The 981,930-nt window shown below is 38.9% G+C and overlaps 4 protein-coding genes and 2 pseudogenes across 7 annotated transcripts; 2 read left to right on the forward strand and 4 right to left on the reverse strand.

The window, feature by feature from the left end:
• Window positions 1–11,230: 11,230 nt before the first annotated feature.
• On the reverse strand, window positions 11,231–24,503 carry LOC309974709 (ras-related protein R-Ras2-like; annotated as a pseudogene). Its single transcript has 2 exons — window positions 24,417–24,503; window positions 11,231–11,622 (listed from the first exon to the last, which is right to left on the reverse strand). The product of its transcript is annotated as a ras-related protein R-Ras2-like (transcript).
• Window positions 24,504–27,695: 3,192 nt separating this feature from the next.
• Window positions 27,696–59,658, reverse strand: LOC309957532 (uncharacterized protein C1orf185 homolog; the record flags this gene model as incomplete). Its single annotated transcript, XM_082832822.1, has 5 exons — window positions 27,696–28,090; window positions 29,291–29,327; window positions 39,748–39,877; window positions 50,666–50,771; window positions 59,601–59,658. 5 exons carry the CDS (start codon window positions 59,656–59,658, stop codon window positions 27,696–27,698), a joined length of 726 nt encoding a protein of 241 aa, XP_082688948.1.
• Window positions 59,659–258,575: 198,917 nt separating this feature from the next.
• On the reverse strand, window positions 258,576–262,646 carry CDKN2C (cyclin dependent kinase inhibitor 2C). Its single transcript, XM_082833361.1, has 2 exons — window positions 262,492–262,646; window positions 258,576–259,057 (listed from the first exon to the last, which is right to left on the reverse strand). Exons 1-2 carry the CDS (start codon window positions 262,618–262,620, stop codon window positions 258,680–258,682), a joined length of 507 nt encoding a protein of 168 aa, XP_082689487.1. The 5' UTR covers window positions 262,621–262,646; the 3' UTR covers window positions 258,576–258,679.
• Window positions 262,647–270,853: 8,207 nt separating this feature from the next.
• On the forward strand, window positions 270,854–770,156 carry FAF1 (Fas associated factor 1). 2 transcript variants are annotated; one of them, XM_082834106.1, is made up of 19 exons: window positions 270,854–271,333; window positions 378,967–379,035; window positions 452,140–452,186; window positions 463,981–464,192; window positions 499,815–499,906; window positions 512,642–512,733; window positions 536,809–536,923; window positions 584,165–584,251; window positions 632,580–632,675; window positions 642,831–642,957; window positions 643,884–643,947; window positions 644,898–644,979; window positions 658,600–658,754; window positions 679,005–679,141; window positions 683,767–683,855; window positions 723,908–723,988; window positions 725,056–725,133; window positions 728,845–729,060; window positions 769,896–770,156. In XM_082834106.1, the coding sequence occupies exons 1-19, from the start codon at window positions 271,289–271,291 to the stop codon at window positions 769,977–769,979; spliced, it is 1,968 nt and encodes a 655-aa protein (XP_082690232.1). In that variant the 5' UTR covers window positions 270,854–271,288; the 3' UTR covers window positions 769,980–770,156. The 2 variants fall into 2 exon arrangements, with proteins under 2 accessions (XP_082690232.1, XP_082690231.1); XM_082834105.1 differs by lacking the exon at window positions 769,896–770,156 and having other exon boundaries at window positions 728,845–730,559.
• LOC309957329 (proline-rich protein 3-like) lies at window positions 377,625–378,390 on the reverse strand (annotated as a pseudogene). Its single transcript has 2 exons — window positions 377,972–378,390; window positions 377,625–377,757 (listed from the first exon to the last, which is right to left on the reverse strand). The product of its transcript is annotated as a proline-rich protein 3-like (transcript).
• An 18,338-nt stretch (window positions 770,157–788,494) lies between the features above and the next one.
• On the forward strand, window positions 788,495–791,873 carry DMRTA2 (DMRT like family A2; the record flags this gene model as incomplete). The annotated part of the gene is made up of 2 exons (XM_082832506.1): window positions 788,495–789,327; window positions 790,822–791,873. The coding sequence occupies exons 1-2, from the start codon at window positions 788,712–788,714 to the stop codon at window positions 791,871–791,873; spliced, it is 1,668 nt and encodes a 555-aa protein (XP_082688632.1). The 5' UTR covers window positions 788,495–788,711.
• Window positions 791,874–981,930: the final 190,057 nt, after the last annotated feature.

Below are 981,930 nucleotides of genomic sequence, written 5' to 3' on the forward strand. Positions count from 1 at the left end.
TCCCCAGTTGAATCCTATCACCTTTGAATACCAATTTGAAATTTCTATGAGAAAAGAATTTGACTCAACTTGGACCAGGTGTGAACCCTGATCTGTTCTGCTGTAGTCAAAAGGATGCTGAGGAGGGGTCACCTAATACAGCCATTGCCAACAAACCCCTAAAGAAAGGGCTGAAGCTGGGTGAGATTTCAAAGAAGGGGTAAAGGGCTTGGCAGTCACATAGAAACACATTTACTGTACCGGCATTTCTCCTCCTTTGAGAAGGGGGATTTTCTGTCTCCCTCCCCAGAAAGGTCCTCACTGCAGTACCATACCACTATAATCCATGTCTCTGCCATCTCACAACCTCCTGCCAAATGTCTGCCCTCTTCACCTCCCCATACACAGCAGGGATAATCCTGAAAGTTCTCACCTGAGGCAAACGAGAATGTCAAAATGAAAAGGGCATCTTCTTCAGTCTTTGTGACTGAGGACAGTGATTGACTTTCTGGGTCAATAAATATCTTAGGATAATTCAACAGTAGCTGATTCCTCTCCATGTTTGAGATTGTCACTGTTGTCCCCTTCAAACCTGGATCCCAGCAGCAGGTTTTTGCCTAAGATTCTGAAAAGTTGATACTGTTGACTACATCATTCAAACTTTGTATCCAAGACACTATTTTAACCTTTTGAAAAATGAAAAATTGCAAAATTTCTCTCAAAAGTTGTTGGTTAAAGAAAATAACCATTATTAGCCTTCTTAAAAAATGTTTAAAATGGAAAATTAATGTGGCAGTTCTTTAACACATGTTCCTTTCTTCTGTTAATGTAGACACACACCTCTTATGAAGACCAGCTATGGAAGTTTGAACTATGAAACTAGAAACATAAGACTAAATAAATCAAAAGGTTATAGAAGCATATGGAATTTTTAAATGCCTAAATCCTTTTTGGACAAATCAAAGAGTGCTTTCATCTCAATCCTTTGTTTTCTTCCCACCCTGAAAGATCGACAGTTTCTTTGACTAAAAGAATTGATTGAAGTGTTTTTTAAAAGAATATTTTTAAGATTTTACTTTCTGTTATTTTCAGTATTCTTAAAAGTTTTAAAATATTTTCTGTCTTTAACATGGCAAAATAAAGATTGATCTTTAACTTGCCTTATAAATAGAATGTTAATAATGGTTATTTCTAATTAAACTCTAAAATTTTTTTAGAAATAAAAGCGATCTCTAAATCCTAATTCAGCAAGCATTTTCCTTTTCTTCCCAATCTTTTCAAGGCTTTATATGCTATGATTTTGTATAATGATAATCCTGGTGAATATAAAATGTTAGGTTGTACCTTTCCCCCTTGATGACAACAATAACAACAACAATAATGGTGCTTTCTTTTGCAGAAGTTTATTTACTTGGGCACAATCATTATAAATATTACTTCTAAGTATTTCAGGTATTGCTATCATGTCTCATACTCTTTCATATGGAAGCATTTTGATTTGTATTATTTAAGATGAGTATTATTTTAACAAACATTCTTTTGTTCATTATTATTCATATTTCTGAGAGTGAAGATAGCATCTACATCCTGCCAAAGTAATGTCAAATTCAACCCAACAAGCATCTGAAAAGTAATAATACATTTCTTGTTCCAATAGGTAAACACTTTAAACAGTATTACTGTTACTTTAATAAAGAAAAACTGGCATTTCTCTTAGAAAATAAATGTCTCAGGAAATAAATGTTTCACACAAAAAATTAACAAATGAAACTCTTTTAGGAAGAAAGAGGTAAATGTACAATTGAATCCTATCTTAATGGTAGATGTGGAGAAGGAATAATTGTATTTAAGGTTAAGTCTAAGCCAAAAATTGAATGTACTCAAAATTACCATTTAAAATGCTAAGTCAAGTACTGTATACACCACTCCTTTTTTGTATACAATCCTATAGAATATCAATGTATAAGACATATCAAATATGAAGAATATAATTCCAACAGGACTTGGAAATTAAAAAATTTAGGTACTCCACTGTTTGGAAGACTGCAAGTTAGTGAAGATTCCAACTTGTTGTTCTTCCTATAACTTATTTTATCAGTTCTTCTTTTCATCATCCAGGAAAGCATACAACTTATTTTCTTCTCTTTTTTAAAAAAATTATGCTATTTTTGGCTGCGTTGGGTCTTTGTTGCTGCGCGCAGGCTTTTCTCTGGTTGCGGCGAGCGGGACCTACTCTTTGTTGTGGTGCGTAGGCTTCTCATTGCAGTGGCTTCTCTTGTTGTGGAACATGGGCTCTAGGCATGTGGGCTTCAGTAGTTGTGGCACACGGGCTCAGTAGTTGTGGCTCGTGGGCTCCAGAACACAGGCTCAGTAGTTGTGGCGCATAAGCTTAGTTGCTCCGCAGCATGTGGGATCTTCCCGGACCAGGGCTCGAACCCGTGTCCCCTGCATTGGCATGCGGATTCTTAACCACTGCACCGCCAGGGAAGCCCACAACTTATTTTCAATGCAACTGCGTATGTTACTATTTTGTTTGATTTCTATGAAAAAATTTGTTTTGTTACGTTTCAAAATCTCGTTTGCTTAATTTTGTAAGTTAAATGCCACTTTCAATTTTGTTGGTCTAGTTTTGTATGTGTGTGTGTAAGAATAACACCAGCAAAGAGAGAAGCATGTTGGTAAAATCCTAATAAGAATAGTGTTGCCAAAACTGGAACAAAGACCCTTTTGTGTTTTTGAATAGAAGAGCTAAAAAATAAGAATCTAAAACAATTATTATTTTCCCTCGGAAATTAGAAACCCTGCAAATGAAGCATAATTCTAAAAATGCAGGAGTTACAAAAATAATCAGACTTAACACTCAAAAATACATCTTTAGCAGTTTCCAGGAAAAGAACAAAATATATTAATACTTGATATACCTATCTGAGGAGACATAAACCAGTGGGCAAGTTTAGATCTCCGTAAGAATATTGGTTTCCTGGGATTTTCTTTGTCACTTTGTTTTGTTAAAGCACACAATGTCATTTATGACAATCTAAATTTAGGAAAAGTGAAAGGGAAATAGTATTTATCCTTTAAAATGAAAACTTTCTATATCTTGAATTTTAAAAATTTCAATTTTGACTTTGGGTATAGAAAAACATTTCAATACTCTTCTATTCTTTTCATTACAAAACATCTTTCTTTTTTAAAAAATATTTTATGTCACCTATTGCCTATAGAATCTTAGCATTCAAAGCTCTCCACAGTGTGGCTGCAATCTATTTTTCCAGTCTTATCTCTCATCATTCTGTCCCTTACCATACTCCGGCTCATGCCACATTAGACTACAACTTAATCTTCAAACAAGCTGCCTGTTCCCTTTGCTGCGTAATGTTGACTCTTCTGCCTGTGTTGCTCTTCTCCTACTTCACTGCCAAGTAAAACACTGGTCATAGATCAAGATTCAGCTCAGATTGCTTCTATTATACTAGAGCAAGTTCTTAAACGATTTCCCTGCAGTCCATCTTGCATATCACTTCTAAGCCAATCTTATTAAAACTATTGTTTTATCCTTTTATTATCAGCTACCAACTGGGGCTTCTAGTTCAAGATGGTAAACTAAACAATTCTGTTATAGATGTGAGAAATACAGCATTCCTAAATACTTCAACATGTGACTCTTAATCATGAGGACATTCTCTTACATTATCACAATAAAATTATCACACATGAAATTTAACATTGATACAACATTATTATAGTTTATATTCAAATTTCCCCAACTATCCTGATAATATTCTTTATAGCTCTGTGTGTTTATGTGTGTGTGATGTGCGTGTGTGTGTGTGTGTGTGTGTGTGTGTGTGTGTGTGTGAGAGAGAGAGAGAGAGAGAGAGAGAGAGAGAGGGAGGGAGATCCAGGATCCAATCAGGTATCACGTTAGTTGACATGTTTCTTTATTCTTATTTAATAAAGAACAATTCCCTAGCCTTTCACTAGTCTTTCACGACATTGCCATTCTTGAAGAATCCAGACCAATTGTATTATAGACTATCCTTTAATTTGGATTTATTTTATTGTCTTCTCATGATTACACTCAGATTATTTTGGAGGGGGCGTCAAGAATACTATATAGGAATTGCTGTGTCCTCCTCTGTACAAACCTATCTGGAGGCAAACAATGTCAATTGGTCCCATTTGGGGTGATATAATTTTGATCACTTGGTTTGCTCATTTTTAGATTTTTTTCATTGTAAAAGTACTTCTTCCCTTTTTATACATAATCTGTGAGTGATTCTTTGAGACTGCGAATCTCATGTTCTCAACGATCTTAAACCTAATGTTTTAGTGTAATTGACTTGTTGCATAAATCAATTATTGCTAAAAAGTTTGCAAAATGGTGATGTCCTAAGTTTATCATTCTTTCTGCATTTATTACTTGGCTTTCTGTCATGATCTCCTTTAAATTTTTAAAAAGTTATCAGTATGAACTCATGAATTCTTTTTTATTCAATATGTTATAGCCTATTAGTATTCATTTTGATTTCAAATTTTCCCGAATTTGACCAGCGGGAGCCCCTACAAGTTGGCTCAGGTATCCATTTGTCCTGGTCCCATCAATTTAAGAGTACTTCATTACTTTAGGCACAAGAAAATGTTCCAGGTTCAGTTTTTACTTTCCTTGCCCCAGCCCTAGAATTAGCCACTTCTTCAAGGAATGTTGTTTCCATTGAGTGAGGAATCATTTTTAGAAACTAATATCTGGGTGTTAACTGTGCTTGCTGTGCTTGGAAAGAGGTATCAGTATTAACATATACAGTATGAATATATATAGTATGAATATGCTAATACTAATAATAGTATTAGAGGTATCAGTGTAAATAAATAAGTACCCACACAAACACACAATACATATACATACATATGGATACCTCTAATTCCAACCCAATACCACACAACATGTTTTTTTAATTTTCTTCTGTGGTCCTAATCTGCATGAAGATTAGCTAAGGTCCCACTAAAGAAGTGACATTTGAAATGAAATCAGAATAATATTTAGAAGGCAGCTATGCAAAACTCTAGAAGCAGATCATTAAAAGCAGAGGGAACAACACAGAGGCCTGAGGCAGAAATAAGTGTGATATATTTGAGAAGCAGAATAGCCAGAGTGGCTGGAACATATTAAGCTACAGGAAGGTGGTTTGAAATGAAGTCAATGAGGTAGGCAGTAATAGTTGCTTCATATAAAGCTGTAAAGGATATGGTAAGGAGTTGGGAATTAATTTCAGCACAATGGAAAGACACTGAAAGTTTTTGAGAAGGTGATTACGATAATCTGATTTATGTTTCAAAATATTACTCTGGATGTTGTATAGAGAATAAATTGTTCAAGGACAAGGGAAATAAAGCAGGGAGATATTTATAAGACTTGCAGTAATGTAGGCAAGATGAAATGATGAATTAGAGTAGCAACAGATGAGATAGAAGAGAATATCTTGAGATAAACTTTGAAGGTAGAACTAATTGGACTAATTCTGTATTCTCAAATGGTTATTACACATCTACTATGTGCTATGCATTGTGCTAAGTCCTGGGGATAGAAACACTAAAAAGAGATAAGCCCTACTTTTAATGAGCTCATAATTTAGCAGTGGGGATAGATACACAAATAAATTGTTTGTATGTGTGATAAGAGATCAATTTTAGTTCCAGAACCCGAAGCCATACAAGGGTACACTTTATAAATGTCATGGGACTGTTGTACATGTTCAGTAAAGTGACAGTGTGCAATACCACTTAGTATCTCAAATCAGGAACATACTTTTGAATTGCCTAAATACAATCTGTAGAATTAAAAACAAAATAATAAGCCATCCACAGCTAAATTGTCAAATAAAAGTTTTACACTTACTACTTGATACAACAGTAAATATCTAGAATGGGATATTGAAAGTGATTTCAGATTCTCATCCTGTTATACTCTACTGGGGAGGTTTCTTGAGTAGTAGGTGACTGGCCAAAGGTAGGTACCACCAGGACCAGAATAACAAGTAAAGTTCTATCACAGTTTCTATAGTTTTCACTTTTTTGTCTTTGTCAGTTAAAAATGAACAGTGGGAATTAAATATTTATATTTACATATACACAAGGTATGCTGTGAAAACATGTTTGCTTACAAACATAAAAATACTTGTTAACTAGTTTGATAAGAAAATAATCTATAAAAGTATATAGCAAAAATATTAATAATCTCTGACCCTGGAAAGATCAATTCTATATTTAATATTACAAACAAAACCAGTTTGGGGTTTTTTGAATTCCTTATCTAGAAATGATTGAAAAGAAAGGCAGAAAAAATTATTTTTAGTCTCAACATGGCTTTGAAAAGATTAAATTAAGAAAACAAGAATGGGACTTCCCTGGTGGTGCAGTGGTTAAGAATATGCCTGCTAGCTCATGCAGCTTAATAACAAAAAAACAAACAACCCAATCCAAAAATGGGCAGAAGACCTAAATAGACATTTCTCCAAAGAAGATATACAGAGTGCCAACAAACACATGAAAGAATGCTCAACATCACTAATCATTAGAGAAATGCAAATCAAAACTACAATGAGATATCATCTCACACCAGTCAGAATGGCCATCATCAAAAAATCTAGAAACAATAAATGGTGGAGAGGGTGTGGAGAAAAGGGAACCCTCTTACACTGTTGGTGGGAATGTAAATTGATACAGCCACTGTGGAGAACAGTATGGAGTTTCCTTAAAAAACTACAAATAGAACTACCATATGACCCAGCAATCCCACTACTGGGCATATACCCTGAGAAAACCACAATTCAAAAAGAGTCATGTACCAAAATGTTCATTGCAACTCTATTTACAATAGCCCAGAGATGGAAACAACCTAAGTGTCCATCATCAGATGAATGGATAAAGAAGATGTGGCACATATATACAATGGAATATTACTCAGCCATAAAAAGAAACGAAATTGAGCTATTTGTAATGAGGTGGATAGACCTAGAGTCTGTCATACAGAGTGAAGTAAGTCAGAAAGAGAGAGACAAATACCGTATGCTAACACATATATATGGAATTTAAGGGAAAAAAATGTCATGAAAAACCTAGGGGTGAAACAGGAATAAAGACACAGACTTACTAGGGAATGGACTTGAGGCTATGGGGAGGGGGAAGGGTAAACGGTGACAAAGCGAGAGAGAGGCATGGACATATATACACTACCAAACGTAAGGTAGATAGCTAGTGGGAAGCAGCCGCATAGCACAGGGAGACCAGCTCGGTGCTTTGTGACTGCCTGGAGGGGTGGGATAGGGAGGGTGGGAGGGAGGGAGACGCAAGTGGGAAGAGATATGGGAACATATGTATATATATAACTGATTCATTTTGTTGTGAAGCTGAAACTAACATACCATTGTAAAGCAATTATACTCCAATAAAGATAAAAAAAAAAAAAAAAGAAAATGGCCTGAACACAAGGAAGTGATCCAAACAACAATGATGGTGTGATTTCCCTTCTATCACTATTATTTATAAGTTAATATCACCACTACATACTATTTAATCAGTGTTTAGAAAACAAAATACAGGACATAGTTCTGAGGGCATTTTTTCTTATAATTTTTCCATTCCTTCTTCTTAAAATGCACACATTATTGTTATAAAAGTATCTGTAAGCCATGTTTATTAAAATAAAAATATTAACTTTTAATGTAGCTTAATAGCAAATATGTTTTACGAGTATGATTAAATTCTAGCTAATGTAGCTATGGAAAAAGCCTGAATATGAAACATATTTTATTCTACAGAAATAAGGCATGAGCACAGAGCTAGAAATTGGGAGCCAGAGTTCTATTCCAGTCCTGCTAGGTGATGGCTGAAAACAAGGGCCAATGATCAATTAAGCTGTGGAATTGCTGTGCCCTATATTCCATTCTTGGAGATTGACTGTAAAAAAAAAAAAAAAAAAAGAATATGCCTGCTAATGCAGGGGACACAGTTTTGATCCCTAGTCTGGGAAGATCCCACATGCCGCAGAGCAACTAAGTCCATGTGCCACAACTACTGAAGCCCGTGTGCCTAGAGCCTGCGGTCTGCAACAAGGGAAGCCACCACAGCGAGAAGCCCGCACACCACAATGAAGAGTGGCCCCTGCTCGCCGCAACTAGAGAAACCCTGTGTGCAGCAACTAAGACCCAACGCAGCCAAAAATAAATAAATAAATAAATTTATTTAAAAAAAAACAAGAACATTGAAACACCCAAGTCCAGAATGAGTCCAAATACTTGACCACACAGAATATTATCATCTTTAGGAGTAGGAGTAATAATAAAGGCCTTACAAGCAGTTTTTCATCTGCAAATACAGTAGACATTTTGGTATTTTGGCCACTGGCAAACAAAGGCTGTAGCATCAGCAAAGTTTTGAGTTGCCTCACTTTTGTGGATTCAATTCAGTGTATTTAAGGTTAACTAAAGTTGACATCAAAACTTTCAGACAGGGCTTCCCTGGTGGCTCAGTTGTTGAGAGTCCGCCTGCCGATGCAGGGGACACGGGTTTGTGCCCCGGTCTGGGAGGATTCCACATGCCGCGGAGCGGCTGGGCCCGTGAGCCATGGCCGCTGAGCCTGCGCGTCCGGAGCCTGTGCTTTGCAACGGGAAAGGCCACAACAGTGAGAGGCCCGCGTACCGCAAAAAAAAAAAAAAAGCTTTCAGACAGGCAAAACTTCATATTTTATTTTTTTATTGGGGTATAGTTGTTTTACAATGTTGTGTTAGTTTCTACTGTACAGAGAAGTGGAGTTCCCTGTGCTACACAGCAGGTTCTCATTAGTTATCTATTTTATACATATTTGTGTATATATATCAATCCCAATCTCCCAATTCATCCCACCCCCCACTTTCCCCACTTAGTGTCCATATGTTTGTTCTCTACATCTGTGTCTCTATTTCTGCCTTGCAAACCGGTTCACCTGTACCATTTTTCTAGATTCCACATATACGCGTTAATATACGATATTTGTTTTTCTCTTTCTGACTTACAAAAATTCACATTTTAAATAAACTCCCTATGATTCTATTTAGAATAACAGTAGGCAATTATTTTAGAAGATAAAAGTTATTTCACAACCTATGACTTCAGCTTGGCAAACAGCTTAGGTTCCAAAACGGATCCATTTCTACTAAAATAAAAGCCCTTACAAAAGAATATGTTTGTGTATATAGAAAGATATTTAAAAGGAATCAGATAACTTTTAAAATATTGTATATATATACTTATTTATTTTAATCAAGTTATATGTGACATGCAATAATATATTAGTTTCAGGTATAAGTGTTTCAATATTTTTATACATTATGAAATAATCACCACAATAAGCCCAGTTACCATCTGTCACCATGCAAAGTTGTTACAATATTATTACCTATATTCCCTATGTGTACATTACATACTGTGACTTATTTATTTTATAGCTGGAATTTTGTACCTCTTAATCTCCTTCACCTATTTCACCCATCCTTCCACTCCCTTCCCCTCTGGCAACCACCAGTTTTTCCTCTATATCTATGAGTCTGTTTCTGTTTTGTTTTGTTTGTTCACCTGTTTCATTTTTTAGATTCCACATATGAGTGAAATCATACAGTATCTGTCTTTCTCTGACTTATTTCACTAAACATAATACCCTCTAGGTCCAACCATATTGTCACAAATGGCAAGATTTCATTCTTTTTTATGGCTGAGTAGTATTCTATTACATATATATATATATATATATATATATATATATATATATATATGCATGCCATATCTTCTTTACCTATTCATCTATTGATGTGCACTTAAGTTGCTTCTATATCTTCGCTATTGTAAATAATGCTGCAATGAGCACTGCAGTGCATGTATCTTTTTGAATTGGTGTTTTTGTTTTCTTCAGATATATATCCAGGAGTGGAATTGCTGGATCATATGGTGGTTCTTTTCTTCGTTTTTTGAGAATCCCCCACTCTGTTTTCCATAGTGGTTACTCCAATTTACATTCCTACCAATGTTGCAGGAGGGTGCCCTTTTCTCCACATCCTCACCAACACTTGCTGTTTCTTGTCCTTTTTTTTTTTCGCGGTATGCAGGCCTCTCCCGCCGCAGAGCACAGGCCCTGGACGCGCAGGCCCAGCGGCCATGGCCCACGGGCCCAGCCGCTCCGCGGCACGTGGGACCCTCCTGGACCGGGGCACGAACCCGTGTCCCCTGCATCGGCAGGCGGACTCCCAACCACTGCGCCACCAGGGAAGCCCTCTTGTCCTTTTGATAACAGCCATTCTGATAGGTGTGAGGTGGTGTCTCATTGTGGTTTTGATTTGCATTTCCTGGATGATTAGTTATGTTTACCACCTTTTCAGGTGCTTGTTGGCCTTCTGTATGTCTCCTTTGAAAAATTCCTATTCAGGTCTTCTGCCCATTTTTTAATCAAACTGTTTGGGCTTTTTTGATATTGAGTTGCATGAGCTCTTTGCATATCAACCCCTTATGGAACATATCTTTTGAAAATATCTTCTCCCATTCATTAGGTTGCCTTTTCACTTTGTTGGTGGTTTCCTTTTTTTTTTTTTTTTTTTTTGCGGTACGCGGGCCTCTCACTGTTGTGGCCTCTCCCGTTGCGGAGCACAGGCTCCAGACGCGCAGGCTCAGCGGCCATGGCTCACGGGCCTAGCCGCTCTGCGGCATGTGGGATCTTCCCGGACCGGGGCACGAACCCGCGTCCCCTGTATCGGCAGGCAGACTCTCAACCACTGCGCCACCAGGGAAGCCCGGTGGTTTCCTTTGATATGCAAAAGCTTTTTAGTTTGATGTAGTCCCACTTGTTTATTTTTGCTTTTGTTTCTCTTGCCTAAGGAGACATATCCAAAAAAAACTTTGCTAAGACTGATGTCAAAGAGTGTACCACCTATATTTTCTTCTAGGACTTTTATGGTTTCAGGTCTTACATTTAAGTCTTCAATTCATTTGAGTTCATTTTGTATATGGAATCAGCTAATTTTTGAAGCATCCTTAGTGTTTCCTTTAATTCTGTCTTGAAATGACCATAAGGTTAGCTTCATGGAAAGGATTAACCAGCTTCTTGGTCTAAGGCTACCAGGAACATTTGTCTAAGGCTAGAAAGGTACCAATATGATGTAAACTGTAAGGAGAGAAGAAGAAGATGCAGGCTTTTCCTGGCAGTGGGTAGCTAAAACTCAAATAATTCTTAGAAAATGACACAATGGCAGCTTTTCTTGTCTTTTTCTTTCCTCGTTGGTGAAGAAAGACATTCCCACTCTTGAAATTTCCTTATAACCCAGACAAGTTCATGGAAACCTTGATCTACGTTCATCCTAATCTTTGCTGACACCCCCACAGTATGTTACCTTAAGTTGTGGGTTAACTGCTATTCTGCCTACATTACCTGTCTATGATGATCCAGGTCTGCTTTATTACGAATTAAAATCATTGGAACTCATCATGATCCTTTACTCTGAGAGTCTGTCTTTGAAACTCACAGATTTCTTCAAAACTGTTTCTATGTATGTCTGAAAAGAGCAATAGGAAGCCCTCATCAGTTCTCAGGAACTGTTCTCTTATAGCTCCAAACTTCTTGTCCTATTGTATCCAGAACATCTAACTGGGCTGCTCTGTCATCTATCACACACACACAAAGTAGCTGGTTGGCTCACAATCTGTTACAAAAGAGGACTGTATGAGTCGGATGGGGAGCGCCAACTTGCCCAAGCCACCCCACCATCCACCACCAACTGGTACTTCTGGCCAGAGCTGTTAGGTCAGTGCGCCACCACCACCAGGATGCTCAGAGTCCAGCCTGGCCACTGAGCTGCCACCTGACCTAGGTCTAGCTCTGGGGACATGTGGGACCCGCAGGCGTCCAGGGTCTGGTGGCTTCGCAGCACTCCTGGGGCTGGCCGGTCAGGCCCAAGGGGTGGAGAAGCGGGGTGAACTCAGGGGCCAGGAGCGTCAGGGGCCAGGGTCTCGTTCCTCTACACCTCTCTGTAGCACCTGCCCACAACTAATTTCAATATATGTGTGATGAACAGATAATAATAGGGTTAACAATAATAACAACAACTGAATTCAGTACTAGATAAAATGTCAGTACAAAGGAAGAAGGAATTGACTGTGCCAGATGCAGTGAGTGGTTATTGAAGTATTCATAAAGGATATAGAGAGCTATGCCTTTCTTTTTCCCATTGAGATATAATTGACATATTACATTGTGTAATATTAAGGTGTACAACATGTTGACTTGATACACTTCTATATTTCAAAATGATTACCACCATGGCATTAGCTAATACCTCTGTCATCTCACATACTACCATTTCTTTTTTTTTAAAATTTGTTTATTTTTGGCTGCATTGGATCTTCGTTGCTGCACACGGGTTTTCTCTCCTTGAGGGGAGCGGGGACTGCTCTTTGTTGTGGTGCGCGGGCTTCTCATTGCCATGGCTTTTCCTGTTGTGGAGCTTGGGCTCTAGGTGCGCAGGCTTCAGTAGTTGTGGCACTTGGACTTCAGTAGTTGTGGCTCGCAGGCTCTAGAGTGCAGGCTCAGTAGTTTTGGTGCACTGGCTTAGTTGGTCTGCGGCATGTGGGATCTTCGTGGACCAGGGATCAAACCCGTGTCCCCTGCATCGGCAGGCAGATTCTTAACCACTGTGCCACCAAGAAAGTCCCCTGCCCTTTTTTTTTTTTTTGCGGTATGCGGGCCTCTCACTGTTGTGGCCTCTCCCGTTGCGGAGCACAGGCTCCGGATGCGCAGGCTCAGCGGCCATGGCTCACGGGCCTAGCCGCTCTGCGGCATGTGGGATCTTCCCGCACCGGGGCACGAACCCGTGTCCCCTGCATCAGCAGGCGGACTCTCAACCACTGCGCCATCAGGGAAGCCCAAGAGCTATCTTTTAAAGGCTAAAGGAGTGGGGAGTAAAATAAGCATAGATGCATGAAACAGCCTGATGAATTCCAGGACTGCTTAGCATGACAGGAACCTAGAGTTTAAGAATGGGATTAGTGTCAGGTGGAAGCAATTGAGGGGTTTTAAGTGAGGAGAGATAATGTTATACTTGCATTTATGAAATATCACTCTGGCTTTATAAGGAAGAAGATAGATTTGAGGAATGCAAAACCAGAGTTAGGAGGGACTTAACACTTTCAGCCATGAGGTAGTAACAGGGACTAGATTTACCTTTCCACTTAACTAGAAAACCAGACAAAATAAGTGAAACAATGTTTCAGACATTGGGCAACAGGCCTTGCAAGACTGTGAACCCTGAGAAATGGGAAATTAATGAAGCAAACCCCTTGATTTCCTCAACTTATTCCCTGGAGGAAGTTTCTACATTATAGTGGAGGGAAGGGAAATTCAGAGTCTGGTGGTCTTGCTGGGTTGAGGAGATAGATACTGGAGTTTTTGGAGGGGAAGGCAGCTATTATTAGCCAAGCAGAGTGCCAGAGAGGAGGGAACTGCACAAAGAAAGAGCTTTGGAGATCTGCAGAGCGTTCCCCCTGAGTTTTTTGATGAGCATTAATTTGTGAACGCAAATGAGGACACTATTTGATGCTGGAGAAAGTCTGTTAGAAAGCAGTAGGCCAAACGTTTCCCACATTCACCTAGGGCTGGGAATATTTTGTGTGCAAAGCTGGAGTGGGGAGGCATCATAAAACACAAGGCATCAGATAGAGTTCTCAGAAGAGGAATGTCTTAGTTGTGGAGATTTATTAGGACTAGAGTTAAGGCTCATCTGGATGAAACCTAATAAATCTTTTTTTTTTTTTGAGAAAATATCAATATTTGTTTACTCTGGGAATTCACATATGACTTTTTATTATAATTTTTATGGTACTTTTCTGTATTTTAAAACACAAAAACAAGCAAACCAGATGAGACTGTTTTTCCCAAAGAGCACAAGTTTGTTATCTTTTTTATTTTTTTAAATCTATAGGTTGCTGATGAAGATATTATCATGATATTCAATGAGCATCTAACAGTTTCTTGAAGCCATAGAATTTAATGGAACAGCTTTGGGAGATGTTTTGTTTAGTTTCCAGCTTTATTGAATTGAATATATTATATAATATACATATATCATATACATGTAATAAATATTATATATCATATTCAAATATAATAGAATATATTATAATTGAATAATTATTGAAAACAATTTTAATATAATAAAATTGCATGTATTTAACAAACAGCTTATGGAGCTCAATATCAAAAAAACAAGCACTCCCAACTAAAAAATGGGCGGAAGACCTAAATAGACATTTCACCAAAGAAGACATACAGATGGCCAACAAACACATGAAAAGATGCTCAACGTCACCAATTATTAGAGAAATGAAAATCAAAACTACAATGAGGTATCATCACTTAACACCGGTCAGAATGGCCATTATCAAAAAATCTAGAAACAATAAATGCTGGAAAGGGTGTGGTGAAAAGGGAACCCTCCTGCACTGTTGGTGGGAATGTAAATTGATACAACCACTATGGAGAACAGTATGGAGGTTCCTTAAAAATTTAAAAATAGAACTACCATATGAACCAGCAATCCCACTACTGTGCATATACCCTGAGAAAACCATAATTCTAAAAGAGAGACATGTACCACAATGTTCATTGCAGCACTATTACAATAGCCAGGACACAGAAGCAACTTAAATGTCCATCGACAGATGAATGGATAAAGAAGATGTGGCTCATATATACAATGGAATATTACTCAGCCATAAAAAGAAACGAAACTGAGTTATTTGCAGGGAGATGGATGGACCTAGAGTCTGTCATACAGAGTGAAGTAAGTCAGAAAGAGAAAAACAAATACCATATGCTAACACATATATATGGAATCTAAAAAAAAAAAATGGTACTGATGAACCTAGTGGCAGGGCAGGAATAAAGACGTAGACATAGAGAATGGACTTGAGGACACAGGGTGGGGAGGGGGAAGCTGGGGTGAAGTGAGAGTAGCATCGACATATATACACTACCAAATGTAAAATAACTAGTGGGAAGCAGCAGCATAGCATGGGGAGATCAGCTTGGTGCTTTGTGACCGCCTAGAGGGGTGGGATAGGGAGGGAGAGAGGGAGGCTCAAGAGGGAGGGGATATGGGGATATATGTATGCATATGGTTGATTCACTTCGTTGTGGAAACTAACACAGTGTTGTGAAGCAATTATACTCCAATAAAGATCTATTGAAAACTGTATATATTTAAAGTGTATATGGTAGATTTGACATATAAATATTGATACATTGTGAAATATTTACCACAATTAATTTAATCAACATGTCCATCACCCTAATAGTTACCCTTTTTTGAGTATGTATGGTGAGAAAGCTTAAGATCTTCTCTCTTAGCAAATTTCAAGTATAAAATGCAGTATTATTAACTACAGTCACCATGCTGTACATTAGATTTTTAGAGCTTATTCACCTTATAACTGAAAGTTTGTACCTTTTGACCAACATCTCATCATTTCCCCAATCCTTGGCAACTGCCATTCTACTCTCTCTTTCTATAAGTGTGACTTTTTTTCTTTAGAGTCCAAGTATAAGTGATACCACACAGTAATTGGATTTCTCTACCTGGCCTATTTCACTTAGCATAATGGCCTCCAGGTTCATCCATGTTGTGGCAAATGGCAAGATTTTATTATTTTTTGTAACTGAATAATATTCCATTATTGTGTGTGTGTGTGTGTGTGTGTGTGTGTATATATATACACCATATTTTCTTTGTCCATTCATTCATTAATGAGTACTTAGGTTGTTTCCATATCTTGGCTATTGTAAATAATGCTGCAATGATCATGGAGGCACAGATAGCTCTTCAAGACATTTATTTTTGGATATATATCCAGAATTGGGATTGTTGGATCATGTGGTAGTTCTACTTTTAATTTTTTGAGGAAACTACATGCTGTTTTCCATAATGGCTGTAATAATTTACATTATTATTACTCCACCAATAGCACACGAGTTCTCTATTCTCCATATCTTCACCAACATTTGTTTTGTGTTGTTTTTTTGATAATAGCCCTTCTAATAGGAGTGAGGTGATATCTCACTGTGGTTTTGACTTGCATTTTCCTGATGATTAGTGATGCTGAGCCCCTTTTCATGTACCATTGGTCATTTGTGTGTCTTCTTTGGAAAAATGCCTATTCAGGTCCTTTGCTAATTTTTAAATTCTGATTATTTGTTTTTTGCTATTGAGTTATATTAGTTCCTTATATATATTTAGATATTTATCTCTTATTAGATATATGGTTTTCAAATATTTTCTCCCATTCCACAGGTTGCCTTTTCATTTTGTTATTGGTTTCTTTTGCTGTGCAAAATCCTTTTCATTTGATGTAGTGTCACTTGTTTGCTTTTGCTTTTGTTGCCTGTGCTTTTGGTGTCAAATACAAAATACCATTGCCAAGACCAACATCAAGGAATTTTTTCCCTGTGTTTTCTTCTAGGAGTTTTGACAGTTTCCAGACTTACATTAAGTCTTTAATCTGTGTGAGTGGTGTAAGATAGAGGTCTGGTTTCATTCTTTAGCATGTGAATATCCAGATTTCCCAACAGTATTCATTAAAGAGACTATCCTTTCCCCATTTTATGTTCTTTCTGCCTTTGTCAATGATTAGTTGGTGGGCTCATTTGTGGCTTCTCTATTTCATTCCATTGTTCTAAGTGTTTTTATGCCAGTACCATAGTGTCTTGATTACTATATTTTATTGATTACTTGATTGATTGATTATTGATTACTTGATTACTTGATTACTATAGCTTTGTAATATAATTTGACATCAGGAAGTGATACCTCCACCTTTGTTTTTCTTTCTTAAGATTGCTTTGGCTATTTAGAGTCTTTTGTGGTTCCATATAAATTTTAGGGGTTTTTTTCTGTGTCTGTGAAAAATGCCATTGGAATTTTAATAAAGATTACATTGAATCTGTAGATCACTTTGGGGAGCATGGGTGTTTTATTGATATTAATTCTTCCAATCCATTTGTGTCTTGTTCAGTTTTTTTTCATCAGCGTCTTACAATTTTCAGTGTACAAGTCTTTCACCTCCTTGGTCACATTTATTCCTAAGTATTTTATTGTCTTTAATGTGACTGTAAATGGAACTGCTTTCTTAATGTCTCTTTCATATAGTTTATCGTTAGCATATCAAAATGCAAGTGATTTTTGTATGTTGATTTTGTATCCTGCAACTTTACTGAATCTTTTAATTAGTTCTAACAGTTTTTTTGGTAGTCTTTAGGGTTTTCTATATATAATATCATGTCATCTACAAATAGAGACAATTTCACTCTTCCTTTCCCATTTGGATAACTTTATTTCTTTTTCTTGCCTCATTTCTCTGGCCAGGACTTCTAGACCTATGCTGAATAAAAGTGGTGAGAGTGGGCATCATTGTGTTATTCCTGATCTTACAATAAAAGCTTTCAGCTTTTCACCATTGAGTATGATGTTAGCTGTGAGCTTGTAGTGTATGGTCTTCATTATGTTGAGGTACATTCCCTCAATACTCACTTTGGTGACAGTTTTTATCATGAATGGATGTTGAGTTTTATCAGATGCTTCTTCTGCATCGATTGAGATGATCATATGATTTTTATCTTTAATTTTGTTAATGTGATGTATCACGTTTACTGATTTGTGGATATTGAATCATCTTTGCATCCCCAGAATAAATTCCACTTGATTATGGTTTATGATTATTTTAATGTATTGTTGAATTTGGTTGGCTAATATTTTGCTGAGGATTTTTGCGTCTATGTGCATCAGGGATGTTGGTCTGTAATTTTCTTTTCTTGCAATATCCTTGTCTGGCTTTGTTAACTGGGTGATGCTTGCCTTGCAAGTTGAGTATGGAAGTGTTCCATCTACTTTAAATTTTTTGGAAGAGTTTGAGAAGGATTGGCATTAATTTCTCTGTAAATGTTTGGTACAATTTACCAGGTATACCAACTTGTCCTGGACTTTTCCTTTTTTGGGAGATTTTTGATTACTAATTTAATCTTCTTACTAGTTATAGGTCTATTCATACTTTCTATTTCTTCATGATTCAGTCTTTTCAAAAATTAAATAAAATTTTATTTTATTTAAAAGTTTTTATTGAGGTATAGTTGATTTATAATATTATTATATTAGTTTCAGGTGTACAACATAGTGATTCAAAATTTTTATCTATTTGATATTGGCAGATTATATTTCTAGGAATTTATCTGTTTCTGTTAGGTTGTCCAATTTGTTGTCATATAATGTTCATAATGGTCTTTTATGCTCCTTTGTGTTTCTGCAGTATCAGTCGTAATGTCTTCTGTTTCATTTCTGATTTTACTGATTTGAATCTTCTCTTTTTTCTTAGTCAAGAGGAAAATTTGTCAGTATTGTTTGTTTTTCTTTAAAACAGCTCAGTTTCATTGATTTTTTTTCCTACTATTTTTCTGGTCCATATATTGATACTTTTTCTGCTCTGATCTTTGTTATTTTCTTTCTTCTGCTATCTTGGGCCTTAGTTTGTTCTTTTTCTAGTTCCTTGAGGTGTAAAATTAGCTAAATAAACTAAAATATGTATTCCTCTGATGATGGATGGATAATTTCAAATGACGTCTTTGAATTCACAGATTTTTTTTTCAGCTTGATTAAGTCTATTGTTGATACTCCCTATCACATTTTTTATTTTATTCATTCTATTCTTCAGCTGCAGAATTTAAAAAATAATTTCTTTTTCTTTGCTAAACCTCTTATTTTGTTCACATACTGTTTTCCTGATTTCATTGAGTTGTGTGATCTCTTGTAGCTGAGTTTCCTTAAAACAATTATTTTGAGGAACTTCCCTGGAGGTCCAGTTGTTAAGACTCCATTCTTCCACTTCAGGGGGCACAGGTTTGATCCCTGGTCAGGGAATTAAGATTCTACATGTCATGCAGCTTGGCCAAAAAACAAAAATAAACAAATTATTTTGAATTCTTTGCCAGGCAAGTTGTTGATCTCCATTTCTTTGGGGCTGGTTACTAGAAAATTATTGTGTTCCTTTGGTGGTATACTATTTCTTTGATTTTTTCATATTTCTTGAAGTCTTGCATTGTTTTCATCACATTTGAAGAAGTCAGCTCCTCCAATATTTACTGACTGGCTTCAGGAGAGAGATACCTTCATTTGTTAGTCCAGCAAGGAATTCTGAGGCTTTTACAGATCTTTTCTATGCATGTGCCCAGTCTACACTTCTCACTCTCTCTTAGGGGAGAATTCTTAAGATTGCATGCCTTTTCTCAATCCTGCGAAGATAGGCTGGGTGCTGAAGGCCTCCTCTTTTCCCCCCTTGGGCAGTACCCTGAAATACTCAAGTTTATGAGCATTCTCCCAGTCTTACAGAGTTGGGATCACTTTCTGTGCTTGTTTGCTAGACATCTGCAAGTGCTAGCTCTCACTGTCCATAGGAGCTCATGCTGGGAACCAGCCATGGGGAGGTTGTGAATATAGGGGAGATGCACAGAGAGTTGAGGGTTCTCATGAGCCAGTTAAGATAAGGCATTCCCAGTGTCTCATGGTTGGCCTTTTAGATAGAATCCACAGATCAGTTGGTAGGAAGAAGCGTGAAGCTGTGTCCCTTTGATATATTCCAAGTACATCAAAGGGACACAACTGTGTCCCTGTGCTCCCCACCTCTCCCAATTGCACAGCCTCGCAGATCACCTCAGTAACCTGAGTTAGGCAAGAAGGAAGTGGACCTCTTGGGCAGCATCGAGCACAGCTGGGAGAGGCAGGCACTCACTCACATGCTCTCCCTTTCTCCTGCGGGAAAAATTGCAGGCTGTGAGGGTCTTCCTGGCACCAAGTCCTGCCACCTTGAGGTAGAGGTGACATGGGCAAAGTGAAACTCTTTCTCTAACCCTCTTCAATATATTTATTTTCAGATTTTTTTTTCTTCGATGGTGTTTTGGAACTTCTCCACTGGATTAATGGACTCTCACAAAGTACCTTCATCTGTGGGTGATTGCTTAAATTGATATGGAGCCCCAAATCTGCATATAAATGCCCCTGCAATCCAGGGCACAATATTTTTTAAAATTTATTTTTATTTATTTAAAATTTTTTCCAGTTTTATTGAGATGTAATTGACATATTAGTTTAAGGTGTACAGCATAATGATTTCATACATGTATGTATGCATGTATGCAAGACGGTTGTCACAATAAGTAACATCCATCAGCACACAGTGTTGCAGGTTTTTTTTTCTTGTGATAGGAACTTTTAAGGTCTACTCTCTTAGCAACATTCAAATATATAATACAGTGTTGTTAACTAAAGTCACCATGTTGTACACTATATCCCAGAAAGTATCTCATAAGTGGAAGTTTGTACCTTTTGACCAACTTCACCCACTTCCTCCACCCCTCATCCCTAGCCTCTGGCAACCACTCATCTGTCCTTTGTTTCTACGAGTTTTGCTTTTTGAAATTCCACATATAAGTGAGATCATACAGTATTTGCCTTTCTCTGACTTATTTCTCTTAGCGTGATGCTCTTGAGGTCCATCTATGTTGTCACAAATGGCAAGATGTCCACTATATAGTCCTATACACTATTCCACTGTGGAATATACCAAATTTTCCTTTTTATCAAATATTTGGTATTTCCTTTTTGGTATTTCCTTTTTACCAAATATCTGGTATTTCCAAATATACCAAATTTTCCTTTTCCATTCATCTGTTGATGGACACTTGTTTCAGTGTCTTAGCTATTGTAAATAATGCTACAATGAATATAAGGATGCAAATGCCTCTTTGAGATAGTGTTTTCATTTCCTTTGGATATGTACCCAGAAGAATCCCTGGACCACATGGTAGTTCTACTTCTAATTTTTTGAGGAATCTCCATACTGTTTTCCATAATGGCTGCACCTATTTACATTCCCTCCAACAGTGCACAAGTGTTCCATTTTCTCCACATCCTTGCTAACACCTGTTATCTCTTGTTTTTTTGATGACAAACATTCTAAAAGGTGTGAGGTAACATCTCATTGTGGTTTTGATTTCAGTTTCTCTGATGATCAGTTATACTGAGGAACTATCCATGTGTCTGTTGGCCATTTGTATGTCTTCTTTGGGAAAATATTTGTTCTGGTCCTCTGCCACGGCTCACTCTTGAACTGTTACATAGGTGAAAATCCAAGTTATCCAGGGGCAAAACAAGAGCTGAAAGAGCCAAACAGACACTTCAGCTGTTGTCTACCACAGTGGAGACAGATTTAACCTATAAAGACTAACTTGATCTGAATAAGAGGAAAAGCTCTAGCTCAAAAAATAGGTCTAATTTGAATCACTACAATATAATTGAGTGGTGGCTGCTCAACCACATCCCAGATTTAAGCTTGTTCTCAGACCCAGAGCCCTTTGGATAAAAGATGGCCTTTGATGAAGGACCCTGCTGCTCTCCTAAAAATTGACACTGTAAATCTTCCTCCTAGGCTTCCCCCCCAGATATTTGCAACCATTTGCCAGTGTGATGGTGCATTAGGCTAAGGGAAATAACCAGATTTTAAAAACGGATTACTAGATAATTTTTGTGAACTGACACTAATTACTGGAGTTCTAAAATGTCACGGTAGTCCACTAGTCAAATAGGGGTTTATGGAGCTCAGGTCACTAATGTAGTGGTGGTTTGGGTCCATCTCAATGATGGACCAGTAAATTCCAAACCAAATCCATGGTTCTCTCTCCAGTTCCAGAAAGCGTAATTGGAATAGACATACCTAACAAAATCTCCATATAGGTTCTCTAACCCATGGAATGAGAGCTATTATGGTAGCAAAAGCCAAGTGGAAGGCACTAGAAGTGCTTCCCCATACCAAAATAACAAACCAAAAGCAATAGCACATAGAGACATTGGAGAGATTAATGTTGAAGGATGCAGGGATGGTGATTCTTGCCACATCTTCTTTCAGCTTGCCTATTTGGCCTGTGCAGAAGACAGATAGATCCTAGAAAATGAAAGTGGATTGTTCCAAATGACTTATTCATGTAGTCCCTCTAATTACAGGTACTGTTTGGGTGTTGTTTCATTGCTGCAAAAAATCAACACTTTGACCACAACATGCAGTTGACCACACGATGCAGTTTTGTTTCATCTGGAAGGATCAGCACTACACCTTCACTGTTCCACCCCAGGGTTATATTATTTTTCTAACCCCCTGTCATAATCTAGTCCAAATGGGTCTTGATCTTCTTCATTACACAAGAATGGACACCACAGGATATTTGTGGTACCATGCTGACTTGACATAGTGAGAATTAGTAACTATCCTAGATAGTTTGATAAGATATATGCACGTCAGAGGGTGGAAATAAGTTCCACAAAATTCAAGGGCCTGTTGCCTCAGTAAATTCTAGGCATCCAGTGGTCTGGAGCATGTCCAGATGCTCCAAGATGAAAAACTAGTTGCTGCATCTGACTCCTCCAACCACTAAGAAAGAGGCACAATGGATATTGGAGGCAACATAAACCTCATTTGGGGGTGCTACTTTGACTCACTGAATAACTTGGAAGAGTTCCAATTCTGAGTAGTGCCCAGAAGAATAGAAGGCTCTACAGCAGGTACAGGTTACCAAGTTAGTTTTTCTGTCCCTTGGGCCATATGGTCCAGCAGATCCATATTATTTGAAGTTTCTGGCAGATAGGGATACTGTATGAAGACTTTAGCAGGCAAATATAGGTTGATCAGAGTTTATAGGATTCCAAACAAAGCTATGTTATCACCTGCCAATAATTATTCTCCTTTTGGAAACACCACCTAGCTTGCCAGTAGACTAGTAGAGACTTACCATGTGACCATGGCCACCAAGTTACCTTTGAGTTGAGCTGCTCACCATGAACTGGATGTTCTCTGATTCACTAATACGTAAAGTTAGGCATACAGATCTACACTAGATCAAAAATGGCATTAAAACATATAAAATTGAATTTGAGTGGATTCTGAAGGCACAAAGGAATTGTATGAGGAAATGGTTAATATACTTGTGGCTCTTACTGCTGCTGCATGGTCTTCTCTCTTTCAACATATATCTATGACTTGTCACCAATTGACTGAGGAAGAAAATCCTTGACCCTGGTTCACAGATAGTTCTGCATGGTATGCCAGCATCAGCTAAAAATTCACAGCTGGAGTACCATAGCCCTGCTCATGTATGGCTCTGATGGGCAGTAGTGAAAGACAGTCTCAGTAGGCATAACTGAGCAGTGACCTATCTGTATAGCCTGGAAGAACAAATGTTCAGACTGTATAGATTTTCACTGATTCATTGGCAGTGGCTAAGGATTTGGCTGGATGGTTGCAGACTTGTAAGGAGTACAAGGAGTCTAAGGAAGATATATGTAGGTAAATTACTCTGAATGGGCACAGAATGTGAAGATAAATTTGAGTCCCTTGTAAATGCTCCCCAAAGGGCAATATCAGAAAAAGACGTTAATAATCAAGTGGACAAGATGATCTGTTCCATGGATGTTAGTCAGCCTCTTCCAACAGTTACCCTTGACCTTGCCCATGGACTCATGAACAAACTTGCCATGTTGGAAGGGATGAAAGTTACTCATGGGCTTAGGAACATGGACTTCCACTCACTAAGGCTGACATGACTATAGCCACTTCTGAGAGCCCCATCTGCCAACAGCAGAGACTAACACTGATTTCCCATTCCCTGGGGGGAGTATAAGTCAGCCACTTGGTAACAGGTGGATTACATCAGACCACTTCTACCAAGAGAAAGACATCACCTGTGTTCTCACTGGAATATACACTCACTTTGGATATGGATTTGCCTTTCTAGACCACCGTGCTTCTCCCATTACCACCATCCCTGGATTTCAGGGTACCACATTCACCATCATGGTATCTGAAAAGATTGTTTCTGACCAGAAAATAATTTTACTTAACATGAAATGAGGTATGTCAGTAGGGTCATGCTCATGGAATTAACTCTTCTTACCATTTTCCCCATTACCCAAAGCAAGAACTGATAGAATGGTGTGGAGGTTGGTGGGGGGCACTTTTTGAAGACCCAGTTTTAGTGGCAATAATTTTCATGGCCCAGACAGATAATATCCTCCAGGATGTGGTATATGTTCAGGTACTAAGATATGGTGCTGTTTGTCTCTTGGCTAGGATTCTCAGGTCCAAGAGAGAAAGGGTGAAAATGAGAGTGACTCTTCTATTACTCCTGGCAATCCAGTAGTGAATCCTTTACTTTCTGTCTCAGCTGTGACCATGTGACAAGTTACAAAAATGATGGTAGCAGTTACAGGCATTTCACTTCCTACTTTTCTTCCCCTATCTCATTCCCCTACTAGCACATGTGAATAGTGGCTAACCTTAGGGACTTTGTGTCCTCCACTGGGGAGAGTGTTGGTGTATTGTTTATTATAGGAGGGATCTTGCATCATGGAATGTAAGGCCATGATTGCTATTTTGTTATACAGAAGTTTTAAATATTGTTAAAGTGTAAATGAATGCCAAACTGATGAGTGGACTGAGGTGATTTGTACTCTGTTAACTCATTAAGCTCGAATTATGTTTCCCAGTATCCTTTCCCCTGTATGATTCCGGGCTAGAGTTGGCCAAGAGAGGAATATGTGCAACATTTGGAAGGCAGAATTTAAGCAGAAGCCATTTCTCTGTGAAGGTCATCATGCTTAGATGTGGCAACAGCAGAGAGGACAGTGGGTTCCAAATTGCCCTCACTCTCCTCTGTCGTGTTTCCAGTCCTTCTTCCCAATGTCCAGCTTTTCCTCCTAACTGCTGACCCTATTGACAAACAATGGCCCCAGGGCCCAGGGTCACCACCAGAGAGTTGGCAAAATACTGTCAAGGCAGTAGCTACTCAGAGGCACATCTTCCTGTAGATATTCTCACAAGCCTTTCCCCCACCCCTCTCCCCCCACTCCACAGTCTCACTGTGGCAGTTGGACAAGGTGGCTTCTCAGATTATCTGACTGGTGACTTCTCTGATTCTCTGACTTCTCTCCTAAACTTACTTCACTTCCCCAGCTTCTCCTACAACATGTAAGATATAATTCCTGTAATAAATTCCTTTTCTCATACATGATAGTGGTTCATTTTCCCCAATCAAAACTTGACTGGTATGAATAGAGAAATTCCTGATGGACTTTGAGCCTGTTCTGTCTGTTCCTGAGGCCCAGTTACAACCTTGTGTTTCCTGTATTTAGTTGCTTAACCATTATTTGATTCTATTTACAAAATAAAAAATTTTTCCTAAGCTAATTTGCGTTGGTTTCCAGGTATTTGTGATTAAAAAAAAAACTGTAACCAACACCCTATGGCAATGTTAATTATGGATCTCTTGTATTTCTTCATGCCTGTGAGCAGAGACACAGACTGCCAAACTCTTTTCAAGGACGTTTATGTAGCAAAGAGTCTAGGAATATATTGTGGCTTCCTATGGTACAAAGGGCACGTGTGCTTACTGCCCATTATAAAATATCTGTTTCCCTCATTCAGTGTTCCTTTCCCGTTATGCAATCCACTGTGCAGGTATTATTTGGGCCTCTTCCTACTGCCCCATGGGAACTGGGGCTCAGGAAATGAGGCAAAAATGATGTTACTTTGGCTATTGCTATTGCTATTGCTATGACTGTCCTTTGTCACTGACCTAAGAGACATGAAACTGTTGCAGGTTAACTTGTCAGCTGGTATGGATGGTGAAATCTCAGATCCTTCACAGTTCTTGAAAATAAGATTATTTTAGACTGGTGTAATTTCATATGAACTGCTCATTAGGCTTTTCGAATAGAACAATGTATATACCTATGATACAAAGTAACATTTTAATAAACAAGTAAATGTATTAGGTTTTGAAGAAATAAACTCAGTTTATTCTATCACTACAGTGTGACAATTACTTTAAGTGCATAGATCTCTTTATTTCTCATTTGTAATGACAAGAATTTGGTTAGGATGCTTTGGTTATAGTAACAGAAACAAAATTCTACTTTATGCAAAAAAGGTAATTTATTTAAAAATTACAAGGGTACCTTACCAAAGCTAAGAAAAACAGTTAAAAACAGGGCTCAGGGATGGCGGCTAGTAACAGAAATCAAATCTTGTTAGCTTAAGCAAAAAGGGGAATTTATAATTAGGATACAAGGTTGCCTTACTAAGCCAAGGGCGGGAAACACGAAGGGCTGGAACAAGGGAATGGAGCACCGTTAGAAAGCCAGGAATCACATTCTCCTCATCTCTCATTTCTATTCTTCACTTTGCAAATATTTCACTGCTCTCTCACTGCAGATTTCCTGTTTTTTTTCTTTCTAAACCACAGGGTGGGACATGGCAACTCATAGCTACCTAATTTATGTTTCCTCTATTCCAGAGATTAGTCAGACTAAGGCTAGAATCTCTTCTCTTCAACCCCAAATTCCTAGGGAAGCTTTAGAATCTTACCAGATTTAGAGATGACTTTCTTCTCTCAGACAGTAAGATAGAAGTTGGTAGAACACCAAGAGACAGAGACCAATTCAAAATACTTTTTACCACTCCTTACAAACCTTGAGCTGAAATAGCTTATTTTGATTTAGGGATGGATATAGAGAGATGTTCTCACAACCCATGAGATTTTCTCACAACTATAACCAGTAGAAATGACCAGGAGCTTCAACAGAGAGAGGTGTTCTAATACTTTTTAATATTCCCCCTAGGAGGGAAGTGATCAGCCTGGATAATGCTACTACCATATTTGAGACAAGTTTCTTTTCATTTATTGTAATAGGCATGATTTATCTCTTGGGAAGATATGCACGGGTCCTGGTATGAGTATTTTAAGCACAAAAGGTAATATTATATTTTGTTAATTGTTTTTCCCAAGAGAAAGAAAAACAGAGACTAATTACATGAAGGGTATTTGTGAGAAAGAGATTAAAAGAGATCAATTACAGGGTGGGTGTCAGAAATCCCTCAGCGCCATAAATAGAAATTTGACCAAGGGTCTCTCAAATTAGAGAGGAATTCTGGTTCATCTAGCTTGAGTCACATGTCTATGAACATAGTTGCTCACATCTTCATCATAGTGGGGTAAGGGCTGGAGGGCTATTCTGAGAAACAGACATAGGAAAGGGCAAAGAAAATTATTTTCTGTATTCTTCACAGTGTTCCAGGCTCCTCTAGAGGAGCAAAGTTATATTGCTTACGAAAGTCATGGCATAATAAGATTTAAATGGTAGGTGATTTATGTATTTAAAATTCAGAATAGCTGACGGAAGTATTCTGCCCAGCCTTACCCACATTGAAATAAAACTGAAAATGTCAAAGTATAAAGAAATGCTGCAAATGTTTTATTAAAAATGTATTTGTGCTGAAGATTTCTTAAAGTATTTCTCCTATGTGTTGAAATACATTCCTATTATTTATTATGCCCTTTGATGAGATACAAGGAGTTAAACTTAATGTTTATGATATTGCTCTAGTTCTTCCTGTAATTTTGTTTCTAGAAATAATTGGCAAGGGAAGTAGGACCACTCTATGGTAAAGATCAAGAAAAGCAATATTAGCATGGACATGTTAAGAGACTCAGAAGCTGGTAATTCAGTTTTAACTTTACATGATTTCAGTGTACACAAAGTTTCAAAAGAAAAAAGTCATTCAATATTATGTTGAACGTTTTGTATTTCAACCTCTGTATTTCTTCGTGTAAATATTCCCTTAATGTTGTCATCTTTTTGACCATCATAAAGTGTCATATTTAGTACATTTCCAGTACATTCTTCTAATGGAATGGTTGACAAGTATGAAAATACTTTCTCCATTACAGGCTCCCTGAGAAAAGGCATTGGAGGGCTCTTTTTCACTAGGGAATCATCAGAAAACCAGTCATCAGTTACTTCTATACTTTGGCTGTAATAAGAATCAGATGGTAACGTTGATAAGCTTAAGGTAACACTGCCGGGATTTGTTGCCGAGCTAGTCTCTGAGGAGTCACAAATGACCATTTTTGTTGCAAGGCAGAATTCATCTTTAGAATAATCTTTAATTGCTGTAAAAAAAATTAGATTTACTATGAATATTACATATTTATGAGCCAAATCTTAATTATAAGGATAATGTTACTTTCTAAAATTCAAACTCTTCTTAGGGTTTTAATGAACAGGATGATGCAACAGTGAAAATGCTAAGTTGCTATCATCATCCATACAATGTTAAGTATGTAATGGGGAATCAGCAATATTTTCATGATAATCAAGAGTACAAAAATCTATTCTAAATAAAATCAACCTGTTTTAACAGGAGAAGATTCTAAACAGGCTAGAAAGCTCAGTTCTGGAATGTTCCTTAAAATTAGAGATGGCAGACAGTTTCTTAACTATTTATAGCTAAATATTGTCTTATTTAAAAAATAAATTTTAAAATGCCTCCTTAAGCAGGTAGATTACAAAATGTTTGATCCACAGTGGGAAGGGCCTATGAGTTGGCTTTATACCAAGTAAAGTAACAACTAACATTCATATAGTGCCTTACAATTTACAAAGCAGTTCAATATACTTCCAGATCTCATTTATCCTCTCAGTTATTCTTCAAGGTAGTTATTAGCCCTACTTCACAAAAGATATGACTGAGACTGAGACTTAAAGGAATGTCACCAAAATCAGATACAAAATGGACTTCAATCTAGATTTGTGTTACTCAAGTCCCGTGCTTCTCCCACTACATTATTTATGCTGCACAGTTGTAAATAAAAAATGTTAAGTTTTAGAAAAGATCACATTTACACAGTATCCTAAAATATCTTTTGTAATATTTTACATGTTAATTTTTGATATGAATATATAACATTGTTAATGCTGTTTTAAATACCTTATTACATTTTATATTCAGCATTTCTAAAATTATGTAGGAGGGTAATGATTTGAGGTACTAAGTCAATATCTAAAGGGTTACAAAACACTCATGTCTTTTAACTCTCCATCATTACTATATGGCATTGACTGTGATACCTTTGGATTTAAAGAAGGAACAAAAATTAACATTTCACATTTTAATTTAAGACATTATAAATCTTGTTTTCTAAAAAATATATGCCCATTCATATACTAATAAAAGTTTCCCTTGAGTTTTTATGATTTAAAAAAATATTTAGATACTTAGGATATATTTAGGATAGCCTCTTGATTCTTTAAAATGTGAATTGCTGGAAGTTGATTACAATTTATTCTAATAAATTGTTGAGAGAAAGTACCTTTTTTATGTGCTCTTTCCTTTTTTCTTTGCTCCTCCTACATAAAAAAATGTTATTTGTGTTTTAAAAATTAATAGTTTTTAAACAATTTGATATATATTTATATAAGAATAATATATTTTAACATCATAATAAATTTTTGATAGAATCATATTTTCCACGATATGAATTTATTTTACCAAACTATATTGACAGGAAAGAAAAAGTGTTGAGGTATCATCTGAAAAGAATGTGAATTGGTTCAAGAAGGCAGTCTCCAGGATAGGGAATGAAGGGTGAAATAGAGTTCAACAGGATTATTTCTCTCCAGTCTCACTAACTTAGAGTCACTTGGTTAAAACTAGAGAGGGCTAAAAAAGTAATTACAATTCCTAGACTTGCTCATTCTATTAACTAATAACAACAAGAAAGTGAATTCTGGCAGAAGGCTTTTATAAAAATGCGACTATTCTTTTGAAGCAAGTAAAACATTTGATCAAACAATACATTCCAGATGTGTTCTGGGAAGTGTGGTGGTGTAGTAGTTCTCAAACAGGGCATCAGAATCACCTGGTGTGTTTATTAAAATGCTGATTCTTGGACATAATATCAGACCCTACTAAAACAGATTTTCTGGCAGTAGGGTTTAGGAGTATGCAGTGTAACACACTCCTCAAGCAGTTCTGATTCAGTTTTTCCTTAGACCACTAGATAAACAATGAGTTAGTGCATAGGGTGTTTGGTATGCAGTGGGTGAAGACAGAGAGATAATATTGTCTCGTGTTACAGGGGAAGAGTGTGGGTATTCTATGCTGATTTTCATTGTCTTGTTCACCGAAAAAGGCTTGCTTAGGATATACATATATATAGGGTATACATATATATAGGATAACACATAAGTACTTTTTTTTTTTTACAACTTACTTTACTTTTTGGTCATATATATAGGATAACACATAAGTACTTTTTTTTTTTTACAACTTACTTTGTATATAGGATATATATATGTATATAGGATATATAGGATAACACATAAGTACTTTTTTTTTTTACAACTTACTTTACTTTTTGGTCATTTTCAACTTTTATTAATATAAATGCCAGTATAGGCTCCTGACTTACCTTGCCTGGATTTAGGACCAATTCAATTTGTGACTCCTGTACAAATTATATTAGAACATTGCTTCTCACACTTTCACATGCCTATGTATCACCTGGGGGAGCTTGTTAAAATGCATATTCTAACTCAATAGGTTTGGGATAGGGTCTGAGATTTTGCATTTCTAACAGGCTCCCAGGTAATGCTGATATTGTTGGTCTGGAAACCACAGAGTAAGGTCCTAGACTGATTAAAATTCTACCCCAACTAAGGGAATGACAAAATGGGCATTCTTATATATTGTTATATATAAATAGGTATAATTTTTCTGGAGGGCAATTTAACAAATCCATTTCTAGAAATTTATTATGCCAGGTAAATAATTTTGGATTTGTATAAATATTCAGTTACCAGAATGTTCATCACAACACTGTTTAGCATTTTTAAAACCTACAATTTAAAATTCTAAAAGTAAGGAAATCTTTAAATATGTTAGGATATGTGGATATTAATACAATGAGTATTCTTTCAAAATGATACTATAGTATCAGAAGTAAGTAAAGACTCAAAAAATGATGGGGACATATAAAAAAGAGGAATAATCTTAAACAAGTGGCTCACTGGTTAAATTTAGGAAAATTTGAGCATCAAAATAGTGATAGTAATGGATTATAATCTGCTGAATAAAATAGAAATCCATGAGTCTATATTAATAATAAATAAAATAAGGAAGAGGGTAGGGCTTCTTTCTCACAGTAGAAAGCCAAATGACAAATATGGACGGGAGTGGCAGAATTAGAAAATCATCATATTGTTACAGTTTTGTAAAGATTAGCTCAAGTAATAATAATTTATATAGCTAGTAAGTAGAGTTTGATGAAGAGGAGGATATTTACATGTTTTCAAAGTGTCACCACACAGCTTGTTTATTAACTGTAAGGGTAAAAACAGAAATAATTCAGTGAGGAAAGAACAGACATCATCTTGATTATGTGATCAACTAAAATCACCAGTGAAGAGCAGATGTACACTGTACGCCTTCAGATGTGATAAACTGCAAGGAAAAGTCACACTGAGGAACAGTCTATGATCTATAAAATAACTGGCTTGTATTCTTCAAAAATGTCAATATCATTGAAAGACAAAGAATGGAAATTTTAAAATATTTTGAACTAAATAATTATGAAAACAAAACATAAAATTTGTGAGATGCAACAAAAGAAGGCCTTTGAGGAAAATTTAAATATTAAATGTTTATATTATAAAAGAACAAAAGTCTAAGAATAATAAAGCATAAAACTCCAGGCAAGACTGATTTAGGAAAAGAGAAATATCAGGAATAAGAAGAGTACCATCACTAAAGATTCTATAGATTTTAGAAGCATAATAAGAAGAAACTACTAAAAACTTTCTGCCAATAAACTTAACAACTTAGGTACAATGGACAAATTTACTGAAAAAAATTTCTAAAACATACAAAATAGAAATATTTTGTATGTTCCACATCTGTTAAAGGAGCTAAATTCATAGCCAAAAATTTTCTCGGACTTCCCTGGTAGTGCAGTGGTTGAGAGTCCACCTGCCGATGCAGGGGACATGGGTTTGTGCCCCAGTCCGGGGAGATCCCACATGCCACGGAGTGGCTGGGCCCGTGAGCCATGGCCGCTGAGCCTGTGCATCTGGAGCCTGTGCTCCGCAACGGGAGAGGCCACAACAGTGAGAGGCCCGTGTACCACCAAAAAAAAAAAAAAAAATTTCTCTTGAAGAAAATTCCAGACCTTGATGACTTCATTGGTGAATTCTAGAAAAAAGTTTGAGAAGGCAATATAGCCCATTCTACACAAAAATTTTTCAGAAAGTAGAGGAGGAGGAACCATTTCCCTATTGTTTTGTGACGAGAATAAAACTGTGATACTGAAATCTAACCAGATATTACAAGATAAGAAAATTATAAAATAATACCCCTCATTAACATAGATGCAAAAATTATTTAAAATATATTGGTAAATCAAATCCAGTGGGGTTTATTCCAGGAATACAGGGTTGATTTAACATTTGAAATTCAATGTAATTCACATTAACAAAATAAAAGAGAAAACTCATGTGAACAATTTTAAAAGGTGCAGGAAAAGCATTTGGCAATATCAGCAACCCTTCATGGCAAAACAAACAGACAAACCTCTCAGGAAAAAAGGAATAGAAGGGAATTTCCTCAATCTGACTATATGCATCTACAAAAAATCTATAGCTAATTTCCTATTTAATGATGAAAAGCTGAATGTATTCTAAGATCAGAATATAAAAAGGATATCTGTTCTCAGTACTTCTGTTCATCATTATACTGGAGGTCCCATCCAATGCAATAAGATGCGAAAATAAAATAAAAGCATAAACATTGGAAAAGAAATAAAACTGATGTTTTTTACAGATCTCATGCTTGTACATGAAGAAAACCTTTTGTGGTCCTCAAAAAAACTACTAGAAGTAATAAATAAATTTATTTATAAAGGTCATAGAACACAGGTCAACTGTAGTAAAGATGGCAATTCATTACAAACTAATGTATAAACTAAATGTAACTCTTGGGACTTCCCTGGCATTCCAGTGGTTAAGACTCCACACTTCCACTGCAGGGGCCATGGGTTCGATCCTTGGTCGGGAAACTAAGACCCCCATGTGGTGTGGGGTATGCTGCGTGGCAGCCAAGAAAGAAAAAAAAAAGGTAATTTTCATCATGATCTCAACAAGATTTTTTTCTAGCTAAAGTTCACCTTAAAATGTATATGGACATGCAAAAGAATAAGAAAACCTAAAACAATGTTGAAAAAGAAGAATGAAATTGGAGAAATCGTACTGCTCAATTTTATAATTTACTATACAGCTAGAGTGTCATATTGGTAGAGACAGACACACAGGTCAATAAACCAGATAGAGAATGCAGAAACAGACTAACACATATATGCCCAACAGATTTTTCACAAAATTTGCACAAACAATTCAATGGAAGAGGATAGCCTTTTCAAAAATTAGTGCTGGAATAATATGACATTAATAGCCCCCCAAAATGAACTTTGATTTAAACCTCACACTTTATACAAAAATTAACTAAAAATGGATCAGAGATAGAAATATAAAATGTAAAATGGTAATAGCCAAAACAATCTTGAAAAAGAAGAACAAAGTTGGAGAACTTACTGATATCAAAACTTACTACAAAGCTATAGCAATGAAGACAGTGTGGTATTGGTATAAGGACAGATATATAGATCAATGGAATAGAACTGAGATTCCAGAAATAAATGCTCATATTTACAATCAGTTGATTTTTGACACGAGTGCTAAGACAATTTCATAGGAAAATAATACTCTTTTCAACAAATGGTGTTGGGACAACTAGGTTTATACATGCAAATAAGTGAAGTTGGATCAATACCTCATACTATATACAAAATACTAACTCAAAATGGATCAAACACTTAAATATAATAGCTAAAACTATTAAATTCTTAGAAGAAAACAGAGGTATAAATCTTTATGACCTCAATTAAGGAATGATTATAGATATGACACCAAAGACACAAGCAACAAAAGAAAAAATTAGGTAAACTGGACTCAAGAAAATTAAAAACATTGGTTCTTCAAACAACACCATAAGAAGAAAAGACAACCCATGAAATGTGAGAAAATTTTTACAAATCATATATCTGATATAGGATATGTATCTAGAATATATAAAGAATACTTAAAACTCAACAACAAAAAGACAAATAGCCCAAATTTTAAAAATGGACAAAGCTTTGAATAGATATTTCTCTAAAGAAGATATACAAATATCCAATAAGAACATGAAAGTATTTTCAACGTCATTAGGCTTTAAGGAAATGCATATCAAAACCATGACAAGATACCACTTGATGCCCACTAGGATAACTATAATAAAAAGACAGGTTAAAAACAAGGGTTAACAAGGGTGCCACAAAATATAATCTTCATATACTACCTGTGGGGATATAAAACGGTGCAGTCACTTTGGAAAAAAGTCTGGCAATTCTTCAAAAATTAAACATAGAGTTACCATATGACACAGCATTTCCATTCCTTGGTATATACCCAAGAGAAATGAAAACATATACCTGCACAAAAACTTGTATACGAATATACATAGTGACATTATTCATAATAGTCATGAAGTGGAAACAACTCAAATGTCCTTCAACTGATAAATGGATAAACAAAATGTGATATATCCACACACAATGGAATATTATTCAGCCATGAAAAAGAATAAAATATTGATATATGCAATAACACAGATGGACCTTGAAAACATTATGCTAAATGAAAAGGCAGATACAAGAGACCTTATATTGTATGTATCTATTTATAAGAAATTCCAGAATAGGCAAATCTATAGGTGCAGAAAGTATAGATTAGTGGTTGTCTAGGCCTAGGAGGATTGGAGGAAAATGGAGGGGCAGTGATTGCTAAAGGTACAGGGTTTCTTTTTGAGGTGATACAGGTGTCCTAAACTGCTTGTGAAGATGGTTCTATAACTCTGTGAATATCTATCTAAAAACTACTGAATTAGACACTTTAAAAAGGCAAATTGAGGTATGTGAACTATACCTCAATAAAGCTATTAAATATAAAACAAAGCAACCTAAAACTAAGAAACTTTTAGAAGAGAACTTAGAAACAAATCCTTGTGACCTAGGGTTAGACTAAGAGTTATTGGACATGACACTTAAAGTATGATTCAAAAAGGAAAAATATACAACTCAACAACAAGGAAGCAAACAACCCAATGAAAAATGGGCAGAAGGCCTAAACAGACATTTCTCCAAAGAAGAAATACAGATGGCTAATAGGAACATGAAAGATGCTCAACAGTGCTAATATTAGAGAAATGCAAATCAATTACATTGAGGTACCACCTCTCACCAGTCAGAATGGCCATCATTTAAAAGTCTACAAATAACAAATGCTGGAGAGCGTATGGAGAAAAGGGAACCTTCCTACACTGTTGGTGGAAATGTAAGTCGGTACAGCCACTATGGAGAACAGTATGGAGGTTCCTCAGAAAACTAAAAATAGAATTACCATATGATCCAGCAATCCCACTCCTGGGCATGTATCTGGGCAAAACTATGATTCAAAAAAATACATGCACCCCTATGTTCATAGCAGTACTATTCACAATAGCCAAGACATGGAAACAACCTAAATGTCCATTGACAGATGAATAGATAAAGAAAATGTGATATATATATATATATATACAATGGAATGCTACTCAGCCATAAAAAAGAACAAAATATAAAGCCATTTACAGCAACACGGATGCAACTATAGGTTATCATACTAAGTGAAGTAGTCAGAAAGAGAAAGACAAATACCATATGATATCACTTATATGTGGAATCTAAAATATGACACGAACCTATCTATGAAACAGAAACAGAATCACAGACATAGAGAACAGACTAGTGGTTACCAAGGGGGAGGGGGCTGGGGGAGGGGGGAGTGAGAGGTTGAGGTTAGCAGATGTAAGCTTTCATATGCAGAATGGATTAACAACAAGGTCCTACTGTACAGCACAGAGAACTATATTCAATATGCTATGGTAAACTGTAACGGAAAAGAATATTAAAAAAATGTCTATATATGTATAAATGAATCAGTTTGCTGTACAGCAGATTAATACAACATTGTAACTCAACCATCTTCAATAAAAACAAAACAAAACAAAAAGGTAAAATGGATAAATTGGACTTCACCAAATTAAAACTTATGCTGTTTTCATTTTGAGAGGATGAAAACACAAGTCATCAAATGGGAGAAAATATTAGTAAATCACATATCTGACAAAAAGACTTGTATCCAGAATATACTCTCTAACTTAAACAGAAAGATAATCCAGTTAGAAAATGCACAAGAGACTTGAAGAGACTCTTCACCAAAGAAGATATATGGATGGCAGAAAATTAAAAATATGAAAAGCTGTTCAACATCACTACCCGTTAAAGAAATGCAAATTAAAATCACTAAACACATTTAAATGGCTAAACTTTAAAATGCTGCTAAGTACCAAATGATAAAGAGGATGCAAAAACATGATTATCTTATACGTTACTGGTGGATATGTAATATGGTACAATCTGGAAATCAATCTGGAAATTTCTTTAAAAATTAAACATATTTACCACATGATCCAGGAACTGCATTTCTGGGCATTTATTTTAGAGAAACTAAAACTAATGTTTTCCAAAAAGCCTATACACAAACGATCATGGCATCCTTATTTTGTAATAGCTCCTAAATGGAAACAACCCAAATACTCCTCAATGGATAAATGGTTAAACAAACTGTGATATCTCCACACAATGTTACACTACTAGCAATAAAAAAGGAAAAAACTATTGATACATGCAATGATATGGAGGGATCTTACGGGCATTATGCTAAGTGAAAAAAGGCCAAGCTCAAAAGGCCATATGCTATAAGATTCCATTTATATAACATTCTAGAAATGAAGAAATTACAGTGACAGAGAAAAGATCAGTGGTTGCCAGAGGTTAGGGAAAGGGAGTGGGGGAGTGACTATAAAGGGTAGTATGAGGGAGTTCCTTTATGGTGATGGAACAATTCTTCTGTATGTTGATTGTCGTGGTGGTTATACAAACCTATACATATGATAAAATGTCATAGAATTATATATAAAAACAACAAAAAGTGAGTACATGCATAAACTGGTAATCTTTGAGTTAGGTCTGTAGCCTAAATTTCCTGGTTCTGATAATGTATACTTATAATAAAGTATACTTTTCATAAAGTATACTTATATAAGATGTCATTGGGGGAAGTGGGTGATGGATATACAGGACATCTTTGTAATTTTTCTGCAACTTTTTGGTCTGTAATTCAGAATAAGATAAGATAAATATATTGTATTTATATTTACTAACAACAAACAGTTGGGAAATAAAATTTTTAAATCAATACTATTTACCATAGCATAAAAATAACTATAAATAAAACTAAAACAAATGTGAAGGACTTCTACACTGAAAACCACGAACTAAAATAAAAGAACACCTCAACAAATTAAATTAATACATTTAAATTAAAGAAGTCAATAAAAGTAGAGTGGGACTTTCCTGGGGCACAGTGGTTAAGAATCTGCCTGCCAATGCAGGGGACACGGGTTTGATCCCTTGTCCGGGAAGATCCCACATGCTGTGGAGCAACTAAGCCTGTGTGCCACAACTACTGAGCCTGCGCTCTACAGCCTGCGAGCTGCAACTACTGAGTCCACGTGCCACAACTACTGAAGCCCGTGTGCTCTAGAGGCCACATGCCACAACTACTGAGCCCACACGCCTAGAGCCCGTGTTCCACAACAAGAGAAGCCCATGCACTGCAATGAAGCATAGTCCCTGCTCGCTACAACTAGAGAAAGCCCGTGCGCAGCAACGAAGACCCAATGCAGCCAAAAAAAACTTTGACAGTTTGGCAACAGAATTAAACACCTCTTACCATTTGATCCAGCAATCATGCTGTTGGTAGTTACCCAAATGAGTTGAAAATATATGTCCACACAAAAACCTGCCCATGAATGTTTATAGCAGCTTTACTCATAATTGCCAAAACTTGAAAGCAACCAAGATGTCCTTCAGTAACTGAGTGGATAAATAAATTGAAGTAGATCCATACAATGGAATATTATTCAGCACCAAAAAGAAATGTGCTATCAAGCCGTAAAAAGACAGAGAGAACTTTAAATGCATATTAATAAGAGAAAGAAATCCAAAAAGGCTACATACTGTATGATTCCAACTATATGACATTCTGGAAAAGGCAAAACTATGGAAACAGCTGAACAATCACTGGCTGGAGGGAAGGATGAACAGGGATGGAACAAGAAGATTTTTAGGGTAGTAAAACTATTGTGTCTGATACTATGATGGTACATACATCTCTGTTTCTCTGTCTTTCTGTCTCTTTGTTCCTGTTTATCTCTGTGTGCATGTGTGTGTGTGCCTGTCTGTCTGTCTGTCTGTCTCTCTCTATATATAGATATGTCAAAACCCATAGAATGTAGGATTCAAGAGTGAATACTAATGTAAACAATGGACTTTAGGTGATGTTGTGTCAGTGTAGGTTCATTAGTTGTAACAAATGTACCACTCTGGTGCACGATGTTGATAGTGGAGGAGGCTGCACTTGTATGGGGGCAAGGAGTATATGAAAACTCTATTTTTTTCTCAATTTTGTTGTGAACCTAAAATTTCTTGAAAAAATTAAGTCTATTAAGAAAAAACTACAGTGAGATACTATTACACATCCATCAGATTGTTAAAAATTTAGGAGCTTAAAAACATCAGTATTTGTTGATATGGAGCAATCCTAGCAATTATGCATGCCTGAGGGGAATGTATATTGACAAAACTACTTTGGAAAATAATTTGAAGTTATCTAATAATATTAAACATGCACAAACCCCATGAGTCAGTGATTCTACTGTTAGGTACATTCCCTGTGGAAATTTCCTTTAAAAAAACCAACTGAAAACAACTCAAATGTCCATAACATAAAATTTGATATATTAATACAATGGAATATGATATAACAATAAAAAATGACAAATGATGGGTATATGCACCAACCTGGATGAGTCTCAGAAATGTAATAGAAAAAGGGAAGACTATATTAGATGTGGAGTCCAAAACATATAAAATTTAATAATGCATTGATTAGCTATATCATAGTTTTAAATTTCTACTGGTGTCTCCCTTGTTTTACATTGTCCATACAACTATTTTGATGCCATATAACAGAAAGTTAATTATGTGTCTGCCTTTCCCACTTGTACTACACTAGCACTTTTAAGGTAGGGTTTGTATCTTACTATCCTCAATAGGTAGGGCCCAGAGCTCAGAATGTAATGAAGCCTTAATAAAGCCTTATTAATTTCAATTAGCATTTTGTATTTAATTTCAATTAGTTGGTTTGGTTAGGTTATTTGGTTATCTGAGTATCCTCTTATCTCCAAATCTCTTCTGATAGGCTTGGCAATTTTTGCTTTGTTTTTTTATGCCATTTATCTTCATCCCTGTAACAATTCCAATATGGGGAATACAGGTTCTCAGGCTAGAGATACAGAGAAGCAACTGTAGAAGGAGACATTTTCATTTAATCTTTCAGTTTCCTGTAATATAAACTCTAACTAGTTTGGGTAATTTAAATTTAGCTCCTTGTTATTGTACCTCAAATTTAAAAATAATAGTGGATAATTTAAATAATTTAAAGACAACAACGCTAATGACATGGTGTCAAAAGAAATTATTTGAAAACATTGCTATAAAATATTACACACTACCTGTAATTGGAAATTTCCAGTATGAAAATTTTGAGAAATAAAAACACACTGAGATTTAATCTTTGCCTTTGATGGTCTTTGTCTGCATCTCTCATCAATTGTTTTAAACTTGGAATCTTGAAATATTTCTCTGAAAAATATTTTATAGAGAATATTATTAAACATGAATTATAAAACAAAATTATTCTGTTTCCAACAGTTCTACATAAACGTTTTAAAATCAGAATATATTATATATTTATTTTTAAAAGCACAAATCAACTTATATATTCCCTTTTCATATGTTACTGATTTCATTACACCTATTTTGTCCATAGAACATAAATTAAGCTACTTCTTCGCAGGGTTAATATTTCCAGTTTGAAGATTAACCATCAGTTTTTGATAACCTTCTCTCTGGTTGTGAGATAATTAATCAATTTAATGTCAATTAGTCTTTTCATAGATTTGCCTTTAATGGCAAAGGAAATTAAATGAAATGGAACTCAGTGGCCAATTTTATATTTAATAATGTCTCTGGCAGAAGTAAGTAGAAGGAAACTGAATTGAAACTAATGACTTACAAGGGAAGAGTACCTGTGATCTTTATGCATGCAGTCACAAGAAATTTTGAGAGAAGGTTAGAAATAATGAAGCAGCAAGTAAACTGATCAAAGCGGATCAAAGATAGTTAAGTATAAAGGAATGTAGTTTCTAATAGTAATTCTAAACTTAACAATTTAAAAAATAATGCTGATTGCCTTTTCTTCTTTCCGAGGTACTAGAAATTTTCCAAATTAATTCAAGAGATCATATTATGTTACTTATTGCAGTATTAACAATTAAAATTCATTCATTTATTGAATTCAATTGACTTAACAAATATTTACCGAGTACTTACTATGCGCCATGCATTAAACTGGATGTTGTATATACAGTGGCAGGGGAAAAAAAGCACAGCCACTATACTCATGGAACTGTCATTGCTCTCATGGAGCTTAAACACTAGCAAGGAAGACAGGTATTAATAAAACAATCACAAGAAAATGAAAAATTACAACTGTGGAAAGTGTTATCAAGGAAAGCTACCTGCTACTCTGTGAGTATATAAGAAAGGGAATTAACTTGGTTAGAGAGGTCAGGGAAGGCTTTTCTGAGGATGAGATGATTGAATTAGGCATCTGAAGAAATGGGAGTAGTTATTAGATAGAGTGTAGTGGAGGAGGGGAGTTGTAGGAGTAAGAATATTCTAGTCAGAGAGGATATCAAGTGCAAAGACCTAGTGGCCAGATTAGGACAGTGTAGCAGAAGCACAGAAAGCAAGAGGGAAAGGTGGAGATGAAACTGGAGAGTATGCATGGGCAGACATGCAGGGCCTTAAAAGTCATGTGACTTTGTCTTCATCCTAAAAGCAATAGCAAGTCCTTTATAATGTAGTGGGAATGGGGTGGAAGGGTGGGGTGACTTGATCAGATCTGCATTTGGAAAATATCTGGCTGAAGTGCAAAGAAGAGATTAAATGAGGAGTATAGTGAAGGTAAAGGGTCAGTTATAACTCTGTAGGACTATGTGGGGGATAATGATAAGTTGGATAAGGTAGTGTCAATGATAATGGAGAGAAATGGATAGATTTGGGCAATTAATGAAGTAAAATAAATAGAACTTGGTGATTGTTCGAATTTAGTAGGGGTGGGAAAGACAGAGGGAGATATCAAGCATGTCTACCATCTTTCAAGGGAAAAAAACCAAAACAAAACAATCCTTCCTTGACCTCACAGTTTCTTCCAGTTTCTGCCCCTTTCGGCAACTCCCCAACATCAAAAAAAAAAAAAAAAAAAAAGCTTCTATTCCAAAACTTATTTCTCTATCCTCATCTTTTTCAACCTTTTTTTTTTTTTTTTGCGGTACGCGAGCCTCTCACCGTTGTGGACTCTCCCATTGCGGAGCACAGGCTCCGGACGCGCAGGCTCAGCGGCCATGGCTCACGGGCCCAGCCGCTCCGCGGCACGTGGGATCTTTCCGGACCGGGGCACGAACCCGTGTCCCCTGCATCGGCAGGCGGACTCTCAACCACTGCGCCACCAGGGAAGCCCAAACATTTTCTAATTTTGACTTGCTTGACACCACACATCTTTCTGCTTTTCCTTTTCAGATGTTGTAGATTCTTCCTACTCTTTTTCTATATGTCTAATATTGGTGAGCTGAAGACCAGTCCTATGTTCTTCTCTTTAAACAATCACTCCCTGGTTAGTCTCATCCAGTTGTATGACTTTTTTTTTAATTGGAGTATAACTGCCTTACAATGTTGTGTTAGTTTCTGCTGTACAATGAAGTGAATCAGCTATATGTATACATATATCCCTTCCCTCTTGGACCTCCCTCCCACCACCATCCTACCCATCTAGGTCATCACAGAACACCGAGCTGAGCTTCCTGTGCTTTACAGCAGGTTCCCATTAGCTATCTATTTTACACATGGTAGTGTATATATGTCAATCCTAATCTGCCAGTTCATCCCACACTCCCCTTCCCCCCATGTCCACCCATCGGTTCTTGTGTCTGCATCTCTATTCTTGACCACAAATAGGTTCATCTGTACCATTTTTCTAGATTCTACATATATTAGTTAATATACAATGTTTGTTTTTCTCTTTCTGACCCACTTCACTCTGTGACAGACTCTAGGTCCATCCACACCTCTACAAATGACCCAATTTCGTTCCTTTTTATGTATGATTGAGTAATATTACATTGTATATATGTACCACGTCTTCTTTATCCATTCATCTGTCGATGGACATTTAGGTTGTTTCCATCTCCTGGCTATTGTAAATAGTGCTCCAATGAACATGTGTCCTTTTGAATTATGGTTTACTCAGGGTATGTCCCAGTAGTGGGATTGCTGGGTCATATGGTAGTTCTATTTTTAGTTTTTAAAGGAACCATCACACTGTTCTCCACAGTAGCTGTATCAATTTACATTCCCACCAACAGTACAAGAGGGTTCCCTTTTCCCCACACCCTCTCCAGCATTTATTGTTTGTAGGTTTTTTGATGATGGTTATTCTGACCAGTGTGAGGTGATACCTCATTGTAGTTTTGATTTGCATTTCTCTAATAATTAGTGATGTTGAGCATCTTTTAATGTGCCTCTTGGCCATCTGTATGTCTTCTTTGGAGAGATGTCTATTTAGGTCTTCTGCCCATTTTTGATTGGGTTGTTTGTTTTTTTGATATTGAGCTGCATGAGCTGTTTGTATATTTTGGAGATTAATCCTTTGCCCATTGCTTCATTTACAAATATTTTCTCCCACTCTGAGTGTTGTCTTTTCGTCTCGTTTATGGTTTCCTTTGCTTTTAAGTTTAATTAAGTCACATTTGTTTATTTTTGTTTTTATTTTCATTACTCTAGGAGGTGGGTCAAAAAAGATCTTGCTGTGATTTTTGTCAAAGAGTGTTTTTCTTATGTTTCCCTCTAATAGTTTTAAAGTGTCCAATCTTACATTTAGGTGTTTAATCAATTTTGAGTTTAATTTTGTGTATGGTGTTAGGGAGTGTTATAATTTCATTCTTTTACATGTGGCTGTCCAGTTTTCCCAGCACCATTTATTGAAGAGACTGTCTTTTCTCCATTGTATACTCTTATCTCTTTTGTCATAGATTAGGTGACCACAGGTGCGTGGGTTATTCTCTGGGCTTCCTATCCTGTACATTTGATCTCTATTTCTGTTTTTGTGCCAGTACCGTACTGTTTTGATTACTGTAGCTCTGTAGTATAATTTGAAGTCAGGTAGCCTGATTCCTCCAGCTCCACTTTTCTTTCTCAAGATTTCTTTGCCTATTTGGGGTCTTTTGTGTTTCCATACAAACTGTAATTTTTTTGTTCTAATTCTGTGAAGAATGCCATTGGTAATTTGATAGGGATTGCATTGAATCTGTAGATTCCTTTGGGTAGTATAGTCATTTTCAAAATATTGATTCTTCCAATCCAAGAACATGGTATATTTCTCCATCTGTTTATGTCATCTTTGATTTCTTTTATCAGTGTTTTATAGTTTTCTGTGTACAGGTCTTTTACCTCCTTAGGTAGGTTTATCCCTAGGTATTCTATTTTTTTTTATTGTGATGGTAAATGGGATTGTTTCCTTAAATTCTCTTTGTGATATTTTGTTGTTAGTGTAGAGGAATGGAAGAGATTCCTGTGCATTAATTTTGTATGCTGCTACTTTACCAAATTCATTGATTAGCTCTAGCAGCTTTCTGGTGGCATCTTTAGGATATTCTATGTATGGTATCATGTCATTTGCAAACAATGACAGTTTAACTTCTTTTTTTCCAATTTGTAGTCCTTTTATTTCTTTTCTGATTGCCATGTCTAAGACTTCCAAAACTATGTTGAATAAGAGTGGCGAGAGTGGACATCCTTGTCTTGTTCCTGATCTTCGAGGAAATGCTTTCAGTTTTTCACCATTGAGAATGATGTTTGCTGTGGGTTTGTCATATACAGCCTTTATTACTTTGAGATAGGTTCCCTCTATGTCAACTTTCTGGAGAGTTTTTATCATAAATGGGTGTTGAATTTTGTCAAAAGCTTTTTCTACATCTATTGAGATGATCATATGGTTTTTATTCTTTAATTTGTTAATATGGTGTATCATATTGGTTGATTTGCATATATTGAAGAATCCTTGCATCCCTGGGATAAATCCCACTTGAGAATGCTGTATGATCCTTTGAATGTGTTGTTGGATTCTGTTTGCTAATATTTTGTTGAGGAATTTTGCATCTATATTCATCAGTGATATTGGCCTGTAATTTTCTTTCTTTGTGATATTTTTAGTTTTGGTATTAGGGTGATGGTGGCCTCGTAGAATGAGCTTGGGAGTGCTCCTCGTTCTGCAATTTTTTGGAAGAGTTTGAGAAGGATAGGTGTTAGCTCTTCTCTAAATGTTTGATAGAATTCACCTGTGAAGCCATCTGGTCCTGCACTTTTGTTTGTTGGAAGATTTTTAATTACAGTTTCAATTTCATTACTTGTGATTGGTCTGTTTATATTTTCTAATTCTTCCTGGTTCAGTCTTGGAAAGTTGTACCTTTCCAAGAATTTGTCCATTTCTTTCAGGTTGTCCATTTTATTGGCATACAGTTGCTTGCAGTAGTCTCTTATGATCCTTTGTATTTCTGTGGTGTCAGTTGTAATTTCTCCTTTTTCATTTGTAATTTTATTGAGTCCTCTCCCTTTTTTTTTGATGAGTCTGGCTAAAGATTTATCAAGTTTGTTTATCTTCTCAAAGAACCAGCTTTTAGTTTTGTTGATCTTTGCTACTGTTTTCTTTGTTAGTATGTCATTTATTTCTGCTCTGATCTTTATGATTTCTTTCCTTCTACTGACTTTGGTTTTGTTTGTCTGTTTGTTTGTTCTTTTTTCTCTAGTTGCTATAGGTGTAAGGTTAGATTATTTATTTGAGATTTTTCTTGTTTCTTGAGGTGAGATTGAATTGCTACAGACTTCCTCTTAGAACTGCTTTTTGTCATTGTCATCTGTTTCTATGTATTTTTTTATTTCCTCTTTGATTTCTTCAGTGATCTCTTGCTTATTTAGCAGTTCTCTGATTAGCCTCCATGTATTTGTGTTTTTACAGTATTTTTCCCTGTAATTGATTTCTAATCTCATAGCATTGTGGTCAGAAAAGATGCTTGATATGATTTCAATTTTCTTAAATTTACTGAGGCTTGATTTGTGACCTTGGAAAATGTGATCTATCTGGAGAATGTTCCATGTGCACTTGAGACAAAAGTGTATTCTGCCACTTTCGTGTGGAATGTCCTATAAATTTCAATTAAATCTATCTGGTCTATTGTGTCATTTAAAACTTGTATTTCCTTATTTTCCGTCTGGATGATCTGTCTTTTGGTTTAAGTGGGGTGTTAAAGTCCCACACTATTGTTGTGTTACTGTCAGTTTCCCCTTTTATGGCTGCTAGCATTTGCCTTATGTATTGAGGTGCTCCTATGTTGGGTGCATAAATATTTATAATTGTTATATCTTCTTCTTGGATTGATCCCTTTATCATTATGTAGTGTCCTTCCTTATTGCTTGTAACAGTCTTTATTTTAAAGTCTATTTTATCTTATATGAATATTGCTACTCCAGCTTTCTTGTGATTTCCTTTTGCATGGAATATCTTTTTCCATCCCGTCACTTTCAGTCTGTATGTGTCCCTAGGTGTGAAGTGAGTCTCTTGTAGACAGCATATAAATGGGTCTTGTTTTTGTATCCATGCAGCCAGTCTGTGTCTTTTGGTTGTAGCATTTAATCCATTCACATTTAAGGTAATTATTGATATGTATGTTCCTATGACCATTTTCTTAATTGTTTTGGGTTTGTTTTTGTAGTTCCTTTTCTTCTCTTGTGTTTCCCACTTAGAGAAGTTCCTTTAGCATTTGTTATAAAGCTGGTTTGGTGGTGCTGAGCTCTCTTAGCTTTTGCTTGTCTAAAAAGGTTTTAATTTCTCCATCGAATCTGAATGAGATCCTTGTTGGGTAGAGTAATCTTGGTTGTAGGTTATTCCCTTTCATCACTTTAAATATATCGTGCCACTCCCTTCTGGCTTGTAGAGTTTCTGCTGAGAAATCAGCTGTTAACCTTTTGGGAGTTCCCTTGTATGTTATTTGTCATTTTTCCCTTGTTGCTTTTAATAATTTTTCTTTGTCTTTAATATTTGTTAATTTGATTACTATGTGTCTTGGCATGTTTCTCCTTGGGTATATCCTGCCTGGGACTCTCTGCACTTCCTGGGCTTGAGTGGCTAATTCCTTTTCAATGTTAGGGAAGTTTTTGAGTATAGTCTCTTCAAATGTTTTCTCAGACCGTTCTCTTTCTATTCTTCTTCTGGGACCCCTATAATTCGAATGTTGGTGCACTTAGTGTTGTCCCAGTGGTCTCTAAGATTGTCTTCAATTCTTTTCATTCTTTTTTCTTTATTCACTCCTTGGCAGTTATTTCCACCATTCTATTTTCCAGCTCACTTATTCGTTCTTCTGCCTCGGTTATTCTGCTATTGGTTCCTACTAGTGTATTTTTCATTTTAGTTATTGTGTTGTTCATCACTGTTTGTTCTTTAGTTCTTCTAGGTTTTTGTTAAACATTTCTTGTATTTTCTTGATCTTTGCCTCCATTCTATTTCCAACATTTTGGATCATCTTTATTATCATTACTCTGAATTCTTTTTCAGGTAGGTGCCTATTTCCTCTTTATTTGTTTGGCCTTTTAGGTTTTTACCTTGCTCCTCCATATGTAATATTTTTTTTTGTCTTATCATTTTTTTTTGATGTGTGGGACTGTGCTCCTGTCTTACTGGTTGTTTGGTCTGACGCTTCCAACATTGGAGTTTGCAGACAGTTGGGTAGAGCTGGGTCTTGGCGGTGAGATGAGGACCCCTGGGAGACCTCACTCTGATTAATATTCCCTGGGGTCTGAGGTTCTCTGTTAGTCCAGTGGTTCAGACTTGGTGCTCCCACCACAGGAGCTCAGACCCGACCCCCCCAGCCCATGAACCAAGATCCTGGAAGTCACATGGCATGGCAAAAAAAAAAAAAAAAAAAAGAGAGAGAAGAACAATAAGAAGGAATAAAAATTAAATAAATTTAGAACACTAACAGATATATTAGAAAAAATAAAAATATAAATGAAACAACAACTGAAAGGTAAAACGGAACCACAATAGTAGGGAAAAAAAAAAAGGGCCAGAAAAGACCTTGGCTGTGTGCGGCGAGGCTTAAGCAGGGGCAGGGTTTAGGCAGTGGGTGGTGTCTGGGCTCAGTACGCACATGGCTGGAAAAGGCCCTGGTGGGAATGGGGGGCGGGGCTCAGCATGGCTGGAGGGGGCTCAGATTGCCTCTGACCTCAGAGTGTGGAGGATCATGCCCGGGACCCCAGCAGGCTTGCAGGGTCCCGAGTGGTGGCAGGGAACACTAGTCCCATTCCCCCGATCTTCACATCCCCTAGGGTCCCTCCCTGTTTACCTCTACTCTTCCCCCTTCTCTTGTTCCCACGTCCCCAGGACCCATGTGGATGGAGGGTCCTCAGAAGGTGGAGGACCAGACCTGAGGCCCCAGCATGCTCCCCAGGGCCTGAGTGGGCAGGGGAAACGCTGGCCACATTCCCCTCTGATCCTCCAAACCCCTGAGGGTCTCTCCCTGTCCCTGTTAATCTCCTTGTGGTGAATGGGTCTCTCCAGGCATGGGAACCTCTCCCAGTCACCCCTCAGGGGTGCCAGTACCATCTCACCTCCACTTCTCTTCCTCCCTTGCTCCTTCCAACGTCCTACCTAGTCACTTGGGGGTTCCTCCCATCCCCTTGGGTGTCAAGGCCACCCACCAGCATCTGGCAGCTGCCCTAGTTGTGAGGAGATGCAAACTCCATGTCCTCCTACTCCACCATCTTGACTCCATGCCCCCCAGTTGTATGATTTTATATACCCTCTATACATTGATAACCTAAATCTTCAGCCCTGATTTCTCCCCTGAAATTCACACATGTATATCTGACTGTCTAACATTTTTACTTGGATGTTTCATAGGCTTTCAAACTTACATCCAAAATACAACTCCTAGTTTACCACCACTCCCTCAACTTGTTTCCCTCCCAATCACCTCCTCATCTCAGTAAATGGCATGATTAACTACTCAGTTGCTCATGATAAAAATGTAGGTATTAGTATTAACTCTGCCATTTCACTTATCTTTCCTTACCTCATCCAATCCATCAATAAGACCTGCTAACTTTACCTGCAAAACTACCCCAAGTCCAGCCCCTTCTCTTCATTGCCTCTACTTCCATATTAGTCTAAGACACAATCATCCTTAACATGGACTGTGCAGTAGCATCCTAACTTGCCTCTCCGCTTTTACTCTTGTTCCATTAACATACAGGATTCATAGACACATAAGAAAAATCTTTTAAAAATATGAATCAGGGCTTCCCTGGTGGCGCAGTGGTTGAGAGTCCGCCTGCCGATGCAGGGGACGCGGGTTCGTGCCCCGGTCCGGGAAGATCCCACATGCCTAGGAGCGGCTGGGCCCGTGAGCCATGGCTGCTGAGCCTGCGCGTCCGGAGCCTGTGCTCCGCAACGGGAGAGGCCACAACAGGGAGAGGTCCGCGTACCGCAAAAAAAAAAAAAAAAAATATGAATCAGAACTCTCCTACATTGCTGACGGGAACGTACATCCATCTTGGAAAACTGTTTAGCAGTTTCTTTTAAAGCTAATCATACTATCCACCAATTCTACTCTTACCCAAGGGGAGTGAAAGCACATGTACAAAAAGATTAGAATGTTCACAGCAGCCTTATTTCCTAAGGGCTAGATGTTGGAAATGACCTAAATGTCCATTAACAGAGAAATGGATAAACAAACTGAGGTAAATTCATACAATGTAATACTACTCATTAATCAAAAGAATGAACAGATAAATGCAACAGCATAAATGAATCTCAAAAATATTACATTAAGTGAAAAAAGCAGACATAAAAAGTCCATTTATATGAAGTTCAAGAATAGGCCAAATTAATCTATGGTGATAAAAATCAGAATAATGACTGCCTCTGGGTAGGAGGTGGGGAGAAATTCCTGGAAAGCAGGATGAGGGATCCTTACAGGATGATGGAAATTTTCTATATCTTGACTGGGGTTGTGATTACATGGGAATATATTTGTTGAAATTCAACATCATATATTTAAAATCTATATCTCAAATTTTTAAGTGTTATTAAAGTGTAAATCATCTATAGGTGGCATAGTAGTCTTCAAAATGGGAATAATATTACTGCAACTTCATGGGGCAGTTATGAGGTCTAAATGAGATAACTACATATAAAGCACTTAGAACAGTATGCAGTAAACCCTTGATTTTAGCTATTATTATGATGATAATATCCTTCCCTTGCTTAAAACCTTCTGATGGCAGAAATAATAAAATGTAAATTCCATGTTTTAGCCTACAAATTCCTGTGTGATTTGACCCTTATCTCCCTCTTTAATCTCATCATTATTTCCGTCTCACTTCAGTCTACTCACACTGACTTTCTGTTTACTGAACAATACCAAGATCATTCCTACTTGGAGTTTCTGTACTTGCTATCACATTAGCTTAGAAAAAAGCTCTTCCACAGGGTCATCACATGTCTGGCTTCTTTTTTTAATCTAAGTCTCAGATTAAATACTACCCACTTGAAGAGACATTCCCTGACCACTTTATTTGTTAATTATCTGTCTCCTCCCAGTGGCACTGCAAGTCTGTGAAAGAATGAATTAGTGAATAATTTCTGGTTTTCTGACTTGTGCAAGTGGATAGATAGTATGTATTCATTTGCTGAAACAGGGAATACTGGAAGAGTGTGTGGGAAGATCGTATTACAATTTAAATTTTTTAACATGAGCCAAAGCAAATACTGAACCAATTAAATAATAAAAAAACACCAAATTTTAGGGTTGAAAGGAACTGAGGTATCAAGTATCTTTTTTCCATCTCCGGCAAAAGACTACATTTAGACCATACCAGAGATTCTGTCAGCTCTCTTCTTAAATATCTCCTAAAGAAAGTCTTTTTCTCTCAGTAATGTTTTTAACCTCTAAATTAGTAGTCAAAATTTTAAAAGTTTTCTAGCCTTCTATTATAATTCAAACCCATGTCTTCTACAGATAAAATAGATCTCGTTATTCCTTAAAATTTTAATGCATGAAGATTGCTATTGTACTGCTCAGACTATTATACTACTAGGACTTCTCTTTTCAGGCTACTCTAAACATGTAAATTTTTCTCTCCCCAATCAAATTACAGAATCAATATCATTATAGTTATTTAAATTTAATACCATTTGAGAAAATCTTTCACTGAATTTTTAAAAGAAAAAAAGTCAAATATTCTAATAAATCTTACCTTCGTTTGCAAATCAGGAACCACAAAGCTGATGCCAAAGCAAAGAAACCAATTCCCAAAATAACAGCACCAGCAGCCAGAAAATAGGTTAAGTGGTTAGAAAAACCTATACAAATAAATTATAAAAGATTATTTCAGGCATATACCTTCATTCTCTATGTAAAATTAAATGACATAATAGCTTAACACATAATGTAGTGTTAATAACACATAATGTGTGTTAATACACAGTAACACCCATAAAAACACACATAATGTGCATTAATAACACATAATGTAGTGTTTAAGACATTAATGAGGAGGTTGGGAGACCTGACTTCTGGTCCTTTGCAATTCTAATAAATTTCAAGATCCTGAGTTTGAGAATTACTTGGGGCCTCATCCTCATTAGGGCCCAGGGCACATTTCTTTGACCCTACCAAAATTTGAGACCTAGGTTTTGCTTGTTTTTATACAGCTGTCACCTCCTTTCTTCTTATCTAGTTGTCTCCCTTTCCAGACCAGCTGTGAATTTTTATGCTACTTTTCCAGTATCATTCTTTGCAGTCCTTCAACATAAGAGGATTTCCATTTAATGATTTTTATTATCAATCACTACAAGGAGGTAGGTGAGGGTTGTAAAGAACAAATACGAGGAATTTTTAAAGACCTTAGAAATCTTTAAACATTTTATCTCTACTTTTTCTCAGGAACAGTAAAAGATCATAGCCAAAAGCTAAATAAAAACAATGTAAATAATGATATATCACAGGTTTATAACTGGAAAAGCCTACAGGAATTATATGGTATAACTCCTTCATTTTCCAGATGATAAAACTGAGGCCCAGGTGAAAGCAGTAAGTGAAGTAAGGTCATGCAGCAAATTAAGGGCAGTCCTCTGTTTTTTTCTATTATCGTATCCCTGCTACCAAACATCTTAATACTGGTATGTATTAAAAAGAATTAAGAATAAAGAAAGCATGAGATATTTATAGTTAGGCTGGTCAAGTATTCATTAAGATTCTGAAATCTGCTACCTAAGCATAAAGCAAGCTGTAGAAAGCTTTCACAGAAGGCTGTATAGAATTTGAAGGGCCTTAAGACAACTTAGGAGTATATTATTTTGGGAAAAAGTGGTTTAAAAGTATAAATCTAATAGAAGATCTTTATGTGTGAACATATTTTAAGTTCCAGTAAGGGTATGAGGTGATAAAGACTTTGTTGTTCCCATACTTTTGTTGTTTTCTAAGTAATTTCCAACTTTCTAGACAGTGCTTCTCAAATCTTAGTTTTCTTTGGGTTCAGAAATATCTACATTTGGAAATTAATTAATGGTACAAAAAAGTTACATAAGGCTATTTATCAAAGTGAAACAATATGAAAAAACACCTCCAATTTTCATTTTTATATATGAAAAAATATAGATATTATGGACCAGATAATTTGTTGTGAGGGGCTGTCCTGTGCATTGTGCCAAAGGTATCTCCAGGCATTACCAAATGCATTCTGATGGGCAGAACTGCCCTCAGTTGAGGTTCACAGGCATAGTGGTATAAGGAAATATCAGATAGGATTAAATGATAAAAGCAAGATAGATAAAACATATATTTTTTAAAAATTTAAAGATATAGTTGTGCTCAAATATAAGATATATATTTCTATGGACGAAAGTAGAAAAGCAACACACAGAAATAAGTAGGAGCTAAAACCACAAGCATGCTAGGCATCGAGATCTGGAAACAGGAATTAACTAGAAGCAGAGAATATCAGTGAGAGAATTCCCAGACCAAGCCATCCTCTGGCATGGTAAATGACCAACTCAAAAGAGGACCAAGGAGGAATCTTGGAAATTATAAATTAAAAAATTTTAAGATGGAGTACATGCTTCTTTAAATACAAAGAATTAATGAAATGAAAGATAATACTGAGAGATTCACCCAATTACATAAAAAAGTGAAAAATATGATAAATTATGAGACTTGGAAAAGATTAAGAGCATATAGCATAAAACTAATAGGGGTCCCAACAGAGAGAATAGAGAAGTAGCAGAGAAGCAATATTAAGAGATACAGCCTAAAAAGGTTTTTTCTTTTCCTTTTTTAAAATTAATTAATTTATTTTTGGCTGCGTTGGGTCTTCATTGCTGCATGCGGGCTTTCTCTAGTTGCGGTGAGTGGGGGCTACTCTTTGTTGCGGTGCACGGGCTTATTGCAGTGGCTTCTCTTGTTGCGAAACACGGGTTCTAGGCACGCAGGCTTCAGTAGTTGTAGCACGCAGGCTCAGTAGTTGTGGCGCATGGGCTTAGTTGCTCTGCAGCATGTGGGATCTTCCCGGACCAGAGATTGAACCCACGTCCCCTGCATTGACAGGTGGATTCTTAACCACTGCACCACCAGGGAAGCCCAGAAGGTTTTTTCTTTAAAAAACTTTTTTTCAATTTACACATACTAAAATTCACGTGTGTGTGTGTGTGTGTGTGTGTGTGTGTGCAGTTCTGTAAGTTTTGACAAATATAAAAAGTATTTAATCACCACCACAACCAAGTTACAGAAAACTTCCATCACCCCAAAACATTTCCTTGTACAGCCTCTTAGTAGTCAAGTACTAACTGCTGGCAACCACTGATTATTTTCCATTCCTATTCTCTATCCTTATATTTTTGCCTCTTCCAGAATTTCGTATAAATAGAATAATACAGCATGTTGTCTTTTGAGTCTGGCTTTTTTAACTTAGCATAATGCATTTGAGATTCAGCCATGTTGTTGCATGTATCAGTAGTTTGTTTCTTTTTATTGCTGAGTAACATTCCACTTTATAGATGGACCACAGTTTATTCCCCAGCTAAGAGACGTTTGGTTGTTTCCAGTTTGGGGTTGTTAGGAATAAGGCATACTATACATTTGCATACAGTTGCTTATTTGAACATAAATTTTTATTTCAGTAGGCTCATATAACAAGTATATATTCAAATTTATAAGAAACTACCAAACTGCTTTCCAAAGTGGCTGTTCTGTCTTGCTTTCCCACCAGCAAATACAACAGTTTCAGTTGCTCTGTATCATGGCTACCACTTGCTATTGTCAGTTTCATTTCGGCCATCCTAATAGATGCACAGTGGTATCTTACTGTGGAGATACAGTGGTATCTTCCTTAAAAAAAAGGAAAGGAAAAAACCCTTTTAAGCTGCATCTCTTAATATTGCTTCTCTGCTACTTCTCTATTCTCTCTTTTGGGACCCCTGTTTTAATTTACATTTCCTTAGTGAATAATTATGTTGAGTGTCTTTCCACATGCTTATTTGCCATCCATATATCTTATTCAGTGAAGTATTTGTTCAAATCTTTGCTGATTTTTTAGAATTCTTTATATATTCTGGATACAAATCCTTGGTCAGATACATGATTTGGAAATATTTTCTCCCATCTGTGGAGATGGGAGAATTCAATTCTCTTAATAGTGTCTTTCACAGAGCAAAACTTTTTAATTTTAGTGATATCCAATTTATCAACTTTTTTCTTTTATGGTTTGTGCTATGGGCTGTATCTAAGAACTCTTTGCAGGTCACAAAGATTTTCTTCTATGTTTTCCTATAAAATATTTCTAGTTTTATGTTTTACATTTAATTCATGATTCATTTTGAATTAATTTTTGCATAAGGTGAGAGGTAGGGGTCAAGTTTTTTGGGTTTTTTTGTTTTGGGATATGTGTATTCAGTAGTTCCAACACTATTTGATGAAAAGACCATCCTTTCTTCATAGAGTTGATGTTGCACCCTTGTCAAAAATCAATTAGCTATATTTGTGTCAGTCTATTTCTGGAATCTCTATTCTGTCCCCTTGGTATACTTTGTCTATTCTTTCACCAATAACAACAATAATAATAATCTAATATTTATACAGCAAATACTATATGCCAGGCACGTTCAAAGTGATTCACTCATTTAAATTCAAAGATGTTCACTCATTTAATTCTCACAACTGTATAAGCTAAGTATTATTATTTCCCCACTTTACAGATGAGGAAACAGATGAGGCAAAAATGAGGTTAAGTAACTTGCTCAAAGGCATACAACCAATAAATGAGAGAACAATAGTAATTAAAAAATTGCTAAAGTCCTTCTTTACCTAGTATAGACAATGAATACCTTTAGATTTTGTTAGAAAAACAGCTAGGTATAAATGCTAAATATTTAAGGGTATCATAAAAGAGGATATCTAAATGGCCAATAAATATATGAAAACTTCATTAATAATCACAGAAATGCAAATTAAACCACAACGAGTCAATACGACAACCCTGTACAATGCCTAAAATGAAAAAGATGGAAAATAATCAAGTGCTGTCAAGGTGGCAGAGTAACATGAATTCTCACTCACTGTTGGTGGGAATGTAATTTTCTATAATACTTTGGAAAACTGTTTGGCACTATTATTAAAGCTGAACATATACATACCCTATGACCCAGCAACTCTTAGACATATACCAAACTGAAGTACATATATATTTTCCTAAAAATATACGCTAGAATGTTGATAGCATCACTTTTACGTGTGTATGTTGATAGAGACACAAACTGGAAACTACCCAAAGGCCCACTGATAGTTAAACAGATAAATTTTAAAAGTTTAATTGATTTAAGGAAGCAAAATGTTCTATAACAATGGGAAAGAATAGAGTACAACTATGCACAACAAAGTGGATAAATTTCATAAATAATGTTGGGCAAAAGAAGGCAAACAAAGACATCAGGGGGGAGTTCAGGGATGCTGGTAATTAACGTACTGTTTCTTGAACAGGGTGCTGGTTATAGAGATGTGTTCAGTGAAAATTCAAGCTTAACACTTATGACTTATGAATAAACTAGATCTATATGTATCATCATAAATAGAACTGAAAAACCTAGTGTTCAGTGAATAAAGCGATTTCCATAAATTTATATTCATTATTCTAATCACATACTGATTCCATTTATGCACATTAAAAGAAAACACAAAATAATACTTTTTAAAAAACAATGTGACAGAAGTATTAAAATACACCATACTCATGATATTGGTTGTGTCTGGGGAGGAAATGAGGGGAATGGGACTATGGATTGAATATGAATTTAAGACTTTACCTGTAATGTTTTCTTTAAAAAATTAAAAATCTGAAGTTTATATGACCAAAAAATATTTATTTAGTAGAAGATTACATGAATGTTTGTTATTCTTTGTCCTTTTCTTTTTACTTTTCTGGTTTTCTCAAGTATAAAAAATATAAAAACAATAGGATCTCAATTTTGTAAAAAAAAGAAAGAAAGAAAAGAAAAAGGGAGAAACATACTTTTATAAGGAAAATAATCAATATTGGCTACTCCTGGGGTAAGGGCTTAGTTATAATTTTCCACTCCAGACTTTTCTGTACATTCAGATTTTCTAGCATGAGAATCTTAGAAAAATCAGGAACAAAAATTTTTAATCTTAATATGTGATTCTTGACTCCTTTACTTAATACAAGTCTCATTGCAGCAACTTCTCTATTGTTATCACTGTGTTTACAGCCTACTTAGCTTCCTCCTCCTTAAGATCTCTGCCCTCCTCTTTATCCTTTTTGTAATTCTCCATTAGGGAAGAAAATAGGTGTGACTAGTGAAACACCATTCTAGTCCCTGGTTTAAATGGGCCATTTATATCTCAGGGGAATTCCAGTGAGCTATAGAGAATATGAAAGTTCCCAAACCACTTTACCAAGAGAAAGACAAATTACATATTTTCTAATACCTCCAACAAATCACACTTTATCTATAAATCAATCTGTAAAATGAAAAGGCTTGACTCTATGATCATTAAGATCCCCTCTCACTTTGAAGATTTAGTCAATATATAAGTTAAAGAAACACTATATACAGAGGTAGGAGTTTTACTTTCTTGACTCTGCCCTTAAGTATGCTATCTAAAGTAATGACTCCTCACTTTCAACAGTCACTTTATTATATGACCCTGTTTCTTCGTCTTTAATAATTGCTATAACAAATAGTCTTTTTTACTTATTGGTTTACTGTCTATTGTCTGTCTTCTTCTACTAGAAGATAAATCTTTTTCACTCTGGTATTCTTAGAGTTTAGAATAATGACTGGTTACTCAAAAATGATTGACAATTCAATGAATAAACGATAGGCACTGTGCTAGATGTTAGTATTAGAAAAATGAATAATAAAGGTATGTGGGTTTTTCTTGTTTTTTTGTTTGTTTGTTTGTTTTTTGGCTGTGCCACTCAGCATGCAGGATCTTAGTTCCCCGAGCAGAGATCAAATTTGCACCCCCAGCTGTAGAAGTGTGGAGTCTTAACCACTGGACCGCCAGGGAAGTCCCTAGGTATGTGGTTTAGTAGGAAGTTCATATATGTGGAAAAGAATAAGTGCAATTAAAAAGGTATTATAGGCATTATAATGGAAGAAATAAATACAAAATACAGATACAGGAAGATCTGTAGAAAGATAGGGGAAAAAATTTTTTTAATTCCATAGTCTAGTTAAACATGGTTTGAGAACTTTCTATTGCCACATCCTTGTCAAGAATTGGTGACTGAGGACTTCTTTGGTGGCACAGTGTTTAAGAGTCCGCCTGCCAATGCAGGGGACACAGGTTCGATCCCTGTTCCGGGAGGATACCACATGCTGCAGAGCAACTAAGTCCATGCGACACAACTACTGAGCCTGCGCTCTAGAGGCCATGAGCCACAACTACTGAGCCCATGCACCACAACTACTGAAGCCCACATGCCCTAGAGCCTGTGCTTTGCAACAAGAGAAGCCACTACAATGAGAAGCCCGCACACCGTAACAAAGAGTAGTCCCTGCTCGTCACAACTAGAGAAAGCCCACATGCAGCAATGAAGACCCAACACAGCCAATAAATAAATAAATAAACGAACAAAAAAAAAGAATTGGTGACTAAAAGATAAGTAACACATGGTCATAGAGTTTAAAATCTGGGGGGTACAACATTTAAACAGAATATTCATTACAATATTCTAATTATTATGATAATGACCTGTTGACAGCACTAAGACAACAGAGGCACTTTGACTAAGTGGAGGAACAGTTTCTTAGGGAACACCTAAGCTAAATCTTACAGAATGAGTAAGAGATGGCTAGCCAAAGATATTAAATCCTAAACCAGGGTATGACCCTTTCACCTTAAGATAAAACTTTCTCTCTATGCACAGTAACCTCCAGCTTACAGTTGATCCTTTTCTTACCATTTGCAGCCAAAACTCTTAAAATGAGAATTTCTACTTCACAACTTCTATTCCCAAGGTCATTAATAACTTCATTAACACAAAATTGAAAGGTCACTATTGACCATTCTCTCTCTCTCTTACCTTGGCATAAGTAAAATAAATTCATTTGGTTTTTCCCATTTCTCTGTCTATAATGTTATTGCCTTTATAGGTTCCTCTTCCCCAGTCTGTCTATCCTTTAACCTATCTATCTATAGCTGGATATATACATATCCTTTAACATATCTACATATGGATATATATAGATATATAAAGGATATAGATAAATATAGACACGGATATAGGTGTTACTTATCTGTATCTATGCCTATATCTTTAATCAGAATTACTATATATTTGTGTCAGGAGTAGTTTCAGATTGTCTTTTGTAGTGATTCCAGAACTGAATGTTCGGTTTTATTTTTTGAGTATTCAATACGTTTTTATTATACTCTCCTAGGGTTTTGCCAGATTTCGTCTCAGTTTTACTCCAGTTCAACAAATGCTTATTGAACACCAAATATGTGTGAGATACTGTTTGAGACACCAAGGGAGGGATAAAAGGCCATTGAAGTAAGAATGAATCCTTACCCTGAGGTTTAAAAATCTATAATAAAATATAAGCAGGGCTCATATGCAACTGGTATAAAAAGTTGACCACACTGATTTTTTTTTAGTTGTTGGCTGCTCTGATTGAATACAAAGCTAACTAGGAAGAACTTGTACTTGGAAGAGATACTTATTATGCTGGTTGGATTTTAATGTTATTATTTGAAAAATGGGACTCATATTACCTGTCTCATATAATTAGAATAAGGAATAAATAAGATAATGTTGCAAGGAATTACTAACATAGTAAAGAAGACGACATCTCAAACAGCATGCATATACCAGGCCATAAAGCAAGACTCAACAGTTTTATAGGATTATTACAGACACCACATTCTCTGACAATAATACAATTAATTTTAAATTAGTAACCTAATACATACTCTAGGAAAAGCTTCCATACTTGGAAATTTTTAATCACACTGTAAATAACTCTTGCATTAAAGAAGAAATCAATGGAAATTTGGAAATTACATAAAACTAATCAATAAAGAAGCACTATGTATAAATGCTTGCAGCAACAAAGCTGAAGACAAATTGAAGGGGAAAAAAAAAGCTGAAAATAAAATGAGCTTAGCATTCAAATTGCCAGTTGAAAAAGACAGGCAAATTGAGTCCAAATAATGTGGAGGAAGGAAATAAAAAAGAACAGAAATTAGTGAAAAAATATTAAGATTTTAGGTAAACACTAACAAGATTAACAAATCTCTAGTAAGAGTAACCAAATTTTAAAAAAGAAGGCACAGGTAAACAATTTCAAAGATGAAGAAAGAAAATAATTACAGTTACAGCAGATATTAAAATAAGAAAATACTTCCAACAAATTTATGCTAGTATATTCTAAAACTTATACTAAATTATATATACCTAAAAAGTGACTTACAAAAAGTGACTCAAGAATAGAAAACTTAAATGAACATGTATCCATTAAACTGAATCAACAGTTACAAAATTTCCCCCAAAGAAAGCAGCAGGCTCCAATAACTTTACAATTTCTACTGTATACCCATGATTCAAGTATTTCTTATCTTATACAAGCCCTTCCAGAGAATAGAAAGAGGTTTCTGGCTGTTTATCCAAATGTATTTTCCTCTTCTTCCCAGGCAAAAAGATAGACTACATGTCCCAGCTTCCCATACCATTAGGTGAAGCCATGCAACTGAGTTCTAACCAATGGAATTTAAATGGAAGTGATGTCATAAAAACCTCCTAAGCACCTTTCTCCATGTTCTTTCTCCCTTTAGGCTTGACTGGGATGGAGATGAACCTCAGGGAACTTTGGAAGCCATGTATCATCATGGATGTAACTGACATTTACAGAACACTCAACCTAAATGAAATGAAACACAACATATCAGAATTTGTGGGATGCCACCAAAGCAGTATGTAGGGGAAAATCAATACCAAAAAACTGCAGTATTAGGGAAAAAATGTGTGAATAACCTTAAAAACTAAAATAAGTAGAGCAAATTAAGTCCAAAGTAAAGAAAAGAAAAAAATCTAAAGACCAAGTGAAAACCAATGAAATAGAAAACAGAAAAACAATAAAGAAAATCAATGAAACAAAAACCTGATTCTCTGATATCTATATAATTGATAAACTTCTAGCTAGATTGACCAATAAAAAGAAAAAAGGCACAAATTATCAATATCAGAAATGAGAGGGCTTCCGTCGTGGTGCAGTGGTTAAGAATCTGCCTGCCAATGCACGGGACATGGGTTTGAGCCCTGGTCCAGGAAGATCCCACATGCTGTAGAGCAACTAAGTCCATGTTCCACAACTACTGAGCCTGCACTCTAGAGCCCACAAGCCACAACTACTGAGCCTGCATGCCACAACCACTGAAGCCCACACGCCTAGAGCCTGTGTTCTGCAGCAAGAGAAGCCACTGCAATGAGAAGTCCATGCACCACAACGAACAGTAGCCCCTGCTTGCCACAACTAAAGAAAGCCCGAGCCCAGCAACAGAGACTCAATGCAGCCAAAAATAAATAAATAAATTTATTAAAAAAAAGAAATGAAAGATGTGACATTACTACAGATTTTACAGATATTAAAATAATAATAAGGCAATATTATGAACAATTTTATGCTAATAAATCTAACAACTTAGATGAAAGGGAAAGTTCCTTAAAATATATAATTTTCCAAGTTCACTCAAGAAGAAATAGATAACATAGATATACACACATCTATTAAATAAATTGAAATTGTAGTTAAAATTCTTAAAAAGAAACTCCATGTCCAGGTGCTTCACTGCTAAATTCTACCAAACACTTTAAGGGAAAAAATAGTATTAATTCTATACAAATGCTTCCAAAAATTTGAAGACAAAAGAGAATTTTTTTTGATTTATCCTGTGAGGCTGACATTACCCTGATACCAAAGCCAGGGAAAAAAAGAGGGAGAGAGAAAGAGAGGAAATTACAAACTGAACAGATATGCAAAATGCATCTATGGACACAGACGCAAAATTCTAAACAATATTTTAGCAAATTAAGTCCAACATTATATTAAAAGGATAATACATCATGACCAAGTGGGGTTTATCACAAGAAAACAAGGTTGGTTTACCATGAAAAAAACAATCAATGCAATTCACCATATTAAGAAGTTAGAAAAGAAAATCCATGTGATCAATATGGATCTGTGTCAATAGACATGAAAAATTTTGTAACATCCATTCCTGATTTTTAAAAAAAAAAAGCTCTCAGAAACTAGGATAGAAGGGAATCTCTATCCTAGTTATCAGATTCCCCAACCTGAGAAAAGTCATTTATTGAAAACATCAGACTTAATGGTGAAAGATTGAATGCTTTCCTCCTAAAATCAGTAACAATACAGGGATATCCACTCTTACAACTTCTGTTCAACACTGCACTGAAGGGTCTAGCCAGTGCAACCAGGTATGAAAAAGAAATAAAAGACATCTAGAGTAAAATGGAAAAAATAAGAGTTATACTCTCAGTGCTTTGGTCTGAATGTTTCTGTGCCCCCCAAATTCATATGTTGAAATGCTAATGCCCAATGTGATGGTTTTAGGAAGTGGGGCCTTCAAGAAGTGGTTAGGTCATGAGAGTGGAGACCTTGTGAAAGGGATTAGTGCTCTTATGAAAAAGATCCCACAGAGCTCCCTAGCTCCTTCCACCACTTGAGAACACATCAAGAAGCAAGAAGAGGGCTCTTACCAGACACAAAACTTGATCATTTTGGCCTCCATATATCAGATTTAAAGCTTCCAGAACTGTGAGAAATAAATTTCTGTTGTTTATAATACATCCAGTTTGTGGTATTATGTTATAGCAGCTCGAATTGACTAAGACACACAGAGAACATGATCATCTATGTAGAAAATCCTGTGGCATTTTAAATAAACTAGTACAAAAATTAAGTGAGTTAAATAAGATTGCAGGATACAAGAACAATGTACAAAAAAAATTGTCTTCTGGTACTGTTAACTCCTAGAAGAAAACAGAAAAATTGTTTCATGACATTAGTCTTTGAAATTATTTCATGAATATGACACCAAAAGCATAGATTAAAAAAGCAAAAATAGACAAGTGGGACTATATCAAACTAAAAACTTTCTGCACAGCAAAGGAAACAATCAACAGAGTGATAAGGCAACAAACAGAATGGAAAAAATATTTACAAACCATAAGAGGTCAATTTCCAAAATATAAAAGCTACAACTCAATGGCAAAAAAACTAATAACCCAACTTAAAAATGGGCTAAAGACTTGAATAGACATTTCTCCAAAGAAAACACATAAATGGCCAATAGGCATATGAAAAGATGTTCAACATCTCTAACACTTAGGGAAATGTAAATCAAAACCATAATGAGATATAACCTCACACCAGTTAGAACGACTATTTTCAACAACAACAACAACACAAAAGAGGATACAGAGAAATTGGAACCCTTGTACAGTGTTGGTGGAAATGCAAAGTGGTGCAGCTCCTATGGAAAACAGTATTGAGATTCCTCAAAAAATTAAAATTAGAACTACCATATGATTCAGCAATCCCACTATGGGTATTTATCCAAAAGAAATAAAAACAAGATCTCAAAGACACGTTAGCACTCCAATGTTCAGTACAGCACTATTCACAATAGCTAAAATGTGTAAAAAAACTAAACATCCACCAGTGTATAAATGGATAAAGAAAATGTAGTATATACATACAGCCTTAAAAAAGAATGAAATCCTGCAAAATAGGACAACATGGATGAACCTGAAGGACATTATCCTAAGTGAAATAAGTCAGTCACATTAGGACAAATACTGTGTAATTCCCTTTATATGAGGCACAATCAAACTCATAGAAGCATAGAGTGGTGGTTGCCAGGGGCTGGAGGAAGGAAGGAAATGAAGAGTTGCTAATCAATGGGCATAAAGTCTTAACTATGCAAGATGGATAAGTTCTAGAGATCTGCTGTACAACACTGTGCCTATAGTTAACAGTACTGTATTACACACTTAAAAATTTATGAGGGTACATTTCATAATTTTTTAAGTGTTCTTACCACAATAAAATAAAAATTTTTAAAAAGACAAAACAAAAAGAAAAGTCTTTCTATATACTATCAAAAACAATTAGAAGGGCAGAAGTTGAGACACAGAGGTAGAGAACAAATGTATGGACACCAAAGGGGGAAAGCCGCAGGTGGGTGGGGATGGTGATGTGATGAATTGGGCAACTGGGATTGACATGTATACACTGATGTGTATAAAACTGATGACTAATAAGAACCTGCTGTATAAAAAATAAATAAAATAAAATTCAAAAAAAAGTGCCATAATGTTTGCCTTCCTTCTGTTTAGGATAAGAAAAAAACAAAAAAACAATTGGAAACTGAAATGTTCAAAAATTACCATTTGTAACAGCATAAAAATATGAAATACTTAGGGATAAATCTGATAAAAGATGTGAAAAGCCTGTACATAAGCAACTACAAAATATTGCTAAGTGGAATTAGGGATGACCTAAATAAAAAGAGACACATACCTTGCTCATGGGTTGAGAGACATACTACTGTTCTGATATTAATTCTCCCTAAATTGATCTATAGTTTCAATGCAATCCCAATCAAAATTCCAGTAGGCTTTTTTATAAAAATTGACAAGGTGATTCTAAAATTCAGATGGAAATGCAAAAGACCAAGAATAGTTAAAACACCTCTAAAAAAAGAAGAAAAAGTTGGAGGGATAACTACATGATTTAAAGACTTATTATAATTAAAATAGTAATCAAAACAGCATGGTATTGACAACCAGGGCACCTACCAGGCACTGGTGGGGGACCTTGGAGACCTAAAGTGATGGGAGTAATCCCCATGCAACTGGGTGGGATGTTGGGGGAAGGAGGGGGGAAGGAAAAGTGGAGGCAGGATGGGACTGGTGCCACTGAGGGGCAGCTGGGGAAGAGGAGGGGTTCCAACTCACAGCAAGGGAATCAGCTGGGACAGAGAGAGACCTTTGGGAGATTGGGGGATTGGAGGGGAATGTGGTCAGCATTTCCCATGCCAGCTCAGGCCCCGGCCAGACTGCTGAGGTCCTGGGCCTGAACCTCTGCCCTCTGGGGACCCATCAACCCACACAGGTCCTGAGACTAAGCATGGCCACCCAAGGCCTTTTACAGCCATGCAGCTCCTGAGCCTAAGCCTGTGCCCACCAACTCCCCCCATCAAGGCTTTTTCTTTTTTTTTTCTGTTGTGGTTCTATTTTCCTTTGTTCTTGTTTGCTTTGTTGTTCATTCATTTTTATTTTTTCTAATATATTTTTTATTTCTCTAATTTAATTTATTTTTTATTCTATGTTATTTTTCTGCTCCTTTTTCCTTGTTACTTTTTTTTTTTTGCAGTGCTGCATGACTTGTGGGTCTTGGTTCCCAGGCTGGGGGACAGGCCAGAGCTCCTCTGGTGGGAGCAAGAAGTCCAAACTGGTGGACTACAAAAAAAGTCAGACCCCAGGGAATATTAATTGGAATGAGGTCTCCTGGAGGTCCTCATCTCAGCACCAAGACGCAGCTCTATCCCACTGCCTGCAAACTCCAGTGCTGGACACCTCAGGCCAAACAACCAACAAGACAAGAACACAGCTCTACCCATCAAAACAAAAAAATATGTTACAGACAAAGGAGTAAGGTAAAAACCTACAAGATCAAATAAATGAAAAGGAAATAGGCAACCTACCTTAAACAGAATTCAGAGTAATGATAATAAAGACAATCCAAAATCTCAGAAATAGAATTGAGGCACAGATTGAGAAAATACAAGAGATGTTTAACAAGGAGTTAGAAGAACTAAAGAACAAACAAACAGTGATGAACAACACAATAACCGAAATGAAAAATACACTAGAAGGAATCAATAGCAGAATAACTGAAGCAGAAGAAGGAAAAGTGAGCTGGAAGATAGAATGGTGGAAATAACTGCCAAGGAGCAGAATAAAGAAAAAAGAATGAAAAAAATTGAAGACAATCTCAGAGACCACTGGGACAACACAAAATGCACCAACGTTCGAATTATAGGGGTCCCAGAAGAGAAAGAGAAAGGGTCTGAGAAAACATATGAAGAGATTATAGTTGAAAACTTCCCTAACATGGGAAAGGAAATAGCTGCCCAAGTCCAGGAAACACAGAGAGTCCCATACAGGATAAACCACAGGAGACAAACCAAGATGCATATTAACCAAACTAACAAAAATTAAATTAAAAGAAAAAATATTAAAAGCAGCAAGCGAAAAGCAACGAATAACATAGAAGGGAATCCCCATAAGGTTATCAGCTGATTTTTCAGTAGGAACTCTGCAGGCCAGAAGGGAGTGGCAGGATATATTTAAAGTGATGAAAGGGGAAAAGCTACAACAAGATTACTCTACCCAACAAGGATCTCATTCAAATTTGACAGAAAAATCAAAAGCTTTACAGACAAGCAAAAGCTAAGAAAATACAGCACCACCAAACCAGCTTTACAACAAACACTAAAGGAATTTCTCTAGGCAGGAAACACAAGAGAAGTAAAAGACCCTCAAAAACAAACCCAAAACAATTAAGGAAATGGTAATGGGAACATACATGTTGCTAATTACCTTAAATGTCAATGGATTAAATGCTCCAACCAAAAGGCACAGACTGGCTGAATGGATACAAAAACAAGACCCATATTTATGCAACATATAAGAGATCCACTTCAGCCCTAGGGACATATACAGACTGAAAGTGAGGGGATGGAAAAGATATTCAATGCAAATGGAAATCACAAGAAAGCTAGAGTAGCAATACTCATATCAGATAAAATACACTTTAAAATAAAGACTGCTACAAGAGACAAGGAAGGATGCTACATAATGATCAAGGGATCAATCCAAGAAGATATAACAAGTATAAATATTTATGCACCCAACATAGGAGCACCTCAATACATAAGGCAAATGTGAACAGCCATAAAAGGGGAAATCAACAGTGGGGAACTTTAACACCCCACTTACACCAGTGGACAGATCATCCAGAAAGAAAATAAATAAGGAAACACAAGCTTTAAATGACACAATAGACCAGATAGATTTAATTGATATTTATAGGACATTCCACCTAAAAGTGGCAGAATACCTTTCTTCTCAAGTGCACATGGAACATTCTCCAGGATAGATCACATCTTGGGTCACAAATCAAGCCTTGGAAAATTTAAGAAAATTGAAATCATATCAAGCATCTGTTCCAACCAGAGTGCTATGAGATTAGAAATCGATTACAGGAAAAAAAACTGTAAAAACACAAACAAATGGAGGCTAAACAGTGCTAAATAAAAAAAAGAGCACTGAAGAAATCAGGAAATTTTAAAAACACACAGACATGAATGATAACGAAAACATGATGACCCAAACCTATGGGACTCAGCAAAAGCAGTACTAAGTTTATAGTAATTCAATCTCTCCTCAAGAAACAAGAACAATCTCAAATAAAAAATATAACCTTACACCTAAAGAAACTAGAGAAAAAAGAACAAACATAAAACCCAAAGTCAGTAGAAGGAAAGATATCATAAAGATTAGAGCAGAAATAAATGAAATAGAAATGAAGAAAACAATAGCAAAGAACACTAAAACTAAAAGTTGGTTCTTTGAGAAGATAAAAAAACTGATAAATATTTAGCTAGACTCATCAAGAAAAAAAGGGAGAGGACTCATATCAATGAAATTAGAAATGAAAAAGGAGAAATTATACCTGACAGCACTGAAATACAAAGGATCATAACAGACTACTACAAGCAACTATATGCCAATAAAATGGACACCCTGGAAGAAATGGACAAATTCTTGGAAAGGTACAACTTTCCAAGACTGAACCAGGAAGAATTAGAAAATATAAACAGACCAATCACAAGTAATGAAATTGAAACCATAATTAAAGATCTTCCAACAAACAAAAGTGCAGGACCAGATGGCTTCACAGGTGAATTCTATCAAACATTTAGAGAAGAGCTAACACCTATCCTTCTCAAATTCTTCCAAAAAATTGCAGAGGGTGGAGCACTCCCAAGTTCATTCTACAAGGCCACCATCACCCTGATGCCAAAACCAGACAAAGATATCACAAAAAAATAAAATTACAGATCTATATCTCTGATGAACATAGACCTAAAAATTCTCAATAAAATATTAGCAAACAGAATCCAACAAAACATTCAAAGGATGATACACCATGCTCAAGTGGGATTTATCCCAGGGATGCAAGGATTCTTCAATATATGCAAATCAACCAATGTGATAACCATATTAACAAATTAAAGAATAAAAATAATATGATCATCTCAATAGATGCAGAAAAAGCTTTGGCAAAATTCAACACCCATTTATAATAAAAACTCTCCTGAAAGTGGGCATAGAGGGAACCACGTCAATGTTTTAAAGGCTGTATATGACAAACCCACAGCAAACATCATTCTCAATGGTGAAGAACTGAAAGCATTTCCTCAAAGATCAGGAACAAGACAAGGATGTCCACTCTCACCGCTCTCATTGAACATAGTTTTGGAAGTCAGCCACGGCAATCAGAGAAGAAAAGAAATAAAAGGACTACAAATTGGAAAAGAAGAAGTAAGACTGTCACTGTTTGCAGATGACAATGATACTACACATAGAAAATCCTAAAGATGTCACCAGAAAACTACTAGAACTAATCAATGAATTTGGTAAGGTTGCAGGATACAAAATTAATGCACAGAAACCTCTTGCATTCCTATACACTAACAACAAAAGATCACAAAGAGAATTTAAGGAAGCAATCCCACTTATCATCGCAATAAAAAGAATAAAATACCTAGGAATAAACCTACCTAAGGAGTCAAAAGACCTGTATGCAGAAAACTATAAAACACTGATGAAAGAAATCAAAGATGACACAAGCGGGTGGAGAAATATACCATGTTCTTGGATTGGAAGAATCAATATTTTGAAAATGACTATACTACCCAAAGCAATCTACAGATTCAATGCAATCCCTATAAAATTACCAAGGGCATTCTTCACAGAATTAGAACAAAAAATATTACAATTTGTATGGAAACACAAAAGATCCTGAATAGCCAAAGCAATTTTGAGAAAGAAAAACAGAGCTGGAGGAATCAGGCTCCCTGAATTCAGACTATACTACAAAGCTACAGTAATCAAGACAGTATAGTACTGGCACAAAAATAGAAATATAGATCAATGGTACAGGATAGAAAGTCCAGAGATAAACCCACGCACCTACGGTCACCTGATCTGTGACAAAGGAGAGAGGAATATACAATGGAGAAAAGACAGTCACTTCAATAAGTGGTGCTGGGAAAAATGGACAGGTACATGTAAAAGTATGAAATTAGAACACTCCCTAACACCATACACAAAAATAAACTCAAAATGGATTAAAAACACCTAAATGTAAGATTAGACACTATAAAACTCTTAGAGGAAAATATAGGAGAAACACACTTCGAAATAAATCACAGCAAGATCGTTTTTGAACCACCTCCTAGAGTAATAAAAATAAAAACACAAATAAATAAATGGGACCTAATTAAACTTAATAGCAAAGGAAACCATAAACAAGACGAAAAGACAACACTCAGAATGGGAGAAAACATTTGCAAATGAATCAACGGGCAAAGGATTAATCTCCAAAATATACAACAGCTCATGTAGCTCAATATCAAAAAAACAAACAACTCAATCAAAAAATGGGCAGAAGACCTAAATAGACATCTCTCCAAAGAAGACATACAGATGGCCAAGGGGCACATGAAAAGATACTCAACATCACTAATTATTAGAGAAATGCAAATCAAAACTACAATGAGGTATCACCTCACACTGGTCAGAATGGCCATCATCAAAAAATCTACAAACAATAAATGTTGGAGAGGGCGTGGAGAAAAGGGAACCCTCTTGCACTGCTGGTGGGAATGTAAATTGATACAGCCACTGTGGAGAACAGTATGATGGTTCCTTTAAAAACTAAAAATAGAACTACCATATGACCCAGCAATCCCACTACTGGGACATACCCTGAGTAAACCATAATTCAAAAGGACACATGTACCCCCGTGTTCATTGGAGCACTATTTACAATAGCCAGGAGATGGAAACAACCTAAATGTCCCTTGACAGATGAATGGATAAAGAAGATGTGGTACATATATACAATGTAATATTACTCAGTCATAAAAAGGAATGAAAGTGAGTCATTTGAAGAGGTGTGGAAGGACCTAGAGTCTGTCATACAGTGTGAAGTGGGTCAGAAAGAGAAAAAAGAAATATCGTATATTAACGCATGTGTGTTGAATCTAGAAAAAGCGTATAGATGAACCTATTTTTAGGGCAGGAATAGAGATGCAGACACAGAAAAGAGACGGGTGGACACAGGGGGAAGGGGAACGTGGATGAAATGAGAGATTGGGATTGACATATATACACTACCATGTGTAAAATAGGTAGCTAGTGGCACCTGCTGTATAGCACAGGGAGCTCAGCTCGGTGCTCTGTGATGACCTAGAAGGGTGGGATGGTCAATGAGAGAGGGTATATCTGAATACATACAGCTGATTGACTTTGTTGTACAGCAGAATCTAACACAATATTGTAAAGCAATTATACTCCAATTTAAAAAACAAAACAACACGACAACAGCAACACAACAGCATGGTGTTGGCATGAAGATAGACAAATACATCAATGGTACAAAATAGAGATTGCAGAAATAAACCCACATATAAGAAGACAACTGAGTTTTGACCAAGTGTCAAAGACAATACAGTAGTGCTGGAACAACTGGATAACCATTTGCAAAAAATAAACTTAGAACTATATCTCACAAAAATCTCATATAAATTTTAACTCAAAATTAATCAAAACCTAAACATACCTAAAACTATAAATTTCTAGTAGAAAACAGGGGAAATATCTTTGTGACATAGAGCTAGGTAAAGATTTCTTAGATATGACACCAAAAGCACAATTCAAAAAGAACAGATGGACAAATCAAATTTTAAAACATCTGCTCTTCACAAGACATTACTAAGAGAATGAAAAGACAATCCACAGACTGGGAGATAATCTTAGTAAAGCATATATCTGATTAAGAAGTTGCAGCCATAATTGGGTGATTGGGATTAACATATACACACTACTATATATCAAATAGATAGCTAATAAGAACCTACTGTATAGCACAGGGATCTCTACTCAATACTCTGTAATGACCTATATGGGAAAAGAATCCAAAAAAGAGTGGATACATGTATATGTATAACTGATTCACTTTGCTGTACGGCAGAAACTAACACAACATTGTATATCGGGCATAAACCAATAAAAATTAAATTTAAAAAAGAATTTGCACCCAGAATATATAAAGAAATCTCAAAACTCAACAGTAAAAAAAAAGAAAAACTCAACAGTGACAAAATGAACAACCCAATAAAAATAAGCAAATTCTATGAACATACCCTTTACCAAACAAGATATATATATACAACAAATAAGTGTATGAGAAGATTCCCCACATAATTGGGACAGCTAAAATTAAGGATTGACCATACCAAAGATTGGAATGGAATTGGAACTCTCATACCTTGCTGGTGGGAATGTACAATGGTACAATCACTTTGGAAAATAGTTTGACAGTTTCATGAAAAGTTAAACATATGCCTACCATGTGACTCAGCCATTCTATTCCTATATATTTATCCAAGAGAAAAAGAAATATACATCCATACAATTTTCATAGCAGCTTTATTTGTAACAGTCAAAAACTGTGTGTTAGGCAGAATTCTAAGTTGGTACCAAGATTCCTGCATGTATTCCCCTGGTATACATGCACCTACCTTCTCCCAGTTATTAAAAAAGTACTAATCTAGGTACTACTTTGAAAAGATTGTGCAGATGTTATTAAGGTCCCAAATCAGTTGAGTTTAAGATAGGGAGATGGCCTGAGGGGCCTGACCTAATCACCTGAGCTCTCTGCTACTGGTTTGAAGATGGAGGGAGCCATGTGGCAAAGAATGAAGACAGCATCTAGCAGCTGAGAGAGACCCCTAACTGACAGCCAGCAAGAAAATGGGGACCACAGTTCTACAGCTAGAAGAAACTAAATTTAGTAAACAACATAAATGAGCTCGGAAGTGGCTTTTTCCCCAGAGCCACAAAAAAGAAATGCAGCCTGGCAGACACCTTGATTTCAGCCTTATAATACCGTAAGCAGAGAAATTTGGCTACAGTGTGCCTGGACTTTTGCCCTACATAACTAAAAACCAATAAATGGGTGTTGTTTTAAGCAGCTAAGATTGTAGTAACTTGTTATGCAGCAATAGAAAACTACTACAAACTAGAAACAACTCAAGTGACAATCAACAGATAAATGAATAAACAAGTTGTAATATATTCATACAATGTAAAACTCTCATCAATAAAGAGAAATAAACTATTGATACAAGCAACATGAATAAATTTTAAAATTCTGCTGAGAGAAAAAAGCCAAAAAAAGTCTACATATTATATGATACCATTTTCATAAAACTTTAAAAAATGCAAACTAATGTACAGTGACAGAAAGCAGATGAGAGATTGCTTGGAGATGGGGGACAGAGAAGGGTGGGAAGGGGGGATTACAAAAGGGTACACAGATACTTTTGGGGTAATGAATAGGCTCATTATCTTGATTGTGATGATGTATATTTATACATATGTCAAAACTTTGTCAAAAGTGTCAAAAATGTGTTTCAATTATTCCTCAAGAAGCAATTTTTTAAAGTAAAAATTAAAATATTTTAAAAGAAGAGATGAAAGAAAATTTGAACACAATGAAAATGAAATTAAATGCTACATGTTAAAAAATAAATAAATAGAAGAGTCTCTGGGAACTTTCTTTTTGCTTGTTTTTAGAACCATTTAAATTCTACAATGAAAGACGGATCTGAAACCTTGCTAAAGTAATTATAGTGGATATTAATTATTTGTGGATTCTGTATTTGTGAATTCATTACACACTAACATTTATTTGTAATCCAAAAATCAACACTCACAGTGCTTTTGTGGTTGTTTACAGATGTGCGTATGGGCAGTGGTGAAAATTTTGAGTTGAAGTGCATGTTTTTAACTGAGCTCAAACAAGGCAACAGTCTGCCTTTTTGCTGCAGCTCTCATACTATAAACAATAGTTCTTTTTGTGATTTATTTAGTGCCATGGTTTTTGCATTTTTGCAATTTTTGTTGGTGAGTTCGCTGTTTAAAATGGTCCCCAAGCATAATGCAGAACACTGTCTAGTGTTCCTAAGTGCAAGATGGCTGTGATATGCCTTAAAGAGAAAATGTGTTGCTAGATAAATTTTGCTCAGCTATGAGTTATATTGGGGCTGTTGGCTGTGAGTTCAATGTTAATGAATCAGCACTATAACTTATGAAGTGTCTTTAAATAAAAGCACACACAGAATAATATAATACATTCATTGTTTGATGAAAATGTTGTAATCAGAGGCTTGCATGAACCTAACCCTGTGTTTTCCCCTAGGAGTAATGTTTAAGTATTTGTTAATTCAGTTTTCACAGCAACTTTATAGAACTTAACTACCATGAATAAGGAGAATTTTGTTTTCAATGAACTATAGATCTAGATCCTATAATCTAGGCTTATATGGGTAGTCACAGGCTTTAGAAATAATTATTTCTCTGATAACTTCTGCTTTGCCACTTTTTATTTAAGTAAATTAAATACAATAAATTATATAGCTTTTTCCACTTATTCTCCACTGTAGATACTCTAATTTTCCTCCTTTACACTCAAGTTTTCAATCCTATCTACTATCCTTAATTTCAGATGACCTCTGTCCATTTTATGCTTTAAAACAGGAATTTCCTCTTACTTAAAAGTATTTTAAAATGTTATAAACCTGCCTATGTTTTCCTCTAAGAGTTTGATAGTTTCTGGCATTACATTTAGGTCTTTAATCCATTTTGAGCTTATTTTTGTGTATGATGTTAGGGAGTGATCTAATCTCATACTTTTACATGTACCTGTCCAGTTTTCCCAGCACCACTTATTGAAGAGGCTGTCCTTTCTCCACTGTACATTCCTGCCTCCTTTATCAAAGATAAGGTGACCATATGTGTGTGGGTTTATCTCTGGGCTTTCTATCCTGTTCCATTGATCTATCCTTCTGTTTTTGTGCCAGTACCATACTGTCTTGATTATTGTAGCTTTGTAGTATAGCCTGAATTCAGGGAGCCTGATTCCTCCAGCTCAGTTTTTCGTTCTCAAGATTGCTTTGGCTCTTCGGGGTCTTTTGTGTTTCCATACAAATTGTGAAACTTTTTGTTCTAGTTCTGTGAAAAATGCCAGTGGTAGTTTGATAGGGATTGCATTGAATCTGTAGATTGCTTTGGGTAGTAGAGTCATGACATAAATCACAGCAAGATCCTTTCTGACCCACCTCCTAGAGAAATGGAAATAAAAACAAAAATAAACAAATGGGACCTAATGAAACTGCAAAGCTTTTGCACAGCAAAGGAAACCATAAACAAGACCAAAAGACAACCCTCAGAATGGGAGAAAATATTTGCAAATGAAGCAACTAACAAAGGATTAATCTCCAAAATTTACAAGCAGCTCAATAATAAAAAAACAAACAACCCAATCCAAAAATGGGCAGAAGACCTAAATAGACATTTCTCCAAAGAAGATATACAGACTGCCAAGAAACATGAAAGAATGCTCAACATCATTAACCATTAGAGAAATGCAAATCAAAACGACAATGAGATATCATCTCACACCAGTCAGAATGGCCATCATCAAAAAATCTAGAAACAATAAATGCTGGAGAGGGTGTGGAGAAAAGGGAACACTCTTGCACTGCTGGTGGGAATGTGAATTAGTACAGGCACTATGGAGAACAGTATGGAGGTTCCTTTAAAAAGTACAAATAGAACTACCATATGACCCAGCAATCCCACTACTGGGCATATACCCTGAGAAAACCATAATTCAAAAAGAGTCATGTACCAAAATGTTCATTGCAGCTCTATTTACAATAGCCAGGAGATGGAAACAACCTAAATTTGTCCATCATCGGAAGAATGGATAAAGAAGATGTGGCACACATATACAATGGAATATTACTCAGCCATAAAAAGAAACGAAATTGAGCTATTTGTAATGAGGTGGATGGACCTAGAGTCTGCCATACAGAGTGAAGTAAGTCAGAAAGAGAAAGACAAATACCATATGCTTACACATATATATGGAATTTAAGAAAAAAAAAAGGTCATGAAGAACCTAGGGGTAAGATGGGAATAAAGACACAGACCTACGAGAGAATGGACTTGAGGATATGGGGAGGGGGACGGGTAAGCTGTGAGAAAGTGAGAGAGTGGCATCAACATATATACACTACCAAAGTAAAATAGATAGCTAGTGGGAAGCAGCCACATAGCACAGGGAGATCAGCTCGGTGCTTTGTGACCACCTAGAGTGGTGGGATAGGGAGGGTGGGAGGGAGGGAGACGCAAGAGGGAAGAGGTATGGGAACATATGTATATATATAACTGATTCACTTTGTTATAAAGCAGAAACTAACACACCATTGTAAAGCAATTATACTCCAATAAAGATGTAAAAAAAAAAGAGAAAATCTTTTTTTAAACATAAAAAAAGTTATAAACCTTATAGTTACAGGAATTGCATAAAACTCCTTCCTTATATAAAACAATATGATATTCCAACTTTCCTTCTTAAATTTACTTTTAAATAACTTGATTCAGTTTTTACATGAATTGACAAGAAACGTTATTGTATTTGTTATAAAATTTTTATTGGAGATGCATTTTGCCATATCCCCAAATAGACTCTTAATAAAAATCCGATGTGAGAAATAGGATTTTCAAAGGCAACAAAAGCAAAAATAAACAAGTGGGACTACATCAAACCAAAAAGCTTCTTCTGCACAGCAAAGGAAACCATCAACAAAATGAAAAGGCTTGTAAAAATTGGGAGAAAATATTTGCAAATACGATAAGGGGTTAATATCCAAAATATATAAAGAACTCATACAACTTAACAGCAAAAAACCACAATTTGATCAAATAATGGGCAGATGATCTGAATGATGGCCACGTGAAAAAGTGTTCAACATCACTAATCATCAAGGAAATGCAAATCAAAACCACAATGGGGATATCACCTCACACCTGTCAGAATGGCTATTATCAAAAAGACAAGAAATAACAAGTGTTGGTGAGGATGTGGAGAAAAGGGAACCCTTGTGCACAGTTTTGGGGAGTGTAAATTGGTGCAGCCAGTATGAAAAACAGTATGGAGTTTCCTCAAAAAATTAAAAATAGAACTGTCATATGATCTAGCTATTCCACTTCTGGGTATTATCCAAAGGAAACAAAAACAATAACTCAAAAACATATATGCACCTCTCTGCTCATTGCAGCATTATTTACAATAGCCAAGACATGGAAGTAACCTAAGTATCCATTAATGAATAAATGGATAAAGAAAATACTGCATACACACACACACACACACACACACGCACACACACACACACACAGTGGAATATTATTCAGCCATAAAAAGAAGGAAATCTTTCCATTTGTGACAACATGGACAGGACTTGAGGGTTGAGGGTATTATGTGAAGTGAGATAAGTCAAAGACAAATACCATATAATATCACTTACATGTAAAATCTAAACAAAACAAACAAAAGCAAAAACCAGAACTCACAGACACAGAGAACAGATTGGTGATTGCCAGAGGTGGGGGGTGGGGTGGAGGGTGGGTGAAATGGATGAAGGTGGTCATAAGGTACAAACTTCCAGTTATAAAATAAATAAGTCCTGGGGATGTAATATATAGCATGGTAACTATAGTTAATTATACTGTCTTATATATTTGAAAGTTACTAAGAGAGTAAATCTTAAAAAGTTCTCATCATAAGAAAAATATCTGTGCCTAAAAAAAATTATTTTTCTTTTTGTCAAGGAGAATAATGTAGTTGACCATGTTTCCTTTTACAGTTTGCCTTCTAGGAAGCTCAGAGTTAAATTTTACGTTAAATATAGTTAATATGAAGACTTTTTATTTCAAAAAACTATTTTGCCAATTCTGAATCTTTACTCCTTATTTCTATTATGTTATTGAATGTGTTCTTGCTATAAGACCTTGTGGTAAGTTGTGTTGCATTCTTGACATAAAAGACCAGTACATGATTTTGGGCTTCCCTGGTGGCACAGTGGTTAAGAATCCACCTGTCACCACAGGGGACACTGGTTTGAGCCCTGGTCCAGGAAGATCTCACATGCCGTGGAACAACTAAACCCGTGTGCCACAACTACTGAGCCTGCGTTCTAGAGCCCGTGAGCCACAACAACTGAAGCCCGAGCGCCTAGGGCCTGTGATCTGCAACAAGAGAAGCCACCGCAATGAGAAGCCTGACACGGCAACAAAGAGTAGCCCCCACTCACCACAACTAGAGAAAGGCCCAGTGCAGCCAAAAATAAATAAATAAAATTTAAAAATTAAGAGAGATAAAAAGGCCAGTACATGACTTAAAGCTAATGCCCTAGCCTTACCATCACAAACCAGGAAGAACAGTTTAATATCAAATATGCCAAAATCAATATTTCTACTTAGGGAAAATGCTTTCCACTTTCCAATGGATAATACTAACTAATTTTATTCATTAGATCTGTAACTTTTGCATTGGGTGGGTAAGTTTTACAGCTAGCTCATCCTGAAGGATTATCCGGACATAATATTAAAAATCAGATGGGCAGAAATTATAAGCAAGTCTTTAATGACTGATGCCAATTATAACAACAATTCTTTCAGAAAAGAGTTCAGCCCAAAACAATCTATTCCATGTTCAATAACAAAACAACAGCAACAAGCAAACAAAAAATACAAATAAAAACCTCTTGATACTTAAATAAAGGAAGTGTAGTCATAATTGTAGATACTCTTGGGACTCATCTGTTTTTGAAGATGGGCTAGCCCTAGGGGGAAAAGTATCAGATTTCAAAGCAGAAATTCTGAGCTAAATTCTGATTCTGCTTCTTGATGTCTACTTTGGGTGGGGCTGGGGGAACGGTTGGAAAGATTAAATTAGCTAATAAAATTAAAAACATATTTTCGGACTTACTTCACTTCAGTATGATATTCTCTAGGTCCATCCATGTTGTTGCAAGTGGCAATATTCTTTTTTATGTCTGACTAATACTCCATTATGTATGTGTATATATATATATATATATATATATATATATATATACCATTTCTACTTAAACCAATCATCTGCTGATGGGCACTTGGGTGGTTTCCATGTCTTGGCTATCGTATATAGTGCTGCTATGAGCATTCGGATGCATGTATCTTTTCGAACTAGAGTTTTCATCTTTTCACTCTGCCCAGGAGTGAGATTGCTGGATCTACTTTAGTTTTTTAAGGAAACTCCACACTGTTTTCCACAGTGGTTGCACCAATCTACATTCCCATCAACAGTATAGGAGGGTTCCCTTTTATCCATACCCTCTCCAGCTTACATCATTTGTAGACTTTTTGATGATAGGCATTCTGACAGATGGGAGGTGATACCTCATTGTGGTTTTGATTTTCATCTCTCTAATAATTAGTGATGTTGAGCATTTTTTCATGTGCCGTTGGCCATCTGTATGTCTTCTTTGGAGAGATGTCTATTTAGGTCTTCTACCTGTTTTTTACTTGGATAGTTTATTTATTGAATTGAATGAGTTGTTTGTATATTTTGGATATTAACCCCCCTGTCTGTCACATCATTTGCAATTGATTTTTTCCCATTCTATAGGTTTTCTTTGTTTTGTTGATAGTTTCCTTTGCTGTGCAAAGGCTTTTAAGTTTCATTAGGTCCCATTTGTTTATTTTTGTTTTTATTTCTTTTGCCTTGGGACGCTGATGTAAGAAAATATTGCTATGGTTTATGTCAGAGAATGTTTTGCCCATGTTCTCTTCTAGAAGTTTAATGGTGTCATGTCTTATATTTAAGTCTTTAAGCCACTTTGAGTTTATTTTTGTGTATGGTGTGAGGGAGTGTTCTAACTTCATTGATTTACATGTGGTTGTCCAGCTTTCCCAACACCACTTGCTGAAGAGACTGTCTTTTCTCCATTGTATATTTTTGCCTCCTTTGTCATAGACTGATTGACCTTAGGTGTGTGGGTTTATTTTGGGGCTTTCTATTCTGTTCCATTGAGCTGTATGTCTGTTTTTGTGCCAATAACAAGCTGTTTTGATTATGCAACTTTGTAGTATTAAGTGTGGAAGAGTTATGCCTCCAGCTTTGTTCTTTTTCCCCCAGGATTGCTTTGGCAATTCTGGGTCTTTTGTGGTTCCATATAAATTTTAGGATTTTTTGTTCTAGTTCTGTGAAAAAATGTCATAGGTATTTTGATAGAGATCATGTTAAATCTGTAGATTGCTTTGGGAAGTCTTGCCATTTTAACAACATTGATTTTCTAATCCATAAGCATGGGATATCTTTCCATTTCTTTGAATCACCTTCAATTTCCTTATCATGTTTTTATAGTTTTCAGCATATAGATCTTTCACCTCCTTGATTAACTTTCTTCCTAGGTATTTTATTTTATTGATTTTTTTTTTTTTTTTGGCTGTATTGGGTCTTCAATTGCTGTGCGCGGGATTTCTCTAGTTGCAGTGAGCAGGGACTACTCTTCATTGCGGTGCGAGGGCTTCTTATTGCAGTGACTTCTCTTGTTGCAGAGCATAGGCTCTAGGCGCACAGGCTTCAATAGTTGTGGCACACAGGTTTCAGTAGTTATGGCTTGCAGGCTCTAGAGGGCAGGCTCAGCAGTTGTGGCTCACGGGCTTAGTTGCTCCACAGCATGTGGGATCGTCCCAGACCAGGGCTTGAACCCGTGTCCCCTGCATTAGCAGGCAGACTGTTAACCACTGCACTACCAGGGAAGCCCTTTGATGCAATTTTAAGTGGGGTTCGTTTTTTTGCTTTCTCCTTCTGATATTTCATTGTTAGTGTAAAGAAATGCCACAGATTTCTGTATATTATTATTGTAGCCTGCTACCTTGTTCAATTAATTTATTAGTTGTAATAGTTTTTGTGGGGAGAATTTAGGGTTCTCTCTATAGAGTATCATGTCATCTGCAAAGAGTGACAGTTTTACCTCTTCCCTTCCAATTTGGATACTTTTATTTCTTTTTCTTGTCTGATTGCTGTGGCTAGGACTTCTAATACTATGTTGAATAGAATTCATAAGAGTGGGCATCCTTGTCTTGCTCCTGATTTTAAAGGAAAGGCTTTCAGCTTTTTGCTGTTGAGTATTATGTTGCCTGTGGGTTTGTCATAAATGGCTTTTAATGTGTTGAGATATGTTCCCTTATGCCCACTTTGGTAAGAGTTTTTGTTTGTTTTTTGTAAAGACCCAAACTACCTCATGGCTTTCGGAGGAAGGGTTTTTATTATTTATTTATTTATTTATTTGGATGCGTTGAGTCTTCATTGTTGCGTGCAGGCTTTCTCTAATTGCAGCGAGTGGGGGCTAATATTTGTTGTGGTGCATGGGCTTCTCATTGCAGTGCCTTCTCTTGTTGTGGAGCACAGGCTCTAGGCACACAGGCGTTAGTAGTTGTGGCATGTGGGCTCAGTAGTTGTGGTGCATGGGCTTAGTTGCTCTGTGGCATCTTCCTGGACCAGGGATCGAACCTGGTGTCCCCTGCATTGGCAGGTGAATTCTTAACAACAGCGCCACCAGGGAAGTTCCTTGGTAAAAGTTTTTATCATGAATGGATGTTGAATTTTGTCACCTTTTTTGTCTATTGAGATGATCTAGTGGTTTTTGTCTTTCCTTTTGTTAATGTGGCGTATCATACTGATTAATTTGTGTTATGTTGAACCATCCTTGAGACCCTGGAATGAATCCAACTTGATCATGGTGTATGATCCTTTTTGTGTATCATTGGATTCAGTTTGCTAACATTTTTTGGAAAACTTTTGCATCTATATTCATCAGAGATATTGGCTTGTAATTTCCTTTTTGTAGTGTCTTTGTATGGTTTTGTTATCAGGGTGGTTGTGGCTTCATAGAATGAATTTGGGAGTGTTCCCTCCTCTTCAGTCTTTTGGAATAGTTTGAGAAGGTCAAGTATCAATTCTTTTTATGTTTGGTAGAATTCCCCAGTGAAGCCATCCAGTCCTGGACTTTGTTTTCAGGGAATTTTTGTTTTTTTACAGATTCTATTTCACTTCTAGTGTTTCTTCTTGACTCAATTTTGGCAGGCTGTATGTTTCTAGAAATTTGTCCATTTTTTCTAGGTTGCCCAATTTGTTGGCATATAATTGTTCATAGTACTCTCTTATGATTTTTTGTATTTCTGTGGTATTGGTTGTTATTTCTTCTCTTTCATTTCTTATTTTGTTTATTTGGGTCCTCTCTCTTCTTCTCTTTACTTCTTTTAGAATTCAATATCAAGAAACAGTCTTTTTAGACCAACTGACAATGTGTTCATTTGTCAGATATAAAAATTATATACCCAGTGTTTCCTTGCCTTGAGTACAAGAAAGTTCAAACTAAAATTTATGCCTGATTATGGGAATTATGTTAACTAAAATTTTAAAATTATGACTCTTCTATTTCTCCTTCCATTTTTAACTTTTATATCTTAATCAGTTCTACTATATAACTTTTACTGAAAGCTACTTTAAATCCTTTCTGAAAGTAAGAAAGTTATACATTTCTTAAAAATGTTGGAACTTTGTTAGTACTTCAAAGAAAAGGGCCCCATACTATTCACTTTTGTGTCCCTGGGCACTTTAAAATTTATCCTTAAATTTTGCTTGCAGCATAGTACACAACAGAGATTGAACTATGAATGGCTCATATTATCATTTGAAGAATTGCTACACAATGGGAATGGAATTCATTAATTCCATAATTATTTACTGAGCACCTACCATGTGCCAGACACCATTTTGAAGCCAATGATATGGTGATGAACAAGATGAGGGTCCTGGGACTCGTATTTTAGAAGGAGAGGACAAATAATAAACACATAAGCAAATAAGCTACTTTCAGAGAGTAATAAAGGTCTTGAAGAAATCACCTGAGAACCTGGTGGAAGTTGGAAAGGATACCTCAAGATAATGTGTATTTTCATACTACCATACATGAAAAGATCTGATTGTCAATTTGAAAGGGATACTGCCTGTATCACCAGTTCAATCTTTGGGGGCACTTTTTTTTAAACAATGCTAAGGAGTCTCATTTAAGGATTTAGAAGTAGAAGATGTTGAACATTGTATCATTAGAGCATCAAAATAACACAAGCAATTATGTTATTTAAGCTCATTATACGAACAACAGAACAGTCTGTTGACTTTCACTAAGGTAGTCTTCTATTTTTATCTCTTAAGTTTCCTCTGCATTTTCCTAGGTTCTCTTCACTGTAACTTTTCTTCCAAAAGATGAGTGGATCATAAGCTGAAAGATAAACATGTAACACCGGCTAGGATAAGTACTTAAGTTTTAGTTTCCCTGATGTGAATTACATAGGTATAATATCATTGAGGCCATTGTTTTCTCTTTTTCATGCAATTGCAGCATCCTCTGGTGGGCATTATTTTATTTAATAGCTTTTGAGAAAAGCTTTTACAGCTTTTGAGAAACAGCTTTTACGACATTTAGCACAGAAATAAAATATTATAGTGCTTCATTATTTTCACTAAGTTACCAACTTCACAAAGTATTATGTTAGTGCTTAGCATCAAATTTAAACAAGCATCTGAGAGATATGCAATTACATAAGTACAAATAATAATGACACTACCACAGATAAATGGTAATACATTATTCTGGAAAATCTTCAGTTGAATTTTGAGGGGAAAACAAAAATTTATCATGAGATTTAAATTCTCTAATTGTGCCCTATCCTTTTACATATTTTGACTTCTATCCCATGGTACATTTATTAGCTACTCAGAAAAACTAAAAAGCACAGCTGAAAAAGGTAAAATAAGTTATTTAATATAATTTTTAATCCAATGGGACAAAAATTTATTTGTTTCTAATGAGTAATACAAAATCAATGAAATAAAACAGCATAATTTATAAAACAAATAGCAAAGATTCTTAGCTTTTATAGAATGATTTACAACTCAATCTCATAAATAGGTACTAATAATCTATAATAGAACATATAAGAAAAGTTGGAGGTTAGTGCTTTTTCATTTCTGTAATCTATTTCCTTCTAGTTATAGATGTTGCTGCTTTCCAAGGAGAACCTGTAATAAGGAAAATGGTCTCAAGAGAACAAAGACAAAGTCGTGATAGTGGGATTAGTTGGAAACCCATCCCAGAGCCCTGAGATTCCAATATCAGAGATAGGGATAGAATGCCAGGAGAGTAAATTATGTGTGGCTAACATCGTAAATGCTTATTATAACAAATAACTGAAGAGAAGGTGGGACTTAAGTCAGAACTTAATGGATGCATAAGCTAAGAGTAAGTATAAAAGAAAGAGGGACTCAAATGCTTATGAATCAAGAGGGGTGCTCTAGAGTTGCCAAATTCTAACCAGAGGTGCAATTACAGCTGCTGTCTGGGCACAGAGAACAAAACCACGAGTATAAGATAAGTAGTTAGCCAGCCTAGAAGAGTCACTAGGGCATTTTTATTTCTTTAATTGAAGTATAGTTGACATAGAATATCATGTTAGTCTCAGGTATACAACACAGTGAGTCAACATTTATACAGTATGAATTTATCATCACAATAACTCTAGTATCCATCTGTCACCAAAGTTATTGCAATATTATTGACTATATTCCCTATGCTGTACATTACATCTCTGTGACTTATTTTATAACTAGAAGTTTGTACCTTTTTTTTTTTTGCGGTACGCGGACCTCTCACTGTTGTGGCCTCTCCCGTTGCGGAGCACAGACTCTGGACGCACAGGCTCAGCGGCCATGGCTCACGGGCCTAGCCGCTCCGCGGCATGTGGGATCTTCCCGGACCGGGGCACGAACCCGTGTCCGCTGCATTGGCAGGCAGACTCTCAACCACTGCACCACCAGGGAAGCCCAGAAGTTTGTACCTCTTAATCCCCTTCACCTATTTCACCCAATCACCTCCCCCCAATCCCCTCTGGGGACCACCAATTTGTTCTCTGTATTTATGTCTGTTTCTGTCTTGTTTTGTGTGTTCATTTCTTTTCTTTTTCAGATTCCACATATAAGTGAAATCATATGGTATTTGTCTTTCTATCTGACTTATATATATCACTTAGCATAATTCTCTAGATCCATCCATGTTGTTGCAAATGACAAGATTTCACTCTTTTTTATGGTTGAGTAATATTCCACTTTATATATATACATTCCACTTTATATATATACATATATATAATATATATTATATATAATATATATAATATGTAATATATATAATGTATTATACACACACACACCACATCTTATCCATTCATTTATTAATGGGCTCTTAGGTTGCTTCCATATCTTGGCTATTATAAATAATGCTGCAATGAACATAGGGGTACATACATTTTTTGAACTGGGTTTTCATTTTCTTAACCAGGGCATTCTTATGTTACTTTTAAGATCTCTAGAATGGCTGCTAGTGTTTGGCATTTTCAAGTTTATAAATCTCTGCTATCCTAAGCTGACACTTTATCTAAGATTGGTGCTCTGATTGCCACCTAAAATATGACTGTTTACTTTCCTGAAGTTTCTATTCTAAACTGTTACTGAACTGACTGAACTCCACTTTCATAACTCCATGAAATTTTATCACTGAAAGTACTACTACTTTTTTCCCCCATTCTTTTCTAATCCTGCTAAGAAACTCTGAAATAAAATAAGCATATATGTTAAGCTCATTATACATTATGAAATGATCAAATATATGACTATAAATTAATTTAACCTCCTCAAAACTGCAAAAGAATAAAAAGGAAAAAGTAAAGTAGACTAATCTTTCTACAACAGAAACTTCCAAGCCTTAGAGAATCAGGTCAATACAATCAGCAAATCTTATTGCAAGCAACCTTATAGATATAACTGTTTATATTAAATATGTTTTATATAATTCCATTCATGAAAGTACGTATGTGAAAGATTTCCTTACAGTCACTGTTGTAATATAGTTTTTATAAAGACTATTTTAACTCAGTTTTGCAGCCCTGGCTAGAGGCTGGTCAGTTCCCTTTCTTGAGGAGCCAATGAAATTCATACCCCCAACAACCTCCGTTACAGAGCTCTCACACCTCAAATCACTGTACACTCACCCTAACTGCTCCAGGGCCAGGTAACAGACAACCAAGAACAGCCCCTATGTTCCAAAGCCTATGAAATTATTCAAACCAGCCCACCTTAAGCCTTTTTACCCTGTCTCACCCTATTCCTTCTCACAGAAATCAAAACAGAGGCACTTGCCTACTGTCCCCGACTCTCCCTCTGCCTTGTGATCTACCCTGGTACTTCCCCTGAGTGGGCCTGTGTGGCATACTGCTTCTTTCTAGGGAGCTGTGAGTATAATAAACTGTAAAAGTCTTTCTGGTTTCTCTCTTTTGATCTGAATCTGGCCTCACATACCTCATTCAAGGTAATATGGATAAAACAAGTGTCAATAGGGAATTCCCTGGCAGTCCAGTGGTTAGGACTTAGCGCTTTCACTGCTGGGCCTGGGTTCAACACCTGGTCAGGGAACTAAGATTCCACAAGCCGGCTGCATGGCGTGGCCAAACAAACAAAAAACAAGTGTCAGTAATAGTTGTCAATAGGGTCTACAGCTCTATCATAGACAACTATGTCCTGTTACTTGGGAGCTGCCACAAATCAGCGAAAGTGACTGTATGTTACCCCAGTAACTACTGTTTTATTTTAGCACAGTTCCAGTGATGCATGTATTAACCTAATAATGCTGAACCTGAAACTTTACCATTTGATCTTTTATTATCAAAAATTCTATTCTTAAGGTTGATTTTTAAAATGACAATATTAATAAACAAAGAAAAATCTTTCAAACAATTTAAACTATCTTTTGAAGAAATTGTTACAAAGAAATAACCATGTTGGATAAGCAAGGCAACAAGGTAGAAGGACTAACCGAAATCTAACATAAAAGTAAGCACAAATGAAGAAAAACTTCCTACCATCCCTTGCACTGGAACAAAATCTTTTGGTATTGAGAGATGACTGTATAGACATTATGCAGAAATTGACCTATATGCAAGAAAACTTGAAACATTGCATACATCAAGCCAGGAAATGTTAAACTAAACAATTTAATAAATTGAACCGCCAGCATAGTTATAATACTTGATCTTTTTTTTTTTTCCAGTTATCCTGTGATCCCCATCAGGAGATGTAATAGCTAATGAGCTGGGCTGCTAGAACTGAAGTTACTTTTTAAATATGCTATTTTCACAAGTATACTATTACGTGTACTAGAAGTAAATCTAGGTGTAGAATAACAAAAACAGTCTGGGAAATACTAAGTAGGGTTGGTCACACACTCACTTAATGTATTTCACTTTGCTTTGTTGATGTTCTTCATCTCATCCCCAAAAAATATCTCTAAAATAATTACAACTTGAAAGGGAAGAGACTTTAGCCATTATCTTTTTAGTGTTCCTGTTAATAATATTCCAGTGCCATTCTACCTTATCTAGATGTAAAGTAAATCAAAGATTGACAGCAAGTTGTGGTTTACTTCCTACTCAGAGTTGTAAGTGTCTACAACCAGACTAAGTTTTCATCATAAAATAGTTTTATGTCCATCAACAGAGGAATGGATAAAGAAGATGTGGTACATATATACAATGGAATATTAGCCATAAAAAAGAAGCAAAATAGTGCCATTTGCAGAGACGTGGATAGACCTAGAGACTGTCATACAGAGTGAAGTAAGTCAGAAGGAGAAAAACAAATATCATATAATGTCGCTTATATGTGGAATCTAGAAAAATGGTACAGATGAACTTATTTGCAAAGCAGAATAGAGACACAGATGTAGAGAACAAACTTATGGACACCAAGCAGGGCAGGGTGGTGGAATGAATTGGGATACTGGGATTTACATATATACACTACTATGTATAAAATAGATAACTAGTGAGAACCTACTGTATAGCACAGGGAACTCTATTCAGTGCTCTGTGGTGACTTAAATGGGAAGGAAATCTAAAAAAAGGGGGATATATGTATATATATAACTGATTCACTTTGCTGTACAGCAGAAACTAAACAAAATTGTAAAGGAACTATACTCCAATAAAAATTAATTTTTAAAATAAATAGTTTTAGAGAAAAGAAGAAAAAGCTTCTGCTTGCCGCACATACTTCTTTTTTTCCCCTCCCTTCACCAGTTTTTTAGGCATAGATAATTTTTTTCATTGACTTTGATCTATACTCCAAAGCCCCCAGCCTCATTCATTACATTCTGACTGTTAGTTTTTGTCACCTTATTAATTTCTTTCATTTTTGAAGTTTTCCAGATATAGAAATTAAATGCTGTTTCTTAAACATTATAAACTAAAGCCAATATTAAAAAAAATAGATGTCTACCTTGTCTGAGAAAAGATAGAAATTATAGATAGCAAAAATTCTTAGTAACACTAAATTTTTAAAATTGTGTTAATTTGAAGGACTTAAAATTCAGTCAAAATGTTAAATCTCCCAGTTTTCTAGTTTTTTATACTTTAGTTATAAATTCCACTAAAATTCTTAGTTGTCCTGCCCAGAGCTGGGTGGGTTAAAAATAATGACCAATAATGTCCACAGATCATCAACTAAAAACTGCTAAAGATAATTAAATGGTTTAAGAAGTTTCCTACTTCTTGTACTACATCACAAAACTGCTATTTCATAAATTTAATCATGACTCTCACAGCTTACACTATGTATAATTGTGAATGACTTTCATCTTATTAAATATACTTTTACTTATCTTCTTCTAACTGATTAGAAGATTAGATTACATTCTGATTACATTCCTACCTTGAAGTTAAAATAAAGGACTTTATTGGCTGGGGGGTGATGCCAACAAAATGGTGAAATAAGAGTTTTCTACCATCTTCCCCTCAAAGAACACCAATTTTGACAACCACCCATGGATGAGAATGCCTTTGTGGAAGTCTGGAAGTCCAGTTGAGAAGTTCCAGCACGTTGTTGGAGGGAAAAAAAAAATCTGAGATTGGATTCATTGAAGAAGGTAAAAGGAACAGTTTTACTTTACCCCCAAGGCGGCACAGTTCAGTGCCAAGAGAGATCTTCTTGGTCCATGATTTCTCCCATGGGAAAAAGTGAGAGCATATGAGTAAGCACCCAGATTTCCCTAATTGTTCAGGATGCTGCCAAAGAGGCCCATTTCTCCCTTGAATACTGTCATGAACTGTACAATAGAGGGTCAGAGAGGGGCTGAAAGAATGGCACCCAGGGCTCAGAATACAACATAACAAAGGGACACAGATCCTACTAACCACTTCATGAACTCCATCAGGAAACCCACACACAGTCCACTGGTGATGCCATTTCTGAGGATACAACAGCTGGCCCGTGGACAGCCCAAACACTCTGCAGCCCTCATCCACACCCTGACACCCCAAAGCCGGTTCCCTGTGCATGCCCTCAGAAGTGAGAACAGGTCTTTGCAGATGGCTAGTGAGCACATGCAGAATGCTGGCCTGACTCTGGAGGATTGAAAGAAAGCACACAAACAAGCATTCAACATTGCCCTAAGGAAAGAAAATGGAAAGTTGTCAGTACCCGACCTGACTTTTCAGGAAAAAGAAAATACACACAGACTTAAGAATTCCCCACTAGAAGGGAAAAAGAAGTGTGGAACATAGAGAAGGACTGAGAAAGCCTCAGAATCCCTAATAGGTCAGACAGAAGGTATTTCTCTCTTGAGGCCAGTCAGTTAAGACTAGAAGACGCAATTGTTTCTTCAAATGTTAAGACAGCAACACAAAACTTCCAGGAACAAGATAAAATGAAGAAAACGTGACACCATCAAAAGAATGCAATAATTTCTAGTAACCAACCCAAAGAAATGGAGCTATGCAATTTGCATGAGAAAGGATCCAAAATTCTAACACCCACTTACACCAATGGACAGATCATACAGACAGAAAATAAATAAGGAAATAAAGCTTTAAATGACACAACAGATAAGATATTTTCATTGATATTTATAGGACATTCCATCCGAAAGTGGCAGAATACACTTTCTTCTCAAGTGCATGTGGAATATTCTCCAGGATACATCACATCTTGAGTCACAAATCAAGCCTTGGAAAATTTAAGAAAATTAAAATTGTATCAAGCATCTTTTCTGACCACAATGCTATGAGATTAAAAATCAAACGCAGGAAACAAACTGTAAAAACACAAACACATGGAGGCTAAGCAGTGCACTACTAAATAACCAAGAGATCACTGAAAAAATCAAAAAGGAACTCAGAAAATACACAGAAACAAATGACAATGAAAACACGATGACCCAAAACCTATGGGATGCAACAAAAGCAGTTGCGAGAGGGAAGTTTATAGCAATTCAATCTCACCTCAAGAAACAAGAAAAATCTCAAATAAACAATCTAAACTTACACCTAAAGCAACAAGAGAAAGAAGAACTAAGAAAACCCAAAGTCAGTAGAAGGAAAGAAATCATAAAGATCAGATAAGAAATAAATGAAATAGAAATGAAGAAAACAATAGTGAAGATCAATAAAATTAAAAGTTATTTCTTCAAGAAAATAAACAAAATTGAAAAAAGTTTAGCCAGACTCATCAAGAAAAAAAGGGAGGGACACAAATCAATAAAATTAGAAAAGCAAAAGGAGAAATCATAACTGACACCACAGAAATACAAAGGATTATAAGAGACTACTACAAACAACTATATGCCAATAAAATGGACACCCTGGAAAAAATGGACAAGTTCTTGGAATGGTACAATTTTCCAAAACTGAACCAGGAAGAATTAGAAAACATAAACAGAGCAATCACAAGTAATGAAATTGAAACTGTAATTTAAAATCTTCCAACAAATAAATGTCCAGGACCAGATGGCTTCACAGGTGAATTCTATCGAACATTTACAGAAGAGCTAACACCCATCCTTCTCAGGCTCTTCCAAAAAACTGCAGAGAGAGGAACACTCCCAAATTCATTCTATGAGGCCACCATCACCCTGATACCAAAATCAAAGATATTAAAAAAAAAAGAAAATTATAGATCAATATCACTGATGAACATAGATACAAAAATCCTCAACAAATTACTAGCAAACAGAATCCAACAGCACATTAAAAGGATCATACACCATGCTCAAGTGGGATTTATCCCAGGGATGCAAGTATTTTTCATATATGCTAATCAATCAATGTGATACACCATATTAACAAACTGAAGGAGAAAAACCATATGATCATCTCAATAGAGGCAGAGAAAGCTTTCAACAAAATTCAACACTCATTTATGATAAAAACCCTGCAGAAAGTAGACATAGAAGGAACTTTCCTCAACATAATAAAGGCCATGTATGACAAACCTACAGCCAACATCGTCCTCAATGGTGAAAACCTGAAACCATTTCCACTAAGATCAGGAACAAGACAAGGTTGCCCACTCCTACCACTCTTATTCAAAATAGTTTTGGAAGTTATAGCCACAGCAATCAGAGAAGAAAAGGAAATAAAAGGAATCCAAATTGGAAAAGAAGAAGTAAAGCTGTCACTGTTTGCAGATGACATGGTACTATACACAGAGAATCCTAAAGATGCTACCAGAAAACTACTAGAGCTAATCAATGAATTTCGTAAAGTAGCAGGATACAAAATTAATGCACAGAAATCTCTGGCATTCCTATACACCAATGATGAAAAATCTGAAACTGAAATCAAGAAAACACTCCCATTTACCATTGCAACAAAAAGAATAAAATATCTAGGAATAAACCTACCTAAGGAGACAAAAGACCTGTATGCAGAAAATTATAAGACACTGATGAAAGAAATTAAAGATGATACAAATAGATGGAGAGATATACCATGTTCTTGGATTGGAAGAATAAACATTGTGAAAATGATTCTACTACCCAAAGCAATCTACAGATTCAATGCAATCCCTATCAAACGACCACTGGAATTTTTCACAGAACTAAAACAAAAAATTTCACAATTTGTATGGAAACACAAAAGACCCTGAATAGCCAAAGCAATCTTGAGAATGAAAAATGGAGCTGGAGGAATCAGGCTCCCTGACTTCAGGCTATACTACAAAGCTACAGTAATCAAGACAGTATGGTACTGGCACAAAAACAGTAATATAGATCAATGGAACAGGATAAAAAGCCCAGAGGTAAACCCACGCACATATGGTCACCTTATGTTTGATAAAGGAGGCAGGAATGTACAGTGGAGAAAGGACAGCCTCTTCAATAAGTGGTGCTGGGAAAACTGGACAGGTACATGTAAAAGTATGAGATTAGAACCCTCCCTATCACCATACACAAAAATAAGCTCAAAATGGATTAAAGACGTAAATGTAAGGCCAGAAACAATCAAACTCTTAGAGGAAAACATAGGAAGAACAGTCTATGATATAAATCACAGTAAAATCTTTTGTGACCCCCCCTCCTAGAGAAATGGAAATAAAAACAAAAATAAACAAATGGGGCCTAATGAAACTTCAAAGCTTTTGCACAGCAAAGGAAACCGTAAACAAGACCAAAAGACAACCCTCAGTAAGGGAGAAAATATTTGCAAATGAAGCAACTGACAAAGGATTAATCTCCAAAATTTATAAGCAGTGCATGCAGCTCAATAACAGAAAAAACAAAAACCCAATCCAAAAATGGGCAGAAGACCTAGATAGACATTTCTCCAAAGAATATATACAGATTGCCAACAAACATATGAAAGAATGCTCAGCATCATTAATCGTTAGAGAAGTGCAAATCAAAACTACAATGAGATGTCATCTCACACCTGTCAGAATGGCCATCATCAAAAAATCTAGAAACAATAAATGCTGGAGAGGGTGTGGAGAAAAGGGAACCCTCTTGCACTGCTGGTGGGAATGTGAATTGGTACAGCCACTATGGAAAACAGTATGGAGGTTCCTTAAAAAAAGTACAAATAGAACTACCATATGACCCAGCAATCCCACTACTGGGCATATACCCTGAGAAAACCGTAATTCAAAAAGAGTCATGTACCAAAATGTTCATTGCAGCTCTATTTACAATAGCCCGGAGATGGAAACAACCTAAGTGTCCATCATCGGATGAATGCATAAAGAAGATGTGGCACATATATACAATGGAATATTATTCAGCCATAAAAAGAAATGAAATTGAGTTATTTGTAGTGAGGTGGATGGACCTAGAATCTGTCATACAGAGTGAAGTAAATCAGAAATAGTAAGACAAATGCCATATGCTAACATATATATATGGAATCTAAGACAAAAAAATGTCATGAAGAACCTAGGGGTAAGACGGGAATAAAGACACAGACCTAATAGAGAATGGACTTGAGGATATGGGGAGGGGGAAGGGTAAGCTGTGACAACGTGAGAGAGTGCCATGGACATATATACACTACTACCAAATGTAAAATAGATAGCTAGTGGGAAGCAGCCACATAGCACAGGGAGATCAGCTCGATGCTTTGTGACCACCGGGATGGGTGGGATAGGGAGGGTGGGAGGGAGGGAGATGCAAGAGGGAGGAAATATGGGAACATAGGTATATGTATAACAGATTCACTTTGTTATAAAGCAGAAACTAACACACCATTGTAAGGTAATTATACTCCAATAAAGATGTAAAAATAAAAAAAGGAAAAGAAAAAATAGATGATCTGAAGAGACCAATCACTAGTAGTGAAATTGAATATGTAATTAAAAAAAAAACAACTCCCAGCAAATAAAAGTCCAAAACCAGACAGCTTCACGGTGGGGTTCTACCAAACATATAAAGAAAAGCTAATACTTATCCTTCTCAAGGTATTCCAAAATATTGAAGTAGAGGGAATGCTCCTCCCAAGTTCATTCTATGAGGCCACTATCACCCTGATACCAAAGTCAGACAAACACATTAGAAAAAAAAAAAGAAAAAAGAAAATTATAAGCCAATATTTCTGATGAATATAGATTTAAAAATCCTCAACAAAATATTAACAAACTGAATTCAACAATATATAAAAAGGATCATACACCATGATGAAGTGGGATTTATTCCAGAGATGCAAGGATGGTTCTATATTTGCAAATCAATCGAGATACACACCAATGAAATAAAAATCACATGATCATCTCAATAGACATAGACAAAGCATCTGACAAAATTCAACATCCATTCAAGATAAAAATTCTCATTTAAGTTGGTACAGAGGAAATATATGTCAACGTAATAAAGGCCATTTATGACAAAGCCACAGCTAACATCATATTCAATGGTGAAAAGCTGAGTCTTTCCTTTAAAATCCAGAAGAAGACAAGGATGCCCACTCTCACCACTTCTATTTAACATAGTATTAGAAGTTCTAGCCACAGCAATAAGACAAGAAAAAGAAATAAAAGGCATTCAAGTTATAAGGGAAGAAGTAAAACTGTCACTATTTGCAGATGACATGATACTATATATACAAAACCCTAAAGTCTCCACACAGAATCTATTTGAACTAATAAACGAATTCAGTAAAGTGGCAGGATACAAGATTAATATCATAAATCTTTTGCTTTTCTATGCACTAATAATGAACTATCAGAAAGAGAAAGCAAGAAAACAATCTTGTTTAAAATCTCAACAAAAGAATAAAATATCTAGGAATAAACTTAGCCAAAAATGTGAAAAACCTATACTTTAAAACACTGATGAAGGAAACTGAAGATGATACAAAGAAATGTAAAGATATCCCGTGTTCATGGACTGGAAGAATTAATATTGTTAAAATGGCCACATTGCCCAAAGCAATCTGCAGGTTTAATGCAATCCCTATCAAAATACCCATGACATTTTTCACAGAACTAGAACAAATAATCCTAAAATTTATATTGAACCACAAAAGACTCAAATTACCGAAACAATCTTATGAGGAAAGAACAAAGATGGAGGTATCATGCTCCCAGACTTCATACTTCAGGCACTGCAAAGCTACAGTCATCAAAATATCATGCTATTGTGCCAGCATGATACTGGCACAATAACTGACATATAGATGAATGGAACAGAATAGAGAGCCCAGAAATAAACACACACACCTATGGTCAATTAATCTATGACAAAGGAGGCAAGGATATACAATGGACAAAAGACAGCCTCTTCAATAAGTGGTGCTGGGAAAATTGGACGCTACATGTTAAAGAATGAGATTAGACGTTTTCTCATACCATATACAAAAATAAACTCAAAATGGATTAAGACCTAAACATAAGACCTGAAACCATAAAACTCCTACAAGAGAACACAGAACACTCTTTAATATAAATTGTAGCAGTATTTTTTAGGACCTGTCTCCTAAGGCAAAAGAAATAAAAGCAAAAATAAATAAATGGGACCTAATTAAACTCCAAAGCTTTTGCACAGCAAAGGAAACCATCAACGAATGAAACAACAACCTACAGAATGGAGAAAATATTTGCAAATGATATGACCGATAAGAGATTAATATCCAAAATATATAAAGAGCTCACACAACTCAATATAAAAAAAAACAATTAAAAAATGGGCAGAAGACCTGAATAGAGATTTTTCCAATGAAGACACACAAATGGCCAATAAGCACATGAAAAGTTGCTCAACATTGCTAATTGATAGTGAAATGCAAACCAAAACCACAGTGAGATATCATCTCATACCCATCCGAATGGCTATCATTAAAGACAACAAATAACAAATGCTGGTGAGGATTTTGAGAAAAGGCAACCCTTATACACTGTTGGTGGAATGTAAATTGGTGCAGTTACTATGGAAAACATTATGGAGGTTCCTCAAAAAAACTAAAACTAGAACTACCATATGATCCAGAAATTCCAACCCTGAGTATATATCCAAAGAAAACAAAAACAATAATTCAAAAAAATATATGCACCCTTATATTCAGTATTATTTACAATAACTGAGGTATGGATGCAACCTAAGTGTCCATAAACAGGGGAATGCAAAAAGAAGATGTGATATAGTCATACAATGGAATAATATTCAGCCATAAGAAAGAATGAAATCCATCCATTTGAAACAATGGGGATGGACCTAGAGGGTATTATGCTTAGTGAAATAAGTCAGATGAGACAAATACTTTATGTTATCAGTTATATATGGAATCCAAATAATAAAACAAATAAAAGTATATAACAAAACAGAAACAGACTCACAGATACAGAGACAAACTACAAGTTACCAGTAGGGAGAGGGAAGAGGGGAGGGGAAAGATAGGGGTATGAGATTAAGAGGTACAAACTATTATGTATAAAATAGATAAGCAACAAGGATATATTGCACAGCACAGGGAAATATAGCCCTTATTTTGTAATAACTTTAAATGGAGTATAATCTACAAAAATATTGAATTACTGTTGTACATCTGAAACTAATATAATATTGTAAATCAACTATAGTTCAAATAAAAAAAAAAACAGTATAGTGCTGGCATAAACACAGACACATAGACCAATGGAATGGGACTGAGAGCCCAGAAATAAATCCATGCATATATGGTGAACAAATATTTGACAAGTGAGCCAAAAATACTCAAAGAGGAAAAGACAGTCTCATCAATAAATAGTGTTGGAAAGCTGGATATTCACATGGAAAGGAAAGAAATTGGATCCCTATCTTATACCTCTTACAAAAATTAGCTTGAAATGGATTAAAAACTTAAATGTAAGACCTGAAGCCATAAAATTACTAGAAGAAAACAGGGGAAAATCTCCCTAAAATTGACCTTGATTATTATCAAAAGCAAAAATAAACAAGTGGGACCACATCATACTAAAAAACCTTCTGCATAGCAAGAGAAACAATGAACAAAATGAAAAGGCAACCTACAATGAGAGAAAATATTTTCTTACCACTTACATGATATGAGATTAATATCCAAAATATATAAGGAACCCATAGAACTCAATAGCATAAAACAAATAATCTGATTTTTAAAGTGGACAGAGAATCTGAATAGACATTTTGCCAGAGAAGGTATACAAATGGCCAACAAGTACATGAAAAGATGCTCAAAATCAATAATCATAAGGGAAAGGAAAATTAAAACCACAATACACCTGCAGAATGCATATTACCAAAAAGACAAGAAATAACAAGTGTTGGTGAGGATGTAGAGAAAAGCAGACCCTTTTGCATTCTTAGTGGGAATGTAAATTGGTACATCCACTGGAAAACAGTATAGAAGTTCCTTAAAAAATTAAAAAGAGATCTATCATATGATCCAGCAATCCCACTTCTTGGTATTTAACTGAAGGAAATGAAATCACTATCTTGAAGAAATATCTGCATCCCCCATGTTCATCGTAGCATTATTTACAATATCCACGAGGTGGAAACAACTGAAGCACTCATCAATGGAATAATGGATAAAGGAAATGTTGTATATATACACAATGGAGTATTATTCAGCTATAAAAAAGGAAATCTTGACATTTGCGACAACATAGATAGATCTTGAGGGCATTATGCTATGGGAAGTAAATCAGTCAGAGAAAGAGAATACTGTATGATTTCACTTATATGTGGAATCTAGAAATGCCAGTCTCATAGAAACAGAACAGAATAGTGGTTGACAGGGGCTGGTGGCTGGAGGAGATGGGGATATGCTGGTCAAGGGTACAAATTTTCAGTTATAAGATGAATAAGTCCGGGGATCTAACGTACAACATGGTGATAAGAGTTAACAATAGTGTTAAACATTTGAAGGTTGCTAACAGAATAGAATGTAAATATTCTGACCACACACCAAAAAGTATATTATGTGAGGTGACAGAAGTGTTGACTAACTGTACTGTTGTAGTCATTTCACAATACATACATGTATCAGTCATCATGTTTGTATACCTTAAGTTTACATAATATTATATGTCAATTGTATCTCAATAAACCAAATATAAAAGACATTTAAAAAAATTTAACATCTTTATTGGGGTATAATTGCTTTACAATGTTGTGTTAGTTTCTGCTGTATAACAAAGTAAATCATCTATATGTATACATATATCCCCATATCCCCTCCATCTTGCGTCTCCCTCCAACCCTCCCTATCCCACCCCTCTAGGTGATCACAAAGCACTGAGCTTATCTCCCTGTGCCTATGCAACTGCTTCCCACTCGCCATCTGTTTTACATTTGGTAGTGTATATATGTCAATTCTACTTCTTTCACTTCGTCCCAGCTTACCCTTCCCCTCCACGTATCCTCAAATCCATTCTCTACAGCTGCTTCCTTATTCCTATCCTATTCATCTAGGCTCCTATATATGTGTTAGCATATGGTATTTGTTTTTCTCTTTCTGACTTACTTCACTCTGTATGACAGACTCTAGGTCCATCCACCTCACTACAAATAATTCAATTTCGTTTCTTTTTATGGCTTAGTAATATTCCATTGTATATATGTGTCACATCTTCTTTACCCATTCATCTCTTGATGGACACTTAGGTTGCTTCCATGTCCTCGCTATTGTAAATAGTGCTGCAATGAACATTGTGGTACATGTCTCTCTTTGAATTATGGATTTCTCAGAGTATATGTCCAGTAGTGGTACTGCTGGGTCAAGTGGTAGTTCTATATTTAGTGTTATAAGGAACCTCCATACTGTTCTCCAAAGTGGCTGTATCAATTCACATTCCCACCAACAGTGCAAGAGGGTTCCCTTTTCTCCACACCCTCTCCAGCATTTATTGTTTGTAGGTGTTCTGATGATAGCCACTCTGACCAGTGTGACATGGTACCTCACTGTAGTTTTGATTTGAATGTCTCTAATAATTAGTGACGTTGAGCATCCTTTCGTGTGCCTCTTGGTCATCTGTATGTCTTCTTTGGAGAAATGTCTATTTAGGTCTACTGCCCATTTTATGATTGGGTTGTTAGCTTTTTTGATATTGAGCTGCATGAGTTGCTTGTATATTTTGGAGATTAATCCTTTGTCAGCTGCTTCGTTTGCAAATATTTTTTCCAATTTTGAGGGTTGTCTTTTGGTCTTATGGTTTCCTTTGCTGTGCAAAAGCTTTTAATTTTCATTAGGCCCCATTTATTTTTGTTTTTATTTCCATTTCCTAGGAGGTGGGTCAAAAAGGATCTTGCTGTGATATATGTCAAAGAGTGTTCTTCCTCTGTTTTGCTCTAAGAGTTTTATAGTGTCTGGCTTTACAGACACTGGCTTTAGGTCTTTAATCCATTTTGAGTTTATTTTTGTGTATGGTGTTAGGGAGTGTTCTGATTTCATTCTTTTATGTGTAGCTCTCCAGTTTTCCCAGCACCACTTATTGAAGAGGCTGTCCTTTCTCCACTGTACATTCCTGCCTCCTTTATCAAAGATAAGGTGACCATATGTGTGTGGGTTTATCTCTGGGCTTTCTATCCTGTTCCATTCATCTATTTCTGTTTTTGTGCCAGTACCATACTGCCTTGATTAATGTAGCTTTGTAGTATAGTCTGAAGTCAGGGAGCCTGATCCCTCCAGCTCCATTTTTCTTTCTCAAGATTGCTTAGGCTATGCAGGGTCTTTTGTGTTTCCATACAAATTGTGAAATTTTTTGTTCTAACTCTGTGAAAAATGCCATTGGTAGTTTGATAGGGATTGCATTGATTCTTTAGATTGCTTTGTATGGTATAGTCATTTTCACAATGTTGATTTTTCCAATCCAAGAACATGATATATCTCTCCCTCGTTTGTTTCATCTTTAATTTCTTTCATCAGTGCTTTATAGTTTTCTGCATACAAATCTTTTGTCTCCTTAGGCAGGTTTATTCCTAGGTATTTTATTCTTTTTGTTGCAATGGTAAATGGAAATGTTTCCTTAATTTCTCTTTCAGATTTTTCATCATTCGTGTATAGGAATGCAAGAGCTTTCTGTGCATTAATTTTGTATCCTGCTACTTTACCAAATTCATTGATTGGTTATAGTAGTTTTCTAGTGGCATCTTTAGGATTCTCTATGTATAGTATCATGTCATCTGCAAACAGTGACAGCTTTACTTCTTCTTTTCCGATTTGGATTCCTTGTATTTCTTCTGATTGCTGTGGCTAAAACTTTGAACACTATGTTGAATAATAGTGGTGAGAGTGGGCAACTTTGTCTTGTTCCTGATCTTAGAGGAAACTATCTCAGTTTTTTACCATTGAGAACGATGTTGGCTGTGGCTTTGTCATATATGGGCTTTATTATGTTGAGGTATGTTCCCTCTGTGCCTACTTTCTGGAGAGTTTTTATCATAAATGGATGTTGAATTTTATGGAAAGCTTTTTCTGCATCTATTGCGATTATCATATGGATTTTATCCTTCAGTATGTTAATATGGTGTATCACATTGATTGATTTGCGTGTATTGAAGAATCATTGCATTCCTGGGATAAACCCCACTTGATCATGGTGTATGATCCTTTTAATGTGCTGCTGGATTCTGTTTGCTACTATTTTGTAGAGGATTTTTGCATTTATGTTCATCACTGATATTGGCCTCCAGTTTTCTTTTTTTGTGACATCATTGTCTGGATTTGGTATCAGGGTGATGGTGGCCTTGTACAATGACTTTGGGAGTATTCCTCCCGCTGCTGTATTTTGGAAGAGTTTGAGAAGTATAGGTGCTAACTTGTCTCTAAATGTTTGATAGAATTCGCCTGTGAAGCCATCTCGCCCTGAGCCTTTGTTTGTTGGAAGATTTTTAATCACAGTTTCAATTTCAGTGTTTTTGATTGGTCTGTTTATATATTCTATTTCTTGCTGGTTCAGTCTTGGAAGGTTGTGCTTTTCTAAGAATTTGTCCATTTCTTCCAATGGGCATATATGGCTTCTAGTAATCTCTCATGATACTTTGTATTTCTGCAGTGTCAGTTGTTACTTCTTTTTCATTTCTAATCCTATTGATTTTAGTCTTCTCCCTTTCTTTCTTGATGAGTCTGGCTAATGGTTTATTAGTTTTGTTTATCTCCTCAAAGAACGAGCTTTTAGTTTATTGATCTTTGCTATTGTTTCCTTCATTTCTGTTTCATTTATTTCTGATCTGATCTTTATGATTTCTTTCCTTCTGCTAACTTTGGTTTTGTTTGTTTGCTCTTCTTTCTTTAATTGCTTTAGGTGTAAGGTTAGGTTGTTTATTTGAGATTTTTCTTGTTTCTTGATGTAGGCTTGTATCACTATAAACTTCCCTCTTAGAACTGCTTTTGCTGCACCCCATAAGTTTTGGGTCGTCATGTTTTCATTGTCATTTTTTAAGGTTTTTTTTAGTTTCCTTTCTGATTTCTTCAGTGATCTCTTGGTTATTTAGTATCATATTGTTTAGCTTCCATGTGTTTGTGTTTTTAACAGTTTTTTTCCTATAATTGATATCCAGTCTCATAGAGTTGTGGTCGGAAAAGATGCATGATATGATTTCAATTTTCTTAAGTTTACCAAGGCTTGATTGTTGTCCCAAGATATGATCTATCCTGCAGAATGTTCCATGAGCACTTGAGAAGAAAGTGTATTCTATTGTTTTTGGATGGAATATCCTATAAATATCAGTTAAGTCCATCTTGATTAATGTATTATTTAATGCTTATTAATTGCAGCATGCGAACTCTTAGCTGTGTCATGCATGCAGGATCTAGTTCCCTGACCAGGGATGGAACCCGGGCCCCCCACACTGGGAGTGTGGAGTCCCACCCACTGGAACATTAGGGAAGTCCCTCCCATTTGTTTTTATCTCGTGCATAGTATAGTGCCCTTTGAACTCAGGAATTTATAATCCAATGTTTTTCTCTTGGTGATCAACAGAAAAAAAAAACAAACTCAGAACACTCCTTTTCAATATTCTATGAATCTGCTGCAAGTTAACATCATATATCTTCATCCTAACTCTGTTAGAATTCTGAGACGGTCCCTAAGATTCCTTTCCTCTGGTGTGCATGCCCTGTATAATCCTCTCTCCTCGGATGCAGGTGGGACCTGTAAATATGATGGGATACTAATTCCGTGGTTGGTTAGTTTATATTATATGGCACAGGTCAAGAGACTTTGCAGATATAATTAAGATTTATTATTAGTTGACTTTAAGTTAATCAAAAGGGAGATTACCTTGAGTGATCCCAACCTAATCAGGTGAACTCTAAAGAGGATTTAGAGGTCACAGTTGGAATAAGTTAGAGACAGTCTCCTGTTAGCCTTGAAGGAGCAATTTGCCATATTGTAGAGAGGGCCATGTAGCATGGAATAGTAGTCAACCACTAGGAGTTGAGAATGGCCCTTGTTGACAGACAGCATGAAAATAGGGATTTAAATCGTACAACTGTAAGGGACTGAATTCTGCCAAGAACCAATAAATGTGGAAGAGGACCCCAAGGCTTGAATGAGGCAACAGCCCCACCCAAGACTGATTTCAGACTTGTGGGACCCTAAGTAGAGAATCTAGCTAATTTAGGCCCAGAGTTCTGACTTACCATAACTGTGTAATAAGAAATTTGTGTTTCCCACTGAAGCTGAAATTCTGTAGTTTAAAAGAAAATAATATATTTATGAGAAGACTACAATTTTCTAGCCTTAAGTAATATATTCAACTTTTAGAAGACTGTCATTAATTCTCCCATAAATGTACTGGTTACTCTGTTTGATATGTTTGCATTATTTGAATGTGATCTAGTAAGAAATGCGATGTTGACGTTAGATCACATTTCTAGATTTACATGTTGCTTCTTTACAAGAATATTTTTTACCTTAGATACCTGTCTCTTTTGTGATTCATTCCTGTCACTTATCAATTTAAATATATCATATAAAACTTCTGATTTTTTTTGTGACATTTTCCATTTGGCCTTAAAAACATTATTTTGTAGATCTGGGTGAAATTCTTTCAAAATGTTCTGAAGATTCTATCGTATGACTATATTTAAATCTCATAATCTTTGCCAATTTAAATGAACATAGGAATTATTTCTTGAACAAATTCTCAAGCTGCTGCTCTACTTTTGCATTTTAAAATAGACTGAGTAACTGTTTGAAAATCTGTTACTCACTTTATTACAAAGGTTCTTGAATTACCTTGTGTATGCTTGTTCGATTACAATCAAACCTACATTTTCTATAACTTGGTGACTCTTTTGCACTTAGGTTGATTTTTGTTTAACAGAGGTTAGTAAGGATGAAGAATCTTTACTCTTCCTTTAGGGTAAATTTGGTAAATTCTGAGAATACTTGCCAGGAGTTTCAACCATTTATTAAACTACTTTAAAACCATAATCCTCCATGACATGCTTTAAATAAAACACTGTGGGGTTTTTACCTTTATTTTCCTGTTTAACACATAAAACATTTTTTAAGTGCAGTGATTTAAACGGATCATATGGTTTCTATGATCTGAAACTTCTGATGAATTATCTTTGAGTTAAGAAATGTTAGCAATTCAGTAAAAACATAATATCTTTCTCATTTTTAGTTTGAAATGATTGTTTTCGTTGTCCTGAAAAGAGTTGGTTAAATTTAATACTGAAATGCTTTATTCCCACAAGATTTTCTTAATGCATTTACCAACCATATGTCAGAGCACATAGTTAATATTTATGAAAGTTAGTTGAATTGGTATTCTTTTCAACTGCCTACTTAGGTAATTTAAAATTGCTTCATAATATGTAATCTGATACATCTTATATGTATTTCTTCAAACTTCTTATAATTCTAAACAATATTTTTTTTGCTGTTAAAGCAGAACTTTCTTTTTTTCTTTTTAGCTTTTTTAAATAGATATTTTAATTTCATTGATATTCTTTTTGTTTACCATATTATTCTTAAAATATTTTCAATTAAAAGTTTTTGTTGCCAATTCTTGCCTTTGTTTCATATTTTCTGTTGAAACTCTGCTTTTCTAACATCCATAAAATAATTTTTCTTCCCAGCCCTTTAATAAATTAATTCTTTATTTATTTAAGTGTGGCCTGCTCTGAATTTGAAGTGTGGCCTGCTCTGAATTTGAAGATGGTAGCTGTCCAATGTAAGTAGTTTAGTTCAGCACTGATATTGATTCCCTTTTATTTGACCTGAAAATCATAGTAAAATACAACCATAATTAAGCAGATGTTTTAAATCACTTTGTTATTCAATATTAAATCGTTTATTATGATGATTAAAATTACTTTGAAAAATTCTAAGAATTAGTAAAAAATCCCATTAGAAAGAATCTGCTGAAGAATGTAGTAAGAAAATTAATCATAAAATGAAACTGCCTCAGTAATGTGAAATAACTATACTACCCAAGACAATCTACAGATTCAATGAAATCCCTATCAAATTACCAATGGCATTTTTTGCAGATCTAGAACAAAAAATCTTAAATTTTGTATGGAAACACAAAAATCCCTGAATAGCCAAAGCAATCTTGAGAACAAAAAACAGAGCTGGAGGAATCAGGCTTCCTGACTTCAAACTATAATATAAAGCTACAGTAATCAAAACAGTACGGTACTGGCACAAAGACAGACTTATAGATCAATGGAACAGGACAGAAAGCCCAGAAGTAAACACACGCACCTACGGTCAATTAATCTATGACAAAGGAAGCAAGAACATACAATGGGGAAAAGATGGTCTCTTCAATAAGTGGTGCTTGGAAAATTGGACAGCTACATGTAAAAGAATGAAACTAGAACATTCTCTAAAACCGTACACAAAAATAAACTCAAAATAGATTAAAGACTTAAATGTAAGACTGGATACTATAAAACTCTTAGAGAAAAACATAGGCAGAACACTCTCTAGCATAAATCGCAGCCATATCTTTTTGGATCCATCTCTTAGAGTAACAAAAATAAAAATAAACAAATGGACCTAGTTAAACTTCAAAGCTTTTGCACAGCAAAGGAAACCATAAACAAAATGAAAAGTCAACCCACAGAATGGGAGAAAATATTTGCAAATGATGCAACCAACAATAACTAATCTCCAAAATATACAAACAGCCCATACAGCTCAATATCAAAAAAAACAACCAAACAAACAACCCAATCAAAAAATGGGTGGAACTTATCTTTGATAAAGGTGGCAGGAATGTACAGTGGAGAAAGGACAGCCTCTTCAATAAGTGGTGCTTGGAAAACTGGACAGGTATATGTAAAAGTATGAGATTAGATCACTCCCTAACACCATACACAAAAATAAGGTCAAAATGGATTAAAGACCTAAATGTAAGGCCAGAAACTATCAAACTCTTAGAGGAAAACATAGGCAGAACACTCTATGACATAAATCACAGCAAGATCCTTTCTGACCCACCTCCTGGAGTAATGGAAAAACAAAAAAAAAACAAATGGGACCTAATGAAACTTCAAAGCTTTTGCACAGCACAGGAAACCATAAACAAGATCAAAAGACAACCCTCAGAATGGGAGAAAATATTTGCAAATGACAAAGGATTAATCTCCAAAATTTACAAGCAGCTCATGCAGCTCAATAACAAAAAAACAAACAACCCAATCCAAAAATGGGCAGAAGACCTAAATAGACATTTCTCCAAAGAAGATATACAGACTGCCAACAAACACATGAAAGAATGCTCAACATCATTAATCATTAGAGAAATGCAAATCAAAACTACAATGAGATGTCATCTCACACCAGTCAGAATGGCCATCATCAAAAAATCTAGAAACAGTAAATGCTGGACAGGGTGTGGAGAAAAGGGAACACTCTTGCACTGCTGGTGGGAATGTGAATTGGTTCAGCCACTATGGAGAACAGCATGGAGGTTCCTTAAAAAACTACAAATAGAACTACCATATGACCCAGCAATCCCACTACTGGGCATATACCCTGAGAAAACCAAAATTCAAAAAGAGTCATGTACCAAAATGTTCATTGCAGCCCTATTTACAATAGCCTGGAGATGGAAACAACCTAAGTGCCCATCATCTGATGAATGGATAAAGAAGATGTGGCACATATATACAATGGAGTATTACTCACCCATAAAAAGAAATGAAATTGAGCTATTTGTAATGAGGTGGATAGACCTAGAGTCTGTCACACAGAGTGAAGTAAGTCAGAAAGAAAAAGACAAATACCGTATGCTAACACATATATATGGAATTTAAGGGAAAAAAATGTCATGAAGAACCTAGGGGTAAGACAGGAATAAAGACACAGACCTACTGGAGAACGGACTTGAGGATATGGGGAGGGGGAAGGGTGAGCTGTGACAGGGCGAGAGAGAGTCATGGACATATACACACTAACGAACGTAGTAAGGTAGATAGCTAGTGGGAAGCAGCCGCATGGCACAGGGATATTGGCTCGGTGCTTTGTGACAGCCTGGAGGGGTGGGATAGGGAGGATGGGAGGGAGGGAGACACAAGAGGGAAGACATATGGGAGCATATGTATATGTATAACTGATTCACTTTGTTATAAAGCAGAAACTAACACACCATTGTAAAGCAATTATACCCCAATAAAGATGTTAAAAAAAAAAAAAGGGTGGAAGACCTAAATAGAAATTTCTCCAAAGAAGACATACAGATGGCCAACAAACACATGAAAAGATGTTCAACATCACTAATTATTAGAGACATGCAAATCAAAACTACAATGAGGTATCACCTCACACTGATCAGAATGGCTGTCATCAAAAAATCTACAAACAGTAAATGCTGGAGAGGGTGTGGAGAAAAGGGAACCCTCTTACACTGTTGGTGGGAATGTAAATTGATACAGCCACTGTGTAGAAGAGTATGGAGTTTCCTTAAAAGACTAAAAACAGAACTACCATATGACACACCAATACCACTACTGGGCATATACCCAGAGAAAACCATAAATCAAAAAGATACATGCAACCCAGTGTTCATTGCAGCACTGTCTACAATAGCCAGGACATGGACACAACCTAAATGCCCATCAACATGGATAAAGAAGATGTGGTACATATATACAATGGAATATTACTCAGCCATAAAATGGAACAAAACTGTGTCATTTGCAGAAACATGGATGGACTAGAGACTGTCATACAGAGTGAAGTCAGTCAGAAAGAGAAAAACAAATATCGTATAAGTCGCTTATATGCAGAATCTAGAAAAATGATACAGTTGAACTTATTTGCAAAGCAGAAATAGAGACACAGATGTAGAGAACAAACATATGGATCCCAAGGGGGGGAAGGGAGGGTAGGAAGAATTGGGAGATTGGGATTGACATATATACACTATTATGTATCAAATAGATAACTAATGAGAACCTACTGTAGAGCACAGGGAACTCAATGCTCTGATCTAAATGGGAAGGAAATCCAAAAAAGACGGGATATATGTATACATATAGCTGATTCACTTTGCTGTACAGCAGAAACTAACAGAAACTAACACAACATTGTAAAGCAACTATACTCCAATTAGAAAGAAAAGAGAAGAAGAAGATGTGGTACATATATACAATGGAATATTACTCAGCCATAAAAAATGTAAACACAAAAGGTATGCCATTTGCAGCACCATGGATAGACCTAGAGATTATCATACTAACTGAAGTAAGTCAGATAGAGAAAGACAAATATCACATGATATCACTTATATGTGGAATCTAAAAAAATGATACAAATGAACTTATTTATAAAACATGAACAGACTTACAGACATAGAAAACAAACTTATGGTTACCAAAGGGGAAAGGTGTGGGGGGAGGGTAAATCAGAGGTTTAGGATTAATATATACATACTACTATATATAAAATAGATAATCAACAAGGACCTACTGTATAGCACAGGGAACTCTACTCAATATTCTATAATAATCTATATGGGAAAAGAATCTTAAAAAGAATAGATATATGCATATGTATAACTGAATCACTTTGCTGTACACCTGAAACGAACACAACATTGTATATCAACTATACTACAATATAAAATAAAAATTTTTTTAAATGAAGCTGCCTTATAAAATCTGATTCTATGAGTTTAATTTAGGAAAGTAACAATCAAAATCACCTCATCTATCAAATGGAAATAATGATAGTATTTACCTCATTAAGGATTGTGAGAATAAGATAATGCATATAAAGTGCTTAGTACAGTATCTAGCATTCTAAAAGTTTAATAAATGCTAGCTATAATCATTCTCCATGCCCTCCTCCACCTCCACCCCAGCTCAGCCCCAAACTGCTTCACCTCTGAAATTTTAACTCCTATATTCTACTCTTTGGCCATAATATGCTTTTCTCTGATCACTATCTCAGCCTTTACTTGCTTAATATCACTGTAATTTTAATTTTACTTCATTGATATTTCCAAACCCTTGATCTTATCATTTTCCCCAAATTTATTACCACTCCTTGGCTTTACTTCCAGTCCTACTTCTTTCCCTGTCCAATATAAGACCCCACAGTCCACAAGTCTAACTGCACTCCCTTGGGTTTTGTTAAACCCTAGAAGTGTATCTGTCACAGGATCCGAAGCCAGAAAAACTTTGGGTTCAAATTCTGACTGTTATTTACTATCTGTAAAAGATGAGCCTCTTTCTTTTTTAAAAATTTTTCAGAAAACCTTTTATTACACAGAGCATGATATACCTATATTTGGGATAAAAATGTCATAACTATTGACAAGGTTATAATAAAAGTGCCTTGAATTCATTACTATTATTACAATTATACCTTACATTTATCTAGGACTTTACAATGTACAAATCACTTTCACATACACTGTTGAAATGAGTCTCTCTTGATATGATATATATAATGATGATTGTTAGAATTAAATGCAATAATGTATATAAAGCATTTACCATACAGGCTATCATATTAGACTTCTGATAAATCTTAGTTCCTTTTCCTCATTCTTTTCAGTAAATCTTCCAAAATTTCAGCTCTTTATTCAAATTCTCATTTAATTGTTTCCTCGCACTACCCCAGCAGATGATCTAATTTCCTATTTCATAGAGAAAATTGGAGCCATTAGGCTGAAACTCCTTTCATTTCTTCCATACCATTTATAAATTAATCTGCATCAGTACTCATCTTTATCTCATTCTTTCCAGGCTCAGTGGAGACTCCCCCTTCTATCTATGACTTAAGGTTCCACCTGAGCTCAGAAATCATTAATCATCACTTCTCTCTTCCTTCTGTACTATTCCTTTGCTACCCCTCTATTGATCTTTTCCCTTAACATATAAATATACTATACAAGTCCCTTCCATCTTCAAGACAAATAAACCCTTTATCATTCTTCATAACCAAGCATCTTGGAAGAGATGTTAACTCTCACTATTTGGCTTTCTCACTTCCCAACTCACTCTAATATTACTTTTGCCCATAAAGTTCTTCCAAAGCTGATCTCACTAAGGTCAACATTGATCTCCATATTACCATGACCAATGGACACATTTCTGCAGTAATGACACTGTTGACTTCCATCATTCTTGTAATCCTTCTCTTCCTTGACTTCTATGCCATAATTTTCTTCAGGTTTCCAGTTCTTGCTTTAGTCTTCTTGTCAGGCTCATCTTCTAATGTCTACCTCCCAAATGTCATAGTTCCCTAAGATTCTATTTTAAATCTTTGTGTTTTTTCTCACATTAGTTGGGTGATCCAACTAAATCTATGGCTGTAACTATAATACTTATATGCTGAGGACTTATTACACTTTCTTTCCAGTTTAGATATCTAGTACAAGCTACAGAATTTTTTGCTCAACTATCACATCTCTCCTCCTAAATGTCCCATAAACACCTCAAATTCAATGTATTGAAAACTGAACTCAAATTTACTTCTTCACATATAGGACACATTTTAGCCAATAATAAGCAGCCATCTTCCACACAATTACCAAGGTCTTTCTCAATCCATGTTCTTTATCTGAGCACAGAAAATGATTTAAGTGACTATTTTCTCAATTTTTCCAAGGATCAGTACATAATTAATACTACTCCAGATGCATAGGAAATTAATTCATTGCATAAAATAGATACCTTAGGACACAAGGGCTTAATTCTCTCATAGAACTCAGTTGAGATAGGTGCTCATTTACCTTCTATTATCTATGCACCAAATTATGTAGCTTTTACCTCTATCTCTGGTATCCTCCACTCCTCCTTCTCTCACTTTTGTTAGTTTATGCTCTCATGCTTTTCCATTTGACTGCTACAATAGCCTACAAATCTGGTTTGGCCCAAATCTAACTCTCTAATTTGATTTCCTGACACTTTCCTTTAGGCTCATTATGCAACAGCCATACTATGCTACATGTACCTCCCTGAATATGATGCAGTCTCCTGAGCTAAAGTCTCTGCCTGCACTGTTTCCTCTCTGGTATCCCTTCAATCAAGCTAATATTTTTTTCTTTAATTACACAAGAGAATGATGAGTACACATTCTGTATAAAGGATTCAAACAACACAAAAATATACAGAGTAAAAAGTTAAGTATTTCTTTATCTTGCCCTGTCTCCTCCAAAATAAACACACACACACACACACACACACACACACACACACACACACTTCCCACTCAACAGGTAACTGTTATTAATAGTCTGGTTTGTATGCTTCCAGACTAAATTCTATTTATTCATTAACCGTAAGCTGAAGTAATTTCTTTCTGAAGCTCTGACTTTCAAAGACAAAGTGAATTAACTCCTCCTATTTGCTTCTTTAAAACCATGCATTTGCCTTTATCTGAGTATTATGATGTACTTTAGTTGTTTAAGTTTTTGTTTATACCCAGCCTGAACTGTGAAATCCTGAGAGTAGGGCTTTCTTTTTGGTCTTTATGTTCTCCAGTTTGTCACAGTGCTTCATACATTTTTGTTGAAGTATAAATTACACAGTCTTTGTTCTCACTACGGTCTAGTGGGGAGACAAATCATTCTACGGGGGGGGGGGGGGGAGTAGTGTATTAAGATATCAGGTTTAGGAAGATCTTCCAGGTAATGTGTGACTCTTATAAGTGTGAACAGAAGTAGACTAGAAGAAATGAGAATGTGTTCCACAAACAGAGTGACACAACAAATATTAATGTGTGCTTAAAATCTGAAACAGACACCAGAGGGCAGACAGCAGAAGCAAGAACTACAATCCTGCAGCCTGTGGAACAAAAACCACATTCACAGAAAGACAGACAAGATGAAAAGGCAGAGGGCTATGTAACAGATGAAGGAACAAGGTAAAACCCTAGAAAAACAACTAAATGAAATGGAGATAGGCAACCTTACAGAAAAAGAATTCAGAATAATGATAGTGAAGTTGATCCAGGACCTCGGGAAAAAAATGGGGGCAAACATTGAGAACATGCAAGAAATGTTCAACAAGGATCTAGAGGAATTAAAGAAAAAAAAACAGAGATGAACAATACAGTAACTAAAATGAAAACTACACTAGAAGGAATCAATAGCAGAATAACTGAGGCAGAAGAACGGATAAGTGACCTCGAAGACAGAATGGTGGAATTCACTGCTGCAGAACAGAATAAAGAAAAAAGAATGAAAAGAAATGAAGACACCATAAAAGACATCTGGGACAACATTAAATGCAACACCATTTGCATTATAGGGGTCCCAGAAGGAAAAGAGAGAGAGAAAGGACCAGAGAAAATATTTGAAGGATTATAGTCAAAAACTTCCCTAACACGGGAAAGGAAATAGCCACCCAAGTCCAGGAAGCGCAGCGAGTCCCATACAGGATAAACCCAAGGAGAAACATGCCAAGACACAGTAAACAAATGGGCAAAAATTAAAGACAAAGAAAAATTATTGAAAGCAGCAAGGGAAAAATGACAAATAACATACAAGGGAACTCACATAAGGTTAACAGCTGATTTCTCAGCAGAAACTCTACAAGCCAGAAGGGAATGGCATGATATACTTAAAGTGATGAAAGGGAAGAACCTACAACCAAGATTACTCTACCTGGCAAGGATCTCATTCAGATTTGATGGAGAAATCAAAAGCTTTACAGACAAGCAAAAGCTAAGAGAATTCAGCACCACCAAACCAGCCCTACAACAAGTGCTAAAGGAACTTCTCTAAGTGGGAAATACAGGAGAAGAAAAGGATCTACAAAAACAAACCCAAAACAATTAAGAAAATGGTCATAGGAACATACATATCGATAATTACCTTAAACGTGAATGGATTAAATGCTCCAACCAAAAGACACAGGCTTGATGAATGGATACAAAAACAAGACCCACATATATGCTGTCTACAAGAGACCCACTTCAGACCTAGGGACACATACAAACTGAAAGTGAGGGGATGGAAAAAGATATTCCATGCAAATGGAAATCAAAAGAAAGCTGGAGTAGCAATACTCATATAAGATAAAATAGACTTTAAAATAAAAAATGTTACAAGAGACAAGGAAGGACACTACATAATGATCAAGGGATCAATCAAAGAAGAAGATATAACAATTATAAAAATATATGCACCTTTATCCATTCATCTGATGATGGACACTTAGGTTGCTTCCATCTCCTGCCTATTGTAAATAGAGCTGCAATGAACATTTTAGTACATGACTCTTTTTGAATTATGGTTTTCTCAGGGTATATGGATAAAGAAGATGTGCCACATATATACAATGGAATATTACTCAGCCATAAAAAGAAACGAAATTGAGTTATTTGTAGTTAGGTGGATAGACCTAGAGTCTGTCATACAGAGTGAAGTAAGTCAGAAAGAGAAAGACAAATACCATATGCTAACACATATATATGGAATCTAAGGGGAAAAAATGTCATGAAGAACCTAGGGGTAAGATGGGAATAAAGACACAGACCTACTAGAGAAGGGACTTGAGGATATGGGGAGGGGGAAGGGTAAGCTGTGACAAAGTGAGAGAGTGGCATGGACATATATACACTACCAAACGTAAAATTGATAGCTAGTGGGAAGCAGCTGTATAGCACAGGGAGATCAGCTCGGTGTTTTGTGACCACCTAGAGGGGTGGGATAGGAAGTGTTGGAGGGAGGTAGATGCAAGAGGGAAGAGATATGGGAACATATGTATATGTATAACTGATTCACTTTGTTATAAAGCAGAAACTAACACACCATTGTAAAGCAATTATACTCCAACAAAGATGTTAAAAAATATATATATATATATATATATATGCATCTAACATAGGAGTGCCTCAATACATAAGGCAACTGCTAACAGCTATAAAAGAGGAAATTGAAAATAACACAATAATAGTGGGGGACTCTTAACAACTCACACCAATGGACGTATCATTCAAAATGAAAATAAATAAGGAAACAGAAGCTTTAAATGACACATAGACCAGGTAGATTTAATTGATATTTATAGGACATTCCATCCAAAAACAGCAGATTACAATTTCTTCTCAAGTGTGCACGGAACATTTTCCAGGATAGATCATATCTTGGGTCACAAATCAAGCTCAGTAAATTTAAGAAAATTGAAATCGTATCAAGTATCTTTTCTGACCACAACACTATGAGATTAGAAATGAATTACAGGGGGAAAAACGTAAAAAACACAGACGCATGTAGGCTAAATAATACGTTATTAAATAACCAAGAGATCACTGAAGAAGTCAAAGAGGAAATCAAAAAATACCTAGACACAAATGACCATGGAAACACGTCTAGCCAACACCTATGGGATGCAGCAAAAGCAGTTCTAAGAGGGAAGTTTATAGCTATACAAGCCTACCACAAGAAACAAGAAAAATCTCAAGTAAACAATCTAACCTTACACCTAAAGGAACTAGAGAAAGAAGAACAAACAAAACCCAAAGTTAGCAGAAGGAAAGAAATCATACAGATCAGAGCAGATATAAATGAAATAGAAACAAAGAAAACAATAGCAAAGATCAATAAAACTAAAAGATGGTTCTTTGAGAAGATAAACAAAATTGATAAACCATTAGCCAGACTCATCAAGAAAAAGAGGGAAAGGACTGAAATCAGTAAAACTAGAAATGAAAAAGGAGACATTACAACAGACACCGCAGAAATACAAAGCATCCTAAGAGACTACTACAAGCAACTCTATGCCAATAAAATGGACAACCTGGAAGAAATGGACAAATTCTTAGAAAGGTATAACCTTCCAAGACTGAACCAGGAAGAAACAGAAAATATGAACAGACCAATCACAAGTAATGAAATTGAAACTGTGATTAAAAATATTCCAACAGAGCTTCCCTGGTGGCGCAGTGGTTGAGAGTCTGCCTGCCGATGCAGGGAACACGGGTTCATGCCCCAGTCAGGGAAGATCCCACATGCTGCAGAGCAGCTGGGCCTGTGAACCATGGCCACTGAGCCTGCGCGTCCAGAGCCTGTGCTCCACAACGGGAGAGGCCACAACAGTGAGAAGCCTGCATACCACAAAAAAAAATATATATATATCTTTCAACAAACAAAAGTCCAGGACCAGATGGCTTCACAGGTGAGTTCTATCAAACATTTAGAGAAGAGCTAACACCCATCTTTCTCAAATTCTTACAAAAAATTGCAGAGGAAGGAACACTCCCAAACTCATTCTATGAGGCCACCAACACCCTGATACCAAAACCAGACAAACTTACTATAAAAAAAGAAAATTACAGACCAATATCACTGATGAACATAGATGGAAAAATCCTCAACAAAATACTAGCAAACAGAATCCAACAACACATTAAGAGGATCATACACCATATCAAGTGGAATTTATCCCAGGGATGCAAGGATTCTTCAATATATGCAAATTAATCAATGTGATACACCATATTAACAAATTGAAGAAGAGAAATGATATGATCATCTCAATAGATGCAGAAAAAGCTTTTAACAAAATTCAACACTGATTTATGATAAAAACTCTCCAGAAAATGGGCATAGAGGGAACCTACCTCAACATAATAAAGGCCATATACGACAAACCCACAGCGAACATCATTCTCAATGGTGAAAAACTGAAAGTATTTCTTCGAAGATCAGGAACAAGACAAGGATGTCCACTCTCAGCACTATTATTCAACATAGTTTTGGAAGTCCTAGCCACAGCAATCAGAGAAGAAAAATAAATAAAAGGAATACAAATTGGAAATGAAGAAGTAAAACTGTCACTGTTTGCAGATGACATGATACTATACATAGAGAATCCTAGAGATGACACCAGAAAACTACTAGAGCTAATCAATGAATTTGGTAAAGTTGCAGGATACAAAATTAATGCACAGAAATTTCTTGCATTCCTATACACTAATGATGAAATATCTGAAAGAGAAATTAAGGAAACACTCCCATTTACCATTGCAACAAAAAGAATAAAATACCTAGGAATAAACCTACCTAGGCAGACAAAAGACCTGTATGCAAAAAACTGTAACAAACTGCTGTAAGAAATTAAAGATGATACCAACATTTGGAGAGATATACCATGTTCTTGGATTGGAAGAATCAATATTGTGAAAATGAGTCTACTACCCAAAGCAATCTACAGATTCAATGCAATCCCTATCAAATTACCAATGGCATTTTTTACGTAACTGGAAGAAAAAATCTTAAAATTTATATGGAGACACAAAAGACCCAGACTAGCCAAAGCAGTCTTGAGGGGGAAAAATGGAGCTGGAGGAATCAGACTCCCTAACTTAAGACTATACTACAAAGCTACAGTAATCAAGACAATATGGTACTGGCACAAAAACAGAAACATATATCAATGGAACAAGATAGAAAGCCCTGAGGTAAATCCACGTACCTATGGTCAACTAATCTATGACAAAGGAGGCAAGGATATGCAATGGAGAAAATACAGTCTCTTCAATAAGTGGTGCTGGGAAAACTGGACAGCTACATGTAAAAGAATGAAATTAGAACACTCCCTAACACCATACACAGATATAAACTCAAAATGGATTGGAGACCTAAATGTAAGAGCAGACATTATAAAACTCTTAGAGGAAAACATAGGAATAACATCCTTTTACATAAATCACAGCAAGATCTTTTTTGATCCACCTCCTAGAGTAATGGAAATAAAAACAAAAATAATCAAACGGGACCTAATGAAACTTAAAAGCTTTTGCACAGCAAAGGAAACCATAAACAAGACGTAAAGACAACCCTCAGAATGGGAGAAAATATTTTCAAATTAATCAATGGACAAAGGATTAATCTCCAAAATATATAAACAGCTCATGCAGCTCAATATTAAAAAAACAAAAACCCAATCCAAAAATGGGCAGAAGATCTAAATAGACACTTCTCCAAAGAAGACATACAGATGGCCAAGAAGCACATGAAAAGCTGCTCAACATCACTCATTATTAGAGAAATGCAAATCAAAACTACAATGAGGTATCACTTCACACCAGTTAGAATGGGCAACATCAGAAAATCTACAACAACAAATGCTGGAGAGGGTGTGGAGAAAAGGGAACCGTCTTGCACTCTTGGTGGGAATGTAAATTGATACAGCCACTATGGAGAACAGTATGGAGGTTCCTTAAAAAACTAAAAATAGAATTACCATATGATCCAGCAATCCCACTACTAGGCATATACCCAGAGAAAATGAAAATTCAAAAAGACACAGGCACCCCAATGTTCACTGCAGCACTGTTTATAATAGCCAGGTCATGGAAGCAACCTAAATGCCCATCGACAGACAAATGGATAAAGAAGATGTGGTACATATATACAATGGAATATTACTCAGCCATTAAAAGGAACGAAATTGGGTCATTTGTTGAGATGTGGATGGATCTAGACTGTCATACAGAGTGAAGTAAGTCAGAAAGAGAAAAACAAATATTGTATATTAATGCATATATGTGCAACCTAGAAAAATGGTACAGATGAACCGGTTTGCAGGGCAGAAATTGAGACACAGATGTAGAGAACAAACGTATGGACACCAAGGGGAGAAAGCCGCAGGGGGGTGGGGGTGATGGTGTGATGAATAGGGCGATTGGAATTGACATGTATACACTGATGTGTATAAAATGGATGACTAATAAGAACCTGCTGTATAAAATAAATAAATAATAAAATCTTAAAAAGAGGTGCCTAATTATTATGATACAACATTATTATATTAACATATTCAAAAATTTAAAGTATTTTTTATGATCTAGAGTCTTAACATCACTCTACTTATAATCTCTAATTATTATCTCTAGATTACAGAGAAAGAAATTAAGGCTTAATGAGTGTTTTACACATCATCAGTGCCCAGCTCATATCCCCCTTTGCCACCCTGGAGGCTACCTGCAGCTTTATATGTCAATTTCCATTAAGGCTATTCCAATGGCTTCCTATCTCAACTATTTGTCTTTCTGCCTGAGGGTTTTCTCTAGCAGCAGGCACATGCTACTCAAAAGAAGGCTGCCTAGGGAAGTACCAGAGAATTAACAATCCCAAGAGTAACACTCAACCACTGAGGGAAGGGAATTAGTACCCTGATCCTTATCTCAGGGTCTTAGTTGTAGGAGAACCCAACTTAAGATAAAAAAGTTGGTTAAATTCATACATAGCTAATAAATAGTGAGTGTAAGTCTATCTGACTCTACACAACCCACACTCTACAATATTTATATCACCTCCTAACTTGTTTTGAACTTTCTTTTTCCTGCTGGTCAGGCCCACAATTAAATTTATATGTGGCATAAACTCAGAGAAAAGTGGGGCTATAAAAGTTCAAGAGTAGAATACTAGTTTTGAAAACACATTCTTGACGGTGAATAAAATGAACATTTTGAAAAACATATTTGATGGATTATAATATATTCAAGTAGAATTGGTTGCTTTTTTCATTTTCTATGCTATACAGGCATACCCCATTTTATTGTGCTTCACAGATACTGCACTTTTTTTTACAAATTGAAGGTTTGTGGCAACCCTGCATTGTCAGGTGATGGTCAGCATTTTTAAAGCTGTTTTATTTTTATTTTATCTTACTTTATTTTGGCCACACCGCACAGCGCGTGGGATCCTAGCCCCCCAACCAGGAATCAGACCTGTGCACCCTGCCATGGAAGCACGGATTCTTAACCACTGAACCACCAGGGAAGTCCAGCGTTTTTAGCAATAAAGTATTTTTTAATTAGGTTATGTACATTGTTTTCTTAGATATAATGCTATTGCACACTTAACAGAATACAGAATAGTGTAAACACAGCTTTTATATGCACTGGGAAGCCAAAAATTCGTGTTACTCACTTTATTGCCATATTCACTTATTGCACTGGTCTGAAACTGAACCTGCAATATCTCAGAGGTATACCTTGTATCATGTCCTAAGGGTCAGCAAACTTTAATTTCATAATAAGTCATTCATAGATATTACTTTATACCCTGAAAGTTTACACTTCATTTCCATTACAGCCCCTGCTAAAGTAAGGTCACACATGAAGGAGAGGTTCTCGACCACCACTTTAATTAGCACGTGGTAGGAAATTAGCTTCTTTCCAGAGAGTGTTCAGATGTAAGGAAGAGGAAAAGAGGGTTATCTCACTATTCCAAAGACCATTCTGGAACGGCCAGAATAGAGCAACTTTTTAAATTCAGAGTTAGTACTTTGCTTATCATTTTAAGAACATTCTCACCTTTCCCTTACAAACATGGCAAGGGGCTCCTCATCACAAACCAGAGGAGTCAACTAAAGCACAGGCTCTTTCAGGAACTCTAGGTCAGAAAGGTGAGTCAACCCCAAAATTCTAAAGCCCAGTGGCTGCCAAACAAAGGGAGCAAAAGAAAATACGGGCGAAAATGGGTGCCGGGTAGTTAACTCACACCTGCAATAGGAGACTCCACTGAAGACGCCAATCTCCGCAAGAGCTAGAGGTGCAGAGGCATTTTTTTCAGAGGGTTTGCAGCTTGCTGGGACGGCAGAAAGGGAGGAAAAGAGGAGATCCTCTAGGACAAGAGAGGAGCAGTAAGACGCACAACCGCATCCGCCGTCGCTTTTGGGGACTGGGCGGTGCCTCCACGGCCGGCGGGAAGCTGGAGCCTCGCAGCCGGAAATAGGAGTCCGACCAGCCGGAAGCTTGGGACCAGCAGGCAGCGCCAAGACAAACCGTGATGGCGAGGAACGTGCGGCTGGGAATTTGGAAGCTGGAGTGGTTGGCTCATTCAGAATGGTTGGCTCAAGTTGGCACCAGCACCTGGGCTGTTGTTATCCGAAGGAACGGGATCGAGCATTCTAATGTGCTCGCAGACGGCTCCTTCGAGTCCATTTTCACAGTCGACGTTCTGGCCTTTGGTTGCTTTGAGGTAACTCGCCCCTGCCGCCTGCCAAGCGCCAATGGTCTGTCCAGCCCTTCCGAATCCCTATCCTGGGAGGTTCGCCTTTCCCCGCCACCCCACACCTACCTATTACCGACCCCACCCCACAACACACTCACCCCCTCCCATAGCGAGGATGAAGAGCCTTAAGCTGGGTCTTCCCAGAGCACTCAGTATATTTTAGTCACTTACTGTTAGTGTTTAATTCAGGAGCATGTAGTAGATTTTTGTGCATCCAAGTCCTGAAAGAAATTAAAGGTCAAAAGGTTGATTTTAGTTTTTGCCAACTTTGGCATATTAATTTCAGTAATATTTTTCAACCAGCACCTGGCACTGAACATCAGTCTGTCAAATCCTGTGGAAATGAAGCATGTTTTTTGCTATCTAGGAGCATCCAAGATAGGTAAAAATACTGGATTCAGCATATTAATACTTCTTCATATGTATCAAATTCAATGAGAATTTATTAAATAGGTATTATGTATTAAGCTCTGTGCTAGGTTTTGGTCTTAGGAAGTTGAATCAATCTTTGTCTTAGAGATCTGAGCTTACAGTCTAGGTGAGGGAAAGGGACAGAGCACAAAACAATTATCTTTAAAGGTATAAGATGAATACTGGTAAATGCTACTCACAGATTCAGAACAAGTGAGAATACAGGAAACAGAGAATTGAATTATATGTCTAAAGGGAATTGGAAAAAGCTTTGTAGAGGAAGTAACTTGTGAAGTATGCCCTGGAAGAGGAGGGGTTGTTTCCAAGTGGAGTTCTGGCTTAAGGTTTGAACTTTCTAACAGATCTCACTTGAGGGCTTTGCTCCATTTTCTCTTATTTTCTCTTGCTTTCCAGTGCACTTTGCCTTCTACCCACCAGCTCATGTTCTGTTTTCTTGGAAGTAGCCAAGCCAGGTATTTCACTTACAAACGATACTTACCTCTTATTAAAATACTTATTTCTGCATAGACAGTCCTTGTAAAGAAAGAATTTTCTTTCTCTTTATTTTTGTAGAATTTGTTTTAGCCAAGTCGTCAAAGCACAGTTACTGTGGCCTTTATCCTAGAACACAAAACTAGTCTCACCATGTAGAAACAGATGTTTAAAATGGTATTCATTAAAATGAGATCCCACCTGTAATAGAAAACAGAAAGTGGATGCAAAAGAAATGTAAGCTGGCAGAGCTTGCTCTTGCCCTCCATTCCCTTAGGAATGTATGTTTGTGGGTAAAGTATTGCTAATTGGAATATGCTTCTGGCTTTAGTGTCTAGCCGTAGGGGTTATTAGTAATATTGAAAAACAATCAGCATAGCTCATTACAAGAGTAGTAGTCATGGAAAAAAAAAACTTACTTCTAGGGTGGATGCCTTCTTACCAATGAACAAAGTTATCTTGGGCAGAAAATTAATGACTATCCTGTATTAGTAACAGAAATGAACATTTACTGGTTACCTTCTGTGTCAGGTGCTTTACATTTTTACAAGGACCCTATGAAAGAGATATTATCCCCACTTTGTAGCTGTGGAAATTGAGACTGGGCAATATAGTAAATAACTTGCCCAAAGTTACAAATACATGAGATTCCAAGACTCTCAGATTCCTAAGCCAATGTACTCTTTCCACTATTTCACACTGTCTTTACAGCAATGGAGGCACATAGAGGTTAAAACCCCTACCCTACCAAGTGGAGTATCTGGGATATAAATCCAGGTCTGTCTGATTCCAAAGCCTATGCCTGTGTACTTCTATATATTTTTGGCCTTTGCTTCCAAGTTCATTTAGCCCCATTTATGGCATGGAGGAAAAGAAGAGAACATCTAGTGAAATAGGCAGTGTTCTAAGTTATAACTAACAAGCCCAGGCTGGCATTTAGTACCTGTAAACAGTTAGAAAAACATTATATATACTGGTGAAAATAAAAGAACCATTTTTAATATATATAAAATATAGATTTACTTCTTTACTGCTTTCATTCATATTTTTTCACGTTCTTTAATTCATTAATCCAATAAATTTCATTGATCTCTTACTTCATGTGAGACATAGGATCAATCAGAGAAAAATCCCTATCTTCATGGAGTTTACATTCTGGTTGGAGATGCAGGCAATAAACAAGATAAATATAAATCAGGAAAGTATGTTGTCTGTTAGATGTTCAGTGTTAAATAGAAAAATGAAGTAGTGAATGGAGATAGGATGTATGTGGTAGGGTTTGTTTCATTTTTAGGTAGGGTGGCCAAGGAGGACCTTACCTGAAGGAGATAAGAGAAGGAGTCAAGCTGATATATATGGGAAGTACATTCCAAGAGATGGATTATCAAGTGCAGTGGCCCTGAGCCCAGTGTGGCAGGAACAGAGTATGGGAGAGGTAGATAGTAAGATGAGGTTGGAGTGATAAAGAGAGGGGGTTCAGATCATGAAGGGCCTTGTGAGTCATAATGAGGACTTTGACTTTTGTTCTGAGACAAAACTGTTAAAGGATATTGAACTGATGAGTAACCTGATTTGCCTCATTTTGTTGTCATTGTAAAATACACATGACATAAAATTTACCATCTTACCGGTTTTTAAGTGTGCAGTTCAGTAGTATTAAATACATTAACATTGTTGTGCAGCTATCACCATCATCCATCCCCATAACTCTTTTCATCTTGTAAAACTGACACTTTATACCTATTAAACAATAACTTCCCATTCTCTCCCCTTAGGCCCTGCCAACCACTATTACACTTTCTGTCTTTATGATTTTGACTAGGTACCTCATATAAGTGGAATCATATAGTATTTTTTGTGTGTGACTGGCTTGTTTCATTTGGCATAATGTCTCCAAGGTTTAACCTTGTTGTAATATATGGTAGAATTTCCTTCCTTTTTAAGGTTGAAAAATATTCCATTGTATGTATATACCACATTTCTTTATCCAGTCATATGTTGATAGACATTTAGGTTGTTTCTGGATCTTAGCTACTGAGAATAATGATACCATGAACATTGGTGTACAAATATCTCTTTGAGATCCTTCTTTCATTTCCTTTGGATATATACCCAGAAGGGGAATTGCTGAATCATACAGTAATTCTATTTTTAACTTTTTAAGGACCCGTCATACCGTTTTCCACAGTGGCTGAGCCATTTTGTATTCCCAGTAACAGTGCACAAGGGTACCAATTTCTCCACATCCTCGCCAGCACTTGTTTTCTGGTGGTTTTTTGTTTGTTTGTTTGTTTTTAATTAGCCATCCTGCTGGTGTGAGGTAGTATCTCATTGTAGTTTTGATTTGCATTTCCCTAATGGTCAGTGATGTTGAGATCTTTTCATATACATTTTGGTATTTGTATATCTTCTTTGCAGAAATGTTGATATTCAAGTCTTTTGCCCATTTTTGAACTGGATTGTTTGTTTTTTTGTTGTTGAGTTCAAGGAGTTCTCTAATCTGGATATAAATCCTTTATCACAGGGGTCCCCAACCACCTGTTAGGAACCAGGCCACACAGCAGGAGGTGAGTGGCGCGTGAGCGAGTAAAGCTTCATCTGCTGCTCCCCATTGCTCCCCATCGCTCACTCACATTACCACCTGAACCATCCCTACTGCCCCCCAACCCACACTGGTCCATGGAAAAATTCTCTTCCATGAAACTGGTCCCTGGTGCCAAAAAGTTTGGGGACCGCTGGTTTATCAGATAGATGATTTGCAAATATTTTCTCCCATTTTGTGGGTTGTTTTTTACTTCCTGGATAGTGTCTTTTGATGTATAAAAAGGATTTGATGTGCAAAAGATTGGTATTAGTTCTCCTTTAAATGTTTGGTGGAATTCACCAGTGGAGCCATCAGGTCCAGGGCTTTTCTTTGTTGGGGGATTTTTGATTATGGTTTCAATCTCCTTACTAGTTATAGGTCTGTTCAGATTTTCTGTTTCTTTGTGTTTTAGTCTGGTAGGTTTTGTGTTTCTAGAAATTCATCCACTTCATCTAGGTTATCCAAATTTTTGCCATACAATTTTTTATAGTACTCTCTTATAATATTTTTATTTCTGAAGAATCTGTAATAATGTCCCACTTCTATTTCTGATTTTAGCAATTTGAGTCTTCTCTCTTTTTTCTTAGTTCATCTACCTAAAGGTTTGTCAATTTTGTTGATCTTTTTGAAGAATTAACCTTTGGTTTCATTGATTTCTCTATTGTTTTTATATTCTCTATTTTGTTTATCTCTGCTCTCATCTTTATTATTTCCTTCCTTCAGCTAGCTTTTGGGTTTTTTGTTCCTTATCTAGTTCCTTAAGCTTTAAAGTTAGGTTGTTGATTTCAGACCTTTCTTGCTTTTTAATGTAAGTATTTATAACTAAATTTCCTGCTTAGCACTGCTTTCTCTGCATCCCATAAGTTTCGGTATGTTGTGGTTTTGTTTTCATTTGTCTCTAAGTATTTTCAAATTCCTTTGTGATTTCTTCTTTGATCCATTGGTTGTTTAAAAGTGTGTTGTTTGATTTCCACAGTTCTGTGAATTTTTCAGTTTTCGTTATATTATTGATTTTTATTTCATGCTGTTGGACAGAGAAGATGCTTTGTATGATGTCTATCTTTTAAAATCTATTGAGACTCATTTTGTGGCTTTAACATATAGTCGATGCTGGAAAAATGTTCTATGTGCACTTGAGAAGATTGAGTATGTTGTTGTTGATGTATGAACTGTTCTATATACATCTGTTAGATCTAGTTGAGTTATTGTGTTGGTTATATCCTCTGTTTCCTTATTTATATTCTGTCTGGTTGTTCTACCCATTATTGTGAGAGAGGTATTGAAGTCTCCAACTATCATTGTACACATGTATATTTCTCCCTTCAGTTCTGTCAGTTTTTGCCTCATATATTTTGATGGTCTGTCATTAGGTGCATAAATGTTTATACTTGTTATATTTTCTTGCTGTTTTGAACCTTTTATTAATACATAATTTCCTTTTTGTCTCATAAACTTTTTTGATTTGAAGTCTATTTTGTCTGTTATTAGTATAGCCACTCCTGCTCTCTTTTAGTTAATATTTGCATGGAATATATTCTTCCCTACTTTCACTTTCAACCTGTTTGTGTCTTTGGATCTGGAGTCTCTTTTAAACAGCATATAGTTGTGTCATGTATTTTTAATCCATTCTACCATTCTTTGTCTTTTGATTAGAGAGTTTAATGCATTTACATTTAAAGTAATTACTAATAAGGAGGGATTTACTTCTGTCTCTGGGCTATTTGTTTTCTATATGCCCTATAGTTTTTATCTCCCACATTTTCTGCATTCCTGTCTTTTTAGTGTTTAGTTGATTTTTGTAGTGAAATGGTAAAATTACTTCTTAATTTCCTTTTGGATATATTCTATAGCTATTTTCTTTGTTGATACTGTGGAGATCACATTTAACATCCTAATGTTATAAACTTCTAATTTGAATTTATAGCAGCTTAACTTCAGTAACATACAAAAACTCTGCTTTCTTACATCTTCATCCCCACTCCTTTTGGTTGTTAATGTCACAAAATTCCATCTTTATACATTGTGTGCCCCAAAACATAAACTAATAATTCTTTTAAATGTATTAGTCTCCTAAGTTATGTAGATAGCAAAATGTAGAGATACAAACCAAAGTTACAGTAATACTAGCTTTTACACTAATTGGTTTTTTATCTTTCAAGGTATTTGTTTCTTAAATTATGTAGAAAACAAAAAGTGCAGTTACAGACCATTGTTACAATAATACTAGCTTAAATTGCCCATGTATTTGTTTTTATTGATATCTTAATTTCTCCTCACAGCTTCAAGGTACTGTCTAGTGTCCTTTCATTGCACCTTGCAGGATTCCCTGAGCATTTCTTGCTGGCAAGTCTAGTGATCCTGAACTAGCTCAGCTTTGGTTAATCTGGAAATGTCTTGATTTCTACTTCACTTTTCCTTTTTATTTTATTCTTTTTTTTTTTTTAATTTCTTGGCCATGCCACACAGAATGTGGGATCTTAGTTCCCCAGCTCTTAGTTCCCCAGCCAGGGATCGAACCCATGCCCCCTGCATTGGAAGTGTGGAGTCCTAACCGCTGGACTGCCAAGGAAGTCCCTCTACTTCACTTTTAAAGGATAGTTTTGACAGCTATAGGATTCTTCATTGACTTCTTTTTTTCCTTTTAGTGCTTTGAATATACTGGCTCACTGCCTCTGGTCTCCAAAGTTTCTGATGAGAAATATTCTTGCTATCTTATTGAGTCTTCCTTGTATGTGATAATTTGCTTATGATTTGCTGCTTTGAAGATTCACTCTATCTTTTGAAAATTTGATTATGATGTGTCTTGATGTGGGTCTCTTTGAGTTCATCTTACTGGGGTTCATTGAGCTTCTTGGATGTTTATATTCATGTCTTTCCTCAAATTTGGATTTCAGCCATTATTTCTTCAAATATTCTCTCTGCCATTTTCTATCCCTCTTCTCCTTTTGGGACTCTCATGATGGGTGTGTTGGTTTGCTTGTTGATGTCTCACAGGTCCCTTAGGCTCTGTTTACTCTTCTTCAGTTTTCTTTCTTTCTATTCCTCAAACTCAGTGATTTCTATTGTCCTATCTTCAAGTTCACTGATTTTTTTTCTTTCTGCTTGCTCAATCAAATCTGCCTTTGAGTCTCTCTAATGAATGCTTCATTTTAGTTATTGTGCTTTTCAGCCTCAGAATTTATTTATTTATTTTAGCTTTTTTTTAGGTTTTCTCTTTATTTTTTTTTTTAAATTTCCATTGCTTTTATTTATTTATTTCTTATTGCAGTATAATTGCTTTACGATCTTGTGTTAGTTTCTGCTGCACAGTGAAGTGAATCAACCATATGCATACAAACATCCCCTCCCTCTTGGAACTCCCTCTGCCTCCATCCCATGCAACTAGACCATCACAGAACACCAGGCTGTGCTCCCAGTGCTATACAGCAGGTTCCCACTAGTTATCTGTTTTACACATGGTAGTGTATTTATGTCAAACCTAATCTCCCAATTCATCCCACCCTTCCCTTCCCACCTGTGTCCACATGTCCATTCTCTACATCTGCCTTTCTATTCCTACCTTGAAAATAGGTTAATCTGTACCATCTTTCTAGATTCCACATATATGCATTAATATACAATATTTGTTTTCCTCTTTCTGACCCACTTCACTCTGTATTACAGACTCTAGGTCCATCCACATCTCTACAAATGACCCATATCATTTCTTTTCATGGCTGAGTAATATTCCATTATATATATGTACCACATCTTCTTTATCCATTCATCTGTCGATGGACATTTAGGTGGTTTCCATATCCTGGCTATTGTAAATAGTGCTGCAGTGAACATGGGGGTACATGTGTCCTTTTGAATTATGGTTTTCTCAGGGTATATGCCCAGTAATGGGATTGCTGGGTCATATGGTAGTTCTATTTTTAGTTTTTTAAGGAACTTCCATACTGTTCTCCATAGTGGCTGTATCAGTTTACATTCCCACCAGCAGTGCAAGAGGGTTCCCTTTTCTCCACACTCTCTCCAGCATTTATTGCTTGTAGATTTTCTGATGATGGTCATTCTGACCAGTGTGAGGTGATACCTCATTGTAGTTTTGATTTGCATTTCTCTAATAATTAGTGATGCTGAGCATCTTTTCATGTGTTTGTTGGCCATCGGTATGACTTCTTTGGAGAAATGTCTATTTAGGACTTCCACCCATTTTTTGATTGGGTTGTTCGGGTTTTTTTGATATTGCGCTGTATGGGCTGTTTGTATATTTTGGAGATTAATCCTATGTCTGCTGCTTCATTAGCAAATATTTTCTCCCATTCTGTGGGTTATATTTTTGTCTTATTTATGGTTTCCTTTGCTGTGCAAGAGCTTTTAAGTTTAATTAGGTCCCATTCATTTATTTTTGTTTTTATTTTCATTACTCTAGGAGGTGGGTCATAAAAGATCTTTCTGTGATTTATGCCAAAGAGTGTTTTTCCTATGTTTCCTCTAAGAGTTTTATACAGTCTGGTTGGTCTTACATTTAGGTTTTTAATCCATTTTGAGTTTATTTGTGTGTATGCTGTTAGGTAGTGTTCTAATTTCATTCTTTTACATGTAGTTGTCCAGTTTTTCCAGCACCATTTTTTGAAGAGCTGTCTTTTCTCCATTGTATATTCTTGCCTCCTTTGTCATAGATTAGGTGACCATAGGTGTGTGGTTTTATCTCTGGGCTTTGTATCCTGTACCATTGATCTATATTTCTGTTTTTGTGCCAGTACCACACTTTCTTGATTATGGTAGCTTTGAAGTATAGTCTGAAATCAGGGGAGCCAGATTCCTCCAGCTCTGTTTCTCTTTCTCAAGATTGTTTTGACTATTTGGGGTCTTTTGTGTTTCCATACGAATTGTATAATTTTTTTGTTCTAATTCTCTGAAAAATGCCATTGGTAATTTGATAGAGATTGCATTGAACCTGTAGATTGCTTTGAGTAGTATAGTTATTTTCACAATATTCATTCTTCCAGTCCAGGAGCATGGTATATCTCTTCATCTGTCTGTGTCATCTTTGGTTTCTTTCATCAGTGTTTTATCGTTTTTCTGTGTACAGATCTTTTGCCTCCTTAGGTAGGTTTATACCTAGTAGCTATTTGATTCTTTTTGTTGTGATGGTAAATGGGATTGTTCTTTAAATTCTCTTTTTGATCTTTCATTGTTAATGTATAGGAATGCAAGAGAATTCTGAGCATTAATTTTGTATCCTGGAACCTTACCAGATTCATTGATTAGTTCTAGTAGTTTTCTGGTGGGATCTTTAGGATTTTCTATGTATAGTGTTATGTCACCTGCAAACAGTGACAGTTTTACTTCTTCCTTTCCAATTTGTAGCCATTTTATTTCTTTTTCTTCTCTGATCTCCATGATTAAGACTTCCTATACTGTGCTGAGTAATAGTGGTGAGAGTGGATATCCTTGTCTTCTTCCTGATCTTAGAGGAAATGCTTTCGTTTTTTCACTATTGAGAATGATGTTTGCTGTGGGTTTGTCATATACGGCCTTTATTGTGTTGAGGTAGGTTCCCTCTATGCCCATTTTCTGGAGAGTTTTTATCATAAATGAGTGTTGAATTTTGTCAAAAGCTTTTTCTGCATCTATTGAGATGGTCATATGGTTTTTATTCTTTAATTTGTCAATATGGTGTATCACATTAATTGTTTTGCATATATTGAAGAATCCTTGTATCACTGGGATAAATCCCACTTGATCATGGGGTATAATCCTTTTAATGTGTTGTTGGATTCTGTTTGCTAGTATTTTGTTGAGGATTTTTGCATCTATGTTCATCAGTGATATTGGACTGTAATTTTCTTTTCTTGTGATATCTCTGTCTGGTTTTGGTATCAGGGTGATGCTGGCCTCATAGAACGAGTTTAGGAGTGTTCCTCCCTCTGCAATTTTTTGGAAGAGTTTGAGAAAGATTTGTGTTAGCTCTTCTCTAAATGTTTGATAGAATTTGCCTGTGAAGCCATCTGGTCCTGGGCTTTTGTTTGTTGGAAGATTTTTAATTACAGTTTCAATTTCACTGCTTGTGATTGGTCTATTTATATTTTCTAATTCTTTCTGGTTCAGTCTTGGAAAGTTGTACCTTTCCAAGAATTTGTTCATTTCTTCCAGGTTGTCCATTTTATTGGCATGTAGTTGCTTGTAGTAGTCTATTACGATCTTTTGTATTTCTGCAGTGTCAGTTGTAATATACTTTTTCATTTCTGATTTTACTGATATGCATCCTCTCCCTCTTTTTCTTGATGAGTCTGGCTAAAGGTTTATCAATTTTGTTTATTTTCTCAAAGAACCAGCTTTTAGTTTTATTGATCTTTACTATTGTTTTCTTTGTTTCTATTTCATTTAGTTCTGCTCTGATCTTTATGATTTCTTTCGTTCTATTAACTTTGGGTCTTCTTTGTTCTTCTTTTTCTTGTTTCTTTAGGTGTAAGGTTAGATGGTTTATTTGAGATTTTTCTTGTTTCTTGTGGTGAGCTTGAATTGCTATAAACTTCGCTCTTAGAACTGCTTTTGCTGCAATCCATAGGTTTTTGGATCATCATGTTTTTGTTGTCATTTGTTTCTAGGTATTTTTTTATTTCTTCTTTGATTTATTCTGTGATCTCTTGAGTATTTAGCAGAGCACTGTTTAGCCTCCATGTGTTTGTGTTTTTTACAGGGTTTTTTTCCTGTAATTGATTTCTAATTTCATAGCGTTCTGGTTGGAAAAGGTGGCTGATATGATTTCAATATTCTTAAATTTTCCAAGGCTTGATTTGTGACCCAAAATAGAGTACGTTCCATGTGCACTTGAGAAGAAAGTGTATTCTTCTGCTTTCAGGTAGGATGTCCTATAAATATCAATTAAGTCTGTCTGGTCTGCTGTGTTATTTAAAGCTTGTGTTTCCTTATTTATTTTCTGTCTGGATGATCTATCTTTTACTGTAAATGGGGTGTTAAAGTCCCCCACTATTATTGTGTTACTGTCGATTTCCCTTTTATGGTGGTTAGCATTTGCCTTATGTATTGAGGTGCTCCTATGTTGGGTGCATAAATATTTATAATTGCTATGTTTTCTTCTTGGATTGATCCCTTGATCATTATGTAGTATCCTTCCTTATCTCTTGTAACAGTCTTTATTTTAAAGGCTATTTTATCTGATATGATTATTGCTACTCCAGCTTGTGATTTCTATTTACATGGAATATGTTTTTCCATCCCCTCACTTTCAGTCTGTATGTATCCCTAGGTCTAAAGTGGGTCTCTTATAGGCAGCATATATATGGGTCCTGTTTTTGTATCCATTCAGCCAGTTTGTGTCTTTTGGTTGGAACATTTAATCCATTTACATTCAAGGTCATTATTGATATGCATGCTCCTACTACCATTTTATTAATTGTTTTGGGTTTGTTTTTGTGGGTCTTTTTCTCCTCTTGTGTTTCCTGCCTAGAGAAGTTCCTTTAGCATTTGTTGTAAAGCTAGTTTGGTGGTGCTGAATTCTCTTAGCTTTTGCTTGTCTGTAAAGCTTTTGATTTCTCCATCAAATCTGAATGAGATCCTTGTTGGGTAGAGTAATCTTGGTTGTAGGCTCTTCCCTTTCATCACTAAATATATCCTGCCACTCCCTTCTGGCCTGCAGAGTTTCTGCTGAAAAATCAGCTGATAACCTTATGGGGATTCCCTTGTATGTTATTTTTTGCTTTTCCCTTGCTGCTTTTAATATTTTTTCTTTGAATTTAATTTTTGTTAGTTTTATTAATATGTGTCTTGGTGTGCTTCTCCTAAGGGTTTATCCTGTACAGGACTCTGTGCTTCCTGGACTTGGCTGGCTCTTTCCTTTCCCATGTTAGGGAAGTTTTCAACTATAATCTCTTCAAATATTTTCTCAGTCCCTTTCTTTTTCTCTTCTTCTTCTGGGACCCCTATAATTCGAATGTTGGTGCGTTTAATGTTGTCCCAGAGGTCTCTGAGACTGTCCTCAGTTCTTTTCATTCTTTTTTCTTTATTCTGCTCTCCAGCATTTATTTCCACCATTTTATCTTCCAGCTCACTTATTCGTTCTTCTGCCTCAGTTATTCTGCTATTGATTCCTTCTAGAGTATTTTTAATTTCAGTTATTTTGTTGATTATCACTGTTTGTTTGCTCTTTAGTTCTTCTAGGTCCTTGTTAAATGCCTTTTGTATTTTCTCCATTCTGTTTCTGAGATTTTGCATCATCTTTACTATCATTACTCTGAATTCTTTTTCAGGTAGGTTGCCTATTTCCTCTTCATTTATTTAGTCTTGTAGGTTTTTACCTTGCTCCTTTGTCTGTAACATATTTTTTTGTCATCTCATTTTTTTATGGGTGGGGCTGTATTCCTCTCTTACTGGTTTTTTGGCCTGAGGCATCCAGCACTGGAGTTTGCAGGCAGTTGGGTAGAGCTGGGTCTTGGTGCAGAGATGAGGACCCCCGTAAGACTCACTCTGATTAATATTCCCTGCAGTCTGAGTTTCTCTGTTAGTCCCACTGTTTGGACTCGGCACTCCCACCACAGGAGCGCAGGCCTGACCCCTGGCCTGGGAACCAAGATCTTGAAAGCCACGCAGCATGGCAAAAGAAAAGAAAAAACAAGAGCAGTACAATAACAAAGCACAAAAAATAAAATAAAATTAGAAAGATTAAAAAATGTTGGGAAAAATAAAAATATAATTAAAACAACTACAAGGTAAAACAGAACCACAACAGAAAAAGAAAGAAAAAAAAGAAAAAGGGAACAAGCCAAAAGGAGCAGAACAATAACAAGGTATAAAGAATAAAATAGCGGGCTTCCCTGGTGGCGCAGTGGTTGAGAGTCCGCCTGCCGATGCAGGGGACACGGGTTCGTGCCCCGGTCCGGGAAGATCCCACATGCCGTGGAGTAGCTGGGCCCGTGAGCCATGGCCGCTGAGCCTGCGCGTCCGGAGCCTGTGCTCCGCAACGGGAGAGGCCACAACAGTGAGAGGCCCGCGTACTGCAAAAAAAAAAAAAGAATAAAATAAAATCAGATAAATAAAGGATTAATTAGAAAAAAATATAAATGAATCAGCAGTAACAACGTAAAACAGAACCACACCCTAAAAGAAGAAGAAAAAAAAAACAGAGGAAAAAAGAAAAAAAAAGGCTGGAAAAGGCCTTGGCTGTGGGGGAGGAGCCTTAGTGGGGGGGTAGAATGTAGGCAGGGGTGGGGTTTAGGGTGGAGTGGGGCCTAGGCTGAGTACCTGCGTGGCAGGGGGTGGGTTGGGGGAGGCAGCACAGCCTGAGGGGAGCCTTGGAGCGTGGAGTTCCAGAGTTTGGAGGTAAGGCTCTGGGTGAGGGTGTATGGGCAGGATTTAGGCCCAGCGCAGTTGAAGGAGTCTCAGAGGGAGTCTCAGAGTGCTGAGTGTAGAGGTAGGGCCCTGAGTGGGCATGTAGAAGCGGGTCTTAGGCTCAGCACTGCTGGAGGTAGCCTCCATAGGCTGAAGATTAGGCCCAGGAGCCCAACAGGCTCCCCAGTGCCCAAGTGGGCAGGGAAAGCACTGGCCATGCTCCCTTCCATTCCTCCACTCCCCTGAGTGTCTCCCCCATCACTGCTGAACCCCTAACCGTGGATGGGCCCCACCAGGTGTGAGAACTCCTCCGTTCCCCCAGCCACCCCTCAAGGGTGCTGGTTGGTCCCATCACTCCCGCCTTTACTTTTGCTCCCCCTGCCCTCCCTCCCACTCCCTCAGGACCCACACAGCTGGAGGGGGCCTCAGTGGGCAGAGGATCAGGCCCGGATCTCAGCAGACTCCCCAGGGCCCAAGTGGGCAAGGGAAATGCTGGCCATGCTCCCTTCTGATCCTCTGCCCTCCCAGCGGCACCTCCTTTCCCACTCTGGGCGTGGGATCCCTTCCCCTTCCCCAACCACCCCTCAGGGGTGCTGATCGCATCTGGCCTCCACTTCGCCTCCCCCCTCTCTACCCACCACATCCTACTCGGCCACTGGGGGTTCCTCCTGTCCCCTTAGGTGTCCATGGTCCCCACCAGTGCCTGATAGGTGCCCTAGTTGTGTGGAGACACTAACTCCGCATCCTTCTCATCTGCCATCTTGACCTCTATCTCTTTATTGATATTTCCTTTTTCTTTTATAATTTTCTTTTATTTATTTATTTTTCACTGTGTTGGATCTTTGTTGCTGTGCACGGGCTTTCTCTAGTTGCGGTGAGTGGGGGCTACTCTTCATTGCAGTGCGCAGGCTTCTCATTGCGGGGGCTTCTTGTTGCAGAGCACAGGCTCTAGGCTCACAGGCTTCAGTAGTTGTGGCATGCGGGCTCAGTAGTTTTAGCTTGCAGGCTCAGTAGTTATGGCTCGCGGGTTCTAGAGCACAGGCTCAGTAGTTGTGGTGCACGGGTTCAGTTGCTCCACAGCATGTGGGATCTTCCTAGACCAGGGATTGAACCCGTGTCCCCTGCATTGGCAGGCAGATTCTTAAGCACTGTGCCACTGGGGAAGTCCTGATATTTCCATTTTTATCACATGTTGTTTTCTTGACTTTCCACATCTTCCTTTAGTTCTATGAGCATCTGTTAGACAGATGTTTAAAAATCTTTGTCTAATATATCTGCCATTAAGTCTTATTCAGGGACAGATTCTGTTGGTTCATTTTTTTCCTTTTAATGGACCACAGATTCCTGTTTGTTTGTATGTTTTGTGATTTTTTTGTTCAACATTGGACATTTGAATCCAAAAAATGTGGTAACACTGGTAATCAGATTCTCCCCCTTTCCCAGTGTTTGCTGGGGGTTTTTTTGTTTTGTTTTGTTTTGTTGTTGTTGTTGTAGGCTGTTTCTATGCCAAGGAGCAGCCTGACATGTAAACTTAGTATGTTCCTAGGTCTTTTCTGAGCCTTTCCCTGTGCATTCATTGTCATGTTGTAATTTTCCCCATATATGCAATTGTTTTTGAATGTTTAACCTTTAATGCCTGGCTCCTGAAAAGGGGAAAGCAAAAAATGGAGAGCAGAAATAAGAACACAGATCCCCAATATCTGGAGAACAGAGTTCTTTTTACCCATTCTACCTCCCACATGCTATGTGCAAGCTGCTCCAGGAACTCCTGCACAGCTGCCTGCCATGTGTCTGGGGGTGAGGAAAAGGTAGCTGCTACTCTGTTAAGAGCTGAAATCGACTGAAATTAATCACATTTTACTGGCCAAGCCTTGCCCTGGAAGGTGCAAGCCTTTAAGACTCCAGGGTTTCAAAAGAGTTATATTAGATTTTGGCAGTGCAATTGCCGTTTGGGTGGAGATGCAGATTCCTGGTGCTTCATACTCTTGCCATCTTCCCAGAATCCTCTTTCTATTATGTTTTAACAGGATCATTTTGGCTGCTCTGCTGAGAATATACTGAACCGGAGCAAGGAGGAAGCATGGATACCAGTTATGAGGTAAGTAATCCAGATAAAAGATCCTCAGCAGGAGATCAGAGTAGGTATAAGACTAAGGCAAGGATAATTACTCCCCTGTAAAGGGATTACTTCCTGCCAGGTCACCTGGCTGTGTCTCTTGACTAACGGCCATTGTCCTTTTCAAGATAGGTAATTCTATAGTTTTTTCTTTTCCCTTTTCTCTTTGGGTGATGATAGCTTGGCTACTATTAAATTTGGGATTAATGAACTATCCTTTGTGCTTTTCCTATATCTACATCTTATAAATATTCCTTTATAAATAAACCCTCATTGAATTATCTTTTTGAAGTGTGCCATTTGTTTCTTGTTGAGACCCTAATTGATACATGAATTCTTCAGTTTGGGATACAATATTTTAAGTACTCACATTAAATCAAGCTTGTTAATTATGTCCAAATATTTTATATTACTGCATTAAAAAATCTATGATCTATTAGTTACTGACAGAACTATGTTTAAATCTCCCATTATTACTATCATACCCTGTGTCTTTAAGAACTGGGATTCTCAGTATGGAAGAGAGGAAATAGAGAAGTAATATAGAAAATAGAAGAGGTCACATAAAAACACTGTAGTATTAAATTTGAATTGGAAGTATTCATATGAACTTGTGAGGTGTATGTGTGTGTGTATATATGTATGTGTGTGTACATATACATATCTGTATGTGTCTTAGCTCTATCCACCAAAAAGGAGTAGAAAATGTCCAACCCAATAATAATGAGCAATCCTAGCACCCACATTCCCAGATTGTAGTCTAGAATTAATATTTGCCATTCAAAGAAACCAGGGCATTTTAGAAAAATGGTTTATTCCAGAAATGTGCAAGATGAATCTGGAATATCTTATCATTACTAGATAGCAAGGAAGCTATCAAAGACTACTAAGATTAAATGAAAAAGATAACAGGCCTAAACTTGAAGAGGCTCTCACTGGCCAGATATGGGACAAACTGAGCTTCAGTAAGGGTCATGATCACAATAGATTTAAACTCATAGAATCCATGGGTTCATAGTGATAAAAAATATTAGTCACTTTGAGAGAATGATAGGAAACAAATTTGTTACTTGGAAACTGGCAAAGGGAAAGATAGAGAATTTATCCTGCCTTTACTACATGAACTGTATCATTTGGTAACCAAATAATAGACAAAGTGAAGCATCACTTTAATGAACTAATAAAAAAGAAAATGTTAGAATTAGAATATCAGCATTTTGGAAGGCTCAGTGAATTCGTGGCTAAAAGCATTCAGCAGCAATAGTTGTTAAATCACAGTCAGACATGATGCGCCTCTTAATGAAAGACCACAGCACTACCTGTGGTCTTGCCGACATGAATAAATCTGGGTCTGTTCAAGCCTCAGGATCCAGCTGCCAACTTGAAGGAAATACACGAGTCAGAGGAACACTGAATTGCGTGTTCCTCTGAACCAGTTTCAAGGGTGCTCACCTTAAAATAATTCAGTAAGCTACACATTCATGTATTATTCTTGATCTGTGTTTTATTTTACAGGGGAAAAAAATTTAAAAGATCTCTCACTATGCTTCATAGAATTGCTTGTTCTTCCTTGTAGTTCTCTCAGTTTTGTCATATATAAATAATAAATAAATAAATAAGTAGATAGATAGATACATGTGTATAGAGAGAAAGAGCTAAGGGGGTGTGGGGGAAGAGGGCAATTTATTAGGAACATACAAGATTTTTTTTTTTTTAATTTATTTGTCTGCGCTGGATCTTAGTTGCAGCACGTAGGATCTTTGTTGCCTCATGCGGGATCTAGTTCAAACCCGGGCCCCTGGCATTGGGAGCATGGAGTCTTAGCCACTGGACCACCAGGGAAGTCCCAACATACAAGTTTAGAATTATTAAATCTTCTGGTAAATTGTGTTATGATTCTCTATGTTGTTAATGGTTTTTTTCCCTTGAAGTCTATTTTTATATTAATATAATGACACCAGCTTTCTTGTTGTTAATATTTTCCTGTTATATCTTTGTCCATCCATTTAGTTTTTAACCTTACTGTATTACTTTGTTTTAGATGTCTCTCTAGTAAGCCAGATATTGCTACATTTTGTTTTCCATCCAGTCTGTCAATCTTTGTTTTTTAACTGATGTTTTATACACCTTTATGTACTGTGATTACTGATATATTTGGATTTGTCTTACCAGCTTATTTTGTGTTATCTATGATCCTATTTCTTAGTGTTTTCTTTTTCTGCTTTCTTGGCAACTTTTGGGTTTTTTTCATTTTATTTTTTTGCCCACTACTATTTTCAAAAGTATATACTCTATTTCTAATATTTTAGGGATTACTTCTTATATTTTAATATTTATACTTAACATATCAAAGACTAAAATTATTCAGTATTCTTATCCTTTTCCCAAACAACACAGGAATGCTAGAATACTTGAATTCAGATCAAAACCTCCTGGTTAAATATAATTTTTTCCTGTACTTTAGTTCTGCTTTTTAAATCCTTAATGATGTTATTATTTTATAATATCAATATGTGTTTAGACTTACCTTTTAAGGTAAGGATAATTTATTACTCTTTTTAGATTTAGAATTATTTATCCCTTATTACATATAATTCATCTCACATTTCAGAGACCTTCCATCTGTGAATACTTTCTACTTGAAGTTTCTTCTTTAGAATTTCTTTTACTGAGGATCTGTTGGTGACAAATTCTCTCAATTCTTATATGTTTGAAATTATCTTTAGTTTGAATTTGTTCTTAAATGATATTTTCACCAAGATGGCAGTTTTAGGTTGAAACTTCTTTTCTCTATTCTCGTTCAGCTTTTGTTGTTACTGTTAAGAAATCATCTGTCAGTATAATAGCAGTTCTTTTGTAGGCAGTATGTTTTTTTCCTCTAGCTACATTCAGGATTTTCTATTCTACAGTTTCACTGTAAGGTACCTAAGTAAAGATTTTCTATTTATCATGCTTGGTATTTGATGGGATTCCTGAATTGACATATTTTATAAGTTCTGGAAAATTCTAAGGCATTATCTTTTAAAACATTGGTGTTTCTCCATTCTCCCTATCCTGTCCTCCTGAAACTAGATGCACATTAGGTCTTCTCAATCTATCCTTCATTTGTCTTAATCAATTTCACTTCTTCCTGTGCTAAATTTAAAATAATTCCTTCAAATTCATCTTCCTAGTCTTCATTTTGAGTTAACATTTTCCATTTCTAGAAATCTGTTTTTTCCATGTTATGTTTGTTGTTTTAAAAAATATTCTTTTGCTCTTTATCCATATTCTGGATCCCTTATTTTTTTTTTTAATTATACTAAACAAGGGTTGGGGCTTGGTCAATATGGCAGAGTAGGAAGACCCTGAGCTCACCTCCTCTCATGGGTACACCAAAATTACAACTATTTACAAAGCAACTATTTATAAGAGCAAAATCTAGCAGAAAAGATCTTCTACAACTAAAGATACAAAAAAGGATCGACAAGATGGGTAAGAGGGGCAGAGTCACGGTATTGTCAAGATCCATACCCCCAGGTAGGTGACCCACAAACAGGAGGTTAATTACAACAACAGAGGTTCTTCCCACAGAGCAATGGGTCTGAGCCCCATGCCAGCTCCCCAGCCCAGGGGTCTTTCACTGGGAGGACAATCCCCAAGAGCATTTGGCTTAGAAGGCCAGCAGGGCTTACTTTCAGGCTATGGGAAATAGAGACTCCACTCTGTGCCCACAAAATCACACACTCCAAGACCCAGGGCAGAAGCAAAAATTTGAAAGGAGCCTGGGTCAGACCCACCTGCTGATCTTGAGGAGTCTCTGAAGAGGCAAGAGTGAACTGGAGCACATCCTGGTGACGTAGACACTGGCGGCAGCCATTTTTAGGAGCTCATTCTACCATGTAGGCACTGGTACTGACAAGCACAATTCTGGAATCCTCCATCTAGCTTATCAGCACTAGAACCTGTCCCCATCCATCAGCCTATTAGCACCAGTACTGGGATGCCTCAGGCCAGGCAACTAGTTGGGCAGGGACACAGCCACACCCATGAGCAGGCAGGCTACCTTAAGACCTTCTGAGCCCATAGCCACCCTGGGGCACATCCCTGTCCACCAGAGGACCAGGACCCTGCCTCACAGTGTGAAGGCACTAGCACTGGGACTCCCAGGTGACTGCAGCCAGAGAACCCAGGACCCAGCCTGTCCACCAGCAGGTTAACACCGACTCTGAGATACTTTGGACTCAGCCAGCTGACCCAGGATCCAACCCCACTCATCATTAGGCTAACATCAACTTTGGCATACCCTGAAACCCACAGCCAACCATGTCAGGAACCAGCCCCAACCACCAGAAGGCCAACACTAGATCTGGGAACACTGGCCATGCAACCACCTACCTCAGAACCTGGCTCTGCCCACCAGTGAGCCAGAACTAGCCCTGGGACCCACAAGGTTTCTGCAACCAGCTGCCTTGTGATGTGGCCCTGCCAACCAGCATCTGGCAGGCTCCATGCAAGACAGGGCCTGGCAACCAACAAGACCAGGGGACAGCCACACCTACCAGACCATTCACAGTAGTCAGCACACCACAACAGAAGGACCCATATAGCCCACATAGGGAGCACCCCTAGAGCATATGGCTCTGATGACCAGAGGGGAATGTGCTGCTGGGATGCACAGCATGTCTCCTACAAAAAAATCTGTAATAGATAACACAAAAAAAAAGAAAGGAAAAAAATGAACTACAGAAACAAGCCCAAAGCAATGAACAAAATGTCAATACCTATCAGTAATTACTTTAAATGTAGATGATCTAAATGCTCCAATCAAAACACATAGTTTGGCTGAATGGATACAAAAACAAGATCCATATATATGCTGCCTATAAGAGAGTAACTTCAGATCTAAAGTCATTTACAGACAGAAAGTGAGCTGATGGAAAAAGGTATTCCATGCAAATGGAAATCAAAAGAAATTCGGGTAGCAATACTTATATCAGGAAAAATAGACTTTAAAACAAAAACTATAACAAGAAACAAAGAAGGACATTACATAATGATCAAGGGATCAATCCAAGAAGAATTTATAACAAGTGTAAATATGTATGCAACCAACATAGGAGCACCTAATATATAAAGCAAATACTAACAGACATAAATAGGGAAATTGCCCTGTGGAGGTCAGAGATAGCAGGGTCCAGGCGCTCAGCTCCACCATGCTCCAGGGGCACAGAACAAAGGATCAGAGCTGGGGGAGGGGGAGCCCTATCCCTGCCACCGAGTCAGGGGCTGCAGGCTTCCCACAGCAGGTCACAGGAGTCCTGTGGGAAGCCCCATCTCCAGGCACAAGACGGCCGTGAAACTCCATGGGAGCCCTCAGGCAGCAGACTCAAGGGGCTCAGACAGGGGGAGTCTAATACCTGATCATCTCCCACACCTCACCCCAGTCTGCAAGGGGTCAGGCATGGGACCCACCCCCTTAGGTTATGGAGGGGACGCTGAGGCTCAGGGAGACGCCAGAGGGTGTTATGGGGTTGCCTAGGGTGCAGGACAGTGCGGGGCTGGACCCACACAGGTGCTTCCTGGACCTCACCCTCAATGGGAGTAAACACACACACTTGCTACCACACATGCATGAACATGAACACATGAACACACACACATACACACGCACACAGACCTAGGCATGCCTGCAGCTGCATACCCGGCCCCTCCTCCACCTCCTGCCCTGGGCCGGGCACCAGATACCTCAGCTGTGGAACACGACCCAGGGCTGCAACTCAAGGCTGCCTCCCACCTGCCCCCTTGCAGACTGGGGTGAGGTGTGGGAGATGATCAGGTGTCAGAGCCCCCCTGTCTGAGCCCCCTGTTTCTGCTGCCTGAGGGCCACCATGGAGTTTCAGGGCCATCTTGTGCCTGGAGATGGAGCTTCCCACAGGACTCTTGTGACCTGCCGTGGGAAGCCTGCAGCCCCTGACTCGGCAGAGGGTCTGGGATGGGGCTCCCCTTCCCCCAGCTCTGATCCTTTACTCTGAGTCCCCGGAGCATGGTGGGGCTGAGCACCTGGACCCTTCTATCTCTGACCTCCACAGGGCCCCAGGCTGCCATCACTGTCCCCTGGTCGGTGCCCTGGCCTCCCCCCATCCCCTGAGCTGGCCCTGGCAGCTCTTAACCATTCACAGTGGCCTCCTCAGGAATCAGCTATTTGGGGTCAGCAGCTGAGGGCCACTCTCCCAGATGATTCTCAGAAAACCTCCAAGTCGCCCAGGGGAGGACCCGACAGGGCTGGCCTGTGTGTGCACATGTGTGTGTGGTCCTGTGTCCAGCAGATGGGCTTCCCTCTCAGGGCAGGATCTGGGGTGTCCTCATCTGTTCCCAACATACAATAATCGTAATGTACTTTAACACTCCACTTACATCAATGGACAGATAATCCAGACAGAAAATCAATAAGGAAACACTGACCTTAAATGACACATTAGCCCACATGGACTTAATATATATGGAACTTTTCATCCAAAAGCAGCAGAATACAGATTCTTTTCTAGTGCACATGGAACATTCTCCAGGATAGATCACATGCTAGGGCACATAACAAGTCTCACATTTAAGAAGACAAATCATATCAAGCACTTTTCCTGAACACAATGATATGAGACTAGAAATCAAGTATAAGGGAAAAAAAACTGCAAAGAACACAAACACGTGGAGGCTAAACAATATGTCACTAAACAACCAAGGGGTCACTAAAGAAATCAAAGAGGAAATTAAAAACTACTTGGAAACAAATTAAACTGGAACATAATGCTATAAAATTTATGGGACACAGAAAAAAGAGTTCTAAGAGGGAAGTTTATAAATGCCTACCTCACGAAGCAAGAAAGATCTTAAATAAACAATCTAACCTTACCCCTAAAAGAGCTAGAAAAAGAAGAACAAACAAAACCCAAACTTAGTAAAAGGAAAGAAAGAAAGATCAGAGCAGAAATAAATGAAATAGAGACTAAAAAACATACAAAAGATAGATAAAGCTAAAAGCTAGTTCTTTGAAAAAATAAACAAGATTGATAACTGACCTTTAACCAGTCTTGTAAAGAAAAAAAAGAGGACCTAAATAAATAAAGTCAGAAATGAAAGAAGTTACAAACCAACACCACAGAAATACAAAGTTCATAAGAGATTACTATGAACAATTTTATGTGTAAAACAGACACCTAGAAAGAATGGATAAATTCCTAGAAATGTGAAATCTCCCAAGACAAAATCAAGAAGAAATAGATAATATGAACAGACCAATTACTGGTAATGAAATTGAATCAGTAATTTTTAAAACTCCTAAAAAAACAGAAGTCCTGGATTAAACAGCTTCACAAGTGAATTCTACTAAACATTTAAAGAAGAGTTTATTTCTGGGACACAGAAATAAACCCATGCTTATATGGTCAATTACTCTATGACAAAAGAGGCAGGAATATACAATAGGGAAAAGACAGCCCCTTGAATAAATAGGGTTGGGAAAACAAGACAGCTAGATGCTGAAGAATCAAACTGGACTACTTACTCACACCATATACAAAAGTAAACTTAAAATGGATTAAACACTTAAATGTAAGTCCTGAAACCATAAAACTCCTAGAAATAAACATAGGCAGGACACTCTTTGACATCAAGCACAGCAGTATTTTGGAAGATCTATCTCATCAGGCAAAGAAACAAAAGCAAAATTAAACAAATGGGACTACATACAACTAAAAAGGTTTTGAACAACAAAGGAGACTATCAACAAAAAAGGCAGCCTACTAAATGGGGAAGATATTTGCAAATGATATACCTAATAAGGGGTCAATATCCAAAATATACAAAAAGCTCATACATCTCAACATCAAACAAACAAAAAAACCCAAACCCCTGATTAAAAAATGGGCACAACAGCAGAATAGACATTTTTCTGAACAAGAAAAATACAGATGGCCAACAGGCATATGAAAACATGCTAAATCTTACTAATAATCAGAGCAATGAAAATCAAAACCACAAGATACCACCTCACACCTGTCAAAATGGCTATCATCAAAAACCAACAAATAACAAGTGTTGGCAAAGATATGAAGAAGTGGGAACCCTTGTGCATTGTTTGTAGGATTATAAATTGGTATAGTCACTACGAACACAATATGGAGGTTTCTCAAAAATTAAAAATAAATCTGCAGTAGGATCCAGCATGTTCACTTCTGGGTATTTACCCAAAGAAAACAAAAACACTAATTTGAAAAGATATATGCACATCAATGTTCATTACAACATTATTTAAAATAGCCAAGATATGGAAACAACGTAAGTGTCCAATGATAGATAAATGAATAAAGAAGAACATATATATACATATATATATATGTATATATATATACACAGAAACACAATGGAATACTACTCAGCCATAAAAAAGAGAAATCCTGCCATTTGCAGCAACATGGATGGATCTATAGGGTATTACACTAAATAAATAAGTTAGACCTGGAAAGTCAAATACCTTATGATCTCACATATATGGATTTAAAAACCAAAACAAACAAACAAAACAAAATGAAAACAGACTGATAGATATAGATGGGTGGTTGCCAGAGGGCAGGGGAATGGGGAGAGCTGAAATAGGTGAAGGGGACTAAGAACTACAGATCTCCAGTTATAAAATAAGCCATGGGGATGTAATATATACAGCATAAGGAATATGGTAATATTGTAGTAACTTTGTATGGGGACAGATGGTTACTAGACTTATAGATGTGGTCATTTCATAATGTATACAAATGTCAAATCACTATGTAGTATATCTGAAACTAGCATAATATTATATGTCAACCATATTTTAATTTAATAAAAAGGTATTCAACTTATACCACAGAAGTCCACCCACTGGAGTGAAGGTTCTGAGCCCCACATCAGGCTTCCAAACCTGGGGGTCCGGCAGCGGGAGTAGGAATTGCTAGAGAATCAGACTTTGAAGTCTAGTGGGATTTGATTGCAGGACTTCGACAGGATGGGGGGAAACAGAGATTCTGCTCTTGGAGGGCACACACAAAGTAGTGTGTGCATTGGGACACAGGGGAAGGAGCAGTGACCCCATAGGAGACTGAACCAGACGTACCTGCTAGTGTTGGAGGGTCTCCTGCAGAGGCAGGGGCTGGCTGTGCCTCACCGTGAGGACAAGGACACTGGCAGCAGAAGTTCTGGAAAGTACTCCTTGGCATGAGCCCTCCCAGAGCCCGCCATTAGCCCCACCAAAGAGCATGGCTAGGATCCAGGGTTGGGTCACCTCAGGCCAAACAACTAAAAGGGAAGGAACCCAGCCCCACCACCAGCAGACAAGCAGATTAAAGTTTTACTGATCTCTGCCCACCAGAGCAACAGCCAGCTGTATCCACCACCAGACCCTCCCATCAGGAAACTTCCACAAGCCTCATCCACCAGAGGGCAGACAGCAGAAACAGGAAGAACTACAATCCTGTGGAACAAAAACCACATTCACAGAAACATATACAAGATTAAATGGCAGAGGGCTATGTACCAGATGAAGGAACGAGATAAAACCCCAGAAAAACAACTAAATGAAACGGAGATAGGCAATCTTCCAGAAAAAGAATTCAGAATAATGATAGTGAAGATGATGTAGGACCTCGGAAAAAAGAATGGAGGCAAAGATGGAGGACATGCAAGAAATGTTTAACAAAGACCTAGAAGAATTAAAGAAAAAACAAACAGAGATGAACAATACAATAACTGAAATGAAAACTACACTAGAAGGAATCAATAGCAGAATAACTGAGGCAGAAGAACAGATAAGTGACCTCGAAGACAGAATGGTGGCATTCACTGCTGTGGAACAAAATAAAGAAAAAAGAATTAAAAGAAATGTGGACACCCTAAGAGACCTCTGGGACAACAATAAACACAACAACATTCGCATGATAGGGGTCGCAGAAGAAGAGAGAGAGAAAGGATCTGAGAAAATATCTGAAGAGATTATAGTCGAAAACTTCCCTAACATGGAAAAGGAAATGGCCACCCAAGTCCACGAAGTGCAGAGAGTCCCATACAGGATAAAGCCAAGGAGAAACATGCTGAGACACATAGTAATCAAATTGGCAAAAATTAAAGACAAAGAAAAATTACTGAAAGCAGCAAGGGAAAAAGGACAAATAACATACAAGGGAACGCCCATAAGGCTAACAGCTGATTTCTCAGCAGAAACTCTACAAGCCAGAAGGGAATGGCATGATATACTTAAAGTAATGAAAGGGAAGAACCTACAGCCAAGATAATTCTACCCGGAAAGGATCTCATTCAGATTCGATGGAAAAATCAAAAGCTTTACAGACAAGCAAAAGTTAAGAGAATTCAGCACCACCAAACCAGCTCTACAACAAATGCTAAAGGAACTTCTCTAAATGGGAAACAGAAGAGAAGAAAAGGACCTACAGAAACAAACCCAAAACAATTAAGAAAATGGTAATAGGAACATACATATTGATAATTACCTTAAACGAGAATGGATTAAATGTTCCAATCAAAAGACACAGGCTTGCTGAATGGATACAAAAACAAGACCCATATATATGCTGTCTACAAGACACCCACTTCAGACCTAGGGACAACTACAGACTGAAAGTGAGAATGCAAAAAGACATTCCATGCAAATGGAAATCAAAAGAAAGCTGGAGTAGCAATACTCATATCAGAAAAAATAGGCTTTAAAATAAAGAATGTTACAAGAGACAAGGAAGGACACTACATAATGATCAAGGGATCAATCCACAAAGAAGATATAACAATTATATATGCACCCAACATAGGAGCACCTCAATACATAAGGCAACTGCTAACAGCTCTAAAACAGGAAATCGACAGTAACACAGTAATAGTGGGAGACTTTAAAACCTCACTTCCACCAATGGACAGATCATCCAAACAGAAAATTAAAAAGGAAACACAAGCTTTAAATGACACAATAGACCAGATAGATTTAATTGATATTTATAGGACATTCCATTCAAAAACAGCAGATTATACTTTCTCAGGTGCACACGGAACATTCTCCAGGATAGATCATATCTTGTGTCACAAATCAAGCCTCAGTAAATTTAAGAAAATTGAAATCATATCAATCATCTTTTCTCCACAATGCTATGAGATTAGAAATCAATTTCAGGGGGAAAAAAGTGAAAAACAAAAATACATGGAGGCTAAACAATACACTACTAAACAACCAAGAGATCACTGAAGAAATTAAAAAATACCTAGAGACAAATGACCATGAAAACATGACGATCCAAAACCTATGAGATGCAGCAAAAGTAGTTCCAAGAGGGAAGTTTATAGCTATACAAGCCTACCACAAGAAGCAAGAAAAATCTCAAATAAACAATCCAACATTACACCTAAAGGAACTAGAGAAAGAGGAACAAACAAAACCCGAAATTAGCAGAAGGAAAGAAATCATAAAAATCAGAAAAAAAAATTTAATAGAAACAAAGAAAACAATAGCAAAGATCAATAAAACTAAAAGCTGGTTCTTTGAGAAGACAAACAAAATTGATAAACCACAGCCAGATTCATCAAGGAAAAGATGGAGAGGATTCAAATCAATAAAATTAGAAATGAGAAAGAAGTTACAACAGACACTGCAGAAATACAAAGCATCCTAAGAGACTACTACAAGTAACTCTATGCCAATAAAATGGGGCTTCCCTGGTGGCGCAGTAGTTGAGAGTCCGCCTGGCAATGCAGGGGACGCGGGTTTGTGCCGTGGTCCGGGAAGATCCCACATGCCATGGAGTGGCTGGGCCCGTGAGCCATGGCCGCTGAGCCTGTGCGTCCGGAGCCTGTGCTTCGCAATGGGAGAGGCCACAACAGTGAGAGGCCCGCGTACTGCAAAAAAAAATAAATAACAGAAAAATAAATAAAATGGACAACCTGGAAGAAATGGACAAATTCTTAGAAAGGTAAAATCTTCCAAGACTGAACCAGGAAGAAATAAAAAATATTAACAGACCAATCACAAGTAATGAAATTGAAACTGTGATTAAAAATCTTCCAACAAACAAAAGTCCAGGACCAGATGGCTTCACAGGTGAATTCTATCAAACATTTACAGAACAGCTAACACCCATCCTTCTCAAACTCTTCCAAAAGATTGCAGACAAAGGAAAACTCCCAAACTCATTCTATGAGGGCACAATCACCCTGATACCAAAATCAGGCAAAGAAAATTACAGACCAATAACACTAATGAACATAGACACAAAAATCCACAATGAAGTACTAGCAAACAGAATCCAACAACACATTCGTAGGATCATACACCATGCTCAAGTGGGATTTATCCCAGGGATGCAAGTATTCTTCATATATGCTAATCAATCAATGTGATGCACCATATTAACAAATTAAAGAATAAAAACCATAGGATCATCTCAATAGATGCAGGAAAAGCTTTTGACAAATTCAACACCGATTTATGATAAAAACTCTCCAGAAAGCGGGCATAGAGGGAACCTACCTCAACATAATAAAGGCCATATATGACAAACCTACAGCAAACATCATTCTCAATGGTGAAAAACTGAAACCATTTCCTCTAAGATCAGGAAAAAGACAAGGATGTCCACTCTCACCACTATTATTCAACATAGTTTTCAAAGTTTTAGCCACAGCAATTAGGGAAGAAAAAGAAATACAAGGAATCCAAATCGGAAAAGAAGTAAAGCTGTCACTGTTTGCAGATGACATGATACTATACATAGAGAATCCTAAAGATGCCACCAGAAAACTACTAGAGCTAATCAATGAATTTGGTAATGTTGCAGGATACAGAATTAATGCACTGAAATCTCTTGCATTCCTATACACGAATGATGAAAAATCTGAAAGAGAAATTAAGGAAACACTCCCATTTACCATTGCAACAAAAAGAATAAAATACCTAGGAATAAACCTACCTAGGGAGACAAAAGACCTGTATGAAGAAAACTATAAGACACTGATAAAAGAAATTAAAGATGATACCAACAGATGGAGAGATATGCCATGTTTTTGGATTGGAAGAATCAATATTGTGAAAATGACTCTACTACCCAAAGCAATCTACAGATTCAGTGCAATCCCTATCAAATTACCAATGGCTTTTTTTTTTTTTTTTTTTACAGAACTAGAACAAAAAAATGTTAAAATTTGTATGGAGACACAAAAGACCCCGAATAGCCACAGCAGTCTTGAGGGAAAATATAACGGAGCTGGAGGAATCAGACTCCCTGACTTCAGACTATAGTACAAAACTACAGTAATGAAGACAATATGGTACTGGCACAGAAACACAAATATAGATCAATGGAATAGGATAGAAAGCCCAGAGATAAACCCACGCACCTATGGTCAACTAATCTATGAAAAAGGAGGCAAGGATATACAATGGAGAAAAGACAGTCTCTTTAATAAGTGGTGCTGGGAAAACTGGACAGCTACATGTAAAAGAATGAAATTAGAACACTCCCTAACACCATACACAAAAATAAACTAAAAATGGATTAGAGACCTACATGTAAGACTGGGCACTATAAAAGTCTTAGAGGAAAAACACTCTTTGACATAAATCACAGCAAGATATTTTTTGATCCATCTCCTAGAGTTATGGAAATAAAAACAAAAATTAAAAAATGGGACCTAATGAAATTTAAAACTTTTGCACAGCAAAAGAAACCATAAACAAGACGAAAAGACAACCCTCAGAGTGGGAGAAAATATTTGCAAATGAATCATCGGAGAAAGATTAATCTCCAAAATATATAAACAGCTCATGCAGCTAAATATTAAAAAAACAAACAATACAATCCAAAAAGGGGCAGAAGACCTAAATAGACATTTCTCCAAAGAAGACATACAGATGGCCAAGAAGCACCTGAAAAGCTGCACAACATCACTAATTATTAGGGAAATGCAAATCAAAACTACAATGAGGTATCACCTCACACCAGTTAGAACGGGCATCATCAGAAAATGTACAAACAACAAATGCTGGAGAGGGTGTGCAGAAAAGGGAACCCTCTTGCACTGTTCGTGGGAATGTAAGTTGATACATCCACTATGGAGAACAGTATGGAGGTTCCTTAAAAAACTAAAAATAGAATTACCATATGACCCAGCAATCCCACTACTCGGGATATACCCAGAGAGAACCATAATTCAAAAAGACACATGCACCCCAGTGTTCATTGCAGCACTATTTACAATAGCCAGGTCATGGAAGCAACCTAAATGCCCATCGACAGACAAATGGATAAAGGAGATGTGGTACATATGTACAATAGAATATTACTCAGCCATAAAAAGGAACGAAATTGGGTCATTTATAGAGTCGTGGATGGATCTAGAGACTGTCATGCAGAGTGAAGTAAGTCAGAAAGAGAAAAACAAATATCGTATATTAACGCATATATGTGGAATGTAGAAAATGGTACAGATGAACTGGTGCAGAGCAGAAATTGAAACACAGAAGTAGAGAAAAAACATATGGACACCAAGGGGGGAGAGCGGCGGAGGTCAGTGGTGGTGTGATGAATTGGGAGATTGGGATTGACATGTATACACTGATGTGTATAAAACGGATGACTAATAAGAACCTGCTGTATAAAAAAATTAATTTAATTTAATTTAAAAAAAGGTATTCACATTGGAAAAGAAGTAACACCATATCTATTTGAATATGAAATGGTCTTATATATAGAAAATCCTAAAATTTTTGAACACACATGAAAAAACTATTAGAGCTAATAAAGTAGTTTAGCAAGGTTGCAGACACAAGATCAATATACAAAAATCAATTGTATTTCTATACTCCAGCAATGAACAGTCTGAAAATTAAGAAAATTTCATTTACAGTGACATCAAACAGAATAAAATAACTAAATGAAAAACCTCCCATATGTTTGGATTGGAATATTTAACATTGTTAGATGTTTATACTCTTCAAATTGGTCTACAGATGGAGAGCAATCTCTAACAAAATCCAAGTATCCTTTTTTGCAGAAATTGATAAGTAGATAACTAAAATTCATTTACAAATGCAGAGAACTCAGAATAATCAAAGCAATCTTGAAAAACAGGAACAAAGTTCAAGTACTTGCTCTTCTCAATTTAAAAACTTACTCCCCATTCACAGGTAACTGGTTGGAATAAACTGTGGTACAATGGAATACTATGCCACCATTAAAAACTTGAGAAGAGCTGTATAACTGATGTTATACTGATGAATAACACATGAATAAACGAAATGTATTATATGCAAACAATGGAATATTATTCAGCCAGAAAAAGGAATGGAGTAGAGATACATGCCACAACATGGATGAACCTTAAAAACATTATTACACAAAAGAATCCAAACATGAAAAGCTACATATTGTATGATTAAATTTATGTGAAATATCTGGAAAAGGCAAATCTATAGACAGAAATTTGATTAGTGGTTGCCTAGGTGGTGTGGGGAATGACTGCTAATTGGTTCAAGATTTCTTTTGAGTGTGATGAAATATTCTAAACTTAGATTTTTATGATAGTTATCAAGTCTATGAATACATTAAAATCTATTGAATTGTGTACTTTAAATAGGTGAATTGAATCATGTATATATTATATTTCGAAAAAAACTTTTTAAGCAACCTGAGGAGAAAAAGAAAAGAAAGAAAATGCACATATTAGAAATTGAGAAATGCAGCTAAAGCAGTGGTTAGAGGGAAATTTGGAAATAAGAAATGTCTTAAATACATGTTTGACTCCAATGTAAGAAAAAGCAAATTTTACCCAAAGCAAGAAGAATGAGGAAATAAAGAAAAGAGAATAATGAATGAAATTGCTAAGAGGAAAACATGGAAAAGTCAGTGAAAACAAAAGCAGGTACTTTGAAAGAATCAATAGGATGTATAAACCTCTAACAAGATTGATCAAGAACAAACAGAAAGAAGACATAAATTACCAATATTCAGAATGAAGAGAGAAAAATACTACAGACCTTAAAGGAGAATATAATGAACAGCTTTATGACAATAAACTTGAAAACTTAGGTCAAATTGACAAATTTCTTGAAAGGAACTAACAAAGCTCACTCAGGAATAAATATATAATATGAATAGCCATGTATCTATCAAATAAATTTTAATTTTTAATTAAAAATATTCCACAAAGAAAACTATAGGCTCAGATGACTCTACTGGTGAATTCTATCAATCATTTAAAGAGGAAATAATGCCAATTCTTCACAGATTCTTTCAGAATGCAGAAGAGGAGGTAACTTCCCAACAAGTTTTTAAAATTAATTAATTAACTAATTTGGCTGTGCCGGGTCTTATTTGTGGCACACAGGATCTTCTTTGCTGCATGCGAGATCTTTGTTGCGGCATGCAGGATCTTTTTTTTTTTTTTTTTTAGTGGCGGCATGTGGGATCTAGTTCCCAGATCAGGGATCAAAACCGGGCCCCCTGCATTGGTAGCATGGAATCTTAACTACCAGACCACTAGGGAAGTCCCCTAATTCATTTTATGAGATCAGCATACCCTGAAACCAAAACCAGTAAAACATGTTAGAAGAAAACTACAGACCAGTATTCCTCATGAACACAGTTGCAAAAACCCTTAACATATTAATAGCAAATATAATCCAGTGTTATATACCAAGGGTATTGCATCATAAATAAGCAAGGTTTATCTCAAGAATGCAAGATTGGTTAAACATTTGAAAATCAGTCATTCACAGCAATCAGAGAAGAAAAAGAAATAAAAGGAATCCAAATTGAAAAGGAGGAAGTAAAACTGTTACTGTTTGCAGATGGCATGATACTATACATAGGAAATCCTAAAGACACCATCAGAAAATTACTAGAGCTAATCAATAAGTTCAGTAAAGTTGCAGGATACAAAATCAATATACATAAATCTGTTGCATTTCTATACACTAATGGCAAAATATCAGAAAGAGAAATTAAGGAAACAATCCCATTTACCATCACACCAAAAGAATAAAATACCTAGGAATAAACCTACCTAAGGAAGAAAAAGCCCTGTACTCTGAAAACTATAATACCCTGATGAAAGAAATTGAAGATGACATAAACAGATGGAAAGATATACTGTGTTCTTGGATTGAAGAATCAATACTGTTAAAATGACCATACTACCCAAGGCAAGCTACAGATTCAGTGTAATCCCTATCAAATTACCAATGGTATTTTTCACAGAAATAGAACAAATAATTTTAAAATTTGTATGGACATACAAAAGACCCCAAATAGCCAAAAAATCTGAGTAAAAAGAATGGAGCTGGAGGAATCGTGGTCCCTGATTTCAGTCTATACTATTAAAGCTACACTCATCAAAACATTATGGTACTCTCACAGTCATAGAAAACAAACTTATGGTTACAAAAGGGGAAACAAAGGAAGGATAAATTGGGAGTATGGGATTAAAATATACACACTACTATTTAAAAAATAGGTAACCAACAAGGACCTACTGTGTAGTACAGGGAACTATACTCAATATTTTATAATAAGCTATAAAGGAAAAGAATGTGAAAAGAATATATATAAATATATATGTATATTTATATAACTGAATCACTGAGCCACTGTGCTGTACAACTGAAACTAACACAACATTGTAAATCAACTATACTTCAATTTTAAAAAGAAACAGTATCGTACTGGAACAAAAAGAGACACATAGATCAGTGGAACAGGATATAGAGCCCAGAAATAAACCCATGCATCAATGGTCAATTAATCTACAACAAAGGAGGCAAGAATTATACAATGGAGAAAAGACAGTCTCTTCAGTAAGTGGTGATGGCAAAATTGGACAGCTACATGTACAAGAATGAAATTAGAACATTCTCTAAAACCATATACAAAAATAAACTTGAAATGGATTAACGACCTAAGTGTAGGGCCATATACTATAAAACTCCTAGAGGAAAACATAAGCAGAACACTCTTTGACATAAGTTGCAACAATTTTTTAAAATCCATCTCCTTTAAAAACAAAAATAAACAAATGGGGCCCAATCAAACTTAAGAGCTTTTGCACAACAAAGGAAACCATAAACAAAACAAAAAACAACCTACAGAATGAGAGGAAATATTTGCAAACAATGCAATCAGCAAAGGATTAATTTCCAAAGTATACAAACAACTCATATAGCTCAATATCAAAAAAACAACCCAATCCAAAAATGGGCAGAAGACCTAAATAGACATTTTTTCAAGGAAGACATACAAATGACCAACAGGTACATGAAAAGATGCTCAGCATCGCTAATTATTAGAGAAATGCAAATCAAAACTACAATGAGGTATGACCTCACACCAGTAAGAATGGCTATCATAAAAAGTCTACATATAATAAATGCTAGAGAGGGTGTGGAGAAAAGGGATCCATCGTATTCTGTTGGTGGGAATGGAAATTGATATGGCCACTATGGAGAACAGTATGGAGGTTCCATAAAAAACTAAAAATATGATCCAGCAATCCCATTCCTGGCCATATATCCAGAAAAGATGAAAGCCATAATTTGAAAAAAGATACATGCACCCAATGACCATTGCAGCCCTATTTACAATAGCCAAGACAGGGAAGCAACCTAAATGTCCATCAGTAGATGAATGGATAAAAAAGTTGTGGTATGTATATATAATGGAATATTACTCAGCCATAAGAAGAAAGAAATAATGCCATTTTCAGCAACATGGATGGACCTAGAGATTATCATACTAAGTGAAGTAAGTCAGAGAAAGACAAATATCATATGACATCACTTATATGTGGGATCTAAAAAAATGATACAAACTAACTTACGTACAAAACAGAAGTAGATTCATGGACATAGAAAACAAATTTATGGTTACCACAGGAGAAGGGAGGGAGGGATAAATTAGGAGTTTGGGATTAACAGGTACACACTACTATATATAACATAGATAAACAGCAAGGACCAACTGTATAGCACAGGGAACTATATTCAATATCTTGTAATAACCTGTAATGGAAAAGTATCTGAAAAAGATTTATATATATATATATATATATATATATATATATATATGACGATCTCTTTGCTATACACCCGAAACTAACACAACATTGTAAATAAACTACTTCAATTTTTTAAAAAACAATCATTTTTATTCAGGATATCAGGAGAGAAAAGTTTTAAGTAAACAATCATTTTAACAGAGTAATTAAAGCCTTTGTTAAAATTTCCTATTCCTTGATAGATACCTGTGAAAAATCTACAGCTAACATACTGGATGCTTTCACCCTAAGATTAGGAACAAGGCAAGGATACCCATTCTTATTACTTCTGTTCAACGTTGCACTGGAAGTCCTATTCAATTCAATAAGGTAATAAATGGAAACAAAAGGCATGCAGATTGGAAAGAAAGAAATTAACCTATTACAGATGGAGGGATAGTCTATGTAGAAAATCTCAAAGAATCTACAGAAAGCTACTAAAACTAATAAATGAATACAGTAAGGTCAAAGGATACAAGACCAACATACAAAACTAAATTTTATTTATATATATTATCAATGAAGTGTTTGAAATTGAAACTTTAAAAACACAATTTATAATAGTATAAAAATAAATAGGGATAAATCTAACAAAATATGTGCAAGATTTATAAGCTAAAATGTGCAAGATATTGATAGAAAATTTTAAATATCAACTAAATGGAGAGATGACATTTTCATGAATCATAAGACTCAGCATAGTTAAAATGCCAGTTTTCCTGAAATTGGTGTAGATTCAAAGTAATCTCAACCAAAATCTCAGTAAAATTTCTAAAAAGATATTGACAAGCTGATCCTAAAATTTATATAGAAGAGAAATGTAAACATAGTTTTAAACAAAGATCTGTATGTAAGTATGCATAGCAGCTTCATTCACTACAGGTAAAAACTGGAAACAGCTGGTGAATTGCTCATCCGTGAATAGATAAACAAATGATACCACATCCCTATCATGGAATTCTACCCAGTTATAAAAAGGAACAAACCACTACTTTTTGTAACAATATGAATGAATCTCTAAAAAATCATGCTAAGTAAGGGAAAAGATCCAGGTACAAAAGTTTGTATACTACATGATTTTGAAAAAGAAGAACAAAGAGAAGGACTCACAGTCTCTGATTTCTTGACTTACAGTAAAGCTACAGTAATTAAAGCAGTGTGGTATTGACCTAAGAATAGATATAGATCAAGGGAATAGAATGGATATTTCAGGAATAGACACATATATATGGTTATATCAAGAAAAGTGCCAAGGTAATTCAGTGGGAGAAGATAAACTTTTCAATAAATGTTGGCACAATTGAATATCTGTGTGCAAGAGAATTGATTTTTAAAAATAAATTTATTTATTTATTTATTTTTGGCTGCATTGGGTCTTTGTTGCTGCACGCGGGCTTTCTCTAGTTGCGGCGAGCGGGGGCTACTCTTCATTGCCAAGCACGGCCTTCTCATTACAGTGGCTTCTCTTGTTGCGGAGCAAGGGCTCTAGGCACGCAGGCTTCAGTAGTTGTGGCATGCAGGCTCAGCAGTTGTGGCTTGTGGGCCTAGAGCACAGGCTCAGTAGTTGTGGCACATGGGCTTAATTGCTCCGCAGCATGTGGGATCTTTCCTTATCAGGGATCGAACTTGTGTCCACTGCATTGGCAGGCGTATTCTTAACCACTGTGCCACCAGAGAAGTCCCAAGAATTGATTTCAAACTTTAATTCATACCATATACAAAATTTTACATAAAATGAATCATAGACCAAACTGTAACAGCTAAAACTATTCCAAAAATTCTAGAATGAAACCTTCATGAATTTAGATTAGGCAAATATTTCTTAGGAAACAAAAGCATAAACCATAAAAGAAAAATAGATATATTAGACTATTTCAAATTAAAAAACTTTTGCTCATTGAAAAATAATATTAAGAAAATGGAAAGACAAGCCACAGATGCTGAGAAAAATATTCGTAAAACACATGTCTGATAAAGAACTTGTGCCCATCCAATAATAAGATGCAAAATCCAATTTTTAAATATGGGCAAAAGTTTTATACAAATATTACAGAGGATATATAAGTGGCAAATGAGCACATAAAAATTTGCTTAAAATCCATAGTCTTTAGGGAAATGCAAATTGAAGCCTCAATGAGCTACCACTATCCATCTACATTAAAATTGCTAAAAAACATAAAACAAAACAAAACAAAACCTACAAATACCAAGTAATGGCAAGGTACAGAATTCTACTTACCAATGGCAATAGAGAATAATACATTCACTTTGGAAAATAGTTTGGCAGTTTCTTAGAGAGTTAAATATAGGCTTACTGGCAACGCTCTTTATAGGTCTTAAGAGAAACACAAATATAGGTGTACCCAAAGAAATGTTCATGTAGCAGTTTTACTCATTATAGATAAAACTAGAAATAATTCAGTGTACATCAGCAGTGAATGTATAATCAAATCATGCTGTCTGTATCCATGTCATGAAATACTACCCTGCAATAAAAAGGAATGAACCACTAATTTATGCAACAATATGGATGAATCACTAAAGCATCATGTTAAGAGAAAGAATCCAAATGCAAAATCATACTACTGTATGATTTTATTGATGTGACATTCTGGAAAAGACATGACTCCAGTCTCCCATTCTTGCTACTTTCTCCTGTAATGATCCATCTTCATTCCACTCAGATTCCAACATCCTAAGCCAAGCCACCCTTCCATGAAAATGCCTTTTTCACTCCACTCAGGATCTGATATTCTTCATAGGGCTGTCCTTGCACAGGAACATACTTCCCACCCTACTTGGGCTTTAACACCCTCTGTTGGGGAGTCAGCTCTCTGAAGATATTCTCACTGTGCTCAGATTCGGATGCCTCATGCTGGACCCCTCACCTGCATAGACGTCCTCACCCTGCTTGAGGTCTTACATCCCTTGTCAGCCTCTTCTTTTTTGTTATTCTTTTCAAGGTCTGACATTCTACACCTAACAGATCTCCTATAAGGATACCCTCCTCATTCCACGTGGCCTTCATTATCTCAGTTTGGGATGCTCTCTCCACACGTTCACCAATAGAATTTTCTTCTCTTTGGAAAATGGAAAACAAATATCATTGTAAAACTACAGAAAATAAGTAATTTGTCCAAGACATTACAAATCAAGCCAGTTGCCCTGATTTTTTAAACTCTGATTATCTTTCTGAAAATTAATTTTTTTCAAGTATCACCATTAAGAGTTTATATTGAGGATATGCATGGAAATAAGGAAGCATTCCCTGTAGTCATAGAGAAAGGCCTTGTGATAACTGAAAAAGCGTTCAGAATATAACAGCAATTGTGGTGCCTCAATTGCCATGTGATTTTGGAACATGGTGCTGTGATGGAGATGAGACTAGAGAAGTAGGTTGTAGCCTTTATACACCCTACAACAGGTGGGTCTGTTGAAGGTTTTCAAACAGAGAAGTGACATAATCTCATTTTTTAACGAATGTATCTGATGGCACAGTTGAAGATAGATGGAATTAGAAAGTAATGGCAGAAAAATCAGTTAAGAGGCTACTACAATTAGCAAAACTAGGATAAATGAGCACCAAACCTAAGGCAGTAGCAGTGGTGCACAGAAGAGTCAGATTTGAGAGAAATTATTGAGTTAAGATTTATATAAATTGAGTTTAATGTTTTTGAGATATCTGTAGGCTTTTCAGGATGTGTAGTCCATGATTTGGAAATGCTTGTCTGGAAATTTATTTTGGGCAGTCATCAGTGTATGGGTTATAGTTGAAACCACTGGTATGGATGATATCACTCAAGGAGAGCAAGAAGAAGACTGAGAATAGAACTGTATTAGTTTCCTATTACTGCTATAACAAAATTTATTGACTTATAGCAACATAAATTTATGATCTTAACTCCTAAAATGGATGCCAGTAGGGCTGTGTTACTTCTGGAGGCTTTAGAAGAGAATTTGTTTGTTTTTAGCTTCTGAAGGCTACCATCATTCTTTGGCTCCTGGCCCCACATTACATGGCTGTGTCCCTTTGCCTTTGTCATCACATGGCAGTTTCTCCAACTTTTCCCTCTTGCCTCACTCTTATATGGACCCTTGTGATTATATTGGGCCCATCAGGATAATCCAGCATAATATACACATCACAATATCCTTAATTTAATCATATTGCAAAGTCTCTTTTGCCATGCAAGGCAGTATATTAATAGGTTCTAAGGATTAAGACATGAACATCTTTGAGGGAGGTCATTTTTCTTGTCTATCACTAGGAAACTGAAGAAAATTTAAGATTAAAGAGCCCACAAAGGCTTTTTTGTTTTAATGGAACTATCACTCTACCAGTTATCCAGATATAAACCTTAGTTATCTTTGACTCCATCCTTCACCTTATCTTCTACTCTCATTCCCATTCAGTGACGAGTTTTGTTCATTATTTTTTAGTGATGTATTTGAAATTCACTCATTTTTTATTCCAGATGTCACTACAGTTGTTCAGATCCTAAGTACCTTATGCCTGAAATACTGTGATAGTGTTATTGCTCTCTGTGTGTTTTTTCGTTTCCCCTTTTGGTGCCTTCTAACCACCAATGTCAGAATAATCTTCATAAAACATTGCTTTGGCCATTTTACCTCTGCTATTTAAAAGTATTCCATGGTATTCAAAGCCTCTATAGTCCAGCCTCTACAAAACTATTCCACTCAACTACAGTTAAATTTGGCTCCCAACATATGACATGCACGTGCACACTATGAGTCCCACCTTGATTTTCCTATCTGTACTCTTGTCTGTCTGTCCTTCCTTATCAACCTTTCCTTTAAGACTGAACTATCATTCATTACTAATTAGCCCTCATCTTAAGTTCTATAGCATTTATAGTATACATGTCACTACTTGACAATGTATATACAACATTGTATTATAAACTTTGTTTTTATGTATATAACATGATGATTTAGAATGCTATTTTCCTGAATTAAATTTGCCAAGGGATTTCCCTGGTGGTGCAGTGGTTAAGAATCCACCTGCCAATGCAGGGGACACAGGTTTGATCCCTGGTCCAGGAAGATCCCACATGCCGTGGAGGAACTAAGCCTGTGCACCACAACTACTGAGCCTGCACTCTAGAGCCCCCAAGCCACAACTACTGAGCCTAAGTGCCACAACTACTGAGCCCATGCAGCACAACTACAGAAGCCCACATGCTGTAGGACCCACGGGCCGCAACTACTGAGCCCGCATGCTGCAACTACTGAAGACCATTCGCCTAGAGCCCATGCTCCGCAACAAGAGAAGCCACTGCAGTGAGAAGCCTGTGCACTACAATGAAGAGTAGCCCCCCACTCACCACAACTAGAGAAAGCCTACACACAGCAATGAAGACCCAGTGCAGCGAAAAAATAATAAATGATAAATTTGCCCAGACTTTTCTCTTTCCCCCTTAAGTTGTGAACTGGAGATTATCTTATTTGAAAATTGATGAGCCACTCAAGCAATTGAGATCCTGATTGGCCTCTGGTCTGATATAGCTAAGGAATGGAAAAAGGAGTAGGAGAATGATGGTAGGATCTTTAAAAGATGGGGATTCAGTCACCCTGCTGGAATCCCCTTCCTAGAGGACATCATTGAACAACAGTACTCTAGCCTCAAGAGGATTCAGGTGGACTGTTGGTAGTGGGGCCTATGGATGTAAAAAGAAGTGGATAATATATAAGTTAACTGAGGACACTGTGCTACTTCTGAGGAAAATCCTAAGAGATGAGATTGTAGTCATAGCTACTACTCAGAGGAGAAGACTGTCGTGTACCTTAGGACCTGTGACACCAAGAAGAGGGAGAACTAGGGTGTTCATTTGGTTTTGACAAAGAAACTGTAAACTAAAACGCCTATTTTGACCATAGGGGGCTTGGACAAGATGGCAGAATAGAAGGACCTGAGCTCACCTCCTCTCGTGAAAACTGCAAAATCACAACTAACTGCTGAAAAATCATCAGCAAAAAAGACTGGAATCTACTAAAAAAGATATTCTACTTCCAAAGACAAAGAAGAAGTCACAGCAAGATCGTAGGAAAGGCACATTTGCAATACAGTCAAATCCAATACCTGTTGGGTGGGTGACCCACAAACTGGAAAATAATTACATCACAGGAGTGAGAGCTCTGAGTCCCATGATGGACTCCCCAGTCTGGGGGTCTGACATTGGGAGGAGGAGCCCACAGAGCACTTGGCTTTGAAGGCCAGCAGGGCTTAATCACAGGAACTCCACAGGAGTGGGAAACAGAAACTTGAATCTTGGAGGGCACACACAAAGTCTCATGTGCACTGGGACCTAGGGGAAACAGCAGTGACTTCATAGGAGCCTGGGCCAGACCTACCTGCTGGTGTTAGACAGTCTCCTGTGGAGGTGGGGGTGCAACTGTGGCTCACTGTGGGGACAAGGACACTGATGGCATAGGTACTGGGGAGTACTCATTGGCATGAGCTGTCCTGGAGGCCACCATTTCCCCCCCAACACCTAGCCCCACCCAATAGGCTGTAGGCTCCAGGGCTGGGACACCTCAGACCAAACAACCAACAGGGCAGGAACACAGCCCCACCCATCAGTAGACAGGCTGCTTAAAGTATTTCTGAGCCCACAACTCTAAACACACCACTTGACACAGCCCTGCCCACTCCACCTACCAGTGGGCAGGCACCAGTGCCTCCCATCAGGAAGCCTTCAAAAGCCTCTTATACCAGCCTTATCCACCAGGGGGCAGACACCAGAAGCAAGAGGAGCTACATCCTGCAGGCTGTGGGACTGCAAACACAAAAAGTTAAACAAAATGAGTTGGCAGAGGAATGTTACATAAAAAGGAACAAGATCAAACCCCAGAAGAACAACTAAGTGAAGTGGAGATAGGAAATATACCTGAAGAAGAATTCAGAGTAATGATAGTAAAGATGATCCAAGATCTCAGAAAAAGAATGGAGGCACAGACCAAGAAGATTCAAGAAATGATTAACAAAGAGCTAGAAGATATAAATAACAAACAAACAGATTTGAACAATACAATAACTGAAAGGAAAAATACACTAGAAAGAATCAATAGCAGAATAAATGAGGCAGAAGAACAGAAAAGTGAGCTGGAAGACAGAATGGTGGAAATCACTGCTACAGAACAGAAGAAAGAAGAAAGAATGAAAAGAAATGGGACAGTTTAAAGAGACCTCTGGACAACAGTAAATGTACCAGCATTCGCATTATAGGGGTCCCAGAAGGAGAGGAGAGAGAGAAAGGGCCTGAGAAAATATTTGAAGAGATAATAGCTGAAAACTTCCCTAACGTGGGAAAGAAAACAGTCATCCAAGTCCAGGAAGTGCAGAGTCCCACACAGGATAAAACCAAGGAGGGACATGCCGAGATACATAGTAATCAAATTGACAAAAATTAAAGAGAAAGAGAAAATATTAAAAGCAACAAGGGAAAAGCAACAAACAACATACCAGGGAACTCCCATAGAGTTATTAGCTGACTTCTCAGGAGAAACTCTGCAGGCCAGAAGGGAGTGGCACAATATATTTAAAGTGATGAAAGGAAAAAACCTACAACCAAGAATACTCTGCCCAGCAAGGCTCTCATTTAGAGTTGATGGAGAAATCAAAAGCTTTTCGGACAAGCAAAAGCTAAGAGAATTCAGTGCCACCAAACCAGCTTTACAACAAATGCTAAAGGAACTTCTCTAAGTGGAAAAGAAAATGCCACAACTAGAAACAAGAAAATTATGCATGGGAAAGCTCACCAGTAAAGGCAAACATACAGTATAGGCAGGAAATTATCCACACACAAACATGATATCAAAACCAGCAATAATGAGAAGAGGAGAGTACAAATGCAGGATACTGAAAATGCATTTGAAATTAAGAGACCAGAAACTTAAACAAACTTGTATATATATAGACTGCTATATCAAAATCTCATGGTAACTGCAAATCAAAAATCTACAATAGATATACACACAGAAAAGAAAAAGGAATCCAAACACAACACTAAAAATAGTCATCAAATCACAAGAGAAAAGAACAAAAGAGGAAGGGAAGAAAAAAGTCCTACACAAACAAACCCAAAACAATTAACAAAATGGCAATAAGAACATATATATCAGTAATTACTTTAAATGTAAATGGGTTAAATGTTCCAACCAAAAGACATAGACTGGCTAAATGAATACAAAAATCATTTGACCATATATTCATGGGTTATTTCAGGTCTTTCTAGTCTATTTCATTGGTCTATATGTCTGTCAATATGCTAGTAAAATGTTAGCAAATACTGTTTTCATTATTGTAGCTTTGTAGGAAGTTTTGATATCAAGTAATATTAAGTTCTCCAGCTTTGTTCTTCTTTTGCAAGACTTTTTTGGCTATTCAGGGTTCCTTGAGATTCCATATGAGTTTTAGGATGTGTTTTTCTATTTCTGTAAAAAATAGAAAATTTTAAATTTCATTTTAATAGAGGTTACACTGAGTCTGTAGATTGCTTTGGGTAGTATTGACCTCTGAATAATATTGTCTTCCAATTCATGAAGATGGAATTCATTTCTATTTATTGATGTCTTGTTTAATTTCTCTCAGCAATGTTTTAGATTTTTCATTGTACAAGTTTCTTGATAAGTTAATTTCTATATTTTAAAGCCTATTGTAAATGGAATTTCCTTTTCAGATTGTCCATTATTAGTGTGTAGAAATACAACTGATTTTTGCATGTTGACAAAAAATAAAATAAAATAAAAGGCCTATACAAATGTAATCACATTTTTTCTATTTCTTTTTCATACACTGTTTTTCTGTTGTTGTTGATAGAGGTGTTGGCAATTATACTAAACCAATGATTGTCAATAGAGTCTTAGTATTTGTCACTCATAGAAATGTCACTCATGTCTGCCACATGATGTGTCATGGGAAGAATCTGACAAGTTGAGAAGCCTATAAAGTTAGTCTTTATTTACCTTGTGATTTCAAATTAGGAAACAGCAGTGCCACTTGTAAATGGAGCTCTTTTTGGTATATTCCTGTTACTTGGATGAGTGTGTCAGAAGGAAAAAAGATTACCACATGTGTAACCAAAGGACAAGTGATAAACTTTCTGGACAGTCCTATAATAGGACTATTTTGAGTATGGCAAAACCCTATTTTGATGTGAAACTAGTAGGTTTCAAATTTTTTAATTGCATATAATACAAGGTCATAATATTGTGAGACTTCTGAAATGAAATAGAGGCAAGCTTGTGCAGCTAATGTATCATAGATACAGGTCTCTTTACACCATTCAAATCCATCCAGATACTGGTGTGGTACTGGCAGTTGTTTATTCTGGCTGAAATATTGACAGAAATAATTATGGATTCTGTGTTTATTTGGAACTTCTGGACAGCTGCAGTGATTCCAGTAATCTCTTCTTTAGTTGACACCGAGTTTTTACACTGATCTGGGGAGATAGGGCCAGGAGAATATGGGGCTTTGGAGACCCACACTCCCCCCTACTGATCTCTCTAATGATATCGACTGCTTTTTCCTTTTATGGCTTCTGCCTTCGGTCCATATTCCCTTCCTTTACCCCTCTACCACCCTCCCTCCCACACATAAACAACAATAAGAATTTTAATTTCCCTGCCAGCCTAGTGGTTATGATTCTGGGCTTTCACTGCCTCGGCCCGGGTTCAATCCCTGGTTGGGGAACTGAGATCCTGCATGCCACACAGAACTGCCAATATATGTGTGTATATATATATATATATATATATTTTTTTTTTTTAGCTTATCCATGTTTGAGAACAGGGGCTGGGAGAAGACTGGAGCCAATTCCCAATTGTATTATATTCAAATTTATCTTATTGTGGGCCTCATTATCATTGACTTTTATTGTATTTGAAATTAAGTTTCTAAGAAAAGAACTGAAATTACATAAAAAGTAATCATTGTTTAATTTTTAGTTCCAAAATGTTTGAGGCTTTTTTTCTGAAAATCTAACAGTTTCTTTGCAAATTTGGGAATTATGAGGGGTGGTGTGATATAGTAAAAAGAGTGCCAAACTACAAGTCGGAAGAATTGGTGCTATTCCCAGTTCAACAAGTGTTAGTTAAGTATTTATGATAGGCCACACACTAAACTAAATGTTGTCCTACTACTAGCAGCTAAGATGTCCTAACTTTGATATGAAACTTCATCTCATTTAATCTAACTTGACTCATTGGCAGAATGAGAGTAACTTTCTCAAATATCAAAATAAAATTCTTTTTGGTCTTTAAATTTATCTCTTTCCGAGTCATTGAGTCTCCTGGCACACAAAGTGAAAACACACCACATCGGCTCCTGAGCTGCAAAGAAAATTGTTCTCACCACACTGAGCAGGGACCAAAATAAAATTCTTTAGATGATTGCTAATAGGAAAATAATGAATATAATAGAATTCTATATTTTTTCTTGAGTCTACAATTTTAATGTTAGTTACTTGTGATTCCAATTAATATTTTGAAAGAATCCTAACCCTGAATATTAATTATTTAGTTATATTATTAGTTTCAGTGATTGAAAGGAAAATAATTAATAATCCATTTTCCTTCAACTTACTAGCAAATAAATGACCTCTCTGAATTAGCTCTTTGTGCTATCTGAATTTTCTGGCTAACAACCAGTCTTACACATCAGGTTATGCAGTATAAATCTGAACTAGACTGGAATAAATTTGTATTCATTCATCCAATACCTTTATTGATGAACCTCTATCACCAGAAACATTTCTAGAAACTATACATACTAATTCTAATCTTCATAAAATAGTTAGGTATTTGACATAGGAATAAACTCCATCTACAGTCTGTCCTCAGTACTGAGGCTTTTATCTTTATTTGTATATATATCTATATATTATAAAGTTCATATATCTAAACCTTATACATATATCTATATTCTTTCTAAATATATCATATTAACTATAATAACATGTATTATATTAATATATAATATATGTGCATATTATATGTAATTAATTTATTTCAATATAAAAACATATATTTATATATTATATAAATAATAATTATATAGTATTTTTTATAATTACATATATATAATTAATATATTTTGGGCCCTGGTTTTCAAACAGACAACAAGATTGCTCTAATATTTTAAAAAATTTCCAAACTTGGACTGATTCCAGAGTCCTCATTCTTTCTTCTTGCCGCATTGCTTCTTACTGAGAATATTATAAAACTATGAAAACAAAACAAAACTAAAAGAAGCTTCACTGGCAAGTTTCATGCATTGCTTAGTGAATTCTAGAATGGTAAACCATTTTGTAAAACCGTCACTTTCTTAAATAATTAATACATTACCTTATGACTCAGCAATTCCACTCCTAAGTATTTACTCAAGAGAAATGAAAATTTTCATAAAATGAAATGTCCACAAAAAGATTTGTACAGGGCTTCCCTGGTGGTGCAGTGGTTGAGAGTCCACCTGCCGATGCAGGGGACACGGGTTCGTGCCTCAGTCTGGGAAGATCCCACATGCCGCGGAGCGGCTGGGCCCGTGAGCCATGGCCGCTGAGCCTGCGCGTCCGGAGCCTGTGCTCTGCAACGGGAGAGGCCACAACAGTGAGAGGCCCGCGTACCGCAAAAAAAAAAAATTTGTACAAGAATATTAATATCAGCCTTATTCATCATAGCCAAAGAAATAGCCAACGATCCAAATACCCATCAACAAATTAATTGTGGTATATTTGTAACATGAAATACTACTTGATAGTAAAAAGGGATGAATTACTGATACATACATGAATGTGGATAAATCTCCTAGACATTATGTTACTACAAGTAGGAAATTCTGTTTACATGATGTTCAAAACTAGACAAAACTAATCTTCGGTGATAGAAATGAGAGCAGTAGTTGTTTCTGGAGGTGGGAGAACTGACAGGGAAGATACATGAGGAAATTTTTTAGGGTTGTAGAAGTGTTCTATATCTTGACTGGAGTTATGGCTTCATGAGTATACACTTATTAACTCACCAAACTATCCTCTTACGATCTGTGTATTTTATTTTGTAAAAGTATACCTCAACTGGAAAAGAACTGGGGGAAAACCAATGAGTAGTTGTTCTTCCCAACCCTATTTCACTTCATGCCTTCATTTATTTATTCAACAATAAATAAACAATAAAGTTATTCAACACTGTTCTAGGTGCTAGGGATACAGTGGATAAAATATTCAAAACCCTTCTCTCAGTATACATGCATTGTAATGGGGGAACAGACAATAACAAGATAAATACATATATTTATCTTTAGATATACCATATATTTAAGATAGTGATAAGAATTAAAGCAGGGAAGAGGATATGAAGGCATTGGGAAAGAGCTGAAAATGTTGATAGTTTGGTCAGGAAAGACCACACTGAGGAGGTAGCTTTCGAGTCAAGGCCTAAAGAAAGTGAGGGAAGTAACTATGTTACTTCTTGGGGAACTGTATTTCAGGAAGAAGGAAAAGCAGATGCAAATGGCCCTGAAGACTGAAGCATCTTTGACATGTCAAGGAACAACAAGGAGGGCAGTGTGGCTGGGGTGGAGTGAGAAAAAGGTAGAATTGTTGAATATAATGTTAGAGTGATAAAGACTAGATCTAGATCATGGTCTAGATCATGGTCTAGATCATGGTCTAGATCAAGGTCTAGATCTAGATCATGGTCTAGATCATGGTCTAGATCAAGGTCTAGATCATGAAGGCCATCTAGGTCATAGTAGGGACTTAGGTTTTACTATGAGTGAGATGGAAATTCATTGGAGTGTTTTAAAGAGAGAAGTGACATTATCTGGCTCTATGCAGATTAATAGGATTGCTCTGCTGGTGTATTGAGAATAGATACTGGGAGGTGTGAACTGGGTTGAGGAAGAAGAGCAGAAGCAAAGAGATCACTTAAGGGAGGATATTAAAATAGCTGAGATAAGAGATGATGGCAGTTTGGACCAGGGTGGTAACAATGGGGATTGTAAAAATGATAAAAGTCTGGATATATTTTAAAGATGGAGTCAATATAATTTGCTATCACACTGAATATGAGATATAAGAGAAAGGAGTCAGAAGATGACACCAAATATTTTATCTGTATAAATGCAATTATGGAATTGCCAGGAGGAGTTGGTTTGAGGATTTTTTGATGAAAAAATTCATCAGTTGCTCTAAAAAGAAATGGAAGATTTTATTCGAGCTGAATTGAGGATTAGAACCCTGGGAACAGCTTCTCAGAAATCTCCGAGAACTGTTCTGCCGGTTAGAGGTCAAAGCAGTTATATAAGTTTTTGAGACACAGGGCTGTACGTTAAATGACGTATTATTGACGTGTTACACAATCTAGCGAGTAGTGGGTCATGGGTCATCATAGCCCCTCACAAGATTAAGAGGGAATGTTATCTCTTTAGGAGTTGTCTCCTTGGTGCTAGGAGAATATTTTTCTAAATGGTTAAGTAGGTATTTCTGCTGATGGGGAAGATTTGGTTCACGCATTGATATAATGCAGATACACAATGCACAATAGAGGGAAAAGAGGAAGCCAAAGGGCAGAAAAAAATTTTTTTATGTTTAAATTTTTCTTGTCATAAAATATGAATTTTATTTCACAGTGTGAATATCAAGGCTAGTTTTTAATACATTAATTTTGAGACGCTATTAAGCATCCAAGTGAAGATGCGAAGTAGGCAATTAGATAAACAGGTCTGGAGTTCAAGGGAGAGGTCTAGGCTTGAGTTATGAAAAAAATGTGGTCTAAGAACTGAGTGTTGGAGTACTCCAACATTTAGAGATTCATTCATTCATTTATTCCCAAAGGTCCAAATTGTTTAATGAAGGGCAGAAGAAAGGACCACAGTCTGGGAGGCAGGTGATATATTTCTGGGACTTTACTGGTTGTGTGTCCTTGGACAAGTCACTGCCCCATCCTGGGTCCATGTTAGACTTAAATTAGCATTTTCAAATTGTAGGCTGCAAATCTTACCCCATCTAGGACACTGAAGCACCCAGAGCTTGGAAAGGCTGATCTTACAAGGAGTTGGGGCATAGGGAGGCAAGGGGCCAGGGTGCCACTGTGCTGCAGAGATCATCTCTATCATGTAGTTGAATCTCCAGAGTGAGTATATGTCACCCTAGACATGCCCATCTTGGGTGTAAGGTCCTTGGGGAACCAGAGCAGGCAGGTGCAGAGGGCTTGGGGAGCAGGCGGTTAACTCAGTTATTTATTTTCAAGAGCTTGTAAATTCAGGTGTTTCAAGACTCAAAAGATACAAGTGGGTGAATAATGAAATATCTGCCTTCTGTTGTGGTTCCTTTCTCCTCAAGCAAATAGTGTTAGCAGTTTCATATGTATGGCTGCTTAGTTTTCCATCCCATGAATATATGAAGATAACTAGATCTCAGTTGATGAATATCAAGTTGCTTCCAATCTTTTGCTAATACAAACTGTTGCAATGAATAACCTTTTATATATATCATTTCATATATATATATGAATAAATCTATGGAATAAATTCATATGTAAAATTGTTGGGTTAAAGGATATGTTCATTTGTAATTTTGATAGATTTTGCCAAACTGTCTTCCATGGAAATACCACTATATATTGACACTTCCATCAATAATATATGAGGACTTCTGGTTTCCAGTTTCACATGTAGGGAGCTTAGAAGTCACCACTCCATCCTAACAATAAGTAAAAAACTGAACAGATTGAAAAGTAAAAAACTCATTTTGGATCTGTAAGAGAGGGGAAGACACAAGGCAAACCACTGCCCCCAAGGTTAGAGAGACAGTTGAATACAGGGGGTCACCGCTTACCAGAACAGAGACTCCTGCCTGAGCAGAAAATGAACCAGAAACCAGTGTCAGCGTAGGAGAACCTGAACTGTAATTGATGAATTGCTGGAAGGTCAATGTGGCAAGTCTGAGAGTTAAAAACTCCAGTGGACAAAGTCATAGGGGAGAACCTACAATGTTGTTGTATTTCTCTCCTAGAGTTCCACCAACTTCCCACAGCAAATATTGGAGAAAAAAATCCCTTCATGTTTCCAGCAGGACGAGGGGAAAAGGAACAAGTGTGAAATATGCCAGATCATTCCGTTCTTCTTGACAAGACCTGATATCAGGGAAAACTGGTTAATCAGAGCCTAATCTGCTGGGATATTATCAGAGTCTAACTCTCCTGGGGGAAGGACAATGCTCAACTCCAGCTCCCTCTAGCCATTCTGCCTCACACAAGAGGGAAAAAAAAATGAGATACACTTGTGAAATTCACAGTCCAATGGCATAGGCTCACTAAAAGACCGAGACCTAATCACAGGACTATAGAATGTTTCCCCTCACCTGACACCTTACTAGCACATTACTAAAGTTCTCTTTACAGCAGTTCCTTTTACCTAGCGTATCATGTCTGGCTATCAAGAAAAAAAATTATACAGTATAATACGGTATACTAAAAGACAAAAAACACACTTTGAAGGCACAGAGCAAGAATCAGAATGAGATATGGCAGGGACTTTGGAATTATCAGAATGGTAATTTAAAACAACTGATTAATATTCTACGGGCTCTATGTAAATCAACTATACTCCAATAAAATTTTTTTTAAAACATGCTAAGGGCTCTAATTGATAAAGTAGACAGTATGCAAGCACAGATATGCAATGTAAGCAGAGAGATGAAAATCCTAAGAAAGAACCAAAAATAAATGCTAAAGATCGAAAACACTATAACAGAAATGAAGAATGCCTTTGATGGGCTTATTAGTGGACTAGACATGACCAAGGAGATAATCTCTAAACTTGAGGATATATCAATTGAAACTTCCAAAACTAAAAAGAAAAGAGAAAAAAGCCTGCAAAAAAACCAGAATATTCAAGGACTGTGGAACAAATACAGAAGCTATAATGTATGTGTAATGGGAATACTAGAAGGAGAAGAAAGAGAAAGGAACAGAAGATGTATTTAAGATAATAATGACTAAGATCTTCCCCAAATTAATGTCAGGCACCAAATCACAGATCCAGGAACTCAGACAACATCAAGCAGGATGAATGCCAAGAAACTACACCTAAGCTTATTTTTTCAAATTATAGAACATCAAAGATAAAGAAGAAATCCTGAAAGAAGCCAGAGGCAGGGTGGAGGGTGGGAAAACCTTACCTATAAAAGGACAAAGATAAATTACATTCAACTTCTCCTCAGAAACCATGCAAACAAGAAGAGAGCGGAGAGAAATATATGAAGCGTTAAGAGAAAAAAAAACTACTTAGAATTCTGTACACTGCAAAATTATCCTTCAAAAATGAAGGAGAAATAAAGACTTTCTCAGACAAACAAAAATTGAGAAAATTTGTTGCTAGTAGATCTGCCTTGCAAGAAATGTTAAAAGAAGTTCTTTAGAAAGAAGGAAAATCATACAGAGCAGAAACTCAGATCTACATTAAGAAAGGGAGATCATCAGAGAAGGAATAAGGAATAATTTAAAATTTTTATTTTTATTATTCTTAATTGATCTAATAGATAACATTTTGTTCAAAATAATACCAACAATGTGTTTAATTATGTGTGTATGCTTATATATAAGTACAATTACTAAAATAGTGATACAAAGGATGGGAGGGAGGAAACAGGGTTATTTTGTTGTGCTATGGTACTCACACTACCCGTGAAGTGTTACAGCGTTGTTTGAAACTGGACTTAGATGTTAATGTGTATTCCAAATTCTAAAGTAACCATGAAAAACACATTTTTAAGTATAACTGATGTGCTAAGAAAGAGAAAATTGAGGGAATTCCCTGGCGGTCAAGTGGTTAAGACTCCAGGCTCTCACTGCCGAGGGCCTAGGTTCAATCCCTGGTTGGGAAAATAAGATCCCCCAAGCTGGGCAGTGTGGTAAAAAAAAAAAAGAGAGAGAAAATAGAATCATATAAAATGCTCAGTTAAAACAATGTGTGAGAATGCCTTTAGTTTTCCACATCCTCACAAATATGATATTATATTAAACTTTTTTGTCACTATAAGGAAACTATCAGAGTGTAGTTCTAATTTATTTTTCTTATTATGAGGAAGATTTGTAAATAATGTGTTTGAAGTACTTATATTTTATTTCTGTGAGCTGTCTGTTGCTAGGAGACTTTTTAAGGGAAAAAAAATGAATTTCAGGATGTTTTTTGAATGATATTGTAGACCAGAAAATACTTGTCATTTAATTTTAGATTATTTTGAAAAAGAAATTCCAAAAAAGAATTGGGAAGATTTGTAAAGAACAATTATTCTACTTATATATGATGGCTGCAGTGACCTAACTATTTATGTAAAACAGCACAAAATTGAACAATTTCTATCAAAACTCTAGTACATTTATCTTCATAATAGATGAGTCAGAGAATTTATGTCTAAAAGACATGTTGGAATGACATCAGCTAGATGGAAAAATAGGAAGTCCTAGTCCTTGTTTCCTCACAGATACACAGATTTAACAATAACATAAGTAACAAAATAAGCTTATGAGCAGTATATAATTCAGTTAAGAAGTTACAGTACTTCAGACAAGCACAAGGCTGAGATCAGCTGCACTGAGACAGGTTAAACAGAGCGATTTTTCTTTACCTGTATCACAACAAAGCACAAAGAGAGATTCTGACTCCTCATTTTTGGGGGCACAGAGAAAAAGTAGGGCAAACTTCCAACCCATGGCCTTCCAGTAGACCTCCAGAGGGACCAGCTTTAGTCTCATTTCACATGGAGCATGGAAAGAACTGGTATAGTCCAGATGTCTCAGGTAGCTTAAGGAACAGACAGCATTTTTTGCAGCTGGCATGGCTCTGCAAGACAGGAAAAAGGCATGTAACTGAGGCTTCTCTCCCAGAACGGAGGGGAAAGAGTGGAGCATGCCCCCAAAGTTACCAGTCTTTCAGTGCACCACCCAAGGGGTTGGTTTCTACCTCACCTCACACAGAGGACTGATATAATTGACAAAGATCCTGCAAGACGCACAGTGTGGCCAAAAATAATAACAATAATTTTTAAAAAAACAGTTGGTTTTTTAAAAAGATTTAAAAAATTGACAAACCCTTGGCTAAACTAAGAAAAAAAAGAGAGAAAACTAAAATAAATAAAATCAGAAATGAAAGAGTAGACATTACAACTGATGCCACAGAAATTTAAAAGTTCATAAGAAACTATTATGAACAATTATATGCAATCAAATTGGATAACCTAAAAGAAAAGGCTAAATTCCTAGAAACAACTAATCCACAGACAGAATCATTAAGGTTTAGAAAAGTTGAACAGACCAATATCAAATAAGGAGGTTTCATCACTAATAAAAAAAAATCTCCCAACAAAGAAAAGCCCAGAACCAGATGGCTTCACTGGTGAAGTCTACCAAACATTTAATAATTTTTAAAAATTTATTCATTTGTTTATTTTATTTTTGGTTGTGTTGTGTCTTCATTGCTGTGCCCAGGCTTTCTCTAGTTGCACGAGCAGGGGCTTCTCACTCTGGTGGCTTCTCTTGTTGCAGAGCATGGGCTCTAGGTGCACGGGCTTCAGTAGTTGTGGCACGTGGGCTCAGTAGTTGTGGCTCGTGTGCTTAGTTGTTCCGTGGCATATGGGAATCTTCCCGGAAACAGGGATCAAACCCGTGTCCCCTGCATTGACAGACAGATTCTTAACCACTGCGCCACCAGGGAAGTCCCAACATTTAATAATTAACACCAGTCCTTCTTAAACTTTCCAAAAATTGAGGAAGAGGGAACACTTCCAATCTCATTTTATGAAGCCAGCATTACTCTGATACCCAAGTCAGAAAATACTACAAGAAAACTACAGACCGATATCCCTAATGAATGTAGATGTAAAAATTCTGAAAACAAACAAAAAAAACCACTAGCTCATTAAAATGATCATACATCATGACCAAGGGGATTTATCCCTGAGGTGTAAGCATGGTTCACCATATGCAAATGAGTTAATGTGATTCACCAAATTAACAGGTTGAAGAATAAAAATCACATGATCATCTTAATAAAGGCAGAAGAAGCATTTGACAAAATTTAACAACTTTTCATGGTAAAAGCTCTCCACAAAGTAGGTACAGAAGGCATTTAATTCAACATAGTAAAGGACAAATATGAAAATCCCATAGCTAACATCATACTCAACAGTGAAAAACTAAAAGCCTTTCCTCTAAGATCAGGAAAAATGCAAGGATGTCCACTCTCTCCACTTCTATTCAACATAATCCTGGAACTCATAGCCTGAAAAATTAAGCAAGAGAAAGAAATAAAAGACACCCACATCAGAAAGGAAAAAGTAAAATTATTTCTGTTTGCAAGTGACATGATCTAATGTATAGAACATCCTAAGGACTCCACAAAAAAAAAAAAAACTATTAGAACTAATAAATGAATACAATAAATTTACAGGGTACAAAATCAACATACAAATATCGGTTGTACTTCTATACACTAGGAACAAATTATCTGAAATGGAAATTAAGAAAACAATCTCATTTACAATAGTGTCAGAAAGAATAAAATATATAGGAATAAACTTGACCAAAGATTAAAGATTTGTACTATAGAAACTATAAGTCATTGAAGAAAGAAATTAAGACACAAATGAATGGAAACACTTCCCATGTTTATGGATTGGAAGACTTGATATTATTAAAATGTCCATATTACCCAAAGCAATCTACAGATTTGATGTAATCTCTATCAAAATCCCAAAGACAGGGCTTCCCTGGTGGCGCAGTGGTTGAGAGTCTGCCTGCCGATGCAGGGGACATGGGTTCATGCCCCGGTCCGGGAAGATCCCACATGCTCCAGAGCGGCTGGGCCCGTGAGCCATGGCCACTGAGCCTGCGCGTCTGGAGCCTGTGCTTCTCAACGGGAGAGGCCACAACAGTGAGAGGCCCGCATACCACACACACACAAAAAAATCCCAAAGACAGTTTTCTAAAAAATAGAAAAAACAATCCTAAAATTCATATGGATCCACAAAAGATTACAATTGCCAAAGTAATCTTGAGGAAAAAGAACAAAGCTGGAGCATCACTGTTAAAATATATTACAAAGCAATAGTAATTAAAACAGTATGACTGGCATAATAACAGACATATATATGGAACAATGGAACATAATAGAGTCTAGAAATAAACCCATGGATATATGATGAATTGATCTTTGACAAGGGAGCCAAGAACATACAATGGGAAAAGAACAGTCTCATCAACAAATAATGTTGGGAAAACTAGATATCCACATGCAAAAGAACAAAATTGAACTCTTATACCATATTCAAAAATCAACTCAAAATGGATTAATGACTTAAATGTTAAGACCTGGAAATGTAAAACTCCTAGAAGAAAGAATAGGAGAAAAGCTTTATAACAGTGAGCTTGGCAATGATTGATATATGATACTGATATGGATATAACATCAGAAAGCACAAGCAGCACAAATGAAAAAAGCCAAGTGGGACTACATAAAACTAAAAAGCTTCTGCACAGCAAAAGCAAACAAAAACAAACAAAAAAACAACCCCAAAACCAAAAAACAATCTACAGAGTGACAAGGCAACCTACAGAATATAAAATATTTGCAAACCATATATCTGGTAGGAGATTCCTATCTAAAATATACAAGGAACTTTTATAACATAACAGCAAAAAAAAGCAAATAACATATTTCTTAAATGGGAAAAGGACTTGAATAGATATTTCTCCAAAGAAGACATACAAATGGCCAACAGGTATATGGAAAGGTGCTTAATATTACTAATCATCAGGAAAATGCAAATCAGTATCACAATGAGATATCACCTCTCACTTGTTAGGATGGCTATCATCAAGAAATTGGAACACTTACATACTGTTGGTGGTAATGTAAACTGGTGCAACCACTGTGCAAAACAGTATGGAGATTCCTCAAAAAAATAAAAATAGAATTACTATATGATCTAGCAATCCTACTTCTGGGTATATATCAAAGAGAATTGAAATCTGGCTCTCAGATGAACACTCCAGTGTTCATTACAGCACTATTCACAATAGTCAAGATGTGGGAAAAACCTAAATGTCCATGAACACATGAATGGATAAAGAAAATGTGTTATATACATACAATGGAATATTATTCAACCTTAAAACAGGAAGAGAATCCTGGAACAACATGGGTAAACCTGGAGGGCATTATGCAAGTGAAATAAGCCAGTCACAGAAGGACAAATACAGAATGATTCCACTTTTATGAGCTATCTAAAATAGTAAAACTCATAGAAACAGAGAGTACAAAGGTGGTTACCAGGGACAGAAGGGAGGGGAAATGGGAAATTGTTGTTCAACGGGTATCAAGCTTCAGTTACACAAGATGAATACATTCTAGAGATCTATTGTCCAACATTGTGCCTATAGTTAACAATACTGTATTATGCACTTCAAAATTTGGTAACAGGGTAGATCTCATATTGTGTCCCTACCATAATTTTTTTTAATTTTAAAAGACTTGTAAAGAGTTTTAAGCTATAGTATTTAATAAAAGAAAATAATGATTAAGAGGATATTAATGCTTGGGCTTCCCTGGTGGCACAGTGGTTAAAAATCCACCTGCCAATGCAGGGGACATGGGTTCGAGCCCTGGTCCAGGAAGATCCCACATGCCACGGAGCAACTGAGCCCATGAGCCACAACTACCGAGCCTGCGCTCTAGAGCCCACAAGCCACAACTACTAAAGCCCGTGCTCCGCAACAAGAGAAGCCACCACAATGAGAAGCCTGCGCACCGCAACAAGGAGTAGCCCCCGCTTGCTTCAACTAGAGAAAGCCCGTGTGCAGCAACCAAAACCCAACACAGCCAAAAACAAACAAATAAATAAATAAATTTATTTTAAAAAAGAGGATATTAATGCTTAAGAGAGTTACCATTAAGGAAATTTGCTTTCTATTTATGTTCTATTCTTAGTTATAGCTATCTAGGATTAATATACCTTGCATTCCTATATTTTTACAGTATTATATAGCTGGAAGAATTTTGTCTCAAACTACAATAATCTTAAACTTAGTGCACTAAAAATTGCATATAAAAAAGTTAAAGTTTTTTAACACAACATTGTAAATCAACTATACTCCACTAAAAATTTGAAAAAAATTTAACAGTTTTAATTTGGCATACCTTTGAACTTTAAGTAAACAGATTTTTAAATTCCATTTTAATCTCTTGATTATAATCTCTGATATTTATCTGAATTTCTAAGAAGCAGGTTTGTGTTGTGACAAGAATTTGAGCTTTTAAGACTTAGGTTATAATTATGACTTCTTATTAGCTGTGTGACCTTGGTGACTTATATAATTGCTCAGTCTTGATTTTCCCTATGTGCAAAGTAGAAATAATAAGACCAAATCAAAAGATTGTTGGCAGGATTATATTAGATAATATACCTAAATGCCTAGCCTATAGTGAGATCTACCATTAAATGTAATTGTGAACTCTAAATTCCAAACCTTAAAAAGAAAGTATTACAGAAAAACACTTTCAGTAATCTTTTTGAAAAATCACATTAATTACACCAATGATTTTTCTGTATACTCTCTGAAGGAGTCATTAAAACATTTCATGATTAAGACTTTTCTAATTAAAATACCACCATATGTAGTATAATTTCCTATTAGTCAATAACTATTTAAATTCTTCCTATGAAAATAATACATACTTTTTGATTTGATATTGTCAGAGCTTGATGCGTTTTGGTATGTCTCCTCTAATATTTGACAATTACCAGTATTTTTCATTCTACCTCAGAAAAATAAATTTTAAAATAAGTGGTTCATAGTCAGTGAGTGATTAAACTTAAATTTACAGAACATTTTTTCATTTTTTAAAACCTACTCTGTATCAGTTCCCATATTTTAACAGATCCTGATCTTAAATCAATATAAAATTTTAGTAGCATACACATTTATATTTATATATGTAAACATACATACACATACCATACACACTAAAATATAATCTATTTGGTGTATTTAGAACAAACTGGCCATTTTGAAATTTTATACAAACATTTAATGAAGTAAATGCTTTAAAAAGAAAAAGTAAAAATGCTGGAGTTGGTTCAAGGGTTTATTTATATACTTGAAGCACTTTGAAAGAGACTGAGGAAGATTACTTGTCAATGTTTTACTTCATTAACCTAAACTTCATTTTAAAACTTTCATTTTTTTCCATGAATACTTTCATTTTCAATACCTTCAAATAAATGTTTGTACAGCTCAGCTATTTGATAAATATCCACAAGATGGTGCCGTGGTTAACATGTTAACATGGAAATTTGAAAATAGGAAGGGAGAAAAGTGTTTGACACACTATTGTATATGACAAAATTACCACCAAATATTCATTTTTTGTCCATAATAATACTCATTTATACATTTCACATGTTCAAGTTATTATATTTTAGTATTAAAATGTTTATTCTTTGTAAACATATATTTCTTCAAAGGGAATATTAAATGATGAAATGCTATTCAAAGTTGCTAAAAGAGACATAAATTAGACCTTTTATATTTTACAAATTAATGGATATGTTTTTAATGATCTCTTGTTCCATCTTTACTGCCAAAATTAAGAATAATATTCAAATGGTGTCCAATTAATTAGCATCAGTTAATCTTATATATAGACTAGGTCTTCGCTATGAACTGAATTGTGTCCCCCCAGAAGTCATATGTTGAAGGTTTAACCCCACAGTGTGATGGAATTTGATGATGGGGCTTTACGGAGATAATTAGGTTTTGATGAGATCATAAAGGGGGCCCTCATGATGGGATAAATGCCCTTATAAGAAGAGACACCAGAGAGCTTGTTCTCTCTCTCCACAATGTGAGGACACAGCCAGAAGGTGGCCTTCTGTAAGCCAGGAATAATTCTCACCAGAAACTGATTATACTAACACCCTGATTTTGGACTTCAAGCCTCTAGAACTGTGATAAAATAAATGTCTGTTGTTTAAGCTACTCAGTCTACGGTACTTTGTTAAGACAGCTTGAGCAGACTAAAACAGTCTTAAACAACAAGAATTACCAAAACTGCAGAAAAAATTTATTAAAAAATAAAGCGTGTTTGCACAGTTGATGGAAACTCATATAGTTTATAACAATTAGCTATTATTTATAGTTAAACATATATAATTGTTTTTTGTTTTTTTGGCTGCGTTGGGTCTTCATTGCTGTGAGCAGGCTTCCTCTAGCTGTGGCGAGTGCAGGCTACTCTTAGTTGCGGTGCACAGGCTTCTCATTGTGGTGACTTCTTTTGTTGCGGAGTATAGGCTCTAGGCATGCAGGCTTCAGTAGTTGCAGCACACGGGCTCAGTAGTTGCAGCATATAGGCCCTAGAGCACGTGGGCTTCAGTAGTTGCGGCGCATGGGCTCAGTAGTTGTGGTGCATGGGCTCAGTGGTTATGGCTTGAGGGCTCTAGAGCGCAGGCTCAGTAGTTGTGATGCACAAGCTTAGTTGCTCTGCGGCATGTGGGATCTTCCCGGACCAGGGATCGAACCCATGTCCCCTGCATTGGCAGGCGGAGTCTTAACCACCCACCACCAGGAAAGTCCCTATAATTGTTAACAATATTTAAGGCTCTTCCAATTTCAGTTCACCATAGCTGTAGTAATAATGACTTTGTTTATGAAATATCTAATATAATCATTTTAAGGATGTATTTTGAAGGAAAACCTAAGGGAGAGTTTGATGAGTGGGTGGGGAGAATTTGCCAAAATGGGCAGTTATACAGCAGGAATACAGTGAAATTTAAGAAAGCAGCTCAAGAGGGAAGCTAGGAAATGGGAAAAAGTGAAGTGAAAATTTTGTGAAAATACTATGACTGGATTTCCTACAAACACCTAAAAGTCATTATTTTAAAAAATTATCACTGAACTCTTATCTCTTTGCATTTTTCTATTATGGTGTGCAATTATTATTAGTTAGCTCTGCTTGAAACTTGAAGTCTTCTTTGATTTCCCTAGTTATTTTACATGACTTATCCGTCACAAGATTTTGCCATTCCTCTATCTGTTTAATAGGTCTAATATATTTTCTACCTGATTTCTGAATTACTTATCAAAAAACCTATAAAAAGAACCTTAATTACTTATTTTAAAAACTTATATACTCTCCCAGATTTTAATCTAGTAGCCTACTTCCAACATAATATGTTGCTTAAGAATTGCCTTTCATAAATTCTGTTTTGGTGATGTAACTATTCAAAAATCTTATTTTCTTTTGGACTTATTCTGAATTTTGCAACCCTTCAATTACTGCCTCTTTCCTCCTGACTTCCAATAGTCATTTCTCATTATTCATCATCAAATCATACGTTCATCTAATGCAGACACTGGTTTAAAAAAAAACATTTGATGAGTATGAGTAATCGATATCTTTTTTTTAATTAACCTCTTCCCTTTCTTTTCACTCTTTCTCTTCCTTCCTTCCTTCCTTCCTTCCTTTCTTTCTTTTGGCTTATGGCTTCTTAGTTGCAGCATGCAGGCTTCTTAGTTGAGTAATGTGGACTCTTAGTTGTGGCATGCATGAGGGATCTAGTTCCCTGACCAGGGATCAAATCCGGGCCCCCTGCATTGGGAGCACGGCATCTTACCCACTGGGCCACCAGGGAAGTCTCTGTTATCTTTTTTAAAGACTTATTTTGAAATACTTTCAAGCCTAAAAAAGAGTAGTAAGAATAGTACAAAGTTTGTATATCCTTCCATCAAATTCACTAATTTTTACTGTTTTCCTAGTTTTTAAATTATCACTCTTTTCTTTCACTCTCTCTACATACACACATATATGCATTTTTCAATTTTCTGTTGTGGTAAAATGCACTTGACATAAAATTTACCAATCTTAACCATTTTTAGGTGTATAGTTCAGGGGTATTAAATAATTCATAATGTTGTGCAACCATCACATGCTATGGAGATGGAGCTATGGAGATGGGGAGCTCCCCATCTCCATAGCTCTTTTCATCTTGTAAGATTGAATCACTATAACTATTAAACAATAACTCCCCATTCTACCCTCCTCCCAGCACCTGGAAACCACCATTCCTTCTGTCTCTGTAATTTTCACTACTCTAAGTATCTCATATAAGTATAATCATACAATGTTTATCTTTTTGGGACTAACATTTCAATTAGCATGATGTTCTCAAGGTTCATCCATGTTGTAGCAAATTTCAGAAATTTTTTACTTTTTAAGGCTGATTAATATTCCACTGTATGTATGTACCACATTTTGTTTATCCATTTATCAATTGATGGACACTTGGGTTGCTTCCACATTTTAGCTAATGTGAATAACAATGCTGTGAACATGGGTGTACAAATAACTCTTCAAGACCCTGCTTTCAATTCTTTTGGTTATTTGCCCAAAGTGAAATTGCTAGATCATAAATACATATGTATTTGTATATATATAATTTCTTGAGTCATTCGAGAGTGGGAGTTATAAACATAATGCCCCTAAATACTTCTGTGTGTTTTTCCTAAGAACAAGAAAATATATGATTATATATCCAATTACAATTACAAAATTTGGGAAATTTTACACTGATACATTAGTATTATCTAATGTAGTGTCCATATTCAATTTTTGGCAATTATCTCAGCAATGTCATTTTGCATTTTCCCTATGATTCAGGATCCAGTCCAGGATTACACATGGCATTTTGTTGCTATGTCCATTTAGTCTCCTTTAATATAGAATGGTTTTTCAAATTTTCTTTGTCTTTCATGGTATTGATATTTTTGAAGGGGATAGGCTAGTTGTTTTGCAGAATATCCTTAAGGTTTTTTTATGTTTTCCTCACCATTAAATTCAGGTTATTCATTTTAGTCATATACTATATAATGATGATGTCAGCTTGTCCCATTACATTACATTTGTTACATTGTCAATTAAATTGGTTATTTGTTTATTTTTCCTATGCTACTTTTTTGGGGTACAGATCAGAAGATATATATATATTCTCTCATTTCCTCTTATTTCTTTCATAAAAGATAGCATATTATATTTGCTCTTCTTACAGTTTGCTTTTTTTCACTTTATAGTACATCCTGAAAATCCTTGCCTTTCAGTTTAAACAGATCTTCCTCATAGTCTATTCTGTGAATATACTATAATTTATTTAACCAATCTCCTATGTATGAGCATTTAAGTTTTTTCAGTATTCTGTAATTACAAATAATGGAGAAATAAATAGCCTAGGGCGTATGTATTTTCATATTTTTGGAGTTGTATTTTAAGAGTAAATTTTTACACATGGGGTTGCTGGTCAAATTATAGAAGATATACATATATGTAACTTGTTAGGTATTGCCATATTCACCTCTATAGAGAATGCATTATTTTTCATTCTCATCAGCAATGTATGAAAGTGCTTCTTTCCTCAAAGCCTCACCAATACAGTGTGTTGAAAATCTTGTGAGGTTTGGCGAATCTGGTAGGTGAGAAATGGTATCACAGTGTAGCCTGAAGGACTCCTTTTAGTATTGCTTGTAGTACAGGTCTGCTAGTGATGAATTCTCTCAGTTTTTGTTTATCTGGGAGTGTCTTAAGTTCTTCAATTTTGAAGAATGGTTTCACAGGGTATAGAATTTTTGTTTGACAGTCTTTTTTTTTTTTTTTGAGTGCTTTGAATATGTTGCCTCATAACTTCTGGCTTCCATGACTTCTGATTAGAAATTAGCTATTTATCTTATTTAGGATATTTTTACCTGATGAGTTACATCTCCCTTGCTGCTTTCAAGATACTCTTTGTCTTTCAACAGTTTGATTTTGAACTGTCTGGGTGTAGATCTCTTTGAGTTTATTCTACCTGGAATCTATTCTGCTGTGTGGATGTGTAGATTAATGTTTTTCATCAAGTTTGGGATGATTTGGGGCATTATTTCTTCAAATATTCCTTATGCTCTTTCTCTCTTGCTTTTTCTTGTGGGACTTCAATTATGCATATGTTGATATGCCTGATAGTATTCCACATGTCTCTGAGACTCTGTTCATTTTTGTTCATTCTTTTTTCTTTCTGTTCCTTAGACTGGATAATCTCAATTATGCATTCTCATATGCATACTGGTATATATGTATAATGCATAATGCATAAGGGTAGTCCAAGAAGGCAAGGAGAGAAAGGAGCAGAAAAAAATACTTGAAGAAATTTTGGCCAAAGATTTCCTAAATTTGGTGAAAAACATTAATCAACACCTCAGAAAAACTAAACAAACTCCAGTTTAGGATAAACTCAAAGATATCCACACCCAGACATAATCACTGGTTTCTATAAACTAGGATTATTATTTCTTTGGCAACAGAATTTCCTAAAATATTTAGTAGGTTTCTGATATACTTCCAGACAGTTCTATGTGCTAATAATCACAGTGTAAGTTGGGTTTTTTTAAGACTTATTTTCCTTTTTTGGGGGGGTGGTGTCTGGGCAAGATCTGTCTCTTCCTCATTTAATGGCAGTTATTTTGAGTCCAGTTAAGTTAATAACAGTCTTGGGTGGGAAGACTTCACCCTTAATCTAATCTTTGCAGTTGCTCTAACTGCCATTTTGTAGAAGAGAAGTATTAATGGAAGAAGCTTGAGAAAAATCTGGAGCCAAATACTCATATTTGGAGGAACATAAGTAGTTGGAGTTTTCCAACCCTGCTGGGTATGAGTCATCCTAGATTGTAGGCCACAGGCAGGGAGGATCTCCCTTAAGAGAACAGAATTGTTTTTCATCTATGCTTGAAAATTGGCCAATTCTTGTCTGAAGAGATTTCTTTCTTGTAATATCTTGCTGTAAGCATCAAGAAATACACACTGTATGCTAGTATTTTGTAACTTATTCATCTAGAGCTCCAGGTTCTGTTAGTACATAATTTTACTTCCAAGATATCAGAGACAACAATTTTACCAAATGTCTTTCCACAGTATATGAAAATAATTAAATTTCCAGCATGCAGTTCTTTCCTTTCCATCTACTAAACAAATGCAGATGCTGCACATTTGAGTAATTTTGCTTATAGCATCATCCATTACTGATACCAAATACTCTATCAATCTGGGTTTGCTCCAGATAGGAGAAAAAAGGCTAGATATTTCAAGCAGGAAGGAATTTATTTCAAGCAGGAAGGAATTTAATACAGGGAATTAGGTGCTTACAAAATCTTTGGAGAGTTAAAGGAGTGGCTTCTTGAATAAGCAATCTGGGACTACTGCCAGAGTAAGTCTGAAGTGATACACTAGGGGACAACTACCACTGAGGCCACAGCATTTATGCTTTAAGAAGCTGCTGCCACAGTGGTCTCTTGCACCCAACAAGGCAAAGAATGAGTGTCTAAGACAGCAAACTAGAGATTACCAAGTATAAATTCAGATGCAGAGACATTGCCATTACTATTGTTTCTTTACTCACAGGGTAATGGACACTGGAATGCTTTTTCAGAGGGCTGCACATTTACAAAACTTGCTTTCTAGCAGCAACAGACCAGAACTACAGCTAAATGGCATCTATCTCACTTTCATCTTGTAAATCTCTTTTGAGTATATTCTATTGGTAGAACCTGACTCATAACCAGAAACCTAGCTGCAAAGGAGTCTGAGAAATGTAGTTTTTACAGCTTTCCAAGCTCTACAAATACATAAAGACAGAAATTGAGGTTTAGCAAACTATCCAAAATATCTACCATAGTCCATTAATGTGACTAATTTCAATAATGTTTTTTTACATTACTAAGTTCCATTATATCATATCACATTTTAAAAATACACTGTTGAATTAAGTTAGCTAATATTTAAGATTTTTACAGGCATTTTTTCATAAATGAAATCTGCTTGCAAGTTTCTTGTACTATCCTTTTTGGATGCTCTGTCAAGGTTATCCTTGCCTCATAAAAATAATTCATGTTCTCTCTTTTTCTATATTCTATTCTCTGATACTTTCAAAAAATTCTACTCTTTGACATAGGCATTTGGAGACGGGAGATAGGGAAGGGAGGTTAGATGAAAGGTTGGGAAGGGAAGTATACAACCAACACCACAGAAATACAGAAAGTCATAAGAGAATACTATGAACAGTTATATGCCAACAAATTGGACAACATAGAAAAAAATGGACAGGTTTCTAGAAATATACAGCCAATCAAAGTTGAATCAAGAAGAAACAGATAATTTGAACAGACAAATCACTAGAAGTGAAATAGAACCTGTAATAAGAAAAAAAAAAAACTCCCTGCAAACAAAAGTCCAGGACTGAACAGCTTCACTGAGTATTTCTACCAAACATACAAAGAACTTATACCTGTCTTTCTCAAACTATTCTAAAAGGTTGAAGAAGACAGTTCACTCCCAAATTCATTTTATGAAGCCACCATCACTCTGATACCAAAACCATACAAAGACACTACAAAAAAAGGAAATTACAGGTCAATATCTTTGATGAATATAGATGCAAAAATCCTCAAAAAATACTAGCAAACCGAATCCAACAATACATAAAAAGGATCATACACCATGATCAAGTTAGACTCATTCCAGGGTCTCAGGGATGGTTCAACATATAAAAATCAATCAGTGTGATACACCAAATTAATGAAAGGAAAGACAAAACCACATGCCCATCTCAACACATGAAGAAAAAGCATTTGACAAAATTCACCATCCACTCATGATAAAAACTTTTACCAAAGTGGCTATAGAGAAAACATATCTCAACATAATAAAAGCCATTTATGACAAACCCACAGCCAACATAATGCTCAAAAGTGAAAAGGTGAAAACCTTCCCACTAAATTCAGGAACAAGACAAGAATGCCCACTCTCATCACTTCTATTCAATACAGTATTGAAAGTCCTAGCCACAGCAATCAGACAAGAAAAAGAAATAAGGTGTATCCAAATTGAAAAGGAAGAGGTAAAACTGTCACTGTTTGCAGATGAAATGATACTCTATAGAGTGAACCCTAAAGTCTCCTCACAAAAACTATTACAACTAATAAATGAACTCAGCAAGGTAGAAAGATACAAGTATAATATACAAAAATCTGTGGCATTTCTGGCTTAATATCATCAAAACAAACAACCCAATCAAAAAATGGGCAGAAGACCTAAATAGACATTTCTCCAAAGACATACAGATGGCCAAGAGGCACATGAAAAGATGTTCAACACTGCTAATCATTAGAGAAATGCAAATCAAAACTACAATGAGATATTACCTCATGATGCCAGTCAAAATGGCTACCATCAAAAAATCCACAAACAGTGAATGCTGGAGAGGGTGTGGATAAAAGGGAACTGTCCTACACTGTTGGTGGGAATGTAAATTGGTACAGCCACTATGAAGAACAGTATGGAGGTGCCTTAAAAAGCAAAAAATAGAGCTATCATATGATCCTGCAATACCACTCCTGGGCATATATCAGGAGAAAAACCTGGTCCAAAAGGATACATGCACCCCAATGTTCATTGCAGTACAGTTTACAATAGCCAAGACATGGAAGCAACCTAAATGTCCATTGACAGAGGAATGGATAAAGAAGATGTGGTACATATATACAATGGACTATTACTCAGCCATTAAAAAGAATGAAGGAAACTTATCTTTGATAAAGGTGGCAGGAATGTACAGTGGAGAAAGGACAACCTCTTCAATAAATGGTGCTGGGAAAACTGGACAGGTACATGTAAAAGTATGAGATTAGATCACTCCCTAACACCATACACAAAAATAAGCTCAAAATGGATTAAAGACCTAAATGTAAGGCCAGAAACTATCAAACTCTTAGAGGAAAACATAGGCAAAACACTCTATGACATAAATCACAGCAAGATCCTTTCTGACCCACCTCCTAGAGTAATGGAAATAAAAACAAAAATAAACAAATGGGACCTAATGAAACTTCAAAGATTTGCACAGCAAAGGAAACCATAAACAAGACCAAAAGACAACTCTCAGAATGGGAGAAAATATTTGCAAATGAAGCAACTGACAAAGGATTAATCTCCAAAATTTATAAGCAGCTCAATAACAAAAAAACAAACAACCCAATCCAAAATGGGCAGAAGACCTAAATAGACATCTCTCCAAAGAAGATATACAGACTGCCAACAAACACATGAAAGAATGCTCAACATCATTAATCATTAGAGAAATGCAAATCAAAACTACAATGAGATATCATCTCACACAGTCAGAATGGCCATCATCAAAAAATCTAGAAACAATAAATGCTGGAGAGGATGTGGAGAAAAGGGAACCCTCTTGCACTGCTGGTGGGAATGTGAATTGGTACAGCCACTATGGAGAACAGTATGGAGGTTCCTTAAAAAACTACAAATAGAACTACCATATGACCCAGCAATCCCACTACTGGGCATATACCCTGAGAAAACCAAAATTCAAAAGGAGTCATGTACCAAAATGTTCATTGCAGCTCTATTTACAATAGCCAGGAGATGGAAACAACCTAAGTGCCCATCGTCAGATGAATGGATAAAGAAGATGTGGCACATATATACAATGGAATATTACTCAGCCATAAAAAGAAACGAAATTGAGCTGTTTGTAATGAGGTGGATAGACCTAGAGTCTGTCATACAGAGTGAAGTAAGTCAGAAAGAAAAAGACAAATACTGTATGCTAACACATGTATATGGAATTTAAGAAAAAAAAATGTCATGGAGAACCTAGGGGTAAGACAGGAATAAAGACACAGACCTACTGTAGAACAGCCTTGAGGATATGGGGAGGCGGAAGGGTGAGCTGTGACAGGGCAAGAGAGAGTCATGGACATATACACACTAACAAACGTAAGGTAGATAGCTAGTGGGAAGCAGCCACATGGCACAGGGATATCGGCTCAGTGCTTTGTGACCGCCTGGAGGGATGGGATAGGGAGGATGGGAGGGAGGGAGACGCAAGAGGGAAGAGATATGGGAACATAGGTATTTGTATAACTGATTCACTTTGTTATAAAGCAGAAACTAACACACCATTGTAAAGCAATTATATCCCAATAAAGATGTTAAAAAAAAAAAAAGAATGAAGTAATGCCATTTGCAGTAACATGGACAGACCTAGAGATTGTCATACTGACTGAAGTAAGTCAGACAGAGAAAGAGAAATATATGATATTGCTTATATGTGGAATCTGGAAAGAAAAGATACAAATAAACTTATTTACAAAACAGAAACAGACTCAGAGACTTAGAGAATGAAGTTATGGTTACCAGGGGGAAGGGATAGTTAGGGAGTTTGGGATTGACTTGTATACACTGCTATATTTAAAATGGATAACTGAGGGGCAGAGTTAAGATGATGAAGTAGGAGGACACGGAGGTCATAATTCCTCACAACTAGGACACCTACCAAGCACAGATGGAGAACCACGGACACCTAAGGGGAAAGGAGGAGCCCCTGAGCGACTGAGCAGGACGTGGGGGGAGGGAGGGGGAAGAAGAAGTGGAGCCAGGATGGGACTGACACTGTTGAGGGGAGGCTGGGGGATGGGAGGGGTTTCCATACACAGAGGGGCTCACCCACGGTGAGGGGAGCAACAAGGATGGGGAGAGATCCTCAGGAGATTGGAGGATCAGAAGGGAACACGGCCATCATTTCCCCCACCCACTTGGACCCCAGGGAGCCAGCTGAGGTCCCGGGCCAAATCCTCTGCCCTCCAAGACCCCATAAACGCCACTCCTGCATCCCCACCCAGGGCCTTACCTCTGAACTCTTCACTCAGAGGCCCCTTTGTCCATGCTGACTTTCCCGGCTACACAGGTCCTGAGCCTAGGCTCTGCCCCCACCCTAAGCACCCCCACCACCTAAGCCCCACACCCTGCCTAAGCTCCACCCATACAGCCAAAGCATTTTCTGGCCTTTTTTTCTTTCTTTTCTTTTTTTGAGGTTGTGGTTCTATTTAACTTGTTGTTTCATTTATATATTTTTTTTCTAATAAATTTTTTATTTTTCTAATTTTATTTTTTATTCTTTGTTATTGTTCTGCTCCTTTTGGTTTGTTCCCCACCACCACCCTGTTTTCTTTCTGTTGGGGTTCTGTTTGACCTTGTTGTTTTTGTTTCACTTATATTTTTATTTTTTCTAATATAATTTTTATTTTTCTAATTTTCTTTTATTTTTTATTCCTGTAATTGTACTGCTCCCTTTTTTTTCTATTGCTGCACCACATGGCTTGCAGAATCTTGGTTCCCAGGCTGGGAGTTGGGCCTGAGCTCCTGTGGTGGGTGCACAAAGTCCAAACCACTAGACTACCTGAGAACCTCATACCCCAGGGAATATTGATCAGAGTGAGGTCTCCTGGAGGTCCTCATCTTGGCACCAAGACCTAGCTCTACCCAACTGCCAGCAAGCTCCAGTGCTGGATGCCTCAGGACAAACAACCAGTAAAAGAGGAACACAGCCCCATCCATCAAAGAAATTAGATGACAAAATTATATGTCACAGAAGAAGGAGCAAGGTAAAAACATACAAGACCAAATAAATGAAGAGAAAATAGGCAACCTACCTGAAAAAGAATTCAGAGTAATGATAGTAAAGATGATCCAAACTCTCAGAAATAGAATGGAGATATGGACGGAGAAAATATAAGAAACATTTAACAAAGACCTAGAAGAACTAAAGAACAAGCAAACAGTGATGAACAACACAATAACTGAAATGAAAAATACACTAGAAGAAATCAATATCAGAATAACTGAGGCAGAAGAATGAATAAGTGAGTTGTAAGATAGAATGGTGGAAATAACTGCTGAGGATCAGAAAAAGAGAAGAGAATGAAAAGAATTGAGGATAGTCTCAGAGACCTCTGGGACAACATTAAATGTACAAACATTTCAATTATAAGGGTCCCAGAAGAAGAAGAGAAAGAGTAAGTGTCTGAGAAAACATTTGAAGAGATTATAGTTGAAAACTTCCCTAATATGGGAAAGGAAATAGCCACCCAAGGCAAGGAAGCACAAAGAGTCCCATACAGGATAAGCCCTGGAGAAACACACCAAGACACATATTAATCAAACTAACAAAAATTAAATTCAAAGAAAAAATATTAAAAACAACAAGGGAAAAGCAACCAATAACATACAAGGGAATCCCCATAAGGTTATCAGCTTATTTTTCAGCAGAAACTCTGAAGGCCAGAAGGGAGTGGCAGGATATATTTAAAGTGATGAAAGGGAAAAGCCTATAACCAAGATTACTCTTCCCAACAAGGATCTCATTCAGATTCGATGGAGAAATCAAAAGGTTTACAGAAAAGCAAAAGCTAAGAGAATTCAGCACCACCAAACTAGCTTTACAACAAATGTTAAAGGAACTTACCTAGGCAGGAAGCAAAAGAGAAGAAAAAGACCCACAAAAACACAAAACAATTGAGAATATGGTAATAGGAACATACATATTGACAATTACCTTGAATGTAAATGGACTAAATGCTCCAACCAAAAGACAAAGACTGGCTGAATGGATACAAAAACAAGACCCATGTATATGCTGCCTATGTGTCCCTCACTTCAGACCTAGGGACACACACAGACTGAAAGTGAGGGGATGGAAAAAGGTATTCCATGCAAATGGAAATCAAAGAAAGCTGGAGTAGCAATACTCATATTAGATAAAATAAACTTTAAAATAAAGACTGTTACAAGAGATAAGGAAGGACACTACATAATAATTAAGGGATCAATCCAAAAGAAGATATAATAATTGTAAATATTTATGCACCCAACATAGGAGCACCTCAATACATAGGCAAAAGCTAACAGCCATAAAAGGGGAAATTGACAGTAACACAATAATAGTGGGGAACTTTAACACCCCACTTACACCAATGGACAGATCATAAAGAAAGAAAATAAATAAGGAAACACAGATTTAAATGACACAATAGACTAAATAGATTTACCTGCTATTTATAGGACATTCCACCTGCAAGTGGCAGAGTACACTTTCTTCTCAAGTGAACAAGGAACATTCTCCAGTATAGATCACATCTTGGGTCACAAATCAAGCCTTGGTAACTTTAAGAAAACTGAAATCGTATCAAGTATCTTTTCTGACCACAACACTATGAGATTAGAAATCAACTACAGGAAGAAAACTGTAAAAAAAAAATACATGGAGGCTAAACAGTGCATTACTAAATAACCAAGAGATCACTGAAGAAATCAAAAAGGAAATTTAAAAATACATAGAAACAAATGAGAACAAAAACACGATGATCCAAAACCTATGGGATGCAGCAAAAGCAGTTCGAAGGGGGAAGGTTATAGAAATTCAATCTCACCTCAGGAAACAAGAAAAATCTCAAATAAACAATCTAACCTTACAATGAAAGCAACTAAAGGAAAAAGAACTAAGAAATCCCAAAGTTAGTAGAAGGAAAGAAATCATAAAGATCAGATAAGAAATAAAGGAAAAAGAAATGAAGGGAATGATAGCAAAGATCAATAAAACTAAAAGCTGGTTCTTTGAGAAGATAAACAAAATTGATAAAACTTTAGCCAGAATTATCAAGAAAAAAAGGGAGAGGAGGGACTTCTCTGGTGGTGCAGTGGTTAAGAATCTCACTGCCAATTCAGGGGACATGGGTTCGAGCCCTGGTCTGGGAAGATCCCACATGCCACAGAGCAACTAAGCTTGTGCACCACAACTGCTGAGCCTGCGCTCTAGAGCCCTCAAGCCACAACTACTGAGCCCTTGTGCCACAACTACTGAAGCCCATGCACCTAGATCCCATGCTCCACATCAAGAGAAGGCACTGCAGTAAGAAGCCTGTGCACCGCAATGAAGAGTAGCCCCCACTCAACACAACTAGAGAAGGCCTGTGCACAGCAATGAAGACACAGTGTATCCTAAAATAATAAATAAATAAATTTTTTTAAAAAGCAAGAGGATGCAAATCAATAAAACTAGAAATGAAAAAAGAGAGATTACAACGCAGAAATACAAAAGATCATAAGAGACTGCTACAAGCAACTATATGCCAATAAAATGGACAACCTGGAAGAAATGGACAAATTCTTGGAAAGGTACAACTTTCCAAGGTTGAACCAGGAAAAATTAGAAAATATAAACAGACCTGTAACAAGTAATGAAATTGAACTGTAATTAAAGATCTTCCAACAAACAAAAGTGCAGGACCGGATGGCTTTACAGGTGAATTCTATCAAACATTTAAAGAAGAGCTAACACCTATATTTCTCAAACTCTTCCAAAAACCTGTAGAGGGAGGAACACTCCTAAACTCGTTCCACAAGGCCACCATCACCCTGATAACAAAAACAGACAAAGAAAATTACAGACCAATACCACTAATGAACGTAGACACAAAAATCCTCAATGAAGTACTAGCAAACAGAATCGAACAACACATTCAAAGGATCATACACCATGCTCAAGTGGGATTTATCCCAGGGATGCAAGGATTCTTCAATATATGCAAATCATTCAATGTGATACACCATATTAACAAATTAAAGAATAAAAACTATATGATCATCTCAATAGATGCAGAAAAAGCTTTTGACAAAATTCAACACTGATTTATGATAAAAGCTCTCCAGAAAGCAGGCATAGAGGGAACCTACCTCAACATAATAAAGGCCATATATGACAAACCTACAGCAAACATCATTCTCAATGGTGAAAAACTGAAAGCACTTCCTCAAAGATCAGGAACGAGACAAGGATGTTTACTCTCGCCACTCTTATTCAACATAGTTTTGGAAGTCCTAGCCACAGCAATCAGAGAAGGAAAAGAACTAAAATGACTACAAATTGGAAAAGAAGAAGTAAAACTGTCATTGTTTGAGATGACATTATAGTATACATAGAAAATCCTAAAGATGCCAGCAGAAAACTATTACAAATCAATGAATTTGGTAAAGTTGCAGGATAGAAAATTAATGCATAGAAATCTCTTGCATTCCTATACACTAACAACGAAAGATCAGAAGGAGAAATTAAGCAAACAATCACATTTACCATTGCAGCAAAAAGAATAAAATACTTAGGAATAAATCTACATAAGGAGGTAAAAGACCTCTACTCAGAAAACTATAGAACACTGATGAAAGAAATCAAAGATGACATAAACAGAAGGAGAAGTACACCATGTTCTTGGATTGGAAGAATCAATATTGTGAAAATTACTATACTATCCAAGGCAATCTACAGATTCAATGCAATCCCTATCAAATTACTAATGGCATTTTTCATATAATTAGAACAAAAATGTTTACAATTTGTATGGAAACACAAAAGACCCTAAATTGCCAAAGAGATCTTGAGAAAGAAAAACAGAACTGGAAGAATCAGGCTCCCTGACTTCAGACTATACTACAAAGCTACAGTAATCAAAATAGTATGGTACTGGCACAAAAACAGAAATATAGATCAATGGTACAGGATAGAAAGCCCAGAGATAAACCCATGCACCTATAGTTACCTAATCTATGACAAAGAAGGCAAGAGTATACAATGGAGAAAAGACAGCCTCTTCAATAAGTGGTGCTGGGAAAAATGACAGCTACGTGCAAAAGAATGAAATTAGAACACTCCCTAACACCATACACAAAAATAAATTCAAAATGGATTAAAGACCTAAATGTAAAGCCAGACACTATAAAACTCTTAGAGCAAAACATAGGAAAAACACTCTTTGACATAATTCATAGCAAGATCTTCTCTGACCCACCTCCTAGAGTAATGAAAATAAAAACAAAAATAAGCAATTGGGACCTAATGAAACTTAAAAGCCTTTTCACAGCAAAGGAAACCATAAACAAGGTGAAAAGTCAACCCTCAGAATGGGAGAAAATGTTTGCAAATGAAGCAACTGACAAAGGATTAATCTCCAAAATACACAAACAGCTCATGCAGCTCAATACCAAAAAAACAAACAACCTAATCAAAAAATGGGTGGAAGACCTAAATAGATATTTCTCCAAATAAGGTATACAGATGCCAAGAGGCACATGAAAAGATGCTCAACATCACTAATCATTAGAGAAATGCAAATCAAAACTACAATGAGGTATCACCTCACACCGGTCAGAATGACTATCATCAAAAAAAATCTACATACAGTAAATGCTGGAGAGGGTGTGGAGAAAGGGAACCCTCTTGCACTGTTGATGGGAATGTAAACTGATGCAGCCACTATGGAGAACAGTATGGATGTTCCTTTAAAAACTAAAAATAGAACTACCATATGACCCAGCAATCCCATTACTGGGCATATACCCTGAGAAAACCATAATTCAAAAGGACACATGTACCCAAGTGTTCATTGGAGCACTATTTACAATAGCCAGGACATGGAAACAACCTAAATGTCCGTCAACAGCTGAATGGATAAAGAAGATGTGGTACATATATACAATGGAATATTACCCAGCCATAAAAAGGAATGAAATTGGGTCATTTGTAGAAATGTGAATGGACCAAGAGTCTATCATTCAAAGTGAAGTGGGTCAGAAAGAGAAAAATATCGTATATTAACGCATATGCATGGAATCTAGAAAAATGGTACAGATGAAGCTATTTGCAGGGCAGGAATAGAGATGCAGACGTAGAGAATGGACAGGTGGAAACAGCGAGGGAAGGAGAGGGTGGGATGAATTGGAAGATTAGTTTTGACATAAATACACTATCATGTGTAAAATAGGTAGCCAGTGGGAACCTCCTCTATAGCACAAGGAGCTCAGCTCGGTGCTCTATGTTGACCTATATGGGTGGGATGGGGGGGGGGAATGTCCAAGAGGGAGGGGATATATGTGTACATATGGCCGATTCACTTCATTGTGCGGCAGAAACTAACACAGCATTGTGGATCAATTATACTGCAATAAAAAAAATAGCATCTTAACTTTCTATCTATAAAATTAGAACCCCAGCTCCTGAGATAGTGGTTCAGGAATCCTACTGGGCTACTAGGACCCAAACTCCATGAGATGTAGTGGTTTAAGCCCTCCCTAACTTTGTGGCAGTAATAATGTGGTGTCATAGCTACTGAGAACATGAGAAGATTAGTCTGAAGTTGTGCATCATTTTGATAGTTGGCACTTCATTACTCTGATGGTCATCATGAAGGCAGGAGGTGAAGATACTATTTCACCCACAGATATCCCTGGATGAGAAGTGGATGAGGACGGCTTCCCTTTAGCTGAGCTGCTGGCTGTATATGCTGGGAGCTGGTGGCCTGGCTTGAGAAATCTGGTGTGTTTGTTTATTTACCATAAATTGCCAAGAAAGTTCTCTTTCCTGTGGAGTTGACATAGGAGAAGAGATGCTACAAAGATACAAAGAAAAGGCAAAGATGAACCCTGCTAAGAAATCTCTCCTCCCTTGAAGTTCTTTTGCATTTGTGCTAGCTCCACCCTGGAGAACTTACTCCCCAGGCAGGCAGAGGTCAACTCATCCATCCCCCACCTCTGGCTAACCCTGCCACAAATGCCTCCAACTGTCACACCTTCCCTGTGAGCCTCATCTCTGTTTGCATCCATTCATCTTTCCAGCCAAGTTCTTCAGGCCCTTACACCCTGGCCCTCAGGGATCCCTCTTCCTTGAGCTCGTAGCACTTACTGTTCTCTCAACACTAATTTAGCAAAGCTGCCTGGAATTAACCCCCAAGAGAGCAGGGTGCTCTGCCTGTGTGAGTTTCCTATCACCAATTTGTTAGGCAATTTCCTAACAAATTGCCACCAACTTAGTGGTTTAAGACAACAGAAATTTGTTATCTTACAGTCCTGGTCAGAAGTCTGAAATGGGTCAAAGTCAATGTATGGGCAGAGCTGCATTCTTTCTGCAGGTTCCAAGGGAGAATCTGTCCCTTGCCTTTTCTGTCTTCTCCAAGCTTCCCTCACTCCTTGGCTTGTGGCCAAGGAGTTGTCATTTCAACAATCGATTTAGGATATTGCATAAACTTAGTTGATAAAGCAGCAGCAGGGTTTGAGAGGACTGACCCCAATTTTGTAAGAAGTTCTACTGTGGATGAAACGTTGTCAAATAGTATTGCATTCTACAGAGAAATTGTCTGTGAAAACAAGAGTTAATATATACAGGAAACTTCACTGTTGTCTTACTTTAAGAAATTGCCACAGGCATCCCAACTTTCAGCAGCCATCTCCTTGATCAGTCAGCAGCCATCAGCATCAAAGCAAGACCCTCTGCCAGCAAAAAGATTACAACTCGCTGAAGGCTCAGATGATGGTTGGCATTTTTTAGTGATAACCTATTTTTAAATTAAGGTAGGTTCATTGTTGTTTTAAACATAATGCTGTTGCACACTTAATAAACTATGGCATAGTATAAACATACTTTTATGTGGAATGGGAACCAAAAAAATTGCGTGACTTGCTTTATTGCAATATTTGCTTTATTGTAGTGGTCTGGAACTGAACCCACAATATTGCTTAAGTGTACCCATACTTGATGAATCTTTTTTCTATTGCTACTTTCAAGATTTTCTCTTAGTACCTCTAGCTTTTCGAGCTTCTTGAAAGTCTGAATCAATGTTTTCTTCTTTTAATCAAATTTGCGAAGGTTTCAGCCATTATTTTTCAAATAATTGTTCTGCCCCTTTCTCCCTCTCTTCTCCTCTGAAACTTCCACTATATGTATGTTGGTACACTTGATATTGTTCCACAGGTCTCTGAGGCCCTGTTAATCTTTATTCAATGTTTTACTGTGTTCTTAAATTTGTATTATTTCTATGGATCTAGCTGATGTTCACTGATTTTATTTTTTTGGCACTTAAATATGCAGCCGAACAAAATGAATTTTTCATTTGATTATTTTACTTTTCAATTCTAAAATTACCATTTGCTTCTTTTAAATAATTCCTGCTTATATTGATATTCCCTATTTGTTCAGTAATTGTCATTCTATTTTCCTTTAATCTTTAAATGGGGGTCCCTTTAATTCTTTGAATTCATAACTACTTTGAAATCATTTCGTGCTAAATGCAACATTATAACACACCTAAAATCAGTTTTTGTAGGCTGCATTTTTCCTGAGAATGGGTCATATTTTCCTGTTTGTGTGAGAATGCAAGCAGCCCCATGCAGGAATTCCACATTCTCCCTACTATTCAGCAGGTTTTCACAAACATTTCTCACTTTGTTGATTCCCTCTGGTCTGTGAAGATTGTTTTTGTTTCTGTTTTTTTTGCAATTTTGTCCAGTTTTAAGTTGTTTTGTGGTGAAAACGTTTGTCAAACTTTTCATTCTGCTATAGCTAGAAGTGTTTCCCTCTGAATTCTACTACACACCACGAAATAAAAGTTGTTGTTACTGTTGCTATCAGGTAATTTTCGTTTAGATTTCTCTACATGTTTATATATATTCACTATTTCTTTATGTATTGTAGACTACCCTGCTGGGGTCATTTTTCCTATTTCTAAAATGAACCCTCTAGAAGATATTTCATTTAGGTTTCTTGGTAGGTAACTCTTATAAATGTTGCCAATCTAAAAGCATGTTTTAAAGAAAACCATTATTCTTGAAATAAAATTTTGCTATACAACTTTAGAAGGTTATTTTTTTCTAAGCACTTTGAAGATATTATTCCATTTCTTCTCTTCCATGATTGCTTCTGAGAGGTCTTCTTTCTGGCCCTATGTATTACTGCTTTATAAGTGACCTGTCCGTTTTTATTTCTGGCTACTTTTAAGATTTATCTTTTTTATCTATGTTGTTTTTTTCCAAGTTTCTCAGTAATATATCTAGGAGTGGATTGTTTTTGTTTTTGCTTATCCTGTGTGGTACATGTTATTGTTCTTATATCTGGATAATCATGTATTTTAGTAATTCTGGAAAATTCCAAGCTGTAATCTCTTTAAATGTTACATCTCCTCCAGTCTTTTTTGGAATCTCCTTAGACATATTTTAGTTCTTAAATTCTTCTTCCTATTTTCCTTTTAACTCTTTGTCTTTGTGACTCATTCTTGGAAATTGCCTTATATACATCTTCCTTTCTATTTCATGTCTATTATCTACATTTTTCTGTAGCTAGTCTGTCACTTAACTCATCAACTAATTTTTTTAATTTCTTTTATTTTTCATTTCTAGAAGTTTTATTTACTTTCGTATTTGCCCAATCATTTTGATTGTCTCTTGTTTATTGACATTTTAGAAATATCATATCAATAATTTCCTTATTTTGTATTCTTTATCAGATCTTCTAATATATAAAGTTCCTGAAGGTCTAAATTTGTTGTTATTTTGCTGACTGTTACTCACGGTAACTTTTTCCTTGTGTGTTTGGTATTTTGAGTTCATATAATTTATTGAATTCAATACATAGAATCATGAAAGTCTAAATTAGAATTTCCAAAGAGGAAAGCATGTTATTATGTTTGCTTCTAATAATAACCAGGGATGCTATAAATATAGGACCACTTTACCCCATTCATGAACTCTAGTTAATTATTGGAGTCTCAAGTTCAGCTCTTTTACTTTGGGGCAGGGTCCATATTTTGCCTCCCAATATTAGTGTTGTCATTGGCATTTAACTCCGAAGGAACCTCCTAACCTCTCACAATTCACATTTCATATTACTGTGTCTTTATTTTGGCTCTTGGAAATTTCTTTCACTTTACTGAATGCCCAGCAAAGCTTTTTAAAAAAAACTTGTTGTATTTTATCCAGGATGCCATTATAATGTAATAGGAAAACTCTTTAGAGTGTATAATCCAACATTTTTCTGGAAACAGACCTTTCATATATTAATTTTTTCAGAAGAATTGAATGATGTATTTCACTCCAAAAAAATTAATTTTGATTGTGAGTATATTAAATGTACAAATTAATAAAAGGATAAATAGCATTTTTCTATGCTTAGGTAAGATATATTTTCCATTGAATTAGTGTCTTTTATATTCATCAGGCTTATGCTTTTCAACATAATTCTTACGTTTCTTTTCAAGTTCATAACTAGAAATTCTTCAGGTTTGTTTGTTTAAAAAATATATTTTTTGTGATGGTTGTCTTCATAATGGTTTTATTATCATATATGGTAAAACTTTGTAATTTTGCATATTTATTTTGTAACCAACTAACTTAGTAAAGTTGTTCATGTTTCTAAAAATCTTCAGTCTATTCTCTTACATTCTTTAGGTATTTTATCATATCATCTGCAAATAATAATACTTTTGCCTCTTCCTTTCCAAATTAGTACCTTATTTTGTACTTTTGTCTCTATGCTTTAGCTATGACTATCACAAACCTTCATGTTCTTTTTTTTTTTTTTTTTTTTTTGGCGGTACGTGGGCCTCTCACTGTTGTGGCTCTTCCCGTTGAGGAGCACAGGCTCCGGACGCGCAGGCTCAGCGGCCATGGCTCACGGGCCCAGCCACTCCACGGCATGTGGGATCTTCCCAAACCGGGACACGAACCCGTGTCCCCTGCATCGGCAGGCAGACTCTCAACCACTGCTCCACCAGGGAAGCCCAAGCCTTCATGTTCTTGCACCAAAACTTTCAAAGCTATGATATCTTTGTAGTATATATTTAAACTTGGAATAAAACAATTGACTAAAATTATCTATAAGCGGATATTTTAGTCCTTTACATACTATTAAAGGGGCATGTTATACCAACAATAAGTTGTTTTTACATTTGTTTTATTTTTGGTCCCAGCTTCCAAGTGATTAAATTAATTGCATCCTGAATTTGATCTCTAGAGAGACTCATGGGTTGGAATCACAAAAAAGTATCATCTGCTCTCCTCAAAAATATACCATATAGGGCTTCCCTGGTGGCGCAGTGGTTGAGAGTCTGCCTGCCGATGCAGGGGACAGGGGTTTGTGCCCCAGTCCGGGAAGATCCCACATGCCGCGGAGCGGCTGGGCCCGTGAGCCATGGCCGCTGAGCCTGTGCATCTGGAGCCTGTGCTCTGCAACAGGAGAGGCCACCACAGTGAAAGGCCCACGTACCGCAAAAAAAAAAAAAAAAAAGTACCATATTGTGTGGAGAAAAGATAACCCTCCTACACCATTGGTGGGAATGTATATTGGTACAGTCACTATGGAGAATGGTATAAATGTTCCTTTAAAAACTAAAAATAAATCTATCATGTGATCCATCAATCCCACTCCTGGGTGTATATCTGTAGAAAACCATAATTTGAAAAGATACATGCACCCCAAAGTTCATTGCAGCACTGTTTACAATAGCCAAGACACAAAAGCCACCTAAATGTCCATTGACAGAGGAATGGACAAAGAAGATATGGTACATATATACAATGGAATATTATTCAGCCATAAACAAAGAATGAAATAATGCCATTGCAGCAACATGGATGGACCTAGAGATTACCATACTAAGTGAAGTAAGTCAAACAGAGAAAGACAAATATGATATCATTTATACATGGAATCTAAAAAAATGATACAAATGAACTTATTTATAAAACCAAAACAGACTCACAGAGTTAGAAAACAAACTTATGGTTACCAAAGGGCAAAGGTGGTGGGGAGGGATAAATTAGGAGGTTGGGACTAACATACACGCACTACTATATATAACATAGGTAATCAACAATGACCTACTGTGTAGCACAGGGCACAATACTCTGTAATAACCTATATGGGAAAAGAATCTGAAAAAGAATAGATATATGAATATGTATAACTAAATCACTTTGCTGTAGATATATGAATATGTATAACTAACTCACTTTGCTGTATGCCTGAAACTAACACAACATTGTAAATCAACTATACTCCAATATAAAATAAAAATTTTTTAAATGCACTATATCAAATGATTTTAATGTTTTCAGTAACGTCTAAATTGCTTTCAGGCACCAAAAGGAATATCTTAGAGGACTTGCTGGCAAGATGGCAAAGTAGAAGGAAATGAGCTCACCCCTTCTTACAAAAACACTGAAATCACAATTAACTTCTGAGCAACGATTTACAAAAAACAAACAAAAAACCACTGGAACCTACCAAAAAAGATAGCCTACAACAAAAGACAAAGAAGAAGCCCCAATGAGACAACGAGATGGTAGGAGGGGTGCAATCACGATAAAATCAAATCCCACACCCGCCAGGTGGACAACTCACAAACTGTAAAATAATTATACCACAGAAGTTCCCACAGGAGTGAAAGTCCTGAGCCTCATGTGAGGCTTCCCAGCATGGGGGTCTGGCAATGGGAGGAGAAGCCCTCAGAAAATCTGGCTTTGAAGGCCGGAGGGGTTCAATCACAGGAATTCCACAGGACTGGGAGAAACAGAATCTCCACTCTAGGAGGGTGCACACAGGTCTGGTATGCACAAGGACTGAGGGGAAAAAAGCAGTGACCTCATTAGAGATTGGGCCAGACCTACCTCCTAGTATTGAAGGGTCTCCTGGGGAGGTGGGGGATGGCTGTGGCTCAGAGGGGGGTGGGGAAGACACTGGCAGTGGCAGCTCTTGTGAATACTCTTTGGCAGAAGCCCTCCTAGAGGCCACCATTGCCCTCCCAAGACCTAGCCCCACCCAACAGCCTGTAGGCTCCAGTGCTGGGATGCCTCAGGCCAAACAACAAACAGAGCCCCACCCAATGTCAGACAGGCTACTTAAACTGTTCCTGAGCACAGCCCTGCCCACCAGAGGCACAAGACCCAGCTCCACCCACCAGCAGGCAGGAACCAGGCCCTCCCATCAGGAGGCCTGCACAAGCCTCTTAGACAGCCTGACCCACCAGAGGGCAGACAACAGAAGCAAGAAGAACTACAACCCTGCAGCCTGTGGAATGGAAACTGCAATCACAGAAAGTTTGACAAGATGATATAGCAGAGGAATATATCCCAGATGAAAGAACAAAATAAAACCCCAGAAGAACAACTAAGTGATGTGGAGATAGGAAATCTACCAGAAGAAGAATTCAGAGTAATGATAGTGAAGATAATCCAGGACCTCAGAAAAACAATGGAGGCAAAGATCGAGAAGATGCAAGAAATGTTTAACAAAGACCTAGAAAAATTAAAGAACAAACAAACAGAGATGAACAATACAATAACTGAAATGAAATCTACACTAGAAGGAATCAATAGCAGAATAACTGAGGCAGAAGAACGGATAAGTGACCTGGAAGACAGAATGGTGGAAATCACTGCCATGAAACAGAATAAAGAAAAAAGAATGAAAAGTAATGAAGACAGTCTAAGAGAACTCTGGGACAATGTGAAATACACAAATATTCACATTATACGGGTCCCAGAAGGAGAAGAGAGAGAGAAAGAACCTGAGGAGCTATTTGAAGAGATACTAGCTGAAAAATTCCTTAACATGGGAAAGGAAACAGTCACCCAAGTCCAGGAAGCATAGAGAGTCCCAGGCAGGATAAACCCAAGGAGGAACATGCTGAGACACATAGTAATCAAACTGACAAAAATTAAAGACAAAGAAAAAATATTAAAAGCAATAAGAGAAACGCAACAAATAACATACAAGGGAACTCCCATAAAGTTATCAGCTGACTTCTCAGCAGAAACTCTGTAGGCCAGAAGGGAGTGGCATGATATATTTAAAGTGATGAAAGGGGAAAACATACAACCAAGAATACTCTACCCAGCAAGGCTCTCATTCAGGTTTGACAGAGAAATCAAAATCTTTACAGACAAGCAAAAACTAAGAGAATTCCGCTCCACCAGACCAGCTTTCAACAAATGTTAAAGGAACTTCTCTAGGTGGAAAAGGAAAGGCTAGAAACAAGAAAATTATGAATGGAAAAGCTCACCAGTATAGGCAAACATAAAATAAAGGTAGGAAATCATCTGCACACAAATATGACATCAAACCCAGCAATTGTGAGAAGAGAGCACAAATGCAGGATATTGGAAATACATTTGAAATTAAAAGACTAGCAACTTATGGCTTCCCTGGTGGCGCAGTGGTTGAGAGTCCGCTTGCCAATGTGGGGAACACGGGTTTGTGCCCTGGTCCGGGAAGATCCCATGTGCCGCGGAGCAGCTGGGCCTGTGAGCCATAGCCACTAAGTCTGCGCGTCCAGAGCCTATGCTCCACAACAGGAGAGGCCACAGCAGTGAGAGGCCCGTGTACCGAAAAAAAAAAAAAGACTAGCAACTTAAAAAAATCTTGTTTATATATAGACTGCTATATGAAATCCTCATGGTGACTGCAAACTGAAAATCTACAATAGATACACACACGAAAAAGAAAAAGGAATCCAAACACAACACTTAAATTAGTCATCAAATGACAAGAAAAGAGAACAAAAGATGAAGGGAAGAAAAAAGATCTACAAAAGCAAATCCAAGACAATTAAGAAAATACATATCGATAATTACCTTAAATGTAAATGGATTAAATGCTCCAACCAAAAGACATAGACTGGCTGAATGGATACAAAAATATGACCCATATATATGCTGTCAACAAAAGACCCACTTCAGACCTAGGTACACACACAGACTGAAAGTGAGGGGATGGAAAAAGGTATTCCATGCAAATGGAAATCACAAGAAAGCTGCAGTAGCAATACTCATATCAGACAAAATGGACTTTAAAATAAAGACTGTTACAAGAGACAAAGAAGAACACTACATAATGATCAAGGGATCAATCCAAGAAGATGTAACAGTTGTAAATATATATGCATCCCCACATAGGAGCACCTCAATAAGACATATACCAACAACCATAAAAGGAGAAATTGACAGTAATACAATAATAGTGGGGGACTTTAACACACCACTTTTATCAATGGACAGTTCATCCAGACAGAAAAATATGCAAACATGGGCCTTAAATGACACATTAGACCAGAGAGACTTAATTGATATTTATAGAGCATTCCACCCATAAAACAGCAGAATATACTTTCTTCTTCCAAGTGCACATGGAACATTCTCCAGGATAGATCACATCTTGGGCCACAAATCAAGTCTTGGTAAATTTAAGAAAATAGAAATAATATCAAGCATCTTTTCTGATCACAACTCTATGAGATTAGGAATCAGCTACAAGAAAAAAACTGTAAAAAATCACAAACACATGGAGACTAAACAATAGACTAATAAACAACCAATGGATCACTGAATAAATCAAAGAGGAAATCAAAAAACTACCTAGAGTCAAATGAAAATTAAAGCAAGAAGATCCAAAACCTATGGGACATGGCAATAGCATCTCTAAGAGGGAATTTTATAGCAATACAATCTTTCCTTAAGAAACAAGAAAAATCACAAATAAACAACCTATCCTTACACCTAAAGCAACTAGAGAAAGAGGATTGTCTTAATCTTCAAGAGCACTATTAAATAACCCTGTATGTTTCTTTTCTCCACAGTAATATAGTGTTCTTTAACCTTTATTAGTAATTCCTATTTCTCAACCCTTTCATCATTTTCATTACTATCTCTAAAAGCCCTATTTTTCTGAGGTTATAGAACGTATTGTTAGCTCACAATGGTCTAATAAGTATCTATCCAGTGTAAAGAGGAATAATTATAGATTGTTTGCCACATATTATCCTACCCTCTGGATGCTGAGATTTTATTTGCGTTTTTAACAGCTTTAATTAATTACTCATTTTCATGTTGTGATACTTTGTTCTTTAATCTTTTTCAGTCATACTTGCACATAGCCTGTGTACAATAAGAAGAACCTGTTCTTTTCTTTGGACAATGTCATTAGAAAGAATTAATTGACCTTTATTAGAAGAAGGAAACCATTATACGTTGTGTCTGGAATTCAGCTAACACTCTCTGCACCTAATCTCTTTTGACAATAGATAGTGGATAACATAGACATGTTGACTTGATAATTAAGCAATAAAATGAGTGTTTATTAAAAATGAATATTTATTAAAGACAATAATAAGAGTAATAGGTGTGTTTTAAACTAGAGGCAGTCTTTGGTCATTAAAAGTTAGTGGTAGCGGTCTTCCCTGGTGGTGCAGTGGTTAAGAATCCGCCTGCCAATGCAAGGGACACGGGTTCAAACCCTGGTCCGGGAAGATCCCACATGCCACAGAGCCACTAAGCCTGCGTACCACAACTACTGAGCCCACATGCCATAACTACTGAAGCCTGCACGTCTAGAGCCCATGCTCCACAACAAGAGAAGCCACCACAAAGAGAAGCATGTGCACAGCAGCAAGGAGTAGCCCCCGCTGGCCACAACTAGAGAAAGCCCGCGCACAGCAACAAAGACCCAACACAGCCAAAAATAAATAAATTTAATTAATTTTTAAAAAAATTAGTGGTAGGCCCTAGAGAAATGGCTAATTCTATTACTGAGGCAAGAAATTTACAACATGAACCAGAAAGTAAGAAAGTAGCGCTGGAAAGTAAGAAAGTACTCAAACACCCAGAATAATGGAGGTATATCAAAAGGACGCAGTAGCTACCTGAAAGAGTTCCCAATAGCTGAAACAATTTGAATAACAAAATTAATGAAGTAGCATTGGATTATAATCCAAAGCCTAAAATAAATATATATAAGCCCATACTGATATAAATAAATGTTTGAATAAATGAATACATGGGGGGAGAATAGACAATTATCTCATGAAGAATTCCAAATAATTTACGTAGATAATTCACCTTTAAAGAGATGAAGCATAAATCCCCACTTCATAAGTGTAGGCTGCACATAGTGACTTTCTTCCAAAGAATAAATTATGGAAATAGATTTTTTTTAAAGGAGAGAGAGTGATTTTACAGTGGAGAATCCTGACAAACATCTCAAGCCAAGTGACCAATGCTGGCATCAACAGTGATAAGTCATATTGATAGTATTGATAGTAGTCATATTGGATATGATATGATGAGCATGGCACTTTACCTGTGTGGTCTTCCTCCCCAAAACCCATAACCTCAGTCTATTCATGAGAAAAATATCAGACAAATTCCACAAAATACCTGGCAGTACTTTTCAAAATGGTCAAGGTCATAAAAAACAAGCAAATTCTGAGAAACTATCACAACCAAGAGGAGCCTAAGGAGACATGACAGCTAAATACAATGTGGTATCCTGAATGAGATGCTGGATCAGAAAGAGGACATTAGGGGAAAATGCAGGAAATCTGAGTAAACTATGGCCTTTACTTAATAATAATGTATCAATATTGTCTCACTAATTGTGACAAATGTACCATACTAACAATTTAAGATGTTAATAATAGAGGAAACTGGGAGTGGGATATATCTCTCTGTACTATCATTGTCATAATTCAGTATATCTAAAACTGTTATAAAATGAACAGTTTATTTAATAAATAAGTTTCTAAAAAGCTGGTAGTAGGGCTTGTTTCTTTCAAGTTTGGTATATAAATGACGATGTTGAATAAACACTGATAGTGTCCCAATCAAGTTTCATAGAGAAGAATGAGAAGAGATAGCTCATTAGTTTAAAAAGGTAATCGAGATTTTAAAAGATCTCAACAGACTGGAATGACAGACTGATCTCCAATAGGATACATTTCATAAAGTTAAATTATTTTGAATTTATGTCCAAAAATCAATTGCACGAGTAAATTATGTTTGTCAGCTGCAGCATATGTGCAAAAAAAATCTTAGAGGCTTTATTTTATGATGAACTTGGTGTAAAGTCTATAAATTTTTGCTGTCTAAAAAAGTCAATATTCATCTACATAAACAGTATTTACAATGAAAGGTAATGTTGCTACTCTGTTATGGCCAAAATACTACTTTTTTTTTTTTTTTGGCAGCATTGGGTCTTCATTGCTGTGCAGGCTTTCTCTAGTTGCGGCAAGCCAAGACTACTCTTCGTTGTGGTGCGTGGGCTTCTCATTGCTGTGGCTCCTCTTGTTGCGGAGCACGGGCTCTAGGTGCGTGGGCTTCAGTAGTTGTAGCACGTGGGCTCAGTAGTTGTGGCTCGCGGGTTCTAGAGTACAGGCTCAGTAGCTGTGGCACACGGGCTTAGTTGCTCCACAGCATGTGGGATCTTCCTGGACCAGGGCTCTAACCCGTGTCCCCTGCATTGGCAGGTGGATGCTTTTTTTTTTTATTTTTTAAATAAATTTATTTATTTATTTTTGGCTGTGCATTGCTGCGTGTGGGCTTTCTCTAGTTGTGGCGAGCAGGGGCTACTCTTCGTTGCAGTGCGTGGGCTTCTCATTGCGGTTGCTTCTCTTGTTGCAGAGCACGGGCTCTAGGCACGCAGGCTTCAGTAGTTGTGGCACACAGGCTCAGCAGTTGTGACTCATGGGTTCTAGAGCACAGGCTCAGTTGTTGTGGTGCACGGGCTTAGTTGCTCCGTGGCATGTGGGATCTTCCCGGACCAGGGCTCAAACCCATGTCCCCTGCATTGGCAGGCGGATGCTTAACCACTGTTCCACCAGGGAAGCCCCCAAATACTTCTTGAATATGGAATTTGGTTTGGGAATGCTGCACTTTAAATGATACAAGACAGATTGGAGCATGTCCAAAGGAGAAAAAGTAGAAATGTGAGGAAACTCCACTTTACATGTGAAGAAATTTTGAAGGAAATGGAATGTTTAGCTTGGGTCAGGGGAAATAAGAATATAATCGTTTTTTTCATATATTTGAAGAGCAGCAGTACTGAAGATTAATTTTATATGACTTCAGAAGATAAGATATATATAGGATAAAAGCTTGAAGGAGAAACATTTCAAGAAAAATTTAATTTCTGAAAATAAAATTGTCTATCTCAATATGGGTTCCCTGTCACTGGAGGTATTTAGGTAAAATCTCTATGATAATAGAGATTTGTTGAAGAACTTCATCAGGAATTCAAGTATTTATTTGGAGTTTCAGTAGAAAGTAGTTAATACACACTTAGCCTTTATATTTTTTGACATTTCATTCAATTAAAAATTTTCAAAATACACTATTATTTTCTGATGCCAGTTACTCTTCTAAAGACTTCATATTAGGCACTGAGGAAGCAGCATAGCATATAGTGGATAAGATTATACATAATCTTTGGAGCAATTGTCTGAGTTTAGGTCTGGTTCCACCATTCACTAGCTTTGTGACCTTGAGCAAGTTGCTTAACTTCAATGTGTTGGAGGTTTTACCCAGCCAAAAGCAATGTATTTCCTCGTTTGTAAGATGAGAATAGTAGTACTTATCTCATGAGATTATTATAAGGATTTAATTATTTCATATTTGTAAAGTGTTTAGAAAAATAACTGGTACTTTGTATTATAAAAGTGTTCAAAAATAATGAGGATTTTTAGTGAAAGTTTTAAGAGGCTCTAGGGTTAAGACTGAACTCTGTATTTTATATGGTACATTTACATCTTAAATACAGTTTTTCTTCTGATTTAGACCTTTTGGTCCTGTTTTGTTATATTGTTAAATAAGAGGGAATCTTTTCAAGCTACAATTTAAAAATAATAAGTCGAATAAGATCAGTAAACCAATGGTCCTCTGCTATGTAGATGTTTATATTTACATTAAAAGCTTACTTACTTTATGCTATATTATTTTCCCCCACATTTACTCTATATCAAGTTTAAATTCCAAAGTGTTTCTCGCCTAACTTATTTTAAGGCCTGCCTTTCATCACTTTCTTTTTGCTCATCCCAAATACAGCAATACCCTTGCTTAATCAACTTAACTTATGCATCTGGAATTGCAACATAAAGGTCCCAAAACAGCACTTGAAAAACTATGATTTATACTTAATGTGTTACAGGTGGCTTCTTAAGAGAAATGCTTATTTCTAGTGTCATTAAAATGATAAATTTCTAAATCCTTAAACTGCATTTCTAAATCCTTAAACTGCATTTCTGTTAAAAGTTTACTGTGGTACATTTTCTTCCAAACTTGGTTTTGCATACACATTCCCAAATAATACTTTTGACCTTATGTTTATAAGAGCAAATTACCATAAAAATCCTTGTAGAAGTAGATGAATATTAACAAATTTAGCAACAGGATTTCCTGCTATTAAATCATAAGTTATTTAGACTAAACTGTACCATATTTTACAACATGTTCTAGGAATTGTCTGGTAAAAAATGTACATCAGATCACTATCAAAACCAATATGAATGTAATGGATGAGGCAATCTCAAATATAAATTAAAATATACAACTTTATAGATTTTGATATGTGACGTTACATTGTTATTTCAGAGGGTGGCAACCAATTTATATCTTTTGAGAATTTTAGCTTCAACTTCTAATTTAAAAAGAAAAGGTTTACAATGAAATAAATACAATACCATGTCTTGAAAATGCGTTTGACTATACTTTTGCTAAATTAATGTTTTACAATTAGAAGTTACTTTAAAAATGAATACAGAGACCAAAAACATGGTTTCCAGTAAGCTTTGGTGTGATACTGAAAACACCTTTTGTTGATTTAAAGATAAAGAGTGTTTTGTACTGCATTAATACTGCTAAGCTGAATTTTAGGTATACCTGCACAGATTGTCAACTGAAAGCCCATCACTTTGGTACAAGACAATTAATCCTGTATAATTCTGTGATATTTTAGGAATCTACTGTTTGTTAACGATTAAATGAAGATGGTTATTTTCAAAATTTTAAATACGATAACTTTAAAAATGCTATGAAGACAGTCGTTTCTATACTTTCTAATGTTTAATGTCATTGTATTCCCGATGAATGAGCATAACAATGAGCTATGGTAGCCTGATTTGCCCATTTTTATTTCTCTCATGGTTACTCTTTTTTAAAAATATATTTATTTATTTGTTTAGGCTGCACCGGGTCTTCCTTGCAGCATGCAGACTTAGTTGCATGCAGACTTCTTAGTTTCAGCATGCATGTGGGATCTAGTTCCCCAACCAGGGATTGAAACAGGCCCCGTGCGTTGGGAGCATGGAGTCTTACCCACTGGACCGCCAGGGAAGTCCTCCTCTCATGGTTACTCTTAAGGAAGGATTGTAGATCTACTGATTGCTGGGCCTGTCTTGGGGAAAATCATCTGTCCACTACTCAAATCACTTAGCTACTAAAATTGTTTCTCGGAATATGAACAACTTTCTATATTTTAATGTCTCCTTGAAGGAAGTAAATTTAGTACCATCCTTGTAGTGTTCAAGTCAGAAATTATAGAGTTGTGTCATTTGAGCCTGTAGACCATAAATAAGCCCCAAACTCTATTACTAAACATGTATAATAAACTCAATATTGTAGCCTACAAGCATTTTCCTTCATTGTTCTCTTGTTCAATCACTACAAAAACTTTTATTGTGCCTAATTTATGTCAGACTCTATACTATGTATTAATAATTTTTTTAAAAAACAAAAAGTTTGTTTTCAAGGACTTTACAGTTTAGTGAGATTTGAAATACAGTTTGTTTGAAAATGCTATGGTAGAGTACTAAAAGAACATAGCAAAGAGGTACCTAATTGTGCCTGAGATGGCTTGGGAAGGTTTTTTGGATAAGATACTGATTGAATTAAGACTTAAAATTTTGTGTAAATTATTAGGGAAAACTTGGGGCAGGAGAAGAAGATAAAAAGGATATTTCAGGCAGAAAACAGCATTTGCAAAGGAGTTTCAAGAGTGTGTGGTATATTATAATAATTTAAAAAAACTGAATATTTAGGCATGGCAAGTAAACAGGAGTCTATTGATAGAATGAAGAAATATTTCCGGAAAGGCAAGGTCCAGGTCAAGAAGGGTCTTCAATAAAATCCTATAACTTAAAATTTTATTCTGAATATGACACATGGTCAGGCTGTTTAATGGTAACCATACTACCATTTTCATTAAGCTGTAACATAAATATAGCAAAATACATTGTGTACAACTCTACAAAATTTTAATATATAAACACCTTTTTAACTATCACCCAGATTAAGATATAAATCATTTCTAGCATTCCAGGTTCTCTCACACCCCTTCTCTTTCTATAACCACCCCTCACCCAGGTAATGAGTATCCTAATTTATATTATCATGAATTAGTTTTGCCTGTTCTTGTACTCTTTTTAGACTCTCTTCTTTCACTCCACATAACATTTGTGAGATTCACCCATGTTAATGCATGTAGTACTGTTTTTTTTCTCATTGCTGTGTAGTCTCTTGTACGATTTTATCACAGTTGCTTATCCATTCTACTGCTCACTAACATTTACATTGTTTCCAATTTTTTGCTACAATAAAACAGAAGTACTATAAACATTCTTTGCATATGTTGATATGCTGCTTGCATTCTTTGATAGATGTACGCATTCTATTCTTTTGGGAGGATTCTCTTGGAGTGAAATTGAATGTCTAGGTTTAGTAGATAATGCCAAGAAGCTTTTCTAAAGTGGTGTAAATGTACATGCTCACTAGCCATGTATGAGTAAGTTGATCCACATCTTCGTCAGTACCTGATTATTATTTTTTTTTTGGCTGCGTTGGGCCTTTGTTGCGGTGTATGAGCTTCTCATCGTGGTGGCTTCTCTTGTTGTGGAGCACGGGCTCTAGGCGTGTGGGCTTCAGTAGTTGGGGCACACGGCCTTAGTTGCTCCGTGGCATGTGGGATCTTCCCAGACCGGGGATCAAACCCATGTGCCCTGCATTGGCAGGAGGATTCTTAACCACTGTGCCACCAGGGAAGCCCCAGTACCTGATTATTTTTAGTTGTTTTCTCTCTTTTCTTCTTTCTCTTTCTTTTTTTTTTTTTGGCTCCACCCACACAGCTTGTGGGAATCCGAACCAGGGATCAAACCCATGTCCCTTGCAAAGGAAGCGCGGGGCCCTAATCACAGGACCACAAGGGAATGCCCTAGTCTTTTTTCATTACTAGCTATTCTGGTGGATGCAAAGTGATATTTCATTGTAGTTTTAAATTGCATTTCCCTGACAATAATGATATTGATCCTTATTGGCTATTTGGATATCTTCTTTTAGAAATACTTGTTCAATTCTTTGGTCAATTTTTAAGTTAAAATTATTTTTTCCCTCTATCTTATTTGTAGGAGTTTTTTGTAAACTCAGGATACAAGTACTTTGTTAGATGTATTTCTTGTGAATATCTTCTCTGGACTGTAACCTTCTTTTTCAGTGTTTTTGATGAACTGAAGTTTTTAACAAAGTTCAATTTATTAATTTTTATTTTAGAGATTTTAGAGTTAGTGTTTCTTTGTGTCCTGTTTAAATCTTTGCCTATCACAAAGTCATAAAGATATTATCCTATGTTTTCCTCTATAAACTTAATTGTTTTAGCCTTCACATTTAGATTCACAATTCATCTCAACTAATTCTTATGGATGGTAGGAATTAGGGGTTAAAGTTTCATTGTTTCTCAGATATCCACTTTATCTACCATCATTGTTTAAAAAATCTCCCCCCACTTAACTGCAGTTACACCTTCATTGTAAATCAGGTGACTGTATATACTGTATATATGTGACTCTATTTCTGAACTCTCTACTCTGTACCAATATTGGTCTGTATGTCTATTGTCTTAGTTCAGACTGCCATAACAAATTACCATTGATGCATGGCTTAAAAGACAAATATTTATTTCTCACAGTTCTGGAGGCTGGGAAGTTCAAGATCAACATGCCTACAGATCCAGTGTCTGGTTTGCAGTTGGCTGTCTTCTCATTGTATCTTCACATGGTGGAGAGCAGAGAGAGAGAGAGCAAGCTCTTCTGTCTCTTTTAGTAAGGGCACTAATCCCATCCCTGAAGGCTCCATCCTCAAGATCTAACTACCCCAAGGGCCCTACCTCCTAATAATATCACATTTGGAGTTCAGATTTCAACATATAAATTTTGGGGGGACACAAATATCTATTCTTTTGCCAATACCAAAGTGTAGTAATTACTTTACCTTCATAGTAAGTCTTCAAATCTTGTTGTTCTTATTCAGGATTATCTTGGCTATCCCAAGTCCTTTGCTTTTCCATATAAATTTTAGAATCAGTTTGTCAATTATTACAAAATTGAGGCCTTCTGGGATTTTGATCGGGGCTGAAATTTAATATATAGATAAAACTGTGGGGAATTGACATCTTAATAATAGTAAGGTTTTTTTCTTCATGAACATGGATTATCTCTCTTTTTATGAAGGTCTTTTTTTAATTTCTGTAGGCAGTGTCTTGGACTTTTCAGTGTAGAGGTCTTTCACAACTTTTGTTAGATTTATTCCTAGGAATTGAGTTTTTTCACATTATTGTCAATGGTATAACTTCATAAATTTCACTTTCCATTATTTGTAGCTAGCATATAGAAATACAATTAATTTTTATATATTAACCTTGTATCTAACTACCTTGCTAAATTCAGTTATTTTTGTAGATTTTCGTGGGTTTTCTATATATATAATCATATTATCTGCAAATAATGCAACTTTTATTTCCTTCCCAATTTCATACATTAAATTTTCTTTTAGTCTGGCTAGAACCTCTAGTATAATACAGACATACATTGGAAATATTGCAGGTTTGGTTTCAAACTACCACAATAAAGCAAATATCTCAATAAAGCAAGTCACATAAATATTTTGGTTTCCCAGTACATATAAAAGTTATGTTTACACTATAGTGTAATCTATTATGTGTGAAAGAGCATTATGTCTAAAAAAACCCTATATGGATACCTTAATTTAAAAATACTTTATTGTTTAAAAAGTACTAACAATCATCTGACAAGGCAGGGTTACCTTCAAGCTGGCAACATAAAACAAGTTGGTGAGTATTTACTCTTCCACTATAGTCTGAAAGAGTTTGTTAATATTGGTATTATTTCTTTCATTAAATGTTAGGAATAATTTACCAATGAAGCCATATATGCCTAGAACTTTTTTTGTGGAAAGAGTTTTAATTTTGAGCACAATTTCTTTAACAGATATAAGACTATTCCGATTTTGTTCCCTTTCTTCCTTCCTTCTTTTTTCTTTCCTTTATATATTTTGAAGTTATGTTTTTAGGTGCTTATATTTAGGATTGTTGTGTGTTCCTTTGAATCAATACTTTAAACATTATCAAATGTCTCCCTTTATATCTAGCAATACATCTTGCCTTAAAGTTTACTTTTTCTCACATTAATATAGCTGTGATAGTTTTCTTTTGGCTAGGGTTTATTTTCAACCTTTATCTGTTCTTATCTTTACAGCATGTCTCCTATAAACAGTAAATATTGGGGTGCTGTTTTTTCAGTCATTCTGACAATATTTATCTTTTAATCAGAATCTCCCTGTACATTTAAGTACTGATATATTTAGATTTAAAGCTATCGTATTTTTTGTTTCCTATTTGTCTCATCCAGTCTTTGTTTTCTTACTTCTCCTTTCCTATGGTATTCATCATCATCTTCTTCTTCTTTTGGACCAGTGAATTTTTACTTACACATTTTATGATACTATTGTATTAAGGATCACTTTGGAACAGGGTTTCCCCAATCTCAGCACTATTGACATTTTGGATGAGATAATTCTTTCTTATGGAGGCTGTCTTGTGCATTAAATGACATTCAGCAACATCTCTAACCTGTACCCAGTGACAGCACCTTTCTCCCCACAAGTTGTAACATCCAAAAAAGTTCAAGACATTACCAAATATTCCCTGGGGTAGCCAAATCAACCCTGGTTGAGAACCACTGTTCTAGATTAGTGCTGTCCAATAGAAATATAATACAAGCCACAGATGTAATTTAAAATTTTCTAGTAGCCACATTAACAAAGCAAACAGAGAGAAGTGAAATTACTTTAAAGAATATTTTTATTTAACAAAATATACCCAAGGTATTATCATTTCATAATATAATCAATAAAAAAATTGTTAGAGATATGCTACATTCTTTTTTCAAACTATGTCTTCCAAATCTGTGTTTTACTCTTACAATACATCTCAACTTGAACTGGCCACATCAAGTACTTAATAGCAACATATGGCTAGTAGCTACCAAATGGACAATACTCTAGAGACCTCCATATTTATCCTTGACTTATAATCATTAGTAGGTAAGTCAATAAATACAGTCAAAAGTAAATCAAAACTTCTAGCACAATAGAAGAACCTTACAATAGTTTAACTCCATCTATCTCCCATCTTCCCCATGTGGCATTGTTATCATGTATTTTATTTCTATATATGTAATAAACCCCACAAGACAATATATTGTTAGTGTTGTCTTTTGAAAACAATCTGTATGCTTTTGCACTAACCCATATATTTACACTTCACTCCATTCTGCAGCTCTGTATTTCTTCTGGGATAATTTTCCTTCAGCCTGAAGATCTTTTAGGATTTATTGTTGTGTGAGTCTCCTGGCAACAAATTCATTTAGCTTGCTTTCTGTCTTTATTTTACTTCATTTTGAAGAATATTTTTGTTGGGTACAGAATTCTAGGTTGGGAGTTATTTTCTTTTAGCAATTTAATTATTGCCATTCCATGATATTTTCACCTTCTGCTGAAAGTCAATTAGAAATCTTATTGTTGCTCTTTTAAAGGGAATGCCTCCTTTTCTCTGGATGCTTTTAAGATTTTAAGTTTCCTTCCTCTGATTTCAGCAATTTTACTAAATTGTATCTGGGAATGATTATCTTTGCATCTACCCTGAAGCTTTTGAATCTGTGTATTGCTATCTTTTAATCAATTTTGGAAAGTCCTGATCATTATTTCTTCAAATATTGCTTCAGCCCCATTTTTTTCTCTTCTCCATTCATGACTCCAATTATATGTGTGTTAGACTACTTGACTGTGTATACACATCTTTTATTACTCTTCTGTTTTTCTCAATCTTTTTTCTTTCTGTGCTTCAGTATAGATATTTTCATTGGACCTGTTTTTGAATTCACTAGTCTTTCTAGTCTGCTTTTAAATGCATTTAATGAGTTCATTATTTCAGTTATTGTATTTTTCATTTCTGGATTATCCATTTGATGATCTTTTTTATGAATTTTAACTCACTTGAAGTTCTCCACAATTTCACCCACTTTTTAAAAACCTCATCTTTAAGTTTTAAAAACATATTTGTAATAGTGATTTTAAACTCCTTGTCTGCTTTCAACATGTGGATCATTTCTGGTTCTGACTCTATTTGTTATCTTGATTATTGGTGTCTCTTTTTTTCTCTTTATATGTATTGTAATTTTTAATTATATGCAGACATTGTCTTAATAGACCATAGAGAATACTGGTGATGTTATTTTCCAGAGATAGTTCACTCTTTTCTCTGCTAAATAAAGGAGTAAGGTGACGATTACCTCAGTAAAATCTGGATTGAGCTAGGTTGGAGCTGAGTTTCAGTTTTAATGAAACTCAATCCACCTCTGAGGTGGCCCTTTTGAGCTTTCAGCTGAAAGCTAGGTAGGTCTTCAGTACTCACCTACTGTGGGAAAAGCCTGAAACACCATTGGAGATTCATCCAGAAGTTTGGATATCATGAAACCACAAAAGATTTTACTCTACCTTTTCAATTTAACCCCATCCTCAAGTGTGACCTTCCCAGGTTGTTGATTGAAAGCCAAGTGAGTTTCTGTCTCCTCAGTCCTGAATTTTCTTTGGAAATTTCTTTGAAAACTTTGTAGTTTTGAACTTAATTCTTTTGTTTCTCTTCACATGCATGTTTTAAATCTAGCAAATTTCTTGAGAGGGATATCCGTTGTGTTTGTTTCAGGCCCATTCACTTTAGCAAGGCTCTTTGTCTCCTAAACACCATGAAATTTTACTCTGCCTCCCTGACCCAGGCCCACGAGCTTCCTGCTTCACTCTTTCAAAAAATCCCATGTGATAAACTGGTTGCACATTTGGGGTACCTCTAAATTCCAATCCATTATGCCAGCTGTCAAATGGCTTTCTGTTTCTTTTTCTCCCAAGGGAGTCCCTTTGACTAGGCCAAGCCCAATTCCTCAGTCTGTGCCTGGAATTAGCAAGTACAATGAGGAAAGAAAACAGTTGCCTATTGTCAGCTTACCTGGAGAGGGCTCTGCCTTCTGAAATTTTAATTCATCTAAATAAACATTGATGTATTTTAAAATATGATTTTTTGTAATTTATCCATTTTTTTCTAGTTGTTGCAGCAGAGCATTGGTCTATCCTTCCCACTATATCCTATCTACAAGTGGAATTATCTTTTTCATTTAAAGTGAATTTTCCTGATTACTAATTAAATTGAGCTGCTTTCATGTATTTATGGGCATTGGATTTTTCCTTTTTTGTGAGGTATATAAGTCTTTTACCTGTTTTTTCTACTAGGTTGTCTACTTTTTGATGGTTTGAAGGAGATTTTTATATATTTTTTTTCTATAATGAGTCCTTTGTGAGTTTTATGTGTTGCAAATATATTCCCTTCGTCTGTGGCTTTTTTTCCCTTTTCTGTGGATATGTAATATATCATAATAAAAAAGGTTTGAAAACATATTGGAAATGTTGAAATTAAGATTCCTGTGGACCATAAAAGTGGGACTGTCTAGGCCATGGTTATGGATTGGGGAGTATATTTGATGTTTTTTATGCATTGCATCAGATTTTCCACTAGTCTTCCTGGCCCTCAGCTGCTTGCTCAGCCCCAGCTACTGCCTCCATGACCAGTTCTACAGACTCCAATGATCCAAGTGGTCTCACAACTGAATCTTGAAGTCTCTGACTCCTGCCACAAATTCCAGACTCAGATGAAGGATTATGGCACAGAGTATGATATCTTACTTATACAAAAAGTACAGGAGAGGCCAAGGGACTGGAAAGTATAGGGTAATTAACTCTGTGAGGGGAAACTTTGACAATGGGGGAGAGGACACAGGAGTGGCCAGCCAGTAAATTCTCTCTTCATTCTTTTTCAATAGATTTTTCTAGGGCATAGTGTTTCTGTAATACCTGCCTGAAGATGTCCTGTTTGGTAAGTTTCTGTTTGTGTAACTTTGAGAAGTAATGGCCAGTTTAGTAATATACCACATTATATTTGCTACCAACTTTCCCCTACCTCACTGCCCTTTTCCTCACTCTTACATGAGCGCTTCAGCTTTGCCTCACAATTTGTTTTCTAGGGAACCCAGGTTAATACAACCTGTTAGTTAGCAGCCTTTCCTTCTCACCTGTAAATTCTATCTACTCTGAAGTATCCAATGTTATTTTCAGGTCCTGTTAAAATGCTGCCTCTTCTATTTTACTTCCTGGATTCTTTTTATTTATTTATTTTTTCACTCAACTCTCAAAGAACTTTTCACCTTCCTTTACTATGATACTTACCATCTTCTACCTTGTAATATAATGGTAATCTTTTTACTAAACAAGCTGAACCTGGTACAGTGCTAACAGAAAGTAACTTTTTTCTTTCCCACTGATTCCTTCAAGACTGCTCTCTCAACTTTTTCTTCCCCATCCCTGGATGATACCTCAGGAGGTCCCGTGGCTTTGCAGGTCACTTTGCAGTAATTTTTTTAAAAATCCCCCAGTCAAATAAATGAAGTCTCTTTTTTGAAACTAAAAATGTCCAAACTCTCCTACTTCAAACTCTCATACAATTTAAACTCCTTTACCCAGCTTGACCTCTATCAGATGTAAAATCCTGTGATGGAAAGAGTAACATAATTGACTTCTACTTTACCATTTTGCACTTTCACTCCTTCTCCCCCATTCACTAGACTATATCTAGACTGGAACAAGGGAGAGAGAGGACAGGTAAGAGGCAGAAAATTCTCACTAAACTAATATAGTTATAATCTTCCTTCAGGGTCTTCTTTATGACAGTTACACAATCATTGGCTCTCTTTCACAGAGTGCTTTTGTGGGCTTTTTCATGGACACTTCTTTCCAATTCCTGGGGAATCTCTCTATAATACTCAATGTCTCTTTCATTTTATTGATTACAACTTCCCTGAACCTTAGTTTCTGGCAGTCCACCCATCTGTTGAGGTCACCTCACCCTCAAAGCAGTCCTTTTGTATGGAGTCCCTCTAAAGAAGACCTAATCAGGCTCACTGGCACCCTTCTAGTACAGTGGTAAGGACTGAAGCAAGACTTCAGTAAGTTGGCCACAAGATTTTCTTACAGTGATTCTGAGTTTAGTGCCTTGACATTCAATAAATGTTAAATTTTGTTATTCAGGGACCTTCTGAATTCCTCAGTGCCTCCAGCAGAATTCAAGGTGTGACACAAAACTCTCAGCTTTTGGGAAGAGTTCCTCTCTCTTGCAATACTATTTTACCACAAACATCTTCTTTGGGACCATCAGAAATAATCTTGTGATGCCATTTGTCCCGGTTTATAACAATCACTACAAAGAACCCAGGTCTCTTATGTCATCCCTCTTACCTCTGAGTATAATCTCCATTGGACTATGTACATGTCATTACCTGACTTCTTTCCAACCTAGCTCTGTCACTGACTACCATAATGACACTCTAGACTTTGTCTTACCTATAACTATAAACTTCCTATAATGCTGGTTTCAAGCATTCTACTCTCCAACCATCATCTGTCTTTCTACTCACTCCTTCTGGGATCCTAACTCTGGTAATTCTCAAAGCCCCCTGAGAATTATAACCTATTTTTCCTATGACCTTTTAATTGTCCTTCATTATGGACAAACCATTCTTACCTAATTTAAACTCCATAGCCAATGATTATAATTATTTTCTTCAACCCAATTGCTTCTCTCTCACTCATATTCCCTGGTAAAACCGGTTAAATTCACCTCTCTTTTTACCCTTTGACTACACTCACATCACTAAATATGACTCGAGAAAAACACATAACTTATACTGACTGCTCTCACTTTAAATACATAATCACTAATCTCAAGGGACCCTCAATGCTATTCAGAAATCATACTATATTATTCTAGTATGGGTAGTAGAAAAGTTTTTGCTCTTCTACTCTCCTAGAAAACTATTCACACCTTCTGTTTCCTCAGACCTCCAACTACTCCTCCCCCTTTTGCACTTTTCATGTAATAATTCTACTTCTTATTTTACTGAAAAATTTGAAGCAATCAGAACAGACCTTCCACAACTCCTAGCACACTCTCCTCGTTTCTCTCTGACTATTCCTTCTCATTCTCTTTTGCTGATTCCCCTTCATTTCCCTGACCTCAAATATTGGAAGGTCTCAGTGCAGAAACATTTTACTTCCTCTATTTTACTCTCTAACCTTATACTTTCAGGCATCTCATCCAATCTAATATCTTTTATTTATTTATTTATTATTATTATTTTTTTTTTTTCGGTACGCGGGCCTCTCACTGTTGTGGGCTCTCCCGTTGCGGAGCATAGGCTCCAGATGCGCAGGCTCAGCGGCCATGGCTCACGGGCCCAGCCGCTCCGCGGCATGTGGGATCTTCCCGGACCAGGGCACGAACCCGTGTCCCCTGAATTGGCAGGCGGACTCTCAACCACTGCGCCACCAGGCAAGCCCCAATCTAATATCTTTTAAATATCATGTATATGATGACAACCTCCAAATTTATATCTCCAGCCAGGCTTTCTCCCCTGAACTCCAGACTCATGTATATCCAACTGCCTACCCATCATCTCCATCTGGATATACGATAGGCATCTCATATTTTATATCTTACCCCCAAACCTGCTTCTACTACAGTCTTTCCAATCTCAGTTCTATTTGTTCAAACCTAAAACCTTGGAGGCAAATCCTACTGGCTCTCTCTATAAAACATATCTAGAATCTGATTATTTATCACTACTTCCACTGCTACCATCCTGGTCCAAGTTACCTTAATCTCCTGCCCAGATTATTGCAATGGCATCCTAACTGGTCTCTCTGTTTCTGTCCTTGTCTTTGTCATCCTTGTCAGCATAGCAGCCACAGTCATAGTGTTAAAATAGAAGTCAGATCATATTACTTTTCTCCTCAAAATTCCAATGGCTTCTTCTTGTCTCAGTTAGGGTAAAAGTAAGAGTCCTAACAATACTCTCCAAGGCTATCCATTATCTGTTTTACTATCTCCCTTCTGATGTCATCTCTTCCTATTTTCTCCTCACTCACTCTACTAATCCTACCATATTAGCTTCATTGCTTTTCTTTTCTTTTTTTAAAATTAATTAATTAATTTATTTTTGGCTGCATTGGGTCTTCGTTGCTGCATGCAGGCTTCCTCTAGTTGTGGCAAGTGGCGGCTACTCTTCGTTGTGGTGCGCGGGCTTCTCATTGTGGTGGTTTCTCTTGTTGCAGAGCACAGGCTCTCGGCGCGTGGGCTTCAGTAGTTGTGGCACGTGGGCTCAGTAGTTGTGGCTCACGGGCTCTAGAGTGCAGGCTCAGTAGTTGTGGCACATGGGCTTAGTGGCTCCACGGCATGTGGGATCTTCTCAGACCAGGGCTTGAACCCGTGTCCCCTGCATTGGCAGGCAGATTCTTAACCACTGTGCCACCAGGGAAGTCCCATTGCTTTTCTTTGAATACGCCTATGACAGGCATCCTCCTGCCTGAGGGTCTTTGCACTTATTTTTCCCTTTGCCTTAACCCATATATTAATATTGGTTCATATTTTTAGGTGTTTTCTTAAATTTCACCTCATTGAGACCTTCCATAATCACACTATTTAAATTTGCAACTCCTTCAACACTCTTTTTCCCTTTGCTATTTTATTTTCCTCACAGCACTTGCCATCTTATAGCATACCACATATTTTATTTGTATATTTTGTGTTTTGTCTTCATTCTCTCTACTAGAATGTAAGATCTATTAGGGTAGAAGTTTTGTCTGATTTGTTCTTTACTGTATCCCTAGAGTCTAGAAAAGTGCTGAAAAAAGGATAGGCACCAAGTACATATTTGTTGACTACCCACGGGATGCCAGACTTTTACTAGTTGTTGAGCATATTACTGTGAACAGACCATCATTCCTATCCTCGAGGAACTTATGGCCTAATTCAGGAAACCAACTTTAAACACAAAATTATCCAAATAAATATTCAACTACATAAGTACCATTAAACAAAAGTACTAGTTGATACAAGGTCATTAAACAAGGGGCCATCCAACCTGCTCTAAGGAGTCAGGAATGTTTTCCCTTATGAAATGATATTTAAGTTGATACCTGACTGATGAGATAACAAAGCATAACAAATAGAAGGAATAGCATATACAAAAGCCCCGAAGGAAGAAACAGCTTGCCCTCTTCACAGAACTACAAAATCCCTAATGTTACTGGAATATAGTGGTTGAGAGTATTTTCAATTTGTGTTTCTCTGAAAGCAGAGTCAGAGACACAGTCTTGGATGCAGGTAGTTTATTTGGGAGGCAGATAGTTTATTTAGGAGGTAATCCCAGGAACCAGAAGGGAAGGAGTGAGTAGAGTGAAATAGCGAAAGAGGAAATCAAATATAAGGATGTGTTATTGAGTTTTTTTGTAATCCACTTTAAAGAGACTTGAGCATTTATCCACAACCCCACACCTTATCAACTGAGAGTTGCCCCAGAAAAAGGTTAAATCCTCCACTCATCTGTACTGTGCTTGCCAAATGTGCTGAGCAAGCTTCCATGGTGTCTGGAGAAGGCCTGAGGATAGAATGCAGACTTATTTGAGTAGGACACTGGCAATATGAAGTGAACTGGAATGATGTAACACAGATATAGCTAAAATCAGAGATACGTTCTGAATATGTGATATGGGTGGTACCAGAGATATCTGCTACAAAAGGGGAGAGTGCCATTGCTATAATAATTACTATTTTAAATTAAGAATGGAGTTGCCTCAGAACAAGAACAGCTAAATTTGGAATCATTGTATTTCAGTGCTTAACTTCTTTCCTTCTCAAAATCAAATTCAGTTTTTGGTCTAGTTAGGATGCAGTGAGAATATTTATTACATTTATATTTGTTGACTTCCTATTACATGAACTGCTCTCATGGAATTTATAGTTTATTTGGGGAGATAAGACAATTTTGTACGATGTACAAATTGGTGAATGACTCAGAATAAAATATAAAAATAAAGTGCCTCAAATTTAGAGACATGGAGTGTTCAAGAAGGTAAAATATTCCTAACCTCATTCTTAAAATACTAAATTGTTATTACTATAGGAAGTGGGGTACTTTGTGTATTTGACACCAGAAATGGATCATTTTGCTAACATATTCCTCCTCTAGATGACAAAATTATTTTTAGTGAAAATCAGAAAATAAAATGAATAATCATAATGGCCAGAAAAAAAAAGACAGACAGTGAAAATCTTCTTTTTTGTTGAGATATAATTGACATCTAACATTATATTAGTATCAGGTATATAACATAATGATTCAATATTTGTATATATTGTGAAATGATTACTGCAATAAGTCTCATTAACATCCATCATCACATATAGTTAAAAAATTTTTTTCGGGATTCCCTGGTGGCGCAGTGGTTGAGAGTCCGCCTGCCGATGCAGGGCACACGGGTTTGTGCCCCGGTCCGGGAAGATCCCACATGCCACGGAGCGGCTAGGCCCGTGAGCCATGGCCGCTGAGCCTGCGCGGCCGGAGCCTGTGCTCCGCAATGGGAGAGGCCGCAACAGTGAGAGAGCTGTGTACGGCAAAAAAAAAAAAAAAAAAAAAAAAAAAAAAAAAAAATTTTCTTGTGATGAGAACTTTTAAGATCTACTCTCTTAGCAACTTTCTAATATACAATGCAGTATTAACTATAGTCACCATGCTGTACATTACGTCCCCATGACTTATTTATTTTATAACTGGAAGTTTAAGGTTACATTTTGACCACTTTCACCTATTTTTCATACCCCCCATCCCCTACTTATGGCAATCACCAATCTGTTCTCTGTATCTATGAGTTCATTTTTTTGTGGATTTGTTTGTTTGTTTAGATTCCACATATAAGTGAGACCATATGGTATTTGTCTTTCTCTGTCTGACTTATTTCAGTCAGCATAATGCCCTCAAGGTCTATATATGTTGTTGCAATTGGCAAGATTTCCTTTTTATGGCTGACTAATATTCCATTGTGTATATATATCACATTTTCTTTATCCAGTCATCCATCAGTGGACACTAAGGTTGTTTCAATATTATGGCTATTGTAAATAATGCTGCAAAAAACATAGGGTGCATATAGTCTTTTTGAGTTAGTATTTTTTGTTTCCTGCAGATAAATACCCAGAAGTGGAATTGCTGAATCATATGGTAGTTCTATTTTTAATATTTTGAGGAAGCTCCATACTGTTTTCCATAGTGGCTTCACCAGTTTACATTCCCAACAAAAGTGCACAGGATTCCCTTTTCTCCACATCCTCACCAGTACTTGTCATTTCTTGTCTTTTTGATAGTAGCCATTCTAACAGGAGTGAGGTGATATCTCATTGTGGTTTTGATTTGCATTTCCCTGATGATTAGAGATGTTGAGCACATTTTCATGTACCTGTTGGCCATCTGTATGTCTTCTTTAGAAAAATGTCTATTCAAATCCTCTGTCCATATTTTATTTGGATTGTTGATTTTTTGCTGTTGAGTTGTATGGGTTCTTTATATGTTTTGGATGTTAACTCCTTATCAGATATAAGATTTGCAAATATTTTCTCCCATTCCATAGGTTGCCTTTTCTTTTTGCCGATGGTTTCATTTGCTGTGTAGAAGCTTTTTTGTTTGATGTAGTCCCACTTGTTTATTTTTGCTTTTGTTGCCTTTGCTTTTGGTATCAGATCCAAAAAAATCATTGCCAAGACAGATGTCAAGGAGTTCACTGCCTATGTTTTCTTCTAGGAGTTTTATGGTTTCAGGTATTATGTTCAAGTCTTTAATCCATTTTAGTTGATTTTTGGTATGATATAAAGCAGTGGTCTAGTTTCATTCTTTTGCATGTGGCTGTCCAGTTTTCTCAACACCATTTATTGAAGAGACTGTCCTTTTCCCATTGTATATCCTTGGATCCTTTATTTGTAAATTAATTGACCATATATGCATGGATTGAAAATCTTCTTTTATTAAAAATAAAAAAGTAAATATTATAGCACAGAAAAAGAAAAATAAAAGATTAATACTTTTTAATTTATTTTTTTAATTTATTAATTTACTTATTTATTTTTGGCTGTGTTGGGTCTTTATTGCTGCATGCAGGCTTTCTCTAGTTGCAGTGAACGGGGGCTACTCTTTGTTGTGGTGCGTGGGTTTCTCATTGCAGTGTCTTCTCTTGTTGCAGAGCACGGGCTCTAGGTGTACAGGCTTCAGTAGTTGTGGCACACAGTCTCATTAGTTGTGGCGCACAGGCTTAGTTGCTCCGTGGCATGTGGGATCTTCCTGGACCAGGGCTCAAACCCATGTCCCCTGCATTGACAGGCTGATTCTTAACCACTGAGCCACCAGGGAAGTCCCTAATTAATTTAGTTTTAAAGGGGAAAGAAACTTATACTTACATCATGTTTTGTAATACATTTTGCAATAATGAATAACATTTTGTTTTTAAGCCTTCATGTTTGCATATTTGCCCATGACTTCATCAAAATTGATCTTCTTCACATACTCATATTTAGTAGAGAATGTATAAAGATTTGTCAATCTATTTTTACTCACTGATTGAAGAAATCTTTTTATTGACTTTAATTTAGAAAAGTTTCTTTCAAGTGAAGCAACATATCTACAAAAAGTTAGGAAAAAGGTTAAACAAAAAGGATAAGCTTGACAGAGATTTTAAGAAATCCCATTTTACAATAATTTTTTGAAATTATACATCTTTGCTTCTTCAGGATTGATTTTAGCAGCTTTCAAATGTTTCTGCATTTAAATTTGAAATAGTAAACACAAATAAAAACTCCATATAATGATGTAAAATGACAGAATTGAAGAAATCAATTTCCTTTCTTCATCTTTATAATCTCTGTCTTATTATTTATATCAAATTTACTGTCTAAATGCAGAAATATGTAGTAGCACAGGGGTTGGAGACAAGAACAACATATGTAGAGAACTCAAGTAATTCTGAACCATTATGAACCTACTCTAAAAATAAATGTATAGCTGAGTCTGAGTGTGTTTGAAGCTGATTCCAAGTTAACTTCCATGTAGAATACAATGTTTAAATGATTTTAAAATGTGCTAATTGAGGGGAGGGGTAGTTTGGGAGCTTGGGATTGACATGTACACACTGCTGTATTTAAAATAGATAACCAACAAGGACCTACTGTAAAAATAAATAAATAAATAGAAACAACGAAAAAAAAAAGAAGAATACAAAAAATGTGCTAATTGGAAGCTTATGTATATATTATTCAAACACAATTATTTAGAACTTAGACTAACAAAACATTTGGAGGACAGGATATTTTATCATTGATATGGTTTAGAAGTGCTGATATATGATGATAATAAAAGGCAGATCTACCTTTAGTCAGTTTTTAATTATTGTTTTTAATTCTCTACACTTAGTTCACCTCCTTATTGCCTTCATTCAGAGCAAACTACTCCCACTGTCCCATCCTTGGTATACCACTAACTCTAGATAGGTTTTAAACTTTATCCTAAACTATATCCTTATTTCTGAGATTTAGACTTAGAAGACCAGTGTATTATGCCAACTAGGAATTTGCATGAATTGTTTTGCATAAAAGTTGGGGAAAGAAGTCATAAAATCAGTAGGGTGAAAAGAAAAATTGGGAATACAACATGGAGTTTGTCTTAGAGAATGGGTCCAACTAATGGACTTAGGTTTGAAGCCCTTGGGTACTCTAACAAGATATGGAACAGGCTATTTTTAGAAAATACTCTGGGAGAATTTGGGTCACAATCAGCACTGCTTCATTCCCAGGTTTATAAAGTGTGGAAGAGGAGCATTCTCTTCTCTTCTGCCCTAAATATTGCCTATTGAAACTCTAAGAAATCTAACAGTATTTTGGCAGTTAAAGGATTTTAGCAGCTAAAGGATTTTAGCATATTGGTACTAGCAGCCTTGGGAGCATCAGGAAGCAGTGCCTTTGAAATAGACATCAAAATATTCAAGATGAGCCTCAGGACTAGTGTCAGTGAAGAGGCACCATTAAATAAATTCATGGGCAGTTGGAGGTCAGGAGATTTCACTGAAGGGAGTTTGGCAGGAGAGTATGACATGACAGGTGGTAGCAGAAGGACTATTCATGATGTTACATGAGATACTCTCAGACTTCCAGACATAACTGGGTGAGATTTTGGAGGTGAGAGATTAGATATCCTATAGTAATAATAATAATAAGTAAAACAACAAAAAGCCATTTCGAGTACCTAGGTATATGCAAAATTTCTTTCTTTTCATGGGATCATTCCAATGCTACAAACATGCTCTAGTGTTCCATCTTTAAAAACCCTCCCTTGACACTAAATTCACCTTCAGTCACCACCTCATTTCTTTCCTCCCTTTCACAGCAAAATTCTCTTAAGTTATCAAACCTACTGTCCATTCTTCCTCATCTCCCATTTATTCTTCTTCCCAATTCATTCCAGCTTCTGCCCTTATCACTTCACTGAAACTACTCTTGTCAGTGTTATCAACAACCTTAGTATTACCAACTGCAATGAATAGTTCTCTTTCCTCATTTTACTTGACCTCTCTGCAGTATTCAACACTTTTCTTCTTGAACTTTTTTTTTTTAATCTTTTGACCTCACTGTATCCTGATTTTTCCCCCTACCTCTCTGGTTCCTCCTGCTCAGGCTTTTTTTTTTTTTTTTTCCCAGATTCTTCTTGTACTTGAGCACGAAGTGTTGGAGTGTTCCTCAAGTCAATTTATTCAGTCCCAAAACTGTAAGGCTAAATTTCATACCCAGCTTTGACCTCTTTTCTGTGTTTAAGACACTCATATATAACCATTTATTTGATTTTTCCATTGTATATCTCAAATAATCATCTCAAGTTGAACAGATCTAAAACTGAACTTCTGCTATTCCCTGACTCTCCTTCCCCCAAAACCCTGTTCTTTCTTGGTTTTCCTCATAGTAGGCACTCAGTATAAATTAGTAGAATGAATGAATGAATGAATTAATGAATATTTACATTGCCTCATTTCATTCTGACAATTATTGTAGGTGCTATTTTCAGCCCCATCTTAAAAATGAGGAAGGCAAAGTAAGGAGCAAATATATTAGAGAAGCAAAGTAAATAATAAAGAATGTAAAGAATATAAAATTTCAGAGCCAAGTTTTTAATCTGTCTGCTTTTCTCTAAAGCTCAAATGCTTCCCCTCTATGCTATAAACGGCTTCTATCAAAACAAGGATGATTATCATAAATAAGATTGTATTTGTGACCTTAAACTAGTGCAAACTGGAAGCATCAGCTACATTATTATTAATTACAATGATGATAACAGTGATTACACAGAGCACTTATTGGACACCTTTCACATACCAAGCATCATGAGAGGCCTTTTCTGTTTTAGTAATAGACTTTATCATTTAGAACAGTTTTAGATTTACAGAAAAATTGAACAGATAGTATAGAGAGTTCCCATTTACCCCCTTATCCACACAGTTTCCCCTATTATAAACATCTTTTGTTATTAGTATGGTACATTGTTATAATTAATGAACCAATAGTTGTATTATTTTTAACTAAAGTCCACAGTTTATTCATATTTTCTTAGTTTTTACCTAATATCCTTATTCTGTTCCAGGATCCCACCCAGGATCCCACGTTACTTGTCTTATCTCTTTAGGCTCCTCTTGGCTGTGACATTTTCTCAGACTTTCTTTGCTTTCTTTGAAAGCCTTGACAATGTTGAGGAGTACTGGTCAGGTATATTGTAAGGTTGTTCCCTTATTGGAATTTGTCTAATGGTTTTCACATGATTAGATTAGTTATGGTTTATTTTGTTAATTTTTAGAAAAATCTTTATTTCTTTAGAGCAGTTTTAGATTCACAGAAAAGCTGAGAGGGAGGGACAGAGATTTCTCACATACTCCTTGCCCCTTACACATGCATAGTCTCCCCCGTTGTCAACATCCCTTACTTGAGTGGTACATTTGTTGCAATTGATAAACCTACACCAACACATCACAACCACCCAAAACCCATAGTTTACCTTATGGTTAACTCTTGATGTTGCACATTCTATGGGTTTGGACAAATATATAATAATATACAGCCATCATTTTAGTGTCATACAGAGTATTTTCACTGCCCTAAAAATCCTATGTGCTCTGTCTATTCATCTCTCCAAACACCCAACCCCCGGAAACCACTGATCTTTTTACTGTTTCCATAGTTTTGGCTTTTCCAGCATGTCACACATTTGGAATCGTACAATATGTAGCATTTTCAGATCAGCTTCTTTCACTTAGTAACATGTATTTAAGATTCCTCCATGTCTTTTCGTGGCTTGATAGCACATTTCTTTTTAGCAGTGAATAATATTCCCTTGTCTGGGTGTACCACACTTTATTTATCCATTCACCTAGTAAAGGATATCTTGGTTGCTTTCAAGTTTTGGCATTTATGAATAAAGGTGCTGTAAACATCCGTGTTCAGCTTTTTGTGTGAACATAAGTTTTCAACTTTTGGGGTAAATACCAAGCAATGCAGTTGCTGGATCAAATAGTAAGAGTAGGACTTCCCTGGCGGTCCAGTGGTTAAGACTCTGCTCTTCCACTGCAGGGGGTGTGGGTTCGATTGCTGGTCAGGAAACTAAGATTCCACATGCGCCACGGTGCAGCTAAAAAGAAAGAAAACAAAAGTAGCAAAAAGAAAGAAAAAAAACCCCACATAGTACGAGTATATTAGTTTTGTAAGAAACTGCCAAACTTCCAAGGTGGTTGTACCATTTTGCATTCACACCAGCAATGAATGAGAGTCCCTGTTGATCCATATCCTCGCCAGAATTTGATGTTGTCTGAGTTCTGGATTTTGGCCACTCTCATAGGTGTGTAATGGTATGAGTTACAGGGTTTTTGGAGGAAGATTACAAATGTAAAGTGCCATTTTTATTATATCATATCAAGGTTACATACCACCAACATGACTTATGACTGTTGATGTTGACTTTGCTCCCCTGACTGAAGGAGTGTTCGTCAGGCTTCTCCACTGTAAGGCTCTTCTTTCTTCCCCGCTTTCCATATTGTACTCTTTGGAAGAAATTTTCTGTGTACAGCCCACACTCAGGAAGTGGGAACTTATCTCCCCTTCCTTTAAGTTGGAGTAGCTACATAATTTGTTTGGAATTCTTCTGCATGGGAGATTTATCTGTTTGCCCCCATTTATGAATTTATTCAGTCATTTATTTGTATCAATATGGACTCATGAATATTTATATTATACTTTTGGTTATAATCAGATGCTGCTTTAATTTGAACAATGCTCAAATTGTTCCAGCTCTGGCCATTGGGAGTTCTTTCGGTTGGCTCCTGTGGCCTATTGACATGTCCCACTAATATGTGTGTGTGTGTGTGTGTGTGTGTGTGTGTGTTTTGAATAATTCCTTACTTTCTGGTGCCACAAGATGATCCAGGCTATATTTACCCATCCATATCTATATTAATCAAACATGCATTCTTACTGATGTCTTCAACTTGAATCCATTACCACATTCATAATTCTAGTCTATTTCCCTGGCTCTTCTTCTCTGTAACCTCCCAGTAATAAGAGGAAATGTATATATATTTGATCTTATTTATTCCTGTAAGAATAGCAATTATTATGTCATTTTATAGTTGAGGAAACTGAGGTTCAGAGATGATACATTTTTTTTCAAAGACACAGGGATTAAGATGTAGAACTAGGACTTCTCCTGGAAGAAAAAGAACATTTAAGAGATGTAAATGAGAAGGTACTTGGTTTTTTAGTACGCGATCCTGTGAATTGGTAAAGTGGATTAAGGCTCTGTTGGCATGGCCCTGAATTAAACATGGATTGTTTCAATGTTGTGTGTACCTCTTTCAGGAGCAAACTATTATACTGAAAATTTGTTATTAATTATATGCCACTCCATGAATCACCTGAAAGACTATTTAAATTTTATATCTTCTAAAAGAGGCATGATTTGCTCTTAAATTATAAAGATCATTTTGTGTTATACATTTTAAATCAGTTGATTAAAGGATAATAAATAGGAGTGGATTAGATAGGGTAATTGCACCTCTAGTCAAATTTTCCTGCCCCACTTAAAAACTTAAAACAACAACCATGCCCCCCCCACAAATTATGGCTTACTTTAAAATCTTTATCTTTGACTGCTTATTGAAAAGGGAGCTCTGTGATAGAAGAGCTTAAGAAACAGTGAATATATATCAATCCCCTTTTGCAAATTCATGTTTGCTTACTAAAGTAAGTGATAAAGCCTGCAATAAAAAAATTACTTCAACTTTTGAGTAACTGCTTCCTAAATTTATTTGTCCATAAACTGCTTTTTTCATGTAAGGGCTATTAATATCCCATAGATCGATATTTGGAACACAATTATTTATTCATTTCATAAGAGAAAGAACCTTGTTTATTTTTTCTGTTTTCAGAATTCAAAATAGGGCCTGGCACATAATAGGTCCTCAATTAATGTTTGTTAAATAAGTGGATGAGCAAATGTTTATTAAGCATCTGCTATATGCCAGTCACAAGCAATACAATGGTGGAAAAATAAACATGGTTTCTGCCCTATGTAACTTACAGTTTACCAGAGAAGATTGTAAATAAGCAAGTAAAAAGAATTAAATTTTAGATAAAAGTTATTATGGAAAGAATAACAATGTTGAGATGGAGAATAAAGGAGGAGACAGGAATGGTACACTAGAAGATAAGCAGCTAGCCCTTCAAAGCATTTACAAGTCAACAGTTAACCGGAATCTGAATATTTCTAACATCAACCTTCATTCAGAATCCATGTTGAAATCATTGATATTAATCAAAGTCCTTGCACTAAATGGATGGCATGCTCAAAAGGACTTAAACTGCCACCATGGAGAACAGTATGGAGGTTCCTTAGAAAACTAAAAATAGAACTACCATATGACCCAGCAATCCCACTACTGAGAAAACCATAATTCAAAAAGAGTCATGTACCACAATGTTCATTGCAGTTCTATTTACAATAGCCAGGACATGAAAGCATCTTAAGCGTCCATCAACAGATGAATGGATAAAGAACATGTGGCACATATATACAATGGAATATTACTCAGCCATAAAAGAAACAAAATTGAGTTATTTGTAGTGAGGTGGATGGACCTAGAGTCTGTCATACAGAGTGAAGTAAGTCAGAAAGAGAAAAACAAATACCATATGCTAACACATATATATGGAATCAAAAAAAATGGTTCTGAAGAACCTAGGGGAAGGGCAGGAATAAAGATGCAGACATAGAGAATGGACTTGAGGACATGGGGAGGGGGGAAGAGTAAGCTGGGACGAAGTAAGAGAGTGGTATTGACATACATACACTACCAAATGTAAAACAGATAGCTAGTGGGAAGCAGATGTATAGCACAGGGAGATCAGCTCTGTGCTTTGTGAACATCTAGAGGGATGGGATAGGGAGGGTGGGAGGGAGACACAAAATGGAGGGGATATGGGGATATATGTATATGTATAGCTGATTCACTTTGTTATAAAGCAGAAAGTAACACACCATTGTAAAGCAATTATACTCCAATAAAGATGTTAAAAAAAAAACTCAATGGATGTGTTCAACGGCAGAAGAGAGGGATCAGAGGAAAGAATAAGTAAACTGCAAGATAGAACAATAGAAATTACTCAGTCTGAACAACAAAGAGAAAATAGACTTAAAAAAATGAACAGAGCCTCAGGAATATGTGGGACTATAACAAAAGATCTAATATTTATGTCATTAGAGTCCCAGAAAGAAAAGAGAAAGAAGACATGGCTGAAAAAATACTTGAAGAAATAATTGCTTAAAACTTACCAAATGTGGCAAATAACATAAACCTACATATTCAAGTATCAAAGTAAACCTAGAGAAATCCAAACCAAAACACATCATAGTTAAAATTTTGAAAACTAAAGACATTAAAAATCTTCAAAGCAAGGAAAGAGAGAAACAACACCTTGCTTATCAGAGAAAAACAATTCAAATGACAATGGATTTCTCATGAAAAGCCACGGAGGCCAGAAAGAAGTAGTACAACACTTTTCAAATGCCAAAGATAAGAACTCTGAATCCAGAATCCTACATCCAGCAAAAATGGCCTTAAGAAATGAAGGGAAAATCAAGACATTCTCAGATGAAGGAAAGCTAAAAAATTACTATCAGCAGATCTACACTAAAAGAATGGTTAAAGGAAATTCTCTAAACAGAATGGAAGAAACTAAAAGAAACAACCTCAGAGCATCAGAAAGGATGAAACAATATAGTAAGCAATATATGGTTTAATAGAATAGATTTTCCTTCTTTTTTGAGGTTTCTAAAACATGTTTGACAGCTGAAACAAAAATTGTTACACTGATGTGGTTATAAATATCTGTAGAGGAAATATTTAAAACAATTATATTATAAAAAGGGGGAGTGTAAAGAAACACAAAGGAAGGTACTCCCCTCAACTGATAAGATGACATCAAGTAGACCATGATAAGTTTCATATGTATGAGGTATACCTAGAGCAATCCCTAAAAATACTGTACAAAGAGACGCACTCAAAACTATTACAGATAGCTGAGGCGATCCGGCACTGGAGCCTGCCGGGGCTCTTTGGTGGGGCTGGTGGCGGATTCTGGGAGGGCTCACACCAGGGAGTGCTTCCCAGAACTTCTGCTGCCGGTGTCCTTGTCCTCGCGGTGAGACACAGCTGCACCCCCACTTCTGCAGGAGACCCTCCAACACTAGCAGGATTGTTTTGGCTGGATTACTTGTGAAACTAATAAAGCTTAAGCTTCAGACTTCTACTTGCATGGGCTCCTTCTAAGGCAGTGTGGAGGGTGGACCCAGGACAATGGCTGCTGCTCATAATTTGGAGATGGAGGAGGATGTGAATCTGAATAGGGATAGAGAGATGAAAGAAAAGCTGGAAGAGCAGAAAATGAGAGAGGACAGGGCAGGTAAAGATCCCTTCAAGCCTAAAATGGTCCACAGGATTGTCTCAAAATGGATGCTTCCTGAACCGTTGCAAAGCACATACCTGGAAAGAGCTAACTGCCTCCCACTCCTGTGTTCATCATCTCCATCAGCATCGCTGAGGATCTCTTGCCAGCTTCATCTTTGACCCACTCAGATCTCTTGTGTGTGCTCAGGAGGAGTCTATGCTCTGATGGGAGGCTATTTTATGAATGTTCTAGTGAATTTTCAAGAAATGATTCCTGCCTTTGGAATTATCAGACTACTCATCATCGTCCTTATAATTGTGTCGGACATGGGATTTGCTCTCTACAGAAGGTTCTTTGTCCCTGCAAATGGGTCCCTGGTGTCTTTTGCAGCTCACATTGCAGGTGGATTTGCTGGAATGTCCATTGGTTATACCGTGTTCAGCTGCTTTGGTAAGGCACTGCTGAAAGATCCAAGGTTTTGGATAGCAATTGCAGCTTATTTAGCTTGCGTCTTATTTGCTGTGTTTTTCAGCATTTTCCTATCCCCAGCGAACTGACTTGCCCCTAACACAAAACAATTAATAAAAAGAGCCATCTGGGAAAAAACTGGAGAACTCTCTATGAAGAATCAGAGAAGTCCCAGCAAATGCTAACAATTTTATAAAGAGGACAAAACACGCTTGAAGTCGTTGGTTTCAAAGACTACTTACAAAAGGAGTTAGGGTTTAAGGAAGGGGCTCTCCTGAGTGCATGAGGGGGAAGAGGAAGAGAGAAAAGGAAAGGGAAGTGAGAACCAAAGATTGGCTTTTTCCCAGGCGTGCTGCATGAGGGTATGTATCCTCTAAAAGAGACTTGCTCTCCTAGTAGGGTATAGTATAGAGATTGCTTGATAGAATCCACAAATAATGTTCTATGCTGAAAATAAAAACTTTTCACATCTGTCAAAAAAAAACTACTATAGATAAATCAAAATGGAATTCTAAAAATTTCAAATAACACAAAGGAAGTCAGAAAAGAAAAACAGAAAAATGAAAAACAGAGAGAACAAACAGAAGGTAAAAAATAAAATGGCAACTTAACAGATCAATTACCTTAAATGTGAATGGCCTAAATACCAGTTAGTAGGGACTTCCCTGGTTGTGCAGTGGTTAAGGGTCTGCCTGCCAATGCAGGGGACATGGGTTCGAGCCCTGGTCCAGGAAGATCCCACATGCCTTGGAGCAACTAAGCCCATGAGCCACAACTACTGAAGCTCACATGCCTAGAGCCCATGCTCTGCAATAAGAGAAGCTACCGCAATGAGAAGCCTGCACACTGCAGCAAAGAGTAGCCCCTGCTCACTGCAACTAGAGAAAGCCCGCATGCAGCAACAAAGACCAATGCAGCCAAAAATAAATAACTAGGTTTATATATTTTTAAAAACCCAATTAGTAGACAGAGCTTGGCAGAGTGAATTTAAAAACACAACCCAACTATATTGCTGTCTGAAAGAAACTTCAAATATAATGATCTAGGCAGGTTGACAGTAAAAGAATAGAGAGACATCATACAAACATTAATTAAAAGAGAGTAGCAATGGCTATATTAATATCGATAAAGTACAGTTTAGAGCATAGACAATTACCAGAGACAGATAAATGCATTATATAATGATCAATCCGCCAAGAAGACACAGTAATCCTAAATACATATGCACCAAACAACAGATCTGAAAAACATGTGAAGTAAAAACTGATAGAACTGAAAGGACAAATCCACAATTATAGCTGGAAACTTCAATACCCATCTGTCAACCACTGATATATTGGATAACAGATTTAAATATAAGAGCTAAATCTATTAGAAGAAGAAAAAAGAGAATGTCTTCATGATCATGAATTAAGCAAAGTTTTTGCAGAGAGGACCCTGAAAACCATGACAGAAAAAAATAATAAAAGGGCTTCATCAAAATTTAAAACTTCTGCTTATTGTAAGGATATACCATATTTTGTTTATTCACTCATTGGTTAATGAACATGTGAGTTGTATCCACTATTTCGGCTATTATGAATAATGCTACTATGAATGTTTGTGTACATAATTTTTGTGAACATACGTTTTCACTTTTCATACACACACACACACACACACACACACACACACACACACTGCAAGCAGAGTTTCTTGATCATATGGTAACTCTATGTTTAACAATTTGACGAACTGCCAAACTGTTTTCTAAAGTGGCTCTACTATTTAACATTCTTACCAGCAGTGAACGAGGATTTCAATTTCTCCACATCCTTGTCAACACTTACCATAGTCTTTTAGATTGTAGCATCCACTGTATGTGAAGTGGTATCTCCCTGTGACTTTGATTTGCTAATGATATTGAGCATCTTTTCATGTGCTTACTAACCATTAGCATATCTTCTTTAGAGAAATATCTATTAAAATACTGATGCTCATTTTAAAATTAGGTCATTTGTCTTTTTATTATTGAGTTGTAAAAATTCTTTATATATTCTGGATACAAGTCCATTATCAAATATATGATTTGCATATATTTCCCTAAAATCCATTTTGAGCTTTTGTGTATGCTATAAGGGTCAAGATTAACTTTTCCCATTTAAATATCATTTGTTAAAAATATTAAACTTACTCTTTTGAATTATCTTGGTATGTTGAAAATCATTTGGCCATAATTGCATAGGAGTATTTCTGCAGATTCGATTCTGATTCATTGATTTATGTATCTGTCCTTACACCAAGATCACAATTTTTTGATTAGTGAATTTTTTGATTGTTCTTTTATTGTAAAATATATACAACAAAAATTATCATTTAAATATTTTTATAAGTACAATTTAGTGGAATTAAGTTACATTCACAATGTTGTGCAGCTATCACCACTATTTCCAGTAACTCTGTACCTATTGAACAATAATTCCCCATCCCCTTCTCCCTCCAGCCCCTGGTAACCACTATTCCACTTTATGTCTCTATGAATTTGCCTATGCTAAGTACCTCATATAAGTGGAATCGCACAATATTTATCATTTTGTGCCTGGGTGACTTCACTTATATTGTTTCTGAGGTTCATTCTTATTGTAGCATGTATTAGAATTTCTTTCCTTTTTAAGGCTGAATAATATTCTGTTGTATGTATATACCACATTCTGCTTATCCATTTAACTGTTGATGGACAAGGGTTGTGGCTTCTAGCTATTGTAAACAATGCTACTGTGAACATGGTACAAGTATCTGTTTGAGTCTCTGCTTTTAATTCTTTTGGGTGTATACTTGGTAGTAGAATTGCTGGGTCATCTGGTAATTCTCTGTTTAACTTTTTGAGGAACCATGAAAACTGTTTTCCACAGCACCTGCACTATTTTACATTCCCACCAACAATGCATGAAAGTTCCAATTTGTCCATGTCCTCACCAACACTTGTCATTTTCCTTTTTTTAAAAAAAATAATAGCCATCCTAATGGGTGCAAAGTGACATTTCATCATGGTTTTGATTTGCATTTCCCTAATGATCAGTGATGTTGAGCATCATTTCATGTGCTTATTGGCCATTTGTATTTCTTCTTTGGAGAAATGTCTATTTGAGTCCTATGCCCGTTTTTATTTTTTAAATTATTTATTTGGCTACATTGGGTCTTAGTTGCAGCACATGGGATCTTTGTTGCAGCATGTAGGATCTTTTGTTATGGTGTGTGGGCTCTCTTGTTGTGGTGCGCAGGCTCCAGAGTATGCATGCTCAGTAGTTGTGGCATGCGGGCTCTAAAGTGCGCGGACTTAGTTGTCCCACAGCATGTAGGATCTTAGTTCCCCAACCAGGGATTGAACCCACGTCCCCTGCACTGGAAGGTAGATTCTTAACCATTAGACCACCAGGTAGGTCCCTTATGCTCATTTTTAAACTGGATTTTTTTGTTGTTGTTGAGTTGTAGGAGTTCTTTATATATTCTGGATATTAATTCCTTATCAATTAATTCTGGATATATGATTTGGAAATATTTTCTCCTCTGTGGGTTGTGTTTTCATTCTCTCGATAGAGTCCTTTGGTTCACAAATGTTTTTAATTTTGATGAAGTTCAATTTATTTTTCCTTTTATTGCCTGTGCTTTTGATGTTGTATCAAATAAATCACTGCCAAAACCAATGTCATGAAGCTTTCGCTCTATGTTTTATTTTAGGAGTTTTATGGTTTTAGCTCTTACATTTGGGTCTTTGATTCATTTTGAGTTAATTTTTGTATGTGGTGTAGGGTAATGCTCCAAATTAATTCTTTTGCATGTGGATATACAGTTTTCCTAGTAAAATTTGTTAAAAAAACTATTCTTTCATTTAACGATCTTGGCAGCATTATTGAAATCATTTGACCATATATGTGAGAATAGAGTTCTGGGCTCTTTTGTGTGTGTGTGTGTGTTTTTGCTGGTGGGGGCACTCTTTATTCTATTCCATTGGTTTTTATGTCCATCCTCATGCCAGTACCACACTGTTTTGATTACAGTAGCTTTGTAGTAAGTTTTAAAATAAGGAAGCGTGAGTCTTCCACCTTCATTCTTATTTTTCAAGGTTGTTTGGGCTATTTGGAGTCTCCTGAGATTCCATATGGATTTTAGAATGAGTTTTTCTATTTCTGAAAAAAAAATGTAGTTGGGATTTTGATAGAGATTGCATCGAATTGGTAGATTACTCTGGGTAGTATTGTCATTTTAACAATATTAAGTCTTCCAACCCATGAATATAGGTGTCTTTCCATCTATTTATGCCTTCTTTAATCCTTTCTTTTTTTTTTTTTTTTTGCGGTACGTGGGCCTCTCACTGTTGTGGCCTCTCCCGTTGCGGAGCACAGGTTCCGGACGCGCAGGCTCAGTGGCCATGGCTCATGGGCCCAGCCGCTCCGCGGCATGTGGGATCTTCCCGGCCCGGGACACGAACCCGTGTCCCCTGCATCGGCAGGCGGACTCTCAACCGCTGCGCCACCAGGGAAGCCCAATCCTTTCTTTTTAAATTCCTTTCAGTGGTGTTTTCTGCTTTTCAGTGTATAAGACCAGTTAAATTTATTCCTAAGTATCTTATTCTTTTTTGATGCTATTGTAAGTGGAATTATTATTTTGATTTCCTTTTTGAATTGTTCATTGATAGTGTATAAAAATGCAACTGGTTTTTGTGTGTTAATTTTGTATCCTGCAACTTTGCTACTCTGCTGAACTGATTTATTAGCTCTAAAGTGTGTGTGTGTGTAGAATTTTTAGTGTTATCTACATATAATATATCATCTGCAGACAGAGATAATTTTACTTCTTCCTTTTCCATTTGTATATCTTTTATTTCTGAAGTTTTTAAAAAAATTATTTCCCATTATGGTTGTTTTTTAATTGAAGTATAGTTGATTTACAACATTGTGTTAGTTTTTGGTGTACAGAAAAGTGATTCAGTTATACATATATACATATATTCCTTTTCATATTCTTTTCCATTATGGCTTATTACAGGATGTTGAATATAGTTCCCTTTGCTATACAATAGGACTTTGTTTTTTATCTATTCTATATATAATAGTTTGCATCTGCTAGTTCCAAGCTCTCAATCCAACCCCCCCTTCCCCTTGGCAACCATAAATCTGTTCTCTATGTCTGTGAGTCTGTTTCTGTTTCATAGGTGTGTTCATTTGTGTCATATTTTAGATTCCACATATAAGTGATATCATATGATATTTGTTTTTCTCTTTCTGACTTACTTCCCTTAGTATTATAATCTCTAGGTCCATCTATGTAGCTGCAAATGGCATTATTTCATTCTTTTTTATGGTTGAATAATATTCCATTATACATATATCACATCCTCTTTATCCATTCATCTGTCAATGGACATTTAGGTTGTTTCCATGTCTTGGCTATTGTAAATACTGCTGCTATGAACATAGGGGTGCATGTATGTTTTCAGATTATAGTTTTGTCCAGATATATGCCCAAGAGTGGGATTGCTGGATCATATGGCAACTTTATTTTTAGTTGTTTCTTTCTTTTTTTTTTTTTTTGGCCATGCCACGTGGCATGTGGGATCTTAGTTCCCCAACCAGGGATCGAACCCATATCCCTGCCATGGAAGCATGGAGACTTAACCAAGTACCTATTTTTAGTTTTTTGGGTAACCTCCAACTGTTCTCCATAGTGGCTGCACCAATTTACATTCCCACCAACAGTAAATGAGGATTTCCTTTTCTCCACACCCTCTCCAGCCTTTGTTATTTGTAGACTTTTTGATGATGGTCATTCTGACCAGTGTGAGGTGGTACCTCATTGTAGTTTTGATTTGTATTTCTCTAATAATTAGTGATGTTGAGCATCTTTTCATGTGCCTATTGGCCATCTGTATGCCTTCTTTGAAGAAATGTCTATTTAAGTCTTCTGCTCATTTTTTGATTGGATTGTATGTTTTTTTGTTATTGAGTTGTATGAGCTGTTTGAATATTTTGGAAATTAAGCCCTTGTTGGTTGCATCATTTGCAAATATTTTCTCCTAGTCTGTATGTTATCTTTTTGTTTTGTTTATGGTTTCCTGTGCTGTGTAAAATATTTGTGAAGTTTTATAGTACATCTTGAAATCAGGTAGTTAGTCCTCCAACTTTATTTTTCTCTTCAAAATTATTTTGACTCTTCTAGGAACTTTGCATTTTCATACAAATTGTAGAATCAGGTTGTCAATTTCTAACAAAAAGTATCCTCTAGGCATTTGAATGTGATTCTGTTGAATCCATTAATCAATTTGAGAAGATTAACATCTTAGTGGTATTGAGTTTTCCAATCCATGAGCCTATTATATCTCTCCATTTATTTTTAAATTTTATTGGCAATATTTGTGGTTTTAAATGTATAGGTTGTGCACACATTTTGTTAAGTTTATCAGTAAGTAATTTGTGTTATTAATAAGTAACTTCTTTTCTAATGTCTGTGCCTTTTATTTCTTTTTCTTAACTATTTCACTTGTTAGGATAACCAATACAACATTGAATACAAGCAGTGAGAGAGCGCATCCTTGCTGTGTTCTTGATCTGATGGAGGAAAGTATTCAGACTAATAATTAAATATGAGGTTAGTTGTAATTTTTGCATAGATGACCTGTTGAGGTTAAAGAAGCCCCATTTTATTACTATTTTTTACTTTTTATCATGTATGGATATTGAGTTCCTCAAATGCTTTTTCTACATCTATTGAGATGATTATATGAGTTTTCTCCTGAATTCTGCTAACATAGTGAATTAGATTGATTAATCTTTGAATGTTAAACCAACCTTGTATTTCTGGGCTAAACTTTACTTCCTCAAGCTATATTATATATTGCTGAATTCTACCTGCTAATATTCTGTTAAGAAGTGTTTTATCCATGTTTATGAGAGATATTCTATAGTTTTATTTTCTTCTGATACCCAGTTTTGGTATCAGGGTAATGCTGATGTCATAAAATGAATTGTAAAGTATTTCTACTTCCTCTATTTTCTGAAAGAGTTTGTGTAAGGTTAGCCTTGGTTCTTCCTTAATAGCTTGATGAAGTCAAAGCAGTGAAGTCATTTGTGCCAGGAGTTTCCTTTGCACAAATTTTTTTAAAATTTCTTTTGGCTTTGTTGTGTCTTAGTTGCAGCGCACGGGATCTTTCGTTGCGGTGCATAGGCTTCTCTCTAGTTGTGGTGCACGGGCTTCTCTCTCTCTAGCTGTGGCCTGCAGGCTCCAGAGCTTGTGGGCTCTGTAGTTGCGGCACACGGGCTCTCTAGTTGTGTGGCGCATGGGCTTAGTTGCCCCACAGCATGTGGGATCTTAGTTCCCCGACTGGGGATTGAACCAGCATCCCCTGCATTGCAAGATGGATTCTTAACTACTGGACCACCAGGGAAGTCCCTGAATAAGTGTTTTAAACTAAGATTTTAATTTCTTTAATAGCTAAAAGGCTATTCAACTCATCAAATTTTTATTTCTTATTGATTCAATTTTGTTAATTTATTTATCTGTTTTCTTCAAGAAGAAACGTGTCCTTTTCTTTCAGGTTGTTGAATTTATTAAGATAAATTCGTTCATAATTTTTCTTTTATCCTTTAAAAATCTGGAATGATTAATTTTTGTATTTGCTATTTCTTGATCAACATAGCTAAAAGGTTTATAAATATTTTTAACCTTTTCAAAGAACCAGCTTTTGGTATCCTCTAACAAAGATATTCTCCTAATCACAATGCCATTATCTCACCCAGGAAATTTAACATTGATATGTTAATCTTGTCCATTATTCAGTCCACATTAAAATTTCCCTAGTTGTCCAAAAATGTCCTTTAAAGTTGTCTTTTATTCAATCAAGGATCCAAGATAAGGCCATGCATTATTGCTGCATGTGTCATCTCTTTAATCACTTTTAATCTGTAACAGTCCTGTCTGCTTTTTTCTTTGATAACATTGATATTTTTAAAGGGTCTAGCCAATTGTCTCATAGAATATCTCACAATCTGTTTTTGTCTGATTGCTTTCAAAATTAGACTCAGGCTAAACATTCTTGGCAAGAAATTTCATGAGTAAAATTGTGTTCTTCCCACTGTATCATATCAGGAGGTACTTAATGTCAATTCATTCCATTACACTCACGCTAAGTTTGATCACTTGATTAAAGTGATGTCCAAAATGTCTCTCCATTGTAATAATACGTTTTCCCCTTTAGGATTAATAAGTAATCTTAAGGGTGATACTCTGAGTTCATGTAAATGATGCTGAAAAGTCGGCCTCTGTGCACCGGTGCCGAATCAAACCTTGGAGACAGAGTTTTTGGTGAAGTAGAGAAGAATAGCTTTATTGCTTTGCTAGGCAAAGGGGGACACAGCAGACTCCTGCCCTGAAAAACTGTGTGTCCCACACCCAGGAGGATTTGATGAGGAGTTTTATAGCAATGGTTCAAGGGTAGGGTTGCTGATAAGGATTAGGGTGCGTGCAGGGCCTGCACTCCTTTAATCTGGTCTCAGGTAGTCTCCTGATGAGCTTCTCTGGTTCCTTTAATCTGACCTCACATGGTCTTCTCTGGAATGAAGAATGCTAGCATCTTCCATTTGTTGGGGGTTTTAGTTCTGTAAAGAGCTCAAAGATATTGTTATAGGTATCCCTTGAGGTGGAACCAGGACCCTGCCCCAAGTCTGTACCATTATTTCTTGACTACTCCTCCCTTGTCTCTGCATCCCCTCCCTTCCCTGATTAGCAACCGTTCGAATATGCCCTTTGGAACTCAAGGAAGGTCATGAAGGCTGGAGTCTATTCCCTATAAGAAACAAGGGACATGGAAGGCCTTCCGTGCCCAGGAGCCTCACAGGGTCCTGCTCGGTTTCATAAATATCTTGTTACCCTGCCAACTTTCATACAATGGTTTCTAACTAAGTACTATTACACTGGTGGTTACAAAATAGCATTTCTTAATTCTCTCCTTCATTCTACTTTCCTTTTTCATTCAACACATATTTACTGGGTGTCTACCATGTGCTAGGCACCATGGTGGGAACTGGGGATAGTGAGGTGACAAAAAGAAACACATTTCCCCATTCTCATGGAGAGAAATAAATAAGGAAATGGCCTCTTCTTAGCACTCCAAGAAGGAGCTAACTAAAGAACATGTCCTACTTGGACTCATCATCATCTTTATATCAAGTAAAGGGCAGTAGACACATGTCTGGGTTTCGGTGTATTTTGTTGTTTGATTTTTGTTTTGCCTCCCTCTTTCTCTTTTTTAAAAAGATTTTATATATAATTCATATATCATAAAATTCACCCTTTTAATAAAGTGAACAATTCAGTGATTTTGGCATATTTGCAAGTTGTGTAGCAATCACCACTATTTAGTTCAAGAACATTTTTATCACTCCTAAAAGGAACTTTGTACCCTGTGATAGTCATTCCCTATTTCCCCCTCCAATAGCCCCTGACAAGAATTAGTCTACTTTCTGTGTATATAGCCTATTCTGGACATTTTATATGAATGGAATCATACAATACGTAGTCTTTTATGTCTGGGTCCTTTCACTTAGCATAATGTTTTCAAGGTTCATCAATGTTGTACCATGTATCAGTACTTCATTCCTTTTTATGTCTGAAAATATTCCATTTTATGAATATATCATATTTTGTTTATCCATTCATCACTCCAAATAAGTTTATACAACTCTTTCTAACTTTTAAATGGCTGCATAATTCTCTATTGTGTAAATGTGCTACAGTTTATTCTAACTAGTCTCTTGTGGATGAACATTTAGGATAGTAACAATATTTTGCTATTACAAATAATGTTTGTAATGCTGTTACAAACACTTACACATAATGAAATACTTTACATATATTCTTCCTATTTTGAAGGTGTAGTTTCAGGTTAAATTCCTACAATTATGATTCTAGGGTTAAAACCCAAACGCATATGTACTTTTGTTACGTGTTGCCAAATTCACTTCATAGAATTTGTACCATTATTTTTTTCCCACCAGCAATGAATAGAGTGCCTGTTTCCCCATAGCCTCACCAACAGAATGCACTGTACATTTTTTACCAAATTAAAATTTTTTCTACCAAAGTTATCAGTGAGAATTATACTTTTACTTTGCATTTATCTAATTTTGAATGAAGTTGAATATTTTTTCAGATGTTTAAAGACCATCCTAGTCTCTCCAGCCTTATGTGACTGGCCCAGATGAGAAGAACCCTGTAGTCAATCCACAGAACCATGTTCAATAACAAATCTAATTGTTTTAAGCCACTAAGTTTTTAGGTGGTTGGTTAACTAGCAAAAGCTAACTCATATAATCCTATTAGCCTATTAGTCACAAATCTTATGAGAGCCTAAATACAAGGGGCTGGAAAGTACAGTCTGACTCTTGTGAGAAGAATAACAAATTTACCTGGCAAAGGATATAGATACCGGGAGCAGTGAATAATTGGTCTTATAACTCAACCTACCACAGTATTTTTCTTTGCTCCTATCTTTACCAAGTTTAACATTTAAAAATTTTCCTTCTTTTATTATGTTCTGGAATAATTTAAGGAAGCTTGTCATTATTTGTGTTTGAGAGGTTGGAAGAATTTGCCTGTCAGACATATGACTTGATACTTTTTTGAGAGATACTTCTTTGGTAATTTTCTCTGTTTTTTTCTATGGAAATTGGCCTGTTTAAGCTTTTTGTCTACATTGAGGTCAATGTGAGTAAATTTTATTTTACTAGCAATTATGTGTTTTTAACTACACTCAAATATGTTTGCATAGAATTGTGCAAAAGTTTTTCATTTTTTGTTTTGATACTCTCTATATCAATGTTTATTTCCCATTTGTCATTTCTTACTTTGTGTATTTGTGCTTTCTCCCACATGATTAGGTTAAGCTAGTGGTTTTTCTATTTTATTGACTTTCTCCAAAGAAACAGAAATTTTAATTTATTTATTATATAGTTTCTCTGTATTCTACCTCAGTAATATTTGCTTTCACATTTATTATGTCCTCCCTCTGACTTCATTTGATTTATTTTCTTTTTCTAGGTACTTGAGTTGAAAAATTAATTCATGTAAATATATTCATTTTTACTGATGTAAGTGTTTAAGGATGTTTTCCTCTGACCACTACTTTAATTATGTGACTGAGATTCTGACATCTAGACATTATTGTTATTTTTTGAGAAATTCTGAGATTTTCATTTGTATTTTCCTTTTCAGCCAAGAGTTGTTTGCTAGAGAGTTATAATATATGTAGTTGGAAGAAGTTTTCTGAGAAAATATTTTACTATTGATTTTTAGTTTTCTTAAATTGGAATAAGAGAATCTTATTTGTAATATATCTACTTTATAGTATTTGTTGAGGGTTTTTTTTTTTTTGCTCACTATGTGACTAATTTTCATAAATGTTTCATGTTCACTTGAGAAGCAGGTATATTTTCTATTATCAGAGTGTAAAGTTTGATATATGCATTAGGGCTACCATATTTTTTAGGTTGTTTAGGACTTTTTAATTTTTACATCTTTATTAAAATTGACATGTGTTTGATTAAGAATCATATGTTAGTGCATTTTTGTCTATTTCTCCTTGCACCTCGTATAGGTACTTATTTGTGATGGTAAGTTCTTTTTTTTCTTTTTTTTTTACTATGAAAATATTTATTTGTGATAATTGTTTGTCAGTAAGACCAGCACAGACATGGCCTCTACAACGCTGGAAGGGGTTTTACATTTAAAATGCTCTCACACACACACAGTAGGTGGGGCTGGTAGAGCACGGGGCTAGTGAAACCACTGCCAGAACTGCAGACACCCATCCCCCCACTTGCAGCTGGCAGTAAGTTATTTATGAAGTTGCTGTCTTATTTGGTTCATATAATTCATAACTTTTATAACTTCATTGTGCATTGTAGTCTTTAGTCATTATTAAAGTTTTCTTCTTTGTCTCATTTAATAATTTTTGGCATGAATTCTAATTTGTCTGATGTTAGGATCATAAACTTTCTTATTATTTGTATTTTCCTGGTGTATATTTGCCCATCCCTTTATGTTTAGGCTTTCTGGTTCACTTAATTTTAGGTATGTATCTTAAATAAAGCATAGATTGACTTTTGTCCTGAAATCAGAAAATCTTTTTCTTTTAATAGGTGAATCAGGCCCATTTACATTTGTTCATATGACCTACGTATTTGATCTCAACTTAAATAATACAAAGTATATTTTCTGGCCATAGTGGGAATAGCCCATGGATCAAAGAGAAAGTCACAGGGGAAATTAGGAACATTTTTAATTGACTGAAAATGAAAACAGAGCATATCAGAATTTCTTGGATGCAGGGTAATTTGAGAAACAACTGTTTCTTTTAGAAAATAAGAAATATCTCAAATCAATAATCTAAGCTTCCACTTTAAGAAAACAAGAGCAAATAATGCAAATGATGTGACAAACAAGGGGTTAATATCCAAAATATACAAATAGCTCATATAACTCAATATCAAGAAAACAAACAACCCAATCAAAAAATGGGCAGAAGACCTGAATAGACATTTTTGGAAAGAAGACATACAGATGGCTAGCAGGCACATGAAAAGATGCTTAACATTGCTAATTATTAGAGAAATGCAAATCAAAACTATAGTGAGGTGTCACATCACACTGGTCAGAATGTCTATCATCAATAAGTCTACAAATAACAAATGTTGGAGAGGATGTGGAGAAAAGGGAATGCTTGTATACTGTTGGTAGAAATGTCAGTTGGTGCAACCACTATGGAAAACAGTATGGAGGTTCCTTAAAAAACTAAAAATAGAACTACCATATGACCCAGCAATTCCACTCCTGGGTATATATCAGGAAAAAATAAAAATGCAAATTTGAAAAGATACATACACCCCTATGTTCATAGCAGCACTATTTACAATACCCAAGACATGGAAGCAACCCAAGTGCTCATCAACAGATGATTGGATTAAGAAGATTCAGTATATATATAAAATGGAATATTACTCAGCCATAAAAAAGAATTAAATACTGCCATTTGCAGCAATGTGGGTGGACCTAGAGAATATTATGTTTAGTGAAGTAAATTAGACAAAGACAAATACTGTATGATATCACTTATATGTGGACTCTAAAAAAATAATACAAATGAATGTATATGCAAAACAGAAAGAGACTCACAGATATAGAAAACAAACTTCTGGTTACCAAAATGGGAGAGAGAACAGGGAAGGGACAGATTAGGAGTATGGGACTAACAGATACAAACTACTATACATAAAATAGGTAAGCAACAAGGCTATACTGTATAGTGCAGGGAATTATACCCATTATCTTAATATAACCTATCATGTAGTGTAATCTGTAAAAATACTAAATCACTGAGCTGTCACCTGAAACTAACACAATACTGTAAGTCAACTAAACTTCAAATAAAAAAAGAAAATAAGAGCAAATTAAACTGAAAGCAAGCAAAAAGAAGAAAATAATAAAGGTAAGAGCAGAAATCTGAAACCGAAAGCAGAAAAACAATAAAGAAAATCAATGAAGTCAAAAGCTGTTTCTTTGAAAAGTTCAGTACGATGATATCTTCAATTGATCAAAATAAATGAATGAAAGAGAGTGAAGATATTAATTGCCAACATTAGGGATGTGAGAGGATGTAACTGCCTATACTACAGACATAAAAAATAAGGCAATATTATGACCAACGTATTTTCAACAAATTTAACAACAAAAATAAAATGGACAAATTCCTTGAAAAACACAAAGTAACAAAGCTTACTAAATAACAGATTACCTGAATAGCCCTGTATCTATTTTAAATTTTGAATTTGTAGATAAAAACTTTGTCATGAAGTGGACTCCAGGCCCAGAGGGCTTCCTCAGTGAATTCTACCAGATATTTAAGGAAGTTATAATACCAATTCTATATAAATTCTTTCATAATATAGAATAAGAGGGAGTGCTTCCCAACTCATTTTATGAGGTCAGCATTACCGTAGTACCAAAACCAGAGAAAGATATGTCTTATCTCTTCAGGCTGCTATAACAAAATACCATAAACTGGGTGGTTTATTAACAACAGAAATTTGTTGTTGGTGGTGGTGGTTTTTGTTTGTCTTTTGGCTGTGTGGCGCTGCTTGTGGGATCTTAGTTCCCTGACCAGGGATTGAACCTGGCTCAGGAGTGAAAGTCCCCTAACCACTGGACCGCTGGGGAATTCCCAACAACAGAAACTTCCCAGAGTTCTGGAGGCTGGGAAGTCCAAGACCATGGTTCTAGCAGATTCAATGTCTGGTGAAGGCCTGCTTTCTAGTTCATAGGTGAAAGAGACTAGGGAGCTCTGGGGATGTCTCTTTTAAAAGAACACTAATCCTGTTCATGAGGGATCTACCCTCATGATCTAAACACTTCCCACAGGCTCCATCTCCTACTACCATCACTTTGAGCATCAGGTTTCAACATATGAATTTATGGAAGTGGGGGACACAAATATTCTATCTATTTCAAGATGTCAAGAGGAAACAAAGCTATAAGCCAATAACATTCATGAACAGAAACATAAAAATATTTAACAAAATATTTGTAAATCAAAACCAGCAATATGTAAGAAGTAAAATACGTCAAGACCAAATGAGATTTCTCCTAGGAATGCAAGGTTGATTCAATATTTGAAAATCAGTGTAATTCACATTTTAAACAGGCTAAAAAAACCACAATCATCTCAATAAAAGCAGGAAAAATTTGACAAATTCCACATTCATTTATGATTTTTTTAAACTGAAAGCAAACTAAGAATAGAAGGAAACTTCCTTAAACTGATAAAAAAGCATCTGTGAAAAATCTAGAGCTAGCATCATAGTGAAAGACTGAGTGCTTTCCCTCTAAGATCAGGAATAAAGCCAGAATGTGCACTCTTTCCACTCCTATTTAACATTGCTTTGGAGGTCATAGCCTTGCAGCAAGGCAAGAAAAAGAAATAAAAGGCATACAGATTGGACAGGAAAAAAAAATTAACTTGTCTTTATTTACAGACACATGATTATCTATGTTGAAAATTAAAAAGTATCTACAAAAAAAAAGAAACTAGAATAATTAGTGAGTTTAGCAAGATTACAGGATATAATGTTAGTATACAAAAGTCATATTTCTATATGCTAGCAATGAAAAACTGCAAATTGAAATGTAAATAGCATAAAAAATGTGAAATACTTAGGAGCAAATCTGGTAAAATGTATAAAAACTGTATACTAAAAGTGGCAAAATATTAATGAAAGAAATGTTTAAACTTAAATAAGTAGTGAGATATTCATGGTCAAAAGACTCAAAATTGTTGAGATATCAATTTTCCCCAAATTGATTTATAGATTCAATATAATCCTAATCATTTTTTGAGAATTTGACATGTTAAATCTAAAATTTGAAAATGTATATAGAAATCAAAGGACCTGGAATATCAAAATTAACTTTGAAAAAGAACAGTTGCAGAACTCACACTACTTGATTTTGAGACTTATTATAAAGCTATAATAATCAAGACTATAATATTTGTATAATGATAGACATATAGATCAATGGTACAGAATAGAAAGTCAGAATTAGACCTACATATAGATGGTCAATTGATTTTTCCACAAAGACGTCAAGATAATTCAGTGGTTATGGATAGTATTTTCAACAAATGATCCTGAAATAACTGGATATACATATGCAGTTTGTATATGTATATCCAGTCTTAAAAAGTTTTTTTAAGAAAAAACTTTAACCCTTTCCTCATACCATATACAACAACTTACTTAAAATAGATCACAGATCTAAATGTAAATTCTGAAACTATGAAACTTCTAAGAGAAAAACTTTATTTCCCTGGTTTAGGCAAAGATTTCTTGGATCGCACAAAGCATGAACCAGAAAAGAAAAAAATTGATAAATTGTGCTACATTAAATTAAAAACTTCTCTTCAAAAGACATGGTTAAATGAACTTCTCTTCAAAAGACATGGTTAAATGAAAAGACAGGCCACAGATTAGCAGACAATATTTACAAAGCACATATCTGATAAAAGACTTGTATTCAGAATATACAAAGGACTCTCAAAACTCAATAATAAGAAAGTAAAACAAAAAAACAAACAATAAAAACGGGCAAAATATTTTGACATTTGAGTTTTCCTTGAGTGTATTACCCTTTGGGGCTTCTAGCTTTATAATGGGGGCTTCTGTCAGTCTTTCCACCTCACAATTGCCCTAAGCATTGTCTTTTATCTTCTCCTTGAGTCTCCTTAAAACTAAAACTTGAGGTTACCAGGTGTTACTGGTTGAATTTTGCCCCCCTAAAAGATGTCGAAGTCCTAACCTCCAGTACCTGTGAATGCGTTCTGGTTTGGAAATAGAGTCTTACCAGATGATCAGGTTAAGATGAGATTATTAGGGTGGGCCCTAATTCATTATGGCTGGTATTCTTATAAAAAGGGGAAATTTGGACACAGAGGCAGACACACAAAGAGGGAAGACAATGCAAAAACACAGGGAGAACAGCATCTACTATCCAAGTTATGCCTCAGACTACAAGAAGTTAGGAGAAAGGAATGGAATAGATTTTCCCTCAGCCCTCAGAATAAACTAACCTGATTTCAGACTTCTAGGCTTTAAAGTGTGAGACAATAAATTTCTGTTGTTTAAGCTTCTCAGTTTTTGATACTCTGTTATAGCATCCTCAGCAAAGTAACACCCTAGAGATCAGTGGATGCCCCCCAGAGCACCTGGCATCAGGAGTCACTTTCCCTCATTTTTGGTCTCTGTAAATTTCCCATACCTTCTTACCAGTGCAACTCTGAATTCCAAAATATGTTTAAAAAATTTTTTATCCATCAGTTTATCTGTTTTGTTTTGGTAAGATTTTAAAGGAAATCTAGTCTTCATTTTGTTGGAAATGAAAGTCTACTTGACTCTTCTAGAGTTAGCTTTCTGAAAATGGAGTTTGGTTTCTCAAAGGTACTTATTACTTTCCAAATCTAATTTATTATTTATTTTGTACCTTCATTATGCCTAATATCCTATTATACTCCATATAAGGTATATTGTTTCTCTCACTAGTTCCTTGAGGGCTGAGATGATGTCTTACCTTCATATACTCATATACTTCATATACTCAGCATATGGAAAAATACCTCACATATAATGGGTTTTTAATAAGTGTGGTTATTAAACTGAATGTACTTGTATATTGGTCACATGCATAGGTGCTTGGAGTGCTTTAGACTTTAAGTCTAAATTCAAAGTTTTTATTCTTAATCCACAAATGTCTGTGTTACTCAAGGTTATGTTCACCTAAGAGGGATTTTCTTTTCTTTCTTATTAATATAACTAAATCTAAATCTCAGGAAACCTGTTGTTTTATAGCCTTCCAAGTTTTCTATGTTAAAGTATTAAATGACTTATTAATAAATATTATTCCTAATTATTACAACCATGTGAAGTAATTATTATTATACCCATTTTACAAATGAGGAAATGAGGATTAGAAAGGTTAAGTGCCTGTTCCAAGGTGAGGTACATAGTAAGTACCAGAGTTAGAAATAGAGTTTATTTGGCCCTGAAGCCATTCACTCACTATCCTCTACTACTTATTATGGATCCCATTATGTAATGATTATGAAACTCCTAGGTATTTTTCTATTCCCATTTGAGTCAGAATATCATAGTCACTTATTCAAAAATAATGAAAGATACCTTTCAAAATACCTATGTATGTATGTTTTTTATATTTTCTGTCCATGCAGTCACTTTCCATTGTTCACCTGCTATATTTGTTGGATAAACACCTTCAGAGAGTACATGCTAGAAGAAGTCAATTATTTCGAGGTGGCTTTTCCTTTTTCTTCTCAATAAAGGAAATTTTCCACTATAGGATATTCAAATCAATATCATAAGTCTAATAAGATGTTTGGTGATAAGTTTGCTCTTTTGGTGCAATCTATATCACATACTACCATGTACTTGCTTATACCTTGCTTGCTTTCCACTTGTTATATGTATGCCACATGTGAACTTTATCTACCCAAATAGTTTTTAAGTTCCTTGGGGTCAAGAATGGATTTTCTGTTACTTTAGAGTCCCCATAATAATAGTTCCCATTTATTAAACGCTTGCTGAGTACAAGGAAATTTACACATACTTCATTTATTTTTTACAATAACATGACAAATTAGGTATTATTACCCCCATTTTGCAGATGTGGAAAGCTTTGGATATAATTAGCCCCCAAATTGTAAACCTATTAAGCAACTATAATGATGGGTCCTTAATATGTGATTATTGAGTTGACTGATTTGTGGTAATTTCTCTGAAAGATCTTTCCATCTGGCTATAATGAAGTAATAAAAGAAATGAGTTTGTATCCTTATGCTATAAATTACCAGCCTGTGACATGGGCAATTTACTCAACATCATTAAATCTGAGTTTCGTATTTGTAAAAATGGGAGAATAAAGCCCAATGCCTGAGGGGGTTATGAATATTAAGTTAGGTAATATAGAGACTAACTAATAGATATTGATTTATTAACTTGCTTTTGTGTTTCTTTTCTCTCTCCTCTTACTGAAATGTAAGTTGAATTAATATATGTATAAATTAAGAAGTACAATTACTTCTTAGTACAAAAGAAGAGACAATTACTAAAGTATCTCCTATTTTCTTTGTGTACACATGATTTAACAGCCTACTAGATGATGACAAAATTCAATATATTTAGTACTTTTTATATGCTGACATGTTCACACCTATATTAAAATATCTTCAGAGAATCCTCTCAGATCAATTACTATCACACTTCCTAAACTCTTCCTAAAGCAAGAGACTCACTTGCTTTTTAGCATGTTCATATCCCTTTCCTAAATATTTAGGATTTTATTTCCAACAATATTGAATAAGAAACCAGTAATCTTTTAATCTAATGGAAAAGGATTTAAATATTTTTTCCTATCACTCCTTTTCCCCAAAGTAATGGAAGATTTTCGTGTGAGACAATTCTTCTGTTGGTTTATTTAATATCATTGTTGTCCTTTAACTTGAATCTTACATCTGAATTTTGTGTTTTGATCTGATTTCTCTTTAGTCTGTCCTACTGCTAAGTAAGGAGAAAGCTCACAATGTCTATACAGAGTTCTGTTGTTTAAATCCTATATATTTAAACTCAAAATGATGATATAAAATATTACTTTACTGTAGAAATGTTAAATAAATCTTATGTTGATTCTAAATATAATCATATTTAGTTCATAGAAGACAAAATGTGCTGCTGAAAATTCCCAGATCTTTATCTTGATAATTCAAGACAGAACATTTTCCTTAGAAAGCACTGATCTTTACAATTCTTTTATATTGCTAAGCCTCAAACTTTATTTGCTGATTTTAGGGTATGGTGCATGATCTTTCAATAGGTACTTTGGATTACTTTTTTGAGAAAAATTTAAAAATTAGAATATTAATAAATTAGTATGTGTTGTATATTTTACAGATATTAGTCATATGTTTGAAGAACTGTGCATTTTAAATATTTAAAACATAATAAAAAAGCCTTTTTAAAGAAATGAAAGCAATCATTTATCTTCAGCTGATGTTATTATGTACAGTTCTCTTTTATATTGCTACATTAATATTTCCCCATGACGTTTGTGATGTCCCTCTGGATGCAAAAATATATATATTCCTTCTTTTAACTGTCTTTATATAAAGTTATTTGCTTTTCCATTAGGTACATGGTGTATTTAAACAACTGTAGGCAATTTATACTACCTCAGAGCCATTTTGACTACTCTTAAGCAAATTAGCCAGCATTCAGACAGTTCGGTACTCTCTCCCTAGTGGCCCTACTCGGGCTGCACATTAAACAGCCCCTCAGTCTAGTCCAGATGTCCAGCTGTATCCACTCACCCTTTCAGAATGGTGTTGAACTTGCTACTTTTGGACAGAATATATATTTTTGTATTTAAGTAAAACATATATGTAATTTAAAAATATGACCATAAATAATAAGTGGTTATTTTCTAGCTGTGTTTTTAAAGCATTATCCAAGTGAAAAAGTAGCACACTTCACTGGAAACTGTAAAATTATCCATACCAAGCACATTAATTTGTTTATATTTCCTATGGTGGTATAATGGGAAAAAAAATTTTTTTTGGTCTTGTTTGCCCTGCTTTTGAATTATTGGGCAAATATCTTTTACTGGTCTTGTTTTGTCCTTGCTTTTGGATTATTTAGCAAACTGCCCATCATGTAATTGATATTAAATTAACCCACAGGCATGGCTATCTAAAACTTGAAATGTCCGTTCTTCCTCTTAGCACTATCACAGTTCTGTTTCTAATATTTCAAACTTGATTACATTAATTGTGGATGTTAAGTGGTTTCATGTATATTTGCCTCATGATAAAAATTTGAAACAATACCTAGGTGGAACTAGGACCTGCATCAATGTTTTCAGTTCTAAGATTTTAATTTCTATCCCTCCCTGGATCTTACCTATATCTAAAAAATTATCAGCCTATATTTCTGTAGCAGATCATAATTTAACATCTTAAAAATAGCAATATGAAGTGAACTGGTAGTATTTCTTCAAAATATCTATTTATTCAGTACTGAATGTTAGTAAGAAATATCTAAATATACATATATATACATAAAATACTCATATAGAGCAGGACCACAAAGTATTATTTGGATTACCTGCATAACCAACTATATGCTTACAGATAAACATAGAGAACTTTGGTCTATGTGCCAAGTGCAAAATTTAATTATAAAATAATAATCACTACAATTAGAGTATATAATTTACCAGTAGGAGTAATTTATTTTTAAAAAAACATTGCTTTGGATTTGATATCATAGTCCTCTCTTCATATTTTCCTAAAAGTATCAACATTTTAACTTTTTATTACTTAAAACAATTAGCCTTATCTTACTATGGCAAATTAAAATATATTAAATTATTTTGCAAAGAAAGACCAGAAATTAAATTTAATATTTTCTAGATCTTGATTCTAAACTGTTAATCTTAGCATATGTTATGTCAAAATATTAAATGTGTTTTAAGATTCTGACAATTAATATTCAAAACATAAATACACACTTGCTACAACCTAATGTCCACACTTCTTTCACTTTATTTTAAATAAAATACAGACAATGCTTTTTCACTTATAGGCCTATGATACATTTTAATTAATGGGAATAATTACTTTTTAGCATCACAAAACATGGTTTTTAAAGTTGAAGTAATGTTTGTGAATGGAGAAGTAGATGGCTGAGGCAGCAGGAATAAAGGAGGATTGGAAACCTTTTTCTACATGCTATTTTTGTTCATCACCTATAATGTAGAGGCAAAAAAGTAAAAGAAGTAGAAAAAAAAGAAAGAAAGATGGGAACAGCCAAAAATATAGGTGATAGTGTAGTGTTTTTTTTTTTTTTTTTTTTTTTTTTTTTTTTTTTTTAGCTAATGTGTTTTAATTATATTTTACTTAATACTGAAAAAAGATATTCTGGACTTCAATTCCTTTTATATATGATGAGTGTTATGTTTCACAGTTAAAAATCATACCACAATACACACTATTGCTTATTTGAATACTGAGGTAGGGAATATTGTACTATTAATCATCATCAAATGCTGCTTAACTTAATAATTTGATCCCACTTTTTCTTCTGATACATAAGGCTTTAAAAATTTCATCTTGAATCATCAACTATAATAACTGATTTGCAAATTAATTATTCTAGGCCTTTCAAATGTTAACGTTCATTCACATCTGTTCTGAACTTGGACAAAAGAAGAAATGAATGTTTCCTTTTAAATGGCGTGTATAAGTCTGGTCTCAAGTTCTTGAATTAGCAGAATGGGCAGCAGAATGCTGCTGCATCACTGAGGACAGTCACTTCTTAGTAAAAATATCTGAAGGAGAAAATTTTGGAGCAAGAACAATTTGGGCCCAAATGGCTTTTACAATAGATCCAAAATGTAAAAGGAGATACTGTTACATTAGCTATACACAGAATAGCCAAATTATAGAATAATTATTCCTAAAGAACAGTGAGTTATTTTTTACTTTAGGAAGTCATGTTTCCAAGGCATACATTTTAAACTCAGGACAGATTTCTTTACCAGCAAGTTGTGCAAACTGTACACTTAGAAGAAACAAGGGAGTGGACTGTACTTTAATATAATTGTGATAATTTAGTTGCATTTCTAAATTAAAATGTTAACATTAAAAGATGTCAGTTTTGCTTTATATGTGAACCTTCACTATTCTTGTAACTAATTGAAAAACTAAGGCATATAACTAAAATAAAATTAGTCAGCATGATACTGCTTTATATGGTCAAGATAAAGTATGAGGTTTTTTTCCAAGTAACTACTGTACTGATGAAATATAAAGAAGAGCAGAAGCTTCCGTCTCCAAACATTTCAATGGAGTTTTTTTTTAGCTTTTCACCTATCAGTTCTAGAAACTGTCCCATTATTTTAATGTTAAAAGCTAATTGATAGCACTTTAATTATACCAACTGAATGCATTTGAGGTCCTGGTAAATTATTTCTTCTTTCATAGTATAGGTTATCTGTAGGATTTCTTCTTTATGCTCAAAAGAAATGACGGGTGGTTTGGATAAGGATTGGTGGTTTTTTTACTTCCTCCCCAAAAGAGCTGATGTTTTTGGCTGACTGGTTTTTTGGGGGGGAGGGGAGGGAGGAGGGAAGAGAAAAAGGCTGAATGTAGAATTATTGAATAGGCCTACACTAAAATTTTTCCTTGACCAATGGGGACTGGGAGAAAGGAGAGGTGAGGTGGAACACTCTAAGTCTAATAATATCTGTGTAGTTTTAAAAAATGTACAAACTCCTTCATTCCCCCGTCCCCCTCCTCGTATGTGCTGGTACCTCTGGACGGTCCAGAAGCCATTTTAGAACTCAGGAAGGAGTTCCACTTGTGCTTTTGCAGGTGCTGTGGTGGCAAGGATAACCTCTGCTCACTTGCCGGGTGTGTTACCATGCTGTTATTTAATGTCTTTCAGGATTAAAGACAGCACAGAAAATTCCAAACCCACATCCTAACACCTGAAGCTCGCACAATGTTTCTATAGCAGATGGCAAAACATTTCACTGGAACCTTGATTTACCAAGTGAATATTCAGATCTGGGGAGTTTTTATTCTTTTCAGGCACTGCTGAAGAGCCATACTCGATTGTCGGATCTATTCCGGGTTCAAAAAACACGACCACTTCTAGGTGTTTTGCGCGTCCCAGCCCCACCCAAAGTCCCGACGGGCCTGCAATTTTGAGTGTTTCAAGCTAAGGGTCTTTCCGAATGAACGTGCATTTTCAGTTCTGGACGTCTAGTAATTTGTGGGGGAAAGGCAACACCATAGGACTTTCCGAGCAGTCGAAGCGGGTGAGAAGCCTGAGAGGCATTTGCCTCCTCGCTGTTGGACGCGAGGCTCGGAGCCCGGCTGTCCTCAGCTGTCACGGGGGGAGGGGGAGTGCTGGCATTGGCTTTGGGCATGGAGTTGCTCCAGCCGCCGCGCCCGGTCCCGCCGCCAGCTCACCTCTGCAGAGAGCTAGGCACTCACCGGCCCGCTTGCCCCTGCTCCCACGTCGCCCTCGGGCCCCAGTCCTCAGGCACAGGTCGCCGGAACCATCCAGTGGGATGGCCGCCGCCTCCTCGGGGACCGCTGCCTGAGGGCCAGGGCCGGGGAACCCTGGCCGCCCCGGCAGCCCGTAGCACCCAGGGTGCCGCGGCGGCTGCAGTGAGGCACCGGGGCCCGCTCCCCCTCCCCGCCCCCGCTCCCGCCTCCTGCCTGCTGCGCCGTGCGCCCGCTTGCCCCAGCCGGCTGGCGCAGCAGCGCACACACTCACTCCGAGGGCGCCTCCAAGGTTACCCGCGGGGTGGGGGCTGGGGCAGGCTCCGGCCACTGGCCTCCTCTGCTGCTTTCCTATCGCCGCGGCCCTTCCGCCGCTCCAGGGCGACCGGGTTCCAAACCCCAAAGTAGAAGAGACTCCAAAGTCCGGGGAGGGAAGTCGAGCTGGGAGCAGACAAGCGTCCGGGCGGGGGGCGGCCTTAGTTGGCTCTGGGTGCCGGGAGAGTCGGGTCAAGCGAGGTCGCGGCAAGAGGGGGCTGTGGCTCCGGCGGGCGCGCTCTGGGCCGCGCTGGCTGGGCCGGGGGCAGCGCGCAGGGGCTGCAGGCAGCACCGAGGCGTCCGAGGCGCCCCGGGCCCGCTGGGGGGCAGAGACAAGCGGGCGGCCAAACCTGCCGAGGAAACTAACTAAATAAAAGGAGACTGTTATTTAAGGCGCGGAAATTTGAAATATTTGGACAGGAAGAGAAAAGAAAAGAAACCTTAGCGAGGGAGGGGAAAAAAAAAAAACACACAACGCGAGCTAACGGTTTTGAAACTCCCCCACCCCCACCCCGGGCTTTTCTGCGCGCCCTGAGGGAGCTTTGGGCTCCAGCTTCCTCACTAGGGAGCCGGGAGCTGCGGTTGGAGTCTGGAGAATTTCGAAGGGACAGAAAGGATGACTTCGCAGACCCTCCATAGAGGGCTTGAGTTGACTGTGCGCAAAGCTTTACCCCGGGTCTCAGGCTGGAAGATTGTCTCCAGCCTCTTATTAGGTCCCTACGTGGATCTGTTTTTTTGGAATTGGAATTGTGGTGTAAAATCAAAGCAGTCTCGAGGGACGAAGAGACGGACTTTCCCCCTCCAACCCTCCCCCCCCCCCCGGCCTTTTGATGAAGGTAGCTTAGGGTAGTCAGGAAGGCTGCGAGCACGACCCTTTTTCGCTCCAGCACTGTACTCTTCCAGCGCTTCTGGACTATTACTTCTAACCCCCGGCAAAAGCCGAAAGCACCTTTTTGGGAACTGAGATTTCGAAACCAATCCGGGGCCACGGATTCCACAACGTTTGTTTGATCAACGCGATCAAGGACATTTATAATATTACCAATTGAAATGCCTTTCCTGGGACAGAATTATTTTATCCATTTATTAGTCACCCAGCGTGGTGTGTGTGTAGGAGCTCATCACACCATTAGGAGATGCACACTGTTTATCAGAAAACTATTGATTCACTACCGAAATATGGTAAAATGCAGTTGCTTAGTGGCTTGGAGACCAGAACGTGGACTGAGGTCCTGTTGGTGTTTCCCTCCCGCACCCACTCCCGGCCCTACTCTTCCCCAGGTGTAAGCCGGGGGTTCAGCTTACTGGGCAAAGGCTAAGCCTTGAGTTTCCCGACGTGGATGCGGGCGCAGTGAATAACTGAATTTGAGAGCGCATCTCTGCTTACTATCCTCCATTCTTTCTATGGCGTCGTCCCCTGGGGCTCTGGCCATTCCATTAATTAGCACTTGCCTTTCTACTCTGCATCTGAAAAAGTTCAGATCCTTCCCCGTCTCAGCTCGCTGTACACTGGACCCCGTTAGACTCTGCAGTACTGTTTCTTCCATTCTATACATTTCGGTATATTTGTCTTACTGAATATTGTCGAGGTTTTTGAGAGATTGAATAATGGCTTTTCATATTTCCTAGAGGAGACCACACAACTCATTTCTAAAATACTTAGATTAGCTAAGCTATTTCCTGCGAAGAGCCCAAGAAATGTGGCGATGTTCTAATGCCTAGGCAAGTTTTAGGCTGGTGAAGAGGGACAGAGCTGCCTCTCCTCTTTTCGTGCTCCGACCACCTGAGAATAAAGCAACTGCAGAAGTACCTCTCTTTAACTTTAATAAACATCCTATATTTGAAATATCTAAAGAGCAATTTTAATGCTTATACTTGATGGATACTGAAAAGTCCATTAAACTCTACTTTAAATTAAGAAACGTCCATCTTTACAGTTGCAAATTGAAGAAGTGTTTATTTTTCTTAGTAATAGTCTTGTGTTTAGAAAATATTCAGCTTACTCAAGCAGTGTATTTTGTGTGTTGATTCTAGTTTTTAAATGCAAATTACACCTTTTTCCTTCAAAATCATCTCAATTTCTACTTTTTTCTAAACTTTAAAATAAACGTTTTACATTTAATTTCATGTTGCTATCAAAAATAAATTTACTCAGTAACTTGTGGTTTGAGGTGGCAGAAGTTGAAATCTTGTTGCACTTGACATAGGGAAGGTGAACTTAAAATGCCAAATGAAAAGGATTTTTTTCCTCGGATTTTTTTCTTCTATATTCTTTTATACTATCATGGAAAATAAATTATTGAAAACCACTTGCCTGCCACCTTCCAATCCTTGTTAGGGCAGGCATCACAACCATGTCCTTCAATAAACCTTGAGGTATTTTGTTCTTTTTGGAGTGAGGGCAGGGAGCTTATAAAGCAGAAGGAGGGAACTTTTACATAAAACATCTTTGTTCTTGTGGGAGATGATGAATAAAGTATTTATAAATTTATAAATGGAAACTGCATTGAAATCCTTTGGTGAAATCTTTAAAATAACAGAGTAAGTAGTAGATGCTGGAAAATTCTCTTGGAAATTTGATATTTCCATTTTATTCAATTTTTTTTTTATTTTTAGCTAAACATATTCTTAAGATTTTATATGCCTTTACCAAAAAGCTTCGTGGGAATCAAGTGCTGTATGTAGGAGTGGCCTATTTATTTATTGTAAAAGTTTCTATATTTATTATCCTGTAGCCCCTAAATAAGTTATGACCCTTATATGTAATATGTGTATGTCCTTGCTAAGCTTTTTATCCCCTAAATATTGGTATTTGCAGCATATTTTAATATTTAAACATTTTGTAATTTTACACTTCTGATATTTCAGGGAGAAAAAGTCAGTGTTACACTTAGCATACTTATGGTATAACTTTGGGAAACGTATTATTTAACCAATTGTTTCATTTTGTGATTTTTAAAAAATCAACTAATGGGAAGCACTTTTAGATGGCATTTTCTTTTTAAAGTGCCTTTTAGAGCTAACATATATTTGCTTTCAGATCGCTACTTCTGAAACCTGTTTTTCAACTATTTAACTTTGAGAGAAAGGGAAGATCGAATATATAAGGATAAATTCACACTGAAATAATTTCAGGTTTATTTCCCAAACATGTTGTCCTTATTCTGTTTTAAAGCAGACATACTAGGCACCAAGTAAAATCTTTGAGGGGAAGCATGAGGAGAGAAAGAAAAGAATAACTGAATCATCAATAGAATATGTCTAGTTTTTCAATTAGTCTACTTTTTCTAACGTCAAGACTTAAAACACCATGATCTTTTAGTGTAGTTCTCCTTAGCAAGAGGCAAATTATGTGGGGATTATAAGAGGAGTGGAAACCACAGAAAACACTGTCCTGTTTTGAAAAAGTGTTTTAATCAGGCAAAAGAAGCATCAGGACAAACCATTTTTAAAACAAAGTCTTCAAGTTGGGTATTGAGACTGGCAAAGGGAGAAGCAAGGAGAAAAGTCAGGGAAAGATAAAATATTCAGATGAAAGCCAAAGCTATTTGCAATTACATGTTAGAACTCAGGGTTTTGCAGGTGAAAAAGATGTTGCTTAAATATATTCATAAACCTGTAGTAAGATTTCCACTTAGCAGTTTCAGAAGATTTAACTAGCTGCTTAAAATATGACAAAACTGAATTTTAACAAATGATATTAAAATAGGACAGCCAATCAATTAACTGACAAAATAGAAGGCAGTGTGGGAGAGCCCTCCCCACATTCATTGCAGATTCGCAGCTCCCTCCGCCCGGTTTCCCTCCATCAGGCTAACGACCTCGTTTCTCCGGTAGAGCCTGGCCAAGTCGCAGGCGGTGTCCCCCTGATGGTTCCGATGCCCCACTTTGCAGGCCGTGTGCTTCACAAGGAACTCCACCACGGGGAGGTGGCCTTCTTTGGCAGCCAAGTGCAAGGGCAGGTTCCCTTCATTATCCTCGATGTTAACATCAGCTTGAAACTCCAGCAAAGTCTGTAAAGTGTCCAGGAAACCTGCTCTGGCTGCATCGTGAATGACAGCGAAACCAGTTCGGTCTTTCAAATCGGGATTAGCACCTCTAAGTAGTAGTCTCCTGGCAATCTCGGGATTTCCAAGTTTCATAACCTAGAAAAGAAGAAAAAACGGTAGAATCCTTCAAGTGCTCCTACTACAAGAATATTTTAAAATACCCATCTCTTTTTATGTATGTAACTATTTTTGATGAAGGAGTGCTTGGGGAAGACCCGTATGATCGGGTTTGAAGGACTCAGTTGCAGGAAATGAGTACTATTAGGTAAAAGTAGAAGAAAACTTCTAAAAATTGAGCTTCTATGATGGAATATCTTAAACGGGCCCAAAAGTAGGATAAATTTGATTAATAAAATAGAATGAGTCCGACTTATATAAAATTCACTGACAACTTGGTTCTCTATCTCCCATAAAGAGTTGTGTAATTTCATGAATTTATTAAAATAAAAGAAGTGGAACTTGAGATTTAAGTAAGTCTCCTTCTGTTTGCTTGTTCATTCTCATAAGATGTGCCTGGGGTGTTAATTCTGTAAAATAAAATGTGGGTAAATTTTATTTTCTAAACAGCTGAAAAGAAATAAGGAGAGTGAGTTTCTTTAAATCCTCAAAGAAGTGTTTCCACACATCAGACTCCATCTAGTCTGATTTTATAAGTGTGAAAATGATCTCCTAAAAATCCAAACTTGGTATTTTCTTAAATTATTAATTTTCACAAGTTCTCTCCAAATAGATACAGCCCCAAGTTTCCAAGTATTTTTTAAATAGTTTTTTTTCTTTGCAATTATTTCATATGGGATATTAGGTGTGTTTAGTGCTTAGAATCCTTCACTTGAAATTTAAAAATGTTACTGATTATTAAAGTGAAAAAAAAGCAACAGTGTTCTACATTGTCAATGTATTTATCTAAAACTAAGTTCATGATATGTCTTGTATTAGATAGGAAATGACTGTATGGAAACTGTTCTTGTAAAGAATGAAACAGTCATCCTACTATATTACTTACTGTTTCCTAAAGTTCTAACTAGTCTCCTAATTTTCAAGTGAGCAAAAGAAGAGAAAATAAGATATTAAATGTGTATTTTGGGACACAGACAGCTTTGTCTTGTGGTTTCAGCCCATTTATTAATCAACTGGTGATCCATCTTATTTCCTTTCGCAGTTATTATCAGGCATTTAGGAATAGCTATTTGTAAACTGCCAGTATTTTAAAAGCCAGAATTTGCTATTAAAATTTGCTATTAACATACAAATAATTCACATGACAAAGACTTATCTACTGGTGTTTAAATATATTTCACGCTAATAAGAAATCACTATTAGGCTCTCATAGTTATAAAATATTTTGTGGAGCAGCAATCAGTTGTACAATACATATAATTTAACCGTGAAAAATATAGTCTCATTAACATGCAAGAATATTTCAGCATTTTAATTGTTTTAATTTATATTTAGGTATATTCATAATAACCTAAATTTATAATACATTACACAGTAGGCACTCAAATGTTTGTGAAATTAAATATACACTGTAAAATACATACAAAGCTGATCTATCTCTTTAGAATGTTTGTTTTAAAAAATCACAAATTAAGTAGCATGATGAAATATATTTAGAATGAATAATATTTTATAAATGCAAACTCTATAGATGGCCAAGATGTTAAGCTTCCCTGTTGATAAAACCTTGTTGACTTTTAGCCCTTCCTTTGAGGCAGTGGTTAAAAATGATACATAATTTATTTTTCAAGAACTTCAATGAAATACTTTTTGGTTATGAAAAATTAACACAATCTAATTTTTACCACAACTGCCTCTAAATATTTAGTCACATCTAAGGACCTGAACTGGGAAAAATAAGAGACAGACACCTTGGATCTTTGTAAAGCAAATGTACGATTAAGGCCTTTGATATCATCCTGATTGAGAGGCTTACACTAGGAAGGGGGAAAAATCTTTTGTAATTGGGTTAATAAACATAATTGTAGGAGAAAATTTGCCATATTTCACCAAAAATAATAGTAATGCTGGAAATTGTTTTGAAAGAAAGTTCTTTCTTGAGTTATGACACAACTTCAGAGTCAGGATTATACATACTGAAAACAAGCCTTGAGACTCCTGTTTGTGTGTGTTTCATTATATGTACTAGGACTAAGCCACAATAAATGGGTGTTAATATCTTGATAAGTATGTTTAATATAAACGAGACTGCAGAGTTGTTTTAAAAATGTTTGTCAAAACTTTTTTTTTTTGCGGTATTAATCTCCCAGTCTTCCTGCTCGTCAAAAGTCCTGCAAGATCCTATTCTTACAGGGTTAAGTGGCTCATTCTTTGTGATATTTATATAACATTTTGAATGTTCAATAGGAAACTTTTCAATATATTAAATTTGTGGCATTGCTATTATCACAAAACCTGTTAAAAACTACTAGGTGGAAAAAGAAAAAAAATCCTTTCCCCACTTAATCTACCTGAAATAACAAGATAATTTAGTATCTATAAGCTTCCTTAATACTGAAATTTTTGCAAGGTCAGTGTATTCTGATTTAAAATATACAGGCTGTATGGACTTCATCTGTCAATAGTACATCTCCTGCCACTTAGATTTCTAATTCTTGCAATTAAAACAAAGCACTCTAAAAACCCTCTCCCCAGTGGATTTTCAAAAACAGCTTTAAGTGTTGCATTTCGAATACGCATAGCTTATAAGAATATCATCAGAACTCAGATAAAGCAACTGTTTGAGACTACTTTGCCATTTTTCTGTTTCTGAGCCTTTCAACTAAGTTACATGATAACGTTCAGAGGAGGAAAAAAAATTATCAGGTACAATACTTTGCAGCTGGACGTGTTTCATTTGTTGCTTGTAAATCTAATTACTAAAAATTAGAACATACCAGGGTATGACCTCAGAGACAAAAACACTATAAACTGAGCTCTGATTAGAAAATTCAACTTTTTATTCCTCCTCGATCCTGAATGGGTGGATGGTATTACATTAACTGTGAAATGTACATCCTGTGCCCGTGCCCAGGCCACCCATTCCAAACGAGGAAAGGTCGTTGGTCAAAACCTGAAGCATTTGAAGAAAAAACACCCTTGCCAGTAGTCAAGAAAATTAACGTTAAAGTCAATTATTGGAGCAAAGTACGGAAACCACTAATAGCAGTGTATTTACTTCAAATAATAATCATAATAACGTGTTTACAGAGCTGTCTAAAAAAAAGAAAAACCAAAAAACTCAGCGCTGCTACGACTGCTACAGAATCCCCACCGTCACAAAAACATTCCAAAAATTAATACCAAACCTGGAACCCACTTGATATCGAGGATGTTATTGGATTTGACGAGTTTGTTCAAAGTACGTCATTTTGGGGAGTTGGATCCACTTAAAGATATAAAATATGGCAACCAACTAGTTTTTAAAACAGTTAAATTTTGTACCCCTGAAAGCTTAAAAGCTATTATTCTAGAAACCCGGGTCACGTAGGCAACATTGTTGACCTGTTTTCCCCACCTCTCTGGATACCAACCTGCAGCGCAGTTCTTCCAAATCCATTTTGTGCATTGACGTTTACATTATTTTGCAACAAACTAGTAAGTTGCTCTAGGTCCCCCCTGGCAGCTGCGGACGCCAACTCGTTCCCCCAAGGCTCGGCCATTCTTTAGGGTCCTGACGATCGGGAAAAGATGAATTAGTTGTTTTTCTTTTTCCCTTTTCCTTCGCTCCTAACCAGGCTGCATGATGGCATCGGAGACTGACAGAAGGACTGGGATGGTTAATCTGGAGTAGAGCTTGGTAGTAAATACTAGTAAGATCTGCCTGCCAAAAGCCCGCCCCTCGATTCACACGTGATTATTCAGCAAAACTGAGCCATTGGAGAGGGGCTCCGCTCCTCGCTTTTTAGCTTAACCCCTATGAAGAATTCTGGTGATTAAACTGAGAGATATACAGGCACACATATATTTCTGGTAAATTACTCTGGACGTAAAATATAGGCAGAGCTGGCACGTACCTACACTACAGATCTCCGTGAGGAATGTGTGCGGAGATTTAAGGCACTAGATCAGGGCAGAAAATACCGCGAAAAAAGAGACATTTGGGGGGGAAGAAAAGGCATCAACCCACCCTTGTTCACGGTGGTGACTTGAGCCGCGCGAGCCAGTACCGCAGGGGCAGGTCCTCGAAGGGGCTCGGTCTCCATCCGTCTCGCCGAAGGGGTAGTCCTGAGTCCTCCGCGGCAGGGAGAGCGCCGCGGTGGCTGGATGCTGAGGTGCTCCGGGGGTTAAAGATGATCGCCAAAAGCAAATGAGAGTAGCAGTTCCGTGGCCCTCAAGTTACAGGTCGTAACGACTCCTCGGTGGCCTTGGATTCTCCGGAGGAGCCTTAATTCGCGTTCAGGCCGAGCTGCGGGCTAACGCCGCGCGGGAGGGCTCCGGAGCCCGCCAGCCGGGCTACCGCAGCCCCACCGAGCCTCAGAGGCCGTGGGAGCCAGGCTCGGCGCGCGTCTCCGGAGACTGCCGGGCGCGCGGCGGGCCCCCGGCAAGCCGGTCATGCCGGCCCCACCGGGTCCTGGGACTCCCAGCAGCGTGAGGAAGGGGGAGAGCGATGCGGGAAGTGTCTATGGGGCCCGGGCTGCTGAAGCAGCGCGCTGCAGCATCGCGGCTGCACAGGGCAGCCCACCGGTAACTTCCCGCCTACGACCGAGCCAGTTCAGACTTCCTAATGTAGAAGCTCATTGAGCTGCCGCCGCCTCTTTTCCTTCCTTTCCCGGTTTTCTGAGGGCCTCCGGAGATCGGGAGGGTCCTGGGAAGTCACAGGCCAAGCTCTGAGTATCGGGAGTCGCCACAATTCCAGGGCGCAGCCAGTCCCGCCGCTCTTGGCGAGAACCCAGCGGCTTCGGCGCCGGGTGCCACTTCGCCAACCTCTCGCGGTCCCCTGGCCTGTGCCCCCAGCCTGTGCAGCCGATAGGGCAGCGGCCGCCAGCCAGCTGTGCCCTGGAGCCGAGCTGGGTAGCACCGCTTCCTCCCGAGCCGCAGCGCTCCCAGTGACAGTTTCTTTTGTAGCTGGTCCCCCCCAAATCGCCGGTCCCTGCTCCCTTCACCCCTACAGACACTTGTGCGTCGTGCCCCTTTCTGGTCTTTTCCTTCCCTCCCTCCCTCGCTTCTTTTTTCGCTCAAACAATTGCTGCTTCTGTTGCCGCTGCAGAGACGGTGCCGGTTTCTTCTCCCTTTTTTCCGACCTCATCAGCTTTTTTTGAAAAGAAAAAAATTGAGCGCTTTTTGAGTTGAAAAACCCGCCCCCATTTTAACGGCAGAGTTTTAAGGAGGCTCGGCTGAGTTGCAGCGCCGCGGGAGCGGGAAGGTTGGGCACCGCCCACGCCCCGCCCTCCGCCCTGGTGGCGCTCAAGCACTCTGCCGGGCTCGCCCCGCCCCCCGCCCCGCGCCCTTTCTCCCGCCTCCTCGCTCTCCGCTTTCCTCCCTCAGTCTCCTGCGCTGGCTCCCACTCGCCAGCCCAGCGGCCAGGCCCCAGCCGGAGCGGCTTTTTCGGACCCGCGGAGCCGGGTTCGGCCCCCTCCGGCTGGCGGGCGGAATGGAGTCTGCGATGTGAAACCCCGGGCTGCCCCGAGGCCGGCGGGGGCGGAGGTGGAGGAAAGAGGCTTGTTAATTAAGGCTGCGGAGAGCCGCAGGGCCTTGGAGGCTCGGCGGCGCAGACTGCTGGAAGGCGGAGAGGAGGCTGGCGCGAAGCGAGTCTTTCCCCGGCCCTGGCCGGGCAGCCCGGCCCGCCTCCGCGCTCCCCCGCTAGGCTCTGGAAGTTCGGGCGGCCAGGCCTACGGCTGCCGCCTCTTCCTCTGGGGCGCGCGCTGTGTAAACTCGGCCTCCTTTTCTCAGTGCAGAGCTTCGGCCTCGCACCTGCTAGCTCAACGCCCAGGGCCGCGGTGGGCAGAGGTGGCCGCGGGGGTGGAGGGAGAGACCTGACTGACAGCAAAACCAGTGCTCAGGAAAAGCAAAAGTCTTTTATAGACTGATTTTTACGAAAACTAAAGGCATGGTATAGGTAAGAAATCACGACGGACTCTGAAGCCTTAATGTTACAGGGACTTGAAACTGAAATATTCCATTTCTTTGGGGAAAGGGAGAAAAGCAATTAACTTTAAAGCAAAAAAAAAAAAAGTCTTGGGAAGGATTTTCTAACAAGGCCATTTCTTTCTTGTCAAAGTTCTCTCTGACTACTTAGATGGGACTTGTTTTGGGGGGGAGGGGGTGTCTAAATGTAAAGGAATAGTATCTTCTTAATCGTTTATTTCAATCATCTGAGACACCAGTTCTCTGTACTTTTAACTTCCTCTTTTAGCTATGTAAGATTAATTAATTACTGTTTTCTATATTTTTTGCACTTAAAAATATCCAACACGGTTGCAGGATGCACCCAGTGGTCAAAATGAAACCAAGCAAAAAATGACAGGTGGTCTAATTATTACCGACTTCTAGCAAGCATGTCCTCAAGCAACATCTATACCCAGCTCCTTGAAGTACACTGGGAGTATTAGCAACGAAACACACCAACAACATTGGGATAATCATCTAGCATCAGATTGCCTGGTAGGTAGAGAGAGAGTTGAAACTGCAAAGAATCCTGCAGTGTTTCCTTTAACTGAATTGTTGAGAGGAAAATAACCAGAGCTCTTTTCTTAGGTAACTAAACTTGAAATGTGAATCAAACATGAACTACAACAGAAGAAATTAACTCCTCTCGTTTCTTACATATATTTAGACATTTCAAATAGAACATTTAGGATTCCATATATACCAGTAAATACCATAAATAATATAATTTACTTTTGATTATTCTGGGAAATTAGTATGTAATCTTTCAGTACAGCTGGAGGGTGTGATGATATAGTAGCACTGTTGGCTGTTAAGAGAGAACTGGCATTAGTCCAACTTATGAGAGTTGCTTTCTAGCATTTATTATGGTTTCTTGCTAAGAGAAGACATTGTAATAAGGAAGAATATTGTACTCACGTAAAGTATAGGTATACATGTGTTATCATTTTCATGAAATAAAATTCTTTTTGCTGAATAACGATAAATAAAACTTATGGTAATTTAAGATGCATACAGAGCTGGATTAATAGTTTTGGAGCTCTTAAGCATTGAAAAGATTTTGATGTCCCAGCAACTCACCTCATATGTAAATAAAAATAATACAAAACCAAAAAATAAGTGTAAAGGAGTCCAACAAAGTTCTGATTTTTCCCATGTTGACTACTTCAATGCTTTTGCTGAAATATTAAATTCTTTAAGAAAGTTTGTTTGTTTTTTACTCTGGCTTAGCTGGTGTCCTGAAGCATATACTTCGTTTGCTTATTGTATAACCCAGAACTGACTGCATAGAGATTACAATCTTAGTTCAGAAAGCGTAAGTAAGCACTACAAAAGACCTGCAATGAAAATCTCATATTGAGGGCTAGTTCACTGAAGTCAAAGGTGAGTATCTTTGCCCTCAATAAGCTTACATTCTAACATGGTGTACAGAAAAGATTGACAGTTAAGCATCTGTTATTTTGAAAGTAGTAGTTTGTCTTTTAACACAATAATGATATCTCTCTCAAACACTGAAATAGAGCCTTTTAGTTGGATATAAAATACTAACAGTCATGGAAATGTTTTCAGCAGTTTATACTCATTTTAAAGGCTTTATAGAAATACTACAGTCAAATTATTTTGTGCTTTTTCCCTCATTGACTTAAGTATGCATAGTTTCAGAATGATTAACTTACGGATATGTGTATATGGTATTTACAATTTCTTTACATAGTCCCAAAGTCTTCCTTTTGTTATATTTATAGATCCAAGAGAGGTAGAAAACAGACTGGTACCCTCAAGGGGCCTTTTTATCATTTCATTATTGTGGCTTTGGCATTTTATTTCTGAAATTCAGCAGGCTTTTTCATATGGGTTCTCACACCACTTATGAAAAGTCTTTTTGTAAAGTAAGAAAAAAAATGCCCAGTAAGCAACTCAAAAGTTTAAACATAATAGCAACAATTAATACTTATATAGTTTTTCCTGGTTATAACATCATGCACACATTATTTAATCTTTACAACTCTGGGACGTAAATATGATAACTATCCCCATTTTTCAGGTGAAGGAATTGAGGCTTATAGAGAATGTGACTAAGGCCAATAAGTAGTGGATATAGGAATTTGAACTCAGAATCCATCCCCAGGTGTTAGGCCTTTTCCATTACATAAGAGTCCAGTTCACTGGAAGCTTTGGGTTTGGAACTCTCCCAGACTTTTCCCTATGTGCTTCTTCCATTGGCTGGTTTTGGCCTGTATCCTTTCCCCTTTTCCTGTAATAAATTGTAACCATAAGCTAAAAAAAAAAAAAAAGAGTCCAGGATCAGGCACTAGTGTCCTAACAAACATTAAATCATTATATGAAATATATTTTGGGTTACTTAAGTGTGGATCTAACTGTAGTAGCATTAATCTTCTCAGGAATTAGATTGTAATTGAGTAGCATTGTTAAAAAGTTTGATTAACTTAAGGGATCAAGGTTAACACCCCCAATAATGAGTCATGTTGATATCATGTGTCCCTGATATGATGTGATGAGGACACATCACCTTTGTGGAATCCTTCCCCTGAATCCATAAACTCAGCATAATTCTGAGAAAACATTAGACAAACCCAAACTGAGAGACATTCTATAAAGTTCCTGACCATTAGTCTTCAAAAGTCAAGACCGAGCAATGGTAACAGATTGGAAGAGGCTAAGGAAACATGACCACTAAATGTAATGTGGTATGCTGCTTTGGACCCTGGAACATAAAAAGTACATTAATATAAAAATCCAAATAGTCTCTAGAACATAATTAATAGTATTAATGCCAGTGTTAATTTCTTAGTTTTGATATCAGTACCATGGTCATGCAAGATGGTAACAGAGGAAGCTGGAAAAAGGTAAATAGGAGCATTCTGTACTATGTTTGCAACTATTATATAAATCTAAAATTATTTCAAATAAAAATTTAGCAAAATAACTAAAAGTAAACTTTATTATATATATTTGAAAAAATATGAAATAAAATTCCTTTTAAAAGAAGAATGGTAAGATCAAAGAACATGGAGATTCTAGAAAAAGATCTATATTTGAATTAGACTGAGCTCCATGAGTTAATACAGTAAAACAACTATGAGAATGGATAGATTAAAATTATTTTTCTTTGCTCATGCTTATGGACAGAGAATCTCTATATTTTTATTCTCTCAGTTTTTGACACTGGAATGAAATTGTTTCCTTTAAGGAAGGAATTCTGGGGAAATGAATTTTCTCTTTTTTTTAAAAGATGTTTTTGATGTGGACCACTTTTAAAGTCGTTATTGAATTTCTTAAAATACTGCTTCTGTTTTATGTTTTGGTGTTTTGGCCACAAGGCATGTGGGATCTTAGCTCCCCAACCAGGGATCAAACCTGCGTCCCCTGCATTGGAAGGCAGATTCTTAATCACTGGACAGCCAGGGAAGTCCCGAATTTTCTCTTAATTCAGTATTTATTTTTCTTTCATTCCTTTCTCTGTAGTGGAAAGTTACTCTGGATTCTGGGTATCCAACCATGAATAGTTACATCATAGGGAAGAATCAGTCTCTTCAGGAATTATACACTATGGAGGGTAAAATGCAGGGAGGCAACAGGGTGAGTGGAAAGAGCACTAGTTTTGACCTAGCCTTGAATACTAGGTCTGTCCCTGTATAGCATGACTTTGGGCAAATTCTTAGCCTATCAGAGCAGTTTTTTATTCTGTAAAATGGTTGTTGTAAAAATTAAATGAGATAAGGTGTGTGAAATACCTGTACCTACTAGACATCCAATAAAAATAAATTCAAAGGCATTGGTTGTTATGTACCCAAGAGTTTGCTATTTATGAACTATTGTGAATATAAAAACACATAAAATGAAATGGCTGATAATCTCAAAGAACTTACAACCTTTGAGGAGAGATTAGAACATGCAGAGATGAAACAATTAGAGAAAAAAATTGCAGAATTTATCAGAGTATTAAACTGTGTTGTAAAGATAGTACAGCAGTGATTAGAAAGGAGAAGAATCCTTGTTGGCTTAAATATTATGAAAGAGGTGATCCTGAGAAAAGCATTTAGGAACTGGTATACAAAGTAATAGCAACTAATATGGTTTAAGGTTTTGAAAAGTTTTCACAAGCATTGTATCACTCAATAATCACAATCACTCTGTGAAATAAGTTTTATAAGCCTCATTTTAGAAGTAAAGAAATCTAGAGTCAGAGAAGTTTCTTGTCTGTTTTTGTCAAGTGGCAGAACTAGAACTCAAGCCTAGTAATGCTGACTATGAAATCTATGCTTGTTTTGTAAAAATATTTTATGCTTCCATGCATTTTCATAATTGTTTTCTCATCACCTGAAATAGTCATGTCAGAAGCTGAAGTCAAGAGTCTAAGTGACCCATCCAAGTTCCCCCAGCTAATTAGTTGGGAAAGCAGTACTAGAAACCATATGCCTGAATGTCTAGTGTATTCTCCCCCTCTTTCTGTATTACCACATTCTTTTAATTTCCAGATGGAGAGGAGGGAGGGAGAAGGGAAGCAGTACTGGATTTGAATGGGCTCCGAGATATACACACATGTCATCACAGAGAAAAATCTCAACTTTGCAGGGCTGCATTAATCCTGGCCATGTAACTAGAGACAATCATTCACCTGCCTTGTGCTGAGAATGACATATATGAATGGGGCAAGTGAATTGCCACACTTAAATTGCTGGTACTCTGTTTTACCTCTTAATTCATATTCGTGCTATATTTTGGAATTACTTCCTTGGGGGTGGCAATTAACCAAGAAACCCTTAAATTCATGTGACTATGTATGGTTCTGTTCCTTATCTACCTCATTCTGGTCTAAATACAGACTATTACATGAGAGTTGTAGGCCAGAATATTTTCGTCTAGAGAAAAAAAAGCAGAATAAACCTAGATCTTTAGAACACCATAGTGCTCTTTTTGTTCAGGGAATACAAAGATTCTATATGGTGATTTCACTAGTTTCTGTTTTAACTGTACAGCACAAAATCAGCAAACTTACTTCACACTTTCAGGATTTTACATACTTTCCACCGCAAGTTCATGCTCTATTTCAGTCCAGAAGATGATATTTTCCCAAGTCAAAGTTGAACATATTCTACTGTCACTCTTCCTCCAGCGGGAATGACAAACTATCACACTTCACTGTACATAGTCTTCGACTATTCTTGGCTCAAAGCCTGATCATCTTTTTCTCGAGATCGATATTCTCACCTTTCTCAGCTTCCATGTCTGCCCCATGACTACCGTGGGAATCTGGTTGCTTGCCATTCCTTGTTACTGAATGTCTGAGGATGCAAGCGTCAGGGCTTGGGATCGAGTGTGACAGTGTGCAAGTGGGCTTTGACAAGTTGAGCATAAAAGGCTATGTGAAGTTGTATTTTGGTGAAACAGAGAAAATGTACATTTATGAAATGTTGTTTATTAGACGGGATGTGACGGTGTGCTGAGTTGGTTTGTGAGGCTTGACGTGTATGTGTGTTACTATATAACCACGTAAGGAGCAGAATCTAATCCCCGCCCTAGCCACGGGGAGGCGGTACCCCGAGGCCTTTGCTTAATTCAAACCGGAATAACCTGTTGCGGGACTCCAAGCTGCCGCAGTTGCAGGTTGGCGTCCCCGCCGGCGGCGCGCAGATCTCCGCCCGGTAGTCGCGCGCCCAGCGCCTGACAGGAGGGCAGTCACGTGGTAGCCGCAAAGCGGTGCTTTGCGACCTCGATGACAGGCAAAATGTGCGACAGCTTCGGCGCTGGCCAACCAGGGGCGGAGGCGGTGGCCAGGGAGGAAGCGGAGGAGGCGGAGGCGGCCGTGGCGTTCGCCCGCCTGCTTTTTCGCTCGCTTTCCCCGCCCCCGCCGGTCTTGTCGCCGTTGAAGGGAGCCGGCTGCGCGCTGTCGCAACCAGCCCTCATCCTGGCCGGCGACAGTAAGACCGAACCCACATCCCTACCAACCTCCCTGTTGAGGCGGCTCGGGCTCCGCGGGGCGCAGGCAAGCGGCCCAGGCGCCTGAAGGTTACCGAGTGCATGAGCGCTTAGCCTCCCGCGCTGCCGCGCCCGCCGGCCCGCCGGCCCGCCCGCCGGCTTGCCCGCCAGCCCCTCGGAGCCCGGCGGCGACGGCGGCGGCGGCGGAGACGGCCGCAGGAGGCGCAGTCTCCCGCCCGGGTGCGCGCTTCGCTCCCGGAGCCGCGGAACTCGGCAGCCGCCATGGCGTCCAACATGGACCGAGAGATGATCCTGGCAGATTTTCAGGTGAAGTATCGGGCCCAGTTACCCTTTCACCTCCAACCTCGTGGGTTCCTGGTGCCCAAAGGGTGGCCTCTTCCCAGCGTTTGTTTGAGCACTGCAGTGCTGTGTGGTTTGAGTTTTTATACGGTACCTGACATGAGGTGTGTGTGAGTGTGGTGTGTGTGTGTCTGTGTGTGTGTGTGTGTGTGTGTGTGTTGTGAACTGTGGGGGACTATGTTATGTTGGGGGTGTGTAGAATGGCTTATGTACGGCTTGAATGGTATTTGTCGAGTGAGTGGGTGTTCTGTCGGGTTGTTTTGTGCGTGGATTGTATTGTTTCCTGTATTATAGGTAGTGTGTAGAATTCGAGGATAAGTGTGGGGCTTTTAAGTATGAGGTGCTTTAGGTGAGGAGTTTTGGGTTTGTGAGGAGGGTGTGCTGTATGGAGTGTGGGTGTGGTGTATTAAGGGGAGAGTAAAAAAGAATGATGGTGAGGAGGTGGTGAGGGTAGCGGGACATTGTGCTGGTTTTGAGGGAGAAATAAACATTTGAGACTGATGCCTTATTGGAGTCTTTGGGGTGTAGGAAGAGGAGGAGGCAAATAGACTGTATATATCAATGTATCTTTGCAGTGAGTTCACAAGCTTAATAAATTACCAATTCATATTTGTGGATTCCCTTCCTCTACAGATTTGAACTACTTGGTTGGTGTCCTTTCTCCAGGAGAAATTTTAAGGATGAGCAAAGATTATTTCTTACTGACTCAACTGTAGTGACACTGGCATATAAGTATTTTAGGGAGGACTTTTGAAAGTAGAGCTGTATGCTTCATGAAAGAGTTGGAGTTAGAACTAATACCCTGTAAACACCACTTTTGCCTTTTGATGTTGGAAGAAAATATTGTAGTGAGATATTTTTAACCATTTACTTTGGCATTAACTTAGAAGCTATAGTTCTGTATAGGCAGACGTTTCCCTCCTTTAACACTGCCGTCATTGCACATGGTCTAACGCTAGCATAGTAGGCAATATTTTTCCTTACTTATATTTTGTTGGGCTTTTTTCTTTCTCTAATTTTTAAAGTTACTTATTTTTACAACTAAATATTCTGATGGCCATTTCCAGAGTTTGCTCATTTAATTATTCAAGTCATATCTGCTACATTAGGAATATGCATATATCTGCATTTGATTATACTGTAACTTTCAAACTCAAGCAGAAAGAAGTTCTGAAAATAAAAGTTGACCACAAGATTTTGGTGCTTTGTAGTATTAGGATTGGCCTGAGATTTTCTGCCTAATTCTTTCACCTTTTTTTTCATTCTTCAAGTTAGTCTTTTATCTAATGTGGAATGTAGTTGTGTGATAAAGGACTCTATATGTCTAGGAATGATTTTATCCTTTTGTAAAATTGTTCTGCTCTAGTAGGAATGGCTTTAAGCAACAAAAAGTATAGTTTACCTCATTAGAAGCTTTAAGGTAACTGTAACTTTGTTTTGATTTACCAAACTTTTGACTTCCTCTAGTAACTTGTAGCTGTTTGCTCTCTTATTATTTGTGACAATTATTATTATTATTATTTTTTGGCCATGCTGCGTGTCATATGGGATCTTAGATCCCCGACCTGGGATCCAACCCGTGCCCCCTGCAGTGGAAGCGCGGAGTCTTAACCACTGGACTGCTGGGGAAGTTCCTATTTGTGACCATTATTATGCTTAGCTTTATCGGCCAGTCTGGAAATTTAGGATTCCTGCATTCAGAGGCAAAGTAAGATTTTCTGACAAGCATTTGGGATTTTATTTTGATTGCATGAAAACATTCTAATAAGTTTTTTTCTTCAAACCAATAGCAATGCTGTGAACAATTGTTTACAAATTGGAAAAAGCTTATGACATCTGCAGCGAACAATTGTTTTCCAAATGGTGAGAGTTAATTGCATATTGTCAAATAGGCAGGAGAACATTACTGGTAGAATAAAAGTTATTTAGAAAACTATGCACAAGCACGTTAGCCTTTTGTGTATTTTAGGAACCTTGTATTCCTCTTACAAATGATGATTCCAGATGAGTTTATTCTTGTGGACTTGGTTTTAAAATGGATTATTCTTCACTTTGCTGTACACCTGAAACTAGCACAACATTGTAACTCAACTATACTCCAATATGAAATAAAAATTTAAAAAAAGGATTTTTCTTACTTTTAAAAAATATTATGTAAAAGTTTTGTAGAATTGACTTTAAAAAATTAGCATTTATCCAGTTATCAGAAACCAGGCAATATTATATTTTGAAAATTATAGCTCAAGACTTGGAATGTAGATGCTTGGATGATACTGGCTTCTTCTATAACTGGGCAAATCAATTTCCCCAGCCAAAAGTGAGCATAGTAAAATTATGTTGTTTACTTCATATGATTGTGAAAATTAATAATAGTTTTGAGAGCTCAGTGCTGCTCTTGTAGAAAGGGACATGATTTTTAAATGTGACTAGATTTTAAAAATAAATAAGTTTAAGATTTTGATTATTGCTGGAAAATACAATGTCTAAATATGGGAAAGTTTTTGAGAAGGATTTTGTATTCTCTATTTCCACTCAATAAACAAAGGACTTCTGTTGAAATCAGTGGCGGAGTGGCTAACAATCATATGAGGTAAATAGAACATAATTTTACTATTTTCACTTTTGGGTAGGGAAATTGATTTGACCAGTTATAGAAGAAGCCAGTATCATCCAAGCATCTACATTCCAAGTCTTGAGCTATAATTTAAAAAATAAATTGCCTGGTTTCTTGTAATGAGATAAGTAGTGGATGGAAGAGTTCAGCTCAGACTTAATGGGATAGATTTGAGACTTTGTAGGTGAGTGAAATAATTACAAAGCAAATATATTCCAAATTGTCCTCTAAAAGATTTTTTCCCCCAAGTAAGAACAGCTGCCAGTAGGAAAAAAATTTAAATTGTGGTGAAATACACAATAACATAAAATGTGCCATCTTAACCATTTTTATCAGTACGTGTCCAGTTCAGTAACATTAAGTACATTCACATTGTTGTGCAGTCATCACCACCAGCCATCTTCAGAACTCTTTTTATCTTGCAAAACTGTAACTCTCTACCCATTAAACAGTAACTTCCCATTCTTCCTTCTCCCCAGCCCCTGGCAACCACCATTCTTTCTCTGTGAATGTGAATGCTCTAGGTACCTCTAATAAGTGGAATCATACAGTATGTGTTCTTTTGTGACTGGCTTATTTCAGTTAGAATAATGGCCCCAATTTTGTAGCATGTGTCAGAATTTCCTTCCTTTTTAAGGCCGAATAATATTTCATTTTATGTATTTACCATATTTTGTTGATCTGTTCATCTGACAATGGACACTTTTTCCCTATGTTTTGGCTATCATGAATCATTAATGCTGTACATGGATGTACAAATATCTCTTTAAGTCCCTGTTTTTATTCTTTGGGGTATATACCCAGAAGTAGAACTGTTGAATCATATGATATTTCTATTTTTAATTTTTTTAGGAACCGCCATACTGTTTTACATAGTGGCTGCGCCACCAAAAGTTTGAATGGAGAGAATGACAGTGTAGTGTTTAATTAATTTGTAAATTCCACTCTGAACAAATGAGTTTAGAACTTGGAATAGTCCAACAGAAATCAGCTATAAATGTAAATAGTGTTAGCATAGTATATTACTGGTAAAGGAATGACTAGACTAGTACACCTACAGTTTTGGCTGACCAGAACTAGGAGGGGGTGTAAAGGAATTTCCTGGGTTTAAAAAACAGGCAGACACTGATGAATCAAGAGAGGTTTTTTTTCTTCTTCTTCCTTAAAGTTTTTTTTATAACAGATGCATTCAGGTGCAAGTTCCAAATCTTTTTCTTTTTGTAATTGTATAATTCATTAAGGTTGAGGTATAGAGCAAAAATCATTTGATCAAACAAACTTTTGAGACTGTATTCGATTTGCTTACAGATGTGAAAACATTTATCCAAGCAAAATTGCGGTTGCTATTTAATAATTTCAGTAATTAGTTACCTCTTACTTTGGGTCTAGATGAACAAAAAAATGAGTCTTCTCCTTCCCCCACCCCTTTAACCTTTCAGTTAATGCCATGGTAAATTCTTTTTCCTCTAAGATACTTTTTTTTACTTATAATTTTCCTTTGGGAACAAAATGAGTGGTGTACCCATTTAGATTAGTGTCACATGTGGGTCTCATGTTTTTCTATTTATGTTTCTTTGTTACTGATCATATAGATACATAGATCATAGCTCTACTCAAGTGAAGAAAAAATAACTTTCACTAGTAGTAATATTTTCTATCAGACTTTATCATAAACAAAACTTATCTGCCTTTCTAAAAAAGTATTCGTTCTGAATCTAGTTCCATTGGTCACATATTAAGAGTACCTTTATTTCTTCTCTAGTTTGGCACTCATTTTGATGTTACTTTCAGTTGTATATCCTGGATGACACAATTGTGGCTTTGTTTTCTACTCCTGGTCTTTCCAGCTAGTAATACCTTTGCTGCCTAAATTGCTTTGTACATTTACATGTATTGGACTATCACTATGGGATGTAGTGAGTTTTCATTTGCCTATCAACTCCTCTTTGAAGCATGGACTCTTCCATGACACTACTGGTAAGTTACTTGTAGGTAATTTCTGCCCTTTCATTACATTACATTTTTTCCTTCTAAATGAAGCTGTGAATCACTCTTCTTTCTTTTTTAGTTTGACGCAAAGAGATATTTTCTACAAAAGAGGATACCAGACTGCGAGTAGAAATGGTATCGATCCAGACAGATAGGTATCCTTGGTGATGTTGTGGATGAGGGACCAAACTAAGTATTCATGGAACATCATCTTTATTTCCTGGGATGTTACCTTGGGTAGGAGATAGAACTATGGCAGAAAGTAGTCTTGTTAGTATTCTTTCTTTCCTTTCTTCACTGTCCCCTTCATTTTTAGAGGGACAAAGCATATTGTTTTGTGTCTGGATTGTTGGTCATTGGGAAAATAAGGTTTTGGCCTGTAGATTAAAGTTTAGTAGTTAGTGGTTAAGAACATGGCCTTTGATGTCAGATTACTTAGATTTAAATCACAGCTCTGCCATTCACTCATCTTGTGATTTTTGACCAGTTACTTCACACCACTTTGCTTCAGTTTTCCCATATGAAAAAAGGGTTAATGTAAAGTGATTAGAACAGGTATCTGACATAGAAAGTGTTTTAATAAATTTTAGCTGTTATTTTCATTGTTGACAGTTTTTTTTTTTTTGCGGTACGCGGGCCTCTCACTGCTGTGGCCTCTCCCGTTGCGGAGCACAGGCTCCGGACGTGCAGGCCCAGCGGCCATGGCCCACGGGCCCAGCTGCTCCGCGGCACGCGGGATCCTCCCGGACCGGGGCACGAACCCGCGTCCCCTGCATCGGCAGGCAGACTCTGAACCACTGTGCCACCGGGGAAGCCCCATTGTTGACAGTTTTAAAGTATGCACTTGTTCTCTGCAGGGGACTTCGGAGATCATCTATTTCTAGCTTCTCATTTTTCCTTTCGTGGACGTTGAGACCCTGAAAAAGGAAGTGACTTGTCCACGGTCATGAACTGGTTTGAAACAAAGATTTTATCCAGGTGTACATAAGAGTGTTCATTTTCTAGCTTAATTTGTCAAATAGCTTGGACGTTTAGAGGAAAATGAGACCCACCACTTAGAAATTTGTCCAAATTGTTAAAACTTACATAGAAAATAAATTAACAGTGCCTGGCATATAGCAGACATGCCAGCAGGAAGGGAAGGAGGGAGGGAAGGTGGGAAGGAGGAAGGGAGGAAGGGAGGGACTGATCGTTCCTAAACTGCCATTCCAGTTCAGTGCCATGCTTCTCAGCTCACAGGTGATCAGAAGCCATGGAATGGAGAGACTTCAGATTTGTTGAGCATGGTTCGGTTGATGCCTGTTGTTTGCCAGACAGGTTTTATGGACTCTGTAGTTCAGGGGTCAGGAAATTGTAGCCTGTTAGCTGGTTGCCTGTTTTTATACATAAAGATTTATTGGAACACTCATTTACCTATTGTCTATGACTGCTCTCTTGCTGCAGTGACAGAGGTGAGTAGTTGAGACAGAGACTTCATGGCCCACAAGCTTAAAATATTTACTATTTGAGCTTTTAAGATAAAGTTATCTACGTCCCCCACCCACCTGAAATCAATACTTTCTTTTGAAATCAATACTTTTCTTTCTAGGTTTTAGTAACTGCAAAGTGTTAGAACATTTGAATGCCTCACAGGTACACATGGTTACTTCTCTATAGGAGGCAGTTAGAACATTGCACTTAGGCAGACTAGAGCACTTGTTTTTGTGCTTTGTTTTGGCTGTGGTTTTCTGAGCAAGTCATTTATCCTTTCTGGGTGTCAGTTATTCAGTCTATAAAATGTAGATCTGCTTAGACCCATATCTACTTGAACACAGAAGATTAGACTAGATTAGGTGTTCAAATAGAGTCTGGATAATCAGTTGGCAGCAGTGGGGTTGAGGACATTCAGTTATAATTTAAGTAATTTATCTAGCTTAGGGGTCAGCAAACTACATCCTGAGGGCCAAATCACCAGATTTTTTGTCAGCAAGTCTTATTGGAAGGCAGTCTTTCATGTTCATTTACATACTGTCTCTGGCCACTTTTGCCCTCATTAGCAGAGTTGAATAGTTGATTGCATGACCTGCAAAGCCCAGTATATTTACCCTGCCCCATATAGGAAAGTTTACTGATCCCTGGTCTAGATAAGTGGTTTTCAACTTTGAATGATTTCTGTTCCCCAGAGAACATTAGACAATTTCTAGAGAAATTTTTGGCTATCACAACTGCGGGGTGCTAATAGCATTTAGTGGGTAGAGGCCAGGGGTTCTGTTAAACATTGTATAATGCAGTAGACATCTTGTGACAATGAAGAATTATCTGCCCAAGAATTTCAGTAATTCTGAAAACCCTTGATCTAAATCAGTGGTTCTCAAACTTTAGCTTGCATAAGAATAAGTGGGAGGGCTTGTTAAATCACAGATTACTGGAGCCCAGAATTTTTGATTCAGTGGATCTTGGGTGGGGCCTGCAAATTTGCATTTCTGCCAGGTTCCCAGGTTATGCTGATGTTGCTGGATCCAAGGACTACACTTGAGAAAAACTGATCTAGATGATTTTTGAGGTTACATCCATTCCTGTGATTGTTTGATTTTGTGATCTTAAGTACTCTTCCATTTTTTGACTTAGGAAAATTTGAGTTTTTCAGTATATACTTGATGCTCATAATAAAACATGCTGTTTCATGACTGCACATGTTTGAACCCGTAGTTTTCCGTGTCCCTTTGGAAAACTTCTATTTATTGTTCAAAATTATTGCCTACCTTTTGTTTATAAAACATCAGTACTCTGTGCCCAGTTAGTGTTAATCATTTCTTCTTATATATCTTGTACATATTTCTTTTATATCAGAAATAAGAGAATTTCTCAAAAAATTCTGAAAAGTTTCTGAAATTCTCAAAAATTTCTCTTTTGAGTCTTATATCAGATTGTCAGTAATCACTTAACATGTTTCTTTTCCCTACTGTCAGCTCTGAGTGAACAGCTGCTTGGGTCTTAACCACTGTTCCTATAGTATCTATTAAGAGGTGCTCCGTGAATATTTTTTGAAGAAATATTATGAATATTGGCTGTTATGGTACAAGTAAATGGAGTAGAATTGTAAATTATGTATTTTTAAGCATCTACCATTTTCTGACATATGGTTTTGAATAAGAAACTCTGTCACTGTGAGAATAAAAATTAGACTAGTTTATTAAATTGAGGGTTATAACTTCAAGGTGACCCATTTATAGAGAAGTACAAAACACCCACACTCTGTTTTAGCTTTTATAGAGTGCTCAGTAAGTTAATGTGACAAAATATACGGCCTGAGGCCATATTTGTAAAGTTTGAATGCTGTTACTGAATTGCTACATGTTAGCCATTCTTCCTGATTATGTTTTCACTCTCAAACTGTTTTTTAAGGCAGAAATTCTAATTTCAAATAAAAATTGCTTACCATGTTAAATCATTAGTCATTGACTTCTAGGTAAGTTTGAGATAATTGCAAGAAGCAAAATTAACAGAATAATTGTACCTGTCTTTATACTTATTTGTGGTTATAGAGGAATAATTGAGATAAAAAGAATGAGATGTCAAGTTGTGGTAAGGAAAAGTGGAAAAGTTTGCAGGTTATGTGTACCTTAATGGCATTAGAGTTAGGTTCCAGTCACCTGTGTTTTTTCCCTCTGCAGTTCACCTGGTTTAATGACTGAAGTTGAAAAGTGTTAGTGAGAGGAAAGTTTTGTCTCTTGTGTCCTCCTGGCTCCCCATTCTCTTTCTCCTAAGGGAAAAGTAGTGGTTGAACTTTTTTTTTTTTAAGCCAATTTTAGTGATATTCTTTGGCATCTAGTTAAAGTGAGATGGAAACACAATTGAGCATTTTTATTTTAGGTTTAATGAGGAAGGAATAATAATATTACCATATAGCTTTTGATTGATTTGTATGTGCCAGATATTGTGCTAGGTTCTTTTTTTTTTTTTTAAGTTGATATGTTGTATTCTCAATTTTATTCAGTTCAAGAAATTTTCTTTTTTTTTTTGGCCACAAGGCATTCAGGATCTTAGTTCCCCGACTAGGGATCGAACCTGTGCCCCCTACAGTGGAAGTGCGGGAGACTTAACCACTGGACCGCCAGGGAAGTCCCTGTGCTAGGTTCTTAACATCTAAATTCTGCAGTGACCCTGTCTTAGGATCCAGAGATACAGTTCTCCGTGGCTTCTGTAATGTCTTGTGAGCACAGGCACTGACTTTTTGCTCCTGACTGTGTTTTCAAGGATATTTGTATAGTGAGCAGCCTTGGAAGACAGAGGTAATGTCTCTCTCTGGAGCAAAGAGCAGGCATGCATAGTATCTATTTTAAAAGATTTGGGTTCTCTAGGCTCTAGGTTCCTCTTCTGTAACACAGTCCACTGTGTGTGCAGGTATCACTTGGCCTACTTTGTGTCACCCTGTGGGAAATGGGACTGGGAAACTGTGCAAGAAAATTCTGATATTCTGACTACAAATATTGCCATGAGTCATAAAGTTCATTGTCTCCAACCCAGGAGTCTAGCTCTTCTGCCAGCATCTATGAAACTGACAGGCTCTAACTTAGTTTGCAAGTAGGGTAAAAATCTCAGATCCTTCTCTGCTCTTAATAGTTCTGGCAACAAGGATGGGATGTTGACAGAAACATAGGTTTCTGGAAGAGGAAGGGTGAGGGCCTTATAGGCTGGTTAATAATTTGAGGGAAGTCCATGGGAATTAGTAGTGAACATGTTGACAAAATTGTTAAGTGGTTCTCTACTTCCTTGCCTGTTAATGAGGAGGAATTAAGGAGGTGGTTGCAGACTGAGTACCAGGAAGTAGGTTCAAAGACAGCTGCCTGAACATTCCTCTGGTTGAGGCTAACTCTCAACAACCCTCAAATATCCTCTCTGATAGAGGGAATTTTTTTCACCAGTCTGTCAGTCAGACTCAAGTTCAGACTCCTCACAATGTAACAACTAGCACTAAGATTTGTCCTGGCTGGGCAGAAGGCTCTGCCTCCTTTCAGACATTTACAGATGTGTGTAATTTGCAGTTGCTGTGGGCAGAAAGCAAAGTTGTTAGAACTTTCACTGGTTTGTCTGAGAGATAAGAGGATGGGGGTACAGAATGTCTTGTGGCTCAGCCCCTCCTTTGGGGCCCCTCCTTCCCAACTTCACTGTCTGAAGCAAAGCCACTGACTCAATGAGGTCCTCAATTTATTGAGGTTTCCCTAAACCTTGTCCTGGTTCACCAGTGGTTCAGCCAAGCTGAAACTGATTGTGTCTGCTCATCTTTTGTGGCTGTTCAGCCTTTGCACCAGCTATGCAGACTGGTAATGACTGTAATTGCTGTGTTCAGTGGACAGAACGCAAGGCTGTTCTTATAGGTCTGGCCTGTACTCTCCTTCATGAACTTGTATTTTTGCTGACCCTTGGCATGTTGCCAACGGCCTAGCTATTTGGTCTGCCACTTGGAAACTATAGACTGGCAGATTAAAGACTGCTTTCTTTGAAGCTGTGAACTATGGAAACAAATTATAGCTGCTGATCAGACTGTCTGGATCACTCATGTAGATGCCCACAGTAAGGGCCTTTTCTCTGATGAAGCCCCCTGGAATCAAGCTTCTGATTGAGCCTGCACTGCCCAGAGCCATCATTGTTGCCAGGATCCGTCATTGTATCAGATGTGACAGCATATCAACTGTCATAAAGTGTGTAAAGTAAAAGACTATATTTCTGATGCAGGGGGTACCATTGCATGCCAGACTTGTGACTCCTGCCAAAAGTTGACCTGTTTGCCATATAATGAGAGAAGCTACATTACATGGGATGTGGCCCCTGCCTGTTTTGGCAGATTCAATAAATTGGGCCTTTGACCTCCCTCTCTGAGGTATCAGTGGTGCCTCACTGCTGTTGACACTTTTTCTGGTAGTGTTGTTGTTGTTTTTAGTCCAGTTAGCTGACTGGCTACACCATTTTGACCCTTGAAACTAATTGTGTTATGCTTTCCAGCTTTCTGGACCATTTGCAGTCTGGCAGTGGTGCACTTTTTATTGCACCATTTTTATTGTATTAGTGAGCTGATAGTCAAGATATTTGAGGGGCCTTTCATGCCCTCTGCCATTCACAGGCATTTGGTATGTGGACAAATGTTGACTGCTGGAATAACTTCCTCCTCAGTAAGCCAGTTTGGTCACTGAATGCAGCTATCTCCAGAAAGGGATCATTTCATCTTGGCTACTTCCTGGGTAACGATCAGAATGGAAGGGGTGGGAGGTTATGTAGCTCTATTTTGAAAATTCAGGATTCCACCCTGACCATTTCTGGGCATGATGCTTCTTTATTTCTCCTAGCAGCAACTCACTGCCAGCCTGTTGATATACCTTCTGTGTGGCAGCTTGCCAAAAGGTGGTGTAGGGGATTTAAACTGAATTCTGGTTCAGCTACCTGGGTTTTCTTGTTGGGTTGACATGGTCCTAGATCATAAGGATAATGACCACTTGGTTGAGTACACTGCTTGCTGAGCCTCCCTATGGTGGCTTATGTGGATCAGTAGGGACCATAAATGGGTTTCTGTACATTTTATGAAAATTCCCTTGACCATCTTGCACCTGACATTTCCAGGTAAAAGGCCTGCGTGTAATTAGGAGATGATTGAAAGAAGATGAAATTATAGCTACTGGAAGGGGACATATGATTTTGTGGCAGTGGAGGTAAAGCAACAATCTTGACGCCTGGGGAAGGATCGCCTTAGACCCCAGAAAGTTCGGGGAAAGGAAAGACATTAATGTTCTTTGTTTTTCTGAACCGAACTTGAAGCCTTCCTTATGAAGGAAAATGCCTGGTACAGCTCTTCCAAACTGTTGCAGGCACATTCAACTCAGTCGACTGCTGGGTCTGCCAAACCCCATTAGAGGGCTCTGATAGCTATTTGATTGTCATTCCTCTTAACCTTACTGAAAGGTCTATTGGAAATACCAGCCAACTCCTGGTATTCCTCAGCTTTTTTACCTTCTTGCAAAACACCTGTCAACACTTCCTGATGCCTACCCCACCCCCATACCATAGCCTTCACTCAGAGATTCTGTAGGGCAGATTACTGGTGGCCTGCACAAATGGGACAGTTTAGATTAACTTCATTAATTCCTTTCAAAAACAAGGACTAGGCTCAGTTGCTGGAATTGAACTGGGAACCCTAAGGACCACCACTTGGATGGGAGGCCATGTTAGGACACAAGTTGACAGTGCCTCCCAGACTGATATAGGTCCCACTTGGAAGGACCCAACAATTGTAAACAACCCACTCTATCTAGGTGCACTGTGTCTGCCCTGAGGACTGTATTTCGTACGTGGAAACCAGGCATTAATTTGCCTCCCTCCTAAAAATATGGACTCTTGCACCTTTTGAATGGTTAAGTAAACACCACCAGTAGATCTTGTAGCCTTCATATGACTGCGGAGATATCTCAAAAATGAGAGCCTATCCTTGGTTCCTTGGGGAAGCTTCCCAGAGTGATTTCTGATTTGTTATTTATGTGCACCCTGTGGACAGTTATCTCTCTGAGGGAAGTCATTCAATTAGAATAGGTATTTCAAAATTTGTTCCTAACTTTTTAGCTGAAGTGGCCCTGGAAAGCATTCAGGTCAGCCTCAAGTCACTGACCAGAGTTGTTATGGTTGATAAAATTGCCCTACACTTCTTCCTTCTGGGCCAGGGCAGAGTTTGTATAATTGTTAATTCATTCTGTTGTTCCTGGATTAATGCTTTTGGCCAAGTGGAAAGGTTAATACAGAAACTTAGGGAGAATACTGTCAGACTCTCTTTTCTGAGGTAAACCCTCATGACTTATCAGATTTCTTCATCTTATTTGGGTGTGGAACCCTGAGAAACATGGATGAAATAAATTCTGAAGGTTGGCCTCATCCTGTTGGCTGTTGATAGTCGCCTAATTAAATGCTGTACGAGACAAATTAAATGGATTTAGTCATAGTCTCTGTCAGATTAATCAGAGTGGCTGTTGGAGTGGCATACTTATGAGAAGCCAGAGTGTTCAGTGGTGAAGACGGTTAGGAGTAATGGGTAGATATTTTTGGGAGATAGTTCCCTGTGTGTCTCTTCTATTTCTGCACATCTTATGAACAGAGACATTGATTGTTCCAGATTATCTTTTCAAGGGTGTTGGACTGTTACCAGCCTAGATAATTTCTCCTTCCAGACCAAAGGGCAAGTTTGCTTACAGCCTGGAAGATAAAGATACTTTGATCCTCCAAAGCAAAGCGTCCTCGTGCTTACTGTCCATTATAAAAGATTCATGTTCCTTAAGCTCAAGGTTCCTCTCGTAATGCAGATCTACTGCATGTGCAGGTGTCACCTGGAGCACTCTGTCACCCTGTGGGAAATGGGACTTGGGAACCAGTGCTAGAAAATGCTGACACTCTGGCTGCTGCTCTTGCCCTGATTAATAAAGTACTTTGTCCTTGACCTAGATGTCTTGAGTCTTCGTCCAGCATCCATGAAATTGTAACAAGCTGCATTGTTAGCTTGCAAGTAAGTATGGTGGAATATTTGATCTTTCACAGTTCTTACCACTGTGAAAGGTTGATGATCCCCCATTTTACAGATTGAATTTGGACCTAATCTGTGATAGCTCTTGTTGTATTCCCATTTTAAAGATGAAAAAGTAGAGGTGTAAAGAGGTTAAGTAATTACCTAATGACAAGTTGTCATAACAAGGCTGGGTTTGGAACTCAGGTCTGCTTTACTCCAAAGTCAAGTCCATGATCTTATATATCCACATTTCTCAAATGGGTGTGCTAAGGAGTAATCAAAGCTACAGAATAAATATGCACATCTTCTTGTAGCACCAATTTACTAGAATAACTTAAAAAGAAATATGCTTTTTAAAAATTAAAAACAATTATCATGAAGTAAATATAAAATTTGCATGAATTTTAAATAGAAAATGAAATTTCAAAGAAATTGTAAACATGTATGTAGCCTGCTTTTTGGGTCATCTCCTCCCCTCCTCCCATGAGGGAACATGCTTTCCTTCCTGTATCATTCTGACTACAGTAGTGTAAAAAATTAATAAGTAGTGCACTTTACAAGGTTGCCTTTTAAAGAAACAAATCAAAGACGCATCCGGTTATTTTTTGATTCCTTCATACTGTTGTAGCTTTGTGAAACACAAAAAAGTAGAACAAAGTTTTTCTGGTGTCCCTGGATTTACTGAGGCTAATAGAGGGATCAAAGAAGAAAAAACTGGAATTCATTGACTTCTTATCTTGAAGTTGTATGTGGCAGTGGTTTCTATTGGGATTACTTAGTACTTCAGCAAGAGATTATCCTGTCACTGGTATTTTTTTACTTCACTTTTACATTTATCAGTATCTATAAAGTATTGTGTATCTATATCTATGCTAAGTAAATTTGCATTATTTTGGGGAGTGCTGTCAGTTTCGATATTTTCCTGAGGTCCTAGTAGTGGGACTTGAAACTAAAGTATAGTTGTCCCTCAGTATCCATGGGGGGTTGGTTCCAGAAGTCTCTGAAGATACCAAAATCTGAGGATGCTCAAGTCCCTTATGTAAGATGGCGTAGTACAATGAATACAGGGGGCTCTCATTATCTGCAGGTTTCACATCCTTGGATACTGTAATGACATAGTGGCAAAAGTAATAGAATTGATTCCAGTTAAGGCAAGCTGATCCCAAGTTGATACACACGAACTTCGTTTTACACTGCATTGTATTTAAGAAAAGGAAAACATTACTTAATGATTATTATGGGATAATGTAGTAAGAGATATTTTGCCAGGGCTCACTGTATATTTGATGAAATTAAATACTTAGGGTTTTTAAGTGTGATAATGCATTGGGTTATGTTAAAAAAATGTCCTGCAGGAGTTGAGGAAGGTGGCGGAAGAGTAAGACGTGGAGGTCACCTTCCTCCCCACAGATACATCAGAAATACATCTGCATGTGGAACTGCTCCTATAGAACACCCACAGAACGTTGGCAGAAGACCTCAGCCCTCGAAAAGGCAAGAAACTCCCCACATACCTGGGTAGGGCAAAAGAAAAAAGAAAAAAACAGAGACTAAAGAATAGGGACGGGACCTGCACCAGTGGGAGGGAGTTGTGAAGGAGGAAAGGTTTCCACACACTAGGAAGCCCCTTCGCGGGCGGAGACTGTGGGTGGCAGAGGGGGGAAGCTTCGAAGCCGCGAAGGACAGCTCAGCAACAGAGGTGCGGAGGGTAAAGCGGAGAGATTCCTGCACAGAGGATCGGTGCCAACCAGCACTCACCAGCCTGAGCGGCTTGTCTGCTCACCCGCCGGGGCGGGTTGGGGCTGGGAGCTGAGGCTCGGGCTTCGGTCCGATCGCAGGGGAGGACTGGGGTTGGCGGCGTGAACACAGCCTGAAGGGGTTACTGCAACACGGCTAGCCGGGAAGGAGTCTGGGAAAAAGCCTGAACCAGCCAAAGAGGCAAGAAACTTTCTTCCCTCTTTGTTTCCTGGTGCGCGAGGAGAGGGGATTAAAAACGCTGCTTAAAGGAGCTCCAGAGACGGGTGCGAGCCGCGGCTAACAGCGCGGACCCCAGATACGGGCATGAGACGCTAAGGCTGCTGCTGCCGCCACCAAGAAGCCTGTGTGCGAGCACAGGTCACTATCCACACCTCCCCTACCGGGAGCCTGTGCAGCCTGCCGCTGCCAGGGTCTCGTGATCCAGGGACAATTTACCCGGGAGAACGCACGGTGCGCCTTAGACTGGTGCAACGTCACGCCGGCGTCTGCCTCCGCAGGCTCCCCCCACACTCCGTGCCCCTCCTTCCCACCTGGCCTGAGTGAGCCAGAGCCCCTGAATCAGCTGCTCCTTTAACACCGTCCTGTCTGAGCGAAAAACAGACACCCTTAGGTGACCTACATGCAGAGGCGGGACCAAATCCAAAGCTGAACCCTGGGAGCTGTGTGAACAAAGAAGAGAAAGGGAAATTTCTCCCAGCATCCTCGGGAGCAGCGGATTAAATCTCTACAATCAACTTGATGTACCCTGCATGTGTGGAATACCTGAATAGACAACGAATCATCCCAAATTGAGGAGGTGGACTTGGAAAGCAAGATATATTATATTTTCCCCTTTTCCTCTTTTTGTGAGTGTGTATGCTTCTGTGTGAGATTTTGCCTGTAAAGCTTTGCTTTCACCATTTGTCCTAGGGTTCTGTCCATTGGTTTTTTTTTTTTTTTTACTTAAAAATTTTTTTAATAATTATTTTTTATTTTAATAACTATTTTATTTTACTTTATTTTTATTTTATCCTCGTTCTTTCTTTTCCTTTCTTTTCTTTTCTTTTCTTTTCTTTCTTTTTCTCCCTTTTATTCTGAGCCGCGTGGATGAAAGGCTCTTGGTGCTGCAGCCAGGAGTCAGTGCTCTGCCTCTGGGGTGGGAGAGCCAACTTCAGGACACTGGTCCACAAGAGACTGTCCAGCTCCACATAATATCAAATGGCGAAAATCTCCCAGAGATCTCCATCTCAACACCAAGACCCAGCTTCACTCAGCGACCAGCAAGCTACAGTGCTGGACACCCTATGCCAAACAACTAACAAGACAGGAACACAACCCCACCCATTAGCAGAGAGGCTGCCTAAAATCATAATAAGGCCACAGACACCCCAAAGCACACCACCAGACGTGGACCTTCCTACCAGAAAGACAAGAACCAGCCTCATCCACCACAACACAGGCACTAGTCCCCTCCACCAGGAAGCCTACACAACCCACTGAACCAACTTTAGCCACTGGGGACAGACACCAAAAACAGTGGGAACTACGAACTTGCAGCCTGCAAAAAGGAGACCCCAAACACAGTAAGATAAGCAAAATGAGAAGACAGAAAAACACACAGCAGTTGAAGGAGCAAGGTTAAAACCCACCAGACCTAACAAATGAAGAGGAAATATGCAGTCTACCTGAAAAAGAATTCAGAATAATGATAGTAAAGATGATCCAAAATCTTGGAAATAGAATAGACAAACTGCAAGAAATATTTAACAAGGACCTAGAAGAACTAAAGAGGAAGCAAGCCATGATGAACAACACAATAAATGAAATTAAAAATACTCTAGATGGGATCAATAGCAGAATAACTGAGGCAGAAGAACGGATAAGTGAGCTGGAAGATAAAATAATGGAAATAACTACTGCAGAGCAGAATAAAGGAAAAAGAATGAAAGAAACGGAGGACAGTCTCAGAGACCTCTGGGACAACATTAAATGCACCAACATTAGAATTATAGGGGTCCCAGAAGAAGAGAAAAAGAAAGGGACTGAGAAAATATTTGAAGAGATTATAGTTGAAAACATCCCTAATATGGGAAAGGAAATAGTTAATCAAGTCCAGGAAGCACAGAGAGTTCCATACAGGATAAATCCAAGGAGAAACACGCCAAGGCACATACTAATCAAACTGTCAAAAGTTAAATACAAAGAAAACATTAAAAGCAGCAAGGGAAAAACAACAAATAACACACAAGGGAATCCCCATAAGGTGAACAGCTGATCTTTCAGCAGAAACTCTGCAAGCCAGAAGGGACTGGCAGGACATATTAAAGTGATGAAGGAGAAAAACCTACAACCAAGATTACTCTACGCAGCAAGGATCTCATTCTGATTTGATGGAGAAATTAAAACCTTTACAGATAAGCAAAATCTGAGAGAGTTCAGCATCACCAATCGGACTTTAAAACAAATGCTAAAGGAACTTCTCTAGGCAGAAAACACAGGGGAAGGAAAAGACCTACAATAACAAACCCAGAACAGTTAAGAAAATGGGAACAGGAAAATACATATTGATAATTACCTTAAATGTTAATGGATTAAATGTTCCCACCAAGACATAGACTTACTGAATGCATACAAAAACAAGACCCATATATATGCTGTCTACAAGTGACCCACTTCAGACCTAGGGACACATACAGACTGAAAGTGAGGGGATGGAAAAAGATATTCCATGCAAATGGAAAGAAAAAGAAAGCGGGACTAGCAATTCTTATATCAGACAAAATAGACTTTAAAATAAAGACTATTACAAGAGACAAAGAAGGATACTACATGATGATCAAGGGATCGATCCAAGAAGAAGATATAACAATTGTAAATATTTATGCACCCATGATAGGAGCACGTCTATACATAAGGCAAATACTAACAGCCATATAAGGGGAAATCGACAGTAAAACATTCATAGTACGGGACTTTAACACCCCACTTTCACCAATGGGCAGATCATCCAAAATGAAAATAAATAAGCACAAGCTTTAAATGATACATTAAACAAGGTGGACTTAATTGGTATTTATAGGACATTCCATCCAAAAACAACAGAATGCACATTTTTCTCAAGTGCTCATGGAACATTCTCCAGGATAGATCATATCTTGGGTCACAAATCAAGCCTTGGTAAATTTAAGAAAATTGAAATCGTATCAAGTATCTTTTCTGACCACAACACTATGAGACTAGATATCAGTTACAGGAAAAGATCTGTAAAAAATACAAACACATGGAGGCTAAACTATACTTAATAACGAAGTGATCACTGAAGAAATGAAAGAGGAACTCAAAAAATACCTAGAAACAAATGGCAAGGGAGACACGATGGCCCCAAACCTATGGGATGCAGCAAAAGCAGTTCTAAGAGGGAAGTTTATAGCAATACAATGCTACCTTAAGAAACAGGAAACATCTCAAATAAACAACCTAACTGTGCACCTAAAAATTCGAGAAAGAAGAACAAAAAAACCCCAAAGTTAGCAGAAGGAAAGAAATCATAAAGATCAGATAAGAAATAAGTGAAAAAGAAATGAAGGAAATGATAGCAAGGATCAGTAAAACTGAAAACTGGTACTTTGAGAAGATAAAATTGATAAACCATTAGCCAGACTCATCAAGAAAAAAAGGGAGAAGACTCAAGTCAATAGCATTAGAAATGAAAAAGAAGTAACAACTGACACTGCAGAAATACAAAGGATCATGAGAGATTACTACAAGCAACTCTGTCAATAAAATGAACAACCTGGAAGAAATGGACAAATTCTTAGAAATGCACAACCTGCTGAGACTGAACCAGGAAGAAATAGAAAATATAAACAGACCAATCACAAGCACTGAAATTGAAACTGTGATTAAAAATCTTCCAACAAACAAAAGCCCAGGACAAGATGGCTTCACAGGCGAATCCTATCAAATACTTAGAGAAGAGCTAACACCTGTCCTTCTCAAACTCTTCCAAAATATAGCAGAGGGAGGAACACTCCCAAACTCATTCTACAAAGCCACCATCACCCTGATACCAAAACCAGACAAAGATGTCACAATGAACGAAAACTACAGGCCAATATCACTGATGAACTTAGATGTAAAAATCTATGTAAAAGGATTCTTCAATATACGCAAATCAATCAGTGTGATACACCATATTAACAAATTGAAGGAGAAAAACCATATGATCATCTCAATAGATGCAGAGAAAGCTTTCGACAAAATTCAACACCCATTTATGATAAAAACGCTGCAGAAAGTAGGCATAGAGGGAACTTTCCTCAACATAAGAAAGGCCATATATGACAAACCCACAGCCAACATCATCCTCAATGGTGAAAAACTGAAAGCATTTCCACTAAGATCAGGAACAAGACAAGGTTGCCCACTCTCACCACTCTTATTCAACATAGTTTTGGAAGTTTTAGCCACAGCAATCAGAGAAGAAAAAGAAATAAAAGGAATCCATATCGGAAAAGAAGAAGTAAAGCTGTCACTGTTTGCAGATGACATGATACTATACATAGAGAATCCTAAAGATGCCACCAGAAAACTACTAGAGCTAATCAATGAATTTGGTAAAGTAGCAGGATACAAAATTAATGCACAGAAATCTCCGGCATTCTTATACACTAATGATGAAAAATTTGAAAGTGAAATCAAGAAAACACTCCCATTTATCATTGCAATGAAAAGAATAAAATATCTAGGAATAAACCTACCTAAGGAGACAAAGGACCTGTATACAGAAAATTATAAGACACTGATGAAAGAAATTAAAGATGATACAAATAGATGGAGAGATACACCATGTTCTTGGATTGGAAGAATCAACATTGTGAAAATGACTCTACTACCCAATGCAATCTACAGATTCAATGCAATCCCTATCAAACTACCACTGGTATTTTTCACAGAACTAGAACAAAATATTTCACAATTTGTATGGAGACACAAAAGACCCCGAATAGCCAAAGCAATCTTGAGAACGAAAAATGCAGCTGGAGGAATCAGGCTCCCTGAGTTCAGACTATGCTACAAAGCTATGGTAATCAAGCCAGTATGGTACTGGCACAAAAACAGACATATAGATCAGTAGAACAGGATAGAAAGCCCAAGTATAAACCCACGCACATATGTTCACCTTATCTTTGATAAAGGAGGCAAGACTATATAGTGGAGAAAAGACAGCCTCTTCATTAAGTGGTTCTGGGAAACTGGACAGGTACATGTAAAAGTATGAAATTAGAACACTCCCTAATACCATACACAAAAAATAAACTCAAAATGGATGAAAGACGTAAACGTTAAGGCCACACACTATGAAACTCTTAGAGGAAGACATAGGCAGAACGCTCTATGACATAAATCACAGCAAGATCCTTTTTCACCCACCTCCTAGAGAAATGGAAATAAAAACAAAAGTAAACAAGTGGGACCTAATGAAACTTAAAAGCTTTTGCACAGCAAAAGAAACCATAAACAAGACCAAAAGACAACCGTCAGGATGGGAGAAAATATTTGCAAACGAAGCAACTGACAAAGGATTAATCTCCAAAATTTACAAGCAGCTCAGTAGCAAAAAAACAACCCAATCCAAAAATGGGCAGAAGACCTAAATAGACATTTCTCCAAAGAAGATATACAGGTTGCCAACAAACACATGAAAGTATGCTGAACATCAGTAATCATTAGAGAAATGCAAATCAAAACTACAGTGAGATATCGTCTCACACCGGTAAGAATGGACATCATCAAAAAATCTAGAAACAATAAATGCTCTAGAGGGTGTGGAGAAAATGGAACACTCTTGCACTGTTGTTGGGAATGTAAATGGATACAGCCACTATGGAGAACAGTATGGAGGTTCCTTGAAAAGCTACAAATAGAACTACCATATGACCCAGCAATCCCACTACTGGGCATATACCCTGAGAAAACCATAATTTAAATAGAGTCATGTACCAAAATGTTTATTGCAGGTCTATTTACAATAGCCAGGACATGGAAGCAACCTAAGTGTCCATCAACAGATGAATGGATAGAGAAGATGTGGCACATATATACAATGGGATATTACTCAGCCATAAAAAGAAACGAAATTGAGTTATTTGTAGTGAGGTGGATACACCTAGAGTCTGTCATACACAGTGAAATAAGTCAGAAAGAGAAAAAAAAATACCGTATGCCAGCACATATATATGGAATCTAAGGAAGAAAAAAAAAAAAAGGTTATGAAGTTAGTACCTAGGGGTAAGACGGGAATAAAGACACAGACCTACTAGAGAATGGACTTGAGGATATGGGTAGGGGTTGCTTAAGCTGTGACAAAGTGAGAGAGTGGCATGGACATATATACACTACCAAACGTAAAATAGATAGCTAGTGGGAAGCAGCCGCATAGCACAGGGAGATCAGCTAGGTGCTTTGTGACCACCTAGAGGGGTGGGATAGGGAGGGTGGGATGGAGGGAGATGCAAGAGGGAAGAGATATGGAAACATATGTATATGTATAACTGATTCACTTTGTTATAAAGCAGAAACTAACACACCATCGTAAAGCAGTTATACTCCAATAAAGATGTTAAAAAAAATGTCCTATCCTTTAGAGATATATCCTGAAATATTTATGGATGAAATGATTTGATATCTGGAGTTTACTTCAGAACAGTTTGGGAGTGCTTTGGGGGTGGGTTAATGGGGGGTGAAACAAAAATGGCTACCACTTGGTAATTGTTGAAGAGGGTATTGTGTTTATGGCTGTTCATTTTACTGTTATCTCTACTCTTGTATGTGCTTGAACTTTTTCATAAAGTAAAAAAATGTTCTGACAAAAGAAAAGTGACTTGGAGGGATTGTAAGCTTTAGGATAATATCTTCATGTTCTAATGGACTATAGGATTAGAGGAGTGGGAATGAGACTATTACAAGGAAGTTGTAACAGCAATCACCATAATGTTATGTAATGCAATATAATTGGATTACAATGTAATTGCTAAATTTTTGTCTATATTTTTGTCTACATTTTAAAACTTAAAGTAGCTTACTAGTTAAGTTTTCTTCGTTAAAAGCCTTTGCTGAAGTCTTGGAATAATGGTTTCCTAAAAATAATCAATTTTCTAACTAAGATAAAATAAACTTGTAAGGAATTAACTTCGTGTGCTAAGTTTGAATAACTGAAGACAAGTGTCATTTTGGCAAAGAGGTGCTAACAGCTTCTTTCTTTTTTTTAAGCAATATTTAAACAAAATCAGAAACCCAAAAATGTACCAAAAATGTATTAAGCAAAAAGAAAAGACCAGTTAGATGATGTGTCATTTTCTGTGTGTATTGATGCAATCTGTTTTTTGCAATGACTTTTTACTCTTCATTCTGCCTTTATTGTCCCAATAGACCAGCACGTGATGATAATGTTTAAATATGGCTTTATTATTATTATATAAGCTTCAGGTGTACAACATTATAATTTGGCATCTTTATGCACTACAAAGTGATCACCCCCTAAAGTCTAGTTACCATTCATCACCATATACTTGACCTCCTTCACCCCTTTCATTCACCTCCAGCTCCCTTCCCGTCTGGTAACTAACCACTGATCTGTTCTTTATACCTATGAGATTGTTTTTGTTTTGTTTGTTCATTTGTTTTGTTTTATATTCCACATATGAGTGAAATTGTATGGTTTTTGTGTTTTTCCTTCTGGTTTACTTAACATAATATCCTCAAGGTCCATCCATGCTGTCACAAATGGCAAGATTCATTTTATGGCTGAGTAGTATTCCATTGTGTGTTTTATACGCACACACACGCACGCATGCACGCACGCACCCCACATCTTCTTGGTCCATTCATTCATTGATGGAAACTTAGGTTGTTTCCATATCTTCCCTGTTGTAGATAATGCTGCAGCGAACACAGAGGTGCATGTATCTTTTCAAATTAGTGTTTTTGTGTTCTTTGGATAAATACCCAGAAGTGGGATAGCTGGATCGTATGGTAGATCTAGTCTTAATTTTCTGAGGAATCTCCATACTGTTTTACACTGTGGCTGCACCAGTTTACAATACCACCAACAGTGTATGAGGGTTCCCTTTTCTACACAGCCTGTCCAACACTTCTTATTTCTTATCTTTTTGATAAAAGCCATTTTAACAGTTGTGGGGTGATATCTCATTGTAGTTTTGATTTGTATTTCCCTGATAATGAGAGATGTTGAGCACCTTTTCATGTGTGGTTTGGCCATCTCTATGTCTTCTTTAGAAAAATATCTTTTTAGATCCTCTGCCCAGTTCTTAAATATTTAGTTATTTGGCTGCATCGGGTCTTAGTTGTGGCACGTGGGATCTTTGTTGCGACCCACAAGCTCTTCGTTGCAGTGCGTGAGCTTCTCTCTACTTGTGGCACACGGGCTCCAGGGTGTGTGTGCTCAGTAGTTGAGGCACACGGGCTCTAGAGCGCGTGGGCTTAGTTGCCCTGAAGCATGTGGAATCTTAGTTCCCTGACCAGGGATCGAACCCACGTCCCCTGCACTGGGAGGTGGGCTCTTAACCACTGGACCACCAGGGAAGTGCCTCCAGTTCTTAATTGGGTTGTTTGGGTTTTTTTGTTGTTGAGTTGTATGAGTTCTTTATATGTTTTGGACATTAACCTTTTATCAGGTATAATTCGCAAATATCTTCTCCCATTCAGGTTGCCATTTCTTTTTGATGGTTTCCTTTGCTGTGCAGAAGCTTTTTAGCTTGCTGTAGTCCCATTTGTTTATTTCTGCTTTTGTTTCCTTTGCCTTTGGACTCAGATCCACAAAGACATCGCTAAGGCTAAGGTCAATGACATTATCACCTATGTTTTCTCCTAGGAATTTTATGGTTTCAGGTCTTACATCCAAGTGTTTACTCATTTTGAGTTAATTTTTATGTATAGTGTAGATAGTGGTCTAGTTTCATTCTTTTGCATGTGGCTGTCCAGTTTTCCCAGCACCATTTATTGAAGGGACTATCCATTCTCCATTGTTTGTTCTTGGCTTCTTTGTTATAAATTAATTGACCGTATATGTGTGGGTTTATTTCTGGGTTCTCAGTTCTGTTCCATTGATGTCTGTATCTGTTTTGTGCCAGTACCATACTATATAGCTTGTAATATAGTTTGAAATCAAGGAGCATGATACCTCCAGCTTCGTTCTTCTTTCTCAAGTTTTGGCTCTTCAGGATCTTTTGTGTTCTGTACACATTTTAGAATTATTTGTTCTAGTTCTGTAAAACATGCCATTGTAATTTTGACAAGTATTACGTTGAATCTGTAGATTGTTTTGGGTAGTATGGACATTTTAACAATATTCTTCCAATCCATGAGCATGGAATATCATTTCATTTATTTGTGTTCTCTTTAATTTCTTTCATCATTATCTTATAGTTTTCCGTATACAGGTCTTTCACCTCCCTTGGTTACATTTTTTCTTAGGCATTTTGTTATTCTGGAGGAAGTTGTAAATGGAATTGTTTTCTTAATTTCTCTTTACGATAGTTCATTGTTAGTATATAGAAATGCAACAGATTTCTGTATATTAATTTTGTATCTGTGGCTACTGAATTCATTTATTAGTTCTAGCAGTTTTTTGGTGGCACCCTTAGGGTTTCCTCTATATAATATCATGTCACCTGCAAATAATGACAGTCTTACTTCTTCCTTTCCAGTTTGGATTCCTTTTATTTCTTTTTCTTGCCAAATTGCTGTGTGGCTAGGACTTCCAATACTGTGTTAAATAAAAGTGGCAATAGTGGGCATCTTTGTCTCGTTCCTGACAACTTTTCACTTGAGGTACATTCCCTTTATACCCACTTTGTTGAGAGTTTTTATCATAAATGGAAGTTGAATTTTATCACATTCTTTTTTTGCATCTGTTGAGGTGATCATATGATTTTTTTCCCCTTTGTTATATTAATGTGGTGTGTACATTGATTAATTGGCAGATATCGAACCATCCTTGCATCTCTGGAATAAATCCCACTTCGTCATGGTGTATAATCCTTTTTATATATTGTTGAATTTGGTTTGCTAATATTTTGTTAAGGATTTCTGCATCTATGTTCATCAGTGATATTGGCCTGTAATTTTTTTTGTGTGTGTATGTGGTGTCCTTGCCCAGTTTTGCTATCAGGGTAGTATGGACATTTGGCTGGCCTCATAAAACATGTTTAATATGGCTTTGTTTTAAGAAAAGAGAAATAATGCATAAGCTATTTGTCTTCCCACTTAAACAGGCATGAAGAGTATGTAAAGTTAAAATGTAGATTATGACAAAATGAAGTATGTTTTATTGTTAAGATTAAAGATTTTGTTGGATCATAAACCCTACCCTTAATCCAGGAGTAATTTAATTTGCCAAGATAAAAATATTAATATGCCAAGAAACAACCACATACTTCCCTGGCATGTCTACTAGAGGATTTTTATTTCTTTACTCTTTTTTCAGTGTATGCATTGTGTATGGGTGCATGTGTGTGTGTGTGAGAGAGAGAGAGAGAGAGAGAGAGAGAGAGAGAGATTGATTATAGCAGAGCCTTGGCATTTCCAGGGGATAGATCCTGAAGGTATGCTGACTTAACATGGATATAGAGTCATCCTTTGATTAAAGGGCAGTGGTAACATACATAGCTGGTCCTAGGACTCAGCTCCATATGCAGTCCTCCTGAATTTTTAGGAGACTTCGTGAAGATAGCTGCAAGGAATTCCCTGCTGGCCAGGGCACATCTTGCAGTTGCAGCTGCTGTTTGTTACCCATGAGGAAAGTATGAAACTGTAGAGTCATGTATTTAGGTTGCTCTTCTCACTTATCCCAGATAGGATGCTCTGAACTTGCCCAACAAGGCATTTCCTCAGAAATACCTCTCTTCTGGTTGTTATTGTGGTCAGATAAGTGAGATGAAAGAGATGGGAATATTATGGAGTTTTGGTAGTATTAGTGATAGTGCTTGATTAATAAATAGAGTGTTTAATATTATATGTCACATATTGTTATGTGAGGATATGATGTGAGGGTATGAAGAACACCGAGAAATATATATTATCTGAGACTGTCTTCATGAATATTTTCACTCACTTGACAAAATCGAATACCTGCTCTGTGCCAGGCATTATACTAGGTAATTGGGAGATCACTACGTTCATAAGGCAGCTAAGATAGCTAATAAAAGTTTCATTGTTACGTAATTTCCTCTAGAGCTGTACAGAATTTATTTTCCCACCACATGAAGGCAGCTATGTTACTGTTAACGCTTATTATCTGATCCCTAATTTTCCAGTTCTTTCTACTACTTATCACTTGGTTGCTTTCCTCTGGATGTGTTTACTTATTAATGGCACACTTCAGAGGAGGAGCTTTGGAGTTAACACAATATTCCAAGAGAGACTTGGAGTAGAGTAGAATGCCTCTCTCCTAATTTTGCACATTATATTACTGTTAATGCAGTTACCTTAAATTTTTGACACATGTTCAATGGGTAGTAACTTAAAATTCTGTATGAGTAGATAAGGTATATCTCCTTCATTTTAAATTTAAACATTTGAATTTTTCAAACTAAGTGGAGAACTTTTAGTTTGTTAACTTCCATCCCTCTACATGCTCTTAATCATCTGTCTAGGAATCTGCTCCATATCAATTTTTCCTTACATTTCCTTTGACTTCTGAATCTCCCTTTCTACTGGTTCCCGTTTCTCAACCTATTTCCAATTTAAAGACTTGCCAAGTTTCTCTCAGTTTAAAAATACCCTTTATTGATTCTATGTCCTATTCTGAATGCTTCCATATTTCTCTCTCTATTCCCCCCATATTTCTCTTAAGTATTAATGTACCTTAAGGGTCTATCCTTGTTCTCTTTTCCATTCCACCCTACCCTGTTACATATGGTCTCTTTGGATAATCACCTTTTCTTTGGTTTTAACTGTCCATTTTATATGTGCTGTTGACTTTCAAAGCAGCAGCCTCATTCCTAACTTCTGTTGAATCTATATTTGATTGCTTATAAAGGATGAAAGTCAGGTTAATTGGCTTGGTTAACAGAGCTCACTGTGATTTGGCCCAAGGTAGCCTATACCTTTCCCAATACCTTGTACTATAATGATACTTTGATGCTTGTAATTTTTGTGAACTTCATCATTTCATGTCTCTTTGCCTTTGCCAGTTCTCTCAGTTGCTTGCCTCTTAGTCTTCTGTTTGTCCCTTAGACTTCTGCATAGGCGTTATCTCCTGTGAAGTCTTCCCTGACAGTTACTTGCTCCTCCCTCCTCTGTATTTCTCATTCTTATACATATATCTGCTATTGCAGCTGTCACATTACTTTATACATATCTGTTTGTCTTTCTTACTAATTTGTGAGTTCTTTACAGCCAGGAACTAGATCTTATTCATTTTAGTATTCCTAATGCTTAGTACACTTTCTGGCACATAGTGTATTCTCACTGAGTATTAAATTGAACTTAACTAGTTTTGAGCTTATTGAAATAAGATGAAGTATGATGAGAAGGATATGATTGAGTTTTTGGATCCTGGTTTTATCATCAGAATATTAGCTACTTTATCTTTGTGTCGTTCGTATATGTAAATGAACATCAGTCTGTTAGTTAACACTCTGAGTGTCCTGAGATTTGGAATTGTATCATATTCACTTCTGTATTGCTAGTACCTAACACAGTGCCTGCCAAATGTCAGGCTACCAGTGTTCTTTGAACTGAAGCAAGTCAAGTTGAAATTAGATGAAGGCATTCATGCTGCGATGATTCTGTATTACTGGTAACATTCATCTTTATTTCTGTATTTAATCTTTAAGAATAAGTCAGAGAAACTTTGTCACTTGCCTTATTGAAATCCAGATGTAGGAAATATATGTTATATTCCTGACATGCAAGTCAAATAATCTGTTAAAAAATGGGCATCATTTATTCATAATGGTATCAGTTCTCCTTCTAAAGATCTATTGGCCAGCATCTCTTCAAGAATTTGTTCTAAAATTTGTTATGAATTGATAGCAAAGTGATAGTTGTCTTAATTTTTCTATTTTTCTCCTCTTTTGAAGTGCTTCTAGCATTCCTTGTATTGAAAAAAAAATCCCTTAGTATCTTTGATGGTTCTTGGTGCAAGACATAAATTTAGATTCAAGAAGCTTGAGGAACAGAACACCAAGGAGGATTAATACAAAGACACATAGGTACGTAAAAGTCAAACTCCTGAAAACCAAAGATAAAGAGAAAAGTCTTAAAAATTTTCAGAGGAAAAAAAAGACATTCCATGAAGAGAACAGTGACAAGAATGTTAGTTAACTTCTCATCAGAAACAATGCAATATAGGGGACAGTGGAATGATATCTTTAAGTACTGAAAAAAATTATCAAAATAGAATTTTATATCTAGCAAAATTATCTTTCAAAAGTGAAAGTGAATACATTTTCAGAAAATAAAACCTGAGAGAATTTGTTGCCAACAGACCTGCACTTTATAAGAAGTGCTCATGGAAGTTCTTTAGGCTGAAGAGAAACAACACCAGATGGATGTGGATCTATGGAAGAGTGAAGAGAACTGAAAATGGCATATACAGGCATATTTTGGAGATATTATGAGTTTGTTCCAGACCACCACAGTGAAGTGAATATCACAGTAAAGTGAGTCACATGAATTTCTTGGTTTCCCAGTGCATATAAAGTTACGTAATACTATACTGTAGTCCGTTAAGTGTGAAGTAGCATTATGCCTACAAAAGCAATGTACATACCTTAATTAAAAAATACCTTATTGCTAAAAAATGCTAACCATCATCTGAGCCTTCAGTGAGTTGTAATCTTTTTGCTGTTGGAGGGTTTGAAATATTGCAAGGATTACCAAAATGTGACACAGAGATACAAAGTGAGCAAATGCTGTTGGAAAAATGGCACCAATAGACTTGCTTAATTTAAAAAAAAAAAAAAGTACAATATCTGTGAAGCACAGTAAAATGAAGTATTCCTGTATGTGGCTAAATATAAAAAAATTGTATTTCTCTTTGCATATTTTCTTTAAAAAACAAGTAATACAGAAAACAAAAACATTACATTGTGGAGTTTTATATTTTATGTAGAAGTTAAAATACAGTTGGCTCAGGACTTCCCTGGTGGTCCAGTGGTAAAGAATCTGCCTTCCAATGCAGGGGATATGGGTTTGATCCCTGGTTGGGGAACTAAGATCCCACATGCCATGGGGCAACTAAGCCCGTGCGCCACAACCACTGAGCTCCCACGCCTCAGCTGGAGAGAAGCCCAAGTGCTGCAGTGAAGAGCCCACATGCCACAACGAAAAGATCCCGCATGCCTCAGCGAACTTCCGTGTGCCTGCAACTAAGACCCGATGCAGCTAAAATAAATAAATTAAAAAAAAATACAGTTGACCCTTGAACAACGTCTGTTTGAACTGCATGGGTCCACTTAGTCCACATATACATGGATTTTTTTTCAATAAATGTGTACTACAGTACTGTGTGATCCATAGTTGGTTGAATCCACTGTGAAGTTATACACAGATTTTCAACTGCATGGAGGGTTGGCACCCTGACCCTCATGTTGTTCAAGGGTAAACTCTATGACAAGAAGCTGAAAGAAAAGAAGTAACTGAACTCTCCTGTAAGATTCTTACATTATATGGGATGTAGTAATAATATTAACTGAAGGTAGACTGATAAGTTATGGATATATATCATAATTTTTAGAACAACCAAATAGAATAATAAATAGAAGAACTATATAGTTAAAAAGTCAATAGAGGAGATAAAATGGAATACTAAAAATAGGCTCAACCTTAAAGAATGCTGATAAAGAAGAATAACTAAACAAGAGAATTGGGACAGATTACAAACAAAAAAGATGTTAGACTTAAACTCAGCCATATTAATAATTACATTAAATATAAATAGACTAAACAGTGATCAGAAGGTAGAGACTGTCAGATTGGATAAAAAAAGAAAAACTGATCTGTATTGTTTACAAGAGGGGCATTTGAAATATAAAGACCCAGTTAGGTTGGAAATAAAAGGATGAAAAAAGCTGTGTTATGTAGACACTAATCATACCAAAGTTGGTGTGATTAATTAACACATTTTTGACCAGAGACATATTACGGCCACAGGCATTAGTTTCTGCAAAAACCCCTTGGTTAATAATGTGTTACTGTCAGTCCAAGTAGACTTTAAGGTAAGGAATATTACTAGAAATAAGGAAGTTCTGGCCTACTGTTTTTCTGCTTTTTAATCCTGGGTAAATCATATGGCCTTCTTTTGATTTCTCATCTATAAATTGCAATTAATATTTGAGTTTTTATGTTAGGCACTTTACCTGCATTATCATCAGTCCTTGTAGTAGCCTTGCAAGATGATTGTTATTCCCATTGAATGGGTGAGAGAACTGAGGTTCAGAGAGGTGAGTAACTTTCCTAAAGTCACAGGGCTAGTAAGTGGCAAAATGTGGATTTAAAGCCAGTTCTGCTTTGATTCAGACTTGATTTTTTTTCACTATACATTGTTTCTTGCCAATATACCCTCCTGAAAAGGACTGTATCCTTATATTTTGCTTCTGTATAGACACACCTAATTGGAAGATCTCTCCCGGATTACCTACCTATTTAATCATGCCCTTTTGGAACCCATTCTTCTTTAAGTCAAAAAAAAATAGTTGTATTCAAATGTTATTAATAGGTTGTGATTGAGACTTTTCAGTGTTGGCATTATGATTTTACTACTAATCAGTACATTTCAAAGATGCCGTCTCCTGAAATACTTTAAATGCAGCCCCAAATTCCCCTAGGTCAGTGTCGATTTGCTTTCATTTTGATTAAGCTAAATGAAAAGACAAAGTACTTTAGATCATTGAAGTCCACGTGGAAAAGATATTGGCATTTTGTCGCCTACTGTGAATTCTTCATATGATAAATTGCATAATGTATATTATTTGCCTCTTAAAGTTGTAGACTGTGCATTACTGATACTTGTTTAATCTTTTTCATCACGTTTGTAGTTTCTGGTCAGACTGAATACTTATAAACTTTAGTTTACAGTAATGCTATAAAAAGCTAAGTATGATTTGTTTGTGTTTATTAAAGAATTTTACAAACTTCCAGATGTACTTTGTTGCCTGAAATGCTATGAAGCCTGAGAGTAGGACTATATCTTTTACCCACTGTATTTCCAGACACTGCTGGCACGTGGTAGACACTCAATTAAATACTTTTTGATAGTTTTATTATTATTTTTTCTGATTATTGTTCCTAAAAGTATTATGTAAAAATTAGTGGTATAATGCAGTTCCCATAAAGATATATTAAGTGTTTGCTCCCTCTTGTGGATATAAAGGAGAATGTAAGCTCTTATAATAAGTCTGTTCTCTTGTTTCTTTTTCTAAAAGGTGAACCATATTTTTTCCCTTTTTGGAAGGATATTAATCCGTACAGCTTTATCAACTCAGTAAAATGTTTAGTCCACATACACTCCTAAAACACACAGAATTCATGCTCAAGTATCATTGTGTAATGTCCAAGATAAAATTTGTATATTATTATTCAAGCCAGAACTTAGTAGCACTTTTTGAGCACACCCTTTCTAATATTCTGCATATAAATTACATGAATTGTGAAATAACTTAATTTGTTTTAATTCCAGAACTACATTAGATATTTTTGTATGTATATGAGAGTATTATTGAGAGTATAATTTCCTAATTGTGTTAAGCATTACTTGATCAAAGTAAAAATAAAAGCTTAATCAATTTGCTTGCCTTCCACAGCTTTTAATATTAGAACACCTGTCCAAACGGGTTTTTTCTGATGCATAATATATATATATATTTAAAAATTAATTAATTAATTTTATTTTTGGCTGTGTTGTGTGTTTGCTGTGCACGGGCTTTCTTTAGTTGCAGCGAGTGGGGACTACTCTTTGTTGTGGTGCGTGGGCTTCTCATTGCGTGGCTTCTCTTGTTGCGGAGCACGGGCTCTAGGCACGCGGGCTTCAGTAGTTGTGGCATGCGGGCTCAGTAGCTGTGGCTCACAGGCTGTAGAGCACAGACTCAGTAGCTGTGGCACACCGGCTTAGTTGCTCCGCGGCATGTGGGATCTTCCCGGACCAGGGCTCAAACCCGTGTCCCCTGCCTTGGCAGGCGGATTCTTAATCACTGCACCACCAGGGAAGCCTAGTGCATAATATTTTTATTCTAAAGACTTAATCCAACTGAAACTATAAGCAACTGAGCCTTGGGAATGCTTTGACATGTAGAGAAATCTTTTTAACACATGTATGTATCCTTGACATTCTTTTCTCTATATAATTAGAGACTTTCATATTACTTTGTTAGACCTCTTCATTTTCTATTTACCTCTGTCATTAATAGAAGTTGACTTTCATTTTAGACTATTTTTGGAATGGAAACAATATTTTCACCACTTGGGAAGAATTGTACTCTATGTGCCAAAGACAAGTAGCATGCAATAAATGTTCACTTTAGTGTAGATGTTGGACTCTTAATCGGGCTCACTTACTAGAGAGGTGTGTGCTCCTGAAACCTGTCTAGCTGTGAAGCATGATCCAGTCTTCAACTCAGCAAAATCACGATTTATCTGTCATTAACTAAAGCAAACAGAAAACTAAAACTTTGTTGTGGTATAATATTCATACAGTAAAGAGCACAGATCATAAGAATATAGTTTCATGAACTTGTACAAAATGAATGCATCCATGAAAAAGCATTCAGGTTAAGAAAACTATATAAGTAGAACTACAGAAGCCTCCTTCTAGTCAGTACCCCGTACCACCCACACTCTAAGAAAACCCAATACTTTGAATCTAACATTATATATATTAGTTTTGCCTGAAAAAAACACTATATTGGGTGAAACCATATATAGGGCTTTCTTTTTGTGTGGTAAAATATGCAGAATATAAAATTTACCTTTTTAACCATTTTTAACTGTACAATTCAGTGGCATTAAGTACACTCTCATTGTTGTGCACCATCACTACCATCTATCCAGAATTTTTTCATCTTCCCAAACTAAATGCCATACCAATTAAATATTAACTCTACATTCCCCTCTTCCTCCAGCCCCCAGCAACCACCATTCTACTTTCTGTCTCTGTGGATTTGACTTTTCTAGGTACCTCATATAAGTAGAATCATACAACATTTGTCTTTTTGTGTCTGGCTTATTCTGACATAATGACCTCATGGTTCATCCCTGTTATAGCATGTGTCAGAATTTCCTTCCTTTTTAAGACTGAATAATATTCTGTTGTATGTATATACCACATTTTGTTTATCCATTCATTGGTCAATGGGCATTTGAGTTGATTCCACCTTTTGACTATTGTGAACAATGCTGCTATGAACATGAATCTACAAATATCTGTTTAAGTCCCTGCTTTAAATTCTTTTTGGTACATACCCAGAAGTGGAATTGCTGGGTGAAATGGTAGTTCTGTGTTTAATTTTTTGAGGATATGGTGGGTTTTTGTCATATATTTTGTATCCTGTGACCTTAAAAATTACCTGTCACCCTGGAAGCTTTTTCTTTTTTTTTTTTTTTTAATAAATTTATTTATTCATTTATTTACTTTTGGTTGTGTTGGGTCTTCGTTTCTGTGCGAGGGCTTTCTCTAGTTGTGGCAAGCGGGGGCCACTCTTCATCGCGGTGCGCGGGCCTCTCACTGTCGCGGCCTCTCTTGCTGCGGAGCACAGGCTCCAGACGCACAGAGCTCAGTATTTGTGGCTCACGGGCCCAGTTGCTCCGTGGCACGTGGGATCTTCCCAGACCAGGGCTCGAACCCATGTCCCCTGCATTGGCAGGCAGACTCTCAACCACTGCGCCACCAGGGAAGCCCCGCTTTTTCTTTTTAAAGAATGCAGAGGATTTTCTATGTATAGTTATTTGTTTGTGATAAAATATATCTTTGTTTCTTTCATGTTAAACCACCTTTGCATTGATGGAAGAAACCCCACTTAGTCATGATGTGTTATCTTTTTTATATGTTCCTGGATTTGGTTTTGTTAAGGATTTTTGCATCTATATCCATGAAGAAAATTAGTCCAGATCTGGAGAAATTGTAGACCTTCTCTCTGCTCCATGTTAGTGAGGTGAGACAGTGGATCAGTGACAATGTGTGTGAGTTACAATAGCACCTCGGGCCATACCTAGACTTTTTGAGGGTAGTTTGTTTGCTGCTTCTCTTCTGCCTTCTAAATCTTGCACACATTTTTCTTATGGCTATTCCTGACCTGAAACAACTGAGGGAAGAAATTTTCAGAAATGTAGTTTCAACTTAGGTAAGTCTGAGGTCAGCTGATATCATCTTGGCTATACCTCCTACATGTCTTTGTGTTTCCCCTTGTTGTTACAGCATACATAGCTTTCTTAGCACAGTCAGACTTGAATTATGTTATACCACTTCATGTATAATGAAAGAACTTTATAATAGGAATACGCTTCAATTTATCCCTTCCCAGCCTTTGTTTTATTCTTACATTTTTACTTCTATATATGTTATGAACATCACAATTCATTGCTATTATTTTTGCTTTAAAGAGTTGTCTTTTAAAGAATACAGAAATGAGAAAAATGTTTTATATTTACCATTTTTGGCACTCTTTGCGTAAAGTTCCATCTGGTATCATTTCCCTTCAGCATAAAAAATTTAACTATTTCTTGTACTAAGAAAGATTTATTGGTGAGAAATTCTCTCAGCCTTTGTTTATCTGAAAATTTCTTTAGTTTGCCTTTTAATTATTTATATATTAATTTTTTATTAAGGAGTTAGATGCAGTGGTAAACTTAACTGTGTTGGGTGTGTAAAACATTTTGGCAAAGAGTATTAAAGAAAATCGCTAGGGAAATTAAGTCTCTGCTACTTCATAATTTTATTACTCTGCTTTTTTCTTTTGGTAAGTAAAATTTATTTTGCTGTTTATAACTAAAAAAATTTTAATTTATGTGAAATGCATATTCAGTGAAATGCACTCATTTTACATCAACAATTTGATGAGTTTTAATAACTGTATATACCCCTCTAACCATCACCCTAATAAAGATACATAATATTCCATTGTTCCAGAAAGTTTTCCTCATGTTCTATTCTAGTTAGTCCCCATGCCTCATAGGAAACCACTGTTCTCTTTCTATCATGGTAAATTAGTTTTGCCCTTTTTTGTTCTTCATATAAATGAAGTCACACAGTCTTTTGCATCTTGCTTCTTTCCCTCCACATAATGCTTTTGCGTTTCATCCATGTATGAGTATATGTAGTTTTTATTGCTGAGTAGTATTCCATTCTCCTAATAAAGATATAGAATATTTTCCTTGCTCTAGAAAGGTTCCCCCAAGGCCTCTTCCAGTCAATCCCTATGCCTCATAGGAAACCACAGGTTTCTATCACCATAGATTAGTTTTGCCTGTTATTGAACTTCATATAAACAAAATCACATAGCATGCAGTCTTTTAAGTCTGACTTTTGTTTTCAACCTAATGCTTTTGAGGATCATCAGATACATATATTATGAATATTTTATCCCAGTCTGTGTCTTGCCTTTTTATTTTACCTTAGAGCCTGGTGTGTTGTCTGAGATCTTGCTCCCCTGCTGTTTCTGAAGTATAATTTTTTTCTGGTAAGACCGCCAAAAATTATGCTCTTTTCTTTAGAGTTTTTTTTTTAACTTAGGTTTTTCGCTTTCTCACCTGTAGATGCCTAGAATTTAGTAAATGTTACTTACCAGAAAACTGGCATTATGTTTGAGGACTCCCAAATTTCATTAATAACATTATGAGGCAAATAATAGTATAAGGCAGAGTAGAATTAAATGCAGACTGATTGTTACAGAGAATCATAAGAAAATAGAAAAGAAAGAACCGTGTTTTTCAAGGGCTTCTTGTATATGAGGGATTAGGGCTTAGAATCCAAGTCATCTTTTGGTTTTTTCTCTTTCACATTTCAAAATGGAATGTGATTAAATGCTAAGTAAATCACTCAGATTTTTTTGTTTTGATGCTCTAATTACAGTAGATTTGGAAAAGCAGTTTCCCAGTGGGCTAAGTCTGAAGAAGATTGATGCTGGACACTAGAGAGTAGCATTGATTCACCCTGTTTGTTATCATATACTTATTTAGGGGAAAATTTAGCTTACATTAAAAAATGGTTTTTATTGGCCTGTATAAGTTTTTTTTTTTTTCTTTTTTTGCTGTACGTGGGCCTCTCACTGTTGTGGCCTCTCCCGTTGCGGAGCACAGGCTCTGGACGCGCAGGCTCAGCTCAGCGGCCATGGCTCACGGGCCCAGCCGCTCCGCGGCATGTGGGATCTATTTCCAGGGTACAAACCCATGTCCCCTGCATCGGCAGGCGGACTCTCAACCACTGCACCACCAGGGAAGCCCCTGGCCTGTATAATTTTGTACACTTATTTATATGCCTGTGGCATCATAAGCAAAATTCCCTGTTTGGTGTAGTTGAAAGTGAATGGAGAAAAAGACAGCTAAGATCGAATCATAGTTGTTTATGCTAGGTTCTGAATTTCTGTGAAATGTAGCTCAAATAATGAGAGAAGTTGGCTGACTTATAAGGAATCCATGGTCTGGTTCTATGTTTTGCAGATTTATATATTTAATTTTTATTTATTATCCATCAGTGATAATGCTCTAGAAAATTGATTCAGAATAACAGATTCACAGGAGACTGATTTGTTAACTAGAATATTAATTTACAACAGGATAGACACTTTCGTTGGGTTGGCCAAAATGTTCCTTCGGTTTTTAAAGTAAAAATAAAAGACACATTTTTCATTTTCGCCAAGAACTTTATTGAACAACTATTCACCGTTTTGTTCCACTACCTTCTGCCATTTTTTCAGGCAGCTTCATAATTCCATCTTACCAAAACGTTTTGTCTTTTTGAACAAAGAACTGTTCCAGGAGCCTTTTACAGTCTTCCAGGGAATTGAAATTTTTTCCATTAAAGACCGAAATCAATGGAAATCCAAAGGTGCGATGTCTGATGAATACGGCGGATGAATCAGAACTTCCCAGCCAAGCTATCACAGTTTTTACTTGGTCATCAAAGAAACATGCAGTCTTGCATTATCCTGATGGAAGATTATGCGTTTTCTGTTAACTAATTCCAGACGCTTTTGGTTGAGTGGAGCTTTCAGTTGGTCTAATTGGGAGCAGTACTTATTGGAATTAATTGTTTGGTTTTCCGGAAGGAGCTCACAATAGAGGACCCCTTCCAATCCTACCATATACGCATCAACATCAATGTGGTTGTTGGTGGTTCATTTTGCTTGCCCCACGATCTCTTCCATTCCACATTATTGTACAGTATCTACTTTCCATCGCCCATCACAATTTGTTTTAAAAATGGAACGTTTTCATTACGTTTCAGTGGAGAATCGCATGCGGAAATATGGTCAAGAAGGTTTTTTTCACTTAACTTACGTGGAACCCAAACATCAAAGTGATTAATGTAACCAAGGTGGTGCAACCGATTTTCAGTTCTTGATTTGGATATTTAGAGTATGTTGGCTATCTCCCGCGTGGTACAACATTGATTGTTTTTGATTATTGTTTCGATTTGATCACTATCAACTTCAACTGGTCTACCCGACCGTGGAGCATTGTCCAGCGAGAAAACTCCAGCATGAAACTTCACAAACCACTTTTGACATGTTCGATCAGTCATAGCACCTTCTCCATACACTGCACAAATCTTTTTTTTGCATTTCAGTTGCATTTGTACCTTTCTTGAAATAATAAAGCATAATATGCCGAAAATGTTGCTTTTTCCCCTTCATCTTCAATATTAAAATGGCTACACAAAAATTCACCAATTTTGATCATTTTTTTTAAACTAGATTTTGAAAAATTAATTTTTGGTTGCTTTGGGTCTTTGTCGCTGTGCGTGGGCTTCTCATTGTGATGGCTTCTCTTGTTCTGGAGCATGGGCTCTAGGCGCACGGACTTCAGTAGTTGTGGCCCACGGGCTCAGCAGTTGTGGTGCACGGGCTCAGCAGTTGTGGTGCATGGGCTTAGTTGCTCTGTGGCATGTGGGGTCTTCCCGGACCAGTGCTTGAATCTGTGTCCCCTGTATTGGCAGGCGGATACTTAACCACTGTGCCACCAGGGAAGTCCCAATTATTTTTTTTAAAGCAAGACTCTGAGAGTTTTTTTTGTTGTTGTTGTTGTTTGTGGTTTTTGGCCACACCACGCGGCATGTGGGATCTTAGTTCCCCATCCAGGGATCTAACCTGCACCCGCCTGCTCCACTGGAAGTGCAGAGTCTCAACCACTGGACCACCAGGGAAGTCTCTTGGTAAGTTTTTTTTTAATTGCATGCTGATATGACAGCTGTCACAATGCAGTTTAACAAAATTGTTTCAAATGAAGTTAAAGGCAACTAAGCGCTGCTGGAGCCATCTTACGGAAAAAAAAACAAACTATTTGGCCAGTGCAGTACATTGACCACAGTACCTTTAGTTATTATTCAGAACATCCTCTTCCTGGTATTAGGATGCCTGAGAAACCAGTGTGGTCATCAGAGCATAGATTGGTGAGCATTAAGCAGAACAGAATAATTGGATTGTTTTGGGGGATGGTTTACCCAGGCCATGGTTAAGTCTAGGGAATTATTCCTGTTCCATTTCTAGTGTTTGGATATTCAGACCATCAGTTCCATGATTACTATCTTTAAGATATCTTTATAGTAGCTTTTTTGGTCAGTAATGGACAAATTCTTACTTCCTGGTTCTTCTTTTCCTATATTATTGGTACCCTTCTGTTAGAAATTTACTTAAGGCATATATTAATATGATTAGTTTGATTGATACTTATCTCCTGTCACTGACAGTTTGCTCTTCTTATTTTTTGCTTTTTGCTTTTTTTTTTGATGGTTCTTTTTTTTTTCACACACACACACATACACTGTATTTTATTTTCACAAGAGATAAGTAAACTGACACCAAGCATTGTAAATGGATGACCACAACAAAAGCAACAATGATTGCAATTACCAAACACGAAACGCACTCTTACTTACTATGTTGTAATATTGACATTCAGTCCAGTAATCCCCCACTGTAACAGCTCCTTTACTTTGCAGTGAAAATTGATTTGTATATTTTTTGCCTCTGAGTCCTTGTGGGATTTTTTTAAAATTATTATTCAAACAGAAAGTCACAAAAATTATAATCATTCTCATCAGTTCACTCAGTCCCATGTAATTAATTATTTTTTCATCTTGATCTTTTGTTAACACTTTTATGAATTCATTAGTTTTCCATTAGAGTTCTGAAAATGCTTATTCATTCAGTTCAGCAGTATAGTCAGTTACCAGAAACCTGTACTTGTCAGAGTCTTTTCCATGAATTCCTTGAAGATAAAACCCTTTTATAGGAACATTTTTGCAAAAGCATCAGAGTACACCCAGAACTGTCTGTAAATGACAAAAGACTTAAAAATGACCACGGTTAAAGATTTGATGAAAGTTCATAATAATGCAATTGACAAGGAAATTTAGTTACTTCTGAGATATACATTTTAAAGTAATAACTAGAATTATGACTTATAACATTATACCAGAACATATAAGATTTTTAGAAATTTCATGTAATGTCTGAAACATTTATATTAACATATTTCCATATAAATAACCCAAAGAAAATTTAGTATTAGTTGATTTTTTTGTTTGTTTTTTATACTGCATGTTCTTATTAGTCATCAATTTTATACACATCAGTGTATACATGTCAATCCCAATTGCCCAATTCAGCACACCACCATCTCCACCCCACTGCGGTTTTCCCCCCTTTGATTTTTTTTATTACTCAAAAAGTTTCACTTTTTAAAATTGAATTTAATTTAATTTTATTTTATTGGGGTATAGTTGTTTTACAATGTTGTGTTAGTCCCGGCTGACATGTTTTTTCATTTTAGACAGCCTTTAAGAACTTTAGGTCTCACAGTAAGAACTCCTTGAAGTCAGCCTGGGCACACGCCACATGCAGATTTTGGTGCTTTTCCAACCTTGGTATAAAGTAAACATTCTATTACCAGGGGTTTGGGACAGCTTGGTTTTGTTAGAGCCTGCATTATAGGACAGCCTACAATGGTATGTCAAACACTGGACCATCCTGAATGCCTCTAGATACTGTCCCCGGAAGAGGAGAAAGAAGCGACAGTTTGCTCTTGATGAAACTGGGGAACAACCCAAGACTGTGCTACAGATACTCTTCCTTTTTTGATGTAAACACCTTGATGAAATTTGCAGGGTTGTAGTGGAAAGATTGGGTGCTTTGGTTTTCTGGCTCTAGATTCAGATTCTAGTTTGGCCACCAAGTAGATGAGCAACTCGGGTATGCGGCTTGATCTCTTTAAGCTTAAGTTTACTCATCCGTGATACTTTATCTTGTAAGGATAATGAGACAGTTATGAATTAATGTGACTAAAATACTTGAAAAGTGTGTAAGAAATGTATTTGTATAAAAATCATCCATCTCTTTATCCTTTCAATAAGTATTAATTGAGTGATCTACTTATGTGCCAGGCAATTTGCTATGAATGGGGTTACACTTGACCATGATAGTGATCTCTTCACTTATAGCATTTACAGTTTAGTGGATGATAGAGGCACATAAACAGGCAATTATAATACTGTGTGCTAAGTGCTATAGTAGGTGATAAAAGCATATTCATAAGTGTTTTTAGATGTGCCTTAACAAATGCAGTGTCAAAATCTTTAACTCTTTTCAAGGCTTAAGTCCCCCAACTTAGTAACAGTGCCTGTTTCATTTCTGTGAATTGAATACATGCATGACTTACATGAAGGAAATGTTTGTATGAAGCATAGTTAATCAGAATTAAATTCTGGTGTGGCTTCTACATTTCAAGTTTTTTTTTTCTTTCTTTTTTTAAAGAAAAAGTTTTGTGAAAAACTTTTAAAGACAAGTTGTTTAAGAAACTGAAACTTGCGTCAGTAACTCATTGTATTTTCTGATATCAAACTACTGTTTGACAGAATGTGTGTGCACCTGCATTGTGGCACTATTTGGCATTTATAAGCATTCACAAACTTGTGAGTAGATTGCAGCAGTGTAGAATCATATGGCAGCTTATTTTGGGAAATTGTAGACATAATTTACTTTTCCTAGTCACATTGCCAATGGAAGCAACTATGTAGGTTGTTAAAACCATACTAATGATGTTAAGAAAGAACAGTAACAGCACAACCATGCTTGGTAAAAATTAAAATAGTGTAATTCAGTAGTTCTTTTAAACAACCAACAAAGCTTCTGTACTGAGTTAAACAAAATGGTTTACTTGAAAATATCTAGCTGGGGGTTAAGAGGTAGGCAAGGCTCTCTTCCCACTGTACTGGTGGCTCTCAAACTTTAGTCTATGAAAGAATCACCTGGGTTGCTTAGTAAAACATATGTTCTAGAGCCCTACTTCCAAGAAGTCTGATTCAGTAGTCTGAGGCATAGTCTGAAACTCTGTATTTTTAATAAGCATACCAGGTAAACCTGATACAGGAAGGACGAGGACTATACTCTAGTCCACAATGCTGCCTCTTCTGTTGTCTGTGACAGTGACTTGTCTTGGTGCTGCTCAAGCCCTTCTGTCTATCTTTCTGAAGTTGGTGGCCTTCTTGAAATCATATTGTTCTTACCATTGCAGCACTGACAGTAATTGTCTGCTCTGTTATGCTTTGGTTGTCTAAGTGCTCTGCTTTTGAGTATTATCCTTGGATATATCTGAATTTTCTCAAAATATGGGGAATGTTAGCTATCACTCTTTTCTTTCATTTTTCCCCAAAATTCTTAACTTAAAAATTTTTCTCTGATGTAAATTTATGCTTTAATAAAAGTAAATTATTTTGTTTCCTAACATGAATGCTCTTTCCCTTCCTTTATCTCCTCATTTGACTTCCTGTCTTCTCTACCTCTTCCTTCCTCTCATCACTACTGTTTATGTTTCTCTGAGCAAACTATGAGCTTCTTAAGCCTGGAATAGAGTAGGTGCTTAATACATAAAATGAATAAGTGAATAATATGCTTTGAATTTTCTCAATATTATAAGTCAAGTATAAGTTTCATAGTTGTTTTACCCATTCATGGAAGGAGATTCTTCTTTAAGAAAAACAAGACAAAATAAAGGTAAAACTCAGGATAGTAGTTAAACCAGTGGAGAAAGGAAGGCGATTAGGAAGTAGCACTGGGAAGGCTTCAGAGATGCTGAAAATGATGTAATTTTTAAGTTGGGTGGCGAGTATATTAGTATCAGTAGGTATTTGGAAACTGGTTGTTCATCCTTGCTCAAAATAGGGAAAACTGAAATATAAACCGACTATTATTAGGACCATTTGTAATGTAAGTGGGAAGGTTTCTGTACTTGGTATGGTAAACCCCAAAATGAAAACCACTAGGAGATGTTTGAACACTTGGCTTCGATGAGGTTGGTAGGAAAGTCTAAGCACAACTAAGCATTGCTAAGGGCTTGTCTTAATTAAAAATTTTAAAAATTGTAATTTTAAAAATTTTAAAAATTGTAATAAAATTTTAAAAATTTTAAAATTTTAAAAATTGTAATAAAATATACATAACATAAAATTTATCATTTTAATCATTTTTAAGTTTACAGTTCTGTGCAAAAAGTACATTCATATTGCTGTGTAACCATCACTACCATCCATCCCCAGAACTTTTTCATCTTCCCAAACTGAAACTCTGTACCCGTTAAACAATAACTCCCCATTCCCTCATCTCCCCAGCATGTGGCCACAACCATTTTACTTTCTGTATTTATGAATTTGACTACTCTAGTTATCTCTTATAAGTGGAATCATAGAATATTTGTCCTTTTGTGTCTGACTTATTTTACTTAGTATAATGTCTTCAGAGTTCATCCATGTTGTAGCATGTGTTAGAATTTCCTTCCTATTTAAGGCTGAATAATATTCTGTCATAGGTATGTACCCCATTTTGTTTATCCCTTCATTCATCAGTGGACACTTAGGTTGCATTTGGCTGTTGTGAATAATGCTGATTTGGACATGAGTGTACGAAGATCTAATCAGGTCCCTGCTTTCAATTCTTTGGTATATGCCCAGAATTAGAATTGCTGGATCAAATGGTACTTGTGTGTTTAATTTTTTGAGAACTGCCGTGCTTTTTAAAAATATCTTTATTGGAGTATAATTGCTTTACAATGTTGTGTTAGTTTCTGCTGTACAACAAAGTGAATCAGCTATATGTATACATATATCCTCATATCCCCTCCCTCTTGAGCCTCCCTCCCACCCTCCCTATCCCACCCCTCTAGGTCGTCACAGCATCGAGCTGATCTCCCTGTGTTACGCAGCAACTTCCCACTAGCCATCCATTTTACATTAGGTAGTGTATATATGTCAGTGCTACTCTCTCTTACTTTGTCCCAGCTTCCCCTTCACCCCCCGTAGGACTGCCATACTTAAACAGAATTTTTTTAAAAAAGAAAATGTGCAGTGATATTAATTTTCTCAAAATGGGGGGTGGGAAGTGCTCAAGTAACGAAAATATGTACAGAAACATGATACCAGTGCCTGATTTAAATTAATGCAAACTAGATGTTTAAAAACTAACTACATAAATAATTGCATGCAATAATATAGAACTCAGTTTCATACAATGGCAACAAAAGCTGAGCCTGCAATAGAATTATATATATTGAAAAAGAAATTAAGTAGATTGAAAGTGCTAAAATTAAGAATCTGAAAAATTATTCTCACAGTTTTATAGTTTCCTATACTAAGGCAATGACAATTTAAAAGACTTATCTCAGGAGGAAAGGTAACTAAGGAAGAATAGAAAAGACCAAATGTGGAAATGGAGTTGGTTGACAGAGAATATTTGATTTCTTCAAGGATCCTATTGAAATTGGTTTCAGGACTTGGTCCCACAAAGGACCATTGGCTGGCAAGGTGGAAAACCAGGGAGTTTGTGTCTTACTTCAGAGATCACTTTTACCGCATCATCTTTTTTCTCTGCAAGCGTGTGATAGTGTAGAATACAGTGTCTACCAGGGTCTACAGAATGATTCTAGTATACTGACATGGCGCACCAGAGTGCACAGAGTTTTTATGTAGGTTTTATTTATACAACTAGTTCTGTGAGATGCCAGAAGAGGAACTTAGAGGGAGTAACCTATATCTACACTCTTTTGAGAGAGCAAACTGGAAACAAAGGCAGTAAGAGACTACAAAGAATGTAGTAGAGACTATTCCGTAGTCAGTCCCTGTTCTAGGAAGCCAGGGAGAATTAAACTCTCGTAGCATCTGTTGCTGCTACTGGGTTTGTCTCCAGGGGTATATTACCATATAAATAACATGGTTGGTTAGCAAATGGAGTCCTTCCTATTCTGTTCCCCTCCTCCCTTTAAATCCCCTGTTATACCTAGACTTCTCTATTTATTGCAATTTGTATTAGACATCCAAATATTCCAACTTTTTTGTTTAGAAACTAAAATTTTTGTTAGTGCATGCACAGTGATTTAATTCATGCATATACTAAAAATGCATTATTTAATTCCTTTGAAAGGCATTTATTATCACCAATTATACTAGACATAGTTATAGATGACGAAGCTACAAAAATGAGTAAGACACTGTTCAAATCTTTGAGGGGACAATAAGTAAATGATTAGGATGTAGTGTGCTATTTATTATATATGGGTGTGTATATATCTCAGGGACTTTGAGATACACGAAGTCCTAAGAAGACACAGGTAAGTAATTCTTTCAGGTTATAGAGGCTAGAGGTGCTTAAGGAAAGGAAGACTTTACAGAATGAGGTGTCTTGAGTGGTAGAAAAGACATTAATGACGCTTTAAACATAGGAAATAGCTTGAGCAAATGGTGGGGCTAGTTTGAAAATGCATTAGATATGAACAAATATTATTTGGCTGTGCACTTAGGATAAAAAGATTACTAAGACATGGTTCCCACATTTCAGGATATCAGAATCTAGTAGGGAAGATAAAAGAGATTTTTAAACAAATAATTATAATACAGTCTGATAAATGCCCAAGTTTCATTGGAAAATAGTAAGGAGAAGGACCTAGATTATCAGAAATAACTGCCAAAGTTTAATTTATTTGGATCACTGTGAGTTGACTTGAATTCTTTTGTCCATATTTTGATTTTTAAATTTGTTTCAGACAGGAGAGTAAATCTAGTTATTCTATCTTTGAGAATCCTTTTTTGTTGTTGAATAATAATGTAAAATATTTACATGATAATAGTGAAATCTATAAATCAACGTATATTCAAAGCAGTCTAGCTTTATTTTTCCTTTTGCCCATTCCCCCACTTTTTAACATTAAAAACATTGTCTTTATTTTCTCATTGTAAAAAAGTAGAATTGAATGTGTTACATTTTCATATTCTTATTAATCTTAAATGATAGCATATTACACAAACTTTTCTATAACTTTTTTTTTCCAATCAAGGATATATTCTGGAGGTCTCTTCTTTGTAATATATAGAACAATTTTTGTAATTGTATAGTACTGCTAGAGTATTTTTTTAAATGTAAATCTCAGACATAGTATTTTACTCCACACTAATGCTACTGCTGAGCAGCAAACCACACTATAGCCCAGTAATTTAAAACAACAATTATTTATTTTCATTCAGGCACTTGCTATGAGTTGACTGATCTAGGCTTTTTGTCAGGGTGGCTCTGCTTCAAGTTACAGATCTAGTTGAACTTGGCTCCTGAGCTAGTTGGGCTCAGATTTGTTCCATACATATTCATTCTAATATCCTCTTAAGGGACTGCAGATAACCCAGTGATTTTCTGGGTTAACATCTGTGGTGATGACACAGATGTAAGAGGACAAGCAGAAGCTTAAGATACCTCTAAAGGCTTAGGCTCAAAACTATAATGCCATATCCAGTTATACTACATTTACAGAATCAAGTCATAGATATAAGCCCCAAAGTTATCTTCCTAGTGTCGGTTTTCACTGGCCAACCTATCAGAAATTTCATTCCTTTCCCAATGTTGCCTATCGCCTTTGCTTTAATGCTCAATTTAATACAATCTTAAATATATGTATTTAATCTATTTATCTTGTTTATTGCCTGTATCCCCCCATAACAATGTATGTGTAATGAAAGCAGGATTTTCTGTATTTATTCACTGTATCCCCAGCCCTAAAACAGCGCCTAGAACGTAGTTGATGCTCAATAAATATTTGTTGAGTGAATAAATGAAGGCATGGAGTGAGATGGGGTTGGGGAGACCTATCACTCATTAAGTTTTTTCCCCAATATTGTTTTTTGTTGTTGTTGAGTTATACCTTTAGCAAACAAAATACATAGATCTTAAGAGTACAGTTTGATAAACTTCAACAAAAGTATACTCATGAAGCCGTAATTCTAGTTAAGATATAGAACACACCTATCACTCTAAAAAGTTTCTTCATGTCTCTCTCCCATTAGTTCTTCACCTCCAGAAGCAATTATTGTCCTTATTTCTGTCACCATAGATTAGTGTTTCCTGTTTTGAATATCATGTATATGGAATCATGTAGCATATACTTTTTTGTATTTACTACTTGCACTCAATATTTTTGAGATTTATCTGTGTTGGTACATGTATCAGAAATTCATTCCTGAGTAGTATTATAGTGTACAAATACCTCACAGTTCATTTATCTATTCATTTGTTAATGGATATTTGGGTTGTTGGTTACTTTTTGACTGTCATGGATAAAGCCGATTTAAGCATTCTTATACAAATCTCTTTGTGCACATTTCATTCTAGGAAGATTTTTATTTCTCTTGAATAAATATGTAGGAGTGGAATTGCTGGGTCACAAGGTAATATATTAACTGTTTAAGAAAGTGTCCAGCAGTTATTCAAAGTGGTTTACTGTTTTAGAATTCCACCAGCAATGTATGAAACTTACCAGTTAAGGGCTCTTTTGTTTTGAAAGTTAGCTTATAAGTGTTCTTAGTAAGAGGCATTGTGGTAGGGAGAAAGAATAAGCTCTCTGGAAATGCTCCAAGGTTGGGAAAATGTTTTAAATATTTAAGCAGTCTTCATAGACATAGAAAACAAACTTATGGTTACTAAAGGAGAAATGGGGTTGGGGGAGGAATAAATTAGGAGGTTGGCATTAACGTATACACACTAATATATAAAGTAGGTAACCAACAAGGACCTAGTATATAGCATAGGGAGCTATACTCAATATTTTGTAATAACCTATAAGAATCTGAAAAGGAATCTATCTGTCTATCTATCTATCTGAATCACTGTGCTTTACACCTGAAACTAACATGATATTGTAAATCAACTATACTGATATTATATTCCAAATGAAAGAACACAGTATAACCTCAGGAAAAGATCTTAATGAAACAGAGAGAAATGATCTACCTGATAAAGCATTCAAAATCATGGTCATGAATATGCTTACTGAGGTCAGGAGAACAATAATTGAACAAAGTGGTGATTTCAACAAAGAGATAGAAAATATAAGAAAGTACCAAAGAGAAATCAAAGAGCCAAAGAGTACAATAATCAAACTGAAAAATTCAATAGAGGGGTTCAGAAGCAGACCAGATGAAGCAGAAGAAAGGAGCAGTGAACTTGTAGACAGGGCAGTGGATTCATCCATCAAAGAATGAAAATGAGTGAAGATAGCTTGAGTAATTTAGGGGATAACATCAAACGAATTAATATTCATATTATAGGCTTCCCAGAAGAAGAATAGAGAGAGAAAGGGGCAGAAAACTTATTTGAATAAATAATGGCTGAAGGCTTCCCTAACGTGGGAAAGGAAAGAGACATCCAGATCCAGCAATCCCAGAGAGTTCCAAATAAGATAATCCAGAGATGCAACCAAGCCATATTATAATTAAATTGTCAAAGAAAAGAAAATCTTAAAAGCAGCAAGAGAAAAACAAATTGTTGTGTATAAGAGAACCCCCATAGAACTGTAAGAAGATCTTTGAGCACACACTTTGCTGGCCAGAAGGGAGTGGCACGATATATTCAAGATACTGGAAGAAAAAAATTGCCAACCAGGAATACTCTACTTGGCAAAGTTGTCCTTCACAATTGAAGGAGCAGAAGAGTTTCCCAGACAACAAAAACTTAAGGAGTTTGTTACCAATAGATCTGCCTTTAATAAATATTAAAGGAACTTCCTTAAGCTGAAATGATATAGTGCTAATTAGTAACAGGAAAACATATGAAAGTATAAATCTCACTGTTAAAAGAAATTTATAGTTAAATTCAGGATAATCTAATGTTATGGTGGTGGGTTAATTTTTTATAAATCTAGTATGAGGATTAAAAGACAAAAGCAGTAAAAATAACTATGTAACTGCAGTAGTTTGCTAATGGGTACACAAGATAAAAAGATGTAAATTGTGACATCAAAACCAGAATGTGTGTGTGTGGGAACAGTAAAAATGTAGAGCTTTAGGATGCCTTCAAACATAAGTTGTTACCGACTTAAAACATCTTTTATTTGCAGCAGTCTGTTTTTATGATAAGCCTCAGGGTAATTGGAAACAAAAATCTATAGTAGATAACAAAAGATAAAGAGAAAGGAATCAAAGCATACCACTACAGAAAATCATCAAATCACAAAGGAAGAGAGCAAGAAAAGAAAAAAGGAACAACAAAAAACCCAGAAAATAATTAACAAAGTGGTAATAAGTCCATTCCAATGAATAATTACGTTTAATGTAAATGGACTAAATTCTCCAATCAAAAGACCTAAAGTGGCTGAATTGATATAAAAACAAGACCCAACTATGTGCTGCCTATGAGGGACTCACTTCACCTTTAAGTAGAAACACACAGACTGAAAGTGGAGGGATGGAAAAAGGTATTCTGTGCAAATGGAAACCAAAAGAAAGCTAGGGTAGCTATGCTTATATAAGACAAAACAAAGAGTCTGAGACAAAGACTTCAATCAGACACAAAGAATGACATTATGTAATGATAAAGGCACTAATCCAAGAAGATACATTTGTAAGTATTTATGTATCCAACATAGGCGCACCTAAATATGTAAAGCAAATATTAACAGACCTAAAAGGAGAAATAGTGATACAATAATAGTAGGGCACTTTAATACCCCACTTCATCAATGGATAGATTATCCAGACAGAAAACCAATTAGGAAATGTGTTGGCCTTAAACAACACCTTAGAACAGATGAATTTAACAGACATATATAGAACATTTTATCCAAAAGCAACAGAATATCATTCTTCTCAAGTAGACATGGAACATTCTTCAGGATCGATTACTTGGTTACATATGTGTAGTGATTATTTTTTCCCTTCTGACACACATCAGAGTAGTATGGGAAAACCAAAAAGAGCTCATTGACAAGTGGCACCATTATCTCTTAATCCTAAATCACTAGGTACATGGAGACTAACTTTATAGTTTCCTCACCCTGTCAGATTCTTCCCACAAGACCCATATCATGTGGCAAATATGATAACTTCATTTCTCTGTGACTGAAAAGAACTAAGATTCTTTTGATAATCATTGATTTAGTATAATTATCAACACCTCTACAACAATAACAACAGAGAAACAATATATGAAAAAGAAAAAGGATAGCCAAGATGTGATTACACTTGAATAGTACTTTTAATCCAGTCTTCTTGTCAAAATCAAATTAATTGGGCTTCCCTGGTGGCGCAGTGGTTAAGAATCTGCCTGCCGGTGTGGGGGATGTGGGTTAAAGCCCTGGTCTGAGAAGATCCCACATGCCGCAGGGCAGCTGGGCCCATGCACCACAACTACTGAACCTGTGCTCTAGAGCCTGTGAGCCACAACTGCTGAAGCCCGTGCGCCTAGAGCCAGTGCTCCGCAACGAGAGAAGCCACTGCAATGAGAAGCCCATGCACCGCAATGAAGAGTAGCCCCTGCTCGTTGCAACTAGAGGAAGCCCGCACGCAGCAGTGGAGACCCAACGTAGCCATAAATAAATAATTAATTAATTAAAAAAACAAATTAACTTCCTAGGTGCTCCCTTTCTTTTGTGTCACAGGACCTAAGGTGTGGCCAACTTTCCTCTCTGAATAGCTACTGTGACTATAATTTCATCTTTTGGGATTTTCTTTGGAACTAGGACAGTTTCCTTATATATTACCTTATATATTATATATAATATATATATTATATATATATATTATATATAATATATATATATGTTTCCTTATATATAATATATATATATTATTATAGTTACCTTATATATTATCCATGTTTTTTTATAGCCCAGGTCCCATTATCAGCAGTTCACCTAGTGTATTCCTGTTCAGTGGGCTGTCCTCTAGTTAGGGGGTTCCAGTATGGTGGCTAAAACCTCAGCTATCTACAGAGATGGTCTTTCAATATACATGAAATTGCATTTTGTTGCCATGCTAAAGAATGTGGATTCAGGCTATCCCCATGTTCTTTTTCAACTCTACTATGTTTTTTTTTTTTTTTTTTCCTCCTTTCTCCATTCTTTAGCTGCACCACACCTGGGGGTTAATCAAGTATAATGTCTTGGGTGGCTTAGTAATATTCAAACAAGATAATCTCAGCTGGCAATTTAAAGGGGAAAGAGAACTGGGTGCGAAAACAATTCAGGTAAACAGCACCTGAAATTACCACACTATATTTACATAGAAACAAAGTGTATAATGTTCTGTATACTAATTGTCAAGTAGTGACACATATATTCTAAATGCTGTAGAAGTTAAGAGAGCTGCATAATGATGGACAAGTGATAACTCAGTCTTAAAGGAAAGGTTAATAAGGAAGAGGTAGACGAGAGAACAGATAGGAAATTCAAGATGGGAATCATAGTGTGCAAGTGAGTATCATGTGTTGGGAGACCAATTTGTAGAGGACAGACTATAGAGGGCTTTGAATACCACAGAATATTTTAAAATAGAAGATGTGAAATGGCCAAAGCAGTAATTGACAAAGATTAATCTGAAATTAATCTGAAATTGGTAGACAGAATGGACCAAAAGAGGAAAAATAGAAAACACACAGAGAGAAGTGACACTACCATAAGATTTCAGGTTTTTGGTACTGAGAATTAAGCAAATGTAGTGATACGTGGAGTGGAATAGGAGTGGATTTCTAATACATCACTAAGAAAGGGTGAGCAAAATTAGGTGGCCAAATGGGAATAGGAGTAGAAGTAAGGTAAGGAGTGATTCAAAGATAATAAAGTTTATATCTGAATGATTGGGAAAATGATAGTTTCATTAATATAAACAAAGAAGCCTTTGAAGGGTCTTTCACCGTAAGTTTTCCTCGAGGTTCTTGTGATATGAAGAATAATGGGGCCCTAAAGATGTTCACGTCCTAATCTCAAGAACCTATGAGTATGTTTCCAACATGACAAGTAATACTTTGAAAATGATTAATTTAAGTTAAGCATATTTAGATGGAGAGATTATGCTGGATTATCCAGATGGGCTCAATGTAATCACAAGGGTCCTCATGAGAGTCTGGCAATAGGGTCGAATTTAGAGAGAAGGTGATTTGACATCAGAACCCGAGAGACAAAAGGTTATGTAATGTGAGGCAGGAGCCAAATATTGAAGAAAACCTCCCGAAGCTGAAGCTTTTAGAAGCAAGTAAATATTTTCTCCTAGAGCCTCCAGAAGTAAAGCAGCCTTGTTGACACCCATTTTAGGACATCTGACCTCCAGTACTGTAAGATAATAAATCTGGTTTGCTATAAGCCACTAAGTTTTGTGGTAATTTGTTTCAGCAGTAATAGAAACTAATACAGTTCTGTTCTCTGGGTAATATCATCCATACCAGTGGCTTCAACTATGAGCCATACACTGACCAAAATAAAGTTCCAGATCTGGATTTCCAATTCATTCTGAAAATCCTACAAATGCCTCGAAAGTGTTGGATTCAGTATGTATCAGTTATAGCTAAAAAGTTTCTCTCAAATCTGACCTGTGCACCATTGGCACCATCCTTTTTTCCTAATTTTTTTTAACCATGGTAAAGAACACATAAAATTGTCTTAACCATTTTCAAGTGCACAGTTTGGTGGCATTATGTGCACTCATATTTCTGTGCAAACTTCACCACCAACTTCATACCTCTTTTCATCATATATGACTGAAACTCTGTACACATTAAGCAACAACTCCCCATTACCCTAGGCCCTGGTAATCACCATTCTACTTTCTGTCTCTTTGATTTTTGACTATTTTGTCATATAAGTGGAACCATACAGTGTTTGTCTTATTTGTGTCTGGCTTATTTTACTCAGTGTAATGTCCTCAGTGTTTATTCATGTTACCTTTTTTTGTGTTTAGTTAATTTTTGTATTGAAATGTTAAAATCTCTTTTTCATTTCCTTTTATGTATATTCTTTAGCTGTTTTCTTTGTGGTTATCAAGAGGATTAAATTTAACATCCTAAAGTTATAATATTCTTAATTTGGATTTATACCAGGTTAACTTCAGTATCATACAAAATTCTGCTCCTTTAGTAACTCTAACCCTGCTCATTTCAGGTGTTGATATTACAAAATTACATCTTAATTCATTGTATGTCCAAAGCCATAAACTAATAATGTTTTTAATGTATTAATCTCTTAAATTATGTAGAAAACTAGAGTTACAAACCAAATTTACAATAATTCTAGGTTTTACACTAATAATGATTTAAAAATGAGTTTTTGAAATCATGTAGAAAATAAAAAGTGGAGTTGCACACCTTTCTTACAATTATAGTAGTCTTTGTAATTCTCCATGTATTAACCTTTACTGTCATCTTTATTTCATCCTGTGTCTTCATGTTACTGCCTAGTGTTCTTTCATTTTAATCTGCAGGACACCGTTTAGCATTTCTTGCAGGGCAGGTCTAGTGGTAATTGACTCTGTCAGTTTTGTTTTCCTGAGAATGTCTTGATTTTCCCCTCCGTTTTGAAGGACAGTTTTGATGGATATAGGATTCTTGGTTGACTGTTTTCTTCTTTCAGCACCTTGAGCATACCAGCCCACTGCTTCTGGCCTCCAAAGTTTCTGATGAGAAATCTGCTGAAAATCTTATTGAGGAACACTTGTAGGTGATGAGGTGCTTCTTTCTTCTTGCTTTCAGGATTCTATCTTTGTGTTTAGGCAGTTTGATTATAATCTTTCTTGGGTCTTTCTTGGGTCTACTCAAGTTCATCTGACATGGAGTTCATTGAGCTTCCTGGATGTTTATATATATGTGTTTCATCAAATTTGAAACTTTTTGGCCATTAGTTCTTCAAAGAATTTCTCTTCCCTCCTTCTCTTTCTCTCATCATTCTGGGACTTGAATACCATGCATATATTAGTCTGTCTGTAGTGTCACATAGGCTCTGTTCACTTTTCTTCAGTCTTTTTTCTTCCTGTTTCTCATACTTGATAATGTCCATTGTCCTATCTTCAAGTTCTCTGATTCTTTCTTCTGCTTACTCAAATATGCCTTTGAATCTGTCTAGTGAATTTTTCATTTTTAATAGCATCATTTTTTCTCTAGAATTTTTCTTTATCTCTTTGTTGAGATAAAAAAATTTCCATTTTGTTAATACATTATCTTCTTGACTTTCTCCATATATTCCTTGAGTTCTTTGAGCATCTTTAAGATAGCTGTTTTAAAGTCTTTGTCCAGTAGGTTTGACATCTTGTCTTGCTCAGGTATGGTTTCTGCTGGATTATTTTTTCCTTTTGAATGGGTCTCTGCTTTCCTATTTCTCTGTATGCCTTGTGATTTTTTTTGTTGAAAACTGGACGTTTGAATCCAATAATGTGGTAACTAACTCTTGAAATCAAATTCCCCCTCATCTTTAGGGTTTGCTGTTTTGTTTGTTAATTCTTTTTGTTTACTTTTTAAAATTGTTGTAAGCTGTCTCTGGTCCAGGAACCAGACTAAGGTTTATACTTAAGGTCTACATGAATTCTGATTCTAGATCCCCTAACTGCATTTCAAAGTCAGTCTAGCATTTTAGTCTTTCCTTTTTTGTTGCAAGAATTCAATCTTATATTTTAGATCTTTTTACAATATAAATTAGCCACTCTTCTTTTGTTGGCCAAATACATTTTTTCCAGTATATTATTCTTTTTGGGCTTAATTTAGGACTCAGGTGTAATTATATAGGACTTGATTTCTTTTAAAAAATATGTGTGTTATTTCTGTCCATTAATCATTGCTCAGTATAATGACTTGCAAATTTTATAGGCCATTTCTTATGCATTATCATCTCTAATGGTTCTTGAAACAGTGTCTTTTGTGGGAAGTCACCATTAAAATACACTTAAAATCATAGTCTCAGGCTTCCCTGGTGGCGCAGTGGTTGAGAGTCTGCCTGCTGATGCACGGGACACGGGTTTGTGCCCCAGTCTGGGAAGATCCCACATGCCGCAGAGCGGCTAGGCCTGTGAGCCATGGCCGCTGAGCCTGCACGTCCGGAGCCTGTGCTCTGCAACAGGAGACGCCACAACAGTGAGAGGCCCGCATACTGCAAAAAAACAAAACAAAACAAAATCATAGTCTCCAAATAGATCAATGGAATAGCAAAAACTTTACCAATATCAATGTTTATAGCTTTAAAAGTTATGCTTCATTGGTATATGTTTTCAACATGTATATTAATATTGCCTTTTCATAAATGTACTTTTTCTATAGTCATGAAAGAATTCCTCAGTTCAAAGTTGAAATCTCTTAAGATATTGAATATTTTCCTCTGTGGTAGATGAAATTATTCAGTTTTCTAGAAACTACTTGTATAGCTGGAAAAGACGATAACAGTGATGAGCTTGTTACTTATTTTATGGAGAGCAACTTCAGGTCTGGACAAGTACCTGCATGTGTGGCCAAGAATTTTCCAGAGTATTGCTTTCAACTTCTTGATTTGCCCTAGTAGTATCCACTCAAAACTCCAGTGTTTTGTTTGGCAAATGTGGGGGAGTGGAAGGAAGAGAAGAGAGGCAGATTTTTGGAGTAATTAATTCAGGCATTACTGTCAAACTTAAGTTGGGACAGTATTTAAGTTCTCAGGCTTCCAAGATGATTTCATCAGCTGGAGAAGTTTGGAAGCAATTTCCAAACAGGAAACAGCATGTGCACAAGAACAAAACACTTCTTATATGATGGGATCACCTGCATTAGAGTCACCTAGGGGACTTTTCAAAATGCAGATTCTTGGCCCCCTCTATAAATTACCTGAAAGAGTCTCTAGGAGTGGGGTCTAGGAATTTTCATTTTTCTTTCATTTTTAATTTTTAGGAAAATTATACCTGCATGTGTCTAGAGCAGTGGTTCTCACTCTGGCTTCACTTTAGAGTCACCTGGGGACCTTTTTAAACAAGGTTAACTCTCAGATTAATTAAGTCAAAACAATCTCTGAGTATGTGGGATAGTGACACTGATATTTTTTAAAAGGTATTTAGATAATTCTCTTAGGTAGCCAGATTGAGAACCACTGGGCCAGGTGATTCTGAAGCTGAAAACTAATAAATATAATTTCCCTTATTGAGATTGCAGAGCCAATTAGTGTGCTAGAATTTCCTTTTTGTTCTTCTCTAAGATGGTAATTTCATAACTGGACCACTCATATGAAAGTTATCATATTTTTACAAATCAAATTTATTCTCTTTTTGTTCCCTGCTACATTAGTTGTTCTTAAGTTATGCCATATTTTAGCTTGCCTCATATGTTAGTCAATTTGGGCTGCCATAACAAAATACCCTAGGCTGGGTGTCTTAAACAACAGAAATTAATTTTCTCACAGTTTTGGAGGCTAGATGTCCAAGCTCAAGGTTTGGCCAACAGGGTTTCTGATAAGAGCTCTCTTTTTTTGGCTTGTAGATGAAAGCGGACGCTGCCTTGCTTCCAGAGCCTGTGATGGGAGTTGCATCCCTGAAGATTTCTGAATTGCTTTCTGGGGGTCATGCTTCCTTTTTCTTAAAGGACATCAAGTTTTTGCAGACAGATAGCTCTGTGTCTGTCTTTAGTTTCTCTTTAGTTCCAGCTAGCAGTATAATCCCATTTCTATTCAGGCTTCTGCTGAAATGGCAGATTAAATTCTTGATTAAATTAGTGGTTCACACCCATACTAATCTCCTTATCAAATGCTGGTTCATCCACACCCTCACTGTTCTCTTTAGAGCAAGCTTTCTCATTTTTTGCAACATATATAGGTGGAGAATTTTCCAAATCTTCAAGTTTTGGTCCCGTTTTGCTTAATAATTCCATCTTCAATTTATTTCTCTCTTCTCACATTTTATTATAAGTATTGAGGAGGACCCAAGCTGCACCTTTAGTACTCTGGCTAGAAATCTTCTTGGCTAAATACCCATTTTCATTGTTCCTAAGTTCTGTCTTCCAAAAAGCACTAGAACACAGTTCTGCCAAGTTCTCTGCCACTTGTAATAAGGATTACCTTTCCACCAGTTTTAATAACCTATTCCTAAGTTCTGTCTGAGACTTCACCAGAATGGCCTTTAACATCCATTACCAACATTCTGTTCATAATTATTTATGTATTCTCTAAGAAGATGGAGGTTTTCTTTCCATCTCTCCTTTTTGCTTACTGAATTCTCACCAGAATCACCATTAACATCCATATTTCTACCAACAGCCCCTTCTCAGCAATCTAGCTTTTTTGTAGCATGCACCTCAAAACTCTTTCAGCTTCCATCCATCACCCAATTCCAAAGCCACATCCACATTTTTAGGTATTTATTTCTTGGTACCTAAGTATGTATTAGTCAGCCTGGGCTTCCATAACAAAATACCATCGTTTGGGTGGCTTAAACAACAGAAATTAATTTTCTTGCAATTCTGGAGGCTGGAAATCCAAGATTGAGGTTTGGCTGGTTGGGTTTCTGATGAGGATTCTCTTCCTGGATTGCAGACAGCTGCCATCTTGCTGTTTGCTCACATGGCCTTTCTTTCATGCACGTGTGCAGAGAATGAGCCAGTGAACTCTTTAGTGTCTCCTTTTATAAGGACACTAATCTGATGGAATCAGGGCCTCCTCCCTTAAGACCTCATTTAACCCTGATTACTTCCATACTCGAAATACCATACTCGAAATAAAGCCATAGTGAGAGTTTGGGCTTTAACATACAAATTTTGGGTGTATGCAAACATTCAGTCTATAACACTTCGTATGTTGAAACATGGCATTCTTACACAGTCCTTTCCTTTTTTTTGGACAGAAAAGAAAATTGCTTCATTATCCATGACATGAATATCACCTCCTTGGTTGGTCTATTTGTTGCTTGAGGTCCATTTTATTCTTCGGAAAAGCATTCTGCTTAGAGGCCACTGTGTGGAAATCAGCAACATTCCTTACTGTTAGCAACCTACAAAGGAGTGTGTTTTCAGCAGTTGTGTCTTGGCCAAAATTGAAGTTTAACCCAGACTATATTTTATGTTCACTTTATCGTGAATAATAGAGAAGACAAAATGATGTGTGTTTTTCTCAACTGTGTCAGGACCCATGTTTTTGTTGTTGTTATTGGCATAGTGTTTTTAGAAATTTGAATTTCCTAAGCAGGTTTCTCCATATAATCCCTTCCACTTCTTATTAACTAACTACACCTGGCTGCCTCAGGCATTTGAGGCAGTTCTCAAACTTGAGCATGAATCAGAATCATTTGTGGGTTTGTTAAAACAGATTGCTGGGCCCTAGCCCCAGAGTTTATGATTCTGGAGTATGGGGTTGGGCCTGAGAAATTAGATTTCAAACAAGTTCTCAGGTGATGCTTCTAGTCTATGAATAGCCCTTTGAGAACCACAAATTTAATCTAGCCTTAAGGACATTTAAGATTGTCATCCCAATGTAAATACACTTGTAGCATTTTGAACCACCTGTTTCCCCCTTTTCCATTGTTGAAACGTTGGTCATCCTTCATAATCAAGCTTAAATGTTTTCTGCCCTTTGGAGCCTCCCCATCATCCAATTAGAGTGAATTTTTCTTTCCTCTTCCGTCAGGTATAGTTTTTAACCTGTATTATAGCAATCATTTCATTCTGGTTTGTAGAGCTAATGGTTCACATGTGTAATCAATTGTGAATTCCTCAGTACAGGGACTATATCATAGTCATCTTTATATCCCTTCCCTCTTCATTACAGAGCACTCACCAAGTCCAGTAGGCTTCTCCTGAATTGAGGTCACTATAGTTCACCCTTGAACAAGAAGGGGTTAGAAGCGCACATCCTCTAAGCAGTCGAAAATCCACGTATGATTTATAGTTGACCCTCCATTAACATCGTTTCTCCTTATCCGAGTTTCCTCCACATCCGCGGTTCCCCATCCATACATTCAGTCAACCACAGGATCATGTTGTACTGTAGTATTTACTTTTTAAAAAAAATTTTAGTTTTTTTATTTTTAAAAAATTTTTATTGGAGTATAGTTGATTTACAATGTTGTGTTAGTTTTAGGTGTACAGCAAAGTGAATCAGTTATACATATAATATATCCACTCTTTTTTAGATTCCTTTCCCATATAGGCCATTACAGAGTATTGAGTAGAGTTTACTGTGCTATACAGTAGGTTCTTATTAGTTATCTGTTTTATATATAATTGTGTGTTTATGTCAATCCCAATCTACCAATTTATCCCTTTATCCGTTCCTCCATCCATGGACATTTAGGTTGCTTCCATGTCTTGGCTATTGTAAATAGTGCTTCAGTGAACATTGGGGTGCATGTATCTTTTTGAATTATGGTTTTCTCTGGATATATTTCCAGGAGTGGGATTGCTGGATCATATGTTAGCTCTATTTTCAGTTTTTTTACAGAGCCTCCATACTGTTCTCAATAGTGGCTGTACCAGTTGACTTTCCCACCAACATTGTAGGAGGGTTCCCTTTTCTCCACACTCTTTCCAGCGTTTATTGTTTATAGATTTTTTGATGATGGCCATTCTGACCAGTGTGAAGTGATACATCATTGTAGTTTTCAACTGCATTTCTCTAATGATTAGTGATGTTGAGCATCTTTGCATGTGCTTTTTAGCCATCCATATGCCTTCTTTGGAGAAATGTCTATTTAGATCTTCTGCCCATTTTTTGATTGGCTTGTTTATATTTTGATATTGAGTTGCATGAGCTGTTTGTAAATTTTGGAGATTAATCCCTTGTTGGTTGTTGCTTTGTTTGCAAATATTTTCTCTCATTATGTCTTTTCGTTTTGTTTATGGTTTCCTTTACTGAGCAAAAGCTTTTAAATTTAATTAGGTCCCATTGGTCGATTTTTGTTTTTATTTTCATTACTCTAGTAGGTGGATCAAAAAAGAAATTGCTGTGATTTATGTCAGAGTGTTCTGCCTATGTTTTCCTCCAAGACTTTTATAGTATCAGGCCTTACATTTAGGTCTTTAATACATTTTGGGTTTATTTTTGTGTATGGTGTTAGGGAGTGTTCTAATTTCATTCTTTTACATGTAGCTGTCCATTTTTCCCAGCACCACTTACTGAAGAGACTGTCTTTTCTCCATCGTATATTCTTGCCTCCTTTGTCATAGGTTAGGTAACTGTAGGTGCATGGGTTTATCTCTGGGCTTTCTCTCCTGTTCCATTGATTTATATTTCTCTTTTTGTGCCAGTACCATACTGTTTTGATGACTGTACATTTGTAGTGTAGTCTGAAGTTGGCAAGCCTAATTCCTCCAACTCCCTTTTTCTTTCTCAAGATGGCTTTGGCTATTTGGGGTCTTTTGTGTTGCCATACAAATAATAAAAATTTTTGTTCTAATTCTGTGAAGAATGCCATTGGTAATTTGATAGGGATTGCATTGATCTGTAGATTGCTTTGGATAGTATAGTCATTTTCAAAATACTGATTCTTCCAGTCCAAGAACATGGTATATTTCTCCATCCGTTTATGTCATTTTGATTTCTTTCATCAGTGTTTTATAGTTTTCTGAGTATAGGTCTTTTGTCTCCTTAGGTAGGTTTATTCCTAGGCATTTTATTCTTTTTATTGCAATGGTAAATGGGATTGTTTTCTTGATTTCTCTTTCTGATCTTTCGTTGATAGTATATAGGAATGCAAGAGATTTTTGTGTACTCATTTTGTATCCTGCAAATTTACCAAATTCATTGATGAGCTGTAGTAGTTTTCTGGTAGCATCTTTAGGATTTTCTATGCATAGTATCATGTCATCTGTAAACAGTGACAGTTTTACTTCTTTTCCATTTGGATTCCTTTTATTTCTTCTTCTGTAATTGCCATGGCTGGGACTTCCAAAACTGTGTTAAATAATAGTGGCAAGAGTGGACATCCTGGTCTTGTTCCTGAACTTCGAGAAAATGCTTTCAGTTTTTAACCATTGAGAATGATGTTTGCTGTGGGTTTGTTGTATATGGCCTTTATTATGTTGAGGTAGATTCCCTCTATGCCCACTTTCTGGAGAGTTTTTATCATAAATGAGTGTTGAATTCTGTCCAAAGGTTTTTCTACATCTATTGAGATGATCATATGGTTTTTATTCTTCAAGATGTGGTGTATCACACTGATTGATTGATGGATGTTGAAAAATCTTTGCTTCTCTTGGATAAATCCCACTTGATCATGGTGTATGATTCTTTGAATGTGTTGTTCGATTCTGTTTGCTAGTATGTTGTTGAGGATTCTTGTCTCTGTGTTCATCAGTGATATTGGCCTGTAATTTTCTTTTTTTTACTTTTGTGGTATCTTTGTCTGGTTTTGGTATCAGGGTGATGGTGGCCTCATAAAGTAAGCTTTGGAATGTTCCTTCCTCTGCAATTTTTTGGAAGACTTTGAGAAGTGTAAGTGTTAACTCTTCTCTAAATGTTTGATAGAATTCACCTTTGAAGCCATTTGGCCCTGGACTTCTGTTTGTTGGAAAATTTTAAATTACAGTTTCAGTTTCATTACTTGTGATTGGTCTATTCATATTTTCTATTTCTTCCTGGTTCAATCGTGGAAGGTTGTACCTTTCTAAGAATTTGTCCATTGCTTCCAGCTTGTCCATTTTATTGACATATAGTTCCTTGTAGTAGTCTCCTATGATGCTTTGTATTTCTACGGTGTCCATTGTAACTTCTCCTTTTTCATTTCTAATTTTATTGATTTGAGTCCTCTCCTTCTTTTTCTTGATGAGTCTGGCTAAAGGTTTATCAATTTTGTTTATTTTCTCAAAGAACCAGCTTTTAGTTTCATCGATCTTTGCTATTGTTTTCTTCATCTCTATTTCATATTTCTGCTCTGATCTTTATGATTTCCTTTTTCCTACTAACTTTGGGTTTTGTTTGTTCTTTCTCTAGTTGCTTTAGGTGTAAGGTTAAGTTGTTTATTTGAGAATTTTCTTGTGTTTTGAGGTAAGACTGTATTGCTATAAAGTTCCATCTTAGAACTGCTTTTGCTGCATCCCATAGGGTTTGGATCATCTTTTTTTTTTTTTTTAACATCTTTATTAGGGTATAATTGCTTTACAATGGTGTTAGTTTCTGCTTTATAACAAAGTGAATCAGTTATACATATATATATGTTCCCATATCTCTTCCCTCTTGTGTCTCCCTCCCTCCCACCCTCCTTATCCCACCCCTCCAGGCTGTCACAAAGCACCGAGCCAATATCCCTGTGCCATGCGGCTGCTTCCCACTAGCTATCTATCTTACTACGTTTGTTAGTGTGTATATGTCCATGACTCTCTCTCACCCCGTCACTGCTCACCCTTCCCCCTCCCCATAACCTCAAGTCTGTTCTCTAGGAGGTCTGCGTCTTTATTCCTGCCTTACCCCTAGGTTCTTCATGACATTTTTTTTTCTTAAATTCCATATATATGTGTTAGCATACGGTATTTGTCTTTTTCTTTCTGACTTACTTCACTCTGTATGACAGACTCTAGGTCTATCCACCTCATTACAAATAGCTCAATTTCGTTTCTTTTTATGGCTGAGTAATATTCCATTGTATATATGTGCCACATCTTCTTTATCCATTCATCCGATGATGGGCACTTAGGTTGTTTCCATCTCCGGGCTATTGTAAATAGAGCTGCAATGAACATTTTGGTACATGACTCTTTTTGAATTTCAGTTTTCTCAGGGTATATGCCCAGTAGTGGGATTGCTGGGTCATATGGTAGTTCTATTTGTAGTTTTTTAAGGAACCTCCTTACTGTTCTCCATAGTGGCTGAACCAATTCACATTCCCACCAGCAGTGCAAGAGGGTTCCCTTTTCTCCACACCCTCTCCAGCATTTATTGTTTCTAGATTTTTTGATGATGGCCATTCTGACTGGTGTGAGATGATATCTCATTGTAGTTTTGATTTGCATTTCTCTAACGATTAATGATGTTGAGCATTCTTTCATGTGTTTGTTGGCAGTCTGTATATCTTCTTTGGAGAAATGTCTATTTAGGTCTTCTGCCCATTTTTGGATTGGGTTGTTTGTTTTTTTGTTATTGAGCTGCATGAGCTGCTTGTAAATTTTGGAGATTAATCCTTTGTCGGTTGCTTCATTTGCAAATATTTTCTCCCATTCTGAGGGTTGTCTTTTGGTCTTGTTTGTGGTTTCCTTTGCTGTGCAAAATCTTTGAAGTTTCATTAGGTCCCATTTGTTTATTTTTGTTTTTATTTCCATTACTCTAGGAGGTGGGTGAGAAAGAATCTTGCTGTGATTTATGTCATAGAGTGTTCTGCCTATGTTTTCCTCTAAGAGTTTGATAGTTTCTGGCCTTATATTTAGGTCTTTAATCCATTTTGAGCTTATTTTTGTGTATGGTGTTAGGGAGTGATCTAATCTCATACTTTTACATGTACCTGTCCAGTTTTCCCAGCACCACTTATTGAAGAGGCTGTCCTTTCTCCACTGTACATTCCTGCCACCTTTATCAAAGATAAGGTGTCCATATGTGCATGGGTTTATCTCTGGGCTTTCTATCCTGTTCCATTGATCTATCTTTTTGTTTTTGTGCCAGTACCATACCGTCTTGATAACTGTAGCTTTGTAGTATAGTCTGAAGTCAGGGAGCCTGATTCCTCCAGTTCCTTTTTTTGTTCTCAAGATTGCTTTGGCTATTCGGGGTCTTTTGTGTTTCCATACAAATTGCGAAATTTTTTGTTCTAGTTCTGTGAAAAATGCCAGTGGTAGTTTGATAGGGATTGCATTGAATCTGTAGATTGCTTTGGGTAGTAGAGTCATTTTCACAATGTTGATTCTTCCAATCCAAGAACATGGTATATCTCTCCATCTATTTGTATCATCTTTAATTTCTTTCATCAGTGTCTTATAATTTTCTGCATACAGGTCTTTTGTCTCCTTAGGTAGGTTTATTCCTAGATATTTTATTCTTTTCGTTGCAATGGTAAATGGGAGTGTTTTCTTGATTTCACTTTCAGATTTTTCATCATTAGTATATAGGAATGCCAGAGATTTCTGTGCATTAATTTTGTATCCTGCCACTTTACCAAATTCATTGATTAGCTCTAGTAGTTTTCTGGTAGCATCTTTAGGATTCTCTATGTATAGGATCATGTCATCTGCAAAGAGTGACAGCTTTACTTCTTCTTTTCCGATTTGGATTCCTTTTATTTCCTTCTCTTCTCTGATTGCTGTGGCTAAAACTTCCAAAACTATGTTGAATAATAGTGGTGAGAGTGGGCAACCTTGTCTTGTTCCTGATCTTAGTGGAAATGCTTTCAGTTTTTCACCATTGAGGATGATGTTTGCTGTGGGCTTGTCATATATGGCCTTTATTATGTTGAGGAAAGTTCCCTCTATGCCTACTTTCTGCAGGGTTTTTATCATAAATGGGTGTTGAATTTTGTCAAAAGCTTTCTCTGCATCTATTGAGATGATCATATGGTTTTTCTCCTTCAATTTGTTAATATGGTTTATCACATTGATAGATTTGTGTATATTGAAGAATCCTTGCATTCCTGGAATAAACCCCACTTGATCATGGTGTATGATCCTTTTAATGTGCTGTTGGATTCTGTTTGCTAGTATTTTGTTGAGAATTTTTGCATCTATGTTCATCAGTGAAATTGGTCTGTAGTTTTCTTTCTTTGTGACATCCTTGCCTGGTTTTGGCATCAAGGTGATGGTGGCCTCGTAGAAGGAGTTTGGGAGTGTTCCTCCCTCTGCTATATTTTGGAAGAGTTTGAGAAGGATAGGTGTTAGCTCTTCCCTAAATGTTTGATAGAATTCGCCTGTGAAGCCATCTGGTCCTGGGCTTTTCTTTGTTGGAAGATTTTTAATCACAGTTTCAATTTCAGTGCTTGTGATTGGTCTGTTCATATTTTCTATTTCTTCCTGATTCAGTCTTGGCAGGTTATGCATTTCTAAGAATTTGTCCATTTCTTCCAGATTGTCCATTTTATTGGCATAGAGTTGCTTGTAGTAATCTCTCATGATCTCTTTTATTTCTGCAGTGTCAGTTGTTATCTCTCCTTTTTCATTTCTAATTCTATTGATTTGAGTCTTCTCCCTTTTTTTCTTGATGAGTCTGGCTAGTGGTTTATCTATTTTGTTTATCTTCTCAAAGAACCAGCTTTTAGTTTTATTGATCTTTGCTATTGTTTCCTTCATTTCTTTTTCATTTATTTCTGATCTGATTTTTATGATTTCTTTCCTTCTGCTAGCTTTGGGGTTTTTTGGTTCTTCTTTCTCTAATTGCTTGAGGTGCAAGTTTAGGTTGTTTATTCGAGATGTTTCCTGCTTCTTAAGGTGGGCTTGTATTGCTATAAACTTCCCCCTTAGAACTGCTTTTGCTGCATCCCACAGGTTTTGGGTCGTTGTGTCTCCATTGTCATTTGTTTCTAGGTATTTTTTTATTTCCTCTTTGATTTCTTCAGTGATCACTTCATTATTAAGTAGTGTATTGTTTAGCCTCCATGTGTTTGTATTTTTTACAGATCTTTTCCTGTAATTGATATCTAGTCTCACGGCGTTGTGGTCAGAAAAGATACTTGATACAGTTTCAATTTTCTTAAATTTACCAAGGCTTGATTTGTGACCCAAGATATGATCTATCCTGGAGAGTGTTCCATGAGCACTTGAGAAAAATGTGTATTCTGTTGTTTTTGGATGTAGTGTCCTATAAATATCAATTAAGTCCATCTTGTTTAATGTATCATTTAAAGCTTGTGTTTCCTTATTTATTTTCATTTTGGATGATCTGTCCATGGGTGAAAGTGGGGTGTTTAAGTCCCCTACTATGAATGTGTTACTGTCGATTTCCCCTTTTATGGCTGTTAGTATTTGCCTTATGTATTGAGGTGCTCCTATGTTGGGTGCATAAATATTTACAATTGTTATATCTTCTTCTTGGATCGATCCCTTGATCATTATGTAGTGTCCTTCTTTGTCTCTTTTAATAGTCCTTATTTTAAAGTCTATTTTGTCTGATATGAGAATTGCTACTCCAGCTTTCTTTTGGTTTCCATTTGCATGGAATATCTTTTTCCATCCCCTTACTTTCAGTCTGTATGTGTCTCTAGGTCTGAAGTGGGTCTCTTGAAGAAAGCATATATAAGGGTCTTGTTTTTGTATCCATTCAGCTAATCTGTGTCTTTTGGTGGGAGCATTTAGTCCATTTACATTTAAGGTAATTATCGATATGTATGTTCCTATTCCCATTTTTTAAATTGTTTTGGGTTCGTTATTATAGGTCTTTTCCTTCTCTTGTGTTTCTTGCCTAGAGAAGATCCTTTAGCATTTGTTGTAAAGCTGGTTTGGTGGTGCTGAACTCTCTCAGCTTTTGCTTGTCTGCAAAGGTTTTAATTTCTCCATCAAATCTGAATGAGATCCTTGCTGGGTAGAGTCGTCTTGGCTGCAGGTTTTTCTCCTTCATCACTTTCAGTATGTCCTGCCACTCCCTTCTGGCTTGTAGGGTTTCTGCTGAGAGATCAGCTGTTAACCTTATGGGGATTCCCTTGTTTGTTATTTTTCCCTTGCTGCTTTTAATATGCTTTCTTTGTATTTAATTTTTGACAGTTTGATTAATATGTGTCTTGGCATATTTCTCCTTGTATTTATCCTGTATGGGACTCTCTGTGCTTCCTGGACTTGATTAACTATTTCCTTTCCCATATTAGGGAAGTTTTCAACTATAATCTCTTCAAATATCTTTTCAGTCCCTTTCTTTTTCTCTTCTTCTTCTGGAACCCCTATAATTCGAATGTTGGTGCGTTTAATGTTGTCCCAGAGGTCTCTGAGACTGTCCTCAGTTCTTTTCACTCTTTTTTATTTATTCTGCTCTGCAGTAGTTATTTCCACTATTTTATCTTCCAGGTCACTTATCCGTTCTTCTGCCTCAGTTATTCTGCTATTGATTCCATCTAGAGTATTTTTAATTTCATTTATTGTGTTGTTCATCATTGCTTGTTTCATCTTTAGTTCTTCTAGGTCCTTGTTAACTGATTCTTGCATTTTGTCCATTCTATTGTCCATTCTATCTCCAAGATTTCGGATCAACCTTACTATCATTATTCTAAATTCTTTTTCATGTAGACTGGCTATTTCGTCTTCATTTGTTAGGTCTGGTGCATTTTTATCTTGTTCCTTTATCTGCTGTGTGTTTTTCTGTTTTCTCATTTTGCTTATCTTACTGTGTTTGGGGTCTCCTTTTTGCAGGCTGCAGGTTCGTAGTTCCTCCTGTTTTTGATGTCTGTCTCCAGTGGCTAAGGTTGGTTCAGTGGGTTGTGTAGGCTTCCTGGTGGAGGGGACTAGTGCCTGTGTTGTGGTGGATGAGGCTGGATCTTGTCTCTCTAGTGGGCAGGTTCACGTCTGGTGGTGTGTTTTGGGGTGTCTGTGGCCTTATTATGATTTTAGGCAGCCTCTCTGCTAATGGGTGGGGTTGTGTTCCTGTTTTGCTAGTTGTTTGGCACAGGTTGTCCAGCACTGTGGCTTGCTGGTCGTTGAGTGAAGCTGGGTGCTGGTGTTAAGATGGAGGTCTCTGGGAGATTTTCGCCGTTTGATATTATGTGGAGCTGGGAGGTCTCTTGTGGACCAGTGTCCTGAAGTTGGCTCTCCTACCTCAGAGGCAGAGCCCTGACTCCTGGCTGGAGCACCAAGAGCCTTTCATCCACACGGCTCAGAATAAAAGGGAGAAAAAGTAGAGGGAATTAGTAGAAGTATGAGGAAAGAAAGAAGGAAAGGAGGGAAGGAAGGAGGGAAGGAAGGAAGGAAGGAAGGAAGAAAGAAAGAAAGAAGCAAAGAAGGAAAGAAGGCAGGAAGGAACGAACGGAGGGAGGGAGGGAGGGAGGAAGGAAGGAAGGAGGGAAAGAAGGAAAAACAGAAAGAAAGAAGATACAGTAAAAATAAAATAAAGTATAATAAAGTTATTGAATTAAAAAATTCTTATTTAGAAAAAAAAAAGGGACGGATAGAACCTTAGGACAAATGTTGGAAGCAAAGCTATACAGACAAAATCTTACACAGAAGCGTACACATACACCTTCACTAAAAGAGGTAAAGGGGGAAAAATCATAAATCTTGCTGTCAGAGACCACCTTCTCAATTTGGGATGATTCGTTGTCTAAAGGAGGGAAGGAAGGAAGGAAAGAAAGAAAGAAAGAAAGGACGAAGGTAAAGTATAATAACGTTCTTAAAATTAAAATTGATTATTAAGAAAAAAGTTTTAAGAAAACATGGACGGATAGAACCCTAGGACAAATGGTGGAAGCAAGACTATACAGACAAGATCTCACACAGAAGCATACACATACACCTTCATACAAAGAGGAATAGGGAAAAAAATCATAGATCTTGCTCCCAAAGTCCACCTCCTTAATTTGGGATGATTGGCTGTCTATTCATGTATTCCACAGATGCAGGGTACATCAAGTTGATTGTGGAGCTTTAATCCGCTGCTTCTGAGGCTGCTGGAGAGATTTCCCTTTCTCTTCTTTGTTCTCACAGCTCACAGGGGCTCAGCTTTGGATTTGGCCCTGCCTCTGCGTGTAGGTCGCTGGAGGGCGTCTGTTTTTTGCTCAGACAGGACGGGGTTAAAGGAGCCGCTGATTCGGGGGTTCTGGCGTACTGAGGCTGGCGGGGAGGGAGGGGCACGGAATGCGGGGCGGGCCTGCGGCGGCAAAGTCCGGCGTGACCCTGCACCAGCCCGAGGCCCGCCGTGCGCTCTCCCGGGGAAGTCGTCCCCGGATCCCGGGAACCCAGCAGTGGCGGGCTGCACAGGCTCCGCGGAAGAGGGGCGTGGAGAGCGACCTGCGCTCGCACACAGGCCCCTTGATGGCGGCAGCAGCAGCCTCAACGTCTCCGGCCCGCCTCTGGGGTCCGCGCCTCCAGCCGCGGCTTGCGCCCGTCCCTGGAGTCCGCGCCCTCAGCCGCGGCTCGCGCCCGTCTCTGGGTCCGCGCCGTCAGCCGCGGCTCGCGCCTGTCTCTGGGGTTCGCGCTTTTAGCCGCGGCTCGCGCCCGTCTCTGGAGTTCCTTTAAGCAGCGTTCTTAAACCCCTCTCCTCACGCACCAGGAAACAAAGAGGGAAGAAAAAGTCTCTTGCCTCTTCGGCAGGTGCAGACTTTTCCCCGGACTCCCTCCCGGCTAGCTGTGGTGCACTAACCCCTTCAGGCTATGTTCAAGCCGCCAACCCCAGTCCTCTCCCTGCGCTCTGTCCGAAACCGAAACCGGAGCCTCAGAGCCTCAGCTCGCAGCCCCGCCCGCCCCGGCGGGGGAGCAGACAAGCCTCTTGGGCTGGTGAGTGCCGGTCGGCACCGATCCTCTGTGCGGGAATCTCCCCGCTTTGCCCTCCGCACCCGTTGCTGTGCTCTCCTCCGCGGCTTCGAAGCTCTCCCCTCCGCCTCCCGCAGTCTCCGCCCGCGAAGGGGCTTCCTAGTGTGTGGAAACTTTTCCTCCTTCACAGCTCCCTCCCACTGGTGCAGGTGCCATCCCTATTCTTTTGTCTCTGTTTTTTCTTTTGCCCTACCCATGTACGTGGGGAGTTTCTTGCCTTTTGAGAGGTCTGAGGTCTTCTGCCAGCATTCAGTAGGTGTTCTGTAGGAGTTGTTCCACGTGTAGATGTATTTCTGGTGTATCTGTGGGGAGGAAGGTGATCTCCGCGTCTTACTCTTCCGCCATCTTCCTGCTCTCCATCGTGTTTTTATTGTCATTTGTCTCTAGGCATTTTTTGATTTCTTCAGTGATCCATTGGTTATTTAGTAACATATTATTTAGCCTCCATATGTTTGTGTTCTTTACAGTTTCCTTCCTGTGATTGATTTCTAATCTCATAGCATGGTCAGAAAAGAAGCTTGATATGATTTCAATTTTCTTAATTTTCTGAGGCTTGATTTGTGACCCAAGATGTGATCTATCCTGGAAAATGTCTAAAGAAGTTCGTTTAGCATTTGTTGTAAAGCTGTTTGGGTGGTGCTGAATTCTCTTAGCTTTTGCTTGTCTGTAAACCTTTTGATTTCACCATCGAATCTGAATGAGAGCCTTGCTGGGTAGAGTATTCTTGGTTGTAGTTTTTTCCCTTTCATCACTTTAAATATTTCATGCCACTCCCTTCTGGCCTGTAGAGTATCTGCTGAAAAATCAGCTGATAACTTTATGGGGATTCCCTTGTATGTTATTTGTTGCTTTTCCCTTGCTGCTGTTAATGTTTTTTCTTTGTATTTAATGTTTGTTTGATTAATATGTGTCTTGTGTGTTCTTCCTTGGATTTATCCTGTATGGGACTCTCTCCGCTTCCTAGACTGGGGTGACTGTTTCCTTTCCCATATTAAGGAAGGTTTCAACTATAATCTCTTCAAATATTTGGAACACGTGAGCCTATCAGGCAGCTCTTGGGGCGAGTGGATTGCCTAGGTGGGGGGAGGGGGCGGAGGAGGCAGTGGCAGGGGTGTGAGAGCCGGCTCTGGCGGGAGCCCTCCCTAGTACCCATGGAGGTAGCGGCCGGTCTGTGACGGGAGAGGCTGCATCGGCGGCCCTGCCCTTTGCGCATCACTCAGTGTGGCACTTCGCCTCTGTGGCAGTCCAGGCTTCCTCCACAAGCATTCCTGGTTGCGGAGCTCCTGACTTTTGTCCTCTCAGGCTGTCTCCTCGCAGCCAACAGCAGTCCCCTCCCCCACTCTACTCTCCAAACCCCGTGTTCCAGCACCCAGCCCTGTGCACACCAGCGGACACCTGTCTCAGGCTGGGGAACACAGGGCTGTGGCATGCACCATCTTTGTTCGTCTCACTCTGTCCTGCCTGCCTGCCACAGACTGGTTGCTGGGCTCTCCTGCCAACCCCCGAAGCTACCCTTCTGTCCCAGCTGATGTCCCCGCTGGTGAGTGGGCTTTCCCAGATGCGGGAACCTCTCCTCACCTTTAGCTTTCCTCCAGGGGCGCAGGTTCCATCCTGCTTTGTCTCCTCTTCTTTTTCCCTAATTCTTTCTTTCATCCTACCTGGTTACATGGGGATCTTGCTTGTTGTTTTAGGTGTCTGGGGTCCTCTGCTAATGTTCAGCAGGTGCGCAGTGAGAAGTTTCCCATTTGTAGATGTATTCTTTTTTTTTTTTAATTTTATTTATTTTTTATACAGTAGGTTCTTATTAATTATCCATTTTATACATATTAGTGTATAAATATCAATCCCTATCTGCCAGTTCATAACATCACACCACCCCCCTGCCACTTTCCCCCTTGGGATCCATACGTTTGTTCTCTGCATCTGGGTCTCAATATCTGCCCTGCAGACTGGTTCATCTGTACCATTTTTCTAGGTTCCACATATATGCGTTAATATACAATATTTGTTTTTCTCTTTCTGACTTACTTTACTCTGTATGAGAGTCTCTAGATCTATCCACGTCTCTGCAAATGACCCAGTTTCGTTCCTTTTTACGGCTGACTAATATTCCACTGTATATATGTACCATATCTTATTTATCCGTTCATCTAGTAATGGGCATTTAGGTTGCTTCCATGACCTGGCTATTGTAAATAGTGCTGCAATGAACATTGGGGTGCATGTGTCTTTTTGAATTATGGTTTTCTCTGGGTATATGCCCAGTAGTGGGATTGCTGGATCATATGGTAATTCTATTTTTAGTTTTTTAAGGAACCTCCATACTGTTCTCCATGGTGGCTGTATCAATTTATATTCCCACCAACAGTACTATAGGGTGCCCTTTTCTCCACACCCTCTCCAGCATTTGTTGTTTGTAGATTTTCTGATGATGTCCATTCTAACTGGTGTGAGGTGATACCTCATTGTACTTTTGATTTGCATTTCTCTAATAATTAGTGATGTTGGGCAGCTTTTCATGTGCTTCTTGGCCATCTGCATGTCTTCTTTGGAGAAATGTCTATTTAGGTTTTCTGCCCATTTTTGGATTGGGTTGTTTGTTTTTTTAACATTGAGCTGCATGACCTGTTTATGTATTTTGGAGATTAATCCTTTGTCTGATGATTCGTTTGCAAATATTTTCTCCTACTCTGAGGGTTGTCTTTTTGTCTTGTTTATGGTTTCTTGTGCTGTGCAAAAGCTTTTAAGTTTCATTAGGTCCCATTTGTTTATTTTTGTTTTTATTTCCGTTACTCTAGGAGATGGATCAAAAAAGATCTTGCTGTGATTTATGTCAAAGAGTGTTCTTCCTCTAAGACTTTTATAGTGCCCGGTCTTACATTTATGTCTCTAATCCATTTTTAGTTTATTTTTGTGTATGGTGTTAGGGAGTGTTCTAATTTCATTCTTTTACATGCAGCTGTCCAGTTTTCCCAGCACCACTTATTAAAGAGAGTGTCTTTTCTCCATTGTATATCCTTGCCTCCTTTGTCATAGATTAGTTGACCATAGGTGTGTGGGTTTAACTCTGGGCTTTCTATCCTTTCCCATTGATCTATATTTCTGTTATTGTGCCAGTACCATACTGTGTTGATTACTGTAGCTTTGTAGTGTAGTCTGAAGTCCAGGAACCTGATTCCTCCAGCTCCTTTTTTTTCCCTCAAGACAACTTTGGCTATTTGGGGTCTTTTGTGTCTCCATACAATTTTTAAGGTTTTTTGTTCTAGTTCTGTAAAAAATGCCATTGGTAATTTGATAGGGATTGCATTGAATCTGTAGATGGCTTTGGGTAGTATAGTCATTTTCAAAATATTGATTCTTCCAATCCAAGAAAATGGTATATTTCTCTGTCTGTTTATGTCATCTTTGATTTCTTTCATCGGTGTTTTATAGTTTTCTGAGTGCAGGTCTTTTGTCTCTTCAGGTAGGTTTATTCCTAGGTATTTTATCCTTTTGTTGCAGTGGTAAATGGGAGTGTTTCCTTAATTTCTCTTTCAGAGTTTTCATCATTAGTGTATAGGAATGCAAGAGATTTCTGTGCATTAATTTTGTATCCTGCAACTTTACCAAATTCATTGATTAAGTCTAGCAGTTTTCTGGTGGCATCTTTAGAATTCTCTATGGATAGTATGATGTCATCTGCAAACAGTGACAGTTTTACTTCTTTTCCAATTTGTATTCCTCTTATTTCTTTTTCTTCTCTGATTGCCGTGGCTAGGACTTCCAAAACTATGTTGAATAATAGTGATGAGAGTGGACATCCTTGTCTTGTTCCTGATCTTAGCGGAAATGCTTTCAGTTTTTCACCATTGAGAATGATGTTTGCTGTGGGTTTGTTGTATATGGCCTTTATTATGTTGAGGTAGGTTCCTTCTGTGCCCACTTTCTGGAGAGTTTTTATCATAAATGGTTTTGAATTTTGTCAGAAGCTTTGTATGCATCTATTCAGATGACCATATGTTTTTTATTCTTCAGTTTGTTAATATGGTGTATCACATTGATTGATTTGCGTATATTAAATAATCATTGCATCCCTGGGATGAATCCCACTTGATCATGGTGTATGATCGTTTTAATGTGTTGTTGGATTCTGCTAGTATTTTGTTGAGGATTTTTGCATCTATATTCATGAGTGATATTGGTCTGTAATTTTCTTTTTCTGTAGTATCTTTGTCTGGTTTTGGTGTCAGGGTGATAGTGGCCTCATAGAATGAGCTTGGGAGTGTTCCTTCCTCTGCAATTTTTTTGCAAGAGTTTGAGAAGGATGGGTGTTAGCTCTTCTCTAAATGTTTGATAGAATTCACCTGTGAAGCCATCTGGTCCTGGACTTTTGTTTGTGGGAAGATTTTTAATCACTGTCAGTTTCATTACTTGTCATTGGTCAGTTTACATATTCTATTTCTTCCTGGTTCAGTCTTGGAAGGTTATGCCTTTCTAAGAATTTGTCCATTTCTTCCAGGTTGTCCATTTTATTGGCATAGAGTTGCTTGTAGTAGTCTCTTATGATGCTTTGTATTTCTGTGGTGTCCGTTGTAACTTCTTTTTCATTTCTAATTTTATCGATTTGAGTCCTCTCCCTATTTTTCCTGATGAGTCTGGCTAAAGGTTTTCCAGTTTTGTTTATCTTCTCAAGGAACCAGCTTTTAGGTGATTGATCTTTGCTATTGTTTTCTTTGTTTCTATTTCATTTATTTCTTCTCTGATCTTTATGATTCCTTTCCTTCTACCAACTTTGGGTTTTGTTTGTTCTTTCTCTAGTTCCTTTAGGTGTAAGGTTAAATTGTTTATTTGAGGTTTATCTTGTTTCCTGAGGTAGGATTGTATCTCTATAAACTTCCCTCTTAGAACTGCTTTTGCTGCATCCCATAGGTTTTGGGTCGTTGTGTTGTCATTGTGATTTGTCTCTAGGTATCTTTTGATTTCCTGTTTGATTTGTTCAGCCATCTCTTGGTTATTTAGTAATGTTATGTTTAGCCTCCATGTGTTTGTGTTTTTTACTTTTCCTTGTAATTTATTTCTAATCTCTTAGTGTTGTGGTTGAAAAAGATGCTTGATATGACTTCAGTTTTCTTAAATTTACCGAGGCTTGATTTGTGACCCAAGATGTGATCTATCCCGGAGAATGTTCCGTGTGCACTCGAGAAGAAAGTGTAATCTGCTATTTTTGGATGGAATATCCTATAAATATCAATTAAATCTATCTGGTCTGTTGTGTCATTTAAAGCTTGTGTTTCCTTGTTAATTTTCTGTCTGGGTGATCTGTCCATTGGTGTAAGTGAGGTGTTTAAGTCCCCAACTATTGTGTCACTGTCGATTTCCTCTTTTAGAGCCCTTAGCATTTGCCTCATGTATTGAGGTACTTCTGTGTTGGGTGCATATATGTTTATAATTGTTTTATCTTCTTCTTGGATTGATCCCTTGATCATTATGTAGTGTCCTTCCTTGTCTCTTGTAACATTCTTTATTTTAAAGTCTATTTTATCTGATATGAGTATTGCTACTCCACCTTTCTTTTGATTTCCATTTACATGGAATATCTTTTTCCATCCCCTCACTTTCAGTCTGTATGTGCCCCTAGGTCTGAAGTGGGTCTCTTGTAGACAGCATATATGTGGGTCTTGTTTTTGTATCCATTCAGTGAGCCTGTATCTTTTGGTTGGAGCAGTTAATCCATTCACATTTAAGGTAATTATAGATATGTATGTTCCTTTTACCATTTTTTTAATTGCTTTTTTTTTTTTTTTGCGGTATGCGGGCCTCTCACTGTTGCGGCCTCTCCTGTTGCGGAGCACAGGCCCCGGACGCACAGGCCCAGCGGCCACCGTTCATGGGCCCAGCCGCTCTGCGGCATGTGGGATCCTCCTGGACTGGGGCATGAACCCATGTACCCTGCATCGGCAGGCGGACTCTCAGCCACTGCGCCACCAGGGAAGCCCTGGGTTTGTTTTTGTAGGTCCTTTTCTTCTCTTGTGTTTCCCACTTAGGGAAGTTCCTTTAGCATTCGTTGTAGAGCTGGTTTGGTGGTGCTGAATTCTCTTAGCTTTTGTTTGTCTGTAAAGTTTTTGATTTCTCCATCGAATCTGAATGAGATCCTTCCCGGGTAGAGTAATCTTGGTTGTAGGTTCTTCCCTTTCATCACTTTAAATATATCGTGCCTCTCCCTTCTGCTGAGAAATCAGCTGTTAACCTTATGGGAGTTCCCTTGTATGTTATTTGTCATTTTTCCTTTGTTCCCTTTAATGATTTTTCTTTAATTTTTGTCAGTTTGATTACTATGTGTTTCAGCATGTTTCTCCTTGAGTTTATCCTGTATGGGACTCTCTGTGCTTCCTGGTCTTGGGTGGCTATTTCCTTTACCATGTTAGGGAACTTTTCGACTATAATCTCTTCACTTATTTTCTTGGGTCCTTTCTCTCTTCTCCTTCTGGGACCCCTATAATGTGAATGTTGGTGCGTTTAATGTTCTCCCAGAAGTCTCGTAGGCTGTCTTCATTTTATTTCTTTATTCTGTTCCACGGCAGTGAATTCCACCATTCTGTCTTCCAGGTCAGTTATCCGTTCTTCTGCCTCAGTTATTCTGCCATTGATTCCTTCTAGTGTATTTTTCATTTCAGTTATTGTAATGTTCATCTCTGTTTGTTTGTTCTTTAATTCTTCTAGGTGTTTTTTCTTTAATTCTTCTAGGTCTTTGTTAAAAATTTTTGCGACTTCTCAGTCTTTGCCTCCATTCTGTTTCTGAGGTCCTGAATCATCTTCACTATCATTATACTGAAATCTTTTTCTGGAAGTTTGCCTATCTCCATTTAGTTGTTTTTCTAGTGTTTTATCTTGTTCCTTCATCTGGTACATAGCTCTCTGCGTTTTCATCTTGTCTGTCTTTCTGTGAATGTGTTTTTTGTTCCACAGGCTGTAGGATTGTAGTTCTTCTTGCTAATGCTGTCTGCCCTCTGGTGGATTAGGCTATCTAAGGGGGTTGTGCAACTTTTCTGATGGGAGGGACTGGTGGGTGGGTAGTGGTGGGTGGGTAGAGGTGGCTGTTGGTCTGATGGGCAGAGCTCAGTAGAACTTCAATCCACTTGTTTGCTGATGCGTGGGGCTGGGTTTCCTCCTTGTTGGTTGTTTGGCCTGAGGTGACCCAGCACTGGAGCTTACCTGGGCTCTTTGTTGGGACTAATGGTGGACTCTTGGAGGGCTCATGCCAAGGAGTACTTTCCAGAACTTGTGCTGCCAGTGTCTTTGTCCTCACGGTGAGACACAGCCACCCCCCCGCCTCTGCAGGAGACCCTTCAATACTAGCAGGTAGGTCTAGTTCAGTCTCCCCTGGGGTCACTGTTCCTTCACCTGGGTCCCTATGTGCACAGTACTTTCTGTGTGCCCTCCACGAGTGGAGTCTCGGTTTCCCCCGGTTCTGTCCAAGTCCTGTAATCAAATGCTGCTAGTCTTCAAAGTCTGATTCTCTAGGAATACCTCCTCTCGTTGCTGGACCCCTAGGTTGGGAAGCCTGACGTGGGGCCCAGAACCTTCATTCCAGTGGGTGGGCTTCTGTGGTATAAGTCTTCTTCAGTTTGTGAGTCACCCACCCTGCAGTTATGGGATTTGATTTTATTGTGGTTACGCCCCTCCTACCATCTCACTATGGCTTCTCCTTTGTCTTTGGATGTGGGGTATGTTTTTTGGTGAGTTCCAGTGTCTTCATGTCGATGATTGTTCAGCATTTAGTTGTGATTCTGGTGCTCTCACAAGAGGGAGTGAGAGCACGTCCTTGTACTCTGCCATCTTGAACCAATCCTGTAGATGTATTCTTGATGTGTTTGTGGGGAGAGATGAACTCCACATCCTCCTACTTCTCCGCCTTCTTGGAAAGTGTAGTATTTACTATTGAAAAAAATCCATGTGTAAGTAGACCTGTGCAGTTCAAACCTGTATTGTTTAAGGGTCAACCTTAGTCACAGGTGAATTACATTAATCTCTTTATGTTTTCATTTAGCAAAAACTACTTGAGAGACGCTGTGTTGTAGTGTGGAAAGAGTACTGAGGTACTGGCTTTTGAATTCTAATTTCATTTATTAGCAGTGTGATCCTGGACAAGTTACTTAACGTCCTTGAAACTTTTGTTTCTCATTGCTTAAATGGGCCGAGCAGTAGTATCTACCTCATAGGGTTGTTGAGAGTATTAAATGAGATAATGTAAATTGTGTGGCTCATAGTAAATAACTTAGGTTTTTATCATTAAGGATATTAGTGGACAGAATATTTAGCATGTTAGGGTTATTGAGGGGATTAAACAATAATGTAAATTACTTGGCTTATAATAAATAACTTATTGTTAGTTAGCTCCTAATGAGTAAGAATCTTATGCTGTGAGTAACAAATCAATTTTGAGTGTTCTCCATTCTCCTCATTTCCCTCATTTGAGAATTATTGTTACTTGAGTGTTGATTGCTGAGTTCTGATAGTTAACTTTTATATCTTATCTCTAGATCTTAGGATGAAATGAGAAGAAACCAACTAGAGCAGACACCTCTATGTTTGCTTCAAAACGCTATGAGTTCTCTTGCTAGAATCCTAGGGTTTTATTGGTTTAATGGGCTTTTGGGTAACAGCTTAATTTAGTTCCCTGAGTACTTCTTAGGGAAGCAGATAGCGTTGCCTATTAATAAACAACACCTGTAACTCATCAAAATAGCTTTCATACTTGATAAAATTCATTTTGTCTTAAAGAACACAGCCATTTTTGTTAGTCAGCAGTAAACTGAAGGGAGAAAACAGCTAATTGGAATGAGGAAGCATTTTTTCCAGGCCAGGAGGGTACTTTTAAAGCCAAATTGTTACATGTCAGTATAAAGAGGGAACAGTGTAACTAGTGGAACATTTAGTACCTGGATATTTTGCATTATATGTAATATATAATGCTTTTACCTGATATTCTTTTCTGTGGTAACATTTAGCTGTTGTCGTGTCTCCTTAGCCTCTGCTTGCTGTGGTAGTTTCTCAGACATTCCTTTGACACTTTGCAAGAGTCATTGTCAGATATTTTGTAGAATGTTCTTCAGTTGGGGTATGTCTGATGTTTTTCTCATGATTAGACTGGCGTTATGATTTTTTGGGAGGCGGACCCTGGAGGTAAATTACCATTTTCATCACATCACATCATATCATTATATGGCTTAGCATTGTTGATATTGACCTTCATCCCCTGGTTGAGATAATGTTTATTAAGTTTCTCCACTGTAAAGTTATTCCCCCACTCCATATATTGTACTGTTTGAAAGGAAGTCACTGTGTGCATCTCACACTTAGTGAGTGGGGAATTATATTCCACTTTTGTGAAGGCTATCTATTTACATGAATTATTTGCAATTCTACATGGGAGATTTGTCTCTTGTTTGTTTATTTCTGTGTGTGTGTATATATACACACATATTGTACTTTATACATATATACATGTATACTTTCGGTTATAATCCAGTACTGCTTTATGTATTTTGTTGCTCAGCTGTTCCAGCTTTGACTCTGGGGGGCTCTTTCAGTTAGCTGTTGTATCCCTTTGATATATTCCTGTTGTGTGTGTGTGTGTTTGTGTGTGTGTGTGTGTTTTGTATTCGAGCACTTACTTCCTTTCTGGCACTACAAGGTGTTCCAGGTTCATCTTGTATATTGTCTGCCCAGTCCTAGAATCAGCCATTTCTCCAAGGAACCCCCATTGGAGAATGGTATTAGAAATCAAGATCTGGTTGCTAGGTGTTCTTGATTTTGACCTACGTTTTCTTCTAAAACATAACCATAATTTCATGCATCCATGTCTTTGGCCATGATGTTTTCTCTGTATGGAATGTTCTCCACCTTTTATCTGCCTGTTAAACTCCCATTTCATCTTTCAGAAGCCTGCTCAAGCACTTCTTTTGCTGGAATGCATTCCTTAATTTTCTCTGAGTCATTTCGTTTTTCCTTTTAATCCTTTTGTACATTTTACATGCTGTTATAGCACATATCCTCATATAGTATTGTTTGTTTACATGTTTATTTACCCTTCTAGACATGGAGCTTTTTCAGGGCAGTGATTGGGGCATTCTTTTTTGTTAAAAAATAAAATCAAACAAAATGAAAACACTCATCTTTGAGAGGAAAAGAGATAGTGGTAGTGATACTTAAAGTGGGGACATGGTTTTATCAAAACTGGAGTCTGAAAGACTGCATATTACTACTATGCCTAACCTGTTTTGTTTTTAATACAATTATAGGTCAATGGAGGCCATATGAAAAGGAAGACCATTTTGTATCAGTCAGAGTTCGGTAAAAAACAAAAATAGTAGACCTCTAGGCATTTTAATTAGGAAGGGAATTAGATGCTAATGAAACCTTTGGCTGGGTTAGAGAAGAAAGGTCTTTGCTTTCAGGAAATAAGTGATTATAGGGCTAGCTGGAAACTACTGCCTGTGATCTCAGCTACTTGCAGTTCTGAAGCCAGTGATTTGTAAGAGCTCACTTGGAGGCCATGACAGATTTTATGTCTTCAGTCTGTTCAAGGTTTTATCTTTTGCTGCAAGGAAGGGTTGGCCAAAAAGTTCGTTCATATTTTCTGTAAGATGGCTCTAGTAGCGCTTAGTTGTTTAACTTCATTCGAAACAATTTTGTTAGATTGTACTGTGACAGCTGTCGTATCAGTGTGCCTTAAAAAAAAAAACATCAAAATTGGTGAATTTTTGTGTAGCCATTTTAATACTGAAGATAGAAGAAAACAACATTTTCGGCATATTACGCTTTATTATTTCAAGAAAAGTAAAAACGCAACTGAAACGTAAAAAAAGATTTATGCAGTGTATGGAGAAGATGCTGTGACTAATCGAATGTGTCAAAAGTGGTTTGCAAAGTTTCGTGCTGGAGATTTATAGCTGGATGACACTCCACGGTCAGGTAGACCAGCTGAAGTTGATAGCGATCAAATGAAAACAATAATTGAGAACAATCAGTGTTATACCATGTGGGAGATAGCTGACATACTCAGAATATCCAAATCAAGCACCGAAAATCATTTGCACCAGCTTGGTTATATTAATCGCTTTGTTGTTTGGGTTCCACATAAGTTAAGTGAAAAAACCTTCTTGACCATATTTCCGCATGCGATTCTCTATTTAAACGTAATGAAAACATTCCGTTTTTAAAACAAATTGTGACGGGCAATGAAAAGTGGATATTGTACAATTATGTGGAATGGAAGAGACCGTGGGGCAAGCGAAATGAACCACCAGGAACCACAATAAAAGCCGATCTTCATCCAGAGAAGGTGATGCTGTGTATATGGTGGGATTGGAAGGGAGTCCTCTATTACCAGCTCCCTCTGGAAAACCAAACGATTCATTCCAACAAGTACTGCTCACAATTAGACCAACTGAAGGCAGCGCTGGGCGAAAGCATCCAGAATTAGTCAACAGAAACATTCTTCCATCAGGATAATGCAAGACCTCATGTTTCTTTGATGACCAGGAAAATACTATTACAACTTGGCTGGGAAATTGTGACTCATACGCCGTATTCACAAGACATTGCACCTTCGGATTTCCAATGATTTTGGTGTTTACAAAATTCTCTTAATGGAAAAAATTTCAGTTCCCTGGAAGACTGTAAAAGGCACCTGGAACAGTTCTTTGCTCAGAAAGATAAAAAGTTTTGGGAAGATGGAATTATGAAGTTGTCTGAAAAATGGCAGAAGGTAGTGGACCAAAAGGGTGAATACGTTGTTCAGTAAAGTTCTTGGTGAAAATGAAAAGTGTGTATTTTATTTTTACTTAAAAACTGAAGGAACTTTTTGGCCGCTATGAACATTGGGGTGCATGTATTTTTTTTTTAAGTGTTTTTAAAAAAAATTTATTTATTTTTGGCTGTGTTCTGTCTTTGTTGCTGCGTGCGGGCTTTCTCTGGTTGCGGCGAGCGGGGCTACTCTTCATTGTGGTGCGCGGGCTTCTCATTGCGGTGGTTTCTCTTGTTGCGGAGCATGGGCTCTAGGCACATGGGCTTCAGTAGTTGCGGCACGTGGGCTCAGTAGTTGTGGCTCACAGTCTCTAGGGTGCAGGCTCAGTAGTTGTGGAGCACGGGCTTAGTTGCTCCGTGGCACGTGGGATCGTCCCAGACCAGGGCTCAAACCCATGTCCCCTGCATTGGCAGGCGGATTCTTAACCACTGTGCCACCAGGGGTGCGTGTATTTTTTTGAATTAGAGGTTTTGTTTTTTCTGGATATATGTCCAGGAGTGGGATTGCAGGATTATATGGTAACTCTATTTTTAGTTTTTTAAGGATCTCCATGATGTTTTCCATAGTGGCTTCACCAATTTACATTCCCACCAACAGTGTAGGAGGGTTCCTTGTTCTCCATACCCTCTCCAGCATTTATTATTTGTAGACTTTTTAATGATGGCCATTCTGACCAGTGTGAGTTAATACCTCATTGTAGTTTTGATTCACATTTCTCTAATAAGTAGTGATATTGAGCATCTTTTCCTGTGCCTGTTGGCCACCTATATGCCTTCTTTGGAGAAATGTCTATTTAGGTCTTCTACCCATTTGTTGATTGGGTGGTTTGTTTTTTTGATATCAAGTGTATGAGCTGTGTATTTTGGAAATTAATCCCTTCTCAGTAGCATCATTTGCAAATGTTTTCTCTCAGTCTGTAGGTTGCCTTTTCATATTGTGTATGGTTCCCTTTGCTGTGCAAAAGCTTTTAAGTTTAACTAGGTTCCATTTGTCTATTTTTATTTCCATTCTAGGAGGCTATACATATATCTTCTGAAATAGACCTCATTGTGTCAAATCAGACCTAATGTAATGGTATAGATATAATGACAATACAGTACATGTAATGAAAAGATACATGGAACCAACAAGGTGAAATCACATGTAGCCATAAAGTAGTCAAAATTTTTTCTCTTCATTAATTTATTCATATATTTAGTAAGAAGTTAGTAAACATCTATGTGCTAGGCACCATGCTGAGCAAATAAAGATACTTTCTCATTGAAATCTGGTACACATATATATTAAATGAGGATTTGGAAGAAAAATCTGGTAAACCAGGAAAAATTGAAGGTGTATATATTTTACAACCCATTAAATTCACTTTTAGATGTCTGCTCAAGAAAAACTCTTATACATGTGCACAAGAGGACATAAACAAGGATGTTTACTGCAGCTGGTCTCCGTTTTTGCTACTGCAAGCAATCTTTACTATGAAAACTAAAATAAACTGTGGGATACTCATACAATATAATACTCTACTGTAGTTTAAATGAACTAGATCTACATATTCAAAATGTATCCATATCTGAAAAAGTACCGTTGTAATGAAAGAATGGATTCAGATTGAGAAGATTTATATAGGGCTTTAAAAACACAGAACAATATTGCTAATTATATCTGAATTCATATACATGTTGTAGCATGTATTAGAATATTATTCTTTTTTAGGGCTGAATCATATTCCATTGTATGTATATACACTTTTTGGGATATTTCCCTGGGAGTGAATATTTCTACTGTGAAATAATAATCAGTAGGAATTCTGACACATGATAAAATAATTGCTAGTTAAAACAGTTTCAGTGTATCAGAAACCACCAATGCGATAACACAAAGAAATGAAAGACTTCAATTTGAAAATTGAAAATGAGGAAGAAAAAAGTATCTTGATTCTTATATGACAGGGTACTAAAATCATAAGGAATCTACATAAAACCTGCTTGAAGTAACAAATCAATATACAAAGGCACTATACAAGAATGAGTTGTATTTCTGTATACCAGCCATTTAGAATAGAAATTTAGAAATACCATTTACAGAAGAATTAAAAAAAGAGAAGCAGCATTTATGGATAAATTCAATAAAACGTGCAAGATAAATATTTCTGAAAAAATAAAACGTAAATTAAATGGGACAGGTTTTTATTCATCAGAAGTCTCAATATTGTTAAGATATCAGTTCTTCCCAAATTGTTTATAGGGTTACTGCAATCCCAATTCAAATCCTAGCTGGCTTTTTTAAGTGTAAATTGACATAATGATCCTAAATTTTTATGGAGAAGAAAAGACTTAAATTAGTCAAAACAGTTTTGGAAAACAACAAAGTTCAATTACTTACACTGTTTCTTTTCAAGATTTAATATAGTATTCTTATATAGAATATTGGCAGAAGGTTAGACATATACATTAATGGAACAGAGTAGAGGCCAAAAATAGATTCACACATATGTAATTAATTGACTTGTTACAAAGGTGCCAAGGTGATTCAGTGGGGAAAGGACTTCTTTTTTCTTTTTCTTTTTTAAAAAATTGTGGTATAATATACATAACGTAAAATTTACCATTTAAACCAATTTTGAGTGTACAATTACGGGGCATTTGGTACATTCACAGTGTCAACCGTCACCACTCTTTCATTCCAGAACTTTTCATTATCCCAAACAGAAGTGCTGTACCCATTAAAAAATAACTTCCTCGGGCTTCCCTGGTGGCGCAGTGGTTGCGAGTCCACCTGCCGATGCAGGGGACACGGGTTCGTGCCCCGGTCTGGGAAGATCCCACATGCCGCGGAGCGGCTGGGCCCATGAGCCATGGCCGCTGAGCCTGCGCGTCCGGAGCCTGTGCTCGGCAACGGGAGAGGCCACAACGGTGAGAGGCCTGCGTACCGCAAAAAAACAAACAAAAAATACTTTTCCTGTACCTTTATGCCTAGCTCCTGGTAATCTCTAGTCTATTTTTTGGCTCTGTGAATTTGCCTATTCTGGGTACCTCATATAAGTGGAGTCAGACAGTATTTGTCCTTTTGTGTTTGGCTTATTTTACTTTGCATAACGTTTTCCACACTCATCTGTGTTGTAACATGTATTAGAATTTCATTCCTTTTTAGGGCTGAATCATATTCCATTGTATGTATATACCACAATTTGGAATATTTCACTGGGAGTAAATATTTCTATCGTGAAATAATAATCAGTAGGAATTCTGATACTCGATTAATTGCTAGTTAAAACAATTTTAATGTATCAGAAACCACTGTAACTAACAAAAATTGGTAATTGTAATAAAATTCTAATATTGTCAAAGTTTGGGGAAATAGGAATAGTTACAGACAGTTGATAGCATTCACAATGGATTGATTCAGTCTTTCTTATATGTTCAAGTGTGGAGAACTGTCTCAGGTTAGATTTCTTAGAATCAAAGTCTGAGACAGGGCTTCTTGCGCAAGTAATTTATTGAGGAAATGACTTCAGAAAAACCTGTTGGAGTAAGAGCAGAGGAAGAAACTAGGTGGAGACATACGGTTTCAGAAGTATGTCTTCAGTCTGTTTACATAGGGAGCTCTGGAACCTAAAATTGTACTACAGAATGGAATCACCCAGGGTCAAGGAGCCAGCACTGTTTTACCTCTGCATCAGTAATTAATTGGCCAGGGACCACTCCCGGGGAGGAGCATGTAACCTCTCAGGCATCTCTGCTCAATGGCTCCTATCAGCAAAGGATATTCCTCCAGGGAAGAGTTCAAGTTTGAGCCTTTGACAGCTGATACCTGTAGCAAGTGAAATGGGTTCAACAGCCAGGGAAAGACACTTTGAATGAGGCATAAACAGGATCTGCAAACAAACCTATAAAACTCTTCTGTCTTTTCACTTTTGGTTCATTGCATCAGTTAAGAGTTAGATTAGGGAAGGTGGATCACTATGAGTGTGGAATAAAGGATTTATTACAGGGATTAGCCTTTAAAGAGTTGTGGAAAAGCTGGGGAGAAGTAAAGGTCCAAATAGGGAAAGTCAGAAGAAGAGGGAAAAGTCACCAGGTATCACAAAGGGAAGCTGGTGAAGAAGTTTAATGAAGGCTGCCGCCTCTGTGTATGGTGGTGAAGTCATTATAGGTCGGTAGAACAGGAAGCTAGGAAGAAAAGCTTAAATTCAGGAGGACAAATTGGAGCCAGGTCTATGTCTGACACCACCTCTAACCCTGATGATGTGGGTGATAAATAGAAGAAGCTGGTACTATTTGCCATTTCCATGGCTGGAGATTCAGCGAGGCTAAAGGATGAGAGCTGGTGGGAGCTGGAGGAACTGCAAGCCTCACTGGTAGATCATTTTCAATTTTTCTTATTATAAATAATGCTACCATGAATAATTCTGTACATTTATCATTTTGCAAGTGTACAAATGCATAAGTTCCCAGAAGTGGGACTGCTGGGTGAAAGGATTATTTACATTTGTAATTTTGATAGATATTTTCAGATAGTTTTTTTTTTTCAGGGCTATATCAATTTACACTTCTCTTATAAATGGAGAATTTTGGCTATTGCTACAAATCCTCACCAGTAGAGTGTCCATTACACCTGCAGAATTTTGCCAATGTATCATTTTGTTTCAAGCGTTTTTACTTTATCTTTTAATTTAAATTTCATTTTGTTCATTCTTCCAGAGTGCCTCCAGTGTTTTGCAAGGTTTATTCTCCCGTTTGTTTCTCCCCTTTAGTCTTTTTTATTTCCCCTCAATTTCTTTCCTCAATTTTGCTACCTGTGCTTTATCTCTTTCTGTTTTTAAATCCTCTCTTCCTTGAATTTTGGTGTCTGTCCTTATGGTCTTCATAGAGTTCATTGCTTTATTAAATATGCTACATTTATGGCAGGATGTTTGGTTACAATTTTTTATCTGCTTCGTAGCATTATTTTTCTCTTGCTATATTTTGCTGCCCTTTTCTGCCCCCGTTATCCTTTTTGTTCTGTTAGTATCTTTGTATTGATGCAGCGTCCCTTTTTAAAAAAATTACTTATCGTTGCATGTGTTGGGTTTTTCTGGATCAGTCTGCCCTCCCTGCCCTCCCCCCATCCTCCCTGCCCCTGAGATTTCTGTGGTGAGAAAGACCTAGAATATCCCTCTAGGCACTACAAACTAAAGTTTATTTCTTTCTCTGACACAAAGACAATCAGTTCCTTAAATATATTTCCTTTGTATGATTCTTTTTTAAAAAAATAAATTTATTTTATTTATTTTTGGCTGCATTGGGTCTTTGCTGCAGCGCTGCGGCCTTTCTCTAGCTGCGACGAGTGGGGGCTACTCTTCATTGTGGTGCGCGGGCTTCTCATTGCGGTGGCTTCTCTTGTTGTGGAGTATGGGCTCTAGGCGCGTGGGCTTCGGTAGTTGTGGCATGCAAACTCAGTAGTTGTGGTGTGTGGGCTCAGTAGTTGTGGCACACGGGCTTAGTTGCTCCGTGGCATGTGAGATCTTCTGGGACCAGGGCTCGAACCCATGTCCCCTGCATTGGCAGGTGGATTCTCAACCACTGTGCCACCAGAGAAGCCCTGTATGATTCTTTTTATAATTCTAGGCTACTGCATATGAGTGTATAGCTCCCTCGTTCATAATCAGCCATTAACCATTAGAAAGTACACTTACTTTTTTGACTGGTATTTTCTGATATCTGCCTCCACTGGACTCCTCATTTCCCTAGTTTCCTGCTTACACCTCTTCCTGCACACCTTCTGTCTGATCCTGCCCTTGCTTTCCCAGATTGACTACTGGTTTTTGAAAACAAGGGATATTATTTTGCGCTCCAGATAAGCCCCTTACTTTGAAGAAATATATTTTTTAAAAATTGAAGTGAAATTCACCTAACATAAAATTTACCGTTTTAAAGTGTACAATTTGGGGGTTCCCTGGTGGCCTAGTGGTTAGGATTCTGGGCTTTCACTGCCATGGCCTGGGTTGAGTTCCCTGGTCGGGGAACGGAGATCCTGCAAGCTGCATGTCACGGCTAACAAAAAATAAAATAAGTAAATAAATAAAGCATACAATTTAGTGGTATTTAGTAAATTCACAGTGTTATACAACCATCACCTTTATCAAGTTCCAAAACATTTTCATCACCCTGAAAGAAAACCTTGTGCCTATCTATTACACAGTCACTCTCCATGTTTTCCTTCCTCCCAGCTCCTGGCAGTCACCAATGTGCTTTCTGTTTCTGTGGATTTACCCCTTCTAGACATTTCATATAAATGGAAATCATACAATATGTGACCTTTTGTGTCTGTTTTTTTCCACTTAGTATGTTTTTGGGGTCATCCATGTTGTTGTAGCATATACCAGTACTTCATTACTTTTGTGTGTGTGTATATAGCACATTATTTATCCATTCATCCATTGATGGACAGATGGGTTGTCTCCATATTTTGGCTATTATGAATAATATTGCTATGAGCATTCATGTACACGTTTTTGTTTTGATAGATGTTTTCAATTCCCTTGTGTCTGTAGGAGTAGAATTGGGTCATATGGTAACTATGTTTAACTCTTTGAGGAACTACCAAACTGTTTTACACAGCAGTTGAATCATTTTACCTTTCCATGTGCAGTGTACAAGAGTTCCAATTTCTCCAACTCCTTGCCAACGTGTATTCTTTTCCATTAAAAAAATACAACCACTGTGGTGAGTGTGATAAAGTGGTATTTCATTGCGGTTTTGACTTGCATTTCCTTAATGATTGGTGATATCGAGCATCTTTTCATGTGCTTGTTGGCCATTTTTATATCTTTGGAGAAATACCTATTCAAACCCTTTGTCTATTTTTAACTGGGTTGTCTTTCTTTTTGTTGTTGTGTTGTAAGAGTTCCTTGTATAATCTGGGTACTAGACCCTTATTAGACATGTGATTTGCAAATATTTTCTCCCATTATGTACATTGCCTTTTCATTTTCTTGATAGTGTTCTTTTCCACACAAATATTTTTATTTTTCACGAAATCTAGTTATATGCTTTTTTTTTTTTTTTTTTTTTTTTTGCAGTACACGGGCCTCTCACTGTTGTGGCCTCTCCCATTGCGGAGCACAGCCTCCGGACGTGCAGGCTCAGTGGCCATGGCTCACGGACCCAGCTGCTCCGCGGCATGTGGGATCTTCCCAGACCAGGGCACAAACCCATGTCCCCTGCATCGGCAGGTGGACTCTCAACCACTGCGCCACCAGGGAAGCCCTAGTTATAGGCATTTTTAATTTTGTTGCTCATGCTTTTTATGTCATATCTAAGAACCCATTACCAAATCCAGGGTCATAAAGCTGTATTCTTATATTTTTTTCTAAGAGTTTTATGATTTGGGGTCTTATATTTAGGTTGTTAATCCATTTTTTTTTCTTTTACACCTTTATTGGAGTATAATTGCTCCACAATGGTGTGCCAGTTTCCGCTTCACAACAAAGTGAATCAGCTATACATATACATACGTCCCCACATCTCCTCCCTCCACATCTCCTCCCTCCCACCCTCCTCATCCCACCCCTCCAGGCGGTCACAAAGAACCGAGCCATCTCCCCATGCCATGCGGCTGCTTCCCACTAGCTATCTATTTTACATTTGGTAGTGTATATATGTCCATGCCACTCTCTCGCTTTGTCACAGCTTACCCTTCCCCCTCCCCATATCCTCAAGTCCATTCTCTAGTAGGTCTGTGTCTTTATTCCTGTCTTACCCCTAGGTTCTTCATGACATTTTTTTCCTTAAATTCCATATATATGTGTTAGCATACGGTATTTGTCTTTCTCTTTCTGACTTACTTCACTCTGTATGACAGACTCTGGGTCCATCCACCTCATTACAAATAGCTCAATTTCGGTTCTTTTTATGGATGAGTAATTCTCAATTGTATATATGTGCCACATCTTCTTTATCCATTCATCCGATGATGGACACTTAGGTTGTTTCCATCTCCCGGCTATTGTAAATAGAGCTGCAATGAATATTTTGGTACATGACTCTTTTTGAATTATGGTTTTCTCAGGGTATATGCCCAGTAGTGGGATTGCTGGGTCATATGGTAGTTCTCTTTGTAGTTGTTTAAGGAACCTCCATACTGTTCTCCATAGTGGCTGTACCAATTCACATTCCCACCAGCAGTGCAAGAGTGTTCCCTTTTCTCCACACCCTCTCCAGCATTTATTGTTTGTAGATTTTTTGTTGATGGCCATTCTGACTGGTGTGAGATGATATCTCATTGTAGTTTTTTGTTTTTTGCTTTTTTGCGGTACGTGAGCCTCTCACTGTTGTGGCCTCTCCTGTTGTGGAGCACAGGATCTGGACGTGCAGGCTCAGCGGCCATGGCTCACAGGCCCAGCCGCTCTGCGGCATGTGGGATCTTCCAGGACCGGGGCATGAACCCGTGTCCCCTGCATCGGCAGGAGGACTCTCAACCACTGCGCCACCAGGGAAGCCCCTCATTGTAGTTTTGATTTGCATTCCTCTAATGTTAATGATGTTGAGCATTCTTTCATGTGTTTGTTGGTAGTCTGTATATCTTCTTTGGAGAAATGTCTATTTAGGGCCGCTGCCCATATTTGGATTGGGTTGTTTGTTTTTTTGTTATTGAGCTGCATGAGCTGCTTATAAATTTGGGAGATTAATCCTTTGTCAGTTGCTTCATTTGCAAATATTTTCTCCCATTCTGAGCGTTGTCTTTTGGTCTTGTTTATGGTTTCCTTTGCTGTGCAAAATCTTTGAAGTTTCATTAGGTCCAATTTGTTTATTTTTGTTTTTATTTCCATTTCTCTAGGACATGGGTCAAAAAGGATCTTGCTGTGATTTATGTCATAGAGTGTTCTGCCTATGTTTTCCTCTAAGAGTTTGATAGTTTCTGGCCTTACATTTAGGTCTTTAATCGATTTTGAGCTTATTTTTGTGTATGGTGTTAGGGAGTGATCTAATCTCATACTTTTACATGTACCTGTCCAGTTTTCCCAGCACCACTTATTGAAGAGGCTGTCCTTTCTCCACTGTACATTCCTGCCTCCTTTATCAAAGATAAGATGACCATATGTGTGTGGGTTTATCTTTGGGGTTTCTATCCTGTTCCATTGATCTATCCTTCTGTTTTTGTGCCAGTACCATACTGTCTTGATTACTGTAGCTTTGTAGTATAGTCTGAATTCAGGGAGCCTGATTCCTCCAGCTCCGTTTTTCGTTCTCAAGATTGCTTTGGCTCTTCGGGGTCTTTTGTGTTACCATACAGATTGTGAAATTTTTTGTTCTAGTTCTGTGAAAAATACCAGTGGTAGTTTGATGGGGATTGCATTGAATCTGTAGATTGCTTTTGGTAGTAGAGTCATTTTCACAATGTTGATTCTTCCAATCCTGGAACATGGTATATCTCTCCATCTATTTGTATCATCTTCAGTTTCTTTCATCACTGTCTTATAATTTTCTGCATACAGGTCTTTTGTCTCCTTAGGTAGGTTTATTCCTAGATATTTTATTCTTTTTGTTGCAATGATAAATGGGAGTGTTTTCTTGATTTCACTTTCATATTTTTCATCATGAGTGTTTAGGAATGCCAGAGATTTCTGTGCATTAATTTTGTATCCTGCTACTTTACCAAATTCATTGATTAGCTCTAGTAGTTTTCTGGTAGCATCTTTAGGATTCTCTATGTATAGTATCATGTCATCTGCACACGGTGACAGCTTTACTTCTTCCTTTCCAATTTGGATTCCTTGTATTTCCTTTCCTTCTCTGATTGCTGTGGCTAAAACTTCCAAAACTATGTTGAATAAGAGTGGTGAGAGTGGGCAACGTTGTCTTGTTCCTGATCTTAGTGGAAATGCTTTCAGTTTTTCACCATTGAGAACGATGTTGGCTGTGGGTTTGTCATATATGGCCTTTCTTATGTTGAGGCAAGTTCCCTCTATGCCTACTTTCTGCAGGGTTTTTATCATAAATGGGTGTTGAATTTTGTCAAAAGCTTTCTCTGCATCTATTGAAATGACCATATGGTTTTTCTCCTTCAATTTGTTAATATGGTTTATCACATTGATTGATTTGTGTATATTGAAGAATCCTTGTATTCCTGGAATAAACCCCACTTGATCATGGTGTATGATCCTTTTAATGTGCTGTTGGATTCTGTTTGTTAGTATTTTGTTGAGGATTTTTGCATCTATGTTCATCAGTGATATTGGCCTGTAGTTTTCTTTGTGACATCCTTGTCTGGTTTTGGTATCAGGGTGATGGTGGCCTTGTAGAATGAGTTTGGGAGTGTTCCTCCCTCAGCTATATTTTGAAGAGTTTGAGAAGGATAGGTGTTAGCTCTTTTGTAAATGTTTGATAGAATTGGCCTGTGAAGCCATCTGGTCCCGGGCTTTTGTGTTTTGGAAGATTTTTAATCACAGTTTCAATTCCAGTGCTTGTGATTGGTCTGTTTATATTTTCTATTTCTTCCTGATTCAGTTTTGGCAGGTTGTACATTTGTAAGAATTTGTCCATTTCTTCCAGGTTGTCCATTTTATTGGCATAGAGTTGCTTGTAGTAATCTCTCATGATCTTTTGTATTTCTCCAGTGTCAGTTGTTACCTCTCCTTTTTCATTTCTAATTCTATTGATTTGAGTCTTCTCCCTTTTTTTCTTGATGAGTCTGGCTAATGGTTTATTAATTTTGTTTATCTTCTCTAAGAACCAGCTTTTAGTTTTATTGATCCTTGCTATCGTTTCCTTCATTTCTTTTACATTTATTTCTAATCTGATATTTATGATTTCTTTCCTTCTGGTAACTTTGGGCTTTTTTTTTTTTTTTTTTTTTTTTTTTTTTTTTGCGGTACGTGTGCGTCTCACTGTTGTGGCCTCTCCCTCTGCGGAGCACAGGCTCTGGATGCGCAGACCCAGTGGCCATGGGTCATGGCATGGGCTCAGACACTCCGCGGCATGCCTTATCTTCCTGGACCGGGACACGAACCCGTGTCCCCTGCATTGGCAGGTGGACTCTCAACCACTGCACCACCAGGGAAGCCCATGGGCTTGTTTTGTTCTTCTTTCTCTAATTGCTTTAGGTGCAAGGTTAGGTTGTTTATTCGAGATGTTTCCTGTTTCTTAAGGTAGAATTGTATTGCTATAAACTTCCCTCTTAGAACTGCTTTTGCTGCATCCCATAGGGTTTGGGTCGTCGTGTCTCCATTGTCATTTGTTTCTAGGTGTTTTTAAATTTCCTCTTTGATTTCTTCAGTGATCACTTCGTTATTAAGTAGTGTATTGTATGGCCTCCATGCGTTTGTATTTTTTACAGATCTTTTCCTGTAATATGTAATCTCATAGCGTCGTGGTCGGAAAAGATACTTGATACAATTTCAATTTTCTTAAATTTACCAAGGCTTGAGTTGTGACCCAAGATATGATCTATCCTGGAGAATGTTCCATGAGCACTTGAGAAAAATGTGTATTCTGTTATTTTTGGATGGAACGTCCTATAAATATCAGTTAAGTCTATGTTGTTTAATGTATCATGTAAAGCTTGTGTTTCCTTATTTATTTTCATTTTGGATGATCTGTCCATTGGTGAAAATAGGGTGTTAAAGTCCCCTACTATGAATGTGTTACTGTCGATTTCCCCTTTTATGACTGTTAGTATTTGCCTTATGTATTGAGGTGCTCCTATGTTGGGTTCATAAATATTTACAATTGTTATATCTTCTTCTTGGATCGATCCCTTGATCATTATGTAGTGTCCTTCATTGTCTCTTCTAATAGTCTTTACTTTAAAGTCTCTTTGTCTGATATGAGATTTGCTACTCCAGCTTTCTTCTGGTTTCCATTTGCATGGAATATCTTTTTCCATCCCCTTACTTTCAGTCTGTATGTGTCTCTAGGTCTGAAGTGGTTCTCTTGTAGACAGCACATATATGGGTCTTGTTTTTGTATCCATTCAGCCAATGTGTGTCCGTTGGTGGGAGCATTTAGTCCATTTACATTTAAGGTAATTATCGATATGTATGATCCTTTTCCCATTTTCTTAATTGTTTTGGGTTCGTTATTGTAGGTCTTTTCATCCTCTTGTGTTTCTTGCCTAGAGAAGTTCCTTTAGCATTTGTTGTAGAGCTGGTTTGGTGGTGCTGAACTCCCTCAGCTTTTGCTTGTCTGTAAAGGTTTTAATTTCTCCATCAAATCTGAATGAGATCCTTGCTGGGTAGAGTAATCTTGGTTGTAGGTTTTTCTCCTTCATCACTTTAAATATGTCCTGCCAGTCCCTCCTGGCTTGCACAGTTTCTCCTGAAAGATCAGCTGTTAACCTTATGGGGATTCCCTTGCTTGTTATTTGTTGTTTTTCCCTTGCTGCTTTTAATATGTTTTCTTTGTATTTAATTTTTGACAGTTTGATTAATATGTGTCTTGGTGTATTTCTCCTTGGATTTATCCTGTATGGGACTCTCTGTGCTTCTTGGGCTTGATTAACTACTTCCTTTCCCATATTAGGGAAGTTTTTCACTATAATCTCTTCAAATATTTTCTCAGTCCCTTTCTTTTTCTCTTCTTCTTCTGGAACCCCTATAATTTGAATGTTGGTGTGCTTAATGTTGTCCTAGAGGTCTCTGAGACTGCCTTCAGTTCTTTTCATTCTTTTTTATTTATTCTGCTCTGCAGTAGTTATTTCCACTATTTTATCTTCCAGGTCACTTATCCGTTCTTCTGCCTTAGTTATTCTGCTATTGATCCCATCTAGAGTATTTTTTTATTTCATTTATTGTGTTGTTCATCGTTGCTTGTTTCATCTTTAGTTCTTCTAGGTCCTTGTTAAATGTTTCTTGCATTTTGTCTATTCTGTTTCCAAGATTTTGGATCATCTCTACTATCATTATTCTGAATTCTCTTTCAGGTAGACTGCCTATTTACTCTTCATTTGTTAGGTCAGGTGGGTTTTTATCTTGCCCCTTCATCTGCTGTGTGTTTTTCTGTCTTCTCATTTTGCTTATCTTACTGTGTATGGGGTCTTCTTTTTGCAGGCTGCAGGTTCTTAGTTCCCGTTGGTTTTGGTGTCTGTCCCCAGTGGCTAAAGTTGGTTCAGTGGGTTGTGTAGGCTTCCTGGTGCACGGGAGTAGTGCCTGTGTTCTGGTGGATGAGGCTGGATCTTGTCTTTCTGGTGGGCAGGCCCACATCTGGTGGTGTGTTTTGGGGTGTCTGTGTACTTATTATGACTTTTGGCAGCCTCTCTGCTAATGGGCGGGGTTGTGTTCCTGTCTTGCTAGTTGTTTGGCATAGGGTGTCCAGCACTGTAGCTTGCTGGTCGTTGAGTAAAGCTGGGTGTTGGTGTTGAGATGGAGATCTCTGGGAGATTTTCGCCGTTTGATATTACATGGAGCTGGGAGGTCTCTTGTGGACCAGTGTCCTGAAGTTGGCTCTCCCACGTCAGAGGCACAGCACTGACTCCTGGCTGCAGCACCAAGAGCCTTTCATCCACACCGCTGAGAATAAAAGGGAGAAAAAGTAGAAGGAAGGAAGGGAGGGAGGGAGGGAGGAAGGAAGGAAGGAAGGAAGGAAGGAAGGAAAGGAAGGCAGAAGGGAGGGAGGGAGGAAGGAAGGAGGGAAGGAAGGAAAGAAAGAAAAGATAAAAAAATAAAGTAAGATAAAATAAAATAAAGTCATTAAAATAAAAAATAATTATTAAGAATAAATAATTTTTTTTAAAAGGGAAAAAAAAGCCAACAAGAAAACGGATGGATAGAACCCTAGGACAAATGGTGGAAGCAAAGCTATACAGAGAAAATCTCACACAGAAGCATACACATACACACTCACAAAAAGAGGAAAAGGGGAAAAAATAATAAATCTTGCTCTCAAAGTCCACCTCCTCAGTTTGGGATGATGTGTTGTCTATTCATGTATTCCACAGATGCAGGGTACATCAAATTGACTGTGGAGCTTTAATCCGCTGCTTCTGAATCTGCTGGGAGAGATATCCCTTTCTCTTCTTTGTTCTCACAGCTCCTGGGGCTCAGCTTTGGATTTGGCCCCGCCTCTCCGTGTAGGTCTCCGGAGGGCGTCTGTTCTTCGCTCAGACACGATGGGGTTAAAGGAGCAGCTGCTTCGGGGACTCTGGCTCACTCAGGCCTTGGGGGAGGGAGGGGTACGGAGTGCGGGGCGAGCCTGCGGCGGCAGAGGCCGGCGTGATGTTGCAGCAACCTGAGGCGCGCCGTGCCTTCTCCCGGGGAAGTTGTCCCTGGATCCCAGGACCCTGGCAGTGGAGGGCTGCACAGCCTTCCTGGAAGTGGGGTGTGGATAGTGACCTGTGCTCGCACACAGACTTCTTGGTGGTTGCAGCAGCAGCCTTAGCGTCTCATGCCCGTCTCTGGGGTTCACGCTGTTTGCCGCGGCTCCTGCCCGTCTCTGGAGCTCCTTTAAGAGGTCCTCTTAATCCCCTCTCCTCGGGCACCAGGAGACAAAGAGGGAAGAAAAATTCTCTTGTCTCTTTGGCAGGTCCAGACTTTTCCCCCCGGACTCCCTCCCGGCTAGCCGTGGTGCACTAACCCCCGGCAGGCTGTGTTCACCCCAACACCCCCGTCCTCTCCCTGCGCTCTGATCGAAGCCCGAGCCTCAGCTCCCAGCCCCGCCAACCCCGGTGGGTGAGCAGAGAAGCCTCTGGGTCTGGTGAGTGCCGTTCGGCACCGATTCTCTGTGCGGGAATCTCTCCGCTTTGACCCCCCATCCCTGTTGCTGTGCTCTCCTCCACGGCTCCGAAGCTTTCCCCTTTCAACACCCGCAGTCTCCTCCCGCGAAGAGGCTTCCTAGTGTGTGGAAACCTTTCGTCCTTCACAGCTCGCTCCCACTGGTTCAGGTCACGTCCCTATCCTTTTGTCTCTGTTTATCCTTTTTTCTTTTGCCCTACCCAGGCACGTGGGGACTTTCTTGCCTTTTGGGAGGTCTGAGGTCTTCTGCCAGCATTCAGTAGGTGTTCTGTAGGAGTTGTTCCACGTGTAGATGTATTTCTGGTGTATCTGTGGGGAGGAAGGTGATCTCCGCGTCTTACTCTTCCGCCATCTTCCCCTCCTATCTGTTAATCCATTTTGAGTTAATTGTTGTATATGGTGTGAGGTAGGCGTCCAACTTCATTATTTTGCATGTGGATATCCAGTTGTCTCAGCAGCATTTGTTGAATAGACTATTCTTTCCTTATTGAATTGTTTTGGCACAGTTTTGAACAGTCAGTTGTCCATAGATGTATGGGTTTACTTATGGACTTTCAATTCTATTATATGTCTTAATATCTGTTGTACATTGTTTTTACACTGTTTGGATTACTGTAGCTTTGTAGTATGTTTTGAAATCAGGAAGGGTGAGTCTTTCAACTTTTTTTTCTTTTAATTAATTAATTTTATTTTGGGCTGCATTGGGTCTTCTTTGCTGAACACGGGTTTTCTCTAGTTGCAGTGAGTGGGGGCTACTCTTCATTGCAGTGCGTGGGCTTCTCATTGCAGGGGCTTCTGTTGTTGCGAAGCACAGGCTCTAGGCACATGGACTTCAGTAGTTGTGGCGCATGGGCTTTGTTGCTCCGCGGCATGTGGCATGTGAGATCTTCCTGGAACAGGGCTTGAACCCTTGTCCCCTGCATTGGAAGGCAGATTCTTTTTTTTTTTTTTTTTTTTTTTTTTTGCGGTACGCGGGCCTCTCACCGCTGTGGCCTCTCCCGCTGCGGAGCACAGGCTCCGGACGCACAGGCCCAGAGGCCATGGCTCACGGGCCCAGCCGCTCCGCGGCATGTGGGATCCTCCCGGACCGGGGCACGAACCCGTGTCCCCTGCATCGGCAGGCGGACTCTCAACCACTGCGCCACCAGGGAAGCCCTGGAAGGCAGATTCTTAACCAGTGTGCCACCAGGGAAGCCCTCCGTATTTCAACTTTGATATTTTTTTCAAAGATTGTTTTCACTATTATGGATCCCTTGCAGTTCTATATGAATTTGAGGGTCAGCTTTTTCCATTTCTACAAAAAACGCTGTTGGAATTTTGATAGGGATTGCATTGAATCTGTAGATTACTTTGGGTAGTATTGTTCTCTCTCTCTGTTTTAAAAATTTATTTATTTATTTATTTATGGCTGTGTTTGATCTTTGTTGCTGCATGTGGGCTTTCTTTAGTTGCAGCAAGCGGGGGCGACTCTTTGTTGTGGTGCATGGGCTACTCATTGCAGTGGCTTCTCTTGTTGCGTAGCAGAGTCTAGGCACACGGGCTTCAGTAGTTGTGGCACGCGGGCTCAGTTGTTGTGGCTTGCGGGCTCTAGAGCGCAGGCTCAGTAGTTGTGGCACACGGGCTTAGTTGCTCTGCGGCATGTGGTATCTTCCCAGACCACAGATCAAACCTGTGTCCCCTGCATTGGCAGGTGGATTCTTAATCACTGCATCACCAGGGAAGTCCGTGTTCTCTTAGTGATAGTAAGTCTTAGAATCTGTGAACATTTGATGTCTTTTCACTTATTTAGTTCTTTTAAAATTTCTGTCAGCCACGTTTTGAAGTTTTCACTGTACAAATCTTTCACTTCCTTGGTTAAACTTATTCCTTGATATTTTATTCTTTTGTACCATATCATAAACAGAATTATTTTCTTTCTTTCTTTATTTTTGGCTGTGTTGGGTCTTCGTTGCTGCATGCGGGCTTTCTCTAGTTGTGTGGAGCAGGAGCTACTCTTCGTTGCAGTGTGTGGGCCTCTCATTGTGGTGGCTTCTCTTGTTGCAGAGCATGGGCTCTAGGCATGTGGGCTTCAGTACTTGTGGCTTGCAGGCTAGAGTGCAGGCTCAGTAGTTGTGGAGCACGGGCTTAGTTGCTTCATGGCATGTGGGATCTTCCCGGACCAGGGCTCAAAACTGTCTTCCCTGCATTGGTAGGCAGATTCTGAACCACTGCACCACCAGGGAACCCCCAGAATTATTTTCTTAACATCCTTTTCAGATTGTTCTTTGCTAGTATATAGAAATATTACTGAATTTTGATCTTTTATCCTGCAACTTTGCTGAATTTATTATTATTTCTCATAGTTTTTGTTTGTTTTGTGTGTGTGTGTGTGTGTGTGTGTGTGTGAATTCCTTAGGATTTTGTATAAGATCGTGTCATCTGGGAATAGGGATATTTTACTTCTATTCCAGTTTCTATGTTTTTAATTTCCTTTTTCTTGCCTAATTGATCTGGCTAGAATTTCCAATATAATGTTGCATAAAAGTGGGCATTCTTATCTTGTTCCTGATCATACAGTAAATAAAGGCTTTTATTCTTTCATGATTGAGTATGATGTTCTGGGTTTTTCATAAATGTGTTTTATCATGTTAAAGAAGTTCCCTTTTATTCATAGTTAAGTGTTTTCATCATAAAAGGTTTTTTTTTTTTTTTTTTTTGCGGTAAGCGGGCCTCTCACTGTTGTGGCCTCTCCCGTTGCGGAGCACAGGCTCCGGACGCGCAGGCTCAGCTGCCATGGCTCACGGGCCTAGCCGCTCTGTGGCATATGGGATCTTCCCGGACCGGGGCATGAACCCATGTCCCCTGCATCTGCAGGCAGAATCTTAACCACTGCGCCACCAGGGAAACCCAAAAAGGTTGTTTTTTATGTGTTGTCTCTTTCTTCCCTGCTCAGTTCCTTCATTTCCGCCATTTGTGTTTGACTTTTTTGTGTTGTACTGATTTGATTCCTTTCTCATTTCTTTTTATGTATATTTTTTGGGTTTTTTTAGTGGTTGCTCTACGAATTACAAGTAACCCCTTCTATTTATAACAATCTAATTTGAATTAATACCAACTTCAAGAGTATACAACTATGCTCCTCTCTTTTTTCCTTTATGTTGTAATCACATCTTGCATCTTTATACATTATATGCCCATTAACATCATTTTGTAATTACTATTTTATGCATTTTTCTGTTAAATCATACAGAAAAAAGGAGGAGTTACAAACCGAAAGCACAATAATACTGGCTTTTATTGGATGGGCCAAAAGTTTAGTTCGTTTTTGTTCTGTAAGATGGCTCTAGTAGCACTTAGTTGGCTTAATTTCATTTGAAACAATTTTGTTAGATTGTATGTGACAGCTGTCATATCAGCGTGCATTTAAAAAAAGACTTCAAAATTGGTGAATTTTTGTGTAGCTATTTTAATATTGAAGATGGAGGGAAAAAAGCAACATTTTCGGCATATTATGCTTTATTATTTCAGGAAAGGTAAAAACGCAACTGAAATGCACAAAAAGATTTATGCAGTATATGGAGAAGGTGCTGCAACTGATTGAATATGTAAAAAGTGGTTTGTGAAGTTACATGATGGAGATTTCTTGCTGGATGATGTTCCATGGTTGGGTAGACTAGTTGAAGTTGATAACAATCAAATGAAAACAATAATTGAGAACAATCAACGTTATATATACCATGCAGGACATAGCCAACATACTCAAAATATCCAAGTCAAATGCTGAAAATCATTTGCACCAGCTTGGTTGTGTGAATCACTTTGATGTTTGGGTTCCACATAAGTTAAGTGAAAAAATCCTTCTTGACCATATTTGTGCATGGGATCCTCTACTGAAACGTAATGAAAGTGTTCCGTTTTTATAACAAATTGTGACAGGCGATGAAAAGTGGGTACTGTACAATAATGTGGAATGGAACAGATCATGGGGCAAGCAAAATGAACCACTGCCAACCACATCAAAAGCTGGTCTTCATCCAAAGAATGTGATGCTGTGAATATGGTGGGATTGGAATGGAGTCCTCTATTATGAGCTGCTTCTGGAAAACCAAACGATTAATTCCAACAAGTACTCCTCCCAATTAGACCAACTGAAAGTGGCACTCTATTAAAAGCATCCAGTATTAGTCAACAAAAAACACCTAATCTTCCAATGAGATAATGCAAGACTGCATGTTTCTTTGATGACCAGGCAAAAACTGTAACAGCTTGGCTGGGAAGTTCTGATTCATCCGCCATATTCACAAGACATTGCACCTTCGGATTTCCATTTATTTCGGTCTTTCCAAAATTCTCTTAATGCAAAAAATTTCAATCCCCTGGAAGACTATAAAAGTACCTGGAATGGTTCTTTGCTCAGAAAGATAAAAAGTTTTGGGAAGATCAAATTATGGAGTTACCTGAAAAATGGCAGAAGGTAGTGGAACAAAAGGATGAATATGTTGTTCAATAAAGTTCTTGGTGAAAATGTGTCTTTTATTTTTACTTAAAAAACCAAAGGCACTTTTCGGCCCACCCAGTATATTTACCTGTGTACTTACATTTACCAGTGTTATTTATTTCTTTGTATAGCTTCCAGTGACTGTCTAGTATCTTTTCATTTCTCATTTAGCACTTCTTGTAGCATAGGTCTAGTAGTGACAGACTACTTCAGCTTTTGTTTATCTAGGAGTGTCTTTATTTCTCCTTCAGTTTTTTTTTTGTTGTTCACAGTTTTTGTTTTTCATTTAAAGTATGTTATCCCACTGCCTTATGACCTTTATAGTTTCTTATGAGAAATTAGCTTTTAATCTTATTGAGGATTCCTTGTACATGAACTACTTTTCTTTTGCTATTTTCAAGATTCTCTTTGGCTTTTGATAGCTTATCATAATGTGTTTTGGTATGGGTGTCTTTGTATTTATCCTTCTTGGAACCTATTGAACTTCTTGAATATGTAGTTTCTTGTCTTTTATCAAATTTGGGAAGTTTTCAGCTATTATTTCTTCAAATATTTTTTCTGCTCCTTCTTTTCCTTCTGAGACTCCCTGTTATGCATATGTTGGTACACTTGGTGGGGTCCCATATATCTCTTAGGCTCTGTTCATTTTCCTTCATGCTTCTGAGACTGGATAATTTTAGTTGACCTCTCCTCAAGTGCTCTTATCTTTCTTCTGCCTGCCTAAAGTTGCTCTTAAATCCTGTAGCTAATTTTTCATTTCAGCTATTGTACTATTCAGTTCTAGATTTTTTCTGTTTTGTAAAATCTTTATCTCTTTATTGATATTCTCTATTTGTTGACATGTCATCCTTCTGGTTTTCATTAGTTCTTTTTCCATGGTTTCTTTGAGCTCTTTGAGCATATTTAAGATAGTGATTGAAAGTCTTTGTCTAGTATGTCTGTTGTCTGTTCTTCCATCACAGACAATTTCTACTAATTTCTCCTTTGAATGGACCATACTTTTTGTTTCCCTGAATGCCTCACAATTTGGTTTTGAAAAATGGACATTTAAAATATTGCAGTGTGATAACTCTGGAAATCAGATTCTTCTCCATTACTCATGGTTTGTTTTTGGTTCTCTCTACGGGTTTTTATTTTCTGTTTGTTTAGTGACTTTTCTAAACTATATTTGTAAATTTTTTTCATCATGAGTGGTTTCTGTCTTAATCTGCTCTGGCTACCATAACAAAATACCAAAGAACATAAATCTATTTGTTCACAGTTCTGAAGGCTGGAAGTCTGAGATCAGGGTGCAAGCATGGTTGGATTCTGGTGAGAACTCTCTTCCTGACTTGCAGATGGCCACTTATCTCTTTGTTTTCACATGGCATTGAGAAAGAGATGAGAGAGCAAGAGCAGCCTCTCTTTGTCTCTTTTTATAAGGGCCACTAATCCCATCCTGAGGGCTCCTCTGAGTCCAAGTTCACTCTGCTCGCCACATGACAGGCCAGTAAATTGGGAGACGAGGTGTTGAGACAAGGAATAGCGACTTTATTCGGAAACCCAGCAGACTGAGGAGGTGGCAGAATAATGTCTCAAAATAACCATCTTATTGGGGTCTAGATGCCAGTTTCTTTTATAGAAGAAGGAGAGAGGGAGAGGATGCGAGGAAGTAAAGTAAAAAGGCCATTTATCTTGCAGAATAAGAGGGGATGTGTTAATTTCTTCTTTTCTGCAGCTGTTCACAGGTGGGCAGGGTCAGATTGTCTCCCTTTGAGCTGAACAAAGGCACTTTAGTTTAACATTCAGGCAGAGGCGCAGGGTTCCCTGAGGCAGGCCATCATGTATGATCATAATAACAAAATCAATGAAAAGCAAAGGTTAAAGTCAAAGAAACAGATACAACATGGAGTCAAAATTGGCTCTTTGCTGTTACACGCCTTTATGACCTCATCTAAACCTAATTACCTCCCAAAGGCTCATCTCAATGTATCATCACGCTGGGCCTTAGGGCTTCAACATATAAATTTGAGGGGGGTGGGGGAACATAAACATTTAGTATGTAACAGTGTCTGAAATCTCTTTTTCTTTAGTTGTGGTCTGCTAGTGTTGCGAGAGAGATTTCCTGAACGCGTAGAGTAAAAAAGAAAATAAGAAGAAAGAAAAAGAAAGGAAGGAAGAAAATCCTTTCCTAGCCCTTGTAGACTGGCTCTGTGTTGGGGCACTCTAACACTCAGCTAGGCTGTTTAAAACTCTATGTTAGCCTTCACTTCCTGCTTTTGCTGAGCGTAGAGATGAGCCAGTAGTTTTCTCTGAGTAAGTGTCCTGCCTTGGACATATGCATGCCCTTCTGAATTGCCCAAATGTTTTCCAGTGCCCTAATTTCCCAAAGAAACTCACTTTGCAGCTTTTCCTCCAGGTTTTGGACATTTCTGTTGTTTGACTCAACTGTAATATTTTGTCCCAGGTGGCAGTGGAGTTTTCATTTGCCTTAAAGTGTTTTTCTTTTAAGTTTATTTATTTTTGGCTGCTTTGGGTCTTTGTTGCTGTGTGTGGGCTTTCTCTAGTTGTGGTGAGTGGGGGCTACTCTTCATCGTGGTGCATGGGCTTCTCATTGCAGTGGTTTCTTTTGTTGCGGAGCACGGGCTCTAGGCACACGGACTTCAGTAGTTGCAGCACACGGGCTCAGTAGTTGTGGCATGTGTGTTCAGTAGTTGTGGCACGCAGGCCCTAGAGTGCACAGGCTTCAGTAGTTGCAGCACGTGGGCTCAGTAGTTGAGGCACGCGGGCTGTAGGGCGCTCAGGCTCCAGTAGATGTGGCGTGTGGGCTCAGTGGTTGTGGTTTCCAGGCTCTGTAGCCCATGCTCAGTAGTTGTGGTGCATGGGCTTAGTTGCTCTGTGGCATGTGGCATCTTCTCAGACGAGGGATGGAACCTATGTCCCCTGCATTGGCAGGCAGATTCTTAACCATTGTGCCAACAGGGAAGCCCCAGCCTTAAAGTATTTTTGAAGAATTGCCCCCTGCTAGCTACTTTGCTGTCTTAAGTGAGATCCAAGTCGATGAAACAAAGGAGAGTGCCTTCAGTCAGTCCTTCAGGTAGCCTGATAGGTCACAAGAGACAAACATTCTTTGAGAACAAAGTCTTCTTGGCTCCCTCTAGAACCAGGGTCCAGGGTCCAACCATTGGAATGTAGGCTAGTGCATTCAAGACTGCTCTTGAGCCAAGAGTGAGGAAGGGGAAATAAAAATGCCTCAGGGTTTTCATACTGTTTTTACAATAAGTCACCTTTTTCTTGTTTCAGCATTTGCTTGGTTGACCTATAGCTTTGGCTGTTTTCCAGAGTTTTGGCAAATTTGATTCTGACAGTTTTTGACAGTTTTGACAGTTTTCTCAATTTTTTCATGTTTCTATGGAGGGATGGGCTCTTGGAACTATGTCCTCCACTGTGTTTTGGTTTTTTTGAAGACAAATGGTGATGTCATTGAAGGAGGTGTACTTTTGCTTGTGCTTTCTGATAATTGCTGCTGTTAGGCTTGCTCTGCAGTCCCTGTAGTTTTTCTTTCTGCTTCCTTCTGTGTAACTTCTGCCCCTACCTTAACTGTTCTCAGTAGCTTTTATTAGTACTTTCAAGCCTTTGGTTTATCCTTGTCTTTTCATGTCGCTTAAGATGAAGATTGCATTTTTAAATGTCTTACTTGGTTGCCTTTTGTTGCTTTTTTATGTTATTCAGGGTTCAAACTGTTCCTTTACCCTGCAAAATTCCCTCTTGGTGTTTGTAGTCAACCCCTATTCCCACCTGATAACCCTAGTAATCATTAATATGTCTCCTGTTCTTTTAACTTTGTCTTTCTAGAATGTCATATAAATGGAATCATACAGTGTGTAGCCTTTTGAGTCTCGCTTTTACTTAGCATTTGAGGTTTATCCACATTGTTTTGTGTTGTTAGTAATTTGTTCATTTTTGTCGCTGAGTAGTTTTCTATTGTATGAATGTACAGTTGAAGGCCATTTGGGGTGTGGTCTGTTTTCAGCCATTATAAATAAAGCTGTTAAAAACATTCATGTATAATTTTCATGTGAACATAAGTTTTTATTTCTTTTAGATAAGTACCTAGGAGTGGGATTACTGTGTCATAACTTTCTAAGAAACTGCTAATCTGTTAGCACTGTTTTCAGAGTAGCTATATCATTTTGCTTCCTCCCCAACAGTATATGAGAGTTCCAGTTTTTCTGCATCCTTACCATCACTTGATATTGTTTGTATTTTGGGCTTTTGTCACTCTAACATATGGAAATGGTATCTCTCTGTTTGTTTTGCATTTCCCTAATGACTAATGATGTTGAGTGTTTTTTCATGTCCTTATTCTCATATGTATATCGTCTTTGGTCAAGTTTCTGTTAAAATCTTTTGCTACTTACAATTTATCTAAACTGAGTTTTGAGAATTTAAAATTCTTATATTCTGGTTATTAGTCCTCTGTTACATATGTTTTGCAGATATTTTTTCCCAAGCGTGTGGCTTGCCTTTTCATTCTCTTAACAGTGTCTTTCGAAGAGCAGTAGTTCTTTTTTTTAAAAGCTTCTCTTTATTAATTCTTTTTTGGCCTCACCACGCAGCTTGTGGGATCCTAGTTTCCTGACCAGGGATCGAACCTGGGCCCTTGGCAGTGAAAGTGCGGAGTCCTAACCACTGGACTGCCAGGAAATTTCTGAGTAGTAGTTCTTTTTTTTTCGGTATCTTTTTTTTTTTTTTTTTTCTAGTACCGGGCCTCTCACTGTTGTGGCCTCTCCCGTTGCGGAGCACAGGCTCCGGACGTGCAGGCCCAGTGGCCATGGCTCACGGGCCTAGCCGCTCCGCGGCATGTGGGATCTTCCCGGACCGGGGCATGAACCCGTGTCTTCTTCATCGGCAGGCAGACTCTCAACCACTGCGCACCAGGGAAACCCTGAGTAGTAGTTCTTAATAAAGTCCACTTTATCAATTTTTTGGATTGTACTTTTGCTGTTGAATCTAAATGTCACAAAGATTTCCTTCTATGTTTTTTTCTAGAATGGAATTAGAAATTGAATGTCATATATGTAATTAAAAATTTTTTAGTATCCACATTAAGACGTGTAAAATGTAAAAGAAACAGGTGAAATTAATTTAAACATTTATGTTGTATTTAAGCTAATATATTTTAAATGATCGTTTCAACATTTATTCACTAGAAAAATTATTGAGATACTTTACATTTTTATTTTTGTACTAAGGCCTACACTGGTATGTATTTAATGCAACACATGTTAACTCAGTTGAGCCACATTTCAAGGGCTCATTAGCCATATCTGTCTAGTAGCTACCATATCTGACAGCACAGATCTAGAGGCTTTGTAGTTTGGGGTTTTACTTTAGGTTATTTATTTATTTATTTAGGTATGTATGTATTTATTTTCCACTGCGTTTGTAACTAATATAAAAAAATTTAAGAAAATAATTCATTCTCATTTCTCCAATGGCTCTCATCCCTCCCTCTTGCCCGCACAGCTCCTGACCTATTTCCTCAGGGCCAGTTCAAATATGAACCTGTTCACTGCCATTTTCATAGAAAACAACCAGTGCCAGGGATGTAGGAGAAGAAGGTTGGAAGTGGGCAAGAGTACTGCCCAGGTTCTATCCAAAGGTAGGCCAAGTGGAGATTCACAGAGTTCAAACAAAAGGGCTGGTGGCCTCACGGTGATGTAGTCTAAGTAAAACGGGCTGGAGACGAGATAGGATAGGCCCATCAGAGGCTTTAGAGGACATCTCTTGGGCCTGTGTCAAACCCAGAGAAACTGACACTAGAAGAAGAATGGGGAGGGCCAGGGAGGCAGTCTTGTGGAAAGTTTCATAATTCTCCCATGTTCGGAGGTGGGGAAAGTCTAGAGGGTACCAGTGGCCTCACTCAATTTGGCAGAAGAATGTACTCAACTGTTGGAAGTCACAAAAATGCTGTGGACACTGAAAAAGGCTACGAGGGGACGTACAGTTTCACAAAGTGCACTGACCACAGACCATAGCAGTGGTGATCATGCTATTGACACACAAATTACAAAACCCCAAAACAGGAAGTGTAGCCTTTTAGGGAGTAACTCTGTACCAGTCATTTAAAATTGACCCCAGGTCAGATAACCTGATGAGTTTCACAGAGCAGGTGACAACATTGGGGGTAGGGGTTGTGACATATAATGGACTGAAAGCAAGCAGCTAGAAGAAGGGAATGGTAGGAAACTGCTCTACGGCTCTCAGGAATCAAGAGCAACACTGGGGGCTCGGTGGACAGATGAACAAGAAACAGCACTAAAGAGGTTTCCTGTTCAGCCGTCCATTGGCGAGGGGGAAGAGGATCCAGGAGGCAGTTGAATGGAGCAAAGATGGGGTCCTGAAGATGAGGCTCTGGAGGCTGGATCAGAAGAAAGAGTGCACACCGTGCACCAGTGATGAACACAACTTTGGACCCCACATGGGGGAGGTGGCCATGGGGATAGGTGTCACTGACTGAGGGTGGTAGTTGGAACAGCCCCACAGTAGACATCACAGGGCCACAGGGAAGTATATTGCCACTAGGTCACAGAAGGCTCCTTCAAGCCTGGATGGGAAGGCACAGTCTCACAGAGGAGGTCCATGGACTCTGCGTGGTAGAAGGCACAGAGCTCAGTCCTCATATGGACAGTGGACCTTTTTGGCAAAATGCCGGCAGACAGGGTGGTTGAATCTGACTTCCATAACCTGGGGTCCATCCTTGGATGGGCAGGTATAATTTTTTTTTTTTTTTGCGGTATGCGGGCCTCTCACCGTCGCAGCCTTTCCCACTTTGGAGCACAGGCTCCGGACGCGCAGGCCCAGCGACCATGGCCCACGGGCCCAGCCGCTCTGCGGCATTTGGGATCCTCCCGAACCGGGGCACGAAACCATGTCCCCTGCATTGGCAGGCGGACTCCCAACCACTGTGCCACCAGGGAAGCGCTGGGCAGGTATTCTTGATAAGAGACCAGCTCTTGAGGCTTTGAGGATTTCTCCGCTCTTTGTGTAAGCCTCCCTGGAGGGATCTCCATGGCCTGGTCCAGGAAAAGGAAGTTTAGCATTAGCCCCTCCACCAACTATGACCATATGAGCCAGATTTGGAGCTCAGCCCTCCCCAAATTTGGCCTCTGCTCCAGGGAGGAGGTGGGAGACTCAGCAGTGGTGGAATCATTCGTCCCCTTGACCCTGGAGGACCTCTGTGAAGAGCTGATTTGGGTCACCAGGGTTTCCATTGGTCATGATGGGAGGGCCCAGGAGGCTGGGTGGTCTGATGGGACTTTCATCCCTCTCCAGTGTCTTCCTGTTCTGGCAGTGGGGGCTGCTGCTGACTCTGCTTCTTGCACTTCAGCATTGTGGTTGTGGCAATGGCTGCAGCGGGGTTTTCGTCTGTTATTATTTTGAGTTAATTTTTTTTTTTTAACATCTTTATTGGGGTATAATTGCTTTACAATGGTGTGTTAGTTTCTGCTTTATAACAAAGTGAATCAGTCATACATAAACATATGTTCCCATATGTCTTCCCTGTTGCGTCTCCCTCCCTCCCACCCTCCCTTGAGTTAATTTTTGTATAAAGTACAAAGTACGGATTGAAGTTCATTTTTAACACATGGCTGTCCATCAGAAGCTCTTAATAAAGTTGTTCTGGGCAGTTAGAGATATAGAGATCATCCTGGGCTCCAGAGCTCAGCATTTAAACATATTATATTACTTTATTGTCTTTTATTTCAGTGTAATGTAAATTTACATTGTAATTAACAATTTTCAAACCGTCTGTGTAAAATGCTTTGAAGTTTTAGGCATTTAGTATATTGGCTTTATTCATATACCTATTCAAACTTAAATTACACATTATGCTGTTTATTTTTTTTAACACTAATTAACCTCTCCACTCCCAAAATCCTATCTAAAATTCTTACTTTGTTTTTAGGCTTGTACTGGCATTGAAAACATTGATGAAGCTATTACGTTGCTAGAACAAAATAATTGGGACTTAGTGGTAAGTACTTTCTTTTTTCAGCTTTATTGAGATGTGCTTGACATATAAGATTGTGTAAGTTTAAGGTGTACATCGTGATGATTTGATATACATATGTATTGCAAACTGATAGCCACAGAAAGGTTAGTTAGCACATTCATCACCTCACGTAGTTCTTTTTTTTTTTTTTTGGTGGGAACTTTTAAGATTACTCTTTTAGCAACTTTCAAGTATACAATGAGGTATTGTTTAACTATAGTTACTATGCTGTACATTGGATCCCCAGAACTTATTCATCTTATAACTGGAAGTTTGTACCTTTTGACCACCTTTACTCATTCTCCACCCACACCTGCCAGCTACCAGTTTACTCTGGTAAACTTATGATTCTTATGATTTGGTTTTCCTTTTAGATTACACATATAAGTCAGATCATGCAGTATTTGTCTTTCGCTGTCTGACTTATTTCAAGTACTTTTTTCTTTATATGACAAGTAATGAAATTCTATGTATTCTTGAATGTCTTTAACATTCCTTATAGGTAGTTCAGTATACCATACATAGTCCGTCTATAATTCTAATCTGAAAGACTAAAATCTAAATGTCGTATTTTTAATATGAAGTTCCTATTTAGTTTAGTATTAGATTAATAAATTATTATGAAATCTTAGGTAATTTAAGTTATTTTTAAACTTCTCTTCTCTGAATGTATATTAAGGTTTGTCTTCCCCTGTAGTATTGTGGTGGAGATTGGAAGGAGAGAAAAATCAGACTTGTTTGAATGTCTGCGTAACTCTACCTGATGTTTCTCCTTCATTTCTTGGGGTGGGGGTGGGGAGTCTCACTGATGATTACTCCTTTCTAAAGCTGTTAAAGAAGTGGCATTCTGGGCTTCCCTGGTGGCGCAGTGGTTGAGAGTCCGCCTGCCGATGCAGGGGACATGGGTTCGTGCCCCGGTCCGGGAAGATCCCACATGCCATGGAGCGGCTGGGCCCGTGAGCCATGGCCGCTGAGCCTGTGGGTCCGGAGCCTGTGCTCCGCAACAGGAGAGGCCACAGCAGTGAGAGGCCCGCGTACCGGAAGTGGCATTCTGCTGTGGCTTTCCTTATGAACTTCAGGCAGTTTATTATAGAAGTGGTTTAGTTTTTTTAAGGGGGTCTGGGCAGTAACTCAAAAGGCAAGGCCCAGCACAGCACAGCACAGCACTGCACATTGATAAAACTGTAATTTATTTACAATTGCAAAACAAACTAAAAATAAATTGTACAACAGTACAGGAACAGTATTGGTTGTGTTAGGATGACACAGAGGTCTCTCCATACCTTTGAAATCCGAAAAACGTCTAAATTAGAATTTTGAAGAAGTGCTAATTTTTGAAAGTCACAACTCAAGGTGTATAATTATAGAGCTGAGATTAGTTGTGTAGGTATATTCAAGTCCATACATGGATTTACATAATCAACTGTTAATAAGCTATTTGTTTCGTGTAGATTTACCACTATTAATTTTTAAATTCAAAATATAAAAAAACTATTTACAGCTTGTAAAAGTAATAACTCATTATAGAAAAATGAGAAAATGTATAAATTTACAAAGAATAAATTAGTATTCACCTTTAATTCCATCACTTAGAGATAGTTATTGTTTAACATTTTTGGGTATATTATTTCAGAATGTTTTCTCTTAATTATATGATTAAAATTTAAAAAATACAAATTAGATTGTTCTATTCCTGCCCTTTGTAATCTGCCCTCTTCACTTAACAACCTATCATGAATGTCTTTCTATCCAAGTAAATGTGACATATGTCATTCTTTTTTTTTTTTTTTTTTTTTTGCGGTACACGGGCGTCTCACTGTTGTGGCCTCTCCCGTTGCGGAGCACAGGCTCCGGATGCGCAGGCTCAGTGGCCATGGCTCACGGGCCCAGCCGCTCCGTGGCATGTGGGATCTTCCCAGACCAGGGCACGAACCCGTGTCCCTGCATCGGCAGGCGGACTCTCAACCACTGCGCCACCAGGGAAGCCCCATCATTCTTTTTTTTTTTGTTTGGTACGCGGGCCTCTCACTGTTGTGGCCTCTCCTGTTGCGGAGCACAGGCTTCGGACGCGCAGGCTCAGCGGCCATGGCTCACGGGCCCAGCCGCTCCATGGCATGTGGGATCTTCCCGGACCGGGGCACGAACACGTGTCCCCTGCATCGGCAGACGGACTCTCAACCACTGCGCCACCAGGGAAGCCCCCCATCATTCTTTTTAATGTTTAATGTTTGGATGGTACTTCATGGTATGGTTGTGGCATAATCATTTTACCATTCAGTCCTACGCTGTTAGACATTTAGAGTTTTTGTGGTAGTTTGGAGTTACACACATTAGAGGACATTCTTGTGCATTCATCCTTGCTTACTTAACCTATTGTTTTCCTAGAAGACATTGAATAAATTCAATTAATAATTGAGTTTCTGGGTCAAACTGTATACATATTTTTAGGTTTTTGGATACTTATATCGCCTTCCAGGATGGTTGCACTAATTTAAATTTCTACCAACTATATAAAATTTTAAGATTGCCTGTTTCATTAAACCAGTGCTATCTTATTTTTTTGTGGTGTGGCACTTGTCAAAATTTACAAATATTTGTATGGCCTGACCTCAAATCCATCCTTTTATCACTGTGTTATTCTCTTAACAAAGCACAGTATAGTGACATATTCCTGATTTCTGTGTGGGGGAAGGGGCAGCAACTTATTTGGAATGATATCACAAGGTTTCTTGTCTTGAAACTTCTTTTGCAATAGCAAGAACATTACTTTATTTAGTATGTATATTCTTAGGCTATCTCTTGGAGAGGCTGATGCAGATTATTGGCTGAGGTTAAAAATCCCACCAAGCCACTCTTGCATGGTGCTGATGAGAGATATATGGGCTGGAGTAAAGGGAGGTTGTAGACTAGGAGTAATGGACTACAAGTGTCTGAAGTGAGAATTACCATTTTGGGGGGATGCATAGAAGTTCTTTCCTTATCTGCTTTCTATTGGTCCATGTTCATTAGTTTTGAAGGTTAAACATTTATTGGTTCTGGATATTTTTTCAGTACAATAATCTATCTACAGTATTGCAAGAAGAGAATTTTTCCCAGATAGTGTTAAATAATTGAATGGTACAGGTATTCTCCAACTGTTTCTGAGTTATTTGATTTTGGAAAAATATTAAAATAGCACTTGAGCTAAAAACACTGGTGCTATATCTCTGCAGAAATGCAATCTTATCCTGTGTTGGGCCCAAGTAAAATCATCAGGCTATTTTTCACAGTCTTAAACTTCAACTTTCTTTTGAAATATATGTCCTAGCTGGCTTTTCTTGTAAAGAATGCACTTTTATCCACAGTAAACATTTGCTGTGTCGTGTAAGTATCTTGCTTTATAAAATTTCTCACTTCCCTTGTTCTTATACAGCACTCACTTTACATTGTGGGTTTTAAAAAATAAAGCAAGTATTTTGAATAACCCATTACTAATTCAAACTTTCCTTAGGATCATGGAACTTTTTATATGGTGTTTTTTATATTTTGCCTGTGCATTATATTTTGTGTTTGTAAATTATAATTATCACTGCTTTGTATTTTATGGGCCTTGTGGAACAGTTTACATAGTTTTGAGTTTTTAACTTAGGACATGTCTGTATTTTAAATTTTCTGTACATATCAGTTAGACTTCTGCAGTGTTTTTGTGCATATTTTGCTACAGATGTGTAGAGGAATGTGAGTTAGGCATCACAATTCCAGATTGTGATGAATTAAAAAAATTCCAATAACAGAAAACTCATTCTGTCAGTACTGAATGCTTACAGTATACCCATATTTATGGTAGATACAGTGAAAGCTTAAAAACATGTTAACACTATACGGTGTCTGACTTTGAGAAGTGTATTGAAAAATTGATAAGACAGGTGGTCTCTTATACATGTATATTATACTCAGAAATGGGAATAATTTCCTGAAAAAGTAATGATTGCAAATATTTTTGCTGTTTTATAGATTTAGACACACAGATAAAAAAGTGTTCTATATGAAAATATAGCCCAGTCCCAGCAACTTTAGTCGTTAGTCTTTCCGTGATACTGTACGTTATTTTCATTATATAACTATCCACAGAGCAGTGCTTCCAAACCCTATGTTTTAAGTACCCTACAATTGACTACTTATTTTGGGGCAACTGCAGTTCGGGTTATAAATGCTAAATTCTGAAAACAAAATAACATGAACTTTAATACTATTGGTAAGCATCTTGGGATACTGATTTACCTGACATGAATCCTCCCCATACCCCCATCTTTTTCAGACTTTCATTTTTCACATTGTCCTGCACTTTTAGTTAGGAGATTAATGTCATTGCAGTTGATTCCTTCATTGCAGGCAAGTATTTTCAATATACATCCAGAAAGATGAATACCTGAGGGAGAATTATTAACAGTCAGAATCTTTTACCAAAGGATTGCTTTCTTACATGGAAGCATGCTACATCATCACTGTATATTATAAATTATAAATCTGGGCTCCAGAATTGACTCACTGCTCATTTTCTGTTTTCAGTATAGAAGAATTTGGGCCAGTGGAGAACAGAAATCTGTACAGCTCGTGTTAATTTTGAAGAATCAAAGTGTGAGGCAGCTAACTCTAGTGGTGAACCCATTGCATTCATCTTGAATCAGGAGCCCTGGCTTATCAAAGCTCTTGTCATTGTTTTATTGAGTATGGCCTAGGCTAAGTTACTTCTCTCTGAACGTCATATAAAATAAGGGGTTTGGGCTAGTTTATACTCAAGATCCCTGATACATGAAATATTTATGAAGAATCTATTTATGTCCTAATTTCTTTTAATATTCTACAAAAGCAGTCAATTATGAATAGTAATACAAGTAAACATTTTAATGGAATTTTATAACTTTGAAACACTTGTATGTATACCATTTTGATTAATTCTTTGAACAACTTTATGACGTAGATAATGGCCAGACAAGATGCTGTGCTAATTGTTTCATGGAAGGGCTGTATATATGAAACTCCTTCAATAAATTAAAATTTCCAGTAAGCTCTAGGAGATCCAGGGAAGGCTATTTGATGTACACTTGATAACCCAGTGCTAAGTGAAATAAAGTACAAGTAAACATTAACCTAGCCATACTACATTTTAAGTACTCTATGCTCTTGGGAAATGATTTTTGAACTTTACACTCAATTTCTGCTCTGATTTGCTGCCTGAGGTGACATAGCTGCTTTGCTGAAGAAAGACTCTATTCAGAGTGCTTGTATTTATCTTTAACCGCATGTCCCAACTTAGGGCAAAAATGAAACAAATAAGCCTATCCAATTTTGTATTGTTACTGAATTTCTAGTCTTCAAAGATAGTTTTGTATTAATAGAAGCTTATAATAAAGTCAGTAACTCTGAAAAGTCAAACCCAAGGAAAATTATGCACATAATCTGTCTCATTTTGAGATTCATTGAGGTGGTCTGAGACATTTCCGTTCCACCAGTTTTCACTTTTGAAGAAATGTGTTTTAATACTTACCCTAAAATGCCTTAGAACAATTTCTTTTACTACTCTACTCAGGATGTGGCTATAGAGTTCCTCCAATGTGCATTGCTTTGCTATCAATACTTTATATAGTGTTATGAACACCTGCAGTTTTATGAATGAACTAGTCTAACCAGTGACATAATGAGTTTCTGTCGTCAGAAAGCAGTCAGACATTGAGTGCTGCCCTTCATCAATGGCCATTAGACACTGGCTTATATTTGCACAGATCTCTGCTGTGACAAAAGAGATGTTACTGTGAAGGAGTATCTCATCGTATCAGTTTCTCCTCTTTTGCTGTAGTCTTCTTTGTTTCCCTTGTTTTCAAAGAACTGTAAGCCCCTTAAAATTCTACAGAAGTTTTCAGTTTCTCAGTTTGTAGTTTGGCCATCATCCATCCTCCTCTACCATCTCTCTTTTTATTGAGGGTCTACTTTGTGCTAGGTATCATGTCAAATGATTTACCTACATTATTTCATTGAACTTTCACAGCAGTCCCCAAAGGTGGTTAGGTAGATATTATCCTTATTTTACAGATGAGAAACTGAGGCCTGGTGATTTAAGTAAATTGTTCATGCTCACTCAGCTGATAAGGGGTAAAACGGTGATTTTGAACCCAGGTCTCTCCATAAAAATTTTAATAGCTTTAAAATTGTAGTTTAAGGTTATTAAATTTTCCATACCCAGTGTGTTATTCTTTTCTGAATTCCTATACTTTTCTTTCTACCACTCACAACTAATTTCACATTGTCAAGTGAAAGAGCTTTTGCTATAGTTGCATAATGGTACTTTAAATATATTTATGCTTTGCTTTCAAATAGATTCTAAGATTCTAGAGGAAAGGGATTATGTTTCTTATTAATTTTGTCTTGGCACATGGTAGTTGCTTAATAAAATATCTGACTGATTTTATTATTAGCATACTTACTTTTAAATCTATTTTCCATTTCCATTATTTGGATATTTGAAAAGTCTTTGCTATTAAGACTCATGACTCTTACTGCTGTCAGTCTTCCTTATCTGGCAAACATAATATTTGAGGAAAGAGGGAGGCCCAGATATGCAAGGAATAGGAGTGGGCTGATTTCATTATCTCATGGATAAAATTTAGATGGTTTCTTCCTGTTGTAGCTTTTTGAGAAATATTATTCACAAATAAATCCTTTTCTTTGCAATTTTTTTCTTGGCATCTCAAAAAAAAATTTTTCCTCCCCTGTTTGTTTCTGATTGTACCATTCTACTCTAAAGAAAGCTCATCATATCCAACCTATTTGAAATTTTTCATCAGTTCTGCCTCTCAGGAGAAAACTAAGTGTGATAAAAGAATGCTATTGCTTAATGTATAATTAAGTGGGTATGAAAGAATTGTTTTCTCCCTTTCAAAGGAAAACTTAAGTTTTTACAAACATGAAGTTCTCAGTTTACTAAACTTACAGTTGGTGGTTCACATTATCAAATCAAAACTCTTTGAGGTCCACATTTTTTCCCAGACTGCAACTTGACTTTCTGCTTATTTTTTCATTGGTTTTTGCTTCATATGTTGTTACTTTTCCTTTGAATATAATCTAGTTCTAGAATTACTTTATTGCATGAACCAAACATCTCCTCTTTTATAAAACCTATGGTAGATAATAGTTCAGAGGCTTTAAGACCTAGTAGGAAGGTGGTGTGTTAATCCCCTAGCAGGAAGTGATATGCCCATTGTTAAATGAAATTTGGAAATGTGGCTAATGTTTATTGATTTCTAGTACTACTTATCTAACCTGTGCTTCAGAGCACAGTTAAACTTTTTAAATGAAATATGTAGTAAGGAGTCCCCTTACTGCTATGAAACTGAACTTAAGGCTTTATGCTAATTCTGAAAGAAGTAGTATATGCTACTTATGATTTGAACATTTAAAAGAAAATAAAAATTTCAGTGGTTTTGTTTTTAAAATTGTTCAGTTTAAGCAGATATAGTTTGATCTTGATATTTTATAAAGCTTGCTAACCTACTAGTTAACTTGATTTTAAAAATGGGTTTTTTTTTCAACAAGTTGCCTTGATATGATATTTAACTAATTTATTTCTATTCCTGGAAGTGGTTTAAACAAAATACCATTGCAGCAAAGTCAGTGGTTTAGTGGTTACACCTGTAAATGTGATGACTTGCAGTTCTTTCTGCTGGTTTCAAGGATCAGCTGACATAAACCAATGTGTGCTTGGAAAAGAAAAAATAATATGGCATTTAAAATTCCTACTTTTACAACTTTATACTGATAATTTTTAATAATTTGCTACTTAATGATAATATAATTTTTTCAAAAATTTAGTTGTATTTCTATCTTTAAGTAAAATGGTACTTAAAATGTTCACATAAGAACATTTATATTTCCTTCCTGTATATCCCGAGGTTCTCATTTTCTTCATTCCCTCTTATTTATTTTTCTTATTAAAAATTTTTTTTCTAGGTGGGTATGCTTAAGATCTACTCTTAACAACTTCATTCTCTCTTAGTAATCTATTTTTGTGTTTTGTTGTTTGGTTTAGGTTTTTTTAACTTGATGTTTTAGTAATATTTTAATTATATATTTTGGGGTCCTCATCTAATACTTCTTTCTTTCTTGTGGATGGATTTCTCTCAAACACAGACTTGCTCTATGTCTTTAAAAAAATCATAGCCAAGTTTAAAATCTCTCTCCATGGTAAATAGTGATAAACATAGTTTCATAGTTCTTCACATACCAAGGCACTCTAAGATTAACTATGCTCTGTCTATATCCATTGTAGTTACAGGAAACTGAACAGTGGAGTTGTTCTTTGAATGCCGCTGTTACAGAATTTGGGCCATCTTTCTTAGCTTAATGTTGAAAGCCCTCTACCATTTAACACTGCCTCTTCATTATGAGTGAGTTTCCATAACTCTGGAGCCTGTATGACTTAATACAGCCAAACTAGCCTATAACGTGCCATAGCTTTTGCTTCTAGATCTCCCATGAATTTTTTCCCCTCTTCCTTGCCGACCATCTAGATGTTATCCTTCCTTTAAGGCTCACTTGAAGCCTAATCCCCTCTATTCCCTAACATCCTCTTCTCTCAGTAGGGGCACCTGTCTCTGAAGCTTCATATCCCTTGTTGTGGTACTACTCTTATAACACTTAGCTTTTACTGTATTATTCCCCTTCCCTTCACCCCAACACATGTTTCACGTGTGGCGCGTGCACACACACACACTGAAAGAGAATGTGAAATAATTGTTTAAAGAATTAAAATTTACACATCCAGTTAGGGTGTGTAAGGAAGCTATATGGATAAGCATACACTTTTATAGATGTAGCTGGGAAAATATTACATGATACCTTTAATAAATCCTTGGCTAGTAGCTATGTAGAAGAGGTCTTTGAGAATATCTTAGTCCTTATTTATTGCCACATTATTACCTATGTGTTAGCATTTTGACTTTGTTATTTTTAAACCAGGAAGTTTATTATTTTTTTCTTAATGTCAAAATTGAGATATAGCCTGTATTTTAGGTACACCGCAAATCTAATAGCACTCTCATAAATTCTAGGCTTGAATTCTGGGATTTTTTTTCTTAGTAATTGATTTAATGTATAGCGGATGAATTTTTAAAAATGTATAGACTGATAACAGTGTGTGTAGAATATGAGAATGTCTAAAAATGCTAGCCATTTACAGAAAAGTTGCAAAATAATGCAGAGTTCTTGATACACTTCATCAAACTTATAATGTTAACATCTTGCATAATTACAGTATAATTGGTATAGTACTATTGGTAATTTTGGTATAATACTATTACAACAATACTGTTGTACTATTGGTACAATACGATTAACTAAACAACAGACCTTATTTGGATATCACTAGATATTCTATTAATGTACTTTTTTGGGTTCAAAATCTGATCTCAGATCCACAATGCATTTAGTTTTCATGTCTCCCTAGCCTCCTCCAATCTGTGATTTTTAAAAAATGTTTTTAAAAAATTTATATTTTATTTATTTTTGGCTGCATTGGGTCTTCATTGTTGTGTACGGGCTTTCTCTAGTTGCTGTGAGTGGGGGCTACTCTTTGCTGCAGTGCACTTGCTTCTCATTGTGGTGGCTTCTCTTGTTGCGGAGCACGGGCTCTAAGCGCGTGGGTTTCAGTAGTTCTGGAACACAGGCTCAGTAGTTGTGGTACATAGGCTTAGTTGCTCCGTGGCATGTGGGATCTTCCCGGACCAGGGATCAAACCCGTGTCCCCTGCATTGTCAGTCGGATTCTTAACCACTGCGCCACTGGGAGAGTCCCCAGTCTGTGATTTTATTCCTCAGCTGTTCTTTGTTTCATGACCATGATACTTTTGGAGACCACAACACTTCAGGTATTGTGTAGCACATTCCTGAGTTTAGATTTGTATGATGTTTTCTCATGATAGACTGAGCTTATACATTCTTGGCAAGACTACCACAGATGTAATTTTGTGCCTTTCTCAGTATAACAAGAGGTACATGATGTTAATACGTCTTGGGCTTCCCTGGTGGTGCAGTGGTTAAGAATCCGCCTGCCAATGCAGGGGACACAGGTTTGAGTACTGGTCCGGGAAGATCCCACATGCCACGGAGCAGCTAAGCCCGTGCACCACAACTACTGAGCCTTGCTGTAGAGCCTGTGAGCCACAACTGGTGAAGCCCACACGCTTAGCGCCTGTGCTCCGCAACAAGAGAAGCCACTGCAATGAGAAGCCCGTGCACCACCTGGAAGAGTAGCCCCTGCTCACTGCAACTAGAGAAAGCCTGCGTGCAGCAATGAAGACCCAACGCAGCCGTAAATAAATGAATGAATGAATGTCTTATTATTCGTGATGTTAATTTTGACACTTGGTTAAGATGATGTCTCCCTGGTTTCTCCCTCTTTGTAATTAGTAAATATCTTGTGAGGAGATACATTGAGACAACACAAATATCCGTTTTTTTTTTAATTAATTAATTTTTGGCAGCGTTGGGTCTTTGTTGCTGCGTGCAGGCTTTCTCTAGTTGTGGCGAGCAGGGGCTGCTCTTTGTTGCGGTGCACGGGCTGCTCATTGTGGTGGTTTTTCTTGTTGCAGAGCACGGGCTCTAGGCATGTGGGCTTCAGTAATTGTGGCACACGGGCTCAGTAGTTGTGGCTTGCAGGCTCTGGAGTGCAGGCTTAGTAGTTGTGGTGCATGGGCTTAGCTGCTCTGTGGCATGTGGGACCTTCCCGGACCAGGGCTCGAACCTGTGTCCCCTGCATTGACAGGCAGATTCTTAGCCACTGTGCCACCAGGGAAGTCCCCAAATATCCTGTTTTTCATTAAACTTTTGCTCACTAATTTTTTGTCCTCTATTGATTTATCATTATACCTCTTTTGAAATTTTTTTTAATAGTTGTCCTAGGTTTTAAAATATACTTTTTCAACCATCCAAATCTACATTTAAATAATAATATACTGCTTCATATGTAGTGTGATGGCCCTACAGCATTGTATTTCCAATTCTTCTCACCCATGTTTTGTACTATTGTCATGTATTTTAGTTTCCCATATGCTGTAAAACACAGTATGTTGCTACTGTTTTTCTTCAGGTAGTTATCTTTTAAAGCAATAAAATATAAGATGAAATCATTATATTCATTTTATTTTACTTTCATTTGTTTTATTTCTTTGTGTAGGTTTAAGTTTTTTTCTGGTATCATATTCCTTCTGCCTTAACTACTTCCTTTAATATTTCTTGTAGAGTAGGTTTTCTGGCAATATATTCTCACAAGTTTTTGTTTGTCTGAGAAAGTTTTTATTGTGTCTTCATTTTTGAAAGATGCTTTCAATGGATATGGAATTCCAGATTGACATTGTTTTTGTTTTTTTTTTCCTCCAGCACTTTAAAGATGTCATGGTGTTATTTTCTAGCTTTCATGGTCTCTGGAGAGAAGTCTGCTGCTATTTTCATAGTTATTCTTCTGTATGTAATGTCTTTTTCCTCCCCTCTGGAGGGGTGTTTGTTTCTCTTTGTGTTTGTTTTTCAGCGGTTTGGCTGTGATCTACCCAGGTGTGTGTATGTGTATGTGTATGTGTAGCTTAGATGTTCTTAGATCTGTGACTTTTTCTTTTTAATTAGGACTAAATTCATGTACATATAGCTAACCATTTTAAAGTATATAGTTCAGTGGTATAAATACCACTGTGTATTCCATGGAATTTTATTCCATTGCATATAAATACCATTGTGTATTCACAATGTTGTGCAACCACCAGCTGTCTTTAGTTGGTTTTGAAAATTGTTGGTTATTATTTTTTCCTGCTCCTTCTCTCTTCTTCTGTGTTTCATATATTAAAAAGTTTGATTTTGTCTACAGCTCTTGAATGCTCTGTTCTGTTTTTTCCCCACTTTTTTTTTTTAAATGTGTTTCAGTTTGAGTAGTTTCTATAGACCTGTCTTCAAGTTCACTGATTCTTTCCCCATGTCAGTTTTACTGATAAGCTTATTGAAGACATTCTTCATCTCTGTTGCTGTAGTTTTTTTTTTTTTTTTTCCTAACGTATTCTCTCTCTCTCTCTCTGCTGAAATTACCCATCTGGCCTTATCTGTTGGCCATTTTTCCCATTAGAGCATTTAATATTTTAATCACAGTCATTTAAAATTACCTGTCAGTTTTTAGTATCCTACCTAAGTCTGTTTCTGATGATTGCTTGTCACTTGCAAATGTACTTTACCTGGCCTTTTGGTATGCTTTGCAATTTTTGTTGAAAGCTGGACATTTCATGTAGAATAGTAGAGACTAAGGTAAATATTTTTATGTGTGGAAATTGACACGCATGCCTTTGTGAATGCTAAGACTTTAGTGCAGGTGTTTGAGTTGATCTAATTTTGAGTTGGGTCATGCTTGAGACTTATTTGTCCTATGGCCTTGTTCAATTTACCAAAGCCTTCAAATTCCTCTCCTAATACATGGTGTTTAGGGTGTCGAGTGGTTTGGTAGATTTTTTTTGGGCGCATGGCTTGTGGAATCTTAGTTTCCCAACCAGGGATTGAACCCAGGTTCTTGGCAGTGAGAGTGCAGAGTCCTAACCACTGGACCACCAGGGAATTCCGAGATTTTTTTTTTTTTTTTTTAATGCTCACTCCTTAGCTTTTGGTTTTCTCTCTGAGCTGTGCTTCAGAGAGGGTGTATCTCTTGCAAGTTGCTTGTTACTCTGCTTGCTATTCTGGCCATGGGGACTGAGGTGGGGGCATTCTCTGTTTCTGATAATACTTCAGTCTTCTGCAGGCATTGAATCCCTGGGCCTTGGGTTTGTGGCCTTCACAAAGCTCATGTCTCTCTCCAGCTATAATTCTCAGCCCAGCGTGTTTTCCTGCTCCTCTTCCTGGGGCAGAGGATTTTCCCCCCTTTCCTCCTTCTGGTTGCAGTGGATATCACATGTGCCCCAAGGTGATAATGTTTGTTGCCCTTCTCCCTTCAGATTAATGCTTTTGTTTTGTGAGGGAGATGCAAGGGTCCTGGTAGTTTTGTGCCCCTCCCACAGTATCTGCTGATTCTCTTCTATACCCTAGTAGGGACTTTCTTGGGACTTTGCCAATTTTGTTTTTTTCTGTGAGCACTTTGTGGTGTTCATGGAGTAAAAGCCTGCAAGAACTTGCAGATCCCTTCCCTGTACTTGCCTTAGCTTTCTCACCAGTGCATTGTTAGCCTCTACCAATTTGTCAGCCACCCTAATGTAACTTTCACTTTAGTAAGCCAGTGCTCACATTTTGCCTCTCTCTGCGTACACCTGTCTGAGATTTTGGGACAGTTGTTTGCCCTGTGATCTTAGCATTTTAATGAGTTTCAGAAAAGTCATGTACTTGCGCTCTTGCTCTTTCATTATAAGGTTGGAAGCAATATGCTTTCCAGTTCTCTAACAATTCATTGTCATTATCTTGAAAAACCTACTGTAATTTCACCTTGTACTTCTTTCCCAACAAAGGTTTAAAAGATGGTTTTAAAATTTTCAGATGCAGGGTCCCTTCTATTTTCTTGTTTTGTTAGTAACTTCTAGTTCCTTTGTGTTGCATTTAGAGAGTATTGTTTATAATGTTTCAATTTTGTGGCAGTTATGTTTCTTTATGACCTCACATATGATTGATTTTTGTGTATGTGTCTTTGGCTTTTGAGAAAAGGTGTGTTCTCTGTTATCAAATGTAGAGTTCAATACGTATGTCCCTAAGATCTTTTACCTTCTTTCTTATCTTTTGTCTGTTTGATATGTCTTTTATTGAGAATAGTGTATTTAGTCTCATTATTTAGTATATTTCTTTTTCTTTTTAAATCTCCTATAGTTTTTCCTTCATGAAGTTGATTGCTGTGTTATTTCATGCATACATATTCATAAGAGTTATACCTTTATTGTAAAGTGTGGATCTAAGCAGTAAAAATGACCTTTATCACATTTAGTTCTTTGGGCTTCAATTCTGTTTTGTCTAATATCAGTAGGCTACTCCTACTCCCTTTGTTTCCAATAGCCTGATATTTTAATTTTATTTTTAGTCATCACTTTGTTTTAGGTATATATCTTGTATGTAGCATAAGTTGAGTCTTGTTTCATGAGCCAAATTGAAAATGTTTTTCTTTTAATAGTTAAGTCCATTCATATTCACTAATATGATTGATGTGTTTGGTCAATGCTGTCATAATATTTTGGAGTTATGCATGCTTTGTTGTACTTGCTATGCTATGAAATACTACATGATTTATCAGTTTTCAAGTACTGTACTCTCTAAGCATACCTTTTGGGTATATAGCAATCAATGTGCTTATTCTATTTTCCTTTCCCTCCTCCTTCTTTTACTTAAAAATTGCATTACTTATACTTTTTCAGAACATTAAAATTTATCTTTCACCCTGCATCCCACCTTTGTTTTAGTGATGTATATTTATATATTTAAAAAATACTCATTATCGATCCTTTTACTTAAGTTTTCTTAGTCATCAGTTGGATAAAGCTCTTTCTCTAGTAGATTTATCAAGAAGGGCTGATTGATGCACAATTCCTTAAGTTCTTGTATACTGACAACTTTTTCTGTCACCCTGGTATTTGAAGGACAGCTCTACTGCATATAAAAATCTTTGGTTCATACTTTCTTTAATTGTGTTTTTAAAGAAATACTGCTTCATTATTGCTTTGTTATATGTATTGGTTTGGAAACTCTGATGCTACTCTTATTCTTTTGCCTTTGTAAGTTATTGATCTTTGCCTGGAGGCCTTGAGGAGTTTATTTTTGAAACTTAGTTTTAGTAGAATATGTCTCAGAGTCATTCTGGGTTAATTTTTCTGAGGCATCCAGTGAGCTGTTCGATATATAGATTCTTGTCTTTTTGTATTTCTGGAAAGTTTTCTTAGATTATAGTTTTAAATTTTAGGTCTGTTCCATTGCTTTGTTTTTCTTTTTCAGGGACTTGACAGTGTGAATATTATTACTTTATATCTCTTCCACTTCCACTACTTTCTCTCTGATTCTTTTTACTTTTATCATTATGTTATTTTCATTCTCTTGGTTGGTTTCTTGCCTTTCTTCAGTGCCTCGCATTAAATTTTGTCGGCATCTGTTTTCCCTTGGGCATCTTGTGATTTACTCTTCATTTCTGAGAATTTTCTTTCTTTCTTTCCTAGGTAACATCAACTTTCTTTCATTTTTCCCTGCCTTTTTTTTGTTATTCATAATTTTTGAATTTTCTGATTCAAGGTGATTTTTCATATTCTCAGATGCTTATTTAAGTATATTTAAATATACTGTTTGAAGCATTGATTGACAGGTTTTTCCTGCTTCATAGTTGTTTTGTGAGAGGGAATTTTCCTTAGTAGATATGTGTGAAATTTCATTTCCTGATTTTTTTTGCAATACCTCATATATCTGTTGGTTTGTGTGTGTGTGTGCACACATTTTTCAGATAATAGTGTGATTTACAAGGTTTTTATTTAATGGCGCCCTCTTCTGTCAGTTTAGCAAAATTCAGACACTTTAGTCAGTTTTTTGGTTGGTTTGTTTTGGTGTGTGGGGGGCTGGCGGGGAGGGGTGGTGAGGAGTAACAAGTGCTTTGGTTTTATGATTCTCTTTTGCCTCTTTTCCCTTTTACCACTCCATTGCCATAGGGAGCTTTTCACTTTCTTTTTGCTTTTTTTTCTCCTTGCAGAAGCTATGTGTTTCTTAACCTGCCCTTTAGGTTATGTCTACCCCTTTAAGTTGTGCTTTATTTGAAGTCCTTTCCTTGTAATCTTTGCTCTGATCTGTTTATACACTTTTTAGTGTTTTCAGACAGATTGGACTTAGGCTTGTAGGCAGTAGTTTTAGAGCAATTTTAATCTCCTTCTCTAGCTTCCCTCTTCTGTCTTCCACTCATTTCTTCTGTGTCTGTCTTTGTGGGGTAGGGGTGGGACCAGGAATATGAGAGATCATGCACTAGGATTTGGTAATTTTTCTCTTTTTATTCACAGTTATTTTCAAGTTTCAATATTCTCTTTGTTTAGCTTTATTTTTCCCTTGTTGTTGAATAGTATTGTTATGGATAGTGTAACAGTCTGAGTCCAATCAGGATATATAAAATCACAAAGTTGGTTAAACAGGTGAAGTTTAATATAATGAATTATTAGCTATGATAAACGAGTAAGGATAAGATATGAGGAAACTGTATATTGTACTTGTAGGGCTAAGGGAGAGTACCCAAGGAAGGATATACTTTGAAGAGATTCAGACCTTGTTGGAGAAGTGGTTCAGCTCACTCAGTAGAAGAAAAGTTCACTGTATGGCCAAGCCAGAAATGGTTTGAATCACTGGGCAAGTAATTGGCACCTTCTGGTGTGCAGATGGAGGAGCAAATCAGCAATCAGTAGTGTGGGTGTGCAGTGGGCTTGTATGGAGTTGGGGATCCTCTGGGCACAGGCAGGCTGCATATGGGGGGTGGGAGACTTGCAGAAGGAGTGGCAGCATGGTGTGAACCCTCTAACCACAGGCAGGCTGTGCACAGGGGCTTGTAGAGGGAGTCAAGGTACTGGTGGGTGGGCAGGAAACCTTTGACCACTGGTTTCTGTGTTGAAAGGGCCGTGAAAAGATTATCACTAGGCCAAGACTGCAAGGTTGCAGCAAGACCATGTTCTGGGCCCATGACAGGGACAGAGCTCCATTGGGTGTCCTCACTCACACACTGCTAGCTCCTATGCTGCAGCCAGAAACTGCAGGAGAGCCTCTTCCCTCTGCAGTATCCTTCTAGTGCCCTCTACTGAGAAAATTTAAGGTTGTGCTCATTTTATTTTATTTATTTATTTATTTATTTATTTTTGGCTGCGTTGGGTCTTCGTTGCTGCACGCGGGCTTTCTCTAGTTGTGGCGAGCAGGGGCTACTCTTCGTTGTGGTGCGCGGGCTTCTCATTGCGGTGGCTTCTCTGGTTGAGGAGCACAGGCTCTAGGTGCATGGGCTTCAGTAGTTGTGGTGCACGGGCTTAGTTGCTCCGCGATATGTGGGATCTTCCCAGACCAGGGTTCGAACCCGTGTCCCCTGCACTGGCAGGTGGATTCTTCACCACTGAGCCACCAGGAAAGTCCCATGATTGTGCTCATTTTAAAAGAAATGTTTAAAGGAATTGTTCCCTTCCCTTCCCTTCCCTGTCCCAGAACATAATTGAAATGTGCATTCAGACCTGAGTCAATAAATTGATAAATGACACAGAAAGAAATATTGCATGATAGATAGGCAGCCATTGTTGACTTGTTACCTGCAAGTCCCACCAAATTTTATATATCTGTACCTTTTTTCTTATTAAATTCTTTGTTTGCAGTGCCATTCCTTGGTACTTCAAACCTTTCCTTCCTCCCAGCCTGTCAAACATTTATCCTGCCTTAGGCACCTTCTCGTTATAATCTTTTTCTTAACCTTTTCATTACCAATCACTGCCCCATCCTTTGTAATCTTAATTTCAAACATCCCTCTTTCCCACCCCCATCTCATACCCTTTAATAACCAGACTTAGAAAATCCTTCAAGCACACTAGGATCATTGATTGATGATCAATCATCAATTCATTGATTCTGCCACCTTTACACTATTTTTCAGATCTTGTGTATCTGCCTTTTTTGACCAAAATTTTAGCTTCTATCATTATATTGACAGTGCTGGAGGGCCAAAACTTTGTCCAGGTCTTCTGACTGTAGATTCAGATTCCACTATACTAGAGTTGGCAAATGGTTTTAACATGTAAGCCAGTTCTGTTGATTTTTCTTTTTTTTCACTGTGTGCAAAGGCAGTTGATAGTGTCTGTCTGAAGAAGTGCATTAAGGTTTATGAGGTCATGTCCAGATTTAGTAGGAAAAAGTGACATAATTGCTTCTGAATACCTACCATGGACATATATTTTTCCTTGCAACCATGTTTGTTTCAAAGTGTCTTAAAAATCAAGTGTGTTCACTAGCATTGAAGTTCAAAAAGCAATTTTAGGTTTTGGTTTGAGACAAAGATAACTGACCTTGCATCTCTACTCCCACCACCTGCCATGATGTGTTCTAGGAAGCTAATATATAATTCCAAAATGAGTTTATCTCCTTCACTTATTAATTGATTAATTTAAATATATTGAGTCCTTACTATGTGCCAGCACTTTCCTAGGCAATGGGAATATAGCAGTAAACAAGACCAGCAAGGTCCATACTCTTATTGGAACTTACAGTCTTGGGTGGGAACCATATTATCTGCAAATAAATTTATAAACACACAATATAATTTTAGAAATTATATGAAGGAAACCAAACAGGACTAAAGGCATAGAGAGGGTTATTTTATATTGTGGATTCAGGTAAGGTTATTTTATGGGGTAGCATGTTAGTTGACACCTGGGAATGAGGAGCTAGCCATGTAAAGATCTGAGGAAAAGCATTGCAGTGACAGAGGGAAGAGCAAATGTAAACACCTTGAGGTGAGAGCCAACAAGTGTTTGAGGAAGAGATGGAAACCTAATGTGACTATAGTGAGCAAAAGGGAGAGAATGCTAAGAGAACTCAGAACGAGATAGGGACCCAATTTTGTAGGAGTCTATAGATGAGAATTTTATGTGTATCAAGAATATGTCAGTTTGATAATTCATAATCCAAAAATGATTTTCTCATTAATACATTAAACATTTAAACACGTGCTTTAAGAATGATAGAAAATAATATTGGTTTGGATTACAAAGTAGTGTTCTCTTACAGTAGACTTCAAATGACAAGTTTTATAATACCTGTCAATGAAGAAACAATGAAAGAACTCATTACTGTTCTGAAGAAATCACTACTCAGACCCTCAGCTCTTTTTGTACCTACCTGTCTTTCACCTTTTGGACTGCATTGATCTAAGGGTTCAAAATCCACAACAGAAAAAAAAAAATCCACAACAGAAAGAAAGTATTGGTTCTGGTCAGTCAGTGTGAAATGGTTAAGTAAGTACTCTTAGTGTAATGAGGCTTATAGTATGTTAGTGTAACAACATAACAATACTTTGTTTTAGGGTAACAAAACTCAATATACTTAGACAAAATATAGCAGGATTTTATATTTTTGGTCAATAAGTGAAATGTAGTCCAGAATTCCAAGGAAGTTAGAAAGTATAATGAGGCCCTTGCATTCCTAGTCAGTCAGGAAATGTAATAGAGTCCAAATCTCTTACTTAGTCTGGAAATGTAATGATCCAGCATTCCTAGTTAGTCAGAAAGTATACTAGTCCAGCACTTAGCCAGATATTGCTTAGCAACTGGTATGAAGGTTTGATGGAAAGGAAACAGAAATAAATGGTCAAAGTGAAGTTTTGGAATCATTAATTTATTTAAGCCATGCTTTTGATTGATCTCTTTAAAACTTTATGCCTCATATCTGGGTTTTTCTTTTTGCCTTAATTACTTCTTTTTAAAAATCTTTTACTATCTGGCCTTTCATTCCCTCCGTGTATTTCCGTCTCATATTAATTGATTGGCTAATTCAAAATGTTGCTTTTCAAGTAACTTCATATCCTTTTCTCTTTTTTCCCCCTTTGCTAGCCAAAGCCTAGAGTTCTTACCCTTATCTTCCTTTTTAATAAAACCTTAAAGGCAAAGAAACAAATGAAAAACATAGCTAGGTTTAGTCTGTTTCTTTTGAGTTTACTGCTAATTATATTTTTACAATATAAATATTTGTGTTTAAATACATGAACAGTACATAGATATTATTGAAAAAATTGAAAACTATGTAAGAGTAACAAAGGAGAAAGTCACTAATGATCTTACACTACAATTTTGTTTGACATTTTGGTGTATTTTTTCTAGTCTTTTTTTCCCTCCTATGTTTATGTGTAAGCATGCATATCTATGTATCAGTTCTTAAACTGTTTTGAGTCACAAATATCTTAAAATATTTTGTAACTTATGGATGACAGAAAAGTACTTAAAAGTAAAAGACAAAATTTTATATATATCTTCAGGAGAATTCAGGATTTAATATATCAGCACTGGTCTTTTTCACTTACCGGCATGTGTTGTTGCTGAACCTTATTCCTTTAGATCTTGTTCTTCTGCAGTAGAGCCATTGCTGCTCCATACCTTTTGGCCATGGTAATGCTATAGTTAGGATGTACCATTCTCATAGTTCATGTCCACTGTTAGCTAAATATTTTTGACAAAGTATGACACCCATGTACCCAGTGACTGGGTCCTGAGAGACTTTCAGTTTCAGTTATATGTAGTGCCAGGACCAGTCTTACCTTAATAACCCATGTTATAATTTTCTATCAACTGAGTAGTATTTCATTGTAGGATGTACCATAATTTATATAATTAATCCTCTATTGACATACATTTAGGCTTTTCCTAAGTTTTCTCTATTTATTATAAACAAAACATTTGTGCACTAAATACCTTCCTATTTACTTGTCTGACAATTTCCTTGTGTTATATTCCTAGAAGTGAAATTGCTCAAATTTGATATGAATTCCCTGATTGCACTTGAGAAATGTTATCAATTTACAGATAACAAAGTTTATCTTTGCTAAAACTAGGCATTATGGAGTATTTTTAGTAGTGACAATTTTTATAAGTGAAATGCATAGATCTTAAGTATGTAGTAAGATGAATTTTGACAATTCTGTACACCTGTGTAACTAATACCTCGAGTCAATATATAAAACATTTCCATTGTCACAGAAAGATTACACAGGAAAAACTCCATTGTTTATAGGTCATTTATATTTTTGGTGAAGTGTCCATTCAGATCTTTTGTGCATTATATTTGCATCATTTTTCTTACTAATTATAGGAATTCTTTATATATTCTTTGTATATATAGGTCCTTGCTGTTTACCTGTTTTATATATAGTGATGTGTGTATGTTAATCCCCAAATCTTAATTTATCCCCCTCACCCCATTATTCCCTTTGGTAACCATGTTTGTTTCTATGTCTGTGAGTCTATTTCTGTTTTGTAAATAAATTCATTTGTATCACTTTTTTAGATTCCACATATAAGTGATATATATTTGTCTTTTTCTGTCTGACTTACTTCACTTAGTATGATAATCTCTAGGTTCATCCATGTTGTTGCAAATGGCATTATTTCATTCTTTTTTATGGCTGAGTAATATTCTGTTGTATATATAGCACATCTTCTTTACCCATTCCTTTGTTGATGGACATTTAGGTTGCTTCCATGTCTTGGCTATTGTAAGTAATGCTGCCATGAACATTGGGATGCATGTATCTTTTCGAATTAGAGTTTTCTCTGGATATATGCCCAGGAGTGGGATTGCTGGATCACATGGTAACTCTATAAAGAACATGGGTAAAGGATTATATACACTCTATTCCCATTTTGTGGAATAGGTAAGATAGATGATGTTTTCTTCATTTTACATATGAATACTGTGAGGTTTAGAGAACCATGCCTAAGGTCATAGGCAACTACCTTCATGCCCAGACTTCTCTCCTAAGCCTTTGGGGTCCTTTCTCTTTCTAATCACTCATTAGCCACCTGGATGTCCCACAGATATCTTAATGCAAAGTGCCACCCACTTATTCCTTTCTCTTTGTATTCTGTAATTAGTGGTACTTTGATCTACCCAGATGAATCTGCCAGGCACCTGGGTATCATCCTACAATTCCTGTCCTTTTATCTAATTGCCTTCAGGGGGAGAAGAAACGGGGAAAGAGAACTAGTATTTTTCACATACCTATTCAATACCCTATTTGCTGATTTTCATAAATCTTATTAAATCCTCTCAGCAACCCCTGTGGTTAGACAGTGTGTCCAGTTTTGCAGTTCTATAGTAGAAATTAGGAAATAGTCTCAAAGAAGTTAAGTGATTGGACTTAAATTGTAAGGAGTGACTGAGATTTGAACTTAGGTCTTCCAGTTTCTAAAGTCTTCATTCTCTCCAGTGTTCCTAAGCAAATTTTTCTTAACTTTTCTCTTACTCTCAATGATACTACCATTGTTTGTCTCAGTTTGGATTGCTGAAAGAGCCTACTTAATCAGTATTTCTGCTATCAACCACATTTCCTTTAGTTAAGCCTCCAAGCTGTTGAAGAGTGATCTTTTTCAAAAGCAAATCTAGTCATATTGCTTCTTTTCATTGATAGCATGAAAACAGCAAACAAAGCACTTCATATGACCTAGTCCCTACCTGCTTCTCTTTCCTCATCTGTGCTTCCTCACATCTACCCTACTCTCCAGCCACAATGAAAAACTGAATTGCAACTGCTATAGTCTATTATGTCTGCATGCCCTCATATTTGTTATTACCCTAGTTCTTTCACTCTCTGCCACATTATCTGTTACAGTTACTACTCAAGATTCTAAAGTGTATGTTCCTACTGGAAGTCTTCACAAAAGCTTCACTAGCTAAATTAGGTGCTTTTTCTTTGCCCTATGCATATTTCTGTTATAGAACTTCGTTTTAACTATTTGTTTTCATGCCTTTTGCTATACAGCTCTGAACTCTTTAGGGTCAGTAAATGTTAATGGATTGCCATCTAATAGTAACACTGTAAAAATACCTTTCCTTAGGGAAGCTGGCATAAATTGGATTTTCACAGAGTTGTTGTGACTTTTATATTTATTTTATTCATCCCTGATATTGGAATGGTATATTGGGGACCTGACTTCTGGTATTTGATGCACTCTCTTAGGCAAGTCCCTGTTAATTTTCTAGGCCTCAGTTACCTCATCTAGTTAATGACAGGTTGAATTAAATGCTCTCTGCCCTTCCCTCCCCCCCACCCCCATCCATCTTTCCCAGTGACTCTGATTTATTTTATAATTTCACCTGGGAGGTTTTTGAGCAGAGATGTGACACATTGACAGTAGTGTTGTAAGAGTCCCACTTTGACAGAATGTGTAGGGTGAATTAGAAGGAGATAGACTGCATAGATTCTGAGAGACCAGTTAATGAGGTTTGATGAGCATTTGGGATAGGATCAGTACTGGGCAAAAGAGAAATAATTATGAGGGAAGCGTTACAATTTGAAATGGTAAGCGCAGAGTAAAGTGTTGTCTTCTGTCCCCCCTACTCCCAAATAGGTTCCAAGATTAGAAGCCTGTGTTGACCTTTTTTTTCCTCCACTTTTTTTTTTAATAGTTTGTATTGGAGTATAGTTGCTTTACAATATTGTGTTAGTTTATACTGTACAGCAAAGTGAATCAGCTATACGTATACATAATCCCATCTTTTTGGATTTCCTTCTCATTTAGGTTGCCACAGAACATTGAGTAGAGTTCCCTTTGCTATACAGTAGGTTCTCATTAGTTATCTGTTTTATGCATAGTATCAATAGTGTATATATGTCAATCCCAATCTCCCCATTCACCACACCTCTCCCTTTCCCCCTTGGTATCCATACATTTGTTCTCTACGTCTGTCTCTATTTCTGCTTTGTAAATAAGATCATCTATACCAATTTTTTCAGATTCCACATATAAGTGTTAATATATATTTGTTTTTCTCTTTCTGACTTACTTCACTCTCTGACAGGCTCTTGGTCCATCCATGTCTCTACAAATGACCCAGTTTTGTTCCTTTTTATGGCTGAGTAATATTCCATTGTATATATGTACCACATCTTCTTTATCCATTCCTCTGTTGATGGACATTTAGGTTGCTTCCATGACCTAGCTATTGTAAATACTGCTGCAACGAACATTGGTGTGCATGTGTCTTTTTGAGTTATGGTTTTCTCTGGGTATATGCCCAGGAGTGGGATTGCTGGGTCATATGGTAGTTCTATTTGTAGTTTTTTAAGGTGAGTTGTCTTCCACCCCCCACCCCCCACCCCAGCCCCAAATGGATTCCAAGATTCAAAGCCTATGTTGACTTCTATAGGAAACTAGATTTTCTATTTTGAGGGAAATATAACTAGGGGAGTAAATAGCTTAAATTTCTTTCTAATTTCAGCCTTAGCTTCAAAAGAGAATAAGAAATGGAATTTCATAACCAGAGACATAGTCATTTCCAGATTTATACAGAAAATATATTTTTTTCCCACCTGAAGAATTAATTCCTTAAGAACACAGAGAGAGGGTTATTAGTCAGAGGCAGCATAAAGACGGGAAAAAAAGGGAAAACTAATTTAAAAAAAAAAACAGAAAGAAACAACTCTCTGAACATGCTCATTGAGTTCAAAGGCTATGAAGTTTTGGTTTTGAGATATTCCTCATGGAACATACGCTGTGGAGAAGGTCTCCTTGTTAGTATTATTGCAGTTGCACACTTAAATTTAATATTTGTTGAGCTCTCATACTTGTTCAGCAGAAAGCTTTAGAAAACATCTCTACTATACTGTAAGGATGCTGCTGGCTTTTATTACTCCAGTCAAGAAATCCAGAAAACTCTCTGGTGTCAAAATTGATACTAACTCTGAGAAGTGCCATGAGTGATTGATCACTCTGTACCTATCACTACTGCTGGGTTCTGTGGCAGTATAGGATCATGGTAACAACTGTTGAGGTAGCTGTTGCTAATGTCTCTACTACTCTAAAAGCTGTAAAATGGTTCCACTGGATTTGCAAATATCTTGAGAGGAAATGTGTTGTTTTTCCCAGTTTCATCCTTCATATTTTTCCTTTCACACTGCACATTCATGTTTCTGATAGCAAGTATAATTAGTTTCCTAGGGCTGCCTTAACAAATTACCACAAACTTCGTGTCTTAACGCAAGAGGAATTTACTCACTTACAGTTCTGGAGGGCTGAAACTCAAAGTCAAGGTGTTGTCAGGGCCACACTCCCTCTGAAGGATCTAGGGGGGAATCCGTTCTTGCCTATTCTAGCTTCTAATGGCTCCTGGTGTTCGTTGGCTTGTGGCAGCATAACTCCAATCTCTGCCTCCATTTTCACATGACCTTCTTATCTGTGTTCTTTTTTGTCTCTGATAAAAATACTCTCATTGGATTGGGGCTCACCCTATTCCAGGATTATTTTAATCCTTAACCGAATTGCATTTGCCAATACCCTATTTCCAAATAAGGTCACATTTTTAGGTTATACGTAGAAATGAATTTTTTTTAGCACACTATTCAACCCACTACAGTAAAGTGCTGGCAATTTGAGGACTTTTTGGTAGAGACAGTGTTTCCTTTTGACCGTATTGATTTATTTGCTTACCAAACATTTAATGAACCCTAACACTGTACCAGGAATAGGTTCAGAGAAAGAGGAACTAGTTAGATTCTTTGCTCTTAAAGAGCTCCTATGTAGTTGGAAGGCATTTACAGACCCCAGTATCTGCAGTGCAATATGAGAAGCTGGGTAATAGAGGCTTATACCAGATGCCGAATACATCTTTGTATTCATTCTGTATTTGCTGTGGAGGGACCTAGGAGGGAGGAGGTAAGAGGAGAGTCAGGAAAGATTTAACAAAAGAGGTGACATTTGAATCTTGAAGGAAGACAAGGGGGTTGCTGAGATAGAGGTAGTATCAGGTGTAAACAAGGCCACTGTAGGTTGAAAGAGAGCGGCTTAGGAAACCATACGTTCTAAGGTGTCACCGAATCATAGAATGCATATGGAGGAATAAAAACAAATAATAAAACTTCTGTTTTCTAACAGCACTGACTTCCTGATCCTGGATTGCAGTAATCCTATGAACATTGTGGCAAAGATATTATAATAAATTTCTCCAAATCTCTTTTCATTTGACTCCTTCCTGGGAAAACAGAAAAGATTTTTCTAGCCCTTTTGAAGTTACATGGGGACATTCCCCCACCCCCCACAGCTGCTTTCTTCTACTCTCCTTCCCTTCTTTTTTGCTTCCTTCTAAGCTGTGGCCATTGATGGAAACTCTTTTTTTTTTCGGTACTCTCACTGTTGTGGCCTCTCCCGTTGCGGAGCACAGGCTCTGGACGCGCAGGCTCAGCGGCCATGGCTCACAGGCCTAGCCGCTCTGCGGCATGTGGGATCTTCCTGGACGGGGGCACGAACCTGTGTCCCCCGCATCGGCAGGCGGACTCTCAACCACTGCACCACCAGGGAAGGCCGATGGAAACTCTTTTAACATGGTGGTGCAGCAATTCTGGAGCAGCCTGAATGACTGAGTTACTGTATGGAAGACAGATATACTGGAGAGTTGCCCATACTTTCAGCAGATTTTGCATGGGTGAGAAATAAACTTTTATTTGTTAAACCACCGAAATGGGGTATTGTTTATTATTGCAGCAGATACTATCCTGGCATAATGTTTAAAAATTTCCTTTAGATATCTCCCCAAATTAAAAATGGCAGAGGAAACTGGTTGCTACTTTTACATTTTAGGCTGAAAATATATTTCAAATGTAATTATGTATTTCAAACTTAACCCCTTTTATAATTATAAAAGTCATATGGATTCATTTTTATGAAATTTAGAAAATATAGAGTAGCTTTCTCTCTACCCAGTTATAAATAAATACTGCAAATAATTTGGCTCAAATAAGTCTCTCCCCCAAATGATTCTTTTATAAATTATTTTTAATATTTCTTTTTAGATGTCATGAAATATTTTTCATAAAGCGTGATTTTCAATGGCCCCACCACATCCTATCATGAAACGTAGATTTTAACCAGCATCCAGTTATTGTTCACTTGGTTTGTTCTAATTTTTTACAATATAAACACCAAAGAGAATATCTATGTAGAAAAATCATGTAAAAAATTCCTAATTGTTTCCTTATACTGAATACCTAATGATAGATTTGTTGGTTTAAAGGGATCTCCCTCCCTAATGCTTTTTATTTATTTTTATATTTATTTATTTATTTTATTGGAGTATAATTGCTTTACAATGCTGTGTTAGTTTCTGCTGTACAATGAAGTGAATCAGCTGTATGTATACCTATATCCCCTACCTCTTGGACCTCCCTCTCACCCAACCCCCCATCCTACCCATCTAAGTCATCACAGAGAACTAAGCTGAGCTTCCTGTGCTTTATAGCATGTTCCCACTAGCTATCTGTTTTAAGCATGGTAGTGTATATATGTCAATCCTTATCTCCCAATTCGTCCCGCCCCACTTCCCCCACTGTGTCCACATGTCCGTTCCCTGCATCTGTGTCTCCATTCCTGCCCAGCAAATAGGTTCATCTGTACCATTTTTCTAGATCACACGTATATGTGTTAATATACAATATTTGCTTTTGTCTTTCTGGCTTACTTCACTCTGTATGACAGACTCTTGGTCCATCCACATCTCTACAAATGACCCAATTTCATTCCTTTTTATGGCTGAGTAATAGTCCATTGTATATATGTACCACATCTTCTTTATGCATTCATCTGTCGTTGGACATTTAGGTTGTTTCCATGTCCTGGTTACTGTAAATAGTGCTCTGATGAACATTGGGGTACATGTGTCCTTTTGAAGTATGGTTTTCTCAGGGTGTATGCCCAGTAGTGGGATTGCTGGGCCATATGGTAGTTCTATTTTTAGTTTTTTAAGGAACCGTGTACTGTTCTCCACAGTGGCTGTATCAATCTACATTCCCACCAAAAGTGCAAGAGGATTCCCTTTTCTTTTTTTGAATTTTATTTATTTTTCTATACAGCAGGTTCTTAGTAGTTATCCATTTTAAACATATTACTGTATATATGTCAATCATGATCTCCCAATTGTCACACCACCACCACCTCCCTGCCACTTTCCACCCTTGCTGTCCATACGTTTGTTCTGTACATCTGTGTCTCAATTTCTGCCCTGCAAACCAGTTCATCTGTACCATTTTTCTAGGTTCCACATATATGCGTTAATATATGATATTTGTTTTTCTATTTCTGATGTACTTCACTAAGTATGACAGTCTCTAGATCCATCCACGTCTCTACAAATGACTCAATTTCATTCCATTTTATGGCTGAGTAATATTCCATTGTATATATGTACAACATCTTCTTTATCTGTTTGTCTGTCGATGGGCATTTAGGTTGCTTCCATGTCCTGGCTACTGAAAATAGTGCTCCAATGAACATTAGGGTGCATGTGTCCTTTTGAATTATGGTTTTCTCAGGGTATATGCCCAGTAGTGGGATTGCTGGATCATATGGTAGTTCTATTTTTAGTTTTTTAAGGAACTGTCCTACTGTTCTCCACAGTGGCTGTATCAATGTACATTCCCGCCAAAGTGCAAGAGGATTTCCTTTTCTCCACACCCTCTCCAGCATTTACTGTTTGTAGATTTTTTGATGATGGCCATTCTGACCAGTGTGAGGTGATACCTCACTGTAGTTTTGATTTGCATTTCTCTAATAATTACTGATGTTGAGCATCTTTTCATGTGCCTCTTGACCATCTATATGTCTTCTTTGCTGACGTATCTATTTAGATCTTCTGCGCGTTTTTTGATTGGGTTGTTTTTTTTAATATTGCGTGCCATGAGCTGTTTGTATATTTTGGAGATTAATCCTTTGTCCGTTGCTTCGTTTCCAAATATTTTCTCCCATTCTGAGGGTTGTCTTTTCATCTTATTTGTGGTTTCGTTTGCTGTGCAAAAGCTTTTAAGTTTCATTAGGTCCCATTTGTTTATTTTTGTTTTTATTTTCATTACTCTAGGAGGTGGGTCAAAAAAGATCTTGCTCTGGTTTATGCTAAAGAGTGTTTTTCCTATGATTTCCTCTAAGAGTTTTATAGTGTCCAGTCTTACATTTAGGTCTTTAATCCATTTTGAGTTTGTGTATGGTGTTAGGGAGTATTCTAATTTCATTCTTTTACATGTAGCTGTCCAGTTTTCCCAGCACCAGTTATTAAAGAGGCTGTCTTTTCTCCATTGTATATTCTTATCTCCTTTGTCATAAATTATGGTGACCATATGTGCATGGGTCTATCTCTGGGCTTTCTATCCTGTTCCCTTGATCTACATTTCTGTTTTTTTGCCAATTCTTTTCTTTTTTTTTAACATCTTTATTGGAGTGTAATTGCTTTACAATGGTGTGTTAGTTTCTGCTTTATAATGGTGTGAATCAGTTATACATATACATATGTCCCCATATCTCTTCCCTCTTACATCTCCCTCCTTCCCACCCTCCCTATCCCACCCTTCTAGGGGTCACAAAGCACTGAGCTGAGCTCCCTATGCTATGCAACTGGTTCCCACTAGCTATTTGTTTTACGTTTGGTAGTAGTGTATGTATGTCCATGCCACGCTCTCATTTTGTCCCAGCTTACCCTTCACCCCCCCCGTATCTTCAAGTCCATTTTCTAGTAGGAGTGCATCTTTATTCCCATCTTTCCCCTAGGTTCTTCATGACCTTTTTTTTGTTTTTTAGGTTCCATATATATATATATATATGTTAACATACGGTATTTGTTTTTCTCTTTCTGACTTACTTCACTCTGTATGACAGTCTCTAGGTCCATCCACCTTACTACAAATAACTCAGTTTTGTTCCTTTTTATGGCTGAGTAATATTCCATTGTATATATGTGCCACATCTTCTTTGTCCATTCATCTGTTGATGGATACTTAGGTTGCTTCCATTTCCTGGCTATTGTAAATAGAGCTGCAATGAACATTTTGGTATATGACTCTTTTTGAATTATGATTTTCTCAGGGTATACGCCCAGTAGTGGAATTGCTGTGTCATATGGTAGTTCTATTTTTAGTTTTTTAAGGAACGTGCATACTGTTCTCCATCGTGGCTGTATCAATTTACATTCCCACCAACAGTGCAAGAGGTTCCCTTTTCTCCACACCCTCTCCAGCACTTATTGTTTGTAGATTTTTTGCTGATGGCCATTATGACCAGTGTGAGATGATATCTCATTGTAGTTTTGATTTGCATTTCTCTAATGATTAATGATGTTGAGCATTCTTTCATGTGTCTATTGGCAATCTGTATATCTTCTTCAGAGAAATGTCTGTTTAGGTCTTCTGCCAATTTTTGGATTGGGTTTTTTTTAAAAATATTGAGCTGCATGAGCTGCTTGTAAATTTTGGAGATTAATCCTTTGTCAGTTGCTTCATTTGCAAATATTTTCTCCCATTCTGAGGGTTGTCTTTTCGTCTAGTTTATGGTTTCCTTTGCTGTGCAAAAGCTTTTAAGTTTCATTAGGTCCCATTTGTTTATTTTTGTTTTTATTTCCATTTCTCTTGGAGGTGGGTCAAAAAGGATCTTGCTGTGATTTATGTCACAGAGTGTTCTGCTTATATTTTCCTCTAAGAGTTTGATGGTGTCTGGCTTTACATTTAAGTCTTCAATCCATTTTGAGTTTATTTTTGTGTATGGTGTAAAAGAGTGTTCTAATTTCATTCTTTTACATGTACCTGTCCAGTTTTCCCAGCACCACTTATTGAAGAGGCTGTGTTTTCTCCATTGTACATTCTCGCCTCCCTTTATCAAAGATAAGGTGACCAAAGATAAGGTGGGTTTATCTCTGGGCTTTCTATCTTGTTCCATTGATATATGTTTCTGTTTTTGTGCCAGTACCATATTGTCTTGATTACTGTAGCTTTGTAGTATAGTCTGAAGTTAGGGAGTCTGATTCCTCCAGCTCCATTTTTTCCCCTCAAGACTGCTTTGGCTAGTCCGGGTCTTCTGTGTCTCCATACAAATTTTAAGATTTTTTGTTCCAGCTCCGTAAAAAATGCCATTGGTAATTTGATAGGGATTGCATTGAATCTGTAGATTGCTTTGGGTAGTAGAGTCATTTTCACAATGTTGATTCTTCCAATCCAAGGACATGGTATATCTCTCCATTTGTTGGTATCATCTTTAATTTCTTACAGCAGTTTGTTATAGTTTTCTGCATACAGGTCTTTTGTCTCCCTAGGTAGGTTTATTCCTAGGTATTTTATTCTTTTTGTTGCAATGGTAAATGGGAGTGTTTCCTTAATTTCTCTGATTTTTCATCATTAGTGTATAGGAATGCAAGAAATTTCTGTGCATTAATTTTGTATCCTGCAACTTTACCAAATTCATTGATTAGCTCTAGTAGTTTTCTGGTAGCATCTTTAGGATTCTCTATGTATAGTATCATATCATCTGCAAACAGTGACAGCTTTACTTTTTCTTTTCCGATTTGGATTCCTTTTATTTCTTTTTCTTCTGATTGTTGTGGCTAAAACTTCCAAAACTATGTTGAATAAGAGTGGTGAGAGTGGGCAACCTTGTCTTGTTCCTGATCTTAGTGGAAATGGTTTGTTTTTCACTATTGAGGACGATGTTGGCTGTGGGTTTGTCATATATGACCTTTATGATGTTGAGGAAAGTTCCCTCTATACTTACTTTCTGGAGGGTTTTTATCATAAATGGGTGTTGAATTTTGTTGAAAGCTTTCTCTGCATCTATTGAGATGATCATATGGTTTTTCTCCTTCACTTTGTTAATGTGGTGTATCACATTGATTGATTTGCATATTTTGAAGAATCCTTGCATTCCTAGGATAAACACCACTTGATCATAGTGTATGATCCTTTTAATGTGCTGTTGGATTCTGTTTACTAGTATTTTGTTGAGGATTTTTGCATCTATGTTCATCAGTGATATTGGCCTGTAGTTTTCTTTCTTTGTGACATCTTTGTCTGGTTTTGGTATCAGGGTGATGGTGGCCTCATTGAATGAGTTTGGGAGTGTTTCTCCCTTTGCTATATTTTGGAAGAGTTTGAGAAGGATAGGTGTTAGCTCCTTTCTAAATGTTTGATAGAATTCGCCTGTGAAGCCATCTGGTCCTGGGCTTTTGTCTGTTGGAAGATTTTTAATCACAGTTTCAATTTCAGTGCTTGTGATTGGTCTGTTCATATTTTCTATTTCTTCCTGGTTCAGTCTCAGAAGGCTGTGCATTTCTAAGAATTTGTCCATTTCTTTCAGGTTGTTCATTTTATTGGCATATAGTTGTTTGTAGTAGTCTCTTCTAATCCTTTGTGTTTCTGTGGTGTCAGTTGTGATTTGTCCTTTTTCATTTCTGATTTTATTGATTTTCATCCTCTCCCTTTTTTCTTGATGAGTCTGGCTAAAGGTTTATCAGTTTTGTTTATCTTCTCAAGGAACCAGCTTTTAGTTTTATTGATCTTTGCTATTGTTTTCTTCGTTTCTATTTCATTCATTTCTGCTCTGATCTTTATGCTTTCTTTCTTTCTAGTGACTTTGGGTTTTCTTAGTTCTTTCTGTAGTTGCTTTAGGTGTAAGGTTAGATTGTTTGTTTGAGAGTTTTCTTGTTTCTTGAAGTGAGATTGAGTTGTTATAAACTGCCCTCTTAGAACTACTTTTGCTGTGTCCCATAGGTTTTGGGTCATCATGTATTTTTTGTCATTTGTTCCTCTGTATTTTTTTATTTCATCTTTGATTTCTTCAGTGATCTCTCAGTTATTTAATATTGCACTGTTTAGCCTCCATATGTTTGTGTTTTTTACAGTTTTTTTCCTGTAATTTATTTCTAATCTCATAGTGTTGTGGTCGGAAAAGATGCTTGATATGATTTCAGTTTTGTAAAATTTTCCAAGCCTTGATTTGTGGCCCAAGATGTGATCTGTCCTGGAGAGTGTTCCGTGTGCACTTGAGAAGAAAGTGTAATCTGCTGTTTTCGGATGGAATGTCCTATAAATATCAATCAAATCTATCTGGTCTATTATGTCATTTAAAGCTTGTGTTTCCTTATTAATTTTCTGTCTGGATGATCTGTCCATTGGTGTAAGTGAGGTGTTAAAGTCCCCTACTATTATTGTGTTACTGTCGATTTCCTCTTTTAGAGCTGTTAGCAGTTGCCTTATATATTGAGGTGCTCCTGTGTTGGGTGCATAAATATTTATAATCATTATATCATCTTCTTGGATTGATCCCTTGATCATTATGTAGTGTCCTTCCTTATCTCTTGTAACATTCTTTATTTTAAAGTCTGTTTTATCTGATACGAGTATTGCTACTTCAGCTTTCTTTTGATTTCTATTTACTTGGAATATCTTTTTTCATGCCTTCACGTTCATTCTGTATGTGTCCCTAGGTCTGAAATGGGTCTCTTGTACACAGAATATATATGGGTCTTGTTTTTGTATCCATTCAGCGAGCCTGTGTTTTTTGGTTGGAGCATTTAATCCATTTACATTTAAGGTAATTGTTTATATGTATGTTGCTATTACCATTTTATTAATTGATTTGGATTTGTTTTTGTGGGTATTTCTCTTCTCTTGTGTTTCCTGCCTAGAGAAGTTCCTTCAGCATTTGTTGTAAAGCTTGTTTGGTGATGCTGAGTTCTCTTAGCTTTTGCTTGTTTGTAAAGCTTTTGATTTCTCCTTCGAATTGAATGAAATCCTTGCCAGGTAGAGTAACCTTGGTTGTAGGTTTTTCTCTTTCATCACTTTAAGTATATCCTGCAATCCCTTCTGGTCTGCAGAGTTTCTGCTGAAAATCAGCTGATAACCTTATGAGGATTCCCTTGTATGTTATATTTTGGTTTTCCCTTGCTACTTTTAATATTTTTTCTTTGAATTTAATTTTTGTTACTTTGATTAATACATGTATTGGTGTTTTTCTCCTAGGGGTTATCCTGTATGGGACTCTCTTTGCTTCTTGGACTTCGGTGGCTATTTCCTTTCCCACGTTAGGGAAGTTTTTTGTTTGTTTGTTTGTTTTAACATCTTTATTGTAGTCTAATTGCTTTGCAATGGTTTGTTAGTTTCTGCTTCATAACAAAGTGAATCAGCTATATATATACATATATCCCCATAGCTCTTCCATGTTGCGTTTCCCTCCCTCCCTAGGACGTTTTTGACTATAATCTTTTTGAATATTTTCTCAGACCCTTTCTTTTTCTCTTCTTCTTCTGGGACCCCTATAATTTGAATGTTGGTGCATTTAGAGTTGTCCCAGTGTCTGTGAGATTTTCTTCAGTTCTTTTCATTCTTTTTTCTTTATTCTGCTCCTGAACAGTTATTTCCACCATTCTGTCTTCCAGGTCACTTACTTGTTCTTCTGCCTCAGTTATTCTATTATTGATTCTGTCTAGTATATTTTTCATTTCAGTTATTGTGTTGTTCATCTTTGTTTGTTGCAGTTCTTCTAGATCTTTGTAATACATTTCTTGTATTTTCTTGGTCTGTGCCTCCATTTTATTTCCAGTATTCTGTATCATGTTTAGTATCATTACCATGAATTCTTTTTCAGGTAGTTTGCCTATTTCCTTTTCATTTATTTGGTCTTGTAGGTTTTTACCTTGCTCCTTCACCTGTAATATATTTTTTTGTCGTCTCATTTTTTGTTTTTTTGTTTTTTGATTGGTGGGATTGTGTTCCTTTCTTACTGTTTGTTTGGCCTGAGGCTTCTAGCACTGGAGTTGTAAGCTGTTCGGTAGAGCCAGGTCTTGGTGCTGAGATGAGGACCTCCGGGAGACCTCACTCCGATTAATATTCTCTGTGGTCTGAGGCTCTCTGTTAGTCCAGTGGTTTGGACTTGGATCTCCCATCACAGGAGCTCAGGCCCAAACCATGGATTGTGAACCAAGATCCTGCAAGCGGAACGGAGCACCAAAAAAAAAAAAGAACAGAACCATAACAAAGAGTAAAAAATAAAATGAGGTTAGAAAACTAAGAGATTTGTTAGAAAAAAGGAAATATAGATGAACAACAACCGGAAGGTAAAACAGAACCACAATAGCAAAAAGTAGAAATAAAACAAGCTAGGAAAGGCCTTGTTGGTGGTGGGGAGAGGCTTAGGCAGGGGTGGGGTTTAGGTTTAGGACCCATGCAACCCGAGAAGTCCCTGGGGCATCGGGGGCAAGGCTTAGGCTCAGTGTAGCCGGAGGGACCCAGGAGTGCCTCTGGCCTCAGAGGGCAGATGACCAGGCTGGGACCAGACCCAGCAGGCTCCCTGGGCCCAAGTGGGTGGGGGAAACGCTAGGTGTGTTCCCTCCAATCCTCCTTTCCTGTAGGGCCCTCCCCATTTGCCTCTCTTCCTCCCCCCCACCCCATGCTCCTAGGACCCATGTGGCTTAAAGGGGCTCCTGAGGGCAGAAGACCAGGCCCAGGAGCCCAGTAGGCTCCCTGGGGCTCAAGTGGGCAGGGGAAATACCTGCCATGCTTTCCCTGATCGTCTAGTCCCAGTGTGTCCCCCTCCCATCCACCTCTCCTCCTCTTCCCCCCCCTTCCTCCCTCCTATGCCCCTAAGACCCACGTGGCCGGAGGGGGCCTTGGAGGGTGGAGGGCCAGGTCCAGGAGCCCAGCAGGCTCCCTGGGGCCCAGTTGGGCAGGGGAAACACTAGGCTCGTAACCCCCCATCCTCTGATCATGGAGGGGCCCTCCCTGTCCGCCTCCTTCTTCTCCCCCAACGTGCCCTTAGGACCAGCGCAACCAGAGGGGACCCCAGAAAGCAGAGGACCCGGCCTGGGACCCTGTCAGAATTCCTGGGGCCTGAATGGGCAGGGGAAACACTAGCCGCACTCCCCCCAAACCTCCAAGCCCCCGAGGGTCCCTCCAGGCATGGGTATCCCTCCCTTCACACAGCCACCCCTCAGCGGTGCCGGTTCCATCCAGCCTCTACTTCTCCTCCCTGCTCTTTCCCTCCATGTCCTACCCGGTCGCTTGGGGGTTCCTCCCGTCTCCTTGGGTGTCGAGGTCCCCCACCAGTGTCTGCTAGGTGCCCTAGTTTTGGGGAGACGCGAACTCTGCCTCCTCCCACTCTGCCATCTCGACTCTGCTCCCCCAACCCCTTTTAATGGTTTTGATACTATATCAAATTTATCTCCAGAGAAGCTGCATTATTTACAATTCCACCAATAATATAAAAGAAATTCTTTTCATTATGTCTTTAAGAACACCATATTTTCGTGTGTGTTTGTAAGTAGATACATATTTAAAATATATATGTATGTAAATATATTGATATATATTTGCCAGTCTGATGAGCATGTGTGTTATCTCTTTTTTATTATAGTTCATTTACAATAGTGTATTGGTTTCAAGTGTACAACATAGTGAGTTAATATTTTTATAGATTATATTCCATTTAAAATTATTATAAAATATTGGCTATATTTCCTGTGCTGTACAGTATATCCTTGTATCTTATACATTTTATACATGGCAGTTTGTACCTCTTTATTCCTTAATCCTAACTTGTCCCTCCCCTTCCCCCATTCCTCTTCTCACTGGTAACCACTAGTTTGTTCTCTATATCTGCCAGTCTGTTTCTGTTTTGTCATATATATTCGTTTGTTTTATTTTTTTAGATTCCACATGTAAGTGATAACATACAGTATTTGTCTTTCTCTGTTTGACTTATTTCACTAAGCATAATACCCTGCAGGTTCATCCACATTATTGCAAATGGCAAAATTTCATTAGTTTTTATGTCTGAGTAATGTTCCATTGTATATATTATATATCCACGTCTTCTTTATCCATTCATTTGTTGATGGACACTTAGTTTGCATCCATATCTTGGCTATTGTAAATAATGCTGCTGTGAACATTGGGGTGCATGTATCTTTTTGAATTAGTGTTTTCATTTCGTCAGATATTTATTCAGGAGTAGAATTGCTAGGTATATGGTAGTTCTATTTTAGTTTTTTGAGGAGTCTCCATATTGTTTTCTGTAATGGCCGTACCAGTTTACATTCCCACCAGCAGTATACTAGGGTTCCCTTTACTCCACACCCTTGCCAACACTTGTTATTTGTGGTATTTTTGATGATAGTCATTCTGACAAGAGTGAGGTGATATCTCATTGGAATTTTGATTTGCATTTCCCTGATGATTAGTGACATTGAGTATCTTTTCGTGTGCATTTTGGCCATGTATATCTTCTTTGGAAAAATTGTCTATTCAGGTCTTCTGCACATTTTCTAATCAGATTATTTGTTTTTCATGATGTAGATTTGTATGAGCTGTTTATATATTTTGGATATTTACCCCTTATGGGTCATATCATTTGCAAATATTTTCTCCCATTCAGTGGGTTGTCTCTTTGTTTTGTTGATGGTTTCCTTTGCTGTGCAAAAGCTTTTAAGTTTAATTAGGTACCATTTGTTTATTTTTGCTTTTATTTTCTTTGCCTGAGGACTAACCCAAAAAAATATTGATATGGCTTATGTCAGAGAGTATCTGCCTCTGTTTTCTTCTAGGAGGTTTTACGATTTTTTAGTTTACATTTAGGTCTTTAATCCATTTTGAATTTATTTTTATATATTTGATGTGGGAAAATGTTCTAATTTGATTATTTTACTTGTAGCTGTCCAGTTTTCCCAGCACCACTTATTGAAGAGACTGTCTTTTCCCCATGGTATATTCTTGCCTTTTTTGTCATTGATTAATTGACTGTATGTTTATGGGTATATTTCTGGGCTCTCTGTTCTGTTCCATTGATCTATGTGTCTGTTTTCATACCAATACCATACTGTTTTGATGACTATAGCTTTGTAGTATAGCCTGAAGTCAGGGAGCATAATACCTCCAGCTTTGTTCTTTTTTCTTAAGATTGCTTAGGTTATTTGGGGTCTTTTGTGGTTCCATATAAATTTTAGGATTATTTTTTCTGGTTGTGAAAAATGTCATGAGTATTTTGATAGGGATTGCATTAAATTTGTAGATTGCTTTGGGTAGTATGGACTTTTAAAAAATATTAATTTATCTAATCCATGAACATGGGATATCTTTCCACTTCTTTGTATCATCTTCAGTTTCCTTCATCAGTGTTTTATTGTTTTCAGAGTATGGGTTTTTTACCTCCTTGGTTAAAGTTTATTCCTAGGTATCTTATTATTTTTGAAGGGGTTTTAAATGGGATTGTTTTCTTGATTTCTCTTTGTGATAGTTTGTTAGTAGTGTTTAGAAAAGCAACAGATTTCTGTACATTATTCTTGTATCCTGCAGCTTTACTTAATTCATTTATTAGTTCTAAAACTTTTTTTGGTTGAGTCTTTAGATTTTGTATGTGTAGTATCATGACATTTGCAAATAGTGGCACTTTCACTTCTCTTTTGATTTTGATATGTTTTATTTCTTTATCTTATCTGATTGCTGTAGCTAGGGCTCCCAATACTATGCTAAATAGAAGTAGCGAGAGTGGACATGCTTATCTTATTCTTGATCTTAGAGGAAATGCTTTCAACTTTTCACTGTTGTGAAAATGTAATGTTAGCTGTGTGTTTGTCATGTATGGCCTTTACTATGTTGAGATATGCTCCCTCTATACCAACTTTGATGAGAGTTTTTACCATTAATAGATGTTGAATTTTGTCAAATGCCTTTTCTGCATCAATTGAGATTATCATGTGATTTTCATCCTCCCTCTTGCTAATGTGGTGTATCATGTTGATTCATTTATGGATATAGAACCATCCTTGCATCCCTAGAGTAAATCCTACTTGATCATGGTGTATGATTCTCTTTATATATTGTTGAATTTGGTTGCTAATATTTTGTTGAGGATTTTTGCACCTATATTAATCAGAGATTATTGGCCTGTAATTTTTCTTTTTTTGTAGTGTCTTTGTCTGGTTTTGGTATCAGGGTGCTGGTGGCCTCATAGAATGAATTTAGGAGTGTTCCTTTCTCTTCCGTTTTTTTGAATAGTTTGAGAAGGATAGACAGTTCTTCTTTATATGTTTGTTAGATTTCCCTTGTGAAGCCATCAGTCTTGGACTTCTCTTTGCTCTGAGTTTTTTGATTACTAATTCAATTGCACTACTAGTGATCAGTCTGTTCAGAATGTCTTTTTCTTCCTGATTCAGTGTTGGAAGATTATATGTTTCTAGAAATTTATCCATTTCTTCTAGTTGTCTAATTTGTTGGCATATAACTGTTTCTGTATTCTCTTATGATATTTTGTATCTCTGGGATAGCGGTTTTAATTTGTCCTCTTTCATTTCTTATTTTATTTGGGTCCTGTCTGTCTTTTTCTCAATGTCTGTCTTTCTCTCATTGAGAAAACCTCAGAAGTTTTATCTTTTCAAAAAAAAAAAAATTGCTCTTGGTTTCATGGATCTTTTCCATTTTTTGGTCTCTATTTTATTTAACTCTTCTCTGATCTTTATTATTTCCTTCCTTCTATTGACTTTTGGCTTTGTTCTTTTTAAAATTCCTTTAAATGGTAGGTAGGGTTGTTTATTTGAGACTTTTCTGTTTTCTTGAGGTAGGCCTTTATTGCTATAAACTTACATCTGAGAACTGCTTTTGCTGCGTCCCATAAGTTTATAAAGTTTTGTTTTTATTTTCATTTGTTGCGAGGTATTTTCTAATTTCCTTTTTGATTTCTTCATTGACTCATTGGTTTCTTAGTAGCATGTTTAGTTTCCACGTGTTAGTGTTTTTCCCATTTTTTCCTCCTGTAATTGATTTCTAGTTTCATACTGTTGTGGTTGGAAAACAATGCTTTATATAATTTCTGTCCTCTTAAATTTGTTGAGACTTGGTTTGTGCATGTCATCTATCCTGGAGAGCATTCCATGTGCATTTCAAAAGAATGTGTATTCTGCTGATTTTGGATATTAAGTTCAACTGGTTTAATCTGTCATTTAAGACCACTGTTACTGATTTTCTGTGTGGGTGATCTGTCCATTGATGTAAGTGGGGTTTTAAAGTCCCGTACCATTGTTGCGTTAATGTCAGTTTCTCCCCTTTTTTCTTAGTATTTGTTTTATATAGTTAGGTACTTGTATAATAGGTGCATATATGTTAATGAATATTCTATTCTATTCTTGTATTGACCTTTTTATCATTATATAATACCTTTCTTTGTGTTTTGTTATAGTGTTTTATAGTCTACTTTGTCTGATATGAGTATCGCTACCCCAGCTTTCTTATTGTTTCCATTTGTATGAAATATCTTTTTCCATCCCCTTACTTTCAGTGTGTATGTGTCCTTAGTTCTGAAGTGAGTCTCTTGTAAACAGTATATTGTTTTTTTTAATCCAGTTTTCCACCCTGTGTCTCTTGATTGGAGCATTGTCTATTAACGTTTAAAGTGAAACTGATAGTCATTTGAGTTTAAACACGTTCTGAAAGATCTACATTTTTTACTCCCCTTCCATGTTTTGTGATTTTTACATCTTCATGTTTTTCCTTTAACTGTTTTTTGTAGTTACAGTGGTTTTTGTTTTTTTAAAATAATTTTTGTGTTTTCATCTTCATGCTAGGTTATTTAAGTGGTTGAGACACAGCCTTTACTATATATTTGCCTTTACTAGTGGGATTTTTACATTCCTATAATGTCTTACTTCTTGTTGTAGCCTTCTTTTCCACTTAGAGAAAACCCTTTAATACTTCATGTAGGTTCAGTTTACTGTTGATTAATTCTTTTAGTTTTTGCTTGTCTGAGAAGTTCTTTATCTCTACAATTCTGAGTAATAATCTTGCTGGGTAGAATATCCTAGGTTCTAGGTTTTCCCCCATCAGCCCTTTAAATATATCATGCCACTCCCTTCAGGTCTATACATTTTGTGCAGAAAAATCAGCCTTATGGGGTTCCCTTGTATGTGATTCTTTGTTTTTCTCTTGCTGCCTTTAAAATTCTCTGTCTCTAACTTCTGCCATTTTAATTATGAAATGTCTTGGTGTGGATCTCTTTGCATTCATTTTGTTTGGAACTCTCTGTGATTCATGTATTTGGAAATCTGTTTCCCTCTTCAACTTCAGGAAATTTTCAGCCACAATTTCATCAAATATATTTTCTACTCCTTTTTCTCTCCCTTATCCTTCTGGGACCTCTGTAATGCAAATGTTAGAACACTTGATGTTGTCCCAGTGGCTCCTTAAACTATCCTCATTTTTTAAAAATTGTTTTTCTTTTTGCTGTTCTGATTGGGTGATTTCCATTATTCTGTCTTCCAGATTGCTTATGTGTTCTGTATCACCTAGCCTGCTGTTATTTCCTTCTAGTGTGTTTTTCATTTCAGTTATTGTATTCTTCAGCTCTGATTGGTTCTTTTTTATATTTTCTAGTTCCTTGTTAAAATTCTAACTGTGTTCGTCTATTCTTTTCCCAAGTTCAGTTAGCATTCTTTTCACCTACGCACTGAACTGTTTGTCTGGTACTTTATTTATTTTGTTTCTTTACAGGTTTTGTCAGGGTTTTTTCTTGTTCTTTGATTTGAAACAAACTCGTGTCTTCTCATTTTATTTAACTTTCTCTGTCTCTATGAAATTAAATGACACAGTTACCTATCCCAGTCTTGAAAGTATCTCCTTGTGTGGGGGTGTCCTTATGCATCTGTGTGTGCTCAGTGGCTTTGGTAGGAGAACTGGATCTGAAGTGAGCATGGTCATGTCTTCCCTTAGGGTTTGCTGGCAGCTACCACCAGCCTCTGCTTCTTCTAAGTGCACATACCTCCTTTAGCAACAACACCTTTGCCATAGTGGGGAGCAGTGCCGGAGCAAGAGGGGCCAGAGTGAGTACCCCGCATTGACTGGAGCAGGTGCTGGGATGGTCCTGGCATGCTTATCAGAGCCCCAGTTTGCTGCTAAACCACTGCCTCCATGTGCACCAGCAGTGGCCGTACTCCCTCTGTTCAGAGGCAGGGCCAGATCTGAGCTTGCTCTGTCCTCTCCCTGTGTGAACTCTTCTTGGCAATGGCATGCTTCCTCTAATGAAGGGAAGTTCCTTTATTTATTTTTTTAATTTAATTTTATATTGGAGTATAGTTGATTTAGTGTTGTGTTAGTTTCAGGTGTACAGCTAAGTGATTCAGTTATACATATACATATATCCATTCTTTTTCAGATTCTTTTCCCGTATAGTTTATTACAGAATATTGAGTAGAGTTCCCTGTGCTATACAGTAGGTCCTTGTTGATTATCTATTTTATATATAGTAGTGTGTATATGTTAATCCCAAACTCATAATTTATCCCTCCCCACCATGTTTCCCCTTTGGTAATCATAAATTTGATTTTTACATCTGTGAGTCTCTTTCTGTTTTATAAAGAAGTTCATTTGTATCATTTTTTTTTTTAGATTCCACATATAAGTGATGTCATATGATATTTATCTTTCTCTGACTAACTCACTTAGTATGATAATCTCAAGGTCCATTCATGTTGCTGCAAATGGCATTATTTTTCATGGCTGAATAATATTCCATTGTGTATATGTACCACATCTTTATCCACTCACCTGTCGATGGACATTTAGGTTGCTTCCATGTCTTGGCTATTGTAAATAGTGCTGCAGTGAACCCTGGGGTGCATGCATCTTCAAATTATGGTTTTCTCCAGATATATGCCCAGGAGTGGGATTGCTGGATCATATGGTGGTCCCTTTAATTTTTAAAATCTATTCTTGAACTAGCTTCAAGTGGTTTTCCTTATGGTAGCTTTATAATATATACCTACATATGATGGACAAATGTATTTTCATTACAGTTCTCTTATAAAAATGTTTTGCTTGTTTTCAACAGATTTTTTCTTCTAGATTCGTTTTAGAATTATTTTGTTTAGTTTACAAAAAGAAAATATTGGTATTATTGTTGGAATTTCTTTATTCCTGTAAGGTAACTTGGGAGGAATTGGCATCACTGCAAGTAGTCTTTCCATTCAGGGGTAGCTTCCCACTTCTTCAAATTTTGTTTTTATTTTCTTCAGTAACGTTTTAGTTGTATTTATTTTTTATTTTAAAGTGAGATGAGAAGCCCTTGGAGTTGCCATTGGAGTTGGTTAAACAAGACATTGAGCCCTGGAGGAAGTCACAATATAGAATAGCTTGTGATAAACTAGTAACAAATTCTATTCAGATTATAAAATGTAGGATGGTAAAACTTGGAAATGTTTTTATAAAAAATGGTTGCTGAAGTGGCAGTTCTGAATTGATCTAATCAAATTTATAAGAACACCCTTTTTTCAAAAAAGTGTCTCTGGGTTTTAAATGACACCCTTGGGATCATGAGGGGAGGGTAAACAGGTTGTGTTTAATCTAGATCTCTGTGATGTGGATGCAGGTATCATCTGTCAGCCTACTTGACCCCAAAAGGGACATAGTGAAGCACCAAGATTTGGGTGGTGCGTGCATGCCAGATTCTAATGACCAAACTATCATTACTTTTGTAACCTCACAATTCCTTTCAAGCTACTAATAATGCTTTTTTATTTAGAATGATTTTTTTTTTTTCTTATTTTAGTCACTTGCAAAAGCAGTTTGGTTCATGAGGTTTAAACAACTGAAATGCTGGCCCTTGGTTTGTCAATTATTGGCAGCTCAGTTACAGAATGCAATATAGCTGCCCAGGTTTAGAAGAAACAAGTGGAATAGGAAAAAAGAGAAGGGTGTGTGGGTAGTTTCTTGGTTTCCTGATGTTTCCACTAAGTAGTATAAAATGCTCTGAAAGTGGCATGGACTTTTGGGAAGGATCGTTTCCTTTGACTGCCTTTAATCCTGAGCAGCAGTCTCAGTTTCCTACCTACCCTGGCACACATGCCTATTTTCCACTTTTGGAATGTGTTGAGGAAGGCAACAGATGGGTGTCAACACTGTTGAGGTTAGGCTCTAATGAGAGGCTGCTTAGCTGAGGGTGAATCAGTTTATGGTGTATAGCAGCGGTCCCTAACCTTTTTGGCACCAGGGACCGGTTTTGTGGAAGACAGTTTTTCAACGGACCCTGCTGGGGGTGGCAGGGGATGGTTCAGTCAGTAATGCAAGCGATGGGGAGTGGCAGATGAAGCTTCCCTTGCTAACCCTCCACTCACCTCCTGTTGTGCGGCCCGGTTCCTAACAGGCCACAGCCCGGTATCGGTCTGCAGCCCGGTATCGGTCCACGGCCCGGGGGTTGGGGACCCTTGGTGTACAGCACACGATGTTAGCATTTCATAGTAGGTAACACTGTGGAAGTCAAGTTGTGAGACTTTATTGAACAAGTGGTTAAGGATAAGACCTTCTTTTGTATATTCTGCCCCACCCTTGTGACTGGCCTGGTTCCATTTTTCACCTTCATGTTAGAATATAGCTCCTTGAAGGAATGCCCCTCCATATCCCACTCCCCTCCACATTATGATTGTATCACATTACCTCTTAAGTGTTTGTACCAATTTTGTTACAGTTGGCAGAGTATGAAAGTTTGTTCTACATACTTGCCAGTACATGGTCTTACCAGTGCTTTTATTTATATCCATTCTCTTAGGCATGTAAGGGTATTTGGTTGTGGTTTTAATTTATACTTCCCTGATTACTGATGGCCATTTGGGTATGTTCTCTTCTGAGTACCCATTCAAACCTATTTATTTTTTTATTGGATTGTGTCTTTTTCCTCTTGGTTTGCAAGAGTTGTGCATATTTTTTGGTTAGAAGTTCTTTGTTATATGTGTTGTAGAGGTCTTCTTCCATTCTGTGGCTTGCCTTTTTGCTCTTTTAATGGGGTCCTTAATGAGCAGGAATGACTAATTTTAATATAGTTCTGTTTATTAATCTTTTCCTTTACTGAATTTGCTTTTTGGGTCCCGTTTTTTAAAAGAAATCTCTGCCTATCCTAAATTAATGAAAATGTTCTTATAGATGTTTTCTTTTAGAAGCTTATTTTTGCCTTTTACATTTAGACTTGTAATTCATCTGGAGTTGATTTTTATGTGTGGTATGAGATAGGGTCAAGTTTTTTTGTTTGTTTGTTTTATTTTTCTCATGGTTATCCATTTGACTTGCAATCATTTATTAAAAATACCATTCTTTCCCTACTTCTCAGCAGTGCCATTTTTTAAAAAAAATCTTACTTTTAAATCAATCTTACTTTTTTTTTTTAAGATGTTGGGGGTAGGAGTTTATTAATTAATTTGTTTTTGCTGTGTTGGGTCTTCGTTTCTGTGCGAGGGCTTTCTCTAGTTGTAGCAAGCGGGGGCCACTCTTCATCGCGGTGCACGTGCCTCTCACTATCGTGACCTCTCTTGTTGCAGAGCACAGGCTCCAGACGCGCAGGCTCAGTAGTTGTGGCTCACGGGCCTAGTTGCTCCGCGGCATGTGGAATCCTCCCAGACCAGGGCTCGAACCCGTGTCCCCTGCATTAGCAGGCAGATTCTCAACCACTGTGCCACCAGGGAAGCCCCAGCAGTCCATTTTTGTCATAAATCAAGTACTCCTATATGTATGTGTAGATCTGTTTCTGAACTCTCTGTTCTGTTCCACTGGTCTATTTGTCTCTCCTTGCTTCATTACTACTCCTTTATTTACTGTAAATTAAAAAAAAATCTTGATAATCTGGTAGTGTAGGTTCTCGAACTTTGTTGTTTTCAAGGTTATTGTGGCTATTCTTGGATATATATTTACAATCAGGTTATCAGTTTCCACAAAGAATTGTGCCACGATTATAATTGAGATTATGTTGAATTTAAAGATTAAACTGGAGAGAATGAACGTTTCTACAGCATAAAGTCTTCAAATCTATGAACATAGAATATCACTCTATTTATTGAACTTGTCTTTAATGTCTCAGTACTTTTTTCTGGTTCTTTTTGTTGTTGTCTTTTACATTTTTCATTATATAGTCTCTAGGTACTTAAACCTCCGTGATTGTGGTGTAAATGCTATGTTTTAAAATTTTTATTCATTGTTTTTCAATATTCTGAATTTCGTTTTCTTGTGTATTGTTCTGGTTCAGATCTCTTGCACACTGTTGAAAGGTGTGATGCTAGTGGGCATCCGTGAATCATTCCCATTCTTACAGGTAGAGGTTTCAGTGTTTAAACTAAAAGTGATGTTATTATAGATTTTCTGTAGCTACGCTTTATGAGGCTAAGGAAATTTTTTCCTGTTCTTTTAAAGAAATTATCTTTTAGTGATTATAATTGATATTGAGGTTTATTAACTACTTCTTCATAGGTTGAAATAGCCATAGAAATTGTCTTCTTTATTCTGTTAATGTTGTGCATTACGTTGATTAATATTTGAATGCTATATATTATTCCTTTTCGTTTACTTCTGGATGTACTTTGCTAATGTTTTAGGAATTTTATGTCTGTGCTCAAGAGGGAAACGTGTATGATTTTTTTTCTTGTAATGTTAATGTGTTTTGATATCAAAACACATTAACATTATCTGGCTTCGTAAAGGCCTGCCAGATATAGCAAATAAAAATCCCATGAATACTTATTACTAAAAATATTTATTTTTTTATCTGAAATTCAAATTTAATTTCATGTACTATATTTTATCAGGCAACACTACTCACAAGTAAGTTCAGAAATGTTGCCTCTCTTTTTCTGGAAGAATTTGTGTAAGATTGGTGTTTTTTTCCTTAAATGTTTGGTAGAATTTATCAGTGAAGCTATCTATGCTTGGAATTTTGTTAGATTTAGACCTAAATATTTCATTTTGAGGGTGCTAATAAAACTGATATTATGTTTTTAATTTCAAATTTGAATTGTTCATTGCTGGTATATAGGAAAGAGATTAATTTTTATATATTGACCTTGTATCCTATAAAGATATTAAATTCTTATTTATTATATATTATATTCTTTTTAACCTGATTATGATAGAGGTTAAGCATTGTACCCCTGATATTTTAAAACCTAATATAAATGAAGAGTTTTACCTCTTTCCAGAAAAAGCAAGGGCATTAGAACAACACAGCATCCATTTATTGCTTCTTATGTTTTATGTATTTCATTATATACTTTAATTCTATGTATATTTAAAGTCTTATAAGACATTATTATTATTGTTTTATCCTGTAATATGCATTTAGATTTACATTCTAATTACTCTTTCTGTTGCTTTTTATTTCTTTCTGCATTTCCTTCCTTCTATCTGGTACCATTTTCTTCTACTTGAAGAACATCTTTTAGTTTTTGCTTTATTATGGGTCTATTAACAAAAAATTAAATGTTTTCAGAAATGTATTTATTGTCTTATTTTTTTCTAACTTCATTTTTGAAGAGTATTTTTTGCTGGATATAGAATTCTGGATTGGAAAGTTTATTTTTCATTACTTTGAAAACATTTTGTATTCTTTTGGCTTCCATTGTTTCTGGAAAAAAAGCAACTGTTAGATTTAGTTTTGTTCCTGGAAGGTAAATACTCTTTTCTTTTTAGTATCTTCTAAGAGTTTTTTGTCTTTGGTTTTTAGCAATTTAACTAATATGCCTAGGTGTGGCTTTCTTTTTATTTATCTTGCCTAGAGTTCATAGGGTTTCTTTAATATGTGTCTTGATGTCCATCAATTTTAGGAAATATTAGTACTGTCCCTTTAAATAAAGTTTCTGTCCCATTCTCTTTCTCTTCTAGGTCTGAAATCCAATTACATATGTGTTATACCTTTCGTTGTGTCCCATATGTCTCTTTTACTCATTACTCTATTCATTCTTTTGTCTCTCCATGCTTCATTTGGGTATTTTCTTCTGATTTACCTTTTATTCACTAATTATCTCTTTAGTTGTGTCTATTCTGATGTTAAACCCATCTACAAAGTTCTTAATTTCAGTTACAGTAAGTCCCCTAGATAGGAACCTTCAAGTTGTGAACTTTCAAAGATGTGAACGTCTGTTCGCATGTCCAGTCACTTAAGTTATTAGTTCATGTGTCTGGCGTACATTGTCACATGCTTGCATCCTCTGCAAGTGGTTGTGCTTTTGTGTACTTTACTGTACAGTACTATCTAGAGTACAGTAGTACAGTATCTTTATTTCAAGCCCAGGACGTCTGGAAGCAAGCGTAAAAGCAGTGGTGATGTAGCTGGTACTACTAAGAAGTGCCAAGCAATAACGATGGAAACAAAAGTGAAAATAATTGAGGCAGTGGAGCAAGACGAAAAGATGGTACATGTCGCTTGTTCTTATAACATGACTCATTCAACCATCGGCACGATTCTAAAGAACGAGGACAGGATCATAGAACATGTGAAGTCTGCTGTGCCTATGATGTCAACAATAATATCGAAGAAGCGTGGAAAAGTGATGGGGGAGATGGAGAAACTTCTCAGTGTGTGGATGCAGGATCAGAATCAGCATCGGGTCCCACTCAGCTTAATGCTGACTCAAGAGAAAGCCAAAAGCCTTTATGAAGACTTGGAGAAGAAACATGGCAAAGAATCAGAGGGCGCATCTTTTAATGCAAGCCATGGCTGGTTTCAGCGGTTCAAGGCTAGAGCTAACTTTCACAATGTAAAAATACAGATACGGTAGCTGCCCGGGAATTTCCTGAAACACTTCCAGAAATTATTGATGAAAGCGTGTATTTACCTGAGCAGGTTTTTAATGTGGATGAGACAGGACTGTACTGGAAGAGGATGCCAGATCGAAGTTACATCAGTAAGGAGGAAGAGTTGATGCCAGGATATAAAGCAGCAAAGGATAGGCTAACTCTGTTGTTTGGTTGCAGTGCTTCCGGTGATACGAAGCTGAAGCCTTTCTTAGTTTATCATTCAGAGAACCCAAGAGCCTTTAAAAACATAGCCAAGGGCTCTCTTGCTGTTGTGTGGAAGAGTAACTCCAAAGCCTGGGTTACATAGGCCATTTTCCAGGACTGGCTTTTCCACCACTTTATCCCGGAGGTAGAGAAATATTGCTTGGAGAAGGATGTCTCATTCAACCTTCTTTTGCTGCCTGACAGTGCTTCTCCTCTGTAGTGCTTAGTTCAGTGTATGGTTGTGCTCATCATTTGCCAGTTTTATAACCGTGTCCTTCTCCATTCTAAGTTACAGGGCTGACTCACATAAGCTCCATTCCCCAAGCTCTCTTGCTGTCTGGCTCTCAGCTATCATCCAACGACAGGCAGTGTCAAGAGATTGGAGAGTGAGAAGCTAAGCTATTCTCCCCTTTTCTCCCTATTTCTGTAGAGTCTCCAGTGATTCCATTTCTTTTGTGCCTCCAGCTGTTTTCGGAGTGCCATCTCATGCTGGACAGTCTCTCCTTCATGATCCCCATTCCTGTTAGGTAGCCTTGGCTTAATGGACTTTGTTAACATATTCCTTTCCTTGGTATCGCCACCCTAGTTGGGGTAATAGGGACTTCGTGTTCTTGCTAATTGCTAGGTTGCCTCACATAAGCTTTAAAAAAAATTGGAGTGAAATTCACATAACATATGATTAACTATTTAAAAGTGCAGTTCAGTGGCCTTTAGTGTATTGCCAGTGTTGTGCAACTGTCAGCTCTCTTTAGTTTCAAAACTTTTTCATCACCCCATAAAACACCCTATATCCATTAAGCAATTCCTCCCCATTTCTTAGTCCACCTTCCCTTATCCTCTGGTAGCCTTTAACCTGCTTTCTGTCTTTGTGAATTTGCCTGTTGTAGATATATCATACAAAAAGAATTATATAACATGTAGCCTTTTGTGTCTGGCTTCTTTCACTTTAATGTAGTGTTTTCAACCTTTTTAATTTTTCCAACACTCTTGAAAGAAGTTTTCCTTATTGAAGTCCCTCTATTGATCTATCTGGTATTGGCTCCTTTTCTGTACTGGACACTGACTGATGAAATATTTATTTATATGTTTATTTTCTTGTTTATTATTTATAAGTTTTTAGGAATTCCAAGCTTCATGAGGACAGAGACCATTACTGTTGTACTGTTTTTTTGGTATGAGAGAAATTTTAATACAGTGCTGAGGAACATCACAAATTACAGGATTATTAGCAATGTTATCAAAATGAGGAGCTATTAACCTTTATAGTAAATTGGTCTATAATGAGTAATTACTAATTGTTTTAACCTGCTTTTGATAAGAAGCCTCTACTAAAAACAGTAGACTATCAATTAACCAACATAAGAATCTGCCAATATAAGTAATTTTTAAGTTTATATATTACTGGCATTTCAAAAAGTAAACTACTCTCGGAGAATGTTTATTTTAATCTTTCCTCCCTTCTATTTCTTTATCGTTTCTTTCCTTTACAGGAATCTTTTTGTGTGTGTGTATTTTTAAATTGTGGTTAAAAAAAAGACACAATATGAAATTTACCATCCTAACCATTTAAAAGTGTACAGTTCAATAGTGTTAAACATATTCACATTGTTGTGAAACAGATCTCCAGAACTTTTTTGCCTTGCAAAACTGAAACTTTGTTGTTTAAACAATAAGTTCTCTATTCACCCCTGCACCCAACCCTTGGTAACTACCACTCCACTTTCTGGTTTCTGTGAATTTGACTACTTTAGATACCTCACATAGTGGCATCATACAGTATTTGTCTTTTTGTGACTGGCTTATTTCAGTTAGCATAATGGCCTCCCCGTTGCAGCCTGTGACAGGATTTCCTTTCTTGTTAAGGCTGAATAATATTCCATTCATTGTAGGTTTATAACAAATTTTCTTTATTTATTCATCAATAGTCATTTGGGTTGCTTCCACCTCTTGGCTATTGTGAAGAATACTGCTATAAACATGGGTGTACAAATATCTTTTTTAAGACTCTGCTTTCAATTCTTTGTCTCTCATTTCCTGTCATATCTTTTCTTTTACATGCTGTGATTAAGACGAGTGTTCATTAAAACTGTCTTCAGGCATTATTGGTAAAGTGCTTTATTATCTGAAGTTCTTTTTAACCAAAAAAATTAAAAAAAACTTCTCATATGAAAGAGTTACACAATTCTTAAATATCTATACAAAAACGGTCTACAGCAATACACTTTGTTGTCTGCGTCTTTTTTCTGTCTTTATATTTGGATATCTGATAAATATGTGATATGATAATAGGCTTGGAGCAAACCACTCCACCTTTCTGGAATCTATTTTTGTTGCCAATGGCTGAAGGAAACATGTTTCATTAGATAAGTTTGACAATCTTCTAGTTTTCGTAGTTGCTAATATGCTTTTTTCTTTCACTATTGCTAGAAACTTTACAAATTTACAATCCCAGAAATGATTGGGGCAGTAGAGTAATGTGCTAATTCTTAGAAATAAGTCTTTTATATAAGTAACTGTATGTTTATTGCAGGAAGAGAGTTGTCCTGAAACAGGAAAAGGGGCAGTTATAAGATGTATGTGGTGCCATTAAGGGCGTTATTAAGGATCTGGGAGGTAGGAGAATGATAGAAGTACATAAAAAGAAATGAAGATGGCTGCAAATGTAAGAGAAAATAGTGCTGTGGGTAGAAAACCAATTTTCAGATAGTAAGAGAGTATACTGGAGGTGCTCCAATTATCCCTTCTCTTTTATTCTTCTTGTGTACAGCAGTAGATAATCAAGGGAGTGTCTTTTGCTAAACCTTAATTTGCTTTCTGTTTTTTAATTTTTCAACATTTTATTATGAAAATGTTTGAACATACAGAAAATTTAAAAGAATTTTACAGTGAACACCTATATACCTGCCACCTAGATTCTACTATTAACATTTAAAAATTGTTTAAATTTTATGTTGGAGTATAATTGATTTACAGTGTTGTGTTAGTTTCAGGTGTACAGCAAAGTGATTCAGTTATACATATTCATGTGTCTATTCTTTTTCAAAGTCTTTTCCCATTTAGGTTATTACAGAATATTGAGCAGAGTCCTCTGTGCTACAGTAGGTCCTTTTTGGTTATCTATTAATTTGCTTTCTATGTCTCGTCATGCCCAGTGTTAAGATGGCACCATGTGGGAAAGTAGACAGAAAATGTGGCAGGAGGTCCTTTAGAGAGGGTTTGAGATCAAATGTTAATCAAGTGATTTTTGCTATCTCAGTGCTTTAATGTGAGACTTGAGAAGTCATAAAATTGTTAGTGTAATTAAAAAAAAGAACTAGAGGAAAAGGTGACTGAATTTTTTATCTTTTAATATGTGGCAAAGATAGGGGAGATGGTGGCTACTTTTTTCAGCATGCTCAAGGAGCATAATTGGTCATTTTGCAGTTTATGTTACTTGTATTTTCAGACTGTGGTTAAATGTTCAGGTATGCTGTTGTGACTAACATCTGTGTACCAGTTGGCAGATAAGGTGTGTTTATATATTTTGTCATGTTTTTGTATTGTTAAAAGGATAGATTGTGCATGAAACAAAATTATTTGTTTTGGTGTTTTGTATGGATTGTAGTTCAACAAACATCACAGAAATTCTTAAGGCCTGTACAAGTGTATTTGAATGTTTCATGGAATCATTTATAGCAATTCCACATTCCTGTAGAGAATTGTACTCTACACTCTTATTGATTAAGAAAAATCTTGGGTTATTACAGTTAAATCAATTCAGGATTATTAATTGCAGCTATTTATTCTGTATGGCCAGTATATTTTCAGATGTTGAATAATTTTGCTATATTTTATGTATTTAGTTGGGAAGAGACAGCATTTGCCTTAGCTCAGTCTATTGGGCTAGATATATTGATTTTCAGAGTTCTAATTATTAGGATTTATTTAAAAAATATTTTTAAACCACTGCAACCCCATCCCAACCAAGTGTAATAGTTCCAACCTTGCAGAAATATACCATATGATTAATTTGTGAAAGTCAAATAAACATCACTTTTACCCCTTAAGCTCCAATACTTGGTATTATTTTGTTTTGAGGACTTCTTAGGTAAGCCATTAAATCACATCAGGGAGAGTGTAGATTTCCCTGTTAAAATTTGAAACCAAGAGGATATCACTGATTCTTGGCATTCGTCAAATTAGTTTGGGAATCAGTGATTCTTAAACTTCAGTGAACTAAAAATCACCTGGGGAGCTTGATACAGAGACCTGCCTCACCTCCAGCCAAGTTTGCAGTTTTTATGAGCTTCTCTCAACATCTGGTTAGAACACTAAAGAGAATACCCTGGAGATGAAGGGTGTTGGTTCATTGTGTCATTCAGTCTGCAGTTGCCGTAAGTCCAAATCCCTACTTTTTGAGGTTCTGTTTCTCTTATTCACATATCCATCTCAGTACCTTACCCCTACTTCCTCTCTCAGTGTCATACTTATCAAAAGATCCCCTCTTGATACTTATTACAGATCCCTGACTTGATAAAATAGTGGCTTTTAGAGATGACTGTGAGAACATGGTGGCGCTATAATATTAGACATGGTGCCTAAAGACCTGATTTACAGCTCCATTCTAATATTTACTGTAAGAGCATGGCTAATTGGTTAAATTAACTGCTTTAATCCTCAGGTAATCATAATTATTTCACAAGGTTATTAAGATTAAACAAAATTACATATGGAAAGTTCCTAGCAATGTGCTTGTCAAATTGAATCCAATTTGATATTGAGTCCTGGATATGAAAAAGCATTCCAGTTACTGTTGCTGTATAATAAACTGCTCCAAAACTTAGTGGCATAAAATAAGCACCTTATTATGTTCACAGATTCCATGGATCAGAAATTTAAAAAGATTATGTTAGGAATAGCATGTCTGCTCCATGATGTCCAGAGCTTCAGCTGGGATGAGTCAAATGGTTTAGTGTGACTCATATGGTTGGGAGCTGGAATATCTGAGGCTAGACTGCTTCCAAGATGGTTTCATCACTCATGTGTCTGGAACCTGTGCTGGGATGACTACAAGGCTGAGCTCAGCTAGGACAGTAAACTGAATCGTCTCTACATGACTTCTCCATGTGGTTTGCACTTTTCTCACAGCCTGGGGCTATGTTCTGAAAGGGAGTTTCCCAAGAGTGAACTTTTAAGGAAACCGTAGAAGCTCTATAGCCTTTTATTACCTAGTCTGAGAAGTCACATAGTGTACTACTGCTGTACTTTGTTGGTCAAAGCAGTCACAAGCCTATGTAGATTTAAGAGCCCACTTTTTGATGGGAGTATTATCCAAGAATTTGTGGCTAGTTTTAAAAACCTACAAAGAGTCATTGGAGATTTTACATCTAGTCCAGCTTCAATTCCTGTCCTGTTATCCTGCTAATTTAAGTGGATTTAACTTTATTGATATATACACACACACATATATATATATATATATGTTTGTTTATTGTTGTTGTGGTTAATTTCCCTGAAGAATCCCATAGGGATATATCAGTAGACTTTATGAAGTAAGCGCCTTCACAGGTGCAAAGGTCAAAGGTTATGGAATCTTAGGTCTGGAAAGCACCGTAGAGATCTGTGATTGTTAATATTATGTGTCAGCTTGGCTGGGCCACAGTGCCTAGATATTTGATCAAGCATTACTCTGGATGTTTCTGTGAGAATGTTTTTGGTTGAGATTTATATTTAAATTGGTGAACATAGTAAAGCAGATTGCTCTCTATAATGTTGATAGGCCTCATCCAATCAGTTGAAGGCCTCTCCTGAGCAAGGGGAAGTCTGTAGTAGATGGCCTTCATACTTGAACTGCAACACTGGCTTTTCCCTAGGTCTCCAGCCTGCTGGTCCACCCTGCAGATTTTAGACTTGCCAGCCTCCATAATTGCATGAGCCAGTTCCTTAAAATTAATTTCTTTCTTCCTATCTCTCTCTCTCTCTCTCTCTCTCTCTCCATCCTATTAATTCTCTTTCTCTGGAGAACTCTGAGTAACACAAGATCATTTAGCCCAACCCCTTTGTTTTTACAGATTTGGTAACATAAAGGCTCGTAGAGAGAAAGAAATTGGCCAAGGTCAAAGATCAAGTTATTGAGAAAGCCATGACATGAACCCATCTCTTGATTTCCAATTCAACACTCTTATTAACCTGACATAATACCTTGCACAGAGCTATAAAACCAAATGGAAAAGCTCACCCTCTCCTACTTCAAATAAAAAATAAGTGTATTGAGTACTTTCTGTATATCAGGTCCTGTCCTAAGTAGTTTGTATCCTTCTTGCTCATTAATTTTCACAACAGCCCTAGGAAATAAGTATTATTATTAGAATGTCTTTCATTTTGCATATTTGGAGGGCAAATGACTTGCCTAAGATGACACATACAGTCAACAATAGACCTGTTATCTGAATTTAGGTCTCTAAATCTGGAATTGGGATTAATTACTATGCTGCATTCTCTGTATAAATTTCTTTTATTCCTGTCCCTTATTGATATTAAGCAATGAAGAAGAGATTTAGATTTAGTGAACTTTTGATTCTCATCAGCCTGGAGCCTTTTACCTTCATTGGTTATTTATAAGCCCTTATCTTTTGTTAATACTGATTATTTCCTGAATGAAAATGTCTGGGCTGTTGTCTGACCATTGCTACCTAAGACATTCCCAGGGTGGACACATTACCATGAAATTATGTGCCGTGGTCACATGTACATTCTCTGCTGCCACTAACTATTATTATCCCTCCTCCACCTTCCTGTTTCTCTTGCCTTCTGTCCCTTCGTGTAGTACCAGTGGAAGGGGGCTAGGGGGAGATGGTAGTGGTGTGGAGAAGAGTTTTTCATCTAGGTGGAAGTAAGCAGAACATTAAGTTGCATATTACTTTCAGTTACATAAAGTTATGAAGGGAGCTTACTTGTTAGTTTATAGGACTAAAAAAGGAAAAAATATAACCAACTTAATGATTTGTACTCCTTTAGCACTTTGATTTCTGAGTACTAATATTTAAAGTGTGCAAATAAGATGGTAATCAGTCAGTAGAGGATCAACAATTAGGAACTGGGATTGGAAAGACCCTGGATTTTAGTAGTGCTTTCCTTGTACAAATTGGTCAGATTTACTGAGCTTGAGGTAATTGTCCTGCAGATCTGTTGTATAATAGATTGAAGACAATTTTGTTTGGCCATTCTTTAGTATATTTGGAGCACTGGATACACAGCTTTCCTATCTTCTAGAAAATCAATCATCTCTAAGTGCTATGATGAATGCAAAGAAGTAATACATTGTTCTTGCCTATGGGAGCTTAGACTCTAATTGAGGATACAAAACAGATAGCTGGGAGAAAAAGGATTAACATTATAAGGCAAAATATAATATGTGCTAAGTGAACGCCCATAAAATAACGGTCTTCAAATAGATTTTGGCAATAAAAATTGAGAGAGTGTGAGAATGATTGAGAATGCCCAGGGTATGGGATAGAGACTTGCATTGGGCCTCATGGCTATTGACTGAAGTGGATGAGCTTAGCTTCTTTTAAAATAAATCATGAGGGTTTATTGTGTATGTCTGAGTATGAGATGATTCTCATTTTCCCAATGATAAGATAATAAAAATATTTTAAATTTTATTTATTTATTTATGGCTGCGTTGGGTCTTCGTTGCTGCACGTGGGCTTTCTCCAGTTGCAGCAAGCAGGGGCTACTTTTCATCGTGTTGTGTGGGCTTCTCATTGCGGTGGCTTCTCTTGTGGCGGAGCATGGGCTCCAGGTGCATGGGCTTCAGTAGTTGCAGCAGGCGGGCTCAGTAGTTGTGGCTCATGGGCTTAGTTGCTCTGCGGTATGTGGGATTTTCGGGACCAGGGCTTGAACCTGTGTCCCCTGCATTGGCAAGCAGATTCTTAACCACTGTGCCACCAGGGAAGTCCCAATAAAAATATTTTGGTTAGCCTGAATATATAAACTTTTTAAAGCTTGTATATGAAATAGTCATTAAGTTTAGCTTGTTAAGTTATACATACATATTTTAAGTTAGATAATATAAACTATTACTTTAGAAATATTGCGTTTTAAAAATACTCATTTAGTGAAACGTTATTCAAACCTTTCACATGCATTTTAAATGTTCGTGTCTTCCTCATTACTGGAAATAGTCTCTCAGTTTTCCAGAGCATGTGATCTTAATTTTTGCTTAAGTGATTTGAGATAGAGTGCTTAGAAAATCTGGATATGGTACTTTTTCTGGGAATTTTAATCTCAAGCCACAAGAACTCATTTGCTATTCATGATCTTTACAATGAAACCCTTTCAAGTAATCTTTAATGGGCTTATTTATAATGACATCTAAAGTTTTAATTGTGAGCTAATACCTGCCCCCCCCTGCTAAATAAATATGAAATCTGTTGAATTTCTGCCATTCTTTTTAACTGACTCCATTTGGTAACCTGTTTTCAGTGTCCAAAACTAGTATTGTCTGAAGTTATTTTAGGTTCTGTGTCGTTTCTAAACAGTTTTTTGTTCTTCAAAAATAAAATACTGTAAAGACTCAACTATAGGGCAGTTTCCTCTTTTCTTTGGGATAGTTTTGGGAAAAGAATTTTGCCCTATATTCAGTGTCATCATCTAAAATTTATCAAAGTATTACAAGTGAGCTAGTGAGTAAGGTGAAGGAAGTGGTTGAAGTGGAATGGAGAGTCTAGTACAATGCTGTTCAATACAGATGCTACTAACCCCATGTAGGTATTTAAGTTTAAAAGAATAATTTAATAATTATGTTAATTATTAAATTATAATTCAATCCTTGGTCACACTGGCCATGCTTCAAGTGATCAGTAGCTCTGTAGGGCTAGATCATGGCTACAATATCATACAGTGCTGATGATACAGAATATTTCCATCACTGCAGAAAGTTCTGTTGGGTAGCACTAGTCTAGAAGATGTTTTATAGCCTCAGGAATTCAGAGATTTCTAGGAATAATCATATTGGTGGTAGTAGTCAGCCCCCTCCCGCCCCCCTCACCTCACCCTCCAACTCAGCTGTCACCTTCCCTTCCTCCACATAGACACAGATCAGATGTGGGTTGATTTCTCAGTTCCTAAAATAGACTTAGTGACCCAAGGAACTATAGTAAATATTAGTATTGCTAGTGTATTATAGAGATTTGTATTGTGTTGATCTGATACTCAAAGTACACCCTTTCCTCTATGTTGTTGTCAAGAAATAGACCCCAACTTGCTTTATGATGAAAAGAGCAGGACTTTTTGGACTCAGAGAGGCCTGAGTTTGAATGCTACTGTGTGTGATTTTGGATCAATCTCTTAATTTTACAGAATGTCATTTTCCTCATCTGTTAACATGCTTGCTTCATAGAGTGAGGATTAAATGAGATAGGTAATGATGTGTAATTACCTTACATAATGCCTTGCACATGTCAGATGCTCCCTTTCCTCTTCATTCCTCTTAATGTCCCAAAAGACATCTAATAATGCAGATTTATTCACTTAACACTTTCACTCAGAAATTCACCAGAAAATATTTATTGAGCATTTACTATATACAAAGTTCTCTTCTCAGTGCTAGGAAAATAACAGTTAACCAAAACAGATAAGACTCCCTGCCATGACGGAGCTTATATTTTCATAATGGGTGACAGACAGTAAATAATATAAGTAAGTAACATTATATAATGTATCAGAAAATGATAATGCTAAGGAAAAAAAATAAAACAGGGAAGAAGGATATGAAGTATGTTGGGTGGTGGTCTGCAGTTTTTTAGAAAAGGTGGACAGGTGACAGATAAAGACTTGGAGGAAGGGAATTAGCAAGTGAGCCATGTATCTGGGGGCAAGAACGTTTCAGGCAGGGGAAATAGTGACCACAAAAATCCTTATGTGAGAAATCAGGCCTGACATTTTTCCAGGAACATCAGGGAGACAAGTATGGCTCAGGAAAGGAGGAGGAGGAGAAATTAGAAAGATTAGGGGAGTGAGGGAGGGAATAAGGAATCTTAAGGATGTTGTCTTTTTATACTAGAGAAAATATCAGTGGAAGATTTTGAGTAGAGCATTGACATGATCTAATAACTTCACTATTAAATAAGAATACACTGAAGGTGAGCAAGGGCAAAGCCAGGAAATCAACTAGGAGGCTGTTACAATAATGGAGGAGAGAGAAGATGGAGACTTGGACCAGAGTGATAGCAGTGAAATGTGATCAGAATCTGAATGTGTTTTAACATTTCAGCAATCAGAATTTGTTAGTGAGTGGGGAAAGAGGGAATAGTGAGAGAAAGAGACAGTCAAGGATAACTCTGAGGTTTTTGGTTGGACCAACTGGAAGAATGGAGTTGCCATTTATTAAGCGAGTGACACTTTTTATACTCTTCTTAGTGCTGTATTCTTATTTCTCCTCCTGGTTTCCCAAGGTTTGGGCTGTCTTGCCCGTTTGTTATCTGCAATATCTAGCACAATTCTTTGCACAGAGTAACTGCAATATACTTAAATGAATTAAATTGATTTTTAGATGAACATCAGTCTCAAAATAGAGGTAACTGTATTCAGGACTGCTGGTAACCAGGAAGAGTGTTTTCCTTATGTTGCTGCTTATAATATAAAGCATATCTGGTTTGTTGGCTTTGCTCAACCAACTAAAATCTTCCCTTGAATGGTGCAGGATGTCTACCTCCATAAAGCCTTCAAAAGGCTAACCTTCAGACATTTCTGTTTCTTTTGTGTTTTAGCTTGCCAGTTGAATCTAGAAAAGGCAGATTAGTGGATTTCTCCCTTCCTCTTCCCACAGCTATTGGATAGAGCAGAAGACAGTTATAATAGGTGGAAGAGAGAGAGGTTATGTAGGCCTTTATGTGATGCTGACCAGAGTCTTAAGTACCATCCTAAGGAAGTACTTGCCTAAGGAAGAGTAAAGAATCCAGGGAAAGAAAGTAAGTGACTGTACCAGAAACTACCTTTCTTGCATTTTGGTTTTAGTAAATGAGATCTCTTGGTTGTCAGTTCATTTTGATCTTAGCTATGTGGTTCTCCCAGTTTGCTATTTGTTTTTTCATCTGTAGATATTTATTTGACAAGGGTGAGGCTCTCAGTTACCATTAGTTGTCTTAGGATCTGTCTCGTATTCCTTTGTCTTTAATTTGGTTTGCACCAGTCTTGATTCTGCATGTTGGGCTATTTTGATAGTGATATCTGCTTGGAAAGAGTCAGTGAACTTTTTTTGCACTAGACTAAAAACAAATTGTGGAATGGTTATATTTCTTAAATTGTTTTGCTTTCTGTTTTCTTCCCCTGAAAAAAAAATCAAATTAGCACTTATTAAAACCAAATATTTGCTATTAGGACCTGTTACAGGATTACCAATTGGAATTCTTTTCTATTGTAAAAGTAAACAGCAAGATTAATAAAAAGAAATTTGAGTTTAGGGTTAGTTGTAGGGGATATTAAAGTACTCGCTTCTACTTTAGTCTGATCATCTTATCTCTAACTGTTAGAGTATGTTGATGATGGTAGACCATTATTTAAATAGTGAAGAGAGAGAGGAAACATCTCCAGAAATAAGTTGTCTACAATTGGTAAGTGTTATGAGTGGAAAATTTTCTATTTTTAAGTAGTGTCCTTTCCTTGCCTTCAAAATTTTGTGATTAAAAACTATTTGTGATTTCAAACAAGGGTAGATCTCAGTATGACAACAGTTACAATAAAAGCAGCTCACCTTTATTGGGTATGTTACTATGTATCGAACACCATTTAAGCATTTTATGTATGTTAACAAGTTTCATAAAAACCCAATGTGCAAGTACTGTTATCACCCTGCATTTTACTGATGAGAGAACTGAGACAGAGAGATGTTAAGTGACTTTCTAAAGATTATGCAACTAGTAAATGATGGGGCTGGAATATACGGCTTTCTGGCTCAAGAGCCCTCACTTAGCATATTTAACAACATGTGAGTGAGTTTATGAAGAACCTATGCCTTTAGACATTAAGTAACTTCCAACATAATAAAGGATTCAGGGGGAAATAATAGATTCTATGTGTAATGGCAGACTAACAGACTTTATATGGGTCTCTAAAATGTGTGCTATAAACTCTCTATAGTTGTTCTCAAACTTCGTTGTACATCAGAATCACTTGAGGAGTTTGTGTGTTGTGGGGGAAGATTTCTGGGCCTCATTTCAGACCATCTGAATTTGGATCATTGGGAGCAGGACTTTATATATCTGGATTTCTAGCCCAGCGTGAGGCAGATATTTATGCACCACTAATGTACAGCACATAACAAAACTGATTAAAACAAAAACACCATGTAATGGGGATGGATAATTATGGTGGCTAACATTTGCAGAGTATTTTTCTTGTATTACCTCATTTAATCCTTATAACAGCCATATGAAATAAGTTGGTATTATTACCTCCACTTTATAGATGGGAAACTAAATCTTAGAGTAGTCAAGTTAACATGATGAAAGTCACACAGGTAATAAATATATAATAGAACCAGGATTTGAAAACAGACTTAAACTACAGAACATAGAAATTCCCTTAATTGACCTAGTTAAATTATAGTAGATCATAGGTCATAGAGAACTAAATACTGAATATGAACTGTTGCTGTAGTTTTTTTCTTTGCTTAAAAACAAAGATATAAAATTAATATATAGGGACTTCCCTGGTGGTCTAGTGGTTAGGACTTCATGCTTCCAATGCAGGGGGCCCAGTTTCGATCCCTGGTCTGGGAACTAAGATCCCACATGCCACACGGCCAAAAAATAAATAACTAAATAAAATAAAATAAAATGAATATATAAAAATTAACATTTGCATGCCATCTGCCTTTTATCCATTTTCTATTAATGGCAATAAATTATCATACCTGGTGGATTCTCTAAGGCCAACATTTCAGTATTAACAACTTGGTTGATGCATATATGTAACTGTAACTGAGGTTTGTATTGAAGCTCAGGTGCCCATATATATCTCCTTCTACTTCTCTGATACTTCTGTTTAATATTTTCTCTGATTTTTCCTACATGCTACGTAAATGTTGGCATTCCAAAGGTTCCATGAGTGAAGGCTTTTCTTTGTTCACGCTACCTCTCATTTTGGGTAAACTCAATCCACACCTAAGACTTTTACAAATACTTTTTAAACACTGTTGAGATATAAGACACATAATATATACCATCTTAACCACTTTTAAGTATGCAGTTCAATAGCGTTAAATATATACACATTGTTGAGAAAGAGATCTCTAGAACTTTTTCATTGTGCAAAACTGAAACTCTGTACCCATTAAACTATAAGCCCCCCTCTGCCCCCCAGCTCTTGGTAGCCACCATTCTATGTACTTTCAGTTTCCATGAATTTGATTACTCTAGGTACCTTATATAAGTGGAATCATACAGTATTTGTTATTTTTTGGCTGGCTTATTTCACTTAGCACAGTGTTCTCACAATTTATCCATACAGTAGCCCGTGACAGTATTTCCTTCCTTTTTAAGGCTGCATAATATTCCATTGTTTGTATGTACCACTTTTTTTTTAATCCATTACCATTGCTGGACATTTGGGTTGCTTCTGCCTCTTAGTTATTGTGAATAATGTTGCTGTGAACATGAGTATACAAATATCTTTTTTGAGACCCTGATTTCAATTATTTTAGATATATAACTAGAAGTGAGATTGCTGGATCATTTGGTAGTTCTGTTTTTCCCCAAATATGTTTAAAGTGAATGACTCATGACTCCAAACTCTGTATCTCGAACTCACACATTTTAAGATTCTTAACAATCTATTGGACATCTCTGTGTGAATGTCCCATGTGTACTTTAAAATCAACATGCCTAAAACTGTAAGGCTCAAACCTCCCTATCCTTCTCAGCCTGTTCCTTTGCTCATGTTCTATGGCATTTTCATTTATTCACTTGTGTATTCAGTGTATATTAACTCACACCACCTAGGTACTAGGCCCTTTTGTTTATGATGAGGGCACATCAGTGAACAAAATAAAGTTATTTGGAACTTATATTCTGGTCAGGGAAGACAGATAACAAACAAGGAGACAGTAGGGTTAAGGAAAGCCTTTCTGAGATGACCGTTGAGTAGAAACCTGACTGAAGTGAGAGAATGAGGTATGTGGATATCTAAAGGAATAGCATTCCAGACAAAGGGAAGAATAAGTTAAGGAGTTTAATGTGGGAGCATGCTTGGCTTGCGCAGGAAATTGTAAGGAAACCAGAACAACTCAGCGGGGTTAGTAGAAAATGATGTCAGAGAGAGAGAGAGAGAGAGAGAGAGAGAGACAGAGACAGAGAGAGAGAGAGAGAGAGCTGGAGCCAGAATATGTAGTCTTATAAGGTCAGAATAAGGACTTTGACTTGGATTCTGATGATATGGGAAGGCATAAGAGTATTTTGAGTAGGAAAAGGGTTTTATTTGGCTTGACATTTATAAGCATCATGTGGCTGCTATGTGAATAGGCAGCAAGTGTGTGGGGCAAGGATGTTTGGAGACTATTGGAATACTACTCCAGAGGAAAGATGATGATTTAGACCAGGGTGGAAGCAGAGAAGGTTGGTGAGATTCTACATTTTGGACATAGAATAAAGAATTCCTCATAGATTGGATGTGGAGTATGTGAGAAAGAAAAGAATTGAGGATGACTACATGATTTTTGACTTGAGCAATGGAATCATTAGAATTGCATACCATTTTTAATGATTGAGAGGACTGGGGCAGGAGCAGTCACCCAAGTCAGAAGCCTGCACATCATTTCCAGCAGTATTTCCCTTTTCAATTCACACCTCGCAGTGCTACCCAAATGATTTTCCTAAAAGGCAAATTTGAGTTGCAGCAGTTGCTTCTTCCCCTTTATCTTCAGATTAAGTAAAACTTTTAATGCCTTTATCCTGCCTCTCATAATCTAACTCTTACTTAATTTTCCAGCCGGCCTCTCACTGCTTCCTGATGCAAACCATTGCTGAAGCCACACAGGACTACTTCCTGGGTAGACTAAGTAGATTCATACAGTGCAGTTAAAAACAAAATCTCTTCTGAATGCTCTCAGTCAAATTTCTTTTCCGTAGAAGAGCCTTATTTTTTTTTTTTTTTTTGCGGTACGTGGGCCTCTCACTGCTGTGGCCTCTCCCATTGCGGAGCACAGGCTCTGGACGCGCAGGCTCAGCAGCCATGGCTCACGGGCCCAGCCGCTCCGCAGCATGTGGGATCTTCCCGGACCGGGGCACGAACCCGTGTCCCCTGCATCGGCAGGCGGACCCTCAACCACTGCGCCACCAGGGAAGCCCCCGAACCTTGTTTTAATACTTGATTCAAATCCATTCTTCCCAGCTTTTCTCCGAACATTCACATTACTTCCACTTTTTTGCCTTTAGAGTATCTTATATATTTCTCTATTGAAGTCCATAATAAATGGAGGAAAGAGTCATCAGCTTTGGAGTCACACAGTGGAGTACTTGAGAAAAATTTAGAGAAGAGTATCATAGTGATTAATGTATTTGGAAAATAGGAATTTGAAGGTACATTTAGAAGAATTTAAATATAGTAGATTGTTAGAAATGGTCTGTTACAGATATGAAAAATTAAATAATTATTTATGAAACATGATTTTCCTTTCTGCCCAGAAAGAAAGAGGGGGAAATGGTATTAAGCATCTTTTGGGGGCCTCATTGGCTTCCAGCCATAATCTCATGGCCTTTCTTTAGTGTGGACACTTAAATCTATTGTTTCTTTGCCCCGTCATATCTGTAGCTGGGGAAATTTTCATCCCAAAATAGATCTCTTTCTCATAGCTCACTTCATTAACATCATGTTAATGAGGTTTGTGAAATAATAGAGATTTATATTGGTCTGTCCTGGTTCCTGGCACAGAGCTTCTAAAACCCTTGTAATTTCCTAAGTGATAAGAGTAACATTTTGTTGTTTTAATATTTGGTCTTTGACCCTGGTTCCTGACAAAGAGCTCCCAGATCCCTTGGAACTTCCTGGGTGATAGGTGTGTCTTTTGTTTTAATGAGGAGACTCTTGGGCTTGTGAATAACTTCAGGAAAGGGGCCAGTCAGAAAAGGGCCACCAGAAAGACCAAGCCATGATTAGAAACTTGGAAATTTCAGTTCCACCTCCTATCCTCTAGGAAGGGGAGGGGGCTGGAGATTGAGTTAATGATCGATCATGCCTACATGTTGAAGCATTTGTAAAAATACCAGTAGTACAGGTTGGGGGAGCTTCTGGGCTGGTGAACACATAGGAGGGTGGCATGCCTGGAGAGAGCATGAAGCTCCGTGCCCCTTCCCACATACCTCGCCCTATTCATCTCTTCCATCTGGCTGCTCTTGAGTTATATCCTTTTATAATAAGCTGGTAATCTAGTAAGTAAAATGTTTTCCTGAGTTCTGTGAGCCAGTCTAGCAAATTAATCGAATTGAGGAGCGGGTTGTGGAAATCTCCGATTTATAGCTGATTGGTCAGAAGCACAGGTGACAGCCTGAACTTGCAATTAGCATCTGAAGTAGGAACTGTCTTGTGGGACTGAGCCCTTAACATGTGGGATCTGATTCTGTCTCTAGGAAGATAGTGTCAGAATTGAGTTAAGTTACAAGGACACCTACCTGCTGTTACAGAATTGCTTGATGTGTGGAAAACCCACACATATGGTGTCAGAAATGAAGTAGAGTTGTAGTAGACTGTGGAGCGTTCTTTCCCCATACAAGGTCAAAGGTGAAAATTCCACAATTCACAGCTGTAAGATGATGGTCTCTTTCAGAATTTCTCATTGACCCAATTTATGGCAAAAACATGAGAGGAGGATGATTCTGTCTTATTCACAACTGTTTTTTCCTCAGTACTTAGAATAGTTCCAGGTTAGTAATTAAATATTTGTTGAATGGGTTATAATGGTAGAATGAATGAATGAATGCAGTATTCGAATGCATGAATAAGATGAATGATTGCTGTGTCAGTACAACACAATGAAAAGTCATTGAGAAAAGGGTGGTGTGAGTCAGTTAAATTTTCTTGGAGAAAATGATTCAAGTCTGGGTCTTGAGCTCCACTAGTCCGCAGTAGGCATTCCTTCCTTTGTGATCCCATACTGTTTCTCATGCTGGATTGAAATTGTTTCTGTAACTGCTCAGCCTGGGAGGAATGTGTCTTGTCATCCTTGTATTCCTCCAGTGTCTAAAACACTGCCTTGATTATGGAGAAGAGAAAGCCTGGGTTTTGTTGGAAGAATTCACTTGATGGCAAGATCAGAGTTGTAAATGCTAAAATACTAGTACTTTGTGGGTTTGACACCTATTATTTAGATATTTTGAAAATACTTGAAATCTGACATACCATAGAGTAATGATTTCAAATTAAACAAAAGTGCACTAATTTAGAAAGCATTTTTCTATACTATAATATTTTCAAGAGATAGAAACAATGCTAATATTATAATCATAATTATTCTGGTTCACAGGCTTTCTAAACATGTGGAACATGCAGAGTTGCCTATACTATTCTATCTGGTAATAATATATATATATATAAAAATATATATGATTATATATAATGAAAATGTATTTGTCATTTCTATTTTCATAAATTTTAAAATTTAACAGGTTTTCTTTTTCTACTTGTATATAAATTCTTATATTTGAAATGTATTAAGTGTTTAGTTTCACTGATTTGCAATCAGTAATTAATTTAGAGATTGACCAGCTGAGGAGACTGCTATAAGAATTAAGCTAATGATAATGCTATGACATAATTGTTGAAGACTGGAAAAATGGTGGTCTGTTAGTAACTTAACATGTATTGTATTGAGTTTGTCATGTAACCTCATCTAATCTCGGTTTATCAGTCTTTGAATACAAAGTAGAATTTGGGAGGGAGGATAGGAAGCAGGGTTTATTGGAATGTTGCTGAGAAGCTCACACATTTGAAAGAAAGCTTGAACAACCAAACCAAGTCTTAGGAAAACCAGTAAACCGAGTTGCTCTGTCAGAAACTTATCACTGAGCACCGTTGTCAGGACACATCTTCAACTAGCTAGTCACTTGTTCAAGAGCCACATTCCCAGGGGAGCCTGATTGGTCTAGATTGAGTCACCATGATTAATATATTTTCAGTATCACATGGGATGAGGCAGTAGTAGTAGTTCTCCAAAAGAAACACATGATCTGTATCAAAAGGAAAGAGGGAAGTGATGATGGGCTGGTACAAACCACAGATGGGGCACAATAATAGCTAATGGGACAATATATGCATCTGAGATTGCATTTTTCTAGTGTTTCATGAAACTGAATTAAACCGGAGTTTTAATGTAATTTTATTAAATCAACTTTGTCAATGACTAATTTATATACGTATACAGATTTTAATTGTATACAACTCTATGAGTTTTGATAAGTGTACACATTGTGTATGTATACATTGTGTATCCAGTCCCCCTCCCTTCAAGATTTCCATCATATTAGAAAATTTGTTTTCTTTTCCTGTCAGTAACCCTCAACGCTGCTGCAGGCAATCATTGATCTGATTTATATTGCCACATTTTGGTAGTTTTGTCTGTTCTAAAACTTCATATAAATGGAATCATATACTATGCAATCTTTTGTGTCTGGCATTGTTTACTCAACATAATATTTGAGGTTCATCCATATTGTTGCCTGTATCAGAAGTTCACTTTTATTATTGAATAACAGTCCTTTGTGTGAATATGCCACAGTCTTGTTTATTCATTGGTTGATGGATATTTTGGTTGTATCTAGTGTTTTGGTATTATGAATAAAGTGGCTATGAATATTTGTATACTAGTCTTTGGTGGACATACGTTTTTATTTCTCTTGGGTAAATTCCTCAGAGTGGAATTGTGGTACTATATGTTAAGTGTTTGTTTAACTTTATATAAAACTGTCAAACTGTTTCCAAAGTAGTTGTGCCATTTTACATTCCCATCAGCAATGTGTGAGAGTTCTAGTCCTCCAAATCCTCACCATCATTTGGTGGTGCTAGTCTTTTTAATTTCAGCCATTTTAGTGTGTGTGAAGCAGATTTCTTTGTGGTTCTCTTTTTAAAAATTAACTGTATTGATAATAAAATGAACCCATTTTAAGTGTACAATTTGATGAGTTTCGACAGATGTAAGTACCTACATTACTACCACCACCACAGTCATTATCCCTAAATTTCCCTATTGTCCCTTCCATATCATTCCCCACTAATCCTAAGGAATCCTCTATCTGCCTTCTTTAACTAGAGATTAAAATGGTCTTTCCTAGAGTTTCACATACCGGAAATCATATAGAATTTTCTCGTGTCTGACTTCATTCATTTAGCATAATGTTTTTGAGATGTACCCATGTAGTTGAATGTATCTGTAGTATGTTCCTTTTTATTGCTGAGTAGAGTTCCAGTGCACGCAGACACTGTGGTACACCCAAAACAACATTTACCTGTTGTTGGGCATTTGGGCTGCTTCTAGCTATTGGGTATTGTGATTAAAGCTGCCATGAATATTAGTATACGAGTCTTTGGGAAATATGTTTTTATTTCTTTTAGATAAATACTTAAAAGTAATATTGCTAGGTTATATGTTTACCTTTATATATAAAACAGTTTTGAAAGTGATTGTACAATATATGAAACTTCCTGTTGTTCAATGTTATTGCCAAAACTTGTATCATCCTATTTAATTTTAGCCATTTTAATAGGTATGTGGTAGTCTCTTATCATGGTTTTAATTTGCATTTCTATGATGACTATTTAATGTGAACAGCTTTTAATATGCTTATTGGCTATTCATATATCTTTTTTTGAGAAGTTTCTGTTCAAATCTTTTGCCCATTTTCTTACTGACTTGTTTGTCATCTTATTGAGTTATAAGAATTCTTTTTATATTCTGAATATAAATCCCTTCTTGGATATTTATACATAGCACATACTTTTCCCAGTCCGTGACTTACCTTTTCATTTTCTTAGAGGTGTCTTTCAAAGAGCAAATTTTGAAATTCATCATTTTTTTCTTTCATCTTTTGCCTACCCAGTGTTGTCAGGATTTCCCACTGTGTTTTCTTGGTGTCCTCATTTGTAAAATGAGGGGGTAATATGAGAGTTAAATGATCTAATATGAATAAATCACCTAGAGAATCATAGCACCTAGTAAAAACTATATAATGTTAGCTACCTTTATTGTTACTACAACTCCTTTACTCAGAAGTTATCATTGAAATTTTTGGATGCTGTCTGTACATCCCTGTCTCATCTCCCTCCCCTCTCAAGAAATCTCATTGGCATTTTCTTCAGGGGTCATTTGTTTAAAAATATAAAAAGACCAAAGCCAAGATTTTCTATATGCGTAGGGGATGATTTATATTAGATGCTGTAGTTTTCAAAATTTATTTATTTATTTATTTATTTAGGATGCTGTAGTTTTATAATCTACCAGTTTGCCATTTCCCTTCCCCCAAAAGGTCTGAAGCCCACCATGAGTGTCATGGTTTTCTGCTTCTGTTAAGGCTGAAGATAAGAATATTTCTTACAGCCACCTCTGACCTTGACTTCCACTATACTTTAAACATACCTCACATGTCTTCCAGTGGACTCTGAGAAATGACGATTCAGAGGGTGTCGTCAAGTTTTGCTAAAGAGAACTTAGAGGCTGGGATTCTAATTGTGGTAAATTAACTGATTAAAAATGTCATGGACATAATTAGCATAAAAGCAATAATAGTTATACCAAAATGGATTTTCATACTACCATAAACTAGGTCAAGGGAAGATACTGTTTTTTAAATATGTTGCAGTCTGCTGAAGATCCACAGTAGTGTGTTTGAGTCGGTCCCAGAAATAGAAATATTGTGTTTATTCTCTGGTTCTTTGGCCAGATATTTAATCATTCCCTATTATTATATTCCTGTTTATAGAATGAGAGATATAATATCTTCCTAGCCAAAAAAGAAAAACAAGAAAACAAAAACAAATTAACAATGGGATTATTTACATTTAGCAAATGATATGTGGTTCTTATGTGATCAGTATCATTTCTAGTCTATAATCTAGGTTTTTCTAAATCTAATCTCTTTTCTAAAGGTATCCCCTCTATCTGTGCTCTCCTGAGCCCTAGATCAGGTACCAGGCATACCCAAAGTCTAGCATGGTGCCTGGCAATGAATAGGCCTTTGGTAAGTTTGTTGAACCAAACTTTTAATTTTACCCTTTATTTCTTGAGTCTTTATTGTTTCCCTTTCCATGAATTTTCTTTGAACTCAAGAAATCACTATTCTTTAAAAAAAAGGCAAACAAAAACTTATCGTAGCCATTCTTCTTGCAGGTCCTATCTTTATACTTTTCATATTGTTTCAAGAATCAGTTTTACTTACTTTCTTATTTCCCTTGTATTTCTTAGCCTTTTATGACATAGTTTTTGCTAAAACCGTTTTCAAATATGTCTAACAGTCTCTTCTTAGGCCTCATTATATTAGACTATTTTCACATTTTTTATTTTGTCTAATCCCTCCTTATAGTACTTTCACTGCCTCTCTGTGACATATTCCTGGTCCTTCCCCTCCTATCTAACCCTTCCATTTTTGTTGTTTTGTTTTGTTTTTAGCTTTCTCTTCTCTTTTTTTTACATATATGAATTCCCCAAGATTCTTTGTCTCACTTTTCTTCACCAGAGAGTAAAGGAGGGAGAGAATTAAAGTATTCCTAGGGCTTCAAATAAGCCGGTGTTTTACTTAATCTAGCTCTGATTTTTAAAATTACTTTTTTGTCTCCTTTTGGATATTACCTGAACTTCTCATCGTAAAATTAATTGTTGAATGGATTTTTTTCTGTGCTAGAAGACATGCTATGTTATGTCCATTAGTATATTTGGTACATAGTTGGCACTTACAGTCATTCCTCGGTATCCATGAGGGATCTCTTCCAGGTGTCCCTGGGGATACCAAAATCCACAGATGCTCAAGCTCAAGTCTCCGAGTGGTTCTGCATCCTCGGATTTAGCTAACTGTGGATTGTGTAGTACTGTCGAATGTATTTATTGAAAACAACAACAACAAACCGAGTATTAGTGGACCTGTGTGCGGTTCAAACCTGTGTAGTTCAAGGGTCAAAAGGGTCAACTGCAGTACATATTTGTGAAGTCAACAAATGATATCCTACTATTACCTCAAAGTTAACATTGTTCAAAGTCGAATTCATCTGAAATTTTCCTTTGCTTCTACATCTACCTATTATTCAGTGTCCATATCAAATGCTGTCCCTTTTCTGAAACTTTCCTTAATCCTCACAGTCAAAAAGCACTCTCCCTATCCTATATTTCTTTAGCAAATCATACTTTTATTGTATCTTCATTCTGAATTACATTTTACTTATTTATGTACAGAGTTTATTATGTACATAAGGTTGAGGTCAGGGATTAACATTCTATCCAAAAGCAAATACATTATTTAAAATAATATAAGATCTTAGAAGAGGAAAAGGGTTGAAAGTGAAGGCGTGGGGACTTCCCTGGTGGTCCAGTGGGTAAGACTATGTGCTCCCAATGCAGGGGGCCCGGGTTCGAGCCCTGGTCGGGGAACTAGATCCCGCATGCATGCCGCAACTAAGAGTGCACGTGCTGCAACTAAGGAGTCCACAACTAAGCGTCTGCATGCCGCAACTAAGACATGGCACAGCCAAAATAAATAAATAAATAAATAAATATTTAAAAAAGAAAGTGGAGGTGTGTCATGGTACCTTCTGAATAGTATTGCCCCCTTCCCCATCTTGCTACTTTTCATTTACCCTTCAGTCTTAGTTGAGACATTATTTCATCCAGGAAGCTTTCTGTGAGCCTTAAGCAAGTCTTCACTGTGCTGCTTTTCTTTGTACTCCTCTAGCATCATTCATTTAGCAAATGATTATTGAGTACCTTTTATGTGCTGGCATTGTGCCAGGTAGCGGGAATAAAGTGGTGAACAAAATTGTTATCATCTCTTCCATCATGGAGCCTACAGTCTAGTGAGAAAGACAGATATAAAACAAATAATCACCAAATAAGTAATTATCAATTGCTATGAAGAAAAAGTACAGGGTTCTTTGTGAGAGTAAACCTATTGGGGGGGGGTGTTGATCAGAGAAGAATTTTTGGAAAAGGTATATCTAACAAAAACATCAATTATGATGATTGAGATTCAGCCAGACAAAGGATAGGGAAAAGGGCATTCCATGCAGATAGAGTATCTTAAAAGGCCCTAAGAAATAAACAAAAAACTTGATGCCTTTAAGGAACAAAAAGGCAGGGCCATTTTGGCTGAAAATGTAGTATTTACTCATACAGATGAGAAAACTGAGGCTCAGGGAGGTTCAATGAGTATAGAATATATACTAAGGTCATCAAAGTAATAAATGGGAGAATCTAGATTCAAATTTTGGACTTTATAAATTCTTAGTGTTCTTTCCATTATACCTTGGCATTCCCTAGTGAAAATTTGAACAAAATCTTTCCAAACTCTGGTGTTTTGTTTCTTTTCCAACATCATAGAATATTCTCTGACCATTTTCTATTTTTTAACAAAGAAGATATTTGTATGTGGAACCATTGCTGTCAACAGAAAAGGGATAATTGACCTGGCACCAGGCAGGGATGCTTCTATTGAATTTGTGGCTTTGAAAACTGATTTTAGCATTTCCTTGACTCTAAGGATTTATGAGCCTCCAGAGTTGTCAGGGTTCTATGGTATCCACTGTCTTTAATAATCTGTGGATTTCTTTGATTTTTGCCAGTGGAGCGTTAAAACTTTCAAAATTCATAGCAAGTGTCTTACACTCTACGTTGTTTCCATTCAACAGTATAACTTTGTAAACTTGACCTACCTCTGGCATATATTTAAGCTAATGTTTCACAAAATACACAAACTCCTTTTTGCAGTTGATCTCCACGCAGCTGATAAAACATCCAAGTGTTAGCTTCCCCCCTCCTCCCATTTTGATGTGGATGTGGATGGGAAGGGGGAGGGAAGAAGTTGTTATGATGCAAAGGCAAAGTTGGAAGAGTCATTTTTTTCCTCCAGAGAATCTTCTCTATTACCCTGTAATGACGTACCCACAATCCAGGATGTAACAGCCTGTTTGCTTAGTAGCCTTCAAAAATGTCCAAATCATGGCAAATGTGTTTACCTATGTTCTAGGTAATTGGTGACTTGTTAGCTTAGAGACCAATTTCAGGAATGTTTTATGTAAGGAGACTCCCCCAGGGATGCTCCTGCTCCTTTTGTAACCTGATGTAATTGTCCTGTGTTTATCAAAGACCTTTTGATACATTTTTTCCTTCTAAGTATTCTTTTCTTTAAGAATAATGATTTTAACACAACACAATGAATTTAATTCCTGAGCTAATTTAAAAATTCTTATTGGCATTTTTCATTTGTGATTTTATATCTTGCTCCTCTCAATCTGAGGAAGGAAATAATGTTAAAAGATTACTTTAAGGTACTGATTTTACTTGTTTTAACACCCTAAACATTGGTTTTGTGGGTGTTTTGCTTGAATGAGGACTGTGGAATTAAGCTTTTTATGACTCAAGGTTTGGGGATATTAGATGCCAAATGTATGTTTTTTAAATTATCTAAAACACAGTTTTATTATAGAGAGGGAGAAAAACATTTAATGGAGAATATTTTTTATCACTAAGGAGACACTTATTATTTTGTTTAAATTTTCAGAGTATACTTATTTTCCTTTACAGTGTTTTCCACCCCACTCCACTCCACCCCTGAGCATTTTTCTGTTTCTTTAAATGTCTTCTCTGTTTTTTGTTTGCAGGCAGCTATCAATGGTGTAATACCCCAGGAAAATGGCATTCTGAGAAGGTATGTTGTAAGGTACTTAGTAGTAAAATGAGAATTTAGCAAAGCAAAAATGACAGTTGTTAATTTTTTTGGTTTCACTTTTTGATAGAGCACTTTGTGATGATATTTGATGTATAAGTTCATTAATACAGTTATTCTTCTTTCAGACATTTTTATTACTCATATTAATTTCCTAAAGTCTCCAGTGTCTAACTGTATAATGTTATTTCAGATTGGGTGATACCACTTTTAAATGTGATTTTATTTTATTTTTAAGGAAACTTTTCAAGGTCATCTTCTAATCCATAAGATGGAAGGAACTGAATCCTTTAAACTGTTAGTAGTGAGAAAATGAGACATGCCTCAGTAACTCCAGAGCATGGTTATCATCTAACTATACAGGCTTTATCTCCAACCTTACTAAAAAATTCTTTTTTTTTCTCCCTTTTGTTTCTAAATTAAATTTATGTTAATTTGCAACAATTTGAGTAAGTCCTTAATAATGAAACTTCCCAGAGCACTGAGCTGTTTTACCTGAAGTATACAGTGTTAACATGTGGAATAGTCTTCCTGGTTTTGTGTCATTGCCAGAAGGTAAAATTGGAAGATGATGCCAAGAGAACTATAGTAGTTACAAAATAATTCCTTAAATTAAAAATAAATTCATAACTTTTCTTAAAATTGGAGACTGGTTCTGGATTAAAAGAGCACATTATAAAGTCATAGGAGGTAAAAACCATTCTCCCTTACAAGTGTGGTTTAATTACTTGATATGCGCCCCCCTGCTGTCCCCCCTCCCCCCCGCAGTTCAAACTTTGGCTTGAATTTTGGTGGCTGGGATTTCTAAGTCACTGAAGCATGATCTGCTAAGTGCAGATGAGGCAAACAGAAACAGCAGACTACGAATGAGGTTGTTTTGGAAAGGACGAAAAGTGCTGTTGCAAAAACATCAAAAAATTTACCATGAACTGCAAAATGTGCTGTACTGTGTAGGAAACTGTGTATATTTAGAAAGGAAGAAAAATTCTGTTTGGTACCTATACCACCCTTAGTGATTAATGGTTTTTAGGTGAAAGCAATGATAAACAGGCCTATTCTCCACTTTTTCTTTTTTGAAAACTGCCAGAATTTCATCCAGAGTAAATGTGGCTGATTTCCAGAGTCTGTACCAAATAATTTTTCTGCATTGGTTTGTTCGGGTTTCTTTTTTTTTTTTTGGTTCAGAAGCATTCAATTCTATTGAAGCCCTTGTCTAGAAAGCAAACCAGATGATTACAGAAACTTCCTTCAAGATTATTTTTTTCCTTGGTTAAGAAGGTTTTAGACTGCTAAATATGGCTCCAGTTTTATTCTTGAGTAAATGTTATTCCACTTTTTGTGCCAAAATTTTTGCTTGCTAAACCCTTGTGGATTCAGCTGCTAGGTTCTGAGTACATAATTGGATATATCTTACAATTAATAGTATTTGCTATGGGTGAACTGTAGAAATTCCCTCATCCCTGGAAACATCTCATCTCTCCTGTCACAGAAGATAACTTTCTGGTTAATATATTTTATAGCTAGAGATTCAGTACGGAATTGATTTCTAATAAGGTTACTATGATATTTGGGGTTTAACTTTCATCAGAGTGGGTTTTTGTTTGTTTTGTTTGCTTGTTAAAGGAATGAATCATATGTCTACAAAAGAAAGTAATAGTTTTCAACTATTTCCTTACTAACTTTGTTCTTTAGTTTTGAAATCACTGTGGATTTGACAGAACTGAAAATTACTCTTGTATGTCTACTGATCAGAGGAAAGGAAAGAGGGCTCTTTGTACTTTCTCATAGATTTAACACTGAAAGTGGAAGACACAATGCTAGGAATGGTATATGTAGGCAGTTTAAAAGGATCTTTGTTTTGTGTGTTTGATATTTGTAGTAAGTTGATTATAGTATGTGAAAACAACTAACTCTTAATTTGTCAGTTTATACCTTAGCAGAGAAAAGAGCTACCAAAAAGAGTTGTTTTTTTTTAATATGAATTATTTTTGGAGGGAGAAGAACCTAATCTCTGCACTTTATAGCTTTTCTTGAAATCAGATGTTTATGTGAATTCAAAAGTGGGAATTTGTTTTTTTAACATGCCCATAAGTTCAAGGCAAAGAAACTAACTTTTTTAAATACTTAAGGCACTGTGCTAGGTATTTGATATAGTTTTCTTTATTAATGCCCATTAAAACCCTTAAGAAATAAATGCTCATATTTCATAGGTGAGGAAATTCAAGATTAGAGAATTTATAGATTCACTGAAGGCCACAAATATAGTAGTTGGTGAAGTCTGGATTTTCTCATTTTAAAAGCCATGCTCTTTCTTTTATGTCACTCTGTCCTCTTAAAGGTCAGTAACCCAGGCATGTCACAACTTTTAAGATTTTTTCCTTTGGGTAAAGAAGTTGAAATTTAATACACGTATATAACATCTTTCTTCCACAGCTTTGTTTTAACAGTTATTATTTGTAATAAGCAAGTAAAGGCATTTTACAGGTAGAGAGAACAAGGCATGAAGTGACTTGGCTCAGATGATACAGCATAATGTTGATGAGTCAGTAAGCAAGTCTTCCGTCTCATCTTCCAAGGCTTATTTCACTAGACAATACATTGCTAATATAGCATATTTATAAAGTGTAAAAATATGCAGTCATAATCTAAACCATTCATTTAGTCATAAACAAACATCAAGTATGTACATGTATATTTACTACATCTTGTTGTAATATTTTATTTATTCAGGATATTGTCCAGAGCCTTTTAAAAAATTATTTTTGGAGAAAGCTGTTGTTAGAAAGGAGCACTAATGAATTACTTGTATTAGTAGAGAGTAGATGCTATGTTTTATAAAAATTTTATGAATTAATAGTGTAATTTTACTCATTGACTAAGTGGGTGGTATTTGTCAACTCATTTATTTTGTGATCCAGACAGATATACTGTATATTTGTCTATTGTTTAATTCATTGAGGAAACCTAGCGAAGACAGGTTTGTTTTCAAATCTTGAGCATTATTATAATAGCTTTCAGAATATATAAGTGCTGAGGTTTTCTGATTTAGAAAATGTCCATTTTGGCCAGTTAGTCTTTATTTATTGTCTTTTCAGATACCCGTTTTAAAAATCTGATCTTTTTCTAGAGACAAATTTATCTTTAAGACACATGTTTTTTGCACCTAGAGGTTTTACCATGGGATGGACTTTTAAAAATTGAAATAAACAAGTGCAGGGTTTCTGTTTACTTTGCTTTTGTTCACTGTCTTCCAAGGATCTGTGTGGTTTGTAGAGGAAAGTTGAGCAAGGATAAAAACACTCCTTTAATTGAAGTTTAGATCTATAATAGATTTCTCCATAGAGTTTGCCTTACCACCCAGTGTCTTTTTTTTTCTTTCTTTTAAATTATTAACTTAAAAAGAATAGTGAGAAGGTCAAATTATAGGATGGTAGTCTTCATAGATGAAAAATCTTAAAAAGTTGTTTTTGAGTTAACAGTTTTGGATGCCTTTGCACTCTTTGGATATCACTGAGCATTAGTCACAACTGACAAGATCATTCATTAACTGGTAATCTCTTTTCTCTCTCTCTCTCTTTTTTTTTGATTGCTAGTAAAAAAAACTAATGTAAATTCATTATTTTTGTTGATCTCGAAATAGAGTAATTATAGCTAATAAGAAAAATTTTAAGAGATAGCTTTAAAAAAATCCTCTTTCTGGCTGAGAAACATACCAAAGAGTGTGCTCTGATTAGAAATATTAAACTATCTTCTAGAGTTAGGGTTTGGTAAAGGGAAAAAAAGCACCACACTAGCACCTCTTTCACAAAAGAGGGGATTTCATATAGGGAATGAGTTACACAGATATATAGTAGGTTGAAAGAGCAATAATGACTGCAGGAAACAACTGGACCATCAGGCCCACATGGGGGTGGGTTCTGCTGGTCGATGAGGAAGGGAGCCTAGGGCAGGAGGAGACTTAAAGCTGAGAAGGGTGGGCAGAGCCGGGACTGTATGGGGCAGATCCATGGTACCCACTCCAGGAAGCCTGCTCTAGGGCAGACCTGCCCAGAAGAGGCCTCTATTGACCATCAAAGGGCACAAGGTTACTCCTGGTACTGGAGGAAAAAAGGAAAGAACTTGGGAGAGGTTGAAGTTAGCAGAACTTTGGAGCTCAGAGGAAGGGCCTTAGGAACTTGGCCCCAGACACATGAGAAAGAAGTCCTGCTCAGCTGATACTGGTATTTCTGACAGGATGCAGAGGCTTGTTTCGAAGTATTGAAAGAAAATAGAAGCTAACTTCAGTGGTTGATGCTGAAACAAAGTGGGTGTCATTGTTACGGTGTTGTTACTGCTAGGGTAACGTTGATAGGATCAGTGTGTAAACTGTAAGAATAGAATTTTGTCTGTGTCTGTGTGCATACACGTGTGCTGTTACTGTCCTTGTTTCTGTTACTGATCATAAAGCCATGGTTGATATTTACCAGTTTCTTCCACTATTTATTCTATATTCCCTCTGCCAGTGCCTCAGATAGTCAAGGTTCTCTACTTCGTGGGACATCTGAAACATTCATTCTTGAAGAGTTAGAATCCTCAGTGGACTTATCCTTTTTAAAAAATTGGTTGTAGTTTCCCATTAACTCTTTTTTTTTTTTTTTTTTTTGCGGTACGCGGGCCTCTCACCGCTGTGGCCTCTCCCGTTGCGGAGCACGGGCTCCGGACGCTCAGACTCAGCGACCATGGTTCACGGGCCCAGCCGCTCCGCGGCATGTGGGATCTTCCTGGACCGGGGCACGAACCCGTGTCCCCTGCATCGGCAGGCGGATTCTCAACCACTGCGCCACCAGGGAAGCCCCCCATTAACTCTTAATTTTGGACATACCCTAGAAAATAGTCCATTGCATAGCAACAACTTGGTTTTTTTTCCTTGGTAATCAAGACCAGCTAGTACCTCCTCCTTTGCTAGTTGATTCAGTAGCATGAGGAGTATAAAATGGCCAAGTGGCATTCTCAAATTCTAATACAGTGGAAGTACTGTGGAAACATTACATCCTGTGATTTCTGAACCATCAGAGCCCAAAGTTGCAGGAAGCAAAAATTTGGTAAGTTATTAGGCATAATAAGGGGAACCCTTACCACGACTTAATTCCCATACTCATTTTTTTTCCTGGCAATATGAGATATATCACTGTGTTTTGGTCATTGATGTAAAGAATATACCACATCCTTTAAGGTGGAGTCCCAAGCTTTGAGGATATTCTCTCCCAACCTGTGGCATAACTATCTTCACCATTACACTATTCAGTCAAGCTAGCTGCTTCTGGGTAATGGTATACACCAGTGATACCAGTGCTGCACTTCTCTTACTGCGAAATGAGTTCCTTGGTTAGAACCAGTGTTGTGTGGGAAGCCATAGACCAATAAGGCATTCCCTAAATACATGAATGGTGGTGCTGGCAGAAGCATTGCTGTCAGGTAAGTCAATTTCATATTCAGAAAATTGTCTTTTTAGGTAAGAACAGATCACTGCCCCCTCCATTATAGAAATTATCCATTACCAGACCCCTGAGGAATGGGGCCGTATTGAGGGCTCCATATTGGTCTCTGTTGTTTGCAGTTTAGGCACTCAGTAGTTTCCTTAGCCAGATTCAGACTTGGTGAGGGTAAGTTGATGCTTTTGTGCCTATGCCTAACCTCTATCCCTATTGACATGGCCACATTGTACATTAATGCATTGAGTAGTCCTGGGGTAGTAAGGGAATAAGCTAACTGACATCAACAGAACAATGTCATCTTATCCATATTGAGAGCCTTTTTTTTTTTAAGTGGATAGCTTGTAGATAGCAGTTACCCCATGACATATATTCACATTTTGTGTTCATTCTAAACGATCCATTTCCAGTCCTCTTCCCCAGACTTCTGTGTCAGCCAGTTTTCTTTTTATTCTTTCCAAGTTCTGATCAGCTGGGCAACTCATTAACTATTGCCCGTGATTCAGTGTAGATTTGTATCTCAGGTTATTTCTCCTTCTAAATGAAGTGGTCACCCTGTGGTACAACCTTAAGTTCTCCCCACTGGGAGGCTTTTCTTCCACTACTGTCTTTCAGGGATATCTTTGATTGGGATTGTAATGTTTCAGCAGTCTGTTTTTGGTTGGTACCAGCATATTATACATAACCATTTTTTCCTTTCCCAGTCCAAATTTTTTTCTTTCTCAGTTAGCTTAGATATCTCTTATGCACTGATGAAAAGTACAAGGTGCAGCAGGCAGCCATGTACCATAATATGCTTCTGACCCCTGGACCCCAAAACTTCACCAAGGTGAAGGCCTCTGCATTTTCGTGGTGTGTATCTCCTAATCTCTAGCATGCATGTATCTTAGCAAAGCATCCAAGTACTTGCTGCTTTTGCTCTTCAGGACCAATCTACATTGTCATCACTATAGTGTTTTGTGGAAAACCTGGGTTATCAAGATCTATCCAGGCTAGATTATTATGCCAAAGAGCAAGAGAGTTGTTATAATCTTCAGGAAAATATAGTGAAGGTATATTGTTTACCCTGCTGAGAGGAAGCAAAACGCTTGTCATGGTGCTTGCAAATTAAAATAGAGGGAAAAAAAAGTCTGTGCAAGTTTAGTTGCTTCCTGTTGTCTCCTCCTACATAATAACCCTAATTCCATGAATTAGGAAGTCAATATGAGCTATCTATCGGGATCTGGGAAAAAACTACAGGGTAGGTTGAATAGATTGAATGAACACTGTATGATTGGATTTAGGCCAAAACCTCATTTACCACCATAACTTCCATTTTTGTATCTCCAGGAATTAGTATTAGAGTTAGCATCTAGTAATCCTCTAAAGATCTAGATATTTTCCTTTTTTCAGTACACAAACCCCTAGTAAATGGCTACAGGTCTCTTAGGGGAATTCTTAGAGGAAAATTTACAATACACATGTGGCTCTGTTGCATTGTCTTTGGGGGACCAAGGACTTTGTGTTTGGCAACTGGGAGTGACTGTGACCCTCCATTATAGTTATGGAAGTTAGGATCTAGGCTGCCAGATCTAGGTTCCTGTTGTTTATAGATCAAGTAATATTTTAGTCAACTGACTTTTCATTTTGTTTCTTAGAAGTACCATGTTCAATAAAGCACTACTAAAGGTCTCTGCAGGTTGAAATCTTCTGATTGCCACATTTTGTCCATGCTGTCCGTAACATCATTGCTCCCTCCTTTTTCTTGTTAAACTCTGCCATTTGACCTATGCACTCTGGGATCTCATCATGCCTATTAGGGAGTCCTTTTCAGTGATGTCATCTCCCCATGTTATTCCCAACCCACAGAAGACAGCCACTACAGAGTTTTTCAAGGATGTAGATTCCCTCACTAATGTATTTTTCAGTGCTTTAGTGCAGTGTTCTCTGGGACCTCATGGATTATGTAGTAGGAGGATGTGTATAATATATTCAGGTTGTACATGGGTAATCCACTTTAGCATTCATATTTTTCTAAGCATCTGGATTTCTTCTACATTTTGACAGGAAAGTTTGGGCATTTCCTCCTCATTAAATGTAGACTCCTTTGGGATTCAAGTTTCATTCAGTTGACAAGGAAACTATTAGAAGTACTTACAACTGCTTAAGCAAATATATTATATTTGGCCCTATTCAAACTCTTTTGGTCAAACTCACTTAAAATTCATTTCTACAACTGTTCCCTAGGTTTTTGCTGATATAATTTATCAAAATATTATAATTACTTTTGGATATAAGCTGTCTTTTCTCAGTTAAGACATTGTACTTATTTTCTTGGAACATGCCTACATCTGATTTTATAGGTAATAAGGAATGGTGGAGGTAGGTTTTGAGAATAGACATCCCCCTTCAAGGCAACTGTCTCAGGTAAGAGTATTCATAGTTTTTAAGCAAGAAGCTAATCTCGGTCATGGGAGGAGGAGCTGTTTCTGCTTACAGAAGAGGCTCAGAGACACTCCAGGGGTTCAGGATTCCGACATTCACCTGAATCCGCTCAGGTATCCCCATTTCACATCTTAGGTTCTCACTCCTTCCACAACAGTGCCTTAACTTTCACAAAAGTGACTTAGTATGTATGTTCAACTTTCACTGTAAATATGCAAGCTGCAAAATTAAATTTTGAGTCCAATTCTTAGGAAGATCATACCTGTGGTTATAAGAAATAAGAAGCTCTTTTTAAAGTGCCACTTCAGAAACTCTGTAACTTTCTTATCATGAATTGAACTGAAATTTAAAAACCCCAAGTGTGTCATTTTATTCTGTAAGCTCTCCTTTAGAGTCAGAAGCAGCCTGCTCATAGTCCTTGTCATTATTACCACCATAATGGTCAGGTCAGATAGTCATTTGGTTCCCTTTGGCACTTGTTTCAATAATGATAATTAATCATTATGCCAGTGCATGGCTTGGATCACTAGCATCCCATTTTCCATTGGCAAGGAGTTCAGCAGTGCATTGAAGGTCAAGGCCATAATCAAGCCAGTTCCTGAATCCTTTGTTTCCTGGGGCACCTCCATTATCAAGAAAATGAAACCACACTAGGGTATTTTTAACAGAGGGAATTTAATGTAGGATTGGTTACACAGGTGTGGAAGACTAAAAGAGCAAAAAAGTAAAACTGAAGTAACCTAGATACAATAACTGCTTCAGGAAGTTACTGCTTGAAGGTCTAGGGAACAAAGGGATTAACAGAACTTTGAAACTCAGAGGAGCTCTTTGAAGCTGAAGATCAGACCTCTGTGGAATGTATACTGTCCAGCCATTAGTGATATCTCAGAGGGAATGACAAGAAGCTGGTTATAAGAGTGCTGAAAAAAGCAGGAGACTGAAAGCTGTAGGGTGATGCTGATTGAAATGCATGCAAACAGGAAGAAGGAAGTCTTTCCTCCCCTCCTCCTAACTACTAATCTCTACCTAGTATCCTCTATTTGACAAAGGTCTATCAGGAAACCATATGCCAAAGGAAAAATATAATTTTTCAGAATCCTAGCCCCTGCATTACAGAATAGACTATAGAAGGATGAATTTGGAGTTAAGAAAACAATGTCAGTGACCAAACTGCTAATTAGCTGTTTTTCTTAGGTTCTGAGAAGTTGTGACAACATTTAGATATGTGAAGTATTATTGCACACATTCTGTTCATAGATGCCTAGAAGCTCACTTTGGCTTCCAAACAGTGACATTCTTCCTGCTTTGGACATTTTCTCTGTTCTCATGTTTTCCTTCCCACATTACTGTCCTTGACTCTGACAACTGGGAGAATGGATAGGTTTTTGTCTTTGGATCAGTGATTAGAGTGTCTGAACTCTGGTGAGATCTAAGCTAGTCACTTTCAAACTTTTTTGACAAGACCTACAATGAGAAATATTTGCATTCCAAAATACACATATTACAAATATGTCCCAGAATCAAAAGTTTTATGAAATAATACTTGGTCCTAACTATTTAGTGAAATATACTGATAATTTCTATCCTATTCTATCCTATCCTATTCTTTTCTATTCTTAATCTTATTCTGATTGTGTTCTTTAAAAGACTTACCACAACTCAATCAATTATGTAATCTATAATTTGATAAACACTGATCAAAGCAACAGTGTGAAGTAAATGTAAATATTCTCTCCTTCTTAATTGTATAAGCAATGCTTAACTTGGCAAGTTTTTGGTCATTTTTGTTGTTGTTCCTATTCGGGCCCCCAACACATTATTTTTCTTTAAATTCAGGGTGAGAAGAAAGATATTTTAGAACTGAGCTTGTAGTTCTGGTGGTGGAGAAAAATTATACAATAATGATATTTAATAGGAGCATTTCTTATGTTTCCTCCCTCCCTACTTTTCCTACTGAGGGGGGAAAAACAGTGACAATATATATATGATAACTTAAATCAAAGAAAAAAAAATCCAAATTCTTCATAATTATTTCTCTACTCATTAGTTTGTCAAATATTTGTATATCTTCTATGTATAAAATCTTGAACTCAGCAGATGATACAGCCATTAAAAACACAAATGTGAGCTTCATAATTATTGATAGTAGTGAGATGTTATAACTAGTCTGAGGTAGTAAAACATGCTCTGAGTTGAAAAATAATCTGAGATATGAAAGATAAATATAATTAGCTAGAAGAAAGATGGAATTTGGGGATGGGATGGGAAGGAAAGAATGTTCTTAGAAGGAATAATTTTTATGTTACCTCATGAACTAGGAAGGATCAAGGTAAGACAAAAAACAAAAAGCTGTTCTGGCTATTAGCATAGAGAGATGGAGATAGCATAGCACAAGATGAAGATGGGAAGGTAGACAGGATTCAGATCATATAGGGCCTTGTACGCCACTTTGACCATTTATATGAAGAGCAAAGGGGAGTATAGAAGAAAATGATATGAAGACATTTGTCTTTAATTTCAGTCTAGCGGTGGTATGGGATGAAATGCAGGGGGGTAAGGGTATGTATGGAGTTAGGCTATTGCATTAATCTGTGTAAGAGGTGACTGTGGCTTGGACTAGGGTGGCAGCTCCGGAGGGGAAAGGTAGATGACTTATCTAAAAGATATTTAGGAGGTAAAACTGAAAGGACTAGTTAGATGTGGGAGTTGAGAGAGAAAAAGAGGGCAAGGATAATGCCAGAGGTTTCTAGCTTGGGTAGCTAATATGTGGAATAAATGGGAAAATCAGGCTTGGGGAAACATTAATGGTTTAAACTTTGGCTGTACTGGGTTTGAGGTTTGGGATCTTACTAAGTACTAGGCATTGTGCTAAGCTTTTCATACACATTATTTGATCTAATCCTTACAAATATAATTAATTTTCCTATTTTACAAATGAGACAGCTATTAAGTGGACAGAGCCACAATTTCATTTTTATTCTTTAAGAAGGGAGAGATTCAACCATGTTTAAATGTTTCTGAGAAGAATCCAGAAGAGAAGGAGATGTTGAAGATAATGGAAGGGAAAGGGATAATCCATAATGTAAGGCTAATGAGTAGATGCGTAGATAGAACGATGTCTTCTCTATTTAGAGAAAGAGAGTGCATATGCAGGTTAGTTTGTGGATTTGATGTTAGAAGGGTAAGGGAATTTCTTCTTGATGGCATCTGTTTTCTCTGCAAAGGTAGGAAAAATATATTTTAAGACTGAGGAGTGAGAGGGAGAATGGAGGTTTAGGGATGGTTAAGTTTCAGAATAGTTTTTGTGGAAAGTAGAGTTAATGAATCAATTAATGATTCGGTAAGTAAATGCGAGTGGGTTAAGAAGATACTGTTAGTAATTCACAGAGTTTAAAATGATGTTTTATCAGCATCATAACAGCATAAGGCAAAAGTCTAATTAAATGGGATATGTGTGATACTGCTAACAGACATAGAAAGGCAAGGATGGGAGGGAGAGTAATGTGGCTTTCAGTCATTGGGAGAGATTTTATGGAAGAATTAGAATTTACTTAGTCCATGATGCACAGGTAGGTGAATTTGATATGAAGAACAACACAAGCCAAGTACAGTTAAGTCCCCTCTATACAAATGAGTTCTGTTTCGAGAGTGCTTTCGTAAGTCCAGTTTGTTCGTAAGTTCAACAAAGTTAGCCTAGGTACCCAGCTAACACAATCAGCCATATAGTATTGTGCTGTAATAGGTTTATAATACTTTCGCATCTTTGAAAGTTCTCAACTTGAAGGTTTGTATGTATGGGACTTACAGTATGGAGTGGGTCCTTAGTGGTAATCTGTAGTTATTTGGTTGATGATAATTCTTTTTTTATGTCAATATTTCAGTGACTATGGGGGTGAGCCTATATCAGGACCTGCATTTGATCCAGCAAGTCACCCAGCTCCAGCTCCTGCTCCTGCTCCCTCTTCTTCTTCAGCATTTCGACCTGTAATGCCATCTAGGCAAATTGTAGAAAGGCAACCTCGGATGCTGGACTTCAGGGTTGAGTACAGAGACAGAAATGTTGATGTGGTACTTGAAGACAGCTGTACCGTTGGTAAGGTTTTTCCTACCATATAGCCTCCCCAAATAATTCATTAGGTAAACATTCAGTTTATATTCTTTTGTTTTGAGTTGACTGCTGACAAGAAGGAAATAAAAACAAATTGATATTGTTTCATACAGATTATTGTGTTCTAATTTTAAATACTGTCTTCAGATTGAGGTAAGTTTGAGAGTAATTTTTTTTTTGTTCCACATATGCAGAATGATATATGAAGCTGTTTTAGGGCAGATACAAATCAAACATCTCAGAGCTTAAAAAAAATACCAGAATTATTAAGTATATTGATATCAGACTTTATAGCTGAAGCTCCTTCATTTTTAATACTATGATTAATGAGAAATCAGAAATAAGACATTTCCATCACTTCTTCTCCCTGCCAGCTAAATAAATGGTGTAGTACTGTTCTCTCAAAGGAGACTCATAGTGTATGCCTGCCATTTTCAGACAAACTTTACCAAAATTCTGTAGAGAAACTGTTGAATTCATGTTTGATTCAGATTATTTGATCCATGTTTGTTGCAGAACTAGAAATTGTATTAATTTCTATTTTAATACGGTTTTGCCTTATATCTAAATTTTAGATGTTTCTGAAATTTTGCCTTTGTTCCTTTTTGGGGAGATCCTTTCCTAATTTTATTTAATTTTATTAATTGAGGTACCAGTCTGTGGCCTGTTAGGAACTGAGATGCACAGCAGGAGGTGAGCGGCGGGCAAGTGAGCAAAGCTTCATCTGTATTTATAGCCACTCCCCATCGCTTGCATTACCTCCTGAGCTCCACCTCCTGTGAGATCACCAGTGGCATTAGATTCTCATAGGAGCACAGACCATACTGTGAACGGCGCATGCGAGGGATCTAGGTTGCGCACTCCTTATGAGAATCTAATGCCTGATGATCTGAGGTGGAGCTGAGGCAGTGATACTAGCACTGGGGAGCAGCTGCAAATACAGATTGTCATTAGAAGAGAGGTTTGACTGCCCAGAGACCGTAATAAATCAGTTGCTTGCAGACTCATATCAAAACCCTGTCAGTGAGTGGCAAGTGACAATTAAGCAAGGCTTTATAGTGGCAAGTGAGTTGATGTACTTCAATTGTTAGCTGCATCCGGTGGCAGGCTTTAAGTCAGAATCCGGCACTTATTTTAGTCCATGAGTGGCCTGCCCATTATTTTATTTACCACTTCTATCCGCGCCTCTTTCCCACTCTGTGCACTTGTCTCAAAGTTTTGGTAAGCCCACAAGCTAACCCTAGCCAAAATGAGTAAAAAACAAATGTCGCTGGAGAGCTTCTTTGAAAAGGGGGAAAGACCCAATGATGAGACAGCAGAAGAGTCTAAGGCTGCCAACAAAAAGAAAGCTGCATTTAAAAGAAAATACCAAGAGTCCTACTTAAATTACAGGTTCATTGCAACAGGTGATTGACATTCTCCAACCCCGCTTTGTATAATATGTGGCAACCGGTTATCCAGTGCAGCTGTGAAGCCTTCAAAACTGCTTTGCCACATGGAGACCAAGCACCCTACATTAAAGACAAGCCTTTGGAGTTTTTCAAAAGAAAAAAATGTGAACACAAGAATAGAAGTAATTATTGAAGGCCACCACTTCATCGAATGTGTCTGCACTGAGAGCATCATTCTTAGTGGCTAACCGCATTGCTAAAGCTAAGAAGCCTTTTACTATTGGTGAAGAGTTGATCCTGCCTGCTGCTAAGGACATTTGGTGTGAACTTTTAAGAGAGGCTGCAGTTCAGAAGGTGGCACGTGTTCCTCTTTCAGCTAGCACCATAACTAGATGAATTGATGAAATAGCAGAGGATATTGAGGCATAATTGTTAGAGGATTAATGAGTCACCGTGGTACGCAACCCTGGTTGACGAATCTACCGATGTTGACAACAAGGCAACAGTGCTTGTTTTTGTGCGATATATTTTTCAGGAGGATGTGCATGAGGGTATGTTATGTGCACTTTTGTTGCCAGCCAACACTACAGCTGCAGAACTATTCAAGTCTTTGAATTATTACATATCAAGAAAACTGAATGGGTCATTTTGTGTTGGTATATGCATGGACGGAGCAGCTGCCATGACTGGACGGCTCTCTGGTTTCTCAACTCGAGTCAAAGAGGTCGTTTCTCAAATGTAAGTCTACGCACTGTATCATCCGTAGAGAAATGCAGGCTAGCTGAAAAATGTCACCTGAACTTAAGAGCGTTTTGCAGGATGTGATTAAAATTATCAGCCATATTTAAAGTGCATGCCCTTAACTCACATCTGTTCACGCAGCTCTGTGAGGAGGAGGATGCAGAGCACACACGTCTTCTCTTATACATAGAAGTGAGATGGCTTTCTAAAGGTAGATCACTGGCCAGAGTTTTTGAGTTATGAGAACCACTCCAGAGATTTCTTTTAGAAAAATGGTCACCACTGGCAGCACATTTCAGTGTCACAGAATGGGTCACAAAACTTGCTTACTTGTGTGACATATTCAACCTGCTCAACGAACTCAATCTGTCACTTCAGGGGAGAACGACAACTGTGTTCAAGTCGGCAGAAAAAGAGGCTGCATTCAAAGCCAAACTTGAATTATGGGGGCGACAAGTGAACACTGGGATTTTTGACATGTTTCAAACATTGGCAGAGATTTTGAAAGAGACTGAGCCAGGGCCTTCTTTCTCCCAGCTGGTGCGTGATCACCTATCTCAGCTTTCAAAAGAGTTTGAGCATTACTTCCCAACCACAGAAGACTGAACTGGGAAGGAATGGATCTGTGACCCATTTGTGAATAAGCCAGGTGAATCGACTTTGTCCGTCCTAGAAGAGGATCAACTGGTTGAGATCACAAATGACGGTAGCCTTAAAAGTATGTTTGAGACAACTTCAAATCTCCATATGTTCTGGATGAAAGCTAAGGCGGAATATTCTGAGATTGCCACAAAAAGCACTGAAAAGGCTGCTTCCATTTCCAACACCCTATCTTTGTGAAGCAGGGTTTTCTGCAGTGACAGCAGCCAAAACGAGATTATGGAGTAGACTGGACATAAGCAACACACTTTGGGTGTCACTGTCTCCCGTCACCCCCAGATGGGACCATCTAGTTGCAGGAAAACAAGCTCAGGGCTCCCACTGATTCTGCATTATGGTGAGTTGTATAATTATTTCATTATATATTACAATGTAATAATAATAGAAATAAAGTGCACAATAAATGTAATGTGCTTGAATCATCCTGAAACCATCCCCCCACCCCGTCTGTGGAAAAACTGTCTTCCACGAAACCAGTCCCTAGTGCCAAAAAGGTTGGGGACCGCTGCATTACAGAGAAAAGCAAGTCTGTTAAAAGAGTAATCATTCCCAAACATGAATCAGATTGTTATTCCCTTACTTAAAACCATTTAGAAACTTTCCATTGTTTTGGGGATAAAATTCAAATCTTTTAACATGACCTGTAAGTACTGCTCGACCAGACCCTGCTGCATTTCTGGTTTTCATCCATTATCACTCTCCTTCTTACTCACCATGCCTGAGTTGTAACGGACCTCTTTCAGTTCCTTGAATAGGTTATTAGCTCAGGGCCTTTGTACTTGTTTCTTTTTTTGCCTGGATTCCTCCCCTAGTCTAGTCCCTTCTCCCTGTGCCCATCCCCATGCCCCCAAATATTCTCCTATACATTCCTTTTTATTTTAAAAATGAGATATATACAGTATAGTTTTATTAACTATGGGTACATTGTTGTACAGTGGATCTCTAGAACTGTTTCATCTTGAGTAAGTGAAACTCTATATCCACTGAACAACAACTTCCTATTTTCCCCTCCTGTAAGCCCCCTGGCAGTCATCATTCTGCTTTCTGCGTCTATGAGTTTGACTACTTTAAATACCTTATATAAGTGGAATCATGCAACATTTGTCTTTCTGGCTTATTTCGCTTCATATGATAAGTGAAAGGCTCATCCATGTTGTAGCATATTACAGAATTTCCTTCCTTTTAAAAAGCTGAATAATATTCCATTGTATGTATACACCACGTTTTCTTTATCCGTTCATCTGTTGATGGGCATTTAGGTTGTTTCCACCTCTTGACTATTGTGAATAATGCTACAGTGAACATGGGATTGCAAGTATCTCTTGAGACACTGCTTTCAATTCTTATTTTTGGTGTGTGTGTGTGTGGTTTTATTTTATTTTATTGCAATATAGTTGATTTACAATGTTGTGTAAGTTTCAGGTGTACAGCAAAGTGATTCAGTTATACATGTACATATATTCATGCTTTTTTAGATTCTTTTCTCATATAGGTTATCGCAGAATATTGATTCAGTTATACATGTACATATATTCATGCTTTTTTAGATCCTTTTCTCATATAGGTTATCACAGAATATTGAATAGAATTCCCTGTGCTATACAGTAGGTCCTTGTTGGTTATCTATCTTATATGTAGTAGTGTATGTGTGTGTTCATCCCAGGCTTCTGATTTATCCCTCCCAACCCCCTATGTTTCCCTTTTGGTAACCATAAGTTTGTTTTCGCTATCTGTAAGTCCATTTCTGTTTTGTAAATAAGTTCATTTGTTTCTTTTCTTTCTTTTTTTTAAATTAGATTCCACATATGAATGATATCATATGATATTTGTCTTTCTTTCTCTGACTTACTTCACTTAGTGTAATAATCCCTAGGTCCAACCATGTTGCTGCAAATGGCATTATTTCATTCTTTTTTATGGCTGAGTAATATTCCCTTGTATATAGGTACCACCACAGCTTTACCCATTCCTCCGTCGATGGACATTTAGGTCAGTTCTTTTGGATTAATACCCAGAAGTGAGATTGCTGGATCATATGTTAGCTCTATTTTTAATTTTTGAGGAGCTTCCATACTCTTTATCATAGTAGCTGCACATTTTACATTTTCAGCAATAATGCACAAGGGTTCCAATTTTTTCACATCCTTACCAACACTTGTTATTTTCTGTTGTTTTTGTTTTTATAATGGCCATCTTAACATGTATGAGTTGATATCTCGTGGTTTTGGTTTGCATTTCATGATGATTGGTGATACTGAGCATCTTTTCATATACCTTTTGGTCATTTATATGTCTTTTTTGGAGAAATGTCTAATCAAGTCCTTTGCCCATTTTAAAATTGGGTTATTTAACTTTTTGCTATTGAATTGTGAATTTATTTGTTTTTTTTTTTAAATTTATTTGTTTTGAATATGACCCCTTAACAGATATGTGGTTTGCAAATATTTCCTCCCATTCTGTAGGTTGCCTTTTTACTCTGTTGATTGTTTCTTTTGCTGCACAAAAGCTTTTTAGTTTAATGTAGTCCCACTAGTCTATTTTTACATTTGTTGTCTATGCTTCTGGTGTCATATCCAAGAAATCACTGCCAAGATAAATGTTATGGAGGTTTTTCTGTATGTTTTCTTCTAGTAGTTTTATACTTTGAGACCTGTAATCCATTTTGAGTTAATTTTTGGGTATGATGTAAGATAAAGGTCTAATTTCATTCTTTTGCATGTGGATATCCAGTTATGCCCATACCATTTGTTAAAGGGACTGTCCTTTCTCCATCATGTAGACTTGGCACCCTTGTCAAAGATCATTTGACCTATATGTGTGGGTTTATTTCCGGGCTCTCTGTTCTGTTCTATTGGTCTATATTTCCATCTTTACACCAGTACCATACTGTTTTGATTACTTTGTAAAATGTTTTTAAGTAAGTGTGAGGCCTCGAGCTTCATTCTTTCTCAAGATTGTTTTAGCTATTCAGGGTCCTTTGTGGTTCCATATGAATTTGGTATTGGTTTTTCTATTTCTACAAAAAATGCCATCGGGATTTTGATAGGGATCACATTGAATCTGTATGTCCCTTTGGGTAGTATGGACCTTTTAACAATATTAAGTCTCTCAATCCATGAACATGTGATGTCTTTCCATTTATCTGTTTCATCTTTTAATGTCTTTCAGCAGTGTTTTATAGTTTTCATTGAACAGGTCTTTTGCCTTCTTGGTTAAGTTTATTCCTATGTATTTTATTCTTCTGATGCTGTTATAAATGGGATTGTTTTCTTAGTTTCCCTTTTGGATTATTTGTTGTTACTATATAGAAACATAGCTATTTTGTATCCTGCAACTTTGCTGAATTCATTTATTAGTGCTAATATGGTTTGTGTGTGTGTGTGTGTGTGTGTGTGTGTGTGTGTGTGTGTGTAATCTTCAGGGTTCTTTACATATAAGACATATTATCTACAAAGAGAGATAATGTTATTTCTTTTTTCCTGATTTGGATGCCTTTCATTTCTTTTTGTTGCCTAATTGCTCTGGCTAGGATTTCCAATACTATGCTGAAAAGAAGTGGCAAGAGTGGGCATCCTTGTATTGTTCATGATCTTTAGAGGAAAAGTTTTTCGTTTTCACTATTGAGTAAGATGTTAGCTGTCATCTTTTCATATATGGCCTTTATTGTATTAAGGTAATTTCCTTTTGTTCCTAGTTCGTTGAGTGTTTTTGTCATGAAATGGTATTTTGTCAGATGTTTTTTCTGTATCTATTGAGATGACCATGTGATATTTTCCCCTTCATTCTGTTAATATGGTATATCACACTGATTGATTTTCATATGTTGAACCATGCTTGCATCCCATGGATAAATTCTACTTGGTATATGATCCCTTTAATGTGCTGTCAAATTCAGTTTTTAAGTGTTTTGCTGAGGATTTTTGCATCTATATTCATCAGGAATATTAGCCTGTTGGTTTTTGTTGTTGTTGTTCTTCTTCTTATACTGTTTTTTTCCTGGTTTTGGCAACAGGGTAATGTTGGCCTCATAAAATGAGTATGGAAGTGTTTTACCTCTTCAAATTTGGGAAGATTTCGAGAAAGATTGATGTTAACTTTTCTTTAAATGTTTGGTAGAATTCTCCAATGAAGCCATCTGGTGCTGGTCTTTTTTTATTGGGAGGGTTTTGATTATTGATTCAGTCTCCTTACTTAGTTATAAGTGTGTTCAGATTTTCTTTTTCTTTATGATTCAGTCTTGGTAGATTATATGTTTCTAGGAATTTACCCATTTCTTCTAAGTTATCCCATTTGTTGGTATATAATTGTTTATAGTAGTCTCTGTGATTCTTTTTATCTTTGTGGCATCAGTTGTAATATCTCCTTTTTCATTTCTGATTTTATTTGAGTCTTATTTTTTCTTGGCTTAGGCTGAAAATTCATCAGTTTTGTTGATTGTTTCAAACATCAGCTCTTAGTTAGATTGATTTTGTCTGTTGTTTTCCTATTCTCTTTTCATTTATTTCTAGTCTTTATTGAAGACTAACTTCCTCACTTCTACTAAGTTTGGGCTTAGTTTGTTCCTCTTTTTCTTGTTACTTGAAGTGTAAAGTTAGGTTGTTTATTTGAGATCTTTCTACTTTTTTGATGTAGGCCTCTAGTACTATAAACTTTCCTCTTAGTACTGCTTTCCCTGCATCCCATAAGTTTTGGTATTTTGTGTTTTATTTTCATTTGTCTCATGATATTTTCTAATTCTCTTACGATTTCTTCTTTGGCCCATTGGTTGTTCAAGCAAAAGTTGTTTAATTTCTATATATTTGTGAATTTTCCAGGATAGATGACATGTTAGGTTACAAACAACAGATTTAAGAAGATTGAAATCATACCAAGTATGTTTTCCAGCCACAATATACTGAAACTAAAAATCAATAGCACTTTTCCTTTACCCTTTTCTTCTTAAATTTATTATCTATCCTGGAGCATGTTCCATGTGTGCTTGAGAAGAATGTGTATTCTGGTGCTGTTGGGTGTTATGTTTTGTACATGTCTGTTAGTTCCATTTCGTCTACAGTGTTGTTCAAGTCCTTATTGATATTCTCTGTGGAAGTTTTATCCAGTATCGAAATCCCCTACTATTATTGTGTTGTATATTTCTCCCCTCTGTTCTTCCATTGTTTGCTTTATATATTGGGTTCTTTGTTTTGGGGTACATATATGCTTATAATTGGTACATCTTCCTGGTGAGTTGACTCTTTTGTCATTATATAATATCTTTCTCTCTTGTAGCTCTTTTTTCTGAGTTTTTTAAAAAATTGAATTATAGTTGATTTATAGTATTATGTTAATTTCAGGTGTACAGCATAGTGATTCAGTATTTTTGCAGATTATATTCCATTATAGGTTATTACAAGATATTAGGTATAATTCCCTGTGCTATATAGTATTATTTCAGATTTTTATCTGTTTTAAGAAAACTAGAAGGCAGTCCTATATTAAATAAATTTTAACTGCTATTGTATGGCATGTGACTGAGTAGATAACAGTGTCTCTTTCAAATTGACCTGATTCTTTTTGTTGCTGGAATATTTGGCATATAGTGAAAGTTCATGGATATTTTAATCACTTGAACCACTTTTTCATTGGTTCACTCAGTTGGAGTGACATCCACTGCTCATTTCAAAGATGGTGATCAAAATGCTGGCTTCTGGATTATACATCTTAATATTACACATTAAGTCTATTGTAGTTTGGAGAATATGAACTATTTTAAAGCTTTTTTATAGAAATATATGATAGAATTTCTAGGGATCACATTTTGTAAACTCTTGGCCTTTTAATTCACTGTAAAAGCAGACTTGTGCCTAAGTATGGTAGACTAGAAGCATTTGTGTTATTCTCTTTGAAAACAAATACAATTTAAATAGTTACATATGTTTTGTAAATAAAATTTGATTCCAAATGAATTGTAAACCAAATATTATTATTGTATGATATGTATCTTTCTCCTGCTTCTCTAAACTCTTCCAATTTTTTATTCTGGATTATAGTTGTTCTCTTATTATAAATTATGTGCCAGTCACACATCACGTCATGCACCTTTTCTTTGTTCATTGTTGGTTTGTTGATATGCATCACTGTGGAAGGTATACTCAGGGATATTTGGGATTGTTAGAAGTTTTTTCTTCTTTCATTTCTTTCACTGCTTTTGATTAAGTTCTGTTAGTTTTATCACAGTATCATTTGAATTCCTCCTTTATTTGGATCCCCTCCATTACAGTTCAAGAATGAATTTCTTTCATAAGTTATTAAAATAATTCCTCCCTCTATTTCCATTCTTTCAGTTTCTTTCTTCCTCTAGTCTGTATTTTACATAGTTTCCCTATAGTGATCTTTCTAGAATATAAATTTCCTCATATCCTTCATTGGTTCCTTATTTTTTATATTCTGTTACTTATTAAGGAATTGTATGTATGTATATAAATATTAAAAGGCAGAGAGATGCTAAATAAGATAATGCCACTTCCCATGCTATTACCAGGGAGACTCAACATAGTATAAAAGTAAGCCTAGGGGCAGCCAAGAAGTTTATATCAGAGTGACACGTAGTAGTAATTGTATTGGTCTGTTAATGTTTTTAGTGTCCTGTTTATTACTGCAGTTTCATTTTATTACAAAATCTTTCTGGATTTTCTTATCTTAAATAAATTTAGAGAATTATTTTATTATTCATTTATTTATTTTTAAAATAAATTTATTTCTTTTATTTATTTATTTTTGGATGCATTGGGTCTTCATTGCTGCGCGCTGGCTTTCTCTAGTTGTGGTGAGCGGGGGCTACTCTTTGTTGCCATGTACGGGCTTCTCTTTGCGGTGGCTTCTCTTATTGTGGAGCATGGGCTCTAGGGCGCGCGGGCTTCAGTAGATGTGGCGCATGGGCTCAGTAGTTGTGGCTCATGGTCTCTAGAGCATAGGCTCAGTAGCTGTGGCACACGGGCTTCATTGTTCTGCGGCATGTGGGACCTTCCCGGACCAGGGCTTGAACCCGTGTTCCCTGCATTAGCAGGTGGATTCTTAACCACTGCACCACCAGGCAAGCCCCTAGAGAATTATTTTAAAGCATAAGTTCTTCTATAAAATACTATCTAGTGTATGGGCTTCCCTGGTGGCGCAGTGGTTGAGAGTCTGCCTGCCGATGCAGGGGACGTGGGTTTGTGCCCTGGTCTGGGAACATCCCACATGCCGCGGAGGAGCTGGGCCCGTGAGCCATGGCCGCTGAGCCTGCGCGTCCAGAGCCTGTGCTCCACAATGGAAGAGGCCACAACAGTGAGAGGCCCGCGTACCGCAAAAAATAAATAAATAAATAAATAAATAAAATAAAATACTATCTAGTGTGAAGTAGTGTCATCGTTAGGGTAGGAATTATTGTGTATTATTATGTTTAAGATCTAGCAATGGATTTAACCTAACATACAGGTATTTGTTCAATAAAGTTTGTTGAATCAATGCTGTCAGCAAACCTACTTTTGCTGAGCCTGTTCAGCATAGCCTTAGTTCCGTTTCTAGCATGTAGCAGAAAAATAGGTCCGTTGTTAGTTAAACCATTTGCCTTTTTTTTTTCTTTCCTGCGGTACACGGGCCTCCCACTGCTGCGGCCTCTCCCGTTGTGGAGCACAGGCTCCGGACGCGCAGGCTCAGCGGCCATGGCTCATGGGCCCAGCTGCTCCGTGGCATGTGGGACCTTCCCAGACCGGGGCACGAACCCGTGTCCCCTGTATCGGCAGGCGGACTCCCAACCACTGCGCCACCAGGGAAGCCCCATTTGCCTTTTTCTGTTGTTTTTATTTTTTTATACAGTAGGTTCTTATTAGTCATCCGTTTTATGCACATCAGTGTATACATGTCGATCCCAATCTCCCAGTTCATCACACCACCTCCACCATCACCCCCACCACTTTCCCCCCTTGGTGTCCATACGTTTGTTCTCTACATCTGTGTCTCTATTTCAGCCCTGCAAACTGGTTCATCTGTGCCACTTTTCTAGGTTCCACATATATGCATTAATATACGATATTTGTTTTTCTCTTTCTGACTTACTTCACTCTGTATGACAGTCTCTAGACCATCCACATCTCTACAAATGGCCCAATTTCATTCATTTTTATGGCTGAGTAATATTCCATTGTATATATGTTGTTGTTTTTAATCTACTTTCTTAAAACTACTTTTATTATGTTGGATACCATTTTAGTTTAAAAGAATCAGATTGAGTATCAAAAGAGTGAAAACATTTAGCAAGTGCATTTTGATGCTGAAAAAATAATTTGGGGTATTTACAACCAGTTTTTGTCTTGAATATATAAACTTGGATTCTGGACTTGACTCTGCAACTCAGATAAAGTATGTAATTTTTAGCACAGGCCTTAACTCCTCTATGCCTTAGCCACCCTTTATGAATAATAAGCATTATGTAAGTGTTTTCTGTTTTTGGCTGTTAGTGCATGTTAAAGAAAAAAAGAGTAGCAATCTTATTTGTCTCACATAGATGGTGTTAGCATGAAATAACAAGAGAACTGATCATAGCTTGTTCTTTGGGGAGAAAAGGTAGCAAATGTTGTGCATTAGTAGCATTATTCTTTGGTCCGTCTGCAAACTAATGTCTATTGTCACCATGCCAACAATTATGTACTCCCCAAATTATTTATAAAATCAGTTTTTCAAGTTTTGTCGAGATATAATTGACATAGAGCACTGTATAAGTTTAAGTGTGCAGTATAATAATTTGACTTACATACATCATATAAAGTCATTTTAAAATATAAATAAGCAGCATCTCAGACTGTGTGGTTTTACTGTGCATAGTTTATTTTTTATATGCATTAGCAATATTTTGTTTGATTTAGTTTCACATTTTTAAGTACTTCACTTTCAGTAAACATTTTTCAAATGGAGACGTATATAAGGAACAAAATGAGTACCTTCCCTTTCTCTGATTCTTATTAACTCCCTGCTATTGTCAGTTTGGTTTGTGATTTAAGGTTGCCATTTTATAAAATGTCTTTACTTTATTTAAAAGTAATGTTCACTCGATTACTTTTATTCCTTATGTCACTTTTGTTGTCTGCAAAGCAAGGCAGTGACTATCAGAAGCATAGACTTATGTTTTCTAACACCTTTAGTTTCTTCCATTCATCTTTCAGTCTCCTCTTCCTCTGATAATTCCCTATCATCTTCCTTTGAAAGATTATAAAATAGCTTTTTTCCTTTTTAAAGGAATAAACATACATAGTAATGGCTCGGACATACATACACAAGCATACCTTGTAGATACTGTGGGTTCGGTTCCAAGTCAACTGCGATAAAGTGACTATTACAGTAAAGCAAGTTACATGAATTTTTCGGTTTCCCGGTGTGTAAAAAAGTTGTTTACACTATACAACTTATTAAATGTGCAACTATATTAAATGTGCAGTGGCATTGTGTCTAAGAAAATAATGCAAATGCCTTAATTAAAAAATATTTTATTGCTAAAAAATGCTAACCATCATCTGAGCCTTCAACGAGTCAGAATCTTTTTGCTGGTTGAGGATCTTGCCTCAGTGTTGATGACTGCTTGACTGATAAGGAGGGTGGTGGTTGCTGAGGGCTGGGGTGCCTGCGGCAGTTTCTTAAAATAAGACAATGGTTTGTCACATCAGTTGACCCTTCCTTTCACAAATGAGCTCTCTGTAGTGGGTGATGCTGTTTGATAGCATTTTACCCACAGTGAGCTTCTTTCAAAATTGGAGTCAATCCTCTCAAACCCTGCCACTGCTTTATCAACTAAGTTTATGTAATATTCTAAATCCTTTGTTATCATTTCAGCAATCTTCACAGCATCTTTACTAGTAGCAGATTTTATCCCAAGAAACCACTCTCTTTGCTCATCCATTAGAAGCAACTCCTCATCTGTTCAAGTTTAATTGCGAGATCACAGCAATTCAGTCACATCACAGCAATTCAGTCACATCTCTACTTCTGATTCTAGTTCTCTTGCTATTTGCACCACATCGGCAGTTACTACCTCCACTGAAGTCTTGAACTCCTCAAAGTCATCCATGAGGGTTGGAATCCACTTCAAACGTCTGTTAATGTTGGTATTTTGACCTCTTCCCATGAATCATGACTTTTCTTAATGGCATATAGAATAGTGAATCCTTTCCAGAAGCTTTCAATTTACTTTGCTCAGATCCATCAGAGGAATCACTGTCTATGGCAGCTATAGCCAAATGAAATGTATTTCTTAAGTAATAAGACTTGAAAGTTGAAATGACTCCTTGATCATGGGCTGTTAGCAGGCATTAAAACAACATGAATCTCTTTGTACATCTCCGTCAGAGCTCTTGGATGATCAGGTGCAGTGTCAGTGAGCAGTAGTAGTTTGGAAGGAGTCTTTTTTTTCTGAGCAGTAGGTTTCAACAGTGGGCTTAAAATATTCAGCAAATCATGTTGTTGTCAGATGTGCTGTCGTCCAGGCTTTGTTTTTCCATTTATAGAGCACAGGCAGAGTAGATTTAGTGTAATTCTTAAGGGCCCTAGGATTTTCAGAATGGTAAATGAATATTGGCTTCAGCTTAAACTCACTAGCTGCATTAGCCTCTAACAAGAGAGTCAGCCTGTCCTTTGAAGCTTTGTAGTCAGGCATTGACTTCTCTCTAGCTATGAAAATCCTAAATGGCATCTTCTTCTAATATAAGGCTATTTTATCTATATGAGAATCTGTTGTATACTGTATTTACCTTCATTAATTATCTTAACTAGATCTTCTGGCTAACTTCCCATAGCTTCTACCTCAACACTTGCTGCTTCACCTTGCATTTTCTTGTCATGGAGACGGCTTCTTTCCTTAGCTGCATACTTCTGTAGCTTCCTCACTTCTCTCAGCCTTCATAGAATTGAGGTAGGACCTTGCTCTGAATTAGGCTTTGGCATAAGGGAATGTTGTGGTTAGTTTGATCTCTGCAGAGCTCTAGAACTTAACTACATGTCACCAACATGGCCACTGTCTTATCATTTGGGTACTCACTGGAGTAGCACTTTTAATTTTCTTCGAGAACTTTTCCTTTGCATTCACAACTTGGATAATGTTTGGTGCAAGAGGCCTAGCTTTTGGCCTATCTTGGCTTTTGACATGCTTTCCTCACTATGCTTAGTCATTTTCAGCTTTTGATTTTAAAGTGAGAGACATGACTCTTCCTTTCACTTGAACACTTACAGGCCATTGTAAGGTTATTAATTGTCCTAATTTCCATACTGTTGTGTCTCAGGGATTAGGGAGGCCCAAGGAAATGGAGAGACAGTGGAATGGCCAGATGGTGGAGCACAACAAGAAACACACAACAAGAAACACAACATCAAGTTTCTTGTCTTATATGGGCAATGTTCATGGTGCCCCCAAACAGTTGCAATAGTAACATCAAAGATCACTTGATCACGGATCACCATAACAGCTATAATAATAATGGAGATTGAAGTTTTGTGAGACTTACCAAAATGTGGCACAGAGGAATGAAATTAGGAAACGTTATTGGAAAAATGGCTCCAATAGACTTTCTGGTTGCCACAGATCTTCAATTTCTAGGAAATGCAGTATCTGCAAAGTGCAATAAAATGAGGTAGGCCTGTAATAGTAAATAACACTGTACTTTCCCAAGGTCACATATTTAGCAATTACTGCTGAAAATTAGGAAGTAAATTCCAAAAGACTTTTGTGCAATCAGAATAGGTCATTTTATTATAGATGTTTTTTGATTACTTTGGGCTTAATATTATGCTAAGTTCTTAGGCTCTGTGTAAATAAGACATTCGTTATCCCAGAAGACTCCATGGTCTATCTAGATAGAGGGAGGAAGAAGACATGGAAATAACGGACACTCATTCATTCATTCATTCATTCACACACACACATACATATAATACACATTACCTCCCATACACCAGCCACTATGCTCACTCTCCTTAGTTCCGTACGACGCTTATCACAACACTGTGAGGCAGATGTTATTATCCGCCTTTCGAAGATGAATAAACAGAGGCTCAGAGAATTCCTGAACCACAAATTCAGTCTTAAATGAATCTAGAATTCATGATCTTTCCAATAAAATAATGTCTATTATGAAAATACATGCAGAATGCTATGAGAATATTGAAAAGGAAGCAATTCAATTTTAGTTGGTGACGTGGGAGTACGGGAAGGGAATAAATTCAGTTGTAAGATTGGTGAGGAAAGATTTCAGAGAGGGACCAGGCTATGAAATACGAGTTAAAGTATGTCATGTGGGCAAAGTGTGGGGAAGTTTATTCTAGGCAAGGAAAAACACAGAGGCAGGAATCATAATGGTGTGTCTGGAGGAATATGCAGGCATGAGCATAAAGTTGGGGTTGTGGTCTTCAGTTAGCTGAAAAGTCCACTTAAATAGAACTTCTCCTTTTCTATCAGTGACAGTTTCATGCTACAGTTCCCTCTCCTGAGCCTACCGCAGTCCCTGCCTCTGCTCTTTTATACTCATTGACTTACTTATTTTCACATTACCTTGACATAGCCAGAACCTGTATCCCCATATTATAGACATGAGAACTGACATAAGAGAATAAGTAAGTGAGTTCATTGGTTCATGGAGATTAATCGATATGGAGGGAGCTGTAAAAACTAGTCGAGCTGACCACGAAGTAAGCAGTCTTTTCCACATTTTTGTCTTAGGGTTATCTAGTGTGTGCTTAAATTCTTTTAGCAGTGGGATGCTCATTAATTTTAAGGCAATAATTCCATTGTTCAGCGACTCTGACAAAAATTTTATAAATAAAAACGCTGTACCTCAACCACATGCAAAACAGAGGTATCGTTAAATGTATTAATTTTTTAAAATTTTTATTTATTTTTAATCTTTATTGGAGTATAATTGCTTTACAATGGTGTGTTAGTTTCTGCTTTATAACAAAGTGAATCAGTTATACATATACATATGTTCCCATTCTCTTCCCTCTTGCGTCTCCCTCCCTCCCACTCTCCCTGTCCCACCCCTCCAGGCGGTCACAAAGCACCAAGCTGATCTCCCTGTGCTACGCGGCTGCTTCCCACTAGCTATCTGCCTTACGTTTGGTAGTGTATATATGTCCATGCGTCTCTCTCGCTTTGTCACAGCTTCCCCTTCCCCATATCCTCAAGTCCATTCTCTAGTAGGTCTGTGTCTTTATTCCTGTCTTACCCCTAGGTTCTTCATGACATTTTTTTTTCTTAAATTCCATATATATGGGTTAGCATACGGTATTTGTCTTTCTCTTTATGACTTACTTCACTCTGTATGACAGAATCTAGGTCTCTCCACCTCATTACAAATAGCTCAATTTCATTTCTTTTTATGGCTGAATAATATTCCATTGTATATATGTGCCACATCTTCTTTATCCATTCATCCGATGATGGACATTTAGGTTGTTTCCATCTCCTGGCTATTGTAAATAGAGCTGCAATGAACATTTTGGTACATGACTCTTTTTGAATTATGGTTTTCTCAGGGTATATGCCCAGTAGAGGGATTGCTGGGTCATATGGTAGTTCTATTTGTAGTTTTTTAAGGAACCTCCATACTGTTCTCCATAGTGGCTGTATCAATATACATTCCCACCAACAGTGCAAGAGGGTTCCCTTTTCTACACACCCTCTCCAGCATTTGTTGTTTGTAGATTTTCTGATGATGCCCATTCTAACTGGTGTCAGGTGATACCTCATTGTAGTTTTGATTTGCATTTCTCTAATAATTAGTGATGTTGAGCTGATTTTCGTGTGTCTCTTGGTCATCTATATGTCTTCTTTGGAGAAATGTCTGTTTAGGTCTTCCGCCCATTTTTTGATTGGGTTGTTTGTTTTTGTGTTATTGAGCTGCATGAGCTGCTTATAAATTTTGGAGATTAATCCTTTGTCAGTTGCTTCGTTTGCAAATATTTTCTCCCATCCTGAGGGTTGTCTTTAGGTCTTGTTTAAGTTTTCCTTTGCTGTGCAAAAGCTTTGAAGTTTCATTAGGTCCCATTTGTTTATTTTTGTTTTTATTTCCATTTCTCTAGGAGGTGGGTCAAAAAGTATCTTGCTGTGATTAATGTCATAGAGTGTTCTGCCTATGTTTTCCTCTAAGAGTTTGATAGTTTCTGGCCTTACATTTAGGTCTTTAATCCATTTTGAGCTTATTTTTGTGTATGGTATTGGGGAGTGATCTAATCTCATACTTTTATATGTACCTGTCCAGTTTTCCCAGCACCACTTGTTGAAGAGGCTGTCCTTCCTCCACTGTACATTCCTGCCTCCTTTATCAAAGAAAAGGTGACCATATGTGCGTGGGTTTATCTCTGGGCTTTCTATCCTGTTCCATTGATCTATCTTTCTGTTTTTGTGCCAGTACCATACTGTCTTGATTACTGTAGCTTTGTAGTATAGTCTGAATTCAGGGAGCCTGATTCCTCCAGCTCCGTTTTTCGTTCTTAAGATTGCTTTGGCTATTCGGGGTCTTTTGTGTTTCCATACAAATTGTGAAAATTTTTGTTCTAGTTCTGTGAAAAATGCCAGTGGTAGTTTGATAGGGATTGCATTGAATCTGTAGATTGCTTTGGGTAGTAGAGTCATTTTCACAATGTTGATTCTTCCAATCCAAGAACATGGTATATCTCTCCATCTATTTGTATCATCTTTAATTTCTTTCATCAGTGTCTTATAATTTTCTGCATACAGGTATTTTGTCTCCTTAGGTAGGTTTATTCCTAGATATTTTATTCTTTTTGTTGCAATGGTAAATGGGAGTGTTTTCTTGATTTCTCTTTCAGATTTTTCATCATTAGTGTGTAGGAATGCAAGAGATTTCTGTGCATTAATTTTGTATCCTACTTTACCAAATTCATTGATTAGCTCTAGTAGTTTTTTGGTAGCATCTTTAAGATTTTCTATGTATAGTATCATGTCATCTGCAAACAATGACAGCTTTACTTCTTCTTTTCCGATTTGGATTCCTTTTATTTCCTTCTCTTCTCTGATTGCCGTGGCTAAAACTTCCAAAACTATGTTGAATAAGAGTGGTGAGAGTGGGCAACCTTGTCTTTTTCCTGATATTTGTGGAAATGGTTTCAGTTTTTCACCATTGAGGACGATGTTGGCTGTGGGTTTGTCATATATGGCCTTTATTATGTTGAGGAAATTTCCCTCTGTGCCTACTTTCTGGAGGGTTTTTATCATAAATGGGTGTTGAATTTTGTCGAAAGCTTTCTCTGCATTTATTGAGATGATCATATGGTTTTTCTCCTTCAATTTGTTAATATGGTTTATCACATTTATTGATTTGCATATATTGAAGAATCCTTGCATTCCTGGAATAAAATCCACTTGTTCATGGTGTGTGATCCTTTTAATGTGCTGTTGGATTCTGTTCGCTAGTATTTGTTGAGGATTTTTGCATCTTTGTTCATCAGTGATATTGGCCTGTAGTTTTCTTTCTTTGTGACATCCTTGTCTGGTTTTGGTATCAAGGTGATGGTGGCCTCGTAGAATGAATTTGGGAGTTTCATCCCTCTGCTATATTTTGGAAGAGTTTGAGAAGGATAGGTGTTAGCTCTTTTGTAAATGTTTGATAGAATTGGCCTGTGAAGCCATCTGGTCCTGGGCTTTTGTTTGTTGTAAGATTTTTAATCACAGTTTAAACTTAAGTGCTATTGATTGGTCTGTTTATATTTTCTATTTCTTCCTGATTCAGTCTTGGCAGCTTGTGCATTTCTAAGAATTTGTCCATTTCTTCCAGGTTGTCCATTTCATTGGCATAGAGTTGCTTGTAGTAATCTCTCATGATCTTTTGTATTTCTGCAGTGTCAGTTGTTACTTCTCCTTTTTCATTTCTAATTCTGTTGATTTGAGTCTTCTCCCTTTTTTCCTTGATGAGTCTGGCTAATGGTTTATCAATTTTGTTTATCTTCTCAAAGAACCAGCTTTTAGTTTTATTGATCCTTACTATCGTTTCCTTCATTTCTTTTTCATTTATTTCTGATCTGATCTTTATGATTTCTTTCCTTCTGCTAACTTTGGGGTTTTTTTGTTCTTCTTTCTCTAATTGCTTTAGGTGCAAGGTTAGGTTGTTTATTCGAGATGTTTCCTCTTTCTTAAGGTAGGATTGTATTGCTATAAACTTCCGTCTTAGAACTGCTTTTGCTGCATCCCATAGGTTTTGGGTAGTCGTGTCTCCATTGTCATTTGTTTCTAGGTATTTTTTGATTTCCTCTCTGATTTCGTAGGTGATCACTTCGTTATTAAGTAGTGTATTGTATAGCCTCCATGTGTTTGTATTTTTTACAGATCTTTTCCTGTAATTGATATCTAGTCTCATACCGTTGTGGTCGGAAAAGATATTTGATACAATTTAAATTTTCTTAAATTTACCAAGGCTTCATTCGTGACCCTAGGTATGATCTATCCTGGAGAATGTTCCATGAGCACTTGAGAAAAATGTGTATTCTGTTGTTTTGGGATGGAATGTCCTGTAAATATCAATTAAGTCAATCTTGTTTAATGTATCACATAAAGCTTGTGTTTCCTTATTTATTTTCCTTTTGGATGATCTGTCCATTGGTGAAAGTGGGTTGTTAAAGTCCCCTGCTATGAATGTGTTACTGTCGGTTTCCCCTTTATGGCTGTTAGTATTTGCCTTATGTATTGAGGTGCTCCTATGTTGGGTGCATAAATATTTACAATTGTTATATCTTCTTCTGGGATCAGTCCCTTGATCATTATGTAGTGTCCTTCTTTGTCTCTTCTAATAGTCTTTATTTTAAAGTCTATTTTGTCTGATATGAGAATTGCTACTCCAGCTTTCTTTTGGTTTCCATTTGCATGGAATATCTTTTTCCATCCCCTCACTTTCAGTTTGTCTGTGTCTCTAGGTCTGAAGTGGGCCTCTTGTAGACAGCATATATATGGGTCTTGTTTTTGTATCCATTCAGCCAGTCTGTGTCTTTCAGTGGGAGCATTTAATCCATTTACATTTAGGTAATTATCGATATTTATGTTTCTATTTCCATTTTCTTAATTGTTTTGGGTTTGTTATTTGTAGGTCTTTTCCTTCTCATGTGTTTCTTGCCTAGAGAAGTTTCTTTAGCAGTTGTTGTAAAGCTGGTTTGGTGGTGCTGAACTCTCTCAGCTTTTGCTTGTCTGTAAAGGATTTAATTTCTCCATCAAATCTGAATGATGTCCTTGCTGGGTAGAGAATCTTGGTTGTAGGTTTTTCTCCTTCATCACTTTAAATATGTCCTGCCAGGCCCTTCTGGCTTGCAGAGTTTCCGCTGAAAGATCAGCTGTTAACCTTATGGGGATTCCCTTGTGTGTTATTTGTTGTTTTTCCCTTGCTGCTTTTAATATGTTTTCTTTGTATTTATTTTTATTTTTTTTACGGTACGCGGGCCTCTCACTGTTGTGGCCTGTCCCACTGTGGAGCACAAGCTCCGGACGCGCAGGCTCAGCGGCCATGGCTCACGGGTCCAGCCGCTCCGCGGCATGTGGTATCTTCCTGGACCCGGGCACGTACCCGTGTCCCCTGCATCAGCAGGCGGACTCTCAACCACTGTACCACCAGGGAAGCCCTGTATTTAACTTTTGACAGTTTGATTAATATGTGTCTTGGCCTGTTTCTCCTTGGATTTATTCTGTATGTGACTCTCTGTGCTTTCTGGACTGGATTAACTATGTCCTTTCCCATATTAGGGACATTTTCAACTATAATCTCTTCAAATTTTTTCTCAGTCGCTTTCTTTTTCTCTTCTTCTTCTGGGACCCTTATAATTCGAATATTGGTGCGTTTAATGTTGTTCCAGAGGTCTCTGAGACTGTCCTCAGTTCTTTTCATTCTTTTTTCTTTATTCTGTTCTGCAGTAGTTATTTCCACTGTTTTATCTTCCAGGTCACTTATCTGTTCTTCTGCCTCAATTATTCTGCTATTGATCCCATCTAGAGTATTTTTTAATTTCATTTATTGTGTTGTTCATCGTTGCTTGTTTCATCTTTAGTTCTTCTAGGTCCTTGTTAAATGTTTCTTGCATTTTCTCTATTCTGTTTCCAGGATTTTGGATCATCTTTACTATCATTATTCTTAATTCTTTTTCAGGTAGACTGCCTATTTCCTCCTCATTTGTTAGTTCTGGTGGGTTTTTATCTTGCTCCTTCACCTGCTGTGTGTTTTTCTGTCTTCTCATTTTGCTTATCTCACTGTGTTTGGGGTCTCCTTTTTGCAGGCTGCAGGTTCGTAGTTCCCGTTGGTTTTGGTGCCTGTCCCCAGTGGCTAAAGTTGGTTCAGTGGGTTGTGTAGGCTTCCTGATGGAGGGGACTAGTGCTTGTGTTCTGGTGGATGAGGTTGGATCTTGTATTTCTGGTGGGCAGGCCCACATCTGGTGGTGTGTTTTGGGGTGTCTGTGTACTTATTATGATTTTTAGCAGCCTCTCTGCTAATGGGTGGGGTTGTGTTTCTGTCTTGCTAGTTGTTGGCATAGGGTGTCCAGCACTGTAGCTTGCTGGTCGTTGAGTAAAGCTGGGTGTTGGTGTTGAGATGGAGATCTCTGGGAGATTTTCGCCGTTTGATATTACGTGGAGCTGGGAGGTCTCTTGTGGACCAGTGTCCTGAAGTTGGCTCTCCCACGTCAGAGGCACAGCACGGACTCCTGGCCGCAGCACGAAGAGCCTTTCATCCACAGAGCTCAGAATAAAAGGGAGAAGAAGTAGAAAGAATGGAAGAAAGGAAGAAAGGAAGGAAGGAAGGAAGAAAGAAAATAAAAGAAAATAAAATAAAGTAAGATAAAGTAAAATAAAGTTATTATAATAAAAAATAATTTTTAAGAAAAAATTTTTTTAGAAAAGTAAAAGCAAACAAAACAAAAAAACCGGCGGATAGAACCCTAGGACAAATGGTGAAAGCAAAGCTATACAGACAAAATCTCACACAGAAGCATACACATACACACTCACAAAAAGAGGAAAAGGGGAAAAAATAATAAATCTTGCTCTCAAAGTCCACCTCCTCAATTTGGGATGATTCGTTGTCTATTCAGGTATTCCAGGGATGCAGGGTACATCAAGTTGATTGTGGATCTTTAATCCGCTGCTTCTGAGGCTGCAGGGAGAGGTTTCCCTTTCTCTTCTTTGTTCGCACAGCTCCCGGAGCTCACTTGATTTTGGCCCCGCCTCTGCGTATAGGTCGCTGGAGGGCATCTGTTTTTTGCTCAGACAGGACGGGGTTAAAGGAGCAGCTGATTTGGTAGCTCTGGCTCACTCAGGCCAGGGGGAGGTAGGGGCATGGTGCGGGGTGAGCCTGCGGCGGCACAGGCTGGCAGGACGTTGCACCAGCCTGAGGCACGCTGTGCGTTCTCCTACAGAAGTTGTCCCTGGATCCCGGGACCCTGGCAGTGGCGCGCTGCACAGGCTTCCTGGAAGCGGGGTGTGGATAGTGACCTGTGCTCGCACACAGGCTTCTTGGTGGCGGCGGCAGCAGCCGTAGCGTCTCACGCCCGTCTCTGTGGTCCGCGCTGGTAGCCGTGGCTCGCGCCCGTCTCTGGAGCTCCTTTGAGCAGCGTTTTTAATCCCCTCTCCTCACGCACCAGGAAACAAAGGGAAGAAAAATTCTCTTGCCTCTTTGGCAAGTCCAGAGTACTCTCTGGACTCCCTCCGGCTAGCCGTGGTGCACTAACCCCCTGCAGGCTGTATTCATGCCGCTAACCCCAGTCCTCTCCCCACGCTCCGACCGAAGCCCGAGCCTCAGCTCCCGCCAGCCCCGCAGGTGAGCAGACAAGCCTCTCGGGCTGGTGAGTGCCGTTCGGCACCGATCCACTGTGTGGGAATCTCTCCGCGTTGCCGTCAGCACCCCTGTTGCTGTGCTCTTCTCCGCGGCTCCGAAGCTTACCCCCTCCGCCACCCGTAGTCTCCACCCGCGAAGGGGCTTCCTAGTGTGTGGAAACCTTTCCTCCTTCACAGCTGCCTCCCAGTGGTGCATGTCCCGTCCCTATTCTTTTGTCTCTGTTTATTTTTTCTTTTGCCCTACCCAGGTACGTGGGGAGTTTCTTGCCTTTTGGGAGGTCTGAGGTCTTCTGCCAGCGTTCAGTGGGTGTTCTGTAGGAGTTGTTCCACGTGTAGATGTATATCTGATGTATTTTCTGAGAGATGAGAAGTGCTTCCAGACACCAGAACTCCAGGCTAAGATCAGAGGAACAGGACAGATTGCTTACATTTCCCCTGAAATGGCTGCTAGTGTTGGAGGGTCTCCTGCAGAGGCCGGGAGTGGCTCTGTTTCACTGTGGGGACAAGGACACTGGCAGCAGAAGTTCTGGGACGTACTCCTTGACGTGAGCCCTCCCAGAGTCTTTCATTAGCCCCACTGAAGAGCCCATGTTGGCAGTGTTCTTTATTTTCGTTGTGGTGGTGGTTTTACAGGAGTATACATTTGTCAGATACCATCTCATCAAACTGCCTCTTGGATAAGTTCAAGTGCATTACCGTCGCACATATACCCTTTCTTATCTGGTCTTATCCTACCTTTCTAGCCCTACTCCTTTCCTTCCCTTGTAAGTACCTAGTTCTGATTTCATTGTATGCCTACTATGTGCCAGGTGCTCTTCTAGTCATTTAAGGATAGGCTTGACATTAAAATGTTTGTTAAGCTCTTACGGTAAGCAGCTTCAGGGGTTAAAAAAATACAGTCCCCAAAGGACAAATTAAGCAGTTGGGTAGTATGACAGAAAGCCACCACCTTTAGACAGAAGTGATTATTAAGGTAAACTAGTATGAAGCAGTAGTTCTGTGGCAAAGCTGTGGATTATGGAGAGTCCACAGCAACATCTAGCTGGTACCAACATGCTTGATAGCTAAGCCATTTCTTCTATTCCTCCATCCCTCTCATCTTCAGATTCTATCATTTATTAAACTCCATAGGAGTGTTTCTAATTTTATATGCATAAAAATCACCTTGGGAAGGGAATGGGGGATTGATTAAATGTATAAGTCCTGGGCCAAATACTATAGATTTAGATTCTAATTCTATAATGGGGTAGAGCCCACAAATCTGCATTTTTGAAAACAAATAGTACAGGTGATTCTGATGAAATTGAAGAACTATGTCTTAAGAAACATTGCTAAAGAGTCTTTTTCACAGATTACTGTCTTGTGCATCACCTTTTCCATTTTCAACATAAGCAGTTTATACTTTCCTTCACTTTTTCTTATCTTGCTGTTTTAATACCCTCTGCTAATAGGTTTCCTCTTTTCTGTTTCCCATTCAATTCTTCGCTCTACTGCTAGATTTTCTTGCTTAAAATGAATGAATAACAAGTTCCTCAATATACATGGTTGCAATCTGGCACTTAGAAGAAAGACTTTCAACAGTTATTAGTTGCTTTGTTCACTCTTTCTTTCTTGAGTCCTAGGATAGAAATTGCCTTCCTCTGTTTTTGAATAATTCATTTCCAACCGCATTCCTGCTCCATTGTTTGTTGTAGAAAATTTATGAAATGGACAAAAGTGTGGAAAAAGTAAAAATTACCAGTAATTCTACTTTTAACTACAGTTAGCATTTTGCTGCATTTACTTCCAGTTTCATTCTATGTCTGTTGTATAAATCTATGTTTTACAAAATTGAGATAGACTATATTTGATGCTTTAGAAATTGCTTTTTTTTTACTTGTAGTATTATATCATCATTTTCCATATTTTAAAATACTCTTAAAGCACACAGTTTTTAAAGCCTGTACTATGATTTATCGTTGCATTTTCCTTTTGCTGGTTATTTTGAGCTCCCCTCCATTCCTGATCTCTCACTATAACATACTGCAGTGAAGTTTGTTGAACCTCAGTGATTATTTTTCTACATAGAGATGCCTAGAGGTGCAATTCTGCATGAGAGGGGATGCACATTTTAAAAGGTTTAGATATATTCTACCAAATTACTCTTTAGAGAAGTCTTATTTTAAATTGCCATCAACAGTATACTAATTTATAGTCTTGCCAGTAGTTTGTGATATTAAAAAAACAAAACCAACAAAGACCTCAAGAGATCGGAGTATAAAACTCTTAGAAGAAAATATAAGGGAAAGCTTCATGGCATTGGATTTGGCAGCAATTTATTGTATATGATACCGAAATACAGGAACAAAAGAAAAAGTAAGTGAATCAGATCTCATCAGAATTCAGAAGTTGTGCATCACAGGATGCTATCCATAGAATGAAAAAGCAACCTACAGAATGGTAGAAGATATTTTTGAACCATATATCTGATAAGGGACTAATATCCAGAATATATAAAGAACTCATACAATTCAACAGCAACAAAAAACAACCCAAATAAAATTGTTCCCACTACAAAAAAGAAATGATAATAATGTGATATGATAGAGGTGTTAGCTAATGCTACAGTGGTAATCATATTTCAATGTATAAATGTATCAAATCAACCCATGTATACATTAAACTTACACAATGGTTATATGTCCATGATATCTTAATAAAAAAATTTTTTTAAATGGGCAAAGGACTTGAATAGTTGTTTCTCCAGAGAAGATATACAGGTGACCAGTAAACACATGGAAAGATGCTGAACAACATGAATCACCAGCAAAATGCAAATCAAAACCACAATGAGATACCACTTCATACCCCTTAGAATGACTGTTCTAAAAAACAACCAAACAAACAAAAAGTAACAAGTGTTGGCAAGGATATGAAGAAATTCGAACCCTTGTGCATTGCTGGTAGGAATGTAAAATGGTGCAGCTGCTGGAGAAAGAGTATGGCAGTTCTTTAAAAAAATTAAACATAGAATTACCATATGATCCATCAATTTCACTTTTGAGTATATACCCCAAATAAATGAAAGTAGGAACTTTTACAGAAAAACAGAACAAAAAGTAGAAGCAACCCAAGTGACCATCGACTGCTGAATGGATAAGCAAAATGTGGTATGTACATACAGTAGAATATTGTTCAGCTTTAAAAAGGAATGGAATTCTGCTATATACTACAACATGGATGAATGTTGAAGACACTATGCTAAATGTTTCATAAGCCAGATGCAACAAGGACAAATATGTGTTATACCACTTACAAGAGATACCTATAATAGTCAGATTCCAGCAAGTAGATAGTGGTTACCAGGGGCTGGGGGGAGGTGGGAATGGGGAGTTATTTAATGGATACAGAGTTGCACTGTGGGCTGATGAAAAGTTTTGTAGATGGATAGTGATGGTGGTTGCACAATGTGGAATGTACTTAATGTCACTGAACTGTACACTTTAAAGTGGCACATTTTTATGGTATGTATCTTTTATTACAATAAAAACGAAAAGAAAAAAAAGCTTTGTCAGTTTAGAAATAAATGGTTATCTTATGTTTTCTGTTTAGTTTTCTTTTACTACTCAGTTAATACACTAGGTTTATTGGCTCTTTTGTATGTAAGTTTATATGTTTCTATTGTGACTTTCTTTTAATTTTTTTTAAAATTTATAAGAATTTTTTATATATTAATGAGATTATCCTTTCATCCATTACTTGTTTAGCAAATATTTTCCCCATTTATATTTTCATTTTATTGTGCTTTTCAAGATACAGAAGTTTTTTTATTTTTACAGTATTGGACTTTTCCTTCACAGTTTTTCTTTCTGTTTGTGCTTAGGAAACCCTTCCCATTCAGACATATTACTCACTTTCTGTATTTTCCAAAGTGCTTAACTTAGTGCCGTACACATATTGGGTAGAATGTGAACGTGAGGTTTTAGAACTGGAAGAGCCCTTAGAGGACATTTAGTCTAAATGCTTTATTTTACAGGTATGTAAACTTAAAACTCAGGGAGGCTGCCCTGCCATGGTAGTTAGTAGCAGACTCCAGAACAGCCAGTCACTGTCTTTTGACTTTTAGCCCAGTCTGTTATCCACTGAACTAAAACAATTCTGCTGTATGGATAGTGAGCACAGAGTGTCTTTATTTGGGTAAAGGTTCTACAATACAAGAAGCAAAGAGGTAAACAGAAAACAAAGTTTCTAATGAAAAGTGTTTGATAATCTTTACTGATCATTATGCCTCATAAATGACTGGAACTTTTTCTCCCTGTAAAATTATTTTAAATACTTCCCTTACATGTTAGTTATAATCATTAGGTTTCTTTCTGTATTAAGGGGAACATTAATATTTAGGAAAAAAAGACTTCTGTCTTTTAATCTTACAGACACAATTAAACATCAGCCTTTATAGCAATCTGATGGAGTGTTTTGTGTGCATTGTTGGGTATAATCTCAAATCCTGTAGGACCCATTGACACACTGTAAATAACCTAAAAATGAGTAGCGTTTTCTGGAATCCTTTTGTTTCAGACTGCCTACATATGCACATATTTATGATTCTTGTTGATAATTATAGGTGTTACAGAAATGATCTTTTTGTTTAAATTTATATGTTTGAGCAGCAAGATATACAAGGGCTGCATCTTTGACCATCTGAGATGGGAAGGTATAGAGGGAAAAGCAATGGAACATTGCCTTGTAGTCTTTGCCATTAACTTACTACTTGTTCTTGGGTAAGTCATATCCCAGAATGATTTTAAACAGCCTCTGAACTGGGTCCTTTCTAGCCCTGAAAGTCTAATGTTGTTGCTTCTGCTATGGAATCTTAATCTGATTTTTCTCAAAAGAATAGTTTCACAGTTGAAACAAGTGTTTGTAGGGGTTGGTGGCTTATAATGTTTAAAATAAGGAAATGAATGGAGGCAGTAGAAGATTTCTGACATTACAAAAAATGTGATTTGAACAAAGGAGGAAGAAATTCGCTTTTGAGAATTGTGCTTGAGAAAAATCCACATGATACATTATTTCTCATTTTGTTTTTTCTAGGTGACAGGTTTGATATTCTTGTGTCTACTGGTAGACTAAGTCTCATTTTTCTTTGGGGTTGGTTCTTACTTTTTGGTGCCATGTTGTGTTGATATTTTTTAATTAAAAAAAATGGAACAAGGCGTCATTAATATGAAATGTATTCTTAGCTTTTTAAAAAAAATTAATGTGGAATTTGAGGCCCAGAGAGGGCCTATAAATTGGCTCAGTAATTAATAGTTACTTAGTGATAGAATTGGGATAATGCTTTTGAACCTAGTGATCATTACTTTTGTACAGTCAGTCTCAAGGAATCCCCCAAATTTCTGAACTATACTTTTGAGAATCACTGCTTTAGATGCACCAAAATAATGTCATAAAGATGTCTCAAAAGGCTCAGCCTATATGCATGAAATGTAAGGACCTGTCAAAATAAACTTCTACACTCCTTAGGGTCAAACCATTAAATGCAGACCCTCATTAATGTAATTTTCATGATGTCTTGCGTTCAGTCAAAAACTAGGAGACATGAGAAGTAGCAAAATGTGACCCATAGCCTGAATAGAAATTAGAAAATAAAAACATATTCATAAATGGCAAAAATAATGGAATTAGGAGAATTTTAAAACAGCTGTTATAAATATGTTTAAGGATTTAAAAGAAATCAAGAACTTGAATAAAGAATTGAAAAAAACCCACAAAAAAAAAAAGAATTGAAAAAAACCAAAGGAAAATTCTAGAGCTAAAATTTAAGATCTGCAATAAAATATTTACCCTGAAGGATTTAACAGATAGATGCTATTAAAGCAAAGATCAATGAATTTGAAGACATGGCAATAAAAACAGTGTACAGTGAAGTACACACAGCAAAAATACAGGGGAGAGGGCAAAGGACGGAGCTTAAGTGACCTGTCATGAAATAAAAAGTGGCCTAATATATACGTGATTAGATTCCCCCAAACAGAGGGGCTAATAGAAAGGGGGAAATTTTAGAGAAATAATAACAGAAAACACCCCCAATTTGATGAAAACCGTAAACTTACAGATCTAAGAAGCTTAGTAACTCCAAGTAGGAGTAACTCAAAGGAAACCACATCATATTAAAACTGCTGAAAATCAGTAGTAGAAGAAAATTTAAAGTAGCCAGAGGTGAAGAGACAAAGACACATTCCATATAGGGAAAAAAAGAAGATTTAAAAATAATGACTACAGACTTCTTATCAGAAGCAGTGCAAGCCAGGAAACAATTTGGTGATATTTCTAAGTGCTAAAGGAATAAAATGTCAACCTGGAATGCTATATCCAACAAAAATATCTTTCAGAAATGAAGACTAAATAAAGATGTTTTTTTCACACAAACAAAAACTACAAGAAATATTAAAGGAAGTTCCTCAGGCCGAAAGAAAATGATACCAGATGGGAAATTAGATTAACACAAAGAAATGAGAAGCACCAGAAATGGTAACAATTTGGGTATATACAAAATATTTTCTTTCTTTTTAATTTCTTTAAGAGATAAATGACATTATAAAGTAAAAGTAAGAGCAATGTATTGTGTGTTTTGTAAATTATGTAGAGATAAATGTATGAAAACAATGCAAAGAATAGGAAAGGGGAAAGGAAGTATGCTGTTGTAAGACAAGTCCTGTGTTACTTGAAGGTGGACTCTGTGAAGTTGAATATGCATATTCTAAACCCTAGAGTAATCACTAAAAATAAAACACACATAATGGTTATTAAGTCAAGGTTTGAAATGAAATGGAATATCTAAAACTGTTCGATAAATGCAAACGAAGGTAGAAAAAGATGATAAAAGAAAAAAAATCAGGACAAATAGAAAACAAATAAGACTATAGATAATTACAGTAAATATAAATGATCTCACATCCTTATGAGAAAGGTAGAGATTGTGAGACTGGATAACAAAGGAAAACCAATTATATATGTACAAGAAACCCACTTTAAGTATAAAGCATAAGATTGAAATATACATATAAGAAAATAGTAATCAATATGTATGTTATATTAACAACATTATGCTATCATGCTAATATTAAGTGATGTAGACTTCTGGACAAAGAATATTATGAGGGATAAATGGGGACATTTCATAATGATGAAAATGTCAATTAATCACAAAGACGTAAGTATCCTAAATATGTGTGTATATAATAACAAAAGCTTGAAAGTATGTGAAACAAAACTAATCAATAGAACTGCAGTGAGAAAAGAACAAATCCACAATTATAATTGGAGATAACATTCCTTTCTTATAGTAATGTGCAGAACAACAGACAGAAAATATAAACAGAATATCAACCAGTTCGACCTACTTGAAATGTATAAAATGCTTCTCATAACCATAGGAAAATACATATTCTTTTCTCATGCATTTGCAACATTCATTAAGGTAGAAAATATGCTCAACCATTAAACAAGTCACAGTGACTTAAAGTGACTTAAAAATCATGTGAGGTATATTCTCTAACAACAGTGGAATTAAAATAGAAATCAAAGGAATCTGGAAAATCCTGATATATTTGGAAATTAAACAACATACTTCTAAGTAAACCATAGGTCAAAGAAGAAATCACAAAGGAAATTAGAAAATATTTTGAACTGAATTGTGATGGAAGCGTGGCATATCAATGTTTGTTTGATGCTAACAAAGTGGTATTGAGATGGAAGTTTATGGTTCACATGCTTAATTACAAAAGAAGGTAGTTACAAAGGCAATGATCAAAGCTTCCAGCTAAGAACTAGGAAAAGTGTCCCTACCCCACCCCAGCCCACCCTTCTGCTTGCAGGAACCAGATTTACCTTCACCAGCTAGATTGGAAAACCTCATAATTCATAGAGGATAGAGTACAGTTGACCAATGACCTCATTCTTTGGATAGAATACAGTTGACCATTGAACAACACTGGGGTTAGGGACACCAACCTTTTGCACAGCTTAAAATCCACATATAACTTATAGTCAGGCCTCCATGTACTCCATTCCTCTGTACCTGCATTTCCTCACTCACTGATTCAACCAACTGTGAATTGTATAGTACTGTAGTATTTACTATTGAAAAAAATCCATGTATAAGTGGACCCCCACAGTTCAAACCTGTGTTGTTCAAGGGTCAGCTGTACTCAGAAGGCTCTTGCCTCAGTAGTGTCAAGATAAGCCGTAGATTAAATGCTGCACAGGTGGTACTAACATCTTAAAAGCAAAGACCCAAAAGCACTGAACTGTTTCCAGGTAACTTAACTGCCTCCCAGAGCAAAGCTCAGTATATTTATAGGAATAAAAAACATTCAGCACCCATCAAGGTAAAATTCACAGTGTCTCGTATCCAGTAAAAAATCGCCAAGCATACAAAGAAGGAGAAAAGCCGGCCCATACTGAGAAGAGAAATCAATTAACCAAAAACAACCCAGAATTGACATAGATGTTGGAATTCTCAGATTAAGGACATTAAAACAGTTATTATAGCTATATTACTTATGTTCAAAAAGAGAGAGGAAGGATTTAAAATCATAAGTAATTGAAAAAGTAAAAATAACCCAAATCAAATGTCTAGAGGTTAAGACCATGATGTCTTGAGATGGGATTAATAGAAGATTAGATATTCAAGAAGAAAAGATTAGTGAACTTGAAGACATCACAGTAGAAACCAGTTTGGAAAAGAGTTTGACTGTTTCCTACAAAGTTAAAAATACACTGGCCATCCCTCTCTTAGGTATTTACCCAAGAGAAATGAAATCATATGTCCATCAAAGACGTGTATGTTACTGTTCATTGCAACTTATTTGTAATAGCCTCAAACTGTGGAAAACACAACATGTCCATAACCAGTGGGTAGATAAACAAATTGTTGTATATCCATACAATGGAATACTACTTAGTAATAAGAAAGGGATTATCATTACGTGTAACAATGTGGAAGAATCTCAGACAATATATTTTGAGTGCAAGAAGCCAGATTTTAAAAGAACATTCTGAAATTCCTTCTATCTAAAATTCTGTATAATTCAAGCTAATTCACAAATCAAATCACTGGTTCCCTGGAGATATGGTAGGGGAAGTGTGGAGGAATTAACAAGGGGCATAAGAAAAGTGTTAGGGGGAGGTGAATAAATTCATAATCTTGATTATGATGGTGGTTTCACTGGTATATTTGTCAAAACTTACAAATTGTGGATTTTAAATATGTGCAGTATTTTATATCAATCATAATAAAGCTGTTAAATTTTTTTGAAAAGAGCAAATCAAACCTTAAGTAAGTATGGAAAGAAAACAAATCATACACATGCACACAGAAATCAATAAAGCAGAAAATGGATAAACAGTAGAGAAAATGAACAAAACCTAAAGCTGTTTTTTGAGATCAGTTAAATTGATAGTTCTCTTGCTAATGTGAATAAGAACAAGAGAGAAAACACAAGTTAATCATATTGAAAATGAAAGGTACCTACAGACATTGAATGGATTATAAGACAACATTAAGAGCAAATTTAGGCCGGTAAATTTAAAGGTTACATGAAACATTAAAAAGGTAAAAAAACTCTTTTTAAAGGTGTAAGTTACTACAGCTGACAGAAGCAAAAATTTAAAGTCTGAGTAACTCTACATTTAATATATAAAGTTATTGATAGTTAACAATCAAAACCTTTCCCCAAAAAAACCCAAGCCCAGATGGCTTCACTGGTAAAGTTTGTCTAATATTTAAGGAAAAAATGTTAGCAGTCATTCACAAATAGAGAAAGATGAAATGTTGCCTAATTCATTTTATGAAACCAGCATTAACCCTGATACTAAAACCAGACAAAGACATTACAGGAAAAGGAAACTATTACAGACTATTTCTTACAACCATAGAGGCAGAAATCATTTACAAATATTTGTAAATTGAATTCATTAAATATAATAAAAGTATATACATATGTATATAATATAACTCACGGTCAAGTGGGCTTTACCCAGGACTATAAGGCTTGTTTAACAATTTGTACATAATCCATTATTGTAGTTCACCATATATTAGTACAATGAATGAAAAAATTCATTTGATCATTTCAATAGATGGAGGAAAAAGCATTTCACAGTACTTAACAACAATATTTAAAATTTCGTGTTTTTTGTTTTTGAATAATTAAACTCGCAGCAAAGTAAGAATGGAAGGAAACAATCCCATGAGAGTTCTCTTTTCTCCGTATCTTTGCCGCCATTTATCTCTTACTTTTTGACGGTAGCCATCCTAACAGGTATGAGATGATACCTCATTATGGTTTTTGGTTTGCATTTCCCTAGTGACTAGTGATGTTGAGCATCTTTTCATGTACCTATTGGCCTTTTTTTTTTTTTTTTGGCGGTACGCGGGCCTCTCACTGTTGTGGCCTCTCCCGTTGCGGAGCATAGGCTCCGGACGAGCAGGCTCAGCAACCATGACTCACGGGCCCATCCTCTCTGCGGCATGTGGGATCCTCCCGGACCGGGGCACGAACCTGTGTCCCCTGCATCGGCAGGCGGACTCTCAACTGATGCGCCACCAGGGAAGCCCCCTATTGGCCATTTTTATATCTTCTTTGGAAAGATGTCTAATCAAGTCCTTTGCCCATTTTTAATTGGAGTATTTGGGGGTTTTTTGGCTATTGAATTATATGAGTTCTTTATATATTTGGGGTATTAAACCCTTATCAGATATCTGGTTTGCAGTCAGTGGACTGTTCCTTGATGACATCTGCATATCTTCTCAGTTTTCGAAGTAACATACAGGAGTGCCATCTCGTGTTAAGATCTTTGGAGTCAGGCAGACCTGGATATAAAAACTGGCTCTGAAACTTGCTGCATTCTAGCGCTTCACTGCCCTAAAATATTTTGGATATTCTTGAAACAACTATTTATTGAGAACCTATACTGGCCAGATACTATGCTAGACACTTATGTGTGTATTACCTTAATTAATATGACTTAAAGCTAACAACCTTTTTTGAGTCCATTTTATGTATTGGACACATAGTAACACAAAGTATTTTCCATTCCGTATGTCATTTAATACAGCAACCCAATGAAGTATTGGTACTATAGTTATTATTCCTACTTTAGAGAAGAAGAAATTGAGACCAACAGAGAAGAATTTTTTGAATATGAGGAACTCAGGTTGCTGTCATGGCTCTGGGTTTGTTTTCTATTCTTTTCTACCTGTGGAACAAAAGACTTTTTTGTATTATATGTTACCCAAGCTTGCTGCAAAGACTAACTGGGACTTTAACTTAAAGTCTCTTTTTGTTTTTCCTTTCCTTTAGGTTATGAATGCTAAGGGTGTCTCCAAGAGTTTAAGCAGGAAGTGTCAGGTGAAGATAAGTTTCTAAGAGGAAAGCACTGGGCAGGCTTGTAAGCGCATAAGCCCAGTTCCAGATAGGTACAGCTTTAGAAATAGCAACCTTAGTCACAAATGAAAAGGCAGTGTTTATATGTATTTGGTAAAAGAAGTATGGCTCACCTTTCTCTCATTTCCATGAACAGAACAATCCTTTGTCAGCAGTGATATTTCTGAAGGTCAAAGTTGACAAATTTTGTGCTTCTAAAATATAATGTTGAATCAGAATTCTTTTTATGATGTTCAATCGCTATCCAAAGTGCCTAGATAGGAATTTTCTTTAGGAAAGTAAAAATATGTCACTAAGGCCATGAAGGGTTTGATTGTAGCTTTGCTTGCTTAGGCAGCTGTGCTTCCATAGAACTTGTGTAATGTAAGCTTCACCCGCCATCTTTTCCTTTATCGGCATGGAATTACTTTTCTTTTAATGTATAGTATAATCATTTTCTGCAGTGTTCAATCACTTAATATAAATGAAATTGAATTATGTGTTAATCTATAATTATAGACTAACCAACCTAATAAAAGCATATATATGAAATATTTGTACATTCTGATTTAATGATCTGTTTATTATACTGTAGTACCAGAAATTAGCTGGTTAATTTATAAGTAGACTCGATTCCTGAAAAGTAATTTGTGGAGTACTGGGAAAATTGTGATTCCTCCCTGTTTCTCATTAGCATCATTTTCATTTTTTCCTTTTTACCTTTTGGTCTTTGTCTTCACTGAATAGAATATCCTGGCCTTTGATTTGGCTCTCCTTCACAACCCAGCTATACTTCAAGTTTGGTTTAAATGCAGCTGTATTTCAAGCTGGGTTTAAGTCTCATCTGTCTCACGAAACTTTCTCTGACTATTTGATCCACCATAATTTTTTTTCTTTTCTGAAATTCTGCTGCTTTTCTCTTCAGCACAGTTTAAATTGTCTTCTAGATTATATACATTGACTTTATTATTTTTTTCCAGCTACATTCATGGATGTTATCTCCTTTCACCCTTGAACCCTAGAGGTAGATAAGATAGGCAATATTATTCCCCATTTTATAGATGCAAAAAATCTTATCTTAGAGGTAGATGAGATAAACAATATTATTCCCCATTTTATAGATCCAAAAAAAAAACAGGTAAGTTATTTGATTTCTTCAAGATAAGACTTCAGCCCAAGTCTTCATTCCACAATTTGCTTTCCCTATACTATAATGCCTCAAGTTTTGTACTTTACCGACTACTCCTACCATATGCTGAGCACATATAAATATTATCAGTTGGTTTAAAATAGATTATTTCCTTTCAAACCCCCAATCACTGATATCTGTTTCTTTTTAAAAAGGTACTTAAGTAATTGTGGAGTCTTTTATCATAATGGTGGAGCCTTAGTTCTTCAAAGGCACAACATGTTGTATGATCAAGATTTGAAGTTTGGACTACTGAAATTTTTCATATGCATTCATCAGACAGATGTCATTGACTGTGGACCATATGCCTAATATTAATGCTAGCTCTGGATATGAACAAATATTTATTGCATTATTTTGTTAGTAATATCTGGTCTCCTCTTTTTCGTACAGGAGAAATTAAACAGATTCTAGAAAATGAACTTCAGATACCTGTGTCTAAAATGCTGTTAAAAGGCTGGAAGACTGGAGATGTGGAAGACAGTGTGAGTTTAGTAACTGCATAAAAATAAAAGAAAATTAAGTTATGCTATTGACTAAATGATGTATAAAATTGTTTTTTATTAATGTTGTTACATATGTCAGTTGTAGGTTTGGTAATAGTAGCTGAGTTTAAGGAATCAGCAAACAATGTTTTTCAAGCTAAAACATTTTCATAGTAAACCAACAACAGTTTTAAGTGAGTTAGATATGTAAGTGGCATGTTTTTCCTACTTCTAACTATTTTATAGGAGTTAATTTGACATTCTTTTTTGAGAGCTTTTACATTTTTCTCAAACCTCATATGATGTCAGTATCAGTAAGTGCCTTGGAATAATAATTTTTTTCTTAACATCTTTATTAGAGTATAATTGCTTTACAATGGTGTGTTAGTATCTGCTGTATAACAAAGTGAGTCAGCTATACATATACATAGATCCCCATGTCTACTCTCTCTTGAGTCTCCCTCCCACCCTCCCTATCCCACCCCTTCACGTGTTCACAAAGCACCAGGCTGATCTCCCTGTGCTATGCAGCTGCTTCCCACTAGCTATCTGTTTTACATTTGGTAATGTATATGTGTCTATGCCACTCTCTCACTTTGTCCCAGCTTACCTTCCCCCTCCCTGTATTCTCAAGTCCATTCTCTATGTCTGTGTCTTTATTCCCATCCTGCCCCTAGGTTCTTTAGAACCTTTTTTTTAAGATTCCGTTTATATGTGTTAGCATACAGTATTTGTTTTTCTCTTTTCGACTTACTTACTTCACTCTGTATGACAGACTCTAGGTCCATCCAGCTAACTCAATTTCATTTCTTTTTATGGCTGAGTAATATTCCATTGTATATATGTGCCACATATTCTTTATCCATTCATCTGTTGATGGACACTTAGGTTGCTTCCATGTCCGGGCTGTTGTAAATAGACCTGCAATGAACATTGTGGTACATGACTCGGTTTTTTGTTTTTTTTTTCTTGCGGTACACGGGCCTCTCACTGCTGTGGCCTCTCCCGTTGTGGAGCACAGGCTCCGGACACGCAGGCTCAGCGGCTGTGGCTCACAGGCCCAGCCGCTCTGCGGCATGTGGGATCTTCCCGGACTGGGGCATGAACCCGTGTCCCCTGCATCGGCAGGCGGACTCTCAACTACTGCGCCACCAGGGAAACCCTACATGACTCTTTTTGAATTACGGTTTTCTCAGGGTATATGCCCAGTAGTGGGATTGCTGGGTCAAATGGTAGTTCTATTTTTAGTTTTTTAAGGAACCTCCATACTGTTCTCCATAGTGGCTGTATCAATTTACATTCCCACCAACAGTGCAAGAGGGTTTCCTTATTCTCCACACCCTCTCCAGCATTTATTGTTTGTAGATTTTTTAATGATGACCATTCTGAGTGGTGTGAGGTGATACCTCATTGTAGTTTTGATTTGCATTTCTCTAACGATTAGTGATGTTGAGCATCCTTTCATGGGTTTGTTGGCAATCTGTATATCTTCTTTGGAGAAATGCCTATTTAAGTCTTATGCCCATTTTTGGATTAGGTTTTTTGTTTTTTTGATATGGAGCTGCTTGAGCTGCTTGTAAATTTTGGAGATTAATCCTTTGTCAGTTGCTTCATTTGCAAATATTTTCTCCCATTCTTAGGGTTATGTTTTTGCCTTGTTTATGGTTTCCTTTGCTGTGCAAAAGCTTTTAAGTTTGATTAGGTCCCATTTATTTATTTTTGCTTTTTATTTCCATTTCTCTATGAGGTGGGTCAAAAAGGATCTTGCTGTTATCTATGTCATAGAGTGTTCTGCCTATGTTTTCCTCTAAGTGTCTGGCCTTCCATTTAGGTCTTTAATCCATTTTGAGTTTATTTTTGTGTATGGTGTTAGGGAGTGCTCTAGTTTCATTCCTTTACATGTAGCTGTCCAGTTTTCCCAACACCACTTATTGAAGAGGCTGTCTTTTCTCCATTGTATATTCTTGCCTCCTTTATCAAAGATAAGGTGACCATATGTGCGTGGGTCTATCTATCTCTGGGCTTTCTATCCTGTTCCATTGATACATATTTCTGTTTTTGTGCCAGTACCATACTACGTTGATGACTGTAGCTTTGTAGTTGGTCTGAAGGAAAGGAGCCTGATTCCTCCAGCTCCATTTTTCTTTCTCAAGATTGCTTTGGCTATTCGGGGTCTTCTGTGTCTCCATATAAATTGTGAAATTTTTTGTTCTGGTTCTGTGAAAAATGCCATTGGTAGCTTGATAGGGATTGCATTGAATTTGTAGATTGCTTTGGGTAGTAGAGTCATTTTCACACTGTTGATTCTTCCAATCCAAGAACATGGTATATCTCTCCATCTGCTTGTATCATCTTTAATTTCTTTCATCAGTGTCTTATAGTTTTCTGAATACAGGTCTTTTGTCTCCTTAGGTAGGTTTATTCCTAGGTATTTTATTCTTTTTGTTGCAATGGTAAATGGGAGTGTTTCCTTAATTTCTCTTTCAGAATTTTCATCATTAGTGTATAAGAATACAAGGGATTTCTGTGCATTAATTTTGTATCCTGCCACTTTACCAAATTCATTGATTAGCTTTAGTAGTTTCTGGTAGCATCGTTAGGATTCTCTATGTATAGTATCATGTCCTCTGCAAACAGTGACAGTTTTACTTCTTCTTTTCTGATTTGGATTCCTTTTATCTTTTTATCTTCTCTGATTGCTGTGGCTTAAACTTCCAAAACTATGTTGAACAATAGTGGTAAGAGTGGGCAACCTTGTCTTTTTCCTGATATTTGTGGAAATGGTTTCGGTTTTTCACCATTGAGGACGACGTTGGCTGTGGGTTTGTCATATATGGCCTTTATTATGTTGACCTATGTTCCCTCTATGCCTGCTTTCTGGAGGTTTTTTACCATAACTGGGTGTTGAATTTTGTCAAAAGCTTTCTCTGCATCTATTGAGATGATCATATGGTTTTTCTCCTTCAACTTGTTAATATGGAGTGTCACACTGATTGTTTTACATATATTGAAGAATACTTTACATCCCTGGGACAAACCCCACTTGATCATGGTATATGATCCTTTTAATATGCTGTTCGATTCTGTTTACTAGTATTTTGTTGAGGATTTTTGCATCTATGTTCATCAGTGATATTGGTCTGTAGTTTTCTTTTCTTGTGACATCTTTGTCTGGTTTTTTTATCAGGGTGGTAGGGGCCTTGTAGAATGAGTTTGGGAGTGTTCCTCCCTCTGCTATATTTTGGAAGAGTTTGAGAAAGATAGGTGTTAGCTCTTTTGTAAATGTTTGATAGAATTCGCCTGTGAAGCCATCTGGTCCTGGGCTTTTGTTTGTTGGAAAGTTTTTAATCACAATTTCAATTTCAGTGCTATTGATTGGTCTGTTTATATTTTCTATTTCTTCCTGGTTCAGTCTTGGAAGGTTGTGCTTTTCTAAGAATTTGTCCATTTCTTCCTGGTTTTCCATTTTATGGGCATACAGCTGCTTGTAGTAATCTCTCATGATCCTTTGTATTTCTGCAGTGTCAGTTGTTTCTTCTCCTTTTTCATTTCTAATTCTATTGATTTGTGTCATTTTCCCTTTTTTTCTTGATGAGTCTGCCTAATGGTTCATCAATTTTGTATATCTTCTCAAAGAACCAGCTCTTAGTTTTATTGATCATTGCTGTAGTTTCCTTCATTTCTTTTTCATTTATTTCTGATCTGATCTTTATGATTTCTTTCATTTTGCTAACTTTGGGGTTTTTTTTGTTCTTCTTTGTGTAATTGCTTTAGGTATAAGGTTAGGTTGTTAATTTTGAGATTTTTCTTTTTTTTGAGGTAGGATTGTATTGCTATAGACTTCCCTCTTAGAACTGCTTTTGCTGCATCCCATAGGTTTTGGGTCATCATGTTTTCATTGTCATTTGTTTCTAGGTATTTTTTGATTTCCTCTTTGATTTTTTCAGTGATCTCTTGGTTATTTAGTAGCATATTGTTTAGCCTCCATGTGTTTATATTTTACAGTTTTTTTCTTGTAATTCATATCTAGTCTCATAGCATTGTGGTTGGAAAAGATACTTGACATGATTTCAGTTTTCTTAAATTTACCAAGGCTTGGTTTGTGACCCAAGATATGATCTATCCTGGAAAATATTCCATGAGCACTTGAGAAGAAAGTGTATTCTGTTGTTTTTGGATGGAATGTCCTATAAATATCAATTAAGTCCATTTTGTTTAAAGCTTGTGTTTCCTTATTTATTTTCATTTTGGATGATCTGTTCATTGATGAAAGTGGGCTGTTAAAGTCCCCTACTATGATTGTGTTACTGTTGATTTCCTCTTTTATGGCTGTCAGCATTTGCCTTATGTATTGAAGTGCTCCTATGTTGGGTGCATAAGTATTTACAATTGTTATATCTTTTTCTTGGTTTGAGCCCTTGATCATTATGTAGTGTTCTTATTTGTCTCTTGTGAGAGTCTTTATTTTAAAGTCTATTTTATCTGATATTAGGATTGCTACTCCAGCTTTCTTTCGATTTCCATTTGCATGGAATATCTTTTTCTATCCCCTCATTTTCAGTCTGTATGTGTCCCTAGGTCTGAAGTGGGTCTCTTGTAGACAGCATATATACAGTCTTGTTTTTGGATCCATTCACCAGTCTGTGTCTTTTGGTTGGAGCATTTAGTCCATTTACATTTAAGGTAATTATCAGTATGCATGTTCCTGTCACTACTTTCTTAATTGTTTTGGGTTTCTTATTGTAGGTCTTTCCCTTCTCTTGTGTTTCCTGCCTAGAGAAGATCCTTTAGCATTTGTTGTAAAGCTGGTTTGGTGGTGTAGAATTCTCTTAGCTTTTGCTTGTCTGTAAATGTTTTAATTTCTCCATCAAATCTGAATGAGATCCTTGCTGGGTGGAGCAATCTTGGTTGCAGGTTTTTCCCTTTCATCACTTTAAATATGTCCTGCCACTCCTTTCTGGCTTGCAGAGTTTTTGCTGAAAGATCAGCTGTTGACCTTATGGGGATTCCCTTGTATGTTATTTGTTGCTTTTCCCCTGCTGCTTTTAATATTTTTTCTTTGTATTTAATTTTTGATAGTTTTATTAATATATGTCTTGGAGTGTTTCTCCTTGGATTTATCCTGTGTGGGAGTCTCTGTGCTTCCTGCAGTTGATTGACTATTTCCTTTCCCATATTAGCGAAGTTTTCAACTATAATCTCTTCAGATATTTTCTCAGCTCCTTTCTTTTTGTCTTCTTTTTATGGGACCCCTATAATTTGAATGTTGGTGCATTTAATGTTTTCCCAGACGTCTCTGAGATCGTCTTCAATTCTTTTCATTCTTTTTTCTTTATTCTGCTCTGTTGTAGTTATTTTCACTATTTTATCTTCCAGGTCACTTATCTGTTCTTCTGCCTCAGTTATTCTGCTATTGATTCCTTCTAGAGAATTTTTAATTTCATTTATTTTGTTATTCATCATTGTTTGTTTGATCTTTAGTTCTTCTAGGTCCATGTTAAACGTTTCTTGTGTTTTCTCTATTCTATTTCCAAGATTTAGGATCATCTTTACTATCATTACTCTGACTTCTATTTCAGGTAGACTGCCTATTTCCTCTTCATTTGTTTGGACTGGTGGGTTTTTACCTTGCTCCTTCATCTACTGCGTATTTCTCTGTCTTCTCATTTTGCTTAACTGACTGTGTTTGGGGTCTCCTTTTCGCAGGCTGCAGTTCGTAGTTCCCATTGTTTTTGGTGCCTGTCGCCAGTCGGTAAGTTTGTTCAGTGACTTGTGTAGGCTTCCTGGGTGAGGGGACTGGTGCCTGTGTTTGATGGATGAGGTGGGTCTTGTCTTTATGGTGGGCAGGACCACGTCCAGCGGTATGTTTTTGGGTGTCTGTGAACTTATTACTATTTTTAGGCAGGCTCTCTGCTAATGGGTGGGGTTATGTTTCTGTCTTGCTACTTGTATGGCATGGGGTGTCCAGTGCTGGAGCTTTCTGGCCATTGAATGGAGCCAGGTCTTATCGTTGAGAATGGGATCTCTGGGAGAGCTCTCACTGGTTTATATTACGTGGGTCAGGGAGGTCTCTGGTGATACAGTGTCCTGAACCCGGCTCTCCCACCTCAGAGGCTCAGGCCTGACACCTGGCCGGAGCACCAAGACCTTGTCAGCCACACGGCTCAGGAAAGTTTCTAGAGGTCCTGTGGTGTGGGCATGTCAAGCTCTCCCTTTTATAGCCATGAAAAAGTTGCTGTATTTGGCCCTTCCTTTCCTTGCAGATTGGCTCTACTAGGTCACTCTTCTGACGGTCAGCAAGGCTGCTCACCACTCCAGTCAGCAGCTCATTTCCTGCCTTAAGCGGGAAAGCCTAGAATAATAATTTATTGAACAATTACTTATTGGCCTGAAAGAAGTCATACACAGTATATACATTTATGTCCAGTAGTGTTTATGGAACAAGGAAGATAATAGGAAATCTTTTTAACTCGGAAAATTTAAATGGTAAGAATATTTCTTTGTTTACTTGGATAGGGTCAGGTGCATAGAATGAGTTATATTTTAAGAATTTGTACAAAGTGTTGCAATTTTAAGGTAGTAGTTGCTATTCTCAAGGACCCAGTAGCAGCCTTTGGCATAAAATATTTCACACACTTACTCTTTTTCTGACAGAGAGAGTAGGGAGTGATGGAAGGAAATGAGTTAACTCCAGAGTTTTAGGTGTTTGAGGTAGAAATAATTATCAAATCTTTTCACAGTAGTTACTGAGTTGGTACTTCAGTACCAGGCAGAAACTTAGAATCTTCATCTTTTGGTTCAATTCTTTGTCAATTGCTTCTGGTAGACATAATGCTTATAAATAATTATATGTGAGTTCATTTGATATGTAGAGATGTTCTGAGTACTTCAGTAAGTTATTTATAGAAATTACAGGTTGGCAAGATATTTATAAATTAGGTACAAATTAGTGATGTGCTATATTAGGGATCAGCAAACTTTTTCTGTACAGAGCCAGGTAGTTAATGTTTTAAGCTTTTTGGGCCATATAGTCTCTGTTGCAACTACTCAATTCTGCTGTTATAGCTTGAAAATAATTACAGACCATTTGTGTAAGAGTGAGCATGACTGTTCCAATAAATCAATATTTGTGGACACAGAAATTTGCATTTTATATAATTTCACATATCATGAAATACTCTTCTTCTGATTTGTTTTCAAGCATTTAAAATGTAGGGCTTTCCTGGTGGTGCAGTGGTTGAGAGTCCGCCTGCCGATGCAGGGGACACGGGTTCGTGCCCCGGTCTGGGAAGATCCCACATGCCGCGGAGCGGCTGGGCCCGTGAGCCATGGCCGCTGAGCCTGCGCGTCCAGAGCCTGTGCTCCGCAACGCAGTGAGAGGCCTGCGTACCGCAAAAAAAAAAAAAAAAAAAAATGTAAAAACCATGCTCAACTCACAGGCCATCCAAAAGCAGGCACTAGGCTGAATTTGTCACACAGGCTATAGCTGACTGATCCCTGCTGCTTTATGGTTGCTCTAATTGAAATGTGGATTAAAAAATAAAAATAAGTCTTGACTGAGTAAATCAGCAACTTTGGCAGAAGTAAAACACCAAAATGTATTAGTTTACATAGCTATATCATTTATTCCTTCATTTATTGAGAGACCTGTGAATGTGAATCAGCCTTACATGGCATTTTCGTTAGTTTGTGAAGAGAAAGGCAATCATGTTGAAAATGTTCTTAAAGCTATGTGTTCTAATACAGCTGTCTCTCAGTAACCATAGGAGATTGGTTCCAGGACCGCACCCCATACCAAAATCCGTGGATGCTCAAGTCTCTTATATAAAATGGCATTTTATTTGCATATAACCTACACATCCTCTGTATACTTTAAGTCATCTCTAAATTACTTATAATACCTAATACAATGTAAGTGCTATGTAAATAGTTGCTGATGTGCATCAAATTCAAGTTTTGCTTTTTGGAACTTTTGGAATTTTTCTGAGTATTTTCCATCCTTGTGTGTGGAACCCATGGATATGGAGGGCTGACTGTATTTGAACTTAGTCTTTGTTATCAATAATATTTTCAGTTACTTATTTCTATGTACTCTTTTCCGTAGGTGATTTCTGCTATTTCCATGCCATTAATTTTCTGATTGCTTCCAAATTTATATTTCCAGGTTATACTTCTGTGAATTCACATATCCAAATTGGTAGTTCACTTTTATGCTTGCATACCTTATTGGCATCTTTAACTTAACATGTTTAAAATGGAACTCTTGATTTTCCTTCCCATGCCATTTCTCCACCAGTCTTCCCCTATAAATGGCAGAACTATATCACCAGTGCTAAATCCAAAAATGTGGACATTAATCTTTTCCCATTTGAAAAACACCTAATCCTCAGAAACTAACACAACATTGTAAATCAATTATAATTCAATAAAAATAAATATTAATTAATTTATTAATTTATTGGCCATGCTGTGCAGCTTGCGGGATCTTAGTTCCCTGACCAGGGATTGAACCCGGGCCATGGCAGTGAAAGAGCTGAGTCCTAACCACTGGACTGCCAGGGAATTCCCCAATAAAATAAATTTTTTAAAAATTTCAAAAGCACCTAATCCTTTGGTAAGTCCTATAGCATCTATCTCCAAAATATATCCCAACCAGGGCCACTTTTCAGTATTTTTATTGCACTGCCCAATCCAGGCTGTTAGCATATCTTGCCTGGAACAGTGTAATAGCTTCATTATTGTTTTTCCAGCTTTTTTTCTTGGGTTCTCCCAATGCATTCTCAACACAGGAGCCAGAATGAGCTTTTAAAAATATAAATCAAATTATATCACTCTCCTGGTAAAGCATAAATTTTTATTGCACTTTGAATAAAATTCAAGCTACTCACCATGGTTTAAAAGGTATTGTATTATTTACCCTCTCTTCACATCTACAGCCTCATCTTCAGCCTTTCATACCCTCTCTTTCCAAGCTGCAGCCATAGAAACCTCTTTTTAATTCTTCTAATAGGCTCAAGCTCTCTATAACTTTACCTGACAGGTGCTATTTAACTGCCTGGAATGCTTTACACCCAATTCTTCACATGGGTGGCTCTTTTTCATCTTTCAAGTCTCAGCTTAAAATGTTACTTTTCTGTAACAGACCTCTGTATAAAAGGCTCCCATCCCAGCGTTTCCCATCACAACACCATAAGTAGAGGGACCACGTCTGTTTCTTTCACCATTAGATATCCAATGCCTGGTATAACAGGCATCAAATAAATGTTTGTGGAATGACTGAATGACTTAAAGAAAGCATCCATTTATTTCATCATATCATATGTGGTTTGAGAAGGAAGGTTTAGTGGAAAATCTTTGGATGATGGCATGGCAAACTGACAATAATGATCAAGTGGTAAGACCAAGCAGTTATCAATAATCCTCAAAGTAAAATAATGGAAGATGAAAAATAACTTTCCTGTGTGTATATGCATGTGGTTTTTTTTTTTGTTTGCACGTGAACTCTTGAAAGGTAACATAGATCAGTTTCAAAAGGACTTTCATATATTTGCAAAAAGATTCAGAACTTCAGGGCTTCCTGGATGATTGTGAAGTTATGATTAATTACCTACTACAGTGTCTTATTTTCAAACCATGGGTCACAAGCCATTAGTGAGTTTTGAAGTTAACTGAGTGGGTTATAGCCAGTATTAAAAGAAAAAGAAATAGGATAAAAGATGTCAGAGTGTATTGCAAATAATGAGTAAGTATTTCTTTTTATTTAAGAAATAACTAATGAGTCAAGAGTAAGTCCCAAAGCCTGTGAAGGAAGACTGTGCCCTTAGTAAGATGGGCCCTCTCATGGAGGGGTCAAGAATAAGTTCATTATGTTCTATACTTGGGTAAGATCAGCCCTTCTCAGGTGTCCCTACTTCTATCTGCAGGGTTAAAAGGGGATCCTAGATATCTACTCCACCTTTCTTTCCAACACTTGCAGCCCTGACATTATTATTTCCTTTGATTCAACCAGAACCAATTTCATTAAGCCTTTTCCTCCTGTTTATGCAAGTCACTGCAAGGAGTCTCAGATTCCCACTTCACCCCTCACTCAAACCTCCATAGCCTCTGCACAGCCCATATCTGTCTCTATTCTTTTTCCTTTACAGTGCTTGAAACCTTTTTGCTATGCCCTGTGGAACTATTCATCATTAACCAAATTCCTCTTATTGTCAACCTCTTCCCTGCACTTTCTCTTCACCATCTACCCTCTGACTGAAATCTGCCTTTCTGATCACACTGTTTTTCTGTAGGCTTCTCAGTGTTAATTTCTTTGCTCCAGTAGCCGTCATACCACTGGACTAACTGGTAAAACGTGTGTTCTCATTGTTCCTCATTTCCATTTCCAGTCCTTCCTCTCTAAAAAACCTTCAGCTTTGACTTTCATGTAAAAAAAAATTGTATCACCTACTTACTGAGGTCATCTTTCCTCATTTTCTGATGATTTTTAGTTCCTGGTTTATAATTGCTCTCTGTGTTAATTCTTAGTAATATAGCCTTGTAAATGATTCTTCTAACATCTTGGCCTCTTAGTTTCTTGAACTTATTTTCTACAGTGATCTTTTTTTCCCGTCCTATGTCAGCCATACCTTCCTGTGGTCTTGTCATTTAATTAAAACAATTCTTAAATACTAATTTCAAGCTTCCATTTTCTGCTAATCGTGTCTCGTCTTTCTAGCCCACTTCCTTTAGTATCCTAACCCTAACAATCCTTCAGCCTTATTCAGGCCTCCAATCCATTGTTTCTACCATCTTTTCATGATCATTACCTCTTTCATGTCCTCTCTTTCTTCCTTAGAGTGGGCAATATCCCATGGTCATTCATTGTAATCATTTTCTTGCATGTAGCCTCAACTCTTGCTTCATGGATCTTGCTTGACAAAAATCCGTACCTTGGATAAATACAACTCTGTCTATTCTGTGCCTCAGAGCTAAATGTGACTAGAGACAAACAAAATCATGCTGATTGGTGTATCTTTAAATTCATGACCATAATCTTTAGAGAGCCCCCTAATGTTGCTAGGCAGTGATAGCATATTTACCTGGTTTATCCACACTCTCCTAAATGGCCATTTTACACTTATCTTTTCCTCAGACCTTTAAAACACTTCTCCCGTATTCTCACCCTCAGCTGATGACTTCATTTCCTATTTTGTTTCACTGATTAAATGAAGGCAATCACAAGAGAATTTCCACAAGCTTCCAACTTGGTCTCTGTTTACTTACCTGCATCTTATACACATACTCTTCTTTTTCTCCTGTTACTCTAGATGGCATGACCAATCTCCTATCTAACACCAAACCTCCATGTTTGCTTCAGATTACATTCTATATTCCCTCTGGCCTAAATCAAGGACTTCCTTCACTTTAATTCTTCCCTGCATCATCGGTTTTTCCCTCTAGTAGAGTGTTACCATTAACATTCAAACGTGATGTTATTTCTTCCATTTTTCTCTTGATCCCACCTCCCCTTCCAGCAATCACTCCATTTCTCTAGTCCCTTTGATAACAAAACTTCCCCCAAAGAGTTGTCTACATTTGTTGTCTCTAATTCCTTTCCTCCCGTTTCTCTTGAGCCCAGTCTAAGTAGGGATCTGCTAGTGGACTTGCTAATGTCACTCATGACCACATTACTAAATTCAGTGTCATGGCTTTTAAGTGTCATCTGTGTGCACTGTCAATTTTATGTATCTAATTTATATTTCTACCCTAGACCTGTTCCCTGAATTCCAGATGGATATATCTGACTTTTAGTAGTCAACTATATAGGTTACTTTGTTTATTCCTAGTAGTCAACTATATAGTAGTCAACTATATAGGTTACTTTGTTTATTCCTACTAAAATTTAAGCTCCTGAAGATCAGGGGTTTTAGACTATCATGTTCACTGCTATATCTTCAGTGTTTAGAATACTCCTGGCACAGAATTGGTGGCTCAATAAATATCTGTTGAGTAAGTATTTTTGTCCTGGGTTATGATGTAAAGATGTAAAATGTGTTTCTTAATGTTTCTTGCTGTCCAAAAAATTTTGAATTAGCGGGTATTTACCATCAAGTTGGGAGTTTGAAAGGTATGTAGGAGTTCTCTGGCAAATAAATTTGGTGAAATTTTGTGTGGTTATCAAGATAGTAGGTCAGAGGTAGCCCAAGAGTAGTTTATTCACTCCAGACAAAGTGCTTTAACAAAAAAAATTATCTGGCCTAACAGTTAAGTGACCTAGGTAACACTTACAAGAGACCTTATCCAAGTCATTTCACCTATTAGGCTGCAGCTCCTCATCTATAAAGTCTTTAGGTTGAGGTACTCTCTATAATCTTTTCTAGGTCTAATGATCTCTGAACACCTACATCGCTAATTTTTGCTATAATGATCCTGAATGAAGTGGATATTAGTTGCAAGGATATGCTTCTTCAATGAAGAAATTAATGATTCTCAACTGTGTTCTTATATATTTGTATCGTTTCATGAGCTAAAGAATTTGTATTTTATTTTAATATTCATATTTATGCTAACTTATGATATTTATGAGAGAGAGATTTTTTACGATTCAGTAGTTCTTCTGTATTATCCTATTTAGGAAATTGTCAAAAGATGCAAAGTCAAACTACAATAGTGATAATTTCCTAAGAATTATAGGAAAAGATTAAAAATGCACAATCAATAGTTATTTTATATTTGTTTTTATTTTTTGTTTTTCAGACGGTCTTAAAATCACTACACTTGCCAAAAAACAACAGTCTTTATGTTCTTACACCAGATTTGCCACCACCTTCATCATCTAGTCATGCTGGGTAAGGTGTTTACTTTTCCTGGGAATCTGAAACAAAAAGTTTGATTGTTAAGTTGTTTTACTGTATATAACTATCAAATCAAATCAAAATCTTGTTGAAGCTTTAACTTAACAACAGCTATTAACTATATAAAGTTTCAAACTATTTGGTTTGGGTAGTTTATTTGTTTGATTTTAGTGATGGAATCTTTTTACAAAGAAAAGCTTTAGCAAAACTCTATTATGTAAAAAAGAGTCAAAAATGGCACTTCTCTGAATGGGAAGAACTGGAGTTGGAGGGAAGAGATTGAGTAACTGGAACTCCAGTGTCTCCCATGGCTAAAGAAGCAAAGCTTTGAGGAAGGTTCTTGGGCTTTGCAGAATACAGCTTGAGAAACACTGATATAAAATTTTTATTAAGATTTTCTCTCTATTTGGAATAGAGGGTCTCATTCTTTTTTCAGTATTCACAGTGAAACTCAGTACATTTATAGAATGATCAGATGATTTTGATGTTTAATTGTATGTTACATTATTGCCTGATGAAGCAACCTGATCTAAAGTGAATGATTAAGGTAGTGATAGAGTAATAATTTTTATGAGTACAGTATCCTTCTAGAACTATGTTTAAGTTGTTCTTAGATTTTCACCATTTTTTGTACATTTTCTCTTTTTATTTAATGCAACTTGGTGTTCCTAAACTTTGAATATTGTCCAATTTTTCCCCACCGCCTACCAAATGCCTTTATTATTAATGTAGTAGAAGGAAAAAAGTCCTGTTTTTCTTTGGTACCCTACCCATAGAACACCTCTGGCCACCAGATGTGTGGGTCCCCCCCACCACCACCACCATGAGGCAGTTCTTCATTTCCAGCTGGATGTTCTACAATTAACTAAATTCTGATACCATCTACCTGGAGATAGCATTAGATCTCACAGGTTCAGGGCTCAGTCCCACAAGACGGCCCCTATATCAGACCCAGTTACAAGTCTGTGTTGTCACCTGTGCTTCTGACCAAGTGGCTATAGATTGGAGGTTCCCACCACTCCCTTCTGAGTTCAGTAATTTGTGAGAGAATGGCTCACAGAACTCAGAAAAATGCTCTACTTGCTATTACCAATTTATTATAAAGCATATTTTAAAGGATATAAATGAACAGCCAGCTGAAGAGATACATAGGATAAGATCTGGAAGGGTCTTGAGCACAGGAGTGCCTGTAATGTTTGGGGTGTGCCACCCTCCCAGGACACGAATGCATTCTTGTTTACCAACTTGGAAGCTCTCCAAAGCTCTTCAGCTAGGATTTTTTATGGAGGCTCACCACAGAGGTATGATTAATTGAGTCATTGGCTATTAGTAATTAACCCAACCTCCAGCTCTTCTCTCCTTCCTGGAGGCGGAGGTGCAGGCTAAAAGTCCAGTCCTCTAATCATGAGCTTGGCTCCCCTGGCAACCAGCTTCTCTCTAGAGGGGTTTTCCAAACATCATCTGTTTAGCAAACCCAGGTGTGGTTGAAAGTGGCTCATTATGAATAACAAAAGAGACCTCTCTTTTTTCACCTTTATCACTCTTATCACTTAAAAAATTCCAAAGATTTTAGGAGCTCTAAGTGGGGAAGAAAACCAAATGTATATTTCTTATATATCATACCATCACAGGTGGATAGTAGCAAAAAGAAAATTAAATTTCACTTTACCAAAGTAGAAATCACTGAACTGAAAAAAGTTAAATCTAATATAATTGTATCTGATAGTCTGTTAAAGGTTTGTTTTAGGCTAAGAATTTAAAGATTTCTTGGGTTGCTCTTTATCTTCTGTGTTCATATCATATATTAATGGGAAGTTGTATTTGCATGCTACTACAAACAGCCAACAGTACTTGTAGTCCTCGTGTTTATAGTAATGTTGATATAAATACCAGATGAGATTATAGGTATGGGTTCTGTATCTAGTCATGGAGGATATTATTTTTTAAGTTAGTTAACAGAGTGTAATCACTGTCATCCAATATATAATCCACATAATTACAAGTAGGTAAGAGACATCATTTGTTATAATCTATTGCTTTCCAGTAACATGATTAAATGGATTTATCAAAATGTCTTCCTGGGCTAATGGAAATGTTCTTCATTGCCCTGTGGCTGACCTTAGTTTGATTGCCACTTCCTCAGTCCCTAGGCAGGCAGGGGCCTACAGTGCTTCTGAAATACAGTGTTTATTGGAGAATGAGTACTTTATATAGCACTAAAGTAATCTTCCCTAGTTGGCTTTATGGATTTTTAGCAAGTTACAGTAATGCTTTTTCCTGTGTTGGAACAACAAGAAAGACATAAAAATTCAAAGCCAAATAAAAGACACAAAGCACAGTCTATCTGGCTAGTGAGAGGAGGGGTATTAGAGCTTTCCTGCTTGAAAGCTGGAAAAAGTTATAAAGGGCACATTTGATGAAAAAGTTATATTAGGGCACATTTTATTAAAATCTAACTAAAACGTCAAGGTGTGTTTCTTTTAGGTACCTGTTAATATATCTTTCTATAAAACTAGAGATTATTTTTCTTTTTTTGTGTGTGATGTATATCTTAAATTCTGATTTCATGAGAGACAATTTAAAAAAGCAAAATCCATACAGAATTTTATAAGCTAATGGTAATAATTATTTTTAATTTCTGATTTTCATTTTGTATTTATCAAATAAAAATAATTTTTGACAACTATGTAATAGAGTCCAAAAGTAATTTAGTATTAAGTTATAAAGTACATCATATTATCAAATATGGGAGACATAAAATTTCTCTGCTCTAAACTCCATAATGAATCAAATTGATTTGTTTTTGCAAAATTTTGTTATAATTGGTGGATTCATACAAATCTTATTGTAATTTGCAACCTAATTTATAATCTAAAAAAGAGAAAATAAAAGGTAATTCTGATTATTCGTGTTATATTTGAGAATTGGCAAATGAATAGAAGAGATCTGAAATTGGTAGAGAAAAATAGGAAAGATTCTTCTAACACCTTGGCCTCTTAGTTTCTTGAACTTATTTTCTACAGTGATCTTTTTTCCCGTCCTACGTCAGCCATATCTTCCTGTGGTCTTGTCATTTAATTAAAACAATTCTTAAATACTAATTTCAAGCTTCCATTTTCTGCTAATCGTGTCTCGTCTTTCTAGCCCACTTCCTTTAGTATCCTAACCCTAACAATCCTTCAGCCTTATTCAGGCCTCCAATCCATTGTTTCTACCATCTTTTCATGATCATTACCTCTTTCATGTCCTCTCTTTCTTCCTTAGAGTGGGCAATATCCCATGGTCATTCATTGTAATCACTTTCTTGCATGTAGCCTCAACTCTTGCTTCATGGATCTTGCTTGACAAAAATCCGTACCTTGGATAAATACAACTCTGTCTATTCTGTGCCTCAGAGCTAAATGTGACTAGAGACAAACAAAATCATGCTGATGGGTGTATCTTTAAATTCACGACCATAATCTTTAGAGAGCCCCCTAATGTTGCTAGGCAGTGATAGCATATTTACCTGGTTTATCCACACTCTCCTAAATGGCCATTTTACACTTATCTTTTCCTCAGACCTTTAAAACACCTCTCCCGTATTCTCACCCTCAGCTGATGACTTCATTTCCTATTTTGTTTCACTGATTAAATGAAGGCAATCACAAGAGAATTTCCACAAGCTTCCAACTTGGTCTCTGTTTACTTACCTGCATCTTATACACATACTCTTCTTTTTCTCCTGTTACTCTAGATGGCATGACCAATCTCCTATCTAACACCAAACCTCCATGTTTGCTTCAGATTACATTCTATATTCCCTCTGGCCTAAATCAAGGACTTCCTTCACTTTAATTCTTCCCTGCATCATCAGTTTTTCCCTCTAGTAGAGTGTTACCATTAACATTCAAACGTGATGTTATTTCTTCCATTTTTCTCTTGATCCCACCTCCCCTTCCAGCAATCACTCCATTTCTCTAGTCCCTTTGATAACAAAACTTCCCCCAAAGAGTTGTCTACATTTGTTGTCTCTAATTCCTTTCCTCCCGTTTCTCTTGAGCCCAGTCTAAGTAGGGATCTGCTAGTGGACTTGCTAATGTCACTCATGACCACATTACTAAATTCAGTGTCATGGCTTTTAAGTGTCATCTGTGTGCACTGTCAATTTTATATCTCTAATTTATATTTCTACCCTAGACCTGTTCCCTGAATTGTCTTCTCTTCACCTGAGATTTGGGATTTTTTTTAAAGGTGTATTTTATTTAGGTGGTTGGTTTGATATTTATTTGGTTTTATTCTTTTATTTCTCTGACACAAGTCAGTGGATGTTGGAAGACTGAGGGGAACTGCATAATAAACTGCCTGTTAATTGCAGTGCAGAACTATGGCGAGGTCCTGTTGCTGGATTCCATCATTCCAATTCCAATGCAATGGCAAATAATAGGTTCTTTCTTTATAGAGTATCAGTCTTCTCTCAATGGACTAGACAACACTGGTATTATAGTATCACTCCTAAACAAAATTTATTATGACCAAATCGGAAAAGTAATATGATTATAATCTATCTCGTCATATAAAATTATAGATAACAAGACCTGGAGAGAAAAATCCTGGATTATACTCCCAGCTTGGTTAGGGTCTTAGAGTTTTCATGTATAAAATAGGAAGCATTGATTTTAGTTGCCAGGGTGGTTGTAAAAATTCATTAAGCAGGAGAGGTACATTATATGTGAAATTACAAAGCATGATTATTACAATTATTTATGCTAGTAAATACCAATAGTAATCTATTTCATTCAACTCTCACTTGATTTTTATAACAACTCTACAAGATTACAGGCTGATTTTGATATCTCTAATTTATAAATTAGGAAATTGAGGTGTTTAGAAGTGTTTTGTGGATTGTTCAAGGTCATCAGTGAATACTTCTGATACTGAAATCTCCATCTGACCCTCCATAGCTTCCAGTTTCTTGACACAAATATATAAAGCTTTATTCCAAAGATGCCTTCTTTTTTGGAAGCTGTTCTCTATAATGAGATTTTTTAAAAAATATCTTGTAATTGTCATTATATACTTGTTGAAGGGTATTTATATACATTATTTCACTTACTGTAGTTCTCAAGAATATTAATGAAATTTTGGTGTGTGAATGAACTTTTAGTTACCGTACACTATTAATCATTTAGTAAAATGTAGATATAAAATAACATGCTTTTAAATTGTTTACTGACAATATTATTCTCAAGGTTTGGTGAGAGCTATATCTTAAACCACGTCTTATAAAATTTTTTTTTCTTAACTTGATTTTACTGCCACTAGGGGGTGCCTGTTAATTGAGTCTTATTTTGTATTTACATTTTTTTAAAGCTAAGAGCAGTAAAATTACCATATAAGTGTCTGTAACTGAATTATATTTAGAATTATTTTAAAGTAAGTAATGTTTTTCAGAAAACAGAATTTCAGGCTTTTTGAGAATTTAAGAGCAAACTCTTTAATTGTAATCTTTATAACAGTTGAAATGCATTTAAAAACTTTTAAAATCAGATTTCACTAATTAATTCAAAGGTGATGCAGTACCCCTATGGCACAACTTCAGGTTATACTGTAAATCATGGTAAAATCAGAAGGGATGGGGACTGTTAATTATACCTGTTTCATATTATTATAGGAAAAATTCAGTCTGTCAAAGATTTATTGATTACCTTCTAGATGAAAACAAGCTCTGTCCTGTGGGAGCTTATAACCTATTCATTAAGGTATATATAAGCTTATATATATATATATATTTATTTATTTAATTTATTTATTTATTTATTTTTGGCTGTGTTGGGTCTTCGTTCCTTTCTCTAGTTGCAGTGAGCAGGGGCTACTCTTCGTTGCGGTGTGCAGGCTTCTCATTGCGGTGGCTTCTCTTGTTGTGGAGCACAGGCTCTAAGCACGCAGGCTCAGTAGTTGTGGCTCATGGGCTTAGTTGCTCCATGGCATGTGGGATCTTCCTGGGCCAGGGTTTGAACCCATGTCCCCTGCATTGGCAGGCGGATTCTTAACCACTGTGCCACCAGGGAAGTCCCCTTAATTCATCTCTTTAAAGAAAATTTCCAACACTGTTTTGGTGTCCTGTGTGCCACTCAGGTTGATTCATCCAGTAATCACCTCTTTTCTTCATCTGCTCTAAAAGTTGGTGTTCCCCAGAATTCTGTTTTCAGCAATCCCTCTTACTGTACATTCTCCCTGATGTCTCCTCTCAATAGTTCAATTTCCAAAAACATATATAGATGACAAGTCTCTATTTATAAACACCTGTTTCCTACTTGCCAGTGGAGCTTTTCACTGGTGTGTGTCCCATATGTAATTCAGTCACATGTCTAGAACTGAGACAATCCAGAAAAATATGTACTACTTACTGCCTATATTTTTTGTCTCAAATGTACAATGCTACAAAATGTTGCAGTGTATTCCAAGTAGGATGATAATTATTTAAAAGGTCATCAGTTTGGTTTATAAGTAATTAATGAATTTATTAAGATTATTTTTGGTAGGAAGATGAGAATAAGAACCAGGTTGTAGTAGATTTTAATGGATAAGTGAGAAATGAGGGATTAGAGTTACTGTTATTTTCAGAAAATTCAACTCTGAAGGGAGAGAGAAGTTGAGGGAGGAGTAGGGTCAAGAGACTGAAGAATTATGAGAATTATGAGGAGGAAGAGACAGCAAATAGGAAAAATTTGAAAAAGTGAAACCAAAAAGGGTATGGGAGTATCTAAACTTAAGCTGCAATGATAAAATACCATAGACTGGGTGACAAACAATAGACATTTATTTCTCACAGTTCTTGAGGCTGAAAGGCCCAATCAGGGTTCCTGTGAGATTTAGTTTCTAGTGAGAGCTCTCTTCCTGGCTTGCAGACAGCTGCCTTCTTACTGTGTCCTCATATGGGGGGATAGGGGTAGGGGGGAAGGAGGGAGGGAAAGGAAGTAGGGGAAGGGAAGTAGAGGAGGCAGGGAGCAAGCAAGTACTGGAGTCCTCTTGTCTCTCTTCCTCTTCTTATAAAGACACCAATCCTATTGGATTAGGGCCCCACCCTTATGACTTCATTTAATCTTAATTACTTCCTAAAGACTGTTTACAGATACAGCCATATTGGGGGTTAGGGCTTCAATATAAGATTTCTAGGGTTGGGGCATGCAGTTCAGTCTATAGCAGGGAGGCAGGGTAGAGTCCAGGGGTTAAGTTTTGAAGTTACCTGGCAGGTTTAGAGATAGTAGAAAAGGCAGAAGAATAGAAGATTGGAGCAAGTGAAGAACATTTCTGGATTCTGGATTTCAGTGCTGTTAAGTAATAGTTGTTGAAAAGTTTAAATTATAGATAATACTGCAGTAGAAGATAGGTAATAGTTACAAGAATAAGGATATGAAGTTAAAGTATTTGGTAAGTGATAGTGACACAACAGTTATCATTTATGAAGACAGGCTTTTTGCCAAGCCCTTTATATATATATTATCTGATTAAATCCTCACAATAAATCATAGATAGGTGTTCTTTGTCACATTTTGCAGATGGGTAAACTGAATTAGAGGTAGTGGTTAGGTGATGGCAGAGAGAGGGTAGTTATTGAGAGCTTGTTTAGGTTCTTGTTTGAAGAAAGCTACAGCTACTGATTAAATTAGTCTGTATTAGAAAAGTATAAACCTAGGTATAAATGTTATAACTTAAGGGGATAAACACTAAAGAAAAATTCTTTTTTCTTTTCTAGAAGAAAAAAGAATAGTCAGCTATATGTTGTTTATCAGAGAAATATCTCTTAAAGAAATGACACAGAAAAGAAAAAATAAAGGGTATAAGAAATGATATTTAAGCCAAATATTAATTTTATAATGTAGTGTGGCAATATTAATATCACATAAAATTGAATTTAAGGCAAATAATATTGAGGGACAGTTTACTAAGAAGATATGACAATTGTAAACTTGTGTGCACAAATCAGCAAAAATTGACAAAATTACAAGGGGAAATAGTTCAACCACAATTATATACAAATGTCTTATGGAAACTAATGAATTAAGCAATAAGTCTTTGTAGGCTATTTATTATTTGAATAACCAAATTAAGCACATATAGAATACTTATGAAAATTCACCACATATTAGAACACAAAGCTAGTATCAGAGAATCACTATCATGCTGACCCATTCTCTGGCCATTATGCAATAAAATTAGAAGTGAAGTAATAATAAAAAGGTATCTCTGAGATTCTCCATACATTTGGATACTACAAATAATTTACTTCACAATAATTTATGGGTAAAAATGAGATCATGATAGCAACCACTAGCTGTTCAGAAGTCAACATAAATAAGAGTGCTATATATTAAAACTTTGAATATAGCAAAAGTGGTACTTAGAGGGAAATTTGTAATATTAAGTCCACTAATTAGAAGGTAAGAAAGATAGAAAACAATTGCATTGTATGTTCAACTTAAGAAAATAGAGAAATAACAATAGAGTAAGTCTGAAGAAAATAGAAGGAAAGAAAGATTTAAAAGCAGTAATTAATGATAGAAGTAATCAACAAGTAATAACTGCTTGAAAAACCAAGCCAAGAAAAAACGAGGGTAAGCACAAAAATATTAGGTGTGAAAAAGGGGACTTAACTACAGATTCAGAAGAGATTATTTGATTAATAAAATAATTATTAAGTAAGTTAATACAAAGCAAATAAGAAATTAATAAATTAAATTGTTTTAAAACAAAAATGTGTGTGAATAGTAATAAAATAAGCATATCTTTATGGCTTATTAAAATCTGAAATTTAGTTGAAATGGAAAATTTTGCATAAACTATCAAGTACTAAAATGAATACAAGAAATAGGTAACCTGAATAAATGATAGCCATCAAAGAAATTGAATTTATAGTCAAAAATTTCACATGCCACTTCTTCACCCTCCCCCACCCCAGAGGATTTCCATAAAGAAATTTTACACAAACTCTTCCCAGTGAGACTGCTACCTATCTTATTTTATAATGTTCATGTAGGGCTTCCCTGGTGGCACAGTGGTTGAGAATCTGCCTGCTAATGTTGGGGACACGGGTTTGAGCCCTGGTCTGGGAAGATCCCACATGCCACGGAGCATCTAGGCCCGTGAGCCACAACTACTGAGCCTGCACGTCTGGAGCCTGTGCTCCGCAACAAGAGAGGCCGTGATAGTGAGAGGCCCGCACGCCACAATGAAGAGTGGCCCCCGCTTGCCACAACTAGAGAAAGCCCTCGCACAGAAACGAAGACCCAACGCAGCCAAAAATAAATAAATTAATAAATTAAAAAAAAAGTTAATGTTCATGTAATCTTGTTACCAAAATTAGAAAAAGATAATGTAAGAAAAAATTGTGTGTAAATCTCACTTATAACCATAGATAATAAAAATGAGTAGGTAAACTTTTCTTTGCCTTCTCTCAGCCTTACCATTTAATGACCTCTTCTTTCCCCTGTCCTTATTCCACTACTTCAAATGGCACCTCTCCCACATTCAAATGGTCTAAGATGTAAATGAACCAAAAACCATAACTTGATTATGTCTCTCCCCTGCTCAAACCCCTCCATTTGCGTTTTTACACTTAGAATAAAATCCAGGTTCCTTACTAAGGTATATAAAGGACTTATATAATCTTGTTCCTGACTCTCTCTCTAACTTCATCTTTTATCATTCTCATCTCTGGCTTGTATCTTGCCAGCCACACTGGCCTCCCTGCTCTTCTTTAAACATTCTAAGTGTGCTTCAACTTCAGGACGTTTGCACTTTGCTATTCCCCTGCCTTAAATGATCTACCACTTATCAACTTGACTTACTCCTTTACTTTATTCAGGCCTCTACTCAAATGTTACATCCTCAGATAGTCTTTCCTTGATTCCCCTGGCTAAAAAAGCCCCTCTGTTATACATTCTCCCTTTATCTTACATTATGACAACAATGCATTATATTAGTAATATTAGTAATATATTCATATTTGTTGTCTGTGTCCCTCATCACAATGTAAAGCTGTAAGAAATCAGCAGCTTTCTTTTTTGTTCACTGTTGTATCCTCAACAGCTAAAAGAGGGCCTGAAATATAGTAGGTACTTAGAACTATTTGTGGAATGAATACTGTGAAGTGCTACATGCCTAAGGATGTTTGCCTCCTAAGAGAGACCAAAGGTAAGAAGTAAAGTTCTAATGGAGGGATATCAAGCATCATGCAGAACAGATATAAGATACTTGGGGAGCTGAAGATCTTACAAGTGTCCCATAAATGTAATGAACTAGGCAATCTCCACTTCTTGACCTGAGTTTAGCCTTTTTGTCCAGTGTTCCTTTTCATTTTTCTCATCAAAGTATGGAGTAATGGAAGGAGCTCTGGCTTTATAGTGAGACACTGTTTATCCTATAACTGTCCTACACTGGTTTTGTGGCCTCAGGCAACATCTTTCTTCTCTGAGTCTTAGTTTCCCTAGTATTATTTCTTATATGGCTGTCCTCTCTCCAACCAGATCCCAAGCTGTAAAGAGCAAGAGCATTCTTACTGAGCATCTCCCTCAGTTCATGAGAGTGCCATCTATATAGAGGCCCTTAATAAACATTTGTTGTAATGAATATGAAAAGTTTCATGACAAATTGAGGGATTTAATTTTTTATCCATGCATGTGTAGTCTCTCCATTGGCTGTTTTGCTATTTGTCAAACTCATCATAAAGTGTTTTTCAGATAAATGGAGAGTCCATCTCATTTATTCATGCAGGATGTCAGTTATTCACTCACTTACTAGATATAGATTGAGTACCGTCTTAAAATGTGTTAGGTCCTTGTTCTAGGTGTTAGAGATACAATGAGAAACGAGACAACAAGGTACCTGCTTTCATGGAGTTTACAATATAATATGTGTAGACATGGTAGGGTGGAGGGACAGGCAACAAACTACAAATAAACCAGAAAAATTATCAGATGATAACAAGTGCTTTGCAGAAAACTGAAATAGAATGATATGATAAGAAGTAATTGGGTGACTACTGTAAGTTGTAAGGTCAGAAAGTGGTACTGTTTCAACTGAGACATGAATGATTGAGGAACCATTAAAGTGAAGAGCAGAATGAATAGTATTCTAGGCAAGGGAAATAACTAGTGCCAAAGCCCTCAGGCCATGTATAAATATAAATGGAGAAGGTTTAGTATTTCTGGATTTGGTATTACTAATGATCACCTTGCTAGAAAAGGACTGAATGGGTGTCTTGGTAATAAGACAGTCTTTTCAACTTGCTTTGGTCTTATTCTAATAAGTGCTAAAAATGTCCAGCTCCATTTTAATTATATAGATTGTCTTCATTTTTATGGCAGGGTGACAGAAGATAAGGTATCCCTTATGTGTAACTGTCCCTTTTACAAGTAGTAATTGAGTCTTGCTTTTGAACTTTGACCTTTTTATACTGGGAGGATGGTTCCCATTAATATTTTGTTGAGTTCTGTGAGGGTATTGTTGAGCTCTGGTCATGCAGTCTAGCATATGGTCCTCTTGTATGGCTTCTGAGTTGTGAAGTTGCTTTTAATTCTGACTTTGAATTAGTTGCTATTTGTGCAAGCATTAGTAAATTCAGTAAATTCAATTAGTAAATTCAATTAGTAAATTCTAATTGGGACTCCTGTGATAGTTAAGTAAACCACTGGTGTTACAATATATGGCCTTTTTTTGTCCTTGGAAAACCGTTGGTGGGAAAGCAGGTGACAGTAGCCTTGAGTTAGGTGAGAGTAGGGTATTATATTTTCTGATGGATACTGTGGAAGGAAATTGAGGAGTAGTGAGTCAAGATATCTGAGTCCTAGCCCCATCTGAGTTCTAGCCCCAGCTCTCCTACAGAATCACTGTTTAACTTAGGGCAGGTCACTCCTCTCTGCTCCGGGCCTCAGATGTTACCAGAAAATAAAGAGGCTCCATGACTGGAAAAAGAAACTGCTTTAGTAGCCAGACAAGCACCAAATGGATCATGTGGCTTAGACTTGAGTCCTAAGTGAGGTCTTTTACCTTTCACTCCAGATCTAAATCTTAGGACCCACATGCTCAAGTGACCTATAAAAAGAGTTATGACTGGGTCTTCAGAGCCTTAAGGACTGATGCAATAGACCTGCCTCACCAACCTGGTCACAGCAGGAAACATAGCTTAGAGAGCTCATGGCAAACCTTATCCAGGGGTGTTTACCACAGAGGATAAAAAGTGGAAAGGAATTTAGTGCACTAGGGCATAGGAAATGGAAGAGGAGGCTGCTGGTCTCATCCCCTGCCTTCTGTGAAACCTAACCTACTACAAGGTGACCTTGTGAATAATTATAATAGTCTCTTCTTTTCTCTGGAGGAGGCAGGTTTAGAATGGGGAGAAAATGCTACAAGTGTTAAAACACTTCCTTTGTGAGGAGAAGCAGCATGGGCAGAAATAGTGTTCACCCTGTAAGCAGAGGCAAAAGCTTGAAGAAAAGCAAATGAAACATTGTTCTCATGATCCTTGAGGTCTCTTCTAACCTTCTACGTCGGATATGCACTTCACTAAATCCATTAAGCCTGGTATAATTAAGGGAAAAACTGAACTATTCCTCTTCTATCTCTGCTTCTTATAACTAGCTGTGGTAATAGGTATCCAGCTGTGCTTCTAGCCTCGGTCTTAGCTAAGAGGTGACACCCTCTGGGTGGTATGTGTACTGATACTCATACAAACAGTTTATTTTTTTCTTTTTTGTTTTCTTTTTCCCATCTCTCCCACCCTGTACTGAGGCCATTCAGGATACTTGTTCACCCCCCATTATCCCAACTAAAAAGATAACTGAACAGTATCATGGAACTATTGTGGGGTTCACTTACTACAAGGACATTCTAAGGATGCTTTCAGATAGCTCTCATCCTACTTCTGTTTCCTCAGCACCTCACAATCTCTGCACAGATGTTAATCCTTATAATATTTTTTACTTTTTATTAGCCTATATCCTGCTATTTCAATTTTTGGTGTTCTCCCTTAATGCAAGAGTCATATCCATCAGAGCTCTGACTTAGAAGAAAGCTCTAGAGTATCATCTTTGGAAGGATTTAAAGCAATCATCTAATCTAGTCCCATTTTATGACTAGGGGAACTGAGGTACAGAAAGGGGAAACTTTACATATGCAAGTAAATGTTCTGAAAGGATTGGTTAATTTTTTCTTCCAAAATGCTTTACAAAACAACTTCTTTTTTGTTTGTTTTCACAAAGGATATTCATCTGTGAAAATGTTTAACCAGTGTTGTAAGTAGTTGATAACAATTCGCTGTATCATTCTTAAAGTAACTCTTAATTTCTTAAGAATAAATTAATATAATCAGTGTTTCAAGTACATTATGGTGATTACTGTTCAACTTTAATTCTTGTGAGCATTATTATTAGATTTTGTAAAAGTGAAATTAGGAAGTATTGGATTGGTAAGTGTTTCTTAATAAGGGGCTACTTGAAAAGTGGCTTATATTAAGAGGACATTTCCCTATAGTTATGCATTCTGGATGAAAGAAACTTGTCCCCAATTAAAGCATTGGTGGAGATCACAAGACATCTAATTGGATTGATGTAGCAAACCCATTTATATAGTTTACTGCCTATTGATAGGTCAGTGAGTACTGAGATTAGCTTGTTAACATCACACTTCGAAAAAGAACTGCAGGTATTCTCTATGGTTGATTTCATGGACAGTCGGAAACTTGGTCACTAATTCATGAATGAAACAAAAACCATTGTATCTGTAAATTTTTTTTCTTTCTTCGTGGTTTGTCTAGATGAATAGAATTATGTTTTGACAGTTTTGCTATGAACTACTTGATGGATCACAATATATCACTATCACCGCTAATTACCAAATTTTGATTAATTTTATATACTTTGGTTAGTACATGTAGCTGAATCCAGTATATCTCTATATTGATAAACAGTAATTATAGACATAAGGACACCTGAACTTTGAAATCTTCATGAAAATGTTGTTAAGAATTATGTGAAACCGAATGTTTGTTTATCTAGACATATTTAATTGCTAGCAAAGAAAGCAATTAAAAGTAGCTGCAGAGTAAGAGGCCAACCTTTGTTAAACGTGGTTTTAAGATTGTTACAGAACTTGTGGTGATGATAGCATGGTGTCTTGGAGGATGTTAACAACTGTAGCAGAGTGTTAATTAAGAATGATGTAATCTGCAGCTCAGAATTATTAGTATCATATGTTAGTTTAGCTGGACAGGAGCAAAACCTAATTTCAGTTATGATGAGGGCTCAAGTTATATTTGTAGTGGAAAGATTAACATTTTATTTTTGTGCTGTTCCTGAGACAATTTAAAAATCCTGAATGAAATACAGTCAAATGTAAACATCAAGTCCTTAGCTCATTTACATATGTGCCAGATTTTCAAACTGATTGCTGTTTGAACCTAATCTGTCATTGCTGGCTGCATTAGCTACTACAAACATTACATTTACATATTGATTTCTTATTTTGTTTTAGTGTAAATAATCCATAATTATAGTAAATTTGGTCTTTTGTTGACAAGAGCTCATATGAATCTATAAGTTTAGAATGGAAATTTAAATTGCCATGTGTCATGCTTTTTAATTTAAAAGCTTGATATATCTGAAAGGATAAAAAGATCATTGTAGATAATAAAATATTCCCAAAGAGACAAAGGAGAGAAAATTTTGTAGGACCTTTTAGAAATATATAAATTGTAAATTATTAATGAAAAATTCAATAGCACATTCTAAGATTATTATTTATATTTTTATAAGAAACAGTCACAATAATTTGAAAAAATTACCTTTTTGGCTTCAATATCAGGTCATATTTAAAAAATAAAATTATTGGAAATGAACCTTCTAAACATGTTATTTTACATTGATATTTGTTTAAAATATCCAGTGCAAGAAAAGAAATAGCATACATACACAGCAGGAATGAAACAGGAGATTTTTTGATCTCTGTATTGATGTTAATATTTTACTCATCTTAACTACATATACAACATTGATTTGAGAAATTTAATTTCACGGACAACAGCCGTATATGTCAGTGGTCATATAGTAGTATTAAGTAGCAATGGCAAAAAATCTATGGTTTCCATTTACGTTGATAAAAAGTGTGTAGTATTTTTGAAGTTAAAAATATGGGACCCATTTAATTGCCAAAATAGTGGTTATCCAATTGTTCAGGTACTTTTTATGGCTTATAATTTTTTTGTGGAGATATAATTTACATATAATAAATGGGTTCTTAAGTATTCCCCAGTTATATGAGTTTTGACAAACACTTATTGTTTTCTACAATGGATTTTAATGAGTGGAATTTTAGTTTGGATGTGTATATACCATTTAACAAACAGATAGTCATTTAGTAGAAGCCTGTGCAGAATTGATGGTATCTGTTTACTTGAGTGCTGTGAATTCAGAACTCTTAAAAGCCCTTATGTTAATCAGCTCAGGCTGCTATAACAAAGTACCCTAGACTGGGTAGCTTAAACAACAGACATTTATTTCTCACAGTTCTTGAGGCTATAAAGTCCAAGATCAAGATGCTGACAGATTTGGTACCTGGTGAGAGCCCTTTTCCTGGCTTGCAGATAGGTGGCTGCCTTCTCACAGTGTCCTCACTTGACAGAGGGAGAGCCCAAGCTCTGTTCTCTCTTCTTATAAGAACAGTAATCCCATCATGGGAGTCCCATCCTCATGACTTCATATAAACATAATCATCTTCCAAAGGCCCTACCTCCAAATACCATCACATTGAGGGTTAGGCTTTCAGCATGTGAATTTGAGGGGATTCACAAACATTCAGTCCATAACAGCCCTGAAACCCAAGTCTGAATGTGTTGTTTTTCCTAGTCTAGTTGCTTAATCTTGATGGATTTATACTTTATAACAATGAATGCTTCCCCTAGAACTGTTACTGTTTTCATAGGAAGGCTCTGATTTAGCCTGGCCAAATCTTCTGCCCACTGAAGATTTAAGAGGGAATTCTTGATTCAAGGAATTGCTGAAGAAGAAATCCTTAAAATTGCTGTTATTATCCTTGATACAAGACACCCTGCCTTTTGCTGTTCTACCCTATGGGCCTGCTGCTGTTTGTCAGGAGGAAGCCGTTCCTCTTAATCAGGAATTAATGACAGGTATATAGGTACATGATGATCAAATGATCATTTCACTACCATAATGCAATCTTAAGTTAACCTTGAAAAATCACTGTGTCATACATATTAAAATATGCATGTGCTTTCTGCGTAAGTGGATCACTAAAGTGCTCTCTCAATGTGAAATAAGCAGTCAAGACAGTAAAGGTTGTTATATATATTTTCTTAATGTTGTTGCTTTCATCAGTACTTGACATATGGAGGCCAATAATTTACGGCTTTTTATGTTCTCAGGTATAAAAAAATGTCTGTAACTTCAGGTTTATTTATTGGAGCCTGTGTTAAAATTTGCTGTACACTAATTTTCCCCATACTGTCCTTCCCCCCCCCCCAAAAAAAAAACTGGATGGCAATATAAAATGTGTTAAACTAAGTCAGTGAATTAAAATGAAGTTGTTACTCACTAGAAGACAGATATTTTACAGATGACTTCTCTGTTCCTGATAAATGCTCATAGTTAAATTGGAATGGGATCCCCTCAGGCATAGGTGGGCATTCATTGGCAGAATGAATGTCCAAGACTTGTGGACAGAAAAGAAAATAGAGAAGGGATGTTCTGCCAAAACTATTTCTAGAATTTTGTTGGTGGCTTAGATATTAATGCTTAGTTATACTACTGAAAATTTTAAGGAGGTAGATTATCTATCTATCTATCTTTTTGTAGTTCCCTCTCACATGCCTCCCACTGTCCCTCCCCCAACTTGAAAATTAAGAAACTGGCTAGGAGAATTATGAGATGGGTATATGTGAAAATGTCTAGCACTTTGCCACTAACTGCTTTTAAATGTTAACATTCACTGTGTTGTGTTTTTTGCAAATAACCACCAGTTCAAAGCTTGGGGACAATGTATATGATTTTCATTACATTTCAAACATTAATTTCAATTTGTATTTGAGGGTACAGCAACGGTAAGTTTTAATGACTGTTGTCTATTTGTGGAAACAACCATCTCGTTGTTGGTAAATACCAATATTCAAACTGAAAGTAAAATCATAATAGAGAATGAAAAATTAAAAACCGGTAAGGAGACAATAGATGTTCTATTAAAACCATTTCTTGCGTTGAGTTAAAATTCAACTGCTTTTAAAAAATTTCTACATTTGCTTACACCTTTCCTTCTCCCTCTTATTGAAGAGAAAACATGCCATTAAGGGAAACAAAAAACTGTTTTGTATTATTTCTCATCCACCTACTTTGGTAATTACCCTCAGACCTTTGGTAAGGTCAAAGTTGAAGGAGCTCAATGAATGACTTTGCATTTTGAAGGTAAAAGAGAGACTGCTTGAAGGTGGATTAACTGTGGCTAACTATCCTAACCAACTATTAGAAGACACTATTGTGGAGAAAATTGCTCCTAGATGCAGCAACTAAGGGCTCAACATATTCTGCTAAGCAGCAGCTAGAATCAATTTCTATAGATAATATTTTAGCAATGAAGTCTTTGAAAATTATGCAAATCACCATAGTAAATTCCTTTATAGCCTTTGCCTCCTCCTTGGTCTAATTTAGGTATTCTTCCTCTGTATTTCCATACCATCTTAGCAAAAGTGGTATTAGAGCTCTTAGCAAAGGTACCATATGTGGGTTGTAGGTTTGCTTGTCTGTGCATTCCTCAATAAACTCAATGAAGGCAGAAATAAGATCTTACTGGGTCCTCTTCCCCAGTATCTGGACGACAAATCATAAGAGTTAGACCTTAGAAGAGTTACTACTACTTATTTTGTGTGTGACATTAAGCAAGTAACTTAACATCAGTTTCCTCATCTGTAACAAGATAATGATAATAATAAACTTCATAAAGTTGACCCAAAGCCCTTACTTAATGCCTGATGCATAGTAGCACTCATTAAAGGCTAGCCATTATTATTAATGGCTAAGTGAATGAATCAGGCTGGAGTCTGAGGTTGCAGATAATAAAAAACATTCTCACAAGGAACATGAATGTGGTATATCAACCCCCAAAAAGATCTGTGTTAAAAAGAACGCTGTGAGCTTGGATAACATTAGGCATAATGTACAGTTATGTTCCATGCATCAGAAATGGTTTTACCTGGAGATTATCATACTAAGTGAAATAAGTCAGAGAAAGACAAATATCATATGATATCGCTTATATGTGGAAGCTAAAAAAGAATGATACAAGTGAACTTATTTACAAAACAGAAACAGACTCACAGACTTAAAGAACAAACTTTTGGTTACCAGGAGGGTGAGGGGGGATAGATTGGGAGTTTGGGATTGACATGTACACACCGCTATATTTAAAATAGATAACCAACAAGGAGGACCTACTGTAACAACCTAAATGGGAAAATTTGAAAAAGAATAGATACATGTCTATGTATAACTGAATCACTTTTCTGTACACCTGAAACTAACAGAACATTGCTAATCAATATACTCCAATATAAAATAAAAAATAAATTAAAAAAAAGATTTTACCCTTTATCAACTCCTACAGAGAAATGAAACTAAAACATGAAAAATAACTGCCACAAAACCACCACAGACACTTTAGTTAATGTTTTACTGTCATTGTAAGATTTTATAGTATGGGTACCCCTCAAAAGTATTCTATTTTTAATAATAGACCACCTTAAAACTTACATGTAATAAAAATTCCTACTTGGCTTTGTAAAATTTAATATTCAGAGTTTTATCAGGTAAAGGTTATTTTCTTTTTTCTGAAGAGGAAACAATTTACAGAGTAGTTAAGTGCCTAAAATAAGGGCCTGTATATGGTAGACACAAAATAAATAGTATTGAAAGAATTATTATCGTGGGGGTGGGAGACAAAGGTCAAACAACTAGTAGGGAGTGGAGCAGGAATTCAAATCTGACTCTGTGACTCCCAAGGAGTTTAAAGCCATAAATATTTTTTCTTGCCAAACTTACCCTTCCCCAGGGCTCCTGGGAAATTACAGAACTAGACTAAATTGGTGTTCTTCTAACGTAGTTTGGCAGTCAGTGCTGGTCCTGGCAAACCTTTCTACAAAATTATTGCACAAGTCTACCAGTCAACATCAAGAAACATATCTAAGGAACTGCATAAAGGAAAGCACTAAAGGTATTAAGCATTTGTATAGATTCATATGTAAAGATAAAGGAGGATCTATCTATGTAATAATCAAGACTTCTGGAATTCTGAGCTCCTTAGCCCAGCATTTGAAGCCCCCATAATGTTGGTCTTTAACATTTTTCAAGTTTCCTCTTTCAGAAACCCTTCTTTACATCCCCTTATACTTCTTCCTCATTGCTTTCTCCACCCTTCCCTGTATTCTCCAATCTCATCTCTGCTCAAACTAGTCTATGTCTGAAATCACCTCTATTATATACTTGTCAAATTACAATCCATTCTTTTTTTTTTAACATCTTTATTGGAGTATAATTGCTTTAACAATGGTGTGTTAGTTTCTGCTTTTTAACAAAGTGAATCAGTTATACATACACATATGTTCCCATATCTCTTCCCTCTTGTGTCTCCCTCCCTCCCACCCTCCCTTACTATCCATTCTTCTTCATAGTACTTCAAAGTACTCTTTTTCTTCTCTACAATCCTCACATCTGTTTTAACTCTCAGAATAGTCTGTCTTGAGGTCAGTGATTATATCTTTGATTCCTGTATTATTACAAATAAGAATCAAATAATTATAGAAAGAATGGATGAATTGTGAACTCCTAGTAGGCAGGGTCTTACTCATCTTTGTATCCCTAAAGCAGCCTAGCCATTTGGGAGATAGGGTGCTGAAGAACATAGAATCAAATATAGTTTAAAAACTGGCTTCCATCTTTTTATAGCTGCATAACCTTGGGAAATTACTTAACCTTTCTGAACTACAATTTTGTGAGTAAAATGGCACTTCAAAGGTAGGCTTAAAAAATGAGAATCAGTCATTCTTTATATGGAGTTCCAAATATGCAGAACTATTCCTTAAGTGTTTATAGGATTGCCTTGAATCACCTTTTAGTATGCTAAGTGTCAAGGGAAATACAGGTGAATAATAAAGATACTTACTCTCAAAAGGCTTGTAGTCTTGAATTCAGGACTTCCACACGTGCAACAAAGCAAACCATACAAAACACACTATAAATAAATATTAAATAAGGGATATGATACATGAATTCAGAGAAGAGGCAGTCTATAATAATACTAATGGTAGGACATGAGGTAGTCTGAAAGCTGTGCAGTATTTGGGAGGAGAGCCCTGTTTGCCTAGGTGATTTCATTTGGCTACAAAATCTATATACTATCTGTAGTAGTCCCCCTATCCATGGGGAATACATTTCAAGACCCCCAGTGGAAGCCTGAAACCACAGAGAGTACCATATTCTACGTATAGTATATTTTTCCCTATACAGGCATACACCCCAGAGATATTGTGGATTCAATTTCAGACCACTGCGATAAAGCAAATATTGTAATAAAGTTAGTCACATGAATTTTTGGTTTCCCAGTGCATGTAAACTTATGTTTGCACTATACTGTAGCCCATTAAGTGTTCAACAGCGTTATGTCTAAAAAAAACAATGTACATACCTTAATTAAAAAATAATGCTGTTGGAAAAATGATGCCAATAGTCTTGCTCAGTGCAGGGTTGCCACAAACCTTCAACTTGTAAAAACCACAGTCTGTGAAACGAAATAAAGCAGAGTGCAATATAATGAGGTATGCCTATACATACATACCTATGATAAAGTTTAATTTATAACTTAGGCACAGTAAAAGATGAACAACAATAACTAATAATAGAAAATTTATAACAACGTACTATAGTAAAAATTATGTGAATGCAGACTTTCTCTCTCTCAAAATATCTTATTGTACAAATATGATGCCTTTTCCATCTTAATTAAGCACTTATCATGCACTGTAGCCATAACTTTTCCATGTAGCGGTGAGACAGCAAAACTAGCACAGAATTCTTTTTCCTTCACAATTTCATTGGTAGAAGATTCATTCTTACTGTTGATCTTAACCTCAGCGTACAATTTTTTTTTAACTTTCACCTTTTCACTTAAAGGAAGCACTTTATGGCTCCTCTTTGGCATATCCAAATTGCCAGAATCACTACTCTTGTGCTTTGGGGCTATTATTAAGTAAAATAAGGGTTGCTTGAATACAAGCACTATGAGAGTCTATCTGATAACCAAGATAACTGCTAAGTGACTAAGGGGCAGGGTATTCTGGACATAGGGATGATTCATGGCCCAGGTAGGATGGATCAGGAGGGCGTGAGATTTCATCACTCTACTCAGAACAGACTGCAATTTAAAATTTATGAATTGTTTATTTTTGTAATTTTCCATTTAATGTTTTCAGACTTTGGTTAACTGCAGGTAACTGAAATTGCAGAAACGGAAACTGAAGATAAGGAGGGCGGGGTGGGGGGCCAGGTTCCTGTATGTGCTGTCGATTCTCCTGCTCCGAGCTCTCTTACTTGACCCTCAACTCTTATACACAGCTATACATGATATCTCTTTTTGGATCTCTAATAGGCACCTTAAAGTTTGATATATACATAACTTCACTCTCAAACTTTCTACCTAACCTGTTCTTAACCCAGTTTTCCTTGTTAAATGCAATTCCATCTCTCCACTTGCTCCGACCACCTTAGAGTTTTGTTTTTCTCTCACATTCCATCAGTAAGTTGTCTGGCTTCTACCTCTAAAATACATCTGAACCTGACAACTCTTCACTCTCTGCCTCTATAGTTAGCGTAAGCCACCATCACTTCTTGCTGGGACTAGCCCTGCCTTGACTCTTTTCGCACTGTAGCCAGAGCAACCAGAATAATGTTGTATAAATGTACATGTAAATCAGATCTTAACCATTTCCCAGTGTAAAACCTTCCAATGGCTTTCCTTTGCAATTACTATAAATACCAAGTCCTTTACCGTGGTCTACAAGGACCTACATGATCAGATTCCTGCTCTCTCTTTCTTATACTAGCCTCAACTTAAATGTCATTTCCTCAGAGATGTCTTCCCCAACTATTATGTTGAAAATAATTTCCTTCCCCCCACCCCTCTGATACCTTTTATAATATTGTTTATTTTCTTCATAGCGCTTAGCATTCTCTAAAGTTACTTACTCGTTTACTTGAGTATTGTTTCTTTTACTAGAATATAAGTTTCATGAAAGCAGGGACCATTTTTTTTTTTGTCATAACTGTGTCCCTAGCAACTGGAACAGTGTCATAAACATAGGTATGTGCTCAATAAATATATGTTAACTGAGTGAATGAACATGCTGCGTTCTTCCATTTATTATTTCCTAGTCTAAAAAGTGCCACCCATCTCCTTTCCCCAAATAAAACAAAAATTTAGTCCCTTCCAATTAATAAACTCTAAGGTCCTACTTATCCTTTATATTTCAATTTATATTTTTATTCTCCTCTGAAGCTTTCCCTTAACCCTTTCTCCCTCTCACTGAGGCAAAGTTAAGCACTTCCTTCTTGGTTTTCATTGTATTTTTTTTGAATTTCTCAGTTGTATCTATCACTTTATACTATGACTGTCTACGTGTCTGTCTACCCTCATTAGATTGTGAAGGTTTTCATGGACAGGAACTGTGTATTATTTGGGTTGGTTTCCTTAGCATCTGGAATAATGTGAGGCATTCAGTTAATGTAGATAAATAAGTGAATCAAAATCAAAATCTTAATTCCCATGGTAGTTTTCCAGAAGGCAGCATTACTGTGTAAAATACAGATATGAGTAAGACTCTTGCCTTCTGAAAATTTACAGTTTATTCATTATTAAATAAATATTTATCTGCAGTGTGCCAGGCATTATGCTTTAAGTGGTAAGGATCAAACACAAAGGTCCCTGCCTGAAGAAACTCTATTTTAGTGGGGTATTATTTCCCTTGACTTTGATCAATAATATTTCATGCTGTATATAGGTGTTTCCTAGGTATTTTGAATCTGTAATTTACCTGTGAACTCGATGGGTGACACTGGGACACACAGATTAACTGCCTAATTCTAATCTTATGTTGCATTTATATTTATCACATAGTTACATATTGGCAAAGGAGGAGTGATGAAGGCCAGAACCGTATATTTTTTTTGCTTCTAAAGCATAGCATGGAAGAGAGACTAGCACTACACTTGAGACTAGCAATACAGATTGTTCATACATAATGGTGACAGATTTTTATTTTCATTGCCGATGGTGCTTTTTAATATTATAAACAAATAGAACCATGGCCTATTTTTCTTAATTGATGTGGCTAAATTCATTTATTCTTCATGTTTCTGACACATTTCTTACATTTTGGAACTTTGGCACAGAGTTTAATATTGCTCTGAATTCTCCAGTTTCTGAATTCTCGGTATTTCTGACTTGTAAGTGAAAGCACAATTATTTTGAAGGAATTTCGGTATAGCAATTAAAGTTCTGTAGATTTCCATACTTTCTCAATTTTTACTGAAACTGTATTTGTATACCTATATGACACTCATGAGTATAAACAATAGTTTCAAATTTCTGTTCTTCCAGAACTGCTGTTTCATTTGGAATTGAACCAGAGTTTTTGGGTATACATTTTAGTAGCATATTTGGAATTTAATATAATTGACAAATTTGCTTCTCTTGGAGAAAATACATATGCAGACAGCAGCACATGACTTGTCGAAATTCTTATGTATGCAAAGTATTTATAACTGAAGTTTAAAAACACCTTGGTAGAGAAGGAGTTAACAGGTTAACTCCCCTTGGTTGTTCTCAGCTTGCTCTCTTGCCTTTAGGAGCTGAAAAGATGATAACATTGGGCCCAGACATGCCTGTGTGGAGGTTATGGTACTCCTGGGGTTTTTTCAGCTAACCGTAAAGCAAGCTAGAACTTGTTCATCTCAGAGTTCCTTGTTTCTCTTTCAGCCCTTTCAGTGCCCTGCAGGAGTCATTAAATCAAAACTTCATGCTGATCATCACCCACCGAGAAGTCCAGCGGGAGTACAACCTGAACTTCTCAGGAAGCAGTACCATTCAAGAGGTGAGTTATGTCTCACAGCTAAGGAATAAAGGTAGCTCATTATAGCTAATGTTGACCCTGTTAAAGAGGGCTTATGTGTTCTGGTTGGAAACTCTCTTTATGTTTCATTATTGGGTTTTTAATTTTAATTAACTTGAGCATCAGTGATTACTGTAGATACATTAAATGACTTGACCTAGAAAGATAGATGTTGTAAATGAAAGCTCTTGATAATTCTTAAAATAGTCAACTTTTAAAACCCTGCTTAAAAAAAAACACAGTTACATATTTCATAGTTTTATAGTAGTTATTCAGAATATTAATTTGGAGATTATCGACAGCGTGCATTTTCGAACATGCGTATACTTTATTTGAAAGGTTGCTCTCAAACATATTATTTATAGTGTGTATCCTGCCTATTTCCAAAAGGAATTGAGGAGGCTTTTCTTAAGCAGTTGAATTCCAGTCTTGGGCAGTATTCGTGAGATGCTGTAGGGAACCCAGTCATTTAGCTCAGAGTATCTAAGAATCTATGTATAGTGTAAATATTTTCATCAATGGGACCAACCAGGGCCACTGTTTCAAAAAGAACCTCCCCCAAGAGAGAAGAGGTAACTTCTTGTCTGTGGCCCCACCCACCTAAAAGCTAGTAATTTATCTGCTTTGGGGGGGAAAATGTATAAGGCTATGTGACAAGACTTGTGTTTAGAGACAGTGAAATGATGATTATGTCACAATACCCCTTGTAAATTATGAAGACAACAGTCATTGTCCACTCATGTTTTTATAAAGAAAATTAATCTTGTTTAATCTTAGATTATTTCATAAATTTTTTCTTGGACTACATTGCTTCAACTAATTACTAATGTCATATTGAAAGAACAAGTTGTTTTCATCCTAATCATTTTTCGGAAGTATATGAATTATTTCAGTAATGACTGTTAATGGTTTTTCTTTTTTCATGTTTTATCAATAAATTTCAACTTCTGAATTTGGCGTAAATAACTCATTACTTGAAGTTTATTTTCTCTGTTTATCACTTGAATAGTTTGTTGACTAGTAACTAAGATCTTTAAGATTTTTCTTGGTCCCTAATTTGAATCATAGGTTTAAATTATTTGATTTTTTTCAGGATTTTAAATATATTAATTGCCATTTCATTTTTAATCTCTATAATGGATGTTCTGTTCTCTAAATTTAAAATTTTAATTCATTGAAGAATCATTGTCGTTTTTATATTAAAAATAATGTTTAACTCTGGCCCTATCACAGAGTTATTCTGGGAGCCTCATGATTATGAAATTTAAATTATATATTGAATAAAATTAAATAAGGAATTCAGTTTCAAAATAAATAACCCCAGTTTAATCAAGAACAGCAAAGATAATAGGTAAATTTCATTCTGTTGTTGATTTCCTTTTTTAAGTTGAAGAGTAGTATATCGCATGAAGGGTACATATAGACTGCCTTTTTTTTTTTTTCTGATTGCAATATTTACAGCCAGAATTTTACATTTTTTTGTTTTTTTGCATTTTTGTTTTAACATTTCCAGTTTCTATAGTTTGAGTGTGTTTCAACTTTCTCCCACAAGGGGGCAGAGAGGACTATTAAACTGATAGTCTAAAAATGCCGTTCAGTGTTTTCAAATTAGCTTCTCTTATATTAACAAAAAGGAGCATAATAGCCAAGTTATTGTTTGATTTACAGATAATTGGCATATTGCAGGGAGGAGACTTAATTTCACCCTTTTAAATTAAACAGGGAGATTTAAAAAGACATAAAATATTCATTAATGTTCGGTGATTATAAAGTAGTGGCATATATTTATTTTGCCTTTATTACTGTTTCGATGGGAAAATACTGCAAATATTTCTGAAATCGAGTTGGCCATACTGACAAGTTGAAATGTTTAAGCAGCGTTAATGCAATCTGCTCACACCTGATATCCTATGCAGAATGATTCAAAATGACTACATCAATTATTAAAAGAAATACTTAAAATTCTGTAAATGTGCCATTGTGTGCCACAGTTGGCTGAAACTGTTCTCTGCGTCCTGCTATTTAGATTACCAAATATATTTTAAGCTTCAAGGACTTGAAAACAGTATACCATTTTCTAAATGAAAAGTGTCCTGAAAATATTTTTGCAGACAAATATCCTTATGTATTTCTCAACAAGAGTTTGGTTTCTTCTTTTTCTTTCTTTTTTCCTTTTTTTAATCTTTTAAAAGTTGATTTAAAATAATATTTGAAATGCTAGTTGCCAGGAAAAAAATAAATGCAGTTGTTTCTAATATCTGTTGCTTTTCTGTGGGCAGACAGGTACACAAAAACTCTTTTATTCTGTACAGTTTAGAAATGGAATGTGGATTATACTCTCTAGGCCTAGGATCACACTCTGTAGGCCTAATCCTAAGACTTTTCTCCTTCAACTTGTGGAATATCTGGAATGGGGTTCAAGGAGGACAAGATGCTCTTATGCTACAGCCATGCAACCCACAGTGACACTTAAGTACATGTATTTTTGTTGTTGCATGATTGAAAGTCAGGTTGCAACACAATAAAAATATAGTCTTGAAATGATTTTGTAGTGTTACTTTATAAATGCTAGAATTTTTGCTATTAATTTGGAAGCTTAATGATACCATATATCCTAACTTGTAAATTAATTTTTGTCACCAGTTTCAGAAATCTTTTTTCAGTGTTGTTTGATAGGTTCAACAATGAATTCCGACCAACATATAAAAGGAAGAAATAAAAAAAAAAAAACAACTGATTTTATTTTCCAGTGTAGTTGTATATTATTTTTATTGTAGGTGGGGGAAAAAATACCATTTTCTGGTATTTTTAATTTTTGAAAGCCTTGCATTTCTAAAAGAAATCTCTTGTAATATTTTCCCTCCAGAGGGAAAGTTCTATTAAATGAAATAGGATTGACAAAGGTACTATAATTTCAATTTTTAATTAACAAAATACATTTTTTAAAATACTGGCTTAGAAAATAGAACTTAGCTGCAGTTTGAATTTTAAATAACTCTTCAGTGACCATATGTTCATGCAGGTTAGTGGTGATAAACCGATAGTTGTACAAGTGTTTGTTCATTCTGTCTCTGTGATCTCTTGCCTCACAATGCATGACTTATATCCTTTGGGTGCTCTAGACTTTAATTTAAGCTAGTTAGATATTGAGGTTATTTTTTTAAAGCTCTTTACAAATCCTTCCACTTACATTATCCTCCTACTTGTGGAAAAGGCAATGACAGTATAAAAAGGTCAGAATGGAGGGTTGCAAGTAGTCATAAGAATAAAAATCCTTTCCCTTTTTCCATTATGACAAAATAGTTTGTAAAAATTATCAAATAATGTAACAATAACTTTGTGACAATCTGTCTTTCTACCTTCTTGGATCCTTAATTACCTAGTTGACACACTTTAAATTAGTGAATTTCCTTGAAAATTTAAACAAGCTTACCTTATTTTATTGAATTTTCTACACTGAGAATTTAGATTTTTAAACAGTTAATTGTACAGATTTCAGTAATTCTGATTTTTAAAGATCTGTGGCTACAAATGCACTTGGGATTGGTTAAATTAGGGGGAAAAAAGATTGATTTGCCTACTTTAGATCCTAAACCCAGGTGTGGAAAAGGAAATAAAGTCCCTGAAATCAAGCCAACTTTTCTTGGAAACTAATTCTTTGTTGTCCATCTTACTATTGCAAAAGCTCCTATTAGACAAAATATCACTTTTCTTTTAGATGTCATACAAACTTAAGGAATACACACATGACCCAGAATAACACTGATAAAAAACCAAAGTATTTTTGGTACGGAATCATGTAGTATTCCTTATCTCTTACATCGAGAAGCACTATGAAGAGCTATTGGAATTATTTAAATCCTTTTCTGAGTTTCACTTTACCCTAGAATTCTCACTGTTCTTATTAGTGTTTATTTAGTTCTCAATGGGAATTAAAGGGAAAAATCGACAACTTATAAAGATATATCCTGCATGGAATAGTAAAACATTTCACTACTAATACTAGCAGTTGTTAAGTGGGAAGGCACTACTTTTGAATTAGCAACAAGAAGTGAACTAAATAAATCATACCGGTCCTTAAAAATAATGTTGGCTAAATAATTGTGAAATCATGAGACTAATTCTGATTCTGCAAATTTGAAACTCCTGTTGGGTTTTTTGTGTCTATTTTTCACTTGCTACTTACTCAACTTGCTTGACAATACATATTTCAAACTATTCTCCTTTAATGCTGGACGTTGTTAACGGTACATTTGTAGTCTTTTACAGATTATACTAAAGAGCAATTTTCTAGTAGTGGGTTGACTAAAACTTCTTAACTAACATGCCCTTTCTGTATGTGTTTTACGTATAGTTTGTTTGTTTATTTTTTGGTTTGTTTGTTTTCCAGTATGGAGAGGGTGGGGGCTGCTGGCACAGAACTGAAGAGTAGAGAGATAAGAATGTGCATATGCAATAGGGTAAATTAAATTGTGTGCTTATTTAATTAAAAGTTTACGTGGTTTATTTTTACTGTAAGATGAACGGCATATATAAGCTCAATTAGAATGAACCCATTTTAATTAGCGTGTATCATAGTTTGATTTTTAAAAATTTGAAATCAAAATGACGTCTTAGGAAGAATGAAAGAGAGATAATTTCTTAAGCAACTGGGCAATGAATTTGAGCCTTTTTTCAGCTTTCAGAAAAGGAGACTGAGTTTCTTTTGCATGTATGTAAGTTTCAAGTTGCACTTTGTTACTGAGATCTGTTGAAGTTATACCACTTCAAATGAATAAATCAGTAATGATCATTTTATAAACTTTGGGGTTTTCTGTGATGCTTAATAAATTATCCCCTTAGGAAATAAATTTAATATTTACAATGCAGCTATTTGGAACTGACAAGTCTTTCTTTCCCTCCGAAAGTATTTTAGAATAATCTCTATTGGACATCTTTTTTTAGCCATGTAAGTATTTCTTCACCTACATTCAAGAAGGTTAGAAACAATGAAATTTTGTTAAGAGTTGATGGTGCTTTAGACCTTTGTTACTTAAGATATGTGTATCCTAACAGCTTCTTGGCCGACTGTATTTCATAATCTGTGATTTGTGTGTTGGTAGTTTTAAAATGCCTGGGTTAAGAGATATTATGTTCAGTTATCAGAAACTAATAAACATAAGACATTTTTATATGCAAGAAAAGGCAGAGAGTAAATAATTGCACTGGTGACCAATACTGTAATAATCCTGTTTTACAATATGCACTTGACAGGTTGTAATAGTGCTAATTGAAGAGACTAATTCACACTTGCTTCATTCTATTCAAAGGCAAAATCAGCAGCTTGTTTTGCTTTTGACCAGATGGTCCTCATGAACACCTACTGTGCACTTTAAGTGCTTTACTAGAATTACAAAGGCTGGGGGCTGCGTTCGACTCCAAATGATTTGAGGAGTGAGAGGGAGAGAGAGAGAGGGGGAAAAAAAAACCCTCTGTGCTCAATGGATTTGGTGCAAGTAAATTAATTCTAGTGGACCCATTACACATTGAGCCCCCTTTTCAAAGCTCTGAGCCTCCTCGCTTGCTCTGTAGCAATGAGAAAGAGAAAGAGAAAGGCAGATTACTGCAAACAGAAATAAAAAAAAGGGGTATGAAAGGGAGAAAAGAGGCCTTGAAGCCTTTCATATCATTTGAGTTTTTCAAGTGCGTTATTTTTGGGGAGGGTGGATATATGAAAAGCCAATTGGAGTTTTTTTTGTTTTAAAGTGAGCTATTTAAGCACCATGAATATAGGCGCAAGAGCAACAGTTGACTGAGTTTACTGTGGTGAAGCTTTGTGTTCGAGGATGAATCAAATTCATTATATTCAACTCTTTGTGTTTTAACATGAATGTAGGGTTAGTTTCACAAGACTGTGTCTGTTTAGGATAATTATAATTTAATATTTTCCTTTCATAAAGTTATCACTGTAGATGTCTAAAATTTTAATCAAAGCAGATTTTGTACACTGACTTTGAAGCACCCTGACAGTTTAAAATTCAAAGGAAAGCTTTTTTAGTTTTCAAAAGAAAAGAAAGGCTCATTCTAATGGCATCGAAGCAGAGATTATTATAACTAATTAGAAGTCACACATCTGTTAGCTTTTGGTTTGTGACTTACTTATGTATTTTTTCAGTAAAATATATACTTTAAAAATATATTGCTGTTATTGAGTGAACCCAAAGGGATAAAATGAACTTAAAAGATAACCACTTATTCGAGCCAACCATTTTTCCAGATCTCCACATGTTCCCATAAAAATATGTAATGTATTAAAGTCCATTAAATATAAATTGGAATTGCATAATTAATAACAAGTTCAAATGCACTTCCAAACAAAATATTTTTGCACAGTTCTTGTTAGCATAATTGTGATTATTAACCAAAGTTATTATAAAAATAACAAGAATGTATAAGCAAATCCAGTTTGTGTAAATTTATAATTATTTCTTATCCTTAAAGCCGTTTGTATATAATTTGGAACACTGACACTGTAAAATGATTAATTCTTATTATTAGCTTATGTAAAATGATTAATTCTTATTCTAAGCTTATGTGGGTTAAAATACAAGGGATCATATCTAGGAATACATGTCAGTTATTTTGTATTTGTATGTTTTTATACTTTCGAGTATAATTCTCTTGTGATATATTTTTGTTCCATGGTTTACTTTTGTTTGATGACATGTATTATTGACACTGTAATTCAACTTTATTTCAATTATAACCATTAACAAAGAATACAACAAAATCATACCAATAGTATTATATGACTTAAGGATAATTGTAAACATTTTACAAAAAATGAATGTCTAGAATTTGTATTTTTGGCATAATGCATCAATATGCTTTATACGTCAACATGTTTTAATTACATTTTTAGAAAATAAAATATAGAAATACAAAGACAACCACAAAAATATTTAGTTTTACTTCTCAAAGATTTTAATGAAGAGGATAGGATAACATGCCTTCTTTGATATTTAAATTAAATTTAATTAACTTCCTATTAATGTGGTCATTACTTTGGGACTTGTTCATTGAAATATTCGTTGTGGGGTGGGGAGGAACATAAGGGGAATCCCCAGACCTTCAACTAACAAAATATCCAATGAAATTTATAAGCAATGAGGTGTTAATGAATTGATATCCTCTGGGAAAAAGGGATTTCAAGAAAAAAATCTGATTAGGAAAAACTTACTGAAAAAAATTTTTTGCAGTAGACTATTTAAAATAAAGGTAAGACTACTAGATTCTCTTTCTTGTAGGTACCATAAAAAACTACCTTTAAAGCCAGAACCTCAATTAGCAGAAGTGGATTGATCATGACCATGCAGTCATTTATTTAGGTGGGGCTAGTTCTTTGGTTTCCCACACACAGTAGTTGGAGTGTTTCTCCTCATGAAGAAGAGTTTATTTCAGTATTAAAATATTAACCCCTAGATTCCTGAATGTCAGAGGCAAGGTTCTCTTCTATAGGGTAAAGTTTGGAAAAGGCTGCCGTTTCTTTATAGACTTTGATAAGTACCACATTACTTAAGCTGAGAAATGTTTTAGCATTTAACTATCCTCTAGCCATAAAATAAGAATTATATAACCTCCCCATTTTTCTCCCCACCCCACCCTCCCCCAGCAAAAACATAAGCAAAAACAAAGAAGGAAGTAAATCAAAGAATGGGTAGGTAAATGAATATAAAATGCTCATAAACATAAGCTAGACTAAGACTAGGTATATTAAGATAAGGCCTGCATATAGAAAATATTTACATGTTTATCCTTATATACCAAAGATTATTTGTCTATAACCTGTTAAAACACGTGTATGGTAATTTTTCTTTTGTCTGATGTGTTTTGTGTATGGCCTAATACTATTTAGTCAAGTAGTTATTCTTTTTCAAACATATTTATTTTGGCGAATATGCTTAAAATTTTTTTATTGCTCAATTTAGGACTGTATTACCTTATTATTACACTCAATGTATTCCTTTTATTATTTTCTTAAACATTTTTTTTTTAAAGAAAAAAGACTTTAAAAGCTCATAGTAAACATTTTCTCTAAATGACAAAATGTATTCCTTGCTTTGTGGTCATTGCGTGACCAGACAGTAGAGTACTGGATTGTTTTAAGGTTTTTACAGCTGCAAGGCAAAAGCATCTGCTCATTGCAAAGACGGCATTGTTTAATTTTGACACTGACTTTTCCATGTGTCTTGTACCAAGGACTGGATTAGATGCCACTAAGATGAAATTTGTTTTAAGTTGCTCCCAAAGTGCAGCTGTTCCCATATACAGCCTGATAGCTTAACCAAAACAGACAGACATAGGATCAATCAGAATCTTTGTACAGGGTCACCTCACTAGGCAAGAGAGGCTCAGAGGAAGAATGTTAATATTATTTATCATGAATAACTGCAAAATTAGTTTCCAGGCTGATTTAGTGTATGTAGAAGTAGCCCCCTGCCTGCTTTTTAGGGCAATAGAACCATTATTAAATATTTAGCTTTTAAACTGGAATATAATGGTCAGATAGCAAGGTGCCTATGTGTGCATTAGGCACTATTCTTCTGCAGTCAATTGCAAGAAAAAGGATCAGTTTATTGGTCACTAAAGTAGTAATTGACTGAAAATAAAACTCAATCTAAAATGCTGCTGCTAAAATCTCGAAAAGTGGACATTTTTGTAGAATGGTAATTTTTCTTTAATGTTTCAAGTGAATGAAAAATGAAAGAGCACCTCACTTCTTGGGTTTCCTAGGATTGTGTGAATTTCTACCCAGCTGGTCCAAATTGATTGATACAGGGCCAAATATTTGTCTGCCTACATTTCAAAGTCTATAATTTGCTAATGAATTGTGGTAATAATCTTTCATCATACATGAAAGATTTAGCCAAACAATTTGCTAAGTATGTATTTTGATCATAAAATTTTTGGACTTACACCAAGCTTTACATCTATTTTACAGCTAATGCATGGGGGTGGAGGGAGAGCAGGGGGAGAAATAATACTGAACATGGACACTAGATGGAAAAGGATGAAGGAAACAAGAGGGAAGAAGATACTTTGGAAAAGAATAATGCCGGAAAAGTCCTATGAGTGACAGTGGAAAACAAATTAGATTTGCACATAGAGTGCAAAACAGAATTTTTAAATGCCAGCAGAGTTGTAGTCTTCAGTGTCTAGAGGTATGGTATCCATGAGGATGAACACAAGGAAGAAATCTTTTCCTTTTTAGCTACAGCTATTACACACATTGATTATGGAGTAATTTGCTAGAAATTTATGCTAGAAAAGTCAGATGCCCACAAATTAGAAGTAACTGAAGGCATAAGAATAAAAGCCAGATGTTTGTTGGGGTTGATTTAGAGACTTTGGGGGAAAAAAAAAACAGTGAAGAAATAAATGTGATTGGAACAATTTCAGAAGAAGGTGAGAGAGGAACCTCCTAGTTAACTCCTAGGAATGAATAGAAATGATTGTAGGCATCCAAGAGAATATTTTCTCTCTCCAAGACAAAGACCATACAAAGGGAGATGAAGCCTACTTATATTTGTGACGGGATATTTAGGATTAAATAACCTCTATTTGAGAAAGTACAAACTTTATTTATGTATGTTGGGAGAGCAGCATAAGTTATACTCCACATGAAGTCCAAGATTAAACTATGGAGTGAGAGGACAAGAAAATGTTCTGAATAAGACTCTTGCACGTGTAATTTCTCTTTCATTGTTAGAGATCAAGGAACCATGACTTCCTATTTGACTGAAATAATCTGAATTGCTTTCAAGTTCTCTATGAAGAGAATATTTAATGATACTGATAAAATTTTTCTTGCTTTATGAGTAGGGAGTTTAAAAAAAAGAAAAGCAGGTAGCTTAATAGAGAAACCATATTATAAAGGGGACTGAACCTTCCATTTTGTAGATTTTAAAGATAAGCAGCTCTTGAATTTTTACATACATGCTGTACCTCCTGAATATGTCACATTTCCAGTCTGTATCCATTTATGTAAATCTCTTTTTGTTCTCTGATAGAGATAAGTCTGTTCTAAGTGTTAGTACAGTGATGGAAACTCTTAAAGTATTTAGGAAAGTTAAAGTTCTATATTGTCAAGCTTATTTCAGATGGGTTGAAATCTTGTTTTACACGACTTTCTTAGCCTCTTTCCCTTTGTCTTGCTGACTTTTTTTTTCTATTTTATTTAATACTTGTTATCATTTTGTTGTAGGTTGTATTGTTATCACATTATGATAGTTACTGAAGTAAATACAGAAGAGATCCAGTAATCATTATGAAGGGAAAAAAATTCATCATTATATTTAAATAAATTGTGAGATAATTAGTAAGATTCCTAATTCTCTTGTTAATAATTATATAAAAATTCCATTTCAAAAACAAATATTAGAGTTATAGATTATGTATGTAAAATTCAAAATATGCAGGTTGCCATTTGTTTCTAGTCCTTTTGGTGTTCTGTTATCAAAAGCACTTTACATTTACACCCCTGCCTTTGCCTGATGAAAATGTGAAATATTTTCACCTAAGAGGTATACTTGTAATATCTAATAATTATAGAATATCAGTGAAATATCAGTTCATTTCTGTTGAATTAGGAGATGTTTCCCTTATACTTTACCTTGTAAACAAGAGAATCTTAATAAGGTGTTTTTAAAGGCTGCTGTTTTCTTACAGGTAAAAATTTTTGTGATGATAACAGGTATGCACATGGATCAATTTGCTTGGAATTAGAAATTTCAGAAATACAGTAAAATGTCTTAGGAGTCCTAGTTTCTACTGGTAATTGTAATTTCAAATATCGTAACCCATTTTTGTATGTAGTGAATGGAGCAATGTATGAAGTATCACTCTAAAGTAAATGTGATTGATATATTGACATGCATACATGTCATAAATTTAAATGAATGTTGCTCCTTCAAATCAGTCATTTCTGTTGTTGATAATACATACCCTCTGCTCAACAGTTACTCTGAATTTCTAGGAACTGGCTCTAGAGACTATGATGTGGGGTTTTTTTGTTCTGTTTTGTTTTGTGGAATAACCTCACTTATGGCCTATCTTTGTCCTGTGAAGAGGGGAAACTGATTTGTTGAAACTGCCATAAGTAATTTGAAGCCAAAAGTTGTGAGCCAGGTGGTTATTTAATCTCAGTGGTCAAATTTGTGGTTATTCAGGTTAGGTGTCTCTTTGCTGAGCTCCTCTCCCTGTGAACATGTATCTGTCAAAGCATTTACCACACTCATTTGCAATTATCTGTTAACTGATTCATTTCTCCTGTTAGACTAAGAGCACCTTAAGAATAGGAAAAGTATTGAATTTATCTCTTTGTTTCTAGGCCTTTCACTGAATTTGTCACAGAGTAGGTGTGTGCTTAATGAATGACTGAACTAAAAAAGAAGAATCTATAAATCAGTGAGATTATTTGTAACTTAGAGGCATTTGTAAATGTGAAGTTATCCAAGTATGTCTGAATATTTCAAGCATTTCAAGTATTAATGTTGACATGAATATGTACTTTCTCAAGGGGATTATTATGAGAGGATCTCTCTGATTTGGCTTCATAAATTCTCATTTGTTAAAAATGAGGCTGAGAATAGGTAGTTTGCACAACAGTAAAAAATAAAACTCCTACTTTAAGGTAGATTTATGTTATCCTTAATTTGTAGTGTCTGCCAGGTAACTTCTTTGTAGTTTCCCTTCTAAATGAGATTGTAAAAATTGATTAAAAAATTTTTTAAGTCAATAAAAACTGATTTTTAAAAAATGTTTTCTGAATCTAGGGATGCAGTGTTACAGATTTTAATCAAACTAACAGTACTTCTCAGTTGGCAATTAGTTAGCTTATGGTAGTGGAAAGATTATTGCACTATGGTATAGGGAATCTGAGTTCTAACCCCCTGCCACTAACAAGCTATATGATTGTCTAGCCTTGAGTGGCCTGATATTTCTTTTTCATTTGTTTGGCTTTTTCATAGTGTAGAACTGCAGAAGCTCAGTTTTTGCTAGAGAAAATATAAAGTGTCTTAGAACCTTAAAATATGCATAAAGTCCCTGTGTCCCATTGAACCTATTAGGCGCATCTGTTGCAGCACTTCTGTCCTTTTATTTGCTTTTTTTTATTTGTGTTTCTTTACCTTATCATGGTAGGCTCCTTGAGGGCAGGATCTCAGTCATTTAATCTTCATATTTATAGCACTAAGCCTAGTGGCTAGCACCTTTTAAATGATTGTTGAATGAGCAAATATTTACATGAGTCAGCATCCAGTGGTTGAAAGGAAGTTTAGAAACCTAGATTCTAATATCTGATATTGTGCTCTCTACCTATATGAGTTTGGGCAGTTCATTTAACTACTCTGGTCTGGGTCATTTATGAAAAAGAGGAAATGATTTCCGAAAATGTTTCTAGTTCTAAAATTTGGTGATTACATGTGAATTTAAAAATTTCATATGTGCTTCAAGTCAACCTTGTGTGTGGGAGGGGGAGGGAGCAAAGGAGAAAACTGGTCAGTAGGCAATAACTGTGTATGTAAATATGCATATTTGTCACTGTGGAATGTAAATATCCCTTTATTCATTAAGGTGTTATTTAAGAGATTTAAGGTTAAAATAGAGGCCTCTGTTGCCATGATGTTTGAACTTCTATAATTAAGATTTTTTTCTGAATAGTTTTATTTTTATCTTAAAGTAGACTTTTACCTTTTTAAATACATATGATGCAACAAGACTTTAAAAGTGAATTGTGCAAACATAGGAAGTCTTTCTAATATATAAGAAGAGTTTTAAAATACTGAGATACAATAAAAGTGTTATTAATTTGATGTCATTAACTTCAGTTGTGGTAAGTGAATTAAAATTCTATGTGAATATCAAGGCTATGGTACTGCCATAAGGATAGACATATAGATCAGTAGAATAGAATTAGAAGTCCAGAAATAAACTCCTTACCCTCAAGGTCAATTGACTTTCAGCAGGATTGCCAAGACAACTCAACATGGAAAGAATAGTCTTTTAAAAATATGGTTCTGGGGGCTTCTCTGGTGGCGCAGTGGTTGAGAGTCTGCCTGCCGATGCAGGGGACACGGGTTCGTGCCCCGGTCCGGGAAGATCCCACATGCCGTGGAGCGGCTGGTCCCGTGAACCATGGCCTCTGAGCCTGTGTGTCCGGAGCCTGTGCTCCACAACGGGAGAGGCCACAACAGTGAGAGGCCCGTGTACCACAAAAAGAAAAAATACAAATAAAAAATAAAAATATGGTTCTGGGACAACTGGATATCTACATGTAGAAGAAGGAAATTGGCTTATTCCTTTAAATCATATATAAAAATTAACTCAATTGGATCAAAGACCTCAATGTAAAAGCTAGAACTATAAAACTTTCAGAAGAAAACATAGGAATAAATTTGTGACCTTGGGTTAGTCAGTGGTTGCTTAGATATGACACCGAAACATAAGTAACAAAAGGAAAAGTAGGTAAATTGGACTTCATCAAAATTAAAAACTTCTGTGCCTCAAGGAGCAACATCAATAAAGTGAAAAGACAACTCACAGAATGGAAGAAAATATTTCCAAGCCATATATTGGTAAGAGACTTGTATTTGGAATATATAAAGAATTCTTACAACTCAAAAAGAAAAATAAACTAATATTAAAATGAGGAAAAGATTTGAATAGACAGTTCTCAAGAGAAGATATGCAGTCAGTAAACACATGAAAAGTTGCTCAACGTCTTTAGTCATTAGGGAATTGTAAACCCAAACCAAAATGAGATACCACTTCATACCACTAGGATGGCTAGAGTAAAACAGATGACAATAACAGTGTTGGCACGGATGTTGAGAAATTGAAAGCCTCAGACAAGCGGGTATGTAAAATGATACAGTAGCTTTGGAAAACAGTTTGGCAGTTCCTCAAAAAGTTAAACATTGAGTATACTATATGACCTAGCAATTCCACTCCTAGATAGATAGATAGATACACATACACACACCATACACACACACAGCAAGAGAATTGAAAACATATGTCCTCACAAAAATGTACACATGAATATTAATAGCAGTATTATTCTTTTTTTAATATCTTTATTGGAGTATAATTGCTTTACAATGTTGAGTTAGTTTCTGCTGTATAATAAAGTGAATCAGCTATGTGTATACATATATCCCCATATCCCCTCCCTCTTACGTCTCCCTCCCACCCTCCCTATCCCACCCCTCTAGGTTGTCACAAAGCAGTGAGCTGATCTCCTTGTGTATAGCAGTATTATTCTTAATAGTCAAAACATGGTAACAATCCAAATATCCATCAACTGTTGAATGGATACACAAAATGTGGTACATCGTAAATGGAATATTATTCATTCAGTCATAAAAAGGAATGAAGTACCAATACATGCTAAAAAAATAGACGAATCTTGAGAAAATTTCGCTAAGTGAAAGAGACAGACACAAGGAAGGCCTTGTATTGTGTGATTACATTTATATGAAATGCCCAAATAGGAAAATGTATAGAGGCAAAAAGTAGATTAGTAGGGCTGAAACTACTCTGTATAATACTATAATGGTGGATACATGTCATTATAAATTTGTCCAGACCCCATAGATACAGCACCAAGAGAGAACCCTAATGTAAAATATGGTCTTTGGGTGATAATGACATGTCAGTGTAGGCTCATCAGTTGTAATAAATATACTACTCTGGTAGGGTATGTTGATAATGGGGAAGGCTATGTGGAGGCAAGGGGTATATGGGAACTCTGTACCTTCTGCTCAATTTTGTTGTGAACCTAAAGCTTCTCTAAAAAATAAAGCCTATTAAAAAAAATTTTTTTAAGTAGATTCATGGTTGCCAGGGGCACCTGGCTGAGTAGTAAAGGGGAATGGGTCATGGCTGCTAATGAATATAGTTTTTTTGGTTGTTGTTTTCCTTTGTCTTATTGTTTGTTTTTGTTTTTTACATTTCATTAATAATAAACCACTAGGTATGCAACACAATGCATGAAAAATACTAGATATATTTAAATAATTGTGTATTTATTTACATGCAGCAGTTTCATAATGAGAAATATAATGTAATTTAAATGCAGCACAGTGGTTTTCATATGGGTACCCATAGAATGTTTAATAAATTAGGAAAGTCAGTTTAAATCTTCATGTTCATTTGTGTACACATTTGTTTTTGTGTGCATATCTCTCACTACCTAAGCAAATTTTCAAAGTTCTAAAATATTTTTGGCTTTCTAAAAAATATCTGAATTTGCCATATATATGATTTTTCCATGGTTTTAGTAAAATTTACAAAACATAAAATTTATCATTTTAACCATTTTTGAGCAAATAATTCAGTGGAATCAAGTACATTCACATTGTTGTGCAACCATCACCACTATCCATCTCCAGAAATTTTTTCATCTTCCCAAATTGAAATCCCATACTCATTAAAAATAACCCCCGTACCTCTCTCCCCTGTAGCCCCTGGCAGCCGCCATTTACTTTCTGTTTCTATGAATTTGTCTACTCTAGGTACCTCATATAAATGGAATTATATACTCTTTGCCCTTTTGTGACTGGCTTATTTCACTTAGCATAATGTCTTCAAGGTTCATTTATGTTATAGCATGTGTCAGAGTATTTTAAGGTTGAATAATATTCCATTATATTTTTTGTACCACATTTTGTTTTATCCATTCATCCACTGATGAGACATTTGGGTTGTTTCCACCTTTTAGCTATGATGAATAATGCTGCTGTGAACATGGGTGAACAAATATTCAAGCCCCGGCTTTCAATTCTCTTGGATATTTACCCACAAGTGAAATTTTTGAATCATATGGTAATTCTGTGTTAACTTTTTGAGGAACTATCATACTGTTTTCCACTGTGGCTGCACTATTTTACATTCCTACCAGCAATGCACAAGGTTATTCCAGGATCCTCACCAATACTTGTTATTTCCTGTCTTTTTAATAATAGCCATCCTAGTAAATGTGAAATGGTGTTTTATTTTGGTTTTGGTTTTCATTTTCCTAATGGCTGGTGATGTTGAGCAGGCATCATTTCATGTGCCTATTAGCCATGGTGTATCTTTTTTGGAGAAATATCCATGTAAATCCTTTATCCATTTGGGGGGAGTTTCCTTTGCAATGATGAAAATATTCTGGAATTCATTAGTGATGATGGTTGTACAAGTTTGTGAACATATTGAAAATCACTGAATTGTACACTTAAAAGTAGTAAAAATGTAAGCTAAACAAACAAACAAACAAATGGATGTGGAGAACTGAGAGCTAATGAGAGTGCTACACCTACAAATAGAAAAATAGTGCTTCTTCATCAGTATTGTTGTTGAAGCATATTTGAGCATGGAATGAATACTTTGTATGAAGAATAAAGATATTAATTATTAGTCTGTTAAAAAACATATTCTCTGTGGGAAGTTATTATCTATCATCTATAATCTAGTAGAGGCTCATTAAAAACTGGAATGGGGCCTTCCCTGGTGGCGCAGTGGTTGAGAGTCCGCCTGCCGTTGCAGGGGACACGGGTTCGTGCCCCGGTCCGGGAAGATCCCACATGCTGCGGAGCGGCTGGGCCTGTGAGTCATGGCTGCTGAGCCTGCGCGTCCGGAGCCCGTGCTCCGCAACGGGAGAGGCCACAACGGTGAGAGGCCCGTGTACCCAAAAAAACCCCAAAAAACTGGAATGGTTTTTATTTCACAGTAATTTGGATGAATTTCTTTTTTTTTTTCAATTCAGATTTTCCCAGTTTTATTTGGACTTATTTGTGTGTTTCGTTTCTTTTTTTCAGTAGTGTAATTAGTTCTAATTTTTATTTTATATTGGAGAGTTGATTAACTCTTAGTAGAATTGATTAACAATGTTCTGTTAGTTTCAGTTGTACAGCAAAGTGATTCAGTTATACATATTCATGTATCTGTTCTTTTTCAAATTCTTGGATGAATTTCTATGGAGACTTTTCTAGTCAGTGATATTCTGGCTGTTAACCTTAAAGTTGTTGATAGCTTCATTGAGGAGAAAGAGGAGGAAGCTTCACATTGGGTTAGTGTTTTATACTTTTCAATTCCCCTCCCCCTGCCTTAGTTCATTTGATTCTTATAGGCTCTACTAGAGTCAGGCCTGCTGCATATGGCTATGCAGGTTGAAAATGGCACCTCCTGAAAGCTTTGGTCTTGATGAGCATGTGAATGTGGGACTTGATGGTAACTCTTCCTGCTATATAAATAGAGATACTGATGCAGATTGTAGGTAAGTGGTCTCCAAGAGTCTCCACTAAAATCACTGCTTTTTCCCATTATATGATTTGTAGTGCCTTCAGCGATTCCATTTCCTAAATCTTTAATCCATTAATGAGGTCTATATTGAGGAGTAACCTACTTCACCCTCCTTTTGTCTCTACATAGACTCTTTCCTCATCTTTAAAGTTAGCATAGTGGTAATATTACTTGCCTGACAGGTATTTAATTGTGAGAATGAAAGTGAGACAAATAGGTGAGTATAACTTTATTAGCTCTAAGATATTTTTATAGGAATTATTCTCACTTCTTTCCACATACCTTCGATTTTACTAAATGATATTACTTACTTGTCTCTGAACACACCCCACCATTTTTAAAAAGGTCCGTTTAACTCTCTTCCTTCTGCTTGACCCTTTCTCTTCACACCGTTCAAAGACCCCCTATATGTTTCAGGAAGACCATACTTAGCTGATACATCCTCCAGAAAACCTAAAATCCTCTGTCCTATTATAAATGTAACCTATCCTTATCTCTTGATTTTGTCCTCATATGCCAGAAAATGTTATATGTGCCTCATACACTCTACGTGTAGTTGTCTTAGCCCATTGTCCAGCCTATATGCTCTTTGAGAAGAGAGGGATTATACTACATCTTCTGATCTTTATATTCTCTCTATATAGAACCGAACAGAATGCTTTTAGAATAGAAGAAGAAAAGGCATTTGTTGAAATTAACTGAGATATTCAGGAATTTTGTGAACCTGATAAACTGTTGCTAGCTTGAAATCGGCCACAGTGAGAGTATTTACACCATGGAAATCAGCAAACTTTTCAAATCACAGCTTTTTGTGCGGAGAGCCAATTTATTAGCACACTACTGGTTGTGTGTCTCTACCCCCAGTAGATGGTGAACTCTTCAGATTCATCTTTGCCTCAGTGCCTGGATGTGATAGGAAAGCTCTTTGCTGAATTAATGAATAAATAAATGATTGAATATATCAACTGTCTTATTCCTCTACTGTCTGACTTCCACTGGCAGAAACTAAATTTTAGAATCTAATGTATTTTTTGAGACCAAGTTCTGAAATGACCCATTGTCATGGACTGCAGTTTTCTTTCTGCTTCATAGTTTGAACCAAAAAAAGTGTCTGTTGGAAAATAAGGCTATTATACACACATGTTTCAATAGCACAGTAAGGATGGCATTTCTGTCCATTATCACCTTGTTAAGCTACTCCTGCTATGACTTTGCTGCCTACTAAGTTTTTGGCATCTATTGCTTAACTGACTGACTTACCTTTTAATTTTCAAGTTGGAAGCCAATAGTGTGAACCATCTCAAATTAGCTGAAAGATTTTCTTTCACATTATAAGAGGTAACTAACCAATTAATTCTCTCTTGTCATGGATGTTAAAAATACCAACAAATGAAAATATAATGTCTTAGGACTTTAAAATATGACTTTAAAAATTACTATATTAAAACAACTTGTACTGTTCTTTCTATTAATTTTCCTGTTGATTTTATCAACGTAACATATAAAATGAAATTTAAAGATGTTAACAGTCATTTGACTTTTTAATTTTTTCTAAAACATCCTCCATAGTGATGATGCATATAAGTTTTTTTTAAATAATGCTAGCTTTCTGACCATTCCATGTGCTATTACGATCTAAACTTGAAACCATTTTTAATTTATTTTAAAATTTGAAGAAAACACTATGTTCAGATCTCACCACTAATTATTAAAAGAATAGAAATATACCAACTTACTCTCTGAAGATCTCAGTAAGTTTGATGTTCCATACACCATATTTTATGTGACTTATAGTACTTTAATTTGCTTTTAAAAGGGCTGATGAGAGTAGCAGTATGTAGTAAATATGTAGCAGATTCACTTGTAATCAAGGAGGTAAATAGGCTAATCACTTACCAACATAATTTTTTATTTTTCAAGTTCTGCTCTCACGTTACACAATAGGTTAAATATTTTGTTGGTTAAAATCGAGTCAGACAGAAAATGACATTAGACAACATGCATATTTGTTGGTTTTATTGAAAGTACGAAAAATTTCAAACAGTTCTAATTAGGTGCACGTGCACTCAATCTCTGGAGGTACATCTTTCAGCATCAGCTACTCAGTTGCACATTGAAATTTTGTGCTGTATGGAATTAATGTACCACAGATATTAAAGATGTTTGATTCAAGGATAATAATAATGGAGTGATGACATTTTAATAAAACCTTACCTATTTTTATGGAATAGTTAAGCTATTCAGAAAAACAGGAGATTCTTGTTTGGGTTAAAAATTTATAGTGTGTTAGAATTTCTTTTCAAGTGAGAGAATATGAGAATATTATTGAAACATCCAGAGACTAATAAACATTTAAAATTTATAATAAATCAAAACATAAAAAATTAACTACTTTCTTTCTGACAAAGTCAAGATCATCACAAATTAACCATATGACTAAGAGTTTTCTTTTTAAAGGAATTTTGTTAAAATAATTAGAATTCTTAATGTGTCTGTGATCTGTAATATATGGTCAATTTATATCTGTAGAAGCAACTGTTCAGATTACAGAATAGCTTTCTGTAGACTCTGCATATAATTAGTTTGCTTAAATTCTGTGCTTAAGTGTTCTAACTATAAGAATGGGAAAATTAGAAGTATTTTATTTTTTCAACATCTTTATTGCGATATAATTGCTTTACAGTGGTGTGTTAGTTTCTGCTGTATAGCAAAGTGAATCAGCTATACATAAACATATATCCCCATATCTCCTCCCTCTTGCATCTCCCTCTCACCCTGCCTTTCCCAACCCTCTAGGTGGTAACACTGCACCAAGCTGATCTCCCTGTGCTATGTGGCTGCTTCCCACTAGCTATCTGTTTTACATTTGGTAGTGTATATATGTCCATGCCACTCTCTCACTTCGTCCCAGCTTACCCTTCCCCCTCCCCATGTCCTCAGGTCCATTCTCTGTGTCTGCGTCTTTATTCATGTCCTGCCCCTAGGTTCATCAGAACCATTTTTTCTTTTTAGATTCCATATATATGTGTTAGCATACGGTATTTGTTTTTCTCTTTCTGACTTACTTTACTCTGTATGACAGTCTCTAGGTCCATCCACCTCACTACAAATAACTCAATTTCATTTCTTTTTATGGCTGAGTAATATTCCATTGTATATATGTGCCACATCTTCTCTATCCATTCATCTGTCGATGGACACTTAGATTGCTTCCATGTCCTGGCTATTGTAAATAGAGCTGCAATGAACATTGTGGTACATGACTTGTTTTGAATTATGGTTCTCTCAGGATATATGCCCAATAGTGGGATTGCTGGGTTGTATGGTAGTTCTATTTTTAGTTTTTTAAGGGACCTCCCTAATGTTCTCCATAGTGGCTGTATCAATTTACATTGCCACCAACAGTGCAAAAGGGTTTCCTTTTCTGCACACCGTCTCCAGCATTTATTGTTTGTGGATTTTTCGATGATGGCCATTCTGACTGGTGTGAGATGATATCTCATTGTAGTTTTGATTTGCATTTCTCTAATGATTAGTGATGTTGAGCATCCTTTCATGTGTTTGTTGGGAATCTGTATATTATTCTTTGGAGAAATGTCTATTTAGGTCTTCTGCCCATTTTTGGATTGGATTGTTTGTTTTTTTGATATTGAGCTGCATGAGCTGCCTGTATAGTTTGGATATTAATCCTTTGTCGGTTGCTTCATTTGCAAATAGGGAAAATTAGAAGTATTTTAAGTTGATCTGAGTATCTTGGAGAGGGATAGAAGTTCTCTCAAAATTCTGATCACTTGTGAGAGAATTTTGTTATGGAGACCACCACACTGAGTAGTTGTCTTCGCTAGATGATCCCATAGGTCACTTTTAGCTTTAAAGTTCTTAGGATCTGTGTTGGATTTTCAAAGTGTTTTCTTAATAATATGATAGAGCATTATAACTTCTGTTTCAAAGGTATCCTTTTGATAAAATGCATCTTATCTAAATAATGTATAGCAGGGAACAAACTAAAAAATTATAATTAAAATGGTAAAGCTAACTGTCAGTAAAACTTGAACACTAGTTCTACAAAGCATTAATTAGATATTCCTATTACCAGTCTGTCATACACTATCAGAGCTTAACATTTCTTCAACTTGGAAAACATTATTTTAATCTTTTTAGACCCCCTAATTCTGTAACATAATTAATTCAGTATGAAACAAAACTGTTTCTTGAGCACCTACTAAGTGCTAAGATATATCACAGTGAAAATGATTTTCCTCTTTTTAGCTAGATATTATCTCAAGGGAAAATATTACTTATTTTGAAGCAAAGGTATAAGTTCCAGGCTCTAGAACTTATTCCTGTTTAGGTCATTTATCAAAAATTGAATATATTTGTTGGTCTGTGTGATATTGTTATTAGATGTCTTAACTGCCGAGATGTGTGGTTCAGACTCTACATAAATGCATAGACAAAAACTATTTTTTACTGTTTGCATTTAGAATATCTGTGACATGCAAATGCACGTGGAAAGATATTTTTATTTTCTGTTTACCTACTGTGTGCTTTACACTTTAATTGCATAGAGTTATGATTTTATTAATCAGTAAAAATGTTTTCAGCAATACTAAATTGAAATACAACTGATAGAAATATTATTTACTGAGAATTATCACATTGTCTCCTTTACTTAAACACATAAGGCTCTTGCCTGCCTCTTACCTTTCTGTCTCTTTGCATGATTGGCTCTTCATTCTTCAGGTCTTGGTTTAAATATCGTCTGGCCTTCTCTGCCACCATCCCCCCAATTTAAGTAGGTCTCCACTCCTTTGTTAGTTTCCATTATTAAACCTAGTTTACTTCTCTCATAGGACTGATCATAAGTTGTACTTACATATTTGCTTACTTGTCTTTTCTCTTAGACTGTAGGCTTCATGGGAGTAAAACCATGTCGTTCCATTCCCTGGCATAACCCAAGCACCTAGTTCAATATCTACAACACAATTTTACTGCCTTTAAGAAACATTCCCAGTCAAAGTCACTCTCTTCCTCTCCTACACTGATATAGAACATTGTACTAGATCCTCCACTTACAAACTCTCTGACCTTGAGAGTTTAACCTCTTCCTGCCTCAGTTTCCTCATCTCTGAGATGATGATATATCTCGGGGGGTTGTTACAAAGATATTAGTGTATCTAAATCTCTTAACAATACTAAAACATAGTAAGCCTCAATATATGCTTTTACGTTATTTTAAGGTGTATTATTGCCTGGATTGTTTGAAATTATTTTATTGTTGTGTCCATTACTCTCTTTTCATTGTAAGCTTCAGGAAGATAGTGAGTGTATCTTACTTATTTATAAGTCTATACTACTGTTATTTAGTACAATGTTCTGTAGCAAGTTGAAGTCTAATTCAACACCAATTTGATGCTTGATTCTATCCCCTAAATGTCTACAGTGTAATAATAATTGCTCTCTTCATGTCTGAGTGTTCATGTGAGCTAAAAACAATTTCACCTTTATTCTCCCTTGTTCACCAGAAGCTCTAACCAATCAGGGCTGCTCTGCATTCTTTAGACACACACTCCTGCAACTTCTTGTACCTTTGTTTATTCATACTATTTCGGCTCTGACTGCTTTTACATTCCATGCCCATATCCAGAAAGTTTTTAAGGTCCATGCTCAAAAGTGCCACATCCATAAAACTTTTGCTAATCTTTCATAGGGATAGAATGACTTTCTTTTGATACTTAATAATGTAGTATCTTGAGTTTGGGATATTTGTATAAAAATCTGCCTGTGTAAAAGAAATATGTATATATATATATACACACACACACACATATATACACATATGTATGTGTATATATATGTACTTTTAATAGCCATTGATTTTATTTTTTAAACATTTTTTAAAATTAATTAATTAATGTATTTATTTAGTTTACGCCAGATCTTAATTGCGGCACACGAGATCTTTTTACTTGCGGCACGCAAGCTTCTTAGTTGTGGCATGTGGACTCTTACTTGTGGCATGCAGATTCTTAGTTGTGGCATGCATGTGGGATCTAGTTCCCTGACCAGGATCGAACCCAGGCACCCTGCATTGGGAGCATGGAGTCTTACCCACTGGACCACCAGGGAAGTCCCTATATATACTCTTATATTCAACAAATATTCCTGGTGCTCCAACCACTTGCTAAGCACAATTCTAACAGCCTATAACACAAGGATAATTTCCATGTGGACTTTCTATCTAAGGTAAACCCATACATATTAAAGATGATTTAATAAGTGCTGTAACAGAAGTCTGTTGAAGGATTGTAGAGACTGGGATTAGCTTTACCTACAGGGCTGAAGAAAGCCTTCTCAGGTAGCAGTATCTGAGGTGGACTTATAAAAAGAGTAAGATATAACAATTATAAAATTTATGCACCCAATATAGGAGCACCTCAATACATAAGGCAAATACTAACAGCCACTAAAGGGGAAATCGACAGTAACACAATCATAGTAGGGGACTTTAACACCCCACTTTAACCAATGGACAGATAATCCAAAATGAAAATAAATAAGGAAACACAAGCTTTAAATGATACATTAAACAAGATGGACTTAATTGATATTTACAGGACATTCCATCCTAAAACAACAGAATACACTTTCTTCTCAAGTGCTCATGGAATATTCTTCAGGATAGATCATATCTTGGGTCACAAATCAAGCCTTGGTAAATTTAAGAAAATTGAAATCCTATCAAGTATCTTTTCTGACCACAACACTATGAGACTAGATATCAATTACAGGAAGAAATCTGTAAGAAAAACAAACACATGGAGGCTAAACAATACACTACTTAATAACAAAGACATCACTGAAGAAATCAAAAAGGAAATCAAAAAATACCTAGAGAAAAATGACAATGAAAACACGACGACCCAAAACCTATGGGATGCAACAAAAGCAGTTCTAAGAGGTAGGTTTATAGCAATACATTCCTACCTTAAGAAACAAGAAACATCTCAAATAAACAACCTAACCTTACACCTAAAGCAATTAGAGAGAGAAGAAGAAAAAAACCCCAAAGCTAGCAGAAGGAAAGAAATCATAAAGATCAGATCAGAAATAAATGAAAAAGGAATGAAGGAAACAATAGCAAAAATCAATAAAACTAAAAGCTGGTTCTTTGAGAAGATAAACAAAATTGATAAACCATTAGCCAGACTCATCAAGAAAAAAAGGGAGAAGACTCAAATCAATAGAATTAGAAATGAAAAAAGAGAAATAACAACTGATGCTGCAGAAATACAAAGGATCATGAGAGATTACTACAAGCAACTCTATGCCAATAAAATGGACAACCTGGAAGAAATGGACAAATTCTTAGAAATGCACAATCTGCCAAGACTGAGCCAGGAAGAAATAGAAAATATGAACAGACCAATCACAAGCACTGAAATTGAAACTGTGATTAAACGAGACCACCATCACCCTGATACCAAAACCAGACAAAGATGTCACAAAGAAAGAAAACTACAGGCCAGTATCACTGATGAACATAGATGCAAAAATCCTCAACAAAATACTAGCAAGCAGAATCCAACAGCACATTAAAAGGATCATACACCATGACCAAGTGGGGTTTATCCCAGGAATGCAAGGATTCTTCAATATATGCAAATCAATCAATGTGATACACCATATTAACAAATTGAAGGAGAAAAACCATATGATCATCTCAATAGATGCAGAGAAAGCTTTCGACAAAATTCAACACCGATTTATGATAAACACCCTGCAGAAAGTAGGCATAGATGGAAATTACCTCAACATAATAAAGACCATATATGACAAACACACAGCCAACATCATCCTCAATGGTGAAAAACTGAAAGCATTTCCACTAAGATCAGGAAGAAGACAAGGTTGCCCACTCTCACCACTCTTATTCAACATAGTTTTGGAAGTTTTAGCCACAACAATCAGAGAAGAAAAAGGAATCCAAATCGGAAAAGAAGAAGTAAAGCTGTCACCATGTGCAGATGACATTATACTATACAAAGAGAATCCTAAAGATGCTACCAGAAAACTACTAGAGCTAATCAATGAATTTGGTAGAGTAGCAGGATACAAAATTAATGCACAGAAATCTCTTGCATTCCTATACACTAATGTTGAAAAATCTGAAAGTGAAATTAAGAAAACACTCTCATTTACCATTGCAACAAAAAGAATAAAACATCTAGGAATAAACCTACCTAAGGAGACAAAAGACCTGTATACAGAAAATTATAAGACACTGGTGAAAGAAATTAAAGATGATACAAACAGATGGAGAGATATACCATGTTCTTGGATTGGAAGAATCAACTTTGTGAAAATGACTATACTACCGAAAGCTATCTACAGATTCAATACAATCTCTATCAAACTACCACTGCCATTATCCACAGAACTAGAACAAAAAATTTCACAATTTGTATAGAAACACAAAAGACCCTGAATACCCAAAGCAATCTTGAGAAAGAAAAGTGGAGCTTGAGGAATCAGGCTCCCTGACTTCAAACTATACTGCAGAGCTACAGTAATCAAGACAGTATGGTACTGGCACAAAAACGAAAATGTAGATCAGTGGAACAGGATAGAAAGCCCAGAGATAAATGCACGCACATATGATCACCTTATCTTTGATAAAGAAGGCAAGAATATACAGTGGAGAAAAGACAGCCTCTTCAATAAGTGGTGCTGGGAAAACTGGACAGCTACATGTAAAAGAATGAAATTAGAACACTCCCTAACACCATACACAAAAATAAACTTAAAAATGGATTAAAGACCTAAATGGAAGGCCAGAGACTAAAACTCTTAGAGGAAAACATAGGTAGAACACTCTATGACATAAATCACAGCAAGATCCTTTTTGACCCATCTCCTAGAGAAATGGAAATAAAAACAAAAATAAACAAGTGAGACCTAATGAAACTTAAAAGCTTTTTCACAGCAAAGGAAACATAAACAAGACAAAAGGACAACCCTTAGAATGGGAGAAAATATTTGCAAATGAAGCAACTGACAAAGGATTAATCTCCAAAATTTACAGGCAGCTCATGCAGCTCAATATCAAAACACAAACAGGGGCTTCCCTGGTGGCGCAGTGGTTGGGAGTCCGCCTGCTGATGCAGGGGGCGCCGGTTTGTGCCTCGGTCCGGGAGGATCCCACGTGCTGCGGAGCGGCTGGGCCCGTGGGCCGTGGCCGCTGGACCTGCGCGTCCGGAGCCTATGCTCCGTGGCGGAAGAGGCCACAACAGTGAGAGGCCCACATACTGCAAAAAAAAAAAAAATCCAATCCAAAAATGGGCAGAAGACCTAAATAGACATTTGTCCAAAGAACATATACAGATTCCCAACAAACACATGAAAGGTTGCTCAGCTCACTAATCTTTAGAGAAATGCAAATCAAAACTACAATGAGATATCATCTCACACCAGTCAGAATGGCCATCATCGAAAAATCTACAAACAATAAATGCTGGAGAGGGTGTGGAGAAAAGGAAACCCTTTTGCACTGTTGGTGGGAATGTAAATTGATACAGCCACTATGGAGAACATTAGGGAGGTTCCTTAAAAAACTAAAAATAGAACTACCATACAACCCAGCAATCCCACTATTGGGCATATATCCTGAGAGAACCATAATTCAAAACAAGTCATGTACCACAATGTTCATTGCAGCTCTATTTACAATAGCCAGGACATGGAAGCAATCTAAGTGTCCATCGACAGATGAATGGATAGAGAAGATGTGGCACATATATACAATGGAATATTACTCAGCCTTAAAAAGAAATGAAATTGAGTTATTTGTAGTGAGGTGGATGGACCTAGAGACACTCATACAGAGTGAAGTAAGAGAAAGACAAATACCGTATGCTAACACATATATATGGAATCTAAAAAAAAAAATGGTTCTGATGAACCTAGGGGCAGGACACGAATAAAGATGCAGATGTAGAGAATGGACCTGAGGACATGGGGAGGGGGAAGGGTAAGCTGGGAAGAAGTGAGAGAGTGGCATGGACATATATACACTACCAAATGTAAAACAGATAGCTAGTGGGAAGCAGCCACATAGCACAGGGAGATCAGCTTGGTGCAGTGTTACCACCTAGAGGGTTGGGAAAGGCAGGGTGAGAGGGAGGGAGACACAAGAGCGAAGCGATATGGGGACATATGTATATGTATAACTGATTCATTTTGTTATAAAGCAGAAACTAACACACCATTGTAAAGCAATTATACTCCAATAAAGATGTTAAAAGAAAAAATGAGTAAGAATTTTCCAAGGGACAAGAGGAAAAAGCATGGAGGCATGAAAGTAACTGCGTTTTAAGGAAGCGTTATTTTTTTGGTATACGTAGAAAAAAAGGTTTCTTTTATCTTCACATCCTGTCAGTGTCTACCCAGCATAGTGCTTGACATATAGAAAGTTGTTAATGTTTGAATAATAAACGAAGTGATACGAGTCTAGTAAAAGTCAGCATAAACTGTTCTCTATGTCCATCTCTTGCATCTACTTTCTTCTGAAGTATCTTTATTCTTCGTCAGTAACTTCCCAAGTAGTGATATAGTGGCTACTACATAAATCTCTGAGTTTATTCTGCCAGTTTAGTAACCTTAGTGAAATTTGCCTTTCTCATGGTTACAGCAGAATTGTTGCTGCTGATTTAAGTGACTCAGCTTGGGTCACATACTCATCTTTAAACAAATAACTTGGTGGGTAATAGGATAATAATAAGTTATTAATTTGGAGAAGTAGGTGGGAGCCAAATCATTCTAAGAACAGTGGGATGCTTTTAGAGGTTTTAAATAGAGAAATTATATCACCTAGTTTTTGATTTTTAAAAATGCTCTTTTTGCTCTGTGTGTAGAGTGGATTGCAGAAGGCCAAAGTGAAAGCACCTAGACTAGTAAGGTGGTTCTTATTATAGTCCAGCTGAGAGATTATGATAGTCTTGTTTTGGTTATGGATTAAAAGGGAATGGATGGTGAGATTAAGGGGAAAATGAAAAATGATTCCTGAAATCTTGACTTGAGTGAGTGAATGGTAGTGTCATTTATTGAAATAGGGAGGACTGAATGTGATGATAATTTAGTTTTGGCTGTTAACATTTTCATTGTCTATTAAATGTCTGTGTGGAGAAGCAGGTGTATCAGTTGGGCAAGTCCTTTTCTCATCTTTAAAGTGGAAATAATGCCATATATTTAATAGGGATACTGAGGGATGTGGTAGTGTATAAAGCATGTGGCATTTAATAGTTAGTTGAATGAATAAAGGAATAAATGAATGAAGTTGATATTTAAAAACCTAATAACTACACCCTTTAAAAAATTGGAACTGGCTTACTTTCTCTATGTAATTTTGTTGCCACATTTAGCAACTACAAAACAATGTACCCTGTGTTCATTTATCATATTTGATAGATAAAGATTCTGTCATAGGAAGATGTTTTTTAAAGAGCAACTAATTTTACTTTATCAGATTGTCTAGTTCTTGCCCTCTTCCTTCTGTTTTACTCATAAAAATCGGTGAGTTTTGTGAAATGTGTAGGCTAGAGTTAAAAAGGTTTCCCTTTAGGGCTTCCCTGGTGGCGCAGTGGTTGAGAGTCCACCTGCCGATGCAGGGGACATGGGTTCGTGCCCCAGTCCGGGAAGATCCCACATGCCGCAGAGCGGCTGGGCCTGTGAGTCATGGCCGCTGAGCCTGCGAGTCCGGAGCCTGTGCTCTGCAACGGGAGAGGCCACAACAGTGAGAGGCCCGCGTACCGCCAAAAAAAAAAAAAAAAAAAAAAAAGGTTTCCCTTTAGTACCCTGGTCAAACACTAATGAACTTGCCCTTAGATATATGCTTGACGTTGCCTGACCCATGAGTTAAATAAAAATGACGTTGCGGTTTTAATGGTATACAGTGGCCTGGTTACTCAGTCCCTATACACTTGTCTATGAGGCTAATGCTATTTGGATTTATGAGAGATTGGAGAAATTCCATCTTTGTGCAGCTTTTAGATTCTGTATTTTGAGATATCTTAAAGGGTGAGGTGGGGGGTTAGGGGTTGGTTAAAGCTGCATATAGCAGGGGGAGGGCCTGATGCCAAGTGTTAATTTTTGAATGGATAGTGGCTATCTCAAATAGTCTTAAGTTATCCAAAATATACAAATTAATTATTTTTCTTTTGTAGTTTACATATGTGGCCTAGATTTGCTTCACAATTCATACTTTTAAAAATTTATTAATGTAAAATAAAGTGAAGAAAGTATCCCATACACTCAGGTTGACATTGAAAAGTATAACAACAATTTTTCCATCATGGTTTTTTTTTAATTACTCAAAAAAGTACATGAATAATACTTTCATGGTAAATGACTCAGGAACTCAGGAGTCTAAAAAATAAAACATGACCGTCCTACTTTGTGAATTGGGTGGTTTCTCTGAGATAGCTACTTAGAAATGAAATGTCTGGGTTAAAGGTTACATTCACTTTATTTTGATAGATATTGCCAAATTCCCCCCTCAAAAATCTTTACCTACTTCTTCACCCACCAGCAGTATGAAGCATGCATGTTACATTGTATTCTTACCAAACAATGGATTATGTCAATATATTTAGTTGTTCCCTAATTGAAAGGTATAAATGGTATTTTGTTTTAATATGCATTTCCTTAATTACTCGAAATTAAACACTTTTCTTTCTGTATCATTAACTTAGTGATATTATAGTAGTTTCCAAACCAGATTATTTTAGCATTTATTGAATTAAAAAGTGATTAGTTAACATGCATATAGTAACAGTTAAATTATAATGACACCGACACACTTGATTCACATTGTTAATTTTACCGTAGACCAACTATATGTTGTAGTGTGTAATTTATTGCTCTTTTTAGTATATCATAATTGGAATAAAATATAGAGAGGCAGAATAGCATAGTGGTTAAAAGTATGGACTACTGAGCCAGAATGCCTGGATCAGATTACTGCTTCCAGAACTTATTTGTTATTTGACAATGGTTAAGTTACATATCCTCTGTATGCCTCAGATGCCTTATCTCTGGATGAATGGATAAGGAAAATATGATTTATAAATATAATGGAATATTATTCATCCTTAAAAAAGAAGGAAATCCTGCCATTTGCAGCAACATGGATGAACCTGGAAGACATTGTGCTAAGTGAAATAGACAGACTAGAAGGACAATACTCCATGATACCACTTATATGAGGAATCTAAGATAATCAAATTTATAGAAGCAGAAAGTAGGATGGTGGTTGCCAGATGTTGGGGGAAGAAGGAAATGGGAAGTGAATAGTGAAAGGGCACAAAGTTTTAGTTATACAAGATGAATAATTCCTAGAGATCTACAGTAAAACACAGTGTCTATAGTTAACAGTACTGTATTTTATACTTAAAAATTTGCTAAGAGGGTGGATCTTATGTTAAGTGTCCTTATCACAAAATAAAAGTAATAGTAATGATAATAAATGAAGAGGATAGGAGGAATCTTTTGGAGGTGAGGGATGGATTTATGGTATAAATTGGGATGATAATTTCGTGGGTTCAACTCATCAAATTGTACACATTAAATATGTATAGCTTTTTGTATTTTAATCATACCTCAATAAAGTAGTTTAAAAAAGAAAAATTGTGGGGATTTCCCTGGTGGTCCAGTGGTAAAGAGTCCACCTTGCAATACAGGGGACGCGGGTTCGATCCCTGGTCAGGGAACTGAGATTCCACATGCCGCGGGGGAACTAAAGCCTACGTGTCACAACTACCGAGCCCATGCACCTCAGCCAGAGAGCCTGGGTGCCGTGAACTACAGAGCCCACGTGCCCGCGCACCACACTACAGAGCCCACCTGCCCAGCCTGCGTGCCACAACTAGAGAAGAGAAAACCCACATGCCACAACTAGAGAGGAGCCTGTGTGCCACAACGAAAGATCCTGCATGCCTCAATGAAGATCCCACATGCTGCAACTAAGACCTGATGCAGCCAAAAATGAATAAAATAAATCGATAAATCTTTAAAAAAAGAAAAATTGTGAAAATAGTTAATATCTACAAAGTGCTTAGATTGGTACCTGTAAGTGCTATTTGAATGTCTGCTAAATAAATTAATTAAATTCATATATTTTACTGCACATTGAGTACATATAATTCTTTAACCACTAGGATCCCAATATTTTCAATAAAACTTCATGATGCAAAGATATATTACAACTCAAGTCAATGTCTAAAAATCACATCTTAAATATGTGTTTTATAAGTATCTTCCAGTGTGATTATTAAATTGAAAAGAAAAAATTTTTCTTTTTTTCTGGAATGAGATGGAATGGGTAAAAAAAAGTAATTTGTTTCATTTTCAAATGTTCATATGGTTGATCTTTAGAAACTAAGACTTTTGTTTAGTGCAATGGGTACTGGTGTGATACGGTAGAAAAAACACAGATTGTTAAAGTTGGAAAGGATAGAGTTCAAATCCAGGTCTGCCACTTTAATAAAGTCATTTCTGTATACACAGGGTTGATGTGAGCATGAAATGTAGTAACACATGTAAAGTGAGTAGATCAGTGCCCGGGCATTCAATAAATGGTAGTTGCAGCTGTTATAATTGTCTCTTCTCTACCCTCCTAATACTTTATTGATATCTTTATCCTTATAATTATCACATTGTACCATGAATATTTGTTTCTGGGTGTGACCCTCACGGGGCTGTGACTTTCTTGAAGGCAAGAATATTATCTCTATCTATCTTTGTATCTCTCCTGCAGAGGTTGCACACTGACAACTACAAGACCGTTTTGTCTGGCTACGAGTTTTTGTCCCAGAGTGTTTTAAATTTGAACTGGTTGCCAACATTTAAAAGTTTAAAAGCTTCACATTTCAAGACAAAACAAAGCAATGCAGGATTCCTGGCTTCCGGCTTTTCTCAAAGAATCAAACTTCTAGCAATACTGAACCCCAGATTTTCCATAGCAGCAATCAGCTGTTCTGGAGTAGCAGCTACCTCCTTCAAGAGGCATGCTGTCTGGTTTGCCAGAGTCCCCATCACTCCAATATTACCTCCTTAAAACTAAGGCTGAGGGGCTTCCCTGGTGGCGCAGTGGTTGAGAGTCCGCCTGCCGATGCAGGGGACACGGGTTCGTGCCCCGGTCCGGGAGGATCCCACATGCCGCGGAGCAGCTGGGCCCGTGAGCCATGGCCGCTGAGCCTGCGCGTCCGGAGCCTATGCACCGCAACGGGAGAGGCCACGACAGTGAGAGGCCCGCTTACCGCAAAAAACAACAAGAAAAAAAACAACTAAGGCTGAATGCCGTTTGCCCATCACATTTCACTCGTTTATGTTTCCTCTCTGGCTACTCTAGACACTTGCATATGAGAAAGCTTGCTCTAGTGACAGGGTTTGGAACTTAGGAAGTGCTCAACAAATGTTTGTTGAATGAATGAAAGAACCATAAACATGCACGTATAGAAGGTTTACCAGATTTACTTTAAAATGTCGAAGGAGATATGGGTCTAGCTGTACTTTAGCAACAGCTATTCCCATCATCTTTTTCAATATACAGCATGAGGAAGGAATGGTTATGTTGGGGGGCAGTCAGAGAATGATGCTCTGAAATAACTGGCTTTCATTGGATGTGATTACTAGGCTACCACATTTTCAAGAATAGACACCCTCAAATTTATTCACTACTAGTGTAATGCAATGAAACATGACAAAAAATAAAATATGGGGACTTCCCTGTTGTCACAGTGGGTAAGAATCCGCCTGCCAATGCAGGAGACATGGGTTCGAGCCCAGGTCCAGGAAGATCCCACATGCTGCAGTGCAACTAAGCCCGTGCGCCACAACTACTGAGCCTGTGCTCTAGAGCCCGTGAGCCACACTACTGAGCCCACGTGCCACAGCTACTGAAGCCCACGCGCCTAGAGCCCGTGCTCCGCAACAAGAGAAGCCACCTGCAGTGAGAAGCCCGCGCACCGCAACAAAGAGCAGCCCCCGCTCACCGCACCTAGAGAAAGCCCGTGTGCAGCAATGAAGACCCAACACAGCCAAAAATAAAAAGATAAATGAATTTATTTAAAAAAATAAAATATGATCAAATGCACTTGCCATTTATTTTGGAATGCATGACAATATCTTTTCACTTAAGCAAAACATACAAACAACACCCAACTGTGTTTGAAGACAAGGTATCTTTGATCAGAACTCTGAAATATTCCTTTGAGTTAGCTCTTAGTATAATAAACTTTATTAATTTGTACCTGACAGTAATTTGGTATTTATGATTATTTAGTCTAGTTGAACTGATGCATGTCTGTGAAGGAGGGGTTAGCCAAGTAAGTGAAAAGTATGGGTAACAGTTCTTTGGTAAGGATTGGGGGGGGGGGTAATGGTCTACTGGAAAACTAGTTTTAGTTTTGGGGGGAAGTATCATAATCAGTAAAAAAAGAGAAAGTGCCTCAGGGTCCCATAGGTTTCTTTTTGAATCCTGCTTCTGCTATGTACTTGGAGAATTTGGACCCTCATTTGCATTTTCTATAAAGAATAAAAACTGCATTGAAGTTGATAATAAGAATTAGAAAATATATATATGTATGTAAAGCATCTGACAGAACCTTTGCATTTCATGTTTTCTTTGCCTGGAACACTCTTTCTGGGATTTGTACCTTCTCAATCAGGATTCAACCCATCCAAAGTAGAGAATGACTGGGAGGAGTAGAACTTAACCTAATTCTGAAATTATCTTGTTTATATATTCATATTTCTTTTTTGTCTCTTTTCGCACCCCTCCCCCCACCATACACCTACTATGTAGAATGAACGTAAGCTCCATGAAGACAGACACTTTGTCTTTTTAGTCATGTCTTTTTAGTCACTACTACAAAATAGTGCCTTCCTCTAGTAGACACACTCAATAAATGTTTGTTGACTGGCTGGACAGCTGAATGAATGCTCATGAATTATTAGCATTCAGTGAATGTACTTGTTAAACTTAGACCAGGTGTATTAGTTGCTTATACTGATAAGTCCAGTGAGAAATTCTTCTAGCACTTTGTTAACAGTACATTATGTATTTCTTTTAAAATATATTTTACTGTCACCCTAATTTTTAGCACTAATAAAGAGATGAAATGGCTTTTGTAAGGAGGCAAAAGTTTTATATTTAATTCTTTTTTTTTTTTTTTTCTTTTTTTTTGTTGCGGAACGCGGGCCTCTCACTGTTGCGGCCTCTCCCATTGCGGAGCACAGGCTCCAGACGCGCAGGCCCGGTGGCCATGGCTCACGGGCCCAGCCGCTCCGCGGCATGTGGGATCTTCCCAGACCGGGGCACAAACCCGTGTCCCCTGCATCGGCAGGCGGACTCTCAACCACTGCGCCACCAGGGAAGCCCTATATTTAATTCTAAACTCAGTCCTATCTGTAATTTTTTCATTCATTTATTCAGTCATTTTACCTTTAAAATAAAAATTTTACATTACCTTTAAAATAAAAGTCCTATAACAAGTGTATGTGTGTTGTAAATAACAATTCATTCATTTTCTTCCCAACTAGATTTGGTTCCTTAAGGGAGTGTAGAAATCTGTATCTCGTCTACTCCCCACTTTCTTTGCTGTATTTTAGTCACTTAAGTAATAGATGCTCAGTAAGAACTTATTGAATCAATAAGGGACTGCGTATGAGACTGGTAGTGGCTGTAGCATCCCCTACACCTGTCTTTCCAGCTCTGCTTCTATGACTGTTTTAGGGACCTTGGCCCAAAAGAAGGAATTAATTTTGAATCATCACACACTTAAATTAAAAAAAAAAAACTGCCAGGTGTACAGGAAACATGTTATTATAGTAACATCTAAATCATTGTAGTCATTCCCAGGTAACCATTTTATATATGAATGCATGAATTGATGAATAATTAGACCCATATAATGTGGCAGCTATGTAAGTTATAAGCTTAAATTTTTAACTAAAGAATATTCTACTGTCTTGGATATTTAATTATTATAATATGTTATAGATCATTATTGCTCTTTTTCTCTTTTTTCAAGTAAGGTATCATTACGTGTATTCTATCATTATTCCTTTAATTATGTGGAATTAGTGCATATAGTTCCTATTAAAAACAATGAAAGAATAAGTATGAAAAATTAATTTAGCACAATATTTCTTCTTTGTGTCTCAAGGACTATAAAGAAATAATGAGTTGAAGCATGTTTAAGTATATAGTATGTATATATAGTATACATAGTATATATAGCGTGTATATATAGTATAGTAAACAGCAGTGGTATATTTTTGTGTTGCTGTATATTCTCTACTTTCTTCATTTTAATCCACTATCCAGTAGGGTAGCTACTAGCCACATGTGGCAATTTAAATTAATTAAAGTGAAATAAAGTTTGAAATCATTTTTCTTAGTCACACTAGCTGTGTTTTAATTACTCAGTAGCCACATGGGACTAGTGTCCACCCTATTGGACAGCACAGATATAGAACATTTCTGTCATCACAGAAAGTTCTTTTAGCAGCTGGTAGGCCATCATATACACAATTCCTTATCCCTTATTTTGCCACATTTACATTAGATTTTTTTGTTTGTAATTTGAAAATGAAGTTTAATATGTCTCAGAAATACTACTTTGCTTAACTTCTTGAAATCTCTTTTCCCCAAAATGGCTATCAACTATATATTTAAAACAATGTTTCTATTTTCCATATATTAAGATAGTCAACACCTGCCATTTTCATCATTATTTAAGACTCTAAATTCTGTGATGAATACAGTTGAAGTAATGCCTTTAGGTGTTATTCACTTTTAAGACAACACAACATATGATAATGTCTCCATGTGCCTTTTTTACCATATACAATGAAAAAAATACTTATTAAATGGTGATTTTTCCCCCCTTTATCTTATTAAGTAAATTATATGGACCTTTTTTATGGAAGCCTTCATAGTTAGAGATGTAAAACAGCAATTTCTTGGTTCTATAGCATGACATAGTTCAGAGCTGAGATTAGAGAAACCCCGTAGAGTTGTTAATACTTGAGGGCATCCCCAACTAGAAAAGTATGTGAATTTAGGCATGGGAGGAAGGAAGGATCTGCTTTAAATTTAGTGTAGGGTCACTGAATCTTAATGATAGATTAAACAAGGGAGGTAGAATAATGAATAGGGGTATGCAGTGTGTAGCACTAATACCAGAAGTCCATGGTTTGTGGCGGTTTTTTAATGTCCTTTCCCATATGGTTTTGAATAGAGTAGGTTATGGCAGGGATGAGCTAAGGAATAGCTTTGTTAATGAATAAATAGGAGTAATTTTTTTTAACAGGAGACTTCAGGCTGTTTATTTAGAATGCCTGCTTATTTGATAAATCATGTGATTAAAATTTTTTCTGATCTTAATAATACATTAAGAGGTGATACTAAGGTATTCCTGTTATTTTCTTTATAAATCAGCTGTATTTTCATTTCAGAGCCAGCCCTAACAGTAAAACCTTTGGGGTGTGATTTAACTGCCTCAATTAAAAGCCAGTTGTGTGGAGCTTCTGAGCATTGGCATCATCAGTCCTTAGTTAGGGTTTAGTGTACAGTATTAGACTTTCGTTCATGGTGTCAATTCACTTAGAAAGGTTTAATTAAATTGTCATTTGGAACCAGTCTCCAACTCTACCTCATTCACCTAAAATTAACTAGGTACGTAATTTTGGTGGTTATCCTCTTATTATAACTTTGCTCTTGGCCAAGGCAGCTACTTTTCTTAAGATATCCTTCCTGCCCTTCCACCCACATTTATCTCAGAGAGAGTAATGCTAAAATTAAGCTGATCTTGGAAAGTAGCAAGTTAAAAGCAGAAAACCTGACCAGACACACTTTTAAATATCTCTCAGGGCTCTTCTTTGGAGACTACTTAATATTTCCAAAAGGAGAGGTTAAGTAGGTTGTCTTTGGTGCCTTGGTTAAGCAGAGGGAAGGGAAATGTAACTCTCCTGACTCCAGGGCCCCAAATGCAAACACTGGCCTAGTTGTTCCCAAACTTTCTCCTTGATGTGGGTGACTTGAATGGTTTATTTTCACTTGATGAGCCACACCCCCAGGCACTTTAGTATTCATGGCAGACCCCCACACTAAGTCCCTTTGTTGTCTTTGTTTTTTGCATTTTTTTGTTAACAAGAAAAGATAAAATTATTAGAGACCTGATTATAGACTGAGGTTCCATTGCTGATGGTTCCCACCACTTTTTTCAACATCTCAGAGAAAGGCAAAAGCCTGGATGGGCAACAGACAGCAGCAAAGCAAACATAAACATTATGTCTGAGCATCATTGTGGTGCTACCAGAGTGGGGAAGGATACACACAGTCTTCGTCAAAATATAAAGATGGGTCTTCACCAAAAACAGTAAGACTGCCAGCATCTGAAAAATTTTGAAGTTTCTATAGAAGCAATGGTCCTTTAAGGGAAAGAAAAAAATTCTTACGAGGAAAGAAGAAATGGATTAAGAATTTTTTAAAATCTGCATTATCATCCTGACTTAGGCATTAACTAAGTGAATGACATTTGCAAGGCAAGTAGTTTAATTTGTCTGTGTATGTGTAAAATTTAAAAGAAAATACAGTTCTGTGAAAAACAAATTAGAGTAGATTAATGGCATTGCCCTACATCGTCTTCCTTATAGATGCAATTTTATTTTAGAACTTAAAGAGGTTGCAAATAAGACAGATATATGATCCGGGTTTCACTTGTGCACAGAAGAGGGGTTCGCAACAGTGCCCAACCGTTGAGAGAGGGAAAACTGGAATAACAAGATGGGGCAAATTGATTTACTGTATATTGGCAAAGTAGAAGCAGCAGGCCCATAGTGTGAATGTCTTCCTATATTTTTATTCCAGACGAAACTCTTATCATTAGTGTTGGGTAGAGACTCAGACGGCATTGGGCAAAAGTATATACAAGGAAGAGCCTTTGCTAACCCGCACACGATAAAGTTTATTTACTGTTTTAACTGTTCTTCTCCTTTTACCTTGATTTATTTTACTTGAAAATTTTTTATCTTGCTATTTCTTTCCCAGCTGTGTGTGACACCAGGAACCCTCTTACTGTGAAGGCAGCATTCAGTCATTGAAACAATAACAAGCTGCTATTTATTCTTGCAGTTGTCCTTCCTCTAACAGCACTTAAAGTACAAAACTGACAGCCTGTAACTGCTCTTCATTGCCTGTTACAGCACAACAGGTATGAAGAGGCTCAGTTACTCTCTTGACAGAGTGTTCACCCATAATTGGTCACTCGTACTCTTACTTGTTACCAGTTAATGCTCACCGTTCAGAGTAAGGGTAATGAGTCTTATGGAAAATTCTTACCCGTTACAATTATAAAAGTGTCAGGTGAAAAAAAATTTTAAAGATAATAACTTTATTTTATAGAAGAGGAAATTCAGGCTCAGAGAAGATATGTCATAGTCATAAAAGAATCTAGACTTTAGAGTCTTGTAGAACTCAATTAAATCCAAATCTCACCATTTACTAACTGGAGTAAACTTAGGCAAATTATTTATTGTCTCTGAGCCTCAGTTTCCTTATTTGTAAAACGAAGATAATAGTACATGTAAAAGTTTATTGTGAGGATATGTTAACATAAAACCTAGTTCCTGGTCTATAGAAGATGCTCAATAAATGTTCAGTTGCCTTTCTCTTTCCTTTCCCTTTCCTCTACTCAGGGTCACTCAGATAGTCAGTGGCACAGCTGAAGTGAACACCAGGTTGTTCTGACTCCATGTACATATCTTTACTTTGAATGAAAATAAAATTTTTACGAAAATTTTCTTACTGCAGAAGTAATAGACACTTAGAAAAGATAGATACACAGAAAATAATAGTCATAATCCCATGATGCAGAGGGAACAAATTTTAACATTTGTTCTATATCTTTTTTTCTGTGCATATATTTAGTGTACATACATATGTACATATACATATATGTATAACTTAATAAACAGAAATGGGCATAATTTTGTAACTTGGTTTTTCTTTAATATTTAACAACTTTTTACATTATTAAATATTCTCCATTGGAGTCAGCAAACTTTTTCTGCAAAGGGCTAGATAATAAATATTTTAGGTATTGCAGGGCATGTGATCTCTGTTGCATCTACTCAGGTGTGCCCTCATGGTAGTACAAAAGCATCCACAGACAGTATGTAAACAAATGGAGGTAGTGGTGTTCCAATACAACTTCATTGACAGAAACAGACAGCAGACTGGATTTAGCCTATTACTGGATATTAAATTTGTGCCAATTGTGTGTGTGTGTGTGTGTGTGTGTGTGTGTGTGTGTGTGAGAGAGAGAGAGAGAGAGAGAGAGAGAGAGATAAGACTGCAGTGAATATCTTTGTAGCTAAATATTTGGCTTACATGTACTATTATGTCCTTAAGATTAACTTGTATACCGCTTCTGACATTATAACAAATGGTTTGTCTACTAAAATTCAGACTTAAAAATCAAAGTACTTCTGGTATACAAGTATTTCTTGGTTTATGTGACCAATTTTTAAAGTTGTACATAAAATTGAACTTTATAAAATGGTTTAAGGTTAAAGTAAAACTCCTTAAAAATGTTCTTATAATTGTTCCAGTTATTTCTAGGATTTACTTTTTTTACTTTTTAAAAAAATATTTATTTATTTATTTGGTTGCTCTGGGTCTTAGTTGCGGCAGGCGGGCTCCTTAGTTGCGGCACATGGGCTTCTTAGTTGTGGCTCATGGGCTCCTTAGTTGTGGCATGCAAACTCTTAGTTGTGACATGCCTGTAGGATCTGGTTCCCTGACCAGGGATTGAACCCAGGCCCCCTGCATTGGGAGCACAGAATCCTAGCCACTGTACCAACCAGGGAAGTCCCTAGGATCGACTTTTGACTTAATTAGTGTTTTACTTTGTGGAAGGACTTAAAAATTAATTTACCTGATTCTAAAAGGGGAAGTTTTAAGAGCATTTAATGAGTGACTGAGTGACTGATGTTTGATTCATTGTGGACAATAAAAAACATTCGCTTCTATGGTATCTATTAGGCCATTGTTGGAAAAACTTTGCTCTTTCACTGTTTCCATAAAGTATAGAGAGGAAATATTGCCTTCTAGGATAAGGTCTTGACTGATTGATATGAGGTTAACCTCCCACTGTTTTTCCTTTGGGTCTTGTTTCAGGTAGCCTATGAGAGAGACCAAAAAAACAAACCAAAAACTGTTTAGTCTTTCCTTTGCTTCAAACAGTTCTCTGGTCTTTAGGGACATTTCCTCAATTCAGCTGATAGGTACAGGTGTCTTCCAAGTTTATTTAGTGTGACAATAGATCATTTATTGTGGATTTGCAGTTTTACTGTAATACCAAATATATATTATAGCCAGAAAGCAATCACACTTAAGCTTAAGGCAGAAAAACTGAAGATTAACACAGATTTTCAATGATGAAGATTATTATTTATCAATTATTTCAGTGCTATGGAGTCTGTAGTGAAGTAGTGCTATCTTTCATTACTTTCTTAGACTAAAAATAATCACTTTATCATCGAAAAAATTACAGCACTTCTAGAATTTCCCTAACAAATCATTATTAACCATGTTCATTCTCAAAAGGACTAGCTACCTTAGGCAAGAGTTCAAAGAACTTTGAATCAGTAAGTTAGAAAGACATGGCTATCTAGGAGAGCCTATAACTCACACAATGCTTCTTAAACTTTGGCTTGGTAAGAATTACCTAGAGAGCTTGTTAGAACACATATTGTGGGGTCCCAGCGTTTCCAGTGCACTAGGCCTGGGACAGGTCCCCTGAATTTTCATTTCTAATAGTTTCCAGGTGATACTAATACTGCGGGTACCACACTTTGAGAACCACAGATGCAGAAAAATAATTGTTCCCATTTGTGAAACATACTCAACCTTGCTCATTTATAAACGTTTTCTTCACTCTTTAAGAGTTCTCTTTTAAAATCCAGGCTTAACCTTTAACTAAAGTTATGAATTAATTTTAATAAATTTATGGCCATTAGTTCAGTTACTTTATGATCTAACATTGCAATTTTTATAACATTTTCACCCACACCAAACTTTTAGGATAGGAAATTCTGAATATAACCATGTTTCTAATGAAAGTGTTAAATCTTTTCCTTGGTAGTTTTTCAGGATGGCTAAAATCCATTTCTAACTATATGCATTCAAACTAGTTTCCGTATTTGCTTAGCTTTATTGTCATCATTCCCAGTAATCTCTTAAGATGCCGGTTGTCAGATTTCTTTGCAGACAAGTAAGAGGTGAAATAAGTTTTTAAAGTATGGTACAAAGCAAAACTTAGTTACAGTTGTTGGAATGAAGAATTCAGTTAGAGCCAAAAAATGTTTTAATAGAACAGAACGCAGCCTAAAGCCTGGTTGAAAGCAACTTCAATTTTACAGTTTTCTTCAAACAACATCCTCATTGTTTTCTGGAAAGATGGTATTTGAGAAAAAGAAATGTCTCGAGTTACTGTTTTTATGAGGAGAGAATTGCTGAGTCTCTTAAATGGTTAATGAGAAGAAGTAATAGTTAAACACTTGAAGCATTGATTTCTGATTTGAATTCTCCAACACAGGCCAGCCCTGAGGGAAGGGGGGAAAAAAAGCTTGCTAATTAACATTTGATTACTGATGCCACCTTCTCATTCCCCTTGCACCATCCGGTTTCAAGTGTTTTTGTTCAAGAAGGATTTTTAGGAGGGTTTTAACTTGCATCATAGTAAAACAAATCCATGTGCAATTGCAACGAGTATACAATATGTTAAAAAAGAAGAAAAAGAAAAGTCCTTAGATATGAAGTATGTGTTCAAAACCCAGTCTGTATCAGAAGTGATTGGTTTCTTAACTATTATAAGTCTTTCAGAGCACCAGTGATTGCTAAGAAACTGGAACTAAGCCTAGTCTGTATGTCTTGTTTAAAACGCACACACACACACAAATACTTATTTATTCAGTGCAGTTATTATTTAGCAAACTCTTAACTGGAGCATCATTTGATGGTGTGAATTACTTGGAGTTTAAATTTTGATACTCTAAAATTTGGATAAGCTCGGGTTCTAATATGACCAAAGGCCTCTTTCTTCTAAGACTGATAAGAGAATGAGTTACATATATGTAGTTTCAGGGTGCTTTTTCGTAAGGGTTGTAATCTGTCATAGTATTCTTAATTCAGAAAATCTAGAAACTAGAGTGCTAACAAATTGATAACTGTTCTAAGCAATTAAATATTTGGTTTCTATTTTTTGCCATATTAAAATATTTGATATGTGAAAAGTCATAGGCCAGATTTCAAAATTTTAAAGATGTTGAAATAAATAAATAGAACTTTACAACTGTATCACTTAGCCTGTAGTATTCTGGCAAAACCATAGCCTGTTTGGTTGATGAAATAGTTATTTGGAAAACCAGTATGACAGGTTTTATTTTTAAATGAGATCTCCTGGGAGAAGAGTATTATTTAGTCTTTTCTTTAAAAAAAAAAAATCTAGACTTTTCAGTGTAATTAAAAGCAAAAACTAAGACTTTTCTTTATCCAAGAAAAAAAATTCACTTAAAATGTTTATTATATCTGTATTTCTTAACTGAAATTATTGGCAATTTTCCTTTTTGATATGTTGTATTAGTCACTCTTTACTATTTTTCTTTCATTTTCTAGTCTTACGGTTTTAAACTTTCCCTCTTTACTTGTTTATCTTAAATATATTTAGCTCTTATTTTCCTGTATCTGGGATTAACTCCAATATTTTCAAAAAATCATAGAATTTTAGAGCTTTGAAAATCAGTAGTGATCTTGTTTTATTCTTTTCGAATATTGAATAAACTAGGTCTCAGGTTCCACCAACTTGCACCACAGTAACAGCAGAATTAGGACTAGAAATCTAGTTCTCTGCCTCTCATTATGCCACAATACCTCAAACTTTGTGGCTTTTCTATAATCAGAATCTGCTTTCACTTGGATAATACCTGAATGAAATTTAAAATTCCCTAAAATGTTTTTCAATAGTGTGACCAATGTTTAGCTCACAACATTTAGCTATAAAATATAGCTGACAAAGTTATCTACCAAGTTTTATATTTTTCAGTTTGAATAGCTACAGACAGCTCATTTAAGGCTAATCTGAGCCTCAAAATTCGGCCTTTAGCAGAGTAACTTCCTAAGAATTTTTTTTCTAAGAAATTCTGATAAAATTTAACTGAAATATAAAACTGTTTGAAAATTTATGGAACTCAAAATTTTGTGGGAGATGAATGTCTTATATAATTTTATTTCGAGCAGGTCATAAAAAAATGATCTTTTTCCCAGTGCTGTGTTTATCATTGAAATTTCCACAATGAGGAAATATGAAGTTTGAAGTGGAGATCATTGCTTACATTGTTTTATTAACAATGAAAACAAATATAAGGAAATAAATCAATACTGCATTAATTCTGTACTATTTCAAGGTAATCTGATTCAAATATTTTTTTCTTAGTCACAAACAACTGTCTTATATGAAGCAATGGGGGAGAAGTGAAACTGTCCTTTTAGAAAATCTGGAAAATAAGCTCTGGAAAATCTATTGTCAATCCAGAACACTTAATCCAAATACAGTATAGTTTGTAACATAATTTTAATGTTCAGCTGGTAATCAAAGCATTTATTAAATTTTTTCAGAACTAATTGAAACATTTGCATAGTTTAGCAGCCTAAAATCTCATAGATTTAGAGCTTAATGCATAACAAGAATTGAAAAGATTATGAAGATTCAGCATAATCTTGAGCCAATGCTGATCAAAGAAAGTATGTAAGACAAAAAGGCCCTTAGGAAATGTTACCCTGTGAAGTGCCACTTGTCCTTAACTGGAATTTAACACAAATCTCTAAAGATGAAACTCCATCAGAAGTAGCACAGTAATTGCAGCTGGGCATGCCAGCTACAGCATCCTAGCCTGTATGTGTGTTCTTTCTGCCTCTCTCAAGTGCTCTTAAATCTCTCAAATCACTCAGTCTCTCAACCTTCCCCCTCGCCTGGCCCCCCTTTTCTCCCCTTCCCTTTAGTCCTTCCTCTCTCCCTCCTCTGTTCCTCCATCCTTCTCTCTCTGAGAAAACTGTGTCCTTCATTTGATTCATGATGACCATAAATTCATCTGCATCATTTTATACTTAGCTATATTTTGTCATTCAGCTTTCCTAGAATACTAATTTTTTAAAAGAATCATTTTTACTTTTGCTTTGTGTACATTTCTGATTTTTTTTCTTCCCTACAGAATTGTCACTTAAAATTTTAATTAAATAAGACCATCAATAAAGACAGTAGAATTTTTTAATCTCTGTTAATAAGACCATTATTCATTATGTGCTTTTGCTGTCTTATCACTTGTCTTTCTTCCATATAATGGTAAAATCTGCCTGTGGTTTCAGCACTGATAAACATGGAATTATTTTTGAAAAACTAATTTGTTTTCACTTATGTTGTTGTTTAGTGATTATGGTTTAACACGAGGTTCTTTTGGCTTACTTTCAGAAACGCTGTGAATTTAGCTTTTCCATCGGAACAATCAAACATTAGCCAAATATGGTTTATGTTGTACCCTCTCAGCCAAGTTCTTTCTGCATTAACCAGTTTATTCTATGACAAGTTGCTTAACAGATGTCATTCTGGGGAGAACAATGAAGCCAAATACTTGTGCAATGGCTAACATTACTCTAACTTTGATCACTTTTGTTCAGCACATCAGTCTGGCGTTGTGCTTTATACCAACATAACACTATAGCCAGAACATGCTTTTCAGGCTTAGAATAGCAAAGGAATGTTATTCATTCAGCGCAGTTACAGATGAGTTAATGAAAGAAGAAAAATACTGTTTATTTCATAATACCGTGTTGTTGTGTTTTGGAATTAAGGTGGAATTTAAAGAATCTCACTCCAGAGTTATTTGTTTATATACTCAACTCATAGTATTTGTGTATATTCTCCAATGCAAGGGTAGCCTTGCCACCTTTCCAACAGATGTAAATATTTGTCCTGCCTTCCCCTCTACCTTCAAAATAGCTGCTGACCCTTGGCTTATCTAGACAACATAATTAAAACTAACTTTAAGAAAGGAATTTTTTGCCTTGAGGACTAAAATTTCCTCATACTCCTTCTGTCCTCTCACTTTTTTATTAATAAACAATAATAATAATATTTTGTGTGTATGGAACACCTTTCCCCCTAGAGCACCAATGTTTAAGCGTGACAGAATAGTCCTAGCTAGTGGAAGTGGTAAGAGGTTAGATTGCATTTGGTTAAATTGTTGGGTTGATAATGACTAATGAAAATTTCCAAACTTGATGTGACTGACCATAAACAAAATACTGCATGGTAGACTGGCCATTGCTAAGAATCTGTGAAAAAAAAGCTGTGTGTTTGAATTGAGTGGGGATCAAGCCATGCCCCCAAGCGCCTCAGTTCTCGTTTACCAAGTCTTTTTTCACAGGTGTACATTAGAGATAAAAATAGATTAAGTTCTGGGTTTTGTTTTGTTTCTTTCTTTCCCCAGTGAATATATTTCTCTCTTTCACTGGAAGGGTAACTTAGATGTATTTATGTATAGTAAACAGTAATGTGATACAAAATGCTGTAATTGGACAACATGATACTTCAGACTTCTGCATTTTAAAAACATGAATGAATGCTGCTTGTTTTCCACATTGAAGTCATTATAGAACTTATTATGTGCAGCATTTCAAAATTAGCTTCATTGTTACAGCAGGGTAGCCCCAAAACTAGCCAGAAGAGTTAGCTAAGGTGGATGATCTCTTCATTCTTACGATTTGATAATTTATTTTATTTGTGAATATGGAATGAAAGAGAATTTTTGTAATCTATTTAGAAAAAAAATCTAAAGAAAGATATGATAATTACTGGGTAAAAGAGTTTAACCTTCCAACACTTTATTCTGAAAAATTACTTACCTCTTCTCCTTTTAAAGTTAAAAGGTATTGGGAATTCCCTGGCAGTCCAGTGGTTAAGACTCTGCACTTTCATTGCTGTGGGCGCAGGCTCGATCCCTGGTTGGGGAACTAAGATCCCACCAGCCGCATGGGTGTGGCCAAAAATAAACAAACAAACAAATAAAGTTAAAAGGTATAATGTTACTTTTGAGAGAAACAGTTTTTTAACTTTACCAGTATTTAAAATAAAAACTATCATTACTATATTTTCTTTTGGGGAAGGGCCTAAATAGCATATTAATGGATGGCTCTCAGCTAATAAATATTCTATTGAAATAGTTTCTAATTTGGAATGATTTCAAAGAAATAACCCTTTGCTGCTTTATTAATAAGTTATATCTTTGAAATGTACATAAAACAATGAAGGAAGCTTCAGGTTTTTCCTTCCACTCCCTTGGAAAAAAAACTAACATCCTTTTCTGTCCCACTTAGAAACTAGAAACGTATCTTTTATTTGAACCATTGCATATCTTGAGTCATTGTTAAAATTAAATAGATTATAAAAATGTATAATTATAAATTAGGTCATGTAGTCTCTCCTACATGAACTGTGTACCTGAAGTTTCTTGACTGAAAAGAAACTTGAAGCCATCCAGGAACATAAAAATAATCAGCGGGGTGGGGTGGGGGGTTGTTTCTTGAACTATTATTTCATCTAACCTTGGTTTAAATTTGGTTTAGATTTTTTAATAAAATTTTTATGATTTGTGTTTTTCTAGTTTCAGATTCTTGTTTTGAATCTCGAAAACAGAGGAAACACAGTGTATCACATAAATTGACTGGCAACTAACATAAGTCATGTGGAAACCCTATTTTAATTGTTCTTTTTCTTTTTATAGGTAAAGAGAAATGTGTATGACCTTACGAGTATCCCTGTTCGCCATCAGTTATGGGAGGGCTGGCCAACTTCTGCCACAGATGACTCCGTAAGTGACAGTTGAGTTGGCAGTTTTATATCCTCCTCTCTCTTTTGCCACTTTCAGTCTAATTGGCAGTGATATTAAGCAGAATCAAATGCTTTGAATCCATTGGAAGAATTTTATAAATCAAATAATGTTGAGGATAAGACGAATTGTAATAATTTGAGTTCACTTGCAGAACTGGTGTCATAAGCCAAGTATATCAGCATTCTCTTGGTAATGTTACAACATCAATATCAGGAACTTGATGCTGCTTAATTTGACTTAAATTTTTCCTTGATTAAAAAAATACAGATATTCAGATATTACTAATGAAATGTCCCAAACACAAAAATTTTTTCCCTAAATTACAGGTACTTCAAAATCAACCTAATCATTTTATTTAATTTTAAAACTGCATCTCCCGTAATTAGACCTGTACTTTAAAAAGTTACTTTTTATAGTTAATATTAATAGCACTCTATTCTTAAACACACTCATAATTTTCACTACCATAAAAAACTGGAAGAAAAGACCTAGTCTGTAATTTTTAACTATTATTACAGCTACTCATAGTAATTTTCCTGTTGTAAATGTTGAAATGTTTCCTATCTCTGTCCTGTTTCCAGCGATTATTATTTTCCAAGAGAGTAAATTTTATCATCTGAGGAGGCCATTTTGGCTACTTTTATCATAATCTTGGTTGTTCTAACCAGATACCCATTTTTCTTTTAAAGTAAAAAATTAGAATGTTTCAATAATTTTGAAGTAAGTCTTATTTTTAAAGTAAATAGGGCTAAAAAGATGTTAAGACTTTGTAAACATCTTCTAACAATAAATACCCAAGTAATGATTATGGCCAAGAGTTTAATTACCTTTTTCTTATTTTCTAGTAAATATTACATTTCTATCTGGATAATAATTACTACTCCTCTCTCAGCACTACCATCATATACTTTAATCTAAAGGAATTCTTTGTGGAAGACAGAAACATTTTTGAACAATCTGTTTATGTAGATGTCACTTGAGTCTAATTATTCCACAATCTAAACACTGTGCCTTTGAAAGATGTTTTATGGATTATGAAACTTTAAAAATAATCAGAAGATAGCAAAATTTGTTTTTTAAGTGAACCCTTCAGAAAAAAATTATTTGTGTATAGGCAGTTACATTTATTTATAAACAACTGATTTTAATATTGACATTATAGTATATCATTAGAGTTATTGGTTGGTTGTCCATGGCTAAGTAGTAAGGATGTGGTTGTTGTTTTTAGTTTGTTTTTTCCCCATTAGACTGATAGAAAATGTGATACATTTATTTTTATAAAATTAAGAGAGTAACATACATAAATGATAGCTTTCTGTTTACCTGAGAAGACGTGAGGAAACCAGAAATGTTCTTAGCATTGTCTAATAACCTGCTACAATAAATAATAACTTTAATAGAAGAAAATAATTAAGATTGAGCATGTCACTTAAATTCTCTGAGTTTCAGTTACCTCACTGATCTGAAGAACTGTAATGAGGATTAGCGATAATATATATATATATATATATATACAGTATTTGCCTCATAGTAGACACTCAGTAAATGAGAGTCAGTATTATAATTAATATTAACATAACTCAGAAAGAGATCACAGGCAGGAATTGACTGGTTTATGTAAATGAAATGGTACCTGAGATTTGCTTCAAAATAACCTCTGGGGTTGGGGAAGTGAGTGGGGATATAGATAAATCCAAATTAGCTGTCTGTTGATCATTGTTGAAGGTGGGTAATGTGTATATTTGATTTTTTTGTACTGTTCTCTCAAGTTTTATGTATGTTTGAAAATTTCTATAATAAAAAGTTTGAAGCAAAAATAATTGTCTGGTTTAAGGTAATAAGGTCCAGAGATGTGGGTCTTAATAGGGTTGGAAATGCCAGCTGCTCTTGGGCTCCACACCTGTAGAAACCAGGCTGAAATAGGCTTATCAGAAGCAAGTTCCAAGAGTGATAGGCAAAATCAGTGAAATACAATAAATTCTTCTGTAACATAGTACCTTATACATTTTAGTTGTTAAAGCATTGACTTGAGTTGGCACTGTCTCACATTTTAATGATCTCACATTTTAATGATCTTTATTTAATTTTTTACCAAAGAGTTCTATGCAATTTCATTACTATGGGAAAATATGGAAAGCATCTAAAACTTACCATATGGAAGTCTGTGATGCTACCTGGTACTATAAGTCATAGCAGACACAAGAGGGAATCTCCATTAAGAAGCTTGATTCTTATTGCCTCATTTTTCATATTTCCACCTTGTCCCAGAACCTGTCAAGTGATGCCTGCCTATACCTCCCCAGAGCATATGTTGCCACATTGGCAGGATGTTGCCTTGAGCTTCATGATTGATACAACAAAGATGTTTAGGGCCAAGCTGCTTTTAATCGGTGCCATAGCAGATCCACTAACTCCAGTGCTTGAGTTTTGGCAAAAATTGCTTATAACTGTAGTCTTTTAAGGAGTTTCTAGCCAAAGAAATGTCATGAAACCTTTCTTTCATTAGGACTATAAAAACTCATAAAGCTGGTGCTTGTAATCTATATTGTTGCAGGCAATGATGGTGTTTTTATACTTATTTAAATCACTCAAGTGGAGGCATCTGCTACAAAATAAGATCGTCCTCACAGCTTAGGGTATGAATTGGGTACAGCTGAGAAATGTCAGCTGTGTAAACAGCCTGAAATGTGTTACCAACAAAAATATAATTAATTTCTTTCCAAGACTATGTGCCATAACTGAATATTTAGGATGGTTTAACTTTCAGAGAAAGCACCTGAACATTTTCTTCCCAGTGCCAGCATAGAGGATTGGTTATAAAGGTCATTAAAAGTGAGGTTAGTTTGTGCTTTTCCTGCTCAGTTGCAGAAATTTGTGTGGCTTTGAATATATAGTAGCTTTAGATACCAGTGGCTTCCATGAATTGATAGAAATATCTTAGATCAAGAAGTTACTATAAGTGGTGCTGGGAAAACTGGACAGCTACATGTAAAAGAATGAAATTAGAACATTCCCTAACACCATACACAAAAATAAACTCAAGTTGGATTAAAGGCCTAAATGTAAGGCCAGACACTATAAAACTCTTAGAGGAAAACATAGGCAGAACACTCTGACATAAATCATAGCAAAATCCTTTTTGACCCACCTCCTAGAGAAATGGAAATAAAAACAAAAATAAACAGATGGGACCTAATGAAACTTAAAAGCTTTTGCACAGCAAAGGAAACCATAAACAAGACGAAAAGACAGCCCTCAGAATGGAAGAAAATATTTGCAAACGAAGCAACTGATGAAGGATTAATCTCCAAAATATACAAGCAGCTCATGCAGCTCAATATCAAAAAAACAAACAACCTAATCCAAAAATGGGCAGAAGACCTAAATAGACATTTCTCCAAAGAGGATGTACAGATTGCCAACAAACACATGAAAGGATGCTCAACATCACTAATCATTAGAGAAATGCAAATCAAAACTACAATGAGGTGTCACCTCACACAGGTCAGAATTGCCATCATCAAAAAATCTGCAAGCAGTGAATGCTGGAGAGGGTGTGGAGAAAAGGGAACACTCTTGCACTGTTGGTGGAATGTAACTTGATACAGCCACTGTGGAGAACAGTATGGAGGTTCCTTGAAAGACTAAAAATAGAACTACCATTTGACCCAGCAATCCCACTACTGGGCATATACCCTGAGAAAACCATAATTCAAAAAGAGTCATGTACCAAAATGTTCATTGCAGCTCTATTTACAATAGCCAGGAGATGGAAACAACCTAAGTGTCCATCATCGGATGAATGGATAAAGAAGATGTGGCACATATATACAATGGAATATTACTCAGCCATGAAAAGAAACGAATTGAGCTATTTGTAATGAGGTGGCTGGACCTAGAGTCTGTCATACAGAGTGAAGTAAGTCAGAAAGAGAAAAACAAATACCGTATGCTAACACATATATATGCAATCTAATTTTTAAAAAAAGGTTCTGAAGAACCTAGGGGCAGGATAGGAATAAAGATGCAGATGTAGAGAATGGACCTGAGGACATGGGGAGGGTGAAGGGTAAGCTGGGAAGAAGTGAGAGAGTGGCATGGACATATATACACTACCAAATGTAAAACAGATAGCTAGTGGGAAGCAACCACATAGCACAGGGAGGTCAGCTCAGTGCTCTGTGACCACCTAGAGGGGTGGGATAGGGAGGGTGAGAGGGAGACACAAGAGGGAGGGGATATGGGGATATAGGTATACATACAGCTGATTCATTTTGTTATACAGCAGAAACTAACACAACATTGTAAAGCAATTATATTCCAATAAAGATGTTAAAAAAATAAGAAGAGCAAGCAAAAAAAAAAGTTAATAGTTTGGGATGGTGGAAATGTTCTAAAATTAGATTGTGGTGATGGTTGCACAACTCTGTAAATTTGCTAAAAATCATTGAATTGAATACACACAAAAAAGAGTAAATTTTATGGCATGTAAATTATACATAAATAAAGCTGTTTTTTAAAGGAAGTTAGTGAAGAACTAGATTAAAATACTTTTTCATTTACGTTTTTATGTTGCATGAGAAATAACTTTGCAGTAACACAGAAGGTGTTTTCTTCAATGTACTTCTCATTAACCTTTGACTTAGCAAACAGGACAAAGAAATAGACTTCTTATAAGTAGATTCTGGTATAATCTTGAGTCTCCTTCAGACCTGATAGACTACAATCTTGACATTTTCAGTACTACTCAGTGAAGTTAACAATCATTTAAAACATTGTTGCCCCATCTGTCTTCAGAGTTAAAATATTTTCTTTGCTTGTAGTTGTACTCTAATGGGATATGGGATACTGTATGAATTGTCAATAACTCTTTCAGTTCCTTTTGCACTCTTTCACCAGGGAAATAGGTATCTAAAGCTTCACCAGTGGGGGAATGTTTTCATGCTGTGACAGTTCAGCTGTGAGAACGAGTAGTTGCGAGCCGACGAAATCTTTTTACACTTTAACAAGGACACTCTTGGTTTCCAGAGAGTGGAAATAATTTTAACACTGTGAGTTATGTCAAGGCACCTTATTATAATGCAGACAATTTGAATATATGTAGCTTTTAAAACTCCAGGTTTTAATAATACTTATACAATGGAAGAAAAATCCTTCAGTTTTTAATACTTTTTTGTTGTGCCCCACCCACTTTTTTCTTTTGAGATTACTAATGGTCTTCTGTGGTTCCATCATTGGCTAAGGAATCTTCATTCAGAATTTGAGAAATTAGGAATTTTAGGACCAAAGGTCTTTAGACATGTGTTAGGAGTCACAAAGCTACTTACTAAATATTAAATATTTTCACATTGAAAATGAGATCATTTATAAACAGAATCATTATACAGTGGCTTTTCTATGAAATAAAAATAAAAAATCATACACATGACTTATTCCTTTGTTTTTTAATTAAAAAGAATTCATGAATGAGGAAATGTCATCTACTTTGATCCTTCTGATGGAGACCATTTTCTCCTGTAACTTCTCCCTGATGATTTGTGTTTGGCAGGTGTCAAATTATAAACATTCCCCTGATACTAAATCCCCACCCTCCACTTTATAGGAACTGCTGTCCCAGTACGGACTCTCCCTGTTACCACATACCCACCAAGCTATAGTTACCTACCTACTAAGTAAACTCATAACCTCTACTATAGTCATTCCATCCATTGCTGAAAGGTTAATATTTCTGAAGCGCAGAACAAGTCACATTCAGCCTTACTTGTCTTCAATGGCAACCCAATACATGCTTATGTCTGTACAGATTTTTATGCTGTCATTTAAAACCTTCATTCTTTAGTCTGAAACTTCCCTTCTAGGTTTATTTTCCCATACAGACCTGGAGTAATTGCTCAATAAATATTTCTTGAATAAATGATCGAGTATGATACCACATGTATCTCCACTTTAGCTAAATATTCCTTTTGCTGTTCTTCAGACATACTTCATGCTCCACTCTGTTATTTAATCATACTGTTCCTTCTACCTAGAATACCTATAGCAATTATCTCCTTTCTTCAAGACCTTTCCTTAAGAAACTGCCTATATCCCTCTTCCCATGCCACCTTCTTCAACCATCTTCTATTTGTTTTTCTATTTAAATTATTTTTATTTTTCCTTATTTTTGTTCTTTCCTTCCTTATTCCTCTCACCTGGCTCCATTACTTACCTGACTAACCACAAATAACTTGATTAAACCCTTTGGGTCTCAGTCTCTGTAACCATAAAACACAAATAATACTCACAGAGTTTCGTGAAAACTAAGAGTCAGTAGTTATAAATATAGTTACTCCTACATTTATTTTGAAGATTGAGGTAGTCTGTACTAGATTAATGTCTAATATATGGCTGACCTTTGGCTATTACTGTTTCTTTCATCCGTCTATTCATTCACTTGACATTTGTGTAACAACTCTTATAGGCCAGTAACCACACTGGCCCTTAAAGTTGCAAGCATGGGGTCCTATTCCTTTGCAAAGTATAGTGTGAGACAGATATATAAACAGTGGCAATTGAAGTTCATGTAAATGCAGTGGGATCATAGAAGAGGAAACAACCAATTTCTCTAACAGATGGGGTGGAGAAAAAATGGCTTCCCAGAGAAAGGAACCAAATGTCCCTTAAGTTAAACAAATTACACAAACCTAATTATATTTTAATTTGTATACTTGTGTTCCTCCCTTTTGTAAATTCTAAAAATTGGGAGTAAGAAGTCTCTTCCTCATTTTTGTATGCTCTGCAGGATCAACTGTAGTTTGTTTTTTTTTTAAACATAGTGTTTTATACATTCACTCATCTGAGCTGTTCAGACCTCCATTAAGTTGACATCTATGACAATAAACAACTAAATGATGAATTGGTATGATTATAGTGACTTGATAAAGAAGAGAGTGACTCGTTTGAGAATCAGGTTTATTTTCTTTCTAATAAAAATTATCAAAACTCGATATTTCTTTATTGGTAAGTAGAATAACAAATTTAGGAGTGGGGGAGCCACTACACTGAGCGAATTTTATCAGCATATGTTTAATTGTGTGTGTGTGAGAGAGAAACAAGCAAGCAGACAATCCAAGTTCATCAAATCCCAGTATTGCTGTCATTTGGATAAGTTACTTATCATATGAATTTCATTTTCCTCATCTGCAAAATGAAGATGATGTTAATACCCTTGAAAGTCTATTTTGAAGATTAAATGAATTAACATAATAGTTTGAACCATATGAAATTTCTATTTTTAAAGGATAAAATGGTTGAATATTAGCATTTCCACATGGTTTTACCTAATATGTAAAGCACATAACATAGTGCAGGGCTTGGCAATTCATCCCAAACCCTACTCTCCATCTGTTTTTGTAAATATTTTTTAAAATATTTTTTTTTATTATTTATTTGGCCACATCGGGTCTTTAGTTGCAGTACGCAGGCTCTTCATTGCAGCGTGTGGGCTTCTCTCTAGTTGTGGTGCACAGGCTCAGTAGATGCAGCACCCAGGCTCTCTAGTTGTGGCGCTTGGACTCCAGAGTGCGCGGGCTCAGTAGTTGTGGTGTGCAGGCTCTCTAGTTGTGGTGCGCAGGCTCTAGAGTGTGCAGGCTTAGTTGCCCCATGGCATGTGGGATCTTAGTTCCCCGAGCAGAGCTTGAACTCACATCCCCTGCATTGGAAGGCAGATTCTTAACCTTTGGACCATCAGGGAAGTCCTGTAAAGATTTTTTTAACACAGGTAAAAATGGTATATAACATTATATTAGTTCAGGTGTACAACATAATGATTTGATATTTGTATACACTGCAAAGTGATTACCACAATAAGTCTAGTTACCATCCATTATCATACAATTGACCCCCTTCATCCATTTCACCCACCCTCCAAACTCCTTTCCCTCAGGTAACCACCACTCTGTTCTCTGTAACTATGCATTTTGTTTTGCTTGTTCACTTGTTTTTTTAGATTCCGCATATAACTGAAATCATACAGTATTTGTCTTTCTCTATCTGATTTATTTCACTTAGCGTGTTACCCTTAAGGTCCATTCCTATTGTCACAAATGGCAAGATTTCCTTCTTTTTTATGGCTTAGTAGTATTAGACACACACACACACACACACACACACACACCCCACATCTTCTTTATCCAGGCATCCATCTATGGGCAGTTAGGTTGTTTCCATATTTTGGCTATTGTAAATAATGCCGCAATGAATGTAGGGGTGCTTATGTCTTTTTTGAATACTGTTTTTGTTTTCTTTGGATAAATACCCAGAAGTGGAATAGCTGGATCATATGGTAGTTCTGTTTTTAATTTTTTGCAGAACCTCCATACTGTTTTCTGTAGTGGCTGTACCAATGTACATCCCCATCAACATTGCACAAGGGTTCCCTTTTCTCCACATCCTTACCAACACTTGTTATTTCTTGCCTTTTTGATAATCTCCATTGTAACAGGATCTAAGGTGATATCTCATTGTGGTTTTGAATTGCATTTCCCTGATGATTAATGATGTTGAACAGCTTTTCATGTGCCTGTTGGCCATCTGTAGGTCTTCTTTAGAAAAATGTCTATTTGGATCCTCTGCCCATTTTTTAGTCAGATTGTTTTTTTGCTGTTGAGTTGTTTGAGTTCTTACTATATTTTTGATGTTAAGTCCTTATAGGATATATGATTTGCAGATATTTTCTCTCATTCAGTAGGTTGCCTTTTCATTTTGTTGATGGTTTCCTTTGTTATGCAGAAGCTTTTTAGTTTGATATAGTCCCACATGTTTATTTTTACTTTTAGAGTCAGATCCAAAAATTCAGCACCAAGACGGTTGTAAATAATGTTTTATTGGAGCACAGTCACACCATTTGCTTATGTATTGTATACAGCTGTTTTTACACTATAACTATAATGGCAGGGATGTTTAGTTGCAACAAAACCACATGGCCCCCAAAGCCTAAAATATCTACTCTTTGGCCCTTAACAGAAAAAATTCGCTAACCCCTGGTGTAATATCTGGCATTTAGTAGGCATTCAACAAACATTGGCTCCTTTTCCCTTGTGTAAGCACCTTCTTTATATCACCTACGCGTGCAGAATCAGAAGCATTCTTTGAGTACCTTCAGGGTCACCTTATGCTATTTAAATTACTTTCTTAGCCTGTCCTAGGTCAGACAGATTCAGGCAATCTTTGGACATTTTCATTGGCTTTTTCTTTATTTGGCAAGGTCATGGATAATGTTGCTTCTAACGGTGGTGAGACTCAGTAGCTTCAGAGGGTTCACTGCCCTTGTCAACATATAGAGTCTTTTACAAATAACACAGGCAAAGACTAAACAGACAGAAAGAACAGCTTTGAATGCAGTAGAAGAAAGTTTAAGTTTAAAAGGAATGGAAAGTTTTGAAATGGGCTATACCCTGAACAGTGAGAATGAGAAGTTCGAGAGGGTGGATGAAGCAGTCAAGGGACATATTTACTCAGTAAATATAAGGGAGAACACATGAAAGTGAGCCCTCAACAGGAAATTTGCAGGCATTAAGATCTGATGATGTTAATCTTGATTTCAATTTATTAAAATCTGAAACATGAAGACTACTGCTTCTGCCCATGAAGGGGTAACTGCTATGGGAATTTTCTTCCCTCTGTAAACAACTAGAAGACTGGATAAAATATGTGAAACAACTGTTTTCAGATATTAGACAACAGGTAGTTCAGGACTGTGAAGAAGGAAGCAAATGAGCCCTGCCTGGAGGCAGTTTCTGGGTCCCAGGACAGGGAGAGGAAACCAAAACAGAATCTGGTGATTTTATTGTGTTTGAAGAGACAGAGAGTAGAGTTTAGGGAGGTCAAGGCAGCTAGACTTTGCAAGGCAGAGTACTAGCAGAGAAAAAGCTCCAGAAGTCTATATAGGGTTCTCCTGGTCTTTAGCTGAATACCAATCTGTGCATTCATAGAGTGAAATTCCAGGAGATTGGGCAAAGAACTACTGCCAGGAAAAAGAACAATTAACTGGGAGCTGTAAGGCAAGCAATTCTCAGAGCTCACACAGAACTGGGAATAGTTTGAGTTCCCACAAGCCATAGTAGAGACACCTCAGTGAATACATGGAGCATTTAGGAGATACCCACAAGGAGAGTCACACCTTAGTGGAGTGGATAAACAAGACTTAGAGTGAAGGCTACTCTAGGACTGCCCTTCCACAAGCTTAAAAACAACTTTCAAAAGGAATAAGCTGACTAATAGGTAACCGCCTCTAAGAACAGAGTCCAGCATCCAGGTAAAAGTTACTTTATATATACAAACAAGCAGGGAAATCTAACCCCTAACCAGGAGAGAAATCAGTCAAAAGAAATAGACGTAGGAGTTACATAAATAATGAAATTGACAGATAAGGACTTCATCTATTATGTTATGAATAGACTCAAGAATTTAAAGGAAAACATGAACTTAATGAGGAGAGAATAGAATGTATAGAAGAAGATAGATAAACAATATAATATCTGAAATGATAATTTTACTGATGAGCTTAACAGCAGATTAGAAACTTCAAAAAAAAAAGAAAGGTGAGCTTGAAGATATAGCAATAGAAACTATCAAAACTGAAGCACAGAGGGAAAAAAAAGAACAAATTAACAAAATATCAGTGACCTCTGGTACAAAATCAAGCAGTCTAACACACAGTTGGAGTCTTAGAAGGAGACAAAGGATGGGGGGAAGGAGGTCAAAGACCAAAAAAACTGAAAAAATAATTTCTGCAATTTGTCCATATATAATGAAAACTATAAAACTTATAGATCCAGGAAGCTCAATGAATGCCATGAAGGGGAAGCACAAAGAAAAATTCCACACTAAGGAGTATCATAATTGCTGAAAACAAGTGATAAAAAGAAAAATTTCAAAGCAGAGAGACTAAAAAAATATACATTACACAAGGGAAGTAATATAAACTCTTCATATTTCTCATCAGAAATAATGCAAGCCAAAGAACAGTGGAATGACATTTTAAAACTACTGAAAGGTTTTTAAAAATGACAACTTAGACTTCTATATCAGGTGAAAATAATCTTTCAAGATTGAAGGAAAATAAAGACTTTTTCAGACAAACAAAAACAGAGAATTTGGGCCCAGCAAATATGCACTACAAGAAGTATTGAAGTTCTTTAGGCAAAGGGAAAATGATATCAGTATAAACTTGGCTCTATACAGAAGAATGAAGAGTGCTTGTTATGGTAAAAATGTGGTTAAATATAAAAGGCATTTTTCCTTATGTTTTTACTTTCTTTACAAGATAGCTGTTTAAACATAAAATAACAAGTTATCTGGAGTTTTGAACATATATAGAAGTAAAATACATGACAATAGCACAAAAGACAAAATGGAGTTTTACTGTTGTAGGGTTCTTATCCTATACATGAAATGGTATAATATTAATTTAAGGTAGTCTATTATATTAAAAATGCAAACTGTAAACCTTAGAGAAATTACTAAAAAAAAAAGACATGCGGGCTTCCCTGGTGGCGCAGTGGTTGGGAGTCCACCTGCTGATGCGGGGAACGCGGGTTCGTGCCCCAGTCCGGGGGGGGGGGTCCCACGTGCCACGGAGCAGCTGGGCCCGTGGGCAGTGGCCGCTGGGCCTGCGCGTCCGGAGCCTGTGCTCCGTGGCGGGAGAGGCCACAGCTGTGAGAGGCCTGCGTACCGCAAAAAAAAAAAAACAAAAAATGCAAAAATGTATAGATAATAAGCCATTAAAAGAGATGTAATAGAATACTAAAAAAATATTCAAAAATCAGGCATGGAAAAAAGGAGCAATGAAAAGGTGAAATATGTACAAAACAAATAGCAAGGTGGTAGGTTTAAATCCAACCATTTTGATAATTACAGTAAATATAAATGGTCTACACATTAAAGGGCAGAGACTATCGAAATGAATTTTAAACAGCAGGACTCAACTATATGCTGCCTATAAGAAATATACTTTAAATATAATGACAATGGTAAGTTAGAATAATGAGTGGGAAAAATTTACCAGGCAAACACTAAATGTAAGAAAGCTGTTAACAACTATATTAACATCAGACAAAATACAGAACAAGGAATATTACCAGGACTAAAGAGAAACATTCCATGACAATTAAATTTAGGACAGGGGCTTCCCTGGTGGCTCAGTGGTTAAGAATCCACCTGCCAATGCAGCGGACATGGGTTTAAGCCCTGGTCCAGGAAGATCCCACATGCCGCGAAGCAACTAAGCCCTTGTGCCACAACTACTGAGCCTGTGCTCTAGAGCCCGCAAGCCACAACTACTGAGTCCACATGCTGCAACTCCTGAAGCCCGTGCACCTAGAGCCCATGCACCACAACAAGAGAAGCCACCGCGATGAGAAGCCCATGCACCACAAGGAAGAGTAGCCCCAGCTCGCTACGACTAGAGAAAGCCCGTGCGCAGCAATGAAGACCCAACGCAGCCAAAAATAATAAATAAATAAATAAATAAATAAAATTATAAAGAAAAGAATTTTAGGATAGCTCGTCAAGAAGACATAACGATCTTAAATGTGTATATACCTAATAACAGTTTCAAAATGTGTGAAGTAAACCTGACAGGACCAAAAGAATAAACATATCCACAATTATAGAGGTTTCACATTCCTGTCTCAGCAATTTACAGGAAAATGACAGATAAGTATATAGATGTGAGCAACACTCTTAACCAACTTGACCTATTTGAAGTTTATAGACACTTCATTCAACAATGGCAGAATACACATTCTTTTCAAGTGCATATGGTACGTTCCCCAAGATAGACCATAGCCTGGACCATAAAGTCTCAGTAAATTTTGGAGGATTGAAATGAAGAGTATTCTCTCTGACCAAAACAAAATTAAATTACATATTTTATAATTTTTGTAATTTACATAAGTTAACTTTATTCTTATAAAAAATGTTTAGTAGTTTGTTTCTTTGGATATCCAATGTAATCAACAAAAAGCTCCTAAAAGTGACAAGTGAAGTTACCAAGGTCACAGGTTACAAGATTGTCATACAGAAAAAAAGGGGAGGGTTACTATATAGCACCAAAGAACATTTGAAAATGGAATGTTTAAAAATTGTACCATTCATGATTCCATCCAAAAACATGATATGTTTAAGGATAAATCTAACAAAATATGTGTAAGATCTGTACACTGAAAACTACTTTTTTTTTTTTACGGAAAGTGATTTTATTTTATTTTTAAAATTTTTATTGGAATATAGTTGATTTCCAATGTTGTGTTAGTTTCTGCTGTACAGCAAAGTGCAACAGGTATACATATACATGTATCTACTCTTTTTTTAGATTATTTTCCCATATGGGTCATTACAGAGTATTGAGAAGAGTTACCTGTGCTATACAGTAGGTCCTTATTAGTTATCTATTTTATATGTAGTAGTGTGTATATGTCAATCCCCATTTCCCAGTTTATCTCTCCCCCCTTCTTTTCCCCCTTGGTAACTGTAAGTTTGTTTTCTACATCTGCCTCTATTTCTGTTCTGTAAATAAGTTCATTTGTATCATTTTTTTTTAGATTCCACATATAAGTGATAGCATATGATATTTGTCTTTCTCTGTCTGGCTTACTTCACTCAATATGACAATCTCTAGGTCCATCCATGTTGCTACAAATGGCATTATTTCGTTCTTTTTTATGGCTGAGTTGTATATATGTACCACATCTTTATCCATTCCTCTGTCGATGGACAGTTAGGTTGCTTCCGCATCCTGGCTATTGTAAATAGTGCTGCAGTGAACATTGGGGTACATGTTTCAATTTTGAATTATGGTTTTCTCTGGATATATGCCTAGGAGTGGGATTGCAGGATCATATGGGAGCTCTATTTTTAGCTTTTTAAGGATCCTCTGTACAATTCTCCATAGTGACCATACCGATTTACATTCCTACCAACAGTGTAGGAGGGTTCCCTTTTCTCCATACCCTCTCCAGCATTTATTGTTGTAGATTTTTTGATGGTGGCCATTCTGACCAATGTGAGGTGATAACCTCATTGTAGTTTTGATTTGCATTTCTCTAATAATTAGTGATGTTGAACATCTTTGCATGTGCTTTTTGGACATCCATATGTCTTCTTTGGAGAAATGTCTATTTAGATCTTCCACCCATTGGATGGCTTGATTGGGTTGTTTGTTTTTTTGATATTGAGCTGCATGAGCTGTTTGTATATTTTGGAAATTAATCTCTTGTTGGTTGCTTCGTTTGCAAGTATTTTCTCCCATTCTGTGGGTTGGCTTTTCGTTTTGGAAAACTACTAATAACTGATGAAAAAATAAAGTCCTTAAACATGGAGAAATAGATCATGGTCATGGATTGGAACACAGTATTTTTAAGGTGGTAGTTCTTCTCACACTGCAATCCCAATAAAAAATTAGTAAGCCCTTTTGGGGTAGAAATTGACAGGTTAATTCTAAAATTTATATGGATGTGTAAGGGACCTAGAATTCCCAAAACAATTTTGAAAAAGAACGAAGTTGGAAGACTTACGCTGCCTGATTTCAAAATATAATGCATTATTCATGGTAGTGTGGTATTTGTGCAAAGATAGACATATAGATCAATGGATAAAACAGAGTGTTCAAATATAGATTTATATGCATGTTGTCAAATTGATTTTTTGCAAAGATACCAAAGTAATGCAACAGAGAGAGAAAATGGTCTTTTTTTTTTTTTTTTAACAAATGGTGATGAATCAACTGGATACCAATAAGGACAACTTCAACCTTTACCTTATGCCACACACAAAAATTATCTCAAAATGGATCATAGACCTAAATGCAAAAGCTACAGCTGTAAAACTGGTAGAAGAAAATACAGGAGAAAATCTTCTACAACCTTAGAGTATGAAAAATTTCTTAGAGAGGATACTAAAAGCCCTCGCCATAAAAGGAAAAAAAAAAAACCTGATAAATTGGACTTCATCACAATTTGCAACTTCTGCTCTTCAGAAGACTCCATTTAGAAAAAAAGGGAGGGAGCAAGCCATAGACTAGGAGAAAATATCTGCGAAACGTATTTGACAAAGGGCCTCTATCCAGGTTATATAAAGAAGTCTTACAACTAAATAATAACACAAAGGAAGTTGGGGGAGTGATAGAACTTTTTGAAATTTTGATTGTGGTGGTGGTAGTTAAAAGAGTGTGTGTATGTGTGTGTGTGTGTGCCAAAACTCCTTGAACTGCACACATGTAAAATGGGTGCATTTTATTATAGGTAACTGGACCTCAATTAATTTTAACTAGCGGTTTAGGATGAATATGTTGATCTGAAACCATAACTGGTAAATGAGAAGGTGAAATGCAGAACCAGTATTCAACTCTCAATCTGCCCCCATCCCTGATGCCAGTGTCTTTCTCTCGTGCCATGCTAGTCCTTATGTATTCCATGTTGCTTAAATAGTTCCAATTTTTAAAAATCCAGTCTAATTTTTTCCAGAATGGTACTCAGACTGGTTTGAAGTTTTACAGTTGTTCAGTAAGAGGCAGAAACAGAGAAACAAACCTTGCCTTTATTTTCCTTTATTAAGTTGTCACTTGGGAGTCTTTGAATATAAATGAATTTATAATTTTCACTGGAGCACTTTTGCTTATATGCGTGTGTGTTTTGAATAGTAGCCATATTATGAAGGTGGCAGGGAATGAGCAGCAATACTCTATTTTGGTACCCATAGTTACTTAACATAGTGGTAGGTGAATCTATTAAGAGACATTTATATAGTGATTTGTAGTTTACAAAGCATATTTCATATACATGGTCTCATTTGAGCCAAGTAGTAGATTATAAATAAATAATTTTTGATAGAAATAATATACAGTGGAATACAGTTACTATCTGTTATGGTAAATTTTCCTCAGAGTTTCTTCAAACCACATTTTTCTAATAGCTGCCTGTTAGAAAGAGTACTTGTGGTAACTTGTTTACATACACTTTCCTCTATGAGACTATGAGCTCCTTGAGGGCAGTAAGCATGTCTTACTCATTTTTGTGTCTCAAGTGCCTAGCATAGCCCCGGCACACAATAAACACTCAGTATATGTTTCTTGCATTTATATTAAACTTAACACTGAAACGTCAAGTGATTGGCACTAAATTGCTATAAATAACTGCTGGCCTAGTATTCCAATACCTATCATTGCTTTCTTCAGAGACACCCCTGCTCTTTTTCAAGAAACCAAGCTCTTTTCCTCTGTTAGCTGAGAAAGGTCTTATTGGAACTCTTGTACCCAACCCTATTCTATAACTGAGAAATGGAAGGTTGTTTATAATACATATGTATAGTGCTTAACCTCTGGCATTTGTGTTTTCAAGTTAACATGCTGTCTTTTGCATTTGAACAGCTGTAACATATGTGATAAGCTTTCTTAATAAGTCATTTTCTTGAGCAACTGAAATATGAATATGAAGAGTAGTATTCCCAGCTTGTTAAGTTGTGTTTTAGATCCTTGGGTTTTGATATAATCAATTGCCCATAATTCTGTATTTGAGAAAGGTAGTAAAGATAGCATGATAGCCTGTTTTGGCTAACAAAAATTCCATGGCATTTTTTTGATGTGCAAATAAAAGGGTTGTTTGCAGCTGTGTCTAATTGGCTAAATTCTTATGAATTTTCTAACCCAAAGAAAAGGCTTAAAATGAAAACGTATGCATGATAAGTAGCCTTTTGAGCTGCAGGTGACTTAATCAATAGTCAAATCAATTGCTGCCCCCACATCATGACTTTGTTTAATATTCTACATGTAGACTATATAAGGGTGTTTTTTGATAAACATCCACAAGAGATTGTTGGTACTGATTGTTCCCACAGCCAAAGAAAGTCTTTTTTGTTCTTTCATTGTATGTTTGTTGACAGTTGTGATCAACATGGAATGAACTGCTTTACAGTTTATTACTTTCAAAGTACATATTTGAATGCTGTGGATTCAGATGTATAAAAGAGATAAAATTACAGACAACTTTGAGTGGCAGTTACATATCAAACCTCATGGGGGTTTGACAGGCAACGAATATCGTTATTAGATGCTTTTTCCATAATTGCTGACATTTATCCAGTGTTTCACAGTATTTGCTAATGTATTAATGCAGTCAATCTCTGAGAGGCTGCACATGCCTTTTTAGCCCTGGCTTTTATGGGATTCTGAAATTCATAGACCCACAGATACTTATTCCCTGCTGGTTGCCGTAGTGACAGAGCTCAGAGATAAGCCAAGACAGAGCCCTTTTGTGATTGCTTTTCAGGTGACATTCAGCGGCAGCTTGAGTAGAGTGTCCTTTTATAGTTCCTGTAATTCAGAAAATGATAACAGCTTTTTGCTGCTTAGAAGAGAAGTCTGTGGACTGCTCCCGGTGGGATTTCGGTTTGCTGTGCCACTTCATACCAACACCAGCCTGATAAAGTTCTTATTATTGTGGAGATTCCAAAGTGCAAGGGGAGTGAATTAATTATGACGGGTTAGAAAATACAGGACTGATACTACAAATAAAACTTTAAAGAGACAATGCATGTTTCATAACCATACGTAACAAATTAATTCGGACATTTTAAGCTATTGTGATGATGTAGTTAGTCACTTGCTCAATAAGTAAATGCACCTGACTTCTAAATTGCTTGGTGAACCATGCTAGCTGTTCCATCTCAAAGTTGAGAAGTTATCTTTCATTTCTATATATCATTTTCTCATTTGAAACTATTGCTTTAACATTTTGTTTTTTAGAGGCAGGTAGCTTTATTAGGAAGCATTCTTAGTCAGGGTTATTACAATTTCTTTTTCATATTCTCAGCAGTGGAATAATTAAAAATGAGTATTTTATAAATAGCTTGTATAAAGTACCTCCAATTCTGAAGAAAACACTATGATGGAGCATGGTGGATTGGGGGGGTACATTTCAAGAAACAACTGGAGAAAATGGAATCTTACCTGGAAAAAATATAGATGTCTTAAGAAGCCATGTTTTTCCCATAGACTCTTAAAGCTAGGAGAGTTAATAGTCGTTTCTGCAAGAAGGAGAACTCCAGTGACAATGGGTAATTATAGGAAACTTTGAGAGCAAGAAACCACTGTCTGCGTAGTTGATGTTATTGAAAAGACACCAAAAAAAGAATACCATGAAGAAAAGGAACACTAACCCAAATTAAACCATGCAAATCTGAAGGGAGTTATGAAGCACTTAAATATCTTACCCCTAAAATTTAAATGTAATTTGCAGTTAAACAGGAAGCAAGTAGAACTAGCTGAATAGAGAAGTAACTTGAGAATCTGAAGAGATGAAAAAGAATAGATGTGTTCCCTTGTTTCAAAATTGCTGGTGAACCCATGCTAGATGAACAAGCATACAGATAGCACATGAATGAGGACTCAGAAGAGAAATTTGGCCTAAAAAATCTAATTGGTTATCTTGGATTAGCTGTGCAATTGAAAAGCGGGAGTTCTACTTTTTGTTACTTTCTAACCTTTTAGGCTCATTTCAAGCAGATGTAAACTCACTCTCATAAAATTCAAATATTTGTAGTCAGACAAACCTTCAGACTAGTGACAAACAAATATGACATTTTCAAATGATATTTAGTAGACCTTTATTAACACTGTGTTACCCTGTGATGTTCATTGCATTCCTTCTTATGGTTTAACTTAATCATCAATCATTTGTTTTGATATAGAGAAATTTGTAAGAGTTGTATTATTATATCGTGTGCTTTTCTGTGCTGTGGTTATACGCTTAGGAGTCTGTCTCAAAATTTAGTCATCCACTGAAAAGGTCTTTAAGACCATATCATTCCCACAGTATTTTAGAACTCATAAATATCAGTTTATAAATTTTACTAAAACAAAACACAAAACAAGCAAGCAAACAAACCAAAGTAATGAAACCTATAGGATAGAGGAAAAGGGCATGTAGTCTCTCAAAAACTGTGGCGATGCCATGCTATAAAATGGTTATTATATTAAGGGGATTGTTCCTTTTTACTAACACGACAACCTATCCCCTGAATTCAGAAACTCAAAAAGTTCATCATAGCTTTTGCCTTTGATGTTTATCTATTTTCAGATAACTGTAAAGTTAAAATAATTTAATGAAAATTAGCCTTTTGCAATGTGACGTCACAATATGAAATACTTCTGTGACTTGACCCTATGAAGTAAAAAAAAAAGTCTAGATGAAATTTAACCATTTCTCTTTACTTCTATAATTATTATTTTGGTTGTTTTAATAACAACAGGAATAACAGGAATAATATCTGTTTATCTACTTTCTTTTAGGCACTCTGCTGGACCTTTATATGTTTTATCTCTAGTCTTCCCATTAATCAATCCTGAAAGGTAGATGTTATTATCCCCATATTTGCACGTGAAGGAACTCAAGCTTAGGGTGGTTTAGTAACTTGCCCAACAACACGCAGATAAGAAGTGTGGGAAGGGGATCCTATCCTAGGTTTTACTTTAAAGGCTACCTCTTTGCACTGTACCATAGGGATTTCCTTATGGACCTTAAACTCCAGGTTCTTATTTTTTCTTCCCTAGCATAGTTCCCCAGTTTTACCTATTATGAACATTCAGATATTTTCCTTAATCTGTTTTATCCCCATAAGATTGGTCCCTTTGCCTTAAGCTCAACTTAGACCTGTGTCTCTGCAAATAATGATAAAATTAGATAGTGCTTAAAATATACTTATCATATACAAGACACTAGTCTTAGCAATATATGTTTAATAGTATAACTCAATCTGCCTAACAACCCCATGAGGTAAAGGTTTTTGTTTGCTCATTTTACACATGAGCAACCTGAGGCATATTTATATGACCTCATAATCAGTGGCAATAGTATTTGAACCCAAGTAGAATAGAGTTCATGGCCTTACCCTGTGCCTCTCATAATAGCAGAGGAAGATCAGTGACAGGACGTCTGTGAAAGCCTATCCATCATCTTTGTTCCTCACCATGCTGTAATGTTCAATGTGGAGCAACTCAAGGATGAACATGCCACATTCATTGTGGCCATAATTCTACTTTCATGAAACATGAAATGGAAACTGGATCTTTCTACAATTTGCTGTGAAGCATAACCACAGTAGGCACCATGTCTGCCAGTTCTCTTTATTTTTCTTTTAGTTTCATTGGTCTGGAGACAGTTGTTTAATTACTCATAAGCTTTTAACATCCATGAGGAAGAAGGTATCATCATTCCAGTCTTTTTCATCTCTAAAGCAATATTAGCTGACAGTTTACTAATTGATCGTAAAACTCCAGAAGTGATATTAAATGTTATCCTCATTTTAAACGTGGAAAATACTGTGGCTAATTATTTAAAACCTTGTCCAAGGCCACAGAGACAGGATTAAAAATTAGAAACTCCTTTACACTGAACATTAGGATATTGCCACTAGCCCAAGCCCACACTTTCAAATCAGATAACTGTGTGTAGAAAAAGAGCACTGGATTTGAGGGTCAGAAAACCTTGTTTCTAGTCTAAGCTGAGTAAGATCATTCCTCTACCTGTACTCTGTACCCCATCCCCTTCTGTATTCTCAAAACTATTAATAATTATCAGTTATCATTATCAATAATCTCTTCTTTAGTATTTTTACTAATCTCAAAGTAACTAGATATTCTATCCACATTTGAACATGAAAAGCCTCTTACCTTAAAAGAAACACACACATACATGCAATAAAAACAAAGACAAAAATCTTCTCTGACTTTAGCTGCTACTTTCTCTTCCTCTTTGCAGCCAAAATTTAAAAAGAGTTATCTATAGTTACTATCTTTATTTTTTCTCTTCCACTAGTTCCTCAGCTCACACCACTCTGGCCTTCAATCCATTTCTCCACCAGAACAGCTTTTCTTCAGTTACCAATGACTGCTAAACCTCATTGTACTTGGCGTCTTAGCAGCATTAAAAAAAAAAACCTTTCTATCGAAATACATTTATTCATAAAAGTGGACAAATCATAGACGTACAACTTGATGAATTCTCATAAAGTAAATACCCTTAGGTAACCAGCATCCAGACTAAGAAAGAGAACATTTCCAGCATCCAGAAACCCTCTCATGTCCCCTTTATCTAGGAGATAAGACCAAAGATTAGTTTTGCCTTGTTTTAAACATATGGAACCATAAATGGAACATATAGTATGTTCCAAACATAAATGGAACCATATAGTATATATTCTTTGTCTAGTTCTTTCCTTATTTCCTTTCTTCCCTCCTTCCTTCCTTTTTTTTCAACCTTATGTTTATGTGATTGATCCATATTCTTATATGTAGTTATAGTTCATTCATTCTCATTTCTTTATGTGGGTATTCCACATTATTCATCTCTTCTACTGTTGATGGGGGCTTTGGGTAGTTTCTACTGCTGGGCTATTTTAAATATGTTTCAGCAGCATTTGACCCTGTTGAAAACTCCTCCCTGAAATGCTCTTCCCTTGGCTCCCAGGATACCACACTGTCCTGGTTTTTCCCCTTCCCTTGTGGTACTCCTTCCTTTTCTGTCTCCTTTGGAAGCTCATCCTTCTCTACCCCGTCACTAAATATTGGAGTTCCTTAGGGCTCAACCCCATTTACTCATTTTGTCTTACTTCATATATTCTTCCTTGGCATTCTCATCACACCTGTAGTTTAAATTATCACCCATGTGATGGTGACTAACAAATTTGTATTTCTAGCCCAGTCATGACATGTCAGCTTCAGAAGAGCCTTATCTTCTCCACTTAGAGGTCCCAAAGGACCTTAAATTCAACATATCCAAAGTTGAATTCATGTTCTTCCCTGGCCATACCTTTGCTTCTGAAGTTCCCTAATTCCATGAGTGGCATCATCACCTATCCAGTCCACAAGCCAAGATAGGAGCTACTCTTGATACCTCTGTCTCCCTTGCTGACTGTATCCAAATCATCAATTCTTGTCAATATTAACTCTTATATATCTCACATTCATTCTCTGCTATCCATCCCCACTGCCATCACCCTAATATAAGCTACCAACCTTTTGAATCTGGACTGTTGCAAGAGACTCCAAACTGGGCTCCCATATCCCCTCTCACTCCCCTTCAATCCACTCTTCATACTACATCAGGATAATTCTTTTTTAAAAAGATATATATTTACTCAAGTAATGTCCCTGTTTAAATCTTCCCAAATAAGGACCAAGATTCTTAACATAACCTACCAGGCACTGTATAGTCTGATCCCTGCTTACTTCTTTAGAGTTTGTTTATATTACACTGCCTGTTTTTCTTTAGCTACACTGGTCTTCTGTCAGTTCTCTCTAATTACCATCATTGGGCCTTTGCAAATGCTGTTGTCGCTACCTGGAACAGTCATCTTCCCTCCATTCTCTTCTGTATATTTCTTACTCATTCTTCCAACTCAGTCACTTCTCCATTGAAGCCGTTTTTTCATTGTGTTTAACACAGTTGTGATTTTGTATTTTATTTAAGTAATTATTTACCACATAAACTTAAGTTCCATAAGGGCAGATGTCTATTTTTGTTCACCTTTGCATAACTAATGCTTTCTGATAGAAGGTGCTCAGTAAATATTCATTGAATGAATAAACCTTTCTGAGCGTTGTTTTCCAATTCTTACAGCTATTCAACATTGTTGTAAGGTTCAAATAAGATAATATATGTGGAAATACAACCTAAAATACAGCGCACTAAAGAAATGTAAGGAACTGGTATTATTATACGCAAGCAGATAGATTCTTGCTACTGAAGATTAAAATTATTAAATTTTGCTGTGATACTAAGCTTATGCAAACAAATGGCAAAAATTATTGTGGTTTCAGTTCTCATTCTTTTGGTTTGTTGATCTGGTTCCAGTCATTCCATCATTTCTGCCGTAGTTCAGACTCTCATCTTTTCTCTTGGTTTCCCTGTTCCAGATCTTCCTCTCTTGCTTCCCTTAGTCCATCCTCCCTTCTTCAGTGTAGTTATCTTTATTAAGTGCATTTGCATCATATTACTCCCTTAGTTCAAATCACTTTCCCATTGCTTATAGGATGATATCTAAGCTCGATAATGGGGCATATATGACTCTGCATGATCTGACCTATGCTTTCCCTTCTACCTGTCTCCCTCACTCTTTTCCACCTTACTGCCCTCCAGCAACACTAAACCACTTGTTTATTAGATGTGTTACATTCTTTCTTGCCATTTTGCCATTGCTGATATCATATTCCTTCTCTTCTAAGGTGCTTGTACTCCTCTTGGTCTACTCCTTAATCATATCATCCTTTTTAGATTCAGTACTCCTTTGTGACATTTTCTCTTGAAGTCCTCAGGCAAAGTTAGACATTTCTTCCCAAAGCACATATTAAGGGACTTAACCACATTGGTAAAATTAGTTATTTACACTTCTTATGTACAGGTACATTTCACTACTTATTGTGAACCCTTCAAAGGCAGGGATACTATTCTTTTTAATCTCTCTATCCATAGACATATAGCAGATACTTGAGATTTACTGACAGGGTGATTAGAGGAGAAGAGTGACCAAGAGAAATGAGGAATGGTCAGATTTTAAAGTATGGGAAGATGCGTAGGGTCAAATTCATGTTGTATAGTGGATTCCGTCTATTATTGTTATTAAGACTGAGGTCAGCTGCAGGATCCTGGTGCTATATAGAGGGGGGGAGTTACAATGCATTTGACTTTAGCTCGTTAGGATTCTTATTGTGTCATCAGGTTCAACTTAACAGTTCAATGTTTTTATTGCACATCTGCTTACTATATGGCATTTGAGTTTTACTTTGAGGTCTTATAAGGTAACCAAGGTGAACATATACAAAAAGTTAAAGATATGCTAATGCTCATGTTATATAGTACATGGGATGAGCCTAGCAAATTTTGAAGGAATAAAATCAATCATCTGTTTTTCAGTTTCTAAAGTCATTTCACATGAACTAACTCATTGTTCTTTCATAACCTTTTTAATCAGGCAGAAGGGTTATTGTTTTCTCTTACAAGTAAAGAAACTGAGGGTCAGAGAGGTAAAGGACTTTGGCAAGAACACTAGAAAGTTAGAAAGTCACGGAGTCTGACCTAGACTGACTTGTCTACCAGAATGCCTGCCATGGAGCCACCTGGCCTTTCTGGTTGGCTATACCAGTGCAATGCCATTTGTGCTTTGATCTGTAAGAAATTTTTTAACCTGAGCCAAAAATTCTGAAAGTTTCCAAATTACATTCACAGTGGAACATTGTCCCTCAAATGACACAGTTAAAATGAATGAATATAAATCTAGCCAAGTCTTCGAGTGCTCTTTACTTGATATGGGCTGGTTCAGGCTTCGTGCCTCTATTGAGTTCGTTGATACTTGAGGCACTGAGGAGATGAAACTCAACACAGATAAGATTCAGTACAGTTGGGAGATGGTAAGAGCAGCAGGGTCATGGTATAGGAGAAGATAATATTAATGAGCCTAAGGTACAGTATGGAGTTACCAAGTCGAGGATGATGAAGGAGAGAACCAGATCCTAGAAAAGAATTTGGGGAACAGGGATAGAGTGTAGAAGAAGCTCTAGGCTACCTCCCAGTTTTGCCCAATTGTGACTACCGCTGCTCCCAGACATACACAGCAATACTATTAAAGGCTCCCCAGGGGAGCCAAATTCCCCTCTCCTCATTGGTATCCCCAAAGATATCCAACTCTAGTAGAGAGTTGATCACTGCCACTTGTTCCTTAGCTTCCTGTATGTGTCCAGAGTGGCAGCCTACTCGTTACTAAGCTCCAAGAAACCAACCTTGGTGAATGCCTCCTGAGTTAGCAAAGCAAGGAGATACTTTCATTATCCTTCTTTCCTAGCAGACTTCACCAAAGACTGGCTACAGCATGGTATTATTTTCTCCCAGGCCATAACTGGGTAAAGGTTTTAGTGTTAGGAAATTGGAGAAGATCAAGTTTGGGTAACATTATTTTGATCTTGTCACATAGCTTTGAATGTCTTTTTTGCTGGAGAAGAGTTTATATGACATCATTTAGGAGGCTCTTGGATTAAGTTTTGGTGAAATGTGTATCTTTTGGTGAAATGTATATGGTAAAAGTGTGGTGTATAGAAACCGGTAGACCTCCCTCATAGTCTTCCCTCTGTAACTTGCCACCTTTTTGACTTTGGAAAAGTCATATAAGTTCCTCTGAATGTTGGTTTTCTTAGCAGACAAAGGAGTTATATTAGAAAATATGCATATGACCATGTATAATAGATCTTAAAGTAGCTTTAGACATATTTACTAATTTTGCTAAGCCTGTGTTTTCCTCATCTGTCATGTGGCAATATTAACAGTTTTAGGATTAAATGAGTGCATGAATATGGATTGCTTTGCTGAATAAAAGTTAGTTTCTTTCATATGAGTGAACAGATATAGATTCTAGAATCAGAACATCTTTAATTAAAATTAAATCTCAACCCTATCAGGAGCATATAGCCTCTGAGGACTTCTGTTTCCTGAAACAGGGCTAATAATACCTACCTCATAGAGCCCTTATGTTAGTGGGGAGTGGGGAGATGAATTTAAAGTGTCTAGTGCATAGTAGTTGCTCAATAAATATTGGAATCCTTTCTCTTTCCATCATCTTCCCTACCCTCGACTCAAAGGTTTCCCTTAACTCTAAACTTTTCCAACACTATATACAATTCTAATACATAAATCTTCATCAAATGAAATGGATCAACTAAAAGTAGGTAAATTTCAAATAATAAAAAACTCCTGAATGACAACCTTACTAGTGTTCTTTAAAAAATAAAACTTTCCTTAATTCTCACATCATTTCTTGCTTTCATTTTGCTGAGCAATCTCTAGAGATTTTGTTTTGTTTGGTTTTTCAGGGAGTATTTGTAACATTTTCACTATATGTTGCTCAAAATAATTTTGTATAAAATGATTTATTCCTGGGCTTCCCTGGTGGCACAGTGGTTGAGAGTCCGCCTGCCGGTGGACATGGGTTCGTGCCCCGGTCCAGGAGGATCCCACATGCCGCGAAGCGGCTGGGCCCGTGAGTCATGGCCGCTGGGCCTGCGTGTCCGGAGCCTGTGCTCCGCAGCGGGAGAGGCCGCAGCGGGAAAGGCCACAGCGGTGAGAGGCCCGCGTACCGCAAAAGAAAAAAAAAAAAGATTTATTCCTAGCCTCTGGAGAAAAATTTTTACTTTTTAGTTTTGTTATACTCACATTAAAGGTTTTTTTTTTTTTTTTAACTATAGTGCTTTTCAGTAAATTTATTTAGCTCAAAGTTACATGTTGATTCGTTTTTTTGCAAATTAGGACTTATGATTAGCACACAAAAATGATTACTGCCTGTTTTGGAGAATTAACACTTTAGCACAGTTTCATTTTACAATATTTTTGGCATTCATATAAATAAGTGCTACAGGTATGAATCTGTACACAGAAGACATGCTTGACTCAGGAAAGGAGCATTATTTTATCATGTGTCAAATATTTTTTTAAAGATTATTGAGGGCTTCCCTGGTGGCGCAGTGGTTGAGAGTCCGCCTGCCGATGCAGGGGACACGGGTTCGTGCCCCGGTCTGGGAAGATCCCACATGCCGCAGAGCGGCTGGGCCCGTGAGCCATGGCCACAGAACCTGTGCTCTGCAACAGGAGAGGCCACAGCAGTGAGAGGCCCGCATACCGCAAAAAAAAAAAAAAAAAAAAAAAGATTATTGAATTTCAGGATTTTCCTATTTTTTTAATATAAAATATTATTCTTGGTGTGTGTGCGTGTGTGTCAGCTTGTTTGTGTACAATAACCAGTGAACCAGTAAGTAAACATATACACATGTATAATAGAGGGATTACTTATTGGTCCTTTTTCTTTTTCTACATCTTTATTGTAGTATAATTGCTTTACAGTGGTGTGTTAGTTTCTGTTTTATAACAAAGTGAATCAGTTATACATATACATATGTTCCCATATCTCTTCCCTCCTGCGTCTCCCTCCCTCCCACCCTCCCAATCCCACCCCTCTAGGTGGTAACAAAGCACCGAGCTGATCTCCCTGTGCTATATGGCTGCTTCCCACTAGCTATCTATTTTACGTTTCGTAGTTTATATATGTCCATGCCACTCTCTCGCTTTGTCATAGCTTATGCTTCCCCCTCCCCATATCCTCAAGTCCATTCTCTAGTAGGTCTGTGTCTTTATTCCTGTCTTACCCCTAGGTTCTTCATGACATTTTTTTTTGTTAAATTCCATATATATATGTGTCAGCATACGGTATTTGTCTTTCTCTTTCTGACTTACTTCACTCTGTATGACAGACTCTAGGTCCAGCCACCTCCTTACAAATAGCTCAATTTCGTTTCTTTTTATGGCTGAGTAATATTCCATTGTATATATGTGCCACATCTTCTTTATCCATTCATCCAATGATGGACACTTAGGTTATTTCCATCTCCTGGCTATTGTAAATAGAGCTGCAATGAACATTTTGGTACATGACTCTTTTTGAATTATGGTTTTCTCAGGGTATATGCCCAGCAGAGGGATTGCTGGGTCAAATGGTAGTTCTATTTGTAGTTTTTTAAGGAACCTCCATACTGTTCTCCATAGTGGCTGTACCAATTCACATTCCCATCAGCAGTGCAAGAGTGTTCCCTTTTCTCCACACCCTCTTCAGCATTTATTATTTGTAGATTTTTTGATGATGGCCATTCTGACTGGTGTGAGATGATATCTCATTGTAGTTTTGATTTGCATTTCTCTAATGATTAATGATGTTGAGCATTCTTTCATGTGTTTGTTGGCAGTCTGTATATCTTCTTTGGAGAAATGTCTATTTAGGGCCTCTGCCCATTTTTGGATTGGGTTGTTTGTTTTTTTGTTATTGAGCTGCATGAGCTGCTTGTAAATTTTGGAGATTAATCCTTTGTCAGTTGCTTCATTTGCAAATATTTTCTCCCATTCTGAGGGTTGTCTTTTGGTCTTGTTTATGGTTTCCTTTGCTGTGCAAAAGCTTTTAAGTTTCATTAGGTCCCATTTGTTTATTTTTGTTTTTATTTCCATTTCTCTAGGAGCTGGGTCAAAAAGGATCTTGCTGTGATTTATGTCATAGAGTGTTCTGCCTATGTTTTCCTCTAAGAGTTTGATAGTTTCTGGCCTTACATTTAGGTCTTTAATCCATTTTGAGCTTATTTTTGTGTATGGTGTTAGGGAGTGTTCTAATCTCATACTTTTACATGTAACTGTCCAGTTTTCCCAGCACCACTTATTGAAGAGGCTGTCTTTTCTCCATTGTATATTCTTGCCTCCTTTATCAAAGATAAGGTGACCATATGTGCATGGGTTTATCTCTGGGCTTTCTATCGTGTTCCATTGATCTATCTTTCTGTTTTCGTGCCAGTACCATACTGTCTTGATTACTGTAGCTTTGTAGTATAGTCTGAAGTTAGTGAGCCTCATTCCTCCACCTCCGTTTTTCATTCTCAAGATTGCATTGGCTATTTGGGGTCTTTTGTGTTTCCATACAAATTGTGAAATTTTTTGTTCTAGTTCTGTGAAAAATGCCAGTGGTAGTTTAATAGGGATTGCATTGAATCTGTAGATTGCTTTGGGTAGTAGAGTCATTTTCACAATGTTGATTCTTCCAATCCAAGAACATGGTATATCTCTCCATCTATTTGTATCATCTTTAACCAGTGAACCAGTAAGTAAACATATACACATGTATAATAGAGGGATTACTTATTGGTTCTTGTATTTATCTGAGTGTGCGTCCTAAAAAATATAATAGTAAAATAATGCTGGTATACTATTATTTTTATATGAGGCATTATTTAAAATGTGTTAGAGTATTTTGATGTATAGTATACATTGCTGGGTAGTTTCTCTACCAATCTGAAAACATTTTTATTAGCTATATTATGCATCCTCATAAATTTGAGCGCCATCATGTCTTACAAAGTAGATTTTAAATGACATTTGAATTACCCTAATTCTTGTGTAGCACACAGAGATGAAATATATTAGAATGGAAAGATAATTATAGAGAAACATTAAATATGAAATGAAAGTAATGTGCCTTTCAAAAAATGAAAATGTGTAAGTTCAAATTATATTGATGTTGAATTTGAGTGGTCTGTATTTTACTTATTTTGACTAGTTTCAAGTCATCAGTGACTACTGAATTAAATTTAACCTATCTTATGTCAGAATCCTTTTGAGCCTTATACTTTTCACTCAAACCCAGAAGTCAATAAAATGGTACTCTGATGATAGTTTTTAGTATTTCTTACCTCACTTTGGAATAATTTCCAGGCACAACCCCCTCCTTAGGTAGATTATGTATTCCTCTAGAAAATTACAAGTATCTTTTGTATTTTATTTTGTCTGGGAAAGTACCCATTTAAATTAAAGCAGTAACATTTATTATGTGGCTGGCCCATCAAAGCAACCTACTAAGCCCTATGGGGGCAGAAAATGAGAATATAAGATCCACGCTGTGTCCTCAAGGACTTTAGGACCTAAACACAGACACAAGCAAAGTTAAAAGGAATTCTAGAGGTTCACAGTAAGGGTATAGGAGTTGAACAGAAGGAGAAGAATCACTTGGCTTGGATGGGCCAGGCATGGATTAACTAGAAAGGTGAAGTTCTTTCTAGTTTCTAGATAGCACCCACTTATGCTGCTGTGCCTAACTTTGTGTAGTTAATTCAAACTCTATTTTTCCCAGGAGGAAAACCCATGCCAAGATGCCCAGCAGCATTATGTCCATGTGCTGAGACCAAAGCTGTTAGCATAACTGCCTGAGTTTGCCAAGGAATTAGATGCTGCTGGAAAAATATTCAGAGCTCCTATGTTTGCTGTCCAAAGAGTTCCACGGTGTTGTGGGGTAAATGGCATCCCAGTTTTGACTAGATATGTGCCAAATGGCTGGTTGGTACTCTTTACACATACAAAACAGGCTTGAGATGTATCCTTGTAGATTTGAAGGTTCTGTGATTATGATGAGCTGAAGCCACCATTGATTAATACAGTAGCTCTCTGAAATAATGAGGTTTTTCCACTAACAGTACCTCTTCATCAAACTTAAAATGAGGACCCAGCTTGAGGTAAAAAACTCCTTTCTAACCAAAGATTTTGTCTTGATTCTCTGTGAATATGTTGTGATTATAGAATAAGGCAAAGGGTTTGTTTTGATAAGATCTTGGGTTCTTATGATCAATATTTCCTGTGTTGACTTCATATGCTTTTGTTAATAAATGACTTTCCAAATGTTAGAAAAATGAAGAAAAATATGAGGAGTTTTTTTTTTTTTCTGCATAAGATACCCCTTCTGTATTTCGGATTGAGAAAAATTCTGTATTTCTACTGCATCATTCATGTATATGATGGTTTTTAAATTTCTGGAACTGTTAAGATATTGAAATTATGTTGCCATACCAGAAGTACTATGGATTCACCAATAGATGTGATTTGCTAAAAATTAGCAACTGATTTCTTCTGTTGAATTCCTGCTCAGCATCATTATTTTGTCCTTTGCTTTTCATGAATGTTTCCAGATTCTTTTTCAAAGAAGTCTCCACAAGCTTTGACTTGCATTCTCCAGCCAGGTTGTTGATGTTTATATGTGTGTGTGCGTGCGTGTGTGGGTGCGTGTATGTGTGTGCGAAGCAACACTGAATCCCTTTTAACTCTGCCCAGGTAACAGACACTGGGCATTTGTGAATCAAATCGTGCACGTGCTGTGGCAAGTACAGAGCCATTCGCTGTTGTTTTGTTAGCACACGTTAGCATTGATTATGATGTGGACATACTTATTTCCCAGACTTGCTTCATCTAAATAACAGCAACAAATAATGAAGTGTCCAGAGCTTAGCCATCATCATGTGGTGTTTCCTTAAGTCCAAATTGAAGTAAAAACTGAGTAAATGACCATTTTATTTATTTTTAAAATCCCCTGTCAGGAGAGAGTAATTAACTCAGGATCCACAATTAGCCTCACAGCAGTCTGTGTTAACCACCTCCAGCCATCCCAGGTCTTTCAGAGGTGGCCTAATTCTGAGATTATTTTGCACTCGGAACAGAGAGACTTATAATAACCAGCTTGAAACACATTTAAGAAGTGTGAGGTTTTTCCTTTTTCCTTTTGAGTTAACGTCTGCCCTCTCTAATGATAATTTTCTGGTTTGCAAGTGGAAAAAAAACACAAATATTTGGAGAGAGTGTTCTCTCCTGCCAAGTTCTAGAGCTTTGTCTTTCCTTTGGTAAATCTAGAAGTAGCTGCTTTGCTTTAGCTGGAAATTTCATTATTGATTTAGTTAACATGACACAAAAGAATTAGCAAAATGAATAAAATATTCAAGCTTGGGAGAGAAACATGAAGAAAACTTAGAGAGGCCCACTCATCACCATTGCTTGCTGTTAAAGTATAATCGCTGGCTTTTCCTTGTTTACCTTTTTGGTTTGGTTTTGTTTTGAAGGAAGTGTTCAGTTGCAGAGCATTCCTGCATAATTCAGATATAGCCCAAAGCTCGACCCTGGGAACCTTTACTGCTGCTCTCTGAGCGTTTTTTATGCAACCTGCTTTTACAGGTTTAAATTACATTCTGTGACACTGTTTTTGTGGTTGAATTAGAAACTTTTTTTTTTTTTAGTTAAACCTGTGATAAGTAATTGTCACAGTTAGCGCCCTGGTACAATGCTAATTTGAAGTGACATGTCCATACTGGCCCTCCGTAACATGAAGAAGCCTAACAGGTGTGAGGGGTGTGGCTTCCCATGGGCTCTGTTGAACTTCTAACCAGAGAAAAATAGCAGAAAAAGTGAAATGAACCTTGAATAAAGCTGTCAGCAGTAATTATCTCAGCAACACTTTGTGGGGAGATAAAATAAGCACTGGTGCTTTTATAACCTGAACACACTGGACCCAAGATAGATTTTTCACCCATTTAACATAAACTGCTGAATACCTTTCAAGAGGTATTTTCATGGAGCCTAATTAAACAATAACAATAATTATTATCATGAAATATAAATTTCTGGAAGACATGCATTTGTTTTTTAGGTTAACACATGGTTTCTTTCTGCAGTTTTTTTTTTAGTGGTAGTTTTGGTAACAACCTTTTATTTTCATGCTTCTTGGTAAGCCATTATGGTGTGAAATCTCAAATTGTCTATAGAAAATTATCTTCTGGGAAAGGATACTTTCACAATTAGCACAAAAAAAGCTTGAAAGCTTGGTTTTCAGATACTTTCAGAGGTGTTCAGTATATTGGACTTGCCCATATAAAACAGATTAATATATATGAATGACCTGAATGAAATGCAAGTCATCATATCAACACTGCTGCATATGCTTCCTTGGAGAGGTATAACAGCACTATACTTCTTGAGTGGAGTAGGACCCAGGGAAGATTTGATCAATCTTTTTCAATCTGTTCTTCAAGCACCATCCAATTGTCATTTTCTTTTGACAGTGGTATTTTTAAAGTAGACTTTAGTTTACTTAAAAAATAATTCAAATGACATAATGACTGTGTTTACCTAACCTAAGAAGTATAGAAAAGTTATAGTATGATTTTTCTTTATAAGTTTCCAGTCTATAGAAGCTAACTGTGCAAAGAAACAGATGAGATTTTGCAGCATAAGTTGCTATCTTTCTTTCATTGCCTTTCGAGAGTTATGATTTCAGGTGATCTAATGACATCTAGAGAATTTTTTTTTTTTTTTTTTTTTGCTGTACGCGGGCCTCTCACCGTTGTGGCCTCTCCCGTTGCGGAGCACAGGCTCCAGACGCGCAGGTTCAGCGGCCATGGCTCACGGGCCCAGCCGCTCCGCGGCATGTGGGATCTTCCCGGACTAGGGCACGAACCCGCGTCCCATGCATCGGCAGGCAGACTCCCAACCACTGCGCCACCAGGGAAGCCCCACCTAGAGACTTTTAAAATTTTTTCATAATTCACCTTTACCATTATCCTCCACCCAATGTATCAGAGGCTTAACAAGATCACCAGGTTGGCTCACATTTAAAGTGGAGGTGATGTCATTTTTTAAAAAAGCTAGGAGTCAACATATGTTAGTCCTGACTGCTGTGTTTATTAGCTCTGAGATCTTGTGTGAAAATATGAGCTTCATTTTTCTTCCCTGTAGAATGGGACTGTAGCAAACTAGGCCAAGTGCATTCTCATTTAAGGGATAACAAGGATTAGGTATAGCAGAATAGAATAGAGCTAACATGGTCTTCAATTCATTCACAAACCTGTAGCCTAGAAAGCTATTAACTTCATTAAAGTAGAAACTCTGTTCACTATTGGCAGTGTCCTTGGCACTCAGCTGAGTTCTTGACACATAGTAGATGCTCAGAAACGATTATTTAAGTGAATGAATAGTATATTTTGCACTTTACTTAAAACAAATTTAGTACCATCTGTTTGTCTTTTCCTCAGAATTATATAGCAAAATCCTTACCATCGACCACATATCTATATATATCTTTACCTATACCTATCTACATATATATAATATATACATATAAATGATAATCCTCACAACTTTTTTTAAATGTTTTTATTTTTAAATTTTTATAATTTGTTATGGTTGCTTTCCATATACAGTTATTACAAAATATTGGTTATATTCCCCATGTTGTACAGTACATTCTTGAGCCCATCTTACACCTGATAGTTTGTTCCTCCCCCTGCCCCCCACAACGAGTGACCACTGGTTCTCTGTATCTGTGAGTCTACTTCTTTTTTTGTTATATTCACTAGTTTGTCTCACAACAGTATTTTGACTTAGAAACTTTACAGAGGAGGGAATTGAGGCACTGAGAAGATAGGAGAGTTATCCAGAGTCATACAGAGCTAGGATTTCAGACACTGGCAGTGTAGCTTTGGAGTCAAGTTCATAATCACTCTGCTTATATACCTCTCCAAGCAAGTATAGTGACACCTGATTACCAAAGAATTCGCCTTACAGTGACACACGTTTTTCTAGAAATTTCCTTGTCACCTGTACAAATGATTCAGGAGACATAGGGTACGTTTTGGGGATGAGATTCCTTCCTTATTCAGTAGGATGTTCCCTTACTCCCTCACCTTCTAGAACAGCAGGTTCCCTGACCTATTATACCCACTGAAGTAGTGTCACTGCCTTTCTTGGGACCACCTCTTCCCCAGTGACAGAAATATCACACAGGGCTATGCTCTGGGCAGACTTCCACCAATGTAGAGTGGCAGAGTTTTGATCCCTAGATATTGGGCTTTTCCACTCTGTTGAGTCCAATTCCTGAACCAGGCTTCAGTGCCTTCAACCCAGGCCCTGACCTACCCATGTTAGACCTCTGTCTCTAAAATCTCCACTGTCTCCTTTTACCCAGCTCTCACTGTGATTCTGGTACGCCCCTCAAGTCACAAGCTGACTGAAAGATGTTTGTTTGTGGAAGATTTGTCAAAGTGTCACTAGGTATGACTGATTGCCAAAAGACACCAGGTGTTTTAGAGAACAGAAACTATTTTGAGGTTGGGGAGGTTATAGAAGGTTTTCATGAGGAGATTGAGCTGAGTTTTAAAGAAGTGCTTTTACTTACTTTTCTCAAATAATCCTAACAAACCTATGATGTGGACAGGTGGAGAAGAATGGGGAGAGGAACCCAGGAGAGAGTAGTGGCATGAGCAAAAGCCTAGGAGTAGACAAGTGCAAGGCATATTTTTGGATCAATGAGCAAACAAACCTGTATACAGTATAAAAACTAGTGAAGGATAACAGCTGGAAAGGTAGGCCATGTTACAGCCTTGAAAATTTGGTTCAGAGTGAGAGAAAAGAATTTGGAGATCACTTTATTTTTTTTAATTTACTTATTTTTGGCTACACTGGGTCTTCGTTGCTGTGCGCGGGTTTTCTCTAGTTGTGGTGAGCAGGGGCTACTTTTCGTTGTGGTGCGTAGGCTTCTCACTGCAGTGGCTTCTCTTGTCGTGGATCACAGGATCTAGGCGCGCAGGCTTCAGTAGTTTTGGCGTGCGGGCTCAGTAGTCGTGGCTTGTGGGCTCTAGAGTGCAGTCTCAGTAGTTGTGGTGCACGGGCTTAGTTGCTCCGCCGCATGTGGGATCTTCCCAGACCAGGGATCGAACCCATGTCCCCTGCATTGGCAGGCGGATTCTTAACCACTGTGTCACCAGGGAAGTCCAGAAATCACTTTAGTAAGAGGCAGATTTAGGATTTTTACCCAGGTCCTTTTATCTATGTACAGTGCTCTTTCCATATATTAGCCACAAATATTTTTAAACACGTGGAATAATATCACAGGCAGCATTGATGGGAGAAAGTCATAAAAAGGCACCATGCAGCCTTAAGACATAAAAGAACAATACTTGCTTTGCTTTAATGGTGGTGACAGAAGAGAAGTAGCTTATAGGCTCGTTAAGTGTATTTAAGCTGAAAGTTCTCAGTACGCTTAACTGGTCTCCTAAAATCGCTGCAGCAGTGACTTTTCTGTATCCCCAACAATCTGTTTTCCTATCTCTCCGTCTCGGTTAAGTTCACCTCATAGGAGTTAAATGGCAAACTTGTAGAAAGTTCCACTTTTGGACATCACTTATAAGATATACTTTTAAAAACCCCAGTCGTAAGCAGAGAGTGAATGTCAGATGAGCTCTTAGACAAACTGAGAGCCAAAATATATCTAAATAAACATACTCTCCACTGGGTGGCACTTATAAGAATGTCATATAAACTCTTGAGAAGAGATGAGAAACATCCCAATAAACTTTGTTGACCTAGGAAAATAATATTTTACTAGGTATTGGTCAACATCTGGATGTCTTTGGTGCGGAAAAGATTAAGTAATGTATTTGGTTGCTCTGTGTATGTTTCAGAATACATATTAACTAAGTTAAATGTAGTTGACGTAAGGTGTAAAACACTTAAATTATACCAATAAGGTATAAAACACTTAACTTATACCAATAAACACTTAACCAATACCAGTATTGGCATCTAGTCTTAAATTCTTTAAAAAAATATATTTTTTAAATTTTTATACAATTTTAAAGGTTACTTTCCATTCACAAGTATTACAAAACAAAATAGTGGCTATATTCCATGCATTGTCCAGTACATCCTTGAGCCTATCTTACACCCAATAGTTTGTATCTCTCACTCCCCCACCCCTAAATCACCCCTCCCCCTCCCCATTGGTAACCACTAGTTTGTTTCCTATATCTGTGAGTAGGCTTAAATTTCTTAAAAGACAAATAATTGTGCATTGCATCTGGAAACACCTATATGATATTCCTTCCTTCTGTCAAAGAGCCAAAGATTAAGTTGTGTGTGTGTGTGTGTTTCAAATTGCAAAATTAACTAAGTCCACTATTCTAGGCACCTTTTTATTTATCATCTTTTAATGTTGTCAACCAAGATATTATTCTTATTTCTCATATGACGAAACTGAAATCTTACGAGGTTAAGCGACTTACCTGGGAAATGACATTAAATATCAAAACTAGGATCCTAAGCCAGGTTATCTGCATCCAAGTACCTGGCATATAATAGGAACTTAATAAATGTTTATTGAATGACTAAGTTATAGACTCTGAGTAACGATATGGTTAGTATAGCTTATTCAGCAAATAGCTCTAAATTATGAAGTAATTATAGGGAAGAAGAAGGGCAAAGTCAAGAGAAATCTGCACATGTTTCAGATTACTTTCTCCCCCTCACCAGTCTTGTGGGTTAGAAGCAATATATTTAATATCTTATTTTCTCTCTTCTGCCCTCCACCAGAGGGTGCTCATAAGCAATTAAATAACATAAAGCAGTAGAGAGAGAAATTGAGAAACCAGTACCATTTTAATTCGCAACATGGATAATTGGCCTCTGTGCAAAATGGTTGACTTTAAAACAGAACTCTTGATTCAGTTGAAATAGCTTCTTCAGTTTAAAGTTGCCTTGCAAATAACAACTTGTCTGCTTGCCTGTACTACTATCTTTATGCAAGTAAACCTGATCATTTTTGCTAAATAGGTGTGGGAAAGACTATGCCACTAGGCAGCATCAGGATGGTCTAATAGGGCAGTATTTCTTGCATAATTTAATGCTCTTCAGTAGTATTCTAGTATTCTGAAGTATTTCAGATGCTCTTCTAAGTGTACTCATTAGAATCAATAAATAGTAGGATTCAAGGATGCTGTTATTATCTATATATTTAGTTTATAAAAATACATCTAATTCTGTTGCAGTGGGCAACTTTTTATCTCCCTATGGTGTAATCTGGTTTTAGGGGCTAGGATGCAATAGAAGATTTTTTAAAAAAAACTTTTGTGTTGAGCATCCTTTTTTGATAGAAAGAACTCAAGGTAATGTTGGACCAAGTGCAGAGAAGCATGAAGGTGGGCAATCATAATGTGGAAAAGTAGCATCAGGTGATTCTCCTTGTTCTGAAGCTCCCAGGCAGATTAAAAGAAACAAAGAACAAGTCAGAAGCATTTCTGATTATTTTCATATATATTTTCTAAAATTTTTTAGAAATTTGAGGTAATTAAATCAAGATAGTTATTATTTTACAACTAACTATAACATCTGAAGAACACAGTTAACATTAGTTAGTAGAAAGACGTAGGATACGAGTCAAGAGAATATGTTTTTGCTATCATTAAGCAGATATGTGACTTGGGGAAAACAATTTTACCTCTCTACATCTCAGTTTCTCTCCCTGTTAAATGTGAGGATTAGACTAGATCTTGTGAGAAGAAACTGCCTTTCATTTGGAATCTGTTGAGGATGATGGGACTCCTGATAGAATAAGTTTAAGAACAGGCTGCTGATACCTTTCCCTCTGGAGATTCTCAATGCTAGCTTGGAATGGAGCTGGGGATGCTTGACAGGGAGGGTATGGCAGCAATGCTTAACTCAGTTAAGGCTTCAAGATCTGTGGTCTCCTGCCTGGGATGCCACAATTGATGAATTCTAAGGACCCTTCTGATTGTAGTATCTTATGAGTCTAAAATGAAGCCATCTGTAGGAAGCCATCCTTGTTTCTTCCAGCTCTGCTTTCTTATATGATAACATTCATGTTTACGTACATAACAAAAAAACCTCAGAATTTGTTACTGTTGGTTTATTTCATTAAACCTTACCAACTTGCCAAATCAATTGGGCACTATAACACAACAAGGCCAGACAGAGGACACAGTTTTTTAGCTATTTACACAGGAGTTTTGTAGATAATTGATCTTGATTTATACATCTCATGATATTCTGTTGGTTCCAGATTATTATTAGTCACTTCCTTTTTAACAGTGTGTTTTTTTATGAGGTGACTAAACTGCTATTTAACCCTGCTACAAGAATGTGTCAGTGGGCTAGTCCAGACAAGTGGAGGTGCACTTGGTAACTAACATTCTTAATATGCTTGCTTCAACCTGCCACAAATTAAAAGCTCTGTGATTTTTCTAGCACATAAGTGATTTAAAAAAAAAAAAAAGGCTTGGATTGTGAATAAATAAGCTTTTTTGATTTGCACTCTGGTTGGCAGTAAATGAAACTTCAGCCTCATGATTCAGTTTTGCTTAAAACTACCTTAATAATCTGTCTAGCTAAGCAGTGAGCTTCTGAAAATTTTAAAGGGTTGATCCAGCAGTCATCTTCGGGGCTCCGTAAAAAGGCTTCGTGTTGCTCAGAAACATGATGTAGTTGAAAACTCCATGGCCTTTGGAGTAAAATCTGCTTTGCCACTTAGTGGTTGATTGATCTTACATAAATTATGCTACCTCTCTAAGGCTGTTTTATGATTTATACAATCATGATTGTCTTTAATTTGTAGGATCATCATGTAGGGTAGACATATGTTAAGCACTTAATATATAGTACCTGGCAAATTGACGGTATCTAGGAGTAGCTGTTTTAATTAAGCCAAAGAAAGTAATTATTGTTTATCAGACCATGAGACAACATATAGTTGGGCCTTAATAGTTGTTTGATTGAATTCTTTTTAAATGGCTCTGAGATAAGACTGCCTGAGTTTAATTTTGGTTTGCTACTTAGTACCTGTATGACCTTGGCCAAGCTTCTTAATCTATGTAAGGCTTAGTATCCTCATCTTTAAAAAGGGGATTATAATAATACCTATCTGGCAGGGTTATTGTGAGAACTAAGTGGAGTAATGCATATAAAGCAATTTGCACAATACCAATACACATTAAACTCTCAATAATAGCAATTAGTTAAAAAATATTTTTAAAACTACTGAGTGGTTTCATGGGTAAATACGTATTTCAAAACTTGTCAAATGATACTCTTCAAAATATGTGTAGTTATTGTAAATCAGTTATACCTCAATAAAGCAATACTTAGTGTTTGTGTGTATATGTGGTATGTATATATATATTCTTTTTTTAAAAACACTATTTCTTTTTTTATTATTTATTTATTTATTTATTGGCTGCGTTGGGTCTTTGTTGCTGTGCGCAGGCTTTCTCTAGTTGTGGCAAGCAGGGGCTGCTCTTCGTTGCAGTGCGGGAGCTTTTCATTGCAGTGTCTTCTCTTGTTGTGGAGCACGGGCTCTAAGCGCACGGGCTTCAGTAGTTGTGGCACGCAGGCTTAGTTGCTCCACAGCATGTGGGATCTTCCCAGATCAGGGATCGAACCCGTGTCCCCTGCACTGGCAGGCAGATTCTTAACCACTGCGCCACCAGGGAAGCCCCTATATATTCTTCATATTGTGTTGATTGTATTTAATGCTGGTGCCCAGTAGCATTCCCAAACCTGGATGGAATTAATGACGCTGGTGTCAAGGTGATGACAAGCTTGGAAACATGGCTGTAAAAAAACTTTCTTTTATTAATATTCTTTTTGAAACACAAAGGAATTGTATTTTACAAACTGATTTTTTAAAGATACATATAGTAAAGCTATACTTTCAGAACTGTTAGTTTGTGTTACTAAGTGTGTCACATGCAGGGTGAGGATCCTGCAAGTGACTGAACTGAGTTTTCTTAGTGACTTATTAAGATCACAGTCCATTAGAGTTGGAAGGGATCTCAGAGGTCATTCATGTGGGTTGCTCCCATATATTACAAAAGAGAATGTTAATTCTCCTGATGACTGGCTCAAGGTACCATAACCTGGTCTCCTAAATTCTTGTTCAATACTTTTTAAATGTCTTAACGTGTCATTAACAGTGAGGAATAAAGACAGGCTACAAGTGTGTATTTGGGAAAAGGCTAAAATTTGGCTACAAAATAAAAATACTTTTAAGAGCTAATCCATATGTTTAAAGAAAGCATTACTGAGAAGGGCCTAATAAACACCCTGAGGACCAAGCCTAAAATAATAATAATACTTGTCAGAGATAGCCAGTGATCAATTATGATGGTTTACAGGAGTTGTCTTTTGTACATTGTTTTGGTATTTCATTTTAATTTGTTTATAAGGAAATTATGTAAGAGGAAACATTGAGAAGATTCTCAAACTTCATAGAAGAATGTGCTTTGGAGGTTTCTCAATTGTTTCAAATAATTGCCATTATTATTTATGAAAATTGGTTTCATCTGTGCACATTGCATACTCCAGCAGTTCACAACTTTTTGGTCTCAGGATCCTTTTGTACTCTTAAAAAGTCATCAAGATGCCAAAGAGCTTTGGTTTATGTAGATTATATCTACTGATATTTGTCATATTCAAAATTAATATTGAGAAAAATTAAATGTTTAAGATAACAATAATAAATTGATTATATGTTAATATAAATAGCATTTCTTTTATGGAAAGTAATTGTATTTTCCAAAAAATAAAATTAGTGAGTAGAGTGATGTTTTACACTTTTACATATCTCCTTAACGTCCGGCTTAATTGAAAACAGTTTGTATTCTCATATCTTCTGAATTCAGCCTGTTCTGATATGTTGTTTTTGTTGATGTATATGAAGAAACTCTATCCTCACACTGATCTGTAGTTGGAAAAGGGAGGAGTATTTTAATAGTCTTTTCAGATAATTGTGAATATTCTTCTTTGATACTAAACTGGCAAGTGATAGTTTTCTAAAGGCTGGTTTCAATGTGGAATCTGGAGCCATATCAATGTACTTTTTGTACTTTGTTACAGCAATATCCCTTGGTCTGTCTTGCACTTTGAGTAGATCCTTTATCCATACCTGATTTTACAACGTCATGAATTCATTGTTATTTGGAGAGTATTGGTCCTCTGAGTTATACAGATTTTCTTATGTTGAAAGATTTCATTATATAATATCAAAAATCACTTCTGCTAATATCAGCACCGATCTCATTAGAAAAGTCTTTAAGCATTAGGGAGCTATTGAGTCCATGGTGGCTGATGATTTTCCAAAATTTTAATTTTTAATTTTGAAAACTCGAATTTTGTCATTGGCAATTAATACTTCCAGACTTGTTCCTTGAAATAACAAGCTTGCTTCATTCATTTTGGAGGAGAATCCTGTCAAATACCTAAATCTGAATAACCATAGTTCGTCTGCCAGTCATTTAAATAATAATAGTGTTCCATGGAAAAAGTAGCTGGTTCAGAACACAACTCAGTTATACAAGTGCTTTTCCCTCAGCACAACCTTAATTCTCTGCTGTGCAGTGTGAGTGCTTTATGCATACTTCCCAGTTGTCACATAGAATATTAAAAGGCATGTGCTCAAGAGTCAAGCTTAATTAAAAGTAATAATTTTTGCCCATTCAACAGCGACATTCTTAAGTGAAATTGGCATTTTTACAGTGAGTACATGGCACTGGAGACTTTAACACAATATAGTGTCACTACTTTGGTTTGTGCTAAGGCACCAGCAGTTTTGCCCACCATTGCTTTTTTACCATCAGTGTAAAAAACATAGTGAAAAAGTCAAACACTATATAAGTATTTATTTAGAAAATTATTTTGACTTTGTGGGACCCCTAAAAGGTTCTTAAGAACCTTGTGTTTGTAGACCACACTTCGAGAATCATTGGCATAATGTCTTCCTAAGAAAATACTAAATACTTTCTATAAGAAGAAAAGAAAAGAATTTCAAGTAGATTTTAAGAGTATTCACTAACTGTTGGAATATCTACTGTGTGGCAAATGTATTCTTCTTTAAGCCATTCTCACAGAAAGCCTGTTAGAGGTAATATTATCCATTTTTATAGATGAAGAAACTGAGCTTTGAGATATAAAATATTGATTGGAGTAAATAGTAGAACAGTGACTAGCAGAAGTGAATTTGAACTCAGGACACTCTGACTTTAAAAGTCCTTGCTTTCAATAGAATTAGAAGACAAGCCACAAACTGGGGGAAAACATCTACAAAAGATACATTTGATAAGGGACTGTTATCCAAAATATACAAAGGAATCTTAAAACTCAACAAGAAAACAAACAACTCAGTTAAAAATATGGGCCAAAGACCTTAGGAGACACCTCACCAGAGAATATCCACAAATGACAAAAAAACCATAGGAAAAGATGCTAAACCACATGTCATCAGGAAATGCAAATTAAAATAACAGTGATATACCACTACACACTTATTAGAATGGCCAAAATCCAGCACACTGACAACAGCAAATGCTGGTGAGGATGTAGAGCAACAGGAATTCTCATTTGTTGCTGGTGGGAATGCAAAATGGTACAGCCACTTAGAAGACAGTTTGGCAGTTTCTTACAAAAATAAATATACTCTTACCATATGATCTAGCAATTGTGCTCCTTGGTATTCACCCAAGGGAGTCGAAAACGTATGTCCACACAAAAACCTATACACAGATGTTTATAGAAGCTTTATTCATAATTGCCATAACCTGGAAGCAACCTAGATGTCCTTCAGTAGGTGAATGTAGAAATAAATTGGTACATCCAGACAATGGGATATTATTCCTCACTAAAAAGAAATGAGCTCTCAATTCATGAAAAGACATAGGTGAACTTTAAATACGTATTATTAATTCAAAAGGTCCATGCTACATTCACCTGTCTCCTGTTATTAAATAGAAAGAGTTGCTTTTAACAATCCACAAGAATTTTTTAAGTGCCTGCATTTTCCTCAGATTATTTATTAGCACTGCAGATTTACTTGATTTTGGTCATTTTTCTTCAAGTCTAATTTTTTTAAATAAATTTCTCTATTTATTTATTTTTGGCTGTGTTGGGTCTTTGTTGCTGCACGTGGGCTTTCTCTAGTTGCAGCGAGTGGAGGCTACTCTTTGTTGCAGTGCGTGGGCTTCTCACTGCGGTGGCTTCTCTTGTTGCGGAGCACAGGCTCTAGGCACGCAGGCTTCAGTAGTTGTGGCACGTGGGCTCAGTAGTTGTGGCTGCGGGCTCTAGAGCTCAGGCTCAGTAGTTGTGGCGCACGGGCTTAGTTGCTCCGCGGCATGTGGGATCTTCCCGGGCCAGGGCTCGAACCCATGTCCCCTGAATTGGCAGGCGGATTCTTAACCACTGCACCACCAGGGAAGCTCTCTTCAAGTCTAATTTAAAAACAAATTTGACATCCTTATGGTACTGAGTCCAAGCTCATACTGCTCACCACATGACAGGCCAATAAATCGAGTTGTTGAGGCAAGGAATAGTGACTTTATTTGGAAAGCCAGCAGACCGAGAAGATGGTGTACTAGTGTCCCAAAGAACCATCTTACCTGAGTTAGAATTCAGACTTCTTTTATACTAAAAGGGGAGGGGTGTTGTTGGTTGTTGCAAACTTCTTAGTGCCGGAATCCTTTGTTCTTGCAGCTGTCCACATAGATAGGTCCAGTCACAGTGTTACTGTAAACCTCCAACAAGACAAATGTTATTTTCTGTTCTGCAGCTTTTTATCTGTATATGAATGGAAAAGTTTTATACCTTTGAAGGTCAGAGCCTTGAGAATGGGCTATCATGTATATTTTCAGGCTATAGGCAACATTCCTAACTTGTAGAAAAAGCAGTTAGAATACAGAGGTTAAAGTAAAAGAAACAGATCCAGTATGGAGTCACATTTGTTCTTCCCTGTTACACTTTCAGTCATCAGCTGACAAGAAGAATCAGCTTGAATTCTTGCCTACAGTGGCTATCATGTTTAAAAATGTGGTCTTATTTTTAAAATGTAAATACCGTAAAATCGCTTATTTTTGTAAAGAGGAGTTTGTTGAACAGTTTAAAATATATAAGCTTTTTGTGTTAATGTAGTAGAATATATACTTGTCATATTAATTCATTAATTTAGCATTATTTTGAATCAGTGTTATGTTCTCACTGGTCATTTTATCCCAAGCCACAAGTACTCATTCACAGAATAACAAAAAGAGCGTTTGTTGAGCATCTGCTGTGGGCTAGGCATTGTTCTTAATGCTTTACACATATTAGCTCAGGCTTATCCCAACCCTGTGAGAAAGTACTGGTCTAATACTATCTTTATTATGTATCATTAGGGCAGCGATGGTTTTTTTGTTTTTTATTTGTTTAGTTTCATCTGTCTTATAGGTGTATATTCATCATCTTCCCAAGACATTTTCCAAAATATCTTTTAAAGTCTTATTTATAAGGACTTCCAACACTTGCAGTTGTGAGATTATACCTCTAAGAATAATCATGAAATTGGTGTTAAATATCCTTGTCTCCTTTATTAACCAATTCTGACAGATGAGCTCTGTAAGCACCTGAAGCATCATTGACAGGAGAGGGGAAGGGTTATTTCAGGCTAATTTGTTTTTCCCAAACAGTCTATTGTAGTTAAAATTAAAGTATTTGAGGGAGCACTCTGTACTATGAGAACCTTTGTAAACACAAATATAAGGCAACGTTTTTGGAGAAAGAATTTTAGATAAGATTTAATCTGATATTTTGGTATTTAAGGTATATAAGTGTCTTATGGAATTTCTTTGATTCTGTGTCTCTCCTACAATTTATATTTTTTAGGTTTTATAATACTCATATCTGATTTCCATGTACATTAGAGCCATTTATTTTAATCTCAGAGATATTTTTCTTTTTTCACTCAACTGTAGGGATTGTTAACAATTTTCTTAATGATAAGCTTAGGAGAGAACTAGACAGGCCCCGTTCTTGCCCTCATAGAACCTTCTACAGTGTTAAGCTAGACTTACAGGTTTTTTTGTCCTCTCCACTTTTCAGTTACAAATATTATCTGTATTCTTATTCATTACATAGCCAAGATCTGTGTTTATTTCCAGTATAATTTCAAGCTTAAATTTATGACATTTGCTCAAATAGGGATCATTGTTCTTTATATAGAAAGCCTTTATTGAGTATTTCTGTTCCTAGAGATTACCAGTTTACAAATTTTTCCACCCCACCAATGTGTTTAAGTATGCAAGTTCAAGTAGTTAACGAAAGAATATAACTCACAGTGTTACTTTCTGGGGAAAAACTGCTTTAACCTAGTACAGTGAAGGACTGTGACTCATTTCAAAATCTGTTTTCAACTCTTTATTCAGTTTTTTCTGGCTATATTAGACTTAATTCTTTGACTTCCCATCATGGCAGATGCAGAGATTCAAAATAGGTTCAAAAATTCAATATAGGATAAAGTCAAGATTCCTTTATTTTACTGTTTAATTCTACATACTTGCCGCACACCTAGGGGTATAATCTTCTGGATACTTAAGGATTGGGAGAGGTTAGTGAAAAAGTAGGTTAAAGCAATCTTGTGATTGAAAGATTACCATTATATAGAGGTTAATTAACTAATATGATGTATGTAAATCTAAATGTAAATTTTCAACTATAAAGTCAAACAAACCTGCAAATTTCTAGTCAAACAAACCTAGAAATTTCTTTTTCTCATTTCTTGCAAAATAAATACTCCAATGATAATAATATTGGTTATTTACAATTACATAACCATTTGATTTCACATACATTATCTTATTGGATCTTCATACCAACTCTGTGAGAGAAATAGAACAATTGTAATACACCATTTTCTAAGTAAGAAAACTGAAGTACAGAAATTCTAAGTGATTTTGCCCATTGTCGTTGAGTGCTTTAGCCAGCCTGGAACCTCCACCTTCTGACTTCACATCTGTTACAGCTTTGGTCATGAGTCCCAGCAAACCTTTACTGTAGCCCTAACTTCTTGAAATCACTCTCTAAGTAACTATTGTCCCTTCCAAGGGGTCCCCAGCTCTACTGAGACTGTGATATAATCCCAGCTTGCCTCATTTGTATTCCTTTTTCTGTCTCTGTTCCTATGTGTATCTCTTGTCTCCCTGACTGGTATATCTGTTCCCTTAAAACAGACACTATGCCTTATATTTAATCAATGCCGGGCACATAGAAATTCTTGACCCTTTAATTTCCTCAGTGTAGAGTGAGGCCTACTTGTTCAGCTATGGACTAAGGAGAAAGTGCTGGCCACTGTCCTCTTATCTTCAGGAATTTTAGTAGCTATGGGGAAGGTTAATATTGATAACTGTGGAGACAAGCCCATTAAAGAACCAGCCCATTTGTAGTAGTACCATGTACTTTTAGTGAGCGCCTTCCTCCAGCTCCTCCTAAAATATGTCCTCTTTTAATTTACGATTGCTCTGTATGCAAAGGTAGTGACAGTGGAAGTTAATCACCATTCCTCTTCGCCAGGTCCTAAAAATAATGACCATTGGAGTGATAACAGCTCTTCTGCCTATTTCAGTATAGTTTCAAAGCCATCTTTCTTATTTTATTCTTTTTAACCCTTTCAAAAGTCCATTGAGGTAGTTAGGGCAGGGATTACTCACCTCAATTAATAGAAGAGGGAACTCTAGCTTAGAACAGAGAAATGACTTTTCCAAGATCAGGAAGCTAGGTGGTACTTAAATTGAGATTTTTCTGGCTCTTCCAGTTCTCTTTCCATTACACTACACTGCTTCTGATTGTCAGTGACATTTACCATCATTACTATTTCATTACCAGAGGATTTCAGAGTGAGGGAGGAGAACTTTTTTCAAATGAAAAAATGAAGGCAGCATGTCTTGAAATTTTGCCTGTGCTTCTTATCCAGCTTAGCTTTGCTTTTATTTGTACTGAAATGAAATAAATTGAGCTAATTATGACAATTATTTTGATGGATATAATTGAGTAGAAATGACAGTCATGGCAGTTTTGCTTTTATTTATTTATTTTATTAATCAGGCCTTCTAGCATTTGTAAAGTACAATGCCAAAATATCTAGGTGCAAAAGCAAACAAACAAAAACCTCTAATGAGACTAAAGGAAAGATAACAATAAAAAAAACACATGATTTTTATCTGTAGAATCTATACGACAGCACATACCATACACGATTGAAAATACCTGGATATTTAGGTGACATTTGCATTTTCCATTCCAGTATTTGTCTTCAGATAATTAGCCTAACTATAACACGTTTGAATTGTAGTTAGGACTGACCCATTATTGTGTCTGGTCCCTATGAATTTACAGATATTTGGGTTTCCTCATATATCAGTTTAATTCACACCTCCCCCAAAGTTACAACGAATGCTTTCAGTGTGCTAGTGGATACCCTATTTTATTTCTAATAAGAATAAAAGGAACTTCACTGTATATCATCATTACATTAAATGTGTGTCATTTTACTAACACCAAAGAAAAATACCGTCCTTTGGCTATTTAATATTGTTTTAATTCTTTTATACAGACAAAAGTGACATGCATTCATATTTTCCTAAATTTAATTTAAATCTCAAAATATTTAATATCAGACCCAAAATAAAATTCAATAGAAATAAATATATATTACTTTCATTGTTTTGGCTAAATTTGGTTAGCGTTTTAGATCATAATGGTAATAAAACTGAATGTCTGTGTGCCAGGTACTGTGCTAGGAGCTTTACATATATTATAGACTCATCAGCTATAATGATCTGAAATTGTGGATTAATATTGAGTAGAGCATAAATGACACTGTTACCATGTATAGAAATGTGTTTGTTTTTTTTAAATGTCTTCGACAAACACTCTTCCAAGTACCCTTCAAAATAGATTTATAAAGTATTGCCCTGGGAATTGGGAAATAGAGGTGTTATTCTACTAATCAGGAAAGTAACAGACATGCTGGGGTGGGGAGGTGTATATGATTAGCTTTACTTTAAGCTTGTTACAGTTTCCTGGAGCTCCAGTCTATTGTCTAATGAAAAAATAGCCTTGCTGTTGTAACATCCGTATATGGAAAAATTTTCAAATTTTCAGAGCCTTCCTTTGAATGTAATGCCTAGGCTACTAGAGTGAACTTTCTAATCTTGCTTCAGAAATAATAGAAAATACCTGAAAAGTAAAATTTTTTTGTGAAGTATGACTTCATTTTGTTTACAAATGATGGATTCTACTTTTTGCAGATGTGTCTTGCTGAATCAGGGCTTTCATATCCGTGCCATCGACTTACAGTGGGAAGAAGATCTTCACCTGCACAGACCCGGGAGCAATCCGAAGAGGTAAGCCTATTTGCTTGCTTTTCATTGAACAGAAGGCCTATCCTCCATTCACATGCCCACTTCCTATTCTTTTTTATCTGCCACACCAGTGAATAGATAAAGTTAATGTAGCGTGAATAAAGTCTCAGTAAATTCTTAAAGGCAGAAACTTTCCATGTGAGATTATTGCTAATGTGCTCCTTCTTGTTCTGTAAGTTTCATGTTTCAAACAGACAGAATTTGGGTGGATTGGTTGAAATAATTTTTACTTAAAACTGTCAGGTTAACAAAGAAATTTTCTTTGCTGCTGACCATATAGTTGAGTACATTTATTAGGATTCATCCTCATCCTTCTATGAGCCAGGCATTGTCCTCAATACTAGGTGACAAAGATGAATAACAATGTACCTATATCAAGGTGCTCAAAGGTGATAAATTAGTAAACCAATAATAATGACATAATGTAATAAATGCAGTGATGGCAGTGCATACAAGGTGCTGTAGAAACAAAGAGGGGCAAGGAGATTGAACATGTTTCTGTATGTGATATGCCTGCATGTGTCTTTGTGGGTCTGAACTATATTAAAAGACAGTATCTTTTCCTTGGCTACAATAGCACTGTGTCCAGCCATGACTTTGGTTATAAGGGAATGGGAAAGAGAGCCTGGACATTACAGTTTAAATGTTTTAAAAGTATTTATTAAGCTGCTACTCTGTACTAGGAAAAATCATCATCATAACTTAAAAAGTGCATGCAACAGAGGTCATAAATAAATAGTACAAAAAACTTTATTTATACCAGTGTTTTTTAGGCTAGTACCTGACCCAAGTATTCAAAAGCTTGAGCTCGTCCAGTAAAACCTTTTCCCACTTACATTCTATGCAAAATATGGTTGCAAAATATTTATTTAAACTTATATATTTTAGACATTCATTATGGAAGCTGCCACAGGACTTCTGCAGCCATCCTCTGAATATGTACTTATATCGCTTAAATATGTGAAAGAGAAAAGGGACTGCATAAGTGAAGTTCTAGTCTATGATCATCCTGTGAAAATGATAATTTGCTACTCGGTTTTTGGAAATCCACAAAGAAGGGAGGTTTTCTCCCTACTACAAATACTGCTGTACTGTTTCCTTCGAGACTCTAAAAATGATAATTTCCTTTAAAGAGCTCACACTGTATTTTCCAGCACTTTATCTCACTAATTGCTCATGAAAGGAAAAATGATAGGGTTTCATTGCTTGGCAGAAGTTGCCAGAAATAATTTATTGAAATATTTCCTTCTAGTGCTTGAGTATATTTTTAATGACTAAAGTACGTTATGCGTCAACTCTTTAATGGATAAATCTGCTAACATTAAAAGGGAGCCAACTAGCTCCACCCAAAATTCTTAATTATTCTATGCTCTGAGAGATGACAGTTAACTGTTTCACTTCATTTAATTTCCTTTTTTCACCCTCACCATTATATGTGTTATATGGGCAATCCCTTCAGTGGAAAGAAGTTAATGCCATGTATTGAGGACTAGCGTTTTTGAGGCTGGCATACACTTTAGATTAATTATGGAAGAAGGTAGAATAGGGTTAGGGAGCTTTGCAAAACTAAAACAGCCACCCTTGGGAATATCTTTAAATCTGATTATCTGGGATGAGTCCATTATTTTTCCTTCCCTGGCTAACTGTAAATACCACTTCCTCCAGGGGACTGGTGAGAAATGGGAAAGAAGCTGTGACTTGGTTTTTATGTTGTCATAGAATTATAAAACTGGAAGGGATTTTTTTATTTGATTTACACTCTCCCATCCATTCCTCCCTCATTCATTTGAACATTTTTCTAATGTCTTCTACATGCCAAACATTAGGATCACAGTCTGTGTGCTAAAGAAGCTCACTCAAAATGTATCTGTGTTTTATCTCCAATGGCAGGGTTCTGTCCTCATGAGGCAACCAGTTCCATTGTTGAGCATCTCTGTTGATATCAACCTTATATTAAATTGGAAGCTGTGACCTTGTAACTTCCACCCAGTGGTTCTGCTTCTTTCTTCTGGTTTTAACCCTTCTCTTATATGACTTCGTGTATTTCAAGATAATTACCATTTTGCCATTGACTATCTTCAGCCTTGAGTTAAGAAGAAGATACTTGAGACCAGCAGTTAAATTCAGGTTTTGAATTTTATGCATTGTAGTTATGTGTTCTTTAACTGGGGGAATTTTGTTTCTTATATCCTTCTAGCCCTGCAAATACATTTTCCTTATGACAATTTAATATTTTCTCTTTTCTTCCCATCCTCCCCTTGCTCCTAAGTCCCCTTTCAATGACCTTCCCATATTTCTGGGTACCTAGCTAGGTACCTATATCTCCGCATCACGGATGCTTGGGTGGGACAGTATAGGGGCCCCCTGGACCCAGGTTCCTTAGGAGTCGTCCAATCCTCAGTTGATAGTGGAGGAGCAGGAGGGGTATTCCAAGAATAACAAAAAAAGAAATTTAAAATATAGTTGATGTTAAAACTATTGATTTATATTTTCAGTTACAGAGATGTCTATTGAATACTTAACTATGTGCTAGTCAAATGAATATAAACTGAAAATTTCGTATTATATAACTAATGAGAAAAGTGAGATAAGCATAAGATACTAGGGGAGCACATGTATGGGGGAAGGGTTCTATAACCTTCAAGAATGTTTTTAGGCAAAAGGCTTGTCTGCCTTATCTACCTCTGTAGCCCTAACACCTAGTAAAGTGCCTGAGGGGCTTCCCTGGTGGTGCAGTGTTTAATAATATGCCTGCCAATGCAGGGGACACGGGTTCAAGCCCTGGCCTGGGAAGATCCCACATGCCGCAGAGCAGCTAAGCCCGTGCGCCACAACTACTGAGCCTGCGCTCTAGAGTCTGCGAGCCACAACTACTGGGCCCACGTGCCACAACTACTGAAGCCCACGTGCCTAGAGCTCATGCTCTACAACAAAAGAAGCCACCACAATGAGAAGCCCATGCACCGCAAAGAAGAGTAGCCCCCGCTCACCACGACTAGAGAAAGTCCTCGTGCAGCAACGAAGACCCAATGTAGCCAAAAATAAAATAAATGAAATAAATAAATTTATAAAAAGCAAAATAAAATGAAATAAAATGCCTGGTATACACCAGCCACAGAATAAATAACTGTGAATGAATATTTTTTAAAAACAAGAAGGAGCGGGGGGAGGAGGGAACTACAGTAGTTGACATCCAAATCGAATTAAAAGAATGAGTCACAGTCAGACAAATGAAGAAACATGGAAATAGTATTCCATTCAGAGGAAATAGCATGATATAATGTAGTATATGGGGCGACATGAGTGCAGTTTGTTCATGCAAAATAAAGTGGGAGGGGACTTCCCTGGCGGTCCAGTGGTTAAGACTTCGCCTTCCAATGCAGGGGGTGCAGGTTCAGTCCCTGGTCAGGGAGTTAAGATTCAAAAAAACCAAAACATTAAAAAAAAAACAGAAGCAATATTGCAACAAATTCAATAAAGACTTAAAAAAAAAGAACTTTGTAAAAAAAAATAAAAATAAAGTGCAAGACAAAGCAAGATAAAAGATGAGACAATGGTGAATAGGTCTTGTATGTCAAGTTGGGAACTTGAACTCTGGGCAGGCACAGAAGGCTTTTAAGTGGGGAATGATTTTTTTATTTTCCCAAATGGACATTTTAGAGAAAAGCACTTTGCTATGCAGAGGCTAGATGTAAAGGAAGCAAGACTGGAGACAGAGAAATCAGATATGAATCTGTTGTGCTAGTACAGGCAGAAGATAATGAGACCCTCAACTAGAACATCACTAGTTAAAAAAAGAGAGAAGGAAGTGGATCAGGATATATTTTGGAGGGAAAATCAGTAGGATTGGTGACTGATAGGATCTGTGGGAGAAGTAAGAGGGAGGAGATAAGGATACGTAGGTTTTGGCTTAAATGACAGAAAAGATTCAATCAGTAGTCATTCAATAAATTCTGATTACATACCTACTGTACACCTGACACTGGCATAAGTGCTGGGAATATGGCTGTGGAAAAAGCCTTTCTGTAAAGTCTTTACAGTCTTTCTGTAAAGGAGCTTGTACCTATCAAAATGAAATTGAATGCAGATAGTTGCCAAAAATCTGTGTTTCAGTTTTTAAAACTTGTTGAGACAAGTATTTAACTTGTTTGCCTATGGGTACAATGCCACGTACTCACCACAGGCAGACAAGCTAAATAATAACCCAGTTTCTCCTGAGCATCTCCATCTGAATGTCCACTACAGATTCACTCTGTATAAAACTGAACTTACCATGTCTCCCCCAAAACCCATCTCCTCACCCTTATTAATGCTCATTGTCAACCCAAGACAAAAACTGTTCATTCCAGTCTTAGAGGGACCTACTGTTCTTTGAAACTGTCCCAACTGATCTGATATATCAAGATTTTTATGGTCCTTTCCTTTTTGACTGTTCAAATTAGAATATTTTTATGTCAGCATCAAATTTTTTACCCTAATTTATTAGTTGAGGTGTTTGCTATTAGAGTTTATGTTCTGCCCATTATCTTGATCCTACCCCCACTAGCCTCTCCCACAACATGGGAGGGCTAAGCGCTCTCTCTTGCATTTTTATCCTCTCCCTCTCTATTGTTTCCTTCTCTTCATCTTAAGAATATGTTCAGATCTTCTCATCCTAAATATATATATATATATATATATATATATATATATATTCCTTCAAACTTAGCTCCCCTTCAAGCATTAGCTCATCTGTTCTTTTTTTCACAGCCAAGCTTCTTAGAGTAATCTGTACCGGCTGACTCTATTTCTTCATTGTCTATTTACTTAACTCACTACAACATGGCTTCTTTCTACGGAGTGACTAAAGTTGAATTTAACTTTTAGAGAAAGATAATAGTTTTGGGGAGATCGGCTAAGATGGCGGAGTAGAAAGACCCTGAGCTCACCTTCTCTCACAAGCACACCAGAATCACAACTATTTGCAGAATAACCATTGATGAAGACTGGAACCTACCAGAAAAAATCTCCTCCAACTAAAGACATAAAGAAGAAACTACAATGAGATGGGTAGGAGGGGCAGACTCATGATATAGCCAAGTCCCATAGTCCCAGGTGGGCGACTCACAAACTGGAGAATAATTACATTGCAGAGGTTCTCCCACAGGAGTAAGTTCTGAGCCCCACGATGAGCTCTCCAGCCCAGGGGTCCTGGTGTGTGTGTGTGTGTACACACACACACACACACAATGGAATACTGCTCAGCCATAAAAAGGAATGGAATTTTACCATTTGCAGTAGCATGGATGGCCTTGGAAGGTATTATGCTAAATGGAATAACACAGAGAAAGACAAATACTATATGATATCACTTATGTGTGGAATCTAAAAAATACAACAAACTACTGAATATAACAAAAAAGAAGCAGACTCACAGATATAGAGAACAAGCTAGGGGTTACCAGTGGGAAGAGGGAAGGGAGGGCCAAGACAGAGGTAGGGGATTAAGAGGTACAAACTACTATGTATAAAGCTACAAGGATATATTATACAACACAGGGAATATAGGCAATATTTTATAATAACTATAAATAGAATATAACCTTTAAAAGTTGTGAACCACTATGTTGTACACCTGTAACATATAATATTGTACATCAACTATACTTCAGTAAAAAGAAGTATGGGACAGGAGAAAATAGTTTTTATAAAATACCATGCTATGTCACCTTTTTTCACTTTCACAGCCAACTCTGTGGGTCAATATGTCACCTTCTACAGTGGTGATGCAATGATGCTTGCCCAGAGTCATACAGAGAATGGCAAAGTATTCAACACTAGGTCTTTTTTTTTTTTAACACTAGGTCTTTTGATTATAAATCAAGGTTTCTTTGTTGTGCTGTGTTTTTTTTTTTGTCATAGTGCCATAACTGTCTCTTTCTTAATTCACATCCTACTGAATCTGTTTACATTGCTTGTCTCCACTGAGATTTTTCTCACACCTTACTTCTCAGATTCTTCCTCTTAATTGCCTTTCTAATCTTTGACAGTTATCTTTCCATCTCTTTTACTGTTTCTCCACCAGTTGAAATATATATTCTGTAAACTTTTATCCTTATCACTATTCTTCCTTTAATTTTTAACTGAATGATCTTATTCATTTCTATAGCTTCTACTATTATTTATCTGTTGATTATTTCGAAATCTAAATCTTTTCTGGGTCTCTTTCTTGAGCTCCTAAAAAGATTTTTTTTTTCCAGTTGCCTACTAGATGTTTTTACCTGGATGCGCTACAGCTTCCTCAAATGTATTCTATCTGAGAACTGGCCTCAGTATTCTTCCTCACCAAACCTGACCTTCGCTACCACTCAGTCACCCAAACTAGAAATTTTTGTTTCATATGCCTCTTTCATTTTTTTCATCCTCAAATCTAATTGGTCAACAATCCCTATCAGTTCTACTGAAGTATATTTTAAGTCTGTCCCCTTCATTGAATTCCCACTACTACTAAAGTATAGGCTCTCAAATTCTTTCACTTGGAACATTGAAATAAGTATCCCTTCTCATGTCTTCAAGTCTAATCTGCCATATGCTGCCAAACCACTGCAAACACACGCGCATGCGTGCACATGCACACGCAGATACACACACACACACACACACACACACACACACATCAGAATTGTTCCCTTGAACAGTCCTCCACCTAAAAACCTTTAGTGATTTCCCTATTGCCATCAGAGTAAAGTCCAAATACCTTAGTGTACCAATTTAAGGACTACTACAATCTAGTTTCATGAAAACTTTCTAGCCTTATAGCCAGTCCACATTCCTCTTCCATACATAGAGCTGATGATTCAGTTTGTTTTTTGGAATTCTTTATTGATTTTTTAAATATCCAGTTTCTTGCTTGTGTTTTTCTCTGCCTAGAGTACAACTCCCTCCCCACCAATCTTCTATTACATACACTCCACAACACTGATATCTTTTTTAAAGATATGGGTTAAATATTAGCACTTGCGTCAGGCCTTGCACAGTCTTCTAAAGTAATTAATCACTCTTTCCTTTATTCTCCAATAGTCTTTGCTTATACTTTTATTGTATCTCTTAACACACTAGAAAAGACATATTTGCAACTAAATATAGCTTCCTTTAAATGGGAATTTCTTGAAATTTGGAACCATGTTTTCTCTCTGTATCCCAAGCTTTTAACCTGGTTCTTTGACATGGTAAGTAGTTGGTAAAAGAAATATCAGCTTCAATTATAAGCTTGTCTTATGCATGTATGAGTTCTAAATTTTTGTCTCAAGCAGTTTGGTTATCACCTTTTCTAAGAAGTTTGCCCTGATTCCTCCCACTCCCAATAATTTCGGTGCTCTCCTCTGAACTTACCTGTCATAACACTTATTGTTAGGTATTATAATTATCTATATATATATTGTATTCCTTGAGAGAACATACACTGTATATCTTTCACTCAAGTCCAGGCAATGTAGCATTTAGTAGGGTTTATGAATGTATGGTAAATGATAAAGGGAATAAATGAATGCAATAGAGAGCCAAAATAGAATCACTAATTTTTTAACCTTTTTAAAAAATTTTGAATAAATAGCTTCCCTGGTTTCAAAGAATTTTAGAGCAACCATGACTGAACCAAGAGATTATCTATTCTCATCAGCAAACATTAATGAAAAAAGATTGTTTATCTCATTTTTTAGAAAAAGATTTTCCTAACCTGTTAGATGGCTGATAAGAAAGAGATTGGGAGTTCCTTATACATAATTAAGTAGCTCATTCTTGCAGATACTTCAATAATTCATATTCAAAATATACTTTTTTCAACAAAATCGGCTTTTTAGATACCTCCCTTTGAAGATGTTATTGTTGTAGGATTTTGTTTTCTGGGATCTTAAGAGAGTTGGGAATTCTGTACTTTGTGAAGACAAAATAATGCATTACATAGGCACAAAATTAAAATCACTGTCCTAGTCCTCTTATTATGGAAAGGGGCTATTATTTGACTGAAAGCTGGATTAGAAGAAAGAGGATAGATGTGGAGGAGTAAGGTAAAAGCAATGAGAAAAAAAAGATGATATATAGAACAGTTCCTTTCTTTTTCATCCCTGTGTCCTCCAAACCTCCTTCTTAATCTAATGCCTCTTTAAGGGAGGGTGAGTACTAGGCAAGACTAAGTGAAGGCTGAGATGATAGCCTAGCTGACAGAAGATGTGAGAAAGTTTGTCATACTGGACTTTTGTTTCTTTCCACTTGCCTGCAAACCTGGCTAAGTACCCTAAAGGAATGTGTAGTGTACCTTTTAGATCCTGAGCCTTTACCCATTTAAGAATTCAAGGGAAGTTCATGCTCCAGATGTTTGCCTACCTGAAACAGATGGAATTCAAGTACAGTTATAGTCCTAGTAAGAGTGTTATTTTGAAGGGGAGGCTCCTTCACTGTTTTGAAATGAGAAAGGGTTTTGAATTTTTATGCTGTTGAATTGCTGAAATCAAGAGGAGGTCTTAGCTCTATAAAGCAAAACACTAAAGTAGCATTAGGAGTACAAGTAGAACCAAGGCTTCTGTGAGAAATAGTGGTATAGTCAGAATAGCAGATAGATGCTTAGGGCAAGGACCATTCATTTTTATTCATCCAGTAAGTATATGTACATTTCCTTCTCTATTCAAACCATTGGGAAAACTGTCTTTAAGGTAAGAGGGAAAATGTTAACAATTATGGGCATTAATGCTTGGTTATGCCCAAGGAGGAAATGCTAAGCCTGCTGAGTCATATGGAGTAAATATCTTGCCTTCCTTATTTGGAGCTGTTAGACTCACTAGATTAGTAGTTTTAAAAATTGTTCCGTAGTGTCCTGAGAGCCTTCAGAGGTACCCCAGCTATCAAAGGGATGTGAGGAAGAAAAGGCCAAGGCCAGGAGCATTAGGCTACTTGTTGCTCTCTCTCTACATCAGCCAGAGTGGCCTTACTTTTATCTATTGTAGGCACTATAATTTTACATAATATTTTGCTTGGTGCTAGGGGAGGGAGGTAACTCTGTGAAAAGAAATTTGAAAAACATTAGTGAGAGATCTTTAAAATCCCTTCCAGCTTTAAAATCTATGATTCTATGACTGACTGAACTCTAACATCCCCTCTAGCCAAGTTTCATGAGTCTTTGATTCTGAGTTTCTTTTAATGCATTTTCATAATTTAGGTACATAGCAACATATTTTGAAAGATAGAAATTTCATTTATTCAATGGTCTTTGTAGACTTTATTTATTAAACGTGGTACAGATAGGCACTTAGCCAGTTACCTTGCTGGGACCCCCTTCATATCCAAGACATTAATATTGGTCAGTATCCACAACTCAGTTCAAATGTTTGAAATCTCAGTATTTTTGAAATCCCATTCTAACTTAGAGATCAGGAGCCAAGTTCATATTTTGAAACTGATGTTTTTCATTGTACTACCTTATATCTCAACGGATGTTGCTGAAAACAAAATAAATGGAGCATATTTATTAGTGCCCAGCATGTAGTAAATTCTCAGTAAATGTTTATTGAATTGAAGCATCATTATTACATCTCATATTTAATGGCCTTCAGTTTACAAAGAGCTTTCGTATATAGTGTATTTCATGTTATCTTCCAATAACACATGGGGATAGTGTACCATATTTCACTAATGAGAAATTTGAGAACCATTGCAGTAGGGAAGAGGCAAATTTTTAAATGCTACCATTACTTCTGCCCAAAAGTTTAGACTACCATGAGCTTTTTGAAAGACTCGTATAGCTTATTTATCTCTGACCTCTTAGATTGTACCCATTTCTTCATTTATTGAGCGAATATTTCTTGAGCACCTAATTGTATACCATAGGCTGGGGGTAAAACAAATAAAAATCCCAGTCTTCATTGAGTTTGTAAGCATTCTTCTTTTTCACTCAGGCTCCAGCCTTTAGTCTAGGGATATCACAGCAAGATTAGAAATATATGTAAGCCTTAAAATGAGAAATATTAAGCTTCACTCTAGCAAATAGCTTCTTATTTAATAAAACTTTTATAATGCTAATGTCCTATTGTAATTACATAATTTATATTTTGGAATTTGATTTCCTAAAGTCAGTATGAAACTAATCATAGGACTTTCCTTAAATAGCAAAGCACCGATGTTCATATGGTTAGTGATAGTGATGGAGATGACTTTGAAGATGCTTCCGAATTTGGGGTGGATGATGGAGAAGTATTCGGCATGGCTTCATCTGCCTTGAGGAAATCTCCAATGAGTGAGTATTAATAGCTCTTTGGGTCCAGCATTGTAATTCTCCCTCCTAGTGCAGAAACTTATGAGGAACAATGAACTTAAAAATCTCTTACTGACTTTCAGGTTTGGAGAGAGAAAATATAAGAAATAGACATTATTCATAGGAACTAGAGCCTCTTGAATTTTGATCTTAAGCCCAACCATTCCCAATACTTTAGTAAAATTCATTAAAAACTCAAGGGAATGTAACTTTTGTTTCACATGTATAATTACTTATGAGTTTGTCTCTTTACTTTAAACCCAGAAATTGATAAACAAAATAGCTGTACTTTTTGTGACTGTACTTGTCACCACACATCTTATTGGAGATATCAGTTTTATCAGTAGCTATATTACTTTTCCATTCACTGGTATCCATCTTTGGAAGGAAAGAAGTAAACTAAATGTGCCATCTCCCTCACTTGCACCTGACAAGATCATAAGTGGTGCTATATACAAAATGACTATTAAAATAAGTCCATAAATGGCTCATTTACTCTGTGAAATTAGGTGACATTCATGGGCAGAAATAGATGTGATATTTACATAAAATGACTATTTTCCTGATTAATAAGATCTTTAGAATAATTTGAGAACTTTTTATATAATTTAATCACAAGATGTCATTTCAAGCATAATTGATGACTGGCACATATTTTCAACACCTAGCAGGATGTCAAAAAGTTATGAGCTTGAAATTTTTTTGAGGTTCTTTTTTAAGGTTTGATGAAATCTTCTAATGTATGTCGAGTTAAAATGTCTCCTCATGTATCACAGAAACTAAAATTTAATTCCTCTTTATTGATTAAATATATTTCTTATATGTGGGATTAGATGTTATGTGGTTTGTTTTTTGTGTCTATTTGTTTTGGTTTTTTGTTTTTGTTTTTTCTTTTGTTTGTTTTTTAGTGCCAGAAAACGCAGAAAATGAAGGAGATGCCTTATTACAATTTACAGCAGAGTTTTCTTCAAGGTAGGGTTAGGACATTAACTATATAAAATTGATGTTCTTTTAATGCTACTGTGATTTTTCTGGAGCAACTTTAATCATAGATTGTTTTCACTTTCTTCTTAAAGTATTCAAAGGATACATTTATCAATATATATAGTCCTAATAGTGAATACAGAGTATTCAAGTCAGATAACTAGTAGACTGTGCCGCTTCAGAGATGTATTTATCTTATCTCTATATCTTTATAGAAGCATAATAAATGGATTACTAATTTAATATCTTGACTATATTTCCAAAAGGACTAGGTCATAGGATACTAAGTTTTAGTATATCCTAGGACAAACAAAATCTTTTAAAAGTAATATTAAATAAAAAAATAATTTAAAAATTTTAGATATAAGTGAATTTTTTCTTTTAATTTTTGTTTTGGAATCATTTAGCATTTCTTCTTTTAATAGTGTAATATAAAATTTTCTATGCATTTGAGATTCGCCTAGAGGTGTTTAAAAAGATTTAACTATTTAAACCTAAATTTTCATGTAAACAATATTTCTCTTTAGTTCTATTTTCTGATGTAATGTAGTTTGGAAACTTAGCAAGGAACCATTTTTTCCCTCTGTGTGAACTAAATGAACTAAAATGGAAAGTTAAGGCTATTGTAACTAGGAAAATCTTAGGGAAGTGGGTAACCAGGAATTGCTACTTGTAAGTGGCATGGTTTCATAGCACTCATTAAGTCCATTTGCTAGATGTACTTAAAATTCCAGTATTCTGATATATCGGTATAGGCCAAGAAGAGTTCAAAAAACTAATGAAGCCCATTCCTAACCCTTTAAAGAAATGTTTTAATGTTTTGTCTATACTTAAGAGACATTAGCCCCAACATTTACTTAAAACTCATTGGTTAGACTTGTGAAATTTGAAGTAAATTTGAAATGTATTTTAATTAATAGACACAATTTTTCCTATAGATATGGTGACTGCCATCCTGTATTTTTTATTGGCTCATTAGAAGCAACTTTTCAAGAGGCCTTCTATGTGAAAGCCCGAGATGTAAGTGGAATCTTACCTTTTCTGATTAAAAAGTGTATCCCATAGGTTTACCACCAGGCCTGAGGCAATGCTTGATGTTTTCTGTTTTTTTCAGATTGAAGACTTGATTTTGTTTCTGGTTCATCTACCAACCTAATCATCACCAAGATGCCCATTTCAGAGGGGCAGTAGTATGATAGGGTACTGCTGGCTTCTGCAGAAGTCTGTCAAGCTCTGAAATGGGGTTTGTTTTTTTTTTAGGGGGAGCAAGGGGTGGACATGCTTAGAAGGGACCAGGCTATGTGTTCGTATTCTTTTCAGTTATGTGATCGACAGTTTCTTGCTAAATGATTTGTCCTTCAGTCTTTTCCCCAAATGATTATTCCATCTAATAGTATATATCTTATAACTGTAGTATTTTTTCCTAAAAGTCATTTTAGACAACAAAAAGATTTTTCCTTTAATATAGAAATGGATCTTGTGATCTTGAAATCAAGTAGATCACAAGATCTTGTGATCTTGAAATCAAGTAGATCCAAGTATGTAACAAGAAACCAGAAGTTACATTTTGAGCACAAAGATTCTGTGTGGTTGCTCTGTTTATATGTTGACACTGTAGTCGAGACCCCAGTTATCTGGCTCCTGCCTATCTGTACAACTTCAGCTCTTCCCATTTCCTGCCTTACACTTAATAAATCTAGCAGTAGTGTACCATTTGTACTTCCCTATAATCTAACTCTTTTTTCATGCTGCCCCACTGTCAGGAATACCTTTCATCCTGCTCTTTACCTGGTTGACTCCTACTCTTCCACACCCACCCTTTAGTACTTTGCAATGATAACACATTGCTTTTAATTATCCATTCTCTCTCTTTTATATATATGTCTTCTCAAGAGATTTGATTTTCTTTTTGGCAGTGACGATGTACCTTACATCCCTACACATAGTAAATACTCTGTATGCTTAATGAATGAAGGAAAAAAGAGAGAAGAAGGAAGGAATAAGGTGTAGATGGAGTTAGAGGGAAAGTTATTGGAATTAAAGAGGACAAAGAATTTTGAGAATAGAGTGCAAGGATGCCTCTGAAATTTCTAGTTTCTACTTATGTTAAACTCTGACCTAAAGAAAAATTCATTTTAAACAGTTTTTAAAAATTGAATTCCAAGACAATAATTAGTGATCAAGCTTAGATCTATCATTGACAGTTCAATGAAGTAGATTAAGAAACATAAACTGTTCTCTACCCTAAGAATAGTGGAATAGCCCATTGTAAAGGCAATTTTAAACATCTATTTTTTACTATTAAATCTATATTAAATGGATTTTATTTTTGAAGAAATATATATTTATGGTAATACAGGTTTATAGTTTCCATAAGTACAGGTTTATGGAAGATACTGAAAAGCTAAAAGAATATATTCTAACACAGATTAACTTTATATGTTCTTTCCATATATTTATTTCATTCAGCACACATGCATATTTAATATAAAATTGGTCATGTTATAATCCTGTTAAAACAGCTTATCTTCACCTTTTAATATTATATGATCATTTACTTAATTATATTTTATAATATTTTAACTTTTATTAAAACAATTTTTAATACAGAAAAAGTAAAGGGTAGTACAGTAAACACTTAAATCCCCTATACCTAGATTTAACAATTACTAAAATTTTGCCATATTTGCTTCTTCTATATACAGGGCATCCCGAAGTTTTAATGGAGCTTTAGCAATTAAACTTCTGAAATTATTAAAACTTAAACTGCATAAAACATTTAGGATACTCTTATATATTAATTATTTTTTGCTAAGCCATTTCAAAGTGAATCACAGACATCATATTTTACACCTAAAAACATCTGCATGCACTTTCCAAAAATAATGACATTCCCCTACAGAATCACAATACCATTGTCACATGTAACATACTAACAATAATTTCCTGATGTCATCTAGTATCCAGTGGATATTCAAAGTTCACCAGTTGACTCTTTTTTTGGAAACCGTGATCCACTCAAGGATCACAAATTACATTTGGTTGTTAGATTTCTTAAACCCTTTTAAGCAGACACCTGCTTTTTTCCCCCACCCACCCCTTTTTATGACATTTGCTTTGTGAAGAAATCATGCTGGATGACTTACAGATTGTTCCAGATTCTGGATTTGTGTGATTGTTTCCTTGTGATATGATTTAACTTGTTCCTTTATCTCTTTATTTCCTGAGAAATGGCTGTTAAGTCTAAAAGCTTTGTTAGATTCAGGTCAATTTTTTTTTTTTTTTTTTTTTTTTGGTTGCAAGAATGCTTTGTAAGTAATGCTGAATACTTTATTATAACAGGATTTCTAATGGTTATTAAGTCTCTCATTGTACAGCAATGTTATTATATTTAAACAATCACTTATTGTTGAACATAAATATGTTTGAAAGAGTAATTATAGCTTTAAAATAATCTATTTTTCAGTTCATTCCTGGATAAGAATGTATTTGGGATTAATTTGTCTCTGCTTTTCCAATAAGATTGCTAAGCAGTTGAAGTAACTGGAAGATGTGAGGGCCTTTTATAACCTAAATATAGCTCCCAAATGAGCATAGACATCTTTTAAATTCCATTTAAAAAGCTACTGTAAACATTATAACTTTGTGACGATACATTGTTTAAATATACAGTATATAATAGACGAAAGAACTTTTTATTGAGTGTCTTTGTATAGTAGATTGACATTTGGATTTATTCAGACTGATGATTCCCAGAGGAACGTAAACTCTTATTAACTTCTGGGTATTTCTAATGAAACAATTGATTGTTTGCTTTTGATGACTGTGTTGGTATTTTAACAACTGGAAATCATTGGTTCATGTGTTTTGTTTCATATTAGATTGATACCCAAATCCATTGACCTCTTTGGACTCCTAAACTGTCTTTATCTTTTTCCCCTTGTCCAGGGCTTTTTTCTTTCCTTTTTTCTCTTTCCCAAGTTAAAGATCAACAGCAGTTTATGTATCATTTATTACATTACCCTAAACTTAAGTAAAATTCATCCACAGAATGGGTAAATTATTCAAAATTAGATCTAAGCAGGGACATTTATTATAGTCATCAACCAAATTATATACATCTCCTTTCAAAATTAGAGAGGATTGTATAGAAAGAATAGAAATAGCACTGCTACTTTAGATTTATATTGTGCTCTGTGGTTTATGAAGCTTCTTCCTATGCATATCTCATTTGAACCCCACAGCAAACTGGTGAGATGGGGATATATAATATCAATATTCTCATTGTAGAGATGAGGAAGCTCAGAAAAGCTACATGACTTAACCAAAGACAAATCAAGGGTAAGTAGTGGAGGCCAAATGAGAGTGCAGGTGTTCCAACACATGTAAGTGTGTTTTACACTATATCACCTTACTTCCAGAAGCTTTTCAGTGCTAACTGCTATACTACAGGATTCAATCCTCAAACTTCATCTCTCCTTTTCAGACTGTACATTTGAGAGTGAAAACAAATCATTTTCAATATATTTTTTAAACTTCTGAATGAATCATTTTTAAGAAAACAGTTTGCTGATGTTCAAATATTTTAAGGCAAGAATGACCGATACTCTGCCATTGTTACTAAATTTCTTTCATCTTAAACATCGCATGTTTAATTTAAACTGTGGGAGGCACATTAATTTTACCAGGGCAACAGATGAGCCTTGAGCACCAGCATTCTTCACTTGAAGTGAGAAATTGAGTTCCATGAGTAAATAAAAACAAGATTGAAGGTTTAAATCCTCTGCTAGGCTTTTTGAACTTATATACTCATTAAATGTTTATTGGAGTGGTGGGATTACAAAGGATTTGGGGAGCTTCATCAACTGGTATATAGTTAATCACTAAGTAAAACACTACATTTGATAAAGTGTTTCTCACGATGCCACATTCAATCCATCTTAATGAAAACTGCTTCAGACTGATTTCATTTGAGAGCACTTGGTGAGAGTACTCATAGTTTTTTCTGCCTTTTTCATGAGGAATTTACAATACTGTTCAAAGCAGAGCTCCAACTTCAGTGAAGCAGGTATTCTAAGTTCTTGTGTTTAAGTATATTGTGACAGAGTTTCGACTTCTGACAGTGGGTTGATCAGTTTTATGATCTTCTCCCTTGCCCTTAACTATTAGGGATGTTCATTGAGTTGAAGGCCATGAATATGTATCATATGCCTATTAAGGACCTAGGATGTAGAGGTTTCCTGCCTTTGACATGTTCACAGTCTAGTAGGGAAGATAAGACAATATAAATAGATCCATATAGTGTAACATGCTATGGAAGCAAAGAGAAGAGGTACTTCATCTGCCTTAGAATTCAGGGAGATTTCTTGTGGAGGTATCTCTGACCTGAATCTTAGAAGATAAATGAAACTTAGGCAAATAACAGAATTCTAAACAGAAGGAGGATCAAAAGCAAAGTCCAGAAGATTACAATTGAGGGAATTAAAACCAAAAAAATTAAGACAGAGAGCAAAAAAGTGCAAGACAGAGAGTTGGATTGCGTGGTATGATGAGGCTGGGAACAGCAACAGGAGCATGGAGGGGCCTGTGATGCCCTGGCATTACCTGGCATTTAAAAATATTTGTTGAATGAAGCTTATATTTTATCTTTAGATAAGTAAGAGCCAGTGGTTAGCTTCCTTAATTATGTGCAGAAGAGTTACCACTGGCCACACCATGATTCCCTGGGACTTTCTTAAAGAAGTTTCTTTTTCTCCTTAGAGCCTCCCCACCTCTCAGTTCTGCTGTCCCTGAGTTCTCTTCACAACAAAAAGTACCCTAGAGAATGATTAGACATTTGTAGTAACTGAAAATCAACAGCAATAAAAATCCCAGTGCCAGGGTTTATGTCCCATGGGAAGGATTGTTCCTTTCCCAGCAGCCCTTTGGAAGAATGGGCTTTGATATCAGTAATCCTGTTATACCTCCTTAGATCTTCACTTCACACCCAGTGCTGTTTCCAAATATTATACATAAATTAAGGAAACCAGTGCTTTACGTCTTGATTTCCCACTTAGTAACTCTGTTCCCAAACAAGTAATGAGCCTGTTTCTAATCTAGGGGAAAAAAAAGATGATAATACATATCTACTTTATGTGGTTGTTCTGAGGATTAAATGAGATCTATTAATAAATGCACCCAGCATCATGGCTAAGGTGCTTTTTAAACAGTTTTGGACAAATTTGAGAAATGTTATAAAGTAACAAAACTGATTGTTCATGAACTAGCTCTAAGAACAGTTCCACAGAGGAATTTTGAGAACCCATTTGAGCATTTATAGCACTAAGATGAATGCTTTGCTTTTAACAGTGCTTGTTCATTATCAAGTTTTATTACATTCATTTTTAAAAATCAGCCCGTTTTAAAGTAGTGCTATTTCTACTTCCTCAGGTTAAAAGAAACCTAAATAACTATCACTGGTCAATATTTGTTAGGCAAAATAAGCTCTATACAAATCGGAAGCCACAACTGCAGTTGGTGAGTTTCTAGCACTCCATCATCCAGAAAAATCAGGCAAACAAACCTATTTGTGCTTTGGAAAATATGCCCAGTCTGTTCATCTTGTCTTTGTTGTCTTTTCAATTTAAATTCCTTAAAGGCAGACAGTGTCTTTAGAGTAATTTTTTATGACAGCTAGGACAGCATCCTGCACATGTGTGAGATAAGAACTATGATGCTAATATAATGTTTTGAAATGTGTTTTTATTATACAAATAAAATGTTTGTTGAAAAGAAAAGAATACAGATGCATTTAGAGTAGAAAAATGCGTTGCCTCATAATCCCAAACCTGAAAATAACCACTATTAAATGTTTTTACTTTTAAATGTGATTTTTTGAAAAAGTCTCCAAACATATATATCAGTAAAAAAGTTGCTAAGTTTTATATAAGTGCAACCGTACCAAATATACTGTTCTGTAGTTAGATATTTCCACTATATAGTATATTGTTAGCATCATATTTAGAATTTGCCTCTAATTCTCCAGCTGAGTAATCAGATCTACCCAATTAAAATTGTAAAAATCTTTAGTGTTTATAATAAAATTATTTTTAATTAGTTAATAATTAAGTTAGTTTTAAGATATGCTGCTGTGTAAAACATTCTTCTCAATTTACTACTATTCACCATGTTTTTGAGAACCATGTAACCATATTTGAAAAGCAATATAGGTAAAATTTATTAAAATATCAAAAGCAAGGCTGATTTTTTTTAGTAGACTTTATTCATATTTGTATCATTTCTCTCAAAGAGCCCTCCCTGTCCCTAGAAAGTATTTATTATTCATATTACCTATTTTTAAGGGATAAAAAGCTAAATTGGATCTCTTAAGTATTCCATCTGTAAATTCAAGAAGTTTGTTCCATATCTAATCTTAAACATTTTCACTTAAAGATAAAAGGTATGGGAGAAAGAGAAATAATCGGAATTCTTATATTTGAATTCTGAGTCCCCATTTACTTGCTGTGTGCTATTAAAACTAGGTTACTCAATCTCTGTGAGCATCAATTTAAAAATTTGTATTGTAGTACATACCTCACAGGATTAACAAGCAATTAATATAAGTAAAATGTCTTCAAAATGTATGTGAAACAGCTTTAAGATTGTTTGCTTATAATAGATGGACATTGAATAAATCAGGCAGATTTGGATTTGAAACTGGACCCTGATACTGACTAGCTATATAAGCCTCCATTTTATTTTCTCTGAAATGGAGATTAAAATATCTTGGCAATTAACCCACCTTGGAATAATGACTCCTTACCTTAACAGTAACCAAGTTATTCAGATGTACATGTTAGAGAAGATGAGTGGGCCTGCATAATTGGTACATGTAAAGGAGCAGCAGGAAATAGGGCTAAAATAGAGAAATAGATTGGGATTTCATCATGGAAATCCCTGAATGCCAGCTAAAGACTTTTGTTATTGTTAGGTAGTGATTAGCTTTTGAAAGTTCTGAAGAAGAGGGTGACACTGTCAGAGGAATAAGTAATGTGGTGGCAGTTTGTAGGATGGTTGGGAGGGGAGAAATTGGTGGCAGAGACTGAGCAACTCTGTGCGTTTGTATATGTGTAATTGTGAGGTGTCAGGCGATGATTAGAAAATCATAGTATGATAATAGCACAGTGTAGTTTACAAACTTTTTGCCTCCTACATTTCACAGCCTGTTAGCTTTTGTATACCTTTTTATACATGTGTATCTTCTAGTATCCTGTTTCTCCCACACCCTTCTTGGAGTACCTAACAAAACAGAGAATAATACTGTTTTTGTCATAGACCTACAGTAATGTGTTCTGACCTTTCTTTCCTCTGTGAAGCATTTCAGTAGAATCTGTTGGTTTTATATTTGCTTTGTAATTTACAATCATTTATAAATAACTGTATTAAGAAAATCAAAGTATTTCTGATGTTAAGTAGTGCCTAGTATCTTTATTAGAGATATTGGAAGCTTAATTTCTCTAGTATATACATTTATGAAGAACTCTAAAAATCAATAAAAAGAAGACAACAACCCCATACGGGCAAGCAATATAAGTAAATATTTCACAGAAAAGGAAAGTAAAAACAGTTTGCTATAACAGCCAGTCACTTGAGCTTCCAATTTCCTTATTCATAGAAACTTTAGACGTGTTTATCTTTCTCAAAGGTATTTTATAACCTGAGTATTACCATTTGAACAATGAAAACTGATAAAGCTCTATACCCAATGAACATTTGTCAGCTTATTTTATGAAGAGAGTTTGATTTTGCTTTAGGCTTTTCAGTTTGTTTGCTTGTTTAACCTGCGACTTTCATATGAGAGTTCTCCCTTTGTGAGACTCAAGTACATCTGTGTCCTCAAGAGTGCCATTCCAACATCTGCTTCAGGAAGTGAGAGGAAGAAGATACCATCCTGGCATCTCCTCATCTTCAGTAGCTGGCTGTTTCCTTTTGGAACCTCTCTAGTTGGTTGCTACCTGTTGGTCCCTAAACTCAGCTTTGGGAGACAAAAAATGCAAAGTGTCACAATTCTTTCCAAAATCCGTCTGCACTCTGGTTCTTCACTCTTCAAAAATTACTAGCTTGGAGTTCTTTGAACACATCAGGCCATTGACAGCACAGGGCCTTTCCCAACCTTTTCTCTTTGCTTTTCCTCTTTTTCACTCTTCTTTTCCTCGCTATCACCTAAATTTAGAATTCAGCTCAAGTATCTCCTTCATAAAGAAGCAGCCAATCTGTTGTTCATGCCTAGACCCTAGGACCACCTCTATTATAGCAGTCATGTCATCACTCCCATCTAGACAGAGTGTTGGACTTCCAGAACTGTGTCACCCAAGGCACAGAAAAGAGAAGTAGCTTTCCCAAGATTGCACAGCTGAGTGGTGGCAAAGCAGGAATTTGAATCCAGACAATGTAGCTTCATGCTGCCCTGCCTCTATTCTTACAGTGTGCTTATCTTGAGTCATGGTTGGGTGCTGGGCTGGACCTATGAATATCCATATACAGGAACAGGATTGTGGAAATGGGCAGTGTACTAGGATGATCCTATTTAGAGCCTGGATTTAAAACAATAAATAAGACAGCTACAAAGGACATTTTGAGGTACTGGGGAATTTTGAATATGGACTCTGTATTAGATGATTTTAGCAATATTAACTTGTAAATATTGTAAACAATATTAAATGTCTTAGGTGTGATTAAAGAAATTATGATTATGTAAGGGAATGTCCTTATTTCTTAGGAGACAGACACTAAAGTAGGGTGGAGGTGTCATGATATGTGCAACTTTAAATGTTTCAGGGAAAGAAGCATAAAAAGAATGATAGAGCAAATATGGCAAAATGTTAATAATTGATAAATCTAGGTAAAATATAAAAGAGTGTTTATTGTTGTATCAGTGTATCAGTTGGTTGTGTCAGTAAACCACCCCCAAACTTAAAAGAAAAGAACAGCGATAATTCTGATTATTATGGTGATGATAATGATGATAGAAAAGGAGAAGGGAAACTGAAAGAGGAGAAATAAAATCAGCTCCCAATTTATACAAAGGAAATTATTTTTAATTTATTTTAATTCTTATACTGAAAAAACTATGAAATACCATTTCTAGAAATCGTTTGTCATATCAACTTCAAAATCATTGAACACACAGATTATGGATGTTCTCGTACTTAAAATGAAACTAGACAACTTCCTTTTCAGTCCATCAGCAAATATTTTCTAAGTGTCTGCTCTGTGCCTGGCTTATTTTGAGACATAGCCAGCTCATTTCTTCCAGCTCTAATGTTCTGTGGTTCTGTGATGCTAAGTGTCTAAATACAATAGCTACTGTAGCTCAAGGCCAAGTCACACTGGTTGCTGTCAGCTTGGCACTTCCTAAGCATCAACTTAGTACCTTAGCTCCTGGGTTTGAATGTGAAGATTAGTGAGGCCCTGAAGGCACAGACACAATGAAGCATCCCAAACACTATGGCCAGTAGGAGAAATGAAGGAGCTGTATAATCTTTCATACATTTTCATGGCTATCATTTCTCTTGAAATGGCTTTCAAATCCTTTATTTTACATGGATAGTTCCGGAATCTTGATCCTAACAGCTGCATTTTACTTGGCACCTACTATGGGCCAGGCATCGTAAATAGGCACTTTACCTACTTTATCCACAATTGTTACAACACCCATCTAACCCCCACAGTCACACAGCTGGTGAGTGGCAAAACTGGGTTTAGCACAGAGCTTTCTGTTACTTTAATGCTTGGAGACTTTCCTTTAACTGTTAACCAAAACCTAGATCACAAAGAGGGAGTCTGAGGAGAGTATAGCTGGGCTGCTTGCCTTTGTCGTCAGCCAGACTTACACCTCTCTGCCAAATTAGGAAGGACAAATAAAATGTAGGGTTTTTTAATGCCCCAATCTTACTGCTTCTCATATGATACTGCAGTTAACTCTTTGCTTTCTCCATACGCCACCCCCTCCCCACCCCCAACTCTTAGAGAGCAAGGGAACTTTGTTTTATTCACCTTTGTATTCTCAATGCCTAACACATAGGCACTCTGTAAATGTTATTGAACTAAATTATTAATGGGCCAAAGGGAAAAATGGTTATAGTAATGGAAAACAAAACATTTTCCTATGCTTTTTCTATGTACTAGATGCCGTTTCTTCACAAAAGCAATTTTCTGATATGCTGAATGCAGTTCTCACTGTTTTGGACTGTGTTTAGTTGAGCTCAATAAAGTAATCAGAAATCTGAGTCTGGGGTTCATTTAGGTGTGCCTATAATTTAATCAGAGATTTATGTAGCCCAAATTTAGTAGCATTTACATATTATTGAGCCTTTATATTTTGCTTATTTTTACTGTCATAATAGCAGAAGAAAAATTTTTGTTGACAGCTTACTGTGTTTGAGAGAAAAGATTATTTGAAGATTATTCAGTTTCTCTTTTGAAAGCTACTGTGGGAGTACCCCCAACCTGAAGATCCTTTTCTGATATCTTTGTATCATCTCCTTTCTCACAGTTTAGGGCTTAAAGTGAGAATTTTTTTTTAAGTGTGTTTTCCTGGCATCTCATGTTTAACAGTGTCAGGGGTTTGTGTCCCTAGAACGAAAACTGTTTCTCCAGAGCCTTTTTTCTCTCAGCTTCTAGTGAAAAGAGGGGTGAGGCGAGCCAGTCGCTTACCACAAAGCAATGCCACCACAAAGGAAAGATTAAGGGTTTAGAGAGAGGTCAATGTGGGTTTTTCTCTAACTAAACACTTTCCTAAAGTTTCCTTGTGGAAAAATAATGAAGTCATCTCAGAGTTTTTAAAGAATTTTTATTTCTTTTTCACCGTCTGCATTCGCTTGTCTTCTCAGCATGGATGTTTAATCTTCCTAGGCTTTGTGAATTGGCCCAAATGAATAAGTGGTGAGCTGTCTCTCTAGGAGCTAGAGGCTTATTCTAAGGGCCTAATCACTGAGTAAACACATCTTTGCCCTCCCTCTCACAACTGCGATATAATAGTCGAGATTCTAGCACAGTAACCTGGATATTGCAGGGACCAATGCTTTGAAATGCAGAATGGTTGATCCTCCAAAACAGTGCCTGATCTTCGCCCACCTCTTTCTTCTTTTTTAAATTAAATATTGCCAAAGAGATGCTGTTTTATTGCTTGATATTGTGCATTAGTGCCCTGGATTTCCAAGTTTAGTTTCAGTCAACACTGTCAGCTGCACGTATAGGGAACTCTCCATGTTGGGTTTCCTAGTAGCCTCTTCAGCACATGTGTGTTTGGTTTGGAAGAGCATTTAAATTAAATCAGTAAGATAGCAATGTAAATCGCTAATCTCTTTCCCAAAGTCTAAATATTCCATTGCAGTGTTCTTGAGAGAAATAGGCATTTTAAAGATTTAGCCATTGCTATTGTTTGGTTAGAAATATGCTGATTCAAAAGTGGACAGCTCTCTTGTTCCCAGTGTCTCATTAAAGGTAGTTGCTGAGATACGATCAAGCAGAATTAGAGGTTGACATCCCCCTGTCTGTTGGGCCAGAGAGCTTCTAAGAAGAGGAGCTCTGAATTTGTTAGTGCTGCCAGGTTCATGTTCCTTTCCCTAAAGCAGCAGATTTCTAGATTTGTTTACTAAGAGTGATTTGGCATTGCAGCTACCATTTGGTGTCTTTTTTGCCAGAGGGCTATGGTTGATATCAGCATTCATGTTTCTTTCCTCAAACATGCTGAGTCCTGTGCTAACTTAGGGATACAAAGAAGACTGAAAGAAAGAGACCTGGTCCTCACCCTTGAGAAACTTTGTCTAGAGGGGAAACTGGTAAACAATTGGAATACTAAAATAGAAGAGATAGAGGCCCAGAAATGGAAGCTCTTAATGCTGCCTGAAGGAATCAGGGAAGGCTTCCCAGAGGCATTTGCTTTGAGCCTTAATGGATGAGTAGGAATTTTCTAGATAAGTATCTCTCCAACAATGTATCTGATTACAAACTTCCTAGATACCAGCTACTGGTATCTGCATATATCAACATAGATGAAAAAACCCTAAATCTTTCTTGTTCAGCATTTAATCACCACTGCTTCCTGCTGGGCCTGACATGAAGAATATTTTAACCAATACTTCTTGAATGAATGAATGGACACATGGAAGCATTTTGTCCTTATTCCCATTACATGCTGTCTCTGAGGCCCCGGAAGCACTGATATATATGAGCATCTGGTGCCTTAATATTCTACAGGCTCTCCAAGTCTTGACTATAGTGCAGTTAGGTTCCCTGCTTCAGTATCCAAATAAAGAACACTAGGCTTGGAGTCAGTCAGTCTGGGTTCCAATCCCAGATGTACCACTTACTTACTAGCTTTAGAATTAGGGTAAATCAGGTTTCTAAAGCTCAATTTCCACATAGGCTAATGAAGTTAAGAATACTATTTTACAGGTTTATTCTGGGGATTAAAGTACCTCTGGCTACCCTCATCTAGTGCAAAATTTCTCTTTGAAGAAAATATTATTATTATTAGGATTATTATTTGGATTATTTATCAGGATAATTCCAAGCATCAGACTTTCATCTACATGAGCCCTTTTTCTGTAAATGTCCTTCTTTTGTTTAGAATCCCACACAGCAAATTTCTTCATCATCACATTCTTACAGCTTCCTTGAAATTTTCCTTCACCAGAATTTCACAGATTAAATGTGTATATTGTCCTTAACCATAAAATTTTATCTTTCCATGTCCTGGTAACTGACTGTTCTTTAACTCAGCTCTTCTCCAAGGTAGCACCAAAAAGTTAAGGACAATTTAGGTTCTTTAATCATCATTGTTGTGGTTAAAGCTGACATTTGCAAATTATGTTGCTCAATTTCAGTTTTTAGTTTCAGTTATTTTATTGATTATCCAACTATTACAGAGGATACTTTTAAGAGAGCAGATGTCATTTCTTGAAAGCAAGTTTTATCAGGCAAAAGGGAAAGAATAATTTTCCATATGAAAAACTTCACTGGACATTTTCTGAAATATAAACTAGAAAGAATTCATGTGGAGTGAACATTTTTCTATCATCCTTTCAAACGGCAATTAGATGTCACATGCTCTTAAGTAAGGACTTTGACATGGGAACACATTAAGGGCTTTGAAATTACCTGTGGAACTAAAACAAGTTTATTTCAGACCTTTTTCTTTCAAGTAGAAGAGACTATTTAGTGCTCAGATTAAAAACAAAAAATATGTAAGAGATTTTGGCATCCAATCTTCATCAGTATTTTTTTCTCTGTATAGTTGAATAGTTCAGAATTAATTTTCTCTTTACATATAAAGTATGTGTTAAATACAAAGAATGGTAATTCCATTTTATTTAAAGAAAATGCCATTCTGTTGCAATTTGTACTTGAGATAGGCTTGCACATGTTAACAGGAATCTGCGACAGCAGTCTGTAAAACAATACAATCATCCTAGCCTTTTTAGAGTGTAAGGAAACAAAATGTATTCACATTAGTAGATGTCCAGGTGTCAGTTACTCTTTTAGGGAATAGCATTTAATTTTTACTGTTGTTTATATTGACTGACTGTGCCTTTCCAGAATTCAAGAAATCCTAATTAGTGCATATTTTAATTCATCAGTCTTTTCCCCTCTTTTCAGAGAAAGCTTCTTGCTGTCTACCTCCACCACGATGAAAGTGTATTAACCAACGTGTTCTGCTCACAAATGCTTTGTGCTGAATCTATCGTCTCTTATCTGAGTCAAAATTTTATAACCTGGGCTTGGGACCTGACAAAGGACGCCAACAGAGCAAGGTAACACTGTTGTTCACAAGTTATAAGTTGGGCTTTTTTATTGTTAAAAGTCATCATTGTATTTGGTTTCTTATCATCATAAACATTTTCATCCTCAGCATTAAATTTTCTATTATTACATTTAATTAGATAAAAGCTATTTGTTGTAGTTAACATGCAGTTATTTTCAATTGTGAAAAAATACCTTAACTAATAAAAGATTTCTTAAATTCAAGAATAACCTGAAAACCAAAAACCAAAATACATTGTTCTTGTCTTTTTGCAATAATAATAATATAGTACCTTCCTATGTACTGTATGTTCTTATGTTCTAATATGTTGTTGAATATTAAAATCTGTTTCTAATAATATTCAGAAAAGACAAGGAAAATCTAATATATAATCCTACTAGTAAGTTTAGTTTTTAATAATTCCAGTGATGAAGGCAGGACATTCTGGACCAGTCCATTGGAGTTGGTAATAGCTTAACTCTAGCATATGCTAATTGATGTAATCGCTTTATTGCACACATTCTTTTGCACACAGCCAGCATTACATCCATATTCTCAATGGGAAAAAAAAAAAAAAAAATCCCCTTCCTAGCTGTCAGGATAAATTTACTTAGTTTGTTAATCATCATATCTGTAAGTGATGAATAATTATTCATATTTTACCTATTTGAGTTTGCCATCTGAAATATATTTCATCGTGTTTAATTACACATGTGGCCGTAACATCCTGTGATGCTACTTTGGGTGTGTTAACACAATCATCATCACAGACTGCTGATTTATGAACAGGGAGATTAAATTCATTCATTTCAAGGCAATCCTATTGTAGTTACCTAATTTAAATGACTGTAGAACAATTAGAAATCATCTGATTTGTCTTTTTATTATTTTATGGCTCACTGAATTTTTGCTCATCATTCAGACTTTGTTTTATGTAATCTGAATCTGAAAAGAAAGATGATTCTTCTCTTAAATGTGAAGCAAAAGAATGTTGAAGCAATTTCTTCATCTAATACTTCATTTCTTTAAGTAAATGGTTAGGAAATTTCATAGGATGACTTCGTTCTGCCTTGGAAATGTTCCCTGTTATACATAAATAAAGAACCTTTAGCACCTGTATTTGTTTAAATTAAATCAGGTTATTATTCACACTCAGTTAAAGGTGATGAAAAGCAGTGCCAAAAACAGATAAAAATGCAGCATCGAAGGGCTTTCATGAGGCAAAATACATAGACTGGAGACTTGGCTAAATCTTTTGCCATTCACTGGCAGTAAGGAATCTCCTCCTTTCCTTTTATCCACAACTTGATGGAGAAGGAAACACTATTTCTAAACCATCTGTAGTGGCTAAGTTCAGCGGGCTACCTGCTGTTATTTTGTTCTATCCTCCATTTAATTCCTTAGTTCCTTTTATTTTACAATGACAAAAAATTGCAGTGTAGTTTCTTTTGAAAAGTAGTGTTTGAGGGTTTTTTTTTTTTGACTGGCAATCAACAGCCATGTAATTGCTTTGTTATGTTTTACTAAAGAAGTCTGTTAAGTAGCACAACTTTGATACACTAGTAATAAGAGTTTGCAGGTTACAGAGACACCTGTGGTGACCAAAGCGACAGAAGCTGCTTATTAGAAAGAACCAGTACAGCTGTGTCCTATTAACTCCTTATGACACTTTTTTAAAACACAAAATAAAGGCCTTGTTTAAGGCTTTAGAGCTATTTCCCAGTGAATTGCAAGACCAACTGTGAAGTATGATAGGATATTTCAATCTACATTTTTTAAAATGTGGCATCCCATTATTAGGTTACTGTTATGAAAACAAAAAGATATTAAAAACTAAATAGAAACATCTAGGAATTTAATAAACATAGCAACAAGAACCAGGGCAGTGGGGAGAAAGAGAACATAATTTCTGGGATTTAAGATACTTGACGTCCTTATTCAAAGTCAAGTTCTATTCATATTAGAAATTAAAAACTATTGATATTTAAAGTTAAGGTATTACATTTCTCTCTATAAAGTAATAAGTAAAATTATGTAGCTACTGTTCATGTACACCTCCTCATTATTACAGTTAAGGCCTATGGTAAAATTCACATTTTACAAACACAAGATGAAAATTCACTGGAATGGCATATTCCTAAGAGAGAGTAAAAGTCGATTACCTTTTGATATACAAAATTATAAGTTAGGCTGATTTCTTGCCCCCCAAAAAGAGTTTAGCTTTAGCCACAATTTTCTTACCATCTACCATAGATTAATCTAAATACAATTATTTGCGTTTCCATCTCTGTGATGTTTCTTGGATCTTTATCACATTTATTCAAAAGTGTTTGTCATGAAAATTGATTGCATCATCCATTTGATGCGATTAACAGTAACAAAACCTAAAACTTTCCCTCTCAATTCAATAGAAGTCTGCTGTACTGTTTATTGGTCAGTGGTCTCTATAACAGAAGTTTTTGTGCCATCATTTGCTATTACCAGGTAGTTAAAATGGGACAAATTAATATGTGGAAATACAGAAGAGATGTCTAGACATCACAAATAAGATTGTTGCTGTGGGTTTCCTTTCAACTGTGATTTCTTTATGACAGATGTTAAAGTTTAGAAATAAATTCCTGGTGTATTTCTTGTCTGGTCCCATATCTAGTTATCCTAGTTCAGGCTAATCATATAAGTTTCAAGAGTCCTAAGCCTATAAACTATTTAGCCTGGATGCTTCCTTAGTGGTTTTCTGAGACTGTCCTCTGGTATGATAGCTGGAGACATTGATGCCCAAGACAGGAAGGGACTTGCCAAGCAAATTTATTTTTGCTTAAGAAATACTTGGATTAAGCCTCCAGAAACATTAGTCCTCCATAATTTACTGTGAATCTCTCCTGTTTCTAGAAGACAAGTGAAGGATTTTGAACTAAGTGAATGCTTTGGTAAAGTTACCAGAATATGAATGTAAATTGCTGTTATAAGTCAAATTTCCTGATTTTGCTAACAAACCAGAATACCTGATTTCGCTAACAAAGTAGAATAAAAAAGAACTATAGAATGTCACTAGTATACACCCCTGTAGTGTTGATGATTTGGATTTCCCACTTTCAAAATGATTCTAGTAACTTTCTAAGTTGAATACTTAAGTTAACCAACCTGTATCTGTATAATGGATTAGAATAACTTCTAGATTGATCTTGGAACATTCCAAATGTGAACTGAGACATCAGACTTTAGCAGTAGTGATTACTTGCCTGTTTTCTCCCTCACTAAATTGTGATCTTCTGGAAGGACTTATTTTATTTGTCTCATTAAACAAGGAACTTTACAAAATTCTGGGAGAAAGAAACAATAAAAATTTGGCAAATGAATGTATTCTTCTAATTCCACTTAAGAATGTTGCTTATAATTTCAGTATTGTATATCTAAATAAGATGTCTTTCTTGGAAAACTCTCTATAGTCTTACTGGCTGCCATGTGTAGTTGCATTTCAGAGCCGTTCTTTCTTAAAGGAGTAGGCAGAAAGCCCTTGTTAGTCTTGAGAGGTGCTAGAGGGTATAATTTCCCAAATATCCAGTTGAACAACAATCCTGATAGAAACAGTAGGATATGCCGGTAAAGAAAAAGCTAAAAACAGATAGATAATGGTAAACAAAGAGATCTTGCATATCACTTCTGGAAGTGGCTAAAATATCTTAAGAAAGGTATATATTCCTCCATGTTTATTCATTGAATAAACATTTACTGAATGTTTAATATGAACCAGGATTGGTGCTATGCACTGAGGATGAAAAGTTGAAAAAGACACAGTGCTAATGCTTAAAACACTCATGGTCTAGTAAGCAAGACAGACATAAGAGCTAATATGTAACATGAAATATGTACAAGGTGCTTTGGGAGTATAGGTGAACTTCATACTGAGTGACTCTACCTGAGTGAGCCAGGGAAGGACTTGAAAGAGATGACACAAGAAGGTGATAATAGAATTTCACTCTTTCTGTTCAGAGATTTTTAATATTAGCAGCATTCCTTGTTTGTTGGGTTGCAGGTATTTGCTATTCTTATAAAAGGATATTGGTATTTTAAACCTCATAATTAGCTATCTGAATTGTGGAAGAGAGAAAAAAAAGAGAAAAAATGTAATCCTGTGTGGTCTGAACCAAACTGAGGATTAAGGCCAACCAACCGGGATGGACAGATTCCAAAAAGTTGTTTTGTTAATGATTCATCCTGGTACTGGCATATGCTTATAGGCGGACAGTGGAGCAGAAAAGTATTTTTAGCACAATGTAGTGAATGAATGCTTGGTCTATGAAAGAATAATTTCTTAAAATTCAGAACACATATCACTTCTAGGAAGCCTTGCATCTTCCCATTCTTCCCTTGCCTCAGTCTGGGTAAAAATGCACATTCTATATGCTCCCATGATATCACTGTACTAACTTGTATTGATGGCACTCATTATACTGAATGTTTATTGTCTATCTCCCTGCTAGGTTGTCAGCTCCCCAAGGGAGCTATGTCTATAATCTCAATGCATTAAAGTGCCTTTTAAAAAATAAGTGTTATATTGGTAAATAAACCAATAATCTCTCATAGGCTTATTGAAACATAATGGATAAGAGAGACCAGTTGGGGTAGTAGAAAGAGCATTGGAAATGCTACCATATCCCTCTAATTGTGCGATTTTCCCCCCACAGCCATTAATAGGAATAATAAAGCAAAGCCTTCAAAAGCCTTCTCCTTGCAGAACTAAAAATGTCCAGACTGGGTACCTCGTCTTCTGCTGGCACTATAGCATCCCAGCCTATTGTGGCCTATGCTCATGTGCCCCAGGCACCCACCATCTGGAAAGAGGATTGAATTCCAACCAAGACAAGTTTATCCATTGGTTCCAAAGTTTCTTCCCCAGACCCACCAAGTCTCTATGATATCTCTAAAGTAATTGGCCTCTCAAATGGGGCCATTTGAGATGGTACTCTGAGCCTTCTGCACTGGTGGTGACATTGATTAAAGTAAATATGCCCGTAGGATATATAGGAATACTGGACTGGCTTCATGATGAGCTGTGCCAAGAAGGTAGGCAAAGGTCCATTTGGGCACCTTCAGAATTAAATATAGAGAGAACTAGCACAATAAGTATTGATTTGCTTACCTCTATTAGAGCTGTTTGGGACTGGGTAATGAGAACATTGGCACATGAGTGCCCTTGGTGCTGAACTGCAGGTTCTTGACTGAAGCTGCTTCATGAAGGAAAGCCATATAACATATGTGGCACAATAAACCACCAATATTAACCAGTAATAAGTGGGTTAATGGGTATCACTTGTTCTGAACAGGCCCACATGGCAAATGTCTTACTTAGTACATCCAATATAGGCATTGTTTTAGATTATCTAATTCTAGAAAATTTAAACATTGAATTTGACTAGGATAGTGCCAACTGGGTAATTAGCTGGCTATGAGTGCTGAAAAATAAGTTGCTTATATGTAAGTTCCTGAGTTGAAAGTGTGTGGCACATCAGTGTACATGCTACACAGTGTTAAATCAGGCATTGCACACTATTTCTAAGCAGTGTTCCCTAGGAATTGCTGACAGTGCCTGAGTTACACAGGTTACATGTAACATACATAGCTTTGTATTAAGTTTTGCATACACAGTACCAATGTTCAAAGACAGAATTCTATTGCCTATCAATATTAGCTTTTGAATTTAATGCACTTGGGTGCAGTATATCAGGTCACTGTAGACTTCTGCTGCTATGCTGACAGGTACTTGTTAGCCTTAATATTCAAGTGATAGTTTTCCACATTACTTAATCTTTGGCAAGAGTTAATTGGCTTAAATCTCTTATCAGTAGGTTGTCTTTGCCTGCACTTGCCATCACAGTGGCTTACCCTTAATTCCAAACTACTCACTGGTTCATGCCTGGCTGAAGCTAGCTGACCATGTTACTCTAGCCCTACACTTCCATTTGATCCAGCAAATATAGCCCAGGTGTGGGGTCTGCATGGGAGACACAAGGAGTGTTAATATCCAGCTGCTACCCTAGGAGAGATATGGATTCTGCAAAAGTAATAAAGGATAAAACAGATGGACATGTTGTGGTCAGAGTACTAAGGCTTCCAGAGAGCCTTCATGCCAGGTTTCCATATAATTTTGCCCAAACTTCTTTATTTCCTTTGTGACACGTTTTCCTTCCCATACTTGTAAAGGAAATGTATTGCCATCCTAAACATCCCAGGTCAAGGCTTAATTAATGCTTTAAAATAAAGGTTCTAAAACACTAGGAGAGTTTGTCATTTTCTCCCTGGTTTGTTTTGTGAAGAGGGAGGAGAGAAGGTGAGGAGGAACCCCTCCTGTTCCATGATTACATCCTACCCACTCATTTTCTCCTTTTCTCCTCTGCTTTTGATTTTTAGTGGCGGTCTTAACAGAATGTCAAGATCAATTTGCAGCATGGTTTAACTCAAGGTTTGCGTTCTGCCAGCAGCAATTGTCCCTGCAAACAATGCCGTGTGTTCTTGTAACTTCAGAAGCTTTTAGAAGGATCATGGCAAGGGCAGCATCTAATGACTTTATTAGTGTAGGGTTTCAAAATGGGCTCGGTAATTGTTCATATCTCTTTGTCAGCAAGTCATAATTACTGCTCAGCATTGTCCAAGGGTGCACTTGTGAATAGTTTCCTAATAGTACTGAAAGGAAGGAAAAGAGGGAAAGGATAAAAGGTGATGGCCTCTTACAATTGAGAAGAAGCCAGTCTGTATATAGATGATGGCTAAACTGTTTATAATATATTCTTTACTCTTTTTAAAATAGACAATTATCCTTTTAAAAGTGTTCTTTGAGATAACTTTAAATTACCAGTTTACAAGCTTTTTAAACTCTGATTTGGATACTTCCCACACTATTACCTAATACTACAATCATAACTGCCTGGTGGTGCATGCATTGTATCTGAATCAAGCATTTGTGTAAAAAAAATTTATTTCCTTGACATTAATCGAATTAATGCTATTCGGGAAATATATATTTAACTCAGATAGAGTTGTCTGTTTTCACAGTCTACATGAAAACTGTTGTTAGGAAAGAACAATACAAGGTGATACTGTTGACAAGATAGTCCAAAAGAACATTTAAGTTTTTATCAAATCCAATTTTCCTCATGCACTAGACTTTTCTTGTTACTCTCTTGGCGTTCTTCTTGGTCTTTCTCCTAAACACTCTGTGCTTTGAGTATTCTAGGGATCTTGATTTTGAGAGTGATAGAATTGAAAGAATCGTTGCCTTGTCAAGATATATAAAGTTTGAGCTTCACACCAAGACTTCTCCCCTTTGTGCTGTGTTGCCAAACCCTTACCTGTTCTGTGACTCCCTGCAGTGTACTCATGTATAGTTATGTGCAAATATTCACTTCCAGTAGCTAGTTATTCTCGTATTTTAGGGTATACAGATTCAAATGAATATGACTGCCAGAGGTACTCGATCCAGTTTATATATATAGATTACAAAACATGAGTTATCTAATGAAACAAATTCTAAAAATAAGACATTTCCAAAATAAAATTATTTTTTAAAGTAATATACCCCATCATGTCTTTTGCTTTTCTTCTTATCTGAAATTGATAAGATCTAAAGAGATTTGTTTTCTTAATTGCTTTGTCAATGTTGATAATTTTTATATTCATGATTGTTTCTGAAGAATTTTTACTCATCATGTCACCTATGCCATTTAAATTGGTAGCACATTTCTCTCTTTCATAAATACTGGTAGTAAAACAGTGAGAAAGCTGTAAAAGAAACATGTTAGTTCAGTCATGTAAAACCACCTATGGAAACTGGTTCCTCTGACATTTTTCCAGTATTTGCCTGTCAGTCTACATAGATGCGCAAAAAGGTTTTAGTGCCCAATAATCTTAATGATCAAATCTGCCAAATATACCACCAAAAATTGAAAGGGGAAATAACTGTTAGTCTGGAATTGGAGAGTGAGGTGAAATCCTATTTCTTACATGTTTGGGTAATTTGTTAGGGAATAGGTTTGGTATCCTTTCCTTCAGCATATGTTTGTATCTTTGTATTTGATTGCATTCTAGTAATAAAGTGACAGTTTTATATTATTTACAAATAAAGAGTTAACTGTAGGGATTTTTAAACAGCCATCCATTAATTTATCTGCTGTTGGCTGACTCAGTCTGTAGCCACAGCAACAATTTTTTAAATCCTCCTAAATTGTTGTCTTCTGCGTATCTTTCCTTTCCTCAATATGTGATCAGCACCAAGAAAGTCCTCTTTAACATTCTTCTCTACAGATCTCAACTAAGGAAGGGATGAGGCAAGTTTATATGAACAATAAAGATGCTATGACTATTATATCTCAATATGAGAAATTATATTTCCCAGTCCCACTTTCAAATAAGGTATTGGAGGTTCTGAGCTGCTCCCAAATAAGTTACTTAATTAACAGCCACAGCAACAAAAATTTATTATTTGGACATTACAAAAGCTATGTAAGTATTATTTATTAGTTCCTAAAGCAAAACCTATTCACATTTAAACATGTCAGTTGCTATTCTTAAAAGACTGATTTTCAATACAACTGTTTCTTCACTGTTTACATGTGGACAGTCATATGTCAGTCATAAAATGTAGGGCAGTTAAGAGGTAAGAGTCAGTCTAGGATTATGAAAAACAAGGGGTTATTAGGCAAGTGGTATAACATATCTAGATTTTTTTTCTTCTGTGAAAATGGGGGAGGGGTGACCCTATTTGAACTTTTTATCTCTAAAATTCTGTGACTTTCTGATGACTTGAACACATAGTTTTCAATATAAGCAAGATTAAAAATGAATGTTAGTAAAGTTTGTAAGTAGATTGTAGCATACTGCCCTTACCAGCTTGTGATCTAGTCAGAGTGACCTTAGTGGGCTATAGCTAAGGAAGCCACAGTCATTTTCCACCTCTTATACCAATAAAGGCATCTTCCTTACCCTTAGAATTGTCCTTCAAGCTCTTGCTATTTGTGATGGGAGCTTCTAGAGTGTCAATAGCTAAGATCAAGATTAACACCACTGCTTTAAAAAAACACACACATAACTGCAATCATTAAGCCCCAACTATGTGTCAGACACTATATATATATGAGCTCATTTAATCCTCACTCTATATACATTACCCCATTTAACCACAATTCTGCAAGGTAAATGGCAAAGTCCAATTTCACATGTGAGGAAACTATTTTTGGCTCAGAGAAATTCTGTAACTTACCCAAGGTCATGCAAGTGATTGTACCAGATATAAATCCCAGATCTACCTGTGCTTTTCTGCTACATAATGCTTCTTGTCCCATGACCTTGTCAAGCGGGATTATTACCAGCAAAGTTGTACTAAATAACTGTGCATAGCCCTGTGGGAGATATAAGAGAAATATAAGACATGGATCTTTTGCTCAGGTAACAAATAAACATGGAATTCACCAAATCTTAGAGTTGTGGGCTAGAAGCATTCTTAGTTAACATCCAATTTGCAACTGTGCAGGCATTTTTCCCTATATTATGTCTAACTGATATTACTACAGTCTCTACCTGAATACTGCTAGGGACAGAGAAATGAAAGCTTCAAAAGATAGTGTATTTTTGAGCTTCTCTAAAAGCCGGGAAAGGTTTTTGCTATAGTGCTTCTTCCCATAGAGAGTTTCTGCAACTTTCTCCCTTTTGGTTCTAGTTTTGGCCTTGGAATTACCTGGAATAAGCCTAACTTCTCTTCTTCATTATAGTCCTGTATCAGTTTAACCACAGCTATTTTGTCTGTCTTAATTTTCTTACCTTTCCAACCAAGATATATTTATTTCTTCCATTGTTCCTCGTATGGTAGGGTGTCTAGACCTAGTCCATTCTAAAGGGGCCCAGAATCGAGCATAATGCTTCAGAGGAAATTTCTCTGATGTTATGCTCAATTCTAGTCTGTAATTTTATTATTGGCTCCTATTGAACTGAAGGAATCAACTAAAATCCCCTAGCAGTATTTCAGGTATGGGATGGTCCAGAATGGGCTGGGTCTGAGTTGTTATTAAACCAGATCTCTGCCATTGACAAGATTTTTTGAAGTTTGGATTCTATTAACTCTCCCAAATTTTATCACTCATAAACAATAACTGAACTTCTTATCATCTCTACTCCTGTTATCATTCTTCATACTTCTCTCAGTTCCCAGACCTGTCCAACTCCAGAGAAACTTTTTTCTTCTCTTTATTCACCACACTTAGATGTGGTCATAAATAGAAACTGTATCACCTTATATATTTGGATTTCAAACATCTGGCTCTGACCAGCACTTCCTTTTCTACTCACTTGCTCAGTGTCACCACTGCTAAAATTTTTTTGTCTTATCATGCCCTTCAACCTATTGACCCATACCACTTCACTCCATCCACCCTTTCCTGTGTCCAACCTTCATTTCCTTCCTTGTCCTAATTAAATTTTAAGGTCCATCATGATCACTTCCTTGTAATACTTTAAACTCCCTCATCTCTGTCTTCCTCCATTGCATTCAATTTGTTAAACCCAACTATTCACCTTCCTTTTGCCTGTGCCTGGCAGTTGAACATTGCTGGAGATGATCACTCCACCTGATTTTTAAAAAAAATCAACACAAGCTAAGTTTTATATATAAACACTGAATTCAACTCTAATTCTGGCAGCTAAAGGAGAAAAAGGAAATGTGATAGGCATATCCTCATTCATTCATCTATCCATACAATGTATATTTATTGAGTTTCTATTATGCACCAGGTACTATGCCTTAGAGTTTACAGATTACCATTTAAAATTCTCATTGTCTGATAAAAGGAAGCCTAATAGTTCATCTCAAAATTTCCTGGCACTGAATTCAAGGAAGAATTTTATTGCATGATTTTTTATTTGACAATCATTAGGAAATATAATAAACAGTTATTTTTCTACTGTTGTTTTGTGTAAAATAGATCACTTTAAATAGATGTTTCTTATATCACTCCCCTGTAAAAACAGAGAGCTCCATGTTAAATGATTTTTCAGTAAAGGTAGCTCTTTAGGTGATATGGCCCTTAGATATTCCTTTTTTTCGTGATCTAACTCATAACAGGTATAGAGCTTAGAGAAAAAGCCTACGTAGTAAACTTGTTCATTCAGCTCTTTCTGTCAGACATCAGCTGTCTCAAATGAGCCTTTGTCAAGAGCTGGGTTGTAATCGATTCTTTCTTGAAAGCTTTGATAAGTGACTGAAGTGCTAATACTCCGTGCTGTTGGTCATTTATGTTTTAAAGACTTTTCTCCTATGTATAAGATTTCTACTAATGCTCTCCCACATTTCTTTTATCCATTAGAATAATAGTTCTTTTCAAATACATAAGGAAATTGTGTATAAATGTCAGGGTTTCAAGAGAAGCCAACCAACTCTGAAAAATTTTTGTATAATAATGCTGAACAATTTGTATATAATAATAAAATCACAATGTCTCCAAATTTTGCAGGAGGAAAACAATCAGAGAACATAGCATGAAAATAAATGTGTATATCTTCAGTCTCTACCTTAGAGTAGGGAATAATCTTATGATGATTCTGTAGAAGTTATACAGCAATATAATACATTTGTTCAGTGATAAGAGTCTGAGATTTGCTGTTAAAACTTATTTTAGGAAACATTTTGCCATATCCATAGTTTGGGGGAAGGGGAGATAAAAGAAAAGCCAATTTTGACTCTGAAGCATATAAAAGGAAGGAAGAAGAGGTATTGATTAATCCACAGACCAATTCCAGAAGTAGGCATCATTACCTTCACTTTATATGTGAGAAAACTAAGGCTCAGAAAGATTAAGTTATCCAAAGAAACAACTAGTGGGCTTCCCTGGCGGTGCAGTGGTTGAGAGTCCGCCTGCCGATGCAGGGGACGCGGGTTCGTGCCCCGGTCCGGGAAGATCCCACATGCCGCGGAGCGGCTGGGCCCGTGAGCCATGGCCACTGAGCCTGCGCGTCTGGAGCCTGTGCTCCGCAACGGGGGAGGCCACAACAGTGAGAGGCCCGCGTACCGCAAAAAAAAGAAAAAAAAAAGAAACAACTAGTAAGTGACAAAATCAGGTTTATTTGACTCCAAAGTCTTTGTTCTTCCCACAATATTATGCTGCTTGCAGTAATTCCTACTTTCTCTAATATGTTAATATTTGGATACTTTACACCTCTTCTAAGTAACATTTTCAGTCAGTGGGTGGTGACAAGATGAAATTATGTAAAAACTGCAGTATGCTAAAAGTCAGGAGGGGAGCTTAGAGTATGAACTTGTGGACAATACCTGCTATTTTGAAATGGGACCAAGTGACCTATCAAGGTAGAAGCATAGTGAAAGAGGCCTGGGAGACCATGATAATTCATACCAACTAACTGTCCTAGTTAAACTGATTTCAGCAAAGTAGTTGGAAGAGGAAAAGGAAGGTTGTATGGTCAACATTGTCATGGTGGAGATAAAGGTTACTAAAGCATGAACTGGCCCTTTCATGTAACACATACATACTGTTTGGCAGTAGGTGCTAGGAATGCAGAGGTGAATAAGAGATAATTCTCCTAATAGCAGTCCAGGAGCACTATCTTGGAACAGAAAGTTCTCCCTGATTTCTAAACTCCCATTCCGTTCTCTGATTTTTTCCAGCACTTAATCTGAACTAATAAATCTAGCCCCCAGTTATATATCAGATTATGTTGCCTGTTTGAGGCTATAACCCTAAATATTCTTAGTGTCTTAAGGACACAAACCATGTCTTACCTTGTTGTATATTTCATAGGCCCTCATAAATAACGATCAATTGGTAAAAGGCAGAACAAAGAAGAAATATTATCTGGCATTTAACATAAATTTGCCCTCTTGTATAGCCCGTGGAAAATGAATCTTCTCTTTACATTGCTAGAGAAAGAATTTCTGCATTTGACATTGGGTTCAATGTTCTCTGTTATCTCTCCCAACTTAAAATAAAATGGGGTACTTACATGTTTATGTTCTTACTCTTGGTGAGAAGGCAGCCAATTATCTATTTATTTATGATTATTGTCCCTCCAAAAAAATTAGTATAAATCAGTCCCTATAGATTAGTTACAGCCCTGTCATTAAACTGTCAGTGCCTCAAAGCCTTTCCACTAGAGTGATTTATAGATGACAACAAGGAGATATTTGTGTTTTCTTTTTAACTCTGACTACTAGTCTATTAAGACAATTTAGCAGTTTACTGTTACTGGGTAGTCTTAAACCACAGACAGGTGAGAGATGCTTTTCAGATTAAATCTTCCCAAAGTGTCATCCTGTGTTTTCTTAAATTTGCCTTTAGTTTGGCTGTGTTCTCTAACATGGATACAATATTTGCATTTGCACGGAGAGGCATTATACTATCCTTTTAGAAAACAATTTGGCAATATGAACCACTAATCATTAAATGATTCTATACCTTTTTACCCTATAATTCCACTTCACAGACAGGCTTTTTTCCCTAAGGAAATACTTTAAGAATTTATGTAAGTATTTTTTATAATGATAAAAAAACTAGAAAGAAAAATGTAGCAGTAGGTGAATAGCTATGAATATAACAGCTTATACATCTACACAATGGAATATTATTCAACCATTTAACATGCTGGTTCATTACTATCATATAGAAGGCTAGAAAACTGTATCCAACTAAACACTGATTACCACAAAAAGGAAAAGATATATTTGAGCAAAAAGACTGATAAGAAATAGACAAATGTGATTAACATTGTGTTAAAAGTTTGGGATTTCATGCAATTTTTCTTTATTTTTATAAGAGAGTTACTATCTTACTTTCAAATTATTTACTGATTGGGCAATACATTCACTTTAATCAAAACTCAAAAGTTGTAGAAAGGCATGTAATGAAAAGTCTCCTACTTATCCTTGTTTCTAAGTTACCTTTTCTAGAGGTAATGTTTTAAGTTTCTTATTTGTCCATCCAGAGATTATTTTATATGTAAGCAAACAAATATATAATTATTTTTCCCCAGTTTTACACAAATGGTAAGCACTATTTAACACCCTGCTTTTCCCACTAACATTATATCTTAAAAGATAGTTCATATCAGTTCATAAAGAACCCTTTCTATTTTATGGCTACATAGTATTCCTTTGAATTCTATAAGGTACTATAATTTATTTAACTAGATCCTAGTGGTTGACATTTGGGTTATGCCCAATATTCTGCTATTACAAGCTTACAGTAAATAACTATGCACATATGTTTCCATCTGAAACTACATCTGTGGATTAAATTCCCAGTTGTAGGAGTGCTAGATTAAGAGTTTGTGCATATTTAATTTTAATAGACACTGGCAAATTGCCCACAAAGGAGTTGGTACCAATTTCACTCCTACTAACAGTGTACAGTAGTGCCTGTTTCCCTGTAACCTTGCCAATGCAAGGTGTTACCAAAATTTTTTTGTCTTTACTAATCTGACAGATGAAAAATGGTTTCTTAGTATACCTTTAATTAGGACTTACTCATTATGAGCTATTTTGAGTATTTTTTCACATGTTCATGAGCCATTACTGTTTCCATTTCTTGAAGCTGTCTTTATATATTATTTGTGGATCTTTTCCTAATTGTTTGTTAAGAGTTCTTTATATATTAAGGAAATTAGTCCTTTTTCTGTAGTTCGAAATTCAGAATTTTTTCCCCTGTTCATCATTTATCTTTTGGCCGAGTTATGGTGTTTGTTACCGTGTGAAAATAGTCGAAATTATCAATTGTGTCTTTTGTGCTTTACTCTGCTTCAGCTATACTAACCTTCTTGTCACCTTTCAAATATGCTAGATACTCTCCAACTTTAAGGTCTTTGTTTTTGCTGTTCTCTCTGCCTGGAATTCTCTTCCTAGAGACATGTGTTCCGCTTCCTCCTTCACCTCTTTTGAATCCTTGATCAAATATCAACTTCTCAGTGAGACCTGACTTCTCTATTTAATATTGCAAACCACCCCCCACCCGGCCTTGTTTTTCCTCCATCACCCGGAGCTCACAGACTGTAATTTTGTGTCACATCGAATTGCAGCTCACCTATACAAATGAAGCAAGTGAGAATTATCATCTTCAATGTGGTCATCACCTCAGGAGACTAGACACTTGGTCCAGTGAATATGCCATTGCCCAAAACATTTAGGGAACAACTTCTTTAAAAGCTACCTTCAGAGAGAGCTTAAAGCCTTTCAAGGAAAGCAGTCCTGCGTCCTAAAAGCGGTATTTCTCAAAGTGTGTTCCATTAACCACTTATATCAGAATCACCTTGGATGGGGTTGGGAGCTTATTAAAAAGGCAGTTTCCTGGGCCTTACCCCACATCTGTTGAATCAGAATCTCTGGGGGATGGGGCTGAGGAACTTGCCTTTTGAATAAACTTCGTAGGTGATTCCTAGGCCATTAAAGGTTGCAAATCACTGCCATTATAGTCAGTGTCTTCCAGCTTGTTTACCTAACTCATTTTGAACCAAAGACTTAGGACTATTTCAAAAAATCAAAGCCACCCTTAAAGGACAAAGGCACATATGCCAGTGGTGCTGAAGATCATCTCAGGGAATGAGCTGAACAATGGATAGGCATGCAGACTTGTGGACATGATGTTGTGGAAGGAGACAAAAGCCTTTGGCTGGTTTTGGTATGCTTGACAATGCTAGCACCTTGATAAGTCTTACTTCACACGTTAAAGGACCTTGGCTTTAACTTCCCTATTAAAAGGAAAAGAAGAAGAAAGGAGAATTGTGTGTTGGCTAGATAGGTATGATCTCTAAGGTCCTTTCTCTATTTTGTGTTCTGGTTATTCTACTGTTGTACATAAATGTTTTTGAACCAACCCTAAACACATGAATGAATATGTATAAGTAATGAGGCTTATTACTATAGCAAAAACTGCAAGCTTGGTTTGCTTTAAAGAGAAGGGCCTCCTTAAATCAAAGTGACTTCAAAAGAAGTAGTATAAAAAACAAACAACAACAACCAAAAAACACTTGGCAACCCATATTGGAAAAGTCCTATAGTACTGTTGAATGTGAATTTCTTCTGCTCAATGACCTTTCGTTTTGGACAAATGGTTCACACATTATCAGAAAGACATTTAATGTGTTTAATGATTCAAGGGTAAGCAGTCAGGAATTGTGATACTGATTCTTGGTTTTAAATTAGTTAACATTACTAAACATAAATTGCAGCATTTATAATTGTACTTACTTATTTCTCAAATATCAATACCTACCCTTTCATTCTCTGAATGAAAATAAAACCAATGACTGTATTTGTCTAGTCAACAATTCTTTCATGCTATGTCTTACTATGCAAAAAATCTTTCAGTGTTGGCCCATAGGTATGTTACCATTTTAATCCTGAAAATAATTATGATAAAAATGTGAAATATCATGATGCATTTAATAATGATTAAATAGCTACCAATTTTAAGGGCCTACCATATTCTAAGTACAATTCTGAGTACTTTCTGTAACTTACAAGAATATAGGTATTTTAAAGATGTGTTATTTCCAGTTTATATATGAGGTTCCTTTAAACTTATGGAAGTCACATTGAAATGCATAATCAGGAAGCCTCACACAGAGGCTTAGCAGTTTTGTAGCCTCCATTTTTTATCAAACGTGCCTCTTTACATTACCTGGTATACAGTAGGTAGGCAGTAAGTGTTTGTGGAATTTCATCACCCTCCCCCTAAATTGCTGTGTTTCTTTTTTTTTTTAAAAGAAGATGTTGGGGGTAGGAGTTTATTATTTAATTTATTTATTTTTGCTGTGTTGCGTCTTCGTTTCTGTGTGAGGGCTTTCTCTAGTTGTGGCAAGCGGGGGGGCCACTCTTCATCGCGGTGCGCGGGCCTCTCACCATCGTGGCCTCTCTTGTTGCGGAGCACAGGCTCCAGACATGCAGGCTCAGTAGTTGTGGCTCACGGGCCTAGTTGCTCCGCGGCATGGGGGATCCTCCCAGGCCAGGGCTCGAACCCGTGTCCCCTGCATCGGCAGGCGGACTCTCAACCACTGCGCCACCAGGGAAGCCCCTTGCTGTGTTTCTTTTAGTATGTATTTTATGTTGAAGTACAGTTTAGTAAAAGTCACTGACTTATGTAATTATGAGTTTGATTGAAAGAACTAAACTATATCCTGTTTTGAATTAAAATGAGATTACTTTTTCGTATATCCGATTTATTAGTAATCCTCGTTTCCATTAGCAAGATAGAAATGATCTCTGCTTCAGAGACTGAAAATTTTACTAATGATTAATATACGCTAGCCATCAGATGTTCTGTTTATTTTTCTCCCCAAACTTTAGATTAAAACCACTTTATCTTATCTTTCCAATTTTAGCCTTCTAATAGCAAGAATTGGTGAATATAAGCTACTAATTATGTTTTTTCTTTTCTTTCCTTTTGGGCACGCCGGACGGCATGCAGAGTCTTAGCTCCCCTACCAGGGATTGAACCCACACCCCCTTCAGTGGCAACACAGCGTCCTAACCATTGTACCTCCAGGGAATTCCCTATATCTTGTTTCTTTACCAAGACCAGAGTGTGAGGCTTCCCGCTCCTTCTCCCCACCACCTCCACCACAACCTACCCACCCACCCCTCCAGGGACCAGTGAGTTGCAGGAAAGCAATTGCTGTGGAAATCATTTCTCCCTTCATGACACCTGACTCTGATGAACACCATATGCAGTTCGATTGACAAGTTTGGTGCTGCCACTAGATGCATTGGCACACTTTTATATCTTCACAAGGAAGAAATACCACAAATATGAGAACCACATTTGTTCTCTTAAAACAACTTGTTTTTCCCATGTTTGATTTTGCTCTAATGTTTTGAACTGGATTTTTGCTGCTGGTAGTGTGCTGCGAATGGTAACTTTGTGTTGTGAATGATCTTGAGAGGAAGAAGCAGAACCTCCCAGCCATGAGAAAGATTTGATATTTGTGTTGTGAAGTTCTTATAAATTATAATGGAAGGAACTGACAAGTAGGAATTTTTTAATTTAGGGCTGTCCATTGGCCCTACAGGCTGTCGATGATTGCAATTTGAAAATCTCAAAGTAAACATGATCATAGGAGATTAATCAAATTAATTAAACTTTTAACAAAGTCTCTCTTCGATTAGAACAGATTGTTAGTTAAGGCCACTAGAAAACATCAGCCGGCTGTGTGATCCCTTTATATTTCTCAACTGCTTCTTAAATATTAGAATGATTTGCTAATACCTGGTAGAAAACTGATCACCGTGCTTTTTATAGTAATTGAATGGCTTAATGGTTAATGTGATGTTGAAAGCTGTACCTCCCTTGAATATGTTTCGTGTAGTTTTGAAATTTATGTTATATATTAATTTAAACCAAATAAGATACCCACATTTTCATAATTATTTTCTCTTCTAGCTCATTTTCACAGAAAGGGGATTTGGGATGTACACAGTTGCCAGACAAAATTGTCTTGAAATCAAATTCTTAAAACCACTAAGCCAACCTGCCTGCTTGCCTCCCTTCTTTTCTTCCTTCCTTCCTGACTTCTTTCCTTCCTTCCTTTTTTGGGGGTCTCCTCTTTGGCTAGTATTTAATATCACTTGTGAGGCTAGTGCTGTGATGGCCATCTACTGTGTGGTATCCACTTAATCCATTGATGTGAAAGCAACAAGGACTTATTTTCTCCCTTTTGTAGGAAATGGCATTCCAGCTGTTTTTTGACATCTTTAATTTTTGAGGTTGCCAATGATCAGATCAGGGTCGAGACTGACTTCAAATATTTTAGTAAGAAGCAGAAAGAAAAATGAGATCCTAACTTTCTAGTCTCCTGATCTACACATCTCCATTGATGAATTAAAGCTATATGGGTGTGAAATTTGGTATGGAGACTTAGGCTGCTTGAGCACCTTTTATCCCATAATAGTTGTGGAATGTGAAGATCTGAATTTTCATGGGGGCACTGATATTTCATGGCCAACAATTGGTTTTTTAAAGGCCTTGTCATTTCAGATTGCCATGGGGTCCGGTTATTGCTGCTGTAAATGTGTATATGAACCTGCCTCCCAATGAACTTATTGCAGTGGTGCTAACTTGTCTTGACACTCTTGCCAACAGTTCTAGTGGCCCTGTGTGTAGTCACCGCACAGGTTTTGTGGAGGATTCAGCCTAAACTTCTGGGATGAATTTCTATGGACAAGAAATATACTGGCTTTAAAAATTAAGAGGTTTGATTCTGTTTTGAATATGGATATCAAATGAATCTGAGCACATGACATTTTAATGCCATTTGTCTTTTCAAATAGATTTACCTTCTAATGCATGTGATGACAAGACTTTGCTCATCAGCTAGAACATACATTTCAGAGGAGTTGTTACCTAAAATATTATCATAAGGCATAAGAAAACACACGATTTAAGTTGCCTTTCATGAACATAATTAAGAATTAATAAGCCAGTACCAGTGGCTAGTCCCCAGAATTTCCACTGTTTTGCCTTTTGTGACCTGTGTTATTAAAAGTCCATTATTTTTACAGACTTTATTAAATTGGATCTTATTAAAGCATTCTATATTTGCATTTGGTCTTTCATAATTCATTATTATTATGACATTTACTTTTTACCATCAGATCTGAAAACATATCATAAGCTACCCTTTTCTCTTGAAAGAAATGCTAATTTCAAACAGTCCTCTAATAGAAGAGAAAAGCTTTATCAGTTTTTTCATTTATTCCAGATCGTGTTAAGAATACTAATGCTAGACTTCAGTATGCTAATATCTCTGAGCTTTTTTTGGTCAAAAGCTTAGAATTATTATTTTTATCCCATACCAAGTATGAAACTAGAAGACCTCCTACTACTGGAGAAAACACAATTCTAAAGTACAATTCTTGATTCTAAGGACTTGTGAAAATGTTGCTAGATCCTGTTTAGACTAGGATGATGCCGGTTAATTTAACTTTTACCACCCGATATTTGTCCTCTTTAAGAAATTTTTCCTCTTAAAATTCATTTTGTTTGTTTTTCTCATAGTTTAGGGTAATATAGGGTGTGTGGCCTGCTTTTCTGTAGGATAATCATTTCTATACCATTTATGATGTAGTTGAAAACCTAATACAGTAATATTTTACACATTGATATCAGACTGTCTAATTTTAATATAGCTAATAAAACACAATGAATTTTTTCTTAGCATAGTGATAAATTTATTAAACTCTGAAATGAAACTAACTTTGGATTTTGTATCATTTTAGATTTCTGACAATGTGCAATAGACACTTTGGCAGCGTTGTTGCACAAACCATTCGGACTCAAAAAACAGATCAGTTTCCACTTTTTCTGATTATTATGGGAAAGCGATCATCTAATGAAGTGTTAAATGTGATACAAGGTAAAGTACATATCACAAGGGAAGTAGAGTGTCTCCTTATGTATGTGATAACCTTGTAATATTTACCATCAAAGCTGAAAGTAATTCTCTGTATTGGTGAATATCTTTGCATTTTAAAATATAGAACACCCGGAAAAAGAATATCTTCAAAAAGTATAGGTGCGGGCTTCCCTGGTGGCGCAGTGGTTGGGAGTCCGCCCGCCGATGCAGGGGGCGCGCGTTCGTGCCCCGGTCTGGGAGGATCCCGCGTGCCGCGGAGCGGCTGGGCCCGTGGGCCGTGGGCCGTGACCTCTGGGCCTGCGTGTCCGGAGCCTGTGCTCCGCAATGGGAGAGGCCGCGACAGTGAGAGGCCCTCGTACCGCAAAAAAAAAAAAAAAAAAAAAATATAGGTGCTATGAAATATGCTTCATAAAAATCCAACCGAAACATCTTAATAAAACTGCACAGCCCTTGGGACATAGGATAATCATGTTAAATACTCAGAATTGCTAAATTTTCTAAACTAGAAATTAAGCCATAATCAGTCATCAAATATGATATTTCATTCATACACACACACACACACACACATACATACACATATATATTTCTTGTTGTAATGTTGATTGGTTGAAGGAAATCCTTATCTTTAGTTATCTGGAAAAACCAGTGACTGGATATTGTGAATTGAATAGTTCACAGTGGCAGTCATTTCTCCTCATTTGTGTGAATCCACGTCTAGAATGCAACCCTGAGGTGTGAAGCTATAGGATGCCTGTCAATTTAATCACAGTGCACACATTCTTTACCAAAAAAATGAGTGATATTTTTTATGTTACTAATGTATCCTAAGGATTAGTATAAAAAATTCCTTTATACATGGCAAAGCTTACATTGAAAACAGTATCTTTTCTATGCCACAGGGAAAAGGATGTTTCAGATGCTCCAAGCTAAAGCTTGTGTCTGAGATACTTAATTTCTGCCCCTATTTAAGTCACAAGTTCTTTAGCAGATAATGTAATGGAGGAAGGGGTATAAATTCAAGTGCCTTTAAAACTCAAATAAAACAAAACCTCTGGTATTTTATGTTTTCTCTATAGCTAGAGCATTCACTTTCACAAACAATGTTAAAGAAGACCTGCTGCAGGAACAAAATGCATAGAGTAAATAGATAATGAAGATAATATTTCATTCCTGTTTTCATATTAATTAATCATATTAATTAATTTCATATTAATTAAGATAATATTTCATTCCTGTTTGCTGTAATATTTCCAGCAATATTACAGTCAGTAGTGGTTCTCAAAGCATGGTCCATGGGCCCTAGAGGTCCCCTAGATCCTTTCAGGGAATCTACAAGGTCTATTTTTGATAGACTCTTTTTTTGCTTTTTTTTTTACTGTATTGACATTTGTACTAAGTGGCACAAAATCAGTGCTGTGTAAAACTGCTGGCATCTTAGCACAAATCAAGGCCATGACACAGAACTGTACTGGTAGTCATATTTTTCACCTCCATGTATGTGCATTTTTTTAAATTATTATTTTATTAATTTTTAACCGTCTTTACAGTTTGTGTGATGCAATGGGCAGACATTTCTCCAGGATGAACAAAGTGAGTCTGTTACTTCAAGAAAAAGAACTGACAACATTTGTTGCCAATGATAAAATTTGAGTTTTTAAGCAAAAAGTTATATCCTCCATTTAAGATTGACAGCTTAAATACTTTTCTGGTGATGTCAATGGTGATGATAATAAATGTGATTTTTTTGATATCATAAAATTAGATGTGTCAACATTCAGAAGAAATGCATGACTCCGTGAACCAATATTTTCCAAATGACCAATGCATAATGTTATAAACTCATGCATGAGTAAAAGATCCATTCAAAGGGCAAAATAGGCCAGTGGATTTTAATATAACAAAGTACAATAAGTTCATTGATAACGGTTTCAAATTCCTCACATACCTAACCTTGAAAAAAATTCCACTTGTCAGTTTGGGTGTATTAAAGAAAAATATCTACAATTATCTATTAAAATACTCCTCCTTTTTCCAATTATATATCTGTGTGAGGCCATAATTGCTTCATAAATTTCAACCAAGACAACACATTATAGCTGGTTTAATGTAGATATAGATATGAGAATCCAGTTGCATTTTATTAAACCAGACATTAAAGAAATTTGCAAAAATGTTAAAAAAAGTACATTCTTCTCACTGAACTTTTTCGTTTGGAACATATAGTTATTTTTCATAAATGTGATATTTATATTAACAAATTATGGGTGGTTTTTTTTTTGATGTTGGGGGTAGGAGTTTAGTAATTTATTTATTTATTTTTGCTGTGTTGGGTCTTCATTTCTGTGCGAGGGCTTTCTCTAGTTGTGGCAAGCGGGGGCCACTCTTCATCGCGGTGCGCAGTCCTCTCACTATCGCGGCCTCTCTTGTTGCAGAGCACAGGCTCCAGATGCACAGGCTCAGTAGTTGTGGCTCACGGGCCTAGCCACTCCGTGGCATATGGAATCCTCCCAGACCAGGGCTCAAACCCGTGTCCCCTGCATTAGCAGGCAGATTCTCAACCACTGCACCACCAGGGAAGCCCCAAATTATGGGTTTATTATTGTTACTTTTAAATGAATTGATAAATATGTTTTAGAAATTTCAGTTTTAATTTCTAACACAGTAAATGTTGGTAACCATAACCCACATAAAAATTCCTCAGGGATCTCAATAGTTTTTAAGAGTATAAAGAGGTTCTGTTGCAATAGGCTATAAAAAATAAATTTTCCCTGAACTGCATTAACTGGAACCTTTCTCCACCTTGGATCATTAAGGGCTTAGGTATAAAATACCTTCAAGTACAGTTTGGCAATGAGCCTGTATAGTTAGGGCTGAAGCATAGTTGATAAACAGTGGCTTTAAGCCTGAAAATTAATGACCAGTATGTAGTACCTGTAAAATTATACTATTTCCCCATTGATGATTCTAGTACCCTCCACAAAGTATTCATGCCCCATACTCGTTGTTAGTCACTACAGTTTACAAATAAGAAATGGAAACCCAAAGATTTGCCTGGTAACAAAATCTACGTTGAAGGTTCTCTTATTAAACTTTTTGCCATTTGTTATATCTGTTAATAATAACTGTCAGTGATTGTGTGTGTGCTATGTACCAGGCACTTTACATTATCTCTGATCCTTCTAAGAACCCTACAGAGGAAGTGTTATCTTCATTTTGCAGATAAGGAAATTGATCGTTAGAGAGCTAAAGTCACTCCCTCTTCTCTTATTCATTTGTTTACTAAGTGAATATTTATTAAGCCCTTGTCATGTGCTAGGCAATTTGTAGGTACCAGATCATGTAGTTATAAGTAGCAGAACTAGGGTTAGAACTCTGACTACAAAACCAGTTCTGCTTTCTTGGTAACATGATATCACACCAAGATAATACTTGTTCTCTAGCTCATTTATTGAGAGAGTAGTGCTGATGTGACCAAATTAGATTATTTCTTTGGCTAAGGACCGCAGCTGCTCCCTAACTGCATGTTGCCAGTGGTCATAAAGGAAACTGGGAAAGGACCATTGAAAGATTATGTTAGTCAAACCCTACTCTGGAAGAATACAAGCAAGGATGCTTACTATTTGTTGTCTCGTTGGTGGCCATTCCATTAACGGGACAAGAAGACACCTTCTCAGGCCCTGGAGAAGACAGGCTCTTTTGCCTGTAGGTTTGAAAGAAGAGAAAAATTGCTATATCTTTATGTATCTTCATGAGTTTCCTTCTCTCTTGTAGATGCATCCAAAGCAAATAACAGAACTTAATGCATGCAAGAAATGGCATATATTTGCTATATGTTTGTTACAAACTTGGACAGGGATAAAATAGCATTCAAGAAAATCAAACATTACAATACCTTCTCCATAAAGTTTATAGCATAGTCATTTGAAAGCAGCTGAAAGGGAAAAATATCAGTTGGGAAAAAAAATTTTTTTTTTTTTTCAGAAATTGAATTACTGCTTGTTTCACCAAAGAATTTTTAGTGATAGGAGATAATTCTAAGTAAACAGTATGCTAAGATGGCAAAGGAGACAGGCTTCTGAGTCAGACTCATGTGGTTTCAAATCCTGGCCCTATAACTTAACCAACTTGACATTGGTTAGTCAGGTTACCTGAGCTCTCTAAGCCTCATTTTCCTTCTCGTTACACTCAAAATCATAATAACACCTTCATAGAATTGTTGTACAGATTAAATGAGATTTTATATCTATCAACCTAATCACTTAATGTAATTTGTTTGGCATATAAACAAATGGTAGTTGTTGCTAGCATTATTAAGTAGATATGTTTTCCTAACTTGAAAGATACTTTGATCCTCATGACTTGGATATTCTTCTTGTAGTGCTGAAAGTCCTTCTTATTAAGTAAGAGACTGTTCCCTCAAATCTAAGTATTCTGAAATTTTAATTGCGAGTGTTCTCTTTCTGAAAATATGAAACTTTTCAGTGAAAACATGAAAGTTTTTATTAGCATGCCAGTCTGTAATTTTTTTAGACTGTAGTTATTCCTTACTGATTAATTCTAGAATGACTTTCCATTTTATAATGATTTTAATGTGAAGTTTGGCTATCTCCATGTGTTGCTAGGTAACACAACAGTGGATGAGTTAATGATGAGACTCATGGCTGCAATGGAGATCTTCACGGCCCAGCAACAGGAAGATATAAAGGATGAGGTAAGGTGAAAGGTTAAGTAGACCTTTAATAGGATTTTGTTGAGATGATTTGTCAAATGGTGATGCTTGCCTATGTCATGATGGATAAATAAGGCATTGATGAAGATGTGTTTCCACATGAATGAAGGGTTTTTATGCCACTGAATTTACCTTTCAGTCCATTCTTTTCATGACCCAAGACCCAACAATTTGTTTAACTTTATGGACATTTATACTTTGCTAGATTTGATGGCAGGAGGTCAATTTACAGGAAACGAATTCTGAAGCATGTTTACAGAAGAAACTACAGTTCAGGAAATCCAATCTATTATATGGGTTTTTCACTCACTTTTAAGGTCCTCTTTCTCTTTTTAAGTATTGAGATTGATTAGCAATAAACACATTTTACACTTGAACATATTTTTGAAGCACTGTGAGAATTAGTAAAAAGATCACCAGAATTCTGAATTTAGCAGTCTCCCGAACATAATTTAGATGGTATAGATGAGATGAGCATGGAACCTCAAATAGAATAATAATAACAGCAATATTCATAATGACAATAGTAGTCAACACTTACTGAATATCTGTAATGTACTAGGCACTACGCAAAGCACTTTACATTTATCATCTCATGTGATCCTCAAAACAATCCCTTGAGGCTGCATATGAGTCAGAGTTCTGGCTAGAAACAGATGACACTTTCAAACTGGGTTGTTTGAAAAGAGTTTAATAAGGGAACTATTTATGAAGATATGGGCAGAGTTTATGGGAGTCAACAATGGATAGTACACTCTAGGGCTAAAGGAAGCCATTACTACCCTTAGGCCTAAAGGCCTAGGAGAAGGTGGTATATGAAGAGGATCACTTCTATTAGAGAGCTATAGCCAACCCTTGGTGAACTGGTAAGGAGGAAACTAAGGAATAGCTTCCCTTTCCTTTTATACTCTGATCTCCTGCTAGTACCTCCTATTGACCTAACCCAACTAGAAACTGAAAGGCAGGCAAGTGAACCTCCCTGGGCAAAAAGCTAGGTAGAGCATGGATACTGAGGGGCAAATGGAACATAATCCAACACAGATTGGTATTGTCATCTCTACTTTTCAGATGAGAAAACTGAGGATCAAAAAGTTTAAGTTAATTTACCCAAGGGTCACACAGCTAGTAGGATCTATAGTAACCTCAAGTAATTATTAGTGCTTTATCAGTCAAGAAATTTCTGGATTTGGAAAACAGTCTCAAGATAAAATATGAAACAAATCTTATCATTTATTAATTTGAGATGCTAAGTTTGTATATCCATCAAATTATTCTTTTTAATTTTCTCTTTGTTTTTAATTTTTCAAGAAAGATTTACATAGAACAGATAAAGGAGAGTTTGATTTCTGAGCAATGATGAAAAGTTTCCGCGTATAATGAGTGTTTTCAATACAATACTCTTTAGCTATTACAAATGGGAAAAACATAAACAATTTCCATTTAACCTTGTACTGTTGTATTTAACTTTATTTACTTGTCTCTGTCTTCTACTAGACTGTGAGTTAAAGAGCAAGTGTTGTATCGTATTCATGTTTGTAACTCTGTCTTCTAACAGTGTACCTAGGACAACGTAGGCACTCAAAAAATGTTTGTAAGTGATTGAATAAATGAATAGTTGAAAGAATTTACGTGAAATAATATGACTTGAAAAAATAATACTTGATTACAATGATATAAAACCTGATGTATCCACATTAACAAATATGAAAATTCTGAGCACTATACCTAGAGTTTTAATACTCAGTAGATTCCTTTTATTGCTGTAAAAATGTTGTTTGTAATTTTTCTTAGTAGTGTTTCATTTACTCTGAGGGAAAGGTAATCGGGTATATGGTAGAATGGTGTTTATCTGTTACTTTATAAATTGACACTGACATTTTGAAATAATGAAGTACTGTACTTAGTTAGGAATTTGTAATAATAGGTGTGTTGCCATTCAAGATTACATTTATCCTGGAATAGAGGCATTGATTGACAATAATTCACTAAACACATTCTTCAGCCATTTAAATCTTGAGTCTCATTAGTTCTCGATTTACAGATTATGCTGTATAATAATATGAATGCACAATATTTGCATGCATATTCCCAGTTCATTCTTTCATTTTAATTTGTGTTCCTCATAATTCATTGGTAAGGAAATTGACTTTAATTCGTTTAATACTGAGCACAAAACTTGATATGAGGGTTACAGGAAAAATCTAAGACTCCGTATAATTGAAATTTAACTGCAAGAGATAAAAGATTTCTCTTTGTTTTTGTTTTTAGAGTGTCTTATGAAAGTTATCTTTCAGGTCATAAGTAGAGTTCCTAAGAAAAGCTTTTCTAAGTTTAAAAACTTCTTTTAGACTATGCACAGATCATGATTTGGTATCTGCTGAGTAAGTGATAAGAAACACTGTCCCTTGTAATTGTGAATTTGGCTTTACTTTATAAAAAATTTCAAATAAGACTTAAGCATACAGTTAAAATTAAATTGTGAACACATTTGAAGGATGGCTTCCTAGGCCTGAATTTATTTAAACTTATCTTTGGTTCAGTTACGTCCGTCATTTCAATGATACCATTGTATTAGTGCAACCAGAGATGCCTATATTACATAAAGCTTTTATTAAATAAAACCAAGCCCAAAGCATATTCATACTCTGAGTCATTCTTCAATGGCTTAGAATGGGCTAACCTTTATATCACTAATTGTTCTGTCTCTAACTAGGAAGTATAAATTATGTATGAGCCTCTGTTTTGACAGAACTATCTCCATATAGATTTATTCATAGACATTTTTATTAATGGTATTAGTTTGGTTTTATAAGTGTTTACTGAGCATCTATGAAGAATATAGCACTGGGCTAGGTCCTGGGGACAGAGAGGTGCTTTGCTCTAGTGAGGGGCTATTTGCAAAGAAGGGATGAGGAGAAAAGCAAATATCACTATATGACAGTGGCCACATTTTAGCATCTGTTTTTGATTACAGCTTGGTTCCAAACAATAGATGCTTTCTAACATGTAAATGGAGTCAGTTTTTTCATATGCACTAGTTTTTTTAGCCGTGAATAATCTCAAAACCTCTGATTATCAAGAGTTTATTATACTTAGCTCTTGATTTATTTGTGGTTTCATTCATTTGTTCGTTCATCCATTCAACACTAATTTACTTAGAATCCTCTGTCGTAGGTGCAAGAATTACCCCTTTCCAGCCTAACCACTCTGATTAATTTGTATCTAAACAATATCTCTGTAATTGTCAAAACCCAAATGTTGGAGATCAGGGCAGATTTCAAGGTCAGGAACAGCATTCTCATTTCTTTGGTAATGGTAAGAATATACTAGTGGAACATGGGCAGCATATGCCAGAGGGGCCTTTTTAGGCTTACCCTTTAAGGATTCTGATTTGAGACTTAAAAACAGTACTGCCACAGCACAGAGAGGGTAGGTTTATTGGCTCAAGGCAGCTTTTTGTGTTGCCAAAGGAAATTGTTGGCTTTTTGTTTGCCCCATGGAATGTGTAACTTTTTTGTCCTAAGTTTTGTCTTTATCTTACTGTTTGAAGCACTGAACTCCTTTTCCTTTCATCTGTTTAAAATCTCACCATTGTCATACCCATTCTCTTTCCAGAACTAACAATGATAAACAGGATACAGATTCTGGCTTCTGTTGATGTTTTCTTTAAAACAGGAGTAAGTCATCACAAGATAGAGAATAAAAACAGTTTCTTTGTGCAAAAACTAAAGCAAAACATATACAACAGACCAACCTTTAAAAGGATCTTTCACTATTAGGCTTCTTTAAAAATATATCTGGACTACTTCCTGAAGCTAGCAAGAATAGTATCAATAGTTTTGTTAGGAGAGTTTTCCCTGATATAGCTATGTATAAATCTATATGTGAGATTAAAAACAAAAACAGAAGTCAGTATTTTTAAACATCAGAATTTCACTGAAAGTGTAAAAGTCAGAGAAGATCTAATACCCAGAAGTAACTTGAAGGAAGAAGAGCTAATTGAGTTAACTGTTAATGATTTGAGCACTAAATGGATAGCTGAGAATACCATAGATGGCTTTCTGTAGTTGGTTGCTTTCTGCTCACAAAAGGGTGGTTGTTTTTTTTGTTTGTTTGTGTTTTTTTTGAGATATCATTGACATATAACATTGTATTAGTCCCAGGTGTACAATGTTAATGATCTGATATTTGTATATATTACAAAATGATCACCACAATAAGTCTGGTTAACATCCATCACCACACATAGTTATAATTTTTTCTTGTGAAGAGAATTTTTAAGATCTACTCTTAGCAACTTTCAAATATACAAAACAGTATTATTAACTGCAGTCACCATGCTGTCCATTACACCCCCATGACTTAATTATTTTATAACAGGAAGTCTGTACCTTTCAACTAACTTCATCCATTTTACCCACCTCTCAATCAGCCACTCCAGCCCGCTCACGCTGATCTCTGCCAACCATCAATCTTTTCTCTGTATCTATGAGCTTGATTTTCTTTTTTTTTTTAGATTCCACATATAAGTAAGATTATGTGGTATTTTTCTCTGACTTATTTCACTTAGCATAATGTTCTCAACGGTCCATCATGTTGTCAGAAATGGCAAGACTTTCTTCTTTTCTATGAATGAATAAGATTCCATTACACACACACACACACACACACCACATTTTCTTTATCCGTTTATTCACTGATGGACATTTAGGTTGCTTATATGTCTGAGATGTTATAAATCATACTGCAGTGAACATGGAGGTGCATATATCTTTTCAAGTTAATGTTTTTGTTTCCTTCAGATAAGTACCCAGAAGTGGAATCTCTGGATCATATGGTAGTTCCATTTTTAATTTTTCTGAGGAAGCTCTATACTGTTTTCCATAGTGGCTGCACCAATTTACATTTCTACCAACAGTGCAGAAAGGTTCCCTTTTCTCCACATCCTCGTCAACACTTGTTATTTTTTGTCTTCTTGATAATAGCCATTCTAACAGGTGTGAGGTGATATTTCATGGTTTTAATTTGCATTTTCCTGATAATTAGTAATGTTGAGTACCTTTCCATGTACCTGTTGGCCACCTGTGTATGTTCTTTGGGAAAATGTCTATTCAGAATCCCTGCCCATTTTTTAATCAGATTGTTTGTTTCTTTTGCTATTGAGTTGTATGAGTTATTTATATATTGAATATTAATCCCTTATCAGATACATGATTTGCAAATATTTTCTCCCATTCGGTAGCTTGCCTTTTCATTTTGTTGATGGTTCCCTTTGCTGTGCAACAGCCTTTTAATTTGATGTACTCTTCTGTGTGTATATTTTTGCTTTTGCTGCCTTTGCTTTTGGTGTCAGATCCAAAAAAATCATTGCCAAGACTGATGATAAGGAGCTTACTACCTATGTTTTCTACTAGGAGTTTTATGCTTTCAGATCTTAATTCAAGTCTTGAATCCAATTTTAGCTAATTTTTGTGTATGGTGTAAGATAGTGGCCAAGTTTCTTTCTTTTGCATGTAGCTGTACAGTTTTCCCAACACCATTTTTGGAAGAGACTGTTCTTTCCCCCTTGTATATTCTTGGCTCCTTTGTCGTAAAATAATTGACAATTTATACATGGGTTTATTTCTGGCCTTTCTGTTCTGTTCCATTGATCTATGTGTCTGTTTTTATGCCAATACCATACTGTTTTGACTACTATAGCCTTGTAATATAGTTTGAAATCAAGGAAGCCTGATGCCTCCATCTTTGTTGTTGGCTTTTTTTCTTCTTCTTCTTCTTAAGATTACTTGGGTATTCAGAATCTTTTGTGGTTTTATACAAATTTTAGGATTCTTTGTTCTATTTTTGTGAAAAATGTCCTCAGAATTTTGATAGAGACTGCATTGGATCTGTAGATTACTTTGGGTAGTATGAACATTTTTATTCCTAGGTATTTTATTCTTTTTGATGCAGTCGTACATTGGATTGTTTTCTCTTTCTGATAGTTTGTTGTTAGCATGTAGAAACATAACAGATTTTTGTATGTTGATTTTGTATCCTGCAACTTTACTGAATTTATTAGTTCTAAAACGGTTTTTTGGTGGCACCTTTAGGGTTTTCTATATATAATATCATGACATCTGCAAATAGTGACAGTTTTACTTCTTCCTTTCTAATTTTGATGGCTTTTATTTTTTTTTCTTGCCTGATTGCTCTAGCTAGGACTTCTGATACTACATTGAATAAAAATGAAAAGAAAAGAACATCCTTGTCTTGTTCCTTATCTTAGAAGAAAAGCTTTTAGCTTTTCACAGTTGAGTATGATGTTAGCTATGGGCTTGTCATAAATGGCCTTTAATTTGTTGAGGTACATTCCCTCAATACCCACTTTGTTGAGAGTTTTTATCACAAATGGATGTTGAGTTTTGTCAAGTGCTTCTTCTGCATCTATTGAGATGATCATATGTTTTTTATCCTTTGTTTTGTTAATGTGGAATATATCACATTGAGTTATTTGCGTATATTAATCCACTTTTGCATCCCTGGAATAAATCCCACTTGATCATGATGTAATATCCTTTTAATGTGTCATTGAATTCAGTTTGGAAATATTTTGTTGAGGATTTTTGCATCTATGTTCATCAGGAATATTGGCCTGTAATTTTCCAATCCTGTGGTGCCCTTGTCCAGTTTTGGTATCAGAGTGATGCTGGCCTTATAAAATGCATTTGGCAGTGTTTCCTACTCTTCTATATTTTGGAGGAGTTTGAGAAGGATTGGAATTAATAATTCTTTAAATGTTGGTAGAATTCACCTGTGAAGCCATCTGGTCCTGGACTTTTGTTTGTTGAGAGATTTTTTGATTACTGATTTAATCTCCTTAAATTGATCTTTTCAGATTTCCTGTTTCTTCATGATTCAGTCTGTACATTATGTATGTGTCTATACATTTATCCATTTCTTCTAGGTGATCTAATATGTTGGTGTATAATTGTTCATAGTAGTCTCTTATGATCCTTTGTATTTCAGTGGTATCAGTTGTAATGTATACTCTTTCTGATTTTGACTCCTGTCTTTTTTTCTTGGTGAGTCTAGCTGAAGGTTTGTCAATTTTGTTTATCTTTCCAAAAAACCTGTTCTTATTTCATTGATCTTTTCTGTGGTCTTTTTATTCTCTTTCATTTCTTTCCACTCTGATTTTTGTTATTTTTCTTCCCTCTACTAACTTTGTTAGTAGAACAACTTTGTTCTTCTTTTTCTAGTTTCCTGAGATATAGTTAGGTTGTTCTCCAACAACCTTTCTTGTTTCTTGATGTAGGCATTTGTCGATATGAAATTCCCTCTTAGAACTGCTTTTGCTGCATCCCATAAGTTTTGTTATGTTGTATTTCTTTTCATTTGTCTCAAGGTATTTTTTTGATTCCTCTTTCGATTTCTTCTTTGACCCATTTGTTGTTCATTAGCATGTTGTTTAATCTTTACATATTTGTGAATTTTCCAGTTTTCTCCTTGTAATTGATTTCTAGTTTCATTACTTTGGTTGGAAAAGATGCTTGATACAATTTAACTCTTCTTAAATTTGTTAAGACTTGTTTTGTGACCTAATATATAATCCATCCTGGAGAACATTTCATGTACACTTAGGAAGAATGTGTATTCTGTTGCTTGTGGATGGAATGTTCTATATATGTCTGTTAACTCCATCTTGTCTAACATGTTGTTTAACTCCAGTGTTTCCTTATTGGTTTCTTGTCTGGATGATCCATCCATTATGAAAGGGGTGTATTAAAGTCCTCACTATTATTGTGTTGCTATCTATTTCTTCCTTTAGGTCTGTTAATATTCATTTTATATATTTAGATGCTCCTATGTTGGGTGCATAAATTTTTTTTAATTTCAAAAAAATATTTATTCATTCATTCATTTTGGCTGCTCTGGGTCTTACTTGCAGCATGTGGGCTCTTCATTGTGGCACGTTTAGTTGTGGCATGCAGACTCTTAGTTGCGGCATGCATGTGGGATCTAGCTCCCCAACCAGGGATCAAACCTGGGCCCCCTGCATTGAGAGCGTGGAGTCTTACCCACTGGACCATCAGGGAAGTCCCTAAATGTTTTAAAAGGGTTCTTCATCCAATGATTTTTCTCCATAGTTAGGCCCAGATCACAGAAGATGATGTTTTCACTCATCTTGCTTGTATATATTCATTTCATAAATATTTATTGGTCTTTTTCTATGCACCAGATGTAGGGCACCAGTAACACAGTTGTGAGCAAGACAAACAGGGTCCCTGGACTTACAACCCAGCAGTTCCAAGTTGATGAAGCCCCAGGAGCACCCAGCTAGGGTGAGCTAGACATACTATTTAAGCAATTTGACATGGAACACAGAAGGGCTCTTGCATTCTGCCAGTGCAAGCTATGAGGCAGGTAGTACAGGTAAGAAATAAGATAATAATTGTAGTCATTCTTCAAGTTCCTCTTATATATCAGGTATAGTTCTAATCTCTAAGGCAGTGTTTTTCAGTGTGTTTCCTAGACTTTTGGTGTACTCAGCTATCTATCAAGGATTCCAAGCAGTTAGGTGTGAACAAGCAACATAATCAGTTTTGTTCACTTTTATTTCACATTTTGAAATGTAAAATAAATTATGGTATCCCTCCAAATCCTATTTCATTCACTGTATCTTTTACAATTTATTAGACTCCTCATGTACAACAAGAATTGCATTGGTTGCTTAGTCTTGACAAATACTCATTTAACTGGGGCAGTTGATTTGGCTTCTGAACTTTCATGTCATTCATGTGTTATTCTTAAGTTTACATTCATTTTTCCTTGGTAAATTAGTTATATTATATTCTTAGTTCACCAGAATTGATCGTGGTTTACATGTGGTTCATTGAAGCATAAAAACAGTGATGAAAATACTATAATAAATACTGTAAATCAGTACAGATAGTTGGAACTACTTCAACATCAGTGTAAACATAATTCAGAGAACTATAGTGCTAGTATAGGAAATGCCAAGGCAGCTGACTCTGATTTTAATGATTTCACACTAGCTTCTATAAAAGAAAATTTTGACTGAGAAGTAAATATATGAAAATTGATTATATAGGAAAAGCAATCTATTTACCCTTAGTGCCACTGTTTCTGTTATAAAATTTATCATAAAACCATGAGGTCTTCAAAGTTTTTGTTTCATTTGTAAGTAAAGCCCAATGACCTACCTCTCTGTTAAATCAATAGATTTTTTCAGAGCAAGAGAAAAAAGAATACTTACCACTAAAACAATTTTTAAAATTTTATTGCTTAAGTCAGAGAAGTAACCAAACCAGGAGAAATTGCTTACAAATTGGACTCTGAGGTAAAAATGGATTCAAATATTACTCCTGACAAGAAACTTGTAAATCCAGCTACTACAAAGTTAACAGTAGAAAAAAAAAAATGCTCAAACAAGACAGGAGAATAAGTTCCTAGGGAAGTACTTCATCAAATGGCACTGTTGGATGGCATGCAATGGCAATAGGATGGTCTGTGGAAGAGCAGTGACCACACTGTGCTCACTATCTTGCTTTTCGGTTAGATAAAACCACTACTGTGTGCGAAGTGAGAATCGGTTCTTGGCATATTGTTATACGTATATATATATATAGGTAGAATCATCTCTTCATTCTGTTCATCAATGAGAAATGTATATTACCAGAGAAGTTTTAACAATGATTATTTTGCAAGTTCTGAGTTAGATTTTAAAAGATAAGGTAGAATCAGTACTGATGACAAAATTACTTCAAAGAACACCATCCAGAAAATGCAAAAACAACCCACAGATTGGGAGAAAATCTTTGCAAATCATATATTTGATAAGGGACTTGTTTCTAGAATATATAAAGACCACTTACAACTCAATAATAAAAAGGTAAATTACTCCCATTAAAAATTGTGCAAAGGATCTGAATAGACATTTCTCCAAGGAAAATAAGCAAATGACCAATAAGCACATGAAAAGATGTTCCATATCATTGATAATCAGGCAAATGCAAATCAAAACCACAGTGAGATACCACTTCACACCAACTACAGTGGCTAGAATCAAAAAGTTAGATAAAAAGTGTTGGTGAGGATATGGAGAAAGTTGAACCCTTGTAGACTGCTGGTGGGACTATAAGATGGTGAAACTGCTTTGGAAAATAGTCTGGCACTTCCTTAATTGATTAAACATAGTTACCATATGATCCAGCAGTTTCACTTCTAGTTATATACCTAAGAGGAGTGAAAAGATATGTCCATACAAAAATTTGTACATGAATGTTTATAGCAACATTACTGTAGCCAAAAGATAGAAACAACCCAAATATTCATCAAGGTATGAATGAGTTAGCAAAATGTGGTATATACATACAATGGAATATTATTCAGCCATAAAAAGGAATGAAATTCTGATACATGCTACAATATCAGATAAATTTTGAAAACATTATGCTAAGTGAATGAGCTCATCACAGAAGACCACATATTATATGGTTCTGGACTCATATAATAAGTCCAGAGTAGGAAACTCTATAGAAACAGAAAGTAGAATTGTGCTTGCTTACAGTTGGGTGTGGAGAGTAAGTGGTTTTGGAATATAGGAGGGTGATAGCCAGAGGTTCGTGTGGTTCCTTTTAGAGGTGATGAATATGTTCTAAATTTGACTATGGTGATGGTTGCATATATCTATGACATGTACACTTTAAACCATTGATTGACTTGTACACCTTAACCATGTGAATTGTGTGTTATGAATGCATTATATCTCAATCAAGCTGGTTTAAAAAAGAAAACAAACTATATGTTCAGCAAGAAAGATTATGACTATTCAGATGAAAAGGATTGCACCTGAATGTCAATCTAAACACTGCTTTACTGAAATGAATAGCTAGTAATTAATAATACTCCCCTCAAATCTTGATATGGTATTGAAGAAAATAATGAAAATTGCTAATATCTTTGGCAGCTTCAAGTAGACATCTTTCTGGTAAACCGTTTAAATAATGCAAAAGGAGTCTAAGACGTTCCTTCTCAAACAAGTATACTGGTTATCTAAGTCAGATCTCAGAGTGTCACCTGGGAACTTGTTAGAAATGCAATTTTTCAGGCCCCAGCCCCAGACCTGCTGAATCAGAATTATGAGGGTGGGAACCAGTAATCTGTTTTAACAAGCCCCCCAGTTGATTCTGCTGCACAATAAAGTTTGCAGTCCTCTTCCCTAAGGGAAATGTATGAGCATAAGCTTTTGTAATGAGGCATGTGATAAAAACTTTTTATGACTCTAATAATAAAGGTAAAAATGCAAGGGCCTTGTTCAAATTTTATATCTCAGTAATATATTCTTGAGCATCCTAACCCTGTTTTTCAGGGCTAAAAATACCATAGTTTTTAATTTTGAGAATAAAATTTCAAGATTTCTTAGGAAAAAATGAACTGTGATGCACATGGCTTTAATTATCAAGAGTTTGATTCTTTCCAAAAACTTGATAATCTTCTTCATTCCTCAGTAAAAGAAATAGATTATATATAATAGAGGATGTTTCCAATCCCTTACAGCTTCAAGAAGAAATACTTTTTAGAGCAAGAGCACCCCAAAAATGAATTAGGAATCTACTTACCACTATCTCCCAAGGTTAAACGGTCAAGTCTTTGTCTCTTGAGTGTGATAAACTCATTGACTTAAGTCTGATATAGCTTAAAGTAGCCCTGTATGAGGACTTTCCTGGTGGTCCAGTGGTTAAGACTCCACACTTCCACTGCAGGGGAGTGTGGGTTCGATCTCTGGTTGAGGAACTAAGACCCCACATGTCTCTCTGTGTGGCCAAAAAAAAAAAAAGTAGCCCTGTATGAGAAGTGTCTTTATAATTTGAGTCCTTATTTGATCCAAATATTCAGATACAACTGAAAAAGCCAACAAGCATTAGATTATATTCTTAATAATCTCTAATTGGAATTTTCTAAGTTATTAGAAATAAAGAAAAAAATGGGATATGAAAGCTACCCTACAGCTGAAACTAGGAGTCATCAAACTGGATATAAATAACTTTGGTGAAATATTGTAAACAATATCAATTACCTTTTAGTTAAAAGGTAAAGATAATAAACTATTACTAGTATTAATTAAATATTATGGCTGGGCTTCCCTGGTGGTGCAGTGGTTGGGAGTCTGCCTGCTGATGCGGGTTCGTGCCCCGGTCTGGGAGGATCCCACATGCCGCGGAGCGGCTGGGCCCGTGGGCCATGGGCTCTGGGCCTGCACATCCAGAGCCTGTGCTCCACAGCAGGAGGGGCCACAGCAGTGAGGGGTCCGCGTACCACAAAAAATATATATATATATTATGGCTTATTTTTGTTATCTAAAAATTAAGATCTTAGAAATTTTCCTAAAATTGATGGTTTACACATGGGCCAGTATCATTAAGTTCACTATTTTAAAGGAATTAAAGTCTGTTTCTTTGCCAATGAATTATGAGGTACACAAATTAACATGAAGACTGAACTGGGAATATGCTCACAAATATTGTGTGTTCATACTATTATACAGCATAATCTGTAAATCTGGTATTAATGAGACTCATTTGATGAGGAAAAAGTATTTGACAAAATCAAACACCATTTCATGATAAAAACAAACCAAACAATAGTTACAGAAGGGAACTTCCTCAACATAATAAAGGCCATATTTGAAAAACCACAGCTGACATTCATACCCAATTGTTAAACACTGGAAAGCTTTTCCCCTAAGATCAGGAACAAAACAACTATGTTTACTTTCACTGCTGCTATTCAGTAGTGGAAGTTCTATATAGAGCAGTTAGGCAAGAAAAATAAATAGGAGGCATTCAAATTGGAAAGAAGTAAAATTATCTCTGTTCACAGATGACATGATCTAATATATAGAAAACCCTAAAGATTACACACACACACTGTTAGAGCTAATAAACAAATCTGACAAAGTTGCAGGGTATAAAATTAAAAATCAGTTGTATTTATACTAACAATGAAGAATCTGAAAAGGAAATTTAGAAAAGAATTCCATTTACAATAACATTAAGAATAATGAAATACTTAGAAATAAACTTAACCAAGGAGGCCCATGCCCTGTATTCTGAAAACTAAAAATATTGCTGGAAGAAATTAAGAAGACCTAGATAAATGGAAATACCTCCCCTGATCATGGAATTGGAAGACTTAATGTTGTTTAGATAACAACACTTTCCAAAGTGATCTACAGATACAGTGCAATCCTTATCAAAATCCCAAAGGTGATTTTTGCAGAAACAGAAAAACCCATTCTAAAATTCATACAGAATTTCAGGAAACCCAAAATCACTGAAACAATCTTGATTTCAAAACTCACTACAAACCTACAGTATCAGAACAGTGTGGCACTAGCATCAGGATAGATATGTGGACCTACAGAATAGAAAAGAGAACCCAGAAATATTCCCTCATATGTATGGTCAAATGTTTTTTACCAAGGGCGCCAAGACCATTGAATAGGGAAGGAACAGTCTCTTCAACAAATGGTTCTGGGAAAGCTGGATACCTAAATGCAAAAGAATGAAGTTGAACCCTTACCTAACAGCATATACAAAAATTAGCTCAAAATGGGTCAAAGACCTAAATTTAAGACCTAAAACTATAAAACTCTTAGAATAAAACATAGGGGGAAATCACCATGACTTTGGATTTGGTAATGGTTTCTTGAATATGACATGAAAAAGCACAGAAAACAAAAGAAAAAATAGATAAGTTTGGAGTCCATAAAAATTTAAAACTTTTGTGCATCAAAGAACACTATCAAGAGAGTGAAAAGACAACCTACGGAATAGAAGAAAATACTTATAAATCATATATAATAGGATTTAATATCCAGAATATATAAAGAATTCGCACAACTTAACAACAAAAAAGCCAAACAGCACAATTCAAAATGGACAAAGGACTTGAATAGACATTTCTCCAAAGACGATACACAAATGGCCAACAAGCAAAGGAAAAGATGCTCAACATCATTAGTCATTAGAGAAATGCAAATCAAAACCACAATAAGATACCATCTCACATCCACTAGGATGGCTTTAATCTAAAAGAATGGAAAATAGCATGTGTTGACAAGGATGTGGAGAATTAGAACCCTTGTACATTGCTGGTTAGAATGTAAAATGGTATATGGAAAACAGTTTGGCAGTTCTTCAGAAAGTTAAACAGAATTATCACATTACCCAGAAATCCATTTCTAGGAATCAAAAACAGGGACTCAGAACTTGTACACGAATGTTCATTGCAGCATTATTCACAATAGCCTAAATGTGTAAACAATCCAAATGTCTACTAACAGATGAATGGATAAACAAAAGGTGGTATATGCATGCAATGGATTATTATTCAGTCATAATAAAGATTTAATATATGCTGCAACATGGATGAACCTTGTAAACCTTGAAATGAAAACTGCCAGACACAAAAGACCAAATTTTATGATTCCACTAATATGTCTTGAATAGGCAAATTCATAAGAACAGAAAATAGATTAGAGCCCAGGAACTGGAGGTATGGGGTGTGTTGGGGAGTTATTGCTTAATGGGTATAGAGTTTCTGTTTAGGGTGATGAGAAAGTTATGGAAATAGATAGTGGTGATGGTTTGCACAACATTGTGAATGTAATTAATGCCACTAAGTTGTATAGTTAAAATAGTAAATTGTATTCTACAAATATCTTACTATAATAATTTTTTTTTAAAGGACAACACAATACACATGGGTGTTTGGTACTTTTGAGTGCAGGGAATGGAGAGATTGCTGCGGGCTGGCAATCTTGTTTATTCTTGAGTTCAGAACTTCCTGGACACTACTGGGGACTGACGTAGAGTGGAAAAGATTCCAGCTCTGCCTTCGTGAGCTTTAATCCTGAGCAGTTTATTACTCTGTATTAAATTCCAAACTTCTACCTCTTAGAGAAGCAAGGATGTCAGTTGAAGTACCTTAAAGAATGGAACAAGCATGTGTTTGAGTGTCTGCTAGTGCCAAGCATTATGCTAGTTACTTTCTCTAAATACTGTCTTTTAGCTTTCATGGTAATCTTATGGGATACTTATTATCCCCATTTTATTGAGGAGGAAAGTGAGGCTTATAGAAGTTAAATAATTTGCCCAGAGTCACACAGCTGTGTCAAAACCAGAATACATACTTACGTGCTTTTCATACATCATCATCCCTTGTAAAGCTGAGTTACATTTACATTAAAGATTCAGGGGATAAACTGAAGTAGTACTCTTATCAAGATTAGGTAGAGTCAGTGGACTGACCTGAAGAGTAGGTCAGACACTCACAGATTCCCAAATATCATATTCACTTGAGTAGAGTAAAAAAGTTTGTCATAACTGTCTACTCTTGAGCATGGAATAATGCTCACTGTTAAAAAATTATATCCACACCCTGTTTATTTACATTTGTTGCTCTTAAAGTGCCTGCTGATGGATCTGTTCATTCATGCTTGACACCTCAGAGTAGAAGTTAATAATTTGTCATTTGTGAAGCTAATGTAAAGAGATTTATGACTCAACATTGGCATTACAATTCAACACACCTGTTCAGAGCCAGCCCTCCCATTTTTCCTTCCTTTGCCTGAGGTGGAGACTTATTCATGGATTACAGTAACACTTTTTGACAAGCTTAGACTGGGTGGAGCTGCCTTGTACTGACAGCCCACAGTTGATGATATCTCAGTAATGCATTCTTTTTTTATTTGAGCTGTCAACATTTATTACTGTAAAAGCACTCATTTTTAAACAGCTGGCCCAACCTGTCTACTTTTTGTTTTTAGTAGCAGTAGAGTCTAACAAAATATGTTTATTTTTCTAGTTATACAATCTTAGCTAGCTTTGGGGGAAGTATATCTAGTTGTATTTTCTTTTATGTACCATTGTTTTAAAAGTAGCTATCTTAGTGTTCTCCAAATAAAAAATTAAAGCCTTCTACTACTTCTAAAATCTTAAGTGGCTATTGAGACTTTCCCAATGTCAAAAACCTGAAAGGCACCTAAAGAAAATGTTAACTGAAACTCTCTTAAGGCAAATCCTTTAAAAAGATTCAGAGCAAACTGTTCATGTCTTAAATGCTACCTAAATTCCTGTCTTTGGAGACAGTCATGTCCTTGATGAACTTTTCTTTCCCACTGGGAAATATATGGCTATCTTAGTGAGAAGGAATTTGGGAGCTGGAAGTACGTGTGCATTCTACCTTTACCTTGAACTTTCATGCTACCAGTTTGAGGGCCTACCTCTGGTTGTTTTCGGAGAGGTTTTAAAAAAAAAAAGTGTGAGGGACAGTATTTTTCTTTAAGGAACTTAATCTATAGTTTGAAAGCTAAAGCACATCCTTACAAAAATAGACGTTTGTTATATGACTTAGAAGAATTCAGGAGTGCATTTTGAATAGTCAGAAGAGACTTTTCTGAAGAGGTAAGATTGGATCTGGTACTGGAAAGGACAGAAGAGTTTGCATGTGCAGAGGTAAGAGGAGAGAGCATTACAATGTGGAGAAAGTATGACCAAAGGAATAGTGTAAAAAAGTTGAAGTCACGTTGGTCCAGTTTAGATAAAACAGAGAGTTTGTATAGAAAGAATAGAAGGAAGTGAAATTAAATTGCCTACCATTAGTATTTTTAACAAGTCACCTTTGCCTTACGAAGTTACTTTTCTCTTATTTTTGTGCCTCTCATGGGGGATCGTGAGAATCCCTTGGCACCATTCTTACAGCTACAAATTTACCTTAATTCCAGTTACCCTATTCAGTTACTTATCATGCCAGCAAACAGTAATTGCAATATAGCATGAAAACACAGCAATGGCAATAAGTACAAAGTACAGAGGTGACACAAAGAATTCTTAGAGGTGGAAACATTTGAATATTAAAGCATGATATGTAGATGTTCACCAAGTAAACCACCATTAATTCATTTCTTTGGCCCCTAAATCAACACATTTTTATTAAGGACCTGGTATATGCCCTCATTTCTGCTAAGCACTAGTAGGTAGAAGGATGACACAGTCCTTTAGATGTTCAGTGACATGCAGACAAAAGGATCTCAGTATAATAACGTAATTCCAAGATGGAGATAGATGTAGGGTGTTAAATCTGCTTATCAGGGAAATTTCTTTTAAGTTGAAACTTTTCTAAAAAGCAACATTGTAGCAGGTAGACTTGTAGGCAAGTGTCTTCCAGAAGAAAAAAAGGTACTTTCTAATAGATGGCTAGTTTGGAAGACTACATCATCAGCCAGAAGAGACACACATTATAATTAAATGAGGACTACTTGGTTAAATGGGCAGAAATATTCTAATTTCAGACTAGATATTTCACTTCAATGATAGCCATATATACCTCCCGTATCCTATTATACTCATCTATCTCTTTGCAGACCATTTTTACCATAAAGCACACTAAAGGTAGTCAAGGCGAAGAGGAAAAGATTCTCCACACTCCACACTTCTAAATTTTTGTTGTTGTTAGAGGTTGTGTGTGTGTGTATGAGTTTTGAATTTTATTTTTTTATACAACAGGTTCCTATTAGTTATCCATTTTATACACATCAGTGTATACATGTCAATCCTAATCTCCCAATTCACCACAGCACCACCACCACCCCCCGGCCGCTTTCCCCCCTTGGTGTCCATACGTTGGTTCTCTACATCTGTGTCTCAATTTCTGCCCGGCAAACCGGTTCATCTATACCATTTTTCTAGGTTCCACGTATATGTGTTAATATACAATATTTGTTTTTCTCTTTCTGACTGACTTCACTCTGTATGACAGACTCTAGATTCCTCCACATCTCTACAAATGACCCAGTTTCATTCCTTTTTATGGCTGAGTAATATTCCATTGTATATACGTACCACATCTTTTTATCCATTCGTTTGTCGATGGGCATTTAGGTTGCTTCCATGACCTGGCTATTGTAAATAGTGCTGCAATGAACATTGGGGTGCATATGTCTTTTTGAACTATGGTTTTCTCTGGGTATATGCCCAGTAGCGGGGTTTCTGGGTCATATGGTAATTCTATTTTTTGATTTTTAAGGATGCTCCATACTGTTCTCCATAGTGGCTGTATCAATTTACATTCCCACCAACAGTGCAAGAGGGTTCCCTTTTCTCCACACTCTCTCCAGCATTTGTTGTCTATAGCTTTTTCTGATGATGCCCATTCTAACTGGTGTGAGGTGATACCTCATTGTAGTTTTGACTTGCATTTCTCTAATAATTAGTGATGTTGAGCAGCTTCTCATGTGCTTCTTGGCCATGTGTATATCTTCTTTAGAGAAATGTCTACTTAGGTCTTCTGCCCATTTTTGGATTGGGTTTTTTGTTTTTTTGATATTGAGCTTCATGAGCTGTTTATATATTTTGGAGATTAATCCTTTGTCCGTTGATTCGTTTGCAAATATATTCTCCCATCCTGAGGGTTGTCTTTTCATCTTGTTTGTCATTTCCTTTGCTTTGCCAAAGATTTTAAGCTTCATTAGGTCCCATTTGTTTATTTTTGTTTTTATTTCCGTTACTCTAGGAGGTGGATCAAAAAGATCTTGCTGTGATTTATGTCAAAGAAGATTCTTCCTATATTTTCCTCTAAGAGTTTTATAGTGTCCAGTCTTACATTTAGGTCTCTAATCCATTTTGAGTTTATTTTTATGTATGGTGTTAGGGAGTGTTCTAATTTCATTCTTTTACATGTAGCTGTCCAGTTTTCCCAGCACCACTTATTGAAGAGACTGTCTTTTCTCCATTGTATATCCTTGTCTCCTTTGTCATAGATTAGTTGACTATAGGTGTGTGGGTTTATCTCTGGGCTTTCTATCCCGTTCAGTTGATCTATATCTCTGTTTTTGTGCCAGTACCATATTGTCTTGATTACTGTAGCTTTGTAGTATAGTCTGAAATTAGGGAGTCTGATTCCTCCAGCTCCATTTTTTTTCCCTCAAGACTGCTTTGGCTAGTCTGGGTCTTTTGTGTCTCCATACAAATTTCAAGATTTTTTGTTCTAGTTCTGTAAAAAATGCCATTGGTAATTTGACAGGGATTGCATTGAATCTGTAGATTGCTTGGGGTAGTATAGTCATTTTCACAATGTTTATTCTTCCAGTCCAAGAACATGGTATATCTCTCCATCTGTCTTATAGTTTTCTGCATACAGGTCTTTTGTCTCCCTAGGTAGGTATATTCCTAGGTATTTTATTCTTTTTGTTGCAGTGGTAAATGGGAGTGTTTCCTTACTTTCTCTTTCAGATTTTTCATCATTAGTGTATAGGAATGTAAGGCATTTCTGTTCATTAATTTTGTATCCTGCAACTTTACCAAATTCATTGATTAGCTTTAGTAGTCTTCTGGTGGCATCTTTAGGATTCTCTATGTATAGTATCATGTCATCTGCAAACAGTGACAGTTTTACTTCTTCTTTTCCAATTTGTATTCCTTGTATTTCTGTTTCTTCTCTGATTGCCGGGGCTAGGACTTCCAAAGCTATGTTGAATAATAGTGGTGAGAGTGCACATCCTTGTCTTGTTCCTGATCTTAGAGGAAATGCTTTCAGTTTTTCACCATTGAGAATGATGTTTGCTGTGGGTTTGTCGTATATGTCCTTTATTATGTTGAGGTATGTTCCCTCTATGCCCATTTCTGGAGAGTTTTTATCAAAAATAGGTGTTGAATTTTGTCAAAACCTTTTTCTGCATCTATTGAGATGATGATATGGTATTTTTTCTTCAATTTGTTAATATGGTTTATCACCTTGATTGATTTGTGTATATTGAAGAATCCTTGCATCCCTGGGATAAATCCCACTTGATCATAGTGTATGATCCTTGTAATGTGTTGTTGGATTCTGTTTGCTAGTATTTTGTTGAGGATGTTTGCATCTATATTCATCAGTGATATTGGTCTGTAATTTTCCTTTTTTTGTAGTATCTTTGTCTGGTTTTGGTATCAGGGTGATGGTGGCCTCATAGAATGGGTTTGGGAGTGTTCCTTCCTCTAATTTTTTGGACGAGTTTGAGAAGGATGAGTGTTAGCTCTTCTCTGAATGTTTGATAGAATTCACCTGTGAAGCCATCTGGTCCTGGACTTTTGTTTGTTGGAAGATTTTTAATCACAGTTTCAATTTCATTACTTGTGATTGGTCTGTTCATATTTTCTGTTTCTTCCTGGTTCAGTCTTGGAAGGTTATGCCTTTCTAAGAATTTGTCCATTTCTTCCAGGTTGTCCATTTTATTGGCATAGAGTTGCTTGTAGTAGTCTCTTAGGATGCTATGTATTTCTGCGCTGTCTGTTGTAACTTCTCCTTTTTCATTTCTAATTTTATTGATTTGAGTCCTCTTCCTCTTTTGCTTGATGAGTCTGGCTAATGTTTATCAATTTTGTTTATCTTCTCAAAGAGCCAGCTTTTAGTTTTATTGATCTTTACTCTTGTTTTCTTTGTTTCTATTTCGTTTATTTCTGCTCTGATCTTTATGATTTCTTTGCTTCTACTAACTTTGGGTTTTGTTTCTTCTTCTTTCTCTAGTTCCTTTAGGTATAAGGTTAGATTGTTTATTTGAGATTTTTCTTGTTTCTTGAGGTAGGCTTGTATTGCTATAAACTTCCCTCTTAGAACTGATTTTGCTGCATCCCATAGGTTTTGGATCGTTGTGTTTTCATTGTCATTTGTCTCTAGGTATTTTTTGATTTCCTCTTTGATTTCTTCAGTGCTCTCTTGGTTATTTAGTAACATATTGTTTAGCCTCTGTGTGTTCTCCTTTTTTGTGATTTTTTTCCCTATAATTGATTTCTAATTTCATAGTGTTGTGGTCAGAAAAGATGCTTGATATGCTTTCAGTTTTCTTAAATTTACTGAGGCTTGATTTGTGACCCAAGGTGCGATCTATCCTGGAGAATATTCCATGCGCACTTGAGAAGAAAGTGTAATCTGCTGTTTTGGGATGGAATGTCCTATAAATATCAATTAAATCTGTCTGTGTCATTTAAAGCTTGTAATTTTCTGTTTGGATGATCTGTCCGTTGGTCTAAGTGAGGTGTTAAAGTCCCCCACTATTATTGTGTTACTGTTGATTTCCTCTTTTATAGCTGTTAGCAGTTGTCTTATGTATTGAGGTGCTCCTATGTTGCGAGCATATATATTTAAAATTGTTATATCTTCTTCGTGAATTGATCCCTTGATCATTATGTAGTGTCCTTCCTTGTCTCTTGTAACATTCTTTATTTTAAAGTCTATTTTATCTGATATGAGTATTGCTACTCCAGCTCTCTTTTGATTTCCATTTACATGGAATATCTTTTTCCATCCCCTCACTTTCAGTCTGTATGTGTCCCTAGGTCTGAAGTGGGTCTCTTGTAGACAGCATATATATGGGTCTTGTTATTGTATCCATTCAGCAAGCCTGTGTCTTTTGGTTGGAGCATTTAATCCATTCACATTTAAGGTAATTATAGATATGTATGCTCTTATTACCATTTTCTTAATTGTTTTGGGTTTGTTTTTGTAGGTCATTTTCTTCTCTTGTGTTTCCCACTTAGAGAAGTTCCTTTAGCATTTGTTGTAGAGCTGGTTTGTTGGTGCTGAATTCTCTTAGCTTTTGCTTGTCTGTAAAGCTTTTGATTTCTCCATCGAATCTGAATGAGATCCTTGCTGGGTAGAGTAATCTTGGTTGTAGGTTCTTCCCTTTCATCACTTTAAATATGTCATGCCACTCCCTTCTGGCTTATAGAGTTTCTGCTGAGAAATCAGCTGTTAACCTTATGGGAGTTCCCTTGTATGTTATTTGTTGTTTTTCCCTTGCTGCTTTCAATAATTTTTCTTTGTCTTTAATTTTTGCCAATTTGATTACTATGTGTCTCTGTGTGTTTCTCCTTAGGTTTATCCTGTATGGGACTCTCTGCGCTTCCTCGACTTGGGTGGCTCTTTCCTTTCCCATGTTTGGGAAGTTTTCGACTATAATCTCTTCAAATATTTTCTCAGGTCCTTTCTCTCTCTCTTCTCCTTCTGGGACCCCTATAACGCAAATGTTGTTACATTTAATGTTGTCCCAGACGTCTCTTAGTCTGTCTTCATTTCTTTTCATTCTTTTTTCTTTACTGTGTTCCGCAGCAGTGAATTCCACCATTCTGTCTTCCAGGTCAGTTATCTGTCCTTCTGCCTCAGTTATTCTGCTATTGATTCCTTCTAGTGTCATTTTCATTTAAGTTATTGTATTGTTCATCTCTGTTTTTCTTTAATTCTTCTAGGTCTTTGTTAAACATTTCTTGCATCTTCTCAATCTTTGCCTGCATTCCTTTTCCAGTGTACTGGATCATCGTTACTATCATTATTATGAATTCTTTTTCTGGAAGGTTGCCTATCTCCACTTCATTTGGTTGTTTTTCTGGGGTTTTATCTTGTTCCTTCATCTGGTACATAGCCCTCTTCCTTTTCATCTTGTCTAGCTTTCTGTGAATGTGGTTTTTGTTTCACAGGCTGCCGGATTGTAGTTCTTCTTGCTTCTGCTGTCTGCCCTCTGGTGGATGAGGCTATCTGTGTGTGTGTGTTTTAATGTCTGGCCAGATACAGGAAAATATCCTTAAAAAAAATTTTCAGCAGATTAGCAGAAACTATTTTTATTATTTTTTTAATATATTTATTTATTTATTTTTGGCTGCATTGGGTCTTTGTTGCTGTGTGGGGGCTACTCTTCATTGTGGTGCATGGGCTCCTCGTTGTGGTGGCTTCTCTGTTGCGGAGCATTGGCTCTAGGCACGGGGGCTTCAGTAGTTGTGGCAGTCTGGCTCAGTAGTTGTGGTTCGCAGGTTTAGTTGCTCCGCAGCATGTGGGATCTTCCTGGACCAGGGCTCGAACCCATGTCCCCTGCGTTGGCAGGTGCAATTTTAACTACTGCGCCACCAAGGAAGTCGCACACAAACTATTTTAATAGAGGATTTGCTTCTGGAATTCTCACCTGTGCACATTGTTTTATTGAAGCAATTTACTGCTTGTGTGCTAAAATACTCATCACAGCTTTGCATAGCTTTGGGGACTTGGACTAGGGATGCTCATTACCCATGAGTTAGAAGGGAGAACACTAAGGTGTCTGACGAAGAATAACTCTCATTCATTGCTCCTGGGAATACAAAATGGTTCAGCCATTCAGAAAAATAGTTTGACAGTTCCTCAGAAAGTTAAACATACACTTAACATATGACCCAGCAATTTTTTTCCTAGGTATTTATTAAATCTAGAAAAATAAAAATTTATGTTAACACCAGAAGTGTACATGAACGTTCCTAAAAGCTCTATTCATAATTGCCAAAGCTGGAACAAAAATATCCTTCATTGTTCTTCAATTCACCTTCAGTGAGTGAATAAATAAATATACTATATTATATCCTCAGAAGTCAAAAAGTAAGACATTATTGATATGTACAGCAACTTGGATAAATTACAAAGGCATTATGCTTGGTTTAAAAAAAAAGTCAGTTTCTAAAGGTTATGTACTATACAGTTCTATTTCATATTTTTGCAAAGATAAAAACTAGGGACAGGGAAACAATCAGTTGTTGCTGAGAGTTAGGATTCAGGAGAGGATGACAACAAAGCGATAGCACCAGGGATATTTTGGAGATGATGAAACTGTTCTGTATCCTATTTTGGTGGTGGTTACATGACTCTATACATGTGTTAAAGATATAGAAATGTACATCAAAAATAATCCATTTTACTTTATAGTCACATTAAAAAATAAGATTAAAAGCTAGGAAAATCAACACTCCATAGAATTGACTTTAAAATGGGCTTTATTAACATAACATTGTAACTCAATTATATTTCAATTAAAAAAATTTTTTTAATTAAAAAATATAAAATGGGCTTTAATGAAATTTTATTGCTCTTTTAGTTGTATTAACTTTTTTTGGATGCCTGTGATAGTAGCTACCATGTATTGAATCCCTACTCTTAGGCATAGGACTGGGCCATTTACATTTCTAGTATAAATTCTTCAAGACAGGTGTAATTATACCCATTTTATGGGCGAGGGCAGAGCATTAAATGACTTTCCCAAGTCAGATACTAATTGGGGAAAAAAAAATCTTATTTTATACATAGCAGCTGGGATTGCACTAACTTTACAAATATGGAATGCAACCTTTGGAGTATCAGTACTCAAAAGTGTGATGCAGTGGCTATTTGCATCACAATCACCTGGGTAACTTGTTTAAAATGCATGTTCCAGGACTTCTGATGTATTGAGACAGTTTCCAGTTTCCTCTTGTATAAAATGGGGGTAATAATAGTACCTACTTGATATGCATGTTTTTGTTGGTGGCAGTTTTGTTTGTTTTTGGCCATGCCACGTGGCCTGCAGGATCTTAGTTCCCTGTCCGAGCTTCAAACCCGTGTCCCCTGCAGTGGAAGCTTGGAGTCTTAACCACTGGACCGCCAGGGAATTCCCTTGATATGCATGTCTTGAAGGTTAAATAAGATAATACATATAAAGCATGCACTAGTGCCCAGGATTCAGTAAGCAGTATATAGATAAATATAATCTATTGTTACTTTTACCCTAGGCTGAACTGGAAGGAATTTTAGAGATCATTTAATCTTAACTTCATTCTGCAGTTGAGGAAACTGAGAGCTATATAAGTTATTTGCCCAAGATTACTTATTGAGTCAGACCTTTTGTTGTTGTTTCTCCTTTTAGTGTTATTTTCTCTTAATTGAAACTAAATATTTCCCTTGTAATGGCACCTCCAGTAGGTGTGGGGGGTTGGGAGGAAGTATTTTCAAATGATTGTGAATTCTCGCTTTTTGTTTTTAAATAACATTTTCCTTTTTGTTTTTTTCATTGAGGTGTAATTGACATACAACATTATATTCGTTTCAGGTATACAATATAATGATTCAGTATTTGTATATATTACAAAATGATCCCCACAATAAGTCTGGTTAACGTCCATCATTATGTATAGTTGAAGAATTTTTTTTCTTCTGATGAGAACATTTAAGAGTTACTCTCTTAGCAAGTTTCACAGATGTACTACAGTATTAGTTGCCACGCTGTACATTGTATCTCCATAACCTATTTATTTTACAACTGGAAGTTTATGTCTTTTGACTCTCCTCACTCAGTTTGCCCACTCCCCACCCGCTGCCTCTAGCAACCAACAGTCTGTTCTCTGTATCTGTGAGCTTGGAGTTTGTTTGTTTGTTGTTTTAGATTCTGCATATAAGTGAGATCATACAGTATTTGTCTTTCTCTTTCTGACTTATTTCATTAGCATAATGCCCTCAAGTTCCATTCATATTGTTGCAAATGATGGGATTTTCTTATTTTTAATGGCTAAATAATATTCTGGTGTGTGTGTGTGTATAGGGAAAGAATACAACCTATGGAATCTGTTCACAGCATATATTGCAGGTGTGACTAAGACAAAGAACATATACTTTATAGCCCTGAACTAGTTTATTCACGCAAAGCAGTAGAAAGATTCAGCTTTGCAACCAACCCAAAGTATTTGTGAACATCTCTTCTCTGGGAAGGAAGTGATAGCTTCTATAAGGCTTTTAAATCCAAATAACAATTTAAATGCATAGCTATAGCTATCTAACTACTATTTACTAGGAGTCCGAACTCCAGAATTTCACTTTGAAAGTCAGGACCAGCCAGCCATGGATAACAATCCCTTATATGCTTAAGAGCCCTTTTTTACTTGCTTCTCAAAATAACAGCCTTCTGTCAAGAAAGGAACTAAGAAATACCTGCCCACTCACTCCCTCATTCCACTTTGGAGGAATTACCCATTCCCCATTCACGTGCTTTCTCTTTAACCAGTGACCATAGTTTAGCTGGTAAAATGCTTGCTCTGCTTTTCAGTCCAACAATAATTCTTTCAGTGCCTGACATGTGCCAAGCTACACTGGGTGACAGTTTCTGCCCTCAGAGAGCTTGCCACTTAATCTCTAAAAATGAAACCTCAGTACGTGAAGCAATTAGAGAATAATTAGGTTCAAACCAGGGAGAGATAGTTCACACAAGTGGAATGGAAGGAAGTTAGTTCAGAAGATGAAGAGATGAGAGTGGGCTAGAGGAACATGAAGAGAAATATAGTTTGAATTAGGCCCTGGTTATCTGGAAGAGAGTCCTTGCTTGAGAATAGCTCACTGTCTCATAAGAGGCAACTATAAGTTAGTGGTTAAGAGCTCAAGGTCCCATATAGCCTGAATTCAAACCCTACCTCTGCCACTTAGCAGCTCTATAACCTTGAGAAAACTATCTTAATATCTTTGTGCCTCAGTTTCCTCAATTAGTAGTTACTTGATAGGATTAAATCAGTTGATACATGTAAAGTGCTTAGATTGGTACTTGGCATCTATTAAGTACTTTCGAAATATTTTCTATAATAATAACATATAAACTGAGTTTGGAAGAATGAGTAGGAAATAATCATTTGGATTAAGGAAGAAGTTCATTAATCCATGTGGAAGTGTGATAAGCTTGGAGATGTGAAATGGCTTGCGACATGTATGTGGGAAATGAGAAGTAATTCAGCAAGGCAAGAAAGAGGTATTGGTAGAAGAAAGGGAGGAGAGAAAAGGCTAAAAATGTGCATTAGGGTCACACTGTACTTTTATGCTATGCTATAGAATTTGAACTTTAGACTGTGGGCAGTGAGTATTCATCACATCTTTTAAGTAAGAAGTTGACATAATTAGATTTGTAATTTAGGAAACTAATTATGATGGTTATGCTATTTGCTCATCACTTTGTTCATATCTTTATGATAGTACTTATTTTGGTGGTATAATCATCTGTTATTTTTTCTTTTTGAGGTACAGTGCTTTACAAAGTGTGGTCCATTGAGCACATATTTGTTAAAAGTACAGACTTTTGAGCTTCTATTGCTAGACCTACTGAATCAGAATCTCTGCAGTTGGGCCAGAGAATCTGTGTCTTCACAAGTCTCCTATCTAACAAGTGACTCGTTTGTATTTTAAAATCTGAGAACCGCTGGTTTAGAGGAAAGAACACAGGCTTTAGAAACAGATAGACGTAAGTATAAAAGCTGATTCAATCCCATACAAGCTACACACTATGGACAAATTATGTAGCCAGTCCGAGTCTCCGTTTCCCCTTAGTGACGTGGAAATAATAATTGCAGTTTGTGAGGATGAAAAGAAACAGCATCTTGGGCTTCCCTGGTGGCGCAGTGGTTGAGAGTCCGCCTGCCGATGCAGGGGACACGGGTTCGTGCCCTGGTCCGGGAAGATCCCACATGCCGCGGAGCGGCTGGGCCCTTGAGCCATGGCTGCTGAGCATGCACGTCCGGAGCCTGTGCTCTGCAACGGGAGAGGCCACAACAGTGGGAAGCCCGCGTACAGAAAAAAAAAAAAAAGAAAAGAAACAGCATCTTGTAAAATAACTAACCCATAATAGGCCCTCATACATATTGCCTTCCTTTACAATTTTATACATCTATCTCCTACAACTAGTGAGAGAAGGAAACCACATCTTACTTATCTTTTTTTTTTAACATCTTTATTGGAGTATAATTGTTTTACAATGTTGTGTTAGTTTCTGTTGTATAACAAAGTGAATCAGCTATATATATACATATATCCCCATATCCCTTCCCTCTTGCACCTCCCTCCCACCCTCCCCTATCCCCGCCCCAGGTGGTCACAAAGCACTGAGCTGATCTCCCTGTGCTATGCAGCTGCTTCCCACCAGCTATCTGTTTTACATTTGGTAGTGTATATGTGTCATTGCTACTCTCTCACTTCATCCCAGCTTACCCTGCCCCCTCCCCGTGTCCTCAAGTCCATTCTCTACATCTGCTTCTTTATTCCTGTCCTGCCCCTAGGTTCATCAGAACCTTTTTTTTAGATTCCATATATATGTGTTAGCATACAGTATTTGTTTTTCTCTTTCTGACCTACTTCACTCTGTATGACAGACTCTGGGTCCGTCCACTTCACTACAAATAACTCAATTTCTTTTCTTTTTATGGCTGAGTAATATTGCATTGTATATATGTACCACATCTTCTTTATTCATCTGTTGATGGACACTTAGGTTGCTTCCGTGTCCTAGCTATTGTAAATAGTGCTGCAGTGAACATTGTAGTCCTTTTTTTTTTTTGAATTATGGTTTTCTCAGGGTATATGCCCAGTAGTGGGATTGCTGGGTCATATGATAGTTCTAATTTTAGTTTTTTAAGGAACCTCCATACTGTTCTCCATAGTGGCTATATTAATTTACATTCCCACCAACAGTGCAAGAGGGTTCCCTTTTCTCCACACCCTCTCCAGCATTTGTTGTGGAAAACATAGGCAGAATACTCTATGACATAAATCACAGCAAGATCCTTTTTGACCCACCTCCTAGAGAAATGGAAATAAAAACAAAAATAAACAAATGAGACCTAATGAAACTTAAAAACTTTTGCACAGCAAAGGAAACCATAAATAAGACAAAAAGACACCCTCAGAATGGAAGAAAATATTTGCAGATGAAGCAACTGACAAAGGATTAATCTCCAAAATATACAAACAGCTCACGCAGCTCTATATCAAAAAAACAAACAAACCAATCCAAAAATGGGCAGAAGACCTAAACTGACATTTCTCCAAAGAAGATATACAGATTGCCAACAAACACATGAAAGGATGCTCAACATCACTAATCATTAGAGAGATGCAAATCAAAACCACAGTGAGGTGTCACCTCACACCAGTCAGAATGGCCATCATCCAAACCACTTAATCATTGTTTCCATTCCCTAACATAAAGCTTAACGTATATAGTAGGTGAGCATAAATGTCTTATAAATGTGTAAGTGAATGAATGGATGAATGGATTTTATAGGAAGGGACTGGAAGTTAGGAGACCTACTAAGAGGCCAATGCCATAGTCTAAGCGAGAGATGACCAGGGTCTGAACTGAGACATCATGCTTGAAAAACGTTCAGGTTTCATCCTACGTTACCAGGCAGATAGGTAGATTCTCTCTGGATAGGTTTAGCTTAACATAAACTCTCTCTCACAAGTTGGCCCACTCCCTCTAAAGCAGACACTGAGATGACAGTTCATCATTTGAAACCCTGCCACTAAAGAAATTAGCAAACCAGTCTCAAATCCAGCTTTTCAACTCACTCCCGCATACCACTTCTATCCAGATGAAAAATAATCTTTTCTAAACATCTGCACCGGAAATTCCAGAGACTTAACATTCTAGCAAAGCAAGACAGCCTTAGTTAGGACTTGGAAGTTACTTGCTACATGTGAATTCATCTCTCTGTTTTCATAGTCCTGCAGTAAGACTGTGATAGATAACAAGATACAAATATCTTGAAATTTCTCTGTTTAAAACTTTTGATAACTAGATTTTTAAAAATAACCAGTTTGTCTAACATTTAGGCTCTGTTCTTGATATAACAGGTATCAAACCTATTCTTTCAGGTATATAACCTGAAAGAATATCAAGTGTCAGGTTTGCCATAATCCTTATTTCACCGTTTTTGAACACTAGCAGGTCATTAATGATTTTACAGGCAAATCAGTTTAACAAATATAAACATATAATGCAGATGTCTGGTGGAGCCAAAATGCTCATTCGTTGTTCTGTTTTTAAGGATCTAGGAAGTACCAGGCACTGCTTGGGATTGGAACTAGGGATACAGAGATAAACAAGGAAAAGTCTCTTCGATTTGCTTAGGGTCTAAAGAGAGAAATAGACATGTAAATAGATGATGACAACTCTACAGGATAATACAAAGCTGGAGGTACCTATCCATTCTATACCATCTTGCTCTTCTAGGTGGAGAGTCCGTTGGTAATGAAATAAACTAACCCTGTATCTGTTTTTTCTATTCAGTTCATTCAGCAAGTGAAAACAGTTTAGTCCCAAGAAAATCATTCGATAACTATTCCCTACACTGATTTAAGGACTATATTTGCAGTGTTTGGAAGGAAGAAAATTTAGAGAGGGAGAAACACAATAAGTGTATAGGTTGAAGAAAGGTGAAATGGCAGAAAGAGCTCTAAATGAGGTAACTGGTGGCCTACATTTTAACAAGCTGAGTGACCCTGGAAAAACCACTTGAAGTTTCTCAGTCGCAATTTCCTCATCTCTAAATGGGGATCAAAGTCTCTTCCTGGCCAACCTCATTATTGTGAGTATCACATGTGAAAGTGCTTTGTAAACTTTGAAATATAAGACTTTAAAGGATTAAAAGTCTTAGATAAAGATATAGGCAGGAGGATATTCATTAATACTTACTACATTTTTCTTGCAAATACTTGGTTAATGGTAGCTTTTTAAAAATTTTATTTTTCTTTTCTTTATTTATTTTTGGCTGCGTTGGGTCTTCGTTGTAAACATGAGCTTTCTCTAGTTGCGGCGAGTGGGGGCTACTCTTCGTTGCGGTGCGCGGGCTTCTCATTGCGGTGCCTTCTCTTGTTGTGGAGCACAGGCTGTAGGTGTGCAGGCTCAGTAGTTGTGGCTTGTGGGCTCTAGAGCGCAGACTCAGTAGTTGTGGCACACAGGTTTAGTTGCTCCACGGCATGTGGGATCTTCCCAGACCAGGGCTTGAACCCATGTCCCCTGCATTGGCAGGCAGATTCTTAACCACTGCACCACCAGGGAAGCCCAGTGGTAGCTTTGATTAACAAGGAAGTGGGAACACTTTTAACACCATGGAAACCACAGTGATAAATTAGGCCTAGGGCCAAGGAATTCGTTCTTACCACAGAGAAGATGAGGCCTTCTAAGTCATTCCTGATTCTATTAAGAAAATGATCATTCCTTTCAGTCTGGAACCTTAGTCCATTTCAGAGCACTATCCCACCATGTGTTCTTCTATTTAATTCTCACAGCCCAGGTCACTCGAAAATAGAGCAAACTTAAGGGTTTGTCCTGGGCCCTCATACTAAAAAGCCTCTCTCCTCTGCAACTTAGAATGTGATTACGTAAAGGCAGACCAAACATTTATAGAATAAGCAAAGTAGGTTCACCAAATAAATAGACAGGAAAAATATATGTAGACAGAGAGATACCTTTATGAAATTTAATATTTCAGAAAAATCAAAGTAGTCTTAAGAAAAATTAGAATTTTGTCAGACTTCTGAATACACTTTAATATTGCTTTTCTTCTAAATTACATATGGTGCATAATCTCTCCTTAGGACCTCTAATGTTCTTTTTGGGCCCTGGGACATCTGTCAGAACCCTGGTACATAGACTTGATAGGGTACAACAGTCAGCTACGGAACAATGGGAAGATGCTTCAGAGACCTGAGACTCGTGTCCATATAATTATTCGTGAACCTTCCCCTGTTTACCCTCCTCTACCACTGCCAATTTACCTATCAAAAAATGATGCTGTTAATGAGGAATGATTTGCCCCAGGGCCTCCCCAGGCAGTCCTTGGAAGAAATTCAGAGAAGTTAAACTGTTCGGCCTGAGGTTACACATCTAGTTATTACAAGGAAGAGGATTAACATTACTAGGATGATGATGATGGTGATGATTATTAGGGTAACGTTTATCAAATGCCCATTGTGCTAGGTGATATGTATTCATCATTTCATTTCATCCTTCCAGTAATCCAACGAGGAGGTAGTTTTCCTGTTTTGGAGACAAAATTGTTCAGTGTTGAAAGAGTTCAGAGAAGTTGCCCAAGGGCACAGAAATTAAGCATCAGACCTAGAATTCAGACCAAGTTGAGTTGTTTGTGTTTGAAGCTGTACTTTTTCCCTGTACTGTTTTGCCATCAGGATGGAACAAGGACTAGAATCCAAGCTGTTTGGCTGGAAGATGAATGTCTTGGACACAGTACACCATGGAGGCGATGCTACCAGGCAGTACTTCTTTTGAAGGCCAATTTAACACATTTTTTCAAGCAGTGCCCTCATCATTTATACTTCAAGTATAAATATTCTTCTCCCTTTTTACACTGTAGAGTGCTTTGTTTTTATTTAGTTCTTAGCTCTGTAATTTGATACTTGGTTTATTTTTAGGCGAAATCCAGGTAACATAAAATGAACCATTTTACAGTTACGTGGTGTTTTGTACATTCACAGTGTTGTGCAACTACTACCTCTATCTAGTTCCAAAATATTTTTATCACCCCCAAACCCATTAAGCAGTCACTCCCCCAACCCCCTCTGCCCCCCACCAGCCTCTAGCAACCACTGTGCTTTCTGTCTCTGTGGATTTGCCTGTTCTCGATATTTCATACAAATGCAGTCATACAATATGTGACTTTTGTGTCTGGTTTTTTCACTTAGGTTCCTCCACATTGTAGCATATATCATTACTTCATTCTTTTTATGACTGAAATATATTCTATTGTATGGATATATCACATTTTGTTCATGCATTTGTTAATGGGCATTTGGACTGTTTCCACTTTTTGGCTGTCGTGAATAATGATAGAATGAACATTTGTGTACAGGTATCTATTTGAGTCCCTGTTTTCAGTTCTTTTGGGTATATAACTAGAAGTGGATCACTGGGTCATGTGGCAAATCTGTTTAACTTTCTGAGGAAGCACCGAACAGTTTTCACAGCGTCTGTACCATTTACATTCCAATCTGCAGGTTACAAGGATCTCCACATCCTCGCCAACACTCATTTTTTCTCTTTTTAAAAATGATAGCCATCGTAGTGGATAAGGTGGTATTTCCTTGTGGTTTTGATTTACATTTCCCTAATAATGACTAATGTTGTTGAGCATCTTTTCATGTGCTTGTTGGCCATTTGTATATCTTCTTTGGAGAAATGTCTAATTCTGATACGTTAAAATATGAGATACTATTTAAATGTTTTGTAAACAAGATTATCAGAACATCCTGTGGCCTGAGAATTTTCAAAAATAAGATCTTAAATATCTGAACTCCAATTCTGTCCCAATTAGACCATAAGGTGGAGATTTGAAAAAAAAAAAAAAGGGGGGGGTGCTTTTTACCTCCCAAATACTAAAGAAGAAATTGAGGCAGTCTTACATCTTTTTGGTGCCTAATGAATTAGCCCCTTAAGAATAATTTAATAACTAAAATCTCTGCTTCCTCTGTTCTCACACTAACCAGGTATTTACTTAGAAAATAAAATGATCAATTTAGCTTTAGAGGCAGGCTTTGAAAACTTGGCTTTAAATGATCAAATATTTGAATTATTTTACTTTTTTCTTTTTGACATCACTGAATCTGCAAAATTGCTAGGGATTGGTTTATCGGTTTTAGTGACTCAGGAAGAGTCGGTTAATTGTCCTCCCAGTTCAATTCAGTCCACATTTGTAGAATACCTACTATGTGCCAGGCACTGTGCCCAGTCATCACATGAAGAGTCCCCTGAAAAGAAATTTGTCACCCTTGCAGATTATGTTACAGAAAGAAGATAGTCATGGAATAATCTAGCACCCTACACAAGAGGATAATTTTCCTCAGTAGAGCTATTTTCTTATTCCCGTCCTGCCTATTATTGTTTCTCTCAAGGCTTCTAGCTATGTTATAAATCTCAGAACCCAAATTAGGGTAATGGTAGCAAGAGGGAAGTAAAACAAGAGCATTTAGCTTGCAAAGGCTTTTGGCCTTTTTTGAGGTCCATGACAGTTCCTGGAGCAGATACCTTAGCTCCCTTTCCCTTTCTTTCTTCTTTTATGTATAGTCACCTCTTTTCTTTCCTCCTTCCCTCAATATATCTGAGGATTATATATGATAATAATGTAGTTAGAAGAATGCCTGGCATATAGGAAACATTCACTGAATGTTAACTGCTATTATTATCTATCAAGTGCCAACTTGGTAGTGTTAACTTATGCTGGAAATTCAAAAATTAATAAAACAGTATTCCTGCCCTCAGTGCTCAGTCTACTCTGAGAGAGAAATATGTAAATATATGATTAAATAATACAGTGTGAATTGAACACAGAAGTGAAACCATTCAACCCAGGGTGAGGTACCTGTGAATGCCTAGACACTTAAGTTGAGCCTGAAAGATGAGTGTGATTTTGCCGAAGGAGGAGTGGTGAAGAATTTTCCAGGCAAAGGATAAAGGATATGCAAAGGCAGAGAAACATGCAAAGGCTGGTCTGTTCAGGGAGCTGTGAGAGGGCTTGTATGGCTAGAGCATAGCGTATATGGAAGGGGGAAGTGGGTAATGAAGCTGATAAAGTAATTGAGGGCACCTGTGCTAGGAAATTTAGACTTTATCCTGAAGGTGTGGGGAAATCATTGAAGGTTAGGAAAGAGGAGTGTTATGATGTGATTTTCATTTTAGAAAGGTAATAAGTCTGACACTATGCTTTTTTTTTTTTTTTTTTTTTGCGGTACACGGGCCCCTCACTGTTGTGGCCTCTCCCGTTGCGGAGCACAGGCTCCAGACGCGCAGGCTCAGTGGCCATGGCTCACGGGCCCAGCCGCTCCACGGCATGTGGGATCTTCCCAGATCCGGGCACAAACCCGTGTCCCCTGCATCGGCAGGCGGACTCTCAACCACTGCGCCACCAGGGAGCCCTGACACTATGCTTTTAACAATAGAAATTTGATAACAGCAGGATATAACTACAAAATCTCCATAAAAATAGCCCCACCCAAATCATTTGTCCCTTTCTTTTAGATGAAATTTAAAACACTTTAAAGTAGGACTAGTTTAACATATGTCTTTCCTACAATATGTGGCCCAGTGATTACTCATAGTAGATGTTCAACAGAGTCATTGCCTAAAACTAAGGCAAGGTACCAAGTGGTGCAGAACAAAAAGTTCTATACCTAAGCCTCTAAGACAGATGATTAGTTCACATGTGTCTAGAGTTAGACATCATTCCTCCACATTTCCTAGATACCTGGAAACCTGTCCAAGTATGTAATTCTCTTGCATTCTTACATTTAATCAAATTATTTTTATCTATGATATGAACTCCCTTTCAAGACCTCTTATTGTTAGCCCATGTAAAATTTGAAATATGCTGCCATGAGACGTTTGACTTTAAACCTTTCATACTGATGTCGGAGCTAGTTTATGGCTTCTGATTTTTTTGTATGTAATAAACAAATCAGTTACTCTTTCCATCTGAGCTTTTACTGAAGCTCCCCCTAGGCTTATGAACTTTAAAATCTCATTAGGATTTTATTCTCTACTTACTAAAAGTTAAAAATTAAAAAGCCTGAAACCAACATTTATAATGATTTTAAAGGGTCAGCAGACATTTTCTGTGACGTGTCAGATAGTAAGTACTTTCTACTTTGGAAGCCATATACTCTCTGTCACAACTATTCAACTATGTCATTGTAGCACAGAAGTAGCCATAGATAATTCATGAACAAATAGGCATGGCTATATTCCAGTAAAACTTTATTTACAAAAATAGTCTACAGGCCAGCTTTGGCCGAAAGACCACAGTTTGCTGACCTGTGATTGAAAGTAAGCTTCCTCCTCCTGTCTTATCTGTCTATCTTCAGGAAGGAATCCTGACTGGAGAAGTGGCCACAGAATGTAGTATTTAGATTCTATCAAACACCATTACATCATCTCTGTTGCATGCGTGTACACACACACACACACACACACACACACACACACACACACACATCCCAAAAAAATCTCCAGAGCATTTAGCTTGACTTTCCATGTAAAAAGGTAGGTCCTGGTCCTAGTATTTAACTATTTTTCTGCACCAGAGTGGATGAACTTTCCCCATTTATGGCTTTCCTGCAGGCAAAAATAACATCCCAACCACTTGTCACTTAAGCAGTATACATTACTTTTAAGCAAAGCTTCGTAAGCAGTGCTTTGCTAAATTAAATGTGCATAGGAATCACCTGGAGAATTTATTAAAATTCGTATTCTGATTCAGTCAGTCTCGGATGGAGCCTAAGATTCTACATTTCTGACAAGCTTCCAGTTGATTTCAGTGCTGCTTGTTCTTGGACCACACTTTTGTTAGCAAGGTTCTAAGTACTATTTCTGTTATTACAACCCAGTCATCCAAGGTCTTACCACTGGATCCACAGAATCAAGAGCTGGTCTTCTTCAGGTGAGGTGGCATTCAAAGCTGTGTTTGACTATGATGACTTCAGTCAATTTGTTTGTTTATTCAGTTTCGTAGTTTCTATAGAACTAGAGGTTACCATTTGAAATGGTCCTTGGCCGCTTATTCTTATCTTTCATCCATACTGGAAAATTCGAAAACATTATCTCTTTGAGTATTGCTCCGTTCTTTATATTCCCTTCTAGGGTTCCTAGCAGATGCATGTTAGGCACTCTGATTATATCCTCCATGTCCACTTAACTTCTCTATTATATCTTATTTCTCTGTGTCTCTCCATGTTGCAATTTAGGTAATTTCTTCAGATTACTTCCACTTTATTAATTCTCTCTTCACCTGTGTCCAAGCTGCTGTTTAATCCATACATTAATTTTTTCAGTATTATTAATCACTTATTTTCTAAAGCTATATTGAAGTATAATTATATAAACTGTACCTATATAAACTGTCCAATTTTAAAAAGTTTTGACATACGTATACACTAATAAAATCTTTACCACAATCAAAATAGTGAACATATCCATCACTCTCAAAAGTTTCCTCATGAACCTTGTAATCCCTTTCTTCTGCCTCTACCTCCCAACCATTCAAGTCCCATGCACCCACTGATCTTTCTGTCACTATAGATTTATTTGCATTTTCTCAAGTTTTATGAAAAATTGAATCATACAGTATATACTCTTTAGTCTGACTTCTTTCACTCAGCATAATTATTTTGAGGTTAATCTGTGCTGTGGCATGTATCAGTAATTCATTCCTTTTAATTGCTGAGTAGTACTCTGTTGTGTGGACATACAGCAATTTTACAAATTTTTTTTGATTCTAGTAATAGTTTTTTAATAGAAGCAGAATTCACATAGCATACAGCTAATTATTATAATGTGCATTATTCAGTGACATTCTGTGTATTCACAATGTTGTGCAGCCAGCATCTAGCAATATTAACAATGCTACATTTAAGAATAATTTAACATTTGCATTACAATTTTTTGCATGAGTGCCTTTTTAAAAACAAGTTAAAGAAAATACAGCAAATAGCTCAGATTACACAATATTGTTCTTTCAGATTAGCTCATCTCTCTCTCTCTCTCTATTAAACTGTGGCCTGCCTCTATAACCCCACTATTAGTGTGATGCCTAAAGTAAAATTGGTGCTTATTGAATATTTGTGAGAAGGAAAGGAGGGAAGAGTAATAGAAGAGAGAGAAGTGGGGAGTGAAGGAAGGAAGTTAGCTGGTTCAAGAAGTCCTCTCACAACAGGTGCCACATTTTGTGGCAGGGATCCCTGTATTTAATGGCCTTTCGTATCTGCAACAGTCTGTTTTAAAACAGAGCTGTTTACTTAGAATGCTTTTATTACAAACTGTATTTGTGCTCAGAGAGGGCTTCCAGCTGTGGTAGCTTTTAGAAGGTCCCTTTGTGTGTGTACATAGTGTCATAACGCGTCATTTCTGCCCAGCCAGTAAATTTCATTGACTCAGATAGGGCCACTTTATGAATGAGCTATATCATTTTCCTCCTTAATTTTTACTCTAGACAATGAATGTTTTATGCCTGGAAAGACGGTTCATTTATTCAACAGATGCTTATTAAATACCTCCCAAAAGCTAGGCATTGTGTGAAACACTTGGAATACAGAGGTATGTAATATAGACAAGATCCCTGCCTTTATGGTGCTTACAGTGTCATGGGGGACTCTCACATTAAATAAATAATCATATGATAATTGATACAATTGTGATAAACATTTTAAAGGGAAAGGACAGAATGCTACAAGAGAAATCTAAACTAATTTGAAAAGGTGGAGTCATGAAAGTATGTTACAATTAAAATCCTAGACATCTTAAATATTTCCCTACTTGAAATGTAAAAAGATAAGATTACTCCCATAGGTTGTTGATAATATTAGGAATATCTAAATTTGGAAAGATAGAGTTGTTCAGAGAGGCACAGTTTCCTTAAAAATTCAATTCTTTAATTTAATAAATGACTGAAAAGGGAGACAGTGTTTACCCAAGAACACACAGCTTGCTACTAGCAGGGCTAGGAGTTGAACACAGGTCTTCTAATCTCCTCATTACCTCTCCTTGGTGACATATAAAAATGAAGACATTATACATCAACTATAGATCAGCCATGGCCAAATGAACTATTAAGTGTCCAGTCTGTACAAGCTTGTATATTGAGTGGGCAAAGGTGCTTACAGGGTAAATGCAAATGCAAATATAAAGAAAAACATACAGAATATGTCCTATCAGGCTGATTGTATCTGGTCATAGTAAAACTGTAGTATATAGACCAAAGTAGGAAATACCCAGTTGGAATCAGTGAAAATATCTTTAAAGGAAGATGCTTCTGTTGCTTTAAAATAAAAATACTAATAGCTAAGTACGTCTCCAAGTAGGAGTTTTTAAAACCTGTTTTTGTTCATGTGTCATATTACGTGACACGTAAATTATCTTGACTACTTTGCAGCCTAAGTGGTCTCTCAGGTTAAACATTGTTCCTGATATTTTGCCCCAACATATAACTTCTCTGGCATACTCTTTTATCACAGATGGTATAGCAATTAGCTTCAGGCCAACAACATCTAATTTTTCCTAATTTTTTATTTGAAAGATTAGGAATCAATGAAATGCTACTATTTATACCAGAGATTGTGGACTTAATGGAATCATTGAAACCAAAAGGAGTATGAGGCTTCAAGGAGAAGGCCAGTCTTGAATAGATATCAGAGGGAGTGCCTAAGACAGTGCTGACCATACACTCAGCCTGAGCAAGCATATATTGAACTGAGGAGACAAAAAGAAAGAATTAAGTTAAACTATATGAAATTTCCATTTTTATAGGTCAAAACCAGTCAGATATCGGTAACTTATGTATGATTCAGCCTATTGTGCAAAATGACCAGAAAGGGGGCTTCCCTGGTGGCGCAGTGGTTGAGAGACCGCCTGCCGATGCAGGGGACACAGGTTCATGCCCCGGTCCGGGAGGATCCCACATGCCACGGAGCGGCTGGGCCCATGAGCCATGGCCGCTGAGCCTGCGCGTCCGGAGCCTGTGCTCCGCAACGGGAGAGGCCACAACAGGGAGAGGCCCGCGTACCGCAAAAAAAAAAAAAAAAAAAAATGACCAGAAAGGGAACCTGTACTCTAATGTCAACAGCTGTGGGTATTTATTAAATTTAAGGACATGTATATTGGCTATACTCCAGAATTTAACAAATAAGAAATTCTGGTAGTTGAATTAACTTTTAATTTTATATGAAATCACAATTTAAATGTACGCAGATGGCATAATCACTTCAGACACTAAAAATATTCTAAAAGATCTTCAACTTAGATAACTTACATTATCCACACTTCATGAGTGTGAATGTTGTCGGGATATACTTATTTGATAACCAAGCTTTAGTGGTGTGATATGGACTAAAGTTAAGCAGGGTATTGTGCTTTCAGCCTCTTTCTGTGCTGACCAGATTACTTCCTAGTCCTTTCCTCTCTCCCAGTCCTTAGTCCCAATGCTGATAATCTCCAAGTTTATCTTAGAAAAATCAGGAGTAAAGAAGAAGGGAACTAATCAGTGAAAATGAACTAAATGTCAGGTACTTTGCTAGACAGTTTATATATCATTGCATTGAATTCTCACAACCCTATGAGACAAATGTTATTTCTTTTTTACAGTTGAGGAAACTGAGACCTAAAGAGAGTAAATAACTTGCCCAAGGTCACACAATTTGTAAGTGGTAGACTAGGCTTCAAACATTCTTATTTTCACTATCTACTGTGCTACTCACCTTATTATTTGTTAGCTTATTTATATTGTACACTTTAAAAGTGTCTTGTTTAATTATAATAAATTTACACAGGAGTAAGACAAGGGGATTATTATTGTTGTTTTCTTTAAAAACAGTAATGTGGTAAAATGCATTTGAATATTTTCCTTTCTTTTAAGGACGAACGAGAAGCCAGAGAAAATGTGAAGAGAGAACAAGACGAGGCCTATCGCCTTTCACTTGAGGCTGACAGAGCAAAGGTAGGTTTGGTCAGGGGACTTCTGGGATAAAGAACTCAATCCTAAATAGTCTTTCATTATTTAAATGCCAGGCCTTTAATCATTTTGAAACCTAAGAGAGTTGGGTTTGCAGTGGAGAAAGCTAGTTTCAATTAACAGAAAGAATATAATTCTGCCTCAGGTTCTTAAAGCATGGTTCATTTTGACAAGATAAATTTTTTCAAGAATCATGAGAAGTGAAAACAAAAATGGGCCTAGTGTTTACTTCATTTGTTTTTAATCAGTCTGTGGTAAAATCTAGCAATGTTTAAAGAGCTCTTCAGGTGATTTTAATGTGCAGTCAGGGTTGAGAACCACTGACTTATTTAATGCTTCTTGAGCATTAAATGCTTCTGTACTGGGCATTGAAGGAGAGGAAAATGAATAAGCCACTCTTTCTGCCTTCAAAAGAAGGCTCACATTGTGCTGCAGAGTAGATTCAGTCAAGAGCACAGATAGCTGGAACACTTAGGCAAGGATCCTAAATGTTGTAAGGGAAGCACTGAGTTCTGTGAGAGTTCAATGAACAGGATTTTCAGTGGAAAGTTTTTTCCAGCTTTTTTCGAGAGCCAAGAAATGGGAATGTACTAGGCAGGGTTTCATAGAAGAGATTGTATATTTGAACTGGATAGAGAAAGGTGGGTAGGAGAGGAAGTAATGTATGCTAGCAGCAAGGAGCCAGAAAGCATGGGTTCAAGATAGAGGCTGATGTGAATAGAGTTTTGATATTTGGGTACAGGGGAGGTGGCAGAAAAGACCAGAAAGGAAGACCAGAGAAAGGTCTGAAGGATCTTGAATGCTACACTACCCAGAGCTACCTAAATGTTTGAATAGGAACCCACCATGATCATAGAGGTATGCTTTGTTGTTGCTTTTATTTCCATCCTTGTTCCAGAGAGAAACACTTTCATTACCACAGTGTACCTCTGGGCCATGCTGAAAATGAACTTTTTTTCTTTTCTTTTTCTTTCTCTTTTATTTCTTTTCTTTTTTAAAGAAAGTAGGCCAGTGTTTATTAAGTGTTGGATTCCTTTCTCTTTTATCAACAGAGGGAAGCTCATGAGAGAGAGATGGCAGAACAGTTTCGTTTGGAACAGATTCGCAAAGAACAAGAAGAGGAACGTGAGGTAGAGCATAATTTTTAGAAAAGTTATTCAAATGCTAGGTCTATTTCCATTGCATTTGATACTAAGGATGTTAATATTTCCTACAACTTACTTCTTTCCACTTTTCCCAGATTCATTTTGATATGGAAGACTAATTTTCTTTAGAAGAATCATTCCCAATCTATTGTGTTGAACTCTTAGAAAACTTAAACTTGTACTAGATTCATGGTTTTCTATTCTTTCCAATTCCTCTCCCCTTTCTTGCCTGACAAATATTCCCATACTTCCTAAATATTGTCTCACCCAAAAAACACAAAGACTGTATTTTCTCCCCTTTTCCCAGGCTTTACTTTACCCACCAAAAGACACTGGGAGTTACTTCTGCAACATCTTTCACTGGGCCCCTATATGTGAGAAATCCATTTAGCTTGGCTGATTTTTTTCCACCCTGAGTTCAGGTCATGTCTGTGACAATATAGAGAATTTTTTCATTCACTCATTTGGCAAATATTTTTTTGACTACTTAGTGTGTGTCCAAAATCTGTTAGGAAGTAGGGATACAGATGTGGGCCCTCTGCTCCAGGAGTTCATAGTCTTGTAAAAATAGAATTACATACTATATATAAAAGTCATTATAGAGATTTACCTAAAGTGCAATGGGAAAAAAGAGAAAGGGTGTCAAATGACTTCCTAGGATGACTCACAAAAAACGGCTTTTAGAACTTTTTTCTAGACATAGGATTAATGGCAAAATTCACTTATAAATAGAGGAAGCCATCTAACAAGTGATAGAAAGACCTGGAGGGCCCTAACTTGGGCTGATGAAAACTTCATTAGTCATCACTCCTGGTCAGAGGATGCCACCTCGTAACTTATTCAACAAATTTTTTTAATTAAAGTATAGTTGGTTTACAATGTTGTGCTAGTTTCAGGTGTACAGCAAAGTTATTCAGATATATATATATATTATATATATATATGCTATACAGTAAATCCTTGTTGTTTATTTTATACATAGTAGGGTATGTCTGTTAATCCCATACTCCTAATTTATCCCTCCCCACCTCTAACCCCCTATGGTAACCATAATATTTGTCTTTCTTGGTCTGACTTACTTCACTTAGTATGATCATCTTTAGGTCTATCCATATTGCTGCAAATGGCAATATTTCATTCTTTTTTATGGCTGAGTAATATTCCATTGTATATATGTAGCACATATTTTTTATCCATTCATCTGTTGATGGACACTTAAGTTGCTTCCATGACTTGGCTGTTGTAAATAGTGCTGCTATGAGCATTGGGGTGCATGTATCTTTTCAAATTAGAGTTTTCGTCTTTTCCAGATATATACCCAGGAGTAGGATTGCTAGATCATATGGTAGTTCTAGTTTTAGTTTTTTAAGAAACCTCCATACTGTTCTCCATAATGGCTGCACCAATTTACATTCCCACTCTCCCAGTGTAGGAGAGTTCCCTTTTCTCTACACCCTCTCCAGTATCAGTAAATGATTTTTGAGCAAGAACTATGCTAGGCACTGAAAGAGAAACAACGGATAGTAAGACATTTTCTGCCTGCAAAGAGAGATTACATCTTGTAGGGAAGATACAACGTGTCTACAAGTAACAGCAAATCAAGGAAAAACGTGCTAAATAACATAACAGAAATAGAAGCAAAATACTTAGAGTTCAGGGGCAAAGTAAAAATCTTTCACAGCTTTTGGAATTCAGTCAACACTACAGAAGAACTGATATTTGAGCCAGGTCTTGAGAGATGTGTAAGATTTCACTGTTTGGAAATCAGAGTTTATTCATGTTCAAACACTTACCAAGTGCCTATCACACAAGTACGAAATACTATGCCTGACAAACTCTAGTATCTGTCCATGCTGAGGACTCTCAGTAATGGAAGGTAGAAAATATTTTGTTGAACATCTTCTGTGTATCAACTACTCTGCTACCTGCTTTACCTATGCTTACTCATTGACCATTAAAACAAGCTACAAGGGAAGAGATTTCTCTTTTTTTTTTTTAATTATTTTTATTTATTTATTTTTGGCTGTGTTGGGTCTTCGTTGCTGTGCACGGGCTTTCTCTAGTTGCAGCAGGCAGGGGCTACTCTTCGTTGCAGTGTGCAGGCTTCTCATTGCTGTGGCTTCTCTTGTGGAGCACAAGCTCTAGGTGCACGGGCTTCAGTAGTTGTGGCTCGGGCTTTAAAGCGCAGGCTCACTAGTTGTGGCGCAGGGGCTTAGTTGCTCTGCAGCATGGGGGATCTTCCCGGACCAGGGCTCAAACCCGTGTCCCCTGCATTGGCAGGTGGATTCTTAACCACTGCGCCACCAGGGAAGACCCAGTTAACTTATTTTTATTTTCCTTTTGAATGATATAAGAATTTTAAGGCTATGAATTTCCTCTGAGCACTGCTTTAAATGAATCCCAGAGATTCCAATATGAATATGAAATTTCAACAATTGTTTTCTAGATATTCTGTAGTTTTTATTATATTTCCCCTTTTACCTGAGAGTTGTTTAATAGGGTTTTTGTTGTTTTTTCTCCAAAGGGAGTGTCACCAACTTTGAAAATTGTGTTGAGATTTTAGAGAACATATATCCCAATTTCTCTCACTCATGTTAATTGGGGGAAATTTTTGTTTTCCCTATTGATGAAAATTGGGAACATGGAAATGTGAAAGTAACCAGGAACACAATATAACTGTGAAGCTGCGCATGCTAATACCAGGCTTACATGTCTAAGGAACCTGCCACAGTTCTAGGAACAAAAAGGTTTTAGTGAATTTCTGCCACAGGCAGGGACATCAGAGATCTTTAAACTCCTTCCACTGGAATATCTTGAACGTGAAACAACGTAATGCTAGATTGAGAACTAGAGCCCAACTCTAGCCATGAGATCTCCCAACAGTTTACCCCACCTGTTTGAGTCTGTGCCACATCTAGGTCCAGAAATGTGGACTTGGCCAAATCTCACAGCAGTTTAGTGGCAAAGCTGGAACTAGGACCATAGTCTCCTGCCCCCAATAAGCCTGATATTTTAATTTCTTTCCATTCCATTTTTTTATTGTAGCAAAATATATATAACAAAAATTTGCCTTTTTAACCCTTCTTAAGTACAGTTAAGTGGCATGAATTACATTGACAGTCTTGCAACCACGACCATTATTTCCAAACATTTTCATCAACCCAAACAGAGTCTTTCCTCCATTTTGTCGTTAATATATTATCCAGAATTCTACAAAATCTTCAGTTATTTCTACTTGGGAAATGTATGTTCTCTCTCTCTCTTTTGTGCACTCGCGCTCTCTCTCCCACTCTCTCTCCCTCTCTCTTTCTCCACCCCCGTCTGTGTGTGTGTGTGTTTGCGTGCACACGCATCTTTTGCAAATGCTTCTAATAGCCTTAATTCATGCCCTAGAAAGGAATCACAAATACCTGAGCCCTTCAGTAAAAAATAAATTACCTTTCTTCTCTGTGTAGTTACCTATCAATTTAATGTGTCATCAAGGTGGGATTTATTTTAATTAATTGCTTATTGGGCTAATATTAAGAAAATGAAAAACACATAATTCTGTTGTCCAAGCATTAGGCTTAGTTAATAAATGGGCAATAGCTTTTGATGAGTTTCTAGGAAGCAGCAGGTTTTTTCTCATCTCTCCCTCCCCCACCCCCCACAATTCCATCCATCAACAGTTTAACACCTGATTTTTGCCCTCTTTAGGCCATCAGACTCTCCTTAGAGCAGGCCCTGCCTCCAGAGCCAAAGGAAGAAAATGCTGAGCCTGTGAGCAAACTGCGGATCCGGACACCCAGTGGCGAGTTCCTCGAGCGGCGTTTCCTGGCCAGCAATAAGCTCCAGATCGTCTTTGATTTTGTAGCTTCCAAAGGATTTCCATGGGATGAATTCAAGTTACTGAGTACCTTTCCTAGGAGAGATGTAAGTTCCCATGCCTATCTCGGGAAGTGTGTCCAGATGGGAGATAGCCCATCATTAGGGCTGGACAAAGTAGTCCAAGAAAAGTGCCATGGCACAACTTACCACAAGACCACACACTCAGGAGTCCTTCTTTGTTCTGCACACCTTTCTCTCCTCAGCCTTTGGAGAAGGTATGGTTTCCCAGGCCAGCAGACATGTGCCTAGTAGCCTAGGTAAGAAATTAGGTACTAGGTCTTCCTTCCTAGTTGTTTCCCCTATTCCAGCGCTCATACAGGCTTTCCCAAGATTTCATCTCTGTATACCTTAGGGTAGATCTGAGAATTATGTGCTTAACAGCTTAACAGTCAGACCAGGGTCAATGATTATAGGTTCGTGAACAAGTCATGCTAAACCAAGAGTATTTTGTGATTTGACGGTTCTTACTAGCCTGGGAAGTCAGGGAGGGTGAACTATATTCACTGTGTATCTGTATTTCAGCAAGGCTTTTGGTAGTCTCTCATAGTATTCTGGGGAAAAATAGAGAGATGTAAATCGACAGGTAGATTCATTGCTGATTAAATGGATGTGTCCAGAAACTGTTGACTAAGAGACTGCCCTCTCCCTGGAGGGAAACAAGAGGCTCTATATTTAATTCTTTATTACTCATCACACTTATTGGCAACTTAAATGAAGACGTTATCAGGTTTATGGATTATGAAAAATAAGATTCAAGAAAGCCTTAAAATAGTGAAATAATAGGCAAAAATGAACCTAGAAAAATTTTACAGAAATATATAGATATAGAAAGAGATGCCTGCATAGGCTTAGAAAACCAATTGCTCAAGTTTGGGATGAAAGAATCCTGCTTTAGTAGAGGTTATTGTGGTTGAATTAAGCTGAATATACAGTAATAATCTGTTGTGACTCCCAACAAAAAGTCAGCTGCATTTTTAGAGGTATAATCCCAACAAGAGAATAACAAGTCGTAGTCAACTGTTTACAAAGATAAACGACCCCTGAGTAGTCCTTAGACTCCATGCTGAAACTCTGTGCTGTCGCCTGAAGAAACAGGAGATTGGGAGTTCCCTGGCAATCCAGTGGTTAAGACTCCACGCTCCCAGTTCAGGATGCACAGGGTCGATCCCTGGCCGGGGAACTAAGATCCCACATGCCGCATGGCATGGCCAAAAAAAAAAAAAGCAACAGGAGCTTATCTAGAACAGGGCTGGAAGGAAGGGAAGGGAAGTGGAAATCATATCATTTGGGGAAATATTTTCCTCTAGAGAAGGCACGGCCATGGGAGATGTGATTTTTGTCTTCAGCTACTTGAAAGCCTGCAGTGAAAAAGAGGGATCTGATTTTGTGCAGCTTCAATGATAAAGTGGGACCAATAAGTTGAAAGTTATTGGGAGGCAAATTTGGCCCAATGTAAGAAAGCCACTTTCTAAGAAAAGAATATTTTGTGTTGTGAGGTAGTGATTTTTCTGTTTTTGGAGATAACAAAGCACTACTGAATTATCACTTTTTTTTATAGTAATGGATAAATAGGGAGAAGGAGTCACTCCTGGAGTTCCTACTTTATATGTTCCTACTTTATATGAAAAGGGGCTTAGACTAGCTTATCTCTAAGATACATTTTTGGGGGGGGGTGGTATATAGTTGCTTTACAATGTTCTGTTAGTTTCTGTTGTACAATGAAGTGAATCGGCTACATGTGTACACATATCCCCTCCCTCCCACCCCCATCCCCAACCCATCCATCTAGGTCACCACAGAGCACCGAGCAGGCTCCCTGTGTTGTATAGCAGGTTCCCACTAGCTACCTGTTTTACACAGGGCAGTGCACATATGTCAATCCCAATCTCCCAGTTCATCCCCCCCACCCGCCCTGTGTCCACACATCCACTCCCTACGTCTTTGTCTTTATTCCTGCTGTGCAAATAGGTTCATCAATATCGTTTGTCTAGATTCCACATACATGCGTTAATATACGATACTTGTTTTTCTCTTTCTGACTTACTTCACTCTGTATGACAGACTCTAGGTCCATCCACCTCACTACAAATAACTCAATTTCATTCCTTTTTATGGCTGAGTAATATTCCATTGTATATATGTGCCACATCTTCTTTATCCATTCCTCTGTTGATGGACACTTAGGTTGATTCCATGTCCTGGCTATTGTAAATAGTGCTGCAGTGAACATTGAGGTGCATGTGTCTTTTTGAATTATGGTTTTCTCAGGGTATATGCCCAGTAGTGGGATTGCTGGGTTGTATTGTAGTTCTATTTTTAGTTTTTTAAGAACCCTCCATACTGTTCTCCATAATGGCTGTATCAATTTACATCCCCACCAACAGTGCAAGAGGGTTCCCTTTCTCCCCACCCTCTCCAGCATTTATCGTTTGTAGATTTTTTGATGATGGCCATTCTGACCAGTGTGAGGTGATACTTCATTGTAGTTTTGATCTGCATTTCTCTAATAATTAGTGATGTTGAGCATCTTTTCACGTGCCTCTTGGCCATCTGTATGTCTTCTTTGGAGAAATGTCTATTTAGGTCTTCTGCCCATTTTTTAAATTCTGCTGTTTGTTTTTTTGATATTGAGCTTCATGAGCTGTTTGTATATTTTGGAGATTAATCCCTTGTCAATTGCTTCCTTTGCAAATATTTTTGCCCATTCTGAGGCTTGTCTTTTCATCTTGTTTATTGTTTTCTTTACTGTGCAGAAGCTTTTAAGTTTCACTAGGTCCCATTTGTTTATTTTTGTTTTTATTTTCATTACTCTAAGAGGTGGGTCAAAAATTATCTTGCTGTGAATTATGTCAAAGAGTTCTTATGTTTTCCTCTAAGAGTTTTGTTTTGTTTTGTTTTGTTTTTTTAACTTATTTTATTTTGGCTGCATTGGGTCTTCATTGCTGCACGCGGACTTTTCTCTGGTTGCAGTGAGCAGGGGCTACTCTTCATTGTGGTATGCAGGCTTCTCATTGTGGTGGCTTCTCTTGTTGGGAGCACTGGCTCTAGGCACGCGGGCTTCAGTAGTTGTGGCGCACAGGCTTAGTTGCTCCATGGCATGTGGGATCTTCCCGTATCAGGGCTCGACCCATGACTCCTGCACTGGCAGGTGGATTCTTAACCACTGTGCCACCAGGGAAGCCCCCCTCTAAGAGTTCTATAGTGTCCAGTCTTACATTTAGGTCTTTAATCCACTTTTAGTTTATTTTTGGGTATGGTGTTAGGGAGTGTTCTAATTTCATTCCTTTACATGTAGCTGTCCAGTTTTCCCAGCACTACTTATTGAAGAGACTGTCTTTTCTCCATTGTATATCCTTGCCTCCTTTGTCATAGATTAGTTGACCATAGGTGCGTGAGTTTATCTCTGGTCTTTCTATCCTGTTCCATTGATCTATATTTTTGTTTTTGTGCCAGTACCATATTGTCTTGATGACTGTAGCTTTGTAATACAGTCTGAAGTCAGGGAGTCTGATTTCTCCAGCTCCGTTGTTTTCCCTCAAGTTTGCTTCAGCTATTCAGAGTCTTTTGTGTCTCCATACAAATTTTAAGATTTTTTGGTTCATAAAAAATCATTTCTGTAAAAAATACCATTGGTAAGTTGATACGGATTGCACTGAATCTGTAGATTGCTTTGGGTAGTATAGTCATTTTCATAGTATTGACTCTTCCAATCCAAGAACATGGTATATCTCTCCATCCGTCTGTGTCATCCTTGATTTCTTTCATCAGTGTCTTATATTTTTCTGAGTAGAGTTCTTTTACCTCCTTATGTAGGTTTATTCCTAGGTATTTAATTCTTTTTTGTTGCAGTGGTAAATGGGAGTGTTTCCTTAATTTCTCTTTCTGATTTTTCATTGTTAGTGTATAGGAATGCAAGAGATTTCTGTGCATTAATTTTGTATCATGCAACTTTACCAAATTTATTGATTAGCTCTAGTAGTCTTCTGGTGGCATCTTTAGGATTATCTATGTATAGTATCATGTCATCTGCAAACAGTTTTACTTCTTCTTTTCCAATTTGTATTCCTTTTATTTATTTTTCTTCTGATTGCTGTGGCTAGGACTTCCAAGACTATGTTGAATAATACTGGCAAGAGTGGACATCCTTGCCTTGCTCCTGATCTTCGAGGAAATGCTTTCAGTTTTTCACCATTGAGAATGATGTTTACTGTGGGTTTGTTGTATATGGCCTTTATTATGTTGAGGTAGGTTCCTACTGTGCCCACTTTCTGTAGAGTTTTTATCATAAATAGTTTTGAATTTTGTCAGAAGCTTTTTATGCATCTATTCAGATGACCATATGGTTTTTATTCTTCAGTTTGTTAATATGGTGTATCACATTGATTGATTTGCATATATTAAAGAATCCTTGCATCCCTGGGATGAATCCCACTTGATCATGGTGTATGATCCTTTTAATGTGTTGTTGGATTCTGTTTGCTAGTATTTTGTTGAGGATTTTTGCATCTATATTAATGAGTGATATTGGCCTGTAATTTTCTTTTTTTTGTAGTATCTTTGTCTGGTTTTGGTATCAGGGTGATAGTGGCCTCATAGAATGACTTTGGGAGTGTTCCTTCCTCTGCAATTTTTTTGGAAGAGTTTGAGAAGGATGGGTGTTAGCTCTTCTCTGAATGTTTGATAGAATTCACCTGTGAAGCCATCTGGTCCTGAACTTTTGTTTGTTGGAAGGTTTTTAATCACAGTTTCAATTTCATTACTTGTGATTGGTCAGTTTACATGTTCTGTTTCTTCCTGGTTCTGGTTCAGTCTTGGAAGGTTATACCTCTCTAAGAATTTGTCCATTTCTTCCAGGTTGTCCATTTTATTGGCATAGAGTTGCTTGTAGTAGTCTCTTATGATGCTTTGTATTTCTGTGGTGTCCGTTGTAACTTCTTCTTTTTCATTTCTAATTTTATTGATTTGAGTCCTCTCCCTCTTTTTCCTGATGAGTCTGGCTAAAGGTTTTTCAGTTTTGTTTATCTTCTCAAGGAACCAGCTTTTAGGTGATTGATCTTTGCTATTGTTTTCTTTGTTTCTATTTCATTTATTTCTTCTCTGATCTTTAAGATTTCTTTCCTTCTACCAACTTTGGGTTTTGTTTGTTCTTCTTTCTCTAGTTCCTTTAGGTGTAAGGTTAAATTGTTTATTTGAGGTTTTTCTTTTTACTGAGGTAGGATTGCATCTCTATAAACTTCCCTCTTAAAACTGCTTTTGCTGCATCCCATAGGTTTTGTTTTGGATCGTCGTGTTTTCATTGTGATTTGTCTCTAGTTATTTTTTGATTTCCTGTTTGATTTCTCAGTAATCTCTTGGTTATTTAGTAATGTTATGTTTAGCCTCCATGTGTTTTTGTTTTTTACATTTTTTTCCTTGTAATTTATTTCTAATCTCATAGTGTTGTGGTCGAAAAAGATGCTTGATATGACTTCAATTTTCTTAAATTTACCGAGGCTTGATTTTAGACCCAAGATGTGATCTATCCTAGAGAATGTTCCGTGTGCACTTGAGAAGAAAGTGTAATCTGCTGTTTTCAGATGGAATGTCCTATAAATATCAATTAAATCTATCTGGTCTGTTGTGTCATTTAAAGCTTGTGTTTCCTTGTCAATTTTCTGTCTGGGTGATCTGTCCATTGGTGTAAGTGAGGTGTTTAAGTCCCCAACTATTGTTGTGTTACTGTCGATTTCCTCTTTTAGAGCCGTTAGCATTTGCCTTATGTTTTAAGGTGCTTCTGTGTTGGGTGCATATATATTTATAATTGTTTTATCTTCTTCTTGGATTGATCCCTTGATCATTATGTAGTGTCCTTCCTTGTCTCTTGTAACATTCTTTATTTTAAAGTCTATTTTATCTGATATAAGTACTGCTACTCCACCTTTCTTTTGATTTCCATTTACATGGAATATCTTTTTTCATCCCCTCACTTTCAGTCTGTATGTGTCCCTAGGTCTGAAGTGGGTCTCTTGTAGACAGCATATATGTGGGTCTTGTTTTTGTATCCATTCAGCGAGCCTGTGTCTTTTGGTTGGAGCATTTAATCCATTCACATTTAAGGTAATTATAGATATGTATGTTCCTATTACCATTTTTTTAATTGTTTTGGGTTTGTTTTTGTAGGTCCCTTTCTTCTCTTGTGCTTCCCGCTTAGAGAATTTCCTTTAGCATTTGTTGTAGAGCTGGTTTGGTGGTGCTGAATTCTCTTAGCTTTTGCTTGTCTGTAAAGTTTTTGATTTCTCCATCGAATCTGAATGAGATCCTTGCCAGGTAGAGTAATCTTGGTTGTAGTTTCTTCCCTTTCATCACTTTAAATATATCGTGCCTCCCCTTCTGGCTTGTAGAGTTTCTGCTGAGAAATCAGCTGTTAACCTTATGGGAGTTCCCTTGTATGTTATTTGTCATTTTTCCCTTGTTGCTTTTAATGATTTTTCTTTGTCTTTAATTTTTGTCAGTTTGATTACTGTGTGTCTCGGCATGTTTCTCCTTGAGTTTATCCTGCCTGGCACTCTCTGTGCTTCCTGGTCTTAGGTGGCTATTTCCTTTACCATGTTAGGGAACTTTTCGACTATAATCTCTTCACATATTTTCTCAGGTCCTTTCTCTCTCTCTTCTCCTTCTGGGACCCCTATAATGTGAATGTTGGTGTGTTTAATGTTGTCCCAGAAGTCTCGTAGGCTGTCTTCATTTCTTTTTATTCTTTTTTCTTATTCTGTCCCACAGCAGTGAATTCCACCATTCTGTCTTCCAGGTCACTTACCCGTTCTTCTGCCTCAGTTTTTCTGCCATTGATTCCTTCTAGTGTATTTTTCATTTCAGTTATTGTAATGTTCATCTCTGTTTGTTTGTTCTTTAATTCTTCTAGGTGTTTTTTCTTTAATTCTTCTAGGTCTTTGTTACCCATTTCTTGCATCTTCTCGATCTTTGCTGCATTCTTTTTCTGAGGTCCTGGTTCATCCTCAATATCATTATTCTGAATTCTTTTTCTGGAAGGTTGCCTATCTCCACTTCATTTAGTTGTTTTTCTTGGGTTTTGTCTTGTTTCTTCATTTGGTACATAGTCCTCTGCCTTTTCATTTTGTCTGTCTTTCTGTGAATTTGGTTTTCATTCCACAAGCTGGAGGATTGTAGTTCTTCTTGCTTCTGCTGTCTGCCCTCTGGTGGATGAGGCGATCTAAGAGGCTTGTGCAAACTTCCTGCTGGGAGGGACTGGTGGTGGGTAGAGTTGGGTGGTGCTCTGTTGGGCAGAGCTCAGTAAAACTTTAATCCACTTATCTGCTGATGGGTGGGGCTGAGTTCCCTCCCTGTTGGTTGTTTGGCCTGAGACGACCCAACACTGGAGCCTACCAGCTCTTTGGTGGGGCTAATGGCGGACTCCAGGAGGGCTCACGCCAAGGAGTACTTCCCAGAACTTCTGCTGCCAGTGTCCTTGTCCCCGCGGTGAACCACAGCCAACCCCCACCTCTACAGGAGACCCTCCAACACTAACAGGTAGGTCTGGTTCAGTCTCCTGTGGGGTCACTACTCCTTCCTCTGGGTCCTGATGCGCACACTACTTTGTGTGTGCCCTCCAAGAGTGGAGTCTCTGTTTCCCCCAGTCCTGTCAAAGTTCTGCAATCAAATCCCGCTAGCCTTCAAAGTCTGATTCTCTGGGAATTCCTCCTCCCGTTGCCAGACCCCCAGGTTGGGAAGCCTGATGTGGGGCTCAGAACCTTCACACCAGTGGGTGGACTTCTGTGGTATAATTGTTCTCCAGTTTGTGAGTCAGACACACAGCGGTGTGGGATTTGATTTTATTGTGATTGCATCCCTCCTACCATCTCATTGTGGCTTCTCCTTTGTCTTTGGATGTGGGGTATCTTTTTTGGTGAGTTCCAGGGTCTTCCTGTTGATGATTGTTCAGCAGTTAGTTGTGATTCCGCTGCTCTCGCAAGAAGGAGTGAGTGCATGGCCTTCTACACCACCATCTTGAACCAATCTCCTGAGCTTGTCTTTTAATGCCCAGTCAAATGTCATCTCCTTTGGGAAGCCCTCCCCATCTCCCAAGCTCCTCACCTATGTACCCATTGCAGTTTATACATTCCTCTCTTATAGGACTTGTCCTATTTTTCTGTAATCATTTACAGAGACTGTCCATATCATGTTCATGTCTATCTCCCCTGAAGTTCCCAGCATGGTGCCTAACACATAAGTATTCAAGTTACTGTTGTCAAGTGTTAATGACCTCAGGTCTGATCCTAAATCCCTGATTCCAGAGTGAACTAGAGAGGCTGTTCCAAATGAGAACCGGTGCCCTAGGCCCACCCAGATTCCAGACCCAGGCCTAAACCCAGAGAGCCCACCCAGGACTCATTAGACCTCCTAGACCTAGGGGTGGGATGAGAGTTAATGGCCCTTCATCCTTCTCTGAATGCTCTTCCAAGTCTAATGACTAGTGTTTTTGCAAGGCTATTCTGTGACAGCCATCTGTGTCTGCAGGGATTAGGATCTAATTTGTAAAAGTCATCTTAAATTACAGCCAAACTAAAGACTGTTAAAAAGCACATCTTAAGACCTTGCCTTTTTAATAACAAATAACATAAGACTTAGCTCTAGGAGTCTTACTGTGTCTTTAGCCTTTTTTCCACAAAGCAGAGACTAGCTTCTCACCAAAGGACCTGTTAAACATTCTTCTGTGTCCCCACCCCCAAATCAAAACAGTACTTCATGTTAAGATTTCCCAACTGTCCAACTATTTACTAAATGTCTGCTGGGTATACCACTGAACTGAGAGCGCTGTGGGACAACCAAAATAGCAGACACAGGCCTTCCTGGGAGAAGCTGATTGTCAGGATACTGAGAGCACTGTGGTATTTGTTAGTTTTGTTATGTTGTTTTCCATTTTGCTAATAACAGTTACTAAGAGGGGAAGTAATATTCATTTCAGAGCTACCGTCATTAAGCCCTACCTGGTGGGTATGTTAGAGCCATGTGAACATCATTGGCCCATTTGCCTTACTCTGGCATTGCCCTGGCAGTGAGGTAATTGATTCTAAAAGCTGACCCCCGCCCCTACTACTTACCCTTTCTTGGAGTCAGAGTAAGGGGCCCCTCCAGCCCCAAATTTCCCTCTAGACCTGCAACTGTCTGGCACCACTCAGTGTGAAGTTGTCAATATCTCCCAGCCTTCCTCTTCCCTTTTTTTTCCTCCTTGCTTTCCCACCGCTCCATCTTCTTTCCAATGCTATTTCACCCTTTTAACCCTCTCCCCCTTCTTTCCACTCTTCCCTCCTTTTTTTTCTTTGTTTTTTTAATCCCACAACTCTTCTCCTTCCTGCCTCCTCTCTTTTCCTTCTTTTCTGTACTCATATCCACCTCATTCAGAGAAGCTCCACCTGCAACTGGAACATGAGGTCTTTCTATTTATCAAAGGAGTGCAGCCTACTGGGAACCATGGATGGTGATGGCAGTGAGCTTCAGGACTGGTGGCCTGTGTGCCTTGTCACTTACATAATCACACAGCCCCCATTCTTGCCCCAAGAACATCTCTTCCTCCAGATCTATAGCTGTGAACCCCCAAAACAGGCAAACATGCATGCAGAAATACATTATCAGACATTTTATATTCTAGAACAAAGAGGAACAGGAGAGTGAGTATAAACAAACTCCTAGCAGGGATTTTTACAAAGTACACCTTCAGTAAAGGTTTCTTCGAAAGAACTGGGAGGAAAGCCTTACAAAGTTAGGGTACACAGATTCCTTCCTCAGTCACCCATCCACTTTTGCTACGCTAAGCACCAAGCTAAGCACTATGCTCAGCACTGGGAACACAGTGTTGAAAAACAATGACATAGTTATTACCCTTGTCACACTTACAGTCTGTTTCCAGAAGCTACTGCTGGAAGACATTTGACTTCATTGATAATACAAGGATATCCTATTTGCCACCATAAGGAATTAGAAATAGGTTAATCTGCATGTATGCTGGTATTCATTCTTTCATAGAGTAAAACATTTGCTGAGCAACCACATGGCCCACCTCCATACCAGACACTGATGATATAGAAATAAAAGGAATTGTTACTGGCCTTGAAGGGTTCACATTCTAGTAAAAACACACATGTAAAGCAAATTGTATTACATATCATACCGACAGTTGGAAGGATAGGTAATTTCAGCCTGCAGTGATAAGACATTATAAAGGAAATGAATTTGACCTGAGCCTTTCACAGAGAGCTGTTGGGTGAATGGAAACAGAATAGCTTTGTTAAAAGTAAAAGTTTCAGTGGTACTTAGACCTGTATCTGAATCTCACCTCATCACATACTTGTTTTATGACATTGGGCAACTTACTTGGCCCTGCTGAACTTTTAGTTCTTCACCTTTAAAAGAGAATAATATCTAGCTCAGAGAGTTGTGATAAAAGTTAAATAAGTGAATGTAAACTACTATGTCCCTGCCATGTAATAAAGAGTATCTGCTATAATTGTCCTAAGTGGAGAGAGGCAGAAGAGGTGGGAAAGGCTTACAGCTAAAGAAAGCATGATAGCAGTGAATTCTTCCACTAGAACAATGATGGATATTTCCATTTAAAATATCCAAATGCTCTAAACCAGACAAAAGAATGTATCTTTGGAATCATAATATCTCATGTTTGAAAAGAATCTCAGAGATATCAAAGCCAACTGTCACTTTACAGATGGTAGAATCAAAGCATGGTAAAATTATACACTTTCCTTAAGTCACATGGTCAATTACAATAGCAGAGCTGACCCTAAAACCCAAGTTTTCTCATGGCCATTACTGTTTAAGATCATTGGCTCCTTTTAAAACTCTGTTAATAGATTATAGAGTTTCACCTTAAAATTAGAGCCAAAGAACAATAGAACTTAAAAAATCAACATTAGAGACCACCTAGTAAATGCAATAAATTGCAGCTCCAAGCACCAATATTTTAAAATATTCGGTACTTCAGTGACTTTCATATGTTAATGTCTCTAATATTGCAGTGGAATTGATTTCCAATTTATGTTAGACTGAGTTTGATTTTAAAAAAATAGAACCAGAAGGAAAAACTTTAATGCCATTGAACTACCTATACTTTAAAAGCTTTGATTTCAAGACAAAGCAAGATGAAGCATGTAATCAATGAAATACATGTTAAAGTTACTGCTGCTGAGCTTGTTCCATTCCCCACAGATATTGTATATCACCATATCTAATTATTTGAGATTTTCCAGTATCCCTAAATAATCGAGATTCAGAGAATAAGAACTATGATTGTGGGATGGAATGCAATTAGTATCTAGTTGGTCACAATATTAATTCTAACTCTAAACTTCTCTCAAATCTGTTTTTTTCTTTTCCTTGCCCCCACACCACTGCCCAAATCTTCATGGCCCAGATTAAACCTTGCAGCATCCTAATTCATCTCGCTGATTCCAATCTTGCCTACCCTACCTCCTATCAATCCTTCCTACTGTCTCTCAAGTTATTTTTCTGAAACATAGGTTTGGTGATATCTCATCTCTCTCCTGCTTAAAAGCCTCTAGTAGTTCTAATGCCCTACAGGAAAAAACTGTAAACTCCTTCCAAAGCATACAAAAGCCTTCATAATCTCATACCATCTCCTCCCCCCATCCCCAATCCCTCAGTTCTTCTCACTCCCTCCATTACTTTTCTACCACATGCATCCCACCATTTAGCCACAATAAACTTCTTGACTGAAAGAAACCAGGAGATCTTACTAAGATGCAGATACATTCACAGTTATCGCACTCCTCTTCTTATCAGCTTTGGGAAGTAGCAAGATAGGTGGTAGTCTGTGCCATTCAACAGATATGCAGGCCTGAGGTGAAACGACTTGCTTGAGAGCTGCACATTCAGTTAATGACCACTCAGGACTGTAGCCCAGGCTTCTCAATTGCTTTATTTCCAAAAGCAACTTTGTAAGGAAAAATGGTCCTGGAGTATTTTGACCACGGGACGCTTGAGTTTATAGGTTGAAGTCATTTGGTAAACTGTTTACATAATATTTACAAAAGAAACGAAATAGCAAGGGATTTAAAAGAATAATATAGCTGCTTCTTAAATAAGTCTATACATGAAACTCTAATCTGGCATAACAGCAGTCTAGTTAAAGGGAAAAAATATTGTTTCTAGCAAGGGTGGTTTATATTTCTTCAGGTTATTCATTTTTTTTAAGAAATCTATTATTTTCTAAATTGTAAGTTTCAATTTTTTTAAATAATGAGATGAAGCATCCTGTGCCTTAATAATGCCTTACATGCAGAATCAATCTGAAAATTCATAGCTTTGGGGGGCCTCTACTTTATCGTTGGAGTGATTGAGGAGAGGGGAATAGAGAGAAAACAATGGTATAGAGGAAGGAACTTTGGACTGAGAATCACATGATTATTAGCTGTGCAACCTTCAACAAGGTACACCCTCTCTCTGTATCCCAGTTTTCTTTTCTATAAAACAGAAGCAATAAATTCTGCTTCTCCCAGGACCATAGCATGGCTCAAATAAGGCAGTGTATGAGTGCTTTGTAAACTGTGAGATACTGTCCAAATATGAAAAGTAAAGATGATCATGATGATTCTCCAATAGCCAAGTGTGCAGGATAAAAGAAATTTTTAATAGTATTTATTGAGGGCTTACTATGTCCTGTATGCATTATCTCATTTAATCCTAAAAACTATTCTAAAGGTCAGTATTCATACTGTATGCACTGAGAGGGGGAAACTCAGGCACAAAACTTGCCCAATGTCATAGTATATATCAGAACCAGACACAAACCTGTGTGTGTGTGATTCTGGAGTCTGTGCTCTTAATCCCTATGCCATTATGCTCCTGAGCCAGGTAAGGAATAAATTAGTGAGGTAGTTTATCATCTAGAAAAATACTTTAAATGTGTAAATGAAGCTCAGTTCTATACATTTGGAAAGATTGCATTATCTCTGATTTCTTTATATTGTCCTTGTAATTTTTATTCCTAAGTCACAGCCAGATGTAGGTAAAGTTGTATTTCATACTCTGTTTATCCAGGCACTGTGCTAAGTACTAAGGAATGAGGCACAGTCCTTCCTTTGAGAATGCTCTGGCCTCTCATATAAATAATCCTCATAGTGCAGTTCACGCAGTGGGTCCTAAGAATAGTCAGACCAAAAGGGCAGAAGAAGTCAGAGCTGGCCTGTGTGACCAAGAAAAGCTTTGTAAAGGAGGTAGCAGATGAACAAAATTTTGAGATGATAGGATTTCTGGTGGGCTGATAGGGGAGAACATTCTCCAGCCCTTGGGCCAGCTTAAAGAAAGAATCTAATGTTGGAAAGTTCAAGGCATGGCTAGACAATGGAGCATAGACCAGATTGATTGAAATATGGAGTTTGTATCATAAAGTTCTGAGAAAAGGCTGAATGGGGATTGTATAAAACCTAGACTATCAGGAAAGGGAGCTTGGCTTTATTCCATGTAGTTTGTTGAGGAAGGGAATGACATGGTCATCATGGTTATCTTCAACATAAGAACAGTTAGCCCTACACTACTCCATAATGTACAAATTCACATTGCCTGGCACATAGTAGGTGCTCAGTAAATGTTAATTCTCTGATCTCTTTCTACCCTTAATATCTAGGGGATCTCATTCATCTTGTGGCTTCAATTACCATATATACAGTTGCAGCTCTGAAGTGTATATCTCCAGCCCAAGCTTTCTCCTGAACTCCAGACATTTATACATACAACTGCCTACTCAACATCTCCATTTTACATCTGATTGGCATCTCAAGTTAAACATAGTCAAAACTGAACTCCTGATTTCTACCCTCCCCCAAATCTGCTCCTCTTGTAGTCATCCTCACCTCATTAAATGACAACTTCATTCTTGTTCAGGCCAGAAACCTTTGATTTATCCTTGACTCCTCTTTCTCTCTTTTTCTATCCAACTCATAAGCAAATTCTGTTGGTTTTACCTTCAAAATGTATATCCAGAATCTACTTCTCACTGCCTGCACAACTAAACCCTAGTCCAAGCCACTATGGTTTCTTGTCTAGATTATTGTAATGGTGTCCTCCCTCCACCTGCGTACCCTCCCCCTTTCAGTCTTTTTTCCTAAAAAAACAAAGCAAACAAAAAAAATAGTTTTGTGGTTTTTTAATATAAAGCAGATCGTGTCATTTCTCTTCTCAAAACCCTGTCATGGCTCCCCACCTAGTTCTGAGTTTTTGAAAGACCCTCCCTGATGTGACTCCCTGGCATTTCTCTGACCCCGCTCAATCTTTTTCAGTCACCCTGGCATCCTTGTTGTTTATTAAAAACCATGAAACGTTTTCCCACTTTGGCTCCTTGTACTTGTACTGTCTTCCTCTAGATCTCCATATTGCTCATGCCCTTACTTCCTTTAGGTCTCTGCTCAAATATTGCCTTTCCACTGAGGCCTTTTCTGACCAACCTATATAAAAAAGCAGTCCTCCTTCCCTCTTCTCTGTTGCCACCTTCCCTACCCTGCCAGACTGGCAATCCCTATGCTGAACTGATCACCATCTGACATAGGGAATAATAGATATTTACTTGTTTATTATCTACACCCTACTAGAATAAAAGCTTTCTGAAGGTGAGAACTTTACTTATTCACTGCTATATAGCTGGCACCTAGAACTGTACCTGGAACTTAACCAATGATCAGTAAATATCTGTTGAATGAATGAATGAAGCAGACAACCTGTGAAGTAATAATAATGCTGCCTACCACTGTGTGAGTTCCCACTGTGTGTTGGGCAGCTATGCTATGCACTAGACAGGTATCATTTAATTGAATCCTTACAACAATCCTATGAGATTGGTATTATCCTTACTCCATAATTGAAAAAATTAAAGGCACAAAAAAACAGATTTAAAACCCAGGTCAAGAATCTATTATACCAAGCAAATATTATTTCCATTTTACAGATACAGAAAGTGAAACTCTAAGGGTTTTGAGCAAGGTCACCTAGCCAGGAAGTAGCAGAGCTGGAAATTAAATATGAAGGTGCTGATTCTTTTTCTGTTCTATCTCACTGGTAGTTTGGAAAGATGAATTGACATGGAAAAAGACAGAAGCCAGAATAGTCGGGGGATGTTGCAGTACTTAAAATAAGACTGACAAAAATGCAGCCAAGCAGGGGAAGATTAGAGAGATGGTTGTATGTAAACTCTAACGCCTGGACTAAGTATTGTAATAAATGGTTCCATAGCTTTTCCTGCCCTCCCTATACTTGGAGTCAGACGACTCTTCATTCTAATGCTGGCACTTCTGTTCACTTTCTGAGTTACACTGAGTAAATGATTTCTATTTTCTATATTTCAGTTACTTCATCTTTCAAGTGAGGATAATATCAAGCATCCTCACAGATATATTGTGATGATAAGATCAAAAGTGATAATGAAAACACTTGGTAAATGGCAGAGGGCCATGCCATTTGATTTGGTAATGCTGAGTTTCTTTGATCCATCTCCAGGAAGTCACTGCTTTTGACCTGTCTCTTGCCTTTAAAAAATAAGTTTTTAGACACATTCCTCATTCTTAATGTGAGGTGACCTGTTCTTTGTCACTTGGATTATAAAACACCCTTCCTTGGAAGAAAGTCCACTATTTATTGTAGTTCCTTTAGTGCAGGAAAAATGTGTTCTGAGCATTGGCAGTCACGATGGGGGAGAGAGCATGATGCTGTAGTATAAAGAACGAGTTATCAGGTGGACCTTGGATGTGTCACATAATCTCTATAAAATGGTTCCTTCACCTGTAAAAAGGCAGATAATAATAGCCACATATGGGGTGGTTGTAAGAATTAAGTGAGGTGATTTGAGAGTGAGGATATGACATGTAGTAGGTACCCAGGATATGTGAGGCTTTAAGACATGTAGACCTTGTGCTGGGAAGGAATAACACAGCTCACCATGCTCATGCCCCTGGGCAGGGCACTGTGTGTAGGATGAAACCACACCATCTCACTTTCAGTCAGACTTTCCTGTGAGGAAGTATATTCTCTCCTCCTCCTTCCACATCACTGTTTCCATAAAGCAGAATCCTCTTAGTTGGGATTGGATGGAAATGTGACTAAACACCAAAGAGGTTTTCAGTAAAATATGTTGGTACAATTTTTTGCTTAGTTTCAAGACGAGTTGGGTCTAAGCCTTCCAAAAGTGAGTGGATTGCTGATGTGAAAGTTTTCTTTGAAATTTTTATGCCTGATTTGGTGATCTCTTTGCTTCTCACAGCCTTTTCCAGCTTTTAGTCAGACAAGGATAATAATAATTATTAATGTGCCACTCTGTGCCAGACACTTTAGAAAGTATTCTCTCAATCTTTATACAAACCCTAAAGCATAGATAGTAGCCCCATTTTATAAATAAGATAACTGAGGCTAAGAGACATTAAGTACCATTTCCAGGGTCACGTACATAGTAACTGACATAATTGTGATTTAAACCTCCAGAGCCTATGCTGTTTATCCTAAATGGGATACTTTTTCATATAATGTGTTGGGGGGTCCCCAAGACCCACCTCCAGGTTCCGTGATATTCTAGGAGGACTCACAGGACTGAGCAGTCATATTCACAGCAGTGATTTATTACAGCAATAGAATACAAAGCAAAATCAGCAAAGAGAAAAGGCACACGGGGCCAAGTCTAGGGAAAACCAGGCAAAGCTTCCAAGGGTCCTCTCCTAGTGGAGTCACACAGGATGAGCTTAATTCCCCCAGCAGTGGTTTGGGACAACACATGCGAAATGTTGTCAAGCAAGGAAGCTTTTTAGGGACTTAATGCCCAGGGGCTTAGTTGGGGGCTGATTATATAAGTACCCTCTGCCTGGTACATACCAAATTCCAGAATCCGAGAAGGAAAGCAGGTGTTCAGCATAACTATATTGTTTGCACAAACGATTTAAGGTTAGTGAGCTACTCTTACCGGTTCTGAGAATAGTGGGAAGCCTCCTAAAAGCCAAGTTCCCAGACACCAGCCAAAGGCTGACCTTGTAAGCAAGCCTTTCAAAGAATAGCAGTCAGGCCTGCTATATGTTAACTCTTTTCTGCAGACATCATGCCTTTTGCTCTTGACCGAGGCATCTTTACAGAAAAATTATGATCAGTAGGAAGCTACACACAGAGTGAGAAAAACCTATAGTATTGATCTCAGTTATTTATGCTTTTTAGGGATCCTGGACTCAGCCAGTTAAAACAAATTCCATTAACCATTAAAGTCTGTCTTAGAAAGCCAGATGGCTTCCTCTTTGAGTTTCTGTATTAACCTTTTTTCTCACCTTGCCCAAGGCATCGGTTCAGGTACAGCACAATTCTAGCCAAGATGAAGCTGACCTGAACGTCTTCCAATACTGAGGCAGTGTCATGATATCAGGGTACACACCAGAAGTACAATCACAGAGGGCATTCGTGGTACCCCTGGAAACAAAGTTTACAAGTGTTAGATCACCCCAAGCAGGACATACATTAGTCAGGGCCACTGTGATACCTCCCACCATTGGGTTCTCAGTCAGCAATTTAGTTCAGCCCTTGGTTTCAGAGGGACTGCCTAAGGCAGTCTCAGTTTTGCTTATCCGTGACACCAGTTCACTCACCTCATGAATATAGACGGCATCTGGAGGTGTTCTGTTTGGAAGTTAAGGAGCTGAGGCCACCTCCTGCTGTCTCATAGTCACCACTGTCATGTGTGATTGTAGACTCAGCAGTCAGTTTGAATTCAAAGCACTTGCGGCAGCTTGGAAAGGCAGCATGGGGAGTTTTCCTTCAGGAAGAGGGGAACATTTCCAGGAACAGTTTGGAATAGCAAAGATTTTAACACTTTCTTCCTCCCTTGCACCCCCACTCCCCCGCCAGGGGCCAGGGTTTTGATTTGTTTTGTTTTTTTCTTCTTTACAAAATCGTTGTGTCTCCGCAGTCATAATTTTACCTTTTTTTTTTTTTTTATGATTATCCCCTACTTTCATCCAGACCTTTCTTCAGGAAGGACTGTATATGCAACAGGGCCAAAGAGTTTTATAGAAAATCATTTTTATACGGCTTAACCAGAAAGGCACATCATGTTTAGGAATTGGTTAGTACAAAATCCTTAATTATGAAAAATTTTCAAAACAACTTTATATAACCTCCCATCCTTTTTGTTCTGTTCATTTATCCAGTGAGCAGCCTAGAAAAGATCAATCTCATTTTGAGAACAGTTGCATTTAATAATCAGACTATCTTTCTAAGGTGTCTGCTCCCAGAGAAAGGTGAAAGGAGTAGAGTCAAGCTATTTATTAGTCCACTGTTGGAAACTGCAACTATTCTGGGAAGTTGAACACAAGTCATGAGCAGTGAGACATCTCCCAAAGGAAGTTGAAAGTCCATTCTGTCAAGAGTGGGCAAGGAGGTCACAGTCCTTGTGATATGCTCTCCCCCAACTTGCAGGAATGCGTTCAGTCTCTGCATCAAATATAAACCCGTCAGCGTCTTGATTTTATTTATTTATTTTTAAAAATAAATTTCTTTATTTTTGGCTGTGTTGGGTCTTCGTTGCTGTGCGGGGGCTTTCTCTAGTTGCGGCGAGCGGGGGCTACTCTTCGTTGCGGTGCGCGGGCTTCTCATTGTCATGGCTTCTCGTTGCGGAGCACGGGCTCTAGGCGCGCAGACTTCAGTAGTTGTGGCACAGGGGCTCAGTAGTTGTGGCTTGCGGGCTCTAGAGCTCAGGCTCAGTAGTTGTGGCTCACGGGCTTTGTTGCTCCACGGCAAGTGGGATCTTCCTGGACCAGGGCTTGAACCCATGTCCCTTGCATTGGCAGGCAGATTCTTTTTTTTTTTTTTTTTTGCGGTACACGGGCCTCTCACTATTGTGGCCTCTCTCGTTGCGAAGTACAGGCTCTGGACGCGCAGGCTCAGCGGCCGTGGTTCATGGGCCCAGCCGCTCCGCGGCATGTGGGATCCTCCCGGACCAGGGCACGAACCCGTGTTCTCTGCATCAGCAGGTGGACTCTCAACCACTGCGCCACCAGGGAAGCCCCAGCAGGCAGATTCTTAACCACTGCCCCAACAGGGAAGCCCAGCAGCTTGATTTTAGATGGTCCCATCAAAAAACAAGCTCTTTCCTGTTGGCATTTGTATGTGACCCAGAAGATACAGACAACATCCATGATGTGTTCACAATTTCAGGCCCCACCCAGAGGTATCCTACATCTACAGTGGTCCCAGAATCAAATCTTGTTCATTGAGCCTATGCTTGCTTGCAGTTCAGCACAGTACATTCTGATGCTGAAGCCACTCACAGCAGTCAATTTCAGGTTTTAGTTTAGAGTCAGGTCTGGACAGTTAGCATTTGTGGAGTTAGGATTCCAGTAGAAGTCAACAACTTTTCTTCAGCAGCAGCAAAGCCAAGATGCTATAGGGACAGACAGCTGTGTTACAAGTTCAAGTGACAAGCAGGCTTTCCTAAGCCCTTTTGGTCTCGTCCAAATTTACCTACTCAAAAATATGCACAGTATGCTGGAAGATCATTAGCCTCTAAAGATCAGACATCTGATTTTATAAGTACCATTATCAAACTAAAAACTGCTTTTTAAAACTCCCTACATGTATCTCTATCTGGAGATTGCCTCTCTTGTCTGTGTTGTCTCCCTTTTTCCAGAGCTTCCAATAAGCAAAAATCATTAGTTCTGGAGACTTGTTCTGTTATTCAAAGAGTTTAAATTCTAACCCATTCACCAGCAGCAAAAAGCAAGGCAATCGTGTTCTACTAACACTTTTTCTTTGCGGCTTTCCCTGATTGAGATGATTCCTTTAGCATTTATGAAATTAATTAGTACTGTATCATGTTTTATATCAATTTTTACCATATACCCAAATGTAGTAGCCACAAAACAATTATTTTTTTAATCCCCGCTTTTTTTCCTCATTGCAAATTTACTTAACCCTCCAGCAGTAAATTTAGCATTTAGAAGGATGATATTAAAGTTGCTGGGGCAAGATCCCTCCTGGAATGCAAGGGAAGTCAGGAAGGGAGCGAGCCATACTAGGCTGCTGCAGCAAGGGTAACAACAGCCAACTGAAGAAATGGCTGAAGTATTTTTGTCCCTTAATTTTCCCACTGGTTTATCTAAAATTGTGCTTCAGTCCAGGGAACTGATTTAACTTTTTTTTTCCCTCCCACTTAAAGGAGAGAACAGTACAAACTTTTAACATTTTTGACCCATCCAATCTCTTGCCACCTGGAAAAGAGAACAAAAACCAAAGGCATTACAAGGCTGTACCTTTTTCCCCTCACGTTAGCCAGTACAGCCAAAAAGCAGTCAGGGGAGCCAATAAACCAACTCTCCTGGAATTGGATCTGTCATTTTAAAATTCCGTGAGGTAAATTTTACCTCTTAAAACAGACCATCAGCTAAGCTGCTGTTTCATACCATGGACAGATGACTCTATATCCACCCAGGCACCAAAGGTTCATCATTCCCTGCTTCTTCATCCTTTTTTTCCCCAAAAAACAGTGCTTCCACCATATTTTGATGAGCCAGGTTAGGCTTTTGAATCCCACTTCTGACACCATCTGTTGGGCAGGGGTCCCAAGACCACTCCAGAGTTCCATGATTCCATAGCAAAACTCAGCATGTAGTCATACTCACAGCTGTGATTTATTACAGCAAAAGGATACAAAGCAAAATCAGCAAAGAGAAAAGGCACATAAGTTGTCTAGGAGAAACCAGGCAAAGCTTCGAAGGGTTCTCTCCCAGTGGAATTACACAGGATGAACTTAATTCCCCAGCAATGATTTGAGACAACATGTGAAATATTGCCAAGCAAGGAAGCTTATTAGGGACTTCAGTGCCCAGGGGTTTCACTGGGGGCTGATCATGTAGGTACCCTCTGCCTGGTATATACCAAAATCTCAGAGTCCCAGAAAAAAAGCAGGTGTTCAGCATAAACTATGTTGTTTGCACAAGCAGTTTAGGCACAGTGAACCACTATTATCAGAATAGTGTGAATCCTCCTGAAAACCAAGTTCCCAGATGCCAACCTTGTAAGCAAGCCTTTCAAAAGAATAGTCATCAGGCCTCTTCTATGCACATATAGTTTTATTTTTTAAGATAGTCACATCTCAAATTCACTTCTGGGGTTTACTACTGGATATGGAGGTGGAACTCTGTAAACTGGGAAGCTTCTAAGCATTTGACTTTGCCTCTCATCTTCACTTGTAGCAGAACTTAGTACTGTAGTGAAGGGTAAAAGTAGCTTCAGAATACTAACAGGCATCAGTTAATCCTGTATTTTCAAAGGAAACTTTCAAGAGGACCCAAGGGAAACTCAGTCCCTGGAGACAGCCATCTCCTACTTTCTAGGGTACCAACATATTCAGTGTAAACTTGCCCCCAAATCTGTAGTGGTCTGCTCAGGGCTCCTGCAGTTGTTCCTGAAGCTGCAGCTACTTTCCCTCACCACAGAGATATAATACTTTATCCAAACTGGCTACTTAAAATAAAGGGGGAGTTGTTGGTATTTATTTTTCCTTGCTTGTCTTATAAGCAAATATAAATCAACATTGTAAGGATGATTTATTTAACAGTACCTCTTCTTTTCAATCACATTTCAGAGGCATTGTAGCCTGCAACAAGAGTATACATGGGCCTGGAGTCAAATGGACCTGGCTTCGAATTCTAGATCAACTTTTCACTGAGTGATCTTAGAGGGAATACTTAATCTCTTGGTAAAATGAGAGTTAACAGTATCTACTTTAAAGGGTTGTTGTGAGCATTACCTGAAAGAATAAATGTAAAATGTTTAATATATATAGCATTTAACACAGAGTGAGAATCTAATAATGGTAATTGGTATGATGGTAATGGTGATTATTTCTCCCTTCACTCCCACTCCATCTTTCCTATCCTTATTTTTTCTCTTGTGTTTTGGTTTCAAGAAGACAAGGAATCTTTATCCACTGTTAACTGTTTGGAAACTACCAGCTTTTGCAGGAAGGATATCAGTCTACCTTACATGCCCAATAACAAAAGGTTGAGGGGGTGTTCAGGTAGAAATATCTAGAGTTTAATATCTGCATTCTGTTTTACCAAGACAGCAGATTTCTTTCATAGTTGGAAACATTCCTGAATTAGTTTATGATATTTTTCCTAGGGTCAAAGACAGGCTTATTTCCTCATGGAGACTTACTTCATTTATGTCAGGGTCCTCTAGGACTTGCTCTTTGTAAACTCAGTTAGGGCAGTAGCTATACTGTCTTATTTGCCTTTGCACCCCCTGTTTCTGACACAGGGAGCACACAGGCCTATCACAGAGTAGGGGCTCCCTGAATTGTGGGTGGATGGAGGATGGGTGGATGGCACACACTGTGGAGGATGTGATGATAATTATAACATGGCCTTGGTCTACAAGGCCAAGTCTGGTAGGGGAAATAAGGCAGGAGATCACCCTAGCAGGCAAGTGGCACATATCACCAAACAAGGCACAACATGAAGCATACACAGATTTGGCTGAACAAAAAGGTCTGTGTCAGAGGTGCAGATTGTAGTGGGCAATGTACCTGAAGCTAAGAAATTATAATTTTATTCTGAAGGCTGTGGGAGCTATTGGTTTTAGAACTGAGTGTTACAGTCAGTTTTTATGATTTGCTGCAGTTATGTTGTATAAAGTGTCACAAACACTAAATTAGTAAATACTCAATCATTGCCTCAGGGGAAACATAGCGTTAAATTACTGTGAGCCTCCATTTTCATCAGTCAATGCATAACCTTATTTTATGTGTGTTTCTGTTTAAAGATGCTTTATTTAATATATAATGTTGATTAATTAATATTGAACTCATGGCCAACAGTACTACAACTCATGCCTAAATGAAGCTTATCTAACACACACACAGTCTTCATAAGGCACATCACAGCCTTCTTACACTTAGGAGCACTAGGTAGCACTTCAGCACTATGCGTAGGGGCCACTGACTGGGGATTGCACACAGTTTGCTATGACTGAATTTAGGATATGAAGTTGGGCATGGAGGAAAATGAGATAGGAGATGAAAAATACTGGAGTGTTTTCTTTGCATTAATCCAACAAATATTTGAGTACCACTTATGCATAAGACATTGGGGATACAGTAGTGAATAGGCTAAACAAAGTTTTTGCCCTCATGAAACCAATTCTAGTGGAAATTTGAACTAGTTAAGTTAAAGTAGATGTTGAGCCTTGTATTACAGATGAGGAATTTAGACTTAGAGCTGTCAAATGTCTAACAAATTGGGTAGCTAATAAGTTGCAGAGCAATAGCTCCAGCTAGGTCTTTTGATGCCACGTTTCTGTTTTTTTCTCAAACCTGTTGATTATTTTTATGAGAAAGGATTAGAGTAGTGAGAGCCTGGGAAAGGGAAACCAGATAGGACTTGAAGTAGACAAGACAAGAGGCTTACGGGAGTCAGAACTGAGATGACAGCATTGGGAATGAAGAGGAGGCACAGAATCATGAAGAAGAAAGAATCAGTGAGATCTGGCGATTGTCTAGCTATGTCAGGGTGCTGGGTAGGGTAGGAAGAAGGAGTTTTCAAAGGTGCTTAGAGGTTCCCAGCCTGAATTACTAGGAACATGCTAGTTACCATGTGCAGAAATCAAAGAAGATAGATGAAGACGCAGGTTCACTTTTGGATTTCTTAAGTCTGAGGTGCCAGGAGAAAGTCTAGGTGGTGCTTTCTAAAGAGTATAAAGAGATTTAAACTGTGAGACTAGTTTAATACCAAAAAAAAAAGGCCCCTGGAAGTAACTGGAGTAGATTTGAAGGAGATGAGGGACAGAGAGACAGTACAGGGCAGTAGTTAAAAGACAGAGTTGTGGAGTCCCAGGCTGAATCTCAACTCTGCATTTCCTAGCTTTTTGATCTTGGGCAAATTACTTAGCCTCTATGTAGCTCAATTTCCTCATCTATAAGAAAAGGATAATGATAGTACCTACTTCACAGGGCTGCTGTAAAAATGAAGTGATACTTGTAAAGCACTAGTATACAGTAAAAGCTCGGTATATCTAAGCCGTCGTGATGAAGTTGATGGTAAGGAGAGGAAAGGATCTTGCTAACCCACAAAGGTGTTGAGAGAACCAGTGATATTATATAAGAAAACTCATCATTGTATACCCCTGACCAGATCAAAGGAATGCACAAAGGAGTTTTTAAAATATGTTTGAGGTGATTGCAGGCATTTCATGGAAGCTGAGTGGAATTCAGAGCCTTAATAAAATCTACCTTTGCCCCTTTTTAACTCATTTACAAAGTACTTGGAACAATGGGGGGTTATAACAATGACTAAAGCCATTTATTTTATGCCTATTATATGCACAATCAAGTATATTAGTTTTCTGAAAGATGCATATCACCCCCATTTTACAGATGAGGACACAGAAACTTAGAGAGCTTAAATTTTCAAGGTTGCACAATAAATATCAATACCAGTATTTGATTCCTAAAACCCAGGTTCTTTCCCTACACCATGCTGAAAATAAAATGGAGTGACTATTAGGATTGTGTATAGGTATGTTGATGTATTTAAGCCTTCCAAAGTCATTTACTTTGCCCCAGAATTTAATTTTATAAGGGGCTTATAAAGCACTGTATCATTTGAAATTGCTCTATCCGAAATCAAATAAACTTTTTCAGGCTCTACATACAGTCCAATCTGGCTCCATCTGGCCATAAATAAAAAATCATTAGTTCTGTGCTCAGTATTCCAGGTGCTTCTGCAGACACGTGTTGCTCGCTTAAAGTCTGTATAATAACCCCATTCTAAATACAAACAACTGCAAATGTGTCTATGCACAGATTAACCTTTTCTAGACACTCCTTGTAATTTTCAAAGCCAGTGCTGGAGTTCCAGTGCAGTAGCATGTGCATCATGATGCCAGATCCCCCGGGCCTCACTGCAATGCCAGTTCCAGCTCCAGCCCCTGCCTACTTCACCCAGACCACACCCTGCTCTTCACCCAGAACCAGGACCTCAAGGACTCAGTTTTAGTGTCTTTGGCTGAATCCCAAACCTGAAGATTCTTTTGATATTTCCAAACTTATTTCACTTTCTGTCCTCTGGTTATAACAGCCTTGCGTGAACAGGCCTTCCCCAAGCACACATTTTAGACTGTGAGAACTAGAAAAGACCCTTATTTTATAGATGAGAAAACCAAGATGCGGAGAAAGAAAGTAACTTGATCAAGGCATAGAAAAAGCAAAGACACCAAAAGCAGAAATGGTTGACCCAAGTTTACATAGTCACAGAATGAGGGTAAGATATACATTTTTTTAAACAAAAAAAAGAATTGTACACATGAAGTCTGAAGTTATTTGGGATTATGTCTAATTCATCTGAATGTTCCCTAGTACAGTGCCTGGCACATAACTAAGCGACTAATACTGGTTTATTGTATATGAAAGTATGTCAGTAAAATGGTTAATTAGATTGTAGGAAACAGTTGTGCATATTAGAATGAGACAAGGAGGAAAGAGCAATATAATTGACTGACACACTAGGGCAAGGTAGGTGTTTACCTTCCTTGTGCTCCCCTGCTGCCCTCTTCCATATTGTAGCCCTTTACTGTTCTGAATTGCAGTGGGCCAATTTCTTGTGCGTCCTGCTCTAGACTCTACACTCCTTGAGGGCAGAGATAGTGACATGTTCACTGTTATATCCCAGTGCCCAGCACAGTTTCTGACATTGTAGTAAACACTCAGGAAATATTTGTCTAGTAAATAAATGAGAAGAAATAAAATATTCCTACCCATTCATGCATCTACTGTTTTTGTATTTCTCATCTCACCAGGCAGAAACTCATATATAATTTATGGTATCCTGATTGTTGAGGAAGGCAACCATATATCTATATGTATATATATTCTTTTTCAGATTCTTTTCCACTATAGATTATTACAAGATATTGAATGTAATTCCCTGTGCTATACAGTAGGTCCTTCTTGTTTATCTACTTTATATATAGTAGTGTATATCTGTTAGTCCCAAACTCCTGATTTATCCTTCCTGCCCCCCTTTCCCCTTCGGTAACAATAAGATTGTTTTCTACCTCTGTGAGTCTATTTCTGTTTTGTAAATAAGTTCATTTGTATCATTTTTTTAGATTCCACAAATAAGTGATATCATATGATATGTGACTGTCTCTCTATCTTACTTCACCTAGTGTGATAATCTCTAGGTCCATCTATGTTGCTGCAAATGGCAATATTTCATTCTTTTTTATGGCTGAGTAATAGTCTGTTGTATATGTATACCACAGCTTCTTTATCCGATCATCTGTCAGTGGACACTTAAGTTGCTTCCATGTCTTGCTATTGTAAATAGTGCTGCTGTATGAACATTGGGGTGCATGTATCTTTTCGAATTAGAGTTTTTGTCTTTTCCAGATATATGCTCAGGAGTGGGATTGCTGGGTCATATGGTAACTTTATTTTTAGCTTTTTAAGGAACGTCCAACAAGAGCCTACAATATGCTGCCTACGAGAGACCCACTTTAGGACAAAGGACGCACATAGATTGAAAGTGAGGGGATGGAAAAAGGTATTTCAGGTGTTTCTTAACAGCCAGTTGTCAGCCTCTTATTTTGACATCTCCAGCAGGACATTCTCAGAAGAATGTAGTGGAGAGGGGACTAAGCTGGGAGCCAGGCAGCCTAGGACAGAATTTTTACTCTTCCAGCCATTTGTTGTGTGATCTCAAGGAAGGTACATACTTCTCTGGGTCCTGTTTTCCTCATCTGAAATATGAAGAGATTAAGATAAGTGCTTTCTTAATCTTCTGTCAGCTCTGATACTATGTGATTCTATAATTAAATGACCTGGATATAGATAATACCTGCTCCATTGACAACTCTCTTCTGAAAACTAAAACAAAACCATTGGCTTCCCCGTCCTACTGGCTTTATTTAAGATCATCTTCTCTCACTCCTTTTATATGAGAATGTCTCTGTCCCAGGCAGTTTATGGGGACTTAAGCTTTTATTTACTGTAGCTGGCAGCTCCTATAAGCTGGGGCTTTGACAATATTTCACATTTATTTATCTGAGCCAGAGCTTAGGATCAGGTGGCAGTTAAGTCACTTAAGGTTATTCAAATGCATTGAAAATGTTGCTTAATAATTCAGAACCAGTTTTCTCTGTTTAGAGTATTAAAGATTTTTTAAATCCTTCTAATTATCCAGTTCCGACAGCAGTTTAAATAGACAGGGAAAAATCTGTCCCTTCTGAAAGGGCAACTGATGCAAACTTATTTTCAGTCCCTATGTCTGTGCAGCAGGGCTGACCGAGGTAAGGGCCAGAGAAAGTCCAGAGCTAGAAGACTTGCCTGGGTGACGTGTTGATGGTATCACTGGCAGGCTCTGCCTGCCATAGGAGTGAGGCTACGGGAAGAGGTCTGGGGATATGGCTTCTTTTGACTTTGGGTCGGTGGAGGCTTTAGGGAGGAGTGGGGAGCCTCCACTCAGTCATTCAGTAGGTCAGTCTTTCAGCAAACATTTGTTGAATTCATACTGTTGCCAGCAGTATAGTAGGCCCTGGGGATAGATAGCCAATAAGACCTCATTTATGCCCTCGGAATTCAGTGTAACTGGAGAGACAGACTCAGACAATTGCAAAATAACATGAGAGACAGAACAGACAGATAACTCAGTATGAGACTGTAGCTGATCCTTTGGGGTAGGTCCCCAGAAATGGGTTGCCTTGCCTGGTCAAAGTATAGGAGTATTATTTTAACAAAGGACAAAGTTGGCATTGCCTGTGCCTGTTTTCCAGTTTAAACACTGACCTTGAGTCTGCCAGCAGACCTTTAAGCCACCTTGTCTGAGAAGCGTAAGGGGAAGCAAAGGTATTAGTTAAGCAAATATGAATTGGCCACATGCAGGGCAGTGGAATAGGAATATGATGGAGAGACCACAGTGAACATGTATGGCCCCTTTGTCACAGGAGCCATGGCCCAGTGAATCAGAGAAGATGCTCTGTCACTTAGGCCTGGTTTGACGGGAGAAGTAGCAGTTGAGCTGAGCTTTGAAGGATGTGTAAGTTTTCAACAGGTAGAACTGGGCAGAAAGGACAGTCCAGTGGTGGAAACAACATAAGCAAAGGTTTAGAGAAGAGAAGCACAAGACATAAATGGGGAATAGCAAACTGCTCTGGTCAACTGGAGCATAAGGTCTTTGAGGGGATAGTATTTAGAGATCACAATAGTAAAGAATGTTGGGGCCAAGCCACCACCACCCTTTCAAGTTTAGGCCCAGATTTTACTTATTTGATTTCTTTTTCAAAAGAAAATAGAATAAATGTCTATTTTGTGACTTACTCCTAAAATGTTAATAAAGGCTTGCTCTGTATTTTTTGATGTTCCATGATGTACATTCTCTGGTTTGATCATTTTTTCAACAAGCACTTATGAGAGCATATAATGCACCAGATTCTTTGCTGGATGTTGGGGATACAGGAAACAGTCCTGCCTTTAAGCTATTCAGTCTTATCCAGGAGATGTTTGCATGATGACAGGCTGTGATGATGCTCATTGCAGGCCCATAAGGTGGTGCATCAGATGTCAACATCCTTGTTTAACAAACAAGGAAGTTCAGAGGAGGAAAGGTGACTTTTTCATGATCACACAGTTGGTCAGAAATAGTATGCTAGGGTTAGGAGCCAGGTGTGTGGTCGCTCAGAGGGTGCTTATTCCCTTCTCTCCTCCTCTACTCTGAGGCTTGACCTTCTGTGGACATCAGGACTGAACTGATAGGAAACAAGCATGGAGAAATTTCTGGCCAGGTAAAATGCATATCTCCAGCCACCCTCAAGTACCACTTTCTTAACATCTTCTCTCCTAAATACTTTTGTTTCTTATCACGGTACTTTTCCTTAAATCCACGAGTTTGGGAGCTGGTATAAGTTTGGCATAGTACAGACGTCCACTGGACCAACCTTCAAAGAAAACACCTGCTCTGTTCATGATTCCTGCCTTCCAGTTTCATAAGCTTTGGGTGGGTGAAATGTAATATCAAAATAGCTCAGAGAGAGCCTTGGTAACATTTAAGATATTGAACGTGCTGCATCTGGTAACTAGAAAATTTAATGATCTCCTGCTGTTTTGGTAATTGGATAAGTAAATACATCAGAATAAATCACACCAGCAAGTCTTTTGTATGTCGTTAGGGACGCAGCTCTTTTAACTCCTGTTCAAAGCTCCAGCTCTTGAGCGGTGTTTGCGTTCAGAGTTACGCACGCACCAGCTCACATGGCCCTGCTTGAGTATTAAAATGCATTCAAAATGCTTACTTTCTCCCCAGCTACTCTGCCTGAAGAGTACATCTAGTATGCCATTCCAGATCTCTGAAGCCAGGGAGAAAGGTTGTTTCCAGAAGTTTAAACTAAATAAGGCATTTTAGTCCTTCACAATCTCTCTCCAAACTGTCTTTCTGGCCATGTCTTCCACTACAGATGTGTTATGAGCCTAGCCAGAAACACCACCCATTTACAAATTGGGGGAAATGAGGTCAAAGCAAAAAGGAATTATCCTGTTGTAGTAAGGAATCATGTAAGAGTTTTAAGTAGGAGAGAGGCAGGCTCAGATACTTTGTTCAACTCTCTCTCGAGTAGCAGGAGAGACCCAGAGAGAAATGATGTATTAGAGCTTATTGGGTGTTGAATGATGTTGTCATTACAGATGAGAAATTTGGGTCTTCTGGAGAGTGAATCACTTGCTCAGGAGTATTCATGCAGAGCCAAGATTCAAAATCCACCAGAACTTTTTCTTACTGCCTCCCTAATTAGCATTTAATCCATGTCTACTGGTGATCTGGGGCAAACAATAATCAGGGTTTCTCAGAGGCTTTTTAAGCTGAAGTAGCAGTTCTAACCTGACCGGTTAACAGGTTTCTCTCCTTTCATTTGTCTCTTAGTGTCCTGTTCCAAACACAATGGTTAGTGTTGTGGACCAATCTTTTAACAGAGGTGTCCTCAGAGCCTTTTATACAAGAGCCCAGCTACCTTCCATGATACCAGCCTCTGAAAGTGAGGCATGTCCCCTCGATCATTGCTTCCCAGCCTGTGTCAGATCATCACACACACTGAAAATGTTTGTGTGCGTCATTGGAGTAATCATACCAGGTTGCTCAGGGTCAGATGCAGCTCAGCCCTGAGGATTCTGGCTGCTTTGAGGGATGAGACCAGTATCGTGGTACACCTGTAAGTGGCACACCACTAGGGCTGATCTGCACTAGATTTCTGTTGCCACACTCCAGAATCCTCACTCATGATTTGCCTATACCCTGTTTATTAAGCTTTCAGAAACAGTGAGCTTGCAAACCACTCTGTAAAGCAGGACTTCCTCTTAGTTACTTGAAATTGTGTCTTCCAGAGCCCAAGAGGGACAGGACTTCGATCTTCTTGTGTTTCTAGACTAAAGAGGCTTTCCGCCCGACCCTACCCTTCTTGGTAGAAGTCCCTCTGTTCCCTCTGGGCCTTCCCCACTAACATAGTTTAACAGTATAGTGACCAGGCTGCTCTCGCCTTATGAGATGGACTGTATTCTACCGTTGGAATATGTGTCTCTCTCAATAAACCTGCTTTCACTTTAAAAAAAAACTCGTATAGTGACCAAAACCACCATCAGGGATACCAGTGCAAGGAAAGCGTCACATTTTTTGTTTGGTGCCTAGGATCTCCCTGACAATGTGCCAAGTTTGAGGCCATTGTGACATTAGCAACACTTTAGAATTGGTATCCTCATTTAACAGCCCATCTAAAGGCACAGGCTGGGAATGAAGACTCCAGATTTGGTCCCAGATCTGCCATGAGTGCTGAGAAACATTGGGTAAGTTCTTTCCACTCACTGGGCTTTTCTTTCCCCATCTGTTACAGAGATGACCTCTAAAGACCCCTCCAGCTCTAACAATCACTAGGTCTGTGATAACTGAAGAGCTAGATGAGTGAAATTTCCCCAAATGCCTGAGGTAGTAATATACTTTGTTGTGGGGAGGTATATGCTTCAGTTACATGAAGGGATAGTCTTTCCAAGCAAGACACTTAGAATAAATAGTCTAGTGTATGACTACAGTACTAAAAGTATCTAGTGTGGTGGTTAAGAAAACAGACTTTGGAGCCAGACCTAGTTTTAAATCCTTGCTCTGTCACTTCCTGCCTGTGCAATCTTAGGCAGGTTATATAATCTCTCTGAGCTTCTATTCCTCATTTTTAAAGTGGAGGTAATAGTACCTCCCTCATAGGGTTGTGTAGTACTTATAAAATACTTGGAACAGTTAGCACCTAGTAAGCTCCTAATAAATGTTTTGGTTTTTTTAAAAAAATTATTTATTTTTGGCTGTGTTGGGTCTTTGTTGCTGCGTGCGGTCTTTCTCTAGTTGTGGGAGCGGGGGCTACTCTTCTTTGTGGTGCTCAGGCTTCTCATTGCTGTGGCTTCTCTTGTTGTGGAGCACAGGCTCTAGGTATGCGCACTTCAGTAGTTGTGGTGTGTGGGCTCAGTAGTTGTGGCTCGCGGGCTCTAGAGCACAGGCTCAGTAGTTTTGGCACACAGGCTTAGTTGCTCCGTGGCATGTGGGATCTTCCCGGACCAGGGCTTGAACCCGTGTCCCCTGCATTGGCAGGCAGATTCTTAAGCACTGCACCACCAGGGAAGTCGGTTTGTTCTTTTTTAAAGTAACAATTTTTTTTTTCTTTACTTTTTTGGCTGCATAGGGTCTTAGTTGCGGCACACGGGATCTTCATTGAGGCATGCGAGCTCAGTAGTTGTGGCGCACGGGCTTAGTTGCCCCGCGACGTGTGGGATCGTACTTCCCTGACCAGGGATCAAACCCACATTCCCTGCATTGGAAGGCGGATTCTTTACCACTGGACCACCAAGGAAGTCCCCCCAGTAAATGTTAACTGTTGTTATCATTATTATAATATGATAAAACAAAGAACAGATAGGGCAGCCTACGCCTTAGTTTTCTCTCCCTTTGTTCTTCCTTTAACTTTTCTTTCATTCTCCCTTCTTCCCAACTAAAAATGTCAAGGAAAGGGATTTTCCTGGTGGCGCAGTGGTTAAGAATCCTCCTGCCAATGCAGGGGACACGGGTTCGATCCCTGGTCCGGGAAGATCCCACATGCTGCAGAGCAACTAAGCCCATGCACCACAGCTACTGAGCCTGCGCTCTAGAGCCTGCGAGCCACAACTACTGAAGCCCGCACACCTAGAGCCTGTGCTCCGCAACAAGAAGCCACCTCCATGAGAAGCACCCCGCGCACCACAAAGAAGAGTAGCCCCCGCTCGCCAAAACTAGAGAGAGCCTATGTGCAGCAATGAAGACCAAACACAGTCAATAAATAAATTAATTAAATTAATAAACTTAATTTTAAAATTAAAAAAAATTAAAAAGTCAAGGAAAGAAAATGTTGTAGAGTCATCCTGTGCTTTGCAGCCACAGAAGACCCACCCAACCTCACTTTCTAGCACCCTAGCTGTTCTACCACACTTTAATAATGGAAAGAATAGCATGTGACACTGTTTCCTGGAAACCCTCACCCCAGTGCCGCTGCTTGTCTGTGATCCAATGAGGCAGATTGGTCCAGAAACTGCACCAGAAGCTGGGATGTAAATAAGCCAGAGTGTAGTCCCATAATGGGACCCTTCCAGATTGGAAGTTCTTTTTGGGGTTGCATTACCACCTGAAGCAAATGTAGAGGAGAAGTTGGTAGGAGCTACAACTGGTGTTGTGGAGAATGATGATGATCAATCCCTTATGTTCGCAAAAGACTTTACAGTTACCATAGCCTTTTCACACCCTGATCAGCACATGACCAGCAGGTTGGCTCTTAAGGTCTCCCTCTGATACTTTGTGGGTGTAACTGCCCTCTTTAAGGATTCCCAGCTCATCAAAAGGTGTTTAAAGAAAATGGACAATTAGCTATTAGAACCAAGTTGACAGTAACGAAAATTAGCCTATGTTCCTGTGGGGAACAGCAAATCCTGTGCCACAACAGGGACATGAGCCAGGACAGCCACTGAATGCCTGCTTTCTTTATGGCCAAGGGAAAGCCTTTTAGTCACATTAACTGTCCCCCGTTTAGAAGTAGGATCAGAGGTTAAGAGGCAGTGAAGGGCAGTGCATCAGATACAGGCTAAATGCTCACAAACCTGGGTGCAAATTCCAGAATTATCTTTCCTACCTACCTACTCGGGCAAGTCCCTTAACCATTTTTGACCTCAGAAAATTCATCTATAAAATGAGAATAGGGGCTTCCCTGGTGGCACAGTGGTTGAGAGTCCGCCTGCCGATGCAGGGGACACGGGTTCGTGCCCCGGTCTGGGAAGATCCCACATGCCGCGGAGCGGCTGGACCCGTGAGCCATGGCCGCTGAGCCTGCGCGTCCGGAGCCTGTGCTCCGCAACGGGAGAGGCCACAGCACTGAGAGGCCCGCGTACCGCCAAAAAAAAAAAAAAAAAAAATAGAGAATAATAGGAGTACTTATCTCATAGGATTGTTGTGACCATTTAATTAGGTAATATATGGAACAACTAGTATAGTTCCTGGCACTTATAAAATGCCAAACAAATGGTAACTTTTTTGGTAATGATGACATTAACAATTATTTTTTAAACTTGTAATATTTAATATGCATGTTTTATAACAAAATATGTTACTCATAGCTTACCAAAAAGATTAGTTGTTCTCCCAAGTTTAAAGTAAATGCTAATTTTGAACAAAACCAAGGGCAGATATATTCAGCTTTACTATAATACGGGAATTTACATATGCAGCCTTTGTGCTGCCTCATAGAGTAGAAGGAGCTCAGGATTTGAGTGAGGAGACCTGAGCTCCACCAATTTCTAGCTGTATGACCACGTGTGATTAATGTCCCTATTTGAGTTTTGGTGTTCTCATCTGCAGAAATGAGGATCAATTAGTCCAGTCTCTTAGGATAGCTCTAAGGTTTAGATAATATATGTGAGAGTACTTTGAAAGCTTGTTAGCACTGAATAATATTTCATTGTCTGGATGTTCCAGTTTACTTATCCATTCACTTACTGCAGGACATCTTGGTCGCTTCCAAGTTTTGGCAGTTGTGAATAAAGGTGCTTATTAAACATCTGTGTGCAGGTTTTGTTGTGGACCTTAGATTTTCAGCTTCTTTGGGTGAATACCAAAGAGTGCGATTACCAAATTATGTAGTAAAAATATGGTTAATTTGGTAAGAAACCACCAAACTGTCTTCCAAAGTGGCTATGCCATTTTGCATTCCCACTAGCAATATATGAGTGTCAGCATTTGGTGTTGTCAGTGTTCTGGATTTTGGCCATTCTAATAGGTGTGTGGTGGTATCTCATTGTTGTTTCAAGTTGCATTTCCCTGATGGCATATGATGTGGAGGAGCATCTTTTCATATGTTCATTTGCCATCTGTAGATCCTCTTTAATGAGGTGTCTTTAAGGTCTTCAGCCCATTTTTTAATTGGGTTGTTCATTTTCTTATTGTTGAGTTTTAGAGTTCTTTGTGTATATATATATATTTTTTTTTCCTCTTTTAAATATTTATTTATTTATTTATTTATTTTTGGCTGTGTTGGGTCTTCGTTGCTGCGTGCAGGCTTTCTCCAGTTGTGGCGAGCAGGGGCTACTCTTCATTGCGGTGCGCAGGCTTCTCATTCTGGTAGCTTCTCTTGTTGTGGAGCATGGGCTCTAGGTATGCAGGCTTCAGTAGTTGTGGCACAAGGGCTTCAGTAGTTGCGGCTCACGGGCTCTAGAGCATAGGCTCAATAGCTGTGGCTCACGGGCTCTAGAGCGCAGTCTCAGTAGTTGTGTCGCACGGGCTTAGTTGCTCCTCAGCATGTGGGATCTTCCCAGACCAGGGATCAAACCCGTGTCTCCTGCATTGGCAGGTGAATTCTTAACCACTGAGCCACCAGGGAAGTCCCTTTGTATATTTTGGATAATAGCTCTTTATCAGGTGTGTCTTTTGCAAATATTTTCCCCCGGTCTGTGTCTTGTCTTCTCATTCTCCTGACAGTTTCTTTGGCAAAGTTTTTAATTTTAATGAAGTTTAGCTTATCAATTATTTCTTTCATGAATTGTGCCTTTGGTGTTGTATCCAAAAAGCCATCACCTTACCCAAGGTCATCTATATTTTCCCCTATGTTATCTTCTGGGAATTTTATAGATTTGTGTTTTACATTTAAGTCTACAATCCATTTCGAGTTAATTTTTGTGAAGGCTGTAAGGTCTGTGCATCTAGATTCATTTCTTTGCATGCAGATGTTCAATTCCAAAATCAATTGTTGAACCTAGCATTTTTTCTAAATGTGAAAATATTAGATCTAGACTTTCCTTTATTCAATTTCAAAATAAAAGCTTACCTTAGCAAAATTAAATAAAATAAAAAGGATTGATAATAATACCGACCCTACAAGATTTTGATTTAATGTTTGTGTAAATATCTTACGAACTATAAAGTACTATTCACATATTGCTGCTACTGTTATTTTTAGTATTACTCAGCTCCTGCCCTCAAGTAGCTCCCAGCCTAGGAGTAGTGTTATATTTATGCTCAGGTATTTTTTTTTAAGTGAGAAGCAGAATAGTGTGACTAGAAGGAACCCCAAAACAGAAGTCAGAAACGGGTAGAATACTGAACTTATCAACTGTGTGATCAGGGCCAAGTCACTTGACCTCTCTGAGCCTCAGGTTGCCCACTTGTGAAATGAAGGGGTTGGACTATATGGGATTCAAGGAGCTTTCCCACCCTAACATTCTGGGACTCACTCAGAGTGAGTGAGTGAATCTGTCACATTGATTAACATTTTTCTCAGCAGCAATGTTATACTTTTTCAGGGAAAAAAACAAAACTGAAGCCCAGGGAAATAATAGAAGTACGATGTACATGAAAAGTTCGAACTGCTGAGAAAAGGGACCTAGAAAAGAATAACTCTCTTTGGCAAAGAACATGTCCCGTTTTTGTTAACACAGACAAGTTTCACAAAGCCAATTTACTAAAATACTTAGGTTTCCTAAGTATCATATAACGAATAAAATGTCAAGAAGGTTGACTTTCCTTTTCTAACATAGACAAAGTTAGGCCATACCTCTTATCTGAGAATGCCCCTCCTCCCCACCAGGGAGTCCCAAAGGGTGGGTTTCTCTGTTGATTTAGAAAGTCAATAATTCAGTAAAATCCCAAGTAAATGGCAGAACATAAGCTCAGATTGCGTTTCTGTATTCGTATTTTATAAACATTTCAGGATTTTTTCCTTGACCCTTGACCTTTTGCCATTCTTAAAGTGAAGATCTTATGTCGCAGGAGCTTGCTTAGAAAACAGCCTCAGGGTCATCTCATCCAACTTCTTTCTCTGTGTGGACTCTACTCTTAGCAGCACCTCTGGCAAAATAGTCCAGTAGTTAAACATATGGATTCCAAAGCTAGATTGCTATGATTCACATTCTGGCTCTACACTTAACAACTTTGAGACCTTGAGCAAGTTTTTAATTTGTTCCGTGGTTCAGTTTCCTCATCTATAAAATGGGAATAATAATTATACCTACATCAGAGGGTTATTATGAAAATTAAATTCTTTTATAAATGTTAAGTGCTTGGAATATGCCTGGTACAAATTAAATTCTCAATAAATATTAGCTTTATCATCATGATCTTCCACAAATAAGCCCCTATTTGAATGCTTCTAAGGACAGCAGAGAGTGCCCTCACCTCTCCCCTCCCTACCCCTTTATTTGCCCAAGGTAGCCTGTCAACATGTAGGCCAGAAGCATTCTGGTTATCATGAGCTTTGGAATCAGATGGACTTGAGTTTTAAACCTTATTCTATCTGCAACCTTGAGCAAGATAACCCATGGTATCTTCAACTTTAAAATGGCAATAATACATACTTCGTTCGGCTGTTTTGAGGACTAGTTAAGGTATTTTATATAAAGTACTTAGCATGGTTCCAGCTACACGGAGGCACTAAATACAACTGGCCCTTGAACAACATGGATTTGAACTATGGAGGTATGCTTACATGTGGATTTTTTTCAGTAATAAATACTACAGTACTACACCATTCGTAGTTGGTTGAATCTTGGATGTGGAACCCCACGTACAGAGGAACCACCAATTTGGAGGAACTGCATATATGGAGGGCTGACTATAAGTTATATGTGATTTTCAATTGCTTGGAGGGGTGGTGCCCCTAACCCCCAGGTTGTTCATGGGTCAACTGTAATTGATGGTTGCTACCATGATGATGATGACGAAGAAGAACAAAAAGAAAATACAAGACAGGAGGGGAAGGAAGAAAGGTAAAAGAAAGAGAAGTAGTAGCCACACCAGCAGCTGCTGCTTTGTGAAAACGTTTTTCTGACCAGCTGAGTTCTGCTCCCCTACAATTTTACCTCACCAGTCTCAGCTCTACCCACTGGAACTGCAGTAGGTAGAGGACTGCAGGACTCTGTCTACCTGTCCTACTTGCCAGCCCTTCAAACATTCAAAGAGGACTGACACAGCCCTCTCCCTGCCCCTATAGCAGCAGTGCCCTCTCTCAGGAAGACATATCCCATTTTTCAGATGTGTCTTAGAAAACATGGTTTTTAACCATGTTTTTAACCTCCTAACAGGAGGTCCCTCCTGGCACACTCCCCATCCTTCCTGAATGGGGCCCAGAACACTGCAGGATCGTTTCACAATATGGCCACTCACAATATAGTGTCCTGCATCTCCCTAGGTTCCCTACAGTTTCTCTGTTCACTCCAGGCAGATGAGAATGGAAACAAAAATTGTCCTTGTTCACTTTAAATTTCTGTCTGAAATGACCTTCAAAGAAAAAAATTGCTTGTGATACGAGGCACCAGAGGGAGCAGCCCCAACAAAGCCATCTTTAATGTGAAGCAGCCCATTGATGGCACAGCCCCACTGAAGCTATAGAAGGGGGTCTCCAGATACTGAGACATTACCCTATCAGGGAAAAGGGAGCCCTTCTGCTGAGCAGCAAGATGGAAATAGGAGAGACAGCCTAGTGCAGGCCTGGGTTCCCGGAGACTTTGGGGAAAGAGCTCCAGCTGAAGTTAGACAGACTAGGGCCCTACCCAAGGCAACACTCCAGCCAGTAATGGCTGCTACCAGCTGAGCACTTACTGGTTCAGTCTCTGTACCAGAGCCTTCATCAACATTATTCCATTTAACTAGCACAACCTATAAAAGAGAAACTGATTATTCCCATCTTACAGGTGGGAAAACTGAGGCTCTCAGGTTGTATTACCTCATCAAGGTCATATAGGTAGTAAGTAACAGAGCTAGAGTTTAAATCTTAGTTGCTTCACTCTTTTTTACTATCAATATTATACCGTATAGACAGACCCTCACTAACTATGTGGCCTTAAACAAGTGGCAACCATGCTGAGCCTCAATTTTGTCAACCTTGCATGGTTGCTTAGGGATTAAATGAAATAACATATTTAAAGTACCTGGCATGTAATAGGTGTCCAAGAAATTCTAGTTTTCTCCTTCTCAAGTCCCAGCTCTCCCACTTAAAGTGACTGGGGGAAATCACTTAACTTTTCTCAGACACAGTGAAAACTGGATGTGTTTTCTGAACATCTAACCTTGCATATTGACAACATGGCAACAAGGCTCCAACCTGCCCACCTCTTTTGCTTCCTAGCATATCTTTTTGCCAGTATGCACAGCTCTGGCAGTATGATTTTGGTTTCTCCCAGCAAACATCATATTTACGAACCACAAATAACAAAGTAGAAGATGCCGTAAGAGCTCTGGCATGTTAATTAAGAACAATAGCAGAAGCAGCTGGGCAGAAAATGCCAATGAGTCAGAAGCAGAGGCAGCGTAGCTCTGTTTGTTGACAGAAGCCAGCAGAGTGTTGTATGTTAATTGGGGAAGTGGGTAAACATTTGCCAACAGCTTGCCCCCGGGTGCATTGGAAAACAGACAGCAGGCTAGGCCCTCCCCACCACCTTGCCTGCCCATCTGCCCAGAGCCCAAGAGATACCAGTAGAGCAGCCTTGCTATGGGTTCCTTATAAGCACAGAGGTTTCTGGAGGCAGATGTATCTCCTTAATGACCCTCCTGGGCATACCAGGTTTCCATCTGGATACAGTCAAAGATAGTGTTCCTCCTTCAGCTCGCCAGCCTGCCGGTGACACTCAGGCCCCTAGGGCATCCCCTCCCCATCCCCTGGAGAAGACAGTGGAGCCATCTCATTAGGTGTGGCTTGAGTTGAGCAGAGGACAAGATTGTCCATCTCAGGTGCTATAGTCTCTGCCCAGGGGCCCTGAGCTCCTGTACATGTCTGACAGAGCAGACTGCCTGGCCTCCCATCATGCACACTTGGAGCTGTCCATTTATCTGTGTGTCTGTTGTCCATCCTTACAGTTGCTCACATACACGGCCGCCCTCATTGAACACCTACTCTGTGCCAGACCCTGTGCTAATTATTTATTTTTTCTCACTTAATCCTCACATCAGTCCTACAAGGTTGATACCAACTCCAAAGCCACAAAGCTAATAGCCAACACAGCTGTGATTTAAACCAGAATCTTTCTGGTTCCAAAGCCCGTTGTCCTAGTATTTCTCAGCTTTTTAAAATTTGTGTTCCCTTTAGGACATTTTTGGTTTTTTTCTCTCACTCTCAGATTTAGAAAACCTCCACATCACATCCTTGCCCCTGACCTAGGAGGCCATAAACCTAATGTAGCGTTCCTATATGATTAACATATCCCAAATGAGCCAAGAAGATTTTGTCTAGCTTTATTCTCTCTATAGTTCATATTATAAAATAATTATTTTTCTATTTCTAAAATATAAAGTCATATTATGAACTTGACTCATTTTTTGGAACTAAATATCTTCACCACCATCAACAAGGAGACTGTGATATGCCTCCCTAGGGAGCCTCTCCTCAGCAGGGGAGATACTCATCTTTGGGCACGGCGGGATGGGCACTCTCTAGTTTACTACAGGTATGTTTAGTGGAAGATCAGCCCCCAAAGCTTAGCTCTTTCCCACCAAGCAGAAAAGGCCCTCCCTGCTGTCAGGAGTTAACCAAACACGGGTCCCCAGCAATGCCAGTGAGTTGTTTGGTAACCAGTACCCTTTCCTAAGACCCTCCTGTTCTGCTGGCCAAGCTGAGCTGTACAGGAAGCAGTGGGCCTCCACCTGCCCTGAGGTCAAATGCTAGTTCTTCCACTAAACTATGAGACTTGACCTCTCTGAGCCCTGGTTTCCTCGGTTATAAAATGAGAGTAACAGGACTTGGTGGCGCAGTGGTTAAGAATCCGCCTGCCAATGCAAGGGACATGGGTTCGAGCCCTGGTCTGGGAAGACCCCACATGCCGCGGAGCAACTAAGCCCGTGTACCACAACTACTGAGCCTGCGCTCTAGAGCCTGTGAGCCACAACTACTGAGCCCGAGTGCCACAACTACTGAAGCCCGCACACCTAGAGCCTGTGCTCCACAACAAGAGAAGCCACCACAATGAGAAGCCCGCACCCCACAACAAAGAGTAGCCCCCGCTCGCCACAACTAGAGAAAGCCGGCGTGCAGCAACGAAGACCCAACGCGGCCATAAATAAATAAATAAATAAAAATTTTAAAAGCTTATTAAAAAACAGTAAAAAAAATATAAATTAAGATTTTTCTAAACAAATGGGAGTAACAACACCTACCTCACAGGTTATTTTGAGGATCAAATTGAGATAAGAGATGTGAAAATGCTCGTGCCTGTGCAAAGTAGGCTCAAAATCAATGTGCAGGATAAGATCTGAATGCCACGAGAGAAAATAGTGCTTCTTCCAGTCTTTTTGAGTATGTGTTTTCTTTCTTTTTAGGTAACCCAGCTGGACCCAAATAAATCATTATTGGAGGTAAAGTTGTTCCCTCAAGAAACGCTTTTCCTTGAAGCAAAAGAGTAAACATGGCCCAGCAGTGGAACCAGCCGTTCCTTGACAAGCCAGAGGCCTGCATCAGGAGAAGGGCACCTCGCCAAGCCACCTACACGCTCGTCTCACTCAATTCAGTGTCACACTTCTGCCTCTTGCAAGATTGCTGGAAAAAAGTAATAATAAACATAGCTACTTAACATTTCCCATCCACGAGTATATGTTCCCAACCCTCATTGTAGAGAACTATAGCTCTGCCTCTCTTACCCCCTTCACCTCGCCCTCGTTCAGTGACTAATGCGCTGCTGAAGTGTGAGTGATCATGAAGTAGGATTTTTACCTCTCCAGTGCCCATCTTCCCCACAGTGTCTGGGACAGTTCTGTCTGACCTGTGACACCAAGCTGCTCTGTATTTGATGTGTCTCATTGAGCCAGGGCTCATACACCTCTGCCTTTTTCTTTTGATGACTGAATTTCTACTTTGTCACCTAATTTTAAGAGGCAGGGGGAAAAGGTCAAATGGGACTTCTTGGCATGGAGATTAAACATTGTTGTAGGAAAAAAAGATATCATTTTTGTTGATACTTCCTGACTTCTTTACTAAGACGTAAGGTTGTGTTTGAGGACTGCATTTGACATATATGCAAGATATTCATTTACTGCTCCTGCCTTGGGTCCCCAGGTTCCATCCAGGAGGTATATGCTGTTCCATTACAGTGTAAGAAACTATTTAAGCTTGCAATGTGAATGTTGAGATAGTGTGAAGAGGACCAGTACCAGGACTTCAGTATCTGGCCCAGCTGCAGGAAGCTGCTGTTAGGTTTGCATCTGGGCAGTTAGAACCTCATGGATACCAGCTCCCAGGTTGCTCGTCCATCAGTGTACACTGAACACAGCTCTCTCCTGCTTTCTGCTCCCATCACGCATTTGGACCTTGTCACTGGGTGCTTTAAGCACCTTGACTGTCACCAAAATCTGATCAGCCACCCCATGGACTCAGCCCAGCTGTCATAAGGAACTGGTTCCACTATCTCATCCTTTTAATGTTTCAGTATTAGATGGTAGACTCCCATCTCAAATGAAAGGGATCTCATTCTATGGCTGAAAATTCTGACTTCATATATTTAAGAGAGCAAACTTAGGGGCTTAGCTCAGAAGACACGTGTTGCCTGAACTTGCATATAATAATTTGGGATGATTTAGTAAATGTGGATTCTTGTTAATCTATGGATTTGGGCTTCAGAGTTTAGTTCATGGAAGCACTGTTTATACCTTCACCGCCAATGAGTTCTTTTCAGTCTTGAAATGTTTCTCCGTATCTGTTTTTGCGTCCCCTGTGGTCTCTATCCTAGGGTTTGGGATCCTGATTTAACATTTTGTACTTGTCCAAAAGAGTCTGAGTGCTGGGCTTTTTCCCCCTGGCCCAAGCCAAGGGGTTCTCAGAAGACTCTAACCATGGCCTGAGATATGCCTGGTCATTTTCCATCTGCCCAGAAGTAGGCATTGGCCAGGAAAATTCCACCTTGTGTCTTTTCTCTGACACTACAACCAGGGACCTCCCCTGAACACTCTCTTCAAAGAATGTGTTTCTAACAGACTAGTGCTACATCTGCCTGGGTGCAGACCTTCTCTGGCCCCAGGGGTCTCTCCAGGGAGGCTGAAAGGAAAAGATACCCAAAGTGGGGGAGTTCAACCTGAGCACTTCCAGTCCAGCTCCACTCCCACCTTCCTAAACTAATGGCCCCACGAGACAGTCATTTCCAATGCTACAGATGCACTAGGGCACCAGCTTTTCTTTTTCCAGGGAGACCGTGTTCTGTAGCTGCCGTAGAGAAGCCACAACCCCGAACTCAGGCCATACTCAGGAACAGCAGCAATGTGTGGGTGGGGATTGGAGAGACACGACTCTGAATTCACTTTCATGTTTAACCTGTTCCATCTAATTTGGGTTTGACGTCATCATATTGTTTCCCCCATCATCTTCGCTTCTGCATTCCAATAATACAGACTTTACTCTGAAACCAATTTCATAAAAGTTATTAAACGCTACTTGAATGTGCATGAAGTTTACACACCCTTTTTCAACCCTGCCTTGGAAGGTTCTTTCTCAGTCCCATGAAATCCTATCCTATGGGCCCCTTTGCTAGGAAAGGCCTCAGCTAATTATCACTGTTCACTCATACCATTCTGTTCTACTGAGCTCCAGAACAGAAGGCCAGAGCAATTTTATGCCCTTTCTTACAAATACAACATTAAAATGACTTATATAAAGTTAGGATCCAAGAAAAGCATTAAGTGCCTTTCTATCACCACAAAAATAGCAAAGTCCTTTGTAATTCTTCCTCCTACCTTTACACTTCCTTGGGCTTTATATCCCAGCCTCCAGACACAGAAATGTGTCAATCAGAATGTGTGCTCTGTGTTCTTATGCCCAGCTGTCTGGAATGAAGTTCCAGGGCTGCTGTCATCCCTGCCCCATTCCAGTTCACTCCTCTGTGTTTCTTGGATTATCACTTGTATGTTTGGAGCATCCGTTTGAAGGTTTGAGGAAGTATTGCCAATTTCCCACCGCCTCTCAGAAGGTGCCGTTTGGGGGAGTTTTCTGGTCTGCTATGTTGTCATGCTCTGGCACCACTAGTTTTATGGGACATACAGGTGTTCGTCTTTGAATTGCAAGCATCTGAATGAAGTCTGAGTTCTTTTATGGAATCTTTCCTTTTCAGTGTAGGAGAATAGGAATCAGGCTTTTATGGATTTTATTGGTGACATTAAAAACATAAAATAAGTTTGTGGTTGCATTAAAATTGCTACTCCCAAAGCTAGACATGCTGAGTTGAGTGTGCTGGTCAATGACATGGGTTTTAAAGAGGTTGCAGAACTCTGGCAGATTTCCCCAAAAGCATGAAAGTTGTTCATTTGGTTGTGAGAAGGGGTCTTAATTGTCGTAAGCAAGCATCTCTGATTGGCACACTTCCATCATTCCTCTCAGCCCCTCATCCAACCAGTCCTGGATCCCACAGGCAGATGGAACATGGAATCCTGAATTCAGTCCAGGAGTAACTCACATGGGCACTGCACTTTATAGTCCAAGTGACCCTTCCACATGCTTAGCCCATTTGATCCTTTTTAAAATTCTTGGAGGCAGATCTACACACACACACACACACACACATACACACACACTCCAGAGACCTCAGTGTCTTTCAGTTTGAAACTTGGTTCTGCCACTTAATAGCTGTGTGACGTTAAGGTGAGTAACTTCTCTGAACCTCAGTGCCCTGATAACATTCACACAGCACTTTGCAGTTTACCACACCTTCCACACCGACATCACAGTCCACTGCAGTGAGAGAAGCAGGGCAGGCATGATCATTCCATATTTGTACATGAGGCTCAGAGGGTAGGTACTTGCCTGAAGTCACACAATGTCAGTAGAAGAATCAGAACTCAAGCCCCAGGCTCTGACTTTCAGGGCCACAACTATTCTATAAAGAACCTCTAAGTTTCATGTCCAAGAATGGATCTTAGAATCCCCTACAATTGTATACAAAAAGTTAGATGTGTACTTTTCTAGGAGGAGAGTCTGTATTTCTCAGATTCTCAGTGGGTTCAACTGACCCGCCAAACTTAACAGCCACCACTTACATTATGCAAACAACATCAGACCATTTGGGAAGTTGAATTTGTCCATTCTTCTTCTCATCAAGCCATTTTTTTTTTTTTATCTAAAAGCCGCAAAGAGGGTGAGATGCAACAACTAGGCTTTCTTGCCTTGAACCTCTCTCTACATTTAGTGCTTCTCCCTTGTCTCACATAATCTGCTTTGGAAGATAACCCTTAACAAGCCCAACTGGCCATATAGCTCTTGCATTTTGAAAGTGTGCTCTGAAAGGAAACACCAAAAAAGAGACTTGCTCTCCAGTCTTCAGTCCATTAACTCTTAGCTTGCACACTGTCTATTAGTTGTGGTTCTCGGCTTTGAGAGGTGACATAATGCGTGGTTAAGAGAATAGCCTCTGGAGCCTTATTGCCAGGGTTCAAGCCACTCCACCACTTACTCGTGTGCCCTTGGGAAGTCACCTCACCTTCCTGCGCCTCAGCTTTTTAGCTATAAAATGGATAATAACAGTACCTGGTTGATAAAGTTGTAGAGATTCAATGAATTAACACTTAACTGTTAGCTAACATGTAAAGCAGTTAGAACAACTACTATCTGGTCTGCAAACTCATGGGATTACAAAAGGAAAAGAGAATGGGTGATGACAGCAGTGAGAAGTGGAAGTTTATGGGGGAGGACACAGAAAACATGAAAAGCAGTTACAAGAAGTCCAGGAGCACTGCTCTAGGGCCCTTCAGGGAAGGTCAAAGAACCCTGCACAAAGTGTCACTGCATTACTGGTGTCCATAAGGATCATCCCGGGGCATCATGGGAAGGAGGAAGGGAGCGGAAGACTAACTTACTGAGCACCCAGGATAAGCCCGGTACCGTGCTTGGAGCATTACATATGTTACCTCCTGTAACCCCGCAACAGCCTGCTGGGTGGGTGATCTTGACCCCATTTTGAAGAGGCAACAGGCCCAAAGAGGTGAAGTGACTTGCCCAAGTTCACAGCTAGTAACGAGCAGAGCAGAGTCTGGGACCCAGACCTTTGACTCCAAAGCTCCTGCTGTGTTTATGACGATGCAGTGCTACCTTCAAGGAAATTATGACATAACTAAGGCATTTCAAATAGTAATTACAATAACAACATCTTTTAAATGTTGGAGGATGCTAAAAGGGATAAAAAGTCAGTTTTATAGAAAACTCAGCTTTCCAAAAATGACTCATTCCCCAGTGTGTCAAGAGCCAGAATTTAAGAAATGCCTTTTATTTTTAAGTACATGCAGTGATTTAAGAAGGTTCCCATAGCTTCTGCCTCTGACATCTCCAAACCCCACTCCCTACTCCTTCATCCTTTGTCCCACTGACATTTCTTCCCTCCAGACCTTTATCATTTCTCACCTGGGTTATAAAACCACACCCTAATTGATCTCCCTTTCTCCAGTCCCTTCTCTTCTAGACCATTCTCCACTTAGCTGTCAGAAACAGCTTTCTAAAACACCTGCCTCACCATGCTACACCCCTGCTTCGATCCCCGCAAAGGCTTCCCATTGCCCTCCAAATAAAATCCAAACTCAGCTTGGATTTAAAACTCCTGTCATCTGTTCCCTACCTCCCTCCCCATCTGTATTTCCAGCCATGCCCTCAACACACATACTGAACTACCTTACAGTTTCCTGAAGGCATCAGCTTTCTATCACCTCTGTCCTTGCATGTTATTCCCTCTGCCCTGAGTGCTCTTCCATCACCATTAGACTCCTACCACCATCCATCCAGCCTTCACTTTCAGTTCAGACTTCACTTCCTCCAAGATGGCTTCCCCGACCATTGCCACACCCTCTGCACACTCTCCAGGTTAGGTGCCTGTGCTGTGAGTCTTCAGCCCTGTATTGACTTTCTTGAAGCACTGGATCGCTGTGATCTATAACTCTCAGCTCTCATGTCCTCCCTCCCCGACCCCCAGGCAGTGAGCTCCCCAAAGAGTCTGAGTCACTTCATATCCTTAAGGCCTAGTGAAATGACTAGTACATAGTAAGCACAGAGTAAATTTGTGCTTATTAACTGAATTCAAACAAAGAAACAATGATGGTCATGTACCAATAAGGTGGTCACTTCCATCTCTAACATCCGGCTTATCCGGGAACATTGTGAGGGCAGAGCCAGGTCGTAGTCGTCTGTTTATTCCCCTAGCCAGCCCAGGGCCTGGCACGTAGCAGTCGTGCACCCAGTAGTTACTGAAGCGGTTAATTGCTTGGAGCTGGGGCTGGTGAGGAGAGACAAAGAGTAAGGGGATTGGTGTTGAGCACCCAGGTAAGCCCTGCACTGTGCTGGGGGTTTATGCCCTGTCCTCCCACAGCTGCCTCAGAATCACTGTGAGGTCACTACTGTTAATGTCCTCATTTTACAGTTAGCAAAACTGAGGCTCAGAGCAATTATGTCACCGTCCCAGAGACATGCAGTGGTAGGGAGAGAAGCTGACCTTCCAGTCTGGATCTGAGCCCAAGCCTCATGCCGGCTCTGTCTCCCCTCATCAGTGAGGCTCCCTCCCTGAGCTGCTTCAGTAGCTGTAACTTCTAGCCCACAGATGATAGCGTATAATAAACATTCCCACACACTCCCCTCTGCCTTCCAGGATGCCACACTTCTCTAGTTTTCCTCCCACCTCTCTGAAAGTTCCCCCTCTGTCCCCTCTGTAGTTTTCCTGTTCTGCTTGCCTGTGAAATGTCAGCAGCCTCTGAGTTCCTTCCTCTGCTCTCTGCTCTTCCAAACTTTCCTTAGATAAGAGGCAATTTGTACTTTGATACTCAATTCAGATTTTACCTAAAGTATAAACTCCATGAGGGTAGAGTCCATGTCAACCTCATTTGTTGTTTTATCCCTCAGCATGGGCCTGGCACTGTGTAGGTGCTTGATAAATGGCTGTTGGTACGAGAGTGAACATTTATATCATGTCTACGGAACTCATTTATTCCTCACAACAATCCCATGAAGTAGGAACTATTACTCTCCCCGCTTTATTGGTGAGCAAACTGAGGCACAAAAGATTAGGTAGGTAATTTGCCCAAGGTCATACAGCTAGTAAACCAAGAAGTCAGATTCAACACAGGCAGTTTGGCTCCAGAACTCAGGCAGTTATCACTCCACTCCACTACTTCTCCTCCAGGAAGCCTCATGGAATCCCCAAGACAAGTTAGGGCCCCTTCTAATCCCCGTGTTTACCCCTAGTAGAACACTTATGACATTACTGTGATTATATGCACAGAAGTCTCCCCTGGAGACCATGACAGGTCTGTCCCCACTGGGCCTGGCACAGGGCACAGACAGTAAATGTTATACGAGTGAATGAACTACAGAACTGCCCTCTGAGGTGGAACATACGATCCCTGTCTCTTACATTAATAAACTGAGGCTTAGAGAGGTTAAATCACTCGCCCCAAATCTCATAGCTACTATATAACATAACCCTGTCTAACCCCAAGGTAAATGTTTTTTCCCACCATGCATTTTCATCAGACCAGCATTTAAGTTAAGTACTTTTAAGTTCCCTTTTCCGTATGGAGATTGGGTCAGTTTTGACTCATCCATCCATTCATCATTTAGGCTTTTCATTAAAAATTGATTCTCAGCCTCTACCCTTGGCCCAGAACTCCCAGGCTGGGGTGGGACCACCAACTTCAAGGCAGTGTGGTCAATGCTAGAGGAGTTCCAGGAGCTGTGGGAAACCAGAGGAGACCCCTGGTCCAGGCAGTCAGAGGGCTTCTGGGGAGGTGTGAAGCGCATCTGGGAGCTCTGGCCAGAGTCCGCTCTGTAATGAATGGGGCCACCCAAGCCCAACAGTCAGATCCCAGAGTTAGAGAAGGTAAGCAGCCTACAAGATCAGACTGGAGCCTGCCCCTCTGGGCTCGGGTCTCTGGGCCCCTGGAAATGTTATTGCCTTCCTTGAGCACACACTGGTAACATTTGCATAGGACTTTCCTGAGGAGTTGGCAACAAAGAGAGTCTTACTGAAATTTTTCTGTGTTTTGGGAGTTGGGTGGAAGCACATGCAAGGGAAACCAGGTGTGGAGGCCAGGAACTTTGCTCTATTTCCAGAGGTGGATGCCAGGGCCTCAGCTGGATGGAGCATCCCACATGGGAACTGTCTTCTTCTTCCTAGCTGGGTCTGCATAGTCCTTTTCTCATTTCAGAGCATTTCCAAGTCCAGCAGGTCTACCTTTTCTCATTCTACAGATGAAGAAATGGAGGACCAGAGCAGCGAAGTGACTTGGCCAAGGCCTCCCTTCTGGCATGCCTTCAACTACACCAAGCATCAGTGGGGAGCTGGCTTGCACAGCTGTTGCCTACATGCCTCAGTTTCTTCATATAAAAAAGGGGTGCATTTTACGAGTTTTTTATATGCTATGGGAGCTCATGAACACAGAGAGAAGAACAGGTTCTCTGGAATAAAAGTGGTACTGTGCCACGGGGGCACAGAGCCCAGCCCCTGCCTTTGGGGAGCCCCACTAAGAACCAGCAGTTGCCAGGGTGTGCTTCAAATAGTGGAAGAGAAGAGATGGGTGGGGGATGCTTCCAGAGGCTGGGGGTGGGCCCTGGGCTGGGCTGCTCCTCTCTTACTGACACAGTACCACTTTGTGCTTTGTGACAAACACGTTCTGGTTAATGGAGCCCCTGGAGAAGGTGCTCGGTGAAGTGGGGAGGGAGGGAGATACCCTGGGCCCGCCAGAAGATCTCTGAGCCATGCAAATCCATCAGAATTCTGATTCTGGAGGGAGTTTTCAGATTATGGTTCAAGTGCAGAGGCACTTCCTGTCACCAGCTCCCAGCACCCCAGTCTTCCTTCTAATGGAGGCAAAAAGGTACTGAGAAAGGAACGGTTTTCCTCAATGCAGGCAAAGAGAGGAAATCATTCATCCAACAACTGCTAACAAATAATAATACCCAATATACCTGAGTGTTTGCTACGTGTCAGACACTGAGGACTTTACATCAGTTGTGTTACTGAAGCCTCACAATGATCCCATGAAAGCCTTGTTTTTACTCCCATCTTAGGTAGGAGGAAATGTGACAAATGCAGGACTCCAGCCCAGGTCTGCTTCCACACTGGCAGCCCTGCTCAGCCAGGCCCTGTGACCAGAGGTACTGGGGATGCATGAAGGGTGGTGCCAGACTCTTGCCCGGCACTGAGGGCACAGTGTGGTCAGTCCTGAGGGGCGAAGGGGGGTTCTAGGTGCACAGAAGGGAGTGAAGAAAACCCCAAGAAAAGAGGCTCCAAACACCTCCCTCCACCCCTCCTCTACCCATCCCCAGGGGATCAGTTCAGAGAAATGGGGGTGAAGGAAGTGGCCTCAGCTCCACCTCCAAGTCTCCAACCAGTCTCTTCTGTAGATGCAAAGAACAGTTCTCGTCCTTGCCCCCGCCCCAGCTGTGTGACCCTGGGAAAGTGACTTCCTCTCTCAGTTTCCTTCAGTATGAATTGGAGTTGAAGATGGGTGGCTGCGTGGCTTGAGAGGGGGGGCAATGCAGAGGCACTCGGAGAGCTTGCAGGGTCAGCCTGTGCGGACGGTACCTCTGACAAGTACAGGGGGCATCCAAGGGGCTGCGTGCTAAAGAGCCAGTAGAAGTTTCCCAGGTAACTGACTGGCCTGGGCCTGGGAACCTGGAGGGGGCGTCTGTACATCGTTGCCACCCCAAGCCTGGAGTCTGAACCACCCACTGGGGCAAAACGGTCTACTTGTGAGCCAGCTTCCCGACCCCAACCCTGCCACCGCCCTGGCCAGGGAAGAGAGTGAACATGTTGGTCTCCAGGCCAACCAGTATCCGGTCCTGAGCCAGTCATGCAGCTTGGAACTCACCCACCATACACAGTATGGAAGAAGACTGGGCAGTCCCAGGGCAAAAGAAGGGGTGGAGGGAATAGGAGGTGGGGCAGTGGTGGTGGAAGTCAGAGTAGGAGAGCTCTTTTATCTGAGGGAGATAGGCCCGGGGGGCGGGGGGAGTCTGGGGCTGCCAGCGAGGATGGATTAGGTCTCTCCCTCCAAGCCACACCCCTCTCTCATGTCTTCATTTTGGTCAGTGACCTGGGGACTACAGGCTGCTGACAGATGGTCCCTCCACTTCTGAAGCGGGGTCAGGACTCAAACCCGGCTGATTCGGCCCGAAAGCCGAGCCCTAATGCCCTTCCTCTTCGCATTTTCTTCCCCCCAAATGCGGTAGCCTGGCCACTGCCATCCTCCAGGCAGTCTGATTCCAGTGTGGCCGGGAGGCAAGCCCAGAGCGAGTCACAGCAGCGGTGGCTCCCGAGTCGCGAGTCAGGATGGCGGGGAGTCTGGTTGGCGGGTCGGACCCAGGGCTAATTCCTGGAATCGCTGTTTCCAAAGGCCCTCTTGGGAGATGGAGGCCAGGAGAAGGAAGGTCCAAAGAAGACCACCCTGCGTGTACACACCGTCCCCAAAGTCCCAGGAGGACCTGGGCCTTTGCACCGTTTTGTCTGGGCAGAATCGCCTCTCTCTCCCTCCCTTCCTCGGCCTGGTCAATTCCAGGTCCTTCCAAACTCAGCTCCAGGAAACTGTGAAAACTAATTTAAAAGGGGGAGGGGTCAGAAAGGAGGCCCGTTTCAAGATAAGTATACTGTAATCCATAACTTTCTTCTGCTGTCATAACCAGTTAGACAGACTTTGTAATGAGTGAAAAGATTCCATTCACAATAGCCACATAAAATGCCAAGGAATGCTTAAGGAACAGATGCTATAGGAACAAAACGACAAAATTTACAAAGAGATATAAAAGTGGTGAATAAGTGAAAGTCATTCTGGGTCCTAGATGGAAAAATACCATATTGTGAAGATGTATAATCTCCCTCAAATTAATTTCTAAAGGCAGTTAAACCAACTTTCCAAAGGGCTTTTTAAACTTCACTTTCTTTCTGGAACTAGCCTTAAAAATTCTAAAATATTTATTCAGAAGATTGTTTTTCCAAAACAGCCATGAGAATTTTGGAGAAAAAAATAAAAAAAGAATCAGGAATCAGGAGGTGACTTGCCCTTCCAAGTATTACAGAACTACAATAATTAAAAGAGTGATACTAGTGCAAAAGGAAATAGCTCCCTAAATGAGAAAGCACTGAGAGGACCTAATTTCACCTGAGAATGCAGTGTAGGTATCTGGTCAGTGGGGACAGAGTGGGTTATTAAGTAGTGCTGTAGTAACTGGCAAATCATTGCTGGGGGGGCGGAATTAAATCACAAACTTACTTCACATCTTCCACCAAAATTAATTTCAAATAAAGATATAAATGTAAATAATTTTAAAAGCTCTAATATAAAATATAAGAATGCTTTTAGAAAGTTGGATTTGAAAAACCCTTGTTAAGTATGACCTGTAAATAGATTCTATAAAGAAAAAAATGACAGATTTGACTACATGAAAAAATTTAATTTTGGTATAACAAAATAGGATCAACAAAAACAAAAATGGAGAAATGCAGCATATGTCCAGATAAGAGGATACTGCTGCCTTTACTATATAAACAGCTATTACAAATTAAGAAAAAGAGAAACTATACGTTAGAAAAATAAGCAAAGATATACATAGATTTTTTAAAAACATGAGTGACCAACACATATAGGAAAAACTAAGGAATCACTAAGGAATCACTAAGGAAATGAAAATTACAGTGACAATACGATATATTTTTCCTGCTTGAACTGGCAAAGATTAAAAAGATCAGCAGATGCACTACTGTTGAGTGTGTTCATTGATACAACTTTTCCTGAGGGCTGACAGGTAGCTTTCAAAACCTTAAAAAAAAAAAAAAAAGCCTCTGACCCTCTGACCATCAATCTTATCTCTAGGAATTTATCCTAAGAAAATAATTAGGCAAGTTCACAAGGGATGTTCATTGTAGCATTTTTTCAATACAGCAAATGTTGGAAACAAACTTAAATACCTATTAATAGGGAATTGGCTAAATAAATTAGGGTACATTTATACAATGTACCTACAGTTCATAGCAATTCTTTTAAAAGATTATGCAGATATATTGACTGATAAGAAAAAATGCTTATATTTGTAAATTAAAAAGTAACAAAAAGTATATTTTTGTAAATGTAGGCACACAGAAATATATATATTCCAGATATTCTTTGCTGAAATGTGTAAAATGTTTTATAATGTTTTACTTATCAGAACAGGCAATAATAATGTTTCCATTTGGGAAACCTGACGTCTTGCATCAGGGGTCCCTTTCTTCAGAAGCGTCCCTTGACCCTTCTTTGCCCACTCCCACCGCAGCCCTTTTCTCACTGTGAGGTCATTGACAGATGACTGTGTCCACAACTGGCCAACAAGAGCTCTTTAAGGGCCCATCACGATTGATTTATCTTCAGTCCTCAGGGCCAGGCACATGCTAGGTGCTCAATATTAGTGAAATGAATGAATGAATGACCAGTATTCACGTTTTCATGAATAATCAGCAAGTTGAATGGAATCGAATCGGCTGAAAGCCCCCAGGCCTGCTCCTACCTGCCCAGAACTGAAGGTGAGAAGAAAAATGCCTGAGAGTGGGAGTCGGATCTGGGTGCCTCTCTTCCTCTACGCTCAGCAGCACTGCAACCCCGGCAAGTTACGTTGCCTCACTGAACCTTGGAACCTCGCCGACTCAACCCTGAAACGCGCAAAGTCACACCTCCCCCAAGGACTGCCTACCAAGCAAGACAGCACACACCAAGCGTTTAGCAGAGTAGTGGTACACAGTAGGCGCTCAAAACTAGAAGCAAGTAGTTGAGCAATGAACACCACTCTGCGCGTTTGTCCCAGGCTCAGATGCGCTCAACGAGAAGGATGTGGAGACAGGAAGCCTGGCGACACTGGGCGGCCGCCTCCCCTGCGCGTGACCTGCAGACACCGGGGCTGGATCCAAAGGAGGGCTGCTGCTGTGGCTCTGCGTTGGGGCTCCGGCCGCGCTCCCCGCGTGGATGCCCTGGCTCCCCCGCCCTCAGCTAGGGCCCCGGCCCACTCCTTCCCTGGGGAGGCGGGAAGGGGCTGGTCCTGCGGGCGCGAGGTAAGTGTTCCGAGAGGGGCCTCAGGCCAGACGTCCGTCCCCCGCATCCAGCCCGAGCCCTCGCCTAGACCCTGGCAGAACTTGGGCCTTGGGTAGGGGCGTCCCCTGGTACGCCTGGGTTCGAATTCTGCTCTGTCCTGTACTAGTTGTAAGATGTGGGTCAAGTCGCCTCACTTCTCTGAGTCTGTTTTCTCACCTGTCAAGTGGCGTAACTGGAATTGCCTCTCAGAGACAGAGCTTGGTGTGACTTAAGACACTGTGAAGGAAGGGCGAGGCGCAGGGTCCCTCCCAGGAAGAGCGCCTGAGAAGTCAAGCGCCAGGATGGCAGAGGGTCTTTCTGGCTGCAAAGTTGTACCTGGGTCCTTGGTCCTAGCCTAGGCCGGATCTGTGGCCTTGACCACGCAAAAGCCGTTTTAGCGGGCTGGGGACCTGCACTGCAAGCCAGGCTGCGCTTCTCACTGTCCATCTAGGGGTGCACGCGGCTGACAGTCTTAACGTGGCTCGGGAGTTGATCCGGAGGAAAATGTTGTCGTTGTGTGTCTATGCGTGTACAGGTGTGTGAGTATCTACGCGCGTGTCGTATGCACAAGAGCGTCCGTGGTTGTGCAGGAAACAGTGTGCTTGGGGCGGCCCGCGTAGAATCCTTCTCCCAAAGGCACCTTCCCTCTTTTCTCCACGCCCCCCTCCGGGTAAGGAGTTTCAGCCAAACTAACGGAATCTGGCGCGGCCAGGGGAGGGGTAGGGATGGGAGGGGCAATTCCGTCCTGGAGCCACTGGTTTGAGGATAATTACTTTTAATGTCAGAAAGATTTAGTTTAATATCATCTCTATTAGGCTGCCGGGAGGGTAATTAAACGCGACGCGCCGCAGCCGGCAAACAGATGGCGTCTGCTTGCTCCGAGGCCGCGGGCAAACAGCGCAAAAGTCAATGCCACCCGGGTTCCCCACCAGCGCTCCCGGCCCTGCTCCTACTCTGCGCCACCGCGCCGCGCCTCCAGCCCCCTCCACACCCTCAGTCCCCAGCCCCGGCCTCACCCTGGGTCTCCACCAGGGCTATCCCTTTGTACCCCACCACTGCCTGGGCAGGGACGAGAGTTGGGGACCAGTCTCAGACATGAAGGAGGTGGATTTTCGTTGCTCAGAGTGCTCCCCCGGGGCCCTCACACCCTGGCACGGCAGAGGCGTAAGCAAATGAGTTTGAGCCAGGAGGACGTGCATGAGTGAGTGTGTATGTGTGTGACTGTGTGAAGATGGGCTTTCTGCCCTCAGCCACTTCATTTGTCCCAGAGGTCTGGCTTTCTCTGCTCAGGGTCCAGCTGCCCGCAAGGCCCTCGGGTAGGGTTAGGTCCGTGGATGAGCGATGGCGCAAGTGCACGAGCATATGCTCGGGTCTGGTGTTCAGCCACCGAGATGGGAATCTGTGAACACCTGGGTGAGAGGTCACTCACCGAGTGAATGTCTCAGAATGAGGACATGCTTATGAGAGTGCTGTGAAGTCCATCAAACTTTCCGAAGGGATCCTCTCAGGTGGGAGAGCAGCGTCAGAGATGCATGCACCCTCTGGGCAGACACTCCGTGCAGGTACGAGGTGTGTCCAAGACTTGTGCAGAATGAGGTCACACGTGCAGACTGTGTGTCCAGCTGTGAAGCCACACTCTGGTGTGCGTCAGGGGCGTAGCCCCTAATGCCTCAGTCTGGGCATGCTCTCCCCACCGCTGGCAGCTCTGTCCAGCCACCCCGTTCTGGTCTGCTCCCCTCTGAGAGCACAGGCCAAATCAGGACTAGCTCAGAGTGGCCTATGGAGGTGTGAGTGCAGTGACTTCGACCAAGGACAGTTACTCTGACTCCTTCCATGACACATTCACTCCCATGAGCAGGGGGGACATCAGAACCTCGGGGATATCAAAAGAAAGACTGTGGGTCCCGGACCTGTTGGGCGGTGAACCCGAGGAGAGACGTGACTGCTCTAGGGGTGGGCAGGTTCCCTCTGGTTGGGCTGGGTTCCAGAATGTGTCCTCTCCCCAACTTAAGAAAATGAGATTCCTTCTACGCCAGCGGGAAAACGCGGGGATCCCAAATCCTGTGGCTTGACCCTTGGCTGCCGCAGGATCACTGGGACCGGACTGGGGGAATCTCACAGTGGCCTGGCCTCAAGTGCGAAGAGGGGTGTTTGGGCCAACGCCTCCCCGGAAGCTAGGCAGATTTCTATTGTTCATTTCGTTTGGGGTTTAAAATAATGTCTCGAAAACTTTATCCAAGGTAGCTCTGGGAGGAGGCGCAGGATTCTGTCGTCTCTCCTCCACCCACCGCCCTGCCAGGGTGCAGTTAACGCATAGATTTCCTTGACCTCATAACCTCAAGATGTTGGACGGTGGGGTCTGGGTCCTTCGCTCCTAAAGGATTTTTATCCCAGACTCACTCCCTTACCATCTGTCCATGCGGGAGACCCAGCGGGAGCTGACCCCTTTCTCTTTCCCAAACGCATTCTCAGGCTCCAGCGAGTGGAATTTGCTAGGAGCGAACAGCCGGGTTTCTAGCCTTATCGCAGACTGTCAAGGTCTGAGCACGCTGCGCGCGGCCCTGGTCAACTTTCTGGAAGCAATCTGTCCGAATCTGCCTGGCTCTTGCGCGCACCATCCCCTCCCCCGCCCCGGTCCTCGGTTTGGCTTCGCTGAGGAACCTGCGCGAGGTCCCGCGCTGGGCGGTGGGGCCTCGCTCGTCTCGCCTTCCTACCCCAATCCCCAGCCCCCGGCGTCAGAGGCGTTCGGGCTGGCAGCAGTAGACCTGCCAAGTGGAAGGGGCTGCGTTCCGAGGCCCCCGGACGAGTCTGCACGCCCAGTACGTCCGAGCCCCGGCTAGCGCGGGCCAGAGCCTGGGGGCCCTGGAAGTTCGAAAGGGCAACGCGGCAACCCTTGGTCGGGAGTGGAGGGAGAACGACTGGAAAACTCATTTTTTCTCATAAATTAAACGAATTTTCTTTACTCTGAAGGAGAGAGAGAAAAGTAGAAAAGAAAAATGAGTGAGAGAACATTAGAACGAGGAAAAGACAGAAAGTAAAGGGAAAGAGAATCACAGCGAGAGAAACCCGAGGCGATCCCGCCCGAGGACCGCGGCATTAATTCCAGATGTTGCCATTCAAGAGGGAAACAAAATCCGAAACTGTTACCTCCTCTGCGCACCGAGCTGTTCCTCAGAGCCGTGACGTCAGGACGGGAGGGTAAGGCGAAAGTTAAAACTACTCACTGGGGCCCGCGGCGACCTTGTCTCTGGACCGGAAGAACAGGCAGACTGATGTGCGTCCTGCGTCCAAGAGGATATGGGGAGACAGAGAGAACCCACTTTTTACTTTCGTTTAAAAAAGAAAATCAAACTGTTAACTTAAAACAACGACGAAAAGAATCCCACCACCACGGAAAAGATATCTAGATGCTGCAGAAGTGAGGAAAGGAAAGAGAAAAATGGGCAGAAGGACAGGGTTAGAGGGGCTGGGAAAGGAAAGGCGCAGAGCGCACTGCCCCGGCGGGCGCCGACAGGAAGCGCTATCTCATTTCTCCTCTCCCGGCTCCTTAAAAACGAAAATCCTCAAGCCACACTTACCCTCCGTGATGCCTATCGTACCAGGACTTTTAAAATTAAGGATCTGCCTTTTAAAGGCGGCAGGGGCGGGAAAAAAAAAAAGCCTCCACTACCCCAAACGCGTTGGACTTGGGAGCATGCCGAAACAGAGCCGGATGGAGGGAGGAAAACTCTTCCTGGCATTTATGCCATGAACACCCTCCCTTCTCCACCCCCGCGCTCCCATTCCACCCCCACGCCGACCGCGGTAATTGAATTGTCACCTGCCCCCATCCCGCCCTGGGCCGCCAGGGCTACTTGGGGAGGTCGGCCTTGCCAAGCGCCCCCGGCCAGTGAGAGCGGCGCAGCGGAGCCCGCGCCCCAGAAACCGAGGGGTTACACACGTCTACGTAGAGGCGCACCCGACACGGTAATTAGGCGCAATTCACACGCTCTCGGGCACACGGAAACTACTTGTCACGGTATTTTCAACGCTCCTCCTTGCCCACTTTTTTTTCCACTCCTTCCCTGGAGCGCCCCCTCCCCTCCCCGAGGCCCTCAGAGAAGCTTTTGCAGTTTCGAATCTTTCGGACACTGTAGAGTGCGGGGCTCCCCGGGCGCGGGCCCGGCCAATCAGAGCGCCGTCTGCCTCCCCTGGCCAATGGCAGGCGCCACATTGTTGGCCAATTCTGTCTAATGGAGCCCTAAGGAGCAACAATAGAGCGGGGAAGCTGCTCATTGAGAGTCTGGCAGCGCCGGGCAGCTGGGGCCAGACTGTGTGCAGCGTCCGGCGCGCTCCGCGAGGGGACGCGGCGCGGAAAGGGCCGGGTCGTGGGTTCCAGCCAGTCGATCCCTAAACGGTTGCCCGGCTCCGATTTCCGACGGAAGGGTTGGACTGCGCAGCGTTCTGAGGGGGTCCGGAAGTTCGGACATGGTGACTGAAGGAGGGTGACGTGGTCAGATAAGGGGCCGGGGGCAAGGGGAAGAGGCTGAGAGCGCCAGCGTCGCGAGCGGAGCTGGGAGGCGCGTGCAGCGCCCGCGGAGGAGGATCCCCGAGCCTAAGGCAGGTAGTTGAGGGCCGCAGGGAGGGCAGGGGAGGCGTCCCGGCCTTCCGCCCCTGTTGATGAATCCCGGGCCACTCTGGCCTCAGGGACTGCGCGGCTCCAGGGGCCTGAGGGAAGAAGGCAGTGCGCAAAGGGACGGGGTCCAGAATTCTTGGGCGGAGACACCAGGATTCGGGCTCAGGAGGGGAACCGGGGACCCAGAGGAGGCCGCGGCGGAAGCTTAGAGTTGGGCCCGCTTGGGCCTCCTGAGGCCACGGCACAGGGGGGACTCCTGCGTTCTCTCAGACCCAGTTCCAGAGGCGACTCCCACGCCTCGGTGGTGCCTGCTGGGCCATTCAAATCCCAGGAACCCAACTCCGAGACCAGAATTTGGGAATCTGCTCCCGAGCGGGGTCCCGCGGTGCCCCAGAATGGAGAGGGCGTGTCTGACGACTGGATCCCTAAACCGGGCGGGGAGGGGAAGGCCGGGTGAGTTGGTCAGCTAAAAGGCTCTCCCTCCTGCAATGCTTAACTTTTGCAAGATACTTTTTCCTCCCCGACTACTCCAGACTACAAGGCTAAAAACTGTGCCACAGGTTTACTCCATCTCCAAGCCCAGCCTATGCCTGAGGGTTTTTTTTCACGCACACCCCTCTCTCCCGCGTGGACCCTGGGTCCCAGACCCCCATATTACCTGTTTCTCGCTGTTTTCCTCGCCCCTCAAGCTAATCCTCGGGCTGGGTTTGCCTATCGAAAGAAAGATCCTTCCACTGCATTTCCTCTGTAATCCACCTCCCCAGGCCTCCTGAACTCAGCTCCACACCATTTTCTCTTCCCCCCTGGAGGCCCGCCCCTTGGAACTTGGACCCCCACATTTCCACGGGTCCCTGGGCCCCTGGGCCTAACTTTGCCCCTGAGTTGTTTCCTAGCCTTCACTCCACTTCCTAGAGCTTTTTTTTTTTCGTCCCTGAGTTTTCTCTCCAACTCTCCTGCTCCCACCAGAAAAAAAATCTTCCAGCCCAACCAGCTGAACTCTATGCCTTGATATTACCCTCCTCTTCACCCTTCTATAAAACTGAACGTTTCGCCTCGGGTTTTCCTGTTTTGCTCTTGGCATCAGTCTAACTGTTGGGTCAAAATTTTCTAATTCGAGTCCCACCAAACAAACATTTCTCTCTGCCTGTCTAACCTCAGTTCTGCTAAACTTTGGGGGATCTTTTTTTTTTTTCAAACCCTTGTTACATTCATCTGAACCAATGACTTTCAAACTTTATATGTCTTTTAATTTTTTCCAGTGGAACCACTGATTCAGATGAAATCTTACACCCAGTGCATAAATCAGTTATAAGAACTCTGGTGGGAGTGGGGTCGGGGAGTTGGGCATTTACAAGCGGACTCCAAAGATACCTCCTCCCAGCGATTCGGTAACTGCTAGCTAAACCTCCCGCTGCCGAAATGCCCCTCTCTAAACCTGGATTCCTCCAGGGTGCGCTTTAGCTTAGCGCACCATGCGCTCCTCACCGCAAGTTTCTCCCCTCTTCCCACGGTGTTCCACGCCAGGTCCTGCCATGGAGTTGCGCTCCGAGTTGCCCAGCGTACCCGGCGCGGCGACGGCGGCTGCGACAGCGACGGGCCCGCCCGTGGCTTCGGTGGCGTCGGTGGCAGCGGCGGCGGCAGCGGCCGCTTCGCTACCTGTGAGCGTGGCGGGCGGCTTGCTACGAGCGCCGCCGCTGTTGTTGCGGGCTGCGGAGAAGTACCCGCGGACCCCCAAGTGCGCGCGCTGCCGCAACCACGGCGTGGTGTCTGCGCTCAAGGGCCACAAGCGCTACTGTCGCTGGAAGGACTGCCTGTGCGCCAAGTGCACGCTCATCGCCGAGCGCCAGCGCGTCATGGCGGCGCAGGTGGCGCTGCGCAGGCAACAGGCGCAGGAAGAGAACGAGGCGCGCGAGTTACAGCTCCTCTACGGCACTGCCGAGGGCCTGGCGCTGGCCGCCGCCAACGGCATCATCCCGCCGCGACCCGCCTACGAGGTCTTCGGCTCTGTGTGCGCCGCCGACGGCGGGGGGCCGGGAGCGGGAGCGCCCGCGGGCACCGGAGGCGGCGCCGTGGGCGCGGGGAGCTCAGGTGAGGAGAGGGGAGCAGGGACGGGGTTCAGGGGCGCGCAGCCCAGGGACTTGTCTCGGTACTGAAAGAGTAGAATCCCGTTCTCCAAACGCCCCACCTGGTGGAGCTGCCCGCGCACCAAGCCCCTGATTTGAGGCATAAACACACAAACTTTCCTTTCTCCTCTTTCTCAAGCATTTGCACTTTATTCCTTTCTCTCGCCGCAGGCCCAAATGTAAACGCTTTAATCTTATTGCCTCTACCCAAAGGCAGCCATGTCTCAGCTTTCTTGCTCACTTCTCTGGGTCTTCTCCCCAGCGCGAGAACCCACGCGTCTTATCTTTTCTTTCGTTCTGCGCTTCTCCACACGCCGCAGATCCCTCCGCTCCTTCCCAACTCTCTTCAGCAATCCGACCCTCTCCAAGTCCCCTCCCCCGCCCCGCTTCGCTTTCTCTAGGTACTGAGGACGCCGAATTCCTTCCCAACTCCACTCCCCCCTCCCCCGCAGGATTCCTTTTCTCCTGTTCCTAATGTTCCCTGGTCAACCGCCCTGCTCCTTCTTTCTAGCTTCCTTCCCTGCTGGTCTCCCTTTTCTCAGAGTACGCACTCTCTCCCTTCTCTCAATCCCCTTTCCTCTTCCCAGTGCACTCCCCGTCCTGCTCTGGCCGCACCCTCTTCTTCGAGACTCCCTAGGCTTTTGGGGGAGGGGGTGCGGAATTAGGCCAGGGCTCACTCAGCTTCCAGCTTGGGAGGGAAGAACTTTTTAGGTCTTAATTATTTTTTAAGATTTTTTTTGATGTGGACCACTTTTAAAGTCTTTTTATTGAATTTGTTACAATATTGCTTCTGTTTTATGTTTTGGTTTTTTGGCGGGAGGCACGTGGGATCTTAGCTCCCAACCAGGGATCAAGTCTTAACCACTGGACCGCCAGGGAAGTCCCACTTAGGTCTTAATTTTGGAAAGGATGGATTAGAAATAGAGGCTCTACTTTTGCCTGTAGAGAGGCTTGGGATCTTGTAAATGCCCAAGGTGCATTCCCCTCCAGGCTGTGCTGCCCAGGGCCACAGAGCACCCAGGGCTGGGTTGGCTCTTGGAATCACAGGGGTGGAGTGAGGTCTTCTATACAGTGTGCGGTGCAGGTGCAAGTTGTGTTGGCTCCTGTTTGACCTCTGGGTCAGGCCACTTCTCCAGAGCAGGCCAAGACTAGGAAGGGTGAATGTATTGGGCACAGATGTAGGAAGAGGGTCACTGGACACTGAGTTTACAGGGCACAGGTGGTTGGGGTTCTGGGTACAGAAAGAGAATGCGCTCTGGGAGCCGAGAAAGAGCCAGGCTGTAGGGGCTCAGAGGGGAAGGAATGCTGGAAGAAAAAGAAAGAAGGGTTTTGGAGCCAGTGAATGAGGGTTGTGAGGCTCAGAGGGAAAGGAAGCTGGACTCCAAAGGGCTCTGGTGCTGTGGGGTGCGGTCACTTCCCTGCTAACCGCTCCTTTACATACCCCTTTCTCCCCTCCTAGAGGCCAAGTTACAGAAGTTTGACGTATTCCCCAAGACGCTGCTTCAGGCAGGCCGCGCAGGCAGCCCGCAGCCGCCGCCGGGAAAGCCCTTATCACCCGACGGCGCGGACTCTGGTCCCGGGACATCGTCCCCAGAGGTGCGAGCAGGCTCGGGCTCGGAGAACGGCGACGGCGAGTCCTTTTCTGGGTCGCCCCTGGCCCGGGCCTCCAAAGAGGCAGGTGGCAGCTGCCCAGGCAGCGCTGGCCCCGGAGGCGGCGGCGAGGAGGACAGCCCGGGATCCACCAGCCCTCTGGGTTCAGAATCCGGTTCCGAGGTCGACAAAGAAGAGGCAGAGGCCGCTCCCGCGCCCGGGCTGGGCGGGGGCCCGGGTCCACGACAGCGGACGCCGCTAGACATCTTGACGCGCGTCTTCCCGGGCCACCGGCGGGGTGTCCTGGAGCTAGTGTTGCAGGGCTGCGGCGGCGACGTGGTGCAGGCTATCGAGCAGGTGCTGAACCACCACCGCGGGGGCCTGGCGGCCGGCCTCGGCCCCGCCGTGCCCCCCGATAAGGCCGCGGTGGGGGCAGTAGTAGCAGCGGATGACGCGTGGCCTGGCCGCGTCGACGCCGCGGCCGCTGGGGGGCCGGGGCTGCCCACGCCGCTGCAGGCGGGCCCAGCCGCACCTCCGCACCACAGACCTTTGCTGGCCGGCGCCATGGCGCCCGGGGCGCTGGGCTCGCTGAGCAGCCGCTCGGCCTTCTCGCCACTGCAGCCCAACGCCAGTCACTTCGGCGCCGACGCGGGCGCCTACCCGCTGGGCGCGCCGCTCGGCCTCAGCCCCCTGCGCCTGGCCTACTCGGCGGCGGCGGCGCACAGTCGCGGCCTGGCCTTCATGGCTCCCTACTCCACCGCCGGCCTGGTGCCCACACTCGGCTTCCGCCCGCCCATGGACTACGCCTTCAGTGATCTCATGCGCGACCGCTCGGCCGCCGCCGCTGCTGTGCACAAGGAGCCGACCTACGGCGGCGGCCTGTACGGGCCCATGGTCAATGGCGCCCCTGAGAAGCAGTAGGGCGAGCGGCCCGGCAGTCGGGCGGCCCCCAAACAGGGACCCCAGGCTTGCCCCGCGGGCTGCCGGCCCGTCTTTGCCTGGTGCGCTCTCTGCGCCCCGGCTGGGATCCTCTCGCTCCAAGGTGGTTTTCAGTTTTGTTTTGGACGGTGGGTGGGGAGAGCTGAGCAAAGAGGAGCAGCTTCAGATGCAGATGTTCTCGGAGGGGATGTGAGACCCCCATCCTCGTCCCGCGACCCTATCAAGGCTCCCCATCCCTTCAGAAGGCCGGGAATTCTTGAGAATTCAGAGGCTGCAGCCGCTGCGCAAGCTCCTGCCTCTCCTGTCGCTATGCTCGTCACACCTGCCCGCGCTCCCAAATGGTTGGCAGGATAGTCCGAGAGTCTGTCTTCTGTGTCTCCCCCTCCCTTAAAAAAATTTTAATATTCGCTCTAACAAATATAAATTTAGGATGTATAAATCTCTTGGCACTGAGTCGAGTCTTTGGGACACACATATATATCGATATCAAATTGTAAAAAAAGAAAAAAGGAAACAAGTTCTAAGGTGCACTTTCCTCGTTGCGGTATTTGTCGCTCTCTTTGTTGCTTATGCCGATAAGCATGGGTTTCCTTGGTGCAGTGTGAGTTTTTATATATGTATAAATCTATATATAAACTATACATATATATACAAACCAGTGTATAATGTTATAAAATGGAATTCTAAGTTATTAATCTGTAGGTGACCTCGGTATTAACGTGAAAAATATTCAAAAACAAGCAAAAAAAAGGACAAAACGGAAAAAAATTAGACTATGCGTGCATTGTACTTATCAGGTTTATAGATTAAATATATTGTAAACTCGAGATGAATCCTGCCCACCCGCCCCTCTTGCCTGCGGCCTGTCTCTCCCTAAGGAGCGGTCTAGGTGCGCACTGAAGCAGGAACAGAGTGACCCGTGACTGAGCCGGAACCGCCCGCTGGAGGGCCCATCCCCGCCTCGCGGGACTCGCCAGGCACCTCGGCCGAAGGGCCGGCAGCGGGAAACGCTGCTGCAGAGAATGGCTCACTTTGTGCTTTCCTTTGCCTAGACATGAGCTAGAAATAAATGTTATTTTCTAAGAAAACAGCAACGAATCCCGTCCCGCTTCTCGGGCGGCCGGGTTGATAATCTTAATTCCTCGCCGGAGCCGCGGTATCAGGGAGAAGCTTGCCCGAGGTCCGGAGGGTGCTTACGACCCTCGGGGGTGCGGGGCGAGGAAACTTCCTGCAGCGCCTGGGAGAGGCGCGCGCTCAGCACTCCGGGAGGAGCAGCGTCCGCCGTGCTTGTGGAACCTGGTGTCCCTCCCACTCCCCGCTCGGGCGCGCGGGTTGCGGAGGGGTCGCCTTGCCAGTGCTCTCGGTTCCCGGAGTCCTGCGAGGCCGCCGGCCGGGTTCCCGTTCTCCCCGGGGCGCAGATTTGGGCGCCCGCCGCGCGCCTCCCTCTTCAGGTTTGGAAGGAACGGCAGCCGAGACGGCGGCTGGGGAGGGAAGGCTAAGACCGCTCTCTCACAGAGGCCAGCGGCCTGGGAGTTATTTTTGGGGTGGTGGAGCGCTGCCTTCGCCCTAGACAGTGTAATCTGAGAGCGGCGGTGAGGACGCGCCTTCCAGCCCGACCTCACTCCGCGCCCCTTTTTGACCTTCCCTCCTTAAGCGGAGCTGAAGAAATTGGCGGCTCCGGGGCCGACACCCGCCTCCGGCCTCCCAAGTCCCTCCCGCTTCTGGCTGGGTGACTCCCCCTCTCCGAGAAACAGGGTGTCCCCTCCCCTAGGCTGGGCCGGCGACTTCCCAAGGTAAACTTCTGGGGCCGGCTCGAGTTCCGCCAGGCGGTGAAACTTAATAGCAGGGACAAGAAAACGGTTTAATAAAGAAGGGCTTTAATAGGGAACTAATTTGATTGAGTTGCCTAATTCCACTTTAATTGGAAAGGGGTTTGGCTGTTTGGTTATAAAGTGCGAGGGTGATGAGGAGCTGGAAGTGGGGGGAGAAGGGGCGAGAGCAGAGAGATGGGGCGAGACAGGCAATGAAGATAGGGAGGAACGAAGAGAGAGACGAGAAAGAAAAGAGGGAAGAGTTACCTAGGAAGTAGAGAGGAAGGCGGAAGAAAGTGCGCGGGAGCTTCTAGAAGTGTGAACTTTCTTGCGCTTCAAGGCTGCGCGCTCTCAAGCCTCCCACTCCAGGTTTTCCCTCCTCCCACTCCAGGTTTTCAGAGGCCTCGCATCCTCTCTCAACCCGCGCTCCAGCTGCCCCCTCCTCGGGATCAGCCCTCTTCCCCGCTCTAGGTGAGCTTAAGATCTGTCTTGGTCTCTTGGTTTCAGGAGGGATCTATATTGGGTCATCTGAAGTTCTCGGTTCCTGCTGGTGCTCAAGCCAGACGGAGAGAGGCGGCCTGTGGGCCCGCGTTACCCACTCTCCAGAACACCTGGAGCTTAATAGCTTTCAAGGTCATTATTTTAGTTTATCCTCACGGCAAACCCGGGGAAATCCAGTGAGTTGTTTATTATCGTCTCCATTTTACAGAGGAGGAAACTGAGGTCCAGAGTGGTTCAGGGACTTGTCCAACCATCCGGGGACCCTGAATCTCTTTTCCTTTCCATTCTCCCAGTGGGCTTGTTCCTCCCTCTCCTCTCGTGAAGCGGTCTCGGCTGGCCGACGGCAGGGCCTCTGCCGTAACCCACCTCCTGTGTACACGTGCGGCCCAGAGAGGAGAGGCGGCTTGCTCCTAGCGCCCAGAGAGGCCGCGGCCTCAGCTTTGGGCTTCAAGCGTCGTCTTCCGTAGAACTCAGAATGGTTCTCCAGCGGTGGAAGTTAGACGGGGTGGAGTAGTGGGGTTCCAAGGTTCCTCCCCTCCCTGGCCTGACGATAGAAACCCAGGATGGTCAGCCACAGCCTTGGCGCCTGGCAAAGTCCTGCACCCTCGGGGCCCCGGACTCCGTTGCCCACGGAGCAGCCAGGAAGACTAAGGCTCAGAGGTTGACAGTGACCGGCCCAGGGTCGCACATCCAGGCTCTGAGGAGCGAGAATCAGAGCCCAGGACGCTCAAGCCGGGTTGCTAGGTTGCAGCGGTGGGAGTGGCAGGGGCGGAAGAGTAGGCACCTTTGGTTCAGGGAGCTTCCGTAGTGGGCGGGAGGGGGCTGGGGCCTGAGCTCCCCTGGGATCCGTATTGGGGAGGAGCTTGGGGTTCTTGCTTGGGGCGTTGCCCTCACCCCTGATGGAAAGGACAAAGGTGGAGCATCACCTCTTTTCTCCTGGGAGGGGAAGATGGGACAGGAGTTCTCTTCCTGATCTCTACTGTCTGTGTTTATTTCCAAACTCTCCCTAAGCCGGCTGGAGCCAACCCAGTCCTGTGCCTTGGGGGAGACACACTCAATCGAGATAGTAGTCCTTTTAAAATTATCTTCTCCTCTTCCTCCTCCTCCAACAGCAGCACTGTGTGCCTACTGTGTGCCAGGTCCTGTACTAAGCACATTCCCTGCACAGGATCCTGCTCAGTGGGTGAGAAAGAGGCAAGAGCTGGGATCCAGGCTCTGTCGCTGGCTAGGTTTATTCATTCACAGATTACTCAAGTCAGCAAATATTTGCTAAGTACTTACTGAATGCCAGACCCAGTACAAGACAGGTGCCACCCCTGCCCAATTAAAACTATGTGTTGGGAGTTGAGGGGGGAGGCAACTAGACAGGCAAGGAGGATGCACTGATCAGGGCCAAGGAGGTCTGCCAGGGAGGTCAGGGAGGTCTGCCAGGGAAAGGCAAGTTAGGCAAGGTGCTTCACCTTAGTTCCCTTCTCAGTTAAATAGGGCTAATAGTAGTGTATGCCACTTTGAGTGTCGTGAGGATTAAATGAGGTATTGTGCAAAGAGCTCTTAGCTCAGTGCCTACTCACTAGGCTTCCATTATTATAATTCTCAGATTCTTTGGTGTGGATATTGTCCCATTTCACAGAGGAGTGAACAGCTCGGAGCAAGTTCAGCTTATAAATCCTCTGAAGTGTCACAAGTTATGGGAGGCATCCTGCCCAGAGCAAGGGGCCATAGAGAAAGGTCATCACATTGGAGAGTGTGGGTTCTGGAGATGCTTCTGAGAAGGGGTGAGGCTGCAGCTGGGTTCCGAGGGGCTTGATGAGGGGCAGCATTGCAATTCATGGCAGGAAATGGGTGAGGGAGTGAGGGGTCCCTCTAAAGGAGCAGGTGGAGAGGGAGGAGGTGGGGGCAGGCTGTGATGTTAGAGGTTAGAGGTCAGATCATGGAGATCGTTGAACTCCAGAATAAGGCTTTCAGAGTGTGGGTACTGGGAGCCATTGATAGCAGTGCCTGGTGAGATTTGCATTTGGATTGGATAGATTGTTAGGAGGAAGGCCGAACCCCTCCGAGGGGGAGCCGTGAGAGATGGCAGCACCCAAAAAATGACCAGTGGGCGTAGGGACAGGGAGAGAAGAGGTTGACTTCAAGAACTGCTGGGAGCCAGACTCTCCACCGTTGATCCAATATGGGGAGTAAGCTGGGGGGAGGACTCATGGCTGATTTTCAGGTGTCTGGGCTGGATGTCTCATTGAGGGTGACACTCAGAGTCGTGTGCTCCTGGAACAGAGGCAAGATTGGAGGGTGAGGAAAGAATTCTCAATATTCGAAATACAGACGTTGGGGACTTCCCTCATGGCCCAGTGGTTAAGACTCTGCGCTCTCAGTGCAGGGGGCCTGGATTTGATCCCTAGTCTGGGAACTAGATCCCGCATACCACAACTAAGACCTGGCGCAGGCAAATAAATAAATAAATATTTTAAAAAAGAAAAGAAAATACAGACTTTGAAGGGCTCATAGGGCCTCTAGGAATGGATACCAAATGGTAGAAAGAGTCAACATGTGGGTGGCAGCAGGGTCTTGGGAGGATGAGATGGGTCAGCCCCATCCCTTCCCCCCCCCCATAGGACACAGGACTCTCTTGGTGGAGACCATGGGCCAGGGAAGGGTGTTGAGACCCCAGATATTGGAGTTCTGCCTCTCATCATTTTTGTTCATGCCTATTAAAATCATTCTCCTAAAACTTTGCACCCTTTAAAGGTCATTGTCCTGGGGCAGGACACTGGGCAATCAGTCATGTATCTATTGTGACACCAATGTAACTTAAAACTTAAACTTCAGGACTCCCCACCTGTACAGGTTCTTTTCATTTTGTGCACATGGTCAAGTGGCTTCTTTTTCTTAAAAGTTTCAGGCTCCATTAAAAACTGCATCTGCCACTACACGGCATAGGTCACACCTTCTGGCTTCCTGTTTCTGTTAACTGTTGCTGCATAGCAAATGGCCCCAAATTTAGTGACTTAACACAATAACCATTTTTTTAATCTCATAATTTCATGGGTCAGGAATTTGGACAGGGCATGGCTGGATCATTCTTCTGTTCCATGTAGTGCTGATGGAGATCTCTGGGTGGTATTCAGCTGGTGGATGTGTTAGTCTGGAGGGTAACAGCTTCAGTCACATGTCTGGTGCGTTTGCATAGATGACGGGAAGGCTGGGCTCAGCTGGACCATTGATTGGAGCACCTACATGTAGCCCCTCATCATGGTAGCCTCGGGGTATCTGACGTCTTACATGTCAGGGTTCCAGGGGCAGATATTCAGTGAACAAACTGAAAGCTACATGGTCCTTTATGACCTAGCCTTATAGGTCAAGGAATGTAACAAGACTCTTCTATTTGCAAGTGACTGACACCCAAGTCACACCGACTTAAAAAGAGGTAATTGATATCCTCCCAGAAGCTAGTCCTCAGTTACCAAGCCTTCTGCAAGATATAGGGCCTCTGGAAAACCAAGCTTTCAGGACAGCTGAATGTTTGCCCATTTTAGCCCTACTAGTCTTTGTTTTAGCATTTTAGGGTGGAAGCTTTATAAAACATGCTACATGCTTTTCCATTTTCTTTTTCAAGGGACAGTGAAATACTCCAAACTTTCTCTGATTCAAATTCATCTCGGATGTATCATGATAGGACTGTGGGGTCTTATTGGAATGAGGTTTCATTGGCTCAGGCACTAAGAGACTCAAAATTTCTGGCATTTTCTAATGCATTTTTAAAATTTTGAAAACCTTTTATTATGAACGATTTCAAGCATATAAGAAAGTGGAGAGAAGAGTATGATAAACCTTTACATATTCATCACATAACCTTAACAATTACTAATATTTGCCATATTTGTTTGGCCTAAATTTTTCTTTGAAGTATTTAAAAATAAATTATCAACATTGTGAAATTCCACTGTGAAATGCTTCAGTATGCATTTCTAAAACATGGGACATTTTCTTACAGAACCACAGTATCATTAATACACTGTAAATAGGAAAAATAATTCCTTTATATTATCTAATACTCAATACATGTTAAGATTTACCCAATTGCCCTCACTGAGGATGGACTTATTTGTTTCTTTATACATACATACATACATACATACATATAACATATAACTTATCGATTTATTGTTCGAACCAGGATTTGGTCAGCTATAGCAGATGCTGTCAGAGTCCCACTCATACCCTTGGACCTTTTAGTTCACTGATTTCCAGCTTCCAGAAACAGTTTCTCTATGTCTAAGGTCTTTTAGTTCAGAACCACAGAAGCAGGTGGCACACCAGAGTTGGAGTAGTGGGAGCCAGCTCCCCAGAGTAGGCAATTAGAGGGTGCATTTTTCGTAGAGAATTTTTTTAAAAATATTTATTTATTTGGTTCCACCGGGTCTTAATTGCGGCAGGCGGGCTTCTTAATTGCGGCTTGCTGGCTCCTTAGTTGCAGCACATGGGCTCCCTAGTTGTGGCATCTGAACTCTTAGTTGCGGCATGCATGTGGGATCTAGTTGCCTGACGAGGGATCAAACCCAGGCCCCCTGCATTGGGAACGCAGAGTCTTATCCACTGAGCCACCAGGGAAGTCCCTTGTAGAGAATTTAAAACAATAATAAAACTGACTACAAGTTGGTCAGCTCTTTAAATTATCACCATAGCCCAGCAATTCTGAAAAATTTCAGAAAGAAAATATTACTCACCTCAAAAAAATTGTTGGTGGTCAAAGTTCTAAACAGTCCCTGCAGTGACTGTGTGTGTATACAGATAGATACACACATATGTAAAATATATTCATATATTTTAAATTTTGATTTATAATTTTAAAAATTTTATTTATTTTTTAAATATTTGTTTCGTAGTACATTTCTAAATGTTGGAACACACAAATAGATGTGCGTAACCACCATCAAAATCAGAATTCAGAACAACTCCATCACCCCAGAAAACTTCCCCCTGCTGCTCCTTTATAATCAAACCTTCTCCCCAACCTCTAACCCTTGGCAACCACTGATCTGTTCTCTGTCTTTACAGTTCTTTCTTTTCCAGAATGTTATATAGATAGAATCATATAGCATGTGGCCTCTTGAGATTGGCTTCTTTCACTCAGAATAACGCCTTTAAGATTCAACCAAGTTGTTGCATGTGTCAATAGTTCATTCCTCTTTATTGCTGCATAGTATTCAATTGTATGGCTATACCACAGTTTGCTAATCCATTCACTGTTGAAAGACATTTGGATTGTTTTCATTTTGGGTGATTGTGAATAGATGAATGAAACTGCTATAAACCATGAACAGGCTTTTGTGTGATCACAAGTTTTCATTTTTCCAGGGTAAATACTTGGGAGTATGATTGCCAGTTCGTACGGTTAAGTGTATGTTTAACTTTATATTTCCAGAGGGGTTATACCATTTTTCATTCCCACCAGCAACATATGAGAGTTGCTGCCTCATCACTCCTGGTTTGTCTGGCGCATTTTTTTAAAGCCATTCTGATAGTAGTGCAGTGGTATCTTATGGTGGTTTTGATTTGCATTTCCTTAATGACTAGTGACCTTAAGCACCTTTTCATGTATTTATTTTTTATCATATATCTTCTTTGCTGAATTGTCTGTTCAACTATTTTGCCCAATTTTTAAAAAGTTAAATTGTTTGTTTTCTTACAGTTGAATATTTTTAAATAACAGCTTTTTTGAGAAATTATACATATACCGTACAATTCACTTTTTAAAGTGTACAATTCAGTGGTTTCTAATATATTCCCATAGTTGTGAAACCATCACCATAATCAATTTTAGAATATTTTCATCACCCCAAAAGAAATTCTGTGCCCATTAGCAGTTACTACTCATTGGCCCCAGACTCTCCAACTCTACCTAGCCACTAATTTACTTTCGGTCTATCAATTTGTCTGTTCTGGAAAATTCACGTAAATGGAATCATAAAACATGTAGTCTTTTGTGTCTGGCTTCTTTCAGTTAGCATAATGCTTTTGAGGTTCATCCATTATAGCATGGATAAGTACTTCATTCCTTTTTATTGCTGAATAATATTCCATAAAATGGATATACCACATTTTGTTTATCCACTTATCTGTTGATGGACATTTGAGTTGCTTCCAGTTTGTGGCTATTATGAATAATGCTGCTATGAACATTTTGTGTACAAGGTTTTCTGTGAACATACATTTTGATTTCTCTTGGTTATATACCTAGGAGTGGCATTGCTGGATCCTAACCCTATATTTAACCTTTTGAGGAGCTGCCAAAATGTTTTCCACAGCAACTGCACCATTTTACAGTCCTACCAGCAGTGCAGTAGGGTTCCAGTTTCTCCGCATCCTTGACAATACTTGTTATTATCTGTCTTTTTTATTCTAGCCATCCTAGTGTGTGTGAAAGTGGTATGTCATTGTGGTTTTTCATATCACTGATGACTAATGATACTGAGCATCTTTTCATGTGCATTTTGGCCATTTGTATATCACCTTTGTAGATATGTTTTTTCAAGTCCTTTGCCAATTTTATTATTTTTTAAATTAATTTATTTATTTTAATATGAACAAGGTTATATATATATATGTACATAAAGCTGGGAAAGAGAAGGACCCATTGAGGCAAATGCATAGGGGGAGAGAAAGCATCTGAAAACAGCAGTGGGCATCCTGCCAGTTCCAAGTCTAGGACAAACTGGCCGGGAGCTTTGGTCGGCCAAGTTAACAGTCAAGCCAGGGATGGCACAGTGGATGATACAGGCAGCTCTCTTCCATTCTCCTAACTGGAACTTCTCAAGTCTGGTGTAGTTCTGAAGTGGGCTCATATGCTCTACACCCTCCAACACACACACACACACACACACACACCCACACCCCCCCACACACACACACTTACACACACACACACACACACTTGCACACCCCTGAGGTGTGGTCCTCTGGCTTGCTGTAGGAAGAGAGGAGGTTAAGTTTCACTTAAAGGGGCTGAACCGCTTTCCAGTGAGGCAAAGTCCATTCATGGTTACACACAGTTTGCAGAATAAGATCTGCTCTTCATTTGTTGAGTTTCTTCAACAAAAGGAATTGGCTGATGGCTCCTGTGAAGCCCTGGGCAGGTTATGAGGCTGCCAGACTCCTATGAACACAGGCACATCCATAGCACAGGCTGTCCCCCATGGCGCCACCTGGGTTTTGGCCGGGGGGACCCAGGTGCTTTGTATGAATGCAGTCACAGCAGGTGTGGTGCTGTCCCCCATGGCCCCCCCCCGTTCTCTGCACAGATGGGTTCCAAGTCTGATGGCAGTTAATACACAGGGCCTCCCAGCACCCGTGAGATGCTGTTCCCTCCATCCGCACCACCTGTGTACTGGCCAGGTGGGTCCCAGTTGTAAGTGGGAATACCAGGTCCTCCAATCATGGGAATGATGTTGTTCCCTCCTAGACGACCACCACCTGGATTGTGAGCAGGTGGGCCCCTTGTGTTTGGAAATGAGGTAGAACTAGAAGTGTGTTGAAACCCACGGGTGGTACCCACGCTTGTGACTCCAGCAGATGTGGTGTGCTCTGATGGAAGGTGGAAACTGACACGTCCCTTGACACAGATTTCGTGTCCTTGGTGATGGAACTTTTAAACATAGATTTTTTACATCCAGATGGGCCCTGTGTGCAGTGAATGAAAGTGGCCTCCAAGCGTGGGGATGGTGTTTTCCCCTGCCATCACCGTACCACCTGTATTCAGCCTAGGTAGGCCCCAGGTATTTGGATTTAGGTGGAATCAGGTATGTTCCCAAATGCTGGGATGGTGCCTGCCCCTCCTACTGCAGCAGCCTTGCTGTGGTCAGGTAGATGGCAGGTCGTCTGGCCCAAAGTAGGAACAGAAGCAGTGCTGGGTGCCCCACTTAGTCCTGCCCCAAAGTTAAGTGGTCTGGATGCCTCTGAATGAGCGAGGCCTGAGGCTGACACACCGACTCCAAGGCTCCCACCAGCCATAGGGGCTGCAGGTCCCATGAACAGTGGGCCCGGTGTGGTATCGGCAAACAGCCAGCTACTGTCCCCAGTACTGGGCATCCTGGTGGCAACTCCAAAGCCAGTAGCAATGGACACAGTCCTGGGGAGAATGCCTGGGTTGTCGCCAAAGGCCGGCTGCGTGTTGCTGGTGGTGGCAAATAGGGGAGCTGGCAAAGCTGACTGCATGATGCTGACTCGCGGTGGCTGGGCTGCAGGAGCAACTAGGACTTTATCTTGTGCTGAGGCTGCTGGGTTTCCCAATAGAAAATAATCATTAGGCCTCTGCCCATCGTTAGCCCCAAATGTAGCCTGAGACAGGAGACCCGGGTCCAAGAGAAGCTTGAAGTGTTGGTCTATCTGTTGGCCGATGTTGCAGGTAAATGAGTTGAGGCATGGGCTGAGGCATTGCTACCACTGGATGGTGTGTTCCCAGAAATAGGAACAGCCGTGTGAAATGGGTAGTGGTTCTACCTGGAGACAGGGGCAGACTGGAAAATGACAGCCTAAGAAGGAGGTATGGTGTCCATAGCTTTGGTGTCAGAGGTGCTGCCTACTGAAGCAGCGATGACGGCCGAAGCCATTAATGGGGGGCTGGGGAAAACAGGAGCACCAGGGAGAGAGGCCTCTGCTGCCCATCAGAGGTCCCCAATATGGGCTGAGGGTTGGTTTTGGGGCCAAAGGGATGGTTAAAAATTGGGGTGGCGCAGGGGACCATCGGCACAGGTCGTGTGATGGACACTGGTACCCCTGCAGGGGGCCTCTGCTCCATCCTGAAACCTGGGGGAGACCTAAAAATGACAGCTTGGGAAGGGGCAGTAGTGTCCATGTCAGTGACATCGGTATCTACAGTAGGCTGGAAGGTCAAACTTCCAGATACCATGACCATGCTAGTGGAAGGGATTGCCATAGAGTCATGGACTGCCCAGTTAAAATAGGGGGATTGATGGTAGGGACTGTAAGAGGGGTAGGTAAGTATAAAGGAGGGGTAGAATCTACAAAAATGGGTGTTGGGGGTTCCTTTTCATGGGATGGTGGCTGGAAGGAGAAAGCTGGGATGCTAGGAGGTGTGGGGAGGTCAGAAATAAGAGGTTTTGTGGCCGTGACTGAATGAAAAGGGCCTTCATTCTTCTTAAGTGGAATTCCCAAAATGGGATTGGAAGCTGAAGGAGGAAGAGAGTCAGCAGCAATAGCAAGAGGAGGGGACTTAGCAACTGTGTATCTTGTTTCCTGATCAATATTAGGTATTGGGGAAAGTGGAGGGAAAGACAGGTTGGGGGACCCGGAATATAGGTCGGCCAAGTCAGTGGTAGTAGCAGGGACCTCCAAGGGGTGAGTGGTCAGGGGCAGGGAGTCTGCAGTCTGTGAGGCAGGTGGGGAGAGAGAAGGGGCAGGCTGAGGGGCACTGCAGTCTTCCTTGACCTTCCTTATATTATTCAGAATCTTGCTCCACTGACGCTCAGTGTTCTTCTCCAAGGTGCCTGGGTTTTCGGCAAGAGCTAAGCACGGAAGCTTAGGAGGAGGGGCAAATCACCTCGATGCCATGTCAGTGGCGGGGGCGACCTCAGCCCCGACAGCGGCAGAAAAAGCGGCAGGGGAATCTTCCGCTTGCAGGGCCTACTGCTGGTAGATACCAGGGAAGGGGAGCTTCTTGGTGGGATGTCTGAACATTTTTCACGCTGCAACTCCTTCCCAGACATCAGTGAGCTGATGAGCTGGGCCGGTGGTCTTCACCCAGCACTTGGCCTCTCCAGCAGCAGGGAGCAGCGTGCAGCTGGGGCAGAGAACACCATGGCATGGGATTCAGGCTTCCAAGGAGGCAGGACATCTCCAGCATCTCCATCTGAGCGGATGACATGGCTTTCTGAGGAGGAGCTCACTGGAGACATCTGGGCGTTCTCACTCAAGTTGTCTTCTGGGTGCTCGGGAAGGAGGTCCAGAGGCTCAGGATCGCACTTGAGGGAAGTGAGGACTCCGCTGGTCTCCTGGGGCCTAGATGTCAATGGTATATCCCCATTGCTATGGTGGCCCCTCTTCCGATCGGCCTCTCCTTCCTTCCGTCTCTGTGTGATCCTCCTTCTTTGCTATGCCTCTTCGGGGCTCTTCTTGGACCTTCACCTCACTCTCCTTTGGGCAAGGAAGTGGGAGGTGACTGGATGGATGTACCGGCTTCCTAACCTTGACTACCTGCTCAGGTGGTGAACGCAGGAGGGTAAATTTGCGCCCCGGTGGAGGAATCTTGATGGTTCTCGAGTGGCCGAACATCATGGAATTACGAGCAGACAGCACGGGCTTCTTTGGCGAGTCCCTCCAGCTCACCAAGGGAAGCAACCCCAGCCGGGAGTACCTGGCCTGCTGGATGGAATATTGCGTTTTTGGCGCGATGTAAAAGCCAGGCGATAAAGGCACTCGATCCAGGTGGGACAGCCTGCGACCAGGGCAGAAGGCAGGCGCTGGAGCAGCGGGGTGGTCCCGGTCAGATGTGGCAGCCTCCTGGGAGGGAAAAACCAGCGGGTGACAGCCCACCGGGGCCCCACGGCGGGGCCGGCAGCAGCGGAGCCAGGTACGTAATTTACAAAGTAAATTGCCCGTGTAGAACCGGTTGTGCGTCAAGCAATCCCAGAATAGAGTGTGAAACTGGGAGAGCTTCTCCCTAGCTTCTAACTCCTCTCGAGGTCTAGCACACACTGGACGCTGGACAGCTCAGGCTGGCGTTTGTGACATGTCCATTGTACATGTCACAGAGAAAGGGCGGGCGGGGTGGGGGGTAGGGTGGGGTAGGGGGCTCACGCAAGCCCAGCCCGTGAAGAAACCAGGCCCGAGGGCAAAGGGCAGGGCCCCAGAGCCCGACCCCTTCTGGACTTTCAAGCGGCTGGGACTTCTCGCTGTGGGTGGCAGGTGTTTGGCACCGGATGGGGCACCATGCGGAGACTGTTGCGGACTGTGGAAGCCTTCTCCTCCAGAGCTCACCCTGCCTGGGCACCAGCTCTGCAGGGCCCTCAGAGCCTGGGTATGTATCGGCCAGCCCTTCCCCTCCGCGGGGCCCAGAGGCCAGAGCCTGCTCAAAGCTGAGTCCTTTGCCCATTTTAAAATTCGGTTATTTGTCCGAGTTGTAAAAATTCTTTATATATCCCAGATAGAGCCCCTTATCAGCTAGATGATTTACAAGTATTTTCTCCCATTCTAGGGTTATCTTTTCACTTTCTTGATGGTGTCTTTTTTTTTTTAATTTTTAAAAATTAAAAAAAATGTAATTAATTAATTAATTTTTGGCTGCACTTGGTCTTCGTTGCTGTGCACAGGCTTTCTCTGGTTGCGGCGAGCTGGGGCTACTCTTCATTGCAGTGAGCGGGCTTCTCATTGAGGTGGCTTCTCTTGTTGTGGAGCACGGACTCTAGGCTCACGGCTTCAGTAGTTGCAGCACACAGGCTCAGTAGTTGTCGCTCGTGGGCTCTAGAGCACAAGCTCAGTAGTTGTGGCGCACGGGCTTAGTTGCTCTGTGGCATGTGGGATCTTCCCGGACCAGGGCTCGAACCCGTGTCCCCTGCATTGGCAGGCGGATTCTTAATCACTCTTGATGGTGTCTTTTGCAGCACAAGTTTTAAATTTTGATAAGGAACAGTACATTTGTTTTTTCCTTGTTGCTTGTGTTTTATATTTAAGAAATAGTGCCTAAACTAAGATCACGATGATTTACACCTCTATTTTCTTCAAAATAAAGTTTTATAGTTTTAAGTCTTAAATTGAGTCTTTGATCCATTTTGAGTTAATTTTTGTATATGTGTGAGGTAATGGTCCTAATTCTTTCTTTTGCATGTGGATATCTAACTGTCCCAGAACCATTTGTTGAAAAGACTGTTCTTTCCCCCATTGAATTATCTTGGCACCCTTGTCAAAACTCAATTAACCAGAAATGTGAGGACTTACTTTGGACTCTCAGTTCTATTCTGTTGATATATGTCTATCTTTATGCCAGTACGACACTGTACTAAGTTTTGAAATGGCAAAGTGTGAGTCCTTCAGTTTTGTTTGTCTTTTTCTAGATTGTTTTGGCTATTTTGTGTCCCTTGAATTTCCATATAAATTTTAGGATTAACTTGTCAATTTCTACAAAAAAGTCAGAAAATTGATGTGGATTGTATTGAATCTATAGATTAATTTGAGCATTCCCATCATAAAAATATTAAGTCTTCTGATTGATGAACATGGGATGTCCTGTTTATTTGGGTCTTTTAAAATTTCTTGCAACAATGTTTTGTAGTTTCTAAGGAATAAGTTTGTACTTATTTTGTTAAATGTATTCCTAAGCATTTTATTCTTTTTGATGTTATTGTAAATGGAATTGCTGTCTTTTTTTTTTAAGTTTTTTATTTTTTTATTTTTTTTATTTTTTGGCTGCATTGGGTCTTCGTTGCTGTGCACGGGCTTTCTCTAGTTGCATTGAGCAGGGGCTACTCTTTGTTGTGGTGCGCTGGCTTCTTATTGCAGTGGCTTCTCTTGTTGTGGAGCACGGGCTCTAGGCATTCGGGCTTCAGTAGTTGTGGCTCGCAGGCTCTAGAGCACAGGCTCAGTAGTTGTGGCGCACGGGCTTAGTTGCTCCGTGGCATGTGGGATCTTCCCGGACCAGGGTTCGAACCCGTGTCCCCTGCACTGGCAGGCGGATTCTTAACCACTGCGCCACCAGGGAAGTCCTGGAATTGCTGTCTTAATTTTATTTTTGGATTGTTCATTACAAGTGTATAGAAATACGATTTTTGTATATTAACCTGCACCTTGTTGACTCATTTATTAGTTCTAATAGTTTTTAGTAGTTGGTTCCTTAGGGTATTCTATACAAGGTTATATCATCTGTAAACAGAGGTATTAGTTTTACTTCTTCATTTCTAATCTAGATGCCTTTCATTTCACTTTGTTGCCTAATTTCCCTGGTTAGAATCTCCAATAAAATGTTGGTTAGAGCCACAAGACTGGACATCCTTATTTTGTTCCTGATCTTAGGGTGGCATCATTCTGTCTTTCACCATTAGGTATGATGTTAGCTGTGCATTTTTTGTAGATGCCTTAATTAGGTTGAGAAAGTTCCCTTCTATTCTTAGTTTGTTGGGTGTTTTTATCATGAAGGGGTGTGAATTTTGTCAAATGCTTTTTATGCATCGAGATAATCATATGGTTTTATCATTTATTCTGTTGATATGATGTATTATATTACTCAATTTTTGGATTTTAAACCAACCTTATATTCCTGGGGTAAATCCCACTTGGTCATGGTGTATAATACTTTTTGTATGTTGATCGATTTAGTCCATTTTGTTGAGAAATTTTGCATCTATATTCATAAGGAATATTGGTTTGTAGTTTTCTTGTGATGCCTTTGTCTGATTTTTGTATCAAGGTAATACCAGTTTCTTAGAATAAGTTGGAAAATATTATCACCTCTTCTATTTTTGGGAAGAGTTTGTGAAGAACTGGTATTTATTCTTCCTTAAATGTTTGGTAGAATTCACTAGTGAAACAATATGGGCCTGGATTTTTCTTTGTGGGCAGTTTTTTGATTACTAATTTGATCTCTTAACTTGTAATTGATCTATTCAAAATCTGTTCAAATTTTCTGATACTTCTTGTGTCGATTTCAGTAGTTTACATCATTCTAGGAATTTGTCCATTTCATTGAAGTTATCTAATTTGTTGGTACATAGTTTTTACAATATTCCCTTATAATCCTTTAAAAAATTTTCTGTAAGGCCAGTAGTGGCATTACCCTCTTTCATTTCTGATTTTAGTAATTTGAGTCTTTTTTCCTCAGTCTTTAGTCTTTTTTCCTGGTCAGTCTAGCTAAAGACTTGTCAATTCTGTTAATCTTTAAAGAAAAAAACCTTATTTTTTATTTTGCATATTGTTTTTCTATGCTCTATTTCATTAATTTCCACTCTAATCTTTATTATTTCCTTCATCTATTTTCCTTGGGTTTGGTTTATTCTTTTTATTATTGAATATTGAGCATTTGTTTTTATGTATTCTGGATACAAGTCATTTGTTGGATATGTAATTTGCAAACATTTTCTTTCAGTCTATAGCTTATCTTCTCACTCTCTTAACAATACCCTCCATAGAGCAAAAGTTTTAAATTTTCATTAAGTTCAATTTATCAATTTTTAAAGAATTATGTTTTTAATATCATATCTACAAACTGTTTGCTTAACTCAGAGTCCTAAAGATTTTCTCCTGTCTTTTAATATTTTAATAGCTTTACATTTTATGTTTTGACCTATGATCCATTTTGAGTTAATTTTTGTATAAGGCATGAAGTTTAGGTTGAAATTCATTCTTTTGCATAGCAAAAGAATGACCAAATGTTCTAACATTATTTGTTAAAAAGATTATCCTTTGTCTATCGAATTGTCTTTGCACCTGTGTTGAAGGAATAATTGGCCATGTCTGTGTGCATCTATTTCTGGATTCTATTTTGTTCCACTGGTTTATGTATCTATCCCTTTGTTAATACCACACTGTCTTCATCACTGTAGTTTTATAGTAAATATTAAAATTGGGTGCCACGAATCCTCCAACTTTATTCTTTTTTTTTCCAAATTTGCTTTGATTATTCTAGTTCCTTTTAGCTCTCCTTATAAACTTTAAAATATGTTTGTCTGTATCTGCAAAAATTCCTGCTGGCATTTTGATTAGAATTGTGTTGAATGTATAGCTCAATTTCAGTTTCAAGGAAGAACTGAATTTTAACTATATTGCGTATTCCAACCCATGAACATGATATGGCTCTCCTTCCACGTAGATCTTCTTTCATTTCTTTCATCAGCATTTCATAGTTTTCAGCACGCAGATTCTGAACTTCTTGTGTTAGATTTATACCTAACTATTTCATTTTGGAGGGAACCACTGAAAGTGCTCTTTTAAACATTTGGTTTCCAATTGTTCAGTACTATTATATAGATATAACATTTGATATTTATAAGCAGACATTGTATCTTGTAACTTTTCTAAATTCACTTACTAGTTATAGGAGTTTTTTTTTGTATATTCCTTGGGATTTTCTACATAAATAATCATGTCATCTTTAAGTAGGGATAGTTTTACTTCCACTACAATGCTGATTGGGAGTTATGAGAGTAGAGATCCTTGCCATGTCTTAATCTTAGGGGGGAAAGGTTTAGTCTTTCACCCTTAAATATGATATTAGTTCTGGGTTTCAGGCAAGCTTTGAGTCCAGGCTGGGAGATACTAGAGGAGTAAAACAAGAAGACTCACCACTGGATTAGTGGTTCTTCAAGTTCTGGTTTCCTTCCTCAGCCCTCTTGCTATTCTTTACTTTTCAGAGTCCTCAGATAACTGTTCCATGTGTTCTTTCTGGGATTTTTTGGTTGCATACAATGGCAGAGATAGGGTGGAATGTGCTTACTCCATCTTAACTGGAACCAGAGCCAAATGATCACCTTTTAATTACTTATACCTTAACAAGCACATGGAAGTTAATTCAGGACAATCCAAGGTATACAGTCGGCCCCCAACATATGCAGACTCAGCTACTTGCATTTGTTTAAAAAATAAGTTAGTAAAGGTCTGGAATCATTGGAGCTTTCTGAGGATGCCATTATTCCAACCTCTGTGGAACTACATATTCCTGTGTTTAAACAGCATATTTGAAATAAATGATAATAGCATAGTGAGTGTAAAGATGAAGAATGAGAACTTGAGTTAATTTTGTCACTGTATGTGACCTCTTGGAGATTTTTGTTTGTGTTTGAAATTTAAAACAGCAAAACAAAGTGAAATTTGAGGTGCAATATTTCGGTTTGGTAAGCATGCTGTAGTTCAGGTAAAAATCAAAGATATTAATTCCAAATCCTTATTTGTGCCTTTTACAATATTCTCCGAACTTTTATGGAGTTCACTCTTTTGGAAGTCCTTTTTAATGTGTGATTTTTTTTTAAACTTTGGGAAAAAAATTATCCTTTCTTTTCAATATCACCTTGTCTACTAAAAATGCTGCTGAATGTAGGTGTATTAGTGAAACGACTATCCCAGGCAAATGAAACTGTGTGCACAATAAGAACAAAGTTTGAAAGTTAATGTTAGCTTTTGAAATACTGTGCAATCTAAAAGAAAGCATAGACATAAGGGGATCAACTCATAATTTATTCTTTGCCCCACGTGATTTGTTTTCTGAATTATATTTTATTATTTGGTGTGAAATTTTAGATGACGTTAGTAAGACACAAATGTTTGCAGAGGGCCAGAATCAACCTTGAACAATGTATAGTAAAATTCATGCTTGAAGATTGGCACATAAAAATCCTAGAGAAGGTCATTGGCTATATAACAGAAAATGAAAGGAATGAACATTTACAAGGAAAAAAAGAATCAAATTTTGAAGAAGAATTCCAGGAGAAATGACAAAACGTGCCAGAAGAAGTAAAAAGGCAATGTTTCAATACTCTGATCATTTCTACCAAGAACTGGACACTCATTCTAAAGCAATGACTCAAATAATGTCAATATATGCTATCATTCAGCCATTTCATCTTATTTTGCCGAATAAAAATGGAGATTTTTACCAGGCATAGTAGAATGGTGAAGATACTCTAGTGGAAATTTTGGACTCTGGAGACAAACTGAAATCCACTAGCATGCATCCTCCAAAAACAAAGTAATATGCAGCGTTATGATTTCTGGAATTTGTTGTGAAATGGGTTTTTAAGAATCTCCATCAAAGTATTTATGGGTTGCTTCATATAAAAGAGATTTTTCAAAATTGAAACTGATAGAAAGGAGTAAAGACGGATTATAGGTTATACTGTCTATTTAACATGCATACGTGAAGAATATAATTTTGATGAAGTCACTTGCAAATTTGTAAAAGTTAAAGCTTGAAAATAAATTTTATTGTTATTATTCATTATTGCAATAGATCAATAGGGGGTATGTTTCCCCCCTTTTTTAAAAACCACATTGATGTATTTAGAAATCATTTATCTTTCGTTTTTACTTTTTGGTATTATAATACTTGTTTTATTTTTTATTATTTTAAATTTTAATGGCATGATTATACATACAAAGTTCAACAAAAGAAACTTTTCACTATATTTCTTTTCTATCTGATTATTTTTCATTTTATTTCATACTAATTACTGAAAATAATTTTTTCATATAGTGAAAGGGGTTAAACATGACCCATTGCAAGTATCAAATATATTAGGTATACAACTGTACAGGATTGCTTTACCTGCTTGCCACATGCCAAGGAATTAACACTCCCAGGGATCAGTCCTCTACAAATGATTTTTGCCAGTTGGCAAAAATCTGCCAGTTGCCAGTTTTTCCAGCTCCCTTGCTTTTTGGGTGGGGGTAATTCTGAGTCTTATGTTTTGTGCCATTTCCAAGAGTTTCCTCATGAGATTGAGATGCAGCTGCCCACTGTTGTAGCTGGCTTAACAGTAAACCCTGCATTAGCACCTTTCCTTCCCTGCATCTCTTCCTTGCTTCCCTACTGGTACTCTAGTACCTCCCAAATACACTCAAAGCCGTATATTAGAGTCTTCTTCTGGGGTAACCATTACTATTTAATCTAGAACAGCCATTGGACTTTTTCTTTTTTAATGTCAGTGATTTACTAAAGAAACTGAGGCAATTTTCCTGTTTCTTCATGGTGTCATTTAATTCTTTTCTTCACCCCCTGTATTTCTGGTAAACTGGAAGTTAGTTATAAAAGGTCGTCTAAAGTCAGGTAAAACATCCTTGTTAAGAGTATTTCATAGGTCACACTTTTCATTTCATACTGCACAACATCAGAATGCATACTTCATCCATCTGTTGTCACACCAATAGTGTTGCTAAAATTGATCAGTGGGTTTAGTTGGGGACAGTCTGACTCCTTGATTGATAAGGTGCATTTTCCCCCTTTATAACCTCTTAGTAATCTGTAAATGGATAATCTGATACCTTACAAGCCTCTAGTTCGTTATTGTGATAAGCAAAATATCACCTTTCCCCCAAAGAAGTCCGTGTCCTAATCTCCAGAATTTGTGAATATGTTATGTTACCTAGAAAGAGAGAATAAAGATTGCAGGTGGAATTAAGGATGATAATCAACTGATGTTAAGATAAAGAGATTATTTTAGATTATCCAGGTGAGCCCAGTGTAAGCACGAGGGTCCTTTAAAGAGAGAGGCATGGGGGGAGGGGTCAAAGTCAGAAAGAGATTTGAAGATGCTACACTGATGGCTTTGAAGAAGGAGAAAGAGGCAGCTAGGCAAGGAATGCAGGCGGCCTCTAGAACCTAGGATAGGCCAGGAATCAGATTCTCTCCTAGGGCCTCGTAAGGAACACAGCCCTCATGACATCCTGATTTTTAGCCCATTGAGACTCATTTCAGACTCCTGACCTCCAGAACTGTAAAATAATAAATTTATGTTGCTTTAAGCCACTAAATGTGTAGTTACAGTAGCAATAGAAAATGAATACATCCACCAAACTTTGATCGAATGTGTTTTGCATCCATTGATCATCATTACCTGGAACATTATTCCATGAGGGCTTGCAAAAAAGTGTTTTTCTAATTCCATCATTCCATCAATATTTTCTAGTTGGAATTATTTTGTAAGGAAAGACCTTTCCTCATTAGCCAAGATATTTGGTTACATGCAATTTGACAGGCAGTTTGAGTCAAAAAGGCAGGCTCAGTGATTTATATTTTCCCATTAATTGCCGAAATTCAGAATTAGGAGTGGGTATAATAGCTATCTCCAATGGTGATAAATGCATTTTTAAAGAGGATCATTATGATATATGTTGACCTCAGCCAAGATAAATTCTGTAAGCCTTCTTTACCTCATCTGCAAAATGGGGATGATGGTGGTCTTACCTCAGAGTTTGCTGTGGGGACATAATAATAATAATAAATTTATGCACCTAATAACAGATCCTCAAAATGTCTGAAGGAAAAATTGACAGAATCAAAGGGAGAAACAGTTCTACAATAATAGTTGGAGACTACAGTATCTCCCTTTCAATAATGGATGGAAAAACCAGACAGAAAATAAGGGAAGCAGACTTAAGAATGAAATTCTGATACATGCTACAACATGGATGAAGCCTGAAGACACTGTACTTAGTGAAGTAAGCCAGTCCTGAAAGGACAAATATTGTATGATTCCACTGATATAAAGTACCTAGAATAGACAAATTTATAGAAACAGAAAGTAGAACAGGGACTTCCCTGGTGGTACAGTGGTAAAGAATCCGGCTTCCAACGCAGGGAACGTGGGTTCGATCCCTGTCGGGGAAATAAGATCCCACATGCCACGGGGCAACTAAGCCCGCAGGCCACAACTACTGAGCCCATGTGCCTAAACGAGAGAGCCTGCGTGCTGCAAGCTACAGAGCCCAAACGCCCTGGAGCCCACGGGCCACAACTAGAGAGAGAAAACCTGCACGCCACAACTAGAGAGAAGCCCGCGTGCTGCAACGAAAGATCCCACGTGCCTCAGCGAAGATCCTGTGTGCTGCAACTAAGCCCTGACGCAGCCAAATAAATAAATAACAACAACAACAACCAAAAGAAAGTAGAACAGTTGTTACCAGGGGCTGAGGGGAAGAGAGAATGGGGAGTTAGTGTTTAATGGGTACAGAATTTCAGTTTGGGATGATGAAAAAGTCCTGGAGATGGATGATGGGGATGTTTGCAATGCGAATGTAATTAATGCCACTGAGTGAGTGAGTTGTACACTTAAGAATACTTAAAATGGGGCTTCCCTGGTGGCGCAGTGGTTAAGAGTCTGCCTGCCAATGCAGGGGACACGGGTTTGAGCCCTGGTCTGGGAGGATCCCACATGCCGTGGAACAACTAAGCCCGTGTGCCACGACTACTGAGCCTGTGCTCTAGAGCCCGTGAGCCACAACTGCTGAGCCCGCGAACCACAACTACTGAAGCCTGCACACCTAGAGCCCGTGCTCCGCAACAAGAGAAGCCACTGCAATGAGAAGCCCATGCACTGCCATGAAGAGTAACAGCCACGAAGAGTAGCCCCTGCTCACCGCAAGTAGAAAAAGCCCATGTGCAGCAACGAAGACCCAACGCAGACAATAAATAAATTTATAAAAAGAAAAGAATAGTTAAAATGGTAACATTTATGCATATTTTACTGCAATAAAAATAAATTAAAAAAATATAATACTGGGGCTTCCCTGGTGGCGCAGTGGTTGAGAGTCCACCTGCCAATGCAGGGGACGCAGGTTCGTGTCCCGGTCCGGGAAGATCCCATATGCCGCGGAGCAGCTGGGCCCGTGAGCCATGGCCGCTGGGCCTGCGCGTCCAGAGCCTGTGCTCCGCAATGGGAGAGGCCACAGCAGTGAGAGGCCCGCGTACCACAAAAAATAAATAAATAAATAAAATTAAAAAAAAATATATATAATACTAATGTAGAGTTTACTATGTTCTAGGCACTGTTGTAAGCACTTTACATAATATAAGCGCACTTACTTAGTATATAAATAATACACTCTGGCACATAGAAGGCGCTGATAAATGGTAGCTAATAATAATAATTACTGGTTGTTGACGATGACAATCCCCATTTTGAAAATAAAAGACTGGAGCTCAGGGAGTTTAATGGACTTGCCCAAGATCACGCAGCCTGAAAGTGATGGTTCAGGGTCCACTTGGCTGCCAGACTCCAAAAGCCTCACTTTCCCACTTTTCTGCTTCCCAAGAATTATTGTATTTTACAGCCAGCACTGAGAGCAATGGAAAAGATAGAAACGATTCCATCAATGCAGACAAATAGCTGTTAGCAACCGAGATTATCAGTGCAATAAAAAATGATACAATCAGAGAATCTCTACATGCAAAGATGCTCAATATCACTGTCACCAGGGAAATGCAAATGAGAACTATAATGAGATGCCACTATCCAACCACTAGAATGACTCAGGTGAAAAAGTGATAATATCAAGCATTGACAGGTTTGTGGAACAATCAAAACTTTCATACATTGCTGGTGGGAATATAAAATAGCTAAACTACTTTGAAAAACAGTTTGGCAGTGTTTAATAAACACACACTTATCATATTTGCCCCAAATCCTACCCTTAAGTATTTATTCAAGAGAAATAAAAACGTGTCTGCATTGAGACTTGTACTGGAATGTTTATAGCCACTTTATTCATAATAGCCCCAAACTGAAAACAATCCAAATGTCTATCAACTGGTGAGTGGATAAACCAATTGTGGTATATCCATACTAATTCAGCAGTAAAAATGAATGTAATATTAATATACGCAGAAGTATGGATGAATCTCGAAAACATTATGCTAAGAGGTCAAACAAAAAAGACTATATATCATATACCATTTACATAAAATTCTACAAAAGGCAAAACTAAAGTGACAGAAAGCAGATCAGTAGTTGCCAGAGGTTAAGGGTCAAGAGGTGGGACCAGTTGCTGAGGAGCACGAGGGAATATTTTAGGGTGTTGGATGTTACACAGTTGTATACCTAAAACAAGTGAAATTTATTGCATGTAAATTGTGAGTCCATACAGTTAGTATTAAGAAATCAAAGAAGTTAAGTAAACCTCCTATAATGTTAACTTGAATTAGTAATATTAGTATAAATTCACAATTTGAAAATACGCATATTCTCCACTCTGTTCCCCGCTTTCTCTTGGAGCCACCCCTGAATGGGCTGTGGTGTAAAAAGTCCATTTTCAGCTTGCACAAATACATTGAGTCTACCCATCCATGAACCAGGCCTGGGTTTTTCTCCTTCCCATCAGCTGCTTGTTGCAAACCTCCTCTGAAGCCGTAGGTCAAGCTGATGGAGAGGCCTCAATGCAACAGAGGTAGGAGACATGGAATTTGGGTCCTATTTGCACCTTCTCAAGCCTGGTACCAAGCATACCCTTTAAATTATATCATAGAATTGCTGGTGTATCTGATAATACCTATCTCTTGATAAGCATCTCTGATTTCATAGTCATCGGATATTCTAGGTCAGGTGCTTGGTTTATATCCTAAGGTCCAGTAACATGCCAGGAACTTGTCTTTGAATAGTGAAGACTTCTCTGCTGTAGAAATATGAATACCATTTTTCCAGAATCCTAGAAGCCTACACTGAAACCCTTATTTTGAGGCTAGTCAGAGATTCCGCATGGTTTTTTGTCTACCATGGGCACCTCTAACATCATTGGGTCTACTGGGTCATAGAGCCCAGGGTCAGGGCAGCTTTCACAGCAACCTGAACCAGCTGTAGAGAGCTCTCAAAGTAGGTAACCTTTTAAGTCACCCAGAAAATGGATTAGAGCAGTATACCTAAGTGTAGGCTGGACTGCTAAGGGCTGTGACTCTTAGTTGTAGGAGATTAAAGTGCAATAACAACCTTTACTTCGGGGTGGTGGGATGTCCTCCAATGCCCTATGCCATTAGACTACTAACGTGTTGTTAATGTGGCAGGCCCCTTAATCTACGTAAGGTGAATCTGCTCTCTGGCACACAAGTTTCTTTCCAAGAGTACTTCTGCTCATGAGATCTGATTAACGGGATATCATCAGCTCGGTGGATCACTATGATGATATCCTGTGGCAATGTCAGAATGATCCATGTTCCTTTGACTTATACTGAGACAGAAAGGAGGATTATCGTTGCCCTGGGGCAAGAAGGTCAGTGTGTACTGCTGCTCATCCTGGGTGAATGTGAAATGAGAACTGTGACCTGCTGATCTTCCTTTTTGACGGGGATTACAAAGAATACATTTGTGAATCAGTAGATCCGTACCAAGTGCTGATTCTAGCAGAGATACCACATCTGGCACAATGGCTGCGGTTGGTTACGTTTCTGGTAGTCCACTGTTGTTCACCATGATCTGTTTTTTGCAGGGGATATAATGGTGAATTAGAGAGGGTTATGGTAAAAATCACCACCCCTGCATCCTTTAAATCACTGAGGGTAGAACTAATTCCTGCCGTTCTATCCACAATGTAGCACTGCTTCTGATTCCTTCTCTTGGGCAGGGCAGGGGACAGTTTCAGGGGTTCTCACTTGACCTTTTCTCACAGGGTGATATTACTGTAAGATGGACTTGGACCAGGACTCCCTGTGTCATCTGGCCTTCATACAATCCCAGTCCAGCAAGGGAGCCATGATGGCATATTGGGTTTCTTGGTAGGAGTGCCAGTTCAGGCACTTTATTCAATAGCTCTCAAGGGACTTGGGTGTTTCCCTTTCTCCAGTATGGAATTAGTCTTATAATTGGTTATAGGGCTTTTGGGGGAAAGGGGGGTAATATGTATTATATATATTTGCTATGACACTGCCAGCTCCTTCCTCAAGGGGACCTGGCCTCTCCTTCAATTAATGGACTCTGGATCTGAGAACTGGCTCAAGTCCAGAAACTGGGCAAGGGACCATCATTTTCCCCTGTGGCAACTGACTATCAGTCTCCTGCTTCCATGCTTTGGTACTTTTTGGTTTCTAAGTCTACACTCTAGAAGACTGCCTATCTATCTCATCTCTGGAAACACTGGTCTGTTAGCCATCATCACACATACTCATGGGTCAGAGTCTCTGGTTACCATTCCAGTTTTGTTGCCCATCACACCCACCTTGCCTCTGATGTTTTAGGTGCTACCACCTGGCCTCTGAGAGTTCAGATTTCTATATTCCTACCGCCACTAGGTAGCCCGGTTCCATAGCTCTCTCTTTACCGTCGACTTGGCTTACAGAGGAAGCCACCACTGAGTTTCTTCTAGAACCTCCCTTGTTATTCCACACACCCACTTAGTAAAGTGAGTGTCTTCTAGCCCTCCTACAGAACTTAGTCAGTTGGTGGCTGTCTGGTCTTACATCATAAATCCATTCTAGCCTGCCCACTGCTCTGAGCCTCTGACCTCTTCCACAATACTCTGCCGAGGCAGCTATGGTATTTCCACCTCATTTACTGTAGGCCATTGTCATCTCCAAGTTTCAAGGAACCATCCTAGCAACGTGTTAAGGTTGACTTTGAACATCCTTGTCAGGCTGAGAAGTCCTGAGTGACAGGAGCACCCGCTTCAATAAACTATCTCCTGTCTACCCTTATAGTTTTCTTCCACCATGGTCGAACACCCTCATGTATAATCTTCCAGTTCCTCCTGGAACTATTTATTAGTTAGTTCCTGTAGCTCTGATGGTGAAGAATCTGTTATCTTTTTTTAAAATTAATTAATTAATTTGGCTGTGTTGGGTCTTCGTTTCTGTGCGAGGGCTTTCTCTAGTTGCGGCGAGCGGGGGCCACTCTTCATCGCGGTATGCGGGCCTCTCACTGTCGCGGCCTCTCTTGTTGTGGAGCACAGGCTCCAGATGCGCAGGCTCAGTAGTTGTGGCTCATGGGCCCAGTTGCTCCGCGGCATGTGGGATCTTCCCAGACCAGAGCTCGAACCTGTGTCCCCTGCATCGGCAGGCAGATTCTCAACCACTGCACCACCAGGGAAGCCCCAAGAATCTGTTATCTTCCATATAAAGGCCGGTACTGCTCCATCAAGTCATGCTGAGATCAGACCATAGTTTTTGGTCTACATGTTATGGGCGGTGGGGTGGAGTTGGTGGGGGTGGGGGGTGGGGGGGAGGCAGGAGGAGAATCATTGTCTTGGGAGGCATTTGTCTTAGGTGAGGACGTTGCATGGTCTCTTGGCAATGGGAGGCGTCTCTTCTCTGTGAGGGGAAGAAGGGAGGCATTTTTGCCAACATACGGGGTTTAGGAGAATGTGGAGTCTGAAGTTCTTAAACTGGATCCCAAGTCTCAGGGTCTCTTCTGCTCCGTGGACCCTAACTTTAGCCCAGGACTTCCTGGGGCTGTGAATTCAGCCTCTTTGGTAACCCGGCCATGCTTACAATAAAATCTTGGGCTGATTTTTGGCACAGTCTGTCCTCCAGCTGGAAAGGATAAATGTCTCTTTAAATTGTGCCATGGAGACCTTCTGGTTTTTACAGTGCGCCCTGAGTTGCTGGTGGACTTTACTGAGCCAGTCAGATTCTCTGTCTTCAAGGCTTCTGAGGCAGATAACAAAAGCTAACCAGCTCCATGATCCTTGTAGCTGTCACTGCCTCCATACCTTTCAAGTGCTGGAGCTTTACATAGCCTTTGATTCCCTTTCCACTTACATATCTACCCAGTCCATCGCAGGTGAGAGCCATGAATTGTAATGCTGCAAAATCATCCCACTTCCCACTAGAAATGGAATTCTTTTTGCCATCTTACTGTTTAGTGATATAATTCTGGAATCTCCTCCTAACATCTGCTTTCTAGGGTCATTTCTGTTACCAGCTACTCAGTTTGGGTTTCCCGGAAAGTATATCTTGAGGCAAGAATTCGGGTGTGAGTAGTTTATTTGGAAGGTGATTCTAGGAGGCACAGTGAGGGAGTATAAAAATGAGGTAGGAAATGGAGAAAAGCTAATAAAAGTTATGCTAATGAGTGGGTTGCCTCTGACATCACCTGCAGCTCAGTACAACTGGGGACCCTCTAAGGGCTAGGAGGTGGGAGGTCTTACCCACCAAACTCTAGGCTCTTCTTGGGTTAGGTTGTTTCTGGGGTATTAACTCCTCAGCATTTCTGGCCGGCCCTGCATGTGACTGAGAAGACTCCACTACTAGAGAAAGTTCTCAGGCAGAGACATAAGCTGTTGGCACTCTGCAGGGTAGGGTGGGGCTCCAGGCAACCCACATCTCCTTTCTGATCCCACAACCTCCTCCCTGGTGTGTCCCAAGGCTGCAAGCTGACCATGCCATTGTGCTGTTTCAAATCCTACAATGACTTCCTGTGGTTCTCAGGATGGAGTAGCTGCAGCTCCCTGAGGACCAGTGAAATGCCAGGTGTTGTATAAAGGTCTGCTCTTGCATTAGTACGTTTTATCTTTACAAGAGCCTCATCATGTTCATTCCACTGAGGAGAAAACTGAGTCCCAAAGAGGTTTGAATGCCTCTGACTGGCACAGAGACACCCTTCATAATGCTGTCCCTGCCTGAGCCCTCTCCTTTGTCTCAGCCATACCAAGCCACTTGCAGTTCCCTAAACAGACCCATCTTCATACCTTCCTACTTTTCTCTGTGCAGATTTCTTTGTCTAAAAAGCTTTGTCCTTTCAATATCTTACAAATGCCTTCCTGTCCTTCAAGACTCAGCTTAGGTGACACCTCCTCCAGGGAGTCCTCCCGCCCTGCCAGGCCGAGTTAGCCCCTCCTTGGTGCTGCCACAGTCTCTGGGCTCTCTATCAGACCACTGCCCCCTTGGTGTTCTGTTTGCCTGTTTACGTGTTTGTGCCCCTGCCAGGAGAGGCTGAGGGAACTCTCAGTGGGTATTTGCCAGGTGAATGAAGGATTAGCCCATTTATTTTAGTTCTCACTCTTTGCTAGCTTGTGCTGTTTCCCCACTTTTTCACATTCCTAAGTTTTTCCAAGGCCAAGCTGTAGGCTTCTAGGGAGGCAGCCATCTCTGCTCTCTTCCCTGGATTGGAAGCTCCTGGAGGGCAGGAAACATAGTAGACTTCTCATCACTGTCTCCCAGCACCTAAGCCAGGCCTGGCCCAAGAGGAGATGGCGGAGCTCGACACACACAGCGGAATAAATGAATGACTAATAAGTGTTCTTCGTGACGTGCCCATTCACGTGCTGTGTGCTGTGGAAATGAACAAGGCAGACATACCACGTCTCTGTCCTCAAATCTGGGCTCCTCTGGCAGCCGACCCTGAGAAAATGGCTCTTGTGCAAATAGGTTATCTGAGAGGTGATCCCAGAAAGCACTTTCCCAGGACAGAGAGGAACTGAGGCAGGCAGGCAGAGAGCCACCTGAGGCTGCGTCACTGAAGCTCACGTCCCCACAGTGAGCAGCTGGAGCTTCATCGCGCTGGGAAACCCTGGGAACTCCTGTGCAGAACACATGCCTTAGAGCTCTCATGCTGAGGGTGAGGGAGCTGGGCTGTTTATACAGGGACTCCGACAGTCAGCGGTTGAGGGCGGTCACGAGGGTGGGGAAAACGGGCTCTGGTAGCCAGAGGAGGCCCTTAGGGAAAGCAATGCAGATGCTGGCTGTGGAGTGGTAAGGACAAGGGCTGTGGGTGGAGAGTGGAGAGTGACTGCTACATCCAGCCAGTGGCAGTCACATACACATGTCGTCACTGTACGGCCAGCCTCCAGGTGAAAAGTCCAAGGACCAGATAGGTGATGTAAAAGAGAGAAACGCTTGGGTGGAGAGCAGTTGCCTCTTAAAAGTTGCCTACCCTCTGCTTTGCCAGTCCCTCTTACTCTGACAGAAAGTCACTGCTAGTTTTAAGGAGGATGCATGTGGGTGGAGGCTGTCTTTGATCCTGGGCTGCTGTCAGAGTTGTTAGACCCCTTGGGGCAGGGACTGTGACGGGTGGACAGTGTGTGCCCAGTATAAGTGGGAATGAGAAGGCTTTTCTGCTCCAGCCACTCGTCACCACGTGGGAGTCTGGGTTGCAAGGTGATGTGGGGTCAGATTCTTTATTTTTAAAGAAAAGTGGTAATCTAGATATTTATGTATAATCTCCTGATTTTAAATGTCCTGGATTGAATAGTGTCCTCCCCCCCACCCCCACCCCCCAGATTCATGCTCATCTGGGACCTCGCAACGTGATCTTATTTGGAAATAGGGTCTTTGCAGATGTAAGATGGGGTCCTATGGTTTAGAGTGGACCCTAATCCAACGACTGTGTCCTTATATGAAGAGAAAACAGGGACTTAGATACGCAGAGGGAAGATGGCCATGTGAAGACAGAGGCAGAGATTGGACTTGTGCTGCCTCAAGCCAGGGAGTGCCAAGGACTGCGGCATCCACCAGAAGCTAGAATTAAGCGAGGATTCTTCCCTAGAGCCTTAGGCAGGGGTTGGGGGAGGGGAAGGCCCTACTGACACCTTGATTTTGAACTTTTAGCCTCCAGAACTGCGAGAGAATAAATTTCTGTCGTTTTTTTTTTTTTAACACTTTTACTGGAGTATAATTGCTTTACAATGGTGTGTTAGTTTCTGCTTTATAACAAAGTGAATCAGTTATACATATACATATGTTCCCATATGTCTTCCCTCCTGCGTCTCCCTCCCTCCCACCCTCCCTATCCCACCCCTCCAGGCTGTCACAAAGCACCGAGCCAATATCCCTGTGCCATGCGGCTGCTTCCCACTAGCTATCTACCTTACTACGTTTGTTAGTGTGTATATGTCCATGACTCTCTCTCGCCCTGTCACAGCTCACCCTTCCCCCTCCCCATAACCTCAAGTCCGTTCTCTAGTAGGTCTGCGTCTTTATTCCTGCCTTACCCCTAGGTTCTTCATGACATTATTTTTCTTAAATTCCATATATATGTGTTAGCATACGGTATTTGTCTTTCTCTTTCTGACTTACTTCACTCTGTAGGACAGACTCTAGGTCCACCCACCTCACTACAAACAACTCAATTTCATTCCTTTTTATGGCTGAGTAATATTCCATTGTATGTATGTGCCACATCTTCTCTATCCATTCATCCGAAGATGGGCACTTAGGTTGCTTCCACCTCCGGGCTATTGTTTTAAGCCAACCAGTCTGCAGTACTCTGTTATGGCAGCCCTAGGACACTAATACAGTTGGCAGTGACTCATTTTTAAATGCTTTGTGCTGCCCCCATGGTAGGGGGGTAAAACACCTCTGGAAGCTGGTCCCTGAGTTGCCAGTTTACACCCTTGGCTTTGGGACCTGCTGTGACAGAGGGCAGGGGAGCTAAGGAGGAGCTGCTGGTGGTGCCTGGGGCAGCAGGGAAGGCTTCCCAGGGGCGGTGGGTTGGAGGAATGTGTCCCGCTTGACTGAGGAGGCAAAGGTGAATTGGTTGCTGGTGGGTGAAAGAAGGAAGTGCTGGGTTAGGCTGAGGTTTTGGGCTTGGTTGACAGAGGGTGTGGAGACGGCAGTGTCCAAGGTGGGGAGGACAAGCAGTTTGAGTGGAAGTCAGCTCAGGTTTTAACCTCTTGAGTTGGAGGTTTCTGTGGGACATGCAAGTGGAGACGGATGGGGCATCTGGGTATGTGGGTCCGTGCTTAGGAGAGGTCTCTGGGCTGGAGACAGAGATTTTGGGAATTGTCAGCAGGGAAGGACTGTAGCCAGAGAGGTAGGAGGGAAACCTGGAGTGGCCACATCAAGGGGGCATGGGACCTTCTTGAAGGAGGGAGGTCAACACTGCCACAGGCTGCCAAGGGGTTGCTTTAGCAAATAGAAAGAAGGTTTTCTTTCATTTGCTTGTTTGAAAAACTCACAAAGCTTTTCAGAGAGGGTCAGAGACAGGAGGGGACAAGGACTCTTGTTGAGTGGACTGGGGATGGAAGCTGGGGGGGGGCGGAAAGAGGCACATGTGGGCTGCAGCAGAGGAAGCAACGAGTGTGGGAGGGCCACCTGCTGGTGTTGGGGGGCAGGTTTAAATGCAGGTGAGGAGGTGCCCAGAGAAGGAGGAGCTGTTGGAAGGGGTGCAGGGGTTTCGGGGTGGCTTTGGACAGGAGGAAGTATCCTGATTTTCAGAGGGACAGGAGGACAGGGGCAAGGATGGCAGAGGAAGCTGACAACCAGTGAAGGGGAGAGCTGGGGAGGGGTCATCCGTTTGGGGCCACAGCTGACTGTGAGGCAGGGTCTGGGGTCACCTGCTGAGAGTGAGGGCTGGGGGGTGAGGGTGGTGCACAAGGAGAGAGCACCATTTACCACCAGTGGGCACAGCAGGGGCTGACCAGGGCCTCCTTGAGGGAGCCCCAAAGCTCACTCTCCTACAAAGGCCTCACTGTTCCGTGCGCACATTCTTCTTGAAGTGCCTGGTTGGGGGGTGCCAGGGGCTCTGTCCACAAGTTACAGCTGTCGGCTGAAAAGACTGACCTGTGTGGAGGCGTGCATCCCCCGGGGGTCTCCAGCGCTCCAAGGCATGGCGGCAGGTGCAGCTGAAGGCTCCTTTGAGCATCTGCTGTGTCTGAGGCACTGGAACATCTTCATTTGTTTTCCTCTTTGAAATAATCCTGTGAGAGTTTACAATTCCTCTTTTAGGAATAATCATGGAACTCCTTGCTTGGAGCATCCTGTGCACCAGGTTGGCCCTTTGCATTTGTCACCTCACCTCATTCCACCCTCCTGCCTGCCCTGTGGAGGAAGAAAAGATCATCGTTACCCCATGCTGCAGATGAAGAGGGCAGGGCGGGGGAGGGAATTTAAGTACCTGAGCCCGGGCGCCCAGCTGCACCCGGGGCCCAGCTTTTGGAGACCAGGTGCAGCCCTCCTTCTGCTCCAGCGTGTGCCCCTCCCATGCTACCCGTTCGGTGTGTTCACTGTCCAGACGTTCGCCCCCGACGGGGATGGTGAGCACGTCCAAAAGACTTCCCACCGCTGTCCAGCGCTGTCCTTTCAAGCCTGTCAGCAAGCCTCTTGAGAGCAAAATACCGTGCTGGCCGGCGCGGAGCCCCAGCTGGGGCCTGGCGTCAGGCTGTGCTCAGCAAGGCAGTGGAACCAAATTTCAGCCACTTGGGCTGAGCAGGCACTTCCTGTCCCCTGCTGAGTCAGCCAGCTGTGGAAGAAAAGGTCAAAGGACCTCATTTTAAGTCCTGGCTCTAGATCCATATGCTAAAGCCACTGAATTTCTCTGAGCCTCCGTTTCCCCATCTATAGGATGGAGGGAATATTTTCAGCAGCACTGCGCAAACCTGGAAACCAAGGCCCCCGCTCCATGTTTTGAGATGATTATTTTTCAATAATCATTTTGTTAGTTACAGAAGAATCTCCACTAGTATTTACATAGTGCAAAAAAGCTGTTATTACTCCCAAAATGTGATATAAAAATTATCTTTCATACAGCAAAAACACTAAGATGAAAATCCCTTCATGTTATAATTCATCCTAGTTTTTTTTTTTAACACCTTTATTGGAGTATAATTGCTTTACAATGGTGTGTTAGTTTCTGCTTTTTAACAAAGTGAATCAGCTATACATATACATATATCCCCATATTTCCTCCCTCTTGCGTCTCCCTCCCACCCTCCCTATCCCACCCCTCTAGGTGGTCACATAGCACCGAGCTGATCTCCCTGTGTTGTGTGGCTGCTTCCCACTAGCTATCTGTTTTACATTTGGGAGTGTATATATGTCCATGCCACTCTCTCACTTCGTCCCAGCTTACCCTTCTCCCTCCCCATATCCTCAAGTCCATCCTCTAGTAGGTCTGTGTCTTTATTCCTGTCCTACCCCTAGGTTCTTCAGAACCATCTTTTTCCCCTTAGATTCCATATATATGTGTTAGCATATGGTATTTGTTTTTCTCTTTCTGACTTACTTCACTCTGTATTACAGACTCTAGGTCCATCCACCTCACTACAAATAACTCAATTTTGTTTCTTTTTATGGCTGAGTAATATTCCATTGTATACATGTGCCACATCTTCTTTATCCATTCATCTGATGATGGACACTTAGGTTGCTTCCATGTCCTGGCTATTGTAAACAGAGCTGCAATGAACATTCTGGTACATGACTCTTTTTGAATTATGGTTTTCTCGGTATGTGCCCAGTAGTGGGAGTGCTGGGTCATATGGTAGTTCTACTTTTAGTTTTCAAAGGAACCATTCTAGTTTTTTTATTCGAGCATTACAATTAAGACATTAAATTATAAATTCATGTGGTATATTTAGAAATTAAGTTACAAAATAATACCAATACTTTTAAGATGTGATGTGCCAACAATGTTAACATTTTTATCACTAATTAGGATTCAGATTTCAGAGTAGGCAAACAGTCTGGTTGATTCTGTGATATGTGTAAGTGTTAGAAGGGGTAAGGGAAGAGGAAGACGTCCGTAAATAAATTATTTCACAGAAAAAACTTAAAGTAAAAAAAAAGATAATTAAGTTTTTAAATGGATAAGTTACTGTTCTAACCTGTTGGCACAACGTACAAAACCACAGTAATAATAGTTGGTGTTTATGGAGTGCTTACTATGTACTGAGGGCTAGTCTCGCACTTTACATATGTTACTTCATTTAATCCTCATAACAACCCTGTGAGGTAGGTAAGGAAAGCGAGGCAGAGAAGTTAAATAACCTAGCCAGTAAACGATCTAGTGCCAATTCCGTGTCTTTACAGCTGACCACGTCCTCTGTCTTCCTGTTTCTTCGTCTATGAAATGGGTTCACAATACTCAATAACATGCACCAACAGCACCTTGAGGGATCACTGTTACGTTTAGTAGTGCTTGGTCCCCCTATGCCCCTGGGGCTTCCAGGCTTGCCCTCACTGAGTGTCTGTCTGTAACCCCTCCTTTCATTTTACTGCCTTCACTTTCATTCTTTTTTTTTTTTTTTTTTGGTGTATTTTCTAACTCTCTCTAGGTCTTTTCTTTCTCGGTCTCCTACCCTCTCCCACCCCCATCCCCAAGAACCTCTCAGTTTTCTCCGCCGGTCCTCTGCTGCCCTCTTGTGGCCCAAGGTGGAAAGGTCGCTCCTCGCGGACCCCACCCGTCTAGGGCGCTGCGCTCCGGAGGACGCAGCTGGGGGCGAGCGCTGGTGGAGCCAGATGTGGAACCGCGCTGGAAGCTCGCCGTCTGCCCCCTTCGGACGAGCGAGTGGGTTTGGAACCCAGCCTTGGACTTGGCTCACCCGCGGAACTATGTGATCTCGTCTAGGGTCGGCGGCCAGAGGCCGGGCTCGAACCTCGGTTCTGTGTGAACCCCGTCTCTCCCATTCCCCCCACCCGGAGCAGCTGTGGTCGCTGCCCGGCTCCTTCCTGAGCTTCAGCCTGAAGGAAGGCTTCGGCCTGGGTGCGCGAGCGTGCTGCCGCCTCTAGAATTCGGTGAAATTTGAACTCAGGAACTATGATGGTCTTTCGCTAGCCTCATTCCGCCCAAGGACCGCTCTCCCCGCCACACCCAGTGGTCTCCCTTTTAAATGCTGCTGACGTAACTGAAGGTCACAGTGGTCACCATGCGTACGCAGAGGAATTTATTCGCCTTCGTGGCACAGGGCCAATGAGCGACAGCGCACGGACTCAGAGCGCTGGCATCGAAATAAATACTTTTCTTACACTAACCAGACCCTTCACAAAGCTGAGGTATTCTCCCGTCGGAAACCCGATGAACACCCTCTTCTTAAATTGTTTTATATGGTTTCACAACATTTAACTCAAGTGCTTAAATATATTTTAAAATTGCACGAGCAATGTGTGGTCGTTGCAGAAACATTAGAAAACCCAGCAAAGGGCTGCTAACTACAGATGACAGGTTGGAAACCTAAGCACTTTCCTGAAACTCCACTAAAATGACAGCAAGGAGATTTGATTAATATATTTAAAGCCACAAGGACAGAGAGAACAGGAGAGGGGATGCCAGCAGCAGCATTTTGCAAGCTGGGAGCAGAGAGAGCACGTTTGAGTCCCAAGACTTCAGAAGGCTGCATCTTACACCCCAGTGGGTCTGTACAAGCAACTGGATTTACACTGGGAACCCTCCCAAGGCTCAGGCACTTCTAGAAGTAGGTGGGCTGAAAACAAAGAGCAGTTAGCCTCCCTGATTCATTCCTCCGGGGCCAGATGACGCCCCTCCCCAAGTGGGCAGAAAATGAGAGGTTTATTCTTTAGAAAAGGTAAAACAGAGGGTTTCTGACCTGGGGAGAGGGGAGACTTGAAGGTGGGAAAACAGGAGATTCAGTGAATGTTTACATGCTGAATGTTGAGTCCCCACGATAACACCCCTTTCTCTGCTCGCCTCAGCTCCTGGCACCTGGCAGCCAGGCAGACACCTTGATAGATACAGGAGATTGGAATCTGATCCCAGGAAGAGGGGCAGCCCACGGCCTCCACCCCAGGGCTGCCCACTGTCAGCAAGCCCCACGGATGTGCACACAATTCCCAGTCAGCTTTTTAAGTTTTTCTTTTAACTGTTTCTTTTTCTTCTGCCTAATTTCAGACAGAGAAAAATCGCAAGAATTCCTGTCTACGCTTCACCAAATTCCCCCAATATGTACTATTATTATTATTTTTTTACTGAACATTATCCCTTTATCCCTGAATAATTCAGTGAGTGTTTCTCAAAATCAAGGACGTTCTTTTGTTCTTTTTACCATTGGTAATAACATTGATTCAGGACTATCATCTTATCTACAGACCTTATTCAGATTTCACCAAGTGTGCCAATAATATCCTTCAGAGCAGAAAATTCCAGATCGTGTGCTGCATTTAGTTATCATGCCTCTTTAGTGTCTTTTCATCTGAAGCAGTTCCTCAGTATTTCTTTGCCTTCATGATACTGACATTTTTTTCAAGAGTTCAGGACAGGTATTTATCAGAATGTCCATCAGATTGGATTTCTCTGATGTTTCCTCCTGATTTATGCACTGCTGGCATGAACTTCTCGGAAATGTGTTCTCGTTATATCATTCAGGAGGCACATGGCATCTCTTTATCCCATTGTCAGTGATGTTAACTTCAATCACCTGTTTAAGGAGGGGTATGTCAGATTTCTCCAGTGTTGCTATTGTTTTTCCCTTTATAATTAATAAGTATTGATCACTCACTAGTTTCAGCATCACTGATTCTTGTTTGAATCACTTGTTATCATGATGTTACCTGGTGATAATTTGCTAATTTCACCATTCCTTTTACATTTATTAGTTGGTTTTCTAGGATGAGGAAGAGCTTCCTCTTCTTCCCGTATATTTATTTATAAAGTTATATCAGTGTGGACTCATGGATTTCATTTCAGTCAATGAGTTATATAGTCTGTTACTATTGAGATGTCTATCAGTCTACATCTATATCTACTCTATTCCAGATTTATCCTGTGAGAGCTCCTTCAAGCTGGTTCTTATGTCATCATGATGTCATTCTTTGAGCACATCTGTCACAAACATATTCTGGCCTCATCTACTACTTTCTCTCCCCTAGTTCAGGAATCAGACGTTTCTTCAAGGAGACTTCATTCTTTTAGTAATGTTTCAAATGAAGACAACAAAGGATTGCCAGAGAGCCAAGGAAAGTGCCTAGTAGAAAAGATAGAGACAAGACAAAATCAATCAGTCAATCAATCAATCAAACACAAACAGATAAAAGCTACTTGGCAGAAACAGAGGTTATGTAGGGAGATAAAAACTTAAAAAATATTCAACACACTATCATGAATATTTTCAAGGAATCAAGAGAAGCCATTGCATCCAGTAAAGAAAAACAGGATGCTATAAAAAGGATGATTAGTGGAGAAACAACTATTGGATGTTAAGTATTTGAAAGCATAAGTGAAAACCTCAATTGAGGGGCTCTGAGATAAAGATGAGGAGACATCCGAAAATGGAAGCAAAAAGACAGAGATGGAAAATATATGAGCAAAAATAAAACAGAGGTCCAAATTCTGAAAGGTAGGAGTTCTAGAAAAAGAGAAGAGAGAAAATGGTGTTGAGGTCCATGGTAAGAGAGGCAGTGTGTTGGTAGACATGGGCAAACCTGGTCTTTTACCAAACGAGGGATAGAACTGCAGTATTCAGGTACAGCATTTGAGAGTTGTTGGGTAGGGGTGTGCTGAAAAGTTTTTTTAACAGCCAGCTCTCCAAAAATGTGGGCATGTGTATATGCAGCCATAAGTTTATTATAAATTTTACTGATATGAGTAACACAAAATTTACAATAATAAAATAGACAATATTCTTTGTTGTAAATTCTGTCTAGCTGACTGATTCTTACAGAATACTTTCACTGATTTTTGCCCAATTCTTTCACCTGTAGCTAATTGATGGTTGTGATTCAACCATAATTTGACAGAGTTGCATTCCAATCTGCTCTTTTTCCATATAAATTTATTGTCATTAAATCAGATATATGTTCTGTGAAATCATTTCCTAAACCTCATACAAATTGTAGTCATTAAATTTAAACCTCTTTTGGCTTCAGTACTACACATTTTGGAATTTCACCTGTTTGTGAAAGATGTGAATGACTTTTTTTTTCTGCATTAGATAATAGCTTTCAAATGCTGGAAAAATATTGCTTCAGTATTTTGTGTGATTTACGATGTAACAGCTATAGACCCAACATGTGAATAATCCACAGTATTAGCATCTTCTCCATCACTTTCTTTGTCTGGACCAGAGGTCAGCAAATTCTTTCTGTAACGGCCCGAGAGTAAATATTTTAGGGCTTTGTGAGCCTCCTGTGGTCTCTGTTGCATAGTCTCCTTTTGATATGGTTCTTTTAGCATTTTTAAAAATGTAAAAATCATTCTCAGGTCACCATACAAAAATAGCCTGTTGGCTGTGGTTTGGTCTAGACAATCAACAAAACAATAACTCAAGCCTGACTTTGTAGTGTTTACTGATATCTGTGGTGTAAATACTCTCATCATGGTGATTTCAAGCTACCAGTGTGACGTCCCTGGAGACAGAGATGGGGAGAGAGGCATGGCAGCTCACCATTTTGCAGTATTTGGGCCATACAGATACAGTAGATTTAAATATCCTCAAGAGCATGGAGAAGAGTAAAATATAATAAAATAATTCAGCAGTAGTACATTTTGAATATGTATCACCTTTGTTTTTCTATACAGCTTATTTAATTGTAAATATGTAGAATTTAGTTTTTAATAATGTCTGTATTTAACAACTGGGGAGGAGGCCAGGGTCTGGTGGGCTCCGAGGGTGGCTGTAGTCTCTAATTAAGGTCAGAACTCAGTCTGTGGATAAGGCCAGGCTTAGGCTGTGACCTTCATCGTGGCCCAGTCTTTTGCAGGGCTCCATCTGGGGTTAATTTTGGGGCTTGACATATGACCTGAGAAAAGTTGAGCATTTCTGCTGGTGCAGCAGACTGACCCCTGCACGACTGGAGTCTCAACCCCAGGCCTCTCCATTTACAAGCCTGGGAACCACCTAGCAGACCCCAGGCTGAGCAGAGGCCCAGTTACTGCGGATTTTCCCCGTCTTCTGGGTGAAGCCTCTCCTCCTGTCATCTCCACATTTCCCACTAGAGGGCAGCAGAGACTTGACTAAAAAGGAAAATGTCAGTAAAACCTTCGCCCAGGGACCAGTGGCTGAAGCCTGCTGCCAGGCTTGACCATGGGACCTGAGGGTGGGCAGAAGGATTCCCCCTCTACTTGCACGACTACCACAGTTCCAGGCACAGCCTTCTGGCTGAGGCTCTGCTCCTAGGGTCAGGGAGCCAAACTCTGGAAACCTGACTGATCCTGACCCTACCTAACCCCAGTCTCAGCCCTGGCCCCGTCTGCCTGGTTAAATCATACGTTCCTGGAGGTTGGGGGTGGAGTGGATTGCATCTGTACTCCCAGTGCCTGTCACAGAGCCCAGCACTGAGTGGGTGCTTAGGAAATGTTTATTGAATTAGTACTTGAAGGGTGGGACAGTGCAGTATGTGGGAAAGAGCCTGGCTTTAGAATCAGATAGACATGATTTAAACTCTGGCTCTAGCTATATGACCTGAAACAACTTACTTAGACTCTCTGAGCCTTTGATTTGCCATCTGTAAGAGAAAAATACTGGTACCTAACTTGAAGGGCTGTTTGAGGATTAAATGAAATGACATGGGGTTGGACGAAGGGCCTACTAGTTTCTTAATAAAGGGAGAAATTATTATGATGCAGTTTTGAGGGATGATGAGTAATTGGGCATGGATAAAGGAATAGATGGGAGATGGAAGATGTGATTGTCAGGGAATGAGCCTGAATGTCATGTTGAGGACACAGGGTTTTCTTCTCTCTACAATGAGGAGCCCCTGAGGAGCTCTCCATCTACTTGGTGAGACGGAACTAAGACCCAGGAAACCTCTTATCTCAGCTCTTTGGAGATCTCACATTGAGAATCCAGTACATACACACACACACACACACATGCACACACACTTAATCTGGAAATTATTTCAAATTTACGGAAGAGTTTCAATATAGTCAAAAGAATACCATATCCTTTTCATCTTGAATCACCTGTTGTAAATTGTCACATTTGCTTTATCATTTCCTATTCCCCCTGTCTCTCTGTATGTTATTTATTGTTCCTGAACCATTTGACAGTAGCATACATCGTGACCCTTTGCCTCTAAATATTTTAGTGTATATTTTTGAAGGAGAAGGATATCTTATTACATAAACATAACTGATAAAAAGTTATCAACTTCAGTAAATTTATCATCAATGTCATCCTTTTATCAATTATCGACTGAGTTGGCAGAATAATGGCCCCCAAAGATGTCCATGTCCTAAATAAATTTGTGTTGTTTCAAGCCACTAAGTTTGTGATAATTTGTTATGGCAGCAAAGAAACTAATATTAATGCTTTCATCAATTCTGACTCTATTCCAATTTTGTCAATTGACCCTGTAATGTCCCTGACAGCAGGGGTCCCCAACTCCCGGGCCGCGGATTAGTACTGGTCCGTGGCCTGTTAGGAATGGGCCGTACAACAGGAATTGAGTAGCAGGCAAGCCAGCGAAGCTTCATCTGTATTTACTGCTGCTTCCCATTGCTCGTATTACCACCTGAGCTGCACTTCCTGTCTGCATTATGGTGAGCTGTATAATTATTTCATTATATATTACAATGTAATAATAATAGAAATAAAGTGCACAATAAATGTAATGCGCTTGGGCTTCCCTGGTGGCGCAGTGGTTGAGGGTCCACCTGCCGATGCAGGGGACATGGGTTCGTGTTCCGGCCGGGGAGGATCCCACATGTCGCAGAACGGCTGGGCCCGTGAGCCATGGCCGGGAGCCTGCACGTCCGGAGCCTGTGCTCTGCAGCGGGAGAGGCCACAACAGTGAGAGGCCCGTGTACCGCAAAAAAAAAAAAAAAAAAGTAATGCGCTTGAATCATCCCCAAACCATTCCCCGACCCCCGACCCCCGTCCATGGAAAAATTGTCTTCCACGAACTTGGTCCCTGGGGCCAAAAAGATTGGAGACTGCTGCCTTATAGCACTTTCCCCCTGTAGTCTATGGTCACACATTGTGCTTAGTTGTCATAGCTCTTTAGTCTTCTATGACTTGGAACAGTTCCTCAGCACTTCTTTGTGTTTTATGACAATGACTTTTTTTTTTTTTTTTTTTTTTTTTTTTTGCGGTACGCGGGCGTCCCACTGCTGTGGCCTCTCCCACTGCGGAGCACAGGCTCCGGACGCGCAGGCTCAGCGGCCATGGCTCATGGGCGCAGCCGCTCCGCGTCATGTGGGATCTTCCCGGACCGGGGCGCGAACCCGTGTCGCCTGCATCGGCAGGCTGGATCTCAACCACTGCGCCACCAGGGAAGCCCGACAATGACATTTTTGAAGATACAGTCTGCCCGCTCCCTGCTCCTTTTTCAACTGAATGTTTCTCCTTTTGTGTTTGTCTGATGTTTCCTTGTGATTAGATTCAGGTGCTACCCCTGTGGCTGGAACACTGCATATGTGATGTTGTGTCCTTCTCAGGGTAACATCAGGAGGCACTCGATGTCCATCATTGGTGATGTTAACTTTTGATGCTGGATGCCACCGAGAAGGGGCCCATGTGGGGGGAACTGGGAATTTGCATCAAGGTGGTCATCGCTCTACTGGGAACTGGGCATGAGGAGACAAGTGATAACTTAATGCCTGCCCTTGAGGACTACACAGCCTCCCAAGAAGCTCCCAGGCGAGTGGGTGGAGAAACAAGTAGACACATTCATTCATTTATTCATGCATTCATTCCACACACATTTACTGAGCACCTACGTGGGCTGGGGCTGGGCTACAAAGGTGAGCAAGAGAGAGCTGGTGCTTACCTTCATGATGCTTACAGTCTAGCGGAGAGGATGACTGATGAAAAGATTGCTGCGTCCCCAGCATCTAGACCAGTGCCTGTCACATAGTAAGCAGGGGTTGACTGAATGAATTGCTGAACATCAGAGCTGCGTCAACCCTTCCCTAGAGGCAGTGTTTTGCTCTGCTCCCTTAACAGGTGAAGAAACTAAGGCTGGGAGAGGGGAAATAAGCTCCTGTGGCTAACCAGGTGGCTCTGGGCGTTTGAAGTCCTGATCTTCCTAAGCAGAGTGGGCCAGCAAGTTGGAGTTTCCTGCGGGTGAGCAACTGGGGGCTGGCTCATCTCGGAAGGAGCTATCTCCCCCTTGTTCCTGCTGCACTGCCTCCTGCTCTGGGGCCTGGGGCCCCCGACTGGGCCTGTGGTTATTTAGTCAGCGATAATATTGGATTTACTTTCATCTCTGAATTGCATCAAATGTCGCCAGTGACATTTAGCTGACACACAAGGAGGAGGCTGGCATTTTTAGACTGTCAGCGTGTTACAGATGTAGAAGTGGATTGCGTTGGCGTCTGGTTTATTGTTAATTAGATGGAACCTCAGGAAGCGGGTGGATAAGCCCTTCCATAGCTCCCGCCTCAAACCCCCTCCCAGAAATTAATGAGGCCCTGCCAGTTTTCCCATTGTGATGGGGAATTCATTTCAGAAGTTTGGGGAGCAAACGACATGAGCTGTTCTCCATCGGTGGGCCTCTTTTATATTTCAATTATTCCCTGACAAGTCACTGTCTTTCTCCTTTACAATAGAGAGATAAAGTGAAAGGAAAACGTCCACATTTGGATAGCAATTCGTATTAGTTCAACATTTACACATCAATAATATTTATTGAATGCTTACTAGCTGTCTGACTCCAGGGTAATTCCTTAACCTCTCTGCCTCAGTTTTCTCATCTGTTAATTGGGATAATAATAACCGCCCCCCCCCGCCCCGGGTTGTTGTGAGAAGTAAATGAATTTAAACATTCAAAGTGCTTAGAATAGTGCCAGGCGCATAGGAGGCACTGTGCCCCTTTCTGCCGCCTCTATGAGCTTTCCTATTGTGTGATTAGTGTGGTGGGTGCTGAGGAGATATGCCCTTGTGGGAGATACACCCCATGCCTCACATAACTTATAATCTGATGGAGGAGGTGGATGTATCTATAACCAACTCTTCAGAGTTCAGGATTTTATTATTTCAAAATTCTTTGATTAAGGGACTTGGAAGTTCTAGGATTTCATATTTTTAAGATTCTCTAAATTCATGGCCCTAACATTCTATGGGTTTATGATTCTAAGGTTCTGTGATTCTAAAGTGCTGAGAGGTGATCTGAAGTGACAAACACTGGCTTGTTCACCAAACCTGTTTCCCTCTCCTCCTGAGCACACAGACTGTTTCTCCAGCCTCCCTCATAGTTAGGTGTGACCATGGGCTGAGTTCTGGCCAAGGAAGGAGCGTGGAAGTGATGTGGCCACTGCCAGGCCTGCCCCAGGAACCTCCCATGACTCCTGCATGCCCTTGCTTTTTTCCACCTCTTGACTGAATGGCGAGCATACCAAGGACCTATCAGTGGGCAGAGCAACAATATAGAAGGAGCCTGGGTCCCTAGATGAGCATGTGGAAGGTTGTCCAGCCAGGAACGTGAGTAGGAACTGAACTTTTATTGTGTTAAGCCACTGATATTTCAGGATTTATCTAATTTGGCAGCTGGTAATTTGGGGCAGATGAGAAGGCAGATGGGAAACTTTCCTGATAGAGCCTCCTTCCCATCCTTTCCCTATGATCTCCCATCTTCGGCATTTCTCTCTCATCACCTTCAACAGCCCTGCAGCTGGCTCATGATGCCCCCAACATGCAGGTCCAGGCCCTCCCCATCCTGAGCCCCAAACTCAGCTTTTGGCAGGAGGGGCTTAAGACTGTCTGCTATGGTCACACCTCTGTGGCTGAGTCCCTGCCTTTTCAAACCCTGTAACAAATAGGAAAACCTTGGCTGGAGTTGATGTTGTCACTGCTCTGACTGTGGGGCTGAGGACCCCATCCTGAGGGTGGGCCCAGGCCTCTCCCCTCTTCTATTTCTCTGTTGGAATGAGCTGGGCCCAGCTCTTTCCCTTGGCGGGGGGGTTGGCGGGGAGTGGGGTGCCTGCCTGTGTGCTCCTCTATATCTCCCCTGTTGCCTGCACCTGCACGACCCTCCCCCTCTACTCTGAGTGTGCCTGCCAGGTGGAACAGGCTGCTTCTTCCTCTTGGATAAAGTCACCTCCAGCTCAGCTGGAACTGGGGCCTGAGGACCCGGGGCAGCCCTCAGGAGAGGGCAGAAATCACTTCAACAGAATGAGGAATACAGTCTGTTCCTTGTGGAAGGAAACTTTTTGTAATTTATGCTTCAACTGCTCTGGGAGAGATTGTGTTTTCAGCTTGCACTAGCTGGACAAGTAAATGGGCACGTGGATAAGAACCTTTGCTTCTGCCAGGGTGTGGCTCACACCCTGGGATCCGAACTTTAAAAATAACCGTATGAACTTCACCACTAGGCTACAAAGGTAGTGGAGGTCAGGGGAGAGGGGCAAGTGGAACCCTGTCTTTTCTACATGGAAGACCCTCCTTTTCTTCTCTTTCTGGCAACTAGAACTCCCAAGCCACCTCCTCCAGCATGCCTTCCTTCATTCCTCCAGAGTTAGCCACTCCTTCCTCTATGCCTCAGTTGCCTCATCTGTAAAAGGGACACACTAAGGATTAATGAGATGCTACACATAACATGCTCAGACCTGGGCCTGATCTCAGTGAGCATCCCATTCTATCAGCTGTGGCTCTTGGGTTGGGTGTGGGTGTTGGTATTAGGGTGGCTCGCTAAGATTCCAGTCTTCGTGGAGACGCACTAACTTTCTGGGAAAAAGATCAGGAATGAAAACTTTAGCTTCCAGACACTAATATTAAGGACTTGAGTCAAAGAAAAGGGGACTCTGGGAAGGGTGTCCAGGAGAGGCAGCAGCTGGGCTCGGTCAGCCGTCTTTCTTCAGTGGAGGGAAGCAATTCTGAGCAGGGACCCTGAAGTGGCTTCCAAGCCAGCTGTCCAGCAAACACTAGTCGTGGGTTCCTAAAGGGAATGGCAAGGGTGCTTAGTGGAAACCCAGAAATGAGAACTGGGGCAATCTGGTTTTATAAACTGGGCCCAGACAGTTTATACCTAAAGAAGCTGAAGTTCAGAGAGGGTAAGTTACCTCCCCAAAGTCACACAGCCATTAACTGGCAGAGCTGGGGTTGGAACAGCAGTCTCCAGGTCTTTCCCTTGGTTTGGTGCAGGGCCTACATGGAGGAGGGCAGCAGATGCAGGGGTGGAGAACTCCCAGATGGCAGTGCTGGTACAGGCAGCTGGAAAGCTCTGGATGCCACCAAACAGAAATCACGAGCCTCCCCAGGGACCAACAGACGGAGGCTGAGGCCTCCTGGACTCATCATTCCCTGTCCCCAGGATGGCCTTCCCCTCCAGCTGGCATGGCCGAGAAGTCAGCAACATTACATGTGATGTCTGCTCCCTACAGATTAGCGCTTGTTTGCAAGGGCCACGTACACTGAGCATTTGTCCTGTGTAAATAATGAAATAAAAAGGCAGGCTCTGTCATCGTGCAGCTCTGCAGTCCCTGGGCAATTTCGCTGTCCCTTGGAGCAGAAGGCTTCCAACTGAAAGATGTTTAGATACTAATGGATTCTACTTGAGTTGCCTTCTAAACAGCAAACATCTTTGCAGCTGCATAAAAGCTTCCCTATTTCAGATGGGTGGCAGGGGACAGACGGCGAGCTGGGCGGAGGTGGACTTTACAAGCTGTTATTTTTAGAACACAGGGGAAGGCCTTAGAGATTTGAGAGAAGTTTTTCAGTTTAGATATAATTTCAAAAAATGGAAAGAGGCTGAAAGAGGTGGTGATTCTCTAATGGTTGAGCCAGAGATAAAAGGCTAAAATATTTATGTCACCTTTTTAACCTGAGTTTTATAGGGATGAAATGTAGTATCTATCTTCCATTAGATGTTGTTAACCTTATGGCAGCGCCCAGTCACAGCTGCTGTGATGTGCAGCAGACACTTAATTCTCCTGTTCACAGGAGTCCTCTCCGGAATCTCACCGAATCCCTGACTAGTATGTCTGGCAATTCGCTCGATCACCTGTGTGTGAGAGGTGCCCTAAGTGACACAGAGCTTTGAGTATATGGAAGGCCCGGTTTGTTTGTTTGTTTCCCTTGTAGTTGCTGCAAAGTCAAAAGATATGTGGAAATCGATCTCTGATTAATGGGGAGCTCATAAATAACCTCGGAACAGGGATGTGTCCTGAGAACAGGGAAGGAAGTCAGGGGGAAGGCAAGTCAACCCAGGGAGGGGAGATTATGGGATGGCCCCAATCATGTTTTCCCCTAAGACACACTGGGCTGCGGTCTCAGATCTGCCACTTTTGCCCGTGAGGCTGGGAAAGTCACTTCACCCCTCTGAGCTTCAGTTTTCTTATCAGGGAGCAGGTAATAGTTCCTGCCTTACAGGGATGACATGAAATAAGGAATGTAAAGTCCCAGCAACCAATGGATGTGTGACAGTGCTGGTTTCCATTCCCTCCGGTGACAGCTGGGTTTGCTCTAGTTTGGGTTTGCTGTATTTCTCTATTTTCTTTCTCTCTCTGTGTACTACTGACATAGAAGCTGAGCTGAGCAGAACAAAGACGCTGGGGGTGAAGATATTGTGACTCCTGTTTTCTACCAAACAGCTTACATTTTCGAAGTTTGGGATGTTGTGGTACAGATTATTTCTTGTCATAAGTAATTCCTCAGCTGTAGATTAAAACTTAAAAGACTCAGTCTGTGGTCCTTGGCTCACAGCGGGTCCTCAGTAACTATCTGGGGTGGAATGTTGACAGTCAAGGCCCCATCCTCCAGGACGTCATATCACACAGGAAACACGTATTGACCACAAGGCCCTGGAAGAGGCCAAGCAGATACTATTATAAAACACTTTGGACTTGGATTGGTCTTAATTTCCTTAACTGAGGTTCTGCACAGCATGTCAGGGATACACTGAGCAGAGAGGCACTAATGGTCTGGGGAGTCAGGAAGGCTTCATAGGGGAAGTGACATGAGCTGGGTCTTGAAGATGCACAGGAGTTCTCCAAAAAGAGAAAGAGGTAGTATGCAGAAAACTATAAGACACTGATGAAAGAAATTAAAGATGATACAAACAGATGGAGAGATATACCATGTTCTTGGATTGGAAGAATCAACATTGTGAAAATGACTAAACTACCCAAAGCAATCTACATATTCAGTACAATCCCTATCAAACTACCAATGGCATTTTTCACAGAACTAGAACAAAAAATTTCATAATTTGTGTGGAAACACAGAAGACCCCAAATAGCCAAAGCAATCTTGAGAAAGAAAAATGGAGGAATCAGGCTCCCTGACTTCAGACTATATTACAAATCTACAGTAATCAAGACAGTATGGTACTGGAACAAAAACAGAAATATAGATCAATGGAACAGGATAGAAAGCCCAGAGATAAGCCCACACACATAGCGTCGCCTTATCTTTGATAAAGGAGGCAAGAATATACAATGGAGAAAAGACAGCCTCTTCAATAAGTGGTGCTGGGAAAACTGGACAGCTACATGTAAAAGAATGAAACTAGAGCACTCCCTAACACCGTATACAAAAATAAACTCAAAATGGATTAAAGACCTAAATGTAAGGCCAGACACTATAAAACTCTTAGAGGAAAACATAGGCAGAACACTCTATGACATAAATCACAGCAAGATCCTTTTTGACCCACCTCCTAGAGAAATGGAAATAAAAGCAAAAATGGGACCTAATGAAACTTAAAAGCTTTTGCACAGCAAAGGAAACCATAAACAAGATGAAAAGACAACCCTCAGAATGGGAGAAAATATTTGCAAATGAAGCAACTGACAAAGGATTAGTCTCCAAAATATACAAGCAGCTCATGCAGCTCAATATCAAAAAAAACACACAACCCAATCCAAAAATGGGCAGAAGACCTAAATAAACATCTCTCCCAAGAGGATGTACAGATTGCCAACAGACACATGAAAGCATGCTCAACATCACTAATCGTTAGAGAAATGCAAATCAAAACTACAAGGAGGTATCACCTCACACTGGTCAGAATGGCCATCATCAAAAAATCTGCAAGCAGTGAATGCTGGAGAGGGTGTGGAGAAAAGGGAACCCTCTTGTACTGTTGGTGGGAATGTAAATTGATACAGCCACTATGGAGAACAGTATGGAGGTTCCTTAAAAAACCAAAAATAGAACTACCATATGACCCAGCAATCCCACTACTGAGAAAACCATAATTCAAAAAGAGTCATGTACCACAATGTTCATTGCAGCACTATTTACAATAGCCAGGACATGGAAGCAACCAAAGTGTCCATCGACAGATGAATGAACAAAGAAGATGTGACACATACATAGAGTGGAATATTAGCTATAAAAAGAAATGAAATTGAGTTATTTGTAGTGAGGTGGATGGACCTAGAGTCTGTCATACAGAGTGAAGTAAATCAGAAAGAGAAAAACAGATATCGTATGCTAACACATATATATGGAATCTTAAAAAAATAAAAAAGGTTCTGAAGAACGTAGGGGCAGGAGAAGAATAAAGACATAGACGTAGAGAATGGACTTGAGGACACAGGGAGGTGGAAGGGTAAGCTGAGACGAAGTGAGAGAGTGGCATTGACATATATACACTACCAAATGTCCAATAGATAGCTAGTGGGAAGCAGCTGCATAGCACGGGGAGATCAGCTCAGTGCTTTGTGACCACCTAGAAGTGTGGGATAGGGAGGGTGGGAGGGAGACATAAGAGGGAGGGGATATGGGGATATATGTATACGTGTAGCTGATTCACTTTGTTATGCAGCAGCAACTAACACAAAATGTAAAGCAATTATACTCCAATAAAGATGTAAAAAAATAAAAATAAAAAAGAGAAAGAGGTAAAGATTGCTCAGGCAAACAGCACATGAAAAACCCAGAGGCATGAAAGGTGAGCTGCAGTCCTTACCTAAGTGGAACCTAGGAGTGTTGAGATAGCAGCTCTGCACCCCCCAGGGGCGGCCGGTGCTTCAGAGGTGGACAGAGTTCCCCCACGGAGCTGCAGCTTGGGATGCTACTCATCATGATATTTGTTTGCATTTGAGCACTGAGTATGTCCCTGGCAGTGGAGGTACTTTACACATATTAACTCCTTTAATCTCCATCAAGTTTATGAGGTAGCTGCTCTCTATCTATCCCCACTTTAGACATGAGGAAATTGATGGCCACGGGGGCTAAATAACTTACTGAAGGTCAGGTAGCTATGGGTGATAAGCGCCCCTCTCTCCCCATCCTTCATTTCAGTGCACTGCCTTATTTGGAGTCTGCCCACAGATTTGTTCTATGATAAGGCCAGAATGAGCCACTAATTTGGAAGTCATTGTTCAGCTGGGAATGGGGACGGAAGAAGAAATCGCATGTGATGACAAGATGGAAAATTAGAGGTGGCTAAAATTAAGTGATATTACTCACATGCCACAGACCTACTCCCACACCTGGTTTTCTTCCTTTTTTCCCCCTTGGGTTTTGAGAAGGGCTGGTCACAGGTCGATGGTGATGAGAAACTGAGGGAATTGCAGTGTCCAGAGTGGCCTCCTGCCGGCACTGCTCCGTGAGGCAGCACCAACCCAGGTGCAAGTGCCGCTTTAATTCCCCTCCTCCTTGGTCTTTCCCTTCTCAGGCTCAGCTCTAAATGAAAACATTTCCCCTTGCTTGTTGAAGGCACTGGGGGTCAGGAAGTTTGTCAGGAGGGGTGGTGGTGGATGGGGGTGGTGGCTGTGGAATGGAGGGGGAGGGAGGGGAAAGAGATAGGTGGGGGAGCCCAAGAGGAGGGAACTGAGCGGGAAGGGAGGAGGGAATGGTGGGGGGGAGAAGGGAAAGAGGAGGGAAGGGGCGGGAGGGGCTGGGGAGGAGGCAGGAAGGGGCTGAGGGAGGGTGTAAGATGGGTGGTGCTCGGGGATCCTCTTCTCCCTGCCTTTCTGCCTGCCTCTGGGGTTCAGAAGGTGGGAATTGTCCTTTGCGTTCACGAATCTCAGTGCCCCGGGAAAGGCCTGGTGTTGGACACAAGGAGGCAACATGTGTGGGTCTGAGCAGAGTTGTAGCTGCTCAGTGACTGTGTTGAAGTGAACAGAATGGATGCATTCACTGGAAGGGGCTGGGGTGGTGGTCAGCAACTGTGGGTGAGGCTCAGTCTCAGAATCCAGAGGAGGGATGGCCCTGGGGGTGGGGTGGGTGATGCTGGGTTTTAGACTCTAGTAAACCTGTATTCAAATCCCAGCTTCTACCACTTACCAGCTGTGTGGCCTGGGCAAGATTCCAAACCTCTCTGGACCTCAGCTTCCTTTAGGGCTGTTGTGAGGTTTACATGACATAAATTTTACAAATAACCTGGCACATATGAGTTCCTTCCTTTCTCTCTACTTGTGTGACTCTGGGCATATCATGCCACTTCTCCAAATCTCAATTTCTTGATAAAATGGGAGAAATAATGGACAACCTCTTGTGCCTTCCTCACTAGGTCAGTGCAAGGATGAAATGACGTAAGGAGTACTTAAAAATCTATCTTTGGGCTTCCCTGGTGGTGCAGTGGTTGAGAGTCCGCCTGCCGATGCAGGGGACACGGGTTCGTGCCCCGGTCCGGGAGGATCCCACATGCCGCGGAGCTGCTAGGCCCGTGAACCATGGCCGCTGAGCCTGCGCGTCCGGAGCCTGTGCTCCGCAACGGGAGAGGCCACAACAGTGAGAGGCCCGCGTACCGCAAAAAAAAAAAAAAAAAAAAAAATCTGTCTTTAAAAACTTCAAAGAGCTGACTGATAGGAGAAGTAATTGAGATATTGGTTGTGTTGCTTCTATCTGAAATCGTTGTTCTGAGTGCTGGGGTCGTAGAGACATAGGGCTGGGCCTACTCTTGCTTGACTGTGTCCCTGAAAACCTTAGGGTTTAAAGAACAGTGGAATTACTCTGTGGCAAGGGAGGCTTCTGGGGTGTTGTCATGCTTTGTATTTTGATCTGAGAGCTAGTTAGACAGGCAGTGGGCTTTGTGAAAATTCATCAAGCTTCGTACTTATGATTAGTGCACTTTCTGTATCTATTTTATACATCAACAAAACAGTTTACTTAAAAATATTTGTGTGTGCTGATTGCATTTTTAATGATACAAATAATTGTTAAAATTTTAAGGTAGGCTAAGGGTATTTTTTTAAAACAGAAAGAATTTTTATTTTTTTAGGTACCTGTTGAAATGTTTAGGGATGAAGTGAATGGAATTTGATTTAAAAAAAAACCCAACAACCAGGGGCTGGTGGGGAGGGGGAGTGGGTACAAATGTAGATGAATCAAGACAGGCCAGGGGTTGACAGCTGATGAAGCTGGGACATGGGTTCATGCAGGTTTACTATACTCCCTACTTCTGTATATTTAAAAAAGTGTCCACAGTAAAAATGTTTTTATAATATTGAGAGGTTTGTATACGCTGTGACCAAGTGGTATTTGTCCCAGGCATGCAAGGCTGATTCAACACTTGAAAATTAATTAATGTAATCCATCACATCAACAGACCAAAGAAGAAAAATCACATGATCATATCAACAGATGAAGAAAAAACATTTGACAGGGACTTCCCTGGTGGTCCAGTGGGTGGGACTCCACGCTCCCAATGCAAGGGGCCCGGGTTCGATCCCTGGTCGGGGAACTAGATCCTGCATGCATGCCAAAACTAGGAGTCTGCAGCTAAGAGTCCACATGCCACGGCTGAGAGGTCCGCATGCTGCAACTAAGGAATCTGCATGCTGCAACAAAGATCCTGGTGCCACAACTAATACCTGGTGCGGCCAAAATAAATAAATAAATAAATAAAGAAAGAAAGAAAGAAAGAAAGAAAGAAAGAAAGAAAGAAAGAAAGAAGAAAGATCATTTGACAAGATCCAACACCCATTCATGATAAAAACTCTAAGCATATAATCTATAAAAATATTGAATCACTATGTTGTACACCTGAAACTAATATATTGTAAATCAACTGTACTTCAATAAAATTTTTAAAAAATCTCAGCAAACTAGGAATAGAGGGAACTTCCTCAACTCAATAAAGAACATCTACAAGAAACCTACAGATAACATACATAATGGTTAGAAACTATTAGGTTTCTTGCTAAGATCAGGAACAAGGCAATGATGTCCCTCTCACCACTCCTCTTCAACATCACAGTGGAAGTCCTAACTAATTCAATAAGACAATAAAGGAAATAAAAGTTACACATTTTTCGAAGGAAGACACAAAACTGTCTTTGTTCACAGATGACATGATCATCTATGTAGAAAATCTGAAAGAATCTACAAAAAAGCTTTTGGAACTAAGCAGTTTTAGCAAGGTTGCAGGATACAAGGTTAGTATACAAAAGTCAATCACTTTCCTATATACCAGTAATTAACAAGTGGAATTTGAAATTAAAAACACATTATCATTTACATTAGCAATCCCCGAAATGAAATACTCAGATATAAATATAACAAAATATGTACAAGATCTATGTGAGAAAAACTATAAACCTCTGAAAAGAAATCAAAGAGGAAACTAATAAATGGAGAGATATTCCATAGTCATGAATAGGAAGACTCAATATTGTCAGTTCTTCCTAACTTGATCTATAGATTCAATGCAATCCCAATGAATATGCCAAGTTATTTTATAGACACCAATAAACTGATTCTAAAGTTTATATGGAAAGGCAAAAAGAACCTGAATAGCCAACAAAATATTGAAGGAGAAGAACAAAGTTGGAGGACTGACACTACCCAAATTCATGACTTATTATAAAGTTACAGTATCCAAATAGTACGGCATTGGCAAAAGAATAGACAAATAGATAAATGAAATAGAATAGAGAGTCCAAAAATAGACTCACTTAAATATAGTCAGTTGATCTTTGACAAAGGAGCCAAGGCATTACAATGGAGAAAAGATAGTCTCTTCAACAAATGGTGCTGGAACAACTGGACTTCCACATACCAAAAAAAAAAAAAAAAAAAAGAATCTAGATGCAGACTTTATACCCCTCACAAAAATTAACTCAAAATGGCTAATACACCTAAATGCAAAGTGCAAAACTATAAAACTCCTAGAAGGAAACAAAGGAGAAAATCTAGATGACCTTGGGTTTGGTGATGATTTTTTAGATACAACATCAAAGGCATGATCCACACAAGAAATAATTGATAAGCTGGACTTTATTAAAAGTAAAAATTTCTGCCAGTGAAAAATGCTGTGAAGAGAATGAGAAGACAAGTCTGGGAGAAAATATTTGCAGAATTCACATCTGACAAAGGACCGTTATCCAAAATATACAAATAACTCTTTAAACTCAAAAATAAGAAAATGAACAAACAACCTAATCGAAAATGGGCAAAAGGCCTAAACAGACACCACATCAAAAAAGATATACAAATATCTTGCAAAGATAATAAACATCATGTTGTTATTAGGGAATTGAAAATTAAAACAATGGTTAGATACCACTGCACACCTATTAGAATGGCCTAAATCCAGAACACTGACAACATCAAATGCTGGTGAGGATTTGGATAAACAGGAACTCTCATTCATTGCTGGTGGGAATGCAGAATGATACAGTCACTGTGGAAGACAGTTTGGCAGTTTCTTAATAAACTAACCATACTCTCACCATATGATCCAGCAATTTCACTCTTTGCTATTTACCCAAATGAGCTGAAAAGTTATATCCACACAAAACCTGTACATGGATGTTTGTAGGAGCTTTATTCACAATTGTCAAAACCTGGAAGCAACCAAGATATCCTTCAGTCGGTGAATGGATAAATAAACTGTGGGACATTCAGACAATGGAGTATTACTCTGCACTAAAAAGAAAATGAGATGAGCTATCAAGCCATAAAAAGACAGGGAGAAACCTTAAGTGCATATTGCTAGTGAAAGAAACCTATCTGAAAAGGCTACATACCACATAATTTCAATATATGACATTCTGGAAAAGGCAAAAATATATAGAGAGTAAAAGGGTCAGTGATTGCTAGGGATTAGTAGCAAAATCCATAGAAAGTACAACGCCAAGAGTGAACCCTAATGTAAACTATGGACTTTGAACAATAATGATGTGTCAATGTAAGTTCATTGATTGTAACAAATGTACCACTCTGGCTCAGGATGCTGATAGTAAGTGAGGCTCTGTGTGTAGGTTTTTCTACTGACTTGTAGCCTCAGTTTCCCCCAACTGTAAAAAAGAAGATAATGCCTACCTCTTCGAATTGTTGTGATCACTAAAAGGAACAATACATATATGCCCCACTTTCAACATTGGATAGATCATCTAGACAGAAACTCAATAAGGTTACATTGGATTTAAGCTACATATTAGACCAGATGGACCTACAAACATATATAGAACATTCCAACCAAAAGCAACAGAATACACATTCTTCTCAAGTGCACATGGAACATTCTCCAAGATAGACCATATGTTAGGCCACAAAAATGAGTCTTAATAAATTTAAAAAGATTGAAATCATATTAAGCATCTTTTCCAACCATATTAGTATAAAAGTAAAAATCAATTACAAGAGAAAAAGTGGAGAATTCACAAATATTTGTAGATTAAACAACATGCTTCTGAACAACCAATGAGTCAAAGCAGAAATCAGATGGGAAATAAGAATTATCTTAAGACAAATGAAAATGGAAACACAACATGCCAAAACTTTTGGAATGCAGCAAAGGCAGTTCTGACAGTGACGTTTATAGCAGCAAATTCCTATATTATAAAAATGAAAATCTCAAATGAACAACTTAACTTTACACCTCAAGGGACTAGAAAAAGAACAAATTAAGCCCAGAGTTAATAGAAGGAAGGAAATAACAAAGATTAGAGTTGAAATAAATAGAGACTAGAAAGATAACAGAAAAGATCAATGAAACCAACACTGGTTTTTTAAAAAGAAAAACAAAATTGGCAAACCTTTAGCTAGACTAAGAACAAAGGAGAGAAGAGTCAAATAAATAAAATCAGGAATGAAATAGGTTACATCAGAACTGATAACACAGAAATACTAAGGATTTTAAGAAACTACTATGAACAACTACATGTCAACAAATTAGATCATCTAGAAGAAATGGATAAATTCCTAGAATTGTACAACCTCTCATGATTGAATCATGAAGAAACAGAAAATCTCAACAGATTACCAGTAAGGAGGTTAAATCAATAATCAAATATTTCCCAACAAAGAAAGGGCTAGGACTAGATAGCTTCACTACTAAACATTTAAAGAAGAATTAGTATCAATTCTTCTCAAAATCTTCCAGAAGATAGAACAGGAGGGAACACTTCCAAACTCATTTTACAAGGCTAGCATTACCCTGATACCAAAACCAGACAAGAAGACAATTACAGGCCAATATCCTTAATGAGCGTAGATGCAAAAATTCTCAACAAAATATTGCCAGATTGAATTCATTAATACATCAAAAGGATCATACACCATGATCAAATGGGATTTATTTCAGGAATGCAAGGATGGTTCAACATACTCAAATCAATAAATGTCATATACCATATTAACAAAAATCATATGATCAGCTCATAAAAACGATCAACAAATTAGGTATAGATGGAATGGCCTCAACATAATAAAGATCATATATAACAAGCCCAAGCTACAGTGAACATGGGAGTGCAGATATCTCTTTGAGATAATGATTTGTATCCTTTGGATATATACTGAGAAATGGGATTGCTGGATCATATGGTAGTTCTGTTATTAATTTCTTGAGGAATCTTGGTTGTTTTCCATAGTGGCTGTACCAATTTACATTCCTACCAACAATGCACAAGGGTTTCCTTTGCTCCACATCCTTGCCAACACTTGTTATTTCTTATCTTTTTTGATAATAGTCTTTCTAATAGTTGTGAGGTGATATCTCATTGTGGTTTTGACTTGCATTTCCCTGATGATTGGTGATGTTGAGCACTTTTTCATGTACCTGTTGGCCATCTGTATGTCTTCTTTGGAAAAATGTCTATTCAGATCCTTTGCCCATTTTAAAATTGGTTATTTGGGGTTTTTTTTGTTTGTTTTTTTTGCTACTGAGTTGTTTGAGTTCCTTGTATATTTTGGATATTAACCCCTTATCAGATATGTGGTTTACAGATATTTTCTCCTATTCTATAGGTTTCCTTTTCATTTTGTTGGTCATTTCCTTTGCTCTGCATAAGCTTTTTAGTTTGATGTAGTCCCACTTGTTTATTTTTGCTTTTGTTACCTTTGCTTTTGGTGTCAAATCCAAAAACTCATTGCCAATGTCAAGGAGCTTTCCCCCTGTTTCCTTCTAGGAATTTTATGGCTTCAGGTCTTACATTCAAGTTTTTAATCCATTTTGAGTTGATTTTGTGTATGGTACAAGATAGTGGTCCGGTTTCATTCTTTTGTATGTGGCTGTCCAGTTTTCCCAACACCTTTATTAAAGAGCCTGTCCTTTGCCCATTGTTTATTCTTAGCTCCTTTCTTGAAAATTATGACTATATGCGTGGGTTTATATTATCTCATGTAATCCTCACAATAGCCTCAGATTCAACATCCCCCTGTTATAGATCAGAAAACTGAGGCTGAGTGGCGACTTACTTGAGGAAGTGGTAGAGACAAATTGAGCCCAAGTTATCAGGGACAAAATGCCCTTGGGGGGTGTTTTTGTGAAGAAAATAAAGGCAAAAGCCCAGAATTTTATCTCATGAAGGATTACACTGGCAATGCTTGTGAATGATGCAGCCTTAAAAACAATTCTCCCCTTAAGAGGGTCCTCAAGGCAGATTTCCCCCTTCCACATCTTTGCCTGGGCCAGCTTCTCAGTCTGGAACGTCTTTCCTTCTTCACTGGGACAATCATATTCTCCCATCTCTCAGGGCCAGTCTCTAGCTCCACTCCTTCACCCCTCAGGAAACCCTCCAGGAGGGCTCCGGGCCCCGGCATACCCAGGAAACGCCTTCCAGAGAGGGAAACAGTTTTGCCCAGGATCACCACCTGCAAAAGATCGCAGCCAGGAGGCCGGACTCAAATCCAGTCTTCCTTGAGACCCCTCTCCTCTCTACTTCATGGGCGCCACCCGAGCTACCCTGTGCCCCATGGACAGCTGTGCCCTGCCTTCTGCAGGCTGTGGTTCCCACCCTCTCCCTCTCCCTGATGCTCAGATTTCCTTCTGGGAAGAAAAAAGGTTTTTCTCTCACAGAGATGACTCTCTTCTTACGGCCATAGATTACTCCTGACACCTAATTACTGTATATCATTGTGCCGTAAAATGATGATTGGAGGTGTCACTGTCCCAAATTTGCCATCATAAAATATGTGCTCTTTTTGTTTTCCTCCTCTGCATTTGTTTGGGAGGAAAGACAGGCAAATTTATTCCAACTTTTCAGAGGAACTTTAAAGCATGGGAACAGAGGAGTTTTAGAGGTGGATCGTTTAAAAATACCCTGCAGAGGCAGGAGGCCCCAGCCTTGCTGATTTCGTGTGGCCCGGGAAGGAAATGAAGACCTTGGTGAAGATGTTGACTCCTTCTAACCTACCTTTCTCTGCCTTTGCTGACCTGGCAAAAACCCCTCTTCTATCCTTTCTTCCTTCCTGTCCCTCATCGTCCCTACCTGCCACTGGGCTTCTCTAAGAAAGCAATGGAATGTGGTGGGAAAGGTTCCCATTCCAACGTCACCTGGATTTGGGTTCAAATCTTTCCCCTCCAGCTTTCCAGCTCTGTGACCTTGGGAAAGTTAGGCCACTAATGGAGTCTTGGTTCCGCTACATATAAAATGGGGAATAACAAATGCTACCTCTAACCTCCATATGACTGCTATGACGATTAAAAATAAAACAACCGTAGAGGTAAAGCAACTACTAAGGGCCTGGCACAAAAGAGGGCTGAACAAATGTTTGCTCCTTTTCCTTCCCTCTGAAAGTTCTCCTGTCTGTTCTCCCTAAGAGGGCCCTGAAGTCCTAAAACCACTCCTTACCTGGTTAACATGCCTCTCCTCCTACAAGCTCCGGCTGCGATCAGGAGCCACTAGGAAAGCAATCTGATTAAACTGGTTGGCACTAGGGGAGAGGGATGGGTGTCCCTTTAGCCCTTTGGGAGGCATCAACAAGGACATTTTAAAAGAGCAACCTTTTTATCAGGGGAAGGAACCAGGAAAGTCAGACTGTCCCATCACCCTCTCCACACACAAGCTCCCGCTGGTGGCTTTTTCCAGCCTCTTGCTCACCTCTGATGGGGTTGAGTTGTTTGCTTCCAGAGGGAGGCGTTTAGAGCTTCCCTCCCTCAGGCCTCAAGCCGGGCCCCCAGCTCTCACACAACAAATATCTGGTTGGCCAAAATGTTCGTTGTGATTTTCCCATAACAGCTTACGGAAAAACCCAAAACGAACTTTTTGGCCAACCCGGTATTTCCTCTGGGTTATGGGGGTGGTTTTTTAAACCAAGATAACTTGTGCATCCACGCCAACCTGCAGGTGATTCCCAGCTTTAGATGGGGGACTTGAGCACTTCCAGGTGGGGATGGAGAGGACGGCTGCCACAGGGCTCCCTTACCTGGTCTCACCTCTGCCTGGCAAATACCTCACCTCCCTGGCTCAGCCCAGAAGCTACCCTGTTTGAGTGCCTTCCTTGGCCCTAGCTTGAGGTATTTGTTTCCTACTCTGGGACCTCTCTGTACTGGATTCCTGCATCTGTTTTACACTTTTCTCAGTCACCCTTGGATCATTGGCCATGTACGGGTCTGGGCCACTCTCTCTCTGGTCTGGGATCCAGACTCTCAGAGGACCCTGTATGTTTCTCAGGCCTGTTCGATGTCTGTTCTCTAGGCTGTCAGCTTCACAAGGGCAGTGACTCCAAGGTTTAGTACAGTTTCTGGCACACAGTAGGTGCTCAGTGAACAATCATAGTAACAGTGACCCAATGCTTACTGCCACGTACTGTTTTGAGCACTTTACATATTATCAGTTCATAAAATCTTCACAACAATCCTATAATGTGGGTACTGTTATCATCCCAGTATGACGATTACCAGCAGTGATCCTGGAGCTGGATTACCTGGGTTTCTGTTCTAACTCTACCACTTATTTCCTGTGTGACCTTAGTTAAGTTGCTTAACCTTTCTGTGCCTCACTGTTAAATGGGGATAATAACTGTACCTACTTCACAACAGGGTTGCAATGTGGTTAAATGAGTTCACATAGGTAAAGTGTTACATATTAGATATTATCCTCACTTTGTGGTGGCAAAAATTGAGACACGGAGTTTTGGTAACTTGCCCAAGGTCACACAGCTGAGAAGGGACAAAGGGATGACTCAAACCCAGTTGTTTGGGCTCTAGAGTCAAGGCTCTTAACCACCTTATTGTGTTGCTCTTACTGAAGACGAATTTGAAGACCTGGCTCCCTCGTGGGAACACTGTGGAGGTCTCTCCTCATCTAAAACCTGCAGTTGGGAAGGGTGTTAAGGCGTCTTATGCCGGCCCAGGCCCGTGTCTGAGCCTGTTTGCTCGCCGTGAGCGCAGCCCGATGTACTCCTGCCTGCGATGCTCACGCTGGGCGGGAGGGGTCCCACCCACTCTGAGCGGGCGCGGTCAGTGTGGGGGGTCGCCTCGCCGCCAGTCCCCGGCGCAGCGACTCTTCCCTCAGCCAGCAGGGGTCAGCCCCGGCCGCTGTTGGCGTCTCTGGTGAGCGGTGAGCGGCTGCCAAGCGCGGAACACAGCCCGGCTCGGCGCGGGAAAGACCCTTAGAGGTCATGCGCCCACCGAGGCCCCCGGGTGCGGGGAGGTCCCGCCCAAGGTCACCCAGGAGTCCGTGCTAACAGGGCGGGACCTCAACTCCCTTCATCCCTGGCTCTTCCCCAAAGCCCAAGAGGCCAGTTCGAGGGGGCTCTGGAAACCAGGAGGTTTGGGTCCCTGGAAGGTTCCACCGGAGGTCTTGGTCCTAGTCCCAGTTGTACCATGGACATGCTGTGTGACCTTGGGCAGGTCGTCACCCTCTCCAGTCCAGTGTCCGTCCAAGGAAGGGGTCCTGTAATTCTAGCGAGGGTCCCTCTGTCATTACCGCATCCCTCGTCCATGGACGGTCCAGAGTCGGCCCAGCCGGGGCCTGAGCCTATCCGTGAGAGCCACACGAGTAGGGGTCCCATCCCTTTTCCCGGAGTACAGCGCGGGGCTGGTTGGGAGCGGAGCGCCCGGCGTCCGGCAGGGGCCGCTGTCGCACTGTGCGCGGCTCCCCGTGCGTCTTCCCAAGGACAGTGTGGACGCGGCGGGCGGCGCAAGGGCAGTGGCTGGCTGAATCCTGCCGCGCCCACACTGCTGCTGCGGTAGTTCCGAGACACCGTCCGGGGCGTCGGGATTGGGGGCGAGCCACCCGGCGCACCCCCTGGCCCTCCGCCGGTTTCTGGAGCTCGGTGTGTGGGTGGGGGCAGGGGGCAACGAACCAGCTCTGGGAGGTCAGGTTTCACTTGCTCTTTGACCTTGAGAGGTCACCGCCCCTGTCTGAGCCTGGGTTTCCTGTCTCTGCCAGGGAGTTTCTAAGAAGCCGATGAGATATTGCATGTGAAAGTGCTTTAGGAAATCTGAGGGCCGGGCCAGATGCTTTTATTGAAAAATAGCTATACCCTGCTCACCCAGTTCCGCACCGGGGTAGCAGCTGTTTGAGGCCTTTTAACTTGTGTTTTCTACTGTTTACCTATATATTTTGAAGTAATATGCTTATACTGCTGTTTCTCCATTTACCAACTTCAGACATTATCTATTGTCTTCCTGTTGGAATAAATAAGGAATTAGCTGTGTTCCAACCCCATCTATCTACCCAGTATATCTGGAACACTGTTTTCAGGTAACTAGGTGATCAACATTCCTGTTAAGAAAATGTGGCTTTTCATTTCCCCAAAAGCTCTATCAGAACTTCCTTCCACCTATCAACGCATATCTTCCGTCACAAAAGCTCTGTCACGTTCCATATTCGGACTTGGGCTTCCTTTTCCCAGGGGTGTTCCCTCCCAGACTGCGCTGTCCAGCCATCTGCAGGGGCTGTCTTCCCCAAGGCTTTCTCCCCATGTCCCTGTTTCTTGGTCCTCTGTCTGTGTTGGTTTACTGCCTTCTTTTGGAAACTCCATTTGCTTCCTAAGAAATTGGGCAGGGGTGGGAAATTTTCATATATGTGGTCTTAATCTATATTCTACTCTTGTACTTGATCGATAATTTAGCTAAACATAGAACTCTGGGTTGGAAATTATTCTCCTTCAGAATTTCCACACTCTGCTCCATTGTCTTCTGCACCTAGCATTACTGTTCAGAAGCTTCATGCTTTCCAATTCCTTTTTATATGTAACTTTTCTCTTTCTCTCTTCCTTCCCCTCTCCGTTTTTTCAGGATTTTCTCTTTATCCTTGGAATTCTGGAATTTCACAATGCATGTGACATGTTGGTGACTTTGTCATTCATTGTGCTGGTCCTTGGGTGGCCCTTTTCAATCTAGAGACTCATGTCCTTCAGTTCCATGGAATTAAAACATTTTTTTCTTTAATAATTTTCTTCTCCCTGTTTCCTCTCTGGAACTCCTATGAGTTGGATCCTGGACCTGATCTTCTAGGTCTCTTTTCTCCTATTTCCCTTGTCCTTGTCTTTCTGTTCTACTCTCTAGATTATTTCCTTAAATTTTTGTCCTAATCCTTCTATTGAATTTTAAATTTCAGCTATTATATTTTTAATTTCGAAGAGTTCTTATTTGTTCCCTGTTCTCCCCCTGCCATGACCCCCCCCCCCCAAATACAACAATAGCTATAACCTCTTTATCTCTCTGAGGGTATTACTTGACGATTTCCCCCTCCTATTCTCTGACTTTTCTCTGCCTCTAGTTTACCTGTTTTGTTTGTTTGGTTTATTGTGGTCTCTCTCTGGCTCCATGTCCCTCCTCATGTTGGAGGTTGCTCAGATGTTTAGTGGTCCTAGGTTTTTGTACATAGTTGGGATGAGGGTCCAAGAAGTTGACTGGCATTGGATGTCCTGTGAAGGCAGTTGTACCACTTTCCCTTTAGGTGGACAAGGCAGGGCCTGGCCTTTTGGTTAGGAGAGAGATAAATATCAACAAGGGGAGTTCTTTTCTCTGGGACAGCTCTGTAAGGCAGGATAGATGTGGTTAAAAGTATGGATTCTGGAGCCAGAATACCTGGGTTTGAGTCCCAGCTCTGCCACTTACTAGCTGTGTGACTTCGGACACGTCACTTAATCTCCCTGTGCCTCAGTTTCCTATTTGTAAATTAGACCTAATAAGAATATTACCCCATGGGTTGTTGGGTTCCTAAAGCTATTAGCCTGGTACATAGTGATGGGTCTTTGGGGTCACTGCACTCAGCCTCATTCTCTACAGAGTAGGGGAGAGTGCTGTGGGGTCTGACTGTTCCCCTGGGCAGATTCTCAGTTAATCCTCCTGTTTTCTGACCTTTCTGGTCTCAAAATCTTATCTCCTCCTCCCTGCCCCCTTCCCGGCTCAGCAAAGCTGTTGGCTTTCTTTCTTCTCAGTGGTATACCTTCTGCAGGTCTTATCTGACTCAGTAGAAACTAGTGCACGTTTAGTTCATCAAAAATTGTTCCAAGCAAGAAATCATTAAAAAATGAAACACACATTGTAAACATTTTATTTTAACCTGAAACATATAAATGCCTATTCCCTTTTATTTGAGTATGGGTCTGTTCGCAGGAACTCTGTAAGGTCTTTCTTGAACAAACTCCAGAGCTAAAAGCATTGTCTACCAGATCCTGGTCTGTTTCTTTATAGTGCAGCTAAACATAAAGGAACTTAAGGAACAATCTGAACGCAGATTCCTTCTAGATTTATATAATTTCCTCCCAATCTGTTACAATGGCTTGTCTGTAACTCATCTGAACATTTTTTTTTAATAGCAATCTGTCTTCACTGAGTTTTTCAAGGCATTCAACTTAGTTTCATAAAACAACTCCCTTTCACAGTCATATTGTTTTATTAATATTAAATTGAATCACATAATTACAAAAGCAAGTATAACTGGCATAAACAGGTTTGGGAATAAGCAATTGTTTCTGGGAAAGCAGATGAGTTAACTGGAAGAGATATATATAGGCGTTCTAAGGAACATCCTACCAGACAGGGGTTTTCAGCCCCTAGAGTTTGTAGAGAGAAGGCAAGTGTGGCTATTCTGAGAGCACTCATTCAGCGGTGGTGGAGCGTGAGAGCTTAGGTTCCATCACTCTGCAAAATAAGTACCACTCACTCCTTCAGCCCCTTTCAATCTTATAGAAATTTGTTGAACTTTCTCATCCATTATGACTCCTCTTCTTTTCTTCCTGTCCTCTGGGTTTATATCTTCTCTTTTCCTTATTGTCATTTTAAGGGAGGGGGTGTAGAGATGGAAAAAAGATAAGCATTGAAGTTCAAGCTGCCATTTGTATCCAGGCAATTCTGTCTTATTTAAGACTCCCAACATCCAGTGAGCGGCAGAGACTATTATTACCTCCACAGAAGGTCACACAGCTGTAAGTGACAGAAGCAAGTTTCAAACTCAGATCTGTCAGAGGCGGTAGTGGATACTGTGGTGCTTTGGCCAGATACCCTCTCCAGGGTCAGCACACCATCCTCCAGCTGCTGGGGATGTTGGTTGCTGGTGGCTTGCTGGAAATTGCCCTTGGCTGTAGGAACTGCCTCACCCTTGCATGCGCCTCACCTCAGGGGATCACTGGGGCCAGGAACTGGCCCATTTTGGGGTATAAGAGCCCAGCCCTCTTCCCTCATTTGGGATAATTCTGAGGGGCCATCGCAGCTCCAGGGCTTGTTGTGGGATCTGCTGAGATATCAGTTGCAATTCATCGTGGGTCAGCTGTCCCTCTGCGCAGTTACAGGTGTGACTCCAGAGAGGACTCCTTTCTCTACACGACTCCTCACTTGAGAGTCTGTTTCTAGGAAGCCCAAGGTAAGGCAGAAGCCATGGTCCTTGATTTTTTTGCTGCCTTGTCAGGTAGTGGAGATCCTGAGCTCCCAGGCTATACTGGGGCAGGATTCATCAGCAGGGTGAGGAAAGCTGGGCTGAGGGTGGTTGTTGCAGAACTCAGGATCCAGCAGGGGCTGACGTCCATGCAAGAGGGGCTGACATCCATGCAGCAGGGGCTGACGTCCATACAGGAGGGGCAGGGATGCCACAGTCCTTGGTGTGGTTGGAGGGCAGGGCTGTGTGTGGAGTGTGTGGTGGGCGATGAGCTGAGCAGGCAGGTGCTACGCGGGTCCGGGTCCTGGAGGGATTTACAGTCAGTGGGGAGTCATAAGAGGGTTTTACATAAGGAGTGACATGATCCGATCTGAGATTGAGCAAGATGAACTTGACTGCAAGATGGATAGGATGAGGCCTGGTTCAGGGCAGTGAGGGTGCAGAGGGGGTCCTCAGTAACTGACCACTGTCCACCCGAACCCCAATCTCTACTACCCTGCTCCTTTTCCGTACTTTTAAACGTGCCGCATAATTAACTTCCTTGTTATGGTTATTGTCTGTCTCCCTCCACTGCGGTGTAAGTTCCACAGAGGCAGGGATATTTCTCTGTTTTGTTCATTGGCACATTGTCAACCATAAAAGCATATGTGGCACATGGCAGGTGCTCAGAAAATAATAATGGGTGGAGGATGGATGGATGGATCCTTGTGAGGTGTGAGGGACTGGGACATGACATAAGGCTTGGTCCTTTGGCTTCTGCCTGGGTGCCTGGGTGGATGGTGGGGCCTCCCTGATACGAGGTTGGGAGGACGGGCTCCATTTTGCAGGAGCTGAGGGGCAGGGCGTGGGAGGTGGGGGGAGTTCCCACTGCTGATGTCCAGCGGGTCTCAGTCCCTGTAAACTTGAACTTTTCAGTGTTGCTGGGAGTGATGGGTTAGACAACCAGAGGGCTTGGCATGAAAGGGTGCTCCATTTGTAGTTTAAAATGCCACTTTTCTTCTTCTTCTTTTTTTTTTTGCGGTACGGGGGCCTCTCACTGTTGTGGCCTCTCCCGTTGCGGAGCACAGGCTCTGGACGCACAGGCTCAGCGGCCATGGCTCACGGGCCCAGCCGCTCCGCGGCATGTGGGATCTTCCCGGACCGGGGCACGAACCCGTGTCTCCTGCATCAGGCGGTCTCTCAATCACTGTGCCACCAGGGAAGCCCGCCACTTTTCTTTTGCCTCCTTGTCCCAGTCCCTCTCAGCTGAGAACCCCGAGCCCTGAGCTCTGCTGGTGGCTCTGCCAGGGATGAGCTCTGTGCTTGGTGGGCTACTTCAGCTCTCTGAGCCTCAGTTTCCCTGTCAGGTGAGGTGAAGTCGTTTCTCTGAGAACCGCTCCTGGACCCCTGTCAAGGTTTCCTCCCTTCTTTCATGGTTTCCAAGGTACCGAACGTTACTGCATCACATCTGAGTCACCATGGGACTGCGGAAGTTGTTTGTCACGGATACGGAACTGGCTTATGGATAGGAAACACAGGGCAGAGATAAACAACTGCTTTCCCAGATAGGAAGCATAGAGGATTGAGCTTTCTTCCATGGTGGTGTTGGAACTTGTATGGCTTTGAAATTTTCCTTAAATGACCTGGAAACGATCTTTCCAAGATGCATTGATTTCTGCTCGGATGCTTAAATGCAAGAGTGAACATGTGCAAAACCCAACTAGTCACTGCTCCTCCCAAACTTCTCTCTCTCCCTCTCTCGATGGCTTCACTGTCTTACATCTGCATGATTGTAATCCCCTCCTGCTTCCGTATTCTTTCTTCTGTTGCTGCTGTCACTTGGAAATATCTTTATTTTGCCTTTGCTCTTTACAAAAAGATTTATTATGGAAAATCCAAACTCATACAAAAGTAGAGAGAATAATGAACCCCTGTCACCCAACTTCACAATTATCAATCCATGGCCTGCCTTGTTTCATCTACTCCTGCCCACTCTCCCCACCCTACCATGCGCCCAGATTATTTTAAAGCAAAGTCTAGACTAGATAGCATATCATCATGCCTATAAATATAAGGATGCATTAAAATACATAACTGTAGACATTAACCAGTCACAAAAAGACAAACACTGTATGATTCCACTTATAGGAGGTACTTAGAGTACTCAAAATCATAGAGACAGAAAGTAGAATGGTGGTTGCCAGGGGCTGGCAGGAGGGGAGAATGGGGAGTTAGTGTTTAGGGGGTACAGAGTTTCAGTTTTACAAGATGAAGAGAGTTATGGGGATGGATGGTGGTGATGGTAGCACAACGTTATGAATATATTTAATACCACTGAACTTTAAAAATAGTTAAGATGGTGAATTTTATATTTTGTATATTTTACTGCAATAAAAAATTGGAAAAAATATATAAAGTCATTACCATATCTAAAAATAAAAAAATCCTTAATATCATCAAATATGCAGTTAGTGTTCAAATTTCCTGAGTTAATTCATAATTTTATTTCTTTTAAATTTTATTTGATTCAGAGTCCAAATAAGTTCTATATGTTACAATTGGGTTATAGTGTCTTTTAAGTCTTTTTTAATCTGTAGGTTACACCCCCCTCTTATTTATCCCCAGGTCTATATTTGTTGAAGAAACTGGGTTGTTCATCCTGTTTCCCACATCTGGACTTTGCTGATTGCATCCCATGGTATCATTTGATATGTTTATTTGTCCCCTGTGCTTCCTGTATATTATTAGTTCAATCTAGAGGCTTCATCAGATTTGATTTTTGAGTATTTTAAGAATACTTCAGAGGAGGTGGGGTGAACTTTTATCGTGAGGCACAGAATTGTCTAATTGTCATGTTTCTTTTTGTTATTTGCTGCCATCGATCCATTATTTCGTCAGCGTTTGCACAATAATGATATTCTATCATAAAATAGTTTTTTGAGGACGTTATTGGCATTATTCAACAATTCATGAATTGGGCAGGATCTTATCTAGCAGATAGAAAGGAGCTCTGCAGAGCTGAACAGAACAGAAAGCATTTACAGGCAGAAGGGAGTGAACTGGCTCTGGCAAGGTCACCTTCCTTTAGGGGATGGCAGGGGTCTATCAGGCAGATTGCCTCACTGGTTCTGACCAGGTAGTTCCTGACTGACTGGTTGAAGATTCCATTCTTGGGAGAGGCTGAAACTGTAATTAAGTATTAAGTTTTAGTTTGGTGACGTGGGGCTTAGTGTAAGTGACTCCATTTTGGGATGTTGTCTTAACTGAGAGAGCCTGACAGAGATCTGATCAAAATTTAGGGCCTCAGCACCACTCCCTGCTACTGCTCTGAAGTTCTTGCTGTTTTTGCTAATCTTGTGTGGGGTTCACAGGTCATTAGGTCTTTTTGCAGAATCTCTGTGGTCTTCATAGTTCATATATTTTTGGTCATTTTCTTCATTCTTTTGCTGATGTTCCAGTCTTAGGAAAATCTTTGCTTGGTGGCTAGTGGCTGCAAACATGCGTTTAAAGGTCTTGAGAGAATACAGTGCTCCAGGGAGACTGTTATGATTGTTATAAACAGGATAATTCCTAATATCTGGAGTGCACTTCAGAGCCACAGTCCCCAAGACCCAAACCAGTCAACATCAAATAAGTCAAAGAGAGACCCCATTGAAGGAATCGCTTTCTTAAGCCAAGTGACTTGGTCAGTAATCTTAAGTAGCTGGGCTTCATCTTCCCCAGAAATATTAGCCTAGTTGTAGCAAGTGGTATTGGCCACAGCAGATACCTCCCCGCTCAGCTGAAAGGTAATCAAGGACTAGCCTATTATCAAGAACAACTGCGGCCAAAGAGGCTTAGGATTTTTGTTTGGCAGCTATCGCTTTAGCAGTGGATTTTGCAATATCTTCACGAGTTGAGGAGAGTTTCCTGATTATAGCCTCATTCCCACTCTCTCCTAAGTGGGGAAGTAGGGACCTGCCCAAGGAAGTGAATCCTGAATCATGAATGCCTTCTGGTAGGACCCTTCTAACTCGATGATATAAATTCAGGGGAGTTGACCAACGAGGTGTTTCAGTTTGGTTATGGGCAGTTTGGGGGCACAGGTGGATAACCTAAGAGGCATTGCCAAGTGATATGTTAGACATCTAGGTATTTATAGGCTCAAGGGGAATGATAACCACCACAGTGCCAGTTTTTTCCTTTGCTCTTTAGCTGGACTCGTTTAAAGAGTAACATCCTCTCAAACTATTTGGATACCCTGAGGTACAGTTCGTATAGGAAAGGCAGGATAAGTGCTTGATTCTTTCCATTTATTTTCAATTTTAAAAATAATGAGTTAGTTCCCTAGCATTATCCAAAGGTGACTAATGAGATGATATTGTATCATTATGAACTCATGGATTTAAATAAATGTGATGTGTTTCAATCCATTTCAGTTTTTATCTTTATTGATGCTCAAATGGTCCCATCTTTGGTTAATGGGAACTTCTTCAGTTGGGCTCCCAGGTCCTTTTGATTTTGACCTCAGTAGTCTCTGCTAGCTTCCCTGCTTTCTAGAATGACAAGATGTTCCATTTTGTGCATTTCCTGCCTCACACCTGCAATCAGCCATTTCTCCAAGGGCTTGGGGTGAAAAGGGGCTTCAGTAGGCTCCTAGTTTAAAATGCTACTTATCTATTGTCTCCCTTTCTTTTTAGTGGGAAATGGTATTTAGAGACCAGAGTCCGGGTACTAGGGGTTACATTATTTTTTAATATTATATTTGATACCTACAGAAAGGATATATACCATATATAAAATTATGAAGCATCATAATAAAATGGCTACTCATCAGCTACTGCCCATTTTAGGAAATGGAACCTTATCAACAACAGTCCATTGTGTAGGTCCCCCTCCTTTATCTTAGACTTCAGTTTCCCTCTAAGAGGGTGGATTGTGTATTTGTCATTCTCTTGCTTAAAAAAAGTTTTATCACATATGTATGTGTCCTTAAATATGCATGTTTATTTTATAGATTTTTTTTGAACTTTATAAGAATGATATTGCAAAGTATGTTCTTCTGTGATCTGCTTTGATTTTACTCAATGTAAATCAGAATAAATCTGAGAAATATCCTGTTGGTTTTTTAGCTGTAGTTCATTTATTTTCATTGTTGTATAATATTCCACGGTGTGACTGTACCATAATAATTTTATCAATTCTCCTGTTTGTGGACATTTCAGTTGTCTCCAGTTTTTGCTACTACAAATATTTTGTGAAGGTAATGCTGTTACAGGTATTCTTGTTCATGTCTCTGGTACACGTGGGCAAGAGTTTGCCTAAGGCAGTGGTTATCAAACATTTTAGTTTCAGTATCCCAAAGAACTTTTGTTTATGTGAGTTATAGCTATAGATTTTACTATATTAGAAATTAAAACAGAAAAATATAACTGTATTATTTATTAATTCATTTAAAAATGGCAATAACAAACTCATTACATGTTAGCATGGGTCATATATTTTATTTTATTTTATTTATTTTATTTTATTTTTTTTGCGGTACATGGGCCTCTCACTGTTGTGGCCTCTCCCGTTGCGGAGCACAGGCCCCGGACGCGCAGGCTCAGCGGCCATGGCTCACGGGCCCAGCCGCTCCGCGGCATGTGGGATCTTCCCGGACCGGGGCACGAACCCGTGTCCCCTGCATCGGCAGGCGGACTCTCAACCACTGCACCACCAGGGAAGCCTGGTCATATATTTTAAATGAAAAATCACTACATTTTCTAAGACAAATTAAGTAAGAGGAGTAGCATTGTTTAAATTTTTGCCAGTCTCTTTAGTGTCTGGCTTAATAGAAGACAGCTGAGTTCTCCGTGTTCAGTCTGTTGTGATATCATACATCATGTGTGGGGTCTTCTGTGTCCTGTCTGTTGTGATATCATACATCATGCAGCCTCTCAAAAACTCCTCTGTATATTTGTGAGACAATAGAGAAAAAGTCAAATAATGTCTTTCAAATATATTATGAAAATGGTTTTGACCTCATGGATTTCCCTGAAAAAGTCTCAGGGTCCCTGGACTACACTTCGAGAATTGCTGCTCTAGGGAATATTGGTCTAAGAGTGAAATTGCTGAGTCATAGGGTTGCATATGAACATATGCAAATGTTCAGCTGTATAAATTAATGCCAGATTGTTTTCCAAAATGGTTGTGACCATGAACACTTCCACCACTAGCATCTGAGAACTTGCATATATTCATATTTTCCCCAACACTTGATGTTACCAGGCATTCTATTTTTACCCATCTAATGAATGTGAAATGGTATTTCATTGTGGTTTATCTGTGCCCGGTTTCTTCTCATTTTAATCCATCCTCCTCACACTGCTGGATTAATATTTCTGTGATGATATTTTGATCATGTCATGTTTGTTCCTCCTCAAAATGTTTCAAAGGCTTTTCCTTCTCTTTCTTGTTTTTTTTCCTCAGAAGAACTAGGAACAAGTGTATCATTCCTCTATTCAAGGCTCTTTCACCAAAGGCTGACTCAATCAGCTGAATCTTCTACATCGTTACTAGTACCATACATTCCAGGCAAATGGAAATACTTGCTGTTCTCAAATAGGAAATTTCCCCCTCCAAGTTTTTGCCCACAATATCCTTCTGCCTCGAATGCTCTCTCTATTCCATCTGCCTGCTGGAATCCAATCATCTCTGATGACATAGCTGAAATGCTGCTTCTCCCAAGAAGCCTGCCCACATCCTTCTCTCTTCTGAACCCCTGCCACACAGGCTTGTCTGTCTCTTACCCTTTTACCATGCCATCACGGATTCTAGTTAGGAGTGAATGTGTTTGCTGCCTGCACTCTGACTTGAAGTCAGAGACCATGGACTTTTGTCTTTGTATTCCCCGCACCTCTAACATAAAATAGGTGCTAAAAGCCTGTTTGCTGACAATACAAGGTGCTTTCTGTTAAGGTGTTTTTTTTTGTTTTTGTTTTTTTTTTATGGCCAATCTATTAAATGAGGAAGCAGAGAGAAAGGGCTGTGGGAACTCAGAAGAGGGAGGGGCCTAGGGTGGACGGGGAGGGCTTCCTGGAGCCAGCAGGACTTGGAGTGGGCTTGGGAAGATGGGGCTGTGGATGAGTGAAGTGGAGACACACTGGGCCTGGGGCTGGGGGGAGGAGAGATGTGGGCCTAAAGCACAAGGCTAAAGGATTTGGGACAGATTCCAATGCACAGAAGCTGTGCATCTTGGAACCAGTTCTCACTGCTGTCTGTCTGGCAAGGGGATGGCCTGGATGGAGCAGAGACCTGGGGACAGCAGGAGATGACATGTGGGCTCAACATCTGGGGTGCATTGCAGCTCTCACACCAGCTGCAAAGGACTGGATCCCCAGAGGCTCTGGTGGAGTAGGGGGGTAACTCGGCCTTTAGAGGATAGCTGATCTGCGGGGTCCTTTCTGGGTCTGGGGAGTTTTGGAGTTTTCAGAGGTGATCAAGGTCAACCCATGGGTGTAGCTGCACTTTCTTCCCTGCTGCAGTCCTCCTCCATCTCTTGATCTTGGAGTTCCTTCGCTCCCTGGCTCCTTGGCAGCTTGCTTTCTCCCCCAGGGCATCCACACTACTGGGGCATCAGGCAGCCTCTCTCCTCCGCCCTTGGTCTCCTCCCATGTTTACCCAGGTACAGAGGGGCTGTTTGCTGGGACTTGGGTTTGGTCATGGGCTGGAATAGCTAGTCAGGGGCCTGCCTAGGTCCTGTTCCAGCTCAGTCACATGAAGGAGACTTCCCGTAGCCCAGACCCGTTCTCAGCACTGGGTTTGGGGCCAAGTCTGCATTTAAAAATCAGTGTAACAAAGCCATTCCTTTTCTAGTTATTGTCTGGGTTCTTTCTTCATTCAGGGACTTGTAGGAGATAGGTGGAGGCAGGGCAGGGTTTGGGCAGAGTAATATCCAGTGGCACTTGGATTCACCCTGGTTTCTAATAGTGTCCCCGGACCCAGCAGGATAAACATGTTAGGTGCTTATCCAGGGGTCCCCAAATCTCTCTGAGGCCTTGGTCCCACTCTGCTGAGAAGAGATTTTGTATCATCATCATCAATACCACCATTACCACCACCATCATCGTCAAACAGCTTCTGCTTACAGAGCACACCTGTGTGGACCAGGCTTTGTGTCCTGTTAGGTACCTTATGTGCCATAGTTTACTGGATTTTTGTATAACTTTACAGAGCAGATATTATTACTCCTAGAGAGAGATAGGTCAGGAAATGGAGGCTTAGAGTGGGGAAGTGACTTTCCTAAAGTCACACACCTGCTGCCTTGTGGGGTAGAAGGTAGAAGCTAGTGTTCCCTCCTCTTGGTGCAGGCCTGTTAGTGGCCAGAGCAGGGGGTCACTATCCCATGGCTCATGTGGTCCTGGGCTTTTTTTTTTTTTTTGCGGTACGCGGGCCTCTCACTGCTGTGGCCTCTCCCGTTGCGGAGCATAGGCTCCGGATGCGCAGGCTCAGCGGCCACGGCTCACGGGCCCAGCCACTCCGCGGCATGTGGGATCTTCCTGGACCGGGGCATGAACCCGTGTCCCCAGCAACGGCAGGTGGACTCTCAACCACTGCGCCACCAGGGAAGCCCGTGGTCCTGGGCTTTTTGAGAGATGTTGAGGCAAAGGGCAGCTCACAGGGCCGAAGTTTATAGATTTAGCTGGCTCATCCAGACCCTCAGCCACCACAAAACTACTTGCCCTCCCCTGTCTGCTTCCTTGGGCTTCTGGGGCCCACTGGATACTGAAGCAGGAAGGGAGGAAATAGAGTCTGCAGGACCTGTGTGATCCAGGGCTCAGCACCTAGGCACCTGTGCCTCAGCTTCCTCTTCCAAAACTAATACCAGGACCAACTCTGCTGCTGTCTCAGGACTTTTGTGAGGAAGAAACAGTGCTAAACAACAATTCATTTGATGCCTATATGTCAAGTGTTATGCCAGGCTCTATACGTTATCTCATTTAATCTTCACAGCAACCCTGAGCACTAGGTATTTTATTATCTCCATTTTACAGATGAAGAAACGGAGGCTTAGAGAGTCTGCATGACTTGCCCAAAATCTTTGATCTAGGAAGTAGTGGAGCTGGAGTTTGAACCCAGGTCTGTTTGGGCTGCTGTGAGTTTCGTAATAGTAATGGTGCAGCGTGTGATAACGTGGGGTGTGATTTCACATGAATATGGGCTCTGGGCAATACTGGTTTGCAATGAGCCAGGCTGTGTACAGGAGACAGACCAGGGTGGGTCAGACCAGCTGGTGATGTTTCATTTGCCAAAAGATATGACAGAGAAGAGTAAAGAAGAGTGGATTCTCAAGAGGGATGTTGGGTGGTGGCAGAGGCAATGCACAGCCAATAGCCATTGGGCACCTGCTCCATCCCAGGCTCTGGGACAACCTTTGAGGTCCCCACAATGGAGCTGACTTGGTCTCACCCTCAGGGCGCTCAACTGGGGGAACATACATCCCAACAGACACCAGTAGTGTGCTGTGTTCTATCAGGATGCAGAGGTTGCATTCCAAAGAAATCTTGTGTTATAAAAAATGGAATTACAGAGACAATTGCTTCAATGGGGAGAAAGAGGTTAAGGCCTAGGTAGTTTCAGACTCGCCATAACAAAGTTATTTTTCCTTCAGAAATGTCAATAATAAAGGTGCTTTTACAGCTATAAGTGTATGGCTGTTAAACCTGAACATCACCAAGCAAATCCAGCCTTAGAAATTCCCCAGGCTTTTGCTTAAGAGGAACAGCCTTTCTTTTTCTGACACCCCAGCACTGTCCTAGGGAAAATTTCTCTCTCTTTCCTTTACCTTGACCATCCACTGCTGAAGCAACAAAGGGCCAAGCCCCTCTAAGGAAGCATCCTAGAGACATCAGGGCACTGCCATTCCCCCACCCGCCTCCTCCACTATTTCCCCTGTAGCAGATTCTTCCTCTCCACTGTGTTATAACCAACCGTGATCTGCTCAGTGTAAATTGTGCTCTCTAATTAAAGGATCACATTATATTTAATTTGCATTTTAAAAATCTCACCATAGGAGACGTTCTTACCCTGTGTAAGAATAGTGATGGGGCTATGTAGAGGCAGTGTCATGTCACCATTAAGAGTAGGGCCTCTGGAGCCAGTCTTTGTGAGTTGAAATCCTAACTTTGCCACTTATGAGCTGTGTGACCTTGGGCAAGTCACTTAGTTCTCTGTGCTTCATCTCTGAAATGGGGAGAATTGTTGCTTCTACTGCATGTGGTCATGAGGATTCAAAGAGATAATGATTGTGAAGCCTTAGCACAGAGCCTCGCACATAGTGAGTGCTCAATAAATGTTAGCGAGTTCATAGTGCAGAGAGTGGGGGGTCTACTGAACCCGGGTGTGGGGCATCGGGGGTGAGGGAAGTCGCTGTGGAGGAGGGGAGACTGGAGCTAGACTTGAAGGGTGAATGGGATTGGACAGAAGGATAAGGCGGAGGGAACAGAAAGACACAGCAAGGCTCTTCTGAGGCCCCCAAACAAGTCTGGAACGACTGAGGCCATGGTTTCTGCCTAACACCAGCTGCGGTAACAGACAAAACTCTGAAAAGTCAATGGCAAGAGGGAGGAGATATGGGGATGTATATGTATAGCTGATTCACTTTGTTATACAGCAGAAACTAACACACCATTGTAAAGCAATTATACTCCAATAAAGATGTTAAAAAAAAAGTAAATGGCTTAACATAATAGGTATTAATTTCTTTCTCACATAAAGTTCAGTCAGTGACAGTGGGGGAGTTGGGGTACTCTGAGCCTCACCATTATTAATCCAGGCTAACAACTTTCCCTAAGGCTCTACAGTCTTCCCTGTGGCTTCCAAGGTCACCCTGGGCATTTACCCACAGCCGGCAGATGGGGGAAAAGTGTGTAGAGGATCATACAGGAAGTTTTTATGGGCCAAGCTTGGAAGTGGCACACATCACTTCCTCTTACATTTCATTGGCTAGAACTTAACACACGGACACATCTAGATACAAGGGAGTTTGGGTAATATAGTCTAGATGTGTTCCCAGAAGGAAGGCAAAATGGATTTGGTGACTTGCTATCTGGTCTCTGCTCCAGGTTCTGGGTGTTAAGAGGTGACCCCACCCAGATGAGCAGGGGTCAATGGTGAGGACTTAGGTGAGGAGCCAGTGAGATGGATCTTGAGTTGAAGACAGTGGGGAGCCATTGGAGGGAGGTCATCAGGGCAGCGATGTGGTCAGAAAGTGCCAGAGGATTACTTGGCTCACTCCACTGCAACGTGGAAGGATGTGGGAGGCTGAGAAGAACAGGTTCAATGTAGAAGACCAGTTAGGGGCTGTTGCAGGGATCTAGGCAGGAGTCGATGAGGCCAGCACTCAGCCATGGCCAAGGGGATGGGAAGGAGGGGTGGCTCTGCAAGAGTTCACCAGGCAATTGTTACTTAGAAGACACCTGTTATTCTATGATCCTAGTGCTCAGAGCTATGGAGAATATAAGGGAAATGAACCAGGCCTTATCTGTTGGGAACCTATACTCTATTTACAGACACAAAACTGACAAAGATGTCTTTTAAGTGTCAAAACTTTGGTGTAAGCAGGCCAGACTTATCCCAGAGTGGCCTCCTATGGACTTGAACAGTCATCTGCTTCTTCCTTCTCTGCTCACTGTTGCTCTCTCTCTCTTCCTTTCCATCTTTCGTCTTTGCTTCCCTCTGCTTCTGACTTCATTCTCTCAAACAGGTTGCCCGCACCAGGCTAGAACCACAGCTGAAGCCAGGTGCAGGCTTATATTCACACATCCTAGCAACAATGAGGTACATGTCTGTTTACAGCTTAGAGCAGTGGTTCTCACACTTACTGTGCATCAGAATCACCTAGAAGGCTTGTTAAAACACAAACTGCTAGGTCCCAGAATTTCTGATTTAGTAGATGTATTAGTTAGCTAGGGCTGCGATAAGAAAGTACCACAGACTGGGGTAGCTTAAACAACAGAAATTTAACACTTCTGGAGGCTAGAAGTGTGAGATCAAGGTGTTGACAGGGTTGGTTTCTTCTGAAAGCCTATCTCCTTTGTTCATAGATGGCCATCTTCTTCTGGTGTCCTCACGTGGTCCTCCCCTTGTGTGTGTCTGTGTCCTAATTTCCTCTTCTAAGGACACCAGGCATGTCAGATCTGGGTCCACTCTAATGACTTCACTTAACGTCAATTACCTCTTTAAAGACCTATCTCCAAATATAGTCACTTTCTAGATACTGAAGAGTTAGGACTTCAACATGTGAAATTGAGGGGGACACAATTCAACCCATAACAGTAGGCCTGGGGTGAGGCCCTAGAATGTGCATTTCTAACAAGTTCCCAGGTGATGTCAGTCCGGGGACCATACTTGGAGAACCACTGGCTTGGAGTGGTTACCCCTCTTTCTGGTATATATGCACCTGAACAGGAGCAGACTTGGGCTCAAAGGATTATAATATTAATTGGAAGGAATACCGAACATTTGTTTTTTTTTTTCCTTCAATTTGAATTTATTATTTTATTTTATTGACGTATAGTTGATTTACAATGTTGTGTTAATTTCTGCTATACAACAAAGTGCTTCAGTTATACCTGTATATACATTCTTTTTTTAAATAGGGCAATTTTTATTTATTTATTTATTTATTATACATTCTATTTAAAATATTCTTTTCCATTATGGTTTATCATAGGCTACTGAATATAGTTCCCTGTGCTCTACAGTAGTAGGAATGCTGAACATTTGTAATTAGCAAATGGGGGAGAGGGTTTGGAGAGGAGGAAATTTCTGGCATTTCCAAAATTACATGGTTCTGATATTATGACCTTTTAGCAGCATGTGGCAGGAGAAAGAGCTCAGGTTTTCACATTGGAGACAGCATGGATCCAATCCTGGCTCTGTCCTTTCTGAGCTAATTTTTAGCATGTCACATAATCACTCTGAGTTTCAAATTTCTCATCTATAAAATGGGAGTGAAAATAATACCTATAGGGTAGTTGGAGTTAAATGTAATAGTTTATGTAAAGGGCCTGGCACTTAGTACATGACAGCTATTACTGTTGTTTTTTATTTATCCATTTGCTCATCCAATATGTGACTAGGAGTCAGAAGACATGATGTCTAGTCCCAGCCCTGGAACCTACCTGTGTGACCTTGGGCCCCATTTAACCTCTTTGAGCCTCAGGGTTTGTATCTGTCAAACCACTCCCAATCATCCAATTATGGTTGTTTTTTTTTTGAATAAATTTATTTATTTATTTATGGCTGTGTTGTGTCTTCGTTGCTGCATGCGGGCTTTCTCTAGTTGCGGTGAGCGGGGGCTACTCTTCGTTATGGTGCGCGGACTTCTCATTGCAGTGGCTTCTCTTCTTGCAGAGCATGGGCTCTAGGCACACGGGCTTCAGTAGGCTCAGTAGTTGCAGCACGCAGGCTCAGTAGTTGTGGCATGTAGGCTCTAGAGTGCAGGCTTAGTGGTTGTGGTGCACAGGCTTAGTTGCTCCACAGCGTGTGAACCTGTGTCCCCTGCATTGGCAGGCAGATTCCTAACCACTGCTCCACCAGGGAAGTCCCCATGGCTGTTTTGAAGACCAAATAGGATAATGTGAAAATGGAAAATTGACTATACTGTGCTATACAATGGAAAGCACTCATGTAATTTTTTTTTTTTGGTAATAGTCACCAGTAGGAGTAACTGACTGATTCATAGCAATTCCTTTTTCTAGGAATAGTGTCTGTACTATGTAATCCCACCCACCTTGTCAGAGATGCATCCCTAACTCAGCTGGGCCAGTTGGAGGGCTTCTCTGGGATTTTTCAAACTGGAATGAAAGGAGGTGAATCTTAGGTTCTTTGTGAGAGTGGGAGTTGTTGGATGTGAGGCTTGGGAGGTGTAGGTTGTCACATTTCATGCCAGATGGGGGAAAGCATGCCTTTCTTGGATGAAATGAAGCTGATATGCAGAGAGAGGATGAGATGGGTGACAGAGAGACCTGGCAGCGTTTGAGGCCCTGACTCCTGTGGTTCCTGAGGCCCAACTACACCTCAGTCATAAGGGATACCCTGTATCCTTCCCTTTTTTATCTTGGCAAATTTCAACTGGGTTTCCAACATTTGTAACCCTGACAAATATTTTATTCACTGAACAAGTATTTATTAAACACCTATGCTATGTTAGCCACTGAGCTAGTTGCTAGTCAAATGGTATAAAAGATTGGTAAGGCTGTTTCACTACCCCCAAGCCCGTTCTGCCTGCCTTCTCTTCACTCCTTAGCAGGAAACTGCAGAGTCCACCTCCATCCCCTGCTTAGCCAGACCTCTGGGCAAAATCACAGAATCATAGAATCTTAGTCTCTTAGAGCTAAAGAATAATTAAACCTGAATTCTCACAGACTTTAGGGAAAACACTTGTTTTCCCTAAAGCCCTCCCAACTCATACCATGGGGGTGACTCTTCCACACTCCTCACTGGGATTTGGGATGGAGGTGGGAGTCAATGGATATTTCAAAGGGGTCCTCTCGCTTTTAGCCACCACTGCAAATTGGAATCAGTTTCAGCATTTATTTAAAAATAGAGTCCTGGGTCCCTGCTCAAACCATTCGAATCAGAATCTTTAGGGGCAGGACCTGGGGATCAGTATTTTCAAGAACTTCAGAAGTGTATCTCATGCAGTCAATCCCTAGGCCTCTGTGGTGGAGACCCATGTGTTCCTTCCTCTCCTGTTCTAAAGACAAGAGAAACTGGATGAGGGACCAAGGCATAAGACTCACAGGGGCAAGAGAAGGGCTCAGCTTGGGGGTAAATTGACTTGGGGGCAAATTGCTTCCTCTCTTTGAGCTTTGTTTCCTCATCTGTCAATCAGGACTGATGATAACTTCGGCCTACAGGGTTGTTATGAAGAATTTATTCCCTTCTCCAGTGGTTAGGCCTCTGCCCACATAGGAGAGTGAAGCCTCTAGGAGGGCAGGGCTTCAAACATTTCCCTTGTTCCCCCAAAGGATGAAGATGCAAATGGTGTCCTGTGGATGCTTGCTGACGGGCCCTCCCCTCCTCTCCATCTCCACAGCCATCAGGTGGGGCCTCATTCTCTGCCCCCTGGGCTGTGGCCCAGCCTCCTTCTGGGTCTTGCCTGTCCTTCCCAGAGCTCATGCAGGTAGGAAGCCTGGTTCTTCCCAATGGCTCCTTCTAAAAACTCCACGTGATTGCCCAGACACTCTGTCTGGGCCAACCACTTGCATCTGGGCCTCTATTGCTCAGGAGTTCTGGGTCAGTCCTCAGTGGGGCTAGTTGGGGTTTCCTCTTGGAATCTTCCTGTCATTAATCTCAGTCCTCCAAAAGGGCTAGTGATGGATGACACAGCCTCTGGCTTGGATCTCAACTCCAGAGCTTCTTGAAGCCTGCTTTGTAACAGAGTGAGCTGAGAGGAGACACTTGGAATCTTGGGGTCAAATTTCTAACAAGTTGTCTCTCTTTTTGGGGGTGCTTAGTTTCCTTGGGTGTCAAATGGGGGGATGCCAAGGCTTGTCGTGTAGGATTCTGTGAAGGTTAGAGATACTGTAGACATGGTGCCTGGAAAAGAGAAGTTGCTCAGTGAATGGTAGCAAATATTATTGCTTGGGTATATGGGCCTCTCTCACCAAGCTGGGAGCTCTTTGAGGGCAGGGACTGTGCTTTTGTGTACTATAATTGTTCTAGTTTACTGAGCATTTCCTATGAACTGGGCAGAATTTCCATGGGGTAAACAATTATATTTACTTCATGGGGTTGTGTGTAGATTAAATGAGGAGGTTTGTCCCCATTTTACACAGTTGAGGAAACAGGCTCAACTAGATTAACTTTCTTTGTTTGCAGCTTTGTGCATTTCTGTCCCTACACAGGGCCTCACACAGGACAGACACGTGAATGACTGTGAAATTGTAGTACTTGGAATAGTGGTGACTTGGCCCTGCTCGCAGGGTGTGTGGGAGAGGCCCAGGTTTCCCAGCCCCTTTACTTCCCTTTCCTGGCCTCCCTGGCAGGAAGAGAGGCTGTGAGTCTGTTGCTGGCCTGGCAGCAAGGGCCTAAAAATTCTGGGGGCCAAGTTCAGGGGAGGGGAAGCCCATCAGAGGTCCCATTCTTGGAGGGACATTCCAAAGAGCCAAAGAGCAATCTGGGAGGGCTTGAGTCAGGTTCAAGTGGAGGTTGGGGAGGGGGTGGAGGTGGAAATGTGCAAAATCCTGCTCTGCTCTGAGTAGCAGAGTTTTCTGTTGATGGCAGCAGTGGGCAGAGGGGCTCAGCGCTCCCTTGCTTCCTTGCGGTTGTTCCTCTTGTTGTTCTATTCCCCTTAGATCTCTCGCTACACCTGTCTCATTTTCATATGGGTCCACGAGGCCCACAGAGGGTGAGGACCCACTCATCCTGTGCCTGCGGGAGAGCCAGGTATGTAGACTGGGCACTGGGCTTGGGGTCAGACAGGTTGGGATCCTTTCCACCACTGGCAGCACAGTGACCTTGGACAAGTTACTTTAATCTCTCTGTGCCTCATTTTTAAGATGGGGATATTAATAATCTTCACCCCATAGGGTTGACATGAGGATTAAATGAGGAAATGAATGCACCTTGTCTAGCACAGTGCCTGGCAAGAGCAAATGTTCAAAAATGTGGGTTCATTTGTTTCTTTGACCTTTGCATCTTGCCTTTTTTTCCAGCTGCCCCAACTTCCTTTCCACTCACCTTTTCTTGTTCCTTGGGCTCTTCATACCATGGTGTCAGCATGTGGCTCTGCTGCATAGTTCTTCTTTTCAGAAGCGAGTAAGGGGAGAGTTCAGTGGGCAGCTCAGAACCTCAGGAATCAAGCCACAGAAAATCTGTCTCAAAGGAGGCAGTGAGCTGACCCACGAGAGTGACCTGCTGGTTTCTGGCTTCACTGAGAGTATGCAAGGGCTGTGGGAAGAAAACTGAATGTGGAGCCAGAAGACTGGGGTTCAAACCCCAGCTCTGCCTCTGAGTGGCTGTGTGACTCTGGGCCAGTCCCTTCCCCTCAGTTTCCCCATCTGACCATAAGGGTCAGGCCAGAGGAAGTTCTGATACTCTGAAATTCCAATTTTATTCTAATTATATGTTTCGGGGAGGATAAGTGGGCCCTGGATGTGATATGATGAATGAATATTGTTATTTTATTTATTTTTGTTTGCGGTACGCGGGCCTCTCACCATTGTGGCCTCTCCCCCATGAATGAATGAATATTATTAATGAGAAGTGCAAATAAGTCCCGGACTGGGACACGAGCCCGTGTCCCCTGCATTGGCAGGCGGACTCTCAACCACTGCGCCACCAGGGAAGCCCTGAGCCAGTATTTATTGAACACACATCATGTACCTATCATTTTGCTGGTGCTGGGGTGGACAACAGCCCCACCCTCAATGTGTAAAAGCACCTCCACATCCACAGGCTCCCCTCCACCCTGTGCCAGTCCCATGCAGCAGCTGCCCAAGTGGAGAAGTGGGTGCAGCATCCCTCTTCCTCCCTCTGCATCCAGATAAACACCATATGTGGTCCAGTCATTCTCCTGCTGTCGTTCACCCTGTTCCTCCTCTTGCTGCACTAGTCCAGACCACCACCCCATGTCAGGGAGCCCATATTAGCCTCCTACCTGCAGATGCAATCCAGGTTCCACATATCAGCCAGAGCAACCCTTTTAAAACATACACCAGAATTTGGTAAAGTAGCAGGATACAAAAGTAATGCACAGAAATCTCTGGCATTCCTATACACTAATGATGAAAAATATGAAAGTGAAATCAAGAAAACACTCCCATTTACCATTGCAACAAAAAGAATAAAATATCTAGGAATAAATCTACCTAAGGAGACAAAAGACCTGTATGCAGAAAATTATAAGACACTGATGAAAGAAATTAAAGATGATACAAATAGATGGAGAGATATACCATGTTCTTGGATTGGAAGAATCAACATTGTGAAAATGACTCTACTACCCAAAGCAATCTATAGATTCAATGCAATCCCTATCAAACTACCACTGGCATTTTTCACAGAACTAGAACAAAAAATTTCACCATTTGTATGGAAACACAAAAGACCCCGAATAGCCAATGCAATCTTGAGAACGAAAAACGGAGCTGGAGGAATCAGGCTCCCTGACTTCAGACTATACTACAAAGCTACAGTAATCAAGGCGGTATGGTACTGGCACAAAAACAGAAAGATAGATCAATGGAACAGGATAGAAAGCCCAGAGATAAACCCACGCACATATGGTCACCTTATCTTTGCTAAAGGAGGCAGGAATGTACACTGGAGAAAGGAGAGACTCTTCAATAAGTGGTGCTGGGAAAACTGGACAGGTACATGTAAAAGTATGAGATTAGATCACTCCCTAACACCATACACAAAAATAAGCTCAAAATGGATTAAAGACCTAAATGTAATGCCAGAAACTATAAAACTCTTAGAGGAAAACATAGGCAGAACACTCTATGACATAAATCACAGCAAGATCCTTTTTGACCCACCTCCTAGAGAAATGGAAATAAAACCAAAAATAAACAAATGGGACCTAATGAAACTTCAAAGCTTTTGCACAACAAAGGAAACCATAAACAAGACCAAAAGACAACCCTCAGAATGGGAGAAAATATTTGCAAATGAAGCCACTGACAAAGGATTAATCTCCAAAATTTACAAGCAGCTCATGCAGCTCAATAACAAAAAAACAAACAACCCAATCCAAAAATGGGCAGAAGACCTAAATAGACATTTCTCCAAAGAAGATATACAGACTGCCAACAAACACATGAAAGAATGCTCAACATCATTAATCATTAGAGAAATGCAAATCAAAACTACAATGAGATATCATCTCACACCAATCAGAATGGCCATCATCAAAAAATCTAGAAACAATAAATGCTGGAGAGGGTGTGGAGAAAAGGGAACCCTCTTGCTCTGCTGGTGGGAATGTGAATTGGTTCAGCCACTATGGAGAACAGTATGGAGGTTCCTTAAAAAACTACAAATAGAACTACCATATGACCCAGCAATCCCTCAACTGGGCATATAACCTCAGAAAACCATAATTCAAAAAGAGTCATGTACCAAAATGTTCATTGCAGCTCTACTTACAATAGCCCAGAGATGGAAACAACCTAAGTGCCCATCATTGGATGAATGGATAAAGAAGATGTGGCACATATATACAATGGAATATTACTCAGCCATAAAAAGAAACGAAATTGAGCTATTTGTAATGAGGTGGATAGACCTAGAGTCTGTCATACAGAGTGAAGTAAGTCAGAAAGAAAAAGACAAATACCGTATGCTAACACATATATATGGAATTTAAGAAAAAATAATGTCATGAAGAACCTAGGGGTAAGGCAGGAATAAAGACGCAGACCTCCTAGAGAACGGACTTGAGGTTATGGGGAGGAGGAAGGGTGAGCAGTGACGGGGCGAGAGAGAGTCATGGACATATACACACTAACAAACGTAGTAAGATAGATAGCTAGTGGGAAGCAGCCGCATGGCACAGGGATATTGGCTCGGTGCTTTGTGACAGCCTGGAGGGGTGGGATAGGGAGGGTGAGAGGGAGGGAGACGCAAGAGGGAAGAGATATGGGAACATATGTATATGTATAACTGATTCACTTTGTTATAAAGCAGAAACTAACACACCATTGTAAAGCAATTATACCCCAATAAAGATGTTATATATATATATATATATATATATATATAAAAAACATAAACCAGAGCTTCCCTGGTGGCGCAGTGGTTGAGAGTCCGCCTGCCAATGCAGGGGACATGGGTTCGTGCCCTGGTCCGGGAGGATCCCACATGCCGTGGAGCGGCTGGGCCTGTGAGCCATGGCTGCTGAGCCTGCGCGTCCGGAGCCTGTGCTCCGCAACGGAAGAGGCCACAACAATGAGAGGCCCGCGTATCGCAAAACAAACAAATAGACAAACAAACAAACAAAAATAAAACATAAACCATGCCATTGCCCTGCTCAAGATTCAGTGGGTTTCTTTTGCCCTCAGCAGAAAGAACATGGCCCTTTGTAATGGCTCAGCAGGGCTCCCCATGCCTGGCCCTGCCTGCTCCAGCTTCATTAAGTATGAGGCTTTCAGACCAAACCTCACCTGGTGGTTCAGGATGGGCTGTTTCAAGACTCCATGGCTTTGCTGGGCACCCTCCCTCTGCTGGCTTTCACCCTTCCTGCCAGTACATACTCCATTTTGACTATCACCTTCTCTGTGAAGACATTCCTGAGTTTCCCTCAGCAGAGCTTTCTCCTCTTATCAGCTGTAGAGATAGCACTGGAGAAGGGAAGTGATCGTCAAAGGTCACAAATGAACTGTGACATAGGCCCTCTATATCAGTCTCCTAGGGCTGCCACAGAACACACAGACTGGGTGGCTTAACCAACAGATATTTATTTTCACACAGTTCTGGAGGCTGCAAGTCCAAGGTCAATGTGCTGGCAAGGTTGGTTTCTGATGAGGCCTCTTTTCCTGGCTTGTAGGTGGCCACGTTCTTGCTGTGCCCTCACATGGCCTTCTCTCTACGCATGCTCACTCCTGTGTGTCCTGTGGAGCCAAAGGGTGCAAGATGGGGTGTTTAGAGGAGAGACAGAAGACCGGGATGGTCAGGGACCAGAAGAGTAGGGTTTTAGTGGCCTAGAGTGAAGGCAAGGAGGGAGAGCAACCTGGGCAAGGTTGTGGGGGCTGGACTAAGTGTGAATATGCAGGCTGGGCAATGGAGGGGAGTGGGTAAGGAGGGGGATGTGACCTCAACCTGCCTTGACCTTGGGAGGGAGCAAAGAGCAGGTCTCTTTGTTTGTAGAGCAGGTAGTAACTAAAGGCTGCCATTCGCTGTGAGAGCTGAACTCTCCCGTCTAGGCTTCATGCCACTCTTCTGTCCTTCATTATAGGGATGCACACCCCCATTTCTGGGAAGTGGTAAAACCATTTGCCTAGTTTAATAGTCTGGCGAGCAGCAGAGTCAGGACTTGGAATCAGGGGTCCCCATCCCCAGTCTGGGTGGGGCCTTTTCTCTGCTCAGGGTCAGGAGTGGGGTAAGGCAAGTGAGGTGCTTAGGGTGCCAAATTTAGGGAGGCACTTGAAAAATCCTGAGGGTGAGCGCCTCTTTTCTTGTCTCACCCTTGTTCTAGCCCAGTCTGGCCTCCTCCTTGGTGGCGACCCCATTCTTCTATCTAACCTGGGCAGAGGCAGCAGGCTGCAAGGACCTGAAGCTGCACTTGGCTTTGCTCCTAACCAAGTGGGAAGCATTAAGTTCATGGCTCTACAGGTGAACTCAATCCAGTTAGAATTATTGCCTTCTCCTTCCCCCTGCCCACTTTAGGAGTTAGCCATGCAGCGTTATCTGTTCTCACTCATCTCTTCACTTCATGTGTCCCCTAGGTCCACTTTCAACCACTGGGTGCCTGGCACAGAACTGGGCTGGAGCTGGTAGAAAGGGGCAGGAGCCTCTCTCTCCTCGCTCTGCCCTATGGCCTAGGCCAGCTGTTGTCGGAGGCCAGGACGATCTCAGGACTCATAGCTGGAGCACTGAATTCAAGTCCTAGCTCTGCCACCTCCTGTGTGACCTGGGCAAGTCTCTAGGCTTCTCTGAGTCTCCTTGTCTCTTCTGTGAAATGGGTAAAATAATTTTTGCCCTCCCATCTTCCAGACCACAAAGAGAGGTTAATGTGAAAATTCTTTAAAAGTTGAACAGAAGTGAGATAAATTGGAAATAGCAATTGGTAGCACTTTTATAGTACTTACTGTGTGCAGCTGTAACTCTATACTGTATATACTACCACTACCACCATCATCATCCCCATTTGGAAGATGAAGGAAACCAAGGCTCCAGGAGTTAAGTAGCTTGCCTAAGGGCACACCACTAATAAATGGTAGAGCTAGGCTCAAACCCTGGCAATCCAGCTCTCCATCTGTGCTCTTAACCACAATGCTATTTTTTTCTTCTGGGACCTTTCCCACTTATGCTTAAATGTTAGTTAAGAATGATCAGGCTAGGGACTTTAAGTATGTTTTTTTTATTTGATCTTCCTGAGATGATGGAAATTACTTACCCGTTTTGCAGATGAGAAAACTAAGACCTAAAGAGGGGCATGTGGCTAGTGAGTGGAGAGTCAGGATTTAAACCTAGGTCTATCTGTTCTAAAATAATAACAGTGGTAATGACAATATGATAATATCAATATTAGTAACAGTTACCAGCTAGACACTGCTGTCAGGGTCAAGGTAACCTACATTCTCATCTTGGCCCTGCCTCTGATCTATGTGTGACCTTTTGCAAGGCCCTCCCCTCTTGGGATCTCACGTTGCAGTCTCTGGTTCTCAGGTCCCTCCCCTGGCAGGTGGTAATTCACCAGTGTTGGCAGTCTGAGGGCAGCTGATTCCCTCAGATGGAGGCATTTGTTATCTGTACATTGGAAATATTTGTGTCTCAACCCACTTAGTGAACAAGCACAATAATAATAATAATAATGATAATGATAATAATAATAAATAATAAAAGTCATCCCGGAAAGGGAATTGCTGTTAGAAACAATTATTTAGACAAAACACCATTTGTTTCCAGCTCTTGCTGCTTGCTGGAATGGTGGGCCACTTGTTTTGGTGACAGACGCCTTTTGACTGGGGTTTTGGAGCGTGAGAAGCTGTGTGGGGTAAGGGTGGGCCTGGAGCTGGCCCATTCTCAGAGGGCCTCTAAGGGGATTCTCAAGCTCTCCTGGAGGTGGGGAACTCTCCGCCCACCCTATAACCATGGGGGCCCCAGACTTCTGGGGGAAGGCTACACCCTCTGTCCTGATGTTACCCTATACACTTTGACTCAGAACTGTGGTCCTGAGATCACAGTGACTTGCCCAGAGTCACTCAGAAAGATGGTGGCAGAGCCAGAACTAGAATCCGCATCTCCTTGTTCCTTCTGTGCTGGCATGTGGGCTTCTGAACCAATGATGATGTCAACTCACCTGCCTCTAGTATCTGTCTAGCTGCCCTTGTACAAGGCTTGTCAGGAATTACTAACCCTTTGTGTCCTGCCACTGACCCAAAGATTACTCTCCCCCTCTGGCCTGGATGGACACTAGGGGGGGGCTAGTGCTTTATGTGGCCTAGCAGAACAAGCATTCAGGGGCATGCAGGGTAAGAGGGGCTTGAGTCACATATAATGCTTCTGGTCTTGGTTGTGTGACTTCCTTGCTTGTGTGTGGTTAGTGGGTACCTCCATTCACAAGCATGCTTTGATCTCAGATTCCTCATTTATAAAATTGAGCAGTAATCTTTCTCCATACCCCATTCACAAGGGTGCTGTGAGGATTAGCTACTTATAAACTAAAGAGTGATATAAAAATATTATTAATAACAATGGCCAACATTTACCAAGCACTTTCTATGTGTGTGTTAGTTGAGATATTAACGCTTGCTGCTGGAACGTACAACCTTCAAATCTCAGTGGATTAAACAATAAAGGTTTATTTCTTGCCCTTCAGAGTCAGAGGTTGGCCAGATGGCTCTTGGGAGCAGCTCTTTTCTAACTTTATTTTCCTGGAGTCTTTCCCTTTTAGCCTCACTGACAAGGGTGAGAGAAGCACGGAAGGTGCATGGTGGATTTAGGGCCAAGCCTGGAGGTGGTACACCTCACTTTTGTCCACATTCCATTGGCCAGAATTCAGTCCCATGGTTCCTTGTGGGAACTGGGAAATGAAATGAAGCTGTGGGTCCAAGAAGAAAATAAACCTGTTTGGTGGACCCATGGCACTTTCTTAGCAACAGTGGGCCATGTACCTTATTAATGCTTATAACAATCCTCTAAATGGTTTTATTATCCTTTTTTTTTTCCAGATGAGGAAATAGAGACTCAGAGAAGTCAAATGACTTATTGAAGATGCCAAAGTAATGGGAGGGTGGTGATCTGAATTCAGTCTATCTGGCTGCACAGTCCCTGCAATTTTACTTTTTTCTAGAGAGAACTTCCAGCTGCAGGTGGATCAGTTTAATTGTGTTATTTATTGAGTGCCCACACCATGCTGAGCTCTGTGCTATCTCCTGTAAAATGTCATAATCACTCTTTTTCCTCTTCCACATGGCTAGACTACTATTTCTCCAGAAATTCTAATGCTGTCTAGTTTTTAAGGTTCAGCTTCAGACTGTTCCCTTCAGGAAGTTTCCCCAGATTACCCCCAGGAATCGCTCTTTTCTGAACCTCTCTTGTGCTAGCCTCAATTCCAGGAAATAGTGTGTAGGAGAGAGTGAGGTGCAAAGTGGATCCTTTCTTCCTCAGGAATTGACAACTAGAGTTTACAGCTTAGAAAAAAGACACCAAGTCTCTACATTTTAAAGAGACTGACCAGGAGTCAGGATGACCACTGCTGGCTGAGAGTCTCCTGGTTTAGAAAATCAGTCCTACTCTGACCTCTTCTCTCTAGAAGGGGAGGATTGAGAGGGGGAAAAGCTGTTACTTTCCCATCCCGATGCCCTGGAGGAGACAAAGGATTTTTCCCTCCCTGAGACACGGCCCTAAGGAAAGGGTAGACTGACTTTTTGCTTCTCCATGTAACTAGCTGGCCTGGCTCTGGTACAGCAGTGGAAGAGCAAAGGAGAGACAGGTGGTGGTTTGGTCTAACAAAAGGGGCAAGGACAGCCCCCCTGCCCCATTCAGTTCTCAAATATGCTCACAGGCCTCTGAGTGGGAGCCACATAGACTAGATGAGATTAAGGGTCTCATACAGTGAGGGGTACCAGGGAACTGAGTTGTGGGACAGGATGTGAGGGTGTTAACCAGTGATGAGGCGAATCTCAGTGGGGATCACCAGTGCATAAGGAAGCTGCTTGGGGAGGACCCGCACCACTGAGTGTATGAGAGCCTCCCCACCACCCCCAGGGATCCCAGAGGCAACATACCAGGTCAGTGGCTAAGGCATAGTTAGGAGAGCACTCCCTCACTGTAAGCTGTCACACTAGGAGTCCACTACCTCTTCCTGCCCTCCTTGCACCCCAATATCAGAGCAGTAGAAGAGGGAGGAGGAGGTGAGTGAGGGCAGACCCTGCCCCTCCCACCCCCAGTTAGAGTCAGATGCTTGATCTGGGTTAGGGATGGTAGGGGCAGCAGGCGGGGAACGACAGGGGTTGGGGAGGAAGGGATTTGAACCCAACATAAGAATAAATAAATAGGATCGAGTGCTAAAGAACCCAGATGAGACTGTTCTCATAACTGAAAGTGACTGAAAAGCTGTGACCTCAGATTGAGAGCTTGTTAAGGTGGCCTGCTACACAGAGGGAAAAAGGAGGGTTCATCCAAGCACAGTTGGTAGCAGTTATTGGAAAAAATAAAACTATTCCAGGTTTATACCCCAATGAACTGAAACTCCACAGTAAATCTGTTTCATACTCATCCATTTAGCTACGATTTGCTGAGCTTCTAGTCTTTGCCAGACAGTGCTCTTGGCACTGTGATTCCAAGGTGAGGAGACAGACAAGTAAAAAACGAACTGTTCAGTGTGATAAATGCTATGAGATAGGATGGTAGAGTGCAGTGGGGCATGGAAGAGAGAGGGGAGGGGAGGGGTTGGGAAGATTTTCTGGTGTCTTGAAGAATGTACGGGAGTTGACTAGGCAGCTGCATTGGGGAAGGATCTCTGTGGACAAAGGCACGAAAGCATGAAATAATGGGGCACATTAGGGGGAACTGTGAGGAGTGTGTTGCAATGCATAACAAGTGTTCATTATTACCATTTTGCTTCTTATTTTCTTTTTGTTTCCTTTGCCCAACTGGACTGTCAGCTCCTTCAAGGAAAGGCAATGTCAAATCTCAATTTTATCTCCTTACTACAAATAGCATAGGTGTGCAAATGTAACACTGAGCTGTTTTTCACTGGAGGTAATCCAGCAGAAGTTGCATGATTCTCAGGACTTATGGAATCCTGCAGTGGGAGGGAGGTAGATGGGTCTGTTTGTGGCTTAGGGCAAGTCAGCCCTGTCTAGGACTTGGATTCCCCCTTCGTATGTAAGAAAGTTGACCAGACGATCTCTAGAGTTAGTATGAAAATAGCCTGAATTTAGAAATTGGGAGATGGGAGCCATGGATTGGAAATCAGGAGACTTGGTCCATAGTTTCAGCTCTGCCATTCGCTTAGTATATGACCTGCCCTTCCCCCTCCAGGCCTCAGTTTCCTTATTTGTAAAATGCAGGAGTAACACACTATAAAAGTCTTACCTGGGCTTCCCTGGTGGCGCAGTGGTTGAGAATCTGCCTGCCGATGCAGGGGACATGGGTTCGTGCCCCGGTCCGGGAAGATCCCACATGCTGCGGAGCGGCTGGGCCCGTGAGCCATGGCCACTGAGCCTGCGCGTCTGGAGCCTGTGCTCAGCAACAGGAGAGGCCACAACAGTGAGAGGTCCACGTACGGCAAAAAAAAAAAAAAAAAAAAAAAAAATTCTAAAAGTCTTACCTTCTATGTCTTCCTGACTGAATTCAGTTGACCTTGTCCTGGCCTGGTGTCCTTGCTCAGGAAGGCCTCACTTTTCTCAATATTCTTCAGACACATTTTCAAACTCTGTGGGGTAAGGGAGGGCAATTAGGGCCAGGAGAGGGTATCTGAGTGAGGCAATGAATATTTATAATAGACTCTCCCACCAGAGGACACATTAAATCTTGCAGCATAACAAAACTGAATTACCATGAAATAAACTTTCTTAATTAAAGCAATTAAATTTCTTCCCAGTATGTAATTTAGAAACTCTGATAAACCCTGGTTGAAAAGGTTTGTTTTAGCCTTAAGCTGGCTGAGAAAGCAGGAACATCTGGTTGGTGGTGGAAAGGCCTGTTTAGGCTCCAGGCCATGAGGGCAGTGCCATGGAGCTATCCACGGTGCTGAAAGAGCCGCTGCCTCACGGCCTCGATAAAGAGCATAGGCAGGCCAGGGCCCAGTAGTGCTTAGGAGATGTGCTTTTTGAGGACAGCATCTTCCACTCTAGGCATGGTGCATTTTCCTATTCTTATGCTTGACAGCAGCCACTCAGTGTTCTTCCCACTCCCACAGATCCTCCAGAGTTTGAAAAGATGTTGTGAATTTTCTTATGTTTATGGAATCTTAGACTCTCAAATCTGGGAGGCATGGACTGGCCCAAATTCCTCATTATAAATAAAGGAAATTGGTCTTCAAAGAGTTAAAATGACTTGACCCAAGGTTACACAACTTCTAAGTGACAGAACTGAGATTCAAGCCCAAGTCTCTGACACTAAATTCAGTGCTTCCTCCACTACGATGTTCCTGTAGTCAGAGAGGCCTTTGAGGGCAGGGGCCATGTCTTATTCACTGATCTTAGTGTCTGGAAAACTTTTTGAACAAATGAATACATGCATGTTATTTCTATTCCTCCCTAGTCAAATACATTCAATAGCAACCATACCATAATACCAATCACACTAACATAATTCTTTATATTTGTAAGGTTATTATGGCTAACAAAGTGCTTTTTTATCTGTTATCTACTTTGATTATCACAATAATTCTGGAGGCAATAATATTAGTTCTATTTTATAACTAAGGAAACTGAGGCTCATAGGTCTAGTGGCTTACTCAAGGTCACACAGAGAGTCAGTGAAGAAGCTTGGAGTTGGATCCAACTCTCCTGACTCCTAGTCATGAACCCAGGGCTGCACTTAGCACATGGGGGAGCAAAAACTGAAGGGTGGTACATGGATGCTCCTTGAAAACTATTAAACAATCCAATCGTGGAGATAATCTACACCATCTGATGTGTGGAAACAAGGTACAGGTACTCAAGAAACAGGTAATGGATGAGGCAGTACAGCCAAGGGCTGGTGAGTAGCGTAGAGAATGACTGCTCCAGCATTTCAGGAGAGGAAGTGTCTCCAAAGTCCTGTGGGAGATTGGAGAAGTCCTCAGAGAGCGGGTGGGAGCCAAACTGGCACTGGAGTGTGAATGTGATTGTGATAGGTAGAGAGAACATCATTCACGTGAAATCAGGCAATTTTAATGCTGGAAGAAACTTAGAGGTGATCATTTCCTGCTCCCTCATTTATAGACAGGGAAACTGAAATCGAGAGAGTTGAGGGAGTTGTTCAGTATTATGAAGTCATTTAAGGCAGGCTTTTTATGTGTAGACACTGGGGTCACGGGGAAGGTAAGACAGAGTCCATGCTCTCAGAAGGTTCCCAGGCTAATAGAAGGAGGGACATGGAAACAAGTAGGCACATTCAGGTGTCACTGAGGTAAGGATAGAGTCTATGTGGGGCCTGTGCAGTTGCAAAGAAGGGGTACTCATAGAGTAGCACACTCATAGAGTAGCACACTCAAAGTTCAAAGGAATTCACATGAACTGCTCAAGGTCAATCAAGGTTAGGTAGCAAATGCCAAAATCCATCTCCCAACTTCTGCAACCACTGACTAGAAGGAATTTCTTCCCAGGAGTAGCTTAAGCTGGAACAGTGGAGAGAAGCAAATGCTGAATTTGGAATCTGAAGGGCTGAGTTCCAGTTTTGGTTCTGTTTCTTTCTGGCTGTGTGGCGTTGAACTTGCTACTTCCACTTCTAGAACCGTGAGTTGTTTCAATATAAAATCAAGGGAGGGACTGCTTTGTGCCTTTCAAGGTCGTGGGATGATCGTAGAAAATACCTAAGTGTAAGTGCTTAGTTAATTATAAATATATAGTATTTGATATCATTTGATATATGATAAAGTAATATATATGTTAATTGTTATTATTCCTCCTGTATAGAGCTTGATGCAGAAGAAAAAATTCTTCAAATTCTCATAGTTGAGTCACCTCTCTGGTCTCCTGCTTTCTTGTCTATGGAATGAGATGATACCTGTCCCAACTACCTTAAAGAAATGGTATAAAGTGAAAAATACCCATGATAAAATGATAGGTGTAAACAAACAAAAAGTATGACCATATTCCTGGATGGGGATCAGTGACTGAATAGAAAGCAAACTGGGCATTGCTACTGTAAACTTACATTTGTACCTTGAATCCACTTTCAAAGAACATTCACAGACATTATCCCATCCAATTCCCTTAACAGCTCTGTGAGATGAGCCTATAGGGATGTGCCTATCACAGATTATTAGCCTCATCTCACAGATGAGAAAACTGAGACTCAGCAGAAGTAATGAGCCCGGAGGCTGAATCTCAGTATAGCCTCAGCATCACCTCCCCTCCTGCCTTTCCAGCCCACCCCCAGTTTCCTAGTGCCCAGAACTCTGCTTTCATGCAAGTCAGTTTGTAAGACAGGCCAAAGTCTTGTCCTTTTGGACTTCCCCCTTGCCTTGGGGAGCAATACTGGTCTTTGCCCCCATCCAGCTTTTAGCCCTAGGGGTGCTTGATAAAATCTCTTTCCCAGAAATTGGTTAGAGGTCTCACCTGCATGGGGTGCCCTTGCAAACTAATAAATGACATCACCTGTTCCTTTTTCTTTGTTCAAAGATTCCAGATGGGAGAATGACACAGCTGGCACACTCCTTAGTATGCTTTCAGTTTCTTAGGCTGTTTTAGCCAAGACATGCTCTCCTTTGTCCCTGATCTCAGTTGAGGACTGTCCTCTCCATTATGTAGGCAGGAACCTAAGGGTTATTGTCTACATCTCTGTTCACGCTCCTCCTTTGCTGAAACCTTCCAGTGGCTGGATTGAGCCAGGCCCCATGTGTGTTCCTTTCTCCATTAAGATCCTAAAGAAGGGAGAAGAGGAGAATTATTCTATTGTGGGATTTTGGGGACATAATTGAATTATGTTCTGGTAGAAGGTTTACTGCAAAAAATCTCTTTCACACTGTGGCCAAGGAGCTGTGGGAGACTTAAGCTGGAGCCTTCTATGAGGCCTGAGTATTGAGAATCCAGGAAGTAGGGCTTTACTGAGTCTTCTCTCATCAAGGGCAGGATCTGGGTGTGAAGCATACAGATCCAATTAGGAGGGGAAGGGATTATCAGGACCAGAGCTGGTCCAGGCACAGGAAACACTAATGCCTGCCTCCTGGGGAACAATTATTGACGGATGATTATTTTTCAAGGACAACCCAGGCACCCCTTCTTTCTGGATTCATCTCTGATCTCCAGGCTGCATCGGGGCAGTTCTTCTCCGGGCTCCCAGATCCCTGGGCTTCTCTCTGTCCCAGCCCTTATCACACTGTGTGGTTATACAGTTAGTGACTCTCTCCTTCCATGAGACTGTGAGCTCCTCTGCTGCTGGTGCTGGTTCATCTTTGTATTCATCTCCCAGCACTGGGCTTGGAACATGGTGGGTTTGGCATTGTGATCAGGAGTGTGGGCTCTGGAGCCAGCCTGCCTGGTGTTTGATTCCCAGCTTGACCACTCACTAGCCTGAAGACCCAGGGCCAGTCACTTAATGTCTCTGGGTCTTCATTTCCTCATCTGTAAAGTGGGAGTAATACTGGTAATTATCTCATAAGTTGTTACAAGGGTTAAAAATGTAAAGCATTTCAAACAATGCCTAGCACGGAGTAAGTGCTGTATAAAGGTTGGATGTTATTATTTTGGGTACTTTGGGCCTTTGCATTATGTAAAACATGTCTACCTACATTAGAAACTATGATTCTATTTCTCCCTTCCCCCAGGTTTAGCTGTGAGAATGACTTCCAAGTGTCTGGGGCTGGAGGGCAGAGCAGGCAAGGAAGATTGCATAGAAGAATGTATAACTGGTTTTGCAAAATTTGACCCTTAATGAAGTCTCTGTGTTATGTGACATGAAATGCAATTAGATTGACTCCATTCTCTACCCTTAATCTGATCCTGTGACACCCATCACCTGCGTCCAGAGGATGCTGAGAGGCACTAGCGTTCTAAACAGCAATAGGAAGGCCTTCTGAAGGCTGATCCAAACCGGCCTTGGCTGGTCTGTGTTGAGTGGCCTGCGTGGGAGGAGAGGTTGGAGGGCAGCCAGTGGAGAAGGATGAGCAGAAAGTACCAGAATGTTTCCTCTTGGGGAGGTTATGGATAGGATAGTGCTACCAGATATGTCTACAGAACACAGTGTCCGGTACTGTATAGTGTTTGTAAACTAAATTAAACTAAACTAGAATAGAATAGAATAAAATAAAATAAAACTAAAATAAAATAAAATAAAACCTAAATCAATTTGGTGAGGCAGGCCATTCCAGGACTTCGGAGTCTGGAGTCTTGGCCCCTGCCACTTCCTGGTTGTATGACCTTTAGAAAATTAATCTGCCATTTAAACCTCAGTTTCCTCTTCTGGAAAATGAGGGACTTAAAAATCAATATTCTCAAACAAAGTGAGCATTCTTAAACTCAAGCAGATTCTCAGGCCTCACCCGAGAGACTTTAATTAATTGGCCATGCAATGGGGCCCAGGATTCTGCACTGCTAATAAGAAACCAGGTGACTGTGACATGTGGACTACACTCCACGTGAACAAATTGGTTCTTCCTAGATTTAATATATTGTGGGTCTATAATTTTCTTAAGATTAAGTTACAAATCTGACCATATTGGCCCCTGTGTGAAACTCTTCAGTGACTCCTATTGTTTTGGGGATAAAGATGTACTTTCTTAGCCTGGCTGGGTGCTGGCCCCCAATTCCGTGTCTGGACTCATCTCACACCATGAGACCATCTCACATCGTGTCCTCGACCACGCCATATGCTAGCCATGCAAAGACTGCAACATGTGTGTTTCCCACCTCCACCCCTCTGCTCAAGCTGTTCTCCCTTTCTGGTGCGTTCCCTCCTTTTTTTCCTTTTGAGACCTTGCTCAGTCTTAGTTCTTCCTGGAAGTATTGTATAACTGCTCCAACCACAGAGATTTTGTTTTCCTCTGAGCCACAGAGGCACTGACATTTTGTACTACTCGCTGGTCATGGGCAGAATGCCTTGTATAGTTATTTACTTGTGTCTTAGATTTATCCTCCCCTCTCCCCCATTAGACCGTGAGCTCCTAAAGAGCAAGGATTCTTTCACGTCTCTCTACCCGCTGCTTTCAGTTAGCAGAACATCATGGACATTCAGCAGTTGTCTGAAGATCAGTGGTACCCTCTCTCTTAGAGAGGCCCTAAGCCTCTGAGTTTACTAGCTGATTGTCCATCTTGGGGTGAACCAGGTTGTTCCTTGTTTCTTAGCTGGGAAACATACTGTAATAGCCAATCACAGCATAAAAGAAAATTTCATGATTAGCAATATTATTTTCACTTCTAAACTTACCATCCTGAAATTATCACCCATTAATGAGAACGAGTTTTATAATTTGTTAAAACTGGAAACAGTTCATAGTTATTATTTAAAAATACTATAAAATGGGGCTTCCCTGGTGGCACAGTGGTTGAGAGTCTGCCTGCTGATGCAGGGGACACGGGTTCGTGCCCCGGTCCGGGAAGATCCCACATGCCATGGAGTGGCTGGGCCCGTGAGCCATGGCCGCTGAGCCTGCACGTCCGGAGCCTGTGCTCCGCAACGGGAGAGGCCACAACAGTGAGAGGCCCGCATACCGAAAAAAAAATAAATAAATAAAATGTTATTATATAATTTAATAATAATAATGAATATTATTATTTTCCTTAGCTGTTTGGGGAAAGTGTGCTTATGTTCACGTGTATCTGTTTAATAGACACAACACAGTTAAGGGGTGTCTGTGGGAGATGAGTTTACTGAGCACTTCTGGGCTCTGAAAGCCCCACCCAGGACTCCTTTGCCCTTGCCTTCTGCCTCCCTCAACATAGGCCACATGGCTGTCATTAATTCTACATGCTAACAGCAGTGTTACCTAAATAAATAATTACGATTTTCAATTAAGGAGCCCAGGACCTCTGGGAGCCAAGCTGACCCACACACCGAGAGGCCCTGTGGCCCCATGAGGCTACAGAGGCAGCTGCAGTTCTGCCCTTAGCTAGACCAGCCAGACCCAGATTCAAAGGAGTTTCCAGATCCTGAAGCCTTGGACCCTCATGACCCACTACCTCCACTGCCAATCATTATAACTTGGGGAAAACAGCTCTGGCCTGGGGGTCAGATGACTTAGTACTAGTCCTGTATGGATCGCTTGCCGGTCCATACCTCTCAAACTTGAATGTGCCTAGGAGGCACCTGGAGATCTGGCTAACATCCAGATTCTGATTCAGAAAGTCTGGGATGGAGCCTGGGATTCTGCATTTCTAATGAGCTCTAAGGTGACACTGATGCTTCTGATTCATGGACCACACTTTGAGTAGTAAGGAGCTAAAGCATGAGCTTTCCCCTTTGAACCTCATTTTCTTTATCTTTGAGGCACTAGACTTGGTGATCTCTGAGGACGTGTCCAGCTCTGATTTTCTGCGATTCCGTAATAAATAATAACCATGGCTTTTGTAGACAATGTTTATAGCAGTTATTAATAAGAGCCAAAATATAGGAACAACTCAAATGTTCATCAAACTGGGGAAAGAATAAGCAAACTGTGGTATACCCATACAATGGAAAACTACTCATCAATAAAAAGGAATGAACTATTGATACATTCAACAACATGGATGAATCTCAAAAGTATTATGCTAAATGAAAAAAGGAAGACACGAAAGATGGCATAACGTGTTATTCCATTTATATGAAATTCTAGAAAAGGAAAACTATAAGGACAGACATCAGATCAGTGGTTTCTAGGGGCCATGAGTAGGGGGAGGGTGTTGACTGAAAGGGAGAAGGGGCAAAGTGTGATGAAAGGGTGATGGAAATGTTCTATGTCATGACTGTGGTGGTGATTACATAACTGGATACATTTGTCCAAACTCATTGAATTATACACTTAAAATTGGTGCATTTTATGGTATGTATGTCCGTATACCTCAAGAAAGCTGATGACTCCCCCTCACAAAATCAAACACCCCTAGCTACTGTTTATTGAGTATCCACTACGTGCCAGGCATTTTACAGAATTTGTTTCCCTTCTTTTTAATACCACTTCACAGTGGGATTACCCTCTAGATGAGGAAACCAAAGCTCAGATGGGAACTGACAAAGAAGAGGTAGGATTTAAACTCAGGTCTGATGACTCTAGGACCTGGGATACTTCTGGATGGCTGTCTTGAGTCCCATATCCCTCAGTCCTTTCTTGCAGCCTAATGAGTTCTAAAAGATATCACAGGGTCATGCCTGGTTCCTGGCCTCTCTACCAGGGACTTTAATTTTAAGATGTATTATAATTATCCATCCCTTTGTTGAGCACAAAACCCACCTTGGTTAGAACATGCCCCTAAAGTGACATTGGCAGCCTGGAGGGTGCAGTAAATCATTAATACATGTATTGCTTTATATGATTTTTGAGTAGAAAAAAGGTTCTTTTGGGGGAGTGGGCCCAGTGGGGAAGGTGGTGTAGGTGGAGTTTCTGATTAGGATACATGGAAAGGACAGCCCCACTGGCCTGTCACTGTTCACCTGGGAGGCTAGGATTACTGTCTTCTTCATTTACAGACTGACACCCTGAGGCTAACAGGGGCTGAGTAACTTCTCTGAGGTCACGCAGCTTATTAGTGGCAGAGGCCAGGCTTGAACCCTGTTCTTGTGGCTCCCAGTTCCATGCCCTTCCCTTTTTCCCACAAGCCAGAAGAAGGCAGAGGAGCTTTGCACTTGAAAATTTATAGGGGTATCATGGCTAACTCAGAGCCATAAAAGAAAAACAGGCTATAATCCTGTGGACTCCATGGAGTGCCAGAGAGTAAAAGGAATTCAGGGGTGAACAGAGCCAGGGAAGGCAGAAGCAGTCAGGGAAGACTTCCTGGTGGAGGTGAGGCCTGGGTAGGTTGGCCATGGAGGTTGGGTACAGCTAGGGCAGGCAGAAGCGTTGGAGTAATATTTGTGTCCCTACCCCAGCTCCCAAGGAAGACCTTGATCTGAACCATGGGGAGAAGACCTGAACCATGGAGAGAAAACTTGGGAGGCACTAGGCCTGGACCTGGCCAAGATGACTGGAAAAGCCCTCTGCTGTTCTTTTTCCTCTGGTTCTGTCCAGAGGGCCTTTGTGGGAAGGGGAAGCAGCAAGAAGGGCATCAGCTACAGATGGGTGGAAGGGAAGTGGGAAGGTGTCCTCAGTGCCTTTCAAATGGCCTGCCTCTCAGCAACGCCAAGATAGCCAGCAGGTCTCCCCACTCAGTCAGGCTGGGCACCAGATCATGCTGCCACAGTTACTCCAGATGTGCCTAGGAGCTGCTGGGTATTACTCATTTACCCCCAGCCCTGATCCCACACCCACCTGGGACCAGGCCACTCTTCTGGGCACCCAGGTGGCCTGTTGGCTCCAGCAGCTGGTGCAGGATTAATAATTGAGGTTCTCTCCTGCGCCCTGCATCCACCAGGGACTAGTCCTCCTGCTGCCTGCTGTTATTGTGCTCTGATCAATTAGTGAGGAAGAAATGAGGTCAGAGAGAGCAGGTGTGGGCTTGGCTTTGTTTCCAGGGAAGGGGTAGGCTGGGCTGGGGCTGGGGTGGGGTGGGATGGCAATGATGAGGAGACAGTTCTCATGGCTTTAGGCCCTGGGCGGTGGAGACGAGAGTGAACCACAGCAAGTGCACGACTTTTAGCTCAGAGGGCTTGGCCTCACCGTTGCCAAGAGATAAAAACAGCATTTGGAAAACATTCGTGCTCCAGGCTGCACAGGGCACTGGGATGGGCCCATTAGCCGCTTAATGTCCTGGTTAATGACCCTCGGCTTCCGAGAATGTCAGCTGGAAACCCAGACTCTATCAATGGTGTGGAAACAGGTCAGTATCCTTGCCCTCATGTTCAAAGCCCTCCTCATCTAGCCAACCAACCTCACTTGCTTCATCTACAGCCTTCCTCTCATGCAGCTCTCTGCTCCAGCGACCTGAACATGTCCTGGGCTCTCTTATTTATTTCCCTTCCTTTGCTTAAAATGTCACTCCCTTCTGTCCCACTTTGTTCAGTCTCTGCCTGGCAAAACCCTCTTCATCCTCCACGCATCACAACCTATGCCGGCTTCTTCATGAAGCCTTCTTCGATAGCCCTTATCAGAAGTTGTCTCTTGCCTCTGACCTCCGGGATGCCAGCAACATTTTACCTTATATTAAGGGGATCTGAGCTTGTTCTTGTCTTTGTTTCCTGCACAGAAGGCCATCACGTGTCCAGCTCTGGATGGCTGGCCTTGACTGTACGTGGCTTGTTCAGAAGACCATGACTTGGCCAGCATGCTTTCTGGCCCATGGTAGATCTGAGGAACTGTTTGTTAAGTCCAATACCCATCTGCACACATGCAGTCTGTTTCTCTATATTACTCTGAACACCTACTGAGTGCGGAACTTTTTCTCTGGCAAGATTCAGCTCCAAGTCAGGTAAATCTTTGGTCTCTGTATCTTTTACTCGTCTTCGATGGTGTGATTCACACTGTGCTGTGAATAAGGCAGGCTTTTTCTCCTCAAAAGACGTACAGCCTGGCAAGCCGGCAAACAGCTACAGTGCAGTCTTCAAATCCAGGGCCCACTCTCAGGGTCTAGGATTTGATGTTGTAAAAATTCAAATGGTATAAAAGTGTAGGTAATAAAATATTTATTTTCTCCAGAATCAGGGCTGCTGCTGTATTACACAATTGCAGGGGACACCATTGCTATCGTGGTCTAGATGTGTGGCTCCATCTGGGCTTGCACAGTGCACAGGCTTTACAACCATACCTGATAGCCCCGCTCCAATCCTTCAACTACAGTTCCATTCCCCAGAGGTAACCACTGTTACCTCTTGTTACCTCTTGTACACATTTCTTGTGTATCCTTACAGATGCTCTATACATATCAAGCATTTGTGTGTACATGCGTGTGTGTGTGTATCTTTTTTTTTTTTTTTTGCGGTATACGGGCTTCTCACTGTTGTGGTCTCTCCCGTTGCACAGGCTCCAGACGCGCAGGCTCAGCGGCCATGGCTCATGGGCCCAGCTGCTCCACGGCATGTGAGATCTTCCCGGACCGGGGCACAAACGTGTCCCCTGCATTGGCAGGTGGACTCTCAACCACTGCGCCACCCGGGAAGCCCGCATCTTGCCTTCTTAATACATCTTGAAATTAATTTCCTGTCAGAACATCTGGATCTGCTCCATTATTATTATTATTATTTATTTATTTATTTATGGCTGTGTTGGGTCTTTGTTTCTGTGCGAGGGCTTTCTCTAGTTGTGGCAAGCGGGGGCCACTCTTCATCGTGGTGCGCGGGCCTCTCACTGTTGTGGCTTCTCTTGTTGCGGAGCACAGGCTCCAGATGCGCAGGCTCAGTAGTTGTGGCTCAAGGGCCTAGTTGTTCCGCAGCGTGAGGGATCTTCCCAGACCAGGGCTCTAACCCGTGTCCCCTGCATTGGCAGGCAGATTCTCAACCACTACGCCACCAGGGAAGACCCCTGCTCCATTATTTTTAATACCAGCATACTATTCATTATATGTGTATATAATAATTGAATCATCCCCATTGATGAACATTTAATATTTTCACACACTAAACAATAGTGCAACAATAATGCAACAGACATCCTCATAGGTATGCCTTTGAACATTTGTAGATGAGCTTGTCTGAGGGACAGATTCCTGGAAGTTGAATTGTTGAGTCAAAGAGAAATGTGTGTTAGATGATACCAAACTTGGCTGATACCAAATTTCTCTTCAAAGACTGAGCTGAGTCTTTTAAGATGAGTAGGACCTAGTGAGGTAAAGTCATGGGCATATAAGAAGCAGCATGAGCAGCGGCATGGGGCACTTGATAAAACAGAGCCTGTGCAGAGGAACTGAGTCATATTGTACGGCCGGCCAGTAAACCTCATTGTGTGGTGAGTGACAAGGCTAACCTCTGTGAGGTAGTGGCCAAGTCACTCAGGGCATGGAGGTTGGTTTACATCACAGTGGTTGGAAAACTGTGGGTCTCTGGCCAAATCTGGCTCCTTGCCTGTTTTTATAAAGAGAATGTTATTGAAACATGCCACACCCATTTGTTCGATTATTGTCAATGGCTACTTTTGCTGCAATGTCACAGTTGAGCAGTTACAACAGAGTACATATAGCGCACAAAGCCTAAAATATTTACTACCTGGCCCTTTACAGAGAATGTTTGCTGTTCTAACCAGTCAGATCAACCTGAGAGTAATGGAAAGCATGGAAGAGTTCCAAGGAGTAGAGGGCCTTGATCAGATTTGCATTTTGGAAAGATGCTCTGCAGAGAGGATGGGGGTGCGGGTGGCTGAAAGACCAGGAAGGAGGCTGGTGCGGTGACCCAGGTGAGAAACGATGGGGCCTGGAATGGGGCAGAAGCACTATGAAGGGAGAGAGGAGGGTAGAACTGGTGATGCTTGAAGAATGGCTGGGTGTCTGAGTGGGGAAGGTCCACTTGAGAAGTCAAGGATGTTTGGGGAGATGCTGTGTTCTGGTGTCGACATGTGTGACAGATGAGTCAGGCAACTCAGCACCTCTGACTCTGTGCTGACTGCTGTTGCCAAGTGCTCAGGACGTGGCTGCGCCGGACTTAGGGTCTCTGGTTTCTATTGAGTTGAAGGACCAACCTCCTCTAACCCTTAAGCTGGCATCAGCAGAAGGAGACCCAGGGATGTCTTATAAGGCTGTGCTCAATTTTTATCTTCTCTTATAGCACTAATTCAGCTTTGATTTTGTATATAACCTATCTTTTTGATGTTTTGCCCGTTTGAAAGTTCATCATTAAGATGACTCAGATGATCCCTGAAGTGTGGGGGAACTTGGGCTCATAGTCCAGATCAAGCTGCTCTTTTGCTTTCACCCACCCCATAAAGATCATCTCCTGGTCATTTCCCACAAGAGAATAATTTCCTCCCTCTTTGAGCTGGTAGGGGTATCCCATTCAAATCTGAGGTGTTAAGTATAAAGAGCAGGTGAAGAGCTGGGAACAATGATTCACCAGAATTTGAAAGGATAATGACAAGAGATCTTCAAGGGCATTGGAATTAGCCTTTTTGGAAGTTAGTGACGCAGTGTCAGAATCACTACTGTCTGAGTCATAAGGATTATGTCCTAATGACAACACAAACAGATAAAAATAGAAAATAAAGAACAAACTTAGTTCAGAGAGGCTTGGGGTAGTAATTGTCTGACTTTTGGAACAGAGCAGTCTGGGACATCCTCTGGATTGACATGAAGTACAGTGAAGCAGAGAAGAGAGAAGGGACAGGAGGGAGAGCAGAGGACAGAGAGAATGAAGACCAAGTGGTTAAGAATAGAAATGGAGAAGAGGACACTAAGTTCCTGCACACAGTAGGTACAGGTGAGCTATTTACTGTGCCAGGAACTCCACACCCACAATGCATTTATGCCTTGTAAAAAGGCTTCCCTGATGGTGCAGTGGTTGAGAGTCCGCCTGCCGATGCAGGGGACACGGGTTCTGCCCCGGTCTGGGAAGATCCCACATGCTGCGGAGCGGCTGGGCCCATGAGCCATGGCTGCTGAGCCTGCGCGTCCGGAGCCTGTGCTCCGCAACGGGAGAGGCCACAACAGTGAGAGGCCTGCGTACCACAAAAAACAAACAAACAAACAAACTCTCAAGTGTGGTAATGTCATCATGATCAGGAAGGGCAAGAGACGCATGCAAAATTTCTCAGACAATAAGTGGCAGAAGTTGATGGGCTTCTTAAACCCAGGGCTATCTGACTCCCCAGACTGTGCTCTTTCTTCTATACTCTACAGGGCCAAGAGTGGGTAATGGGTAGAGTAGGGCAGAGGGAAGGGAATTTGGGAAGGCAACAAGGCTGGAGGAGGCTCACAAAATCCAAGTGCTTGCCAAGCCTAACCGCTCATGCCTGAGCGGCTGGCTGATTTTTCATAAAATAAAAGAAGTCCCTGAATTGAGAAATATGTGTGTCTCCTAGATTGGATTGTGCAGTGAACAGTAGTCAGAGGAGCAGTAATCCATCATGGCCTGGCGTTGGCAGGTGCTGCCAGCCGGAGCCCTGGTGGAACTGTCATGAAGGTGACCTTGGGAGAAAGCCAGGGTCCAACTTCCAGCTGCCTCCTGGGAGTCTGGGAATGGGGTGGAAGGGAGGTGGGTGACAAGTTCCCTGCTCCCTACTGTGGAGCTGTTTTTCTCCATTTTATTTTCAGTGTTTTACATGCTTTGCCAATGCTGGTTGGGCAGTAGCGGGCTGGGTCCCAGGAGATATGGATGGGGCTGAGCCTGGAGAGATGGATTGAGCCAGTAGACTCCCAAATCTTACACTGAGATTCAACTTATCAGGCCTTGTGACCCCAGACCTAGCTGTCCTTCCTTGTTAGCTGAGCGTCCTGCTGTGGAGCCAATCAGCCTGGGATGGGCCCTGGAAGGCATCCCCTCACCCAGGGAAGGCCAGTGGTTAAAGATTCTGGCTCTGTAGTCAATCAGACCTGAGTTCAAGTTCTGGCTTCATTGCCTACTTACTACCTGTGTGACTTGAGCAAGTTACATAACCTCCTAGCCTCAATTCCTTCATCTGTAAAATGGGGATTCTTAGTGTACTTAGGAGAAAGAAATAGGATAATGTAGGTAAAACCATTAGTTAAATGCCTGATGCACAGTAAGTATCTTGACAAAATGGCAGTCATTATAATTATTCCCTTGATTCCTCAGGGCTGCCCTGTCAGATGGGGATTACTTATTGTATCTTACAGAGAGCCAGAGATGTACCCCTCTGTTCTTTTGTGGGTTTAGAAAAGACAGAGAACAAAAGTCTTGTTTCCTGGAACCATGGTAAGCTTTGATCTATTATGGTCTCCTGGGAATGTTGTTGGGCTTTCTGGCCTCCTGAATTCTTGGCTACCATAAACTGAGTGATCACCACGTTCCAGGTACTACACTAAATTCTTTGCAAATAGTTAGTGTATGGGATAGCTTTAGCTATTAGTTAGCTTTAGTTAATGTATGGAATAGCTTCAGCTAGTGTTAGTGCTAGTGTCTAGCAATAGCTGCTGTAACAAGCAAACCCATGAAAGCATAATGGTTCAAATATTATAGAAGGTTATTTTATCCTCTGGTAAAGTCCAGAATGGTGCTCCTTTTTTCTCTTTTCCATTATGGTTACTGAATATAGTTCCCTGTGCTATACAGTAGGACCTTGTTGTTTATCTACTTTATATATAGTAGTTTGTACCTGCTAATCCCAAACTCCTAATTTATCCCTCCCCCACCCCCTTTCCCCTTTGGTAATCATAGTTTGTTTTCTATGTCTGTGAGTCTGTTTCTGTTTTATGGTAAATACATTGATTTGTGTCATATTTTAGATTCCACATATAAGTGATGTCATATGGTATTTGTCTTTCTCTTTCTGACTTACTTCACCTGGTATGATAATCTGTAGGTCCATCCATGTTTCTGCAAATGGTATTACTTTTGTTCCTTTTTTATGGCTGAGTAGTATTCCACTGTGTATATATACTATATCTTCTTTACCCACAGAATGGGTGTTCCTGATTGAGAGGAAGCTCTCCTCCAAGTGGTGAGTCAAAGATCCAGGCTCCTTACACATGGTGGGTCTGTCAAGTTCAACATGTGGCTGTGGAAGCACTCTCTTGTCTACACCCAGTAGCAGAAGGGGAAAGAGCATGGAGGGTTTCTGTGTGCCAGGTCAAGAAGTGGCACTCATCACTTCTGCTCACATTCCATTGGCCAGGATTGAGTCATATGGCTTCTGCCAGTGACAGGAGACTAGAAAGTGTGGTGTAGCCATGTGCCCAGAAGAAGAGGATGTGGGGTTGGTAAAGAGCTAGCCAGTCTCTATTACACATCATTCTATTTTATTTTTACAATAATCGAGAGAGAGAGAGAGGCTGCTCTTTCTGTCTTAGCCAGCATCTTGTTATGAATTCTTTTTCAACCTTCCAATATCTACCTGTCCCTTTAACCCTGATGATCTCAACTGATCCCCCTTTTCTTCCTTCTTCCCCCCTTCTAAGTTCCTTTGTTCTCATTATTTCTGATAGGGTACCAGATATTTGTATAAGACTCGCTGCATCTGTAAAGAGTTTTTTGTAATATATCTTATAGTAGATGGTGAAGGTTATTCTGTACTAGTAGACAGCACTTATCGAGTGCTGATAATGTGCCTGAAAATTTCCAAGCATTTTACATATATTAATTCATTTAATCTTCACAACCATTTACAAGATAAGTTCAATAAGAATCCCATCTTATAAATGAGAAAACTGAAACTCAGAGAGATTAAATAACTTGTCTGAGGTCACCCAGTGGTGGAGGCAGAATTGGAATCCAGCCAGTCTGGCTGCAGAATCTGTGCTGTGGACAGTATTATTGTTGAGCATTATTGTGGGTGAGGCTCAAAGTTAAATACTCCACAGGGATTAACTACAAGCCTATGAGGAGATAATTGTCACGTTCGTCATTTTACATATGAGGAGCTCCAGGCTCCTAGGGGTTAATTGACCTGCCCAAGGTCATACATGTAGTAAGTGACAGGTCTGAATGAGACCAAAGCCTAAACTCTTAACTGCTGGACTCTAAGAATACTAAGGAAATGGGGATCATAATCGTATTTTCATGTTCCACTGGGAAGTTGAAGGACTTATTTTAAAGGATGAGAGGGCGGGTGGTTAAGTGTGTCATTTCAGGTGGTTTGTGTATATTTCAGAGAGGAGAGCAAGCAGTGAGGGAGTGGAAGTGTCCTCCAGTTTGCTGACTGCGACAAGGAATCTTGAGTTCTTCTGAGTTCCATTTACATTCTTGTATCCAGGAGCCTGCATTGCTAGCAGAAAACTTGTGCATGTTAGCATCCAACATAACTATGTTTAAATCTCAGATTTGCCCTTGATCTTGAACAAGACTGAATCTCACTGAGTCTTATTTCTTTTTTTTTTTTTGCAGTACGTGGGCCTCTCATTGCTGTGGCCTCTCCCGTCGCGGAGCACAGGCTCTGGACGCACAGGCCCAGCGGCCATGGCTCACGGGCCCAGCTGCTCCATGGCATGTGGGATCTTCCCGGACCGGGGCATGAACCCATGTCCCCTGCATCGGCAGGCAGACTCTCAACCACTGTGCCACCAGGGAAGCCCACAACAGCCATTCGATTCCATGCTTTGCCGCACTTTTTGGATGGGTTGCATGATAGTCCAGGAGCCTTCTAGAACTGCTCTGACCCACAGAGTCCCTTAGTGAAAGATAAATGGCGATTAATCTTCTGCAATGAGTTGGAGCTACTTCTCCCTTTCCTTTTCAAGGCCTGGAGGTTACAACAGTCGTTCAGATAGATAGCCATGCCTAGGAGCTGTACTGTGGGCACCACCAATAATCTTCCCCTCTTTGTTGGCTAAATGCATGAGGATTAAAATCCTCACCTGTCAAGTTCCCCTTGGCTCTCAGATGCCTTCCAGGTTCTCTCAGTCCAGAAACTGAACAATCCCTGCTGTCCGAGTCTGGCCTAACATGGATGAGGTTCTTCTGAGATGGTGCTGCCCACTCACCCTGCCCAGCTTCCCTTCTCTCTGTCTCACTGGTCACCCCCTGCTCTCAACCTCATCTGCCCTGACCAGGGCCTGGCTTGGCCTCCCTACCTCTTATCTGGCCCCCTCCAACTCAATGTCCACACTGAAGCCAGATTGGTTTTCTTGCCACGTCACTCACCTGTCTAAAAAACACTTTTAGTTTTTCTCTGCCAACCGAACAAAACTCCAAACTTGTTGGGTGGGCATAAGTGTCTCATCCTTCTCAGTCTGAGCCCTGCCTGCCCTCCAGTATCATCTCCCACATTCCCTGCTGGCCCCGTTCCCTCCACATGCCCCGTACATTCCCAATTCCAGGCCTCTGCCCTTGCTGCTCACACTGCCTGTGGTGCCGGTTCCCCCTCATCTGCCCAGCCAGAGCTCCAAAGCCTACCTAAAACAACCACACCGCCCCTCCACCACAACGGCCCAGGTTCTCCTTCACTGGACTCCCATCACGCTTTGCATGTGGTCCTTTTATAGCACTTGTTTCACTGGGTGGTAACTGGTGTTCACCTCTCTGCTCAGCCCCTTAGTTCCCCACTGGGGAGTAAACTCCTTCAGGACAAAGCCTTAGGTCCCCTTCATTGGTGTGGCCAGGGCTAATGGCTGGGCTATACAAACAGAGCCCTGCTGACTGCCAAAATGTTGAAATATTTTTACACCAGTTGGCAGCAGCTGTTCTGGCCTTTCACCTAGGACCCTTAGCCTTCCTACAGTCCAGCACATAAAGAGTTGATACTGGGAATGGCAGGGAGTTCCTGATTGGTCAAGCTGGTGTGACATTTCAGTCTTTCACAGGGAATGGGTCCTGTCCTTCTCTACCAGACAAACACCTCTATTCTTCCCAGGTATTGACTTCTAAACTCATGAACAGTCTCAGTGGCTTTGGAGGCCCTGCTCTCTGGAAAGTAGCAAAAGCCCTCCCTTCAAGATGCCCAAGTCTGAGAACACAGGAAAGTGTGGTGCTTCTCTGGGGGCCTAGCTTGGAGGCAGGGACTAAAAGCTTTAGGTTTCAGGCCACAGGCTCCAGGTTGGGGCAGCCTTGGTGGCTCCACTCAGTTATGGAACCCATACTGCACACCTGGCACCAAGTGATGCACCTGGGCTCCAGAGCAGCATCAGGGTGGACCCTGCCATTTAGAGTGCACAGCCTGGATGGGGAGACAGGCATGGAAACAGACAAGAACAGTATAGGGTCATAATAGATGTGAGGGTTGGGGTGGGACCTCCAGAGGCCTAGAGTCAGGAGAGCTCCTTGGAGAATGGGGAATGTAGGCCGGAGCTGAGTCCTGGATGACACAGAGGAGCCCTGCCCTGTCCCCAAGGTCATGCCCACAGGCCACTACCCTTCTGGAGGAGCAATGCCCAGTCATTGCTCTGTCTTGTTGCTGGTCTTCTGCTAAACCAGAAGTGTGAATAATAACAACAATAACCAAAACTTAGGTAGTGCTTATCATGCTTTAGGTGCTTTGTATATAACGACCCATTAAATCCTCACAATGACCCTCTACCCTCTACTACCTCTGAGGTAGTTGCAATCGCTCTGCCTATTTTATTGATGGGGAAACTGAGGCAAAGAATATTTTTGAAACTTGTCCAAGGTCTCAGAAGTAGCATGTGGCAGAGCAGCCAGGTAGCCTAGTTCTAGGGTCTCTGTGGGCTTAACCAGCATGCCACACAGCTCCAGTTTCACTGTTGGGGCCTCATCTCTGCGATCAGCGGCAGGAAGAGATGCCTCAAGCGTCTGGAAGGGCTTTTCCTCTGGAATGTTTCATGTGGTTAGTAGTCCCACAGTCTCAGGCATTAGCCACCTTCTGACACAAGCTCCTGAGAGCCCAGGGGCATTGTGTATCTGTGGCAGGGGGAGGGATGTGTCACTCTGAGGGCCCCAGCCGTGGTCAGTCACACACCATCCCCTCAAAACAAGAGTAAGCTCACTACCTACAGGAGCCCAGCCCTGACAGAGGGTCCCTGAAGCTGCAAAAGCCTGGCCTCGTTCTTCCTCATACCCACGTCCTCACAGTGTCTCCTCCTCTCAGAGAAGGCTGTAAAGGGGAGGTGACGTCTAAGCTGGATCGTGAAGACTGAGGAGGAGTTTTCACGCAGAGGAGAGGAGCGCAGACATTTCAGGTCGATGCCACTGCCCAGGCACAGGTGTGAGTGTGTGGAACAGCATCATGTGTCTAGTGAATGGGGAAGGCTAAGGTCAGAGATAAGGCTGGGAAGGTAAGAGCCTATGACCTTGGCCTTCAGTCAGTGGGCAAAGGGGAGTCATGGAAGAATATGGAGCGGTCGAGCTGCATGACATATTAGTATTTTAGAATGACGACGGAGCATGGTCAGAGGGAGGGGCCTTTGGTGGGGCAGCCAGGAGGGAAGCTGTAGGCATAGTCCACCTACAATAATGGTCTGAACTAAGATGGTGACAGAGAAGGGGGCAGCCAGTAAATGCTTTTGAGGACGTAGAACTGTTGACGGTGGGGTTAAGGAGGGGGTGAGTTGAGGCTGATCCTCAGCTTCCTGACTTAGGTGACTGGGGGGTGGGTTTCCAGGAGGAGGGGGTGCATTTGGGTGGATGATAGTGAGATCTGTTTTGGTCTCTGACTCAGGGGGGACCCGGGTGAAGATGTCCCTTGGGTTGTTGCCTATACAGGTGAGCTCAGGAGTGGGCTCTGGTCTAGAAATAAAGATCCAAGGGTCCTCAGAACCTGAAGGCATGGGAGGGGGTGAAATTCCTCAGGGAGAATGTTGGTGACACCAGGAAGGGTGATGAAAGACTGGAAGGGAGACCAGCAGTACAGGGGTGGGCTGCAGAGATGCTCTCTTCAGGTGTAATTCATTCATCCATCAAACTGAGCCCTGTCTGTGTGCCAGGCTCTGCCTTTTATGCTGTGAATGCAGCAGAAAATAAGACAGGAGAAAAACCTGCCCAGTGGAGGTGCCTCCTAGTGTGGACAGGTGGACGCACACAAAGTAAAATATGTAGTATGACGGATGATGGTAAGTGCTCTGGAGGCTCAGTAAGAGTTAGGGAGGGTCAGGTGGGGCTGCAGCTGCAGATGGAGGAGGTCTCACTGAAAAGGAAGCCTTTGAATGAACATTTGAAGGAGGTGAGTGAGGTGGATGTCTGGAGGAAGACCGTTTTAGGAGAGGAAACAGCAAATGCAAAGGCTCTTAGGGAGGAGTGTGCCTGGCACGTGGGAGGGAAAGCTAGAAGGACATGGGACTGTCACCAAAAAGTGTATAAGTATTACGATTATATAATTATTATATAGTTTCTAGTATCTACCCCTGCTCTCTATTGCCATGATTTTTATAGAAGTGATCTTGGGCGAGTTCTTTAACCTCTCCATGCCTCAGTTTCCTCATCAGTAAAACGGGGATAATAACAGTATCTACTTGTTGGTTGGATCAAATGAGTTAGTGTATACAAAGTACCTTGCTCCGGACCTGGCGCAGACTGTTTGCTGCTACTCTATTAGTAGCATTATTATTATTTTCATCCTCACCATCTCCCCCTGTCAAGACTGCAAGCCCTTTAAGGACAATGGCTGTGTGTGGTTCTTCCTCACAGTCCAGGGCCAGCTCAGGGCAAGGCTCATGATATGGGCTCTATAAGGGGAGTTTTTGGATAGAACAAATAAAAATATAAATGGCAGGACATGGAGGGAGCTAGGTCCCTGCTGGCCGCCACCCCCCAGATCCCCAGGTCCCATAAAGCTGGCCAGAGCCTGGGCGGCTGGGGCTTGAAGCAGGTCCAAACTCAACAATGGCGCATGCAGAGCCTCCGGGCCTGACAATCTATTTGCTATTAGGGTAATAAATAAACAAGTTGCTTGTCAGCACGGGGACTGGCACGAGCGCCTTAGAAGATAAATGCTGCCTCTGAAATAGACAAATATTTACCATCCTCCAGACGAAGTTGTCAGCCCTGCTAAAGGCCTCCGGGGGCTTAGAATTAAAGTGAACGTTGAGAGTTTTTTCTCCCTATTGGAAATATATCAGCGTACTTCTTCATAACAAAGAATGTGAAACTGGGCTTCCCTGGTGGCACAGTGGTTGAGAGTCCGCCTCCCGATGCGGGGGACACGGGTTCGTGCCCTGGTCCGGGAAGATCCCACATGCTGCGGAGCAGCTGGGCCCGTGAGCCATAGCCACTGAGCCTGCGCGTCCGGAGCCTGTGCTCCGCAACGGGAGAGGCCACAACAGTGAGAGGCCTGTGTACCGCAAAAAAAAAAAAAAAAGAATGTGAAACTGCCTGTGTTGAGCACCTACTATGTGCTGGGGCTTCCGTCAAGCTCACCACAATTCTTTGGGGGTAGGGACCGTGATCTCCATGTTTCAGATGGAGAAACTGAGACTTGCATGAACGACTTGCTGAAGGCCACACAGCTGGTGGTGGTTGAGTTGGCATTTGAACCTGACCCCTAGCCCAGGATTTGGGTTGGAGTTTCCTGTAGCCAGTATGTCAGGATTCTTAGCTCTGTGGGAGGAGTGGGTGGCAGGAAGACAAGCTCCTCTCCCCTGATGATGCTGGGGTCACTTTTCCTTCACGGAAGAGACAAATGAGGCTCATGAGGGACTGTGCATCTGAGTGAGGGGGTTACAGGAGGATGGAGGAAGTTGAGTTATAAGACTGCAGAGTGTCAGAGATGGGAGAGGCTTTACAGTTCCTTGTACAGATGGAGACCAAGTTCTGTCCCAGTCCTAATACATTAGCTTCTGCTGTGTGTACAGGAATCAAGTGATGTGGCCCCTCTATTTTACAAATCAGGAAACTAAGGCTTGGAAGACTGGTGACTTGTCCAAGACTACATGGCCATGAAATGGCAGCCCCAGGGTTCCAAAGTGGAGCATCTCCAGATTGTACAGGTAGCGTTAGTGGGGCACCTACCTGCCAGACGGCCATGGTTCAATCCTGGTGCTGTCAATTGGTAGCTGTACGACCTTGAGCAAGTTACCTGGCTCTTTGTGCTTCTGTTTCCTTATCTGTAAAACAGACATAGTAATAACTTGTAAGGTTGTTAGGAGGGTTAGAAAAGTATTAAGTACTTAGACTGCGCCTGACACATAGCAAACTATTACTAATTATTATAGTAATTATTATCATCATTATTGAGTTGTTTGTGTGTCAAGCATTCATTCAGCAAAATTTCTAAGTATCTGAAGCAGATGCTGTCAGTGCCCACCCACATGCCCCCAGCATTTACCATTTTTGAGGACAAGGGGCGGGTCAGAAGTACCAGGGGTGTTAACATCCCACCTCCCCCAGAGCAGCTCTCAGGATGGGAACTGGTAGATAAATATTCCAGCTCCCTCACCCCCAGGTGGGAGAACTCTGAGACAAGAGTTCTACACTGGATCCCACAGTTAGGTTCTACTTACTCATGGGGGTGGCTTGCTTAAACATACACCGTTTTTTGGTGCCTGTCTTACTTCCCAAGGTTCCTTCTAGTGTTTCCTAGGACCCTTTGCCAAATACACGACCTCTACTTGAATCCTTGTTTTAGAATCTGCTTCTGGGGAAACCCGGACTAAGACAGTTCCTAATGTGTATCAGATTTTTTGCTTGGGATTCGGGTAGATGAAGTGAGGTTTGGGAGATGGGAAGTGAATTTCTGACAGAGGGAACAGTATCTGCAAAGGCACAGACATGTGAACAATCTGTGCTTGGTGAATGGCCAGGAGAGCAGTATGGCTGGGGCAGAGGGCTTATCAAACCTTACAATTTGACTTTCAGTTCAGCCATGATGGGGACAGGCTTAGGAAAGATCCCTCAGATGGCCATGCAGAAAACTCTGTCCAGACAATAGTCTCAATTTAGTATTTGAGGACCTCTCTGCAAAGGGTGGGGTATCTATCTGCATTTCTTCTGGAAGTCTTCAAAGGTGTTCATCAGCTTGAGGTTGGTTTTAAGTAGTTGAAGTTCATTAGAAAACACCAGAAATTGCTGATGAACCCCACTGCAAAAGGTTCAACCTAGAAGCTGTGAAGGCAGCTGGAAGTTGTCTGGAACTGGTGTGGGCAGGAAGGTCATTGCAGTCCTAGAAATGACCTCTGCTCCCCTCAAAAGGCTGGGGCAGGGTCTAACCTCTTCCCTTCCCTGAACAAAGCTTTCCTTTCCTCATGTCTCTCCTCCAAGAAGCTCTCCTTCCACACACACACACACACACACACACACACACACACACACACACACACTACTGATCTTCTCATGCTTATGCAGTTATTTCTGGGTGAGCACTCTTTTTGTTATTCAGTTCATCAAACAGTCCCTGAGCTTGCACTTGAGCAGGACTCTATTCCAGGCCCTGGGGACCCAGTGATGCCTCAGATGTAAGTCTTTGCCCCAGGGAATCTCTCACTTTGGACAAGGCGATGGACATGTAAACTGACAGTGGCTTATATGGTGAGGAAAATGTCACAACAGAAAGTCAGAGGGAGAGATTGATCACATCTAGGGAATAGGTCATGGAAAGCATCTCAGAGCCAATGAAGTTCAAGCAGGGTTTTAAGGATGCTGAAGAGTTGGGTGCTGCACTTTCTTGATTAGGTGTGTGCCTTCCTATGAGGATGAGCATCTGTCTCTACCAAACTTTTAGCTTCTTCTCCTAGCTCACACCCCTCCACAGCAAGACACACTCAGCTTCTACCTCTATCCTCAGCCACACCAGGAGTCTTACTTCTTCCTGGTGGGGAGCAGGAAGCAGCTGAGAGCCTGGACCTGGGACCAGTACTGCTCCCCACCCCCACTTCGCTATTGAATCCCTGAGCTGGAAGCTCCCCTCCAAACCTTGGGAACCCTGGGGCTCCTTTAGTTTCCCTGTTGAGACACTCATATTTCAACTGTCTCTTACTTCAAAAGGAGCCTCTACCCTAGTCCTCCATCCTGAGTTTAGACAGCCTTTATTTCCTCTTCTAGTTTGTAACTCTTACATGAGCATCAGTTCCAAAGGTCCCTTTACCATTTCTTCCAAGGTTCTTGGAGCCCCACTGTAGAAAGATTTCTACTATCCCAGGATTCCAAGGTGGATATGCAGAGTAGGTCTCCATGGTGATACCCACCAGGCTTCAAGTGGAAGGCGGCGGCATAACTTAGAGACGGCACATGCAGGCTTTACCCTTAGAGAGGTGTTGGTTAGAATCTAAGCCTGCCGTTTCTTTGCCATATGACCTTAAGCAAGATATTAATATCTCTGAGCTTCAGTCTCCTCTTGTGTGAAATGGAGACTTAGTAACCTACCTCACAACAATAATAAATGACTTATAAAAGGGTAAGCTTAGTGCCTCTCAGAGAGGCAGGAGGAAAAGGTGACTTCATGCCTGCTGTCAACACACAAATAGCTCTCTCGCTCTGGCCTGGAGCCCTTTCTACAGAGATGGGGCATCCCATTTCACCTGTTTTGTTTCTTTGCTGTCTCTCCCCTCCAGATTGTGAGATCAGTGACAGACTCCAAATCCATTATCTGATTTATTTTGTCCTCACAATATGAGATGGGCCCAGGGGGGTGGAGTGAAGGTGGAGTGCTTGATCACATAGCCAGGCAGTGTCTGAGTGGATCCTGGGACATGGCTCTGGCTGAGCCCATGCTACCACTCTGCTAAGTCAGTTGGTTAGAGCCTGGGGGATGCTAGAACATTCTGATAGAGCATTCCAAAACTACTGAATATTTCAATCAACCAACCTGGTTCCAATCTCAGCTTCTCTCCACTAACAAATTCACAATTTCTGATAATTCAGAATCTGTGAGCTGGCCTGAAATTTACCTTTGCGTTTTCCATGAAAAGTCTTAGCAAAAGTAAATATTTCTGAGGAAAAAATTGCAATGGCGATGTTTAATTGATACTAAATGTATTAACATGATGTGCCCATGGCAAAGATTCATATCCGTTCTTAGAAGCGAGTTGTTCTAAGCCTGAGTTTGATGGGCAGCAGGATACGCCACTTGGAGAAATGCAGGGCAAAACATATTTCCTTGCTTTCATACTGTACTTCACACTTTTCTTTGTTAGAGTCTCTAAACATCTCCCCCACAATCAGCCACACTAATTCTGATTATTTCTTTTTCAAGGGTTTTTATAAACAGGACAGACCCTGACTCTGCCAACTGTTGTGCCATTACTCATATTGAAGATGAGGGAAAAGAGGTAAAGGGGAAGCCTTCAGGAGTCCAGTCCTAGATCCTCCACTAGCTCTGTGTGCTCTTGGATAAGTTATTTAACCTCTCTGAGTATTTAAGTGGCATTCAAGTCTCTCTTTACTTTGGCCCAACTTACTTTTATAGTCTCAGCTCCCACTTATATTCCATGTATCCCCTAAGCCCTCCAGTCAAACAAACTTACTTCTTATTCCAGGAACATGTCCCATGCTCTCCTGCTTCCTCCTTCACCAGGATGCTCTTCCTTTCTATGCCATTAAAACCCCATGCATCTTTCAAGACTCAGATGAGAGGCTGTTTTCTCCATAAAGATTTCTTCCCAGTTGGATATGAGCCTCCCCTACCATCCTGTTTGGGTGCTTTTAATCACATTCTACCTGGCAATAGAGTTCTTGTAGACATGACTTTTTTCCTATTAATAGAGTGCAAGCTCCTTGAAGGCAAAGCTAATATCTTCTATATCCTCATAAATCCACACTGGGGACTTGGGTTGTACAGCTGTAAGTGAAGAAGCTGGAATTCACAGTTGGGGGTTCTGACTGCAAAATCCCTGCTTTTGCCTCTCCATGGCATGGATGAAAGAACCTGTTTCCCTGGCTTTCAAATGCAGACAGATATAATATTCTCTGCTTTGTGTTACTTGTAAAGATGAATCATAAACTCTGAAGTTCTGTCATTCTCAGAAGGTTATGAAATGGCTAGGGCTTTCTTGGATGAAAAGGCTGAAAATTCAGCAGGAATGTAATAGCTTATCTATGGGGCTTCACCATGGAGCCCAAGGCTGGATCTTGGGCATATCCAGGATTGAGACTGACCATCTCTCATTATTGGGCTCTAGAGCTGGGTGGGGCTCTGAAGCTGGTTCACAGTCAGCCTTATACTTCAACACCCACTCCTCCAACCTCTTCACCATCCAATGTCTATTCAAGAAACATTGGTTGACCCCTTCTATGTATCACACATTGAGCTAGGCCCAGGAAATACAATACTATCAATCAGGTACTATCTTTGCCCTCCAGGGGGAGGCAGACATGTGAACAGAAAATGAACACCCAAGGAGACATAGATTATAAAAGAGGGCAGCCCAGAGGTCATGGTGGCCCAGAGAAGGGAGCCCAAGGGATATGAGAGATACACTTCCTGCCTCTTTCTCTCTCTGTACTATGGAGGACATTAACTCGCTATGAGATCTTAGACAGATCACATTTACTCTCTGGCCGTGTTTTCATTTTTCACACAACAAAGCATCTGGGCTCAGTAGTTTCCCCAGATCTTATCCCACAATACTTACCTCTTGATACTTACTGCACTCCTGCTGATAGGCACCATGCCAATCTTCATCTTACCATCCATGTTCCTTAGGAGGGTGGAGGCCTCCTCCGAGCTCCAAGTCCCATTAGGCGGAAGTGCTGGCATTGGGAAGTTGACTCTGGGACTTCCAGAGAGGTTTCAAGCCTGTTGGTGTCTCAGTCAGTGCCGGATATGGCCAGGCCTGCTTTGGGCACATTGCCTACCTTCCTGCTAAGTCATGGTGGAGGCTTCTCCCTGTGAACATTGTGCCAGGACCTGGGAATGCAATGGTAAGCAAAAGCAGATGTAATTCCTAATCTCATGGAGTTCACAGTCTAGTTGGGGAGCAAGTATTAATATAACAGTCACACAAATGAATGCATAATGATATCCTGAGGTAAGTGCTTGAGAGCAAGAAACATGGTCCTAGGAGAGCAAGTATAATAAGGACTGAAAAATGCCAATGAGTTTAGCAGCATGAAGTCATTCTCAAGAGCTGTTTTGTCAGAGTGATGGTCCAGAAGCCACACAGGAGTGGGCTGAGGAGCAAGTTGGAGGTAGGGAAGTGGAGGTGGTCAGTTGTAGATAATTCTTGAGCAGTGAGCTCTTAAAGGGCTGGAAGGAAACTTAGAGGACTGTCATGGCAGGCAGTTTCGAAAAAGATTACTAAGGTATCCACAGACATCATCTTTGTAACCCTTAGAACAATCTTGTGATATGGGTAGGTCAAGTTTTGTTTCCGTTTGACAGATGAGAAAAATTGAGATCCAGAAAGGTTTTGTGTCTTGAGCAGAGTATTCACAGCAGATCCGGGACTGGAAGTGCCCAGAATCCCTGCCCTCCTTCTGCTCTCCAAAGGCTGGCTGTTAGAGGTTATCTGCATGTGGATTGTTTTCACCACACTCAAGGTTTCTTTATTACTTCCTTCTCCTCGCCTCAGAGCTTAAAGATTCAGGACCATGGCCAACACCCAAACAGCCTCTACAAACCCTGAAATCAAAGTGTAGAGCCTTAGCCAATGAGATCAGCACTGCTTTTGTAAGTTGGTTTTCTCAACAAACATGGAGTGAACATCTACTGATTATCAGGTGCTGTGAGAGGTACCAGAGGTACGGATGGAAAACTGCCCTAGACAGAGCCCACCATCTAGGATGGAGAAGACATAGACACAGATAACCATAACAAAGTGTGAGGTGTGCACAGAGGTCGTGGAATTAAAGAAGGCTTCATGGAGGAGGCCCAGCCTGAGATGAATCTTTTTTTTTTTTTTTTTTTTTTTTTTTGCGGTATGCGGGCCTCTCACTGCCGTGACCTCTCCCGTTGCGGAGCACAGGCTCCGGATGCGCAGGCTCAGCAGCCACGGCTCACGGGCCCAGCCGCTCCGCGGCATGTGGGATCCTCCCGGACTGGGGCACGAACCCATGTCCCCTGCATCGGCAGGCGGACTCCCAACCACTGCACCACCAGGGAAGCCCCTGAGATGAATCTTGACGAGAGCAAATGGCAGTGAGGAACCATGGAGGGGTTTTAAGCAGGGGCATGACCAGGTCACACGTGTGTTTTAGAAAGATTCCCCCTGGTGCCATGGGAGAATAAAGAAGTGGGTGAGAGAAGAGAGGGGCTGACTCAGGAGACTGAATAAGAGTAGAGTTTCCTCAAGCACATTCTAAAAGGCATAGCCAGGTTTTCATCTTGCTCGTAAGTGTAGATGGAAACATTCTAGGTTTTGTATGTTTCCTTTTGGCACTGTCAGGATTCACCTTGACCAGCTGAAACTGACACAGTGAGAGAATTGAGTTGCTGACAGAGAGGAGGGAACTGAAGTCTGGAGAAAGGGGAAGGGACAAGAATTTGACTGTTGAAATAGTCACTATGCATCCGCACCATGCTAGGTGTTTATCACATTCTCGTTTAATTCTCCCAATGACCTGTGAATTAATGAGGCCCCTAATTTTCACAGAGAAACTGAGGACCAGAGAGATTAACTGTAGCCCATGGCCACACACAAAATAAAAAGCAGAATTTGAACTTAGGTCTTCATGGCCCCAAACTCCACACATTCCCTCCTCATGTAGATGCTGTTTCAGTGGAGAACACAGTGGAGATCCAGCTGACAGAGGAGCAGAATAATGACTCCTAGGCACCCACTCCTGCAGCCTCCTGTTCACACATGAAGGAATAATCACATTAAGCATTCTTTCCTCAGCTCCCAAATCCAGGAGCTTCGGAAGGCCACAAGTGGACCCAGGATGGGAGACATACATCGTTCTTCCTGGCCTGGGTGGGTTTTGCACGCCCCTTATCACTCCATAGTACCGTGTTTTGCAGGAAAAGATGCTTCTGTGTTTAGGGATGAGAAGATGAGGGGTTTTATAGTGATGCCAATTACCTGGTTTGACACCCCTGAGGTGCCCTTGGCCTCCAAGTTTTAGAGGCTACGCCATTCTCTCTGGGCCTTTTGCAGCGGCTGTGGCGGCGTCTGCCGCAGAGCCGGAGGAAGCTTTATGGAGATGGTCACACTCCAGTGCCCAGCCTACTTGTTGGAACTTTCCAGAAATATTGCACTGCAGACATTTTCCACGCCGTTATGCTAATGGAATCAGGAAAATCAATTGTCCTTAAGGAACAGGGGAATGAGACGTGCTGTAAATGCCACAGGATGACTGATTGGTTGACTGCTTGCTGGCGATCTGAGCACGTCTCATCCCTACATTATTCTGATGAATTTTTATGGCCTGCCTCCTCTCTTGCTTGCTCCCTCCCCCCATCCCCACCCCCCCTAGCTGGGGAAGAAGGTTTATGGCTTGCAGCTTCTCAGTTGATTGAATGCAGCTGGCATTGTTGCAGCAGAGGACAAATAGGTACATTTGCTTTACAGGCTGAGAAAAGTGGGTTTGGAGAAATTGCATCTCCACATCCCTCTGCAACAAAGACACACTTAAAAGTGCAGATATTTTTTATGAAATGACTTTACTCTCCTTCTTGGTTGTCCCTAATCTTCCTATCAGAGGAAAGGGCAAAAAAAGAAAGAAAAAACGTTGGGGGAAAGAAATATATGGCTTGCAATTCTGCGGAAATCCGATTTTTCATTCTGATCACAAAGGAAGTTAACGAAGCCATTTCATTAGTATTCATTTTAGGCCGATGTGATTTTCCCCTCTTTGCTAACACAAAAATAAATAAACAGTCCAGCTATGTCTGGGAAGCTGCCGACAAGGCGGCTTGGAGCAGAGGTCGGCATTTTCTGGAATGAGTGTGCACCGCATTCAGCAATGTGGCCAAGAAAATGGATCCAGCTCAAATAAGGGCCATCTGGGGTAGGGAAGAGACAGGTTTAGGTGCAGACAGATCCCTTGAGTTTCAAAGCTGGTGTCCAGCTTGGCCATGGCAGTTGATGGACTGGGGAAGGCAAACAGGCTGCGACTGTTGTTTTCTGCAGGAACTTTCCTGCGGTTCTAGCTGCTGGTCCTGAGGCCGGGGATGCTTCACATCTGGTCAGGGCACTAGGGAGCTACATCTATTGTTTGTTCTTTCTTGTTTCTTCCTCAAGGGCAGCTAAATCCTGTAGAGAATTGGGAAATCATATAGGGTGATAAACCTGGGAGTGTTTAGCTGGAAAGAGGAGATTTGGGGACACAGCTGTTGTCTTCATCCACCCAAAGGGGCCTTGTGGACAGAGGAGCAGGCTTATTGCATTGGGCTCCAGAGGGCTAAACTAGGATCTGTGGATGGAGGTGACAAAGAGGCAGAGGAATCCATTACATCTGAGATCAGATTTCAGATCAAGCATTTTCTGAGTATGCCTATAGGCGAGTTATTAATGTCTCTGAGCCTCAGCATTCACATTTGTATAACGAAGTAAATTAGAATAAAACCCAATCTCTTCATTCTTTTCAAACTACTGTCAGGTATAGTAACACGCAGTGCTGGGAAGGGGGCATTAGTGGCTCCTTTGTAGAGAAGAGGAAATCCAGATTCAGAGAGGTGGTAAGTCACACAACCTCCAGGAAGCAGGCCACTGGTCTCTGAGGCCAAAACTCTTTCCCTTCCCCAACTGGAGGCCTCTTGTTCAGCTGCTTCTCAGGCTCCTTGGAGGAGAAGGAAAGATATACAAGCAGAAAGCTCTTTGTTCTTAGATAAAAATTCTTACCCAATTTTTGCCTCAAATACTGTCATTGGACATGTTTCCGTCTCTTTCCTGGGCTGCATACTCTCAGAGGGCGGGGTTCCTCTGTACCCTCTGTGCTTAATTCAGACGGTTCAGCAATTCCTGACTTGCCTTAACATGCCACATGCTTTGATACTCCCCAACCCTAGCCTGTGCTATTGCCCCTTCATGGAATTTTCTCCCCTGCCTTTTTCATTTGGCCAAGTCTGCCCCATCTTTCAACTCTGGGAAAAGTTCCTGGAGACCCACAGAGGACTTTGTTCTCTTTGTGCCCTTGTTGGGTGTCAATGCAGGTGTTTGTATAATCGTAACTGTGACGGTGACAAAAAAGCCATGGGAATCATGAAGTCAGGGTGACCTGGGTTCAATTCTGCCACTGATGTGTAGTCATGAGCAAGTTGCCAAAACTCCCTGAGCCTCACTTTCCTCATTGGTCAGTGGGGAGAGTAATAGTGCCACCTCAAAATGCTGTTGGAAGGAGTCAGTGAGAACTATTTGTAAAGTACTTTGCTCAGTGCCTGGAACACAGGTGGCCTTAAGCAATTCAAAATGAACGAATGAATGAATGAAGTTACTTTCCATTTGGCTAGAAAGCTTGATAGAGAGGGCTGGGGACACTTTTTTTCAGTTCCCTCAATCCTGTCCATATTCCCCTCACCTTACCTCTCCTTGCGTGTCCCATGAATAATAATTAACGCCACAATGTGCCAGGAAGTTAGTGGCAGGCCCAGGATAGAACCAGAATCTCTTAGGCCCTAGTCATTTGCATTGTCTCTTCTCCCAATCAGTACTGGTCGCTGGGCAAGGGCCAGGGTCCCATCTCCCTCACCCTTCTCCCTTGCAGTGCTTGTCACAGGTCAGGCCCCACTGTGGGTGGTCCATGAAGTGCTCTGACAGGAGGGTCATGGGGCTCACTGGCAGGGAGATCTGGAGCCCAGTTCAACCCCTGCCTGCCTGTGTGACCCCCAAGGCCGTCAGTTTCTCATCCATCATGGGTGATAATACTTCCTGCCAGACCTACTGCTTTGGGTTATTGTTAAAGAGAGAAGAAGAGCAGGAGGAGGAGAGTGCTCTGTCGGCTCTTAGGCATCCAGAAGTTGAAACGAGTGCTGCTGTTGCTGTTGTCATTGTCGTTATTGCCTCTCAAAATTAAAAAGTCCCCACAGCCGGGGTCCCGGAACCAGTCTCTTAGAGGAGATGGCTCTGCCCTTGAAAGCCGCTCTCTCAGTCTGGCGTTTCCTGTGGGTAATTTGAAACTGGGGCTCAGAGAACTGAACTCTAGTTAATGGTTTTCAATAAAGAATTAAGTGCTGCTCGTCAGGCTGGCGCTGCGGCCCGCCTTCCCGGAAGTGGGGAGAGGGTTGGGGGATGGGAGTGCAGGTTGCAAGCGTTTAGAGATGCGTTTGCAGCTTCTGGTCAGTTAGGTAGCCTGTTGAAAGAGAGCTAAGATCAGGCCACAGCAGCCAGAGGCCAGCGTGGAGCGGTGGGGCCGGGGTGGCGGGGGGCGGGGGGCGTGCAGAGAGACGCAGACCCCGTGCTGGGCAGGCAGCGGGGAAAGTGTAACGGTCACTGCCGCTAGAGCTAGGTCAGCTGTTTCCACAAAGAGCCTGTCTGCTGGGCACGGGGCAGGTGCCCCCTCCCCTGGGGGCAGCCCCTGCATGCGGGGTGCTGAAGCTCTTTCTGCTAGAGCTGCCTCCCACATCAGACATCGCTTTCATAACTGCCACAGCTCCTGCTTCATGCTTTCTGCGTAGAATAAGTCCTTAGAGCCTCATCTACAACCCTAAGGGGTTGCCATTACTTTCTTCACTCTTGCTTTGCAGATGAGGAAACTGAGGTATGGAGAGGTTAGGAACTTGCCCAAAGTCACACAGCTCTGAGCAACAGATCTGGGTTTCAAATCTATGTAGTCTGGTGCCAAAGGCCATGCTGTATAGCTACTATCTGGCAGAGTATAGCATTCTATTCCCTACTAGGGTCTCTGAATCACTTTTATCTCCAGCCCCTGAGGTTGGCAGAGGAGGGTCATTAGTTCCATCTCACAGATGAGGAGACCGAGGGTCAAGGAAGTATTGTGCCTGGGCAGAGGGGACTAGAGAGAGAGGGAGAGGTAAAGAAGGCATCCAGACATGGGGAGCGAAGTACAAAGGCCCCGTGAGAAAGGCATTTGCAGCAGGTATCAAAAGCCTTAAAATATTCATACCCTCTGACCTCTTATTTCTGTTTCTGGGAGTCTGCCATAAGGAAATAATCCTGCTGAAAGAAGACCGTTCTAAATAAAAGAAAGAAGAGTGATTATTTATAATATCAAATCATTGGAAGCAACTTAAGTAACCAACCATGGGAAATAGTTAAGTAAATCTGGCATTTACACCTGATTTGACAGTCTGCAGCCATGAAAAATAGTGGTTTTTGAAGGCAACACAGTTATCTGGAAAAATGCTTATGATAAAATGTTAAAAAAAGAAAAAAGTAAGATAAAATTTTATGAATAATAAAATCCCAAGTATATACCAAGCATACACGAGCTATACAAAATAATAGCTGCTATGTTAGGATGATGCAATGGCAAGCCCTTTTCGTCTCCTTTTCCAACTTTATATAAGTTGCTTAAGTATAAATAAATTGGTGGACTTAGTCCAGGATGTCATTGGATGGCCTTGGAAAGGTTACATCTTTCTATGCTTCAGCTTCCTAATTGATAAAATGTGGATAAAATCCCTTTCTTTTCAGGATTGCTGTATTTAATTAGATAATATGTATAATATACCTAGCACTGTACCTGTGCATTGTAGGACTAAGTGATGTCAGTGACTCCCCTGAGGTTTCTTCCATTTCTCACATGTTGTCTTCTGACTTACTGAGGTTTGCACAGTGAAGATGGGACAGCAGGGCCCAAACCTGAATTCTATAGAGGGGGCCCCTCAGAGTCAGGTGTAGATATGTCACACCTCCATTGCCTGACACCAGCCAAAAGAATGAAGGCTAGACACTCCAAGGAGGGTCAGCTGGACCCCGAGCTCCAGGACAGCCCCTGACATTTACTCTCACCCAGGTCCTCTCAGCAACACAAACCTTTAGGCGAGGCTTCTAGGTAGCATCTCTCCAGAACTTCTGGCAGGGCAAAGAGACTTGTGTAGTTCTGATGCTACCTGCTAGGGGCCCACAGGTCATCAATTCCCTCAGCCACTTGTTCATTCATTATTCACTCACTGAGTCAGGTCCAGAGTCAGCTACAGTAGATCTTTATTGAGTCTTGAATTTATGTTTACTGGGCATGGGAGTGAGGATGTCTGTATCTGGGGTTTTCACTTACCTTAGCTCATTGAATCCTCATATCTGCCTTGCAGAAGAGGTTTGCTTAGCAGAACTTGGCAATTTTAAAAAGCAAGATATAGGGCTTCCCTGGTGGCGCAGTGGTTGAGGGTCTGCCTGCCAGTGCAGGGGACATGGGTTCGAGCCCTGGTCTGGGAGGATCCCACATGCCATGGAGCAACTGGGCCCCTGAGCCACAACTATTAAGCCTGCGTGTCTGGAGCCTGTGCTCCGCAACAAGAGAGGCCGCGACGGTGAGAGGCCCGCGCACCGCGATGAAGAGTGGCCCCCGCTCGCCGCACCTAGAGAAAGCCCTCGCACAGAAACGAAGACCCAACACAGCCATAAATAAATAAATAAATAAATTTATAAAAAGAAAAAAAAAAAAGCAAATATAAATGAATGTCTCCTCCCTTGGTTTGTCAGTCAGTCCCTGGCCCTGCCAATTCTGCCTCCTTTGTGCCTTTCAGATCTAAGCCTCCTGCTCCAGGCTTCCGCTTCAGCCACTCTCTCTCTGCTGGAGATATCTTTTTTTTTTTTTTTTTTTTTTTTTGCGGTACGCGGGCCTCTCACTGCTGTGGCCTCTCCCGTTGCGGAGCACAGGCTCCGGATGCGCAGGCTCAGCGGCCATGGCTCACCGGCCCAGCTGCTCCGCGGCATGTGGGATCTTCCCGGACCGGGGCACGAACCCGTGTCCCCTGCATCGGCAGGCGGACTCTCAACCACTGTGCCACCAGGGAAGCCCTGCTGGAGATATCTTTAAAAACCAAAACCCAACTGAGGAGAGCACCCCAGATCTCCAACCTGGCACAACTGGTTTCCTGTGGCCTGATCCCCCACCATGCACCTTGACACACAGCTGCTTCCTGCTTCTCCCTGCCTCTCCATGCCCCTTTCTGTCTTCATGGTTTACAGACTCTTCCTGCTTCCTAGATGGCAAATTCTTACCCATCATCTAGCACATAGCTCAACCTCCCACTCCTCTTTGGCTCCCATACAAGGTTTGCTGTTCCCCTTTTGTGCCCACCTCCCGTTGCACTGCAATAACTTCCCAGTCTGTTCCCTATGGCTCCCCCCAGCCCCAAGGATCGTGCATCCTCAAAAGCAGGGACTGCGTCTTTCTATATCGATGTCCCTGGAGCTTGGCTCAGAATTTGGCACAGGCACGAAGCACAGTGAGTGTTTGCTGAGTGAATTATGGATGACAGGGTGATCTCAGGGCCTCACCAGGGAGGAACAAAAGGCCCCCTTGACCTCTTGGGGATGGGAAATGTTCACAGCTGAATCCTCCTGGCAGACACTCTTCAGCGTCACCAGCTCACTCCCCGGAAGTCCTGGGTCTGCTGAGCTCCCCGATGGGTACAAGAACATTTGGTCATAAACCTACCTACTGTGGGATTACAGCCACCACCTCACGGGAAGCTCACCCTGAGAAAGCCTTACCTGGACAGCCGGGGATACAGGGAGTCTCCTGGTGTGGCCCTGCCACATCTCAGCCCCATGCCCTGCCTCTTGGCACCCTCACGCTCCAGGCTACCGCCAGACTGAAACGTTTCCTGAAGACACCTTGTGATTTCTCTTTTCTTTATGGTTCCTTCTGCCTGGAATTGTCTCCACCTGCCCATCCCCCCATCTTTGCCCAGTGAATTCCTACTGGCTCTTCTGCTTGGTTCAGGTGTCACCTTTCCTCGGAGCCAGAGGCCTGCCCTCCGTGTCTCCTGACTGCTGTGGCACCTCCATCATGGTGCTGTTCACAGGTGTCAGTGTCTGTCCATTTTCTCAAAAAGCCTGTGGGCTCCCTGAGGGCAGGGACTTGGTCTAATTCACTTTGGAGTCCGAGTTCCTGGCTCATGACAGGCACCCAGGTCTGTGCTGGCCATCTGGCTGTGTGGGAACATTGTGCTAGGACCTTCTCTGTTGCTCCGAGTCAAACCTTAGTGCGCAGGAGGTACGAGGCCGAGGGTTACAGCATGTAAGAAGATACACCCAGCCCTCAGGCTCGCAGGGCAAATCAAACACACTGTCATTAGGGGAGCTGAGAAGGCGCAGCTGCAGATTGGAGAGAGACCTGGGCTTCAGTCCCACCCCTGCTTCGCGCTGGCTCTGAGCAATCTCCTCAACTGTCCAAACTTGTTTCCTGAGCTCTAAAAGTGGAACCACAAGCCCCGCTCAGCCTACCTCACAGAGTTCTTGTGAGGATCAGGTCCAACAGTGTCCCTGAAATTGCAGTAAACTGTGACGTGGTGTGCCCGTACTTTCCCTCTCTTTGAGGGGAAGCTCAGCGCGAGAATGCGGCAGTGCCCACTAGAGGGGGTGGCAGAGCAGGCCAGGCCCTCCACGTTAGAGCCCTGTGGGCAGGAGGTGCCAGCGCTGAGAACCTGGGCTGGCCCAGAAAGAGGGGATGCAGGGTTCAAGACATATCATCATGAGGTCCCAGTCTCCCCTCTGCTCACCTTTCTGTCCAGATTCAGACGACGTCTGGGCTATCTCTGAAGTGCTAGAAGAGAAAGAAATAGAAAAGCCCAGGCTGAAGGCACAGGGGGCAGCCCTAACTCTCTGCTTTATTAACAGGGGTGGCTATGGGCAGGGTGAAAGTGTAAGACCTTGGGTTCTTTCCTTTGAGCACTGTTTTCTCTGATTAGCTCAGGAGGCTGGACCCCAGGGCTCTGAGACCATTGTCTGCCTGGTGTAGGGCATATTTCCCAGCTTCTGGAGTGCCACCTTAGTGGAAGAGGGCTGAGATCTGTGCCACCTCCCTCCATGGAGGCCTGAAGCCTGCAGGCTTGGCCTCACAGTTGATTAGCTCCCTCTTTGCTGGGGTGGGTAGACCAGACAAAGAGGCCAACTGAAGGAGAGCTCTGTAACCCAATTTGCTGTGCGGAGAAGCCAGTCTGTCTGGCAAGAGCTAATTGGAAAGCTGCTTCCTCTAAGCTTGGACCCAGGAGGGCACTAGCCTGGCTGGGCGGGGCCCCCTTGGCTAGACCCACATCACTTAGTGCTTTCTGTGGGTGCTCCCAGCGGGAGAGCACTTAGCCCTGGTAATTGGCCAGGCAGGCTCATCACTAATTCATGGCAAATTGTATTTCTTTTTTTTTTTTGAGAGAGAGAGAGAGAAGAGTGGGGGTATGTGGGAATAAATGAGTTTTTGAAGGGAGGAGTCTGTTTTGGGCTTGGTCGAAGCAGCTTCAAATCGGGAGGAAGGAGGTCAGGGATTCATTTGCTAACTTGCCGTTGATCTGAGCAAGTTATCTTCTCACAGGAGGTCTCGGTTTCCTAATCTGTGGTAGGAGACAACAACCATGATCTATCTACCTCAGAAATGGCTTTGAGGATTGAATCCAGATAGGAGAGATGAGTGCTCGTCACGTGGTCATTTCAACAGGCCTGGGGAGGAAAGGAGCCATTTATATTTCATGTAATTACTGATGTAGAGTGCGGTAGATTTATATCTGTCATCTTTTGGATGGACAGTATTTTTTAATGACTCCATTTTACCTCTTTTATTGGCTTATTAACTCTTTGGTGTGCTGTTTTAGTGGTTGCTTTACGGTTTATAGTAAACATCTTTACCGTCACAGTGTACCTTCAAGTGACATTGGAACCCTTCACATAGAGTATAAGACACTTCCAATAGTGTACTTCCTTTTCTCCCCCTCTGATATTTATGCTAACTTTGTCATGCATTGTGCCTGTAAATTCCACAATACATTGCTATTATTTTTGTTTAAACAGTTATCTTAAATTTTTTTTATTGTGGTAAAATCCACATAAAATTAGCTATCTAACCATTTTTAAGAGTACAATTCAGTGTTATTAAATACATTCATAATACTGTGCAACCATCACTCCCATCCATCTCCGTAGCACTTTTTCATCTTGCAAGACTGAAATTCTATACCTATTAAAGTCAATTATCTTTTAAAGAGATTTAAACAATTAGAAAATCTTATACATTTAAGTAGTTGCCATTTCTGGTATTTTTCACTCCATGTGAGGAACCATTTTTCCAACTGGTTTCATTTTCCTTCTGACTGAAGGACTTCCTTTAACATTTCTTGTAGTACTGTTCTGTTAGTGATGAATTATTTCAGCTTTCGTATGTCTGAAAAAGATTTATTTAGCTTTTCCCTTTGCAAGATATTTCCACTAGGTATAGAATTCTAGGCTGACAGCTTTCTTTCTATACTTTAAAGATGCTGCTCCACTGTCTTTGTCTTACATTGTTTCTAATTTAAAATCTGTTTTCACTTTATTTTTCTTCCTCTGTACTTAATGTTTCTTTTTTCTATGGTTGCTTTTAAGATTTTCTTTTATTACTAGTTTCGAGAAATCTGGTTATCCTGTGTCTTCATGTAGTCTTCTTCATTTTTTGGTGTGTGTTTGGGGTTCACTGAGTTTCTTAGATCTATGAGTTTATGGTTTTTATCAAATTTGGAAAATGTTTGAGCCGTTATTTCTTCAGATAATTTTTTTCCCCCACCTTCACAGACTCTAATTATACGTGTATTAGGCTGCTTGAAGTGTCCCACAGGTCACTGATGATCTTCTCATTTTAAAGTACTTTTTCTGTCTGTGTTTCCTTTTAAATAGTTTCTATTTCTTCAAGGTCACTGATTTTTTTTTTGTAGGGGGGAAGGTCTAGTCTGCCTTTAATCCAATCCAATGGATTTTTCATCCTAGACCCTGTAGTTTTCACCTCCAGAAGTTTAATTTGGGTCTCTTGTTCATGTCTTTCATGACTCTCTAACTTTTTGAACAGACGAAATTTAATCGTGATACCTATTTAATGTCCTTGTCTCCTAATACTAACATCTGTGTCAGTTCTGACTGATTTATGCTTCTCCTCAGTATGGCTCATATTTTCCTGCCACTCTGCATCCCTGGTAATCTCTACTTGGATTCCAGACACTGTGAATTTCACCTTGTTGGGGGCTGGATATTTTTTGCCTTTCTTTAAATATTCTTGAGATTTGTTCTGGAATATGGTTAAGTTACTTGGCAACAGTTTGATCCTGTTGGGTCTTGATTTTAAGATTTTTTTAAGTCAGGACCAGAGCAGCTTCTAGTCTAGAGCTAACTATTTCCCATTATTAACGTCAGACCCTTCTGAATGCTCTACTCAATGCCCTGTGAATTATGTGTTGTTATTTTTCAAATTGACTGGTGGAAACAGACACTATTTCTGACCCTGTGTGAGTGCTGGGCACTGATGGGTCTTTCCTGGGCCTTGTGTAATTTTCTCACACACATGCAGTCAATTCTCAAGGAGAAACCTCCATAGATCTCTGGATTTCCATGTGGTACTTCCCCTCCCCAGTATTCTGTCTTGTGAACTCTCATTGCCTTGCTCTCTCTGGACTGTCAGCTCTGACTTCTTAACTCAGGGAGTCTACCAGGTTCTCCTTGGGTACTCCCTCTTTGTTCTGAGGCCTAGAAACTCTCTCAAGGCAGTAAATTGGGGCAATTGCAGGGTCTACCTTGCTTGTTTTCTTCAGGCTGACTCTGATATTTCAGTTCTCTCAGAGTCCACTGTGAATTTGGATCTAGAAAGGACAAGAAACATCCGTGAGAAGTCATTTTGCCCAAGCTCTTATATATAAAATGAAATCCTAATGCTCTCTTTATGTTATAATGCTGTTTGTCTATAACTTGATAACTCATTTAATCATTCAACACTTATTTATTGACCAACTACTATGTGCTAGACACCTTTCTAGTTGCTGGGGATAAAATAGTGGATAGACATTAATCCTTGCCCTTCTGTGCCTTATATTCTAGTGGTGGAGAAGAGATCATAAGTGGGAAATGGCTGAAGTGCCATTCCTAACAAACCTACTTAATGCCTATGGAGAGAATGTGTGAGGCTTTTAGGACAGGCAAATGGAAGTCTTGTCAGTACCACGGAGAGCTCCCAGGGAGGCCAACCTCTGAAGAGAGCGCCTGAAGCAAAGGAGTGCCCTGGTTCCCCACCAGCTGATTTGCCCGGCCAACTCAAACCTAAGCTTGAGTAACTCTCTTCTAAATTCAGGTCGGGCTGCTATCTGAGATTCTGAGTCTGCGTCTGAGAATTGGAAGCTAGTCCACCTCTGCCTTCCATCTCTTGCTGTCAGAGTGGTTGGCAGAATCTTGTAGCAATAACATCTCTGGAATTATCATCTGAAGACCATGGTTTGAATCCTAGTTCTACCACAAACTGTCTGCACGGCTTTGGACAGGTTAGTTAGTTTCTCATCTGGAAATATGATGCTTACAGTGGTGTTGTAATGACTGAGTAAGATAGATCTAGCAGAGCACCTTGTGCAGTGCCTGGAATGGACAGCTAGCTTGCAACACTTCGTTGAAAGGTGAATGAAACCTCTGGTAATGTTAAGGCCTCTCTGGAGGTGATACATAGGATCTCATGGGTGGATAAGAGGGAGAAGACATTCTAGGCAAAGAAAACAGCAGGACCAAAGGCAGGGAGGCCTGAGAGTGGATGACTTGGCCAGGAAATGGAGAATCGTTTAATAAGATTGAAGCTATTCAGCTGCCACTTTTATTCTGAGGCCTCCTGAACCGCTATTTTCAGCACAGAGCATTCTGTTGAACCTCCAGACTTTATTTCCAGCTAGCCTATTGTGCATCTCAGTTGAAAGATCTATGTGTACCTCTGACCTACCTTTCCAAAACAGAATTTATCACTTTCCTCCAATGTGCTCTTCTCAGATGGCATGTTAGAAGGAAGAAGTGTGTCTTACAAATGGTCATAAATTGGATGAAAGTTTCGTAGAGGATATGGTGACCTTATTCTTCTTTCCAAGTGAGAGCAGAAAATGAGAATGGTCTAACCTAAAGCATGGGATAATTGGGTTAGAGAAGGGAGAACTTCCAGTATCATAGATTGTAAAGAACTCAGAAGGGGTGATTAAAGGAAGCCATGCAGTTCTCTTCCCTGAAGAAGAGGAGACATTATCATCTAGCTGGAATATTCTTCTTCTTCATCACTACTTAGTTGCTATTGTAGTAATTAAATTATTAATATCCTTTTAACAGCAGTGTATATTTGTATACAGCTCTATAGCTTGTAAAAGGTTTAATTTGATCTTAATCGCCACCCTCTGAGATTATCAAGACAAGGATTATTAACTCATTCCCTCTCTGCCCTCACTTTATACACAGAGAAACTAAGACTGCAAGCCACAGAAGTGATACAATTGGCAAGAAAACAAGTAGTACAGTCAGGAACAAGTCTCTGTCTCCCATCTCCCACCCAGACCTAAGCTTTTCTCCAATACAGTACTCTGGCTATCAACTGAAAACAACAAGAGCAACAATTGAATATATGACTAAAGATTCATAGAGTCCCTCTTCCTGGTGTTAGTTGCAGCAAGGATTGGGAGAAAGAAGACTTTACCTCAAGGAATTCAGGAGTCTTGGTTCAAAATCCCAGAGCTAAGTTATTAGAAGGGAAAGCGGGCCTGATGCCATGTTAACTTTAATCAGGAGAATTGGTAGTGCTATTTCTCACGTGGCCTAGAACTCGACAGTTTACAAAGCATTTTTACACTCTCTAGTAGCTCATTTGACATGCTCCCGCCACCCTATGAAGGGCGTGTCATTGTTAGCACACATTTTCTTGGTGTGGATGAAGGGTCTCAGAGAGGTGAATGAGTTTCCCTGAGGCTCCTGGTCAGCGACTGAGCTGAGATCTGAATTGCTTTCTCTGGCCTCTTGGTTTAAACTCTTTCTCTTGCACTTTCTGCCACATCCCACTGCCTCTGGCCAGACCCGAAAAACATATCCTGTAATTGAGTTGGAATGTGGGTGCTGGGGCCCAGGAGACAATGTTTCCTGCCTTTCAATCTGTTCTTAATTTATTAAAGTGATGAAATAAGGAAGAGGCCCAGAAGCGGTGGATGTTTTCCATCAGTGAGTCACGGGAAAGTGCAGAGGCAGAAGGTCAGGAGGAAGGCGCTGTTGCTCTGGCAGCTCCCCTCCCCTGCCAAAGCCCACACAGACATGCTTGGGGGTCTACGGAGAGCTACTTCTTAGAGTGAAATAAGCCAGGAGAGAACAGGCCCCACGGAGGACTCCCTCCTGTCCCATAATGTTACCACTGACTAACTGAGCACCTTCTCATCTGACAAATGCCCAATGTCCAAGGAGAGGGACCCAGGGAAGACAGGAGGGGGCCTGGCCCAGCCTGAGGGGCATCAGGAAAGGCTTCCTGGAGGGGGTGACATTGAAACTGAGATTGAAATGTGAAGAGATTTTATCTGGGAGAAGAGGATACTCCCAGCACAGAGTATGATGGGGTAGTGGGTGGGGGAGGGAGAGGAAGAAGCTAGTTTGGCCCAGGCCTTGGCAACTTGGCCCAGGTGTCCACTTCTGACACTTGTCTGTGTACAGTGGATTTGAGGGCTGCATTCTCTAATCACCATTCTTACTCAGACTGCTTTCCATCTATTAGGCAAAAACTTTTCTGTGCCAGGCTCTGTGCTAGGCACTGGGCACGCAGTGGTGATTCAGAAGTGAGCCTTGACCTCCAAGTGAGAAAATAGACATATAAATAGTGATGACCATATGGTGTGATAAGGCTGGGACAGAGGACTTGCAAGAGCCCAGAGAGGGCACCAGAGGGAGGTTGGGAATAAAGAGAGGCTTCCTGGAAGAGGTGACTCCAGAACCAGTTCTTGAAACCTGGGTAGGAGTTAACTGGGTGATTGAGGAATAACAGGCAATCCTGAGGACAGAAAGGGTGTTGTGAGAGAACATGGTATGTTCAGGGAGTCTATGGGGGGAACCAGGCCGGAGTAAGGGACAAGGCAGGGCTGGGCTTTCCTGGCCTGGTTCTTTGTGCACTCTGCTCTTTCAGCGTGAGATGGTTTTCTCTTTGGCCCACCTCATACCACCTTCAAGGTCCACTTTAGATTCAAACTTTCTTGAAGCCTTCCTTGACCCCTTCCCTGGTCACAAATAATTTATTCTGAGGACCTACTAAGTGCTCTTTACATACTTCATTTCATTTATTCATTATGGCATCCCTCTGAGGTGAACTGGGAAGTTCAGTTCAACATCTATCTAGTCCCCACTATGTGCCATGCTCTGAAAATATAGAGATAAATCATACATTGTTCTTGCCCCCAGGTAGCTCGCATTCTAATGGAAAGATACACCTATCAACAGATTATTTTCAATAAAAATCATGTTGGTGATCCAATGTTCATAGTAGCATTATTTACAAGTCAAGATATGGAAACAACCGAAGTGTCCATCAACAGATGAATGAATAAAGAAGATGCAATACACACCACACACACACACACACACACACACACAAACGATAGAATACTACTCAGCCATAAAAAGGAATGAAATTTTGCCATTTGCAACAACGTGGATGGACTTGAAGGGTATTACTGAGTGAAATAAGTCAGACAGAGAAAGACAAATATTGTATGATATCACTTATATGTGGAATCTAAAACATAAAACAAACTGGTGAATATAACATGAAAGAAATAGACTCACAGATATGCAGAACAAACCAGTGGTTACCAGTGGGGAGAGGGAAGTGGGGAGGGGCAAGATAGGTGTAGGGGATTAAGAGGTACAGACTACTATGTATAAAATAGATAAGCTACAAGGATATATTATACAACACGGAATATAGGCAATATTTTATAACTATAAATGGAATATAACCTTTAAAAATTAAGTCACTGTGTTGTATACCTGACACTTATATGATATTATACATCAAAAATACCTCAATGATAAAAATATAATATTGGTGCTATTATCTCATTTTTTGCAGATGAGGAACTCAGACTCATATTTATTTATTAACTGACTTTGCCCAGGTTCATAAGGACAGTAAGTGGAACCCAGGTCTGGGTGGTGTTGAAGCCAGCGCTCTGCTCCCTGCTCCTAAGACACTTAATCATGGTCTGTCTGCCTTGAGGGAAGGATGTATAAATAGAGATGCTGATAGACTTGACTTACCCCTGTACTTGGTTTTTAACTCATTGGAAGCAGGATCCAGTGTTGTAGAATGCTCCTGCAGAGAGAGATCTTGAGGAGGGGATGTGGACTAGCACTTAGGAGGTGCCCACTGACAGCCTGGGGTTCTGATGCCCGTCCCGCCTACCCCTCACGTGCCCCTTCCTCTGTGCTTCTAACACGCTCCCACCTTCATCTCCATGGTTCTTATCTCATGGTGAACGACTCTTGGTCCTTGCCCATTCATTGTCTGTCTTCCTTCCTTGATCAGTTTGGAATCTTCAGAGCCCAGCATAGTGTGCGGGCTGCTGTCAGAATGTGGTAATCTTGAACTGGATTGATTTGAATTCTCCTTATTGATTTTCACACGTTCTTACAGAGTTTGCATGTGTCTCTCTGAGGATTTGTGTGTGTTGAGTCTGTGGGTTTTGTGTGGGCTCATTCATAGTTTGCATTGCAGGCGTGTAGCTCCTGTGAGGGGTCTTGCATCTGTATGTTTCCTGTAAGGGCACCCACAGCCCCTTCTGAACCCTGTGCCTCTTCACCTCATTGGCATCATATCCTGATCAATCCTAAATGTCCCTCTTTTTCAGAAATACATTTCAAGGTAACTTTTGTCTCCTAGCCATGATTGAGATAGTTCTGAACACCATGGGGTTTGAAGTCTGGCCTCTTGGTGCTTTATCAAGAGCGTGCGTTTGCCGGCTGAGCTCCCCAGCTCTGTGACTACCAGCAGTGAGAGTGGACCGGCTTGGTTCTGCAGGGAAGTGGGCGGTAAATGGTGAAACTGCGCTCAGGGCCCTGCCTTGTCGGCAGCCCCCAAATCACCCGAACTGCTTTACAGCTTCTTTAATGAGCTAAGCTTTCGGAGGGAGGGATGGAAAGGTAGGAATTTGGAAATTGTTGTCTTCAGACAGTTTGTGTTTTTGGGTGTATAAGAAAGTCATGTCTCCCGCCCCCCCCCCAACAACCACCCCCCCATCAGGGTGTTTTAATGATTCAAAATCATGAATATTAAACCGATGGAAAGTTGACAGTATTTAAATGAGCATCATTAAGAGACACATAAATTAACAGGGTTTTTAGTTCTTGTGGAACTGCTGTTTCAATGTTAATTAAACAACCGGAGTGCTCGGGCGCTTTTGCAGCAAACTGTCCCCAAAGTGTGCTGCAGAATATCATTATGGGTGGCTGCCTTGCTGTTTAATTATTTCCAAGTTTTTTTTTTTCTTTCGTTGCTGCAATAGTTTTATGCTTGTCTTGCATTTGGAAAAGGTGATGGGGCTGAACCTCCAAGGAAGCGGTAATGTGATCTGTCGGCCCCATGGTGAAGACCTGAGCTGAGCAGTTCTTGTCCCTTCATGCCAGCCCTCTGTGAAGGAAGCCCCGGATGACCCTTTGGGTCTCCTAATGGGCTGGTCCATGACTGAGTCCAGAAGGTACCTGGATCCTAGGTTGCAGATAATCTTGCTCTTAGAAAGTTGGGGGTCTGAATTCAGATACAGCCCCAAGATGGGGAAGGAAAGGCAGGGGTGACAGTGAGACAGGAGGTATAAAGGCTTCCACAGCTATATTTGAGGCAGTGTGGAGTGGAAGAGTCAGGAATCCTGGATCTGCTCTTGACTCCATAGGTCTGAGCTAAGTGACCTTGAGGCACTGCCTTGCACTCTGTGGTATCAGTTTCCTCAACTGTAAAATGAGAAGTTTAGATTAGATCCTTCATTCTCAAAGGGGGCAATATTGCCCCCAAGAAAGTGGTGATATTTCACCCCAAGAGGGTGAAAAGTGGTTCTTGGGGGTTGAAAAAAGCTTACTCTTTCAAAAATGTATAAAACACAGATACACAGAGTACACAGATACACAGTGCATCTGTAGTATTAAAATTTCATGGGGCACAGGGGATTAAGAGAAAAAACTGTTTAAAAACACTTCTTAGGTAGTAAACAATGGAAAAAAGATTGAGAAATAGTGGACTGGATGAACCCTAGGATCTTCATCTGTAAAGAAAAGAAAACCCACTGTGAGGTGGCCTGATGGCCACATGCCCTGGTTACAGAAATGGTCTCTGTTATTACCCGTGTGAATCTGGCTGAGCTCTTATCTCCCCTGGACCTCAGGGGCCTCGTCTTTCAAATGAGAACATTCATATCTTACCAGTCCAAAGGCAGAGGGCTGGACCAAATGAACTTTGGGCCTTTAGGTGCCAGGGAAGCAGCTGGTGAAGTAGAAAGATGCAGTTCTGAGTCCACACTGGGCTGCAAATGCAGAGGGTGTGGCTTCTGGAACCAGACCACTGGCATCAAAGCTCAACTCTACCACTTAAAACTGTGATTTGCTGATCCCCGTCCTATGCAAGTATTTCCCTGGAAATACTGAGGGAGGAAGGGGGAAGGGAGACTTCAGCATGGTGGGGTACAGCTGGTCCTGAGTCCCTTGATCACAGCACCATCTACTAGAGGGCTGGTCTCACCAGTATTGCCAACACCCAGCATGAAATGCTGTAAGAAGGAGGCCCACTTCACTCATTTATTTGTTCATTAAATATTGTCTCCTATGTGCCAGGCCCTCTTCTAGATGCTGAGGTTGCAGCAGTGACCCAAACAGACCTGAATCCATGCCCTCAGGGAATGTACATCCTGGTGAGGGGTAGACAATAAAGGAAATATGTAAGAAGACAAGTAAAGCTGAGGAGGGTATGAGGAATATCTTGTGCAAAGTAGTTTTCAATGGGGTGGTGAAAGATGGTCTCCTGAAGAAAGTGATATTTGAGCAAAGACTTGGAGGAGGTGAAGGAGGGGAGGGTGTGGGGCAACACGAAATAAACAGTGGAAATGAGGAAGGAAGCAGTCCATGGCAAGGGCGGTACGTTATGCAGCAGCCCTGAAGAGAACACTTAAGCCTGTCTGAGGAGGTCAAGGAAGGTTTCCCAGGGACGTGACGACTGAGTGAGTACTTTGGGGACAAGTAGGAGTGTGCCCAGTAGGCACAGACAAAGGGCATTCTAGCCGAGGAAGAAGTCTGTGCAAAAGCATCATGAAGTCGCGAAATGTGTCAGGGTGAAACATGAAACCCAGGCCCAAAGGGGCTCAGTGACTCACTCAAGGCCACTTAGTAATAACAATAAAACAAATTAATGTTAATAGTGGTGGGTAGAGTCAACACTGAGTGAGCTCTTAGTGTGTCGGGACCTGTTAAAGTCTTTCTTTGTGTTGATTGCCTTAGTCCTCACAACAACCCTACAAAGTATGTACTGTTCCTAACTCCGTTTTGTTAATGGGGTTCAGAACTCTCCCAAGGTTGCACCGGAAGGCCCAGACATGCTTTACTGTTAACTAAGGTTTTTACTCCAAGCTCCAGGGAGCTGAGCTGGGCCACGGGGTAAATTTCTTTCCCTAAGCTCATCAGGGCTGTATTTCCCCAGACTGCAGCAGGCCGCTGATGCTAAAATCCAGCTCTCATATCTTATCACTATGATTCAAGGAAATACTAATCCAATGCCCAGAAAAGTGGAGGGAGGGAGTGACGGTGGGTGCTTGTCCCTATGCTTGGTTGCAGTGGGAGGTTGGGGATGGAGAGACCCTCCAAGCAGAGGTGCTTGGATAAACAACTTCTCTTTTTTTTAATACTTTTTTTTTAATGTGGAACATTTTTAAATTCTTTTAATTGAATTTGTTACAGTATTGTTTCTGTTTTATGCTTTGGTTTTTTGGCCCCAGGACATGTAGGATCTTAGCTCCCCAACCAGGGATCAAACCCGCACCCCCTGCATTGGAAGGCGAAGTCTTAACCACTGGACTGCCAGGGAAGTCCCCAAACAACTTCTCTTTCATGGTTCTTTAATATTCATTTATTTGTTCTATATCCTTCAGGGTAGATTTATTTAACAGTATGTGACAATTTTCCTAATACATTGTTAAATGGAAAAAAGAAAAATACAAAACTATCTATTTAACTATCTATTATCTATATCTATCTATCATGTCTATCTATCATCTATCTGTCATCTATCTATCTATCTATCTATCTATCTATCTATCTATCTATCTATCTATCTGTCATCTATCTATCTGCCTATCTATCATGTACAGCTATGTAGGTATATAGGAATGTATACATTTGAATGAAATCCAGTCAAATGCTACTGAGAGGTCCAATTATCCATCAGGTTGTGCATTAAAACATCTGTGAGAAGGGCCCAACAGGAGATCTGGTAACAGAAAACAGCCTACAGTTGGGTCGATATCAAGTCTGGGCTGATATAAGTAGGGTCTCTAACCTCTCTCTAATAGTGTACACCTGGGAAGGCCACGTAATGTGAAAGGAATACAGCATCAGTCTTTTCGGGAGGGGCCAAGACCTGGGTCTGGTGCTGAACTAGGGTTTCCCCTCCTTTGGTCTTGGCCTTCTGGCTGGGCCTGGGTTTGTTCACTGGGGACCCAAGTTAAGAAGGCCTCCAGCCGGGGATCTACCTTCTTTCTTTCACAAACCCATCTGGACAAGTAAATGTTTATTTAATCTTGGGGTTATGGAAGGCTTTAAAAGTCAAGACTCTAAAGACAGAAATCAGAAAGGAAAAGATTAGTAAAGCCATAAAGACGTAATACTTATCAAATTATTATAGAGACTTGTTTAAGATGTTTTCTATATTACACTGTAAATTCCATGGGAAAAAGTATTGTGTATGCTTTTTCCATTGTTATTTGACTGGGCTCTGACACATAGGAGGTGCTCAGTAAATAATAATAACATATAATAATAACTAAACCACAGGAATTTCACCACGCTGTTAGTATATATTATGGTTATAGGGAATAATTTAATTAACAAAAATAATAAAAACTTTCTTTGGAATGTTCTCCATTCTTTTTTCCTTGCATATGCCAGGATTAAGAAAAAAGTTCATAAACCTTAGGGTGGATTGCAAAAATGGCCACAATGCTTTCAAATTCTTCCATCAAGAAGTGTAGTGCATTTCAGGCTGGTTTTATGTCTTGCTTTGGCCAATAGAATAAATGGCATTGGGAGAGTTTTGAGTCTAGGCTTCAAGAGGCCTCACAGCTTCCTCTCTTGGTGTTCTTGGAACACTGAGACTACCACCATGTGACCAAGCCCAGGCTAGCCTGCTAGCTGATGAAAAATATGTGGCTCTGTTGACCTCCTTACCCTCAGTTGATAGCCAGCGAACCCCTCAGAAGAAAAGCGTCCTAGCTGACCCACAGCTATACACTGACAGACGAATAAGCCCCGCCAAGACCAACAGGAGAACCCACTTGAGGACAGCCCGAATTGCCAGGCTATGGAGTCCTGAGCCAGGGTTGTGCTAAGCCACTACGTTCTGGATGGTTTATTACACAGCAATCGATAACTGGTTAAGACCTCTTCAGGGGGACATTCAGGACTAATTAGAAAGCGTTTCAGCTTATACCCTGCCAACAGAATCACAAACAAAGCTCATTGGGAGAGAGTGTGTAATGACTACATAGCGTGGGAGCAAAATTTTCAAGAAAAGCCAGATTGAGCAGGTATTTCCACAATGGATAGCTGTCTAAGGGAGAGAGCGCTGAAGCGTGGTGGTGGTGGTGTTGTGGTTGTATGTTGGTGGTAATGGTTATGAAGGTCCAGACGTTTCTCCAGTTTTTAAAGTACAAATTGGCACAACTCTTCTTCCTCAGCCCCAAACAGACTTTGTCCACCTATTCCTCTTATTTCAACGCCACTGCAACTCTCATGCCAGAGAAAGTCCCCATTACCTGTAGAAAAGTGTTCACAATTCCTCTACCTTATTTGACCTCAAGAGACTTACCCATTCCCTCTCAGGTCTCAACACCATCCCATATACACAATTGCCATCCAGAACAGTCTTGATGATCTAAACACACCTCTGTTTCATGCCTCTGTGTCTCTACATATGTTCCTTCTACCCAGACCTAGTCTTCATCTGGCAAGTCCCCACTCATGCTTCAGGGCACAATTATACAATGTTACCGTCTTCGGGAAACTTCCTCATTAGACGACGTAAGTCAAACTGTCTCTGAGCTCCCAGATCTTGATTACAGCATCTTGTCTCATTAGGAGCTAAACTTTTCTCCTCTCCTCGTCTCCTCTCCTAAACTTGTCTCCCCTCCATCTACAGGTAGAGTCCCCATCTAATTCCTGTTTGCAGGTGGATTTCCAGCACATCGCTTGGCATAGTGTAGGAACTCAAAAATATTCTTTGAATGAATGAATAAATGAAAACTAACCTTTGAGCAGGGCTTTGCAGCATACAAAGCATTTTTATCCATTGTCTCAGATATTCTCATTAACCCCATTTTCTAAATGAGGAAACTGAGGCTCAGAGCAATTAAATGACTTGTTGGAGGTTTCTCAGTGAGTAAGCAGAAGAGTCGGGAATCAAGGCCTTTGAATTCCAGAGTCCAGGCTGTGTAATTCATAGTCATTCATTCATTTATTTATTCCACTAATATTTAATTTGTGGCCACTCTCTTCCAGGTCTGCTCCTATACCTCTTCCTGCCTTTCCCCTATGCTGCAAATACTGCCAAGATAACTCTTTTCTGCCATATTTCCTCTATATCCTTCACATTAGTCTCCCTGGGAAGTCTTCATTGAACCCAGGTTGGGTCATGTACCTTATCTCTATTCCTAAAGATTAGATCTAAGATTAGAAAATCTTAGATTTTCCTGTCATACCCCTGTCTTCCCTACTGGGCTATGAGGAGTCTGAGGGCTCCCCAGAACCCCATATGATCTCCATACCAGCAAGTTCTTTGTTGGGTTAGAGTGAGGGGGCCACGTGAATGATGAAGCTTGGGGTGTTCAGCAGAGGACAGATCATGAAGGGGCTTCTTAATCCTGTGAAGGGACTTGGACTTTATCCTGTAGGCAGTCAGGAGCCAGGGAAAGGTTTTAAGCAGCTGAAATACCAACATTTAAGTGATAGAGAAAGTGGAGTTCTTATAGGAAAATGAGAAGGGTTAGATGGAGAGACTGGGAAACCAATACACAGGCCGGGGGAAACCAACACAAATGAAAACCTCTACACAGGTCTCCTTATATACCCACCCCTCACTTCACGTGCTTCAGTTGCACCTGTAACTTTTCTTCAGGGGATGGCTCTCAGGCTACTGGATGCTAGCACTAGCCCACTATATACAGCCAAAAGTATCTGGGAGTTGACCGATGATTGTTGGGTTGTTGGAAGGGAGAGTGTGAAAAGTCCAGCTCTACTCTTGAGTTGGGACAACTTACACTCTGGAGTTCTCCTGCAGGATCAGGCTAAAATATACTCTCTGTAGGACTTTTACCTGAGATCACACCTGAGATCACACCTTTACCTGAGATCACACCTTTCCCTTCCTGTCCTGCTTTTCCTACTTCCTTATAGTTTCTCCTGGGAGCATTTCCTTAATAAATCACTTGCACATGAATCCCCATCTCAGAGTCTGCTCTGAAGAAGCCAATGTAAGACACATACATGGGTGTACACAATGATATACAATTGGGCATACAAACTGTGCTCATGCCCCAAAGCAGTGGCTCAGAAGCACACACTCCCCCCTCCTCACACACCAGGTCTGTGAATAGATACAGGGGACCATGGATCCTACCTCCTAGGACCCCAGTGAGAATTGACCAATCCCATAAAGCTGAAATGAACTTCTTCTGCCTTCTTACATCAGTTCTTTCACAGGGCATCCAAAACGTCCTGCAATATGGGCAAGGATTTCTTCAGCTCCCCTTAACAGGTGAGGAAACTGAAGCTCAGAGTGATTGGGTGACTTACCGGAGGCCACAGAACTCACCTCGTTTCCTTGATTTCACTGTCTGATTTTCTTTACCATTCTGTTCCTCTGAGGGACACTATCTAAACTTAGGGAAAAGGTTTATACCTTTGGGCTACAAGATGAAGATGAGTAGTACAAGGGAGTAAATGGATTCCTGCATAGAAATCCAGTGCATCCAACCAAACCAAAGACACAAAGGTGTCTGGGAGTTAGTGTCAGAGTTAAACTGAGCACCTGAATGGTGGACAGAAAATACTGGGAAGTACCGAGGTTGAAGAAAACTGTGTGTTCTTCAGGACCTCGTTGGCTAGAGGAAGAGCACAAGTATCCCTTAAAACTAATCCTGCATTCACAGTGTACTGGGGGCAATTGAAGAACGTACTACGTGAATGAGGCCACATGCTCAAAACAATGATGTAATAAAGGACATTGAAATGAATCTGCTCAGGTTCTTATGGACTCACAGTTCTAGCATCACCTTTTCGGGAAGGTATTGCCTGGCCTCCAAGACTGGACAATCTGGCCCTCTCTTGTGTTCTTATTGTTTCCTGTTACCCTCTTTCAAAACTCTTAATAGCTGGTAATTTCAGTTTACTGTCTCCCTGACTAGACTATGAAATCCATGAGCAGGGACTAGGTCTCAATCATTTATGGGGACTTCCCTGGTGGTCCAGTGGTTAGGACTCTGCGCTTTTGCTGCCAAAGGCAAGCTTTCGATCCCTGGTCGAGGAACTAAGATCCCACTTACTGAGTAGTGCGGCCAAAAAAAAAAGTCGTTTATGAATCCTAGTGTCATGTCACAAATTGAGCCATGATCCTGATCACAATTTAACCTGGCTCTGGCCAGAGACTGATTCTGGGCCCCAGGTCTCAAATCTTGGCCAGAGACGGAATCCTGTTCATAGCCTGAGTCTTGATCTTGGTCACAACCGGAGCCCTGACTTTGGTCCTAGCCTGAGTCTGATCCTGGCCATACATTGAGCCATAAACCTGGCCCCAGACTGAGTCCTGATCTTGGTCATAGACTAGACCCTGGATCCATCTAATACGCCCATTATTTCACAAGGGGCTCAGTCCAGCCAACTCTCTTGCTATTTAAACTCTTCCTTGTATATGCTTTCCCCTTATTTCACCTGTTTCAGCCTCACATCTCTATTAGCCCTTGAGCACCCCCAGGGCATGTCTGCCCCACAGGCTAGCTCAGGGTGGAGCCTCTGCAGGCTGCTGAGAAGGTGTGTTTACTGTGGCTGCACTGGGCAAGAAACAGGAACCAAGAAGGTCAGATCATAAAGGAACTTCCTGATTTCCTTTACCCTGGCCATCTCTGTGATCAAAGGACATTTGAGAAGATTTATCTTTTTACATGCTACAGAATCCCATGTAACAGAATCTGCTTTTCCTTAACCAAAAGTCTGCCAGAACTGTGGGAACTGTCAGTAACTTGAGGGCAAAGCAAGTGGGAAGGAGAACTTTCGCCCTCCCAGGCAGAAAATTAAAATCTGATTATAAAATCAGATTGTGTTACCAGAATTGTTTATATCTGTATTTAAGGAATTTGCCACCTTCTGAATCTAATAGATGGAGCAGTCAGAGCTTGACTGCTACGACAGTTTTAATTTGTTTGGAAATTAGTCCAAATAATGAAGAAATGCTTTTCAATACAACACGAAGGCAATACAATTGGCATGTTTCCTTTAAACAACAATGACAATACAGTTCACAACATTGAATAATTAAAGAAATGCATATGTCAGAAACAGGTACACTTCTGGTTTGGGTGGATGCCTCTTCTAAGGGGATACTAACACCTAACAAGTCTTCATAGTTTAGTTCTTGGTGTCTGTATCATTTTTGCCCTTTAGAAGACATAGAAGTGGGTAGGCCTCCTTACCTTCCATTTCAGAGAAAGGAAACTCAGACTGAGAGGATGGGGTCATCTGCCCAGGGACACAGAGCTGAGACGGTGCTCTCAGCACCCTCCATGCTGTCCCTTTCTGGGTTTGGTAAAGGCTTTGCCCCAACAACCAATAGGTAAATGGCTTTCCCTGGTAACTTGTGGGTTTTGAAAATGGGTAAATTAATCCAAAGTGTTAATGGTGAATGGTGATACAGACAGAGTCCATATGTTACAGCCTCATCGTCTATTTTCACATAGAACTGTGTTCCTGCCCCAGTTTTATCATTATCAAGCCACTGTGTGACCCTGTGCACGTCAGTTTTCCTCTCTGAGCCTCAGTTTCCTCCTCAGCAAATGGGGGTAATATCTACTTCACTGATTTGTATGAAAATTAAAGACATTGTTAATATGCTAACAAATAGTTGTGAATTAGTTAATTGGTGGTTGTGAAGTGTTAGACACTGGTCAAGTCCAAGATGCTATAGTGCTTAGAGCCATGCTTGGTGCCCAGCAAGTTGTGAGCCGCGCCTTCTGGGGCTGCCCCTGTGCCCATCCTCAGGGCATGCCTGTCCTTGAGGTGCGATGTAGCCCCTCGGTTCCAGGAGTCACAGAAATGGCATTCCTCAATAAATGATTGAGCTTTGAGAGATCTCATCATAAAGTTTGGGAAAGCTTCCCAAACTCACTCCTGAAGAGGGGAAGGTTGCTTCTTGGTTCCCTGCTCCTTCTTTTGCTGGGAAATTTCAGTAGATTTGGGTATGGCCTTGGGGTTGGGGGGCAGGCTTGCCTGTTGGAGCTGAATTTTATTTTATTTTTTCTGGGTCCTGAGAGATAGACCAGATTTCAAAAAGCAAACAGCTGGAGGAAGGGTTTACCAGGGAGACGCAGCAGCCTGAGCAAATGTGCAGAGGTTCAGGAAGCAGGGGAGGGAGAGGCTGGGCAGTGGGTGGGGACCAGGTGGGGCTAAGGAAGCAGACTTGTTCTTCTGACAATTAGGAGCCATTAAAGTTTGGGGGAGAAGAGTAGCATTTGCTGATTTCCCAATAGGCACTTTGCATATGTCAGCCATTTAACCCTGTGAGGTAGGTATCATCATGCCCATTTTACAGACTGAGAAACTGAAATTCAAAAGGCAGAAGTAACTTGCTACAGTCACACAGTTTGGAAGGGTGAGAGACAGGATTTGAAGATTTGAGGCTAGTTCTAATCATTTCCCAAACCCTTGCTCTTCCTAGCACAGCTCGCTGCCTCCCAGTGCAAAACGGTATATACTCAAGTGGGAAATTGGTGAGGTCAAGTTCCTGCGGGTGGGGACCATGAGGGATTGAGCAGAAGGAGAGACCAGAACTGCCAACTCCTGATTTCCTCTGTTCCTCCCAACAGGAGGCTCAGAGGCCTGCAATACCAAGTGGGCAAGGCAGTATTCTCCCCTCCTTCCTTTCTCTCATCTTCTCACCCCTGCTGTTCTACTGGCCTCCCTTCCCCTCCAGCCTGTTAACCAGCCTTTTATCACACTCCAAGATGTCTGGGGACAGCCTGTTTCCGTGGCTGGGTCTCAGTCCTGATAAATGATTTGCATGCACAACACACAGCTGAGAAATGGTGGAGCTGGGCTGGAATCCAGGAAGTTAGAACTTTTTGCATTGCACTGTTCTCACCATGCCTAGCACATAGTACACACTCAGCGAATAGTAGCTCTTTCCCTTCCTGCAGGAGCCAATGTCCATCCCACTGGAGGGTCAGAATTTTAGAGCCTGAAGCTACATTGGCTCCACCTTTCCCTTTGGAGGTAGCTCTTGTCCCTGGCCAGATTTCAGCTTTTTCTGGAGGAGTAGGAGTGCGGGGGTTTTCCTGGGTCCATAGCTTAGGCGGCTGTGGTCCAAGGGTCTGGCCGTGGAGAGAAAAAGCGTGGCTCAGGGAGGCCTCGACTGCTTTGCATGCGGGATGAGGTCTCCTCTGGTCAATTTGCTTTCACTAATGTCAGGCCCCTGCGGCGCTGTCGTCGGTTGCGTAGCAACTGACCGAGCAGCAAGGCAGAGGTGGCCATGCATAAAAGATGACACATGATGGTGGGGCATGGGGTGACGATTTGAAAATTTAGATACAGTCGCAGCAGGAATATGAACTGGGCGCTCCACATGCGGCATGGGGGTGGGTGACTCTCTCGTCTCCTCCCACCTCATTCGGAAAGCCCGGTTCCCACCATATTTATAGAGGTTCAGGGAGAGGGAGCAGAAAGGGGAAAGGGCGGTTTGGCTCCAGCCCGCGAGGGCCAGGGGCTGAGTTGGTGGGGGCTGAGAGGGGAACAGGGAAGGAAACAGGATGGGCGGCAATGCCGGCATGGACAGAGGGCCTCAGGGCATCCTGAGGACCGTCTCTGGCAGCTTGGATCCTGGACACCATCCCTGCCCTGGTGGAAGAATAGTGAGAGTGGCTGGTCTGGATACCCCTCCTCTCCGGGTGGGTCTCCTCTGTGCTGCTCTTCACAGCTGCAGGGAGATGACGTGTGCTGGACATGGCATCTCCAGGTCTGCATTCTAGTCCCAGTCTTGCCTTTTCCTGAAACTAAGAACTTCAGCAGGTGACTTTAAATTACATTCAATACCAATTGAGCACCCGCTATGAGCTGCACGCTGACCTAGGACCTGGGGACACAACATTATAAAATACTGTCCCTGCCCTTGAGTAGCTCTCAGTGTGGTGGGAGAACAGATGTTGAAATCAATAAATTATACTCCAGTGCGATGAGTGCAAAAATAGACGAACTAGGGAGGAGGTGATTTCTGCTCTGAGTTTTAAAGGTAATATAGGGCCTGGCCAGGAAGGCAAGGACGGGAGGGGAGCTCCTAGGCAAAGGAAGCAGCATGTGATCTCAGGAGGAGGTGAAGGGAACCTGAAGATGTTTGATGTGGCCTGGGAGTAAAACTTAGTGCTTCAGTGTCAATGAGGTCGCGTCTGGTAATCTCTAAAGGTCCTCCTGGATGTGTGGGCTCATCTTCCTGCCCACTCCCACCTCATGCAAGGGAGAGATCCCCTCTAGGAAAGAGTAACAAACCACACAACCACTGACGGCCACTTAGAAGTTCCTGGAAATCCATCTGACTCCAGCTCCTTATTTTCGAGAGAAGGAAGCAGGCCCAGAGTAGGGGAGGGATGGGCAGAGGCCACTCCTGAACCTGGTGGGGGCAAGGGAGGGAGAAGAGGGGACAGCAGTCAGTGGGGTGGTGGGTCCCTATCGGTGAGGATTCTGAGGTTCTGATGTGTCAGGGAATGTGGTGGTTTCATAGAGATTGGCTCCTTCAGGAAGAGCTGGTCTGGGAAATAACTCCATTGCAAATGTCACCTTCAATGTAAACTCTGAGAGAGCAGGTCTTTTTTTGTGCGTCTGTCCTAACATCAACAGGCACAGGTAGGTGCTGGCTGAGTAATTGTGGAATGAATCATTTCTCTTTTGCCCAGGGCTTCAACGAGCTTTTGATCCTTTCACAATCTTTAAAGTACGTATTGTATGCCCATTCTTCAGATGAGGAACCAGCTCAGAGAGGAGCAGGACCTTGTCTAAAATCACACAGCGTCAGATGCTGACCCCAAGTTTTCTGACAGCTCTGCCGTGCCCTTGTGCCTACACACCTAGGACTTCTGTTCTGAGTGAACCAAGGGTCAGCTTGACACTGGTGACAGATAGGATTATGATGTTGGGAGTTTGGCCAGAAAGTTGGATTTGAGGCTATCCCTGAGGAATAAAAGTGCCCAGAAAAAAGATGTAATCTGGCTAAAAACTTTGTTTGGGCCTCCCTGATGGGCTCATCTATCAAAACGGAGACTCTGACCAGGCAAGGTGGCTTCCTTTTACCTCCTCAGAGCTTTTCATCACTCAAGGGAACCATGCAGGAGTTCAAATTCCAGCTCTACCACTTATTTGCTAAGTGAACTTGAGTCATTCTTTTTGCCTCTATTTCTCAGTGTCCTTCTCTGTAAAATAAGGACACTAATAGTACCCACCTTGTGATAATGTTGCAAGAACTAAATAGAGCAATATATGTGTTTAGAGCAGTGCTTGGCATGTGGTAAGTGCTTAATAAGATTATTATTATCATGGAGGGATGCAATCCAACTTGGGATAGGAGTTAGAAGATGAAAGTTGGGGAAAGACCTCCGAAGGGATCTAATAACATGGGTCGAGTCTAGGAAGATATAGGAGTTAGCCAGTCGAGAAGTGGAGGGAGGATTTGCCAGACGGGGGAACAGAAGGTACTAAACATCAGAGCTCCAACCTTTTATTTAGTGGATGAGGACACCGAGGTGCAGAGAGGCTAACTTCCCTGTTGAAGGTCATGCGGTAGGTGGTAGCAGAGTCAGGCTGACCTCTAGGCCCAAGGCCTGAGGGGAGAGAAGAGCTCTGGGTACCCCAGGATCAGAGCCTGCACATAAACCCAGCCTCAGCCCTCTCTGCTGGACTGTGTCTGGAGGGCAGAGGGCAGGGCAATTGTGGAGAGGCGAGATGGGCCTTCTTCAATGTCCAACAAGTCAGAGGGAAAGCCAGGTCCTGCTTGACTTTTGAGCTGCCCCCTGGGAAGAAGGGAGCAGTAACTCATGTGGGCTGGGGGCACTGATGCTTGGAGCCTCTGACAGCTGAGGGGCTCACTGGGCTGCCAAGCAAACGGGTCAAGCCCTGACATTATTTATAGATCTGGAACCTGAATGTGGGAGCAGGTGCTGGTCTGTTTAAGGTCCCAGGAGGCGCCCAGAGGAGGCAGATGCCCCTACAGTCCACATCGCCCTGTGCAGGGTCTGTGCGTCTCCAGTTGACTTTGTAACCTCTATGGGCTCTAGCACCTGTGAGGGGCTGGACGGAGATTCTCACCTGGAAGTTCCCCGGGTGAGTCCTTGACTGACCTGAGCCAAGACTGACACGACGTGAACCCTTGACTGACATGAGCCTAAGAATGTTGGTCTTGGAGATAGCCTCTCTCCTAAGATGTATTCTGGTTGCTCCTGCGAATTGAGTCATGGTGGCCAACGGGACTGGTAGCTTCTTGGGAACAATTGCTGTCTAGAGAAATGCACCAAGGGTTCAAATCTCTGCTCTACCTCCTCCTGGATGTCTGACCTTGGCCAAATTACTTAACCATCCTCCCTTTCCTTAGCCATAAAGTGAGGATAATAGTAGCACCAGTCTCAGAATTATTCAGAAGATTAAATGAGACTGTGTAGGCAAAACACTTGGCAAATGAACGATCTGATGCAAAGGAAATGCTCAGCCAATGTTCACTCTTACAGTAGGTTTCAAATTTAACTCACACTCCAGCCCAACTCTGCAGAAAGATTGCATTATTTTTTCTATTGATGATCCGGCCTTCCTTCTGAGACTCCCTTCTCTCCCCTTGCTAGTTGTGGGGAAGATACAGCTTTTAGTTCCAGCCAAGATAAAATTCTGGCTATTTTGTTAATGTCAGAGGCTACATATTACTTCATCTTTCTCTTGGAATTCTTTCTGGAAGATTCTCAACTTTACATTAGACTGGGCAAGGCTCATGTACTTGGAGAAGCAAAAGAAAATAATGCATTAATAATTTCCAAAATGTTGCCTCTGTTACCCTTTTATTATTGTATTAAAGATGCAGGGCTCACACCATCCACTCTAGGCTGTGGCTAAGGTTGCAGCACATCTTATACCTCGAGGCCAGAACCAGGCACAGGCTAACCTGGGCGGGACTGCTGGAGTGGGGCCCCTTGAGGGCACCTGCCTGCACTTGCAGAGGCAGCTGGTCACAGAAGCCCTCAGCAGACGGCCCCTCGTCTCTCCACCGGTCCCATCTGCACCCCCTGCTGCCACTCCTGCAGGGAACACAGATCCAGCCACCTGATCTCCAGCTGCAGCCCTGGTCTGGTCCTCAGAGCACTGTTCAGAGACATCCAACAGCTAACAGAGAAAAGCAGCAGCTCTTAGACTTATGTTATATTTCTTTATTTAAAAAAAACCCAAACACCCCAAAATCCACTCCCTTCTCTCCTTCTGGAAACTCTTCTCTGGATCAGCATCCAACTCTCTCTCCCTCACCGGCCATAGAACTCAGACTCACGGTCAGACGGAGAGCCCCAGAGGGCCCTGGAGGAGCCGCCTGATGGGGGCGGCCCACAGATGCCGCCTGCAGGAATCAGCCGGCAGCTATTCAGAACTCTGAGCCAGAGCAGTATCTCTTGCCACGTGCCTGCAGCTCAGGCCTGGACAGTGGCCTGGGCCACTCTAACTCACCAAAGCATGCTTGATTTTAGGAGATATGTAAGATGGTTTGAGGTGACCTTTTGCAAGTTACTGAACCTCTGTGTGCCTCAATTTTTTCTCTCTAAAATGGGAAGAATGCTAAACCACATAGGATTATTAGATGAATTAAATGGATTAAATAAGTCAATTAAATCTTTTAGAACAGCCTCTGACACATAGTATGTGCTGTAAACATTTGCTATTTGTTAAACTTGTTATTTGTTATAACAAATACATGTTATAACATATATATTATAAATAACATTTGTTGTTTATTTGTTAAATAAGTAAACTGCAAAGGTCATTGCATTAAACAGCACTGAACTCATACGTTGAGAAGGATTCCATTTAACTTCTCTTCCAATCTGTCTGATTACATCAAGAGGTACATACACCTTGGTTTCACACTAATATGTCTTGAGCGTCTAAGACTTGCTTTTTCCCAAATAGAAGGCAGGCTTCAGACTCAGAACCTCTAGCAGGCAAGGGCCTGTCTAAAATGTAATAATTTTGTTTTCAATATAATTAATTTTACATTTACTTTTCTCTTCCTGGTATGTAATATTGATTTTCCATTTATGACATGATATAAAATTTATTTAAGGTAAAAAGCAAATAAATTTAAAGAAAAATATAAATTAAATAATGGTATTGGTGACTTATGGACATGACAAAAATAACGATACTGGGAAGTAAATCCTGGAAGTTAGAGAAACACAGCAATGAAAAAAATCTGTCTATCTCTCTATCTATCTATCATCTATCTCTATCTTCCTTCCTCCTCCATCCCCATCCCTCCTCTCTCTCTCTCTCTCTCTCTCTCTCTCTCTCTCTCTCTCTCTCTTTCTGTCTCTCTCTCTCTCACATCCCTAAAGAGGAGTTAGGACATCAATCTTCAGATATGCTTTGAGGAGTGTCTTTATCTGCCTGTGACCCACGTGGGCCCAGCCTGGCAGAAGTCACCCTAGTGTACCAGTGTGTGTGGCCCAGCTCTCCAGACATGCCCCAGGCTGGTGTCTCTTGAGGCTCTGCCACTGCACATCTCTCTCCCCTCATTCTCTCTCTCCCTCTTCTTTAATCTTCTTGCCTGGCAGAGTGGCTGTAAATTACCACATTAATTTCCAAATCAAGCCAAGTTCCATAGTAACGGAACAGCTTCCATCCAGACCTGAAAAGATTCATTAGGAAGTTGATTTGCTAAGTGCCCTCAACTTACTCCTTCAAAAGAACTGCTGCATTTACCCAATTGTGATAGCTCTCCAGGGACCAGGGCTCCCAGTAGCTGTGAGCCTGACGCCCAGGCTGCAGAGTGAGTCCTTGATCCAGTGGGGTGGGAAATTTGGGGATTCAGGAACAGTGGAATGTAGACATTGGGTGGACATCAGAAATTTGGGTACATCAGTAGGGAGACGCTGACTGCCTGTCCCCTTTGAGAACTCCTGGATGCCTTCAAGCTCTGTTTGTAGGTGGGCTTGCTAAACTTGCTGGGAGAGGTGCCTGAGGAACACTTTAGGAGGGACAGTCAGGTCCCAGGATGCTGGGGGATTGTGACTGTGGGGCAAAAGTAGGGGCATAGGACATCCCAACCTCTTTATGTCAGGGGGAGGGCCTGAGTAGCCAGGGAATATATTTCATGGTTAAAAGGGGCTGGTAAAATATTTATTTTATAAATATTATAAAGTTCGAGTCATTTTCAATGTAAAGCTACTGCTTGGAAGCCTTCATATTCTCATCTATAAAATGGGGATAATAATACCTTCTTATAGAGCTGCTTGCTGTGAGACCCGAATGAGATCATGTATGTAAAGCACTTAGTACGGTGCCTGGCATGAAATTACTTCTCTCTATCAATGATGATGACAGTGATGATGGGCAGTGATGAAGGTGATGATTGACAGTCCACGTTTCTGACAGCAGCACTACTATCTACTCATCCCTCCATCCCTCTCCCTCAGCACTCCCTTACTTAGCAAGTGAACAAATCCTGAAGTTGCCCCTTCTGAAAAATCTCTCCATTCCACTACCTGCTCTCCCCTCACCCACAACTGCTGAGGCTGTGGTCACGTTTCATTTGGACGCTGGAAACAGCTTCCCTACAAGTGTCCCTGCCCTAGTCAAAGCTGAGAGGGGTGAGTGAAGCAGTTTCTCCTCCTTCCTCCCTCCCTCCCCTCTAAGAAGTCGTGGTTAAGGTTAGGCTCTGAAGTGATTAAAGCTCTGGGGAAGAAAGACACAGGGTCTGTTCAGGATCCACTGCTCGCTAGCTGTGTGAATTCTGGTAAGGGACTTGACTTCTCTGAACCTACATAAAACTATGTGGTGCTTCTTCTTACCTTATGAAGTACTATTAGATTCAGTGAGATTGTGTTTGTGAATTGGTTAGCCCAGAGCCTTCCGGAGAGCAAATGTCTGGTAAATTTTAGCTATTCTGCTCATTTTCCTGGGCTGGGCCTTATGCTAAGTCCTGGGACCCAGACCTGACAATCAGAGGTCAGCCAGCCTGGCCAATATATCTGTGAGCTGTGAGGTCTTTTTGAGGGAGTGACGGTAGAGCCATTCTTTTAAATTTGAGAAGATATTTTGAAGAGGCATCATGTTTATTGCTTTCACATAATTTACGTGATTTAATTTAACTGTGAGGAAGGCAATAATAACAACAATAGCTGACAAATTATTGAGGATCTACTATGTAGCCTAGCTCCGATTAAGTGCTTTTCGTGTATTGTATTTTTTGATTCTCAGACAATCCCATAGGGTTAACATGACTGTCGTTTCCCCATTTAACTGATGAAACAGAGACTCAGAGAGGTTAGACAGCTCAGGATCACGCAGTTAGAATGTGGGGTCTTTCTGACTCTGGATGGAGTCTCAGCCCCTCACCATTACACTAAGTCTCCTGGTACCAGAAGACCCAGTTTGCAGATGGGAAAACCAAGGTTCAGAGAGGTGGCAATCCTTTTGGAAGGGAGTTGCAGGGCAGTGGTGTGACATGGGGGTGGGCGGGTAGGTTCAAGGACTGTCTGTGGGGGAAAGCCAGGGCTGGTGCAGAGGGCCACCCTTCCAGGAATAGAACCAAGGTGCTACCCCTCCTGGCAGCACCTTCTGTGGGGAATGCCAGCAGTCTCCTTTGAAACCACTTGAGGCCAGTGTGCAGGCTCCCCCAGCAAAGTCTTCCTGATGGCATTCCATATTTGCATTACACATCCCTGTGTGCCATGGTGGTGGGGGTGCCCTTGTTTTAATTTGGCAGAAATTAATAAGTCTGAGCAGAGAGACACCACACGTCAGGCTTAACATGGCACTGTCACCCCGTCTAATCTGTTAGGCTATACAGCCCTACCGCAGCTTCCAGTGTAGATGAGGAAAATAAACACATACATATTTATGACTTTAAAAGATTCCTCTTTATCCAAGCGTGTCACTTTCTTTTTATTCAGCATATCATCAGATCAATAATTAGTCTCCATACATTTTAATAACTGGAGTTTTCACTTATGATTGTTTTTTCATAATTTTGCATTTATGTTTGACAAGTTCAGGAACTTGTTCAGTTTGAAAAGGGAGGAAAAAAGTCAGGGATGTTTTTTGCTTGAGCTGTGTGTCCCAAATCTAAAAAAGCAGAGGAGCTGTGAGCTGAGAGTGGCTCACCGAAATCTGGGGAGTCTCTTGGCCTGACTGTGTTCTGAGTGGTTCTAACCTCAGGGCTGTGTGTGTTGGAGTTGGGGGCAGGGATTGTATTCTTCATTATCCACTGTTTTTTGTTTCATAATTAGCAATAAGCTCTGTTCAGAAGGAGATCCACTGGGGAAGGTGTGGAGTGGTTCTGCATGTGTAGAACGACAGCAAAGCTTATTCGAGAGGTGTCTTGGCTACACACACTTCTAGCTTTGAGCTCCCATCTCTTTTAGGAAAGGCCATTGTCCCAGTGGTGTTTGGTGGGACGGACCTAAAATCCACTGACACCTACTTTACGCCAGGTCCTTTCTGTATTGCCATTAAACCCATGATAAAGTTTTCTGCAGCTATTATTACCCCACTTTACAGAAGAGGAAACTGAGTTCCATAGAGGGTACATGAGTCACCCTGGGCCACACAGCTGAGAAGACTCTGAACCGCAGTCTGCTTGACTCTGGTGGCTGTACTCCTTTTACTGTATATTCTCACTCCTCCCCTGGCAAGTGGCTCTTTTCCACTTTTCTGTTAAGATCCAGCCCATAAGTAAGTTTCCAGAGAACCTCCTCTGGCTGCTCAGGTGTCCTCTGTGGCCTCCACACTACTGTGCTTCCCTCTGTCATGGCGCTGGTCTCTGCTGTGGGCATGTATCTCAATGCACCATATATGCGCCCATGTGTTGTGGACATCTGTCTACACTATGTCTCCCCCATTAGAAACTGGACCCCTCCGAGTAAGGACTATATCTTATTTATCTTTGTGTTTCCAAGCTTGGAAAATAAGTATTTGTGGGAGAAAGGAAGAGAGGGCAGGAAAGAGAAAGGTGGGGAAAGAGCAATAATTGTATTAAAATAAACTGAGCAGATCCTAGAGATGCAGTCTTTCTCAGTGTACCATATTCAGGCTGAATGGAGGAACCTCATTTCTCTTTCCCCATCTTCATTTTATTTTTTATGAATGTGAAGGTTTATTTATTATTAAAGACATATGATTATTTTAAAATGGACTAGGTGCTCTGAGTAAGGCAAGGAAGGCTACATACAACTTGGTCTTTACTTTCTCAGACCTTATAATGGAGCTTGAGAGACACACATACAGGGTATGTTAAATAAGGAAATAAGGGAGCTTATTAGGATGTGTAAGAAGGAGTGGGAATGCACAGTAGCATCCGCAACAGGCCAGGAGCTGAGCTACGTACTTCACATACGTTATCTCCCTTAATCCTCACACTTGTGCAGTGGGCATGACAGCCCCCATTTTATAAACAAAGAGTTCTTGGCTAGGGTGATGTAGGGGCTATAAGTAAGTGATTAACAGCACTAGCTGGTCAGGAATGTGGACTCAGGTTTGTAAAATTTCCAAAGCTTGTTCTCAGTCAAGTTCCCAAAGGAAGAGAACAGTCAACCCAGACTATGTGAGTGTCTAGGGGTAGTGGAGGCTGGGAGAAGATACTCTGTTGGCTTTTCATCTCCTACCCTGCTCAGCTGCCAGCCCCAAGGCACTCAGGCCCTGAGCCATCCTGATTCTGGTGCGATGCTTTGGGGCTCAGCCTCAGTAGTGGGTGGGTTCTGGAATTAGGCTCGCAGCCTGAGCCTAGCATGCTGGATACCTGCTGGGAGCCCTCTGACCTGCAACCTCCTTTCTTGGTGTTGGCCCAGTGGATGCTTGCCTCAGTTTCCCTGATGGACCTCCATTGTCTGCCAGAGCCCTCAGCTTAGCCTTCAGCCTGCTCGGCTGATACCTTGATTCTATATATAACTGGTTATTCATTCTGATTAAAGGAGTACTAAGAGCAATACCATGTCAGCAGGTGTCTAGTCGAGAAGCAAACCCCTCTAGATATTTTAAGCAGAGAGACTTTGTTACAAAACTATTGGACGGGCTGGAGAGTAAAAAGGGATTAAAGGGGTTGCTCCCCAGAAATCAGTTACTGAAAGGAAGCCATTACTGCTCCTCAGTCTGGAGAAGTAAAAGGGGGAGAGTAGAGGCTGCACCCCTGCAGACACTCATGGAACCGATGTCAGTACAGCTCCTGGAGTCCAAGAGTTCATACTCTCACAGTGATGGAAGCTGAAAATGGCTTCAATTTTCTTCCTGTCTTCTTATGGCTCATGTGTGCCTTCCAACTGCAGAACCAGACTGGAACCCAGCTGGCATGGAGCCTTGAAAAATGTAGTTCTCAGGTTTCCAGCCCTAATGGTGCACAGAAGAGTATAGAACAGCAGGTGTAGGGCTGAAGACCAATGACAACATCCAACGCAGGATGGAAAGAGCAAGGGCTTGGGAATCAGATAGCTTTGGGTTCAGATCCTGGCTCTGCATTAATGGGTCCTTGGGCAACTTACTTAACTCCCTCTAACTTAGTTTTCTCATTTGTAAAAAAGGGAATAATAATAATAATAATAATACCATCCTTTTAGGGCTAGTGTGAGGTTTAAATAAGATTATACACATAAAGCACTTAACACAGTCCCTGTCCGTAGTAAGTACTCTCTATAAATGTTAGCTCTTGTCGGCAAGAGTGTTTCAGTTCACTTCCCTTCCATATACATACAACCCTATGTTTCCTGAACTGATTATCTCTGCTTCCTAAACATTACGAATCAGTGCCCAAGTTTACCACCCATGGGGGTTTTTAAAAACAGGCCAGGTCCTTGGAAGATATTGTACATTGCAGAGAACCTTCCTATCTATGCTGCAATGAAGTGGGATCCTACCCAAAGTTGTGCTTTTCCTCACTCTCTTCACCTCAGTTTCCCTCTGTGATACCAAGAAAGTTAACAGGGGTTTAGCAAGAGTAGAAAGTGCCCATTATGTGTCCACATCTGTGACCTCCTTGACTGCCCCTGACGGCCATTACAGTAGGGATTATTGACTCCATTTCATAGAGACATTGTAGATTCAGGTGACCTACCTTCTGCTTGCCACCTGCTCCTGCCTCCGATGACCTATGGTAGGAGTTGGAGGGCTGGACTGCTTGGGTGGTGCTCAGCTCCTTTCAGCAAGTGTTTCCTGGGCGCCCACGGCTGGAGGGCACACAGCCAGGCAACCACTGCCAAGCCCATCCCATCTGGAGTCAACTCACGAGACTCACGCGGCTGGGAGGGGGTTGGCAGCAGGAAGAGGACGGCGTGAGAAAAGAACATCTCATGCTCCCCTTGCCCACGCACGAGCGTCTCCTGGAGAAGTTGGATCCAGCCACTTTATTCTGCTTTCTGGCTCTTCAAATGCAATACTGGGCTGGTTCCAATTCAATCCCGTTTTATGTGGGTTTGTCGAGCATCTACACAGACGGGTCAGGCCCAGAGTCTACCCTGGAGGAGCTCAAAGTCTGGGGAGGCAGATATGAAACAGGAAGAAAACACTGTGTGGTCAGCTCTATGTCAAGGAGGCACAGGGCTTGTGGGAACACAGAACATGGGCTCCTAATGCTGCCTGGGGGGTCAGGCACAGCATCTCAGAAGCTGCGGCTTGAAGGAGACAGAGCATCTGGTTTGATAAAGGAGTTGGGGATGGTGTCCAGAGATCAGAATATGCAAAAGCCATTTGGGGAGCTGAGAAGAGCTCAGGTGGCTGATGCATAGAGAGCAGAGGCAATTGAGGCAAATGCTGAGGCTGTGAGAGGATGGAAAGAGCTGACTCATGAAGGGCTTTGTGAGTTCTGTCTGCAAGCTTAGATTTCTTCCTGGGGACGGTGGAGCACCACTGATGGGTTTTAAGCAGGGAAGTGACCTGGCCAGATTCATGGTTCAGAAACAGCATTTTGGGGCCAGAGTGGAGCAAAGGACTATCCGGTGGAAGACATGGAGGCCACGGAGGAGGAGGCTGCTGTGTCTGGGGAGAAATGGTGGTGTCCTGGATTGGGGCAGTAGAACAAGGCATGGAAAGAGGGGCAGGTTTGCCTGGGTGACACTGAGGAAGTAGAAGCAACCAATATAATAACATTAACCATAACAGCAAACACACAGAATTCTCACCATATGCCAAGCACCGTTCTAAGCACTTGACATATGACTCATTTAGTTCTCACAATAACCCAAAGAAACAGGCCCAGAGGGGTATATGTCGTATTCCAGGTTATATGCCTAGTAAGTGGTGGAGACAGGATTCAAAGTCAGGCAGTCTGGCTCCAGAGTTCATGCTCTCAACCTCACACTCTACTGCCTCCTGAGATCGCAGTGCTTGGTGGCTGATTAAGTGTGGGACAAGGGAGAGTGCATCATGCCTCCCCGTTTCTATAGAAGCTCATACAGTCCTGTGCCTTTAAGCAGAGCAAGGCCAAAGCTGGGGGAAAATGGAGAAGGAAACACGGCTGGACTCCTCTGTGCCTCCTGACCACCTAGACTAAGATCCCATTTTCTTTCTGGGCCCAGCTTTTTTGTCCTCCCTTTTTATATAGATTGAATATTTGTGTCACCCCAAGATTCATACTTTGAAAACTAACCCCCAATGTGATGATATTTGGAGGTGGGGCCTTTGGGAAGTGATTAGATCATGAGGCAGAGCCCTCATGAATGAGCTTAGTGACCTTATAAAAGAGACCCCAGAGGGCTCGCTTGCCCCTTCCTCCATGTGAGGTCACAGCAAGAAGATGACTCTCTATGAACCAGGAAGCAGGCTCTCACCAGACACCAAATCTGCCAATGCCTTGATCTCAGACTTGTCAGCCTCCAGAACTGTGAGAAATAATTTTTTGTTGTTGTTGTTTAAGCCGCCCAGTCTGGTATTTTGTTATAGCAGCACAAACAGACTAAGATACCTTTCCTGGCATTCTGTGGGAGCCTTGGCATTGTTCAGGAGCATCAATTCCTGATGAACCCTGGGACTTCCTTTCCTCACCAAGGGGTCTTGAGCACACAGAGGTGCTTCAGACACGGCCTGTGTCATTGAGAGTCTTTCAGGGGACATCCCTGCTTCCTCTCTGCCACTCCCTAACATGCTCCACTCATTAGCATGTCCTCTAAACTATCTGTGGTGAAGGACCTTTTGTTTTTCCATTTCTGCTATGTTTTGGACCAACACTCTTGTAAAATATAATAAAAACGTCTCAGCAATATCAAATTGCTATAAAGGTTTCTAAGTCCCTACTCTCACCTTTCCCTTTTTGTACTTCTGTCATTATGGTCTGGTTTTAGCTCACGGACCAGCCCCAGTTCACAGACCACACTTTGCTGAGCACTGCTCAAGTCCCTGTTTCCAGTTCCACTACCACCACTCTGGACTAAGTGAGTACTGTTACTTGCCTATTTCTGCAACAGTCTCCTAAATGGTCCACCCTCATGCATTCTGGTCCTCTCCAAGCCGTCCTCCCCCTAATAACTAGATGGATTATTCTAGTGCATAAATCTGACCATGTCATGCCCTTGCTTAAACCTTCCTGGGACTTCCCACTGTCTTCAGAGTGGTTCATAATAGACCCATTCCCACTTCTTGCTTCTTATAAAAATTCTCACTTTCCTCCTCATTCACACACACCAGGGTTCAAGTCATACCGAACTGCTGCAGTTTTTGAAAATGAACGCATCCTCTCATGCCTCAGGGCTTTCGTACAGGCTGTTCTCTCTACGTGGAATGTCTTTTACTAAAAAGCCATTCATTCTTTTAACCGACACTTATGGGCTACTCACTCTAAGCTAAACATGCTAAGCACTGGCACTGCAAAGGTGAAGAAGATACAGCCCCTGTCCTTTAGGAGGCCATGGTCCAGTAGAGGGAGAGAGACAAGTAGACTGACAGGGACTGCACAGTGGGGCAGGGTAGTGACCAAAGAAAGCACAGGGGCAGTGGGAGACCAGAGGAGGATCTTGCAACCCAGCCTGGGGTCAGGAAAGGCTGCCTGGAGTAGATAACACTTGGACAGATCACCAAGGAATCATTCAGAGTAGCCTGGCAATAGCAGAGGTGGGAGTGAGGAAAGGTGATCTGGGCTGAGGAACCAACTACGCAAAGGCTTGGTGGTACCAGGCAGGAAAGGGGATGGAGGAATGGCAAACGAAGTCTTCCTCATTGCCCAGCTGTTCATTGTCACGCCCTATGCAAGGGACATAGCAGTGGTGCCAAATATCCCACACGTAAACACACATCTATGACTTAAATACACACAGATGTAAAAACATACATGGACAACCTCGAAAATATTATGCTAAGTGAAAGGAGCCAGACACAAAAAGTTATGTGATTGTATTTATAGGAAATATCAAGAATAGATAAATCCATAGAGACAGAAAGCAGACTAGTGTTTGCCCGGGGCTCGGGGGAGGGGAATGTGGAGTGACTGCTCAATGAGTACAAGGTTTCTTTTCGGGATGGAAAATGTTCTGGAACTAGAATGGAGGCGATGATTGTACAACATTGTGAATGTGTATGAAGTGCTACTGAAATTGATGAATTTTATATTATGCAAATTTTACCTTGATTAAAAAAACATATGTGGAAACCCACAGACATATTCACTCAACAAATAATTACTGAGTGCCTTCTGTGTGCCAGGCACTGTATGAAGCACCATAGATTAGGGATAGCTCCTACCCCGAAGGTCCCACACAAGTAAGTCACACGGATATGAGCCCGTACAGACAAAAACACAGTCCTCGTGAAGACATGTGGGCACATCCACTTAACGTTCATTTAACAAATATTTATTGAGTGCCTACCATGTGTCAGGCAATAGGCGGGATGCTGGGCCTGAATGGGGAATGAATAGACATAATTACTATCCTCGTGATTTAAGGACACAGACACACCTCCGTAGGCCTCACCTACAGAGGCACACCCAGACTGAAGTACACAAACACACACGTACCTAAACAAGGACGCAGCCAAAGTCCACCAGCCAAATACATGTTGGGTGAAATAAATGAGCAATAACACACAGACAGGCGAGCGTAACCCCATCTCCCCAACATGTACACATCTCTCATGCAATCAATAGGAGTTCCATTAAAAGTCAGATTAAAACAGGCTCGGGATTTCAGAGCCTTCTCAGGAGAGGGGAATAAGCAGGCCTCGGTAGAAGGGCCTGGAGCATTAAGAAAAAAATCTCCAAGTCTCACTTAAGTGATTTTTGGCAGAAATCAAATTAACGGCGAGACTATGGACTGCTGACAAGGTGCTCCATCACGCTCTGCTGTGTGAATGTGTTTCTTACACATGTTGTTTTCATTAGCACTTCATTTGATAATGATAAATGGCATTTTCATTTGAAAGGAAAATATTAAAAAGTTCTGATTTGCAAGACTGAGTTAGAATAAATGATATTATTATGTTCTGCCACTTGTGTGGCTCAGAGAAAAATAGTAATAATGATAATAAAAAACCCCAACAGCTTTCCCTGCTGAAGAAACACAAGCATTTCATTTCTCCAGCGGGCCATTTGCTCGCCATCAAATCTGTCCTTGGCACAGAACCTGATGAAAGGCGATGGTTTAGAAGAGTGGGGGAGGAATGCTGGAGACATCGAAGGCCATCAGGAAAGGTGACCTTGGGAGGTCCTGGCCCCCCACAGGCTATAGCAGGAGGAGCTATTACACACTGGCTGAGCCTCTGTTGGGGCCTGGAATGCACTTTCTTGCATTTTAGTCCGATTTCAGCATTTTCTCCTTCAGTTTGTAGAAATCTGGCCTCTTCTGGACCTACTTCAAGGACCCTGGGGTCATTTTGAGGGTTGATCAAGTCACTACCCTGCTTACAACCCACAAAGGGCTCCTATCATCTACAGGATAAAGTCCTAACTCTTTAGCTTGGCGACCAAGGCCCTCGGCTACCTTTTCCCTGCCCCCAGCCTCAACTCCCACATTCCCCCACGCTCCTCTTATGCTCCAGTTACAATGAACTCTGTACCATCCCCTGTACATGCTTTCTTTCCTACCCACATGCCACGAGGAACCCCTGGACGACTCCTTCGGTGAACTCCTACTCATTCCAAGAGCCAACTCAAGCATCTCCCTATGAGACCTTGTCTGAATCCTCTTCAGGAAGAGGCTTCACTCATCGGTTCCCAAGCCTCATTTTACCTACTTTATCACGGGTGTGATTGCATGAAATGGCCTGGAGCAGATGAAAGGCTGCAGGTCATTGGCGTGGTGATGCAGAGGATGCGGGCAGGTGCAGAGAAAGAAGCACTGTGGCCGCAGTCGGGCCCAGCCTGTAGAGGGTCTGGTACCTTTTTTTTTTTTTTTTTACATCTTTATTGGAGTATAATTGCTTTACAATGGTGTGTTAGTTTTTGCTTTATAACAAAGTGAATCAGTTATATATATACATTTGTTCCCATATCTCCTCCCTCTTGCGTCTCCCTCCCTCCCACCCTCCCTATCCCACCCCCCGCAGGCGGTCACAAACCACCTAGCTGATCTCCCTGTGCTATGCGGCTGCTTCCCACTAGCTATCTATTTTACATTTGGTAGTGTATATATGTCCGTGCCTCTCTCTCGCTTCGTCACAGCTTACCCTTCCTGCTCCCCATATCCTCAAGTCCATTCTCTAGTAGGTCTGTGTCTTTATTCCTGTCTTACCCCTAGGTTCTCCATGACATTTTTTTCCCCTTTAGATTCCATATATATGTGTTAGCATACGGTATTTGTCTTTCTCTTTCTGACTTACTTCACTCTGTATGACAGACTCTAGGTCCATCTACCTCACTACAAATAACTCAATTTCGTTTCTTTTTATGGCTGAGTAATATTCCATTGTATATATGTGCCACATCTTCTTTATCCATTCATCCGATGATGGACACTTAGGTTGGTCTGGTACCTTTAAAACCTCTTTGGCCTTGCCCACCTCAGGCTAGTGAGTGTTGCCTTCTCTGGCTCTCACAGCACTCTGGGCTACCCCATCCTACGACCCATCACACCCAGTTGTCTGCGTCCATAGCTCTGCCCTTTTCCTGCCCCTAGACCAGGAGCTTCTTTAGCACAGGGTCTGCTCTGTGTTCTCTTGGTGCTCTCAGGGCCTGGCTCAGGGTCTGCTCAAAGTGAGCATTTGTTAATCAAGTAAGTGGATGGTGGCCTCTCTAAGAAGGGCACGTCACCTAAACGTAAACAGAAGTTGGGAAAGTTGAAGCCTGGGAAGAATTGTTGTTGTTTGGATGACTTTGTTCTTGGTATTTCTTCATAGCAATAATGTAACCTTTCTTTTCTTCAGAGGTGAATCAGAGTCAAATAAACTTGTTTGAAAACCCAGCACATCCTAGCGAGGTCGATGGCATTAGCATGCACTGGGAGACTTCCAAAGTCTGGCATCAGTCCAGGCAATTGATGAATCTCCCTCCTGTCTCCTCTGCAGCAGTGGGAGCTTGGCATGAAGAGAGAGGGCTGAGAGTTTGCTGCCTCTGGTTGGAGTGAGAGCAGCTCAAGGTCAGTGACCATGGCAATAACGCAGGGCTTTGAGGCCATCTTTGGTCTTTCTTCCTCATCACGCAACCATCTGCCACCTTATTTGATGCCCTCCAAAAGCCCAGTTCAACTAACATGCAATGAGCTCCCACTAAGTGCCAAACACCCTACCGGGTACTATTGGCAGGAGAAGTATCACTATTCCCATTTTAGAGATGAAGAGACTGAGGTTCAGAGAGAGGAAGGGTCTTGCCCAAGGTCACATATATGGATAGTAGATGAACTGGGACAGGGATCCAAGTCTGTCTTGCTTTTATCTAGGTTAAGGGTCTCCCTCTTCCAAGCATCCATAGGTATTCAACCCTGGAATGGGTGCTGGCAGAGAGAAAGGGCTGAATGAGTTGGGGAAATAGGGACAGAGAGGAGAGTTTGTATCCCGGCTGACACGGAAGGTATCCATAGCCAGGCTCTACTTCTGCTCATCCCACAGATCAGCCTGTACTCCAGTCACACCTAAGCATTCTCTAAGCAAGCCCTGCCACCTTCTTTACTCTATGTCTTTGCCTCCTGCCTGGCAAGCCCTTCTACCATCTTCACCTGTCAAGATCCCTAGCATCCTTTAGGATCCAGCTCATATTCTACCTCCTCCAAGAAACCTGCCAGCTACACTTGGTTCGCTATCCCCGCAGCACTATGAGCCACGTGGGGTCATGGATCTTTCTAATTCATTCTTGAATTATGGCTGACACACACACAGTAGGTGCTCAGTAAACGTATACGTAGTGACAATCACCATAGCATGCTCATCATTATTAACATTGTAATACTTGTAAGATTTGTCTAGAATGGTGCTTCCCAGCCAACTTAGGGTCACTTTCTCCCTTGAGAATCTGCTACTGGGAGTCACAGACCCTCCTGCCACAAACACACAGAGAAGTCACATCTTATGCAGGAGTTGGATTCTAAACACAGTCTGTGAGGCAAAAATCATATGTAATCGAAATTACCCTTGCAAATCCTTTCAATTTCCTCTAAAGTCCAGAGTACATAGTCTATACAGCAGATAGTCAGTTTACGTTTGGGAACCATGTTGTATGAAAAAGCCTTTCTTTTTCTTTAAAAAAATTTTTTTCTCATTAGTCATCCATTTTATACACATCAGTGTTTACATGTCAATCCCAATCTCCCAATTCATCACCCCCCCACCCCCACCCCCACTGCTTTCCCCCCTTGGTGTCCATACATTTTTTCTCTACTTCTGTGTCTCAATTTCAGCTCTGCAAACCAGTTCATGTGTACCATTTTTTAGGTTCCACATATATGCGTTAATATACGATATTTGTTTTTCTCTTTCTGACTGACTTCACTCTGTATGACAGTCTCTAGATCCATCCACGTCTCTACAAATGACCCAATTTCGTTCCTTTTTATGGCTGAGTAATATTCCATTGTACATATGTGCCACATCTTCTTTATCCATTTGTCTGTCGATGGGCATTTAGGTTGCTTCCATGACCTGGCTATTGTAAATACTGCTGCAATGAACGTTGGGGTGCATGTGTCTTTTTGAATTATGGTTTTCTCTGGGTATATGCCCAGTAATGGGATTGCTGGGTCATATGGTAATTCTATTTTTAGTTTTTTAAGGAACCTCCATACTGTTCTCCATAGTGGCTGTAACAATTTACATTCCCACCAACAGTGCAAGAGAGTTCCCTTTTCTACACACCCTCTCCAGCATTTGTTGTTTTTAGATTTTCTGATGATGCCCATTCTAACTGGTGTGAGATGATACCTCATTGTAGTTTTGATTTGCATTTCTCTAATAATTAGTGATGTTGAGCAGCTTTTCATGTGCTTCTTGGCCATCTGTATGTCTTCTTTGGAGAAATGTCTATTTAGGTCTTCTGCCCATTTTTGGACTGGGTTGTTTGTTTTTTTAATATTGAGCTGCATGAGCTGTTTATATATTTTGGAGATTAATCCTTTGTCCGTTGATTTGTTTGCAAATATTTTCTCCCATTCTGAGGGCTGTCTTTTCATCTTGTTTATGGTTTCCTTTGCTGTACAAGAGCTTTTAAGTTTCATTAGGTCCCATTTGTTTATTTTTATTTCCATTACTCTAGGAGGTGGATCAAAAAATACCTTGCTGTGATTTATGTCAAAGGGTGTTCTTCCTATGTTTTCCTCTAAGAGTTTTATAGTGCCCAGTGTTACATTTAGATCTCTAATCCATTTTGAGTTTATTTTTGTGTATTGTGTTAGGAAGTGTTCTAATTTCATTCTTTTACATGTAGCTGTCCAGTTTTCCCAGCACCACTTATTGAAAAGACTGTCTTTTCTCCATTGTATATCCTTGCCTCCTTTGTCATAGATTAGTTGACCATAGGTGTGTGGGTTTATCTCTGGGCTTTGTATCCTGTTCCATTGATCTATATGTCTGTTTTTGTGCCAGTACCATATTGTCTTCATTACTGTAGCTTTGGTGTGTGGGTTTATCTCTGGGCTTTCTATCCTGTTCCATTGATCTATGTGTCTGTTTTTGTGCCAGTACCATATTGTCTTCATTACTGTAGCTTTGTAGTATAGCCTGAGTCAGGGAGTCTGATTCCTCCAGCTCCGTTTTTTTCCCTCAAGACTGCTTTGGCTAGTTGGGGTCTCTTGTGTTTCCATAAAAACTGTGAAATTTTTTGCTCTAGTTCTGTGAAAAATGCCATTGGTAGTTTGATAGGGATTGCATTGAATCTGTAGATTGCTTTGGGTAGTATAGTCATTTTCACAATGTTTATTCTTCCAGTCCAAGAACATGGTATATCTCTCCATCTGTTGGTATCATCTTTAATTTCTTTCATCAGTGTCTTATAGTTTTCTGCATACAGGTCTTTTGTCTCCCTAGGTAGGTTTATTCCTAGGTATTTTATTCTTATTTTGCAATGGTAAATGGGAGTGTTTCCTTAATTTCTCTTTCAGATTTTTCATCATTAGTGTATAGGAATGCAAGAGATTTCTGTGCATTAATTTTGTATCCTGCAACTTTACCAAATTCATTGATTAGCTCTAGTAGTTTTCTGGTGGCATCTTTAAGATTATCTATGTATAGTATCATGTCATCTGCAAGCAGTGACAGTTTTACTTCTTCTTTTCCAGCTTGGATTCCTTTTATTTCTTTTTCTTCTCTAGTTGCCATGGCTAGGACTTCCAAAACTATGTTGAATAATAGTGGTGAGAGTGGGCATCCTTGTCTTGTTCCTGATCTTAGGCGAAATGCTTTCAGTTTTTCACCATTGAGAATGATGTTTGCTGTGGGTTTGTCATATATGGCCTTTATTATGTTGAGGTAGTTTCCCTCTCTGCCCCCTTTCTGGAGAGTTTTTATCATAAATGGGTGTTGAATTTTGTCAAAAGCTTTTTCTGCATCTATTGAGATGATCATATGGTCTTTATTCTTAAATTTTTTAATATGATGTATCACATTGATTGATTTGCGTATGTTGAAGAATCCTTGCATCCCTGGGATAAATCCCACTTGATTATGGTGTATGATCCTTTTAATGTGTTGTTGGATTCTGTTTGTTAGTATTTTGTTGAGGATTCTTGCATCTATATTCATTAGTGATATTGTTCTGTAATTTTCTTCTTTTGTAGTATCTTTGTCTGGTTTTGGTATCAGGGTGATGGTGGCCACATAGAATGAGTTTGGGAGTTTTCCTTCCTCTGCAATTTTTTGAAAGAGTTTGAGAAGGATGGGTGTTAGCTCTTCTCTAAATGTTTGATAGAATTCACCTGTGAAGCCCTCTGGTCCTGGACTTTTGTTTGTTGGAAGATTTTAAATCACAGTTTCAATTTCATTACTTGTGATTGGTCTGTTCATATTTTTTATTTCTTCCTGGTTCAGTCTTGGAGGGTTATACCTTTCTAAGAATTTGTCCATTCTTCCAGGTTGTCCATTTAATTGGCATAGAGTTCCTTGTAGTAGTCTCATAGGATGCTTTGTATTTCTGCAGTATGTGTTGTAACTTCTCCTTTTTCATTTTTAATTTTATTGATTTGAGTCCTCTCCCTCTTTTTCTTGATGAGTCTGGATAATGGTTTATCAATTTTGTTTATCTTCTCAAAGAACCAGCTTTTAGTTTTATTGATCGTTGCTATTGTTTTCTTTGTTTCTATTTCATTTATTTCTGCTCTGATCTTGATGATTTCTTTCCTTCTGGTAACTTTGTGTTTTGGTTGTTCTTCTTTCTCTAGTTCCTTTAGGTGTAACGTTAGATTGTTTATTTGAGATTTTTCTTGTTTCTTGAGGTAGGCTTGTATTGCTATAAACTTCCCTCTTAGAACTGCTTTTGCTGCATCCCATAGGTTTTGGATCATTGTGCTTTCATTGTCATTTGTCTCTAGGTATTTTTTGATTTCCCCTTTGATTTCTTCAGTGATCTCTTGGTTATTTAATAACGTATTGTTTAGCCTCCATGTGTTTTTGTTTTTTAGGTTTTTCCCCCTGTAATTCATTTCTAATCTCATAGCATTGTGGTCAGAAAAGATGCCTGATATGATTTCAATTTTCTTAAATTTACTGAGGCTTGATTTGTGACCCAAGATGTGATCTATCCTGGAGAATGTTCCATGCGCACTTGAGAAGAAAGTGTAATCTGCTGTTTTTGGATGGAATGTCCTATAAATATCAATTAAATCTATCTGGTCTATTGTGTCATTTAAGCTTGTGTTTCCTTATTAATTTTCTGTTTGGATGATGTGTCCATTGGTGTAAGTGAGGTGTTAAAGTCCCCCACTATTATTGTGTTACTGTCGATTTCCTCTTTTATAGCTGTTAGCAGTTGCCTTATGTATTGAGGTGCTCCTATGTTGGGTGCATATATATTTATAATTGTTATATCTTCTTGGATTGATCACTTGATCATTATGTAGTGTCCTTCCTTGTCTCTTGTAACATTCTTTATTTTAAAGTCTATTTTATCTGATATGAATATTGCTACTCCAGCTCTCTTTTGATTTCCATTTGCATGGAATATCTTTTTCCATCCCCTCACTCTCAGTCTGTGTGTGTCCCTAGGTCTGAAGTGGGTCTCTTGTAGACAGCATATATATGGGTCTCATTTTTGTATGCATTCAGCAAGCTTGTGTCTTTTGGTTGGAGCATTTAATCCATTCACTTTTAAGGTAATTATCAATATGTATGTTCCTATTACCATTTTCTTAATTGTTTTGGGTTTGTTTATGTAGGTCCTTTTCTTCTCTTGTTTTTCCCACTTAGAGAAGTTCCTTTAGCATCTGGTTTGGTGGTGCTGTATTCTGTTAGCTTTTGCTTGTCTGTAAAGCTTTTGCCTGTCTATAAAGCTTTTGATTTCTCCATCGAATCTGAATGAGATCCTTGCTGGGTAGAGTAATCTTGGTTGTAGATTCTTCCCTTTCATCGCTTTACGTATATCATCCCACTCCCTTCAGGCTTGTAGAATTTCTGCTTAGAAATCAGCTGTTAACCTTATAGGAGTTCTCTTGTATGTTATTTGTCATTTTTCCCTTGCTGGTTTCAGTAATTTTTCTCTGTCTTTAATTTTTGCCAGTTTGATTACTATGTGTCTCAATATGTTTCTCCTTGGGTTTATCCTGTATGGGATTCTCTGCTCTTCCTGGACTTGGGTGGCTATATTCTTTCCCATGTTAGGGAGGTTTTTGACTATAATCTCTTCAAATATTTTCTCGGGTCCTTTCTCTTTCTCTTCTCCTTCTGGGACCCCTATAATGTGAAGTTGTTGCATTTAATGTTGTCCTAGATGTCTCTTAGTCTGTCTTCATTTCTTTTCATTCTTTTTTCTTTATTCTGTTCTGCAGCAGTGAATTCCACCATTCTGTCTTCCAGATCACTTATCTGTTCTTCTGCCTCAGTTATTCTGCTATTGATTCCTTCTAGTGTATTTTTCATTTCAGTTATTGTATTGTTCATCTCTATTTTTTTGTTCTTTAATTCTTCTAGATCTTTGTTAAACATTTCTTGCATCTTCTCGATCTTTGCCTCCATTCTTTTACTGAGGTCCTGGATCATCTTCACTATTGTTATTCTGAATTCTTTTTCTGGAAGTTTGCCTATCTCCATTTCATGCAGTTGTTTTTCTTGGGTTTTATCTTGTTCCTTCATCTGGTACATAGCCCTCTGCCTTTTCATCTTATCTATCTTTCTGTGAATGTGTTTTTTTCCCCACAGGCTGCAGGATTGTAGTTCTTCTTGCTTCTGCTGTCTGCCCTCTTGTGCAAGCTTTCTGATGGGAGGGACTGGTAGTGGGTTGAGCTGGGTGTTGCTCTGGTGGGCAGAGCTCAGTGAAACTTTAATTTGCTTGTCTGCTGATGGGTGGGGCTGGGTTCTCTCCCTGTTGGTTGTTTGGCCTGAGGTGACCCAGCACTGGAGCCTACCCGGCAGACTCTGGAAGGGCTCGCACCAAGGAGTACTTCCCAGAACTTCTGCTGCCAGTGTCCTTGTCCACATGGTGAGCTACAGCCACCCTCTGCCTCTGCAGGAGACCCTCCAACACTAGCAGAAAGGTCTGATTCAGTCTCCTGTGGGGTCACTGCTCCTTCCCCTGTGTCCCGATGTGCACACTACTTTGTGTGTGCCCTCCAAGAGTGGAGTCTCTGTTTCCCTCAGTCCTGTCGAAGTCCTGCAATCAAATCCCTCTAGCCTTCAAAGTGTGATTCTCTGGGAATTCCTCCTCCTGTTGCTGGACCCTCAGGTTGGGAAGCCTGACATGGGGCTCAGAACCTTCATGCCAGCGGGTGGACTTCTGTGGTATAATTGTTTTCCAGTTTGTGAGTCACCCACCCAGCAGTTATGGGATTTGATTTTATTGTGATTGCACCCCTCCTACTGTCTCATTGTGGCTTCTCCTTTGTCTTTGGATGTGGGGTATCTTTTTTGGTGAGTTCCAGTGTCTTCCTGTCGATTCCTGCTCAGCAGTTAGTTGTGATGCTGGTGCTCTTGTAAGAGGGAGTGAGCACACGTCCTTCTACTCTGCCATCTTGAACCAATCCTCAACTTTTAACTTCTTGTATCATCATTTGGGGAAGGCAGAGGGAGCTAAAAGCCTTTCTTTAAATAACAGAATCACCACCCATATAACAAGATGCTTATCTGTAGAAGAAGTATGAAGAAAGTCAGATTTTTTTTGCAGGATCAGCAGATTTCTGCCTGTACTTACAAATTTTGGCCTCAACTTCAAGGGGTTCATGGATTTCAAAGCTCAGGCATGGACCTCAAGTTCAGAGCTTTTGGTATAGAGCTTTATTTTTTATTCATTTATTTTTAAAATTTATTTTTGGTTGCATTGGGTCTTTTTTGTTACGCGTGGGCTTTCTGTATCTGTAGCGAGCAGGGGCTGCTCTTCATTGTGGTGCGCGGGCTTCTCATTGCAGTGGCTTCTCTTGTTGTGGAACACAGGCTCTAGGCACATGGGCTTCAATAGTTGTGGCATGTGGGCTCAGTAGTTGTGCCTTGTGGGCTCTAGAGCACAGGCTCAGTAGTTGTGGCCCATGGGCTTAGTTGCTCCATGGCATGTGGGATCTTCCCAGACCAGGGATCGAACGCGTGTCCCCTGCGTTGGCAGGCAGATTCTTAAACACTGCACCACCAGGGAAGTCCCTGGTATAGAGCTTTAAAATGTACAAAGTCTTTATCATGCAGTAGCCTATCTTAACCTTCAAAACTATCCTTTGAAATGGGTATCACTGATATTATTCCTACTTTATAGATGAGAAAATTGAGACTCAGGGAGGCAAAATGACTTTTAGTCCAAAGATCTGGCCTCTTGTCCGATGACTTTCCCTAAAGACTTCCCTACTCCACTGCCCTGATGGCCACATTGAAGGTTTGAATTAATCCTTCATCTACTTGTCAATGGAATAGGAGGCTGTGTGATCTTAGACTAGTTACCTAACCTCTCTGATACTCAAAAGCTGTGTTTGCAAAATACAGATAATAACACCTACTGAGTAGTGTCCTTGTAGGATTAAATGAGCCATTGGATGTGAAATTGCATGGCAGGGTGCCTAGGATATTGCAGAGACTCCCTATAAGGGTTAGCTTTTCTTCATCTCTGTTGGCATTCCTGGGAAATCAAAGAGAAAAGCCTTCCTCTGCACAGTGTCGTCTCCCCTCCTGACCTCCAAAGGACTTCAAAGACTTGGAGTCTTGGGCAAAACTGCTTAAAAATATGCAAATACATTTCCTTGTCTTTGAAATCTCTGGCTCCTCATTGCCACTTGTTGAACACTGAGTGGAGAGAAGATAAGCAGACATCAGGGGCCTGTTCAATCACAAATTTTGTGTGACTTTGGGCAGGTGCCTTCAATTCAAGAAATACTGATGGAAGCACAAATGCTTCATCTGGGCTTTGCAGGCCCTTCATGAACCTCTGCTTGAACCCTCCAATGGCTGCTCACTTCACTTAGAGTAAAAGCTCAAGTCTTACAGGGGCCTATGGAGCCTACATCAGTCAGGTCCAGCTGGGAAAACAACCCACACCAGGTAATTTAGTAGAGATTGTTTAATACAGGGAGTTAGTTACAAGGGCATTAGAAGAGCTAAAAGGGCAACAAAGGGAAGGTGAGGCAACCCTGAGATTTGCAATTGCAGGGGAATGCAACTTCCCCTAGGGATGCAGGAATAAAGGGAACCCAAGGGCTAGAGCTGCCCCACTGGAGCCAGAACCAAGGTGGGTCTGTCTGGTGGGAGCTGGAGCCATGGGAAGCTGTGGCCCCTACTAGATATACCACTTGAAACAGAGAAGAGTGGGAGATACACTTGGCTTTTCTTCCCTCTCTCTCTAACCTCCTGTCAGTGCCTCCCACTGGCCAAACCTAGCCAGAAGCCAGAGAGCAAGGGAGAAGTACAGAGAAGGAAGAATATGAGAGGAAACCAGCCAGTGATGGCACACATGCTCAGGATATGGTACATCCCTCTCCAGCCCCCTATCATCTCTTTGAACTCATGTCCAAAATCTTACAATTCACTCCCTGTGCTCTAGCCACATGGGCCTCCTCAGTGTTCTTTGGACACACTGGACCTTTACATTTGCTGTTCCTTCTGTCTGTATTTTGTCCACTAGATATCCACATGGCTCCCTTCCTTTTTCTATCACTTTCTAAGTGAGGGTTTTTCTGACTATTCTACTTAAGTTTCTGCCCCCCTCCCCACTGGCCCTCCTATCTCCTTCCTGCTTTATTCTTCTCTCTAGTTTTTATGACCATTTAACAGTCTTTGCAATTTACGTTTGTATGTATATATTTTTAGTGTCCTCCTCTTTCTAGAATGTCAGGTCCATGAGGGCAGAGATTTTTGTCTGCTTTGTTTACTGCTATATTTCCAGTGCCCAGAACAGAAAAATGCCTGGAAAATACGCAATAAATATTTGTTAAGTAAACTAATGGATAACTCAAGGTCCAAACTCCCCCTTTATTTTTATCCATTTGTTCCTGCAGTGAACTCTAGGATACGTGTGGGATACGGGTTGGAGTGGGGCATGTAAAGAGGCAGTCCGAACAATTAGGATGCCCTTCTGATTGCTGGGCCTTTGTTCCCCCATCCATAAGGCAAAGGGGCTGAGCAGGAGACCTCAAGAGACCCTTCCAGCCTCACCATTCTACAAATCTAAGAGTATTTCCCTGGCAGAAATACTTGGAAGATAAAATTAATCCTCTCCTTAATCAGCAGTTCCCATCTCTGCACGTGACTTGTCAGGGGAACTTTTCTCCGATGCTCACACGATGCGAGAACTTGTCACATCTTCCATCTCTGGGAACATCCTCACCTGAAATTGAAAGGTAAATATTTCAGTTGTGAGCCTCTCTGTCATGACTCAAATAATTTTAAAATTGCTTAGATGTCTTTGCCTAACAATGTTCAGATTGTTCTAATGCAGGGGAAAACGGTAGTTTTAGACACAGTAATATTGCTAGCAGCTAGTAATTTCCATGTATTTCTCACGGTTATTGGCGCTGTGAGGATTACCAGGGAGAATTTTTTACTTATTAGAAAGACGTTCTATGTCGAGGGCCTAGCATGGTGCCTGGCAATAGAAGATGCTCACTAGGTGATGACTTTTGCAATCATTATTTTCATTGAGTTGGGTTAGAAAATAGCCATGCTTATTTCCACGATGCTATTTAATGTCTGCAGGGGTCTCAGCTCCAAGGGATTTTATCCCCAGTAGACCCCTTTAGAAACAAGGACAGGCCCACTGCAAGAATAGCAGAAACTTTGTAGGGCAGAAAAGAATTAAAGGATTGAAAAGTATTGAGAAGAGTTTACGACTAGGGGGTTAGTGGAAAGACAGCTCAGGGTTGTCGCAATCCTTCTCTCATTCAGCAGGTAGTCTCTGGTGCCTTCATGAAAATCAAACTCTGTCCCTGTCCTCAAGCAGCTACCGATCTAGTCAGAAGGACAAGATAATGTGCTGTAAATATCAGTTAATGGGCCTCAATGCAGTGCTAGGAGAAGGTACAGAGCATTTCTTTTAGTCTTTAGAACATCAAAGAAAGATGTTTAACACTATACATTGAGGGAATTCCCTGGCAGTCCAGTGGTTAAGACTTGTTGCTTTCACTGCTGTGCGCCCAGTTTCGATCCCTGGTTGGGGAACTAGGATCCCACAAGCTGTGTGGTGTGGCCATAAAAAAAACCCCAAACCAACTATACGTTGAATCAAGCACAAGTTTTGTTTTGCCACTTTCACTCACCAGTGCCAGCAAACAGGAAAAAGGAACTAATATCGTAAGCAATTATCACCATTTAAATGACTGTATTGTCTATTTATGTGGTCATTTTAATCATCTGTTTCCTTCTTGAGGCCAGAGAATTTTATCTGTTTTGTTAACTGCTTTATCCCCAGCATCTAGAATCATGTTGAGTGCACAGCAAATCTCCAATAAATATTTGTTGGCTGATGGACTAGACCAGTCCTACTGCACAGAAGAAATAAAACTGGCCCCTGGTCAGGAGAGAAGCTGGAAAAGCCCTAAGCTCCACATAATCAATTGGGTGCATAGTGATGGGGGTGACAGTTGGGAGGATGGGACAAGGTTGCAGAGATTGGAGGTGTAGCCAGATCCTGGAAGGCTTGAATGCCAGACCAAGCATCTTGACCTGTGTTCTGAGTCTCTAGAGAGACACTGAAGGATTTTTTGCTGGAGTGAGGTCTTCTCAGACTCCTGTTCCAAGGCCTCTTTCCTTTTTTTTTGTGTTGCTTGTTTTATTTGACTAGGCGAGTCTTACTTGGGAGTTCTCTAACAAAAGTCTTTCAGCGAGTGAAAGGGACCTAGTTATCTGTTCCTCCCTTTCCCAAATTCAAGCCCACATTTTTCCTGTAGTTAAACCCAAACTCCAGCTAAATTAGGCAAACATTTTTAAATGGCAACTCAGGAAGGATGTTTTAGTAATTGTGTGATGAAGATGTCAGATCTTTGTCATCTTATTGCAGCCTGAAGGACAGCTGGTAGGGAAGTTACTTTGAGAGATTTTAATAATGAGTCCAATTCTTGCTGTGTATAAGAATGATGACAGCTGGATGCCAGTTTCAGAGGATGGGTCAAGCTTTGGATTTGTGTATCTGTGCTACTTGTCATGTATCAGCATATTTTTTTTATATTAACAAAACAGTTTATATTGACAAGTATTTCTTAACCATCTACTAGGTTCCAGACACTGCCCTAGATGCTGGCGCCAGGGATTCAGTGTTCACAAGAAGCCATGTCCTTGCTATCGAGGATCTTTTAGTCTAGTAGGGAAGATTTAACACATGGTCATAAGATCAACATAACAAAAATAGCTTTCTTATCTACTATGTGTGATTGACATACATTTTCTCATTTAACTCTCACAGCAACTCATTAAAGTTAATAATTTTATCTCTATTTTATTAGACAAGGAAACCAACCATTGCAAAGTCAGTAAGTGACCCAGTCAGGATTTGAACTTAGGTCTGACCCCAAACCCATGCTCTTTCCACAGTGCCTGTGTCTTACCTTAGAGGAGCGTTGGTTTATGTATGTGGGATGGAGCTGGGAGAAGGGCAGCTATGCAGCATGTCAGGGGTTCTTAGAAAAGATGAAGGAAGAGATGGAAACTGGCTAGTACAGGGAATGGGAAATTGAAAGGGATAGAAGTGTTGGTCTGCTATGGAGGTGGGCAAATTACCAAGTTCCAGGGGTCCTTCCATATGGCCAAGTTCTACCATGGCAGACTTCCTGACCCCTCTCGCTAGTTACACCTCACATTTCTGATTCTCTGCTTCTGATCTACCACTTCCATTCCCTTTGATCCCTGGGAGAGGCCCCAGTGACAGTTCTGCTTCTGTCACCAGTGCCACTCCAGCACACATCTCCCACATACCTCATAGTGGGCAAGTTTAGCTGCAGGTTTCAGCTGTTCCTTCCAGTGACAGGAGAGAAAGTGACACTTGCAAATGGAAATGCTTTTCTTAGCCAGTGTTTGCAGGTGTAATTCTGCTGTTGAAATTGCCTGGCCCTTGTTGGCCCAGAGTTTCTTCTTAGGCACTCCCTCCCTCCTCCATTCATTCAGCAAGCATTTACTGAGGCCAGTTCCGTGACAGGCTTTTGCTGGGCTCTGTGGACACACAAGTGTGTTAGACTTTGTTGCTCCCTCCAGGAGTTAACATTGCAGTGAGGAGACAGAATGACTCTAAGGCATATGTGGTGGGTGGTGTGGAGGCCTCTTCCAGGGCCTAGAGTGAGGGAGGACCAGACCCTGAGCAGGTTCACTGCTGATGCGAGTGGGAATGTGGGTGGAGAGGGCCAGTGAGGAAGGAGCATCCCAGGCAGGGAAACCGTATGTACAAAGGCATAGAATTCCTGGGGTATCATAACACTTTGAGGACTTTGGGGTTCCAGAGTGAAAGGGGCCAAGACAGGAGATGAATCTGGAGAGATAAGCAGGTGTGAGGTCACGGAGGGCCTCAAATACCAAGTGTGGTCATTGCTGGGGTCACCAAAATCTCTACGTGATTCCTCTTCTTCCAGAGCGCAGAGCTTGACTGCACTCCCCAGCCTCTCAGGCAGTTAGAGTGGCTCCACAGAAACCTGCAACTTGTGATCCTCTCTCTCTTCCCCTGTCGGCTGACTAGATGCAGAGGAGTCCAGGGCCACAAGACGGAAGGAGCTTGGGTCTACATATTTCCACTTAAAGAAAGCTTCCTACCCATCGGGAACACCCATTAGGACTTTGTGTGAATGAGAAATAAACTTTCCTGAGTTAGGCTACTGGGTGGGTGAGGTTATCTGTTACAGTAGCTAGCAGATACCTTTACTCAGTGATCCTCAAACTTCAGCATACACCCAAATCACTAGCAGAGCTTGTCAAACACAGATTAATGGGCCCCACCCCAAATTTCCAATCGAATAGATCCTGAGATGGGGCCTGAAAACTTGTATTTTTTATACAATTTATCAGGTGACGCTGATGCTGCTTGTATGGAGACCACACTTTAAGAATCACTGCCTTATTTTTCACAGAACTAGAACAAAAAATTTCACAATTTATATGGAAACACAAAAGACCCCGAATAGCCAAAGCAATCTTGAGAACGAAAAAAGGAGCTGGAGGAATCAGGCTCCCTGACTTCAGACTATACTACAAAGCTACAGTAATCAAGACAGTATGGTACTGGCACAAAAACAGAAAGATAGATCAATGGAACAGGATAGAAAACCCGGAGATAAACCCACGCACATATGGACACCTTATCTTTGATAAAGGTGGCAGGAATGTACAGTGGAGAAAGGACAGCCTCTTCAATAAGTGGTGCTGGGAAAACTGGACAGGTACATGTAGAAGTATGAGATTAGATCACTCCCTAACACCATACACAAAAATAAGCTCAAAATGGATTAAAGACCTAAATGTAAGGCCAGAAACTATGAAACTCTTAGAGGAAAATATAGGCAGAACACTCTGTGACATAAATCACAGCAAGATCCTTTCTGACCCACCTCCTAGAGTAATGGAAATAAAAACAAAAATAAACAAAATGGGACCTAAAGAAACTTCAAAGCTTTTGCACAGCAAAGGAAACCATAAACAAGGCCAAAAGACAACCCTCAGAATGGGAGAAAATATTTGCAAATGAAGCAACTGACAAAGGATTAATCTCCAAAATTTACAAGCAGCTCATGCAGCTCAGTATCAATAAAACAAACAACCCAATCCAAAAATGGGCAGAAGACCTAAATAGACATCTCTCCAAAGAAGATATACAGATTGCCAAGAAACACATGAAAGAATGCTCAACATCATTAATCATTAGAGAAATGCAAATCAAAACTACAATGAGATATCATCTCACACCAGTCAGAATGGCCATCATCAAAAAATCTAGAAACAATAAATGCTGGAGAGGGTGTGGAGAAAAGGGAACACTCTTGCACTACTGGAGGGAATGTGAATTGGTTCAGCCACTATGGAGAACAGTATGGAGGTTCCTTAAAAAACTACAAATAGAACTACCATATGACCCAGCAATCCCTCAACTGGGCATATACCCTGAGAAAACCAAAATTCAAAAAGAGTCATGTACCAAAATGTTCATTGCAGCTCTATTTACAATAGGCCAGAGATGGAAACAACCTAAGTGCCCATCATTGGATGAATGGATAAAGAAGATGTGGCACATATATACAATGGAATATTACTCAGCCATAAAAAGAAACGAAATTGAGCTATTTGTAATGAGGTGGATAGACCTAGAGTCTGTCATACAGAGTGAAGTAAGTCAGAAAGAAAAAGACAAATACCGTATGCTAACACATATATATGGAATTTAAGAAAAAATAAATGTCATGAAGAACCTAGGGGTAAGACAGGAATAAAGACGCAGACCTACTGGAGAACGGACTTGAGGATATGGGGAGGGGGAAGGGTGAGCTGTGACAGGGCGAGAGAGAGTCATGGACATATACACACTAACAAACGTAGTAAGGTAGATAGCTAGTGGGAAGCAGCCGCATGGCACAGGGATATTGGCTCGGTGCTTTGTGACAGCCTGGAGGGGTGGGATAGGGAGGGTGGGAGGGAGGAAGACACAAGAGGGAAGACATATGGGAACATATGTATATGTATAACTGATTCACTTTGTTATAAAGCAGAAACTAACACACCATTGTAAAGCAATTATACCCCAATATAGATGTTAAAAAAAAAAAAAGAATCACTGCCTTAACTCTTATACCAGGTTCAAGGATTTCACCCCAATGAGAGAGGAATAACCTGAGGTCTCCTGAGAGTAAAGGCACAGCTGCACAGGAAGGGATCTTGGTCAGATGATGATGATAATGAAAACAATGACGATGATGACTAGGGTCAACATTCATTAGGCACTCACTGTGTTCGAAGTCATTAAGTCCTCCCGACAATATGATAAAGTAAGTATTCTTAAATTTCCACCGTTGAGGGACAAAGGCTTCTGTTGCAAAAGTACCTTAGCTGTCCCCTCCCTCAGGCTCTGTAAGAGGAGAAGGAAGCAAATATCCTGGGAGAGGTAATGAGATTTAGCAGAAAGAGTACATAAAATTTGGAGTCAGACTGGGCTAGAATCCCAACTTCTCCATGGTTAGCCTGTAGATCCTGGGAGAGTCACATGACTCCTCTGCATTTCAGATTCCTCACCTGTAAAGTGGGAAAAATACTATGTACTTCAAAGGGTTGTAAGAAGATGACAGAGAATGTATTAAAGCTCCTGCCTCCTGGTTTGTACTCAGGAAAAGGCATCATTGTTGTTAAGTCTGCTCTGAGCTCCCAGATCCCATGCCTGGGCTTGGCCTGGCATGTTAGTGTGTGCAAGTCTATTTCTTTTCCCTGAACTGCTTCAGTTTCCTTTGGGCACCTGTGGGCAACTGTATGAAGGCAGAGGGGAGGAACTGTAGCTACCTTTAGCCACCACCCTGTCCAACCGGTGTTGAGCTAGAACTCCAGCCTGGCTCTCTTAGGTCGCCAGTGCACATAGGTCTGGCCAGCCTGATTCAGATGTCCTAATCCTTTTATAATTCTTCTTGGGGCTGTCCTGACTTCAAGGCAGTTTAATTAGGTTTATATTTAACTCTCCCTGAACACAGAGATGGGGCCCAACAAGTCTTTGCAGAGGGGGAAGGTTGTGGGGTGAGGGTTTATGGCCAAGCCAGAGCTGGGGGTAGGCAAAGCAAGCCCCAACTTTGTGGCCTTAACAGGACAGAACTCCAGGCTCCAGGTAATTTCCTGTCAGTCGGTCACTTCTCAACCTGCCTTCTCAAATGCCAGGAACATAGCTGGAATCTTGGCTGGAAATCCCCAGGCATTGCTAGATAATGCCTTTTAACTTGTACCATAGCAGAACAGTCCTTGCTCATTTAAACTATATTTAACCTCTTTAAATGCAATCCATTTCTAGCTTTCTGTTTTGCTTGGTCTGTGTCTTTAACAATCTGGTTAACATGTCCTACAAGCTCTGGCAATGACAACTCTGAAGATCCCTGGCTAATCTCACTTGAACCTGAAAACAATGCTACAAAGTAAGCAGGTCAGAAATGGTTATCCTGAGGGAGAGATACTTGGTAGAGGTCGTATAGTGTAAGCCTGGCAGAACAGGGATCCAAATCCTCAGGTCTTACTATTACTCCATACTCTTAATTTAGAAAGTTGACAAGACATATGAAGTCAGTGACCTTAGAGTAAAATCCACAGTCCTTACTCGGGTCTGCAAAAGCCTGCATGATCTGGCCAGCTCTCCAATGTCTTCGGGCATCTTTGTCGCTTCCCTCCCTGCTCTGCTGCCCTTCTGGCCATCTGTTATTTCCTAGAACCTATTCAGCTCTCACTACCTCCAGGACTTCGCACTGATGTTCTTTGCCTGTATCTTTCGCGGTGACTCCTTCTCATCCTTCAGGTCTTGTTTCGAAGTCCTTTTCTCAGGGAAAAGACTTTTACCCTGCCTAGGTAGAGCCCCTCTGCTATTTATTCCATAGTATTTTCCTTCCCAGCCCTTACTTATCACAATCTGTAATTATTTTAATTATTGAATGAACAGATGGATTAATGACTTGGTACCCAAGTCATTCAATTCAATTAATTTTATTATTCACTTATTAGGCAAACATTTATTGAGCACCTACTAAGGGCCACTCTTTCAGGAGCTGAGGTTACAATAGTGAACAAAGATACAAGTCTCTGCACGATGGGGAAAATGTCTAGGGAAGAGAAGAAAAACAAATGGAGTTAAGGGTCACTCCAAGGGTTTTGGCTTGAAAGACTAGAAGGATGGTGCTGCCATTTGCTAAAATGGGGACAAGAGTAGGTCGAGTGGATGAGAAGGTAAAAAGGAATTGCTTTTTGGCTATGTTAATTTTAAGATGTCCTTTAGACAATAAGGTGGAGATGTCAGCTTGGCAATAGTATATATATCTCCAGAGTCAAGGGGAGAGATATGGGCTGGAAATATATTGGGGAATCTTCTGAACATTAATTATATTAAAAACCATGATCCTGGATGAGTGATTCTGAGAAGTGAATGTAGTTAGAGAAAAGGTCCAAGAGCCTCCAATATTTAGAGTTCAAAGAGATGAGGAAGAAATTGATTGATGGCCAGAAAGGTAGGAATAGGAAGCAGAGTCTTCACTTGAGAATGAAGATGAGGGAGGAGGTATTGGAGGTTTGAAAGAAAGAGGAGAAAGCAGGAAGACATCCTCTAGGAGCGAGAGAGTACGAATGAACTAGAGTACAGTGAAATGAGGGAGGGCCCAGAAAAAGAATGTTTGCAAGGATGGGATTATATGTTTGATCGTGGACTTAAACTGAATAGGAAGGGAATTGAGGACATGGCGGGTGGGAGGGGGACGGACAGTAAAAAGTGAGTTGAAGGTCCCAGTGGGCTGAAGGGTTATTTTGAGTCAGGGTACTAAAGGGAGTGGGATAGGAAGTAGGCATTGACAAGAGGATGCTTGAAATTGAAATTCAGGTCTTTAAGGCCTAAGTATGAGCAGGAAGGGAGTAATGAAGGGGAAGGAGAAGCAGAGGTTGAGGAATTCAGAAGCTAGGATATTGAAAGGATCATCTATGTGCATATTGAAATCATCAAGAATTATGACAGATTAGTTTTGGAGAGTCTTAGTGTGGTTTTGGGGAACATTTATGGGAGATAAGGTGTGTGCCTGGCACACAGTGGGTTCTCAATCAATGCAATTTGATCACTTATTTGCTTAATATTTATTCAGGGCGCTGGGGCTTCTCCCTCAGGTGCTTCCAAGGGAGGGCCCCATGGAGGGTCGTGACACTGCATTTCAGGTTGGGGTGGGGGTTGGGACACACGGTTGGGGTACGATCCTGCCCTCAAGGGAATGTATGGGTCCCTGCTGCGAGGCTGCCCCGTAGTCTAGGGTGCAGGCCTTTCTGCGGGCTTCAGGCTGGACTCCCACCAGAACCGCACGCCTTCAGCTCCGCGGCGGCAGCAGCAGATGGTGAGAAGTGGGTGGGCTGGGGGTATCTGCAGCTGATCCCACAGTCGCTGGATTAATGAGGCCTCGTGCCCGCCTTCTTTTCTGCAGCGTGCCAGCCGACAGTAGCTTCCTTTGCTGGGGTGGGTTTGTTTGTGGGAAATTTTTTGGCAGTGAAAGCTCAGCACCTGATTGAAAACTTCCTCTCCCCCTCATTTTCCCCCCTCCCCCAGCTCCTAGGCTTGTTCTAATGTATTCTGGGGCCTCAAGCCTGCCCCTGGGGTTCTTCCTGCTATCAGACTGATGAAGCTAAGATCAGGTAGTCCTGCTCCTGCATCTACAAATGGGGAAACTGAGGCCTAGAGAATTTAAATATTCATTCTGTCACAGGAGGCTCAGGACTCTGCACCTATTCTAGGCCCTTTCGGTGTCTAGCTGCCTCCCCAGGGTAGCACAGACTCCACAAGTAAGAACTTGGACTGTTCATATTTGAGGTTCAGATGTATATAAGCATATCTGATGGATATTGAGGTTGTGGGGAAAGGAGGCATTGGAAGCCAAATCACAATGGAGACAAGGGGGTCCCGAGAGAAAACATCGCTCTAAGTGTGGAGGGAGGCTGGCACAGAGGACCAGGTAGTCAAGTGGCTTGAAGATAAGAAGCACTAGTTGTGGGCATAGTGTAAAGCTCTTCTTAGCCCACTTTGGTCTGGCCAAAAAACTATTTCAGTAAGACGCTCGGGGTCCAGCAAAGTGGGATAAGAGAAATAAAGGGTGCACCCCTAATGATAAGCAAGAGTGAGAGAGCAGGTGAGAAAGAGAGATAGCCCTGGGGATCTGGAGGTGAGCGAAGATGCTGAGTTAGTGGGGTGGCAGGGATTGAGCTCACACGGAGCATGAGAGGTCAAAGGTAGGTCAGTGCCCCTGAATGGGTAGCCCAAGAGGAGCCCTGGCTGCACGGCAGACTGAGGCAGGCAGCAAAGCAGCAATGACAATCTGGAGGTGAGTTGGGATGGAACTCATAGCAGTGGAGACAGTAGGGGCAGTGGACATCTGGGGTGAACCTGAAGTCCCATATAGGCTTCATCAAAGTGCAAACTGAGAGACGCAGGCAACGGCCAAGTGGGACAGAGTAATAAGCAAACTTAAACCACTGAGACAAAGTTTTCTAATCTTTGTCACATAGTGGTGTATGTACAAAAATATTTATTTGTCCCAGTAGAGTAGAGGGACAGACTGTTTGGGGCCAGAGATGAATGGATTGGGGGTTGTAAGAGCCCAGGGCTTGGGGTGTAAAAGCCCAACCCCCTGGCTGCTCAGAGGGTTGAGGAAATAAACTGAACACATCAATAAGAATGTGTTCACTGGTTGGGAAGCTCTGCAGTAAGGAATGTATTTTTCTCAAGTAAGAAGAGGTCTTGGGGAGCTAATCCAGGGTTGCTGTAACAGCTTATAGATACCACTGAGGACCTAGGCACCTCATGTGCTTCTAATTTGTTGTTCATAGTTTTCGACTATTGCCTTCGTGGTTGCAACAAGACACTTGCAGCTCCAGACATCACATGAGCATTCCAAGTGGGAGGAAGGAAGAGGGGAAGGAGGGCAATGGCAAAGGGAAAACACTGTGTCATCTTTTTTTTTTTTTTTTTTTTTTGCGGTACGCGGGCCTCTCACTGCTGTGGCCTCTCCTGTTGCAGAGCACAGGCTCCGGACGCGCAGGCGCAGCGGCCATGGCTCACGGGTCTAGCCGCTCCGTGGCATGTGGGATCTTCCCGGACCGGGACACGAATCCATGTCCCCTGCATCGGCAGGCAGACTCTCAACCACTGCACCACGAGGGAAGCCCTGTGTCATCTTTTAAAGAGCTTTCCTGAAAGCCTCACCAAGGACTTGTTACATCTCATTGGCCAGAGCTGTGTGATGTAGCCACCTCTAACTGCAAGGAAAACTGAAAGGTGTTTTGTAGCTAAGCATTTTGTTGCCCCAATAAAATCAGAGTTCTGTTAGAAAGGGAGAAGAAATATGGGTAGGCCTGTGACAAATGCTGCATGTATTCAGGGAACAGTACATAGTTTTGCATAGTTGGACCACAAACTGTGAGGCAGGAAGAGGAGAAGGATGTGGCTAGTTGAGCCATCAGAGCCTAGGTGATGCAGGGCCTTGGAAGTCATTCTCAGGCTTCTGAACCATATCACCTTGGTGATGGGACTCCACTGATGGGATGTAGGCAGGGAAGTGATTTGGTCAGATTAGTGTTTTTGGCAGATCATTCTGGCTGAGGGGATGAAAGGAATGCAGATGTTGAGGAGGAGAAGTCTCCTATGAGGTTAGTACCATAATCCATGTACATACATAGAAGGTCTCCAGTTAATCTCTGAATGAGATGATAAGACTTAAACTAGGATATCAGTCATGAGGAGGGGGAGGAGGGGAAGAATCTGAGAAATTTTCAGGGGTAAAAATGACAGGGTTTGGTAAATGATTGTATAGTTAGGGGAAGGGAGTTGGAGTTTAGAAATACCCCTGGATTTCCCCCATTTATTGGGATAAGGAATACAAGAGAAAAAGTAGGTCTGGAGTATATAGTTGACACTTGAACAACATGGGTTTGAACTGCATGAGTCCACTTATACACGAATTGTTTTCAATAGTAACTACCACAGTACTATACAATCCATGGTTGGTTGAATCCGGGATGCAGAGGGCTGACTATAAGTTATATTCAGATTTTCAACTGCCAGGAGAGTTGGCGCCCCTAATCCCCGAGTTGTTCAAGGGTCAACTGTATAATTTGTTCAAAATCTCACAGGACGTTGGTGGCAGAGCTAGGAACTGAGTCCTGCTCTCCTGGGCCAGTGCTCTTTCCATTACTCTATTCTCCAACCTCTATCCTCTGGAGCCAGGAAAAACAGTCCACTGATGTCATTGGATCCACTGATTCTTCTCCCCCTTCTCTACTCACCAAGTCATGAGAGCCCAGAGATGAAGTTAATATGATGGTAGCACCTTGCTCCTGGAGGGCCCAGTTTGACGAGGATGTGCTAAGGGGGTGGGCAGATGGGGCCACCATAAACCCCAGCCCTGCTCTCACTGATGCTGGGGATCAGGGAGGGCCTGAACTGAGCATTAGCTTCTCCCCACAACTATTCTTTCTCTAATCCCTACTTCATGGTTGGCTTGTATGTTAATTTCCCATTGCTGCTATAGCAAATTACCACAAACTTTGTGGCTTAAAACAACACAAATTTATTCTCTTATAGTTCTAGAGGTCTGAAGTCTAAGATCAAGGTGAGGGACTTCCCTGGTGGTCCAGTGGTTAAGAATCCACCTTCCAACACAGGGGACGTGGGTTCGATCCCTGGTCGGGGAACTAAGATCCCATGTGCCATGGGACAACTAAGCCCGTGCTGCAACTACTGAGCCCACGCGCTCTGGAGCCCGAGCAACAACTAGAGAAGCCCATGCGCTACAACAAAGAGCCTGCATGCCTCAACGAAAGATCCCACATGCGGCAACTAAGACCCGAGGCAGCCAGAAATAAATAAATAAATAAATAAATATTAAAAAAAAAAAGATCACGGTGAGGACAGAGCTGTGTTCTTTATGGAGTCTTTATGGGAGAATCCATTTCCTTACCTTTTTCAGCTTTTGGAGACCACCTGTGCTCCTTGGCTTGTGGGCCCTTCTTCACATCACCAGCACATTTTGCTTCCATCATCACATCTCCTACTACTGACTGATCCTCCTGCCTCCCTTTTATAAGGACTCTGTGATCACATTAAGCTCATCTAGATAATCCAGATATAATAATCCAGAATAATCTCTCCATCTCAACAGAATCACATTTGCCAAGTACTTTTGACCATGTAAGGTAACATACCCTTGAGGTCCAGGGATTGGGATGTGAACATCTTTGGAGGGGCCGTTATTCAGCCTACCACAGCTGAGCACCTTCATTCTTTTTGTGCTCAGCCTTGTGCCTGACAAATAGAGCACAATCCTTGCCCTTGATGAACTCACGGTTTAGGGGCAAAGGCAGAGAAGTCAATAGCAAATTACTGTGCAGTGTGAGAGAGGGAAGAACAGGGACTTTGGGAAGCCAGAGGACTGGTACATAACCTGGTGTGGGTGGTCGATGCGGGGAGGGAGCTCCAGAAGAGACAGTATCCATGCTGAATTTTGAGGAATGTGTAAGAATTAACCAAATGAAAAATAATGATAATAATAATAATAAAAGCAAACATTTATAAGTTACTGCTATCTGCCAGGTTGTGTTTTAAGCACAACACGTTAATGCATTTGATCCTCTCTATACCATGTAAGGTGGGTACTTTATCATCCCAGTTTTATAGATGAGTAAACTGAGGCTTTGAGAAGATGATCCATCAGCTGGAATTTAGATCCTTCTCACTACTCTTTTTTTTAAAAAAATATTTGTTTATTTATTTTTTAATTTTGGCCGTGCCGGGTCTTAGTTGTGTCATGTGGGATCTTTGCTGAGGTATGCGAACTCTTAGTTGTGGCATGCAAGCGGGATCTAGTTCTGTGACCAGGGATCGAACCTGGGCCCCCTCCATTGGGAACACAGAGTCTTATCCACTGGACCACCAGGAAAGTCCCCCTTCCCATTACTCTTCAGGTAAATATCAATGTCTTTCCACGGCTCATGAGGTCCTTGGTGATCAGGTCCCTTCTACCACTCCCATCCCAGACCCATCCCCACCTCCAATGCTGAGTCACTGGGGGCTCCTTTCAGCTGAGCCTCGTTCCTCTCCACCTCTGGGCCTTTGCCCAGGCTATTACCCTCTGCCTAGGATGGGACATACCTTATCCTTCAGATCTCAGCTGAAATGCCACAGTATCAGGGCATTCCTGTCCTCAGCGGGGCAGGTGTCCTTGTTACTCACTGTCAGAGTAGCCTGCACTTAACCTTAACAGCACTTACCCCCTACTGTATTCAAACATCTCTTTTGTCCCCTCATTGTATTCTCAGTGCTATATAGTAGGGGGTCAATGAATATTTGCTGAATCAATAAAAAATATAGGGGAAGATGAGTCTAGGAGTAAAAGCAGGAGCAAGACTGTCAGCACCTAGTCCAACACTTTCCTTAAATCTTTGGGAAATTGAGGCCCAAAGAGGTGCAGTGACTTGCCCAATGTCACACAGTAAGTCAGAGGAAGAGCTGAAGATTCTGACCCCTGGTTCTGGGTTACTTCCATTCCCAGTGTGATGCACCTGACCTTGCCCCAATGTCTGCCTGTCCAAGTATGATTCATCCTTCAAGACATAGCTGATTCCTAAACATTTCTAGGATGCCTTTCTTTTTACACCTCAATTTCATCCCACCCTGCCAGGGTTAGAATTGACTGCTCTTTTCTCTGTGCTCCCCAAACACCCTCTGGCTTTGATCTCACCCTGCGATGCTCAGCTTACTTTTTTTTTTTTTTTTTTTTTTTTTTTGTGGGCTGCGTTGGGTCTTTGTTGCTGTGCGCAGGCTCTCTCCAGCTGTGGTGAGCAGGGGCCACTCTTCATTGCCGTATGCAGGCTTCTCATTGAGGTGGCCCCTCTTGTTGCAGAGCATGGACTCCAGGCGCCCTGGCTTCAGGAGTTGTGTCTCGCAGGCTCTGGAGCACAGGCTCAGTAGTTGTGGTTCATGGGCTTAGTTGCTCCGTGGCATGTGGGATCCTCCCGGACCAGGGCTCGAACCTGTGTCCCCTGCATTGGCAGGTGGATTCTTAACCACTGCATCACCAGGGAAGCCCTCAGCTTACATTTGAGATCTTCCAAGGCAAGCACTGTGTCTGAGTCCTCTGTACAGATGTGATGTGTGAAGTGTGCTGTGATACAGGAAAGCAGAGAGAGGTGGGATTGTCCAGGAATCCCTAACCCAGCCTGGGGGTCAGGGAAGGTTCTCTGGAGGCAGTGAATCATGAGCTGAACAAGCTGGATTAGCCATGTGGGTGGTACATGTGTGTATGTGTGTGCTTTGAGTGAAATGGGGCCTGGTGGTGGAGGGCAGGGCATTCTAAGGAGAGGCATCTTAATATTTGTGAGTTGGGATAATGAGATATTCACATGGTGGGTGGATTGGGGGGCAACCCAAAGCCCCTTTTCTCCGAATGATTCAAATAAGGAGGTTGAACTAACTTCCAAGGACTTTCCATAGCTAACAAAGCAGGCAAGGCCAAGACCAATTGTGTGACAAGTTGGGGAGGGCTTCCCTTTACAGATAGTCTGATTGGATCATCTTGGGTGAGACAGAACTTATGACTCTTGTGCCTACAGCCAAGAGGAGTAGGGCTTGGGGATAACAGTCTTTTCCCAGGTATTTGCTTATGAATGGAAGAGCCTCATTCTCTGCTCCAAAGCCTTCTGGCATCCTGCTTTTCTAAAGAAGTCCCCTGCCTCAGCCTGAGAATTCAACTCTTTTTCTGTTATTCTGCTGCCATCCACCCACCACTGCCTACCTAAGCTCCTCAGCACCTGCCGTCATCCCTTCACCAGCCCCAGGAAGGCCTGTCTTAGCTCCACCTTGCCCAACCACTCCCCACTGTACTGCACAGGCTGCTCAAGCTGCCTGCCCTGCCCAAGCCATTCTTTACCAGCGGGCCATGTTGTATAGCACATGACCCCAGCCCTGGCTTCAGCTATTTGGACCAGGTTGGGCTGTGAGAAGGCGAATTAATGGTACCAGCAACTTGTAAACACCAACCAACCAGGGCCAATCCGGTCCCACTCTCTGGAATTTGAACTGTTTATTCAGGGAGAAGTGGACCTCTGGTGAAGAGAAATCATTGAAAAGCCACAGTGAGTAAGGAAGTGAAATGGCTGAGTCACTGTAGTGGCCAGGCTCCAGAGGACGGACCAATTTGTTCTCTGTTGGCTGAGGAACAATCAGAGCCTCTGCTGGTGTGCGGCTGGAGTTACTGTATTTCGAAAGCAGCTGAAGTGCAATGAGACCAAGTGAGATTTCCAAGAGCTTATTCCCACACGCATCCCTACTATTTTGTCCTTCCTTTACTTGAGGGTTTCTCTGTTCTTTACATCCAGGGGCATCCACCAACCTGGCCAGTCGGCCCTGTCCAAGGTGGTCTTTTCCTCTGGGAATCTTTTTGGCTACAGTTTAATTCCTACTATTCTTCACTGAGTGCTAGAGACTTGATGTATTTTATCTCTAATTCTTCCTTCTCTGATTAGGAATCTCGGAGACATTAAACAATTTGCCAGGGAATTCAAACCCAGAACTTTCTTTCACCAGAACTCTCCTCTTACCTCCAGGCCATATTCTCTTCCCTTTCTGGGCCCCGGAATACTCCTTTCACTCCCCACAGATTTTATAAAATTTCCTGTAATTCTCCTTTCAGCACAGAAACTATCTGGCATGGCTAAATAATTGTTTCATATGTCTTGTCTTTGTAACAGAATCCCAAACTTCCATTCCTGTTTCTTGTTTGTTTGTCTTCTGTCATAGCCTACTGCACAGTGTCATGCACGAAATAGGTGGAAGAAAAAAAAAAAGGCTGCATATGTTTACTCATCGTGTGCCTCTAGCTCAGTGCCTGGCATGTGGCAGATGTTCAGGGTAAGGATTCTAGTGTAGACAAGGCTTAGGTGGGTTTCTCCCTGTCCCCCACCACCCTGCAGTACCTCACAGGTAGGTGGGTGTTCAACTGATGGTGGTGGTCACATTAAAAGGCCATCAGTGTGCTTTAGTGGAAAGACACTGGATTGGAGCCAGATGGCATGGGTGTAAATTCCTGTTCCGCACAACCTTGGGCAAGATACTTAACGTCTCTGAGTCTGTTTTGTCAGATGTAAAGTGGGGATTATGTTATGTGCCTCCCAGGATTGTTTTGAGGATTTGGGGGCAACACAGGTAATGAAGGAGCTCCCACCGCAGTAATACTGGTTCACACAATGCTTTAATTTGTGGGGAGACTCACAGGGCCAGCTCCAAGGGCAGCTAAGGGCTTGTAAACATTCTTACCTTCTGATCCTATCCTTGACTCTTTTCTACCTCAATGACTTTTGGTGG

This window comes from Leucopleurus acutus (assembly GCF_964270905.1).
Source record: "Leucopleurus acutus genome assembly, chromosome: 2".
Classification (NCBI taxonomy): domain Eukaryota; kingdom Metazoa; phylum Chordata; class Mammalia; order Artiodactyla; family Delphinidae; genus Leucopleurus; species Leucopleurus acutus.

Bases quoted from the DNA above. Each gene is read 5' to 3' on its own strand.
- CDKN2C (XM_082833361.1), bottom strand. From the start codon at position 262,620: ATGGCCGAGCCTTGGGGGAACGAGTTGGCGTCCGCAGCTGCCAGGGGG. The intron at 259,058-262,491 runs GTTGGTATCCAG...CTTCTTTTCTAG, and splicing joins TTGGAAGAACTGCGCTGCAG to GTTATGAAACTTGGAAATCC.
- FAF1 (XM_082834105.1), top strand. From the start codon at position 271,289: ATGGCGTCCAACATGGACCGAGAGATGATCCTGGCAGATTTTCAG. The intron at 452,187-463,980 runs GTATGTTGTAAG...TCAATATTTCAG, and splicing joins GAAAATGGCATTCTGAGAAG to TGACTATGGGGGTGAGCCTA. The intron at 632,676-642,830 runs GTAAGCCTATTT...TTCCTTAAATAG, and splicing joins CCCGGGAGCAATCCGAAGAG to CAAAGCACCGATGTTCATAT.